The 1,153,433-nt window shown below is 38.6% G+C and overlaps 27 protein-coding genes and 1 long non-coding RNA gene across 109 annotated transcripts; 12 read left to right on the top strand and 16 right to left on the bottom strand.

The window, feature by feature from the left end:
- Positions 1–2,648: 2,648 nt before the first annotated feature.
- On the bottom strand, positions 2,649–44,974 carry LOC143212100 (uncharacterized). 6 transcript variants are annotated; one of them, XM_076430470.1, is made up of 7 exons: positions 44,830–44,974; positions 30,589–30,909; positions 29,967–30,110; positions 26,087–26,247; positions 20,681–20,968; positions 20,251–20,491; positions 2,649–18,540 (listed from the first exon to the last, which is right to left on the bottom strand). In XM_076430470.1, exons 2-7 carry the CDS (start codon positions 30,907–30,909, stop codon positions 18,298–18,300), a joined length of 1,398 nt encoding a protein of 465 aa, XP_076286585.1. In that variant the 5' UTR covers positions 44,830–44,974; the 3' UTR covers positions 2,649–18,297. The 6 variants fall into 6 exon arrangements, with proteins under 6 accessions (XP_076286585.1, XP_076286584.1, XP_076286588.1 ...); XM_076430469.1 differs by having other exon boundaries at positions 43,200–44,848; XM_076430473.1 differs by having other exon boundaries at positions 20,687–20,968; positions 42,651–44,848.
- Positions 44,975–45,758: 784 nt separating this feature from the next.
- Positions 45,759–48,662, bottom strand: LOC143212110 (uncharacterized). The gene is made up of 5 exons (XM_076430504.1): positions 47,821–48,662; positions 47,642–47,757; positions 47,237–47,554; positions 46,680–46,947; positions 45,759–46,610 (listed from the first exon to the last, which is right to left on the bottom strand). The coding sequence occupies exons 1-5, from the start codon at positions 47,868–47,870 to the stop codon at positions 46,544–46,546; spliced, it is 819 nt and encodes a 272-aa protein (XP_076286619.1). The 5' UTR covers positions 47,871–48,662; the 3' UTR covers positions 45,759–46,543.
- Positions 46,505–50,862, top strand: LOC143212105 (uncharacterized). Of its 2 annotated transcripts, none has more exons than XM_076430479.1 (4): positions 46,505–48,275; positions 49,025–49,210; positions 49,281–49,760; positions 49,858–50,862. In XM_076430479.1, exons 1-4 carry the CDS (start codon positions 48,256–48,258, stop codon positions 50,126–50,128), a joined length of 957 nt encoding a protein of 318 aa, XP_076286594.1. In that variant the 5' UTR covers positions 46,505–48,255; the 3' UTR covers positions 50,129–50,862. The 2 variants fall into 2 exon arrangements, with proteins under 2 accessions (XP_076286594.1, XP_076286593.1); XM_076430478.1 differs by having other exon boundaries at positions 46,505–48,271; positions 49,858–50,852.
- A 1,703-nt stretch (positions 50,863–52,565) lies between these two features.
- Positions 52,566–85,077, top strand: LOC143212103 (alpha-tubulin N-acetyltransferase). The gene is made up of 8 exons (XM_076430476.1): positions 52,566–53,507; positions 67,442–67,591; positions 71,504–71,675; positions 76,094–76,235; positions 77,338–77,437; positions 79,368–79,455; positions 80,464–80,510; positions 82,567–85,077. Exons 1-8 carry the CDS (start codon positions 53,404–53,406, stop codon positions 82,850–82,852), a joined length of 1,089 nt encoding a protein of 362 aa, XP_076286591.1. The 5' UTR covers positions 52,566–53,403; the 3' UTR covers positions 82,853–85,077.
- Positions 74,219–87,737, bottom strand: LOC143212113 (polyisoprenoid diphosphate/phosphate phosphohydrolase PLPP6). Of its 3 annotated transcripts, none has more exons than XM_076430513.1 (5): positions 87,177–87,735; positions 86,617–86,748; positions 85,698–85,797; positions 85,507–85,642; positions 74,219–75,117 (listed from the first exon to the last, which is right to left on the bottom strand). In XM_076430513.1, exons 1-5 carry the CDS (start codon positions 87,183–87,185, stop codon positions 75,114–75,116), a joined length of 381 nt encoding a protein of 126 aa, XP_076286628.1. In that variant the 5' UTR covers positions 87,186–87,735; the 3' UTR covers positions 74,219–75,113. The 3 variants fall into 3 exon arrangements, with proteins under 3 accessions (XP_076286628.1, XP_076286627.1, XP_076286626.1); XM_076430512.1 differs by lacking the exon at positions 74,219–75,117 and adding an exon at positions 79,495–81,639 and having other exon boundaries at positions 87,177–87,737; XM_076430511.1 differs by lacking the exon at positions 74,219–75,117 and having other exon boundaries at positions 85,068–85,642; positions 87,177–87,731.
- Positions 87,738–88,907: 1,170 nt separating this feature from the next.
- On the top strand, positions 88,908–148,174 carry LOC143212094 (uncharacterized). Of its 20 annotated transcripts, XR_013009617.1 has the most exons (8): positions 88,917–89,194; positions 89,284–89,403; positions 89,509–107,621; positions 108,779–108,855; positions 110,058–110,230; positions 129,065–129,237; positions 131,168–131,289; positions 131,641–140,756. XR_013009617.1 is itself a non-coding variant. In XM_076430450.1 (2 exons), the coding sequence occupies exons 1-2, from the start codon at positions 126,805–126,807 to the stop codon at positions 129,113–129,115; spliced, it is 909 nt and encodes a 302-aa protein (XP_076286565.1). In that variant the 5' UTR covers positions 121,571–126,804; the 3' UTR covers positions 129,116–131,468. The 20 variants fall into 20 exon arrangements, 1 of the variants encoding a protein (XP_076286565.1); XR_013009614.1 differs by adding an exon at positions 128,608–128,660 and having other exon boundaries at positions 129,065–140,756; XR_013009612.1 differs by having other exon boundaries at positions 129,065–131,289.
- On the bottom strand, positions 94,767–102,517 carry LOC143212097 (juvenile hormone esterase-like). Its single transcript, XM_076430460.1, has 8 exons — positions 102,381–102,517; positions 99,346–99,634; positions 98,508–98,693; positions 97,627–97,820; positions 97,384–97,540; positions 96,258–96,584; positions 95,508–95,652; positions 94,767–94,911 (listed from the first exon to the last, which is right to left on the bottom strand). Exons 1-8 carry the CDS (start codon positions 102,513–102,515, stop codon positions 94,767–94,769), a joined length of 1,578 nt encoding a protein of 525 aa, XP_076286575.1. The 5' UTR covers positions 102,516–102,517.
- LOC143212095 (esterase FE4-like) lies at positions 108,847–121,606 on the bottom strand. 8 transcript variants are annotated; one of them, XM_076430455.1, is made up of 11 exons: positions 121,340–121,606; positions 120,171–120,272; positions 117,901–117,948; positions 117,528–117,820; positions 116,592–116,880; positions 116,262–116,447; positions 113,723–113,922; positions 112,230–112,386; positions 111,638–111,952; positions 111,167–111,311; positions 108,847–110,104 (listed from the first exon to the last, which is right to left on the bottom strand). In XM_076430455.1, exons 4-11 carry the CDS (start codon positions 117,753–117,755, stop codon positions 109,969–109,971), a joined length of 1,656 nt encoding a protein of 551 aa, XP_076286570.1. In that variant the 5' UTR covers positions 117,756–117,820; positions 117,901–117,948; positions 120,171–120,272; positions 121,340–121,606; the 3' UTR covers positions 108,847–109,968. The 8 variants fall into 8 exon arrangements, with proteins under 8 accessions (XP_076286570.1, XP_076286574.1, XP_076286567.1 ...); XM_076430459.1 differs by lacking the exon at positions 120,171–120,272 and having other exon boundaries at positions 117,632–117,820; XM_076430452.1 differs by lacking the exon at positions 120,171–120,272.
- Positions 128,340–138,946, bottom strand: LOC143212104 (esterase FE4-like). The gene is made up of 8 exons (XM_076430477.1): positions 138,735–138,946; positions 135,846–136,134; positions 135,518–135,703; positions 133,583–133,782; positions 131,634–131,790; positions 131,090–131,413; positions 130,174–130,318; positions 128,340–129,111 (listed from the first exon to the last, which is right to left on the bottom strand). Exons 1-8 carry the CDS (start codon positions 138,867–138,869, stop codon positions 128,976–128,978), a joined length of 1,572 nt encoding a protein of 523 aa, XP_076286592.1. The 5' UTR covers positions 138,870–138,946; the 3' UTR covers positions 128,340–128,975.
- Ilk (integrin linked kinase) lies at positions 143,049–148,253 on the bottom strand. Its single transcript, XM_076430474.1, has 7 exons — positions 148,118–148,253; positions 147,181–147,346; positions 146,353–146,545; positions 146,181–146,261; positions 144,280–144,722; positions 143,608–143,838; positions 143,049–143,523 (listed from the first exon to the last, which is right to left on the bottom strand). Exons 1-7 carry the CDS (start codon positions 148,204–148,206, stop codon positions 143,377–143,379), a joined length of 1,350 nt encoding a protein of 449 aa, XP_076286589.1. The 5' UTR covers positions 148,207–148,253; the 3' UTR covers positions 143,049–143,376.
- A 1,024-nt stretch (positions 148,254–149,277) lies between these two features.
- LOC143212102 (uncharacterized) lies at positions 149,278–152,712 on the top strand. The gene is made up of 8 exons (XM_076430475.1): positions 149,278–149,585; positions 149,667–149,814; positions 150,343–150,551; positions 150,627–150,773; positions 151,041–151,276; positions 151,367–151,558; positions 151,629–151,788; positions 152,545–152,712. Exons 1-8 carry the CDS (start codon positions 149,433–149,435, stop codon positions 152,557–152,559), a joined length of 1,260 nt encoding a protein of 419 aa, XP_076286590.1. The 5' UTR covers positions 149,278–149,432; the 3' UTR covers positions 152,560–152,712.
- Positions 152,713–154,466: 1,754 nt separating this feature from the next.
- Positions 154,467–163,968, bottom strand: Hyccin (PI4KA lipid kinase complex subunit hyccin). 4 transcript variants are annotated; one of them, XM_076430465.1, is made up of 9 exons: positions 163,224–163,957; positions 162,564–162,698; positions 161,616–161,741; positions 161,326–161,543; positions 161,097–161,243; positions 160,827–160,957; positions 160,534–160,647; positions 156,874–157,149; positions 154,467–156,774 (listed from the first exon to the last, which is right to left on the bottom strand). In XM_076430465.1, the coding sequence occupies exons 1-9, from the start codon at positions 163,371–163,373 to the stop codon at positions 156,623–156,625; spliced, it is 1,449 nt and encodes a 482-aa protein (XP_076286580.1). In that variant the 5' UTR covers positions 163,374–163,957; the 3' UTR covers positions 154,467–156,622. The 4 variants fall into 4 exon arrangements, with proteins under 4 accessions (XP_076286580.1, XP_076286576.1, XP_076286579.1 ...); XM_076430464.1 differs by lacking the exon at positions 154,467–156,774 and adding an exon at positions 158,348–158,858 and having other exon boundaries at positions 157,011–157,149; positions 163,224–163,968; XM_076430461.1 differs by having other exon boundaries at positions 154,467–157,149; positions 163,224–163,954.
- A 536-nt stretch (positions 163,969–164,504) lies between these two features.
- On the top strand, positions 164,505–166,852 carry LOC143212115 (uncharacterized). 3 transcript variants are annotated; one of them, XR_013009629.1, is made up of 7 exons: positions 164,505–164,739; positions 164,905–165,000; positions 165,187–165,326; positions 165,520–165,667; positions 165,925–166,045; positions 166,237–166,585; positions 166,690–166,852. It is a non-coding gene; the product is annotated as an uncharacterized LOC143212115 (long non-coding RNA). The 3 variants fall into 3 exon arrangements; XR_013009630.1 differs by having other exon boundaries at positions 166,237–166,561; XR_013009631.1 differs by having other exon boundaries at positions 166,237–166,459.
- Positions 166,853–166,915: 63 nt separating this feature from the next.
- Positions 166,916–176,372, bottom strand: Crebb (Cyclic-AMP response element binding protein B). 16 transcript variants are annotated; one of them, XM_076430483.1, is made up of 8 exons: positions 175,942–176,100; positions 175,115–175,325; positions 174,093–174,242; positions 173,843–173,972; positions 172,565–172,654; positions 171,967–172,110; positions 170,507–170,594; positions 166,916–170,410 (listed from the first exon to the last, which is right to left on the bottom strand). In XM_076430483.1, the coding sequence occupies exons 2-8, from the start codon at positions 175,304–175,306 to the stop codon at positions 170,266–170,268; spliced, it is 939 nt and encodes a 312-aa protein (XP_076286598.1). In that variant the 5' UTR covers positions 175,307–175,325; positions 175,942–176,100; the 3' UTR covers positions 166,916–170,265. The 16 variants fall into 16 exon arrangements, with proteins under 16 accessions (XP_076286598.1, XP_076286603.1, XP_076286597.1 ...); XM_076430488.1 differs by having other exon boundaries at positions 175,214–175,325; positions 175,852–176,100; XM_076430482.1 differs by having other exon boundaries at positions 175,852–176,100.
- Positions 176,373–178,355: 1,983 nt separating this feature from the next.
- LOC143212112 (transmembrane protein 47) lies at positions 178,356–186,905 on the top strand. 4 transcript variants are annotated; one of them, XM_076430509.1, is made up of 6 exons: positions 178,356–178,808; positions 179,335–179,395; positions 181,465–181,651; positions 182,426–182,575; positions 182,648–182,710; positions 182,790–186,905. In XM_076430509.1, exons 2-6 carry the CDS (start codon positions 179,345–179,347, stop codon positions 183,002–183,004), a joined length of 666 nt encoding a protein of 221 aa, XP_076286624.1. In that variant the 5' UTR covers positions 178,356–178,808; positions 179,335–179,344; the 3' UTR covers positions 183,005–186,905. The 4 variants fall into 4 exon arrangements, with proteins under 4 accessions (XP_076286624.1, XP_076286623.1, XP_076286622.1 ...); XM_076430508.1 differs by having other exon boundaries at positions 178,357–178,648; XM_076430507.1 differs by lacking the exons at positions 178,356–178,808; positions 179,335–179,395 and adding an exon at positions 179,467–181,074.
- A 249-nt stretch (positions 186,906–187,154) lies between these two features.
- Positions 187,155–309,705, bottom strand: LOC143212089 (rho guanine nucleotide exchange factor 10). 9 transcript variants are annotated; one of them, XR_013009606.1, is made up of 16 exons: positions 308,733–309,705; positions 288,731–288,897; positions 287,786–288,048; positions 284,005–284,292; positions 281,736–281,890; positions 199,678–199,891; positions 198,026–198,263; positions 196,511–196,693; positions 196,106–196,402; positions 195,137–195,229; positions 194,838–195,062; positions 194,589–194,750; positions 193,715–193,921; positions 193,298–193,612; positions 187,727–192,090; positions 187,155–187,590 (listed from the first exon to the last, which is right to left on the bottom strand). XR_013009606.1 is itself a non-coding variant. In XM_076430421.1 (15 exons), the coding sequence occupies exons 2-15, from the start codon at positions 288,836–288,838 to the stop codon at positions 190,216–190,218; spliced, it is 4,620 nt and encodes a 1,539-aa protein (XP_076286536.1). In that variant the 5' UTR covers positions 288,839–288,897; positions 308,733–309,705; the 3' UTR covers positions 187,155–190,215. The 9 variants fall into 9 exon arrangements, 8 of the variants coding, with proteins under 8 accessions (XP_076286536.1, XP_076286535.1, XP_076286537.1 ...); XM_076430421.1 differs by having other exon boundaries at positions 187,155–192,090; positions 284,005–284,289; XM_076430420.1 differs by having other exon boundaries at positions 187,155–192,090.
- On the top strand, positions 263,975–274,667 carry LOC143212107 (uncharacterized). The gene is made up of 5 exons (XM_076430498.1): positions 263,975–264,129; positions 266,864–266,957; positions 271,544–271,646; positions 272,748–273,067; positions 274,025–274,667. Exons 1-5 carry the CDS (start codon positions 264,087–264,089, stop codon positions 274,401–274,403), a joined length of 939 nt encoding a protein of 312 aa, XP_076286613.1. The 5' UTR covers positions 263,975–264,086; the 3' UTR covers positions 274,404–274,667.
- A 9,928-nt stretch (positions 309,706–319,633) lies between the features above and the next one.
- On the top strand, positions 319,634–326,236 carry Agxt (Alanine-glyoxylate aminotransferase). Its single transcript, XM_076430466.1, has 7 exons — positions 319,634–319,859; positions 320,705–320,922; positions 322,671–322,871; positions 322,957–323,114; positions 323,516–323,671; positions 324,784–325,131; positions 325,966–326,236. Exons 1-7 carry the CDS (start codon positions 319,649–319,651, stop codon positions 326,117–326,119), a joined length of 1,446 nt encoding a protein of 481 aa, XP_076286581.1. The 5' UTR covers positions 319,634–319,648; the 3' UTR covers positions 326,120–326,236.
- A 4,848-nt stretch (positions 326,237–331,084) lies between these two features.
- Positions 331,085–504,653, bottom strand: Sog (chordin short gastrulation). Its single transcript, XM_076430434.1, has 8 exons — positions 501,246–504,653; positions 397,900–398,003; positions 378,900–379,029; positions 351,734–351,799; positions 349,864–351,663; positions 345,971–346,122; positions 343,366–343,683; positions 331,085–337,701 (listed from the first exon to the last, which is right to left on the bottom strand). Exons 1-8 carry the CDS (start codon positions 501,370–501,372, stop codon positions 337,507–337,509), a joined length of 2,892 nt encoding a protein of 963 aa, XP_076286549.1. The 5' UTR covers positions 501,373–504,653; the 3' UTR covers positions 331,085–337,506.
- Positions 504,654–560,879: 56,226 nt separating this feature from the next.
- Positions 560,880–564,847, bottom strand: Arf79f (ADP-ribosylation factor 1). 3 transcript variants are annotated; one of them, XM_076431175.1, is made up of 5 exons: positions 564,693–564,847; positions 563,310–563,481; positions 562,986–563,095; positions 562,664–562,789; positions 560,880–562,452 (listed from the first exon to the last, which is right to left on the bottom strand). In XM_076431175.1, exons 2-5 carry the CDS (start codon positions 563,455–563,457, stop codon positions 562,288–562,290), a joined length of 549 nt encoding a protein of 182 aa, XP_076287290.1. In that variant the 5' UTR covers positions 563,458–563,481; positions 564,693–564,847; the 3' UTR covers positions 560,880–562,287. The 3 variants fall into 3 exon arrangements, with proteins under 3 accessions (XP_076287290.1, XP_076287291.1, XP_076287289.1); XM_076431176.1 differs by having other exon boundaries at positions 564,640–564,794; XM_076431174.1 differs by having other exon boundaries at positions 564,412–564,787.
- A 343-nt stretch (positions 564,848–565,190) lies between these two features.
- Positions 565,191–573,259, bottom strand: LOC143212392 (uncharacterized). The gene is made up of 20 exons (XM_076431167.1): positions 573,130–573,259; positions 572,801–573,001; positions 572,203–572,296; positions 572,062–572,129; positions 571,852–571,984; positions 571,676–571,779; positions 571,103–571,298; positions 570,599–570,820; positions 570,352–570,522; positions 569,737–569,878; positions 569,502–569,669; positions 568,921–569,182; positions 567,694–568,008; positions 567,350–567,593; positions 567,131–567,279; positions 566,899–567,069; positions 566,653–566,815; positions 566,448–566,582; positions 565,936–566,059; positions 565,191–565,859 (listed from the first exon to the last, which is right to left on the bottom strand). Exons 2-20 carry the CDS (start codon positions 572,989–572,991, stop codon positions 565,723–565,725), a joined length of 3,189 nt encoding a protein of 1,062 aa, XP_076287282.1. The 5' UTR covers positions 572,992–573,001; positions 573,130–573,259; the 3' UTR covers positions 565,191–565,722.
- An 822-nt stretch (positions 573,260–574,081) lies between these two features.
- Positions 574,082–576,457, bottom strand: LOC143212395 (uncharacterized). Its single transcript, XM_076431173.1, has 5 exons — positions 576,122–576,457; positions 575,589–575,689; positions 575,333–575,521; positions 574,454–574,579; positions 574,082–574,372 (listed from the first exon to the last, which is right to left on the bottom strand). Exons 1-5 carry the CDS (start codon positions 576,261–576,263, stop codon positions 574,118–574,120), a joined length of 813 nt encoding a protein of 270 aa, XP_076287288.1. The 5' UTR covers positions 576,264–576,457; the 3' UTR covers positions 574,082–574,117.
- A 2,814-nt stretch (positions 576,458–579,271) lies between these two features.
- Chro (chromodomain-containing protein chromator) lies at positions 579,272–587,297 on the bottom strand. Of its 4 annotated transcripts, XM_076431164.1 has the most exons (11): positions 587,163–587,239; positions 586,841–587,076; positions 585,922–586,023; positions 585,317–585,459; positions 584,995–585,232; positions 584,753–584,913; positions 584,537–584,673; positions 584,252–584,461; positions 584,086–584,168; positions 581,153–583,483; positions 579,272–580,372 (listed from the first exon to the last, which is right to left on the bottom strand). In XM_076431164.1, the coding sequence occupies exons 3-11, from the start codon at positions 585,974–585,976 to the stop codon at positions 580,275–580,277; spliced, it is 3,456 nt and encodes a 1,151-aa protein (XP_076287279.1). In that variant the 5' UTR covers positions 585,977–586,023; positions 586,841–587,076; positions 587,163–587,239; the 3' UTR covers positions 579,272–580,274. The 4 variants fall into 4 exon arrangements, with proteins under 4 accessions (XP_076287279.1, XP_076287278.1, XP_076287280.1 ...); XM_076431163.1 differs by lacking the exon at positions 586,841–587,076 and having other exon boundaries at positions 587,163–587,297; XM_076431165.1 differs by lacking the exon at positions 587,163–587,239 and having other exon boundaries at positions 586,876–587,028.
- Ssl1 (general transcription factor IIH subunit 2 Ssl1) lies at positions 586,649–590,182 on the top strand. 3 transcript variants are annotated; one of them, XM_076431172.1, is made up of 8 exons: positions 586,649–586,814; positions 588,089–588,172; positions 588,256–588,457; positions 588,532–588,660; positions 588,732–588,905; positions 589,175–589,431; positions 589,541–589,790; positions 589,871–590,182. In XM_076431172.1, exons 2-8 carry the CDS (start codon positions 588,114–588,116, stop codon positions 590,000–590,002), a joined length of 1,203 nt encoding a protein of 400 aa, XP_076287287.1. In that variant the 5' UTR covers positions 586,649–586,814; positions 588,089–588,113; the 3' UTR covers positions 590,003–590,182. The 3 variants fall into 3 exon arrangements, with proteins under 3 accessions (XP_076287287.1, XP_076287286.1, XP_076287284.1); XM_076431171.1 differs by lacking the exon at positions 586,649–586,814 and adding an exon at positions 587,386–587,540; XM_076431169.1 differs by lacking the exon at positions 586,649–586,814 and adding an exon at positions 587,547–588,007.
- Positions 590,183–590,239: 57 nt separating this feature from the next.
- Positions 590,240–619,329, top strand: Slif (cationic amino acid transporter slimfast). Its single transcript, XM_076431168.1, has 10 exons — positions 590,240–591,559; positions 614,118–614,383; positions 615,966–616,094; positions 616,180–616,440; positions 616,517–616,800; positions 617,474–617,814; positions 618,010–618,176; positions 618,256–618,422; positions 618,494–618,602; positions 618,677–619,329. The coding sequence occupies exons 2-10, from the start codon at positions 614,155–614,157 to the stop codon at positions 618,796–618,798; spliced, it is 1,809 nt and encodes a 602-aa protein (XP_076287283.1). The 5' UTR covers positions 590,240–591,559; positions 614,118–614,154; the 3' UTR covers positions 618,799–619,329.
- On the bottom strand, positions 619,239–631,674 carry Pex23 (tectonin beta-propeller repeat-containing peroxin 23). Of its 6 annotated transcripts, none has more exons than XM_076431158.1 (26): positions 631,557–631,674; positions 630,547–630,805; positions 630,284–630,466; positions 629,593–629,745; positions 629,421–629,513; positions 629,064–629,244; positions 628,756–628,979; positions 628,490–628,693; positions 627,325–627,500; positions 627,107–627,239; positions 626,805–627,031; positions 626,563–626,694; positions 626,336–626,492; positions 626,045–626,207; positions 625,795–625,898; positions 625,577–625,719; positions 625,158–625,506; positions 624,920–625,070; positions 624,216–624,412; positions 623,223–623,432; positions 623,046–623,147; positions 622,836–622,971; positions 622,576–622,767; positions 622,210–622,359; positions 621,371–621,528; positions 619,239–621,301 (listed from the first exon to the last, which is right to left on the bottom strand). In XM_076431158.1, exons 2-26 carry the CDS (start codon positions 630,769–630,771, stop codon positions 621,251–621,253), a joined length of 4,194 nt encoding a protein of 1,397 aa, XP_076287273.1. In that variant the 5' UTR covers positions 630,772–630,805; positions 631,557–631,674; the 3' UTR covers positions 619,239–621,250. The 6 variants fall into 6 exon arrangements, with proteins under 6 accessions (XP_076287273.1, XP_076287272.1, XP_076287274.1 ...); XM_076431157.1 differs by lacking the exon at positions 631,557–631,674 and adding an exon at positions 631,003–631,399; XM_076431159.1 differs by lacking the exons at positions 622,210–622,359; positions 631,557–631,674 and adding an exon at positions 631,003–631,397.
- Positions 631,675–870,034: 238,360 nt separating this feature from the next.
- Klu (zinc finger protein klumpfuss) lies at positions 870,035–979,818 on the top strand. Of its 5 annotated transcripts, none has more exons than XM_076431321.1 (2): positions 870,035–870,761; positions 950,815–956,880. In XM_076431321.1, exons 1-2 carry the CDS (start codon positions 870,711–870,713, stop codon positions 952,462–952,464), a joined length of 1,701 nt encoding a protein of 566 aa, XP_076287436.1. In that variant the 5' UTR covers positions 870,035–870,710; the 3' UTR covers positions 952,465–956,880. The 5 variants fall into 5 exon arrangements, 4 of the variants coding, with proteins under 4 accessions (XP_076287436.1, XP_076287438.1, XP_076287437.1 ...); XM_076431323.1 differs by lacking the exon at positions 870,035–870,761 and adding an exon at positions 870,883–874,416; XR_013009697.1 differs by lacking the exons at positions 870,035–870,761; positions 950,815–956,880 and adding exons at positions 889,161–889,302; positions 967,493–979,818.
- A 94,438-nt stretch (positions 979,819–1,074,256) lies between these two features.
- On the top strand, positions 1,074,257–1,078,761 carry LOC143211922 (uncharacterized). Its single transcript, XM_076430059.1, has 4 exons — positions 1,074,257–1,074,663; positions 1,074,912–1,075,009; positions 1,075,334–1,075,545; positions 1,075,638–1,078,761. The coding sequence occupies exons 3-4, from the start codon at positions 1,075,515–1,075,517 to the stop codon at positions 1,076,126–1,076,128; spliced, it is 522 nt and encodes a 173-aa protein (XP_076286174.1). The 5' UTR covers positions 1,074,257–1,074,663; positions 1,074,912–1,075,009; positions 1,075,334–1,075,514; the 3' UTR covers positions 1,076,129–1,078,761.
- The last annotated feature ends 74,672 nt before the right edge of the window (positions 1,078,762–1,153,433 follow it).

Below are 1,153,433 nucleotides of genomic sequence, written 5' to 3' on the forward strand. Positions count from 1 at the left end.
TGTTTGGAAATTTGTATCTGCTAAATGATGCTGGTCATCGGAATAAATGAAAATTCAGGCAGAATTCAATTCGTTCATTAAAATTAAAGCAGAACAAATCATTTCAGCGGCTTCGGAAGCATTTTTCTGTAATTGAAAGGCAAACAGTATACAGTGCCGTATACGAGTCTTGTTTTTATTTTGACTAGATCTCAAATGTTTGATAACTGTAAGTGTTGGTACTTAAACGTTACAAAAAGGCGGGCGATTATTTGCATCCAAACCAGAGTTATAAATAATTTAATATCAAGGCACCGAATTAATTTCTACACCTAATACATAGAGGTTTTAGCCTCATGGAATTTCCGGACAAATGATTATCGTTAGTATTTAGAATATTTGTCAGAATTGATTTAAAGAGTAAACTAGATTAGGAGGGTGTTGCTTGATATAGCAATTGTCATGGTGCTGTTATGTAATCGTGATATATTGTGTGTATCCTTTGTCAGCTTTCGGAGTCAACGCCAGCCTTACAGCTGCGCTTAGTTTACTAGCTCATTATATCGGTACTTCTTTAAATAACGAGGAGATGAGAACAATGAGATTGCAAGAATTTATAACACGAAAATCTCCCCATACGATAAAGGGACAGAGAATGAAGCAAGCTAATTGCCCTAGCAATTCCTAATTACTGTTTACGATAAGATTGTACGTAACACTTCTCGACTGGTTTACTGTGCTGATAGTAATATCATTCAATTATTATTAATAGTTCCAGTCGTGCATATTTTACACTCAGCAGATTAGTAGCAATCGTATACTATTGATAGCTTTTATTGTTCTCAGAAAGTTAAATTACTCGGATGCAATTTACATGCAATTTTTCTAGAATACATTTTTTATGAAAATCATTTGTTAAATTACTTACATGTATGTGCAGTAGCGTGAACCTTATTCATTTTCATTTATCGGTCATTTGGCCTATTTTTCGTTTAAGACTATGTCAGATTTTGTATTGCTTCCTAAATATCCGTCTACCTCGAAAATAAAGAAATTAGTAAAATATAATAGAAATTGTAATTGTAAAGAGCACTTAAAATTGGACATTTTGAAAATAGTATATTTCGCAGAAAAAAGATGCTTACCTTTGCCTGGATGCCATGGGTAACCTGTGTAATATTTCTTCACTGCTTTTCTTTTAAAATGAAAAGAATTCCATTACGATAAGAATTTGCGCTGGCAATTAAAAATTAATTTACATAATGTATTTAAAAAATAATGCACAGCGAAGGCACAGGAATTGTGAAAATTCCTTATCTTTGATAAGGTATACATATACCTTATATATATACATATATATATAATCAATATATATAATATATAATAAATATATATATATATATACCTTATAAAATTATATTAATTTTGAGTACCAAATAGTATCGCATTATTGCAAATTACACTATTTTCAATATACTTTTCCCTATACATATACATATAGCTCTGTACTTGTACGATTTACTTCCCACATCGTCCCCTCACGCAAGTTATTAGTGTTTAAAGCGTATCCATTGCCGCGTCGCGTCGCACAGTGGGTTGGATCGAGATATTTGGTGACATTTTACTATAACGAGGCGTAAGAACCATATGAACCGATGCCTTCCGTTGTAAATTTCTTTGTATTTCTTAAAATATTTATAATATGAGGACCAAATGTCATGAAATACGAAGAAATTTCTAACCAGAGACATCTTTGATTTAAATTATCTGGAAAAGTACTAAATAATATTTTAAGACAATAAAATTTAAACAATGAATTATAAAATCATTACTAAGAAATGGCTGCTCTTTAATTTACCGGACTCAAAATTTGTGCGTTTCTCCTATAAATTATGATATATTTGGTATGTAATCCACTAGATTTGTACCCAGGGCTGCAGATCTGTAGAACCTGTAGGATCAATAGTTCAGTAGTTAACATATGCTTGCATAAAGTTGAGCAATCTGCAGTGTTTTTGACAGGTAAGGAAATCTACTGGATTACATACCAAATACATTATGATTTATAGGAGAAAGGCACAAATTTTGAGTACGGTAAAGTAAAGTTTACCCCTAAAAATATATATTTATTACGATAATTATCAGTAGATTGTAGGGGTGTCCGAGTACTCGAAATTTCGGGTTCGGGTCGGTTCGGGAAATTTGTTCGGGATCGAGTCGGGATCCCAAAAGTTTATAAAGATCGGGTACCCACGATTTCGAATACTCGAAATGGTAATCGGGTCGGGTCGAGTCAGGGTCACGAAAGTTTGTAATATTGGAAATGGTGGAAATGCAATTGTAAACGACTACCTATATTTGCCGAAACAGCAAGACAATATCTTGGCATTCCTGTCACTCAAGTATCCAGCAAACGATTGCATTGTCATCCAGTTCTGAGCTATGTTCGAAGTTTCAAGTCTCTAGCTCATCGGGAAGTGTTTTAAAATTCGATTAGAAGATTTGACGCGTACAACAACGACAACGACAACTCGGCAAACTAATATAAGCGTGATAAAAAAAAGAAAAAGTCTTACTGTATCAGAGGTTCGGATAGTCGAGGATCTATTGTATTAGAACGAAAGGGAGTAAGGCATGTAGGAAAGGGTGGCAAGGCGACAGTCTCTGAATATTTTAATGAAACCTTTATTAAGATTTTATCGTACCAAAGTCAAATAGTGACTTTGGCAATACAAACAGGTAAACGTTGCCCCGAGAGTCCTCGATGCAGATGCATAACCGACTCAATACAATAATCTCAACGGAACGAAACGCGATCACAGAACATCGGTATACACGGTATCTCAGAAATAATCATTACCGTCGAGAAAACAATATCGATACAGAGTAATACGTATACAAAACGAATCATCGCGACATTCCCAGCGATCGGTGTAGAACCGTCAATATAAAATTGGCCACTTTATATCACTAATAAATGGATAAACAAGCAATTTCCGCCGGATGGATCTGCACACATTGAGTGACCCAGCACGGGCGGTTTCTACTACCTTAAATCACAATGGCGACGACAAGTTTATTCGTTTACTTTGTTCAGTTTCTTTTCGTTAATTAATTATGTCCTTAAGATTGATCGTTACGTACATCAGAAGGCGAGACCGCAACGCGTGCGCGCGTGCACGGGCTCTGAAATCCGTATACATGTGACGTGCATCGGGACGCGAATTTCGTGATGCTGAGCATAACTTATGCCGAACGTGTCCCTAACAACGACATTGCTCAGCGGTCTGCAGTCACCTGTTGCGCTCCAAGCATTTTTCTTTGAATTGTTGTTAGTCAATTTTTATTATCCTGCGAAACCTCTAGCATCATTAGTGTAATGTTTCAATGAAATAGTCCACCGATTTATCAAATTTAAAACTTGTATTGTGGACAGTGTGAAAAATGTGTTAATGGTTCCAGACTCCTCTGAACATCCTCCTTCTGAAGAGATTCAGGTTCTTTTTAGATTTCATCTAAAATACTCAGAATTGTATTAGATGCACTTCTCTGAAGGAGTTTGTAACATGGCGTTGTACCAATTGACATGATTCCAGCTGTTCTGATAATGTTCATCAAAAAGATAAAGCGGCTTTCTGTGTGAACCAAGACTGACCACTATATCTTATTTCTGAAAGCAATATAGTTACATTTTGAAATTCGTATTTCTATTCTTCAGTAAAGATTCATCGAAGATTTGAACTTGCCAATCAGCTGATCAGCAAACGCGGTTGTTTCGAACATGTTCGGCCCGTCGGATAATCACGAAGAGGAGCATCCAACAATCGCAGTTCAATGTTATTAATCTAAAGTACAGTCGACGATTTTTGGGACGGTGTTAAGGATGGGCGTCGCGGCGCTCCTCCGCGTCACTCGTGAAATTGCGAAACCGCCGGATGCACGGAGAAAATAGTTTTTATCCCCGGGTGGCGGCGAGCGTCTCGTTCGCATATATCGTTTTAAAATCCTTCATATCATCGTGATACTCGTCCGCTCAAAGTATACAGAACCCGATGAAGAGTTTTCTCGTATGTCCGTTCAGGCCGTTGAACCGTAAAAAAATATTTAAATGCATGAACATTATCTATTTTCCAATCCCTTGTCCTGACCCACGATCCCACACATCGGGGAAAATTGGAAAATATACACATTTAACACTTTCGTATACTGTCGCCAACGAGATCGCCCCGGGGCCTTGCAAGCAAGTAAATGCACCGTGCACGCGCGTCGGTTGCGTCGCGGCTGCATCTATCAAGAGGAACGATCCATGGAATCCATATATATATATAATATATATATTTATATATATATATATATTATAGGTACAACCGGAACACAGAGAGACAATTCTTAAACAATGCAATTAATCCTTAACTGACACCGCTTTGCTTGTAAGTATCGTAACGAGATAATAAAAAGATCTTTTTTGGCAGCAGAATATTTTGAATTTCCCAGTTACTCAATTGTTTTCGTAGATTATACTGTTTTCATCAGTCATTACCAGACTGCGGACTTTATACATTGCTGACAAAAATCCATGCATGTATTTATTATAAAACTATGAAGACATTACAAGAATTTCAGAACACTGTTATATTATTCTCGACTTGTTAAAACTGTGAAATATATGTTGTCGTCTTGCTTTTGTCTTTTACAATCGACTTCGAAATTTTGTTTTTGCATAAAGCTCCACACACAGTCATTACAAAAATTGAAATGAAGAGAAACAGTAATAGTGGAACAATAGTACCCGATCAACCCTCGGATGGCGGTCCATTTTGACAACTTCACAGTTAACCCTCCGTATACTATGTCGGAGTCTGTTTTGACCGGGAATATCCAAATTGTCATTTAAGTACTAATTCGTGGCAATTAAACTAACTAAATAAGGTGGAGTGGGGTAAGTCCGTCTACGGGGCAAGTCCGTTAATTGGTTATTTTTATTATAATATGAACGAAATTTCTCTAGCTTATAAAGGTGTTTAAAGAATAAAGGTGTTTTCCTCGCTTAAATCAACCAATGCCAAACAGTCACGTGCCATATACACGTACAACTTTGAGGTTATCTTGAACGTGTAATAGTTAACAAGTTATTAATATATTCTGTGTTGTTATTTTAGGTAAGTACAACAAATATTGATGTAGGTTTACATTAAATAAACCGTTTTTATTGTATTCTTTAAAATTTATTGAGAAAAACACTAAGATGATCTTGCCCCGTAAATATTATTGCACGGGGCAAGTCGGTACTATCGCGGTGGGGTAAGTCCGTACTGTATTGGTAACTATAAGACTAAACAATATATTTAATGCAATAAGAAGCATTTTATAGCAGGCTTGTAATCATTCTTTTCTTGCCCCGCAGCACTTGAAACAAGGTTCCAAAGCATTTTTAACTCTCAGAGACAGACTTTCCCCATTTTGGGGGCAAGTGCGCCCTAGTTGACACTTTGTACAATATCCTATCAAAATGATAATTTTCAAGCAAAATTAGAATCCTACATAATACAAATTCATCAGTAATAACTGTGGCAAGAGTTTGATACCAAGAACGTTAAGTTTTTACATACCAAACTGAAATACGTCAGTTTAAAGTTCAACTTTGCAAAAACTAATGCGGACTTACCCTACTCCACATTAATTGAATAGCTGTTTCAGTGATGATATCGGAAAGACTAATGTGCCTACACGAGATATCATCAAAAGTAAATTTTTTAAAATTATTAATTAGAGCTGTGAACGGTCCTAAGCATTGCCAATTATGTAGGTATAAAAATCGTCCGTTGTCCGAGGGTTAACATTGATCAAGATGAGTACATTACAGCGTTGTTTCTCTATTCTTTTCTATTGCTGTCAACGGAACGGCTGCCAATCAAAATTATTCATCAGCAAGCGAGCAATGATAAGCGAGCAACAATTTTCACTTTCAGGATCAAAATGGACTCCACCGACTAAGGGTTCAATGGACGCGTAGAATACTTTTTATTTGAAATAAATAAAAAAAGACGCGTTTCCGATTGATTCTTGTTTCAAAGATCGGTTTATCATAGAAATCGTAGGGTAGGTAGCTGTTCTGCAGTCACAATAGTTTTTTTTTTTTAAATTATTTAACAATGTTCCACCCATTTGTGACAGATATTTATTATTCCTGATATTTTTTTGAGGGTGGTTACTCGAAGGGTTGTTTCCGAAAGCTACCCCCTAAGGACAAATGATTTTTCCGACCCTGAATAACTGATTTAAATTTTTGGAAAAACTAGTTTTTAGCTTCGTTTTCGTTTGTATTTCACCTAAACGTCTTGAGTAATAACTGAAAAGCTTTTCACCCCCATAGCGCCCTTAAACGAAGTGGTAAAAATTTTATAGAATAGCGTTTCAGGCGAAAAGCATTGTTTAGCAAAGAAAAATGGAGGCCGATTACCCGTTCTTATCCTGCCTAGATCCTTTCCGCGATTACTGATTTCTGATAAACTTTGTCATACTACGGTCAGTTAAGGACTAATACGAGCGATCCGCCCTCTTCCCCGGATATTACCTAGGAAATTGCCTAGACAGCTAGGGAATTGCCTGGCCAGGTAACCCACGGCAGAGAGCGGAAGGGAAGGCGAGAACACGGTAAATACAGAGTGAAAGAGATAGTCCAAAGAGAAAATCTTTAGGCACACCCACACACATACACATACATTTATGTATATATATATAATATATATATGCATAGAACGTAAGAGTCATTTCATTTATTTCAAAACTTTGTTTATACTTAGATACGATGAAGCAAATCGTAAATATCCGGACTTAGATTTGCCAGTGCGTAAGTATCGAACGCAAACGCGAGCAAGGTGATGGCGACGTTTCTTCTTATCTTCCTATTTCGAATTGCTCGTTATTTGTTTAATTAGCTATCTCTTCTTTCCTTTCTTTCTTGCTCTCTCTCTCTCTTTCTCCGTCTCGCTCTCTCTCTCTCTCTCTATGTTTATCTCAATATTACAGCATTGAAAAAGGGGCTTACGTCATACGATTTTTCCTCTCGTGATCGGTTTCTTCTCCTTTACGATAATCAAAAAATAAGTTATCAGAGTACTTTGTACTTGTCCAAAGCCGATCGATGGTCGCGGAAGCTCTCTTTCTCACTCTCTCTCTCTCTCGCTCTTTTTCTCTCTCTTTCTCTTTCTCTCTCTCTCTCTCTCTCTCTCCTTCTCTTCTGTTACAGTATATTCGATTTCGAAGAAAAGGCAGACACGAGATCGCGTCGATCACCTTGCCCGCGGTCTTTTAGACGGACTCTTTAAAATTGCTCGTTAACTCCCGTACGATTCGCGCGTCATTATCGATGTAATCAATTACGTCGTAATTCAATAGCAAATATATTATCACATTTAGATTGTATTAATGTTTAAGACATTCGGCCCGGACCTTCTTCGACAAATCTTGACGCCTGTCGACAATTACCGTCTCGTCCGTTTTGCGAATCCGCAAGTTCACGCTCGAGTTCCGAGTAGCCTAAGCGCGACTCGGTCGCGAGATCTCGATCCTCGAGATCCCCGAACGTATGTATAAGTGTACGCTCGTGGTTCCCTTAGACGTCAGTTTTTTTCGAAGATTTCCAGAATCGACCAACCGGACAGCTTTCTCGGGAAGATCATCGGTTTCGTTGCCTGGACTGTTCTCGAAAAATGTTCGCGATCGAACCGATCGACTCAAAGCACACTAATTAACTGGCTCGTTATGCACACACACACACACACACACGCACACACATATAATATAATATATATATATGTATATATATATATTTGTTTTTTCTCGTCGAAAATTCGTAACTCGTGCAAGTTGTATTGCTTTTCGAGAGGTTCGCGCCGATTCGTACGATGATCGAGCGAGTAGCCGGCGGCTGGTCGTTCGTTCTCACGTAAATCTAAGAAACATTAATATAGAATATATTATTGTGTAGTTTATATAAGGTATACGTTAAGACACTTACCATCTACTGCAAAAATTCAACAGTTAAAAGATTGTAACAACTAGTTCGTAATTTTTATACAAGACGATTTTGCTCGATCGGCATTTTTCGTTCCGGGAACATTATTTCAGCTTTCTCTCTCTTTCTTATTTGCACGGTGGCCGATTAACGAAAACGGAAGAAGAGAAATAAAAAATGGCGAATCGAGCGAATTCGGCTCGTCCTCGCCCCCGTTTCTCTCCCCGTTCCCCTTATTCTTTTTTAGAACGCTGGTTTTCTGTCTCCCCTTCTACCAACGCCGTTCTCCCGTCTTCTTTTTCACGTTCGCTATTTCTTTTTTTGGCACGCATTTGTATCGTTTACTATTGGCACGACAATTTACGAACAATGAGCTTGCTAGAATTAATTCGAATAAACCTCGGACGCACCTGAGATCGATCGCTCGGACAATACGATATAATAAAAAGAGCCTTTGTTACACGTATTATGCACCGTATACTAAGACTGAATGCCAATAAATCGTTACTCAGCTCGAGGAGGCTCTACGTCCGTTCACGAAAGGCAATTTTCCTTAAAGCAACAATAGACTCACTGGTACATGAGGAATCTGATGTTCTGCGTCGAAACTCGCCGTTATGTTTAGACTGCGGATCTTTATGAAATATAAAAATTGTTCAAGTGAACTGTAAGAAACAAAAGTCAAATGAAAATGTATTGTCTCGTTTAATATTGGGTTGAGTTCGTAGCGTTTTCAAATCAAAATTCCAAGACAAAAAAAAATGGCAAAAAGTAATAAGATAAAATGGAAAATGTGTTATTGAACAAATCTACGTATAAATATCCTAATTTTATCTTTGAGTTTAATTTAAAAACGCTACGAACTTTCATTCCAACCCAATAGTTTGAATCAGTCGAAACCAATATAACAACATCATTCGATTCGTCTAATACTCTTACCATTTTGTATTTGATTAATCAATTTTTGTCATAAATGCATAAAATCCACAGTCCAGTTATGTTCAACTCTTCGACGCACAAAGATGCCATGATTTTATGCATTTATGATAGCAACGACTAGGTCAAATGTAAGACAGTGAAAACATTTAAATAATTTACAGATACTGTTGTATTATTTCCAACTGATTAAAATGATTAACGAGTGGAACAAATGTGCATGACGCTTTTAATTTTGCATTGTAACCTTGCAATTAATACAGACAATTTTCATTTTGCATAACAATCTGTAGTCTAGTCATGTGTTTCCTATGAGATTGTAGATATTGAAGTAAAATATTATTTAATATTAACAGTAAGTATTACGAGCAACACGTCTTAATAGAGGGAACATATTTGTCTCGAATTTATAAAATGATATAAATAGTATAATGTCAGGGAAACTGATAGATAAACTCTGAACTAACTAGCTCTTATCACTAGACAGCGGATTTTATGCATTTATGACACAAATCAGTAAGTGTAATTTAAAACAGTAAAAATATTAGAAAAATTTAATACTACTTTGTATTACCTTCAACCTATTGAACATGTTAAGAAAGAAAATCAGTTTCTATTTCACACCAGTTTGTTGAAATCCAGGTAGAAAATGTGTATTTTGCATAAAGATCCGCTGTCTACTTATCACCGTTTTAAATTTTATGTTTATAGTTTACTGAAATGTATCTTGCATTCTCCTATTCCTGTTTAGTTCTAGTTTCATTAGACCAGAATCAAAATTCGTGAATTTCCAATAGGGTGAGTTGCACTAATGTGTTAGCATTGCATTTATAAAAATTTGGACATTGCTCTTTTTTGCAGGCAATTTCATTCTTTTTTCAGTGGTGAAAGTTAAATTAGAAATATCACAAATAAACAGACATAAACACAAATCATTGTTGGCTAGAAACATGTACGAATAAATAGTTAATAAATTCTGCAATAAACTTGAAATAAATATGTAATTACTATTTCCATAGCTACATGCTGCCCAAGAATGCAAATTTCGCCTCATAAACGAAAAAATAGGACTTTTGAGGGCGATAGCGGCCTAGATCGATCTTTTATCTAGCGCTTTTGACTACTGAAAAATCCCATCTTTGTATTATCGAGAAATGAGAAGGCGAATTCCGCACCCTTGCGATCCTGGAAACGAGTCTACCGCCTTAACCTATGCAAGGTAATGTGGGGTCTCAGAGACCCAAGCTTCAGATTTTTTAAAACAATTTCTATATGAATAAAATTAAATCTGTTTTCAAATTTATTAAAAACGAGGCTATTTATAAAATTCATTTGTCGGGGTCTAAGGAACTGCACCTTACTATTTATGTGTTATTAGACCTTACCTTGCGAGGGTTAAGAAAACACATTGTAATGTGGTCAAGTAAGGGGAAGTTTAAAGAATAATAACACATTAACGAACAGATGGTCACGTTGTTTGTGTAAGTTCGTGTTAACTACCACTATGGAACTTGCATATAGCGAAAGAGACTCTTGGGACAAGCTAATGTAAACGAAAAAATACTGATAACACATGTGTTAGCGAATTTCGTCGCAGAATGTTCAAGTTATCCCAGAAAATTACGCGATGTATTTCGGAAGTGTCCGCATTCGGAAGATTTCCTCGTGGAAAAACGTCCGACGAGGTTCGTGAACGAAAGGAAAGCGAGATGATCGCGTGTATCGAACACGTTCACGATACCTTAACGGCTAAACAATCCTCTAAACGCGGCCATCGAGGCCGACGGTTCTAAATGGAATGAATCGAGCGGTTATCAAAAATAGAATATATCGTTACAAGTACGATACACAACGCATATCGGTATACCAACAATCAACAACATCGCCGTCCCGTTCGCTGTCGCAAACCACGGGACGACCGGTACCAAAAATATCATCTCACGAAGGAGAACGTTGCATCCGCGTGCATACAAAAGCCCGAAAAAATTAAAGAGACGACGATCCTCCTCAGCTCCGCTCCACTCCTCCTCATCACTCCTCTGAACGCATGCACGCGTTTAACAACGGAAATCCGCTGGCACACACGTGTCACATCATGTATAAAAAAAGTGTCGTGAACATTATTATAAAAAATGTTGCGTATACTGTCGATACGAATCGTTCGCAAGTGTACAATCGTTGTTCAAATTCTATTGTACCCGATGATTGCAAAAGTTCGTGATTTTCAAACTTCTAAATCTTCCTTGAAGAAAATCCGTAGACTTTTCCCAAAATGGAATCCATCAACTTGTAAAACATTGAGCGATAATCGTAGGACCATACACTTGGTCAAGCTTCTTACGCTCCTCAGAAATAGTTGCATAAAACAGCCTACGATGGTATTACATTTTACATTCACAATTTACATCGCAGAACATAATTCACAATCAGAGTCACAGGAAACATGAATGTAACTATTTCATTTTCGTATCGGGCACGAGCTTCTGCAATCATCATTGTTTAAAACATGAAGAGATATACAGTGTGCAAAGTGATTGGTGAAGACGATTCTTACTTTCATTAATTGTTTTGTAAATAAATAAATTTACTCGGTAATTTCACAAAGAAATATCATTGCATCCTCGATAACTGTAACATAAGCAATGTGAGACTCATTATTTTAATAGACTCGACAATCCTAGTATTAACATTACGTTTACGGAGCTTTAGAAGTAACAATTTCACATTATTTTATAAACATAACAAGGATGTGTCTATCCAAATTTTTGGCCATTTTTCCGTTAATATATATCCAGAGACATAAATTTGCTAAATAATTACTCAGGGAAGGATCTTTACAATCTTAGTAATCGCGAATTAAGAATATTAGAACCAGTCATCTTGACGGGTCCGTAAATCTAATTAGTGTTAACCCTTAAGTGGTATAGTGTTTAAAAAGATTATATAAATTATAAAGTATCATCCTAGGATCTTTCTAACATTTTGTATAAACTTTTTCACATAGTTGTAAGTATATTATTTGAGATTATATAATCCAAATGTTTTAAACAAGTTAAAAAATGTTGACATATACGATTTTGATACAATACATATAGCAGAGAAAGTTACGGTACAGAATTTTCGTTAGGGTCATGAGAGATCCCAGTATACCAGTTAAGGGTCAATAATTGCCTAATTACTAGTTTTATGTCAGTGACGAAAAATCTGAAGCTAGCTTAACACGTCGACTGTACACACCAATGTCTATAAAACACATTCAAAGGGAATTATTTAATAATACAAGAATAAAAAGCACAAAATTGATTATAGCTAGACTGTAGATTTTATGCATTTATGAGAAAATGAATTGAAGAAATACAAAACTGTGAAAACAGAAGAATTGCTGAATATGATTACGCTAATGTAATGATTGGACAGTGGATTTTATGCATGTATGACAGAAATGAGTAGGTGCAGTTTAAAACAGTAAAAATATTAGAAAAATTTAAAATTACTGTTATAATGAAATTAAAAATACTGTTAAAAATAATATTATTTTCAACCTATTAAACATATTAATAAAGAAAACGATTTTCTGTGTCACCCCAGTTTATTGCAATCCACGTAGAAAATTTTTATTTTGCATAAAGATCCGTTGTCTAGTAATAATTGAAAGGAAAAATGTATTTTAATTGAATTTCTACTTTTAACAATCGGCTTAGAAATGTTTCATTTTGCGTAAAGATCCACAGTCTAATTATAGCAATTATTACTATAATCTTCGTATTCCTTGAACACCCTGACAAAGTTTGGTTTACTTAATAAATTGTAATAAAAATTGACATACACACAAAGCAAGAAATGTTTCGATGAAGATTACCTGAATGGATCTTATACTTATTCGTTCAAAAAGGAATTTAAAAATTCACAAGTTTAACAACCTTGCATGTTGTGTGAAAAATACTTTTATCTCTCTATCCACCAATCATTTTCATTACACTCTGCATACTGTATATTGTAGCGTAAAAGTTCACAAATAAGTAACTTTTTCAATTATTGACACATACGATTGATCGAATTTTGAAGAGCTATAACGATCAATAATCACAGTATTATTGAAATTAGTTCTTCCCTAATCATTAATTGCAATTTTCAATAATTTGCCTCTTTAATACTTTCCCAAGAAAATAATACTAAGTTAACACATACAGTCGAATAAAAGTGGAAAGTTTATCATTAATATTATGTAATGTGAATTACTGGTCGTTAATAATTAAATATTCTTTAGCTTTAGTATACCGTTAACAAGTTTTTGAACTTTCCAATTTCGGTACCAAATGTTCAAAATCAAAAATATTTTATGGTTTCTGCATAATCATTTTCCAACACATATTCGACATCAAATGATATTTGATCAGTAGACTGCGGATGAAGTAAATCAAATAAACACTTTAAAAACACTGTTGCAGCATTTTCTGCTCATTAAAATGATTCAGTAAAGAGATAAGTATCTAATATGTAGCTCCTGTGTTTTACAGTTAAGTCCACAGTCTATTGATCAATGGTAATTCCTCCATCTGATCAATCGCGTTTAGTTCGATGAAATTCCAATAATTTTCGTTCAAAATTGAAATTGGCGAATACAGTGATGGTCGTAACACGTTGCGCGTCGAGGAGCATAGATCCCCTTTTCCCGTGCCTTTCTTATCTTTCCTTTAAAAACGGTTATCGACTAGAACGTAGGTAGTTATGATACATTAAAAATTGACACACATTTATGTTATATAGATTGGCCTCAGCCTTATCGCCCTCCCCGTTGTCTTTCTCTCTTTCTCTTGCGCTCTTCATCATTGCTCACTCACTCACTCACTCACTCTTTCTCTCTTTTATTCATTCATTCTTCCCCATTCTCTCTCTCTCTCTCTCTCTCTCTCTCTCTCTCTCTCTCTCTCTCTCTCTCTCTCTCTCTCTCTCTCTCTCTCTCTCTCTCTCTCTCTTTCTCTCGCGCTCTCTCTTTTCCTTTTATAGCAGAAAGTAGTACGGTAGAATCGTTTGGGGACGGTGTTCGATCGTAAAGAGGAAAAAACTTGTAATTGTTAATTACTTATTCGATGTTAAGTGAGGATAGAGTATAAAGCCTGTTATTACGGAACGGGAACTTGCTTGCTTGCTTGCTAGCTTTGCTGTGCTTTTCTTTGCTTTGCTTGCAAAGAGAGACAAACTTTACAATTCGCTTTGGCTTACACTTTCACGGCTTAAATATTAGTTGAGACAACATGAAAAAGTTTTACGGTTCGTTGGAAAATCCTGCATTCTGTATGGTTTTATCTTTTTGGCTTATCTTTTTTTTCGTTTTTCTGTTTTCTTTCACTCCCTCTCTTGCGCGCGCTCTCTCTCTCTCTCTTTCTCTCGCTCGTTCTCTCGCTCTCTTTCCACTTATAGTTTGCACCATTCGCTAATGGTTAATATAAAAACGTTAAATAATATTAGTTGAAAGTATATCGTATATCTTTCCACGTTCATTTAGGCGGACACAATTATTGACCACAGCAGAAGACTTTCGAGCCTCTTATCGCTACCACTATGAAATTCGATAAAATTCTGTCGACTATTCTTCTCCTCAATTAACGAACATGTATCGTGTACACTAATTTATGTATACGCTGCTGCAATTTGCCAATACTTACCGTAAGAATAGTTCACCCGCCTCGCGTTTTCCATGGTATAATAGTAATGATACCGGTTATAATTAGACTGCGGATTTTATGCATTTATGGCAAAAATGAGTATGTGCAATTTAAAGCAGTGGACAGATTAAAATATCATTAGAGAAAAAATTACATTCCTATTTAGCTGCAATGTTGTACAATTTATGAAGACAATTTTTATTTTGCATAAAGATCCGCAGTCCAGTTATAATAATCATAGGTAATCATAACAATGTATATCGTTATCGATAATACGGTTAACAATCATAATTACAATTGGACAATTATAATATAGCCGGAGTCGAATATAGGAGGGCGCGACAGTAAAATTATGTTTGCAAAATAGCACCTTTCCCATAGGATAGAGACATCAAGCTGCTTATCTATCTAAGAGCCTAAATAATAGCTCTTACAACAATCGTGTAAACAAGTTAGTAGTCGCATAATATTTTTTAAAAGAGATTCTGGAATGCTTAACAAATCTGCTAGATAAAACTGGAAATATACTATCTCCGTATAAAATCTTTATCGGTAGAACCGACTCTTGGAATAGTGAACATTATATTTGAAAAGGAATAATTATTTTCATGTGTACAGCAATTACTGAATTATTAGGTCGAGTCATAAATAACTTCCGATACGAACAATAGGTTTTACCTAGCTGCATCGGAAGTTGAGTCGACTTAATAATTTGCGGAACATGAACATTTCCAAAGAGTGTGTACCACCTTTATGTTACAATTCAAAGATAAAAAGAAAATAGCCGTTTCTCAATGTTGCCGAAATCAAAGACCGATGAAAAACGCCTTAACCCTCATTCGTCCCTGGTGTCAATTTCCCACAGTTTTCCCGAGATAAATTAGACTCTTCTATTATTCGTAGGCAAATTTTCCCGACGCTTCGTGACTTTTGTCTTTTCAATGCGAAACACATAACCGAAAAACCGAAGGTGTAAATGTTAACTCATCAATTTGAATAAAAAAAAACATCGAAAAATAACTGTTTACTGTGTTATTTCATCGAGCTTTTACCAGTGTGTCAATTTGACGCCGAGGGACAGATTCAGTTCGTCAAACGACGGACGGATGAGGGTTAAATATACAATAAGGAGCATAACTGATTCCGCAGCTTTTTTATGAATGGACCAAACGACTTCAATTTCTCTGCACGACTAGAAGAATTAGTTTAGTAAATGTCGTCTGATAAATAAGTTGAAAAAATGCATTTGGTCGGGGAATTGTGATAAACAATAGTAAAAATTGATCTTTGCAACTTTTTTAGCTGGGCCAATAACGAAAATTTAAAAGATGTTTTGCAAACTGGTACGAATTATACACGTTCCGAAAATTTCATTGAAATTGGTTAATTGGTTTACGAGTTATAAACGATTAAAAGTGGTAGAAATTGCAATTTTTCATGATGAAACACATCTTTCAAATTTTCGTTATTGGCCCAGCTAAACAAGTTGTAAAGATCAATTTTACTATTGTTTCTCACAATTCCGACCAAATGCATCTTTACTAAACTAATTCTTCTAGCCGTACAGAGAAATTGAAGTTGTTTGGTCCATTCATAAAAAAAGTTATTCTGATTTAAAGTGTGTGGAATCAGTTATGCTCCTTACTCAGTCAGTCAGGTCTGCCTCGAGCAGAAATCGAGCACAGCCTGGCGAACAGGTAACGGGCATTATACTGGCTGAACGTCGCTCGAAGCATGGGATGCTGGATTTTGGACAGAAGCTGTCCGGACATAATGCTGACCGCTCGATCCTGGATTCTGCCCGGCTCGGCCCCGGCAGAAGCTGCTCGGGCACAATGCTGGCTGCTTAGTCTTGGATTCTGCCCGGCACAAGCTGCCAGGCAGATACCCGGTCTTTCTGCCGGCAGAATGCGCTACCTAAGGTTGATTTAGCTTAGGCGGCCACGACCGGCCGCAGCACTGTAAGGTCTGCGTATACCGAGTTGCCGGCAAGGGCCGCCGCGCCGATGGCAGTGCCTCCATAAACCCCGGCTCCTTTAGGTAAAGGATTTGATAGGATTCGATCTTCGATTTTTCAGATAGGATTGGCTACTGCCAATGCCTATTTTTTTGTGCCACGCACAGCAGGGAGCATCTCAGTATACTTAGACCTTAGCTAGCCTGGTTTTGTATCGAACATTTCCCATCGGGGTTGCGGCGCGGTTGGGAACAGCTGGATACAAAACCAGGCTAGTAAAATGCTGCTGGCCCGCCGAGGCCTGCCGTGGCCGCCTAACCTAAATCAACCTTTACGCGATCGTAGATGCCTGTCCAAAATTGAGCATGTTTGCTTACTGGGTTACTTTGTACGCGTTACCAAAAATTGGTAATGCGTTGTAAGCGCAAGAAAATTAGTGTTTTTGTTCCAGATTATCTTTCTGTCGCATTGCGAGCGAAGTAAAATGAAAGCACGCGCAGCATGAGTGTCTCTTAGCCATCAGGATAGCAGTCTTAACGATCGCTGAATTTCGATCGACAATCGAAAGCCTTAACGATCGACGCATAAGATAAACAAAGGACGAAGACACGCCGTCTAGCGTTCCTACTTTCAGTCTTCCTCTATAGTCCAGTCTACGATTCTAGCACCATTGCGCAGCTTTGTCGTCATTCGTCATCGTCAGATCAACGAACGAGTCCCGATAATTAAAAATCGACTAATATAAGATCTCGTTAGAATTTAAAGATTAGATTACATTATCGACGTTCGCATGCAATTCTCTACGTGTTGCCTAATAACTACGGGCAAACCTCATCGTTGCTAATCAGAAGTTGAAACTTTCTTGTTACTTTCATCTCCGCCCGGACATCATGTTCTCTCCTCGAAGCGCCGCCAGTAGTATGCGTATTGTAATCGTTACGAAGCTTTCGAATAATTGCAAATAATCAGGAAACACTGTTTGAAAACATGGAATCGTCAACTTCTGATCATCCTTGCCGTCATGGATTCAGCTGCCCGAGGCTAACTTAAGTCTTCCTCCAAGTTCATGTAATTGCATTGTTATTCTGGACTCCTCTAACTTTTCTTTTCAAATGTCGCATTTGGTAATGCGTTTTCTGTATTTATGAAAAACTTCAAGTGTCATTTGAAATAGTGGAGAAATTAATAGAATTTAAGAACGCCGATACATTACTTAAAACGTATTGAAACTTTTATAGAGAAAAATCAATTGTTGTTTTCGTTCCGTGTCTTGCTATTGATACAATTCTATTTTCCACATAGATCTGCAATCCAGTTGATTACGACTTTAGCGATTGGATCATTTGCCGAAAGGACTATCTCAGCAATAATTCCTGTTTTACTTGTTGAAATTTTCGAACATAATTATCGTTTCAATGTCTTCGAACTGGTTCAAACGTTCTCAAACGCCTTCCAATTAGTCCCAATTGTTAGAACTCTTGTTTTACTTAACAAAACTTTGTAGAAATGGTCAAACACAATTATTGTTTGAACGTCTTCGAACTGGTTCAAACGTTCTGAAACGGCTTCAAACCAGTTCGAATTGTTCAAATTGTGTGAATCTCGTGGCAGCTCGAATCACGACGGTACGATCAGCTTTGCCAATGTAAAACCACCTCCACAATTTTAATACCTAGGTCGCAGTATTGACAAAGTTAGGACGTGTGTGACGACGATCCGCTTCCTTCTGCTGAGTTGCTTCGCTAGTTAGCGGACTCCGAATTGGAGGACGGCGAAGATTCCGGGCTCTGCACCAGCGGAGTGTCCCTGCCGATCATGGGAGTGAGCAGCATGCCACGTGGACTGAACGTGTCGCAATAGAGATTCTCCTTTTTGTGGACGCGTCGCACGTGGCTTCGTAGGTTGTCCCGGCGAGCACTTCTGTACGCACAGTGTGGACAAAGGTGCGGTTTCTCGCCCGTGTGCATACGTCGATGTTGAATGAGCTGAAACAACAAGGAGGATCATTAACAATACGGCAATGTCTCGATGTACAGTAGCGGACAAAAAGTTAAGTTAATTATTATTAAGTTAACTATCTTTTCAGTAGATTATCGCATTTTATTAGAGATGCTAAACGTATAATAGTTCCCAATTGCTCTTAAGTGTCGAAGTTCGAATAAAATGACTTTCGGAAAAAAATATTCTTGCCAGATATTTGGTCCATTGACACCATACACATTACGTAACAAATATTTTTTGCATCAGAATAGCCTGAGAAGATATTTAGGTGGCCTTACTTAAATGGACCACCCTGTATGCATATGTTTCAATTGTAAAACAACAAAACCATTTGAAGAATTTAAAGTGCTGTTGCACTATTTTCAGCTCATTAATATTATTAAGAAAAGATATAAATGTCTACGTAGAACACGTATCTTGCCATTAATGCATACAATTTTTATTTTTCATATTATACAAACCCACAGTCTACCAATGAGTTTAGAACAGGCAGTTCCAACTTATTCCCCTCCGAGAACTGCAAGGTCCCTACCATCGAACCTCTTCCCACTACTACGTAAAATAAATTTAAAAAAGAAACTGTGTGTTCAGGAGAAAAAAATTTTAATATTAACCGTCACACCTCGCCGCGCGACGCTCGATAGTACGTCATCGCGTTCAGCGATCCCCACTCCGCGCGCCAGAGCTCCCTACTCCACTACGCGTTCCCACTTCGACTCATCCCCACTCCACTGACCCACTTCGCACCGAAGGAGCTCAGTGTGGTTTTCCGTTCATTCAGCTCCATTTCGGACAATTTCGAACTCCATCAAGAGACGTCGTCTCTCGGACTCATCCCCTCATTCTTTCTCGCGTATTTCCATATCTTACGTTTCTATATCTTACTATTTCATACCAGTATTACTATATCTTGCGTTCCATTTAAAAAAGATTAAAAAGTAGAAAATAAAAAAATATATAAAAATAACTTTTTAAAAACCACGGTTATATTTAAATTCACTAGAAAGGAGAAAATAATTTTTTTATGCATTAGTGACTATAAATAAAAGCGTGGAGCGCTAAACTATATTGATGTAATAATCTTCGTGGGCGGTCCACGCTTTTATTTATAGTCACTAATGCCTACAAAAATAAGCGTGGTTTTTAAAAAGTATTTTTATATATTTTTTTATTAAATTAGGAATAATATTAAAATAAAGTACGATCGAAGCATGATCCCGCAGTAATCGGTACAGTTACCCTACATCATGCAAATGCCCTTGAACAGAATGGTCACAGAATAACCAACAATACTGTCAATACTGTTTTCGTTAAACCTTTCCATATTAACAATATAAATATCATCCAGTCCTGTATTGATTTCCAATACATTTGAGGATAACCGACGCCGATCGCGGGCCGTTTACACAATGCGAAACATTTGATTTAAGGGTGACACAGAATACATCCAGGTAGTCTACAAAATTCAAAGGGCCGGCGTAGAATAGCGTAGAATTTACGATCAGCCGGGGGATTACACGAGCGTGGCAGAGATACATAGAAATCTAGAAACAATCCGAGCCCATAGATTATACTCGCCGCTATATTTTTCAGTTCTACGCGATTTCAATTGGCTCCGAACGTTTCTATAACTCGACGGAGACGGGGGCAACGGGGGAGACGAGGGAGAAGGGAAAGAGACAGAAAAATATTACCTTTTTCAATTGAACCGTGCGGAAGATGCAAATGTCGCAGCAAAAGTATCGGTCGTCACGATGCCTCCTCATGTGTCTGCTGAGATCGACCTCGGAGGATCTATCTGCGCCACAGACGGCGCAGCTTACCCTAGTTTCTGGTGCTGTGCCCTTCGCGTGTGCCCTTAAATGCCTTTGGAACGCCTTTTCGATGGTGCAGGCGTACGAGCATAACGAGCACCGATACTCTTCCCTTTCGTATCTACGCATTCAAATTGTATCATAAGTCGAATTTTATAAAAACAGTTAGATCTTTATTTTATCTATCTGATTATTCGCACCTCCCGTTTGAATACTATTACGTTGTTGCATATGAAATGTCCGATTTTTACCACATTTAGAAAAGAAATCGATAAACGAGGGTTAAAGTTTACAGAAAAATTTTGAGTACCTATACCTGACGCGTTGCAATGCCAGTGTTCGTTTCTTCCCCGTCGGTGTCATGCCCTGTGCCACGTGCGCGGCCACGTGGGTCTCCATTTCGCACCTGCTGCTCGTTGTGAAGTCACAGCCCGAGGACGGACAACTTTTCGTTTCTCCTGTTTCCGTGCTAGTCACGGGTGGATGGCAATCGACAATATGCTTTCGTAGGGCTGGCCTCGTTGGTGCAACCACGTCGCAGGAGCCGCACGAATAACCGCGGTGAGCATTGCTCACATTCGGACTGCTTCCTCGCGACCTGCAAATTCAGTTGCGATTTTCAATTTCGCGAAAGCAGTGCCCATACACAGAGTGTTTCGTAAATACTAGTGTAGCAGCTAAACAACGAGGTGAAAAAAGGGGTCCCATGGAAATCACCGACTCGGATTTCTCCGACAACGCCTTTAACCGACAACGAATTTCATCGACAACGATTTTGACCGTCAACAAATTTGATCCACAACAACTCAAAACGACCACAGTATGGCATTATCATACAGCGTTATCATATGTATTATCATACAATATTATCATACTGTGTCTCAAGTCGTTGTGGATCAAATTCGTTGTGGATCAAATTCGTTGTCGGTCAAAATCGTTGTCGATCAAATTCGTTGTCGGTTAAAGGCATTATCGGCCAAAGCTATTGTCGGTCAAATCTGTAGTCGGTGAAATGTTGTCGGTAAAAACCGTGTCAGAGAAATCTGTGTCGATGATTTCCATGGGACCCGAAAAAAAGACAGCGTCCTTCCCTCTTCATCGAGCCAGCCGCGGCCCAAAAAACCACTTCCGGTCAAGGAACCGATTCCCGCGAAAATCATCGACACAAACAAGGAGTAACAGACCGCGTCCTTCTCCTTGTCACCAAGTCAGCTGCTCCCCAAAGCATAAACGCAGCGCGGGCAAAAGTCGACAGGTTATCGAACCTAAGCCCGCGAAGACAAAGGTCCCTCGTCTCTCCCCGCTCTACCTCAAGTGGGTATACAGTGGGTGAGTCCGAAGGAACAGAACACCTAAATATTTCCGTTAGTTTTCGTTGTACAAAAAAACTTCTTGGGACAAAGTTACACTGTTTGAAGGGCCACATGTAACGGTGTGAGGGAAAAAATTTTCAAGGTCATTTTTTATGAGATTTCAAGATCATCGGTGTTTTTTTGAATGGAATGATATATCTTCGTTAAACGTAATGTTGTAGCTGACGTATTTAGTACCATTACTGTCGTACTAAGACGTTACACAAGTAAGTAAACACTAACGTCTTAGTAGTACACACGACAGTAATGGTATTTTAGAGTTATTTAAATTGAAATATCTCCTGAACTACTAACTTTTCGACATACATAGGTTAGTACATTTTTATAACGAATGTCCAGCTGCATCGATCTATGGTATAAAAAATACCACATTCCATTTAAAAAAATGAAGGTGACTTTCATATCTCCAAAAAAAATTAGATAAAAACAAAAATTTTTTGGTATTGTATGAGCCCCATTTTACCATTCAACTTTGTCCTTCAGACATTTGACGTATCTTTAAAAACAACAAAGATATTTGAGATCGTCACGTTACGAGAATCACCCTGTATAAATTAAATAAATCAATAGCTAATAATAAAATGTCGATATTCATTGTAAAAAAAAAATACCGAATGCTACGGAGCAGCGCAGCGCAATCTGTGCGAACTATTTCAACCTCTTTCTATCGTAGAACGGCGAGAAGCGAACGGTGCGACATTTATTTTAAAAAAATTCTCCAATCGCAGTACCGTGCTATTAAAAAAGTATTCGAAATTTCGCGATCGGTATTCGCGAAGCGTCCATAACTCAGGGCAATCCAATATCCTTCGACTGCTTTGATTTACAGCGTGATTTATCTTGGATGTTTGAAGTATCAGAAACGAATTCGAACGAAACGCATGATTTGTCCTCGAGTTCGACAGATTCGTCGGTTTCGTTTTATCGATTCCGCGGCGAGCTAAATAAAAGCCCACAACTTATACACCTGTTTGTCCACTGTTGAATCTACATAATTTTCTATAAATCCACCACTGATTTATCTATTAACTCAATTTTGATTTAATGCATGTGCAACGTTCTCCGGATCTATTGCCGTATATGAGTATTCCACGTGTTGTAGAATTATATTTTCCTTTGCTTTTTCTATAATTAAATGAATCAATTAAAAAAACATACGCGTGGAAAACCACGCGTGGAAGAAGTAAAACTTCTTGCAGTCTAGTAATGTTTAGAAGTAAATGAAGATTAGAAATGGTAAATAATCCTAATGAAGCGACAACAAGATCAGGAGCAACTCTCGATGCAGTATTTGCAAAACATTTAGACAAAATTGAATCAAGAATATTTATATAATATTTTAACTATCACAAGAGTCAATTCTTTCAATGATAGAATCATAGAAAATCATAGAACATAGGAAAAAGTAATGAACGATCAAAATTTGCGACGCAAAGAAGGAGAGCATATGGGAAAGAAAGAGACACAGTTCATAGCATTCCACATACGCTCTCCTTCTTTGTGTCGAAAATTTTGATCGTTCATTATTTTTTTCTATGTTCTATCATTTATATCTATTATATTCTATGTTCTATGATACATATTATTGCCTAGCAATGTAATGGATATATTGATATTGGATATCAATGGATGAATACATACACGGTGGTTCGTTTATCTGGTAACGGAAATATCTTGTGACGCACTGAAGTTACGAAAAAAATTTGTTAACAAAAATTGTTCGGTATGAAGGGGACGATTATATAGTCTAATGCTTTTAAGGACTAGAATGGTGGGGAGGGGGGATTTCAAAGTCAAATTAAGTTTTTTAAATAGAATGTCCTATTTTTTACCACGCTTATTATACCATAGATCAGGCATGCACAGCTCTTTGCTCTCAGAGCAGCTCCCGTGCTCCCAAGTTGCTCCCCGTATGCTCTCAGAGCAGATCGGACGTATGGAAGGGGAAGCCACTAAGCGTGACTTGTAAACAGAGCACGAGAGAAGACGAGTGGGAGGGGCGTGGGGAAGTGGAGAGCGCGCCGGAGTGGTCAGACTACAACAACGTAGACGCCGCCCCCACTCTCACACGCTTTCGTGGGCCCAAAGCGCTATTTCACTATTTTGAGAGCGACAGAGCGAGTCCGATGTATACAAAGGAAAATGTATGCAAAGGAAAATGTTGCTTCAAATGATGAAATATGTATATGTTTTTAGCTGTGACATTAAAATAATGTATTCAAAAACATTTAAACAACATATTTTTACTGTGATTTACTGTGAACAAATATATTTAATTCAGTTGCCCCTTTCCGAGGGCTCCTTTACACCGAATACGAGTCTACGCTCCCTAGTCTCGCGGATGACACTCGCACACTTTTCGACTCACGCGTGGCTTCCGCCGTTTATAGGAGTAGGAACAGGTATTGCTCCAAACATACTATATGTATATGTACTTCTACGCCACCTATGCCGACCATGGCAATTGATTGATCGCTCGCTCTGTCTCGTCCGTTTTGTATACATCGGACTCGCTCTGTCGCTCTCAAAATAGTGAAATAGCGCTTTGGGCCCACGAAAGCGTGTGAGAGTGGGGGCGGCGTCTACGTTGTTGTAGTCTGACCACTCCGGCGCGCTCTCCACTTCCCCACACCCCTCCCACTCGTCTTCTCTCGTGCTCCGTTTACAATTGGTGGGTTCCCCTTCCATACGTCCGAGCAAGGTCACTGCTCCGACCCTGCTCAGGAGCAGGGTCGATTGCTCCTGCTCCCAAATCGTCCACCTGTGCATGCCTGCCATAGATCGATAGAGTATCAAATTCTGAGTATAAAAGTGTTGAACCTCAAATGTCTTAACCCAATAGTTAACGAGATATTATCCAAAGAAGAAACAAAATTGTTTCGATAATATCTCGTTTTTTATTAGGTTTAAGACATTTGAGGTTCAACACTTCTATACTCAGAATTTAATACTCTATCGATCTATGGTATAAAAAATAGGACATCCCATTTAAAAAACTTAATTTGACTTTGAAATCCCCCCTCCCCACCATTCTAGTCATCAAAAAAATTAGACTATATGATTGTACCCTTCATACCGAACAATTTTTGTAAACAAATTTTTTTTGTCACTTCAGTGCATCACAAGATATTTGCGTTATCAGATAAACGAAACTCCCTGTATGTATATTGGATTTATGATATCCAATATTGGATACAGTGATATCCAATGTATCGGATAAATATATCGGATATATTGATGAACGAAATATTTAATAACTTTCATCTATTTACTGGTAAAATCCTTAACATCTAATGCGTTATAATGCTGCTATGTCAATCATATACATTTCTATTCATTCTACTTCAAAGTAATTTAAGTTATAATACAATGGACACTCAAATACTTATGGACGGTAGTGCAGTTATTTTCATAATGCTGCAACAGCTACATGCTGCCGAATAATGCAAATTACGCCTCGCAAACGTAAAAATCGGACTTTTGAGAGTGATCACGGCCCCTCGATTGATCTTTTATCCAGCACTTTTGTCTACTGAAAAGCCCCATCTTTGCATTATTGAGAAATGATCTCAGTCCTGGAAACGAGTCTACCCCCTTAACTTTTAATTACTCGCATATGATACTTACAGTCTCAAAACATTAAATTTGGTGTTTCAAGCATAATCGAAGGTGTTGCATTGAAATAGTTATTGTATTCCATAAAAATTTATTTGTATTAGAGTCATATAAAGTTTCATGTAAGCAGTTATCTGTTTTAGATTTTTGCATATGAAAGGTCCGATTTTAGAATGCAAGTGTTTTGCATTGCGTTTTGAAGAAATACTATTACAGTTGACAGGTTCTTTGTACGTCACTTTGAGGTACTAAACTTACAATCCTATTTTCAATTTTAATTAACAGATATAAATATCCTCTTAAATAAATATGAATTCAACATCAATCAGTGCGATTGTCGCGTGCTCTTTTTGTACATGCAAAAGGTTTTGTTCTGATTGGTCCATCCATCTCGGCGTAATCGGTGAACATACATAGAAAAAAAAGGCACATACAGATCGAATTGAGTAACCTCCTCCTTTATCGAAGTCGGTTAAAAAGAACTACAAAATAGAGATGACAATCTTGTAAATGAAGCATGTGAGTGACCAAAAAATTCAATGTCTGCCATAATACAATCAAGAAACGTGTGATTCTTTGATCAATAAGAAATAGTTGCGGTTGTTTAACGTTACTGTTAAAAATCGGACATTTCATATGCAACAACCTAATAGAAAGTGGAGTGCGAGTAACTGAGGGTTAACGTGTTAAATCGTTCGATATGTGTTCATCTGTAAATGATTGCATACTTCTCAGTGTAAGACGAATGTTCGCTCTCCGAGTCACTGTCGGAAGGGATGTTAGGGATTTCTGAGGCCTCGAGAGCCGCAGTCGCCGCCGATAGTCTTCCAAGCATGGCGGTGTATGCTCCAAGGACCCAGCCATTTAGAACCGGTGTAACAGTCCCTTCCTGTTATTCAATAGAAATATTGTTACAGGTTATTCAAATGATTTAGCTTTGAAAAGGAAATATAAGTGCAGTCTACTAGAAAAAGGAAACCGGAAGTGTATTGATGATCGTAAAAGCCATTTCCGCTATAACGAGCAACCCGCTTCCGGTTCAAAAGAGAGTTTCAGAACATTATTATACAGGGCGTTAAAAAGAAAACCATTCGATATTTATATGATACATCGGACACACGGTACTGAGTAAAAAAGTAAAAGTTAACATAGGTAAAAAAGGGTCAATCATTTCTGAGATGTAAACATTTTTGTATGTTAGCATCGAGATTAACTGGCTTCCTCAAACGTTTCCAAAAACCACCAAATATTTTTCTCGTAACTGAAACTGCCATCGATTTGGAGATTGAAACCTTCCCTTTACGACGATTCCTTAAAAATTAATCTACGATTTTGTTCACTATTTTATGGAACAAAAACGAGGAACAAGTTCGGTCGTGTAAAGCCCTCATCAATTGGTTACTACATCCACTTTTAAAACATCGTTGTAAAGAAGAAGCTTGAATCTTTAAATCTATAGTAGTTTCAGTCGTGAAAAAACTTTGTCAAAGTTTTCACGGACACATCTTCAGTTTCGCGACTGCTACATTATGAAATTATAAAAAGAAATTAAACCGACTTCGAAAAAACGCACTAAAAAGTATAAAATAATTTCAATTTAATTTATGTGAATACCACGCGAACTTAAATACGATACAATCTTTTCGGAGGCGGTGCAAAATTGAAAATTATCCAAATGACAGATGTTGCTGATTTCATTGGAATATGGTGGACTTGGAAATCAATAGGTGGGAAGAGAAGATACATTAATATGTGAAAGCATGTAGAAGAATTGAAGGATTTTCGTAATTTTCAGTGTCGAAAATGTTCAATTTTGTGCCGCCTCCGAAAGGATTGTATTGTATTTAAGTTCGTGTGTATTCACATCAATTAAATGGAAATTATTTCATAGTTTTTAGTGCGTTTTTTCGAAGTCGGTTTAATTTCTTTTTATACAATTTTTTTATTTCACACTTTTTATCAAGGGACCAATCGGGAGATATACCCTACACTGATTGGTCCATCCATCTCGGAGTATTCGGTGAACATACATGAAATGTAGGATCAAAGATATCTTTCGTCTGAATATTCACAAATCTCCGTCTGAGATTTACAAAAACGTCTTTCTCTGTTAACCGTCACATTCCAAATCGTAATTTATAAATATCTGAAAGCCGCAATCAATAACGGTAACGACGCGACGCGACGTCGCGTTACTGTTCCTAATATCAAATATTCAGCGGAGTTCACAACGGCATAACCACCCTACACTTTCGCAAATAAAATCGTAAAGAATAAAAAAATGCAAAATTTTTTTTCACGGGACCACCCGGAGGACATACAACACCTGGCCGAATGTTCTCGATCGGAGGCATTGATACGGATTTTAGAGATAACATTCACAATTTAGAAGTATAAAATATTACTTTATGGAGTTAAAACTGATGGGAAATGAAAAGGGGCTTATTGAAGAATGAAAAACGACAAAAAAACATAAGCTTCCATTTATTATAACAAAGAAACGAGAAAATAAACAAAATGTTACACGGAAAAAAAGTTACCGTTTAATAGATCAGCTGGAAGAAAGTTTCCGATTCGATTACCACTGCCCATCACCAAATTTGTTCAACAATTACTGTTGGATGATTCTCATAGAGTTTTTTGCGCTAATTCCGAATCTGCCCTTAATTTTTCCCCTAGACGCCCACTTTTTGAGAAACTTGATTTTGAAAAAAAACAAATTTTTCAACTTTAAACAAATATTGTGATGTTATTATAAAAGATATTGGATTGATCTTTGCAGCAAAAGATTCTGTAGACTTTCTCGAATACAGTGATATCCAATATTAATACATTATGAATGTTTAAACATGTTTGAACAAACGTTAAAGATGGAGAGACACCACTTTTGCCTCAATTCTTGAGGATATTTTTCAGTTTATCTTGAAAAATAAGGGTCTGGCGTAAAATCTAACTGTATCACGCGATAGAGCAGACTTTTATCTTGAGGAACCACTCTTTAAAGTTTGCAACATCAACGTTTTTTCGAATCTAAAAGCAAAATATCTTCGCCCGACATGAGTTGCCGCCAGTGGCGCTCGCCATTAGTACGGCCGTTCGCCGCTCCCGCATCCCGTCACTGGCGGCAACTCATGTCGGGCGAAGATATTTTGCTTTTTGATTCGAAAAAACGTCGACGTTGCAAAAGTTTAAAGGGTGGTTTCTCAAGATAAAAGTCTGCTCTATCGCGTGATACAGTTAGATTTTACGCCAGACCCTTATTTTTTAAGATAAACTGAAAAATATCCTGAACAATTGAGGCAAAAGTGGTGTCTCTCCATTTTTAACGTTTGTTCTAACATGTTTAATGTTTATATGTATCTAACATGTATCCGGGAAAGTCTACAGAATGTTTTGCTGCAAAGAACAATCTAATATCTTTCATAATAACATCACAATATTTGTTTAAAGTTGAAAAATATGTTTTTTTTTCAAAATCAAGTTTCATTGTTGAACAAATTTGGTGGTGGGCAATGGTAATCGAATCGAAAACTTTCTTCCATCTGATCTATTAATCGGGAACTTTTTTCCGTGTAACATTTTGTTTATTTTCTCGTTTCTCTGTTATAATAAGTGGAAGCATATGTTATTTTGTTGTTTTTTATTCTTTAATAAGCCCCTTTTCATTTCCCATCAGTTTTAACTCCATAAAGTAATATTTTATACTTCTAAATTGTGAATGTTTTCTCTAAAATCCGTATCAATGCCTCCGATCTGAAACATTCTGCCAGGGGTGTAATCTCAAAATTTGAAAAAATATTCTCCACGAAAGGTAAAAAATAATACCATTATTCTTCTATCTCGATCACCAGAGCACTGTTGTTCACATGATTGTATGTGCATTCTTTATAATGCTTTAAATTGCGTAGGAGAAAGTTTTGTTATTATGTATTGGATTGGCAAGAAAGTAAATTCGGTATTTTAAGGTGAAAATAAATCCAATTTTGGTAAAATTTTAAAGTTTTATGAGCAACCAGAAAGATGGCAAAAGATCATCGACCAAAATGGAAAATATTTAACTGATTAAAGTTGATTGCTCGAATAGAAAAATTGGATTTTATTTCACCTTAAAATACCGAAATTACTTTCTTGCCCCAACCCAATAGATATCTACTCCGATACAATATAAAATAAACTTCTCTTGCCTTTGTAGTGAAAAAGTTAAGCCCTCATCATCACATCAGAGCCCATAATTCCCTATTTTCGCATACGCATCAGTATAATAGTTCAGTAGCATTTTATTCGAATGAGAAGAATAAAGATTGTACGATCCATGTCCAAAAATACGAAAGCAAAGTGGGAAAACCGTTTCAGTCGATTGGCGATATCCTGAATTCTTAACAGGAAAGTCGATAAGTTAGTTCGTGGTTCATTAGTCAGATCCAAAAACGGCGTTTACTAAATGAAATGATTTTCAATCAATTTGCGTCCAGTCGATCATTCTACGAGCGGATTAAGTCTCATTTCAGTTACGACATGACTGTCTATTTTTCACATTAATTGCCAATTACTCGGTTCCATTCTTCTTTTAGACTGAGCTTCGCGAAATCGATCAAACTCAAAACGTACCTTATCGAAAGCAAGGTAAGCCATCGGATCAAGCAGCTTCGTCGGAAGATTATTGTTGGCCGAGCGGTGGGAACTGTTTGTACTTCCGCTGTCGCTTTCCTCCCCTGCATCTTCGTTGTCGTTATTTTCCTTTGGAACTGAAGTCTGCACAATAAAGAAAAATCGATTATAAAATCGATTCTTCATTGAAATTTTAATACACACCTTATCAATTTTCATAATTTTCATTGTTCCGAATATAAGAATAATTGCGTCTACCGCGCCGAGAGTATAATCGGAGCCGAACGTAGAAAAGGGCAGCATGTAAATACGGATCGCGCGGTCGAAGCGTATCGGTGTGAACCACTACTAATCCAATTACAAAACTTCTTTATTTTTCATTATGTTTCTATGGTACTTTCACTAGCTTATTTCTGGCCTTTCTTCTGATTAGAATGACACCAGACACGATCTAATTTGAACTGTATTTAGTGGTTTAATCAACGATGAAAGTTCCGGGCGCAAGGAAGGTCAGCAAACGTGCGGGCTTTTGAACTGTGCCGGCGATGGCGACTGTCCGCGTCTCTTCCTTTCCCATACGCTGTCTATCCGCAGTCTAATAATTAGTAAATGTTTCTTGTACCTGGTTATCATTTTCGTCAGATTTTTCGATGTTTCCTTCGCTGTCGTCGCGTTGCTGCTCATCGTTCCTTTCGTTTTCCTTTTTCTCCGCCTCATCCCTGTCCTTGGAGGATTTCGTGACCAGTTCCATGGGTCCATATGGTGGTCCGGCTGATGTCAGTGGTAACGGCACCATGTCCGGTCGGTGGAGAGCACTCAGGGCAAATGCTGCCCTAGGGAGCAGCTGCGTCGCGCTTGGGGGCAGAATAGGGTGCCTTCGGGCGAGACGCGGGTCACCCCAAAGTTCACCCGCGGCGTGAAGACTCCAGATCCCATATTCCATCTGTAAAATTCATCCCAAGATTGCTTTTCACATCTAGAATTACCATCCATCCAGGTTTCTCGGATTTTTCCCAATTTTTAAGCCGCCCATAGACGTTCGGGAGAACCTTTTCTAATATAATTTAGGTTTTCCAGTGTTTGCTTCCACTGCCATTAACGATTTTGTTCCCAACAGCTCCCTATCTACGGACTAACTTTGTACACCCACTGTATATAAAAAAATATTACTGGTAATTTAAAGGTCCATTCGGTAAGAATCGGTAAACTTCGGCAATGCTCGTTGAATGCTCGTATATATTTTATAATATATATTGCAATGTATTAAAATTATTATAAGCAAAATTACATTATTTATATTTATATTATTAATTATAAATAGGTTTAATTGTAAGCAATACTAGTTGAAAATATTGTATATTTGTTTGTGAGGTTGTATAATGAGTCTGTGAGGTTAAAATTATAAATACATGTATACATGGATATATTCATATTGTTTGTAAGTAATATGTTTTCCGTGTACGCTACGTTACTTTATTTGTAACATATTTTGTAATAAACATTTTTGTAGTACCACCGTAATGGATATTCTTAAAATATATTCTCTACGGTTATCATTTTATTATAGTTCTTTTTAAATTAAAATAAATAGTTTTTGAGACATTGACACGAAACAAGAATAATAAATCCAGTGGACTTAAACTTCCCACTTGCCTATACAAACAATTTGAAGTGACAGTAGAATGATAGACATCATAGGTGCCGTCCGAAGTGTTGCCTCTTTTTGTACCTTTATTCATTGGTATAGAATAAAGTGCAGAATATAGAATAGAGTATAGAGTATAAAGCCTACAAATAGTACGACGACCTCTGTATGTAATACTCGTTGAAGGAGATTCTGATGGTGGTTCAATGGCGCGGCGTTCAGCCATCGGCCATTTTCACGAAGAACGAAAACGTTACTGCGAGCTAATAAAACTACGACAACAAATCAAATACAAAAAATACACGATCTTTAGAAATAAGTAACAATTAAGAAGTGAACTGTAGCTAGAAACTCTTATTTCGGTAATTATTTAGAAAGAGGTACTCCTCTCCGATTTTGATGAAATTTAAATATGTTATAGATTTCGACATTTTCAACAACTTTTCCTTTTCGCATATGAGGGAGCCTCTATTAGTTGGGTTGCCCTTGGTTCGTCGACAGCCCATTTCACCGACACTTTCATCGACGATTTGACCGTGTTAGTGTCGGTCAAATCGTGTCGATGAAGACATTTGTCGACGATTTGACCGTGTAGATAAAAACATAGTGTCGACGAAAGTTACTGTTGGTCAAATCGTCGATGAAAACAGTGTCGGCGAAATGAGTTGTCGCCGAACCGAGGGTAACCCCTATTAGTTTTCGAGATATTCGCAAAAAACTATTGCTATTACTGAACTGAATTTTCCGTATTCGTGCACGCTCCGTGACATCGTAAGCTTATTCCGGAGCGGCGTCTATTTACTGTTTTTGTAAACACGTTGTGGACTTCAGAAAGAAAACAGGGTCTGACTCTGGTTATACAGGTTGTTTTCGAAATCGTAGTACAACCGGGCTACATGCAAAAATACGGCAGCTCGTTTTCCAGAAAATCGAGTTTGGAAATGCAGAGATTACACGTGATATTGCATAGGAATCGTCTGACCCATCTGACCATGATCAACCAAATCTACTTTGTGCATACATATACTAAAGCTAAATATGTTGTAGTCTTTATATCTTTATATCTTAAAAATTGTCGATTTTACAGACGAGTAAGAAAAAGTGTCAACCATTTTCCATTAAATCATAAGTCTAGAACTATCAAACCGATGAAAATAAGTTTTTGGGAGCTTATAGTGAAAACATAAGAGTATCTACTAAAAATATTGTCATTTGAAAAAGATGTTTTTTTCACCATTTATTTATTAAATTCTCCTAAATGATCGAAATGTCACAATATGCACCACTAAAAATTGCTGTACCATTATTCAAAATATTGTTTACATTATTAAATAGATCGGTATCTAATTAATTACTAAACATTTACGTATTGTATGAGGTATTATACCAATTTCATATCCATAAAATTTCAAAAATCATAGGGGATGGAAATATTCTAACTAGGAAGAAATGTTTCATTTTCGACTTAAAATAACTCCGAGTGCGAATGGTTAAATCAAGTTACTTGCAAGACAGAGAAACGTGAAAAGATTTAAATCACGTTTCATACAAGTCGTTCTGCGAGACTATCCGAAATGGCTGTAAATACGATTAACAGAGGACCAAGAATAGAGAACGGTTAATGGGAAAGACGATATTTGTCAGATTATTCCGTCGGGATATCTATTATGCTGGATGAGTTTTATTGGTGAAAAATAGATGAGAATACTCGGCGAAGACGGGAATAGAGGCACACTTAATAATTAATTAAGTCTGCGAGCATGTAAAATCTTGATCGTTGCTAGATCGCTCACCCGGAGGGAAACAGTTTTGAACTGATTTATGGGGAATCCTTGTCGTAGAGAATGTCTATGGCAAATTAAATGATATAATCAAATATCTTGCATACACTAATAAAGTACTAGAATTTTGTAAAAGCTCAGAGGAACCATAAAAATTTTAAATATTTCTTCTTCTCAGGTCATGAGTTGGCAAGAAAGTAATTTCGGTATTTTAACGTGAAATAGAGCTCAATTTTTTTATTCAAGCAATAAACTTTAATGAATAAGATATTCACCCTTTTGTTCGATGATCTTTTGCCAAAAAGAATAAACAAGAAAATATTTTATTGATTAAAGTTCATCGCTTGAATAAAGAAATTCGGTTTTATTTCACCTTAAAATCCCGAAATTACTTTCTTGCCAACCCAATACAACCGATCGAATTTGTTCAAGTAGATGGAATTCGCATTTGCTAGCAAATATTTCAAACATAAATAGCATAGCAGCGAATAATACAATCGGTAAATAGAAAATGAAACGTAAAGACACCGAAAATGCAAAATAAATATTCGTGTAATACGATGAGTTGAAAGTTGCGTGTCCGCGATGGCGGCTGCAGAGAAATATCAATAATTGATGAAAATAATTCAAAGTCGCACCGTAAAAACATAATTATCGCATACGCGTTAATGCATTTGTTTTCGCGCTAATTCCTTCAATATGATACTTAATAAATTATTGAAGATAATTTTCATTAAATGTTTTTCGCCCAATATGTACAAGCTGGAATGAGGATTACAATGAATTCTCGTAATGAGCTACACAAATGCGAGCACATCTACGTGTAAAATCCTTTTCAGGCGATACACAAGATCGAAGTTAAAAATAAAATTACAATCGTTCATATATAACAAGAATATTGTTATATGAATAATGTTCCTCTGTTTCGTTCATTTCAACTTCATTTGAGTAACTACTCTCTGCTCCCAGACACCAATTAGTTAAAACTCTGAACAAATATAACATTTAAAAGCATTAAAAACTCTACGTTATATCTGTTATAATATTTTATTTCAGAAATCGAAGTGTGTAAAAATTCTTTTGATTCACTGTAGGGGACACCGGGGCTAGTTGACTAATGAGGTTAGTTGACTAATCCATTCTAATTGTAATAGTATAAAGTAGATTATGCTGATTTCCGCGATATTGAAACATAAGAATGACTAGCTCAGCATGCAATGTGTTGTCGTGACCGAAACTTGCGTGTTATACCAATAAGAATAAAAATCTAAAAACATCGGCGGTAAGTAAATATTTTTGTTTCGACTATTTATTAATTCTTGTCCATTAAGTACTGCTTGATATTTTTTCATGATTAATTTATAGAAATATGATACATTGACTATAATTTGGGGTATTTTATTTTATCCGCTGCATCGAGGTTATGCATGCGTGGCCCTTTACAATGATATAAATGTCGAACGGGGCCGCTTGACTATGCATAGGATTTACGTTATTCAACAAAGTTTCCTTGTCCTCAGAATCAGAAGATGATTCAGAATGCTTGATCTGCAATGAATCTTACACTGATAGCGTTTGTGGTGAAAACTGAGTGCAGTGCACACGTTGCAGCAAATGGACTCACGAAAAATGCATTAGATGTGTGTATTAACTGTGACTCGGATGATGATTTGTAAGCCTAATTAAGTTTGCCTACGAATCATCATCTGATGCACTACAGTAGATGTGTATGTACAAATAACACTTTAAGTACTATTAACCTTCAGCTTCACATTTTTTAAAAGAATTTTTATAAGAATAAAATTAAATCTATTTGTTTACTTTTTATCCTGTTTTATTCTTTATCCCAAATTTATTAAAAACGAGGCTATTTATGAAATTCATTCGTCGGGGTCTAAGAGACTCCACCTTACTCTATTTCTGTGTTATTAGACCTTACCTTGCAGAGGTTAATACTATTATTTTTTCTTCAATACTTAAAAGTAACTGTTAAGTCAACTAATCCCATCAGATATGTCAACTAACCCCACAACCGGGGTTTGTTGACTTATTGCTCTCACACTAATCTAAATTTGATTAAAACTACAACTAGGTTCAATCAAAGCGATTTTCAAAATTAAATCTGTATACCCAAGGCAATGTGCAAACTTACGGTGTATAAGTCAGCAAAATACTAATGGTTCATTGGAAAAAATTAAATATGTTAAAAGTTAGTCAATTAGCCCCGGTCTCCCCTACTATGTTAAATAACTAAAACTAATTATGTTTGTGAAATAATCAAGTCTAATTCCGATGCGATTACATTATTCAGTTATTATTGTTTAAATCAAAAACAAGCATCATATCCATTTTCGATTTGAAGAGATTTTTAGATTCTTCAGGTGGTTTAAATTAGGTGTTACGTTTTTGGAAGAAATTGAACCTATGCATTTCGCAATTACGGTAAAATTAATGTAATAATTCGTTTCAGCAAACAAAAGAGTATTCGATATCTCTGGTGTTTTACAATACCGTGTATTTCATCTGTACCTTTAAAATGTAATTCGTTTTTCTATATATTTTGTAAAAATATATAAACTGCTTAAGACAATAAAGAAAAACTTTGTATCATTATGTCCTGTGATGGATAAATACATATATGTATGTACATTGGACATCTGTATGCATGTGGACCATTATACTGACGCCCACGTATACAAACAATATTAATATAATTAGCTTTTTCACCGTTACGTTTTAGTACTGTATTTACCCCGCACTTCGCCATTTACGCAAATTGTACTAATTTATTCATGTATCTGTTACGTCAATTATATGCTATAGGTATACATTGTGCTCATTCACTACTGCGTAATAAAAACATAAATCACAAGAATAATACTGGTTGCTAATGCAGAAAAGATAGCATTTGTTACTCGTAATGAAATCGTATTATTATCATATCCATTATTATTATCATTTTTAATGGAAAATGAAAAACAACTGAACAATAATAGAAAATTAAATATTAAATTAATGTGACTACGTTAAGGGAGTAGACTCCTTTTTCCAGGATTGCAAGGGTGCGGGATTCGCGTTCTCATTTCTCGATAACACTGTCCAACAATCAAAAAACGTTTCGATTCTCACTATGCGATTCTACTAGGTTTATGAAATATACAAGAGCATTATGGACATATGAAAATGCTGAAATCTGTTAAGAAATATTATTCAACTCGTTAATATTTGATATTATAACGATGGATTATTTCAAAATTTATCAATATATTCGATTTTTACAAAAAACAGCAAGTGATTCCAAACTTTTGGTCGGTAGTGTATATGCAATATAGAATTTTTGATTTTAACACGAAAATGTTCGAACGAAGTAAATTTGTTACAGTGTATGACGAGTTAATTAAAAACGCTCGTAAAGACACTTGAAACTTCAAAAAATTACCATGACCTAGTTGCTATTAGAGCAATAATTTACGCCCCATATCAGAGATAATAAAATATTTTGAATGTTTGCGAGAGTAACTACAATGAATCTTTTTTGAAGTGTTGGACCACAATTACCTGAAATTTCAAATTCTACGTATCTCAGTGCTTTACGAGTTGTTCTAGATTGTAAACAATACCTGGTAGTCTAAAGTTAGTTGAATAAGGACGGACAGCCACAAACGAAAGTTTTTTCTACAAAAAATTCCGTCAGATTTGTGCCTCTACAATATTTGGTTGCTGGTACATCAAGAAAAACTTCATCTTAATTGCTAGACAGCGGATTTTATGCATTTATGATAAAAATGAGTCGGTCAAACTTAAAGCAATAAAAAATTTCGAAAAATATGGAAATATGGAGACATTATTTTCAAAGAATTAAACTTATCTACATAATAAATAAATCTTTATTTAGCTCCATATAATAATATATTTCCCTGAAAATTATGCATAAATATTTTATTTTGCATAACGATCCGCTGTCTATTAATTGCATACGATTAGTGTGATGAAATATTACTGAACGCAAACTTTACAAAATGCAAGCAGAATAAAAAATGATTGCGTTTATACACAGTGGCTAAAAAAAAGTACTCATCCGATGTTGTCTTTTAATTATCAGAAAAACAGTTAATTAAAACATATTTACATCAAACTATTTTTTAATAACACAATTTCGCATGATGTAATCTCACGTAAATAATGGTAAACCTGTCACGTTGAAAAAGTCCTATGTAAAAACCAACAAATAATGATATGTGGACGTGTATGTATAAATAATCTATTTTTTTCTGAAGTTTTGATTAATTGCAGGATAATTTTTCTGACGTGGATATCTTAATTATATTGGCGTATCGAAGTTCTACTGGAACAGTTTTTTATGCCCAATCAATGCGATAAACAGATTTAATAATTTTTAATCGACCATCTATTTTATAATATTACTCAAAGCATTATAATATAATTACCAACATTTTATTATATCTTCATGTTTATTATAGTTTAAATATTTTATACTCACGGTTAGATCAGATTATTCACGAGTCTCTCAAGTGCATGTTAGTTAATTTTAGTTAATTTGGATCACTAGAATTCTACTAGAAGTAAGAAGAAATAACATAAATATTCGCTGTGTACCCTTAACATTGTAATGATTGAAAACCTAAACACAACAAATACAATAATAATAAAAAAAATAAGAAACTTATCCTATAATTCATCAATTTAGATTTGTAGACATATCATAAAGAGTGTAAAACTAATACATACAAAACATGTTTTATAAAAATCATGTTGTCAGACATACTGACATTTTTAAATTAGTTGTCGATATAATTATTAAATGTCATTCGTATATTTACTTTTAACTCCATCTTCACATGCTGACTATCTAAAATCTAACGTGTTAAAAGAAGTACAAAATCGTGTTGTTTCAGTGGATTAAAAGCAGCGGAAAGTCCATTAAATATCAAACTAACGAGCACAAATATTGTAAATAAAGATATGAAAATTCACGTAGAGGTAATATTTTATTTCATAATTCAAAGTTCCGCAGCGGTGCGGTGTGGTCATAATGGGAACGAGAGGCTTAACCATTTTTCTTTCCGTATCAAAATGAAGCCGAATGGATTTTTCACGATGGTCGGTCGCTTTAATTGCGACGCATTTTGTAACGTTTAATAAGTGAGCCCGCAATGGACAAGCACTGTACTCATTATTTGGGAAACTTCGTCGGCGCTCATTACTCGTGAAACTATCTGGGGAAAACGGTAATCATTTTAATGACCGTTTCCATTTAAAAAAAAAAAACCCTCGGAACGAATCGGAGGACTTTTGATTACGGAAGTTTACCGCGTGCTTCTGTTTCCGCGATGCTGTACCTCCCGATAAAAATAACACGACAAATGCATCGACTAATAAACCTGTCTATCTCGAACGTTGCCAGCTAAGGATTTCGTGTGTGAGATTTAGTCTGATGCAACGCCACTGACAGTTCGTCGATATCTACGCGAAACTGTAATGAAAGAAGAGGAACGGTAATGAATCGAAAAACTCAGACAAGTACCGCAGTGATGGATAAGGAAGCCGTCTGTTAGCGAAGTTAAAGGTGGAATAACCACGAAACGTCTTATTAACGGTTCTCCGATAAGTAACTATTTCTATCTGTATGACGTTTGAAAAATTCAAAAGTAGCAGAGGAAATTGACAGACATTATCTACTTCTCGAGTTTCTCAAATCTACACAACAATTTTGAGAAACCGACGGTTTCGGATTGCCGAAATAGACTTATTAATGATCCACGATAAGGATAAGTAGACGGTCAATAATCTTCCTTTAAAAATGTCGATTGGTTGAGATTATACGAATTTAATGTTGATGGAAACAGAAACCTATGTATAGCCTCAAATTTTTATATCCTTTAACCCTTATACGATGGGTGAAAATTCACCCATTTACTATTTCACATACTGTAAAATCATTGATCCCTTTATGTCTATGTTGCGAAATGTATTTCTGTAAAATGTGACGTTACAAATGGAACATAATTCGTTGAATTATTGTATAATTTGGTGAATTATTATCCTAGTCTCTTTTGTGCAACTTTTCTTGAGGAGCGTATGAGGGTTAAGTAATTATTAATATCACACCAGAAAGTGTTTCACGTACACTACCGCTCAAAAGTATATCGACACTTATCGTTGAAATTTGTATTACTATTTGATTGTTATTAGACGATATTTATTATTCACTATTTACCCAGAGCTGGGTAAAATAGAATTTGGAATAGTAAATAAGAAATAGTAAATTTTAAGGGAAGCTTGTGTAAGTTTTTTCAGTGGAAAAGAAATTTTAAAAAATTTTTTAAACAACAACTACAATTGATTATATGGAACTAGGCTATTTCTAGATGTAAACAGATAGTCTTGAAGTAAAAGTGTTCTTGTTTTAGTGTTCAAAAAATGTATATTGTTCAGAAAAACATAAATAAAAGATCAAATATATATTCTAGGTCCAATCCCTTGAGAAATGTATAATTATGCAATAAATAATAATTTTTGTTATAAATGCATAAAATTCGCGGTCTGTCAATAAATTATGGCTCAGATAAATTCTCCAATACTGTATAAAGCAATTATAAATTTGATTAAACCCATGGAAGATTCTTTTTCTTCCAGGAGGAGAATTGAACAACTGTCCACATACTTTTGAACGGTAGTGTATGTGTTCAGACGATGTTATAGTTAGTGCACTGTACTTGCCATACGTAGACAAACGGGAACGAAACAAAATGAAATTATATTATTAAACTGCGCGGATCTCTATGTAAAACAAAAATTTTCTTATAAAGGTATTTTCTTTTCTAAATCAATTAATTTAAAACTTTTTTAAATTCTTCTAATGGTTTTACTGTTTTAGATTACACCTACTCATTTTTGCTATAAACGCATAAAATCCACAGTCTAGAAATTATACATATGTATACATTCACGACTCGTCTAAGGTGTTTCATTTGTGATAATTAGACAGATTTTTATGGAATATTAAAATGGTTTGCATTCGTTACAAGATACAAGAGCCCCAAGATACAACATACAGATTTTTTGCATGATCATTTTAATAAGTTAAAAACAATGCAACATATTAGTTTGGAATGCTTTGAATATTTTTCCTGTTTTGAATTTGATCGAACCATTGCTGTCATAAGTGCATAAAAGCCGCAGTCTAGTAATGATCATTTTATATGTTCTTTTATCGATGACAGGAAAATAATTTATTCAATTCTTTTTTGTTTTTCCTGGCGTTATAATTATAGTACCTATATTGGAATGTTTTTTTTTTACTTATTCCTGATTATTCTATCTTTTATGACAATTCTTATTATAACCTATATAAAAGGAACTGCTTGCATTTCAACTGTAAATATAATTAGTCCCTTTGGAAGGCGTTTTAAAATTAACATGATGGCAGTACCTCTTACCATTAAGTACGATTCAACATGGCTACCAAAATTGCATCACACGACCCCCTAACATTATGCGATCGAAATGTAAAATATTAAATCTCAAAATAATGCAATAACGTAATTCTCTATGACGTTGACCAGTAAATTCTGAATATCTAATTGGGCAGAAATACAATACCCTCCCAATTAATTATGGCTTAAGAGAAGAAATTGTTTAAAATATCCGGGTGATACAATAAACACAATACCATCCCAACATTCGAATTATAATGAACAGAGTACAATAAATAATTTGAATAAGGGCATAATAATTGTTCTTAATGACAGGTTTGTTACGTTTAAACTTTACGATGCATTTCATGAGTTTATGATAAAAATAAATAGCTGCGATTTCAAACAATGAAAATATTATAAGTATAATTATACTAATATAACAATATAATAACTTTCAACCAACTAAAATTATCACGAGCAGAATGTAAGTATCTTTCTCTCGATCTCTAAGTCCTTCAGGCTTTTGATTGTGATTTTTGTTGTACACTCTCAAACTAGAATATGTGACAAAACTATGAATGGAAAATGAATAGAAAAAATGGTACAACATAAAATACCTTATAGATACAATAAGAAAAATTATTAAGTATATTTTGTAATGAAGTGAACTAAAAATTTTCCATTTCGCAGATTAGTATCTGCAGTCTAACCACCGCGTCCCGGTCCGTTTGACCGGTAAAGAAACCGGAAACGCAGAAAACGTTCAATCACACCAGAGAACAGAGCGTACAGATAACAGAACATTCAGCTATCAGCGGTGTTACCGTGCCTCCAGCAGCGTATGCTCCATCGGCAACCACATAAGCATGCGAATACACTCGAACAGCTTAGCCACGAGGAAGCAAAAAAGGATGCGACAATACAAAATAGGAAATCGCAACAGCCTTAAGTTTGATCCAGCAATGATCATTAAAACAGAGCCGTGCATCGCAAGTCAGCGAGTGCCGGACATAGTGAAGCGAGCAGAGAAGAAGCTTCTCCATACGGCAGGGAACGAAATGAGAAAACTGAAAAAGTAGGAGAAAACAAGACAAAACTGGAATAATCTGGGAGACTCGGGCGACAGTGTGGCGCCCGGGTGAAGTCAGGGGAATGATAATAAAAGTAGAAATCGCAACGGTGTAGCCTTAAGACGGATTCCGATACGATCGTTAACCCTAGACAACTAAGCTTATGTTGCGTGGAAAGAACGACGCTGGGAATGTATGGAAAAAATACTGTATCTTCTGAAGGAACAGAAGAAGTGAAACGTAAAAATGATATTTGGTATTGAATGTATTAATTGAAGTATTTGGTGGATCTCAATGTTACGACCGTACTTCTGACGAGGGCAAAATTATCTAGTGTATTCCTTAGCACTCGAATGGTGACTCTGAGGGAGAAGCGTCACTAAAAATTTGCTGTACCATTATTCAAACTATTGTTTACATTGTTAAATGTGTCGGTATCTAGTCAATTACTAAACATGTAGGTATGGTATGAAGTATTACACCAATTTCATATCGAGGAAGAAGAAATGTTTAATTTTCGAGTCAAAATAGCTCCGAGTGCAAAGGGTTAAAACAGAGCGGTGCGTTGTGTGCTGGCCAGAAATTGCAGCGAGCGAAGAAGCTTGCCGAAACGGCAGGGAACGAGACAAGAGAACTGAAAAAGTATGGAAAAACAAGAAATGATAGAGACTGGATAGGGAATAAGGAGACCGGCGGCAATGGGATTCCCGGGTGAAGTCAGCGATGGAGTAATAAAAGATTCCTCTTACGGATGCCCGTCCGGTGGCCTACCGCAATTCAGGCCGATCGTCATTACGGGTAAATCATCCCCCGGTTACACGGCGGCCCGGTACGAGCAAGAAGCTGGCCGATCCCTCCACGGTTACCGGTCGACCGGAAATTACGCAGTGGTACCGCGGCTACGAGAGAGCGACGTGGACGATGGTCGTGGTCGTGGTCTTGGTCGTGGTCGTGGTCGTGGTCGTGATCGTGGATCGTGGATCGTGATCGTGGCCGTGCACACGCGGCCCCGCGAGCCGCGAGCCGCGAGTCCAGAGAAATACGTCCGGATACGTGCTGCCGCAGAACGAACTCGCGAGATTCCTGACCATTGGACCGACCCTCGTACATGCATACTTTAGCATAACGTTCTCTATACAATATCCAGAAAGAGGGACGAACGCGGGGTGGTTTGGATGGGTGGTGGAACATGGGAGGGAAAGAGAGGCGGGCGGCGGCGACGAAGGGAGAGCACCGACCAGAGACAGACAGAGATGTACAGCAGTACCCTGCCCCTCTTTCCTCGTCCGGAGTCCTACCTTGCTGACCCCTTCCCATTGCCCTCGCGAATCGATTTGTTATTGTTTTTGTGTCTGCGGTCGTCGCGGTGAGCGGAGCGAGCGGGGCGGGTGTATCGGCGGGTAGTGGGTGGCAGCCTGGGGACCCAGGGGCTGCCGATTGGCAGCGGGGGTGGGCTGGAACACGGTGAGGAGCTAGAAGGGTGGCGGGTAGGTACACCCGTACCGGTTGTGCTCGCAGCTTCAAAGCCCTCGGTTTTCGGGCCGACAGCGAGGCGACCAGGAAGGGTGAAACGGGGGAATTCTGGTACCACCCTGGACAAAAAGGGGAAAGGGAACGGTTGTAAGTGTGCACTTTGCTAGCTCGAAAGAGATGGACGAATGGTTCCGCGCGGTCCTGGCCAGTGGTGTAGCCATGTCGGGCGTCGAAATTTTCGGGAATCTTCCGACAGAATTGCGAAAACTGGATAAAGATTCGTTCTCTAAAAGAATGACAAAGATTCGCATCGATTTATGAAGGTATCGAGGGTTCATCGCTTACGAGTACATCGAGAGAGTGTCTCTAATAGTACGCTATCCTCGACGTTTTGTCCCTCGATGAACACAGTATGTTAGAGCGTGTGGGGAGAAATCCTGGCTACGCCACTGGCTCCATTACTAAAAAGAGCGAGAGAAAATGGCTGGTAGGCAAGGATGGAAGCTGGCACACTGATGAGAGAGCAAGGGGGCGGCCAGGGGTGAAAGAGGTGGATGGTGGATGGAAGAAACGACAGGGTGAGAGGGAAGAACCGCGAGGGTTAAACGGAGAGGGGGTTTTGCTGCTAGTACTTGTGGAAGGAGGGCTGGTGGGAGAGAGAAAGAAGGGGAGGGAAATAGATCGGATTGCGTGGTCGGCACGAGGGTTGGTTGGTATGAGTGCAACGAGATAAAAGAGGGAGCAAAAGTGAGATGGCAAGAGACAGGGGGATGCTGATGAAAGGAATTCATAAGAGAGAGAAAGAGAGAATGAGGCACAAGCATGAAACGTCCTGAGAGAAAAGAGAGACAGAGAGAGAGAGAAAGAGAGAAAGATAAAGAGAGAAAGAGAGGGAGGATGACAGAGGTAAGACGAGAAATGCGGTCGGTTTGACAAGTGACAACCGATCGGACCACTGATGTCACAGATCACTTGGTTGGCCGTTCTCTCACACGCACAAACCACGATTAAATCGCACACACACATACACACACACGCGCGTAGATACACGCAGGAGACAGAGGAAACGAGCGTGCGCGCGCGCGCGTGTCATGTATCACGCCGTTACTCGCGTTCCGTGCACAGAGTACGTCGTACATAAGCTTTCCACGCCGCCGAGAGAAAAAAGGAAAACAAAAGTATCGCACCGAAAGGACCAGAGGACCAGAGGATAAAATAGAAGCCGTGGGTAAAGAGTGAAAGAGAAAGAAAAAGAAAGAACAGCAGGCGGTGAGAAACAGAGAAAGAGAGAGAGTAGGAGAAATTTGTAGCACGGTGCAAAGCGATAAATGAGAAATTATGCACGATGACAGGGATAAAGAGGCAGAGAGACACGAAGGTAGAGAAAAGAATCGTGAAACGTTCAGGCAAAATTTTTTCGGCGAAAGTAAGTAGTAACGTATTTACGATGCTAACCGGCCGATAGCCCCGCGCGACGCCTCTATCTGGTTACCATTACACTCGGATGTATGAAATGCGCCAGCAGCATACACCATCCCCCCACAATAGCCCTATTTATGATTGGGCAAAATTGCTTTCCATGCGCAGAATAAAATCGCGCGCGGCCGAGGAAAAATCCGCGGGGGTTGGATGCACGCGGTGCTGCGACCTGCGCCGACCAGCTCCGGACACGTTTCTTTCGACTGATCCTTGTCAAGGACATGCCGCGCACACTTTACAATTATTCGAATCAATCGGTGAATCGAGGCTGCTCCTCGACTGTCGGATTTTCTTTGCGGTACACGCCGGCAAAATTTGGGGAAAAATTAAATATGGCGAGAGGTCGCGGTCATGCGTACACCACTCCGCCGACTCCATTTTCCCGTTCACCAATCAGTGGATGAGAGCTGATTTCAAAGAAATCCGGTACGCAGCGCCATCTCCGTTTCAGAATATGATTCGCGTATCGTGCGAAATTTCTATTAACCCTTCGGGGACGACAATGGATTGTCACTATTGTCAATGATAGTCAGTTTGCTTCTGTATGCTCGACGTTATATAATCTTACATACATTGCAATAATCTATTGATGATTTAGACATTTTCATATTTTCCTTAGCTATCTTCAAATCCTAGAAGGCGTACAACGTACAACAAATGCATGAAAACACATAAGAATCTGACCTTCTAATCAATTTTGAAATATTTCTCAGAGTCAGTACTTACACTTACAGTGTAAGTACTGATGTCGGGTCAGAGCGGTTAATTCGCTGATTTGTTTGGATACATCGTATCTCGGTTCAATATGACAAGGTAATACGAAAAAATAGTATTAATTTAAAAAATATGACAACTCGGAAATTACAACACAATAAATACATAAAAATGGTATCGTGAAACTACGTGGAAAATTAGAAAATTGAATTTTATTACGAATGTACAACCGTAATACAAAAATAAAAAGAATGATCACTTATATCCAATCGCATTGAACATTTTATGTACAATATTGAAATTCGTATTAAATATACAGGGTGTCCCAGCTAACTTGTTTAGCCCGAATAACTATTAAACGATATATTTTATGAAAATTGTAAAACATATGGCACTTGCTTCTTTTGTGGATGAAGGGATTTCGAAGACTTACCTTTTGTACATATTATGAATCGATGAAGTATCAAATTCTACATATAAATATATTGACCTTTATACGTTCTAAATCTAATAGTTAACGAGATATTATCGAAATAATTTTCCATACGTACCTACTACCTGAAAGCTGGAAAAGAAGTAGGTGCTCGAACTATATGGAAAATTATTTCGCTAATATCTCATTAACTATTAGATTTAGGACATATGAAGGTCAATATATTCAGACATAAAATTTGATACTCTATTGACATACGATGTAAAAAATTAGGTCATTCCATTAAAAAAAGTTAAAGGTGATCTTAAAATCTCTGAAACGCCTCCACCCATAAAAAAAGCAAGTACCATATGAGATGAGCCCCTCAAAGCCATTTAATTTCCATATTTTAATAGTTTGATAGTAATAGTAAAAGTAATAGTAAGTTTAATAGTTATTCAGGCCGAACAAATTAGCTGGGACACCCTGTATAAACTATTGCACTTGAAAATGTCCAAACTGCATCTCATTCTTGTATCTTGCTTAATTCCTTCGTTTATAACTTTACATTAACAATAATGCTGCTGTCTTCAGTGCTAGAGCTTGTAACTCGTTAATATCTCTCTCCAACCTGGAAACAAGATATGTTGTTGAGTATAATATAATTTAGTTTCTTAAACGACAGAATGTAACACCCCACCTTTCGTAATGATCTTTAATAGTGTTGTATGTATTTAAAAAATCTTTAATGCTATCATTGACGCATTGATAAGATTCATTATGAGATCCAATTAAATCCATTATAGACTTCAAAGTATCACGACAAGACTTCAGTGCTTGAAGTGTTTCTTCCCATTCTGTGGGTGTTTTAGGAAAAATCATATTATCACAGCGTAATACATCATAGTCTCGTAGAACACTGTGTAACTGAGATAAAACATCTTTTACTTTAGTAATATCCTCAGATTCTGTAATTCAAATCATAACAAATTCATTTCTGTAACAGAGTTCTAAGGCTTGGAACAAAAGTTCGTAGCGTTTGTAAATTAAAATTGAAAGCTAACATTCAGATATTTATTTATAGATTTATTCAATAACATATTTTCCATTCTGTTCTATTATTTTTTGCCATTTTCGAGGTAACTTCTCGTGTTATTGAATAAACATATGAATAAATACCTTCATTTTATCTTCGATTCTTAATTTGAAAATGCTACGAACTTTCTTTCCAACCCAATATTTATCAATGTTACTTACTAATATAGCTTTTTCCATCTTTAATTTGTAAGTCTATTTCATTCTGCAAATTAGTTAAGTAACTGATATCCCTCTGCCTGGTTTTTAATTCAAACAATTTCTCCTTGTTGCGGTCAAGTTCCTCACGCATTGACGCTAATTGCGATATGATCAATTTCTCCTTCTCCTGTGTCCTCTGTCTCAATATAATTTCCACCATTAGACCTTGTAAGTATTTGTCGTACAAAAGTTTCATCTCTGTATCCTCCTCATCGAAACATTTATCCGACTGAGATTGGAATATTGAAAATCGATTGGCTGCACGAGTTCTTGTGAGGTCTAGGTTAACGTACTAGTAAATATTTTACATGTTTCATACTTAGATACATATGATTTATAATAATTTAAATAAAATCTCTCTTTTACTATGTGGTAAGACAAAATCTGCTGGACTCATTGTTGATCTATGACGAGAAGTAACTTGAGCACTGACATCTGCTATATGTCCCTTCTGTGTTTCACATACAGAAGCATTCAATAACCTAAAAATAAGTAACAATTATTAGGAAATAAAGTAAACAAACTGAAAAATTAATTACACATACTTTTTAGTCCGACGTATCACTTTTGGTGGTTCCATGTTACCTCTCTGCATCTTTTATTAATCTTCGCCGGACTGTTATAGGTTATATATATAGACAGAGAAGATACTCTCTGTTATAAATAGGTTATAGATGTTATAGGGCCGTCCAAACCAAAACTCAACTGTGTGTATAGTTTATATATAGTTTATAATATATAAGCAAGTAACGGTCCCAGCACAGGAACTTCAAATCGGACTGATTGACTGATGACAGCTGATGACAGCTGATGACAGCGCTACCTTTACCATTATACATATATATAGTATATAAATATTAGACTGTGTGTGTGCTACTTTGTGCGCTGCTCTCTGCTTATTTACAGTGAAAGTATATTTTTTATTTTAAAAATGGTATTCGCGTGCTGCATCTGCAGGCTTCAATGGGGATTAGTTCCTGATGTTTCTTTTCATCGGTAGGTAAAGTAAAAGATGTAATTGTTTGTAGCTTTTACATTCATAATAGGTTATGTTTACAAAATTTGTTTTATCCTTTTTGCTATTTTATACTATATTCCAGAGCTTCGGAGTCGGTAGATAAAATTTAACTCCGACTCCGACTCCAACACCTCTTTTTTTTTACCTCCGACTCCGACTCCGAAACCGACTCCGGCGCTGATTTCGACTCCGACTCTCCAAATTGAAAAAATATGTACTCAAAATAATTAAGAGATGTAATAAAACTGAATAAATAATTGAAATATTGTGTTAAAGTCTAAGAATATGGAACAGATAACTTTGATACAACACAACACGTTCGACTGTTACTTTCTCACTTTCAGGAGATAGTTCAAAAATACTACTACCATAACTTTAACTGTTTCTCCTTTACATAGTGCCGAGGTATATATATATACATATATATATACAATACGTCTATACTGTAGATCGAATATTAGCTATGTGTGTATGTATACATAAATCTATTAATGATTTATAAACAAAAGAGCCAGAGTTGGAGTCGGAGTCGATATATTTTTTTCCAACTCTGACTCTGACTCCGGTAGTCGATATATGTATAGCTTTTTCTTACTCTGGCTCCGACTCCAGTGATCAGCAATTACTCCCAAACTCCGACTCCGAAGCCCTGCTATATTCATGTAGTATGATTATTATACTAATTTATCTATTAATATTAATGTAAAACTATTTTGTTCTATAATGTTTAGTATTCCTACAAGAGAAAAGGTAAAGTTAAAATGGATTGCGGTCATAGGTCGAGAACTACACAAGCAGAGTAGAGTATGTAGCAATCATTTTGCTGAAGGAGATTTTTCTTATAAAGTTGTTGGAGATAATGTAAGAAAATGTCTATTGCCTGAAGCTGTTCCAATAATACATGGTCATTCTGACAGGTACTTCTATACTATAAATAGTGCTTATAATATTATATTTTGATACTAAACCTATTCAATACTTTTGTAGCAAAAGTGTTCAAAGGCAGACAATGATGCCTAATAACTCTGATAGTAATAATGTATCCATACCTCAAGTAGATCAGTCATTGACGTCAGAAAGTAATCTAAGCATCGATTCTCATAATAAAGAAAATGAAAGTATGAAAGGTGATGAATCGCATGAATCTAAATTCAATACACTTTCTGATAAAGAAATGAATGAGGTCAAGCAACAAAATGTGTTGGTCGCCAAAAAATCAAGTAAGAATTCTGATGATGATATCACATTGGAAAACCAACAAGATTTAACGATAGATGAAGAAAATGAAAGTATGGAAGGTGACGAGTCGCATAAATCTAAATTCAATATACTTTCTGATAAAGAAATGAATGAGGTCAAGCAACAAAATGTGTTGGTCGCCAAAAAATCAAGTAAGAATTCTGATGATGATATCACATTGGAAAACCAACAAGATTTAATAATATTGAAAAAATCATCATTAATAAGGTAGTAAAATCTATGATACTTAAATGTCGTTTGTACAATACAAACTATGCATATCTTAATAAGTGATGACTGTTTTAAAAAATGAATTTTTTTTCAGACAAAGTAGCGATACTCGATCTCTAACATCAGTAAAGCGTGTTTGTAATGCGCGTTACTTAGGAAATTTAACAAGAGAGGACTTTACTTCTGATATTGCCTATGCAACAGTCAATGATTACCTTACTAGCAATAAAAGAAAAGAAAAAATATTAAACCAAAAGTTAAGGCGACTAATTCAGAAAGTGAAAAGTTTACAGTCATTGTTGAATCATCAGTTGAATCGCCAAGTAACGATGTCGTTAAAATATGTAAAACGGCCGCAAAAGTGATTAGATCCACTCCAAATTTATATTGCGTTCTATTGTTTGGTTGCCGCACAAAAATTATCATGATGTCACTTCGCTTATAACCACTCCGTTTATTTATTTATTATCATCAATAATGATATGATTATTTGGATATATCATACTTGTTTTTGTTAATTTAATAATATTAAATCTCCATGTTTTAATTTTGCTTATAATGACGTAATTTCTCTGTCCCTTGAATGTCGTTATAAGCGGACTTCACTGTATGTATCATTTATTATAACTAGACTGCAGATCTTTATGCATTTATGGCACCTGAAAATTTTCAAAAAATGCTGGAGTGTAAAATTCGATAGAATTTGGTACGATTTTTATTTATTCCAGATCAACAAAGGCTACTAGCACTGAAAACAAGATTTTATTTAATTTCACTTTCTTAAAATTGACCTACGAAAATTGAAAATTGCATAAACATCCGCAGTCTAATTATAACATTTATAAAACAATTTAATGCATAGAGGCACAGTTAGTCTGTCATTTACAGATATAAAATTGAATGTAAGCCTGTAATTTTTAAATTTACCGCGGCATTACATAGATGACAGCTTCAGTTTCGCCTACCAAGAAGGCTGACTTAGACCTTAGACTATATACACTTATAGACCCGGCATGGGTATAGGATGTGATGATGTGATGTCACCCTAGTCGAAATTGTCGCCATCTTATTAATCACTATAATCACGGTACCGCGTGTATTTGAATGACGGAATAAGTAGGAACCCGTTTAATTTCCTGAAAACCGTAGCTGGAGAATATTACGATTAAATTAGAAGGGGCACTCGAAAAGGGAAAATAATGTGAAGGAATGCCAGGTGCAAGCAGTAACCACTTCGACTGGAACTAGGACCTCCAGAGTGTCCTTCACTCTTCCTCTGCTTCTTCCATCAAACCTCCGGTTCTAGAGTGGATCATTGGTGAGGCGTTGTGAGGTCCAATCTGAAGGATAGTCTCCTCTAAACTGCTCTAAACCGACATCGCGTAGCAACTTCGCGGGGAAGATGCCGTGGATGCCTCATCCAATTTCCCTACATCCGTTGTGTAAGGCCTCGCATGGGTGGCCCAAGGGAAAGCGGTCTGGAAGCATGCACGTATACTGTATACACAACGTGACACGTAAGAACTTGCCCGTCGCTGCTCAATTCCTCCTAAAAGTCCCTTTGAACGTTAACGCTTGCAGCTGACATTCCTTCACATTCTTTCCCTACTCGAGTGACCTTCTAATTTAATCGTAATATTCTGCCTCTACGATTTTTAGGAGATTACAATTAAACGGGTTCTTACTTATTCCGACATTCAAATACGCGCGGTACCATGACTATAAATATTAATAAGATGGCGACGATCTCGATTGGAGTGATATCACAAGGATATGCATAGGACGCAGTGTTCCAAGATAACGAAGTATATATACAAGATATACAATACTTATAGACCCTGCTTCAGATAACATGCCTTGTTCCAAGATTACATCGTCTATCTCTATCACACAAATGACGGTTGTGGGCAAAGTGCTATAGTCTGTTGAGAATTCTACAAGATATTTGAGTTTCATCAAAGTCGGTGAGAGGTGTACCCTTTTCTGTATAATTACCATTTTATTTTATTACACACTCGTTCATTTTTACTTTACTCCTAATATGTTCTAAATAGTACTCATTTTGTCAATTATAATTTCAAAAAACTTAAATTTCAATGTAGCTGTGATGATATGAAATCTGTATTTATTTCCTCGCAACTTACTTGTTTAAAAAAGAGAATAGTAAGAAGAAAGAAATATATGCGATATTAAGAAAAGTACTGCGAATTATCAAGCAATCATCAACAAGAATTCAAGTCTTTTTGGCCGAAAGGTCTGCGAAATAAGAAATATATACCACATTGTTCTATCACTATTATAATAACATTTCAAAACATTATATTATACTAGTATAATTTAAAATATTCTACATTAGTAATATTGGTAATATTTATTCGTAGGATTGTTTTCTTTGCAATTACAATTAGAAAGAATATTTCTTGGTTTCGTAACGATATAGATATTTTGAGAATATTTATTATTATTTATTTTGTGAAAAGTAAGGGTGGATTTATAGTGGAGCAGCGAGGTGAGCTGTGCGGTGAAAAAAAAGAAAAACAAAGAAAATACATATGTACTTTTTCATTAGAAAAATATTGTCATATTTCGACATATTGTCGAAATGTTGTCACGAATGTTGGTTTGTTTTCACCGCGCCGCTATCATGCTCGCAGCTCCACTATAAATCCACATGATCCACACTTAGAATGTTAGCGCATGCGTGATACGACACAATCACGCATCTCGGCTGTAGTCTGCGCGCGCATCTCGGCGCGACTCGCGGCTTTCAATAAAAAATTGAACGTACCGCTCGCCAGTAAACTGTGAGGTTTCCAGCGATTCGTCAGGTGAAACACACTGCGTCGTCGTTAAATTTCATTTCTTTAGTGCACCCATAAAACATTTTAACCTATGCATCACGACATTTCCAAAAGCAAACATCACATTTTCTGAAGTTGATACTTTCGAATCAATCCGCTGTTTCGTCGGCCAGTTGTCAAATTTTCCACGATAGGAAGCCGTGTATGTCGCCCAACTTCTCTTCCAAGCTTACCGTGGTAGTGGAAAAGCGACGACGCGGGACCGATGGATATCAGTCGGCTACAAGCCGCGAAGAACGCCAGGTCTGTGGAGTCTTGATCGATCCAAGAAATTCTGCAACGTCTCGTGCGAACTGTCATTACAACGGAGTCACCGATCTTTATCGCATATTGTTAGCAGGCGATTCTCGGACTTCGTTTCGAGATTGACGTATAGAGTAATCGCAAGTTAAGAATCGTCAGAATATGAAAATAGAAATATCCGTGTAGGAACACGTGACAGGAAAGAAATTATATGTAACAGGACTGCAAACTGCCAAATCGTCCAACGATTATTAGGGAGGTTTCCTCCCCGGCGAACCGAGGAAACTCGAGCAACAGTGATATAGAAATCTATTCGTAATTTCCTCGGAAAAAAAACATGCAGTGAAGTTGCTTCGGTGGGTGCCATTGACCGCCATATTCAGGACATTCGTTCGAGATACAGTTTCGAAAAAAACTTGGGAGGTGATAAGTCTCTGTGTAGTGACAGGAGCATTGGTAGGTTAGGGGTTGGTTGTTGAACGTATCACGCGTGTAAAAATCGGCAATAGAAACGTAACGTAAAACACACTGCCGAGATGGAGTTCAAGTTCAACGTAAATAAACTCTTGCCCAGAAAGATCAACAAGGTCACACACACTCTCATCCCAGAAGACTTCAAAGGCGATCATCGAGAATTAAAGTAAGTCAATTTTTATGTTCCACTTTGTCATTTGAATTATTTTCAGTCGAATTATTGACATTGACCTTCTCCGTACTCTCTCTACTGTACCTACCTGTTTCGGGGATACATATATCTTATTGTCACGAACGTAAGATATCAGATGCAAAGTGTAAGCATGTTTCATAGTGAAGTTTCGTGATACATTTGTAAATTGTATGAGGGAATATACATGTATGAAATTTTATAATCGAATAAATCGAAATGCCGTAAGAGCTGCTGATTATCGTGACTGTAGTCGTCATCTTCAAGGTTATCTTGTAATATGGACCGTGCACGGTACTTTCACTTTGCGTCGATGACACGAATGCAGTAATTTAAAGTCATTCTTGTGTCTTGATGACTTCCCGGACACAATCGGTTCGATCCGGTGCGACATAAATAAACTGTCTGGCATGACATGACACGAGACATTGTACACTATCACGTTCGCTAGTATTACCGGTGAATCGTTGGCGAAAGTAACTGTCATTGTAATAGTTCCACGTGTTGGCGTGGCTCGAATTTTACGGGGATATTTCAATGCTAGGAATTTCTGCAACATTGTGAATATTTCAATTCCATTATCATCTATTTATTCTGACGTCATCGGTTTTTTTGTTCCGAAGTATGTAATACGACTGCGCATAAATGTGTGTGTGTGTTTTAGCGAAAAGATCTTCTGGTACTATTTTATTCATTTGAGGGGGTCTTCTACTGTGGCGGGTGCCCTTTCCCCGCTTTTCTGCAAATTTTTTTTTATAGAAATTTTATACAATAAATCCCATACCGGGTGATTCACGAGAAACAGAACACCTATAGCTCCGTCAGGCTTGGAGATAGAAGAAAATGTTAGAGAGAAAAGTTGTACTGTTAAAAGAGACAAATATGGTGATATCAAAAAATGTTCGGATTATTGACGTTTTCAGGGTGTTTTGAAGGTCATCGATAATTTTTAAATGGCACCGTATATTTTTATCTTTGTAGTGTTGTAGCTGATGTCATGACAAGTTCAATGATGTAGTACACTATGGTCTTCAAATGACCTTGGACTCATAAATAGGTATATACTACTACTACTACTAGTACTACGTATGTACTCTGTTTGATTAACGGAAATTTAATTTCTTAAGCCATTCGATCTCGTAACACATATATCGTTAAGGTGATCTCTAAGCGTACCAAAACAAGGTTATCAACAAACTTGCGTTTTTAGAAGAAACATTTCTCATATTTTTGAAAGATATTCCTTTAGATATTCGTCGAGTAATGTGGTACCAACACGATGGCTGTCCCGCTCATTTTTCACGTACCGTAAGAGAATTTATGAATAATAATCGTTGGATAGGGGAACACTCAAAGATAATGTATATCGTGATCAACCGACTACAGTAGAGAACATGCAAGAAAGAATAATTAGATCTTGTAGATCAATTTCAACAGAAACAATTGGGAGTGCAATTGATTGTCTTGCAAAACGTTTAAATGTTCGTGTTACTGCTCAAGGTCATAATTTCATACATTTAATTTAATTCAAATAAGATCATTGTACATTTTGAGGTTATCATTGCTTTATTATAAATTTTCTAATTCAAGGTCATAGTGTAACACATCATTGAACTCGTCTTGACATCAGCTACAATAACAGTACGAAGGTAAAAATATATAGTGTCATTTAAAAATCATCGATGGCCATCAAAAAACCTTGAAAACGACATCAATCAGAATATTTTTTATTTTACCATATTTTTGCCTCCTTTAACAGTACAACTTTTGTGTCTAACATTTGCTTTTATGTGTTCTGTTTCTCGTGAATCATTGTTATATATCATTGTTATAACTTTTATATTTGGCGTGGAAGTAATTACTTATTATAATGTAATACATAGAACGTTTGATGTGGTCGTTAAATTAATTCATAATCAATGTTTCGAATATAATTGTAGATTCTTTCATTACTAATATTTTTATATATGTTGAAAATCACATAAATTAATTAATAATTGACCCTTGGAAACTACTTAGGAAGTAACATGGACGTAATAATACGACTAATAATTAAAACGAATGAAATGGTAAAGTAGATCAACAAAATGGATTAGCGAATCACATTTTCAGCATGCGCAACATAATTAACGCGGTCAGCTAATGGTGCATTATACACATAACATGGAAAGCTTGATTTTATCGAGATTAGACAAAAATACTTGATTTAAACGTGACAGAAAACAAATATCAGTCATGTAGACGGGACTAATTAAAGTATCAAATAACGTAATAAATAACAAAGAGAAATACATAACACGCATATCGAATAAGGAAAAGGATCGAGAAAACAAAGAAAGTAGATCATATATGTATAAATGGCACCACATAAATCAATCTAGCGATTACATATATTCGTGGTTATATTAAAATTTATAGTAAAAATTGTAAACTATGAAATAAATAGTAAAACATTTTTTGATAAGCATTGATAAAAAATATAATATTTACGTATGATATGATACACAAATTATAAATTAAATATATTATATATAACTTGCAATGAAAAATATATTACGTTATAGAAAAATATGTAAGATAGAAAAATGTATATGTGAGGTGGATTACATAATTTGTACAAAGTACCCATTTTTCCAGAACAATGAAATACAACATTTTAAGATAAGGTGTGATAAGTTCTTATCTTATTTATGATTTGCCCAAACGAGTACATGTATATTCAAAGCAATCATATTCAATATACTTCAGAATCCTTATATTCGAATATAAAACTATCTGTAATCACAAAAATAAACAACATAGTTTCTGGTAATATGGTAACACATCAATTGATGTAATGGTGTAGGTATTACTAATAATAAAAATAAACAAAGGAAACAAAACACTAATAAACAAAGAACTAAATTTGTTGGATAATTCCTCGTGGATGCATTTTTACAATCTCAATAATTCTAAAATTAAAAACGGATTAAAAATTTAGACGGGTTCCGTAAAGCTAGTGTTGAATGCTTTTTGGAGCCACTCTAGTAACAAGTTAAAAAAGAATTACGGCTGCATACATTTAAAATTAAACTTTACATGACCGATTATATGACTGAGGAGAAATGAAACGTTACACCTGTTGAGAACAGAGTTCACCGCAAAATGCGTAACGCCATGCCGCCGCCGCATACTTGTGTAGGTGAGAGTTGTTCGCCTAGTAAAATCAACTACGGAAAACCGACGGCCAGTTGCCTTATAATTGGCCCCTAATGCCGCCAATATTTTGAATCTTAAACTACAGTCGTTGCGATCAATTAACATTCCATTGGTCATTATTTAATCAATTTTGATGAAATCTTCAGCATGTACATAACTGATATGAATCTAGAAAACATATTTTTTAAATTTTCGTTGCAAACCCAAATAAAAAAGTTGTTGAAAGCAACTTTTTCAATTTTTTTCGTAATGTAGACTAAACACAATTGTTCCAAAATTTTCATTATACAAAACTAATCCATTTGGTCTGGCAGAGAAACTGAGGGTATTTGGTCCATTTATAATAAATAAGTAATTCTGATTGTGTACGACTAATTTAGGGCCCCCCAAATTCGATTCCGTCTTAGGTCCTTCAAATTCATAATCTACCACTATGAAATATGCAACAATTTCTGCATATGGAGATATGTCATGGAATTCGCAGGGTAGGCCCTAGGCATATTCCTATTTGCCTTCACCCCTTCCCTTTCGGCGCGACGCGACGTTTTCATCAACTGTCATCAGAATCTTTTTGGAGACAATTCTGTCTGCATCAGCAGTTCATACTCAAAATCTCCAGTTTTTATTTTGATCTTCTCTTCATCACCCCATCTACTATCCTCTAACTAAATTGACGACTTTTCTCACTCTTTTTTTTAAGTATCAATTATAATACGTTAATAATATTTTAAGCTGCAATAAAACCCAATTCTTTTCGTTTTACGATCTTTTTCCATCTTTCACTAGCCAGTGGCGGCTTAAGTTAAGTGGAGGCCCCAAGCGATAAAAATTTTGGGGTCTTCAAACTCAAGTTAGAAATAGAAGTTGCAAGAAAACTCTCATAAACTTATTAGCAAAAAAGGAAAGTAATGAAAAATTTTGTATAAAAAATGAATGCTGCGAAATTTGGGGCCCTATGTATCCTGGGGCCTCACGCGACCGTTTAGTCCGCTTATAGTCCGTTAAACCCGCCACTGCTGGAGCTTCGCAATTCTGCGCTCATAAAACTGCTGGGCCTTATCGGCCAAAAACTGATAATTAGTGAAAGTTTATTGCTTGAATAAAATAATTGGGTTTTATTTCACTTTAAAATACCGAAATTAGTTTCTTGCCAATCCAATTGTTTGTGTTCAATTATTTTCTCATGTAACTTTTAGCATTATGTTTGTGATATTTTTATTATTAAAACGAGACCAAACATTACATAATTCGGAGCATATTTGCATGTTTTACCGACGATTTAGTAGAACAGATAGTATCTGAATTCTCTACTAACTGCATACATACCTACGTGTTTCGCGTGTAAACAGTTCAATCTCAAGCGACCCATATACAGCAAAATTCATTATACAACATTATACAACAATTCATTATATAACTATTCTAATATTCAAACACTCACTTAAATTTTCTACAAAATGAATCCATAATTTAGTGCTATTTTAAAATAATATTAAATTCTCTGTGAAATTTTTATAAATATGATTAATACGGATAATCGAGGTTCTCTCGTTTTGTAAATCAAACAAGTAAATATGATCCAAATTGCATCTGTTCTCAAATGCAATCAGAGAAATATTACAAATATGTTGATACCATAAAAGAATTCTCTAAACAAAATTTGGTCTGAATGAGTTAAAATACATGTGTTCGTTATACATACGTATAACTATTATAAGGTTAATACATTGTCCGTCATGTCAATCATATGTATATGAATGACTGTAATTGTTTATAATGTTATTATTAGACTGCGGATCTTTATGCAAAATAAAAAATATTCGCATTGATTGCAAGAAACAGAAGTCAAATAAAAATTGTGTTCTTCTTTTAATTATCCTATTCAACTGAAACGAATACATTGATGTCCTTAAATATTTTTAATATGTCTACTGCTTTTTAAATTGTACGTGTCCATTTTTGTCATGAATACATAAAGTCCGTAATCTAGTTACTATAACTCTGTATCATAACTCTCTACATATAGACCAAATTTCATTAGAATTTTGATTTAAAAGGGTTAAAGCAGTCATCACTGTAATAATCCAAATTCAATTCAATTTAATTAGATCCAAATGAAATTGTTTTGATATTGATAAAATCTCGTAGTTTATTTTAATCTGTTCTCACGACTGCTTCTCGCGTCATTGACCTTTTTCACGTTGTAATAGAGTTCTGCTAGTATTACACAAGGTGGGAAGTGAACTCTGTATAAACTCTAAACGTTCGTAAATTCTTCGGCGATGACTCGTAACGCTTACGGAAGTCTGTGATGAAATTGTGCCGCGGTTATTCGTTTTATGTACTCTGTTGCCCGAGATTGCGACCATACAGCTAACAGTCCGATCATAAGTCCGTATTATATTGAATCCGGTATCGAAATTATACCAAAAACAACAAATTGTTAACGATTGAATTTTCATTATTCCGTCAGAAACGTAACTCGCGTTTCATATAACTCGTAGTTCCATTTTTAGTGTGCATTTATATGTAGTTCTTCTGAAAATAATTCCTAACAATTGGTGAACAAAAAGGATATCGAAAACCAGGATAAATTCTTAACCCTTTATGCTAATAATTATTTAATGTGTAACTATTAATAATATATTTGTGGACTTAGATGAAATTTGACTAATTCATTATGTTTCTATTTACCATTTCGATAGCGATGAATATTGAATGTAAATATAATATTGAATACAATTTAATAAAATCATTGCATTTTTTAAGTATACATTTTGGCGATTGTGTTCGAAGGTTTTTATAAATTTGAGGAATGATCGAGAGCGATTTCCGCTCTATCCGCGGGCGTTTTAGAAAACGAACGCGATGATTTCACCGCGCGAGTTCGTAATAATTTACGTTTTCAATACATATTCATAAGAACGATTTCCTTTTTCTCGTGAAAGTAGCGTGAAACTTGAAATTGCGTGTTTTTATTATTCCCGATCAAATTGCTGCGCGTGGTATAACATAGGGTAAATGTACCTATTACTGCGGGTGTACGTTTTACTGCGGTATAGTTTCCCAATGAGATTAAAAGACGTAGAGATAAGTATTTTGTCGTGAATAAATTTTGTACAATTCAGTGAGAATGTATATTCTCGTTGGAGAAGCAAACAAAATTGTCATATTCTTCATAAAAGGTAAAAACAAGACCATGTTTCCTCTATCTCGATCACCAAACGACTGTTGTTCACATGATTGTTCACATGATTGAATATATTCTTCATATTGTATTAAATTGCATAGGGAAAACTTTTATTATTATTTCGATATCTACTTCGATACAATAAGAATATAAAGAGAAACTTTTCTTGCCTTTTTAATAAAAAATTTAAGCCCTCAGTATTACGTACATTAAAGTGAAGAAGGAGCTCATTACTGTGGTACAAAAATCAATAGGAATGTCCCTAATACTGCGGTGTGAATTGCAACTACGATGAGGAACGAGGTTCACCTTAGCCTAACGTTTTAAAATAGGTACCTATTTGATACACGAAGTAGGTAGGATACGATTCCAGATGAAAAGTATTGCATACAGATAAAATAAGAAGATACAGCAAAAATTAAATCGAAAAGTAATGAAAAAAAAAACAGTAAAAAAAATAAAAAACAAAGTAAAGTGAACGAAAAGATCTACCGCTTACATTAGGAAGAAGAATTGAGAAAGACAAAGGAATTTACACTGTAAATGCAATTGTGAAATGTTGTAAACTTCACAATGTTCTTAATTTACACAATAGCTTTAAACTAAAGTTAATAAATATTACTCACAAATATTTGCTAAAAGAATGTATTCACTAGTATTTAGTTAGTTACGTGACGTTATATACTACGGTGTTAAGATTAATAAAAGGTTTATTCATTTAAAATGTAATAAATAAAAAAATTATTTATAACTGTACTCAGTTTTATTTAAATTAATGCCTAGATACGTAGTTTGTTTCCGTACGCTCGTATATTTCGAATTCTAATACGCAGTAATTCATACGTGGCTCATTTTTGTCCGCAGTAATAGGTACAGAATGTTATCGATTTTATTTTTAATATTTTCTTATGTTCTATTAGGTTTTGGGGGCCACCAATTTTTTTTTTAAATTCAGAACACATTCTTCCATAAAATGCTTACACATAGTATTATTCTATGATAAATTAGGAATAATATTCGAACAAATTACGATCGAATAACGATACCGCAGTAATCGGTACAATTACCCGATGCGTTTTATTGGTTCCCGCTGGTGATCATCCGTTCGGCCCGTCCGCGTCACGTTGTCGTCGTCGAATCGAGCCGGCATTAATTAATACAAGTCCCTGCGACTTTATCACTCGATACGATGAAATATCGACGATAAAACGTCAGCGAAAAGTTTAATACGCCGTTGCTGGTTCCGCTTTTACGATACGCGTGCACCGTTTAATTGCAGAATCGTTCAACCTCACCAGATAATAAAATCAAGAAATATATGAGAGTAAATATTCAGGATATAGCGCGTAACTGTAACTGCTTTGGTAACGCCGCGAGTAATTACTAGAAGCTTGCGAAGCTTGATGCAATTATAGTTCACATAAACATGTGCAAGGAGAAATAATATTTTTATAAATACAGTTTTTAATTAGACAGAATCTTTTATGAATATTTTAGTGTTTTTTTTTTTGCATTGTTATTAATCTGCCGGAGCTGTTAATGCATTTACAAAATTCCAGTGCACTCCAGTTTAGCGGTTTTTAATTATAAAAGTTAGCGGAAAACTTCGCAACATGGTAACTATATTAGCGAAAGTTTGTTTGGATGAATGTTGAGGAGTCTGAATGGTTTCGAAGAGGATCACGGGTTATACTAATTGATTCTTTTGTCGTTTTATGCAGTTTCTAAGTAGAGTGTTTATCGCTTCGAAATTTAATGATTAGACTGCGGATCTTTATGCATTTACGAAGAAATTAATTGGGTGAAATATAAAACAGCAATAGATTAGAAAAATTCAAGAGTATTGTAACGTTCTTCTCAATGTAACAAAGTCATTAAAGGATGAAATCAATTTTTATATTATTCCTGCTTTCTCACAATCAATTAAGAATATTTTTATTTTGCATAAAGAGATCCGCAGTCTAGTAATAGCACTAGAATTATCCTAGTGCTAATCCTAGAATTATTAGAATTAATTGATTCCAATTATGCTTCTGTTCTATCAAGTCTCCTAAAAATGATTATATTTTAGTTCGTCCATAATTGGATCATTTTTTATTGTTTCTAAGTCCTGATCTGTAAGATCATTTATTATTTTATTTGACCGATTTAGTTAACTCGCATCGGAAATTATTTGAGTTTTGTACAAAACAAAGGTATTTTAAGTTAATTTGTTTGAAGTAGTGAATCGCACACACATATTTTATTTTATTCCAAATAAATTATATTCAAGTCTGACCTCTACATAAAATATCAGCGCAAGGTTCTTCCTACGAATAAATCACATTTGCAATGTAGGGGATGCAAATGTGAGCTACAAGCGAAATTTCTGATAAGTAATATGCATCTCTGCGACACGTGAAACTTCTCACGTGGAGCTCGCTGATCTATCAACGCTATACGACGTTTCAATGCCTCATGAAAACATTACACCGCTCCGATTATCCATCACAATTTGCATTGTAAAGTGGCCTATTGGCTCGACTCCAGTTCTAGAATTGGGTCGGATCCCACGACACATTAACTTAAGGCACGATCGATCTGCTGAGTGGGAAGTCGCCTAAGAAAGGAAAAAGTAGACTGAAGTTTGCGTATGTCTGTAGATATGTACAGTGGCGTGTATAGTATAAATACAGAAAATTGTAGTATAGTAAAATGCAGTATGATTGGTATCAATGTAATAAGGTTAATGTGCATGTGTTCTGAGAAAATAAAGCTATACATATACAGTGAATGCAAACAGTATTTGAACACTACGTTTCGGATTCTCGAAAAATTGTCAATACAGTAGAGTCAATTACCCGAACCTCGATTACCCGAACCAGTGAATGAGAGATCTCGAATTTAACAAATAAGTTTCGTTAATATTAGGTTGGAGGGAAAGAGAGTTCTGTCGTATTTTAAAGAAAACATTTGAATCAATTTATAAAAATATATGTTTGATATTATTCAATGATGTAATTTCCATTATTTGTAACAACTTGTTGCCATGTTTCAGATAACCTATCAATTCCTGTTTCCCAATGACTCACTAGCTAGTTTTTGATTTACAAGCAAAATTACCTGCTTATTTAAAATACGACAGAACTCTCCCTCCAACCTAATATTAACTGTATACATATATTTTTAAAATCACTACTACTGTATTGAAGTTGTGATAAGCTCGTAAAAACAAACTGTACAACTATGAGCCTGGACTCATTTTAAACATTGGAGTGCTTTCTTTCCTCTAATTGTAAGATATTTTTACATGATGCACCAGGTGGGGAACTGAAGACTAGGGATGGGATCAAGTTCAATATGTACTCACGAATCCGAGTCAATTTCAATAACAAAGTTTCATTTCATGGGTTTTGATTACTACTTGAAAGCAATAATGTTTCAATGATTATATTTGAAAAGTATTCATTTTATACAAACTGATATCGAACCTCGGAATGAGTACTTACAAGTTTCGAAAAGACACTTATAAGTACTTCGATGTTGAAAGAAATCGAATCTTTCACAAATAATACTCGAATCTTGGAAATCAGAACTGTATAGTGGGTTTTAAGCACTTTATTTATTAAATTCGTCGCTATTTCAGAATAGTATTTCATTTACAATACTTGGTATTAGCCAGTTTCTGTTTTTATCCATGACATTTCCTGCTTTTGAAAACACTCTTTCTGAAGGTACAGAAGTGGCCTTTATACAAAGATATTCACGTGCAATCTTTGATAAAATGTTGAATTAAATTATGCATTAGAGGACAGCATAATTGATTTCAAAGGTAAAAAATATAATGATTAGAAAAATCAGAGAATTTCCGGTACGATAGTCATAAAAGTTTCGAATCTATTCGACCGAGATTCGAATATACTTGCGATTGCAAGTATTATTTCCGTTTACCAAAGTACTTGTAAAAGGTTCGAAACTGTCTGGCATAAGTTCAAGTATACTTAGGAGTATGTACTATGTATTTCTGTTTTTCAAAGTACTTATAGAAGAGTCCGAATTCAATCAATCAAAATTCGAACCTGTTTGCGAGGTACTTGATCCCATCCCTACTGAAGACCCATTTTTCCGCAAAAATGCTGCAAATTCAATCGTCTCAAAGAACTTTCAAAACTTTGTCTTGTAAGTGAAACTGATTTGAAGATTGAGGCGTCCTTTTCACAATAGTTTTATGCAACAAACATTAGGGACTAGTTTGGTCGTGTAAAGCCCTCGTGGTTGTGGTATAACTTAGTTATTGTTAGACATACTAACAAGTAAAGTTGGCGTCTCGCCTCTCGTTCCAAGCTCGATGTAACGACTAAAGGAAATCAATTTTTAATGCGTCCTCGTTAAGAGGAAGCTTTAATCTGTAAATATATTGTAGTTTCAGTGACGAAAAATATTTTTTGAAGTTTTCAAAGAAGTTTGAATGTATAACATTTTCGAGAGAAAACGTGTCTTCAGTTTCACGCAAATTGGGCTGAGAAATATTGATATATTAGCATGTGGCTTGAAAGTTACGCTGCGAGCAAGTACACATGTATGTTGACATGGTCGTTCGTGGAAACAGAGAATGATTATCACTTTAAGGTACTTTGTTCGTCGTTAATAGACAGGCTCCACGTGTTCACGATTCTTAACGCGAACTTGCACGGTCTCGAGTATGCGGAACGGGGAAACGCGCAGCGCTGAATCATACACTAATTTTGGAGCGGAGAAGCATAATCGGATTGTGTAATCGATTTTATAAATCGCCGCATGACAAGGTCGCCGATAATTGCTTTGTAGAACGGGCAGGAACACGACGGAGAATCGTAAATATTTACATGACCATAAAGTCTTCTCGTTTCTTTTCGTTTTAATTTATTTTTTAAGCTGCATCAACCTCACAAAAGTCATTACTAAATACAAGTTTATACATGAACAGTCGTTTTTAAGATTTGGTTAATCAATTTTGTATGTTTCAAGAAATTGATTAGATTTTCACAGGAGTCCTTGGAATCGATAGCATCTTTGATGTTTTCTTGGATTTTGTATACGTATGGCAGGATGTAATTATGTGTTCGATTGAGTTTGCTGTTTTGTAACTAATGCACTGAGGTTTGTCTAGATTTTCTAAGTCTTCTCGTTCTTTCTGCCCGAGACGACTATAAATATTTACTTGGCTCAGGAGACTTCCTTTTCAACCTGTCGCTTGTGTTACGGGACATAAATAAATTAGACTGCGAAATAACTTTCCGTGTGTTCCCAACTCTTGCCCAGATTTGATAGAATATTTCTTGGAAATTTCTCTATTCGAAAAACTTGTCAATTTTATTTAAATTGTGCGCACAACTTCGACAATTTTATGTAATTTTTAAAATGTTTTTAAGACAGTATAAACATGTAGTAAATAATATTTGGTTTTTATTTTGTAATGTCTCGTTTAACATGGCTGGATTCGGTGTCTCTGTATAGGAGGAAGTAACTTAAGCTGTAAACGATACAAATTTTAAATGACGTACTTGCAACGGCGGTTTTTAAAAAGTAGAGAGAAATTTTCTTTGACTAAATAAAATTTCTACCTCTGTTCTTCTCAATTTATTTGCATAACAAAAAATTATTTTAGCTACGAGATTATAGTATGTATACTATTTTATAGCATGCATCAGATTGTCGAAATAAAATTATGCTTTCTAAGTAAAGTCATGTATAGTAGAATACAAGTGATTCAATAGAATGTAACATACAATGAGTGCTTGAAATAATTGTTTTCATGCCTGAAACATTCGTTACTATTCAACGTAATAAAAATGAAGTTTTTAGCTTATTTCTTGAAATTACTCCACAGAAATGTGATGATTAGTCTGCGGATTTTATGTATTTATGTGACAACAATGAGTAAGTGTAGTTTAAAATAGCAAAAATATTAGGAAAATTTTAATATACTATTATATTATTTTCAACCTACTAAACATAATAGGGTGGAAAATAAATTTCTATTTCACTCCAGTTTGTTGGAATTCAGGTAAGAAATTTTTATTTTGCATAAATAACGCAGTCTAGTGATGATTACGTAATGATCATATTACAATTACTACAAAAGAACATTTGTATACTAATAACCTAAATATTGAAATATGATGAATACACACTCTCCTTTATATGACTTATTTAGGTAAACAAAAATCACTTATTTGGAAGGGTTGGTTGAAAAGTGCGTTCTGTTTTTAAATTTTTCAATCAAGAAAATCAAACTTTACTTAAAATGAACATTCTTACATAGTTTCGAGTAGGTACAGAGACTTTTTGTTTCCTTAGCGAGAAATCATGGGAAAGTACAACACGAATGACTCGCACAAAAACGAGGAAACAGAGGAGAACCGAAAGTGGAGCAACTGCGTTGTCCTATTTGTGTAGTGAACCACAACATATAATTTACAACAATGTTAATAAATATTACTGCGATCACAGTTAAAACTTGAATGGTTGGAACTCGTAAATGGACTGTTGGGGTATTCACGTAGAACAAAATTTTCCTGCCTTTCAACTTTCTTTCTTTTCTCGTTGTTCGATCGATCTAACATTTCGCATAGATTATTTGTTTAACCAGTGTGACAATCCTAGGGGGTGTCCCGAAATAATCCTTTTTCTTTTCGGCAAGAGTAAATAAGGTTCACATTAATGTACATGTTTCATATGTAAAGAACACGATTTATTATGTTTACCCTAACGGTAGGTAACTGTTTATTATCCGACACTCGCATTCCGCTGATTATTACGAATAATCGAGTATCCACTGTATCCTGAATTAAGGGGTTAGGACATAGTAATATTTTGAAAAAATCGAAAATATTTTTGATAGAAAAATTACATTCTTGAACTTTAAACGCGTTTTTCTCAGAGTTGCGTTTTTCGAAACGGTGTACAAGATATCTCGAGTTCTACCTTAGCAAAATTGCATTAAAATTTTACAGTTATCTTCATTATAATATCTATTAGGCATTGGCGATCGATTTTTTTTCATTTTCCCACTATTTTGTTATATATAAATGAAAATTAATAAATATTCTACCGAAATTCAGTCATTAAATTAAAATATCTGCCATTTTGTTAATTTTCACAAAAATTGAAATGTGGAATCGTCAACGCCTAGAGGATATATCAAAGTTTATGACATTTCTGGGATTTTTGATATAGTTAATTCGATTTGTAGGAATCCTGTAACCAGTTGGCCATCTGGAAGAAAAGATATTCCGAGCAAACACGACGAAAGCATTACAAGCATTTGTTTATAGTTCATAATATAGTAAACTGAAATACAAAACCTTATATTAATCGATCATTCACTTTTATTTGTACTGTTGCTTAAAAATCTTATATTTTAATCAACTAAATACGATTCAAATTGTGTCGTGTTTCGGGTCATTTCAATCAGGAAAATATCACGAATAAAAGTCGACGACAGAGCTTATTTTTCTATAACTAGTATGACATTATAAATGTTCACACATATTTGTTTCAGCGAATGTCAGAGGCAACTAAGCAGGGTCCTGGACGACATGGGCGAGGCCTCGGCGAGAGCCCAGGGTTTGAACAAGCCAATAACCAACGCCCTAAAACTTCGGGACACGGACCATATAGTTTATCTATTAGTCGATAACGAAGCAAACCGGTAAGTCGTGACTCATCGTAAAAACGTAATCGATTGCCAAATTAGCTGTTTAACCCTTAGCACTCGAATGGTGACTCTAAGCCACCTAAAAATTGCTGTTCCAATATTCAAAATATTGTTTACGTTATTAATGTATTGTATGAGGTACTATACCAATTTTATATCTATAAAATTTTTAAAATCATAGGGAATAGAAATATCCTAGGTCGGAAGAAATGTATAATCTTCGAGTTAAAATTGCTCCGAGTACAAAGGGTTAAAGCATTTGATAATTATTGTTAAATAACTTCATTTTTCAATGGAATCTCCAATTTATTCGAAGATACCATTTACTATTTAGCTTATCATTCATGTAAGCTAAACTGTGACTTTTCGTATAAAAATTCAAAGCAGATATATATATTCCTGGAATGGTGATAAACAAATTATAGGAAATACTTCCTGTCAATGTTAAATATTAATATTTTACACAAATGTTTAAAATGGCATAAGGAACAGATAAAGTATTTGAGAGATCTCTGTACGTCAAGGGGTTAATATCTTCAAGTTAGAGTTTCAATTACTGATTTTATTCGTACAAATGTTTGGGGGAAACTGTTGTTTGTGATCCCTAAATAAAATGGTACCACACTCAGTTGCCGGTGTTGCGCGTTGCTGTAAAACGGCTAGTAAGCGGTTGTTTTCGAAGGAGGCCCTATTAAAAACTTGGAACTGGAAGCCAACCTGTGGCAGAAGGGAGCAGAAGGGAAGCTGCATTTCGCAGGATAAGGGTTTCGCGGCGCGCAAAATGGTCGGTTGGATCGATACGTCGCGTCTGGTGTGTCGCTTGCCTGCGGAAAGCGAAGCACTTCCTTCCTCGTTCGGTCCTATTCGCAAAGCATCTCCTCCCGACCCGGTGTTTCCTGATTAAAATGTTCTTCAGAACCGTTTCCTGCACGAGAAAAATTAATACCGCGTGCACGTGCGGCGATCAGAGATGATAATAGTCGTATCGTAAAGCCACTCGCGCCGCCATTAACAACGCGCGGCTATTAATTACTGAAAGTAGACGCTCTCGTGCACCCGGCGTCGTCGTCTTCGTGACGACGCGAGTTCCCTCGCGATGCAATCGACTGCACTCCGGGCTACACGGTGCATTGTAACTTGTAACTAGACTGCGGGGCTCTCTGCAAATCTCCATCCTCTCGTGGATCGTTCTGTACAATGTGGGACAAGGGAATCATTTATTTCGTCCGGCTATAAAATTCTCTATCTTATTTAATTCTCATTCCTTGAAACCCTTGCAGTTCTACAGCTTTCTTTCGACACAAGACAATGGCTCGGGACGGCTTCAACGTATTGCGGATAAGGATACTTATTCGGTTCGACATTGTTCTTGAGTGGGCTGAGAGTTTATGGGTCCCATAAATTTGTCTGGCAGACCATAAGCAAACATAAAGTGGTCGGCCGAGCAGCGATATCGTTCGTTGGAAAAGGATAGAGTACAACATACCCTCTCGTTCTGGTACTAGCAATAAGCGGTGTCGAGGTGACAACTTCAAAAGAAGAAGAGGGAATAGAAATTTTCTTGTTGCAAAAAAAACATCATCGTCTTATAGCGAAAGAAAACTGTATTTTTTATGGTTATAGTGATTAGAATCTTAATCTTTTAATTTCATTAAAATTACTTGGAAATTGCAGAAATAAAATTATAATTAAGATGTAATTGTAATTGGTAATTGCAATTACTTTGGCTCAACCAGTAATTGAAATCGCGGACCACAATTACAATTACAGTGATTCGTCAAGTAATTGCAATTACCAATTACGATTACATGTAATTGTAATTTTATTTCTGCAATTTCAAATTACAGTAATTGGCAAGTAATTGTAATGGTAATTGAAATTACATTTTGCCCAACTCTGCTACATACGCAGCTTTATGTTTCCGAATAAAGCAAATTACGCTGTGAAAGTAGGTATGTACTAATACGACTAATATTAGTCATTTGGTTGTTGGTGATCGCTGGTTAAATTCCTAAGTCATGCGGTCGGATATACATGTATTGTTAGTTACTATGTATATAATTTTATACAAATTGTCAGAATTCTTGCAAGTTGTATAAAGCGTATTTGTTTAAAATTTTTGTGCGTTCCACACAAAATTGTTCGTAGCGTTTTCAAATTAAGAATCAAAGATAAAATTAAGGTATTTATTCATATGTTTATTCAATAAAACACGAGAAGTTACCTCGATAATGGCAAAAGGTAATAGAACAGAATGGAAAATATGTTATTGAACAAATCTCTTAAATTACAAACGCTACGAACTTTCGTTCCAACGAATTTAGCAGCGTTATTATTGGAAAGATTGAAAAAAGATTACAGCTCGGAAATTATTTTGCGAAGCTAAGCAAAGTGAACGACTAGTAAGAAAGATAACGCGTAGTATGTCATATACTTAAGTAGAATGTTTTGTGACAGTAATATTGTAACTTCCTCTTACGAATATTGTAAAGCAATTTTGCTTCGCGATAACGGCCAACGTACCACGGCCATGAACCTCTAAAAAGTCGCGCGAATCAGAGTATGAAGCTCTTCCTCATCCGTTCTGCTTAACGAACCTTACCCTCACGCATTACCATATATACTTAGAAGTCTTGGATAACTTTCGCGAAGAAAAATAACTGGTTTGTCAAGATAGTGTAGAGCACACGGTCGAGGGTTTTTAACGAGCCAGAAACGAACCGCTCATTAATATTAAACTTTGCAGCAAACCATGGAGAATAAACAAATTTTATTTATTCATTAATTTATTATTCGTTTGATATTCTAATTACATCACGAATGTAAACCTTCAATTGTAAGTGAATGTAAACCCCTTTTTTCATTTTTCATTTCACAAAAGCGTATAACAAAGAAAAATATACATTCATTCACAACTGTATAATGAGGAACGTTACTAACATATATGTTTCTGATTATTCGTTGGATTAGTCTGTTTCATAACAATATTTATATTAGAACGCAAGTTAATTTGTGACATATTCGAAATAGTATTGAGGGCAGTAGGGTAAGTGTGCCTATTACTGCGGGTGTACGTTTTACTGCGGTATTTTTCCCAATGAGATTGAAATACGTAAAAATAAATATTTTGCCCTGAATAAATTTTGTACAATTCAATGAGAATGTATTCTCTTACAGAGGCAAATCAAATTGTCAATCATTCTCATATTTTTATAATCTCAGGATCTGAAAAAACATTCTTCATAAAAGATACAGAATAAGACCGTAATTCTTCTAACTCGATCACCGCAGGATTGTTATTCGTGTGATTGTACATTCTTCATATTGCATTAAACTGCATAGGGGAAACTTTACTTCGATACAATAAGTATATAAAAAGAAACTTCTCTTGCCTTTTTAATAAAAAAATGAAGACCTCAGCATTACGTACATTAAAGTGAATTAGGAGCTCATTACTGCTGTACAAAAATCACTGGGAATGTCCCTAATACTGCGGTGTGAATTACAATAATCATAAGAAACGAGCTTCACTTCGACCTAACGTTTTAGATTAGGTGCTTACCTATTTGATACACGTAAGTAGGTAGGATACGATTATCCTAATAAGAAGATACAGCAAAAATTAAATCGAAATTTAATGAAAGAAAAACAGTAACAAAAATAAAAGACAAAGTAAAGTGAACGAAAAGATTTACTCTTATAGAACTGAAAACTTAAGAAAAACAATTTAAAAAATTTGCAATCCGTGATTTCAACGAGTCTCATAGTTGCAGTCTTAAAAGATAAAGTTTTACATTCATGATGAATGAAAATCATATGCGCATCGAGCAACGGGGATCCCGAATGTTGGACCGCAACCGTGAATCATTATCCGCGTAATGTTTCAACCTTGCTTCGATTTTACAGCGGACTGGGCAGCGTAGTTGGCCTGCTAAAGACCGGATCGAAGAATCTGTTCATGTTCGACGAAACAGGAGCTCATTACCAGCTGAAGCCTAGGTGCATTTTGGACTTTTACGTCCACGAGACCCGACAACGCATGGGCCTTGGAAATATCCTCTATCAGCATATGTTGTCTGTAAGTAATCTGCTTTTCCACGTTCATGTTTATTTATATTCTTATCCACCTTTATAGAGGATGGACCACCAACTTTAACCACCTTGAATATTTCCGTTATTCGCAATAATATGAAAAAATGATATACAGGGTGCCCCAAAAATGTTGTACTTCCTTGAAAGCAGTGATCCCTAAGGTCACTTGAAGTAACTTTCTTCGCAATTTTGTTAAGGAGTAACTCTCAGTGACCTCAGGGATCGCTGCTTTCAAGAAAATACATTTTGGGGCACCCTGTATACCATTTTTTCTTCCTCCGCAATTTTGTTAAGGAGTTATTAACGAAAAACCGCGGCAATTGATTGTTTACATGAAATAAAAGTTCACTAAAAACAGATGCGCCTTAACCTACCCTTTAATAGGCGATAGCTGTAACTCACAAAACAAATTGTTTTCTTTCAGTCCTAAAATTTAATTGCTTTATATCCTAACATTTATTGATTTAACTATTTTTAAAATTGTACTTACAATTGTTATTTATTATCACTAAATGACGTAAACAGAGTTATACGATCGACTGACTCATAGTGGGGACATGGCTGATAGTGAGGACATTTACCTTATTAATTTCTGCCGTAAATGCATAAAATCTACAGTCTGCTAATAAGGCTATCCCGTTGGTTAGAAATTTCAAATTAAATGTTGTGAAAAAATGTATGAGAATCTATGCGAGAAACGTGCAAAAAATTGGTCTGCCGATGAATTCGATCCCATACTCGTGAGAACCACGAAGAAACTCGCACATCCCGTACACAGATTCCACCCGCGCAGATTGGAAATCGTCCGGATCGCAAACAAGGTGTAATTACTTCCCGAGTAAAAGCAGAAAGGCGACGTGTGATCTTGATCTAAACTACTTCCAAGGAAACCTTGCGCAAAACGAAGTAACGTTGCCACGTTCCTGTTCAACTAGTTGCGAAAGTTTCTCGTTTCGCAAGCAATCGCCAGCAAACCAAATTATGACCGTCCAAATAGAAAAATTGAACTCGTTATAAATAATATATAACATAAAAATAAGGAGAAACGGAAAGATTCAAATAAGAACATCTAACATAAATAAACAGAGTTTAATTTGTCATGAGAAAATTTGAAAAATTATTCCGATGAAGTACAGCTAATTTGTGAATATTTGTGTACACGGTGCAGGTGCAAAAATGTTCGAACAATAAAGGAGTACTTTATACATTATACAATTACAAAATAGAAACGCGGGAAAAATGTCTTTCTCGCCATTATTGCGAGACTTTAAAGAGCATCCGATTATTTAAAATGAAGGAATTCCATTTTATGCATCAGATTATTTAAATAACATTATTTTATCCACAGCTTTTCTTCATATTGCGTTCTGATAATTCCTTTCTCACAGGTATCGATCTAATTGTAAGAAGTCTAGATGGTCGATTTTCTTTCCGTTCTACAGTAAATCCTCTATACACGCAAAAGACCACGGGGGGGTTCGTTTGCATTTAGGGCACTAAACAGTAAAATAGTATGTTTTTCATTTTTCACGACCATAGTTTGCAACCAAAAAGTCTGAAAAAATTCTATAAAATGCGTCTTAAGACCCGACACGTGCCACAATTTTTTTCAGAATTTTAGAAAACATTAGAAACATTAGAAAATTTTAGAAAAGCGCGAAATCTAATTTACCCTATAACTACCCTCACGGGCAAGCCAGAGGGCTGAAATTTTACTCAGATGGGTTCTTATTGGTCAGCTTTCGAATGGTTCAAGAGCAATTGAAAAACCTCTAAGGGCAGTTCCATCTTAATCGGCTAGGCCTAGGTAAAAAACAAAACGTGTCCCAACCTTTGCGACACTCCCTTGCTTCTTTCGACCCTGGTCTTCGCTACTTGACAAAGCGATATTAGGTGGAGAAACGGAAAAGCGTAAAAATTCCGCGATTCCTGAAGATACATATAATTTTCCATAATTTTCGAGGAACGAATTTTTCGCCAGGTGAACAGAGAAACGGCCACGCTAATGGCAGCCTCTATAACACGTCAGAGAGTACGGCTAATATGCATTAATTACGGAAAAGTACCGTACACGCCGGCATTCGTGATAGTTGAGCACTGTGCGTGAGGCCACGGGGCGAATTCACGTGTCGCTAAGCCGACGGCACTTGCAGTGATTCCAACAAGTGCGCCAACCATGACAAAACGAGGCAAAAAATAATCTGGAATACGTAGCTGCACTGCTCTGCGAATACGTACCTGTTTTCCGCAAAACCTTTTTCTCAGTCGGCATAGTTGTTCTTGCCATGGACTCGGCATTTCCTCGGAATCATGAATTATTCTACAGAGTAAAAGTCTGTCAGGTGTGCTACGTTTTAGAGAATTTTTTTCAAAGACAATCAACAAGTGAAAAATTTCGGTTTTCCTTTTTACAGAAACTGCCTTCTATTGGTAAAACAATGTTGAATAAAAGAATATATAAAAAGAATTTTTTAAAAACCACGCTTATATTAAAATGAACTAAAAAGGAGAAAATAATTTTTTTAGACATTATTGACTATAAATAAAAGCGTGGTTTAAGATATGAGGTTTAAGCGCCACTGGCGGTAACTCATGTCGGGCGAAGATATTTTGCCTTCTGTTTCGAGAAAAACGTCGACCATGCAAACTTGAAAGGGTGCTTTCTCAAGATAAGTCTGCTCTTTCGCGTGGTATCGATTTTCCACCAGACCCTTATTTTTTTAGATAAATTCAAAAATATCCGCAAAAATTGGTGCAAAAGTGGTGTCTCTCCGTCTTTAATGATTGTTTAAACATGTTATGAAACATTTCATTAAAGTTTTATTTATTAGCAAATTTTATTCTTTAGAAACAGCTTGCCCTAATGTAAGAACAACTTACTTCATAACGGGGCAAAAATAGTTCCGCTTCGCTCAACGACAAATAAATGAAAAAATATATAAAACCTATATCATATAATACAATATTTCAATTTTAAGGTTAGAATTTTAAAATATAATAAATTTAACAATAAATTACCCGTTAAAGATGAGAATATCTATATTATATTTCTACGTCATTTTATATAATATGTTTCTTTCAAATCGGAGCTTATAGCCTCGGTCTCCTCTACCTTAAAAGAATCTTGGCTCTGCGACCCTTTTTCGACAAGAAAAGGCAGCGAGCAGGCCTACGTTGGCAAATTAGTGAACGATCTTAAATAGGAGCGTGACAAAAGGTCGTTACGCGTGGGTGTTACGGGCGAAGGTAACCCGAAAGGTGACTGAACTCATTCAAACTGTTTGTTTCGCCTCGGTACTTTCGTTTCTCCTTATTAGAGCAAAGTACGAGGTGTGCCAATGAGTACTTTACTCATATTTTGGGAAGTTGGACAGTTTTGCTACTTCAATAACCGTTGTCCTCACTCCTGAATAACTCAACACAGTCATCTTTAACAAACAAACAAAAAGGCGGAGTAGGCGATTTGAGTTTAGATTACGCTTCAACAGTTTATTAATCGTGAACTGAACTATTGAACTTCCCCACTCAAAATATGCTAATAATTATTTAATGTGTAACTATTAATAATATAACTATTTGTGGATTTATTATAGATGAAATTTTATTGTTTTACTACGTTTCTAATGCATACCATTTCGATGGGGGTGCATATTAAATATAATATTAACCCTTTGCCTTACAATATCGTGTCAGACTCGTGATGAAAATTCTGAAAAGAGTCTACTAAATATGTAATGTTATTAATTTCCTTTAAACCGAGATGAAATTTTATTTTGGTTTCGTTAATGTGTAGTTATTGGAGAACATACAATAGATATAAATTTTCTCTTCATTTAGGAAATTACGAATTACAAAGAAAGTTCTAATCACTGAAACCGTACAATAAATCGTAGGGCAAGGGGTTAAATATAATTTAATTGAATGATTGCATTTTTAAAGTACATTTTGAGGTACTTAATGCTTAGAATAGTAGCAAATTATTTATGCCTTCTCTTTTCGCGTTCAGCACACACAAATATCATAATTATGTGTATAAATTAAATACGAAATTTGCGAACTAATTTATAGAAATAGAAATGAAACGTGATTATCATACAATTAAAGGGTGTTTTACTGACGTTTGTCTCTAATTTATATCATATTGTATATACGCAATTGTATTATAAATATAACATAACAATATATCTGATTAGAATTAATAGAACTTTTACTTTCACATTAATTTGCAAACACTTGACTCGTCAAACGAAATCTTCTTTTGATTTGGATTTCTATTTGAATTCTCTAGTATTTGCATAAATGCACTTATATGCATTATCAGTTTCGGACATTCTCATTTAATTAATTGATTTTAAGATTGACTAATTGCTGGCTAACTACTAACATGTTGCTTCTAATTTCCAGGAAGAAAATATTAGGCCGGTGAAACTGGCGATCGATAGACCTTCTGAGAAGTTCTTAGCGTTTCTGGACAAATACTATGGCCTCTCAAATATAATACCGCAGAATAATAAGTTCGTTGTCTTCCACGGATTTTTCGATGACGGTACGTACATATATTTTCATCCTGCATTTCGCATTTACAATGTCTCGCTAGTTTAACGATTAAAAAGATTCAATTTTTTTTTTATGATTTCTAGTAGTTTTATATGTTAAGAATATGATTCTGAATTACTTCAAACGGACTCGAAAGATTAAGAACGAGTCTATTAATTTTTAATAACTATTGCAGTTACCGAAAATGGTTTCCAAGTTTGAAATACGGTTAGAAGTATGGCTGAAGTAGATTCGATATATCGTAGGTCATAACTAGACTGCGGATGTTTATGCAATGTTCAATTATTGTAGGCAAATATTAAGAAAGTGGAATTTAATAAAATCTTATTTTCTGTGGTGGTAGCCTTTTTAGACATGAATTTTACATTCCAGATCCGCAGTCTAGTCATAACTTTATTAATTTCATCAGTTTTTATATTGACTATTTTTAAATATTCAAAAAAAAATTGATTGTTTTACCTACTTGGATATACATATATGAGACTTGTTAAAAAGTAGGAAAAAATAATAAACCTAGGAGCTTAGACTAGTAATTTACAGTGATCCAAGGATCGCGTATAAATCGGAGAACGTATCACATTTTCCTTACACCGCCGTAAAAGTATAGTACACCATATTGCCCATGAACTCGTTGCCAATCTGGTTTCGAGTTAAGGCTGTGACAATGGCGAGTCGAAGGTCGATTACATTTGTCTTGTAATTTGTACTTCGGTAGCCGGTATCCTAAATCGGTCATTCCTGTCTGAAGACGCATAAAATTGCGGTCAGTGTCACCCTATACACGACTAACGACCCTATTATGCGAGTGACCCTATCGTGCGATCGATTGGAATCTGTCCTTAAACGATAAGTGTTCTGCGTCGATTGTAAATGAGCTGCTCCCATTTTTTTTATCTCGAAGCTAACTTATTCAACAAAATTAATCGCACTTCATCACAGTGTCCCTGGCGAAATGTATATTAAACATTCTAAGGGAACGATCGTGCAGTATGAATTATCACTATCATATGAAACTTATACAAGCTTGCTTCACCAAAAATGAACAATAATGGACAACACTCTAATTTTACAATGTATTTTGTGGATTTTAGAACATCCGGCCGTGAGATCAAATAGATACAGCCTGCCCGCTAATATTGACATTGCTGGACAAAATAATATTCATAACAATGTTGGAAAAAGTAATTCTGGGTACGTATGTTACAACTTATGTAAAACTCGAATATTGCTTGTCAGTTTCACACGTACAGGTTGTTCACGCAATTACTAGTTTTTCTTGCAAATAATATTTAAAAAAAATGAAAGCGGTAAAAGTAACACTGTTTTCCCAAACAACACGTAATGGCGTATGTCATTTTTTCAGGGCTATTTAAGGTGACCTACTTTTTTTAAATACACTCCTCGAAAGAATTAAGGGATCACCTCTGCGAACCCGAAAAATTGCTACTAGTTTACATGATCATAACTCCGGCCAAAATTGCTGTATCGATATCGTTAAACAATGGTTTGAAAGCCTGAAACCTCTAGTTTTAGATGCTCTGTTTCAAATTGTTGCTATGTTGGTTTTTTTACAAAGTTATAGCTAGATGAAGACAACATTGACGGTTAACAAAAATTTTGTGCAACTTTGGAACATCACACGGGGAGCAACAAATTTTTTTGATAAATCGCGTTAATATTATTTGGAAGGGTTATCTTTCCTGTGTAAATTGTGTGGTTGTTGAATATTGTGCGATTTTTTTTATTCGAGTTATTCAACATTGAAGTAAAAGTTGGCTTTTTAACTGTAACTGGCTCCAGAAAGCGAAAAAATTATCGTAGAATCTTGTGCAAAAAAGCAATAGAAAGAGCGTTTCTTTCTCTTCAAGGCACGCCTTTTGTTTTTTCAATTTCATTAACATTTCGATATACCAGGTGTTTCTGAAAATATGCTTAAAAAAGGCACAATTTCCACTTTTCCTTTAACTCGTTGTATCTCGGCGAGAAATGATTGTAATTTCATGATCCGAACGTCAGATTGTAGCAGAGATTCTGCCGATTCAATTGAGTACCCCATGAACTCGCTGCGACAATTTTTTACCTATGGCATGTGTTTGAAAAAAGTTAGTGCTTCGCAGAAAATAGCGCGCTACGTACAGCGGCTGCCTGACATCTCTGAATACGCTACGCGCCGGCGCACAGTGGAAAATTTGGACCAAACTCAATTCAAAATCAAAGAACTTTCGATAGAAATGAGGTAGAGCGATGCAATTTTTTTAAATTAAAGCTGAAACTTTGCAGAATATGGGAAAATAGGGAGATTATGGTACGAACGTTTTTTAACGTTGAGAAAATTCGTTAAACATGTAGAATGTCAAGAAAATGTGGTTTCTCCAGTACCACGCGCGGAACAATTTTTTTTTAACATGCTATATATCATGTCCCGTAGATTTTTTCACGCTGATTTCAAATCTGGTCTCAAAATTTGTCTACGACCTCAGGATTTTGCAAAAAACCGATTTTTGTGAACAAAACTAATGTAATCATTTTTTTTGTAATCATAAATTTTTTTGATAAATCTCGTTAATATCATTTGTAAGGGCTATCTCTCCTGTGTAAATTGTGTGGTTGTTGAATATTGTGCGATTTTTTTATTCGAGTTATTCAACATTGAAGTAAATATGGGCTTTTTAACTTTAACTGACTCCAGAAAGCGAAAAAGTTATCGTAGAATCTTGTGCAAAAAAGCAATAGAAAGAGCGTTCCTTTCTCTTCAAGACACGCCTTTTGTTTTTTCAATTTCATTAACATTTCGATACACCAGGTGTTTCTGAAAGTATCACGATTTCATATGATATGAAAAAATATCTAGCATTCTATTTAAAAGGATAGTGTAAACACAAAAAAAATACATACATAATATATTATTTGCAAGAGGAACGCTAGCTAGTAATAGCGCGAACACCCTATAATATATGTATACATACAATTATTAACACTTATATGGCCACATTCAATATCCTTTAAATTTGAATTCTTCTATTTAAGGAATTGTACCTTCTAATAATATTAAGTATATTAGTAATAGTGTTTAGTGATTTTAATAAGGACACGTCTTATAATACTTCCGTCTTTTTTTCAGCATGAATGGAGTTCAGTATCCTCCACCTGTTACGCGTAGTTCATTTGGTAGATATGCTGCTGCACGACCTCCTTGTTCCATGGCAAATGTAAGTACAACACCGTAAAATACTGCATTACACCTAAAGTATACCATTCAAATATTTGAGCGTATTGTAAAATGAAGAACAGAAATACTATGTACGTAAATTTTTTATCTGAATCATTATCTACAGAAACAATGTTCTTGTAGACAGGCATGCAGAAAGACTATTTCAACACTAGGTTTTACGAAGCACTAAAAATTATTATTTTGCATTACTTTACAAAAATAACAAGAATGTAATTATCCACATTTTTGTTATGATATATACACAAAGAAATAAATTTGTTCAGTAATACTTCATAGATTTATCTTTATAATCTCAACAATCGTAAATTAAAAATATTATAACCCATCATTTTGATTGGTCCCGTAAACCTAGTGTTAATACTAAATATACCAAGCAATGTGACTGACTTGTATCTCCTCCACTCAAATTAAATGTATTTGTTGGGATTTCAATTAATTTAACAATTGTGAAACAAGAAAGCAACTGATGACAACTATAGCTTTAAATTGCAGTGAAAATTTGTAGTTGTCACAGCTTGTACAGTGTCTGGTAAGCTCTAAGGAAGCACTTTTGTAAATATGTACACTACTGTGCAAAAGAAAGAAGCACCCAGTATATAATTATAAGATACAATGACAAAACAATAGCCTTATGTAAAAATTGTATTGTACAATTATTGATTTATTGCATTTAAAGTAATCCGCAATAACACATACATATTCTCAGAACTATTCAATTAAACAGCAAAACATTAATTCAAAACTTCCTGTGCTCTTACGTGATTTTTTACGTTTTTGTATTAAATATGGCCGGGTGCTTCTTTCTTTTGCACAGCAATGTATATATATTGACTTCTTTAGATAATATAATTACACTCACATAATTTTGATAAACATTATAATTAATAGCGACAATAGCTTAATAACAAGAATTTCACACGTCTTAACCTTTGTATTGCAACTTACATTGTAACTCAGTTAAAAACATATTAACGCTTTCTTTTAGATAATTCATAACACTACTGTGCTTGGTCCATCCGCAGAACGTACTGGGTGAGTAGCAATGAAAAATAAACACCGGATTGTTGAACGATCCTGCAAGCTTAAATTAATTAGCTATTAACTTCTGTGTTCATACCTTGAAAAAGCGAGCCCCTCGCAGATGCCTGATGTTGAAGCTTTAATTAATTTCTTTGATAACCAGAGAAATAAGATTTTAAACGAATAACTTTTAATAACTGTTACCATCAGGTAACGGTTACACGATAGTATTAAAAATTTAACTCGCTATGTATTTAGTAAAAGAAGTTAACCGATCACTAAAATTTCAAAACATGCAATTTTACCGCTACAAGTTTAAGAACAAAGTTGCATAACACATTAGTGCTAATAAAAGCGGCTTCCACTCTTTTTACACTGAATGCGTTCACGTTACCTCTTGCCAGAACACATTCAAATGCGTGTCAAATGTTACCTGATGCTTCCATTCTTACATTTTCTCGAATTTTGATTATTTAAGTTAAATGTCGTTGTTCGAAAATATCTAATGGTGATAAAATAAGAATCCTGTCTTGTCAATTAGGATCTCGATGATAAATTGTTACTTTTTAATTTAATATATATATATATATTTCATTTCCTAACAAAGTATAGAAAAATATAGATTTTGCGTCTTTCATTCTATCAGGATGGTATTTATAAGATTATTGTTGTCTAGTGACTGTAAAGCAATATGAATATTTAACAAATTGTAAATGTAAAATGGAACTTCCATTATAGAGAAAGGATTTAATAGAGTCATAATTAATACGAATACATAATGATTTTAGTTATATTGTGATTAAATTATTTATTTTAATATATTGTTTTTTAAATTTTCCGTATTTGATCTATTTAATTATTTCGGAAAAGCAACTTAATCGCAATCGTCATTTATTTCAGCAATATTTTTTTTAACGCACAGATTTATTGATATTATATTACTGGATTATAGTATGCATGTGTGAATGCGAGTACGTATGGATGTATGTGTGTGTATGTATGTATATTATGTATTGTGATATGTATTATTATTTTTAGCAATTACTCGCACCTGTGCATATCAGTAAAACATTTTCATTGAATGCTCAGCATGGATTTATATTTACTCCCTTTTCGTTACCAGATATTAAGCAAATCCACTCTGAAACACAAGTTCAGTATCCTAAAATCCTTTGTGCACCAGCAACATGTTCCTTTTATTCTTATTTGCGGAGTAAGTAATTTCACTTAATCTTGGCAATCTCGTTACATTTAGAACTAAATTATTTTTTATTTAAAACATTTCCATTTCTTTGTTGGATATTTGTAAGGATAAAATTTGAAAATATTGAACAAAGTTAGAATCATATCTTGTTTGAAATGATTGTACAAACACATTGACTGCCACAAAGATCCTGAACCTTGTTCTTTCTTGTCAAAAAACGATGTATCAAAAATTATATTGGAGCAAGATAAGTGCACTATCAATTGTGAAATGGCTTTATTTAATTATATTATATAAAATATAAGATTTATGTGACAGTGAAAGTGTTAAATATATATGTATGCGCATATATTACAATTTTCATAAGATTCAATGATTTAACTCTCGGACGATGATACTTTGATCCATTTTGACCAAACCCTTTAAAAACTTTGTCTAACTTTTCACCTGCTGATTATTAAATCAAATTGTAACTTGATCTTATTAAATTTAATAACATTCTTGGAGGAAGTATGATGAAGGTATACCTAGAAAAGTTTATAAATAAGTATTCGAACAGACTTGGACTTCATATTTTAAGACTAAAAACGTACCACGACCGGTTCGAGATTTTTTATTTGACAATTATGGAAATAATAAAGATGGTTTTACAATAAATGTCTTTATTAGAGCACATATTATAATAATAACTGTGCAAAGTCTAAAAAGATTAAATCTTGTCATTTTTCAATAACGTTAAAAATCCTCTGTCTTCCGAGTGTTAATATAGAATTGTACACGGTGAAAACGGATCCTAGTAGAATATATGTCAATGTTCTTTAATATTCCATGCTTTGACAATTTCATGGTAAGTTACTTTTTCAGTGAAAAACCGAGCACACCTGCTGTCATACAATCGAAACCGGAAAGACCACGTTCTTTGAGTCTTTACTCTGAAGAAGAACAGAAGCAGCGTACAAGCGAATTATCTACGGTTCCGACACCTGCTTTACCTGATCATCAACCCACCCCTCTAGCTACCATTTTACGAGAAACAGAGAAAACTGAAAAGAATGTGAAACCATCTCCTTCGTGTAGTCAAGAAGTAGTAGTTGGTACTAATCAGCACTCTCGTTTGGACCTAAAATTTTACCATTCACCTCTGTGGTAAAGCAATTAAAGAAGCGAGGAATTGACATTTCTTTAAATAGAATTATTTCATATTTATTAACAGTCTTAGAGGAATTGTAATGGAAAATTGTATTGCTCGTGTATGTGACGAAGTATAAAAACGCAACTGTACCGTTCACAGTAAAGTAACTGTGAAAGGGTAGTTAATGGTAACCAAAAAAAAAAACAAAAAATGGTAGTATTTATTACACTAGAATGCGTTCTCTTTTCATGAGAAAGAAATGCTTTTATTTATTAAAAGAAAAGTATTTTCTTATTTTATATGGGAGGTGAGCCGAATACAAAGTAAACCCCTTTTCTACTGTTTTAAAGAACTGTAAGTTATTACCTTTGCTTTATTAACTTTATTTTTTATTCGTAGAAAAAAAGTGTTGTATGTTACGTGTCTAGAACGCGATCATATTAAAAGTATTTGTTCCTAGTATAAAAATCTAAAATAATGTATTCCCATTATTTTAAATGGTTGTAACATTCAAATTGTTAGTAAGTATATTCATAAAAGAATAAACTCTATTGTAGTACATGTGAAGCAGGTAGAATCCATATGTATAAACTGGCTAGTCATTTTTAGAGGTGGGCGGGTACTCAAAAACTTCGGGTTCGGGTCGGGCATATCGGTGTGAACCACTATATACTAATCCAATTACAAAACTTCTTTATTTTCCATTATTTTTTATCGGACTTCCACCAGCTTATTTGTGGCATTTTTCTTATTAAAATCACACTAAACACGATATAATTTCAACTATATTTAGTGGTTTAATTGACGGTATGGATGAGTAACTTTAGGTCCTTTAGGACATAGAAGAGGAGAGCAAGTGAAAAAGAAAGACAAACAGCGACCGCGACGGTCGGCAAAAATTCAGAACTTATTGTATTGTTTAGATTTTAGAATACCAACGCGATGCTAACTTTTTTATTTTTTTCTTATATGTATACACTGCCGGCCAAAAGTTTGGGACCACCGCATAAGAGAGATGTCACGCGGAATTATATTATTATACAATGAAGGGTTTTAATGAAAAAATTACTTTGTTCTATTATTTACACACACGTAAACTACATAATTCCTATTACCTCTCTCTTCCACTTTTCAGTGCTTATGCTGTAAAATGTAATGACTAGACTGCGGATTTTATGCATTTATGACAAAATAGGTAGTTGTGATTTAAAACAGTGGACAGATTTAAGAAATTTAAGAGCATTAATGTATTAGTCGCAGCTTATGAACATTATTATAGAATGAGAGAAATTTTTACTTGGCCCTTGTTTGTTGCAGTAGATGTAAACGATTTTTATTTTGCATAAAGTTTCGCAGTCTAGTAATGATATATAGAGTGGTCCCAAACTTTTGGCCGGCAGTGTATATGATAAATTGTAAATTATGCTTTACATGTACAGTAAATATGGGCGAAATTATATCTTGTTTGGTGTAATTTTAATCAGAAAGATGTCGCAAATATATTGGTAAAATTTCATTAAAAATAAGTAAAAAATAAAGAAGTTCCCTTACTGCATTAGTATTGTCCGTGTTTACATGCTGTCCTTTTCTACGTTCGGTCCCGATCTACGTCTCACTCAGCACAGAACCGAGAATCGGCTTAGATTGGGACTTTGGTGTATCGTGTATTTTCGGGTCCCGACTCGACCTGAGTCATCAAAATGATCAAAAGCCGAACCGAGGCTCGGGTACCCGCCCACCCCTAGTAATTTTGTATACATCATGATTAGTCGAAAGCATAATACCAGGTATTTCTCTGTTAATGAAGAGAGAAGATATTATTTTGTAAAGATAGATAATGAAATTTGTGCACCAAAGTGGGACGTACCCAAAAATGTAACTACGTCTCTATAAAATAATATTGTTCTCGTTCATTAAACATGAAACTTGATCTCATAAATCCATCCTCATGCATAGATGGTTCCAATAAAATTTATTATGTAAATTGTTTCTTTTTATTTCTGATAAAGGTAAACTGTTTTTCAATTTATTCTCATTGCATTCATTTATTTTATTAGAATAAAATAAACTCTTCATATGAACACACTCGTCAGAAGTATTTAGAAAATTTTGTACTTTCTAATACTGAGTTTGTAAGAAATACCATGCACTTGAAATAATAAAGTATTACTCAAACATAAAACTGGAAACGAGTGGGAAAAATTATATCTTACGAGAAAACAATAAATTCCTATAGTATAAAACATTGCTTTTTATTTTACAATATAGTAGCCAATATAAATAATCCCCCCTCTCATATATTCACATTTAAAGAACGAGACTGTTAAAATAATTAAAAATACATGAAAATATTGCATTACATTCTCAACTGTACACGCAGCATTTCATTTGTTTCAAAAGTTAAAATATTGAACTATACATCATACTCAGCACCATCTATTTTTTCATCAGTTATCCAAGAGATTAAATATCTACATGTCTCAGGTTCTAAATATAAAATGCTCATAAGAATTCCTTCAGCATATCCTACAACTAGACCTGCGGCAACGTCAAGAATATAATGCCTTTTCATTAAGAGCCTTGAGAGAGATATAGCAACTACCCATGCTAATACTGAAGGTTGACAGAACGCAGGTAGAGGCCACAGATAATAGAAAAAATAGAATACTAACATTGCCCGAGAGGCATGACCAGATGGAAATGAATATTTATCAGGTCCTACTGCAAGAGGATCATCGTTAATGGCAGGGCGTCTTCTTCTAGTAAGTGCTTTCAATACACCGATAACAACAATGTCTAGCAATATACCTAAAAATATATTCGGGTTAAATTGGATGGTAACATTTTAAATTCTCAAGCTTACCTATTAACAGATTGACTTGCACTTGGTATAAATTTCTGTTATCAAGTATCCAAACAAGTGCAAGCGTCAATGTAATCCATATTAGTCCATGACAAGATATCTACATAGTTAATAATAATATATATCAGTAAAAAAATCAGGATGCAATATTTACATTCGTATCTTATCAACATCTTTCATTTTAACTATGGACTTTCTTAAATAGTATTTACAGAAAAATGAATTCTTGATTTGATCAAGGAATGTGTTGCTTTCCTTGTTCAAGAAGAAGATAATATACTCATGAATTTATCTTTATGTACTAGATAAATACTTTTTTACTTGATCAAGGAGTATTTTGCATAATGTAATATACTCATAAAATATAATATACAGCTTGTCAAATCTAACTGTGCGGTTGACCAAAACTTGGGAATGCGCAGACAAAAACAAAGACCGCACTTGACGAGAGAAGGTTGCAACATATGAATGGTAAGGTACACAACTCGTCAAAAGTGCGTACTGTCCATTATTTCTTACAGCAATAAACATACGAAACAACTGTTTATATGTTTGTGTGAATACACTTGTGTCACTTTACTTTTTAACTGAACTGTCGCCACGTGCATCGTTTGACAGGTGACGATCAGTTCACCATCGTTGCGAGGTTCCGTCTATTTACCATTGCGCAGCAGGGACATTTCCCCTTGCAGGGAACATTCAGCTGCACAGCTAGATTTGACAAGCTGTACTCATGAGTTTATCTGTACGTACTAAATAAATACTTCATTAAAATAGGTAAGTGTAGTCGTGTTATAAGAGACATATATTTAAATTGTCGATTTATTATTATTACTATACTTTATGATACATTTGATATACTTTTTGAAAATAATATATTTATTATTTAATCGAGAAAGAATAAACGTGTTATACATACCTCTAATGCTTTATAATGTATTTGTAATTGTCTCATAGGCATAAATTTCTCAATATGTTTCACCAAATTTTCTGTTATCTTCTTATCAATATCTAATATATGTCTTAACAATGGTGAAACATTTCGTTTATCCTGTTAAATAAAAGAAAATATTTGTTATTCAAATTCGTAATCATTCAATTCACTCTGTTTATGAAAAGAAAAATAACGTCATTTAGCATACTCATCAAAATGATTCACTTTAAATAGATGATTTTAATAATACATAATCATTTAAGAATAGGTACATTGAAATTTGAAAAGCTGAAGGAAAATATTCCAAATACTATAGCGCCTGTTACTAAAAAGTAAACGGTTCGTTAACATTAATTTAATGAAAATAATCTATTTTGTGGTGTAATTAATTATTACATTGTGATAGAACTATAATTTCGGTTGCAAGTATAAACATACAAAAATTCAATAACAGAAAAACATACCGAATATGATTGAGCTTATTTATGTTACTATTCAATAAATACTGTGATATTTAACAAATAAATGTATTGTAAAATGCATACCTGATCCATGGTAAAATATGAACAATTCTTATTTTAGGTTATGAAAGTCCTACTTTATCGCACAGTGTTCTGTCAGCTTTATTATTCCTATCTCTGTTATATATTTTTCCACAATCTGATATTGTCGTTATCAGAAGACCTGTCCGATAGCGGTTACAGAGGCAAGAGAGGTCGTCCCTGGTCGTGCCTATCATGCCATTATGATTGTTGTCGTTGTCGTTGTCGGTTGCAAAGTTTAGACAAAAAGCAGAGAAACAATAAAGGCGACACTCCGGCGGCACCTTTGATGTCGTCGTACAACTGTCCCTTTAAATTGATTGTATATATAGGCACGCGGAAAATTTAAACAATCGTGTTCCCTTATAAAAATGACAAGATTGATTTTATTTAAACTTTGTGCGGCTCCTATTGTAATACGTGCTCTATTAAAGATATTTATACAATCAATTCTTATAAAATAATTTCTATTATTTCAATAATTGTAAAATAATAAATCTGGAACCGGTCATTTTGACCGGTGGTGGTATAGGTTTATATCAGTTTATATAATATCAGTGCAATAGTGTTCATTGGATGTGATTGGATGATAAGGCTATCCTTATACCACCGACTAGGATACAGGGATAAGGATAGATCTATCATCCAATGTAATATTTTTGTGGCCCATTGTTTGGGCCACAAATAAATAAATAAGTCTATTTCTGTCCTGAATAGTTGCTTCGCGGCCTGGATCGCTTTATTTCCATGCAAATAGGCGAAATGATGGGGTGATTTAGACGAAAGGTAATGAGGTTACGTGACCCCACAAAAGTTTGCCGCAAAGATACATTGAGTCTATTCTTATTCCTTCTACCTAACAGTGGTGAGCGTGGTGAGATATTATAAGATGAGATATCGCATGCGCGGCGACTATAGCCTCAGTAAAGTAAACTTCTCGATAAAATGGGGTACCTTGAACGTAGGTCCATGCCTTGAACACCCCGTAAAATATCGATACTTTCGCGCCAATATAACTGCCCCAGGGCTCCACTACCTCGTCATCATAAATAAACTTAGACAAACGCAATTTATTGTACCCAATGTATTCTATTTATCTACAAATTTCAAGTTTCTTGATTGTATTACAGTAAAAATAAGATATTATGGTCATTCGCGTTTTTCATTTACAAGATTGTTATCTTGATTTTGTAGTTCTTTTTTACCATCAACAATTAAGTTAATTATAATAACCACATTTTGACCAAAAATCACATAAAAGTTATTTTTCCAGACATATAAAAGGAATACACGACAGTCGCGTTGTATGGTTGATGTTAAAATAAACTTTATTTAAAAGTAAAATTTATATACATCTAAATTAAAATTGAACATAGGATATTATTAACACTAAACGTACGGCGAGCTATATAAAAGTAACAGGCACGTATATATGGTTGTCTTATAAAAATGACAAGATTTAATTTATTTAGACTTTGCGCGGTTCTTATTATGTGATATGTGCTCTTATAAAGATATTTGAAAGCATCTTCATAGTGAAATAATAAAATCTAGAACTGGTCATTTGACCGGTCGTGGTACTTTAACTTCAAAGTTTTAATATAATAAACCTATATACTGTAACAGCATTTCTTGATCGACGCGTTTTATAAAAGTCGTATACTAAAATCGGACATTTCATATGCAACAATATGCAACAACCTAATAGGTACGTTACTGTTTTGGACGCGCATGCGCGTGGAATCTTGCACAATATCTCGGCTGGCGACACTGCAGTCGGCATTGCGGCATTGAGTACCTAGTCGGTGATCGGAGCAGATTGGAGCAGATCAAAGCACCTCAGGAATCACCCCTGTCTCAAAATTTCTGAGATACCCTGTATATTTTGTGATATTAGATGGTGTAAGAAGGATAGGTGGTTCAATCAGGTTCAAGGGACGGCCTCAGGCTGTGACAATTACGTCTTAGTATTGCGATACGACACTAGGCTGACTCGTACTAATAAATTGTACACTCGCTATGTAAGTACCAGCAAGAAAGTGATGTTCTTTTCGTTGTTTATAACTCCTATGATTACTTTTAACCCGTTGCCTTATCATTTTCTCCACAGTTACAGTGATTAAAACGTCTTTGTTCAGAAAAATGTCGTAGAAGAGAAAAGGAAAATTTATATTTCTTGTATGCTACATTTATTTCAACGCTGCTACGAAGCCAGGAACAGTCAGACCAGGTCAGTATTATGTATATCGTTAATTTCTTCGGTTTTTGTATGTTATAACAAATTTTAATGGTATGCCATCATGTCGGTATTTCGGTTTGTACGAAAATGATGCAGGTACAATTCTGATACTGTGAACATAAATGAGATAAAAATCAAGATGGACGCAGTTACTACAATATAGTACGGAGATATTGGCCATGTTTTGTCACGCATGCGCTTCCAAAATAGTAACGTATCTACATATTGTGAGGAAAAGGTAGTGGGGCAGTGATATACATAGACGGGAAAGTGCCAGTGCAGTAGTGAGATATTGAGTAAGATTTCTCGCGCATGCGCGTCCAAGACATTAACGTATCTATATCATGATGACGAGATAGCGGAGTCCTGAGACAGTTATATTGGCGGAAAAGTATCGATATTTTACGGGGGTGTTCAAGGAACCAATTTTATCGATAATTTTACTTTACTTTATCGAGAATTTTGCTTTACTGAGGCTAAAATTGCCGTGCATCAGTGCAGTGGTGAAATATTTTGCAAGATTTCTCGCGCATGTGTGTTCAAAACAGTAAAGTATCTAGATGACGAGGTAGCAAAATCCGGGGACACTTTTTCTCTACAAAACGTAGTTCAAGTTAGTAGGAAAAATATTTAGATCAATTTTGTCACTTGTAATTATTGTTATTATGTATATTGCAGTATCATAGCACAATAGAATTTATTTTTATGTATGTGCACAGAGCGAATTCAGAGAATATTTCGATACAAATACTAATAATAAAAAACTAATAGAAAGATTGCAGCGATTAGTGCAAGCGGTAATATCTAATCGCGGTGGACACGTCGACAAAAATTTAATCTTCTCATAATTAATCTTAGTCTAATATTGGTAAGTTTCCACGTAGGTAGTTTTTAAAATTTAATTCGTTAGATATTCCATAAGAAAGTAATAAAGATCGATTTTAGTCACTATTTTAGATGCTTTATGTGTTACTATTACACATTTCGCAAATGTCCGGATACTTTTGAGCGGTAGTGTATATTGGTGGGAAAGTACACCATTTTATAAAGAATTTCACTTTACTGAGGCTAAACGTGCCGCGCATGCGCGAGACATCTTGCAGAATATCTCTCCATTGGAAAGTATCGATATTGGCGGGACAAGCGACACGACACGCCACGAGACGAGTATTCTACAAGTTTTTCGTAAGTTATTGTTAATATTTTATTACACAATGGCATCTAATATTGGGGTAGGAGCTTTGAAGAGGCGCAGAGTTCGCTATTTTCAAAATTCTTGGTTAGATGAAGATATTTTCAAAGTGTGGTTATCTCCTTCGCCGTTACAAAATAAAGCGTATTGTGTTGTATGCAATAAAACTGTCACATGTTGCAAAGTAGCATTAATTAATCATTCGCAAACAGTCAGACATATAGACAAAATGGCTACATTTGATAGCAAACCCATCATTGCTAATAATGATGAGAATAATACAACTTTATCCCACAAAGATAAAGTGAAACGTGCAGAAATTAAATTATCAGCGTTTTTCGCTGAACACAACATAGCTTTTTCTACAGTAGATCATTTAGTTCCTTTGATTCAGGACATTTGCAAAGAACCCGAAGTAGTGCAAAATCTTTCACTTGCCCGACATAAATGTGCCAAAATTGTTAAAAACGTAATTGCGAAGCGTGAAGTCGAGCAAATTGTTGAACATTTAAAAACCTGTAAATTTTCAATTTTATTGGACGAAACCACAGATATTTCCGACTCAAAAGTAATGTGCGTATTAGTAAAATTCGTATCGCCAGTCAATAAAAAAGTAACTACTCAGTTACTAGACCTATTACCTTTACATACTGCTGATTCGTCCCCGAGTAGTATGTTTCAAATTTTTAAAAATTTTTTAATTAAAACAGAAATTCCTCTAAAGAACATTGTTGGAATTGCATGCGACAATGTACCTGTCAACAATTATTTCGAAACACATTTAAAAGTAGAAGTACCGGAATTAATAACATTCAAATGTCTTTGTCACACTTCCGATCTTATAGCTAGCAGATCTTGTGAAAAATTGCCTTCCAGTTGCGAAAATTTAATCAAGGGAATTGCCACTTATATTTCGGGCAGTGTTAAGTCTTGCACGATTTTGGTCGAGTTCCAAGATTTTTTCGAGGCACAGCAGCATAAAATCGCAAAATTATCAAACGCCAGTTTGCTTTGCTTACACAAGTGTATCATTAAATTGGTCGAAAATTGGGATGAGTTTATAAGTTTTTTCGCAGCAGCAGTAGCTGAAGATAAATTGAAAGCTGCCGATACAATTTTAGACTATTTGAACGATACGTCCGTTAAAGCGTATATATATTTCTTAAAGTATGCACTGAATTTTTTCGATAGTTTTAATATTCTATTTCAGTCGCGTAAGATTTTGATTCATAAACTGTTTGAGAACAGCCGGCAGCTGATTCGTCAATTCGGGCAAAATTTTATCACACATGAAGCTTTGAAAAACGTCACCAATTTAGATTTAAGTGACTCGAGTATTATCTTAGAAATAAAAAACGTGTATGTGGGGCCGGAATGTGAATGCTTGTTAGAAACATTAGAGTTTGAACGTGCCCAACAAATTCGGTCAAAATGTTTAGCTTTTTACATTACTGCTGTTCGCGACATGCTTTCACGTCTGTCCTTACAAGATACATTTTTCCAAGACCTAATCTTTTTGGATCCGAAAGTAGCATTGTACAATGAAGGCAGACTTAGGATTAGAGACTTATCCAATATCGCGAAACGGGTGAAAGTTGAGAATGTTACACAATTAGCTTTTGAATGGCGGACTCTACCATCATATTTTGATGAAGAACAGAAAACAGATTTAGCATCATTAGAAATAGACGAAATGTGGTGTAACATATTAAAATTTACCAATTTCGATGGGGAAGAGGTTTTTCAAACTTTAAAATCATTAGTTGAGATAGTGCTTTCTCTTCCCCATTCAAACAATGAGGCGAAACGCATCTTTTCCATCGTAACAGACGTAAAAACTAAAATAAGAAACAGTTTATCTGATGATACAGTGTCTTCTATTTCTGTAGTTAAGTCCAGTTTTAAATCTAAAAATATTTCTTGTACCAAGTTCGAAGTAGATTCGCGGCATCTCGAGCTACACAATGCGCAAAATTTGTATAAAGAAAATACATGTGATAGTAACTAGCCGAATGCGTAACGTTTTATTTATTTTGTTTTTATTATTCCAGAAGAGACAGCCAAATGTGCAATGTTTTGTTTTGTTTTATGTATTTTTAAATATCAGAGTATTCAGTAATTATAAGTTTATGTAAGTCAGGGAATTCCAACATGTAGCTCGCGAACTATACGCGGCTGCTTCTCCGCTTAGGTACTTCCTCACGCTTAGTTAGACTTCATCGTTATCGTAGTAGAACTTCGTCATCTTCGTCCCTGCTCCCGTGCCGTAATGCCGCCCTGCTAACTCTACGGCTGTACGTAGTACATCGTATGTTTGACTAATGGTGGGAACCTTGTGCGGTTTTCGGAGAGGAACAAGTTGGAACTCCCTGATGTAAGTTATTGGACATGTTAAATTGTGTTCTGCGATCACTTGGCGCCGCGAACACTCCCCTTGGTATCTCGACGGTTTCGTGGCAACTAGACAACTCTAATGTGGTGGATAGATGTTGTGGATATAGATGTAAATAGGATCTGTTTAATGTTAAACTATTTCGTTGTAATCCTTTGTGAGTACACGCGACATTTACTTCCTCTTGGCGAATAATTAAATCCGAGCGGTGTCGTCTCCCCTGCAAGAAACAAGTGCTTGCGATTAGAATCTCCTCAGCGAGAACAAGGACATACTCTACTTATACCTTTATACGTTTACTGACTCCCCTAAAAGATAAGGGTCGGTGAAACAAAGTATTAACGTAAGTTTTGTATTAGTTGTAGACTATTGTATATAATACGGGTTGAAAAATTTGATCAATTGTATACGTTTTTTTAAATGGTATAATGTGTAATCTTTATTCTGGGAATACTGATAAGGTTTTGGCAGTTTTCCTTATCCCAGCAACAAATGTTGGTATTCCTCAACTGCATCTGCCCCAAATATTAAATATAAAATAAAAATATAAAATATTTCGTTAAACTTCTCTCCTTGCGTCACCAGAAATTTTTGCCCTTTTCCTATGTGCTCCAGTAGATTAGGGCGAGAAAATGTCAAAAGTCCAAGTTTCGATTGACACCATCTTGTACACCCTTGTGACACCCTTTACTTGTCTTTTCCCGCTACCATTTTGTCCTAACTTCAACCAAAACAAATAGAAATAGAAGGCGAAGGTATTACTCTCCGCCCTCTCTCCACACTAACCCCAACCAATTCTGAACGATCCTGTATACATATGTATATTCGTTATTAACAAAGTAACTTTTACACGTAGATATAAAATAATATGTAAGTACAGGGTGCGCCGTCTGTAGGTACCATATGTTAAACGCTAAAACAATTGTTATTCGTAAACATTCCGGAGAATATTCTAGCGTATTTGACAGCTCATTTCATACCATTATTCACCATGAATAACTTAACACCAGCACAATGACTCTCCTCAGAAGATTGTTCCCGAATCGCTTAATCTCGAAAAATGGCGATTACAATTGGCCTCCACGTTCGCCGGATTTGACGCCTCCAGACTGCTCCAGACTTTTTTCTGTGGGGATATTTAAAGTCAAAAGTTTATGTTGGCGCGCCGCGGTCCCTCCAGGAGCTGAAAGATGCAATCCGTAAGGAAATAACGGAAATAATGCCCGAAACGTTGCAAAAAGTTATGGGAAATGCCCAAAAACGAGCATTTCTTTGCGTCGTTCATAAAGGTGATTACTTGCCCGACGTTGTATTTAAAAAATGAATTTTTTGTATTGGTATAAACCAAAGTAAATAAATATCGCAAACCGAACTCGATTTAATTACGTTTTCACTATTTTATAAGCATTTAACATATGGTACCTACAAATGGCGCACCCTGTATATCCCGCAGAGACTGATCATCTCACATTGATCAGTATTACTAAGTAATTAATAGTTAAGTTCTAAGTAAATACCTAATACCTGCTAATACTATTGCATACTTTACTACGGGCACATCATTATAAGCAGAATTCATGGTAATAAGTACAAATAGTGTTTTGTGAATATCTCAGAAACTAATATGTTATATGTACAGGAAAAAGGTGTGTTCAGAATCATGCATCCGACAACATATTTAAAGATCATCGAAATCCAAGATGGCGTCAGCTTTCTGTATAATGATCCTTTATTTACTATTTGTTTATCATTTACTCTGAACGCTAAATTTTATATTTTCTCGTGTGTATTTAACACGTGTGGTGGAAGGACGGATAATTTGCATTCTTCATCGATCTCTAAACAATAAATCTTATCCTTCGTCGCTTGTTCCCAAGTGACCGTTATATCGTCATTGAGGGTAGGAGTTGGATTCCTGCATTACAAATATTAAACAAATGAGTGTTGGATACCCTTCTGAATCATTTAGAGCAGTGCTTCTCAAACCTTTTTTACTCGCGGCGCACTTTACTGCAAATGACAAAGTGCGGCGCACGTATTATACAGGATGAATCACGAATCGTGATCAGTAGAGATTACTCTGTTATTAGCAGTCCGATCGAAAATGGTTTTATCAGGTATAGCATGGTTTCAAGAGAGCTTTCACGTGATTATAACAAATTTTTCGTCAACTCTCTTTTTAATGATTTTTCAAGGTCACCTTCAATTTTTTTGGAAATACACCTATAATCTTTTTACGCCTATTTGTTAGAGGATTTCAAGGCGAATTCGAAAACGTATCATAACATTTAAAAAATTGCAAAAAAATTACAGAAAAGATTGCAAAAAATTGCTTTTTAGTTGTTTTCTTTACAAAAAAATTTGACAGAATTACTGTAGTCTGTAGCTAATTATTTTAATGATTTATATTGAGAATATTATTTCATTTTTCACTCATTTTTGATATAATTTTAACTATTTCGCGGCGCACGGTTTGGGAAGCACTGATTTAGAGACTCATAAATGACTTACCCGGTTTTAGCAAAGTTTACCCACATTGTGGTAAAACGTTCCATTACAGATCGGTCTTTTGTTCCTCTCGCAGGTACCACGTCTTGTTCACACTTACAAGAAAGTAAGTTGAACAAATACGCCAATTCGTCGCAATGGGAAACTCCTGAAACGTTTTTGATTATCTATAGATTCTCTATAATAATTAATCACTTCAGACGAATATATTTGGATGATATAAACAGATGATTAAATTATTAGAGCCACAATTCGAAAAATATTAGGTTGTCTGAAAACTTTCTTTCGGAATGTGTTCTTTTAAATGTTGCTAAATAAATACAAACAATGCGATAATCTTTATGTTAATGTTTTGGTACTTTCTAACATAAATTTGCATTATGTGCATGAATCGAAAACCAACTTTTGGGACAACATAATATTTATTTAGCAATATTAAAGGAACACATTCCGAAAGAAACTTTTGGGACAACCTAATGTTAATCTAATGTTATGAGTAAGAAACTTTTATTTTTATATGTATAGGAATAAATAAGTTAAACGATCATCTTTTAAAATCATTCAACGAGTTTGGACAATACAATAAGCAACTGCAGTATATTAAGTAATTCTTTTACGTAAAAGACCTTATGAAGAAGATTGACAGATAATTAAAATACAATTATTTTTATATTTCAATTTAATTTCAAAATTCTTTACTTAAGCGGAATAGTAGAATGAAAATAAAACAATCAAGTTTGCAAACACACTTACCGGAAATGTATCGATTTATCAAGAGATCTGTGGGTGCCTTTTGATTACCAACGTATCCAAACTTATAAAAGTACGTAGGCTCTGATGACCTCTTCACTCGATCCTCCAAAAACAGCTTAATAGGAATTACAAAATACACGTCAGCCATGAAGTTTAACACTTCCCGTATGTTATCTTGGCCGACTGGTAGCTCTTTAAAATAACGATATTTGACAGTCTCCATTAATTCTTTTATTTCTTCAGATCCTAGTTTTTTTGCCGATGCTAAAATCTCCACATACTTTTCAAAATACTCGTTCCAAATGTCGATGTTCTTCTTAATGTTCTCTGTAGTAAAAAAGAAAATTATAAAGAACAATTTTCTTCATTCGAAGAATAAATAATTGCTTTCCTTACAAAACTGTAGCTACAAATACACTCCTGAAAAGAATTAAGGGATCAAGGGATTAAGGGATCTGCGAACCCGAAAAATTGTTACTGGTTTACATAATCATAACTCCGGCCAAAATTGCTGTATCGATATCGTTAAACAATGGTTTGAAAGCGTGAAACCTCTAGTTTCGGATGCTCTGTTTCAAATTGTTGCTATGTTGGTTTTTAACGAAGTTATAGCGAGATGAAGACAACATTGACGGTTAACAAAAATTTTGTGCAACTTTGGAACATCACACGGGGAGAAACAAATTTTTTTGATAAATCGCGTTAATATCGTTTGGAAGGGCTATCTTTCCGGTGTAAAATGTGTGGTTGTTGATTATTGTGCGATTTTTTTTATTCGAGTTATTCAACATTGAAGTAAATGTTGGCTTTTTAACTTTAACTGGCTCCAGAAAGCGAAACAATTATCGTAGAATCTTGTGCAAAAAAGCAATTACGGAGTGAAAAACTGAACGATTGCTCAAATTAATCAATAATTGTTGCGCAAAATGCTTGTTCGTGAATAGGCCCCTTGAATCATACTAAACAATTACAAAAAAAGTAGTCTATACACATTTACGATGACTCAAAACTTGCTTGACTTTTTTCAATTACGAAAAATATTAGTACAGTTCTTTCAAAAAGCTATAGTACCAAAGCAAATCGCGTTAATGTTCTTTTACATTCATTGCATTTTTATAAAAATTACCTTTGAAAAACACAATAAATTCATCTGACACGTGTCCTACTATCATTGGCAGTTTAACATCATTTGAAAGTAGTTTTTCTATCGGGTCAGGGAAAACTGGATTTTCGGATGCTGTATCTATGCAAAGGCCACACTCGAGCTCGTACATGCATGCCTCCTATAAAAGGACAAGAAACACATGATATGCAGCATTTGACAGTATAATAATACGGAATCGTGCGTGTTAATGGAAAAAATTTGTACATGAGTCGTAAGAATGGAAGTCTGAGCCTTGATGATGTCCGCAGCAGGTAATTTTCTCAAACGCTGTAGTATTTCCTCGGGATCAGTGGAGTTTATGCCAAGGATTGATGCCAGTCTAAAGCTTTTTTTACTAGTTGTAAAACTCCAAGGACATGTTACTGTTCCACTTTGTAAAATCAGTTTGTGGAAAAGCCCTAAAACAAGGAATGAGACCAGATAATTAGATTGCACTAATAATAATACTACAGTGTTGGGCAATAAATAAATTTATTCAAATAAATAATTATTTAAATAAAAATTTAAATAACAAGTTATTTTTGTTATCTGGATATTCAAATCAAAAAGCAAAAATAATTATTTATTATTTGAGCAAGTCTAAATGAATTATTTAAAATAATAAAGTTAATTGTTATTTACAAATACAATTTCAATTATTATTTGTATTGACAAATAATAAATTGAATTGTACTTTTTATAGGCAGTTATGAAAAGGTTGCTATAGCAGACAAAAAACGCACACGTGTTCATTATACATATGTATATACAATATAAAAGAAATAAGAGAAGACCAAAAACTATTTATTTGATTTCCACCTCAATCCAAATAATAAATAATCTTTTATTTGCAAATAAGAAATAATAAATAGATCACTTTTGGAATTATTTAAATTACTTTTTTTTTAATGAAAAGTTTAGTTATTATTTGCAATTAAAATCACACGTTTATTTATTATTTAATTATTTATTATTTAAAATAAAATTTGCCCAACACTGACTACAAATAACAAAGCAAAGGGTTAATGAGATTCGATCAAAAGAAAAAGTCATAGTGATTTGTTGAACTTACAGTATTTGTGCGGTTTTAAAAGAAGATAAACTACCTTTTGACAATGGTGATATGGCCATAGCGTGAGCTAAAACTGCCCCTGCACTGCTCCCGAATACCGTAATATTATTTGGGTCTCCACCAAAATTTTCAATATTCTGTATCACCCATTTCAAAGCTAAAATCAAATCTTTCAAGCCCATATTGCCAGACGCGTCCTTGTGCTCCAGGTTTAAGAAACCTTTGACAAATCAGTAAATATTTCTACATCTCAATTTAGGAGATTACTAATATTATTTATCTCATTTAATAAATAAATTCCTGGATCACATACAATTACAACATAATAATTTTCGATTTTATGCTAGCCGGAAGTAAATCAATAAAAATCGTGTGCGTGGAGACCACGCGCGACAGAAGTGAAACTTGTTGCTTATTGGGTGTAGATAAAGACAAATTATTAGTACGCGTATTATTAGTGCAACGGTTCTTTCGTGATGAATGCGAAATTGTCATAAAAAAATAACGTCTTAAACGAAAAATTCTGTCGCTGCAGCATTTTATTCTTTGTCATATATGTATACCAAAATGTTTGCTATCATTCTAAGATCGTCGGTTATCCAAAAGGAGTTGCACTGCCACGCGATAGACCCCGGTGTTCGAATCCCGTCGGGTTTTTTCTCCGTTAAACATTTTCGTCACACTCGACTTCCGTAACGCTAGAAGATTGTAACGCCCTCGGCAAAGAAGTTTCACTTTAAAAAATATAGAAAAGAGGTGTGCATATTGTGCATGTAACGAAGGTATTACACTATAGAGACTATGGAGACTTTCTAAATTGAGATCCAAAAAGCGAGCTAATAAAAACGTGGTAAAATGAAAATTAAACCCACCGAAAGTGCCCAATCTATAATTCGGTGAAACTACAACAACATTTTTCGGTATTATATAATCGGGCCCCCAAGTTACAGAAGTTCCGGCCCCTGCAGTAAAGCCACCGCTATGGATCCAGAACATTACTGGTTTGGGTACGGTAAGGGAACTAGTATAAACGTTCAAGTATAGACAATCCTCATCGCCCAATATACTATAAGGCGGGGACTCTAGTCTTTGCGGAGATACGTTTACCGCGCGTTCGGTGGTATCCTTTATACCCTTCCATCTCTCAGGTGGTTTTGGATCCTAAGAACAAAAATATTAGTGCAATACAGTAGTGGACAAAAGTTTAAGGACGCTCTACAAAAGACGATAACTATTTTAATATTGTACTATACGATTTAACCTTTTCTGCGAAGCTAGAGCAATTAGTTTACTACAGAATGTGAAACTTTCAGAAATTGCAATTGATCGGACTAATTATGGATATGTAATCGATGTAATTAATTCGATACCAATATATGTAATGATACAACAATTTTTAATGGTGACACTGAGCCACCACTCGAGTGCTAAGGTATAAGAGCTAATTACTGCTGTTTACAAATAATCATTAACACGTTCCGTGCCACGTGTACCACCGGTGGTACACGTTAAACTTGATCTTCAGGCCATAAAAAAGGGCTTGGCACGGAACGTCTTAATATGGTATATAATTATATTTTGAAAGTGTTTTTTGCAAATTGTAATACGTCAAAAGGTTTTATGCACTAGTTCCATGAAATTAACAAAGCACAAAGTGATTGATATAAAGATTCAACAATGCATCTTGACAAAGGTAACTTAATATCCTCCTGTTTGTTCGAAAATAACGTATTGAGAAGAGAAGAAAAAGTAAGAAACACGACAAAGCGCTTATTACATTGCGTAAGTGTTCAGTTATGCATCTTCGATTCAACTTCCATAGATCTTCATTTTTCATAACTGATGTTTTTCAATAAAGCATCTAAATTATATTATCTACTTAAAAGCTTCACGGTAAAATTAAAATTAAGAATTTTCTTACAACATTAGATATGAAACAAATTCACTGGACTCGTTGTAGTTACTTTAATAAATAAATACTTTATGTAAAATAAAAATATTTTACCTGATTTGCAACAAACTGGAGTGATATAGGAATTTATTTTCCTTCTTGATATGTTTAATAGGTTGAAAATACTATAACAGTATTTTTAAATTCTTCTAATGTTTCTACTGTTTTAAATCACACCTACTTATAGTTGCTATAAATGCATAAAATCCGCTGTCTACATATTATCAAAATTAAAAAAAATAGAAGTTTGAGGCATCGACTGTTTTAAAATTTAGGAAATTAAAGAGATATACTAGGAAATACATTTATGTAATTTATTTCACATTCTATAAAATATTTGACTAATAAATGAGTATCTATGGCAGAGTGAACAGATTGAAACTGTACGAGGTGTTTTTTAAATCACGGTACATTCAGCTAGAGGTGATTCCACGTGAAAAAATAAGTAAGAAAAAAATGTATGGCTTCGTTTTCAAGAAAATCATATGCACGTATTTGTTAGGTTCACGTGGGTTAGTACTTCCAGTAAATAGAACTGACAAGTAATCTACAGACACGTCAGCCCCGACTCGTATATTTTATAATCTGAACCAAAATAAAGTTTAAATCTTCATTATCAAATTATGGTTTTCTAAACATTTTTTCCGCCTTCTAGCACGGTACAAAAAATAAGAAAAAAGCAATAATTGGTCAACTAGAACTTATGACTCAGAGTCACCACTAAAAATTGCTGTACCATTATTCAAAATATTGTTCACGTTATTAAATAATTTGGTACGTAATCAATTACTAAACATTTCAGTATTGTACGAGATATTATATCAATTTCATATCCATGAAATGAAAAAATAATATAAAGTGTGAGTTTCGTAACGTGACGATCTCGAATAACTCGTAAGTTACTTGATTTACAAAAAAATGTTCAAACAAATGTTGCATGGTTCCCAGGGAGACATGCAGTGCTGCAATCTGAGTTTCGTTACTTCGATTTTTTATCAAGATATGAACCTTAAGTTTTTTAAATAGAATGCCCAATATTTTTGATCGAATTCGGATGAAGCACAAAATTCTGCGTAAGAAAGTATTGATGATAAAGTATATCATAAATCTAATAATTAACTTATGCAAAGGGTTAATTTATGAACCGATAGACTATACCTATAAACGCAGCTAGGCCAAAGAACAAGGCTCGCATAATTGATATAACAGTATTACGAAAGTTTAACATTGGTTGGGGTGTGTGGATCCCCACGTGACCGGCCTAAGGTTAAAGAAAATGCAGAACAAAAAATTTTTTGAAAATTAGGAACCAAAATATAACTGCTTAAGGAGGTAGACTCGTTTCCAGAATTGCAAGGGTGCGGGATGCGCGTTCTCATTTCTCGATAATGCAAAAATGGGCTCTTTCAGTAGGAAAAAGCGTTAGATAAAAGATGCTAGGCCGCAAACGCCTTTAAAATCCTATTTTTACGTTTACGAGGCGTAATTTGCATTATTCGATAGCCTGTAGCTGCCATGCGGTATATGTGCAGCTTGATGCTTCCGGATACAGTAAAACTTTCATTATCCGTGCTAATTAGTGGGACACGATTGTTCGGATAATACGACAATTACATAGTTTCAGTGCTGAACTTAATCCTTATTGAAGTATGCAGTAAATCGTGTAGCGTATGGATTGGTTCAACGCAAACTAATTCTTTGTGGAAAGCATTCAGACGATACCGAATTTGAACATCAGAGTTTCGGATAATCGAATAATCGAATTTTATCTAGCGCTTCTGACTGCTAAAAAAAAATCATCTTTCCATTATCGAGAAATGCAAAGGCGCATCCCGCACCCTTGTAATCCTGGAAAAACGAGTCTGCCCCCTTTAGTGGCTCGTGTAGCTTGTAACAGATGCAGAAAATGTTTATGTTAGATGAAGATCCGCAATCTACGTATAATAAATCATTTACCTTAAACCTAAGTTCTCCAATAGGAGGTGCTGCGAATGGTATTCCTCGAAACGCAATGTAAGGGAGTCCTAGAACACCTTTGATGTACATGCCCCGCAATTTTCCCTGTTTCACGCTTATCACCGGCTTCATCATGATTAATCAATGTCCAGTCAACTTTCAACGATCCACTGAACTATATGTTGCATGAACTTCGCGTGAGATTAGTTCCATTCGTAACCATATTTAAGTTTCACAGTAAAAATGGAAGCTTTTATATATACGAGCTGACTGAGTACCACAAAAGATGCACCAGTTGCACGACTTGTTGTAGATGAATCTGATTCCGCAATTGTATCGGTTATATTTCCTGGAGCCTTATTTATAGGTTTCTTGCAAGGATGGTAGGAGTTACCATCGAGATAGCGCATGAGTTGTGGGCAGGAATGTCACATGCAGGGCGAACATGGCCGCTTACGTATAACGTGGCGTACTTACAATTAGTAGGCAGTAATAGAGGGGAGAAATAATGGTATATTTGTTTGTGGCGAGATGTTGACCATTGTCGCGACGCGACAGTCGGTATGTTATTGCATCATTTTCGCGTTTGGAAGATTAAAAGATCCTCACCCAAACGCGAGAGAAAATATTGAACATGAACATTTATTTAGACTGTTACAAAAGTGTCCATGGTAGCCTATTTTCTTATTTAAGAAAAAAATCGTGTGCGTGGAGTCCACGCGCAACAGAAGCGAAACTTCTTGCTTATCGGGTGTAGATAGAGAGCGAAGGTTCTTTCGTGATGAATGCGAAATTGTCATAAATAAAATTATTCGTATGCATTTTATTATTAGTGCAACGGTTCTTTCGTGATGAATGCGAAATTGTCATAAAAAAATAACGTCCTAAACGAAAAATTCTGACGCTGCAGCATTTTATTCTTTGCGATATAGTATACCAATATGTGTTCACTATATCATTCTAATAAGATCGTCGGTTGCCTAAGCGGTTAAGGAGTTGGACTACGGGGTTCGAATCCCGTCGAAAGTTTTTTCTCCGTAAAAAATTTTCGTCACACTCGACTTCCGTAACGCTAGAAAATTGTAGCCCTCTCAGCACAAAGAAGTTTCACTTCAAAAACCTTAGCACTAATCCGCAATGATGTCTCTCATTAACGACGTCAGAAAATAAATACTATGCATATGTATGTACTAGGCATGGTGCGCAAAAGTTGCATTAGTTTATATAAATCTATGTAACGTTACATAAACCAAATAGTTGTGCCTTTTTACATCTATTTTGTGGATAACATTACTTTCTCTGTTTATTTAATTCAGTTTGTCAGAATCTGGTCTTTCTTACTGTTGCACTTTCAACTGTGGTTTTTCTGTATCCGAGGTGCTTCATTTTCCAGACATCTTAAAAATGCCTCTCCCATAATTAGCAACGTTTGATTGTTCTTGGCGAACTTCTTCAGGCCATCTTCCATTATGTTTAAAAATTTCATCTTCTCTTCTATAAAACTATGTTCAGCTTCGTGTGGTACTCCTGCCTCTTGTGATTGTCCCGTTTCATGCGATGGATCTGCCTCTTGTGATGTTCCTGCCTCGTGTGATGATTCATTTTCTCCTTCTTCTATTTTAATTTCCATGTTCATCTCCTCCTCCTCATCGCGTATATCATTTTCTACATCTCCTGTACGAATTTTTTCCTCTCCATCCAAATGCCATAATATTTCCATAAAGTCATCGGGGCTGTTCTTCTCGCCAGTAATGCTACGCGTCATAGCATTCATCTGCGAATGTGTCGACGTGCTTAACAGATTCTCCTCTTCCTCTCCGGAATGCATAGACAAGCACTTGTTCCACCCATTTTTAATGTTAGCGGCTGTGATATCGTTCCACGATTCATTTAGTAAATATATACAATCTTTGATATTATATTTATCATAAAATTCTGCAAGTCCTTTCTCCAACTGTAAAATACGACGCATAATTCTCTGCCTGTAATTGGTTTTCAATTTTTCAACAATGCCTTGATCCATTGGTCGAATAAGCGAAGTAGTATTCGCTGGCAAATAAACAATTTCAAAATGATCATCCTCTTGTGATATATTGGTCCTTTTGTGACTGGAACAGTCATCTACAAGCAACAGTACTTTCCCTACTATCCCATTGGCCAATTGATACCGCCGTACACTTGGTTTAAATTCTTCCTCGTACCACTCATTAAAAATTTGCAAGTTTATGCATGCTTGCGGCTCAGATTTGTAAACAACAGGCAGTGATTCGCAATTTGTTAGTACTCGTGGACTCTTAAATTTATGAATGAAAAGTGGCGGGAGCTTGTGTGTTCCATCTGCATTGGCACACAGTCCAATGGATACTCTGTTCTTTTTCTTTTTTATCCCCGTCAATATTCCTTCTTTCTCTGATATTAAAGTCTTCGAAGGCACAGTCTTCCATAATAGACCCATCTCGTACATATTATAGATGTTGCACAAATTAAGCTTCTCTTCTTCGATGCGTTTTGTGAAAGCATCTACAAACGCTTTCGCACCATCATCGTCTGTGCTTCCTTTTTCTCCGCGAACCCCGTCTAGACGGATTCTATATCGGTTCTTAAAATTCCTTAACCATCCTCCGCTTGCAGTGAACGATGTAGACGCGAATTGACCGCTAAGTTCCATGGCCTTCTCTTGTAATAATACGTCAGTCAATGGATTGCCCATTACTTGCTGCTCCAGAAACCATGTGTACAGACGACTTTCTAACTCTTCATACGGAGATGTTCTTCGATTTTTATGCCGTAATGTTCGTCCTCCTCGGCTTCCGAAACTTGATAAAAGTGTACACTCTCGTTGAGCACGGTATATCACGCTTGTTGAAACTCCATACTTGCGACATAACACTTTCGTGGGCACTCCTTTCTCCGATTGTTCGACAATTGCCATTTTCTCCTGCACCGAGAGGAAAACTCTTTTCTTATCATGCTTTTTCTCCATGATTTAAGAAAACACTGCACTTTTAGTTTATTCAGTAGCAGTTTAATGTTCCGCGTGAAATAGTTATTGTTTATCTGTAATAACAAGAATAATAATACTAACCGTAAACAATAGCAATAATAACAGCAACAACCGAACCGCGAACAATACTTGAAAATCGAGAAATCGATCTTGAACGACAATTCCAGATCGAAGAGCGAGATCTGACTACATCGCTGTGGATTTTGCGTGCACGAGCCGACGACGATGCGTAAAAAACCTAAATGAGGTCCCACGGCTAGTGATGGGCATTCAATACTCTGTCTTACCAGTTTTCAAACAAATCAATCACTACAAGATTTCAATTCAATTCGATGCTTATTCGATGTCAGAAATTCTTGAAACTCTTGAAAGTTTTGATCAGGACTCCAAATTTGCAAGATTTTCAGACTTTCGAATTTGTCGATGTGATACCCCCTCTCCGACTTGAATGTCCTTGAAATTTGTGGTCAAGGTCACCATTCTGAACAACATTTCCCATTAACCCCTTGCCGTACCATTTTCTTTACAGTTAAAGCGATTAAAACGTCTTTAGACACAAAAATGTCGTAGAAGGGAGAAGAAAATGTACATTTTTTGTACGGCTACATTGATTATAATGCTTAAATATTGATTACAAACGAGTCAAATTTTATTCCATCTAAAATGAAACGCGCAACATTCATATTTGTTAGACTTCGTTAAAAACCTTCATCACGAGTCTGGCTTCACGATCCTTCGAATAATTTTCTGCCAGAGCGACGAAGGCTTCGGTCGCTTAACCGGCAATCGCTCACGGGCAACCTAACGGACAGCCAGGTATGTATATTGGTTTAGTTTAGTCTTTCTTTAATCGGAAGAACGCCACGAAGTAGCTAGCGTCACTTCCGCGGAAGAATTATGAAAAAAAACAAGGTCTGCAATTCACTTGTTAGTGGTTTCAAACCGATACACCTGCCTGGCCGTTAGGTTGCCCGGCCGTGTTTATTGTACTACTATTGTGTTCAGGGCCTCAGGCCTCGGTACGTGTTCATTCGAGCCTCGAGCAGGTCAAAATTATTCGAAAGTTATCGAAGTCTTCGTATCTCTATCTCTATCTCTTCTCCACAGGGTGTCCCATTCAACTGGAACAGGCTGTACCCCCTAAACGGTCGGGAATAGAGGAAAATGTTATAAGAAAAAGTTGAATGGCATCAGACGGTGCATAACACGCAACTAATTTTATGCCCTTTTGTGCATCGGTGCATCAGAAAAATGCAACTGCACTTTTTAAAAAAATGGAAACCTACATTTTTGATTGCACCAATCGATGCAGTTTGTTGTGCTCTACGTAAAAGTTCAAAGTTCACTGAATTATTTCGGTCTCGGCAAGTCTTCTGGAGTACCTACGTTACGTTCCATTATAAATCAGAGAACTTTTAGCCTCGATAACTTCTTAACGAATAAGTTTAGGGCATAAGTATGTTAGTACTTTTATGTAGAGCACAACAAACTGCGTCGATTGGTGCAGTCAAAAATGTAGGTTTCTATTTTAAAAAAAAGTGCAGTTGCATCTTTCTGATGCACCGATGCACAAAAGTGCATAAAATTAGTTGCGTAGTATGCACCGTCTGATGCCATTCAACTTTTTCTTATAACATTTTCCTCTATTCCCGACCGTTTAGGAGGTACAGCCTGTTCCAGTTGCGTGGGACACCCTGTGTATTTATATTATTAGTTATAAATGAATTTAATTGTAAGCAGTAATAGTTGGAAATATTTGTATGATAAAATAATGGCGTGCAAGCATGATAGTATCATGAGTCTGTGTAGTTAAGTATAGTTTCTACAGTTATTATTTTATTATATTTCTCTTCTTTTTTAGCTTTTAATACTAGTAAATACTTCGAAAACCAACGTTAATAAATATTACATTCTAAATTAAAATGAATAGACTTGCAATTATTCGATATTGCCGCGAACTAAGAATATTAAATCCAGCTGATTTAAATTTCCCGCGTGCCTATACAACCAGGGACAGTCGAACGATCGACATCAAAGATACCGCCCGGAGTGTCGCCTCTTGTACATATCTCTACTCTTTGCCACGGACGCGCACGTATAAGCAAAATTCAACGAAATAGTACCTGCAGTTTATCGCGAATATCTCTGGAACTCTAAAACCGAGGAACGGTGACATATACAGGAAAATGTTGTTCAGAATGTTAAGTTTTACACATACTTAAACTGTATCCAAATCGGTGAGGTATAACCTTTTATGCACAATTACCGTAGACAAAAACACTCTATATCCCAACTAACTGCCAAATGTTGGCCAACCATAGATGCTACATACTAAGGTAATCTCATATCGACATGCTTGTTAAACTCCAGAGACTAATACTTCTTGAAAGTTATAAGTCACGAGGGCCAATACCAAATTCCATCCCTTAACACTAAACCTACCACCAACGGTCAAAATGACCGGTTCCAGATTTTTTATTTTACGATTATTGTAATAACAAAAATGATTTCATAAAGAATGGTTGTATAGATATCTTTAGTAGAGCACGTATTACAATAGGGGCCGCACAAAGTCTAAATAAAATCAATCATGTCATTTTTATAAGGGAACATGTACCTTTAAGGCTCGGTAGGTTTAGTGTTAACCCACGTGGCGACGTAGTGGTGAAACAGACATCAGCCAGTCCACGTGTTCCTACCTAGTGGCGACCCGGTGGTGCAACTGGCATCGGCTAGCCCACAACAACCCTTTCCCTACGCAGCGACCCGGTGATTAAACAGACATCAGCTACCCCACATATTCCTATCTAGTGGTGACCCAATGGTGAAGCAGACATCGGCTAGTCCACGACAAAATCCCGTAAATACAAACATTCCTCGGTCACGCCACATATTTAAGATCAGTATAGACATTGCATGCAATGCATTCTTCTGTCTACGGTTCTGCATTACCGACTCTGTAGAAATTTTTTTTTATTTATTAGGCTGCTGCATATGAAATGTCCGATTTTTAGCAGTGACATTAAACAAACGCAATTTTGAACCCAATAATTCTATCTATTAGTTTAGTGCATATAAAATGTCCGATTTTAGAATTTCGACTCTTTTAAAACGTTTTGATCGAGAAATGCTGTTACAGTTTATATAGGTTTATTACATAAAACTTTGAGGTACAAAACTAATCATTAACACTAAACGTCCTATGACCGGTCAAATGACCGGTTCTAGATTTTCTGATTTGACAATTAATGAAATTGTAAATTAGAGTTCATTTACTCTTGTCGAGTTTACAAAAGCCTATTTTGTGGCAAGTGTATAAAAATTAAAGAACACCTATACTGCTACATGTATTAATAAAAGTTTCTTTCGGAATGTGTTCCTTTAATGTTGCTAGGTAAATACAAACAATGCGAAAAAAAGGATTTGCATGAATCGAAAACCAACTTTTGGGACAACCTAATATATTACAAGGTAATTGTTTATTATAGACTTTAAAAAGTAAATAAGCATGTATACATAAATATAATGTCGTAGAATAGTTTCAAAAACGCTGAACATTCGCGTAACTTTTTTATCGACGGTTATGCGAGTCTTAATAATCAAGACGCGTTATGTACGAAAAAATCTCCAGTTTATTATAAATAACATATCAAATATAACATGTATACAGTGGCCGAAATTTTTATGAAGTCACTGTGTTTTGTGCCCGTGCGAAATCAATACGGTCCGGTTTATGTACTTCTTTAAGGTCTGGTTTACGTTGTATTTTTGTCCAGGAGTATTTAAAAGTTGTTGCACGCGTCTTGTTGTTACTGGGAGCTCCAATTCAGCTCGAACTTGTGCTGCATTTTTCCTTTCCTTAGCTGCAGACCTCATTAATATTGAATGTTGTCTCTTTGACTATTTTTTATACTATTTTTTTAGACTATTTTTTTTACTACCTTTAAGATGATTTTTTCCGTAATTTTCACGTAAATTGATATAATTATTAATCACAGTATATGACCGATTAGTTTTCTTAGTAATTGCGCAATTAGAGCAGCCCATATCTTTATAAGCATCGATTCATGCTTTTTCTTCACTTGTTAGTACTTTTCCTCTCGGCATTCTCAAACACGTGAATCAAATTATAACAAACAGGATTTCTATGAGTTCTAAAACTAATACTTTTAGAATATTCGCAGTTTTCCGTAGTTCTCTGCTCATAATACAGAGAAACACTAACAATAAGTGACTTTATAGAAACTTCGCACTTGTGTTCTGCACCACACAGAAAAAAATCGAAACAAACGTAAATAGTAAACATAGCGGTCTAGAGTACGCAGTTCCTCTATCTGAGTGTCTACAAGGCACAAGACCAGATACGATAAATCAACAAAAATGGTGATATTTTAAAAATATCTTTGAAAAAGAAGATGACTTATAGAAATTTCGGCCACTGTATACATATATAGGTTGCACGTGTCATGAGATAATAAAGTTTATATACTAATTCCCTTTTTACAACACAATTTCGTTTCCACCGATTGCTGCTCAGAGAATATCCAAGTCAACAATACTCTATGACACAATACTTTATAAAATTCAATTCAAGTTAAGAATATTTGACTTCATACTCAGTAACGCGGGCTCGTCACTGATGTCCAAGTATTTAATCTTATCCTCTGTTGCAGGTTCCCAGATGTCCTTTACGTATTCGTCGAGGGACGATGTGGGGTTCCTAGGTGACAAATAATTATCATATCACACAGAAGCTAACCGATAGAAGTACCATTATAGAAGAGCCAGTGAGTGAAAGAACATAGAATGGCTAGGGAAGCTACAAAGGAAAAGGAAAGTCAGAAAGGTGAGTAAGACCGAAGAATAGAAAAATATGAAATATATAAGGTAGATAGTGTAGATAAAGTAATTATGATAGAAGGTACTAGGAAGAGGAATTGTTGGAAACGGGTAAATGGGCAGAATGCATGGATTAAATTACTTTATGTACAGAACCAAGTCTAATTCGCAGCCGTTCGGCTGAATAAATAAAGTTATACAGGGTGGTCATTAACAGCTGGCAGAACCAAAAACGAGGAAATTCAACAAAAAACCATAAGCCGAAAATATAGAATAAACTTTGTTCATGTGAGGATTTGATTCCGAAAAAATCAAGTTTGAAAATTCGGCGAACACGTGTCCTATTGAAAAGGAGTACTTCTTGCAAATACTATAATTGTAAGCACACAAACTTGAGGGATTTTCAAACTCGATTTTCTCGAAAACAAAGCCTCGTATTGTATGAGAAAATTTTATTCTACATTTTCAACTTATTTTTTTATGTAGGATTATCCTGTTTTCGGTTGTACGAACAGTTACCGATCACCCAGCGTGTACAATACTATTGTTCGTATTTAATGCACGTTGAAATAATTCGTTCAACAATTATATTCACGATATTGATCGAATATTTTCTGTTAGGAGTAGCAGTATAATTATTTTTAATATAAACTATTATTTATAAATTAGTAGAAATTACTATTAGTATAAATTTAAATTGTAGTCGTAAGTGTAACCCTTCGCACTTGAGTTATGACTCCGAGAGAGTCACCACTAAAAATTGCTGCACCGTTCTTCAAAATATAATTTACATTATTAAATGTGTTGGTATCTAATCAATTACTAAGCATTTAAGTACTGTATGAGGTACTACATTAAAGTTAAAGTTAAAATAGTTAAAATAGCTCCGAGTGCAAGGGTTTAAGCCATTCGAGAAGCTACAACTTTGGCTGTTTCAACTCACCCTGTTTTTCCGAAATTGGTCCACATACGAGTTAACCGTTCCAATGTCGCTCTATCTTTCGTTCCTATTGCTGGTGGTTCTGGGTCCTCAAGTTTAAGAGGACACAGGTAAAGCAGGTACGCCATTTCATCGGTATGAGATGCCCCTAAACAGTTCAACTGTCTCAATACTCAGCGAATTTTATGTATCATGACATGACAAACAGAAATATGTAGCTTAAATGCATGGCATTCAATATATTTAAAGAATATAAGAATACATGATAATCGTTTTAATAAGTTGCGAATAGCGCGTCGACATGTGCGCGTAAATCCTTTTATTCTTTCTACTGTCCAAAATTACACCCACCCAGTTTTATCGTAAATGCTCAAATCCGCGATCTACTGATACATGATTAGAATAAGCAAAATGCATCCTTCAAGTTTGTCTCACAAGTAAAAATGACAAACTGAACGAAAGAAACTAGATTACCTTTAACGATACGATCGGCGAACATATCCGTATATGTTTTCTGATTGCCGACATATGTGTATACATAAAAGTAAGTAGGCGCTGATGTTCTCTTCACCCGATCCTGTACATACAATTTCGCGGGAATGCCGAAATAGACGTCGCTCACAAAACGTACAAGTTGATCTATCTTTTCCGGACCGATCTTTCCATCGAAATAGGTATTCTCAATAGCTTTGAATAACTTATTGCTTTCGTCGGGACCTAAATTCATCAGAGACGCTAATCTTTTCATTTGGAAGTTTAAAAATTCAGTGGGTTTCTTCGTCGACGCTTCTGGAATGCCAAAAGAATTGCACAAATATGAAGTACGAATACACTTACGTTGAACTTACAGATCACTAAATGCGACTATTTTACAATATTATACAAATAACAACAATGTTCTTATTTACATTTTTAGCACGTTTTATTATGCGTCTAAAGAAATTCAGTTATTAAATAATTCCTCAGAAATGCAATTTTTATATCAATAATCGTAAGTTCAAAAGTTTTCAACACGCCATTTCGACGGGTTTCGTAGTTCTGAAGAAATGTTATTGATAATAATTACCATTTGCAAACATTAGAAATTCGTGCGACGCGTATCCAACAATAACGGGAACACGCGCTTCCTTTGTCAGCATTTCCTCCAGAGGAAATGGCAAAACTGGATTTTCCGCCATTTCGTCAGTGTTCAGCCCAAACGGAATATCAAAATCTGCCTTTTCCTATGAAAATCACGCGAGAGAGATTATCTAACTGTGTACGTTTATACGTGAACTATATTACTTTCCATAAATTCTACGGTCATCTCTAAATTGACGCCCAACAACAGTAGAATCCATTTACGGTTACGCAAACATCTCCTTGACTTCTACTATGTCCTCACACAATGAAATCGATAAACAGGGAATTGAAATGGTCACAATCTCTTGGAATATTAAATACTCTATGGAACACTATTAAACGATAACTTAAACAAATATTACAGAAATTTCGGTTTTACTTTCAATCTTTAATGTGCTCTAAAAATGTCTTGTCGTCTAGAATTTTATGAAATTCGATTCGTTTGTAAAGTATGATTCTAGACAAGTATTTTTAAATTTACAAGATTTATGTAATTATAAAAGTTTGAATGGGGTGATGTTCATAAAGCGTTAAGGTATTAAACACAGAACGATCTACATGTCTCTAGTACACCTGTCAAGATAATCCACATCGCTGTTATTTAGCACATTAAACGCGGAAGTACTGTATATTTGCTGTCACTTAAAATACATATTCAAAATTCAAAATTATGTTTGCACGGGTTATACGCAACGTATCATTACGCTTATACTAAATAAGAATCTAAATTTCCGATTAACTCGAAGACATAATCACAAGAATCACAGTAGCCATTTGAATATTTTGTTCGTGAACGAACTGGTTCACTTCTAACAAGCTCAATTTCGATTTTGTAATTCCCTAAAAATGTATATTTCTTAATCTTTCGACAGAGTTACTTTGCAATTATAAGCACATGCAAAGACGTAACGAAAGACAGTCATAATCAACGTTGGTACAATATAGTTTATATCAATATGAAGAGTGTAACACAATTAATAAGGGACGGAGTTATTCGTTGAATTAGAGAAGAAATCAAAAATTTCTAAATGATGATAGCAAACACTAATGACAAATTAACTCGTCATCCTCGGTTAAAAGGTCCAAGCTTGAATGAAAATATAGAAAAAATGAAACACTCAAAAATTTCGTCATTTTACAATAACAAAAATCTCAAAGAATATCGCGTGCTAATGTGTACCAGCTCCTTAAACGATTAAATAAATTAAAAGTTAATGCTCGTGTTGCAAAGTGATCTAAAAACTGTAAACCTGCATGAACGTCTACAGACTAATTACAAGCGTGTTGGAGAATCGGTACATTCTTATTACATGAAAAACCCAGTTACATGAACAACATGAACCGACTCGTTTCCGGCTGCATCCACACGAATCAAGATTCTACTGTACCGTGGGGTTGCCCGTAATTATTAAACGCATGTCAAGAAAACTTGTTTGCCTGCTGCGTAAGTATGCGGTCGACAGCCTTGACGATGTCATTTGCATCAACCGTTCGAAGGTACTGAACAACGTCTTCAGGATCGGTGGAATCGTTGCCAAGGACTTTGGCAAGTCTGAAACATCGCTCAGGTTTACTTTGATTCAGGCTCCACGGACACGTCAACAATCCACTTTGCATGATTGCTTTGTGAAAGAGTCCTACGAACAACAATGACTACATAGTATTTTATTGTGCCAAAAATCCAGTTTATCGTTTTCCTACATTTTGCAAGCGAACGTCGGGCTTATTAATGTTCGAGTTATCGGCCAATCAACAACAACCCAGTAAGCAATCACCTCTTGACTTGGTATGAATTTGGCACCAACTTTGGCGCCAAATACAGACCCGTCTGTTTCCGCATTAGGCTCGGTATTTGGCACCTAAATTCTATGCCAAATGCAGGCCGAACCTAACCTTGCTTTAAGAGTAAATATTGGGCAAAATCGTTATTATCATCATTTTAAGGTTCGTAAATGTTTGAATGATCGGAAGCGCATGGAACGTAAAACTAAAATTTCCCTCCTACAGCAAGGTTTACGATTGCCCTCTACAACGAGAGCAGGGTCTGTTCTGGATTTGGCCTCCATTTGGCATGGAAGGTAATTATTGCGAAAGGGTCTGCGTACTCCGATTTTGATGAAATTTAAATATGTTATTGATTTCGACATTCTGAACAATATTTATTTACTTTCGCAATAATTACCGCATGGAATTTTGGGACGGAATGTCCGCCTTTTGTTCGCAGTTATTGGTCTTAATCTGCACAATCAGATTTTGCGGACTGTATTATTATAGTGGGGGCCATTTACTTTCAGTCAAGTAGTGTTGTATATTGTAAACTCTCTGTGCTCTCTTGAAAAGATCACAAAGGTATAGAAACTATATTTTCATAAAATTTAAACCTTGTTTCATTAACACTAACTGTACCGAGCACGAAATGTGATTAGTAGACCTTATTTTATAAACATTAGAAGACTGAATGTATTTATCTGGCGCGCAGTTTTTATAACAATAGGTACTCGAATGAAGTCGTTAATTTAATCTAATGGAGGTATCTTCGTAATTTCAATAATCATTATAAAACAAGAGATGTGAAAAATTTGTATTGGTATGAAGCACTCGACAACTTTGTAAATATCATAATGTTGGATAGTAATTTTTGGAATGGACAATTTTACTTACGTACAAGTGACAATTTGTTTATTCTTGTATCAAACGTTTACTTTTACAACTGGAGAGTCTTAATATTTCGTAGGTAATTCTTTTTGTAGGATTATAGCTGCACACTTTCGCATTGACTTCTACGTACAATTCTTCTCTTTTTAGGTTCTGTTTTTGTATATTTCTCCACATCGATCCTAACATTTCTATGGTGTTAAGATCTGAAGATTGCATCAGACATTTTAAAAACACTATTGTTTTGGTCTGATGAAAATGATTTAACGACATGTACGCTAAGTTTTTGGTAGTCTTCAGCTTAATACACACAATCATTTCTCCTGCATCTCTCTGCATATGGTGGCAACGCATCTTTTAGTACATTTAAATGAACATAACAGTCCATGATTTCCCGTATTCAATGAATGGTGCCTAGAACATTCATGAACGTTGCACCCCAAACAAATACCGATCCATCATCTTCTTCGATCGTCAATTTTGGCGCCAATGCGACGCCTAACGTAAGTCTACATTCGAGTATGTATTTTACTACTTCTCCGTGAAGACTACCGTGAACATTGCTCTTTCGCAAAAACAATTCTGACAAGATGATTTTTCCCCGAAATGAAGAGCTTCTTTCTTGCAGCCCTTCCTCTTAGTCCAAATTCACTTAATCGACGACGGACTGATCTCACACTAATATTTTTATCAAGATTTGGCATTATTTCGTTATGAATGTCAACAGCTGTCTCAAATCTGTTCACTTTGGATAATCAATGAATAATATGGTCGTTTCTAGCGTTCGGTTTTCATGTTCTACAATTTGCAGAGGCTGTTATGTATAATTCCATGACGCTCAATATTTTGCATTTCATGACAGCAAGTCATTACAGATGTCTCTAGCTAGTCTTTAGTTATCTCCCGGAATGTTGTTCACTTTTTCGATGCATTTATACTTGATGTGATGGATTGCTGTCACGTTCTTTGCCTCACCCATCGTAGTCGCTTACAACGCACTTCTAATTGTCTCAAATGTTCAATGGATACTGATCAAAATTACTTATACAACGTTTGTATTCAGACATACCGAACTATTGTCACAATGTACGTAAGTGATTGTCCTCCTCGAAAGCGACAGATCAGAACAAAGTGAATATAAATGTCCTTGAATTTTCGGAATTAACAGAAACATTACTGAGACTTTATAACAGAAGGTACAAAACTTTATAAGAATACAATTTAGACGCTTTCGCAAGCTTCCCAGAAAAGTATAAGCTATTTGGCACTTAAAATATCACTAGTACGTAAGTAAATGACCGCCACTGTGGTTATCGGTTACCTTGCGCTCGTGGCGATACTGCCAGTGCATGTGCCAACACTCCTCCAGCACTCGCCCCGAAAATCGTGACATTGTTAGGATCGCCCCCGAAATTCGCTATGTTCTCTTTAACCCATTGCAAAGCAGCTATCACGTCTTTCAGTCCCTGATTGCCTGGCGCAGACTTGTGTCCCAGATTTAAGAAACCTTCGACATATACCGTTAGAAATCTAATTACCTCAAATAAGACAAAATTCTTTTATTCATCCCTTCCCTTATAGGGTTCGAATAATCTATTATTTTAGATGAGTATTAGATTAAAATGTGAATAATTCATTTTAAAGGACTAACCGAAAGCACCAAGTCTATAATTAGTCGAAACGACCACGACGTCCTTTGCTACCAAGTAGTCTGGTCGGTATTCCACGAAACTTCCCGATCCTATTTGGTATGCGCCGCCGTGGATCCAAAACATTACCGGTTTACGTTCACTAAGTGAATTAGTGTAAACATTAAGGTAAAGACAATCCTCCTGGCCGATTACATCGACCGTTTGCTCTTTTCGTAATTGTGTACCGCGTATCCCAGAAGTTTTTGCAGTTTCTTTGATACCGGTCCATGGTGCCGGTGATTGTGGATCCTATTTGTCGAATCGGGGAAAGAACGATCGATAAATGGATGAATTTGAATCGAACGAATAACGCGCTCGGTACAGAGATATACAGTAAATCCTCAATAGTCGCAAAAAGGTCGTACACGTTGAAGGCATAAAATATATCCCCTCCACTGTAGTAATCTGATCTCGGCTCGGGTATATCGGTGTGAACCATTACTAACCTAATTATAAAACGTCTTTATTTTTCATTATTTTTTTATGGGACTTTCACCAATATATTTGTGGCATTTTTCTGATTAAAATGATACCAAACACGATATAATTTCAACTGTATTTAGTGGTTTAATTGACGATGAAAGTTTCGGGCGCAAGGAAGGACACCGTATGGGAAAGAAAGAGACGCGGAGAGTCGGCCGCACTCTGTCTCTCTTTACCATTTCTTTTCCACGTTCGGGTCGGTCTTTGAATCTCGAATATATAGTCTCCGTCAACGAACAGTGCACACGAGCCTCCCCGAGGCTTTCGCGACTATAGAGAATTTACTGTAAATCCAGTTTTCTCATGACTTGCTCAAAGTAATATGTAGAAATTATTTTTGCTTTAGAGTTTGTTAAGAGTTAACATTCGCTACGTAACTGAGAAAATATTAATCGATTTAGGTGATCTATTACCTTAAATCTGAGTTCACCGATAGGAGGAGCAGCGAATGGTATCTCATGAAACGCGATGAAAGAGTTACCAAAGACGCTTTTCTGTACACCACCTCGTAATTTACCTTGTTTTATTGTAACTATCGGTTCGTTCATTGTTGACCACGCTCTAACCAACATGACAACGCCCCAATGTCGTCTACGGAGAGAATGGGTGCAAAACATGAATTGTGTCTGCACCGCAATCATATTGTCTATTTACTTATCGTATCAAGGTGCTGATACCAGAAACATGACATCCAAATCGTAGATATCTACAAAAATTTCGGAGACCTAAGTATGCATCATATCAACAGTCGTACATATAAAACGCTTGTAACGGTAAAGCACATACCTAGAAGCTCTCTACGAGGAATTTCAATACTTGTCGGCTGACGAATGCCTAAACGGGTGTAAGCTGTTTAACATTTTAAGATTGGAACGTGGTGTCGGGACTAAGGTTAGAAAGTGAAGTTAGCAGAGTGACCAGATTCGAATAAACTATACAGTTTTGATAAATATCGATAATGATGTGTACAATTAGTGCTGTTATTGAGCCCAAATTTTCTCGCGCGATGGCGGCGATTTCAGCCTCAGTAACGTAAGCTTCTCGATAAAATGGGATACTACTTTGAGCGGCCCGCAGAATTTTAAGAAATTGATGCGATTTGTTTATGAAAAACGAATGTATGACAAACTTCTGTATATTTTGTAACTCGTGGGACACTACGTTACACAAGTAAGTAAACGCTAACGTCTTAGCCCCGTTTCACACTCGAGCGGACCGTCCGCGCTCCGCGCGCGGAGCAAGTTACCTGCGATGTTATGGGAGCTTTCACAGTACAGCGGATGGTCCGCGCGCGGAGCGAGCGTCCGCACGGCTCCTCCGCGTCCGCGCCACAGAGTTCCATGTAATCAAATGTAGGCTTTCACAGCCAAGCGGACTCCGCCGCGGAGCAAGCATCTATACAGGGTGTCCCAAAATTCGTGAAAATCCCGAAAGGGGGTGGTTCCTGAGACCATTTCAAGCGACATTTTCCTTTGCAAAAATGTTATCCGCGGCTTTGTTTAGGAATTATTAACGAAAAACACGGACCAATCAGAGCGCTATCTAGACATGAGTTGCCACAGTCGGCCAATAGACAGTTGGCGCGCAGGTCCGGCTTTGCCAACTCGCGTCTAGGTCGCGCTCTGATTGGTCCGTGTTTTTCGTTAATAACTCCTAAACAAAGCCGCGGATAACATTTTTGCAAAGGAAAATGTTGCTTAAAATGGTCTCAGGAACCACCCCCTTGCGGGATTTTCACGAATTTTGGGACACCCTGTATGTATAGTACTGTTGTGGCGGCCATGGCGCGGGTCTATGCCGCACAATGGGACAAACCGATAATTCTGTGTCAAAATCAAAAAACTTTTGATAGAAATGAAATAGAGCGATGACTTTTTTTTAAATTAAAGCTGAAACATTGCAGAATATGGGAAAAATAGAGAGATTATGGTACGAACGTTTTTTAACCTTGAAAAAATTCGTCAAACTTGCACAATCTCAAGACAATTGTGGTTTATCCAATACCACGCGCGGAAAATTTTTTTTTGACATGCTATACATAATTCCCAGTAGATTTTTTCAGGTTGAATTCAAATCTGGTCTCAAAATTTATCTACGAAGTCAGGATTTTGCAAAAAATCTATTTTTGTGAACAAAATTAAGAAATCATTTTTTCGTTGTAATAACCCACTAGTTTGAAGGTATTTGGAATTCTCATACATAAAACACAATAACTGTATACTGTATGAATACTGAAAAAAAATTAAACTTAGTTTTTGTTGAGATATATTTCTGTCAATTCTCCATCTTCGCTCTCTGTCTCTATCTCCCGCCTTATTACAATTTATGGATAGACCGTATGGCGATTAACTTCATCAATCGATTGAATCGGTCTCCGATTTTTCAATGATTACTTTTTTAATCGTACACATTAATCAATCAATCTCGATTAAAATTTTAATCGATTAATGCCCAACTCTTCTGCAACTCTCCACAATTTTTCCAATTAATTCTTCAAATGATCGTATAAACATACGAAAATAATTAAAAAATTTGTCTTCGTTGTTACGTAAATCTACGTATAACGAGACAAACGCGCCTTTTAAACTCCGCTTAGCAATAAGCGGATGTACCCAGTATCGCCTGTTCGTTAGAATTTCTTTTTTCTATTTTTTTTATTTATATAATGAACAGCAACAACATTAAGCAGTAATTCTGTCATACGTGAATAATACTACAGGCTATATACTATCGATTGAAGCTGCACGCGGACCGCGGACGGTCCGCTCAAGTGTGAAACGGACCTTTGGGTGGATTTATAGTGGAGCAGCGAGGTGAGCTGTGCGGTGAAAAAAAAGAAAAACAAAGAAAATATTATACATATACATATACTTTTTCATTAGTATGTGTCGAAATGTTGTCACGAATGCTGGTTTCTTTTCACCGCGCCGCTATCATCGATGCTCGCAGCTCCACTATAAATCCACACTTTTAGTACGACAGTAATGATGTTTTAGAGTTATTTAAATCGAAATATCTCGTCAACTACTAACTTTTCAACATACATAGGTTAGTACCTTTTTATAACGAATGTCCAGCTGCATCGATTGATGTATTAAAAAATACCTCATTCCATTAAAAAAATATCGATGACCTTGAAATCTTGTAAAAAAATTACCCTGAAAATTTTGTCCCTTACACCAGTGGTCCCCAACCCCCGGTCCGTGGATCAAATAGTACCGGGCCGCCCAAGGAACATAAAATACAATTATTTAAATACAATTAAATTAAAATTATTAAATCAGAACAATCTGAAATATAAACAATCAACGTCCCCCCCTCCCCCCTGCAGCGGGCCGCGGTAAAATTATCAAACGTTGACCGGTCCGCGGCGATAAAAAGGTTGGGGAGCACTGCCTTACACCGTTACATGTGGCCCTTCAAACAGTGTAACTTTGTCCTATGAAGTTATTTTCTACAACGAAAAGTAACGGAGATATTTAGGTGTTCTGTTTCTTCGGACTCATCCTGTACAGGGTGAGCTTCCAATTTTCAAAGATTACTTCTGGATTTTCGTATGCCTCTCCGCCCCACACCATCTAAATTTTTCCATTACTAGCTCAAATTCTGTATGACGGCTATATAGAATGAAAAGATTATGCGATCAGAATTAGTCAGGATTATGTGGGGGGGGGGTGGAGAGGGCTGGCGGTCCGACCACGCATACGACAATCCTGGAGAAGTCTTTCAAAACTGAAAGCTCATCCTATGTGAGTGAGATCCTGTCTTCTCTTTCATATCTCGAAAACTAAAAGCGACCCCCCTGTTGCTGCATAACATATTTAAATTTCATCAAGTTCGGAGTATGTAACCTTTTTGCAATAATTACCCAACATTTTTTTCTTATTTGGTGACATAGAATATACTGACAAAGTTTGAACATTAAAACCTAGGACACCCTGAATGTTTAACAATATATAATAGTTTAATTAATTTGGGTTAATTAATAAAAGGGTTAATTAATTTTTTTATAAAGATTAAAAATCAGTGTCCATATATAAATATTTTTAAATTGAGGGTCTGTGTTGCTATGTCGAAAAGGCATCTTTTCAACCGAATTAATAAGAAAAGAATTACGTAAAAAAATACGAAAAATGTATTAAGGATTGAAAAAAGTTATTACCACGAGTATTTTAAAAAACGTAGAAAATCACAGCTGTCGGTTGAACTTCGAATCTACACTTACCCAAACTATCTTGAACGTGATAATACTATGACCCTTTCGATTAAGTGATATAGCACTTTTCCACCACTGTTGAATGTCTTAACACTAGTTAACACGAAAGAAAGAGTAAAGCAACATTAAATGTTTTGCGCGTCCATGCTCGACACGCGGCCCTCCAATAACGCAATCATGAAACTTCTTTTTTTATCTGACAGACTCCCTAACCAATTTTTATTCCGTTTCCGACTACAGTAATCGCTCTTTCACTGACCGTAGTCGCCCGTGCGATTACTATTTAATGCCTACCCATTCCACTGCCGGCCAACGCCGCGCCGCACAGTGGGGTGTTTGCCCGATTTCAGCGGCCACAGCTAGTTCAAAATTCGCTCAATATTGAAACTGCTGTAACTTTGCTAAAATTTATCCAAATTTGATGAAAAAACAACCATTTTAAAGCTTGAGATTTCTACTTTTTGTACTGTATGCCGTTTTTACTGAAACGGATGTTTTGAATGCAAAATTTGTCCATAAAGAGGAGCGTATCAGATTGTAAAGTTTGTATACATATAGCTATTTTTCAATCAAGTACTGCGGATTATATTTCATATTTTACCGTTATTCGTCTATTTCATGTACACTACCAAAAAGTGTAATCATTTACAATTAAAATATCTTCTTAAGATAGTTATTACAAAGAATAATCTCCGTTATTTATAATAGCACTGTCCAACAGCCTAAAAGTATTTCGATTCCCGCTATGCGATTCTTATATGTAGAGTTTTCCGCGCTGATTCCGAATCTGTTTTTAATTTTTTTCCTATACGTCCAGTTTTGGAGAAAATGGAGTTTAAAAAAAAGACATACTTTAAACAAATATTGTGATGTTATTATAAAAGATATTGAATTGTTCTTTACAGCAAAAGATTCTGTAGACTTTCCCGAATACAGTGATATCCAATATTAATACATTATGATTGTTTAAACATGTTTGAACAATGATTAAAGACGGAGAGACACCACTTTTGCACCAATTTTTGCGGATATTTTCGAATTTATCTCAAAAAATAAGGGTCCAGCGGAAAATCGAACTATACCACGCGATAGAGCAGATTTTTATCTTGAAGACCCCCCGTTTGAAGTTTGCGACATCGACGTTTTTTTTCGAACCAGAAAGGAAAATATCTTCGCCCGACATGAGTTTCCGCCAGTGGCGCTCGGACGGGATACGGCGCAGCGACGGGATACGGAGCGGCGAACGACCGTTCTGGTGGTGAGCGCCACTGGTGACAACTCATGTCGGGCGAAGATATTTTGCTTTCTGGTTCGAAAAAAACGTCGACCATGCAAACTTCAAAGGGGGGTTTTCAAGATAAAAGTCTGCTCTATCGCGTGGTATAGTTCGATTTTCCGCTGGACCCTAATTTTTTGAGATAAATTCGAAAATATCCGCAAAAATTGGTGCAAAAGTGGTGTCTCTCCATCTTGAATCATTGTTTAAACATGTTTAAACAATCATAATGTATTAATATTGGATATCATTGTATTCGGGAAAGTCTACAGAATCTTTTGCTGTAAAGAACAATTCAATATCTTTTATAATAACATCACAATATTTGTTTAAAGTTGAAAAGTATGTCTTTTTTTTAAACTCCATTTTCTCAAAAACTGGACGTATAGGAAAAAAATTAAAAATAGATTCGGAATCAGCGCGGAAAACTCTATAAGAATCGCATAGTGGGAATCGAAATACTTTTAAAAAGTTGAAATTTGTTGGACAGTGTAGTATGGAAAAATGTTATGAACAAAATTTGCACAGTTCAGAGGGGGATATGTTGTGGCACAAACATTTTCTGCGTGGGTGGAGGCATAGGGGAGATTTCAAGGTCACCTTGATTTTTTTAAACAGAATGTCCTTTTTTAGACCATAGATCGATAGAGTATCAAATTCTGAGTATAAAAGTGTTGACCTTCGTATGTCCTAAACCTAATATTTAACGAGATATTATCAAAAGAAGAAAGAAAATTATTTCGATAATATCTCGTTAACTATTAGATTTAAGACATGTGGAGCTCAATACATTTTTACTCAGAATTCAATAGTCTATCGATTCATGATACAAAAAGTAGGTCTTTCGATTTAAAAAAATCGAGGTCACCTTGAAATCTCCTCTATGCCTACACCCACGCAGAAAATGTTTATGCCACAACATGTTCCCCTCTGTTCTTTGCAAATTTTGTTCATAATGCTTCGTACAGACTAGAACATTCCGACGAACTGCGCCGCGAACCGCGCCGCAAACCGCGCATTTCGACAAACATTTCGACGAACGTTTCGACGAATGGCGATCGGAACGGATTTGTGTTATTTCCAGATTTTCTTGCGAACAACTATGGGAGCTGCAGCGGTGTATACTACACAAAGAAATACAGAAAATGTTGGCACTTTATTTAGATGTAATGTTCAGGTCTCTATGAAGCATCAGATTCGAGATTAAATGACTTGAATTTTTGGATATTTTATGACATTTCGACGAACATTTCGACGAACATTGCCACGAACGCCACCACGAACTTCGCCGCGCGCATTTCGGCGTGCATTTCGGCACGCATTCGCGCGAACGGTCGATCCATCAGCTATGGGAACGCCGCCGCGCGCATTTTGGCGAACATTTCGACGAACATTTCGACGAACGGTGCCACGAACGGTGCCATGAACGCCGCCGCGCGCATTTTTGCGCGCACGAACGCGAACGGGCTGGCACTTACAAATCTGTTTGCAGGACAGATAGCATATCCTAAATATTCATAATATAATTTATAAATCTCAAGAAATATACATAAATTTATAAACAAAGACATCGGTGATTTAAATTATATATTGTAGTAAATTTAATTAAATTATAATTTGTCTCAAATTATTAAAGATGCCCTTGCTATGAAAACATTGCATTTTTTTCCCTGATATTTTACGTGAATTCTGAACATTTTCGGTAATCTTGCACACCCCTGCAGAAATCCCGAAAAATTTCACGGGAAACCCGAACACCACCGGAAATCCCGAATATTCTCTGAAAGAACTCAGGATTTTTGGGATCCCGTTCCGACATGATACGAGGCTTCCCATCTCGGTCCCGGCATCGGGATTCGGGAATTCCCGGGTTTTTAGCGGGGTTGCCTCAAACTTTTTCTATAAGAACTCTATTCCTCTCGATATTGAATAAAATGTATGTCTCTTGACAGTAGCAGCATCATCGCGCAGCCCAATGTCGTTCGTCGAAATGTTCGTCGAAATGCGCGGTTCGCAGCAAGGTTCAAGGTGCTGTTCGCGGCGCGGTTCGTCGAAATGTTCTAGTCTGTACGAAGCATAACATTTTTTCATATTGTAAAAATGTTTATACCACCGTTTAGATGACTTGAGTGTTTCATATGTTTATTTGTTATATATAATTTTATTGATTTATGCTGTTATATAATATAATTTTATTGATTTATGCGTTGCGTTAGTGCTTTTGTTAACAAATGTATGTATGTATGTATGTATGTTACGTTCAGATTTATACAACAAATTACGACGTGTCGTGTCGAACCTCCGAGCCTCCTTACAAATTCAGAAGTGGGATTAGATTCCGCGAGTTACGTGTTCGTTTATGCTTGAAAATAAAAGAGAGAATTGAAAATGAGTGTAAAAATATCGGTTTCAAGTTTAAAAGAAAGACTGCGCAGTATGAATTTACCAATGTCGGGCACGAAGGCCGCATTGATAAGCCGGTTAATTGAAGCGGGTGCGGAATCGTACCTAAACACCGATGCCGAGCTAGAAGAAGAGGAAGTCATCGAACAGACGCCACAGTGGGCTCGATTGAAGAAGTACGCGACATTTTGCGAAAAAATCAACTTTCCAATTTTGATATTTTTTCAATTGATATCGATTTCTAAATGCCCACCGACCACGAAAATGATAAAATTAATCAAATACAATAGCAGTTCTAGTTGTGATACACGCATGAAGTTAGACAGTTTAGGAATATCGATTTTCCCTACATAATTTGGCTGTTCATTCTTAAAGTGTCCTGATAACTGTGATCAACTTCTTGTCCTGAATTTTTTCTACATCAAAATGCACACTTTATTCATAAGAAATCATACTTTTCATTGACAATTATGATATATAACATATTTTTTTAATTTTTAAATTTGTATCTTTGACATGTGCGATCTTTCAAGTCCCAGGAGATCCCAGTTTTTAACAAGTAAGGATCTTTTCAGTGAACCTTCCTCTATGTAATGTGACAAAAATGATTTCCTCCTTCGAGTTCTTTTTCAAGATACATATTAATGTCTGAAGACATCAGCGTCGCGTTATCTTGTCTGCGCTCGGACGCGCGCTACGCGCTGAATTCGTCAAGTACGCAGCCTCTGAAAGTCTGACAGAACTGTATTGAATATTTATATTTATATTATATTTTTATTTAATATTAATTTATATTTTGCAGTAAATAAGTCAGTCTTTCATCTCTGATATTTTGACTGCGTTGAGTTTGACGAATTCTTTTCGACAGTGCATAAGTTACGTTGTAATTGTTTACGCGCATCAATCTTCAAATCTTTTGAAATTTCTTTTCAAATGTTTTGTTTTGTCGACGCAAATTGTGGATTGAAACAGAATTACATATTGTCAGTCAGAGCAGAACTATCAGCCTGAGCAGTACAGTGATTCCGATATTATTTTCAGTTTTATACGTTTTCTGTTCATATTATTTGATATAATGCATCAAGTGAGTTAATATATATCAATTATATTTTATTTTTAGAACTTCATATACAGTAAGGAGCATAACTGATTCCACACACTTTAAATCAGAATAACTTTTATATGAATGGACCAAACGACTTCAATTTCTCTGTAAGGCTAGAAGAATTAGTTTAGTAAATGACGTCTAATAAATAAGTTGAAAACATGCATTTGGTCGGGAAATTGTGAAAAACAATACTAAAAATTGATTTTTACAACTTTTTTAGCTGGGCCAATAACGAACATTTAAAAAATGTATTTTGTCAACTGTTATAAATTATATACGCTCTGAAAATTTCATTGAAATTGGTTATTTGGTTTACGAATTATAAACGATCAAAAGTGGTAAAAATTGCAATTTTTCAATATTTTCGGCCTTAACAAATTTTTCTCAAGAATTTAAAACTTAAACATTGTGTCTATTTGCATTAAATAGCGAAAATATTAAATACATTATAGAATAAATAATTTATAAAGCTGTTTTAAATTAATAAAAACTGTTAAACAAATGTGAAATATGTTAAGTTAAAAATCATTGAAAAGGAATTATTTTTTATATATATACAGTTCAAATTTCATTGCAATATCTTCAGTGGTTTAAGAGTTAGTCAAAAATGTCGCGTACTTTTTCAATCGAGCCCACTGTGAGACGCCAGCCACTACGACCGAAAATGCCGTTTCTCGACAGGCAGCGATGACTACTACCGAGACGGAATTATTACGACGGGAACGATATCTGGCTGAGCGAGAAGTACTGTTGCTGCGAAGAGAATTAGAAATATTACGAGTCACCCCGCGCGAAACCAGCCGATCACCAATGCCGCCTATGTCTACAAAATGGAGAGACATAAAAGATATGGTTGCAAATTATGATGGCATTTCTTACGATTACCACGTGTGGGAAAAACAAATTAAACAATTAATACTAAATTATGCCTTACCGGACGGTACCGTAAAAGCCTTAGTGTGTAACAAATTGGCGGGTAAAGTGTTAAAGTGGTACCATACGCAAAGTGATTATGTAGAAATGAGCTGTGAGAACTTGTTACTGGAAATCAAGAAGATGTTCGGACGGCGAGCAACCCCTTTAAGCTTGCGCAAAGATTTCGAAGCAAGAAAGTGGGCACCGGGTGAAATATTCGCTGATTATGTACATGATAAAATTACGATGGCGAATCGAGTTCCTGTTGCCGACAACGAACTTATTGATTATGTGATCGATGGTATCCCAAACGAGAGCTACTGGACTCAGGCACGCATCCAGTGTTTCCAGTCAATCGACGCGTTGTTGACGGCGTTTGAAAAGGTGATTCTACCACGAGAAACAACGCGGCGGGAAGGAGTGCATCGAGAAGAAAATTGGACGATGGTGAAGAAAATTTCAAAGACACCGAGAGAACAAAAGGACGGGGCGACGACAAGATGTTACAACTGCAATGAAACGGGACATTTTGCAGCGTCCTGCCTAAAGTCGAAGAGGGAGAGAGGCTCCTGTTACAAATGCGGCAAATTTGAACATCGATCGAATCAATGTCAACCGGAAATGAAGGAGGTATACTGAACTGTGCCGGCGACGGCGACTGTCCGCGTCTCTTTCTTTCCAATACGCTCTTCTTCGTTGCGTTCGAAACTTTCATCGTCGATTATACCACTAAATACAGTTGAAATTATATCGTGTTTGGTGTCATTTTAATCACAAAAATGTCAGAAATAAGTTAGTGAAAGTCCCATAAAAAAAAAAAATAATGAAAAACACGCGGGCCTTTAAACTGTGCCGGCGACGGAGACATGCTTCGGCCACGCGATCTGTCCTTCTATGTTCGGCTTCTCGATTGAAGTCTCGGAGCAGTCGGCGCGGTAGACGCAGTCATAAAAAAATAGAGTCTACTACACTATCGCCGCGTTCGTGCAGAACACGGCTGTTGGACAGTGATAGCGCGATATTACTGTACAAGTTAAAAGTTAACCCTCATCCGTCCCTCGTGTCAATTTGACGCAGTTTTCTTGAAATAAGTTACACTGTTCTGTTATTTGTAGGTAAAGTCTGAAACTTGGTGACTTTTATTTTTTTAATGTGAAACATATAACTGCAAAAACCTTCGATTTCAATGATAAAAAACTCGAAAAGTAACTGTCTGACTTGTTATTTTATCGATTTTTTTATCACTGTATCAATTTGACACCGAGGGACAGATTCGGTTCGCGAAATAAGGGACGGATGCGGGTTAAAACACTTTTCGTTTAACTCTGAATTAATCAAACTGTTTATTTGCAATCTCTCGTTAATACCATTGCTAAACCTACCTTTCTAACAGCTTATGAGCCCAGGAACGCGGACCAACAAAAATATTTCTCGTAAATTAACCTTTTGCACTCCGAATTATTTTTTAACCTATACTGTTGTATTAAAAGTATTCAAAGTTTCTTTCCGTATGTGTTCCTTTAATGCTGCCAAACAAATACAAACAAAGCGATGATCTTTATGTTAATGTTACAGTACTTCATGAAGGAAGTTGAAGGAATTTTGAGACACCCTGTAGATTTCAAAAAGTAAATAAGCATTTATACATAAATACATTATCATAGAATAGTTTTGAAAAACGGTGATCATTCGCGTAACTTTCTTATCGACGTTTATGCGAGTCGTAATAATCAAAACGCGTTATGTATGAAGAACCTCCAGTTCATTATAAATAACATATCAAATATAACATGTATATACATATGTATATAGGTTGCACGTGTCATGAGAGATAATAAAGTTTATATACTATTCTCTTTTTAAAATAACTTTTCATTTCCATCGACTGCTGCTCAGAGAATATCCAATTCAACAATACTCTATGACACAATACTTTATAAAATTCAATTCAAGTTAAGAATATTTGGCTTCATACACAGTAACGCGGGCTCGTCACCGATGTCCAAGTATTTAATCTTATCCTCTGTTGCAGGTTCCCAGATGTCCTTTACGTATTCGTCGAGGGACGGTGTGGGGTTTCTAGGTGACAAATAATTATCATATCACACAGAAACTAACCGATAGAAGTATCATTATAGAAGAGCCAGTGAGTGAAAGAACATAGAATGGCTAGGGAAGCTACAAAGGAAAAGGAAAGTCAGAAAGGTGAGTAAGACCAAAGACTAGAAAAATATGAAATATATAAGGTAGATAGTGTAGATAAAGTAATTATGATAGAAGGTACTAGGAAGAGGAATTGGTGGAAACGGGTAAATGGGCAGAATGCATGGATTAAATTATTTTATGTACAGAACCAAGTCTAATTCGCAGCCGTTCGGCTGAATAAATAAAGTTATACAGGGTGGTCATTAACTGCTGGCGGAACCAAAAACGAGGAAATTCAACATAAAACCATAAGCCGAAAATATAGAATAAACTTTGTTCATGTGAGGATTTGATTCCGAAAACATCAAGTTTGAAAATTCGGCGAACACGTGTCCTATTGAAAAGAAGTACTTCTTGCAAATACTATAATTGTAAGCACACAAACTTGGCGGATTTTCAAACTCGATTTTCTCGAAAACAAAGCCTCGTATTGTATGAGAAAATTTTATTCTACATTTTCAACTTATTTTTTTATGTAGGATTATCCTGTTTTCGGTTGTACGAACAGTTACCGATCACCCAGCGTGTACAATACTATTGTTCGTATTTAATGCACGTTGAAATAATTCGTTCAACAATTATATTCACGATATTGATCGAATATTTTCTGTTAGGAGTGGCAGTATAATTATTTTTGATATAGACTATTATTTATAAATTAGTAAAAATTACTATTAGTATAAATGTAAATTGTAGTCGTAAGTTTAACCCTTCGCACTCGAGTTATGACTCCGAGAGAGTCACCACTAAAAATTGCTGCACCGTTCTTCAAAATATAATTTACATTATTAAATATGTTGGTATCTAATCAATCACTAAGCATTTAAGTACTGTATGAGGTACTACATTAAAGTTAAAGTTAAAATAGTTGAAATAGCTTCGAGTGCAAAGGGTTAAGCCATTCGAGAAGCTACAACTTTGGCTGTTTCAACTCACCCTGTTTTTCCGAAATTGGTCCACATACGAGTTAACCGTTCCAATGTCGCTCTATCTTTTGTTCCTATTGCTGGTGGTTCTGGGTCCTCAACTTTAAGAGGACTCAGGTAAAACAGGTACGCCATTTCATCGACATGAGATGCCCCTAAAGAATTCGAATTGTTCCAATACAAAGCAGATTTTATGCGTTCATGACATGGCAAACAGAAATATGTAGATCAAATGCATGGCATTTAAAGAATTTAAGAGTACATGTTAATCGTTTTAATAAGTCGTGAATAGTGCATCGGCATGTGCGTAAATCCTTTTAATCCTTTTACTGTCTAAAATTACATCCACCCAGTTTTATCGTAAATGCTCAAATTCGCGATCCAGTGATAAATGAGTAGAATAAGCAAAATGCATCCTAGAAGTTTGTCGTAGTTAGCTTGTGAAAATGACAAACTAAATAAAAAGGTGAAACTCTCTCTGAATGAATGACATGTACATATACAGTATACAGGGTGCGGCACCTAAAACATGTCACCTGAATAACTCGCTTGCTTTTGAAGATAGAAAAAAAAAGGATCAGACCAAACTTACTTGATATTGAGGGGCTCGTAATCTGATGTCATTAATTTTTTTATAGGTGGAGACGTCAAGGAGATATGAAGGTCAACTCTGTTTTTTTTAATAGAATGTGGTATTTTTTAATACATGAATCGATGCAGCTGGACATTTGTTATAAAAAAGTACTAACCTATGTATGTCGAAAAGTTAATAGTTCAGGAGATATTTCAATTTAAATAACTCTAAAATACCATTACTGTCGTGTACTAAGACGTTAGTGTTTACTTGTGTTACGTTTTGTAGTGTGTAGTGTTTTGAGTGACCTGTTTTAGGTGCCGCACCCTGTATATTAAAGAAACTAGATTACCTTTAATGACACGATCGACCAATACGTCCGTATGTGTTTTCTGATTGCCGACATATGTGTATACATAAAAATATGTAGGTGCTGATGTTCTCTTCACCCGATCCTCTACATACAATCTCGCGGGAAAGCCGAACTGAACGTCACTCAAAAAACGTACAAGTTGATCTCTTTTTTCCGGACCGATCTCTCCATCGAAATAGGTATTCTCAACAGCTTTGAATAACTTATTGGTTTCGTCGGGACCTAAATTCTTCAGAGACGCTAGTTTTTTCACTTGCGACGTTAACAATTCATTGAGCTTTGCCATCGTCGATTCTGGAATGCCTGAAGAATTACACAAATATGAAGTATGAATACACTTAACATTAGTGTTCTTATTCACATTTTTAACCATTTTTATTATGCGTCTAAAGAAATATATTTATTAAATAATTCCATATAAATGCATCTTTATAATCTCAACAATCGTAAATTCAAAAGTTTGCAAACACGCCAGTTTGACGGGTCCCGTAGTTCTGAAGAAATATTATTGATAATAAATTACCTTTTAGAAACATTAGAAACTCGTGCGACGTATATCCAACTATAACGGGAACAGAAGCTTCCCTTGTGAACATTTCTTCCATTGGAAATGGTAATACTGGATTTTCCGCTATATCATCAGTGTTCAGTGCAAACGGAAGAACAAACTGTTTTCTTTCCTACAAAAATCACGCGAGAGAGATTATCCAACTGTGTGTGTTTTTACGTGAACTATATTACTTTCCATAAATGCTACGATCATGTCTAAATTGGCTGCCCACGACAGTAGAATCCATTTACGGTGACGCAAACATCTCCTTGACTTCTATTCTATCCCTACATTAAAGAATTAATCAAGAGGAAATTGAAATATTAAATTTTGAATACATGTATGAATTGTATCAGCTTAAATTTGACACTATGGAACACTATTAAACGATAACTGAAACGAATATTAGAGAAACGGCCCGTTACTGATCAAACCGAGCATTCACCGGCATACTTTATTTTTTTTTACACTGTTCCACCAAACGGACACTTCTGAGATTTTTATACAAAATAGGTTAGCATCATAGCAATATTTTAGAATTTTTTGGTAGGTGTCAACCCAGGGGAAGATAGTTAAAAAAATTCCCAAAAAATTAATTAATTATTTTCAACTATAAATAATTAGCAAAAAATTCTGAAAAAATCTGAAATATAGAGTGTATCTATATCTTTTGTTTGCCGTTTATCCCATACCGATATCTTTTCTCGTTTTAGAGCAAATTGCATTTAAGTGCGGGGGAATTTACCTCAATATCACCCCTATCGGTGGGGGTAGACATTTGAAATTTTACACAATGTTACTTCCAATTTTTAATGTCCTTTAAAAATGTCTTGTAGTCTAGAATTTTGTGAAATTCAATTCTATTGTAAAGTATGATTCTAGAAAAGGATTTCTAAATTTCGAAAATTTATGTAATCATAAAAGTTTGAATGAGGTGATGTACATAAAGTGCTAAAGTATTAAACACAGAAAACTCTACCTGGTTCTCGGATTGTTTGCCAAGATCTAATCTAGAGATAAACTAAGAATGTCTGTCTCCAGTACACGCGCGCGTGTCAAGATAATTCTTATCGCTATTAATTAGCACATTAAACGCGGAAGTACTGTATATTTGCTGTCACTTAAAATACATATTCAAAATTCAAAATTATGTTTGCACGGGTTATACGCAACGTATCATTACGCTCAAACTAAATAAGAATCTAAATTTCCAATTAACTCGAAGGCATAATCACAAGAATCACAGCAGCCATTTGAATATTTTGTTCGCGAACGTGAACGAACTGGATCACTTCTAACAAGCTCAATTTCGATTTTGTAATTCCCTAAAAATGTATATTTCTTAATCTTTCGACAGAGTTACTTGTCTGTTATAAGCACACGCGAAGACGTAACGAAAGACAGTCATAATCAACGTTGGTACAATATAGTTTATATCAATATGAAGAGTGTAACACAGTTAATAAGGGACGGAATTATTCGTTGAATTAGAGAAGAAATAAAAAATTTCTAAAAGATGATAGCAAACACCAATGACGAATTAACTCGTCATCCTCGGTTGAAAGGTCCAAGCTTGAATGAAAATATAGAAAAAATGAAACACTCAAAAATTTCGTCATTTTACAATAACAAAAATCTCAAAGAATATCGCGTGCTAATGTGTACCAGCTCCTTAAACGATTAAATAAATTACTAGTTAATGCTCGTGTTGCAAAGTGATCTAAAAACTGTAAACCTGCATGAACGTCTACAGACTAATTACAAGCGTGTTTGAGAATCGGTACATTCTTATTACATGAAAAACCCAGTTACATGAACGACATGAACCGACTCGTTTCCGGCTGCATTCACACGAATCAAGATTCTACTGCATCGTAGGGTTGCCCGTAATTATTGAACGCATGTCAAGAAAACTTGTTTGCCTGCTCCGTAAGTATGTGCTCGACAGCCTTGACGATATCATTTGCATCAACCGTTCGAAGGTACTGAACAACTTCTTCAGGATCGGTGGAATCTTTGCCAAGGACTTTGGCAAGTCTGAAACATCGCTCAGGTTTACTTTGATTCAGGCTCCACGGACACGTCAACAATCCACTTTGCATGATTGCTTTGTGAAAGAGTCCTACGGACAACAATGACTACATAGTATTTTATTGTGACAAAAATCCAGTTTAACGTTTTCCTACATTTTGCAAGCGAACGTCGGGCTTATCAATGTTCGAGTTATCGGCCAATCAACAACAACCCAGTAAGAAATCAGCTCTTGACTTGGTACGAATTTGGCATCAACTTTGGCGCCATATACAGACCCGTCTGTTTCCGCATTAGGTTCGGTATTTGGCGCCTACATTCTACGCCAAATGCAGGCCAAATCAAGAGAGCAGATGTTATAGATTATAGAGGGTAGGTCGGTCGTACTAATTGTAAGAGCGAACCTAACCTTGCTTTAAGAGTAAATATTGAGCAAAATCGTTATTATGTATCATCATTTTAAGGATTCGTAAATGTTTAAATGATTGGAAACGCATGGAACATAAAATTAAATAATTTAGAAATTTAAATATAAAATTTTATTTTCCCTTCTACAGGATGGTTTACTCCGATTTTATTGATATTTACTGTTAGAGCAAGATTCGGTCCGCTCTTGGAGTGATCGACCTGCCCTCTATAACGAGACCAGCGTCTGCTCTGGTAATATAATGCCTCCGTTAGTACATTTAAATAAACATAGCGGTTAATGATTTCCTGTATTCAATCGTCAATTTTGTACAATTTTTTCGATATTCCGCGCCAATTCGACGCCTATCGTAAGTCTACATCCGAGCCTGTATTTTACTACTTCTCTGCGAAAATTACCGTGAACATTGCTCTTTCGCAAAAACAATTCTGACAAGATGATTTTTCCCCGAAATGAAGAGCTCCTTTCTTGCAGCCCTTCCTCTTAGTCCAAATTCATTTAATCGACGACGAACTGATCTCATACTAATATTTTTATCAAGATTTGGTATTATTTCGTTATAAATATCAACAACTGTCTCAAATCTGTTCACTTTGATTAATCAATGAATAATGTGGTTGGTTCTAGCGTTCGCTTTTCGTGTTCTACAATTTGCAAAGGATGTTATGTATAATTCCATGACGCTCAATATGTTGCATTTCATAATACGAAGTCATTACAGATGTCTCTAGCTAGTCTTTAGTTATCCCCCGGAATGTTTTTCAGCTTTGCGATGCATTTATACTTGATGTGATGGATCTGCCGTCACGTTCTTTGCCTCACTCATCGTGGTCATTTACATCGTACTTCTAATTGTCTCAAATGTTCAATGGATACTGATCAAAATTACTTACACTACGTTTGTATTCATACCTATACCGAATTATTATCACAATGTACGTAAGTGATTGTCCTCCTCGAAAGCGACAGCTCAGAACAAAGTGAATATAAATGTCCTTGAATTTTCGGAATTAACAGAAGCATATTACTGAGGTCTTTATAACAGAAGGTACAAAACTTGATAAAAATACAATTTAGACGCTTTCGCAAGGTTCGCAGAAAAGTATAAGCTATTTGGCACTTCAAATATGACTACAGTGGTCGAAATTTCTATAATGCACTATTCTGCACCACACAGAAAAAAATTAAAAAAAAAACGTAAATAGTAAACATAGCGGTCTAGACTCTAGAGTACGCAGTCCCTCTATCCGAGTGTCTACAAGGCACAAGACCAGATACGATAAATCAACAAAAATGGTGATATTTTTAAAATATCTATGAAAAAGAAGATGACTTTATAGAAATTTCGACCACTGTAGTACGTAATTAGTAAATGACCGCCACTGTGGTTATCTGTTACCTTGCGCTCGTGGCGATATTGCCAGTGCATGTGCCAACACTCCTCCAGCACTCGCCCCAAAAATCGTAACATTGTTAGGATCGCCCCCGAAATTCACTATGTTCTCTTTGACCCACTCCAGAGCAGCGATCAGGTCTTTCAGTCCCTGATTGCCTGGCGCAGACTTGTGACCCAGGTTTAAAAAACCTGCGGCATACCGTTAGAAATCTAATTACCTTAAATATGACAAAATTCTTTTATTCATCCCTTCCCTTATAGGGTTCGAATAATCTATTATTTTAGATGAGTATTAGACTAAAATGTGAATAATTCATTCGAAAGAACTAACCGAAAGCGCCAAGTCTATAATTAGCCGAAACCACCACGACATCCTTTGCCAGCAAATAGTCTGGCCGTTTATCTACGAAACTTCCTGTTCCAATTAGAAGTGAGCCACCATGAATCCAAAACATTACCGGTTTACATCCACTAAGTGAATTAGTGTAAACATTAAGGTATAGACAGTCCTCTTGACCGATTACACCGATCGGGGACACTTCTCGTAATTGTGGACCACGTACTTCACGAGCTTCTGCAGTGTCCTTGATACCGACCCATGGAGTCGGTGGTTGTGGATCCTATTTGTCGAATCGGGAAAAAATAATCGATAAATTGATCGATTTAAATCAAATAAACAACGCGTCCGGTACAGGGATACATCGTGATTCTTCGTGATTTTGCTCAAAGTAAAGAGCAGAAATTACAAATCATTTTTATGATTTCTAATCTAATCAAATTTCTATCTTTTATTATTAGTAGGTGATTCGTCACAATATAATTAGTAAAACACATAATGTATTTGAATAATATCATTTTTATTAATGCGTTATTAATCAATATTACAAAAATTTGGAATTTTTGTACGAAATGAATATATAGGTTCACTTAAATATTTTCTAGTTGAACTTAAAAAAATACATTATGGGTCATTCCATGCCAAATCGATCACTTTTTGCAGGCACCATCGTCGTTGGTCTAAATGAAATATGTTGTAATCCATGTGAAATTAGGGGGGGGGGGTTTAAGTTATCATTCTGCCGGTTTCGAATTTTTTTAGAAAAGTCAGGCCTTCAAAGTTTTCAATTCTTGCCCATTTTGGCGAAAACAGGCCTCACTTACGAATTTTTATCTCGGGAACTGTTTGTCCGATTGAGCTACATTTTTTTTTGTTTTATTCGGAAAGGATTGGGCTATTACGAAATAATTTTTTCAACCTCGAAAATCAACTTTATAACGTCGAAAAATTTAAACGAATTCTTTTTCTGCGTTTTTTTTTCGATGAGGGGCCAGAGTGATTTAAATTTTGAAAAAAATATGGTTATATTCCCTGAAGTTTCCCCTTTACAATGAGCCTTTGAAAAAGGTGGAGCCATAAAAATTGGCGTCACGAATGAGCTGGTAAAGTACGCCGTGTACCTCCGTTTCAGGTCGAGACGAGTCGAGCGCACGGCTATTATGGTCCGTTGTCTATACCGCTGATCTGGCGTACTTTACCAGCTCAATGTGACGCCAATTTTTATGGCTCCATCTTTTTCAAGGGCTCATTTTAAAGGGGAAACTTCAGGGAATATAACCATATTTTCCAAAATTTAAATCACTCTGGCCCCTCATCGAAAAACGCAAAAGAAGAATTTGTTTATATTTTTCGACGTTGTAAAGTTGATTTCCAAGGTTGAAAAAATTATTTCGCATTAGCCCAATCCTTTCCGAATAAAACAGAAAAAATGTAGCTGAATAGGACAAACAGTTCCTGCTGTGGAGGCAGAGGCCAACAATAACGACCAACCAACTTGGACTATACCTTCTTTTCGAGATCCTGTCTATGATTCTGTATATGCGACCTTTGTGGGGACAAGTATGGAAGTCTAGAACATTTGTCAAGAGAATGCAGGGTAATGGAAGAAAAGATCAGGATCGAGGTTGTAGTTGTAGTGAGTGGGAGGAAAGATAGGAATGTTGAAGAGTGGCTGGAAAAGTTGTGGAGAAAGAGAAGAAAGAGGATAAATGTGCCAAAAAATATAGCGAACTAAAAACAAATGTTAGGGAATAGGAAAGGATGCAATGATTAGGTTAGTAATAAGAAAAGGTATGGGCCGAATGTGTGAATAAGATAGATCTGTAAGGTTAGGATACTGTAAACAAAGTCACATTTCTTAGCTGTAAGGCTGAAATAAAGCAATAATAATAATAATAATAATAATTACTGTTCAGTGACAGCTTGTACGAGAGTAAAGTGTACTTGTAACCTAAATGGAACGAAAGTTTTTTGCAATTATCTCGGAAACAAAGTCCGAGCGACAGGTAATTGTATCATCGACGAGGTATGAATGTATGTATATGTATATAAGGACAGAGCGACCTATCATCCAATGTATTTTTACGGCCCACTTTTGTGGAATCACGTAACCCCATTACCATTCTCATTTCGCCTATTTGCATGCAAATAAAGCGATCCAGCACGCGATACAACCATTCAGAACAGAAGTAAACTTATTTATTTATTTGTAGCACGAAGATTCTATATAGACTCGTTTAAATCGCACGAAATGAAAGTGGGGTTACGTGGCCCCCGAAATACACTGGATGAGATATTTAGGTCTATTCTTTAAAGCGGACCCTACACGGTCAATCGGAATGACAGTCACGTCGAAGATTGACATTCGGATTGATCGTAAAAGGCGGATTGATGAAATGGACTAACGGATTTTCAGATATTTGGAAATTCGAAATCCGAGCTTCAATCACAGGAAGTGGAGGAGAAACTATTTAACAGTCTTGAATAGGTTTTTGTCCATTCGAAAATAATGTTTATAATCATCAGAATTTGTTACCGACATCTCACGGAGCAAAACATTAATTTATTTTGATTGAAGTCAGGATCACAGTCAGGATTGACAGTCTGACTGTTCAATCAGACTGTCATTCCTGATTGACCGTGTAGGGGCCGCTTTATACTTAGTCGGTGGTTGTATAGAGGAAAGTTGTTCACAATGTTGATCTTGACAACAAATGTCAAGATCATCCGAGCTGCCTCCCCTAAACGTACCATTTACCCCAAAGTTTCCTTGTGATTTGCTCAAAGTAAAACGTAGAGAAAATGTGACATTAAAGTTTGCTAAAAGTTGACATTCGCTATGTATATCTGGAAAGATATTAATCGATTTAGAAGATCTATTACCTTAAATCTGAGTTCGCCGATAGGAGGAGCAGCGAATGGTATCTCATGGAACGCGATGAAAGAGCTACCGAAGACACTTTTCTCTACAGCACCTCGTAATTTACCTTGCTTTACTGTAACCACCGGTTCGTTCATTGTTGACCACGCTCTAACCAACTTTGACGACAGTCCAATGTCCTCTGCGGAGAGACTAAGCACAAGACGTGAATCGTCCGCACGAGAATCGTGTTATTTACTGATTATATCAAAGTATTTTCTTATCAGAAAGTTGACACCAGAATCGTAAATGGAGCAGTTTCAGATACCGAACTTTGCACGATATCAACAATCGTCGGTTTCAATTATTTTTTAACCATTAACGTTGAAATGTGGTGTCCATTTCTTGGGTTAGAAAGTACGAACTCAGCAGAGTGAACAGAGCATATTTTTAGAATAATAAAACGTGTAGTTTTTATCGCGATAGTATCTATATTGCTCGGATTATTAAAATTTGCTAAAAGTTAAGTAGATAACAATCGTTTGTGAGTAGTTTTTGCGATAAATTTACAATTTGCTTTGTTGTCTCGTAGCATACTTTGAGATGTAGCAGAAGCATGACATGGCAATTGAGTTAAGAATTGTATAAAGTTTATTACCATGACCATTTTTTTTATATATATAAAAAACGTAGAAAATCACGGCTGTCGGTAAACTTTGAATCTAATATACACTTCCCTAAATTTTCTTAAATGTAGCGGTACTAATCGTGGTGAAATGAGCACGTGGTGAAGTGACCTCGCACTTTTTTACTACATTTTTTATTGCAGAAACGGCTATACTATTGTTAAAGTCAACACAGTATAACACAGTTTTAGTATACTATATACGACATCGATTAATCTTTCCCAATCTTGTTTAATCCGCTCAATATAAAAGTATTTGTAACGACTTTTGCACAAACGATAACTCATTTACTTTTATCAGACCGTACTAATGACTTAAAGATAAAAATAATGATAAGGCAGTGATATTGAAACCTTTAATATTAATACAACCTTTGATCTTTCAGTTCCCGTATCAAATTAATTTATTACGTATAGAAGAAATGAATATTAATCATTGTTAGCAATTTTGAAAAATGTGAGCCGTTATGTAGACAATTACAACTTTTTTTTTAATAACAAAGTTACTCGACCGCATTAAACATTATTGTTTCCTCGTTCTTTACATTCATCTTCAAAAGGATATAATAAAAAATTATGGGATATTAATTTTTATAAGTTGGTCGATCGTTTTTGTTAGTTGATTTTGATAACAATCGTTCTTTTAGTCAAATGGTTTTGGAAATTAACGCGCTCTCATATAGTTAGGCAGATATACAATGAAACGAATTAATATTCTGACTAGTGTTCCTTCTCGAAAATTTCCCGAGAAATTTTATAATTGGTTATTTCTCATTTCTCGAGAAATTACAGTATTTCTGAAGAAAAAATATAGTATTCCATTTAAGAAAAGTAGATTGATCTTCAGATCTCCTCCACCCATAAGAAAACAATTAATACTACGTAATGTAGCCCGTCGTACCAAGCAACTTTTGTACGAACACCTTTTTGATAACGGCAACGCCTTTCGAGATATCCTGCTGTTCTCACTTAAACAGGACACCCTGTATGTACACTAGCTCATACTAAAAATAAAAATTAACGTAAACGCCCGCACTCTAACTATGACGCAACGTAATCAGGAACGTTCAAAGTTCCACTTTGCTATTCAAATTTCGACGTGTTTCATAACAAGTAATTGCAACTCCATTGCAAATGGCTAATGCGGCAGATATAATTCGCATTTTTTGCTTTATAATTATTAATGGCACTGATAGCATGTAGCAAAACGTACTCATTCATTTACACTTTTTGTTTCGTTTAATTTTCTTTGCGAGCAAAAAAAACAAATTACACATAACTTCATACTCCATTATTTATAGTAAATATCACAAGCAAATAATGTACAATGAAACAGAGATTAAAAACACAAACCAATTTATATCTTATGTCTTATATTAATACGTATTTCATATGCAGAATGATATGCTCTTTAATTTGTTATTATACGTTGAACATAAAATTTTATTTGTTGCTAAATACTTGTAGTCCCATAATTGTCCCAATTCTCGCTCCCATGGATCATATCATCACATCATTGTCTCCCATGATGTAAGCTGATTGTGGATCCTAGGTAGGGATTGCAATCCGGCAGGATCCCGCGTCATTTTTTGGTCCCGCATTTCTCAAATCGGTGATGCGGAATCCCGCAATTTCGCGGGACTATGCGTCCCAAAATTTCGCGAATGACGACGCACACGAAGAACTATTTCGATGGTCTGTCATGAAGATATAGACAAAACTTAAAAAAAAAGAGATGATTTCCTTTGAGAGCGATGGCAAAAAGGGGAAATATTTACGTACGGCTTACGAATACTTTTTAATTATTCGACTTTCAAGTGTAGAGGCTTAACGAGCTTTTTCCGCTGCAGGATATGTTTTTGTAATGAGTTGAAGACCTAACTAGAAGATACAACAATTAATAGACTTTGCTTTTTACGATCATATTTTTAAAGTTCTACAAATTAAAATTTGTTTTTATAATTTTAACATTTATCAGATTTTAATCTAATTAAAATTATATTCACAGACAGGTCGATTACATACAGTTCGTTCTAAACAATTTTTATAGTTATTTTTAAGTTTTAACCAACATTTTGGTAAAGAAAAAAATTCTTCCGATTCACCTCAGCAATCAATATATAATATCGTAGCTTCGTTATTTATATAATAATTTTTTTATTTAAATACCTTCTTCTATTAATTATTAGATATAACGAATTATTATATTATATATTTTATACAATTACATTTCAATTATAGTTTGTTTTCCAAAAAGAGATTTATTTTAATTTAAAATGTAGATTTAGATTTTATATGTATTCTGTTAATAAATTTTGACTAATATGATTAAAGATGATTATCTCATTAAGTAAAGTTTCTTTATTAAATATATATTAGATTGAAGACCTAAAATCCTTAGTCCCGCGGGACCCCGTGGGATTGAAATAAATACCACATCAATCCCGCGGGATTGCAATCCCTAATCCTAGGATATAATAATACAACATACAAACTAATAAAATATTTTCTACAATTAGCTAAATAAAAGCAAAATAAAGACGTAAAGATTTGTGTAATATAATATTTAGCAGCGGATCTTTATGCAAAATAAACATTTTCTGCCAGGATTGCAACAAACTGGAACGACATAGAAATTTATTTTCTTTCCTAATATGTTTAACAGGTTGAAAATAATACAACAGTGTTTTTAAATTTTTCTAATGGTCTTGCTGTTTTAAATTACACCTACTCATTTTTGCCATAAATGCATAAAATCCGCTGTCTACTTGTTACGAAAAATAAGAAATAAATAATAACTCTCTTGATGAGAGAGAACTCTTCTTGAATAGAAATAACAATAGTTAAACGAATATACTTTTGTTCGAAGTATGTAAAAATTTGTAATCTCAAGATTGAACTGAATTTAGTGAGCATTACCTTAAATCAAAGTTCGCCAATCGGAGGAGCAGCGGAAGATACTTCAAGAAAAGCGTTGTAAGTACAGGGAGCCCAAAACACCTTTATAAACGGCACCTTGTAATTCTCCTTGTTTAATTTTAACTGTTGGTCGTTCCATTATTAACAACGGCCAACTCACCAACTTGACAAGTTTTTCTAACTTATTCCCGTAAGTTAGACACAGATTTATGTTGATATATGAAAAAAACAAGCCACTTCGTGTGTTCTATTATCAACGACCATATTAGTGCACATTGTCAAAGTAATCAACACTAAATCTACCATCACCGGTCAAAATGGTCGGTTCCAGATTTTTTAGTTTACGATTATTGATATAATAAAAATAATTTTATAAGAAATGATTGTACGAGTTACTTGTACCAGTTACTTTTAGATTTAGTGTTACTAGACAGCAGATTTTATGCATGTATGACAAAAATGAATAAACTTAACGTAAAACAGTAAAAACATTAAAAGAATTTAAACATATTGTTATACTATTTTCAGTCTATTAAACATATCAAGAATGAAAATAATTTTCTATTCCACTCCAGTCTGTAGCAATTCAGGTAGACAATTTTTATTTTGCATGAAGATCTGCTGTCTAGTAATCCACTATAATGTTTTGTACTCAATTTTGGAATACAATAAAACTAGGTAAAACGTAACGAAATAAAATAAATACGTGCGCTATTGAAATGAAAACTTCGACATTGAGAAAACTGGCTGTATTACGTCCACAAAAACAAAGTTACTTTTCTTTTAAAAAAACGTGAATATAATCAATATAGATATACATATACGTTATAAATAGTACATAACAATGTATATAAATACAATATCAAGTCACATCGTTATCTTGATAAACTATTGTATAAAAAATATAATTCTGTTATTTTAGTACAGGCACTGTGTTGAACATTTATAGCGGTTGGGTAGCAGTTTTCGTATAATTAAATCCATTACGTTTCTTTAGGAATGACATATTCGTGCTGATCGTGTATCAATTAAAACGAAAGAAAGAAATATTGCATTGATAATTAGCGTTTCATCTTGTCGAGTATCGGAACAACCATGTCAAACGATGGACGTTTCCCTGGATCTTCATTCATACAGATTCTGATCAGTTTAGCAAGGTGAGGTGAGATTCCCGGTGGTATACTAACGCGCAAATCTTCGAGAGCAATCTATAACAAATATGCCATAAAATTATTCGAAAAGTTTAGGAGTTTATAGCAAATTTTCGTTAAAATTTTCGTTAATAAACTGACTTTCATGCCACATTCCATCGGAGAAAGATCAGCGAATGGAACTTCTCTGGTTGCAAGTTCCCACAATAAAACAGCAAAACTCCACATATCGCTGGCTTCCAAATTTATATCTGCCGGACGCTTGTTTAATGCCTCCGGTGACATCCAGGCTGGTTCATAAATTCGTCCTACCTCTTGGAATGAGAATTTCGAGTCCGCCATATTTACACGAGCCGTCAAATCTTCGTCGATCTGTAACATCACGTTCATTCGTTACATACAGTACATTTAGTATTTGGACACTCTTAAAAAAACGATAACTTTTTTAATATTGGACCATATGATTTGGACTTTTTTCAGAAGTTAGAATAATTGGCTTGCTACACAACGGGAACAAAATATTTGAGAAAATCTGCAAGTTACCGGAATTGCAGAGAAAATATTAAAAAGTTCTATTTTGCAAATTTAGAAAACGTTTCGTAGATCTGTATTAATTAAACATATTCTGAAAATTTAAACCGAAATGAAAATACGTGGTTTCCTTTATCTGTCAATTTGACGACTGTCCGTAACGATAGGTATACAAAAATGTCCATAAACCTAGTGTTAATGGGAGTCACTGTACATATCGAAAGAATCGCACTAATATAAGACGCTCCAACCATCAATATACAATTTAAAAAACAGAAGTACCATGATATGTTTACTATTCAAATGAAATCTGCATCTGTTTTGCCTCTCGAGTCCGTGAAGAAATGCCATAGCTCTTGCAACGTCAAGAGCAAGTCTCAATGCTCGTGCTGTGTCAACTACTACGCCAGTACCGCCGTGTAACAATCGGTGTAAACTACCACGAGCCATGTACTGCGAGACAGTTGCTAACTGCGGTGGTTGATTGACACACCCGAGAACGGGTAGGACGTTCGGATGCGAAAAAATTCTTAATTTCGGAAACTCTTCGTTGAAATCTCTGGAGATCCTCGATGTACATTCGCGTATGGTCAAAATCTTTGCTACTATGTCATTATTTTGCCACCGTCCTCGCCAAGTTTCACCGCTTGGCGTACTTGCCAAGAGAGTGTGCAATAGCAAATCTGCCATATTAATTCCTTTATGCCTTGACAATGTTGCATCTCCTACATGGAATAATTCGAGTTATCATTATAAAACTAATGTCATAAGACCAAAGCAAATGCCAAAGAATATAGGTGGTGCAATGAAAGAAGAGTGGGAGTGTATGGACAATTAGATAGCTGGAGGCCTAATATTAGGATAAATAATAAGACAGATATTAAGATTTTTTTTATTTGGGTAGACACTTCCCAGGATTGGATGCAGATTTCCTTCTCATTTCTCGATACATAATCATATCGAGTCAAAATCGATAGTCAAAAGCGATAACAGATCAATCTAGGCTGCAGTCGCTCTCAAAAGTCCTATTTTTACGTTTACGAGGCGTAATTTACATTATTCGGCAGCATGTAGCTATTACAGCTTTATGAAAATAGCTACACGCGCAGCTTTATGCTTCGGAATAATGCAAATTACACCTCGTAAACATAAGAATAGGACTTTTCAGAGCGATCGCGGCCTAGATTTTATCTAGCGCTCTCAGTAGTCAAAAGAGAATCCTGGCATTGCATTGCAATCCTGGGAACGAGTCTACCCCCTTCAGATACAGCCAGCGGCAATATTAAGTTGACATTTTAAAAATCGCATAACTTTCTAAAAGTTGGTCCAAAGGACCTGAATTTTTTAAAAATGTCAGACCGACTAGTTCGCTAGAGAATAAGTAAACAAAAATTTATTAAGATTGCAATTGGTAAGAATCATACAAAATTTAGAAATGATGTTTTGTCAACTTTTTTAAGTGGGCCTATAACGATAATTTAAAAAATGCGTTTTATAGATTTCGGTAACTTATATGCATACTGAAAATTTCATCGAAATCGGTCAATGCAATGAACATTGCAATGAGCTACATACGTTTAAAAATGAGAGCTTAAATGTGAAAATCGCAGATTTTCAGCCTTGCCAGGGCATTTCGCCCTTACGTGATCATCTTTAAACGTTCGTAGCTCATTGCAATGTTCACCGATTTCGATGAAATTTTCCATACGTATATGTATAAGTTACCGAAATCTATAAAACGCATTTTTTAAATTATCGTTACAGACTCCGATAAAGAAGTTGACAAAACATCATTTTCAAAATTTTGAATGATTCCTACCAATTGCAATCTTAATAAATTTTGGTTTACTTATTCTCTAGCGAACTAGCCGGTCTGACATCTTAAAAAATTCAAGTCCTTTGGACCAATTTTTAAAAAGTTCATTCGAAAATTGAATTGTTCACTGAAGAAAGTTAAATGATAGGTTTTAAGATTAAATCACTAGGAAATTGTTGAATTGCCGCCCTGAGGGTCGTGGGCCCCACATTGGGAAACACTCGTATGGACAGTATGGAGAGAACGGAAGAGAGAAGATGGACGAGCAAGCGCAATGTATGGGTAGTATGTAGTTACAGGATAACTGGAAGTCTATTCAAAGCAGAGAGGCAAGAACTACGTAATAAATAAACATAAACTTCCGTACGGCTTCTGGTTTTCAATCCCAGCCAACTTTGATCCTTGAACTGAATCTTTTTCAAGTCCTGTCCATATTCCACAGCCAGATCTAGAAATAAAAATCATATGATAAAATAGTTTGCAGTAATCACTCACTAAACGGTAGCTTTATATCATAAATATTCTTATCTGTTAAGTACCATGTAATCTTTTAGCAAGTAGACCTCTTGCCTTATCCAAAGGGGTATCACCATCTTTATTTGCAATAGAGACAAGAGCACCTGCTGCAACTAACTCTTCGGCAACAGCCTGGTCACCCCAGAAGCATGCATAATGGAGAGCAGTGTTTCCATGCTCATTCGTAACATTAACATCAGCCCGATTTCTCAGCAACTGTAGATTTGTGTCTGATTAAACTCATTATATCTTACAAGATTTTTACAGTTTCAAGGAATGCTTAAATCTTTTAAATATACAGTCGAACCGCGATGACTCGAATCTCAAGGGAAGAATTAAAATCTTCGAGTTACAGAGGTTTCGATTTATCGAGGTCTTTGAGTAAGACAGGTTTACACTACGAAAATTCGACTTACAGGGGGTTTGTAAAAGAGTTAATAATTTACTGATTGTAATAGTTTTAAAGAAAGAAAAATTCAATTTTTGGAGATGAGTTCTGTATTATACATATAGTAAATATAATCTACTCGGTTCTTACATATACTTGCTACTACATATTAAAGAAATTTGTGATTTTACTCTGTGTTAATTCACAGATTGTTGATCAATGGTATTTTCAATGATAACCAAAGCAGAGAATACATCGTAAAACATTTACTGCTGTTTTGACTTGCTTAGCTTCTACACTTGTGGAAAATAATTTGAGTTAAAGGAAGTTTCATTTCGACTTATAGAGGTTTTAAAAGTGCAGCGGAAGGGAATGAACAAAATTTTCATTTTATAGAGGTTTTTGAGTTAAGGAGGTTCGTGTTATCAAGGTTTGACTGTATATATATATATATATATTTTACCAGCTGAACTATCTCCTTGTGTCCGTGTGCAGAAGCTAAATGGAGAGGAGTATCATCTCCTCTATTGGTAGCATTTATTCGTGCGCCTCTAGTGACTAATAATTCTGCCAATTTTAGGTGTCCCTCTTTACAGCACCAGTGCAATGGACTAAATCCATGATCATCGCTACATAGAAATGAAATAAAATTATCGTCACTGCTAATTATAGTACATGGAATTCAGTCAATTTTAATCAAACGAACATTATCAAGCATGAGAAGAACATTAAAAGATAGGAAACTTTCATTACTCATAATTAGACTGTGGATCTTTATGCATTTATGGCTCCTGAAAATTTTCATACACACATACAATGATAGAATATAAAATTCAACAGAGTTTAGCACAATTTTTATTTGTTTCAGATCTACAAAGGCTACTACCGCTGAAAACAAGATTTCATTTGACTTCACTTGTTTAAAATTCGTCTACAAAAATTGCAAATTGCATAAACATTCATAGTCTACTCATAACTAAGTGAACTATAAATTTAGTAAACATCCTAATCCGTAGTAATAGAATATAGAACTGTAATAATAAAAGAAAAATAAAATAGTTATCATTTTGCAGAAAGATTAGAAACAAAATAGAATGCAAAGATTAAAGAACTTTACTTTGAAGAGAAAAAGAATTAAAGTCCAGAGTAATAAAAACCAAAATGAAGTAGGTACCATTTTAGAGACAGATTAGATAAAAATCGAATGCGAAAGATTAAAGATCTTTACTTCAAAAGGAAAAGAATTAAGATAAAGAGTAATAGAAAATAGAACAAACATTACTGTGACGGTAAAAACAAAAATAAAGTAGTTACCATTTTAAAGTAAGATTAGGTCAAAATAGAATGCGGAAGATTAAAGAAGCTTTACTTTGAAAAGAAAAGAATTTTCTTGTATTTACCCTTGATTCATGTCATGTTCAGTATCATCTAGCCAAACGCGCACTTGCATTGCATTTCCCTCGCGACACCATTGAAAAATATCTTCCATTTTTTTGGAATTATTAAAAGAAGCGAAGATGTGTAAATACTGTGGCAGAGGAGTGGCAGTGTTCTGTGCTCCACAACACTGGTCGTCATATACTAAATATAACCATATTTCCGCAGAACCGACACTGACACAGAAACTACATAACTTCAATTAGACTACGTAGTAAATGATACTTCTTCGAAGATCTTGTTCGATTACACATTGGAAACGTAAAAGCAAACTAATATGTTTATAATATGAAAGAATGTTTAATGCAACAGTTTTGAATGATACCGCACACATGCACAATTATGCATGTTACCATATATGACCCGACGGACGCGACAGATCACAAACCATCACAAACTACCGCAACCAGCCAGTGATGTGATTGAGGCCACCTTTTCTCGCGCATGCGCGGCAATTTCAGCCTCAGGGACGTAACCTTTTCGATGAAATCGGGTAGCTAGAGCACCACGCAGACTTTTATAATTGAAACTTATTCTTTATTTTGAGGATGGGATAGGGAAAGAGCACTGCAATAACTACGCAAAAGAATACATAATCGTCTCTCGTCCATCAGTCGTCCCGCCAATAACACTGGTACATTCCTGCCAGAATAACTGCCACGGGGCGCTAGGACTCTGGCCGCTCTTTTGCTTCATCGTAGATACGCTACTGTTTCGGTCGCGCATGCGCGAGAAAAGGTGGCCTCAATCACATCACTGCAACCAGCCCCAGCCAGGACGCACGCAGGACGTGGTTACTGGTGGTTACTTCATACAGAGAGTATGTGAGAGTATGAGAGGCTCACGCCCGCCCGAGGTTTCGGGGTTCCTACTTTTTCCTACATCATTTTTAGCATGGAACAGAACCTACATCATCTTTAGCATGGAACAGAACTGACATCATCTGTAGCTGAAACAGAACTGAACAGAACCCACTTCATTGTTATCATTTACTTCAAATTTTATATGAGATACCTCAATTTGTAATTTCAAAATATTTCATAAACGAGAATTATTACTCTGCCTGCTGCAACCAGAAACTGATTCAACTGATAGCAAGTGTACCCAGGCTGGGTAACCCAGCTCTCCTACTGGACGGAAATGTTATTACTTAGCTTCTTCTAGCGGCCGCTCGTTTCCAAGTTTGAATCAATTGTAAAGTAAACCGAAGGAAACTGTCATTTTTAATTTTACGATAACTGCGGCTAAAACAGGCTAAGTTATCTACATTTTCGAAAAATGGAAGATTTGGAAGAAATTCACAACCTTCTATTGGAAGCTAACCTTCCTTCGAGTGTATGTGATTTGAAAAATCCCACCGAAAAATATGTTGTTAATTTAATTAACATATTTTTGAGAAGGTTTCATATCGACGTCGATACTATCAGGAAGGTAAGATTATAAAATTTTCATATTTTTAAGGAATCTTCGAATTCTTTACCAATTTATGTTTCATAATATTTTCTACTATAGCCAACAAAGACACAGCAAGATACCATACAGATGTCATACAGTGATAACGCTGATATAATTGGGCTCATAAATTTACATGTTGCTATGGGGCAAATATGTGACCGAATATATCTAAAAGATTTTTGTATTACAGATATCATTAGTCCAGGTACGTATTTACAATGTTGAAAATCTTATTTAAAAGTTTCTTATTTTACTTTTATTTGTTATTAATTTTAATATCGTGATTATGTTGAATTATTTTTATTACAAATATGTGAGCACTTGTATAATTTAAAAGTTTTATGTTATTAATTATGTATCAAGTATTCATACATTGCACTTCATTTACTATATTGATTTACGATGGATGAATGTTGCTGAACATTCTTTATTTGTAGATATGATTCTAATTAGACTGTGAATGTTTATGCAATTTTCAATTTTTGTAGACGAATTTTAGGAAAGTGGAATAAAATAGAATGTTATTTTTTCCTCGGTAGAAGCCTTCTTAGTGATCCGAAATAAATTGAGATCGTACTAAATTCTGTCATATTTTATATCCTAGTAGTTTTTGAACATTTTCAAAAGCCATAATTGCATAAAAATCCGCAGTCTAATTATAAGAAAAAGTATCCATAGGCGAAAGAATAATTGAAATCTTGTCGTTATACTAAAAAGATGTTATGTTGTTTAGGTTCTAAAAGAATACGTAGACAAGGCAAATTTCTTGCAAACTTCATATTATATGCAACTAACAAAGAATTAGAAATAGGGGATAAAGTAAGCGACATCAAGAACAGAGCATATGCACTACAAGAAATGTTGAATAAAAACGACGAAGTAAACAAGGCTATAAAAGACAAGCAACTGCACATAACAAAACAATTGCAGTTAAGGGAGAAAGTAAAGCACTATTATAACATGTGTTAAAATACTTTACCAGTATGATCTTTCTATTTATGGTTCTTATTTTTCCAGATTATGTTAGAGATTCAAGCAGTTCAGTCGAAAATTTCAGGAAATAATGAAAAATATATTAAACTAACAGCAGAAATGACCACAGCAGAGGAAAAAAAGCAACAAGCAATAAACGTTTTTGAATCTTATAAAACACAAGCTTCCAATGTAAGTTTACCTGTATAAAATGATTGAATTAGTTATATCTGAAATTCGAGACTCTTCAAAATAACTGTTTGCATAAGAAAATAATTTTAAAGAACATAGAGAATATCCAAAAATGACTTCAATTCTTTTCAACGGTATTCTGTTTGTTATTATTACAGTTCGATAGTGTTTATTGCGGAAAATTGAAGAATCTATGATTGAAAACTTGATCTACCAAAGATTACTTTAGAGTGCTTGAAAAGTAAAAAATATAATATACTGTTGCAGTTAAATAAGGTTATAGCAAAATTGGAATCCGAGGTTGTAAAGTCTCCCGAAACGTATGAGAAGCGTTTAAAGGAGCTAGAAAATCAACAAAGCGCTAAGATCGAGCATCGTGAAGCGTTGTTAGAAGCATTTCAGGATAAGAAGAATTTGATTGAACAACGAAAGAAAACTCTGAGTTTCATTCAAATGCAATTAGAGAACCTCAGCGAAGTGCGATGTACAAAACAAAAATTGAAGTACTTAGATAGCTATCTTTATAATCATAAAAAATAGTAGCATATTTATAATCATAAAAGAAAGAGACTAATGTGTGTGTACGTTCCCAGAACTGTAAATGCGCAAGGAGACAGTGTTCAAAAGCAAGTTGAAGCACTGGAAACACAAATCGAGGACTTAAAAAAAAAAAAGTTGGAGACTCAAAAAGACACGGAACACGAGACAAATGAAGTAAACGATCTTCGTACGCAATGTGACCAACGTCTTGCACCATTGCGTAATCTAAAGGCACAACTGTTAAGGTATAACGAATTGTAATCAATTAACTATTTACAGTTCTATAGAGAATTTTAAAAGTTCATTTCATTACAGTGATCGAAAGACACATCAACAAACATTAGAAACAGAACAAGTTCGCTACAATGACATTTGCCAAAAATTGAAGGAAAGGCAAAGTGAAATTAAAAAACTCGAAGGAGAAACTTTGGCACTTTTTAAGTGTTATCAAGAGATTTATGACAGTGAAATATCGGTAAGTACCCAGTAAGCAGACATGCTCGATTTTGGACAGTAGGGTGTGCCAGCGGAACAACATACTTCTGCGTCCGAATCAGTATCGTTTTATGCTGACACGGTGTGCCGGCACAAGCTGAAGCTGAGGGCAGAAGTAGAGCAGAACGAAGGCAGCTGAGTCCTTCGTTTAAGAGGGCAGCACGGCAGTGTGCCAGCGGGTGCAACTTTTCTCGCGCATGCGCGGCGATTTTAGCCTCAGTAAAGTACGATTCTCGAGAAAATGTGGCACCTTGAGCGCCCCGCAGAATTTTAAGGGTGTGGGTTCGGCTCGAGCGGGAGTGTGGCGGCGTACTCACATACCGCTAGACGCTGTATACGTACACGAGGATTGCAAGGGTCCAGCTTCTGTCTAATCACATCTCGCTAATGCACATTCGGGGCCCCTACGTAGTCACAATCGCTAGATAAAAGATCAATCTAGCTATCTAAGATGGCCTACTTTTGCGTTTTCGAGGCGTAATTTGCATTATTCGGCAGCAAGTAACTGTCGCTCGACAGCCACGATAGGCGGCAGCACTGTCGCGCCGCCATAATACTCCTCAAACTTCGCTACACGCAGCCGAATAATACAAATTACGCCTCGAAAACGCAAAAGTAGGCCATCTTAGGGACCAGACAGCCTGCTATCCAAAATCGAGCATTTTACTTACTGGGCAGTGATAAATATGAAATGCATAAATAAATATGTAAATTGAATCTTCTTCTGTGTTAACAGCAACTACCGGAATAGAATGATCCGGTAGAGTGTCCGATCTAATCACAGCTCTGTGGAAAACGAACAAATGAATAAAGACAAAAAAACAAATGGAAAAAAATTATAATCTTTATATTTTTATAACATTTTTATAAACGATTTTAAATATACGTTGGCTATTTTTTTTCATATTGTATACAAAATTTGATTTCTCCACCGTAATGATCAAAAATATATTATGTGATTCAAGAGAAACACGTAATTATAAAATAGAAAATTTCTCAAAGGAAATTGTTTATATATTTTTCATTTAAATGATATTGTGTAAATAAGAAAATCTAGTAGAAACACATAGGAAATAAATTTCGAGACTTGGTTTTTCATATCTTATTTAATTACATGTATTAACAATATTTTCACATAATCATGTATTATGTATTTAACTGAATCTATTTATCTAAATATTATTTTCATTGAATTTTATTCAGTAACTCTGAAATATTTATATCCAGAATGATAATAAATACACAAGACAGTAACAATATATATGTATATCTTTTATACAAGAAACAATATATATAAGTACTTAAATTTTATTATACAGACATTGCTGATAGTTTCGATATACATCTGACTTTCAATAAATACCTGATTATCCGTTCGTCTTCTAGCATTTATTATTTGTAAGAATTAGTATCGTTTCCAGAATTCTTTTCCTCTTTCATATATTTTATAATCGATTCAAAATTTATTCTCTATATAAAAATTAAATTCAAATCATTCGTATACTTTGTTTTTGTTCATTGTAAACAAGAACTTAATATTGTACTTACGGAACTCGTGACTGTGAACGACAATCGTCGCTGAAAATATCAATTCTCACAGCTATATGCGTACAATATTTGGTTCTACTTTGCAATTTTTATAACATGTGTTTCTATGTATCTTTACGAGATAATATTGAATGGGTTGATAGCTTTAACGTTACAAAACAGACATTTTAAACACATTTAAGATTACAAATTGATACACTGTTCCAATTGTGGTACAGTTTACGTTGTTTAGAATCGTTTTAACAATAACTATGTAATAATGCAAATTGCTACTGAACTTAAATGTGTCTCCTGTGCAACGATTCCGTATATTATATACATATTGACAACTTCAACAATGTAACAAGCTTTAACAATTATGATTATAAACTAAAATAATGTACAATATTTATACCGGCATATACATAAACTATCATATTATTTGCATAAACGGACAGAATGTAGTGGTTTATTACCACACATTCTATGAGTACATTTATAACGTCTACCACTAAGCAGCGGTATATACTATGTACATAATATCTTTAATTCTCAAAGAAAATATCTATATATGAATATGGTCTGAGTGGACAGGAGAATTATTCAGATATTTATACAGGAAGGAGTGATTCTTTAGTAGACAATGGAATAACTCCTAAATGTACAGAAAATGTTACATTTCTTACATATTTACCAATTCCCCTTTCTCCTGCCTTTTATACAAGTATCTCAATATATATTTAACATATTTTACCTTTACAATACATTTTAAATTTCTTTCTTATACAACTCTGATATTCCTTGCAATGTTTTGTTATTGTTTTGTTAATTTGAACGTATTGTTACACATACTTTTCCGTGTTAAATGTATAATGTACACTCAATTGAATCTTTAAATTGAAGTCATCAATACAACTTATTTAATTAAATTACTCTACATGGCAGTGATATAGAAAACTAAATTCTGGCATATATATATTTTCTTCTCAAATGAATTCTTCTTTCGTCTTGCATACAACTTTCAAATAATATAAGAAATTATTTGCTTCTCTCCGAATTTATCATAAATAGAACACCAAAACCTAAGTAATTATAGAAAGGATTTGTTATTTTATGTATTTCCCTTTTTCAGGGTTTTACGGTTTACTAAGAATTTCTAATTCATTATTTTTGACATTTGAAAAAAGAATTAACTTCAATAAGGAATTAAAATGTATATCCTTCATTCATATTTTAGTAATAAAACACAATAAAAGTGAAACTAAATATTAATTTGTTGCGAATAAACTGCGTATACAATATGCACCCTTTGTAAATATACAAATGCACAGGTACAGGGAACAATTTCAATAATCTATTGTAAAACGTAATAAATTTAAATTGTTCATACACTGGATTTTTTAAAAATTGTATCATGATACACATGTTACCCATAGAACTGGGATTTAAATAATTGCTTGCCTTTTTCACGAAAATAATGCCTTTTTTAAAGATATTCTATAAAGCTATATGTATATATACACATAGTTCTATAAGGTATGACCTGAGTCAGCCTTCTCACATTATTCAATAGACTGAATTATGTATATCACTATTTAAACATGTTCACACAAATGCATTATATGTTTCTTCTTGATTTGATATTGATATTCACGTAACATTTAGTTGAACACTCTGATCGGTAAAAAGAAATCGTAATAGTATATCTTTTTCAATACACTAATTGTAAGTAATAGTATAATGAAGTACACAGTCTTTTTAAGTAAATACCAATTCCAAGTTCGATTCTCCTTCTGTTCCGACATAATTTCATATTTTTCCATGTTATTTAATGCTTGAATATGTTTCACTTATTTTGTACGAAAAAATAGGTAACCAATGGATATTTCCGAAAAAGGTCTTTTAAAAATGGATTTATAATCACTGCACATGCTTGAAAAGTGTGAATAGATACTATATGAATTATGAGGATGAGTCATTGGATATTTTACTCTGCAAATTTTTGATTCTGAATAATGTAACGTTATGCAAAAAATTTGGTTTTTCAGTATACATAATTACATATGTATGTATGTATGTATATATGTATATACTTCATAGGAATTTGTATGACAATATTAAAATAAATAGTAATAGAAAAATCTAATAAAATATAAAACAATGAAAACTATAATTGGATACAAAATATTAAGTACAAAATAAAGGTCTTAGGTTTATTAACAGTACTGACATGGACACAATGTTAATAGAAATCAGTTTGAATGTACTAGAAGGTAGAAATGACACGTTAGTTAAAAATATTTTCTAAAGTAGAAATTTATACAAAAACACAGTTTCATCTAAACATAACTTACGGGCAACCCTAATGCACGTAGGTAGGCATAAAGATACATTATAGAAAAATTACAAGATCTGTCTAAATATATTCTTAAACTGTTTCCAAAGACAAGTCAGTCATGTATTCTTTTAGCGAAGTATCGAAAATTTGAAAATATATAAGAATTATAAGAAATACATAATATTTTTCAATAAAACATGAAACATCTCTGATTTATTTTCAGTGGAATCCCTGGCCGTTGTGTAATTGTTATCCATTCGTTTTTAGTCTGTTGCATAAACATTACAATTTTAAACAAATTTTGTAGCCAGTTGAATAATAACTGAATATTGTAAATATATATAAATACGAAATTGTATTTGACAATAAAATTAATGTACAAAGAAAAGTAAATAAGTACATATTCTTCAGTTTGAAAGTATGTATGTTTTGAATGAATTAAATATTAACATAAGAATAAATATTTGGTACGTTTCCTGATTTAAAAAGGCATTAAGAATCATCAATGAAAATGTTTGAAAAGAAAGCATATGTTAAAACACATGTTTAATATATCAAAGCACATATTATAAAGACAATTAACAGAATCCTTTTAATACACATTTATGTACATCCAGCAAAAGAAAACGTACATTGTCTTAATTTATTGTTCCCTTCCCCATTATATTCATTTTCATTTAATGTTTTTTTTTTTCAATTGGTTACGGAGATCCGTGTAGTAATGAGCCATGTCTGAAAAAATGTGGTGTGTACAATGTTCTTCGCCTTTAATCGTAAAACTTCCTTAAATGCTGAATCAATATTCCTTAAAGATCCACTATGTTGAGAGCAAAAACTATTGTATACAACCGACGACGTGGAAAAAAGGAAACGTTATATTTGTTCAGTATAGCCCACCACTACTATTTTCTTTCCATTTTATAAATCTACTTTCATTCATAATTTAAACTTAAACAGAGCTGACCTGAATAGATGTAGTCAATGATTCTGTTTCATTGTGTGTTCTTAAATTAATTGTAGTCTCCTTATTAATATTATCTATATCTCCACCCAACGCATGGCGTTCAGCATCGATTAATGAAACATTAGCATCTACTGTAACTGAATTATTTTCTACGCTAGTATTTTTCTTTCTGATTGAACATCCATTTACATTTCCATCAAGCTCTGTCGGTTCGCTATTTAACATTGAAGAACTACCTTTAATACTCTCTTTTGAAGTCGTCTGAGATCCAAGTTTCTTCTCTTTGTCTATGACGTTGACATGAGCATTTTTAGCCAACTTGCCATCCTTCTCCTTAGGCTTTTTCCCAAGACCTGGAAAACTCGCGATTTTCGACGCAGTTTTCTGATCCTTCGATTGTCTCATTGAACCAACTCTGTTCGACTCTGCAGTGTCTTCTTCACTGATCGACACAAGATTACTTTTACCTTCTCCACCAGAATCTTCTTTCGTTACTTGAATCGGTATGTCATCTAAACAAAGAAAAAAGGAAGTTAGAAACGCGTAAAAATATGTTATTAACACTATGCTTCGACAAAAATGTACCAAAGTATATATACATCACTCGAAAGTATATATACATTACTTTACATAAATACAACTGTGAAAGAAGCATATATATATATATACAAAGAATTTCACATTTTTTGTGAAGCTTGAAGTAATATAAAAAGTTTTACAATGTTAAGCTCCTGCGATTTAAAAGAAACACAATCGTAAATTGTATTTATTATTTTCATTATCTAGAACTGCAGGAATATCTCTGAACTCTCTCTCTGTCATTAAAAATATGAAAAAATTATTATGGATATTTTTTGGTATAGAAGGGTTACGATATCGTGCAAACTTTTGAAATATGCTTCGAAGAATATTTTTCAATTAAGTGTACTATGTGTAACATAAAAGTTTATCGCACAATCCATTGAAAATGAAATTGATATTAATAATCTTTTCTACAATTTCGTGTCCCCCTCTATACTAAAGAATTTTTATTAGACTTATGAAATGTTTCTATATATCTAACTGAAAACACACACACGCATACAGGTGAGCGCACAGCATGTAATTACTAGACTGCGGATCTTCATGCAAAATAAAAATGTTTTGTATTGCCTGTGGGAAGCAGGAATAACATGAAAATTGATTTCATCCCTTAACAACTTTGTTACATTAAAAGCAACATCACAACGTTCTTGAATTTTTTAAATCTTTTACTGTTTTATATTTCACCCAATCAATTTCTTCGTAAATATATAAAGATCCACAATCTAGTAATTACTATGTAGACAAATTCGGGCATCACACTACCGCTAATTAATTTGTGCAGAAAAGAAATGATTTAGGCTAATCAAAATTAAGAGGAGAAAAATGAGGGGGTCAAGATGAACCTGCATTATAACAAATTCAATATTCTCGACACAAACAAACATGCCAAAACTTCATGCAACTGTCCATAATGTGCATCTGTGACTATACATATGTAGTAGGATCAGGCAGTTATGATTTGCTTCTTCTAAAAATGACCATCTCTGAAACGAATTTACAAATGAATACACAAATCACTCCTAATTGAATTGCTTAGTATTATATGGTGTAAGAGCTAAAATCTGTCGCGTGTATATTGAAGAAAATTTTAGTGATCCTAAAGTGCTGAAACTGAACCACTAATACCATGTATTTGTTGATAAAGCAGCAGTTGTACGATAGTTCAACGATTTATTTCCATCCACGTATACATTTTCCATCGATTCATGAATCATTTCCCCGAGAACTTTCTCTTCCAAGACACTGTACAAATGAGAGCTAGAAGTTATTTTATTCTCCCCGTAGGCAGACTCGCTACCTTCTTTCTGCTCCTTCCTTTTTCGCAGATTCGCTTTCACATTATGATCTTCATTGTGTTCAGATAGATTTCTTTTCGAATGATCTTTGCTCCTTCTGGGAGAGGATTTATTAGGTGAACTATGAGCACTGCACACGCTTCCACGTCTAGAACCATCCAACGTGGAAGTAGAACTGACTTGTTTTGCTTTGCTGGTTTCCTCGTTTGTCGCTGTATGGGATTGCTTTGATTGCCAAGGGAACCATTTCGAACTGCTCGATACTGTTGGCTGAGGTTCGTCAATTTCGTGTTGAGTAGCATTGTTGAGTTCAGCCGCGAATAACTTCTCATCCAGATCGTCTAATGACATATGTTTGCAACCAATGCACATTTGCTAAATCCAGACAGCTTGTGAATGTGTTTATGATTATGCAAATGCTTGAACACACATCTGTTATGTTTGTCGAAAACACACTTCCCACAATGCAAAACAAACATGTGGAAACACTTTTCACTAATTGAAATACAAAGGACTTTCAACTCATGTACATAACTGACAATTTTCATCTATGCTAAATCCTAAACCTAAATCCTAAATATATACAGGGTGAGTCCGAAGAAACAGAACACCCACATATCTCCGTTACTTTTCGTTGTACAAAAAAACTTCTTAGGACAAAGTTACACTGTTTGTAGGGCCACTCTAAAATACCATTACTGTCGTACTAATGGTGTAATGGTATTTTAGAGTTATTTAAATCGAAATATCTCGTGAACCACTAACTTTTCGACATACATAGGTTTGTACTTTTTTATAACGAATGCCCAGCTGCATCGATTGATGTATTAAAAAATACCTTGTTCCATTTAAAAAAATATCGATGACCTTGAAATCATGTAAAAAAAATGACCTTGAAAATTTTTTCCCTTACACCGTTACATGTGGCCCTTCAAACAGTGTAACTTTGTCCTACGAAGTTTTTTGTACAACGAAAAGTAACGGAGATATTTAGGTGTTCTGTTTCTTCGGACTCACCCTGTATATAAATACTAGGGATGTGCGGTGTGCAGGTACCCGAGCCTCGGGTCGAGTCGGACAATGATCGAGTCGGGTTGGGTCGGAATCCCGAAAGTTTACAAAATTCGGGTACCCGCGATTTCGGTTCCCGAAAGTTTGCAATATTCGGGTACTCGTAGTTAAAGTTGTATTTATATAAGAATAATGCTGTTTTATGATTTTGCAGTTCAATCTTTTATTTTCACTGGCAGGTTCAGAATGATTTTCGTATTTTTAGTGTAATCGGTTATCAAACTTCCCGAGGAAAAAAAACATAGAAAGAAGCATAATTGTTCTATTTTTTCCGACAGGCGAGTTTTGTTCTCATGGCTGTGACAATATTTTCAGCGTCAGGAAACAATCGTTTGCTGGATATGCTTGAGTGGTAGGAATGCCAGGGTATTGTCTTGCTGTTTTTGCGAATATACGTAGTAGTCACTCTAGTCGTTCACAATTGCATTTCCAATATTGCAAACGTTTTACGATTACCATTTCGGGTACCTAAACTTTATAAACTTTCGGGATCCCGACTCGATCCCGAACAAATTTCCCGACCCGACCCGACCCGAACCCGAAATTTCGAGTACTCGTACACCCCTAATGAATACACATAATAAAAATACAATTCTGCATGCGAAATGAATCATATAATGGACACATACTGTGTTCATGCACTTTCGATTTTCTATTCATAGGTTTCGCACCATCGATATGAAACTCTATAATCTGAAACATGTACTCTCTTGTTTATGTCATATTCTAGTTTAGTGCATACTAACCGATGTTTGCTGTACAACATGAATAACGTTAATAACATGCTGGGTAGTTATAAATAATTTAACAAAAACCAGTATGTTGTGCATATTTACAAAAAGAAAAAGAAACCCAGAGACACGAATGATATATTGGAGACCAGTATTTTGTCAAAGTATTTCTTCGATTGATAAGAAACTATACCATTTAATTTGAAAAACCTACCTGGCAATTTTTTCGTTCGGAAGGAGGCATTTGTGATCATGGACTTAGATACTGTTGCAGTTGCACTTGGTGACAATGCAACGCTTACACCAATGGATCCATCATTCAGTTGACCTGAAATAACGACATTTTTTTATAATGTATGATAGGGATCTTAAACATATTTGAGTCCTCGAGAACCCAAATGAGTTCGAGAATCCCGAATAAAATTCTCGATCCATCCCGATCTGACATTTTTGGGTTCTCGCACAAGCCTAATTACAATAATTTGATGAACATTCAATTGTTTATACCTGATGGGCCAGAACTGGCAGAATTACGTATAGCATTTGTGACTAACATGACATCTGGGTATGCTTCGTAACATGCTCGATTGTGTATATCTTCCACTGCTTGTGTACCTAAGTACCAGCAGTCATTGTACCTGTCAACATTGTATTACATTATTATCGTTTCAAGTATGACGAAAATGAAACAGATCTTCATCTAAATATCCTTTCAGATTTCTTCGAAATGAAATCTAATTAATGATAAGTTAATTTAAGAAATAATACGTTCCGTACATAGCAAAATATACAGCATGTAAAAATTCAAGGAGAAATTGACTTGACACAGGTATACGAGGCAACAGCCTTGGAACAAAACTGGACTCGCTTCCATACGATGATCTTTGATGATGTCCTGGTTTCATAAATCCTTGAGTAACGAGTCTGCAATATATTGTTAAATAAATTACGCGATAACATTATTAAATAAGCAAAATCAATTTACATTCCTTTAATTTTATCTTACTTGGTGGCAACTTTGCATAATTGTTCTAAAGCATATTTATTTATGTAACCGAGCTGTTGATTGTAAATGAATAGAAGGGCAGTCATCACTTTTAATCTGTTCTGTGCATTCAGTGTCTCTACTTGTTGCAACGGTCCCCAGCTAACTAATTTTGTGTTACATTCTTCGAATCTACGCACAGCACTTTCTGTTAAGGAAGCAGGTGCTAAACTCGCAGGCTATATAAAATACAGATAACATTTGTTACAAGATACAAGTTACGCTAGTATTCGTTTAAAAATAGTACATACCTCGTGAAATATAGACAGCATGGCAAGAGAAGGTACTCTAAAGGAAATTGCTTTTTGTTGTCCAGATTTCTCCACTATTTCTAGATTATACAGTCCAATTAACAATGTTTCTACAGATCGGCAATTCTGGGAAAAAGAATATACATTACAAAATAAATACATTGGCAGCGGTCCAAGAGAAGCTACATAAGAAATAGCCGATATTGTACTAATTCATAAAAAATGGATATTCATATAATCATAATTAGACAGTGGATTTAATGCATTTATGACAAAAATGAGTAAGTGTAATTTGAAACAGTCAAAACATTAGAAGAATTTACACATATGTTTATATTATTTTCGATCTATTAAACACGTTTTCTATGTCACTCCAGTTTGTTGTAATTCAGCTAGACGATTTTTATTTTGCATAAAGATATCCACTGTTTAATCATAATAAACGATTAAATAATTTTACGAATGAATTAAGTTTTTTATTCTAAACATCTCTGAATGTAAACTTATTATTAGACTGCGGATGTTTATGCAATTTGCAATTTTTGTAGACGAATTTGAGGAAAGTGGAATCAAATGAAATTTTGTTTTCAGTGGTAGTAGCCTTTGTAGATCTGAAACAAATAAAAATTGTACTAAATTCCATCGAATTTTATATTCTAGCATTTTTTGAAAATTTTCACGAGCCATATATGCATAAAGATCTGCAGTCTACTTATTATATTAATGATCCTTCACAAGATTATAGATCGTGTTTCTATGAACTGGAACACATGTTCTGTAATTAAGCAGATGATACGACACTTGTTTCATGCAATTTCAACTTGAATTATAGTTCATCTGTGTTACGTAACATTGGTTTTTACTTCAGATGCCACAAGTCCAGGAGCAGTACAAAATTAATGAGGTTCATGTTTAATCATTGTTTTCTTTGCTGTTATGCATCCTTACCTTGATATCGCCATGAGCTGCAGAATTTAAATAAATATATACCAATGTCGGCAAAAACTGCAAAGTAAACCTTTGCAGTTCTGTTTCCCGAGAACGGTAGAAATTGTATAATTGATCGCATACCGTGTCCATCAACTGTAACAAACAAGAAATGTTTTATAGATAAATAGAACACAACTTAAATATATAAACACATATACCAAGCGTTTATCTTTACAGCAAAAAGAAATTTCTATTTTTATCATCGAAATAATCAGACTGCTTTTGAACTACTTTTGTAGTGTGACTCGACATCGGAGAAAGAGAAATGTAAATGAAACAGGATTTTATATGTATTTGGTTCTCCCTTTATTTATTTGTCTTATTTTTTAGTTAGAAACAAATATAAGTTCCACAAACAAATTACAACAAAGTTTGAGAGCTATATTTTATGTAACTAGTGGACGAAATTGTTTAAAATAAGTAGAAGTCGAGGAACTGTCCTTTGAGGTAAATTTCAAATAAAGCACTTAAAATAGTAGGGAGTTGTTGGCAATAAAATTGAAAAATAATTCAGAGTGCAAAGGGTTAAAGTTTCTGTTTCCAACTTATATTAATTAGGAAGTTCTAATTTGTTCTTTCTCGCTGAAATATAAAGAATATTTGTAAACAACGTATTACCTGACTGTATTTGCTACGCTCTTCCAAAAGCACATAAAGTGCTCTGACAATCTCATTGTCTTGCAATAAAGTGGTAGCGAAGGTGTGACGCTCTGAAGGCGAGACATCTGCACAGTCTGCCAGCCATTCATTTATTAAACTCTCAGTCATTTTTACTTTATTCTCGCCTGTGTCAATAAATCAGAATCTTGTTCATCAGAAACTTTGGCATCCAGAATGAACCGTCTGACACTTTGAAAATCATTACACCAAATTTCAATGATTAATGGCTATTTATAAATAATTCTTAAAAACGACATTTCCGACGGTAGCGCAACACAGCTTTCTAAACTCACAGTCTGTCGCCGAATTTATAGAAATTTATTACGAACCCGAAAATCAAGTGACATACTAAGTCGACAACTGGAATAATGTAAAAGATCATTAAGTTTATTTAACATCGGTGATACGCACAATTTCAACGTCTCGATTGTAAATCTTACGATCTTGATTATATCCACCTACTTATCAACTGATGACAGTCAACATAGTTAAAAATTAGTCAGAATCGTGCTGGAACACTTTTCAATTACTTCCATGTCTTCCCCCAATGGCACTCAATTCTGAATTGCGAATCTGACACTTGCAACTACAATTTTCCCTTGTTAGGGTCATACAATTCGAGAAACTCGGCGAGACGCTATCAAGTAGTAGACACTATTTCCTATTGATTGACCACTCGTAGGTATTCTACGGCCAGAAACGAGAAGATGTTCTATTGGATACGCCATGAGATTGGGGGGATCAAAACGAGATGCTAATAAGGGAAAACTACACATACTGTGATTGAATGTTGAACGCGTAGCACACAGATAGATATGTAGATATTTATAGACTATATAACTATTACTACCGGATTGGTAAACATATAAAAAGCCAATAATAACAAAAAATGATCAAACTAAAATTATATATGGTTTTAGACCTCCTGTTTAGTACTGATTCTATAATTTATATATGGTAACCTTTGAAGAAAATATTAGGCTACGGAAGCATCGTATTTATTAATTAACCCAACATTATAGAAAGCTTGATTGAATTTACTTTTAATGCTAATAAATAATACGGAGTATTTTTAAGTAATTAAATTTGTAATGAAGTATGACTAAGTATGTTATAACAACGTTGATTATTATGATCTATTTAAATTTCCCGCTATCATTTCACTTTATAAATTAAACACCAGTAGTGCTGTAAAGCATTTCACAAAAACAAGGAGATACGAATTATTATAGTATGTCATTTGTTCATGCTTTCTTTCATTCTTTCAAAGTTTTCACTGGTTTTCACTAACTGGCCTTCATAGCCTTGATTATTTTTGAGCAAAATGTTCGTGAGAAAATGTTTAACGAAAGTGAGAGAAATCGGAGAAAAGACTAATGTAACTTGAACAATTAAGAATGTCGCTCGTGAAAAATAATACTATATTATAGACTTTTTAGGATTATCGACGAATATTGTTATCCGTTTATTATGGGTGAGTATTCCTTTTTAAATCCAAAAGCATCTACAATAATTAATTACACTTATTATAAAATGATACGATAATTCAATAGCTTTATATATTTATTAAAACATAAAATTTATATTTTTTAATATCTTACAGTTGTACTTAAATAGTAATTTAATAATTTGTTTACAGGAGGATCAAGGAGGATACACACGTGTCTGTCACAATTTGCTAAGGACGAACTGGGACGAACACAAAACATCATAATGAAGAATAGAAACACACAATGTACGTATTAGAATACTAATGTATTATACTGAAAATTTTATATTCGAAAACCTGATGAAACGATTTACCAATTGTATGATACATATGATTATTTACTAACATGCACTACCAACTGAATTGTGTTCTTTATAATAATTCAGTATTAGAATGGTCAATGAAATGTTCATTCAGCTTTATTTATTGTAGATTTTACACAATCACAACAATAATTATGACTCCAGGCAAGGAATTAGTAAATATCATGGGGTATCTACCGTAATTAGCAAATTATCATCTTGGCAAAGAATAAATAGATAATATCTCAATGAAGAGAACAAATTCATAAGGTACAGTATGGACAAAATGTATTTATGTATTATATTATAAACATCATATTCAAAAACCTGATGAAACTCTTTACCGATTGTATGATATCATGATTATTTACTAACATGCACTACCAACTGAATCATGTTCTTTATAATGATTCTCAGTATCGTAATTGTCAATTAAATATTCATTCAGTTTTATTTATTATAGATTTTACAACAATCACTGAAAAGATTCAGTAAATAATCACTAATACGTGGCTATGACTCCAGGCAGAGAGTAGCATGTTGTATCTATAATACCATAATTTGCGAAGAATAAACAGATACTATCTTAATGAAGAGTACAAATGCACAAGGTACGATACCGTATAGACAAAATGTATTTATGTATTATACAGTGTGCCCGAGAAAAAGAAAGCCATGATTCTAACCACCTCTTTCTGGGACACACTGTATTATAAACTTCACAATTCAAAAATGTGATGAGACTCTTTACCAATTGTATGATATTATGATTATTTAGTAACATGCACTACCAACTGAATCATGTTCTTTATAATAATTTAGTATTATAATGGTCAATTAAATATTCATTTAGTTTTATTTATTGTAGATTTTACACAATCACAACAATGATCATGACTCCAGGCAGGAAGTAGCATATGGTATCTATCATAATTAGCAAAGATTAAATAGACAATATCTCAATGAAGAGAACAAATGCATAAAGTACGGTATGGACAAAATTTATTTATGCATTATTGTTTTATAAATATCATATTCCAAAACCTGATGAAACTCTTTACCAATTATATGATATCATGATTATTTATTAACATGCACTACCAACTGAATCGTGTTCTTTATAATAATTCAGCGTTATATAATGGTCAATTAAATATTCATTCAGTTTTATTTATTTTAGATTTTAAAACAACTGAGATGGAAGATACTCAGCTGACACCAACGTATATCTCTTTATTCACTCAAGATGATATTATATATCTTTCTAAAATTGGAAGTTACAGTGCAATTTAATTAAAATTAAATGGTGTTCCATTTAATATACCGTAGACCATTTATTTGGCCAACCAACAATTTTTAAGATCACGAAAAATCCTTTGAGATACGTTAACGTATCACTAAAGGTAAAAAAACATATTTGAATTAAACAAAATCCGAGACAGTACTCAAGAAGTGTCCAATTAATAATATTAATATGAAGAAATGCTTTAAATTATTATGATCAGGTAGTGATAACAAACTAATAAAATGTTAGTAACTATTGAATTACAAAACATAAGCTTTCATGCATTAATGCTGCGCGAAAGTTAAAATTTTCTTAAAACATGCACTTAATAATAATATTATGTTTCAGGAAAGCAGTTACTTCAACACAGTTGTTTGATATAATTTGTACTTCGTTGACAAGAATCACATTTATTATACATAATGTTCTATAAATTATTCGTATATGCTCTATTATTGTATTAAATATAAAAACTAAATTATTAAAAATAAAATCATGTTATTTCATTTATATATCTCTTCTTTATTTTGCTACACAATATTTATAGAAATAATACTACTTTTTAAGAGGTTTATGAACTATATTCTTTAAAGGCAGATGATATGTAAAAATACATATATTATCTATATACAATATTTCATAATATCGGTGCAGCAATCAAGATATACATATATCTTACAAATAATTAACATTAGAACACAGATGAAAGTGTAAGGATCATCAGTAATCACAAATAAAATTTTAATCTGTGAGAAAAACAGAACTTATAGTGAATAGCTTTTATTCTATAACACATCACTATAAGTACATTGTACTTTGAGCTTATAGAGAAGAATTCGGAAATAACTTAGTTTCCAATTTGGTAAAAACTGTGTATAATAGTAAATTACACATCAAGCATGTATAAGAATAATGTAGACTTGCATTCATTAAAAATTTCAACAAATAAATGAATTATCCTGTAGTTATTAGTTACAAGAAAAGCATATCCAGCCTGACCACTCACCTAAAAATTTATAAAAATAAAAACATCATACGAAGTACTTTGTAAAAAGAAATAATGCACGTACATGAATTCTATGTAAATGAATCTCATACAAAAGATTATATGTATAAACAATAAACATTCAAAACAAAATTATAGTCTTTAAAGTTTTATCGATATCGACACTTAAAAAATGGTTCAGCAATTCATGCTATATGATTGAATGATCAAACTGGATTTTCAATATATGATATTTATATTTTTCATATATAAACATATAACAAATCAAATTATACTCGTATTATATTCATTCTATCAAAAAAAAATGCATTGAAAAATAATTGTTTTTGCGATGGTAAATATGTGTAGGATATACAATGGAAAAATTATACCACAAAGTTCAAAAATTATATGAAAACAATGACTTTAATAAATCTTTTTTTTTTCTACTTCGACATAAAATTCACTTAATCACATCTGCGTGTAATTTACAGTACACTGCGTAAACTAACAACAATTACTTTTATATTATTCGTTTAAATTTTAGTTGAATGTATGAGAATAAAAATTCATATATTAAAACATAACTGTATGATCTTTTACGCAGAACATAAAGTGTAACGTGATATATCGTTTAAAAATATTGTATGTACCCATATTTACCTAAAACATAATTTCATACATACAATCTGTGGGTGTGTGTGTGTGTGAGTCCGCACGCGCGCGCGCCATGTGTCATGTTGTGTGTATATTTAATACGCGACCGTACACGCATCAATGTGTGTATCATGTATACTTCACGAGTATACAGAAATCTTCAAGGCACTCCAGATAAATATATTACATTCATATTTTACAAATTCTGTTCTTCAGTTTTGTCGCACTTGAGGCATCTTAAGATAGAAAGTAAAATCAGACGAGAGCGCTTTCAATTAGTTCTTTCCCTACAGCATAAATTTCCTACAGTATAAATTATACCGAGGGGACACTTTATACACACACATGTTACAGCAACAATGATCAAATCAGTAAAATTTCGATCTATTTACAATTACCTTCGATCTTATCGGGCATACGTATTACAGTTTTACAAACTTGCAATAGATTTGTTCATTTGTTCTTTTTCTTTTACACTGGTCTTGCTTTCTTCAAGTACAAAAAATAAAGACATTGAAAAATGATTATAGACATCTGTTTTGTCTAACAAATATAACTTCTTCTTACAAGTCGAAACTATCTGGTTTTTAAATCGCACCTGTAGCTAATCGTTTCTAAATTACGTTAGCAAATATTGTGTATAAGGCGATTCTCTGAAGTACAGTGTTCCCTTGGATGATGCGATAACATGGGGGATATGGAGTCTCAGAAAGCGAAATGGTACAACGTTCTTTGACGTGTGCCGAAGAGGGACTGATGCAATGGCAATGCAAACAGGAAAGTTCTTAATTTTTCATTCTTTCTTCACAGAACTTTTACCAACGTATCTGTGAGATTTTTCTGACTAAAATGAGTCTAAATACGGCATAATTCGGACCATATTTACTGATTTAAAGTGTAATAATAACTCGCTGTGATATCGGTAAATATGATTGAAACTTTGTCGAGTTTGGTCTTTTTTAACCAGAGAAATCTCACAAATCTATTGATGAAAGTTTCGTACTGGTGGAACTAAAAATTAAGAGATTATGAATGAAACTAACAACGCCTTGTTCAGTGATCGGTTCTTCAAACAGCTCACATAATGCGAGACCTAGAAGTGAATTCGAGTCTTTAAATCTCAACACGCGTGACCTGGAAGCGAATTTTGACCGCCGAACACGGTGTATGTTATTCAGTACGCCTCTAAAAAGCTGTGTTGACAATTGGTCATCCTGTAATGCAAATTGCGTCGTGTTTAGACTCATTTTAATCAGAAAAATCTTACAAATATGTTGGTAAAAGTTCTGGAAATAAATAATGAAAAATAAAGAAGTCTTGTATTTGCGTTGCCATTGTAATCGATACGGAGGCCTTTGATATATGCCGAAGGCTACGACTCTGCGCGTCTCTTTCTTTCTACAAGCTGTCCTTTTTTGCGTTCGAAACTTTCATCGCTTATTAAACAAGTGAATATAATCGTAATTCTATCGTGTTTGGTCTCGTTTTAATCAGAAAAATTTCACGAATCCGTTGGTTACGATTTCGTAACGAAATAACTAAAATTAAGAAAGAGTTCGGGTCGTCTTTCTTTGTAGCGTGATCAACTGCAACTACTAGGAACTTCCTAGTAGCGGGGATAAAAAAGTCACATAATCCGCATAGCCGAAAGTCATATTATCCGAGGGAACACTGTATTCGTGTCAGTGTCCAATTATCTCGTTCATAAATTGACTACTAGTAAACATGCTCTCTGATTTCTTTTTTTTTCTTTTAAATAACTCTCGAACTTTCATTAATATAAAGGTTCCTAAAGTAGAGCGAAACTACACGAATATAATGTTCATGTGTCGATGGAACAGAAGAACCCCTCTGTAATCTTGAACATTACACGGTCACTGTAATCTAAATGAATATGCTTTGAACATTAATTTTATGTTTGCTGTGTCACATTACCAACATATAGATACTTTGAATATATGAACATTAACATGAATTTGTTTTATGATTGTTAAGTTTATCCAAAATATATTATAGATTGACTTCCTGAATATTGCCTATAAGTTTGCTGCCTTTGTATCTTCATATACCTTTGGCTTCTCGCTTTAGTAACAGCAAGTTTCACAAGCCTTTGTGTTCGCACTTAAATACAGTATGTTACAGAAACACTTATTTATAAGAATGCATGTACATCACCATCGCTTACCTAACAACGTTTAGGATAATGTACACAAAGAAGACATGTACAAGATTTTCAGTTGGATAATGGTTTTGATACAGTGTCTTAACATTGAACACCAACCTCAGTCAGTTTTCGGCTCGCATAGTTGCTTTAACGATTTCAGTTCCTCTATTAATGTCTGATTTCTGTTCTCCAATATCGCGACACGATTTTCTAAACACTTTATATACTCTTTCTTTTTCCTCCTACATTCCCGCGCTGCTTGTCTACCAGGAGAAAAATTCATATTTTTCAATTGAAATACAAAACAAAGAAGCCAAATATCATTTGGAAAGAACTGAAAATAGAATTGTTATTCTTACCTGTTCTTAAGCAACCTCAGTTCCCTTTTTCTAGCCGCATCTTCTACTACAACACCGTGCCCTGTGTAAGCTGGAACATTGCCAGAGGCTGTACTCTTTAAATGTATATCTTATTCATTTATAATATTTATAATCAACCATAGGGAATTATAATTGCGAGAGTACTAATGAGCTAAAATCATATATAAATCATTCGCATTTACACCAGTTTTATAGTTCTCTAGAAGTTCTCGGGAGGACTTTTACACGAAAACAATGTTAATTATCCGTGATGAAAATATAAATGATTTATGCGTGGTACATATTGTGTTCTTGTACTGGGTTAGCAAGAAAGTAATTTCGGTATTTCAAGGTGAAATAAAACCGAATTTCTTTATTCAAACGATAAACTTTAATCATAAAATATTTTCTTATTTATCCTCTTTTCCAAAAGATCATCGAACAAAAGGGAAAATATCTTATTCATTAAAGTCATTGCTTGAATAAAAAAAATTGGGTTCTATTTCACATTAAAATACTGAAATTACTTTCTTGCCAACTCAATATTTTAGGACAGGCTTGGGAGACGTTGGCTCGCGGAACAGATGTGGCTGCTTCTATCCTTCTCTTCCTCGGTAAGACAGTCCCCACCACGTCCACTCCGACAGAGGAATAGCAGCAACATCTGTTCCGCGAGCCAGCGTCGCCCAGGCCTGTTTTAGGACACAGATTCAAAGCACTGACCAATGACGTCACAAAGTCATTTATGCGATGGTATAGACGGGTTTATTATGGATGTAGAGATATCCTACAGACCTACATTCCTGTTTTACAATGTTTACAATTGAAAGTCACTCATCGGTCACTTTAAGAATTGACAGATAGCAATAGCGAAAGCAGTAATGACGATGATGTACGATGTACAGAGCAGTAAGACTGAAGATGACACTCCGTTATTGAAGAGACTAAAAAGCTTATTAACCCCTTTGTTTATTATGTGGACGACTTTCTCCTCACGAACAAAATTGCACAACGAGATTTCTCGTCCATACCGTCTCATGGACGACCTTGCGACGCGAGATATTTCACCCATGCCAACGAAGGGGGTATGCATTCTAATTTTAAAACTTAACGAAATTGATCTTCAAAGCAGGTTTTGCACTTTGTATCTCGAAAGTATATACAGAGTGTACCGAAAATCGTGGTATAATCGGCCGAGTGGTGGTCCTATATGCAAAAATAATAAAATCGAGTTTAAAAATTCGCCGAGTTCGTGTGCTTTTTTAGTATGTGCTGGAAGTCGAATTAATTGATCATAATCAGACGCGTCAACCGATTCCTATCTAATAGCACGGGTATTCGCTGCATTCTCTGCATGTTCAATCACCACCTGGCCGGTTGTACCATAATTTTTGGTCCACCCTGTATATCATTGTATTATTAATTTAACACTTATAAGGAAGATATGGAAGGGCGCCCACCTGGGACAAAGAATTGTGTATCTTGACCTTGCGCATACTGTACTATTGCTCCACCAGCAGTTGCTGCATTGCTCATAGTTAAGGTATGAAGTCCTGGAACACCTTCTCCTTGGGTCGCAATTTGAATTGTACCCGCTGGAATTACTGTAACATGATAAAAGCTTCAGCTAGAATGCACTGGTTATATTTAATTATATGTATATATATATATATTCATATAACAATTACACATTTAATTGAGAACTTTCTGAGCAACATATTCTTGGCACCAACCAAACATTTATATAAATTATTGTAATCATATATATATATATATTACTAAATAACTTTACATATGTAATGTATGTGCACATATCTATCCACATACGTAAAAATAAGAATCCCATAAGCCAGGATGCCACACCAAGCAAATACAATACAGAATATCACAGAAGGCAACAAACACAGAGGTGAAAGGAATCATTTTTAATCTAACAGTTTTACTTTTCTCCTCTAACGTTATTACCTCCAAAATAATGGAACAGAGGTTGAAATATGCACAGAATGAAATAGTATAAAGGACAGCCAGGAAAGATACGTAGAAGAAAAAATAACCAACCTGTCTGATAATGAAGAGAGTGGGAAGACACTTCACTGTCCACGTTAGAATCACACTCAGAAGATGATTCTAGGGGGGGGAATCGACCGTCTGCAACACCGAATCAGCACAACCCCCAGTTATAACAAACTTGTTGCCGATGCATAACTGAACTTGATCAATCCCCATAAAACAGTATGAATTTCACAAATTCATGTTTTTTATTGTATTAATTCATAGAAACAGTTACAACATTTATAATAATATCTAATATTTCTTCTAAAATAACTTTCCTGATTGTTTAAAAGTGCATAATTCGTGTACATTGCTCCATTCAACTAACATGTATGTATATCCAAAAAGAGAATTGTCAGAGTATAAAAACAAGATTATAGTATGTGCTATGCTATTTCCTTTCTGGCTGCCATGTATATAGTATATTTATTGTAATGTAGTGCAGTCAGCTCATACAAAAAGGAAATAGGTTCAAATCAGCAAAAAGAAATGTAATCCTAATTCAGAAACCAAATAAAATGTAAATTATTCTTGTTATCCACCTATTTTATAATGCCTTAATCGTTTTACAATTGTTTGTCCCCATTATAATTGTTTGAACCTCTTTTTATACTTAAAAAAAAAGAAGGCAAGAGTTATTATCAGGTAAATATTTCATTAATTAAGTATGTATACATATATATAGGAACCTATTTGTTGTCATGAAAAGGTTCGATAGTTTAGCGCAATATTATGCGTACACAAGTAACAGTTTGAGGAGATTCTATTATCTTACTTTTTAGATTTTCTATTCTTAATAGGTTAATTTTAATCACAGTACCTTAACTTAAAGCTTGGCATGGCATTCCTTCTTCTTTTATACAGATAAAGTCAAATATTAACAAACGTAATGTGTGTCACATTCATACTCTTTAACAAAATTTTTTTCGAAAAATAAGAACATGTAAATATTGATAACAATTCACTATTAAAAAATTGATGTTTACATTTGCTTAAAGAGAAAGTAATGTTTTTAAGCTTGTTAAAACTAATTTAATAGTTTGATTAAAATAGATATTAACAGTAACTGTATGAACTGACATGCACTTATTATTTTGTATGCTTCTATGTATATATTTTTAAAAGTGTATAAAAATTAGGGTATATAAAATATATCAATTCTATAGAAATGTTCACTCGAAATTCTTATTAACGAACGTAATTCGAACATTTCAATTTCGAAAAAAAGAAATTGTTAATTGACGGTTTTCTTTGAGTATTTAAATACAAGAACAACCAACTTACCTGTAATTTCACCACCTCCTAAATCATTAAGAATTTTCTTATAAGACGGTCGTCTGGTAAGAATACCCGCCCTCTGTTCCGATGATTCTTCAGAGTCTGAAAAACTGTCATCGCTACCAGCCTCAACCACCTATTATAATAATATCGTTATTAAAATTTAATTTATCTTGACATTAAATTTAATTGCAGTTGTAATTTAAGATTAAATTTAATTTAACCATTATATATAGATTTATTTTTGAAAAATTACCTGGACCGTTTGCAAGCTCCCTTGAGCTGTTTGAATAACAGAATTAGGTTTACTAACAAGAATGACGTTTCCTTTTGAAATAGCAACAGGCTGAATATTTGTTGCCGTTTGAATGACTGACTGCTGATTAGGTTGAATAACAGATTGTACCTACATTAACAAACAAAAAAAATCAATTAATATTATCCAGTCACAAAAATGTATATCATAAAATATAATATATTAGATGATTGCATAAGTTCGTGCCCGATTTGAAAATAAAATTCAATGGTTAAATTTTAAATAATACTGCTTTATTAATGAATTATGAATTGAATCAAAAAGAATGGTAGCTATATGACTTCTTTTTACACTCCGCCGTGCAGTACAATTTGCGGCATCTATGAAAATCGGGCACGAACGAAAAAGAAAGAAGCACCCGCGCGGCCATATTTCATAGAAAAGCGTAAAAAATCAAATAAAAACACAGTAAGGTTTGAGAAAGGATTCCACTGTTTAATTGATTAGTTCTGAGAATATATATGTGTTGTTGTGGATTATCTAATACTTTAAATGACACATTGTTTGTCATTATATCTTACAATTATACAGGGTGCTTCTTTCTTTTGCACAGTAGTGTATGTAAACATGAACACTTTTATAAACTGTTTATACATTAAGTAAAAAATAAGGCTTTTATATTTTCCTATCATCATCATGCATATGCAAGGCACTATTAAGTCATTATGAAATAATGTATTCATAAAACAAAATAGAATTTAGCATATATTCAATTCTGTGGTCCTGACAAATCAGGAACAAATAGGTACGAATGAATGAATTAAGAAAACTAAAGATTTTAATTTTCATTTTGAAAAATGAACCAGCATTATGCAAGATTAAATCCATACACAGTGCTCTCCAAGTAAGTGACGGACCTTACGATTATAAGTAAAGCATAAATAAAGAATGTATACATGCTTCGAAACTAAGGAAGTAAATAAATGATCGGACATAGATACACAGGAATTTCTCCTGTATACCTGTGTTGTTCCTGACGAAGGTAGCGTCAGTTGCACAATGCTGGTAGAAGCTACCAGATGATGAGTTTGCTGCTGATGTGTTCTATTGAGAGATTGTACCGATGTAGCTATTGCTGGTGCTGCATCACCACCTTGAGAACCCGTAGCTAATGGGTCAACGGCTGATCCATTTTCCTCAACCATACTTTCCATAGCCTGGGGACCTTAAACCCTACAAATAAAAGATAGTGTTAATATTATAAACATAAAGGTTTAAGTTTGTATAACTTTTGTTTTCCATACATTTTTCACTAGTATTACACAATATATTTAAATTGAAAAATACTATCTGTCTATATTGCAACAAATATAATTTAGAACATTTGTAAATTTTGAAGTAAAGAAAAGAATCGTTACATAAAAACGCGTGTATTACTTTTAAATTTTAACTGAGTATATATAGAGATATATACATATAACTTTTTATGACTTAGAATCGAACAAAACATAAACATGAAAACAAGCGGTGTTCGAAAATTCAAAAATATATAGACGCGAAATCGTGGCTATCCAGTGACGTGCGTAAACTTTTAAATTTCCCGCCAGTTAAGCGATCGGCGGTGCTACTGCGTCATTTACATAAGCAGATCTAAAAATAATACGAGAACAATAAACACTCAAGATGCTTTCGTACGTGGTCTAAGGGCTAGATGTCGTAAAAAAAGGTGAAACACGGTTCAATGTAGCTGAGATTGTACCGATCAGTGTCCCTCAGTGTCGATTTAATGGTGAAAAGAGATGTCAGAATCGTCACGTAACCCCCATTGCCCTTTTCAAGAAATTCGTACATCTTTCTTAAGGCGCCATATTTTACGGCATATTCCATAGCAGACGTAAAACTGTCCGTGTTGGTCTCATGAAATCAAATGCTAGTTGTTTCGGCAGCATTTCGGATGTATCGTAAGTGCAGTGGTCCATGCCCGGTTGTTATTATTCTCCAGCTGGGTACTTACCAGTTACGTATTTCTCGTCACCAACTTTGCTGCAATCGGAGTGGGCAAACGGGCAGGTACGTAGCAGCCACGTCAAAACTCCAGTGGCTTCGTCACTGGTGGAGCCCACGACCTCCGCGCTGCGCGTCACGATCAAAATGGCTGACGGTTTCTCTCTACTCCCCCCCACCGTAACATGATCGTGTATGTATCGGATAGTGATGGGACCGATATCCTCGTGCGCGATACCGATCCTGTTTTCTTCGAAATTCCATGGGAAATTCGTATTGTCGTGCACTGAAACGGATATTGGTTGAATCCATTCGTAACAAACAGATTAACATGCATTTAACACTCGAAGTTTATAATTATACATGTAGAGTATTCCACGATAAAGAACAGCTGTCTTTCGCCACTTATCGTTTCAGCAATCGTATTAAATAAATTTGCATTCACCTCGTTGCAACGCATTTAACTTGTTATAGTTGATTATATCCAGGTTACAAATAATATGCTATTATCAGTACCTTTCTGAATTAATAATCAAGAAGATAATTTGGGGTATGTAAATATACGATGGACATCAAATTCTTATTTGTTTTGAACATTCGATTTCAATTACCTTCTCTTATAATATTTATTCGTACTCAGATTTACCATGTACAATAAGATTTTGCCGTCCGTATAATTTGTATTATGTTCAATTATATAAAGGAAAGTATTACTAATATGTATGACTTTCTTGTATGTTAGCACTGTTGTATCATTTCTTCCTTTCAAATAAACTTCAATTGCAAAATAAACAACGATCTTCCTAATTTACGTACTGATTTATATTTTTATCATATTCCACGTACGATTAATATTTTAGTGAACTTTTCTTTAAAGGTTACATTAAATATAAAAATAGTATCCAAATCAACCGTGACATTAATAGGCTTACGTAATTGAAACATTTAACTTATAATGTCAACATTATTCGGAGAAAAATAGAAGCAGTGCAAGAATAATCACATCTAAAAATATATTTTGCTATGAAATCTTCATTTATAAATTTTATGTAAACAATTTGCAACATATTTCTATATAAGTTTCATTGAAATAATGTATGAAACACGAATATGAAATGTATGTGTAACAGTATTTGTGAATTGATATAATTATATGATATCTCGGTGAGACATTGGTAGTGCTGACGTCATTCGATGACGTCACCGTCGTATTTTCATGGATGCACATGTGTTTCATATGGTGTACGACTGCACACTGTACTATGTACATTTTAACTTTCGACGAATATTCTCCTACTACAAATCTAATCGAAATAATTACCGAGTACTTAATGTAAAGTTGTAAATGATAAGAATAATAAATATAATTTTACTTAACATAATTCTTAAACTTGTGTAAATTTATTATTTCATACACATGTGAAAAACGACGACTTTTTAAGTACAAGATTGGAAGTCGCGTCATTTATTTATTCATATATACACACCAACTTGTATATTGGAAATTATACGGATATAAATGTTAATAATATGTACATATACTTTTAATCTTTGTGCAAGATACAAATTGTACAAAGCAGAAAATAGATGGAAACGCATTTCTTAGTTCAATAATTTTAATAAGTCGAAAATGATACGGTATAATTAATATTCTTAAATATTTTGGTAATTCAGCTACTTATTTTTATCATAAATGCATAAAATTCGTAGTGTAGTAATTTCCTTTTTTAACAGTTTTGCAAAATCAAATTAAAACATTTATTACAAACGATTTAAATTAACAAAATGCGTACTTTGAAAAAGCAACATTCAAAATGAAGAACATGTCAAACTTGTTGAAGTGTCCCTAAAATTTATACGAAACTTGTTTATATAAATTAACTTGTTTATAACCTAACGAATTTCATTTATTATACGCTGTGCAATGTATCTTGACAATGAAATACTACTAACTATATTGAATGTACATATTTGTTTAGAAAACAAAAATTTAGTTCGATTTCAGTACTTGGGCAGATGTGATAAATTCATGGACAACACAGCCTCCATTGTAACAAGTTACAATATAAAAATAAAACATCATTGCATAATTAGCGTTGCAGCAAATGGAAATTTGAAATCTGTCTTCCTATTGGGTACACGCGTTCGAGAGCGCTATGGATGCACGAATTTCATTTGTTGATCAGGGAAATGCATGGACTGCCAACCAATGTGAGGTTAAAAATCCTGTAGCAACGATAGCCAATAAGAACGTTCTTCCTTTACGAGCAGTTCGAGTTCGAGCGATTATTCATTGAGGCATTTGCATTTGCATTTCCCCGTTGTATGTGTGACTAAGAGTGCGTGAGCGTATTATTGGGACCTGTTGTTGACACTTTCAGTCACATAACCCTTAGAATTGAATTGTGTTGATTATACATTCTGAGGTTTTAGATCTTGTTCATACACAATCGTTCCTAGGTTGTCAAATCTGAAAGTTTCGTCCTTCCATTTAACGCTTGATGCGTCGAACAGATTGATAGTGCTCTAAGGCTCTATATTTATCCATTATTGTAAGTGTGCTTGCTTCGTCGAATGGAGTTGTCAAAGTGAAAGATGTTTTACAATCCAAGATTGTACAATCACTTAAAACTGGTGGATGTGTTTTCCCAGAATTTATACTATCAACTGTATTGGGTGTGACTAATCTTCCTCTTTGTTAACACGTGCAATGTAATAATTAATGTATCACGGTATTCTCGAACTACAAAATATAGTATATGCATGTATAAAGTGTTGTTTTATGAAATAGGAATATTGTTTGTGCGGTGTAAGAGTTTATCGTAAATTGGAGTATTACTTTCTATAAGAGTCATCACAATAACAATTTGCTAGTTATAAAACTCCTAACAAATATTATTTCTTGTTGTTTATCGATTAATATCTATCATTATAACAATTGCGAGGTTTGCAATAGAAATAAATTACTTCTACAATTCGTGTAAAATATATCTATATATGTAGAATAAATTCTATCAACAAGGGATGGGAGACAATTCAATGTCCTTTTTCTATAACATTTCATTTAACATGATTGCAGCTATAATTTTTGTTTTCTTACCATTGTTACATAGTCGTTACTTTACTTTATTAAGTTCATTGATGATGTTTATATTTGATTATACCTAAATGGCATTTATTTCATCAATACTATTATTTTTCTTTATTTCGTTATTATGAATTTGTTTTGTTATTACAGTTAAACAGCAATGGCACAAGCTACCACTATTGAAACAATCACTATTACCAGGCCACTGAAGGTAAGTTTTCACTTTCAATGCAACAGTTCATACTTAAAACTATAAACCTGTAAAAGAAGGTAATATTTTTTTTCAAGATACTCCAAAAAAATAATTGCCACAGCAATTAAAAACATTTCTTCTTAGGATATATTTATACACTGCCGGCCAAGAGTTTGGGACCACTCTACATATATTTCATTACATTTTATAGCATAAGTACTGGAGAATGGCTTTAGCGGTTCTGTAATAGTTTCCTGGGTTTAGAGAGAGGTAGTAGGAATTCGTTTACATGTGTCTTGTACGTGTAACCTTGGTTTTTTTTATGAAAACCCTTCATCATATAATAATATAATTCCACTGACATCTCTCTTATGTAATAGTCCCAAACGTTTAGCCGGCAGTGTATATATAGAAGAAATGTTGATAGAAATGTATATAGAAGAAATGCTTTTAATTGCTGTGGTAATTATTTTTTTGGAGTATCTTGAAAAATTATTTATATAAAATATATATATAATAAAATAAAAAATATATATTCTCAGACTCGTAGTTAAATAATTATATTACAAGCGAAAGGTGTAAACATTTTTGTTATACAAAGCAAATAACGAAAATGACTTTATAAGAAAAGAGTACACATTTTGACAATAAAAAGTGTAACAATAAAAATTTAATACAAAGATTTAAGTAAGACCAATTGAAATGTGGCTATATATTAAATATTATTTTCAACCACAAATAAGTCTAATTTTCGTAGGATATCTAAATTTAACTCTTTCTTTACTAAGTACGACTATAGCAGCCGAAAGATAAACGCTCGCTGTAAACTAACGGAGATTTCAAAGTTTTCAAAATTTTGCATTCATTAACAACTTTGATTGAGTTTACTTTAAAAATGTAGCATTATAACGCGAATTTACTTTGTAATTCGTTATATATTAATTTAAGATAACTTCATTATGAAATCTATAATTCGAACGATACGAACGAGTAATTTTTGTTATTACGCTCGATTTGCGAAAAACCGTCGTGCGCACGCGAGTAACGAAAGGGATATAATAATGAATGGAATTAGTCACGATTGGAACTATTTAAAAATAATTTTACAAGTGGAACACGGACGTCTTAAGTTTCGCTTCAACTAAAACGCAACCCTCTATCGCGTACGCGCACTGCGCCACGACCTTTAATGGGCGCAGCCTCCCTAGAACCCAATTACTCCCCCAACCTCGAACAGAGACTCTGTCCCTGGTTGACCTCGCTGAACGAACAATCTTTCGACACTTTTGTCGGACGCCGAGAAGAAAGTTTCATAGCAACAATGTAACAAGGCGCATTGTTCGTGGCGGGGCACGATTGAAAAGTTGTTTCGCGAAGTCTGTGAGAAACGCGATAAGGGCTTGATGCATGTTTACTTTCCGAGTGTTTTTCATTCGTGAAGAAGGTTCCGTGTCTTCGAACGGTCTCTAAATGCTTCCCTGTCGCCCACCGAGCTTATTCCGCGGACGAGTGTACGATGTACCCTAAGCGGTACTCGAAAACATCGGATAGACTGTGAAAAACTTCGAAACAGTTTTAATTAAATAATTCGCCTCGAATTCTGTCCATTTAAGACCGATTTGAAAGTATATTATACATCTATGATGATCATGTATACAGTCGCGGACGATCACATGGGCGATACCGAAATCGCACAGGTACACCTCAGTTTTACTATTACTATTAACCTGTTAACTGTTTTGCTTCATTTTAACAACGTATACTTGTGTGCTTAATTATTTTCAAGCTGGCATTATTTTTGTGCTGTTTTCATACTGAACTGCGTATATACTCTCAATAACAATTACAAATCTTTTCCTTACATCACGGGTAAGTACCTACTCGTCGCTATTTAGCATGAAAATGTCATCTATTCATGAGGAGTAGACTATTACTTGACAATAAACAGTTAACAGGTTAAGATTTCATTATGACACTACCATATCTAATTGTAAGAATTATCTTTGTTGATCATCATTTAAAGATACCATTTATCTGTTTACATAAATTTGTTGAATAATAGATTTTCATATCATTATCGGTTACAGGTGATAGCATTTATATGCGGGGTAATAGTGATATTGTTGATGATAATGGGTTTGGCTTCCACTGATTGGTTGATGGCATTAGGATGGAGACAGGGTTTATTTGCACACTGCATTGAAGAGGGTGCACCTACACCATTACCATTCAATATGCCAGATCCAGCTGGATGTTATCAGTCCAGAGATGCAGGTATGTGGAAATTTCATAATAAAATTGTGACTGTAAGATGGGAAAGTTGCTGTAATAGTCTCTATATGAAGTATACCATTGAAATTATTTATGTTAGCATAAACTGAGATAATATTGGAGGAATTTAAGAGATATCAAAATATTTTACTTATATTTTATATTTTTATTATCACAATAAAGATTAATCTAAGAATATAAAAGTAAAGTGATAAAATATATACACTACTGTGCAAACGAAAGAAGCACCCAGCCATATTTAATAGAAAAGCGTAAAATATCAAATAGAATACAGTAAGTTTTGAAAAAGGATTCTGCTGTTTAATTGAATAGTTCTGAGGATATATGTGTTATTGCGGATTATCTAATACTGTAAATGCAATAAATCAATCATTGTACAATACAATTTCTACATAAAGATAATTCTTTCTTTTGCACAGTAGTGTATTAGTATGGTATAATGTTAGTGCTATATTATTACTAGACAGCGGATCTTGATGCAAAATAAAAATTTTATACCCGAATTGCAACAAACTGAAGTGAGGTAGAAATTTATTTTCTTCATTAATATGTTTGATAAGTTGAAAATAATATAGCAGTATTTTTAAATTCTTCTAATGTTTTCATTGTTTTAAATTATACCTTATCGCTTTTTTCCTTTTACTTTTTAATTTAAACGTAATTACTCATATAAATATACTATTAATTATTTATATTTTCGTATAGGTCTTCATTGAATAGTTACAGTTTCTAACTGTTACTGAACTTCTTTTGCAGCATATATAAAAGCAGCTGCTGCGTTATGCGTGGTCTGTTTATTATCAGACATTGCTGCAACAATTCTTACTGGACTTGGTTTAAGGTCACAAGATAATCGTGATAAACACAAATATTACAGATTCGCAGTCTTCTGCATGGGCTTTGCATGTGAGTACGATTTGTAAGTTTGCGAAGATACCTATTTTGTAATACACATGTAACTGCAATCTTTTGTTTCAGTGGTATCGCTATTAATAGCTTTGGTGATATATCCAGTCTGTTTTGCCGCAGAGCTAAATCTCGGTAAGTCAACATCTCAACATGAAATTGGATCATCTAAATTCATTTTCACATGCTACAGCAATAATTTACAAATTCTTAGGAAACCGAACAATGTGGGAGTTTGGCTGGGCATACGGAGTTGGATGGGGTGCAGCTATATTCTTATTTGGCGGAGCTGTGTTGTTATTATGCGATAAGGAAAGTGAGGAGATTTATTACAAAGAAAGAAAGATTGTCCGTGACGATATTGGTGGTGGCGGTTCTATGATTGGTATGGGACATCATGGTGGACAAAGTGGGACGCAATTGGCCTAGTGGCATTGCTCCCTGCCCGACGTTGTTCTCTAGGTGATTAATTTCTTCTCTTTCTGTCCTCACATTTTTGATACATTCATGAAGGGACGTACACACACGTAAAAGAGTGAATGGTTTTTATATGTAGTCTACTTGTTACACCAGCATGTATTGGACTTAATTATTACTTCGATATAGGATGTACAAAAACATTCGATCGAATCCGTCAATCGGATGCTTGACGACAAAAAAGTATTTGAGACTTGTCTGAGACTTTGAATTAAATTCATTCATCTGTTACCAGTTTCCATTCTCTCATATCGACAATTTCGGGACCATTGCTGTTTTTAGTTTACACCATGATATCGTGTTTTATGTGCATTATACAACCGCAAGTATTTTTTATAGTACGTTTACATTGTTTTTCTTTTTTTTTTTAATTTCCTAACGATTTTTGATTACCAATGGTAGCATTTACGCTGCGTTTCTAATCTAACGGATCAATTGATGACGGAGCCGCGTTCATTGTTACTATCTAATTCCGTTAATGACCTAATGGCAAGTAACTTTTTTAACCTGGACTTTCGAATTTGCTAATGTTTCATACTTCTCTGTGCCTGCATTGACAGATCACTGGTTAGCTTAAAAAGACATGGTTTCTGCTGCTTCAGAACAACATATATGATACACGAGTACTTAAAAGAAGTTCGATGTTTCATTGTCCTTGAAAATATAAACAAAAATATCGACAGTAAGCAGCTAAAAAAAAGCATGCAAAAAGGAATTAATAAGATTATAGGAAAAAAACACTGCCTTTGATAAGCGAAGTATATTGATTCTTATATGTTTGTTTTTGCATAAAACGTGCAACTTTGATTTAGTTATTATTTATTATATGTTAGTATATTTTCTATATGTAATATGTACATATATACACATATCACTCTCGCTATATATATAAATATTAGATGTTAGTAATTTATTGTTCGCTTTCATTTATTATTATTTTTCCTACTATAATTGAAAGTGATATTTGATTTAATAGAGTGATTTGCGTTCTTGTAGCGACCAGTATGTTTGGTATAATATTATGATGTAACATTACCATAATGTTTATAACTTCTACTTCCATATATTCTGCAATGAATTTGGGCCAAAAATTTTCTATGTGTATTATCTTGTGATTACATATACGCACAGAAGTATATGGATAGAACTATGAAAATTCGAGTAAAACTAATCTTCAATGTCGACTTAACGAAAGCATTTTTTTTACAAAATCACATGCTTGGGCACACTTCGTCGATTAGTACAAATAAGATTTTTTTTTACTAATTACTTATTTACTGAAAATATATTAATTTCTTTTTTAGTTGATATAAAGAATTATAAAGTTATGCATTTATTGTGGTATAATGATGAATTAACGAGTGAGTCATAACTTCATTAATTGTTTAATTATACCTGGTTGATTGTTTTCATATTTTTTATACGTCGTCCTACAGTCTTCCTTTATTACTAATGGAAATACGAATTATCTGTTTATCCATGAAACATGCAAATGCTACCTCCAAGAAATTTTGATTTCTTAAGCGTAATTGTTTTCCGAATTACAAACACACGAATTTAGAAAAAGGTGAATGAAAAAAGCAAAGGGAAAACAGTTTCCTGTAATTCTTCCAAACTGATAATAATTTCTAGAACTAGTTTTCCAGGAGATTAACTTCAGTTATCTCTCTTGTGCACTTCACATCATAAAACTAAGATTTTAAAATCATTATTTGTGTAATGAGGTATTCGTTTCACCTATTTCTGTAGTTACCTTTTTTCCCAGACAGTATAAATTACCGAAATTCCGAAAAGCATTTAACGAAACGTTCGAAAAACAACAGTGCAAATCAAACTATATGTACAAGGCTGGTATGAATCTTCACAATGGTCTGTAAAGGTTGTCAGTACTTCCAAAATATTTTCATTTCGCAGAAGGGAAAGAGTTAGTACGTGTCATATCGACAGTAATTTTATGAAATTATTGACAATTTAAAAAAAAAAACATGTATGCAATGTGAGAGCTGACGTATGTACGCGCTATGAAGTTTCCAATGGTATTTTCAGTATTCCAACACGCAAAAATGTTGGAAAGTTCATTGAATGTGACTGAACAAAGATACAATTTTTAGTAGTATCATACATTTCATGATGACTCCTGTTCAGTGGTCATTCCTTCTTCCTTTCTTCTTTTTCAATCATTCGAATCGAACAAAGATTTATGATTTCTACCCATTATCTGTAGGGAGAAGTTTGAACTTCCCTAAGAATAAATTACATTTTTAAGTTGAACACAAGCACTATATATTTAAGTGTGCGATGGAATAGAGGCAGCTCGGGCAGGTATTATCTATTATGTTATCTGCATTACATACGTGTACGTATATGTATATATAGGTATTTTATAAATATATGTAATAGAATGATACACTTGCAGTTACTGCGATACTCTTAATGAAAAAAAAAAGAGTCTTAATGGGAACGAAATTCATACATGCACTTCGTATAACGCGGCAGATCAATCATGCTTTCTGAGGGGAGGGAAAAAAGAACTTTGTAAGATTAAGAATTGCAGTGCGTTTGATTCTTTGCCGTACACTGTCGATTTGCGCCTTTCGATTTTGATATGTGCTATTAATGACATAGAGTACTACGTAAGACTAAGTGTAACCGAGTATTCAAATGTGTTGAAAGCAGAACAAGTGAATCGTTGATACATTAATTAAGAAGTTTATGATATACAAGAAAGAGTATTATACATCAACAAAGAGAGGATTTAAGTGATTGTAAATTGAGTACAATAGTAATTGCATTCTACTTGTCGCCGGTAGTACTCGTTAAAAAGAGTACACGAGGCCGGAATTAGAATTTTGGTATGTTAAGTGATAGTTTGAAAATGCGAATTGCTCGTGCAATGAAACCAGCGTTTAGAATTTGAATTACAAATGGGCGGGTAGGTATACAACTTGCAACTGCCATGCATTAGAATTGTAGTGTAGATAACAATCCATCGTTTTCTACTGTATTATCACAGAATAATATACAAATAATCTAGACAGACATAAGATGATTGTGTAATTAAGTGATCATAGATATATTGTAGAATTAATAGAGCACCGTTCCAGAGTAAAAAAGATATCACGGTTATTTGTTGCGTGTAAACGTTCTCAAACAAAAAGTAGATTCTCTGTTGTGTACCTATAAAACAACTGTTTTTAATGAAATATACAAAATCAGTAAGAACCGTACAATACTAGGAACATATGTTACTTTATCTTAATTCGCCTGCCATGTTAAGAAATGGAATTACTGTAATATTAAAGTTACGGATCTTCAAAAACACGACAGAGAAACTCATTGCGCTAGAGGGTTATTTTTACGATGGTTACTTCCTGATTTGTACATGGTAATAAGACATTACCTTGAAAGGTTAATAGAAAACAGTTAATAATGATTTACCATACAAATGTTTGCAAACTAGAAAGTCTATTGTACGTAATAGGTTCGCGTACAGCACACAAGGTAGTCGAACATAATTTAGTCGATATTTACCAACATTTCATATTGTATACAGTGTGTCCGTGTTATCTGAGAATAGTCAGACATATCATAAAGATTAAAACGGAATAAAGGAACTGTTTCTACAAACGTAGCCTTTGATTGAGATGCATTACAAAATAAAAAGAAAAAATTAAATTACCTTTCAAATCGTTCCTACCATTGTACTTATACGAAAACTACACTAGGCTGTATAATGCTTCCCAATAAAGCAGAAACCTTGGAGAAATTTTTACGTATTACCCATGTGAAATGTTTAGCTGCTCATAGATAACTAAGACACGCTACAGAACACATATCGTACTTATCCATGCATATCGTAGTAGATGTCCCACAAAGTAGAGAACAAAGAAACTGTAAATTCGTTTCCCTCATCGAAAATATTATAAAACGATACCAAGTAAAATTATATGAGACAATTAATTATGCGCCATACTACAATGTATACATATCTTAATATTGTACAAAGAATAAACTATACATCTGAAAAATGAAGTCTATTCATTTCGATATTGTTTTAGTATAGATAACAATTGTTTGGAATATTTCAACAGAATGTTATGAATTATTCTATTAAAATTTTATTAGAGGAAACATTTGCAACGGAATATTTTTTTGTACAGAGGATAAAATAGAGGGAGTTGAATGAGGTGCCGTTCATTTTTAAATAATTATTAATATTCAGCAATATAGAGCGATACAAAGAGTGAAAAATTAACGTACTGAAGAGGGCCTGCGAACTGCGAACGCTAATCACAACAAAATTTTCTCAGACTCGTATATAAACAATGACACAACGCTACGACGACGATTTTAAGTAATAAATACATGTGTGTGCACGTGTGTTCAAATGGTGTGTGCGTGTACGTACATGTAACAAAGAGTATTGCTGAATAATTATCTCTCGTATGTGTTTCTATCATCTGTATAAATACAAAAAGATTACATATGTATATTTATATATGTATATGTATATAAATATACAGGGTCTCCCAAAATTCCTGCACATCCCGGAAATGGGAGGTTCGTGAGACCATTCGAAGCGACATTTTCCTTTGCAAAAATGTTCGGAAAATGTCGCTTGAAATAGTTTTAGGAACCTCCCATTTCCGGGTTGTGCAGGAATTTTGGGATAACCTGATACACATATATGTATACAATATATATGTACCTAACAAAAAGAAAAAAGGTAGTGTACAAAATAGAAATCTATTTCCAGAGAATTCATTACGATATAAAAATCAATTTTCCTCGGAAAAATATATACATGTACACGCAGACTCTCGTTCGTCCATGCCGATTGCGGAAAACTTAACAAGCACATATGCGACAAAACTACGATATACTTCTCTCACTGGGTAACTGACATTAAATTTTATCTCCCCCGTTTCCAATTCACCTCTTATCATCACTCGTTCTATCACAAAAATAGAGAACTCGACAACATGACGTGATCATTGATCGATACATTGCTCATTTACGCCTTTCTGCCAATGCTTTCTCCCGCAGAGAAACTACTTTATCGCGTTTGGCAGTAAAATATATGTATCAAAAATGTTCAACGTGCTAACGCTTATAAAAGATATAAAATATCTTACGCACCATTGAGAAATGCTATTACATACTAAATGATTTGCATCATCATCATCTGATTGATAAAGAGATATTTTTTCCCATTGTAAACGATTCAAACTAAACTTTCTATCTAATTGTATCCTTCTGATTCAAATGAACTTGTTAATCCTCTCTTCCTCTCTTTCTCTATTCCTCTCTCCCGCCCTTTCTCTGATTAAATGCATGGTGTTTTAAAATTTTTTTCTTTTTCATATGAATAAAAGAAAAAAATTAAAAAATAATGCTTGATATTGTCAGAGACTCTCCGTGCGCTAGTCAAGACTAATATTATTAAACGAATAAATCACAGGCACTGCTCTGTGTTGTTTGTTTTCTCCTTCATGCGAAAAAGGAGCCATTTATATACTTTCGCAACGAGATTCGGAACGAAAACATGAAACGCGTAAAAAGAATTCATTCGTCTTCTTTCTCGATGCGAAACGTCCTGCGTATAAACCGTAAGACAACGTTTCACTATTTTTACCTATCTTACAAACTCATGTATACTGTGTGTGTTTCTGTGTGTTCTGTATATGTTGTGTATGTCGCCACATGTACGCCACCGAGTAAACAAAACTCGGAACATAGAATTCTTTTTAAGTCAGCGGTATTCCATATGCTTAAATTTTTCGCATTTTTACTGAAAAATATTCTACTAAATGTTGAGGCAAAAGGAGACTCTAATTCGAATGTTTTAGGGAATACCGCTGCCTCAAGTTATTGTAATATGTAATTTGAAAGTGACGGTATTTATTAAAATGCAACATTCAAGATCCAATTCTATACCCAGTGTCGCGTACACTCGTACACACGGCGAGGACTTAAACTTATACAAACGGATTTGTGGGAAAATTATACATACACTTTTATCTTACAAGAAAGATCACCCAACTCGAAAATCTTGATCGAAATGAAACTTTGTGTGAACATAGAGCAGAATAGAATTTAAAAGGGCTGTAAAGGGACGTAAACAGAAATTTACTCCTTCTTGTTGTAATTGTTATCTGTGTGATGACTTTAGTACGTTGAAATTGAAGCGAGAACATTATCATATTAGATTATTTATGCACTTACATCATATACGAATGTGAGAAACGTAGTAAAATATAAAATACAATTAAATTCAGTGAAGAAACACTTAGAGTCGAGTTTTTTTTTTAATATAATCATGTAACAACACAAAATAAGAAAGAAGTTTAAATACGTTCACATTCTTTAGCTATTATTACAAAAACAAAAGAAATGCAAAAGTGCGGAAGTGATTTCATTCCTTTAAGATGATTATTGAATCATCTAAACAAAATTGTTTCTTGTACACTTCGTTACGCACTTACAAAGAAAATTTCATTGAATCTTGAATTTTTGAGTTAAGATAGCTTCCCTTGTTAGTAATAGTATTTAAATATAATCCAACTCGAAGAAATATTTAAATACTACTGTCAATATAACAATGTAATATTTCTTTCACTTTCACGCATATGCTCTGTACAAATATTTTCAACATTTACCAACTGTTTAGTTCATTCAATTAGAGTTGGTCATTTAATCCCCGCTAATCTTTGTTCTAATTTTTCTATTCTAAACTTGCACGATGATATAAATAACGTCATACGAGCATACACAGTAAAAGCAGTCTACAACAAAATATATGATCTCCTCAGCATGATGAAAGCGTATCTTATAAAATACAAAAACTATTTTTTTTTTTGTTTAAGAGAGCTATGCGAGAACTAGATCTTTATAGTGTCGTGATAAGGACACGCGTTCATGTCTCGGTGTAACTTCATTTCATCGTAGTTTCGGAAATAATTCTCAGTGAACACTTGACTTAAAATCGCGCTACGTAATCAACGAATCCCTATCGAGTATCCTTATTACTTAAAAAGATACACATCAGTTCAACAACATTATTTGGTCCTAATTGCCGACAAACATTACCGTTACCGACATAGAGAGTAGCATGTCTATCCGTATTGACGCAGGCGTGACGGTTGGCCTAACATAACTGAGTATCATAACTTCATTTCCCACAGTACGATGTGGGCGTCGTTACTGTTTGGATCTTTGAACGTGTAACCAGACTTCGATCCTTTGTCGGCAACAGACTGAGCGTTCGGTTGTCTCCAATTCACATACCCTCTGCCGCCCATTAACGTCAGGACCGTCCGTTTAGGTTGTTCTATTTGCTGCAGAGTTTTATTTATCTTTTTCCCGTTAGGCTTCAAATTGTTAGACGCCGGCATAGCCTCCGTCACTGACTGTCCTATGCTACTGTTCGGTGTCGGCGTTTCGTACGGTCCGTTTCGACTAGCTGTGCTACTGTTGCGAGACAATTTTCCAGTTTTCAAGGAAATATTCTCCTCGGAACCGGAAGACGTATACAGAGAACTGGCGTGCGAGTCTACGGACCAATTGGACAAGTCCAAGGACCTAGGCCTGGTAATTTTCATCTTCAGTCTACGGTCTAAGGTACTAACTTTATTTGGTATGGCTGCTAGTTCTGGATCGCTCCTCCTCAAGGACTCGTAAATTGGATCGATGCCAGAGCTGTTTTCGTTCTCGTAATCCTTAACGTACATCAGTTCCCCGTACAGACCGTAAACGTCGCAGTTCTCGCCCGAACTCTGTGAACCGGACATTGAACTGGATAGGAATCCACCACCAGAACCAAGACCTCTTGGAAGGGTCTTCGAGCCCCTGTATTCGTATTCCTTGCTCCGTTTCCGTCTCAACATTACCGGGCTGCTCGCTAACTGTTGCTTCAGCTTCACTATGCTATTCGACATGGAAGAGTCTAAGCTCGCCCTATCTCTGCTATTCCTGCTGCTGCTGTCAGTTTCCTTATTTCGTAACTGTACGGTTTCCTCGTCAGTGATTTCGTCGTTCGCGCAGTTCAAGGTATTCTTATGATTCTGAATAGCTAGCAAGAAGGTGATGGGGCCGAAATGTGCGTGGTAAGATATATTCACACGGCCACTGATAATGGGTACTCCTTCCAAGCGAGGAAGGGGAATAGTTAGGCTGATGCCTACGTTTGTGCCAACCCAGAGGAGACCTTTGCACGCTAATAGCGCTGTTACCGTAACCGTGGTCTGATTGTTGTTCAGATTATCGCCGCAGGAATTCGAGGTGTTATTCGATCTGGTCACCCTTAGAACGTTCGACGCTATGTTGATGTCTTGGAGGTGTTTGAACGTTTCGGTGTGGTACAAACACACGGTACTCGAGTTCTTTAAGGCGACCCAGAGGCCTACCCCAGAATGAGCCATCAATTTCACGTTGCCAACGTGTTCGTGTTGAGCACTGAAGCTTTTCGTGATGTCACCGGTAACTCCACTGAGCACCCATACCTTTTTACCACAGGCGGCATAAACGGAAGCGTTGATCGGCATTAAGCAAGACACGGGTTCGCTACCCAACGTTATCACATGTGGCTCTCTAATATTCCAGGTACCATCCATTTGTCTCCTAAACAGCAAGAGCAGGCCAATTCCCAGCGCGACGAATACGTTATCGCAGTGATACTTGATCTCTATCACTGGTCCTGATACGGCATAGTTGCCGAGTTCCTCTTGTTTCTCTGGTTCGGAGGCAGCGTAGACGATGATCTTGCGAGAATCCGTCCCCATCCATACTAGATCATTCGACAGCGATAGTGGTTCAGATGAGACACCTTTCACGAATTCTATGGCAGCTACTCTGGTTTCTACCAAGTCGAACGATGTGATTTGCTTCAAGGATGTGGCGGAAGCTGTCGTAGACTGACCGAATATAGTCACGTGACTGGATATACCGTCTCCTGTGCAGATCCACAAGTAGCTTTGACTTCTACCACGGCGTCTGGTAGGCCGTGGATTTTGCGTGGTGTAGTAACAGCCGCAACGTACCTGAAAATTGTTGATTGTAGAGCATTCCATTTCGGACATTCCTAGGACGTTCGCAAGACTTAAATTTCGCACGTTCTAGGAATGTCCATTTCTGAAGCCTTATGAATGTCCGTAGGACTTAAATTTCATTATAAGAGAAGAACAGGCGTGGGAGAGATCCAAAGCTGTGAGCACTGGAGTAATGCGAATAGCGGGTCGCAGTGCTCACCATTCTTTGGTCCAGTAGGAGGTGGACCAGGTCTCAATTTTGAGTCCTAGACTATTAGGTTTTGAAGTGAAACTTCTTTGCTGAGGGTGTTAAAATTTTCTAGCGTTACGCGGAAGTGACGAAATTTCGTGAATAACCTCGAGTAGTTTGACAAACAACATTTTCATAATTAATTTACTACCTTTAAAGACTTCATTGGTGAACTTTTAAGATTGTAGAATGTAAAATAGAGCCTTGGCTACATTCCCATTTCAGTTTTAGTTATTAACAAATTTTGGAGAAGTGGTATGTTATGTATGTCTGTCCTTGTCTCACAGTTCGACCCTCCTTGTCTTACGCTTTATGGAAACTTCCGAAATAACCAGCCCGCGCAACAATTATTAATAACTAATTAACCAGAGTTAATTTGTGAATATGCAGTAAACTTTTATTATTAGTTAAGTCGGAGCTAGACTGCCACCTATCTCAATCCCATTTACTACATTACATATGTACAGTGTATTAGTGTTGTATGTATGTATATGTAATTAAATTGCATTTTTATTCAATTCACTCTCATATACATACATGAAAATTGTTTAGCAATTTTATACATTCGGAAAACGTATCATATACACCTTCGGAAAAGGTTTTTAAAAGTTCTATCCAGAGGACGTTAATTTTTGAACATTTAGAGGATGTCACAACACGTCCATAGGACTCCTTACGGCATTTACAGGTCCTTGCCCACTAGACCGCACCACACCAGCACCGTACCAGTGTTTTCAGTGGCCCTCGCCACTATAACGGTCTGGGTTAGGTCGTTCGACGGGTTACGGCGCGGTGAACGGCCGCGGTAGTGGTGAGCGCCAGTGAAAACGCTGGTGCGGTGCGGTCTAATGGGCGAAGACCTTACACAATACGTAACGAGGACGTACAGAACGTCCGGCACGGACATACATCGGATGTATATAAGACGTATTTGTGCTATTTGAGTTTATCACTTAGTAATTGTCTCACCTCTGTCTGATGTTGCGAATGGTACACCTGTTGCGAACTAACGAACAATGGCATCTTGGTCGATGGTCTTTGTTCTTGTTCAGGTACTTCCCAAGAAGGAGAATTATTTGGATCTAAAGCTAACTGGGCTAGCCTAAGCTCGGTTATCCAGTCTTTCTTTACTAGAGGATTTTCTGTTTGAAAAGTGTACATTTGTCCTTGCTTCGTTACTAGCTGAAGGCAACAACTATCCGCCCAAACCATATCCTCGTCCTTCTGTTGTATCGATAGTTGTATAGATTGGAGAATTTGCTTGGTCTTCTCTAACGTCATCCCCTGTACATGATCATCCAGTGTCACATTACATTCAAAATAAATTCATTTGATAAGCAGGTGAACAAGAACACGCTGTATGTATATGTATATAATTCTCCGTACCTCGTATTTACCCTTCAGTTGTGCAACTAAATCGCTTATCCTAGACATTACTTCGTAATCGTGCATAAGGTCATTCATTTCTACACATAGATTGTCTGCACCTGCCTGTCCACATTCTCCACTTTTATCAGATTTAAGGCTGCCACCTTTGTTTAGGCCAGCAGTCAATAGTCGACTTAACGTAGGCGAAGTACTTGTATCCTGAATCTAGAATGTTTGATTGTATCATATATTAATGTTATTTTCGTTCCTCACTTTCCTAACGTAATTTGTTTGTGGATGTCAAAGAAATGCACGAGAAAAAATGTAACAAGTTGATATAGGGTAAAGGTACCAGTTACCGTGCCCCAACCGGTTATCGGACACAAAACAAACTTTTTCGAAATTAATAAAAATAATATGAAGTGCCTAGTATTACTTTATTTTTAAAAATGAAATTGATGTTTCCTCTTCGTATATAAATCAGAAGTATTACAATAATTTTTGGCGTTTACAACGCAATTTTTCGTTACCGATTATAAAAAATGCTAAGAAACTGTGATACACCGGAGGATAATAAAATGATAATTTTATTGTGCTACGGCATAAAAAAAATTAATTTGTTATCACAAATTTCTTGCGTGCGGTAAATAGAACCACAACTTCGGAGTAAGACATCGTTAATATTTCTTTTGCTTTTCAACAAAATCGTCCAGAAAAATTTGACGATACAGAAAAAAGGTTGATAATCAATCGTGTATCACATATAATGCAAAATAAATTACAGAATGCCTTAAAATTAATAAAAAAAACTTCTAACTCGTCACTAAATACCCGGTAACTGCTACCTTTACTCTAAGTGGTAAACATGAGTTAAAAACATTATTCAATGTACCTCAATGTCTGATACGGGGTACGTCCACTTCAAAGTGAGTCTTTCGCTTCCGCTGAAGTCCTCCGCGGATCGCGGTGTCACCGAAACGCATACCACAAGATCATTTAATAGTAGTAATCTTCGTCTTTTTGATTTTGTAATCATGCCATTTTGATTAAATTCCTGTAAAGAAAGTATGGCGAATGATTGTCATAAATACAGGCAGATATCTATAGGTTGTATTTTAATTTTTTTTAAATTTCTACCTACCAATTGTGTGACGTTATCTTCTCTGATGAGATATCTGGACGAAGATGAGAGAGGACGATGAGACAGTTTTCCAGACACGTGTCGTAGCATTTCTTTGAACGCCTGGAACTGTTCCGCCTCGCGTTTCCTTTCGTTTAACATCTCCGCTAGACTTTCTAGTTGGGTCAACGCTAATTGCAACGACATCCTATCGTGGTGTCCTTGCGGCGTGTGTTTCAGTAAGTCCTAGTCAAATTTCATATTATTTTAATGCGACCATCGAGGAAGAGAACGAAATACTGATTCGCCATGGTACTTACTTGTAGGAATAATATAAATTGTGGAAACCTCTGAACGGGTTTGACCATTAGTCCAAAAAAGGACAGTCTGTCATGTGCACTTATTTGTTTCACCTGCAACAGAAAAGCAATTAAATTGTTAAACGTACTAGTACTAATGTAATGTCTTTTTGTTTGGGATCTATTTCCTAATCAAAAAGCAGATTGAAAATGAATTATTTGTTCAATTACACTTGAATGTTTTAACAGATTATTCCAATCAAAAGTAATATCATTCTTTTGTCCTTCATATTACTACTATTGATTATTGTATTATTATAACTCATTCGCATGTTTGTATCAATATTTGCACACATGTTTTACACCTACATAATGCTCTTTAATATTGTTATATAGAAGCTTTTAATATTTGTTTGTCTTGTTAGTTATACAGAGTGTTCACGCTTTTTTTGCAAATAATAAATATTAGACAAAATTAAAAAGGAGAAAGCAATACTGTTTTTTGCAAGGGACGTAATGGCATATGTGATTTCTTTGTGTTTGCACTATTCTTTTCAGAAATAAAGGTGACCTCCAATTTTTTTAATAGAATGCTATTAATAAGAAGAAATATTTCGAATTAATTAGTCTTTTCAGATCCTGTTTTATTATAAACATTTGATAAATTTGTGGTAGATTTATGAGTGGTAGTTTAGCAATCAAATGTGTCAGATTGTTTTCTTTTGCAGTTGTGCAGTCCGTACATTCATATTTACTACTAGAACAACTCCAGCGATTTAGGTAAATTAACCCGACGGTTAGAAAGGAAAAACTAAAGTAATTTTTATTTGAGCTGTTCATGAACTGGTGCGAGTGTTAGTGGAAGCGGTTCCAAATATAGTTCAGTATTAAACGAGTACTAAATGCGAACAAGCAAACAGGCTCGACTGTAACCAGGTGTCACTTCACACTCAACTAATCACACCTGCTGTTAATGGTTCATGTGTCTACCTTGAAGAAGTCAGCAAGCGCAGTCTTTCGTTTTGACTCCTGTTTAGCCAAGTCCATGGCTACCGAGAAATTATTTATGAAGCCGCTGTAGATATCCAGCACGATTGCCTTGCTAAAGCTGGCCACGAAAACGTCGCCCAGTTTCTCGTCTTTGTCCCATGAACGGACGCATTCCGCGAGCGCGATTCTGAACAACGTGTGGCACTGCAGAATCTCTGGCAATCTATGAAACAGTGTTGCTATTTTCCCTTGGCTCAATATAGGCGGCGAGGACTCCTCCAAAGGTTTCTTGTAGTCCTGAAACAGGGCAACGGTGTAATCGCACGAGGAATAAACGAGGAGTTTCAGATTGTCTGGATAACATCATCGAAAATCGATAGATAGATTCGACAGCTTGATACGTACGTTTACTAGCCTCTGCAACGTCGACACATAACCGTTCTCTGAATGCACTATGGCTGCCACTATGTGTCTGCGTTTCAGCTGCTGCGGAGTTAAATTCGGAGGTGTCGGCGGAAGTGCCGGTGGTGTTTGACGACGTTGCTGCATGCATTGAAACTGCACCATCGCACTGTTCTCCTCTTCGACCTGGAACAAACCCGAATTAGTATAATGCGACGACATTCCAAATACAATGTGATTTTTATGTTATATTTTTGGAAAGTAAAATATAAAAAAACCTAGTGCTTCATATATTTTTCATGATTTTCTACACAAATCTTGTAAATCTTGTAAGATTATGTCTTTGCACTTCATTTACCAAAAATATGCAAGGGAACTATTTATGAGGTGGCCTAATAGAACCCAAAGTCATGTGACTTATAATCATATATTACAACTGATACACAGAAACAAAGTTTAACCGCAAAATAGTTCGTCTAGAGATTTCTCTATTTATTATCTATATATTGTTGTTTGCTTCATTTATCTGTAAATTCATACACAATTGCATTACTGAAGAATAGTATTGTATCTTCAAAATACGAAATTGAAACTGTGATTTATTTCTGAACACTGTTTACTTTACGTAATGGAAGCCTTTCAACGATCGTGCTACATTTGAAAGAGGTTTAATAATTCCTTTCTAAATAATAATCCTACAAAAAATTATTAAATCATATAAGTTGGGATAATTTGTAGGTTTATGAATAAAACAACGATCGCTATTGAGAATACTTTTAAAGAATTCCCCAATTGTTAGTACCTGATTTCTCATTTCAATCTTTCTTAATTGAAACTACGAAGTTGTCATCGATAGATAAAGATAGATAAAGACAAACTTTCAGAAAACAAATCTGTGTTGGAGTATAAAAATTAATTACGAAATATGCCTACTAAACAGGTGACTAAAAATTTAGAGTAATTAACACGGATTTCCTAAGTTCACAAGTTAACGTACATTATCAGTCAGTATTGATCTTGTTGTTGGTACAAAAATGTTTAGGACATGCATAAAAAGATGTCTCTCTTTCAGTATATGTTGAGACTACAAAAATGTATGATATTGATTCTTCATTCCCATTATTCACTTGCCAAATTAACCCCTTGCCGTATTTTAACGAGTCAGACTCGTCACGAAGATTTGAAACGAAGTCTAACAAGTATTACGCTTTTCTTTTTAAATGAAGTAAATCTTGATTCGTTCGTAATCAATGTTTAAGCATTAAAATAAATGTAGCCATACGAAAAATATAAATTTTCTTTTCCGTTCTACGACAGTTTTGAAGATAAAGACGTTTTAATCATTGTAACCGTGAAGAAAATGATACGGCAAAGGGTTAAAGAAGAAAATAATGAGTTCAGTGAGACTGGACATCAGATACAAATTCATTTTTCTGAATGACAAATAATAATGTATCTTATCGTTCGGGAATATTTTCGATGAAGAGGAAGGTTCCAAACAATGGCTGAGGTAATTACTTCGCAGAGCTGCGGCATTTGAGGAGTCTTGATCGGACTCGTGAGAGAAACTGTGTCCGACGAGTCGACGTCGTACTGTTGCGTCGAACCTCGTCGGATGCTGAACCATCTTGAAAGTCTTCCGTGATTCCCAGGCGAGTCTAATGGGTCAGCGTTATTCACTCGCATATTCTGCGACCTCCACTTGTCGCAGAGTGTCCTTGCCTTGTGCAACGTACTCCTTAACTGGCAGTTACTTCTGCAACAAATTGGTCGTTACATTAATTACAAATACAGACGGAGTAACTTAAAACTTAACAGTTTTTAAAACGTGTCTATATTATTATATGTATTAAAAATATGAAAGGTAGGGAGCGATGGCGCGCGGAGTGGGGATCGCTGAACGCGATGACGTACTACCGAGCGTCGCGCGGCGTGGTGTGACGGTTAATATTTAAATATTTTTTACTCCTAGACGCACAGTTTTTTTTTAAATTTAAGCTATGTTTAAAGTTTCATATCTCTAGCTCATCGGGAAGTGATTTAAAATTCGATTACAAGATTTAACGCATACAACGACAACGACAACATCGACAACTCGAAAATCTAATATAAGTGTGATAAAAAAGGTAATAGAACAGAATAGAAAATATGTTATTGAATAAGTTCATGAATAAATATCTGAATTTTAACTTCCAATTTTAATTTAGAAATGCTACGAACTTTCGTTCCAACCCAAATTATATAAAATTAATTTGATTACCGTGAAGTAAATAACGGGACTGCGAACGTCGCATATCTGGTGACTCTGGTCGCGAACGTATTACACACATTTTTACAGTGATCGTTTCAAGAGAGCATCTCAATATTTGCTTTATGATTAGGCTATTTCTAGAATGTTTGAGTATGCAAAACATATAGCAAAGCATAGTTTACAAATCAAGTCTTTCGTAATTTTCAGACTTCCTCGAGTACATAGAAATGCTGTACGCAGATAATATAATTTCTGCTTGATATCGACTCTTGGAAATGTATTTATAGAAACTGGATATTGTATTATACATCCGTATATTTCATGTGTGACATTTGTGAAATTCAATTTCATATCTAACTCGATATTACAAGCAAAGCGGTTAAAACAGTTTCCATTACAGAAAATCGATTTTGGATTAAATTGTCATTCTTCTTCAGTAGATAAGCGGATGTCTGTGTTTCAATTTCCAATTATATTTCTCAAAGGAATACAATCGTAAAAGTTTCATAAAAAAAATTCAAAAATTAGAAAAGCTGCAATCTTTTGCTTTGCTTTCATTAGTGCAAGTCTCACCGGTCGAAACCTTTGGATAAATTTTTCACAGATGTCGTGCACATATATATAGTAAGACCTCGATTAACCGGATGCCGATTATAAGCAAATATGCGTTTAAATACGATTACATTATGAAGGGAAATAAATTTTCAAAAATGAAAAATTTATTTTGGAATATAATGTACATTTTAATGATTTCCCTCGGGTCTCGATTATCCATCGGACCTTAATTTATCCGGGTTGTTTGTCTCCCGCGATCAAGCCGGTTAATCGAGGTCCTACTGTATATCGAGACATTTCTGTATGTATTTGTTTCGGCCAATGCTGTGATAAAATTAAAAGAGTTATACTTCATAACGCTTACTTAATACTGATATTACTCTTCTCGCTCTCATCGTCTGAGGAGAGGTCATGATCCGAGGCGGAGCACCAGGAGTCCTCGCTTCTGGCTGACTGTGTCGAAGTGTTGGACCTAGTCGTCTTCAAGGTAGGGTGGTGCTGTCTGTGCGTTTGCCCGACAGTTTCCATTTTCGTCGGTCCTACGTCATCCCATGATCTGCACCTTGAACGTGGTTCATCTGAAATCAAGCAACATTGACCGTTTTGAAGGCGCAATTCTGACAGCGGGAAATTAGGTTCGTCTTATGAAACTAATGCTACCGATTCTGCTGAACTGACAATGAAATTTTTATCGAAGTGGAAGTAGTCGCGTAATAGACTGACCAGAGTGCTTAATACGATATCCATCAATTGTACGCGCTTATATAATAACTAACAAATTCTAGTTTATTCGCATTCTCTACTTGGCTGTGTATTCATTCATCGCACATAAATAAACCATAACATTGTATTCATATTTTAAGCGAGTAGACACCTTTTTCCAGGATTGCAAGGGTGCGGGATCCGCGTTCTCATTTCTCGATAATACAAAAATGGGATTTTTCAGTAGTCAAAAACGCTGGATAGAAGATCGATTTAGGTTGCTATCGCCCTCAAAAGTCCTATTTCTTCGTTTACGAGGCGTAATTTGCATTATTCGGCAGCATATAGCACAGTTGTATGCTTCCGAATAATGCAAATTACGCTGCCTAATAATGCAAATTACGCCTCGTAAACGTAAAAGTAGAATTTTTTAGGGCGATTGCGGCCTAAATTGATCTTTTATCTAGCGCTTTTGACTACTGAAAAACTCCTTTTCTGTATCATAGAGAAATGAGAACGCAGATCCCGCACCCTTGCATTCCTGGAAACGAGTCTACCGCCTTAACAGAGAAATTAATACACAAGTTCTGTTTTTTAATTGTAGTTAGAATAGATGAAGGTTTTTGTAATATATGATTCTGCCTAAATCCTATTTTGATATTACTTGTATGCCGTGTGTATTTGCTACTGAATCACAATGGAAACTCATTGCGGATGATAATTTAAAAGTATTTTCCTTAGAGACATAGATCATACAATAGACAGCGGATTTTTTGAGACACTTATGAGAAAAATGAGTAGACGTTATTTAGAACAGTGAAAACATTAGAAGAGTTTAAAAACACTGTTATATTATTTTCAACCTATTAAACATATTAAGAAAGAAATTCAAATTTTTATTTTATTCCAGTCTGTTGTAATTCAGGTGGAACATTTTTATCTTGCACAATGGTCCGCTGTCTTAATCATATATTAAGGTCTGATGTATTAAAAAACGAGCAATATTTTATATCTTCTAGTATGAATAATTAAATTATTTCTTTGCAACTTTTAACAACTATAGACACGAGCTTGTTGTCACCAACACATCGATATTCGTTTTTCATAAAATACATAGTAGAATATACATATAGTAGAAATAAATACAATTTTGTTATTCTTACAAAGCAATATTAACAATTACTTTTAATGCTCGTTCTCTCTATTGAGTTAAAAAATAATTTATTTAAAAATGGATAGTATGAAATACTAAAAGTTTCAACTATTGATATTGATGTGCAGTTATGCTTAAAATAGGAATCGAATAACAGAACCGAAATGCTCAGTTTTTGAGTAGGACTTAGTGAGAAAAATTCCACGCGTTTACGATATATTATGTTTCATGATGATCTCATACGAACAATGATCTTCGATCGGGACTTAACAGTCACGGTCTTGCGGATCTAACGTGAACTAGTACAGGTTTTGCAAGAGCAGCATTCGCTAAACTCTCCTCGAGATCGTGACAACTCATTACCATACGCCTTAATGTAACTATATTTTCGTCAAACGAGTGACGACAGTCTCTATTTATACAACTTGTGTGTCAATCGGCTCATGATTTGATCATCCTTTTCTTTTCGAACCCTACTGTTAAATAAATGTTAAATGCTTTCGGCGCAACAAAATTTACAGACGCGATTCAAATAAATCTTGAAAAGGATCCAAACTAGGATCGAAACGTTGATTTTGTTTGATAATTAGCAAAATTTCTTTATAATTAGTAATAAATGATCGAACCGTTGCGCCGAAAGCATTTAACATTTATTAACAGCAAAAACGATCGATAGAAGAAACGTACTGTTAAAGTAAGGTCGTTGTTCAATTGGGGAAAATAAAATTATGCACAATCCCCGCACTATGTGCACCAAAAGGTACTTCTGCATTCTTTTATCGGTGCATGTTCTTTTTCACAAGTGAAGTTACTGATAATTAATGCGCGAAGGTGAAGATTACGTGTCTTCAAAATTGTGTCGCAATGTTCAAGGTATGTAGTCATCGTTGTATATGATTTTTTGTCTTACTACGTTGTACTACTAGATCGCAGATCTCTACATAAATTTTCATTTTCGTAGATCATTTTGTAAAATTCAGCAGAAAAATGAAATGGAATAATAATAATTAGACTGCGGATCTTTATGCATTTATGAAAAAATTGGTTGGGTGAAATATAAAACAGTAAAAGATTAGAAAAATTTAAGATCATTTTAATATTCCTTAAGTTTTATAATAAATTTACTAATTTACATTTTAATTTAAAATTTCCTCTCAATTTTAAATTTTACAATAAATTTACTAATTTATATTTTAAGTTAAAACCTATCCTTAAATTTTATAATAAACTTACTAATTTACATGTTCTTAATGTAACAAAGTCATCAGAGGATAAAATCAATTTTTGTTTTGCTTCTGCTTACCACAGTCAATGCAGAACATTTTTATTTTGCATAAATATCCGCAGTCTAATAACGATAATAATACTGCCATAAAGTAATGCATTTACAAAATTTTAACAGGATATTTATTTTTTGAATGATCATAAATTGAATTACTAAAAGTAAAGCGAAAATAAACCACTATTTCGTTAACGTAAATATATTTGCTTGTATTTGAGAAATGAATGACAAGAATCTGAAGTCCGTTCACCACAGTATTCTGTGAATTAGTTTAACAATCTGCTTGATAAATAAAAGAAAATCTTTTCCATTATTTAAGATATTATCCTCAAACTGTACAACATGTAGCAAACTCGAAAAATCTCGTTATCTATCATCTGATAGTTTTTCAATCATTCAAAACCAACCAATGGAAAACATTACTCGCGTTCTTAGGATTCTATTGGCAACGTTCGCGTTAAGAAAATCATTACTTTGTTAATAAACCTTTAGGAACAATGTGAACGAAGGAGATAAGGATGATGTTCGGGTGAATCACTCACGCGAGCTGAATTTCGTGTTGGCAAACTGTTCCATTATACGTCGTTGAATCTCGTACGTAAACTTTAGAGACCTGTTCCACTAGCACTAGAAGAAGCCTACTGCAACGCGGATAATTTTAGGACGAAGACGCTGTAATTTATTACTTCCCATGTTCCCACATTTTGGAGTTAAACATGGATGAAGGACGCCAATAGATCGCACACTTACGAAAATTTACAATTCCCCACATTGATTTATGCGAAAAGAAATTTAGCGAACCTGTAATTTTCTGCAGTGTGTATTGTATCTACTTTGTATGAAGATTTACATGGTGATTAGCTCTTAAATCGTAACTAGATATTTATGTAAAATAAAAATTGTCCAAGTCATTTGTAAGAAACCGAAGATTAATGAAAACGCATTTTCCCTTTTAATCAACTTAAACAGTCAAACATAATACAACAATATTGAGTGTCTATTGAGTTTTGTATTTGATCTATTCACTTTTGTCATAAATGCATTAAATCCGCAGTCCAATGATAACTTTTTGAGCCACAATTTTAGCCAATTACACAAATTAGGAGATGCTATCATTTTCGTGACATAATTTCGCTTAATTCTGCTCTTGTACGGAAAATAACGTGTTCACATGGCCTACAATGACGTTATCACCCCTTGGTGGCGACCATGTTAACCCCTATTTTTTTTCCTGGTCAATTGCTTAATAAATATTAAGGCTTTATTAATCCTGCTGCGCTTACGAGGTTCTTCTCGATCTAATCATATTCTCAAATCTTTGACAGTATTACGATTGTATAATACCTTCTGAGCTAGTCGTGTCCTCATTTTCTAAAATTATGGTTTTATACGTGAGAAACGTGTGAAGAAAGAAGAAACATGGTATTGATGCTAGCCTTGGCAGACTGTTTTCGATTAAAATCGCGGATATGACATATGACTGTGCGAAGAATTTGTGCATATATTAAAAATAGAAGATGATATCGTAAGCTTATTGAAGAAATGAAAGAGGCGACAATATTTCAAGAAAATATTCTTTCAGCTTTTTACCAAATAACAAATAATGAATTATTTATTTATACATATATTATTAGTGTGTGGTCAAATTTTTTATTAGAGTTATATACTTCGTATGTATGAAACATTTGTTTGAAACATTGATGTTTTAATTTGATGTTCAAACAAATGTTCATAGTTAGCAAAACGTTTATATTCTTGTATGAATATGTAAAATAACTTCTTGAATAACAATTTAATTATCTCTTCACGGAAACGCTTAATTAGAATATTAATCGAGTTATCATATTGATTAATTGAGTTGGCAAGAAAGTAATATCGGTATTTTAAGGTGAAATAAAAAATCGAATTTCTTTATTCAAGCAATGAACTTTAATCAATAAAATATTTTCTTGTTTATTCTTTTTGGCAAAATATCATCAAACCAAAGGGAAAATATCTTACTCATTAAAATTCATTGCTTGAATAAAAAAAATTGGGCTCTATTTCACCTTAAAATAACGAAATTACTTTCTTGATAACCCAATAACATTAAATTCGTGATCAGCGACCCTAAAATCCTCAGTACACGATATTTGCAGAAAGGTTTTCAGTGTTTTTAATGATTTCAGGCGGTTTTACACACTGTGAGCGTCGCAAGCACGTTTTAAACCACTGTGTGCAGGGGAAAATGTTCCTGCGTCGTTTATAAATGTGGGAAACAGGCAGAACGAACTCGCGTTAACCAGATAGTCACCCTGGATGTTAACACCGAAGTAACTTGAGCGCGACACTCACGCCGGAAGATCCAATAAAACCGGCAACGCGTGGAACCTACCGTTTCCGCACGGGGTCCATCAGCATGAGCAACGTCGTTAATTGCGGGAGAAACGTTCTAAGTTCAAGTTCAGAGGACGACGATATTCCAACAGAGAGTTGCTTCCCAAGTGACTTTTCTTTGGAAAAGTAAAACGAAAAAGGAAACAAATATGTACCGTATCCACCAGTTACATTGCACAGTTGGCTATTTGACCGGAAAACATCAAGTCATAATTAGACTGTGGATCTTTATGCAAAATAAAAGATTGTCTGCCTCGATTGCAAGAAATAGAAACTAAATTGAACGTTACTTTTTCCCTTAATTATTCTGGCATCTTCAATTTTAAACATTTTTCAACAATTTTGAATTTCATCTGCTCGATTTTGATCCACGATTTAGTCTGCAATGCAAAAGTTCACACATTTCCCTTAAAACGTTTAAAAATCGCCAATAATTGAATGACGTTTCAGGAAGCGGTTAGAAATGAAACGCGTGTCGTGAAATCTCTTATCTTCCGACGAAGTCTGCTGATTCACGAGTTTATAAATGAGAAAAAAGATATTGCGGTATGCATATCCAACTGTCTCAGATAACAAACATTTTTAGTCTTACACAAAGTTGTTTACATTGAGATTTTGCGCGCTTTTCAGGTGAAATAACCCACAGTGCGCTATTAGATTGTGTCGAGAGACGAGTGCGCGTAGTACGCGACAGGAAACATGAATCGACATACTGAGAGTATTTACTGTAAACATAGGTACGGTATTGATATATGTAGTCATTTTTTGTTTTCTATATACGATATACGAGCTTCATTGGTCAACGTAATTAATCACTACATTGAGAATTTTATGCGTTTATGATACAAAGGAGTAGACGAAATACACATAGTAATAGTGAAAATAATTGAAGAATTGACAAATACTGTTATGCTACTTTCAACTGATTAGAATCGTTAAGAAAAGAAATAAATGTCACCGTAGCTCCTGTGTCTTGCAATTAACGCAGACAATTTTTATTTTGCATACAAATCCACAGTCTATTAACCATCTTTCACGCTTGCAGACATTTTACTGCAAAACACTTATGGATTGCTTGTTAATCGCTGATTAAAGATATTGATTATTAATCGTTGTTATATTTTAATAGTAGATTAGAAATAAATGCTACAACTGTAGTTGATTACATTAACACTAAATCTACGTCTTGCATTTTTAATTTTGTAATTATTAAAATTATGACGTTGCGTCGTTATGAATTTCTTTATCCAAGCGCATATTGATAAACAATTGCACGAAATCTAAATAGATAGAGCCTTGTCATTTTATCAGCTAAAACATTTTAATCGCTTTCAGTGCTCGGTAGTTTTAGTACTAAAATTGTATCGAGTCACGCGGAAAACTTCTTAATATCACATAGTATTAAATTTCATTTAATAATCGCATGTTTCGTCATACTCGATCTCGGATGTTAAAGTGTATGTAATAATGATTCGTTAATTGGCAAGATTATTCTGTCATTCGTCAAGATTCGTCTGTCTATGAGATTTAATGTATGAAGTTTATCGATGCATAATGTATCTTTACTTTGTCGGACAAATAATAAAAATTTTAATTATCGACTAAATGAATAGCGAGGCTACAATTTTTGTAAATCATCACTAATCTTCAGCCTCAATCTACTACCGAGGTAACCCTGTACTTTCCAACGTCCCAAAACTCTATCGCGATCCTATTAAAATTAAAAGTTCGGAACATATCGCTGCTGTATGGTTCAAGATAGTCAAATTAAATTAATGAACGCCATTAAGTGTGCGACGAAGAAGATTTGATTATCTACAAACATAACTAGTGTAACAAATATAACGTGCGTGCATTCGTGTTGGTAAAGGAAAGCGCCTATAATACTCAGCACATATATTATGCAAATACATACAAGGTCCCAATGAGGATGTTGCGACTTGAACGTTTAACTGTCCACATGCATTGTCCGTCGGAAATTAAAGTTTATAGTTCTGCAGTAAGTCATGAGAAAGAATCTGTTCTATTATTATTGCCGGTTCGAGGATGATGCTAATAGGAAAGCAGTGTGACATCTAGTGTGGACGGGGTACAAAGTGTACCAGCCTGCTTGGAATATAAACAGCATAACAAATTCTTACATTACGTAACCGAATGAAGCGCACATCGCATGTGTATGTCGACGTATTGTTAGCAAAAATGCATAGAAAACCTGATCGAAATCGAAGAGACTCTTATTTTCACAATTAAACCGTTCCATAATTAATCGTCAATTTGTAGTCCATTTGTTCCGGAAATATCTGAACAATTTTACATTTCCATTTCTGACTCGATTGTGTCATTAGTAGGTGGACTGCGAAGTTTCTGCGTTCATGACAATAACGAATAGATGAAATACGATACTGTGAAGAGAATACAGTTAGGAGTAAAACTGATCACTAAAATAAAATTTTCTTACCTATATTGCAACAAACTGGAGTGAAATAGAAATTTAATTTCTTCCCTACCATATTTAATAGGTTGAAAATCTATATAATATTATGTTTACATTTTCCTAATATGTTTCTGCTATTTTAAATTACACCTCCTCATTTTTGTCATAAATACTTAAATCCGCAGTCTACTGATCACACACACTTTAAATCAGAATAACTTTTTTATGAATAGACCAAACGACTTCAACCTTTCTGTAAGGCTAGAAGAATTAGTTTAGTAAATGACGTCTAAAAAATATGTTGAAAAAATGCATTTGGTCGGAATTGTGAAAAACGATAGTAAAAATTGATTTTGACAACTTTGTTAGATGGATTAATAACGAAAATTTAAAAGATGTGTTTGGTAAGCTTGTATAGATTATATGCGTTCTGAAAATTTCATTGAAATTGATTAATTGGTTTCCGAGTTATAATCGATCAAAAGTGGTAAAAAGTCCGGAAATCTTGAAAAATCGCAATTTTTTCCACTTCTATCCATAATAATCATCGGGCGGTAATGTGTTAATACTAGAGTGCGTATCTTTATGCATTTATCAAGAAATTTTGGCTGGGTGAAATTAAAACAGTAAAGAATTCGAAAAATTTAGGATATTGTAATGTTGGTTTTAATTAGGGCTGTAACTTTTCCGAAGCTTCGAAGATTTCGAAGCTTCGAAGGATTCGAAGGAACGAAGGGAACTTCGAAGTTTCGAAGTTCCGAAGCTTCGAAGTTCCGAAGCTTCGAAGTCTTCCAAGTGCTCGAAATTTCAAAGTCTTCGAAACGTATGAAGTTGTAACTTATGAGTTCCATACCATGTCACGATTTTTGATAAATAAAAATATTAACTTTCAGTCACCGGTGACTGACACTGAACTTTCCGTTTTGATTTTTCGTAATTAAATTAAATTTAAAAGAGTGCATTCTATTAATAAATTTCGGGATCATATCACGAATGTACTTAAAAAATAATACTTTGCAAACAAAATTTTAATGAGTTTTATTAAATTCGGTGAAATCGGATATCGCGGACTAAATGAAAAGAAAGGCAAGACAGGCTTGGCGCTTGACAAAACTCACGTATTCAGTAGAACTGTAACTTTCCTTCGAAGGTCGAAGATTTCGAAGCTTCGAAACTTCGAAACTTCGGAACTTTGAAGTTTCTGAAATCGAAGCTTCGAAATCTTCGACCTTCGAAGGAAAGTTACAGCCCTAGTTTTAATGCAATAAAGTTATTAAGAGATGAAATCAACGCTTATTTTACTCTCCTGCTGCGCACAATCAACGCAGAACATTTTTATTTTGCCTAGAAATCCGCACTCTAATTAATACAATATACATTATTTTCGATTTACTGAATCTATCATATGACGGAATACATTTTGCTTTCACTTCTGTTTCTTGCAATTGATTTAGAGAGTTTTTATTTCGCATAAAGAGCCGCAGTTTAGTCATTAGCTACACGATATACCCTGTACACTTAAACTGTTTGTGATTTATGGAAATTTTCAAGTATACACAGGTCAAATCTAGCAACAAATCAGCCTAATGTACCGTGATCGAGCATCGTCCAACACCGTTCGCTACTTGCCGCGTGGAAGAGCACACAAAGTGAAACGAGGAAACGTTTCACCGAGGTCCAGAATATAAAACGGTAATTTTCGCGTGAATTTTTAACCGTTGATAATTTAACGACTGCGTTGCAATTCGCGGTAACGGCGTCGCGTCGCGTGATTTATGATGCGGATCAATTGGAGGGAACGGTTTTCACTGCAAAATGCAGGTAAACTGTAACCAAGGATGCATCATCCAAGAAGAGTTTCAGACAACTAATTTGTTCATTTATTGGGTTGGATAGAGCCCAATAAATAGAGCCCGATTTTTTAATTCAAGCAATGAATTTTAATGAATAAGGTATTTTCCCTTTGGTTCGATGATCTTTTGCAAGGAAGGATAAATAAGAAAATATTTTATTGATTAAAGTTCATCGTTTGAATAAAGAAATTCGGTTTTATTTCACCTTAAAATACCGAAATTACTTCCTTGCCAACCCAATAGAATTGAAACACTACGATCTATGAAAGAATCGTAAGAAAATTGTGTCTCTGAAGAAATTGTAAACGTTCATAGAGAAATACCTATGAAGGAGTTGTAATTGTAAGTGTATGGATATGTGCGGTGAGAAGGAGAAAGAAACATAATGAGTGAGGGGCAAAAATCTATGAAGTGAATTTGGTTGTGTGAAATAAAGAAACGAAGGAGCGTTTGTTTGAAAATTTGTTTGTCGTTGATTGATCATCGTTTGTGTTGCGTGTATTATGTTATGTTAAATACATGGTTTGATTTTTTAGATTTGTAATTCCGTCGACTGCTTGAACAATAAGATTTATAGAGAAATTTCCACATCTAGGAAACCTTACAGTTAAATTGTGTGACCTATGAAAAAGTTCTGGGGTTTTTTTTTTATTCAAAGAGAGCAAAGTTTAGGAAGAAAATTGTACATCCCATGGAAAAATTACAATGCCTACAAAGGAGTTGCAAGATTCACAGAATAATTATAATGCTTGTGCTGGAATTGTAAGATTCATGGAGAAACTATAGTAGTTAGGAAAACAATATATGTAGAACCTATGAAAAATTATAAGACTTTGGAGAAAGTTGTGGAATCTATGAAAAAATTATAGAATTCATGAGAACGTTAACATGTTCTTCTCATTAACAAGTCCTGTTTAACGACAGGAGTTGCAGTTTCAGAAAAAATTAATTAATGTATAAAATTTAGATACAATCCTGAAGAAACTCATCAGAAGAACTATGATGCTGCCTGTATCTTACTCATTTTTACATTGGTAATACACTCCACTGCCGAGATACGTTTCCAATATGATGTCTAACGCTATGTTTTGGTTATGCGTTCTCATTCTGTTCGAATGCGTTAATAAAAACGCAAATGCTTGATGATTCTAGAAGAAAATATAGGCTGCAAGGTAATGTCGACTAAATTTCCGACGAAAAATGTCGTAATGCACAGTCATAGAAGTTTTTATGCGCTCGATCACATCCTTGTCTGATACATAAGCATTAGTTTAGTACCGTTACACATACTTTTGTAACCCGTTTTAGGTTCAGGATAACGATCTATTGCTTCCGTTTTTAAACTTAATAATACTGTAATAATTCATTACCGTAGCTGTCAATATCTTTTTTAGTCTACACACGTATTAGGTTGCTGCTATAACTTTTCCTAAATAAATCTTGTTCACCAAAGTAACCACAATTATAATCTACATATTCTATCAGCGAACTAGAAGTTTCTGGATTGCATTACGATAGAAATTGAATTTTTTGGTCATTCACCTTCTTCATTTACAAGACTAGCATATCTCCATTTTTGAGTTTCTCTTACCATCGACGAATAAACTTTATTTAAAAGTAAAATTAGATATTTAGATATTTAGAAGATAATTAGATTAAACATCGGCTTGCTACCTTAAAGTATTATGGAACAAACCTGCAGACTATAATAGTATTTCTTGATCAAAACGCTTCCTAACATTTGCATTCGAAAATCGGACACCTCATATGCAACAACCTAATATTTTCTTTCTTTGCCTCAGAAAAGAATGATTCACAAACCCTTATAGATTGCAATGTTTTTGTTACAAAATTCTCTGCATTTTTATGATCAAGTACTTTCCACGAACAATCGAATCACTGTAACCGCATCTCAAAAAGATTTGGAAAGGTGTCAAAATAATAATAATAAAGAATAAATACCACAAAAACAAAAATAAATGGATGGCGCCAAGGGACCTTGTTTAAATTAACTTAAATAAAATAAATCTTCTCGATCCTTTTATATTTCGTTCCACTTGAACGTCTTTTGATAAATTAGGAAGATAAGTTAAACACTTTGCCGAAGAAACACCAACGTCGACGAACGATGAGAAAGCATGAATGAACGCTACAGATCAGAGTGGCTAAGTTTCTGCGAATTGCGCACGATCGACTGTGTTATGCGTGCGAGCAACGATTATTTATTGCTCCTTAGAAGAGTCATGACCAACGCAGTAGCCACGAGTGCAGATATTCACTGAACGTTTCGTCCATTACGTTCGCGATTCCACGCTCGTTTCGTGAATAATCGCGAGCGAACGCGTTTGCCAGATAAACACGGACAATCGAGGCAACAATAACATATGTATATTCGCACACTTGCACATTCTGAACAATAGTCCCCAGAAATTTTATGCATAGCACGGTGTGGTTCCAGAAGACTATATGTATGTATGTGGAAAATCTATCTTGGAAAATATTCATTTCGATATTAAGGTGTTGGCTACATTCATTTGCTAATCTTCTAATTATGCATTCAATCAATGATAATACAGTATAGTTTATATTGGGTCGGGAAAAAAGTTCGTAGCATTTTCAAATTAAAAACCGAAGATAAAATTATGGTATTTATACAATAACACAAGAAATTATGTACCTCGAAAATGGTAAAAAGTAATAGAACAGAATGGAAAATATGTTGTTGAATAAATCTATGAATAAGTATCTGAATTTTAACCTCCATTTTTAATTTACAAACGCTACGAACTTTCGTTCCAATCCAATATTAAAATAGATGTCATGACGCAATAAATCAAAATAATTATTATTTACGGAATTATTTAAAGAAAAAAAAATTCTCCATTGTCCCTGGTTATTTATAATCAAATTTTGTAGTACTCCCAACATTTTTTGCATTGTGCATAACCATTTGTCATATTGTATCTTCCGGTTCTAATTTTATTAATCGCCTTAGCCGTTGATGCGACTTTAAATCAGACTCGTGCGTTTCATAAATAGGACTATTTTAAAATCTCTCCTTAAGGTTATTTAAGAAGCGTTCTATTTTTAAAATAGCACAAGTGTGAATGGAAGTATCTCATACACGAACTTAAATTGATCGGCGAAACCAGCATCGTATGAAATTTTCAGTATGTGCATAACTAACATAGATCTACAAAAGATATATTTTAAATTTTCATTAAGGGCCCAAATAAAAGTTTCAAAAAATGCTTCCTATATTTTCGCATGTAACCTTGTAAATTATAATCATTTGGAAAATCTTTTTTGCATATCATTTCGTATACCAATGCTTCTAATTGATTATAGAAAATCAGCTTGTCTGGTACAATTATAAAAAAGTTATTCTTCTTTTCAAGGGCGTATGAACACTTTTTACACTCACTGTATGTAAATTTTGACCAGATGAAATTAAAAATCAAGTATTTCATTAATTAACTAGTTGAATGGCAGGGTAATTGGGACAAGTTCCATATACCGGAGACATCACTGCACCTTGTCCAGTCAGCGAATCATCCTAACCGTTCACGATAGGGAGACGATTTTACGTCGATGACGAGACAGCTCGTTGTACAGGTCGTCTTTCAAAAGTAAGGTTGTGTGTCACCGAATAAAAAATTGTATCAGGGCTGCGCGCAGATTACCAGTCTTACAGTGCCAACGGCAGAGCCGGCTGTTCTTTTTCCAACCGGTGTTCCTGGAACCTTGGATCTCTATCTTAATGGAATTAGCCAGTGGACGTTCGTTATGTTGCACGGTGTGCATTACATAATGAACCCGCGCACTAATCCGTTCGAAGCGCGTGCATCGGTTCGCGAAACATTTGAAAGTTTCAGTCGCCACGCCGCGCCAGCATGAATATTGCAGCAGATCGAACGCGATTTCCCGGACTATGCGTCGCCATGAAAAATCGGGCGCAGTGTCATGTGCAAGGTTATCCAAGCTGATCATTTAGTTTTCGTTTTCCACGACGATGATTCTCCGTCAGAGGTGGGCATTATTTCTGGCGAAATAAATATTTCAAATACTATTTGATATTCTAGATTTGATTGTGCTTAAAGAAAATAGTAGTACAATACACAATTTCGAAAATAAAATATTGTATTTTAACAATCTGAACCACAAGATAAAATATTTCTATTATAACAGTCTGTAACACGAAATTAAATATTCTATTTTATACGTCGTTATAATACTGTGAGAAATCGCATAAACATGTAACGAATTCGAACCATTATTTTCAGCAATAATACTTAAAATTGAAATTGAAAAATAAAAAAGAAACAAAATTGAAATTGAAAATAAAGGCAAGGTCCAAATATTTTGAATATTCTTAACACTAGGTTTACGGAGCTCTAGAAATAACTGTTTCACATTATTTTATACATTGGGGCAAGGTAAGGGAGGGGAGTTAGCGCGCCTATGCTGGGAGGAATTGAGAAGAAGAGATAGAAAGGGAGGGCAGAGGGACGGATGGGAAAAAGAGAGATGGGATTTCTTTAGGGAGAGGGGGTGGACGGAAGAGGAGATTTCGAAACTGATAGAGGAAAGGCAAGAGTCCTTAAGCGAAGAAATAATAAGAAGGGAGAAGATAAAACAGAGTGAAGAAAGATGGGAAAGAATTAGGAACGCGAATTTTAATAGTTGGTATGGGAGGGTAAAGGGTGAGGGGCTGCCGGGATATCTAAAGAAAGGGTGGGGGGAGAGTAGATGGAAGAGAATGGCGAAATTTAGACTAGGCAATGGAATGAGGGGGGAGAAGTACTGGGAGGATGAAGAGGAGAAAAAATGTAGAGTGTGTGGTTGGGAGAGGGAAACATGGGAACATGTATGGGAGGTATGTATGAGAGTAGATGAAGAAAAAGGATGGCAGGAGTGGATAGAGAAAGTGTTAGAAGATGAAGGGGGTGGGGAAGAGTGGCTGAGGAAATTAGAGGAATGGAGAGAAAGAATGGATGGTATGAATGGTAAGAATGGAATGAATGATAAGCAACCGGAAGAGGAGGCCCGTTTTAGCATGTAAGATTAGTATGTAAGATTTAAAGCTTAAGTGATAGGTTAAGGTATGTAAATATTTGTAAATAGTATACATAGCGTCTTTTGTATATAGTTTGCTTCTCTCTCTCTCTCGCTATATATATATGTATATATATATATATATATATATATATATATATATATATATATGTATATATATTTATATAATTTAGATATAAGCATAGATATAAGGTAGGATATAAGTTATTTTAGGAAGACGGAAAACGGGTAAAGTAGGAAATATGGTTGAGGTGAAAATGTAGAAAAATTGTAACCCTAAGGGGAATCAATAAAGTACATACATACATACATACATACATACATACATTATTTTATACATACATATACATAACAAGAATGTGTGTCTATCCAAATATTTGGTCATTTTTCCAATAGTAGGTATATACCCCAAGAAATAAATTTGGTAAATAATTCCTCAGCGAAGCATCTTACAATCATCATACATAATCGCAAATCAAGAAGATAAGAACCCGTCATTTTGACGGGTCTCGTAAACCTAGTGTTAAAATAAAATACTATTTCCAAAAATGACTGCAAATATTTTCTTTTCACCACGCTTATATTAACTTGCCGAGTTGTCGTTGTCGTTGTTGTATGCGTCAAATCTTGTAATCGAATTTTATTAAAGTTATACGCATACTTTAAAATAAATTACTATTTAAAATACTATTTTACTCAGCTCTGTTCTCAGTTTCTCTGGCTATCTCAGACTTTCGCTCTTCGCCGAGATGGAACGAGAATTTTTTCACATGTCTCGATAAGCTTCGTCCTCGAGCTAATCTGCTTATGGTAAAATAACTATGCCGCGCGTCGAACTTCTCTCGAACGATCCTTTCGAGAAGCCGACGTTTGCCGCAAGGTTATTAAAGAGATTTACGAACGAATAACCGGCAACCTACAATGACGCGACTTTGAAGAAAATATGTGATTAGGCTCGCGCTACGACTCGTTTTCTCTTATTGCGGAAAAAGTATAATTATAGCCGACGGTTCACGTGGATAGACAATCGATGCAAAAAGTATTTCAACAATAAATTTACAATAAATTATCGGTATTTGAACTGTGATCATTACATTAAACATTATCACTTTCTCCTAAGATATTTTTGCACGATACAGGGACTGGGAAACTGCTGAGAAAATTATCAGAGTTCAAATAATGACAATCTCTTGAGAATTGGACATTTAGAGTCCAAACACTGTTTGGTTCCACTGTATGGTCCAGAAAGTTCGCATATTTGCGCTAAAGTCTTGCAATTCATACACAACATTTCAATTTTGCATGGGGATGCACAATCTAATCGTGAGGTAAAGGAACATGTTTGATTTTTAAGAATTAGTATGCAGAATGCAGCAGGCGCTGGTGTATTAACCCTCCGAGTATTGTGCCGGAGTCATTTTTGACCGAGAACATCCAAATTGTCATATAAGTACTCAGTTTGTGGCAATTAGACTAACTGAATAGCTGTTTCAGTGAGGATATCGGAAAGACTAATGTCACTAATGTGTCTACAGCTTGGCAAATGTAGCTGTGCGGGTGACTAAATTCAGGGGGATGCGCATAAGAAAACAAAGACCGCACTCGACGAGAGAAGGATGCAACATTTGAACGGTAAAGTACGCACCTCGTCAAAAGTGCGTACTGTCCATTATTTCTTACAGCAGTAAACATACAAAACAACTGTTTATATGTTTGTGTGAATACACTTGTGTCACTATACTTTTAAACTGAACTGTCGCAACGTGAATCGTTTGACAGGTGACGTATCGTTGTGAAGTTTGCCTATTTGCCACTGCGCAGCGGGGAACATTTCCCCTTGCGGGGGACATTCAGCCGCACAGCTACATTTGCCAAGCTGTACACGAGATATCATCAAGAGTAAATTTTAAAAAATATTAATTAGAGCTGTGAACGGTTCCAAGCATTGCCAATTATATACCTATAAAAATCGTCCCTTGTCTGAGGGTTAATCGAAATTTTTTTGTAATAAGTAGTAAAATTGACGACAAACTGAAAATCCTATCAAGACTTTTTTGCAGTGATCCAGTACATGTATAGGGCGTGGCCGGACGGGTATTAGAACTCCAGGCAGGGGATGAAATCTTTTTATTCATTTGACGCCTCGTATTTGAGGAAATCGAGTTCAAGACCTATTGGATCCGCATACTACAGTTAGTACATGCAAGATGTAGGTTTGATTGATCATGATTACACGTGGCAGACGATTCTTATCGAATGGCACCCGTATTCGCTGCATTTTTAACCCTTAGCACTCGAATGGTGCCTCCGAGTCGCCACTAAAAATTGCTGTACCATTATTGAAAATATTGTTTACATTATTAGATATGTTGGTATCTAATCAATATTACTAAACATTTAAGTATTGTACGAGGCATTGTATACAAATTTAAAAAATCATGGAGAATGGAAATATTCTAGGTCAAAAGAAATGTTTAATTTTCGAGTTAAAATAGCTCCGAGTGCAAAGGGTTAAATTCGATGTTCTCGAAAACGAGACTTCAAACGAGAAAACGTTATTTCTTCTTTTTCAAGTGATTTTTACACGTAGAATCAGAGCCTCCCCGGTTGTGCCATCCGTCCGGCCACACCCTGTATACAAAGAAAATATGAACAAACTAATGAACCTATTCGCGTCCGATCCTTTCGAGATGAAGCCGGCAGTTGCCGCAAGGTTATTAAAGAGATTTATGTATGAATTACCAGCAACCTACAATGACGTGACTTTGAAAAAAATATATAACTACGCTTACAAGCGCGAGATGAATGTACGACGCGCAGCGTTGCGTCATTTCCCCATAAATGGTCAAGACGAGGTTAGGTACGCCAGTGTCGCATTACAGGTTGCCCCCGACGGGTGCTCGGGACTCTTCTGTTCATGATTTTTCCACGTTAGGGCCAAACAAAATTAAAGTTTCTTTCCTTGCTAGTTTTCTGGACATTATTGGCTAATCAGAATTCTGCTCGAACAAATCTGTATCAGTATTAATCCAAAAACAAGTACCTCATGCTGCGAATCGAAGAATACAATGATTGACGAAACGATGACCGAAATATTCTTTAAAATATTTCCAATTAATCAAACCGTTTATTATTCGCAATGCTTCTGCTAAGAGATTTCCAAACACATGTACAATGTACACACATTACAAAAATTACAATTCTAAGAATATATGTAGATTTGGTATTACATAATAATGTTTTCTTCATGCGCATTGTTATATCTTTAATTAAAAATCGTATGCACCACAAATATTTGAATTTCATTCAAAGTATGATATAATTATACACGGACAGTTCTACTTTGATTTTTCCAACGGCATCCACTCTCTCAATATTTTCAATCGTCCATAGTCATCTGAATATCAGTCACCTCGAGGGAGCCGAGAAAAATAAAAATGATCTATCAATGCAGACAGAGATATCAGCCCCGACGAAACGACGATTTATCGAAGTTTCTGTGCGCGCAGCTGCATCGTCCGTTTATTTTTTCTCCCTCTCTCAAGGCAATAAAGACGTCTATACGTATAATATGTGCGAGCGATAACATAGCGCTTTCATGAAACGTACCTATTTCATTCATAACCGTTCGAGCAAGGTGCAATGGAACTAGAAGCGATTCAATTTCTAGGGCAGGCACAATTGTATGGGTATTGCGAGTGAAGTAGATTCTAGTATAACTTTATCACAAAATTATTTAAAAAGACTCGGTGTATGTTTTACTGCGGTATTTTTTTCCCAATGAGACTAAAATACGTAAAAATCAATATTTCGGAATGTTACACAATTACGAATTTTTATTTCATTGATGAATTGTACGTGATATTAAAATGAAAACAGATACTGCTTTATTACTCTGTGTTTATTGCATTTTTTAAGAAATGCATTATTAAAGTAAGTAAAGAAATTTTTATTCCATTGATGAATTGTACGTAATATTAAAATAAACAGATACTGCTTTATTACTCTATGTTCATTGCATTTTTTTAAGAAAAACATTATTGAAGTATGTGATAAATTCGTATTTGGTTCCCATAATTTTTGCAATTAGAAAATATTTATTTTGCATAAAGATTCGCAATCTAATAATAGAATTGATAAAACAGCATGACTTTTTCGTTTAAATGCAAAAAATGGATAAGTAAAATATAGAGCAGCTCTATTTTCCATTTATTAAAGTTATTCCACGAAGAAATACATTTTTATTTAAGCCCTGTTTTCTGCGATCGATGCAGAAAATTTTTATTTAGCATACAAATCCGCAGTCTAGGACATCAAGAAGATTTGTGAGTGTAAAATATAAATGTCGATAAATCTCAAGCTAACACACAAACGAAAATGTCTTTCCTGGAGAAATGAGAAGGGGTTAATTGGTTTAATTACAGGAGATACGGCGGTGTTCCCTTTAATGAAGGGGACGATAATTCGAATCTGTATGTTTACGTGTGGAGAAACAATTCGAACGGCGATTCCTACCGACTCCGGGTTCAGAAAACGGAAGAAGGTTAACCGGCTCAAGGATAAAAGCATCCTAGGCGAAAAGGACGCGCGCGATCTTCTGGACTTCGCTCGTGTGTATCCTTTCTTTCTTCTCGCGAACCGGAAACCACCACGAGCGACACACAATGCATTCGGAATGATCACTTGACACGTCAGTTCGACCTCGAGGCTGACGCGGTCGACACTGCGCGGCGGTCGCTTTCAGAACTCGAGTATCTCTCGCGAGTTGAAAGTGAGCGACGAAAATGGTAAACAAAGATTTCTGTGTGCTCCAACATGTTACTCTTACGTTCCTTCTTTCCTCTGACGGATTTTAAGAGGCATTCTGGTTTTTCATTTTCATAAATTGATTATTTCTACACTACATATCTTTATGTATGTAGAATATGCGCGAAGGAGTTTGTTTGGATTCGTAAAATTAACCCTTTGCACTCGGAAATTAAAAATTCCTTCCTAACTAGAATAATTCCATTCTATATGATCTATGTTTTTATTTTATGGATATGAAATTGATAGAACACCTTATACAATACTTAAATGTTTAGTAATTTATTACATATTCCTCTGCACTCGGAGCTATTTTAACTTGAAAATTAAACATTCCTTCCTAACTAGAATAATTCCATTCTGTATGATCTATGTTTTTATTTTATGGATATGAAATTGATAGAACACCTTATGCAATACTTAAATGTTTAGTAATTTATTACATATTCCTCTGCACTCGGAGCTATTTTAACTTGAAAATTAAACATTCCTTCCTAACTAGAATAATTCCATTCTGTATGATCTATGTTTTTATTTTATGGATATGAAATTGATAGAACACCTTATGCAATACTTAAATGTTTAGTAATTTATTACATATTCCTCTGCACTCGGAGCTATTTTAACTTGAAAATTAAACATTCCTTCCTAACTAGAATAATTCCATTCTGTATGATCTATGTTTATTTTATGGATATGAAATTGATAGAACACCTTATGCAATACTTAAATGTTTAGTAATTTATTACATATTCCTCTGCACTCGGAGCTATTTTAACTTGAAAATTAAACATTCCTTCCTAACTAGAATAATTCCATTCTGTATGATCTATGTTTATTTTATGGATATGAAATTGGTATAATACCTCATACAATACATAAATATTTAGTAATTGATCGGATACCGACATATTTAATAATGCAAATAATATTATATTTTGAATAATGGTACACAGCAATTTTTAGTGGCAACTCACATAGTCACCATTCGAGTGGTACGGGTTAAATAAACTCAATGAACTCACTCTATGAATGAACTGGCTGAGGCCCACAACACCATAGAAAGGGTTAAAACAGTTATGGGGGATAGACTCGTTTCCAGGATTGCAAGGGTGCAAGATGCGCCTTCTCATTTCTCGATAATGCAAAGATGCGGTTTTTCAATAGTGAAAAGCGCTAGATAAAAGATCTATCTGCGATCGCCCTCAAAAGTCCTATTTTTACGTTTACGAGACGTAATTTGTATTATTCGGAAGCGCGTGCAGCTACACGTATATGAGAAAACTGAAGAACAGACAAACATTTGCGAACTAACAAATTGTTTTCGTAGACAATGATTTCGAAAGACTAAAGATAAAATTGATCTACGCAAAGTTGCATTAACGTTTTTACTTTTCAGATGTTTATAGGCCATACATGCAAGAAGTTCCGCAATGTGTCCATTGACAGCGATCGCCAGTAGCTGTAGTTATGCACTTGCAAGAAGTTCCGGATGTTTGCGAGCTTGAAGAATACGATTGCTTTTCTGACATTCGTTTTGCTGCTGAAGCTTCTGTTTATACATACTGTTGTTCCGCATTTATAACAGTATCTACATGGATATAGAATTTTATTTTATGTTATCAATGCAACGAAATATTCTACTTTGGCAATTCAACAAAAATTAATTTACCACAGTAAAAGGTATCGCTTCTTTATTGTAATTGTTGTGCGATATGAACGAAAGTTAAAAACTTGAAATTAGTATCAAAACATAACATATGCGGATGTTTATGCATTTTCCAATTGTTGTAGACAAATTTTAAGAAAGTGGAAGGAAATAAAACCCTATTTTTAATGGGAATAGCCTTTGTAGATCTAGAATAAATAAAAATTGTACAAAATTCTATTGAATTTTATATTCGAGCCATTTTGGAAAATTTTCATAAGCTATAAATGCATAAATGCATGTTTTTCATGTATAATGAAACCGTATTGGAACGAATAGCACGAACACTACACTGATAATCTGTTTTTTCGACTGTTGGGACATAAAACGAAAGTGAATGAGGAGGAATGGGCGTCGACGCGTGTTAGTATACTTGTCGACAAAATAAAACGGTGGCTTGTACAACGGGTTTACACGACTCATTTTTCTCCGTACGAACTACGCAGCAGAGGAGGTTCACTTTTATTCGGAAAAAAGATCTGTAAGATTATTCTCGTACACTATTTACGTATCAATTTTCATGAGCTAATTTGTGAAATGACGGATCGTAAAAGAAAATAAATCTTCACTGATAATAATACCACTTGGTTAAACTATTTTTAATCAACAATTTCTGACTTTTTCTACAACAAATTTATAGTATTTCGCAGCATAATGCCCAAATATATCCGTTGTTCCATACAAAACTCAATTTTAATTCTTCGTCTCATATTTATCAGACGATTGCATAAGTTCGTGTCCAATTTTCATAGATGTTGCAAACCATACTACACGGCGGAGTGTAAAAAAAATTGGCACAATTGATTAATAAAGCCGTATTTTTTAAAATTTAACCATTGAATTTTATTTTCAAATCGGGCACGAACTTATGCAATCATCTAATGTTTTAACATTAGAACTATCGAGCCCTAAACGCGATTAATATACAAGGATGATTGGTGATCGGTGGTACAACCGAAAAAGAGTCGATTAAAATAAGTTAGAAATCTAAAATAACATTTTTTCATGAGGCTTTGTTTTCGAGAAAATGAAGTCGAAAATCCGTCATTATCCGTTCTTACCATTTTTAAGTAGATCGGGTAGGTCATGAACAGACGCGTCAGACGATTCCTGTACCACGCGCGTTCACCGAGTATTTTCAAGACTCGTATAAACAAATTTTATCCTACACTTTCCACTAATTTTTTGATATAAAATCATTCGCTTTACAGTTATGCCACCCATTAACGATCACTCTCTATACAGTCCTTTTTTAGAATTTTAGAATAGCTTTGTGCTTTCGAATAACGCAAATTACGCTTCGTAAACGTAAAAATAGGACTTGAGGATTGCGGCCTAGATCGACTTTTGACTACTGAAAAACCCCATCTTTGCATTATCAACCCTTGCAATCGTGGAAACGAGATTCTACCCCGTTAAACCGCAATTCGCAACTGTTAAAAAATTCAGTTTCGCAATATTTTTGCGCGGGTCGTTCTCCTTGGAGTCTCCTTGACTCCTACATCCGTTCTTCCGAGATTGAAACGTCTTGGTGATAATTCAACTGTATGGAGAAAGAGAAGGGGAAGGAGAAAGAGGGCGAGAGCGAGAGTGCGAGTCTCGAGATAAGATCGGTAGAAAACTCGGGAGCTGCTATCCGGTTTATCAGCGGCCACCGTTTTCTCGTAACATTTATCAGGAGCCACGATGAAACTGGGGGATGGGAGGAAAACAATGCATCCGATGCTCTTTGAACGCGGGCCTGTTCGAGGAACGTTTGCGTAGCGGAAAAAAACGAGTCTCCGTGGATTCCGGGGACCTCGAAGGATAAATCATCGAGTCTGTGCCACCATTGGCACAGACGGCTCGCGGTCATTACTGTCTTCGGAGATAAACACGAGCATCCGAGACACCCCTTCTGCACTCGATTCCCCGCACCCCGTGCCACCAGCTTGCGGCGCAGGAAGTTGATTATCGCGCCGCCATGCATCGCGCGCGCGGTCATCAAGAAAATCATGTTCAATAACGCGAGGCACGAACGCTGTCCGGCTGTCTTTAAAGCGCACTCCAACGTCACTGACAATTGGATCGCTCGCGTTCGTTTCGAAACTGGTGCCACGTCCATTTTCCTTTCTTTTCGGATGTTTGACACGTTGAATAGCACATATGTATATCCTTCATTATACAGGATGTCGTAGGGGGAGTTCCCTTAACGCCGGACGACACCTAATACCGGACATTAACTATACAGTGAACCGCGAAAGTACTTGAACGCACTTTAAAACAAACTTTAAACAAGTTTTAAAACAAACTTGTGATCTAGTGATCACTAAAACTGCGGATCTGTATGCATTCATAAAAAAATTGATTAGATGAAATACAAAATTGTTGGAAAATTTTTAAAATTGAAGAAGTCAATATATGATATCTCCTCTATTCAAATCATTAAGGGAAGAAATAACATTCAATTTAGTTTCTATTCCTACCAATCGATGCAGACAATTTTTATTTTGCATAATGATCCGCAGTCTAGTGATCACATACGAGCGAAATTCCTTGACAACATTAACGACGTAAATCTACAAAACGCATTGATTAAAATTTAATGCTAGCCTCAGATAAAAATGTTGAGAAAAGAGACTTTCTCATTTTTCTTCGCAATTCGATGCACAATTTCGTTTACCCGTTACTTAGTAAACTAAGTCTTCTAACATGTCGAGAAATCTCAACTCGTTTGGTTCAATTTTGAGAAAATTATGCGATTTTGAAATGTTTTAATTCAGAAAGTGCCAATTGAGAATTCTACTAAATCAATTTCCACGAAAGTATCTTTACAATATTAAAGTAAAGAATTTGAAATTGGTCATATGATCGGCGATGGTGGATTTAATATTAAGCAACACATTTGTATTCGTTGAAGTGTCTGCTTTTATTCGTTTATAGTTTAACAAAGCGTACACAGCAGTGTACTTTTATGGGCACCAGCAACCGAGACGGACACACGAGCATAAAGGGTGGATAAACGAACATTCAACAACGTGGCCTTCGATTCCTTCGAAAGCGACAGAGGATACTCGTTTCCCTCGATTCACTGAACACTCAAATGATTTTTTTTCTGTGTCACGTTGCAACACATTGGGACTTTCTCGAACGAAAATGTTTGAAAACGTATCGATGGCCGCCCACGCGGGCTACGCACGAGCGCGCGGATCGACTAGGACTAGAGCAAACATGTACGACGAAGCATCTGGCTATTTCGATGAAAAAAAAGGTTTGACGTTTCCTTCTTACCAACCCTTTGTACCGCAAAGTTTTTTCAGCTTCGCTCCCGTCCCAACTACCACTTTAAGTGTTTTATTAAAAACCCACTTCAAAAGACAGCTTCTTCGTTGGTATCGATCGAAGAACATTCTTTACTAATTACTTTGAAAATATTTGAACACCTGTGTAGCGTTCATTTAAGTAAAAAAATGAATATTTAAACTGACAATTTAAAAATTGCCAGCAAATGAGTGTAAAGAGTTCAGCGCATTTGGTTAGAAATTTCATTTGGAAAACCGATATTATTTCTGCAGAGTATTCTAAATTATTGTAAAAGGGTTTTTTATGACATGTTGTATTAACCCCTGGTCTTATGTTTCCTATATTAATCAAACTTATTTTTCCAACAATCATTTTCCCAGATGAAAACCGTCTCCACATTAAAGACGAAATAAAACTTTATCGGATTGTATTAAATCTTACATTTTACAAAGAGACTGTGGATTTCTACGCAAAATAAAAATAGTCTGAATTAATTGCAAGATACAGGAACCATACTATAGACATCTATTTTTTTCTTAATAAGTTTAGTGGTTTAAAAGTAATACAACAGTATTCTGACCTATTCATTTTTATCACGAATGCATAAAACCCGCAGTTTATTGATCATTGTTTTACGACTACTATGCAAATGCATGGAGGGAAAACTTATTCAATTTTTTGATTTACGAAAGTATCGAGAGGGGAATGAAATTTTGTCGATGTAACGTGAAAATGGTATTCCTTTTCGTCAGAAAAGTTAATATTCGTGCTGATTGAGGTACCGTACTGTTTCAATGCAGCTCGATATTAAGTTATAAAATGGTCAAATATTGCATATCGAGTGATCCATTATTTACCCGTATACCAGCGGTGTCTCTATCTCGCAAGCTACATATGCAAGCTTTGTGTATAGCTTGGTCGATTTTGTTTTACAGGCGACGCCATTGAGAACGAACACATATAACTGTTCAATCTAATATGACACGAATAATAGTTTCCTCTTTCGCGCACTCTCTCTCTCCCTTCCATCGTGTTACCACTCGTTCCCTTTTCACAAGTAAATATATGGGGAAACGCGCGTCCAATTGTGTCTACAATTCCACGTCGTTGGAGCGAAAACTTTGGGAAACGTCACCAGCCATTTTATCGCGGTGAAGTGTATGTACATTCTTTGACACCGTATTTTCCAATAGAAATTCGTGTTTTCGTTTTGTTCTTCGTAAGCTGTATTTTTATATTCGCACTCGAGTAGTGTGATTCAGAGTCACCACTAAAAATTGCTGTACCATTATTCGAAGAATTGTTTATATTATTAAATATGTTGGGATCTAATCAATTACTAAACATTTAAAACTTGCAGTACCATTATTCGACATATTGTTTACACTATTAAATATGTTGGGATCTAACCGATTACTAAACATTTAAAAATGAAAATAATCATAGAAAATTGACTTATACCAGGTCGGAAGAAATGTTTATTTTTCGAGATAAAATAACTCGGAGTGCAAAGGGTTAAAAGCCGCCCTATTACAACTATGCCAACTTCACTAACGTTGAAAAGCCAAATGACGGGTTCCAAATTTTCAAACATACGATTATTGAAATCGTAGAGCTGCGTTCATGAAAAATTATTCAATGGAATTATTTCTTTCCATATGCAGTGTCCCTGGCTAAATAATTAGGATCACTCACAATTTTTTATTTTTTATATTTTCAGTAGAACAGAATTGAATTTTTTAGAATTTAATTTCAAAATGTTAATATATTACTATACAATAATAACAATGTATAAAGGTGAATAAAATTTTAAATATTATTCAAGCGTTTTTACATTTCACTAAAAGTATGAAACAGGTTGAAAATTGTGAGTGGTTCCAATTTTTTATCCAAGGATTGTACGTTACAGTAAAAGTAGTTAACACTCTCGAGTAAATGCACTTTCATTATTTTTATAAACTGATGTAAAAGAGTCGTTTTTACTGCGTCGAAGATTTAATGTTAATGAAACATCTCTGTCAGAGTAATTAAAATGTTAATTCAAGTATCAACTATAACGATAGCAGACTAACGATTTTCGACTTATTAAACTTTGATCCCTGCCTGTAACGTTTTAATTCGATAAGTTTGTGTAGCAGCAACGATGCCGATCGATCTTCATTATCAACCAAGTATCGCATCATAGCTATCGAAGTGCATCGCTTTTGTATTAATTTCAAACAAACAAATTTCTCAAAATTCTACCGTGAAACACAACAGTGGAAATAGTATCTTGTGGAAATAGCCACCACGACTTTAGACGAGACTTTTAATAAAAAAGAAGAAATTCTATACTGCAATTGAATTGTACCTTCATTCAAGTCCACAAAAGGATTTTTCAAATATGATACAAAAATTATGTAATTATTTAAAGAAGAATAACTTTTTCATGAATGGGCCAAACGACTTGAATTTCTCTGTAAGGCTAGAAGAATTAGTTTAGTAAATGACGTCTAAAAAATATGTTGAAAAAATGCATTTGGTCGGAATTGTGAAAAACAATAGTAAAAATTGGTTTTTACAACTTTTTTAGCTGGGCCAGTAACGAAAATTTAAAAGGTGTGTTTGGTCAACTCATAAATTATGAGTGGATGAACGGTGAATGTACATTTTTTTTACTCCAGTGTATATATTATAATAAAAATCGTACAAAATATAAATAAATTTAATCTCGTTATTTTTATAATACGATACACACACATCAGTTACTTTTGATTGTCGGTAGGTTTAGTGTTAACTAAGAAAAGTTGCTGCAAAAGCAATGGTGTTTGAATTATACGAAAATTGTGTATTCATTCTAGAGCCGTAGAGTTTCGTAGGCATGAGCGATCTTGGAACTCGATCAAAAACTGTGTATATGTACTGTGCTAGATGTTATCTCGATTTACATACATGAATGTAAATGATATCTGAATGGTAGCATGTCAAACATAAGAACGTTTATCAGCTATTTATTTTTTACCGACCTAATATTTCCATCTAATTGGTCACGCGAACTCACTCGTCCCATATCACGGTCGACTAATTCAATTCGGTGCAACTAATTCAAGAGGGACACGCAATAAGAAACAGTCACCCACTCCTTCGCATCCTCGATATCATCACGCCAGAATGTATTAACCCTCGCTCGCGTCATGGGTGAAAATTCATATTTTACATTATTAATATAAAGCAATTAGTTCAAACTTTCTTCTGTTATAAAATTAGCGTCGGAATAGACAGAAAAATTTCATATAAATTTAAATAAAATCATGACATTAGTGACTATAAAAATAAAAGCGCAGAGCGCGCCCGCGAAGATTATGTCAATATATTAGATCGGAAAGAAAGTTCTTGCGGTTTTTATTATAAGATCAAAATAACAAAAACCGCAAGAACTTCCTTTCCGACCTAATAGTTTAGCCCTCCACGCTTTTATTTTTATAGTCACTAATGTCATGATCTTATTTCATCATCACTAATTTTGTAACAGAAGAAATTTTGAACTAATTGCTTAAAATTTTGGGGAAAAATATCATTAACTGTATTCGGTATTTTATGGAGAACCAGGAAAAAATTATTTTCTCCTTTTCAGTGCATTTTAATATACGCGTGGTTTTTAAAAAGTTTTTTTTATATATTTCATTTTCTATTTTTATTGTCATCGGAAGCAAGTGTGTATACAAAATTTCAGCAAGATTGGACTATGGGAAGAGGTTTAAAATTCGATTACAAGATCTGACGCATACAACAACAACACGGCAAGTTAATATAAGCGTGGTAAACAGATAAAGTAAAATACTGCGATCCGTTTTCGTGATCGAGATGTAGAATTATTTGCATCTGTGTAAAACGAGTACAGTCACAAGTCACACAGCTATTCCGAGCAGAAGAAAAATGCCTTGAATTGACACAAGGGGCGGATGAGAGCAATAAAGCACCCTTACGCCGCGATATCAGTCGAAACCGCGACACGAAAATATTCATTCCTCGTTGCAGTCTCCACTTGGTGTGCGCAGAAGATGCAATCAGCCGAGATGCACTTTATCACGGCACGTGTTTGTCGACTAAACTCTCAACAGCAAATAATATTCTCAACAGCATTATAACGAGTACACAAATTAAAGCACCTACGACTCGTGTTCACCCTTTGCGAGACATCTTAAGCAAATTACCATGAATGGCAGTCTCGCCGACAAAGACACAGCCTTATTCAACGATTGCAAACACGCTCTATCCTCAATCCCTCAAACACAGACGTTCGTTAACCCCTCAGGGACGAATCAGTGCAACATGCTGACTTTCACGAATATTTAAAAATTAAGTGTATCTAAAAATTGATACACTTTTATATTTTATCGTTTACTTTCCAGAATTTGAACGTGGTTATTGGAGATATCAAACAGTCGAAATCATCAACAAATTACGGTAACGTTCCTAATCCATATAATAAAAATCAAATGCTGTTCGTTGGTCACGACATCACGGGAGAACGGCTGGACCGATTTGGCTAATTCTTTTTTTAAAATGTTCGTATTAGTCCGAACTAGGTTATAGGATAAGAAAAATTGGAAAAGTATCACGGAAAAATGGAAAAATCGGGAAAAACTAAAAGTGCTTTTAGAATCATATTTCAATACAACAAAAAACGAACGTCGTAGCTTTTAATCAATATTTCATTAGAACGTCGCAGCTTTTAATCAATATTTCAATAGAAATTTACATTATCGACGTCTGTTTGCATTATCGACATTGTAAACATTCGCCAGTTAGTTAATTTCGAAAAATGCGTACCACTAACCCTCTCGCGAGCTCGCAAAGCGAGCGAAGCTCGTGAGCAACAACTCCCCTCCAGTATTATATAATTTCCATTATTGACAAGAGAACCGACGATCTGCTGTTGTCCGCAGGAGGTTAAACAAAATTTTAAAAAATTACGTTTCGTATAAAGTAAATTTCGAGTGTAGGTCATATGCCGACTAGGGTCAAACCCCTAAACAAGGCAGAAAGTTTCTAATCGAATCCGCACCTTTCCGAATTTATAACATTGTAAGTCGTTTCTTTAATTAAAATTAAAGAACTAAGCAAAATTTGCGTATACGGCGCATACACTACCAGCCGAAAGTTTGGAATTACGGCCTAAATTCAGAGAAACAGGATATATGTTATAAGAGTTTCTAAACTCTAAAGTTTACAGCAACCAAGGGAGATTTATTTGTCAAAAAATTTACGAGTAGTAAAAAATTGCTCTTCCATTAAAAATCGCCTTTATTCTTAATGACAGCCTGGCAATTAGTTTTTCAAATGTTTCTAAATCTAAATTGATATTTTTCCATGCTTCTTGTACAAGTTTCCAGAGATGTCCCTTCAGAAAATTGCATTCTGACTGGGTGTATAAACTATACAAGAGCATTACGGACATAAGAAACTGCTGAAATCTGTTTACAGATATTATTCAACTAGTTAACCCTCATCCGCGCCCCTCGTGTCAATTTGACACAGTTTTCAGGAAATAAATTATACTGTTCTGTTATTTGTAGATAAATTTGCCCGAAACTGCGTGACTTTTTTTTAATGCGAAACACAACCGAAAGATCTAAGATATGTAAATGTCAACTCATCAATTTCAATAAAAAGAAAACATCGAAAAATAACTGTTTACCTTGATATTTCATCGATCTTTTACCACTGTGTCAATTCGATACCGAGGTACAGATTCAGTTGGTGAAATGAGGGACGAGGGATATATTATAAAAGACGATGTAATAACGAAAGTTTTTTACAAAAATTTGAAAGCGATTCGAAACTTTTGGCCGGTAGTGTACATATTGACCAGGGTCAAGTCCCTAAACAAGGTCGCAGAATCACCTGGAACCCGTCGGTAGAGATTGCCCTGATGAATCGGATTCATACCTTTCCGACTTTATGGCATTGTAAACCTTGGTCTCTCGTACTGACCGGTTCGGGCTGCAGGGAAAAACACTTGGAGGACGGATCTCGAGGTTTCCAGGCGATCAAAACAGACGCACAGTAAAAGCAGTTTCTTCGACGGATCGACAAACGAAATCTGTGTTTCGGTGTCTAGACTCCTGGTAACACGAGGAGAGCAACACTGGCGAGGAACACTGTCGAAATCTCAGCGGCCGAGCGGATATCGTACGAGTACCGGTACCACTGGAGCACTAGCAGTCGGAAGAGGAGACGTGGTGTCACTTGTTCGGTTCGGACTTGTTGGGAACGCGTCACGAGCACAATTCAAGAGGAGATAGAACCGCGAGCGTCGAGCACACGATCGAGACTATCCGCTCCGCGTCGTTCATTCTCTGTACCAGCCGACCCACGCGTTCCTCTCTCGCGGAAGAGGGACGAGCTGCTAGCTGCTAACCGCTAACTGCTCGCATACTCCTGTACGATGCACAAGATAGCGCGAGCGCATGCGTTTCCCTTAGACCGTCTGCTAGCTTTATGACGCCGCGACAGACACCCCCGGCCCGGAGGGTGGAAATGAATTTTCAATTCGCTGCAATAAACGGACGAGTCCCGCTGATTGCCTCGGATAATTCATTTAGCCGCAAAATCACCAACAGAAAAATCCCTCGAGCCATCGAACTGCCGAGCGCTGCTTCCGAGGCGCAAGGAGGTCGATTGACAGTGTTGGGCAATAAATAAATCTATTTAAATAAAAATTTAAATAACAAGTTACTTATTATTTGAGCAAGTTTAAATGAATTATTTAAAATAATAAAGTTAATTGTTATTTACAATACAATTTCAATTACTATTTGTATTGACAAATAATAAATTAAATTGTATTTTTTTATAGGCAGGTAGGCCGTTCGGACGGGCCCGACCAGTGGCGGTATACCTGAAAAGGTTGCTATAGAAGTCAAAAAACGAGCACGTGTTCATTGTATATATAAAATACAAGAAATAAGAGAAGACCAAAAATTATTTATTTGATTTCCACCTCGATCCAAATAATAAATGATCTTTTATTTGCAAATAAGAAATAATAATTTATTTAAATAAAAAGTTTAGTTATTATTTTTGCAATTAAAATCACACGTTTATTTATTATTTAATTATTTAAAATAAAATTTGCCCAACACTGTCGACAGACTATGGAGATCACTTCTCATAGGGACTTGGTAATAGCGTGGTCTTTATTTTTTAACTTTCCCCATTTTTTCTGGTCACACCCCCCTCAATTCTGACAATTTGTTAGAAAATTATGTGTGCCAAATTTTAACGCAATCGGACTACTGATGGCAATGGTAGAGGCGTCAAGTTTTAAAATAAATAGTTCATATATCGACAATTTCTCGAGAATGGGAAATTTAGTCAGACTTTTGTAATTACGAAAATCATGGTCCTATGAGTAACTGATATAAACCGAAATTATTCACACAGTAATTTCCTTGTGGTTTGCGTGGTTGTGCGATTAGTTAGTGACTAAGACCGAAAATAATATTCGTATCATGCGATGCATTACACTGATTCGTACTTTGTTCAGCTTATAAAATACTTTATTTTAAATGTGCAATTTTTAGTTATTTTCAAAAGTAATTACTACTAAGTCTATTAAAGCACATGTTTACTCTTTGTTTGGTTTATTCGCCGAAGAATGAATGGCTTAGAAAACTTACTTGAGAACGGAGCAGAAAAATTACAACGCTCTCTCTCTCTCTCTCTCTCTCTCTCTCTCTCTCTCTCTTTTACTTGTGATTTTATAGAATTATGAACAGAAATGAGCAACTACAATTCAAAACATTAGAAAGATTAAGAAAGTTCAAGATTAACGGTATATATTGTTCCAAAGTAATTAAAATTATTTAGTAGAAGGAAGTCAATTTGTATTTGGTTCCTAATTTTTGCAGTGGATGCAGAAATATTTGTATTTTGCATAAAGATCAATAGTTTAGCCATGAATAATCTTAAATAATGAGGACAAATAATCCTAAATAAAATGATTCTTGTATACATAGATACACAAAAAAATCACTGATTTTAAAATCAAGAGATTCTCCAAAAGTTGTCTTACAATCTTTTCATTTCGAACTAGTTTAGTCGAAAAATTACAGCTGGAGAAAATGAAATGAAGTTACGCATATTAATTAATTAAATACATGGAAGCAAATGCAGATACGAAATAACTGAAATAAATAAATATGTACGACCGTACCCTACAGAGTTAAATGAAACTGACCCTGCATTTGCAGCACGAGGGTTGAACACGAGAGTGCATGCTATGAATGCATAAGACAGAGCACCACCCAAGGAAATTGGTACACGACCGCTACGAGAATAAATATGTATATCATTTTAAAGTACGGCGTACTAAAAGAAGTTACTATTTTACATTACATTATTTGCTCCGATTTTATATAGTCTGAATATTTGTTGTGAATAGGTATAAGAAAATGTAACGTGAAAACAGCAACTATTCTCTGGACACAAATTAATAATTTATAGTTTAACCCTCATATACGGTCCTCAAGAGTAGTTGCATAAAAGAGACTAGGATAATAATTCACCCATGTTTGCTCTACACGTGAAATCAACAAATTATGTTCCATTTGTAACGTCACTTTTGAAAGAAATACATCTCATAACATAGACATAAACGGATCAACGATTTTACAGTATGTGAAAATAGTAAATGGGTAAATTTTTACCCTGAGGACCGTACAAGGGTAAATATAATACAAAATTGAAATTACGAATAACATTTATCCATGTTGCTTGGTCAAAAAGGAGACACAAAAAACAAGATACACACATACATCTGTCATATACTCGCTAAAAATTGAATGGGGTTAAAAAATTTCTATACATATATTAGTATGTGACTTCGAGGTTACACGAAGCTATGGAGAGTTAACCCTTTACACTCCGAATAATTTTTCAATTTTGCTGCCAACAATTCCCTATTATTTGAAGTGTTTTATATTTGAAATTTACTTAAAAGGACTGCTACTTTAAACAATTTTGTTTACTAATTACATTAAATATAGCTCTCAAACTTTGTTGTAATTGATATTTGTGGAACTTATATTTGTTTTTAATTAAAAAATAAGACAAATAAATAAAGGAAGAACCAAATACACATAAATCTCGTTTTATTTATATTTTTCTTTCTCGAATGTCGAGTCACACTCGACAAAGGAGTGCAAAGGGTTAATATATGTTCAAATAAATAAATGTATAATACTAAAAAAATTCTCTATAAATGTTCACAGTCTAAATAAAATTTGGAGTCCACCATTTTGACGGGTCCCATAGTTCCAGTCAGAGATGGGCAAAAATTTTATTCAAATAAAAATTTCGGATAAAGTGGATTTAAAACCCACTTTATTCGAAATGTTTGTTTAAATAAAATTTTTGCCCAACTCTGATTTCGGTGTTCAACGTCAATGTCTATTTGTAAATTTCAGTACCTGCGTAAACTTGTGCTCAAATAGGAAAATTGGTTTAACACCTGTTTCTTCTTTTAAAAACAGAAATTGCGCTTTCTAGACGTCGACCAAGGCTAAAACACAAATTTGATCGAAAGTGTGACTCGCATGGTTTTGCGTTACGACCGCAGATACATATATCGGTCGGTCACGTGGGGCATTATGATTTCACGATAGCCTGATTCATCGGTGACCCACGCTAGATCCGCTCGGACGACTATTGAAATCGCCAACGGATCACTGAGATCTGGTAACGATCCGATATAACTGACATCGTGGGTCACGCGAGCGATTTAAATGAAAACATGTGCGCACGATAGCAGCTCACCGTCGAAGAGTAGCTCATAAATGCGAGTTAATCGTGGGACAACTATCGTAGATGTGGATCGCATTAAACATTCGACCCGATCACGTTGAACGCGTACACTGTCGCTCAAAAATATGCGAACACGTAAAAATAGTTACAAAGCCATTAACCCTTTGCACTCCTTTGTCGAGTGTAACTCCACATCAGAGAGTGCTTTGTTCTTCCATTATTTATTTAATTGTCCCACTTTTTTTTAGTTAAAACAAATATAAGTTCCACAAATATAAATTACAACAAATTTTCAGAGCTATATACAATATAATTAATAAACAAAACTGTTTGAAATAAGTAGCAGTCGAGGAACTGTCCTTTCAAGTAAATTTTAATCAAAACACTTCAAATAGTAGTTATGCTTGTTTAAAGTTGAGCAATTTACAGTGTTTTTGACAGGTAAGGGGTCCGCCATATTGGTTTGTAGTGACGACCGCGAGTCGCTTACCGAACAAAATAATAATTAATGAGTTGGTTGTTAAGCGGCGCGCGACCGTCACTACAAACTAATATGGCGGAGCCCTTAACTGTCAAAAACACTGTAGATTGCTCAACTTTAAGCAAGCATAACTCCTGAACCATTGATCCTACAGGATCGAAACTTCGATCTGCAGCCGCCCGGGTACAAATCTACTGGATTATAGCAGAAAGGCATAAATTTTGAGTCAGGTAAAGTAAAGAGCAGCCTAATTGTAAGTCCAAGTAAGAGAGGTATACTCTTGACTATTTTTTTAACGAAATAATCGTAGTTCAAGTTTCGAATATTTCTTGAGAATGAGAAATCTAGTATTCAAATACTTTTAGTGTCTACCGTACTTTTGAGCAGTAGTGTACGCGTAGTCAAAAACATATACATATATTATAGTATACATTATAGCGTAGGTCATAGAAAGATTGAGTCGCGAATGCGTGGGTCACGTAAAAATTTATTGGTTCGGTGTGGGTCATAAAGAAAATTTATTACAGTTACATGGTGTAATAAGAGAGCCATTCTTGCATGGATAATTCAAGGGAACAGCCGGAAAAGAAGTCTGAGATCGTTATTGTATTGTACACACGGACAAGGCGACCGATATAAGATCTAAGTAAGTAAAGATTTATCTACATCGATCATGAAAATACTCGAAAATTAATGAAAAAGTTCTGTCCTACAAGCCTCGTCACTTCCCAACACGTTCAGACCGAGTCAACTGTGTTTATCTTTCGGTTTATGCCGAAACCAATGATCCGATTTACTTGAAACTTGTCGGATATCTACAGTCGACGTCCTTTTATCGGCTGAACCAGAACTAGGTCGATCCTGGTAAAATCCGGTTCATACAAGGTGAAAAAGAAGCCAATACATTTCTAGCAAAATGGAGATCTTTTTGGTCGGACACTTTATCCTTTTATACTTTGTCAATTTTTATTTGTTCATACGGATTAGAAGTCTTTTGAATTATATTACTTCAGGGAATTGTAGTAGCTGATTTTATGTTCGTTGTGTAAATCAAGTTCTGAATTAGGGCACTCTGATAAAGCCGTTATCATTCTGGAAACAATCATTCTTAACCCATAACTAGTATACTGATGTCTCTCATGACCCCTAATTTCTGTACATTCACTTTCACTACTGTACTGTACGATAATTCTAAATTTAATTTATAGCATAAATTTAAAAATTGAAGGAATAACTCACGGCTAAGAAACTGGACTTGCTTTACGTAAACCTAACCAATACAATTCTATGTTAACCTTTCATTCATCCATTCGTTCATTCATTGCTCTCCTTCCCATTGTTCGTTACCTCTTTCTTTCTAACAAGGGAAGGACCCCGAGTGTCCGACTTCGATTTTCATAATTTTTTGTGAGATGATGGTATATGGATCCCTAATGATGTCTGCAAAATATTAGGTGTAGTTACTCAATGGTTTTAAAGATATCGACAATCAAGTTTTCATTACAACTCAAATCATAGTATATCAACAAGGTATGAAACTTTAATTGTTTATATTTAAAACTATTGAGTAACTATACCTAATACTTTGCATACATAACTAGGGATCCATATACCATCATCTCACAAAAAAATTATCAAAATCGAAGTCGGACAGTTGGGGTTCTGCCCTTGTAAGTATACTAAGTATCAACATAACTACTTATTGCACATCTTTATTCTTTGGGTTTCCTATTCCCCTCCCTCCTTTTTCTTTTTTCTTTCCGTACGCACTACCTTCTCTATCCTTATCCCTCCTACGACTTTCCCACAGTCTCTTACCAAATGCTCTAATATACCGAACTAATGTACCAAAATTTTTCAACCTGTTAAACACAATGAAGAAGAAAATAAATTTGTATGTCACTCCAGAGTTTGTTGCAATTCCGATGGAAAATTTTTATTTTCCATAAAGATCCGCTGTCTAGTAATTACGTGCGAGTTGATTCGTCCTCTAAACTTAGGTTCGTTCAAACAAAAAGAAGTAGAAACCAGGGCTTGAAACGGGCCCGGAAATAACTGTTTGAAACTGTTTCATTTCGGGCTTGATCGAAACAGTTATGAAGGACCGATATTCTGAATAACTGTTATGAAGGCCCGAAATTTTGGTTGATATCGGTTTCGATTACGGTCCTTCGTACATGGATATCGGTCCTAGCATAACGGTCTAAGACCGATATTTTTTCGGTTCTATATCGGTCTTCATATCGGTTCTAATACTTTGTTGCTCGGCCGATGCTTTAGTCACAGCGACTTCTAAGGGTCGGCCGATGCTTTGTAATCGGTGGCAAAGAGACCGGCACCTTATTGTCGATTGCCGACGCGACTGTTGACTCGACGTCATCGGTGACGCTTTTGCGGGGATACCAATCAGAATGATCTCTGGTAAAACAAAACACATCCTCTTGGACACAAGACTCACCACTCTGCAAGCGAAAACCTAGAGCCTAGAGAGAAGCTCAGCAACTTTCGGAGTTCCTGATCTTATTGTCGCTTCATTAGGATTATTCACCATTTCCAATCTTAATTTACTTCTAAACATTACTAGACTGCAAGAAGTTTCACTTTTGCCGCACGTGGTTTTTTTTTTAAATTCAAAAGACTACGTACGTCATGTGGTTGGGCGTACCCTATATGCTTCGGGGTTGAGCCTTTCGAAAATTTCGTTATTTTTGCGGTAGGACACACCGTTCTCGAGATACAGCCATTTTTTATTTAAGACTAGCTCGGCTAACCATCCCCACCACTTCCGTTACGCATTTTCGTATCGCGAATTCCGTGACGCGAATTAGGCCTACACCCTGCCAAATGAAGTTTCACTTCAAAAATAGTCAATAATGTATACATTTATTGTTATAATAAAACAACTTTGAATTATGACCAAAATATAATCGTTTTTAATGTTGGTAGTTATTTTCGGACCCGTTTCAAGCCCTGATTGCTATAACTTGAAACTTAGAACTTAGAACCGATATGAGGACCGATATAGGACCGAAAAAATAACGGTCCTAGACCGTTATGCTAGGACCGATATCCATGTACGAAGGACCGTAATCGAAAGCGATATCAACCAAAATTTCGGGCCTTCATAACAGTTATTCAGAATATCGGTCCTTCATAACTGTTTCAAGGACCGAAACCGATATCATAACTGTTTTCAAGCCCTGGTAGAAACTCCTTTACTTTTGGCAAGGTTTTATGATAAGATGTTCCCTGTTGGCAACGTTTACTCTATTCCCCGAAAACTGATGAATGAGGTGACAATGTTTGTGCTCGATACCACTATCAATCTTACGTTGAAGAATTCCCCAGCGGACGTTGAATCACTTTTCGACAGTCGCAGGAGGAAGACTCTTCGACACGCTGTAACGGGAATACCGCTGAAACGTTCGTTAACAGAGAACAGAGAACGGGTTCTAGTATCGAAGTTACGAAATCGTGGCTATCAGCTATCAGTGTCCTGCCGGTCGTTTATCTTCGCGTGTGTACGGAACGGGACACGTATTCGCGTGGATTCGCGTATCGGTCCGCGTGTGTTAGTAATTTACACAAGTCACTTGCTAATGGCACATCGGGGCAATATGGTCCCAAGCAGCGTTTTATCACTTGTGCTCCCAGCCTATTTGTTAATCCTACGCGCCGCGCCGCGCCGGTATGCTATACACATGGCGCGGAACGCACGCCACTTGAAACGGTGCATGCAGTTGTTCTTCGGTACCATAATTCACAATTCACACGAACGAGCACCGGGTACACTGAATTTTTCCAGTTTCGAGATTGACGGGAGACGTTGTTCCATTAGAATATCGTCTTTTTCCATTCACCATTGTATTTATTAACGAGCCGAGTGGTCTGTTAATTAGCCCCTGGGAGAGCAAATCTCGAGATTAAGCAACTTATCTTCGTGCAGCACTATTTGTTTTGCTTGTGTATTTCTTGAAAAACGACGGCTTCACTTCAGAATAAAATACGCTATCTTAAAAATATGAGCGATCTTAAATAATTCTTTCCAAATCTATACCGAAGAAGAACAGAGTTTTTTTTGTGTGTCTGTAGACAAATCTGTAGACAGATTTGAATAATTTAAATTCTATAGAATTTTGTAGCATAACCCTTCGCACTCGGAGTTATTTTAACTGAGAAATTAAAATTTTCTTCCGATCCAGAATATTTCCCTACGATTTTTTCAATTCTATGGATATGAAATTGGCATAATACCTCATACAATACCTAAATGTTTAGTAATTGATTAGATACCGATATATTTAATAATGTAAACAATATTTTGAAGAATGGTACAGCAATTTTTAGTGGTGCCTCAGAGGGGAAAACCGATGTTTTCACTTGCCCTAACTAAATGAATAAAGATACAAACTCGTGGTGGCTCATTCAGGCAAAATACAATATTAGTTCACACTGACACGTTGACAGTCACCTATGAGCGATATCGTCCTTGTTTAGGCTAAAAAATTAACTTGTATCGAGTGAACCAAAACTTCATTAGGTTTCACAGAGTTTGATAAAGGTCAAACAGTAATGAATCTAATAATTTTGATTTTATCAGTTTTCAATTCGTTGGGAAAATTCTGTACTTCGACTGTGTGGTTCTTTTAGGAAACAGTTCGGCAATTAACGCCGTTAATATTTAACCTTCAGAGTAGATATACAGTGGCTCACGAAGGTATTCGAATGCCCTTTAAAACAGAATAACTTTTTTATAATTGTAACAAACGACCTGATTTTTTATGATCAATTAGAAGCACTGGTTTATGAAATGATATGCAAAAAAGATTTTCCAAAAAATTATAATTTACAAAGTTACATGCAAAAATAAAAAAGGCATTTTTCAAACTTTTTTATTAGGGCCCTTAATGAAAATTTAAAATATATGTTTTGTAGATCTATGTTAGTTGTACACATGCTGAAAATTTCATCGAAATCGGTTGACGCAGGAGAAAACGACACGCGTCGAAAGATGTACGATTTTGTGGATTTTAAGCAGAAACTGATCAAAAATCGTGTAAAACTACGATTTTGAACATTTTTAATCGCTTGTAGCTCGTTAATTGATTTTGACGAAATTTGCAGCATGTGTATAACTAACATAGATCTACAAAACATATATTTCAAATTTTCTTTAAGGGCTCTAATAAGAAAGTTAAAAAAAAATGACTTTTTTATTTTTGCATGTAACTTTGTAAATTATAATTTTTTGGAAAATCGTTTTTGCATATCATTTCATAAACCAGTGCTTCTAATTGATGATAAAAAATCAGGTCGTTTGTTACAATTATTAAAAAGTTATTAAAGGGCGCTGTGTGAAAGGGCGTTCGAATACTTTCGCGAGCCACTGTAAATTTACGATGAATAATTTGTATGTATGTAGTACACATAATTCTTGCCCATAATAAATTATTATTATCGATGAAGCAGCTTCGGTGGGTGTAGCTACGAAAAAAGATCGCAAGAACTTCTTCTTGAACAGTAAAAATTACTTGTTTGGAGGAAAAAATGATTAAAAATGAAATTTAAATATGCGGGTCGTTTACTCATGCTTCTGACGCTTTAATAATAAACTCGGTCTATCGTAGCGTTGCGTCGCGTCGGTGGGAAATGACATGACCAAGCTCGGACTTTTTATCTGTCAGGCATTCCGCTATCCGGCCGTTAATGAAACACTATAAAATAAATTGGATGAATCGCAGGCGTGTATTTGTCACAATTCGAACTACAAAGAGCTCGCAGAACGGCCAAGGAGAACAGCAACGGGACTATTTAAAACGTTATTACGCATTGGCTATTCACGCGTGCGAAGTTTCAGCGGACAAGTATTTTCTAGCCTGCTCGGATCACTTCCGAAATATCAGGTAAACGGTATGAGGTAAATGTCTCCACTGTCAGCTGAGCCAGCTGATCTTATAACTCTGTTTACGTTGTTTCGTAACTATTATTGGGTATGGCAACAAGTTTCCACCCTTTTGACAGTTGTCGTTGTACTTAAGTACCGATCGCGTATTTGATGTAATGTAATATTTACATGTTTTTGAAAGGTGCGTGTCTAATGTCTAAGCTTCGAAACACAGTTAGTGGCAATTGTTTGGAGCGTGAACAGCAGTCAATTTTTAGCGTCAGAAATGGGCGACTTTTGTTCCAAGTAAGCAGCATTTGCGGGAAGTTATGTTGCATTATTGGTTTTAAAGAAAGGTGCGACGGAAACGCATCGTTTGCTCGTGGATATTTACGGGGACGATGCTCCATCAAATACAAGTTGTAAAGAATGGTATCTGCAATTTAAAAACCATGATTTCGACGTAAGGGACAAAGATCGCGATGGTGAGCCAAAAAATTCGAAGACACAGATTTGCGGGAAGTTATGTTGCATTATTGGTTTTAAAGAAAGGTGCGACGGAAACGCATCGTTTGCTCGTGGATATTTACGGGGACGATGCTCCATCAAATACAAGTTGTAAAGAATGGTATCTGCAATTTAGAAACCATGATTTCGACGTAAGGGACAAAGATCGCGATGGTGAGCCAAAAAAATTCGAAGATACAGATTTGCGAGCATTACTTGATGAAAATCCACGTCATACACTTGAAGAACTGTCAATTGAATTATTAGTATTTCGTCTCTGTATATTTGTATTTCTAAATAAAAAGCTTTCTTCAAGAAAAAAGGGCGGAAACTTATTCCCATAGCCAATTAAAAAGAATTGAAGTTGAATAGAGGAGACAAATTTGGCGTATGATGGCAGCGGAAGATTAATAAGTATTTAATCGTTAACCGCAATTTTTTAACGACTAAACAAGGAGATTAATTAATAATTACGATTAACGATTGAAGTAGAAATTTAGTCGTCAATCGTTGATTAAATTTCTGTCCAACTCTGCTGTATACAAGTTTCATGCTGAAAAAATTTATTTAAAAAAAACTGCACCTCTAAATGGCTTATAGTAGAGACATCTACCTTAGTAGGTAGGTACGTCGAAATTTCTGTTTCTGTCCGGTCGGATGGGGCCGTTTTATATTGTTATCGGTCGCGATAACGTTCGTGGGGCTGCGCAGCAGGTGCAACGGGTCCGAATTGTTTCGTCTTCCTCTCGGTGCTCAGTAAACATAGACGTTTCAACAAACAGGACGCGCCTTGTGCAGGTGCGACGATAAGTTTTGCACACTATCATTATACCTGTGGTGACTGATATACAAAGACGAATAAAATTTCGAGAAAAATGTTTCAAGTACTGTTTAACAAGCCAAGTGCTACGCAATAGCAGAACAATTGTAACTAAATAAACAAATATATGCTAGTAGAACATATATTATCATTATATTAACCTCCAATTACTCGTATTCCACTTTCTGCATAACTGGTTACATGGAACTTTGTATGTCTTCAACATAAATAAATTTTTATTCAATAAAATAACTATTTACTTTAATGCAAAATAGTATTTGTATTTTGAATTGTATTTTGAAAATACATATTTGCTGGTGTAGTCGATACCTTCGTTTATGCTTGAAACTTGTGAGTAATTAAAAGTTGCTGTTCAAATTCATAGTAGACAACATAATATTAAGAGAATTCACGTGATTCCCCTGCTAAATCGTTTTAATATTTCATGAAGGAGGTACGTCGCACTTAATAAAACATTTTAACAAGCCGCGGCACAAATGCTGGTGAATCTAAAGATGAGCAGAGAAAAAATGTCGATCAGATATACAGTGAGTGTAAAAAGTATATTCGTACGCCCTTGAAAATAGAATAATTGGAAGCATTGGTTTACAAAATGATATTTTATCATTTTATCTTAATCGCAAATTAAGGATATTAGAACTCGTCATTTTGACGGGTTCTGTAAAGATAGTGTTAATAACTGGAAAACAAAGCCTTGGAGAACAATTTCGCAAAGGATAAAGTATCTTCGAATGATCTCAGGAATCACTCCTATCAAGGATGTGTACAACGGTTTTGGGACGCCCTGTATATACCAGTTAATTGCATTTAGAAAGCAATAGCCGGTGCAAAGAGGCGTCATTCTCTATCCGTATTGTTGCGCGTATCAATGAAGTGCACGCAGCCAGTGCATTCTACAAGTAACTGTACCCGTACGATACACGTCGCGAACAGATACCGGACTCCATTGCGAACACCCGGCTCCCCGGTCGGCCGCATGCATCACATGGACAACATTTGAAACACAGATTGATCTTGTGTGCGTACCTACACTGTGCTCGGGACATACAGTGAACCACGAAAGTATTTGAACGCACTTAAAATCAGTATAACTTTTTTATAATTGTACCAAATGACCTGAAATTTTTGTAAGAAATTAGAAGCATTGGTTTACTTGTCATTTTTATAAGGGAACATATACCAGTTACTTTCAAGGCTCGGTAGGTTTAGTGTTAAAGTGCGTTCAAATACTTTCGTAGTTCACGGTATGGTATATAACAAAAGTAAGCAAACAGCCCGCGAATGCGAAAAACAAACAATCGGATCGAGGTAAATATTTAATTTCAATATCGCAAAGCTATCTTTTATCTACAATACATATAGTCGGAAGATTAATCCACACCTATTCAGAATAGCTTTTGGGAAAGCAAATAACGTGGGTATGTGAAGGGAAGCTTAGGAAACAATGAAACATTAGCAAACAGATGATCACATTGTTTGTATATGTTCGTATCATCTAACAGTATACGTGCATGTCGCGAAAGAAACATTTGAGACAGCCTAATCATAGGAGAATATAATTGCATTATATCATGCTGTAGCAGGTGGTGAAGTACAGGTTTTGCACTCGAAATTCACCGTTTTGCAAATCATTTCATCCCTTCGCAAATTAATTTCACTCTTTTGCAAATCAATTTCAACCTTTTACAAATAAAGTATAAAGTAAATTAATTGTTAAGAAATTCAAAATTTTATTTACTGCAGAGATGTACATGAAATATTTATTCAAAAGTAATTACCAATTCATCGACTTTGTAATGTACGAAAACTGTGTGTAGATATGTATATTCATTGCAGCCATTTTCTGCTAAAATGAAAGTTATCTTAAATTCTGTTAAAATGAAAGTACATACAGTACTGGACAAAATAAAGTACGCACCTCTAATATTTTTACAATTACTTTTATAACTTCGTAGTTTTTACAGATATAATAATTATGTATTAGCACAAAAAGAAGGTTTCTTAGTCTACTTTTAAACTCAATGAGAAATAATTCCAAAAACCTGAAACATCGTACATTAGTCAAGCCCGTTACGTCTGTTGTCATATTTTCCTTGGACAAAATAAAGTACGCACTAGAGTGTTCATTTACTTTTAGCAATAATGGCATGTAGGATACCTTTCCTTGCAGTTGGAGATAAAAGAATGTTTACAAATAAACGTAGTAATAGAGTTTCAGTTAGCCATCAGTGCTCTTCGAAGCAAGATTGTATCAATCCATTGCGAATAACATGGAAACGAAACAAATTTCCGTACAAATTAGAAAATTAATAGTTGACGACCGGCAAAAGGGTCTCTCCAATAGGAAAATCGGTGAAAAATACAATGTTAGTGAAGCAGCGGTCAGAAAGATCTACAAAAAATTTGTAGAGCTTGGCACAGTAGCCGATAACATCGGTCGCGGACGGAAGAGGAAGACAAATTCAGTCGAGGATCGTAGAATTATCCGGGAGACGAAGAAAAATCCGACTGTTACTAGTCGTGTGATCAAGGAAAATGTGCAACTCAACATTTCTGAACGAACCGTGCGCAGGAGACTTCGGGAAGCTGGGCTGCGGAGCAGTTTTGCACAGCGTCGCCCTTTAATTCGAAAAATTAATAAATTGAAACGTCTCCAGTTTGCAAAAAAATACGCCGATAAGCCAGTGGACTTCTGGAAAAAGGTTATTTGGAGTGATGAGAGTAAGTATGAACTGTTTGGTCATAAACAACGAACACGGGTTTGGTTGAAGCCCAGCGAAAAGCTTCTGGATAAAAATGTCCAAACAACTGTCAAGCATGGAGGAGGCAGTATTATGGTGTGGGGGTGTTTTGCGTGGTCGGGTGTGGGAAATCTCGTCAAGATCGATGGTATTATGACAGCAGACAAATACATTGACATCCTCAACGAGAATTTAGAAGAGTCTCTGCTAAAGATTGGTCTGGAAGATGACTTTATCTTCCAACAAGATAACGATCCTAAACATACCGCGCATAAAACTGATGCTTTTTTTCGTGCTTCGAGGATCAAAGTGCTAGATTGGCCAGCACAATCGCCGGATCTAAATCCAATTGAAAATCTGTGGTCCATTTTGGACCAGAAGGTTGATAAGGGTACGGTAACGAACAAATACAAGTTATTCGAAGCTTTGGAAACGGCGTGGGGAAACATCGACGAACAGCACATGCGGAATCTCGTCGAAAGCATGCCTCGGCGTTTGCAAGAGGTCATACGAGCGAAGGGCGGCCATACAAAATACTAGTCCTCAATTACAACTCAATTTTGGCTCTTATTATCACATGCGTACTTTATTTTGTCCAAAGAAAATATCCTTATAAATGTAACGGACCTGTCTATTGAAAAATGTTAAATGTTTTTGAAATTATTTTTGTTAAAACTTAAAAGTAGACTAAAAAATCTTCTTTTTGTGCAAATACATAATTATTATATCTGTAAAAACTACGAAGTTATAAACGTAATTGTAAAAATATTCGAGGTGCGTACTTTATTTTGTCCAGTACTGTACGTATTTATTGAAGCGTATTGAGTATTGAGTCTTACGTTTCCCTCGCAATAATGACTCCGTTCACGTGTGTCTAAATAAATATAGAATATAATCTAACTAAATGATTAATTTTAAATATTCTTAATGGGTAAAATTGATTTGCAAAAGGGTGAATTTGGAGTGTAAAACCTGTAAAGCAAAGAGAGCACTTTGAACCACAAAGAGTCGATAAAAGAAAAAGAAAGTTGCAGAGAAAGTTCAGTGGCATATTGAGACAAGAGGGATGCACGATGAAGAGAACTTGAGGTCTAGGAACGTCATGACGCGGCCCTGTCGAAACCTGCAAGAATTATTCACGCCTGCCGAACCAGTTAAGCTCGTGTGTCCTTTGTATCGAACACCTACGTAAACGATGCTCGCCTACGTCGCGCATATTGTATTTCATCCTGCAAAAATAGAAGCTAGGAACGCATCCCCTTGACTGCTGCTTCGCGTTTCCTTCAATGAACCGCAGTGAGCGGTTTGCTTGAGTGTCGGTCAAATAGGAACACGAGCGCACACCGTGCGGATAATGCATACCATACAGGTGCAACGCGGCAATGCACAACAAAACTGCAGGTACACGACCGTTTCTCACACAAGAGAATGCGAGTCCATGCCGCTGCTCATAGCGATTTCAGAGGGACGCATCCCACACACGTGCTTTCTCGTTTTATACATAATGCCGTTACAAAGATACTCCCCGATCATAACATTTGTTACTACTTACGGCAGTAGAGTCGTTTCCAGGATTGCAAGGGTGCGGGATTCGCGTTCTCATTTCTCGATAATACAAAAATTGGCATTTTCTGTAGTCAAAAATGCTACATTAAAGATCGATCTACGGCGCTATCGCCCTCAAAAGTCCTATTTTTTTCGTTTACGAGGCGTAATTTGCATTATTCGGCAGCATGTAGCCATGAAAATAGCTCCGAATAATGAAAATTACGCCTCGTAAACGAAATAACAGGACTTTTGAGGGCGATAGCGCCCTAGATCGATCTTTTATGTAGCGTTCTTTAGTACTGAAAAACCCCATTTTTGTATTATCCAGAAATGAGAACGCGAATCCCGCACCCTTGCAATCCTGGAAAAAGGAGTCTACTCCCTTAACACTAACCGTACCGCAACTGGTCAAATGACTGCTTTCATGTTGTTTATTTTTTAATTATTGAAATTATCAAAATGCAATTATTGAAATTATAAAGATGAAACATTTCACGTTGTTTATTTCTTAATTATTAAAATTATAAAGATGCTTCCACATTAGAAATTATTCAATAAATTTCATTATTCGAGCACGTATTATTATAAAAATTGTGAAAATTCTAAATAAATTCAGTCTTGTAAATCTTATAAAATAATATCAGATACATTTTGCACCCAGTACGGTTAGTGTTAAACAGTCTCTGAAACAGCGTTCATTCATTAGTGAGTTCAAAGTGTTTTAGCGAAATTGTGTAAATTCTTGCATTGCAGAAGCATTTCATTTCGTTATTACCTTAATAAGTATAGTTATTAATATTTGAATTAATAATTTTGTTATACTATTGAGTAATATCCAGTGCTCTTTCTGGTATCATTACATTCAATGAAGGTTTCTTTTAAATTTTCTCAAGCCTATTTTTCTGTTGTTAATATTGAAGTATTAAAATATGTATATGTGGACATACAATACATATAAATGTCCCTTCAACACTAAACTTACCGACCATCAAAAGTGACTGATGTGTATATAGTATTATAAAAATAATAAGATTAAATTTCTTTATATTTACTAAAGAGAAGGGAGAAATCAATACATCATTTTTAAAGTTATGTCCTTTACTTAATTTTCTTTCATTATTATCACTACCAAGACACTAATTTCATTTTTTCAAAAATATAAAAGTCTAACAGTAGATTAAAATATTCTCTTCGCAGTGAATGCCCCGATTTAAACAATTTTTGCTTCTAACACTATAGCCAAAATTACTTAATTGATTGTGTCACCGATAGCAGACATGTTAATTGTATAAACCTTGGAATCTCGCATGCATTTTCAGTTCACATTTCATACAGCTATTGCCGTTATAACAATAATTTGTGTAAAACTAAGAAAGTCGTCTGCAGTCAAGATGTTTTTGTTTTTAAGTAGAATAAAAATCAATAGATTTTCAGTCTTCATCGAACATGACTTCGTCGTTTGACAGATTCGTCTGATTTTCTATGGAGCTACTTGAAGCTGATTATGAAAAATCGTCCTACATTTATTACGCGTATGTATTTCGATTAGACAGGTCGGAAGAAAAATGGTGCGTACAAACAATACTTGTTTTTTAAACACTGACAATGTATTCATTGAATTGCAGGGATGGGTCGTAATTAATTGCGAGGACAATTCAATTACATAGAGGATACACACAACCACTGTCCTTGCCTTCCGGAAGAGTCTTGTAAAACACGTTGCGTCACAGGTGTATACGTGTGTCGATTTCTATTGTACTTGTACCCCCAATTAACTACTGCTCGCGTCACTCGTCTCCGTGCCCTGACGTACGGAGGATTAATTGCTGCGTATTTTCGTCCGCGAAACATTTTCCCGTCGAAGAAAGGTATTTACGACACGCTTCATGGGTACAGGAAACTTAGATCGCTTTATACCGTTTACAACGCGACTCGGTTAAACACGTAATTATTTCAAAATTTTCATTATATAATTTAAAACATTAGGAATATTTAGTTTGGTCCGTTTAAGAAACGAATGTTATGATAATCTGAAGAGTGTTTGGACAATTGTGTGAGTCACCGTAGAATAAATTCCCTTAAATCCAGTACAACAGAATAGAATTATACCAAGTGGGGATGCCTTAATTCTTAATCGAATTTTCTCTATAGAAATGTATAAGCTACTTTAACACTAACAATTTGCGTATATTACAAATCAAGTTACAGATAAGCTTGCTTCTCTTATGCATGAATCATAAGTCTAACTCGTCCGGCAATGACGCGATATATCTATTACAACTCCATTGTAGCTGATGGTTAGAATAATAAATTCTTTATTTGTCACGAAAAAGTACTTCGAAGATAAAATGAAGTTTGTATCGTCGAAGAAGTGTCGTGTTACACGTTTCAGTTGTATAATACTATGCTTCAAAAAAATGCAGACACGAAAAGTTCAATTTAATTAAAAAATTATTAACGTGTGCTTTGGAAAAATAATAGGAGTTAATGGGGTGGTAATAGTCACATTGAGACGTGCATTTTGAATGCACGTGTATACGAGACACGTGTAATGTGTGTTAAGGAATTAAGAACACGTGTACACGTGTGTTTAATAAGTACACGTGAAATAGAGGTCTATGGATACACGGGTACTCGTGCACTAAAAAGTAAATTGATTGCAGCACGTTTGAAAGGGAATTCATGTGCAACAGGTTAAAAGAAATCAATCTTTTCTACTTTTGCTGTGTGAAACAACGTACTCTCAAATTATTTATGCGAAACTTTCATTTGTTTTGACTTTAGAAAATTAAATGACTGATCAATTTAGGTCAGAGCTCATTTAAATTATTTATGAATTTTTCATTTATAATATTTCTTTCAACAATATCAAATCAATCTATCTGTTGAAAAGATCCCAATTTTTCTGAACAGTAACACTTTTTTCATTTTTCAGGTATTTTTTTTAAATAGAGTTATAACTTCCCCGTATAAATTTTAACCAACCTGAAGAAAATTGTTCATTTTGTCTCGTCTTGTCAAGTGACTGTAACAGGTTACTCACCGTCAACAAGTTCGATAGCCGAACACGAAGACAAAATCATACATTATTCATAGAACAGTAAAAAATAATTTGTAAGTGTAATTTAACATTAGCTGAGGCGCCACTAAAAATTGTTGTACCATTATTCATTGTTCGGTACAAAATCTAAACCTAATTTGCAACTCGAAAATTCCTTTTGATAGAACACGAAAAAACTGTTAGCAATTAATGGTACTTACAAGATCTACAACATTTTTGTTTCATCAATTTAATTTGAGTGATTATATCTGCCAATAATAAATAAACAAAGCTTTCAAGTTGCTGGTAGGTGATCTGAGAAAAGTCTCCGAATGTAAAGATTTGACCCTTAGCACTCTAGTGGCGATTTTGAGGTACTACTAAAAATTGCTGTACCATTATTCAAAGTACTGTTTACATTATTAAATATATCGGTATCTAATCAATTACTAAACATTGTATGAGGTATTACACCAATTTCATATCCATAAAATTTCAAAAGTCATAGGGAATGGAAATATTCTAGCTAGGAAGGAATGTTTAATTTTCGAGTTAAAATAGAGAGCAAAGGTTTAATTATTTCTACTTAAAAAAAAAATAACGCATGTACTTGAAATACCCAGGAATATGTGTACGATATCCTAATGCAAAAAGTTCGACAGTTCTGAAAAAAATGCCTAAAAGTTGGTGAAGCACGGCCTGGAAAAGCAGAGTACGCCGTTAATAGTGAGCAGAGGAATTAGAAACTTTTTGAGGTTCCTTAGTTATGTAACGCAGGAGAGTAGTACGCGTCAATTAGTTAAAAGCGGGCGTTCGGTCGCCCCGTGTGGGCCTAATATAAGTCTGGCAACAGCGCAGCGCAGCGCGCGGCCGCTGTCGAGTGCTCATTGTGAGCGGGCAGCACGTAGCCGTGTGAGCGGCTCACGGAGAGGCCGGCTTTTTACAGTGACACACACGTGCTCCCCACTAACTTTATTTCTGACGACAGAGTCCACGATTCGAGGAGTCATCGGCACGGGAATACTTCCTTTTTCGCTAGCGGGGAGCCGAATTTACTGCGACCATGCTCTCGCAAGCAAGCCCTCTTATTCCGTTGGCCCCTTATACACTGTACACACAAGTTTCTCAACACGCATAACTGAGAGATTATGTGGCTTCGACGGCGACTGCTTTTCCACGCGTAAGACAACGCGTCCCACGATTTCGTCTACACACGGTCTTGCCACAGCTGGCTGGTTTCGCACCGATGATCGTTTTCAATGTTTTCGCGACGCACGTTTTCAGGTACCGCGAGCACGACAATGAACGTCAGCTCGGTCTGTTATTGTGTTGCATAACAGATCGATGACCTCGACCGTTGTAAACAACTGCCTTAGGGGAGTATTCTAGTTTAGAGTTGGACTGCGTAGGCTAGAGTAACTGTACCGATTACTGCGGTATCATGCTTCGATCCTACTTTATTCTAATATTACCTCCTACCTTATCATGAAATAATATGTCTACGAATTTTATGGAAGAATTATGTGTTCTGAATACAACAAAAATATTGGTGGCCCTCAAAACCTAATGAAACATAAGAAAATATTTAAAAATAAAATCGATTATATTTTGTACGTATTACTGCGGACGAAAAAGGGCCATGTACTAATTACCGTGGATCAGAATTCGAAATATATGAGCGTACGAAAACAAATTACGTATCTAGGCATTAATTTAAATAAATCATGTACCTAAAACGTACAGCCGCAGTAATAGGTACATTTACGCTACCCTTGCTTTTTTTTTAATTGACTCGAAACGAAAATGCAACAGTTAAGAGTCTGTTTACTCGAGATTTATTGATTTGATTAGCCCTTTGGCTGGTGTGCTCCTCAGACATAACACAAGCGCGTGGAATACGCCATTTTTAATAACACGCGAAGAGAATCAAATTAATGTTGTGCTTGTCGTAATTTAAATTAATTATAGTGAATTATAGTGAAACTTATCATTTTTCGTATTTCACAAGATATACGCTGCATTTAATAGAATATTGTAACTATAAAGGTTATTGCTGAAATAAATACTGGTACTAATCGTTCTTTTATACGGACAATTGGTGTGACTAGCGAAAATAATTCACAATTCAATTATTGCTGCAGTGAAAGTACGAATATTTGTGGTTGAGACTGACAAGGGAAGGACCCCAAGTGTCCGACTTCGATTTTGATAATTTTTTGTGAGATGATGGTACATGGATCCCTAATTATGTATGGAAAATATTAGGTGTCGTTACTCAATAGTTTTAAAGATCTAAACAATTCAATTTTCATTACAGCTCAAATCGTGGTATATCAACAAGGTATGAAGCTTTAATTGTTTATATCTTTAAAACTATCGAGTAACTACACCTAATATTTTGCATACATAATTAGGGATCCATATACCATCATCTCACAAAAAATTATCAAAATTGAAGTCGGACACCGGGGTCCTTCCCTTGTAAGATAGCATGAACACATTTTTCTAGATATTCATAATAAAATTCATATATAATAAACAGAGTTAATGGGTTTGTTCGTATACGTCTTATTTATGTCCATTACATAAACGTATTTTGTGAACATTTTAGCTGTTATCATACCAGTTCTAATTCTGTTTCATCTGAGAACATCTATCAAGGTAGCTAGATAGTCTCCAAGTGATCTGTTTAGTCTAGAAAAGTCAAATGACCTATCAAATACCTACGCGCAGCTGGCTCAAATTAGTCTTACGTCTAAAGAATTTCTTTCGACGTAATCGAGACGTTCTTTAGAGGTTTTTATAACGTATTAGTTCAATTATATAACCATTTGCAAACTGCGTGTAAAATATCGTGTAAAATATTAAATTGATGCATCATTCTCGTCGTATCCCAGAGTCCCCAACAATAATATACTAGTATTAGCATTAACTGTAAAACGGTTGAACGTTGAGCAAGGGTTGGTTAACTTCATGTAACTGCCAAGAATGTCTGGTAGAATGTATGATAGTCGGATGTATCGCGAAGCTGGGTCACTTACGTTCTACAATAAAGCTTATCATGCTTTATACTTTAACTATTAATTTCTTATTATTTACAAATTTGATCGTATGCATTATTTTCTCTCACTTTAATTTTATCAGTTAATTGGATGTTACAGTTATCAATAAACTGGGAATTCTATACAGTTAAAACAAGAATGGGTAGATGCAATTCAAAACAGTAAAATGATTAAAAGAATTCAATTGATTGAATATTACAATTATTGGTAATAATTATACAGAAAAGTACTGCCCACTACGATTTTGATAAAATTTAAATATGTTATAGATATTGACATTTTGAACAACTTTTTCCTTTTCCAATATAGGGGGTCACTTTTAGTTCTCGAGATATTTTCAAAAAACTATCGCGAATACTGTACTGAATTTTTCGTATTCCTGCACGCTCCGAAGCAACGTAAACCTGTTTCGGTGCGGCGTTTGTTTACATTTTGACTCTGTAGAGATAAGGTAGAAAACGGGAGGGTGGAAAGAGCCGGCCTGACACCACACCCACCCATCCAGTGCTTAACACGCACCCAGTGTTTCTAAAAAGAAGGTTTCCGTTAAGAAATTAACATTTGCGCAAATTTTCAATATCATATTCGTAATCAGCACGTGAAAATACGTAAGAATATAGAGTATAATTTAGAAACAGTGGGTGCATGTGAAACACTGGGTGGGTGTGTGTGGTGTCAGGCTGGCCCTTTCCGCCCCCCCTGTTTTCTCTCTTATCTCTACAGCGTCAAAATGTAAACAAACGTCGCACCGAAACAGACTTACGTTCCAGCGCAGCGTGCAGGAATACGAAAAATTCAATACAGTATTCGCGATAGTTTTTTGCAAATATCTCGAAAATTAAAAGCGACCCCCCTATATTGGAAAAGGAAAATGCTGTTCAGAATGTGTTGCTGCGTAACATATTTAAATTTCATCAAAATCGGAGTGGGCAGTAGTTTTCTGTATAATTACCCAATTATGTATTAATGAAGAAAATGAATTTCGACTTCTGCACCTGCAATTGATGCCTAAAAATCTCATTCTGCATAGAGATCCGCTAGTTATCAAATTTTGTGGGGAGCATTCTATTATCAGTAGATAATTGAAGGGGTGGATGTATAAAGGTGTTAAGTAACAAATTGTTTGTTTTCTGTAAAGGAGTTTCTAACAAAATATGTTGTCCTTTTTTGATGAATGAAGATAATACCACAAATCAATTACAATTGTTATGGTTAATCTCTAATACAAAAAAAAGATAAATTATTTGTTGACCTCCTGATCCAGTACAGATGAAGTACAAAGTAATTAGATCCTTCTTCCATACAAATGACGCCTTTATCCATCCACCCCTTCTATTGCATTCTGAAAACGCATCCTACTTTAAAAGTATCTTCGTCACTTTCTATCCATTTGCTCCGTTTCACAGGTCATTAATAAATCTTAAATATAGAGGACTTTTAAAATCAATTTAAGCAGTGTAAACATTTTGACATATGAATTACAAAATATTGTTTTTTAAGGAGACTGCCAGACGACCCTGAGACCGGCATAGCCTTAAACGTGTTAACCCTTTGCACTCGGAGCTATTTAAACTCGAAAATTAAACATTTCTTCCGAACTATTCCATTAACAACTCATATAATAATTAAATGTTTAGTAATCGATTAGACACCAACTTATTTAATAATGTGAACAATATTTTGCATAATACCATTGTACAGGGATTCTTGTGGCGACAGTGAGTCACTACTCGAATGCTAAGGGTTAATATAATGAAGTAACCATGAGAACTGTTGTAAAAACAAACGTTGGTAACGAACGTGTTAATGTCTTGCGAATAATGTATTGTTGCGAGTACACGACGTTATTGTTGAAATTCGTCGAAAGTAAATAAGTTGTTAGAGGCATTGAACTTTGTCATCGCTATACATATCTGTGGGAGAGGAGAAAAGTTCTGCAAAACAGGTTTTAGGAAAATCGAAACAGTCTCCTGTCCTGCGTAACACGGATTGTATTGGGTTACGTATATCTGCCGCACCATTATCGCTACGAATTACCTTTTGCGGTCGTAGACACGCGATGCTTGTCACGGTCACTGGCCCATATTTCTCCGGTCTCGCATATGCTTTTTTCCTTCCCTTTCATCACAACCGTACTCGCAACAAATGCTCAATTTGAAACGATAAATTGTACTCGTACGCGGACCTCATTTCATAAGGAAATGCAACTCTCGCTCTATGAACAAATTTCTACCACTTATTGTTAGCTATTCCAATCTAACATGGTTCGCTCGATGACTTTCGAACACTAGATCTATGTTATAAAAATAAAAAGAACATATTGATTAAGTTTTTCAGCCGTTCTTATCAGAATGTATACTTTAAAAAATAATTTTAGTGAGTAATCCTACATAAAAAAATTGGTACCTGCCATTTTTACGGGTCCGGTAGTTGTAGTGTTAATATTAGAAGGGATTGAATTTGATTTTAATCATTTCAATTATGATTTCAATTGACTTTTATTTTAGTGTACCTATAAAGGAGCCAATCTACTGAATAAATTTTCTACTGATTATTTCTATTAGGTCGGAAAGAAAGTTCTTACGGTTTTGCATTTGAATTTAGTAGTTAAAAACCGCAAGAACTTTCTTTCCAACCTAATATATCTCTAATTGTATAATCCTAAGTTATTTTGATACTCCTAATGGTGAAAATCTTCGTTTCACTTTAATTCTAAGGAAAATTAAGTTTACAACAACAATATTGATTTTTCTAGTAAAAATCCTATTATCAACTATTATTGAAGTATCTCAGCAAACAATTGTCTATATTTTGTGTGGAATATAGAAAAATTTGTGTGAATGAACAAAAAATTGCATAAAGATTTACATCTTACAACAGAAACATGTCTTTCAATATTTCTAAACTTCTGATTCAAGATTCACAAAGTAGGTATGTACTCTCTCCTGTTTTATAATCTTTTCTTTGATCAGTTGTGTTTCCTTCGACTAATTTTGTTCTTGGATGCATTTTTTGGAAAGGGTGTGCACAAACAATTTCCTATACAGACAGAAATGTTAAAAATGTTGTAAGTTGATGATATATTGGGTTGGCAAATAAGTTCGCTCGGTTTTTCTGATTTATTCCACTCTAAAAAACCGTACGAAACTATTTGCCAACCCAATATTACTCACTAAAGATTTTGGAGTAAAGCTGCTTATAAACGGTATCCCTCAAACAGCTGCTGATCAAGAAATTAAATTTTTGTGTATACAATTATGACACTTACTTGATAAATACGACAAATCGAGGATAACTACTTTAAACAGGAAGGGGAGAGGGTACCGTTTATGTCTATGAATATTGAATCGGACGTGTTCGGTGTACAATTATCCACGTGATTTCGAAAGGTACAAATTAGTACCTATTTGTTCCCTTTCACTATCTCGACCGGTTCATCGGCGTGCACAATGAGCGAGCGGAATACAAACGGCGCATTTTTAATAACCGGCGAAATACCGACCACCGGCATGACATTTCAATCCACACTTTTATAAGAGAAAGCACGCCCACGCGCGGCTAACAGGTCCTACGATCTAGTAAGCACACATACGATATTGGTCGAGAGGTTTTCAAAGCTTGCATTAGCATGATCAGAAAGTTCTGACTTCTGTCTGAACGTATAGAACCTTATTTGGAGGTTTTCACGAAACGAAAGTAGTACTAGGTTTTATGTACATATTTGAATTGCAAATCAACTGTGATTTCAACTATAAACTATGATGTTCACTTCTTATTAACAACGTTACTTAATACCTTAACGCAAATTCATTTTATTTTGTTTACGACATTACTTATTAAATGAAACAATTACTCTTTGATAATTGCATTCATATTTGCGCCGGTGATCATGAAAGTGGTGTGAGTGAAATTTCGCTTATTATTTATTGCGTCGATTGATTCTACACAATAATTGTGTATCATTAAGTGAAAAATTGTACAATGTATTGTATGTTGTCAATGTAAAATAATTCTTTACCAAATCAGACGTAACAGTTTAAAGATCTGGACGAATTCATTTTCATAATTACCGGTATATGTACTTATAAAGGTACTTTGCACTTTTGATACAATATTTTGACTATGAAAACTACTTCTTCGTGAAGCAGGCTATAAATCAATTCTCACGACCACATTATTTTATATTGTTTACATAGATACTTACAGATTCACACATGCATTAGCACAAATACAAATAAAATTATCAAAGAATAATGTTTCAATTTAAAAAATAACATAATAAACAAAGAATAAAAAATAGATATCTTGGTAACAAATAAATAACGAATAAAACACAGTGTACTCAAAATGAGTATCGAATTGTCGAAAGTTTTACACCCTTTTACATAAAGAAGGTGTACAATACTACTTGTATTTTTGAACAACTAAAATGTTGTTCACACCCTGTAGTAAACTAATTGTTCTAATTTTTCAACGAAGACCAAGTCGTATGGTTCAATATGAACCTCCGCAATGTGGGGTCGCAGAGACCCCAGCTTCAGATTTTTGAAAAGAATTTTTATATGAATAAACTTAAATCTGTTAGTTTACTTTTCATCGTGTGTTATTCTTTATCCCAAATTTATTAAAAACGAGGCTATTCATGAAATTCATTTGTCGGGGTCTAAGAGACTCCACCTTGAAGAAGACGTGAAAAAGAGCTATCATCCTTTTAAATGTGTCCGAATATTACTCCGATTCATTGTATATTTCATACACGCGACAGCAACCGTAAAATTGTTAAACGCCGGAAGATACGTTTTCAAAAGACGATATAACGTTACTGTAAAAATTATCCATTGTTTAGAATCAGATCAGTGAACAAGCTCTCCGGCAAAGTGCATCATAGGCGTGGCATTTCATACAAGTACCGGATGGAGAAATCTGTAACACCGAAGACTAAATCGGTAAACAGCTCGGTTACGGAGATTGATTGCTATCAAGAGAAAAAGAGAAGAGAGACACAGATAAGTTTCCGATCAACCTTAATACATCATCAGGCATAAATTATCATTTTAACAAGCTAGTGGAGGCGTCCGATAATGGAGAACCAACCAATCCCGAATTGAGACCTCGATCGTTATTTTATGTCGACGTGTCACGGGCGTCGTACCCGTGGCTTCGACAACGAATCGTGCGAGGTGTGTCGATTACGCTACCGCGCCTCAAATTCTAATGATTCGACTGCGGATGTTTATGCAAATTCACAACATTATAGGCAACCTTAAAGCATCTCTTCGTGAACGGTTCGAGTGAATCAAAAGTCAAATAAATTGCATTAACCCCTTGCTCTCCGAAGTTTTTTCCAATATTGTTCCCAACAACTCTCTATTATTATAATTTCTTTATGTAAAATCTACTCCAAAAGACAGTTCCTTAATTGGTGCGAATTCTAAACAATTTTCAAACGAAGAACATTTGGTGGATTTTACTAGTCATTCTCGTAACTACCCTCCCTCCAGATTATCATAACTATTATATGAATAAATATGTGTATTAAATTACCTCGAGCAGTGGCAGGTAAACCATTGTAGATGAATATGTGTATAAACTGCTCAATAAACATTTTACGTTCATATTGTTATATACAATAAAATTCTTCAATCGCTTTATATAACACACATTGCGTACAATAAAATTCATTCATTTGAAATATCTTATTGAAAATTTACTTCAGAAGACAGTTCCGCGATCGTCGTGCAAAACGTCGTCTGATGAACACGTGATTCGTCGAGATTCAAATTATTCGATTGACATTCGTAAATCCATTTTTGCGTAGACACAATTATGCAAGCAATAATATAAAATAGTTCTCTTAAAAAACGTACTTTTTTTATGAGATATTAGTTAAAGTAAAGTATGTCCACATTTATTTTCAATATTGAATGATCGAATCATTCCGCGAACTATTACGTTTTCCAATTTTCCCGCCCCACTGACTCACCCTGTACTTTCCCAGCGAACATTTCCGAAGAACACCGTTTTCCCGTTGGTCAGGTATAATACGTTGAAATTGTCCGATGGTAGGCCGATGCAACATACGCCTGTTCATTCGGCGTATACTATTGTTTCACGACATAATAGTCCGACAATGGTCGGTATGTAGTCGGAGGATTTACGAGAGACGCGAGTTTGTCGAAGGGAAACAAAATTGCAAAATCCATCGCACGTGAACGTTTACGAGCTACGAAAATACGGAGTCGCGCACGAGGGGACAGTCTACCGAGGAATATTTTCGAACGGTTAAGGGAGACAATTTAGACACGGTTACATCCAACCGCGAACTTATTTATAGGTTATCACTGTTCTCACTTGAACGATCACGTGACCCCTTTCGAAGAATCGAAGGAAGCGTCGCTCTTGAGGCATCGGCTTCTAAGTTTAAGGTTCCTTTTGTCGAGAACGTGACAGATAAACATTCTAGCAGTAAACGAAAATGTATCGTCTTTTTGAGTTGCCGGGCTACTGCTAAAACTGATCGCTAGACAACTGATCTTTATGCAGAATAAAAGAATTCTACAAAACAAACAGTACAGAGGCTACTACTGAAACTGATCGCTAGACCATTATGCAGAATAACAAGATTTTAAAAACGGTACAAACATCGTATCAGCGAATAAAAACATATCTTCGACATACCAGGCTACTCCTGAACCTTTATGCAGAACAAAAAGTTTCTTTGTTAACTCTAAAGGCACGTGTCCATCCGAGACTCAAATTCGTCAGGAATTGAGAATTATACACGGCCTTGGCATTTATTTATTTCTTGAATTTTTCAATTTTCCAGGGGGAAAGCAAGGGGTAGTGCTCATGTAGTACAAGAAAACCCTTTTGGGTTTCTTCAGAATGGGCCTTCGTTTTTTAGCCATTTGATTTAAATTTGTGACGTATTTAGTAAGCCAGATCATAGTATTAAGTTTCTTCCTTTTTTCCCCGAATTTTTACAGTGGAAATGCATTGTTAATATGTATATTATTTATGACATACTGTAAGAATAACCGTAAAAGAGAAGATCAGAATAATATTATATATTAGAGGGCCCAGTTGGCCGTTTGTATTATAGCGACGTTGGCCCTTCGTTGGTCCACTTGCCAACCAATATTGGCAACAAATAATCCAACGGAGGTTCAACAAAATGTCAACCATAAATGCTACTAGGGTTTACAAAATACAAGAGTGTTTTCCTATATTCTTCTGTACTCCATAAAAACGGCTACATGTAAAGAACAATGCTGTATCCAATCGTCACAATATTTGCTTTGTCCCTCTTCTTGGATATAATATACAAATAGCATTGTACATTATGAATGTAAAGCCTTTGTGTGTTGATAAATTGTAATTTTATTTTAAAGGAATGGTTCTTTACGTAGGTAAGTAATTTGTAAGTCCGAACAATCTCGTTAAAATTCGAATGGTCAGGTTAGATTTACTTGTCAGTTGCAGAGAACATCACAAGCCTTTTCTGAAGTGCCGGTACATATCAGTAGGTAAGAAAGAGACGTATGAACGGAGCATCAAGAACGCGGAACGCGGAACGGGCACTGTCCTGTCGTTGACGCCGCGCGATACGGGCGTTCCATCGTTTCTACGCAATCGTGCCGATGCAAATTGCCGGAACAATGATCGGCCGTGTTGTAACCGAATACATTGCACCGAACCACTTCCATGATACGAGTCTCACTGTCACACTAAAAAACTCACTCCGTATACCGTGGACAACTGCATAACCCATGGTGTAATCGAGTCAACAATAGCATGAAAGAAGCACCGTTTACCGTGTCATCGAGAGTTAGGATAGTCTGCGGAGCGAAAAGCTGCGAATATCGTGGACAACGACATAGCCATATTTAAGTCGACAATAGCATAAAAGAAGCACGGTTTGCCGTGTCATCTGCGGATCTGTATGGCATATGCGACCGACACGGGGATCGAGTTTAGTGGGAATCGATATTAGTATGATACGAAAGAAATTATTGTTCTGAATCTTTGTGCAGCAGTTTTTGAACGTGTACAAGTCCGGCAGCTAGTTATGGCGTAGCGAATTTACCGACTCGACGGCTCAGGAATTTAGATCCGGCCGTGACAGAGGGGTGAACGTTCTGTTTCTGGTTGAACGCCGTCACCGGGCTCGTGCATGGGACGCGCGATCACACATGGGGGGCCGTGGATCGGTCGGTCGGTCGGTCGGTCAGCGGGGAATTGACAGGCGCGATGGCAGACTTACACTTGATCAGGATGACACCGTTGTGCAGCTCCTCCATCTCGTGGAGGCGGGCGATCTTCCTCGCACTTCGTGCTCCAGGTTAAGTGGCGACAACAAAACGTTCGTATCGAGCACCGGGCTGTCGTGGCCGCAACGTGCTCGTGGGCAGCGAACATACGCTCGCTCGCTCGCTTGCTCTCCAAGTGGGCCTGCTGATTCGCGAGACGACACTTTGGATGAACCGGAAAGAAATGACGATCCGTCGGATTACGAGGCACACGTGGCGGCAGGGCTGACCGCTGGCATAATTAATATCGCGGCGTGCAGCACCGATAAGAAGAGAGCGTCCCGTCCGACAAAGAAACGCCACCAAAACGGAGTAAACATGGCCGTGCGCGCGCGCCTCTCTGGTTCTCCGTGGCCCGCGGAGCCGTCACGCACTGAGGGCGGTTGCATGGAAACGAAGGGCACGGAGGAGAGACAAACGGCAACAGAGAGAGAGGCATGGTGTGTACGCCGTGGCTGTGGGCCTGTGTGCGCCGCGCCGTCCGAACGAACAGAGAGAATGGAACAGAGGGTGCTGCAAGCTGCGAACGAGAGAGAAAGTTGGACAGAGAAAAATAGCGGACAACGCGCGGGAAACCAGCGGGAACGACAGAGACGCCCAAGAGCCGGTTACCGACGGACAAAGATGCCGAGGTAGAGCAGGACAGAGCGGAGAACGAAAGAGAAGAGAGCGTACGGCGCGGTGCAACGGAACAAACGAGAAAGAGACGACGTAGAGAGGGCACGATTGTTCGAGAACCAGCGAAACGAGGATGGGAATATCGTTTCGTGGTATAAGTTCATCGAAATGGCCACACCGCGGCGCTAGTTCGAACGGTCGTCACGATCGCAAGAATTCATGCTCCTGAACGGACTTGGTAAATCACGATCCTCTGACCTGGGTTATTGTTGAACGGAAAAAGCATCGGGCAGCTGGACTACGAGGACTTTGGATGAAAATGTATGCTCAAGTTTCCGGGCCTTTAGAGGCTGGGAACCTGGAAAATTCTTGGAAAGTTTGCACACGTAGAAGAGAAAACTGCAGCTGCGCTCTTCCCATGGGAAAATATTTAAACTGAATTTTCCTTGCTTGCGATCTAACGCTGCCGAAGATAGTTTGCGTGATACGCGTACGTTGAAACGTGCGTAAATACGTGCATGAATGTAATCGAACTTGGCTACTGTATTTTCGGATATTTTCGCGAGACTAAACATGTCAATCTTCTGTCAAAAAGACTCGATGAATTCGCGCGTGAACGACTTATAAAGTTCACGCATGTTTATGTACGTATGAATGTGGATTCATTTGAATGATTTAGATATTGGCGGTGATCTACGATTTCTCTGTAGTCGAAGGAATTCATTAAGTGGAACAAAAATGTGCAGTCTTCGTGCCGCGAGGAAAGCGATCGCAAGCAAACTGTTGACACACAAAGAATGCTTAGGTAGCTGAAATACAATAGCAATCGGAAGTGCATACGTGTAATGCGTCTGCGGCAAAAATTTGATGTGAACATAGCGCGGACAACGAATACGCCATAAATATCTTGGAGAACAAAACCGTTTTTCACAAACGTTATGTTTTCTGAAAATATCGCTCGTGACCGTAATGCTGTACAAACACTTCAGCAGCATTGTTCACTGCGGTATGAGAAACGACACCAACGACTCATCTAGCAGGAATAAAAGTTTTCGCCAAGATCGAAATGTGTCGACTGAATGGAGTTGCCAAAGGGGCAGATGGCCAAGGCTAGAAGTTAATTGTATTTATGGAAATTCCCTTCGACTTCGATCTTGGCAACACTGTACACTCGATGCGTCGTATTGCTCCATGATATTCTAACGGTCTATTATAAGAGATGCATGCTATGTAGTCGATTTTATGTTCGAAATATTACATTAAAAGTGCATCGAAATGTTACATTAAAAGAAAGAAAGAGTAGTAGACTCCCCTCTCCCCCCAGTTTTTCGATATCTATAATTTGAATATTCTAATATCCGAACTATGTATCTGTTATCTGGATTATGCGAGCCAATAAATGATTCGAACAAATTTTGAGCACAATGGTTGTACTACAAACGTTTATGCATTTAAAATATATCTATGGATGCAACACACTTTTATCCAGACTTAGTTTTCTATGAATGTATGAATTTTTACGAAATTCTGTAGTTACACGCATTGTGAAATGTTTGCGATACAGTACTTATATCGACGAGGAAACTGTAAATACGTAAACAAACTCTTCAAAATCCCAATTTAAATAAACAATATTCAGTGACATACAAATAATTATTCTATTATGCAAACGTTATTTTACGTGAACACTTGTCTCTCCGCTCATTCAAATACGAAGGCTTTGATTAGGACCGGATCATTGTGCTCGCAGGCCACAAGCACCTTTGTATTTGATGGATTACCACTCCCTTCGCTTTCATGGACCACTTCATTGTCCTTGCTACCTTCCTTTTCTTTGTGTGAATTCTGTCTTCTCAAGCCCTAAAATTTTCGTTGGTTTTAGGTTCGGTAGCCGTGGTGTGCATCGGGTACTACGGCCCTGAGATTTATTGCGTTATTGTGCGCGTGCGTGCGTGTGTTTCTGTTGATGATCGATCGTCAAATCGATAACGCTCGGTAAGAATCTCTTACATAGTCGATAAGACAGTGAATCGGTTGGAAACGAAGGACGGTTGACCGAGCATGGGAAAAAGAGCTGTTGTGTGGTTCTAATGGGAGATGGCGACGCGGTTTGTTTTCGCTCCTTGCTTGGCACGCAGTCACAGCAGACTGAAGAATCAAAAGAAAGACTTCAAGAATCAATTGCTGTTGCGCATGCGTTCAGTAGTAGTTCTCCGTGAACATAGCCGCACAACTGCGCGACACGGAAAGCGCAGGCGCATGGAAATTGTATACCATAAACGTAATACATATGTACTTGTATGTGATTAGAAACTAAATATAACAATTCTTGTGAATGTAACACTTAAATCTTTGCACTCGAAGCTATTTTGGTTCCATAATTCGAATGAAATGAATGAATTTTTTATTTTGTAAATATCAAATCCAATGTGCCTACTCGTACCACACTTGAATGTTCACCAATTTATCATTTTGACATTTAGTAATGCAGGAATTGTATTGAACTTATAGTACAGTAATAATATTTAATGGTGATGCGCCTAGTACGACAAAAATAATGTTCTAAGTCTTACATATTAACTCTTTGCGGTCCTATGTCGAACCAGACTCAACATTGACTCTTGCACCAATAGCTTCCCATTGTACTGTTTACCATTACGTTGATTAACAATGTCAGAACAATTCGAAGGTACGTGAGTAAAATTGTAATGTTTCTTATCTGTTCTAAGCAAATTACTAGAGCTATCTATGGAAATATAATTAGACTATATCATTCGGTAGCAAGTTGAGCAATTGGAGTAAAAGGGAGTTAACACGTCGAACCGCAAAATTTTTCAAATATTGCCGCGCTTTTTCGCGCACAGTCCCCTCTACTCTTTCATCAAGGTATCTATAGGAAATGATGGAGGCGTTGTCTTCATCGAAGAAGAGATAATATCGTATCACAGTAATGTTCAGAGGTTGTCCAGTTTGAAAACAAGGGTATCAGGTATTTGGACAGAGTTTCGCTGATGCGAGACTATTTTGTGACGCAGCTAAAGAGCGGCTAGTTTATGCGCCTGGTTCGTGAGCAAACTGCTCGCGTATACACACTGCCCAAGTGTTACGTCCCCACCAGAGATCTATGTTTGCAGCTTCCACCACGGCGGTAGCTGCCGACTGTCGTTCCACGTATACTCCCCTCTAGCTCTTTGCTGAAGACTGAAACCAGGTCTATATTTTAGTACGCATCAGAATCTCGACTATGAGAAGTTTTCACACGAGTGTCTGTGTCCCTGGTAATGGTCAGCATGACGCAGACGTCACAGCAGACCAAGTTTCGATGTGAGTTCTGGCTTGTGCGAAACAAACGCTTTTCGGTGCCTCTTTGCGAGGACACGTGTACGGCCCGCGGATTTTTCTGTTCTAGCCCGCGCGACGGGTAGTTTTCCGCGGGGCTCAACAATCGATGGTTTCGAGCAGTGACTGTGAACCCTGTTTCACGCGCAGATATCTCTGACGCGACGTGGCCCATTCGTTTCCATTTTAATCGTCCCGCGTACCATGCATACGTCAGACACGAATACCCATTTCGCTACGTAGATCCACCCGTGATACGCAAGTGCGAGTCGCAACCGTGTCCCCTTGCGTCACAGTTGCTGTAATGCTTGCTTTCTGCCGGCTTGAACTTTGTTATCTTCCTCCTCGCGCAACTTTCCCCATCCCGCCCGTCCCGTCTCGTGATTCAGGATCGTAAACGAAGTCCGAACCATCGAACACCGAGTACCTAGAACTGGTTCGAACAAGAACTTACGGTCCACGCTATTCCTCAAATAGAACCGCTTCACAAGTTCGAACCGCTTGAATTTTGTATTAGATTCTTCTAACTATTCAATCGTTTTGTCGTATGCGTAAACATAAGTGCTTGCAAGCACTAAATATAAACGAAGGGAAAATACTAAGTTCTTCACGCATAATTGTGATAATTAGACTGCGGATTTTATGCATCAATGACAAAAATGGGTATTTGTAATTTAAAGGAGTGGACATTTGAAAAATATTTAAGGACATCAACGTATTAGTTTCAGCTTAATAGAATAATTAAAAGAACAATACAATTTTTATTTGGCTCCTGTGTCCTGCAATCAATGCAAACATATTTTATTTTGCATAAAGATCCGCAGTGTAGTGATAATGTTATAATCATAATGCATAACAATCTCTGTATAGGTTTCTATTAGAATTAGGTAGCAAAGCTGAGTAAACATTAGTTTCAGTAAATACTTCATCCTTTATACAGGATGGAAATCCTTTAAAACATCACTAGTAAAAGGTTTCACTTGTTCTCGTGACAATTACATTTATTGAGAACTATGAACTATTTACTTCTTTTTTTAAATCGTTGTCTTTTACTTAGAAACCATTATGCTTTTATGAATCCTTGTCGAATTATTAAATCACACATTATACTCTACAGCTAATGAATAGACTGCGGATCTTTATGCATTTATAGAAAAATTGAGAAGATGAAATTTAAAATTGTTGAAAAATTAAAAAAATTGAAGATGTCAATTTTTTTGTGATCATTAAGACTGCGGATCTTTATGCATTTCCAGCAAAATTGAGTAGATGAAATACTAAATTGTTGGAACACTTTAAAAATTGATATAATATTCCTCCTCCATTAAAATTGTTAAGGAAAGAAATAACATTGAATTTAGTTTCCATTTCTTGCAATCGATGCAGACAATTTTTATTTTACTTTTATATATTTTTATTTTATTTTGTTAGAAATATTTGATACAGTCCGCGGAATGTAATATTTACGACGCTGCAATGAGTTTCTTGAATTCGAACAGAGACGACGATATTAAATTACTCTGATGTGTATGCATGTGTAAACATATACATTTAGGCATCGACTTAACTGGAGGCTGTCATTAGCGACCATGATTTACGATGCTGTGCGGTTTTAAAAGCTATCGTTGAATAGCGTGTGTCTCGTGAAAAATAACAATTAGAACGTTCACGATACATTTGCTTCTATTTGGATATTATTACTGTAATTTTGTTCGTCACATTTTTAGTTCCAATTAATGTCATTTCTTGAATGTCACCGTAATTAATATTTAATAACAATGCACGCATACACACGTAGAATGTGCAAGTTGTGTAATAGAATTTTTCGTTCCCGACTGTATGAAATGCATTGCATGTTAGAGGTTGGAACGAAAGTCCATGTAGAGACATCTGCTTGTTACGTCCTGCGACTTTCTCTTGCGGGTCGCATTGTAGAAATCTAAGAATTCCTTTAGTGTTTGAATACCGAGTTATTATGATCGAGATATATCTTAAAATTGCACAAAACCATTACCAAACTTGCTGTTTAAAACGGATTGGTTTAGAAGTTATTCATTTTCTGCCGCCTGTCATAATTAGACAGCGGATCTTTATGCAAAATGAAATGTTTACACATCATTCGCATGGAAATGATTCTAAATAAAGATTTCTTGTGTAAATAATTTTAATTGATTGGAAATAATGTCTGCATATTTTTAATTTTTTATTGTTTTAAGTTTCACCTACTGATTTTTGTCATAAATGGATAAAATGCCCTGTCTAGTCGTAATAAGCAACCGAGCGCTGTGCGTTCGCTCAAAGTTTGCGAGTCTGAAAGTAAAGTAAAAAAAGTCCAACATTGTAGTCGTAAAATTAAGGGTTAGGGATAATGATGCTATCGTTTTGCTCGGTACTGCGTTCGCATCGATGCACACGAGCAGTTCAAAGAAACGCACAGTGGAATGCGCGTAGTGTCCCTCCGGTCCACGTGTTCCCGCGGTATTAAATTGCACGCGTTCGAATTGTTATTCCTCCCGCTATCTTCTCACCGACGCGACGCGACGCGACGTCGGCCATTTATCCGTCGCTCCCCCGTGGCGACGGCGACATTCCGTCGGCGACGTAATAACCGTCTCATAGAGGAATCGTAACCGCGGCTACACGTGATAATAATCCCGAGTCACGCAGCCCCCTCCTACACTTTTTATTCATCTTTTTCTTTCTTCGCCGATGTTCGCAGGGACCGAGAATCTCACCTGCCGGTTCATTCAGCTCAGGAAGGAAAATGGAGAGATCTTCACCGGCCGCAAATATTCCGCCCAGGCAGGTTGGAAGTAAGTACATATGTACATCGAAAACCTGCGCGTTACCTGCGATTTTTACGAGCTGGTAACTCGAGACTGAAAGCGACCTCGAGAAGGAATCTCAAGCATGCTCGAAGGGAAAACACTGTTTCTCGGACGAAGATTGATTTCGTCAAGATTTATGCTCGCATTATCGTCTTTTTATGGCGGCGACTACTGCGTGAAGTAAATACATGAAACGAATCGCCGCGCCGAGCCGAGCCGGTCGATTACCAGTCAATAACATCGTGATTATGTCACTTACTTTTTGCCTATATGCGAATCAGAAAATACTAAACTACGCGTTTCAGTAGACACACGTGCACTCTGGGAATTAAGCCTTTTAGGATTATGGTGCACGGTATAAGCGATTTTTTATTTCATTCTTTTTCATTGAAAGAGTAAATTGTAGTTGCATTTTGTAGATTGAAATCAATATTACCCCCCACGGGGAACAAATCTTTTATATTTACAGAACTTCAATGTCTTGTTACGGAAAATTATACTAACGTTGTAGCACGTATTCTTTAAGAATAATTGTCTACTCAGTTGTGTGTTCTTGCTGGCAAGCCACTGAAAAAGATTTCTGCTTAATGGAGTGATTATAAATTAACTTAACGACTATGATATTATTAAACGTCTCAGAACATTCTGTCTGTAGATGTATAAAGGTTGAAAGGGACGAGCACCCCATGAATCTTTTTAAATGAATATAAATCTGAATGATGGTTAAATCATTCAGACGGATAAATCTGAAGGAACAATTTTCAATCACAAAAATATGCTCCAAAGTGTATAGATTTATCACAATATGAAAAAATAAGCAGAACAGTTCACAGTATTTGAATGAAGGAAAACTGGACTAAAAATATAATTTAGCAATGTTCAAATTAATTTTTTAAGCTGATTTTTACTTCGAAAAATGATACTCAGGCCAGCTTTTGGGCATTTTTGCACACCGCGTGTCGCTCGGCAGGCCCAACGATGCCACATTTACGGAGAGACTATATTTATACACAATTTATAGAGGATATCCATTTTTGTATATATATCACTACGATATCACCTCGTTTCTAGACTTCTTATTTATATGAAAAAGAGAACACATTAATCCAGGATTGACGGAAGCTACCAAAGTTGCGATCTCACTGATCTCACAAAAACGGCAGAGAAAGGTTCCCCTACGGTTTTCTAATATTTATAGATCTCCGATCGATCGTTTTTCATGTCTTCTAAATACAATGACAGGTTTGTTTCATGTTCCGTCATGTTTTACTTCCTCATTGGGGTTTAATAGCTGCAAGAAAGCCGAACGATCGCTTGATCGGGTGAGTTGCGACGACGGCGCGTGGAACCGAAAAGGAGACTATTGCCAATGGATCCGTGACGACTAAAATAGCGTGTAACATCCAGATATCGAAACGCAAGAACCGTGGATTGCTATTATTAACAGGCCGCTTGAAAATTGGAAGAAAAATGGCGTTTGGCTCGCGTCGCTCGTCTAATCGTTTCTCTTTAAAACGCTAGCAGTCACTTTAAATTAAATAAACAGATACTTCTAATATGTATAATTGATACAGATCTACAAAACGTATCGTTTAAATTTTCAATACAGGCACGCATAAAAGAGCTGTAAACAATTTAGTATTTTCTCTGTAATGCCGGCTAATGCAGTAAACTAATCACGTGTCATGTAGTAAACTAATAATTATAACTTCTAAAAAGAAATCCGAGTCATATCCAAAAATCCAAGTCCTTTAAAAAGTGTGCCAATATTATTTTGATTCACTGTATTTTGGTACCGGCGCGCGGCGTCTCAAAAGCAATTGTATGTACGTCAACACTTTCACAGTTCGTTTGCGAGAGCGGAAACGGGAATTCGTAAATAGCTGGCGACTCTTTTGTGGCAATAAATTTGAAGCATTTACTGGTCCCGAAATATGAATGTATCATATTTATCACAGTAACGACTAATAATATCTGCATTTTCTGCACATATTGCATTTTTGCACAGACGCGCAAAACATAATGGAACGTTCTGAACACCTAAAAATAGCAAATACAGTGGAACTTCGGTATACGACATACAACCTTAATCCATTCCTGATGTTTGGACTTACACTTATTATAAAAATGATTAATCCGTTCTTATGTAAAAAAAAAACTCCTATTGATACTATACCTACATTAATGGGGTTATAAAATAATTTAAACACTGTTTAAACACATAAATAGAAAATGAGATTTTATTATAGATTTCTAAATTTAAACTCTGCTTAATGCTAAAATACAAAAAGAAACACTCGATCGACTGATCATTACTGATCCTTACTTGTATGATCAGTCAGTTAATAATACATCAACTCCGAATATAATTGATTATTAATTTAATTTTTCCTCTGGGATAAGTATTTAAAAATGACGCAAAATTCACACAAAAAGTTTATGTCGTATACCGAACAGAAGTCACAGTGAATCTGTGTAGGAAAATACTTCACATTCGCTTGGGTTTCACAAACTTGAGGAAATCGCGGTAATAATTCCGTCACGATCAACTCGACCTACTCTAATCCATATACCGTTCGCCTCTTATACCGACTCCTGCAATAGTTCTGCAGAATGAATTATGTAGAATTACGGGAACGGAAACGGAACTGCTCGGGAGAATTGAATCGCCATCGTTATTCATCGACCTTATTCGTTTTCGGTAGATGCGTTATCGCACGAAACTCGTACTGGAGAGATAAGAGCAACACAATGAGCCGATTTAATTCTGGCTGGCAAACAGTGTCCTCAGTGTTCGTTTCTCAGAACACTGTAACGCGCGAACACGCGACCGTTTCATAGTGATCGTGCAACAGAGCGATTTGACGTATTAACTCGAACGCTTTTATGCTTTCCGGTGCTTTCTCACTTTTCAATTTAGCTAAGCGTCTCCGAGTTTAAAGGGGAAAGATTCGCATCAGTCCTTTTCAACTTTTACTTCAAAGAGAGGAGTGTGTTATGACCATTTTTCCTTTGACCAGTAAACTATACCCGAGTCTATAGCGATTAACAAATATATATGTAGCTAGCTCACTACAGACATTTTTTACATCCTACCTCACGCAGGATGTAGTACGTTATTTTAAAAAAAAGACAAACACACTCGAAACATCATCAGCACTAAGTGTATTTTTTTCGAAAATCTTAGAGGAGAATGCAAACAGCCATTAATTGGAAGTCGACGAAAGAGAAGAAGAATTTCTATAAAAGATCTTAATTATAATACAACAAGTTCAAAGTTTAAATAATAATATTTAGCAATATGTATCTGTGTACTTCCGTGTTGTGCACAGACATCTTCAAAATATTTAGCTAATAAAGTTCTTTTAATGGTTTTTGTCTAAACATTGCTCCTTTTTTAGTGATATCTACGTTTTCCATCCGTTTGCATTATTAAACTGTTACAAAGGTTAACACTAAACCTGCCACGAGGGGTCAAATGACCCGTTTTAGATTTTTTATTTGTTGAATTGATTGAATACATTTTTTGACTCCAGTAAACCGCACAAAATATAAATAAATTTAATCTTGTTATTTTTATAATACCATACATATTAGTCACTTTTGATGGTCGGTAGGTTTAGTGTTAAAAGACTTTGATAATATGAAAGAATTGATTGAACCTGTAAATACTATTCAATTTAAATTATACTATTCTGATCAGGGACCATAACTGTTGTAACCAAAAAGAAAAAAGTCATAAAATAACAAGTATTTCATCGACTAAAATCGTATTGGCTACAAATAAGGATTATAAGTAACCGAAAATTTGTTCTCTTGTTGGCAAATGCTATCGTTGAGAGAAATTCATTTCAATCACTTATAACAGTTATCAATGAGAGAAATTTATTTCGATCGCTCGTAACAGTTAACGATGGGAGAAGTTCATTTCGATCGCTCATAACAGTTATTGATGAAGGAAATTTGTAATAGTTATTATTAAATAGTACAACTTTCAAATCGTAGACAATTATTTCATAAATTTTTTATTCGTAAAATTAATTGCAACAATCGAAATTGAATGTGACACACAAAAACAGATTTTGTGTTGCTCTTATGGTCTGTTGATTCGTCTTGTTATACGAAACCTGCTCAATGAACTTCACAGGCTTGCTCCATCCGAAAAAAAGTAGACAACTCAATAAATAAGCAACCAAAATGAATTTTCTCATCAATAACTATTATGAACAAGTGGAAAAGAAATTCGATCATTGATAACTATTATGAGCGATTGAAATAAACTTCTCTCATCGATAACTCCCTAAGTACGTTATCTTAAATTTCAATAATAAAATGATTTTTATCGTAGACAATTTTAGGATAACTGTTATTTTTGGTCCCTGATTCTGATATTAAAGTCAGGTAAAGTCGAGTAAAGTCGAGTTCATACACGATCTCTACGGTGTAAAGTGTAAAGGATTAACAAATGTGTTTATTTCACATTTACCGACGTAGTTTGCGAAAGATTTATAAACGGCAGTTCACGTGCATTTTGTTCTGCGATATTCGACGTGTTTTCTTTCTTTCCTCAGATACATTTTGCGGGAGATGCGACACGAATTTCCCACCATAATGGCTAACGTGCACTACACGGTGTTGAAGAAGAAATGGTCGAACCTGTTGCAGCAGTACAAAGTGAGACGAACCAGATGCTTTTTATTACCCCCGCGATTGCTCGATTATCTGCCCGAGCGTTAGTTTGTTTTACCATTTCCAGTTTGCGTTCCCTCCTGCGCTGCGTGAAGGATAATAAACGTGCTCCCCCGTCCGAGCTTAGATAAGTCCCACGAGGGGTCGAAATGCTCTCTCGTGGAACGAGAATTATGGTCATCCACAAATACTTCATGGAAAATTAGATTATCCCTGGCTGGTGTCCAAAGCGCTATTAACCCCTCAGTGCACGGGTCAAAAGTATCCATTTTTTCGTTGACATTTCTTCACCAAACTCAGAGCTTTTCTTAAGGGGACTCATCACCATTTAAGTTCATCACTCAGTTTAAAATTAGAGGTAAAACACAAAAATTCTTTCTGTAATTCTTAAATAAAACGAAATTTTTAGGGCATATTGCATATTGTATAACGTCACCATTTTATAATTTCAAATATCGTTATTGATCCATCTGAAAAAAGTCGTAAAAATCAATTTTTACTACTGTTTTTACAATTCCGACCAAATGCATTTTTTCAACATATTTTTTAGACGTCATTTACTAAACTACTACTACTCCTCCTAGTGTGTGATCAGTTTTGCTCCTAACTGTATATTTTGTGCGATTTTCACTATAGAATATACTGGAGTGTAAAAATATATTCAATAAATTCCCATGAAAACTCCTTTACAATTGCAATAATTGTCAAATAAAAAATCTAAAATGAGTCATTTGACCCCTCGTGGTAGATTTAGTGTTAAGTCTCGTCCTGTGTGTGTGTGTTAGGCAACTTGCCCCCAATTTTCGCAAGAAGTTAGGCGCGTCGACGGCTTCGATTGCTCGGTAGTTCAACTGTTAATAAATTGCACTCGCGCACGAGTTCCCGGTCGTGTAAGCTATCGGTGTCGGAAAGATCCACGTGGATCCCAGGCCGAAAGAAAATCGGAATCGAAAGCGAGGCACGCGAGGAGCGCGCCGCGCCGGACTCTGCAACGAATGCCGTGCTTGCGTACATGGACAGAAGGATCGGGCAAGACTCGCTTGGCTCGTTCTGTTACTATGTATCTGCCACAGCGATCTGTTGAAGGAACTGAGGAACCCGGTACACGGAGACAGGAACAAGGCGGATGACGTCTCATGGCCGTTTTACAGCGCGATCGACGAGCTCCTAGGCGGAGGACACGACCGGGGAACGCCGAACCACGACGAGTACATCGATCCCCACGAATTCCTTTGCGTATCTGTGACACCGGAAGAGCCCACTTCCTCCATGAACGCGCCACCGACGATTTCCGATCCGGAAACCCAACGTAGAGGGACCGACTTCCACCCTGAATCGAGGATGAGAACGTTCGGAGGCGACGGTTCCGTTCAAATCGAGAGAATACCTTCGTACAACACCATCAGGTTCGCCATTTCAAACATTTACTATCACTTCAGAAAGTATTGGCATCATTCATTTTCACTCAAGAACAAGAACAATGTTGTTACCTATCTAATATACGAGGGTGGATCAATAAGTACCCGTGTTTGAAGACAGGCCGCGTTGCTGAGGGAAGTTGTTATTACTATAGTATACTTTCATACTACCCACATGAGGCTTCGTTTTCGAGAAAAATAAGTTAAAGGTCCGTTGAGTTCGGGTGCTTTAGTATGTTATGTACATATTTGCTGGAAGTAGAATTGGTCGGTCATGAACAGACGCACAAGACGATTCCTATCTAAATACAAACTCGATGTTCTTGAAAATGAAACCTTAAACCCTTGGCCTACGATTTATTTTACGGTGTCAGTAATTAGAACTTTTTTGTAGATCATAATTTCCTAAAAAAGGAGAAAATTTATATCCATCGTATGCCTATACGTTCTCCAATAGCTGTACATTAACAAAACCAAAATAGAATTTTATGTCGGTTTAAAGGAAATTATTGACATACATTTTTATCAGAATTTGTTCAGAATCTTCATCACGAGTCAGACACGATATTGTAAGGCAAGGGGTTAAACTTAAAACATTATACTCTTTTTCAGATAAACGAAACACCTCGTAGATTTTAGACAGCAGTTCATAGAAGGGAGGCTTTCGTACACGAGTGATAGAGGTTCCTCTTTCACCGAAGAAAATGGTCCAATTTGTTTGACCATTAAATTGAGATTTGCTTGCTATGTACCGTGTGAGCCACCGGATACAGAAACGTGTTCTGTTTTGATTTTAGACAACAGCTCAAGAAGAGAGGCTTTCGTACATGTGTGATAGAGGTTCCACTATCATCGAAGAAAATTGTCCAATTTGTTTGACCATTAAATTGAGATTTGCTTGCTACCGTGTGAGCCGTCGGATACAGGAACGTGTTCTGTTTTCAGACAAATCGATAAAAATCAAGGTCGGAGGAAACGCGTGCCGAACAGCCCATCGATCCCGCGGCTACCTCGTGCCACGGAGCTCACGATCAAGAAAGTTACGTCGGAGGCGGACTGTTCCAAGGACTTATCGAGGGTACGAGGAAACGACCTGGCCGATTCCACCAGAGACAAAGGCCGAGTGACCGAGGCGCGTAACGAGGATGAGGAAAGGCCGAGAAAGTTGAGGAGAACGCAAGCCCCGTATCGGGAGGATCACGAGTCACGGACCGATCGTCGTATCGAGCAGATCTTCGAGTACATTAAACAACGGGACGAGGAGAATAGATCCATCATGATCCGTGTGATGCACGCCGTCGAAACCATCGCCAATAAGTTATGACACCGTTCAACGTTACGGTCCAACCAAATGTCACACCCCAATCACGCTCCTTTTCGGGAGCTCAAGAATTCTTAACCGAGTAGTATACGACAACATTAATTATAAGAAACCTTATCTCAACCAGTTCAGAGTATTATACTGTCCATGTGATTATCCGATATTCGTGTGTAAGCCTAAATAGTGTATAATGGTTGATATTCACACGTTTTCAATTTTATGGAAAGATTTTCTGTAATATATTTTAATAAATGTCTGTTGTTTCGAGCGAAAGTGTTATCTGAAAACTTCACGCCTTTGTACAGTAATGTCTCTCACGGCGCAAAAAGGCTGTACATGATAAACGCAAAAAAATATCCCCTCCACTGTATCTGTAGCAATCTGATCTCGGGTCGGGTATATCGGTGTGAACGCAGTCGTCGACACAGTTAAGGCCCGTGCGTCCTCACAATGTATAACACCAATATTTAATCTTTTTTATTATTACTTACTTCTTTATGAAACTTTCATCAATATATTCGTGGTATTTTTCTGGTTAAAAAAAGACCAAACACGATATAATTTCAACTGTACATATTTAGTGGTTTAAAAAAGAAAGAGACGCGGACAGTCGCAGTCGCCCGCACAGTTCAAAGGCCCGCGCGTGGCCTCGCTTTACACGCGCTGTCCTTCTCTATCTTCGGCTCGGCCTTTGAAGCTCAAAAAAATAACTACCCGTCTACGCACGCCGCAACAGAATCCCCCCGAGGCTTTTGCGCTACGAGAGACATTACTGTACCGTTTCAATGCAATTGGCGTTATTAATAAGTAGATTATTTAGATTCATACGTTTATGATCTACGTAAATGTCTGCATAAAGTGCATACAGACGTGACGCTACGTTTTTAAAATTTGAGAATTAGGAAAATTGATGCATTCCAGATATCTTTTACGCATCAAACAAGCTTAAACATGTTTAAATGTTTATGACTCTACAGTAGGATCGTTTTGTGTAAGAAATATCCATGCAGCTTTTACGGTTAAAAGATAAGTAATCCTTAAAATTATGAGGTTGGTATTTTCTTCAAGATTGAATTTCTCAAAACATCAGAAAAAAGAGGGAAAGTAGTCGAAGCGCAAAAAACCCTTAAAATTTAACGTTTGTTTCTTTCCTAAAAACTAAATGTATATCTCAAAAATTAAAAGAGAGAGAGAGGGAGAGAAGAGTAAAATAGGGAGGAGTGGCTGTTAAAGCACAGCAAATTCTTGAAATTGAAAATTTCAGTTTCTTCTACAAAATTAGATATCAAAGAGTGAAACAGGGAAGCTGACTGTTGGTAAGCAATAACATTTCTAGTTAATCTAAGTTGTTGCGTTACCGTCTAGGAATGAATGTTTCAGTTGCAAGATCATGCGAAACAGAGGGTCAATTTGATCCTTGGCTGCCATTCAAATCGCCGCAGCTTATTAGATTTCCACACTGCGATCATGGTGTTATAATACTGAGCGGCGAGGATGTTACTTGGAACACGATTACCGGTACCATTATTTCTCGGTGCTTTCGCCGCGATTACAGAGTTCGACGAGTTCACCTTGAAATTCCAGGAAAACTCGCAACCTCCGGCGCGGCGGTCACTGCAGAGAGCTCTGGCACTGCTCAAAGTGGTGCTCGAGTGTTCTTCGAGTTCGATCCCGGGATTAGGGTAGGCCCATGCGTAAATCTCAATGGGATCCCGGACACCATATGGCTGGTTTTAGGAGGACTGCTCTTTTCTCAACATCTGTCCACGAGTATTCGTTTACAATCTCTACGGGCCTATCGTTTCGTCGAGATTCGCCACCAACAGTAAAAAGAAGGTTCATGCCAAACATCTGACGCTCCGACCAGATGGACCCAACACGAGGTTCGCTTTTTCCAGGAGACTAGTTCTTCTTTGTAGTCTACTATTATCACAACATTGTCGAAACAATGTTATGCCATTGTTTCTCGTGTTTTGTTTTGCTTTGCTTTTGTATGAATTATTTGTATTCAACGAACATTGATTCTTTTCAAATTAGAATTCTAATTTCGGATAATTGTAACCTTCTAAAGTGCTACTGTGTAGATACGTTCGATTAGAACGAAAATGACGTTTACTTTAATGGATAAATTATAGTTTAATTATAGTCTCATTGTCTACAATCCAGGATAAGACCTCCTCAGAGTAATCATTAGACTTGCGGATCTTTATGCATTTATGAAGGAGTTTGCTGGGTGAAATATAAAACAGTAACTAATTCGAAAAATTTAAGAATATTGGAATTGTGTTTTCAATCCTCTGGTCCAAGCCTAAACAAAGTTGTGGGCTGCACTAGCAAATATTTGTCATGCAAAGTTCCATGTAAACAGTTATATGTATAGAGAAAGTAAAAATTTTAATCATTGAATTAATAAAATAAATTAAAGGATTAGTTAAAAATATAACATTAAATTGCCATCTTTAAATTATTATAAATAATAATCTTTCAGGAAGAAGTACTGATGGATAATTTTTGTTCCCATATAGAAATGCCATCCCTATCATATGTACATATATTTTCTTAAATGAAGCAAAGTTCGAACAGAGTTCCTTTAAAAACGAAACAGAACTGTTTACTTCCAGCCTGGATAGCTAGTATCGAACACTTTGCGGAACCTCCCTTATATTAAATTAATACGGGCAATCAGTTCTTTTCATCGGAAGGAATTGATATCGTGCAGAACGGGAGCACAATGGAGCCTAACTAAGTGATAGATGAGCCGCGAATAATTCGCAGCGCAGTGGATTTTCGACGAAAACGGCTAACCAGCTTGAAACGCGGCAATGATGGCGAGAGTAGCCGAGAAACAGCTCGGGAGAGGCGTGAGAGGGTAGAGAGGATGAAAATCAGAAAGAGGGATCGCACAGCGGGAAGAAGAGGGCGTTGCACGTGGTCTCGCATCTGCTTCTCCACCGAGTGACCCCGCGGCTGACCCGTTCCAAGTACCAATAATTAACTCTGCTCGTGCGCCAAATGCACACGAGCGCGCACGGGGCCAAACGCTTGCGTCATACGCCGCGCCGCGCTGCGGCCAGTGTTCCCATGAAAGAAAGGCCTGCACTGCGCATACTTGTGCAGTTAAGCGCGACAAGGGGCCACGAAGTAGACGGACAAAAGGTGGCCCGATGATTCGAACGCGCTGCGTGGCCCGAGATTGGTCATGATTACCCGCAACCACTCGCGATATTCCACCTGGTGCCTTTCCAATATTCCCGTCGACAATCGCGAATATTCGAATGGTCCCCACTCGGTATATTCAGAAGCATCTTATCCAATGACCTCTGCGGCCTCACAACATACAAATTGATACTAGACCTACTACATGGATCAAAATGTTCCTAACATTTTCTCCTAAAATTATTCGAAGTGCAGTTGTACATACACTACTGTGCAAAAGAAAGAAGCACCCAGTATGATTATAAGATTTAATGACAAACAATATCTTTATGTAGGAATTCTATTGTACAATGATTGATTTATTGCATTTAAAGTGTTAGATAATCCTTTGTAATTTCTTTTGAGCAGCAGTGTATCTCTGTAACTGTCGCATCGTCGGGTCTGCCGAGCGACAGTTCTAGTAAAGGTGCTACATATACTCCGCTACATAGAGGAGGACCGAGATTCGGCGTGCGGCAAACATCAAAAGACCCGTGCCTGTCTAGCCTTTCAGATTCAAAAATCGAACTTCCTTATTTTTGGTTTGTCGTCAATGAAACCTTTATCATCGTATCCATCTTGTTTTTTTTAATAAAAATGTCACCAAACTCGATATTACACGGCTTTACATTTGCGGTAAGTATAGTATAATTATATCATGTTTGGTGTCATTTTAATTAGAAAAACGGGATGAATATGATGGTAAAACTGTCATAAAAAGAAATGAAAAATTATTTGATACACCGGCTCCAGTGTGGGGATAAAATTTTCACAATTACGGTAGAGTCCTCTGCGATAGTTACGGAGACAGTACTGTACATTTTTTTGCGAGAAATATTTGAATAAACTTCTTTATTCGAGCACTCTGTGGCAAATTTCAAGCCTTTTTGCTCAACGAAAAATTTCGAAAAAACTTATGAACGTTCTACCTGATAGTGCACACGGCCGTGAATTTTTTTCCGATGTTTCAGCTGCAAAATCGTTGTTTAGAATAATTTAAATTCGTATGGTAGTTGCGTCTTATTATGATTATTAATGTGTACTGGTTTTTAGGGGTTGCAGTAGATTGATTTGAAAATTAATTGACTTACGAAAACAAGATAATGGGAAGAAAAAGTGAGAGTGTTTGCAGGTTGAATATAAAAATTCATAGGATTTGCAAATATCATACTATGGTGGAACTATGAGTGTATTAACATTCTGGGAAGTCGAAGATGTTCGCGGTAAAACACTTAAAATAAAAAGTAGTTTTTATCGCGCCCAACTGAATGTTATGGGTCTCTCTGATGCATAGGTAAAAATAATCTGATCAACGGAATCTACTTAACATAAGTATTACGACCGCAAAGACTTCAGCCTTGGCATTACAATTGTTTTCCCATGGACATTCTTGGTTAGATCTGATTTAATTTGTTCCTGCTTGAATACATTAGTCTGAAGTCACGTCAGAGGTGAGTCAAGCGTTTTAGGGAAAAGCATTGCGATTATGTCGAGAGATGGCACCGACGTGTTCAAAGTTACAACTAAACTGCGGATCTTTATGCAAAATAAAAATTGACCGCGTCACTTGGGAATTTTTTTCTTTCTGCAACAATTTTGCAAAGATTGAAAATTTTATATCGATATCCCCTTTTAAACTTTCTACTGTTTTAATAAAATTCTCCTACTGTAGTTTACTCTCTCTCTCTCTCTGTGTCTAGTCTACTTTCTGTCACAAACCTCAGAGCATCATATCTCCAAGTAATTGGAGTATTCAACCACAGTAATAATGAAATAAAAACAATGTTAACCACTATGTAAGTTTGTTTTTCAAAATATGTTATACTTTCAATTAATGTAGTTTAGAAGTACGCGTTGGTGGAAAGAAGTGTCTTATTGAAAATATTCACGGTATTTTTAACAATAAATATTCAGGATGATATTGATTACTAGAAGCACATAAAAATTCATCACCGAAGAAATACGTTTCCATGTGTGTTTCCTGTTTTTTAAAATTGACCTTGGAAATTTTTAATTTCCATAAAGATCCGCGCTCTATTAGTGACATTGTACACGTTTAATGGATTGTGTACAAAATCTTCAGGAGTCTGATTGCATATTATAAGACAGAGGGATTCTATTTTAAATGGTTGTAATACTTGAATCGCACACACAGAAGATTGAAATTGATTCGAACGGGGTAGACTCTCGTTTCCAGAATTGCAAGGGTGCGGGATGCACCTTCTCATTTCTCGATAATGGGGTTTTTCAGTAGTCAAAAGCACAGAAAGAGTAATCGCCCTCAAAAGTCCTATATTTACGTTTACGAGGTGTAATTTGTATTATTCGGAAGCATAAAGCTGCGCATGGAGCTATTTTCGTAAAGCAGCGACGGCTACATGCAGTCAAATAATGCGAATTACGTCTCATAAACATAAAAATATGACTTTTGAGGGCGATTGCGGCGTAGATTGATATTTTATCTACCACTTTTGACTACTGAAAAACCTCATCTTTCCATTATCGAGAAATGAGAAGGCGCATTTCGCACCCTTGCAATCCTAGAAACGAGTCTACGCCCTTAAAGCAAAAGCAAAAGCCCGCCGGGTAACACCCCCAAGGTGCCGTAACAACAGCGATCAACGGGATCGTTCACCGAAAGAATTCGAGTACCTTCGATTATTGTTCACTGTTCGATTACTGTTCTTCCATGAGCGGAATTTAAATATTCCGGTGTCGGTCTCACATGAGCGGAGGTGTCAAGCGTTCTGCATGCTTCGCGAAACAACGCTCGCGGAAAAGGAGCGGCACCTTCGGTGTTTCTGTCTTTGTCCGACAGTCTTGTCTTCGCTTGATAGTCCCGGCACGGGAGTCACGGGTCGCGCAGTAAGAATTTTTAACGAAGCCGCAGTGCCGCGGACACAATTAATTCCCGGCTGCGAGTGGTTCGTGACCGAAGCCTGACCGAAGCCGGCTTCGATTGCACTTTCATTGTCGCGATTTATTGTCCCCGGTGACCGATCGCGGAAATGAAATCGAACACGCCGAGTTATCGTACGACACCCGATCGATCGTCCGCGATCAATCCGCGTCCTGTCCGGAAATCAGATTATATTATCAGGCTGCTGGAAAATAAATGACTGCTTCTAATAACATATTGCTGCGTCGGCCAACCAAACGTCATGAGATTTCTCGTGTTTGACGTTATTTTTGCACATTTAGAATATGCAAAATATTTGCTCACAATGTATTAGAATATCTTCAAGTAAGTAAGCTTTGTATTTCTAATTGTTTTTCCCTTACAGAGTGTCGATATATAGAAATACCATTAAATATAAAAATAAATCTTTAGAGTAAAGTATGCAATAATTATCGATCGATATCTTTCTATGAGATAAAGAGAAAGCTGATAAGACTAGACTAGGCTGCAAATTTCATACGTTCATAAGAAAAATTAATAGACGAAACTGTGAAGTACTGGAAAAACTTAAGAATATTGTTATACTATTTTAATACCATTAAAATTAAATTATTAAGAGGCAAAATTCAATTTTTATTCGTTTCTGTTTTCCACAATTGACTTAGAAAATTTTCATTTTGCATAAAGATTCACCGTTTGCTGACAAAATAAAAATTGTCTGAATGAGTTGCAAGATACAACAACCACGTAGAAGCTTCTCTTTTTCTTCAATAATCTTAACAAGTAAAAAATAATACATTGACATTCCTAAATTCTTTTAATCTCTGACCTATTTTAAATTGCACCTATTCATTTTTGTCATAAACGCACAAAATCCGCAGTCTACTGATAACATACTTTATTTCCGTTCCTTTTAGATTTAACCGAGTGGTCAACTTTCAGGTTTAAAGTGTGTATACAACTATTTGGAAAACCCTGTATGTATTTTATTATTATAAAATTGCTAACGAAACATTTAACACACTATGAATACTAATAAATAATGATGTTTGTAAATCTTCGTAGAAATTGTTTTTATAATTTGAATGTGAATTACAATGTTTGTCAAACACAAGGTCGGTCATTTGTTTTCCAGCGAGTCAGCGATTTCGCTGAAGAACCTCTCATTGATAGTTCAGGGATTCGCGAGATCTAGAACCGCTCTAGAATTTCTCAGAGTAAATGATTCACGAATGACTCACCAGTCTTGTTGCTGTTGCTGCCGAAAGAATGTAGTTTTTTCCAGCCTTTCCAACCCTTTTTCCAGATCATGGCGGCCTTCGTTTTACGCTGACCGCCGGCTAATTCAGGCGTGCTGGTTTTACCCATTCCTCGCCTCAAGGACCCCAGTCCAGACCTAAGCAAAGAACAATTGGCAACATTATTTCTCTGTCTCTCCGTCTCCATTTCTGGCCACACAATTGCTACGCTGAATCAATAAACGCGACGTTGCAAAACTGTCTAATAATTCCTGCTGCTTGATGCGTAAGAGTAGCTGCAAGCAACAGGAATCATTTGAACATAAATTAAAGTCGTACATTAAATTAAATTCACAGTATTTGAGCAATAGCCTCGATATATATATCTGTGTCGAAACTTTGGGCTCTTATACGTTTTGCAGACAATGATAAAACTTCTTTGTTTTTGATGATTTTTTTAAGAAACCATTTTGTACACAACTTTTACCAACATATTTGTGACATTTCTCTGATTTAAACGATACCGAACACGACACCATTTGGATCGTATTTATTTGTTTAATTCACGATACACCAGAACCTCGATTATACGAACTAATCAGTGGAACATGAATTGTTACGCAATAATGGACCCTTCGAGTATCATCAGTTCGAATAATCGAGGTTCTACTGGATTGTCAATTGAAGAATCAAGCATGCATCAAGTAGTATCATGTTTGGTCTCAATTTAATCAGGAAAATGTGACAAATGTTTTTCTGAAAATTTCATTGGATAACAATAAAAACAAAAATGTTTTAATCCTGTATCACGTTATACATATTGGGTTGGAAAGAAAGTAATTTCGGTATTTTAAGGTGAAATGTGTGTGATGATGACCTGAAATCGCACTTGCATCAGTTTTTGCCGATTAAGACCAGAAGTTTTATGAGTGCGGAATTGTGAAGCTGCCAGAAGATGGAAAAAGATCATCGATCAAAATTTATCAAAGTTCATTGCATGAATAAAATAATTGGGTTCTATTTCACCTTAAATACTGAAATTACTTTCTTGCCAACGCAATATTACATGGCAACTGAGTTTCTAAGCCCATCAAAGGGTATATAGCCCGCATTTGCGAGAAGAAATTGTTCAGAAATATCGTGCACATGTCTTTCACATATATCGAGACATTACTCTGTACTCTTTAACACAATTTTGAATACACTGAGATTTTGAGAAACGCAAGTTATAAGCGCCAATGTAACATGCTATCTTTGACCAAGTTTAGGATTTCTTCACGAAGAAACTCAGTAAACAGTAATTTTAGTATAATTTATATTTATAGCGCACACCGTGTTCGGAAAGGCCGTTATTCCGCACACGATTCATTACCAATTAATTTTAATGATTCGTGTCTATTTACCTAACAAGTAACTTAAAGTACGCTGTGCTCCATAAAAGAAGAATTATTTATGATACAATTAATTTCTAATAAAAGTTTTATTTCTGTTACTGAATGTGCTCGTAAAAGGATGCCCATAAATTATGTCGAATCTTATGTAGCAATAATATTACATGAAACTATGTATGTTGAACGACTAAAATTCTCCACGGGCCGCTGAATCATTTTGCGTTTAACTACAAGCGTAGCAGCAATTGAACACCAGCGATTTTTCAGTCACGCAACAAATACCATCGCTATCATTCCGCGAACGGTATCTCCCTTCCGCTAACTGTCATGGGATTTTCATATCTCCTCCAGTCGTTAGAACGCTACAAAAATCGCTGTTGTGAAACTGATACCAGAGATACAAACAAAGAGAACACAACCCCTAGCAAGAAGTGTCTGATCAAAATGTATGATTTGGTCGCTGAAGGAATTACTTGTACTATTCCAAAGAGTATGAAAACTTCGAGAGACCTCAAGAGAAGATTAAATGGTCAAAGATTGTTGAAGAATTTCTTCAATCCTGGTATTGATGGACGAAGATATTTATCCTCTCTGTTATAAATGTGAAATACTTGAATTTACCCTCTGATATGTGAAATAAGCTTTATCAAGAAAGATAAAATAAAAATAATACTAAAAAATATTGAGATAACAGTATTGTGACTTTAAAGTTACAATAAGCCAAGCTATAGAAGATTAAGTTTTATGTATTCTGATTGATAGCGACTTTTCCGTTTCGTTTGCTGCATGGAAAATGTAAAGACAGGTTTTACCAATCAAATACTTGTTGCTAGGGGTGGCGGCATTAAAATTAAAGCTGGAGTTACTGTTTTTGACTCAACCTGTAACTTGCACTGGAGCTTCCACTGAAGCCACTGTCCATGTCACAGCCAACAGGCGAAAGGAGGTCGTCGGTGGGACTGACCGAAGATAACAGCTCCTCGGTGGACGCTTCCCGTTGATCCTGAGGCTCGTCTTCGTCGTTGTTATCGACCACGGTCGGCATCAACATCGCCTCCACGCTCAGGTTCAATTCCCCAAGCACACGACGATGCCGTGACTGGACTCGTCGAACCTCTTCCGCCACCAGGGACCTCCTCGAGCCATGCAACGCTCGGTGACATTGTCTGCTAATGAATTGAAGCGATTAATAGACGGAACCATTATGTTTAATCGATAAACGTATTCGGCTGATGCAAGGCCTCTGTTACTTGATCCTGTCTTGTGTGTGATCACTTGTATAGGTAACTACCTTTGCCTAGAGATCATAATTCTAAACGTCTAAATGGAATACACGTGTATCTAAATATACGTGTACTTACAATTAGTCACGTGTGCATTAATACATCCTTACTACTAGACAGCGGATCTTTATGCATTTATAGCAAAATTGAGTAGATGAAATTCAAAATTGTTGAACAATTGTAAGTTTTCTCCTTTATTAAAATCGTTAAAGGAAGAAATAACATTCTATTTGGTTTCTATCTCTTGCAATCGATGCAGACAATTTTTATTTTGCGTAATGATCCGCTGTATACTTATTACTTTTCACTGTTCTAAAAATGACACCAATTAAAATAAGGATGTATTAATGCATGGGTGAAGTATTTTGGTTCAACCCTTATGTCAATACAACAGGTTTATCAAAATAGGACTAATAAGAATTGTAAACCAGAATTGTAAAATTATGCAGTCGCGTAGCGTGTGGAAATTGTTAAAATTTATATGAAAAATAATGAGTCTGTTCGATTATTGAGAGAAAAGTTTGTTTGTCGCACTAAGATCGTACGACGTAACGCACACTTTAAGATTACTTTCTCTCACTGACATTCAGTAACATTGTAGTCGTTAAACTTCCTAGTTTCAGCATATATTTCCACGCCTTAAATGTAAATCACTTTTTTAATTATGCAAGAAAGTAGCCTATAGCAACTTTGCTAGTTGTCGACGAGGACGTTCAAACAATTTTAAAAACAAATGTAGTTGTCGCAGCTTTATGAAAATAGCTACATGCGCAGCTGTATGCTTCCTAATAATATGTACCTACAATTGGACTGGAAAAACGAGTCTAGACCCTTAAGGGTTGCATCGAATAAGTACAACTTTTTCTTAAATATCAAGGTGATTTAAGTTGTTTGAAAATTGTAACGATTCCTAGACCGTCATTGCCCAGAGGTGTGGGCAATGGTATTCGAAAATAGCCTATAACTTTCAATAAATATTTCACCCCATATTTTTATTTTATCACTAGCTGTACCCGGCCACGTGTTGCTGTGGCTCAGTTTACCATATTTTACCGTTTTGACCATATTTCTGCTTCTAACTTCTGTGAAATTGTTGGACTCTTTTTGTAGACTTTCGCACGTTAAGTAAGCCTGTTTGCCCAAAACTTATTTCCGACAAACGGTTCAAAAGTTACGGCCGAAAATACCTTAAAGCAAAACTGTCAACATTTTCGAGTTTATATCGTTTTCTGCATGACCCCTTAGATCGCGTCGAAGAAACAAGTGTCAATAAAAGTTTGAGAGAATTAAATTTCCAATTGTCAAGGTGGTCTCAGATTTTTCTTAAAACCTACCGTCGAAAAGCTACAGCTGTTTAAAAACTCGGTAAACCAAAAAGTTTCAGAAAAACGCACACTTCTTGTGTTATAACTCCTAATGTATCCAACCTACAGAATCGGATCAGGGGCCATTTCAAAGAATTTGGCGAACTGAATCCAATGGGTACTACAAATTGAATATTGGTGCTACCAGTCAAAAGTTATAAGCAAAAACGTGCCCAAAAGAGGACGAAAAAGTCGTCCCCGTCACTAATGACGTCACAACTTTTGAACGAATGGACTTTTTCGAATGCGGATTGTCCTTAAACCTTCCCGAAAAAACGCTGCGTATGATGGCTCAAACCCCAGCTTCCTACGTTCAGCCGTTTTGGAGATCTTAGATTATGAACAAACATTTACATTTTTATGTATATAGATATAATTATTGCTTAAGTGACCGGCATTGCCCCATTCTCCCCTACCTAGCCGAGACGCAATCGAAGAACCTTAGAAAATTCGTGTTGATTCATTTTAAATACCGATTCAAACAGCCAAGTGATCAAGGGGGTGTAGGTTTCTATTCACGGGCAGAGGATCGAGAGCAGAAGCAACAAGACCGCCTCTGTCGGCCGCAAGAAAAGCGTCGCATAATAATTTACCAGTGAATCGGAGTCAATTTGAATGGGTATTTATCTTGTCCCGATGAATGACTTAGGTCCCGGCCGCGAATGCGCCGCGGACAATCCACGACTGTTGTTTTCTTATTGTTCGCGACTTAATCACCGTCTCCGGGCATCCGGTGGCCGGGACGCGTCGAATCGGGCCAAGTGGCCGGGACGCGCTTGTTGTCCACTTAAAACCGCATTCACTCGCGTCGGTGAAGTTCACTTCGCGTCGGGCGAATGAACCGCGCGTATTCATCAACCATTTAGACCGAATGAAACTGTAATTCTGCACGCTATCAACCGTAAGAAGCCCGCGGGTCTCTCTCCCTTGGAAACTAACACCGTCTTCCGGTTAGGGATACACTCTCATGGGGGTACGGTCCTATACGGTTCTCTACAGGGTGTCTAGTGTAAAGGGACCGCAAGTAACATTTATCCGAAAAATTCTTACGAAAGACAGTACCTGTTTATTACTTAAGTTGAGAATATTAATCCTTCGATATTCCAACTCAATGAAAATTGCATGTGATCAAGGATGTGCCATTTATTATTTAACTTATCCTGTGTGTAAGCTGAACAGTGTGAACTTTTCTATAATGAACACGTTTGTCGGTGATCTTTTGTCATTTCGTTTTATAATGTCTTAAGTAGTTAGCGAATTTTATGCATTTATAATAAAAGTGAGTAGATCAAATGCAAAATGGATGAAACATTGAAAGAGTTTATCACAATTATTCAGAAAAGAAACAAATGTTTATACATAGCTTCTGTGTCCTGGTTTTAATACAGACAATTTTTATTTTGAATAAAAATCCGCAGAGACGTCATTGCACATCTAAGGGCTAATCAAAAAAAGAAAAGAAAGTCTCTGAGAAAAGACTGCACGATTAAAAAATTAAATGAGAAATTTATTTAGACAATCGTCCAAATAAAAGTTTCTTTTGATACTTCTTGGTAAAAAAATTGGAAGATGTAAATAAAAATAATGTCTCACAGGGAAATTCCGATGACTAGAAAAAGATTCTTGGGTTAATCCGTTAAGGGGGTAGACAATCACGGGGTTTTTCAGTAGTCAAAAACGCTAGATAAAAGATCGATCTAGGGCGCTATCCCCCTAAAAAGTCCTATTTTTTCGTTTATGAGGCGTAATTTGCATTATTCGGCAGCATATAGATATGAAAATAGCTACAAGCGCAGTTGTATGCTTCCGGATAATGATCGATCTTTTATCTAGCGTTTTTGACTACTGAAAAACCCCGTGTTTGTATTATCGAGAAATGAGAAGGCGAATACCGCACCCTTGTAATCCTGGAAACGAGTCTACCGCGTTAAGATAGAAATCATCTTCGACAGTTGACGAATATTTCGACGAATATCATAACACAAAAGTTTTTAATGTTTTTATTGGTTTCTTACTTGATCTCGGAGATCTCCTCGTAGATATTCTCTTCCGTCCCGTATCTGGTCATGTACGTGTGCCTCTTGAACGTTTCCGGGCATAGTGGTTGTTGCTGTTGCGGCGGGACTCGGCCCAGGCCCACTTCCGCCGGATACGTACCATGCAGTCTGCTTGGTCCGGGGTTGTAGTAAGCGTACGAATAATCCTGAAGGGGATGTTGGTGAGAAGAGCTCGTCATGGCCGAAGTGACCGAAGTATCCACCAGTGCTGCGCAGGGCATCTACAAAAGACATTTACAATAGAAATATTTAATATTTGTTCACTTCTATGACGTAGACAATTTTTCTAATAATTACTCAATTTAGGATTAACTTTCCAGAGGCGACGCGTGTGTACCGTACTGACTCTGACGAATATGAGCATTAACACTAAACCTACCGAGCCTTAAAAGTAACTGGTACATGTTCCCTGATAAAAATCGACAAGATTGATTTTACTTAGACTTTGAGCAGCTCCTATCGTAATATGTGCTCCACTAAAAATATCTATACAATCATTTCTTATGAAATTATTTTTATTATATCAATAATCGTAAAATAAAAAATCTGGAACCGGTAATTCTGACCGGTGATGGTAGGTTTAGTGTTAATAGAAATACGTATTTGATATTTACTGACTTTTATACCGTAAAAAATTATTCAACTTAAGATTAACTCTTCAGGGATGACGTGTGTAAATTATATCGACTCTGACGAATACGATTTTAAATAAATTTCTAATTCACTCCAGTTTGTTGCAATTCAGGTAAGAAATTTTTATTTTGCATAAAGATCCGCAGTCTAATGATCACTCTAATTAAATAGGACGCGGTATAGAATTTTATGAATGCAGATTTGACGAAACAAAAATTGTAGATCTTGTCAAAGGAATTTCCGAGTTGCGAATTAGGTTTAGATTTGTACCTGACTGTGAGGAGGTGGATAAGGTGGAGGCGGTGGAAACTCCAGGTTGACTCTTCGCGGTGTCGAGACACCCGACGCCATTCCTGGTCCTCCTAAAGACGAAGCCATGATGCATCGTTCTTCTGCTAGTCAATCATGCTCTTCTTTCTCATTGTTCCTCCAGTACCCTGAAAAAATTGCAAACGTTTATTATTAACGCTGACTACAAAGAAGAATTTTTCGATTTCACTACCCTTTTGTATGATGGATTACACCACTTTTATTGTTTCATGCTTCATTTGTTTTAGGTACTTCAGTACTCTATAGTACATATTGTAAATACGTTTACTCGTAATTATGCTATGAAAGCTTAACCCTCATACGCTGTCCAGATTTTCTATTCTATTCGAAATTTTCTATTCATCTACAATTGTTTTGTGATTATATATTTGTTCAAAATATGAGATTACACACAAATAAAACACATAAGGTAAAATTGAAGTGTAAAATGGAAATAGATCGAAATTACAAGGACAGTATTTCGTGCAAATATTTCTGAAAAGCATTTGATAGTTAAAATAATTTACAGAATGCGGATTTTCTGTATCTTTGACAAGAATGAATACCTACAATTTGAAACAGTGAAATAATTAAAAGAAGTAGAGCGCTTTGATATATTATTATCCAGCTACTAAAACTATTATAGATAAAAGAAAGAAAATCCTAATTAACTTAAGAATTTTGCAACAGGTGCAAACCATTTTTGTTCTGCATGAAGAACTGAAGGCTATTGCATAGTTAATTTATTCGCAATCATTTCATACAATTCTCTATCACCTAAAAAGGAACAAAATGAAGAGACTGTCCAGCAAACGAAATGATCTTCAGGATGCACCATTTACAATCCCGAAGACCCGACTGTTTCTCGGAATAAAAAGACACGGTCACAATTATTGTGCAACGCATCGGAGGTACAGACGGAAACTGTGTTTTATGAACTGATAATGCTATAATTCTGGGGGAATCGTATCGATCGAGGTCACAGCTGATCTTCCTTTCAAAGAATCTCACCGACGCGATGCGACGCGCGTAACCAGGCGTGTCGTGCTTTGATCACCGCGCGCGATCTACACGATTTTTAACGGGAAAGGTATCATTAGGCTCTCACGCCCGAGCGGTTTGTCCCCGCTTAAGAATTTATCACTTGCCGCAAATAAAAGAGTCGGACCGAGTAACACGAAACTTTATGTATGTCCGGCAAAAGAGACCACGTAACGTGACAACCATGATTTCAATGATGCGATAGAAAATATCGAAGGATCCGGATAATTGGGATCGCGATGCAACAAAGAAACGCTAAAGAAATCAAAACGAATTAAGAAATTGACCCTTTGCACTACTATTTATTTTGTGGTTATGATGATTGCAAATTTTTCAACGTTCAGAATTTCATAGAAAAAAGAGAAAGTTTATATTCCTTGTATACCTATGTTTTCTCCAGAGGTTATTATATTGACTACAAACAAAATAGAATTTTCGTTTAACAATAGAAGTTTCATTTCGGTTTAAAGGAAATTAATAACTTGCATATATTTATTAGTAGGGGGCAAGTAGTTAAACTCCTAAAAGGTTATATAACATAAATAGATTCAAAAAGCAATCGTTTTCAATTGGAATCTATTGTGTATTATACTACAATAGGTATTGTACTATCATGTATAGACTGCGGACCTTTATGCATTTATTGAATAAAATATAGAATAAAACGTGTACAGTGGATGTAAAAAGTATTCGTACGCCCTTTCAAATAGAATAACTTTTTTGTAATTGTACCAAACGACCTGATTTTTTACAATCAATTAGAAGCATTGGTTTACGAAATGATATGCAAAAAAGATTTTCCAAAAATTATAATTTACAAGGTTACATGCAAAAATAAAAAAGGCATTTTGTAAAATTATTTTATTTGGGACCTTAAAGAAAATTTAGAATACATGTTTTGCAGATCTATAGTAGTTACACACATGCTGAAAATTTCATCAAAATCGATTAACATACACACGAGCTACAAGCGGTTAAAAATGGTAAAAATCGTTTATGCTTAAAATTCACAGAATCGTACATCTTTCAATAGGTGTCGTTTTTCCCTGCGTCAACCGATTTCGATTAAATTTTCCATATGTGTATAACTAACATAGATCTACATTTTGCATAAATCAATGCTTCTAATTGATTATATAAAATCAGGTCGTTTGGTACAATTTAAAAAAGTTATTCTATTTTAAAGGGCGTACAAATACTTTTTACATTCACTGTATATGAATAAAAGTCGATAATGCTTTTACTTAATTTTTGCCAGGAAGAATCTTTTAATCGACGAAATGATATAATTCCTTTATTTTAATTTTCATTAAATTGGACATAAAAATGGGAATTTACAGAACGATCCGCAGTCTAATCATGTTCAGTCAACCCATCGAATGTAAGTACATACATATCATGTATTGTACTGTACCTATTCTGTAGATGTACCCCAAAATGAATTTAAATAAAAGTGCAAATAAAAATCTATAGACAAGTTATTAACCCCTTGCCGTATTTTAACGAGTCACGCTCGTCATGAAGATTTTAAAGAAAGTCTAACAAATATGAATGTTACGCCTTTCTTTTTGAATGAAATAAAATTTGATTCGTTTTTAATCAACATAAATTTAAAGCATTAAAATAAATCTAGTCATACAAAAAATATAAATTTTCTTTTCTCTTCTACGACATTTTTCTATCATATTTATTCGGCTTTGTTTAAAATCTTCATGACGAGCGTGATTCGTTAAAATACGGCAAGGGGAAAGAACTTTCTTCAGCAGGAGAATGGTCGTATGATGTTTAAAAAATTAGATAAAAGGAACGTAAAGTCTACGGAAAATGGTAGCGGAAGCTTTCCACGGTGTCCCATTACGTTGAGGAGCGAGACGAAAGAGGGAAACGGTGTAACGTTGGCGAATGTAAGATAGGATCAGGTGCTCGAGAGTAAAAAGATCGCAGGTGTGAGACGCGATCCGCCAACGATTGAGATTCAAAACGCAGTGTGTAATTCGCGAACACCATATACGCCGCTCAACGACGTGTATAATCTGCACCGGGTGTGAGATCCAGCTAACAAGATAAATATCGTGTTATACGTGACGCCCGCATTTATCCATGTTCCCTCGTGTGTTACAATAACAATGGAAATTAATCTGTTTATCGATGAAGACGACGATGCCCCGCGGATCGGCTGACAACCGTATCAAATGTTATTCGCGAAATCAGCAGATGATGCAAATGGATCGACGATTACTTGGAAGATGAATTATGAGTTGGCTACGATTCTTCGTGTAGGTTTAGATCGCTGTCTAATAATGATTATTTTATGGTTTCCAGTAATTTTTTCCGCAATTTTCTTATGTTCCTTTTGAAAAACTATAAAACCGCTTCGAATTAGGAGGTAATTTAATTTTGATTTACATTTGCGGTTTAAAAATATGGATCAGATGCGTTTAGACTGAAAACTTCAAATTTATTCAACGACATATTAAAGTTTGATTATTCATATAAGGAAGTGTAACATTGACTTTGAAAAATTAAGTGATACATATTTGTATAATTTGTTAGATAAACAAAAAATGACTGATAAGAAGACTGCGAATATACATACACTGTAATATTACAATGTGTACCATAATAGACTACAATATACTATAATATAATAAAATACATATAGTATAATATGTATACCAAAATATACAAGAATATACTATTATTTAGCAAGAAAGAAATTTCGGTATTTGAATGTGAAATAGAACCTAATTCTTTTTATTCGTGCAATTAACTTTTATAAATAAGATATTTTCCCTTTTGTTCGATGATCTTTTGCAAAAAAGAATAAATAACAAAATATTTTATTGATTTAAGTTCATCATTTGAATAAAGAAAATCGGTTTTATTTTACCTTAAAATACCGAAATTACTTTCTTGCCAACCCAATACATACTGTGATATACCAAAATATGCTACATACAATTTATGTATTAAAATATAATACAATATTCTAGAATACACTATAATATACTAAAACATAGTATAATATACAAGAAAATATTTTATATTATACTAAAATAATATACAAGAATTTTGCTTTTGTAAAATTAAATGATATTTCTATAATTTGTTAGTTAGACAAGGAATTACTGATAAGTAAACTGTAGATTTTATACGTTTATGATAAAAATGGGTGAGTAAATTTTGAAATGGTGAAAAGATTAAAAGAGGTATGTACGTACATAAGGATATGAATATACATTACATACTTTCAACTAATTAAAGCTATTGATGAAGAAAAGAGATTTCTTTTTGGACTCCTGTATTTTGTGATTGATTAGGAACTATTGAAGATGAAAGTATATCTCGAACGATGAAAATAATGTTTGAAAAAATTAAAATATTAAAAAGTGAAGTTTTAAACATATAATGTATGTTACTTCTGAATTGAACCTTAGACATTCAAATTTGTAAAGTATGCAGATTGCATAAAGAAGAAAACGAAGCCATAGAACATCGCAGACTGAGATGTAAAAAGCTGAAAGTAGAAAAAAGACGAACGGAGACGGTGCTTGAAGAGAGATAAAGGAGAGGCTGAATGAGCGGGAAAAAAGGAGGTGGCAGAACGTGAAGAAGACCAGTGAAAGGAAAGCTGAGAAAGAAATGAGAGGAATGAGAGCAAAAGAAAAGCAACGAAAGCACGCTGTGAAGACAGTACAAAGGCTAGTGGAATAAGAAAGTCATAAAGTTAGTTAATTAGCACCAGATTTACAGAGCACTATAAGCCATCATTTCACGTTATTTCATAAAGGGAACAAGAATGTACTAAATCAAACTTTTTACAATTGTTATTGTAATATGCAGTTGATTCAAAGAGTATTTGAACACTAAATTTCCGATTCTCGAGAAATTATCGATTTTTGAATTATGATAATTTCTTTTAAAAAATGGTGCATGCATACAGAGTGATTCTGGTAAATGGAGCAGGCTACTGTTCTTTTTTTAAGTAAAAATTATATGGTGTAATACGTCCTAAATTCCAATGACCTTATTTTTTATGTGGATGCACTGATGTACCCTTCATATGCAATTGCACTTTATTCTTTAATACAACCCAATTGTTTTGTTGAACCAATTGATCCCTTCCATTATTCTGTGTATAAAAGTTCCCAAATCTCAGAATCACCCTGTATATCTGGACTCATTTTCTAGTTTTAGGCCTCTGCTTTTGCCATCTATCGGTTGTTTTTATTTCAGATATTTTTTCATGATACAGTGAAATGATATACTGTGAAATTAAAGACGCTTTTCTAGTAAAGTGTTAAAATGAAGTACGATCGAAGCTTGCTACCGCAGTAATCGGTACAGTTACCCTATAGACTTGTAAAGTTTCATTAAAATCGAAGGAAGATGGTTGCACAACACCCTCGTACGATCACGTGCACGGGACATCGGCCGTCAAAGTGTGCTCTACTTGAGTGGGTTAAGAAAAAGGGGGAAACAGATCAATCTATACCAATAAACGAAACGATGCCGTGGGTGATGATATTGACCCTAAGTCTTGCAAAAGCTTGCAGAATCGTAACGGGGCTGTATCCGCGGAAACGAGCTCCAAGTTCAGTCTGTGTGGGAGGTGCATGGGAATGCAGTCGGCAGAGACAAGCCAGACCGGGCTTCCTTCGCATGATAAACGACCAGTGTCTATCTTCACCTGCCCACGTAACGTTAATGCAGTCAATTACCGACTAAAGTGATTCGGCCGAAGCCATAATTCTTTTTCGATCGAGCACGCCGATCGAAATTACCGACATCGGACGGCGATTACGCGCCCGCGCGCAAATATGTTACATGCATGGAAAACTGGGGGTCCGGCGATGTGCGAACTTGCTTGAAACTGCAAGTTCCAGCAAGAGTTATCTTGGTCTTTTCGCATTTACGAAGTATCCTACTACAAGGTTCTTTCGAAGAAAATTCTGTATTAATTTTCTCACGTACCTTTAAGTATTAATAGTTTAAGACTAGATAATGCAAATGTTCTAGAGAAGTTAAAGAAACTTGATATTTATAATTATCGTACAATGCAATAGCGAAAGTTAGAAGATTTCAAAAAAATCTTGGAGATACGTTCACACGTCGCTAAAAGCTACAACGTATCCAAATTTGAATAAAATCCAAAATGGTATTCCGGAAATTGTTCGATTTCGCGTGATAGGAGCCAACAAATTGTGTCGCGTTTGGATTTATTTTAATCAGGAGAATGTCACAAGTATGTTGGCAAAAGTTTCATAAAAAAGTAATAAAACAAAGAAGTTTTATCATTGGAGTAGTACTGTCTCACGTAGTCGTGGGGTGGCCACTCAAGAAGAACGATCTTCTATATAATATGCAAAACTTCATGGGTGTAGCTTAAACGTGTATGTACAAGTAATTGTGCGAGGCTGCATAAGGATATGTTATCTGGCCCACATTAACATACAGTAAGTGATCAAATTGCTACAGCCACCGTACGAAAACCAGATTCCTTATCCACATGACGAGGAATATAACTGCAATGTTGCAAAATCTGCATTCACAATTCCCAAACTTGAATCCTTCATAAAAGAAGATTAAGAATTTGCGTTCACTATTGTTTTAAGGTAAAATTGTCAATCTATGCGATTTATACAAACAATTCGATCGATCACATATACAGTTCGGAAAATGGAAACAGCCTTTAACACATACATATTCCCTTATAAAAATGACAAGATTGATTTTATTTAGACTTTGTGCGGTTCCTATTATAATACGTGCTCTACTAAAGATATTTATACAATCAATTCTTATAATATCATTTTTATTATTTCAATAGTTGTAAAATAATAAATCTGGAACCGGTCATTTTGACCGGTGGTGGTAGGGTTAGTGTTAACCCTCCGACGGCTGTGCCCGAGTCTATTTTAACCGGGAACATTCAAATTGTCATTTAAGTACTCGATTTTGTGGCAATTAAACTAACTGAATAGCTGTTTCATTGAGGATATCGGAAAGACTACTGTGTCTACACGAGATATCATAAAAAGTGAATTTTTAAAAATGATTAAAAACAGCTGTGAACGGTCCTAAGCATTGACAATTATATAGCTATAAAAATCGTCCGTTGTCCGAGGGTTAATCTACCTCTTTTAAAATTTTCTATGATTTAAATAACGAAAGGGATCTCAGAGACGGTAATAGTAATTTAACCCTTAGCACTCGAGTGGTGACTCAGGGAGTCACTCAGGGAGTCACCACTACAAATTGCTATACCATTATCTAAAATATTATTTGGGCTATTAAATGTGTTGGTATCTAATCAATTATTAAACATTTAGGTATTGAACGAGGTGTTGTATCAATATCATATCCACAAAATGAAAAAGTGATGTAAAAAGGAATTATTCAAAGTCGGAAGAAATGTTTAATTTTCGAGTTAGAATAGCTCCGAGTTAAAAATTGTGTAACATCTCCGAAAGTCATGAATCTTTTCCGATCATCGAAATGCAAATAAATATTCCTTTTTTGGTTGAAGAATCCCTCAACGATCGACTGGCTTTCATCACCATGGGGTACAGGCAAGGGAAACCATAGACACTTGAGGGTGTCGTAAATTAAACCTTTCTTGGAACGGACTCGAAGGCTAGCAAGGGCCAGTGACTGTTTTGGCAACCGCAACGCGGCATTTGTTCATAGGATCTACAGGGTGGTCCGTGCAGTTTCTGCAGGTCATAACTCCATTGCAGCAGACTTAAAAGCGAGAAAAAGACGAATGGTTCAAGAAATATTAATTTTGTAAGGCTATATATCTTTCTCGAGGGCAACAACGCACAATTGTTCCACAGAAAATATTAGATACAGTTATGAACAAATATTGTCACAGATATTATAGCTTAGCCTTTAATTACACTTTTGAAAGCTATTATGTCTATAACTAATATTACATATATGTACAACATAGACTACGGATCTTCATGCAAAATAAATTATGCAAATATAACAAATTTATCATACAAGGTTGTCCCATTTGAAATTCTCGGGGCAAGTATCTCGAAAAATATTGATGACGAAACAATATATTTTAAATCTAAATACATGTGGAAGTTGTACCGTTTCGCGAGAAGCACATTATGCTGTTATTTATTCAACCTTGAGATGACCTTGGAAAAGTCATTATTGTAGTGACAGCTGCTTTCTTCAAATATCCATAACTTTGTTATTCTCACGAATTTAAACGAATCTATTCAAAAAGGAAAAATCGATATTTTCAAGGTTCTAGACGAAAAGATCCCCGCGAAACAATACATCGGATTGTATGGTATGCTGATGTGAGAGCACCCATAATAAAACTTTCCTTTCCGTTACTTTTCTCTTCTCCCGTCCCTCCAATGTTCCCGTGCAGTAATTGCAATTCAAAAGTAATAAGAGCAATATACGTAGGTACACCAGGGTTAAGCAACATGGGTGGGAGAGAGAGAGAAACGGTTCAGATAGTCGAGCGTTCCCGTTGAAAGCTAGTCCTTAAAAAGATTAACATGGCCGACTGAACGCGTAACGAAGCATGAACCAATGAACGTCGCTATATTTTACATATAATATAATCTAATCTTCACGACCTCACACTAACGACAATAATCGTTTTTTTTTAGTCTACGTATTATTGTCTCACATTTCTAAGTATTAGATGATTGTAGAAGTTCGTGTCCGATTTTCATGGATGTTGCAAACTGTACTGCATGGCGGAGTGTAAAAAGAATTATATATAATAGATATGTAGGTAATATCATATATATAATAAATATCTCTCAGATGATTGCATAAGTTCGTGACCGATTAGAAAATAAAATTCAATGGTTGAATTTTAAAGATTGGTTAAAGATTTGGTTAAGGATTGGTTAAATTAAAATTAAAAAATGGTTAAACTTTCTACAATTAGAAAAGAATGGTGACTGTATGTATAATTGATTAATAAAGCTGCATTCTTTAAAATTTAACTATTGAATTTTGTTTTTAAATCGTGCACGAACTTATGCAATCATCTAATATACATATTCTACAATTAGAAAAGTATGGTGACTATTTGTATAATCGATTAATAAAGCTGCATTCTTTAAGATTTAACCATTGAATTTTATTATCAAATCGGACACAAACTTACGCAATCATCTGATACAAAAATTCATTAGACATTTTCCACAATAGAATTGAATCGGTGGAATACGAAACAGTAAAACATCAGAAGAATTTCAAAATACTGTCACCTTATATTTAATTTATTAGATCTACGTTAAATAATTGATTTCTCTAAGAGACAAAGAAAATTGGAATCGACAGTGCATAGCCACATAAATATTCAATTTGCTTACCATCTGCATTGCGTGGACTATCCATAGTTCAATCTAATATTCAAATCTTCTATTTGAATGTCCTATGAGCCTAGCGTAGTTTCGCCAATTATTGCGTCAGATATTCGACCATTTTCACTAACTTTTACCAGAACGGTGAGAAACGTGACGTCACAAAGTACGTTACTCAATTTTGACGCGGATAATACAATTTCACGGAGGAATTCACCACTTCCGGCCGGCGTCGTTCAGACTTGATGAACAATTTACTGGAATTGTGCTGTCGAGAACCTCGTTTCGCGACTTTTGACGGTTCGCGATGTCTCTGGAAGAGACGTTCGTGTTCCCGTGGGAACTCGTTAAACTGGCACACTCCAACGATCGGATCTGAATTTGTAAATATTTCCGATAACATCAACACGGTTTGTATTCACCTGGCCCCAATGATGATATCGCGAAGTACCGCGAGTATCAACAATTTCATTCAATATTTCGCGGTTCCAGCTGCCGTTGGTTTACACTCGGTGTTTACACGGGCAACGCGAGGGAAAATCGGAGAATAGAGCTATTTAAATGGGATCCCTATGCGGATACGTTTATGGGTCTCGATATCTCAAAGAACTTGTATTTGTTTATCGACAATTTCCTGTAATACCATATGTTTGAATATTAATCATTGATCCCATTTGACCCGATTATTTTTCAAAACTATAAAATCACATGTAACATGGAAAATATGTGGAAAATGTATGTACATGGCCATTTTAGTTGACAAGATTGTGACTCATAATAAATCAATCTTTTCATTATACAGCTTAAAAAAGATTTCGCTAGAAAATTATACGAAGAATTTAAATGGTATTTAATGGGCCAACGAAGAAAATTAAACGTCATAATCTGGAAAATTCCGTGACGAATTGATTCATGAACACAGTAAATCATTTTCCAAAAGGTTTGCTCATTATCCCTAGTTACTTAAATAAAATTTAGAATAATTTTCGTGAAGAAAAGCACTCAATCAAGCAGTGAGATTCGGTCATTAAAAGAATACATAGTAGTGATTAATCAAATTGCGTCATCCTGCGAAAATTGATTATACATTATATTACATTTACACATTACAACCTTGGTGCTTTGTAATCGATTATTTTTAGATATTATCAAATAGTAACATTCATTTCTTCTGAGTCAACAGTTGTCCTCAATATTTAACCGTAAGACTACACGCAACTTTGCAAATGAACGAAGAATTTCTTTTTCTCATAGCAAATTGTTAATGGCGTAGCCTGAATGAACACAGTTGCGAAAGAAATCATCAGGTAAAGAGAGTTAACAGTTCTTCGTAATCTGATGCAACAATATTGTAGTAACGCAGATGATTGATGCTCGTGTGAAAACTAAACCATGAACATTAACATTTTTAAAATTCTTTTATTTCCTACTGAACATACTGTACCAAATGATACAACGAAAATTACTGTCGTAGTTTATTTTTAGCAAAAAAGTTCTTTTCTTCTTATCGTTGTGTTGCAACCCAGGTATATGGGCGTATTCGTATAAAAAATGTGGACGAATTTGCAATTACAATAGCTTTATTTGAAAAAGCAAAAGAGAATATTCTCATTACAATATATTTGAACTAATAAATATTACAAAACTATAACGTGAAACACACTGCTTTTTAATATTACAATTTCGTTACTGTGGAACGTGTATGTTTTTATTTTTATACTTGTTCGAAGAAGATGTTTATTGTGTATTTCTGTATAATTCGATTAAATTGATTTCATAGAAGCTGAAGATGTGTATAAGAATGCAAAATAGCGTTCATTGTCAGAGAACCGAAATTTAAATACCCTTCCAGGTTTATGCTCTCAACACCAACACGCAGTATGGGACAAACTATTTTGCATACAATAATTGAATAAAATAATCTTGTTCACCTTTCTTGCAAGGATACAGTAACACGTCACTCGACTCTTGACCTTATACCGCCTAGCGTCGAATTTTCAGTGAGACGATGCTAATCTAGTGACCTTTGTTTTTAATTATATTTTTCATGATACTTTTACCAACACACTCGTGACACATTTCTGGTTAAAAGGAGACCAAACACGATACAATTTGGGTCATATTTAATTGGTTAAATCACGTTACAGTAGAACCTCGATTATCCGTACTAGTGGAGCACGGGTGTTCAGACAACAGAACCATTCAGATAAAAGTTACATAGCGACAGTATTAGATTACATATTTACTGATTGAATATCCTCTGAACTGTGTCAAGTTCGGTCTCATTTTAATCAGTAAAATGTGGCAAATACATATCGTTGATTCATAAGAAAAGTGACACAAGTCAAAATATATTTTTAAAACAAGTATAATAATAAATATATAAATTGTGGTGTGCTTTTTTTACAACTAATGTACATGACAATTAACCCAGTATCTAAATAACACCAAATTTTTTTATATTTCTAAGTTGGTTATACATATACGATAAGAAATGAAAATTTTTTTTGAATGAACGATGTGTCTCAAATAAGTCTAGTGGAAAAATAATTAAAAACAAAACAGTTTTGTCATTGGGTTAGCGTAATAAGGACAAATTTTTCACAGATATCGTATATTTATATGTACAATATAATATGGAACCATTACTATGTTCCTATGTGCGTCATGGTAGCTCAGAGCCATGTCAATATCACTGGGACGGACTACAAAGGCGGTTGTCGTTCGCCGTGGCCGAAAACACAAGGTTCTTCGAACTGAAATATCGTTTCCGGTATGCCCTGTCCGGGCCACGAATATACGCGCATATTTTCGACGGACGCCGGGTAAGTATTTTTGGCCGTGGTCCAACAACTGGCTAAACGATAGGAAGAAGAAGGGCCCCTAGCCTCTCGATGATGTTGATTCCCTCCGTGTACGTGACACCGAAAATATACTTCTGGACCGCGTTACGACTTCCACGAGTGCGGGAAAAGCACCGTTGTGCCTCTCTAATCCGCTGTCGGGAAGCCTCTTACGCTTTTACGCCGGCTTTGCATTGGCCCCTATTCCGTTTCATCCCGATTCAAGCGGAAAGGGAGCGAGTCAAGCAGAATAACCGTGTCCAATTTGGTGGGACCGACTTTCAAAGCACGTGCTCTCTACCCGGTCAATTAGTCGCCTCTATTCAGCCAATTATTTCGCCATATTATTTCGAGGACTTGGAGATCGAAGAAAAAACACAATGATTAGAGGGAGTTACCCTAAAGCCGGACGGTACCTAATGCCGGACAGTTGCTATATCTAGTGATAGGATTGGTATCGATACTATCGGTGATACTCGATACAATCAGACACCAAAGTACTCAGTAGGAAGTATCGATGCATATCGAAATATCAGGCATTATCAATACAGAGTCTTCTTCATTCGATACCAATTCAATACTCCACTAAAGCCAAAACGAAAGTATCGATACGTGGTTCATACTTGCAGGAATATTAATACCTGTTTAATACCGATTTGATATCTACATAATGATAGATACAATAATGATAGCATAGAGTTAACGAAACTATCGATACCTGTTTGGTACCCATCTGATACCTACTACTACTACTAGTATGTATTTAGCGCGCGAACATATTAATAGATACATACACGTCTTGATGCTTCTACGAAAGAATCGGATGTAATTTACGAAAACATTAGTTTCTACTAATTATGATTATATTAATATGTTATAATATACTGTAATCATATGATACTTAAACAATATATGTATGTACAGTCAAACCTCAAAAAAATACTCACAAACTTCATAAATAGCTACAGTGGGTGTACAAAGTATTCGTACATCTTTTAAGAACTAATAACTTCTTTATAATTATACCAAACGATCTGAATTTTTATAATCAATTAGAAGCATTGGTTTACGAAATGATATGCGAAAAAGATTTTCCAAAAATTATAATTTACAAGGTTACATGCAGAAATAAAAAAGGCAATTTTTAAAACTTTTTTATTTGAGCCCTTAATGAAAATTTAAAATATACATTTTGTAGATCTGTGTTAGTTATACACATGCTGTAAATTTCATCGAAATCGATTAACATACATACGAGCTACAAGCGGTTAAAAATTGTGAAAATCGAAGTTTTACACGACTTTTGATCAGTTTCTGTTTAAAATTCACAGAATCGTTCATCTTTCCATGCGTGTCGTTTTTTCCTGCGTCAACTGATTTCGATGAAATTTTCTGTATGTGTATAACTAACATAGATCTACAAAATATATATTTTAAACTTTTATTAAGGGCCCAAAGAAAAAAGTTCTAAAAAATGGCTTTTTTATTTTTGCATTTAACCTTGTAAATTACAATTATTTGGAAAATCTTTTTCGCATATCATTTTGTAAACCAATGCTTCTAATTGATTATAAAAAAGCATGTCTTTGGTACAATTATAAACAAGTTATTAGTTCTTAAAAGGTGTACGAATACTTTGCACACCCACTGTATAAGAAGAAAGAAATTGTTTCGATAATATCTCGTTAATTATTAGGGTTAGGACATATGAAGGTCAACACTTTCATACTCAGAATTTGATACTCTATCGATCTATGGCATTCTATGGTATAAAATATAGGACATTCCATTTGAAAAAATCAAGGTGACCATGGAATGTCCTCTACCACTCCACCCACAAGAAAACAATTAAGACTACGTAATGTAGCCCATCATACCAAACAACTTTTGTAGGAACACTTTTTTGATAACGACAACGTCTTCCGAGATATCCTACTGATCTGAGCTGATATTCATATACACACCGCATAAAAAAAAAACGCGTAGAAAAAAACCGCACAAAAACTGGTTTAACTGTAATGAGTTTTTGTAGAGTGTTATCAATTTGTTACTGTGATAATTATTTAATTGAATCAGGATACAAACTTGTATCGTTCCACAACAATTTAGTACAGATGAATATTAACATATTATGTACCGATGATTACTACATAATTTTGGAAAATTGATCATTCATAGTTAAGAAGGTTTTAAAGATCTTTTAATTAGCGGTGGCAATTTTAATCGTGAGTCAACAAATGATTGCCAGGAATATGATCCAATCATTTCTCTTGAAATGACTGGGTAAAAGAAGATTTTTAAGCTCCTCTTTGATATATTAAATCATTGGGTGTCATATTAATTGAGCTAATTGAGCTGCTGCATTTTTAAAATCCATTTTGAAAGTTCATTTAAAGATTAATTTTCCAACTATCGTACATAAATGACGGGTAGATTGTTAAAAATGAAAACGAAGTTTGATCATTTGTCTAGTAATCTACTGATCAAGAGTTGACAAGTATGTCAACAAATTTTAGTTAACTTTTCAGCAAGTTGTATTTGTTTACTGAAAACACAGATCAATTAAAATTAAAATATAGCTTTAAGTGACTTCAAACATGTTTTCCACACGAAAGTTTAAAGCCTAAACACTATCCCCCCTTATGAAATGTACAATATACATAAATATGTATTTTTCCGAACATGAATTCAGTAAAAATCGATTTGTTACTGGCTTGCTTCGTGTAAAATTAAAATTGTCTGCATCAGTTACAACACAAACGGTGCTTAAATAAAAATTTAACTCTTCTCTTAACTATTTTAATAAATCAAGTATAATAATAACAACAATCTTAAATTCTTCTACTGTTTTATGCTTCACTCTTTTTGCCATAATCAGCAGTCTACCTATAAGGATAGCTACAATGGTGGCCAGTTATAAGGTTGGTGGGAAATGAATGACCGATGAATCAGCGCTGTTGAATTTCACATCGTGTAATAAATAATTTATATATGTCAGTCAAAATAATCCCTATTGCAAATTGTACACTTTGCCCTTTTGAGTTACACGATTACTTGTACTTTTCTGTTTAAATTCTCCAGCTGTAGGATTAACATAATCTTCAAATTTGTACACAACTGTTGCTCTTGTTGCTCTTGCTGCAATGATTTTTTGCTTAAAGGAATGTACTGAAATGTCAAAAAGGCCATACTCATTCGTTGTGTTTCAAGTGTGTTTTACGTAACTACTGTTTACCAATCGATACGCATATGTTTGTATTCATTTTATTGAATCGTAGTATCGCAGATAACATTGACCAAATCCCACTTTCCCGATGTTATATGAAAATATGAAAAATGTTTATGATTTATTAATCTAAATTAATAGTAATAGTTCGTTTTCATTACATACTTATCAGTAGACTATAGACTATCTGCGTTCATAGTAAAAATGAGTTGATAGCAGACTACAATTCATTTTGTACAACACTACAAACATTAGACAAGTTCAACAGTATGTTATACTATGTATCTTCAAGGCATTAAAATTACTAAAAATACAAATAAATTTGTGTAACTGATCATTAGATTGTTGATTTATGCATTTGTAACAAAAATGAGGAGGCGAAATTTAAAACAGTAGAGAGTCTTTAAGAATATCGATTGTATTGCCTTCAACATGTTAAAATGATTAACGAAAGAAATCAATATTTATTTATCTCCCGTATCTTACAATTAAACCACAAAATTTTCATTTGCATTAAGATTTGGGGTACCCACACATTTTTTATGCACATATATAGGTCCGGTTTATTTGAAGTAAAGTTGAATTTCTATTACATACTAGACACACACTGCGGATTTTTTAAATTTAAAACAAAAATGAGTTGTATTACTCGTAAGTTACAGGAGCTGCTTAGATGTTTATTCTTTTCTTAATCATTTTATTGAGTTGAAAGTAATACAACAGTATTTTTAAATTCTTTAACATTAAACCTACCACGAGGGGTCAAATGTCCCATTTTAGATTTTTTATTTGGCAATTATTAAAATTGTAAAGGTGATTTATTGAAAATTTATTGAATATATTTTTTGACTCCAATATATATTACAGTAAAAATCGCACAAAATATAAATAAATTTAATCTTGTTATTTTTATAATACTATACACATCAGTCACTTTTGATGGTCGGTACGTTTAGTGTTAAATATGCTTACTGTTTTACATTGTATCTATTCATTTTGTAAATTTATTGTTTTTGATATTTGATATGTAGTTCTCCGAAAGAACTAATTTTTTTACATTCATCGTGCTCATTTCTGAAATTTCGAGGCAGTTTTAAATACATGGTAGCCATTATATGATCATACCGGTAGATTTTCTCACGATCTATCGCACGAGGCAATGGTATTTCGAAATGGGAACGCGATACCTATTGACTCGACGATTATGAATCAAAGCCGGTAAGGAGAAACGAGACTGCACACGATGGATTGAGAAATTCGATCAATACGAAATTCTCTTCAATTCCATACTCGTAAAAAAATATCAATCTGAATCTGCGGAGACCGCAAAACTGTTAGGGTAACTGTAGTACGTTCGGTCAGCCTGTGGGTGACGAGTACACTGGTCATTTCTACTCATCTGTATCTTCCACAGATTCCAATTTTCTTATTCATTCAGGCAGGAAGTTCGCACTAAATTACTATTCCCAGTAAAAAGTGTTCAATCGAATGCTTAAACTTAATTTACTATTGTTCACCAGTTTCGAATTATTTAATAACGATTATTTAATTCATTGCTCAATTTGGTTTAAGATCAAAAATCTTTTAAGTCATTAACACCAAACCTATCACCACCGGTCAAAACGATCGGCTCCAAATTTTTTATTTTACAATTATTGAAAAAATAAAAATGATTTCATAAAAAATAATTGTATAGATATCTTTAGTCGAGCACGTACATATTACAACAGGAGCCGTACAAAGTATAAATAAAATCAATCATCTTGTCTTGCTAATTTCTAGACCGCAGAACTTTGTACAAAATAAAAATTTTCTGTATTTATTCCGAGAAACAGGAACGATTTTAAGTGTCTTTCTTTCTTTCTTCAGTCATTTTAGTGTTTAATGTTTGAATACATATGTACTACTTTTTAAAATTACATCCACCAGTTTTACGCTACGCTATCTACTAATTACATATAGGTAATAACATTTAGCTTCTCCGTTAACTTTAATACATGCCTCACTTCTTTGAATATTCATGATGTAAACGAAATACACACTGAACTTATGGAAGGTACGTATATTCGAGTATCTGAAGCATGAAGCATGCGTGCTTCAAGATATTATCGTTGTGTAGACTACAAATTGTGTTGCTACAGATGCGTGACTCATTCCGTGTTCTCATAACCAGGCCTTCGAATGATCGAAATTTGGATAATTGACGATAAGCGACCTTCCACTGTGTATGAAGTTTGAATCTTCGAACAGTTCAGAAACTGCAAACTGTAGTATTTGATATAGCCGACAGATGATCTCATATTTCTTAAAGTGACGTAAATATCAATGTCAAATCAGTGAATATCACTTTTGGTTGACTTCTTGTCATAATTTTTATTCATTTATTTGTAATACGTGTTCGTGTATTGTATTTAGTACAAATACATACCACGTAACAACAAGTACAAAAAGGTTTCTTGTACAATTCTAAATTTACATTTCGACCAACTACTTTTTTTAATTATACTATAAAACATTCCTAACTTTTCAATTATAATTTTTGCTAAGAACAGTAGAGCAACCATTTTATATTTGTCATACATAGACTAAAGTTCTTAAGTATGTATTGAGGGTGGACGAACACATATGTATACATACATGATATGTATATAACAAGAACTCGGAGAGAATAGCATAACGTACTCTTAAAATAACAAAAAAATAAATAAATGTCCTAAACCGGTAAATCAAAGCAGATTATTCAACAATTTTCGATAAACGTAATATTCGATTATTTAGAAGTACATACTGCGATATTTGAGTCACTATGTATATTGCAGTGCTGGGTAAAGTAATATGTACATACATACATATATGAAATAAAAGATAAAAGTGTTCTTAAACAACACATTTCCTAAATTCTGTTACATTTACTTTTCGTATTAATATAAATATAATATGTATATACTATTTGAAATACTTATTTGATTTTATATATGCAACATGTATTTCAATTATGTATTTTCCAGCCAGAGCTTTAAATAGCTATTTGAAATAAATATTTCTGTCGTTATAGATGCAAAGAAATTTCTGTATATTTACTTTATACATACAATCGAAATCCTTCTTAGAAGGTAGCTTCAGATAGTTTTGACTTTTGACATTCGTAATTTTGTACATCGTAGAGTGAGTTTAGGAACGTGAAATATGTACTAGTTCAAATATGTAATTATTTTCCATATATTCCACCAAAAAATATTGTTTCAAATATGTAATTGATTACACATCCTACAGAAAATACTATTTCATTTGATCATATGTAAATCATATGTAAATATTTCATTTAGTCATATGTAAAACTGTGTGTTAAATTACAATAATTCATGAAATACTGTTTTATTTAGATAAAAATATTTCTTTTTCTTTCAAAGCAGCCCAGCTCTGGTATATCGTTAATTAAGTAGTATGTATGACTTTTTATACATATTTCTAACTCTTCGTTGCTCAGGTGGGTTTACACTAAATATACAATCGCAAGCTGCAAACAAATGTGTGATTAAAGATAGATCTTGTATTACTGACAGTTTGGACATCATTCTGTGCAATATTTTTATCTTTTTGATTAAAAACGTTAATAAAGATGCTATTATAATTCCTTAATTTCCCACATTTTTCGTAAGTACACATTTCACGCCTGAGCAACGAAGAGATAAGAGTTTCAATTTCTGAAACACAAGTTCATATTCGAACCATTTGAACCATTTGAATATTTAAATTTTTAAAGAATTAGTTTGTACGTGTAGAGGTATACAATCGAGAAATCGCCGGTTAACAGGTTAAGAATTCCGTCGCGTCGTTCCGCTCGTTTCAAAAGTAAACTCGATCCGTTTAACCCTCGTGCGCCGTTCAGGTAAATTTAACATAAAAGCAAACTCTCCCTTCCCTGTATTCTTCCTCAAAGAATTCTATAAATTACTTCAACGCCTATATTTTACCGTCAATTAGATGTTAATTTTAGTGCAATTTAATTCATAAATAACTCGCATAACAATCACTCGAACTTATTTATTTTTGTTCACAATTTGTAAACATTGTGTACGTAAATTACTTCTAGTTAAGCCAAGTCGTCACATAGAAAGTATCAGAAAAATTGCATTGGGTAAATACAAATAGGAAAAATGCTAATAATTATTTGTATTCCGATATTACATATGTATGTAGGTTTTGGTATGACGTTGATAATACAATCAACATTATGACAGTACCTACAGAATTCACTGGTAGGAAATATTATATACGCCTCTGTTTTAAAAACGCGTTGAAAAATTTAGTGGAATTAAAAAAACCGGCAAATGAAGGTAAATATGCCAGTATTTTTATACAGCGGTACGATCAACATAGCGGTATGTATTTGGTATTTCGGTATAAGTCCCTGGTTAACGAGAGCACAGAGCGTTCCGCAGTCCCGAAAACCGACGTCTGCGCAGACTAAAGCATCGCGCTAATAACATCGGTACACTTACCTGGTGGTTCTCGTTTTGCTTGAGCAGAGGATGATGCTCACTGATTATGTTGCCGATCGTTGTAAATCCATTCGAAATCGGGAAAAAGGTCGTGCGTTCGTGGCGTAAACACACTTCGGACCGGGCCACACACAGGCAGAAAACACAGGGACCATTCGTTCGCGCCTCGTGCTTAGATAGTTTTGCGTTCGCTCATTGTTGAATGTGGCCAAGCACGCCCCCTTTGAGAGACCGGTCGACCGAGGAGCGGAGCACAGAACGAGAGAGCAAAAGAGAGAGAGAGAGAAAGAAATAGCGGGAGAGAGAGAGAGAGAGAAACAGGCAGAGAGAAAGAGAGTGGATCGCCCAGCCAAGAAAGGGACAGGGCGATCGAAGGGAATGCAAGATGAAAGGAGCGAGGACGACGACACACAGGCCGAAGAGTAAAGCCGCGCACGGATTTCTTAACCACAGACGACACTTTCGGTAACACTTTATTCACTGATCTATCGGGATCGATCGGATCACTGTGTACTGGACGGGCCCCCGATCTACGGGAACACCGACCACCGGTGACAAATACTCGGCGACGATTGTTACGATGCTGGGTCGAGCGAGAGCGAACACCGCGCGTGTCTTCCGACTCGTTCTCCAGGGACGAGGATCGACGAACGATACCGATTTCACACGAAAATCGCCGGTCGGTAAACACTGGTCACCCGAATTGCACTTCGAGTCTCATCGGCACGGCGATCGAGTATATCGATCGCGGATTCTCAACTAGAAACACTGCTCTTCTCCGCGATGATCGACGCTGGTGTGACAGGGATGCACGAACAAGACATTGGAAAAAATACACAGGCGGCACGCACAAGTGTCGACGAGCGTGTACCCACTGGAGACGGCGAGTCGCGCGGATCGAGAGAGGTTCCCTTTTTCCAGTCCAACACACAAAGCGTTGCTCCTTGGTCGCGGCCCGGCCTCTACTGAGAAACAAGTACGCCAGGGGGCAGTCACGAGCAAGCGGTTCTCGGAGAGCCGGGAGCCTGAAAACCGTCTTCAGAAATCCCCGGTGCCGGTGCCTGTGCCTGTCCGTGAACGCTTTCGGTGGATGTATGTACAGGGTGTTCGACTAACCGTAAGGTAGAAGGCCCTATTTCTACTCTACTAGGTTAATGGTATAAATAGTGAACAATACTGTATTTCTATTAAAGTATGCGTACAACTTTAAAAATAAAAAAATATTTCACTTGATGCAGTAATTTTTAAAAGTAGTATTTCATTTTAAGAATATTGGAAATCTATGTATTTTGTCTTTATTTTCAATTTAAATTTTAAATATTATTGCTGAAAATAAGGATTCGAATTCGATACCTTTACGAGTATAAATAGTTTCCTAACGATAAGATACACTGTATGTTTATCAATAAACAAAGAATTTTTAAAAGAATATGAATGTTATATACGACCCATTGCATATGCTTTGAACAAACTACAAGGTAGCGTCTTTTTTAGTGATATACTTCCTTGAGTTTTGGAAATAGAGAATAACTTAAAACATATTGACAATATCGAAGATGGCACGTTTACCATAAAATATAGCGAACCTTTGAGATTTCATTCACAAATTGAAAGTATTACCAAATACAAATACGTGAAAACATTACTTTTAAAATACAACACAGCTATTCCGTCCTCTGCCCCAGTTGAGAGACTTTTTAGCTAAAACGAAAACGTGGCAAATGATATATGTATGTAGTTTCTTATATTAAAGTACCATTTCGTCTTTGAATTATTGCTAAGATAAGAAATATTAAATCACCCATAAGTAATGTGGTTTCTCAGAGTATTATAACGACGCAGAAAGTAAAATATACCTACTCAAAACTAGGCATGTACCAATTGTGTGTGATTGTTTCACAAACTAAGTCTTCTATATTTATTTCTTCTTCTTTTTTTTATATCTTTTTTGTTCATAGAAGTTTATGCTGCCACATTTATCAACGTAATAAAATTTTGAATGAATCACCATTAAAGTATAATGCAATTATATATTATTTATATAAAAAAATACAATTTGAAGATAATAGAATGAAATTGAAGTTATGTTGTGATAAATCTTTGGAAATTGTAATGTATAAAATAGAAGCATTATTAGTAAAGAAGTGTATTTATGATGTTGCACAAAAACACATACAAAAAGCTTTAAATCGAAGTTTGGAATACAACTTTAATTTTCCTTATTAAAAAGTATACTTTCGAATATATGTATTACGGAACTAAAGTTTTTAGCAACATATTGTTAACTTCGATACACTGTTCTTAGGAGATGCGATAATGCTATATCTGAATGTGCGAGTAAATTTGATAAAATAATGTTTTCTTTAGGACATTCTGCCTTTTATAAAGCAGCGGATTAACGCGACCGCCGCAGGAATGTTCAAAGAATTTAAAAAGGTTTAAATATATACAATTTTTACGTTTGCTAAATATTTCCAGAAGCGTATACCCAGTAGAAATGAGGACATGAATAGAAATAGGGCATTTTTCCTTAATCGAAATTACAACGACCGATTAAAGATGGAACTAAACCGGTATTGAAATTGCTGCGGTGACCACGTTTTCAGATTATTTATGATTAACACTGAACGTACCGAGCTATAAAAGTAACAGGCACATGTTGTCTTATAAAAAAATGACAAGATTTAATTTATTTTGACTTTGCGGAGGTTTTATTATAATATGTGGTCTAATAAAGATATTTATTAAGTCATTTCTAATGAAATCATCTTTATAATTTCAATAATTGTAAAATAAACAATCTAGAACCGGTCGTGGTAGGTTTAGTATTAAAAATCCCCCTGGTCCGCCGATAATGACGCGCGCAAGTCAGGTCAGAAAGAGCGCGGCCAGTGACGTGCTGTGCGCGAGACCAAGACAGAGAACCGACTCGCGCGTCGCTATTGGCGGAGCTTTGATTGTTAATCACTAGAATATGAAGCAGAAATCATGATTCTGTCCTTGATTGTTCCAGTCTTGTTTTGAATTGTAGAATCGACTGCTGAAACGTCTGATGCATGTAGACACCCTGTATACGGGACCAGACGAATGAGCAAGCCAAGCAAGTACAATCCGCCCGCTCGCCTCGCTATTCGCCTCCGAGACGACGTTCCATTGTTTCGTTCTCTTCTGGCTCGGGAGCGTGGCACACACACATGGACACGCACACATACTATAAGGGTGAATTATCTATGATTGAAACCGAAAATATCTCCGTTACTCCGAATGACTCGTACAAATTTTCTAGACATTTTGTTCCATTTCCCTGAATTTTTAGGATCATCGATCCTCTTTATGTGGGTTAATGTACTTTCCCTAGCGTTAGATCTGAAACACAAATTCAATCATATGTAATGGTTGACTTTTACGCGATCCCTGGCAGATTTGTTTTTACGAGACCATTATGTTTCGACGTAAAGGGAGGATACTTAGCGTATTGATTTATTTCCCTGACATTAGCGAGTGTACGAGAATACAAAACCAAAATTTGTGATCAAAACGGAGGTCACACACTTGAACTCACGTGGGGCAATATGTAGTTCCAGTACTCTGCCATTTAAGGTCAACAGTTAGCCATCTTAAGTATTTTGTTGTTATTATTAATATATTATTTTCTAAATATTTAAAAGGGACATCGAGCTAATATAATTAGAAGTGAGGAACAGGTAGGCCATTATGTATATTGTGGTCATTGAAATGTATAAGAGTTTGTTAGTAGTTGTCTATTGTTAAACAATTTGGGTAATCGTTTGGAATAGGGGGATCCTTGCCGATTTCAATGACTTGAAATATGTTGTTGGGGGCATAATTGTGCATAACAACTTCTTCCTAAACATGTTGCCGCCGGACGACCTTCGTTTGCGAGATATTTGAAAAAAATTGTTGTTACTGCACAGAGCCCGTTTTCTCGCCTACAACGTCACACGTTCCTCGTACACACACACACACACACACACACACACACACACACACACACACACACACACACACACACACACACACACACACACACACACACACACACACACACACACACACACACACACACACACACACACACACACACACACACACACACACACACACACACACACACACACACACACACACTTTATACATATTATATATTATTCTCTTTCCTGTCATCAGGAACCACGTAAGTGTAATCCGAAAAGTGGTGCTCATACACAAACTATAGAACACATTTGGAACCCGGAAACAACATTACACCGGATATTTACAGTGGGTGTACACAGTATTCGTACACCTTGTAAAAACGAATAACTTTTTCAAAATGGGACCCCACAGAAGTATTAGTTTATGTACTAGCTAATGTGAAAATAATTTTTTAAAAATTGTTATTGGTCGCAATTGCGAAGGAAAAAGTAAAGGTCATGGTTTTTAAATTTTTTATCTCTGAACTTATCATAAGGCAGAATTATGATTTATTTTGAATGAGTAGAATGTTTATTAAATTGGATTTAAGTTTAAAAAGAGAAAGAAAATACGTGTTTTTCTACTGACGTATACCTTTAATCATCTACGAAGTGATTAAAGGAGGAGCTGTGCGTTATACAATTAAACAATTAAACGGACTTTTCTAAGTGAAGTTCTATCGCAATTGTATGAAATGCTCCTCCTAGGGAGGAGATCAGTCCCACCCAAATAATTCCCATACTTAACTTGGCAGTTAACCCATGCTGATATGGCAGTTTTGTCTTTAAAATAATGATGGAGATGGACACAGGGCCACGGACCATGGATTGTTTTTTCCATCTGTAACCCCTGTGACGACATTGGCATAAAGTAGCGGTACTACTACGAAGTGATTGGAATTGTGAAGGCGCGTAATACAATTATGTTCCACCATTTGTTTCCAGGAAGGCTGACTATTGGGCAGAGGCTGAAATAAGACGCATTTCTGCTATGCTACAATTTTACGTCTTCCAATGTATTACCAAGATTTATATAGATTATGATAATCACGTCTATCACTGCCACATGTTAAACAGTCGTCTTATCATTATAAGTCGTCTTATTAGAACTCCACCGGTGGTGATCTAAAGATCAACCATTACTGGATTACGCATTTTATCGTTGTAACGTTTTAAACTTTACAAAATTATTAATAAATGAAATACATTTCTATGTACTTTTTTCGTACCTTGTACTTTGCAAGGTACATTCTACGTACTTTGTAATTGTTGTAACAGTTTTTATCATATTTATAACCCGAAGAAAGAAGATGAAATTATCATTTTCTCATTATAATAAATATATTTATTTTTAGTTCAGCATCAGTATATTTATTTGGCATACAAATATGCAGTCCAACCATTACGCATATTCGAATTTATGTTATCTAGTTGAAGAAACACATCGATGACCTTGAAATTTTAGGAAACATGACCTTGGAAACGGAATTTCTTCCATGGGTTTCCTTGAGAGTTCTCTTTTGTCATTAAAAACAATAGAGTTTTCTCGCGCCATTAATAACGGTGGAGGTAATTGAAGTTCCGGATTAGATAATTCACCCTGTATACGTATATGTATAATACATACATTCAGAGACGCGGTCGCGGTAGCGCACGTGCACGTCCGACCACCACAACGTTACCTTAACACGTACGAGCAGGTTAGGGAGCCACGCGCGCATACATATACATAAATAGTATGTGTGCATTACATACATGTCCAGACAAACACACTCAGCAATAAACCGACCTACCGACCAGTCACGCACGATCTCTCGTTCGTGTATGAATGTCGTAGTCCGGTTACCACCGGACCCGAACCCATCACGAGCACACAGACTAACTTAGGGCCGCCACACACATGATCATTCTTACAGTCCTTTTGCTTGTACGGGTCTTAAGTTGTAATGCAAGACGCTTGAGCCCACTTATACATTTTCTTTTCGGTTCTATAAAGGAGCGTCGTTGATGCGAAGACATCGGCAATAGCTATTATCGCAAAGAACGGAAAAATGAAGATGGTTGGAACAATAGTTATTCGAAAGAGTGATTGCTGATTTCGATCGAATGGACATAGTCAATTAGACGAGTAAGAGGGAATGCTTTAACTAAAAACGAACGCAATTAGGCCTGCCTTGTATAGAGTAACTATACCAGTATGTAGTCAGCCATGTAAAGCTAGTAGTTAGCCATCTTAAGCGTTGTTATTAATAATATATTATTTTCTAACTGTTTTATAATACAGGGACATGAGGCTACACATTGTAAGGGAGGGAAATAAATCATTATACACACATTCAATGGTGTACTTGTTTGTTAGGTGATATTCAAATTAGACACATTTATCCTAGTAAGTCTCTTGAGCACAGTGTCCATCTATGATGTATGAAAATTACTTCAGAAAACGGCGTTAAATGCATAGAAAGATGATAGGCATAGCAATGCAGGGTTACGTAGTGGCGAGAAGATAGATGAGGGTGGTAGAAATATTCATCTCTCCATAAATAATATAATTGGAATTCCACTGAAAGGTAACGGTGAACTCAAATGACGAATACACTCGTCGCTCACGGTTAGCAAGTTATGTCACGATAGGGAACGAAACGAGTCGATGCAACGCTACGTTGAAACCTGAAAAATTAAATTTCTTGCGATCATTATAATGACGCTGAGGAATTGACAGTAATACTCGTAGGTACGTTTAGTCGGTCGATTTCAACATACGACGCACATTCCGTCTTGCGTTAAAACATGTGACTGTGCAAGCAAAACGGACTGCATCAGTGAGCGTGTGCGACGGCCCTTATGGTCGTGCGTTCGCGCGCTTGCACTCTTCGTCGAGTACCAAGCATTCACGAACGAAAAACCTCCATCGGCGTGTACCGGTGGAAATTTATTGTGTGTACCTCGTTTCTTGCCACTTGACCGTTTCTCCTCGACCTTGCCAGTGATTTTCGGGCAATTTCACCGTCGTTTCGATGGTATTTACTATTAGCCGGCCGACACCGCCTGGTGACCTGCGATGAGAGGCTGAAAGTGGCCTGAGAGAGAACGGGAATTGAGCTGCTCGCAGGAGGAAGAAGGATGGCGCTCAAAGGGAACTGAAGAGGCCGGGTCGAAGGAAGGGGCAAGGGGCTGAGACCTGGGAGCTAGGTGGAAGATCGGGGAAGGGGAAGCCGATGTCGAGCAACCGAACTTGACCCTCGTTGGATCTGCATTTTCGTCGGTTTGCTTAGCCGACAGAAAATCAGTGGCTTTTTTTACCCTGTCGTTTGCGAACGCTTACGTTTCGCGGCTTGAAAAATGTGTGCGAGCAGAAAATAGCTCTGGAATTTCGTCACGGAAATTTTTGAGGAATGAAACTTTACGTCGTATACTCCCTGGCTATATGTAGATACTAGAAACTGCCAGAAATGAGAGTGATGAAATGAAGTGCTCAAATATAATATTTTCAAGTCACTGTACATACCTATTAACGTTACGTTTCTAAATAGTGTTAATATCTCTCCGCTAAAATACACTGAAATAAATTTTCTAAGTGCGATGTAGACATTATGGAATATGATTTTAAACACATGCAGAGTGAACGTGTCTTCTTTCAGTCCCTATCCCAAAGACAGCATCCACTAACAAACTATTATACTGATGTGTTGATTTCAATGAGCACATTGATAAATGTGTTTAATTGGTAAATTGATAAATCATGTATTATATTTAGTAAACTAATTGCCCTAACTTGTAAAAAAATTTAAGACACATTTAAGACAAAAAAAGAATTTAAGACAAAGAAGTTATTGTCTTCTTAAAAGTGTCCCAATATCACTGCGACAGATTATATGTATATTCAAGAACCCGTGTTATTAAAATTGAAAAATTTTGGGCTGATTTTCTACCAAATGAGGAGGCATAATATTACAACTGCGGGAAATAGGAAAATAGCTACTGCATACATACATAAGGATATCACTGATTGAAATCATTGGCTTTAAGTTAACTGCAAACTTCTATGTCGTTTACATTTCATAATTTCTGGAATGGTCCTCATAGTTTCATATAAAACAAATACAAACCATGATCTGATGCTATGGATGCAAAATCAGTAAACCTTTCTCTTAACCTCTTTCCCTTAATAAGTATGCGTATGTATTGCGTAGAAAGACGATAATGTATAATCATTACGGAATTGCTTACGTAATACCGACAGCAATTACAGAAATTAGAAAAATGAGACAGAATAGTTGTGCATGGGAACATTGAGACGCCAGGCTCCGGAAGAACGCTGCAAAATGAGGGGAACGTTTCAAATTCTTGTAGGTACACAGAGTTAATACTAACGCCTATTCACGTACTCTTATTTTTATTGCAGTGAAAGGAATGCCGGGAGTGCTCCGTTATGAGCTTCTAGATGCGTTGAATACACGTTAAGGAATTTGTTCTTGCTAGAACCATGGGCTACATACACCGCTTTTTCCACAGTCAGGCGCGTGTCTAATTAAACCTGCAGGATTCTGTATGTTTGTTTATTATTCTATGTTTCAGTAAACCCTACGAAAATTATTATCCATTACAATTATTATGATTATTACACTACGTATCTTTATGCAGTTAGTGAGAATTCTGCTGAATAATAACCAGTAAAAATAAAAATCTTCACGAAAATGAACATAGTATTCGGTACCTAGCAAGAGCAATAATTAAAACTGAAAGTTCTTGTCTTATGACTAGTGATTTCGTTACTTGCTCTGTCACAACGCGAATTTTCATAACAATCCTTCGTCTATTTCGAACTATCAGTATTTCTTTTAATGATTCAGTGACGATCTTTAAACCATACTGATTCCAACGAATGTTTTAGAAGTTATGACACGAGGCCCGATCTATTAAGAAGTTACTGCACGCGAAATTATAAAAAGATCGGTATTCTCTATTGGGTTGGCAAAAAGTTGGTATTTTAAGGTGAAATAAATATGCTAATTTTTCTATTCTAGCAACGAACTTTAACCAGTGAAATATTTTCCATCTTCTTCGATGATCTTTTGCCATCTTTCTGGTAGCTTCATAATTCCGCGCTCACAAAACTTCAAAATTTTCCCAAAATTAGGTTCTATTCACCTTAAAGTACCGAAATCACTTTCTTACGAGTTTCGAGTAAAACGTGTTCAAAGTTGTAAAAGTAAGAAACCATACAGGGTGATTCTGCGAACCGGGACAAGTTACTGCTTTTTTTTTAGGTAAAAGTAGAACAAAATGATAGAGGAAAATGGCAAATTATGCACCAAAGACAAGTTGCAGAGTTCAAGACTTAGTTGACATCAGAGTTAAGTAGACACACTTGGCCGTAATATTGTTGAATCTTGTGTATCGAAGTTATCTGGACAAACTATTAAATATACAATTTTTGTTACTATTTTGAATTGGTGCGAAATTGAGTCAGAAATAAAATATTGTCACTAGTAGTAAACTAAATGTAACAGAGATAGAATAGTAATCGTTACTCAAACTAAAAAAAATGTCAAATCACGTGCTTTTTGAGATTTTTGGAGCCTTGTCTTAATAAATACACAAATAACAATTTTTTGAGAGAATGGATTGATTGATTCAATTTTGTTCATCACTGTATGTATAGATATACACATTTATATCTGTCTTTCAGGGTTGAATATCCAGGTAATTTTGTTGGAGAACGAATGTTTATTTGGAATTTTCAGAAATTAAGAATTTTTCAGCTGGGAACACCGGTAAATGGAATCTCTACTGGAATAGAATTCGTTACCAGTGTAAAACTGTGCCTATGGCAGCACTTTGGACACGAGTTTGCTGTCACGGTGTGATCCGTTTGCTGATGCTCCTGTCACGTGTTCGGAAACACGTGCGAGGAAGATGGTTCGATGCACACGCCTGACAGACGACCACGAAAACAGCCCTGATAAACGTAACCTGAAACGCTATTGATAACGACGACTCGTAGGTAGTGACGAGAAGGGACCCACATCTAACGGCTGAAAGCACTCGTGCATGTATTCGTTTCTTCCATTAACTCGCCTCGCTGCTCGATGCTTTCGAACGCAGCCTTCTTTTGAATACGGATGATTAATGACCGCCGAGCTTACAATGCAGGAAGAAAATGAACAAATCAATTAACGGATGAAAGTTTTAAGGCCGCGTGATCTGTTACGTTGACGTTAGATGCGCCGAACAGACGAAGCATCTCGTGCTTCATTTCATGTGAAAGTTCTAAGTAGACTGCAAATGTTTATGCATCTTCCAATTTTCGTAGACAAATTTTCAGAATGTGGAATGAAATAAAAGCCTATTTTTAATGGGAACAGTTAAAAATTGCACGAAATTCTATCGAAATTTATATTCTAGCCTTTTTCGAACAAGCCATAAATGCATAAGTCTCTAGTTATAAGAGAAAGGATTTATTTCAATTTTAGAAGAAAATTGAATCATTTTCTATGAAAGCATCTGTATATAATGTCAATAATTGTACAATAAGAAATATGAGAACAGTCATTTGACCGATGGTAGTGGCTTTAGTGGTAAAAGAACAACGAGTTTCAGGAAGCTCACATCAATTTTGTTTATCACATAGAGACTCGACTGAGAAATATTTTTTCCAACCATGATTCAGCAAAATCTGTTTATTTGAACGCTTACGTAAGTGAGAAGGGTCTGCAGGGTTATCAGCAGACAGTAATATATCAAGCTATTTTCGTCTTTCAATAAGAAGATGTCTTTGTATTCTATTCTCTTTCCTTATTTAAAATGCTCGAGTCAGCGTCCTTTACACCTCTATTCTTTTTCTTAATTACCAATTGTATAGCTAAAGTTGCTAATCGCATAAATGTCACAACATAATCAAAATGAAACGATCGATTTATTAAACAATTTTCTATTCGCATGCAACCGTTGTTGACAAATGTAAACAGCTGTGATAAGGTAAGTACATATATAGGTTGTCATAATCGTAAGAAGTTCAAATTATCTACAAGTTGGAATAGTGTTGATGTCAGTATACAGCGAGCTTTGGTAGCGCGAACAGCAAAGAGGAACCTCAAATTCAGCATATTCGAAGGAAACTGCAATTTCGAGGGCAATCTCGACTTGCTAAGTAAGTAATAACGAAACACATTTTTCTTATAGGTAAAATTATTTCCTTCTCGTGAGCTTTATTCATTTTATTCACAATTTATTGGCACATTAGATACGGATTTTTAAAAGAGTATGGACTCAAAATATCGACAATTCTCCTACCTCAATAGTTTAAAAAGTCATTTAAGGTTTAAAAGACAATTTCTCTTTGTTCTATTCGAATTAAGCGAATTTTTTAGTTCTTTAATTGTTTAGTTTTTAATTTTCTTTAGTCTGACTCATCAGTTTTACAGTGAATGATAGAATTAGTAGAGCTACAGTATGGAAAATAGATTTCTTAACCATGTAATGAAGAATGTAATCTACAGTGCTCCTAAATGTGCATTTGTAATTTGCACACATTAACATTTCATACAAAAATTATAAGAATTCAATGTAGCTAGACATTCACTTAAAAATTGATTGTTTTTACAAAAAATCGTCACCTTATGCAAGTGGATTGGCTACTCTTCAAATACTGTGTATATAAAATACAATCTGGTGACATCAGAGATCCATCAAATGATTGAATTAATAAATTCAATAGCAAATATAACTTTTACGTTTCACTTATTCTGTTTCTCTTATAGAAGATTAAGTATTTTTGTTGCTAAATATAAAGAGTTCAATTATATTCGTGTTTCTAATCGGCGTCGTTATTTCTATGCATTCTATTAACTTCGTTATTTATGGTTAAATGAGACTTCCTAACCTAACTAACCCCAAAAAAAGTTTATTTTAAAGATAATGTTACGTTCACACTACAAGCGACAGAATTCATGAATCAATCGAATATTCAAGTTTGAAACATTGTCCAACATCCAGATCGTATTCCTCGCGATCTCCGTCGAAGAAAAAAGCGTGCGATGAATCGCGAGTGGAACCAGTTCGCCGTACACAAGGCACCACCAAAGGAACTCTTCACTAAACTCCGGATACCGGTAAAAACGTTAACGGGTCCTGGTCCGACTAATTGCTCGAAGCGGGTTCTTCAGGCCCTCCAGAATCAAGTCCTCGGCCCTTACCATCCCGAAATTTGGCAGGTAATCGGTTCGCTTAAATCACGATCGTAAAGTCACATTTCAGGTTAAAAGTCGCCTGATTATTATCATTACCGACAATGTAAGCCTTGTCCGTAGAGGAAGATTTAGGCGTACTCGCAATAACCGTCTCGAAAGGTGCACTCTCTTTACGTGTATACTGTACACATAATACAACCGCGTGCACAGCGGTGTTTTACCTTAACCATAAGTTTGTGTTCTTTGGCTGAAATTGAGGAACGTTTATCATGCTACATCAGAACACGGATTTTGCACGATGTCGTTATTCACTGTTTATCAACAGGTGGCACCGGAGGATTATCTCAGGTGTTCGTGAATGTCTTGAATGTAATCTGATTTGAACTTGTGCTAGAATAGATTCGATACTGTTCGATACGTTCCTGTACATTATGTTTATTTTCGGATTTTTTATTGTTCCTCGATTTTATCCTACAGTTACTCGAATTCATATTCGGACGCTATAAAAAAAAACGATAACTTTTTTAATATTGTACTATACGATTTGAATTTTTTTGGGAAAGTTAGAGCAATTAGTTTACTACAGGATGTGAAAAGAAATTTTTTCAAAAATTGCAATTGATCGAAATTGTAGAAAAAAATACTAAAAGTTGCATTTCACAACTTTTTTATGTGGGCCTATATTGAAAATTTAAAAAGTTCGTTTTGTAGGCCTTCGTCAATTATATGCACTGTGAAAGTTTCATCGAAATCGGTTGGTACGGTAAAAAACGACAGGCATTGAAATATGTAAGAATTCTTAGATACCATATAGGCCGAAAATCGTGAAAATCTGCAATTATTACCATCTTTGAACTTTTAATTAAAATTTTCAATATAGGCCCACATAAAAAAGTTATAAAATGCAACTTTTAGTATTTTTTCTACTATTCCGATCAATTACAATTTTTGAACAAATTTCTTTTCACATCCTGTAGTAAACTAATTGCTCTAGCTTCCCAAAAAAGTTCAAATCGTATAGTACAATATTAAAAAAGTTATCGCCTTTTTTTAGAGCGTCCGAATATTAATTCGCGAGTAACCGTATTCCTTGATTGATTATTGTTAGACTGCGGAGCCTACTTTTCAGCATGTGTATAACTAACACGGATCTACAAAACGAATATTTTAAATATTCACATTACAGGCCGGAATAAAAAAGTTTTAAAAAGTGCCTCTTATATTTTTTCGTGTAACTTTACTGATTGGAATTCTTTCAAAATCTTTTTTGCACGTCATTCAGCTAGCCAATGCTTCCAATTTCACACAAAAAATCAAGTTGTTTGGTTCAATTGTAAAAAAGTTTTCTGTTTTAAAGGGCGTACGAATACTTATGGAACTGTATACATATACATATAAACTGTAATTGTATACTCAAAGAAAACAAAACACCAGAAAACTCCTAGACTGTGGATTTTATACATTCATGTCAAGAATGAGTATATGAAATACGAAACAGTAAAAACACATCAGGAAGCATTTCAAGTTGATAACACTTAACATTAGTTCGAAAGTAAATGTAAAATTGTCTGCATCAATTGCATAAAGTAAAAGCTGAACAAAAAGTATCTATTCTTGCAGTTCACTTAGAAAATTCTTATTTTTTCGTATTTTTAAAATAATTACGATTGAGATCGGTCTTTTCTGTTGCTGAAGCATTTGTTTGAAATTCGTGTAGTTTGTCTTAAAACATTTTGTTGAAAGAAATAAGATCTGCGATCACTGCTTTTCAGATGTTAGACGATATAAAGGCGGGCCTGCAATACGTATTTCAAACGAACAACAGACTCACTTTGGTGTTGACTGCAGCGGGTCATGGTGGCATGGAAGCTTCTTTGGATAATCTACTTGAGCCCGGCGATAAGATAGTCATCGTGAAATCCGGATATTGGGGTGAACGTGCTGGCGAAATAGCCTCTCGGATAGGCGCATGTGTATGCGACTTACTTTTATGTACATAGATTTCTTAATTTTCAATAATATTGGATCCATAATTTGATTTTTAATTGAAAATCGCAGGTTGAGTTTATAGAAACAGGACACGAGAGAGCGGCTACGTTGGAAGAAGTAGAAGCTGCGTTAAAGGAGCATAGACCGGTGGCGGTTTTCATGGTCCAGGCTGAATCATCCGTTGGTTTGAAGCAGCCGTTAGAAGGTTTTGGAGATTTAATCCACAAGTATAGTTCATACAAAATTATTTGAAACATAATTGTATAATAATACTGTCCAACATCTATTCTTATTACGATCCACATAAACTTGAAAGTCATGGTTTTCTGTCATCTTCAATTTTTAAAAAATTGAATTCAATAACAAATCGTATTGTATATGGATCGTATTAAATTAAACCGTTTACATGTGTAATGTAAATCGTCGATTGAACAAGTAAATATGCTTCGAATAATACTGGTTTATTAATAATACCGGGAATAATAATGGTCCCAAAATGATGTTCTGGAAAAATGGTTTCATTCATTGGTTCAATTATGCTCATCGCTGTGTATCGAGACATTACTGTATTTCTCGACCGTCAGAATTGGAAATTCGTCAAGTTGACCACTTCGAAATCTTGTTTTAGATACGGCGCCCTCCTGATCGTAGACACGGTTGCATCACTGGCAGGCGAGCCGTTCTTTATGGATTCTTGGGGCGTGGATGTGGTTTTCACCGGCAGCCAGAAGGCCCTTGGCGCCCCCCCTGGACTCTCCCCCATTTCGTTCAGTCCACGGGCAGAGTACGTAATCGTCGTCACCGAATTTCTTTTTCCGACGTTTTTCACCGCGATGAAGACAGAACCTGAGAACCGGGACTCATGAAGTTATCTACACGGAATATCAATCGAATCCGTGAGGTCATCCCGATCCTTGCTGCCCATTCGTCGCTCCGTGAATCATAACCGCGTGGATGGCCGGTGAATTCTTATTCGATGACACTCTCAACCGTCCTCAAGTGTACCTCGAACGTCTCTCATCGGTTCGATAGGGTACCTATTAAAGTGTCCACTTCCTCGGTAGAATCCCACCGACATCAATTTGTCAATACCGGAGCTTGTTAGGTTGACGACAACATTACGGTGACCGGTTTGGGTAGTTTATCCGCATATCGCGTGGTTGCTCTAGATCGGGTTTTTTGCACTCGCGCTATCATGGGCAAAGCATTATTACTTGTTTTCCGCTATTACTGGCATTCATGTTCCTGCACCTACTCGTTATAAACCAACAAATATTTCCGGTCACTTAATCTATTGAGTCTACCCGTAATTTCGTGCTGATGTTTGCTAAGTAGACGTTCGATTGCTATCATTAGCGGAGGCTGGTAACGTCTATGAGACATCTTTCTATCCACATATAAGTTGCGAGTTTTATGCAGTTACAGAGACGAAATATGAAACAGTTAAACTGATAGAAAAACTTAAAAGCACTGTTGAACATGTGTAGTACATACTTTTCGAAGTATAATATACGTTAATAATAATATACGAAGGGTAGAAATAGATTTCCGTTTAAATTCTGTTTGGCGTAATTGATTTGGAAAAGGTGTTTACATTGCATAAAGGTTCGCGGTGTAATTATAACTGTAGGCTGGGGATCTTTATGCAAAATAAAGGTCTGCATCGATTGCAAGAAATAGAAACTAAGTTGAATGTTATTTCTTCCCTTAATAATTTTAATAGAGGAGAAATTATATATTGACATCTTCAATTTCTTAAATTCTACAACAATTTTGAATTTCATCTACTCAATTTCGCTATAAATACATAAAGACCCGCAGTCTAATTATAACATCTGAATAGTTCTACGAATAAAAGATCTGTAGTACTAAATAACTGTGTTTCTTTTGCGACAGGGAGAAAATGTTTCGAAGAAAGACGAAGTCGTTCTCGCTTTATTGGGACCTGAAGCAGATCGGTGTTTACTGGAAATGTTTTGGCAACGAGAATAGAGTGTATCATCACACGATAAGTTCTACGCTTCTGTATGGTTTGCGTGAGGCTTTGGCAGAAATCGCTGAAGAGGGTCTGACTGCGTCTTGGGCCAGACACGCAGCCGCAGCTGCCAGATTACGGAAGGGTCTTGAGTTACGGGGCCTTCGAAGCTACATCAAAAATCCACAGTATCAATTATCCACAATAATCACTGTAGAGCTGCCACCTGGCGCCGACGACAGGATCTTTGTGCAACGAGCCATGCAGAGGTAAGACACTTTCCCAATTAGGTCTTCTGGTCTGCAGCACCGAGAACGGGCTCTCGTTTTACCATTTTTTAAAACAGATATCCACTTTATGGTCTACCTGCTCGTTCATGTTCGTTTCTGTGAACGATATCTACAATTTATCTTATAAAATTGTTCAATATAAGGATGTATTACCTGGATATTATTTATAATATTTATTGATTGTTTATGCTACCTCCCATTGGAATTTAAAAATTTTCCTTGCATTTTAATACAACGAATCACGTAAACAGCATAATGTATAATTAAAAAGATATTAAATTGATGCAATTGGAAATGATTAAAAATAAGAGGAATTCTTGAACAGTTCAAAATATTAATTTGCTACGAAGATGTTCTTGCTTCATCATCAATTCTGCAAAAAGGTTCTTATATCTGCAGAGAAAAGAAAAACCACTGCAAGTGCTAATTACTTATATATATGCATTTGTTTTAGTTAGAAATGTTTGTTATAACCATAGACATATAGAGATAGACTGCGCCGTCTTATGGGCGAGTTGAAGCCCACAATGGCGGCGCGCGGTACAAAGAGTGAGAGAGAGAGCATTAGCCGGGGTCCATAGCGCTCTCTTTCTATATGATGTGTCGACACATCAATTAGAAAGAGAGCGCTATGGACCCCGGCTAATGCTCTCTTTCTCTCGCACGCCGCCATTGTGGGCTTCAGCGCTTCGTTCAGGCCGCGCAGTCTATCTCTATATGTCTATGGTTATAACCCAAATAGTTAAGAGAATATATGAAGTCGATATTTTACTGAGTGTGCATGCGATATCATATTGATGAATATTGTTCTAGATACAAAGTCGAATTAAACAGAGGATTGGGACCAACTTTAGGGAAAATTTTGCGAATTGGTTTGCTGCAAGTCAATGCTACGTCTAAAACGGTCGACTTAGTGTTACGCGCCCTGGAAGAGGGGCTCAAAGATGTTCCTCGATCACGACTGTAAAATTAAATTAAAATCGAATTTAATTCAAACCGTCAGCGAAGTTATTTTTCTTATTTGTACATATTATTTTGTAATAAAACGTTTTAAATATGAATAAATTGAAGAACTTGGACCATCGACGAGATATTATTAAATGTTTGACGACTCGAATTATTATTATTATTATTATTATTTATTATTATAGACGGACCTAAGTCGTCTTACATAAGTGTTTACAATAGAAAAAGATAGAAGACTACTCGTATAATAACAAAGAAGGGACATGCTCAATACGATTATAGACAGTACAAGAGTCTGCAATAATGCGATTTATTGGATTAATTAATCCATAAGTAGATCTGGCTTTAAATGTTTGAAATCCTGCTCAAATGTTTGAATTGAAGGTGGTACTTTGCCATAGGGGCACTTTGATTTAAAAGGAACACGAGAGTACGGAAAAACAAATAGAATTCCATAGTCAGCGCAAACAATATTGACTTGATAAAATTTGTTTACTATGAAATAGAACTATAAGGTCTAAAAGAAAAAGTTCGAAATCATGTCGAGGAATTGTTTTATTTTCGCAGCATTGGCTGGATGTGATTGTCGATGTTTAATATTTTATGGAGCAATTGGTGTTATCTCCGCGAAACAAAATATTATATTATAAATCGAGAATCACAACGATTGCCCAGGTCTCACCACGTGGAGGTGGCTGCGAGTGAGACCCGTCCACCCACTTAGTCTTTCTTTGTCCTCCCACCCGATGGAAAATTAAAAAAATACACAATTACAAAATACAAAACAAGCCAGTGTATATGTATTTACTCTTCCTGATACACATTTGACAGTGCTCTACTTTCGACCACCTTACAAATGAATAGCAAGAAGAGCCTAATTGCAAGCCTACCCGTCCGAATTCCTAATCTTCTGAAGCTAATTTCCCCCTTGCATGCGCATGCATATATTTTTTTGCATATTTTCTCCCTTTTTATTTCACTTTTGCGATTTGGTGTGTTTTTCTATATGTATAATCGCCATGCATTTTTTTCTTAAGTATTTTATATCTTCGCCATATATGTGTCAAGAGAGGAGGGGGGGGGGTGGTGTTATTCCAAATTTGCAACTCGTTTCTTTTTACGCAACTCTCAATGGAAACGCGACAGCACCTATTTGAATTTATGGAGGGGACCCAAGCCGAATCATATTTTTTTCGCAACGCTAATCTATAAATAATAAATAATAAATATCTTGAAACACAAACGTGGGCAGTGCATTATTTGTAGCGACGCTAAAATTTCCTAAATTCAATAAGGAAAACTCCCGCGCACTTTAGTTTCTGTATACGCAACACTAAAGGGGAAGCAATGGCTGCGGGTATTTAGGGGCAGCCACACGGGCTGCGCGTATTCAGGGGCAGCCACACGGGCTGCGGGTATTCAGGGGCAGCCACACGGGCTGCGGGTATTCAGGGGCAGCCACACGGGCTGCAAGTACTCAGGGGCAGTCATACACATATCAGGGTGCAGTGTATCAATTCATTTATCGCAACTCTAAAAGGCGAGATTGTCTATCACTTGCATAATGGGAAACTTCCACATTAAACCGCAACGATTCTTCGAATTTTCAACGTATACGCGAGAAGGGGAAATATTACTACAGAATGTGACATTGCAAAAACCAGTGTTGCAGGGCGCGATGAAAACTAAATTTTATTGACAATGCTACTGCACTGAACGTAAAGATATGTACCTCGTCTTTTACCTGACGGGCCGACGAAGCGTTCGATACGATTTAGCTTCCAGAGGAAACTTTGAGCTCTTCCAGTGACTGACTATCGCGCGAATCGCTGGCTATCCGAAGGAGAAAGCGATAGTCAGCCCCGGCCCCTACCTACTTTGAACGAACAGTCACACCAAGAAGGTAAGCTACCTATCTACCTAGCCCTATAATTTAAAAAATGGCAAAAGACAACACAAGCTCTCCAACACATTTACAACACGATCTCTATTATTGAAATTGTTAAATTTATAAAAACAAACGCGACGTACGAAAAGAACCTACCTAGCTAAGAAACAGATTACTACCCGCGGGAACGCCTGGCGTTTCCACGGTCACTGAACTCGTAAAAATCTAGCAGTAAGAAAGACAGTTGTTTGTTCACTTACTACTTGTTGGGGTGAAGTCCCCCACATGGGCAGGCTTCGCCGCCCCAACGATCAGCGGAAATGGGCACGTCCGCGATTTGCAGTAGCGTTGCGAAAAAACCACGCGGGTTGCATTAGTCGTTTTCGAACAGAGATCAATGTTAGCGTTGCGGAGATACTCGCGTTTTGCATTAACTAAAATATAGATTGTTTAGAGTGTAGTGTTGCGAATGAAATGATTTTGATTGCTGCTTGAAGCAACATTTAAAAAATATCAATTTTATAAGAGTTTAGAGTTTGTATCATTGTTTTGCAGAAAATTAAAGTGTACCTTTTTTGGATCCTCTGTTCTTTGTATTAGCGTTGCGGAGCAAAAGGACCGCGTTTGCGTTCGAGTCTTTCGACATTTCAGGCGCTCATGCTCCAGCTGCAACGGATCACTGACGGTCGCAGTCGAAACGGCTGCTCGGTGTGGTGTAGGCATTCGCGATTTCGAGTAGTGTTGCGAGAAAATCGCAACGGGTTGTGAGTTAGGGTTGCGACGATAGAATTTGTTTAGATACCGTTTGTGACAATGGCAAAGAGAGATAGTGGAGGAACCGGTCCTCTCCACCAGTAGACTTTGCCGTTTTTACTGCATGTCGCGAATGTATTAATAAACCGCGAAACACCATATCTGTGTGAAGAATTAGTGTTGCGAAAAATACCAACGCGTTGTTTTAAGGCGGGATTACGATCGCGTGTACATGCATTTTGGAAAACACACCTAAAAAATCTTTAATATTGAATTTATTTAATAAGAATTTCATTTAATAAGATTTAATAAGTAGAGTCGCGACTTCGTATTAGGTTAAATGACTGACATTGCAGAACTAGCCGCGCACGGAGCACCAAGCATTTCAGAGACACTTTATATCACTTTAAAGTTTTTGTTACCGTCAAAATGTGGAGCATTCGCCCACCGGACCACTACGTAGAGAAGAAACGTATTGGTACGTTCTGAGGCCAAGTTGCGGTAAGCAGTTCGCGCAAAATCACGGTGCACGTTACTACGTTCAACCCCCCGTGGTGTGCCATAACACACAACTCGTTTACCGTTCCAGCAATGGAACAAGTGTTTCCGCTGTCGTACGACAATGCCGTACACAAAAAGAAGACGTATTAAGTTACATCACCTGTGGCGGTATGCACGACAATGTCATGGTGACCATCGTATTAGCATCTAATACGGTGCAAGCCATGGTGTTGGATGTGACTTACGATGGCGGAAATCACTGTAGTTTACCTGAACGTAGTGACGTGTGCCTTTAGCTATTTAATGGTGTGTGAGCACTAAATGCAGGTACGTACCACTGCGTTTCACATTCATGTATATTTATTGGATTAACCCCCACAACGTAGTGGTTCGATCGCGTTAGTAGACATACACGATGTGTATCTAAAGCGTATCGAACGCTTCGTCGGCCCGTAAGGTAAAAGACGAGGTATCTTCACGTGAAGTTATAAGTAGCTTTGTTGACGGAATTTAGTGTTCACCGCGCCATGTAAAACTGACTTTGCAATGTCCATCTCTATAATAATATTCGAGAGCGTGATGTACATACATATGTATAGTTCCCTTTTTGTGCGTTACTGTAAAAATTCGCAGAACTGAATGAGTTTAATGTGTAAGTTTTTTTCCAATATGCAAATGGTAGAAAATCTCTGTCTCCCGCCTTATAGAGTTGCGATAAGTAAAATGCCGCACTGCACTTTAACATGACTGCCGCCGATGACTTGCGGCCGGTGTGGCTGCCCCTGAATTCTCACAGCCATTGCTTCTTCTTTAGAGTTGCGTATAAAGAAATGAAGGTGCACCGGAGAAAATTAGCGTCGCGACAAATAAGCTCGCGTTCGTTTCAATATATTTATTATTTGTAGATAGCGTTGCGAAAGAATTATTCGGCTTGGCTCTCTCCCCCCTATACATTCAAATGGCTGCTGCTATTGCGTTGCCATTTAGAGTTGCATAAAAAGAAAGGAAAGTGCACGGGAGATTTACGTTTTGAATGAAATAAATTAGCGTCACGTTACATAATGCACTGTTTGCGTTGTTTTGAAATGTACAATGTACATTTTGTAGAGTAGGGTTGCGCAAAAATGGTCCACTCGCGCAGTTTGTTTGAAATGTATCGAGTGGACAACCATTTTGTCATATTTATCTTTTTTTCTTATCTTTTTATCTCGTCGGTGATTGGACTTATGTATTGTCGATTTAGTTTCAAGGTTATAATAGAAACTTCTTATAAGTTTTTCGTAGTATTAAATTTTTGTTATTCGTATTATTAAACATAATTGACAAATCTGTCAGTATACGAAGCAATAGCTACAGTTATAAAATTTCGAAAAATACTGATAACGCTTAACGAATTTCTCTTGCTTGATATTTTATATCGTACGTGTACGTTTCCTTCAATGTGACGCGGGCTACGATGTAGCAGGCGTTCATAAAACTACATTACTGTACAGTGAAATAGAACTTTCATTACATATCTGTATACTTTAACAAGTACTATTTCCATTATAAGAAACTTTTAACGAAAGGAAATAGATTCCTGTTTAATCCCGTTTTTAACGAACCTATGACAATTCTATAAAAATGTGCAATTTTAATAGAATAGACTTAATTTTCTGTGTGTGAGAATCTTAATAATTATCGTCTAGTAAATTTTTATCGATTATAAGAAAATATGTATAGGTTTTTGTTAGCTATGACACGATGTTTGACTATTTGATCTAACAATAAGTTCAATTGACTATGGCGTGGCCGGAGACACTTATGAAACACAAAGAGGCCAAGTCATGTGTATCTGTTTATTAATGGAAATACTGAAATCGGCATACAATTATTGCTAATATAATTATCTGCTTACGTTCATTTATACGATTTTATTACATTAATTAGCAATATCAACAATTTATTACTCTCTCTTGTGTTCTCATTCTCACGACTCTTTCATTCTCTCTTTCTCGCTATCCTCTCTCGACTCGACATTTATTGAACAAGACGCATACATATTCCACTGTACGTGTAATGCAGTTACAACAAGCTAATTGAAGTAACGACGGTACCAGCGAATTAACGATTCATCATGGTTCAATTGACAATCGTTTTGGCACGGAACAGTCTGGATCTCTGTAAAAATCCATTCCCTTCGAACCTACGAAATTCACAAAGTGTCTCGCGTGGCATGTGAAATATTACCGCGATAAAACGTAGGTTACCACTGCTCGAAAAAAACACAATTTTTGGTCTCCTTAACAATGCTTCACACTCGCAAGTACAGGGTATCTCAACATGAATACCAAGATAAATCAGCGCAACGAAAGCGGAGACTTTAGAACAAGTTCTTGTAGTATGAAGCTTCATTTACGTTTACAATTCACGTTTACATGTACGTTCACATATACATTTACATTTACACGTAACAAACCTCTCTTTTTACTAGAAAACCCTGCCTTGAAACACCCTGTACAAATGCAGGATAAATAAATCGTGGCAAGTTGAATACTGTCTCGTCGATGTCCACCGTTTTCGTGGGGATATCGCTTCGATCGTTAATTCGAATTTCTTCAGGCACTATCGTTTTTCACTATTATTGATTAATTTATACACATTTACAATTTATATCGAACGTTCGTTCTCACGAGATATATTTATTCAAGTCACAGATGGGCACAATCTTTACCTGGACAGATTTCGAGTATCGAATGAAATGTGAATAATATTTTGACTGTACAATTGCATATTCGAATGAATCGTCGGCTACCGATTATTCGATCGAAATTGTGCCCATCTCCGACTCTTAACACATTCCATCGACAAATTACGATCAACAAGAGGCATGTTCGATCGGTACGGTAACGTTGTTGCGGAAGTGACCGCCATTATTCCGCGTCTCTGAACAACTTCTGGTCCGCTGTTCGATGAATCATATTCGACAATCGGTAGTTCAATACTCGCACCGCTTGTGACGCGTGTGTGGACCAGCAACGACGTTAGGCAAGTTAGTAAAAATAATAAAAGAAAAAAATAACGCGAGCGTAATGCATTTCAGGACGATATAGTTGTCTCTCGATGGCGAGATTAACAGTTCCCTGAAGAGAACAATGTAACATATGTATATTTACGAGGATGACTTTAACGATTAACCAGCAGGATGGTTTAGACAGATTTTTACAAAAATAGTCGACGATTTGGCTGATTAACATTTCAGCTACTGCACGTCATTATACATAGTCCTCTTTTTGAATACTATGTTCCTATAGACTCACAAAAGCCATGTAAATACATGTGTATATCGTTTACATGCTATGGTAAAATTCTTCCAAAAAATTTTTATATACAAATATATAAAAATATTACGGCTACGCGATTAGATTAGCTAAACGGTTGAAGTACTTCTCTCTCAGACCTAATCGTATTATACACTGGACTTAAATCATACGATCAAAGTTATTCCACAAGACTACTATACTATTTACTATTTCATTCGACATAGTTGATATAATTTGTTCAAGTATAATTGAAAGAAAGTTTGAAACATTTTCTTCATGTCCCACTGGCTAACTGTTAAACGACCGTGAATATAATATTTCCATGTAATTAATATTTATAAAATAAAATATGATTAATATTAATAATAAGCAACTGTCGAAGCAACGAGCACGACGCGTCCCGCTCTAGTTAATATATAAATACTATTAATAATATTAATCGCAAGTACTGATATTTCATTAACGATAGTTCATGATTCTAGTTACGTATTGTATGCGCTTATATACAAAATGTCGACAAACAGGTCGTCATTAAGATCTCTACGCAATTAACTAGCACTAATAGCGTTGACTAAGTGTATGCACACGTTTGTTGTTGTCGTTTTTTAAGGCATTAAAGGTTAAACAGCAAATCAAGGCATCCCGCAACTATACACGAAGTATGGTTGCCACGGATAGTTCAGATATGCTTGAATTAGAGCTACGTCACGTGTGACACGGAGTAAATACCAACTGTTCCCTTTAGTCTTCACAAGGTCACTTTTTGCAATAACGATTTACAGCTGTCTACATCTATATTGTCGTGTGATGTGCCAATAGAAAATACAATAAATAATTGTTTTTTACAGCGCCTTCACGATGTATAACAATGCCAAATATTTGTACTCGAAATGTACGGGCAGAGTGTTTCTAAAATAACCTTCATATTTATACGTGATGAGAAAGTACTAACTAGTGTGTGTTATGATGTTGTTAAAACAATACAGAGCCTTTCATCTTAGTTTAGAAACACTTTGCGCGTCATAAAGCTTCGATATAAAATTTTGCGAACATCCAGGATATGTTTCTTTTAGATTTCGATGTATTATTTGCTCCCTTTAACGGACAGTGTCAAAGCGTATCGAAAATCTTACCAGGCTTGCCAGCTGTCATGCTACGCGTAAACTGCTACTCTCGTTTCCGTATCGCCTTTCAAATACCGATCGGATCACTGGTCATTCCTCCAAACTTGCCCGAAAAGACGCCTCAGAGCCTTAGACTAGATAATAAAGAAATGCACAGACAGCCGTGATACACTTATCTCGGTGCAAGCCGGGAACGATCGAGGTCGATCGTATTGGTAGTTCAATGTCTAACGTCTGGACAGAACAATTTTGTCCATAACTCTGATTGTATCCTAAACATAACGAATTGCAGGATAAGAATCCAGCGACTTTGAACAACCAACACGTTGTGCCTCGAAACTACACGAATTAGTTTAATAAAACTAGTGGTACCAGTACCCACGAGTATACACACAAATTAAATCAATTCCAATATTTAAATTCGCGATACAGGTTTTCCTCCGTAGCGTCGCGTGTCCACCTTTATCATCTCGTGAGGCACCAGTAGCAAAGCAGCTGCGAATCGCCAATGAGGCGAAGATAAAAGAATTTTCGCTGCTTCCGTAGCATTTCGTTGTGCTGCTGACTCGCGCGATGTTATGGAGGAATAACTGTACCAAGGACCTTCTATTCTCTTTTCTAGATCTCGCAGAAGCTGGTGAAAACTGTGCAAGCCTGGTGAAATTGCTCGAAATTGCAAGAAACGATGCCCGGAACGATTAACAAATTTTTACAAATCGTCCCCTTACTCGTTGCCTTAAAAAAAGCTACTTTATACTTATCTGGTTCTCAGCGATTCGCATAAGTCTAAAAAAAAAACTGTCCCACGCTTCACACGCACACGCACGCAGCAGATGTACTTATACAGATCTTTCCTACACACATACAATGATAGCGACTACCAACGTTCTATCAATGCAAATTCGTTTTCCCTAACTTCGGCAGCCGAAGTTATCCGCCATGTTGGAAAACGTCCCCGAGAAAGGAGTCGCTATCGAATAACTTACACGACCTACCAATAAATACGCCTATAAATTACAAAAAAATTACTCTCTCTAGATGTAACAGCGACGCCTCGCGATAAGAATACGAGAATCATCGCGTTCGGTGCTTTTGTGTTAGCCCGTGGCGAAGATTCACGATTCGGCAATCGCGACAATTCCATTAAACGGTATCGATAGTAGACGGTAATATTTATACTATTTAAAATAGTAATAGAAACATTAATAATAATAATCATATATATACATACATATATATTATAATATACAGGGTGTCCCACGGCAAGTGCCGTTTGATATAATTCCCTGGACGATACGTGATAGGGCAAATACGTAGAGGGACCTTTGTCATCATTTTCTATGTAGAATGTCACTGTGACAAACAAACTTTTATCTTTATTTCCCTGTTTTTTAAATGGAATGCCATATTTTTGTTTTGATATTAGGAAAGTACAGAAAAAATCAAGTTCAGCATACGTCTTTGAAATGACCTCGAGGTAATCCAAGGTTGCAAAAATGAACAACTTTGAAAACAGACAAGCATCATTTGATTCATGTTCAAAATTTCCACCTTCAGTTCTTATGCATTGTTGTAGCCTGTTACAAAATGAGCAATTGATCGCAAGTGTAATAATTCTTTGTTTCATGTTTTCTCGTGTCGTTGGTCGTGATTCATAGACAATATCTTTTACGTGCCTTCATAAAAAGTAATGTAAAGGCGTTAAATCTGGCGACCTCGCTGCCCAGTTTACCTTAAAATATCGTTTAGATGTCTTCTTACTATTAAAGCATAATGAGCTGGAGCACCGTCGTGTTGGAATCATGCATTTTTTAGTATGTGTAAACTGGTTTCATTTAATAGAGATGGTAATTCGTTTTGAATAAATGTCTTGCGCATGCCTGAATGACTACCATTGCTTACAAACTAAGAGTTACTTTTGTGAGACGTATGTTGAATTTGTTTGTTTCTGTACTTTCATAATACCAAACAAAAAATATGGCAATCCACTTAAAAAACATGAAGAAAAGTCCCTCTACATCTTTGTCCTATCACGCACCGTTCAGGAATTGCATCAAACGGACCTTACCGTGGGACATCCTGTATATGTATACATATATATTGTACATGTATATGTATAAGCCAACGACACAATGACAATGAGAACGATGATGTCGGCGCGACGATGACGATGAGCGAATGAACGATGAAACGAATGACGCTGTCGTGTACGATTAATAATGTTAATGACGTTAAACAGTACAGGGTTACTCGTAGTAATAAGAAGTTTCGGAGTTAATAATATACGTTAGCGCAATGATAACTGATGCCACCATCGGAGGTTCTTCAGTCTTCTTTGGTTGCTGGGTAACTTGGTGAGGTTGGTGGGTACGGTAGGGCTCTGCATTTACAGCGTACGACTTATGCTCCTGTTCATCTTTCTCTTTCTCTATTCCTTCCCACTGGGATTATCATTCATTTCTTCTCTACCCCCTCCCCCTTCCCCCGTTATATTTTTCTCGCTTCCCGAACAGTTATCGTACCGTGTCAGGTCACTCGAGAATAGAGAGCGGTGGTTGGCTTCCGGTCCGTTTATCCGTTGATGAGAGCCAATTGATTAATGAATGTCTGCTGCTTGTGGGTGCTGCAGACTCCAGAACGACTGACGGTAATAAGAATGGCGTCTGACGATCCACGTTCCCTTCCTCCAGTTCGTGTTATTATTATTATTGTTATTATTATAGTCATTACGACATCCTGCACATTCTTCTTCCATCACGCAGCGAATAGTTTCGTTTCGTCGATTACCATCATCCGCTATCCGATCTTCGAATTGGTCGTCAAGTACCACTTCCCTTGACTCTTTTCACACCATGGTGACTTTTAGATCATCAGCAGTTACTCGCTTAAACTTAAAGTTTAGCGAAATTTGGATAACCGTGGTCCACATGTTAGCTACCGCTTCATCTGTAAGCGGCATAAATGGCTTTGCACGAAAGAATTTTAGTACAACAGGGTTCCAAAGTCTTTGATGACCTCTCCTCATGAATTGCTGCTATTGATTCGGCATTGCGAAGGATTTTACGAACGTCGATCTATGATGGTCAGCATGTCAAGTGGATCTTGTTTTTGACTCAGCCGACCAATCTGGGAACTTTATACGAGATGGAAGCAAGTCAATGCGCGGAAGAGTAGCACAGGTTTTTAGTGATCATCGACGCGGACGTCATTGCTCAAATTGGACGACCATATAACGCCAATCGAGGTTTATGTACCTCTTGACCAGACGGCCCAGTTAAATCCTGCCCTCATCTGTCATCAAGTTATACGTGCACTGATTGAACGATGTCTTCCGTCATGCCTCGACAATAAACGTGTTTGGAAGATTCAGAACTGGACGCGTCACCAACAGACTTTAGAATGACTATCAGGCGATCGTAAAAACAATTGGAATTTCCAAGGAATCACCTCCTCAACTCCGAGTCGTTCTCTCATACAATTGTAGGCTTCAAGCTATCGCGACTTACTCTTATCCAATCGAAATTGATGAGTTTACTAGTCAATTTCAAATAGTTTTCGGAATGCCTTTGACTCAACGAACTGGAGGCTCCGGCCATTATAGCACAGCCCCTCAGGTTTCCGATCGTCCAAATCTAAAATGTTCAATGCCGAGATTCGACTTCTCCTTTCTCTTCGTTCTGTGGAGTCTGTTCACCCTCGATGACTACGACGATGACTACGGCGAGCTGGTCGCTGATCCGATGACTACGAAACATGTCCCAGGAGCGTTTCCGTACACCGGGAGAGTTCGAAGGAGGCTGTCTGGCTCGTACGGCCGGACTCAGCTGAGCTCTCGAGGCGTTACGGAGTGCCGGGCCGGATGATGATTGTTGCGGTGATGACGCCTCGCTCGACGGCACTGCGCCGTGCAACAGTCATCAGCGTCCGCCACGAATTCGCCGCGTTTCATCTGGTGCACGATCGAGTTGCAGAGCGCCCTCGGACACCGTTTCCTGTCGCACTTCACCTCGCCATTCTGCAATCAAAATAAATGTGGTGAAAAAAACATTTTCCAAACAACAATCCATCGAGATTCGTTCACAGGTCACTAAAGACTACAAGATATTCGAACAAAATCCGAGACAGTACTCCAAGAAGTATCCGATTTCGCGCAGAGCGTAGAACGACCCTACGATAGTGAAACAAGCATGAACGAGTAACATCGCGAAATCCGGACGAATGGCAACCCTAAGGACATCAAACCAAGTAGAATTATGCCTAACAGGTGCCAGAGATCTTATCCCTTTTATTTTTAGAATTGGGTGGTATAGGGACGGATGCTCAAGATGTACTACTCTATTTGCGCTCTATTTGCGGGTGATCATGTATGTGAAACGATACTTCTTCTCGGTGCAATGCCGATGAGGTTCGATGCGATCGGTGGCCGCGTTCCATTTTCATCGTTATGGGTGGACCTTTTTAATGGTCGGTCCGGGCGAACGAGTCCGGTTAAAGGTTTTCTCCTTAAAGGTCTCGGCGCGACGCGTCGCGTTTGTGTCCAGGCGGAGCAACGAGACTGCAACACCCGATCGATTCTAACGAGTGCAACCGGCAATGTCGAGCCGCGATGGTTTTTTCGTCGAGGCCTTCGCATAATAATGGCAAACCATGAAACGAAAACGCCTGGAGACTTTCTTGCCCTCCAAGATCATCGGCTCGCCTTCGAGAAACAAAAGAAGTCACTCGCGTCGAGACCGCAACCGCTTAGTTATAGCCATTAGGATAGTTGAAGCGAAAACTTTCAAGGCAGTGAATGAGTCTGATCCGTCACGCTCCGAGGTGAAATGCTATTCATGAGAAACAGACAGGTGCGCTCTTATGAGTACAGTATTGGTCTGTTTTTTTCCTTCAGCTATTGTGTTGATTAGTAGCTGTCAACACTTTTCTACAGTGTCTTCAATAAACATTGGAACATCCGATTTTAGAAAGTTTGTTGCCATTTAGGTTAAACTGTACCTTGGGTAACCAGAGACATTTGCCTTTTTAAAGACTAGTTTTGCAATCTGTCATTCATACTTTTTCTAAGATGTTTTTGCATAAAGTAGTTGATAGTAAACGGACTCGCGTTTTTGTCGAAGAAGCTGCAATTCGAAACATTTCTAAAAACATTGGAAAATTTTGTCGCAACTAAATGTACCATCGAGAGTTGAAAATTGAAGCTTCTCTTTTACAACAACATTTTAAAACTACAATAGAATTCTTCCTTGTAAACTTTATATGTTCTATAGGGAAAAACAAGACTAAAACGTCATGAAACAGAAAGTTTATAATATATCATATGTGATTTATGCAACTGTAAAAATGAGAGACTCCACTACGTCATTGACAACATTTACGGTTATAACACTTTAAACGCAATTTTCTCGAAGTCTTAATTGTCCATCTCATCATCATGGTTACCCTTATTCTCAGAAACTACCTGCTTCATTAGCTTATTCTTTTAATCCGTTTTTGCTTAGTTGCTTACAATTCTAACGAATATTTCTTTACAAGCGGCATAATTCCAAAAAACTTTCCTTTACATACTGCGTAAAATATGTAAAAAGATGTGCTGTCTAAGAAATTACATGGAATTTGTAGAATTTTCGAGTGAATCATTATGACAGTTCCCAGCTGGATAGTTCTAGTGCTAGTCGGATGAAGTCAACGTCTCGTTGACTTGACATGCTCGATAACCTTGAACGACCTCTGCTTTGGGCATGTAGAACACGTCTCGACAAGTGTCGTCGTACTGGAGCCGGGAAAAGGGCACGGGAACCAGGTTCGAAAAGAAAAAAGGAATGGAGGTGCCCCTGAAATTTCCTACATAAGTCCATTCACAAGAAAACCATATCCACTATGCAACGATACTCGTGAGCGACTTTTGCAAGAACCGGTTCCAAATATTGTTTAAAAGGACAGAACTACATTTTACAGGAGCTTGTTATCACTTCTCCTTTGCAATCCCTTCATTTTAAAGTCTGAATAGATGCAATCTTATCATTATTACAGAACAATGTACGGTTCACATTCATTGCTCGGTAGTTCTGGTTTAAGAAACCTTTTAATTTTCTAAATTTTACAGTTAAAGAAGTTTGTCTATTCACTTCACTTGTTATAATTGTTATAAAAGAATGAGAAATTCTTGTTTAGAACGTTTTTCTTCTACTTATACCGAATTGGAAGGTGTTTCAGAGCTCATTTTCATCCCGTAAATATCAATGCGGTGCGGTGTGTCTGTACTGTGGTCACTTTAAAAATTGCAATTGTACATGTAACTCGTATAATTTTCTAATTTGTTAAAGGTTTAATTTCATATTTTATCAGTCGTGCTGCGAAAACGTCGAGTTTCAATTGAATAAATGATCTTGTCAAATAAAAGACAGCATAATAGATGCCCGTATAACGAGATCAAGAAAATCGTTTAAAAAGTCTTTGTACAAAGAATTGTTTAAACAGACTGGGCAATAGAGTTGCTTTTATTATTTTCGATATTTGAATTTTGTTTTGTGTCACCACCAGGATTGTTCCAATGAATTAGAAAGAAATCTGTGCAAAGTTTGTGCTCCATCGGATAACAGCAACGGATTAAAAATTAAATGCTTATAAAATTCGACGAAAACATTCATTATTTTCAATTCATTAATTTTCAAATTATCCGTTACAATTTACATTGTGGGAAGGAGGAGTAAAATAGAAATTGATTTCATCCCTTAATGACTTAATTGCATTATAAACACAATATAACAAAATTCTTCATTTTTTCTAATCTAAGTTTTGTTTCGACAAAATTTGTTTAATGTGACTGTTAAAAATCGAACCTTTCGTACGAAACAACGTAATGAACCAAAACAAAACGTTGGCAAACTTCTCTTACAAAATAAGAGTTGTTGAATATTGGAATTAGTGTAAGAGACGTTCGTTTTCCTGAGGATCATAAATTTTGGTTCGCCTGCAAGGTATACCTCGACAAGGTAGTAAAAGATGCGTCCTCTGGATCGTGTCGTCGCGTTGCTTCGGGCACGAGTGGAATGCGGCTGATGAGGGGTTAAGAGCGATCGTGTAAACCGGAAATTGTCGCACACGCCGGGTAAAGTACCGTGACGATCTCGCGCTACTAGTTCCCGACGGTACGTGTCCAATGAAGGCCACTTTATGTCTATGCAATGCCAGAGGTAATCCATTATTAACGCTCGGCCTTTCTTCTCGTCCTCTTAAGCCGCTCGTTAAACTACACTTTTCCTTTTTTCCTCTCGAACCAGAGACGACGTTGACCACCGCGCATCATCGCATCGCATCATTATTCAAATTTAGATTTATATTGCCAAAAACTAATTTATGAGAACGTCACATACATAGAATCTTGTTACTTCAATGATCGACTTTCCATTCGGCAAAGTAGAATACATATTCTCCATAAACTCCTTAACGCACCAATGCAAAATTCAAAAGCGGTCGTTGTTCCACCAATTTTTTTACACAAACGAGTATATTCGGCTGTATTTATATAGAAAACCAAAACTGTAGGTCTCACGAGTCAAAGAGTCCCATGCTAGGTCAAGTTTGATAATTATGCTTATGATTAGACTGTGGATCTTTATGCAAATTAAAAATTTCCTATCTTGACTCTTTTAATATAACTTCTAATGTCTTCATGGTTTTCATAGTCTCGCATTATATCTTTCTATTTTTGTTTGATATGCATAAAATCTGTAGTTTGCTTATGACACCTGCGTTACAATATTTATAATACTGCAGAAGTTACAATTATGAAGGAAAAGGCCTGAAGTATAAAATGCACTACAGAACAAAGCAAAAATTTGTATTTCAACAAATTATCCTTTCAACATGATAATAATTATTTTCATTGCTCTATCTCAAGTGATCTTGTCTTTGGCGCAGAAAAAAACCACAAATTATATATTTTATTGACCTAATAGTTAGTCGCTTTTGAGAATACTTTTCATTAGGAGTAGATAGTTTCTGTCAAGGACTTACGAGATGTGTTTTTGGCTATGTAAAAATACAGTTTAGTAGCAGAGAAATGTAGCTTCAATTTATAATATAATAATATAATTTGAAATATAATAATAATGGAATAAATATCGAGCTCATATCGAAATAAAGCAAAATCCCCAATCATTTCATTTCCCAAGAATTTCATTTGTAACTTTGTATTTTGCAATTCTAAAATACCAATTGTTTTTCAGAATAATATCGGATCGAATGACCCAATTGCATTCCAATAGGCGTATGTCAAATAGTGATTTGTCTCCAAACAAGAATCGCTAGCGGAAGTTGTTCATCAGACGATGACACATAGAAGGTGCCATGTCGTATGTCTGCAACTTGTTCTGTTTCCGCTTCTGTTACGTGCAAAATTACAAGTTCCGCCTTTATTGCCTACACTTGCGACTTGTAGCACTGGAAATCGTACCTATACATTTTCTCCCGAGCACAATATACATTAATGTCTTCGCGACTGTTATTTATTACCTCGACACTTTAAATCACCTGTTTACAGGGTTGTACCAGTTATCATAAAGTACTTTTATCTACGATCTTAACCTGTTCGTTTGCTAAATTTGTATTTGTATTTAATTATCGACACAGATATTAGTTGTTCCAACTAATTAAGAACCTCGTAGATCGCGACTCGGATTTAATCAGACGTATTCAATCAGCCGAGTCAGTAGATATTTATTCGTCCTCCCGTAACAGTCAGTGTTAGCCACTGATCTCTTCAACAATTTTTGATGCTACTAAAACAATGTTGTCGTCGGCATCTTCTAATAGTTGCAACTTATATAGAGATCACTATCTCGAAGAACTGGAACTATCAACATATGAGTGATGCATTTCTGGTCAATGCTTTGTAATTTACCCTACTTAAGACCACAGTGTTGGGCAATAAATAAATTTATTTAAATAAAAATTTAAATAACAAGTTATTTATTATTTGAGCAAATCTAAATGAATGATTTAAAATAATAAAGTTAATTGTTATTTATAAATACAATTTCAATTATTATTTGTATTGACAAATAATTTGCAATTAAAATCACACGTTCTTTTATTATTTAATTATTTATTATTTAACATAAAATTTGCCCAACACTGCTTAAGACTAGGTTCCTATTTTGCATTTTGAATTTTTTTCTCAACAACTCTTTATCTTTTTAAGAGCTTTATTTAACTATTTCAGCGCTGTTGCAGTGTTCTTGCAATGGAAATGACGAAGTTAAGTGCCGAATGTCAAACCCAAAAATGCCCACAAGATCAAGTCAGTCTAATCAATGAAACCTGCAATCAAAATGAATCCTGGTCAAAGAATTATTATCGCACCGATCGGTGACTTTGTGTGGTCGCATCGGACGTGTTGAAAATTTCGACGTTTCAAAATCCCAAACAAGCAATTGCTTCGTTTCCCAACATATCGCAGCTTCGATTACAACAACTTTTCTGCATACGATTACCCTGCATGCGATCACTTCAATTTGTCCGCTCGAACGAGAAAATTGCTACTTTTGCGGCGCTCGCATCGGAAATTCCAAACTTCTGGTGTAATCGAGCGGTTCAAAAAAAAAAAAAAGAAAAAAGAAATAGAAAAGAGGAGGAAAAAAAGGTAAGAGAAAAGTTGCCGGACGGCAGTGGTTCTCACCTTGCACCTGCACTTGACGCATTTCATCTCTCCGTGCGAGTGGACGCGGGGATGCCACTCCATCCCGTTCTCGTAAGGAGTGCCGAGGGGATTCCTGCAGCCACCGGAAGCCAGGACCTCCTCGGCGCTTCTTCTGGTGGATGGTGCTGCCTGATCTCGTGGAAGACGAGACGTGTCACCGGCGACGCTCACGGTACTGGGCGTCGTCGCCGGACACTGTCTGCAGCAGGCCTTCTTGCTCGGTCTGAAAGCGAGCTTCTCGTCGCAGTCCAATGGCGGACACTGTACTCGCGGACACTTCACCTCCAGCGTGATCGGCTGCAAGATAAATGGGATCCTTAGTCAGTCCTAATGCTGCGTCTACATCGCGGCTACCAATTTTCGTCGTATAGTACAGTCAAATAACGGTACCGAACATGGGAATCCATTTATACAGGGCGTACGGTGAACGTACCAGTAAGTGACCGAGTGAGATTATACTACAATTATTTATAACGGATTGCCTTTTGGTACATAGTTAAACGAGTAACGATTCTTAGACTGATCATTACCCTTCGCAAGAAAGACACTTTGGACGATTTCACGGTAACCATGACTACATTCTAGTTATACTTCTTGAAAATCTAGTTTTTTGAAATCAATGTAGATCTTCTTATCAAATGAATATTTTCATATTGAAGATTCCACTCGACAGGGACTTGTTGGTTCACAATTGAAATTGCTGTTGCCCTCGAAGGACCAATTAAAAAGCCTTGAGCTACGGAGCATAGATTTGTAAAAATTATGAAATAATTAGACTGTGGGTCTTTATGCAAAATAAAGATTGTCTGCATAGATCGCGGGAAATAGAAACTAAATTGAATGTTATTTCTCCCTGTAATGATTTGAATAGAGGAGAAATTATATATTGATATCTTGAATTTTTAAAATTTTTCAACAAATTTGAATTTCGTATACTCAATTTTGCTATACATGCATAAAGATCCGCAGTCTAGAAATAATCGTCGATAGGTAATGTATTATTCCTGTACTATGAAATGAATGTTTTAATATTGAAGATTCCACTCGACAGCTTGTAAAGCACGCCTCAGAGACTATGTAAAAATGTACACAATGTGGTGAAACTCTGGAGCGATCGAGCTGCAATTATTCGTCAGCGCGTTCAAACGGCGCGGCGTTTTTAACGCGGCACGCGTTCATGCGCGCCACGCTGGTCAAGCGTAATTTAAGTGACAAGCAATGGATCAAAACCGATCGCGTTATCTCGAGTAACGAACATGACTGGTTGCAACGCGTTTCAACCACGACTCCAAACAATTTACTAATATCTGTTTAGAAAGGCCTGTCACTGATCGGCGATCGGTCGTGGCGTTGAGCTCCTTCATGACTCGGCAGAGTGCAACCGCATTCTTCTGGCGCAACTAGCCAGACAATTTTTCAGTCGCCGCCTCATAATGCCTTTGCACGGGGTCATTATAATCTGCGTCGCAGGGATCGCGACGATCGCGACGATGGATCATTACGAAATCCTCATAGTCTCTTCGACGTTACGGTAACGAGGTAAACAAAGAATCGGGTGAAACGTGAGGGGCTCCGCTCCTGCGGAATCCGCTATCTCGGCAATCTCGGCTGAAGATTTCGAACTATGCTGAAATTATTCAAATTCCTGGATTTCGAAACTTGTCGCCGCGAGCTTGAAACACATCGACTTCGAGAATTATCATAGCTGGAGCCGAGCGAAAGCAGAGATCGGATTCCAGATAGAATCGCTAGAATCGGAACGTTCATTTTGGTAGAATAAATTTAGTAGATGTAGACAAGGAACAGTTATAGAGAAATAGCTGCTGTAACAGCACAGTGTAGAACGAGAAAGAGAAAATGGGCGGACCCAGCTTCCTTTATTGTACATTGCTCGATTAATTATTAAAAGCAAACTATAATTTTTAATTAATAGTTACGATATTATCGTCGAAGTATTGCTCCTTCTTGGAAGGCACAAATTTCGTTCAGTGACCCTCTCATTTACGGAAACACTTGTACAGATTGGCTTTAGGAATACTGAACAGATTTTTACCGAGAAATTAGCTACCGAGATTCGCAATTCTTTATATTCTAGGAGGATTTTTTATTGTGGGGCGCAAACGGAAGTTACACAGAGCCACAGGTCAAAACCGTACGGAAAATGGCAAAATAGAAAAATGACATTTCTCATCAGGAATTGATGAAGAATTTGCAACAAATCGGCAGGTGCGTCGTCATATTCAACACGCTCGTACATTCTGCAATGCGATGCTCGCGAGATTCGATGCTCAAGAGATTGCATATCGTTTTTTAGAGAAGACATGCAGAATAGTTATATCACTTAGACTTCATCTTTGATATAAACGTAGCTTTGGAGTTTTGGCCAGCTTTTGGGGATTTGGTCGCACTGTGGGACGTATCAAACAATTTCATGGCCAACATTGATTTCACTCAATTCCTCAATGATTTCAAAAGGCTGTCGAGAAGTTTCGGATGTTACGTGTATAAAAATGGGGGAAAAAGTGATCACATCAATTTCAAAGACGTATAAGCAGTACTGCAAGAGATTGCTTTATAAACTTACATCGCAAGTGCAAACTGCACACGTATCAAATCCTACAGGCGGTAGATAAGGATGCCACGAAGCTCCCGCTAGATGAAACTGGCTAGCCAGGGTACAACCTCTTGTTATAGAGCTGACATTCTTCCCTGTCGCATTCATGTTGATTCCTGGACCTGGGGACAAACATAACAAATACTCAATCGTTTTTGAACACTTCACCATTCAACCAAGTTTGAACGTCTCGAAACTTCAAAGTAATGAAAGGAAACACGTTCTTTTCGAGCATCACAGTGTTAGCTCCCTTTCAAAGACCCATCAAGGTGCCGGACAGAAATTAGACAGGCAAATTAACGTGAAATGATCTTAATTCGTACACTTGTGTTCGAATGCATGTAAGGAGTTATGATATTTTTGGAGGTATCAAATATTTAACTTGAATTTTCAGTGTACTCTTCACTTTTAACGAGCAGTTATTTCTATTTCAAAACTATTTTCATGAAATGGAACAATTTTAGAGGGCGGCGTGCTCAAAATTTCATAGTTGAGAAATTAGGTCCACCCTAGTGACCACTGCGAAGGGGACAACTGCGTTCAGCGAAAACGTTGAGAGACCAACATAGAGAACGGACTCTTTGACCGTGTTTAGTTAACAGCGGTATATGGCTAGGACGTTGTTAGCGGGGAGCGACACAGATTCGCACGAACCGCGCCCGATAGTATCGGCGAACAATCTTCCAGGAAACCGGTGGCAAGACACGCGTTTATCTGAAATTAATTCCGCGGAGTTGCACCGGTCTACCTCCGGTAGCAAGGACAGGCGCCGCGACGGGAATAAATAACGCGACAAATAGAACCGGACGAACGGAACAGCAAGAGGACTAGGGGATTTAATTAGATACAGCTGAACGTGAACGCGCCGCGGCCGGCCGATACGATCTAAAGAAAATGACGGATCAGCGCCGGGTTCTCTTAATTTGATTCCGCGCGGGAAGTTTTTCCCGCCACCGGACCGGGTAATACGTCTCTATCATTTGAACACGTCGCATGGAAACGGCTACTGATTTGTCTGGCCGATTAGTCCGGAACTTGCGAATGATTCCCTCGTCAGGCTGGTGTCCGGGGTGAGTCACGCAACCGGGACAAGCAACTTCTATTTGCCAGAGACACGACAAAATGGCCGGGAAACAAGCTAAGTAGTATCACCGACGCGACGTCTCGTCGGTGGTAGTCTCCGTAACTGTCGTATCTCCGTAACTGTCGCATCGCCGAGTCTACCGAACGACCGTTCTAGTAGGGTAAAGGTGCCAGTTACTCCGTGACAACTTGGAAGATTTTTATTAATTTGAAGGCAATAATTAATTAATTTTTTTATGCTGTAGCACAATAAAATCATTTTATCGCAGTTCCTTAGCATTTTTTATAATCGGAAACGAAAAATAGAATTGTCTCGAGGAATAAGGTTTTTATAATGAAGGTTTCTGTATATCTTCAACAAAAATTATTGTAATGCTTTTGATTTATACACGAAGAGGAAGCATAAATTTTATTTTTTTAAATAAAGTAAGACTAGGTACTTTTCATGTTATTTTTATTAATTTCTAAAAAAGTTTGTTTTCTGTCCGATAACCGGGTGGGCCATGGTAACTGGTATCTTTACCCTAGAGTTGCTGCATTCTTTGTAGTGTGTCTAACGTAGAGAAGGATAGTATTCTTTTCAAGGTTCAGTGGATACCATTATTAATAATCCTCAGACGGCAGAGACTATTTATATGTTACATTTTTATAAAAATCTTATTATATCTTATTATATGATGTTCAAGTAGTATTTGCTGAAAAATTGAGTTAAATATCTTGAACTGGAAGGACGTGGCAGACATTTTCCTAAAAGCATTTCTGCAAAACACTGTTTGTGGTACTAGATACACATATGTATGTATCTCGACGGAAAGAGAGTTTTATCTAATCATAATCTATCGAACCGCATTTTGAAAAAGTCAATTTTATTTATTCCTTCACTGCATGATTTTTTTAATTGGGATGAAAAAATTGGGAGAAGGTTAGTTTTTGTGTTGTATTTAAGGGAAAAATATTTCAAAAAATTAAAACAACATTTTATCAAATGAGATAAAATGTGTAGAATAGTAAGAAAACACATTTGTTAACTGTATCAGATATGATACACTATGCAGCGAAGGGTTAAGTTGGGCCAGCAGTTTTCCAAAGACAGAAAAGTAGCTAATTCAGTGATCACCGTTTTAATAAAAGAAGAAATGAAAAGTAAAACGAATTCCACGCATAAATTCTGACATTCTTATTACGAGAATATGAAAAGCATTTCGTCAAATAAGAAAAAACTGGCAAGATATTTCAGGCCAATAATTCAGCGCATAAAAATAAACGTTCATGATGCCTGTTAAGATTAAGATTCGACGTTCTTTTCCGCCCTGGGAAGGTACAGCGATTTTATAACATTCTCCCTGTTTCCAGAGGCTTTTTACGACAAGTGGACACGAATAACATAATTCCCGATAAGGAGTCCCGCGTTTAATTTAAACCGGCTGCAGATAGGCGTAGCTAATTCTGCACGATTACTTTCAAGCGGCGTGTCACGGGTAATCGGATTTAATATCAACCGCAGACGGACACGTGGCCGTCCCCTTAATTCTCCGGTTCGGTTAGGCTTGGCGTTAGGTCCGGGGTTTATCGAACGAGATCGTCGAAAGGGGAGGATAATTAATTGTCACACTCGTTATCCTGAGTTACAAGGAACTCTTGGACCGACAACACGTTGCGAATCGTGATGAAATTAATCCGATGGCTAAACGATTCCTCAGGATGTAACAAACTCGATTAAACCTGTTAATGAACGAGGACATTGCGACTCTAGGTACGACCTCGTGCTAAAGTGAGATATACTTTCTCGAAACCCGTTGTCGCTAAAAGACAAGATAACACGTCTCTACATATCAAATAATCGTTTGTCACTTCTTTCCTTATTTTTATTTTACAAACTCTTGTCCCTGATAGAATTGCCACATGCTCTTGTAAGAATAACGCTGACGGAACTCGTTTCAAGGAAAAAATATTAAACACTGTTATTTAGTTACATTTAGTTATATGACGTTCGGGTTAGACGAGTTGGAACAGATGATTTTTATTTCAGCGTGTGCACAAATGGTTTTGATTTCTAGATTTTAGATTCAAATTATAAAAATTGAATACTGAAAGAACGCATTCCCTATTTCAGTAACGACAGAAAAGATGGCAGTTCTCCTTTAAAAGTTTGCCGAAAAAATTAGAAACATTGCAGAGTAAATGATAGAGCTAGATTTGATCATAGTCCCTTAGTAATTTTACATAATTTGACGTACGTATGAAATCGTGAGGAAGCAAAGAAGGGTAAGAATTAGTTACGCCTATACAGGGTGTCCCAAAATTCGTGAAAATCCCGAAAGGGGGTGGTTCCTGAGACCATTCTAAGAGACATTTTCCTTTGCACCAAAGTCAACTGCGGCTTTGTTTAGGAGTTATTAACGAAAAACACGGACCAATCAGAGCGCGCCCTGGGCCGCCGCGCCGTCACGATGCGATGTCACGGCGTACCGCGACACTCGCTTGCCGGCGCGGCTTGGCGCTCCGGGCCAGGGCGCGCTCTGATTGGTCCGTGTTTTTCGTTAATAACTCCTAAACAAAGCCGCGGATAACATTTTTGCAAAGGAAAATGTCGCTTGAAATGGTCTCAGGAACCACCCCCTTTCGGGATTTTCACGAATTTTGGGACACCCTGTATACTAAGGTGTAACTAAGGATAAGAATTGATGAGGAACCTTTTTTGTAGCCAGGAGGCAGAAAAATAAACTATCTGTCTAGCCATGAGCCAAATAAATAAAAGGCAAAAATGAAAAAGGATTTACCTGAACATATAGGACAACAGTGTCCAGCAGGAGCCTTCAGCTGTTTAGCCTGTGGACAGGTGAGCACAGGACACGGAACCGGGTCGCATTGCGCGAGACCCCGATAGCAATTGCACATGGAGCAAGGATCGAGGCTGGAAGTCCACTGGGTGCCCTCTTCATAGAACCTGGTCTCGTGGAAGCAGGCTCCAGTTTCGATGTCCGACCTGGGTGGATGAAGATTGTACGCAACAACCGAAGCAACATCATTGTCCGCATAAGGTGGAAGACAGCTGAGCGGTGCTCTGGCTTTAAACGGCGCTTTCAGGATCCTATCGGATTGCTTATCGGTTACCTCGAGAAATCCGATACCAGACTCGATTCTGTACAACTCGTCAGGCGAGAGTCCTGTGACGGAGCCTTCGAGAACGTATCCGGTGAACTCTTCTAGTAACCTCCTGGCAACTGGTGCACCTTGGGCGAGCCGTGGCATGGTCTCCAAATAAAGTTGGAAGGTGCGAGGCTCGTGATTGCCGGACGAAGAAGATGGCTGAGGAAAGCCAGATATCTCTAACTCGTAGTGTAAAGAGCAGTCTAGGTCCACCGCAGTCCAGATCAAGCCAACTGGGCCTGGATGAACAGGCTCTTGGGACAATCTTCTCAATAAAACTGGAGCTGTGGTGTCCCGGGCGTCAGCTACGGGTCTCTGGAGCAATCTGCCGCGTAACAAGGAGCCCACATGGGACGCAGCAACCACAGACAATTCCCCATTGAACAGGGGTTCCAGCAAGCGTGGCCCGGGCCTATCCAAGGATCCATTGGCTAAACCGTCCACCAAAGAGGGCGTCAGATCCTCTAGCTCCGTGCGTCGTTTGCCTCCCTCGTCCACCAGCGTTACCAAAGGACTCTCCTCTTCAAGACCGATCAGCTGAACACCATACCGCAGCGATCCAGCTCGATCCAGGTACGCCCACGCGATTCCGGAAGCAGCGGAGGGAGTCTCCGACTGCAGCAACGACTGGTACATGTCGCAGGTAGCTCTAGGTCCAACCATGCCAGCCAGCCTCAGCGCCTGCGGATCCTTCCTGGACATGATACTGATGGACAGTTTGCCTCGTGTCAGAAGACGCAGGTCCGCGCCCGATAAAGCGCTTCGAACTTCCCCAAAGTTCAACTCGTTCGACGGCTTCTTGACTATGATCTCTTCACGGAGGACCACGTAGTCCTTCTCCATGTGCTCCAGCTGGACGATCAGCGGTACCTCTGACACGTCGTTCGGCAGGAAAACTCCATTGAAGACCAGGGATACGTGGATCGATGGCGCCGACGCTGATGATGCCGAGACTATGGCAGTGGCGCCTGCGCCCGACATCAACGAACGATCAACCCCCATAGTTGGCTCAAGCAGAGATGAGAATTGTTCCGTCGACAGAGCACGGTAGCGAGATAATTGTCCTGTTAGCGTAGCCGATGGTTCCCATACGAAGGACACGTGAAGACGTTCTTCGCGCAGCAACTTCCTATAGTCTCGGGGAACACGTCTCCAGACCCCGCAAAGTTTGCCTGTCGCGTTCTGGTAAACTCCTCCGATCGGATCGATCGTTTGTTCTTCGAGTATGCTACCGGATCCGTCCACGAACTGTATGCTCCGCGGCCTGGGAGTTGTCGTCGACAGATAGAACGAGTAGTAGAGGTTCTTCCGGTGGAACGTGAACCGACCGGTGGCTAAATAGTTGTAGGCGCTGTTGTACATGGACGTCGGACTGGGCTCGTCGCGACGCAACGCTTGCGATGTTCGACCGGTCACCAGGGTCCCAAAGTCTGAAAGTAGGAAAATAATTAGGTGAGTCTGTAGAAGTCTGTGACAGTTGCTTTAGAGGTGGATAATTACGTTTCAGGCTTCGTTCCTCTTCCTCGGACGTCATCTGCGCTGGAAGATCGTGCACTATGTCGGTACCTGAAACCAACGTAACAACGGGGCGCATTAGATTCGTGAAAATAGAGAATCTCTCTCTCTAAAATTTCGAAACTAGATATGAGTCCTTAGCAACCTGACATCGGACAACTGTTACGTTTAGACTGCGGATCTTTGGCATTCATGATAAAAACGAGTACATCGATCGCGAGACAGTAAAAATATATATGTATGAAGAACTTAACAATTCTGTGGCATTGTATTCATCTCATTCAAATTATTCAGGAAAGGAATACATTCCTATACAGATCCTGTGTCTTAAAAGTAGTGCAGACAGTTTCTATAGGCAGCATCAAAATCTGCAGTCTAGTTACGGTTAAGACATCCTTGGTGTAAAGTGAAAATAGTCTTGCTAGGGAAGTCCCGTCTAACTAGCTTGCGGCGGGCTAGGCCGCCCGATGATGTCCAGAAAAATATTGTCATTCGTGAATGGACAGCTTAAATCTTGTCTCAAGCGCTCAATCTCGGGATGATCTGTTGTCGATCGCCGTCACTGCCTTCACTAATAAGGACAATACGTGTGACGAACACATGCAACGTTGCCCGACGAGGCGTCGCGTCTCTTCGCGTCGTTCGTTCGTTGCCCTCCAAGTTGCTTATACCCAGGGAACCAAATTCTTTGCCCGCACGGACGATAGTTGAACGGGAATGTTAAGAATGATTTGTATTTAGCATATTTATAAGAAGTATATATAGACTGAAAATATCAGCTAAAAAATAAGAGTTCAGAAATACTCGAACAGTCTTTGAACTATAGGAATGACAGGCATTGTTCTTGATATTATTAAGCGCAGAAAAATCCTGTTATAGTGCTCGAAGTATGCATATTTTACGGTGAGAAAGTAACTTTAATCGAACCTCCAAAGTTTTTGTAGAAGATTCATGGAAATACCGAACGTTTTGCTTCACGAAAGAGGTGTGAACCCTTGGTGGTGCGGGCACGGGCGCGGCGGTAGACAAATAGCAGGATATACGCAAATGCGAAAGCGATGATTTCCAAGATATACTCCGAAGAGATTGTGTGGATGGTAATGAAGCGTCGCGTCGCCACGAAAAAAATCGCTTTATAGCTCGTAAATCGGTTAGCGACAGCACACCATCGGCGATACACTCCCTTCGGTGAGAAACTTCTCGTTAAAGTTCGTCCCTTAAGCGGTGGTCTTACACGCCGAGGCTTTACGCTAAGCGGCCATCGAATCTCCCAGCTAAAATGATCGAACACGAGACACCGAGGCAACAAGCGAAGAGAGGTGGACAAGCTTCTTTCTGCATGACTCGGGTAATGGGAGCTCTCATCCAATCCCAACGTGCGTACAGCGTGTATGCGCGTTGATCTCGGGACGTAAAGAGGATCGAATATGGCGGCATGTCGATTACAAGACGCCGGCGCAAGGAATCGAATGCGAAAGAAATACTATAATCAGCCTGTACAACAGCATTTTTAAACTTTGTTTTAATATCACTGTATCCCCTTTCATATTTCAGCATAAAAGTACATGTTTATTTACAAATGGATAACTATAAAACTAAACAATATAATTTAATGCAATAAGAAGCATTTTATGGCAGGGGCTTGTTAATCATTCTTTTCTTGTCCTGGTAGCACTTGAAACAAGGTTAAAGCATTTTTAACTCTCAGAGACTTGTCTAGTTGACTGTCTAGTGTCTAGTTGACACTTTGTACAATATCCTATCAAAATGATAATTTTCAAGCAAAATTAGAACCCTACATAATACTAATGCATCAGTAATAACTATGGCAAGAGTTTGATACCAAGATTGTTAAGTTTTTACATATCAGACTGAAAATACATCAGTTTAAAGTCCAACTTTGCAAACACTAGTGCGCACTTACACCACCCCACCTTAATGGAACGGTTTCCTAGCTGCAGTGATAGTACGCTAAATGATATCTTTCTGACTTGTACAATGAAACGTGATGTGCGTGTATTGCTTTAGATCGAACTGTTTGCATATTTCGTTTTAATGTTCTGTTCTGTTTAATACGAGCATGCATATAATCCTATGCATAGTTTGAGTAGAATAAAATGGAAATTGCTTGTTATCAATCAGCAAATCTTCCTTAAATAAGGAAGTAATTCAATATTTGAATGGAATGAACTCTGAACAGATAAAAATACATTATCGGTTAATTAAAAGAATCGTATCCAAATGTTTGATGACTGTGTGATTCTATTAAAAATCTTATAAAGATGTGTTTACTTCCGTTACTCTATCGTAACAAATTTGTAATTTTTTATTCGAAGATATCATCAGAAGAGTGAGTGCACTCTATTTGTCTTATGCATACTACTTGTTCCTATAATAGATACTGATATTGTATATGGACATTGTAATATGCTTTTCTTTTGAGTTATCAATTTCAAATAATTGTTAAGCTTCCAATACTATTTGGGTCTGATAGAAAGATAGAGAGACAGAGAGAGAGAGAAAGAGAGAGACCAGGCCAGGGAAGAGAAAGGTAGACGAAGGGTGGGAGCACACTCATTCAGCGACGATGCTGCTGTATAAAGGCCATAAAGAATGGCAGTGGGGTAGAAAAAGAACCGGCTGGCGCCAACCACCGCTACTTTGAATGTTGCTTTTATGGCGCATACCGCACCGGTCCAGCTGCGCGGACACGTTAATTGGTATACGTGCGGTACGGGCCAATAACAGAGACTCGGAATACTCGACGATGTTGCTTCACCTCTCTGACCCGTCGTCTCCACCATTTAACCCTGAATTTGCAGACGCGAAGCTCTGAAAGCTCGTTTTACCTTAGCAGTTAAATGAACCTAACTTCTCTCCCTTCCTTGAACTTTGAAAATCTCCAATAGCGAAATATTCGAACGAGGCATTTCGTTAACGTCCCTCAGAGACGGTTGCGCTAAAGATTCTCTTTTACCTTACACTTTAATTAAATAGCAGTCTATTGTTTGATACATTTCAATTATTTTATACAATTTGATATTTTAGAAATACACATTGCAGTGAAACATCATTGGAATTAAGCTAAACATTTTATGATAGAATATAAACTACTATAGTTCTCATCGAAACATTGCACGAGATCTAAATGTTCATTGTATTATTGAGTGATCCAAATATTGCATTATTTTATAGGAAAGGAATATATGTATTCAGCACTAACTTAATAGTGGGGAGGAATGCTGGCATTGTTCGTGAGTCTTCTCAGGCAACTACAAGACAGAACATCAGCTCTTATACATAAGATAATTCAATAAGATAATTCAATAAGATAATTCAATAAGATAATTCATATAAGATAATTCAAAAAGATTAAAAACATAAATTATTTAAACACGTAGTTTTATTGCTGTATACTCTAAGAGTATGCATTTATACAGTTTCAAATCAGCACCAGTGAAACGGATGATAATACATTATTCTAAAAGTTGAAGTGTGAACTTGTTTCGAAATAATATTTTACAAGATAGCAGACATGTGTGTGTGAATATTGAAAACAACAAAATCAATGGACCTTGTTCTTTGATGCGAATGAATGGAGTTATTTTTCGAATTGTCGAGGCTATATAGCTAATTAATCACAACGCTATGCTATTTTATTTTCGAAGGTGTCAAACAATTTTCTGTTTCGAACGACCGCATTTCGCTAGCCTTCGCCCTTTGTGCGCGGGTACAGATTCATTTCTCATGTTAAGCCGAAGGATGCGATGAACTTTTCTGCTGGACGCGTTACATTACGAAACATCCTGTGCACAAAGAAAAGGATTCTAATCTCGACATTCTAATTGAGATGGGGATGATGTAACTATCGAGAAGATGGACATTCTATTCTAATACTGGGATTATAAATGATTCCTCGATATGATTTATGAATAATTCGGTTTCTAATAGAATCTCGGATGGATTCTAGGACAGACGATACATGAATGACGAATATAGATGACGGTCTGGCTTCGGCTTGTGATCCATCGATTGAAATTACCGGAGATCTCGTGTGTACGCAGCATCCGCAAAGCCATATGGTCCGCGGCGCCTCGTTTCTTTATCTCCCTCGCATTTCGGATGGAGTAAGGTGCCGAAAATGCTGCACTTTTCGATCCATTACGTCATCTTCGGCACGCACAAGCGTTCATCTATATTCGTGATCATTGGGCGGTGCTCCTTGTACTATTAGTTGAAAATAGAAATGTGCATCGAGTTCATTTGAATACAATCAATTAAAACGTATTGAATCATTAATAAAGAAAACAGTTCATTCAAACTCCTATAACAATAAGCAAAACAACATAGTGGAAAGTGAAACGTGATTTCCTCTACAATTTTTCGTTACATTTTTATTCTAAACAATCACTAAATTCTTGCGTCAATAGTAGCGCAATTTGCACGTTAAGAATATGTGTAAAAAAAAAGTGTATAAACGTATAAGCTTCTGTTCGATCTTATTTTCGTCTACACGAGAAACAAAAGGAATAGACGGAAACAGCAACTGGTTAAAGATTGTAGAAAACAATTTTTTGGCCGAAACACCGATCGACCCGTTTCGGATATCTTTTTTCAATAAGAATGAGCCTTTTGCGTTCCTCGCATGCAAATATCCAACGTCGCCGAGTTTTTCTGGAAAGGTTAGGGTGTAGATTCGTGATTTTACGAGAAGTAGACGCGACTAGAAAGAGCTGGTGCGGCCGTTCAATGACATTCACGGTGGAACCGACACTTTACACGGTACGTTTGACCGAAGGACGGTCGTTATTCAGGATTAAAAAAGATGTTCGCGAAAATAGCGCCAAAATCTCCGTGCACACCTAACAAGCTACCTTTCACACGGTCCTCTCTACGAGACACCTTTCCTCCTGCAGGCTCCAATTATTTTATTTCTGGCTTATTTATAGCTTACACTATCCCCATTATTACTCACGTACAAGGGCCGTTTGCCGGCGTTAAATTGGCTTTCCTAAGATAATGATTAGAAGCTATAAATAATACAGAAGCCATAAAAAATGTTGAAAATACACATTTTACCGCAATTGAATACAATTAACACTAAATGAAAATGACTGACTTTGTATTGCCTTATAAAACAGTAAAATTTACATTACTAGAACTACATTTATTATTACAATGAATGCTGAAATAGAAAAATCTGATTTTCTACAAATCGTCTTTATAATTCCAGCAATTGTCAAATAAGAACGCTGTCAATTTATTAAGTACCTATCTAAAACAATCTTAACGTGTGCAAAAACTTAATAAGTATGTAATTACTAACGTAATAAATATATGTCATAATAAAAAACTGTTTGAACAATTACAAACAAAAGTGTTTTCAATATGCTTGCTCCAATAATAATCTTCAAGACAGCTCGTCACGAGCTGTAGCACTATGTTACCTCGTCTGATTTTGAATATGCTGGTGAGTAACGTTTCATTTTTGAAAGGATCGTTCGTGCAGAACGTATTTACCAGCTTGTGAATTCCTTTTATCGTTTTCTCTTCGAATTCATCACTGGACTGTAAATAATGGACACTTGGCTTATTTCCGGGAAGCATTTCGAACTCTCAGTGGTTGCGTGGTGTTTGCAAATCGTATAAGAAAGAGTACCCATAAAATTTGCAAATGTATAGAAAGGTCTGGCCGTTTCTCATTCTAATTTCATGCGGACTCGCATTCCCACGGGCGCGGGCGGGAAATTAACGGCGATTCAAGCGACAACTCGTGTCCCGTCGGCACCAGACTAACCATGAATGATCGCAATCAAGCGGACAGCGTCGGCGAAAAGGCTGCGGCAGCCTCTTTAAACGACGATACAGCATAATTCCCGGGGACGCGGTGTGTTAACCCTTTCACAGTTCAGCTCGAGCGAGAAAACGTGGCTGAATAGCGCGGCAGAGCTCCTCGTCGTTCGTCCACCATTGATATCTCCGCGGACGCAATAAAGAGAATTCGTGTTTCTTTCTCCTCCTCAAAAATATACTACCAAACATTTGTGCGGTCAATTACTCAGTTTTTCTGTGGATTTTTGGCAGCAAAAAACGGATTCGCATTTCTTAAAGAGCTATAAGCCTTCACTTTTCGAAAATCAGACCCCGCCACTGTTCGCCTCACTTCACATTTCCACATACCACAATTTATGGAAATAATTAAGAAACGTTTAATTCACGATAAAGCAGAACCTCGATTATCCATACTAATCAGTAGAACACGAGTGTTCGGATGATAGTTTAGCTGCGCAGTTACAGAACTAGACTCAATCTTCACTGTGTCATTTGTACAATGAATTATTTCTACTATACATGTACGGATCGCTTTAGATCGAACTGTTTACATGTGAAACACCCATTGGGAGAGTTATGAAGAATTGAGATATCATCAGTTCAAATAATCGAACTAAATACTAAATACTAAATCGTCAATTTTTTTATATCGTCAGATTATAAAAATATGAGAATGATTGATGATTTTGTTTGCCTCGCCAAAACGAGAATACATTCTTATTGAATGGTATAAATTTATTCAGGGCAAAATATTTATTTTTACGTACTTTAATCTCATTGGGAAAAAATACCGTAATAAATGTACACCCGCAGTAATACATTTGTGGTAAACATGATAAGGCACCTCAAGGTTTTTACGTGGAAATTCTTTGATTTTTCTAATCATTATTTTTGTTACCTTTAGAATCAATTATTTTAAAATCACAATATTTAGAACGCAAAGAAGACCCGTTATTAATTTGGCGTGAAAATTCAAGGAAGTATCCCATTTTATCAAAAATAGCACGTGATTATTTTTGTATAATCCTTCTGTACCTTCAGAAAGAGTGTTTTCAAAAGCAGAAAATATCATGGATAAAAAAAGAAATAGGATAAAACCAAGTATTGTAAATAATAACGACATAAATAGTTAGGAATTTAATAAAGAAAGTGCTTAAAGCTTACTATGCAGTTCTGATTTCCAAGATTCGAGTACTACTTGTGAAAGATTCGAATCCTTTCGACATCAAGGTGCTTATAAGTATCTTTTCGAAACTTGTCAGTACTCATTCCGAGGTTTGATATCAGTTTGTATAAAATGAATACTTTTCAAGTATAATCATTGAAACATTATTGCTTTTAAGTAGTTATCGAAACCCATGAACTGAAACATGGTTATTGAAATTGTCTTGGATTCGTGAGTACATATTGAATCATGGAAATAGTATTTGTATCCATCTGGACCCCATCCAAATTTAGTTTCTTTTCATCCGTGAATATAATTCGTTTCCACTGAGATTTCGCGACATATATATGAAATTTTCCGTGTGTACCGTGCCTGATCATTTTGTCCACCTGTGTGTAGGTATCATACATTTACTCTATCAAAATCATACCGGTCTGAAATCTCTGCTTTGACATTGTACATCGCAAGGTAGTACTATATTATTTAGTATAATCTATTTTTGATTGAAAGAGGCGGATACGACTAGTGGTATTCGTGGTCATCAATGTGGACTCCCTTCTTGCGGGGCGGGGAGTGGCGGGAAATTCAAACGAGTCTCGTCATTAAGCGCCGATTGGACGGCCTCGTTCCGCTATGTCCGACGAGAATGTCGTTTTCGTCGTTCGAGACGATGAGAATCAATGTGACAGGCCAATCGACAGGTTCGCGGGTCATAGTTTCTTTTCGCGGGATATAAAAGAGAGACACGAGTCGGTGACATGGCGTCTTCACCTTCTATCAGCGGGGGGCAACCAGCCTGCCAAACGACAACTTACTCGATGATCGTGACCGTCATGCGAAATTCTTTCTCGTCACGATATCATCGTCGCCGCGTTACAAAGTTACGAAGATCATTTATTTCATGCGCGTCTTCGCGTCGTCCGATTTCGCGTTTAATAAATACATAACATTCCTCTGTTACATCCAAACGCAATGTCGTCACTCTCAATTTTCGTTTTACTTTATCTCTGCGCAATCGCTTTTTCAAATGCTCGCCGCGTGTAGTTGAAGCACCTTGTACGATAAATAATGTTAACGTTCGTCCGTCGTTAGCTTTAATTAACCTCAACGGCAACTCGTTGTAATAATATGGGGAATACACGAGTTTAGTACCATCAATTTATGTGCAATAAAATTGCAGATTCATCATCCATTGAATGTCAACTGTCAGTCAATTTTATTTGTAAAATGTTAACCCCTTGCACTCCGATCACGCCGCTGCGCTGTGGAAACATTCTTAATCTGTTGCTTGGTAATGGTAATAGCAACGATGTTTTTGTTAACATTAGAATGGAGGATATCAATTTTAAAAATGTTCTCAAGAGCTCCGCTATAAAAGTTAAAATTACTGATGACATTTATAGCGAAGCTCTTGAGAACATTTTAATACGAAGCATTTTTGAAAGTTAAAATTACTGATGACATTCAAAAATGCTTTATATTATTTGAGTAAAAGGTTAGAGACTTATTGGAAATTTGCAATCTCTTAGAGGCGTAATCAAGTTATTAAATGAAGGAGTGCTCAGGATTAATGTATACTCTCTGAGCAATGTAGAATTTTATTTTTCTGAGTATGACGTTGCCTGATGCATGGAGTTGATGAACTTCATGAACTTCAACATACACAAATGCGACTGTATAAAGTGTAAAAGAATAAAATCCCAGGTGAGATTTCACATTAATCGAAATGTTCATCGAAACATTAGTGAAAATGGTAAATACGGGGTCAAAGAACTCGCCAAGCACATAACGGCAACGAAATGCTTATATCATATAAGTTATATGTAAGTACATATTAACATATATGTATAATATTGTACATATATGTATACAAATACATTTGTCTTTCTCCACACGTGTTCCAATTGTCTCCCACGATAAATACCAGCCGAGACTGTTCGTATGATGTGTCACGTGTACATCATGCCTTTCGCTTTTCACAACTAACCAAAACCAAAGGATTCGGCGCCATTTTGTCGCAAACTTGACAGTGGATCTTCATACAAAATAAAGATTGTCTGGCTTAATTGCAAACCACAGGAGCCGAATATGAATTTCTTTAATAACTTCAATAATTATAATCGTTTTACTGCCATGAATGCATAAACTCTGTAGTTTACTGTTCATTAAATTGCGGATCGGAATGAAAATGTTCCAAGTCAATTATAAGAAACAGATTAAGTAAAAATGTCTCTTTTAATATAATAATTTCGATAAGTCGAATTTCAATGATTTTCTGAATTTCTACTAATGTCATCACAGTTTTGTATTTTAACGATTCAGTTTTGTCATAAACGCATAAAATCCGCAGTCTAGCAAACATCAAGCTCGTAAATAAAGAAATCTGCCAAATTTAATAAAAATTATGCTTAATATTTTTTCTCCGTTTCCTCAATCACTGCTCTTTCGGACCGATAAAAATAAATAAACTGAACTACACTTTGATTTCATAATAAAAACCGCTAGAACTTTCTTTCCGACGTAATATATACTTGAAATTGTTGTTTGAGTACACAATTTGTGGCAATTAAACGAACTGAATAGCTGTTTCATTGAGGATATCGGAAAGACTAATGTGTCTACACGAGATATCATCAAAAGTAAATTTTTAAAAATTTATGAATTAGTGCTGTGAACGGTCATAATCATTGCCAATTATATAGCTATAAAAATCGCCCGTTGTCCGAGGTTTAATACGGTACCACGGAAATCTTATTCCTTTGAGTTTTTGTAATTGGAAAGTTTATTTTAAAATGGCACTTGTTCGACATGGACCATCACCGGTATCGATATTGCGCGAGCTCACGCTACCAACACGTTACAATTCGAAAAGAAACATTGGTTGCAGAATCCCACAGGTTTTGTTATAGAATAAATCGCGGTCGTTCTGGCCGGCAATGCCGGCATGGCAGTGTGATGCAAAAGTTGCCACGAGAAGCGAAGGCTGGATAGATTTTATGTCCCGCGAATAAGTAACGGGTATATGTAAATCGTCCCCATCGAAGCTGGCTAACGTACACGCATTACATATTAAACGTGTCCATTCTGCGGGATTTTTGCAACGTCGTCGACGCGGTCTCGATCGGAATCCGGTACAGTTACAGGGATTTTTAATCGGTTTCTCGCGCCGCCATCGATTATCTACGGTGATTCCGGAATACGAATTCCGGAAGACGTTGATCTGATGTCTTTTCCGGTGTGTTCAACCCCTGCGATATAGCGACGAGCATAATGCGGATTATAGTACATACAAAAAGACCTTTTTGTGCAAAAGTTTGTGAAGAATGTAATACAAGAATTCGCGAATGATTTTATTATACATCAGGGTGAGTCTCGATGTTCATTCAAGTGGTATTACACTTTATAAGGATTTATATTTGCAATAAAAAGAGATTTAGGTCGGCTAACGTTCACCCTTTGTGTCTAGAGCTAGAGTATGTTTTATAGTTGCACGGCAGCGAACGCAATTGCTTTCAATTATGAACTATATTATAACCCTTTCAATTATAAACTATAATATATAATATAATATTATACATATCTTTCTTTCTATTATATAAAGTAGTTCTGTCACGCAAAAACTCCGAGTGGCGAGGTCGCGAGGATTGGGGAGCGAAGCGAACAGGGGGCGGTACCACCTAGTATTTAATAATATATTTATTGCCACTGATTTTTATAAATAAGAGCTTGTAAGAACGCGTATTTTGGTTGCTTTCTTCGAAGCAAATACTAAATTACTATAACGAATCCTGATGAAGATACTTACACCCTCATCCGGCTCGGAAGAATGTTTAGATGAAAATTCTGATTCCATTAATTCTTTATCAGATTCTAGTTCTTAAACATTTACAATATTAGCAAGCATTTTTTGGTTAGTTTTTATTATTGAATTTAACAATTTCGTAGTATTTTCTTTTGTTTAGAAAACAAATAAATAGATGTGAAAAAATTATTAAAGAAGGATTCTACTTACGGAAATTTCTTTCGGATATTAAGCATCGCAAAGTTATAATATTGCATGTCTTCTGCACCTTAAGATTCTATATTGTTTGTAGATACAGAGAAAAAAGTCGATATGAAGGTATTTTTAACCCCTTGCCGTATTTTGACGAGCCAGACTCGTGATGAAGGTTTTTAACGAAGTCTAACAAATATGAATGTTACGCGTGTCATTTTAGATTAAATAAGATTTGATTCGTTTGTAATCAATATTGAAGCATTAAAATAAATGATACGTCGACTTTTTATAATATGAATGTAATATAAATATATAATATAAACATAAATATATTATAATAGATGTAACTCGTACGACATTTTTTTAGCATAAAGACGTTTTAATCACTGTAACTGTAAAGAAAATGGTACGGCAAGGGGTTAATTTTGGCCAGCTAATTCGACCGTTTGGATCACTGTGCATGCATTGTACACGATAAGAGAGAGAAAGAGAGAAAGAGAGGGAGAGAGAGACAACAGAAGAACACGCACAATATCGACGTCGCGTCGGTCAGGTCTCGATCGTAGAGGAATGAATCGCAAAAGATCTCCTCCCACGCTTCCTCCACGACCTTCCAACCCTCCCTCTCCATCCGTATTTCTCCTCGTCTATTCTCATTCCCGGGGCAAACGCGCGCGAGCGCGAGCGCGTTATGCCCGATCATTACGTATGCTAATATTTACATTTAGATTGCACGGCTTAATCGAAGTGACGCCATGCGGTAATATAGCCGGCGCCATGGCGCTAAACCGTGGCGCCCGACCTCTCGTCTCTCTCTTTAGCACTCCCTATCTCTGTTTCTCCCACGACTCCCGACCGACAACCTTTTCCACTCCTCTTCTCGTTTCTTCATCTTCCCCCCTTTACCAGCAAGGTCCCCTCTTCATTTTCCCTTGCCATCGTGCCCGCTCCCCCTTTCCACGCCCTCTTTCTCACGCGCCGACGTTCCTTTATCATTCCACGTTCCTTTTTTCCGCGCTTCCTTTTTTTCGCGCCGAAACCCCGCCGGCTAATTCGGCCTCTCTCTCACGGGTCGTTATACCGACGCTTATCGGAGGCCGCGCCGCACCGCGACGCTGACGCGCGACGGGGTGGAACGGGGCGTAGCTCACGAAATCGGTAAAATGCTGTTATACTGCTCCGTAAAACTGAAGGAACACTGAATTATTGGGAAAACTGAGTATTATCAGACAAGCGGATTTTATGCATTTACAACAAAAATGAATGGACGAAATTTGAAACAGGAAAGTAATTTAAAAATATCGACGTATTATTTTCATCTTGTTGAGATTATTGAAGAAAGAATGACAATTTTATTTGGTTCCTGTTCGTTACAAAAGATGCTGACAAATTTATTTTGCATAAAGATCCACAGTCTCGATATTATTATCTAACGGAAATTCATTCGATTGCAAATATGAATATGCCGGTAATTATATGAAAGTGGTCCGTTCGAAGTGAATACCCACTATTGTTTGTAGAATGCTATCAGATCTACACAATAGAGGAATGAAAATATTTCTCGTGTAGTATTGACATCTCGATGGCCTTGGGTTAGTACTTTTATACGTATGATAATAAAAGGGATCGATTGGTTTAACAAAATATTGGGTTGCATTAAATAATAAAGTGCAATTGCACCTGGCGGGTGGATCGGTGCATCTACATAAAAAATAAGATCATTGGACGTTTTAAAAAAACCCAGTTCCCAGAATCACCCTATATTGTATGAATGTAAGATTGGCATGGACGATAGCCTAATATAATAAAAAATACTTATAGTATGCAGTGTGTTTTACAGGCATATAGGGTGTTTCCGAAATGAAGGTACAAGTTTGAAAGTCCGCCGGGTTCCCGTGGTCTAGTGTAGTCTGCAAGAAGTACAATCGGTAGTTCATGAACAGACACATCAGCCGATTCTTATCCAATGGCATGTGTATCTGTTGAATTTTCAAATTCGATTTTCTCGCAAACGAGGCGTTAAACACAAAATTGTTATTCCTTTTCTTAGACTTACTTTTGCACGTAGAATCACCGTTTGACCGCTTGTTCGAGTAAAAAATTGCGTAAGCGTAGAACGGTAATTCGACTGAGTAGATTAGGCCAATGTCCTACTGTGTTACACAGCTTCTGTAACGACAAGTCGAATATTGACCCTTGTCACGAGATTTTGCGGGCTTCAAACAGAGCTCGTTTCGAGATCTGCTCGTTCATCGAGGCCAGTTGTGAATCGTTCGACCGAACGCGTCAATGATTCGGCCAGCGTAGAATTAAGGTGATGATCGCGTGGAATTCTTGATTGTTACGATGTCGTCATCACATTACGAACTTATGAAGATCGTATACTGTTAGGTCTAAAAAATAAGTCACACGGGCCACTTTTGAATCACGCAACAACCACAAGATGATGGTTGTCGCGTGATTGCGCTGTCGCTGTGACCCTCGCGAGGTTTCGTACATATTATTACAAAAATATATATATATTTCGATATATTGGGTTGTGTAATAAATTCCCTCGTTTTTTGCATTTAGTAAAGTATACTTTTTCTTGCTCTACAAACCTATCTGCTTCAATTTTTCGAATTAATTTTAATCAATTGTCAGGCTTTTCAATGGAAGTTCCAGGAGGCAGAAAAATTCATTTTCGACATCTGCTCGACATCTCACTCGAGTTGTGTGGCACCCAACTCAAGTTTTTGAGTAAAGCCCATGGAGTGAAGATGGTTAGCGATGGTTTCAGATAGATTTGTAGAGCAAGAAAAAGTATACTTTACCTAACAAAACACAAAATTGCGGGAAAAATATAAAATACAAAAAACGCGGGAATTTATTACACAACCCAATATAGTTAGATAAAAATACTAAGCACATAAAATATTTATGCTAGTGTGGTCCGTGAGTGGTGTGTTCCAGTATTAGTGTAATCACTAGACTGTGGATTTTATGCACTTATAGCAAAAATGAATAGGTCTAATACAAAACTGAAAAAACAGCAGAATCTAAGAGGATATAGCTATATACCGTACATATTTTCGATCTTTTAAGATGATTTAAAGTTTAAAGATTGAATTTAAGTAATTATAAATCGATTTATATTCTATCTTGATAAAGATATGTATATTTGGTGAAATCTTATTGATAGGCAAGCTACGATAAATACGCAAACACTCAGATAACGACCTAATAATTATCTATTTATGTATTAATTTATGTATTGCTTTATTGCTTATGAAAGTGAATTATACAAGCTAATAACTAGATGGCAGTCTTTTATGGAAACTACAGTATATTTAAATGGAGTTTATCTCCTCTGTCGGATATTTTTGTACGTTAAAATCATAGAATACTTACATAAGTTTATTAATTAGCAAGAAAGCAAAGGAAATTATAAATATAAAAGAATAAGGTTCGATACAAAAGCCTGCATCGAAACTTGTGCCTAATATTATAGTGTGATACTGTTATATAATGAAAATACGTATGTACTGCCTCATTCTATCGAAAGTTACGTACTATTACATTGTAGCGAAATAAATTAGTAGTACGAGTATGAGTAAATAAAAGTACGAATTACTATTTTCTGTCGAATACTCAAGGATACTTATGTCATACTGTTTTTCGTGTAATACTATATTTTAAAAGATAACGCAGCTTTATGCATGTAGCACTATGTTCTACTGAAAATCATATGTACATATACATATTACTGTAGTTCACGGAGAATTCGTAGACCTACTAAACACATCTTGCCACGAAATTACGTAGTACATGCGAGTACAACATTTCCTAAGAAGATATTATAGTATTGCGTCTGATTGCAAGTAACCAAATTATATATTTTGCAAGAAAGCGTACACTGCTGTACAGGACTGTAAATTATTGCGAAATACTGGAGTCATAGTGAAGTACTTTTATTCACAGTGTATAAATTATTTCATGAAAATATTTTCGCTGCACGCCACGCTTTTTCGTTAAAATTAATATCTTCATACAACGTATGTACAACCTATGGTGAATGCTCATAAGTGCAGATATAACATTCCTCGATGTTTGAATTATGGTTGACTTCACGTAGCGTGAACAGAAAGTCATGCGAGAAGGCTTGCACGAAAAATATGCAAAGGACGTCGGGAATTCGCAACATTTCAAAAGAAATTCAGAATGGAAAAAACGTAGTGTTGAGTTTCGAATGAATGGTCCATTAGGAAAACGCACGCAGCAGTAATTCACGTCCTTCCAGCGTTATACGCTTTTCATAATGAACATAAAATCAAAGTTCGCCGTGGAATGTGTAACAAGCTTAGTCAACCGTGTCGTTCTCTAAATATTTATGAGATATAGTCGCTATTCGATTGCTAATCTTCTTGGGAAACGCGAACGTCCGCGCGTAATTGAATATTGCATATTTATTGCACGTCCGCGCGTAATTAAATATTGTTCAGATCGCTGCTGTTGCATGGCAATCACTTATCGTCGCGTTGCGTCGGTATCCAACTTTCCTTCCTTCTATTAAAAATCCATGAAACTAAACAACAATAATATCGGATTGGCTAAAAGGCAATATCAACGGTTTCATTAAGGAAAAGATTTAAATGATTCTTAACGCTACATTTCAATATTCGTAACATTTTAATTAACGATGTAACGTCGATTGATTCAGTTAGACCGAAGATTTGATTGATGTCAGACTTTAAAATTCGATTACAAGATTTCACGCATACGACAACAACAACGACAACTCGGCAAGCTAATATAAGCGTGGTAGAATGATTGTAAACCGAGTCCCTTTTCACAGCCGAAAGGCTGAAAAAATGAACTTATTATTAATGTAGCATTAGACTTTGATTGATTCTGTATCTTACTTAGAATATTTCACAAGTCTATCATAAATGCATATGCACAGTACCTATAGCTATCGTTGATAGTGAAGCTTGCGGACCGAGGCTCTCGTTTTTCAGACAACCGTGAAAAAGCTGGCAAACTTTGGTCGGACGACAACGCATCGTGAATAGGAAAAAGGAGGAACATAATCTGTTAGGAAACGATACCACACGCACGCTCGCTCCGCACACCACGAGTCGCTTTTGCAATGTAGCCGGCGCAATTTATTGGTTACTTAGAATCAATTAGCGAACTCGCATTTATTACCCGTGGACAAGTCCGCTGTCATTGTCCGCGTGCGCTTTCTACTTCCATTCGGGGCGCGCGAGATTTCTTTATCGCGACCAGGCCGTAAGAAGCAGCGTTCTGCCTTTCGTTTTATCGCGTATCTTTTATGGGGAAAGAGTATTGAATCGCGCGATCACCCGAATCGAAATCGCTCACCCACCAAATGAACAAAAATCCCTCTGAACGAGAACAATGGCGCGTATTTTGCCAAGACTTTACATAATAGCGTGCTGGAATGAATATCCCTGTCACGTTGTATTTCGTTCTAATAATCGTTGCATAGTGGAAGGATTTTAATGATAACGGTGCTGCACTATGTCTTTGTCACAGAATTTCGTGGTTTCGATATTTTAAAACGTTACTGCTTTCTACAGGAGAGGGAAATTGCCAAATGCGTTCCCTTCTCTTTATACTTCTCGCCATCTACTTTATGGCTTTCTATTCATCATTTCCTTCGAACAGTCTTTTATTCTGTCCCTATTCTATTCTTACTTTTTTTCCTTCTCCCATTTCGTTCATTATTTTTTTATTTCATTCGTTTCCACCTTTCATTACCTTTTCAACTTCTTTCTCTTCCTATTTCTGAGTTTCACAGTGTGCAAAAAAACCCAGAAGTTGGCCAAGCATTAAAAACACTCGAAGAACACCAAAAAAATTTCTAAGAATACCGTGTACCAAGGTCTTTGCGATCGCTGATCATGAATTTAATGTTAGATTAATAGTTTAATTAACCGTTCGTGAAGAAAAAATTAAATTTTGTAATGTAATGTCTTCACAGTTTTGTTTTTCACTTATTAATTTTTCTTATAAATGCATAAAGTCTGCAGTTAAATGCCACATTACGAAGAAACACGTTTTATAACATAAATAAATTCAATCAATGAAACATTTTACGGTATATCATATATTCAAACAGTTGGTACAGCATACCTTCTCAAACAATAGACGATACTTGAAAAGGATCTACCTTGTTCTATCAAACCTCAATCTTACATAACATATGGACACAATGTATGAGCATAACGTATGAACACAACGATCGAGCGTAACATACGAAATCTATTGAAGCTCGCGCAATGCTCACGAACTCGTTGGCGCGAACTTTGAGTTTTATGGAGCGATAGTATGCAGGCCAGCAATTTACAATGCACATATAATTTGCATTTCTCTTTAGTTTTACACAGATTCACGAGCAATAGGCGCGTTTAACAATGCGCGACGATAATCGGTCTACGCTGAATATCCAATTAAGCTTTTTTCTTCCCCTCCAGTAATCTTATTCGTTGTCACGGTATTTCGTCATGGAAGCACGTAACGCTCGTCAGGCCTCGACCGCGTTGTACATAGAAAATCACGTAAAACCTCGGCAACGGCTTCCTTATTTGTAAATAAAATGTAGGATACCTGGCGCCTGGCGTCTGTCGCGTCCTTTTCGGATTACGTTTCCTTAACTCCGATTTCTTTCGCGGAATTAATGGCTCGACGCTATGCCAGTCGCGAACGACTAAACCCTATTCCGTCGCTAAAACATTCTCTGTGGCGGAATGTTCTTTTTTAAGAACGTTCCTTTTGTATTTTCGTAACATCCACGTTTGAGCTTCCAGGGCAATTTCTGTTTTTGTCTCGCGAACTGATACTTGCAGAGTTCACTCAGCAGAGTTGAGCAAAAATTTAATCAACGATTGACGAACAACTTTGTAGTTCAATCGTTAATCGCAAGTAACAATTAAACTCCTACTTTAGTCGTTAATTGCGGTTAACGATTACATTCTTTTCGATTGTAATCGTCAATCGGATAAGTGATTAATAAATAACTGCTGAAATAATGAAATACGGAATCAAAACTGTATGCATACTGAAAAAATTGTAAACTGAGTTTTTGTTGAGATATATTTCTGTCAATTCTCCCCATCTCCGCTCACTGTCTCTCTCTCCCTCCTTATTACAATTTATGGACAGACCGTGTGGCGATTAACTTCAACAATTGATTGAATCAGTCTCCGATTTTTCGATGATTTCTTTTTTTAATCAACGATTGAATCAATCGTCCATTTTTCAATGATTATCTTTTTTAATCGTACACATTAATCAATCAATCTTGGTTAAAATTTTAATTGATTAATGCCCAACTCTGGGACTCAGTAATATTGTTACTACTTGTTAATGGGTAATAATGCGACTGAAATAGTTGGCATCGACAAAATTAACACGAGAATAATTAACCCTCCGTATACAAATTGGGAACATCCATATTGTCATTTAAGTACTCAATTTGTGGCAATTAAACTAACTAAATAGCTGTTTCATTGAGGATATTGGGAAGACTAATGTGTCTTCACGAGGTATCATCAAAAGTAAATTTTTAAAAATTATTAATTAGAGCTGTGAACGGTCCTAAGCATTGCCAATTATACATATAGCTATAAAAATCGTCCGTTGTTCGAGGGTTCAACCAAACAAAAGGAGACTGGCCTTAGTGATTTAACCCCTTGCCCTACAATGTCGTGTCAGATACGTGATGATGATTCTGAACAGGATCTAATAAGTATGTACATATATTATTAATTTTCTCTAAACAGAGATGAAATTCTATCTTGGTTTCGTTAATGCATAGATATTGGAGAACATATAGGCACACAATAGATATAAGTTTTCTTCTTTTTTAGGAAATTAGGAAGGGGTTAATGCAATGGTTACCAACATTATAAAGATGCTCTTGTAATAAGTAAACTGTGGATTTTATGCATTTATGTCAATGTATGATAAAGATCAGCAGGTGCATTCTGCAGGAATAAAAGGATAAAAAAAATTTGGAATTATCCATATACATATATGTGTATTTTTTTTTTAGATTATCGCAGTTATCAATGAACAAAAGAACTTTCTATTTGGTCGCTGTTTCTTGTAGAATACAACCGTACAATTTATACATAATATACATAAATAGACTTTTAGTAGTTTTCACAATTTCACTATAACAGGCATTCAATATAATCTATAAATTATATAAATAGATAATTTAGATTGATACAGATAACAAAAGACTGCGAAATCTATTTATTTATAACAAATATTATAACCAATTTATTAAAAGTATTAAAGGAATGAAAACTCTTTTTTATTTTGTTACAGTATGCACCTTGAAATAGATGCAGAACATTTTTATTTTGTATAGAATGCAAGATATAATAATAAAAATAAGACGGTCAATCAGAATTGATTAGGAAAAAAGAGTTAAATCGATATTCGACATGTATTAGTTTTGTATTGCTCGATTGTTTTAGCGAACGCCAGGTCCATCGAATCGAGAGACTCGTATATTAAAGCACAGAGAAAAGGAAAAACGGAGCAATAATTTCATAGAGAATTTATGGCTGACTGTTAAATGGCGCTGGGTGCCACGTGGAGTCAGTACGTGTACAATACATACTTCGTATATGTTCGGTTGCGCGAGTGGAAGCCCATTCGCGAGATAGTGCTAAATCCTTGGCCTTCATTTTTCACTACTGTTCCTTATATTTCCAGTGAAAAGTTGACAGGAATGGGCGCAGCTATTCTGAGCATTTTGTTTATTCCATCCGCATTCTACGGCGATTAACGACGAAATAGAAATCGGCCGAGAGAAAAAGAGAGATAGGTAGATGCTTGCGAAAAGGAAAAGGAAATAAACCGCGCGAGCCCATTGAGAATTCGGTTGTAGATTCGAGTGAAAGTTGCGCATTTGACAAAGAAACGTGCCGAAGTGAGATATCCACAATATCCACCCGCTTTTGTGCAATTTTAGTAGAAAGCACTTTTTATAAAGACGTTGTTCTACACGTATGTGTCTTAAGTCGTTTTCATAATGGTAAAAATAACATTTTAAGTTGGAGTGAAACGTGCTGCACGTGCTATTTGAACTAGAAATGCTTTTTAAGTGGCTAGATTGTGTATTACTTGATGACTACGGATTTTTATGCAAAATAAGAATGGTCTGAATCAATTGCAAGAAATAGAAGCCACTTAGGGATTCCTTTCCTTCTGTTTCTAATTACAGCTATTCATTTCTGTCATAAATTATAAGAAATGTATAAACAGGGAGGGCCCAGAGAACTTTATTTAAATAATGTATTGGAAAATAGTAACTTATTAACTTTTCCATTCATGTTCTGATCAAATCGAGTACAATCATCTTCTCTTACATTTATGTGTGAACAGTACAATATATTTTTTTACGTACATACTTTACAGTATAAAATATTTATAATATCCAATTTCTTAAAGTGCAGGCAATTAAAATAGTTGAACCTTTCTTACATTTTCTGCAAGACGAATAAAAATACCAATTTCGCAATTTTTTTTCTAATTTTTCAGGCTCTGGTAGTTTCTAATACATTCGACTGATGATTCTCATTCCCAACATTAAGGGTTCCCCATAATTAAGCAATTTGCTGCTTTAATGAAGACTTGATAATACATTTATTTATAATAATATAATTTTCTACTAGACTGCAGATTCGTATACAAAATAAAAATTGTCTGTGCTTTAATCGCAAGATTCAAAAGCTACATAGGCATTCTCATTTCTTCTCTTAATAATTTCAATCAGCCAAAAATTAATTTAGTTAGCTACCGAGTGACGCATGCATCTCCGCATTTGTGTAATAATCACTATAATCACACATGCAAAATTACGTAACTGCGCGTGAATGATGGCTCATAAATAAACAGCGGATTTTACGCATTTATGACAAAACTGGGCAGACGTATAATTGAGCACAGTAAAAACATTGAAGTATAGTATTATTTTTAACCTATTTGACATATTAAGAAAGAAAACAAATTTCTATTTCACTCCAGTTTGCACATCACTTTTATGAGAAAGTATCTGTCTGAAATATGTTTCTGACAACTACTTTCTACGATAGCTGCATTGAAATGAACGTCACTTCGATATGTTTCCTTGTGAGTGATAACGGTCTATTCAGCACAACGATAACGAGCGTACACAGTGCCTGTCAATTTCATAAATGAGCGCGTAAAATGTGTTTCTCCGGATCTGTAAGTTCATTAACTACGTATTTACATCTTTGGTACACTCTGCGACAGAACTATCAGATCACTGTGATTTTAGTGATACAGTCACATCATTTTGAAGAAGTATACGTATTTCGTCGGTAGTAAATACTTATAGTACTTAACGGACACATACAGTGGATCCGAACTGTATTTAAACACTACATTTCCAATTCTCGCATACTTGTCGATATTTGAATTATGATAATTTCATCAAAGCAAATACAGTAAACTCGCGATGTTTCTCCGCGACCTTCTACCCAGAATTGGTCCAGTGTCTATCCACTCCACCGCCGGCCAACGCCGCAGGGTGGCGAAGATTGATCTCGGTTCGCGTATATCGGTGTGAACCACTACTAATTCAATAACAAAACTTCTTTATTTTCATGATTATTTTATGGGACTTTCACCAACTTATTTCTGGCATTTTTCTGATTAAAATGACACCAAACACGATATAATTTCATGTGTATTTAGTGGTTTAATCGACCATGAAAGTTTCGGACACAAGGAAGGGCAGCGTATGGAAAAGAAAGAGACGCGGACAGTCGCCGTCGCCGGCACAGTACAAAGGCCCGCGTGTTCGCTGTCCTTCCTTGAGCCCAAAACTTTCATCGTCGATTGAACCACTAAATACAGTTGAAATTATATCGTGTTTGGTGTTATTTTAATTAAAAAATGCCAGAAATAAGTTGACGAAAGTCCCATAAAAAAATTATGACAAATAAAGAAGTTTTGTAATTGGATTAGTAGTGGTTCACACCAATACGCTTCGGCCGCGCGATTCGTATTTACTTTTTGTGCTTTCCTACGTTCGGTTTCGTCTGTACTCTCGGCGCGGTAGACGCAGTCATAAAAAAATAATGCCGCTACACGATATGTCTCCGTGCAGAACACAGTAGTTGGAAAAATATCGCGCCTTTACTCTGTAGTACAACTACAGGCCTGGACTCATATTTTAAAGCTTGAAGCCTCTACTTTTCATTTTCCTCTAAGAAGATATTTTTACATGATGTAGCTTATTCCAATAAGTCGACAACACTAGATGATTTAAAAATCCACATTAATCTTGTTATTGCTGCCACAGATGACAATTTATGTGGAAAAGTGGCTAAAAATCGGTGTTCTCGGATCGATTTTTGAAAGAGGTTCTGAGGCGGTCATTTGAATGAAATTATTTGTCTATGATATCTTATACCACATTACGTTTTTATTTCAATTGAAGCATGTATAGCTCTTAATTGATGACCCTTTATAGGAATGCAATGATTAGACTGTGAATCTTCATGCAAAATAAAATTGTTCTGCATAGATTATGCAAAAATCGATTCTATCCCCTAATGACTTTTGTTACATTAAAAACAGTATCACAATGTTCTTAAATTTTTCTAATCTTTTACTGTTCTATATTTCATCTAACCAATTTATTTCACGAATGCATAAAAATCCGCAATGATATAGAATTCCGTTTCAGAAAAATCACTAAAGTTTAACACTAAACCTACCACGAGGGGTCAAATGACCCATTTTAGATTTTTTATTTGACAATTCTTGAAATTGTTAAAGTATTTTCATGGTAATTTATTGAATATATGTTTTGACTCCAGTATATGTTGTAGTAAAAATCGCACAAAATATAAATAATCTTGTTATTTTTATAATACTGTACACACCAGTCACTTTTGATGGTCGGTAGGTTTAGTGCTAACCAGATGAGAACCACTATTATTTTCCACCAACCTAATAAAAAAGTAATTCTCTTCGAAAGTGTGTCTGAATATTAACGACAGTCATTGTACTCCATAAGAGAATCTACGAAAAACATAATCGTCCATATAGTTTTGTCGCCGAGTGTATATGATCGGGTATTGGCAATGCAAAATAACGCATTATCGCCGGCAACGAGAACGCTGTCGCCTTAGATAGTATAAATTGAGATAGACGGACTGGCGTGGCTGCGTTAAAGAGTCGTGCATCTCATTCTCATTATTCTACGAGGATAAGCAATTATGCCGGTGATTGTGAATAGATTCCACGGCTGTAACCATCGGGGAAGGTAAACAGTGTTGGCGATTTAATTTAACTGGCAAAGAAACGAAGAGAATAGTCAGCGGCGGCGACGACGCGCGCTCGATGATCCGTTAATCCGTTAATAAGGGCACTCGAGCGACGAGGCGATAACAAAAATAAAGGTACCGGAGATAACGGCCGGCCATGATTACATGGTATTGCAAATACGATTATCGGTTCGATCAGGCCGACAGAGAGACGATCGGCGAAGCGCCGCCGCGCCGATCCTCTCCGCACCGCACCGCGCCGCGGGAACGAGCTTGGACAGAGACAGCGAGAGAACAGACTCTCGACAAAAGAGAAGGACACGGAAAAAGAGGCGGTGATCGTTGATAAATGATTTATGCATGCCACTTGACTCTCATTAATGCTTACAGTCCCGATACGTTTGCGTCTCTATATCCTTTCGCGATGTTTATTAGTCGGCCAAGCACACTTTTACGCCGAGCTCCAAACGCAATACATAACTGGATTTCATAGCTCGTGTGTTCCTTCTCGTTTCCGCGTTTAATCTCTCTGCCAATCATCGATCGTAACACCACCTTCGAAATGTATTCTCTTTATTCGGTGTTTTAGCGAAACGCGAGGAATGGATCCGATGCAGAATTCACCGGACATCGGAACTCGGTTCACAGATGGTTATTAATGGACGGTGTATAATTTTCCGAGACACCAGCTGCCGGAGACGTTAATGATGATTATCATTTCTGTTAGTAACTTTTTGCAATTGCGTCATTCGATGTACCCGATCGATAGACTGACCCGTGAGTCATGTCGCCTGCTTTGATGTTGAGCCGACGTCGATGGTGTCTGAATTGATTTGGAAAAGCACTGTGGGCCATGACGTGTGGAACCAGTTTTCATCGTCGCAATGTTGTGACATGTGAACAGTAGCTTTTCGCAATTTTGAGTCGGAGATTGACAGCGCATTATGTATTAGGCTGTTGCATATGAAATGTCCGATTCGCGTAACAGTGTCTTTCAACAAACGTAACTTTTTCCGAAATGAAACTGATTGATTAATGATTAACGTAAGCACTATAGTGGCTTTTGTTCACTCTTGCCAAAAATTTCTATCAAAATTTCTTTTACGGCGTCCCCAGAGTTGTTCTAAACAATTAAAAAAAATCTGTGCGATGTTTGAGCTTGATCGGATAACGGGAAAACGTGCCCCAAGACGATTAAACATTAAAATAATTAATTTTGCTGTCTAACTATGACAAATCTTAGCTTCCTAGTTTCAGTTTGATTAATCTCTTGCCCTATAATATCGAGTGATAAAGATTCTGAACAGAGTCTAATAAATATGTATGTTATTAAATTCTTTTCTAATTTTATTTTGTTGTAATCGATATAATCCTTTGGACAAAACATAGGCATACAATAAATATAAACTTCTTGTTTTCGTTAAATGAATTTCTGAATGATGAAAATAAATACAGAATAAGTAATAGTGCTAGGGGTTAATTAAGATTCTTTAATTTTCTGGGTATTTTTTTGCCAACTATCAAATTTTTGAAGTCGGACGTACTTGAAAAACGGTTGAAAATTAGAAGAGCACGATCAGTATTTGCACAACTATTTTTAAAAAGCATATGCAAGATTTAATGTAAACAAGCACCATTGGGCGATGCTTTACTCTGTGTGTAGTACCAGAGCAATTAAAATCAAGTTCTAAAATCAAGTTCTAATCACAATAACCACAGAATAAATGATAGTGCGAGGGATTAATTAGATTTCTTTGATTATGTGGATACTTTTTGTGCCAACTATCAAATTTTTGAAGTCGGACGTGCTTGAGAAACGGTTGAAAATTAGAAGAGCACGATCAGTATTTGCACAACTATTTTTAAAAAGCATATGCAAGATTTAATGTAAACAAGCACCATTGGGCGATGCTTTACTCTGTATGTAGTACCAGAGCAATTAAAATCAAGTTCTAAAATCAAGTTCTAATCACAATAACCACAGAATAAATGATAGTGCGAGGGATTAATTAGATTTCTTTGATTATGTGGATACTTTTTGTGCCAACTATCAAATTTTTGAAGTCGGACGTGCTTGAGAAACGGTTGAAAATTGGAAGAGCATGATCAGCATTTGCGCAACTATTTTTAAAAAGCATATGCAAGAGCTAATGTAAACAAGCACCATTGGACGATGCCCTACTGTGTATGTAGTACCAGAGCAATTAAAATTGTCTCGTCGTCTGAGTGGACTGCATTAATTGCAACAGATCTCGCCACGAACAGGTCCCGCGTTTCTAGACGCATTAAAATCATCGTGACTAGAAACGATACCGACACACAGCTTATCCGGTCAGTATAAAAACCGCCTGCGCGCCTGTGTGGAAGCCAGTTCATGGTTGTCGCGAGGCTGCAGTCCCAGGACCCCATGACGTCAACCTCCTTATCTCGGGGACATTGTCGTGTTTAGCACCAACGCGTGTCCTATTTTCTCACCGACATTCTGTGCGTTTCTTACAGGTGTAAGCGGCGTCCGACAATATTTATCGACAGACGTATTGGCGGACACGTGCCGGGGCCCGATGTTTTTTCCTTAGATAAGACGATATACAGCCACGTCGAAGCGGAACAATTCCTTTCGCGTAATCAATTTCAGCGACACGGACGATCTTATTTTCCAATCGGTCGGATACACCGATGCAATCAGCTGCAACCATTGTACCGTTCAATCGGAAAATTCTCCCACAATGGTAATTCTTTCACAAGGAAATTGGGTCTAGTAGACTAAGAATGGTTCAGCGGCTCCACCCACAATTGTTATTGATATTGTGTGGAAAACAATGGTTTTAGAAAGATAACCCCCTAAAATTTTAAGTCGCTAACCCTTCATATAAGGATATGAGGGCAAATACCCTTAACTGTATCATTTTTTTCTCGGTTGTTAATTAAGAGATATTCAGATAAAAAAAGTCGGAAATATTCAAACTTATCTCCTTCACATCATATATTTTTTTTGACAATTGTGATCAAATTATTAAGGGTAGAAAAAAATCATTTAATTTTTTGGGGCTAAGCTAACGATTTACTTTTAATCAACTCAGAATAATATCATGTTTGCATTTGTTTGTATTTGTCTCAGTACCTGCTATTATTTTTTGAAGAAAAAATATAGTATTCCATTTTTTTTGAAATTATTATTATTATGTTCCACCAATCCGATCATCTTGAAACTTTTGTATATATTAGATAGGTAAAAGAACATTGTTATTCAATTTTTTGGAAGGGGTCACTCGAAGGATTGCAATCCCCACTCCGAAAAATTAAATGATTTTTTTCTACCCTTAATAATTTGATCACAATTGTGAAAAAAATATATGATATGAAGGAGGTAAGTTCGAGTATTTTCGTTTTTCTTTTATCTGAATATCTTAATTAACAACCGAGAAGAAAAATGATACAATTAAGGGTATTCACCCTCACATCATCCTTATATGAAGGGTTAGCGAACTTCAAATTTTAGGGGGTTATCTTTCAACCTAAAACCACTGTTTTCCACATAATGGGGCCGCTGGACCATTCTTAGTCTGCTAGATACGTACAGTGGCCAGCGCTGATATTCGGACATGCGTAGAAAGACGATAACGTTTTTAATATTGGACCATCCGACCGGGATTTTTTTTGACAAGTTAGAACAATTAGTTTACTACATGACGTGAAAAAAACATTATGAAAAAATTGCAATTGGTCGGCGTTACAAAGAAAATACTAAAAGTTGTTGTTTACAACTTTCTTATCACATCGGTATGTCCCATTGTAAGTGCAACAGAATATTACTTCAAAGAGGGGGACGTTACTTACTGAAGTCTCCAGGACATGATTTGCAGCAACGTCCAGGAAGCAGGACAGGCTCGTGACACGTTAATTTTGGGCATTCGTTCTTGATGTTGCGGCACTGCACCCTCGCGACGATTCGTCGTTTCTTTTGCACCTGAACAGAGGAAAGAAAACACCTGTCAATAAATTGATGAATACTGGGGATCACGATGAGATAAGAATTATTGACGAACAACGCGCAACGGTATCATAGTGGGCCAGAATGACGAATTAGTTGTTTACGCATATTTTAGCATTATTTTCAAGACTCGACTCTTTCAGGCACACGCTTTTACAGAATATAAAAACCCAAGTTGTACAGAATTTTTTCTAATATCAATATAACTTCAACTTTTCGAGGTGGGTTAAAATACAGTGGTCGAAATTTCTATAAAGTCATCTTCTTTTTCATAGATATAAATATCACCATTTTTGTTGATTTATCGTATCTGGTCTTGTGCCTTGTAGACACTCGGATAGAGGGACTGCGTACTCTAGACCGCTATGTTTACTATTTACGTTTTTTTAAATTTTTTTCTGTCTGGTGCAGAACACAAGTGCGAAGTTTCTATAAAGTCACTTAGTGTTTCTCTGTATTCTGAGCAGGGAACTACGGAAAACTGCGAATATTCTAAAAGTATTAGTTTTAGAACTCACAGAAATCCCCTGTTTGTTATAATTTGATTCACGTGTATGAGAATGCCGAGAGGAAAAGTACTAACAAGTGAAGAAAAAGCATCAATCGATGCTTCTAAAGATATGGGCTGCTCTAATCGCGCAATTGCTAAGAAAACTAATCGGTCATATACTGTGATTAATAATTATATCAATTTACGTGAAAATTACGGAAAAAATCATCTTAAAGGTAGTAATAAAAAATATTCAAGGAGACAACATTCAATATTAATGAGGTCTGCAGCTAAGGAAAGGAAAAATGCAGCACAATTGCGAGCTGAACTGGAGCTCCCAGTAACAACAAGACGTATGCAACAACTTTGAAATTCTTCTGGACAAAAATACAACGTAAGCCAGACCTTAAAGAAGTACATAAACCGGGCCGTATTGATTTCGCACGGGCACAAAACACAGTGACTTTATAGAAATTTCGACCACTGTACATTCCACTATGCATAAAAAGCTAAGCAAAAGTTGGGATAGTTTTTAATCTACCTAACCCCAAAGAGTTGAAGGGGTAGACTCGTTTCCAGGATTGCAAGGGTGCGGGACGCGCCTTCTCATTTCTTGATAATGCAAAGATGGGGTTTTTCAGTAGTCAAAAGCGCTAGATAAAAGATCAATCTAGGCGTCAATCGTCCTCAAAAGTCCCATTTTTATGTTTACGAGACGTAATTCGCATTGATCGGCAGTATAATTTGCATCATTCGGAAGCAGTGGCGCGTTACCCTATGGGCAATTTGGGCAAATGCCCGGGGCCCCAAGCAAAAGGGAGCCCCGAACACAAACCAAGATCCAAATTCTACGTTTTTCTCATAAAGTTATTTAGTTGAGGTTAGGGGCCCCGAAATTCTATTTCGCCCAAGGCCCCAACTAGTTGGAAGCATAAGTATTTGCGATTCGGAAGCGACAGCTACATACAGCCGAATAAAAATCGATACGAGGATTTGAATTTTGTAGCCCATGAACAGCTAGCGCGTCAATCTGTCCCACTATGGCGATAGAGCGAATCTCGCTGTAGGTACCGTTTCCAAGTGGACATTTCGTCCCCGCGATTGACGTTTGAAAGTGCGGCTGCAATGTTCGCGGGCCTGTAAACGCGCTCACATGTTTATTACCGCTTTACGCATCGCTGACGATAGCTGTAACGTTTACATACACGCGGCACGCGATAAATCTATCGGCAAGTAATTGGTAGGTGTTATTGATCACAAAGGACTCGTTTATCACGGTCAATGGTGCCATTACCCGGGACAGGATTTACAGTTCCCCGGCGTAATATAAATTATTATTTAATGTCTTTGTCGATCGCCACTTTCTACCGCGTGTAGACGACAGCCGGGAAGAAAAAGAATCGACGACCCGCCATGTGACCGTTCTAAACCACGGTCAATGGTGGCGTGAACCATTGCGTGCCAGAGCAACGGGCACGTCTTATAAATCCGTATTCCCTGACTTCGCCGCTTTCCACTGTAGATCTGTCGTTTCTAACCTAAATAAGTGTTTTGCGTTCAGAACGTCTTACTTACGGGCCACGGTGCCGATCTTTACGATACATTCATGCACCCCAGCGTGATTCAATCCGGGCACCGTAAGCGCGCGAGAAACTTTCTTTCGTTTGCACTTTCGTTAAACCCAATTATTTCCTGGTTCTTCGTGAATCCCCAACCATCCAGGGACAACGCATAATTATTGGTTTCTTCCTAGATCATATATGCATAATTATTGTAGATCCGGCATAGGTATATGATATGCATAGGGACGCAGTGTTCCAAGATAACGAAGTACAGTAAATCCTCTATCGACGCAAAAAGGTGCTACACGACGCACGCAAAAAAATATCCCCTCCACTGTAGTAATGTGATCTCGGTTCGGGTATATCAGTGTGAACTATTGCGACGCGGAGAGTCGCAGTCGTCGACACAGTTTAAAGACCCGTGCGTCCTCACAGTGTAACACCAGTATTCAATCTTTCTTATTGTTACTTATTTTTTAATGAAACTGTCGCCAATATATTTGTGGCATTTTTCTGATTAAAATAAGACCAAACACGAAATAATTTCAACTGTATTTTGTGGTTTAATCGACGACGACGAACATTTCGGGCGCAAGAAAGGACAGCGTACGGGAAAGAAAGAGACGCGGAGAGTCGCAGACGCTTCGACCGTGCGCGGTCTCTCTTTACACGCGCTGTCCTTCTCTACGTTCGGCTCGGCCTTTGAAGCTCAAAAAAATAGTGTCCCTCTACGATCGATGCAAACGAACCTCCCCGAAGCTTTTGCATCGACAGAGGATTTATTGTATTTCGTGCCCACAAGTCACACACGTAAAGGGATATGTTCAACAGAATGTTACAACTAAATACCTGTTACTGGATTGAACGTTAGTAGCGAACGCTATAGTTAAATACTTAATACAGTTGAAAATTGTGGATATATAGTTTTATAACTTCTAAAAACTTTGTCGTTTTGTTTCGTATTAGAACGGGACCGTGACGCAAAATTGCACAATGTTTGTTGTAAAGCCACTCAATACTGTGTTCTAAACAAAATCTCACATTGATACCATTTAATAAATAGTTAAGTAGTAGTACATTGTAACGGATAGTCGTGCAGTAATACGTTCTAATAGATGACCGCGTAAAAGAACGTTTTAATGGCCAGGCACGCACTAATACGTTCTAATCGGTATCGACGTATTAGTACGCTCTAATAAACAGGTACGTAGTAATAAGTTCTGACAGTTAGCTACGCCGTAATATCTTTTAATAAATCGCCATGTAGCGATACTGTCCATTAACAACTACGTAGTAAAACACTGGAGCATCAAATTCTGGTATTATACCGGTATTTTAATATTTTATTATTGGGATGGCACGAAAGTGATTTCGATATTTTAAGGTGAAATAAATATGCCAATTTTTCTATCCAAGCAATGAACTTCAACCAGTAAAATATTTTCCATCTTGTTCGATGATCTTTTGCCATTTTTCTGTTAGCTTTATAATTCGCTCATAAAACTTCAAAATTTTCCAAAAATTGGGTTTTACTTCACCTTGAAGTACCGAAATTATATTTTTGCCAACCCAATAATTATATTACCCTTATCGAAGGGTGTGTAGATTAAACTCTTCGCCCTTGTTGTTAAAATATTCCGAAATAAATCAATAATTATGTCTTATTAAACTTATTTGCACACCTAACATCTGCTCTTTTAAGAATTGTAATAAGTCGGAAATAATATAACAACATTTTGTTCAATTCTTCTGTCTGTAGAGTTCTGTATTTGACAAATCCATTTTTGTCATAAACGCATGAAATCCGCTATCTACTGATTACAAATAAACCAGTCCACCATGTATAAAGCCTGTAGGATAACAAGTACCAGTCAAGATGGGATGTTGACTTTAAACTGAAAGCAGCGCGGCGTTGGATTCTCGGACGGTCCGACGGACACGTGTCGACCGGTCGATAAATATCCAAGTTTAGAGGAGATTTGCGGCGCCTAGGTATCTTCGAGTGTGAAAAGCCAATCTCGCGGGATTCTTTCAGACTGCGACGGGCCGCCACAGTGCTGCCGGCGACGACCAAGACGACGAAGAAGAAGACGACAACGAAGCGGATAGGGATCGTAGACGCGCGCGGATCGGTGGGGTTCCGATTACAGCAGGCCGAGGTGCGGAAATTAAGTTCAGGGTTTTATAGAGCTGCACGGCATTCCTGAAATACGAAACACGAAACGATACGCGTTCGATGTCGATTCGGTTGACGGGACCGGCAGGAAAAAAGGTGTACAGGAGAAACAAGGCGGAGAGAGCTGGCGGTCGGTCGCAGACGTTAAACTTCGAATTACATGACAACCGGGGCGCCAGTGGTAAATTTTCTGTTTCAAGAGGCGACCAGCCCTCGTGAGACAGTTGGGTTCACGCGGGTAGATGGAACTTTTATCGGTCAAAGATACATTTTGGCGGCGAATAGCACAGTGGTGTTCCAATCGAACAATTTAGTACATCTTTCGAACGACGAAGAATAGCGAAATTAAATTTTGACTGAAAAAAATACAATAGTTGCTGTAACGTATACAACTATACATACAGTAGCGGACTAAAGTTTAAGACGACTATCCTTTCAATAAATCATCGCATTTTATTAGAGATACTAAGCGCCGTACAACTCTCAATTGTTCTTAACGTTTCCACATATATTCGCACTCTATCTACGAACAACCTAGACTCTTTCAAAACATAAACACTCTGTTTGGCAGTATGCGCATGAAATTTTCAATGCTGTATTTGCTGCGGACATTAATTTAAGAATTATTAATGAAAAGGTATTTATGTTAATGTAAGTAACAATAATTTCTTTAAAAGTTAATATTTTGTGGAGTACCCGTTATTTTTAATGACTGCAGTATATCTTCGTGGCAATGAATCAATTAGCTTTACACATTGTTCTATTGTAATGTTGTTCCACTCTGTTTCAATTGCAGTGTAAAGGTCACTCAAATTTTTAGATTTATATTTGTGTACGTTCCTTTTAACAATGCTCCGCAAGTTCTCAATCGGATTGAGATCTAGTGATTGTGGTGGTCATGGCAAAACAGTAATATTTTCTTCTATAAAGTAGTGCTTCACAATTTTAGAGGTATGTTTGGCATCGTTATCCTGCTGGAAGATGAAATTGTCTCCCATATATTCATGTGCATAAGGTATCACGGTTTCCTTCATAATGTCCAGATATTGAAAGCTTTCTCTTCACCTTTGCGACGTCTGATATATCGAATTCCGTCAGAAGATACTCTATTGAACTTCGACACTTAAGAGAAATTGGGAACTGTTAGACGTTTAGCATCTCTAATAAATTGCGATAATCTACTGGAAAGATAGTTTTCTTAAACTTTTGTCCGCTACTGTATGTATATTGGGTCCTCCTGGCAATGCGAATTTTGTTTCACATTTTTCAAGGGTAAAATACAAAGAAACGGTAGCAATCATAGTCTCCTGCACTGAACGAGTCGCGTAACTTGCACACCTTAAATAACTTTTAAATTAAGCGTTGAATGAAAAATGTTTAATACAAATGTTGAATGGTTCCAACGAAAGCAAATAATGGCGTATTAGTTTTGTTTCATATTTGCAGAGGTTTTGAGATTTTCAAGGTTAACTTTCAGTCACATATCAGACATGTATTTGCGGTCATATGTATATCAGAAAAATATTATACTTCAAATAAAAAAGTATTAACACCAGAAAGTATTAAAATTAATATTTATTATTAGATATGTAATTAATATTTAACGAGATATGTCACGATAAGTTGCCTTGAGCATTAAAATTGTGTACAATGCATCGTCTTACAAAATTTGAAAAAGAAATATTAGTCAGAAATCTGACTGTTTTACAATTTTAATTAATAACAGGCAAGAATGATCATGATCATCAGTAGACTGCGGATTTTTATGCAAAACAGACATTAGACGTGGCAATTAGATGGAAAAGAATGTCTTTCCTTAACACTTTTAACAGGTTGAAAATAATGTAACAATATTTCTGCATTCTTAATGCGTAATGTCTTTACAGTTTCGTGTGTCACTAGCTCATTTTTGCCATGAATGGACAAAATCAGTGGTCTAGTGATTAGCGAGAAATTTAAGCAGAGAAATCATGGAAACAAGGAGAAATAGTTTGGAGAGGAGAGCCGAAGAGAGAGACAGAAACTGCGCTCGGACCAGTGGCTTACGGACGCGCTAGTAACTCTATTTTTAGTCTTCGGAAGAATGACAGTCCCTCTTCAGTGTATATGAGGAGCTATTGATAGGTCGCGGCTTTCGTTGTGAGCAGCAGGCAGACACGTCGCGTGAATCACACGAGATGTTGTTTCTTTACCTAAACTCTCACACCGGGTTGGTGACCACCGTTACGCGTTTCGCTCCTTTACGGTTACATTCTAAACGATTTCAGACGCGAGATTCGAACGCGGGATGACATAGTGGCCACACTGAAGCTATAACGAGCAACTTTTAGTAGATCTTGCATATATCATGGAAAGGTCGCCAGTATTGCCGAATAAAAGAAGAAGAAGGCAACAAGAGGCGTCAAAAAGTCACTCGATGTTGCTTCAGTGTGGATATAGCTTAAAGGTGCGTTTATGTTGGACTTCCGATATCTTATCGCGTTAATGGGATGCATACTAGTAAATAGTGGTTCATCTTCGAAGTAACTCATCTTTGCGAGACTTTAACACGTTGACTGTCGAACAATCAACTCCGACAAGTTCCACAAGATCAGAGTGTTAGGTTGGTACATATGAAATGTCCGATTGTAAACGATGTTATTTCCGATGTTAATTAAAGCAAACTATTGCAATCAACATACTCTGACAACGAATAGCAAGTTTTGTGTATTGTATTATGGTGGAAATTTAATTTTCTGGTCGTTCACGTTCTTCATTTAAAAGATTGCCATATACAATTTTGAGTTCTTTTTACATCGACGAATAGTGTAATCATTCACCACCACATTTAATACTTCTATCGTACCTACTAGCGGAATACTAACAATGTCAACGTATTTGTTTTTCCACTCGTATAAAAACCATACTTTTTAAATTATTTTTGTCGTTTATGAAGAATTTTTTTTACAAATCCTGAGATTATTGTTATTTATTTAATGTTTTAAACCAAGCCATTAAAGTTTATGTAGAATCCTGAGATTATGAAAATGTGAGAATCATTGACAATATTGTTGTTTGCCTCGTCAACGAGAATACATTCTCATTGAATTGTACAAATTTATTTAGAGAAAAATACTTATATTTTGACGTATTTTGTACGCCTGCAGTAATAGGTACATTTACCGTAGTGGCGCAAAAATCGGTTTCAGAACGAATAACTCGTAAACGCAGGCGGGTCGGTGAATGAGCCAACGCGAATAAAAGAGTACTCTTACAGCGGCATGGATCAAAAGTTGCTTTTTTTTTATTGGGAACGCCTGAAAGCCGGCCCACACGGGAGACCCCACGCACAAATCGCCGTTAACTTCCGGCCCGATCGGGCGCAACGTTCTCCGCTTCCACCATTATTTCTACAATAGTGTCAAAATAATGAATGGCTACCTCGGGGGAAGAAAATCGTGGGTGGATGAATCATGCCACCAGCCGCGGCTCGTGAATAGCGGGACGCTTTTTAATCGACGCGACGCGACGGTCTGATCGCCCGGCCTGATCTCAGCCTCGCGAAAACATTCCCATGACTGTCTGCATGGAACTGTTCGCACAACCCGTATAATGAACTTTGATGAATACTCTCGGTCGATAAAATATATTAAACCCTTATATATAGATCGCAATAAAGAGATGAAAAATACTCAACAATATCCACGGCACTAGTAACGTATTAACATAATTAACATATTCTCTACCGGCACTATATCAACCGAACTATAGGGTTGAAGTACGGATGATGTATGTATTATACATATGTATGTGTGTGTATTGACAGGCAATCCTGTATACAGGGAGGTCCGTTTAAATACGAACACCTAAATATCTCATCAGGTTATTGTGATGCAAAAAATATTTGTTACGTAATATGCATGGTGTCAATGGACCAAATATCTGGCACGAATATTTTTTTCCGAAGTTCATGTTTTTCGGAGTTATCAAGGTCATCGATGTTTTTTGATACATAACTACATTTTTATTTTATTGCATCGTGTAACTGATCGAAAAATATATTCAGGTATTTATAAAAACATGAACTTGAAATGACCTTGATCTTCGAAAATTGGCGTTCCTTTGCGTGGTCCATGTCTTCAGGATATTGTGATGCAATAAATATTTGTTACATAATCTGCATATTGTCAATATTGGACCAAATATCTGTCAAGAATATTTTTTCAAAGGTCATTTTTTTCGGTGTTATGAAGGTCATCGATGTTTTTTGATACATAACTACATTTTTATTTTATTGCATCGTGTAACTGATGGAAAAATACATTGAGATATGTATAATAACGTTACCTTGACCTTGATCTGAAGGTAAAACTTTAATTTTCGATGATCAAGCTCATGTTATTACACATATCTGAGTGTATTTTTCGATCAGCTACACGATACAATAAAATAAAAATGTGGTTATGTATCAAAAAACATCGATGACTTTCATAACTCCGAAAAAATGACCTATGGAAAAAAATATTCGTGCCAGATATTTGGTCCACTGATAATATGCACATTACGTAACAAATATTTTTTGCATCACAATAACCTGAAGAGATATTTCGGTGTTCGTATTTAAACGGACATCCCTGTATAACTAAATTCATAAAAACGGAAAATCATAAATAACAGAAGAATTGTAAAATTACGATCGCCAACAAATTACAAAAAGAAGGCAGATCGAAACGATCGTCCGCGACAAACACGTCCGTCGTTAACATTTGACTTATACATAGTTGAAGATTTATTTTTAAAGAACCCTGTCTGCGAAGCTTTACCCCTACACTTTAATCAACCCTATTCCAAAAACATCTGACATGTTTAACCTATCATAAAGTGTCAATATTTCTTCAAGTATTAACATTTCGATAATCTTGGATTAGTACTTTTATACGTATGCTAATAAAAGGGATTGATCGGTTTAGAAAAAAATTGGATTGCATTAAAGAATAAAGTGTTATAGCACCTGGCAGGTGGATCGGTGCATCCATATAATATAAATATTATGTGTATTATGACATATGATTTCTTCCTTTATCATTTTTTCTGTTTATACGTAAAAATATACTTCTCCCAGTTCCCAGAGTTACCGTGCATATTTGAAGGGGCACAATAGATGGCTGACTACTGGCCCCAAATTGTTTAATTTTTAATCGATTACTCTATGCAGAATTACACTTGCATGGAGGAAACACAAAACCGAAGGGAAGCTAGTTGCAGCGTTATAGGCAAACACGTAAGGAACGGTGTAGCCAGTCAAGGACGGAGTTTATGAAGATTGGCTAAATTAAACTCCATTAGTAGCAGTCGCGACCGTCCTGTCCGGACGACAAATGCGCGACACAGGCCCCTGTTACTATGATAGAGAATATTAATTGAACCGCGCCAGCCGCGAGGGCCGTCGAATCGTTTTATGATTGACCCCGAATTTATTTCCACGTTCGTAAACTGCAAACTAAACCACCGCGGCGCGGGTCGCGCGCTGTTAAACCGATGTTACTAACCCCGGTGTGACTCAGTCGGGGCTGACTTCTGCTTCCCATAAAGCATTTTTTATTGTCCCACGTAGTTAACACTCTGTCGCCGGATGATACAACCAGGCATTCCGGTTGAATAACACGACCCTTTCCCTCGTGCGCAACACCGCACCGTGGCAACACTTAGCCACGTGATTTATGCTTTGGAATTATGTATCGGGCTTTCGCGCCTGCTGACGACGCCAGCAGCTTCTAGACGATAATTTTTGGCGATTTTTCTCCCGCGATAATTAGTACACTATGATGTACAGCCAGTTGCACGAGTCTACGTACATGTACACCCGATAGGTGAGTTTCAAAGAAACAAGCATGCGAAGATTTTAGACATTAATCTTTGTAGTAACTAAAATTGGATTCTGTACATATAAATGAGCCGTTCACAGGCTAAATCGATTAAGTCCACTTTTTGAAATATTTTAAATTTAAGTGTCAAAGCACTCGGTTCAGTCATAACTTTTTTCATTTATTGTATAATAAATTTCCCAAATCGTACAGATTAACCCTCATCCGTCCCTCGTATCAATTTGACACAATTCTCCCGAAATAAGTTATACTGTCCTGTTTTTTGTAGGCAAAGTTGCCCGAAACTTGGTAACTTTTATTTTTTTAATGGGAAACAACTGAAAAACCTAAGATATAAATAGTAACTCTTCAATTTTAATAGAAAAACATCGAAAAATAACTGTTTACCTTGTTGTTTCATCGATCTTTTATCACTGTGTCTGTTTCACATCGACGGACAAATTCAGTTCGTGAAATGAGGGACAGATGAGGGTCTACCATGTGGGCGAGTAAAAAGTCGAAGACGCTTTTTTCTTTTTAAATTTGTTCACAAGTAAATGATGCTACAGGTATCGCCAAATTTTTTAAAGAACTACTACCATGAACTTCTAACAAAGAACTAAATCAACGTCCAATTCTCTTTGTTTCTGTTTAAATATTTGGAACGCATCACATGCACCTATTTACGTTTTATCTTTGAGTGTTCATTTTCGACTAGTTCACAGCCATTGGAAACGAAAACTATCTTTGTTAAGCCCATAGCCCTTTTACAGATCAGAAAAGATAAAAAAATTCGTTGCAGTTTATCAATCATTTTCTTATATCGAGTAATGGCAAGCCGTTGTTTTATTGAGATTGTAAAAGGGTTGAGAAAAGCAGTCATTGGTAGTCACTGATTTTATAGTTGAAAGATTGAATGTAAAAGAAGTTCTTAGAAAGTGGTGAGAGTAAATTATTGCTGCTACAGCAATGTTCCTTCGCAAGGCGGTTCAGGTTTCATAAAATTTATTCGCAAGCAACGAACAATATCTCGTAAACAATAAAGCGCCTGCTTTAATCCATCACGTATACAACTAGCATTGTTGAAAACTTTCATTCACAGAACAAGGCCTGCTATTAAATACGACTTGGCTGGCCTGTCTGTCCATTACTTACTGTTTCTACTTGCTGCGAGCGTTAATGCATCCAATAAACTTTCAAACTCGTTTATCTCGCAACAAATGACCCATGCGCGGGCAAACATTATTCTACACTATTCACGCATACTTTTGTCGAAAATCTCGGCTTTACCACCATCAATATTCTAAAAAAATCTTTTTTATTTGTCTTCTGCTGGCCACGATTGATGCAGGACATTTTTATTTCACATAAAGATCTGCTTTCGAAACCGTTCATCATTTCAAGTCTTCTGTCTATTTATTATGTATGGCCTACACAACGACCAGCAATTTTGTAAACTTTTCTAGAAAAGTGAAATGTCTAAAAAAATAGGAACCACTTTTTAATTGGTTCTCTGTTTTCTCTCTTCTTCAAGTCTTTTCTCTTTTATTTACCATGCACGTATAGCCTACAACGACGACCAATAATTTTGCGAAATTTTCTGAGAGTACACAATCTTCAAAAAATTACCGACCAATTTTACCACGTTTTTATTAACTCGCTTTCTTGCCTGTCCGTTTGTCTGTTCGGTGCAAATTTTGCTTATAAATGAGACGTGAAACTTTAAACATAGCTCAGAACTGGATGACAATGTAACATTAACTACTAAAACGCAGAAAATACTTATTTAAATAAAAAAAACATATTTAATATAGCACGTTTTTAAGACGGATTAAAAAGTATAGAATAATTTTTCCTAGCCCCATACAGATAGTCCTGAAAATTTGTAATCGTGAATTTTTAATAGCCATGAAAATACTTGTAAGATTTAAAACGAAAAACGTGCGGCGCAAGATAGTAGTAAGGAGTGTAGAGAGTAGCTGCCGTTGAGAAAACTAACACAACAGTTCATATCATTTGCAGTGCAAAGTATTTTGCACAAAGTATTTTTATAGCTATTAAAAATTCACGATCACAAATTTTTCAGGACTATCTGTATGGGGCTAGGAAACATTATTTGATACTTTTTAGAAACGTCTTAAAAACGTGGTATATTAAAGATATTATTTTATTTAACTAATTTTCGATTCATTTAGGCTCGTCCCTCGCGGACAGCCTCGTGCGAAAAATCGTGGAGGGGTGTAGGGATGGAGGTGAATGGCGGGAAGAAGAATGAACGCGGATATCGCGTGGGAGGTGTCGGTGGGCCTCGCATAATGAGATGAGTATCTTTAATAGCCGGGACGATACGAGGCGGTCGACATGTCGTGGGCATCAAAAGAGCTCTTGTGTCCGCCCAATGGCCGTCTCGTTTCGACATCGGGATCGAGTGCCGGCAAGTGAGCGGAATCTCGATTGGATCTTCGTTTAATCGCCGCTTTTGTTCCATGCCTCGATAGAAGGTGTTTCGACCGATAAAAATCTGGATTCCATGCTCGTTAATGAAATTCCTCCGCCCGGCACGTTCCTGAAATAATAAAGAGCCCTCTCGCGAAAAAGAAGCGTTGCGCGGTGGTCCAAAACCATAAAACGTGAATACATGTACATATTTTCGCCGTCTTCGAAAACTTGCAATAATTTAGACACTCGTTCTTTTTCTTTCAACATCTTTCAAAGTGAAAATTCACCGATTTTCTGCTTTTATTATAAAATCTTTGATTCTTTAGAAGACCATATGTAAAACGTGACGTTTTAATCACTATTCATCTTCTAGATAAATGCTTATAATTAGACTGCGGATCTTTATACAAATAAAAAATCGTCTAAGTAAGTCTATTCTAAGAAACAGGAATTTCATGAATAATATATTTTTTCTTTCAATGGTTTTAATAAGTCGAAAATTGAGCAAAAATATTCTTAAACTCTTGTTTTACATTTTTGTATTAGTATTAAGTAAGTTCGCTTATGAAAATGTGAATTTGTGGCTAATGGTATAACAAATCGGTTAATAACAATAATAACACATCAAAACCTTACATTGAAAAGTGAATGTTTCAGTTAATACTGTACCTACCGGAAGCCTATTAACTTTTCATTGCATGATTTTTTTAATTGGAATGAAAAAATTGAAAGAAGGTCAGTTTTTGTGTTTTATTTAAGGGAAAAATATTTTAAAAAATTAAAACAACATTTTATCAAATGAGATAAAATGTGTAGAATAGTAAGAAACACATTCTTAGTTTACTATATACCAGATTTGTTAACTGTATCAGATATGATACACTATGCAGCGAAGGGATTGTTGCTGTACTAAAAGAAAGCATAGGAATTTTCTTTTCATTGCAATCTTAAATGAAACAATTATATGATGTTATTGAGAGTGACTTGTTAGTTCACAATATATGAAAATTGCTGTTGCTATTGAAGGTTCCCTTAAAAAGTTAAAAATTTAGCCATGTACCATAGATTTTTCAAAATTATGCAATAATCACCGGTCGGTAATGTGTTAATAAACGTGAACTTTTCAAAATCTCTGTTAGTGCACAGCTTCGTTTGATCTAATATCAGATATTTCAAAGAAAATTAATTTGTACGTTTCACTTTTCATTTCAATGATTCCGGTTTGAACGAAATGTAAATTCGCACGGATAAGTATCAGTTACGAAAATCGAAATTGAATAAACTTTCAATCGAACAGTAATTGTGAAACGACTTCAGATCTCACGGCCAGAAAGCATTAAGAACCTTCGCCTTCAGTTGAGAAAGTCCGGAAGAGAGCCGCTAAACGAACCTAATCGGCTCGAGCCGGCCGTTTATCGGAACAAAATCGCGCTCATTAATACGAAGCCTATTATTACGAGTCCGTAACAGCGGTTTATAAGAAAAATGACCGATTAAGTAACCGATAAGTCTTTCGTATATCGTAGCCCGGGCTCGCCGATCGCAACCACTTGCGATGTATAGGGTGCTCGATTAAATAAGATAGTGTGGAGCGCCCACGGAGATTACGTCAATATAGTTTAGCGCTCCATGCTTTTATTTATAGTAACTAATGTCTAAAAAAATTATTTTCTCCTTTTTAGTGCACTTTAATATAAGCGTGGTTTTTAAAAAGCTTTGTTTACATCTTGAGAATAGTTGTAAGTATGCATACATCTCTAAGTACATACATACGTACTGTATCGAAGTGCAAGGACTGTTACACTAATTTAAAATATGTATAATTGTTGCAATATGAATAAGTTACATAGCAGATTCTATGTCAGCTATTTCGAAACTAGCATCTCCATTAAAAAGAGTCATTCCGCTATTGTTCTCAGAAGCGTAATCGCTTTTTGCAAGTCCAAGTTAGATGTATGCACGTCCAGGAAACTTACTGCCGTAACTTAGCGTCTAGTAATTTCATTACTGTCGAATAATAAGACCATTAACCGAGGAATACGAATTCTAAATTCGCGTGCTGTTCTTTTCCGGAAAGGCCATTCTATTATATCATTCTAAATAGTCAGTAAACTCGTTTAACGGCCATCGCCATTGTTAAACGCGTTAAATGAAAAACGATGCGTGTAAAGAAAAAGAAGAGAACGAAATTTGCATCTCAATGGAAACGTTATCCGGGTAAGTCGATACCGCAGCGGTGACATTGAAAAAGCCGACGCGCCGCGTCGCGCCACGGTGTTCGCGCGACTGGTGTCGTAAAAGGGCAAGAATATCGATGACTTAGCTAGCCAAGGGATTCATTGGTATACGATGACGTTATCATTCGACCGCGTGTATGGGACGCGAAACAAACCGGCTATCCGTGGAATGCAAATCACGATTATTGCACAATCGGCAGGGAATTCGAGCTATTCGGGACCACGAGGATACCGTCAATACCGGAGCAGATTGAACTCGCTTCTTCATTCGCTTGTTCACTACTCACATAACCAGTAACGGACTATGACCTTTATAGGCCCTAAGCACTTGAAATATTTTTGGGGTTGGGTGGACTTGTACGATTATCGAAGTGAAAACTTCTTTACCTGATTGAATTCAAACTCTCTATAAGTACTTCGAAAAATAGAAATACAGTAGGACCTCGATTAACCGGCTTGATCGGGAGACAAGTGGGTCCTGTGTCCTGCAATCAATGCAAACATTTTTTATTTTGCATAAAAAATCCGCTGTCTACTTGTAAGTAGACTTCTTCTATCTTCTCGAAACTTTTTGTTTGTATAAAATGAATACTTTCCAAATATAATCATTGAAATATTATTGCTTTTAAGTAATAATCGAAACCCATGAAATGAAACTTGGCTATTGAAATTGACTCGGATTCCTGAGTATATGTTGAACTTGATCCCATCCCTAGTGTTAAGGGACGTGGGCATGATGCGGCGCGCGACGTGCCATGATCTACTCGTGGAACGATCCACGTACGCACACATGTCTACGCGCTGGTGGTAGACTTAACTAACTCAGAAGCGGACGCCAGTCTGTCTCGAACCAGGAATGGGATTAGAAAGCACGTCAAGTCTTCGTGGGTCACGTCACCCAGATCGAGATTTAGTCCGTGCTCAGCGTGTTACGCCGATCTACAGCGCTCTCCAAAGGGCAATGCCACCGTCGCGACCTTCTCGGAAACAACGATCCAAGAAACTTCGATCGCGATCGGATTATACCGCACCGGAGACCATAGAACAATTCTTTCCCCGAATCGGAATCATGAAACTGCGATAAGCGGCGTTTCTATGTACAGGGTGGTCCATTTCGATCGACCCATACGAAAATATTGTCTTCTTGCATAAGATTGCATAGACTGCGGATTTTTAAACAACGTAAATATGTTCTCCATTGACTGTAAGACACAGAATAAGTTGTTTATTTGTTGATAAATGAAAAATAATAGGGCAGTAAGAAAAGTTCCTAAGAAAAGTTCATAAGAAAGTTCGTATGAAAAGTGCATAAGAAAATTTCATAAGAGAAGTTCATAGGGAAAGTTCATAAGAAAGTTCGTAAGAAAAGTTCATAGGAAAAGTTCATAAGAAAAGTTCATAGGAAAATTTCATAGGAAAAGTTCATAGGAAAAGTTCCTAAGAAAAGTTTATAAGAAAGTTCGTATGAAAAGTGCATAAGAAAATTTCATAGGAAAAGTTCATAAGAAAAGTTCACAAGAGAAGTTCATAGGGAAAGTTCATAAGAAAAGTTCGTAAGAAAAGTTCATAAGAAAAGTTCATAGGGAAAGTTCATAAGAAAAGTTCATAGGGAAAGTTCATAAGAAAAGTTCGTAAGAAAAGTTCCTAAGAAAAGTTGATAGGAAAAGTTCATAAGAAAAGTTCATAAGAAAAGTTCATAGAAAAAGTTCATAAGAAAAGTTCATAGGAAAAGTTCATAGGAAAAGTTCATAAGAAAAGTTCATAGGAAAAGTTCAAACGAAAAGTTCATAAGAAAGTTCGTATGAAAAGTGCATAAGAAAATTTCATAGGAAAAGTTCATAAGAGAAGTTCATAGGGAAAGTTCATAAGAAAATTCATAAGAAAAGTTCATAGGAAAAGTCCATAATTTCTTAGTTTCTCCAGTGTTAGTACATTTCGAAGACAAACGAATAGATCAAATTTAAAATGGTAGACCGATCCGATGCTCCGAACGCAGAGCAAAGAATGCGCGCTATATTTAACGAGAACTACCGAACTCGTCAATATGTTGAATTCCAGATTCTTTGTTTCACAATTATTGAAATTGTAAAGTTTTCTTTATGGACACTTACTGGATACATTAATTTCTCCAGACGGATTTTGCAAAAATCAGACGTGCAATGTCTCCATAGACATGATCTTGTTACTTTTCAGAGTCAATACAAAACAGTCGCTGTAAGTATTCTAAAGTTTAACCCTATGCTTTTCCATTTCAATTGTTTTGTTTCTGTATAAGATAAAGTGTGAGGTTGGTCAGAAAATGATTTCGAACGTTTTTTATGTTTACAGCTACATTCTATTTCATTAAATTGAAACTAATAAAACAAGTGTTTTTGTAATTGGAAAACGTCCTGCCATCTTGCTGTGTCTTCATTTTGTTATCTTATTTATTTTTGAAATAGTACTATCAATAGACTAAAAAGAAAAATGCAAAGACTGTGGATTACCTAATATTTTTATTGTTAAATTAAAAGTGTTTGATTATTTTCTCGTTTCTATTTGGCGCTGTTTAATTACTTAGGGTTGATACTATTCGAGTATCGTTAAAAATGAGACACCCTGTATGCAACTTCCTATAGATGTGGCGATAATTGTGAATCTAATTTCCAATTTCCATTTTAGGGATTCAATCAGCAGATTAAAACTTGGGGTACACGTTCAGAAGAAATAATTCTAAATTAGGAAAATATGCGGCTGCTCTTCACTTTAACGGACTCAAAATTTGTGCCATTCTCCTATAAATTATGATGTATTTGGTATGTAATCCAGTAGATTTGTACCCGGTCGGATCAATAGTTCAGGTTCAGGAGTTATGCTAGCTTAAAGTTGTACATTTTTCAGTGTTTTTGACAGGTAAGGGCGCCGCCATATTGGTTTGTAGTGTCGCGCGCCGCTTACCAAACAGAGCCGCTAGGTGGTAGTTGGTTGGTGATTAGATCGGGGGGAGGGGGCAGCACACTAACCTGTCAAAAACACTGCAGATTGCTCAACTTTAAGCAATCATAACTCCTGAACCATTGATCCTACAGGATCAAAACTCGATCTGCAGCCGCCCCGGGTACAAATCTACTGGATTACATACCAAATACATCATAATTTATAGGAGAAAGGCACAAAGTTTGAGTCTGGTAAAGTAAAGTTTACCTAAATATTCTATTATAGATTAGATGATATGTTCGAATTCTGGAGCTAAAATGGCTTCGAGTGCAAAGGGTTAATAAAAATTTCAAAGCATGTGTTCTTAGAAGTAACGCAACGTGGTAGTGTGACCTCAAAATTGTCGATTATATAGTATGTGTATTATAAAATCACAGTTGTTGGTTCTTTTAAGTTTGTAACTGTTCTGGAATCTGCACGTTGCGATGTAATAACAACACATGCAACGTTAAATTCATTCAGATAATATATCTTTAGTTTAAAAATTCGATCTTACCTAAAAGATCCTTCTCTGAAAAGTTAGTCAAATAGAATAAAGTTTTCATTACCTAACTGTCTATATGTAAAGTTGCAGTTTTAGCCCTTATGGCAGTAACGGAGTATGTATACAGGTACCTTTTAGACTTTAACTTTCCTGGGTAACGATAAATTAATTTACACCCGTGTCTAGTTTAACGTAATCAAGCCTAGCGATTACAATATTATTCATTGTCGCAGAAATTGTTGGGTCGGTACCAACGTAAGGGTTAACTGGCAAACGATACAAGATCTTTCGAAAAGAAATGTCAGGAGAAATTTCCGCTCGTGTAGAAGGTTTGTGAACAATGTTCTACGGTTCTGTTTTGCACAGTTTGCAAGTATGAGGATCTCGGTTGTTTGAAACGAGCTGTAGGAGCAGTGCAGGGTGTTTCTACGGGACTAGTCGGCGCGAATTCCGTAAAAGTCGCGTCAGGTCGGCCCCGCTCCATAGAAACGTAATGTTGTACGTGGCGGTACCGCGGCGCAAGCTTGGAAAGGGTTAAAGGTCGGACACAGACGAATACAGACCGCCTCAGATACAGGTAGACGTGCTCGCACACGGGCACGCGCGATCGCGCGATGGCACACCCACTTTAACACGTACCGGAATGCATTCGCATTTGATGCAGTACATGACTCCGAAGGGCGGGCCCAAATCCGCGAACCAGGTGGTGCCCAGTTCCCGTATCTGCTTGCCGAACGTGCATTCTGTAACAGATCCAATTCAGTGTTCGAATTATTACATTGTCTTTTTCAGAGCTGTTTCTATAAAAATTACATGCGATGATTCGACGCAATATGCTACTTTTCAATTATTTCCTACTTGCTACACAAATAATGATTAAGTCTTCCACGAACATTTCGCGCGTGTTATTGCAACCTATGACGTAGCGATGTTTATATTATTTGCTATTATCTCGACTCGTTTTCGATAAACCCAGAAGGGTCATCAAACGATTGTCTTGATTCAATTCTACAATGGGCAACCGAACTGCTAGAGCCAATTCTATGAACTAACGATCATATTCGAACAATCAATTGTTAAATGAAAATTTTGCTACACTTAATTCTTATTGTTCTTTTACGAGGTGTTGATGCTTGGGACTTGCAAATATATAGTGCTGCTCAACGACAGTACGTGGACACTTTTTTACTTTATTGTGTAACAATGACACAGTCTTGTTATAGAAATAGCACTCGGGAAATTAAATAACAATTCGCGAACACTAATCTCAACAGATCATAAGTTTCAGTGTTCATTCACTGGCCAGGTATGTTGGCACCGAGGCCGCGAAAAACTACAATTCCCAAGTAATATCAAACTTTCTTCTTTATTTTGCTTATTTTATTAACTTATATGTATTTTGCTGTTCAGTTCATAATTTCGTTTAAGAGGAAAAATGGGTACTGTAGGTACACCCATCGAAAAATGAATTCTGTGTACTCCCATGTGTCATTAATGTTAAACCTACTAGAGCCAGTCAAATGAGCAATTTTCAATTTGTTATTTTGAAATTGTTGGGATTATAGATACTATTTTACAAAAAATGATTGAATGAATTTCTCAACTTTATCCTTACAAACTAGCACATATCAGTTAGATTTTAGCCCTTCGTAGACGAATGTAGTCTTGGATGCAGTAAAAAGAATGATCTTCAGATAATAGACAAAGTTTTATCAAAAACAATTTCTTTCATGCAATTCTTATCTTCAGCTTTGCAGTACGTAATCCTGTTTCATGGGTCAAATATGTATATTTCATATGTATATTGCATATTATATTATATGTATATGTATATTATATGTATATTATATTATATAATATTATATTATATGTATATATTAAATATGTTAATTCATCAGGAGTACATTAGGAATAATTCTCGTCTGCATGGATTAATACTAGGTAGGTTAAGTGTTAACAAAAAGTCTTTAATTAATTAGGTGTTCCATATTATGAAAATTAAGGTATCCTATTTCGAAGGTTTCTCCTATTTCGAAGGTTTCTCCATATTTGCGTTCGACCTATGAGATTCCCCGCAACCGTAAGATTTCCGTAACCCCCGCAGCGAGTCTAAACCGTTCCGGAGTCCGGAGAACAGCTTTCCATTTCGTTCGGTCGATTCTCGCGGCGCGTGATCCCTCTCCTTATTCGGGAACGGAATAAAAGTGAAACCGCGGAATGAATGAATGAACGAACGAATGGAAAGACTCTCGCCAGCAGCAGCAGCAGCGAGAGAGAGAGAGAGAGAGAGAGAGAGAGAAGCATTAATCGCCGTGGCTCTGAATCACCCGGGGACGGCGAACAACCGTGCCGGTGCGGTGGCCGCTGAAAAATCGCCGAGACGACGATGAGACGGTGGAAAAGAAGAAAGGCGAGCGGCTTGTAAGCAGTTGCACGCTGCACTGCCCGTTGCATAGTGGTAAAGGAGGTGAGCCACGGAGGAAGAAGGAAAAAAGAGCATGCTCCATTCTCACAAGGCCGTCGCGTCGCCTCGTTTAAATGTGACGCGGTGCCACCTTCTTCCGCCTGAACCGGGGGAAAAAAGGAAAGGGAAACCCGGCGAGAGAAAACGAAAAATCCGAGAGAAAAGACGGGTCGCGGACTATGTATGACTGCGTTACGACGTCCTTTCCTTTTCCGCGTAAAAATAAATACCCGTCAAGCCGCCACGCCGAAAATAACGCGGCCGAGAGACTCTTTTCGACGTATTATACGGTTCGGACTTTATCTTTAGGTTCGAAGAAACGACTTTACGCCGCGCCACATTTCGCCACGCCAAAATACCAGGTATTACACGGGTCGGGTCTTGACGCGTCGAACCGGGACGTATGGTGGTCGGATGATCAGAAAACTGCGTTTAACATCACTTATATTATCTCATATATTTTCAACCAAATAGGTTAAGTAATTTTTAAGCTCCAGCACTTAAACTGGCGCTATTGATTTACTTCAAAACTATGTATCGTCATCAAATTCGTGCCACAAGAAACTGTAACATGTGTAAAGGTTGGTGTTAATGTAACGAGTAGATTGCGGTTCTTTATGCATTTATGAAGAAATTGGTTGTGTGAAATATAAAACGGTAAAAGATTTTAAAAATTCAAGAATGTTATAATGTTGCTTTTAATGTAACGCAATCTTTAAGGGATGAAATCAATTTTTATGCTGTTCCTGCTTCCCACAATCAATGTAAAACATTTTTATTTTGCATAAAGATCCGCAGCATAGCAATGAGTGATGTTGGTAATTAGTGATTAGTAGACTGCAGATGTTTATGCAAAATAAAAAATGTCTGCATCGATTCCAAGACACAGAAGCTAGATAAAAATTTCTTTCTTCTTTTAATTATTTTATTAAACTGGAATTAATACGTTGATGTTCTTAAATTTTTTAAATGTATCTACTGCTTTAAATTGTACATACCAATTTTTGTTATGAATGCATAAAATCCGCAATCTAGTGATTAGTATAACGTGTGACATTGGCAATGCGAGGTTGGCAGGGAATTAGGGAATAACTGGCGAGAGAACGAGTTGACGATCATCGTATTTGATTTTGATCAAGAAAAACGGTAATTGCAGTAGAAGACGATCGGTTTGTAATAAAGACTATTACACATTGAGTGTATCAATTTATTCGTTTCGAAATTAACTAAATTATAGTATAAGGTGTTATTTTCATTATCAAATAACTAATACTAATTATTAACAACTCTGATCGTTCATTTGCGAATTAAATAGGAAGTTGTGTGGAACACAAGATTCACATGGAAAAGACCGAAGATGTCAAAAAACTAGGATCATTATTCAACTTGACCTTCGAGCAATTCAATATTACTCATGTATGTGCTATGAACATTTTGAAGTATAAAAACTTTATTTTGTGTGTTGATAAATGTTAATTCTTTTAACATTTTGATCGAAGTTTCCGGAAAATTACTTTCATTTCATATGACGGCTGGGAATGTGTTAAAAATATCGGAACACTTTGAGGAATTTCACAATGATACATTTTCAAAAAAGTTCTAGGAGCTTTGAATATTGTCAAGATCACGAAAGTCCTAAACTCCTCAGAGCCTCAGCAACATTCAAATTCTCAAACGTTACAAATTAAACAAGTTCTCAAAGCATTAAAAATTAAAACAGTGTAAGACAGTAAGATTTCCCTAACCGCTACGAGCACCTCGAAATTTCCGAGAACTTCCCAAAAGATCCTCACTCGTAAAGCTTACAAATAAAAGAATGAATCTCTTAACTTCAACTGGTCACCATAATCTCGAAACCCTCTAAAGCAAGGAGTACCACGAAACCTTTGACGCTCTTAAAAGCCTATCCTCTAAAATCGTAGCTACCAGGAAGTACTGATATCTGTTCAAATCCAATGGATTAGCATACATTTTAGCACCGGGAGGTTGGCTGGGACTATGGTGCCATGGTAATATTTTCAGTCGGTTTATTAGACAACAACGACGGATGCTGAATTCGAGGGTGCACCGAGCGAGAGAGAGAGAGAGAGAGAGAGAGAGAGAGAGAGAGAGAGAGAAAGCAAAAGAACGTAACCCGGTCCCTTGGGTATCGCACGTGTCCATTTGTCCGTTTGCTTTGGCTATGCACTCGAGAGAGAGAGAGAGGGGAGGGAGGAGAGTAGAAACGGAGAGGAGGAGAGACACACAGTAAGGATCGTTGCGCGAGGTCGTTGCACCGCGTGTGCTAAGTCGTTCTAAGCGTAGAGTCGGTCCTAAGCAGCCCGAAGAGCCCGAGATAGGAGAGAACCTCGACACGCCATCGCATCGCAAATATGCGAGTCGAATGGCGCAGGCCGTTCTTCCATCGAGGTCTTGTTTCGTACAATTCGGAATTCGGAAACTGTAAATTGTGGTGGGTGACCGGAACGGTGGCGGAAGCTTCGAATACCACGGGTATCGCGAATATTTGGCCGCTGCCGAGAGGAGCTTGTACCCTCTAGACTCTAGAACATTCAACGACTCGGTTACTAGGTTGCTGGCAAATGTCTGGCCAATTTGAGTTTACTCCCCGCGACATGCGGTGCTCGCGTTGTCTTGTTGTGTTGCTTGTAGACACCTAAGCTCGTACATTTGTTCCGGGTAACTGCGATTTAGGAGTAACTCTGTTTCCCGAGTTCAAAGTTGGACGTCTAGGCATTTCATAGCAGCTGAAAACGATGTTCGCGGAAAAAATGATCATTGATAATGAATGTAAGTAACATTGTTTTGCACTGAAAATCAATTTCACGAGTAATGCCTCGTCGACCAAGTTTGCTTCGCGAGTTCGAAGCTGGACATCTAGAAATTTCCTGAGAGGTTAAAACGAAACAATGATTTAGTCTATTTTTTTATTATGAATTTATTGGATCGGATGAAGCCATTAGAAATAAGTGTTATCCATTAGAAAGGAATATTATAAATTATTGATGATGAATGTATTGAACTTAAACTTACTAACTGGGTGAACTGTATACATATATACATAAAACTTAGGATACATCAAGAAATCGAACTTAACCCTCACACTCTGCTTAAAACTAGTCGTATAACAAATTCTCCCGTGATCTTCACTTTTTTGAGATTTTTGTTTTACACTTTGATTCGACCAACTGTGGTTTACTCATAATTGTATATTTTAAATAAATATATCAAATTAGAATACAATCGCAGAGAAATCAACAATTATACAGTACCGAAAACAGAAAGTGGGAGAATTTTCTCCTGAAATGCATAAAGAGATTGGCATAAATTGCATAAATTTATTTATTTAATAAAGTAAAAATTCGTAGGTTAACATGTGTGATACTATTGTTAGCAATCTTTTAACCTTCTTGTATTTTCCAGAGCTTAACGAAATTTGTTACAATAAATATCTTAGTCACCCATTATGTGAATATGTTAAGTAATTGCTAGGTTAAGGGAACATCGAAAGCCTAGTGTCTAGTTAGTAGTAATTCAGAAGTCTCTTTTGGAAGGATATGAAAGGATTGTTGCGAAACATGTGTAGTACTTGGAAGATTAAATATTTCTTTTATTAAAATCTGTATGAATAAAATCTCATGTCACATTATAGGAATAACAATTAAATAAATGGGCTCGAATTGCTGGTAGGTGAGCTGAGAAAGGTTTCGAAGAGCACAAAATCAAAGAGAGGTTTCCAGAGTGAAGCGTACTTATCGAATTTACAGGGTACAGTAATTGCAAAAGCTAACTTAAAGACGGAATTACTCAATTGCCAGGAAACTCGACAAATTCCACCCGTTTTGTTACACGTTCCTCGGCCTCCCTTTGTTTCAAGGTCGATAAATTGCTTGAATTGCGAGCAGAAAGCCATCGAGCGAATTAATTCCGACAGTGAGAAATCGAAGTTGGAGGGAAGCTTGAACGGCTGGCGCGAGGCACGAGGCGCGAAGTATGCACGCTCGCTCTACACATTTTCTCGACCCGATCTGACATTTTCCTAATGGACCTCTTGTCTTCCCCTACTTATCACGAAACGCACCCAACACGGATATTCTGATTTTGGAGTGTGTGTTGTATCATACAATCGATATTGAATTGCACAACCCACAGTATTGAATTGCACAATTCACATAGAATAGCAGAAACACCAATGTTCTTATTGATGCTCTTCAAAATCCAACTCTTGATCGCACCTTCTTCTCTAGGAGACCAGAAAATCGATTTTGTTAAATGTTTTCAATTCTGAAATAAAATTTTACAGCATTTTTAATAGAAGTCTGAAAATGATAGAAATTTGATCAGTTTTGAACGTGTTTCTCTTCGAACTTAATTTTCTGAAGAAAGTAGTGGGATCTTTAATTGCTTCATATTTTGTCAAACTGGATTCTAATTAAATGTTTCGAATATCAACCACAGCTACAAAAAGAACTTCCGCCGATCGATTTCATCGAACAAACGGATCAGTAACCTTCGAACAAGTCGCGAGAGATGAAAGAGAAACGAGAGTTTCCGGTAGTACTACGCCACACAACGATCACTAATACAGTGTTCAGGAAATTCTTTTTCACTAGCAAAAATTTATAAAAACGTGTGTAAACATTCGATTCCTTAAATAATAATTCTCGAGATGTTTCTGAAAATATACTTTCAGGTAAGGTGAAGTCGAAATTACGAATCATAGTTGATGTAGTGGCAGCTGTAGACATAAAGTATAATTGTAGGAAGAGGATGTCGCGTGTTTCAACCTTATATTATTATTCGATAATTATATTTAGCTTACTACGCGTTTCTCGATTTTTATTTGATTCTCAATTGAAATAGAACAAAGATATGTCTTCAACTTGTCCTTTCAGAATTCCATAAACGTACGAAAATGACGAATTAGAAGAGAATAGTTATCACCGAAGCAGCATAACGTAAACGAACCGTGTTACAACGAGACGCATGCTCTTCTTTCGACTAACTTTTGCTGTAGTTGCGGGAGGATTCGCGGTGTCTATCGCGAAACCACGAAGAAGAGAACGCAACGCCGATAGAACATAGGCGTCGAATCTCGCTAAACGTTTAATCTATTATTGGAAGGATGAGAATAGGACGTCGTAGTCGAGTCGGTGTGGAGTATAGTGTGGCTGGTACTAATTTGGCCCATATACCAACGTTTCATAGACCGTTGACTCCGGTGGTGGAACTTATGAACTGTGAAATCTTGTATGCTTTATCTTGAACCGCGGTCTTGTGCGAGTCTAAACATATTCCTAGTCGAATTCGCAGAAAGCTACCAGCTCCGGATGAGAGTTAGACGGACGTGCTTTGCTCGGACGCACTTGAAAATGGTCGGAATTCTGTGGAATTCGTGTCATTTTTCCAATTCGAATTTATCACGTAAATAGATACAATAACTCACATATTTCATTGTAGAGAGCTATTTGTTGGAATTACTTACAAACAGATAAAGAGTAGATATTCTACAAGAATTTTTGCAACTTTCTTTTTGTAATAATTCTGTTTAAATTTTTCGTTTTACAATCGCAGGGATTATAAAACTGCTTCCACAAGATCAAATCATAAATTCACTTATTCGGTTCAATATTGTGATAAAACTAACACCTAAATCTTTGATCATTTTTATAGAATACATGAAATCACTTTGACTACTTGGCAGTTTGAAATTGAAGAAACTAGATATAAACCTTTTAGAGGCCTTATTAGATGAGTAACAAACATAAGAAATTATACATATAATAAAGCTCAGTTGAACATTACTATATTGAAGTTATAATTTTTTCATAGATCTCATTATTTGAGACACAAATAAATATACATATACTATTTAAAACAAATACATATGCTTTTTGAGAAAATAAAGCACAGCGTACACTACTTCCATGATTTATAATAATTAATTTTTAATTACCATTGTTGAGGATTACAATGATAAAGTAAATGATTAGCTCAATCTATAAAAGTTGCAAATATAAATCATGCAAAACGTTTACTCGTTTGTGATAAACTTACAAATCATTTTGAATCTTCTCAAAATGAACTTCGGTACCTTGAACTACCCAAAAATAATATTGAATATTTCGAACGACGTGTAATGGCAACTTTGAACAAAATTGAAGACGATAGGCGACTGCCGCCGTCTAGAATGTCCGAGCGAGTCGCCGTAGATTTGCATAAACGGATTAGCATAAATTAAGCACAATGGAAGAGCGTCGGGGGATTAGGTGCGTCCGCGAATTGGCCGCGATTTGCGAGAATGAACGATAATGAAGTCTGGTGCGCCGAGATAGTTAATAAAGACAATCAAGCACGCAAATTTCCATTTTTCCCCTGGCGCGGCGCGGCGCTCTTGTGACATAAATGGAGGCAGTAAAGCGCCGGTACACTGGCATGATACAGTGACTTCGAATGAAAGAGATGGTACGCGATGAAAACAGACGTCCACCGATGTTAGCACTCGAGTCGTGTTTCGAGCACCGTAAAAAACGAGGAACGTTGCGTCACGAACTTATGGGATGACCTAATAATCCACTAGAGCCAATCAAATATAGATATGATCGTTTTCGAGAAATCTTTATCCGACCGCTGTATTTATAAACCAACAAGTTCTAAGTAAAACCCTCGAATTATTTTGAACATTTCAGAAGCATGTGTCCTTATCCAAAATAGTTTAAACTTGAAACAGATTGAACGAGTTCGTTGAGTCTCTTTTTGCACGATTCACATTCACGTAACTATATGGTTTGTTTATACAGGGTCATCCGTTTTCAAACAGCCAAACGTTAACCAGCTGTGGAGGACCCTAAATGGAACAACTTTTACCCCTATCACTTTTTTTTCGGCCTTGATTTCTAAATAATTGCAAAAAACCATCATTTTTGGAGTTTACATAAAATTAAATATCTCAGGACTCCAATGATGAATCTTGATGGTTTTTCCTTTGTTTAGTTTAAAATAAGTAGGGCCATCTTTTTATTGAATAAACTTTTTTGTATGACCTTCGGATCATGGTTTTTTTGGCGTGGGGCACACCGCCACTTTCCAACTTATTTCTTTCAGACTCCACGGTGTGACCCACGCCAAAAAAACCATGATCCGAAGGTCATACAAAAAAGTTTATTCAATAAAAAAGATGCCCCTACTTATTTTAAACTAAACAAAGGAAAACCCATCAAGATTCATCATTGGAGTCCTGAGATATTTAATTTTATGTAAACTCAAAAAATGATGGTTTTTGGCAATTATCTGGAAATCAAGGCCGAAACAAAAAAAGTGATAGGGGTAAAAGTTGTTCCATTTGGGGTCCTCTACAGCTGGTTAACGTTTGGCCGTTTAAAAACGGATGACCCTGTATAATTTAACCTCTGCATCATTCTTGATTATTCCAGTTTTCATATAAACTATTTAACTTGACTTTCAGTGTAGTCTTCACACTTAGCGTGCAGTTATTTTTATTTCAAAACTTCGCATTCGATCTGCCACGTCTTCCCGACGTCCGATTGATTAAACATTTCAGACACAGGTAGCCCTCCTACATCCTATAACACTGTTTCGCTCTAACATGATAAGAAAATTGCGAGAACCTTTGTACAACAGTGTACTTCTACAGCACTGTTGAAAAGTAGATCCACCATAATGCACATACATATGTGTGCCAGCGAAGTTCGAAAATGTCTTTTCCACTTATATGTTCTTATATGTTCTTATTATATTCCACTAAATATTCTTGTGCTCATGTTACATATTCATTGTGGATGATTCACCCGCGATGTACTTCCAAAGTGAGACAGTGTAAATTCGCCTTAACAGTCGATTTCGGGGATTCATTAGGATGACTAGGGAGCGAGCAGCATTCAGCTTTCCGCGAAGTTCATCGCGAATTCCGGGAACCACGGTTTCCCGCCACTATTCTCAGACACGCAGCCGGTCTAGGATAACGTGGTACGCGCGCGCGCGCCTGCTTCTAGTCCGAGAGTTCGATGAACCGCGATGAATCCTCGTCGGGTTCCGTTTAGGAAAAATACAACAGGATAGACCACTGTTAATCCGAAAATATCCAAGCCGTCGACCGTTGACTCGTCTGTCCGATGCAGGATTGGACGTTGCTTTCCTCACCTCCCCGCTTTACGCGCCTCATCTCCGCATAGTGTTCATGCGAACCGTTCTTGCACCCCGCTTAACCCTACAACGGCCGGCGAAAGGGCTCCTCGAACCCGTCAATAGTAAATATCGGGGACCCTAACTGTGTTATAACCAAAAAGAAAAAAAGTCATCGAATAACGAGTATTTCAGCGACTAAAATCGTATTGGTTACAAATAAGGATTATAAGTAACCGAACATTTTTCATTTCGATTACTTATAACAGTTATCAATAAGAGAACTTTATTTCGATCGCTCATAACAGTTATCGATGAGGGAAGTTCATTTCGGTCGCTCACAACAGTTGTCGATGAGAGGAATTTATTTCGTTCGCTCATAACAGTTATCGATGAGAGATGTTCATTTCGATCACTCATAATTGTTATCAATAGGAGAATTACAACAGGAATTACAGGAGAATTACAACAATAACAGTTATCGATGAGGGAAGTTCATTTCGGTTGCTCATAACAGTTGTCGATGAGAGGAATTTATTTCGATCGCTCATAACAGTTATCGATGAGAGAAGTTCATTTCGATCGTTCATAATAGTTATTGGTGAAGGAAATTTGTAATAGTTATTATTAAATAGTACAACTTTCAAATGGTAGACAATCAATTATTTCATAAATTTTTTATTGATAAAATTAATTGCTACAATCAAAATTTAATGTGACAAACATGAGTTTTCCAAATTTTCTCGTGACAAATTACACCGCAAATCATCTAGCGTTAATTTTAGAGCAGGAAAGGTTCGTTCAATGCTAACACCTGAGTTACGGGCACAGTAATCTATAATATTTTCGTCTATATATCGATACGTTTTTCCCGAGTGGAACAGAGTCGTCCGTGAACAAAGACAGTCAGCAAACAGATTTTGTATTGTTCTTATGGTCTGTTGATTCGCGTTGTTGTACGAAGCCATCTCAATGAATTTCACAGGCTTGCTCCATCCGAATAAGAGTAGACAACTCAATAATTAAATAAGCAACCGAAATTTTTAGAATAACTGTTATTTTTGGTCTCAGGTAATTGTATAAAAGAAAATATCAAGGAGAAGTGAGTAATGGCGAGCAATAGTAATAATAATAGTAATAATAATTAAAAAAAAGCTTGATATTTTATCCACCGTAAGCATATTAACCCTTAGCGAACCAATGTCGTTAAATTGGCACATCAGGTTCATGTGTTTAAGGAGTTAGGACACAGTAACAAGTGGAGAAAATATAAGATTTTTAAACAACAGTACAGAAAAAAGTGAATGATCGATTAATATAAAATTTTTTATTTCCGTTTACTATATTATGAACTATAAAAGAATGCTTGTAATATTTCAAAAATAATTTGTTCTTATGCCTTTCGTCGTCTTTGCTCGGAATATCTTTTCTTCCAGATGGCCAACTGGTGTATAGGATTCCTATAAATCGAATTAACTATATCAAAATTCCAAAAATGTCATAAACTGTTATATATTCTCTAGGCATTGACGATTCCACATTTAAATGTTTGTGCAAGTTAATAAAATGCCAGATATTTCAAATTTAATGACTGAGAGAATTCTGGTAGAAGATTTGTTAATTTTTTATTTATATTTAACAAAATAACGGAAAAATGAAAAAAAATCGATCGTCAATTCCTGATGGATATTATAATGAAGATAACTGTAAAATTTTAATGTAATTGTTAAGGTAGAATTCGAGATATCTTGTACACCGTTTTGAAGATCGCAACTCTGAGAAAAACGCGTTTAAAGTTTACGTATGTAATTTTTCTATAAAAAAGAATTGTCGATTTTCTCAAAATACTACTGTGTCCTAACCCCTTAAGTCTTAAAATTGCAAACAATTAATTCAACTATCGTAGTATTAACAGCTTAGTTTATATTTCTATTTTTCCTAGAACTAAAGATTCTGATATAAGATAGCGAATTTATTCCTAATACAATAGTTTTATGAACAGTTGTATGTTTTGTAGTACCTTATTTAGAATAAATATACTAATTTTTATTAGTACACTAATAGTTAATAGTTATAGTTGGCTATAAGATATGTAGCTGATGTAATTACCAAAAAGACTTCTCAAGCAGATGCAAATTAAAAATCGAGTGAGTTGCTTCGAATGCAACGATCGAGCAAAAACTCAATAAGTTTGTTTTCATCAGTTCGTTCCTGGGACACTGTGTACGCGTGTACGACCGTCTGAACGTCAAGAAAGTTGCAGAAGAAATCTTGGCAACGACACGACGATAATTTCTCCTCCTCCGTCGTGTTTTATCCGATACGAAGTTTGACCGGGGAAGACAGACATGAAATTTTTCTACCGCGAAGCAAAAACGACGCGGCCTGGATTCCCGACAGGAAACACGTTTCAGTGTTCAATAAACTGGATAAATATATATGTATAAATACTATGAACATATGTGTATACATATGCACACACGGAGACGTATATAAGCGGCAAAACGTTCAGAAAGTTGCAAGAAGTTGGCAAGGGGTCCGCGATAATTTCTCCTCGTTTTTCGTTTCTCATGTTTCTTCTTCGTCGGCGACGGACGTGGGGATTTCACACAGATTTCGAGAACGATAAACCGCGAGGTGTAACGCCGCCGGCCGAGTTATTAATTTCGTCTGCGACCAGGTTACAGAAATTCGCAGAGCGCTTGTGAGCGCTCGATTTGCTAATAGACATTTTGTACGCGCTATCGTCGGAAATGGTCAAATCCAATCAGTCTACAGTGTTTCCAGAAATAGAACTGAATAAAATTCTGTTTGAATTTTATATCGGAATGCAACACAGCGATATGATTGTTTAAATTTATTTTTACATTATTTTCATATGGGAAAATGGGAACACGTCTGGCTGAGTCAGTGATCTGTATCACCGAAGCTCATAAACTATTTGTTGTATAAGAAAAATGTTTCTAACGGAAAACTGCTTGATATCGAATGAGGCACACAACATGATGAAATTTCGAAATGAAATACGGAATCAAAACTGTATAAATACTGGCAAAAAAATGTAAACTGAGTTTAGGTGTATTGTCATTTGGTCTATATATTGTCTATATGTATGTATAATACAAACTCTGGTTACGTGCTTTTATGTTTTTATTTTTCGATGATTTTTTTTAACCAACGGTTGACGATTAACTTCATCGATCGATTGAATCAATCGTCGATTTTTCGATGATTTCCTTTTTTTTAATCGTACACAGTAATCAATCAATCATGATTAAAATTTTAATCGTATAATGCCCAACTCTGCCCGATCTCCCCTACCTTAAGCGACATTTCGGTCCGAAAGCTTTGCTCACCTATCGACACATGATAAATTTTCATTCGGCGACGATGTCGTTATCTCGAATGATGAAACGTTAGAAATCGGACGGATAAAATAACCGCGCGAGGGCGGGGGGCGGGGCGGTGGCTGCATCGTCGACGTGTACGCGGTGCGCTCGGTGCATCGGAGACGTCACGTGACACGGGAGATCGTATACGATGCTAAAGGTGATGAGAAACTCGAGACGGTGCGCGGTGCCGAAGTGCGAGAAGACATCGCGGGCGTTGCGTTGGGGACGTATACAAAAAGAGGGACCGCCGATGCAGAAGAGACGGGGGCGGATAAGGGAGCGCGGCGTGGCGCGGCAGGAAGGAAGAAGCGGGAAGATTCATGGAAACCGAAGCGAGACGAAGGAAAGATGGGAAAAGCAAGAAAAGAAAGCGCGGCGCGGTGCGGCGAGACGCGTCTCTCCGTGTGCGTTTGTCGTTCACTCACCCGGGCTATCGCGCGCTACTTCTCGCTACTTCGATGTTTTTTTTCGTTTCACTCGCGCAAGGAGAATCTTATTTATTTTAGCGAGCGAGGAGACGCACCCCGTGAAACCTTGCCGGTAATTCGAATTGTATACAGGGTGTCCCAAAATTCGTGAAAATCCCGAAAGGGGGTGGTTCCTGAGACCATTTCAAGCGACATTTTCCTTTGCAAAAATGTTATCCGCGGCTTTGTTTAGGAGTTATTAACGAAAAACACAGCGCGCCAACTGTCTATTGGTCGACTGTGGCAACTCGCGTCTAGGTCGCGCTCTGATTGGTCCGTGTTTTTCGTTAATAACTCGCAAACAAAGCAGCGGATAACATTTTTGCAAAGGAAAATGTCGCTTGAAATGGTCTCAGGAACCACCCCCTTTCGGGATTTTCACGAATTTTGGGACACCCTGTATACATATGTATGTAGCTGTTTATCCGTTTTAGTTGCGAAGTTTTTCTGGTCTTGATGACACAAGATGACGTAAGATAATGTTGTATGCCGATGCTGAGTTACAGAAGTCTGATATATTAGATCGTTGCATCTGAAATGTCCGATTTTCAACAGTAACATTAAACAAATACAACTTTTTTTCGAAATGAATCTATCTGATCAAAATAAGCACCATTGTATACATATAATCAACGTATCGTGTCAATCAATTTCAAGTTTCTTGATTGTAAATTATTATTAAGTTTTTTTTATTCAAACAACTGATTCTACCTAACTATTTTACATTTTTCTTCATTATTTATTCAAAACATCAAATAACAGTGATTTCCGCGCGATTCATTCGTGGAAATTCTGAAAATTGATATTTGAACTTAAATTGCGGCCACAGTGGCCCGAAGTAGGTCGAGATTTTTTACACAAAGTTAGTTCAATATTACACGGTGCCAAAACGATCGGTGCCAGACCAAAGCTTCTTAACACTTTTAACTTTTGCTTCCATGAATAAAAAATGAGTGCAACGCAAAGAGGCTTCCGATTAGTCCGTATTTTAAGCAACTTCGTAGAGAAATCATTTTTTCCAGTTGAGTAAAATTAAATAATTAATGATTCAATTTCGCTCAGGCCTTCAAGTTTACTAAAACCCCGAGAAACGTCAAATATTGTGAATGGTCCTCATGTTTTAACCAGTTGGTAGATCTCAACCAACTAGCATCTACTAGATGAGGCTTCCCGGAGGAAATCGAATCAAGTCCAGTCGCCTTGCCGATGTGCCATTCAGTTCGTGCTTGCTCGGAAACTTAAGATCCCTGCACTAGCCGCAGCGGCGTCTAAAGGTGTTCCCGTGGGCGAGTAGTCGCGAGCTCGGACCAAAATAAAGGCGACGTCGCGCGTCCTCGCGACTACCAACGGGATCGGCGTGTCAAAAAAAAAAAAAAGAGCGAAAGAAACGGAACTACAAGTAACGAAAATAAAACGGAAAAAAGCGAGAAAAGAGGGCGAAGAAAATACGAAGAGACGAACGAACCAGGTGCGACAACGTCGTCTCCTTACGCAATGGTTGTTCGTCTCTTTCTCTTTGGCCGTGAAGACGGCGTCTCGTCGAAGATGGGGCCGCTATCTTCATCTTCCGGTGCACGCCGCGCCACGCCGCGCCACGCCACTCCACTGCCACGCCACCGCCACCACCACCGTCACGCCACCGCCGCCGCCACGCCATCACCACGCCACGCCGCGCCGTGTCGGCCACTTTCTCATAGGTTGCTCGTCGCGGGCAGCAAGTGGGCAGACACGTAGGCGACATCAGTGCGCCCGCAACTTCTTCGACATTGGCGTACGTACCTACGTGTCTCGCCGCGTGTTCCCGGCTATCTATAAGTCCGCGACCGACGGTACGTACCTGCTCCCTCGGCTACAGGTTTCGCGTGGGTGGACACCTACGTGGTATCCGCGTCCCGTAGTATGCCTACGCGTGCCTACGATCGACGCATTAACATGCAGACGAGCCGGACAGGTCGAATATCGCCGCTACGTTCCACCGTTTGCACGCGATTCCACGGGGTTGCCCCATTTTCACACTAATAGTCCGTCGCGTCGTGGAATTTAACGAGCTGAACGCTATACGATCCACAGGTAGTGATGGGATTGATACCAATACTATCGGCGAAACTCGATACAATCAGATACCAAAGTACTCGGTAGGAATTACCGATACATTATCGAAATTTCAGGCAATTCTCGTATCAATTGCCGATACAGATTCTTCTTCGTTCGATCAATCGAATATTGTACTGAAATCAAAACGGAAGTGTAGATACGTGTTATACACTTACACGGATATTAACCCCCACAATATTGTTTTTACATGATTATTAATAATTTATTAAATATGTTGGTATCTAATCACATTTAAGTATTGTATGAGGCATTATATCTATTTCATATCCATAAAATGAAAAAAACAATGGAATTATTCAAAAGGTGAATACCTGTTCGATACCTATTTGATAAACATCAAGACAGTAGTGTATCGCATACAGTTACCCTAATTTACTCTACATATAAGTATGTCTCACATCAGTCACTATAAATAGAAAGAAAAATGCTTCTTCAGGAAATCCTATATTACGTCGCTATGTTTCTAATGTCGCAAAGCAAACTTCACTTCGCATTCAATAACAATTAACATTAAATAAGTTGCGAAATTCTTGAATTTCGAAAATTTACTTACGGGTTAGACGCGCATAAATGATATAAAACAAGCTAGGTATTGCAATTTGCAGGTAAAATAAATGAGATTGTTTGAGTTTCCAAGGGGAACGGGCATAGTCATTTCTCCAGATTCCGCATGCCAGGTCTTTCAGGAAATGTCAGCAGTATACATACATATAATAAATTTTACAATGGAACGAGAGCGACTGTCGAAGTGTTAGGAAACGGTAGAAAGTACTGATCAAAGTAAGTTATTAGAATTCTTATTTCATTACGTTCCCCTGCATTCCGCCTCCCGAAGTACATGAATGTATGCAATCCACTCGCATACTGGTCACGTTCAAAGGTTTCCGCAAAAATTACATCAGAACTTCATTCGGCCGAAGCTCTTTCACTCCGTCCAATAAATTTCAACGGTACAATGTCTCGCAAAGATTTCGAAGTATTCTGTACACAGTGACGTGCAAAGTTTCATAAAGTCTGGACGAAGGTTTCTCGTGATGAGGTGGGCAGAGTTAATATCCTGCGGGGGCGTGGGCGGATATGCTCGCTCCTCAACAGAGGACCTCGTTTCTTCCCTCGTTAATCCAGACACCCATCGAAACCAGTTAATTGCCGTTAATTTCAAGCCGGCTCGTTAATATTTCACAATGTTTTCTGAGAACTGGGAAAGATCATCGAACGTCACATTTGTTCACAGTTTGCAACAGGTCTATAAGTAAAGTTTGAACTCTTCCAAGCTTTGACATAATGGTTTAAAATTCGTATGACATTTTTCGTTCATTTTGTGTACAGATAAGTATAAATAACTACAAAATATCTGTATGCAAAGTATCGAAATTATTGTTCGAATTTTTGTCTTTAATTCTTGTCTTAATATTTTCATTGGGAACGAGTTCAATAATATATATTTTTAAGAATGCATGTTCTAAACAGCTTTGAAGATCATAAATATCTTTGGCATTGTTACTGAATTACTTTAAACCGAAATAAAATTCTACTTAGAGTTGTTGTTTATATACAACCATTGTAGAATATCTAAACACACAATAGCTACAAATTTTCTTCTTCTTCTTTTAGGAAATTATGGATGACAAAGAAAATTTAATCACTGTAACTTTCAAATCAAATAATAGATCGTAGTGCAAGGAGCTAAACATCAGCTTCGTACCTTAAAATGGTATATGTAATAAGCTTGCAGGCTATAACAGAGAGAGTATTTTTTTATCAAACCGCTTCGTGACATTTGCAGTCTAAAATAGGACATGTTACATGCAGCAACTTAATAGGATGTAGGTACTTTCGTGTACTTGAAATTGTGGGCTCGAAATGAGCTCGTCGATCGACACGATTCAGTGTGGGCAGCGTGGTCGCATCGCGTCGGGGCCTGTGGTTACCTGGTCGGGGCACGCGCCCCGAAGAAAAGCAGAAGTCGCGGAGGCGTGGCGCCTACACGGTGTCCATTTAGGAGAAACATCCTTTCTAAGTTGTACCGAGACGATTCCGGAGGAACTTTCAGGATCTTGATCGGGGCCAGAAATAACAAATCATATAAACTCTGTTGAGAGGGGATTCTCGCGAACTGGATCTAAAGATCGATTATTTAAAAAAATCAGTATTATTTAAAAGTATATTTGTATTTATAAAAGTAGATATATATATTATTATTTTATATTGTAATAGTATATTGAATTTCTTTTTTACGGTACCTCCAGGGTTCTTCCAACTCATTAAAACAAAATCTGTGCAAAGTTTGAGCTCGATCGGATAACGGGAAAACATGCCCGAAGTTCTTTTCAATACGAGAAAGTCATATACAATAGAACTCTTTATGCTAACATAAAATAGGAATTCTGCGAACGTGGATCTCCTAGTTGTCAAAGAGACGACAAAATATCACAGAAAAAACTGGTATAAAACTTTTTCTAAATAGTAAAAATTGTCTTTCATTTTCCCGTGGAAAAACGAAAATACTTTCCGAGCAACCTACCTAGGACTCTGCTGTCGCGTCTGATTATGACCTACCGATTCTACTTACCGACTCCGCATTACTAGAGCACGCGAACCCGACGGACTTTCAAACTCAATTTTCTCGAAACCGATACGTGAAAAAAAATAGTTCTTTCTTTCTTTCATTTCTTTTACCATGATTTCAGAAACACCCTGCAAGTATATGGATAAAACAATAACAAATTCAAAGAAATTTAGATATCGGTGTATTACATTCAACTTGTTTGGTTCCTATGTCCTGTAATTAACGCAAAACATTTTTATGGTAATCGTCTAATGATTACACAATGTTATTAAACGTCGTAGAACATGGTGGGTAGTGATGGGATCTGAATCACTTCGAATCGCTTCGATTCAATATTCACGACAAAAAATTCGAATCACTTGACTCGAAGCTTAGAGCTCTTGAAACTCTTGGACGTCTCGAAAGTCTTCATTGTCTTCAAAATCTTGAGAGTCTTAAAACTTTGGAAGGTTTGTAAGAATTGGAACTCTTGAAATGTTACATCCTTCACGAAACAATGACTACGTCATGTCAGCATTGGGATAAAGAACAGTATGAACGTACCAATATTATAAAAAGTATGACATTTATTAAGATTATCAAGACCTTTAAAATTTTCAAGACTTCAAGGGACCTTCAAGAGTTTCTAGGCTTTCAAAAGTTTCAAGAATTTCTGATTTCGAATAAATATCGAATTGATTCGAAACTCTGTGATTGATTGAAAACTTGACTCGAAAACTTGCAAGACAGAGTATTGTATGCCCACTACATACTAATGTTGGGTATTAGCGTAAGGGTTAATTTGTATTTAGCGAATATTCGCTGTTTTCCAGTTACATAACTATGTTTAAATTCATGACACAAAGATTGTGGAACTGTGGAGGGTTAAAGACGACAAAATCGAGTTTGAAGCAGAGCGAATGCGGTTCGCCGGACGCCGGACGCATTTCCATATCTCCTGAAATGCATCTGGAGGAAGAACAACCGTGTCGCAGGTTGACAGACGCGCGATATTTTACTGCTGCGGGTGTAACAATGCCGCTTTGTTCGTGGGCCGTGCCGGTGCCGATTTGGAGCCGGTGTTTTCAACCGAGCCTGGAATAAATTTATTCGTTGCCCAGCGATACAGTTAAACGGGGCCTGGCGCGGCGCGGCGTAACAATGGCGCCCGGTTTCCGACCCTCTTCTGAACGCGTGAAATTCGTAATAACGCGCGCTAACACTGATGTAAATCAGCTTCGTCCTGGCCCGGCATTCTAGGAAACAGGATTTTGTGAAAGAACAAAAAAATATTAGATGTGGCAATAACCATTGCATTATGATTTCGATGAGATAGTAGTCGTGATTTGAACGGTCATCCTGTCGCGACGACCGAAAAATTTGGCAAGATTTCCGGGCCCCTTTCAGCGAATACAATGAGTAATCATCGACAATGTTAGACCATTATATTCATGAAGCTGTCTTCGAATTAACATAATTTCGTAACTAACTTACAATTAGAAATGATTTCTTTAATCTTGTACCTGATGATGGCATTCCTCTGTCTACATAGTCTCTTCCGATATCGACGATGTGCATGTTAATTTCACAAAAGAAACTAATCACAACAAACAATTCAAAAGACTCTTAACCTAAATGGTTTAGAATGTCTTATAAATATGCGATAAATTAATATTTAATATTTACTTGCTTTGCTTGTGCCTTTCTCGCTTCTGAATAAAGTCGATTCATTTATATGAAGTGCGGTTCATTGTAGTTCATAATCGATCACAATGTGATTGAACATCGTAGAAAATGTTGAAAATTGTTATAAGGTTTAAAGCACTAAAGTGTCTTTTTACTTCGGTTAAATTTTATTACTATACATGTATGTATGTATCTATGACCACTCTTTATAGAAAACAGGATGATTGTGAGTTTTGAAACTATGAAGTACACTGAGAAAAAAAGTAGTTACTTCAATAACTTATACTTATACAATAACTAATAAAGTAGTTACTTCTATCATGAAATGATTGAAAATATTATTCGATTCAATACCGTGCATTGTTATTCGTAATATTTCTCTTTTTCCTTCAATCAGATATGTTGTTAAAAAAATTTGAGAAATGTATTGATTTATACTGGAATTGGTTTCAGGCCATATCTTATTTTTTTGAAAACATTGATGTCAAGCTATTCGCTTATATGATTGGCGGAAATGAGTTTTGCTATTGAAATTCAATAGTATTAAATATTAAAATAAGTTCATATGATATTGGCACTATTCAATAGTACATCTTATTGAATCAACATATATTTTTTTTGTTTCGACAGGATTTTTTTCTCAGTGTACAATGTCATTACACGTCGTAGAAAATGTCTGGGATTAGGGTCATACGGGATAAAATATACATGAAAATGAGCAAAACTTGGCACATTAAAAGGTGTTTTTACAATTTTTCTGCACTGTATTAATTTTGATAAAAATCGCGGAGAATATCTATTTTACGTGGAATGCTGTATTCACGAATTCGCGAGGGGTTAAAAGGGAACTCGAAGGGATGAGCTCATCGTCGAAAAACCGGCAGCGAAGCTTGGTTATCGAAGGGGAGCTCAGTTATGTTAGAAGAAGCTGAAACGTCTTGGCGCGACGACCGAGTCGTTGACGCACCCTTAATCATCAGGAGAACAAGAAAAGAAGCGTTGCTAGTCGATCGTCGGTCGAACAGGTCCTCGAGGTCTCGCCGCAAGAACGGGAATGTTAATGCGTCGCATCGAGGGTTATGACAAATGGCGCGGATTTCGCGAGGAACGCGCGAACAGATACGTTAACTGTCGCTCCGCAGACGCTGAAGAACCGTCCCTCGGCTAGGAGCGCGGATCAAGTGGAGGACAACTGTATATTACCCCCGAGCAGGGCCGTATCGAGCTGTTCGTTGGCTCTGGGACAGTCGACGGTCGTGGATTGCCCTAACTCCGTTCAAAGAACAACTAAATTGAGGTATTTTTCGTGCAATGGGAAAGCAAAGTAAATAGTATGAATTATGAATACATCCACATAAACTATCTTGGACAATTTTGTTAGACGAAATCTACAAATTTCTTAACAACATGCTTCGTATACCAGGTGATTCAAGAGAAACAGGACACTGATTCACAAGGAAATCTTAGAGAGAAAAGTTGTACTCACAAATAGGTATAGTTTCACTACTCTGATTGATCAACGGAAATTGAATTCCTTCAGCCATTAGGTCTCTTTCTCCGATACTTTTCTCTGATATCGTTAAGCCGACAGGAATTAGAAAAATTTATCGAACGATATCTCTCTGCGAATGATAGAGATCGATCAGATAGAAGTCTTAAAAATTTTGAATTGTCTTCGAAGAAAACCAGCTTTTTATTACGAAACGATAAATTTGACGATAGATGGCGATCTCTTAAGAATCTGCGTACTATTATTATGGTTCTAAGGTATCGATCCTATAATTATATTTATGATCTTAAACCGTTGAAATGTTTTACACTGACGATATCACGTGTTATTCCAAACTATGATTATTTTTTTATGCAAAACAAAATATGATTTGTGTAATTAGATTTTCTTCTGCATCCTTAATTTTTATAAGCCTAGTGTACATGACCTTCAGACTTTAATCATTGTTTAATAATGAGCTATCAGATTACACTATAGTTAGATTATATTACAGACTATAAATATAGATTTTTATGGTAAACTGCATAAGTTAGTAAAAATTAGAATTCAAACTTTATTCTTTCTGTTTTAGTCCGTATTGTGGTGCAAACAAAATAAAATTCTTATTAAACTTCATTATATATTTAACTGTGCTGTGTAAATAATGACTCACAAAATCTTTTGGCTAGAATCCAACGGTTAATTTGTACGGTAACAAATAAAGTAGACCAAAATTTCGTTAAAATTTACAATGTACAAGAAAATTAAAATAACAGTGACTATAATAAATCTTGACTTTCCGGTTACGAATTCAATTAAAAAATTGATTAGAGTTCTTGGTACTTTGGTGCATGCTGGCGTGGCACATAACGTGTTAAGAGTTAATATTTCTGTTGGATTATTGCCAGTAGGGAAACCTTATAGAGCTATTTGTAGGGAAGGAAGAAAATTAATTGATTCTTAACACGTTCACAGTCCCACATCCCAAATGTGTGCAATAAGAATTCTAAATGAAAATAAAATGAATCATAATACCGTAACTGAAGACAACAAACTCCGCAAATGAAACTCACTTTATTAGCTTCTTTGATATTTGTAGAACAACACTGTAATAATCTTTCTAAGAGGTGACTGGTTGTTATCGCTTCTAATAAAGCTCGAGTGAATCTCTACATATGTTCGAGTTTCGATACTGCGACATACGATATGTTAACTATTTTTACATGAATAGACTGCCGCAGGAAGTACACCCCGGATTAGTGAACAACTTATATCTGTGGTTGTCAGGAAGAACGCCACATATAACATATTTTCACTTTCGAGATATTGCCATTTAAAGTTTTGATCACTTTGACATAGGACATAGGTTAAATTGCATTATTTTTTTCAGCATTTCGTATTTGTTTTCATGACTTTCTTTCTGGTAAATACGTAAATCCTATAGTATCACTGTATCCCCTTTCATATTTCAGCATAAAAGTATTTGTTTGTTTAAAAATGGATAACTATAAAACTAAACAAGATATAGTGTAATGCAATAAGATGCGTTTTACAGCAGGCTTGTAATCATTCTTTTCTTGCCCCGTAGCACTTGAAACAAGGTTCCAAAGCACATTTTTAACTCTCAGAGACGGACTTGCCCCATTTTCAGGGCGTCCTAGTTGACACTTTGTACAATATCCTATCGAAATGATAATTTTCCAGCAAAATTAGAATGCTACATACTACTAATTCATCAGTAATAACTGTGGCAAGTGTTCGACACCAAGAACGTTAAGTGTTTACATACCAGACTAAAAATACATCAGTTTAAAATCCAACTTTGCAAAAACTAGGGCGGACTTACTCCACTCCACCTCAGCGAAAGATAACAGGGATTTCCCGGCGCAGACGGTCTGATCGCGAAAATTTTCAACGTCGACGATCGTGTTAGCGCAACTTTCGACCGCTTAACAAGTGGCTGAAGGCGGGCCGGGGGAAAGGGGGCGGGGTGGTGAGGAACGACAGCTATCGACAACATTCTCGATTTGGCTGTGGCTTGACTATATATGGAGGTCGTGTCGCATGGGTTGAAGCGAGCAGACGAGAGGCTGCATCAGGGGCAAACGGTGACGATGTCTCAACGCCGACGACGACGACGACGACGATAACGACAACGAGAACACGAACAAGAACGACAACGACGACGATGACGCCGGACCACGACGATGACGCCGACGAAGGGCGACGTCCGTCGAGCGCGGCGCGGGGTACCAGACACAAGGCACAACCGTGATGCCCGGCGTAGTTGGTGAATGGCCCCTTGATCCAGATTTTTGTAGGGTGATTTTTGCACACTCAGGGCCACCTATATATAGCACTCGGCATTGCATCGCCAGTTGCCGCCTCGACGACAGCGTACGAGTGGCTCTGAAGAGGATTCCCCAGCGTTATAACCTCAGCCACTTCGTCCTCTTCGCTCCCTCGTCCTCACCCTTCCTCGATACGCGGCTGTTTTCTTTCTTTGTTTACGCTTTTTAGCGTCCGTCTACCTACGAAGTCATCTTCTCCGACGCCGCCCATGTTGCGCGAGACGCTGACACAACGCGACAGTTCTGGACTGCTTTGACATTTGTCTGATTAAGCGCATGTACGCGAACGAATTCTGCGCGTTTCACAACTTCTGCCGTGTCTCTTCCAACCCCTGGCTACCATCATTGCCTGCCGAGTACTGCGTGACGGACATGTTAAAACGACTGGACGCGAATCACATTTACGGGACTTATCACGGATCGAAACGCGTAGGGAACTTTCTGATGGTTGTACAGGGTGCGCCATTTGTAGGTACCATATGTTAAATGCTTATAAAATAGTGAAAACGTAATTAAATCGAGTTCGGTTTGCGATATTTATTTACTTTGGTTTATACCAATACAAAAAATTCATTTTTTAAATACAACGTCGGGCAAGTAATCACCTTTATGAACGACGCAAAGAAATGCTCGTTTTTGGGCATTTCCCATAACTTTTTGCAACGTTTCGGGCATTATTTCCGTTATTTCCTTACGGATTGCATCTTTCAGCTCCTGGAGGGACCGCGGCGCGCCAACATAAACTTTTGACTTTAAATATCCCCACAGAAAAAAGTCTGGAGCAGTCTGGAGGCGTCAAATCCGGCGAACGTGGAGGCCAATTGTAATCGCCATTTTTCGAGATTAAGCGATTCGGGAACAATCTTCTGAGGAGAGTCATTGTGCTGGTGTTAAGTTATTCATGGTGAATAATGGTATGAAATGAGCTGTCAAATACGCTAGAATATTCTCCGGAATGTTTACGAATAACAATTGTTTTAGCGTTTAACATATGGTACCTACAGACGGCGCACCCTGTATGTAGCTTGAAGATGTGGACTGTAGAACTTTTTCGAGAAACGTCCTCATTGTTAAGTTTTGAATGTTGTCTGAATTCATTGCAACATACAGTGGTACTGCATAGACATTTATTTCTTCCCTTAGTAAGTTTAATTAGTTAAAAGTTACACAATCGAATCTTGAGATTTTTTAAATGTCTTTTCTGTTTGGTATTCAATCTGCTCATTGTTGTCATGAATGCATGAATTCCACAGACTAGTTAGACGTTGCGCATTTTATGCATTTATGAGATAAGTGAGTATGAGAAACTCGGAACAGTAGGAAGATAAGAAGAATCAGTGGGCGCGTGATAGGTGATTTTCAACTGCTTAAATTTTTAAACCCTCTGACTGCGAAACACGTGTACAGGGTGTCCCAAAAATGTTGTACTTCCTTGAAAGAGGTGATTCCTGGGGTCATTTGAAGTAACTTTTTGCTTCGCGAAAATATTCTCTGCGGCTTTGTTAACGAGTTATTAACGGACACAGGATTCGTCCCTTTCAAGAAAGTACAACATTTTTGGACACCCTTTATATACGTCCTCATAGAGCTATTAATATATCCACGGAAGGCGCATTCATATACTATGTACGTATAAGTCTAATATGAATTTTAAATATTCAGAAACGGAAGTGTAATTTATTGTAAATGAATAGTCTATTATTGTTCATGTTCAATACATAAAAACAGAATAATACTACGACGTTGAACGCACAACGAAACATGCAACAAAATTATAAAAATAATACTACAAGTGGACACTTGTAACAGTGATACTTGTATCAGACTGTTATCTTCTATTACAAACATTTTTCTAACGATAGGATCTAGTCTTACTAATCTTTCTCCGGCTTCAATTAAAAATGTTCAATGAAACCGTATGATTCTTTCTGATATGTATACATATTTTATCAAATTCTATACACGTACTTAGAACGAAAATAATTGAACATCAAAATAACTTTTAATCTAAATGAACTACAAAGGACAGGGATTATTAACGCGAATATTGTATCAAAATTAAATAGAATGTATTTGTTGGGTTGGAACGAAAGTTCGTAGCGTTTGTAAATTAAAATTGAAAGCTAAGATTCAGATATTTATTCATAGATTTATTCAATAACATATTTTTCATTCAGTTCTATTACTTTCTGCCATTTTCGAGGAAACTTCCCGTGTCATTGAATAAACATATGAATAAATACCTTAATTTTATCTTCGATTCTTAATTTGAAAACGCTACGAACTTTCTTTCCAACCAAAAACATGTATACACAGTAATAGCACGTTCGCTACCAGCATTTTTTTCGTTGCTTACCTTCCTTGTTCAAAAGTTTTATTAAATGCAACGTACCCAATTTTGAATGATTGAAATAGTTTAGCAGAAGAAAGTCATAGATTCTCCGAAAATTATGCATTCTACTATGACTTTAAATAACGAAGTGCATAAAAGTAATTTGACTGTTTTTAAGTGAACGGTCAGATTATTATAGAATTTAAGAGGAAGTTTTAAATTAATATTTAAATTAGTAAATTTATTATAGAATTTAAAGGTAGCTTTTAAATTAAAATATGGTATGGTATGGTATGGACATGATATTTGGTCCCCTCAGGGTTTCAAATTCATTTTACCAATCCTCTCCTTTTTCCACTCTCACCATCGCCTTTTCAGCGGGACCTACTGTTTATGGTGGGTTCCGAACCACCTTTTGCCAACAACACGTGAAAAACACCCCGGGTGGGTCACTTTCCGGTTTTTGACCAGACGGTCACCCATCCTAGTGCCGGTCACGTTCCACGTTGTTTGACTTCGGTGATCTAACGAGAACCGGTGCTTTCAACGGGACTACGGTTGTTGGCTAAATTAAAATATAAATTAGTAAATTTATTGTAAAATTTAAAATTGAGGAGAAATTTTAAATTAGAATATAAATTAGGATGTCACATATTTGTGACGATCGTAGCGAACATGATCGGTGATATAGAATTGTAAATGAAAGGCTGGCGACTCGTGAAAATGAAGAGAGGGGAGTGTAAACGGTCAAGATAATAATTTAGTAAGAGCTTGTAAACCGAGTCCATTTCATAGCCATAATGCTGAATCAAATAAATATTATTATCTATATACAATTCTATGAATGAAGGAGATAAGCGAGAATTCATAAGAAGCCTCGAGGAACACAGAACAAGCCTTCCTTTCCCGATGAATGATAAACGTCGTGAAATTCCAGCGAAGGTTCCCGATAACATAAAACATCGTTGAAAGTGATATAGTAGAAAATGGCACTTGTCCGTGCAGCCTGGTTGCACAAGAAGTAAAAAAAAGTGGTATACCAACTGGGTACCTTGTCGTCGGAACGAAATGTTGAATTTCAAGCGGTGGCTGTGTGTTGGAGTTCCCCATCTCCGGAGGAATCTTTTTAAGGGAGGCAGCAGCGAATCGTGTCACTAGAAAGTTCTCGATACTAGACCGCAGTAAAATCCGATAGGTGTTGCATTAAACATCGACCGGGGGAATAATTGAAATTCGCGCGACCACTGGCGCCAGAAACCCGCTAGAGATCGGACGACACGATAAGTCAGCCGAGACACACTGTGCACACGTACACACAGAGAGGAGAGATGCTCGCGCACACCGTGAATCGAGTGCATTTCAGTGCACGCGTGCGTGCATACGTGCGTGCTCTCGGACGAGCACACGGATCGTACGACCGCCTCGTCCGAAAATGGCCAAACCTCGTCGAGAGAAAAGGGGCAGGTTCGCTGTTACACTTCCTTACACGCGTAATTATGACCGTATTTGCCGTACGGTCCAGATCACCGCGAACCTTTGCTAACCGGGCTCTCCCTTCTCCCTTCTGTCCTCCTCTTTTTTCCAATCACATTCTATCTACAGCAACGTTTCGATATGTGCGAGAGAAATGTGCACGATATTCGTGACAAAGTTTATACACACTACTTTCACATTAAAACTACCGAGCACTGAAAGCGATTAGAATGTTTTAGCTGATAAAAATGATAAGGCTCTATTTATTTAGATTCCGTGCAATTTTTATTGCAATATGCGCTCGGATGAAGAAATTTATCGAATCATTTTCCATGTAAGCAACGTAATAATTTCAATAATTATAAAATTAAAAGTGTAAGACCGGTCATTTCCATCATCAAGAAGTGCAACGAGATATGAGATTAAACATATTGGTGGTTAGTAGACAACGGATCTTTATGCAAAATAAAAATGTTCTACTTGAATTACGAGATACTGCAGTGAAATAGAAATTTATTTTTTTTCTTAATATGTTTATTAGGTTGAAAATAATGTAACAGTATTTTTAAATTCGTATAATGGTTTTCTGTTCTAAATTACACCTACTCATTTTTGTCGTAAATGCATAAAGATCTAATGTTGAGTGATTAGATATATTATATTTTTGCGATGCTGTTACCAACACATTTCTGACATTTTTCTGATTAGAATGAGACCAAACACGATACAATTTGGACGATATTGGCTTGTCTAATTCATGATTTAACAGAGCCACGATTATCCGAACCGTTACGAACGTTTTCTAATCCATAGCGTCATTTTGCAGGCCGTATTTGGAAATTTTTGTAAAGGAGTCGGACGATTGTTTTGTATCGTCGTTTCGTATACATATTTTTCTATTATTCGAACCACACAATGTATAAAACGTATCAATTATTCAATGTATAAATGAAACATCTGGAAAAGCTGAAGCTCAGTTCTTTTTTCTACAAAAAAAACTTTTTTAAAAAAAAATTAAACCGACTTCGAAAAAACGCACTAAAAAGTATAAAATAATTTCCATTTAATATATATGAATACACACGAACTTAAATAGAATACAATCTTTTCGAAGGCGGCGCAAAATTGAAAATTTTCGACACTGGAAATTACGAAAATCCTTAAATTGTTCTAAATACTAATATATTTATATTTAAATAATAATATATTTGCGCCGCCTCCGAAAAGATTGTATTGTATTTAAGTTCGTGCGTTTCACATATATCAAATGGAAATTATTTTATACTTTTTAGTGCGTTTTTTCGAAGGCGGCGCAAAATTGAAAATTTTCGACACTGGAAATTACGAAAATCCTTAAATTGTTCTAAATACTAATATATTTATATTTAAATAATAATATATTTGCGCCGCCTCCGAAAAGATTGTATTGTATTTAAGTTCGTGCGTTTCACATATATCAAATGGAAATTATTTTATACTTTTTAGTGCGTTTTTTCGAAGTCGGTTTAATTTTTTTTAAAAAAGTTTTTTTTTGTTCCACACTTTTTTTTATCTCTGTTATTATCTCTGTCAGCCGTCACATTCCAAATCGTAATTTATAAATATCTGAAAGCGGCAATCGATAACGGTAACAACGTCGCGTCGTTACTGTTCCTAATGTCTAACATTCAGCGGAGTTCACTAGGGTATCACCACCCTACATTTCCGCAAATAAAATCGTAATTAATACAAAAATGTAAAATTTTTTTTGCACGGGACCATCCCGGGAACATACTCTACAAGATGCAAAAGGTTTCGTTCCGATTGGTCCATCCATCTCGACGTAATCGGTGAACATACATAGAAAAAAAAGCGAAAAAAAGGCACATACAGATCGAATTGAGTAACCTCCTCCTTTTTCGAAGTCGGTTAAAAAATAGAAGAAGAAAACTGAAAATTTCCAACTATCTTTGGTCAAGCAAGGAAAATGTAGAGAAAATTATAGCCATTACATTCTTATTCAGCAATAAAAAAAATGTTCGTAGAATTAAATTGAGGCTCAGTGTGTAAAGGAACCCATCTTGAACGTTAACTTCATCGATTCTGCGGTATTTTTTGTGGATGTCGAACAGCCGACGTGTTGAAAAGCTGAAAAACAGTTCCGGCGTTAAACGCATAAGAAAAGCAGTCTATGCATGTGCGATTGAATAAACCTTGTTCCCGAGGAAGCTGTAATAGAAACGTAGAGATCCGCTGTGGGTCCATGGAACGCAAGTCGCGTTTTCAACGGTGGTTTACCTAACGAACCGCGAAATTAAGGATTCTCGGATGCGGTACGTATCACGTGGATCACGGTGGTCGTGCCCATTCACCGCGACCACCCATCACAACACACGTTCACTGTGAGAAATCGGTCGGTGCACACTAGATACATACATGTATAAACTGCACTGCACTGCACTGCGTTGAGCTGCATCCCCAGCCCGATATTCGAATACGAGAGCGCGTACAGAATCTTCCGAGCTCGAATAATTCAATCTATTGCATTGTTCGATATGCACCCTTCATTCGATTAACGCAAGCTTCTTGTTACAATTTTTGTGTCAATTTTTCTGCACGCGATTTTATGCGATTGCTTTTTTATGTCACATTATTGGCGATTACTAGTCTGCGTCAATTGTAAGAAACCGGAGCCACATAAAATTGTCTTTCTTTTTGTAATAATCTCAACAAGCTGAAAAGAATACATCGATATTCTTATATACACTACCGCTCACTGAAGTTTGGCAAAGAGAGAAAATTTTGAAAGAATGAAAGTTTATATTGTCTCATAGTAATCTTAACCCCTTGCCCTACAATTTATTTTACGGTTTCAGTGGTTAGAACTTTCTTTGTTGTTCGTAATTTCCTAAAAAAAGAGAAAATTTATATGAATTGAATGCCTACATGTTCTCCGATAACTGTACATTAACGAAACCAAAATAGAATTCCATCTCGGTTTAAAGGATATTAAACTTCTCTGTCCAGAATTTTCATCACGAGTCTGACACGATATTATAAGGCAAGGGGTTAAATAACCTTTCTACATAATTAATGAGGGTTTTCAAAGAAATATTACAATAAACATTATTAACGTATTACGTACGGCTATTCGGCCGTGTAAATTTTCTTCTTGTAGCCTACGATTGACCGTATCCACGGAAATTAGATGTTGCCGTCCGCGATTAAATTCACTCGCTATTTCAGGTGCTGTTTGTTTGCGATTTCGTTTACTTATCGATCAAAGATATCGATCCTCTGCTGGTGTAGTTATTCTCGACGGGCCTGGACGTGTATAATCTTCTAATACGCCTGTATTTCGAAATCTTTACCCCCAATCGACTGCTGACGCGACGTCCATAAACACATTTAGGAATTTCCTCTCGTAAAATGTTTATTGTAATGTTTCTTCGAAGAACCCTCATTAGTTATGTAGAAAGGTTATTTAAGATTACTATGTAATAATATAAACTTTCTTGAAGCTAGCGAAACCTTTTAAATGACTATATTTTAAAATTTTCTCTGTTGGCCAAACTTCCATGAGCGGTAGTGTACGTATAAATTCTTTTAATCACTTCACTATATTAAATTTCATTGATTACTTGTTTTATATCTAGCATATCGCGTTTTGTTTATGTATTGTTTTCTCACTGGTAATTATTTTTACGTGGTTTTACTCGCGCATTCGCAAGTGTTCATAGGAAGTAGAATCGGCAAGTCATGTCAGACACATCAGTAGATTTTGCTATGCAGTAACACACGTTCTTGATGAAACTTCGAAATTGTATTCCACGTTTGAGACTTATTGTTACATTCAGATTCATTCCTCTCTCGGCCGTATCACGACGTTAGAAACATCCTGTTTATTTTTTGATAGATTTCAACACGTTAAAAAAGAAATACATATCTATAATAATATAATTTTTCAAACGTTATATTTAAGTTATATGTAAGTTTATACGTTATATATTGTAAGTTTCACTAAAATCGTTTATCGTTTGGGTTACGCTGCTTTACAGTCTTTCGAGATTACAATATTGCGTAAATTAATGTAAACATAGGTTTTCGATAGAAATAGAATATGGGTAGAATGCAATATGGCACATCGATTTTTTAACAAGAAATGCATCCTTAACAGAGTATTTTTAACTTATCTTAACAAGATATGTATGATCAATGGTAATATATCAATAGATAGTAGGTGCTACCTGGACAATACTAAATTATTGTCTTACAGCCACACAACTTGGATTCAGAAGATTTCATACACACATTACATTAATCTTGAAATTAAGTAAAAATATATTTAAAGAGACGAACTGATCCGTACAATCAGTGTCCACGGGATGCCATAGGGCTCCGAATTTTAAATAAATTTATGAATATTTGAATCAATTTATTTAATGTGTAACGGTATGAAATTATATATTACTTTTTTTTGTTAATAAGTTTATGATAGTTTTCATGCAACACACTTCTATTTCTAACTTGAGTTTGAGGTTCCAAAATGTTTACCGGTTAGGGCCTCCACTTGACTTGAGCCGCCACTGCGTATAATACTGTTTTCCCTTCAAATATATTCAATATACTGCGGATAATATAATGCGGATAATGCATTTTTTATAACAAAAGCTGATTAGTATTATTAATAAAAGAAATTATCGTCTATGTAGCTTGTATAGGTTGAAATGAATGCAGACAATTTTTATCTTGCGTGAAAATCTGCAGTCTAGTTATTATTATATAATATGCAAAGGATGACCTTTAAATATTCACTTGTTCCGTACTTTGACATATTTGTCCGTATACATATAGGTACATAAATATTTTCTTCTCCCTTGGCTCGTGATGAATGTTATCCGTAAGTAGATAATAGTTAACACGATATTTGCTAACTGCACAGTCGTGCAGCCGTACCTGACTGCAGAAACCGCCGCCGCGCCGATCACGATCCACGATACCATCGCATCGGTGTAATCAGTTTATTACTTTCCCCATCGACGAACGCAGTCGCAACAGAGAAACACCGTATTACCGCAATCCTCTCCTCCCTCGCGGGCCGGGCAACCTAAAATTATTACTTTTTCCCGTCGACGACTATTATTAATGGCATTTACCCGGTCCGTTGCCGATTCCGACAAAAAAATTAATGTCCATCATTATCGGTCTTGTAAATACTCGATTCCTTACCGATCGGGCCGCATGTTGCATAATTGCACGTTACGCGCGCAATTACCGATCTCGTTTGTAAGGCCGCTGTATGTATACAACGGCGCCGTGGATTGAATAAATCGATACAAATCGCGAGTTGAACGTTCACCTTCCCGCGAAATTTTATCCTCTTTCATCTACATCTACATTTACAAAATGACCAGGCTCAAGTGTAAACGGACCGTTAGGCTCTCGCGGAGTTTTTGTAGCACAGACAGAAATATTTATACGAAATTTACATGATGCGAGGATCATTAATCCTTTGCCCTACGATTTATTTCACGGTTTCAGTGATTAGATCTTTTTTTTATAGTTCATAATTTCCTAAAAAAGGAGAAAATTGATATCTATTGCGTGCCTTCATGTTCTCCAATAACTATACGCACATTAACAAAACCAAAATAGAATTTCATCGCGGTTTAAATTTACCTTAAATTTATTATGAGACTCTGTTCTGAATCTTCATCACGAGTCTGACACGATATTGTAGGGGTTAAGATATACGTACGGTGAAGATACAACTTATAGTTTTTAAGATTGTTTGGCATCCATTTTATACTTATTAATAGACTACGGATTTTGTGTAAAACGATTAAATGAATTTAACAGTGTTGATATACTATTTTTAACAGAAAATGATTAATGGGGAAACTAAATTGTTACTCAGCCTCTGTAGATTGTAATTGATAAATAAAAATTTAGAATACAATAATTACTACAATAATTCCATTCTATATAATTTTTTTTCATTTTATGCATATAAAATTGACCTCATACAATACTTATACCAACCAATCTTATACTGATACCAACATATTTAATAACGTAAATAATATTTTGAATAATGGTACAACAATTTTTAGCGGTGACTCTGAGTCACACCGTTCGAGTGCTAGGGGTTCAACAATTCGCTTCTACATTGTATAAAATTCTGTTTCGTGATTTAACTTTGTGTTCATAATTTTTGTATATAAGAACAAACACAAAACATTGTATTCAAAATACCACACATTAATTTACACCACTATGATTCTCAGCCCGTCATATAGAGCTTTCACTGAATTCCTTATTATCCAATGATGAACTGATTTGACACCATGCTTGCATCAAGGGGTTCATAATATACTGGGCGATTTGAAGTACTCCGAGGGTTGAAAGGTTAAAAGGTGTTAAATCGTGCAGTTTCCGGTTCACCCGTTAGATCGAGCCGGCGCGGCTCGGCGCGGCGAGCCCCATGTTTCGTTTCGAACACGTGACGTGCTCGGCGGACAGAGATTTTCACCGCGAAATTACTTGTTTCTTTTCGCGTAGACGAGCCCCGTGCGCTTGCGCATGGGAACCGGAATTCAAAAGGAAGAAAGAGAGAAAGAGAGAAGAGACCGGGGTCGGAAAAAGATACAAAGGGAGGGAAACGACAGAGCGTGAGGAGAGCCGCCAGAACCGGGGATAGCGATGTGTACCTACGCGTCACGAGCTGGCAGAAGCGGACGTTATAAAGTCCGGGGGTAGGCAAGTTTATTGGCAGCAAGGTGCGAAAACATTGGTTTGTTAATAATGGGGAGCGGCGGGCCCTTTTAAAAACCTGACAAACGCGTTCTTTCGATGCCTCGGCTCTCTCGCTTATGCGGCCGAAGCCCCGGGCCGCGCTGCACCCGCGCCGTACCGCACCGCACCGCGATATTTTTAGAGAACGTAAACTCTTCCAGCCTGTATCGTATAAAATATATTTTTTAAGCGGGCAACCATCAACACCGCGCTTACCCCGTCCCCCGAGTTTTTCTGATTTCGCGGGACCGACGCGACGCGAGCGTATTCCTCCCGCGAAAATCGGGAACAGAATTTCATTGGCGAGAACGCCTTCTCGTATTTCTGCCGGTGAAAGGGAGATTCCGGTCTAGATGCAATTTAGAGACGTCGAATTCTTTTACATTATTCAGTTCTTTGATATTTAAGGAATACCGAGTTAAACGGAAATTTTTTTCGGCATTTCAAGAATCACTAGACTGCGGATCTTTATGCAAAATAAAAAATGTTCGCATTGATTGCGATGACACAGGAGCCAAATGAAAATTGTATTCTTCCTTTAATTATTCTAATAAGCTGAAACTAACACGTTGATGTCCTTAGATATTTTTAAAATGTCCACTGCTTTAAATTGTACGTGCTCATTTTTGTCATAAATGCATAAAATCCGCAGTCTAGTTATAAGCTTTCATGTGTCGCGTCGGCTGTCGTATCGGCTTTTCATCTTCACGCAAAACTTTATACACGTTCTTCTGGAAACATCACTTCTCGAACTTTTGGGACAAATGTCTCTTGAGTCAAACTCATGACAATGATTTCGAACAGACTTTAGTAATGTTACATAACATTCTATTTTGTTTTTATTGTTGATACATATAAATAGATACAACATTTCCTTCTTCTTCTAGGAAATTAGGAACTGCAAAAAGGCACTAGCCATTGCAACCATGAAATAATTCGTAGTGCAAGGAGAGTTAAATCAATGTCTAATTTTCCCATTTTGCACTTTATTACTTTATTACTTACAATAGTTTTTATATTAATATTTTTTTTATTATATGACGACTAGACAGAGGATTTTATGCATTTGTGGCAAAAATGGATAGATACAATTCAAAAAGAGTACAAAAATTGAAAGAATACATTATTTTGCTCTCAGCTTTTTGAAGTTATTAAAGAACGAAAGAAATTTCTGCTTAGTACCAGTTCCTTGCAATCCACGTGGACAATACTCATTTCGCATAAAGAATCACAGTCTTATAACAAGTCTTATCATTGCATTTGCCTTTAACGTTAATGGCTTAACCCTTTGCACTCCTTTGTCGAGTGTGACTCGACATCAGAGAAAGAAAAATGTACATACAACGGGTTCTTATATATATTTAGTTATTCCTTTATTTAGTTAATTGTCTTATTTTTTAGTCAAAACGAATATAAGTTCCACAAATATAAATCACAACAAAGTTTGAGAGCTATATTTATAATAAAATCAGTAAACAAAATTGTTAAAATAAGTAGCACTTGAGGAACTGTCCTTTGAAGTAAATTTCAAATAAAACACTTCAAATAGTAGGGAGTTATTGGCAGAGTTGGGCATTAATCAATTGAAATTTTAATCAAGATTGTTGATTGTGTGATGTGTACTGTTAAAAAAGGTAAAATCATTGAAAAATCGACGTTTGATTCAATCGATTGATGAACTCGATTTAATAATGGTGTTTATTAAATTTTAATCATTTTTTCATTTGCGAGGTTGATGGATATTTAGAAAACAATAAACACTTAACAGATATCTATATGAGACCGTTGGTTTTTGGGCAAAATGTCACTAAATTTCGCGAAGAATGTTGAAGATATGAATGATTTTAATGATAGACGCTTGACTTGTTTGATCGAATAATTGTTGCCAGGGGTAGTGGATTAGGATACTTCTCAAATACGAAAGGAACCTTTAGATTGATCCCTCTGTATGGACATTTGCCGAGCAACCTTGCACGGAACACTCGTGTAAAGAGCTCTCGATGATCAAGCAGGGGGAGAGGCAGGGATCCAAGAACGAAGAAGATTCACGTTTGAAGAGCAAACTGCCGAAACCGGGGGATGGTGGAGGAGAACCACGAGAAGAGACAAGAGCGGCCAAGGGAAAGAAATGTTCGGTGTGCTGGCACACTCAGAATGGAGTCGAGTGCCAGAGAATCGGTTGTCCGTGTATTTCAGGCGGCACGGGCCACTGCACTGCCCCCACCATTTGTGCGTGCGTGCTATGTATATACGCACCTTTCATATAATGCACGCACCCGGAGACACGTTTTCATGGGACCGATGGATAAACGTTCTTCTGTTTCTCTTTCTCGTTCTATCGGTCTCTGGGCGCCGCACAGTGGCCCTTTCCATTGATTTAGCTGGCCAAAATTATTTATAATATTTAAAGATCCCAGAACGTTTTCAAATCGCATATAATGCCAGTTCTTATTTGTTTAAGTATTTTAAAAACATTTTTCAATACTTTCTCAATATTTTTTGGTACATTTTAAATGAAAGGCAATGTATCGTTGAATTAAACAATAGAAATTAATGATACAGTACTTACTACTGTGTTTTAAGCGTATAAAGTACAATTAGTTGTATCACAATTTTCATTTGAAGATTATTGTTTCGAGTCGGATCTTTTTGCTCGGAATATGCAGATTTACTGAGAAGATTTTCTGGCGGTAAGAGCATGTCCATGGTTTTGAATGAAAACGGCTTTGTTTTTGTTCTTTGTGTGTTTTTCTTGATCCAGTTAGAGGGGGGTCGGAAGTTAATAATAATCTATTGATTACATCTAAATTGCATATTTCTCTGGAGAACTTTCGGGCATAATTTTGTCGATATCAACATAAATGCTCATTGCTTATTTACTATGTAGGCAAGTTTAATTTTCAAGTCCAATTTTCAACAGTAATGGTGTATACTTTACGAACGTTACGGTTACATAAACCCTTAATAAGATTAAAGTTTATGTTTGTACTAGATTGCAGTATATTATACTAGTTAAAACGAAATAGATAAAGAAATAACACACTGTAGGTACATACACTACATTATGTATATTAACACTACAACATTGTTACAGTAAATTAGAAGTAGGTTTAAACATGTAAAAGTCGAATCCTCTCAAGATTCCGATGGGAAAATGAGGTATAAAGTTATCCCCCTAAATGAAGAGCTATGAAAATGTTACGTGTTAAGTATAGAAGTAATCCAGTAATTATTACAGACGTTTGAGTACGAGAGGAATCGTTTCAGGTGTTTCTACACAGCGCATATGCTTTATTTTCCAAGTATTATAATATTTGCACCAATCAATCACGAAAGAAGACAAGTGGAAAAAGTTTGCATCTAATGATGCATTATGGTAGCGTAAAAATTATTTTGAAAACCTTGATACTCTCGAGCTTATGGAGGTGAAACGATGGAAGAGAAAGGGGTAGAATGCCGCGTGCTACATCGTGAAACTATGTATTTCCGCGCGAACGACCCGAGAGGATGATAACCAGTGATAAGCTTTGGGGAATGCAGCGGTCAGGCTCTGTTCTTCTTCTTTTTTTTTCTCTTTATTTTTGCACGAATTTATCGCGGTTGAACGGGCTCGCGGACACGCCTCGGCACATTTCAAGACGGGCCCGCGCCGCGTTACGATGTATCGTACGAGTTCTACAACTTTGTGCAGCTCGGCTCTTTGCATAGTAATCGTGAGATTGTCATGGTCCGCGAATTTTCATACATTTTTCTCGTAATTTCACGTTATTCTCATCCACTGAATCCTTTGCAAAGAATACATATACAGTGACCCGAATTAATATTCAGACGCTATAAAAAAGGCGATAACTTCTTAAATATTGTACTATACGATTTGTGAACTGTTTTGGGAAGCTAGAGCAATTAGTTTACTGCAGGATGTGAAGAGAAATTTTTTGAAAAATTGCAATTGATCGGAATTGTAGGAAATATACTAAAAGTTGCATTTTACAACTTTTTTATGTGGGCCTATATTGAAAATTTAAAAAATACGTTTAGTAGATCTGTGTCAATTATATGCATTGTAAAGGTTTCATCGAAATCGGTTGATGCGGGAAAAAACGACCGACATTGAAAGATGTATGAAAATCCTTAGATTCATTACTTTCTTTAATCTTTAATCTTCAAACGTTTGTAGCTCATTGCAACGTCGACCGATTTTAATTGTGTAAACACAAATTGTGTTTAATGTTTAATTGACAAAAATTTCTTATCACATCCTTTAGTAAACTATTTGATTGCTCTAGCTTCCCAAAAAAGTTCAAATCGTATAGTACGATATTAAAAAAGTTATCGTCTTTTTTAGAGCGTCCGAATATTAATTCGGGTCAGTGTATGTATAGTTCCGTTCGAACTCTTACTGTTTACGATCTGCGAACATGTTAATTCACAACACAGTGCTCCGAAATGTAGTGACACTATTCGATTTACTGTTTCGAAAATGATCTGTCATTATAATATTAATCGTTAACTAAATCGTATAAGCACTTGGTTTTTAAGAATTTCGTTCGATCCTTGAAATAAGTATACTACTATATTTGTAGTTATCAATGAAAATCGCTTCAAAATTCGAATTTAGTTAGACTCTTCGACACATACAAAAATTAACAAACATTCTAGGAGATACAGTTAAAGTATGCAAGAGAAGAAATAAAGGAACTAGTGTTGCAAAAGAAAGATATGCTTACATACACGAATAGAAACACATATGGAAAAGTGAAGAAGGCTAAAACAACATTTGTCAGAAACATCAAGTGAAGAGAAGACAACACACATATCATTTAAAATGAGGATACAGCGATTACGCGGTTGAACAGTTTGAAAATAATCATACGGCAAATGCGTGGAAAATAAAGCATCGCGAAACTCCAATTTTCTATGTGTTCGTGTTTTAATATTTCATGCTGGAACAACGACGCGGCATTATTCTAAGATTCTTAGAGTTAAATTGCAATTCTCCGGCAATTTATTACGTAGCCATCCGTTAACGTACTGTTTCGGGCGATTTGTACGTTGGCGGACAGTAATTCTTCCGGTACTATTAAGTCGTTAGCACGCCATTTTGTGCGTTCGAATAATAAGTACGTCAACTGTTAATAACCGTTCCCGCGGACCTGTTGACCCTTTCATTGCGCCCGCGACTTCGGTTACGATCCTGGAATGCCCGTATGAATTATTTCCCAGAATATGACCATCAAAAATTTCTGTTCACGTTGAAGTTTGAGCCTCGATATATGTGAATCATCAACACGTTGATCATTTATTGCCCGCAGAGAATTCGTTTGATCGTTGCCATCTTATTTAGAAGTCAGCAAATTTTGTTCATTGATACATATGATTGCTTCACGGAGCAGAACAAAAATTCATTTTATGGCATACTTTTATGGAAATTCTTGAAAGACATATACAGATATTCATGCGCCATTTTAGAGACACATAAGGATGGGGAAGAACACTGAATTCGAACTACAATACTAACTTACAAAGGAAATAATAGATAATTTATTCATGAACCCAATCGCTATACAATTGAGCTAACAGCTGAAAAGCATATTTTCGAATCTATTTTCTGCACTTTCAAGGAAATATTTACTGACTCAATTAACCCTAGAACTACGGGATCCGTCAAGATGGCAGATTTCAAATTATTTAATATAGATATAATATTTATTTGGTAAAATTTCATTAAATACAGTTAGGAGCGAAACTGATCACACTAAACGATTTCAATTTCTCGGTACGGCTAGATGAATTAGTTTAGTAAATGACGTCAAAGAAATATGTTGTAAAAATGCATTTGGTCGGAATTGTGAAAAACAATAGCAAAAATTGATTTTTACGACCTTTTTAGCTGGGCCAATAACGAAAATTTAAAAGATGTGTTTGGTCAACTTGTATAAATTATGTATACGCTCCGAAAATTTCATTGTTTACGAGTTAGAAACGATCAAAACTGGTAAAAAGGCCGAAAATCTTGAAAAATTGCAATTTTTAACAGTTTTATAATGCAATTATTATTAACGGTTGAAATAATTAAAACTTCTTCGTTCGTAATGATTTGCTACACGAAAAATAAACCTTTAGATCTACATTTTCATCTATTCTCAAATATTGATAACAGAAGACCAGAATTCTATCTCGATTCAAAAGAAACGAATATTTTTCAGGCTTAACAAATTCTGTCTAAAAGTTTCGCCATAAGTCTGACTTGAGACTGTATGCCAATCGGTTGGAGATCAGTATAACAATTTCTGAAAACCATAGACTCCGATTCGACGCGCGATACGTAACTCGCAGAGGCACATAACTTCATTATCACTGTCGACGCGACGAGAGAAAAACGAAGGATAGAGTGGTATCCCGATGACAGGCGGTGCTAAATGAATCGGGCTCGCGACGAACGGTGCCCCGCCCGATAGGATTCTAAATCATCAATAATATTCTGAAAGTGCGACAGTAAACGGTGGTCAGCCGCGCCTGAAATTGAGCGATTCAATTAACGAGAGAGCCCGCGGTGAGAGAAAGAGAGAAACGGCTAAGGGGAATAGAGGGAGGGAGGGAGAGAAAGAGAGAGAGAGGCGCGGAGAACAAGGACTACGAAGAAAAAGTTGACCGAACGGCGGAAGGAATAAATAGCTCTAAGAGAAGCAAAACGAATTCGATGGAGGCGGTCAGATGTACAAATCGAACGGTGCGATTGGGATTCTTCGTAATTTCTTGCGAACCCGCCACCTTCTTTCGTGACTCGGACATCACCCTCCCGTGATGCCTCAAATTCACCGTGAACGCCCGATGAACCATGGCCTAACTAACTCGGACTATTCCCTGAGAGAAAATGACAGGCTTGCTTAAAAAAACGAGCGTTTCCAAATTGTGGCAAAAATATTTTCGAAAAAGAACACTACCATCCAAAAATTTGCTCTGGAATCTTTGAAAATTCCTTGGAAATGAACCCACTGCTTTATGATTGAAGCAATATACAGAGTGTCTCAAAATTGCTTCAACATCCGGAAATGGGAGGTTCCTGAGATCAACTGAAGCAACATTTTCCTTTACAAAAATAACGTCCGTGGCTTTTTTAAGGAATTATTAACGAAAAACACGGACCAAACAGAGTGCGACCTAGACGCGAGTTGACCTGTCTATTGGCTACCTGTGCCAACACGCGTCTAGGTCGCGCTCTGATTGGTCCGTGTTTTTCATTAATAACCTCTTAACAAAGGCGCGGGCGTCATTTTTGCAAAGGAAAATATCGCTTGAATGATGCTGAAGCAATTTTGAGACACCCTGTAGGATTGGCTATTTATAATATTAACACATTATTTAACGGCGACTGTTCAATACTTTTCAGGAAGCTATGATACACAGCTAAGGACTTAATAAGCTCTCTCATTATCAGTATCACTCTCTGTAGCATAATCTAATTTCTGTTGGTATTATTATTCAACAATATTTTTAATATTAATAGGCTTTCGGCAGATGAAGTGTTAATTGGCGTACAAGTTAATTTGTGGCCACGTCTTCATAAATCTGTTATTTATTTAGAAACAGCCAAAATACATCTTATAAGTATAATAGTCTCGTATACGTTTACGCTATCCCTATCGCTCGTAATTGTTCTATACTTAATTGTAAGAAACATGAGTCAAATAGTTTTCACCCTACAACGATGTTAATAAACTAACAATTTTGTTTGCCTCGCCAACAAGGATTACCTTCCGATTGAATTGTACAAATCTATTCAGGGCAAGATATTTCTTTTTACGTATTTTAATCTTATTGGGGGAAAAATGCCGCAGTAACATTTACCCCATGTATTAGTACAAGAAATATTTCTTTAAAAAACATAACTGTTTATGTCGATCATTGATAGACTGTTCTCGCAAAACCGATATTGATTAGCTCACGAAGGTGTTCGAGGCGTTAAATAAGACGGAGTCAGTGTTTGCTCGGAGAGTCGCGCGGAATTCTTGTAATCTAGAAGCGAGCAATCCGCTTTTGCGCGAGGAATTCTAATTTAAGAGGACGCGTCATAAAGAAGCTCCGGGTTTCTGATTCAATTGTCCCATTAAATCGCGTGTCTCCGGGACCGAGAAAAATTCGAGTCGCGGCTGGATTCGGTCATTCACGCGAGGCGCGATGCACGACGGGTCGAGGCAAGGCTCAAAGGGACGTCACGCGGCGGGAAATAGAGAAGTCAGAGAGCCTGGGCTCCCCGGCCTCCCAGATGCGCAAAGCGGGACGCCGCGGCCGACTCGGGATTCCTCATAATTTCTTCTCCGCTGGGACACGAACTGGCCTCGTCAGTCATCGCATTTTAAAGTCACTGTTAACCCATCAGGCATGCGGTCTCTGCACTCCACGAACCTCCTGCACGCCGCTGATATTGAAGATGCGCGCACTGCTCGAGTGATTCTTGCCGCTCCTGGCTGCGAAACGTACTAGTCTATACTATTCCAATTAACCCATTAGCATCATAAGGATGGATAAAAAATAATGCCCTTATCACCAATTTTCTTTGTATAAAGTTCTGGTACAAAGATTCGGAAAAGTAAAAGAAAAACTCCTGTTTCAGTAATTCATACATATTTATGATAGTCTCTCTCTAGTGATAGTCAGGGATTGAATGGAACCTTCAAATCGAAAGACTTGCACTCGTTCAACGTAGATCCTTGAATCCACGAGCTGAAGGAGTTCGACCATCAGATGCAGAGATCCAAAGGATCAATCCAAAGATAGATTATACGAAACAGTGGATCCCAGATTTAGGAACTCGGGCTTTTAAGTTACGTTTAAAAATCCATAAATAATCCACCATGGATGCCTGAGTTCCAAAGTATGAATATTTTCTAGCTAGAATCTCTCAATCTGGATAATGCCTGGCTTGGATCTCCGAGTCTGAGACGTCTCGGGTCTTTACAACGAGATATTATCTAGCTCAGATCCCAGGGTCTGTGTGTCATCTAATTTACAATTAGTTCTCAGTACTCGTTTATCTGAGGATCTAAAGATTGCCATCCACTGATCTGCAGAATCTTGAGATTCATTCGCTTCAATTCCTAGATAGAAGACTTCAGGACCTCATCTCTGGAACTGATCCCTGTTTTCGGAACCCGAGTCGGACCAATCGAAGTATTTGATCTCTGTGTACCGAAGATTTGGATGCTAGTCCTTGCCAACTTCGTTTCGGTTTCCTAGCATCTGGTTCAGTCCAATTTGGACTTCCAGGATCAGCGTGCGCGTGTAGCATGCCACGTTACTGTCTTCGTGACCAAGTAATCCTGTCATTAACATGGCAGGATATCTCAACATTACGCCGCATCAACGCCAAACAAGACGTCCGAGGGTCCACTGAGCAAACAGTGGAAAAATCAGACTCATCGTTAACGATCCAGCCCGTTTCCTCTCGGCGCATCTATCCATCGCGGCGAAATAACTCTCGAAGGAACGAACGCGAAGTATTTAACCGTCACGCGTTCCTCTTCGTCCAATAAGCAGAGCAGAGCAGAGCAGAGCAGAGCGGACGGTTGCCGGGCAAAAAGTCGAAAAGCCGAGCGGATCGTGGTCTCCCCCTCCTCTTGAAGACGAGGCGAACGACGATGGACGTCGGTGTTGGTCGTGCAACATCCATCAACGCGGTTGCACCAGCCGGGAATTGCCGTGTGAGGTCGGTCAGTAAAAATACCAGCTGTATTATTGAGTGACTCAGGAATAAGGCGGCGCGGCGTGGCGTGGCGTGGCGCGGCGCACGCTTCGCGCAACGATGACCGGGCCGTTCCATGAAACTGATGGAAACAAATGAGGAACGAGTTCACAAGGCGTGATCACCGTCGCCTGACGTTATCTCCGTTTATTTTCGGACACGTGGCCAGCCGACGTTAATTCCTGCCGCGCGATCATTATCGCTCGTTACGCAAACGATCGCGTCTACTACACTTTTAGCATATGTATTATTTCAATACGCGGGTGGCTGGTCCACGGTCCCGACTGTGATTGGCCGAGTACCGTCGTCGGGACGATACAAAGCGGACTGCACTGATGAAACACTGACGATCAAGCCTATCAGATAAGATTACGCCGGGATTTATATGTACTGTACGCTCGCGCGGATGATACAGCTGCAATCTTGTTTTCATCCGCACGAATTCCCCCAGGTGCTGTGCGCATGATTGTCGAATCGGAGAAAGCTACGCCAAAGTACAATCAATTCGAGATTGTTGGATATGTAGAAATGAAGAGGCACACGGTGTGCTTTTATGTACGCATACAGGGCGTTACACTTAACCCTACGGTACACGGTTTGAGTTTACGAGATCCTTGAAGTCAATTCGTGCTGTTTTGCTTTCCTTTGGAATTCCTCAATGAATCCTTACGTGTTTGAAAAACTCCTAATACTTTCGACACGTGTAGTTGAAGGCTAAATGTGAATAGTAAAAAGCAGCTTAAAAAATGAGAAAAAGAAATGACAAACATTAAATAAGGCAGAGAGTCATTTGACTCCAATTCCATGAATCAAATATAGTTTTATTATGATGTCATATGGCAAATCTACATACTTTTCTTTTCTTTAATCTTCCTCGAGTAAAACAGTATTGAAAATTCGTCATTTCGTGCATTAGCATATGTATGCAAACGAAGTAGAAGCGGTCAGTCATGATCAGACAGGTTAGCCTATGTCTATGGCACGCGTTCCTGATGAATAGTCATTTTATTTTGTATTTAACGTAAACTTTTTATGACATTATACTTTCCCTAACCTGATTGTATCATGGATATTGGGACACTTTGTACATTACATTCGAGTTATGGAAAAGTGGATAATGTTTCCTTTAATTATGTGTCAACCAGGATCCAATTTGGTTTACAAGCACAAGCAACAATTTTCTGAACGGAATTCAATCCTAATTCCTGCACACGAGTGAAACAGTAATTAATAGTCTACCATACAAGTTTTTACGACGTTAATACGCTATAAATACAGGGTATCCCACGCAACCGAGCTGTGCTGTGCCTCTTAAAAGAACATATCCCAGTCGTGTGGGATACCTCGTGTACAAAGGTCCACTGCCTACTCATAATATTCGAAAGTATGTATACATATATTTGCAACTGCCAGCACCTAAAAAATGTAAAGAACATCGTAATGACACGATGTAATCATATTTAATAAACTAACTAAATTCGTGGAATTAAGAGAAAGATGAAAGACTGACGAATTACGAATTCGTAATGGAAGCGAATACTTTTATACGTAATACAATAAAAGGGACCGATTGGTTTAACAAAAAACTCGGGTTGCGTTGAAGAATGAAGTGCAATTGCACCTGGCGGGTGCATCGCTGCATCCGCATAAAAAATCACGTGATTTCTTCCTCTACCATGTTTTTATATTTTAACTTAAAGAAGAGCAGTAACTTGTCCCAGTTCCGAGGATCAACCTGTATATAAATGAAGAGAGAAAGAGAGAAAGATTACCTTCAAGACTACAATGCATTTTGGAAATTATAAATAAACCACTGTATAGAAAAGGATCATGAATAAATCTGTACTTCAAGGTTCGCTGCTCGAAATGAAGCAGCAAGACACGCAGAGATCTTTATAAGTCACATTTCAGCACACAATAAGCTCAGACGACCTCACCCCTCATGAAATCGAATCGTTACCGAGGCCTAAGCCCGTCGTGCTGTGAAGGGCAGAGGCAGCCAGCAACATCATCGTCTCAGATCTATAACCCCATCGTCCGTGGACTGTACATGTAAATCAAGCGTTGGATCGATGGATCGGTTGAATCGAGCGACACTCGAGCAGAGAGCCCGTACCCGCGGCATGACTAAGCCTTCATTGTGAGTCGGCTCTTAGCCTCTTCGTGGTGTATTGAGTAACATTTGAACGGATCGGGACCGTATCTCTCGTCTGGATCATCAATGCAAATCAAACTGCGCCCGATCGAAATGGCATCGATTAATGTACGAACGAATTGAGATGGTACACCGGGGAGTGGACTGGCAGCGTCAATCAAGCTTTAGGGACTCCATCAGCATAGCTCCGCTGAAGGAGCGCGACCGACCTATCCGGCCCCGTAAAGAGTCTCCGATTTGCATCGATCCGGTGCCACGACTACAACCTTCTATCTCCGATTTTATCCCCTAGGTTTAACGATCCATTCGCGGAGCCAGGAAGATGGCAGAGACACCCGACAAATTGTTTGCGAGGGAAGCGGACGAGTATACTCGCGCGCGTTTCAGACGAGCGTCGAGTATTATACGCGCGGACGATATATTCCATCGTGCACGCCTACGTGATGTCATGCGCGCGTCAGAAATGCCGACCTTGCGGCCGCGGCTCAAGTCAGTGCACGCGTAATGCGATGCATTTGTATTGGCCAAGCCTTTCGGCCGATCCCACCGTCGTTTTGTACTGATAAGCATACCTACGCTTCGCAACCTATATGCATAGCTGAGCGGAAGATCGGCATGCGACGGTCCAGCCATGCTGCATATACTCCTCTCAATAGCGACTTCTTCCTAGTCCAAAATTCGATTCTTTGATCTCAACGTTGTTAGATATCAGCTGGATCTGATAAAACATAGGACACTTCTTCGACACGTTAGTGAGTAGTACAGAATGAGTTAGTCATCAAGTCGAACCAACCCTTAGCGTCTTCCAGTTCCTTACATGTCACTCAGCAAACATTTTTATGTCCTTTTCTATTCTCTTCCTCGGCAACCATTCTTCCCCTTTCACACACTTTTATACACCCTTCATTTCACACACCTTTATACATCATTTAAAATTATGTAAGGTGCAGTGGGGTAACCCGCCCTAGCTTTTGCAGAGTTGGACTTTAAACTGATGTATTTTCAGTCTGGTGTGTAAAAACTTAACGTTCCTTGTATCAAACTTTTCCCGAAAATGGGGCAAGAGCGTCTCTGAGAGTTAAAAATGCTTTCGAACCTTGTTTCAAGTGCTACGGGGCAAGAAAAGAATGATTAACAAGCCTGCTACAAAATGCTTTTTATTGCATTAAATATATTGTTTAGATTTATAGTTACCTATACAGTACGCACTTACCCCACCGTGATAGTACGGAATTGCCCCGTGTAGTAATATTTACGGGGCAAGATCATCTTAGTGTTTTCCTCAATGAATTTTAAAAAATACTATAAAAACGGTTTATTTAATGTAAACCTACATCAATATTTGTTGTACTTACCTCAAATAACAACACAGAATATATTAATAATTTGTAAACTATTGCACGTTCAGGGTAACCTCAAAGTTGCATGTGTACTCGCACGTGACTGTTTGGCATTGGTTGATTTAAGCGAGGAAAACACTTTTATTCTTGGGCGACATCTATATAGAATAGTTCATACTAACTTAGACTACATTAATAAATACAAGCTAGAGAAATTTCGTTCATATTATAATAAAATTAACTAATTAACGGACTTACCCCACTACACCTTAACTTTTTCAAGAGTGGACCACATTGTTTGAGTTGTTTCAAGATTTTAGACGAAATAGTTTATTAAATGGCGTGCGAAGAGAATTTCAAGAAAAATAGTAAGTACTGATTCTTGAAAATTTTAAAAATACGTTCGATTGATTTGTGTCGATTGTATACATTCTGAAAATTTTATCAAAATCGGCCAACGCTGCAGTGAGCCACAAACGTTTAACCCTCGGACAACGGACCATTCGTTGTAACATATTCCAATTTTCAAAAATATTTTTAAGATCGTACTATTAAAGCTGAACATCTCGGCACTTTAAAACACCACAAAGAACGGAATGAAACTACGCATAATTTAAAGTAAAATTACCCATGACCAATCGAATGAAAAGGCACCGGACTTATTTGCACACCTAATATGCACATGAGAAAACATTGAATTAAATATTATTCATGTTAAAATTGCTTACGTGTGTTCAATTCTGCTGCTAACTGTATAAGAAATTCTCATATTTGTTTGTTTGTGAAATGTGTCAATGTTGCATGATGCGATCTAGAAAGGTGCGCACAACAGAATCCTTCTGGCGCCGGAAACGCAAAGGATGTACGCTGACGATTCAGTTATCAGTGACACTACTAGACCGGCGCCGCGAAAGATGAGCTGGTAGCCGTGTTATAGTCTCGTGAAGCGAGATATGTATATTTTTATCAGAACGAGTCACGTCCGAATGCTAAAAATAAATCTAAAATAGTTTAGAGAAAGCTTCGTCACAACAGGTTATAAATCAGTCTTGTAAATCTACATACTGTTTTCCTGTAGACAGTTACAAATTCTCGTATTTTCTTCTTCTTTGTGATCTACTGATACAAAATAATTACACTTTTTTAAAACTACTTTGACAGTTCGGAAATTAGCGATCAGACATACCAATCGAATGCAATTTAACTCCTTGCACTACGATTTATTTTACGGTTTCAGTAATTAGAACTTCTTCGTAGTTCGTAATTTCTTAAAAGAAAGAAGAAAATATATATATCAATTGTATGCCTATTGTTCTCTAATAGCTGTACATTAACAACACCAAAATAGAACTTGATTTCGATTTAAAGAAAATTAATAACATACATATTTATTAGATTCTGTTCAGAATCTTCATCACGTGTCTGACTCGTTATTATAGGGCAAGGGGTTAAGGGGATACGTCTATTTCTGGGTCTGTTTTAATGATAAACTTACACTCTGCCCGTGTATTGTTAACTGTTTCAGCTTGTAATGAATACGCCTACACAGTAGCGCCTGATAAATTATCGCAATATGAAAATAATAATATATTTAGAAAGTGATTCGATTAGAACAGGGGTGGCCATACAACTCGAGCACTTTTTCTACCTTCTTATATACACTGTTAGGGTTGAAAAATAGAGATAGGGGTAGGTTTTCAATCACGCTTGATTCGTCTTGAAACGCACTATCAAAATGTAAATAAAAAACCATACCGCTCCATTTAATAAAACAGAGTTGGCCTCCATATCTCTTTGACGTCTCCACTTATAAAAAAATTAGCATCATCAGATTATGAGAGCCTCGATACCAAGTAAGTTTGGTGTGATGCGTTATCTTCTACCGTCAAAAGCAAGCGAGTTATTCAGGTGACCTGTTTATAACGTCCCACCCTGTTTACACACTTTGAACCATCTTCTGTTGGGATTAGAAAAAAGATTAGGTGGTGGAGGGTTAACAATAATATTGCAAACGCAAATGAAAGCAATGATGGGTGAGGGGACGCGTAGAAGTCCGATTGCCATCGGGACGAAAAGTTCGCTGCTCGCGGACATATTGTCGTTATTGAGTTAATACTGCTGGAATCCAGCCAGGACAAGGGGCTGTCTTAAATCAAAACCGTGCAACCGTTGATCCGCTGTCGGCGAGTCGGTCGTTCGTACTACTGTCAAGCGTACGATGGCACGTGTCAATTTCCGAGCCAAGAAAACTGACCGATCGAGTCGCGTCGCGCCGCGCCGTTCGTCTCATCCGTCGCTTTTATTATCCGACGGGGCGGCCATGTCTCCGGGATTCCGATACGCTCGCAGCTAAAAACGATCACTGAATCGGGGAAACGAGGATTTCCGTGGCATCGATCCGAGAACCGGAGACCTTGAACGACGTTTCTACGAGCAGACAACCGGCAAAATAACACGGTAAATCATTCCGGGAGAATATATAAGGAGTCCCGCCTAAACTCGAGCACTCTTAAATATCTCTACTATGCTTGATGATACGAAAAAATGTCACAGCCGAACAGATCACATTCGTTTTGGAATTTTCTTGGTCTAGGTCGCGCGATAGTCACCGTGTCTAGACTGCGGAATTTTGTGCAAACTTGTTTCTTCCCTTAGCAATCACGTTTGTAGACACTTCTTTCTTCGAAGGGTTGAACACGCGAATACAATGAATTATTATTAGCTATGTTTAGAAAACAAATAAATAGAATAGTATAGAATATTATATTGAAACTACGAGGGTGGATCAATAAGTACCCGTGTTGGAAATGGAAACGCAAGTTTTTGATCTAAAAAGGTTAGGATGATACACTTTTCCCAACGTCCCTGGCATTCTATTAAACCCTCTAAAAAATACGATTTGTCAAACTCTTGAAAAAATGCTTCTGTCTCGACGATGACCTCCTCGTTTGAGCCGAATTTTTTTTCCCGCGAACCACGTTTTCATATTGAGGAACAGAAAGAAGTCGCAGTTTCTTGAATTCCGAATTCTTGCAATTTGGCCGCGACGATTCGGGATGAGTGAGATGATGCGTCGAGTGATTGTGTCGAAAAACACCAAATACGTTTAATACAAATGGCTGTCAAATCAAAACTAACCTATGAATCGGTATGAAATTTTATATTAATGCCAACTTCCCTCAACAACGCCGCCAGTCTTCAAACACGGATAATTATTGATCTACCCTCATCGTAAATATTCTGTAGATTCAATATGGTGCGCAGATGTCCCTGAAGGGTAAAATCTGTAGTTGTGAGGAAGAACGCCGCATGTCACATATTTTCACTTTCGAGATATTGCCGTGTAAAGTTTGGATCAGTAATTTCTTGTTCTAGTGATGTTTCCTTGTTTTCTTCTCAAAGTATAAGTGTATATTTCTTTCACTTTGCATGCATTTGCATATTTGTATGATTAACGTAGGTATGCGTTAGATAAAACGACGCAAGTCTACTGGACTGGTGTTATTCTTCTGAACCGTGTCGCAGTTAAGTAGTTGTTTCAAAACAAAACATTACCGTCAATGTCAGACGCCAGCGTTCTGTGCTCTCCTGATCAGTACATGTAAAGTTTAATAACCAATATTACATAATTGTATAGTGATAAAAAATACAGAGAATATATGAGAAAATTACTTATTGATCCTGATGTTACATCACATTTTATAGTAACCTCTACTAACAGCAAAACATGTACGAAACACTGATTCTAATATCGATTTATTGGAGATTGATCAAAATAGCGCCAATGAAGTAATAGAATCCAAAAGATTCAAGAAAGCGCGTTACAAATAAATAAAGAAAAATGATTTTGTGTCTTTTCTTTCTTTCTTTCTTTGTCGAATCACTTGTATGCAATACTGTGCTATGTTTGGTAAAATAAAAATATAGAATATACTTAATTCTTGTCGTTTTATTATATACCAAATAAATTTAGTATAAGCAGATTAATAAAAATAGAAAAAAACAGCAATCACAACAGAAGGACACCAGTAATTGTCGTAATCTCAAAATATTGAGGACTTATGTTGTCCTGCCTTATGCGTATGAATTGAACGCAGGACATCGGTTAAATTGCATTGTTTCTTTTAGCCTTTCGGATTTGTTTTCATGACTTTTTTGCTGGTAAATACGTAAATTTTTTGAAATTGTGACATGCAGCGTTTTTCCTGACAACCACAGAAATAAGGGTGAATGTACTGAATACAGATCCTCGAGCTAGCATTACTAGGAAATAGAGAAATAAAAGCTCACAGAATGTAATATGATTATGATGGCGGCCCTAAGGCAGGAGCTTCACGTTCGTCAACAGTACCGGCTCAGCGGAACATAATGATTCAATCAAGGAAGATTCCCCGAGGTATCGTGGAAAATACAGGCGACGCGACGTGACGGAAGAAATGAATCGTCCTCCACCAGTTAGAAGAAACGTGGAATTGCATGGATGCGCCGTGCCGGCTGTCAGTAAACGCTTAACGACGGCCAATTAATTAGCCGCCCGTTTGATAGCGAGAAAAACGATGCGGTCACGCATAATTGTTCCAGTTGCGAAGCCGAACCAGCATATTGCTACGCGACAGAGAGATAGTGGATTAATGTGACGGGTGTCGGCAGGAAAATTTTTTCCAGGAGATACTCGACGGGATCCTCCGGAGGCGCGCCAGGAAAATTACTATACAGTTCCGTTCTGGGGTAGGGGAAAATCGTAACTATCCACGTCCGCGAAATCGCGAGAACTCATTGAATGGTGCGCCCCGGACGTAGTAGTTTTCCTCATTAGGTTCAACAACGCAAGAATAGGCGCGTCTGTTACGCGACGATGAATAATACATTCCGATCCTCGCCGAAGAACGTCCGTGGACGCAAACTGGAGCGTCTGCTGAGTATTAATAAGACATTACCATCTTTATACAGGGTGTATCTAGAAACTGGAGCGAGCTATAACTCGGTTGTCATTGACGATAGAAGAAAATTGTGTAGAAAAATATATATAAAAAAAATTTTTTTTCCTGGTTCTCCCAGAAATTTAATATAAATTTAAATAAAATCATGACTATAAAAATAAAAACGTGGAGCGCCCACGAAGATTACGTCAATATAGTTTAGCACTCCACACTTTTATTTTTATAGTCACTAATGTTTAATTTAAATTTATTGTTTTGTTCTTAATGAAAACGTATTAAAGTACAATCGTGAAAAAATCAGTACCTTCTGAACTATTTATATTTTTATTTCCTATCTCTTCAGGAAGTGTTCAAATGTTGCGGATATGAAGGTTTGCACTTCGCAACTGCATCAGTGTACTTCCGTAAAAAACTGCATTACAGGATGATACAGTTTGTTAAATTGTGCAAAATTAGTCTGTACAATATTTTTCCATTTTCAATAAACAGCCTAGTTAACATTTGACTCGGTCACATACTGGGAAAAAAAGAGGTCAAGTATTTTATATTCTTCACTGTTGACGATAATAAATGAAATATGACCTGAAGCTGCATTATGTAGAATTTGGTAGAACTGTCAATGTAGAAAAATTTGTATTATTGAATTTTTATAAATTAGAACATTCTATATTGTATGTGGTTGCATTACAGTCTACTTGCATCTTCAGAATTCATAAAATTTTAGTAGAAATGGTAAGCAATAGACGAACCAAGATTTTAGTTTTAATACATTGCTTAACGAGAGCTGATCTAATACGTTTTCAGATTCAAACATGAACAGATTGAAATATTTTAATCAATTCTTATGCAACAGGGTCTCGTAATTATTCGAACAATATGTTATAGATTTTACACTGTACTTATAGTAGTGAAATGATCGTACAAAAATTTATAAAAAAAGTTTACTATGAACGGGCAATAAATTACCAGCAAAAAATTAATAAAACCAGGTGAAGGTGAACATATTTAAACGAAGCATCGCATAAATGAAAATTTAAATTAACGCTGGAATCAGCACTCTAGTCATTTAGGCCTATTTTATATACATTTTAATTTACAGTTACTGAAATTCTAAATGTTCCTCGAGTTACTTGTTAAATACATTTGCTTTCTTATAGACTTTGAATTAATAAATTCTTGCCATTGCAGATAATTCGCCTCTAACACTCGGTAATTCCAGTGTTACAGTCGTTCGAATAATTACGAGCGATACCTATTGCATCACACCATTTGATGTTACCAATGCTAACAGCGATTATGGCCGCAACGAATCTAATTAGCGCAGTTAGGCTTGCAGCGCAGTCTAAAATAGCAAAGTGATCCTTTCAACGCGTCCAATAAGAAACGTGCAAAAACGATCCAAGAAAGAAACTATCACTTCAAATTACGTCGAAAAAGACTATAAATTAGTTAGGTGATTTCGAAACCGCTTGTGCCCACTATAAACCAAGCTGAGGTATTTAAGTTTTTGATTTTCGAATATTTCAAATGAAACGGATACATATTGACACATTTGAAAAACCGTAATATTAAAATTCATCAAAGTTATTACGCAAAAATTGAAAGTAAAGTTGTTCATTTTTTAAAATTTATAATTGGTAAAACGTTTCACATCTTTGTAAGTACAGAAAAAATTCAGAAACTAAGAAATAGTGTAATCAATTGTTATTAAAGTTAAATCTTTATTCAATTATTTACATATCTTAAGACACAAGTAAGATTTAAATAAACATAAAGACAAGTAATTCGAACTATAGAAAACTTTCTGTTTTCGAACAGTGAAGTAGGGCTTGTATAGATGTTTAGTATTCATAATTTTCCTCTTGACTTTCTCACATACTTCTTCGTCTTGGAAGTTCTGAATCAAATCTGTTCTTGTGATTTATCAATCCATTACATTTGCATAGTAGAATAGATCGTTCATGCGTTACACGTCACCAGACATTACCATAATGTTTTTTTAAAGCTTGTCAACATCAGATAGCTTCTTCTCTTTAATTTTATCTCGTAATTGTGATCATTGAATTGCATAAACGCAACGCGTTTTCCTCTTCCACACACTCCTGCGTATGCTCCTAAATTAGTTTTATATTTTGCTGTGGGAACTTGGAAGAAGAACTAAATTAAAAAATTGAATGAAGGAAAAAGAACACAGCATGTTGTTACTGCCTCAGTGGCAATATAAGCTGTTTAATGGAAAAGTGGTGTAAGTCAATGAATCCCATTCATTTTTTGTTTTCATACGAAAAGAAATAATGCATGCCTTGTAAATAGATTGCGGTCCTTTATCCAAAATAAGAATTGTCTTCGTCGATTCTGAGAGACAAAGGCTCAATAAAAATGTATTTCGTCTCCTAATAATTTTAATAAGTCGAAAACAATCGAACAGTGTTCATTAATTTCTGTAGAATGTTCACTGTTCTACATTTCATTCAACCATTTTTGCCATACATGCGTCAAAACCGCAGTCTATTAACGACGATTAAACAAATCAAACAGATAAAGAAACTCATTACTAGACTGAAGATCATTATGTAAAATAAATATTGTTTGCATTGATTGCAAGACACAAGAGCGATTTAAACATTTCTTTCTTCGTTTAATTATTTAATTAAACTGAAACCAATACGCTGATGTCTTTAAATCTTTTTAATATGTCCACTGCTTTAAATGGTGCTTACCTATTGTTGTCATAAATGAATAAAATCCGCAATCTACTCATTCCTGTTCGCAGAAGACCGCAGGACCGAAGTAAAAACTTCGGCATCCCCGAGTTTACCCGAATAGCGTTTCACCTCGGAGCGTGATGGATCAGACTCATTCACTGCTCAGAAATTGTGTACGCGGTGCGCCTAAAGAAGTTTTCACTTCAAACATACTGACTTACACCACGTTTGCACTGAACAGCTTATATGATCTTGTTTGTCCGAGAAAAAAAGGTGCGAGGATTTCGCCGACGCGACGTCTCTGCATTTCAGAATCATTGCCGGCAGAGTTCGTGCCTATTAGCCGGCAATGATCGACGTCCACCGAGCTGCTTTCCCGTGTGGTTTTTGCAGAAAAGAATCGCGGAACGAATTCCAGGCGATCCGTGAACAGTTCTCGGTCACGGTGCAACCGAGATACGCGGAATTCCCCGGGAAAAGCTTACCGCCGCGTGTGTTCGCGCTCAAGGTTCTGAAGAAGCCTGTTCGCGCCGAGTTCTGGCAATCTCGTTGCAGATGAGAGATAACCGGCGGCGGCCAATCAGAAACGGTCGCTCATTTCAGCCACGTTCAGGAGGGTTCCGATAACGCGGCTTTGATCATTACGCACTACCGAGAAACGGCGCGATTTCGAACGTGATTTCAGTTCCCGTCATGCCACGCGATTCCGCGCAGAAACGCGCCCGACCAGAGGGAACACTTGCAGGAAAAATTTCACAGATGTCGAATTCCAGGCTGATGCAACCTCCGTCGACGTTACAGCAATGTGCCGGAATTACAAGAAACAGGGGACATTGAGCACAGTAGTAACGCGAGTGATAGAAACGTATGTATTAGGTTGTCCCGAAAGTTGCTTTCGCAATGTGTACATTTTGACGTGCGTTACGCAAAAGTATCACGTCTCATTTCTTTCGCGAAGAACAGATTATACGTATTTATCAGCTTGCCTCGAACACGAATATATCTCAAAACTCTTACAAATACTAGCACGTTTAGATTATGCCACGAAAATAATTCGGCTTCATTGAAGAAAGTAACGTCTAGATGTTGCCGGCGGAAACTAGCACATTTTGTCGTGCGACGATCAAAGTAATTATGTACGATATTAATTGTGTTTATTTATAATGTGTATTTGTAACCACATTCTGAATTCGCATTTGTGTATCAATCGAAAACGATAGGTACTTTCGAGACAACGTAATGAATTAGTCAAAGAAGTGTGATTCTGACAGAAAAAGTAGTAATACTTGTTATAATTACCAATCAATTTTTAAATGACAGCCCATCAACAATGAATTCATAGTTAGCTGTTATTTAGCGGTTTAATCAACGATGAAAGTTTCGGGCGCAAGGAAGGACAGCGTATGGGAAAGATAGAGACGCGGAGAGTCGCCGTCGCCGACACAGTTTGAAGAACGTCTCATACGCTGTTCTTAGTTGCGTTCGAAACTTTCATCGTAGATTAAACCACTAAATAGAGCTGAAGTTATATTGTGTTTGGTGTCATTTTCATCAGAAAAATGTCAGAAGTAAATTGTTGAAAGTCCCATAAAAAGTAATGAAAAATGAAGAAGTTTTGTAATTGGATTAGTAGTGGTTCACACTTCTAAATAAATATTCGGCTTATAAAAAAATAATGTGCTTACACGATATGTCTCCGTGCAGAACACAGCCGTCGGAAAAATGTCGCGACTTTCCTGTATCACATTAATGTATTTTTTATCAATCTTGGAAGCAACAATAAGTGGGTGGGCGCGGGACAAGTGCCCCCTTTGGCTGGCGCTAACGGCGACACTGGCAATAAACGTTATTTATTGAATCCCGTCGCACATAATACCGCATAGTTCGATACGTCGCAACATAAAGAACAAGAAGCATCCCCGGTGGAGGCTTAGGCGAGTCGCGTCGATCGGAATTGTCAACGGTCGGTGACGGTGTTGGTGTCGGTGTCGATGTCGGTGTCGGCGTCGGCGCGGCGTTCGTCGAAGGAGAAAATCCGATTTTTAAAGTCGGCCGTTCTTTTTCGTTTTTTCTTCTCCCGCCTGAAAAGGTATCGGCCATAAATCACGGGATCTCGCGAATAAAATGGTGGCAACCGGTTCCGCGGGCAGGAATATAAAAAAGCCCCGGGCCGCTGATCCCCTTTGAACCGCGCCTTTACAGGCTAATACAACGGATTAACGATCGGGGAACATCGGTAAATCGTAATCGGCACAATCGCAAGTGACAGATCCTCTCTTCCAGATTCCACGGGGGCCCCGTGAGAACCGGACTTAAGGAGCACGTGGGAACTAGGAAGGCTAGGTTTGCGACGACGTTGTTGGCAGGCGCCAGCGACGACGATCGAAGCGCGCTGCTCTCGGCCGCTCTCCTCCATCAAACGGGATTCATCTCTGTAAATCATCCCTGACAAACGTATTCGGCTCACGTAACACGATCGCCGTTCGCCTCGCGTTCGGGATAGAAACTTTCGACTGGTTCGCATGCCGGGCTGCATTTTCACCTTGGCTCGTGGCCGTCGTCGCTCGAAAGCCCGACGGGCACGTACGTTCCCCGTGCATCCCCGAGATAAACGTGCTAGAGAACGCGAAATCGCGTCGATCGACCGAGACTACTCCGATCGATCGACGATTGAAAATCGAGCAGATGCTAAACGTTTTCTATTTCGAACTTCGGTTCTACAACAATATCGAACTTCCTTCTAGATTTCCTCATTACCAACCCCCATTTTTGCAACTTAATCCTTCGGAGACGAAGACGGATTGTCAATTTGCGTCTACTATATGGTCAACGTTATATGATATTACAGATCTTACAATGATTTCTACATGATTTATACCAGGAGTTCCCAACGGGGTCCAGGTGGACCCATTGGGGGTTGATAACAGTTTAAAAAGGGTCTATAGTATTCCAGGAACCTATTAGGGGTTAATGATACATTTTCTGTTTTAAAATTTATATAATTCAATTTTTAAGGAATAAACCATTGATCCTACAGGATCAAAACTTCGATCTGCAGCCGCCCCGGGTACAAATCTACTGTATTACATACCAAATACATCATAATTTCCAGGAGAAAGGCACAAACTTTGAGTGCGGTAAAGTAAAGTTTACCCTCAAATCCATTAAATGCAATACGATTTATACATAAAAGTATTATTTGTCATTATTTCTTATAATTATACTGGGTATGTACTTCTTTCTTCTGCACAGTAGTGTACATACATGTTAAAAAGATAAAAATCACGAAGTTTCAAATCAATTGTTCTACAAATGGCAGAGTAACATCATCCTTCATATGAAAAACGTATCAAATAGACACGAGAAATAAGTAGCTAAAATATACTACATTAAAACGATCAAAAGGATGTAACGACATACAGTCACTGACAATTTAAAGTGGACACCCTTAAAAATCGCATAACTTTTTAGAAATTGGACCAAAGGACTTGAATTTTTTGAAGATGTTAGACCGGCTAGTTCGCTAGAGAATAAGTAAACAAAAATTTAATACGATTGCAATTGGTAGGAATTATACAAAATTTTTAAAAATGATGTTTTGTCAACTTTTTATAGATTTCGGTAACTTATATGCATACTGAAAATTTCATCGAAATCGGTCTACATTGCAATGAGCTACATACGTTTAAAGATGAGAGCTTAAGGGTGAAAGTCGCAGATTTTCAGCCTTGCCAGGGCATTTCGCCCTTACGTGATCATCTTTAAACGTATGTAGCTCATTGCAATGTAGACCGATTTCGATGAAATTTTCAGTATGCATATAAGTTACCGAAATCTATAAAACGTATTTTTTAAATTATCCTTACAGGCCCAGATAAAAAAGTTGACAAAACATCATTTTTAAAAATTTTGTATAATTCCTACCAATTGCAATCGTATTAAATTTTCGTTTACTTATTCTCTAGCGAACTAGCCGGTCTAACATCTTCAAAAAATTCACGTCCTTTGGTCCAATTTCTAAAAAGTTATGCGATTTTTAAGCGTGTCCACTTTAAATTGTCAGTGACTGTAGCTACGTATTTAATACAGATCATTTTTATTTTGCATAAAGATCAGCAGTCCAATAATTACATTAAGCATATTCATTCTTCGTAAATTCTTTTGGTTCTGAAACGATTAGATAATCTCAAACTGTTCGTAATCGTAATTCCCGTAATTCTCGTCATACCTCTACTCAGAAATTTCCCACCTCGTGCCGTTAAATTTTTCCAGAGAAACTCCTCCGTAACTTCAATTGTTCTCGACATAATCGTCACACACGCCCACAGCAACACTGCAGCCGCCTCTGTACTTGATCATGACCGCGGACCGCGTCATCCGAGAAATCCCTGAAACGCAACTCATTCTCGAAACTGTACACACGTCTAACTGGACCAGCGGAGGAAGGTGACCACTTTCCAACGTTGCATTTCGCAATATCATAACCTTGGGATCGGATCTAATACACCGATAACTCACGTCAGTTCCCACGGGGCCCTCGCTCTGGAAGGAACGTTGCGGCGCGGCGGGCGTGTAACAGTTACTGAAACCGTACGTCGCGTCGTGTCGCATCGGTGTTGCACAGAGATCGAACACGATGTCACGATGATCGGGAACGAATCATTGTGCTTCGTTACGGCGCCGTTCACCGTTTATTCGATCATCATTAGCCCGCCTCGCAGAGAGAAGAGAGAAAAACCGAGTTACGTCAAGGATACGCGGATCGACGAAAAAGATTTCGTCCGGCGACACGTGTTCCTCGGTATTCAGAGAAACGATGAAGAAGTAGCGGGGGGCTGTGAGGAGGCACAAGAATCGTCGATTCGCTTGGGAATCACCGGATTCGCTAGAACGAAAGGCGAGGTGCGAATGCCAGAAAATGCCGCGAGCATAGCAATGCGGACGGATCGGCAAAAACGGAGAAAAAACGCGAAAGATCGAGACATCGGGGCGAGAAAGGGAGGGGGTGGAATAAGAGAATCGCGGATCTCGAGCGGCTCGGTTCACACGATCCAATCGAGTCCGAGACTTTGCTTTCGATACCTCTACCTCTTTCTCTCGGACTCGGATCTCTCTCCACGGTTTCGATCTGCTGCCACAGCTTTTTTGCGATTTCTCTCCCCTCTTTTTGGTTTGTTCTCTTCCTTTTTTTTCTCTTCGCCCGGAGAGAGGGAGAGAGAGAGACTTGTTACAGGAACACGATCGGGATGAGCCGAGTCCACGAGAAACGGAAGACCGGTACCCCTTTTTTCAGGCGCCGCGCCGCGCAGAGATCAGTAAACTACCGGCAAGCAGCGGGCGAATAAAAAAGTTACGCTCGAGCGGCGTGTAAACGAGGATAACCGGAGAAAACGAACGAGCACGGGATACCACCTCTGGCAGAGCGGATACCGGAGAGGGGTCAGCTCCTGTCGATAAGTGCCGGTGAAAAGATCGGAAACTCTCTTGTTAGCTGCGCTAGATTATACGGTGTATCGGCAGCGCGGCGCGGCGGCCACGGCCGGCAGAGTCAGGCCGATGCATCGTCTCGAGAGACTCCGCCGTTTTGATAGAGCGAAAATTAGATCGAATAAATTGTTCCGCTTATTATGCTTCGGTCGGAGGAAGTGGCTATTTTGTACTGGTAATGGTCGTCGCTGTATACTCTTCACTAATCAGAAGCGCGACTTTTTCTGTACTTCTTCAACAAATCCTTTTTCGCTGTTTTACGCGGCTGAATTCTTAATGCTTATAAACTAGTTATTCTAGTTTCCTAGCTTATGAAATAGTTATATGCAATACTCTTTTTAAATAGTTTTAAACCTAGTTCTTCGAAGTATGCGTCGATCTTTTTATTCGATGTGATATGGAAAGCTGATAATTTCAATTAATTGTTAAGAGGTCAGATGTTCAATGAAGAGTTCGCGAAGTTGGAATAAAATAGATGTGATCCTCGCCGTCATAGGGGCTGTTTTCACTTCTTAAAAACACGATAACGTTTTTAATATTGGACCATGCGACTGGGACTTTTCGAGAAGGTAGAACAATTAGTTTACCATATGATATGAAAAGAGATCATAAAATATTTTATCTACAAGAATACTTTTCAAAGAAATTCCTAAGAATAACACTTCTCTCTATGAAAATTCCGCAGGAACAGATATGTTCTTCGATGAGAGGTACAAGTTCGAACAGAATTATTTCCGAGAACGAGATATAACTGTTTATTAGATAAAGTTTATTTCGATCCCTGCATTAAACCCTTCTTAAGATACGCCTCGACTCATTGTGAAGCTTGAAGCCTCTATTTTCCCTAAGCAGTGTCCATTTTCCTTTAAGATATTTTTACATGGTAGCAGGCGTGAAACGGAAGATCCATTTTTCTTAAAAAATGCTGCAAATACAAACGTCGCCAAAAACTCTCAAAAATTCTTCTTGTAAATGAAACTACCATAGATTTGAAGATTAAGACCTCCTCTTTACAACGATTCCTTAAAAATTTTTAGTAGTACTCTCCGTGCCTCACAAGAAGTCCCTCGAGACGGCACAGAGGCAAAGGGGGTCCTCGCTCGCAGCCAATGCTTAGGCCATGACATCACACACTTTAGCCAATAATTCGGCTGGAACCGAAAGTGCCAGCGGAATGACCCAATCGGATGGCTTGCCGCCGCATTCCTTTCGAATTCCTGCCAGGAGACTTCTTGTGAGGCACGGAGAGTACGTCCCGCCTGATTTCGAACAACAAAATCAACAAAATCGTTATTAGACTGCGGTTGTTTATGCAATTTGCAATTTTTCTAGACGAATTTTAAGAGAGAAACTCGAATCAAATAAGATCTTATTTTCTGTGTAGCAGCCTTTTTAGATCAGAAATAAATTAAAATCCTACTAAATTCTGTCGTATTTTATATCCTGGAATTTGTGTAAATTTTCAAAAGCCGTAATTGAAAAAAGATCTGCAGTCCACTCATTACTATTGAGTGCAAAATGTGACGAGTCTATCATGAAATGAGGCCGAACGATTCTAGATCATCTGGAAAACGCGAAAACTATGGTACGATGGTCGATGCCCGGCGTGCATATAATCAAACGTGTTGCTATCTTCCGGTGCGGGGAGCACGAGCCTTCCAAGAACTTGAAAGAAGTTAATCCCTTGCAGGTGGCAGCTAGCAGTTTCAGTTACTGACAACCGATACGCGAAACATTAAGCCCTTTGTTTCCCGTTGGAATTGCTGCGGGTCGGCGGCGCGGCTCGGCGGCTGGTCCGTTTCCCGTTCGATTCAGAAGCCTACCGGTGAAATTCGATCGGAGGCCCATACAGCACCACGCGAACCGTGATTTATCGCTAGTCATGTTCCGTTGTGCCAACAATGTTTTGGCTGTCACGTCGAGAGCGCACCACGCGCTGCCGCGCGTAATAAAGCAAAACGATGCTGCATTAAACCGGATTACAACGTTACGGGACCCGAGAGGAGTTTGCGGACCGCCCATAATTCACTCTATGCTGTTACAGGTCGAATCCTCTGTACCTGATCCTCTCGTTAAGTCATCGAACCGCCTGAATTGAACACACCGTGGTATTTTGTAATCGTGGACACTATAGTCCATCCAACGAGACGAGAGAGTAGACAGCGGGTCAGGGCTGGCTCATTGAAGAAGAATTGTGAAATAAGAAGAATTTCTGACACGTTAAATGACAAACTAATCCTCTTAACATCGTAAAAAACATACAAGTCGTTTGGCTCAATTTTTCTTGTGCAACTTCTTCGGTCATAACTAAGAAAGTTGGCATTGAATTGATACATCGTCTGTCCGGAAAGTAGTGTGACCACACTTTTTATAAAAAATTTATTGAACATATGAGTACAACATTTAAAATTCTTCAAAGTAGGGCCCTTGGGCGTCGACACATTTTTTCCAGCGCGATCTCCATGCTTCGCATGATCCCTGGAAGGCGTTTTCTGGAACCTTCCGTAGTACCCTCGTCGCAGCCTCTTTGACGCGTTCAACACTTTCAAAATGGCATCATTTTGGCAAATATTTAATTTTTGGAAACAAGAAGAAGTCGGCAGGAGACAAGTCAGGACTGTACGGGGGTTGAGGAAGTGTTGCAATGTTATTTTTTGATATATTCGCGGACTAGCAGGCAGGTGTGGCTGAGCGCGTTATCGTGGTGAAGCACCTAGTTGGTGGCGATCTCTTTCCTGACGCGGTTGACCCTTTGTTTGAGTCTTCTGGGCACTTCCAACTGAGAAGTACCGTTTACTGTTTTCCCCGTAGCCTACGGAAAAGTTTTCGTTGGAAGTGCTCGACGAGGCTGCGACGAGGGTATTTCAAGAGAAATTTTTACTTCGATGAATATCAATGTATTCTTTTCAATAGTATGCAATTTAGAAGCAAATCGTGATGTATTTGAATTGTCTATCATGAAACGATTGAAAATATTATTCGATTCAATACCGTACATTATTATTCGTAATATTTCTCTTTTTCCTTCAATCAGATATGTTGTCAAAAAAATTTGAGAAATGTATTGATTTATACTGGAATTGGTTTGAGGCCATATCTTATTTTTTTGAAAACATTGATGTCAAGCTATTCGCTTATATGATTGGCGGAAATGAGTTTTGCTATTGAAATTCAATAGTATTAAATGTTAAAATAAGTTCATATGATATTGGCACTATTCAATAGTACATCTTATTGAATCAACATATATTTTTTTTGTTTCGACAGGATTTTTTTCTCAGTGCAGAAATCGCGCTAGAAAAAATGTGTCGACGCCCAAGGGTTCTACTTTGAAGAATTTTAAAGGTTTGTACATACTCGTATGTTCAATCGATTGTTTTTAAAAAATGTGGTCGCATTACTTTCCGAGCAGTCCCTGTATGTCATTCGATTAATATTGTCTCACCGCGTTATACTTTTCAACGATCGCGCTTCTGAGCGCCCGAATGGCTACAGAGTACCAGGGTACAAAGATAGAGTGTAAATATTTCGTGAAAATATCGTGAACATCTCTGTCGGAGGTATCGAGACATTGCTGGAGTATGGAGGCACTACCGTAACCAGCAAAGGCGTCGCAATGCAATTAGAGGAGACAAGGATCACGGGGCATTGTATGCAGGCTCGCCTGTAATCGGGCTGCGGCAAGACCGCGTTAATTTCGCCTAACTGCCAGGAGAGATTGGCCGTGGACGAGAGAGTTTGTCGGGCGTGTGTCGCGCGTGGCCCAGAGAAATTGCGGCCTCGTATTCAACGCGGTGCGGTGCCGGGAATCGACCCCGACCGTGCACGGACGCCCGTAACTGCCATGGTATGTACATTGTAACCAAATGGAACAATGCAAAACCCGTGGGCTTCGAATCCTGTCTGGCTTATTGATGTCCGTTGATTATGTAGGCGACGACGCGACTTTCTTCGACGCCGCCGCCACGCCGCACCGCGTCGCCGCCGCTCCGTACATGGAGAAATTGCGCACCACGTAAGTCGTAAGTGCTTACACGGTGTAATCTCCGAACCGCGAGCCGTGTGATTTTCATCTGGAAAAACTGCGTTCCGTGAGCTGCCACCCAATGTCAAGGAAAATATCGCTGTCTTCGAGGGAACGGATTGAAAATGCTGGAAGATATGGCAGTTTGTAAACGTCTTTCGACAATGTTTCAGTGACTACATCAACGGGACTCCAATAGAGTACGGTAAAAATGAATATGGTCTTCGTATGTTAAGCTATGCCTTTTGAGAATAATTCCTTGGAAGGTCATTTGGAGGTCAACACATTATGTGGTTGACGAGTTTGTCTCTTCATTAGCTATAACGTTACACTAATTAAAATAGGCCGGTACTACAATCAATTGCTGAAAGTTTCCTTTATAAGTTTACTAAAAGATTCTAATCACTTTCAGAAGCCATATATTTATATTCAACAAATATTATCTTGAGCATTTTATTACATTAACACAGTGTATAGAAGGAACATTTTTTTATACACAAAGCGCGATAATGTACACTGAGAAAAAAATCCTGTCGAAACAAAAAAAAAAGGATGTTGATTCAATAAGATGTACTATTGAATAGTGCCAATATCATATGAACTTGTTTTAATATTTAATACTATTGAATTTCAATAGCAAAACTCATTTCCGCCAATCATATAAGCGAATAGCTTGACATCAATGTTTTCAAAAAAATAAGATATGGCCTCAAACCAATTCCAGTATAAATCAATACATTTCTCAAATTTTTTTAACAACATATCTGATTGAAGGAAAAAGGGAAATATTACGAATAATAATGTACGGTATTGAATCGAATAATATTTTCAATCATTTCATGATAGACAATTCAAATACATCACGATTTGCTTCTAAATTTCATACTATTGAAAAAAATACATTGATATTCATCGAAGTAAAAAAATTACAATAACACGCGTGTTATTGAAGTAACTACTTTTTTTTCTCAGTGTACGTAATTATCAAATCTGATTTTAATTACAACAATGCTTAAAACAATGCCGGGACTCGCCCGGAAGTATAACACAATTACTCATGAAGTGTTACAATCGTAACAAATATTATATAAATACTAATCATGTTGAAATGCAAATAATCACCAAGACATGTACAATAAAAAGACACAAAATTGTTGAAAGTATAGTTCACACTTGTCTGGAAGACTTTCGTACTGGAAAGAAATGTGTATACAGGGTCTGTCCGGAAAGTAATGCGACCACATTTTTTAAATAAATCTATTGGACATATGAGTAGAAACCTTTAAAATTCTTCAAAGTAGGACCCTTGGGCGTCAAAACATTTTTTCCAGCGCGATTTCTGCTCCCAATTTCTCTCGTAATACCCTCGTCGCAGACTCGTTGAGCACTTCCAAATAAAACTTTTTCGTAGGTTACGGGGTAAACAGTAGACGGTATATTTTTAGTTGGAAGTGCTCAAAAGACTCAAACAAAGGGTCAACCGCGTCAGGAAAGAGATCGCCGCCAACTGGGTGCTTCACCACGACAACGACAACAACCCAGCCACACCTGCCTGCGAGTCCGCGAATATCTGGCAAAAAATAACATCACAACACTTCCTCAACCCCGTACGGTCCTGACTTGTCTCCCGCCGACTTCTTCTCGTTTCCAAAAATTAAAAATGTGCTAAAAGAATGCCATTTTGAAAGCGTGGAACGCGTCAAAGTCTCTGCGAGGAGGGTATGTACTACGAGAGGTTCCAGGAAACGCCTTCCAGGGAGCATACGAAGCATGGAAATCGCGCTGGAAAAAATGTGTCGACGGCCAACGGCCCTACTTTGAAGAATTTTAAATGTTGTACTCATATGTACAATAAATTTTTTTAAAAATGTGGTCGCATTACTTTCCGGACAGACCCTGTATTACACTATAGCAAGGATAAAAAATGTTACACTTTAGGTAAAATGATAAAGAAGGTATTTTTCGCGATCGTACTTTTTTGAGAAATGGTAATTAATTTTTCGCGGCGCACAGTTCGATCAATTTCTACATTAAAATATAGCTGAGTGAGGCGACGAAACACTACACCTTTGTTTTCCTCCAATAAAATAGCACCGGCATTTCTACAGATTCAAATCCGAATCATAACGTTTCATGCCTCACTCAGCTATATTTTAATGTAGAAATTGATCGAACTGTGCGCCGCGAAAAATTAATTACCATTTTTTAGGTAAAATGTTTGAAATCGACTTTTGGTCAGCCATATCAATGGAAAGGACCGTTGCGCGTCGGCGAAGAGTTATTCTTTCCGGAGGTTAAACTACCGCCGCCTACGGTACACATGTGTGATACAACGTTACAACTGGTAGCGATCTTGTAATGGTCATGATGGTTTCTCGGAGCACACCTACATGCATCGGTGTCTCCTTTTTTGTTAATCGGATGTCCGATTTCTCCTGGAGAAAAGTCGTCACGACAAACCGTGGCGACGCGACGGGAAAGTCCGTAGTCCAAACGCGGCGCGGTCTGTCGTCGCCGCGCCATTCGCCAGACGGAATGAAAATACATGCACACTTTGCACACGCATGCGGGAAATATGTAAACAGTGTCGTTTCGATCATTCGCGCTTGGTCCTAAAGTCAACATTCCGCTTCGACGAAATCGATCGGAAAATGGAAAACAGCGGACCTGCGTGGAACGTCGCGACGCGGAGGAACTGGTTTCCATGCCGTCTTCGAAAATATACGTTCTTTTCAACTGCGTCTTCTAAGGTGGAAGTCAAACAAACAGCCCGGATAAATTAAGGCCCGATGGACAATCGAAACCCGAGAGAAATAATTAAAAAATGCACATTATATTCTAAAATAAATCTTTCATTTTTGAAAATTTATTTCTCTCTTCATAATCATTAGACTGCGGATCTTTATGCATTCGTAGCAAAACTCAGTGGATGAAATTAAAACTTGTTGAAAAATTTTAAGAATTGAAGATGCTAATATATGATTTCTCCTCTGTTAAAATCATTAAGGGAAGAAATAACATTCAATTTGGTTTCTATGTCTTGCAATCGATGCAGAAAATTTTTATTTCGCATAAAAGATCCGCAGTATAATAATCATTAGACCGTGGATTTTATGCATTTATGATAAAAATGACTATGCACAATTTAAAACAGTGGTCATATTAAAAAGATTTAAGGACATCAGTGTATTAGTTCCAATTTAATAATATGATTAAATGATGAAACAATTTTTTATTCGGCACCTGTGCCTTACAAATGATGTAAACATTTTTTATTTTGCATAATAATCATATTTGAACGCATATTTGTTTATATAATCGGGATCCGGTTAGTCGAGTGTCCTACTGTAACTGTACACGTTGGTTTTTTGCGTATCATGGGGGTGAATCGCGGTTTCCCAGCAAAGATTCATTCATATACGGCGACGGCGCCTCTAGCAAAGATAAATTTCGCTGTTGGATAAGGTAACACGGAAAAGGGAATGAGAAATCGTAAGGAAAAATGGAGAGACGCGAGCGAGGAAAAAATGCTGAATGCAAAGTGGTGCACGAGAGCGGATCCCGTAAACGTTCTCGCACACCGCTATATGCGGTCGATGCATGCCGCACATACGTAACGAGGAATCTCGTTTCGTTGCGTTGCGTCTGGTGACCTTGGAAGCATGCGCTCTAAAGGAGCAAAACCGGCAAATAAACGCCTTCGTAATTTTAGATTCATGAGGCCCGAACGAGTTGTCCGCCGCCCTGCTCTCTGTCTCCCTCCAACCCTTTGTTTCTCGCACTCTTGCCCTTATGCGAGCAGAGTGCACCTTGTATGACTCACGGGTATACAAGGATCTTTATGCGAAAGAAAAATTTTTTATCTTGCTTGCGACAATCGGCTGTTGCATGGAAATTTATTCTCTATTTAGATCATTTTAAACGGTTGGAAATATTCTGCTGTGAGATAAATACGATCGATCAATTATAACATTGTTCGCTAGAGTGGCTTCTATTTAATCACAGTTACATGTATTCGCAATACGTCACAAATAAATCGTTCAAATTAGAACTTAAGAGCTTGAAGCCGAACGTATTTATGTTACACACACAACCTACAACACTATATTTATACTCTTCTCATGTTTTTACAATCTTGTGCTTCACCCAGGCACTTCTCTCATAAATGCATAAAATCGCGGAATCTTCCTTAACACTTTACCTGCCGGAAGTCTATTAATAGGATTTTCAACAATTGTGCTGTGCGAAAGGAAAATATAGAAATGTTCTTTTACATTGCAATCTCAAATGAAACTATTAGATGACGTTATTGAGGGTGACTTGTTAGTTCACAATGAAAATTGCTGTTGCTATTGAAGGTTCCATTAAAAAGTGTTTAGCCATGTATCATAGATTTTTCAAAATTATGCAATGATCACCGGTCTGTAATGTGTTAACATTTGAAATACCGAGCTCTAGCACCAGATATTGCCTTATGGAAATAACGTGACCTCAGTAGAAATAGAAGAATAAACAATGCATAACTGCAGAATGGGAAATCTGGAGCTTGCCATTTTGATATGCCTGGTAGTTCTAACATGAACACGTTGAATATGTGAATTACTTCAACTCATACTGTGTTTGTTCAATAGTTTGCATGAATATTTCTCAGAAAAATTGAGATATGAAAACGTTCGAAAAACATTTTATTCGGATTCTTCGGGGAGAAGGCTACAGAGACGAAACAAGATGAACCGATGTCAAATGACAATTACGAGCACATAGAGGAATGGATGTTGGAAGAATTTGATCGTGACGTGGGCACACAGTTGCCATCGCCGAAACTGATCAGCAATGCGGAATGCGTTAAGCGCAAACCACACCTACGAGAAGTAATGCGACCGGACAGCCTATTTTGTGTATCCTGCCGTGCCCTGTCCGGTCCGTATGATCCAATCATTAATCAGATAGCATTATATCCGGAACCGAGCGAACGGTTATAAATCTGCGAATGAAATCTCGATTTCATCGGCGCCGAGTCGGTCGTAAGACTCCATTTAACCCTTCGCAGCCCGAACAAACCCCTCCATCTCTTTCATTTCAGTATTTGCATCGACATCAATTCAATGATGCGATTCAAATACATTTTATGCATATGTGCACTTGTACAGAGTTAACTCTCGAAGTCGGAGCCAAAGAAACATTTCTTTGGCTTATTAGGAACTCCGATATATGCTTGTAAATGCATTGTAGTCTGCAATCTAGTTCTTACACGCAATTATAAATAAATACAACTATGATCAGCATCCAAATGGGCAATTGAAATTATTCTTTGTCCTAATTGGAGCTTCATCATATATTACAAATGCATGTAGTCTGCAAGCTATTGGTTACATGCAACGCAATTATAATAAATACAATGATGTTCAATATCCAAATGGAGAATTGAAACGATTCTTTATCCTAACAGGAGTTCAACCATACACACATTATAAATGCATACAATATGCAATCCAGTTCTTACGTGCAGTTATAAATAAATACAACGAGATTCGATATCTGAATACGCAATTAAAACAATTGTAAACAGCCGTACTGAAGACTGAAGAGGCATCTAAGCTGAAAGAATCTTTCATTCCTCTGGGAGAAATCTTACGAATAGAGTGAGACAAAACTCACTTCTTCAAAAATCATGTTACTTTTTCCGAAAGAAATTTGAGCTCCAGGAGTTTCTAATAGAAGAGTGATTATTGAATAACTGAAACAGAATATTTGCGGATTTTATGCATTTATGACAAAAATGGGTACGTACAATTTAAAGCCGTGGACACGTTAAAAATATCTAAGGACATCAATGTATTAGCTTCAGCTTAATAGGATAATTAAAAGAAGAATACAATTTTTATTTGGCTCCTGTGTCCTGCAACCAATGTCGACACTTTTTATTTTGCATAAAGATCCGCAGTCTATTGATTAGACACCGACACATTTAAGAATGTAAACGATATTTTGAATAATGGTACAACAATTTTTAGTGGTGTCTCAGAGTCACCCTTCGAGTGCTAAGGGTTAAGACACACACAATTTGATATATATTTAACTGAAGTAAACAAAATTTGATCGAAGAATTAGAGAATGTATCGAGTAAAGTATTAACTGAAGCAGAAACACAATTTGATCGAAGAATTAGAGAATGTATCGAGTAAAGTAATGACAAATCCAACTGTCTGCTTGTACCGGAAGAGTGTCGACCAAGACGATGTATGACAGCGCGGGCACTGTCATTATCGTCGAATTAAAATTACACACTCGGTGTTTTAGCGTACGGCCGGGGTATTGTTGCCGAGAATCTAAATCTCTCGGAGCATCATTATTGCCAGCTGCCGGGAGAGTGCCGAATTCCTGCTCGGACCATTAATCGTCTGTGCATTGTGGCTGCCCCCGAGTGATGCATCGCGCATGCTTCGACTTTCCTCGTGCTCCCGTCGATTACTCACTGCGTCAAGAAACTAATACCAATAAGAAACCGTTGAAACACCTGAGACGCTGTATTACAACATTCCTCGGGCAATTGTCTCGCTCTCTTGGCACACGCCGTGAAATTATTGGATAACGGCGCGATTACCCCGAGCTAATCCGGTTTGTATGTTTTATTAGTCACCCCAGAGACGGGGAGGGGGGATGGTACAGTCGAAGAGTTCTTCCTGCTAAATCGTAATCCCATGTGCGACAAACCGATATACCAGATAACGAGGATTATCGACAGACCAATCTGGGTATTTCTGTTCGAGCTCAAGATCGTCTGAAGGTCGTATACATTTATCACTGAACTCGTTGACAGTTGACGTAGACGAGTCAGGTGAGACACCTGGTATATCGTGTCACTGAAATGCAACTCTCCGTGGAACTGATGAAACGGGAGAAAATTCTCTATTAGAGGCTTTACCCTCAGATTCATTTTACAATGATTTATTGCATATGTAGCGTAGGGATTTGATGGATGTTCACGAGTGAAATTCTACAAATTGACAGCGAAGATGATTCGAAAATTTACTTCGGCGTGTGCTCAACAAGTTGGGGAAACAGTGTTTGCATCTATGTACAAGGATTTTTGTTTTATTTGTTATTTGCATCGTTTGTTACTCTATATTGTTATTTTAATTCACTGAGTTCGCCTGGTGAAAAATTTTGTAGCGATTCCATAGATGGCATCAGAAGTATCATTATTTAATGGCATAAATCGCAATGATAAACAAATATACCTTAATTAAACCTACCGAGCACTAAAAGCGATTACAATGATTTTTAGCTTACAAAAACGACAAGGCGCTATTTATTTAGATTTTGTGCAATTTTTATTACAATATGTGCTTGGACAAAGAAATGTATAGAATAAATTTTCATATAAGCAACTTCATAATTCCAATAATCGTAAGATGAAAAATATAAAACCGGTCATTTGACCGCGGTAGTGGTAGGTTTAGTGTTAATACTATCTAATGTGACTCAACTTAGGAAAAAGAGGCAGCGTCAAAATGAAAATACAGAAAAATGGATCGACATGATTCATTATTATGCATTGTAGCATTCTCCAAAATAAATTGATCAGGAGTGATTCTATGTTGGCTGAACACGGATTAAATACAAAATACATCACCTGATTCTATCACCTTATACTACTTTTTAACTGTTCGCGATAACTAAAGTGGCAGATAGTGTGCTATTGCTGTAGTCTTATAAGTATGACAGGACGTGTGCAATAAGAGTCGTAAGTCAAATCCATTTCTAAAAAATATTATACAGATTAGCCAGGGCATCCGATGAAGATGAGAGCATCTTTCTTCTACGAAACACCCTATTTTCAAACTGTCCAAGTTTAAATGTTCGTTACGATTACAATTTTTATTATACAGTAGGACCTCGATTAACCGGCATGATCGGAGACAAACAGCCTGGACAAATTAAGGCCCGATGGACATAATTACAATGTACATTATATTCCAAAATAAATTCTTTATTTTAGAAAATATATTTCCCTTCATAATACAATCATATTTAAACGCATATTTGTTTATAATCGGAATTCGGTTAAGCGAGGTCCCACTGTATTTCATTAATTTCTTTCTGTTCGAGGTAGACGGATATTTAGGAAGCAATACAATCTTTGTACATGTCAATATGAGAAAGTTCATTTTTCGACAAAGTGTCACTCGATTTTCCAATCTGGATCACTGTGCGGTAGTCCGACGCTTCACGCAGTCCGATTCAGCTCGTTGAACGCGATCGCCGGAACTTCGGAAAGCGAAAATGAAAGAGAGAGGAATAGAGCGAGCGAGAGAGAGAGAGAGAGAGAGAGAGAGAGAGAGAGAGAGGGAGAGAGAGACCAATAAAACGAGCGCCGAAAAAAATGCGGGAGTTCGCGCGCAGGAGGATCGGACACAGAAAGGGGAGAAGAACGGGGAGGAGACGCGGAGGTGGTGGTAAGTCGTTTTGTGTCTGCAGCCCGTCTAAATATACGCGGTCCTCTCCTCGGCGATGCAGCCTTTCCACGCAGGAACGCGAGCGAGAGAACGATAGGCAGAACCGTCTAACAGCTATCTTGGCTTTAGAGAAATCTCTGGTGCGCCGCGGAAAATCGAGACGATACGGAACACGATTTACTAGCGCGACTTACCATGCTGCCTTGCCGTTGCACCCTAGACTACCCTAGAGAACCGACTCGCAGTGAGCTGAGATCGTAAAAACCCAGACTAAATTCATAAGTCTCTTAATGATACATTTTTATTTATCAACAGGCATGATCTAGTACCGTATTATTTTTTTATTACAATGAGAAACTACCCTTACAAGGGACGTTTCGTGACAAGGTTCTGCTAGTTGATTTAAAATGTAATTTTAATCAAATAACTTCATACAAACATGACATCAAAAATCAATAGTGATCAATTTATTAGAAGCAAAAGTTAAAATTTTCGCCCAGTTCGATATACATCTATCTGCTCGTTCGGAACGAGTTCCAAATGGATATACGGGATTTCTTCAAATTAAAAAAACAATTATTTTAAAAATGCCATGAATGGTGCTTTAGTATCTGACGATGACAGCTGAATATTATTACGAAATCTTTAAATGACATTTAAACAATAGAAAAATAGTGTAAATAATTCAATTTACGTTGAAATGATTTTTTTATTTAATGTTTTGTAGTAGTCATGTTGGAAACGACTTTTTCGTTAAATACTCGTAGTTAAAAATGAAGCCAAGTGAGTGCAGAATATCAACATAAATAAAAATACAAAACGGCCCAAATAAAAAAGTTTGAAAAATGCTTTTTTTTTATTTTTGCATGTAACCGTGTAAATGATAATTTTTGGAAAATCTGTTTTGCATATCATTTCGTAAACCAATGCTTGTAATTGATTATAAAAAATCAGGTTTGGTACAATTATAAAAAAGTCATTCTATTTTAAAGGGCGTACGAATACTTTTTACACTCACTGTACATATACAGTCTTTTTATGAAATCCTGTTAATATCCTCATTGTGTACAAAAATCACGCATAGATTGCCATTCGAATCAAACATTTCAAAAAGAATCTTACTATGCTTGAAAGCGACTATCATAAATTGTAAAATTCGCTACGTAACCTACGAATTTATCGAGTAGCGCAGCTTGTATGAAGATATATTGAAGAGTATGGAATTTTTAATTCAGAAGTTTGAATCTATTATGTATGATAAACAGTGTTTAACAAAATAGGAGATGTATTGAGCAAAACGTGTTTGAGGGTTTCAGTAGTGAATGCCAGCACACCGGTGAATAATTTAACTCGCAAACTAAAATCGTCTTTGGAAGCCAGATTCGAGTAATGATTAATGATGAGATTAACACATCGTTTTATGTATCGTTGCTTATATGTATAGTATTCCTTTTACTAGCAATTTATTCAGAACGTCTTGATTCTCTTGAACGAAAAAAAAAAAACGAAACAGAGCCGGTGCATTTTTTCAGCAGGGATTTGTCTATCAATGGAAACGCAATATTAATTATTAACCGTGAAAAAATTACGTTTTAATAATAATTGACACTTTGATTGTTACGTCAGTCATATATGCCCGACACCATTTTTTTATGAAACTTAAAAATCAATATTTATTACAATCTGTTAAGTAAACCAAATTTTGTTAGAATCTACAATGTACAAGATAGTTAGGAAAGTATTGACTACGGTAAATCTCGTCTTCTCTATTCTTACATTATTAAAGAAGTTGTTTTGACGTGTGACTTTTGTGGATACCAGTGTAGCAATCAACAGATTAACCCCTTGCCGTATTTTAACAAGTCAGACTCGTCATGGAGATTTTATGAAAGTCTAACGAACATGAATGCTACGCGTTTCTTTTTAGATGAAATGAAATTTGATTCGTTTGTAATTAATATTTAAGCATTAAAATAAATGTAGCCATACGAAAAATATAAATTTTCTTTTCCCTTCTACGACATTCTTGGGGATAAAGACATTTTAGTGACTGTAACTGTAAAGAAAATGGTACAGCAAGGGGTTAATTAGGAATTAAAGCCTACCGAACGATAGGATAAAATCGCAGAAAGCAGCAAATATTATCTAACCCATGCGATAAATCAATAACTGATAAACTGAAGAATCTTAATTATTGTATTAATAGTTTCAATATCGCAAGGGTAATACAAATAAAATGCGAAAGAACACAATTTCAAGATCCAATTGGGCCTTCGAGCGGAAATGTCAGGTCACGCGAGGCAAACTGAAAAACCTTGTCGATTCGCCAGTTTTAAATAGATCTCGCGATCCAAGTAAAAATCCCCGTCCGCGTCCATGGTCGGCGGATAAGTGGTATCGCTAATCTTCGAATAGTGCAATAACGAAACCTTTACCCTAGACAATAAATATCTTGCGTCACGAAATTCCCGGCGTTCAAACTTCAACTTGAGTTATTTCGGGCCGTTTGAAAAGCACACTGCAGGCCGCCCACCGCCCGCCATGCCGGTTGTTGCCGTAGAGATTCGCGCGAAGTCTAGTGACTCCGTTGTTTCCTTTATTTTTATAGTTTCTCTCAAAGCGCGTTCACGTGCCGGGGCCGTAAGTAAAGAGACCTATTCATAAATCGAGAGGCACGTCCCGGCAAAACACACGTGACTGCGCTCGCATGATCCTTTGAGGTGTGCTGCTGCTTGCCTGCTGCCTGACGCTTCTGCTGCTGCTGACTCTCGCGCATTCCTCCCTATATAAATTCTTCGGCTCGAGCCAAGCGAATATAGATGTCTGTATATTTGTCACGCGATTAACCGTATCCAAAGCGATGCAGAGTACAATGATTAACATCTCCTACCACTGGCAGGCGATACGCGGTTACCGGGAACCGCGCACGAATCCGCTGAAACTGTACGATACAGTGCCCGAATGATTCGCACCGTTCCGGTTATACATATGTATACCGTTGTACTATTACCAGCAACGGTCAACTGACAAATCATGAAAACATATCATCTATTACTAGGAAGTTGCATTAATTTCATGCTGCTTCGCTGGGAATAGATGGTCCAGAATTTTCCTTTAACCCTTCGAGTGCTGTGCCGGAGTCATTTTTCACCGGGAACATACAAATTGTCATTTAGGTACTCAATTTGTGGCAATTAAACTAACTCGATAGCTGTTTCATTCAGTATATCGGAAATACTAATGTGTCTACACGAGATATCATCACAAGTAAATGTTTTGAAATTATTAATTAGAGCTGGGAACGGTCCTAAGCATTGCCAATTATATAGCTATAAAAATCGAGGGTTAACTCTTTAAAGAAAGTGAAATTAAAGTTGAAGACGTGTATAGGGATATGGAAGGCGTAGTCTGTCATGAGCTTAATGCAAAAAAAAGGAATGAATGCATCAGTAGCCGTAGGCGGAAAGTAATCCTTCAGCATCACAACGCTAAACCGTATGTGGCAAGAGCGGTTAAGACAGGCATGTCAAACACGTGGCCCGTCGACAAGTACTCTGCGGCCCGACCAAAAACTTTCAAACTGTTGACAATTTATAACTGGAATTAATCGAAATGCGGTGTGATTCCGTATTGAAACTAAAATATATGGATGTTGGGATTCCTGATTTCTACAATTCTACAATCTGTTGATCGATTTCCCAACATGTTATGTGCAATTAGGCGTATTTCAGCTATGTGCGACCCACTATTTTCAATTAAAAAATGATAAAACTGAGTAAAGGTCACGATTAACAGACCAGAATTTGGAAAATTGGTTACTGAAAACTATTGCCAAGTTCCTTCGAAATAAAATAATTAAATAGTTTTATTCAAATAAAGTAAAATTTAAGAAAGACAACTTTTATACTTCGTATGTTATTATGTATGTGTAACTGCAATGTTAATAAAAAAATCTGTTCCTTCTTTATTTCGAGTCTGCATTTTCTATTGCGGCGCACAAGTGACAAAAACTACGACGAATTTTATCTTGGTTTAAAGTTTAGAGGAACTGAATAGTACAGTGGTCAAAATTTCTATAAAGTCACTGTGTTTTGTGCCCGTGCGAAATCAATACGGGCCGGTTTATGTACTTCTTTAAGGCCTGGTTTACGTTGTATTTTTGTCCAGAAGAATTTAAAAGTTGTTGCATACGTCTTGTTGTTACTGGGAGCTCCAATTCAGCTCGAAATTGTGCTGCATTTTTCCTTTCCTTAGCTGCAGACCTCATTAATATTGAATGTTGTCTCCTTGAATATTTTTTATTACTACCTTTAAGATGATTTTTTCCGTAATTTTCACGTAAATTGATATAATTATTAATCACAGTATATGACCGATTACTTTTCTTAGCAATTGCGCGATTAGAGCAGCCCATATCTTTATAAGCATCGATTGATGCTTTTTCTTCACTTGTTAGTACTTTTCCTCTCGGCATTCTCATACACGTGAATCAAATTATAACAAACAGGGGGGATTTCTGTGAGTTCTAAAACTAATACTTTTAGAATATTCGCAGTTTTCCGTAGTTCCCTGCTCAGAATACAGAGAAACACTAAGTGACTTTATAGAAACTTCGCGCTTGTGTTCTGCACCACACAGAAAAAAATTTTAAATAACGTAAATAGTAAACATAGCGGTCTAGAGTACGCAGTCCCTCTATCCGAGTGTCTACAAGGCACAAGACCAGATACGATAAATCAACAAAAATGGTGATATTTTTAAAATATCTATGAAAAAGAAGATGACTTTATATAAATTTCGACCACTGTAGTAGAGAGCCTGTTCAAAATCTTCATCACGAGTCTCATTCGATGTAATAGCACAAGGGGTTAATGCGTTAGAACAACATTTTTTTGCGTACCCCATCCCAACCCTAGGCATCTTACGTCGTTCCTGAGACTTAATTTCTGGCTCAATAATGTCATAGGCACTACGTTATAATAAATATTGGTAAAAATGTATTAGCAGATGAATAAAAATAATTAAATTTTTACTAATTATTGCTTAGTTATGTTAATAACTAGTTAAGTAACAACAAATACAAAAAGTCTTGATGCCATGTATGATATGAATAAAAGCGAAAAGTTGGGGGATGTAAAGTTAATGTCAAAATTGTTTCGCGGACCACAGTTTAAGAACCTCTGCGCTAGAGGCATTAGAAGGATCAATGGCGTAGCAGACGGTTCTAGAGCGCGTCACCCGCGACATTAACAAAAATGAAATACGACACCAAGAATATCGTCGCGGCAAAAAATATCCCAGACACGTCGCTAGACGAATCAAATGACCAGGACCCGGGCATTACGCGCAACAGTATTTTATTCCGGGGGCGTGAGTACGCGCACGACGCGCGAAGAACCGGTGCGGCGCGGCGCGGCATGGCGTCGCGTTACGACTCGTGTTGTAACTCAAGGAAACAGTCAAGTTTGCCGGTCAAGTGATTTCGAGAATTAAAAATACAGCCGGCGAGCTTTCGTAAGGAGGTCGATATATCAAGGACGAGCCGTGCCCTGTTTATTCGACCGCGCTATTATTGGAGCCGAACCGCGACACAATGGGATCGAAACGAATCCTAATAGAATTTACATCGCGGTACGTCGAACGTACGTGTCCCGTACAACCACAACAACAACAGTTCGTCCGTTGTTGCAAATTGAAACAGAGATTGCGTCTCTGATGGTGCGGGCTCGATGGACCGGAGAAAAACGATCGCGTTGCTAATAAGTTCGATGTAGCAAATTGAAAATCGGATTACTCGTGCATTGTTCTGTCGCGAGTCCGCTCGACTTAACACTTATCGGACTCCGCTTAAGATGCCGGACAGATACGTTACAACAGACTGAGCAGGAAGAACATAACGACCGCTCGAGGGATTTCTTAAGGACACCGCGCAAGCAAATTGTTACAAAACGGAACTCTTTTTCAGGAAAGCAAATGAAGAGCAGACTTTTCCATTTATATGTTGTATGCTGAGTATTCACATACAGTAGATGATGACATATTCTTCAGACATTTTTAAGTAGCTTCTATTTCTTGTAATGGATGCAGACAGTAGCGCGTTATAACCAGTTGGAGCCTTGGGCAAAGTAAAATTTCGCAGCCCCTAACCCCAACTAAATAACTTTATGAGAAAAACGTAGAATGTGGATCTTGGATTTCGGTTTGTGTTGCAACGCACTGTTTTCGCGAATTGATTTCATATCTTTACATCTACATAAGATAAAGATTTATAAATAGAAATCAAAAAACGATTGAGTAAGATATTAGATAATATCGTTGATAATAATAATACCGTTTTCATTCAGAATACGTATCGTAGAATCATAAAAAGTCGTACACCGTACGTCGTTCTTCCGCATACGATAGATCGTGAGGACGTACACCGTACGTCCTTCGGGTCGGAAGGGTTAAAGAAAAAGCAGTAGGAGAAGAACGGCAACAACAATTTCTCCAAATATGAGAAAATTGCTTAAATGCACACTTCTTGTTATATCTTACGTGCATGTGACTCCTGAATGACGAGTTATAGCATGTAACAGAGTGCTAAAACAACATGGGGGTACAGTTCATGCGATGGCCTTGAACCGGCGAAATCTGTCGTCTCTGCGTAGCGTCGGCGAGTGCGAATTACAAGTCGCGAAACGGGGAACGGCCTCCGCGTGGTCATCGCCATCGTTCCGCGGCGGTAACGCCGTGATTTACCTACTTAAAACGCGCATTGGTTCGCTAAACTTCTTTAATGCACAACGGCCGCGTTGTCTTCGTGGCTGCGGCCAATTAGCCGCGAATCATGTAGCGAGAATCACGGTGAGCGTGCACGGAAACGGGACGGGCGACGGGATCGAAGAACCAAACGAAGAGAGAGAAACGTAGAGGGGATGGCGGGGTACAAGAGAGAAAGAGAACGCTCCGCACGTGAATAAGATCCATTTACACCGAGACCTTAAGCAACCTTTGAGCACGCGCTGCGTGGTTATTCCCTCGCGACTACGAAGTTCGAAAGAAATCGTACGCGCTCCCTTTTTCCGCTGCATAGGATAATTCTCTATCGAACTCCGAGAAAGCTTACTCATACAGAAGACTCGGACAAGACTGGCTGGTTAAGAGGGTAGATTCGTTTCCAGGATTTCAAGGGTGCGGGATGCGCCTTCTCCTCTCTCAAGAATGCAATGATGGGGGTTTTCGGTCAAAAGCGCTAGATAAAACATCGATCTAGGCCGCGATCGCCCTCAAACGTCCAATTTTTACGTTTACGAGGCGTAATTTGCATTATTCAACAGCATATAGCTTTATGAAAATACAGTGGTCGAAGTTTCTGTAAGTCATCTTCTTTTTCATAGATATTTTAAAAATATCACCATTTTTGTTGATTTGTCGTATCTGGTCTTGTGCCTTGTAGACACTCGGATAGAGGGACTGCGTACTCTAGACCGCTATGTTTACTATTTACGTTTTTTAAAATTTTTTTCTGTGTGGTGCAGAACACAAGTGCGAAGTTTCTATAAAGTCACTTAGTATTTCACTGTATTCTGAGCAGAGAACTACGAAAAACTGCGAATATTTTCAAAGCATTAGTTGTAGAACTCACAGAAATCCTGTTTGTTATAATTTGATTCACGTGTCTGAGAATGCCGAGAGGAAAAGTACTAATTAGTGAAGAAAAAGCATCAATCGATGCTTATAAAGATATGGACTGCTCTAATCGCGCAATTCCTAAGAAAAGTAATCGGTCATATACTGTGATTAATAATTATATCAATTTACTTGAAAATTACGGAAAAAATCATCTTAAAGGTAGTAATAAAAAATAGTCGAAGAGACAACATTCAATATTGATGAGGTCTGCAGCTAAGGAAAGGAAAAATGCAGCACAATTTCCAGCCGAATTGGAGCTCCCAGTAACAACAAGACGTGTGCAACAACTTTTAAATTCTTCTGGACAAAAATACAACGTAAACCAGGCCTTAAAGAAGTACATAAACCGGCCCGTATTGATTTCGCACGGGCACAAAACACAGTGACTTTATAGAAATTTCGACCATTGTAGCTACATGAGCAGCTTCATGCTTCTGAATAATTCGATTGCGGCCTAGATTGATTTTTTATGTAGCGCTTTTGACTACTGAAAAACCCATCTTTGCATTATCGAAAAATGATAATGCATCCCGCACCCTTGCAACGGATTGCAACCTGGAAACGAGTCTACCCCCTTAGGAAAACTCAGAACCTGCTGACCCAGTGGATAAAATTATAATTGTGCATAATAATTACGAGATCGCAAGAATTATAAAACTTTCTCGTACGTTCTCCTACAAAATTCAGGGGATGATACAAAACTCGCTGCTTCGTTTCGAATAATCTTATTTACTTTCTTAAAAATAAAGTTGAACTCTCGTTTTCCTCTGTATAGAATAATTCTCTATCGAATTCCAGGATAGTCTTCAACCTTATTCGTACAGAGGAGTCGGTCAATTCCGGATTGGCTGAGGAAAATTAAATTCTACTGACCTAGTGAATAAACTATAATTTTGGATACTAATCACGATCTTATCTAGGGATCGAAAGAGTTTTAAAACTTTTCTACGAGAACACACACACAGCGTCGTTGTTTTTATCTACATAGATAAGATCAAGTAGAAGTTCAAACAGGCATGTCTTACATCAATCTCCATCGTGGGCTATTCTACTTAACAGTTTTCTCGATGACTGGCACGATGAATGGGCGAATAGTACCGTATTCCATTGTATAACGCATAGTTACACGTTTTTAACTATTGAACTATTTGTGACGTTACTGAGGACACCAGTGGTTGCTTGGCATAAATCGTTTGATCAATTATTGCAGTCGTCGTCATTTTCATGGGATAGACAAAACAAAATTCGACACTCCGCGTAAATATTTCCTCACGGAAGTTATTTGCAGGGAGTCACTCGCCGACCACGAAGAGACACAGAGAAGAAGAAGACGAAGAAAAAAGATCAAGGTGGCCTTCCTCTCTTTTTCTCTTATGGAATGCTACATTTTTTTACGCGGAGCGCAATAACAGTCGCCGAGACGAGCCGAACAGGCTTTAATGAAAGTCATCAAGGTTACGGAAGCTCGTAAATCGATTTACAAATTAACGACCGAGTCTGATTCGGCAGTAATAACACATAATGTCCGCAATTTCGAGTCCGCGACGAGCTCGTTCGCGAAATGCTAATTTCTTGGGGCGTTCATATTGCAGGAGATTACCACTGTGCAAACACAGGACGACGAACACCGAATTCGTTGGTCGATGGACTTTCAGATATTGAAAAGACGAATAAGATACCGTGTATTTAAATCTCTTGATCATTTGCAGTCGGAGCTATTTTAACTTGATAATTAAATATTTATTCCAACCTAGAATATGATTTTTTTCATTTTATGTGAATATGAAATTGATATTATACCTCATATAATACTTTTAAGTGTGTAGTGATTGATTAGATACCAACATGTTTAATAAAGTAAACAATATTTTGAATAATGGTAAAGCAATTTGACTGCTAAGGGTTAATATTGTTTTAGCGGAAAAACCACCGAAGTATTATAACTTCTTCATTCAGTTTTCCGTTCTTTGCTATTACTTTTCAGAGATATTTGATGACAATGTAATCTTGAGAAGTTAAAAGAAGATTTGTTGTCTTCGAAGTTTTAAAAAATACGGGTCTTAAGTCAAAACAAGATTTTCTTTCGTCGAAGTCTTAAACAATATGAGCCTGGCAATAAAACTAACTTTATTGTTCGATAAGCCTCGTTACATGGAGAGATTCGAGTCATAAATCATTCTCATCATAGATGCTGAAGAATCAATCACTAATGTATAACAAGAACAACAAATATTTTAATACAGCTGGTATTACTACGATAATTCGAAATATGCAATAAATGAATTTTAAATATACAGTTCTTTTGTGTCGCTATTAATTTTAAAAAGAGGAGAATAAATATGGAGATGCAAGGAATGCAGAAGGACACATTGATACATTACTGTAATCGTCTTTCAATTAACGACAGATTGTTTTCATAAAATGATAGTAGAAATCAAAACTATTATAAAAATAACTGAAAGTGAATATTATAAGCAGAAACATAATATAATAAACATACTTCACATTAATAGCGTTGTCAATTGGTAATTACTGTACAATCAGCAATTAATAGTTGATAAAACGCTATACTTAACCCTTAACCCGCGAAAACAGCTTCACTCGTGAAGTTGAGTTTCACTTCGTTTTGTTGCACTTTAGACGCCACTGTGACTTATTGACGTGATACGTAGTATAATACTTCAACGCAGTATTCAATACAATAATTAAATCGCGGATTTCACGCAGAATGTGTCCATAATTATAAAAGTGGTCAAAGTCATATACAGGGTGAGTCACCAAACGTTACCACCTCAAATATCTTTGTTGTTTCTAAAGATACGTAAAATATGGTAAGGACAAAGTTGAATGGTACAATGGGGCTGACACGATGCAAAAAAAAAATTTTGTTTTTATGTCATTTTTTCAGAGATATGAAGGTGACCTTCATTTTTTTAAATGGAATGAGGTATTTTTTAATACATCAATCGATGCAGCTAGACATTCGTTATAATAAAGTACTAACCTATGTATGTCGAAAAGTTATTAGTTCAGGAGATATTTCAATTTAAATAACTCTAAAACACCATTACTGTCGTGATAAGACGTTACATAAGTAAGTAAACACTGACGTCGTAGTACGACAGTAATGGTATTTTAGAGTTATTTAAATTGAAATATCTCCTGAACTAATAACTTTTCGACATACATAGGTTAGTACTTTATTATAACGAATGTCCAGCTGCATCGATTGATGTATTAAAAAATACCTCATTCCATTTAAAAAAATGAAGGTCACCTTCATATCTCTGAAAAAATGACATAAAAACAAAATTTTTTTTTGCATCGTGTCAGCCCCATTGTACCATTCAACTTTGTCCTTACCATATTTTACGTATCTTTAGAAACAACAAAGATATTTGAGGTGGTAACGTTTGGTGACTCACCCTGTATTTCTTGTTTCAAGATATTAACACTACATGAATTCCATATAATTTTGACAATATCGTAAAAACTACATTGAATTAATTTAGTTTAAAATCATGTGATGTGAAATAACTGATAAACTCATTTTTTTAAACTGTGACTTACTTAGACCACTTTTATAGTTATGAGCACAAATAACAATTCTCTGCATTATTTGTATGACATAGGAAACAAATACGAATTTCTTTTTTTCTTCGAATATAATTTAATTATGTACCTATGAAGACATCAGTATACAATACAATATAATATATTGAACATGTTGCCTATTATTTAAGACTCTATCTACAATCTAGTTCTCTAAAAAAAATATTCTTAGTATTTTAAAAAATCCTTGTTTTGAAATACTATATTTACATTCTTATATTCCTGTACTCTTCTTAATTTTCGCTGCTCTAAATTTTACCTCATCATTCTTGCCATAATGTTGTCCCTATTTGGCACGAACAAGGGACGTCACAAGATGAATTCATTGAGGAATTCCAAGATCATTGAAAGTACATTAAAACAGTGCAAATTCAAATCATGCAATCCACAGATCCAATTCGTGCACGAGGGGTTACTGAAATTTGTGTAGCATTTAAAATGATTTTTATTAGATTACGTAGCATGTTGATAAATAGTTTACAAGAATTGTTTATCTGTAATGATCCATGTTCAGGGGATGAAAACAGCCCTCAAAATAGCGAACAAAGAACATACTTTTCGAGATGTCTCGTGAACTAATGGATGTGAGATAATACTTTTTTAATTGACAGGATTGTAGCCTTGTAATTTTAATTTTGCCCAGCTTAAAGAACGCGTCAACCAAAAATATACGGATCCGTGACGACATTATCGAAGCACAGCGACACGGGAAAAGATCCGCGTGCGACACCTGCTACAAGCTTATTCTCGAGCCGGTGAACGTTCGGACCAGCGAGCACGCAAATACATATAATAAAGATACGCGGCGGGCGGTCGTTCAAAGATTACATTCGGGTGCACGGACGTCGCGTCGTGATGCTCGAGGGGTTAATTATCCATTTCTCGTGTTTATTTATTCCCAATAAATTCTTGATCAACAACCGTCACCGGTGCCCCGGGTGCCAATGTTCGGTTTGGCCATTCCCTCTGCCTTATTTTCTCTCTTTTCACCGAACCTCATGTAGATTTTCTGTGGTTCAAAATGACCAAGTGCAAATGTGTTAACCCTTAAGTGGTATAGTGTTTAGTCAGATTATACACATACTGTCGTACTAAGACGTTAGCGTTTATTTACTAGTGTGACGTCTTAGTACGACAGTAATGGTGTTTTAGAATTATTTAAATTGAAATATCTCCTGAACTACCAAGTTTTCGACATACATAGGTTAGTACTTTTTTATAACGAATGTGTCCAGCTGCATCGATTGATGTATTAAGAAATACCTCATACCATTTAAAAAAATGAAGCTAACCTTCATATGTCCTTTACGCGTCCACCTACAAAAAAGCTACAAACATCAGATTAACCAAGCAATTTCCATCTGATGCATTTTTTCATAACACCAATAGCAGTCGAGCTATTCAGGTAGCCTGTTTGCGTTGCCTCACCCTGTATACAGGGTGTCTCAAAACTCCTTCAACTTCCTCATTCAAAGATCTAATTAAAATGTTACTATTTAGAACCATCGATGCCAAATAAACGGTCAATTTTTCTTCGCGCTTTTCACGGCCCCTAAATCTTTTCGTTGTGCATCAATTATTAAATAAAATGCCTTGTAGGACTCGTTAGTTTTATTTAGTTGTTGTTGGATGGTTTGCTCTTATGAACTTTACTTCCCGCTTTTCATGGGTTCAATCTTTCCATTATGTATCCCATCCTAGCTGAAAGTCGCATCATTCAATTTTTGATGAACCGATACCCTTTTGAAGGGTACTGTGGATATAAATCACGGTGAATTTCGAACGAGAATTTTCCTCGTTTGGGATGCTCGTCATATCTGGAATGCTCGTGTGAGGTCGCAGCCGACGACACATTAAATCGCGTCGCGCATGAAACCCGTGGTCGTCCAGCGTCGCCAAGCTGGCAATAAAGACTAATTGAGATTAGCACCGGGCGTGCTACGTTAAGCAGGTGCGCTCGCCACGAAAAAAGGGAAGAGGACGAAGCTAGGTGGACCGGGAAGGAAGAGAGGACGAAGAGCATGCAAAGGAAGTGACGACAGAACCAACCACGGTGACACGTTCTTAGAGCGAGTTCGATGCGAACGAACACAATTTCCGACAACCGCACGAGACGACGCCAGTTATATGACTTACACCGGTTTTCGGTGCTATCGGTTAGCTCGTGTGCAAACGATCTTTTGTTTAACGAGACGGATTCTGTGAACCGAGAGTTCTATGAAACTGTTTTGGGACGATTCGATTTTAGTTGCCACTTCGAAGACGTTGGTAACGATGGCAGTGAGTCACGGGTTCCTGGACTTGAAAGATTTTGTGTAGAATCATCTCTTATTATACCGACAATTATTTCTTTACCGTGCCTATATCTTTTGTTATCATTTCCAAATAATCCGTACTGTGAATCTTTTTGCGAATTTTCGTATAAAAATTTGAATATCAAAAAGTTACTTCGTTTGAGTCTATTGTAGTCGTTGAGTTGAGTCAACTAGTTCGTTGAGTCGTTTAATTGTTTCGTGCTGCATTTAGTCAGATGCTACCGTGTGGTAATGCAAAATAAAAACTATTATAATATTAACTTCTGTTTTATACGTATGTATACTATACATTCCTTTGTACTTCACGTATTTCAATATTTACTCAATTATATGATGCATATAATTTTGCATATGGTTGATTCAAAATTTTACTTCTATTTCAGTACGTACTTTCGTACTGTATCTGAATTTTAGAAAATGATCAGTTATGAATAGATTGTGGATCTTCATGTAAAATAATTGAAAGAAACAGGAATCAAATAAATATTTCCTTCTTCGGATTTTTTATTAAATCCAAAAGAAAATGATTGATTTACGTAACCTTTACTGGACCGGAATAGCCACTACATAGTGACCAGGGACAAACTTGGGAATTTTGCGTAACATGTTGATTGCATATATGAATTTTTCGTAAAAGAGATTAAATCATCCAGCTTTAGCTCTCTAAAGGTTACAATCTTATAATCTTTCTACTGTTTTAAATCTCACCTATCCATTTCTGTCATAAATGCATGAAGCCCGCAATCTAGTTATTGATAATTTTTTAATATTATCTTTGAAAAAATGCATCACGTATGTAAACATACCAATTTAACAAGAGATTTATTACAACTCCAGAAGTTCCAACCCCGAAGTTCGAGGTGTATGCGTGTCCGGGACCCAGGTAATCCATACGGAAATGATCAGGGTCGACAGGTAGACGTGTACATTCACTTCACGGCCACCAGAAATCAATCAAGGTGGGTCAGCCAGGTACGCACAGGTGTTGACGGTAGGTACCAGCTCGGCCTATTCGCTCCGAGGCGAGGTTTTCTCGTTGCATGTACATATACCCTAAACAAGAACTAACTACACTACTGTGCAAAAGCGAGAAGCACCCAGTATAATTATAAGTAGACCGCGGGTTTACGCAATTATGACAAAAACGGGCACGTGCAATTTAAAGCAGTGGACGAATTACGACGATTTAAAGACATCAGGAAAAATATTATAATTTCAGCTTAATAAGACAATTAAAAGAAGAAAGCAATTGACTTCTGTGTCCTTGCAATCAATGCAAACATTTTTTATTTCTTTTTATCTAATTGTAAGATATAATGATAAACAATATCTTTATGTAGGAATTGTATTGTACTAGATAATTGTATTAGATAATCCGCAATAACACATAATATATATTTTTAGAACTATTCAATTAAACGGCGGAATCCTTTTTCAAAACTTACTGTGTTCTTACTTGATCTTTTACGCTTTTCTATTAAATATTGACCGGGTGCTTCTTTCGTTTGCACGGTAGTGTATGTAGTGGCGACAGTATCACGGATAATCTAGTTTTCTTTGCTCCTCTAGTATCGGAACATCAACCGTCTAAAACTATAATAAAATGGGTCGTGAAAATTACGCTGGACGTTTGATGATATAAAATCGTTCTTCAAAGTGGACACTCACAAGTACAAAAGGTGAACTCAATTTTATCCCTATACAGTCAGCATCATAATTGGCCTCATTATTTCGATAACTTAATAAATAATTTGAAAGTATATAAAATATTTACAAAAAACTCTATCAAAACTGCAGAAACACATAATATCAGCTGGAGCTATGGTGATTTCGCTGGTGTTCGCGATGCAGTATGTTAGCAATTACAATCAAAATTGTAATTAGTGAAACAAAAATACACCTAACCATGCCAGTCGGTAACATCTAATAGAATAAAAGTAATTGAAGCAGTACAAACTGGATCGCGAAGGAAGAAAGATATTGCTAATGAGTTTGAGATTCCCATTAGCACTCTGTCAACAATTTTCGTTTTATGAATCTCTCTTACTCGAAACTGTGAAACTTGATGATATGTAATTCGAAGTGTTTTTCCATTCCCTTTAAGTTCGAGTTATCGAAGTTCTATCACTGTTCTAGAATGTACTAGAATGTAGAAAAATGAACCAAAACATACTAGATTATACTAGAATAGTAGAATGTACAAGCTCATACTAGAATATTTCGTTATTTTAGACTAAACGCGGTTTTTCCAAAATTATGATTACGCACCATCTAGTAAAACAATCTGTCTAACTTGGCAGAGCAAGTGAAGTTTTCTGGTTCATTTATGAAAACGTTATTCGGATTGAAAGTGTGTGCCATCAATTACGAGACTAAGTACTTGGCATTAGAATCTCATCATCGTCAATGTAAAATGTCCAGAAGCTTCGTTCGTGTATAGGAGACAATAGGCAGCAGATAGTCCGGAGATCGGTTAATTTGCTTCGCGGCCGCGATATCGTTGCTCCCATTTTTATTGTTGCACGATAAACCAAATAAAATGGTGCAATGTGATGTCATTTGGCGATAAAGCGGTATCAGGGCAGGCACTCGACGCGCGTTCGTCCGCCGTCGTCAGTTCGTTCCCGACAATATAAAACCATTCTGGAGGAACGAGACCGGGACGAGTAGCCGCGAATTCAGTCATTTAGATCGACGCCGATGGGATACGGTTTTCGTCGGTGGCGGTTTCTATCAGGCGAAACAACGACGGACGCCGCGCTGCGCGTCTCGTCGTGCCGCGCCGACTAGATAAGGCAATAGTCGAGGAACAGGTACGAAACGAGAGCGAGAAAACCGCAGGAACCCGACACGAGAGAAAGAGAGACGCGACCATCGGCACCGGACGACACTGGACACTGCTAGATCCTTATAAAGGAGAAGAACGGACCACTTTTAGATCTTGCCATGGCTCTCGCACGACCGGGGAGAGCTTTCTGTCGCGATACCCGCTCGGCCACGCAGGCAACCAACGAGAAACTTCCAAGTTATTAGCTGCGACAATGAATTATTCATCAGTTTCTCTTTTTGTCCGCAACAAGGTAATAATACGGGGAAAACGCCACTTGGACAGTTTAATGCCATTAATCCTGTATGCGTCAATGTTCGCCGTTCTTGCGGTTAAAGATCATTCCTTCAGCTGTTCTTTGAACGGTTTTTAGCGGCGCACTGTTAATGTCATAAATCTGCAACGTTGATCAAAATCGTGCTGCTGTACAGCCTGTCACCTCTGCTACTATTTTTAACGAACTTCTTCATTTTACTGCAATCTTCAGACATTTTCTGTAATTATTTCTTCGAAAATATTGATGTTTCTTGGTTGTACATGCTTCGATATTCATCACTAATTAGTTGATGCAACTTAGAACAGTAGATATGTAGATTAAAGTCATTGAAAAATATGCTATTTTCAATTTGTTCAAATTATTCAAGATAGAAGTAGATGTCTGGCCTGAAAATTCTTCTTCTGCATAAAGATCCGCTATTATTTTATCATGACTAGACAGCGGATCTTGATGCAAAATACAAATTGTCTGCATCGATTGCAAGAGGTAGAAACCAAATAGAACGTTATTTCTTCCTTTAATGATTTTAATAGAGGAGGAAACATATATTAACATCTTCAATCTTTAAAATTGTTCAACAATTTTGAATTTCATCTCTCAATTTTGCTATAAATGCATAAAGATCCGCTGTCTAATCATGACTCTATGTTCTATATTTTCCCTTGTATGGACAAGCTAACGTAAATACGTCAACAGTGTATCGTAGATCTTATCACTTGTTCAAAAATGCCAGGTGTTGTTCGAATTCGCAGACACTCTCTCAACATTCTTTACTGGTGCATTGTAAAGAGCATTGTAAACATTCCAAAGACTTTAAAGCCCATAAGAATTACTGGAGGATATAAACAGTTATACATATGTTTATATGAACGTTCTTGCTGAATCCACCTCTCAAGTTGTGCCCACATGTTTTGAAACACCTTGTATATCTAGTATCTACCTCGTAGATAGATATTTTTCTACATCCTTGTCTCCTTTCCTCATTCCAACGATAAAGAATACGTTCCTTCTTATTGTTTATTTACGAACATATATCTCGTGCCTTGTGCTTCGTGGGTAGCAAAGATATTACTAATTACGTTATAGACGTAAACAACAATTTTTATAGATGTACACTACTGTGCAGACGAAAGAAGCACCCAGTACAATGGCAAACAATATCTTTATGTAGAAATTGTATTGAATGATTGATTTATTGCATTTAAAGTATTAGATAATCCGCAGTAACACATATTCTCAGAACTATTCAATGAAACAGCAGAATCCTCTTTCAAAACTTACTGTGTTCTTATTCGATTTTTTACGCTTTTCTGTTAAATATGGCCGGGTGCTTCTTTTTTTTGCACAGTAGTGTACATACACACTTCCACGGTATAGTTTTCTTTGACAAAATAATTATCGTACTGCACTGTTCTTAGTATTTAATTGTTTTCAAGCATGTGGATGATCTGATGTAAACAGAGGAAATGAACGTCATCAATAGTTTGAGATCAATAACGATAGAGAAGATGTTGCGGTGGTTTGAGAATAAACGCCGCGTCTCATCGGATCGACCTTGTTCTACGCTCTCTCGACGAAGGCCCGAGATATGCTTCACAATCGAAACTACAAAAACATTGCGCAATTACGTGACAAACGTCATACAGTAACAAACAGAACTTCGCGATCGGGTATTATTCTGTGTAGACGTTGATGGCGTCTGTGGGAGCAAACACGCTAAAACGACGATCAAATATTTAGCCTGTTCGAGTAATTTGGAAATTAACGGGTTGAACCTCAATGGTCGATTCCTGCGATAGAAACAAGTCTGGGTCAGAGCCACTCAAAAGCGAAATTCATCAGCTTCACTTTTTGCAAATTTCTCAATTTTATTAGTCGAATACGGATTCGGTATTCATTCACAAGAAGAAACTTACTTTCATTAATTTATCTATTGCTGAAAGAAGTCGTATACGTGACTTTTTAATAACAACTGACATACATACAGTGAGCCACGAAAGTGTACTTGAACGCCCTTTAAAACAGAGTAACTGTTTTATAATTGTACCAATCAACCTGATTTTTTATAATCAATTAGAAGCATTGGTTTATGAAATTTACGTTAATGAAATGTAACCTTGTAAATTATAATTTTTGGAAAATCTTGTTTGCGTATCATTTCGTAAACAATGCTTCTAATTGATTATAAAATGTCAGGTCGTTTGGTACAATTATAAAAAAGTTATTCTGTTTTAAAGGGCCTTCGAATACTTTCGTTGCCCACTGTACATACGTCAGAAACCATTATGATTAACTCCAATAGGTTTTTATTACCAGTTGAGCGTCAACAACCGTTTTCATTAATGATTGCGGTGTACTGTTGTTGATATTATGTATTTATGTCTGTTATTTGACGTTAAAAATGTAGTTAAAAATGAAGAACCACACGAGCTCATTATCAGATTCAGATCATGACACTTGTCCAATAATTTATGTATTTTCCATGCATCTAGTATGTACCTATTCGGAGCTTTTGAACGCAGTTAATCGGCTATGCAACGGCTCGAGAGGTCTTCGAAAATCGTTACTCTAACGCGGTAAATGCTGACCGAATACCCAGGCATCCACCGATTAGTTTTGAAATTATTGTAATAGGTAGACTGCGGATTTTATGCATTTATGATAAAAATGGGTACATGTAATTTAAAGCAGTAGACATGTTAAAAATATTTAAGGACGTCAATGTATTAGTTTCAGCTTAGTAGGATAATTAGAAAAGAATACAATTTTTATTTGGCTCCTGTGTCCTGCAATCAATGCAAACATCTTTTATTCTGCATAAAGATCCGCAGTCTAGTAATAGACGTTTCGATTAATAACGTCGATTTTTTCGCAAAATTAGAGCATGTTCACCATAAGCTTCCACCAACAATCGATAACTTTCAGCAGCCGTTTTCTTCGAATGAAAGGAGGTTATCAAATTTCCCCGCAAAACGTCTTTTTCTGGTTCAAAATTCGACACATTTAAAGTTATGAAAAACTGTTTTTTTCACAATGACAATTTAATAACGAACTGGCTTTTGATGGCGTGTGTTTACCCTCTGAAACGCCATGTATTAGTAACGTCATATCTTAGCAAAATCGACATTATTAACCGTAACACTTATTACTTTCGCGAGTTGTAGACACACTTTATCGAGGCAAGGGCTTAATTTTCAATGGTTTAATGGGATTGTAAGATCCTTCGTGTAGTAGCTATAAGAGATTATAATGAGCTATATAAGAAAGATAAGTGATCGCGCCGCGTTATATGTACATATAGGATTGATAGCGGCAACTTTAGATGATCATTTAGATAACCATTCCATTTTAATCGGTTCACTTGAACCGTCGCGGCGGCGCACAGTGGTGCCAAATGGCCAAAAAGCGGAAAAAAATCTATACAAACCGAACCATCCAACAAATTTGCTTGAAAATTTGTGGGAAGCATGCCACAGGTACAACGGTTATGTGGCAAGAAAATAAATATTTATTTATTTATTAATTAATTTATTTTTTCATTAAAACTTTTCTTTACTTGTTTTACTGTTCTCCGATTTGGATGAAATTTAAATATGTTATAGATTTCAACATTTTGAACAACTTTTTCCTTTTCCAATATAGGGGGTCGCTTTTAGTTTTCGAGATATTCGCATTTTCGTATGCAGGAACTGACCGGGAGCCGTAAGAGCTGTGTACATACATATGTGTGTACACACCAAGATTTTCACCACTTTTAACCACTTATACCTCGTGTGTATGTTAATCAATTTCGATGAAATTTTCAGTATATATATAACTAACATAGATCTACTAAACGTATACTTTAAATTTTCTATACGGGGACAAATAAAAAAAAATTTTTAAACTGCCTTTTTTTACGTAATTGCTATTCTTTCAAAAAATTTTTTGCACGTTATTTAGTAAACAACTGCATTTAATTGATCACAAAAAATCAGATCGTTTGGTAAAAGTTTAGAAAAGTTATTCCGTTTTAAAGAGCGTACACGGATACATGCGACTGACTATAGTTAGAAAAAATTGGTCGCAGAGCCAGGTTCGCAGGAGTTCGCAGCCAAAACCTGGTTGGATATGTATACTTTAAAGTGTGTTGCATGATTTGCAACAAGTTTTATCTTGGCGCTGTTTGGCGCAAACAAGTTATGTCAAATTAAACTTTAATTCTACTATTCAAAATAGCTCTTTTTCAATTTGTGTTTTAGATAAATAAATGACACTTACATTAATTAAAGCTACGTTAAATAAATCAACTATTATAAACACAATCAAATTATAATATTGTTCAAGTGTTATAATGTTTTAGATTCTTGTGGCTGCGTTTGTACGTAGACGCATTTATAAGCAAAAATCGCAGGTTTCCTTTTTCCAAACTTTCATGTCATATTATTAATAGAAATAAGTGATACTTATAAAAAATTTTTATTGGTTTAAATACTCCAACTATATAGTAAACGAAATTTTTTTCCCAGCTCGCACCACTGTGCGGCGTCGCGTCGGGAAATTGTCTTACGTCGGTCTCTGTAAAATGTTTCTGTAAAAAATTGCATTAATTAATTAATTGCAGGGTGCAGGAGCTACATAGACATTTATTTCGTTTCATAATCATTTCAATAAGTTGAAAATAATACGATAGTGTTTTTAAGTTCTTTGAATATTTTCATTGCTTTGCAATTGATCTGCTCACTTTTGTCATGAATGCATAAAAAATCCGCGGTATAATAATAGGAAATAAACTGTTTATGGCAACAAAGTGTTACAGTAACACTTTATGATTGTCCTGTGGTACTAAAGATAATGAATTTTTCGCGAAGCTTTGAATTGAATTGTTCATAGAAATTTTATATTGTACGAAGATTCACAGCGTAATCAGCGTTGTTATGATAAAACCGCAGATAATTCTACAGATAGTTATCTGCGTCAGAAAAAGTATGAAGCCGATATTCAAACCGGTATTCAAGTCGATAAAGTCCGTAACGATGACGTTATACTCGCATATTCTGTACTAGTATGAGTATTCACATGTATGCTGCAGAAATTTCGCGTCTACATCTCCATTTATTTATCGGAGCTACAGTTTGGGATAATACAATTCTGCATCGTGTCATATTACATCATAACAAGGAATCTTTGATAAGGAATATCAATATTTATGAGTTTATATATACTCTTTTTTAAATTGTCGACTGTTCCAGTGTTGGTATGGAATAAAACTAGTGAGTATGTGAAAAAGCAGAAGGAGAGAAAGATAACGAGAAAGCACGAACTAAAGTGTGAATGAATGATAAAGTCTCATTCACACAGTCCACATTTAGCGAATACACACACACACAAATCACTATACATTGTACAGATACGATATTAATTGAAATTTCGTTCAGACTCATTTTTGGTACTTTTAATGAAATGTAAATGTACCGAATTCATCAAACAAAATTTTACTGTACAATCTTTACTTGTTTGAATTCGTTCACAAAAATGTGAATTTGCATACGATTTCGCAACTTGAAACTAACAAATCATAGTAAAACGAGCTTATTTTTATTTTCAAATGCCCAAAAATCCCTAGTTTAATAGCAAGTGCATAAAATCCATGATAATGGCTATTCATGAGTAGACTGCGAATCTCCATGCAAAAATGTACACATTTCTTTCATTAATATTTAAATATGTTGAAAATAATTAAATTCTTTTAATCTTTCTACTGTTCCAAATTGCACATCAGGTGGAGTGGGGTAAGTCCGTCTACGGGGCAAGTTCGTTAATTGGTTAATTTTATTGTAATTTTAAATGAAATTTCTCTAGCTTGTATTTATTAATGTAGTATAAGTTAGTATGAACTATTCTACATAGATGTCGTCTAAGAATAAAGGTGTTTTCCTCGCTTAAATCAACCAATGCCAAACAGTCACGTGCGAGGTATTTACACGTAAAACTTTGAGGTTACCCTGAACGTGCAATAGTTTACAAGTTATTAATGTATTCTGTTGTTGTTATTTTAGGTAAGTACAACAAATATTGATGTAGGTTTACATTAAATAAACCGTTTCTATAGTATTTTATAAAATTCATTTAGAAAAACACTAAGGTGATCTTGCCCCGTAAATGTTACTACACGGGGCAAGTCCGTACTATCACGGTGGGGTAAGTGCGTACTGTATAGGTAACTATAAATCTAAACAATATATTTAATGCAATAAAAAGCATTTTGTAAAACTTTGTTTTAATATCACTCTCTCATATTTCAGCATAAAAGTACTTGATTGTTTAAAAATGGATAACTATAAAACTGAACAATATAATTTAATTCAACAAGAAGCATTTGATAGCAGGCTTGATAATAATTCTTTTCTTGTTCCATAGCACTTGAAACAAGGTTCGAAAGCATTTTTAACTCTCAGAGACGGACTTGCCCCATCTTCGGGGCAAGTGCGTCCTGGTTGACACTTTGTACAATATCCTACCAAAATGATAATTTTCAAGCAAAATTAGAATCCTATATAATACTAATTCATCAGTAATAACTGTGGCAAGAGTTTGATACCAAGAACGTTAAGTTTTTACATACCAGACTGAAAATACATCAGTTTAAAAAGTTCAACTTTGCAAAAACTAGGGGGGGGGCGTACTTACCCCACTCCACCTTACTTATTTTCGTCATAAATGCATAAAATCCGCTGCCTATTTATCAGCAAGAAATGATTCATACCTAAAAACTTATTTTACACATTCACTTAAATTCAGAAGAATAAACAATACATCGATCCTTGAATGATCTAGCATATTGGACGTTCGCAAAAATGTTGTATCCGATGTTACAGCAGAAATGGTAATTAGCGAATCTAGATCAATGATATACAGTGGGTGTACAAAGTGATCGTACACTTTTTAAAAACTAATAACTTTTTTGTAATTGTACCAAACAACCTGATTTTTCGTAATCAATTAGAAGCTTTGGTTTACAAAATGATATGCAGAAAAGATTTTTCAAAAATTATAATTTACAAGGTTAAATGCAAAAATTAAAAAGGCAGTTTTTAAAACTTTTTTATTTGGGTCCTTAATGAAAATTTAAAAGATATGTTTTGTAGATCTATGTTAGTTATACACATGCTGGAAGTTTCATTGAAATCGATTAACATACACACGAGCTACAAGCGGTTAAAAATGGTGAAAATCGTAGTTTCACACAACTTTTGATCAGTTTCTGCTTGAAATCCACAGAATCGTACATCTTTCGATGCCTGTTGTTTATACCTGCGTCAGTCGATTTCGATGAAATGTTCAATATGCGTATAAAGAACATAGATCTAGAAAACATATATTTTAATTTTTCATTAATGGCCCAAATAAAAATGTTTCGAAAAATGCCTCTTTTATTTTCATATGCAATCTCGTAAATTGTAATTTTTGGAAAATCTTTTTTGCATATCAGTTCGTAAACTAATGCTTCTAATTGATTATAAAAAATCAGGTCGTTTGGTACAATTATAAAAATGTTATTAACTTTTAAAAAGTGTACGAATACTTTGTACACCCACTGTATGTATGTAGAATCAACGAGAAAGTAGAATACGTCTTATCTACAAAATACAGAATGATCAGCGCACGCGACTACGTCGGAGCACATATTGCGCTAACGGTTCGCCGAATACCGAAAGTATGGATCCGGCTTAACGGCCTGCGATCTGCGACTTTCAAGTCAGACGTATGGTTCGCGAATAACGTAAACGCGCCTGGTATGTGGGTGCAATTAAACGGGTTATCGGCCTCTCAGATATACAACGCAATCGGGACGACGCGCGACGCGACGCAACGCGTTGCGATTTTCAACACGGTGAGATTTTAGAGCGCGCGTCGTCAGAACGAGACGGAAATTTTGCAAAGCGAAGCGGCGACAGGCGTCGAAACGCCGCGGAAATTTCACCGCGACGAGCGCCGTATTATCATTCATCGCGGTGAGCCTGTTTACATATTCGCGAGGCGACGAGCGCGTAATTCACGGCCCACGCTTTGTGTCCAAGCCGACAAATACCGCCGCGGTGACCCGCACGCGACTTTACACGCTTTTAACTATCTAGAATGCAAGTTTTCCTTTCAGCCATTAAACAAAATCGCGTAACGCTAAATCGAAATTCATTTGCCACGGTACAATCGTGATAACTCGAGCCTGTGTAAAACGGCCCACGATGCAATTTCTCGTACAAATTAAATTGCTTCAACCGTTTTCAAAGACAATTGCAACGTTTGTATGCTACGTGTACATAGTTGACCAAACACATCTTTGAAATTTTCGTTATTGGCCCAACTAAAAAATTTGTAAAAATCAATTTTTACTATTGTATTTTCACAAATTCCGACCAAATGCATTTTGCCAACATATGTTTTACACGTCATTTACTAAATTCATCCTTCTAGCCTTACAGAGAAATTGAAGTCGTTTGGTCCATTCATAAAAAAGTTATTCTGATTTAACGTGTTTGTGATCAGTTATGCTCCTAACTGTATATGTATGAGGTTTGTTTTGTAATTTTATGGCGAACTAATTCTAACAAGAAATGGAAAGTATCTGCATTGGTACGTAGTTCTTGTAATAATTTCATATTAGAATATACTTTCAAGAAATATGCTCGAAAATATATCTAGAAAAGTTGGAAAAAGAATATCTAATTGAATTCGGAGAACTATGTAGCCCTAGAGAACTTTATCCATTTTCTTAAAATCCTTAAAATATTTTGTAAAACATCTGTTTAATATGTGCAGTTTAGAGAAATACACTCGGAAATATACATATGTATCTAGAGAAATTGGAAAAGATTATTTGAATGGACTCTACTATATTCCTCAAAAAACGTCTGTTTTGCGAGGGCTAAATAAAATTTGAACAGTGCAGGTAGACATATAATATGAGCATATGACTTCAAAGTAACATGGCGTCATAGAGAGTTAACGACCATTGGCGACGCGACGCGACGCGACGTCGGCTCACCCGGCCGTACCTGTTTCGTTAATTACTTGAGGAACGGGACTCGGTACGTTTTATTCCAAATATTTGAGTCGACTAAAAAATATTTACGTTTTTCCTCAATCTAGTTCTTATATAAATAAATCGCCGGTAAACTTGTCCAAGAACATAACAATAAAAACAACTTAAAACACGACGGAAAATTGTATCTAAATATCCGTTAAAAGAATGAATTCAGAAAGAAAATAATTGATAAAATTACTCGCTCAGGAGGAGATTTAAATTTTATAGGAAAAATGAGATACGTGTGTATTTTGTTTGAGACAGTATTGAGACTTTAGTTAACAGTATAATAAAACAGGTCAAGGAGTAAGACACGTGATAAAACTGACGTAAATACCAGGACAACTAAAAAATTGGTATACTGCGCAGATTTAGTACGCAGCAAAGTCGAATCGGGCACCGTGCGCATGCTTGTTTGATTTTTATCTCAAAACCAAGTACCGAGAACAGACCCTTTGGTAATAACTGTTCGGGGAAAACCAGTTTTCCTGCTAAATTCAATTAATCGCTCGTTGACTCGACTAATTTCTGCTGGGGAAATCCCCTCGACTCGGGTTTTTCGATACACTTTCTTTCGGCGATCCACCATTAAATTGATGACTGGACACTTGAATTTGATACCTCATTCGCCTGGTAACTCGATCGTTATTAAAGGTAAGTATTACGCTACGTAATCTAGAAGTAACTGTAATTAATCCCCGGCTATGTAACCGCATTTCCTCTCGAAACATTTTTGCTTTAATTGTTCAACGTCGGACTACTGTGTTTTGTAGCTATAAAACGTGGAATAAATTATGTACTGTGTCGAAACAAAGCCACACGAGCGTGAAATTTGTCTTTTGATGAATTGAAGACTGCGCTAGCTTCTAATCTGCTCGGTTCTTGAGCGACGAAATTCAAACGATCTTTACTTTTGTTAGAATGTACGGCTTGTTTTGAAACGACATGAACTGCCGTTTGATAATTATTAATGTTAAGGTGTCGATACTTAAAGTGTCATTACGTGCTGTGTTCTACATAGGAACACGACTACAATGCACACCCATTAGCTCGTTCTAACATCTAGGTCAGTGCGAGGTGTTGAACCGGTACGTTACTTCCTGCCACATCGTGACATCCACAATTGCAGTTTTCTCGAGTCTTGTACTCCACGATTAAAAAAATACAATTTCGAATAAACTTAATTTTTCCTCGTTAATCCCCCCAATTTGAATTTTTATTCTCGTGAGTGTAGAGTCGCATCAATATTTGAGGCTCTTAGCGACTAATCGATGATCCAATTCTTTACGAGTTTATCTTTGAAATATAGTGTACGCCGTTAATGAACGAGATAACTACAATTGCTTGGATTTTGTCACCGAGGGCTTTTTTTAAGTCAGTTGATCTTTTGTATTTATAATGTAATTCGTATGTATTAATTCTCGGACGGCGGAACTTGGGCCCATTTTGACCCAGAGTTAGAAACGTTCCATCTGAATTTTAATCTTATACTAGCTTATTCAAATCATTAACTGTTTATATTGTTATGAAATAAAAATGAGTTAAAAAATATCTAAACACAAACTGATGCACAAGGATCTGAAAATCGTCAAAAGCATCCGCCTTTACGAGGGTTTAAGTTTAGAAGCGTGTCAAGGATAGAAGATCAAACAAAATTGATTTTGCTACTCACAACAATAAGAAGCAGAAGAAATGAACTAATTCATAATCTTTATGCTTTAACTGTGACAGTTCAATTTTTCACTTATAAGTTTCATTTGCGCTCGCTGTTATCTGACTTTTCTGAATATCATTCCCAGTTTATTAAGTGATTTCTTTAACAGATAAAAATGAAAATAACAAACATAACGATTGCATGAAACTACAGAATCTCTCGAACATCCGATTTCACAATTACAGTCGCAGAAAAAAATTCCAAATCCAAAATATAAACAACGGGCAAAGGTTAATTATGCAACAAACGATTACTAATCAGCTGTATAAATGAGCTACATTTGAAACCGACATCGCGCTCTTAATACGACCCTACGACACCCTGTGTTCATACTACAAACTAACAGAAAGATTATGGTAGATGTGCCTTGTTTCGGCACCTACCCGGTAGTCACACTTCCTGAAAAAGAAATTCCTTAACACTAATTTTTACTACTCCCTCTGTCCTATAATAATAGTAGCAAGTGAATATTTAAACGGGAATTATTGTCGAATGCAGCTGTAAGTTATGTTGTAGCGCAAAATTGCGAAGCCTTTAATCAAAATAAATCTTTCATGACATCTGTCATTTGTTTTGACACATCTTTCAATTTTTAGGTTAACCTAATTATTACGAATTATAACTATTTTTCTAATTTCATCCGCTGATCGAAATCAATTGTTTTATTTCAGTTGAATATCAACCCATTGTAAAAGTAAGATGAAAAAAAAACAAGTTATGCTGGAAGCAATGAATATCGATGGCTCCAATAATTTTAAGCTCACGCATATGGGGAAAGCAAAGCTTCGCAGCCAAGGGATCCTACCTACAAGTTTAAAATGCAGTAACGAAATCATTGAAAAATTCAGAGAGAAACTATCTGAACACTCAAAATAAAAATTAGGAGTAATATTTTTAATTTATTGTTAAATGTAATCTAGTTTTTTTTATAATAAATGTTGCGTTCTATATTTATTTTCTTTTTCTACTATTATTATGGGTCAAATTAAATTCATCAACTGCTACTATTATTATGGGACAGAGGGAGTATAATATACACTGGAGTCAAAAAAGATATTCAATAAATTCCCATGAAAACACCTTTGCAATTTCAATAATTGTCAAATAAAAAATCTAAAATGGATCATTTGACCCCTCGTGGTAGGTTTGGTGTTAAAAACAAAGATACACATATCTACTATCAAACTTCTACAGACTTGAATGAGCACAATGAGTCCATTCCTTGCTTCCAATGCATTACATTGGCGCCACTGTGGAGACAGTCTCAATCTACTGCTCATAAATAGAATATTCTTATGTGCGCTAGAACAAAGCAAACTAATCAAAGGAATCGAAGCCAAGAGATTGGTGTGATTAGACTGCGGATTTTATGCGTTTGCAACAAAAATGGGTAGGTGAAACAACACGTTCGCTACCAGCATTTGTTTCGTTGCTTACCTTCCTTGTTCGAAAGTTTTATTAAATGCAACGTACCCAATTTTGAATGATTAAAACAGTTTAGCAGAAGAAAGTCACAGATTCTCTGAAAATTATGCATTCTACTATGACTTTAAACAACGAGGTGTTTTACTCTTTTTAAGTGAACTGTGTGTCTTATGGATTATGAACTGATTATGGATGTATTCGTTGCAGCTTATGAATATAATTAAAGGATGAAAGAAATTTTTATCTGTTCCTTGTATGCGAACAATCTTCATTTTCTACAAAGATCCGCAGTCTATTCACGATCATTTTCTTTCAGTTTCTGTTTCTCCGAATGAAATCGTTGTTTCTCAAGATTGCCGCTTTAAAAGTAGAACTGGATGGCATAAAAAAAATGCTTGCAATGCTTATGGTTAATAATAACAACGCTTAAGCTAGCAAACTGCTGGGTTTAAATGATTAGCTACTGGAAGGTTTACACAAATGCAATAGAAGCACGATGAAAAACGTTGTAAACGAAGGTAAGGAACCACTAATCGGGTATTGAAAGAAGAGTTCGACAGTCGAAAATAACGCGCGAATAGGCACGATTCAATTTTCCCGTTTACCGGCGAAAGAATGACGGTTCGAAAAGTTGCGTGCGCCGCGCGACGCGACACCGATTCAAACGCGTAGAGAATCGGCCGTTCGATTCCCGCCTTTTTCGCGCGGCGCTCTCGTTACGTAAAAGCGGCGCACGGCCCCGGTATTTTCGAGGCGTTCTCTAACCTTTAAAGGAAAAGAAACTGCCCGGATTCTGACGAAATCGCGACGGGGAAGCTGGACCGGGTCGCTGGACGTCAGCGATGAATCTCTCGCTTCGAACGGCCGTCCGTGCGGTCAGAGATCGACCGCGTTCGATCGATTCCGAGAGAGTACAATCGGGCGCGTGCGTTACGTAGGGGTGGGGGGAGATGTGCAAAGAAAAAAATAAATTGGAAAGAATGGCGACTTACCGGCGGCGCGATGAGGCCTTCTCGCCCAGTCGTCTTCGATCAAGGGCGCGACCCTTCGTGCACGCAACGTCGAAGGGCAAGAGACGACGACGAGCAAGATCGACAAGAGAACACCGTGGCAATGCATCTCGGCAGCTTTCGGTCCTATCGCGTTGTTAGTTCTCTCTCTCTCTCTCTCTCGCTCTCGCTCTCTCTGTCTCACTCGCACCCGCGTATTTCTCCTATTTCGCTTTCTCGTCCCTGGGCACTTCGTGATTCAACGCATATAGCGTGTCCCCCGTCTCGGTTCCACCTTTCGCGTGTCTCACTCTGCTTTTCTATTTGTATCTTTTTCTCTCTCCCGATTCCTCCGCTGTCTCTCTTTCTCTGTCTCTGTCGCTCTCGCTCGCGTCACTGTCCGTGCGTCGGTCTCTGTCGCCGGAGCCGCGGCCACTGGTCTATTAACGACCGTTCACTGCACGAAACTTTCTGCACTGTACGCCACTCTGTACGGTCTCGCACCAACTTCAATCTTCTCCCGCGTTCCCAACGCGACACATTCGGAAGAGAAACGAGAAGACGAGGATCGTTTGAACAGCGGGATCGCGGCGATGATCACGACGAAGACGACGAAGACGACGACGACGACGAAGTCGACGACAAACACACGACGACGTCGAAGCACGACAATACGCACGCAGATCGCGGACGTGTACGATAATGATTAGAAACAATCAGCGGGCCCGAGAGCTCGTGCTAGCCGCAATATTTACTGCAGATAACGCGAGCTGTATCGTGCACCGGTCGAGACACATTCAACGAGCGCATCCGACGGCTTAATAGGCTAAGGTACACGCAGGATCGTTATTCTTTCGTTCTCCGTTTTTCTCTCTCTCGATCTCTTTCCTTCTCTCTCCCTCCCTCTCTCTCTCTCTTTCCCCCTTGATCTCTCTTTCTTATACCGCCTCCCGATCTGTCTATTCGTCTCTCTTCTTTCTCTCGTCTCGATCTCTTTTTTGCTATCCTTCTTTCTCTCTTTTAGCTCGAGTGCACACAGTTCGTACACGGGCTGCTTGTCTCTCTGTCCCCTGCCTCTTCTTTCCCCGTGCTGGTCGGTCGCGCGTTCTGTGTTACTGCGCGCGCGTTTTATAAGGCGGTACACAACGAGCGACGAGTTTCGAACGACCAGAGGGACACGAAAGACCGTGCTCTGTTTCGCGGCTGTTCCTCCTGTCTTCTTCCTCTCTCTCTCTCTCTCCCTCTCTCTCTGTGACCGTCTCTTTCCCTTTTTAACAATCGTCTTTCACACACGCACGCACCTCCCCGCGGTCTCGTTACCATAGATCGTGTGCGCGTCGACGCGTTTCTCGAACGCCGGTAGAAGCGAGCCGTCGCGTGGTCTCACGACACCGAGACTCTATATCCTCGAGAATCGAGCACGGATCGAGAGTCTCGATCGCCGACAACCAGAGAGATCGATCGTCCTCCAACACACTAGATGACGGTTGGTCGTGCGCGTCGAAGTAGTCGTCCCCGTCCGTTAGGCCGGCACGTATCGACGAACGATCATCGACGATACCGAACCTCGAAGTTTGTCGAAGGTCCCATCGCGCATGCGCGGCTCACAGATTTTCCGCGGTTCTCGCGGTTCTACGTGCGGTCTCGGAGGGCACAAACACGGGTGCACTGTCGCGAAATATTCCCGAACGGACCTCGGACCTCGGTGTGTTCTCGCCACTGGGTTCGTTTCTCACCGTTTACTTCGCTCCTCACCGGCCTCTTTCCACGCGAACCAACAGGCCAGTGTGCGTCTGACACGGTCGGCGCGTGACTGCCGTGACTGACTAGCCGTGAGTGAGTGACTGACTGGTGGGAAGCTGTTACTCGACTCGCTCTCTACGCCCGTACCGCCACTGAATCTGATGTATCTGATCATCGGCACCGTCTCCGGCTGGCTCGCTCGAAAAAGCTTCTGCTTTGGCGCTTGCGCCACGCCGAATCGCTTTTTCGCTTTCGTACACGCCGGTACGTGTGAGCAGCCAACACGTTTGTTTGTTCGTCCGTACGTTCGTTCGTTCCTTCGTTCGAGCGAGAGAGCAGCGTGCTCGCTCACGCGCACACCTTCTAACGACTCTGTGTACCACCAGCGATATTATACATATATATATGTATGTGTATATATATATACATGTATGTATATATACGCACACGAAACACGAGACAGAGGACCACGTCTTTGCCCGCGGAAGCGTCGCTCTGTCTGGCGCTTGCACTCGGTGTATTACCGGCTCGCTCGTCTTCTCTTATAATAGTTCTGAACCACGTGCCGGTAACGGGTCACTCGCGACGGGATCGAAGTTGATCGAGCGCGCTAGTCGAAATATCCCGTGTGTGCGTGTGCGTGTGTGTCTCAAACGCGACGGTCCCCGGGGCCCGAAAACGCCACCGATCATGTACATACGTGAAACACACGGCGCGGCGGTTTGTCAAACCAGTTCGATTTCGGCGACACGATCGCTCGCGATAAACGCGCCGCCGTTATCTGACGCGGCGGCGGTTGGTGCCGACAGATCGCCCGGTTGATCTTATCGTTTTTGTTTTCCCTGCCGGCCGCTTTTCGAAATCGATCGCTTACAGGAAAGAACACGCGGTTACACGGTTCTCGGAATTCGTCCCGCTGCCGCCGCCACCGGCTCGGATCCGTTCGCACCACGCGTCTGTCTCTGCTTCCTATTCACTGCGTGATCCACCGGTGCGTTGTGGCGATCGCGTGACATCTCATGCTGTCCGTCTTCTTCTTCGAAACCGAACACCGTGAACGGAGATTCGGTGCACGACGATTCAGCACCGATATCACCGGTTCTATTTCGAACTGTATGTACGTATGTATGTATGTATGTATGTATGCGTATGCGCGTATACAACACACACGATCAGCCGCAAAGAGAGACACACGTTGCGCCGATGTAGCCAACGATGACAACTGTCCGCAGGCCGGTCGAGTCCGTCGCTTTTATGGGGATAGCCGAGCACGCTGCCGCAGCGGGACCCGTGCTCCTATCCGAGTGTGTGCGTACGCGTTTACGTGCTTCATGTACCGCGTTATCGTGCAAGTGCGCGTTCGCGGTCTTTTCTCTCCCCCTCTCTCTCTCTCTCTTTCTCTCTTTCTGGCTTTATCCTTCTTTCTCCGTTCCGTGCGCGCGCACATACACGCCTCCTTGTTCCTCCTTCCTACGTGTGTATATGCACGGACGAATAGGAGATCGGTCCTAGGCGCGGGAGAGCGACTCGAGCCGGTCGAGATGCATATACGAGAAAGGAAGAAAGAAAGCAAAGGGAACAGGGGTTCACCGAGAGAGAACTCGTGTCGTCCGGTGTGTGATACCTCGATCGCGGTGGGTGTCGCGAATGACTGTGCTGTCCGAGAGGTGTGCGAGAGCGCACCGCGCGTGTGGGTGCTCCCCCATCCCCCCCACCATCGAGCCACACCACCACTATCGCGATTCCCACCACCAGCGCACCGCCTGCGCGCTGCCGGCACACCACCACCAACAGCGTCGCCGCGTCACACACCGTGCACCACTGCGAGCACCTATACGCCGGTGTAAGACTGGCAGGTAGCGTTGTAAAAATTCTAATGCTCGGACCATTCGAACTGTTCAACCTTTTCGTTCCACCGATTTTTTATCGCTGTCTTACCACTCGTGCGCGCCGTTCGACTCGTTTCCTGCCGAAACGGATATTCAACGTTTAACCCCTTACTTTACAGCCGAAGCTGTAGTGAAAGAATTTATACCGGGTACTTCACCCAACTTGACCACCTTAAATATCTTTGTTGGTCTTAAGGATACGTCAAATGTCTGAAGGACGAAGTTGAATGGTAAAATGGGGCTCATACGGTACCAGAAAAATGTTTGTTTTTATGTAGTTCTTTTTAGAGATATGAAGGTCACCTTCATTTTTTTTCACGTTCGTTATAAAAAAGTGCTAACCTACATATGTAGTATGTCGGAAAGTTAGTAGTTCAGGAGATATTTCAATTTAATGCCCAGCTGCATCGATTGATGTATTTAAAAATACCTCATTCCATTTAAAAAATGAAAAAGAATTACATAAAAGCAAAACTTTTTTGGTATCGTATGAACCCCATTTTACCATTCAACTTTGTCCTTCAGACATTTGACGTATCTTTAAAAACAACAAAGATATTCAAGGTGGTCAAGTTAGGTGAAATACCCAGTATAAGAAACGGATGGGAATAAGGTACAGACCACAAGTGGAAAGGAAAGAGGAGATTATCAAATAGAAATGGACCGAGTCGAGCAAAACTAGCAGGAGTGGAGGGAATGAGAAGAGAAGGGAAGTTATTTCAACATTACTTCACACGGCGGACCATTCGGCGCGCCCTTCTGCAAGCTTGTAGAAATCTGTTCTTGAAGGATCTAGTATGAAACAAAGCAAGTAGATTATCCCAAGGAAGAATCAGTGGGAAATAAGTAGAAAAGGGTGTGCGAAAATACAGTGGCTAAAATTTACGAAAAATATAGTATCTGCGAGGAAATTGTAAAATCAACGCTTTGAGGATGTTCGAAATCTCAATCTATCTATCTATCTACGGGGTGTCCGAAAACTCCTTCGCTTCCCGGAAATGGGAGGTTCCTGAGATCATTTGAAGCGACATTTTCCTCTGCAAAAATGTTGTCCGCAGCTTTGTTTAGGAGTTATTAACGAAAAACACGGACCAATCAGAGCGCGACCTAGACGGCAAGTTGGCACAGTCGGTCCGCGACGTCAACTGTCTATTGGCCGACTGTGCCAACTCGCGTCTAGGTCGCGCTCTGATTGGTCTGTGTTTCTCGTTAATAACTCTTAAACGAAGCCGCGGCGGCCATTTTTGCAAAGCGAAGGAGTTTTGGGACACCCTGTATACAAATAAAAATTAAATGCTGTTCGTTGGTAACCGCATCCCTTGAGAACGGCTGGACCGATTTGGCTAATTTAAAAAAAAAATGTTTGAAATAGTCCGGATAAGATTTCTAGGGAAAGAAAAATTGGAGAAGTTGCCCGGAAAAATGGAAAATTCGGCAAAAAATAAAAGTGCTTTTTCTATGAGATTTTTGTATGAACTCAAGACCATAACTCACGATTCGAACGATGGATATGCGCAATTATTTTTTTGTTTTGTTCGTTATGGTCCTGGAAAAGTGGCAACCCGCCAGGAGCAGCTAGTACATAATAAAAAGAAATTAAAAGTGGAAAGTAGTAGAGGGTGCGGAATAGCATAAAGAATGACTTACGAACTCGAGTTGTCGAGTACAGGCTGTTAGTGCAACCAGAATTGTCACCAAAATGTCTTTTGAAGCAGCCGACGAACACGTTGAGCCAGAATGATAAAGATGAATAGGCCCAGAGCCTGAAGGTTCCAAGTAGCACGGCTCACCCCTGGAAACAGCATGTACAAATAAAGATAGAAGAAGTTTAAGTACCTGAGTGAATGTACAAGTAGCGAAGAAAGGATCGTCTTATCGAACCCTGTCTAAAACAGTTTGCTTCGGCTTGCTAGGTTACGCTTTCTGTTAAAGGAAAGGACGACAATCTCCAGTTGGCACCAGATCCGAAAAGAAGGTAGGTCGAACAGTCCAGGTGTCCATGGATTTTACGAGCGAGACCTTTAAGGCGAATTCGGAAGGCCGGCTCTGGCGACATCGATCCGGCGAATACTGTATATAGATTACACTGGATACTGCAAACCGTCGTTTATGCATGCGAGTCGCGTGCACCGCGAGGATTTGCATCGTACGCGCGTCGAACGTATTTAATGTCTACGTCATTCTGACGCGTGTCGCGAATCAACGAGCCGAATGAAAACTCCACCGCGATCGCGCCTCCATTCACGGTACCGAGTCTCTCTGGCCCTCATTGATGTATTCCCATGGATGCTTATCGTCGTGTACGCGTATCCGGGAACTCTTGCTCGTCGCCGGGTGATTCTCTCGCAAACAACGAGATTCTGCGCTCCGCCGTCTCAATTCGGTTACATCACCGTGCAAAAAAAGGATAGTTCTGCTCGGTGCGTTGGGATTCCGCGAGCTATTCATCTGGTTATCTTTCCAAGCTTTGCAATACAAGGTGGCCCGTTTAAATAAGGCCCCCTAATGTGCATGGCGTCAATGGACCAAATATCTGGCAAGAATATTTTTTTCCGGAGGTCATTTTTTCTGAGGAGGAGCTCAGTGTGGTTGTGGTGTTCCGTTCATTCAGTTCCATTTCGGACAATTTCAGACTCCATCGAGATACGTCGGCTCTCGGAGTCATCCCCTCATTCTAACTCGCGTATTTCCATATTTCTTGCGTTTCTATATCTTACTATTCCATACCAGTATTGCTATATCTTGCGTTCCATTTAAAAAATACTAAAAGGTAGAAAATAAAAAAATACATAAAAAAAAACTTTTCAAAAACCACGCTTATATTACACTGCACTAAAAAGGAGAAAATAATTTTTTTAGGCATTAGTCACTATAAATAAAAGCGTGGAGCGCCCACGAAAATCACGTCAATATAGTTTAGCGTTCCACGCTTTCATTTATAGTCACTAATGCCTAAAAAATGATTTTAAGCGTGGTTTTTAAAAAGTTTTTTATTTATACATTTTTTTTTTATTTCAGAAAGAACAGTAACTTATCCCAATTCCCAGAATCACCATGTACATTTAATTCTTATTGTTTTGTTATGAAGTATTCATCTTTGTAACATGCACAATAAACATATTTTTTATATTGTGACTTTAATAATCTGATTACTCGCTGTATTAATCCTTAATGCTCCGGGTACTTTTTGATGTCATCAGCAACCTCAACTGTTAGTGCTCTTGAAAACCAAGTGTGTTTACTGATTTGCTTTATTCTAAGGTAGATAAAAATAATTTTGCTGTTATTGCTATTGAGTATTAAAATATGAACGTGTTCACAGTGGCAGCAACGAAGATCAAAGGGTTAGTATAGGTTTCAACTGAGTGCTTATAAGTAATCCGAATTCGGATGCTAATTACGAAAGACGTGTCTGCAAGGAGAGACCCGATTTGTAGTGACTTTATCATTGACTGAAAAAAGGAGCGGAACGAAATGTGAAGTTTCCATTCGCGCGGATATCATAAGCAATTTTGATTCGACTTCATTGGGAGCTGGTGCATAAAAGCGGCTTGGACTTATAGCGTCGTTAGCACGACTGATGCTACCGGTCATCAATGATATCAGTTCTCAGGCCGCTAATTTTACCAGTTCAGTATATCATGTCCGTCAGCCGTATACACCTGGAATATAATCCTGAAACATGGTCGTAGCGAAGTCAGAAAGCGCTAAGAGAACTTTCCATTAGCACTGTCTGATTCCACAGCGAGCATATTTCAGGATTAAATCCGCGTGCGTGTAGCCTGGCAAAGCAGAAGAGATGGCTTTAGGGAGGAGTCTGTGGGACAGGGTGAATACTTTTCTCCCCCATCCATCTCTCTGCCCATATATCCTTCTCTCGCAGCCCGTTATACACCCTTTTCTCTTTCCGCTCATACACACTTTTCTGTTCACTCGTATACCATTCTCGAGCGAGTTCGACTCCTCCCTGGAGCCACCTACTCTGTGCTAAGCACGCATCCCTCGAAAAACGAACACCGTTCAGCTTCGTTCAGGTTCGAGGCTCCGTTTGTGGCTCCGCGACGATCAGCCGAACCGTGCCGAAGCGAAGGCGACAGATACGAGTAGTCGGAGCGAGCATAGGAGCAAGAAGACCGGGAACAACGGTCAGGGTAGGTGAGAGTGTTCGGAGGAGGGAGGGGGAGAAAAGAAAAAGAATACTCACCACAAATCGTGTCCTCGGTTATGTTCGGTCGACGGGGCTGGCAGCCAGCAAACTCGTTACGAAATCGTCCCTAAGACGGGGTGACTAATTGCTAAGCGGCTTGTAAAAATTCGCAGGACAGTCTGTCGACATCGTAGCGCGGCCGTCTGATCGTCGCGCCGTTATACTTTTTGCCCGTGCACGGTCGACTAGAGAGAAGAGACACGGCGAAGGGAGGGACCGAGCGAAACGCGACAGGGTAAGCGGGTGGAACAGAGAGAAATGACGTGCCTGTGGGTGGACAAAGAGACGGAGTAAGAGAGAGAAGTGGGGAGGGAGAGAGAGAAAGAGAGGAAGATAGAAGGGAATGGAAAGAAAGGTAGAGTTAGGGATTGAGGCGAGAGGAAAGAGAGGAAGCGTGTGCGTGTGGAGACCTTAAGGTGAGAAAAGAAAAATGGCGAAGACTGGTCGAGGCTACGTCGTCGTCGTCCCGCGTCCGAAGGCGAGAGGGGACGACGCTTTCGCAGATTCCACGTGAGATACCTGCGGCATTCTTCGTTCTGCACCAGGCATTAAGCCGGATGCACATTCGTCGTGGACGACGCTTGGTGAATTCATTTCCAAGAAAAATATCTTCCGCCTCGAAACGAATTTTACGGCAGATTTTGTACGTCGCGACGGCGACGGCGGCGGCGGCGGCGGTGGCTGCAACGGCGGCGTGGCGGTGGCGGGTCTGCCGCCGCTGCACCGCGCCGCGCCGCTTCGACGCGGTCAGACAACAACAGAGAACGATCTCTTCCACTTTTTTGGTTCTCGTTTTATTTTACGGACACCAGACCGCCGACACGGACACCGGCCAATAAAACTTCTAATCCCACGATGAACCGCGCGTGATTCTTCGCGCGACGTTTACGCGCCTCTGACGCGAGATCCGAGACTGGGAACACCGAGACCGGAGCTAATCTCCTTGTCTGGGATTTTCTACGGTTCTTTTCAGAACGTCGTCGTTGCCTTTTGTGCGTCGAGTGCGAAAAATTTGTTCTCACGCGGTTTATTTATTTCGTGTTATTTCGACCTCGCCGGAGAGTTATTATATTTCTGTTAAATTATTGTTACCGATCATCTTTCGGTTCACGCGGCGGTTTATTTGTGCGGAATTTTTTCTTTTCACGCGGTAAATAATCTCTCAGTTTACGCAGCTTTTTGATATGCAGTTCCAATTTGAGTGACGTAATGTTACGTGGAAATATAAATAAGGTAAAGGCACCAGTGATTGACCTCGCATCAGTAGTTGACCATTTTTCAGGAAAACGTGAAAAATAACGTTTCTGGATGTAATAATCGTTCGAAAAAGACGCGATTGATAAATATAGTTTTTCGTATTAATTAAGATCAAGCAAACCACGAAACATTTATTTTCTTTGCTCCTAAATTAGATTTTATATGATACTAACTTCTTTTCATTTGTATGTACTTTTGTACTTGATCGTTGCAAGAAAACGATATCAAAGTAACCACCTTTAGTGTTTCTGGCTTTACTATAGGTGGTAAATTAGTAGTTTTCTCGTTTACAAGAATGGTTATTCTCTGACACAATTATTGAATTTTCAAAAATGTCTATGTTTGAATAGTACAATTATTTTTACAAAGTTAGCTTTGTTACACAATGTAAGAAATTCAAACAGCATTTTCGCGTATATTATAACAATACTTTATAAAACAACTTTCTTGGCATTGTGTCACTTTATTACCACTAATAACATTTTCCTAACTACCACAGAATTATTACTTAACTAACTAGATATCTCAATAAACTTGATGGAAAGAATGTTTGACACCTCTACTCCAAAGCCGCATAAATTGATTCGGTCTTCCAGTCGCTTTTCATTTGTTATCAATCATAAAACATGGCGTATCCGTTGAAAGTTGCGTCCAAATTGAAGATCCGTATTGTAAATTGTTTTCCATGTGCAAAGTGGCGTCCTCGTACTGAAATTCATCTTTAGTTGTATGCGCCTCATGGTCGTAAAAAGATATCTGATCAGGATATTGAAAAATAGTGAATTTGATTCGAGAATGAGCACACAAATATCAAGGACGATGACCGGAGTGGGAGGCATACAACTGCAACAATAAATGTCAATGTTGAACGCGTTGCGCAATTGTTCGAGTGAACCACAGACAAATTACTGTCTTGCACTCCGAGAATAATGGTAATCGCAGGTTGTGTACGGAATATTTTCAACGAAAAGGTAGAAAAACTGATGCCACGATACAAGCAGATACTTCATTATTTTTGAGACGAGCGAATGAAACTTTTCGACGGACCCTCGTGGATTTACTTTCGTTTCGCCAACAGTATCCTCTCTTCCTCGAATGGCGACGAGTGCAATATTACGAGAGTAGTTTTTACGGGGGTTAAAGGAGCATCGACTCGTGACGAGATTGCAGGAGGAGGAGTAGATGGGGTGGAGAGAGGGGGGAAGGGGCAGAGAGAAGGAGCGACGAGGAGGGGTGAGGCAGGCACAGTTCAAGTAATATGCGGAGCAATAAGAGAATGATGGTGGTCGGCCATGTCTGTATGTGTGGCGAAGTAAGGAATGCATAATGGGCCAGCGTGAACGTTGGTGTCGGCGCGAAAAAGGGGATACATTTGGCGTGCGCCGACAATACCGAACTCCCCGGCATTCCTGCGGTTCGACAATAAGCATTGTGCGAGCCGTCTCTGCGTTACGGGCCCGGCTACGTGGAGCTTGACTTTATTTCTCGGGTTCTCCTTTGCCGGTTGGCAAGGATATCATTGTTAGAAGGGACAGAGCGAAGGGTCCAACGAAAGCGTTACATCCGCTGATCTACCATTCAATAGAACTATTCCCTCCTCTTTTTGCTCCTAGTCGTGTTCGTCGTGCGTGCGAGTTTGTGTAGAGAACGGGGCAAGGCTAAGTCGCCAAGAATCTATTAGATTTGTCATAGCCCTGCGGCACGCTGTATGGTCTACGGTCGGATGATCCCTTTTACGTTCGTCTCACCTCTTTCTACTCCCACTACAACACCCTCTATAGCCCCTTCTCGTTCTCTTTCTTCAAACCAACGTCTTTCTCTCGCTCTCTCTCTCTCTCTCTCTCTCTCTCTCTCTCTCTCGACCTCCTTTTTTTCCGTTGTCAGGCGTACCTGCGAAAACGCAAGATGCACCGTCAGAATTCGATCGTAAAGCCCCGACACCACAAAGCCCGTCACAATGTTTCCTCGAAGTAATTGAGTTTCTTCTTGTTTCAGTGTGCGTGTGGTCCCGCGCAAATGATCAACGCTCCACCCCCTCGTCTCCTGCCGCGATCTATTCCATTTCTGCGCCACCGGGGGCGACAGTAGAATAACCGCGATAGGGAATTGAAATAAATCATTTCGTGGCCTTTGTGCCCGCTCAGGATGGCGCTGTCCTTTTCTTCGAGCATCTTCGGACGAGATCTTTGCTCGGGAGATCAGAATCTTGTGCAGTTGAAGGTCCTAGTCTGTGAAGGCTCAATATTTGGCCTGCGGATGGTGGGATTTGGATTTTGAATGAAGCCGTCGCGTAGAATCCTTCTGAATCGAAGATTGCTTTTGATCATCCGGTGGTTGTATATTGTAGTATAAAGGGTCTTTTCTGAATCTCTTAAGAGTCGGGTATAAAGTGAATGTATCACGATTTTATATATCACCTAAAGAGAAAATCAAAATAATTTCGGAGAACTTGTAACTATTCTATGACAATGTCATTTTTCATATTTGACAGGAGGATATGTTGGCGTAGGGTAAACTATACTATTGCTGGCACTGCAGTAGTTATTGGCAGTTTTGATTTAAACAGCAAATATTAAGAATTCCTGGTATAGAAAATCATTTTTCATTGCTTCTTATTTATATTTCAAAGTAACGTTGTAAGTTTTCATAACACAGTTCCACATATGACTGTTAGCAAATGTGCAAATGACTGTACTACTTGTCTTACGATTGTTATTCACTGAATATATTTTATAATAAAAGATTTATTATCACACATAAAGTACCCGCAGTTAAAGGGTTAAATGTCTAAATATTTAAAAAAAAGATAAAATGATTTTTACTACGATTACTAGGGTGCCGATCATTGTACATTTTAGCCTAATACTGGTATCAAAATCATACCGGTTTTGAAATCCTTGCTTTAGTTGATTAATGCTCTTATGCATTAATCATTATGGATAATTAATATATCACTAGTTTATTGGTTTATGTGTACTTTCTTCCAGTGACAGTCATAATCGTAATTGTTTCATGACTGTAAATTCGTATTATAAAATTCATATATTATAAAAACATATTGAATAATTATATATTTGATAAATATATTTTATTATTATTAATAAAAGTTACTAAAATTTATATTGATATTAATTATTAATAAGACATATATATATATATATGTTATTTTACGTACCGGTATAAGTACCTGATTTCAATATTGTAACTATTCCGTTCCATTATTATTATATTGAGAAATTTACGTTCTTTATAGTAAGCTGAAGATCGTAAAATACAATAAAAGTGTTCGAATAGAAATGACATAATTCGTCCTGTTTCATCTAAGGACTGAAACAATTGTTTAATAAGAGAAAACTGATTTCAATGACTATTATACACTTTTGCGTATTGCATTAATATACTTCTTGAGCTTATTGTCCAGAAGACTCAAATTTTACGGAGAACTCTATTGATATTGATCCAGTGACAGATTCAATGGACCTACAGATCGACAGCAGCTAGCGAATATTAATCCTGCATTAATTCTTGTTCACTTTCACCGAGGACGATCAGCCAGTTTGTCAGGATTTCATTGAACTGTAACCGGGACGTATAAAACGCCATTTATATTCACCGTGTGGAAACGCTTTTGATTGAATGCTTTGGCTAGATTAATGTTGTTACGAAAGATGGCAATTTTCACGGTTCTACCGCATCTTACAACGCGATTTTCCAAGTTACGTCCATTTCCCGTAACGTCGTTAAAAATGGTACATACTTACTATTATACAAGATCATTTTGAAATGATAGCCAACAATATATTACAGAATCTAAATTCGTTTTCCAGTACGGGAGAAATAGTATACATAGATATTCTTATCTTTAACGAGCAATTTATTACATTTTCAAATTCTAACCGTAAAATTAAAACATTACAATAGGTTTTTTTATACTTTTTCATTTATTTCTCGTTCGGCGAAGCGGAAGTTTCTTCCCCGTGTTGTGGGACAAGTTGTGACTAAAGAATAAATTTGTTAACAATTAAAACTTTAATGAAATATTTTATTTGTTAATGAAATTTAACACTATTATGTAAATAGTATTGATTTATTTACGTTTCGGTTAACAAAAATATGCTATGTTTAACAGGTAGGGTTGCCAGAAATGTTTTAGCCAAATATAGAAGAAGTAGTGACTGCAATTATGTATATGTATATGAGATAGGCTCAAAATATAGGAGTTCAAGTAAAAGAGGTGCACAGCACATTTTAAAATAATTGTATTCAAAAAAAAATTTTTGAAAAATATATGCTATTCAAATATGATAGAGGAGATTAAGTTCAAATATAGAAGACTCATATCAAATATAGAAGATCTGGCAACCTTATTAAATTACTTTGATATTACTATTGCATTCAATTCTTCAGTCACCAAGATGGTGGAATGATGTGTAAGTTAAAAGTTTCTTGCACAAATGATCGCTAATTTTCTGACTTCTTATGGAAAAACACCAAAATAGATAGGTAAACATTTCAGAAGGTATTTTGCAATAATCTTTTCTTCATGTTCATTAAAGACGATTCTCTTTTATTCTGAATCCTATCTCTTGTCCACATCTTTTAGTTTTTTAATAAATCTGGAAAAAGTAATTTGACAGATATTGAAGTTTCTCGCGACTGTTTTTATTTTTTTTAATAAAAATCCAACACAAAATATACAACTGAAACTATATGTATAATACTTGATTAAAAACTAAAACGCATCAAGAATTATACAACATATGCATCCATTTGCGACGGGGCAACAACTTGCCCCAACTGACATGTGAAAATCTATAACAATAAGGTGAAGTAATGTATTTTCAGTCTGCTATGTAAAAACTTAACGCTCTTGGTATCACACTCTTGCCACAGTTATTACTGATGAATTAGTATTATGTAGGATTCTAATTTTGCTTGAAAATTATCATTTTGATAGGATATTGTGCAAAGTGTCAACTAGGACGCACATGCCCCGAAAATGGGGCAAGTCCGTCTCTGAGAGTTAAAAATGTGCTTTCGAACCTTGTTTCAAGAGTGCTACGGGGCCAGAAAAGAATTATTATCAAGCCTGTTACAAAATGCTTTTTATTGCATTAAATTAAATTGTTTAGTTCGATAGTTATCCATTTTTAAACAAACGTGTACTTTTATGTTGAAATATGAAAGGGGATACAGTGATATTAAAACAAAGTTTAAAAATGCTTTCGAACCTTGTTTCAAGAGTGCTACGGGGCCAGAAAAGAATTATTATCAAGCCTGTTACAAAATGCTTTTTATTGCATTAAATATATTGTTTAGTTTTATAGTTACCCATACAGTACGCACACTTACCCCACCGTGATAGTACGCACTTGCCCCGTATAGTAATATTTACGGGGCAAGATCATCTTACTGTCAGGACAACTTACCTTGGGAACTTTAGCCCCAGATTCACCCACACGCTTACACATTTGATCTACTTCTTATCTTCGAAATCTAGGCACTAAAAAATAATAAATAAGGTATAAAGAGATACTCGATTCTCAGATGTCTTTATTAGTCATTTAAATGTAAGTATTTTATTTTTCGTAAGTCTCTCTCTGTGTGTTATACAGATTTTAATTACTGTTTGTAGTCTCGTAAACATTGTCTGTGTATTTTAAAATAGCACAATTGCGTATTCAAACTGTAACATAGCAAATGCTTTGCTATTCCCACAAGCCTATTCCAAATTTTCCGCGGCGGCATTGATCTTAACGAGTGTATCAAGTGATATAAATACACGACGCGAAATGGAACGGGTGTCAGACTAAGGATACGGTTATACTACTGAACAAATAGTACAGCCGAACTATCTGAACCTTGTTTACATTGCAGTTGCAAACTGAAATCGTTAAACGATCAAAATTCTGTTCTACAGGAACTCCGAAGTCGGCTAGAGTGCAATTTCAACGAGAAATATTGGACGATAAACCGATCGTGCATTGCAGGTAATATTTGGATTGCATTGCTTCTGATGTAGTAATTGCTCAAAAAGTGCTGTTGCGAATTTAATTCTGCGTGGTCATTACACAAAAGAAATGTTATTTTAATAGAACACTTTCATGCAGGAGATTTATATTCATGGAGTCCGGTACAGAGTATGGTTTAAATGGCCACATATCAAGGATAGAAATAAATTTTCACTGATTCTAATTTGAGCACAGATAAAATTCCGCTGTGAATCATTTTCTTCAAGTACATCGTGAAAGACAACTGCCATTCTGATGTTATTGTATATTCCAATGGACAGCACCAGTCGAGGAGCTCGGCTACATTTAGGTTTCAATGACCCCGAAAATAATTCTATTCGTGGAAAAAATATCACGGAGACAATTATTCTCTTGATCATAAATATTTAGCTGAATTCGGGCCAACGGCAACACGCTTCTGCAACAGTGCCGCGAATCGCAGATCGGTCGACGGAGATACGGCAAATTGATCGTGCCGTTGCTGCAGAGAGTAATAAACAGTCTGTTTAGCAATATTCGCGTGTCGACGCGTATTACAAGACGCCTTTAGCCATAAATTTCTCCGCGGTGTCGCTTGACGACTGCCGTTAAGAAAAAACTTAAATGAGCATGAATTAATGTACTCGTCGCCGCGGCGGAACACTTGCTGACAACGTGTTCGAAAGAAAACTAATCACTCAACCGTTTTCTTGAAACATCTGTGGTTCTCCGGCATTTTTTCTTATCAATGATTGCGGTTTGGTCTTCAAACCAACGCGGTGGCCACTTTTATCACTTTACATGCTACAAGTATGCACACCTAAAATACAAGAACTACTGTGCTTCGCGAATAAGATTAACCACATGTCTAGAATTTTTTCGTCGTTTTTATACGCTTTCTGACACGTGTTTTGTAGTTTATGAGACACTGTATATATTTTACGATGAGCAGTAAGAGCCTAATTCATTCCTTATTCGTGACGAACAGTGATAGATAAATTAAAGGTGTGCGTGCATGTTTATGCTTCGAAGAATTTATTTACGGCAACAAAAATTAATTGGATGTTCGATGTTCCTTCGTTAGAGGTTAGCAGTTGTAAGTTAAGATTCATTAATTTCCAAATGGAGAAAAGCCTTCTGCGTTAAAGCGTTCGTTTATTATATATCACACAAATTATTATCATGTACATGCGTAAAGATGTGAAAGAGGTAACAGGAGATAAAAATTGTTAATTTATAGAATAAAATTTTCTGTTGCGATGTTATTATAGATAATCTACACAAATTACACATCTACAATCTACACAAATTATTTATGAAAAGAATGGGTTGGTGCAATTTCAAAGAATGTACAACTTGTTGAGGTTATTAAAGAAAGAAAAATCTTTATTTTGTATAAAGATTCGCAGTAATCTTTCGTTTATTCTATAAACTTCAGAATACTCAATTTTGTCTCTCAATATTACTTAGAGTTTCGAGTATACTGGTATATCAGTTTCCCTATTACATTATACACTTTTATTTGTTTCCATCCTTTCCTATAAATTTTTATTCATCTCAACCCTTAAGTGGACGTTCAAAATGTACTTTAAAGATATAATTTATCTTCAAAATCTAAAGATATAATTCAGCAATGTTAAACTTAATTTTCAAAGCTAATTTTTATAGTTTGAACTATTACTTAGTGACATCACCACTCAGATGAACAAAATTCTTTACCTCGAAAAATTGTACTTCGGCCAGCTTTTGGGCATTTTTGCTCACTGTGCGTTGCTGCTCTAGCCTGTCAAATTGAGTTCTCCTAGATAAAAGCAGATGTTCGTCGACGATTCGAGATTTACGGAGGTATCTGTTTCGTAAACAATTGGACAGGGGAATAATACGATCGTCTCCGAGGCGAATGTGGCAGATGTATGTGTTTTTAAGCACGAACGTCAGGACAGAAGTGGCTGCGTTAATTTAAACTAAAGGTCACCTCGACTTCGGCCAAGGATGTATCGATCTTGGTCTATACATCGCTAGAGTCATATTTTAAGCCCGCAATTAAACCAGACCCGGCAATCAAGATTTCCACGCGCGGCTGGTCCCGAGCATGGCCACGGATTGGCGAAGCTTTCAACTGCAACTCCTCGGATCATTCAGATAATTAATTACAGAGCGAGCTGAAATCATATCGCTCGTAATTAATAAGACGGCTCGTTCAAACCGCTTACGATCGATACGTATTACAATCCTCGGAATATTAAACGTCCAATTCAGTTTACAAACCATTCATTTATAGTTATCGTTGTATCGTTTTCCTCTTGATCACGAGGACGAAGCTTAATATAAAAACCGAAACATTCATTCATACTTTTTTCTTTGCTGAGAGGACAAGTTAATTGTCCATCAAACAAGTGGTAAAATATTTTTGAGCGACATCGTGGTTCCACTATTTTTTCAAGGCGTGTGCCAACAAAATTGCAACATACAGTCTCGGCAAAAGTGACATATGTATCTTCGATGATTCTTGATTTATCGCGAAGCAGAATTTTAATACGTAAACCACGTTAGCTAGCAACACCCGAAGACATGTTATTTATAACGAAATAATCTGTGGAAAACCGATGTTTTCTATGGAAATTGAATCATTTTTTTACATAAAATTTATACATATGTATACACATGTACAATATACACTACTGTGCAAAAGAAAGAAGCACCCAGTATAATTATAAGAAATAATGACCAGACAGCGGATCTTTATACAAAATAAAAATGATTTGCATCGATTGCAAGAAATAGAAACTAGATTGAATGTTATTTCTTCCCTTAATAATTTGCATAGAGGAGAAATCATATATTAACATCTTCAATTTGTAAAATTTTTCAACAATTTCGAATTTCATTTAGTCAATTTTGCTATAAATGGATAAAGATCCGCTGTCTAATAATGACAAACAATATCTTTATGTAGAAATTGTATTGTACAATTATTGATTTATTGTATTTAAAGTATTAGATAATCCGCAATAACACATACATATTCTCAGAACTATTCAATTAAACAGCGGAATCCGTTTTTAGAAGTTACTGTGTTCTTATTTCATTTTTTACGCTTTTCTATTAAATATGGTCGGGTGCCCAGTCGGGTAATGGCCAGTCTAGTGTTAAACGTCATAGCAAACATTGAAAATTTTCAAAATGATATTGCACTCTTGCGACGAAAGTGGCACAAGTGAAAAAACTACGCTTTTCAGAAACAGCGAAAAACTGTTTCTGATATAATAAGTAAACTGCGGATCTTTTAGTAAACCTTATAAATTGAATCAAAAAATGCAATGCTGTACGCTTACGGACCTTCTTGTCCAAGTTCGGTGGCTGTTTCCAAGTTCACCCTGGTTGCTTCACCGAAAAGATAGCATCAACATCTCAAAATTCCAACACGACCGTTGCGACGTGGTCTGAACCCTCCGCATAAGTACCCAGACCGGCGCGGCATTTTCACGGTCCGCCCGTAAATTTCGGGCCACATCTATAGAAACCACATGAAACTGTATCGCCCCTAAGAACTTGTTCGAAATTAAATTCTTCATACATTCATTTTCATCTTCACTGACTCCTGAAATCACTATTTGTCCAACTTGCGTATCATTTTATGCTGTAAGGGTGCGCCTACACTGTAGTCTTTGTGGATCAAATTCGTTGTCGGCCAAAGCTATTGTCGGTCAAATCTGGAATCGGTGAAATGTTGTCGGTGAAAACCATGTCGGGGAAATTTGTGTCGGTGATTTCCATGGGACCCCTAATAACTTTGCAATTAATGCGACACGTTAAAATAAACTCCAAGTAAAGAAATAATAAACATCTGATTCGGCCGGCACCGGATCCTTTCGGAAGTGCAGCCCCGAATTCACCTCGACGAACCTGGTATGCAAAGTGCTTAATCGGTACCGGGTCGCGTACAAAAGAGCAACAACAACTCGGTCGGGTGGGGTGGAGCGGCTTCGAGGCGGGTGATTAATTTCATCCGCCAATTAAGAAATCCCTCGAGAGATGGCACGCGTGCCGCGTTGAAAGGGCCGAGGACCGGACGGCGCGGCGGAGAAAGGCAGAGGGAACGGAATGGAAGCCACCCTCGGCGCATAATTTCGCCGGGAACGGGGTCCCAGGTTCGTTGAATGGGCTGGAAACGAGGCCGGTGCGTCGCGGCCGACCACCCTATCTTTTTCACACCGTCGGATCCGGACGTGGTGAACAGAAGAAAGGTGGGAGAGAAGAACACGATCGGGACAAAGGAGCGAAATCATTCGGGGAACGGTTCACGTGGCACCATTAATCTCCAAGACAATGGACGGTTCTACGAAAAACTGAGGCGGGACCAGCTCGTCGGCCTCTGGTGAATAAAGTTACCACCACCGCCAGCTGGTTTCACCTGGCTACACGGATAATCCTGGTATGGACCGCGGAAGCACGTTTGATCGCGCAAGGTACCCGACACTCTATCGTCCTCGCCGATTTAAACAAGCCTCGACACGGCCCAAGAAGAGAGAAAGAGAACGGTTCGGTGTTGTATACATGCGCGGTTTTACAGCGCGTCACAGGGTGCAAATAATGGCCACTGAGTATACACCAGTCTAGCACCGGTAACGTCGGACCTCGAATCGGTTTACGACCTGAACGGCGCCTTACCTCCGAAGACACCTGCCCGAGCTTCACGCTGATACCGACACCGGTAACCGATTCTTGAAAACGTGGCCGCTGCACCGCGCGCCGCGCCGGTTCATTCAGGTAAACGTCGCTCACGGTGAATGCGCCACACCGCATCGGTGCTACCGAGGCTATTGCTCGGTGCACGATGGGTGTCCCAACCGAGACTGTGACCAGGATCGCATTATCCTTTGAGCTTCCGGCGGTGTTTCCCAAACTGATCCCCGGAACACCAGTGTCCCATGACAAATTGTCAAAGTGAAGTGAAGACAAATTTAGAGGACCTCGATGTTGGGAAATAAAATAATTCTTTCTGTTACTGAAAATTTGTACCTCGACTGTTGTATGTTGGGAAATAAAATAATTCTTTCTGTTACTGAAAATTTCTACATCATACGAAGTAATTTTAAATCTTTTGCGAGGTTTATCTGTTTCAATATTCAACGCCTCCACCAGTTGCAGTTTGACCTCGATTATCCGAATCTCTGTTATCCCAATACGCTTTACATATTAGTCCTAGTTTTACACGTGTAGTTAAGGGGGTATACTCGTTTTTCAAGATTGCGAGGGTGCGTGATGCGCCTTTTCATTTCTCGATAATGTAAAAATGGAGGTTTTTAATAAACAAAAGCGCTAAACAAAAGATCAATCTAGGCCGCGATCGCCCTCAAAAGTCCTATTTTTGCGTTTACAAGGCGTAATTTCCATTATTCGGAAGCATACGGTTGCGGATGTAGCTATTTTCATAAAGCTGATACAGCTACTGTCCGTCCAACAAGATTTGGCACAGAGAAACTCGTAGATACCACGTGGTATCCCTACTCCCCGCTACACATCCTCCGCGATTGGCCGAATCGCTTGACGAAGACAGCAAACGAGCGTCTTGAGTGCAACTGCAATAGAGCGATGTGGTGACGCCGAGCTCCTATGACGACCGTTCCCGCCAAAACCTAAGCGGAAGAGGGGGGTCTCGCAGATCCCCTGCACCTCATTAGCGAAATCTGTGCCAACTCTTGTTGAACGGACAGTACATGCTGCCGAATAATGCAAATTACGCCCCGCAAACGTAAAAATAGGACTTTTGAAGGCGATTGCGGCCTAGATCGATCTTTTATCTAGCGCTTTTGATTACTAACCCCCTCTTTGCATTATCGAGAAACGAGAAGACGCATCCCGCACCCTTGCAATCTTGGAAACGAGTCTACCCCCTTAATATACTCATGTTTCAACCCGCGTACTTTTTAATTCACGGATGCAGGTATAGGAAAATATATGCTTTCACGTGCATCAACATATTAATCTATTTGTTATCTTATTTGTGTGTTATGTTAGTGATATGTTTTATTTGTCAGGGACTTCTAGAATGCAAGAAACATATGCTTGAAAGAAATATAAAGATTGTAGAAATATAATTTGTTACGACGAAAAATCGAAATCACGTTCACTTTTGAAAATGACATTGTGAGACGAACTCAATCATGCACAATGTACAATATCGGTACATTTGTTGAAAAACTTTTAGAGAAAAACATTTTTAATGTAATAAGAGTCCTTACGCGTCCTTTTTCAGACGCGCGTTCAAATTTTCGCAAATAATTTGTTGAATTCTTGTTGAATTTTTGTTTAATACCTGTGGAACTGATTTAGAAGCATACCGTGCTTATAATGTATAGTATATCGTGTACAATTCAACATTCGTACAGTTTTAACTGTTTTAAAGCGGGTGTCTGTCGTTTGTGATCCGGTCGTTTCCTACGCCAGGTCACTGATCGTTATCAAGTCCCATGTATCTAGAACTGCGATTTGTCACGTCCCTTGTTTCTAAAGTCACAACTAGTCGGGTTCTATGGTCTCTAGGTCCCATTTATCTGTTCCAACAATTCCGTAAACTGGGTTTACGAGGTGCAGCGTTCCTGGTGTCGCGAGTTGCCACATTCTACAAATTCTAACTGTTGTTTATCGTCTGTTGCTCGTCTAGCGTCCTGGGAAAAGTATCCTTTAGACTTTAGAGTAGGGAAGACTGGGGCTAGAAGTTCCGATTTTGAAGAAACATATAAAATGACGTGGAAATAGTATAGATATTCTCATCTTTAACCAGTAATTTATTGTTAAATTTATTATATTTTTTAATTTATTTGTCGTTGGGTGAAGCGGAACTTTTTGCCTCGTTGTGAGGTAAGTTCTTACATTGGGGCAGGTAGTTACTAAAGAATAAAATTTGCTAATAATTAAAACTTTAATGAAATATTTTATTTTTTACTGAAATACAACAGTATTATTACATCTACATCACTATTAGTTGGACTGCACTGTGCAATACCTACATACCTTGTGTTTTAATAAGAAGTAGACTGAACTCTCGCAAGATAAGGTCTAATAACACATAAATAGTAAGATGGAACAAATGAATTTCATAAATAGCCCCGGTTTTAATAAATTTTGGATAAAGAATAACACAGGATACATATAATGTAAACAAACCGATTTCATTTTATTCATATAAAAAGTGTTCAAAAATCTGAAGCGGCTTCTGACAGAGTTGAGCAAAAATTTAATCAACGATTGACGAATCAATTTCTACTTCAATCGTTAATCGCAATTAACAATTGAAGTCCTACTTTAGTTGTTAATTGCGGTTAACGATTACATTCTTTTCAATTGTATCGTCAATCGGATAATTTATTCATGATTAACTGCTGAAATTTCGAAATGAAATACGGAATCAAAACTGTATGCATACTGAAAAGAATGTGAACTGAGTTTTTGTTGAGATATATTTCTGTTAATTCTCCATCTCCGCTCTCTGCCTCTCTCTCCCTCCTTATTACAATTTATGGATAGACCGTGCGGCGATTAACTTCAACAATTGATTAAATCAGTCTCCGATTTTTCGTCGAGTTCTTTTTTTAATCAACGATTGACGAGTAACTTCATCAATCGATTGAATCAATCGTCCCTTTTTCAATGATTACCTTTTTTAATCGTACACATTAATCAGTCAATCTTGGTTAAAATTTTAATTGATTAATGCCCAACTCTGGCCTCTGATACCCCACATTACCTTGCGAAGGTTAACTCGTAAATTTTTAGTTTCTCTTCTATGTCGGTTTTCGAGAAACTTCTTTTGGAAATGAGTCGAGTTTTCAATCTTGTGAGCACACAGTAAAACTGTTTATTTCATAAAAGACGAAGATACAATGTACCTTTGGTTAGTGTACTAATTATTATCTATACAAATTGTCTACTAAATGTCAGTTTGTCAGGCAGTGTCTTTCAAAAGGTCGGTCAAAATACTAAAATCAGACTAGACCGCTAAGAAAGGGCTGGACCGTTGGGAATTGAGCAAACAGGACACAATGACGGCGCCAATCGTTCGCGTAACCTGACATAACTATGGAAATGACGGACGTGAGACCAGCCCCGTCGCCTCCGTTACAACGAATGATAAAGTCAACGGTGACCCCTCGCATAGGCGTCAGAACACGCCCACCAACGATGACTGGAAGAACGCGTTTTGGTCACGGAGCAGGATACTGTTCGGGGGCTGCATATGCAAATAGGAACGTGGTTTTTGTTCGTATTAGTTAATTTAACCCTTTGGCTGCGAAATAGCTGTATTTACATTGTGTCAAAAAAGTACCGAGACATCCTCATTTAAACTGCCCGCGTAAGAAGTATTAAACAATTTTTTGTTTATAGAAGTTAATAGCAGGGCTTCGGAGTCGGAGTCGGAGTTTGGGAGTAATTGCTGATCACTGGAGTCGGAGCCGAAGTAAGAAGAAGCTGTATATCGACTCCCGGAGTCGGAGTCAGAGTCGGAAGAAAATATATCGACTCCGACTCCAACTCTGGCTCTTTTGTTTATAAATCATTAATAGATTTATGTATACATAAACAAATTGCTAATATTCCATCGACAGTATAGACGTATTGTATATGTACAGTGGTCGAAATTTCTATAAAGTCATCTTCTTTTTCATAGATATTTTAAAAATATCACCATTTTTTGTTGATTTATCGTATCTGGTCTTGTGGCTTGTAGACACTCGGATAGAGGGACTGTTTAGAGGACTATTTACGTTTTTTAAATTTTTTTCCGTGTGGTGCAGAACACAAGTGCGAAGTTTCTATAAAGTCACTTAAGGTTTCTCTGTATTCTGAGGAGAGAACTACGGAAAACTGCGAAAATTCTAAAAGTATTAGTTTTAGAACTCACAGAAATCCTGTATGTTTTAATTTGATTCACGTGTATGAGAATGCCGAGAGGAAAAGTACTAACAAATGAAGAAAAAGCATCAATCGATGCTTATAAAGATATGGGCTGCTCTAATCGCGCAATTGCTAAGAAAACTAATCGGTCATATACTGTGATTAATAATTATATCAATTTACGTGAAAATTACGGAAAAAATCATCTTAACGGTAGTAATAAAAAATAGTCAAAGAGACAACATTCAATATTAATGAGGTCTGCAGCTAAGGAAGGGAATAATGCAGCACAATTTCGAGCTGAATTGGAGCTCCCAGTAACAACAAGACGTGTGCAACAACTTTTAAATTCTTCTGGACAAAAATACAACGTAAACCAGGCCTTAAAGAAGTACATAAACCGGCCCGTATTGATTTCGCACGGGCACATAACACAGTGACTTTATAGAAATTTCGACCACTGTATACATATACTACCTCGGCACTATGTAGAGGAGAAACAGTTAAAGTTATGGTAGTAGTATTTTCTAACTATGTATTTCCTGAAAGTGAGAAAGTAACAGTATTGTTGTGTTGTATCAGAGTTATCTGTTCCACATTCTTAGACTTCAATACAATATTTCAACTGTTTATTCAATTTTATTACCAGTCTTAATTATTTTGAGTACATATTTTTTCAATTTGGAGAGTCGGAGTCGGATTCGGAGTCGGAGGTAAAAAAAAGAGGAGTTGGAGTTAAGAATTTTGTCTACCGACTCGGAAGCCCTGATTAATAGGATTGCAAACCAGAGTAGGGCAATAATCAACTAATATTTAAAAATGACTAATAGTCTTTTTGAATGTTAGTCATAGCAAAATAGTCATTAGTCAAAACTTTTTGATTAGTTAGCGATAGAAATAAATTTCTCTCGTTGATAACTGTTATGAGCGATCGAAATGAACGTCTCTCATCGATAACTGCTTCAAGCAATCGAAACAGTTCTTCTTCATCGATGACAGCTATCGAGGAAAATCCAATTGTTTGAACACTAACAACTGTTATTTGTAACCAAAAAGTATAAAAATCGATATTTTTTAATCGTTTTGTTCTTCGAATTTTTTTCTTTATACTTTGTGTACGTTATCTTAAATTTCAATAATAACCAACTTTTTATTAATGATTTTTATCGTAGAAAATTTTAGAGTAACTGTTATTTTTGGTCTCTGGTTTCCTGTGACCCCGTTTGGATAAACACATAAATAATGAGGTTCTGAAAAATGGTTTCATCGGTCCAATTTTGTACCTCACTGTACTGTTTTTCGATTCCGTTGGAAAGACGGCTTCGGCACCAACTCCACGACAATCCGTTTCCACGGATTTATCGCGAATCGGGCGCGCGGAGAAATCCGTGAAACGTGGCGTATACGTCGCGGCGCGGCGCGGCGCGGCGCCGCCCTCGATCCGGTTTAATTAACGGCTCGCGTGGCCACGAATAGATCGACGACGAGCAATAATAATCGTTATCTCGTTCGCCCGGAACCGCTGATCGTGGTGGCCCGGTCGAGCACACACCCGTAAACGGTCTCTACTCTGTGTTCCGGTCATTTGTTGTTCTATCGCTCGTTCGCGATAAGCTTCGTGACACCGCGTGAAACGAAATCGACACGGTTAATGGTCGGTTTTGCTTTACAAGGGAGGCACGTTTAATCGAACCCGAGCGTTCCAACCGCTTGTGTTCCGTTGTCTGACCACAAACTCACGATTAAACGAAATGCAGTAGTCTCCGAGTTAGTGTTACATTTCCCGTCCCGGTATAATTGCGAGAGGACATCTCTTTTCCTCTGCACCAGCGTGACCTTTTTATGACTCGCGAGTATCGTTAAATCGTTGTTTCATTATGAAAGTGAGCAGTGCAAAGATTAGGGGCTACACACACACGCAGATTCTCTCGAGAATGGTATTTTCTCTTAGTACGATCCTTGTGGCATACTTTTCCAAAGTTTTATTTGAAAATTCGTAAAATGGATGGATTTAATATTTTGCTCATGAGCATTTTACACTTAAAATATAGCTGAAACTTATCTTGGCTTATTCTCAACTAAAGTGTGGACTTCTTATTTACAGCAAAGTCGCGATTCTTGTCAAACAGCCTGTGTTCTGCACGGACAATTATCGCATACCGTCATTATTTTTTTATGACTGTGTCTACCGCGCCGACCGCACCGAGAGTTCAAACGAAAGCCGAACGTAGAGAAAGACAGCATGAAATACGGATCGCGTGGCCGAAGCGTATCGGTGTGAACCACTACTAATCGAATGTACAAAAACTTCTTTCTTTTTCATTATTTTCTAATGGGACTTTCGCCAACTTATTTCTGGCAATTTTCTGATTAAAATAACATCAAGTACGATATAATTTCAACTGTATTTAGTGGTTTGATCGACGATGAAAGTGTCGGGCGCAAGGAAGGACAATGAACACGCGGGCCTTTGAACTGTGCCGACGACGGCGACTGTCTCTTTCTTTCCCATACGCTGTCCTTCTCTGCGCCCGAAACTTTCATCGTCGATTGAACCACTAAATACACTTGAAACTATATCGTGCTTGGTGTTATTTTAATCAGAAAAGTGCCAGAAATAAGTTAGTAAAAGTCCCATAAAAAATAAAGAAGTTTTACCTGAGATATACCCGAGCCGAGATAAATCAAATATCGCGACTTTACTGTACTTGTGTTACAGTAGGTTTTACAAGAGATGAGTATGGTGAAAGACATAAGCGTATAATGAATCCTATGAATTAATGGATTTAAAGAACAGAACGACGTTTCCAATGTTTAGGGTCTCTTTTCATGGAGAATCGTGTGTAATCGGATGATTTTACTTTTTTAGTTCCTCAAGATCATATAGCACTGAATATATAGCACATATATCATGAAGTATTTGCTCATATTTATTTAACGATTCGTGTTTTAGAAGACTGTCCTAACACAATTCTCTTTATAAAACCTTAACCCTTGAGAAAGTGGAACCCGAAGATTTTTATGAGTTTAAGAAAAAATATATGGAATCTCCTGCAATTAAAAAAGTATATGTTCCGGAAGTTAAAAAAAAAGGCACTCTTTCCGCTAATGTTTATTGATAAAAGATAATGAAACCACCCTATTCCGCGCACAGTGCTCATGATTCTCATCAAATTTTTTCCGTTCTTAATCGATCGAAACGCGATTCCATTTTCCGCTTACGTTCGAGCCAGTAGCGCGTCTAAAACGTCGAGCGCAACAAGTAGGTACAGGAGCACGAGGCAGGGGAAAAAATTTGCCGAGCCGATAGCGTTGTTTTATTTACGACGTCCAGACAAATTCATTACGATAAGCGAGCGTGGACTAAGTAAGAAGAAGAAAAAAAAGCAGTCGGCGAGCCACGGCCGGCAACGAGGTCAATTAATTACGGCGCCGAGTAGGAAGAATTCAAATGAACATAGTCCTGACGTGCCGCAGATGCTTGTTTTTTTTTCTTTGTTGCTCCTTCTCTTCCGCGTGGAACGCCAGTTTCTGTTGTCATCGCGTTTAAATAACGACCAGCAAACCGGAGTAACACGAGTCGCCCGCAGCCTATACCCCGACTTCCTCGCTGCCCGACAAATTTTCACGCGTGTTAGAAGATTACGCACGCCGCCGTCTCGGGTGACTCCCTTTTCTCCGTGGAAGCCCTCGGATATCCGATATGTTCTGTCGGCCTGTTGTCGGTAACGATCGAAATCAAGGCGCGACGATTGTGCCATTATCCACCTGCCAGCCGTTAATTAACGTGCGATGCATTCTTTTGATTTTTTACCCCCACCCCCAACGCTCGCAGCCGTGACAAACGCGAAGGACCGGACTTTAAAAGCTTGCGACAAATAGAGAATTTTACAAATGAAATGAAGTGAAATCGATGTTAACCCCTTGCCTTATTTTCTCTACAGTTACAGTGATTAAAACGTCTTTATCTCGAAAAATGTCGTAGAAGTGAAAAGAAAATTCTTTTTGCATGGCTACATTTATTTGAATGCTTAAATATTTATTTATTTATTTATTTCATGGTTTATTTTAATGTGGTCGCATTAACAGCTAGGTCATTAGCGACCACATGGTTTACAATCAGATATGTCTTACATTTTACTTGTGGAGATAGTTACAGTTATTGTGTACATTGATGGTGGACAGCAAAATTTATAACAGTTTATATAAATCTATAGATTTAAATGTTATCCTCGCTTAGATTTGTCATGGGGTCATTTTTTATGGAAAACCTGGATCTTTGTACAGAGAATCTGGGACATTCGAGTAGAATATGTTGAATACTATTGATCACGGTGCATATTGGGCACTCCGGTTGATTTTCTTTAGTTATCAGGAATTCGTGGGTGTATCTTCTGTGTCCTGTTCGGATGCGGGTAATTGCGACCTGATCTTTCCTAGAAAATTGAGAGTCATTTAGGGTTTCGTAGACATTTGATTTTATTTTATGTAATTTGGTTTGTTTGCCGTTAGTCCAATTTGTATTCCAAAGATTTACGATGGCTTTTTTAACATATGATTTTGCACCAATTAAGCTGATTTTACAGTTTTCGTTCCAAGATGGAAGATTGCACGCTTCGTTTGCGGCTTTGTCTGTGGCTTCGTTACCAATGAGGCCAACATGTCCAGGGATCCATTCTAAGTTAATATATTTACTATCGTTTTGGATTTCTGTTATAACTTTTTGGATATTTTGAATAATAGGGTGTTGTGTTGGGTTGCCAATGGCATCAAGAGCGGATTTAGAGTCAGTAAATAAGGAAAATCTACTATTATTTGAATTTTGAATGTATAATAGAGCATGTAGTATGGCATGGATTTCACAAGACCAGGAGGAAAAACTGTCAGGGAGTTTTTTGGTGAAAACGTAATTTTCTGTGATAAAGGCACAACCACAGGAGGTAGCATTTTTGGAGCCGTCGGTATATATGGGCGTGAAGTTGTTTTGGTGGATGAAATCTTGGAGTATAGTGTTTAATACTATGCTGTGTTAGTGTCACTGTATTGGTCCTTGGATTCATTAAATAAAAATGTTGAAGGAATGTTAAAAGAAGACCATGGGGGAAGAAAGAATGGAACTCGATCTTCAATATTTGGAAGAGTCATATTGAGTTCTTTTAAGATTTCGTGTACTCTCAGTGAACTGGGTTTGGGATAGTACTTTTTTTTTAATTGTTTGGTAGATTATTTGGAAGGAAGAATTTACTGACTGGGTTACTAGGGACAGATGAGACTGAGAGAGCGTAGAAAATATCTAGTGATTTGCGTCTAATGCTTAGTGGGGGTTCATTTAGTTCACTTTCCAAACTGGTTACAGGTGTGGTGCAGGATGCACCCAGAAATGCTTAAATATTGAGTAGAAACGAATCAAACTTTATTTTTTATTTACAAAGAAAGGCGTAACTTTCGTATTTGGTAGACTCTGTTTAAAATCTTCAAGGTCGAAACGTATCGTCTGCGTATCGTATTGACTCTAAAGCAGCGCTCGGATTTACTTACTCGCGACGGCCGAGTTTCGAAGGCTACGCCCCCTCGGCCCGGCCCACAGTGCGCCGAGCCATTGAGAAAAATCGAAAAAATCACTGCTTCATGTCGATTGAGAATGTACTATAAAATTTCGATGTACTGAGAAGCTTTATTGTGAAGAATGGTGCAATGTGAATCATTTCTTGACTATTGGGAGGAATTTCAATAATTGGTAAGAGTACCAGGAGAATGCTATATGTGCTCACAAACAGTTAAAAATAATTATGCGTTAAGGGGTTAACGTACGACTCAATTACCTGTCACTGTTTCGCAACGATACGGTTTCGTTGAAAATCAACTTCGCCAATTACAGCCGATTTACGGTCCGACAAGAATAACCGAGGCTGAGACGGTCACGATCTAGGCACGCATGAAATTTTGGCGCACCTGGTAGGCGATACTGTACGTACAGGGTTATTACGACAGAAATACATATACAGGTTTCAATGTTTTGTATCAAAGGGGAGCGACGGAAATATATTGAAGTCTAGCTTGAACCGATCTCTGAAAACCCCATTGATGTTTTGTTGTAGTTGATGTTTTCTTCTAATTAATTGCGAGTTTAACATCTTATGTACGCGTGTATGATAAACACAATTGTCCATCCACGTTTAGAAATTCATTTTTCATGCAACCTATTTGAGTGAACAAACGGAATTTCATCAGAATTTGCAGTTTCTATAATAAATTAGTTCAAAGTGTATGTACTGTTATAATTGTAGGCTCTCCTGGTCTGATTTCACTAACTGCACATAGTTTTATTACACGAATAATGAACATGTTTCATTTAAACCTACACTGTTTTTGAATATGTTTTATTTACTTTTACAAAACTTCTACACGTTTCATTTATTTTTACACGATTTTAACAGATTTTCCACCGTGTAAAAGAAAGACCTCTCGTGTAAATTGCTTTGATTTCTTGGGGGACTTTTTATGGCGGTAATATCTTAAATACCAATGGTTTATAAAATGTCTCATCTCGGAGTCATCCTCTCATTCTATCTCGCGTATTTCCATATCTTGCGTTTCTATATCTTAGTATTTCATACCAGTATTACTATATCTTACGTTCCATTTTAAAAAGACTAAAAAGTAGAAAATAAAAAAATATATAAAAACAACTTTTTAAAAACCACGCTTATATTAAAATGCACTAAAAAGGAGAAAATGATCTTCTTAGACATTAGTGACTATAAGTAAAAGCGTGGAGCGCCCACGAAGATTACGCCAATATAGTTTAGCGCTCCACGCTTTTATTTATAGACACTAATGTCTAAAAAAGTTATTTTCTCCTTGTTAGTGCATTTTAATATAAGCGTGGTTTTTATTCCTAAGCAAGTCAGAAACTTTTATTGCGCAGCAATAATCCATAAGGTATAATTGTAGTGTATGAAACTTTGCTTGCTGAGAATGTTAGATTGCCGGTCGTATGACGCAGCGACAGTAGTAAAACTTCAAGAGTACATATCCGTGGGAACTAGTTCAAGATGTGCTTCGATATCTTCGAGAGTCTCTTTTTTATGATATGTTGAAACACGTTTCTTTAAGAACAACTCTGCACAGTCAGTGGAGGTTTGTTAGGTAGCATCGTTGAAGAATTTGCGCAATGCAACCGGACGCTAGCAACTTAAAATAACCTGTTACATACTAGCAACGCTTCTAATATAAAAACAGCAAAACGTTCGTCTGGAAAAAAACGTCGATGGCGCCTGATATACGTCAAGAGTATTAGCGTGGTAAAGTTTAAAGAACGGCGACGTTCGTATTTACACGTTCGTAGTCAATGTAGTAAATGATGCTGGAAAATACAAGATCGAATAATTAGTCCAGATAAGAATCGATAACATGCTACGATCATATGAGACGTGAAAACTTCATTACGTCAAAGACAAATTTTTTGATTTATTATTAGATTGCGGATTTATATGCAAAACAAAAATTGTTTGCATTAATTACGAAACACGGAGGCCACATAAACATTTGGACCGTTTATTTTGAAAGTGGTGTAAGTTTTTTGTTGTTTCGAGAAAATATTAAAGCACATATTAGTCGATTCAAAAATATAAATTAATTATGTCAAGTCGGGCAATGTTTCTACTAATTTATCAATATATGTAATTTGATTATATTTTCTTTCATGCGAATTTAACTAAAATAATGTATATTTACGGGCTGTAAATGGACTTACACCATTTTCATAATTAGTCAATTGTAAAAATCATTTAGTTTCAATTAACCTTTTCTCTGTTAGTATTTTTTCTTCTTTTTTTGAATTACGTTTTGTAGATTTTTTGTTGAAACGAAATTCTCTCGTTTCATTTCGTGTAAAATAAATTTATTATTTTGTCTACATTGTGTGTTTTCTAACATTGTAAACCACGTGTTGTGGTAACCACGTAACCCCGCCATCTATGCCTATGGAAATTGGATTTACACCAATTTCATAATCAATTGCTACGCAATTTCTTTTATTGGCCAATTTTAAATTGAACAAAACATCGGCATTTTTTAAGATATTAAATATGAACTAGTTATAAATAAAAAGTTTACACTAAATTAATCACAAATTATGTGATATCTCATTTCTTTTTTAAATAGACTTACATCACTTATTTCCATTTCCATTTTTTATCGTCCATTTATTTCTTTTCTTAATAATGTTATCGGGTTGCAAACAATATGACACAGTGGTTAAAATTTTTTTAAATGTTTCTTCTGTTTTGCAATTGATCATTTTCGTCATACACGCATAAAATGCACAGTCTATTTATTATACATGTACTCTGTGTACTAATTTATTACATAGATATAGAAATTGAACGGAATAAAAAAGTAGAAAATAATCCTGATCGCACGATGAAAAATGGCGCCAACATATGTGATCATTGAGCTTTAATAATCAATCTAAAATTAAATACACACATGTGCGCCAGTGTCCTCGAAGAGGAAGAGCAAAAGGTGTGCAGTTACAGCGAATGCGTAGAAATAAAGAATATTTTGGAATGAATTAGAGTTCGCAGAAGCACTTAAGATGCACACGACGTTGAGAATAAGAAGAATATAATATTTTCTTATTGCGTCAGTAGCGCATAAAATTCACTGCACATTAGCACTTACAATGTATTGTAATAGCCATTAGATAATGTACATTATGTATAGGCATGCAATAAATCTAAACTTCTTTCTTCTTCTAGAACATTATGAACGACAACCGGTAGTGCCAGGGATTAAAGTACAATTTTGGTTAAGTCTGAGTCTTACTTGTTTTGCGTTACGTCTTCAAAAGTGTTCATAATCGAAAAGTCACCCAGTTAAAAGGTTAACGGAGGAACGGTTTCTTTTTCCAATCCGATAGTTATCACTAGACTACGGATTTTATGCATTTTCCAATTTTTGTAGACAAATTTTAAGAAAGAGGAATGAAATGAAATCCTATTTTTAATGGGAACAGCCCCTTTGTAGATCTAAAACAAATAAAACAATGAAAATTTTTAGATCTAATATTATTTGAGGAATAATAATATTTATAGAAATTTTGTATAGAATTAAAAAATATTATTAAGTTAATATAAAAATTTATAAGTCTAATATTATTTGATACGGGATAATATTATTCATAGAAATTTTGTATAGAATTAAAAAATATTATTAAGTTAATATAAAAATTTATAAGTCTAATATTATTTGGTAAGGGATAATATTATTTATAGAAATTTTGTATAGAATTTAAAAATATTTTAATTTTAATTTTATTCGAGCCTTCTTTGAAGATTTTCACAAGCCATAAATGAGTGGATTCAATTTAAAACAGTAGAAAGGTTACAATGTTTTTAAGAGGGCAAATCTATTTTTCTCAGCTTTGTAAAATTATTATAGTAAGAATAAACTGTTTATGTGGCTCCAATCACTTACAATTGGTGCAAGTAATTTTCATTTTGTATAAAGATCCGCAGTCCAGTTACCACGGAACCGAAAAGATAATACGCGTAAAATTGCAGATATTTCATAACTAGACAGCGGACTTATGCATACGACAAAAGTGAGTAAATTTAATTTCAAACATTAGAAAGATTAGACGAATTTAAAAATATCTTTGTATTATTTTCGACCTAGTGAACATATTAAGAGGGAAAATTTTGTTGCAATTCAGATGGAAAATTTTTATTTTGCATAAGATCCGCTATTTATTCGCAACTATTATCTATTGTACGATAAAAGATAGCTGGAGTGGACTCTTTCGCGTAATCGAATAGTTTAAGAGTTGCGTTCGATCTCTGATTATTTACTACATATTCGGGACAGTACGTTTTCCATCGACCACGACCCGCGACTCGTTACAGGCGAGCTGTGCGGATCGTTGTCCGTCATCGGAGCGAGATAGCAGAACAGAGCCCGCATCAGAGTTTTGCAAATCTGGTCACATCAAATCTGTGTCACGCTGCGTAAACATACTACAATAATAATACACTATAAATACGCAGAGCAGCGATAGGCAGTAACGCGAGGGGCGAGGAAGAGAGAAGGCATGCAGGCGCCGGCGCCGCCAGACGGGCACATTACACGCGCCAAGGAAGTATTAACCGTCCCACGTATTCAACATGTACAAGTTCCCTCCTTCTTTTTCTTCACCCTTTCCCAAGCCTCGTTTCGTCTCGCTCCGTCCCACGCGGTTTTCAATTCTACCGCCTCGTTCAGTTCTCTCGTTTCTGCCCACCTTACCCTTCGGCTTGTCGTTTCTTCGTCCTCCCCTTCGCGTCGCGGCGACGCGACGGGCCGTTTGCCTTTTACTCTCTTCTTTCGATTTCTAGCCATCTCCGTCCTCGTCCCTTTCACGAGGCTCACCCTTCGCCCTTCTTTGTTCCCCCCATCGGATCCGTTTCAGGCGATTTTAAACCCGCAATAAGAATTCTTGAAATGGTGCGACCATGCTCGAACGAAGTTTTGCATGGGAAACATCAAAGCCGACGGGTCAAATAAGTTCTAACGTTAAGTTCTAGGCTTTACGCGCCGTTAAAAATAGTTAACGAATGATCTTTTTCATCATATTTATAACTCCGGTTATCTATTTCACACCAGAGTTGTGCAGAATTACAATTGAATTACTCCAGAATTATAATTACAAAGTAATTGAATTAAATTGTAATTCAATTATGTTGTAATTTATAATTCAGATCTTCATTCAATTAAATCACAATGTAATTCGTAATTGCAATGGAGCACAATTATAAAATACATTGTAATTGAATTATGAAAAATGAAGTAATAGGCAAAGGATTACACCTATCGTCGATTACACCACTAAATACAGTTGAAATTATATCGTGTTTGGTACCATTTTGCTTTAGAAAAATGCCACGAATACGTTGGCGAAAGTTCCATAAAATAATAATGAAAAATAAAGACGATTAAATATTGGTGTTACATTGTGAAAAAAATGATGTCACTGCGGGAATACTGTCCGTGCAGAACACGGCTGTTCGACAGTAAACCCGCGGTTACTGTATATGAAAGAAAAATAGAAAAATATATCGCAAGTTCTTCCAAGTTCTGGGCTATAATTTGGAGAATTATTGTATTTTTATTATATTATATTTCAATTATATTGTATTTCAATTATACTGTAATTCAATTATATTGTATTTCAATTATATTGTATTTCAAGTATATTGTATATCAATTATATTGTAATTCAATTATAAATTGCATTTTAATTATATTGTATTTCAATTACAAATCTAATTAAAATACTTAGTAGGTAATTGAATTACTATTAATTGAAATACAATGTAATTCAATTGCGTAATTGAATTACAATGTAATTGAATTAGCACAACTCTGTTTCACACTGGCATTGACGTAGTCGTTAAAATCGCCGGATTTGGATTTGCTACTCAACTCTAGATAAGTGAGCTGTAATCCACGGAAATGGCGATGCTATATTAAAATATGGATGTAATTGTACTCTTTTTATCCAATGATTAAAATATTTTGTCCCATAAAGAAATAGAGGATACACGAAAAGCGAAAATTATATTTGATATTGAATTCATTTAAATGATTCAAGTGTTCCGATTAGTGTTTTCGTCAAGGAGAATTTACACTTCTTTACTTTGCGTGTACATCGCGGATGAATTATATTATCCACAATACATATGTGATAGATGAAAACCGAAGTATTCACACTTTTTCAATGATTGAATTCAAGTCACTATTGTTCAAAATCGTTCATTTGCTTCGACAGGTTCAGACCAAGCTTGAGCATATCGAAATAAGTTATTTGAGAAATAATCGTTAAGATAATATGTGTTTTGAAATAATCATAAGTTAATTTATTTTTGGACAGCCGAATTTAAAAGTAAAAAAGTCATTTTATTTGAGGCTTCGTTTCCAATACAACAAATTTTCTTGAAAATCCGCCATTTCGCGTGCCTAACATTTGTAAGTAGAACTGGTAGATCATGTACAGACGAGTCGGTGTTCGCCGATTCTTTAACACTAAACCAGAGTTGTGCTAATTTAAATACACTGTAATTGAATTACATTGTAATTGCATCACATAATTCTAACCATTCACTTCATTTAATTGCTAATTAGGCGAATTATGTGAGTGTAATCGAAATACAATATGATTGAAATAAAATGTAATTGAAATACAATATAAATTGAAATAAAATGTAATTGAAATACAATCTAACGCAAATTATTCAATGACTACATTACTCGCTTAATGTGAAAAATATCCTTCATTTTTATCCGTGTTTCTTCCGTTTCGTCTTCACAGACCATTCAATTTTATGTTTATGTTTACGAGGATATTTAAAAAAGTTACACATATTATATTATTCTCAACCTACTAAACATAATAAGGAAAAAAATACATTTCTATTTCATTCCAGTTTGTTGCAATTCAGCTAAGAAATTTTTATTTTGCATAAAGATCCGCAGTCTACTAATGAGTATTATAATAAAAATAAAAATTCTGTGAGGAAGACATGTAACAAAGAAATTTTGTGAGACCCATTGTGTTATGGAAAAAATTCGCTTTCGATATTATTGAGCTCTGCATGGTAACAGTCACGTGACCGCGGCCTTCCTCGCGCCGTTCGTCCGTTGTAAGTCGAACTGACCGGATCGCGGGACCCACAATGTTGCAACTGGCTCGGTTAAACGACCAACCGGCTCGATCTCATCTTTCCGTTCCTCCGCCCTTCTTATTTTGTCTCATCTCTTCTCCCTGACCAGTCTAGGGGCGATGCTCGTTAGACGTGAAATAGATCTTAATTTCTCGTTGGCGCGAAACGTTGTCTCTCTCTCTCTCTCTCTTTCTCTCTATGTCTCTCTCTCTCTCTCTCTCTCTCTCTCAAACAACTATATTCTATCTCATCGCCGTCGTCTTTCTCGTCCAAGGGGAGACGGGTTTTAGAAAGCAGACGCGATATTTATGACAACCACCGTACCACACTTTTCGCTCTATTTGCACCCCTGCCCACGGAAACTGTATTCCGTTATGCGTAAATCATCCGCGGAAGAGAGATAAAACTGTCCTTGGTCAACATTTTGCTTTTGCCGAACTACACACGGCTGTAGTCTTCTTTTTTCTGGAGCTTGGAAATTATTTTCCGTTTATTTTTCTTCGTAGTTTCCGTACTCGACGAGTCCTTCCTTTTATATGAAGGTGGTCTGGTTAGTTTTGAGAGCTCCCTATACAGGGTGAGACACCAGATATTAACACATTCATTTAGGTTAGTATTTATTATATGCAAGAGATGCGCAACTACAAATCTAGGTCAGATATGTACATTTTCCGCAAAAATAAACCATCCATCCCTTACCATTATCAGTAGACAGCGGATTTTATGCATTCATAACAAAAATGAGTAGGTGTAATTTAAAATGGTAAAAACATTAAAAGAATTTAACTATATATTCTGTTATATTATTTTAAACTTATGAAACGTAGTAGGAAAACAAATTAATGTCTATTTCTCTCCAATTTGTGTAGACAATTTTTATTTTGCATTAAGATCCGCTGTCTAATTATCAGAAGTGCGATAGCCATCGTGTTCAGCAACGTGTATATTGTATGGTGACGTGTCGCGGTCGGGAAATTTTGTGAATTTTACAGACTTTATGAACAAACTGAATTTCTCGTTGTCAGTTGCTCTCTTGAGTTGTATGCTCGCCTCGAAACAGGCGGTATTTCGACCGGAAAACCGCGCGTGCTAATTCATTTTTCATCCCGGTAGTAGACACGGTTTTCTTTGAGTATTTCTTTAACCCTTTGCACTCGGAGCTGTCTGAACTCGAAAATTAAACATTTCTTCCTCGCTAGAATATTTCCATTCCCTATGATTTTCAAAATTTTATTGATATGAAATTGTTATAATACCTTGCACAATACCTAAATGTTTAGTAATTGATTAGACAATGGTACAGCAATTTTTAGTGGCGCCTCAGAGAGCTTCTTCAAGTTCTGAGGGTTAAAGAAATTAATGAATGCCTAGATGCAATGAAAGATTTCCGTCTGTACAAGTAACAGAACTACCCACCATCCGAGTCCATCCGTTCTTAGGGCAGTTTAGACACGGCCACGAGAATTCAGAGTAGGTATTCTCGACATCCAAGATTGTTCAGTGATGTCATAATCAGCAGCAGCATGCCACAGTTAATTTTAATATCGATTTCTATTCTGGGCTGCGCGAACGGTCTTTCAACGTTATCGCGTCCCGCACGCTCCGACTACAGAATCTGTTCTCCAACTCTCGTTTCGCGTTTTTCCGGCCGCGTGTCAAGCGTCTCTATTTATCAAGGGAGCCGGCGCAGCGCGGCGAGCCGATAAACGACAGAAATCGAGCGCGACTGGAGCAAATTAGAACGGAGCCGTTCGAGGGGACATTAATAATATCCTAACCGCGTTTCAAACTTGTACATTAGTGCTAATTAGCTTGGGGGAGGCAGGACGGCCGAAATGTCGACTGCGCCGGCAATAATGCGAAACCAATTCAAAGAAACTGTTTACTACTATAATGTGACTGAACACTGACTGTTAGACACTGTGGAGGAGTTTATACATTTACGACAAGAACGATTTGGAGGAATTTAAAGCAATAAATACATTAACCCTTTGCACTCCGAATTATTTTTCAATTTTATTGCCAACAATCCCCTACTATTTGAAGTGTTTTATTTGAAATTTACTTCAAAGGACAGTCCCTTGACTGCTACTTATTTTAAACGATTTTGTTTACTAATTATATTAAATATAGCTCTGAAACTTTGTTATAATTTATACTTGTGGAACTTATATTTGTTTTTAACTAAAAAATAAGATATTACATAAATAAAGGAAGAACCAAATACATATAAAAATCCGTTTCCTTTACAGTTTTCTTTTTCTGACGTCGCGTCGACTCACACTCGACAAAGGAGTGCAAAGGATTAAACGAATTGGAGAGTACCCCAATATGCATATCGTTTATAACTTATTAAGGTTATTAAAGGAAGAAAGAAACTTCTGTACGGCTATTGTTTTTGCAATTACTGCAGATAACTTTTATTTTGCATAAAGATCCGCAGTATACCTATCATTTTATCTCATTAATTAAAGACTTGCAAACGGTATAATGTCCTTTCTACTTTTTAATAAATGGCAAGAATCGTCAAAATGGTATGCTTTTATTTTATATTTCAAACTATATAAAGAAGTTCAAACATGCACGGTACATCAGTATCTTGACAATAAGCATGTCCGACACACGTAACACACGTGTCGCACAATTTTTATATACTTAATTTTCTCCAAAGCAAGTGAGTTTGTCTTTATGAACAATATATTTTTTACATCAAATCACTCAATAACAACAGTTCACCAAATAAATTCTGTTTTTCAACATGTTTCATAACACATTTATTTTACAGGCGCAATTTCAAAATACTAATCTTGAAAAAGATCCAAACTTGGGATCGAAACGTTGATGATTTTTGAATAAATTAGCAAAAGTGCTTTGATTGTTATAAAGGATCGAACCGTAGCGCCGAAAACATTTAAAGATTTATATAAAAAAGAGATAGAATTGATGCAAAAAAACTCTGTTTGGGAACAAAACGGATTACACATGCATATACTATACTATTTTACATTATTTTAATACACGATTATATGTGTACGCTATTGGAAGTCAATAATAATTAAGTACTTATAAAAAGTAGAACGTCCTTTCTGCATTTCAATCAACGACAATAACGTTCAAACTGGCACTCTTAATTTGTTTTCTTCTCCGTTCATTATTTTTAATCTTTATACATTAGGAAAATGAACGCATTGGATGTAAAAAATCCTGTTTGATATGTCGACTTGGATTCGATACTTAAATTTTCAGAACGACTAGACATCTTAACTATACATATGTACGTGTATAATATATTTTTTACTAGTGTTAGATACTGTTTCTATTTGGTATGAATATTATCTTATTGCTTCATGAATATTCCAGGCGATATCGCCGAATAAAGCTGTTAGACTGCGGACGTTTATGCAATTTTCAATTTTTATAGGCAAATTTTAAGAAACTGGAATCATATGATATGTTATTTTCAGTAATAATAGTCTTTGTAGATCTGAAGTACATTAAAATCGTATTAAATTCTGTGGAATTTTATTTTCTAGCATTTTTTGAACATTTTTTAAGCCATAAACTCATAAAGATCCGCAGTCTAGCAATTGTATTACTGTCATAAACGTTTTCAAATAAAGATCGATAATGGTTCAAACTAATTTTACTTTTACTGTACTGTATCGGTTGAAAAACTCATATTTATTTATGATTACTTCAAATACTTCCAGTCCCAGATACTGAAACGGACGGTGACAGACAAGTTTTCGTAAAAACCGGAGAGGCGTGAGAGATAGTCGTCGAACATGCGTTAAAAGTTTGAAATCCTGTTGAAAATTTATAGCCGCCTCGTATCTGTAAACGTTCCACATAAAATCCTCTACAGAACGTAACCACGACCACTGGTCATATGTACAGTAATGTACACCATAAAAGTCTTTAACCAGAATGGCGCCAGAATCGACTTTAAGTGCTGGTAGCGAAGCAGCGCAGATTGCACGGAATTAGCAATAAAACCGACCATAGTTGTCTTTGATAACACGCAGTAATTTAATCGTTTCGATAAACCCGACGTTCGTCACGGATGACCGACGAGTTTGAAAATTAATCCCGCATATAATTTTGCGGTTTAGTTTTTAGGGTTAAGAAGTGTCGGCAACTCAGCTGGGACATGGAAAGGTACAGGCGGATGAAGTATCGAAGTTATTGGATTTTGTAGATAAGGATTCTTGATTTCTTGTGACAGTTAACGATTTTCGCGCAGCACGTCATCAATGTATAGTCCTTCACGAACATTTTTAAAACAATTCCAATTGAATCGATGAAAAACTGAGTTGTCGGCAGATTTTTGTCCAAAAAGATCGGTTTCTCAATATGCATAACACGGAGTTATACTACATATAAACTTGAAAAAACTTGAAAAACTCGAAATCACATTATTACGGTTTTGGTTTGTCAGTTATATTTGTGTACAGTAAAAGTTAATTACTACGCTGGTTGCACAGAAATTAATTCGAGGCTTTGCTTTCAAGGAAACAAATTTTCTTGAAAATCCGTCAATCTCGCGTGCCTAGAATTTTTTAAGTAGAACCGGTAGATCATGAACAGACGAGTCAGACCATTCGTATTCAATAGCGCGCCGGTGTTCGCCGGTTTTTAGACTCGATTTTCTAGAAAACGAGGCCTCAAATGAAAAAAATGTCTTATGAGATTTTATATGTAATTCCTCATTTATATTTGTGTACAGTAAAAGTTAATTACGGTGCTACTTGCCCAGAAATTAATTTATAATGCTTTCATTGTATTAAATTATATTAATAACTTAAACCAGTCATGAGAATAATAGTGACAGAGAGATTTTCCTTTTTCGTTAATGTAGGTGTTCATTTTATTAAGATTAATGCGAAAATTTCATTGGACATTAATAAAGGCACATTGAAGTTATTATATACAATAAAATGCGCAGTCTGTTGTTGATCGAGAGCATTGTATTCGAGCGCTAACGACTATGAGGGACCTCCAAGGAGCTCTTTATACTGTCTCGAGATGTGTAGTAGTATTACTCACGCTAACCCTGTCCTGAAACATTATCGTCGTCCAAAAAGACCCCACTGACCCTCACGGACGTCAGCATGTTATGATCTCCTGCTTTCACCAGCGTTCCACTCCAACAATTAATTAATCATGCCTTCGTACACGCGTTTCTATACCGTCGGAAGTATGTAATTGGCTGAAAACTCTTTGTCCTGGGAGCATTGGTATAAGTACATGGCGAGGTGTCTAAATGAGTATAACACATAAATGAGTATGACATGGAGTTGAAACTGATATGCAGGGAATGACAGATTTCACACTTTCACGAGAACTGTTCGAAAAGAAAATGTACAGAATAGAATCTGATTAGTCGTTCAAACGTGTGCGGCATCGAGCCGGAAGAAAGTCATTTTAAGTGGAAAAATATATTGAAAATATAGATAAAAAATTTGTCATAATGAAGTCTGCAGATTTGTATGCAAAATAAAAATTGTTAGCATCATTTCAAGAAGTAGGACCCAAACTAAAATTCCATACAAGAATGTAATCTATCTATTGCTTTAAATGCATAAAATCCACAGTCTAGTAATGAAGATGGAAGAAGAAGAAAACAGAAATCATAACTGAAGAAGAAAGTTAAAAATGTTCTTAATAAGACAAATATGTGTATTACATCAAACTTCAATTACTATAAAATATTTAAGATTATATTTACCTTACATTTATATTGTACATATATTTTCTAATACTCTTCCATCACTTTTACGTACATAGCAAAATTGCAACGAGTTCAACTCCTACATGCAATTCCGATCAATTGCAATTTTTGAAAAAATTTCTTTTCACATTCTGTAATAAACTAATTGCTCTAGCTTCCCAAAAAAGTTCAAATCGTATAGTACAATATTAAAAAAGTTATCGTCTGTTTCAGAGCGTCCGAATATTAATTCGAGTAACTGTACCTTCAGTGTGCTGTTAACATGAAATCGAAGGAAACGTTGTTTTTGATAAGAGATTTCTTGAAATATTAAAAATATACTTATTCCTTAGAGAACTAGATTATACTTAACAATCTTAAAAATACCGAAAGGACACAGAAATATGTATTAACCTTTCGTTATTTATGTAATTAAAATATTTGTTTGGAATTTTAGGGGTTAAAAATACGTGAGCTTGATATGTCGACAATATAACAAGACTTGTCCTCAAAGATTGTTCGCAAGATAGCTTCAGGGGTGCAAAACTTTTGAAGAGTGGTTCTACCATTTAATTATATAAGTATTCGCCAATAAAAATAGTTGGTGTAATTTATTTTTGGCCATTCTAAAAACCTGCACACTTTTAGTAAACTTGAAGAGAACGATCTTGTTATTTCTAAATGTGGAGAAGTTTGATTAGAATCTTTAAACCCTCTAACTCGATTCTTTTATTTCTCGTTTGATGCCGTTGTCTGTATATATTTGATTAAAGTTTCTAAATCCTGGCTTCATCCTACTGGAGTCCAGCAGTGCAGAATAGACTGAATTCGCGTTCCACAGTCAATATGCGAGTGTTTGTTTCTTGAAGGTCTACGAGTACCTCGTTTTCTGCGATGATGAATTTTCCTGACACGTTACGCTCGCTGTAAATTATAGGTAATCGTGCATGCAGACCCTATTTCATATCCGTGTGCTGCCTACTTTTGTTATAGTTCCGCGACATGAAAAGACCAAACAAGTTGCTCCATTCTCTCAGCGCAGCGAGTCGAAAAAAGTGCGGTTTCAAGAATAGAATCAAGCCCACGCGTCTAACAGCTTCGCCGGCATGGATCAGTGCATAAATATGAAATACACGTATGTAAATAATCTGTCCTTAATATATGTGCATAATCGGTCCAAGTACACACCCTGTGCATTGATCCGGGCCTACGTGTGGTGTCCGGAGCAGAAACATTCTCCCTTCTGCATCCGCAAATATACGTCCGCGTGGATCTATTAGTCCACGCCTGTGGCATACATGCATTCGAATATTCGCCGATGCTCCAATGAGATTATCCCGTCTGTACAGTAACCCTAGAACGTGTTCCTTGACCTTCCAGAACCAATTTTTACGTACATTGACAATAGACCAAAATTATGCTATTTCGAAGAATTATCCTCTTCGCTGACGACTACCTAGTCTATTCGTCGTGGAGTCAAATGGATCTACTCGATTGAATTTTCTCAACATTTTAACTAGACTGCGGATCTTTGTGCATTTATAGCAAAATTGAGAAGATGAAATTGAAAATTAATGTATATTGTGTATGTAAATTGATATATGATTTCTCCTTTATTAAAATCACTAAGGGAAGAAATAACATTCAATTTAGTTTCTATTTCCTGCAATCGACGTAGACAATTTTTATTTTGCATAAAGATCCGCAGTCTAATTATAACACATTCGTGATTTTTAGACACTTTCAAATATTTTAAGTCGATGAAAACAAACATACAAAATTACAGTGTGATCAAGAAAACGTGTAGAAGATTTTACGACTCACTTTAAAAATCGAGCCACACAGCTAACAATAAGAAATTGATGTCTGAAAGCTAGTAGTTAATCAAATTTCTTATTTTTATCGTTGCTAATGGTTGCTGATGTTACTAGCTAATTTACAGATTCAGAGTTACTAAATTAGACCAAATAGGAATAATCATATTTTGTAAATTTTTGACAGAAAGTGGCTAGTTGTTAATCTGTTAACCGGAGAAGACGTGTTAGCTCGTCTTTCGTGTTTAATTTTTCAATTCTTTATACTAGTTCAACCAACCTTTTAATCACTTTATCTTGTCATAGTAAACATATTGATATGAACATCTGATTTCAATTTTATTTATCAGGCGTTACGTCTTTGTAAACGTTCAGATTTGTAAAATCAAGTGATTGATAGATTAATGGATGAATGGACACAGAAAAGCCTATAAATAGACTGCGGATTGTATGCATTTATGGCAAAAATGGGCAGGTGAAACTGAAAATAGTAGAAATATTAACAGAGTGTCCGTATCTTGTTTCACATAAAGATATGCGTAGTCAGTGAAAACTATTAGGTGTGCAAATAAGTTCTTTTCCCTTTTCTTCTAAATTCAATTTACGCTTATGTACGTAAAATGTAATAAAATCTTGTCTGGTGACTCCAAATCTTTCTGTCAATTCTTCTTGCGTCTGGATCGGATTTTCGTTGAGTAATTCCTCTAAATGACCGTCATCAAACTTTCTCGGTGCACCTGAACGATCGTCGTCTTCCGAATTAAAATTTCCGGCTTTAAATCTTTGGTACCACGTTTTGCATGTTCTGTAAGATACAGCGTTCTCTCCCAGTGTCGCACAAACCATTTCAGTAGCTTCAACAGTTGATTTCCTAAGCTGGAATGCAAAGAGTAAGCAGTGATGCAAATAATGCTTCTCACACGCCATATTGCTTGAAATTGTTGCATAGGACTGGCAACTCTTACAAGGGAAGGACCCCAAGTGTCCGACTTAGATTTTGATAATTTTTTGTGAGACGATGGTATTTGGATCCCTAATGATGTGAATTCAGTCAGAAGTTATGATCGTAGAAAAAAAGGGGAAGGAACTTCCAATATTTGCGCACCTAATAATTTAAGCAAGGCAAAAAATTGTCGTTCGAAAAATAAAATTAGAAATTTTCCAATTCCACTTCCACATACTAATTATCGTTCGCGTTACCGCGGCGTGGCGCGGCAGTGGAACTTTTTCCAAGGGAGAACGCTTTGCGCGTAAGGTGAAGTGCCCTAAGTCTGGACAGTCCAAAAGTGATACCTAAATCTGGACAATTGAATTCTCATAGTAAAATCAGTAATTAGGAGATTAAATAATTATATTATATATTCTGAGGCCTTTCTCTCTCTCTCTCTCTCTCTCTTAGCTACAAGTAGGTGTGAATATTATTTCATTATGACATCAATTGAAATTTAAAAATAAATTTAAAGTTCATCTGAAAACAGTATACAAAATAGTCTATTTACCTGCGAAACATGTGCATTTATAGTTCAAACTTTTGTTAGAAAAAAAGATATAATTTAAGCCCTCAGACAAAAAATAATTATTACGCATAATAATATTGATATTTTAAAATAAATTGGCAATCAAACTTAACGTAAATAATAATTATCAATTCAAATATTAGATGTCCAAGATTAGGATTGTTTTCAAATATAAGTACTCCATACTGGGACGCGATGACACAGTAGTTGTCCCACTCTAAGCTTATACGCAATGTGCTTACACCTGAAGCCGGACACGCGTTTGTGAATAAAATCAACGCATTGTTTGCAAATTATTTAACTAAATGTACGTATAAGTAGCCTTCTATTAGCATGTATAACGAATGTAGAAAATGTGTTCCGGCTGTGACGTTAATAATACTTAATTTTTATGTCATAAATCTATCAGTATTAATACCTAACCTCAAAAATTAATTATTCATGTCGATATAGATCTTAAAAAATGTTTTTTTCAAATTGTAAACTTGCTTTAAAAATTAAATTTGATAATGGCCATCACTAGAAACAAAACTTCTGATTCCAGTCGAAAAAAGTAATTAATAAGTATCATAAAAAAACAGATTAAAGTAAGAGAAAGCCAAAAGTGTACATGAAATCTAAGGATATTATTAAAAATGACAGATTGAAGGAAAATAGAAGATTGAATAAAAATAAAAAATTGAACAGAAATCAAGAATCTCATTCTGTTGAATCCATCGTACAAGTACAAGCTCTCAATACAGTAGGCCAGTTTAAGATTCCAAAAACCACGCATTCTAGAATGAAAATTTTAAGTTCGGTGGATGCTAACAGAGGGCCACCAACTGTACTGTCGAAGACAGAAGAAAGATCTTGAAAAAAGGAGCAAGAAAAAAAATTATAGAAGAAGAACGTTTGTCAAAACAGCAGGAAAAAGAGAGATACAAAATTAAAAAAGAACAAGAACAAGAAATCAATAATAATTTACACGAAAGAAAAAACATAATTACACAACAAATTAAGGGCAGAATGTAATATACAATAATAATATATTCATATGTGCATCATTAAAGATTTAATAAAGTTCGATGTTATAGATCAGGCATGGGCAATTTTTTGCTCGATCGGAGGCATTCTCAAGGAATACCCCCACTCCTCCCGATCGCGCGTCTCGCTCCCCGTGGCGGCCATAGTGCTTGGAGCACTATAGTGTCTGTTGCAGATTATATGTAAATTCAATTTGTCCCGGTATAGGCATTACTTCTGTCCAGGTACCAGCTGGGATTGGATTTAATATGTCCAACTATAGGTTTGAATTATTCTTGTTAATACAATTAAGATATTAACCTAAACAATGATTTTTCTATTTTAAATTACATTACAAACTCTGAACTGTATGTTAAAAATCTAAAAAAATTATTGTTGTTTATTTAAAGTGGTAAAATTTAAAATAGGAAAACATGCTGTCCAGGCATAGGGCACTTCACCTTAGTTTTAGAAAATAATATGTATTATCGTTTGTTATTTTTGAAACGTTCGAGCGTGCAGCGTGAAACTGCGCCGATTTTTCGGAGCCGTCTCGGTGGTGCAACCTTTTAAAATCGTGCACAACAAAGTTCTCCTATTGGCTTATAAATAGAACATTTATTGCAGCCATTCCCGATAAAAATATCCAATAACGAAACGGTCGTAAGTTACAAGCGTCCGCGAAACAGTGTCTAAAACCGACATTATTGCGTTCGACTGTACATAGCGCCGAAGCATTATTCGTCCCACACGGCGCGGTCGTTACATCGCGACGCCGTCGAACCCTCTCGGTGCTTTATGGTGAATGCGTTTTAGCCGGTGTGCACGTGTTTATGTAAATTCCATGGGTATGCATCGAGTGACTTACACCTCGGAACGTTATCCGACGGTGTGAACATTAAGAACGTCGCCAGCACTTGTGCACGCCCGATGAAAACTCTCCGGATACTGCGCGCGGCCGCGCTCGATCCTCGGAGGAAGTGCCCGCTCGATCTTCGGATCCAGCGTAGATCAAGCACAAGCGAGATCGATGGCTCCGGTAACTCTCATCGCAACCGACCAACGGAATTTTGAAAGATCGCCGAGTTCGTTGAAAAATATATGATCGATATTGAACTCCGATACGTCAACGAAATCTTTGTACATTCTCAAGAAACAAAAGTGGAAAGCTCTCTGCTAGTCAAATTTTTAACCGGTCTCTAGAGACAAATATTGTACAAAATTTCGTACTGTTGATTGTCTATAGCAAGCAACAAACACACTATGGATTGAAAGCATTCTGTACAGTAAGGACGCAATAGACTCGTGTGTGAAAATTTCTATATTAAATATATATATATTTTTTTTTGTTTTCCTAAGTTCTCCAGTTACATAGCTACAGTGTTAAATAAATCGTATTGTACGTAGATGTACAATTTACACGTGAAACACGTAGATAATTGAATAATGGAAAATTCGTGTATCGGTTCGGCTACTCAACATTTTACTGAATCGTTGATTATACTAATTAACATGATTCAAATTGTATCGTGTTTGTTCTGATTTTCATCAGGAAAATGTCACAAAAATATATTAGTAAAAGTTTCATATCGAAATAATTAGAAACAGAAAAAGTATTATCGTTGAATCAGCGGGAAGATCTTCATAATTTTGATTACAATAATAAAAAAAAAACGGCCATTGCAACTTATCGAAGCCCATTTTACTAGGATATAGAAATATAGTGATTTATGTCGCAATTAGATACTTAGAAATCGATAATTAGAAACTATTTTCAGTCTTGTGTATCTCGAAAGCCTCATAAAAGGACCGGATTTATCAGACTTATCAGACTGTTCGTATCAAGAAGAAGAAATGCTCCAAATTCCGTAAAACATTTTAACAGTACAAGCACAAAAGCAACGCGACTCAACATTCGATACTAACCATCAGGATCGTAAAATTCGCTTATTTTTTGCCATACATCGTTCGCGAAGGATCTTAAAAGTCTGGACTTCCGTTGCACTCGTCGGATGGCGCACTTTCGACACGGATCCGCATCGAATATAAAAATCTGTCCGCCGCGCCGCACCGCCCGGTGCGATCGTTGTTATTGGCGGAGCCTTATATTTAGCCCGCGTCGAACAAGTTTCGAACGTCGTCGTTCGCGTGAATGGTTTAACGATCCTAATGCATCTCGTGCGCGACCATAACGCCGCGTATCTTTCCCGTTCGTTTTTCGTATTTCTTTTCCTTTTCCCGTGTTCGTGGGGTGCAGGGGACGGTTCGGACCGGCAACCATTTTGTCCTCGCTCAATCGCAGCGGCCAAAAATGTACGCTCAAAAATTCCCGGTCGACGCGCAACGAATCCCGAGCCTCCTGTGCGTGGCACGATAAACTGTTTGAGTTTACACGGCCGTCTGTGTTTTCCCTTCGACGTGGCGCGGTTATCAATTTACCTCGGACATTGGGAAAATATTATTCTAAGTCCGAGCCCGGATTGTTGTTGCACCGCCGCGCCGCGCCACGAAGAAATTCCGAGGGGGTTGATCCTGGAATGCCGCGAGCGAGAGTTTTGGGGACGGGTTGCAGCGTTCGCACCTTAACCCCTTGCGCTATAATATCGAGTCAGGCTTGTAATGAAGATTTCGAACGGAATCTAATAAGTGCCATATATCTATACCAGTATAGATCAGTGGCGCACCCAGGGGGGAGCCAGGGGGCCAAGTCCCCCACCAAGAAAAAAATGTTCAGCTTCCAAAATTAAAATCGCGGAATAGCCCTGGGTACCGTTGATAGATATTTTGGCTTAAAAAAAAGGTCATCACGCAAAACCTAGGGCTGGGTTCAACTCGCCCCCCCCCCCCTCAAGATTACATCCTGGGTGCGCCACTGGTATAGATCAAGTAAAAAAAATGTTGGGGGTTAATAGGATTCTGCGTAAAAAGACATAATTGTTCTAAGTAGTTGGAGAGTTACTAATAGGAACGATAACGATAAACCATACGGATTAAGAATCATCTTGATCTCTTTTTTAAATATAGCCCGCCATAAAGTTTCGAATCATCTGCGCCAGCATGAAACGATTTTTAAACAAGTAATGAAAACTATATAAAAAATTGTTCTGTATAACGAAAGAGAGCAGCTAAATCAATTACAAGAAAGAAATTATAACGTAAGACGTACTATCAATTCGAAAAAATCTCCTAAAAATGGATCATTTGGTCAGCGTTTACACGAGACAGTCCCCTTAGCAATTAGATTGACGTTCGCGTGAATAAAACCGGTCAGTTGAACTTACGTTCGGCAGTGTATTAGGTGTCACGATTGGTAACTTTATCGTGTTCCTCGGCACCACCGTCAGCCGGATCGGCCGATCGTGGAACGTTCCTCGGGCAGAACGACAGAACCCGTTCGTTCCCTGGGAATTCAATTTATTTCATTTTTGAACCGCGCGCGTCCGGAGCCGACAGGCAATATCACTAAATTCGTGCGGCGGACGTGATTTATGGCGGCTGTAAAATAAATGACGCGCGTTGCCCGCGGCTAGTCCGATCGGTAAATCACGGGGAGAACCGGGGAAAGGGCGAGGTAACCGAGAGGGGCAGGTATCACTTGCGAAAATGCTATCGAACTCGTAAACCCACTTCCGCTTTCCTCCGTCGTCTACCAGCAGTAAGCTATACATATATTCAACGGACCGTAGTGGAAGGATAAATATAGACCGTCCGTTATTCCAAACAGTCATCAATACCTCGGGCCGGTCGAGATTCTATAAAAAAGAGAAATGTTTGATGCCCGTTTCGAACCGACCCGTCCGATCCGATTTGATCTGCGGCTGATGCGATACGGTGCGGTGCGGTGTGACGCGGCGCGGCGCGACGCGACGAGAAAAAACGGAAAATGTCAAGCAGCGATTCAAATGCCGGCGCACGCGAAAACATATATTTCTAGCTGTCCAACAGGCGACGACTTCCATTTAAACGGATTTGCATGAGTGGCAATCAGCCGTCAATTAATTGCTGAATTATACGACATTCCTGTACGCGTCTGGATTTACCTACATCGCGTGCGATTAATTCACCTTATATTCCATATGTAGCACACACAGACCACCGTCATCTGCCACCCACCCACCCACACATATATACGCATACGCGCGCGAACACACTCGTTCCGTTATCACTGTGCCGCATGTGCATTTCTCTCGAACATTTCGCGGCGCATACGCGGTCCGACAGATGGGAATGTTGGCGCCAACCTCTCGCACCATTATGCGTATGAACATAGACTCGCGGTTGCCTGTACGTGGCACAATCTACGACGATGAAGCAAGTCGAATCTCGTTTACCATTCGAACGCTTATAATCCTGATCGGGATACGGTGATGTTGAAAGCGTAACCGTAAATCGGTATTGTATGCGACCGGGATGGAAGAACACCCTCTCAAGAATACATAGAGTTAGAATGTCTCCTCCATGGATGATTTGTTTGAATATACAAAAAATTAAAGGACCAATTTCTTCCTTTGAATTTTTACCTTTATTGTAAAATTGATCAAACATTTTGTTCTCACAACTAACACTTATGAATTGTAAGGATTTGTAAGGGTGTGTGTGTGTGTGTGTATGTATGCCAGAGTAGGGCAATAATCAACTAATATTTAAAAATGAGTAATAGTCTTTTTGAATGTTAGTTATAGCAGAATAGTCATTGGTCAAAACGTTTTGATTAGTTAGTGATAACTAATTAATAATATTAATTCATGTTAATCGCACAATAGTGACTGATGACTAAAGATTGATGACTGATCATCAACTACTAATTCACTTGTTGCACCGACCCTGTCGTAGTCAGAGGGTGCGCGAAAATTGCGCAGGATCGCGTGCGGAGAGAGGAGAGGAAACGTTCGGAAATCAAATGACCAACGAGAGGACTTCACTGGCGTCAACCGGGTTTCTGCGGTTTTTCAAAGTCTTTATTACTGTCGCAGGGGAGAGCTTCTTTATTAAACCTGTGGTTATCTCGCAGGGGAGACTATGCCGGCCGGTTTAAAGGTTCGCTAAGACTTGTATACAATAGTGAATTCGCGTATGTGCTCGCAGAGGAGTTTAACGGAATCGAACTATTATTACGGCTGCGGGTCCTATTTACAGAAATCGGTGGGTACCCCCACCATACAAACATACATGGGATCTCCGCTTCGAGGTATCTACTCGCCGCGTTACTGTCGGGACGACGAGGGAGGGTTCGCGCGGCGCCGAATCTTTGAAAGACCGTTGATCGTGTCTAACACACTAATAAGCAATAGCTAACGATTACTTAGAGCTGTGACCAATATTTGCCATTTAGTTATCACTAGACTGCGGATCTTTATGCAAAATAAAAAATGTTTGCATGATTGCAGGCCACAGGAGCCAAATAAATATTGTATTCTTCTTTTAATTATCCTATTAAGCTGAGACTAATACATCAATGTACACTGAGAAAAAAATCCTGTCGAAACAAAAAAAATATATGTTGATTCAATAAGATGTACTATTGAATAGTGCCAATATCATATGAACTTATTTTAATATTTAATACTATTGAATTTCAATAGCAAAACTCATTTCCGCCAATCATATAAGCGAATAGCTTGACATCAATGTTTTCAAAAAAATAAGATATGGCCTGAAACCAATTCCAGTATAAATCAATACATTTCTCAAATTTTTTTAACAACATATCTGATTGAAGGAAACAGAGAAACATTACGAATAATAATGTACGGTATTGAATCGAATAATATTTTCAATCATTTCATGATAGACAAATCAAATACATCACGATTTGCTTCTACATTTCATACTATTGAAAAGAATACATTGATATTCATCGAAGTAAAAAAATTACAATAACACACGCGTGTTATTGAAGTAACTACTTTTTTTTCTCAGTGTACTTAAATATTTTGAATATGTCCACTACTTTAAATGGTACGTATCCATTTTTGTCATAAATGCATAAAATCCGCAGTCTAGTTATCACTATATAACTCAGTGGCGCACCCAGGGGGGGAGCCAGGGGGCCAAGTCCCCCACCAAGAAAAAAATGTTCAGCTTCCAAAATTAAAATCGCGGAATAGCCCTGGGTACCGATGATAGATATTTTGGCTTAAAAAAAAGGTCCTCACGCAAAACCTAGGGCTGGGTTCAACTCGGTCCCCCCCCCCCAAGATTACATCCTGGGTGCGCCACTGATATAACTAATCTAAAAGTTTTGACTGATAACTATTTTGCTATGACTAACATTCAAAAAGACTATCAGTCATTTTTAAATATTAATGGATTATTGCCCTACTCTGGTGTATGCCGATCAAGTCTAGTTGTAAAGGTTTGCCGCTGACGATGTTATGTGTGTTTGCCGATCAAGACACATTGCCGCGGTGACTGTTGAAGTATTTTTTGAGGTATCTTTCTGCTTATAAAAGCGGGTCTCAATGACCAAAAGCCAGTTGTCGCACGACTTCGAACGAATCTACATAGACCATCCTTGACTCTTCAGCGCAGCCACAGGTTTACAAAGTTCCGTGTAACCCAGGTTACAGAATTAAATTAGAGACTTTGATAAGTATCTCAGAATTTGTGCAGACTTCTTAAAACTTCAATGGGAAACGGAATAGAGACTGTCAGTCCCGTCTCACATTATTAACGATACTTTCTTGTTAAAGATTTGGAATGTCCTCCGTGTCGAGGGGGCGGAGAGGGTTACGCTAGGCCGCGGCCGGCCCTCTACGCCCACCCGCCAACCTAACTACCAACCAACTTGGACTATACCTTCTCTTCGATATCTTGTATATGATTCTGTATTTTAATTGCCATTCAGTTACAGCTTGTACGAGAGTAAAGTGTTCTTGTAACCTAAATGTAACAAAAGTTCTTTGCAATTATCTCGCAAACAAGACCGAACGACGCGCGACGAGTAGATTTTTAGGTAAAAGTTGTGTGTGTGTGTCCAGAGAATGTTGATCTTGACAACATGATCTAAGGACAAGGTCATTATATTTACAGAAGAAAAAAATGAAAACATCTTTATGATTTTAAAATATCCTTTCACAAGAAAGGATGTTAACATTTCTGTTTTTTTTTTTGACATCAGGAAATTTTATTTATAAATAACATTGTAGCATATATATGTTACTTCTATCGATCGTATTTGCTGTTAATAAATGTTAAATGCTTTCGGCGCAACACGGTTCGATCGTTTATTACTAATTATGAAGCAATTTTGCTAATTATCAAACAAAATCAACGTTTCGATCCTAGTTCCTTTTCAAGATTTATTTGAATCGCGTCTAAAACTTTCCTTTGTTGTGAGTTTTTCGCCATCCAGATTTTAAAATATCCTTTCACAAGAAAGGATGTAAAAAGGTTGATTTTTTTTTGACATCAGGAAATTTTATTTATAAATAACATTGTAGCATATATATGTTTCTTCTATCGATCGTATTTGCTGTTAATAAATGTTAAATGCTTTCGGCGCAACGGTTCGATCGTTTATTACTAATTATGAAGCATATAGTCTGAACGTTAAGGGGATAGACTCGTTTTTTCAGGATTGCAAGGGTGCGGGATGCGCCTTCTCATTTCTCAGTAATACAAAGATGGGGTTTTTCTCAAAAATCCCATTTTTTAGAAGCATACAGCTGCACATGTAGCTATTTTCACGATGCTGCGACAGCTACATGCTTCAAAATAATGCAAATTACGCCTCGTAAACGTAAAAATAGGACTTTTGAGGGCGATCGCGGCCTAGATTGATCTTTTATCTAGCGATTTTCACTACTGAAATCCCCATCTTTGCATTATCGAGAAATGAGAACGCAAATCCCGCACCCTTGCAGTCCTGGAAAAACGAGTCTACCCCTTCAGAATTACCTTGATCAGGTCAAGAGAGGCAACAACCGAAAATGCCTACTATTTTGATACATCGCCTTGTCCTACTGACTTGTCCAGTAACAGTCGCCGGTCGGAAGACCTGTTAGTGCGCATTACTGTGCGGACAATTACCATTTCACGAAGGATGTTGCGGCTACCTCGGCGTCCAGAAGCAACGGAACACTTTGAGTCTGCTATTTGTTATTCGGCGATCAACGGCTTTACGTGGAGGTTGTGAAAAGACGGCGCGCGCGATTCCGAAAGGCCGCGATGACGAGTACCGAACGGTTCGTTATTGCCGGGGAGGAGATGCCTGGCGCCGTCTGCGAGGCATATCTATCACAAACAGCTTCGTCTGACATTCAATACGTGATCGTTACTCTCTCTCGCAGGTTGTTAATAATTCTAAAAATACAGGGGGGCACCGGGTTTGTGCCGTTTCACAAGCCATACGTATCCGCATCGCGAACTGCATACGAACGCGCGGCAACTGTACGAACGTGATAGATAGGAAGTACGTTGAATAGATACGAATCACGAAGTGGCCCACATCTGATTGATAGCGCCATCTTTTTTTTGCAATTGTATCTCCTCAAGATAGAAAAAGAGCGCAAAGTTGCCTGCCGCATCGATATTACAGTTCTTAAAATGGAATATATTATTTATTCCGTAAAATGAGTAGTTTTAAAATGAAACAATTTTTATTCAAGATCCCATGAAGATGATTCATTATAAGTATAGATATATAAATCAAAATCAATACTAAATGTTCAGTATCGAACACGAACTAACTTACTTGTAAGGTCAATTAATTTAACATATATCCGAATAGATATAAGAGATAACATATTTGAAGCTCGTACAAATTATTCCACGAAGGATTACGTATTTAAATGAATTTTTATTAAGATTGCATAGGTAAGGTTTCTTTGAGTGGAGCCCCTCCTCCGCTTTAAAGAACGAATTACGTCACTGGGGAAAGGGTAGAGATTGCTATAGTCATCCTAACAGTTTGTTGCAAATATCTTAGAAACCAATACAGAGCTGTGGTAACATTCGAGAAACGTGGTTCAGAATAATGATCTATGCAACATATTTCAAGTCCATCCACATCAGAAAAGAATTAAGTTCCCTTTTCTACATGATCTACGAAAATATACATTTACCCATATTTAATTCTATCATTAAGAATTTATCTTGTACTATACAAAATTCTTACGAAAATGAAAGTAATATAACAAATAATATTAACTATAATAAATTCCAAAAAAGGAAGAGTCATTGAACATCGTTTATTGTCATCTACATAATAAAATGCACAATGAAATACAAGTATACACAATACAAAGATTATAAGTTAAAAAGGGTTCTAAACATATAATAGCTAAATCATAAACTACCATTCTAATTTGATTAAAATCCGAAATTAATAAAAGCGGAAATGAGATAAAAAATAATCAGGATTTACATCCTGAATCTGCTGATATAGATCGCTTTCAACCCTTCTTTCATAATCATTTCATCTGTTCACTTATAATTTTAAACTTAATAGAACATTACACCAAGTTTAATTTAAAGAATATTAACCGGAATTAAGGATTACTTATTGTTGGATTATAATTAAGCTTACCTGCTTTGAGCTTCGATAAACAAATTTCCAAATAAAGTATAACTGTTGAGATAGGAGTAAAAATATCTGTGTCTTTTTAGAAAAAGTTTTGCAAAACTGTTTTTTCCTTTTAAAATGTATAAAAAATTTCGCAGAAAATTCTTGCACAAATCTTGGTTCTAGAAAAGTTCATCCTGAATATAATACAAACTTTTGTTAGATCAAAGTTTGTATAGATCAAAAACACATTTATCAGTAGAAATATATATGTATCTACTTTTTAAATTCATCCAAAATGTTCATAAAAATCTGATTATCTAATTATACAATATGTATGTAGGTCATGCACTCTAACTTTAATGCAACAAGTCTTTAGAAGATAATGCAGGTCGATTTTAGATTTTAATTCAAGACGAATCAAATAATGCCCGCCATCTGTTCGCCAGGCTGTGCTCGATATCTGCTCGAGGCAGGCCTGGCTGACTGGGTACATACAGTGGATAACGAAAGTATTCAAACGCCCTTTAAAACAGAATAACTTTTTTATAATTGTACCAAACAACCTGATTTTTTATAATCAATTAGAAGTATTAGTTTATGAAATGATGTGCAAACAAGATTTCCCAAAAATTATAGTTTACAAGGTTACATGCAAAAATAAAAAAGGCATTTTTTAAGACTTTTTTATTTGGGCCCTTAATGAAAATTTAAAATATATCTTTCGTAGATCTATGTTAGTTGTACACATGCTGAAAATTTCATCGAAATCGGTTGACGCAGATTTTAAGCAGAAACTGATCAAAAGTCGTGTACAACTACGATTTTCACCATTTTTAACCGCTTGTAGCTCGTGTGTATGTTAATCGATTTCGATGAAATTATCAGGACGTGTACAACTAACATAGATCTACGAAAGATATATTTTAAATTTTCATTAAGGGCCCAAATAAAAAAGTTTTAAAAATTGCCTTTTTTATTTTTGCATGTAACCTTGTAATTTATAATTTTTGGAAAATCTTTTTTCCATATCATTTCGTAGACCAATGCTTCTAATTGATTATAAAAAATCAGGTCGTTTGGTACAATTATAAAAAAGTTATTTTGTTTTAAAGGGCGCTCGAATACTTTCGTTACCCACTGTATGTATAATTCCATTAATTACGTTTCTCGCAGACATAGCGAAATTATATGCGATTGTACGCCTTTATCCTCATCAACCATCAGCGATTCCGGAACATTTGCACAACCGAAAATTTCGTGAAATCTCACGAATCATGTTCGTTATCGGCAGTAATCAAATTGTATATAGAGTATATAATATAATAATACGGATCGCGTGGATACGATTAATTAATCAGGCGAATTACAGATTAATTTATCTCGGATTTTTACGAAGGCTTGTCTGTCTTATTCGGCGTGAAAGATTTTTTATTATATTTGCCTAATTTAATTATGTAGCAATAAGCGTTCTTAATGAAACCGGATTCACTGGCGCACGTATAATTTACAATCGAAGCGGAATGACAATGCACTGTATTGAGTATATACTTACTCATACAGCGAAGGTTACACGCGGGAAAATGTCACGACACTGAGGTCATGCACATAGGAGCGATGCCATGAATGCAATTTATAAGCATTTAACCCATTTATCGTTGTCGCGGCGATAATGCAACGTATACAATACGAAAATTCCAATATCGGCTCCGAATCGGCCATAATCTAACAGCGTAAAATAACGTCGTACATATAACAACTAAGAACCGGAAGGCAATCAATATACACTCAAATGACTGCTAGAGCAGGGACAACAAAAAACATTCAGCACTACCAAGTTTTTATACACAGAATGTACCACCTAACAACTTGATATCTAAACTATATTTTCTCTAATAAGGTGAAGATCGTATGGGTAATTTTTATTCTAATGCAGAACGAAAACAAAGTATTCGAACACAGGTACCGTTTGCTTTTTTGATGACTATAGTATACTATACCTAGATTATAAAATTGTATACTCATAGATCAATCTGACACAAACAATTTTTATTTTAAAGTTATACTCGAGACAGTACTATTTAAATAGTCAGATAAAAAAATGTATGCTGTTTGCATAAAAACCACGGCGACTTTCAATTTCCCTCTGAAGCTTTCAATAGATATAATAATATTGATAAAATATCCCAAATAGCATTCAGACATCTCAAAGACATCTATCTGTAAGACGGCTGCCGCAAGACATCCGGACGTCTGAAAGGACGTAGTTTAGGCGTCTTTTTAGACGACATCTCCGAAAAGACGCCTTATTTCAGACGTAAAACAACGTCTTTGGGACGTAAGCCGTACAGATCTAAAAACGATGTAAAACAGACGTCGGGTGCTATCTGGGATGTTACATCGTAAAACGCCATGGAAGAGTGAACTTTGGAACATCCTGTATACGTGTAATGAAACGATGGAACACAGATGAGAGTATGTAGCGTGTATTTATACATACAGTTCGCGTTGCGACAGTTCGCGGATTTCAAGACGTAACTATTTCAATGGACAACCGTCTAATTCAGAATGAAGGAGTCTCCAACTCGACGGGTCGATAACCCGCGTATATCGGTAATAAAATGTTATCATACACCTTAAATATTACGTTCTTTATTTTTGTTCTGACAGAGTCGGGGAAATAATATCCTCGTCGAAGTCCACAATTATCGCTAATCGTTAAACATACACACGTTACTTAAAAATGGAAAGAAAAATCTGTCACACAATTTTTGTTTTACCACTAATCGTACGATCTTACACAAAATTTTCGTTTCTCTTCTGTTCTGGTTCTTTTGGAAGATTAAAAAACCTATAATTCATAATTTATCCGTTTATCTATCCTATAATTAGTCAATAAAAAAAAGAAGAAAGGGAGAACTTAAGTGGCTAAATGAAACATGCGGTATGGGCGGTGCGCAGTCTTTATAGTTAATTAAGAAACAAAAGAAGAAAGGAGAAATGTAATCGTGCTTGTAAAACTGAAGTATCATAGTCTGAACGAGGGGGGATGCGTGCAGGCTGAGCTCGAAGCCACGAGGATAAGAGGTGTGTTCGTTTCTCTCTCTCTCTCTCTTTTCGCATGATTTTTCAATAATATATGTATTATGGATGTATGCGTATATACATTTTTTATACGTATACATGTATATGTTTTTATTTTGTTTAACGTGTACACATATACATATATACATATTGTCTATGATATTTATGATTCTCGCATTAGTGCAGTAATACCTTTATCCTGGTCATTCCCTGCACAATATGCATGCACCCCGAAGGGAGATCTATATTCTATGTATATGTAATCAGCCAGAACAAAAACAAAACTATTTTCAACGGCAAATAACACATAGACTACATAAAGCACAATTACAGTATATTTCACAAATTGTTTAAACATTCATATATAATTATACGAATCTTCGCATTATGACGGAAAGGCGATTTGATCAAATTTAGGGGAAGATTACTTTGTAAAAACAATTGTATTTTTTCTTAAGGACAGGAAAACATTAGGAGATTGAAAGGGCTTGCAAAAATGGCTTCATTTGGCGGATCGCCGTGCCAGTATGGATTGCTGGCTTAGAAATTGCGAGGCCTATCCTCTCATTGCTGCGAGAGGTTCTTTCCTAGTTCTTTCGTATTTTTTTTTTTTGTATATTTCACACGTTTTTTAGCGTCTCTCTTTTCTTTTACCTTTTTTAAATTCTTTTTTAGTCTTTTTTAAATGATTCGTCTGCATTTCCCGCCACGATCGATGCATAATTTCGGAATGTTGACAATATTCTAATTCTTGTTTTACCTTATCAAGGTGCAATAAATAAATGATATCTCTTTTACACTGAGATATGCATGGTTGGCTAACTGTTAGTCTGTATCGCGAGCAGGTGAAGGAGGGTGTAGTTACTGCACCTGCCGAGTAATGCACCAGCAGTAAGACAACCACTTGTATAGTTTTACTTTGCATTTCATCGTTTTGTTTTTGTTTTTTTTTCATATCGACGTATACCACTGAAAACTTAAAAAAATAGAAACAAACTTCTGTAACTAGAAACTGTAACTAGTCATTGCACCGTCAGTTACCACTCACTGCATCATTCTTTTTTTTTTATGTCAACTGATGGGCCGATGCGACATTTTGTAATGTAGTGGACAGAGCAACATTCTCTCATTCTATTGATCACATTTTTATCATCGTATTTATATAATGTAATGTACAATATGCAGCTACATTATGATAATCAGTATGTCCAACGCATTCAAACTGACAACACCGTGGGTACTTCACGTATGGTATATATTTTTTTTGTTTTGGTTGTTGTTCGTAAAATTTTCTTCAAAGATATTCAAATTATTAATTAATCAAATTGTGTATTGTATGTTTCAGAGTTAGGTACTTTAATACAATTACTTCCAAGTTTTCCACTTTTCTCGTGGTATCTCTGTGTAAAAAGTGTAACTATAATGCTAATGTAATAATAATTATAATAATAAGTTGCACAAGGCAATAGTCCTGTGTGGCCGTTCGAATGTGTGCTTCCGGCCGGATTTCCCCACTCCCCTCCCCCCGGCAAAAACTTCCTGGCACAATGACAACTTTCGATAATCTTTTCACCCTCCACTCAAGATCCAAGACGATCTTGCAGTTTGCACTTAGTATTACCTCTTTTTTAATATTATTACTCATTCATGGGGGGGACAGGTGTGCAGCTGATTTTTTTTATGATGTTAATATAGCAACTGAATGTTGACAGAATAACGGTCCAATTAGCGATTGGCATTTTTGAGCTGATTAGAGAGCCAATCAAGACCCTCGTAAAGTCCATCTCCACTTGTGGCACACGTTGCTTGAATGTACCAGTTACGATTACGTAGAGAATGCAGGCCCAACTTGTCAGTAATCTCTGCCGCATTCATTGCATTTGGGAGATCCTGAAATATTATTCATCGATTGATTTCTTTTTGTATAATCACTTTGTCGTTGTGTTTTTCTTGGCACACATCCATTTTACAAAATATAGCATATGTTGTTTACACAACAAACATTAACATGCCTTAAATCTTTTAATGCTTTACGCATGGCTATATTAGAACGATGTATGTGCACAACTGGGTGTATTAATACTGTAAAGTTTATACGTACTTGTTTGTTAGCGAATATAAGGAGTACTGCATCTCTAAGTTCATCTTCTGCTAACATTCTCATCAATTCTTCGCGCGCTTCACCGATACGTTCCCTATCATTACTGTCAACGACAAATATCAGTCCCTGCAAGTAGGTTCAATCCATGAAAAAAAGGTCCATTATAATTCATCTCATGTCAACTATGAAATAAACATATATCTTGACTATAGGAATTTGCAAACGAAACAGAAAACAAGGGGCTATATGAATTTAATTTCAGTTCAAATATAACATGACCAGTGTGAAACGTGATTGAGCGAATAAATTTCATAATACATACTTGTGTGTTCTGGAAGTAATGTCGCCAGAGAGGTCTGATTTTGTCTTGGCCACCCACATCCCATACAGTAAAACTTATATTCTTGTACTCAACTGTTTCTACATTGAAACCTAAAATTCACAATTTTGCATAAGTAATCTGTATTTTGTCATCTCCATTTAGTTGGAAAAAGTTTACAAAATTTAATCCTAAAATCTGTCTATAATAAAATTGATTAACGCTACCGGTTACTCTGAGTCGTATCCGACGCTGCTGAGAAGATATTTCAGGATTAAATTTTATGTGTAGTTGATGAGGTTGGAAGAATATACACGGAAAAATTACCTATAGTGGGAATCGTAGTAACAATTTCCCCTAATTTTAATTTGTACAGAATTGTGGTTTTACCCGCTGCATCAAGACCCACCATCAAAATCCTCATTTCTTTTTTGCCAAAGAGGCCTTTGAATAACGTTGTGAACATATTCCCCATGATTGGTGCTGGTTATGTAAATACCTGTAACAAAAAACAGCACACGAAAACTATATTAGTCATTAAGTTGTTAAAACCTGTTGCGTTTGAAAAATCTGTTAGAAGGCATTGTACTTCTGTTGCACCTTACGCGATGCAAGATCAAGTCACTGTTTCGCTTATATACTACGAGTCACAACATGATCGGTTTGTTGTTCTATTCTATAAATTATGTTAGAAAGACAGACTTTTTTAAACAATGATAAGCAATTTCAAACCTTTTGCCAATCTAACCAAAAATCAGCATAAATATTGAAAAAAAAGATCGAGATACTAAATAAGTTAGTTTTGGGGCAAGAGCATCATCCGCAGGGGAACAAAGATAATAAAACGAATACATCGTCGGAAATGTTATAACTAGCACTTATTCGAACACGACATTTAAAATTAGTATAGAAAGAAATCAACTGTATGTATGCCCGACATATGCGAGTCTACGATGTACGACCAATCGACGTGCAACAATACTCAGGCCTTTAAACTCTGTCGTTGAAAGAGACGAGATATTTTCAACAGGGAAAACGGGAGAAGTAGAAAAGAAAAAAACGAAAAGGAGAACGGACGAAAAACCGTGCGAATTACGAACTTGATGGAAAGACAGAATTCACGTACACGAAACACTGCAATTTTTTAGACAGAGCGGACGGAGCAGACACATGCGTAATGTACTGATACGCCGCTGACACAAAGACTAAAAAGCTAACCTGCACATTTACGAAGAGCGCGCGATCACAAAAAAATCGAAAGAAAAAGAAATAATCTCCCGAACAATGTGGAATGTAGTTTTCAAATTGACGAACGAAAGAAAAGGAATGAAAAAAAAGGGGGAATGTGTAGAGGCACGCACGAGATGCTCACGCTGCCCGCTATTGATTCTCATTTTAATACATCGCTATGATTATCGGACTAGCATACCGTCAGGGATCACTTTAGAGTTTTTCGCCGGTGGTCTATGCACTTTTAAAACGTGATCGGCTAGCTAAAACGCCAATACCGAGGTATTGCAAGCAAGGCGGAAGATATTGTGCGGTTTGCGAAGCCACTGCGTACACCCGGTTGTCTGTCACCTTCGACCTACTCCCCAGCGAATCGTCAAAGGTTCCCCGCTCAAACTTCCATTATTTAGAAATGTCGTCTGATTACCGAGAGCTTCTCGTAATGTCAGGCCGCCCGTACAAGCCACTTGCGTTACTTACGTTTCAGTAAAAAAGATTATTTTCACGAGAAACGATAAAACATAAAACCAACACTCTCGAAAAGTACCGTATGTCAAAATGGCGGACGTGGAAAGGATTCATGCCTTATGCCACGTATAGGGCCCTCGAAATTCTCCGATTGGTTACACCGGTCACGTGACACTGAGAATTTACAATGATTTCCGTTTGGTTCACCAGGTGGCGATACCGAGGTGCGACTCGTGTAAGTCATGGTAAGTCATCAAAAATTCCATAAGTGTGTGGGTGAGTAAGTGAGCCGAGAGCCGAGCCGTGCATTCGTAGAATGGCCCACGCTCATGAAAGCGAAAAGGTGCTCCATTTTTTCCTATCTTAATTACAAATTCCGATAATAACGTTACAGAACGTTAATGCAAGATGCATTAGCGTAAAATTCGTAAAGTTTTTTTTTATGTTGTACAATTTGAAATTTAGTCTATATTATGTATACTATGTATACAATACACAAAGTATGATATGTATCTAGTCGAAACATATAGCGTTGATTACAGTGTTGACATGGAAGTCGATCAACAAGACAGCAAAATGCCGGTAACGTGGGAAAGTGGACATTATGTCTCTTTGTAATCACTGCGTTGATAGCTTACGAATTTTAGAATTCCATGATTTTTATTACGTATCATTTTATGATATTAGTAAAATAAAATCATTGAATTTGGTGGAAGTTTTATTAAAGATTAATTTTGTTGAAACTTTATATTTTATTCTTTTACATAAAGTCGTTACGTAAATTTAATGTTTAACAGTAAAAATATGCTTTAATGTATAGTTATATATAATAATTTTTTATTTAAACACCTGGGTTATGAAACTTTTCATCTAATGTTCCTTCTCCTATAAGTTCACACTCTTCCACATTGTACGGAGTGTATGTTATTATCTCTAACATTTCAACGGACTGTCCAGGTTTCCTGATTTTGAAAATATAAAATGGAATTATGCATTGAGAACATAGTATTAATTTCATTTACTAACAACACTTTCTGTCAATTTACTTTGGTTGGAAAGAAATCGTAAGCGTGTAGTAACAGCTACCAGCATGCTTGCTTAACAATTTTCCTTCGTTTTGATCAACTGCAAAGTCTTTATTATTATGTTTACCTTTTACTTTAAATTGGTAAACAGACACTACATCAAATTTGAATAAATTAATATTTTCTAGTAGAAAACAGTTCATATAATAATTTGTTAATTATAACCATACTTGATAAATTTTCTAGAACCAATGTTAATTTTTTGGTTTCGTTCACATAGACAGTACTAAAATTTAATGTATATGTTGATAATTTTAAAGAAGGTATCCATATTTGTAAATTTAATTCCAGTTCCTGCAATTGAACATAATGAATGAAAATCTGTGAGAAACAAATGCAGATCTTGAACCTAATTGAGAAAAAGTAGCAAAACAGTCATATGTATATTTTGATCTAACTAAGTTGTGCACTATAAATAGACAGCGGATTTTATGCGTTTATGACAAAAATCAGTAGTTGTAATTTAAAACAGTAAAAACATTAGAAGAATTTAAAAATACTGTATATGTGTGTTACACATATTAAGAAAAAAGAATTAATTTCCATTTCATTCCAGTTTGTTACAAATCAGGTAGAAAATTTTTATTCTGCATGAAGATCCGCTGTCTAACTATAAATCTTGCATTATTCTGGCTAATTTTGATGGAGAAACATAAAAGAAAGATCCAAGTTTTTTTCAAACCTGAGTGCTGTCATCTGGGTATACAATGAACAATGGCTCTTTTAATGTCATTATTGAACTACGAAGCTCTTGTGCTTTGCTTGTGTGCAATATAGTATGAATTAATTGATGATCCACTTTACATATAATTTCTACCTACAAAGACAGCATTATTTAAATCATCTATAGGTATACTTTCTTACAAACAGACACTTTCTCTTCTTACCTCTGCACATCCATGTCCATGTATAGAAAAACCTAACTTTGGTATGTATGGTTTGCACTCGGTAAATATGGAAGTAGATTTAACATGAAATGGGTAATATGTTTCCAAAATAACATTGATTGCAGTACCCTTGTTATTATAGAAGAAGAATGATTTGCTTAATCTGGAGTTGGGTAGGATAAGATTAATGCATGATCAGAATGCTTTTATGTATATTAAATATATATTTTAGAATCTTGTTCTTACTCCAATCTTTTTGATTTTGTGTTCATCACATCATTAATGCAACATATAAATGTTTTATTAGCTTTAGGAATATCATAAAGCAGCAGTGGTTGAACAACAGTTATTGCAACATCAAATTCTATGGGAGACAAGTATAATCCATCTAGTCTACAATACTGATTATCTTGATGTCTGGAAATTAAGAAAATGTTTAATATGTAAGTTACATAAAAATTTACAAATGTATACAAACTTATCACTTGGTGCTATTCGCAGGAAACCCAAAACCTTGCAAACAAATTCTCCTTCAAACTTTCCATTGGATACGCATCTTTCTGGGTATATATTTATCTTAATAGCAGCACTGTGATTTGGCATTGTAAACATTTCCTTAGGTGTAACCTAGAGAAATATTACACAATCAATATTTTATATTGAAATACATTGATACACACATTTTTAATGGTCTTACTGTGCAGACGTTATTATTGATTTCACCATAATAAGGAAGCACAGAAATTCTACATTCAATATCTTCTCTTTCTTTCTTTTCTATTTCATTTTGTTCTGCATCTATGTATGAACTCGTGTCATTCTTTTCGTATACCTGTCTACACCTAAAGTACGCCAGAATTCTTTGAATCATGGTTAATCGTTCAACCTTCTCTGAATCATGCATTTCCTCATCTTGCCAAGTTGAAATACCTTCAGTTTTCCTAAATAAAATTGTGTATCATGTTTGGTATTGTGTAATAGAACTCTATAACTTAAAATAAAGACATAAATTAATACAGAACTTGTTTGCACAATACTCACACACAACGTTGTTCAGATATATCTGAAGATGTTTTTAACGTATCTGCACCGTCGTTATTGATTGAAATAAAATCATGTGTGTTTGGAATTTTCGATTCAGTGTTGCTTTGAAATCTGCTGTTTTTCAATTCCTTGGATAATTGATTCGTGAATGGCGTGCAAATGTCGTAAATAATATTGATGGGTGGGATTTTTTCAGTCAAAACGGGTTTAATCAAAATCACATGCCAATCGATCGCTATAGGTATAACACTTGTATTTTTGATCAACACTGTCCTGGACAGTAGCCGCCTCCCCATGGGTTCTAAACCATAACTGTAAACAACAATATTTAATAGAAACGTGAATTGTTCACAATCTTTCTATGGTGTTCAGAAGCTAAGAAAAGTTTAAATCCGTTTGTCATCGACCTCAAACGCTGTGCATCAATTACAGATGTATTTCGCATCAATTCCAAACAAAAAATCTACTTTAAATAGAGCAAATCGCGATACTGTAGAATCTCGGGAACGTAAATGTAAAAACTCGAGATGCATATAGAAACATTGGTTTCTTCAATATTCAAAATAGGGGATTTTGTAAATAGATTAAGGATCTAAAGTGGAAGATTCCAAGCCAGGAGACTCAATTCTAGGTATCATTAGATCTGAGACAAAAGACTGCAGGACTTAGAGATCGATGCAGGTTAAGTTCCAAATTCAACTGTTTTGGCTCTTGGATCCCTGAGTCCGGGATTCCTTCAACTTTGATCTTTGGATTCCCAGGTCCCAAGACTTCTTCTGGTTTGATCTCTGAATCCTGAGTCCAAGATTCCTTCTGCCTATATTATTTGACTTTTGGGTCTTGGGTCCAGGACTTCTCTTGCTTTGATCTGTGAGTTATCTTTGATGATTTCTCAGTCCTGGATCCAATTGAAGCGTTTCGGTATCGTATAAGTCTAGTGTAAGTTGAGTTGTTGAATTGAATTCCTTTCACATTTCTAAATATCTGATTTGAGTTTCTTTAAAAATCTAGTTCGATTTAGTGCAAATTGTTGATCCCTTAATTTAAATCGGCTCTAAACTAATCTGACTCAAGTATGTCAATCTTTTGATTGATAATCATTTGACAGTTTTAATTGATCGTAATAAGGGTGGCGCGCGCATAGGTGCGTGTTTAAACTTTGAAATTTGAAATCGTGTAGATGTAGACGAAATTATATTTCTATGAAATAAATGCTTTTCTTACTTGAGAACAGGTACCGTTGTTGAACTAGTCTGTGCGATTGACAATGATATCGGTTGTCCAACAACTTGAACGCAGATTGCTAATGTATATCGAGGCAAACCGGTAATACTAATTTCTAATTCGTCAATGTAAACACCCCATGTGTCAGCGAAGACGTATATATCTACGGGCACTGCTGCGAACGGGTCAAGATTGAAACTTAAGGGATCTACATGAATTATAATACCTGAATCTGGTTGCTTCGCTCGGTACAACGATTCCTCTAAATTGAAACAAAATAACTCATGTCATTCTTTAAGACGTTAATGCTTTTCTAAACTCTTAAGTCATCCGGTAAGTAATACGAATTCCTTTAATATTTTTGGAAGCTGAAATACAAATATATAATCACAATTTTCCTAATTTTGTACAGTCTATAATCTGTAGAATATGATATGTAGAACATTAATAGCTTGATGATAAGGGATTATATATATTTTTGTATTTCACCTTCCAAAATATGAAAGAAAATTCGCATTACTTACGAAATGACCAGACGGATTACAATTCTCAGTCAAACTTATAATTGACAATTGATTTACCGATTATGTTCTTATCTTTTCCAAAAGCTTGTTTAAACATGAACTTTATACGATCTTCTATTATCTGCCTCTCGCAACTACACTGAACGGGATAAAAATTTTTCACGGAGATCCAAAAATTGGTTGGAATCGCAGTTCCATTTTTTATTATGAATGTCTTCTTTTCCACTAAAAAATATTTTCACCTCAAATCTCTATCCTAATATTTAAATATTCTACATATTAGTTAATATACCTTTTCTTAGTGACACATTCGAAAATTCGATTACTACTGGTTGTATTGATGATGGCAAAGTTGTTTCAGAAAATGGCACCATATGTCCACTGAACTCATTTTCTTCTGCGTAGTTTCCTTCTTCCATCGTGAAATTATCAGTCTATAATTATTATTTTAAATAATATTTTTTAAAATACGCGCCGTTTCTTACTTTTAAATTCTTTAGTGTGAAAACGCCCTTGAAAATGCGCTTTTTATCTCACAGGAATTTTTTAAAATACTAACAAGGATAATTTCCACAGAAGAACTGGATTATGTATCAACCATATAATTAAATTATACGTCCGCAACTTTAAGAATTAGATGCATATAGTTCTGAAGATATAATATTATATAAATAATAACATAGCGGAGATAATTTTTCTTTGTTTTAGCTACAAAATATTAAAGAATTTTACTATATGCTTTTACGAAGCATAAAGTACTATTAGATTTTCATAGCTTTTGTTTTAAAGCCGGAAAAAACATATTTTTACCTTTAAGGCACGTTTTCACCCACAAGAGCCAAGAGCAAGAAAAATTTTGCATTACTGAAGATTTTACGTATTGACGTTTCATTCTAAAATCGTTTACTTTAATGATTTCTGAAGTACGCGTGCTCAGAGAAGATTCCACCCTCGATTCTACCGCACCCACATTGGTCGCCGAAGTACACATAGAAGCATCTTTAAGAACATCTCCTTGATCCAGATTCATGTTCATTAATTCTCGCTCCTCTTGCATTTTGTACTTGTCCAAGAGTTTCTGCAAAATCGGTCGTTAACGGTTCGCTTTATACAATATAGTCCTTATTTTCTATTGTATCTCAGCGAGACATTACCATCCCTTCCTTGCACTCCTCCGTCATATCAAAATCCATTCTCGAGTTATCCACGCGCCATTCAACTCGAGTGAAGCTTGTTTTCCATTGAAAAACTTTGCGATCATTTTTGGGGAAATAAAACGCCACGTGCAGTGGCTCGATGAAACACTCGATCGCCAACATTATGATTTTTTGCGTGTCGTTGATGAAACAGGGTATGTGTAGAAATTGTACGATTCCCTGGAAATTCCAATTTGTTATTTATTGTCATCTCCATACATTCAGTACTCATTTCATACATTGAACTTTCAAAATTGATGTCAACAATTGGACAACTAAAAACTTTGAAATAAATACGTCCTAGAAAATGAAAGACATCCTTCCATTTTTATGTGGTAGTGCAAACAGTTAACTTCTTTTCTTTCATATTTATCCAATGTTCAAGTATAAAAAACATTATTAGTTCCTGATCTAGTGTTAGTCACTGTACGATTAAAAATATTTAAAAGAGAAATATTACACCTCCTTCACTGGCACTACAGTTATTTTCATTATTTTCGTATTTTTAGCGGCCACGGCGCCATTTTGCGGACATACGCAAAGTTTCAACATTTCCGCGTCAGCACCGTTCACTTCACCCCACGAGAACTTCACAGATTTATCAGAGAGATTTCTCGCTAAGAATACATAGGTTTCCTCGATGCCGATGTACAGAGCCCTGTCGAACTTATTGTTATGATAATGTGCTTAAGCAAATATGACGGATCCAAATCAAATGTGTATACACTTCGTACATTGTAGTCTTCACACGTTTATAGAAGCGAATATTTTACTGACTGGAAAATGTTCTTTCTTTAATTAAAAGAAAAATCTTAACTTGCGCAAACATCCTCAATTTAACTATTCTATACTCTACACATTTTAATATTTATTAATTAATTCAAATATAATTTACCGAATGAAAAGAGAATATGGCTCAGTCTGTGTTAAAACAACTGTGCAAATTGATTTGAATTTTCATCGAGGCAGAAGTTATCTCAAAGCGTATACACATTTTTTGAACCGGCGAGAAGAAATCGTTGGAATGTAATGAACCTTGTTGGCCTGATTGTCGCTACGCTGATTATATGTTCCCACAGTAGGGGTTCAAACTGTTTTAAATTTAATATATCATAGTGGGAAAACAGTTCTTCTCTCATCTGCAACAATACATCCGTACAGTTCAAAAAATAAGAATGTTGAAACTGAGAAGAGATCATCGGTTTACTTACTAATTTACACAAGCAGGAATGTTTAGGAGTCTCGCAGCACACTTCTCCGATGTCTTCTTTATCCCACACGCAATATTCATAACTCGAAGTGGACTCAACAAGACTTTCAAACGTTTCGCTAACTTCCGTATCACTTCAAGGGAATTGTAAGAGTGTAAATTATTATTTCCTCCAACTCTAATAGTATGAACAAACTTGAAACCAACGCACGTTCTACTGTCGTCGTCGATATCGCATTGCAACCGGACTTCTATGCCAGCGACCCAAACATCTACGGACTTCCGATTGTATTGCCAATAATTATGTGAGCTTAAGAAATATTTAGTAAAGGTGAAGAAATCAATGAATTACGCTTAAAGCTGTGCGTTGTCTATTGGTGCAAGCTTCGGTATGCAGTTCCAGTTCCTGCGAGATGGCTGCGAGCGGTATGTCCTCCACGTATAATCTAGAAATTATTGAAGGGAACCAATGACGCGATCTATTACGCTATCTAATATGCAATATCTCTTGTTTTTATCTATCAACGAAAAAGTTAATGCACTTGCGTATTTTTTAATGTACCCAGGCCTGCCTCGAGCAGAAATCAAGCCCATCTGCCGGGCAGAATCCAGGACCGAGCAGCTTCTGTCGGGCAGATGCCCGGTCTTTCTACTAGCGGAAAACGCGCGCGTAGATGCCCGTCCAAAATGCTGGCAGAAAGACCGGACGCAATGCTGTCCGCTCGGTCCTGGATTCTGCCCGGCAGAAGCTGCTCCGGCAGAACGAAGGCCGCTCGGCCCTGGATTCTGCTCGTCAGGCTGTGCTCGATTTCTGCTCGAGGCAAGCCTGGCTGACTGGGTATTTAATAAGGGAACCCCATTATCAGACCAGTCCACGTTGACCAGATCGAACAATGGAGGTTCTACAGTAAAAATAACTTGTTTTCAGAAAGTTTTGCACGAAGACTTACTGCAGAACAGCAGAGTAATGTTTCAACCGTAAGTCTTTAGATTCAACGGTCACGGTGAAATAGTGTTCAGAAGTAGGCGATAGAACCCCGCGTTCCGGGTAGACCTCGAGGAGGTTTAGAGGAAGATCATCGTAATTCTTTCCATCGGTTTCGTCGACGCGCGTCGCTCTTTTCTTCCATCGAAAATTCATGCTTATTTCGCTGGAAAATGGATCGAGTAAACTCGTCTAGTAGTTTTCTGAATCGATGCATTCCAATCGTCGATATTCATTCTAAAGTGAATGAACGTCGATGCTCCAGGAAGTAGACACATTTGGAACATGCGTTACCTAATGTTGCTCACGCAAACCGTGCATTGCCCAATTCCATCCAGAACACTCGCCTTCAGGTTTACGTAATAACGTGCACGTTTATCAGTGTGCTCATTCGACGGCCAATCCTTTCCCACTTGCTGGAATTTTAACTGTTGTTTCTATCAGTAGTCATTTTATTCGGGATTCGAACTATGGAATGCGAACTATGGTATCAACGCTAAATATACCGCAACAGGTCAAATGATCGGTTTCACGGTTTTTATTTTATAACGATTGAAATTCAGAAGATGCCTCAATGAGAACTGATTCAATAAATTTCTCTATTCGTGCACACATTGTAAGAAAGATCGCACAGAATCTAAGTAAATTCAGTCTTGTTAGGTTTATAGGAGAAAGCACAGTCGCTTTTCGCGGCTATTCAAGAAAATCGAAAAGAACGCACGTGCGGCTAAATAAAACAAAAAGTTTGACACGGTTTACTAAACTTTCTTCTTCATTTTGAAGTTAACGGTTTCATGTTATGTGCGTAAGAACACTAATTTCCAACGTAAATGTTGCAGTTCTGAAACACGGCGATTACATATTTTGTCGCATTGTTTACCGTTGATTGATTTTGTGCTACATTCCGATAAGTAAATGTACGTTAACGTGAAATAAAAATAGCATGGTTTTCCTAATCTCTATCTTCAAGAAACCTACGTTTAGAAAGTATAGAACCACGGTCTCGCCTAACTGGTATTGTGTACTACAGTTTTAAGTTTCTATTCTACAGTAATTACGAAAAATGTAGCATTCAATTCTAAATATTTCCATTCAACTGAAAAGAGGTTTAAAATCTGCGATACCGTTACTATACCTATCGCCTATTGAATGAAATCAATCGCAAGAAAAATGAATTAAAGAACAGGATTAATTGCAATGAAATGAAAGTGAGATCTTAGATAATATTATATAACAGTAAGAAATTCATTTAAACCGGTGCAAAAACCAATTTTCCTGTAAACTATAAAGCATTCATGTTATGATAATGAGTTTTTAACTGAATTCCAACAGGGGGGGGGGGGTGATCTGCTGCCTGTAAACGTTTTGTTAAGAGTGTTCGACAAGAACGTACTACTATGTCAACAGTACTATTTCGTAACGATGACGTCAATACTTTACTAAGCTGGATGAAGTATGGCTCGTATAACACACCATCCCCGAATATTTCCGTTGCCATCATGGTACAGTTGTTACTGAGTACATACAGTTTGTCGACCTGATTAAAATAGATACGATGAAAGGGGTTGGGCCAAATCGACAATCCTAGTGGGGACGTGGAAACTCATTTTTCATTTACATGAATCCCATAACTGTCCGGTAGGAAGTACAACCAAAGAATTATCTCCTCTTGCGACTTCAGTTCGAAGTACGCTGGCCAAATCGCGAATGGAGGTATTTTCAGCAGATTTTCCTCTGTGATATCCTTGGGGAAAACATTATGCAACAAATGGATACAGACAAGGAAAGAAAAAGAGAACTTAACAGGTTGACTTCCACGTAGCGCTGTGTCGCGTCGGTCACGTATAGGACGTCGGTGACGAAAATTTTTAACCAGGTATAGCATGTATAAATAGGTGTAAAAATTAATTTTTGTAGTGACGTATTTTAATAAAATAAATTTTATTAGGATGCAAATGGATTAAAGTAGTAACCGCTGTGAGAAGTTCTAGGTATCCAGTTTCGGTTTCATTGATTGAATTATTTTGATTCTATGGGACTTCTTAAGGGGGTAGGCTCTTGTTTCCAGGATTGCAAGGGTGCGGAATACGCGTTCTCATTTCTCGATAGTACAAAAACGGTGTTCTTTAGTAGTCAAAAACGCTAGAGGATAATAAAGGATAGCGACTAGGTCGCGATCGCCCTCAAAAGTCCTATTTTTACGTTTACTAGGCGTAATTTGCATTATTTGGAAGCATAAAGCTGCGCATGTAGCTTATATTTTCACAAAGCTCATTTGGCTTTTCATAAAGCTAAAAATAGGAATTTTGAGGGCGATTGCCGCCTAGATTAATATTTTGTCTAGCGCTTTTGACTACTGAAAAACGCTATCTTTGCATTATCGAGAAATGAGAAGGCGCATCCCGTACTCTCGCCATCCTAGAAACGAGTTTACCCCCTTAAGGATCGTATTTAGCAGTCAACGTGTTAATGAAGCAAGAACACGAACACATCCTACTTCTATGTACATGGAAGTCCAATCGATCTCACTCATTACGAAGAATCGTCCTTCTCCCCCGATATTCTTGAATTTCATCGGTATCCTAACTTTCTCCCCTACGAAGCTCTTCTTACAGTCAAACGATACGTTTCTGTTCGTCATGTGTATCCAATCCTCACTGTCACCGCTAGTGACGGTATCCGTTGACTGTAAACGACGATATTTGTTAATGACAACAGAATAATTATCGTTGCTACTAAAAATCAAGATGCACCTCCGCTTCGTCCGAATAGTATCCTAGTTCCGGATGAGAAGCGATCGACGACTTCCGGATGTTTTTCGCGTTATCAAGTTCCTCGTCCGGCATATATCTTTCTGTGAAACAAAATTTTTCTTGATACTGGATTTATCTGGAAATATTGGGCATTACCGTACATGGCATTGATTAAATTTTCCATCAATTAATTTGTATTATTTTCATACGTTTCCGATGCTCCAAAGAAAAATGTGTGTCGATATTTTGATATATAAACTATTTGAAAATTTAGACAAATTCTCATTATGTTGCTTCGTTTCCGATGTTGCAACGCGAAATTGGTGTACATTTTTCAATTACAGAAAAACGAATATTAAAAATATTAACCCTTAGTTACTCCAACTATAAAAACGCAAACCTATAGACAATCAAAAATTTTATTCTAAGGAAGGGGTTGATTTCTTTTGTGCAAAGGGTTAATTAGGTCGTTGCATCTGATATAATACTAGCTGGTATTGAATGAGTTTTTGAATTATAGAACTAGTGCCAACCATAACATCGCAAAACCGGAGGATCCCTAAATCCATGGAGCCTGATGTTTACTGGTTTTCCATCCTGCACATTCAGTACCAGAATTTCTTCCGGCTCGTCGATAACGTTACAGTAAAACGAAATGATCAATTTCATTGCCATACCAGGCGGAATGATAGTGCTGTTCTCCACTATAGGCTTTATCAGAACTTGAAAATAAGAACGATACGGCCGGCCTTGTATTCTGAATTTCGCCGGTGACGTGGTAATATTTTGCAGTCTGACCGTTTTCTACAGCACCATGACACCAGCAACGTTGGTTACGCAAAATAGTACTGCATCACGTGAACAATTCGAAATCAAAAACGTACCTTGTATAGTTTGTGCAATTTGAAGTTACGAAACTGTACATAATTCGAATTCGCGACAAGTATTGTTTTTTGAAATTCGAGTCTCATTATACTTCTTTTCACTGGACCGCTTGGACGGGGTTGTGATTTTACTAACGGCCTAATTTTTATTCAAATGGATAGTTATTTAGAATCACATGTGATAAAGTACAGGAAAAAAGAAAAATATATTGGCTTGATTTAATTTGTATCTTGAATGGTAAAGATAATTGAACTGTTGAGTTTAGTTTCAAAAATAAAAAAAGGGTATGTCAAATATTTTTGTAAAAAATGTATATTTTCTAATATATATTTGTATAATCTCATTTTGAGTCAATACTTGTCGACACGGACTTTCCGGAAGCATGTCATTTCTGTTAATAGTGATTGCAAATCCTTTTGAGGTCTATAAGTTGATTTGGATAATAATTTTTTGTACTCGTCCCAAACATTGAGTTTCGTCGGGTCTAACATCGAATCAGTATGATCTACAAATAACAATATTTACGAACTCTACTATTTGACAAATAACAGGTACTTTGCAAACAATTTTCGTACCTAATCGTGCCTCGTATTCTTCACTTTCAGCATCACTAATTCTTATCTCTCGCTGAACACTGCACGTGCATTCTTTTAATTGGTATCTGCTGCAAGGCTATAATTTCAAGCATTTTAAACTTTTTTCTAATTTAAGCATTATTAAATATCGCATTAATACCGACACAAAACGTAAAAGGAGACTTTTGACTGAATATTATATTTTGTTGACCAGTATCGATCACGTTAAATGACATTTTCCAATTGTACAATCTCTGTAATGGATTCTGGGAACTTTGAACATTTATTGTGTCCATTTTCTTCTTGTTTTCAATGCAACTTGAATATGTAGAAACCTTCATAAACCCCGTTAATCAATCATGAATATCATTGATTTTAACAGGCGTTCATTACAGTTGACAAAAGAATACAGTTCGCCAATCAAAAGATATTTGAATTGTATATACCGTGACTCGAATTAATATTCGGACGCTCCAAAAAAGATACGGTTTGAACTTTTTTGGAAACCTAGAGCTATTAGTTCACTACAGGATGTGAAAAGAAATTTTTTCAAAAATTGCAATTGATCGGAAATGTAGAAAAAATACTAAAAGTTGCATTTTACAACTTTTTTATGTGGATCTATATTGAAAATTTAAAAAATACGTTTTGTAGATCTGTGTCAATTAAACATATTCTGACAATTTCGTCAAAATCGGTCGACGTTGCAATGAGCTACAAACGTTTGAAGATTTTCGGCCTCTAGCTGCAATAAATTTAGAGATACATACATCTTTCAATACCCGTCGTTTTTTCCCACATCACCCGATTTCGATGAAACTTTCACAGTGCATATAATTGACACAGATCTACGAAACGTATTTTTTAAAATTTTCAATATAGGCCCACATAAAGAAGTTATAAACACTTTTAGTATTTTTAGTTTTGCAACTTTTAGTATTTTTTCTACAATTCCGATCAATTGCAATTTTTGAATAAATTTCTCTTCACATCCTGTAGTAAACTAATTGTTCTAGCTTCCCAAAAAAGGTCAAATCGCATAGTACAATATTAAAAAAGTTATCGTCTTTTTTAGAGCGTCCGAATATTAATTCGAGTCACTGTACATAAAGGAAAAAAATAATATACAATACGAACACATAGAATTCTTCAAATTTTAGTTTATGATCTTGTGAAAATGTTCTTTCAAGGAAGTAGTACTAATATACCTAATAATAATATAAAAATAATGATTATACGCGTATATGTAGTACATATTATGTACATTCTGTTTACTGTACATAACATTATCGTATTGAACATATTTAATATGTTAGTATTTAATACCATTGGACTTAAATAAATAGCATTAAGTAAAACCAGAAAATAAAATTGAAAAGTTCTACATATACGTGTTTAATATATCACACGGTTGAAAAACTAGCAAGGGTACAATCAAGAAAAGAATCGGCTACATTAGTTTTAAGATTATGATTTATTTGGAAACAATTTTTTTTATATAAAGGTTTAGAGAATGAAGTCCTATGTACAAAAGGGTTACGTTAGTAAAATACTAGGATTTTATATTCCTGGCCGTACACCGTGCAAAATAGTTTCATCTTACACTGAGAGACGTCGTACATGTACATTTACATGTATAATCGTTTTCATCACGTGTAATTCTTTCTCCTCTGCCATTTATTGCGAGCCCCTTATGGCTCTTTATACTTAAACGCTTGAATCTAGTTTCACCCTATGGACGTTGACAAAAAATGCTGCTCCCGTCCAACGTCGCGATCACATAAGGGACACTTATTACATTTATCATAATCCGCAATTTGTAAATACAAAGAACTCCTTTTTTTTTTAATTATTCAATCTCTGTAAAATCCTTTTGTAACATGCATATAGACATCGTATGATTTTCCACGTATACGAGATTACAGATTACGCTTTGTACAATCTAGCGATACAAATATGCGAGAAAGATAATTGTTTTCTCAGGACACGAGTCTAAATCGGACGCTTGAATCTTGTTCTCTCTCTCAACTACGTGTTTCTTAACGATTTTCCATCGTTTACAGGTTCGACTAACATACAAAAAAATGAAATTAATACTCTTTCGCTGATAGAAAGCATACGGCGCAGAAGCATTAGTCTTATTTATTATATTTGCTTTTTTTATTAATTCAGTGTATCTTTAAGCTGAAAAGGAATGGGCTTAATAACGAGACGCGCGTCATGTTCCATTAAACAACACTGTATTTTCGTCTGTCTTCTTTTTTTTTTCTTTTCTTAAAGCCTGTATAGATTCAGAAATGATGTGATCTTTGATAAGAGTGCACTTATTTAATCTATATGTAAGCATACACAGTCCATGGAAACGCAAAACAAGATTTTTCGCGCCTACGAGGAAGATGATTTACAATATGAATTTTAAAAATTCATGCGCTGACACCATCTTGGCCTACCACGAAAATGCAATTTAGAATAAAAGAAACGATTAGCATCGATCGTCCATTGAGAATATTCAACACAGAGTCAAACTAGGTTCAAGCTTCCTGTGAAACTTTTCTTTCTTCTTTTTTTTTGTCAATTACATTTTATATTTACATCTGATAATCTTTTTAAGCGCCAATTGATCTCGATAACTACCGTAGCTTGTCTGGCGAGTCCTCTATGTTACGATGACGATAAGCTTGGACGTTGTATGCAGGGAATAAAGGTCTTTATTAAAAGCCTATTATTGTTTAGAAAATATAAAACCCCAGATTATACTTCACTATCCTACAAATACAATGCTTACTTCAAACTTGTGTGTGTGTAACGGTGTCGCTTTGTAATGTGATATTGTTCCATCCGCTTCAATCTTAGGCAAAAAAACCTGCGGTCCCCCTTATTTTTTAAAAATAAATTAAACGATAAAAAGTTAAATTCCAGCAGTTTCGTTTTACACTGAGACATGAATTTCTAAAACAATCGTTCCCTTCATCGTAATCTAATTCTAGATTTCTGCATTTTGCTTGATTCCTCCTCGTATCTTTTTTTTTTACACTCTGTTTATTCTTTTTTAGCTGGAAAATGTCAATATATAATTTTATCCATTGCAATTGTACGAAGTGAACGTTCTTACATATATACAACCCACGGTCACCCTTAAGCGTACAACTTCCATGTAGATTGTTACAGTTCGATGCATGATCGCTTATTACAATCCGTGTGTGTCGGTTACTTTCGTGAGTTCTCTTCACTTGCCGAGTCCTAGTGCTGCATATTGTTCTTCCGTCACTTCTGTCATCATCAGATTTCCATCCGGTAAGAGTAAAACTACTCTTCTGGTACCTCCTAATTTTCAACATAGACAAAATGTAATATCAGCACTATTCTTTTAATACAAGAAGAAGTTGCATTTCATGTACGAGGGGTAAATCGCCAGAAATAGAAAATTTACATACACTGTAGAGGAAAAACTACATTGCGTTAGTATTTTTCATACATTTTCTTTCATTATTCTTAAGGAATAACTATATGAAATCATTAAATTCGTACTATTACTTTCGATACCGTTATTTGGAAATAAAAGTAATATTGATTCATTTGAAATAATGTATTATTTCATTATTTTTTCATTTCAAATTTAATAAGAAAAATAATCTTGAAAATAATATGCAACGAAGTGTGTTCGATTATCTAAGTCCCATTGAACTGAGATTCCGTATTATTCAAGGTGCTTTGTGTAGAAAAGTGTAAATAGTCAGATTTTGTTACGACAGTTAATCAAATTTTCAATCGATTAAATAGTTAATCAAACTTAAATATTAAATGCAATATCAAAATGTTTTCTGTGTCTTTATTGCACGATTTATGAACACATCGACCCTTCAGTATTGTTCGAGTTTTCGATTATCCGAGGTATAGGCTCTGTCCACCACGGATAATAATCAAGACAAAAGCGATTACAGACATGAAACTAATTATAAAATAAAATAACCTATTATTTGAAATAATATTCAAAATAATATTTCAAATGTCATTTCAGAAGTGTTTGCTGTTAAAAAGTGCCTACAAGAAACTGAAATATTCTATTCCCAGCAACTCAGCCATTATAATTTCACTATACATTACCTGGTGTAGGTTCTTCTGCTTGTACAACTTGAGCTACAACTTGCCCATGACCATCGCCATCTTCCTGTCCCTCAGTCACGTCAGTCGTGTTCGAATTATCCATAATAGACATCACCATCGGATTTTCAGTAGGTTCTGAGGTGCCTTCCTTCACATAAAATTGCGAGGCCAAATTCACCTGATCGGGTATCAGCTGAGCAACAGCTTCGGCAACAGCATGGTCCAATGTTAGCACAGATCCACCATCTCCTTGTTGTTCCGTGGTAACGTACACGCATTGTTGCTCACCGTCAGCTTCACGTGTTACCAGTAACGTTTGACCGTCGTCGGCTTGTCCGGTTACTTGATATACAACACCGTCCTCGCCAGTTATCGTTACCAAATTCGATGTATCCTCAGGGGTTACCTTCCTCTCCTCAGGCAACTTCTCTTCAGGCTTGGTCACATCAGCAGGTGTAATCGCAATTGTGCTGGTAGATGTGACCGTGGCTGTAGACAGTGCAGCCGCGATAGAAGCCTCGGGAGTAGGTGTTGTTTCAGTCAATGGTGTCGACGAGGTCGTGGCTGGTACCGGCACAGCTGGAGGGGTGTCATCCAAACAAGGAAGATCTGGAGCAGGTACGGACACGTTCGATAAGTTGATTTGTGCAGGTTCGCTTGTCTGAACAATAGTGCCTGTTGTTCCTCCGGGACTCATCTCGACTCTCATTATACCACCGCCGTCCGTGAGAGACTCGAGGGAAGGTAGAACCAGCTCTGTGGTGGTAGTTGTAGCTGGGACGCCGATGCTGTCTGTCGTAGCGGTAGTTGTTTTGACGGTGGTCAACGGTGTCGTAGGCACTGGCTCGGGTTCTGGCTCGGCCGGCTGCTCAACAGGCTCCCCATCTGGCCCAATGATACGTCCTGTTAATGGACACAGTGTAAACGGTCGAGGTGGACTATCCGGTTCAGTAGTGGTTATGGTATCTGTTTCCGGTGGTGGAAGGTCTGGCTCACCCTCGCTGCTACTTTCTTCGGAGCCAACCTCGTGGAATTCCATGTGAAGTCCATCGCCCTCGGCCAATTTACTCTCTTTCGGCTTGTTTCCCGGTGTTGTAGCTGACGGTGACTCGGCCAACTTCCCTCTACCCCGTCCAACACTAACACGAGCACCTGCTAGGAGTCCACGGCCAGCGGGTTTAATACCTGCTGCTTCTTGAGCTTTTCTTTTTGCCATTAGTAACTTTTGTTGCGGAGATAATAATGACTGTGGCTTACCGACTGGTGTTTTCGGTGATTGTTTCATCTGTTGCACTGGACTAGTTCCAGACTTTACAACTTGCTTCGGCTGTGAACTAAGCACCGTGAATTTCGGTCGAATTTGTGTAACGCTCCCAGGACTCACCGAGTTACTTTGCGTGGTCACGGTTGTCGTTCGTTTTTGCAGCACCTGACGTGTTTGCTGGGATTGAACTTGTCTCGGAGCTGGCGCTCTAACAGGTGAACGAATTGTGGATCCCATTCCGAGTACGCTAGTCGGTGTTGTCGCACGCAGTGGGGGTCTCGGTAACAATGGCCGACCATCCGCAGTGCGTTGGGCAGGGACAGGTCCAGGACGTACTCCTGTACTTAGTCTCGGCTGCAAAGCGATAGGAGTCGGCACAGCGGTCACGACATGTATCTGCGGCATCTGTGTCGGATCTGGTTTCGGCTGAATCTTTATCGGCTCTGTTTTCTGTGCGCCTCCTGGTTTACTTGCAACCGTCTTGGAAACTACTTTCATCTGTGTTACTACTTGACTTCCATCCATTTTAGATACCACTTTAACCGGCGTTACGGAATTCGACTGCGAGGCAGATATTACCTGCTTTCTCACTACGTTAGTATTATCCCGATTTTGAACCATCAATACACCTTGTGTTGTTGGCGAACCTTTTACGGCCAACTTTCCGCTAGGGGACGAATCCAGCTTGATGATGCCATCTTTCCGTGACATCACATACACGCCGGATGTTAAGTTTGGCATTTGTTTAGGATCTACTTTAACAACTCCCTTCGCGTTGGCGACCAAAACTGGCGGTTGGTTAGATTTTGCTCCTTCAGGAGACTGCAGTCCCAATGAAGTCGCAAGATCTGAGGACGAACCGCTAGCTCGGTTTGATCCGTTTGACTGTGCATTGGCACGGTTAAACGCGCGTTGAATCACATCACTACGGCCCAACAACCTCTCTTCATCGGATTCTCCACTCCAATCGTCGTCACTACCCGTGTCACCTTTTGCTCGTTTCGCAGCACTGCTGCCTCCGTCTTCGGAGTCACTCTCAGAATAGTCCATTCTTCTCTTACCCAATACTAAAAGATGAACAAATCTTAGTTATTTCTGTAATATATATTGTCCACCCACGAAGTATAGATTTTTAAAAATATTAGTGTGTGTATCTGATTATTAAACTGCAGATCTTCATACATTTATAGTACATACAGTATATACTCTCTCCCAATAGTTCGGTAATAGGGGACTATAGGGAAATATTTTTCCACGAAATAAAGTATTATTATGTGACCTCTTCGATCACACATGCTAACAAACAATGGCCTCCTTACCCACTACTTGTCTCTCCCAACAGTTCACAAAGCTTCCTCGTGGATAAACTTGGTAATTTGCATTAATCGTTTGGAAGTATGTAATAATAATTATGAAATTATAACATACGTACGTTCCGTAATAAAAGAGGTGTATCATTTTTTGAAATACGCATGTGAATATGCTTTCTCAATAATAGGGGAACTGTTCGAATACGATGGGGAAGAACTATTGGGCGAGAGTACTTATAAATATCCAAGACCTCGTAAAGTACAGAGGTTGATAATATTAAGATTATCGCTTTAAATTCCTCTAAAAAAATGCATGATGTATTTACATGCAATCTACTTCATTATGAAAGTGTACATACAATCATTATCTTCATCTTTCATAGAACCACACCACTGCTTCACTTGATCCATAGCTTTTGATTTACTCGAGCGCATTGGTCTTCTAAATACAGAATGTTAAAGAACAATTATTCTGATATTTTTGCAATTTTGCAATGAATAGCGAGTAAAAGATCATTGACTTACCCTACTTGAGCTGCAGTACTTGGTCCAGGTTTAGCTTCCACTTTTATCACTGTTTTTTGAGCAGGATGTGCACCTCGAGCAGCTGCCTTTGCATTAGCTTGCTGTTGCGCTGCTTTCAATTCTTTCTGTTTCGCCAGACTTCTTTCAAATTCTTCTAATAAATGTTTACATGTTGCGACATGCTCAGCAGGCTCCCATGTATTATGCTCACTTCAAATATTGGACATATTTAATAAACATTGTAGCCATTATCTAAATTCATATATAGCTGTTTAAGAAACTTACTGCCCATATCCTTCCCATTTTAGTAAGTATTCTGAACACCTCTTTTTTGGATTGAATCGTTTAGCTAAGATTTTTTCTACTGTATATTCTTCATCAGTTGTGTCTCTATCTTCTTCACCAGCCTTACTAGATTTGCCCTATGAGAACGAATGAATTATTTTTACAATTAATGTAAACACTGAGAATTAATTAATTGATTAAATGTGATAAGCTAACTTTAGGTTTTATAGAAGGCTTCAACTTTGGTTTTTCTTTCTTTTCTCCTTCAGGATCAAAGAATTCTTTTTGATTCTTCGCTTCCGAGCCTTTAGCATCTTTCTTATCTGCTTCCTCTGGCTGTCCATTTCTAATAACTTTACGTAGAACTACAGGTTTCCCTACAGAAGCACAAGGTGAATTCCAGTAACCGAGTCTTTATGAAATTTTTTAATAAAATTAGTTTTTCATATAGAATCTACCTTCTACATTAGCTGTTTGATTTTGCCTTGGTACATCTTGCATTTTTGCATTACTGATTTTTGTAAAAGTTTGAATGGTCTTTCCAGCTGTAATCCACGAATCCCTAATGTGCGTATCCATTTTACACCATTTTTGATAAAGTTTCCATGAGTTTGTAGAGTCTTTATCCGTATTTTCCTGCTGAATTTGTGAACCTTTCCACAAGAGGAAAGCCCAAACTTGTGCTTTCTGTTCATTCTACAAGAAACCATAATAAAATGAAATAACTCTGTCATGTACTGTCTGTATTGTTTCTTAAAATTGTTAGCAAGTAGTACTAACATTACTATTTTCACGAAAATGTGATGTTTGAGAGCAAGCACCGTCTTTTGTACGATGCATTTGAAATTCCACAATAAAGTGAAAAACTGAATGACACTGTCCACATACAAGAACGTCTAATCTTCCCATTTCCTCTTGTGCAGCTGATAACAGAATAATAATACGTTACAAAAGGTAAAAGTAAATATGAGCTGCATGAAGTTGTTCCTGTATGTAAGTATAGTGAAAAAGATCGGTATGTCAGGTTCCTCAATTTTGTGTACCAATGAACTACCGACTTGTTAATTCTACAAATCCTTGTGAAACTGTACAAAAGGATGTATTTATACAAGTTTCAAAATTCAGCAATACATACTCTCATAATTAAATTTTTAAGAAACCTTAACGCTTCTTTGGCTCTGGTTCCGCTCTGGTTATTTTTTAAACAAATGTTAGATATCTCCATAGCAGAGCCAACAGAGCATTAAGAGTTGAATATAAATGTTTGTAATGCTTAAAAAATTTTGGTGGCTTTCTTACAAATGTAGGATGCATATAAATATTTTTAGAAATAAGTAAATGATTTATTATAACAATCTTGCGCACAACAAAGCAATACATATTACCTTTAATAGCAGTAGGATTACTACTGATGGCTGAAGGGCCATCGCCTCCCTCCATTTTGCTCAGCACAACGATATTCGAATCTCTATCCGCAATGTTGGTTTCTAAAAATTAAATGAACTTTTAAATACAACGTACAAAAAGCTTCTGTACATTACATAATGGGCCAAGTTAACATTCTATCACCGCAGCTCTATTATTTAACAATGAAAAAAATACTGTATTATAAAATTAAATTTCACTGTATGATCACACTTGTAGCATATTATAGATGTACAAGACAAAGAAATGGAGATTTTCATTGCTAGAACAATATTATACATATAATTCATGGGTGATATACGAAAAACCAAACGAGAAGAAATTATTGAAAATAATCAAATCTAACATTTAATTTTTCCTGTGTACTTACAAAATGTCTATGAATCAGTATTAATATGTTAGACAGTGCACCAGTGAATCCTATTAATATTGTTTTCTAGAAAGTTATATACACATGACTTAAATAAGAAAAAAAATTTTGTTTCCACCAATAAGCAGTATAATAATTCGTTAATATTGTTATCATGTCGTACCGCAGGCGAACAAAATAAAAATTAGATAATTCGGAATTCAAAGTTTCGCGGGTCTCGTAAAAATTTACACGCAACATGCCGGTGGAAATCGAACTGCGAACATTTTTTAATAAGACACCACTGACGTTGTTACAGCAATACAGAGGTTCACTGCACTCACACACACCATTACCATCGGTAAATTTCTAAAGCGTTTGCGATCCCGCAAGCTATGACGAACCGTACGCGGGGGTACTTTTTATTTAAACTAAAGAAATTCCCGCATAAATGGTAAGACATCAGATGCACAGCATGGAGTCATTGTAAACGCGGCCAGTGGCGTAAGTTACCAACGAATAAAACTCACAGATAATTCGATCTTGGAAATAGTAGCCGGCTCACCCGTGAAAGAAAGTTACCGATACAACGTGACTATTCGAACTGCGAACACGGCCGTTTAGAATCGAAAGAAACATTTAGAAACGATGCCATTGCCGCCGTCGCCGTGGTCGCCGCCGCAGACTCGTCCTCCGTCTATCATGAGCAAGCCGATGCTCGTCAAGATGGCTCTCGTCACGAAAACTCTCTCCGACTATTCACTTCCTGTCCACCCATGAATATTTTTCGAACACACCTGTCCGATACTGATCTCAATGAAACCAACAATAAAACCAATGATATTCACTTACATCTGGTATACCGTGGAAAAATCAGACTTTCTTGTTCTGGAAAATTGCCGTCGCCGCACGAGATGGGATGAAAACAGTGATCGCGTCTGACGACGGTGGCGCTATGGCGCTCACTCGCCGCGGCAACAGTTTACCTTTTTGGCGGGAAAATATTACTCTACAATTTATCTTCCCTCCTTTTTCTCTACGATAACTTTTCTATAGACATCATTTTTACAGTCGGATTGTTACCCTTGACACGATTCACCAATAAATATACTGAAAAGTTCGGTTTGAAAAACTGGTAAATCGCGAATGTTCGGTTATTGATTTCAAATCTGCCGCTTTAATTCATCGGGTTCTCTCATGTTCCGGCACTGTATTGAGTGTATAGAAAAGGCAAGTTTATGTTAATTAATGTCAGCAAGACGATTTCGCAAATAGTCATTGGTTATTGCGCGCAGATTTATGAATGGTGCATGATTAATTAATTCTTTCATTTAGCTGTTATTCGAATTTCACACGCCCACTTATATACACATATCGACGGTATACGCTTCCCCCAGAATTTACGAGAAATTTCAAATAATAGGTTTTTGTATTGACCGAGCACAACGCGGAAAAGATACTGGCTCGGATATATGCATACATTAAATATGAATTGATGGCATCTTTTGAAACAGTTTCTTTAGTAAATACTAGTTTATGATATCGTTCATTCGAAAGTATGGAGCCACTTTATTATCATTCTCTTCAACGATGATCTTGGCCATTTATACTTTTATGTTATTGGTATTTGTATAATAGCATAAACAACATTAACCTATATAGCTCATGTGGAGTTAGAATATTATAACCGGTGAAAAGTGAGCACACTTTTAAATATACCTATGAAAATATATGTTTGACTTATGATTTTTAATTAAGGCTCTATTGTTTTCTCATAGTTTTATGTATTTGAAAAATTAAAAAATGGCTGAGGAAGAAGAGGAGAAAGAATATCGGTGGGAGACTGGTTATGAGAAGACATGGTATTCATTTATTTATTATAACATTCTCTACTTGTATGTATTTTGTGACTTTATAAATCATTAGAAATAATATTTCGATTTAGGGAAGCGATTAAGGAAGATGATCATGGACTTTTGGAAGCATCGGTTGCAGATATTATTCACAATGCTAAGAGGAAACGTCAGATGGATAAAAAGATTGGTGCCAGATTAGGAATGATGAGACATCTTTATATAATTCTCGATGCTTCCGAATCAATGTCCAATCAAGACTTAAAACCAACTCGTTTCTTATGTTCTTTAAAGGTATACATATAATTCCAGTTTACTATATGATCTGATATATTACCTATTAATATAATAACATTATCCGGTTTAAGCTGCTAGAGGATTTTATCGAAGAATTCTTCTATCAAAATCCTATAAGCCAACTAGGAGTAATTGTTACAAGAAATAAAAGAGCGGAAAAAATCAGTGATTTGGCTGGAAACTCCAAAAAACATATTAAAGTAAATATTCTGTTTCAATCATTACAAATCTGCAACTAGCTTTGTTAAATACAGTTTTCCTTTCCTTTTAGGAATTAAAGGCCATGCAGCAGCTTCAACCAGCAGGTGAACCATCGTTACAGAACTCACTGGAATTAGCTTTGAAATCCTTGCGATTGCTACCATCACATGCTAGCAAAGAAATATTAGTAATTATAGGAGCTCTCACAACATGTGACCCTGGAGATATTAATGAAACAATACAAGTATGTGTTATTGTTAAAGGTGTGCGAGAACTCGAAAATATTCGGTTCTCGACAATTTTTGGGACTATTCTCGGGAATCCCGATGTATTCGAGCATCTCGAAATTTTCGAGAACCCGGCTCGTCTCGACCCAATGTCTTCCCGACCCGTCTCGACCATCGGATACGCAATATTTTCAGGTTTTCGGACACCTCTAGTTGTTATACCAAGCCAGTACATAGAACAAACGCCAAAACTCATTATTTTAATAACGATGTACTTTAATTCTAGAATATGAAAACAGATTGTGTAAGGTGTAGTGTGATAGGTTTAGCTGCTGAGTTATACATTTGCAAAAGAATGGCCACAGCAACTGGTGGAGAACACAGTGTTGCATTGGATGATAAACATTACAAAGAGCAATTAAATATGCATATAGACCCACCACCAGCTGCAACCAGACTAGATGCTGCTCTTGTAAAGATGGGTTTTCCTCATCATGCTTTACAATCTTCCGAAACTGAAACATCCATGGCAGTGTGCATGTGGTAAGTTAATTTTATTTTGCGTTCTGATTACCAACTTATAAATACATACAAATTTTTTAATTATACAACCGTTGAATTTAATAATGGAAACAGCACGTTTTCTTTACAGCCATGCAGTGAGTGCAGATGAAACTGTTAAACTTACAAGTACAGGATATCTGTGTCCACAGTGCCTTAGTAAACATTGTGAACTTCCTGTTGAATGCAGAGCCTGTGGACTCACCTTGGTATCTGCTCCTCATTTAGCTCGATCCTATCATTATTTATTCCCTGTTGAGTCATTTAAAGAAGTACCATTTGAAGGAACCCCTTCAATTTGTTATGGCTGCCAAAAAACTTTGTCACAAAAAGATAAAAAGGTATAGTATGCACAATTTAATAGATTAAGAAATATATACACACATGTAACTCTATTCAAGTTTATAATCGATATCTACAGATATACGTTTGTAATAAATGTAATCAAACGTTTTGTTTGGACTGTGAGATATTCATCCACGAGTCCTTACACACGTGTCCAGGCTGTGCAACAAATCCAGATACATATCAAAGGTCCGCGGAAAGAGCTTAATGTACTAAATGTATGTAGAGTAATACAACTAATTTTAGTTATTTTATACTAAATATTTTAATCGTGAATACTGTAATCTACGATCAGTTTTATATAGAAAGAATTCTCAGAACTGATCCGTGATGCATGTATATGGATTATTCTCTTACCAAAGAGGAATAAATAAGTTACGAAAAGTAATTATAATGGCAGTTCTTTATTACTTTTTTCACAGAAAACATTTTCTTTAACAAACGAGTTACAGATTCTATTTGAAAATAATCCGACTCGCAGTTTAGTGCTTCTAGTGGATTGAAAGTAATTTTCATACAGTTTAAACACTTCTAGAACATAATTATGGACTGTTAAGCAATGATTATCGCCAGGGATCGTAACTATTACCTAACCCGACCTAAATATTCATAAATCGATGATTCATAAATAAATGAAAGTGCGAAACATGCTTTCTAATCAAATGTAAGTTCAAAGGTATATATAAAGTATTGTGTACACGTAAGTCGTTAAAAAAATTACTTATGTGTATTAATTCTCGTACACTGTTCGGACCAATTAACCCGAAAATAATACTTCATTTATGATTAAATCTTTTCTTTTTGTAAAAATATACAATTAATTTAAGACCACCAGTTTATACAAATTATTTTACAAATGAGCAAAGACTATAAAGACGATAAAGACTTTTTTCCACATCATTTTACATTACAAAATTAGAACTTTGTCTCTTTATTACCACGTTTTTATTTTTTGAATATTATCTTATCCTCTACTTTGTGCACTCAAGCCCAATTCACCAAGTATAAGAATAATTTATTTTAGATTGACCAACAGCCGCGTAAAAAAATTGTCCAATTGATGCGGCCTAAAAGTAGCCTGCAGTTTCTAATACATTGATAAGGATTAATCGGTTTATTATTCATCGCATGTCTCGATAATCGAATCACGGTTTGTGACTGTACAATCACTAGACAGCGGACGTTTATGCAATTTTCAATTTTGGTAGGCAAGTTTTGTGTGTGAAAGTGGAATCAAATAAAATCTTATTTCCAGTGGTAGTAGCCTTTATAGAGATCTGAAGTAAATAGAAAATAATTCTACCCCGACTTTCATATTTTAGAATAACAATCACAGAATCTGGTTTGGGGTATGAATAAGGTCCCTCGTTGATTTTTTATTATATGACCTCCAATATAACCCAAGCCCGTCGAAGCAAAAGCAAAACAAAACATTAGCCGTCGTTTGTGTACAACTGAATGATACAGAGATACTTCTTTCCCCCAGACAGGGAACCAGAAGTTTTTCAAGCGTTAACGCGGCCGCTTTGAAATCATGGTGGGAGGTGATTGAAGTTTATTAGCTAGCGGACAGGTGGAAGCGAGCATCGTTATATTAGAGCACATTATTAGTTTGCGATCGTACTCCGGTGCGACCGGTTCCACGGTGTCGACCTACTTCCGATTCAATTACGTATGTCCATCCTGCCTGGACAAAGTGTCCTCGTATGCGAGACGTCTCCCTCGCGCCTGGTTTTCTTTCTAACACGCGCATCCCCGAAATAAGGTAAGATTATTTTAATCACGTTTTCAGACTTGTCACGAAAATCGCACGTACTTCCATTATCCCACTATGTTTATTTAAAACATTTGCGGTATCCGCTTGTAACTACATAGACTGCGGGTCTCCTCCCGAGATAAGATTCTGATTGCGAATTTCCATCCGAGAAAGCCGCAATTTCATTTTTAATTTTAATATATTGGCTTATTTATAGTAAACGAAATGCTAAATTTAACTGTGATACTTTATTTTATTTCTTTTATTGGATGTAAACTCAAATTAATAATAATAATAAATACATAAACATTCGTTGTTGTAGTTAAAATTAATTTCATAGCATTTTCTCATATTTTCTTGCACACTTTTATAAAGTAAACTTTGCTAACAAGATTTGTTATTTTTTTTTCTTACGCTTTAACAGTTCTCAATCACACTTTTTCTTTGTTTTGCTTACGTTCTACTCTTTAACGCTCGAACTTCCAAGCAGATTCAAATAATGATTTTATTTTAGAGAGATTCAAATGATTTTATTTTAGAATTAATGAAAGTATAAAAGCACTTTTGTGGGCAATTATTAAATAAATTCGTTTTTGCATGAATATATCATATAATAAAAATAACACAGTTTTGCATAAGAAATAAACAACGAGTCACTTTGACTTCTAGTTTTAACGTTCCAACTTGTAAGCGAGAGTAATGTATTACCTAGAAGTGTATACAAATATGTGTGTGTACAAGCAAGCGTGTATTATGTGTGACCGTGTTTGATTTACATGTCTATGTATACGATACATATACTAGAAATAGTTAGTCAAGGGAAAAGTAGGTAGAAGGTTAATTTTGCAATATTTCTTCACGGTATAGTTAACGAACTTGCTGCTCGTGTCCGTGCAACAACGTGCATGTTTATCTTTATTTCGTAGCATTGATAATTAGTTTCTAGCAGTAAAGTGTGGATTTTATGGGTGACGGAAACGAATACATAAAATAAAAAAATGCGAAGGAATTAAAATAATTTGAGAATACCATTACATTTATTAAATGTAATTATTATTACTTGAATGTAATTACAATATTTTTACACATGCTTTAAATATTTGATGTTCCAAGGATCATATATTAAAATTGGGACTTCAATATGAATTTCAGAATTATTTTAGACTTTTTTAAAACGTAGAACAATAAAAACTATTACTCGTGAGAGGGTTAATTTAACTTCTGTTCTCTATAAAGTACACAATAAATAAAATAATATAACACAGTAGGGCCTCTCGATTAACCGAATCCTGATTATAAACAAATTGCGTTTAAATATGATTATATTTTGAAGGGAAATAAATTTTCTGATATAAAAACTGTATTATTCTCGATTATATCCATCGGGCCTTAATTTATCCGGGCTGTTTGTTTCCCGATCGAGCCGGTTAATCGTGATCCTACTGTATATAAAATTGCATTGAGAACAATATCAGCAAAAACGGGGGGTGTATAATGAGGATTACATTTCTTCAATAGTTGCATTTTAGCGAAAGTACAGGAATATTGATTACATTACCGACAAAGAAGACGGTCACTGTCATTAAGTTTGTAATTTATGGGATGTATACTTTATTACGTCATATTTCGCATGTGATGTGTAATCTATGTATCATCGCATCAATTGCCGTCTCAGCTTTACCGCCAATTGTTTTTTTTTAATTGCCGATAACAACGAAGGAAGAAAATAATCGTCAGGATTCATAAACCAATCATCGTTGATAGTACCTAAAAATATTCGGTAGCAGTCTCTAATTGGTGTTACGATTCGTAATGTAAATATTAATTTCTCAGTTAATCCATTTTAGTCTAGTTTTCAAGATTTTACTATTTCTATTTACATTTTATTGTTTGTATTTTAGATTTTTCTAGTAGGTGTGTGTGTGATTACAAAATGAAGAATAATGAAGGTCTCGGCTCTTAAAACCGTTACCGAACCGCTTTTATTTAGATTCAAAAATTATTGTCAATAACAATAATATTTTTAATCACAATGTCAATGATTTTATTATGAAAATGTCATAATTGGTATTTAATAGTATATGCGTACTGTCCACATGTTATATTTGAAGACTGAGAAATATGATGAGAAATATGACAATAAGTCGAAGAAAAATTTTAGATATTAGGGACAATTGTTGTAATTATAGATGTTACTCGATATCCTCAAGGACGGGTTATTTAACTGCGACTTGGTATCTGTTTCATATGAATGGAATGTACTTGTCAATGTACTTACCAGTAAAGGCAACTTTCATTGTACCCGTCTAAGACATTTGCGCAAACTGAGGCTACTTTGAATAACAATGATGTCTAATGGGATCTTCTTTATCTCGCCTCTCGAATATAATAATTTTGATATGATAAAATCGAGTGCAAAACATCCCCTGTTCGCGTCAATAATAATTGTGCGATTACGTCTATTATTCAACTGATTATTTAGGTGTTATCAAGTAACCTGTTTATCAAAAATGGACATATTGATTTGGGAATTTATTCAATCGATTGATTCAGTTCACATCTTGTATGTCAAGTGATGTGCGAACCTTCAACGTTCAATTCGTAATATAGATAAGTGTCCTGGTAACGATTCGTATTGTATAAAACTGTACAAGAATGCAATTTTTGTTTTACAAACACTGTTGATTCTATTATAGCATCTATTTTATTGTGATCGCTTTTAGTACTTTGACCCCAATATTACCCGCATAAGTGATGTATTCTTCAATCTGATGCACAAAGCTAACACATTTATTATTATTTATACATTATATTGGACCGCAACATAAGTTCGTTCGGTTATTTTGGATATCTTCTTCTTATTTATTAACAAATTAGCGAATTTCAATCAATATCGTAAAGCCATTGTGGATGGTTGAAAACGAATACTTATGATTTCTGTCATTTTAACCCGTTTAGACCTGCCATACCATAAATGGTGTAATTCATTAAATAGAGCAAATGAATGCCATAGTTGAACGTTTGAATATGCACGAGCCTACTGTACCCTATATGGGAGGGCGATTCCCAACACCCTTACATGCATTTATATTTTTTATATTTTTATAAATGATTTCCGGACGTCCTTAAAGGGGCCCCTAGACAATCAATAATATTGTCAATACGCCTAGCAATAATATTGACGAGGCGCATTGCAAGGGTATGTTGTTCAAACGCATTGTCAATTAATTAATTCATTGTTAATTCGGAAGCTTCAATATTATTGTCAACCTACATTTTTTTTACAATATTATTGATTGTCTAGGACCCCTTAACATATGTTACCCATATTCGGACGACGGAATTATATTGCGTTGGCAAAAAAGTAATTTCGGTATTTTTAGTAGCTTCACAAATATACGATCATAAAACTTCTGGTCCTTATCGGCCAAAAACTGATCCAAGTGCGATTTCAGGTAACCATCATCAGTGAAAGTTCATTGCTTGAATAAAAAAATTGATTTGATTTCACTTTAAAATACCGAAATTACTTTCTTGCCAACCCAATATATTTCGGCAGACATAAAAATTGCGTTCTGCGGTGACAGATGCAGTGCGCTCAATTTGTTTATAGTCCGTGAAATGTAAACTTAATACTAGTGGTCGCTCAGTCGCGCGGCGGCGAATGTGTTAATTATATTTCGAACGAAAATTCCATAAAATTCTGACTACAAGGCCTAAGCGAATTGACACGTTGACTGCCACGAGAATTTTATAGATTTCACACAAATCTCAATTAGTCTTATCCATAGCAGTTGTTAGTTACTTGATAATGAGGTTCTCTACTTGCACTATAATCTAGTTCCCTTCACCATTAATAATATAATTTGATATTCACTGGTATTAACCCTTAGGACTCCAATGGTGACTCAGTCACTATTAAAAATTGCTGTACCATTATTCAAAATATTATTTACATTATTGAATATGTTGGGATCTAACTAATTACTAAACTTTTAAATATTGTATGAGGTATTATATCAATTTCATATCGATAAAATGAAATAAATCGTATAGAATTAACTGTAGAAAAACGTTTAACCCTTTGAACTCGATTGTTCCCTCTGAGGCACTACTAGAAATTGTTGTACCATTATTCAAAATATTGTTTACATGATTAAATACATCGGTATTTAATCAATTACTAAACATTTGATATTGTATAAGGTATTATACTAATTTTACATCCATAAAATTTTTAAAATCATAGGGAATGTAAATATTCTAGATCGGAAGAAGTGTTTAATTTCCCAGTTAAAATATCTCCGACTGAAAAGGGTTAATTTTCGAGTTAAACTAGGTCCGAGTAATAATTTTATAACAATCTTTTCGAAGTGCTTTCATAGTGCCGATCACCGTGTCCCCCGTGGTGTTCAACGTGTCAAACATGAAATCTGATGTACGTTAAATTGCCGGGTTCCGTAAATCCAGTGTGAACATCATTTGGACAGATGCAATTGGATAATGAGGGTTAATATTTCGCAGCAGGAGGCAAAAAAAAGATCAATGGGTACGTTATATAACTATTCGCGTGTATACCACGTGCCGGTGAGTTCTCTTTTTCGTTTGAACCGTGTGTCGCACAGGAACCGAAAGAATTCCTTTCTCTCTCATTATTGCTTTCAGGCCGCGTAGCAATAAACTGGTTGCGCGGCGTAACATTCGATGCCCCGGCAAGGATAAATATCTTGGAAAGGTCTTGTCTTCACTTGTCAGAGAATTAGTCTTGCTGGATTTCGCCACTTTTTCTCAGCCATGCGTAACGACAGCTCAACATTCTCGAGAAAATGGCAATTTTTCTTTCCGCATCTGTTCATCAGCTAATAACCATGCAATTCTATCGAGCCGCAGTACGTCGTTGTTCTACCAGTTTACGTCTCATTAGGTATCATTATTATATCTCGCGCTTGATATTATCGCACAATTTATGATGGCATCAAAAGTAAAAGTATCGACAGGCCCGGCTCTCAGTATAGAATTAAATTTATCGAATCTTAAAAGAATATCGCTTTTTATCGGTCGTAAAGATATTGCAAATTATACAGGGTAAGTCACCTAATATTTGGACCATTAAGGGGGCAACTTCTTTTTCTTTTTAATAAACACCACAATGGTTCAACATTTTTATTAAAAGAAAGAAAAGCTGTTATTAATCTCTGTAAATAAAACTCTGTATATATTTTTATCATATGTACTTTCATCATGTCACTTAAGTTTTTCAGTTCCATTTATTTCGAAATGGTGATTTTATCGCCAGCAAACTAGGACGTTCCGCGAAATTACTTTATTGACATGATATCTGTCCACACACACACACACACACACACAGTTTATTTGACATCAACAATTCCAATTCAATTTTATTTTATACGTACGTGTCTACTTATCGTTTGACCTACAATCCACAAGAAAATTATTTTCGAAGAACTTTTGGCGACCAAGCAGAAAATATATATTATATATATATATATTTAACCCGTCTTACTTGTAGCTCAAATAATAAAAGGATTATTTCTTAATACACATTTAATATTTCAAACTGATCGATCCAATATTTTTTTTCTGTCATCCAGTTATAAGTTATTTCAAAATAAAGCGTTTAAAGTTTTGCAAGTATCTGCATAATTCGCTTCTGTGTCTTATGTACATATCTACACAATTTATTAAATATTAAAGTGGAAAAAACCATTTTTTTAAGTTCGCAAACCAGGATGATAACAGATGTTTTTCGAAATCATTTACTCCAAAATTTTCACGTTATTAATCTTTTTCAAATGAATCTAAATAATTTTCAAGTCGATTAAAATTGAACCGTTTTTATTCAAATTAAATGGTTCCCAACCGTAAATAGCTTAATGCCCCTTTTTCAAAAAATGACACTATCGGTGACTGTATTAAGATTTATCAGTTTCGTTTAAGGAACCTTCCATGATCTTGAAGTTTCTAAAAATACGACTTGTCCGAGCCAAAGCAAACACTTTTTTTTACAAAAATTTTTGCACGTTATTAAAGATGGCAAATATATTCTAAAGTCCAGAGTCTTGGCGAATTGCTGCTAACAGATGTATAATGAAAGTATGCTACTGTGAGAAATATATGTTACGGTTGATAAAATATACAGGTCTGCGTCGCACTTTCCCATGTTTTCAAGGTTGTTGTTGTTGTTTCTAAACCAGACATTAATTGCGCGCATTTGTAAGAATAACAGACACGTTTAAAACAGACCGGAACGGAAAGATGAACAGCGAAAAATGCTGATCGGGTATCCAGTGAATCACAGTAATATTCGGACACTTTTAAAAGGTCTACAACTTTTTTAATATTGAACCTGGGGGCCTATATTGAACATTTAAAAAATATATTTTGTATAATTGTATTTGTACTAATTGGACTAACTTCTCAAAACAATCCAAGTCGTATGATTCGGTGTTAAAAAGGGCATCGTCCTTTTAAAAGTGTCCGTATATTACTGTGATTCGCACATATTATGTTAACCTTCGGTTACTCGCACTCCGCATTCTACATAATTGTTCACACGAAACTTTATATAACTGGAACACAACAAAATTTTTAACGACTAATATAACTATCTAAATGCAAAATAAATATTCGCTAGTGTAATCTACACCTTTGTTTATGCTCGAAAAAATTGTACAATGATTGGGATCCTAAGCCAAAATCCTAGTAAAAATCTTTTTATCTTTTGTTGAAATGTTTAAGCGAGCTTACTTTGCTATTATTATAAGCAAATAGAGATTTTTCAGCAAAATCAAACAGCTTTACGAGCCATAAATCTCTTATTATAAAATATATTCAGTGAATAACAATCGTAAGACAAATAGTACAGTCATTGGCACAGTGAGAAGTAAACGTTAAACAGGCTATTTGTTTTATAATTAAACGTATACGTACTTATTACATCTGTATTACAGTCCGAAATTAAGTTAGAAAGCGGTAAAGTATACATACTCGTAACGAAAATTTTAATAAAACACTATTTACAGTGCATTGTGGTACCAGCGTTGTTAACAGTCACACGTGGAACTTCGTTATGTGAAAACTTACAACGTTGCTTTGAAACATAAATAAGGAACAATATAAAATGATTTTCTATACCAGGGAATTCTTAATATTTGCTGTTTAAATGAAAAGTGCCAATAACTACTGCAGTGCCAGCTTACCCAGTCTTACTAATAGTCCAGTTTATTCTACGATATGCGAGTAATTAAAAGTTAATAAGCCTATGGCATCATTGCTATTTCTTTTTCCTCGCGATCTTCAGAGAAATAGACCCGGAACTCGATAATCTGAACTCTTGATTCATTGGAGTTACTCCATTCTTGATTGTGTTTCATAATCTTATACGATATTTTACATAATTTGGATTATTTGATTCCACATTCAGTTAAACCTTTTGTCACAGTATCCAGTTAAAAAATTTTATAACATTTCGATTTTGTAGGCCTTATTTCGTTTTCTCGTCGCAATTTATCGTGAGATTTACAGTTTCTCAGTTTAAATTACTGTAAAACAGTTTTTATTCCGTTCCTGACCTTGTTAATCCAAGTTTCCCATTAACATAACCGGAACCAACAATTTTTTGCCTGACGCTCGGATTCATATTCTTTTCGTAACGCACGCTGTCATCGTTATTATTCCTGCCAGTCCTGATTCCGTTACTTTGAATCTATCATATGTGCGGTGCCATTCTATTTTAGAATTAACATTCGATCAGATAAACAGTATTTTAAAAGATTCATTGTTGTTTTTTTCGTGATACAAAATGAACATTTTCGTTCCTGATCTTTTCTGAAGTCGTACAAGGTGATCGGTAACTAGCAGAACAACCGGAAAGGGGCCAAAATGTCCATTAAAAAAAAATAAGTTGAAAATGTTGAATAAAATGTTTTTATACGAGGCTTTGTTCTTCGAGAAAATCGAGTTTGACAATTCGGTGAACACATGTGCTATTGAATAGGAATCGTCTGCCGCGTCTGTTCATGATTTACCGCTTCTACTTCTTACAGATTCTAAGCAACGCGGCTTGACGGACTTGCCAAGGTCGATTTTCTCGAAAACGAAGCCTCATATGTATGAACAAATTTTAATTTACATTTACGATTTAAATTTTTATGTAGAATCTCCGTCAAAAGAGTTTCAAGATATAATGCCCGCTTGTTGAAGGTTAGGGGGACTTGAATTATTTATTTCTATGTATACTATTTGCATTGGTTTCTGTCGGTAATAGTAAGGGAAAATATGAAACATTTGCGAAGCCCCGCAGAAGATCCATTCAGCCTTCGTTACTTCCCCCACTCGGTTTTTATCAATGTTCAGTATGTTTACCCAAAAGATAGGCTCAATCACGTCAAGGCGATTCCTACGATTACGTTTTATCCTTCGAAATCGTATTTGATTTGATCATAAGAAGCTAAAAAATGAACTTCATTATCACAATATGGGAGATAAGAATCACATTTTGTAAATTTATTTTTGCAATATATGCATACATGGTAAAAGATAGCATACTTTATACTTCGGCATAGTTTTGATAATTATGTACACATTCAAAGGTCTTTGATAAGTAGACTGCGGGTTCTTTATGCAAAATGAAAATTTTCTACACCGATTGCAGGAATATAAACTAAATTGAATGTTACTTCTTCTCTTAAGTAATGATCTTAATAGAGGAGAAATTATATATTGACATCTTCAATATTTATTAAAATTTTTCAATAACTTCGATTTTCATATACTCAATTTTTCTATAAATGCATAAAGATCCGCAGTCCATTGATAAATATATTCAAAACGTCATAATGCTTTCTTAACGGCTGCTAATGGCGGCTTCTTTCTCCCTCTTCATAAAATGGGGACATTACGATAGCTTTTCACGCAAGGGTAACAGTGTCTGGGAAAGGGAAGAACTCCCGGGAAGCAGGATTCAGGTACCGGCATTGAACGTAGTTTTGTTATGCGTTAGCCAAGTCTCCAGTCTGTTTGATCTGTTGCTGAGAAGGGGGGACAATGTCTGCACTATTGTCATTGCAAATGCCACGAGGGGATCAGCTTGCCCAACATTTACAACCACCAAGTCCCTCTGACCACTGACCCCGAGGCATGTGTGGCCCGCGCGCCTAAAAAGCCTCTGACGGTGGGAAGAGATCAGTAGTTATCTGCCTCTTTACGCTGCCTCTTTACAAGCTAGACAAGGGCTGTTCGAAAGGCCCTATTGCTTGTCTTGCAATCGATACCGTCCGACTGTCTGGGGGTTTAGTGAAACTTAAACTTAGGCCTGAGTTAGAGGAGGAGACTCGGGGGTTGCTACGCGACGGGGGCAGCATTGTAAAAGAGAAAGCCCACACGAAGGAGCTCCGATGGGCCTGATGTTGTAAGCTGAGTTTAGACTGGTTGGGAACTTCGGCGAAGTGGGTGGCTCCCAAGTGTTGTTTTCTGTTTCGGGGAAGGGGAAACTAGAAGCGGGGACTCTTGCACGGAAATAGATAGCCATCGCAACACGGGGACCCGCCACAACCAAGTTTATATGTATAGTTTGAGCGGGCTAATCGAGCAGTCGCCTCGAACTGGTCCCCGCCGTTCCCGCTTAACTCTCCCGCGAAAATCTATTTAACGGCAGCTACTCGCGACCCCCTCTCCACTGTATCTCTCTCTTTCTCTCTATCGCAACAGGACACAGCAGCTTTCCACACGAGGGCAACAGAAAGGAAAGAGGGAGAATCTCCGGATAGCCGGGGCTTAGACACGCGTCAACTAGTCTTCCTAGAATTTAGACGAGTATTCAAACACTTCGTTCTGCTACTGAGAAGAGAAGGGTTGCGACTGCAGGACTATGAGGGGATCGACTAGCCCGACGATACAATTAACATAGCTCAAAACTTAGGTAGGTCAGAAGCTTATCCCGGTAATCCGCCGCGCCACCCCTTTAGAGGGCAGAAAAGTGCTGTACGAAAGTGCTCTGCGTCTTCTAGTTGGAACCGTCGCGTCGGGAAACATAAACATAAAGGTTGAGATTTCCCAAAATTAATCTTAATCTAATTTTAATTTAATCCTGTATCATCTCAAACGATCGATGCGACCGAAAAAATATCACATATTTTTATAAATACCTTGTAAGCTAAAGCCAAGCGGCGGTAAAATGTATAAGAAAAAGTTCTACCGAATGATGATCTTGACAACATATTTCAAGATCATTGAAATCGAATAGATCGCCCCTATTGTAAAGAATTATCTTAATGTTTATTTAAAGAATTATCTTAATGTTTATTCTTTACATCGTAAGAATAATTTTGTTACGATCTAAGACTGTGAGCAACGAAAATATATTACGTAATAAATATTTGAGAACGTATATATTACGTATATACATTATTGAACGAAATAACGGTAAAGAGGCAGTGAGCACACAATTTTGTCCGGCTTTGTTTGGAATCTTCATTGCGAGTCTGTCGAGTATTGTAAGTTTCGGTTGTGATAAATTTTGTATTCTAATTCTTGGATATTATACGCCAAGTGGTTGAAAGAGGCTATTATGGTGAGTTCCCGGTAGTTAAAATGTTGGGACACGTGAGACGCGTATCCTTGCAACATGGCCAGTCAAATGTGGCCCGCCGAAACCCGAGTGAAGTGTGATCGATTGGTGAAATTGGTAATTGGCCCGCGTGCGTATTGTAAATAAAGGCATTACGCCGAGGATCGTTCGAGGGGAATCACGCAATGGGGACATGGTACCCCGGTGCCTCGCCTTAATTGGTATGTAACCTTGTCACGTCGGCTAGTACCAGCAGAACGCATTTTGTTTGGTTCTCCAGTACGCCAATGTCATCGTGGATTTGAAAATTTTCGACCAATCCTTTTTTCGAGCCGAAATCAAAAGGCCGCCGCGCCGGACGGAAGCTGTATCGAATGTGCTACGTCAATCAGAGCCTCGCAAATCAGTACGCGCAACAACAGTGTCTACACTTTTGCAAGTAGTCTACACCGATACAGAAAGTCCAGAATTGACACGAATTTTTCAGAAGGCTAGTTCCAAATATAGTAATCTAGCCTATTCCTTCGTTGGAGGAAATGATGGAATTGTACGGTAGAAAAATTTTTATATTTTTGTGGTAGACAAAACCACACATAACCATAACATAGATATAAATATTGATTGTATCCGTTCTGTACAGTTGATTAGCAGACTGCGGATCAATTACAAGACACGGGAGCCAAACAAAAATGTCTTTTTTCCTTCAACGATTTTAATCAGATTTAACGCCTTGTCGTATCATTTTCTTTACAGTTACCGCGATTAAAACGTCTTTATCCCAAAAAATGTCGTAGTAAAGGAGAATATTGATTACCAACGAATCAAATTTTATTTAATTTAAAAAGAAAGGCGTAACATTCATATTTATTAGGCTTTGTTTAAAAACTTCATGACGAGCGTGACTCGTTAAAATACAGCAAGGGGTTAATAAGAATTAGAATAAAATCCACAGTTCATTGATCGGAAAGATGTCACTTGAAAATGTTATTTTTAAATTAATATATTGTTCATATATGAGTCTCGAGCAAGATATCCTTGTCATCTAGATCCTCCTTGAATATTGTTCATATACGCACATCAGCCAAATAGTTATAATCATAGATTACCTCTTGTATGTGTTTTCATAGTGTTTCAAACACTCCTCCCGAGTAATTACCGCAAACTATCGCGGAATCTTAATGACACGCGAGTCACGTGTGCAAGGAGAACGAATCTTTCTATTGACAAGCGTAACGCGTAGAATGTGGATACGTAACGGCGGCGTTTAGCCCCTCTTTTAAACCACCGATCACGATCGCTGCTTAAAGAGATCAAGGCAATTCACAAAGACGTAAATGCTCAAAGATCCTTGGGGATTCTTGTGCAAATAATACCGACGGAATGTATATATGTATATGTATTGTATGATAGATTGAATTTATATTGTTCAGAGATATAAACACACCGTGTTTCTGCTGTATATTGGGTTATTGCACTCAAAATGGCGGATTTCATAGATTAACACGGTATCGATTTACTGCAGTACTTTTATCTGTCGGTATCGCTTCTTAATCAAATAGATATCGTTTTTCATGTCAAATTTCACGAGTTGCAGTGTCGTTCGGGGTCGTTTAAAATAGATTTTTAATAGAACGAGACGATTGAATTAGATCATTTTTATATGTAGATATACATATGCATTAGAACTAAAATTTTCTACATTTCATGCTAAATTAAACTTAAGTTATTCTAGTTTTGAGCTTAATATTTTAGGCTCACTTTGATCTAAGTTTTACTCATCACGCACTTTCTGTTATTGGACTTTCGTATGTCATTGCAGTTATGCTTCAATAATATCCTCAAGTTGTTAGACAAATTAAGTAAAAGTTGTGCTATATCATAAACGAACAAGAAGAAAAATGGAAATTTTGTTGCTTTAATTGTGATACTATCTGCATAGATAGGTGCAGTGAAAGTATACATCATCGCACGATTTGACCATGAGATACCGTCCAAATGAACTTGAAAAACAGTTTCGACAAAAACAATAGTTCGGAAAAATTCGAAATGCTTTAACAGAATAGTTATCAGTCAGGAATATATTTTCAAAAAGTTCAAATGCAAGAAAAACTTATTTCTTGAAATGATTAGACTAGAATTTCACCTTAACACTAGAACTACCGAGCACTAAACGCAATTGGCGTACACTGTCTTATAGTAATGACAAAATTGCGTTTGTTTAGATTTTGTACCAGTTTTGTTTAAATATGTACTTCAATACATAAGTTGACTAAAAAAATTTCTCAGAAAAACATATTTCTAATAGAAGAAATCAGGAGCAAGTCATTTTGACTCATCTGGTAGTTCTAGTGTTAACGTTATTTTTTTTTAATGAAAAAAATCAGTTTCAATTGGATATAACACCAAGTTTATCAAAAATCTTGTTGCCTTGCATGTAAGAAGGAATCGCTTATCGCATGGTAGATATCACAAGTAGGTTTTCGCTTTAATCAAAACAGCAAAGATAAATTAAGTATCTACTATCTTTCTCTGTTCGAGAGTGATTATTAGTGTCATCCATCCACTTTCACACCACGAGTGGATCATCCTCTACAAATGCATCTTCCGCGAGAAAAAACCGTTTGCCATTATGCTAACCAGCCAATTAGCAGATTAACATCTTTTGTCGTTCAATATACCGTTGCCATATTTCTTCCTTGCTGTTTCATGGGTCTTATTCAGATTTAGGGCCATTCAAAAATGTAAAATTGTTCTTTAAAACGTTCCTCTCTGAATACCAAAACGTTTTATTTTTTAAATTCGCATGATAGGACAGTAGTTTGATCAAACTGGGATTAGTTTTATTATGTTTGACTTCTTTTTGAGACCCCCAAAATAGGAGATTTTCTCAAATTCCTTTTTTATGGAAGAAACAATAATTTTAAGAAGATCATTCAAAGAGCCCATTTTGTCGATTATGCCATGTTATCGATCACTCAAACGACAAAAAAACGGACTTACCGGTTAGCACATAGTTGCGCAAAATACCATAAATCAATCATAAAATAAATTCTTTGCCCAGTGCACGAGCTTCGATACTTTCTTGCGATAACATGCTTACTGCTTACATATGTATAGTAATGTATACTCATGATACTACAGTTGACGCGAATTAATGGACGGTGACGGTGAAATGGATGGCTGTTTGCACGGCCATATTGCAGAAACATTCCTGTCGGTCTTCTGTTTTGTCAGGCTCTTTTTTTACAATATGTAAAAGCACGGAAAAATTTAGCCGACACATTGTAACAACATTCTGGAATTTCTTTACACAATTGTTAGATCGTTGTTCGCCGTGTATGTTTTTTTAAAATTCAGGATGAAATGACATGAGAAATATTAATTGCGTATAGTCCGCCATTCTCATGAAAGAAGTCGTTAACCTTTTATTCGTTGCTTGTGTCAAGTCGACACATTTTTCACTGCCTCTGGAAAAATAATATGACGTGCGCGTCAATTTGTTGTTTGTAATCCGGTAATCCTACTTTAATCTTGGCCCATCTTATCACAATTATTCATCTTCACAAAAGCAATTTACAAATTTAATTATTTATCTTTCCATCATATTAATGTTTTATTACTGTCTTTTAATTTGACAACAAAAGACAAACTAAACCTGGAAAATGCTGGACGAATGACAGTTGAGTATTAAAAGTTCAACATTGTCAGATTAAGTTGATTTCAGAATTCGGATAATTTATGCAGAGCCAGTTTATTGCGTCTGAAAATCATCAAAAAATCAGCAAACACAAAAAGTTGTGGAACCTAATTCAATTACATTTAATTTTTTATTTTTTTTATTCGAGATTTTATTTACATATTTTAATCTCCGAATAATTATATAAACAGCAATTGATTAGTTTTGTTATAAAATTGAATCTCCTTTTCATGGAAGAGATAAGAATAATCTGTGGACATAAATTGAAGTGATAATTGTCCATTAGATCCGATCGATTACCGTACCTACATCACTATTCGTCAGTTCTATCGAAAAGATAGGACAGTGAGCATGTCTCTACGTAGAAATCTATTCTTCGTTCTCATTGTTTATCACCTATCAGATACAAGTGGTATGTGACAAAACATTCATTGCTTTAAGTATTCGCACGTGTGAATAGAGAGAATATTTTCTTCTTGGAATTCTTGCGAGAAGATTATATCTAATTATACTTCCATCTGATATCTCAGTCGCTCAAATAAATTCTTTGTTTCTATTCTGCATATATTGTACAGCAGACTACGTTCGCATTGGCAACTAAGAATTTCTTAGAATGTTTTGTTTATCTAAAATTGGTTGATATGTACAACGGAGCATGTGCCTTTATTCAATACTATCAACATTGAAAATTGCCAACGATTCGTGATGTGGTATAGATAGACTTTAATAAATAGACATACAATAAAGTGTATGCGATACAAGTGCACCAATTTGATACGACAAAAAATATAATCAAAGATGAATTAATTAGACTTGAATGTCTAAAAATTTTAATATTATTCGTATCATTTTTTGCAAGCACAATTTTTATGGGCCTTTTTCTAGATTATTTTGAATGAAATTAGAAGACCGTTCCATTACCCGGAGTAAACATGTAATATACGTATAGTTTTTCAAGCTAAAATATTTAAAATGATATGAGCTGCACTTTCTTGAACAAGATATTTTAAAAAAACTTAACTTATTGGTCGACACGATTCAAGCCATTCTAATAATTTAAAGCAAACAAATCGCGTATCTTTTTCATTAGTATTACATATGTGACTATGGTGTAACAAAAAAAAAAATATATTATCATTTTATAAAATGAACAGGATTTGAAGTCTGAGTTCTAATTTCTTAACCCTTAGCACTTCGAGTGGTGACTCTGACAAGGGAAGAACTCCAAGTGTCCGACTTCGAGTTTGATAATTTTTTGTGAGGCGATGGTATATGGATCCCTAATGATGTCTGTAAAATATTGGGTGTAGTGACTCAATAGTTTTAAAGATATAAACAATTAAATTTGCATACCTTGTTGATATACCATGATTTGTAGCTCAAGTTTTAGAAGTTCCATTAGCCGTGTAAGCAGGTTGCGTGAAAGTTCAATTGTTTATATCTTTAAAACTAACTACACCTAGTATTTAACTACACTTAATATTTTGCAGACAGCATTAGGGATCCATATACCATCGTCTCACAAAAGATTATCAAAATCGAAGTCGGACACTTGGGGTCCTTCCCTTGTGAGGCGCCACTAAAAATTGCTGTAGAATTATTTAATATATTGTTTACATTATTAGATATGTTGCTATCTAAGCAATTATTGAATTTAATTAATTGTTCAATCAATTATTAAATTTAATTAATTGTTTAATCAATTATTAAATTTAATTAGTATCCACCAAATTTAAAAAATCATTGAGAGTGGAAATAATCTAGGTCGGGAGAAATGTTTAATTTTCGAGTTAAAATAGCTCCGAGTGCAAAGGATTAAATCTTGTCGCTTTTCGCACAATCAAAAGTTAGAAAAAAGTCAACATTTACTGAAGATTTGAATTCACACGATAGCGGTAAGTTTGCTGAAGATACTCGCGAACTTTGAAGTCTGTTGGACAACTAGGTCTCCAGACATAGTGTCACATCAGAGAATAACGTCTTGAGAAAAACGTGTTTGACTTCGTTGTTTTCACGAAGTGAAGTAAATGCTTGTGTAGACATGGTTTCGTGGACGTATACTTTGAAAAAATGCAATGAAACTTTATTTTTTCATAATTCTAGCCCATAATACCTCCTCAATTAGTTTCACAGAAAAACGATTATTGCGTTTTTATTATGGCGCTCCATCGCGTAGAACAAAATAACGTAAGAAGCAAATCTCAGCATGAGAATGCGTTTGAGATCGATGATCAAGGTCTCAGTTACGAGTAATTGAAAGTAATCCAACCGCAGATATATCGATACAAGAAAAATGCAGCGAATCAAGAGGCGAGATCTTCTTGCAATCGGAGGTTATTTTTATCTAATTTCATGCAGACGAAACAATATCGTTATCGTTCTACACAGGACTTATCGATGCGCGTGGCTCCGTTTTACGATGTCCTCTATCGTTTGTTATTTCATGGCATTGTTATTACCGCTGTTTTCTTTTCCGTTGCACCGTCGCACAGTGTTCGGGACAATGCTAAAAAGTCCAACTTTCGAAGTATGAAATCTGACAAAATGTTTGACGTGAACCATTAGTAATATAATGTAGTTAGTTGAAATTATATCGTGTTTGGTGTTATTTTTTAATCTGGAAAATGCCAGAAATAAGTCGGTGAAAGTCCCATAAAAAAATATTCACACTGATTCGCTTCGGTCACGCGATCCATATTTCATGCTGTTCTCTACGTCCGGCTTTCGTTTGAATAAAAATATAATGTCGGTATGCGATATTTGTCCGTGCAGAACAAAGGCTGTTTGACAAGAATCGCGACTTTACTGTACTCTCAGTCATGTTACGAACCAGCGAGCAATTGGAATATGGTACAGTATCAGTGTGTCTTCCGACCCCCTGATGAAGCAAGCTGCAATGCTTGCGAAACGTTGGGAAATTTCTTCCTTTAGGACACGGCTTACACCCGAAATCCTCAACAGAAGTAACTGTAGTACAATTTAATTGATACAATCCGAGCGGTAAGATTGTATCCTCTGGGGATGTTCAATTACTAGATTTAGGATATTGTACGGCAATTATGGGTTTATTAAATTGTACGAATTACGAAACAATACAAATATGTTTAAGATGTGTCTTACAAATATTGGTGTCGCGACTGACATGTATGGAAATTAGAGTATAGAATCAAACAGTACCAGTGCTCTTCCAATTAAATCAGTCTGTGTTCGAATTTTATTTACATTTGTGAAACTTCTAATAAACAAATTTCTGTCCAATCTTTATTTTCGCCAATTGGTTCCATGACCATTTTCTATAAAAAACGTCAGCAATCTCTTTTTCTTTGACCCGGATCTTTGACCCGAACCGGACGCGTCCAATTCACAAGTCATTTGGTCTTGTCGCGGATAAGCGTGAACACAATCTCTGTTATCGACTTTTACCTCTTGTGTGAACAGTGATTTGATTTGCTGTCTGATTGTGCGGCCATATGCTCCAGGAAAGTTGTACTTAAGACTCAAAAGTGGTCGACACGTATGCTGATTAATTACACGAGTTTACACGTCACTTTGCGATATCACTTTGTACTTCTACAAAGGTTTCCAACATGAAATTACTTTTCTTTTTTTGTTATATAGGTCATTGCAAAAGTTGCGATACGTTTCTAACAAATGGTATAATTCCCGTAAGATTGGGATTGCATTGAACAAATGGTTAACAGCGGCTTTAGGTTATTTTCATAGTGTTTAGGCCGTAAAAATAATTGTTGAACTGTTGTAAGAGTTTTGTGAAAAGGTTCTACTGTTCCCACTATCATCAAAAATATCCAACAAGTATACTGAGATCTTACACCACCCGAAATTACCGTGAAACGGCGATGCTTGGCGAAATTTAGATTTGGCGAATATGATGTATCGAATACATCAAGATCTGGTCGTCCACACTGTAACCCGCCTACTCTCCAGACATTGTACTGTCGATTTCAAGGGTGCGGAATGCCCGTTCTCATTTCTCGATAATACAAAATTGGGGTTTATCAGTAATCGAAAACGCTAGATAAAAGATCGATCTAGGCCGCTACCGCCCTCTAAGTCATATTTTTTCGTTTACAAGACGTAATTTGCATTATTCGGAAGCATACAACTGCGCATGTAGCTATTTTCATAGCTACATTAAAAAATAAATCGATAAAAGAATTCTAGCCCCAATATTTGCAAGAAGTAGAAGCGGTAGGTCATGAACAGACGCCTCATCCGATTTCTAAGTAGGAATATTGAATATCACTATCACCGGTTTTTTATTCTCGAAGCGTTGAAATTATAAGAATGCATTAATGGAAATGACAGGATTTTTTTTCATATCATCTCATAAAAATCACAGTAAACCTAATTAAATCCATTTTTATAAGGCAACGCCTACTGTTTAGGTTTAGCGTTAATAGCAAAACGCGACGTGAAATAAAAATGTTATTCCTTAGCTTTACACGAGAGACACCCTGTATATGTTTTAGTTCTAATAGTGCGCAGTTGACTAATCTACACCAAGAACAGGAAAAATTGCACCGTCATCTTGTAAGTAGTCTACCATTTCAAATTCCGGGTGGGGCAACCTAACCGAACGGCTGCAAATGGCTCGTAAATTATTGACTAAAGGGAAAAGAATTTCCAGGAAAAGTTGCAGAGTATCGAGAGGGTAACATGTTGCAATCATTCACATTTTATACCTTCCAATCGATATGTGATCCGGACTGATCCGTTCACAGGCCAAATCGATTAACAACCTTTCCAGTCTATTTACATTTTACTACCAAATTACTTGATTAATGCTGAACGTTTTAAGCACATTTAGAATCGATTTTCTTAACAATCAAGCTTAATACCACTAAATAACAAAAGTTGAAAGAACTGCTAAATACAAACATATAATTCAAATTGGAGCTCTGCGAATCGCAATAAAGGATTAAACACTGCGTGGAAGGTATGATTAGCCACGTTTAAAATTGGCAGTTTCTGATTGTGCGTTAACAGTAAACTAAGTTTCGAAAATGAAAAAGTAATGCTAAGATATATGTATTGCTGCTTAACTATTATCTTTCGAAGGAAATGAAAAATGAATTATTCGTATTCCACCGACAATCACAGCAGATATGCGAGATCGTATCATTACAGCATAAGCTGTAATAATTCCGGAAATGCGACTGTCGGAAATTGTCTCATTCTCTCGCATATGCGATTACACAATTGCATTGGCTGCAACAGACAACAGTTCAACCACTGTCGGAAATACACTACTGTGCACAAGAAAGAAGCACCCAGTTTATTTATAAGATACAATGACAAACAATATCTTTATGTAGAAATTGTATTGAACAATGATCGATTTATTGCATATTCTCAGAACTATTCAATTAAATTAAAATTTTTTGCGCTTTTCTATTAAATATGGTCGGGTACTTCTTTCTTTTGCACAGTAGTGAGAAGAAGTTAGTACTTCGTACTCCAATAGCTGATGGAATGTATGATAAGAAGTATTTAATACATAATCAATAATTCTTGCAAAATTGAAGGTCATCAATAGTACTTGTTTCTATCGTTCTGTCGACAATTATGGTTGTTCTAGACTCTACATACAATAGCATCCAACGAATGGCTATCGTTTATGTTTATAGTGTGAGTATAGGTATGGAGGTATACATAGAGGTGTAGTATAATAGGTATAGACTCTAGGTAAACCTACACACACAATTTACTAAATAGTTTAATATAATTCAGGCTCTTCGACTACGATTATGATAATCTTTTCTATATTTGAATAATTTTGATGTGTGGTAACGATGAAAGGGATGATTCTGCATATAAATTGAAGATTCGTCAAGTGCGTCTACTGTTGAATAGGAATCGGCTGACGCGTCTGATCATGACCTACCGATTCTACTTCTAAACACTAGACACGCGAATCTGACGTATTTTTATCCTGCCGCAACTTCTATAATGTGTCAATGATTATGATCGTGAACTAAGTCATGTCTTCTTTTCTATCTGATTTGATAAACAGATCTTATACCATGATAATACATAATACATCATTTTTCACTACCACTATTCAATTATTGTAAAATCAATCAACACAGCATGTACATAATAAGCACAAGATCAATTTTTTATTTGGAATATCACTTATAAACACCATTTTTCGTGTTGACTTAATTTTAAAATGTTCACATCACGAAATAGGTGTTGAATGAATTAGTCAGTTTTCTTCACATTTCTCGAGGGTGAATGCCATGTTCTGTTTCTAAGCGAACATCATACTCTCTAATCAATTAAAAGTAGATTTTTATAATACAGGTATTTACCTGTTTGTATGTACCATATAAAATAATATTCGATATTCTTTATATTGGACTAAGATAAGAATATTGTAACTTTTTTGGTATGGTTAGGTATAATAACAAATTTTTCATACGTTTACGGAATACTACTGTTGAGATCAATTCAAAATGTAGTTGCAGCAACTTGCAGCTGTAACCGCGAGACAATTTCTTGTTCTAGAGTTAGAGAGTAATTTCATAATAAGTAGAAAATACCCAGTCAGTCAAATGCTCGGTTTTGGCCGGGCAGCTAGGTCGGCAACGCTTGCTGCAGGCAGAAAGACCCGGCAGGAGCTTCCGGGCAGATGAAAGGCAGCTCGGTCCTCGGTCTTACGGCGAGGCAGAATCCAGGAACGAGCTGCCTTCCATCTGCTCGGAAGCTTCTGACGGGCAGACGCTGTCAGGAGAATACCACGCAGCTGCGTCAGCAAAGGTAGCGTTTTATGCTGACAAGGTGTGCTCGGCAGATTCGTCCAGATTCGTCCAGATTCCGAGCATCCTATGCTTCGAGCATCTTCGAGCGTCGTTCGGACAGGATAATGCCCGCCATCTGCTGGCTAGGCTGTGCTCGATATCTGTTCGGAGTGGTTCGGAGCAGGCCTGGCTGACTGGGTAGTGGTTTAACGAGTTGAGAGGAGAGGCTGTGATGCAACTAATAATAATTTATTAACACTATCACTGCTAACTTTTGTTTAAATCATGTTCTTTTTGGAAGTGTAAGTTTCTATTAATTTAAAACATTAACTGTGAACATCAACTCTTTCTTACGGCATTAATTGCTTAACATCACATTCGAAATCAATTAGCAAAGTTCCAATCTTTTAGATTGAAACGGTCCCTATAAGGGTAGATTTATGAAGTCAGTTTAGCAGCAAACAAGTAATACCAGAATTAGATTCTACAATCACAAAAACCTCTTAAGCCGTTCTGTTTGTATGTAATCATTAGACTGCGGATCTTTGTGCAAAATAAAAATTGTCTACATCGATTGCAAGAAAAAAAAAACTAAAGTGAATGTTAGAGATCATATATTGACATGTTCAATTTTCTAAATTTTCCAACAATTTTGAATTTCATCTACTCAATTCTACTATAAATGCATAAAGATCCGTAGTCTCTAGTAATCATGTATGATTAATAGGGACATGCATTTTGTCCAGCGTTTTGCGATTCTGGTATACTGTGCGCAGCAGCACTAAAAATCCAATTCCTAACATTGTGCAATCTACAGGTTGTCCCAGCTAACTTGACCACCTTGAATATCTTTGTTGTTTTTACAGATACGTCAAATGTCTGAAGGACAAAGTTGAATGGTAGGTAAAATGGGGCTCATAAGATACGAACAAAATTTTTTTTCTTGTAATTTTTTTATGACATTTTAAGGTCACCTTCATTTTTTAAAATGGAATGAGGTATTTTTTAATACATCAATCGACGCAGCTGGACATTCGTTATAAAAAAGTACTAACCTATGTATGTCGACAAGTTAGTAGTTCAGGAGATATTTCAATTTAAATAGCTCTAAAATACCATTACTGTCGTACTAATTGTAAGACGTTAATGTTTACTTACTTATATAACGTCTTATTGTTAGTACGACAGTAATGGTATTTTAGAGCTATTTAAATTGTAATATCTCCTGAACTACTAACTTTTCGACATACATAGGTTAGTACTTTTTTATAACTAATGTCCAGCTGCATCGATTGATGTATTAAAAAATAACTCATTCCATTTTAAAAAATGAAGGTGACCTTGAAATCTCATAAAAAAATTACGTGAAAAAAAAATTTTGTTGGTATCTTATGAGCCCCATTTTACCTACCATTCAACTTTGTCCTTCAGACATTTGACGTATCTTTAAAAACAACAAAGATATTCAAGGTGGTCAAGTTAGCTGGGACACCCTGTATATTCCGAAATTTCTTGCAGACAAGGGACTAGGAACCGGAAGTAAAGGTGGCTCGGGATGGCGAGCCGATTGTGGAAGGCGCTGTCCAGGAGGCGCATCGACGATGGCCAGGAAAACAAAGGTGAACTCGCGCGAGTTCTCGGGCTGTTCGATCTCACGGCACTTGGTGTTGGCTCTACCCTCGGCCTCGGTGTTTATGTCCTCGCTGGTAGTATCGCGAAAGAGGTGGCCGGTCCGGCCGTTTGCATCTCTTTCCTCATTGCCGCCATCGCTTCCGCATTTGCCGGTAAATTAGTATATCCCACAGTCTTTCTTACCCAGCTAATTTGTTTCTCTCCAACACAGATATGTACTTTGAAAATTTATTATTACTTCTCAATCTACTACGAACAACCACGAGCGTTCCTGTTTTACGAACGTTTCTACGGAGTATCTTCGAAATTATGGTACAAGCGGTTGAATGGTGATTCTACATAATCCTTAACTGGTATACTGGGGTCTCTCATGACCCCAACAAAACTTCTGTACACTCACTTTCGCTACTGCATTGTACGATAATTGCAAATATCAAGTTCTTTAACTTCTTTAGAACAGGTGAATCATTTAATTTTAAATTGCACATTAGGTTCTTTCAAATGAAATTTGAATCCGATCTTAGAATGCATATATCATGACGCGTTTCGATGAAGAAATATACTCTTACAACTTCTTCAAGTTTAGAACATATCATTTTACGGTACTCAGCGGGTCTTAAAGGTTTCATCTTCCGTTTTCTTTTTTTGAGACATCTAATTTTACCTATAAATCAACTTTATTTTGACATCAATCGATACGGTTGTCGTGTATTTTTATATGAGCAGAAATACAACACATTGGCGATACTGTTACGTGATGTTTCGTCAAAATGTGGTTACTAATTAACACGCAGTTTGTCGATCGTAAAACCGCAAACTGGAACCACAAAACGGAAGTGACAATCTTATAAATGAAGAACGTGAACGGCCAAGTATTCAATTTTTACCGTAATACAATTAAAAAACTTTTAACTCATTGACAGAATGTGTTGCTTGCAATGGTGTCTCTTTTGACCAATAAGTTTATTTACAAAATAATTTGTGCTTGTTAAACGTTACTGTCAAAGGTGTCTGAGAAAATTTATACAGAATTTTAGGGAGGTCCTTAGTATGATACAGAGTTGGGCACAAATTTAATCAATGATTGACGAATAAATTTCTACTTCAATCGTTAATCGCAGTTAACAATTAATCTTCCAGTTTAATCGTTAATTGCGGTCAACGATTAAATACTTTTTTGATGATTTCTTTTTTTAATCAACGATTCATCTTTCTCAGAACCGCGACCTTGTTTTTTCTAATTAATTTTGGAAGAATTACCATGTAGAATCACCACATTGTACCATGATTTCGGAGACACCTTACATAATTGATTTCAAAGCAACGTCGATTGTTTTTAAATCTTTAAATGATCGAGACAAGAAAATGAAAACCTTGCTTGCACTTCTGAATTAAACACACGTCAATAAAACTTTTATCTGATGTTTTTCCTTATATGTATATATTTTCGCGGAAATATTGCTACAACCTTCTCTTCGTATTCGCCAAACTTATTGCTCGTTTTTAATTGATTAAAGGAAAACTGCCATTAGTAATTGTTAGGATAACGCCACGTATGAGAAGATACACTTTCTCGCAAAAACTTCGTCTATTATCTTTTCATATCATTGCAATTAATTAGTTACCACATCCTGTCTATTTATAGCCCAGAATGAATAAACTTTTTATGATAGTTTAGAACAAGATTGGAACTTATTGTACAAATTGAAATAATCACAACATTCTTAATTTCAGGCATGTGTTACGCGGAATTCGCTTCCAGAGTTCCTAAGGCAGGATCGGCGTATGTTTATAGTTATGTGACAGTGGGAGAATTTGTCGCGTTTATTATAGGATGGAATTTAATTCTGGAGTATGTAATAGGTAAACAAATTTTCTTTGTACCTTTTACATTCTTTTTCCCACTACTGTAGCATTCAGTCCTTCATCGTCGTTCCCTTGTTTTCAGGAACTGCAAGTGTTGCCCGCGGCTTGAGTAATTATTTGGATGCGTTAATTGGAAACGTGATAAGCAAAACATTGACTTCCGTCATGCCCATTCATGTCTCGTTTCTATCAGAGTATCCTGATTTTTTTGCATTCGCAGTAGTGCTCCTCCTTGTGGCTTTATTGAGTATAGGTGTCAAGGAGTCTTCCGTCTTGAATAACATCTTTACCGTTGTGAATCTGATTACTATCGTAATCATTGTTGTAGCAGGATCGATAAAAGGTATGATAGTTGCATTAGCATGCAAGATGCTAAGTAGAACTAGACTTAAACCTTGAAATGAATATCGAATTATCAGCTGATCCTGAGAATTGGAGGATACCACCAGAAGCTATACCAGAGGGGGTCAAGCATGCTGGAACAGGAGGTTTTGCACCTTTTGGTATCAGTGGGATAATGATTGGGGCAGCCAAATGTTTTTACGGTTTTGTGGGATTCGATGCTGTGGCTACCACTGGTGAAGAAGCTAAAAATCCACAGAGAAATATACCCATAGCCATTGTTGTATCTCTAATTATCATCTTGATGGCATATTTCAGTATTTCCACTGTATTAACTATGATGTGGCCTTATTATGACCAGGTATAATGTATACAAGCTGTACCGAAAATCGTGGTACACGCACTCTTTCGTTTGACGGTCCCTTTTCGAGAAAATCGAGTTTTAAAATACAGCGAATACGCGTGCTATTAGATAGGAATCGGTTGATGCATCTGATCATGGCCTACTAATTCTACACTCCTCAAAAGAATTAAGGGATCACTTGTGCGAACCCGAAAAATTGGTCCCACTTTACGTGATCATAACTCCGTCAAAAATTGCCGTATCGATATCGTTAAACAATGGTTTGAAAGCCTGAAACCTCTACTTTCAGATGCTCTGTTTCAAATTGTTGCTATGTTGGTTTTTTACGAAGTTATAGCGAGATGAAGACAACATTGGGGGTTAACAAAAATTTTGTGCAACTTTGGAACATCACACGGGGAGCAACAAATTCTTTTGATAAATCGCGCTAATATCATTTGGAAGGGCTATCTTTCCTGTGTAAATTGTGTGGTTGTTGAATATTGCACGATTTTTTTATTAGAGTTATTCAACATTGAAGTAAATATGGACTTTTTAACTTTAACTGGTTCCAAAAAGTGAAAAAATTATCGTAGAATCACCATCCGGCCGGTTGTACCACGATTTTCAATTGTACACTAAGACAATATTAAAAACAGTTCCTTGTATTATTCAAATTGTATGTACATAGAATGCTGATGCACCATTTCCTTATGTGTTTGAAAAAATTGGTTGGCACACCATTAAATGGATTGTTAACATCGGAGCAGCATTCGCGTTGTGCACAAGTTTACTAGGCGCAATGTTTCCATTACCACGTATTCTGTATGCCATGGGCAGTGATGGAATAATTTTTAAATATTTTGCGATTGTGCACCCCAAAACCATGACACCTGTTTTCGGCACAGTAATTGCCGGTTTATTCACCGGAGCCATGACCCTTATATTTAATCTTCAACAATTGATCGACATGATGTCCATTGGAACGCTTTTAGCATATACAATAGTTGCAATTTCTGTTCTAATATTGAGGTAAATATAATACATCAAATATGCGTACAATACTGAGAGAAATATAAAACATAACTTACACATTTAAAATGTTAAATACTTCCTTTTGTTATGACGTGTTCACAAACACGGTTTGAATAGTTTCAAACAAAAACACTACAAATAGAAATTTTAGTTTCATTTAGAGAAATATATCTATCTTATTCAAATTTTTAGATACCAAGATAAAGAATATACATCTAACAATCATAGCTTAACAACATCAATGAGTAGCTATAAACTGTCACCGATTAATATCTTAAAACAAATATTTAATTTGCACAATCAGAAGGAGACAAGTGAGGCTTCTAGCAAAGTTGCAAGTTATGGTATTGCAATGTTGTGTAAGTAGTATTACCGAGATTACTGAGAATCTCAACGATATTGTGACATGATTTTATTTCTGTACTATTCCTATTATAGGTATTATTATATTTGCTATTGCACTGTTCATTAATAACGTGGGTTCAAATGCCTTCGGTAACAATGCAATAGAAACTGTGATACTAGTCATACTTGTGATAATATTATTGCTGAATTTAGCAGCTGTTGCGAGGCAACCTATTCAAGAGATTGACATAGCGTTTAAGGTGAAAATTATACAAATCTATTTCGGAAAAATAAAAAGATCACTTGAATTAAATGTTGCTGTTACTTACAGGTACCATTAGTGCCATTTTTACCATGCTGTAGCATTTTTATAAATCTATATTTGATGCTACAATTAGATGCTTTTACGTGGATCAGATTTTCTATATGGATGCTTATTGGTAAATATAACAAGAGTCGATAAAATAATTCATTAGCGTATTAATTTTGTTTCTAATGTAATTTATTTTCGCAGGATTTGTTATTTATTTCTTTTATGGTCTATCTCACAGTAAACAAGGAAAAAGAGATAAGGTGGAAGCTGAAATGATAAAAAGAAAGTACGCAGATCAAGTTAGAATTGTAACGAGATTCTAACAATGTTGAACTATGATGTGATATGTTCGGTATTAATTTGTAAAGAATTTCTCAGAGAAAGCCCTAGGTGTTACATGAAGTGATTACCATAACGACATTAAAATACGATTAATTAATATATATAGTTCACGTAAGCGCGTCGTTGAAAAGACAAAAGGACATTAACAATACGACTGTATAGAATATTTTTAACATACTATTACTATAATGCAAAATAGTTCTTATCGTGAAACTTTAAGATGCCAGTAACATACTGGTAATTTTACATCAGTACATGCATAAATTATTGCGCGTTATAATATTAATATATATATTAAATGTTTTAAATATACCCACACCATTTATTCCGTAACAAGCTCTGACCAACTGTATAGTGTATAAGGATTTTGTAAAACCTGTTTGTTCCTTTTTGTATTTATATGCTGCAACGTGTTGATATGATGTACATATTTCTTACAGAAATTTTACTAAGTTTATTGATTGTTTAAGTGCTTTTCGCACTGAAGAAATATATTGTTTTATATTAAATAATTGTGTATGTATTTTTTTTAGACACAGTTCTTACAATAATTTAAGAATATTTGCATTTCCAAGCAGTAATTTCCCATTTAATAAGAAGAATTACATTTAATGAAACTTATAATGTACAGTTCAGAATAGCACACAATGATAATTAATTTGTTTGAAAGAAAATTTCAATTCACTCTTCATATCATTGAATAAACGCTCAAAGCTAATACAATACATATATATATATATATATATAATGATCTACAAAAGTATTCGTATACAAGAATGGAGTTTACACTGAATTTATTAATTAAATAATTCAAGGAATCTGCTCAATATTTCGTGTAACGTAGGAATATTACTTAAATATGTTATTAAAAATCAATACGAGAAAAGTTCATCTGTATGTACGAACACTTTCGAGGATCACTGTGTGATTTAGAATACAGAAAATGTATATGTCAATTTTTAAACAGTCGCAAAACAAAGATGCATCACCAATAATAATGTACAGGCAGATACATATCGTTCGTAATAAAATGAGGCCCAAATACTTATGATTAGACTGCAGATCTTTATGCAAAATAAAAATGTTCCGCATTGATTGCGGAAAGCAGGAGTAAAATAAACATTGATTTCATCCCTAATCTCAAACTTTAAATGGATGAGGTCTCTGGCTTGCTTGGATCAATGAAGCCACGAGATTATATTGGATCAGAGTTCCAAGTGGGCCAATTTTGGTAAGCAGAGCTGACTTCATCGCAAAAATTTTTCAAATTTTTTACTGTTTTATATTTCACCCAGCCAATCTCTTCATATAAACGCATTCTACTCCGCAGAGAGATCCACAGTCCACTTATGATAATATACTCCAGTGGCGAAGTGCTAATAGTATTATCCAAATATAGCAAAGTTGTACTTTTTGTATAAATCTATACCATCTTGTGTTAGCAATTCTGCAGAGGTAAACGTTTGCTATTTTTGAATAAGTATCGAAGACGTGATTATTTAAATATATATATTAACACAGAGTTACTGTAATACTACAGGAACTATTATAGTATAGTTAAAAAAAAAAACGTTGAGTTATTATTTCATTAAAATATACAGTAGTCGATCAATTTCGATTAAACATTTACAAAAATTCATTTTCTCACTGTTCTTATCTGAATACTCCTATGAACTCGGTTTATCTCGTAACCTTTTTCCTTGAATCGCAACAAAGTCTTTATGATACATAAAATAAAAATGTGTGTATGATTATTTCTCACGATTTTAGTTTCTTAAGCACTTGCGCTAACAGTCTCAACTTTATCATAAAAATCTAATAATAAGTTTATGTGTACTGAAACAATTAAAATAAATTATACCTATACAAGGCATCTGGTAGAATCAATATATGATTATGAAAAAATAAAATTAATATCTTATAATATTATCTATTATTTATGTAAAAGCTTTCTTTGGAATGTCTCGATGATTACGGTACAAAATTTTGTGGCAAGCTTATAGAACACAAATTTTTCCCAAATTTTCTTTTCGTAATTCCGGTACTGTTCCTTTTACGTGGGTATATTCCTATCTATATGTACTTTTTATTACAGAGCAGTAAAACTAAAAACAATGGTACTGAAAGCAAACGCAATCGTATGTACAATCGGTATAGTTATTTGTACGTTTTAGATTTTAGATGTTTTCATTTAATGGATGTGTCACGATTCATGCTTTTACCATAAGGTAGAGTGAACTCTGCAAAGCTAAGCCTTATACATTGCAGAAAACATATATCTCGTACGTACATAAACGTACATAAACTTCTCATATCAGTGAAAAATGTTCCTATGAGAATAAAAAGCTAGAATATCACATTGCTAGATAATAATATAATAATACTTCATGTATTTTATTAAAGGAATCTTCAGTGATCTAAAAAACGAATTACTTAATTCGTTCTATTTACAAGTCCTCCCACACTTATGTATTGCCAGTTTGCCTGTTAAAGGTGATCACAATTTTAGACAAACTTCCAACATATTATTTGTATGCAAATAAATTAACTTACCCCAATTCCAGTCGCCCAACCAGTTCCAGCTGGATTCTCATCAGTGATTCCAATTCTGCGGCAAAGTATTCCAGCACCGGAAATCGCCCATACTTGACCTTGTTCTCTAGCGACAGCTACATGTCTGAAACCTTGTTTCGCGTTTACAACAGACATATCTAAAATTAAAGAAAAAAGCACGGTTAGAGATTTGAAAATGTAATTTACTATAAAGTGGGTATAGGACATGCAAGCAAAACGCAATAGAAATATTGGCGAGTCTAGGGTTAACCCTTTGGGTGCTGCATTGCTTGTAATCGCTCAATAAATTTTACCATCGACACGATAGAAGATACTTGAGGATTTCATTTAATTGGACATCCTGTAGCTAATAGTAGAGATCGCGGTTTTGAACGGGTACTAAAATACCCGTGTACACGTAGCACGTGAACCGTGAAGTAAGGTATTCGTGAAGACGGATCCGTCCGGCACGTTCGAATCCGGCGACTCATGCATTTATGTTTTTTGATCGAATTCTTTTCAGCTGTTGATGTTAGAAGTGAGACGCAAGAGAGACACCAATCAATTCACGGTAAATTGTTCGACGTTATATCACCGTGTATTAAAATACACAAATATTTGTGAAATTAAAATACACGTGTTACAATTATACAATTAATTTCACGTGTCCACACGTATTTGCATATACGGGAAATAAGGATTTCTGGTTAATAGGCATTCGAAAACCGTGCTTAAAACACGCATCAAAAGGGTTATATACACATAAAAACTAGTATTTTGCTGGAAAATCTATCTAAAATAAAAGGCCTACAACGTAGTCAAACGCTCCTAAGGTATACCTATGTCAGAGGGGTCAGAGAATGTGTCTAAATAAACAGGTGTGTCGTTTATATCAGCGTTTCCCAACGCAGAGCGTGTTTTATGAGGTAATCTGTAGAGTTTTCCTCGAAATACAGCCTTTGGGGAGGGCATCTTACTCTTACATTTGTCTGAAATTTGTCAATATATAACAAATTAAGTAGACAAATTGAATTACCTGACACGCAGAGATGGCACAATTTAATTTGACAACTAATACTGTTAGCAGAATAGTCGTAAATGATTAGTAGCCTACTAGATTCAAGGAAGTGTCTATAGGGACACTACTTGGATCCTACAAGAGATTGGGAAACGCTGGTCTGTTTGGTGACAAATTTACTAGATACCTATGTGAATAGGATCGTTTGGCATCGCAGGTAACGTTTGCCAATGAGTTCCTTCTGGGAAAACGTTCAGTTGCACTTCACGACGCACAGAAAGTTTACCCGTGGTGTCCAACGCCCATACTACATCTTTCCCCACAGATATTTGTTTTAGATGAGCGCCTGATGGTGGTTCAACGTTCTGCCACTGTACACCTAAAGTTATTCAAGTCAATATGAGTACACAATACGAAGGTTCATTGTAATTGTTGTATCATCTGTACCTGTAGGTTTTGCAACAGAAATTCCTAATCTCCAATATGAGGAACCATTTTTTCCTACAGCCCAAACTTGACCACCCGGACCACACGAGATACCTATTAAAGCTTGATCACTCGGTATATGTTCCCATGAAACTCCCTACAAATAAATATTGAAAAATTACAATGTTTCATAAAGAAACTGTTACTTTATTGAATGTTTCATTTGTGTACCATTGGGCATGACTCTGAAACGCCTCTCCTAAATAATGCTTCACCGTTAGAAGCTACTGCCCATATATATACTTGTGCATCCGAACCAGGACTTCCAGTTGCCTAATAAACAGAATTCATAATTATCTACTTGTATCTGTACCATCAGTATTATGAATTTTTCAAAACGTTTCGTACATATAAAGAGACATCGAGTAATTTTGTATTTCCTAGCTCTTGCCAGGGACCACTAGTCGTCAATTGACACCTTCGAAACCATCTTCGTCTTCTAACATAGTCGGTAAAGAATTTTTTACCATGGTATTGAAAAGGAAAATCAGTAGCGTATTGCCAGCCGTCTCTATCGACACCACCGGGGGTATGAAAATCTACTATCCAGTCTGACACCTGTTTCAAGAACATGCATTTAATTAATTTAGTTAAACCGATAGAGTTATACAAATTAAAGGTAATTATTAGGGGTGGGCGGGTGCCCGAAACTTTCCCTGCAAAGTGTTTATGGGAACAGTAAACAAATGGTCGGACCAGACTGAGGCAAGGTAACTACGGAACATGTACTTACGACACACGCCTACGAAAAATTCAATGTAGTAGTAGGTACAGTTTTTTGCGATTATCTCGGAAATTAAAAGAGATCGCCTATTTTATGTATAGGAAATAGTTGTTCAAAATCTCTATCTGCATAACATAAATTTCATCAAAATCGGAGAGCAGAACCACTTTGTAAATAGTTACCGAATTTAATTCTTTTTAAAGTGAAATCGTTAAAGTTATATGTACATATCTTATTTTCAGTGATCGAGTTGAACAAGTTCACATCGAATCGCGCAAACTGAATTCTAAAATTTGTTGAGCTCATCAAAACGGTACTTGCTGACAGTAATTTTTGACCTAATATTTTTTAAATTTTAGTTGTACTTAAAATCCACGATAAATCCACTTTCGTTTGTTGGTACTCTTCTTCCACCTCGATTCGCATCGAAGTACTCAACTATCTTATGTATTCGGGTAGCTGGGTAATTCTTGTTTACCAAGATATCTAATAAATTAACTGTCTCTAAGTACTTATAATTATTGAGCTTGCAAAAGGATAAATTATTTAGAAGAGCGACCTTCACGTCACATTACGACTAGCTTACTTAGCTTTACATTCCATATATTATTTCTTACCCAACGCCAGTGCATCGATAACAATTTAGTATTCTCTCGAGTACGTTTCTGACGTCCAGTTGCATCACTCCACATGTAACGGTCCGTTGGAAGACCATGGGAAGTATATCCAGTTACCGGATTCCAGCGTTGATTTTCATAAACATAATAATTATGAGTGTCTACCATGGAGTTGATCCCTGTATTGTTATCTAGACCTAAATGTATCAATACATGTAAATTTAAATTTGAGTCCTCCTTTCGTTTTCCAGTAACTGTATACTAGGTGTCCCGTTTGAAGTTTCTCACGCAATTATTTCCCAAACTATATCTCGTTGTAAAAAATATTTCAAATAAAGCTTACTCTGTTTCGGGACAGACATGTTATGGTGGTCACGCGAATCTTCTTTCTTGCTTCCGAGATTTCAAGGTGACCTCTGTATTTATTTTATACGAAACTGTATGTTTTTGTTTAGATAAGCGTATAGCCTATCACGAGACGAATTCGCTGATTTATAACACTTTCATTTTCCAACGTGATTCAAAGTTATTTAGTGCCGTTCAAAATTCACCTTGAAATCTCGGAATCACGTCCACCGAGAGAGGATTCGTGACCACCATAAGATGTCTCTCCTGAAACAGAGTAAGTTTTATTTAGAATATTTTCTACAACTACAGTTTGGGAAATAATTGCGCGTGAAACTTCAACTGGGACACCCTATTACCTTTCAAAAATAAACCTCCCCATCCACCGGTGTAAACCCATGCAGTACTGTCATATCCTATTCCCCATGTTACACCAACAGGACAAGTTTCAACCTTTTTCAAGTGTCCACCCATCTGCCTCCAAAATAATGCAATTGGGTCAATAATTACCTACAATTAATGATAATAAAGCAACATTAAGTTACCATTATTCCTTGATTTATATAATCATCAATTAATATAAAAGCGATTACACACAGATGGAGATTTATAAAGTACACTGCATAACGTCATCAGTCCTTTGATTCTCAAATGAGTGATACTCTGTGGTAATATTCTATGGCTATAAAAGGTAAATTCTCTGTCATCGATAAGTATTTTGTATCCTCGCATATCGCAAACAATTTCTAACATGAAATCAGAACCGGCTTTCAATGGGCTATTTCCGTTTCTTTCTTCGTCACCCCACTGTCCATTCTGATATGTATTACGTATAATTACGTTCTCTTTGAGTCGTGGGTTAAAATGTAAAGCTACATCATGGGTATCCACTATGGTCTTTTGTTTCAAGCACGTTGTCGTGTAACAGACAAGATTGAACGATAATCTGAAAAATAAAATACTCATTACTTCTAATAAGTTTAATTCAGTTAATTTCGCTTCAATTATTTATTTACCTATCAGCATCATCGTGCACGCAAACTGTAATTTTTAAGGAACTACCAGGCTCAAAACCGTTTTGTAATATAGACTCAAATGGTAATTCTTTCCCTGCCACGTCCAATTCTTGTACGTAACCATCATTAATTAATTGATTTTCCTGGAAATGATTTACACAGGAAAAGTTTTATGAAGACTATTTTATTATCATTCTATGTGTGCCTTGTCAACTTGCCTCTGCAGCAGTTGGATCGTACACATATACATCTCCCAATGCTGTCGTGGTCCAAATTGAATTAGGTCCTGGTCTTCCATACACGTTATTCATTTGGCAAGAAACTGAAAAAGTCAAAAGAATCTTAGAATTGAAATACATTACAGTGGTCCTAACTCCCCCACTATTCAATCGAAGTCGTGATCGAGAGTGCAATGAGCGAGAACCTACTGTGTACTTTAATTGTCTTTCAACTTTCGGATTAAGATACCTGAAGTTAAATGTTTTAACCAATCTTCCATGTCAGTGTCACTGAAGAACTGCAATCGAAGAACTTTAAGACGAGGTAGTCGAGGAGTGTGTATTGCTATTCTTGGGCTGCCTGGTTCGCTGCAGCACACTACACACATAATTTCGGATACAGGAAATTGAACCTAAAAGGGAAACATTTTTGTCATTTGAATGATTTCGAGTATTTATGAAAGAACCTACTTATATATTTAATTAATATATTTAATATTTATTTATGTTGAATTAACTACTATATATTTAAAGAACCTACCAGCGTTGTTGTTCTACTTGAATTTAAAATGGTTACAGTTCCAGAATCTAAGGAACCACTGTCACTACTTATCCATTCTAATTCGATAACACACTCATCATACGTAGTACTGCCTTTAAGTTTACATTTTGCATCACTATTTTTTACCCAGGACGACCTGTAACGTATTATTACAGATTAAAACGTTTTGAATTCATTGTAACTGCATCAGTTTAGCAAAACCTTACTTTTCAACAACTTTTTCATATATCGTAGGATCATATTCTACTTTTTGTAATCTTTTCTTTAATTCCTCTAAAATACGTATTCTCCATGGTTCTGCTATATCTCCGTGACTTGTGCCATTAGTATCTGCGATCCTACATGTTTAAAAATAAATAGTATATTTAACTACGTATTTAACACGTACACTTACAAGATACATTATGATCGTCTGTTATGGGTTAATAATTTAAAATATTAAATATACCATTTTGGAGGATTTGATGGGTCCATAAAACATGCCCCAGCTTCTACTTTGGACCAGGAAGCATCGCATTCAGCCCAATACATTGCGCCGGAACTTTCATCTTCTCCGTAAACTCCAGAATCGCTAGTTAAATCAGGATCAAATATGCTTCCATCTGTTTCTGGATGAGCTTCCACACCAACCATAGACCCAACCGAATGAACAGGACTCCAAGCAGCTGGATTAATCTATTTCAATTTTCAATTTTAATTTTAATGTTAATTGACAAAGTAAGCTGTAGATAATTCATCTTTTTTACTAACCTTAACAGTACTGCCCATGCCTTTCCCAGAGACTACAAAGGATTCCCCGGTTTTAGTGAGTGATTCGTTTGATATAGTTATGTTTGCAACGCTAGCCTCAGTAAGATCAGCCATGTCCAATGAATGCGCAGATCTATATTTAATTGTATATATAAGAATACATTTAAAAATATAGTTAAAAACATTATGCAAATGAGTAAAACAAGTAAGAATATTACTTTTTCTTTCCTTCGTTTAAGTATATATCCTGAAAAGATGTCTGTTGAGGATTCTTGGTAGCACCATCGTTTGATCGTTGCCATAATTTTAAAGACGTTGGCGTTGGTGCCGATCGTGACTGTTCTTCCCATTCCCTGATCAGTGTTGTACCTTCGCTAGTACTATGTGGTCGATTCTGTAAACGAATTGTTTTTGTATTATAAAGGAGAGATTTAAGGAGGTAGACTCGTTTCCACAAATGTAAGGGTGCGGGATGCGCGTCCTCTTTGTCGAATTATCGAATTATCTTTGTATTAACAAAGATGGGATTTTTCAGTAGTCAAAAGCGCTAGATAAAAGATCCATCTAGGCCGCAGTCGTCCTCGAAAGTCCTATTTTTACGTTTATGAGGCGTAATATACATTATTCGGCAGCATGTAGCTACGAAAATAACTGTATGCTTCCTAATAATGCAAATTACGCCTCGTAAACGTAAAAATAGGAAATTTGGGAGCGACTGCGGCCTAAATTGATATTTATCTAGAGCTTCTGGCTACTGAAAAAATCCATCTTTGTATTATCGAGAAATAAGAAGGCGCATCCCGCGCCCTTGCAATCCTGAAAACGAGTCTACTACTACTAAGGGGATCCCATAAGTTCGTGCCGACTTTTGTGTATACATTTCACGCGTCGATTTATAAACATACGGCAATAAGTTCGGGAACAGTCTAGAGAAGTTTTTAGTGGGTATAAGATCGTGAAATAGTGAACACAGTGATTGCCAGCAGTGAAAAATCATGAGCGAAATACGTATCCATTTCCGACATCTCATGTTATATGAATTTCGGAAAGGGAGTTCAGTAACAATCTCCACGAACAACATATGTGCTGTTTACGGAGAAAGAGCGCTTTCATCTCGTACCTGTAGGAAGTGGTTTCAACGTTTTAAAAGTGGGAATTTTTATTTAGAAGACGAGGAACATTCCGGGCGTCCTCCTCAGACAGACGAAGATAAAATTCGAGACCTTCTACAAAAGTCACGAAGTTTATCAGTTGAAGAGATGACAGATGTTCTACATGTAATGTTTACAAAATTAACATATGCAACCGCTCGAAAAACGGCACACACTTATGGGACGACCTAATAATATTTGTAGACATGAAATAGTTTGTTGGAATAATCACCAATGACCCCCAACTCTGATGTCGCTGTTGCTGAGGAGTACCACACATACTATGTCTGTTGCTTGACGTTAAACTGGCATTACTGCTTGCTCTACTAAGTTGTAGCGGTGCATTTATTAATCTCCACTTTTTACCTGTTAATTCTGAACGTGTGATATTTGTACGATAGTATAAACTTCGATCTTCGTGGCCAATGGCCCAAACCTAATAAAAATGGAATAGATAAATACAAATATTTCTATGAAAATTAGAATGAACTGAATTACCTGATCATTCGGGGCAACTGACACTTGTGACATTTTACTCAGCATTTCCACCCAGCCTGTACCAGTAGCCATTTGTTCACAAACTCCGCATATTTCACCTTTAATACCTTTCCTAAACCACACTCCACCATCTTGTGTTACAGCCCAAACAGAATCTGTTCCTACACTAACTTGTACTAATTTCAAATCTTTTTGAGGAGGTTCGATCTCCACCCAATCGTCCCCTATAAAATAAAATTTATATTTGTGATTGCTGAAACAGTTACAAGTGTGCATGTAAATTTTGAAACTTTATAAAATTTATATACCCATTGGATTTTCTCTAGTAACACCTGTACGCACCAATGCTTTGCCAACCATTAGTACAGCCCAAACAAGACCAGTTATTCCAACGCTGATTTGGCATACCTCAAAACCATTTGGTAATTTGATAGCACTCCATCTTTGCCCTTCCGGGCAGGTAGTGCTGGTACTAACACGAAACATTACCTGTACATTATAATCATTAGTAATTATGTCATTTAATTTCATGGGAATCAGAATTTTGTATAAAGTTAAGTACAGTTACAATAACCAAAATTATATGTTACATTATTATTTAACAATTAATGTAATTGTCTATGCTTTATTAATTTCTTTCAAAAAAATTTTTTTAAGAGTTATACCCTCCCATGAGCAGTTACTGCCCAGACTACTAGGCATCCAGGATTACCTCCAGGTATTTGATTTCCACCCACAGAAATGTCAATAAATGGTTCCTAAAAATACAATATTCTCTTTATATGCATATTACAGTTAATGTAAAAAGACAATAAGCTTCTATCAATCAGAAACTACCTCTGTTGCATCTTTGTGAAGAGGTGCAATAGCACACCACGAATTCATGGCACTGTATCTTCGATAACGAACCCATTTCCTCCGTCTCACACACGACTTCCACTGTTTTTTGGTAGTATATACTGCTGGAAAATCAACTGCATATGTCCATCCCTACCAAAATATTAAATTCTCTGTGATTGTAAATCTTCGTTTCAATGACAACAACAGCCGAGACAAAATTTTAATAACAATACGATAGAAAGAAAGAAAGAAATTTATTTGTATATCCTAAATAGATATTTTGTATTTACAATTTCAGAAAAAGTAAGACTTTGTTTAACAAAATGTAATCTATTGATTATAATCAACGTAGTAATCTAACAAAAAAACAGGAAGTATAGTTTAACTTAACACATTGACTGCCTTAAAATATTGAATTTTGTGAACGCAATGAATATTAGATTAATAAATTAATAAGTCTAAATATGCGAACATAACAATATTTTTATGTTTAGAGAATTATAAACTTAAATATACATATAAATATACAATGTGATTCTAACATGGACAATTTGCTGACATGCTTAGCAGCCAATGTGTGTAAGTAAAAAATACAAGTTTAAACGAGGATTATTCGATGAAACATATTGCATGTAGAAAGAAAGAATTAATGAGAACTGCAATTACTAGGAGCTTTAATAATATTTACATCATGATCCAATGGTTGTCCATCCAAAGTGGTTTCTATCTGCCAATCACCTTCCCATTGCCAAGCCATTGATGGTAATTTCACTTTGTCTCTACTACGATCAACTGTGCCATCCTGACTAGAAAAGTTATACCTATCTGTAGGTAATAATCTCCCGCTGAATCCTTCCAAAGGAAGCCAACGCTAGAATATTATTCACTGTTATTATATCAACATAAATAATGATTGCAATTGTACTCGTTGTCTAATTTTAATAAACATACCTCATTCTCATATATTTCTTCTTTGATTCTTATAGGTACATCTAAACCATGTACGTGTACGTAAACTTGACGGTCACCTCCTATAGCCCACATAAAATGTGGAACTGCTGACAGCTGTTTGAACTCGAGACCCAGGTACATAAACTCCCTCCACATATTTCCAGTTGTCGACAGTCCGAATACACGTCCCTCATTGTTTATGGCATATAAATGTGAACTTGGCATTTTAATGTATTGTCACAAGAATGTCCTAGTTCACCTGCAACATGCCAATTTTAATAGTATAACATATATTTATCCTATGCTGTTGTAAACATTCAGAAACATTAAGTATATGTTTCTAATCTAATCAGAGATTGAATCTATTCACTGTAATTACTTCATGGAACGAGTGAACCATCGATAACAATAGCATATTAATACATAAGGCATAACAGTATAAATATAAGGTAATACCTTTTTTCCTTACGGAATAATAGATTGTCTACTATGTCTTAAACGTATGTTAGATAACTGACATAGTTTTCGCGCAGAAACATAGTAATTCAAACGTGAACAACTGATTAGAGGCTTGCTGTCCTTTTATTTAACTTTATGTCGATCATAATATATGTATGTACATTTTATAACAGGGACAAAATTTTAGTTGAATATCGATTTAATTACTGAAACCAGACTATTTAACCAAACAAGTTGGTAATCTCAAAAAACATGATTTTGTAACGATATACAAACAACTGTCACTGCTACTATTTACCGATTATAATTTATTGTTCGAGTTAGAATTAGAAGTGAGGACCGAGGACCATTGTATATGCCGCTACATACTGGGTAGCTAGATAGCTACATATGTAGTAGTAGAAAGATTTCCGTTTTGATTATTTTATTACTTTCTCATTCACAACATTCAATAAGTATATCTAGGGTACCACTAGTAAACTATGAATTATTTGAAATCTTACTTTTATTATTTATAACAATTATCCAATAATAAATGTATTACAAGTTACCTAATTTTGATAAAAGAGATACAGTGTTCCCTCCTTAGCGTCCTGCTTTTCTCTTCATTATCCTATTACTCAGCCAATAGTATTTCTCCTTGTCACCGGCCACGGAACGTTACTGAATCACCAACCAATAAGAAATAGTATTCATGAATTTATAGCGTCGCACTCTGTCACCCAAATACGCGACGCTAAGGGAAAACTGTACATTATATCAGATTACCTATGTCCATGGATTATATCCATTGATCTATACATATATTAACTGTTATTATAGGCCACATAGTTACAGATGAAATATAAGAGTAGACTAATAGCCTAGAAGCGAATATCTAACTTATTATTCTAAAAAATATGGTTACATCAGCCATAAATAGAATCAGAGAGGATATCCTCTCGGATAGAATATCAGTGATCTCGTCGCATAGACTGCGCCGACTGCGCAAGCTTGTACGAAGCGCTAAAGCCTACAATGGCGGCCGGGTGGATCTCTATCTCACTCACACTGTATGGGGACTCGTCAATTAGAGAGAGAGAGAGAGAGAGAGAGAGAGAGTGAGCGGAATGCACCTGACTGTTGCTCTCTCTCTCTCTCTCTCTCTCTCTCTCTCTCTCTCTCTCTCTCACTCTTTATACCCCGCGCCGGCATTGTAGACCTTAGCGCTTCGTACAGACCGCGCAGTTTATTTCTATAAATCTGTCTCGTCGGTGATTGTGCTATTGGTTCCAATGACAATGACAGCGAATTAGACTACGCAATAGATATTCTAGATCTAGATCAATTTCTAGTAACAGAAATTGGCGGCAGTGTTCAAACTTGGAAGCTGTGTTTCTGCGCTTGCGCTCTGGAAACTGGTGTAATTCGAAACGTTTCAAAAAGCACGCGTAAGATCTCCGTTCTCCGTTTCCGCATATCGGCGATTCGCACTGCGAAATAAACTGAATAAAGTGCAGTGAGCTATAAAACACTCTAAATCTCTCTTCCAGGTGATTCCGACCGTCGCGTCGGTCGACGCCGAACACAAGCAATGAACTTTTCTTTTTAATGAATAAGGTATTTTCCCTTTTGTTCGATGATCTTTTGCCAAAAAGAATAAATAAGAAAATATTTTATTAATTAAAGTTCAACGCTTGAATAAAGAAATTCGGTTTTTTATTTCACTTTAAAATACCGAAATTACTTTCTTGCTAACCCAATATAATATAATATATACTGAAGTCAAAAAATATATTCAATAAATTCCCATGAAAACACCTTTACAATTGCAATAATCGTCAAATAAAAAATCTAAAATGGGCCATTTAACTTCTCGTGTGAGAACAACATAAAAGTGAAAGGTCACTGATCCCTTCTACTCGATAATTCCATAGGGCAGATATTAGAAATGCAACGATTTATTAATAATTTTCACCTCGCTGGGGTCCCAAATGAGAACCAAGGTATGCATCCATGTATCACTTGATACATGACTGTCGCGCGCCTCTATGACGTACGCAACGTACACCTCTGTTGGTCGCGTTGCCGCATTTTAGGCGGATTTTTAATTGTTAATAACTATATTGTATTACCGTCGAGAACCACCCCTTAAATTTTCACCCATCTGTAGTCGAACACCCTGTATATAGAAGTCTACAGGGTCATTTCATGCCAAATCGATCACTTTTTGCAGACACCATCGTCGATTTTCTTCTAAGTGAAATATGTTACAGTCCATGTGAAATTAGGGGGGGTTTAAGTCATCATTTTGCCGGTTTAGAATTTTTTTTAGAAATGGCAGGCCTTCAAAGTTTTCAATTTTTGCCCATTTCGGCGAAAACGTGCCTCACTTACGAATTTTTATCTCAGGAACTATTTGTCCGATTGAGCTACATGTTTTTTGTTTTATTCGGAAAGGATTGGGCTATTATAAAATAATTTTTCAACCTCGACAATCAACATTATAATGTCGAAAAATTTAAACAAATTCTTTTTTTACGTTTTTTTCGATGATGGGGCTCAGTAATTTAAATTAAAAAAAAAATGGTAGTATTCCTTGAAGTCTCCCCTTTAAAATGAGCCCTTAAAAAAGATGGTATAGTTAAAATTGGCGTCACAATGAGCTGGTAAAGTACGCCGTGTACTACATTTAATAAATTAAGTATTTTAACCAACTGGTCTAGTTTGCCAACAACAAACGAAGCTGCAGTTGTGTTTGCACGTGAACATGGGTTATTGCGAACCTCCAAAATGTGCAAAATACACCGCGTACACATGAATGTTTACGTGAGTGCTTCGACACGCGAGATCGGCCGATTTCGTTGCCCTGCCGGACGTGCAATGTGTCGACAGTAAGAATACTGTAGCGACTCGATCGCTACCGTGTTCCGAGAATTACGGTAATTCCTACCTAGGCCCGGCACGGGCCGGTATTGCCAAGAATGGGCTGGGAACGATGAAATACCTCCGCTGAATGCGAAAAGTGGGACAGCGGAGGTATGCAGTCATCGTTTTACGGTAGGAGGAAATGGTGTCCCGTGGGTCCTGGGCGGTGGGGTTTTAGTGGGTATCGGCGAAGGCGTTAGGCCATATGATTCCTCCAAATACCATCTTAGGAGGAAGCTGAGTCCCGCACTACCCTTTCCGACCATCACCGGTGGAGGGGGTGTGCGTAAGAGCATTTCCCTACCGCCCTTAATAAAAAAAAAAGGCCCGCGGTACGGGCCTGCCGAGGATAGGCCTGCAATACATCTGGCAAATACATTCGCACAGGCCGGAATTACCCGGTTTTATGTAAAGTCCTTGGTTCGTAACGGGTACGGCTAAGAGAGGTATACGTACATACCTGGTAGTCGCCCCCACACGCACAAGGGATTTCGCGCGGAACGTGTCCGCATGTGGAAGAGCGTCCGCGGCCGAGCTTTCGTCCCCCTTCCACGGGGCACGCTGTCCTTTGTCGAGGACTAAATAAATAGCCCTCCGAAAGCGTCGGAGGGTCTCTTTTGACTTTGTGATTGCTTGCTATCAACTTCGTTGAACTCCGCTCCGCGCTCTTTTACTTTCGTCTTACCGAACGACGTGATACGTTCTCTCGTGCGTTACTTTGTATTGTGCAAGTATAAAAGTGTAATAAAGGAAGTGGATTAAGATTATACGTGACGTACAGACTCAATCCCCTTCAATATTAATAATAAAGGGTTGACTCGTTTTTCGAAGAGATTCGTCTGCCCTTATACAAGGGCATACGGTAAGTTTTATACTCATTGAGACAGTTTGACACCCATTTATACGATTTAATAAATTGTTAATTTTTTCAGACTCATGCATTGCTTCACGCGGGATCTGTCGTACTGTGATACCATGCATGAGTTGCAGGACTTCAGTAGTCCCAATGTTGACGTTTAACGTCACATGTTTTAAATAGTTGTGTGAGCGCTCTAGCCAATATTTCGTTTGGAGATGAAAATGCGCGTGGAGCAAGGGGTACGTCACCGCATTTCTGCTGGGGACCTTTTCTCATCTGAACACGATACACGTTTAATATTGTAATTTCCTTTGTGAAAAATAAAGAATATTACTTACAACTGTCAATGTGTTCTTTTTGCCCCACCCTGTACTTGGCTATTCGATAGTAAAATTAGTTCAACATCTTCGAAAGTTTTGGATAGAGAATGTTTCAAATTAGACAAAAATTAAGTTTCCCATGAGGAGAATCTTCGTTTTCGAAAATTTTCGATCGTCTGACTTGTCGTTGACCTGCACTACTGAATTTCGTGCCACCTCCTTCGCTATCATGTTCTCCTGATACAAAACTCAATTTTCGAGGATTTCGAAAATTTTCGCCAATTTTCGACCGTCTGACTTGTCGTTGACCTGCACTACTGAATTTTATGCCACCTCCTTCGCTATCATGTTCTCCTAATACAATGTTTACAGTATTTCGAAAAATCAAACTCTGTATTAGGAGAACATGATGTCGAAGGAGGTATTCAAAATTCAGTAGTACAACTCAACGACAAGTCAGACGGTTGAAAATTGGCGAAAATTTTCGAAAATTGAGGAGGTAGTACAAGTCAGCGATAAGTCAGACGGTCGAAAATTTTCGAAATTCAGTAGTACAACTCAACGACAAGTCAGACGGTTGAAAATTGGCGAAAATTTTCGAAAATTGAGGAGGTAGTACAAGTCAGCGATAAGTCAGACGGTCGAAAATTTTCGAAATTCAGTAGTACAACTCAACGACAAGTCAGACGGTTGAAAATTGGCGAAAATTTTCGAAAATTGAGAAAGTAGTACAAGTCAGCGATAAGTCAGACGCTCGAAAATTTTCGAAAATTCAGTAGTACAACTCAACGACAAGTCGGACACTCGAAAATTTTCGAAAATTCAGTAGTGCAACTCGGCGACAAGTCAGACGGGCGAAAATTGGCGAAAATTTTCGAAAATTGAGGAGGTAGTACAAGTCAGCGATAAGTCAGACGGTCGAAAATTTTCGAAATTCAGTAGTACAACTCAACGACAAGTCAGACGGTTGAAAATTGGCGAAAATTTTCGAAAATTGAGAAAGTAGTACAAGTCAGCGATAAGTCAGACGCTCGAAAATTTTCGAAAATTCAGTAGTACAACTCAACGACAAGTCGGACACTCGAAAATTTTCGAAAATTCAGTAGTGCAACTCGGCGACAAGTCAGACGGGCGAAAATTGGCGAAAATTTTCGAAAATCTCGAAAATTGAGTTTTGTATTAGGAGAACACAATATCGAAGGAGGTGGCACGAAATTCAGTAGTGTAGCTCGACCACAAGCCAGACGCTGGAATATAATATTTTTGTTTTTCTAACCCAGTTTCGCTATTTTTGCAATTCCAAATCTCTCAGTACAGTAACTCATTGACAAGTACATACTTTTTTGAGGAAATCAGTAGTATAACTATACGACAAGTGGGACGTTCGGTAAAAATAGGTCGTTTAATAAATATAATACGCAGATATTCCTTTTAATACATACTCTTTATTTATTCATTATAAATTCATACATAAAGTGTTTGTATATTGTACGTGTACATAACTTATGTATATTACACTCTAAACATTTATATAAGGTGCATGTTTAACCGGGTGTTGCACCCTGTATAACACGAATCTTGACTAGCTGATTTAGTCTTTTGGTGCAGCTGAGCAGAAGGGGTTCGGGGGTGACGCTAATACAATAATTGCTCGGCAAATAAAACTAACTTAAGAATATGCCGCAGTCTTCTCGATTTGTCCTCTTCTTGGTTTGCCCTCTTCTTGGTGTGTCCTCTTCTTGGTGTCCTTGTAATTTCATATACGAGGGTAGTCCAAAAAGTAAGGTCTCCAAAGCGCTGAGGACGCTGGGAAGCTGTTCGTGCAGCTGTTGGAAACAAGCGTTTGTTACTTCCGCCACTCCCAAACAAGCCTATGTGCACCTCGCTGGGACACTCGGTCTTCGCTTGGCAACCATTTGTAATAGAGCTCCCGTTTGGCGCTACCGCCAAGTGAGAAGTTCGCGCACTTATTCGGTTTTTGAACGCAAAAGGAGTGAAACCTATTGAATTTCATCGCCAATTGAAAGAAGCGTATAGCGTTTGTAAGGAAGTTTGCAGCTGGTCGAACTGAAGTTCACGTCGAAGAAAGAAGAACAACAACGATATGGCGGCGAGCTGGTATGACCATGGATATACAAAAACTGGTGCAGCGCCTACAAAAATGCATCGACAGAAATGGCGATTGTGTCGAAAAATAGATAAATGTTCAAGCTTTAAAATGATGTAAACATTATTGAAAATAAACATTTCTTTCTATTTCTAAAAAAATAGGAGACCTTACTTTTGGGATTGCTCTCGCACGTATATTCGGATCTAGCGATGTGTGTGTGTGTGTGCCACATGTGTAGTATCTCGTCGGTGACAGAACTAATTCAGACCAATGTAGAAAACACAGATTTAGAAAATGACACAAAAATGATACGAAATTTTTTTCGAGTCGGTAAAAATCCCTTTGGAAAAACATGTTTTTAATACTAAATAAACCTGTGTGCAAAATTTTAGCTCAATCCGATTTGATCGACATTCGGATATTTACCCATTTCCTACAGAGTCGATAATTCAGGACCGGGTGTCGATTCTTTACTGAATTATCGGTAACGTTCTGCGCAACGCCGAAATGCTACGATTAAACTGTAAAAGATGGCGCTACAATGACGATTCATATCAGAAATGTGGTATGTTTATAAAAGTTTGTTGTTATTACAATATATGTTTAATCCAAAAAGTATTTAAACATTCCTCATTTTCGAGAGATTATCGATATATACTTAAACTGTGATATTTTTCTTCAAAAATACAATACAACAATATAATTGCACTTATTATAAAACTTGTAGCTCCTACTTCTGCCATTCATCGTTTATTATTGTCTAATTGTAAATACAGGATAATAAATAAATTACAGGATACAGCGGCTAAGAAACTGAAAGTTCTTTTTTGGTCCAAAATGTTACAAACTGAAATATCTATGCACACTGTACATTTAATGATGGAAGCTTGCTCTTTAGAACTAATGCTAAAAACTTGATCTACGATTTTTCCTAGACGATTTATCGAGCTTTGAAAGAAAAGCGTACTACGTACCATCATCACAATAATACATATAAGGTACACTGTGAAGGCCTTACACGACCAAACTTATTCCCCATTTCTGTTCTATAAAACAGCAAAAGAAATCGTAGATTGAGTTATGAGCCGTCGTTACAAACGGGAAGATTCAACCTTCAAACTTGTAATAAATTCATGCAGATAAAATTTTTTTGATTCATCTATTAACAATTCAATGTACAGCATATTCGTGAAATTTATTATTGCACTATTTTCTTTTAATAAAATTGACATAGTTCAAATATTGACAATTTCTCGAGAATCGGAAGTTTATAGTTCAAATATTTGTTGGTGATCCACTGTATATCCTAACAAATAAATTCATTGAAGAATTCCCCATGAGTCTGCCGTTCGCTAGGTCAATAACCATAAATTAAAAAATTTGGTCACTTTCGGTGTTGGTAGGGTTAATATTTATGCGGCTCATAATATTTTACTCGCGATGCCCGGTTATCCGTTTCATAAAAGTTCACAGGTGTGTCCAGCGGGAGGGACGGAATCGCCGCTATCATTCTCGGGGACAGAGTAAAAGGTGCGAGTTGCGAGAAATGTGTTTTGGCGAGGTTTTCACGACTTTTGGCTGTGTGCGTGGTCTCTCATTACCCCGGAACATCTATAAAACGGCGGAGTACGAAGAGATGAAGACAGAGAGATAGGGCCACCTGTGGACATCCGTGGAGTTCGCGGCTTCACGCTCGGATTCATTCGTGGGATCCACAAGTAAAAACTCGTAAGATTACGGCGATCGTCGGCACGATAAGCACTCGATCCGATGGAAATCCACGGGAGACGCTAATCCAACTTGACGTTCGTTATCCACCGTGTTTCCTCTACCCGGCAACCCCCTGCGGCGTGTCCCTCGATATACACAATTAATAATTTTTTAATTCCGAGCCGTGCCTACCGGACGCCGCTGTCGCCGAGAATTCATGTCGAATCGTTGTTTCACAGGATCTCAGACTCGTAGGATAACACGGGTTGACTTCATCACTTACTGGTCGACGCGATACGATTACTATCAGCTTGGAAGCTTAATTAAACATTCAATAGTAACGAAACATTTGATAAAACGATGTCTACCTGCATCGTAAATGACGTGGTCAAACATGTGCTTTCGAGATGACAGAAATCATTTGATCTGCAGCGGAAGATTTTAAGTTCATTGTGAGTGTAAGTGTTGTAATAACGAACCAGTTTTTTTATTAATTTAGCATTGTTATGCACACACATTCATTAACTGCATATATGTATACATAATTATGGTTCTTATTTACGTGTTTTCATATTCACGTTTATCAAGTTACTAGGTCAATTAAATTATACATTCATTTATGTTATGAAGTAAGAGGTATATTTGTTCTGTATTTATTTTATATAGTGACTTACTTAATCGCTTAAACACCCTTTCAGTCGAAATAACTTTTCTAAAAGTGGATCAGACGACTTCTTCTGCGGACCTGGAAGAATTAGTCTAGTAGCCGACGTATAACGAAAATTTTACGGTGGAGACATTCATAATAATATTTTTATATACTTTACAATGAGAGAGAAACAGGTCGTTAAAAGAAGTCAGAGTGAATTTTACACATATATTTTCAGTGTTCTCTTCTCAAACTAAAACTCCTGGTTTTCAAGAGCTTCTCGCGAACAGTTAGGGTTGATGGTGGTACGAAAGGAGCCCGTCATTTGTTGAACACAGAATCGTCAATTTTGATTAAACAATTCCTGTCAAATTAAATTGAATAATTGTGATATTAGGAAAGACCAGTGGGTCTACAAGAAGTATCTACAAAAGTGTGTATTAAAAAATTGAGACAAGTCTGTGAATGATTCTAGGTGTCCATTATTGTTATCAAAAAGATCTGACATGCAAGGGTTCACCAGCGTTAGAAGCGGTGTCGGTGGTTTTCACCTCGCAAGACCGCGAGATTCGCGACGAGACGGAAGAAGTCATTCAAGCAGCGAGGCTGCGCCGAAACGGAAAGTGTGTGTACGCATCGAAAAACAGTTATACCAGCGCACGAACCAACGACCCTTATTTATGTCGTCGGTGCGACGTTCCCTGTAACCATCCTGCGGCGTCCTGGTCCTTATTGGTCGCCCTTTTCTCGCCCTTTCCATCCTCCGTCTTTTCTCTTTTCGCATTATCGTGCGAGCGGCAACGCGCTTTTACGGTCGGCGTATATCAATGACTTGCCCAACTGAAGATGGCGGCGAACGAGCTGGCAGAGCCGAGGCGAAAAGGGGGGAAGGGCCCCGTGACAATGGCCGGGATATAAAAACTTGCGTAAAGCTGTCCCACTTATGGGGACCGCAGAGGAGCCAACCGCTCTCGCTGAATGGAGGCGCAATAACCTTTTATTTATCGGTGACTTAAACCGCGATTTTTCTCATCGAAATTGAAGGCGTTCCGGTGTTAAAGGCTTTCGTTAACTACGAGAAATATCTCACGCTGACCCCCTCCAACCGGGACAGACCGGATTTAAGATCGTCGGAACTGGACGTCGCACACTAGTCCACCCGCTCTATCTAGCTGTTCATTTGGTAAAAAAGCAACTTGCCCAAATCGATGTTTATCGAATGCATATTGCTTCCTAAATGTCCATGACATTCGAGAACGATGAAATCAATGAGATTTTAATATAATTTTTACCAAAACTGTGATTGGAACACGCATTTAAAAATCAACATTTCATAAATCCCATCTGTCACCGAAAAAATTATACCTCTTTTCTTATTGATAACCCTGGAGAATCTATTTAATATTATGTGTCCGTTATCGATTCAAATGTATAGTATTTGTCTGTATTTTTAGAGTATATCGTGTGTACTAAGATTTAATATAAGGTGTCTCAAAATGACCCGACATTTTAAATTACGCGCCATTTTTTTTTGTGGCGGACATAGAGTATTAATCTTTGACAACTGGCATCAGGAAGAATTGAGGTTTAGTCATGGAGAATTACACGATCGAGCAACGTATAGAAATTGTGAAAATTCACTACAAAAAATGGTGAAAGTTTTGCAGAGACAGTTCGAAAAGTCCGCAGGCTTTTGGTCATCATAACGCATCATCTCGCAACGCTGTGGTGCATTTAATCACTTTTAGGATAGTGGTTCAATTCTGACCGCGGAAAGCAGTGGCCGTCCTCGTACTTACAGGTCGGTCGAACGAAAACATAGCCGCAGTGAGTGCGAGTGTTGACGAAACTCCTTCCACCTCGATTCGCTATCGTGCTCAGCAATTGAACATTTTAAGATGCTCTGAGCAGCGTATTTTGACGAAAGATCTGCATTTCCATGCTTACCAGATCCAATTAACACAAGAACTGCAGCCAGCAGACCATGCGTAGCGCCATACATTCGCCAATTGGATATTGGAGCATCAACAAATTGATGGTGATTTTTCTAAGAAAATTATCTTCAGTGATGAGGCGCATTTTCAACTCAGTGGCTACGTAAATAAACAGAACTGTCGGATTTTGTGATTAAACGCACCACAGTGTTGCGAGATGGTGCGATTTGATGACCAAAAGAAGACGTGCGCGGACTTTTCGAACTGTCTCTGCAAAATTTTCACCATTTTTCTAGTGAATTTTCAGAATTCCTATGCGTTGCTCGATTGTGTAATTCTCCATGACTAAACCTTAATAATTCCTGATGTCAATTGTCAAAGATTAGTAAAAAAAAAAATGGCGCGCAATTTAAAATGTCAGGTCATTTTGAGACACCCTATATTTATATAAAAGATGTCTTTTGAGTCCCACATAATCCCGCATTGTATCAAAGTGCATCATTTTCAGCGTACTTTTCTTTATGAAATCATGAAGGATTCACATCCCATTCGGTCCCGGTTCACAAGGTATTATTGTTTAAAACGTATGTGTCGCTTGAACTGTGGTCGAACCTCTGGCATTAAGATTGTATCCAATTCCTTTAGGCCTTTAGAATAAGAGTGTCGAATGTTTAAGTTCTCTGTTATATACATCTGATATTATAATTTCTTCGATTTCTTTAGATAATGGAATAGGTTTTTAAGAAACAAACGGATTTTGATGATGAAGTTGAACAATTAATATTGAAAGATGACAATTAAACCACAAATAGATTTTAGTAACTTGTTATTTTTGTTTTTACGATAAATTATTATTCATCATTCACTAATGGAAGACACTAATAGAAATTTCTGCTGTTACGTTTGTTACTACGACCCAATAAATTGTAAAATCTAAAGCAGTTGTGTGTATGAGACTTGATAAGCAAAGGTAATAGAATAAACATTGTTCCTAAAAGTAAGTAGAAAATGCAAATAAAACTACAATACAACCAGCAAATGATAGATCTCGAAAAGACAGTCTTCGATGGTTCAAAAAAGAAAGAGAATTAAAGAATACTTTAACAAATAAGTTTCGTTAACATTAACTGTATATGTGTAATTACTAGACTGCGGATCTTTATGCAAAATAAATATTGTCTGCATCGATTGCAAGAAATAGAAACTAAATTCAATGTTATATCTTCCCGTAATGATATTAATAGAGGATAAATTATATATTGACATCTTCAATTTTAAAAATTTTTCAATTGAATTTGATTTTCATCAACTCAATGCATAAAGATCCGCAGTCTAATAATTACTATATGTATATCGTATACCTATAAGTCTTCGTTAAAAATGCATGTCACACTACGGCGCGCGGCGGACGCCAGAAAAATGGACGACAGAGTGGCTTTACTCACCTTTATAACAAACACAACTGAAAACGAATCGCGCGTTCTTCTCCTTACTTATAAATAATGATCGGAACAACTCACCCCGGGAACTTGGTCTCACCCCTGGTCTGCCCTATTTAGAAATGATGGAGATGTTCAGTTTCAATCACTTCAGAAGAATTGAACATTTGCATGTCGAATGTGCGTGAAACATACACGAACGCGCCGCTAGAACAAACAAAATAAGCAGTGCAAAAACATGAAGGAAGGGAAGAGTGTTCCAGATTTGTGTACTTCCTGTGTTTATGCAACACGCGTGGCGGATTCCCTGAAAATTGTTTCGACGAAGACTAGCAGCCAGCCATTTGAAGTAATAGCGCGATGCTTTATCGTCGAGTTCGCCCGGGCATGCCTGCTACCAAAATGATTCTCGCGAGGTAGACTGCAATGCTGAATACGCGTTAACCGCGAAAGTTCTCACAGTATTACTCGGCTAAGCCGTGAGCTGCCAGGCCATTGATTAAATTTTCCGTGATCTGAATACATAATAGTTTGAACCGCGCGGCCGGGACTACTGTGCAACCCGTGTATTAAACACTATTTCGTCTATACAATAAATTATCGTTTCGCGTAACACGTGGTTGTTAGAATCGGCCGTTTATAATAATGTCCGTATATTATGCCAGTTATTAACGTCTCTGTAATGTTTACATTACAGGATTTATTACGTGGACAGCGACGTGAACCGTCTCAGCGAACGTGGTTCCGAAAAATGACTGATGAAGGGCTTCCGAGAATTACATATTGATGGGTTGTTCAAACACGAGAGCTACGAGTCAAAATCTTCAACACTCCTTCGGAGATCAAATATTCTAATCTTGTTTGGAATAGTTTGTGTTTAAACAACGGCTCTCGACCAGAGAGCCATCGAGAAGCCATTCCTAATATTGTAGTTAAAGAGAAACTATTCACATATAATTGTATTTGATTATGGAACATTATTGTGCTACAATTTTAACGATACAACAATGCTGTAGATTAACATGTTAGATAAAATACATGTGACCTTCCTAAACAATTTGTTTTTACAATAAATATTAAGGGATGAAATCATACATTCTGATATTTAAATAACTGTACTATATTTGTGCAATTTTTTTCGAACATTTTCCAATACACTAATAAATCAAATTGCCTGAGTAAAACGACATCTCACAACTAAAAAGGAAAGTTTCAAACAAAATACTTGGCACACACATTTATATTTAATTTCCTGAACAAACGAATAGGCAATTATCAGACAGCGGATCTTTATGCTAAATAAAAATTTTCTAGCTGAATTGCAACAATCTGGAGTGAAATAGAAATTTATCTTCTTTCTTAATATGTTTGATAGATTGAAAATAATATAATAGTATTATTAAATTCTTCTAATATTTTTACTATTTTAAATTACGCCTACTCATTTTTGTCATAAATGCATAAAACCCGTTGTCTAGTAACTATAAATTACGTTTTCTGTACTAAGTTAAGTAACTGATGAACATGAAAATAATTTGTTCGCGTAGTCCTTTCCTGAATTCCATTTGAGGAACAGCCATCAAACAAGACTCTCGGTGCCAGCGCCATCAAAGGTCTAATTTTTAGCATATTTCGAGGTAAGGCGTGGGTGTGGCTGCTCAGAATGATCTACCGGGCCCTGTATAGCACCTATCCCCAAGGTTCTACTTTCTAGAAGGCCCGAAGCCCAGAGCCCCAAATTCCATCGCGACTATTACGAGCCGAAGAGCATTCGAGTCCCTCCGCGAGCACGCTCGCCATTAGAATTACAAATATACGCATCACACGGCACGTGCCCTGGGCGCTGAACTCCGTTGTGCCTTAATGTCAGACATTTCGCGAGAAATTCATCACAGGCCCTCCGGCTGCGAACGCGCCTTTACGATCACTCCTCCGTCTTTTAGAGCGACTGCCACGAAATCCCAGACGCCAGATGGCGAAGCGTCTTCTCGTTGAAAATTATTACTTTCCTATTAACTGGGCCAAATACACTTGTCGAGGGATTTTTCAGCGACGCACTCTTCCATCGAACAATCCTTGCAGCTCATTATGTTGTTACATTCAGTTGTACTATGCGATTTTTAAAAGTGCATTTTAAGAAGTTGGATGCAGTTTGAATCCTCTTAAACGAGCGGCATTAATTTTTATTAGACTTTAAATATATCTTTAAATCATTTGTCAAACATATTATTCGATAGTAATAACTAGACTGTGGGTTTTTATGCAAAATAAAAATTGTCTGCATTGATTGCAAGAAATAGAAACCAAGTTGAATAATGAATTGAATAATTGAAGAAAAAATAATTATCTCTTCCCTTAACGATTTTAATAGAGGAGAAATCATATATTGACATCTTCAATTTTTAAAATATTTCAACAATTTTTAATGTCATCTACTCAATTTTACTATATTTTACTATAAATGCATAAAGATCCGCAGTCTAGTATCAACAATTACGAGTCTCTTCAGATTTTTATTTGAGGAAAATTAGTAAAGAAATGTTTAATATCACATCAATATTTCGAAACATATTCAACAATATGCATTTGGAGAATAGTGTTCATTTATAGTCTCTTATTACAGCTAGATTTATTTTGTTGTATACCACACCTTGTTAAATCAATGCACGTTAAACGAACTCTCCATTCAATAGTGGTACACAGCATTCGAAAATGAGGATAACTTTGTAAATGATAAACGTGGACAATAATTTTAATTTTAACACAATGGTGCTTACTGAAATTAACCGTCATACGATGCTCAGATGAAAATTTATCTATTTCCTCCGTGACTATATTGTTGTTCGATGTATTTATTTGAAATATAAGTTTATGAACAAGTGACCTTCATAAAGTGTAAAACCAAAACGAGCGAAAAATACGAGAAGATCTGTATAACCATTTTCAAGGATCTTATGAGAGTTAATCAACTTTACTTGGAAAAATTATACTCCCTCTGTCCCATAATAATAATAGCGGATGAACATTTAAACGGGAATTATTGGCGAATGTAGCTGTAAGTTATGTTGTGGCGCAAAATTGCGAAGCCTTCAATGAAAATCAATGTTTTGACACATCTTTCAATTTTTAGGTTAACCTAATTATTACGAATTATAACTATTTTTCTAATTTCATCCGCTGATCGAAATCAATTGTTTTATTTCAGTTGAATATCAATCCATTGTAAAAGTAAGATGAAAAAAAACAAGTTATGCTGGTAGCAATGAAGAACGATGGCTCCAATAATTTTAAGCTCACGCATATAGGGAAAGCAAAGCTCCGCAGCCAAGGATCCTACCTACAAGTTTAAAATACGGTAACGAAATTATTGAAAAATCCAGAGAGAAACTATCTGAACACTCAAAATAAAAATTAGGAATAATATCTTTTATTTATTGTTTAATGAAATCTAGTTTTTTGATCATAAATGTTGCGTTCTATGTTTATTTCTTTTGTTACTATTATTATGGGACAAATTAAATTCATCAACTGCTACTATTATTATGGGACAGAGGGAGCATCTATTTAAAGTCGCCATTCAAAATCAGACATTTCATATATAAAAAAGAAATGATATCTCCATTCCCAAGACCCAGCTAAAATTCGAAAAAATCATGGACAGGCTTCTACAGTTTCGCAGCAACAAACAATAAAGAATACTTTATGTCTGCTAGTAGGGCAGGGATCAAACAAGTCGGCGACTCATCGACACGTAAAAATCACAGTGCTCAAACAATTGATAATCCGATAAGCTTGGACACAATGTCGTCCTGTCCCGCATACGTGTTAATCGAAGGGACTTTTCCGTTTCGGAACCCTTTCCAGGTGTTGCATCGTTCTTGTTGAATAGGGGAAATGTAGTCACGAAACCAGCGCGAGTTTCAAACTCTCACGGTTCGGCAGGCATCAGATTCATCGGCGGAGATTGTCGCCGTTGATTTGCATCGGGATCATCGTGAAACCCCGCGAAGAATAAAAATTGCTATCGTCTTTTGTATAGAACGATAAGGTCCGTATTTGCGGTTCCCACGCCCGCAGCGCTCTGCGCAGCGCTGCGCGCCAGGCGCGTGCAATAATACAGAGATTTTTCGTCGCTCTCCTGCATTATCGTCTCCGTTATACTTATCGCGAAAGTCGACCCCGATGATACGCGGAGCCAGATTGCGGGTACCACGTCGCGATTGGTCCTTTCGCGTCCAATTTTTCACTCTCAGTGGCTCTCATTCACTCGCAGCTGAACCATTCGATTGGCGAAATTTTTCCTGCCACGATCGAGTGGTAAATACATCACTTTTGGGCAAAATTCTAATGGTGAACGGGTAATTGAATAGAAAGGACACTTCGTTCATTCATAAGAAAAGTGACATAACTAAGAAAAAAAGGAAAGTTTACAGGAGAGCCACTTAAAATTACCTAATTTATTATTATTTTACCACTAACTTAGAAATGTAAAATAATTTCTTGATATTTAGATACCGAGTTAATTGTCATTTACATTAATTATAAAGTATACCTCAATTTATATATTTATTATTGTTAGACTGCGGATGTTTATGCAATTTTCAATTTTTTTTTAGGGAAATTTTAAGAACGTGGAATCATGTAAGATATTATTTTCAGCGGTAGTAGTCTTTGTAGATCCGAACTAAATAGAAATCGTACTAAATTCTTTAATTTAGAAAATTTTTTGATGCCATAAATTCATAAACATCCGCAGTCTAATTATTATACTTGTATTAGAAATGTATTTTGATATGTGCCACATTTCTTATGAATTAGCTGCTATCTTTTGATTTTTATAAATTAGGTATTCTGGAATAAATGAGCACTGTGTATTCCTCACATTTCAGTGAAAATGTTTTTATAATTGCGATTAAAAATCCAACCTGAAAACGAACATGCTCTGCAGTGATTGGAGCAATTGATTGCAGAAGATTATTTCCATTTTCAAGGGAATCGGTAGAAAAATTGATAGATTGTTTCCATCGATGCACATTGAAAATCCCTTTTTCGTTTCTTTCCATGCCTCTCTTATTTCCAATTTCAATGAATAAAATCTATAAAAGAGCAATTTCCAGTTTTAGAAAACAAGCAACTGCAATATCATAATTTTTATCCGTGTTATTAATCCCGTAATTATGAGAATCTGTAGAAAAATCATCAGTCTAATGATTATCACTCCAAACGTGGATGATACGGGGCCGAATTTACAAAAGAAGTGAGAAATTTCCGAATTTCCTTCGTTATTATTTCCAGAATTTAAGGAAATCTGTAAAAAAATAGATAGAGTCATAGTCACCACAGATTATTTCCACAAATGCACTCCAAAAATCCCTTTCTCAATTGTTTCTACCCCTCCCCTTCCCACTATCGTTAACCCTTCGAGCCTACATAAAAGAACGGCCTCCACTCTTGCACGACAAGCAACAGCACCGTTCTAAAATGGATTCTCCCGCATAATTATTCCTATTCCTTAAAAATCCGCCGTTGAACGCGGCAATATCGGGCAGCTCTGTGCGCGTTCCGTAACGAACGCGCGTCGTGGCGAAACAAGAAGCTGGCCAAGAAAAACGACCTCTTCAGCGGCTCGGTTAAACGAGGAACATGCAAATGACCGGCTAGAACAAGAGCGTACTCGAGATACCGTGGCGTGATAATATTTCAATGTAGTACGATAGGCAGCACGGTTAGCAGCCGACGGGACGGGCAGGGGAGGAGGATCGCAGGATGTCGCCTCGTGTGAATCAACCTTGAAGTGGTGACTTTCGAGCCGGTTAGCCCGTTGGGACTTGGTGATCGAGCGAAAAAGGAACAGAAACGAATGCGACTAAGACTTAATTAGCCGGGCAGGGTCGGTCCAGGGTGCTCCGCGTCGTTACGACAAAATCATTTGTGGCCACTCGTCGAGGTCCCCCGACCGCGTCCGATTGCTCTCGACGCGACGATTTAATTACCACCAGCCCCCTTTGCCACCCTCTCCCGGTCCCACCAGCTAGCTCGTTCGCCGCCTTCACACCGCCGCCTCAGCTTCGATAATTAATCGGCCGCTTAATTGATTAATCGATTAATGGCCGGGTACGAACCCGCGAGCGGGACTCTGCAGATAAATCGTGTAAGCGCTTCGAGCTGTCGCGAATCTCCAACTCTTTTGGCCCCCCTTATCGACCCCCTTTGCTCCGCTACCGATCGGCCTGGTCGCAGTCACGACAAGACAGGAACATGAACACGCTGCCGTACCACGTCCACAGTAATGTATCCTCGCCGCTGAATCTTTAGTTAATTTTTACCCTGATCGTCGTGATCTCCGCGCTTCTTGCTCGAGCGACTAGTTCACAGAGTTCGCTGATTGGGAGCTAAATAATTGTGAATCTTTGTACGAGTATACAGGATTTTTTTAATATGTTCACTGGCTCACACGAATCGCCATAAAAGTCGTACACAATTAGATAAATTTATTTAACTCTTTGCGTTTCGAAGTTTTTCAATTTTCTTCCCAACGAGTATCATTTTCAGTCTTTTATTTGAAATCTATAGCAGAAATTCGATTATTAGAATTAACCAAGCACACGCGATTGTTGGAATACTAGAGCCAGTGGCGCACCCAGGGGGACAGAGGTCCTTCGCCCCCTCCCCCCAGAAAAGGAAATAGAACACACTGGAAAATTGGTCAAACTGTAGAACAGCTGCTTCCTCTCCGATTTCGATGATTTTTGGATGTGTTATATGTAAAACTCAACATTATGTACATATGTTAATTGGGGATTCTTGCACCAGGCTACAAAATTTTATCTGTTCAACTCGCCCCCTCCCCCAAGATTAAATCCTGAGTGCGGCACTGACTAGAGCAGTTACAAACAAGCAATTACACTATTTTTTGAAGCATGGTGGAAAATACTAAAGACTTCTGTCATAGGAGGTTTGGATAGTCGAGGTCCTACTGAACTGCAAAATACAGTTCTTTGATTGGTACTCATTTTAAACGATTCTTTTAACTAAGTAACACTGTTACTACTTCTTTTGATTAAGATACATAGCTAAAGTAGACCCAAAGTATAGTTCATAATCAATTAACACTGTTGATAACGCTGTATTTTTTCTGAATTTACATAGTGGCTTAACATAGATGCTAGTCCAAATTAGGCTACTTTCAGCTAAATCAATCGACATCGTAAGAGAATTTACTAATGTATATCTAACTGTATGTCGTTTAATTAAATTTTAAGCTGTTGAGCAGTAGTGTATATTGATTATATCTAAGTAAAAGGAAAATATTAATATTATAAAATATAATGCATTTTTGGAACTGGTAATTTAAAAATGTTGTGTTATACCTGGCTTAGGAGTGTAAAGGGCATAATACAAGAACAGAAAAGGCAGTGTTTATTGTAATTATTTTATTATTAGGATACTTTACTTTATTATAAATTTATTTATTCTAATTTGTTTATAGTAATTACTTTACGCAATACAATAGATGATACAATAGATCCTAAGAAAGTTTGATTTACTTTAATATATTGTAATAAAAATTGATTTGTAGTAACATTTGTATTGAATGTAGAACCAACTGAGATAAAAGAACTATATTTCACCGTTCTTTTTCAATGTTTTAAGGAAATGTACAATGAACTGTAATTCACGTTGCTGGTGTAATCTAATAGTACCGCAAATGTTAATGAAAACGTGTTTCCGAATGTTCAGTACCATGTAACCGCGACTGAAAAGTTAGTAACACTAACAATTGTGGGGTAGTCGATAGATGTCGAGCACAGAGTGTAGAACCGACGCTATCTGTTGGATCTGTACTCGCGGATTCCGTTTTCGCAGAGTTTCGCGGCCGGAAGTTTAATTACACTCCGAACCCCTTCGATTCTGCGACCGGAATTAGTTTAGCACTTGATTTACACTCGTAGAATACGTTACGCTGATCACATCTGAGCGGAGGGACCTTTCTAAATGTGAAATGGACTTTGAGCCGGTTTCAGATGGTCGTCCCTTAGCGTACGGGTGAACAAGAAAAATAGAAAGCATAGAGAACACATACCGTAGAATATACATAGAATAAATACTATCTAAAATTGCGCGGGGTTTGTATCTTCGAACTTGTCTGGCGACTTTGGAACCTCGTTTTGATTTAATTTGTTCAAGAAAACAGGCTCAGCCGCCTCATTGAATAAACTTTGTACATAAATAATGTTTTGTTTTTTTTTTGTATATTTTTAGTGTGCCGTCAACCAAAACAGGTTGAGAAACACTGGATTAGTGCCATAACGAGAGGGTACGTCATATTTGATCCCTTTTCCAACGAAAGACGTCGCTGAAGGATTGTGTCGCTGCTCGGCCGACTCAGTACTTCATAGTCTGCCGTTACATTCGAAATACGACGAAAGGCTGTCCCGAGCCATCGTCTTATACAGGGTGGTTCACTAGATACTGCCACCTCGATTTTTGTCATTATTATTATTCGCAGCGAAGAATGTTTATATATGGTTGAATGGTTTCGAGAGATGCGTACTTTGGTGTTGCGAGTTTTTTTTGTAGATGGATTTCTTGCAGATTTTTTGTGATCGTATGTTTTTATCCTGCACCAATCGATGAAGCTTCATATTCTCTACAAAAAAGTATTAACCTATTAATATCGAAAACCCATTAGTTAAGGAGATATTTTATTTTCAGTGTTGTTACGAAATCACGACTTTCTTGATAATGTTGTAAATACCTTATGGTCATTTTTACATGATTTGTTATTGTATATTCGACAAACAATGTGGTTCCAACAGGATGGTTGTCCTGCACATTATGAAAGAATAACAAGAATTGCATTAAATCAAATAAAGAAATAAGTCAGTCCCACAGTATCACCGTTAATCTAAACATTTTTCTGTGTGCTCTTTGTTGCCCACCGATGCGAGCAGAACATAAATATGCAAAAGATTGCAATACGTTTCTCTCCTACGAATCGAACATGCGATTTAACTTGTAATGGAGGCCTGCCCCTTCGCACCCCAATCAGAATTTCCGTCAGGCGTCGCTAACTTTCCGGAATAAGTAAAAAATCGGAAAACTCGTCGCAGACTGAAGCTCAAATCCCCGGTGAGATTGACGACCAGCGTCGTGGTAACGCGAGTGACGCGGTTTGTAACGAACATCCGAACTAATCTAATTTACAGGAAGTATCTGTACACGACAGTGTAACCGCGCGGACACGACGCGGTGGTTTTCCTCGTTCTACGTAGAAATTAGTTTCCGAAACAATTCGGAATTGCAAATGGGTCGAGGAACAGCGACGATTCCTCGGCGGAACGTCCTAACTCGCGCGTGGCGTGGATCGTTGACATCGTCTACTGCCTCGCGGGACTCAATTGGACACTAAACAATATTTGTAATGCACGATATTTGATGTACATTGTTCCTAGACAATGTTTGACGGCCAACTTTTTATCGCTGTTTTACCATTTTAAATATATTGAGCCTCAAACTTATTCTTTAACGCTAAACCTACCGCCACCGGTCAAAATGACCGGTTCCAGATTTTTTATTTTACAATTATTGAAATAATAAAAGTGATTTTGTAAGAATTGATTGTATTGGGTTGGCAAATAAGTTCGTTCGGTTTTTGTGATTTATTCCAGTCTAAAGAAACCGAACGAACTTATTTGCCAACCAAATATAAATATATTTAATAGAGCACGTATTATAATAGGGGCCGCACAAAGTCTAAATAAATTACTTTTAAAGCTCGGTAGGTTTAGTGTTAAAAGGAAATTCATTATTCGAGCGTGATCTCACAGGACATCCGATTTTCAATTATTTTTTCATAAAACTTTTACCCACGTACTTGTGACATTTTTTTGGTTGCAATGAGTTCAAACGTGACATAATTCGTAGCATATTGGCTGGTTTAGTTGACAAATAAGTAGAGTTCAAATGTAAACAGTTTAATCTAAACACATCCTCAAAAATGTCGGAGAAGAGAAAAGAAAATTTATATTTCTTGTATGGCTACATTTATTTCAATGCTTAAATACTAATTACAAACGAAACAAATTTTATTTCATTAAAAAAAAAAAATCGTAACGTTCCTATTTATTAGGCTTTGTTTAAAATCTTCATGACGACCGTGACTCGTTAAAATACGGCAAGGGGTTAAATAACACGACTTATTGTAAAGATCTGTAATTATTTAATATAATATTGTAGCAAGATAACTATTCTATTATCCCAACACTTATGTTCCACTGAATAGTTCGGATAATCGAGATTCTACTCCATCGTGATTGAAACAAGTAATCAAGATCCAAATTGCATTACGTTTGGTATCATTTCAATAAGAAAAATATGAGTAATATATCTTGATAAAATAATTAAAAACGAGAAAGATTTATCATTGAGACTGTATGTTTTCTTATTTTTGATGGATTAGGTTTATTCAAATAACTAAACTGCACACTAAACACATGTTTTTACAGTTTTGCATTAAACACATGAAAACGCAGTCTATTAATGACAAAGAAAAACAAATCATTAACTATGCTAATAACTAAACTGTGGCTCTTTATGCATTTATGACGAAATTGGTTGGGCGAAATATAAAATATAGTAAAAGACTTTAAAAATTCAAGAATGTTGTAATTTTGCTTTTAATGTGACAAAGTCATTACGGGATGAAATCAATTTTTATGTTATTCCTGTTTCCCACAATCAATGCAAAACATTTGTATTTTGCATAAAGATCCGCAGTCTACTAATAACTAGACAGCGGATCTGTATGCAAAATAAAAATTTTATACCTGAATTGCAACAAACTAAAGTGAGGTAGAAATTAATTTTCTTCGTTAATACATTTGATAGGTTGAAAATAATATAACAGTGTTTCTAAATTCTTCTAATGTTTTCACTGTTTTAAATTACACCTCCTCATGTTTGTCATAAATGCATAAAATCCGCTGTCTACATAACAAACGATCGGACCTGTTGAATTGGCTTGAAAGATAGAGCCCGAGTGATGAAAACTCATGTATAGTTGATAAAGTTGTGCATAAGAACGTTTTCCCGAGAATCGCATCGATTGAGATCGCGCAGGAGCCGGCTACCTGCATTGTTTCCTTAACTGTAGTTTCATTCGTCTCTGTTTTACCAAATAAACGCGTCTCAGTCAACTCTTCCGAGATATACGTGCCCAGTTTGTTTAGAAGGTAGTGGAGAACGTCGGAATAAATCCAGCGTTTCGTCAGTCAGAGGGTCAACGGAGCCTTTGATCTAGATGAACTTCTTGCGAGATCTCGTCCTGCAACATTTCAAGTTTCTTTCTCGAATTCCTAGATCCTCGGTCATACGTTCCAGATCGTGTACGTGATCCAAACGGAGCGGCGAATAGAATGCGTTTCCTTTAAATATCGTTTCTTTGTGCTTTTCAACTCGCAGACGTTTCTCGAGCAACATATCGCGATGACTAGCAGGATGTATTAATTCGCTAATGAATTAATCGTTTCAGAATGTTGTGATGTGCCGCAGTAATGATCGAACAGAGTCTTATTAAATTCTTCGAGGATGTACTGTCACTTTTATGTACTGTACGTCAGCCCTGACAATCAACAGAGTAACTCTTAATACAGTTGAAGCTTGCTAACAAGTCTATTACATAATATTGTAAGTGAAATAAGTGCTAATCAAAATTACTTATGTGTTAATTGAGGTGTACAGAATGTCAAAGGGACATTACAACATTTTTATTTTTATCAGAGAAAATTGTGTCGTGCTGGAAATATTTTTGTAATGACTATGTTTCTTGTAATGACCGGCACAAAATCTTCGGAACTATACATCCGGTTTGCTTCAAACTGTCGGAGTTTTGTCATTTTTTGTCACATCCTCGAGCCTGATCGTTTCCCCCATTATCCTGCAATCCCTTGTCAAATGCTCTAGGTTTCTATACCTGTCTCCACATAGGTCGCATCCTCTATGGAATTGTTTTACTTGGTCATTACTTGTAAAATAATTCCACAAAAAGACCGTTGTTCTCGTTAAATAAAAATAATATTTTTCCACCGGGCAAATATCGTTTAATGTGTTGATTAAATCCGTTTGCGAATCTATGCGGGGTATAATATGTTCGGCCCGAGTTTGGTATTTGGATTCGTTTATTGTCGATGGGACGTGCGGTGTATTAGACTCGGCGATAACTCGGCCCGTAATCAGCACTCGATCCGGCCTCGTAAAAATATAATTTACCGAAGCAGAAGAGAAACGAATGAGAGAAAGCGAGATATGCATGGGGGAGACATACGTACGGGGCGGTGTGCGAAAGAGAACGGATCATTATGGGGTTCGGTGGAGTGCGATGGAAGGCGGGGTGGAAGACAGAAAAGAAAAGCATTGCGCGAATGGTGCGCGAGAGCGGAACGAGCCGCGGCAAACGATGGATGCGCGGAATTTATTATGACAGTTTAAGAATATAGGTAATTATTTACGTTTATTGTTCGATCCTGATGTTTTTATGGTTTATGTAAATTATATCCTGTAATGGGGTGGCTGTGCAACCCTTTTCTCCGTCCCTCTGCCCGCCGTCATCTAGCCGCGTTCGTTTGTCGACCGCAAGTCGCGAGATCTTATTGTTCCGAACGACATCCCCGGCATTCGCGTTTCTTTAGAGCGTCGTGTGTTCGATCCCGCATAGGACGATCGATCAATTCGACGTTGAATATTCAACACGCTGTAAGGCAACCCCCCTGAGAAACGATTTTGATTATACAGGGCGGACGGTGTACTTCCCAGCGAACTTCAAAGGCACGCGGTGTTTATGCGAAACTGGAGAAAAAAGAGGTTTGATAAATATGATAATGGTTTGATAAATATCGGTGAATCGTCTGGCACAAGTGCGGAGGAGTTCGGTGGACCTGCGGTTAATTTAATTTCGTGTACAGGGTGGTTCGGTAAAGTGGAATCTCAATTATCCGAACCTCTGATATCTTAAATATAGTAAGACGATCCATAAGCAATACTATTTATTGTACAAATCATCAATGAAGATTGAACGTATCATTGTAACTAATTAACTTTTTTATTATTGTAACTCTCCACCAAGGTCACATTGTCAATCAATTCAGAGTATGCATAACCATAAGTAGACTGTGGATTTTTATATGCATTTATGAAGAAATTGGTTGCATAAAATGTATTATAAAACAGCAAAATATTTTAAAAATTCAAGAATGTTGTTTGTAATGTAACAAACTCGTTAAGGGATGAAATCAATTTTTATATCATTCCTGCTCTCCACGATCAATGAAAAACATTTTCATTTTGCATAAAGATCCGCAGTCTAACCGCAGTTTACCAAAACACATAATCACCATGTTGCTACAGGATTAAACATGAAGTTTCGTTGTTCATCAGTCTGTATAATCAGAGATTCAGGAATATTTAGGAATAGTTACTAATAATGAAATAACTGTGACATTGTCCTTTCCTGAAACATATAATCACGACATTACTTAACATTACGTGACAACGGTTAAACCTGAACGTTGGTTGTTGTTCACCCTGTAGAATCAGAAATTCAAGAATGTTGAATGTCACTGCAGCTACCAGTAATGAAATGCATTCATAATTTTTCTCTCAAACACATAATCATAACTAAACTCCGGATGTTTATGCAAAATGAAAAGTTTTATTTTATAAAAAATAAAAAATTGCAAGACGCAGGAGCAAAATATAAATTTACATTCTTCATTAATAATTTGAATGTGATGAAAATAATATATTGGTACTTTTAAAGTCTTTTAATATTTTCACTGTTTCAAATTGCACTTGCTCATCTTTTTTGTTATAAATGTATCAAATCCGGAGTCGCTACTCAGTGATTAAATCTGAAGTTTCATTGTAGCTCACGCTATATAATCCTGACTGTATTTTCCATTCTCGAAAATAATTCTATTCGCGTCGTCCACCATGTCGTGGCGTACACGTCCAACCTGTAATCTGCACTCAGGGCCGAATCACCGTAAGAAGATCGGGAAGGACAACAACAACGACGACGAAGATGACAACGACAACGACGAAGACGACGACGATAACAACAAAGATGACGATGGCGGTGCACAGGTAGGCTGCCGCCGTCGAGGGGGCATTTAACGTCGCGTTTGCAAATTGGAACATAAAATCACGGTAGTAACGGGCGCCGCTGATTGTTCGTTACCAGCGCTGCCTACGCAGGGTGCGTGTGTGCACCTGCGGTACGCGGCCGTTCGCCCGTGTGTCGACCTGACGGAGGCTAACTACCGCGGAACGATGCATATAAAAGGCCGTTCCAATATTTCATCGCCGGTATGCGGTAGAGCCATCGAGCCCCGCGTATCGAGAGCGAATCGATTTCTCGAGCCGTCCGATCGCTCAGCATCCAATGCCGCACAGTGGTCCGGATTGGAAAATCGAGTGACATTTTGTCAAAAATTAACTTTCTCATATTGACATGTACAAGGTTTGTATTACTTCCTAAATATCCATCTACCTCCAAAATAAAGAAATTAACAGTAAACCTACTACTGACCATCAAAAGTGACTGATGTGTATTGTATTATAAAAATACCAAGATCTTTTTCATATTTTGTGCGATTTTTACTATAATATATACTCGAGTCAAAAAATATATTCAATAAATTCCCATGAAAACACCTTTACAATTCCAATAATTGTCAAATAAAAAATCTAAAATGGGTCATTTGACTCCTCGTGGTAGGTTTAGTGTTAATAAAATATAATAAAAATTGTAATCGTAACGAACACTTAAAGTTGGACATTTTGAAAATAGTATATGTTTCGCAGAAGAAAGATGCTTATCTTCATCTGGATGCCCTAGCTAACCTGTTGAATATTTGTCTGCTCTTCTTTTAAAATGAAGAGCATTCCTTTATGATAAGAAGTTACACTAGCAATTAAAAATTAATTTAAATAATGTATTATAAAAATAATGCACAGCAAAGGCACGGAAATTGTGAAAATTTCTCATCTTTGATAAGGAATATCTTTTTAGTTTCTAAATTCTACTATTTTCAGTAGACTTTTCCCTATACGAAAATGGCCGCCTCGGCTTTTTTAAGGAATTATTAACCAAAAACACGGAACAATCAGAGATCGAGATCTAAACGCGTGTTGGCAAAGTCGGCGTGGCGCGTTGGCAAAGTCGGCGTGGCGCGTCGGCAACCGAGCGTTGGCAGTACACCGTGACGACACAACGAACAAGAAAAGGAGCAGAAACTGATTGAATTAAAAACTCACTTATTCAGCTGTAAATCTGCTTGCTGCTTCCAAATGTGTGTCACTGGGTCACTCGATGACGAACTGCACTGTAGCAACCGTTAGCGTTGAATCAACAAGTCTTTGGAAATGTTCTCTCTACCGCGGCTCGAACGACACTGGTTTTCCGCAAGATTTTTTTTTAAGTATCAATTTAGGGAGGGAATTATGAGTCTTGATACTGCCGTATACCTGAAGCCGTCTGTGCAGTTCGTCACCGAGTAAAACCCAAAGCCTTAACACTAAACCCACCACGAGGGGTCAAATGACCCACTTTAGATTTTTTATTTGACAATTATTGAGATTGTAAAAGTGTTTTCATGGGAATTGGTTGAATACACTTTTTGACTGCAATATACATATAGTCGGTAAGTTTAGTGTTAACAAAGCCGCGGCGGCCATTTTTGCAAAGGAAAATGTCACTTCAGGAACTGCAACATTTTTGTTATTGTTTTGGTGCACGTCGCGCAGTGGACTGGATCGAGATATTTGATGACATTTTATTGTAACTCTTGGAACCAATGTGCTTGGTTGTAAATTTCTTTATATTTATTGAAATATTCATATGATAAATATTCAAATGTCAAGAAATACGAAGAAACTTCTAACCAAAGACATCATCGATTTAAATTATCTGGAATAGTACTAAATAAGTAACGTGTAAACAATTTCGAAATATTATTTTAAGACAATAAAATTTGAACAATGAATTATAAAAATTATTACAAAATATATATATATTTTTACGATAATTATCAGCATATAGGAATAATGTTTTAATAAATTTTAGTGCAAATTTAATTTGCAATTTGGACGAAATCTTTGGCGAAATCAAAGAACTTTCGATAGAAATGAGATAGAGCGATGGAAATTTTTTTTAATTAAAGCTGAAACTTTACAGAATATGCGAAAAATAGGGAGATTATGGTACGAAGTTTTTAACCTCGAATAAATTCGTTAAATTTACACAATTTCAAGAAAATTTTGGTTTTTCCAATACCACGCGGGGAAATTTTTTTTTACATGCTATACATCATTTCCCGTAGATTTTTTCACGCTGATTTCAAATCTGGTCTCAAAAGTCTAAACTAATGTAATCATTTTTTCGTTGAAATTATTTGATAACCCACTAATTTGAATGTAGATATATTGTATTCTCATATATAAAACACCATAAAGATAAATATGACGAAGTATTTGAACGGCCACCGCGCCGCGATCTTTCGCGTCTACCTCGTATTTCGGTACGCAGAACCGTTGCCGGGACTTGTCGTCCGACTGATAACTATTCCCGTTGACCTTTCCATGCAGGAAATTCTTTCGGTATCTTATTGTTGAACAATTCTGAATTATTGTTTTCCGCGCGTCGAACGATGCAGTGTTATCGAACCGAATATCGGTGTCCCGAGAGACCGCACAATATGCGAACAGCTCTGGTAAGGTCGCTTTCACTTCCCCTTTTTCTGATGGGATTATTGAAATAATCTTTTGACGTCCCAATAGTTTGCACGCTGAGAATCTCGTTCTTTGTATACGGGGACCTACAAAAGACCCGAATTGTCGAAGATGAAACACAAAACGTTTTCTGGGAGAAATGTGTCCGATAGAAGTTTGAACTAACAATAAGTCAGCTTCAACGCGATAAATATTAACGTGATTAAAAGTGGGGAGGTATATTCAAGAGAATCCGGATCGCTCACCTTGACGCGACCTTCACCCCTCCACTCAAGGTGAAAAAGATATAATCAGTCAATAGAACGTTTGAGACATTAAAACTCTTGTCTGACACATTTCTTGAAACCTAATGTTTTAGATATTTCACCGTTCCAGGACTTTTGAGAGATTCTGTATTCTTTCATAAAGCGGAGTTATACAAAAATGAAAAAGGAAAACTATCAACCTACTTGTATGCATATCTTTGTTGATTTTTTAATTAAGAATTCGTCATTCGTTTTTCTTGATTCGAGTTCGCTACTACTATTTAGAAACTCTCTCTTATAATTTTCTTCTTTAATTCAAAGAATACATATCTCTTTCACTTCACTGTATCATGCTATCAGTATTAATGTAAACTACATGTGCTCATTGTACATTCGTTATATTTATATCGTTTATGTTGATTATATTAAAAGAATTATCAATCCTTTAGGAAGATTCTACATCTACTTCTTCAAGTTGCAAACATACACTTTAATATTTCACAGAAGACACTCGATCCTCTCGATAATTTGTTATAGATTTAAACTTTTTGATATTTTTCACAGTTATCTTCAAATTCTGGAAAGTAAACAATGAAAATGTACTATCCCTAGTAATGTGGTTTTGTGTGTAATAAATTCTGAAATATTCATCAGAGTCAGTGAAGTATACAGATGTTATCTCTTAAGGGTTAATTACGTACATAACAAAGGACCAGTGTACATATCATCCACTTTTCCCATTATATTAAACATTCTCAGTATCTTAGAAAAATCCTTATCTGCAAAGGACGCGAATTTAATAAAAATCGTCCCCACATATATGTACATACATACATATATCTACGTACGCGCAATAGCACGCGCGGAAGGCGCCCTAGGACGCGAATTGCAGGGCTGTCCAACTTTTCGTTGCAGAAAATTAGTCGCTAAAACAGTAAATTTGCTTGCGCATCAGCAGTTCAGTTATTAGAATCATCCATGCAGAAGCCAAGGAGGCAGAAAAGCTTCTCATCGTGCGGCGGCCGCGTGCGTGAGCGACGTTATGCTAACTGTATGCGCGGCCGGTGTCTTTCCAGGTAATTACGCGGAATAGATTCGGTATCTCGATGTCTGGTCGCTGGTTCACCGACGAGCAATCCGGCCGCGAAGGAGTTCGATCGGTCGTTTCTCTCCTAACAAATGTCCATTACGGTCGTCTTCGGGGTCCTGGCCGCTGGCTGCCGAGGCAGCATAGCCGGTTGACATGTTCGGGGGCGGTCAGGGCCGAAAGAAGACCGGGGAAAAGGTATTAGCAAGAAGAGAAAGAGGACGAGAGAAAGGGGGAAGGGCAGAGGCGCGCCTTTCCGAGGCACAGAGGGCCCCCGCCGGGTTACTAATTGCAATCACGGGCAACAATCTGCGGAGCCAAGAGGCCAATGCATTTTGCCGAAGAGAACCTTACCCTGGGAAGATCTCTGCTTTGCCGGCCACGGATTAAGCTGCCTTCACATACGCCGTTAAAGTGGCCCTAATTAAATCCGAGGCCAACAACAATGTCTCTCGTTCAACGGCGAACAACGTTTAAACACTATCCTCTTCTACTTACGTGAAAACATAAATTAAAAATACAGAATCGAAAACATTCCAATTTTTACCACTCACTTTTTCATGTGGGGCTACCTCATCAGTTATGGAACATTCTATGCACATGTCCTGATGAAATAATTAATGTCGGTATAAATGTAGACGTCGATGTCTATAAAATTCTCAAAAACGTTCTCCTATAAGGATTATGAATCTCCATTTTGGTTCACTATAGTCAAGCCAAGAAAAATTCTTCAGCCACCAATAACGAAGAAGTATTTTATCCACATGCTGGCTTTGTTTCAATATAACTGGACTTACAGAATAATTAATAAGTAATTGCATTAATTCCGTAGAATGCTTAAAAAATTCTCAAATGAAATAAAAATGGAAATACGTAATAGACACCACTAATAAACATCATAGAATATTTTCCACGGAGTGTATGAAGAAATTGAAACGGAGTGGACACAGCAGTTTCTCTAAGCAATTTTGTTCTTTTTTGCTCTGCGTATAGCTTCGGAAAAAAAGGATAGGCAACACAAGCGAGGCCCGCGAAAAAATATGCGAACGACTTGGTTAGCAATTAGTGGGCAGACTTGTCTATCGATCCCCGATAGGCAAGGGCTCAATAACGAGGGTTGATTCAAGCTCGAGCGGGCACTTTCGGTGACGAATGTACGCGAAGGAAAGGAGCTCGGGGCAGCAGATTGGCCGATAGTTCGCATGGGCTAATGGGAATTCGCGATGGTTACTAATTGGGTAGATCGTCGCTCGTCGATATTGCCCGGCAGCGCCAGCAGAGAGGGACCAATGGAATCTCTCTATCGGCGGAACTGACATCGGCTTTTGTGAACCGCGGCTCCGCTGCGGCTTGGAAAAACGTGCCGGACGGCGGTCCCTTCTTTTGCAAAGTCGCAGAGGAAGAACGCCTTTCGGTACCCTTTGCTATTCTACCGATTCGCTCGGCTACACCGGGTTCCTCGAATTCCTTCGCCCTGCAGGATTGCTTTTGCGGTCCTCCGCGGACCCGTGAAACGCTTCATTTTCCAAATGGACAATTAATTTTACCGCCACGGCGATCTTCGCTAGCATTCAAGCTCCGACCCCTTTTTTTTTAGCAATCCTTTTGCGGATTTTAAGGGGGTATTCTGGTTTCAGAGGCCGTTTCGAATTTTTTTCAGAAAAACTATCTAACCCTTTGCATCAGAATTCTGCATACACACTTATTGGTGGTTAACGTACAGCTGTGATTTTCTCAAAGTAAAAATAATCATAACTACATGAGTTCTATATATTTTTTTATACAGTATATTTTGGAAAACATGGGTCCATAGTTGTAATGATTCCGGCCTCTCTACCGATTCGAAACGAACAAATGAACTCAAAATTAAATAAAAACATTTTAAAGTTAAATCACCTATTTCTTACATATTTTCAAACTAATTAAAATGATTAAGAGAAGAAATAAATATATGTGCAGCTTCTGCATACTGTACATGAATACAGGCAATTTTAATTTTGCATTAAAATCCGCAGTTTAGTTCTAAGTATCGCATGAAACAAATCAAAGGTATGTACTACATCTTCCATGTTGAAACATTGATTTCAGGATATATTCAAAATCGACAGTTAAATCTCATTACGATATTTCCTTCTTATTATTTTATACAATTAACTTCTTTACAGTTTGAGCTTGCTTGATATAAAGTTGTTCACTCTCGCTAACAACAGAAATGAGTAAACTGCGGATCTTTATGCCAAATAATAACGTTTTGCATTGATTCTGGGAAATAGGAATAGCATAAAAACTGATTTCGTCCCTTAACAACATTGTTACATTAAAAGCAATATTAAAAGATTTCTGAATTTTTAAAATCTTTTACCGTTTTATATTTCATCCAACCAATTTCTTCATAATTGCATAAAGATCCGCAGTCTAATAATGAGTAAGCAAGAAGAAACAAGATGGAGTGATACTAATTGTTTTCTATAGTTGCCTTACTGGCTCGAAGTAGATTATTACTAGAGACTGCGGGTCTGTATGCAAAACAAAAATTGTCTGCATTAATTGCAAGGAATAGAAGCCTAGTATAAATAGAATCTTAATGAGTTGAAAATAACAGGGTTTTTAAATTCTTTTAATCTTCGTACTATTTCAAATCCCAGGTTTTGGCATAAAAAAAATGCATAAAATCCACAGTTCAATTATTACATTAAATAAGAGTAGAAATATAGAAGAGAAATATTATAAAATTTGTCTAGGTGATCAAATGAGTAAGTGATCAAACCTTTCTTTAATAATATAGTTACCATTTTCGTGCTTTCCCTACCACTTGTCCACAGTTTTTTTATCGAGAAGAGATAACGGAGATAAATTCCCAAGGGAGGTAACAACCGAGTCTTTTGTCTAGTTTCGAGATTCACCTTCTGCCAGTAAAATATACCTCGTCCGGGAGACATATTTTAGGGTACCGTCGTAGCGACGTCCAGAAACGACGCGAGAAGGGTGGCGGGCCCTTCTCCTGTAAACGTGTAAGGTATAAGGTTATACCGTAAAGTCGCACCGAGCGATAACGCGTCTCCGATACCAATCTAGCATGACGCATGGCGCCATCCTGGAGAATTATGTTGCCCCCAGGTATTTATTGCCAACAGTATGTCCGCGGCAAATCCAAAGGGATGCTGTTCGCGGAGAGCTGAGAGGAAAAGAAATCCCTCCAAAATCTCTTGGTTCCCCTTATCTTCTCAGCGATCTCTGTTATCGCGACAAATCTGTCTTTCTATCAACATCGCTTTCAACGTTCTAGTGAAATTCGGATTTATACTGTTCTATGATTCATGAAGATAGACTTCTATAATACTAACATACAAGTATACTATACATATATACTCCATTTCGCAGATAACTGATGCATCCAGTAACAAATTGGAATACAAAAGAAAATTATAATTGACTAATTCTGAGGGTCACGAATTAATTTGCACAGGTAATAGATTGCATTATTCTAAACAAATTCAAAAAGATCAAAATGTTACCATGGACCAACTATAATTGAACAAATGTGCCTTATTTCGGCCTCTAATCAGTAGTCAGCCTTCCTGAAAATAAACTACTTAAAAACAAGGAATATCTACTAACAAACTGTTATAAAATTGAATGAGCACAATGGTCAGCCTACGCCTCATTCTTAATTAGTAGCTTCGCGTCGTTATACAAAATATTTTTATTCCTTAAGATGGTTGACTAATGAAACAATTGTCCTAGTTATAATTTGTAGAAAATAAAACAGCATATCTCCAAATTGTTATCGTTAAATACATAACTATGTGTAATCTTTAAAGACGTTTTTGGACGTATATTATATGTATATGAATAATAATAGTACAGTGTACATATTAAATAAATATGGTATAAATGGGGTAATGATATTTTAGAAAAACATCAATAAAATGACGAATTGTTTTGTTTTTTTAGCAAATATTAAATAACAAATTGTTTACCTGTGTGAGAAAATTACGCAGCAGCATAACAAAGTAATAGAACATCTTTTAATATTTCTAACGATAAGCAATGTCAATAAGCATTGCCATAAAAATGTTCCAAATATTTATGAGTAGTTGAACCATCCCTCAAATCAGTGTCTAATTTGTTTATTCCGCACATTGTGAAAGAAATCAAGATATTCATTCATACTTTACAATTACATTTACTTTTATCGTTACTGGAAATATTTTCCACATTGAAAATATCAGGTCGTTAAGTATGAAACTCGACAAATAAAACACAAATTTCAAACACATTTGTCAAGTTACATACTTAACGACCTGATATGAGTAGTTCCAATTATAAACACTTGATTTGTTTTATCGAATACTTTTTGCTACGGGTAGCGTATATTTAAATATATTAGTATATATTTTTCGTAAAGATAGTTCAAGTTTTCGATGGAGAAATTCCGGCCTTGACTGGTTAATAAATACTTAAGCGTATGAGAAAAAGCAGCAGCTTTCATCCTACTCAATCTCGAAATTAATCAAAAATCCAGAACCTCTTCCAGACGTGTCCCTGGACGTTGCGAAATCTTTTAGCACGTCTACGTCCGAAAACGGTGGGCGTAGCGTGGAAATCGGCCGGTTTCATTAGCAAAGGTTCGTCGACGAGGTACGAGTACTCGACTGGAGTATGCTATATCCGGCGGAGTCCTCTTCAACGAGCGACAACGTCCTTGCGGCTGTTGGCGAACGGCCTCGAGAGAGCTCTCGCTGGTTTCCGGGCTGCGCGACGTGGCGATGTGTGCCAGACACTCGCACGCCTAGGAATTCCTGACCCTGCCCACCTTGACTACCTACTGCCTACAACATACTACCACAGCCCGGTCGACTGGAAGCGTGAACCATAGCCCAGGAGAGAAGATAATCGCGGGCGTGCGCGCGTGTGCACGCTTCTCGCGCACGCGAAACTCGCGTCTCTAGCATGGGCACGGCCGCTTCTCTGGCATCCCTTTGTTGTTTCTAATACCCGGGCTATTTATACTACAACCGGCTGAATGGTATTGCCGTGCCAATTCTTTTTTCAATGGGGGTTTAACGTCGCATTGACTACTGGGTAATTAGTAGAGATGTGCGAGAACTCGGAAATGTCGGGTACCCGATGAGTCGGGAAGGCATCGGGTTGAGAGGAGTACCCCGAAAATTACGAAATTTTCGAGAACCCATCCTGATTCCGAATAAAATTCTTCACCTTTCCCGACCCTGAATAAAGTTCTCGACCAGTCCCAGTCTCGAATAAAATTTTTAACCCGTGCTGACCCAACATTTCAGGTTCTTGCACATCTCTGGTACTTAGCGGCACGGCCCATTAGATTTTATAGTACAGATTTACACTCTAAGGGCTTTCAGGTGCAAGTCGTGTACTTAATAGTGGAATCACAGTAGAACCTCGCTAGTTGTAATCTCGTTTACTGCACAGAACCCTCGTTCGTTGCCTACTAGCTACTCCCACCACGAGCTGTTCAAGAAAACACTGAAACTTGTGATGGAGATGTTCATCTCTTTCCGTGCACAACTTCGATTTGTTCACGCACTTACAGCCCCGTTTAGTGCAACGAGCGAGGTTCTGCTATATTTTGCTAAAGATTTGCAAGCACTGTAGTTAGCTTCATATACCATATGTCTATACCATATACACTACTGTCAGGGCCCGCTCTAGCGGTTACGACGCCCCGGGCAAAAAAACAAATTGCCGCCCCATTTTAAGCACTAAGCAGCGCGCTGAACAAAACGACCTTTTTTTTTTTATTTTTAGCAAAATTGTCTGGCAAGGGTAGTCTGAAATTTTCTATTAATTGAATATTTAAAACATCATTATTTTTGTCACACTTACAGCCAAAGCCAAAATGGCGCCCCTAAATTTTGGCGCCCCGGGCAAATGCCCGGGTTGTCCCCCCCCTAGAGCGGGCCCTGCTACTGTGCAAAAGAAAGAAGCACCCAGTATAATTATAAGATATAATGACAAACAATATCTTTATGTAGAAATTGTATTGTACAATGATTTAAAGTATTAGATAATCCGCAATAACACATATTCTCAGAACTATTCAATTAAACGGCGGAACTTTTTCAAAACTTACTGTGTTCTTATTCGATTTTTTTCGCTTTTCTATTAAATATGGCCGGGTGATTCTTTCTTTTGCACTGCAGTGTACAATATTAATATTCATATACTCCCTCTGTCCCATAATAATAGTAGCAGTTGATGAATTTAATTTGTCCCATGATAATAGTAGCAAAAGGAAATAAAAATAGAACGCAACATTTATTATAAGAAAGCTAGATTACATTAAACAATAAATTAAAAATATTACTCCTAATTTTTATTTTGAGTGTTCAGATAGTATCTCTGGATTTCTCAATAATGTCGTTATTACATTTTGAACTTGTAAGTAGGATTCCTTGGCTGTGGAGCTTTGCTTTCCCTATATGCGCGAGCTTAATATTATTGAAGCCATCGTTCTTCATTGCTTTCAGTATAACTTGTTTTTTTTTTCATCTTACTTTTACGATGGATTGATATTCAACAAAAATAAAACAATTGGTTTCGATCAGCGGATGAAATTAGAAAAATAGTTATAATTCGTAATAACTAGGTTAACCTAAAAATTGAAAGATGTGTCAAAACATTGATTTTCATTGAAGGCTTCGCAATTTTGCGCTACAACATAACTGAGCTGCCAATAATTCCCGTTTAAATATTCACTTGCTACTATTATTATGGGACTATCGACGCAAAAAGGCTGCAGGACGCAAAGAAAATAGCCCCTCCACTGTTGTAATCTGATCTTCGCTCGGGTATATCCATGTGAACCACTACTAAGTGTGGCCTTCAAAGGCCCGTGCGTCCTCACAATGTAACACCAATATTTAATCTTTTTTATTATTACTTTTTTGTTTTATGAAACTTTCATCAATATATCCGTGGCATTTTCTGATTAAAAGAAGACCAAACACGATATAATTACAACTGTATTTAGTGTTTTAATTGACGATGAACGTTTCTGGCGAAAGAGAGGACAGCGTATGAGAAAGAGAGAGACGCGCTATCCTTCTCTACGTTCGGCTCAGCCTTTGAAACTCAAAAAAAAAAAATAGTGACTTGTCTATGCTCGACGCAACCGAATCCCCCCGAGACTTTTGCGTCGATAGAGACATTACTGTACTGCGACTCGGTTTCAAATGTGTCAATGAGCTGCCGAACTCAGTCAGTCGAAGCCTACCTTTAGAAGAGAGAGCATCATATAAATGTCGTTAAAAAGATATCTGCCTTTTTATTACAAGATTACCTTGCTTCCCAAAACACGTATACAATAATGTATACATATAAGTGTCTTTGACTCCCCGATGAACTTAACTGCAATGCTTACGAAACGCTGGGAAAATAATTCCTCCAGGACACCCGAACGTGTCGATGCTTCTTCATTACCGCTAATGCCTTGGTGCGAAGGTATCCAATCGTACCAATTTGCCTTCGATCTCGACAAGTTTCCTCCTGCATTTTTCCTGTACCCTGCGCGAAAGCTTTGCCCGAATCCGACGATCTGTCGCTCGCTGAGGCTTGTTGCGGCTCGACTCTTGGCGCGAACTCGTTTTCTAATTATTCACATAAATCAGCGTTTCCTTTCGGGGGGCGAGAGCGTTACAAATCGCGGTGTGGTCCGATGCAAATTGCGGCAGCGCGCGCGGTCTCGCGTCCATCGGTGCGCCGATAAATCAAGATCGATTGCAAACGCGGCACGGACCGTTTCCACGGTATCAAATCGATCGAGTCGCGGCTATCTGCTCCGGTGAATTACGCCGACCCGGTTCCAGCTTGATACGTATCAATTTCGTCTGACAAGTTATCGACACGTTTACGGAAAAATCGATGTGGAATTGGGGATCGATTAGCGGACCCGTTAGTGAGCCCTTGTCAGCGCCTGTACTCGGTATAATCTGCGAACAATATTATCTTGAATAGTAACAATGTGTTGTGTAACTCCGTTAGTGTCTGAAACAACGATTTCGAACATATCGTTCATGTTTTCTTGATTATGCAGTTGGTCGTCGATCATCGGTACAGGTGCTAATTTATAGCAGAAGTTAGTCCCAATTTAATTGTCCGACTTTTTAGCGGCTCTAATAATAATATGTCGTCGGCCTGTTAGTGTCTGCTTTGAAAAATTGATCTTGAATATTGCTTCCATGTTTTCTTGATCGAGTGATCAGTTCTCAAATTTGACAAAGTCCTCGATCAACAATGCAGATGGCGATTTATGGTAGAAGTTAGTCGTCCAAATTAGTTGTTGGATTTTCAGCAAATAGGCAGAAATTTCAACAAAAATTTAAAAAAACATTTAAAGAGTTTACAAACGAGAATGTACTATCTTCAACTGATTAGAATTATTCAGAGTAAACAGCACGTTAACCTTCATTTAACAAACTTTATTTTAAACGGAAAATAAAATAATATTTTTACGAATGTGGAGATTATAAAGATGCATCCATTGGAATTCAACAAATTTATTACTTTGAGTATATATTATAAAAAATGGCTGTGAAAATTTAGATGGACACATTCTTGTTATTTTTATAAAGTTATGTAAAATAGTTACTCTTTTAATTCCCCCGTAAACTTAATTACTGTAGTTTTTTGGTTTTGAATGACTTGATCGCACATTTTGTTAAGAATTGGAACAAATTGAGTTACAATGGGTTAACAAGACTTCAATTGAACGGCGCTTGGCATAGAAACGATTATTGTTTTTCAATCGATCGTACATCGCAACGGTAGTAACAAGAGATCTCGAGGGATCCACCTAGACGCCTCGGAATCTTCTTTGCCGCGATCGAATGGGTCGTTCGCTTCATCAGGAAGCGATTGTCGTGCCGGCGTGCAGTGGGAACACGTGGGACGACAATCATCGTAGGAACGATCGTCGAGATAGACTTTCACTGACATTCTCCCGCGGTGCCGCCTCCCACACCGTGTATACGTAGTGATTAGCGACGAATTACGACGCCCGTTCTCATCGATGATATTTCCGCGGCGATAATACGCGATCGCGTGGGCCACCGTGCTTATTTCTTTCTCCTCACGGACGTAATAATCGCTTCACACCGTACACGAGCAATCTGCGCTGCACACAATGCACCTTTGATTAGAAGAAATTGATTTCATCGGCGTATTATTGCTTGGAAAGTATTTAAACACCGCGCCAATATGTTTCTTAAATTTTATACAGGAATCCAATCAAAATATCAGTAGAGATAAGGGAAATATCGAATAGTTTCAATGTTTAACGTAACAGGTACTATGTAATACAATTAGATTGTTATTTAAGATTAAAATAATGTGTCTGTACCATCAAAGGCGTGAGTAGGTGCCTAAAAGAAGAATGTTCGTTTGATAAAGTACCTATTTAAACTGTATTTCATATACGGGAAACCTTAAAAGTTCCTACTGTCATTTGAACTAACTTTTTCCTTTACGAAAATGTTCTCTGGGCTTTGTTAGCGAGTTATTACTGAAAAACACGAGCCAATCAGAGCACGACAATAGCGAACAAACTCGAGTACCGTTGCTATTGGTCTGATTGGTCCGTGTTTTTGCTAATAACTCCTTAACAAAGCTGCGGAGAACATACAGAAAATGGTTACTTCAAATGACCCCAGGAACCACCCCTTTCATGGTTTTCCGGCATTTTTGGGACACCCTGTATAGATATGAAGCTTATGGTAGCCTTTCTATGGCATCGTATAATAAAAATCTTACAATTAGTGCAAACGTATGGAATACGTTCAGATTGTTACTTTAGATCAAAATAATTTATTTCCTATCATTTATCAGACAGTTTGATATCAACAAGCCTTTCCACGGCACTGTAACAATTATAGAAACTGAACGACACTTGTTATCAATCGCAATTTCTGATTATCCGCAGTACTGTTCCAATCTTCTGTTCCTATCTTGATTGACACAAAACGAATATGGGAAACGGTGATCGATAATGTATGAAGTACAGTTCTTTCGAGGTCATCGTTATTTCACGAGATGAAAAGTGTGCACACAGGTGCGCATTAAGATAATAAATTTCTCGAAAGGCCGTTCGTTTGCACGGGAACCTCATAAAGCTGGGATTTAGCGTTAGAGCGCCGACGATGCTTCCTAGCGAACACCGATCATGGTGTTCGCTATGTTCTCCTGTCTTGAACAGAGATACGTGTTCTGACCACCTGCAGGGGTCCGTTCAAGTAGGCGGGAATTGAAATATTGTAACCATAACATCCTAAGCAAGATAACCGATTATAAAAGATAATGAAGAAATAGCTTGTAGCAGTGATTTTTAATTTCACTTTCGTAATTCGAAAATGTCCGACGAGATTGCAATGCAATTACAACTGTTGCATTCGTATTTATACATGGTTCATCTCGACACTTTTATCAGAAGTAAGGTCAAATGAATTTGAGGAAATAGATTGTTATAGTTATAGAAACTTGGGAGCACATACTCTATGACGATGAACAGAGGGGTGAAGCTATGAAGATTATGTCTAGACTGAGAATCATTCAAATCGTAGAGAATATTCTGTCGTTATAAAATAATTTTAGTAAGTTGAAAATAAGATATAATGATGAGATGTCCTCAAATTTTGTTTAATCTGTCTACTCTGTTGAATGCTTTACCCAGTTTTGTCATACATGCACAGAATTGGTAATCATATCATGTTTTCTGTATCTTTTTATAACTAAATAATTCTAAACGAATTCTTTAATTGTACCGTCACAATTGAATGAGATATTAGGTGGCTGCCTCTGAGTAGACGACTCAGTAATAAGTATGTGTAATGTTCTTTGTTATAATTAATTTTTATGTATAATGTTTATGAGGATGGCTGAGTGAAATGTAAAACAGTAAAAGATTGGAAAAGTCTAAGACTATTATTAAGGGGGATAATATTATAAATAATACCATTAATAAAATACAAATTAGTATTTACATATATAATAAAATAATAATTTTAGAGTGGATAATTTTTATAAGTTGTAGAATAAAATTTAATTATATAATTTATCTAGTTATTTATTTAATTTATTTAATTATTTCTTTTTTATCATAATTTAAAGAATAGATTACATAATAGGAGATATTTATACTAATCGATTTAAGTTTTTATTATTTTAATATGTTTAATAATTATGAGACCAAATGTATTAAGAATTATATTAGGATGAGATGAATTAGGATTAATTTCTTACTGTTTAGTAATTATTATCAAAATAAAAGTGCTTATAATTCTGGAATATTAACTATGCTTTTATTTTAATCGATTAGGGGATGTTGGGTTATTATTGGGTTAGACTAAAAGTCTAAGGCTATGTTGTTTCCAATGTATTAAAATTATTAATGAATGAAATTAGTCGTTCTTTAATCCCTACTTCACACAATCGATGCGGAATATTTTTATTTGCATAAAGATCCACGATCTATAATATATGTAACATAATAATTATAATGTTACTTCAGTCGGCAGTCGTGCTAAATGCGTCGGAAGGAATTAATTGGATGAAAAGCTTTCGTCAACGATCCGTCTTGGAAACAGGGCTGGTATGTATAGTTGCATTCCACTGACACCACGCAGGTCGACGTATCGAGAAGTAAATGCATCGGCCGAGAGGCCTTAAAGGCCGTTGTGATCGTAAGAATGAATTCGTCTTAGGAGAATTTCCCGGCGAGCGTAGGAGTCCGAGAATGGCGGTGAAAGTACACCGGGTTCGCCGCTTCTAAATCTGATTGATCGATTTCTAATCGATGCTCGGCTACTTCTATAACCTGCGTACGTGACGTGGTTTTCCTCGAGCGCCACGATTGAATGGAATTCAGGGAACGGTATTCGTTTACTTCGCTTTTTGTCACGTTTTGCTGTAAAGAACATTTGCAAAATACTTGCGCCAAGTCAGATCATTTTTCATCCCCTTCATTACCATTTATCGCACAAACGGGTTAGCAATACCTTGTAAAGCAGTCGTTGCGTTCTTAAAAAATGCCGCATTATACTGAACTATTATGTATTGATTTCACATAATTTGTAATTTCTATGAAGTTGTTATATATCGAGTACGTTAAGAAGGTGTATGTCTCTAAGAAAGTAATGAATAATTGTATGAACTTCTAAGTAATACAGAAGTGATATACAGCTTTATGTTATTCAATCAAATCATTTGAAGTCACACATTAAGTATTGCACGATAGAAAACTGAGGTAAGTTATACAAATTAAAAAGCCATACTTAATTCATAAGTACACTACAGCACAATATTAAAAGAATACCAAATCATAAGGAAAACTAAACGATTTTTACATAATTGCCATATGGAGCTCCTACATCTGTATCCTTTTGATTGCGTTTATCTTCTTTTTCGTCTACGAGCCCAAATTCACATGGATGGATCTAGATGCGGTAGGACACATGTGTCATCCATCTATGTACTTACACTTTGTCCCACGAGAGTCCGGACTCACGTAAAGACCAGTTTTCGTTCGTCGGCGCGCATCTTCGCCCTAATTGGTACAAGAAAGTGGGGAGCGGGTAGTGGAGTGAGAGATAATAGGCTTGCTGCGCCCCCACTATCTTCCAAGCTGCGCGAAACGAGTCCGGACTCTCGTGGGACAATGTATAGCTATGTTCGTGCAAATATTTCTACGAAATTTTCGAAAATGTTCACAACATATGCGACTTTCAAAATAAACAATAAAAAGGTATGGTAGAACACATGTGTCATTCATCCAAGCATTTAGTTACGTTCGTGTAAACAGGTCCACGAGATTTTCAAAAATGTTGGCGAAGAACGTGACTTTCAAAATACCAATAAAAAGGTATGGTAGAATACATTAGGTCCGAGTAAACATTTCCATGGAATTATGAAAAATGTTTAGGAAATATGCGCAAAAGCACTTTCAAAATCAACGAAATAGAAAGCTAAATTTTTTGAAGTATCAATATCACTGCATGCCTCCTTAATACACACGTCCAACGACTTTACTGCACGAGAAACGGCCGTACACGCGTGTGCAATAAAATGGCGATAAACGTGGTTTCAATCTCTGAAAACGCAAGCTCAACCAAGCGAGAGCTCGATCCGGTTTCTCAAAAGAGAAGACTTGTCTCGGTCGTAACAGGTGTCCACCCCCGCAGCTCCAGATCCCTGTCGTTCCGGTGCTCGAATCGGAGCGTGCACTCGATCAATCTGTTCTCTCGAAAAACAGAGCCCGAAGGACTGGTTCGGGTGGTTCGAGACTTGTCCGTAGGTGGTCGACGCGCGTAACAAGGTAGAAAGATAATTCCTGGCGGGCTGGTTCAGGCCAGGAAGCGAGGATCTCGGCATAAGTCTGCGTTTACGAGAGAGCGCCGCGCCGCGGTTAGTTGAGCGGCGTCGGTGGCGGCGGCGTTTAGCAAAATTCATTACCGCGCTCATTACTATCGTTGCATCCCCGCCTGGGTCCTCCTTAGGCGAACGTGGCTGCGTTCGAATCGCTATATTTTACGAGCCTGGCCTCTTTCTTCCCCTTCAGCGCGAGCATTTAGCATTCGAAGTGGCGTTAAAGCGTGTATAGGTACTTGCTCGGCTGGCAACGCTCGCGATGTCCGCGCGCGCAGTTAGTATAAATCTCGCGGTACTGCACGCGGCTGGTTCATAGATTTATGCGGGCGGCGATTATGAGAAAAGGACAGGCGCTCGTGTAGTTTTGGCGGTAGACGGAGAAAGAGGCCAGGGTGGTGCGGGGACGTATTACCGGCTACGGATCTATATATTAATTGCCTTGTTAGTTGCGAGGCCTGTGCGTCCACTCGGAATTGTTATGGTAATGGCTGCCGCGTGGGTGTTTCCCCCTTTCCTCTGTCTCTCTGTAGCTCCGTTCCTCGTGAATCGTCCGAACGATTAAGGGGAATTTAGACTTTTCACTTTGGATGTCCTGATGAATCATCCACAGTGAAAGGTGCAAAGATTGTTTTCATCTGCATTTCGTCCAGAATGATCATCCGATGTGATTAATGAACAGAGTGCGGTCAATTTCTACTTTTAATGTATTATGATTCACCTACAATGAACCAGTCAAACGACAGTGAAATGTGCAAGCCTATCTATGCCTTCTTCAGAAAACTCTAACTCGTCGCTATGCGTATACATATGTATATGTCAATGTTCCCCTGACCCTGTAATCTTCGCTAGATCTGCAGAGTACTAGACCCTTTTACATAGCATCTTAATATTTCTTCAGGTTCGTAGCGATCTTTATTAAATATGCAAGGGAACCGATTTATTGAACAATTCTCCGTGGTTCTACTTCCTCGCTCCGGATGTACACTGCCTAAAAATAGTTACGATGTAACTTTCGCTAGATCTGCAGATTACTAGACCATTTTACATCGCATCTTAAGATTTCTTCAGGTTCGTAGCGATCTTTATTAAATATTCAAAGGAACCGATTTATTGAATAATTCTCTGTGGTTCTACTTCCTCGCTCCGGATGTACACTGCCTAAAAATAGTTACGATGTAACTTTCGCTAGATCTGCAGATTGCTAGACCATTTTACATAGCATCTTAAGATTTCTTCAGGTTCGTAGCGATCTTTATTAAATATTCAAGGGAACCGAGTTATTGAATAATTCTCCGTGATTCTACTTCCTCGCTCCGGATGTACACTGGCTAAAAATAATTACGATGTAATTTTCGCTAGATCTGCAGATTGCTAGACCATTTTACATCGAGTCTTAAGATTTCTTCAGGTTCGTAGCGATCTTTATTAAATATTCAAAGGAACCGATTTATTGAATAATTCTCCGTGGTTCTACAGCTTCGCAATCTCAATAATTTACTTCTAAAGTAGAGGAAGAGAAGGAGCTGCGTGTTCGAGACAGTCCTCCGGGCGACGTAGGTAATTCCAGATAATTTCCAGGGGAATCGAAGCCTCGCAGTGAATCGCCTATACTGAATCCGCTTCGTACGCGGATGACAACCATGAAGTGGGACGAAGAGAGCTGCAGAGAGGGTAGGGACCACGAAAAAAGGACTTGCGAGCGTCGGGAAGATCGATCGACGATCCTCTTCAACGGGCCGTCCTTGCTGTCCCTTTCAGACGCGCGCGCTGCGTTCGCGACCACCTCGTGCCTCGCAATTAGCGAATTACGGCTCGCCGGAGCCCGTTAATTAAATCGAAGCCAATAGCAGGCGGCTGCCCCTTTTATTACTCGCACCTACGACGACGGTACCTCGCTGCGAGCACGAGGCTGACTCCCTGTCGTCGTAAACTCCGGGTATGCGTTCGTCGATTCCGTGAAACGGGAAAAAACATTGCTCGGTGATCAGGGTTCAGAGGAGACTAATAAAATTGCAGGGGCGTGTCGCGTGTCCTGTTAGACATGCTCGTGTGCCTTTGAAACGAAGGAATGGGATCAATGATCCGGTTGAAGGGAAGGTCCAAGGGGCTGTACCTGTTACCAGTTTGGAAGAGCTGTGATCATGCGTTTTCGAGGGCAGTTTCATTTCGTGGAACAGAATGAATTACTTGAGAGAAGTTTCAGGGATATGGCTCAGACGATTATATTGGGTTGGGGTATAAATGTACTTGATTATATTCGATGTCTCGTTTCATTTATTTTAATAAAGTACAAAATCGTATTCAATCAATTGTATAATTCCTGACTGTAAGTAGCCTCTCTTCAATCTCACAAGGGAAGGACCCGAAGTGTCCGACTTCGATTTTGATAATTTTTTGTGAGATGATGGTATATGGATCCCTAATTATGTATGCAAAATATTAGATGTAGTTACTCAATAGTTTTAAAGATATGAACAATTAAAGTTTCATACCTTGTTGACATACCATGATTTGAGCTGTATTGAAAATTCAATTGTTTATATCTTTAAAACTATTGAGTAACTACACCTAATATTTTGCATACATAATTAGGGATCCATATACCATCAACTCACAAAAAATTATCAAAATTGAAGTCGGACACTTGGGATTCTTCCCTTGTCAGTTATACAGGGTGTCCCAAAATTCCTTCAACAGCCGAAAATGGGAGGTTCCTGAGATCATTTGAAGCAACATTTTCCTTTTGAATAATTATTTAAATCTTAACATTTAATTAATATATATATATATAATATTAGAAAAATTAATTCCATTTATAAATTTACAATTTACTCCTTTAAATCAGGCGATCTCAGGAACCTCCCATTTTCGGCTGTTGAAGGAATTTTGGGACACCCTGTATACATTTTATCATAACCAAATCGCTGGAATTAAGCATGTTTATATTTGCGACTTCCTATTTGAAATCCCAATCACGTACTATTGTAAACAGACTAGTAGATGGGGCTTAGGGGATTAGGGAGAGCTAGTAGAGAGCCTAGTTCTCTTGCTCCTGTGATATTCAGTTTATAGGTGCTTGGCAATTTATGACCTCTGTACAGTATAGATGCACACCTCATTAAAATTTCTTGTTGGCAGCAAGGTCAAAATCGGTCAAGTTCTATCGGCCTCTACCAAAATGAGCGTTAGGAGGGTTGAAAGACACCTGATTGGCTTGCTTCTTTGGATTTCCTAAAGCTGGGGAATTGGTGGCCCTTGGAACACACGGTCTCTATCCCCCTTGAGCTACTCCTAACACACCCCCACTTCAGTCTACATCTGCATCCGCGTAACGACGTGACAATCTATCCAATATAACATACTGTGTCGAATACGACAGAGTTGACGTTAACCGTCCCAGATAGTTAGCAAAGGACGCACGCTGGTGCTTCACTGCCTCGTTGAACAGGCTATAGGTTTCAGAGTCTCAACCGAAAACATGAAGCCGATTCACCGGCGTCAAAACGGAAAACAGCTGAACAGCTCTTCAGTAAAAGCTCGATGATGACAGCGGGAAAGATGTTCTCCAGGCCTGTCTTATAGGATTAATTGTACTCATAGACTGAGTGTTAGACTGTTAAAATTTCTCGTAGGCCTTAAGGTGCTAATCGAGCAATTTCCACTAGTCTCTACCACAATGGACAAGAGGAGGGTTAAACAACCCGCGATGGGCTAGCTTGTTTGAATCTAGGTAAAATATTCTGTATATCTCAAGGGCCAGATCGGCTAATTTCTAGCACCCTCTATGAAAATAAGTAAGAGAAGGGTTGGCTGACTCGCGATTGTCTCGCGCCATGGCGCGGCGAAAGCACTGCCGAACGAGTTATAACTTGTGGATAATACCAATGAGGAATACCAGCTAGCTGGCCTTCGGAGGTCTCCTAACATCGTCCGTGCTATCCGCGCGTTATACGAGACTCGCGATTACACACTCGAGTACCTTGCAGGTAGACAGCCGCGGATATCGTGGCCGGTGCCGGTCCCTGTGCCGGGTGTATATGTAACCGTCCTGTGCGTATACCTGGCCGATATTTATTGGGTACCGGTACACCGGGTGGTACCCTTCGCGTGCTCCGTAACGTACGGTACCGGGCCGATATCGATTCCGTGCGAGCAACCAAAGATAACGATCGCCGCTGCTTTTCGGATCGGCTCACCTCCGGAAACTCGGCTAGCTAGGTGATGGTTATTACTTACTGCCGGCCGTTGCTCTTGTAACCGGAGACTTATGGGACACCAAGTATTCGCTATTAACCTGCTGTACACCTGATGTTACACCACGATCCTCTCCCCCTAATAGTTTAGAAGCTTTTCCCGTGATTCCGCGTCCTTTTAGAGTGGTAAACCCACTCAACGACGATTAGCCCGTATCTCGAGGGGGCGAAATCACTGCCGAAGCTGGAGCAGATAAATGGCGACGTCATCTTTTAATCAGTTCATTCGGCTAGCCACTTAAAAACCCGCTTGACTGTTCTAACTGTGCAGCAGTTTTCTTGGGTTAATCTCGCTGGTAGTTGCATTGCTTGGTGTTCTTTTATGTAGCCCGTAGCATTTTTGCTTGCTTAAGAAAGGTTAGTGGGATATTTAGCTTTGTTTCAGTGTAATGAAATCACCGATGGGGCAAAGCTATTTTTGATCCATCGCATTTTATGTATGTTGCAGTCTATGCATCAATTTTAGTAAAAAAATAGGAATCGAAGAATCTTACTCTTACTCAATATGTCGACTATTCTTAGCATTTCATCGCATCTACTTGGTCACTCTAAATTAACTCCTTGTGTTTCAATGACGATTCTGGGCCACTGAACCACACTAGAAGTTATCATTCCATAACTCAAAATAATTTTCACATTGTAAAGTTTGTATTTAGTAATTCAGTATGAGGAAGTCCATCCAATTTCATGAGAATAGAATCATTCTAGCTCGTATGAAGTATTCGTGTTCTGGACACATTGATTGCCCTGTGGCTCATATGTGGGTGACCCAATTCATCTTCAAAAATTAATCTCTAATAGGTTTCTCTGTACCATTTTATTTGATAGTAGCTAACAGACTTAAAGGAGTACTTAATGCGCGATAACATTCACCTCTGCGGTTTGAGTATCATTGAATAAATTCCTCCAATTTTGAAGGACTCTTCAGGGTGGTGCTTGGCAGTCAGCGTGTTAAAATAGCTTCGAAATCGAGGGGTTAGGTTAAGGTAACTGTGAGAATCTCAGCCTGCTACCTCTGTCCAAATATTCCGGTGAGCAATCGGATCTATAATATGTGTGCTTCCCAAGCTACTTGGACCTCTATCGGACGATCTATCCGAAAGGCTGAAGTCAGAGCCTGTCAATATCGTAACTCTCGGGGGCAGTTGATCCACGAAGAACGATATTTAGGTAGACGGTAACTGGCTTTTAATTTTACCCGTTGGAATGATATCTGAACAGAAATCGGATCCTCCGGATGACACGGTTGCTCCTCTCGGTAAGATCCGTATCGGCCGGCTCTAAGGAGTTGAACGACTCCTGGCTGGTTATTAGAGAGAGACTCGGTGAAAAAGGGAGAACTGGAGGAATTCCATGTTCTCCCTCTTCGACGGCTCCGAGCGTGTGTCTCATACGGACCTACTGTTCTGTCGTTTGCCGGACCGGCAACGCCCGTTTTGCATGCCGGCGACGCACCGGTGGATGTTGGGAGCCTTGGTTCTTGAAGCTGGAGCTCCGTAGGGCTCGTTTCTCTTCGCCTCGTCTCCTATACGCTATATCCCCGCCTCCTTCTTCCTCCTTCCTCTAAGTTACACTCGGCTGGCATCGAGAGTCTTTTACCTTTACGCGGGAAATGGCCGCGTAGCCCTACATGGCAGCGAGTCGTTAACGCGGTGTCGACGGTTTTCTCCTCTTGACAGTTCCCCGGCATTGTTGGCGCCTACCTGCCTGGATTCCAACGACGTTCTACCTATCAGGGGCCTCACCCTCACCTTCCGTCCTAATAAGGCCAAGAAGACGTCTTGCACCTTCCGCGACCGACCGTCTTCTTGAAGTCAAGCGTTATGGATCGCTACGATCCCCCCCGACATCCACGATCTCGGCCGATCGAATTGATAAATTCGTCGGGATCGCGTGGGGGCTCCGGGATTGGATCATGGGAAATTGTTTTCGCGTTGCGCAAGTGAGAGAGTGTAATTGTTGGTTATACGGAACGTTTGATACCAAAAAGTTCGCGAAATTTAGGAATATTGTTTTTCATAAATACGTTTCTGGTGATTACTAGACTGCGCATCTTTATGCAAAATAAGAAATGTTTGCATTGATTGCAAGACACAGGAGCCTAATAACAAATTCATTCTTCTTTTAATTATCTTATTAAGGTGAAACCAATACACTGGTGCCCTTAAATCTTTTTGATACCTCCACTGTTTTAAATTGTACGTACCCATTTTTGGCATAAAATCCGCAGTCTAGTGATTACGATTTTGTGTTATAACTAGACTGCGGTTTTTGTGCATTTGCAATCAAAGTGGCCAGGTTAAATATAAAACTGTTACGTTATTAGTTGAATCGAATGATGCTGTTATATTATATTCAACTTCCTAAAATTATTAAAAGTGGAAATATATTTTCGGTTAACTTCTTTTTCGTATATATTATAACATATGTTAGAACAATTGGATTGGGTTTGTGCACGTTGTTAGTTGAGATTGTAATGTATTGTATTCGAAGAACTAATAATCTTTTGTCACTTTATTCCTATTCATATTTCGTAAGAGAATTGTTGGATTTAAGAAAATGTTAGTCCATGATGAAAACGGGAATTTGCACAATTATTTGCAAAAATGTACAGAAGAATAACAAATGCACTGATCAAACATATCTGATAATTAGGCTTATTGCTAGATTAATCTGATCAAAGGAACGTCACGTTCCCATATTATCTGTTCCATTTACCACATTTGTAATTCTTCTGGCATATAAAATTGCAAATAATTAATGATTGTTGAATATCGGAGAAAATGACTAACAGAAAGCGTATTATTATGAGATTCTGGACCCCTACAAAACAGATACGTAACTATTTCCCTTATAATTACCTAAGCTAACCTTCAGTTCTTTGTAACCATGCATTCTATCTATACAAGAGAAAATAAATTAGCTGCACAGGTGTCTCTACATCTCTGAAACAATTTTATAAATAAATAAATTTCCTGCTCAATGTCTAAGAGCTTGAATGGTCCACATTTCAAGAAATGTGTTTACTCAAGAGTAAAATCAACTTCACCTATCGTGTCCCAAAGACACTATAAACGTTCATTTCCATTTTTGTTACAGGCCAATTTCATGAACTTGTAAGTGATTCATTTATTTTAATATTATTCTGTAATCACTATACTGCGGATCTTTATGCAAAATAAGAAGTGTTTGTTTTGTTTACAAGATACAGGTGCCAAATAAAAAAATTGTTCATCTTTTAATTATCTTATTAAGCTGAAACTAATACACTGATGTCCTTAAATCTTTTTAATATGACTATTGCTGTAAATCGTGCGTAGCCATTTTTATCATAAATGCATAAAATCCGCCGTCTAGCAATCACTCTGCAAAATAACCAATGTTTACCGTTAAAATTACAATATTTTCCCATTTTATTCCCATAAAAATAACGAAGACGTTCCACTAAACTTTGTTCTATTGACAATTGTTGGAAAGGGAAGCTCGAGAAAAGCTGGTCTAGACTGCAAAGTGAAAATGGTAGCGCAAGCAGGACTCGATAGCGTGCACAAAGCGTTAAATTGTTGCAAAACCGCAGCACCTTCGAGTCGAGCGTTTGAAGAGGATGGTTAATGGGTTGAAGTTTCGGTGAAAACCGGATGCCCGCGGATCCTGAAAGCAACGTCGGAGGTTAGGGGTCATCCTGGAAGTAAATTAAGCGCGACCAGGTGGAGGAACGTTTAACGGTGGATTTCGTGGGGCCGGGTTCACCGGAACGGGCAAAAAATCAGTGCAACGGCATCATTCCCGGGACCACACCCGGAAGAGACGTTTCGTTAAGGTTAATATGGATGAGCCGCGTACTCCATCCGAGACTGAATTTATGTCGGTGGGTTCCATTGAAATTGAAATCAACGCACGACATGCGCTACGGTTCGTCCATGGATATTCGGGCTGGGGCTAAATTGGAACCACCCAGGCAGATACTAAATTTACTTTCGTATACTAATTTGGAGTGGAGTCACAAGGTAGAGAATCCTGATATCTGTGCCATATCAATGTTGCGCGAGTATGGGTGAATAGGATTCCAGAGAAAATAGGTTCGTAAATGGTGCGCGGTCCCGCCAAGACGCTAATTATCAAAAGCATTCGAACGAAGAGGGTTCGTCGCTTTTGTATACATATATGTATGAAGGAATTTCGGGGGTTTTATACGAAATGATTTTCTCTGTATTACTTGAATTTCAAATGAGGCAGTACATTAAAAGGGATTTTATGAACCGTTGGCCCACTTTCGGATAAATATGTGCATCGAGGAAGTTCATATATATTTCTTGTACGCTCTTAATTTACCGTATAACTTTGTCCCGAACGGATACGCGATACCGTGAGACAGCAGAAAAGCATCAATAATAAAGTAGTTATTACATGTACAATTTTGAAGAGATGAGTTTTTAAAATGTTAATCGACGGAATTGTTAAAAGCTTCTCCGTAACGGTGAATACGAAAGAAATAATCTCTTGGGGTTCGGCAATCTGATCAGCCAGTAATTGCTTTCGCTTTACAAAAACCAATCGAATACTCTTAATCATCCTCATATCGTTCGTAAGCCAATGAACGTAACTTCTAGTGCAGTATTTCTATATAATAATAATCTAAAAATTACTGCATTGCTGTAGCAGATACAGCTACGCTGAGAGGTGACACCGAACAATGACACTGGTCTGGGAAAATTCCATTTCGTTACCTTCTTGCAGAATAACGCAAAACTTGTAATCTACGTCTTACCAATACAGACTCAATCTCCTTGTATTTAACAATCGTTCATTAATATTACCTGAGAACCGAAATAGTGATACTGTGGAACTTGAAGACCCAAAATGGAAAATTCCCAAGTTACGTGAATCAATTTTAAAAATATTTTAAACTGTGCTCGAATCCATTCATTATCTTATACATATCTTGTACAAAACTAATCCATCTAGCTCCCCAATAATGATGAAACTGTGCTTGAATCCATTCATTTACTCTAATTATTTATTTTGAAATAGTCTCAAGTAAAAATAATTTATCGACAGCATTAATGTATTGGATGTATGCAAAAGCTTTAGTCTTTTTGAAAAAATCGTGCATATATATATTATAATTATTATATTATATGGTTCTAATCTTCCAGTTTCTTTGGCAGCTGTATCCAAACAACCAACTTCATCATCAACCCGTAAAATAGTCTGTCGTAAATGTAATTTACTCTACTAGGTTGTGGTATTATAAAATCCCCCAACCGGACAAAAATGTTTCGGTTTGAATACTTAATACAACCGTTTTTATTCTCAGGCCGAGAACTTATTTGTACATCTAATAAAAGAAACTTGAGAAATTGTTATTTTTGCATAACAAATATATGTATTACCATTAAAAATCGCCACAGGTCGAAATAGATGCATACTTGATATTTATATAAAGCAATGTAAAATAGTCTCTGTTAATGCTCCGAAAGTCCAGTGAAAGAAGAGAACTACATTTTCATCTATCTTTCATGCCCCACGATCGATTCAGAAAATGTTTAGGTCACTCGAAAGTGCACAGTAACAAATATAGAATAGAAATTTCAAACTAGACTGCAGGTACGTGGAATGATAATAACGAAAACGAGCAAAACTACAAAGGACAGGAGATCGTTCGTGCCAAGGATCAGACGCGCCGTAGGACCTCCTGGCGTCGTTCGTCCTTGGCAAGCATCCTGCTCCTCCGGGACATATGTTCTTCGATCATGGCAGCGCGTTTCGCGCTCGGATCGACGTCGAACATCCGCGCCGTCTTATTTATTCACAATGGAGCCAATCAATGAAGGTTAATTACCGTCGACACCGAAGCCTCCGGGGCTCGTTAAATCGATGACAAATCGACGTTCCTCTTCATATATATTTTTGCCGGCGTGCAAGAGTCCTCCGGTTTTTCACGCGGCGCGTTAGCATTAGTCGCCGATTGTTTCGTCAACAAAACCGGTCGGCGGGAAAATAAATTTCCGGCCGGTTGGAAAAATTGATTCGCACGGTCGCTCGTTACGTTTTATTTAACGAGGAGAAAAATGAAGGAAGTCTTGTACGCAACAATGTTCATGATCAATTTCGAAGATCAATTTACGGCTTCCTGTGGCTTTTGTGGATTATACGGGAGGGAACGGAGCGAGGGCAAGGACGGCGCGGCGGCCGCGTAGCGGCGGATCGCGCAAATAGACACGTTTACTCGGCCAGGCCTCGTTATTTACGAAAACCCGTTATTAAAGGCTCTAAAGATCGGTGAGCACGCATTAAACCACTGCCTCCGAACTGTTCGCGCGATTATCGTTTCGTCCTTCCGTCGACAAAGAAACGGCCGGTTCCGTTTTGCTGCAACCACCACGCCGCGCCACCGCGCCGCCAGCCCCCGAGGTTTGACCTTTGAGCACCGACGATTAATTAAATACACCGACCTGCTCGAAATAGCCACTTTGTACTCAATCCTCCACCTCTGCTATAGAAACTACACATCTATCGGCGGTAATCGCTAAACCGCGAATTTATATGCAGTTTTGAACAGAGATGTAAGAGAGGTGACGCAGAATTAACTTTGATTTTCAATTTGAAGGTCAGAAGATCAACATATTTGGGTTGGCAAGAAAGTAATTTCGGCATTTCAAGGGGAAAAAACTGAATTTCTTTATTCAAGCGATGAACTTTAATCAATGAAATATTTTCTTATTTATTCTTTTTAGCAAAAGATCATCGAAGAAAAGGGAAAATATCTTATTCATTAAAGTTCATTGCTTGAATAAAAAAATTGGGCTCTGTTTCACCTTAAAATACCGAAATTACTTTCTTGCCAATCCAATATTTTAACTGCGTCGTATTCTATTCGTCACAAGGATAAAAAGTGTAAAAGGTACCATCGGTCAAAACTCAATCGTTCACTTAAAAAATGGTGGTGAAGTTCTTTCATTATCAAACTGATTTTATTTACAGTCGGTCACCAAAAATATTGGGACAAAATTACAATAGAACCTATATTGAAAATTTAGAAAATACGTTTTGTAGATCTGTGTCAATTAAACATATTCTGAAAATTTCAGAAATTGGTAGACGATGCAATGAGCTACAACTACAAACGTTTAAAGATGGTGAAAATTGCAATTTTTTCACGATTTTCGGCCTGTAACTGCAATAAATCTAAGGATTCTTACATCTTTCAATGCCTGCCATTTTTTATAATTGACACAGATCTACAAAATGTACTTTTCAAATTTTCAATATAGGCTCACATGAAAAGATTGAAAATGCAATTTTTAGTATTTTTTCTACAATTCCGATCTATAGTAATTTTAAAAAAGAATTTTCGCATCCTGTAGCAAACTAATTGCTCTGGCTTTCTAAAAAAAGTTCAAATCGCATGGTAGTATGTATATTAAAAAAGTTATCGTCTTTTCAAGGATGTCCCAATAGTTTTGTGACCGACTGTATATTATATTTTTATTCCTCAGTCAGATGAAATTTATACAGCGTGCTATTGATGAAGCTGTCGGAAAAGTATACACATAAATAAAATCAGTTTGCTAACGTTTGAAAACGTTATCATAATTTTTTAAGAGAACAGTTGACGTCTGAAGAGAACAGTTTTGACCCATGTCCTGTATGGCTGGTTTGAGTGGGAAAAATAATCATATTAAAAAAGGCATTGTGAGTTGTTTGATCAATATGTGTAGTAAATAAATGCACTATTCGTCGATGGTAGAAAATACAATAAATTTGAGATGACAGTGTTGTAAACGGTCATTTATCAAAAAGATCAAAACAATTAATTCCTACAGTAATGCAATCAAAAGAAACTTGTAGTTCGTTGATAGAACATGTGGATTACAATGGTGTTTGTTTTGGTGAACAAGACTTTTATTTACGAAAAAATTTGTTTAATGTTACTGCCAAAATAAGATACTCCAAAGTATAAAGCTCACAGTCATTATTTATTCAATGATTTGATATTCAAACTCAGAAACAAAGAGTATAAAACTTACCTCGAGTGTGCCAAGCATTGTATAATACAATCTTTTGTCATCAAAGAAGAAATATTCATACCTTGAATACAAGCATTCGTTCCTCTGTGGCGTTCGCAGCCGCACAAATGCTGATCACGGCGCGGCGGCGGCATGGCGTCACAACAGTATCCCTCGTTTCCCAATTTCCTTAATTCGATGATGCATGCCTCTCGGCTGTCCACCGTCGGCGGAACAATCGGCGGACGTCGGTTGCCGGGACACGATAATGGTTCATCGACATTTCGGAATAATTTGTCACGAACCGGCGGCGGTGAACGCGTTCACGAAATATATGCGCCGCGGAGGGTGGGGCGTATGCGAAGGAGAGCGGTAACACGCGATTACTAATCGTGGTATCGCTTCTACCCCAGGGGTCGTGGGGTTGGGCGATGACCAACGACGATATACATTATTCGTAGAGAGGGCCCCGAAACGTATGGGAATCCCCCTTCCACCTGTGAGATACGACCGGACGTTTCGACTTCTTGGAACCAAGAGGTCGACGCGCCGCGGCAAGCCGCGGGGATCCTCGCCCACGCGCGCCGCATAAAGCTGAGAAATCAAAACCGAATTCGATTCGAGGCTCCGTGTCCACCAGGATCGTAGCTCAAACAGGTGAAGTCTGACCTTTACGGCCCCTCGACGGATTAATGCGGCTAAACAGCGTCTCAGACCGGCGAATGCTTCTCTGCGGTTCGAGAGATACAGTGGCTCAAGAACGCTCGCTAGTGCTTCTTTGAATAAGTAAAATGTACACGTTAGACTTTACGTTCCCAAATTATATTATCACGATTGTTAGACACAAGTATTAAGATTGTATATGCACATAAAATTTTGAACGAATCCGATAATGTTTGTAGAAGTTATAAAACATTCCTTGCAATAATGTATTACAAGGAAAATTAAATTATACTAACTTGTAGGTTTTTCTAAGAGAATTTTACGTAGTTATACGATGTGAAAGATTAGCATACCTTGCAAAAGTAGCAGTCATCCGTCAGTTCAGTGTCCTTGTATTTATTTTGCTAGACAAAAGAAATCTAGAATTATATATATATACAATATATATATATATATATATATATATATATATATAAAAATTTTATGTTCTTTTCTCTAATAAATTCAGTGAATTAATAATACACACACACAATGAAGTTTTTAATTATTTAAATGTATATATATGATATATATATTAATTTTTTACAAACTTTATTGTTTAATACAATTTTACGGAATACAATTTTACGAAATTAATTTTTACGAATGTGATATATGTTAAAAATATAATAGAACGATTGTAGATGTTTCCTTTAAAATTTCTAGTTTAAATTATTACTTTAGATATTTGAATTAGTGTTCGACTACGTTAAAAAATGTATTGGAACGCAGTTTGTTGTCCTAGATTAAAGATGATAGATAAAAGATGAAACTATTTTTGAGGATGCCAAAGCTACACTATGCATGTGTAGGTAGAATTTAAAATTCGACTATCGTTTCTGATAAATTTAATTATTTCAGGGACTAGATACGAAAGTCATCCAAGCCACTATAAATGCACAGGGAAAGGAGCCGACGAAATGTAAAAACCAGTTCCCCGTTTTATCGATAAGAGTTTGTACTCCGTTCGCGATTTTGAATAGAGGATGTCAGTATGCTACAAAGCTTGTCCTTGAATTTTAATGGAAACGGTATCGTAAACGCATTACGCGTTATGGGTTTAATAACATTAGGCTTTTTACCGTCTCTGTCCGCTTCGAGTTTGGTGAATATCCCAAATCCTGTGGTTACTTCGTCGCCGGAAGCTTGAACAGTTAAAGAGGTCGCCCAGTGGCACTTCGTAGACAGTAATGCGATACCAGAGGAAGCGTTAATTTTGTTAATTGGCGGTGTCTTTGGAATCATCGATGCCGATAAACCGTGGGTTTCGCACGAGTACCGTTAACCTCTTTCCGAGGCTAGCGCGTGTAGTCAGTTTCCCAGATTTTTGGTAACCTGCTGGAGAATATCTTTATATTTTCTTGCTTACATAAATAACACTAGTTTCTTAGCTTCATTCTTCTCAATTAATACAAATAATCATTACATCTTTAAACGTTCATGGAGAACGCATAGAATTTTATAAGTTTCATTTCTGTTAGATCAAGATCTACAAAGATCTTCTGATCCTTTTATCAAGTTTCAGAACAAATCGCTGATTCTAAATGAAATTATTTTCTTGTTGAAGCTCGTTATTCTTTACTTCCTGCTTTACTTACTACACTAAAAATATATTTAAATACAATACATTCGAATATATCATATGTAACTGATCACTACACAGCGGATATTATGAATTTAAAATTACTGTCATAATACTTTCAACCTATTAAACATAATGGGTTATCCAAAAGTACCTTTAGGATGTTGAATGAGAATACTATCTGTCAAACGCCATGTTTGTTTCTTGTCTCTTTCTTGTATTTCTAACCTACAATGATAGACAATTTTAACAATGGAGTCGTATACGATTGAAGAGCGTGTTAAAGTTATTAAAATTTATTTTGCAAATCAGTGTTCAATAAAAAATATCCATCGTAAATTACGTGATTTTTTTCGGCATACATAATCATCAGTCCATCAGAGCAAACAATTCTACATTTGGTTAAAAAATTTGATGAAACTGGATCTGTTCATGATAAACTAAAATCTGGCAGACCAAAAACAGCTCGTTCGAATGAAAACATCGCTGCGTTTCGTAAAAGTGTTGCAAATGACCCATCAACATCAATTCCACGTTGTTCTCAAGAATTGAGAATTTGTTCGAATTGATGTCTGTAAACATGGTCGTGGTGGTCATTTGACAGATATCGTCTTCCACACATAATTGTCATAGATGATACCTGATAATTAAATTTAAAAAACTAATAAAATTAAAAATAGTATGTTTTGTATTTAAAAAAAACTTCGTATAGTCTACTTTGGATAATCCTGTACGACGAAAGAAAATAAATTTCTATTTCACTCGAGTTTTCTTTGATTCAGGTGGACAATTTTTAATAATAACCACCAAAAAGAAAAAGTTAGACAATTTTTATTTTGCATAAAGATCCACTGTCTACTGATCACCGCGATTAAAATCAAAAACAAGACTATTCCCGATAGGAAGCTTGTCATGTAATAATGTTGGTCTTAACTAACTATTTTTCAATTTTTATTATACTGCACAGGAATAAAGAGTGTGTGAGTAACCTTGTAGAATAATAAAATATTTTTAAGAGTTCCTTTCAAAACAGCTTTGAAAAACTGTCCAGATATACTTTTGGAAGGCTAAAACTATCGTTCAAAGTATGTGCTGGTCTCAACGTATTTTCAGCGATCAGTTCAAACATTTCTGTATTTGAAGGCAGCCCACAGTATTCATTCTCATCGAATACCGAACACGCTCGAGACGTGAACTGGCCCAAAAGGGGACAGCCGACGTGGCCCCCTTGTTTCTTTGTATCTCGGCCACAATATCTCAGGCCGCTATCTATCCGAGAAACCGCTTCCTCCAGAATCTCGCACAAAGGCGAGCGTGACACGCGGGTCCGGCTGTGAAATTCATCTTTTTAATACGCCACCGCGGGTAACGTTACGCGTGTAATATCAGCGTAGAAGAATGCTGTCGCGGCTGTCCGGACTGCCTTGTCACGGTGTGCGAGTTTCGGTCGCGCAGCGGAGGTACTCGCACCGAAAGCTTGTTCCTCTTCAGGCGCAGCACCGCTACGTCCTCTGGGAACCATAAATCCTGCCGGTCTGGACTTGCCGCTCGGGGTGGTTCGCCACACAGGTCGTGCCTAACCGTGGTAGGGTAATTGGCGAAATGTGGTAATCCCTAATTACAGGAGATACCGCGCCTAATTCCATAACGTATTGCATCGAATCTGGCCGCAACTGCTCCCGCCCGGTATTAACTGCGACGCGCGCGTTGTTCTTCCGCGTAATTGCCTTCCCTAAAAACGGTACTTATTGGTCTCGGCCATTTTTTCACGTGAAATCGGACAGTTCGCAATTAACTTGTTGCAATCTTCGAGCGGGCCCCGGCGATCGAACGCGTGGGCAATCACCGCGGAAGAGTCTTGTACCTCGTTCCGATGAATTACGCCGTCTTTGTTTTGGGGAACTTAATGCGTGGCGAGATGTCGGACGCCGCCGGAGCTTCAGTATGTTGCACCGAGTTCAGCTTTGCTGCATTTCATGAAAGAAACTGTTCGCTCTTTTATATTGTATATATACATACAGAGTGGACGATTTATCTGAAGACATTGAAATGTCTCGAGAACGATGCATCGGACCAAAACAAGTGGGTAATGAAAGTTGTTCGTCGCGAAGGGGGACATCCAATGATACCAAACTCGACCCCCCACTGACACCCCCTGGGAGTGGGGGTGGGGGAAGATAAAAAACTTGAATGGGAACCCCCATTTTCCATTGCAGATTTGGATTCTCCAGAAAAAAATACACAAATTTGACCTAGGAGTTTTTGCATTTTGGTTCACAGGTGCCGCTGTAATGGACAAAAATCAAAATGGGTAAAAAATCGTTGAAAATTGGGGATATCTCGAGAAATACACATCAGATCAGAAAAATAAAACAAGAAGTATGCGATATTTTTAAAAATGCTATTCAATAACACCATAATTGACTCCCCACCACCACCTCCTGAACATGGGGGAGAGAGAATTATTTCAAAATCTTCAATGGGAAACCCTTAAGAAATTGTTAAAGATGCTTTCAGTTCTAATTCTGAAAGAAAAGTGACCTCTGACCGCACTGCACTGCCTTTTATACCTAGTAATAAGACGTAGTACGCCATACGCCCACAGTAACGCGTCGAGCAATCCTCTCTTCGATTTGTCGGAGAAATACGACGTTGAGAATGGAGTTTCCCATTGAAGATTTTGAAATAATTCTCTCTCCCATGTTGAGGAGGTGGTGGTGGAGGGTCAATTATGGTGTTATTGAATAACATTTTTTAAAATATCAAATACGTCTACTATTATTTTTCTAATCTGATGTGTATTTCTCGAGATATTCCCAATCTTCAACGATTTTTTACCCATTTTGATTTTTGTCATTACAGTGCTATCTGTGAAACAAAATGCAAAAACTCCTTGGTCAAATTTGTGTGTTTTTTCCTGGAGAATGCAAATCTGTAATGAAAAATGGGGGTTCCCATTTAAGTTTTTTATCTTCCCCCACCCCCACTCCCAGGGGGTGTCAGTGGGGGGTCAGGTTTGGTATCATTGGATGTCCCCCTTCGCGACGAACAACTTTCATTACCCACTTGTTTTGGTCCGATGCATAGTTCTCGAGATATTTCAATGTCTTCAGATAAATCGTCCACCCTGTATATATATTGTATATATTCGCTTTTATTTATACGCTCGCGTCCGCTTACGCCGTTAATTTTCAAGATGAACGGAGAGCTAATACGAAAATATATTGTCTCGCGTCACAAAATAATATTATATGTAGTAGGAAGTTACACAAAGTTAATGTCTATTAACTATGTATAACGTCACACTAACCAAAATATTTAATAAGAAGTTTGATTGCCTTTAGGTTTGATGTGATTTTAGCTATGTGACATACTCAAGCATGCCAAGTTAAATAGCGCCGAATAGTGTCATAATTAGACTGCGGATCTTTATGCAAAATAAAAAATGTTTGCATTGATATTGCTGATGGTTTGACAAGAGTCAAATAAAAATATTATCTTCCTTTAATTATCCTATCAAGCTGAAACTAATGCATTGATGTCCTTAAATATTTTTAACATGTCCACTGCTTTAAATTGTACGTACCCATTTTTGTCATAAACGCATAAAATCCGCAGTCTAGTTATAATTTATTATCGACTCTGAACATTTGCTCCTTTGATCGTGATCGCGATTTCAGTTTGCTTTCACCAACTAGCGAAAGAAAGCAATGCTATAGACTCTCCAATAAAGGGTACTGAAAAGAAAACATTGTGGTATGCCCACAACACAGTAGAAACTCAGTAGTAGCACTCTCGGCACTTTCATGCGAATCTTGCCATAAGTTGCATTTCCTCAACACGCGGTGGGCATAGTAGCCTCCAGTTGATTGGCTGCCTCAATTATTGCAGGCTTTGTTTTCTACAATTATCGAGGTTGTACTGTACTATGTACTCCGATAATCATACTAAAATTTGTAGCAAACTTTCTTACTTGAGGGCTTCTCAGCACGGTGTCGATACTTGCAAACGTTCGAAAAATCAGGTTGTGCCTCGGAATATTCGTAGAATGGTCGAAACATCCGTTGGTGTCCTGTGGAATTGGAAACCGTAATAAATCGGTTTACTGGAGTAGATAAAAGTGCTCGTAAACGACACAACCTACACGTATATCAGCGTTTTGTTAACAAATCCGGAGACAAGCGGCATAACAGCCTACGTCGTTAAGCCGGACATCAATATCGCGATGTTTCTCGAATTTTACATGTTCGGCGATCGCGCGTGGCCGGGAGACGCCTCTAACTGGCCCATGGAACCCCTAATAAAGATGTCTCTACACGGTTTTATACGACTCTATCTTCTAGACGCGGCAGCGGATTTTATGACGACGTTTACATATTATCGTCGCGAGGCATATCGTCGCGCGTCGCTCTCCAGGCCCGAACACTCGGTTCCTCGGATTGCACCCGGTTTTAACACCTCGTAAAATTATGACCGATCGCCGCCTAATGGTGCCAGGATATCGCGAGTTACGAGACGACCATTGTGCCCGCACGGTTCCTTTGATCGCGCGAACCGACCACGGAGTTCACGCGTTATCCTCTCGTATCTCTCCCCTCTCCGGAGCACAATATCTTCGCGTGGGATCCCGTTCTCGCGAAGGATATACGCTTCTTTTTCGCTATGGTAAGAAACACGCGTCGGATCGATTCTGAACGGGGTAATTATTTAGTTCGGGGCAGCCTGGCGACCTGGGCCTTGACATATATTGCCGAGCATAATCCCCTGAATATTGATAATATCTTTAAATACATTGCTGTAGCGGACGAATTTCGTCGAAGTTACTTGACAGAACTAAAAAAGTGATATTAACTTCATGAAGTAGAATAAATCAATCAGTAGAATTATAAGAATAATTAACACTAAACCTACCATCACCGGTCAAAATGACCGGTTCCAGACTTTTTATTTATTTACGATTATTGATATAATAAAAATAATTTCATCAGAAATTATGGATTATTTCATCGGATTATGATCATCGGAAATTATAGGAGAATTATTTCGTAAGAATTGATTGTATAAATATCTGGTAATTATACAGAAAAGTACTGCCCACTCCGATTTTGATAAAATTTAAATATGTTATAGATATTGACATTTTGAACAACTTTTTTCTTTTCCAATATAAGGAGGTCGCTTTTAGTTTTCGAGATATTTGCAAAAAACTATCGCGAATACTGTATTGAATTTTTCGTATTCCTGCACACTCCGCTGCAACGTAAACCTGTTTCGGTGCGGCGTTTGTTTACATTTTGACTCTGTAGAGATGAGGTAGAAAACGGGAGGGTGGAAAGAGCCGGCCTGACACAACATACACCCACCCAGTGTTTCTAAAAAGAAGGTTTCCGTTAAGAAATTAACATTTGCGCAAATTTTCAATATCATATTCGTAATCAGCACGTGAAAATACGTAAGAATCTAGAGTATAATTTAGAAACAGGGGTGCGTGTGAAACTCTGGGTGGGTGTGTGTGGTGTCAGGCTGGCCCTTTCCGCCCCCCTGTTTTCTCTCTTATCTCTACAGCGTCAAAATGTAAACAAACGTCGCACCGAAACAGACTATTTCATACCAGTATTACTACTATATCTTGCGTTCCATTTAAAAAAGACCATATAAAAAGTATATAAAAATAAACTTTTTAAAAACCACGCTTACATTAAAATGCACTAAAAAGGAGACAATAATTTTTTTAGACATTAGTAACTATGAATGAAAGCGTGGAGCGCCCACGAAGATTACGTCAATATAGTTTAGCGCTCCACGCTTTCATTTATAGTCACGAATGTCTAAAAAAATTATTTTCTCCTTGTTAGTGCATTTTAATATAAGCGTGGTTTCTAAAAAGTTTTTTTTGTGTATATCTCTTTTTTACATAAAGAACTGCAAGAAGGCAGCGCTGGCACACAGTTCTTTCCGCGAGAGATCGGTTAGGGGAGGTCGGACGGCCCGCGGACCCATGAATACAGGTTGGAGGTTGAAAAAGGAATGTGTATCGAGAGCTACGAATGTTTTCTTGTAATTCCTTCATTAATTTCGGATCCGGATAAGCGGAACGCCCACGCAGACACGGGGGCCAGTCGCGTCCGCGACCGCGGCCGCAGCCTCAGCCGCATCCGCAGCCGTCGGCGAGGCGTCCCGCGGCGACTTTAACGAGACAATCGAATGGGTGTACACGAGCTTAAGGAGTCGCCTTAGGAGCGAAGTTCGACTCCCACGCGGTACACGGCGCGCAGCGGCGGCGGTGGCGGTGTCGGCCGGGCATGTGGACCGTGGCGTGTCGCGGCCAGGCGTGTACGCAATTTGTCTCGTCCTTGGATAATTACGCCATTATGCCAGGCTTCTTACTTCACCTCGCGGATCCTGCTTATAGGGTCCAGGCTAGGAGCGAACCGGCCTCGCCTTATCCGCGTCACACCGCTTCGCGTCGCGTCCCCTTTTGCGCTCGCTTCTTCTTCTTCTTCTGCTGCCCCTCCGGTTCCTCCGTTTCTCCTGATCCTCTTCTCGTGGATCACGAACTGTCGCGTGGTACGCCGCGTGGCTATCTTAATTAATACGAGAGCCACTTAACGTACCATTGATTTATGCCATCCGGCTACATCGGAACCCTCCCGTGACTCCTCCCGGCTCTCTAAACGACGGCTACTTATCGGACAGTCTTGTCTCACCTACGTAAACTTATCTGCTACGTTTGGCAGCATCCTTGCAAACTCTGGGCTACTTACGATCCTCTTTATACTGGGTGTTTCGGAATTCGTGGTCGATCCACTTTGGCTGTCGATGGGGGACATGGGAACAGCGAAGATCAGTCATAACAAACGTATTTCCCTATTGAACATTGTTAATCCCTTGCACCACTATTTATTTTGTAGTTATAGTGATTACTGTAAAGTCGCGATTCTTCTCAAACAGCCTGTGTTCTGCACGGACAGTATTTTTTTATGACTGCGTCTACCGCCCCGAGAGTTCAAACGAAAGCCAAATGTAGAAAACGACAGCATGACAGTGGAGTTGATAGGCACCTGTGACAATGATCGCGTACCCGATCGCTGACAGTGAACGAGACTTTACTGTAGTAGGCTGCGGATCTTTATGCATTTATAGCAAAATTGAGTAGATGAAATTCACAATTGTTGAAAAATTTTAGAAATTGAAGATGTCAATATATGATTTCTCCTGTATTAAAATCATTAAGGGAAGAAATAACATTCAATTTGGTTTATATCTCTTGTAATCGATACAGACAATTTTTATTTTTATAGAGATCCGCAGTCTAGTGATTAGAAATTCTTCATCGTTCAGAATTTCATAGAAAAAACATATAGTCTATATTTTTGGTATGCCTTTGTTTTCTTCAAAGGCTATATTATAGACAACAACAAAATAGATACATATTTATTACACTCTCTTCACGATTTTCACCACCAGTCTGACTCGATATTGAAGGGCAAGGATATTTATAAATGATGTTTTCAAAATGATCACCCTCTCGATTTTTATTCCAACATCTCTTTGTATCTTGTGAATAATTCTTGATGTTTTGTATGTTCTGTCAATTGAGTTTACGTATTTCAGTTTACATAAGCTGTCAGTTACCGTCTGTCAACGATTATCAAAACAAACAAGTTCCTATAATTTTGTAACAATGTCAAATAGGACACGTGTTTCTAGGATTGTTTCGTTTTCTTTTATATCTTCTGTCCAAATATTTCGCAAAAACATCAAAAGATTGTTAATATATTTCCATTCCTCATTCATATTTCACAATTACAAAGTTGCTGTCAGTTAAAACATACTATGTATTACTTGTCCGAAAACATTGCGACAACATTTGTGGTTTTCTAGCTGACAGACTGGTACGAGTCTGACCGCTCGGCCATTCCACTGGAAGATGACCGGACATCAGTAGTGAATAATTTCTAACAACGGTAACACATCGTTCATCCTCGAAGTTCTTAGAACGCTGCACCGCGGGACGGTGATTTCAGTGTACACCGATTGAAATAAACATTGGATAGGTGAGAAGCACGATACTGCAGCTGCAACATATTTTCCTGAGGGTATAGCAATTTCACTTGCATCGATCCTCCATCTCTGACGGGAGATCGTTCGGCGCGGCGCGCATCCCCGAGAAAAATCCTCGTCGGCAACGGCGCGTGACTTTTCGTCCTGGCAGCTGGATTACCCGCGCGGCACTACTTTTCCTATTACATAGTAGTTACGCCGGGCAGCAGAAGCCGGCAGTGATAGATCGGGCCGATAGAGCGATTCGCGAGATAAGTAAATTGATACGTAAAGCAGCCAGATAAAGAAAAAGGGTGGGTAATAAAGGATAGGCTATCCTCGCGCTATCCCGCGCCGGTAATGATGCAAGACGAAACGATCGTAAGACACGGCTCTTAGCGGTGTAGAACGAAATTAGAAGCGAAGAAAGTTACTGCCACAGGTTCGACGCACCGCAACGTCTCTCTAACTTATTACCCCGAGACAAAAGATATTTCCCCACTTCGGACCACGGACGGGATATTACAAACGGCCGTGATTTATTGGACAGAAAACGCTGCCGACGATGCGCGAACCTTGAGCCGCTCAAAACTTCGACGGATAAACGGCCGGGTCACAGTATCTATTACGAGGGACGTTTGTACATGCTGTGCTACTTCATCTGATCACTGGACTCTGCGAGGCATTTCTAAATATTGTTATCTCACTTTCAACGTATTAAAAGTATTGAGAAAAGAAATACAGAAATATATATGGAGCTCCTTTATCTCATAATCAACGCAGACAATTTTTACTTTGCATTTGTAAACGTCGTACAGTTCAAGAATTCATGATTATGATTTGAATCGAATGATTTAAATTAGTTGATGATGAACGACCATGACCTTAACGAATGTAATTTATAGATTTAAAAGATCAAGTAAATTTTTGTGAAAGTGCTATCTCCTCTCCGGTCTCAAAGATCTTGAAATATGTTGTCACGGTCGCCAATTATGAACATCATTTCCCTATAAAGCTTTTGGCAGTCGGCTTTAGTTTACCAACGATTATACAGGGTGTCTCGGCTGAAGGAGGCCACCTAAATATCTCCTTTATTTTTAATCGCAGAAAAACAATATTTATGGCATAATTTAAACGGTATCGAATGAGGAATATCATAGAAGAACAATTTCTTTCTTCCGGTTATTTTTTCATAGTTTTTTCAAGGTCATCTTAATTTTTAATCGGGAAAACTTTTTTTTTATTCCATCTTGTCAATGACTTAAACATATTCAAATGCATTTTTTCAGCCGCTGTAAGATGGAATAAAAACAATAAGTTTTCCGGATAAAAAAATAACGATGAACCTTGAAAAAACTGAAAAAATGACCGGACAAAAAAAATTGTTCTTCTATCGTATTCCTCCTTCGATACCATTTAAATTATGCTACAAATTCGTTTTGTGACATTAAAAATAAAGGAGATATTTAAGTGGCCTCTCTCCTTCACCCTGTATATTAATAATAGCAGTGAATATATTTTGTATTATTTAATGAATTCATTGATACCAAAATTGCTTTCATTGAAGACGTGAGTTACGATATACACGCCTGCGATGTTACGGCTGAGAGAAGTTAGATTTAATCCAGGAAAGGAATTTCTTACGTAACAGCATTAAACACAAAAGGGGACAAACAGTGTGAACAAAGTGTTCCCCATCGACACCTAAATTATTCAACAAATTCTTCGTGTCATATTCAGCGACACGATGAAGAAATCTCCGCCTTGTTCGACGTAGCCGCGTGAGAACATCCGCGCCGGGTCTTCGACACGTGCGATCGTAGGCAGCCGCCTTCTGAATCCGTAGGAAGATGTAATGAAGCTTTTATGATGATTGTGTGACAGCTCACCCCTATGGATTGTCTGCAGATCGACGAAATTTATATTCTCTTCCGCAACCCTATACGTACGAAATATTCTTGTGAAATTAGAAGAGTTCGCAATCCTTCGAGTTTTCTTGTAATTATAACTAGACTCTGGATTTTGTGCATTTATAAGAAAAATGAGTCGATGAAATTTGAAACGGTATAAACATTAGAGAAATTAAAAATCATTATTATTTTTTACGTGTCACGACTGGTAAGGGTGGAATTACATTTTTATTTATTCTTTGCTTCTTACAATTGGTGGAAAGATTTTTATTTTGAATCGAGATTTGCAGTCTAATAATAACTGGTATCTAATATACTGTACTGCGCAATATGGTGTAATATATTTTTATTGCTTGTATATTTGTTCAGAATATAGAGCGTCGTACCTAATAACGTGTCGGTGTTCGAATGTGTTTGTGATCACTAGATTGCGGATTTTATTCATTCATGACAAAATTGAGTGGGTGCAATTTAAAACAGTAGAAAGGTTACAATGCTTTAAGAGTGCCAATCTATTTTTCTCAGCTTGTTAAAATTATTAAAGTAAGAATAAACTGTTTATGTGGCTCCAGTCATTTGCAATTGATGCAAGCAATTTTTATTTCGCATAAAGATCCGCAGTCTGGTGATCACTGTGAAGCAACATTAGCTGCAAATAATTGCTACGACTAACTGCGAATTTTTATGGGAGAAATAAAAATGTATTCAGTCGATTGTGAGGAACAGAAATTAAATGAAAATACACTTTTCCTTTTAATCATTTTTCTAAACAGAAAATTGCATAATAGTGCTCTTAAATTCTTTTCAGATTCAGTTTTGTCATAAATGCGTAAAATTCGTCTACGTACGACTCTATAATGAACCCTTCTCATCAACTAATTAAAAAATTTCCTGTCACGTTAATTATTCCAAAAGTATTTATGAAGTCAGTATTTATGTGCGTTACGAGTTCTGTGCACTGATAACGGATTAGTAATAATTTGTGTATACTAGCAATCGACAAAGTTGGTAAACGCAACTTACAACGACCTCAAACAGTAAATATAGTATACACAGATTAGATAAATATCGCCAATCTGTTCCTACCATCTGCATCGAAAAGGAGTTACAAGTCTACAGCTATTTTTCTGAACCTACAGTGAACCACGAAAGTATTTGAACGCACTTTAAAACAGTATAACTTTTTTATTATGGAATCATTGGTATAGTAAATGATCAGCAAAAAAGATTTTCCAAGAATTACAATTTACAAGGTTGCATGCAAAAATAGAAAAGGCATTTTTGAAAACTTTTTTATTTAGGCCCTTAATGAAAATTTAAAATAGATATTTATGTTAGTTGAAAAGAGGGTAAATCTTTGTAATGTTGGTAAATCACGGGCTTTAATAAAAAACGTTATAAATGGTGCCTCTTTTCCTTTCTCATTAATTCTTAGCAATTGCAATTTTTTCGAAAGCTTTTTTGCATGTCATTTGGTAAATCAATTCTTCTAATTGCTAAAAACAAAATCAGGTCGTTTGGTACGATCATAAAAATGTAATACTGTTTTAAAGTGCGTTGAAATACTTTCGTGGTTCACTGTATCAACCACATAGTCGTAGCAAGCTTAAATGAATTATGCTGTAATAACTGTAGAAGCGATACAGATACAACAACACAATTTACTTTACTTTCGCGAGTGAGACACGATTAGGACATAATTAACGTCAAAGTCCTGGCCGTTCCTGGCCCTTTTCCTGGAGGTATCGTCGAGTCATGGTAAAAGTGCATTTTCCATCAAGCGGCGAACCGCAACGACGCGTCGCGACAGAACGAAAATGCATGGATGCGTGCGGCGCATCGCAAATTGTATTACACCGTGTATGCAGATAGACGCCGCAAACGCAATTGTCCCCGGTGTTACGGAGTCAGGGGAGTCGGACGAGAGGGACGCATTAAACGCATAGGAAGCAACTATAACCGCGGCGCAAGAAGACGACGCGTTGCGTGTGCCACGCCGCGAACACTGTGCGTGACCATTTTTCCGGCATGCTCCCTCTCTCGGTGTCGGTTGCCGCGGTCTCGCTGCGATTTACGAGTTTATCCTTTTTTATACCTTTTTTTCCTTCTATCTCCTTCCTGGCCGGATCTCCTCTCCACCGAGATAACGACAGATTCTTATGCATAATGCGACAGCCCTTTCTACCCGGTCTCCCCTCCGACCACCTTTGCCTCCTACAGTTCTCTTGGCTCCTTTTCCATGCAATTTCCGCGTTGTTAAGTCCGTCGTACGGCCGTCATTTTTCCGCTCGCGAGGTTTCGCTTCCTATTATTTCCACCCCGAGCACGGCGAATTCGTTTCACTTTGAGACCGACCTTTGCCCTTCGCGGAGGACGAAAGCAAATTGCGTTTGAAGCTCTTTTGTTTGTTGGTAATGTTGAAGGGGCCATTGTCATTGATGGCGAAAAAGAATTTGTGTATCAACTAGATAACACCAGTATTTTTGTAGATGAAACACTGTTCAAGATGTAACTATGTACATTTTCTGATCTTTAATGAATATGTTAATTCTTCAAGGATTTTCTCAAATACTAACACATCATCTATAGTTTTATAATTTTTGAATATTTATGGCCAACGATTCAAGATTTTTTAATAGATCCTTCAACAGCGATAGCAACTTCTGTATCATGAACTAACATCTCACGTCCGGTAACGTAATTTAATCATTTCGTTTGGGCTCAAACATTGTTTTTCTTTTTTATTAACTGGAAGAATCCTGGTGATACCACAACAAATTTTTCAAGAGTAAACAAGAGCCACCCTAATGTACAGGGTGTATAAAGGGTCATCCGTCATCCGAAATTTGTAAAAGAATTGTTCATAACAAAGAAAATTGTTGTTGGTTGCTTTTTATTTCGACACCCACTATTCATCGAGGACAGAAAAAGTTTGAAACGAACCATAATATGGTTCATTACATGTTAAGTCGCAAACAAATAGTTATCAAGATATAAGTTGTTAAAGTTTTTGCAAAATTTGATTGTGTGGAGTTATACTTATAGACAAAAGCCTACTACTACAGTCCACCTGACAGTGTAGATGAGACAGAACTTAATCGTGTGTGTGTGCATCGATACAAACGAAATTTAAAGGATCTCCCTGCTCATTCAGATAATTATGAAGTTGCAAAATATGAGAGAAGACCTTATATTCATTGTTTATACACAAGAATACTAATCCTACATTATAAAATACTAATGTAAAATATAGGTACTTACAAGTTGTTCAGAATCTTCTGTGTCTCCGTTGGATCCACAGCACACTGCCATTTACGCGAATACGTCTTAATGAAGTACGGAACATCACACTTTTACACAATCAATAAACACTACACAACACACTTTCCGAAATACTGACAGCGAATGAGAAGAAGTTTCTCCGACCACGATCAAAATAGTACTGCGATTGTGTCAACTCGGTTGTTTTTGTAAATCGTTAAGGGTGGATTAGGTGGGGAAATGTAGCTTTTGTTAATTAGACGCGGTTGTGCCGGAAGGACTTTAGGTTCAGGAGTGGGAGAAAGGCCAAGAACAAGAGTGGCACTGGCCCGGATTATAACATTGTTTAGGAGATGTGCAAAAAGCCGGGCCCTAAACTATGTTCTGAAATGAGGAAAGGGCAAAGGTCCCAGACGTGCGGTTTTTTTTAGTGGGTATTGGGGACATCGAACACCTGTGTCCACTGAGTCCCACACTACCCCCTTCCGGGGTGTACGTAAAAGTATTATTTCCGCACGTCTTTAAAAAACAAAAAGAAAAAAAGGTTGAGGAGTGGAAAACTGTCACTGACATATGTTTCCTTTAAAACTTTTTCTCTCCTCGATGAGCAGAAGGTGTTGATGTAAAAACAAACTTCAACAACAATTTTCTTTGGCATAAACAATTTCACGGCAAGTTTCTTTTACAAATTTCCACCGATCCAGAGGTGTAGATTCACCCCTGTACAGTCTTCATGTGCATCAATCAGAAATTGTGTGCATCAAATTGCATAAAACAAGAGTTGAATAAAATGTATTTCTGGTCTTAATAGTTTCAATAAATTGAGGGCAACATAACAATGATTTGCACATTCTTCTAATGTCCTCACTGCTCTTTGCTTCCCTTATCCATTTTTGCCATAGATCATTGTTAGACTACGGATTTTCATGCAAAATAAAAATGGTAAAAAATAGGAGCCAGTTAGGCAATTCATTCTTAATCATTGTAGCAAGTTGAAAATAATATGTACATCGGTGTTCTTAAATCATTGTAATCTTTTTCTACTGTTTAAAAATGCACCTACATATTTGTGCTATAAATGCATAAAATCCGGAGTGTAATTATTATATTATTTGGATAATCATTTGTTGAATTCCATTTTCAGTAAATGATTGGTGAGTCTGTCAGGTCACATTTTTATTTCTTACGTTTGTACATGTATGGTGCAGTTTTGCAAGTTTCGAGACACCCTGTATTTAATCAATAGCAAGATTCAATACAGAACGTCAGAATAATTTTCGTTGTAGTCGAGAAGTCTATTAGCTGGTTTGACCCAGAGCGACGCGCTTTCTGCGCAAACAATAGTGCGATAACTCATAGTAGCGTCGCGTATTATGGTAGTGATAGAACCCCGGGCCACGTACCCCATGAATGTCAATGAGAACGCGAACAATGGCCCGTGTAAGTAATACTTCTGTGATCCGTATTCTTTCCTTCCTTGATTTAAGCTGCCCTTTATGGAGCGGTGCTGACGGTAGCGAAGTTGCGGTCGCGTCGGGTAGCATCCCACCTGTCATCAGTATTCATTGAAATCCATCGGCTACGTGCTCGCGAACTGAGGAAAATTATCGTATTTTCCGTTACTTATTACCACGGTAATAACTCTTGAATAACTTGATTAAATTTGCGTTTTTGAGAATCAACTTTTAGCAGGACATTGGCCAACAGACAATTGGAATAAAGCCTTTACAATTATTATGGTATCTTCTTTTATTAACAACTCACTATTATTTTCTGAAATTGTCTATTAGTTATATAAATTCTATGGTACTTAAGTAAATTTTCTCCATTTTGATAGCATTCTGCATTCATAATATACTCTTACTTCATTCGCTCTTTTCATTATGTCGATTTCACTGACTGATAAATCTGTATTTATGTAGTTTATCCAGTCAATTGTTATATTTATATACAGTGGGTAACGAAAGTATTCGAACGCCCTTTAAAATAGAATAACTTTTTTATAATTGCACCAAACGACCTGATTTATGGTAAATGATAAAAAAAAGTAATTGAAGCATTGGTTTATGTATTGATATGCAAAAAAGATTTTCCAAAAATTATCATTTACAAGGTTACAAGGAAAAATTAAAAAAGGCGTTTTTTAAAACTTTTTTATTTGGGCCCTTAATGAAAATTTAAAATGTATGTTCTGTAGATCTATGTTAGTTATACGCATGCTGAACATTTCACCGAAACGGGTTGACGCAGGAAAAAAACGACACGTATCGGAAGATGTACGATTCTGTGAATTTTCAGAAGAAATTGATCAAAAGTCGAGTAAAATTACGATTTTCGCCATTTTTAACCGTTTGTAGCTCGTGTGTATGTCAATCGATTTCGATGAAGTTCAGCATGTGTGTAACTACTATGGATCTACAAAACGTATATTTTAAATTTTCATTATGGGCCCAAATAAAAAAGTTTTAAAAAATCATACAATTACAGTAGACTATAGTTACAGTAACGTGCATAAAATATCCAAAACATACATATACAATGTATAATATAAATGCTCAAGTTAAAAAATAATTTCCCATTGTTTCACAGATCACAAACACTGCAGGCAGCAAAGATAATTTTACCTTCATGCTGTATTAAGAATATTTATTAGCTCTACATAAAAAGAAAGGTAATATTTTAATGAGTAATGTGTACCCCCTATATTGCTGTCTTAATATAATATTAGAAGAAAAATATGTGAATGCAATTAACACATAATTATTCTGTCTGTAAATGTGCATATGTATATTTTATTAAAGCCTCGGCGAAGCTGTCCCTGCAAGTGTATTTTGAGTCCTGTAGAACCTCTGTTATCTTAACTAAACATTCATTCAATCTGCAGTGATTTGTGCAATAAAGAGCGATGCATATGAATCGCCTTAGATTGAGCTATTCACATATAAAGTGCGTTAGGCTAATAAAGACTTCAGATATCAAAGGATAGGGTAATCGACGCCCTACAGTATTTACTAAAATATTCAGTAGATACCAATTCTAGTAAATACACTTTTAGTAAACACTATTAGTAAACTACACAATAGTAAAAGCTTTTACTTGGTTTTATACATACGATCCAATAATATCGAGGGTGTCCACAGTACTTGCAGCAAACTTTTTATAAATTGTCGTTCGATAAGAGAGCGTATCACAGGCGTATCGGTTTGAAACAATCAAAAATTAAACGAAGAAGGAAACGTTAATTAAGCCGCGAGGAGCCGGGGCGACGTTCCTCGTCGAGGTGATTCGGGATGATGCATGGGGCCTGGTAGTTCGGAAAAAAGTCCAGACGAAGCGGAAAGGAGGCACGCAGACCCGCGAACGAGAAATGTCCTCCGATTCAGTAAACTTTGACCCGCAAGCGAGCTCGATTCTCGACAGTGATGCATCGCATCCTGTCGTTGACCCGTATTCCTTCAGCGAGGTTTCTTCTTCTTCTTCTTCTGCCTCTTCTTCTCCTCCTTCATCCTCCGACTCTCGTGGTCCGTTCATTTTTGTTTTTCCACTTCCCTCGTCGGGCGTGCAGTGAGTGCACTGACTCATTGTCAGAAGGAGTGAGTGCTTAGTCAGTGGCTGGCATGCGTGCACGACAGAGAAGAGGAAGAAGAAGAAGAAGAAGCAGAAGAAGAGAAGGAAGAGGAGGAGAAGAAGAAGAAGAACGACAAAGAAGGAACTATCACAATAGAGGGAGTCTCTGGCAGGGCGTAGGCACTGTTCGCCGCTGTTTAATTCTTTTTCTTGATGTCCCAACGCTCTGTCTTTCTGCGTTCGGAACGATTTATTCATTTTTCTATCTATCCTCTTCGTTCGTGCCACACCCGTCCCCCGACTCGGTCTCTTTTAGAAGATGCGCCACGGTTGCGAGGGCGAAAATAACAGAAGAGAATGCCGTCGAAGAAAAAGGGGACCCGATTCCGTCCACGCAACGTTTACTGGTGCGGATCGAAAGATCAACTAAATATAAACAAGCCCGGCACCCCGCCTTCCGACGTTCCGCGATTACAACGGGAATTCGAAACGGGTGTAGAAACCGCTGAAATGCTTCTTCGTTGCCTTTCAGAGCGTTTAGACGCGCGACACACCTTCGCCGTCGCATGCACTTTTTACCTCTGCATGAAAATTCTGCCATTTTCTTCGTTTAGACACTGTAACACGTTTTTTCGGCCATTTTGTCATTTCAACCCTATCTCAGAGGATGTCTGGACATCTTTCTTCAATTTGTCTTTGTGATGCTGTAAAACTTTTTCATTTTTATCCGCCTTATAAGATGTTCGTCTTTAAAACGTGACATTGTATATAGAATACAATTTGATGATTTTCTCTTACGAGAAAGGGTTCAGAGCACCCTTCTTCAAGTTGTCTTTGTGATGCTGTCAAACGTTTTCAGTTTTGTCTGCCTTATAAGATCTGTTTCTTTAAAATCTGATATTACAAATGGTACACAATTTGCTGATATCACCCTTACGTCAAAGGGTAGATGCACATCTTTCTTCAATTTGTCTTTTAAATACTGTAACACGTTTTCTTTCTGTCTTATTTGTAAGGTGCATTTCTTTTAAACTAGGTTTTAATACTTTGAATTTATAATTATTGAGATTTTAAATATGCACGTATGCGAAATTATTCATAAAATTTATTTCTTTGAGTATACAAGGTGTCCTACGTAACGCTTTTCACGATTTTTCAAGTACTTGCGATAATCCGACAAAAAAATATTTTCAACAAAAGTCGATCAGTTTTCGATTGGCTATACATTGCGATAAAAAAGTCCGAAATCTTTTTTTTAGTAATGTCAAAGCCACCTTCATTTTTTAAAATGGCACTTGGTATTTTTGACTTAACAGTATTATAGCACGTATCAAGAGGAATTCAAAGATCTAGTATACCATGACCTTCGGATGACCTTGAAGTACCATTTTAAAAAATGAAGGTGGCCTTGGCAATAATTAAATGGAAATTTTCGAACTTTTTTTATTGCAATGTATAGCCAATCGAAAACTTATCGACTTTTGTTTAAAATATTTTTTTGTCAGATTATCGCAAGCACTTAATTGAAAAATCGTGAAAAATGTTACGCAGGACACCCTGTATATTATAAAAAAAGAGTGGCTACTTTTGAGGGATACAGTCTCGTTATTTTTACAAAGTAATGTAAAATAGTGATTTTTAGTGATCCGTAAAATCGCTGATTTTACCCTTATGTCAAAGGGTAGGTGGACATCTTTCTTTAGTTTCTCTTTCAGATGCTGTAAAACGTTTTCATTTTTGCCTGCCTCTTCACATATATTTCTTCAAAATGTGACATTATAATGGCGACAAAATATGGAATAAATAGATTCCTTCGTGGCAGAGGATTTCATTTTTAATTTGTCGAGAGATTCAACAGTACGAATACACTCTTTTCACTTTTCTCGATAAATTTTCTTCGTGCATACGCCACAGAAAAATGGCGGCGTACAAGAAGATCGAGACGCGATCGTGTGCGCACTTGCGGCACATTTGCCCGCGCGCGCACGGCAATTACAATTAAGTAACCGAGATCGTTGTATCCACGGTAATCTCAGCTTCTATAATCCCGCGGATCTTCCTCCCTGCTGGCAATTGTCCAGCCGTCAGTCGGCGTTGAAGTACAAGAGAGCCTCCGCAGCCGCGATACGCTTTTTATCTCGCTACCGATTCTCTTCCGGCTAGATCGAGCCCGTAGATTCTTGGATCTACCGTGATCTTGGGAACTCGACGATCCTGCGATAACTCCGATATCCAGCGATTTGGATCGTTCAATATCTGCTCGCTTCTTATCACCGTGCTCTCTGAGTAACTGTTCTCGCGCCGGATATCGAACAATAACTTCACGAGAGAAACATTGTTATTAATTGTCGAAGAGACGACTAGACTTTGTGAGAAAAGTGAACGGCTGAAGCACAAAACAGTGGGAACGTTAGAAGCATTTAAGAGTGACGTCATACAATTTTTAAGTTATTAACCCCTTGTACTGTAACATCAAGTCAGAATCGTGATGAAGATTTCGAACGGGTGCTACCAAATATGTATATTATCAAGCGAAATAAAATTTCATTTTGATGTTGTCGATATTATAGTTATTGGGGAATACATAAACGTTCTTCTAAAAAATTATGAACGACAAAAAAGTTCTAATCATTGTAACCGTAAAATAACTTGTAGTGCAAGGGGTTAAAATCATGAAGGGGAAAATGAATTTCCTATTTAAGTTTCGCTCCTTAAAATTGGTGCATAGAATTTTTATTTCGGTTTCTCATAACAGTTTTTGGCGAGGAGAATTTATCAGGGTTGTTTATAAGAGTTATTGATGAGAGAAATTGTATTTTTACTTGATATTGTATGTTTTGCATTCGATTAAAAGAATTGTCTCCACACGCACGGAGATAATGTCTTTGTCAGTGATCAAATGGAAATTATAGAGAAGATGGTTCTTATTATAAAAATTGAAGGGCTTCTGAATTGTTTATTTTGATTAAAGATCCGGAATCCAGAGATGGCCAATTTGATTCTAATTTTTGCGAGGAGGTTCACTGAAAGAAAACCGAGATAACTATCAAAAGTACCATTGGAAAATGATATTTTTATCATATGTATTGATCGATATCGATGATGCGCAGTCCGATTGTATCTTGAACAGAGAGAAAATATCATGAAAATGTAGTACAAAAACAAGTGAAACGAAAGACAACGTGCGTTGTGAACGAACAGATCTCCGAACGATGAATCACTTAAGCTGACGATAAATCAGCTTGGAAACTGAATTTGTAATGTCATGTGAATAAAAGCTTGCGGCTTCTTATTTCGCTGTAGACGCGATCATCAACCATCCTCAGCGATCTTAAGTAGATAAAGTAACGACGGTATCGGAGAAGAGAGAGAATCTAAAAATCGAATCTTCTGCATTGAAATGAGTATCCTAGTTTCACTGTGTCACTAAACAAACGATTATTTGCGTTTAACAGAATATTTGATACAATTTTATATTTCGTTATTCGATGAAAGACAATTATTAATTTTTCTTCGTTTAATACGTTGAGCAAGGATGAATTATAATTAGACAGCGGATTTTATGCAGTTATAAGGTGTAATCTAAAACAGTAAAAACATTAGAAGTGTTTACAAATACTGTTATATTATTTTCAACCTATTGAACATATTAAGAAAGAAAATAAACTTCTATTTCACTCCAGTTTGTTGCAAATCAGGTAAAATATTTTTATTTTGCATAAAGATTCGGTGCCAAATTATAACTCTTCCAAGTGAGATGTAAATTGTCTTCAATTTTTTCAATCCAGTTTTAGTGCTATTTTAACTTAATATTACCTAACCGCGGTCATCAATTCATTATTTATTTATTAAAAAACTATAGTTCAAGTCACATCAAATGTCTGTTATTTGAGCAATTTCCAAGTGTCTAAACTAACAATTGCAGTTAAAAGCTAACAATAGCATAATTCCAATCTTAATAGGTTCTCTGTAATATTTTCACGTTAACACTGAACCAACCAAGCTCTAAAAGTGAGTGGTACGCACGTTGCCTTATAAAAGTGAGAAGAATGAATTTATCAGAGTTTCAATAATAAAATTCTATAATATATGTCACGCAACATATGTCGTGTGCAACAATATATAACTTGCAGAATAGTATATGACAAGAAATAATAAAATTTCTCGAGCATTGTAAGTGAATCATAATTTTGGACAAAGCTGAAATATAGCCGGCATGTAAATAAAAGGGACGAGTGACATACTGTCCCAGTTCAGGGTTAAGCTGCTTTTCAGCTTTCCATCTTGCAATTAACTCCTCAAAGATGGCAGCTAACACAGCGTCTGGAAAGCCAGCGAAGCGCTCGGAACCGGCGACAAAGCGCGCAAAGATAATCTCCGCTCGCACAGTATGTCAAAACTCCGTCATCTCGATGCGAGGTAACACAAACGAGCCGGACAATGAATTTGAGCACCGCGAGGATGACGGACAATAGCATAAGTTCAAAGTCGCTGGAGAGGCTTGAACCGGCGCCAAACACCGCGCAAAGGAACAGAGAGAAGTGTTGAAAGAACGTCGCCGAGCGTCTCTTTGCATTCCTCAGCTTAAGTAGCGCGCGATCCTCCTACCCTTGAAATAATTTAGTCGTTTCAAAACAACAGTAACGTCTTTCTTCCTCCCCTTCTGCATTGTCTCGCCGGGATATGTCTTATTCGCACGCTTCGCGTGGAAGCTGACACTGGAACACGACTCTCCTAGACGATTTGCCTTTTCTTAGACGCAGACTTAAATCAACAATTTTTGTTTTATATAAACTTCTGCTTCTTTAGTTCTTTAGAAGGTTAATATGTACATGATGAGTAAACTTGTCGATGTGCTAACTCCTCTCCGATTTCAATGACCTTGAAATATGTTATTAAGGTCTGGGTGAAGCACCATTGTGAACAACAGATCCCTTTAAAGCTTTTGGCGGTCAGCTCTAATTCACGACAGCGCCCGCTCTAGCAGTTACGTCGTCCCGGACAAAAAGACAAATTTCCGCCCCTTAAGAATATATATATATATTTTAAATAAAGGTACATATTTTTTATCTTCGATAAAAATCAAATCATTTTATTTAAATTTTAATAACAGAGCAAATTGTGTCTATTAATTGGGAATTTAACACATCAATATTTTTATCACAGTTACAGCCAAAATGGCGCCCATAAATTTTCGCGCCACGGACAAATGTCCGGGTTGCCCCCCCCCCCTAGAGAGGGCCCTGTTTACGAGATAATTGCAAATACCTTTGCTCGTAAAGTTCCAGGCAAATTTCCATTTCTCATAACTTCCAATCGAATTTCTATCTGTACAGCTGAAAGGTTTAAACATTTGACTAGAATATCAATTGCACATTAAATTAAGCACTGCAATAAGTACCCCAGAATTTGTTCAGATTTGACAAAAGCCCAAAAATGGTATAACCTCTTCCTCTTCAAGGACCATATTGGTGGCAAAGGATTAGTTTCAACAAACTGGCCAGGTGCCGGACACGTCGGACTCGTCATCCACAGCCTTCCAAGCCCACAAATAAATTCATTGCGGAAAAGAATCGTTAGTTTGACTATTGTGTCGGTCGTTCGCAATCAATCCTCTCCGAGATCGTGTCCGAACTCGCGAATCTCGTCACATTAGGAGTCCCATTACTCGGAGGATCGCAGGGCGATCGGTTGTCGGTCGTTATGAGGGAATCGATCGAGGACTTAATCGAGGACGGACACGTAGCGAGCGTGATCGGTAACGGGCAGGAAGTTGACCGTGAGCTCTCGTTTAATTGACGAGCATCAGTCACGGTGGACAAATATATTTGTAAACAGGGTCCCGCGGTGAACGCGCGGGTCCCGTATCCCATAATTTATTCCCCTAACGTAGCCCATTATGCGGTACAAGATGTTATCTGCCTCACAGATCTGGAGGAGAGCGAACCCGGGAGAGAGATCTGAATGCGACGGAGGCCAGAAACTCTCGGAGGCGGTCGTTCGGCGGAGAAGAAAGATAGGGTGGCTGGCAAAGGGGGCTGGCGAGGGAAGGGCGGGGGCGAAACGACCAGAGAAAAGACAGAGAGATTCGTATCGGTAACCAGTAACACTGGTAACACAGGTAACTGTTAGTGACGTGACGATTTCGACAGTGGGACCTACCGGTCGGACGGACGGCCGTTCCATCATTGCATAAGGCCCCATCGTCACCAACCGGCCCCCGCGCCGAACGATATGTTTTCCCTTCTGTTCTTGCGCCGAGGAACACCGGCGTCGAACGATCCTTTTTGTTCGATCACGATCGATCGGATAAGCCCGGACCACGTTCGTCAATATCTTCTTTTATAGCTTGCGATTGACCCCTGTGTGGCCGGCCAAAATGTTCTTGATCGGTGAACAGGCTACCCCGAACGTCCTGTTGCGATAAATCGATCATAGCTACCATGCAGGTAATTTAGTATTCAATTTTCTTCAAGCCTCTACATATATTTCCTGTGACGGATAAGGCCTTGTTATAAATGCTTTTTAAAAATACTTTTTAACCCTCGAGTGGTGGGTCTCGGGTCTATAAACTGTAATTATTAGCCAGTTCGAAGAAGATCAACGTTGATCTTGCAGATGCATATTCGAAACAATTGATGCGTAACGATTTGAATGGATCTAGCTATGGTTATCATCAGAATGCGGATCTTTATGCAATTATTCATTGTTCCCCTTTTCTTTATTACTACATTTATAAATTTTAAATGCAGTTCGTATAATAATATAATTTAACCTTCATCGGAATTATTTCCAAGACACTTGACCATTTATATAGACTCATTAATATTTATGGATGTTTTGTAACACTCGACATGCTTTTTAATTTAACGATGTAATAAATAATACCAGTAAATTGGCTGCACCAACTACAAGAAACAGAAGAAATTAGACATGGACATTATTTTCGTAATTAGATTGCAGATCTAAAATAAAAGTTTCTCTTCAAGTCTGTTCTAGTATTTCTTCTCTTAATAATGTTAATAAATCAGCAATAATGGAAAAACATCCCTAAATTCATCCGAAGCATTCACAATTTTGTATTTCACTTAGTAATTTTTGTTATAAACACATAAAATCTCCAGTCTATACATAATTTTAATAAGTTGAAAATAATATTCTAAAATCCTCTTAATCTTAGTACTGTTCTAAATTGCACCTAATCATCTCTGTCATAAATACATAAAATTCGCAGATTAATAATTAAACATTTCTAATTTATACTATACAGTGTGCCGTTTTCAAATGACCTCGTTTTCAAAGTACCTATACATAATATCAATTCGCACCTGCTCTTCATTTATTAACATGTCTAAAATCTGTCTGAACCTTCCTCATTTATTTCTGGTTCTTTCTAATACGTTCCAGTTAAATTATTTTAGAAAGTGTATTGAAGATGATGTACTATGTGAGACCATGTGAGACCACAAGGGTACCAGACCACGCTAACGTTACTGTGTATTAGTATCATCGCCGAGAAATGTCCATAAATCCTGAAACAGCATTCGATCTTTGTCACGTTCGCCAAAGGATCCAGGTGGTAATAGCTCGCGAAATCGGGGGGTCGCGATCTCCGCTGACCTCCTCGCAATCACAGCAACACTGCAAATCGTTACTCGAGCGATCGATTCTCGAGAATCACCGCGAACGAAGCCCGAGATCGGCAGCGAGAAGTCTACGTGATGGTATTGAGCGACGATTCTCGTTCGATTCTTCTCGAATTACCGTCATCGATTTCTAGTAGGCTCGATGATATTCCCAGCGCGAGATCTGCGTCACATTATGCTCGTATCGATCCTACCGTGGAAATACACCGGTAACGAAGAGAAACCTCTCGCGATTGGGATGATTGAACGAGGAGTAAGATGTTCTTTAATTTCTAATCGCGCTGCAAATTGATTTGTTTATTGCGATCGAATTAGAAATCACCCCTGGATAAAGTAGTCCAAGAGACCAAGAACATTTCTTTCAGAAGTAATATCAAGGAAGATTATAAGATTCATTTCTATGCTATTAAGTATAATACATTTTTAATTTACTATTTGAGTAACTTTTACCATAGTCTTCCTATATTAATTAGTTAGTATTCTACCTGATAAATAAAATAATTGTTTCACATGTTTGACACTCAAGAAAGTCGCTTCTATTTAAGAATATTTTGGTCAATTTTAATCATCACGCTGTAGCAGACTTTATCTGCTTCTGTTTTGTATAGCAACATAGTTGAGGAACAAATTAAAAGGAACAAATTAAAAGAACTTTAAAAGATATTAATCATCTCGCTGCAGCAGACTTTATCTGCTTCTGTTTTCTAAAGCAACATAGTCGAGGAACAAATTAAAAGAACAAAGTAACGACACAAACGAAAGGATCATAGTACAGGCACAAAGCAAGGATCAAACTAAAGGAACATATTCGAGTGAGAAAGTGAAGGAACAAAATGCAGGCGCAAAGCAAGGGAACAAATTAAAGGAGCATATTTAAGGAACAAAGTAAAGGGGCAAACTAAAGATACAAAGTAATCCTGAAGAATGTTCTTGAAGATGTTCGAAGAGAAATTGCAAAGGGGTACTCGAGGAACGGAACACGTAGCCACACGTTACTTCGAGACCCGCTACCGCTGCCAAACTTTCTATCGTCAGTGTGTAGGAACCACGAGCGATGTAAACGTTGTTCAGACGCGAGGATCGCTATTCGGATCCAATACCGCAGATGCAATCATATGTTGCCACCGATTACGGAGAGGTCGTTCACGCTCCCTTCCCCTTGTGCATGTATACGTATATATGCATCCCCTATACCTCACCCCACCTGTCCCCGATACACATGCACCGGGGTATCGATCGAAAATAAAAGGGCCGCTCCGTGCGCGTCCGCTACATCGGACAATCACCATAACTCTGGGCCCACTTGAAAGGCATCTCGTTATCTTTAATCTCGAAACAATACAATACGTTGGTGGTGATGGAGGAAGACAGAGGAAGACAAACGTATGTATCGGTGGTACGAGAAAAACGTAAAACGGAAAGATGAAGGATCGTTTGAGCGCGTTGCTCAAAATGAGCTTGCTAGATGGACGAAACTATTTTCGTTTCACTCGTGCAACTGAATAGAGTATTTCAAACAGGCATACATCTATCTGATGAAAATCAAGTATAGAAAATTCAAATCACTTTAGTATTCCAGAATATGTTTATATTATGGAAAATATAGAGTTATTTCACAAGGAACGCGAATATGGGTTTTATGGGCTGTAGCCCTGGGCCCCGTTCGGTCAAAGGGCCCTCTTCGCGATTAAAAAAATCAAAATAAAAACAATTTAGATCAAAAACTCAAGAAAAAATTAATTATGCAAAAATTTTTGTAGCCCAGGGCTCCAAATTAACGGTCCGCCGGTGTTGCACATCAATTTCTTTTGCTAGCTTTTGGAGTTACTTTTTTGAGGTCAACGTTGATCTTCTGATTAAATCCAATAGAAATAGATAATGAGTTAAACCGGCTACTAGAAGTTAAGACGGAAAGACTAGAGTTAAGACGGAGTGTTTGAATATTTTAAGTTAAATATTTTAAGTTTTGTCCAGCTGGAAACCCCATTTAGATCACGGTGGCAAGTTACAGGAGGGAAGAAACGACCCTGGATATCGAAAGATAGAACGAGAGAAGGTCTCATCACGCGGATAAAGTAAAGTCGCAGAAACAGGAAGAGGAAAGTGTCGATGGTAAGCGAAATGGAAAGAGAGAAAGGGTAACCAGGGGGCACTTGATGGTTAAAAAGGGGGGCCGAGGGGGACGGAAGGGAGACGGCGTCGATCGATCGTTGCGTCGGTTCGCATCCGTGCGCATGGGTGCACCATAGATCCAATGGGTCCGCGAATGGACCATCAGTCACCAGATAATCTTTACCTCCTCGGAATATTGACAATGACAAAGGGGCCCCGATACGCGCGCGCGACCGCTGAGCCAACCCGCTGTCTGCTACCTATTCCCATAAGACCCAATGCTCAAGTACACGCTCGCCTTGCTCTATGCCTCGTCAGCAAACTCCTTTTCTTTCAGTTAATTTCCCTGTGTCACTTTTTCCGGTTGCCATTCTCCACCAATATGTGGGCCTTATCGATCATGCCGAAACCGAATTTGAAGTCACGACTCGAATCTTGTCATTCTGTAATGAGCATGCAGTTTATGATACTGGAAAAGTGTTCCTATAAAGACCCTCATCAGTATTATTAACATGTTCGCTACCACCGTTACAGATATCTGAATTCCACTAACAAGTCTGAAGAGAATTATTCGTCTCACTCGTCTAAAATGTTGCGACCTCGCGATTCGTAGCTGATCAGCTCCTGAGCCCACATATGCGGTGCAATTCATTAAATAGAAAATGAACTGTCTTTAATTTTTGAATATGATTGACGCTACAGCAACCCTTGCCTGAATTTATTTATTTAAACGTCCTTAATTACATTTGTCACGAAAATTCCATTTAATGTTGACTGAATTAGTTACAGATCTAAATAACTTAATGTTAGGCACTGTGTAACAGTCTACTATGAATATGCACGAACCAGTTTTGTCTTAAAAATACAATGGACATAGACGAGATCATCAAAAATGATTACTAACTAGCTGATTTTTTTTACTGTTGCTTAGTTAATATTTATATAATTTAACAGCCACATTGCCTCGTTATGGATACATGTTGGAAGGAGGGGACTCGTTGATCAAACCATACATTTTGTAGGACAAATATTTTTTCGAATAATTTAGATAATTATCTTGAGATTTAACAAAAAAAAGCCAGTTAGTAATAAATTTTTGAGAATCGTCAAATCGACATATTTTATCCCTGCTATCCCTGTTAGCTACCACAATCGAGAATTTTCGTATAGGAAATTGTTGGGCGTCTCATCAGAATGAAGCTACTCACGGAAAGTTAGCTTGATAGTAATCAATTGTAAAAATGGACCGTGGATCCCGGACTAATATATTTCAGTGTAGACGCACATATTGTTCCGGTTTTGAAAATTCCGTGAAAAATCGCGGACGATAAAATAAAACAAAAGGAAAACTGTTTGCATAATATGAAGGAATGCCGGCAACAGTTGCCTCCCCTGATCTAGATAGTCAACGGGAGCAACGATCACAGAAGCCTACGAGTTCCTGACGCAACAGCAACGGGGAGCGAACGTTGAAGGCACGAGCGACCATTCGCGTTTCATCGCGACGTTCGTAAATCTGTTTTAGTGTCCCGAGGAACACCAGAGTCCTTGCCGGTCGGCGAACAGAGTTTCCTTCGAGGAAGCAGAATTAGATATCGTCGTAGCCAGGTTTCCCCACCGTGGAATAACTCGCCGGATCACGCCTATAAAGTGCTCTTTTCCGGGAACTTTAAACACGGAAGCATACGCTCGTCAGGGACAAGCACTGTCCGGTAGCGAGCGTCTCTAACGTCTACCGAGTATAACAGCCGGTCTATCACGCCTACCAGATATCCACCCGTGTCTAGCCAGCCCGGCCCCTATCTTACCGGCAGATCGGCACGAAACACCTCCCAGCTACCAGTCGCTCGGTGGATGCACGATAACGGTTGTGCCTTACGACCGGCGAAGATTAATCGTACCAACGATGGACAGCTCCCGTTTTAGGATGCACGGGAACGCGGGGGTGGCGAGCCACGAGGATGCAGAACAACCGAGGCCAATGTCGATTACCCGTGGCGCACCTTCATCCTTGATTCTCTAGCAAACCGGATAGCGTTTCCAATAATTATCATTACACCATCAAACTTTATATACAGGTCAGCGTCTTCTATGCACATTAAGGCGATAGACTCGTTTCCAGAAATGCAAGAGTGCGGCATGCGCGTTCTCATTTCTCGATAATACAAAGATGGGATTCTTCAGTAGTCAGAAGCGCTAGATAAAAGATCAATCTAGGCCACGATCGCCCTCGTAAGTCCTATTTTTACGTTTCGGAGGCGTAATTTGCAGTATTCGGCAGCATGAACCTATGAAAATAGCTACATGCGCTGTTGTATGCTTCCGAATACAGTAAATCCTATATGATAGAGAGAGATGCGACCAAGAATATCCCCCCCAACTTAGTACAGGGTAAACAACGGTGCTGAACGGGAAATTGTTGTATTGTACTAATGTTATTTCATACCTAAGAATGATACGTCAAGTATCATAAAACCCCATTTAAACACCCTGATACATACCTTAATTTCTTTGTAGCGCGATCGACCGCCCAAAGGGGAACCCGCGCGTGGTCTCTAATTACACGCGCTGTCCTTCTCTACGTTCGGCTCGGCCGAACTTGCAACTAGCAAAGTGTATAAAATTAATTTGACATCTTTAAGCAAATTGCTAGATAGTAAACGTCACATATACATGGTGACCCAAAAATGTTTTACGTCCTTGAAAGGAACGATTCCTGAGGTCATTTGAAGTAACTTTTTCCTTTTAAAATTTTCTCGCCATCATTGTTAACACTAAACCTACCACAGCCGGACAAAATGACCGGTTCTAGAATTATTATTTTACAATTATTGAAATAAATTAATAAATTCTTAACAAAGCCGCGGAGGACATTTGATAAAACATGGAGTTAATCACACGTCAATGCAGAACAAATTCAGTAGAGGTACAGTTCCGGTGAACATGTGTCATTTTGGAGATGATCAAAGAGATGTGGTATCTACAGTACGTATCAGGTATACAAACGTAGGAGTCGGCGATCGAATCGGCAGGACAAGGGACACAAGGGAAGAGGTCGGTCGAATCATTCCTCAGAGAATCCGCCCATAAGTTACCCATTGCTTGCCGTACGTTCACGCGAGCCAGTCAGATGTAACCCGTTGAATTTATCACCTCTTAGTGCCCGAGAGCACGATTACTGCCATAAGTAATGTCTTCAGCAAGATGTTTCGCCGGCGGGTCTTCCGTGTGGTATGGGGTTTCACGAGGGCTCTGACTAGCAGGGGCCACCAATATCCCGAGGATACCTTTCATCACTCCGGAACGTTCCCCCGAATGTCCTTGACCTCGAAATTCTTCCTTCTTCCTATTCCTCATTACTATTCCTCTTTCAATCGCTTTTAATTAACCTCTCGTTCTCTTAGAACTCGATGGACAGTGAATTTAATTACGCTTTAAACGTGGCGTCCAACGCAAATCCGCTAGCTTGGAAATCTTTCCTGAACATAATCTTTAATAGTACAGTTCAAGCAAATGTTTTAATTTGCCTTGGAAAATTAACGAGTTTCTGTTGTGTACAATGGTTGACAAAAATAGTTGTATGGCTTTATTTATTTCTAATATATGTATTTCTTTGGAGTCTAGTTAAACATAAAGAAATAATCGCTATTGTTATTTATAGCACTTGTTTCTCGAAATAGTTTCCTGCACAGCTTCTCTGCCGATCATAGAGTGACAAAAAGTTGTTGACTCGTTCAGTTCTCATAATTATTATAATTACTCGAAACTAGGACTTCCTAAGTATAATAATCGTTGAAGTTGATTAATGGTTTTTCACGATCGATAAGGACAGCGATCAAAGATCACGCGACAGTCCTATAAATAACCATTTATTATAAACATGAATTGTATGAGATATAAAGTAAAGAATACTTCAAAAGAATTTGGGAATGCTGAATTATATTTCCAATTTACCGAAATATTTAACTAAAAGGAACCATCCACTATTTAATTCAATTTATTCCACAAGAGAGGGCAACTTTTTCCCTCAATTCGAGTAAATTCCCCTCATCTGGCGACTCTGACATGTACACGTGATTTCGCGCGCGCACAGTGGTCGATCAGCCATGATCAGGCAAGTGTAATTATCGCTCTGCTATCAGTTGTGTCGACCCAGTGTTCACGTCTACTAGATTGTAAAAGTAGCTGTCAAAATATAAATTACTGATCTCATGATAATAATACTCACTTTGACGCGGTATGTCGTTCGAACAACTCCTGAATAAATTAATATAGTACCGAGTGGGTTATAAAAAAAAGAAAATCTCTTTAACCTTTTAACTAACCGCGCTGGTGTAAAAAGTACACCATGGCTTCAAAAAATGCTGTCCATCACAGTGCGACTTCCCCCACCACTGCCGCTTCATGTAACCTACGCCCAATGTATACACAAAATACACACGAAGTATTGTTTTGGTGGCGGCACGTTGAACTGCTGTTTTCGTGTATTCATTCGTACAGAAAAAGGAAATGAAGAGGAGTCGCCATCAGCTTTGGCAGGTATTTTGATACGAGCGAGATGTTTTATCTGCGGCAGGAAGAAGAATCGAGTAACCACTATCATCTGCGGCAGTTGCAAGAGATCAGTATGTAAACAACATATGACCACCGTTATTACATGCGATTCGTGCAAGATCGGCGAACAGAGCAGCGAATAAAGCGAATGTGAAAAGAATGTCACCAGATTTTCTTTTTTATTAACAATTATTATATTCATTTATCGTTATTTTCTCAATAAATATCATAATACATCAAGACAATGTATTTTCTTGTACGAATACAATGATATATGTACTTAATCACACAGTGATACATATGGTGTACAAAATACACCGCGCGAGTACTTAAGTGAAAATTCAGGGCGCGGGTAGTTAAAGGTTAAACTCGAACAATCTTATTGTTTCGTTTGATACGAATTATGTTCATTTAAGGTGGAGTGGGGTAAGATCGCACTACTTTTTGCAAAGTTGGACTTTAAACTGATGTATTTTCAGTCTGGTATGTAAAAACTTAACGTTTTTGGTATCAAACTCTTGCCACAGTTATTACTGATGAATTAGTATTATGTAGGATTCTAATTTTGCTTGAAAATTATCATTTTGATAGAGTATTGTACAAAGTGTCAACTAGGACGCACTTGCACCGAAAATAGGGCAAATCCGTCTCTGAGAGTTAAAAATGCTTTCGAACCTTGTTTCAAGTGCTACGGGGCAAGAAAAGAATTATTATCAAGCCTGCTATAAAATGCTTCTTATTGCATTAAATTATATTGTTTAGTTTTGGAGTTATCCATTTCTAAACAAACATGCACTTTTATGCTGAAATATAAAAGAGGATACAGTGATATTAAAACAAAGTTTAAAAATGCTTTCGAAACTTGTTTTAAGTGCTACGGGGCAAGGAAAGAATTATTATCAAGCCTGCTACAAAATGCTTTATATTGTATTAAATATATTGTTTAGTTTTATAGTTACCCATACAGTACGCACTTGCCCCGTGTAGTAATATTTACGGGGCAGGAGCATCTTAGTGTTTTTCTCAATAAATTTTAAAAAATACAATAAAAACGCTTTATTTAATGTAAACCTACATCAATATTTGTTGTACTTACCTAAAATTAACACAGAATATATTAATAACTTGTAAACTATTGCACGTTCAGGGTAACCTCAAAATTGTACGTGTACCTCGCACGTGACTGTTTGGCATTGGTTGATTTAAGCGAGAAAGGCACCTTTATTTTTGGGCGACATCTATGTCGAATAGTTCATACTAACTTATACTACATTAATAAATACAAGCTAGAGAAATTTCGTTCATATTATAATAAAAATAACCAATTAATGGACTTGCCCCGTAGACGGACTTACCCCACTCCACCTTACTGAAATGTGTTCATTCATTAGACCACCCTGGCTTCAGGAAAATTCTGCATGAAGAGCCACGGTCTATCAAGAAGTATTATCATACTAGTAGATTGAGAGTGTGTTTAGCGAAGTCGAAGATATCGTACGAGTAAGAAAAGAATTCCTCTGTTGGATCAGGGATTCACCTGTCGGTAGCTGCGGGACGCTTGATCAATAGCAATTAAAGGGAATTATACGTCGGAAGCGGGGCAACGAAGTCCAAGGCGGGTAAGAAGTGAAAAGGACAAGATGGACAGGAGATTCAGCAGGCGCCTACACGAACGTGGCTTAACTAAATAGGTACAAAGGACGGCGAGTTTTAAGGCCATCTTCTTGCCGACCCCCGTGTAATCGTAATCGGCCTCTGGCATTATTCATTGCTCGCTGTGTGACACGACGACTAAAAACTGCACCATCTCCGGGAGATCGCTAATATTTATTGCTAATTACAACAACTCCGCTTTTCTTGCTTTTTGTCAAAGCGAACGCGGGCGAACAGCGCTGATTTGCATCTCCGCTCTTTTTGCAATGGAAGACTCGTCGGGCTCGATCAAACGAAACTGTCGATTCGATACCTCATTATCGACACGCGGCTAAACGATTCCCTTTGATCGGCGTGCAACGCCCAATCTATAAAAAAGGAATACCTATCGTGTATTTCTTAATTAGCACGCTGGCTGCCGGCTAATTAAAAGTGACGGAACGTGCTCGGGAACACCGCGACGATAAGCCGACTTCCTAGAGGAACTGCTACGCGGACAATGTCTGCCCTTCCCGGGGTTAATGATTTCACCCTGATTAACATGAGAAAATGGACGGCTTCATTCGTGACGACTGCAAAATGTCTGTGGGCCCTTTTCTCGAATTCTAATTACAATGTGTGTTCATTTGATTCCTTCGAAAAGGAGCTTAATTAAGGATTTATGTCAGTGACTTTCCGATCATGAATATTCAAAGAGAGACATAACGCGAGACAAATAAAGCTGATCCAACAAAAATCTAACCACAATCAACATAAATACGATATAGCTTATACTAATGCGGATATTATAACAAAATATCGTAAAAGGTTTGATATCATTTGCAATAGCAAACACGAACAATGAGTTACCTCGTTTTGTCAAATTGGAAGATTAAAAAAATGACAGAATCACAATCAACGCTAAATGATAAGCCTCCCATGGATTTTGTATTTCTAAACACGATAAAATAAAGAATTTTGCTGAAATGTAAAAAGTAAATAAGAGAAGCTAATAATTTCAACTTAATTTCAATTTAGTAGATCAGTGTGCGAAATGTCAAATTTGCAGATTACTGTGTAATAGGATGATAAGAAATAATATCTACAAGGAGCATTAGTGTAATATGATCAAATAATTCCATATAAAATTTGTATAGAAGAAAGAGAAGATTTTCGTACAAAACCACTTCTAAAATAATTATCACATTTTGAACCATACAGTCGATTATTATTACTCTCCATGTCGTCAAAGAAGCGAACTATAGCAACGGCCAAGCATGCATAATTAGGTTATGCTTATACAGACTAAATTAATGGGAACTATTAAAACTAGTGAACCAGTAAGATAATCTTCACCGTTATCTCGTACGTTCCAGAGAAAATTAATAGAAACAAAGCAAAATTAATTTCTGCTCCACAAAATGTTTACGACCATGTGCGGAGCAAACCGAATTAGTATACATTAAATTTCGATGTTTATTGTTTAAATGAAAATATGTGGACGTTTATGTTTTCGACTTTAATGGGAACCATTAGGCACAGCGATTATTCAGATTAGGTTAGGTTACTATTTTCAATTTAAATATTTTTCTTCTGATTCAGGATTTTGAAATACCGTATTTAGAGCCTTGTGTAGCTTGAACAAGTAGTGATGATACAAATTTTAAAACAATAGAAGAAGTGTGAAAAAGCATTAACAATTCCACTTCTTTAGGACCGCCATTTTTTTTACTTTTAATATTTGTCTTCCTTTTTGGTACCGACCATAGCTAGAGACATATTAAATCAGAGTCAATTGGAAAAGTATACCTTTCCTTCACAGTTAATATACAACTACGTATACTTTAACAATAATAAATTTAATTATTTTCCAACAGAAAAATTGGTGATCATTCTCCAAAACGAATAAAAAATATAGGAACCATGATTGCGATAACAATTATTAACCCTTTCTATTTCGTTGTCGAGAGTGACTCATCAGAGAAAGAAAAATGTGAATAAAACAGGTTCTTCTATGTATGTGGTTCTTCCTTCATTTGTTTAAATCGTATTTTTTAGTTAAAAATAAATAGAAGTACCACAAATACAAATTGTAACAAAGTTTGAGAGCTACATTTAACATAATTAATAACCAAAATTGTTTAAAATAAGTTTGTTTGGCAACAAATTTGAAAAATAATTCCGAGTGCTAAGTGTTAAGACGCCTAACAAAGACAGCTGTCACGCACAAAATACCTCCTATCTTCCACAGCCTATTTATACTTCAATATAATAAAATTGAAAGCGACAGAGCGCGAAGCCCAGAGGTTCTAGGACGACGTAACACACAGTCCAATTGAAACGTGGGCCACGGTGTAGAAACCGATACGTTTTTCACAAACCATGACAAGGATTCAACGACTGGGAGCATCCCGATCGCAGCACCCTGCGAAAGAGTGCTCGTTAAGCGATGCGCCCGCGAAAGTATGCGCACGACCTCGTCTTCAATCTTATTCATGCATGCGAGCGTAACAGAGCTACCAGTCGAGCGGACGTTCCATTCGTTACCGGTCGATGAAAAAAGGGTCGACTAAAAACGATCCGGCGCACGTAATATCGAATAAAACAAATCTCACCCGCAGCGAAATAAAAGTGGATACGCCTAAGCGTGCGTGTGTGGGAGTGTTGCAAAAGTGAGACAGAAGAGAGAGGGAAGACGATGAAGAAGAGTACGAAGAGGAGGAAGACGAGTCTCGAGAGGAGGATGAAGAGGGAGAGAGGGGTTAGCTGAAAGAAAAGAAAAGAGAGAAGGACGTCGCGTTTCAACTCGGCGAGGTATAAATCATGACACGCGTAGGAACGAGGATCATGAATGAAGGTGAAGGCTGATGAGGCGAAGGATGCACGATCCTCGATGGGGATAGTCCGGGTCAGACGCGGCGAGTAAGACTTCTCCGGCCGATGAAGAGCCGTAACCGAGGGGAAGAACCCGTTCGAAACCAGAGTTTATATACCGTGTATAGCTCTGGGCAAGGCTGCCGTGGCAGCGCCGCGATACCGTCTAACCTGAACAGGTTGAGGGACTTCCAGGAGTCCGCGATGCAGAACAAACGATTCCTTACCTCGTGCCTCGGCATACGACCGATTAGACCGCTGCGAGAAGCCCCGATAATTGCCGGCGACTGTTTGCGCTCTCTGAAGCGTGGCGATTATTCGCAACCGCTTGAGCTCGAGCTCGGCTCCAGGGCACCGCATGAAAATTCCACCGGGCTGTTACTTCTTATTTAAACAATGAATCATGCTCGCGTCGACAACGCGGTCGGCCGTTCTTCTTTGGAAACGGACGTCCACCCGTGCTACATTCGAGCTGCAGAGGAGCGAACCCGGTGGGGATATTGGCTCTCGAAGTTTGCAGATATCTTCGTAGAGCGTCTACGAAGCCCATTCACCAGCGCCACTATAAGTCAACCGTGATCTATGTTCAGCGATACGATTACTGTGCGTCTACTCTGCGCGAAACGTCAACTGTAGATTCTGCATAGGCTGAAAGTTCGATAGGGCGTGGCGCGTTTCTCTGTGGAAAAAAAAACTTTTTGAAAAAAAATTAAACCGACTTCAAAAAAACGCACTAAAAAGTATAAAATAATTTCCATTTAATATATGTGAATATACACACGAACTTAAATACAATACAATCTTTTTGGAGGCGGCGCAAATATATTATTATTTAAATATAAATATATTAGTATTTAGAACAATTTAAGGATTTTCGTAATTTCCAGTGTCGAAAATTGTCAATTTTGCGCCGCCTTCGAAAAGATTGTATTGTATTTAAGTTCGTGTGTATATTCACATATATTAAATGGAAATTATTTTATACTTTTTAGCGCGTTTTTTCGAAGTCGGTTTAATTTTTTTTTAAAAAGTTCTTTTTTATTTCACACTTTTTTTTATCTCTGTTATTATCTCTGTCAGCCGTCACATTCCAAATCGTAATTTATAAATATCTGAAAGCGGCAACAACGTCGCGTCGTTACTGTTCCTAATGTCTAACATTCAGCGGAGTTCACTACGGTATCACCACCCTACATTTTCGCAAATGAAATCGTATAATTAATAAAGAAATGTAAAATTTTTTTTGCACGGGACCATCCCGGGAACATACTCTACAAGATGCAAAAGGTTTCGTTCCGATTGGTCCATCCATCTCGACGTAATCGGTGAACATACATAGAAAAAAAATCGAAAAAAAGGTACATACAGATCGAATTGAGTAACCTCCTCCTTTTTCGAAGTCGGTTAAAAATGAACGGAAAATGTGCAGCTACTTTTTCTGTTCGAGGGTTAGTTTCAGAGAACATTGTGGTTGGAAATTGTACGTCAAGGGGAAACGGTAAGTCATGCTCAGACAAGTCGCCGAGTCTAGTAAGCCTTGAATGGGAACGTTTTATTCTATATTGTCCGTCTATTTCTGCGTAAGGCATTACGTCAAGCTAACTTGTGCCTTTCTAGAGATTGTGGCCTGTATATTTAGAAATTGAGCGTAGTATTTCTTTATTTGGAGAACAATGCTACTTACATTTTTTATAGAAAATAGTGTTTCGAAGTTTGAAGATATTAAAGGTTCTGCAGTCCAAATTCACCCTTTTCTCTCTAGATTGTATTCATCTTGTTGCAAATCAAATTAAACACGCCTTTCTTAAATCAAGTTTTTCTATAAGTTTTCTTAGACAATTATATCAAAATAATTGACATATTAATTAAATGAAAAAACCTCTACCAAATTTTGATAAAAATAAAACTGTATGGTAGTTACAAGATCTACAAATTGTGTTTGATAACTGGACTGGAATAATTATTTTCGTAAACAATAAATTAATCGGCGATTCACGAAATCTCCGGGTGCAAATTGTTATTCGAGAAATCAACAATTCTTCTAGTTTCACTATGAGAAACATTCCAGTTAATCCGGAATATAGAAAACAATGTTCCCCCTAGTTCCAACTGCCATAAACCATACAATGCAAATCGAGAAGAAGGAGTGTGCTCGAAGATCTGTAATCTAGAGATCAGGCGCATACGAACAGTCTACAATGCATCCGTACTATTAAACGACATACTATCAAGCGCACTAAAGGCCCGAGCGTTTTCTAATGAAAATGCATGAGAGAACGGGGTTAGAATGTGTCCCGCGCACCCTCTTTTATTTCGCGGTAGCCGCTCGGCGGTGATCGGGTCGGCCGAGTGGTTCGCAATTGGAGCGACGGGACGCGATCCTGATCGGTTGTCATCGAAAAGCAGGTTCCCTCGGGAAAAGAAGAGAGTGAAACGCCGCGGGGCAGGCGAGGCCCGAGTTACACGTTCCACCGGTGGGGGCCCAGGGGCCCCATTACGGGCGCTACCTCGTCGTTGGCGATATTACCGCAAATTGCCACCCTCAAAAGAGGAACGGCCCCGGTTCTCCGATGCCGGGGTAGCGAAGGGAGAGTCGGTCGATTGCTCGGTGCATCGCCTACGTCTCGCAACGTCGGTTTTACAACTGGGCCCCGTCACTGCTTCTCCCAACCCCCTCCCCCCTCCCTTCCCCACACGTTGCCGTGCCCTCCTCTCGTTTTGCTTCCACCGCGTACACATTTTTCTTTCTCCCTCTCCCAGGGACCGGTGATCCTTGCTCCGCCGCGTTTCACCGCGTGCGTGCTTCTCTTTCTTTCTATGCGCCCCGGCGTGTAATACCGTAATCGGGCAATTTCGGAGCTTCCCGTCCGAATAAATCCATGGTTAATGCCTCCTCGCCGCTCCTCCGTCGCCTACCATCCCACTTTCCCCCTCGCCCGAATCCCTTTCTTCGCTCATCGGCGTCTTCTCCCTCCTCGTCTTCTTCTTTCTCCTCCGCCACATTTTACTCCTTAGCTTTCTCGCGCCCCCAGGGCGCTGGAAGTCCGGTACGTGGAGAGAAAGAAAAAGGTGGCTGTAGCGAACGGTGGCTGAGAGGATCTGGCCAAGAGAAAGAGAGTGAGAGGGAGAGAACACACGGCTTCTATCCGAACACTCGAAGGCTCGCGTGCGGCTAAGTGGACCCCGAGAAAAGGAGCCCCGAAAGGAGAAGCAGAGGAAGAGGATGATGATGATGAAGAAGACGAGGACAAAGAAGAGGAGGACAGGAGAAACGGGGAGAGAGAGGGAGAGAAAGAGAGAGAACGAAGGTGGAGGGGTACGCAACACCATCCTCTCTACCTTTTACCTCAGCCATCCTTCGCCTCACCCACCTGTCTGCCGGCAATCTTCTAGTAGCCTTGGGCTACCACTCCGCTGCTACCAGAGGGGCTACTCTTCGGCTACCAACGTCCGGTCCTGCTTTCCCTCGCGGTGCAGTAACCCTCCGGGATTGCTATGGACGTGTAATGCCTCGCGTTTTACCGAGCCTCGATACGTATTGTTTTGGAAATTGCTGAATTGCGCTCGCAATTGGTTTTTTTGGTGGAAATCGTAAAACGCAGACGGCTGCAACTTAATGTCGAGTAATAGCTGCTCAACGCAGAATTTAGCATAAGCTAAACGGCTACAGTAGAGATGTAACAGAGTCAAATGCAGTAAAGGTATCGGTCAAATGATAGGTTTATCTTGCAGTACTCTTTAATTGTTGAAACGACTATGCTGGCTGTAGAATTGAAATTTTTAGGAGATGTGTTGGGATCTGATGTTGAATACATGATCATGAATGAAAGCATTAGGTCAGAATGAAGTCAGACTACGTTTATAAAAAGCATGGGATCAAGTATTACACTGAATAAATGAATAATTGCATTTGATCATGATATGCATTAGGTGTGGGACCAGATTTTCACAGTATAAATGAATAATTGATTAATTTGCTAGTGATGTGATAAGACTCATGGAATTAGTGGATGAACTAATTGTTTGCGTTCAGCGTTTATCCATATGGACATGGTGGGGTTGCTTATGCATTTACAGCATTATGTGTCACTAAATGAAATTGCCACTGCAAGAAATAAAATTATCCTCAATTGTCCTAAATTGACCGTCGTTCTGTAATTGAAAAACAAAGTTGTGGATTGTTCTAAAACCCGCTTTCCTTTTTTGATAAATTAGCATTTAAAATAGCGAATGAACATAAAACGTAGACTTAAAAAGAAATATTCCCAGTTTATTAGTGAAAGTAAACTTGTAATTGTGACTATGATTTTTAACAATTTCTTGTAACCACGAACTGATACTAACACGAGGGGATACACGAGAACAATTTACAATCAAATTACCATTTACATTTCTAGTATTATGATGGAACACCGTTAATGATTTTAAGATAAGTTCGGTCTGATAATTCGCGAATCATACCGCGTAAAACAGCCTGGGGAGATCGTCCAGGTGAAAGACAGTTTCTGCGATCTTTCGCAGACCCATTTCGCTGACACGGACGCAGCTGCGCCGTCGAGAAGCTATCGACTTTGCCGATAAAAGGTCACATTAGGATTCAGCACATTCGGCAGCAGATAGAGGCGTCGATAAAAATTGAAGAATTACGACCACACATTCCTATGGCTTCTAACCTATGACCTCGACTATTACCTGCCATTTCTGTCCGTTCAGCGGCTAGCGCCAACTGAAGTCAAACGTATCGGCCGGAGATGGTTCAAGATTTATGCCAGACAATTTCGTGTCGGCGCAGGGGACAAGGGGAAACATAAAACGGGAATGAAACGTTCGTACAGCCCTTCCGTGGTCGGTGTCCGGCGTCATTGATCTTTTGCAGACCCACGCGACGATCGTACGAACAATACCGATCACTGATAGAACTGTTGAAAGGAATTCGATCGATAAGTCATTTGCCAACGACAAGGAATTTTAATAAATACGTTACCGAATGGTTTATTCGCTTCGCTCTTTATCAATCTTGTCTGGTTTGCAACCTGTACAATAAACAATCATCGGTTCAACGATCCCAAGCCAACCGAAGAAAACCGGCCCACGCGATTTCCAGGATCGCGACTCGTTTTCCGACTGTCTCGCCCGATCTATCGGTAGCCATCTTCTTGCGCCGAGCACGTTGAGGTTCAAATTTTAATCAACACGTCACTGAATGGTTTATTTACTTCGATGTTTATCAATTTCATCGGTTCAACTATCCCGAGCCAACCGAGAAAAAGCCCACGCGATTTCCTCGATCGCGATTCGCTTCCTCGCGCGATCGACCGGTAGTCATCTTCTCGCGTCGGGCACATTTAGGCCCATATTTTAAAGGAATAGCGTCGCAGGCCATTACTCGAACTATCTTCCTCTTAAACGGTCCACCCGTTTCCTCGGTATCAACGCTCGCCTTGGGTAGGCCAAGATACGAAGGCTTTCAAGGCTTTCGTAAGAGGAGTCGTGGGCCAATCGCGAGCAAAGGTCCAGCGGCCGGGATTTACGGTCGCCCGGCTGCCATTTTATCAATCTCGATTAGCATACGCCGCATTAAACCATAACTTATGGCGGCTACTCCGTTCCCGCCGGGCCTGCCTACGTCTATGATACGAGGCTTCTCAGCAAACTGTTGCTCCTGCCTGGTGGTTGCATCGACTGTACGTGATCTGCGACGCGATAAATTCCAGTCGGTGACTTTTCTTGTCACCCTTGCGGGCTATTATTCACGGATGACTGAACACCGACGAACGCACCCGTTGGAACCTCCTGTTACGTTCCCATTGACTCCTAGGCCATTGGTTTATGCGATCATTTTTAGGAACACTTTCAAAGTCGTCCGGAGGATCAGAGGATCGCGAGAATTAATATCGCGCTTCAGAGTTAATATTCGTTTGCGAACCGTTCCATATCATCAATTCCTAATGCTGAAATAATTGTTTGATACTTCTCAATGATGTTGTTCAAGGAAATGGTACGCTAGAGTGAAGCTAATCGTTCGGCGAGTAGGAAGTCTCGACTTGAACTGAAATTAGTTTGCTTATGGTCCTCTGAAGTCCTCTGAAGATATATATATATATATATATATATATATATATATATATATATATTATCAAGGACACTGTCTCTACAGCGGATCTTCATGCAACATAAAAATGGGCTGCATACATTGTACAATACACGAGCCAAATACAAATCTCATTCTTTAATAATTTCGATCAGATGATACTGACACATTGATGTTTTTCGATTCTTTTGACCCTTCCGACCCGAAGGACGTACGGTGTACGTTCTCACGATCTATCGTATGCGGACGAACAACGTGCGGTGTACGTCCTGGTGCAACATGATGAATTTTCGTCTTTTTATGATTATACAATACATATTCTGAATAAAAACGGTATTGTTATTATTAGCAGTATTATTTAGTATCTCACTCAATCATTTTTTGATTTTTACTTATAACTAGACTAGATCTTTATGCAAAGTAAAAAATGAATTTGCAATGATTGCAAGACATAGGAGGCAAATATTAGGTTATCCCAAAAGTTACTTCCGGAATGTGATCATTTAATATTGCTAAATAAATATTAGGTTGTCCCAAAAGTTGGTTTTCGATGCATGCACATAATGCAAATTCATATTAAGAAGTACTAAAATATTATCATAACATAAACATTATCCTATTGTTTGTATTTATTTAGCGACATTAAAGGAACACATTCCGGAAGAAACTTTTGGGACAACCTAATAGAAAATTCTTTTTCTTTTAATTGTCTTGTTAAACTGAAATTAATACACTGATGTCCTTAAATCTTCGTAATTCGTCCACTGCTTTAAATTTCACGTGCCCATTTTTGTCATAAATGCATAAAATCCGCAGTCTACGTATAACTCTTTATTTTATTTATAAACATAAAGATATGAAATGAATTCGCAAAAACAGTGCGAGGGGACAGACATAAATGCATAAAAATCGCTGTCTATTTATGAGACACGGCAACCAATTAAAAGAACATGATTTCAAGAAAAATGCGGTAGTACCCAAGTATCGGGTACGCGAAATCTTCCGGTTCTCGCACACCTCCAATATTCATTCAATTCAGTCTCCAGGAGTTAAGTAATCAAATAACGTATTCATGTAGTTGCCCACATAATGGTTGAGTAAACCTCTTACCGGCGGCGTATCCCAACCAAAGAATTACCCCATTAAAGAAGCGAAAAGTCCCGACGAAAACTTAGGATCATTTAGCAGAGATCCGGGGAGTATCACTCGTCTCGTGGTCGCAGGGAATGATCGAGTCGGTCCGATCGCGCGTTACTCTTTGGCGGGTATCTCGTAGCGGGATGGCAGTCGGGCGGATCTCGGGTTCTACGGGAGTGCAATTAAGAGGCACCAATTACACGCCACGAAACGTCGGGCCGGGATTGAACAGGGAGTGGGGGGAGGGGGCAACGGAAAGGACACGGCGGATCCTTGGGCGGCGTACCAAGACAGGGGAGAGACAGGCAGCGATCTTCTTTCCCAGCGGGGCGCCGGAACAGTCACATCTTCATCTCGAGCTGCGGGCGCGCGGCCCTAATTGGTCGGAATGCTCCCTTACTAATTAAGCATTCGACTAATTATTAATTACATCGACGCGCGGACTCGAATTAATTCGCCGTGGTCGGTGGGGTGCCAGCGCCGCGGGGCACGCTCGCCGGGCATAAGTATCGCATTTAATGTGCGAGCGGAGACCGCGCGACAGCGCAGCGTGTTACTTCGCCGGCGAGAGGACGATGTACCTATCCCCTATCCCGCGAGTGTACTGGTAGGGTACGAGGAAGAAAACTTATCGTCCCCGTCGTCGTGCGCGCGCTCGATTTATCTACTTTGTCGGTCACTCGTCCCCGTGGCCTTTAAAAGGAAGGTTACGGCACCCTCGGGGCGCAGATGCGGCCGCAGGTGTCGGCCACGATTTGCGCCTCTGCTCCTTGTAATTAGTTAGGACGCACGGACACGCGCGTCCCCGGAGCCTTATTTATGGTTACGAATCGATCGCGCTATATATCCGATGAAACTTTAATTAACCGGCCGACATGCCAGGAGCTAGGCGCCGCGCGCTGCATCCAGCGATCCAGCCTCGTACCCCATCATCCGAGGTCTTATGACGTACCATCCAGCCACGTCGTCATTTCTTCCGATTTATCCGCGCGCCACAGGTTGCACGGGTAACTTAGAAGCCGCGCCATGCTTCCCGTGGATACTTGCTCGGTAATCATGAGTACGGAAGGCGTGACGCGACCTGTGATAGAACACGGGATTGGCTTGCGTAATTAGCGGAAAGCAAGCGCGGACGAGAGCTTCTATTCGGTGTTTATGCTAGGTAATTGGCCGAGGAGATGTTTGCTCTTCGAGTGTGGCCTCGGTGATTGGTTTCTCGGCGATTGGCTTCGGAAGTAGGTGGTTTTGGATATTGTGGCACGTCGATTCTGATCCACACTGATTCAAACCTCTTTGTTTCGAACAATGGTATATTGTCCTTGGCTGCATTGGCGAAGTGTCGTGTGTGTGTTATATTATTCATTTATTTTCAATAAAATTCAAGACTGTGCGCGGTGTAAAGAGTATGAAAAAAGCACGAAAATAATTAAGCTCGCAAGTGCACGTTCTTAAAATGAAGCAAAACAGTTATGTAACAGGGTGAAGTCTCACTCTTCTAGCGAGTTCCTGCAACGGTAATTAATTTAGTCACACGTATGAAGGATTAATAGTAAAAATAAAAGTGTAATGGGTCAAAGTGAATTGTAGGCACAATGAATGATTCTCCCGCACAGACTAATGATTTTACATTGAACCAATAAATTTTTGAATGAAAAGCTCATACACTGAAATCCTCTTATTCATTTAATATTGAAATTTTGTTTAGAAATTGCAGATGCACATTTAGCAACGCCATGGGTAATTTTAATCGTCCCGTGATATACTGACATGAGACTTCGTACCGAGACTTAAGGGAATAATTTGATCACTGCATAACTGAAATCCGAACGATCTTATAAACCATCCCGATAGTCTGGATAAGCAGATCTGCTCCGAAATAAATCATAAACCAAGGAGTTGAATTTCTCCAATGTTCAACCGAAAGATATAGAACACAATATCGTTCCCAGTGGAACGATTCCTGCTCCCGTTCATAATTCCGTTCATTCTTCGTACTCGGCAGCGACAGTTCAAGACCGCGTAATATCGGCTTACAAAATACTACTTTCCGCGGGCGGGCAGGATAGCAAGGAGTCGCGGTGACATTTTTATCGCGGTTGAACAAGGCTAAATCGCGGGTTGCCGCGTCGCAGGCTGCGAGTCGCCGCGCCGGTACGTACAGCATCTCGTGACCGTATACACCTTATTTCGATTTATCTACTTTGTCGTGTGCTCGGTCTTGCGTCGGTCGGTTCGCGGCGGCCATGAGAAAAACGCGCCTCTAAAGTATCGTCCGGGCGCGTAGGTGCAGGTGGCGCGACTTGCACACGGTGCTTTGCGAGCGCTCTCGTGAGCGCTCCCGCAGCCCCGGCCCCGGCCACGCAATTTATTTCAGTGATCGCACGAACACACCGAACCGCCCTTACGTATTATTTATGGTTATGGATCGGTGCCGTTTATAAGTTCGGTGGTACTTTGACCGACTACAAGTACCGGTTGTCTCGCAGTGAGTATATCATTAGCAGTTTTATTATTAGTAATCTCGGGCCGGAGCGAGCGAGCAACGACCGTGAGCGCTAATAAATTCCGTGCCGTGTTACCGCACGAGATGTTATTAATTCCATCGAATTTCATTTCGTGTACGCGGCATTGTGCGCCGAGAATCCGCCATCGAACCAATCATTTTTACGATTATTGAATTATTAAACCGGCGACGCGTTTGGGGCCGACGGAGAGGGTCACAATTCACCCACGCAGCCTGGAAGGTCGATCGCGATACCGCGAAGCGAATTAACCTCCGTCAATTGTTTACTCCTCCACGCAATCCACCCCCTACCCTACCATCCGGTGCCAATCGGAAGTTCCTGGGACTTCGAGGATCCTCCGGGTTCGTTCTAACTTAGCGCGAGTCCTCCTACGCTCGATTACTACTCCGCCCGGGACGGGTCAATCGAGATAGCGTTCCGCATTAACCTCCCGGCAATTAATTACTCCCCTTCAATCCCCGATAGCGTTCGTTTTTCTCCGCAACCCACACTACCATCGCGGGGGAACTGGCTGAAAAAGGGCAAGCACGAGACCGCGAGGGAGTGAAGAAGAAGAGACAGGGGATGAGAGGGAAGAAAGGAAGGACGAGAACACGAAACGTGGGGAGCAAAGCCGGCCAGAGAGGATGAACGAGAACAGAGAAGATGTGCGTGCATGCCGCTCACGTAGCGTGCCAGCCAGCCTGGCAACCTCGGCGGACTCTCTTCCTCGTTCGCTGGTAAAAGTGAGCTCTCCTTTTCCTCTCTCGCTTTCTCCCTTCCCCTCCGCCTCTGTTCATCCTGGTTCAGCCGGAGAGACACGCTACAGGAGGGTGGGTATCTTCATCTTTATCAAACTGCAGTCTCTTACCTGGAGCACTCCCACCCACGGCCCCACCTGTGGTACCACGGGCACCGCAACAGGTGAGAGACTACCGAGTGTGTTCCGTGCCCTTAAACCCGTATCGCGGGTCGGACTTATTTTTTTGGTTGCTTTCTTTTTCGGCCAATAGCACCGCGGATCTACGCGGGAGTCTGATCCAAGGACTCGTTTATCGAGAACAGCTCTCTCATTCTTTCTCTCTATCTATCTCTCTGATTAATCCCGGCCACACGCTCCATTCGTTCGGCCAGTATAACATTCTTGCAACCCGCAGAGCTCTAATTTTCAATTGCAGAGATTACACGAATTTTATTTAGTCAAGCTTCGCGATGCGAAAGAAAGTTTCATCCTTAAGGCGGCGGACTCGTTTCCAGGATTGCAAGGGTGCAGGACTCGCGTTCTCTTTTCTCGATAATATAAAAGTGGGGTTTTCAGTAGTCAAAAATGCTAGCTAAAAGATCGAATTAGGGCGCTATCGCCCTCAAAAGTCCCATTTTTTCGTTTACAAGGCGTAATTTGCAGATTGATCTTTTATCTAGCGTTTTTGATTACTGAAAAACCCCATTTTTGTATTATCGGTAAATGAGAACGCGAATTCCGCACCCTTGCAATCCTGAAAAAAGGAGTCTACTCCCTTAAGGGGGTATATTTGTGTTTTATTTTTAAAAAATCAATTCTGTTTTGCATTTTTTTCAACCTTCGAACGATGGACCATTCTTATAATCACATACACAATTGATCAGGTTTAAGACCATTCGTTCTTTAGACACGTAAATCTTACTATTATTCCTAATGCAGTTCATTGTATCAATTCGCAAGAAGCTGAGCAATTGAATGACGATTTTAATAGCTTGGATGAAGGATAACTAAGCTATTATGCACGGTTACTGACGACGCTAATCAGAAACACGTCTAAAGGAACAGAATGAGTGAAATGTGAAAGTTATATTTGATTGAAGGTGGATCATCGGATTATTGTTAGATGAGATACATTGTTGGTCTTTTCTGTCGCTGTAGATCGATAGAGGATCGTTATAAATTAATGGTAGCAGCGTCCACTTCCCGTTCAAGAAGTATGTTCGTAGAGTCGCTGCGGCGAACGAATCAGGAGAGTTAATCGTCTTATTGAGTGCTGTTTATTCATAAGGAATCGAGTAATTAGTTTCCGGCTCGTTATTTATGTTAATTGGTTCATTGAATTATGTTTATTGGCCGGTCTAGATAAACCGAAAGTGAGTTGTCAGGTACTCGGCATGGAGCAACAAGCCTAATAGCCGGGGATTTGTATCTCATCGAGTAACGGTCGTCTGTAGATCTAAGTTGAATTTGGAAATGTGAAAATGAGCCTGATAAGCGGTGGAGGCGACGCTTATTCGGGGAAGTCGCTCCCGCGACGGTAATGACTATTCGACTCTTTCCTTTGTTCTGATATCTGATACTATTAATATTGTGTCACTGCCATTGGAAAAATAGGACATACTATTATTAAAAATAAAGATAAAGAAATGCGTGTTTCTTAATGAATTTTTTTAGGAATGATAGCACGTTGAGCTGAAATCAATACGCTATCAATACACCCAGTACTTATCCAGACTTAACAACTTGTTTTAGATTTGATACATAAAGAAAATGATTCAGCATCTTTTATAATTAGATCATGGCACAGTTATTTTCTCCTTTTTAGTGCATTTTAATATAAGCGTGGTTTTTAAACAGTTTTTATATATTTTATTCTCTACTTTTATTGTCATCGGAAGCAAGTATGTATACAGAATTTCAGCGAGATTGGACTATGGGAAGAGGTTTAAAATTCGATTACAAGATTTGACGCATACAACAACAACACGGCAAGTTAATATAAGCGTGGTAAAAATGATTAAACCAAACATCCAAATTATCCATCAACTGCTACAATTTTCTGAAAAGTGCAAAATTTGGTTTTCGCTTCCGGATTCACGCTCTCGATCGAAATCACTTTCGTCCAGGTTGCATCGATGCATCATTACTCAGACGTAATTACACTAAATAAGATTTTCTCATGCAACACAGCGCGTTGAGTTCTGGCAAGTATGGTGGGATGCACCGTGACGACATAACTCCTACGTAGCGATTTCAATTTCCGAAATAGATTAAGCTTGGACGCAACAGGTGAGCTCGCAGAGGGATCGCGATTTCGAGATCCTCCGGCCCCGGTATCACGCGAGACGATATCCTCGGCGAAATACCACATGGAGAGCGTGGCCGCGATGCTGCGCGGAACATTCTGATAATCTGCGCGTACGTGCCGCGCGTTGGAAATGAAATTGCTCCGCGGTGCGTGGGTTCGATCTGATGTACGGGCCAGCGGGCCCCCCGTTATCGTCTCTTATTAGTTAGAAATTCCAGCGAGCGCCGGTATTTTATGTTTAATTGCGCGTACTCGCGGCGCTCCTAATCTAAATTACCCCGTTCCGGTATCTGCCGGCTAATTTGCTTGGCATCGTGACTTTCGATACACTGTTATCGCGATCATAAGGCTACTTTATGGCAGCCGCCATTTTTCTTTGCCTTACCCTATCTACCAATTTCGACGGCAATGCCACCAAAAATGTATCGCGAATTGCATGGTACGCCGAGCGAAAATGTCTAATCGCAACCTTTTCGTTCATTCCTCTTGATGAATTGATAAAGTGAAAAGGAACGAAATTTCGAAGCATTTTTCTTATTATAATCTACATCTTTGCATTTTCTAACTTTGCTTCGAAACTAATCTTCACAGAGATGATGAATTTATTGCGAGACATGTATAATTACGGACTAGGTATCTTATTTTTATTAAGGTTTAAAAGGACTTGGATTTTTTTGAGAAGTTAGAACAATTAATTTATAATTTATTACATTAAAGTTGTTGTTCACACAACTTTTTTATATGGGCCTATATTGAAAATTTAAAACATATATTTTGTAAATCTGTGTAAATTATACATATTCTGAAAATTTCATCATAATTATGTTCAGTCATAATACTTATCAAACATTCCTGTTTTTGCACGCCTAAAGACTAATTTTACTAAACAGTTTTGTTTAAATAATATTTTCAGCAACAAACTTTTGTATTTTTTGTTTTTATTACGTTAGAGAAACAACAAGTGGCTTTATTAGTGACTTTTTAAAAATAATTTCCATTTAAAATTATTCCATTATGGCTCCGGTTAGAAAATGGATTATATTTCGTAATAGCGTCGTTCGAAACGAATTATGTCTCACCCATTCGCGCCGCCATTGTTCCCATTATCGCACATAATCGATTACAATCACGAACGTTTCTCCAATTTTTTCATTCACGGTCTCAATAATTGCGTACGCACGGAAGTCATTACTACTGTCATAAATTACATTACCAGTCCGAGTATTAAAAAAAGGTAGCGAATTATCAAAGCATCTAAATACTTCCCGTCACTTGCAAACACGCCAGAAGTAAATCACGAATAGATCGTTTATCAATACCTGCCTTATCCTCCTAAAAATCATGCGAACGAAAAAAATGCAACACCCACCGACTACCGAGGAAAAAGTCACGAATACTCGACGCAAACCAAGGAAACGAACGTATCAAGGCTATCTGGTTGCGATATACATATGCAGTATCAGGCACCCACGCTCCACTAATCATACGAAACTAGTAAAGTCTAGAATGCGACACGTGCAAGGTACGAAAACCTATTGACACATTATCGAATTCTTTCGTGATGAATAATGCGTCCGGTTCGGTGAAATGAAGTCCCGCGAGTGATTACGGAGTGTTCCACATTGTACGAATTTATATCATCTACTAGGAGAAAGTAACCAAATATGGAAAACCATTTGGTTTTTCAAATATATGCGCCTAGTTCTGCAACAGTCTTACACTCTTAACATTAGGAACTAGTTCGAGTATTTTACAAACGTTAAGAAAGTATACCTGATGTGGAACAGGAACTCAAATATGGAGTGCTGACGTCAGATATAATATTTTCACGGAAAACATTCGTATGGTCATAAAATCATATGCAAAGAAAATTAAATGAAGAAAATAACTGCTGTCGCTATACTTTGACTATCGTTCGTTTCTCTCAATATACATAATAGTAAAATATCAATCTGGTCGAGAAAGATGAATTATTCAATTCGTCGATTCCTTTTTTAAACATGTACATCAAACTAAGACAAAAGGGATTGGGTTTGAAAAAGATTATTCGCGGCGTTAAAAATTAATAAAACAATATGCAGAGTATACTATTATTTCAGACTCAGTGAAAAATATAATATTTCAATTAGACGCGAGGGGTGAATAAGGGTTAAATATTATTTTTCCGTGTGTAAACGCGCAATACAATTTTCTACTCTACCCTTCATAAGGAATTGGCTGATGCGTCTGATCACGACTTGCCAATTCTACTTATTGTAAATACTAATATTTTCAAAGCCGATTTTCTCAAAAATAATGTCTTATTTATTCTGCACTTTCGACTTACTTCTTTCTGTAAAATCATCGTCTTTCTTTCACCCTACGTGTTTCACATAAGCTTCTACTTCTAAGAACTTTTCTTTATCAGTGAAAACGTTTTTTTAACAAAGTACCAAGCTTCATGTTGTAAATATTGATAGATTGCAAAAGGTTCAGATTTTCAAAGACCTCAAGATCTTCTTGGAAGAAAAAGGACTACAAACCGATTTATAAACCGTTGGGAGACAATTTTAGAAAATGGTGGTGACTATATAATCGTTTAGTAAAACTGTTATTTTAACGCTAAAACTACCGGAGAGGTCAAAATGATTTATTCTTAATTTTCCCTTTATATTTACTAAAATCAGAAATGTTTTCATGAGAAAGTTCTTAAGTTCCTTATACGTTCCTCAGGGTGAACATTCACCCATTTACTTATTTCACATATTGTGTAATTATTGATCCCTTTATGTCTACGTAATGAGATATATTTCTTTAAAATGTGACGTTACAAGTAAAACATAATTTGCCAATTTATCGTGTAGAAGAATAATGGGTGAATTTATTATCCCAGTCTCTTTTATGCAACTATTTTTGAGGAGCGTAGGGGGGTTAATAAACTTCTTCTCTCATTCGAGCACGTATAATAAAAATCGTAGGATATCTACGGCCTCTTATGTTCCCTCCTTCATTTCTCATTCTTTGACGTCACATCAACAGCTGGTCATTAACAATGACAATATCAGTATTTGATTTCATATATCTGTATTCATTTCTGGAGACGCTTGTACTTTATTTTTAACTCGGACATGAACTTTCGCGATCATCCCATAGAACCTATTAAAAAGTTCTAAAATTCTTCCGATCCCTAGATTCTTCAGGCAAGCCTAATCTAGCCAGAATAAAGGCACTGGGTCGATACGTGGTTCCCGTGGAAGTCGGCGCAGTGTTTAATGCCGAATAAGAGCAATTCCGTGGTGGCTTTCGCGAAACGTTCTTGTTGCGTGAGCGAGCGAGTGCGTGCGTGCGTGCGTGGCTCGTTGCGTGCGAGCGTGCGTGAGCAAAATACCGAAAACTTCGAACTCTCTGCTCCACCTCCTCCTCATCTTCTTCCTTCTTCTTTCTTCTTCCTCCTGCTCGCGATCCGGCCGCCTGGTTCGTTTCGCCAATTTTTTTTCTCTCTCTCTCTCTCTCTCTCTCTCTCTCTTGTTCCTCGTTCGCTTTGCGGGCCCCCTCGCCGGAAGCGAAAGAAGCTTCGGTCCCGCTGCGATTAACCTTTTCAGGGATGAATTATTTCGCTCGTCAGGTCGCCGGGCGGCTTCGTAAAAATTCGAGCAGCCGATTCGTCGAATCAGTCACCTGCTGTTTACGTAGCCCGAAGTGACGCGACGAGAGTTATCACGTCCCCCGGATCGATCGACGCCGTTCCTCCCACTGATCGCCTCCCGGTACGATCAGCCATGCATCGATCCTAGTACGTAATCTTCATGATTCAGTTATCTTCAGGTCCCAAGATTTTCGATTAATCCCCCTGCGCTTCCCAAAAATAATTACAGTAGAATCCAGAGTCGCCAGATTAATTGATTAGTAATATACTAATGATACTAGTAATATTATAATAAATCAAGGGTCAATGCTATAATAAATGGTGAACTGTGGTAATAGACTACCTATTATACCGCAAGTTTTTGGCTATAAGAAAGTTAAATAATTCGAAACAAGCTTATCCAAAAATACGTATTTTTCGCAGTCGCTGTCGCCAGAGTCGCCAGATTAAGGCGGAAGGGTAGTCACGTGAAAAAACTAGCAAAGAACTAGAATCTAACTAGATTTTGGATCGAAACATGAGTTTGCGGCCCGCGGCTTTTTATCCTTATACGAGCATATTTTGAGCTGCATAAAGGTTCATTTGGTAGAGGAAGGTTCAGCGCAGCCCGCTGTGCCCTATCATATCAGTAAAAAAAGTCTTTTGGAGACAAAAAAATACATTGGGATCTGTAGATGTTTTTCTCGATTTTTGCTCTACATTGAACTTATCTTTCTGTCACTAAAAGACTTTTTTGACTGATGAGGCACAGCGGGCTGCGCTGAACCTTCCTCTATCAAATGAACCTTTGTGCCGCTCAAAATATGCTCGTCTACGGATAAAAAGCCGCGGGCCGCAAACCCATGTTTCGACCCAAAATCTAGTTAGGTTCTAGTTTTTTGCTAGTTTTGTCACGTGACTTCCCTTCCACCTTAACAATAAGATTTTTCTGCCACTCTACCCTTCGTGTTCTACGACACAATTCCCCCATGCTCCGCCTTGGCCCGGTCACGTGACGAGATTTCGTCCCCGTTGTGCATGTGTCACAATGTTATGTGACTAATTCGACTCAATCCGACTCAATTCCCCTGATCTGGCGACTCTGGTAGAACCTCGCTCGTTGCACGAAATAGAACCGAAACCGAAGTTGTGCAATCTATTTTTTTCCACCTTCCTACCTCGTATTTCCCCTCACCATAAGCCATCGCAATCATCACCATACGTTCCAGAACTTCTCGCAATCGCTACTATGAACCGTACAAGGATTCCCTGCAATAGGTGAGGTTGCAACGAGTGACGTTCTACTGTACTTAGCATATACCAGGTCCTGTGATAATAAACCCCTTTGGCTCTACATCAACACACCCCATTTCTAGTAAATAACTATATTTTATAGAAATACACCTTACAACCAGAAGGAAGGTCCAAATCTAGAAACAGGAAGTATTATTGATATAATAAAAATAATTTCATAAGAAATGATTGTATAGATATCTTTAGTGGAGCACATATTACAATAGGATCTGCACAAAGTCTGAATAAAATCAATCTTGTCGTCTTTATAAGGGAACATGGTTTAGTGTTAGATGTTTATTCTGTGTTCATGGAAATAGTCTAAATTTAATTCTAAGAATACTGTTCACGTTTGGATGCATGCGAATAAATCAGTCAATCGTTCAATCAGAATTTTGCACGATACGCAGGAAGCTACCCTTACCTACGAGGGTTTTTTTTTATTGAGCCAGTGAAACCTATTATAGGTTTATTTCAGCTTTTACAATTATACATTAGGCTTACAGTTAGTCTTAATAACAGCTAGAGATGTAGATCGCAATCGTTTAAAAACTGGAAGATAAATTCGCAGGCTTTAACATTTGGTTCAGCAAAGAAAATGTCCGCTTTACTTAGGAGGCTTTAGTTCTTACACTCGAGAAAAAAGTCACCTGTATTTTTTAATTTTAATGCTCGTAGACATAATCTGTATAACAGATTTATTTCTAAAAAATCTTTAATCTATTAGAAGCTTTCCAAGCCACCCTTTCATCAAGGAAGAGTGATACTGTATGAATTCTTCTAAAAGAAACTGTTTTCCGAGGCTTTGAACAATTTATTTTCATAATACACATCCGTTTTACGATAAAGAATGGTCCTTTCACCGAATAAATTGTGAAAATGCTTCCAAATGTACGTACAGTCTCTTCATTAGTGCTGCAAATGCAACAATCGTTATTAGGTCCGCGAACATTAATAAAAATTTGCTTTCTAGTTGGTTTACCAGTGGTCAGCCGCTAATAAATCGATCCCCGGTCGCTAGTAATTACTAGTAACAGCGAGTAGATCGTACAAGCGTTTCATGTCGGCAGGACACGCGGTTGTGTTTACAAGCGTTTACCTCGACGAAAGATCATTTCGCTGTCACGTTTATACGGCGAACTTTCTTCATGTGAAACATGATCGCCGTTCGTTCTCTCGTTTCTACGCGGAACGTCGGGACAATTTCGCGAACTTCCAGGCGGGAATAGGTACGTCCCCCGTTCCTCGTTTCGTCGAACATGGCCTCGGTCCGCAAGAAACTATCGGTATCTATACTTCGGCCGGACGTATTGGTACGTCAACTCGTGGCTTTTTACAACGGTGGTTCGTTAAGACAAGCCTTAACAGTAAGGACTGATCCGGGGTAGCGACAAGTGGTATGCAATAATCGATACAGACAGTGCGGATTAATTGAGAATGAGTGGACATTAATTGAAGGGGAAGAAGAACGAGGCACGCGCAAGTTTCCTTAAGCAGCGGCGAGCGTGCGTATACGCCTTAAGGATCGTGTAAGCGATAGTACGGGTACACGGGCGAGAATCGTAAGCCACGGGAAATTAATTGAGGGTAGATGGGAGACGCAGGGTTATTGCCGATCCCTTTCATGGCAGTAAATGTCGGTCTTACCACGTTTAGTCTAATTCCTTTTGTCTCGTAATGTTTCGTTGCGATTTAATCACGAACAAGATCGATTTTCTAGAAACTCGCGGACGGAGAAAAACCATTTGGAGGGACACTGACCTCCTGAAAAATGCAGTCACTAGAAATTAATTTCCCTTACATAGAGCAAGCACATTCGCTCGATGTTTTCATGATCGAAAAATTTGTCACATTAAGTAAAAACTGAATATTATTAAACCTGAATAAAATGCACATCCTGGTATACAGGGTGAGTCACCTAACGTTGCCACCTCAAATATCTTTGTTGTTTTTAAAGATACGTCAAATGTCTGAAGGGCAAAGTTGAATGGTAAAATGGGGCTCATACGAAAAAGATTACATAGAAACAAAAAATTTGTTTGGTATCGTATGAGCCCCATTCTACCATTCAACTTTGTCCTGCAGACATTTGACGTATCTTTAAAAGCAACAAAGATATTTGAGATGGCAACATTACATGCCTCACCCTATATTCTTACATATATTGGATATATGTATATTCAAATGTTCAATGGGTTGTCATGTTATAAACATCTATACCAATTGTGTGTGTGTGTTAACAGAAAGACTTAACTGCAAATATTTCAACATAAAATTCCTCATTCCAATAGACCTTTTTAGGTTTTCAATAGACCATTTTTTAAGTTTCTTTAGTCAGAAGATACTTCGTAGTAAAAAAAGATAAGAATACTATAAATCTCTATTAACCTCTCACTTGTGTATATACTCGTCGTGAAATAGAATTATTTACCTGCTATTTAAAATTTTGATTTAAATTAAAACATTATCACAATTTCCAGACAGTTTAGAAGACGGTGAGTGAAGATCGAAGTGAAGAAAATAACTAGAATAATAAAATGGAAGCGTGGCCTGTAAAATTTTATATATTTAGGACAAAATTAAGTAGATTCAATTTAAAATAGTAGGAAGATCAACAATTTATTAAACTGTTTGATTTCTTTTTTATGCATTTGATGCAGCAGAACGTTTCTATCGTGCATAAAGATCTGCAGTCTAGTGGTCAGTATGATCAATGAAATATTTAGAAATCGAGTCACGCAGCCAATAGGTTGCACATTTGCATTTCTTGCATTTCATAAATTCGCGTGTACCGTAAATGCACAAAGATTCGCAACTGCAGCGTGGTTGTTTGGCGTCGATTTCGCCGGACAAACTGTGAAACCAATTTTCGAACAATGGCATTTCGCCGTGCAGGCTATTGTGGCAGAGCGTGGTAAGAAGCACGTCGAGCACGTGAATGTTTCGTACGTGTTCGTGTAATTCGTGACCGACCGTTACAAGGTCTCTCCCGATAGGCTTGCAACGTGGGCCGTTACAACTATGTAGAGAGGATGCACCGGCATTCGACCCGAGAGATGCACTAGGCTGCACGCGAGGGACGATAGTTTCTCAGGTGACTGTAGGCTCCCGGGAACTCATTCATGCACGGCCAGGGCCACTACTGGCGGCTTTGCATGCACGTCAATGGGATACCTGCTTCCGATCGATTCCCTGTTCTTCGTCGGTATTTCGCGTAATACACTTATGGCTCCGGGCACGGTTAATGGCTTTCTCGATGTCCATGCTGCCAAAAACGACTCCGTGGAAAACATCCTTACGGCCAGATGTGCTCTGCACACTTCAATCGAGCGTAATTGTTAGGAGGTTTCGTAAAATGAATATTTTTTGCATATTTTCGTATGCAGTAGAGCGCCGATTATCCGAACCAATGAATTAGAGATCTCGAAAAAACAGTCTTCCATCGCTCAAAAAAAAAAAAAATTACTTTAACAAATACGTTTTGTTAACGTTAACTGTATGAATAATTACTAGACTGCAGATGTTTATGTAAATACATATTTCGATATGCAAATATTATTTTGCATATTGCATATGTTTTCTACATATATTACATATTTCTTTTATATTTTTATAATGGGAACAGTCACACTATACATATAATTTGGCGATTCAAAACTTTTGGGCAGACAACCTACATACATAAAATATACTTCCACTCTTCTGAGTACTCAAACGATCATAATTTATAAGTAAAAATTAGGAAGGGACATTATATGACGTTCCCAGAATATTTGTCATCTCAAAATATGCAGCACACGATGTTCCTTTTTCGAGATCACTCAGTGTAACATACTATGCGTAATTTCACATTTCAATATGTCGTTCTTGTACGTCGACATAAGCTTGACGTTGATTTAGTATGAAATTCATCATACAACAAATTTTCTGGATATCAGTAACCTGGTTGTTAATTAATTACTTAATTTATCATAGCTGACAGTTAACTTATCATTGTACCCTTGTACAAGGTAAAGGCTTCATCGATTACTCCAAGATTTATTACCATAAATAGCACCTGAAAAATTCATTTGCAACGTGCTGGTGGCAGCGTACATAAACTGTCAACCGTACCATTCTACAGACAAATGAATACATTCTGCGTTCATATTTGTCTCATCAATAATATTGCATGTTAATCAAATGTTCTTCAGACACGATGTACAATAAACAAATTTTAAGCAAATATTTCAGTGTATAATTTAATAACACTGATAAAGTGTTGAATTTTTCTCCGTAGGATCAAGTCCTTCGTTTTAATGATTCTTTGTGTCGTAAACGTGCAACATATGAACTTATGTTATTATCATTGTATTGTGCAGTTTATTTTATAAAGATTACAGCGCACTTTAAAGGTACACAGGCCATTTAAAAGTTGTATTGCATTATTCTTTATACAAATAGTGCATAGTTCAGTTTTTTCTATAAATAGCTATAATGAGAATTAAGCAGTCATTAAAATTTTATTTACAACAGTTTCTGAGAAACTCCATCTGACTAATTGAATCTTATAATAATTAAGACTTATTAAAACATGTATATGAATACTTATTTATAAATTCATTTAACACTTCTGCAATTTAGAGTCCTGATAAAGTTAGATTTTCTTCGATGTATTATAGAAAAATTAGATTTTAAACCTAGTGAAAAAATAGTATCACCTACATACGATTGAAGAGTTAAACAATATGTACAAGTATGGATTTTTCTGCAAAACAGAAATAAATGAATTATTGATTGATATCACAAGGAACTGTAGTTTAAAATCTAAAATAAATAAAATAATTGGAATAAAACTTAAATTCAGTAAAAAGATAAAAATATTTTAAATGTATGGATGTACTATTTTCAACCAATTGTAATGATTAAGCTCTGCGTTCTAGTTACCAGGTTCAGAACAGAAGATTGCTTGGTGAACAACAATGTGGCACGCGCATCGAGTTCTGTTTTCCGCAGCTTATTATACGGAGTTAACAGTCGAAGAAACTTTTCTGACACGTCGCCGGTTGAATTTGCATAGATCGGTCATTCTCGTTCCTCTTTACGAGCGTGGCGTATGCAGATGGTTGTTTCCGTGATTTCCAGGTCGCGTCACGATAGAAAATCGTCTTGCAGCCCGTTCCGGGCCAGTTCCCGACCTTTCGCCCGATTTTTCCAGGGTGTGGCTTGCGTTTGCATACGCGAAGAATTAACGAGTAAATACGAAGAAGCTATTACGATCCATAGGATCGTCTACGGTGTATGCAAAGGAGGCGGAAGAACGGCCGATGAGGAAACACTGTCAAGCTGTTAGTATTCAATGAGATAATGAAGGAACACCACGGAATTCAATGACCTATCCGGGGTGAGCGTAGGACGATAGTAACTTCGTGGCTTCTATCAGGATTAGATTAGCATAGAAGCAATGCGGACTACGGTGGATCGTTCGATTCGAATATTCCGTCCCTTTACTGCCTTCCCGGTTTAAATACGCGTTACAGCGCTCCGACACGCACCGAAATTCATTTCGGGCCCTCCGCGCTTCTGTATCCACGAGAAATCGCCAACCGAGACCGGGAAAATGAACAGGATACGTTCAACGGATCGAATATAGAGGAAACAAGAGCTCGCCGCTTCCAGTTTTATGGAATACCTTCGTTTATGCTCAATTAATCGAGCATGCAATTACCTGAACTGCTGGATTCAATTTATTTATGTTGGATAACGTTCGTTGTGCAGGGTGAGTGCACCAGTGATAAGCAGAGTCATCAGAATAATATTTGTGTCCTCACTCTACCTTCCCTAGTACGTTTAATATGTTGAAAATAGTGTAACAGTATTATTAATTCTTCTAATTTTATTATTGGTTCAAATATATGGGAGCTAAACTAAAAGCAGCAGTACATTAATTATACTTTCTATTAATCTGATTACCAGACTGCAGATGTTTAAGGGTAAAGTGTCCAAATATGAACCACTTTTTCGACTAAAAAATTACCAGTTGCAGATGCATTTCTTTCCTAAAAGATTCTGGGGTCAAGTTTGTTCAAAAATTAATGCAACTTGGAAAAAATATTTTTTTTGTGGTGTGGCACTTGTCGGTTCCAGCGAAAGGGGTTCTTAATATGGTACACCTTGAGTCATACATGAACCACTTTTTGTTGATGTCACTTTTTTATTATTTTAGAATGCTATTTTTCGACCAAAAAATTCCCAGTTGTAGATGCATTTCTTTCCTAAAAGATTCTGGGGGCAAGTTTGTTAAAAAATGAATACAGCTTAGGCAAAATATTTCTTTTTGTGGTGTGTTACTTTTGCAGGTTCCAGCGAAAGGGATTTTAATATGGTACACCTTGAGTCCCTAATAGGATACCTAGTGCCATATTCGCCACCCACACCAAGAATATCAATATAGTTATACCCATATTAGGGAACCCTTGGTAGTGCCACATTGGGAAATCCACGTGGACTGATAATATTAGCTACTGACAAAGAGAAAATGAATTTCAGCCCAAACCAACAGTTGGCAAACATTAATACAGATAAACTGAAACTACAGATGTGTTCAAACATTTCAAAATCACTTACCTTCCTCGAAAAAGATACAATCGAAATCTAACCACAAAAATATTGAACACGTGGAGACACACAACTGGCGGAGGATCGATACTAAAATCTATAGAATGGTGCGGATGCACTGACACTGTTGAGTAAACATGGTAAACTATTGTTTGAGAATTTTCTCACTAGAGTGCGACTTCTCCTTTACAAGATATAAGGTAATGCCATAATAGGCGATTATACCATATTTGGGCACTTTACCCTATGCAATTTTTACTTTTCGTAGGCAAAAATCTTATTCTCAGTGGTAGTAGTTTTCATAGCTCTGAAATAAATAAAAATCGCACTAAATTCTATGGAATCTTGTATTCTAGCATTTTTTTAAATTTACAAAAGCCCTAAATACATAAAGATCCACAGTCCGCTGATTACTCTCACTGTTTAACAATGAATTACTTAGTCTGTGCACAGTCTGGAATGTTCAAATTTCAAATTTCAAAAATTTTCAAAATGAACAGCGTTCCCACACGAATAGAAAATAAATATCTATCGCATGGGCAATGCAGGGTTAATTTAGTTTAATGAAAAATCTGAGATAGCTATCGTTAAAGGTGTGGTGGTGACGGTGAACGCGTCGACGCAGACAAGGTGTTCGTTTTTTTAAACGGATGTATTTCGATGATCGGTGACGAACTGTGGCCCGGTCTTGTTACAGTCCCCAGCGAAATTTCTTGCGGCGCGGCGGGTCCGTTGTTTTTATTGACATTCCGCGAGCTCGATTCAGGGATACTTAAGGTGGCCAGAGGGCGGTAATTCGAGAACCGTAAGGTGTTTCGGGACAGCCGCACCGGAGCATTCGATACCGGCTCTGCGGAGGCGGACGATACTTTTCCCTTGTAGAGTGCGATACGTCAAACCTCGTCCACCGGCGGATTCCACCGGTAATCCGGCCGGATCGGATTACTCCGTCCATAATACGTGAATCGTGATACGCCCGCGATATTCCTTCTGAGGGCCTGTTCGTCCTCGCGCAGACCAGTCACGAGCGAACCCGGACGTCACTGGATCTACTCGAGTGCGAACTATGTTTCCCTTGATACCATCTTCACTTTCAATCGAATTTCTCAGAAAACTGGGCTTCCTTTGTTTGCACACGTCAAAAGTACGTTTGAGAAATGTGCTGTACACAATATATTAGGTTGTCCCAAAAGTTTCTTTTGGGATGTTACTTTAATAAATAAAATTCCTAAATAAATATTAGGTTGTCCCAAAAGTTGTTTTCGATTCATTCAGATAATGCAAATCATGTTAGGAAGTACTAAAACATTGACATAAAGATTATCGCATTGTTTGCATTTTTTTTAGCAACATTAAAGGAACACATTCCGAAAGAAACTTTTGGGACAACTTATGTAATACATTATAACTCCTTTATGTATGGTTCTTTCAGACTAAAAATATATTTTTCGTTACTTCAACAATGTAGTGAAACACATAACATTTCAGAAACATTGGCCCTACCTATTATGTACGATAAATTCCCGAAAGTTTGATCAAGACTTCCATCTTAACGTGTTAGGGGGATGCAAACTTTGAGCATCTTCAGTAATTTATTGTGACTAATCAGTTGAACCGATCTTTCAGAAATTTTATAGATATTTTTTGACACTATTGCAGTAACTAAAACTATTTTTTTTTTAGTCGAAAAGAGTTTACGTAAATGAGGTATAATGGCAAATGAACAGCCCGTCGTTCAACAAGGTGTACTACTTATTAACCCTTAACACTCGAGTGGCGACTCTGATGAACACAGTAAATTATTAAATTGTTAACACCACTAAAAATTGCTATATCAGTATTCGAAATATTTTTTACATTATTAAATTTCATATTTAATTTTATATTAAACATTATTAAATTTTTATATCTATTAAATTGCTAAACATTTATGGTCCACGTTGATTTAAGGGCGAAGCCAGTTTTTACTTCACTTTCGAGTTTACTCCATTTACTTCATTCGCAACAAGCATGATGAAAGAACCGCTGATTAATTCCTATACGAATAGCTTAACTCAAGTACATCACGTACTTTAAGATAAAAAATTTCATACCTTAATTTATATTTCAAAAATAATTATGATTGCGACAATAAAAGATTTTGCATAAGCTTATAGTTTCTAGACGCCACCTGACGTTTAATACAGTGATCTCTAAACAGTTCAATGCAGTCAAGGTACAAATAAAACATTACTAACTCCCTGCTACCTGTTCCCCGTACAATCCACATGGAACATGCCGCGAATGCGAAAGAGAAAGTACATTGAAGAATATTTATCTCGCGTTCGTTTTAAGTTATTGACACTTAACTGTTCTTCGCAACTTCAGCTAGCACGTGGCCACTGAAGTAGATTGACTTCTCAATTATATATTCGCTGTAATTTTATGATCGAAAAGTAGCAAGTGCACGCATTTATGAGTTAACGCATGTACGCGTGCACTGGACAATATTTATTATTATATGTATATCGATTTGTAATAAATGCAAACTACAAGATATTGCACAGACATTCTTCGGTTAAGAATGGATACAGTGGCGGCTGCTGGAGTCTCATACACAGCTTTCCTTTCACCCGTTTGCATGGTATCGTAAAATTGACAGCGCATAATTCATCTCTAAGCTGCATATGGGAAAAATTTACAGCCAAGCTTCCTTACGAAACTTTCAGAAACAATCTAGCGTTCGCGGATACTGTAATGCACGTGTTCTGGCTGCTACACGTAAAGAGTTAAGTGAACGCGAAGTCCAAAACTTTTTCGCATCAAAATTGTTATCAATACTTGTGTAAATTTAAAGCAATTATTTTCTAATCGAGCCGAGATCTCTACATTTCGAATATGTAGAACAGGCATGTCAAACACGCGGCCCGTCGACAAGTAGTTTGCGGCCCGACCAAAAACTTTCAAACTGTTGATGACAATTGATAGGTTTTATACTCCAAATTCACCCTTTTGCAAGACAATTTCACCTTTCTGTAAATCAATTTCACCCATTAAGAATATTTAAAAATAATTATTTATTTATTCCGATTAAATTATATATATTTATTTAGACACACGCGAACGGCGTCATTACTGCGAGGGAAGACTCAATACCCAATAAGCTTCAATAAATATGTATTTTACTGCATATCTACACTATTCTACGCACAGTTTTAGCACATTACAAAATTAATGAATTGGTAATCACTTTTACATAAGTACGTATGTTATTTTGTATGTGGAACAGCATTGTTAATAAAAAAATGTGTTTCCTTTTTATTTCGAGTCTGCTGTTTTCTATTGCGGCCCTCGAATTAATTCATAATCTAGAATGCTGATCTCCTGATCTTCAGAAATAATTGCATAAAAGATTCCATGAAATAATTGCATAGAAGATGTAAAAATAGTAAATGGGTAAATTTTCACCCTGAGGAACGTATGAGGGTTAAATCTAGAATGTCGCAGTATTAAGCGGCCCAAATACTATTAATCATAGTTGAAACAGATTCGAATCAGGATAGCCTAAGCCTATTAGAAAGCCAACCCAACTACTCTACTCAATTCCACATTGAAAACACACTCGTACCGAAAAATTCAAGCACAATGGCCACTTGACATTAGAGTAATGCATTAAAAGTAGTATAACCTAATTATCTAATAATGAAATAGTATATAGAATATAATTATCTAATATACAGGGTGTTTCAGCTGAAGGAGGCCACCTAAATATCTCCTTTATTTTGAATGGTACAAAAAATAGTTTTGGCATAATTTAAATGGTATTGAAGGAGGAATATCATAGAAGAACAATTTTTTTGACTGGTTATTTTTTCATAGTTTTTTAAAGGTCATCTTTATTCTTTATCGATAAAACATATTTCTTTATTCCATCTTGTAGCGGCTAAAAAAGTACATTTGAATATGCTTAAGTCATTACCTTCAGGTGACCTTGAGTACCAGAAAATGTGATAAAATTGTAGGATAATATTAGGATTACATTTGAACCAGACATAAAAAATTGTTCTTCTATGATATTCCTCCTTCGATACCATTTAAACTATGCCATAAATATTTTTTGTGGCATTAAAAATAAAGGAGATATTAGATGGCGAATAAGATTCGATTAGATCTCGTAAAGCCTACTATCTACTAGGAACAAAAGCAAGGAAAAAGTTTAGTTCACTGAATAAGGAACTGACGTAAGAGTTTCTTGACTTTATTTGTCCAAAAACACCACGAAAGTTCAGTGGCAGATTGAATTGTTAGAATCAGGAGTAAGGAGGAGTAACAATCTAAGGCAATCAAGATCAAAACAGTGACTATGCCCACGAAAGACCAAAATCGGTAGCCAGATTTCGTTTCTAAGAAGGTGGCAGTGTTTCCACAGACAACACTGGCCCCCTTCGTTCACCGAATGGAGAACTGAAGAGTCTAATTTCTCCCCTCGGAGGGCGATCATCTGAGGATTCAGAATGCGAGCAAAGTGAAAGGTAAACAGCGAGGGGACCTCCTTTTCCCCATGATTCCGGGCTGGAGCTGACGTCTGATCACGGAGGTCGAGATCGTCATGCGCCAAAGAGAGGACAATACGTGCACGCAGCCGATCAGCAAATTTCACTTTCGGGAGCCGGAAATTATTGGACGGGACCGGCAGCATCGCGTACGGCGAGCCCCGAAGGTGGATCGTTCAGGGGCGGAAAGGCATCCGAAGTTGGGGCCCTGGGATGCGAGGCAACCGCTCATTACCGAAACCGCTTTTATTGGTTACCGCGCGTGAAGATGTACACAGAGAACCGGTGCAACGAAGGAAAGGAAACGACGTAAAGAAAACCAGGGTTGTGAAGGGAGAACGGGGAGGACAAGAGGGCGAAGAACAGGAGGAGGAGGACGAGGAGGATGAAGGCAGAGAGGAGCGCAAGCCATCATCCAGCGGTGGCGGGCCAAGAAGCCTGATTATACGGTGGGAGTGGCATGAGGAGCTCCAGTTGGGCATCGGGTTCCTACGTAATTCGTAATACGTCCAGATATTGCGCCCGCGGCCGAAAAAGATCCTCCGCGAGCAGCGGAACAAAAAGAATTTCGGATTTCATAGAGCCGCCGCATGCGATGCACCGTTCAGCTCGTTTCCTTGGTTAATGTTTTAATGGCGGAACACGTCGGCCGGCAATTTGTTCCTTTTAAACGTTTAGCTCGATCTCTCTACCCCCTTTCCAAATTTCTACTTTGCACTCTATATTGCGCTGCTGCCCTCGAGCGAGCCGGGTTTTCGGCTTCTTCTTTTCAGTGATGGAGGTCAAGATTAATTCGATTGACCGCGCTGCCGCGAGAAAATGATCATAAACGCTGCTGCTGGGCGATGACTACGATTTTTCTTTGCCTCCAGGTTCATTTTGGCCAGTTCTTTTTTATTGGGTTTGTCAAGGTTTGCCGTCATTGATGGCGGTTTACGAGTGATTAGAAATTCAATTGCTGTTAAACAGCATACATGGTGAACTATCTAATACGATTAAATTATTTCTGTATTTGTGGATTGCTTGTACAATTTTTTTGAATAATATGTAGAGATAATATAGCTCATAGAGATTTCCAGAAATTCACGAATTTTTACTAATATTGTAACAGTTTTATTTATATTTTACTAAAATAGTCATCATTATGTAATTTATAACTTACAATCAATTTGTCTGTAACAAATAGAAAGTTGCCTTCAAAACCTTCATAAGAAGGGACTAGCCAAAAGTATTGCTTAATCGTCTTCAAAATCTCACTGGACTGCGTTATTCAAAAAATCAAATCTCTTTCGATTGATCCTATTAGAAAAGAACTATTAACTATACATGCTGTACCTAGTAAAGTACCTAGTGAAAAATATTAAATATGCTTACTAACGATTCTTCACTAAAATTTAAGTATTCCATATGATTGTTTTGTAATTAACCAGTTAGTCACCTGTTAAAATAGCTCGTCGAATACATTGAATGATCTGGAATTGAGGCTGGTGAGGAGAAAGCGTCTGTCTGACTTCACACATCCTTTTCTCCTTCTGACGAAACTTATTCGTTGTGCAGCTAAAGTACAATTGTATTCAAATGGACGCGTCTCGGTTAGATATTTATTCATTTAACACGTCCGTCGTGTCGGTCAACGGTAATTTAGATTTTAATTTTCATACATCTAGAGAACGGGCCATGAAATTGAAATTTTGAACCTTCTGCTAAAGATGTCATATGTCAAATGGCACTGTATTAGAACTGTCTTCTATATTTTTGTACAGAATCACATGTAATATTAGAATTAGTTATATCCACATGTAGATAAATTTTTAAAAATGTGTTATTTGATATTTCCGATTCAAGTAAATATTTTTGTCTGTCTACTAAAATGCATCAAATATTAGAAAAAGCAAATTTCATGTTTAACATATGTAGTTGCCTATTTATAATCCGTTGTATATACTACTGTACTGATTCTGAGCAGTTTAATATGAATAAAAGATTGTAAAATACGTTTACTTCAAGCAACACTAAATGTTGCGATACGTATTTATGTCTTAATAATGCTAAAATGAATTTATTTTTATCATCTACAGGGTGAACATTATAAAGTGTTACAGACGAATATCTCCAAAAATATTGATTATACGCAAAAATGTTTCAGATGAATGTTTTGTCCAGTAACGAGGGGGATATCAGGTAGTGGGACTTTTATTTTTCCTGGTGGACACTCCAAGGTGAGGTGAAGGTCAACTTTCTTTGTTTAAATGGAATGTCCTATTTTTTATACCATAGATCGATAGAGTATCAAAGCCTGAGTATAAAAATGTTGACCTTCATATGTCCTAAAAGTAATAGTTAACGAGACATTATCCAAAGAAGAAAGAAAATTGTTTCGATGATATCTCGTTAACTATTAGATGTAGGACATATGGAGGTCGATACATTTTTACTCAGAATTCTATAGTCTATCGATTCATGATACAGAAAGTAGGTGTTTCTATTTTAAAAAAATCCAGGTGACCTGCTCCTTACCTTGCAGTGTCCATCGGGAAAAATAAAAATCCCACCACATGATATCCCCCTCGGTACTGAACAACTTTCATCTAAAACATTTTTGCGTATGATCAATATTTTTGGAGATATTCGTCTGTAACGCTTTATAATGTTCACCCTGTAGATACTATTTAATCAGTTTTGGCTCGTATAGAATAAATTACAAAATAGAGACATGGGGATAAAAAACACGAGTGACACAGTTCAGAATATATCAAGTACAAATAATAAACTGTTCATCCAAACGCTATATTATATCGTTTGATAAAACTGTCTCCAAGTTAACCAAGCAAGTAAAAAATGTAACACTCTGTAATTGCATCCCAATGTACGGGAAAAAATTCTATAAAATTCATTTGAAATCTTATGTCGTGCAAAGAATGAAAAATATCCCCTCTTGAGCAATATTGACCAATAAACACAGTAGGAAAATTAATTCGGAAATCAATAAAATCCAAAGATTTGTATTTTATCGTGCAGGAGGCTGCAGCAGTACCTCGAAGCTCACAATAAAATACAAACCGCCTAATATTATAACTTTGTATTTTACTGTCCGGGAAACTACTGGTTTAGCAGCATTTCCTACCAAAACCGTGCAGCTACATGAAGGACTTCCCCAAGGACGGTGGAATATCCGCAGCCCTCGAACAGGTGTACCGTGACGTGGACTTTATTTCCGTCGGTTTACGGTTCTCGTCGACTGGAACGTCTTCCAGCGTTCCTGGAATAGCTCCACGAACAGAGGCATTCCGTCGCTCGCGACGATTGTCAGCTCGCTCGCGAGACGTCGCTCGCTATTTTACCACGAAGGGAGACGACGCACTTCGCCGGAAAGCTACGGTGCTGACCTGCCCGAACGCAAGAACTCTGACGGCCATTAGAATTCCATTCTGATGAGACGACGTTCGAAATTTTTTCTCCTACCGAGCCGCTGGAAATCGATTTCGTCTTGCTTACTTCGCTCAGCTACTTTCCTTTGCCAGAGGCAAACATTTATCATTAACCCTCACCCCGGTGTCGATTTGACACATTTAACATTGATTTTGAAAACACAGTACATATTTATTATACCTCGTTTTATGCATTATTTCAAATTTGTCACATTTTATCTTAGCTTTATAAATTAATTATTTGTCTCTCTGTCGCATTGATTTTTTATAGTCTTATCAACTTGACTCTAAAGGACAAATTAAATTGGGAACACGTGTGATAAGGGTTAAGGGATGAAAAATCATCCCTTCGTAAAGTCCCTCTCTTTATCCTGTAAAAAAGCAGAGTGAAAGGCCATGAAACAATTAATTTGGAACAATGGTTAAAGTTTGTGTTAACCCGTTGTCCTGTAACATCGAGTTATCCTCGCGATGAAGATATGGAACAGAACCTACTAAAAATGTATGCTATTAATTTCAAATAAAATGCATACAAACTTCATTCTTCTAAGAAATTATAGACGAGAAAGATGTTCTACTTACTGCAACCGTAAAACAAATCGTAGTGCAAGGACTCAGGCTAATGAAAACAATAGAAAACAAATTTTTTAATAGAAAAATGATTTTTTCGAAAAACTTCTCGCACACATTTATGAGCTAAAAGACGAGATATAACGTTTACTTCAACTATTTTTTGATATCTTTTGTCGTCTGCAATTTATGAGCACTTACGGTTCGAATAAGAGGGTTGATTTCTCCCTTAAAATGAAAAATGGGCACGAACGAAATGTGGCTAAATTCTTACACATGTCTAATGTACTCTTGTGTAAAGTTTCATCAAAATCGGTGTGTGTCAGTCACCAGGGTTCATGGGGGAAAGAACCTCCATGTAAGGGTGTTTAACAGTTTAGTAAAAAGAAAACCGTAAAAATCGAGTTTTACTGATCAGAAAGCTGCAAGGACAGGTCTGTTTGTTATGACCAACATATAGTTATCAAATATGAGAGTTTGGCCGATGACTTTGATCAGATTGACCATTGCGGCGTCGAGCGAGGCATCCCGCACGGTTTTCGGCCGGGATCGATCGACGCGTGCGTTACTAGGATGAAATTAATGTTACAGATTCGGTCGTAATTGATTTGGACGTCAGACCTCTTGCCTCGGAATAAGACGCGATGTATCGATGCGATTTATCAAGCGACGACTTAATTTCGCCGGGGCCGGAGATTTACAGCGGGCACTGAATTAATAATAACGTCCCGGTGCCGGGGACTCCGAGTGATATTTTATCGAGGACAGGTCCACGATTAGAGCCCGTAGCCGCTCTCGCGTACGTGATTCCAGTTTATGGTTTCTAATTCTATTGGATCGGTTCGCGATAGATCAAGACGGATGGTTCGTGACGGATAGCGTTCGTAATGGATAGATCATGATGGATACGTCGCATCGGAACGATAGTGTATTCCTGGGCCGGGAATTGCCACATATGGAATTAGGCACGGACCAACATTGGCCAGCAGCGGAGCGGCGCGGTGTTCTGCGGCCTGTATCGATTTCCCAACCAATCGGCTTCCCTTAATTATTCGACCGCCCGTACCGATCGATCCCTTTCGTTCCGTGTTACAACATACACACACACACACGAGCGAGCGAGCGGCTCTCTCGGCCGCGATTCTATTACTGTACGAATGTAATAAATAAATAGAAACAAGCACGGGAGAGTATATTTCACGACCGGCCGTAATTCATATCGTTATGTAAGCGGAACCGTGGACCCATGGAAGTGTAAAACATCGTGTATCGTTAGATCGGTATCAGGACGGCCGAAGTAATTGCCGCCGTTCGGATTTAAAGGTGGCACGTCTCGCTCGTTACACGTTCCTCTCCCGACGAAAATCAGGCTGTTCCGCCGCGAACACGTTCCACGGCCGTGTCATTCCGCGGCGTCGATTTTACCGCAATATATTTTTTATCGCGTGTTTTGTCATCGTTTTTGTCAGACGCGCGTGGACGGGCGTAAATCATTTCAATCGGCGCACTTAACGCTTAAAAGGTAACGATTGCGCCGAGAAATGTATGTATAAAAAGACCGGGCGCGCGATTTTCCCTCCCAGCGACGTAATGTTCGCAACGAGCAATTTTTATTGATATGGAAGAAGCGTATATCTCGCATCCGCATCGGCGAACGCTTCTATAAAAAGGATTTTTATGCGCGTGCATTTATTATACGAGTCCTTTATCATATCCTTGAAAATTTAATAATGTAAGTGCGCGCCGTAGACCGCGGACGTTCCTGCGATTCAACATGTTCGTAGAACACTCGACAGATTTAATGTTATCCGTGCCGCGCCGCCGTGAGCCGAGGATTCTTTATTCAAGGATTTATTGCGCGAAAGATAAAACCGCGAATTTAGTGGTCGCTGTTAAAATTTCTGATCTATTAGGACTAACTGTATTGCATGGGTGCGTGGCTTATACTTTGCATAGAGATCTATTTTTTACGTGGTGTAACCGTCACAAACAGTTAACTTGTTGTACTACAATTTATTTCACGATACAATGATTGGAACGTTTTTGTCGTTCATAATTTTTTAGAAGAAGAATGAAGAATATATTTACTGCCTGCCTATGTGTTCTCCAATGACTGCACATCGACAACTAACGAACAGAATTTGATTTCGATTTAAAGGAAACTAATAATATACCTACAATATTTGGAATAGATGACTCGATGTTATACTACAAGGGGTTAACGTGAAACTCTACTTAGGATGATGATTGATCATTGTTCAATCAATTTTTGCACTAGGTGGCGTTTGTGTACAATGCTACAAAATAAATATGTGATATTCCTAATAATTTTTATTTTACATCATATATGTTGACTGTTTCGAAAGAATGTCAGTTTGTATTAGAGAAGTCGACCATATTTCTTTTAAAAATTTGGAAGTTGTATGGACATGCAATGTCTACTTGTTGCCGCTTGGTTTAAGTGAAAATAAGTACTGATCAATTTTTATGCTAAGATATTTAAATTTAAATTTATGCAAATTCCATTTTCGTAGACTAGTATACGAAAGAATAGGGGGAGGAACTATCCTGTTAGTATATTTCTCAATATATTTGAAACATGGACATCTCGTAAATGATAAATGTGTCTTATGTTTAGTATTTTACAAAAAGTAGAACGTTCTCTTTACTAGATCTAACACTAGTAATACTAATACTATGTGTAAGAACGCGTTATGAAGGTTCAATATCTTGGTTCCACTTTTGGTTCTTAATAATTTCAATTGAAATTTGTGCTACAGAAACATTACAAGAAGAAATATTTCCAAAGGATTCAATAGGATTGAAGTTGTTTAGAGTTTTCCTGACAGTTCTGCTACGTAGAATATTAATATTTCTGTAATTTTAGCAACATCAGATCAAAGAGTCACAAAGTATTGCAACCTCTCGTTTTATATGAACAATTTCACTCCTGCGTCGACAAACTACCCAAGATCGTCTTCAGAGTCTTGTCTTCGGACGCTATACCGTCATCCCTGTCGTAACGCACAGTCGAAACGTACGTTCACGGTTAACTTATTACCAGCCAGACTAATAAAAGACTCAAAACGATCGACATAAAACAGATACATCCCGAAAGAGGTACAAAGTACTTTGTAATGTCCATCGTAAATTAATCTAATAAAAAGAATCTAATTTCGGCATAAATAACAGTCAAGTGTCTCTCCGGACAAATAACCGTGGAAACAAAATAGATCGTAATTTATACTTTCAATGAAGCATTATATTATGGGATGATGTTCTTCATCAGCAAAATACTCCTACTAATTTCAATCAGTCTTTTTTTTAAATATTGCCTAAACTCATTTAAAATGATTGTCTGTTTTAAACAAATTGGTTGATAAATAAAAAATTTGTTAAATGTTAATGTCGAGTTATTTCTAAATCGAGTGTTCTTCAATGACTGTTACATCGACAACAACGAAATAGAATTTAATTTCAGTTTAAAGAAATGAGTAATGGACACACTTAGTTGGTCCTAAGGATTAATAAAACTCGAAACAAATGGATTTTATAAATTTATAATTAGACAGCGGATTTTATGCATTTATGATAAAAATGAGTGAGTGTAATTTAAAAAAGTAAAAGCAATAGAAAAATTAAGAAATTCTGTTACATTGTTTTCAATCTATTAAACATATTAAGGAAGAAAAAAATAAACTTCCACTTCTCTCCAGTTTGTTGCAATTCAGGTACAAAGTTTTTATTTTGCATAGAGATCCGCTGTCTATTTATAACATTAACTTTTGCAGGTCAATATTACAATAAACGCGTGGGCCACTTACAAAGCCTTCGTAGGTCAGTATCTGACCCGCGTGTCATAGGTTTGCCACCACTGGTATAGCGCAAGGGGTTGATGACACCCTCAAGCGTCTCCGTCGCTCTTTCTTCCTTTTTCTGAGCAGTATGACGACGAAAGTCCAGCTATCGTAGAGACAATGTCAAAGTCAGCGTTTTCTTCCGCAGGTGTCCGCGATCGTGGAAATGACCGATCGTAAAGAGTTCGGGGAACAGAGTCGTCAGGGCCGCGGCAGCGTTGGCGTGGGTCAGGATGCCGACGCGTCTCCGTCGAAGGGGAGGGTCGTGTCTCGCCGCGAAGAATCCGCGAAGGGACGATCGATCAGGCGGGGGGCTGACACTAATTGCGGGGAACACTTGGGGAACACGCGTGGTTCCACGGTGGAATGGCTGGAACGAACGCCGCGTGATTTATCGCTTATCGGAGGTGCTCGTCCCGCTGATTGGCTGACGAGCAAAACTCTGGTCCACCGCGACACTCTTGTCTCTCCTCGATTTACGATCGGACCCCGTTCCCTGGGCCATCATGCCGGACCCCGACGACGTCCACGTCCACGTCGCGTCGCGCTACCCTGCCTGATTGGCAGTGAAATCCAACAGGAATCGGGCTACGACGGTCTATTAGCTAGCCGGAAGAGATACACGTGGGATCTAATAGGCACAATACCTTCCAGCTCTCCTTCCATTCCAGGAAACAACGAGAGATCGGTTTTACAAAAGATTGATGCTTTTATTAATCACGGACCCAGTTGTGCCCCTGCAGATTTTTTAAACATTCAGTTGTCTAGAAACAATCGTAATATTTTCATTCGTGATCTGTGGTGCAGGGTTTCTGAAATCTTATGTATTAGTCGTGGACAATGGTGGTGGCCTCACTCAGTTCTTTTCGACTCCACAGTCGAAGTTGTTACAGAAAAAGATGTCGAAAAAGAAATACATTTGAAAGCTGAGGGGCTGTTTCCTGGGACCACCAATAACGAAACATTGTAAATATTTATTTACTTGTTCCAGAATTTTACGACAATTTATTCACTACATCTTCAAGATTCATACCGAAAGCTCAGCATCATATATCACATAAAACATGCACATAAAGGATCATTCCGCACCAAATGAATCAGTTTTCATGACTTGTATCTATAACCTCTTCGAAAACATTATTCATACAGTAGATTAAATCTGTGTGATTGAACAATTGAAATACTGCCTACTAAATTGGCTACATAGTTTCCAAGGGGAAAGTTCATTAGCACAGATCTCCTAAATGTTAGCCCCCCACTTTTAGAATTGAATAATTTCAACAGTTGTGCTGAATTGTGCTACATTGTGTTCGAATATTAAAATAAAAATATAAAAAATACGATAAAAAATAGAGAAGAACGATGTTTACCCCTTATTGCAAGTTTCTTTGTTGTACTAAGTTGTGATAACATTGTGCTAAAGTATTACTTAGCATAGTAGAAGTTGAGGGCTAGCTTCTAGGGAATTGCAAGATTGAAATAGTATCTACGACATAATTGATTTTTCATGCATTGACCTCGTTTCTAAGCCTTGGGGGTTGGTCTTTTTGCAGGGACGGCGAACACCATCCCAGGGGGGTAGTTTGTCAGCAATTTTCTGGGGAGGGAAAAGTGGGATCGAATCCCACGAAGGCCAGCCTCACAGAAGGGAGGTAAAGGAGACAACAGGTTGGCAATTTGCGAGACACGCATTCTTAGAAGCGGAATGACCGGTCACAACAATGTCCGCCAATTTTTCTAATGCGATGCTTACGGGCATTGGCTACCTTCCGGGAAGCACCGACATTGTGTCCAGGATTTTTCCCTCGCCACCGCGGGGCCGGGATGCACCTGGTGGAAAGCGAGGGAGACAAGGAGTCGCGCGTTCTTCGAGGAATCGAGCATGCACGACTGCTATTGGAATCGATCGTACGATACTGTTCTGCCATTTGTAGATACCAGACATGCACACGGGATCCTTCCTTACCAGACACCTGCGCGGGGAGAAACGTGACAAGGTGTAACGCCTTTTCGAGATGTCTTGGACCATTCACCAGTAAACGTCGGGCAACGGTTTAACAATGTTGGTTGTGGTTTGATCACGAAATTAGGGCAATCCTCGTTAACCAATAATATTAGGTTGTCCCAAAAGTTTCTTTCGCAATGTGTATGTTTGATATCGTTACAGAACACGAACATGTAATTACGGTTCGTTCACATTTAATACTGCCCACAAGCTTCTTTTTACGTAGCCACACGATTTGCTTTCTTAAAAACCAGGCTGAATTTTCATTGTGTTCATTAATTGAGAACGAAACGAACTTTTTGTGCAGTCTGGTTTTTAAAATGTCGCCTGGATCCACGTTGTACTGCAAAAATTTCTACTTATTTTCAATTGTTTATGTATTTTTTATCTTTGCCAGTACCAGACGTGACACATTGTGACCGGGTCGTGGCAGAAGCATGGCGGAACAGCGTCGTAGAAGGGGAAAGGTAGAGTGGGGAGGCAAGTCTTAATCTGGCTACTCTGATTGTGATGGTTGGGTAGAAACAAAAGAGAGTCGACACTATACGAGTCACTATGATTGGTCGCTCTTTCGATTCCGTTGCGTGCAACGAGCGAGGTTCTACCGCGGTACAATTTTTGTACGGCCATTAGCGTGTATCTCAGTTAACAGCAAGCACTGTTGCAACCGGTAAACGCCCAACATCGTACCAACTCGTAAAAGGGGATCGAAGGTAAGGCCCGGTAAGAATTATTACAGGATAAATAATACGGGCTGCGGAGGAGCCCCGTTTTACGCAATTTCGCCCGATCAATTCCTACTCGTTACGTTTAATTCGGCCGCGGCTAATCGTGCGTTCGTTAATTTACTTCCCAACGATGCGTGTACTCCCTCCGGGAAGGGGTCAAGGTAGTGCAGACGCACACACAGGTGTATTTAACGTACAATGCGATGCAATTACAGAATCTAAATTATCATCGTCGTGGGCCAATCATACGTTTCTCCGGGGATCCGGAGAGTAAAAAAAGGAAACGAAGAAGAAGGGGTGGGTAAAAGGAAAGGGTTCATTCTTCCTCGTCGCGACGTGATCCCCGTACCCGATGAAGCCGATCCCGAGCGACTGGGTGAACCGGAAGTGGCCAGACGGACCCAATTACCTCGGCTCGAAGTTGAAACACGCGTACCGTTACCAGACAAGCACGTATGTGCCGGACGAAGAGACCGGCGGCCCACCCCGAATCAAATTGCGCACGGTTTCTCGGGTTCTCGCGGGCCCGCAAAAGCTAAAGCTGCGTATCCCGCCGTGGGACGGGGCCCCAGGATCAACGGAGAAGCTTTCCAGACAGTGCCCAGGATATATCGCGTTTCCGGGCTGCCCTCGAGACTCGACCTCTTCCCCCGACGCGAATTCCAGCACGCCCCGGAGGTCTCTCTACTCTTCTTGCCGGACCTCTGCCTCCGCTTTCTTCGCAACTTTTCGACAAATTGGCTAAGTGCCCGCTAAAGAGCGACCGTCCTCGATTTTCACGACTTCTTAACCCTTTGTACGACGGACGGTTTTGTTAGGCCATCTCCCAGCAACTCATTCATACGCGAAACAGCGAGGAACATACATGGTATGTCCTAGAAAATGCGACACAACAAATTTATTATCCTGTCGTACTCCAGAAGCACCTGACTCGCTCTACAAATGTTGGATACAAACGGTACAATAGTCCAGGACATCATCGAATTAAACGAAACCCTTTAAACTGCCAGAAAAGATGGTCTACTCATCTGGATCCCCTCGTATGTTGGTATAGAAGAAAATGAAAAGGTCGACACACCAGTAAAGCTGTTTAGTCCACGAGGACTTCTAGAATCAACCACCCACCTTATCATAAAAAATCAAGCTGAATTTGAACTTGAACATGCTACTGAAGGGAACGTATTATGGAAAGGACAGGTGATTAGGACAAAAAAAGTGAAAGCACAAAATTATAACAAAAACAGAATCTCAAAGGATTTGAAGTGCACGTCTCACTCAAAACTCAATAAATCGTCTAGAAAAAATCGTGGACCATGTTTTAAACATTTATTGTAGAGGGGAAGCTCCCAAATCTATAGCAGTTTGAATCAAATACATGTTTCTCAATTCGTAACATGTTCAAAAATGATCAGATTTATTAATGATCAGAAAAGTGTTCTCAGTTTCCCAGCCGCTCTATCACGCAAAAATATCTTGTAGCAAAAAAGAACGATAGATGGCAGAAGTAGAAGCTTAAAATGAGTCCAACTCCATATTGTGTGTTGTACTATATTTCTTTACGAAATTATCACATTTTAAACATTGAGAATCGAAATACTTCTTGGATTTACTGTAGCTTACAACAAATCTAATACCCATTAGGTTCAAGGTCGTAGAGCTGTTTACGCAGTAACATTCTAATTTCTCTATTTTTAGCCACAGAATGCCCCATTCGCTCGCAGAAATTCAATATTCAAAACTGAAATTCCGCTTCGTTAATTAACATCGATACGAGGATGAAAACGCGCATGGAGGTTCTCTCCTCGCCAGCACGGACGTTTCCACTCTCCGGTATCGAATTTACAGATTTATTGTCGCGATCGTAAAGGTGTCCGGAGTTTCGCCTACAAGTAAATCACTCGAGGCGATTCAGAACCGAGTGGACGGAAGGGGGCACGGAGAGGAACGAAGAGAAAAAGAGAAAGAGAGAGGGAGAGATCTATCGCGAGCGAACGTGGCCTCTGATCGCGTATCTCGTAAACTAGCCACGATCGAATGCTAATGGCGGGTAGCATGGTTTTTATAGGGCCGATAATTTGGCCGAGGTCGAAGGTCGACGTAGGCCGCGCGAAATATATTTAAGCAGCCCGTAGCAGGTGGTAACGCGCGCACGCGCTCTTCGATCATTGATCCCGCGGAAGATGCGCAAACAAATTTATTTCTGCTCGAATCACAAATCGAGATTGCCAATTCTTCATTACTTTTTCAGTTCGAGGGAAAACCGGTCCTCCGACTCATATTTTAAATCTTATAAGTACGTTTCCTCTGTCTGTGACCTTGAATGACCTTGAGAAATTATAGTCACTGAATTCCTAATGAATGGGACTATCGTGGCCGGTATTTAAAAAGGGGCGATCCCGTTTAAAGAAGTGAAGTTGACCTTGCGATCTCAAAGAAGCAAATTCAACTCTGACCTGAAGAAATTTGAAAACAACAAAGATATATTTGAGATGCAAACGTTAGGTGACCCACCCTGTATGTACAGTAGAAACCTATTTTACATTGATTTTAAAGCAACTCAATTGGGTTTATTATCTATCAATGCATAATTAGAATGACGTCTGTTTTAATACTTGAATTCTTGTAATATTGTAATTAAAGTGTAAGGCTTGTTAAACCGAATCGAAAATGATTCGAGATGATCGAGGAAAGTAGCTACGACACGCTTCTTAGATCGAACAAATCGAGTACGTAGATCCACGCCCAAAATCAGCGTGTGTTACGGACGTACTAGTCGCGCGAGGATCACCGGGCAGGGTCTATCTCAACGCTAATAAAATCTCGTAATTAATTCGTCGACCGGTCTCGAGATTCGATAGACCGGTGCCAAGTGTTCTCGGTCGCTTCCCACGTTCCTGAAACCCACTTACGGATGCGAGCGGGGCCCGCTGAAAAAAAGGCACGGCCGCCGCTGAACCCGCGGCCACGGGTTCGTTTAGATAACGAATTCCGGTTAATCATGGGCCCCGGGATTGGAGACCCGGGTTTCGATTCCTCGGCTGTTAAGTAACGGCGACGTTGACAACGGGAAACCGAACCGGGGCCCGAAACGCATATCAGCTGTTCGAAGGAACACGTCCTGCATCCGGTAACAGCGTGCGAAACTTTTTCGATCGAGTCGCGACTCTTCGCCTCGATATCTGGGAAAGTAGCCGCGTGGATTTTCACGCGGTGCCCTGGGCTCTTTTATTCGCAGTCTCGGACTTCGCGTGAGTCGCGTGTACCTTTGCCCGGCCATCGTGAAGGAAGCGTATTCTTAAAATTAATATCGTTCGATTACACCGCTTTTCGAGTAATGTGGAAGTTGCAATTTGTTTCGGGATGAGTACCCTGCAATTCAGAGATGAATTATTTTCGAGGCGTTCTTCGTGGAATGTCATTTAACATCGTTTAGCGGAATAATTTCATTGACGCACGTAATAGTTCATTTTTGTGGATACATTCGAGTGGTAATGTTGTTTGTGATCTTATTCTTATATACACTGTGACAGTCGAATTATTGGTTGTCACTCATTCACTGTACCATGACCTGTACATTGTAGGTGTACTATTCTGAAAACAGAACTAAGTTATTCAATATCAAGTGTATATTCCACAGATCTTTGGCTTAAGTGTCTGCACAAGGCTTAGTCAATTGTTCATGCATAATGACGTAGAATTATAATGATTGTAATCTGCCGCCTTTTTGTGCTGAAATAACCAACTGCATTATCGGTTAGTATCATACTTCTTCTGTTGCATATAAATGAAAAAATTTGAGAAAGAAACTAAAACTTTTGTGTATACCTAATAACGACCAATTTTTAAATGGCATCTAGTATACTGAATTTTTATTCTTTTTCTATGGGGTGTCTTTTTATCCAAAATAAAACTTGGCTGTATTAATTTCAAGCTACATGAGCTACACGGACATTTGTTTCTTTTCTTAATAATTAAAATAAGCTGAAAATTGTACAACAGCATTTTTCCATTCATTAAATGTTTTTACTGTTTAGCGTTTGACCTAGTTACTTTTGTCATACAGTCTTTAGCCAAATTTTTCACCGTAATCGTACAATTAAAAGGTTACAATGCAACTTAACGTAGCTAATGTCTATAATAATTATATAATGTTTGTAATAATTTATGTTCTCTCCCCCTTATGCATTGTTTTATTGTATCCATTGTTTTTGGATGCTTTTGCCAAATACTAAAATTTTCTTCCAAATCATCTATTGTGGAGATTTGCCTGACTAAGGTGGTACATACAGGAACTTTCTTTAACGAAAGTAAATAAATATGCATGTATGCAATACCTTAATCGTAAATGAGATTAAATAATTAAAGCGATGAAGTAATTAGATTCCGGTCAGGCGTTTTGAGCTTATTGAAAGCACGAGAGACGTCAAAAATTGTGAGTGGCTCTAATTTTCTGGCCAGGGATTATAAACGCATAAAATCCTTCGTCTAATAATGACTCTGATAATCTGATCGCTCACTATATCTGTTATTAGACGCGCTGCAGCGTTTACCGAAGGAGAGCGAACGAACGAACGTCGTAGAAAAGGAGGAAAGGCGAAAATCGTCGCGTGAGTGGAAGCGATCTAAAGAAGGAAACATGCCGTACCTTTTACGAGCAATCAAAGCCGCAGCTAAAAATCGCGGGACCGAGGCCGACGAGGAGTTTACGAACGGAAAAGGAACGGGCCGGAATTCTTTTTACGACGTTCTGACCCCACACCGAAAGCGATACGATCGATCGATCGATCGGCCGATCATCGTCGACGACCCGGACGAGAACCGTCGCGTCGACTGGTGGCCCGGGTGGATCCTCAAGCGGTGCCGCAACGCGAGTAGGAGAGAGAAACACTTTTTACGATGATGGATCGCCGGTCGAACCGGCGCGGCAGGAACGTCGTCGTCGGTCCACCCGGTTCCTCTCTCGTGTTGGTACCAGGCGAGGGAGGGGTCTGGGGATGCGTACGTCGTGTCCCCAAGCTCGCACATAAATTCGTGTAAACCTCCATAAATCCCAGGTGAGGCGCGAGTGGAAAGCGAGACATGCCGGAGGACAGACAGCCGCGTTACATCCGCTTCAACACGCCTGAAATGCCGACTCCGCGGTGAACTACCCGCGTAAACTCGAGTTTCGCCGTTTTCGTGAGATAGACGACGCGACACCATGGGCTCCCGTGACCCTTCCTCGCCTGGAATTCTTGAGATTCGTCGCCCGCGCCGCGGGACGCGTTTTCCCCGATGAATATGAGAGCCAGAAAAGAAATAGGGGCGACCGGGGCTAACAGAATCCGAGGTAAGTTCGCCAATGTCAATTAAACTTATTTAATAATACACGAACAGAAAACCGTATTGGCCGAGATTGGCAATAAATTTAGTTGCATTGTAAACAGATAGTTTCTCTGATAGTAATGAGACCAAAACAAGCACTGGGACTTATTTGGAAGTACATATAACAAAAACATTCGTGTTTCAAACGTTGACAATCACGCAAACACAATGTAATACAGAAGTGAAAATTGTTGGATAATTAAGTACACACCTATCTGAAACATATCTGTAAAAAAGACATTAACATTCTTTTTACGACGTATAAAAATGACTAATGATCGAACGGTGTGTTAGAGAGCGATTTAAGAGAGACACGCGTACTACAAAAACTCTTCACTCTTGATGAAGTGTAATTAATTCATGAGTGAATGCATGAAAAAACAGTATTGCTACATACTAGTTTTCAGGTGTTTAACTATCACATCAAACAAAAATTTGTAGTTTCAGACTAACTTTTTGAAATGACACTTTGGCCAGCTTCTCGAGCGAAATACCCCACCGTGCGGCGGTCAAAGTGAATCAAGAGGAGGATTTCGTAGCTCAACAAAGATAAAGTTTCGGGAGGCGAGCCCCGTAGACCGAAGAGGGACACCGATAAAGCCTGCCGGTTTTGCTGGCGGCGTATTCTGAATCCGGAGGCGCTCGGACGTGCAACGGAAAAGAAGGGAGTCAGTGGGGGCCGTGGAAGCGGAAGGGGGACGACGGTGATGGTTAAGGGCGATGGTATGGGGGGCAGGGGAGGGACACATACTCGTTGGCCCACTACTTGTACCCCCGCGATACGCGTTCCGCATTGATATTATTTCATTAACTTTTTGCTGGTCGCCTCGCTTGTTGGAATAGTGGTCCCGTCGGTCGGCAATCTCCTCCTACGGTTACTCCACCTTCTTCAAGCTCCCTCTTGAACAGCTCCGATCGCCTCCTCCGCTTCGCTACGTTCGCCTTAGCGTGCTCCTCTCAAGAGCAACATCAAGAGAGCAAGAGCAACGGCGAGAGAGGAACAGCGAATCTCTCTTAGGAGCGCATCTCTCGCCCTTCTTTCCTCGCCTCGGCCTTTCGCCGGATCATGGATGCACCTGCCGTGCTCCGCTAGATGTCCCGAAACTGTTCTTCTTCCCGCCTTTCTTTCCCCGAAGGAATCTCGGGGCAACACGATCATTTTTCTTCCATTAGCTGTCGATAATTGCCCAGACTTAATTGGAGCGCTCTACACCGCGTCGATCAGCGCTGGGATGGGGCAGAACGGGGAGAGGGGGCCATCGGCGCTTCTTAGCCTTCGCCTCTTTCCTGTTCACCAGCGTTTTTCCCTAATGATTTTTATTTCTCCTGCATTTTCGGCGATTCGCTTTTTCGCAGCCGCAGGTCGTTAATTAAACGGAGGGAACAGTGATCCAGCCGGATTTACTTTTTGCCTACACGCCGGTCTCGCTAACGCTGCTTCCTGTACCGTATTTTGTAGAAAGCTTAGGGCTCCGAATAATGTGCTCGCGATAGTGCTCTCTACACACTCACATTATCGAGAACCGTTTAAACACTGTACATTTACTGACGTCTAAGCTGCTCACAAATCATTTTACTGCCGAGGCACCTCATTAATGCTTATGTTTTACATCTAGAATAAACGTAACTAGTACTACCGAGATTATGAAAACCAATTGAAAACAATTCCAACCATATGATCTACAGAATAAATTATTGGTCTAGTAAGAGACCACCAGAAATTTTTCTCGAGCAAGTACATTTCAATTATAAGTTTCATTCTTGTAGATTATCTAATCTTCAATAAATATATTTATACGTATTTATAGATAGACGCGATTCAAACCTTTCTCTCTATTATACCTCACTGAAAGTGACCAAAAATATTCGAACATCAGCACGGTAAAAATATCAAGTAAAAGTATCAAATGAAAAAAAATTGAAATAACATGTACCGGAACCGCTGCCAATTTATTATATCTACCGTAACACGTAGAGCGCCGTCTGTAGCCATCTGTCGTATCGAAAACGCGATGGTGCTCGCAAATAACGATTATTCGACAAATGTGGTACGCGGTTAATGCATTAAGAAACGAAAAGTTACTTTTCGGCGAGTTTGTCTGATGAGCGGGTTCACCGCGGTCGATTACTTTCTCGACCGTATCGCTCGCGCCGCGGCAAGAAAATTAATTTTATCGTGCCCCTTGCATCGTTCTTCCATGATACATCGATTAATAACGCAACGATATCGGGACGATCTCGTGCGGCGAGCGGATCCCAGATTCGGTCATCTCGTTCACTTCCTCGATCGCGATCCACCTGACTCGCGGACCGAGAGCAAGCCGCTCACCGATCCGATCCGATCCAATCCGATGCGATGCCATGCGATGCGTTGCGATGCGATGCGTTTGCGATTCACGGCACGGGAAAAAAAGGTCGGCGCTTTATTAACAAGGCGTTCCGCAATAAACCGGGATATACGTATTGCCCCCGTCCTGGGTCGAAGAAGTCGCACCGTTATCGAACGATCTTACCCGCAGCTTCTCTTTTTAATCTTCTCGCCACGACCCATGTGAAGAATTCGCGCAAAACTCCAAGTTGCAATTCTGTCAGGAAGTCAAACAGAGTACTTTCAACAAGTGAGTTGATAAATGTTGTACACACAGTGTCATTAATTCAAAGTTACCACTTTGTAAAAAAATAAATTGGAATACTTTCAACGAGTGAATTGATACGAATCCACGATGGATTACTGAAAATTATTATACTCTATAATTCGAAACGATTCCTACATTAAAATAGTCAGCTTTACAAATGAAGAAGGTGCAGCAGCCACATTAAGATCAAATGTAACCGATCAACGTATTCGTAGAAACGAAAGAAAACTTCGATTTTGCAAATGATTAAATTAATTCATAATAGTTTTAGTTTGGTAAATGAAGAAAGCGCGTAAAACGCATTAAGATCGAATGCAACCGATCAGTAAGTACACATGCACTTATAAATTATCCCATGATTTTGATATTACTATATAAATATAAAATATTGCCAAATGTAATATATATTCTTTCCAACACACAGCTACAAACAAGACACACCAACATCGTTTATAGCTGATCAGCAAAGACTTATAAAAAGAGTAATTTCCAAAGAACCGTAAGAAAACACTAAACGGTGGCAAAACCGTGGCGCTAATCCGCGGCTAAGCCGGCATTCACAATAATTCTCTGGAAGAACTAAGCAGAGAGCCCTTTTCAAGTGCTAACCCAGCCACCCATGTTCTGCATGCCCTTAATCCCCATTCAGCTTGAACACACATCCCCGTAATCCCGGCACAGAAGGTCTCCGATTCATCCTCAATGATAACTCACAATTACCCGCGGCCATTAATTCAATGGGCAGTCGTAGCAGTGGACAAACAAGTCGTGTCTATTCAAAACTCGGTGACTCCGCGAATTAGCAAGAAACATAGCTGTGGGGGGATCGCGTTCCATAGATCGGCCGCGTCGACGTCGTCGGTAGGATCTACAGCCTGATCGCGTGCGCTCGTGCCGGGGTTAGAGTGGCTGGTCGGGGCTGGGCATGATTTATCGGGTCCTCGTCGAAATTATTCTATTAATAAATATTCCCATAGACGGGCGGAGAAGGTATGTCCAGGATGCGGCCGATTCCTCGCCGCGGCGATCGGCTTAGCTATGCGAGGCTCGCGGACGCAATGTGCAGCCTTACGTATACGTACACGCGCAATTCCGATGGACCCTGCATTAAACATTAAGGCAAACCTCCCGCAGGAGCGTGCGAGCCGATCCGGGATAAAAACCAGTCCCATTTTCCACGCGTACAACCGATCTGACGCCCGACTATGGTATCGAACGCTCGCAGGTCTCGCTCCACTCCTCCCCTCTTCCTTTCCCCGAGAGTTTGCTCTCCGCGAGAGTTTCTTTCCGATCGCGTCTGCTTCCTTTTCCTCACTCGCCCCCGTGTCCCTCGCACGTTCGGAAACGGCCAACCCAGAAGCCAATAAATCCTCCGGTACAGATAATTCCACGAGGCTCTTCCCTCGCGCTCGATAACCAGCCCCGATATCGATCACGCGGACAAGATTTCGCGAACCGTGCAACGCACCGGGATTCCCGGAATCCGCGCGGGAGAGAGGACTCGAGCGAGCGTTCGCGCGCAGCAGACGTTCCAGAAACAAGGCTGGGCAAGGCGGACCCAGTCGTTTGTAACTTCACCGTTAAACTCGGAAGTTCGAGGCTGGAAGTCACGGTGCCAGTGACCGTGACGAGACTTTTGCTTTATGGGATCACGCGCGCCACCGGCGAATCGGCCTGATCGCGGACTACGGGACGCAGCTTCCTGCTTTCTGCGGTGCAATGATCTGGGGGGCGGGAACGAATTATGGGATCCTGTCGTACCACCTTGACTAGTTTGCAAAATTAAGTGTCTCTAGTATTCGGATCGTAGACAAATTTAATTAGGTGTAATCTATTTTAAAGCGATTCTATTCGGACAAGTGATCGTACTGAGAAATACTAGGGTCTATTTGACTAAAAATATAATAAAAAGAATTAAAATAGGTGGAATTTAAAACAATAATACGAATGGAAATATTTGAGAGTATCGATGTACTATATGTATTCATACTACTAAAATCATTAAGGAAAGAATAAAAATACACGATGGTTTCTTGCGATACAGACAATTCTTATTAAAATAATGAAATACCCGCAGTATTTATGAAGATTTGTGAACATTTATGAAGAAATTAGTTGGGTGAAATAAAACAGTATAAGATTTAAAAAATTCGGGAATGTTGTAATATTGCTATTAATGTAACAAAGTCGTTAAGGGATGAAATCAATTTGTATGTCATTCCTGCTTTCCATCGGTTTGCAATCAATGCAAAACATTCTTATTTTGCATGAAGATCCGCTGTCCAATAATTACACTTACAAAATGACTTTAACATTCTGTAGAGTAGGTATGTCTTTGCAATCAATCTGAATGAAACATCTAAGGTGATCAATAGACTGCGGATTTTATGCATTTGTGAAAATAATGAGAACATTAAACGCAAAACAGTTAAAGAATTCAGAAATACTGTGTTGCATTATTTTCAACTTATTGAAATAGTTTTGAAAAGAAATAATTCTCTATGTTGTTTATCATGCAATTAATGAACACCATTTTTATGTTGCAGTCAGTAATATAAATTGGCGGAGAGTTCCAAATTAGACTGGGTTGGTCACCTAGTTAGTCACCTAGATATCTCTTCTAGTTACGGTCATATCAAATATTCTGTATGCAATTTATTCAATAGTAGACAGAGAAGCTGACTGGTCAATGAAGCCAAATAAAGCAAAACTTAATATGTCATGGTTCTATTTCGTATGCAATTTGTCAATTCCACATTTAATTTTGGGAAATGAAGAAAATATATGAAACGAATATAAAACACTCTGAATGCAATTTATCCAATAAGAGAACTGCCAATAATAGAGAAGCTGAATTGTCAATGAAGTCTATAACGGTTGGAAATAGTAGGAGCAAAACTTAATATTTCATGGTTCTATTTCGTATGCAATTTGTGAATTCCACATTTAATTTCGGAAAATGAAGAAATATATGAAACGGATATAAAACACTCTGCATGCAATGTATCCAATAACAGAATAGCCAATCATAGAGACTCCGAATAGTCAATGAAGTCTATAATGGTTGGAAATAGTATTTATCAATTCCATATTTAATTTTGGAAAATACAGAAAATATTTGAAACGTATAAGACTATTAAAACAAACGGATAGAGAAGTTGAGTGGTCAACGAAGTCTATAATATTGTAGTTATAAAAATAGTGTGAGATGTGTGTTGCACGATTCTATTTGGTACGCAATTTATCAGAAATCAATTTCACCTCTACTATCGGAAATCACAGAAAATATTTGCACATGACCGTTGAAGCGCATGGGAACAGAGAAATGGAAATGGTCGATGGAGTCTACAATAGTTGAAATTAGTGGGAGCGTATCTTAATATTTCATGGCAAGCCCGGTGATCCACGCGAGCCAAGCGGAGCGCGTCCGCGTCCGAAAAACTAGCGTAATAAATATTCCGCTGTCCAAACGCGACAAAACGGCCGGCCGATGGGACTCGAGCGGAGATAAGAATTCTCACATTCGCAATCATCCTGTCGACGCGACGCATCTCCCCGAGAAATATATCGACCAAGATTTTTGTCTGGGGCGAAGCGGGGACGCGTCGCGAGCTGGTTCAGCGACGCCGGTGCCGAGAAACGGCCGCGCCTGTCCGCCTGTCGGAAGACGGATGATCCTCGGTCGTCCTATGGCAAAACCGTCCAACCACCGTGGCAAGAAGAAGTGGAAAATGGCCGGTCTCCTTCGGCTTTGTCGTTGGTGCGCGCGACCGATCCGCCGAACCGGACGCCTTTGGAATGAACGTTTAGCGCGTAAAAGGCCACTTCTCTTCTCTCCGAAGCGTGTTGCCGCCGGTTTTCGATATGCCACGCCGATCTTTCTAAGTCGATGGGATTTCTCGCAACGGCATGCAACAAGCTGCAACGCGGTGCAACGCGGTCCAACGCAGCCGCGCCGTTGTAACCTGGGCGCGGCGAAGTGCGGAGCAAAGCAGAGCTGCGCGGAGCGAACGGGGAACGGCGGCCACGCGATCTACCGCGGTACACGTCCACTTCTATGGAATTCGAACGCAGAAAACACGGTTTCGCCATGGAATAAAGATGCGAGCTAGCCGGAATTCCCTTTTTTACGGGTCGCCGTGTCGCATCGCGGCCGCTCTCATGCGGTTCTGCTCGCGTTTTTGGCCGACGGTTTTGCAACCTGGCTCATTCTTGCAAAAATACATCTCAAGTAGCTCGGTCGGTGAGCGAACGACGGGAGTATAGAACTACTAACGTCAATTTTTATGGAATAGCTTCAACCAGCGTAATAAAACTAGAAACTGTAACACTGAATATATGTACAGGGTGAGTCACCTAACGTTGTCACCTCAAATATCTTTGTTGTTTTCAAAGATGCATTAAATGTCTTCAGGACAAAGTTGAATGGTAAAATGGGGCTCATACGACATCAAAAGAATTTTTGTTTTCATGTCATTTTTTTTAGAGATATCAAGGTCACTTTCACTTTTTTTAAACATCTACAATGATAGTACCTTTCATTACGAATTCAGCGGCTATAGTTACTCAAGGTCATTCAAGGTTCCGAGTTCTGAGTAGTAAACGAAGGAATGTTGAAGTGATCTGTCTCCGAGATTTTTAATGGATATTCTGAACCGCAGTAGCAACGAAACAAGCTTTTCGAACCCGTTAAAGCAGCGAATGAAGCAAGCAGAGGTTCTTCGACTTCTATTCACACCCACGCAGAGCTCCAGCCAGACTCCTGCCATCCATCCAGACCGCGCGAAGGAGACAGAATCAGACAGCAAAAGCTAAAGAAACGAAAGAGACGAGAGGGATACCGAACAGGATGTGTAGCGTCGGTATTACGAGGGAGTACCCGAGCGGAATATTAAAGCCGTAAGTAATCTCAATCCGACGTGGTCGTTCGCGGTAGCAGGCCGACGCTACCGAGATACGTTGCCACTGATTTCCTTACAATAATATAAACGTGGCTTAATTAACCGACCGTGAAACTGAGGGAGATGAATTACCGAGTTATTACAGTCTCTGGAAAGAATCTGTCACTGGGAATGGTTTTGTCTCAAGAATTTTGAACACTACTCAAAATGTATGTACCGATGTGCACGACATTTGTGTATTTTTTTTCCACTACAGTATGGTACACTTCTAGAAATGGCCCACCACCTCGATTCCTGAGATGTTTAACATGACATGGGATTAGATATATGGACCATTTATTTTGAAAGTGGTGTAAGTCCATTTTTTGTTGTTTCGAGAAAACGAAAGGTTAGCATATTAGTCCATTCAAAAATATAAATTAATTACATATGTCAAGTCTGGCAACGTTTCTACTAATTTATCAATATGTAATTTGATTATTTTCAACGGAATTATATCATATTTGGTATCATTTTGCATTAGAGAAAAGCCACGAATATGTTGCTGAAAGTTCCATAAAAAGATAATGAAAAATAAAGAAGTTTGTCATCGGATTAGTTATGTTTACACTTCTCGGCGATCGAGGCCTCTCGAGTTCGGCTGTCTTTCTCTACGTTCGGCGAAACTCAAAGAATAGTATCACTGGCGTATAAATAGGGTTGCCAGAAATGTTTTATTCAAATATAGAAGAAGTAGTGAAAACTGCAATTATGTATATATGAGATAGGCTCAAAATATAGGAGTTCAAGTAAAAGAGGTACACAGCACATTTTAAACTTTTTTATTCAAACAAAGATTTTTGAAAATTCCTATGGGTACGTAAAGATCAAGTTCAAATATAGAAGACTCATATCAAATATATGTAGAAGATCTGGCAAGCCTACGTATAAATGATCTTGGGCAGACCCGTGTTGGGGACTTTTATCGATAAAATACTGTATTTGTTTAAACCACGATACAGTAGAATGGTGCTCAGTTACATATCTGCGCCCATAGTTGATAGATGGTCTCTATACAAATTACAGTTTATTCTTAATGTTTTTTCCACTTTTTTATCGCAGCAAGTAAGTGCATCAAATTTATTTGATCCTTGTGATTTACACGGCTGTGTTATAAAATTATCTTGCAAAATTTAATTTTTCTTACGAAAATTTTCGGACGCAATAAATGTTTCTTAATGAAAATGATCCACATTGGGATCGAAACGTCGAGATACATGGTTAAATAATTGCACAATTGCTGTAGTGTTATAACTGATCCAACCTGGCGCCGAAATCATCAACTCTTATACAATCAATTACGATCGAGAAACATACTTCACCTTTATACAGTAGAATCTTGCTTATTCGAACCGATGGTATCTGAATTCGTCTGTGACAGCTTGTTTCGCATGTAAATCTAATCTAAAGTGATCGATATACAATAAGGTTCATTGTGTACACCAGTAAATATTGAATCTAGCACTGTAGTTAGGTTCTAATATCCAAACGCCTATATCCACCCGACTAGTTTGAATAATAGAAGTTCAATGAACTGTGTCGTGTTTCGTACAATTTAAATCAGTAAAGTGTCACAAAAATGTTGTTAAAAGTACCATAAAAAGATGATTAGAAACAAAAGAGAATTATCATTGAATTAATACTGTCTGACGAATACAAACGAAATAGTAGTTGTCGATTTAAAGTACAAAATGAAAACAGATGATGATCCACTGTCCCAGTACAAGAGTTAATTGAAATTTAATGCAAAAGAGCATGAAATGATTTTCTTCTGCGCTTTCAGCTGCTGCATTGCTTTTGTTATTATGCAGCACTTGTATTTATAACCTCCCGAGCCATTGAAAAAGTGCGAAATAGTAAACATGTATTTACGATGGATCAAAATGACCCGGCGCCCATACGTCGTGTCTCTACTTATGCGTTCATAGTCCGAGGGTTAATTACGCGGCAAACGCGCGCGTGTGCGTCGCGCATGTGCAACATACATCATGGTACACCGAGACAGATATTAATAAGCAATATCGTTGAGTATTATACGGTCGCGGATCTACAATTATCGACCGTAAAATACGATTTTTCGTGCATCTCCGCGGAATATCATTGAGCGACGGCACGTTGCCTTCCTGTCACACGCCGCGCCGCGCGCTGGCAACGTGATCGCACGGCCAACTGCCACCGGCTACCGTATAATAATCCGCAATTAATTATCCCGATCGCGATGCGGCGAGCGTGAAACGCCACGTGAAAATTAATGAAACTTGTCGCGTGGGCGACGAGAAAAATGTAGCGGGACGCGAAGTGAATTAATTTACGCCCCGGAGCCGGTAATGATTTTATTTAATTAGAAAATCGGCCAGCGTGCTCCTGGCTCGAATCTAGGAGACTCGCGAGCTTATTCTAGAAAAGAAATATGAGGCCATACGCGTGAAGGATCCTAGATGCATAGCAGAGTTTCACGATGAAATTGCTTTTATCGGATCTATCTTTGCGAATTTATGGAATGGGTTTTTAGAAAGGATTTACAAGAAAGCTTACGATGATTTGTAGGCGAGTGTGAAGTTTCTGTAGTTTTCCTTTTAACAAAGTAAAGGTTGTTAAAGACCTGTAGAGAAATTATATCTGCTGTTAGCATGTTATTAATCTTTGTCCTACTCTGAATGGATACAAGATATTAATGTCCAGCAGTTTCTGTGTATTCTTGTAAACTTGAGCAATGATGAATTGTATTGGTTTTTTGTATGAATATTCCAAAATTTTACTAGTAACAAGCATGGATAACTTGTAGTCCTCTAGCAATTAACAGTAAACTTGTTGAACGTCAAAAGTGACTATATTATGTATAGTTTTATAAGAATAACAAGATGTGTTATTACATTATACAGGGTTTCTCACTTAAGTGTGATCTCCAGAATGTCTTCTTTAATTTTGACAAAGTAAACAATTTTTTATGTGTAATTTAAATGGTATCAAGTTTTTAGTATACTGCAGGGGTTGTTTTCTCGTAGCTTTCAAGGTTGTCGATGTTTTTTTGAAATAACGACATATATCTTCGTGTTGCATCCCGCAGCTCTGAAACAAATACATTCACACATCGCACCCCCGAAAGAAAAGTGACACAGCTCAAAAATGCAGCATTTGAGAAAAATCAACTTAAAGAATACTGTAAAACTTATATTGAAATAGTTTAAGCTTCTTTTAAGATTCAGGTAAGTATGATAAATTGTGAGATAGAGATGTGACGCTTTTCGTGCACGTTGAGGCACTTCATACATATTTTTGAATGACATAACCTCAAAATCGCCGTTTTTTGACTTGTGTCACTTTCTTGCGGGGGTGCGACATGTATTGTGACATGACCTTCGAATGACCTTGAATTCCGAAGATGAAGGTAAATCGTTTTCGTTTGTAAGAAGAATGCAGACTTTGCGAGAAATGCTAACATCTGTGAATCCGTAGAAAGTGTCTTCCGTAGCACAAAGAATATCGAGATGGTTTAATCATCCTGTATACTTGAGAAAAGGTATATTGACTCAATTCCTATGAACGTATCTTTATAGTTTCATATCATGATTAAGAAAATAGATAGAAATACAGATTTTGAAGATATTTAGTAGCGTTCCAATTGTGTTTTGAGTAACTTAAACTATCCGTTCATGAAAAATTTGAATGCATGTATAACTCATAATGAAAAACTGAAGTTTTGAAGATAGAAAGGAATCAAATTTAGAATTAGGTGTTGAGTACAGTTTTATTACCGGTACAGTTACGTAGTTAGTTTTCTGCATGCGTGGCTAATGCAAGAAATATTCCGATTACGGTGTTTATCATTTTCTATTGCGGTGATAAAATTGATTTTTCTCGGCCGTGGAAAATGTTCAGCTCAATAAAAATGCGAAAGAGGCGACAGGCGCCATTAAAGGACAGTTTTGTAATTGCCGCCGTTTCTGGGCCCAGTGAATGCGTTATTAAAGGTGTCAATTTCCCTCCGGGTCGATCATATTTCAACCGATAGAGAAGTCAACCAGAATCACGTCGATAAATAGCAAAACCGTGGTCAAGCGCTCGCTCAGTTTTACGTCGCCGTAAATTCCGCGGCGGAGCGCAATTTATTGGTACAGATAAACGAAGAATTTTAAGTGAAATCTATCCGCCACCAGGCTCCACCTATCGAGACATCTAGTTCAACGAGTCTCGTCCAACCTCCTGGTCGGTGCATATAAACTAACAATAATTTTTCAATGGACGAATTCGCACCTGCGCCGATAGGCTTCCGGTAATTAATTTCAACGTCGCGCGCTGCGTTCCGCGGATTTCACGGCTACCTTTTCGTTTTCAGCGAACGTCCACACGACTCTCTAACTGCAAAGCAAAGCCTCTTGCAACACAGCATAAATGTTTTGGCTGAGCGTTAAACTTCGAACGAATTTACGGTAAAAATGAATAAATCAAACACGGAACAGCGAAAATATTTAAAGCATTTAAAAACAAAAACACTGTTGTGGTACCATTTCCTAACTATTAAAATTATTAAGGAAAGTAATAAATGGCTACGCAGCTCCTGTATCTTGCAAGTAATCCAGACGATTTTCATTTTGCATAAAAATCATCAGTCTAGTTGTAACTTGAATAATGCACCTGTGGTTGCTCTCAAAATTGTTCTCGCTTTAAACATTCGTTTGAAAGATATTCCTCAAGTAAGATAAAATATTTTTGTCAGGAATTGTATGAGAAATTAGAGATCTACATTCTACGGAAATATTTATTTTGAAGTAAAATCGAATGAAAGTGCTCCCTCCCCTCTCTTAACAACTCTGCTAAGAACTATGACGTAATAAAAAGGATTAAAGGACCCACTACAAGAAAGTTAAAAAAAAACGAGATGTCTAAAAATTAAATATTTTCTAGTATATACATATATAACTTTTGTATTAACACTAGTTTTACGGAGCTCTAGAAATAACGAAATAAGAATGTGTCTCTCCAAATTTTTGGCCATTTTCCCAATAATAAATACTCAAAGAAATAAAGTTGATAATAATTCCTCAGTGAAGCATCTTTACAATCTTAGTAATCGCAAATTAAGAATATTAGTAGCTGCCACTTTAAGTTTTCTACTGAAATCTAGGTGCACGGTAGTGCACCAGCCAAGTTCTCGCACTACCTTCTTTTACACGAAACAACTTAGCCGTTTTTTAGAGGCTTATAACTCGGCACTGGAGGCAGATGGAGAGATGTAATTTCGTACACTTGTTAAATGCTATCACGTCTCAATATTGACAAAACATTAATCTTCCAAGATTAGTAGGTTCCGAGATATAGGACCTCAAAGATCGCTAAATTTGTCACTGTCTGACTGACTGACAGATCATCAAAACCTTTTGTGTACTTCCCATTGATCTACAAGCTTGAAATTTAGTACATAGGTTCACCATAACAAACACTCCAAGAAATAATGATCAAAGTTTGAAAATTTGCACTTTAAAGGGGTTGTATTGAAAAGAAACATTACGAAATAGATACATAAAAACATCCTGTAAATAGGAGCCAAGTTCAAACAAAACAAAATACGGCCAAGTTCGTTAGCTTAGAAATACCTCTTGCAATACTGAAAAAAGCAATAGCGTTCTTTTAAACTAATTTTTACAAACGCTTTTTTCAGTGTTGCAGGAGGTATTTCTAAGCTAACGAATTTGATCGTATTTTATTTGATCGTATTTTGTTTGATCTCACAACTTTTTACGGCCATAGGAACTTGGCTCCTGTTTACAGGATGTTTTTGTTGGGATACTATTAACTGCAGTCTTAGTATCTGACAAAACGAGTGCTCTGGCATGGCTCCGTCTCACAGCGGACGCCTCAATTTGCCTTCGAATAAAGGCAGAGTGAAGGTCCAATCAGCGCGAAAAATTTTCTGATTTGTCTTCGCTGATTAGTAGAACCACCTGTGAAAACTATGAAACATTTGTTTGCGTCTCGCAAGGGAAAAGGAAGTTAGAGGATAAATCGGGTGGAAGATTGAAGAGGCGAATCGCGGTGATTCGCGATCGTTATTGTCATTCCGGGTTGCATAATCACACGCGGTTTTGATTAATTAACGGTTTGATAGATTGCCTGGGGCTGCGCGGTATGCAAAATAATGAATCCGGTGTACTAACTAGGAAGATGAAGATGAATTATTCTAAGTAGACGGGGAGGAAGATAATAATAATGATGATTGCCGATGTGAATGGAGAAGCCAGGTAGCGACTATCGACATTGTCTCGTTCTTCGATTTCCTTTTCAAATTCAATCGGTGTTTCAATTTTGTGCCTATGCGGCGCGGTGCCGATCCACCGATCGCCGGTCGGCGAAAAAGACGTTACCAGCTGAAGAAATATTGCCTCGTACATTATTAAAGTCAGTCTTCGACGATTCATCGGCGTTGGCTGCTTCTCATTTGCCGCATTCACCGCTGGCTTGCTCGAAACAGTGGGAATTAGCCGTGGGACCTGACTCGGTGCGTACTGGTGATTATGAATCAATTTGACATCGAGGATTCATTTCATTGGATTCGATTAATGGCTACCGAATGATTTGTTTCGCGTACTTGCCGAGTACTCCCTGTTATTTAAGTGCTATCGATACTCGCAACGGATATGAAGAAAATTGCACCGGTGAGTGCAGGGTTGAAACAAAAACAATGAGTAGTTCGAATATTTTATAAGAAAATAACTAAGGACACACCAATGTTCTATCTTGTTATATAATGTAAAAGTATCATAAATAGATTCCAGATTTTTATGCAAAAGAAAAATTGTTTACATCAATTGTTACGAACAGAAACCACTAGGGCATTTTTTATTTTCTTCAACCCCTTGCACTATAACATCGAGTCAGATTCGTAATGAGGATTTCAAACAGAATGCGATGAATAAAATTTCATTATTTTTTTATCGATATATGTATAGTCTTTGGAGAATACACAGGCATATAATAAACATAAGTTTTCTTTTTTTTTTAGGAAATTATGAACGATGCAAAAGTTCTACGCACTACAATCATAAAATGAATCGTAGTGCAAGGGGTTAATGGTTGAAGTAATAATTGAAGACTTAATCTTTCTATAGTTTCAAAGTTACTCATTTCTTATTTTGTAACCTTTTGTTTTAAAGTACACGATCGTTTGTGAATCGCCAGACAGTTAATTCAGTATTGATAAGTATTGATAAATTGCAACATGAACGAATGAGAGTCACACCGTGATATAAATCTTGAAAAGAACTATGTAATATATTTTAATACTTCGCGTTATAAACGCACATAAATCATAGCGGATGTACCGAACAATCTTGATCCTTTTTTATCTAGGTATCAACTTCGTTCAGAGATGACAGGTGAAATTAATCACGGCAGTCGGTTGATAAATAGTTTTAAACAGTTATGAATTCATTTCCTCCCAATCTTCTCGTACTCTTGCCCGTAATTTCTTTCTGCAATTGGTTCTTCACACTGTCTCGAGATTTTCGTAAAATCGAGGTCGATGAATTGTGGGGAACATTATATAATTTAATTCTCGATATCACTTTCTAATTAGTTTAACCGATTCTTCGAGCAATTTGACGAATAATTAATGTCGTCGTCTGATTTACAAGAGTATAGTAGAAGGCAATAAATCATTCGAAGAAAGTTGTACCTGTATAATTTATATTTTCCGCATACCCCAACCATGTGATCGGTGTCGTGTAATTTATCTACATGTACAAACATAAATTGCGTTTATTCATAAATATAATCTGTTTTTTTAGTATTTAATAGACTTGCAAACAAACCATACATTTTAATGCATTTAGAAACTGTGCAGTGATATTTTAATTATTCCAAAAGCTTGTAAAATCCCTAACAAAATAAACAAATTTCCCTTTCGTTCCAGTTTCTGTAATTAAGTCCAGAAAATCAATATTTGCATAAACGTTCACGGTGTACTCATAAATATGTTTTTTTCACTATTAAATACACTCTCAAATAGACCATGAATTTTAATGGTATTTAGAACTGTGCAGTAATATTTCAATTAAATCCGAGAAAGCTTGTTAAATCCCTAGCAAAATAAACAAATTTCCCCATTCGTTCCAGTTTATGTAATTATGGCCAGAAAATCAATATTTGCATAAACGTTCACGGCGAACCTATAAGTGTAATTTTCTTTTAACTCGAACAAGGTTCAAATGTTAAATCCGGTATCAGAAATCGCATAATTGGTCTCATCGCTACCGGTAATCATTGTCTAGCAAGTAACGCTCGTCTGGCGTTAGACTCGCAGATAAAACGAAAGATAAAATGTTAGAAACTTGTCTTTCGAAGACAATGCTACCAGCCGATCACCGTTAACAGCCGCGAAAGTCGACAAACAAGAGCCAGGACTCGCTCGTAGCCTGTTTAAACGCAATAGATCACGATCGATGACAGGCTTTAACGTGGCAATTAACATAAAAGACAATGGAATCGCGAGCGCGACCCGCGTTACTTAACGACCCGCAAATTTTCTGACACCTCTGCACACGCGGGCTCGCTTCGAATAAACAACCACGTTCCATTGTGCACGTTCAACTGGCAATTTGCTTGAAGATTTAATACAAATCGTGTTCTGCCGTCTTGAGTAATAGCAATAATCTTCGGAGCATTTTATTATTGTTCAATTTTAACAAAACAATTTAACTACACTGTAATTACACTGAATATCTTCATTAAGTGTTACTTTCACAGGATGAATTCTAATCTGCATGAGATAAAGTAGTAGTTGGATATGTTCGGGTTAGTGACTTTGTAGGACCTACAAAATTATAGACTGTTATGTATGGTCGTATAAAAATTATTTCATTTCGAACATTCACAGAATATTTTTATGCTGAGGCCATTTTTTCGAGTTCTTAAAATTATGAATGTATTTTTAAATATACGTTAAGGATAGTTGCATAAGTTCACGACTTTACATTAAAAGAATCAACGTTTCAAATGAAAGTCTAGCTACACTAAATCCTTATTATTTTGTTATAAAGTATATATGTTTGATAAAAAGTTAAAAGTTTACTTAAAAGTCCTGTAAACTTTATGTATGACACTACTACTATTTTTTCGTATGTCTATCCATGTCAGAGAAAACTCAATCGGTCACTTTATTCTTCATAAGAATATACAGGGTGAGGTATTTAAAATAAGCCACCCGAATAATTTGTTTGCCTTTGAAGATTGAAGAAAATGCATCACACCAAACTGAATTGATATCGAGGGGCTCATAATCTAATGTTATTAATTTATTTATAAGTGAACGCATCAAGGACATATGATACATCTCTCATAGTCTAAAACGTTGCAGTGTTGATGACACTGCCTGAAAAAATTTGAGTTATATGTATTTCACAGCAAGTTATTGCTGCAAATATTTGCCCAAGTAATTGCCAAAGATTTTTAGGAATGTCCAATCAATGTGTAGAGAGAATGAGGCCTAGGATCAACGACCATGATTCCCGCGACACCGTGTACTCGATGGATCACGGTGGATGGTATCAACGGTGGTGTTCTGTCGTGGTATTCCCGTTTCCTGACAAAAGCAACAGCCATCTCGGGCAAGAGGGAACGTCAGGCAGAAACATTGGTTTTACGTGGCCGTGTGCGTACGCCCCTCTGCATACGTACGTGCTGCGTACGACTGTATCGTGGCTTAGCCCAGTATTACACGTCCGTATTACGCGTAATGATAGGCCAGGATGGTTCCCATTAACGCTCTGGAGCACCCGCGTTTCTTAGGCGATCGCCTTCCACCAAACGGCCACCTAATTACACGGGACAATGCGGGGCAGGGGGGGAAGGAGAAACAGATGAAGAAGATGAGGGGCGAGAGAGGGGTGCTGGTGCGTTTGCTTTACTGCCGGCGATTCCTCCAGTTTTATTGAACGAATGAGCCAGAGCCGGCTTCGGCTCTCTCGGATCGCCGCTCAGGTGGATGCTGATTCGACACCACGGTGATTCCAGAACAGGTTGCGAAAAAGAGAAGGAGAGAGATGGCAGCGTCTGACGATGGGTTGCCGGGCCCTTGGATCAACGTTTCCGAACATGCCGGTGTAAATATAGCTTCTTATATGTGGGAATCGTCTAATTATTGTCGGTCGGTCGTCAACAGGACTTGTTTATTTGCGCGTCAAGCCGATCTCCCGTTTCGCAGCCCTTCTCTGGAATCCGAGACCCGGCTTCTGGTCCGGCCGGTGTTATAGTAGTAGGCGGCGTACGATTATGGATATTGAATTTAGAAAAATCAAACCTGTCGACAGCCACGGACGGACCCAATACCAGGGACTGTTATTAGTCTGGGGGAAAAGACGTTCTACAACGTGAGTCACTTAACGCGAGGCAAATCGTATCGGGATCATTTTTCTTTTGCCATTCGCTGCCCGACGATGCGTTTTCAGGCGCAATTACAACGTTCGCTTAAACGGAACCGCATGCTTTCGTAATGCACGTACAGCAAGACAGTCGGTCGGGTCGGGTTCACTCGGAAAGGAAATTCAAATTGTTTCTGATCATTTCTTAATCAATGATTCTGTTTACATAATTGTTGTTGGATACCAACTTCATTTCATTGTATACACACCCGGCTTCATGTTTTTCACCCAAAATTTTATACAAACTCATGATTCCATTCTGGACCTAGCCTCAAGCTCTGTCTCACCATCGTCCTCTGTCCTAGCCGCATCATATTCGACCGTTGCTTGGCCACGTCATCTTCAAAACTCTGACCTTACCATTGTAGCTCTTACAATTCCTAAACCCTCACCATCCGTTTTCTCGCAACAGAGGAGATTCTCTGTTCTCCGAAGTACATACTCATTTCGTGCACGTTCTGTTGTATCTTACGAATAATTGTAATTTATGCGGAGACAGATTTGGTAACTTAGAACAACTAATAAAAGATTGCAAAGAAACCGATAGATGTACAGTGCTGTGTATAATCATAAACTCACACTTATTGCCTGTATTTTTTCGTTATTATTTCTAAGAATCCACTAAGTAAGTTTTACTACATTTATGATAAGATAGTACGACCTTTTCTATGTTAACAGTTTCTTGTATCTCTTCTTCGTGCAATGTAGTAGCTGAATGTTTCAAAAAAAGGAGATTTGAGCTGTGAATATCTATAAACTCAGTCGCGGTTCATACCTCATTCAGAACGTTTCTGAATCATCGTGATCATGTCGAGAAGAGCTCAGGGAGGTGGATCAGTCATGGTTTGGGCTGCCTTTAAAAACAATTTTAAAAGTGAAATAGCTTTTGCAAACGGTAGAATGAATGTTGCTAGTTATCAACAGATGTTACACGACTAATTGTTGCCTTTTATAACATTAACAGAAGACGATAAAACGATTTCCCAGCAAGATAATGCTCCCATTCACACAGCATCCTCTACAAAAAAGTGGTATCAAGAGTTCGGGATCGAGCTATTACCATGGACCAGCACTGAGTCGTGATTTGAACTCCATCGAAAACCTATGGAGTATCCTTACGAGGAAAGTTTATGATCAGAAGAAGCCACCAATAGAAAGTATTGTCGATCTTAAAAAAAGAATAAAATCTAATAAAAAATAAAGGCAAATGTACTAAATACTAAATGAAAGATATTAAAATTAATACTGAGTCTATACTTGTCCACAGCTTAAACCACAATTTTAAGAACAAATGCCATTTTTTCCAGATTTCTGAAGAACGAAACTATTATTTTTTGTTTGCCCACTTTTGTATTGTATTAGAATATAAAAATGCATAAACGGCTTCGTCAATTTTTGTTTCAGTACTATGAAAACCATAAAAATATGGTTGAGTTTATAATTATGCACAGCACTGTACATATTAGTATAGAAGAGGTAGTGATAGAGGAATGTGAGTTATTGTATATAGTGATTATTGACTAGTAAAATTAATCCTGTTGAACCATTTATATCTGGAACATATTCAGGCAATAAAGAAGTCAGATGCCGGATGCTTGGATAATCGAGGTTCCACTGTACCTACAAATTTAACGTCAAGAATTGTGTTCATCATCCAGTGTCCTTCCAGTGGAATCATAAAGAATAATGATTGCACTGGAAGGACCACACCGAAGTGATCTAAATCTTATCAAAGGCACAATTATGAGGAGATCCGACTCTCTGTGGAACATTCGTAATAACCACACCGATAATAACCGTCATTTGGCGAGCGGTAGCGGTATCAGAAGTGCGAAGATAATTAATTTACAACGCCCTAACGATACGGAGAAGATTACCGACTCGGTGTCCCGATGCGAAACGTATTCGTACTAGGAAACACTCAACACCACGGAAGAGCGATTCGCAGTTTCAACCCGGCGATAATTCCGTTTCTCCACGGGCTACAAGCGACGCAACAGACGTGGCTGATGGCTCCTAATGGATCCCCTTTAGCCAATTACGCGATGCCTGTTTCCGCGTCTGCCACCCCTAAATGAGGGAAAAATGTTGTTCCGTTGCCGAACGCTAATGATTATGCTACCCATGTACCGTTCCTGTAACTTCTGGTTCACTCGACGCATGCTGTCATGCTGCGTAAATTTAAAGCTGGACTGTATTACGGTGAGTGATCAAATTGTTAGGACCACTTGCACAAGCTGAGGATTTTACTCTAATTTTCAGCTACACTGAATTCTTACCATTTTTGTATGAACTATTAACATTTGTCTCCCAGTAAATAATTTGTCATAGTATTCTTTTAACACGCTGACATTGACACGATTCTTTGTCCTTCTGCAAAATTTAATTTACGTTATAATGCAGTTGAATTGAATATGAGATTTCGTTAACAAGATTAATAGACTTTAATAGACCTTAAGGAAATCTCGCATCCAACGTTGCCCCAGCCACCAATTCAGTTGTGTGGATTTCTTTAAAATTTTTGAGTTCTACAATTTCAGATTCATTAACTAAATTGCTTGCATTTTGCGGGATTTTTGGTGGAGGTAGTTCGGCAGTCAACGTGTCGATTAATTCTCAGCAGAAACAATCTTGTCAACTTCTTCTTTGCGGGAAGTATTTGCGAACACATATCGAGCCTGCGAGAATGATCGCAGCAACGTTCCAGCCTGTGTTTCTCGGGTACCGAGAACCGAGTCCCAGAATATCGTGCCGTTATCGCATTGTTACGGTCGATATTGTCCGACCCGGTCCAATCAAGACATTTCAATCGATGTTTTTCTGTAGGTGGAATTGAGATCCGAGGCTAGACTGGGGAAGTAAAACTGGTAGCCTTGAACGACCTCCTATCGCGAGCGCAACGCCCGAGGCGTTCAGAAGCGGGCTCGCATTATCCGCGCGCGAGTACCAGTGTGTCGCGCGTGTGCATGAATGCCAACGGAAATATCCAGGAGGTTTATAGTTATTGTCAATAACCGCGAACGATCCGCGAGACGCGGAAGTACTTTTACTATTCGAGAGCCTATGACCTCTGTCCCGATGATTTCCTTCGACTTCTCCGAAACCTTTATCCGGCCGTTTTTCTCCCTCGACTGTTATGCTATCGATTTTTAACTGCGCAAAGATCGTAAATAACTCTTTCTGCTTGCATGAACCATTCGATCGTGGAGAATAAAGGTCTTCTATACAAGACTGCTTTTAGGGGAAAAGAGTTTTCTGCATTCATCTAACGTGCATACGTCTGACCGAAATTAGTAGAATGTGAAATCTTATGGAGAGTTACAGTTTCTTCAGGCGAAAGTAGAAACTTTTATGTTTCACGACATAAAAGCATAACGCTTGTACAACAGGTGATCAAATCATTAGAATGACAGTGTGAAAGATACGTCCATAGGAAAGACTTGTTGCACGCAGTGTTGCTAAACACCTTTAACTCTTTGCACTCTGTTCGCGCCGCACAGTGGTTCGGAGCGAGAAATTTAGTGAGTTTTTGTTGTATCTTTTGAACCGCACTAAAATTCTTAGTATAATTAAAGTATAATTAAATTGTGTTTGTTCATTTTTGTTATTATATAAATGCATAAAATCCGGAGTTTTTTCTATTTTTTAGGGATTTTGTTTAGTAAAATAACTAAAGAATTCTAAAGAATTTAGTGAATACCAAGAGAGAACTCGCGCGCTGATTCGTCTAGATACGCAGCCACAAGAATATGAAGTCATTAATATCAAAAGTGAACGCATCCAGCATCCTCCGTAACAGGTTGCATTCTTCGCGAGCCATATCCAACACATCCCACGTGTTTCTAACCAAGCTAAACGGTTCCTAAATCACATCTATCGGCTCCACTTAATTCGAAGTCGTTCGGATACTATTAAACTATCTCGATGCATCGGTTATATATTCTTGTTGCGCGGAAACATAACGAAGTGGGCTGATCTACAAGCACTTCGAAGCCCACGTCGCGTCCGCCGAATGCTCGAAGCGATCTACAAGACTATTAAGCTCGTTTATCCGCCGGCTAATCGCGATTTTATTTTCCCGGGACCGCGGTGCGCGCAGTGTTCCGATTCATTAATGATTTTCTGCATCTCGTATCGTTCGATCGAACTGGTCGCTGAGTCACACCGGTCGTTGCTCGGCGATCAATGAAACGTTCGACGCCGGAATGAACGTGAGTCGGGCAACGATAAAAGGATGCATACGCGTTCATCAGCTAGTTTTACAATCGGTCCCGTGTCCTTTTCCTTGCGAAACCACCGCGGGGCAATCCGCGGCGTCGATAATTCGCGCGTTTCGTCGGGGTAATTTAGTTGTAGGCATCTTATCGACCAGGCGCGCTAGGATTTCTAACTTTATTAGTTGGCGAATTTAGATAGGGATAAGGGCGGAATCGAGCGGAGAGATAGCTCGGGTTCTTTCTCGTTTGCCAGCTCGTGATCCCCGCCGGTCCTTACGATAGCGATAATTGCCGTAATCGTTAAGCGTTGTACACACGCAGGCGAAAAGGCTACATGGAGCTCCCCTCGAACGACTTTCCATGATTCCATGCCATGCCGTGGCCCGCGTATGTCCCGATACGCGAGCCACGACCGAGAAAATTACTAATACCAGAAAATTACGAAACAGCCCCGGCGAAGTAAAAGAAGTTAAACACGAGACGATTTACGTTAACGTCCTGCCCCGGCTTCCACGAAATACTCACCTCGAGGTCCTTTTTCCTGCCGCGTATCCTGTGCACTCCTGGTTTTACGAGCAAGAAGGAGCGGCCCGGCCGCGCCGGCAGACTCCGGGCCCGGCAACAGGTACCCGCGTGCTAAGCGCGACCCGCCAACGTTGCGTGCGTACGAGCTGACGAAAAAGGAGGAAACCAGGCCGACGTCGGTGGTAGCGGGTGATACCACCCGTTTCCGGCAGCCTCCTCACGGCCGCCGGCCAGAGACACGCTCGCTGCAACACACTATACCGACAGTCGTTCGAACAGCGCATGCTACATGCTTCATTTCATTCAATCTATCTGTTACTCTCTTCAAGCAGTTCGTAGAATGATCATTTCCAGTACCGTCTCGGCACATCTGCAACGATCTGTCTAATCGTTAAATGAATGGGTGTGTGGAAGAACTTATTTTCCTTTAACAGTTAATGAAGCAAACCGTAAAAAATGTCATTCATATTAGGGACATATAGAAACTACGAATTTATAATAAGGTTAATAAAGTACACTCGAATACCGTGTACATGTAAATAAACCGATACATGCAGAACTAAACTTCCATAGAGGTGTCAGAAATTTTTAAAAATGTACAAATAATCATTTAAAAAGATTGTACATTTACTATCTTAGAAGATTTATATATACAATCTCTTTGAACAATTATTTAATCGCGTTATACCGGAGTCTACTGTGTACTTTGAAAACGCGCTTGGAACGCGCGGCAAAAGTGGCGCCAGCCTGAAAAACTATATTTGCTTAAGCATCCGCAGACTAGTTATGAAATTTACTAGCAACACTCGGCTGTATCGGTGCTTGTTGATGCTCTGCCCGCGGCAACTGACCCGGAACAGCGCGTTTAGCACGCGTCGTTATTTTTCCTTGTTCCACACGCGTGATGCAACGGATACACGATGTTCCGCGCGGAAATCCAAGAATTCTGATACGCTCGGCTGCGTATGCCAGCGGCCACATACGGGCAGGCATTGCGTGGTAGCAATAAAGTATCGTTAATATATCCACTGATCGAATACATTATCGCTCCGACGATTCGGAATGTAGATCATCCGCAATATCCGATCATAAATTCCCTGCCACGAAAACTGCAACTGGAAGCCGCGATATGGTCCCTATATGATCCATTTAAATTCTTCTTCTCCTATGAACGCTTTAATCACGAATAGTCATCATCAGATTGCGGATCTTTAGGCAAAATACAATAAAAATTGTCTGCAACGATTGCAAGAAGTGAAAACCAAATTGAATAATATTTCTTCCCTTAATGATTTTAATGAAGGAGAAATCATATATTGACATCTTCAATTTTTAAAAAGTTTCCAACGATTTCGAATTTCATTCACTCAATTTTGCTATAAATGCATAAAGATCCGAAGTCTAGTCATCATCGAACCGATTGCCGACTGTTACTGGTAAGCAAACAGATATTGCTGTTTCGCGAATTTACTAACCACTAATGTGCCAGGCACTTAACCGCTAATACCTCGTAACGATTATTTAAACCTCCGGCGAAATGTGTTATTTGTAATTAAGAGAACAGCATGGATCATGATATTCTAGAATTTATACGTATTTGTGTGTATTTGTTGCGCGCATGTGATCATACAATTACGCGTTCCGTTAGATGGAACATACCAGAGCTAGGGAAAATAGTATTTTAAATAGTAAATAATAAATAATCCTATTTATTTTAAAGTATGCGTACAACTTCGAAAATAAAATATTTTATTTGATGTAGTAACTTTTGAAAATAAAATAACTTATTTGAGAGAGGCAGTAATTTCTGAAAATAGTATTTTATTTGAAGAATATATTGCAAATATTTGTATTTTGTCTTTATTTTTAATTTTAATTTTATATATTATTGCTAAAAATAATGAAAATAAAGAATTCAGTACATTTATGAGTGTAAATCGTCTCTTAATGATAGAGTATTATAACAATGCAAAAAGTAAAATATTTTATTTTGTGTTTCAGATTGTTAAAACAGAAATATTTTATTTTCTGGATCAAATTATTGAAATAGAAATATTTTATTTTGAGGTTCAGATTATTAAAATAGAAATATTTTATTTCCGAAATTATATATCTTATTTAAAATACTATTTTCTTTAAGCAAAATAAAATCTAAAATATTAAATAGTGTTTGAAATATTTGTGTTTCGCCAAATAATGCCCACCTCTGGAACATACACTACTATTCAAAAATATTTCATGGTTTGTTTACAGTTAACAAACGGTGGTGTGTTTTATGTCCTTTTTTCTGGAGATTATAAAGATTAGATGAATATGCTAATTGGAAGCCAACCCAATCAAAACCCGATCCTTAGCTTAATTATCATGTTTCTATGTCTCTAAATAGAAATTTTTGTGTGTGAGCTTTATGGAAGAAGATGTTCTACGTCACTAGATAAATTGAATAAAGAATAATGCCTTCACTAAAATATTAATGAGAACAGCTTTTGTTACCTACGACTACTAACTAACTCCTCAAATATTGATAGTGATGTATTTGTTAGTTTTTCATAACAATGTAGCAACATCGAAATTTACTGCAACTGAAAACGATCAGCAATAGACTATATTACGATAGTTCTACTATTTTGTGAATAGAATTTCCAAATTCAAAGTTTCCGAAAGCAAAGCTGCGTGCTGTAAAACTTGTTATTATACGCTGTAAGATTTCGATATCCTTTTGCACATAAAATAACTAATGTTATACCGAAAATGACAGTCCACCTGTTGTAATAAAGTTTTCTGAAATACGTCGGTAGCGATTATCCGACTTAATGGATACGTAAAGAGCTTCTGTCAACGATGATGCATCACGCCTTACGATTTCATGTTTAATTACGAAAAAGATAAGTGGCGTGAGAATATTACAGCCGCAGGGCTTGCCGAAATAATTTCCGCGCGTCGGCACACACCTGCGCCACCACAGCTCCCGCTCTTAATTCGCTAAATTATTGCTTCAGAGGTTGCGTCACCTGTCAGAAACCGATATTTCACAGCTAACAATGACGCAACACGAATTCGAATTCGAGGGCCTGCTATTACCAATAACTTTTTTCTGAGCGTTACGTGTCAAAGGCTCTTGTTTTCAATCTGTCATGTTGCTCGTTACTTTTTCGTTTAACACTTGGGCAACCGAACGTGCGGATCTGCTTGCACAATGTAACTTCAAAAAATGATCGAATTCAAACATTTATACCGTGCAATATTTAAAACTTGTATACCAGTAGAAATGAACGTACATACATATAGTGCTGTATCAGATGTACGCAAAAGATCTAGTCTTCTCTATTTGTTCATACATATGACTTGCAATTGTGATAATTAGAATGCGGGATTTTTTATGCAAAATAAGAACTTGAAGTAAAGTGGATAAAACAATATACAATAAGTCCGATAGTTGTCAGGTGCCTACCCACTCCACTGCCGGCCAACGGCGCAAGGCGGCGATGATTGATCTCGGCTCGGGTATAGCGGTGTGAACACCACTACATTGACACCATTAATCGAATGTACAAAACTTCTTCATTTTCATTAGTTCTTTATGGGACTTTCGCTAACTTATTTCAGGCAATTGTATTTAATGGTTTAAGTTTAAATCGACGATGAAAGATCACACGGGCCTTTGGACTGTGCCGGCGACGGCGACTGTCCGCGTCTCTTTCTTTCCCATACGTTGTCCTTCCTCGCGACCAAAACTTTCATCGTCGATTAAACCACTAAATACAGTTGAAATTATATCGTGTTTGATCTTATTTTAATAAGAAAAATGACAGAAATAAGTTGGTAAAAGTCCCATAAAAAAATAATAAAAAATAAAGAAGTTTTTGTACATTTCATTAGTACTATTAGTTGTGGTTCACACCGATACGCTTCGGCCACGCGATCCGTATTTCATGCTGTCCTTCTCTACGTTCGATTTTCTTTTGAACTCTTGGCGCGGTCGGCACGGTAGACGCAGTCATAAAAAAATAATGTCGGTATGCGATCACTCTCCGTGCAGAACACGGCTGTTGTACAGTAAACGCGACTTTACTGTAGTAGTATTTTTAAATTTTACTAATGTTTTTACTGTTTTAAATTACACCGACTCATTTTTGCTTATTATTTTTATAGTCGCCTTCCTTCTTGTGCTATTCAATGTTTGCTATCGATATGTTAAAATAACTTCATTATCGACAAGAAACGTGCCTCATACCAGTGTCGTCAGATCAGAGGAATTGACTCGAATTGATTAGAATACGGATTGCCCCCTTTCTCTGCTGGTACCAGATTAATCACGTGACATTGTGGCACATGCACGACAGAGACGAAACGCGTCACGTGACCGGATTGCGGCGGAAGCGTGGAGGAACAGCGTCGTGGAAGGGGAAGGGTAAAGTGAGACAATTCTTAATCTGACGACACACTGCCTCATCTGCCGTATATAAATATAAAAAATAAGAAAGAAGGACTAAAACATTTACATACAGTCAAAACGTATTAGCTTCTGTGGACTTGCTGGTAGATTTTATACAAATCTCTGGAGAGAGTGATTAAACGCGAGTTAAAACTATAGGAAGCTAAGTAACCTAGTAGTAGCAACGGAAATTCAATGAGCGTTTCAGTGGATGTAATTCAGATTGAGACGGGCAAAGCGTTGTCAATTGCAACGGTTTTACGAATTGCTCGGCGAAGTGTAAACTTCGCGGAACAGAGAGCGGGCCGAAATCGATCCGCGTGCCACGACCTCGGGGCCCTAAGGGCCCCATCAAGACAGGTGCTGCTGGGTCCTCTGGTTCTCCAGTGATCTCCCCATGGGCTCCTTTCTCGTCCCCACCTTTCTCGACTCCCGGCGACCCGTTCGGCAGACTCGTTTGATCACCGCCGCTCACGACTCTCCAGGTACGCCGGGACGATAATTATTATACTTGCGTAACCGCCCTCGGGGCGAGATATACGGGTACCATGATCGTACGCTCCTGAAAATAAATATACCTGTACGATCGAGCCCTAACGGTCCAAATAGTTGTCCAGCCAGCAATGAGCCGAGTCCAGAGAACACTTCAGATAGCGAATCATATGCAGATTAATGAGAATTATTAAAAATATTACATGTATGTAAAAATTTTAGTCGTTCTTTTTAGTTTTTCTTGTTGATCATGAAATGCAGTGCCTACAAATTTGATATCGTCTTGGAAGCAATGAATTCACTGAAAAAGACTAAAACTGTTTGCTCGTGCTTGATTCTCCGAGTTTAATTGTCCTACTTTATATTAATTGATGCGATAATAACACACCATTGAGCACACGTGCTTTGACCGAAAGGAGAAACAGTGAATCATGCACAGACACGTCGGCCAATTCCTATTCATTACCACGTGAGTTCGACAAAATCAAATTCAATTCTCTTGAGAGATAATTATAAGCCTCGAGTAAAAACATCTTATTCTACTGTTTTTGTTTATTTTAATATATCGATAAACCTCAAGCTGAATTGTACATAGCTTGTATATTGTTTTACCAATTCTATCTAAGTTAATCAGGTCACGAAGACAACAAACAAGTTAATGAATAAAGTATCTGTGTAAGATCGTCGTTGTCTATTTAAAACAGTTTTTTAACTACTGTTTCTGTATAAGGAGCACAAAATCTACCACTCGTTTAGAATAACAATTTATGGTTCCTGAGGGCATGGAAGCGTCTAATGTTACTATCGAATTTTTAGAGAATACACTATGATTTTTATGCACCGTGCAAATTCTTTTTTGCGACGTGTTGTACGAAATAAAAGCAAATGTATTATTCCTTTCGTGTAGAATACTTTGCAAAACATATCTACTACCACTTGTGTGGTCCAGAGTAATATTGAAGATCCATTTTTGGTTTCTAATAAATTAGGAATAAATGATTCTCTAGACAAATAATTTCACTTATATATCCAAGGCTTAGTAGAACGACCAAAAGAAGAATTTTAATACTACACCTTACAAAAATTATTCTCTTACATTTTGAGCAGTAGTTGACACTGCAATTGCACATGTATCCACAGCCCAGTAACAATTACTACACTTCTCGTCAATGACGATTCTACTATTGCAGAAGATAGTGAAATCTTGCATAGCAAAATCTTATCGACTCGTGTATCGAAACATCATTTGTTTCAGCAGGCAGCGAATCACGTGGGCAGATAATTTCTAATAGACAACCGAATAGAAGTTAGCCGGGTACCACCACGTGGGAACATATCCTCTCCCGTCATCCTGGAACTGATGTCTTTGGCCTTGGTAGCCAGGAGTAGTGCCGCGGCCACAAAGTCGGAAAGGAACACTTATCACTCGGTGCAATTGCAACTCTTGGAACTCGGGCTCCGATGGCGCAGCGTCCACCAGATGGACAGACGATTAGACGAACGTCTTGCATCCAAGTCGGCCAGCAATTAATGTCTGCTTGTGCTACTGGCTCTCGAGAATCCTTCGGTTTAATTCGATCAGGAAAGCCTCGGGTCAATCTATCGGCGCTGTGTTTTCTCGAGTGCAGCTGATTCTTTCAAATCCTAAAATACTGTTCGCTCATAATCCATTCTAATTCGTTATCTAATTGCTTATCCTTTCCCTATTTGTTTAAAAACGAGCTGAAGCTTCAAGCTTAAGATCGTGTCATTTTTATAAAAAATTTTGGCACCCCTAATTTTAGTCCTTTGTAATTCTAGTGTTACTAACTACTGGTTTTAGAACCTGTAATCACATGCAAATATTTTATCCATATTTCTTTAGTAATCTGTCGGAGTATAGAGTTAAATAAACATAAACAATTTACAAGTAATTTAAACTGACGAAAATAGGCGACTATGCACATCATTTCAATCAGTTTCTTAAAGCAGCTTCAGAATTCTCAAGAAGTAAAAACGATAAGTATTTCGTAGAGATTATTTTCAGATGAAAAACTCGTTATTTAGTCGTGCTATGATTCTAAGCTGGTAGACAACTATGTAAGGCCTAGTCAACCTAGCACTGCCAGTATGAACTAAGTTAACTTGTATGAAATCCTGTGGAACCTCAGGCATTGGAAGATAAAAATACACCAAACAAGGTTGCTGTCGGCGACAATATTTAAGCGATGATATTTTCAGCCGGCAAGAAGATTTGCGAGGTACAAACACGTATAGGAACGCCGTGCGTGCACAAGACTGGACAGCCGCGTGAAACGAAAACCGATATCAGCTGGGCCATCAAGGATCCGGAGCTGGTACGCCTTCTGACCCCAAGGCGTCAAGTGATATATCGATCCGCGTTCACAGCCTAGCTACCCGGCAAGGTAGATCGATCGATAAAAGAATCTGTTTTGACAGACACACGCGAAGGGGTCCCAGGTTTTACGCCGGCGCAAATCGGCTGGCTTCCGGACTTTCTTATACTGGTTATCGCATCTGCAACCACCGTAATCGAAACTGTGTCAATATTAATACACCGGATTGCGCGTGGGATTGCCCGGACTGTCGTATTTATGCGTTTATGATATTTGCAATTCAATAAATGACAATCTAACTGCAACATTCGCTGTAACGTTTATCTCGCTTTTGATAATAATAATAGCATTCGGAAAATACATTTTATGCCACATTTTGTATCCTGATTTTATGAATTTGTTTATACTACTGTAATTTGATGTTATCTATGTTGATCTATGTTATAATCATGAGCGATTGCCCCTTTCCTTCAAGTGTGTACAACCCTTAAGCAACGGTATGGGTGTATTGTAATCTAACCTCATTATTAGACTGCAAAACGTTGTCCAAGTCAATTTGTAGGAACTATTGGGTTGGCAAGAAATAAAACCGAATTTCTTTATTCAAGCGATGAACTTTAATCAATGAAATATTTTCTTATTTATTCTTTTTGGCAAAAGATCATCGAACAGAAGGGAAAATATCTTATTCATTAAAGTTCATTGCCTGAATAAAAAAATTGGACTCTATATTTCACCTTAAAATACTGAAATTACTTTCTTGCCAAATCAATAGAAATAGCATAAAAATGATTTTCTTCTATTAATAATTTCAATCAGTCAGAAATTGTGTAATGATATTTTGAAATTCCTCTACTACCAGTCTTGCATAAAACACGCTTGTCATTTATGACAAACGTGGGACAATAAAATTTAAAAACGTAAAATATTATATGAATTGCGGAATATCAATGTATTATTCCCAACTTATTAAAATGACTAAAGAACGAACAAAATTGTACTTAGTTTCTGTTTCTTAGAATTGACACAGCACAATTGAAGATATTGCTCAGGGTGGAAGCATTGTAATATAATTTTAATATCCTTTGATCTATTTTTGATAGTATAAATGTACACACACTTCCACAATCTATTCATAACTGCCTCAAGTACAGTTTATTAAACCAGATCTAACAAGGCGAAATCTGAATGAAAAATGAACAGGAAAAGAAGCATTCATCTTACAGTTAAGCGATTTCGAGGAAACCGTTAATTCAACTGGAGAAACCGGCGATCCAACGATAGAAGAACAAAAATCGTTCCACCGGCGAGTTAACGAGGGAAGAAAAATTAACAAGTTGCACCACCCATTCGCTGATAAATAAGACAGAGGGGCAAGTAGCGGACGACAAACGGCACCGGTGTGGCGCGCCTTTTAATTTCCAGTGTCCAGCTTGCCGTCAGACTTGCCGAGCCCGGCTCACTTATAACGTCTCGTCGTTTCTGACGTCCGTTGTCACGTCTTCACAGCGTCGATCGATCACCGGACCGACACACCTGCGGCTCTACCAACGAGAAACGAGCGTTGTGAAATCGCACGTGCCCGTGCACCCCTTTTCTTCGGCCGGTTCGCGACATCTGCGGGTCTCGTGCACGAAAGAAAGCACGGAGAAATGTATTGACACACTCCACATGAAATAATAATAATGATAGTAACAACAATAATAGCCGGTTTTTATTGCGTGCCTGTGGCACAAACATAGCAAGAATTTGTACGAAAATTTTGCTCGTGCAGTTCTTTACAAAAGAAAGTATCACAGAAGAATCACATTAATATTAGAACACTTTTAAAATGACGATAACTTTTTTAACACCGGACCATGCGACTTGGATGTTTTGAGAAGTTAGAACAATTAGTTTACTAAAAGACGTGAGAAATAATTTTTGAGAAAATTGCAATTGATCGGAATCGTAGAGAAAAGACTAGAAGTTATTTACAACTTCTTTATACCTATGGGAATATATTGGAAATTTTTAAAATACGTTTTGTAGATCTGTGTCAATTATACACATATTCTAAATATTTCATGAAAATATATACTACAATAATCCACGATTAAATGTCCACGACCTATCCCTACTTTTCTCCAACTACTTACTGCCTCGTGCTCAGCGAAGGATGAGGACATTTATTAACACTAAGGTAAACATCGCATGCGACAATACTTTGGAGACAGTTGCATGATGCTAACATATGAAAATGTTTATATGAACGTCAGAAACGGTCGACTTTTCGGCATATGTTTCTTAAGGCTTTTTTACTAAGGTGTGTCCTCTGTACTATATGTATAAATAATTAATGGTTTTTTAAAACACTCTGTATAATACACCTTTATGAGAGAGAGAGAGAAATAAAGTTGTCTGCATTCCTTACGAAATACAAGACATATTTGCTTCTTTTTAAAATAAATTTAATACATCGGAAATAACATAGCAGCCTTTGTAAGCTCTTCAAAGGTTTTACCGTTTTACATTTAACCTATTCATTATCTTTGACAGTATTTTTGTACTAAATTGTGCTGAATGTTGCACTAATTTATTTATTGAATAGTCCCTTCTACGCTTAATATAGAGCCATATATATAGGCATTCAGTTTTTTCTTAATAATTTTAAGAAGTAGGAAATAATACAGAAATATTTTAGAATTCTTTAAACGTCTTCACTGTTCTGCATTTAATGTGCCCATTTTTATCATAAATGCACAAAATCCATCTACATATACAGCTAGGAGCAAAACTGATCACACACACTTTAAATCGGAATAACTTTTTTCCAATTAGTTTGGTCCATTAACCAAACGACTTCAATTTCTCTGTAAGGCTAGAAGAATTAGTTTAATAAATGACGCCTAAAAAATATGTTGAAAACATGCATTTGGTCGGAATTGTGTAAAACAATAGTAAAAATTGATTTTTACGATTTTTTTAGCTAGGCCAATAACGAAAATTTAAAAGATGTGTTTGGTCAACTTGTATAAACTATATACGGTCCAAAAATTTCATTGAAATTGGTTAATTGGTTTACGAGCTATAAACGATCGAAAGTGGTAAAAAGGTCGAAAATCTTTAAAAATTGCAATTTTTACCACTTCTGATCGTTTATAACTCGTAAACCAATTAACCGATTTCAATGAAATTTTCGGAGCGTATATGATTTATACAAGTTGACCAAACATATGTTTTAAATTTTCGTTATTGACCCAGCTAAAACAGTCGTAAAAATCAATTTTTACTATTGTTTTACACAATTCCGACCAAATGCATTTTTTCAATATATTTTGCAGACGTCATTCACGAAACTATTTAATTCTTCTAGCCTTACAGAGAAATTGAAGTCGTTTGGTCCATTCATAAAAAAGTTATTCTCATGTAAAGTGTGTGTGATCAGTTTTGCTCCTAACTGTATTACTTGAATTTTTTTTTGAAGTTAGAGCAATTGGTCGGAATTCAAAGAAAATACTAAAAGTTGTTCACAACTTTTCCTGAGTATACACGTATGTATCAACAATAATTGGCAATATTAAAATTAAAATATCTTCCGAAGTAATAGCTATTATTCAGAATATCGAGATGCATCGAGTAGTGCATCAAAAATTATGTGATTCCATTAAAAAAAAATAAAGGTGACCTCCATGTGACCTCACTTAGAAACAAAATAGCGGCACTGGATTATATTCCCCTGGATTATATTATTTTATAACGAATAGTTCTAAAATCATCCTGAATAAGAACTATACAAATAAGCTTTTTCTAGAGAATCGATAGATATTCCGAGACTTATGAACGGGGGTGTACACGTCTCGAACGAATATGCAAAATGGAGGCGACGACGAATCGACCGCGGAATGCGGGAACGGAAAATGCGGCGGAATGGTTAACCAAGCGATTATGCGACGCGGTTATGCGCGTGTGTTCACCGCGACGCTACGTGGACGTCGTTTAAGGACCAGAAGGATCCTGAAAGGGACCACTGTGTTGCCTCGGCGCAAATTCAACCTGTGTTCCCGCGGGGATGGGAGAGTCTCACGGGTGCGCGAGCAGAAACGGATGCGTGACTCGCTCGGATGAATCCGTTTCGTCGTTTTGCCTTGCGGTGCTAGTTCGTTTGTCTCCCTGCTGCGTTTCATGATGCGTCTCACCCGGCACTTCCTATCGGACCGCGGCTCTGTTCATGTTAACAGAGTTAGTTGCTAGGATCGAAGAATAGAGAAACTCGTTTTGCCGATCAATGGCAAAGCTTTTTTTACACGATACCAGTGGAAATTACACTGCCCAAGAAATACTCACAAGAAGTGCTTGCGCATTGTTAAACTTTGCAGCCAGACTTTGCACGTTCGCAGACTAGTTAAAAGTAATAAACGTGTATTGTGTTGTTGGAAAACTAGAATCTAAAGAGTGAAACAAATCTACGAGGTCCTTTTCTCCGTCTTTTAGAGACAGATACAACGAAGATTTATTTATATTGTTTATCAACGTTATCCATAAAAATGAGTACAATATACGAGGTGCTTCAATTATCTTGTCTATCAGCACATTCCATTATCTGAAAACACTCGTATTCCACTAAACCATTCGAATAATAGAGATTCTACTAGGTCATTCAGAAAGTTCGTAGCCTGACACATAGATGATATTGATAGCAGCAAAAACATATCGTTGTTCAAAACATCCGTCCTTGATGTGAACGTAACATACACTCCAAATCGACCTGTCGAAAAATGGAAAACTTGAAAATCGTGCAGTCATTGAAAATTTATATAAAAAAGGATTAAGCGGGAAAGAAATTTTTGATGATATGGTGAACGTGCTAGGGGACGGTGCTTCTTCATATGCAATGGTAAAAAAATGGGTTGCTCTATTTAAACATGGTCGTACAAACATTAATCCACGTTCAGGACGTCCAAGAACTGTAACCGCTTCAGAAATGATTGATCATGTCCATGATTTTGGTTTTGGAAGATCGCCGATTAACTGTGGTTGATTTGGCTGAGACCACGGGCATCTCAACTGGATCAGTTCATGAGATCTTAACGAATGAATTTGGTATGAGAAAGCTATTGACAAGATGGGCGCCGCATTTGTTAAATTCGGATCAAAAACGCATTTGCATCGTTTGCAAAAATATAAAACTGACTTTGTGCGTCGATTTCTAACCATGGATCAGACTTGGGTTTACCACTATGATTCTGCATTGCGACAACATACCGCAGAGTTGACTGAGCCCGGTTGTTCAGCTCCAAAGCAGCCAAAGTGGTCAAAATCGACAAAGAATGTCATGGCATCCGTTTTTTGGAATTTTGTTAATTGATTACCTTCAAACCAGGAAGACAATAACAGGAGAGTATTACTCAAACCTTTTGGATCAACTATGGATGCACAAATTCGGGAGAAAGACCTGGCTTAGCTAAGAAAAAAGTAATTTTTCACAAGGACAATGCACCGGATTACAAAGGTGTTATTGCAATGGCCAAATTGAAGGAATTACGCTATGAATTGTTGCAGCATCCACCATATTCACCAGACCTGGCCCCCTGTGACCTCCATTTGTTCCCAAACCTCAAAAAATTCCTACGTGGCAGGCGTTTTTCATCAAATGGAGAAGTTATAGCAGCCGTAGATGAGTATTAGGAGGAAAATCATTTCAGAGTAAATGAATTAGAAAAGCGCTGGCAAAAATGTATTGAGCTTAAGGGAGAATATACTGACGAATACGAACTTTCTGAATGACCTAGTACTATATCACGGATTGATATGATATGGACATACGATGTTTCACTCGCTAATCTGACTGTTTCACTTATTTAATCGGACACTTGAGAGTCTCAATGCAATGTAATGCAAGGAATAGATATAAAAAACATGTATAATTTTCTTTTTAGAAAAAGCTTACGTATCTGGTACTTGGAGAACAGCCTCCGCCGAAAGCTGATAATTTAGACGAGAGGGAATGTTGTCCCGGGATCTGCATAGACCGATAGAAAATCGAGAATCATTCGGAACCCGTAAGACGGCTACCGAGTTACCGGGACCTGGTGTTCCAGGAATAATAACAGGACGGCAGAATACAGGGGTATCAACAGCTTCCTCGTCGGAATCTTCGCCGGACTCCCTCTATTCGTAGAGGCTTACGTTTTCATCGGCCGGTTTGATAAACGGCGACATAAATCCAGCGTGCAGCGTTCGTTAGAATGGATCTCCCCGAGCGGTGGTTCGCTCTTCATCATCGTTCCTGCTGCGGGATGAAAGAGTGGAAATGGCGTCGGACGGCCATGGGGGTTTTAACGGGGAGAAGGAGAGCAATATAGCCTACGTGATCGAGTAGAAGTGCGGATACCAGAGCGATCGCGTGGGCGTTACACGTTCTCTCGTTATGGGGGCCCATCGTATTCTCATGTAGATCGGGTCCTGTCCACACCTCGGTCTCCTGGGCATACGGCCCTCTATACATTGATAACCAACACCTTGTAGCAGTCGATACACTCGGTACTCGATATCGGCCGGCCACGGAGAAACGCACCTTCTATCGGTCCATGCCGATAATATAAATAATATTCCATAAATATTAGGATAACGAATCCGAACAATCGTTGAAAGATCACTTTCAACAATGTTGAAGCAGTTTCCCAACAGTGCGATTACCTATAATAGCTTTACAACAACGCGACTCTTCATTTTATGACTTTTCGTTGAGAAAGAACTATTAACCCTTTACACTCGATTGTCCCCTCTGAGACACTACTAAAACTTACTGTACCATTATTCAAAATATTCTTTACATTATTAAATATATCGGTATTTAGACATTTGGGTATTGTATGAGGTATTATACCAATTTCATATCCATAAAATTCCAAACATCATGGTGAAGCGAAATACTTTAGATCGAAAGAAATGTTTAATTTTCCAGATAAGTAGCTCCGAGTGGAAAGGGTTAAAAAGTGATTACATCAACACTTGATTGGTGCAAAGGGCCACATTGTGTGGTATAAATGATTTTTATGTGTGTAAAGCAGTAGAGGAGACAACATTCTAGCAGGTGACGAATTCAACGACATACTGATATTTTTTATAGATTAATAAACATGTAGTAAATACCTTGAATAATTTAATCATTGCAAAAGAAAAATGAGCATAGCATGTGTTAGTCAGTAAATACGTAGTTTCCGAAGTACTGTTTTGCACATAATGCAATTTCTTGGCAACTGCTGTTAAAAAGGAAGTCATTCATCCTTCTGGGGAATTAAATGACTCTTATACGCACACAGCAAGTAATTCCAACTTCAATTGTGCAGACTATAAAAACGTCTACCCATAAAGGCTTCTGCTGTGAAATACCAGGTGCTCTAGCAGAAGTTGATCGGGCAGATATAGCGAAAGTTTATGCAAATATGGATTTTTCCCGGACCAGTTCATGAAAAAGGGAATTAGGTAGAAACTTGTTTGCTTTATTGAAAGTTTTATGAAAATAGATTAAAAAAGGCTAATAAATTGATAATATATTTATTCAGTGTGTACGATTCTACCGTGGCTGGCTGGCACACGCGCATGCTCGCTAGTAATGTTGCAAATCCGTAAAATTCACAGTTCATCGATCATTATTAAAATCTTTATAACCGGTATTTATCACGTTCCCCACCAGCAACGTATTATAACTACATTCACGCGATCCAAACGGTAACGTAGCGAAAAACAGGTCTTTTTCCGGAATATCAGGATCACTGACATAGTACAAGAGACCGTAAATAGAACGCCTAGATTGTAAAACTTCGTAATTTCGTTCTCTTCTAATTTGTTCTGATTTATACGTTAATGCAACACAGTGACTCGGAAGATCGAATGCACAAGAGATAAAGTACGAAGAACCATGCAACGCTGTTTGAAAATAGCGATATGCTGGGACAACCAGCTTTACAACATTGGATGTGGCAAAAGCGATATAAATCCACTGTGTTCTCCTTTTTGGTGAAAATCTCGAGTCCCACAATGAATGCAAATAATAGAGATTAATAGATCTTTAATGAGACAAGGAATTATTAAAACTGTAATATCCACTCGATGTAATTACGAAGCCTAAGAAAAAGACACTTCCGATAGTGGATACTGTCTTATCGTTTTGCTGAAACATTCTCTATAAATAATGCAACGTGTCCCTTGAATCACGTGCTTACGCAAAGTCTGATTATAACTCGCAAATTCTTATTATTTTCCCCAAGTACAGCGCTCGAACGTCTCGCCATTATGTTCGTATCGGATAAATTACTTAATAACAATGTTGGTAAAACACTGTACGCGTTGAGTGGTCAGAGCAACTCGACAGAAAGATATTAAGCTGAAGAAGAATAAGCTACGGCGGATGAGAAAGTGCACCAGACCGTAATCATGAGCAAGTTCCATTCTTTCCTCGGTTCAGTGCAAAATGAAGACGCACCAAGAATGAAAGGAAGATCGAAATAGCTGTCAGGTGGAACAGCTTCCACAGGTAGAGTCTCGCAAGAGGCTAAACTTCGCGTGGTAACCACGTCTTCAAGGTATCTACTGTACTTACGTGCCCGACCACGAAGAGAAATTGGAAACCACGAGCTTGAACCACTATGGTCCACTGAGAAAGCCAACCGTAGACAGCCGGATCTGTAATTGGGTAAATGTGAGCATGAGTTTTAGTACGAATTATAACAAACCGAAATTGTAATTGCACAAGTTTTATAGGTGGAACACAAACCAGTCAAATTTTTAATAAACACAATTACGATTTTAATAGTACCGCAGCTTTAAATCGCAATTAATTCTATTCAAAATTGCATACATTTTTTCGATTATTTCTATACGGTGCTATAGCAACTGCTGGAAGATACACTAATTCATTTGAACATAGTACTATTCTTGGAATTTGTTCAATTATATTTGGCGAGTAAGAGGCTGACACATCTCGTTAACAATGAAAACGACGAAAGTTGAAGCAGCAATGCATAAAACGAGAAGCACTTTCTTGATGGTAGTCGAGGTTATCGTATGATTAATACGATTAATCAAGTTGGATTATTTTCACCGTGTAAAATGCTGATGAAAGCACGTTAGTTTGGTTCTTGTTCGCTGTTCAGATTGTCCTGAATGTTTCATTAATAATAATTATGAACAATGATTAATCCAACGATTCGCCGTGACAAGGAACGACAGAGCGACAACAAATCTCGTCGTAAACATGATGAAGCGTCCTCTTGCACACCCGAAGGAATTCATTTCTGTTTACCTTGGATTCCTTGGCTGACCGACGTCAGTAATCATCGACTAATTGCACACGGCTTCCAGGAGCTAACGATTAATACAGCACGAGAAGCCGTGCGCGCAAACATTTGGAGGCCTGCTGTAGATACCTACTCGTCAACGATGCTATAGAAGTCGTTCCACTGGTTTCCGTTGATTCATTCCGCCACACCACGATCCTGCATACACCATCATCGCGTTGATGTTGCGTAATTACAGCTTACACCGTCTAAGCAAACTAATGAGTAACGTAAAATGATATTCGATCTTCGTGTGCAGGCCGATCCACGCGGATCGCGCGCAGCACAACAACAGAAACAAGGGAAGAGAAACGCGCAAGTCAAACTTACCGAAGCTCGCGTTTTAAAACTTACGGTCGTTAGACTAAACTAATTACCGGTTTACAAATTATAGTGGAAGTGCCGATCTCGGGAACGTCTGTCAGTCGTGTATTATACCCAGAATCCGGAGTGCGGGTTCGCGCTCAAATTGGATTCGAAATTAAGGAAACACATTCGTCACAAGAAATCCCGCTAATAAAACGAGATACAATTAACCGACTGTGATATTCTAATTGTACCGGTGGATCGTTAAATTTAATTCTAACCAATTACGATATTGTTCGGAGCTACGAATAGTCGATGTAAAATTAAAATGGGAAACGCGATGGAGAAACGATATTAACGGAACCGTGTGGCACTGTTGAAAAAATAATTACCGCTAATAAACGGATTGTTCACTTTTTTCAGCCCGTTTGAATTGTACTGCGTTCGATTCGATGATAACTTGGATTGACAAGGATGTTAATAAATTTGCTTAAGTTTCTTCCTATTAGCGTAAATGAAGAAAGTAATCGTTAGAAAATAGTTTAATCTTATTCAATCTCTACTTTAAAATTATTTAGATAACTGATATAATTCATAATATATTTTAATTTATGTAGAATTTCTGTGGAACCTACTAGAGAACTCCTTCTTTCTTATTCGAAATACTTCAGTGCTCATTACTGCAGAACCAAAAAGTAGCTGCGGCCTTTTGCGGTATCTCGAGATTTATGGTCTGGAAGTCATAAGAAGGCTGAAGCGACTGATACCCGATAAATATAAAAGAATTTCAAAAATAAACTGTTCAGAGAGTAAAATTTTCGAGGAGTGTGAATTCGGACTTTCATTAGGAAGAACCTACCATGATCGATGGCGATGTTAAGTCACTATTTGACAAGCATGATAGCTATATTGAATTCTACCATAGGCGAATAAATTAAATTTTCAAGTCATACTGATTTCTGCGCGATTTTTGGAAAAATCAACCACCGTGCGACGCCTAGGCGAAACTATGCACCGTCATCCGACAACATGCACGAGGAACGTCGTTCGAGCAGGGAACAGGTCGATCGCTCGCCGTGAAATTATGAAAAAAAGCGCGTACTACATCTTCATCAATTAGCGATGCCGAGCGACCGGTCGAAAGCGACGTGTAGGAAGCTGAGGAGCCCATTGTACCAGGAATCGAAGTCCCCACGGTTCGAGATCAGCTCCCGATTCAGCGGCGCGTATCGAGCTCACGGGGGTCGGGGGAGGCGGCGAACACTCCCTAGGGAAACCGGGACGACGCCGGGAATGCGATTTGATTCCTTTAACATCCTCGATCCGGACCCGGCCGAGAGATTTCATTTCTCGAAAGAGCGAGCATGACCTTCCACGGCGAGTTCAGGATGGCCGATTCTGGAAACAGGGGGACCAGCAGCTTCGAACACTTGCACCCGAGGAAAAAAGCTTTCTCGCCAATTAGAACCACGATTTGTCCAGGACGCGTCGTGTGAAAATTACTGTGCGACCTGGACTCCTCTTCGACTCAGACCACGTAATTGTCTGACGAATACGATGCTTCTACTAGTGATTCAGTCTTCCATGTGCACCGTGGCCCACGAAAGTGTTCGTATTAACTGATGAAGTTCAATCATTTTTATTTTATAACATTGTTACAATTTAGAGGTTCTCAAACTGTGGACTGCGGACCCCTGGGGGTTTGCGTACCTTTACCGGGGGTCCGCGAAACAATTTTGACATTAACATCCCCCAACTTTTCGCTTTTATTCAAATGACTCATTTAATAAAAATCCTACATGAAGAAGAAAAATGCCTAGGGTTCGGATGAGGTGCGCAAATGAAAATGTTCAAGAGGGGGGCCTCAGAATATATGTATAAGTTTAAGAACCCCTGTTATATTGGGTTGCCGGGAAAGTGATAACGTATTTTTGGGTAATTTTCAATCAATAAAGTCATGACTTTCCCGACGACCCAATAGTTTATTATAGCGGAGGTCTTTTGTTAGTCAATAGAACTTTACTTTAGCCCTTCGGAAACGTCGTCTGTGCACTGACTCGGGTGAATATTTCAAAATTTATTACACACGATTAAACTGTTACAGATGATATGCTTACGATTTGAAGATAGCTATGGCACATATAAAAAAAGTCTTAATCATCAACAGATTATGGTAATATTTTTATTCAACACGTCGAATAAAATATTTAAAAAATGCACCTTTCTATAGAGCTTTGAAAACCATACAAATTTCATAGGAAGTATTTTTTTCTAAATACGATGGGTAAAGAGATAAACTGCGTAGAATAAAGAAAATGATTTATTTTAGCCAATGAGAAATTCGTAGAAAATTAAACGCGAATAAAAGAATAATTCTAAAGACGCTAATGCCCCCAAAGACTATTTACTTTCTTGTCTCAACAGACTTACGCATTGGTTCTGATAATGAATATGTTAAAGATGTAACAGTAAATTTTCATTATAGGCTCAAATTTTTAGCTCGAGTTTTAAAGTGCCTTCTTTATTTTTTACGCAATTCCTACCAATCGCAATTTTTTCTTAATCTTTCTTGCACATCATTTAGTAAATCAATGCTACTAATTGCTAAAAAAAGTCATGTCGACTAGTTAAATTTTTAAAAAGTTATTCGTGAATACTTTCGTGGGCCAGCGTATAGATTTTACTAATTTCAATGCAGCGTGTAACATAATCTTTCGTATGTCGCGGTATTTTAAATGGTTTATAATAAAAATTTGTACACGGGCACGGATTTCATATTCCTCTGTGGCTCTCAAAAATGTTCGGAATATGGCGCTCCCGTCTAATTCCTGTTTTCATAAGTCATCACTCCGCGGAATCGTCAACATGCATGGAGATCTGCAGTTTAATTATAAGGTGAGGGTTCAAATAGTGGTCTCTATGGTAGGATCAGAGGATCGATTTCCTTTTACCGATCCCTTGGCTGCTGGGACTGCACGGTGCCCTCATTATGGTCGGAACAACGGCCGTACGCGTTTAATTACCGCTTTCGATAATTGTGGTTTTTGCGAATACGCTGGTTTGTACGTTCTATCTGTAGTAATGCACCAGTCACGGTTCATTTCTGGTGAAACTTTTTGCGATGCAGTTGGCGGACTCGTTAGACCTCGTTTGTCCATCAATAACGCGTTTATCTACGTTTCCACGAGAGTACAATCGACTTTATGACCGCGGTTTTAATCGAGTGTTGTTCATCGCCAGTCTTGGCCATTTCCGATCGTCGATTACGCCGGGAGGATCGCACAACGAAACCGCAGATGGATAATCGTCAGTGAACGTTCGATCACAATTCGTTCGACTTTCAATTCCGCGCAAAAACTGCGGGACAGTATTGCGTTGCTAATTCGAACACGCTTACCGATCGTAACGATCCACCGGGGAAAAGATGCTCTTTCTTTTATCCTCGCCTCAGAATTCTTTAACGAACGCTGTCCGCGAAGAAAGCTACCTTTAATAGTACATATACGATGTCGTGACCTGTGTTCGAATTGCGCAACACTTTTTGCTGTAGTCGAGATGGTCAAGCGACCAATGGTCGAGCGACTAGTCACCAGGTCGTGAATGTTCATGCAAAATCATGCTTCCAGATATTAGCTTACGAAACCGGAAGATAGGGAAAAATTTACTTCCTCCATGAAAGTCGTGAGAAAAACTGTTACCACTTGTTACAGCTCCTCTTTCATCGCATGCCGTTCAGGTAAGTACGACGTATGTAGGTCCATGATTTAATTATGAAAATCATTTAGACAATGAACGCAGCCGGGTTATACGCTATTGAAAATAATTAGGAGACATAGAAGGCAAAGCAACTTGACTAGGGTTGCAATAAAGTCTTTAAATGCTCGAAGACACTGCACCCAATGGTTATTACAACATTAAGCTGATCGACACAGCTGGCTCCGCAGAAACACGAAGTTTCAAAAAGACGAAAAAGATATTGGCGATTCTCGTTCGCCAATGGGCCTCGTATCTCGAGTTTCATCTACAGTTTTCTGCAGATTGGCGAAAGAACAGTGGATCGATCCTCGATCGAGCTAATAGCTTGCACTTTCATTTCGTCCGGATGGTGCAACGGAGAAAGCCAGAAAAGTTTCTGTTGCGAACGGTCGAATCCGGGTTAGAGGTTCCTCTCTAAACGCAAAACAGAAGGAGCGGAAACCCGGAGAAAGTGCGGGTCGCATCGAAGTATTCAGTGGAGCGGCCGATTCCGTACCCGCGAGCAATTATCTTAATACCGCGAGCAGTCTCTAACGAATAGCGAGGCTTTTTGCCGGTGCGGAATAAGGAGGCAGAAGTCGTAGCATCCACCTTGCGCAGCCTGGCCATCAGCCCCCCTTTCCTTCAACCTGATCTCCCTCCCTCTCTTTCTTTCTCTTTATCCTTTCTTCTGCGGTATCGTCCACTTTACTTTCAGCTCCTGATGAACCGCGCCACTACGTGAGGCTTGTTACCTCGCCGCTGCGCTGCGGTGAAAGAGATGGAAGAACAATCAAGACACGCGGAAAAGCTCATCAACGGGTAACGAGGGAGGGAGGCCCGGAGATTGGGATTGAATCGATGGCAGTGCCGGCGAAAAAATTATGAACTGACTGTGATTTATGCTCAGCGAATTTTAGTAGGGGGTGGCAAGGCGATGGAGGATTGCGAGCTTTACGGATTAATGTCTTTGAATTTAGCGTATCTGATATGCTATTAGGTCGTACAAACCAAATTTACTGACGTGCTCCATTAACTTTTGAAGATGAATCTACTGTATTGCACTATGTACGATGTAGAGAGTGGTTCCCGAAATTTATTTCTTTCTCGTCATTCTTCTGGTGATTTTTTAATGTCCTTAATTACATGTATTAACGAAAAATTCTATAAAATTCCGAGCAAAAAATTATTGTAAATGACCTCTCATAATTCATCCAACTTTCTTACAATTTAATACAAAAAATAACTTGGTAAACGACTATTCGAAGTAATACAGATCACTAATATTGTAACATCTGTGTCTCTAGTTTAATTGTTAAATGAATAACAGTTTTGTTACTTTTTAGCACATTCTTCGCCAATTTCAATAACAAACTTTTTGCTATACACGTTAGCGCCGGACGACCTTGATTTGCGAAAAATTGTTGGGGACAGTAGCAAACTCTACCTTTTTCCAATGACCAAATTTCCCCTCTAGGGCAGGGGTAGGGCGGGGCGAATGCGATGTTGGTCAATATTTGTCTGTTTCATTTAACATTCTCAAAATTTAATTCCTCATTATTCAATGATGCTTTGCCTTGCACCATTCTTGCATTAAAGGGCTGATTTAGTAACCATCCATTATGAACACAGTTTGTATACAAATTTCGTCAACTGCAGTCCCATTATTGGTTGAATGAATTACGTAGCTTGTTCCCGAGGAAAATCCAAAGGTTCTCTGTGATGCATCGACGGCTTTTTCCACATCCTATGCTTGTCCTCGGAAGGGTCGAGCATCCTCGAGGTCATCGACTCGCGTGGTCCATCCCGGAGACCTTCGCGACCGGCAATCAACGTCATATCTTTCAACGGATACGAGCTGCGGAGAGGCAACGAGGGATTTCTACGAATGCGAACGACCGGCGTCCGGAAGCTTTCATGATCGATTCTCGATAACCAATCGAGCCGAACGGTAGTCACTAACGAAATGGATATCCCGTCCCTCAATTACGATCAAACATCCCACCGCCTTTTATACAGCTTTTCCCGATACGCTGTACACTTCGAATTAATCCTTTTGACTGTCTCTGTGGTGCCTCGGTAGTGGGAACGTCGGCTGGAGAAAATTGACCGGTCCCTTGGGGTCAGTCAAGGGTCATTCCCGACATACCGTTTGGCTAACTTGTTACTGCGTCCTTTGTCTTTTTTGATAAATCTGTTGATTCGATATCCTCTCAAACTCTGTCTCTCTTACAACGAAGAATATACGAGCTGGAAGTATTAGTTGCATGCGATAGGAATTGTCGTTATGTTTTTGTTGGTGGCATATCTTTGCTGCGGGTCTCCGCTCAGCTGTTCAGTGGAAATTGTGGACAGAGGAGGAAGATTCGCAATAGTAATCATTTTCTTGTGCTTTTCTCAAATATGTCACTGTTGTCGAGAAATAAAGACGTGACTGGATTGAAAAAAAATGATATGGTCACGGTAGTATTTATGCTACTACGTAACAGTTGGTTGAAGGGAAAATATTTTTACTGTACGTCAATAGTATAGTAATAATAACAACGCTCATTGTCAGACGGAAATACTCTTTTTCACTAACGCGGCCGGCAAACTGGGTCTTCCATTTATTATTATAATATTTTTTAAAATCTAAACAAACCCTCAGGTATTTAGCGTAGTCTCCAATTTAAGGATGTTCTGGAGGTACAATGGGAGACAAAAGTACAAGAAATTCCCATCAATACATGGCAATGAAAGCCATTCATGTGTATATTTCGCATTAAACTTTTGCGAATACTGTACCCTCTGTAGCTATATTCAGTGGTCTACACTTGTCGCGTTTCCATGCTAGTGAGAGACAACACGATAAATTTGACGTTTTGTAACAGTTTATAATTTTTTTGCTCTGTAACTGTTGAGTGAATCCTAATAAATTTTGAACATAATTAATTACATAATTTTTACTACATATAAAAAAAAAACTGGAGTTTCTAGTTGCGTTTTTTCGAGGTTTAAATAGGGTTTGAAGTTGAATATTATGAATTCTCCATAAGAAGACGTGTTGAAATGTGTAAACTTTAAGTTGCTATAATTCTTAAACGGTGCAGTGAATCGAACCCAAACTTTGGTAATTGCATTAGTTTAGGAAGAATTATATCTTGTCAAATTTTCAAAAATTTTGTTGCGTTTTTATATACCTCCAGAACATCCTTAAGGCGAAACTGTTACTTTAGCTAGATATTTAAATCTGTTAACAATAAAAATAAAAATTTGAAGAAAAGACGCGCGCGCGCGCGAATAGACTGCGGATTTTATGCATTTATAACAAAAATGGGCACGTACATTTTAAAGCAGTGGACATATTAAAAATATTTAAGAACATCAATGTATTAGTATCAGCTTAATAGAATAATTAAAATTGCTATGTGGCTCGTGTGTTCTGCAATCGATACGAACATTTTTTATTTTGCATAAAGATGCGCAATCTAGTTATGAATAGACAGCGGATTTTCTGCATATATAACAAAAATTAGTACAATTTAAATATACTGTTATATTATTTTCAACTATTAATCATGTCAAGAACGAAAGCAAATTTCTATTTCACTCCAGTTCGTTGCAATTCAGGTAGAAATTACTATTATTGTCGACGAAGGGTGGAATATGGTTGTCTACTTGAACAATGACGCTACTAACGAAACTTCTGTGTCATCGAACTTCGACACAGATCGTTCCATAATAAGGACATCGCAGTGATGTAAATCATAGTGTTCTTATAGAAATATCTCCAACAAAGAGAAACCAGATTCGGATAACGAGCGCGAAAACGCAGAACGAGATAAAACAACCAGGAAGCGTGGAGGCGAACGATGAAACTCGGCTCGGGCAAACTGTAAAAAGTATAATTAAGGTACGATTAACGCCAGCGTAAATCACCGAGCCGAGCACAAAGCGAGATTTCGTTTATCGCCGCAACTACGACCGAATGGAATTTTAATTGCCCTTCAATTATCTCCGTGGGCCTTTCGCCGGTTGCCCCGTAAAATAGCGAATCCCCTATGCGCCTGGCCGGCGTGAAAAGTTGCGTAGCCGAGAGGTGTCCGGGTTGTCACCCATCAAAACGACACTTTAACATTCAATTAAAGGAACGCCACGGCGGGGGACGATTGCCCGTAAATCCATCGCGTTGGCGGGACGTTATATGTGAAAATAAGAAATATTGCCGTGTAACACGCCCCGTCTCATTATCCCCCGTGCCGGAGTCCTCGGGGTCGTGAAACAGCGGGAACAGTCGGTTTCCGTTGCGAGGAATCGATTTCCATGACGATCGGATCAGGGGAACGGATGGAATCCGGGAACACGCGTTTGTCTACCGCTTCGGTGAGTTTGAGAGGATCGTCGTTGTCTTCGTCGTTCGAGCCGGACCAATAAAGTTCCATCCGCGGTGGAGATAGCAGCGGACTTTTTAGATAGAAGAGACATCGTAAAAATTAAAGGGTGGGGGGATGGGGGCGGGAGCAAAGGCGCCGATCCGACGGACGAATCAACTTCACGGTTTTTATTTATTTACGACCAGTCGGGGCCGGAGGAGTGGAGAGACGTCGCGGCGCGTCAGATAAAACGACGCTGAGAGGCGGAGAGTTTAGTGCGTGTTCGCCGTGACTCGACAGCGAGAAAGAGAGAACGAGAAGGACCAAGACAGTTCGTTCCCCTGGCAGCACCTTTACCCAAGGTGAATTTGTCGATAACGTCCCACGCCTACCCGTCCGAATAATTAATCACCTGTTCCCGATCGACTGACGTACCGTTAGAGGAAGCTTGCCCCGAGGGGCGATCGCCCGCGGACCCTTCTAGCGGGTGAAAAAACAATTTTCGGAACATAATGATCGCGCAACATCAAAGAAACAATGGCGCACCGGTGCCTCTGTGTGCCATGGAGATCGCTTATCGCGACCGCGATGAAAGCTTTCTGCCCCGGGGAATGGCAATGTCGGGGTGGAAAAGAATATTAGTGGGGTGGATCGAGGGTAATAGAGCAGAACCATGATTACCCCTGGAAAACGGAGGGGAAATGCCTGCTGGGAGCAAAGTGCATGTAATTATTGAGTTGATCTACCGAGAAAGTCGGTCGTGTTATCTTCAAAGGAGAGAATTTTAGCGATAACATCTTACTGTGAAGCTAGTTCTGAATTGATGTACAGTTTTTCATGCAAAATTAACATTTGTATTATTCTGCATACATTTGCACAAAATCGTGTTTGACATTTTGAATACTACGTGGGTCATATATGGCCAACACAATTTTTTTAGCAAAATCTGAACATCAATTTTTACTACAATCTATTAAGTAAGCCAAATTTTATTAGTAGATTGCGTATCCTTATCCAAAATAAAAATGTTCTGCATTGATTGCGGTATAAACAATTCTGCGGCAAGTTTCTTTTACAAATGTCCACCGATCCAGAGGTGTAGATTCACCCCTACGACGGGTGGCCATTACTTTTTATATACCCTGTACAGCTCGCGTATTTCGAGGAAAACTTTCGATGCGAGGAAACCGAGCACCGTCCTTAATGCGCTCCGAACACCGAGGATCCTCTCGGATGACTATAAAGTCCTGCATCCTACAGACCGTAACCCCGGAACCGGTAAGAAAAACTCCGGTAACCCGATATCGCCGAATTTTACCGGGATTTTTATGGGGCCGCTTAATGGCGTTTTAATTGCGCGGCCTCACCGCCTCGACTGATTAAGCAGTAAATTCACGTATTTTAAAACACTGTGGTTTACGAATGACCACGTTCCGCGCATATACTAGGTGTTTCCAAAACGTTAAACATTAAGCGTCAACATTAAACCTAGACTTTTCATGAAAATCATTTCCGTATCGAAGGATCAGTTTTCTTAATTGTAATGTTCCTGAATAAAATGACAGTAAGTGCAGTAGAATTATTCGAACCTCTGATATCTGAATCCTTTATGATTAATTTCGTCGGGTTTTAATGGAGCATAAACGGAATTCGCGATTCTGCGAAATCCAAACTACAGGCTCGCGTTCCTCGCAGGATTTACTCCGGAGGAGAAAACGTTGAACGGTCACTTAAATTAAATCCGGCCATAACGTGTATTATTTAATTGTGAAACGATCGGAATCCCTCACGCATATTATTTAAAAACAAAATCGTCACCATTAAGAATTTATTAACGCGGGTAATCAGACGTGTCAGATATGCGGACGAGCTGTTTACGACTTCGGAATTAAGCCTGTATTATATGAAACGACCTATGTCAAGAGCACACTGCGACAAAGCTCGTGTATGTGGTTTTTCTTATTTCCGTGTGCCTCTGTTTTATGAAGTCGAGGAATTATCTTAGGCAGAGAACGCGGTTTTCGGGTCGTCCGATCGCAAGGTATCGTCCGTGGCTTTACGAGGCGACGGATAACCAACGGGGACCGGCGATTAAGCGAAAATCCGCTTTCGGTGGACCGTTCCGATATTCTTTATGGAGATAATCAGCTCAATCATGCTTCCGCTAACGACGATCGGCCCGGCGTATTTCAGGATATTTGAAAAATCGGGTACAATGTGCGGTGCGCGCCAGCTGGCCGATTTAATCCTCAATGTCCGTGTGCATCGACGACTTCTTTCTCCTCCCCCTCCCCACCTCCTACCCGTATATTCTTTTTTCTCATTTAATGCACGGTTTTTTTTGTCGCCCCATAAAGGATAAGAATTTCGTCTGACGCATTTTAGAGGCTTCCCTTAGAATGCCAAGAGCCACGACCCGGCACGGTGCCTCGAAAATGAAGGAGGCGTGTGAACGAGAGAACCAGCTCTCTTTCGCTCTTTGTCTCTCTTTCTCTCTCCGCGGACCGTGGGGAAGAAGAAGAACACGACGTCGACGACGATGAAGAAGAAGAAGATGAAGAGTGGGAGCGAAACGGGGATGAGGGGGGTGTGTCCGCTTGGCGGCTACCTGCAAAACCACTCTCGGCCCGAGCTATATATCGCGAGTCCCTCCCCCGCGCCGGTATCGCTTTAATTTTAAATTAAAATTCATGAACGGGTTATTACCTTTTTACCGGATCGAGTTACGCGCTTTTTCGCCGCGGCGTCTATGCGCAAGCCGCCTCAAGGACGTTCGTTTAACGCCATCCTGAACTCTCGTCGTGAGTATTCGTGAACATGCAGCCGAGTGCTTAATTGAATCGCCGCTTCGGAAGAGGACTTTCTAACCGCGTGTTTCTTAAACAGCAGAATTAGACGGCTACGCAAACACAATGGATCCAAAAAGTATTTCAACACTATCCGATTCTCGAGAGATTGTCAAATACTTTAACTGTGATAATTTCGTTAAAATAAATACTACAATAATAAATTCGGACAGGATATTTAGGCATGGTACAGAAGGCGAGAAACTGGGGTCACGTTTTTGGTCGAAAATTGAACGTCTGTAAAACCATCAAAGAATATTTTTATGAATTAATCTATTACAGACTTGAATCTTCCTCTTCGCAACGGCTGCTTAAAACTTAATCTACGATTTTTTAGACCTACTATTTACACCTATCGTCCGGAGCTCAATAAATTGACTAGAAAAAATCGTAGATCAAATTTTGAGCATTCGTTATAACGAGAAAGCTTCAAACTTTAAATCTATGCTTTGGTCACGATAACAATTTTTCAAAGTTTCCACAGACGTTGGGATGTGTAGCATTTTTGGAGAAAAAAACGTGTCTTCAGTTTCTCGCCGACTACATCACGAAAAAAATCAAAGAATAGAATAAACGATGGATTGTCCAATTTTATTATCACAGTTGTTCTTCGAGAATGGAAAATATAATGTTAGATATAATACATATGATACATACTGTTACATACAGATCACCCTAGATGGAGCTGTTCACATGTGAACTGTGTTGAGATAATAGAGACTTCAGATATCAAAGGTTCGGATAATCGAGATTCTACTGTGATTCCAAATTCGATAGATTAATTATAGAAACATTCTACAACATACGAAGAGAGTTTTCCCTGCAGACAAGCTCGAGATGAAGGCCGCGAAGCATTAAAACCTCCAAGCATCCGTTGCAGCGATTTTATCTCTTGCGTTTCCGATTCTCTTATTTTATCACCGGTAGAAAAATCACGTAGTTTCATTAAGTATCTCAATTTAATGGTGCAGTTGCGACATTTATGGTGTACTAAGATATTTATGCTAGATGCAGTTGCGCCATCCAGAAGCAAATATATCATAGTTCATTAAGGTATGTATCTAGTCATTCTAGTAAAATAAAATATCGGGTTCAGAGATTATCGTGAATAAATATTGTGGAAGGGAAAAGTCGGTCGACATTTTCCCTCTAAATTTATATAATTAGACTGCAGATGCTATTACAGATATATTTTATGAACCGGTTAACATAGACTGAAATCCCAGTAAAATTTCTTTAGTCTACTGGAGGCTATACCGCGCATTAAGACCATTACAAATTTCAGAAAATTGTGATTGTTGTAAGAGCGAGTAACATTCGTAAATGTAAGCATATGACGTGGCTATAATTACCCTCAGCATTAACTGTACAGTGGATGTAATTTTCTACCCATAAAAATATACTGTTAATCTGGTTAATCTTGATAAGTCTTGCCTCAAACAAATATTAGTGGTAGGAGTAACTTATCAACCAACCCTGGGTCATTCCTGCGAATAATTCATCGCATAACTTAAGGTACCGCTAGATCCATGTTATGTAATTAAGTGCGTTAATTAAAGCTAAAAGACCAGTGACAAGATTAGCATATGTCAATCACAAATGGAAATCGATAGCTGATGAGCAATTCCAAGTAGCACTTCCAAGGTGAAAATAATCTCTTCAAGTTAAGACGGATTATCGCTTTCTTCTTTCAATGCAAGGGCTGACTTCGTCGAACGAAAGACGACACTTTGACGACTACCTTGGTCTTCGAAATGACTCTTCCTCCCATGCCGATTATGGTCCTTCGAACGCCAAGGACGGATCTAACGCAGGTACCCTCGAACGCTTAGCGCACCCTGTATTATTGTTAAGCGCGTTGAAGTGTCTGCAATTATCAGCAGAAGAACCCCCAAAGAGAACGATCCCCCATTCTATTTTTTTTTTATTACAAAACCCCTCATTTTATTAGTGTTAATTTATTATTTGGAACGACCCCACATGTAAAAGCTTGTTTTAAAACAGAAGTCAAAGGGTAGAAGAGCTAATTATACTTGCAATTCTTGTATAATCATATAAAATTCGATTGAAAATAAGGGTACAAAGTCAGTAGACACTGACGTTTCCCGTATAATGTTTAGAATAAACGGCAAGGAATACATAAATAAACAAAAATAAAAAATGATCATGGTATCACATAAAGAAGAGACAAGTACATGTAAAAAGACTTTACAAGTCGTAACTATCGAAACAAGTAGAGTGAGTTGGATTCTTTTCATCATAGTAATTTTATAGTAAAATGACTAACAAAGTCAGACATTTTAAAATAGGACTAGGAACATTGCAGCAAGATATCATGAACGTAATATCATTTTCGGAAAAAAGAAACTATAGGTTAAAATGGTTCCATTTCATTTTGAATTAATGAAACTATTACGTTTTAAAGAAATAATTTTAATGTCTCACCTTTATTATTCAACAAAAATTGTAAAATTTTACAAAAAAAAAAACAAAGAAAGTATTACAGTTGGATATACGAACAAATATTGTCAGACACATTGTGCCGATACTTACGAGAAAGTAAAGTTCAAAGCTAACTTCTTGTCGATTACCACATTATTAACCATAACTATATGTTAGTTCTAAAAGCTTACTGATTTTTGAATGCACTATTATTGCTGCTAAAAAAATTGCCGATTGTACTGCAGCTCCTTAATAAGGCTCAACGACGTTTATATTCGTATTCATCGAACACGACAGTACTAAGGACGTTGTCATAAGCGAACGGCTTATCTAAGGCTGGTGAAACTTAGTGTGTGTATAGATAGGACTATAAGTAATATTTCTCTGTTTAAACAGAGTAGTATTCCATTTTTGCGAACGTAACAGGCGACAAAGAATTCAGAGGAATGACAACGGATCATTGCAGATCATCTAGGGAGAAATGACTGGGCGGAAATTTTTCGGGAATTCTATTAGCGTCCCCGTACGACCGTAAATCTTGATCCCGATGACTCACGAGCGAGATCGTCCGCACGGGTGGATCCCGTGGCCGCGTTCGCCAGGACGAAGCGTACCGCGTCATTAATTAGGGCCCGCGGCTTCGTGATTCATTTGGGCCTCATAATGAAACTCGAGCAACACGCAAGTGGCCGGCGCAGCCCCGACTCAGTGCTCGATCGCCACTGTAAATACGGCTGATGATCCAGGAACGAGAATGACTACACCGTCTCCGTCGACGCTTCTCTATGTCACCGCCGCACAATAGCAAACGCAGTAGGTGCTATGGGTTTACCTTAATTCGAGGTAAGAAGCTTTTGCAAACCTACGCGGGGATTACTCGAGGCCTACGTAACTCCATTGTTGAACTATTCCGCAAAAATACTCGCGCGGGTTCACCGTCAGTCGCATTGTGCGTGGAATGGGAAAAATCGCGTGATATGCAGACGATTGATTGCGAAATTCATGCTAAAATTGCTTCAACCCCTGGCACTGTAACGTCGAGCAAGACTCGTGATGAAGATTTCAAACAGGACCTACTAAACATGTAATATGTTATTAATTTCATTGAAACTGTAATAAAATTCGATTTTCTTGTTGTCGATATACAAGCTATTGAAGAATACATAGGCATGCAATCAATATAAACTCCTCCTTCTTTTTCTTCTTCTTCCAAGAAATTATAAAATAAATAATAAAATCGCAAAGTAAATCACAAATAGATTACTTCTTATGTTCTCTAACTTTTATGCATTTTCTCTTATTACTTTTTGTTTACATCGACAATTCAACCCAGAAAAATTGTGACTTCTTTAATATTTAACTTAAAAATTTCGTAAATTGATCTAACGTAACATATAACCTGCACATTCTTAGTCGTCCTTTAGCAATTTAAAGCCCTTGTGCGAATTTAAGAATTGATTTTCACCGTACGAAATAATTCAAAGAGAATAAATGAACATTTACAAAACACAAAGAAATAATACTTCATAATTCAGGCAGTATATAAAAATTCGTGTCTTGAAATCTGAATCTCAATCTTCCTGTTCAAAAATCTCGAGCCAAGCTTTCGATATAAAGTATAAGGGAGGCAGCATTTTTCCGATTGCAGAGAATTACAACTTTAATGGTCAACATAAAACAACTCTCTGGCAGGCCTTACTAAACTATTTCTAGTACCGTTCGAAAGCAACAAGTTTTACAATAAATTTCCGAGTTGCGTAATATTTTTATGCGACGAAAAAGGACGGGGAACGTTGCTATGGAGCAGCGTTTATTTGCATACCTATCGATTAAGGGGTAATTGGACGAAATATACGGCGTGCACGTCCATCGTGTCCGCATAATACAGATGCCAGAAAGTGAAACTACCCGCGGTGGAAGAGGGAGAACGTGGAAACTCGTTCCTACGTCGCGGTTTGCTTGTGTCTAGGAGCGCGTGGGCGCGCGTAACACGCGTAACATGCATAACCGGGGGAGGCAAAACGCCGCCGACCGTTTCCAGATATAATGAGTGCCGCTTAGGCCGCGTGGGTGGTTTGGATATGCTTCGAACGGCGAATAGCGGCGTCCACCGACGATTGTAACTCGAGCTTCGGTCAGGTGCGTCGGCTCGGTTACCTTAATTCTCGAAACTCGTTCTCATCTCGATTTACGGAGCCGTGGCGACGAAGTTGTTCCCCGCGATTCTCAAAGAAGGACACGGTATACCTTTTGTCATCGCAACGATCCCGGTTTGTCGCCGGAGATTATTGTGTCTCAGCTGGAGGACGCTGCTGATCGATATGGAGCAGGTGAATTTTTTCGGAATTGTTTGGAAATGATGAGAGTCTCATGATGCTGCTATGACAAATTCATATTTGAACCACTCGTAGGCTAAATCGAAATTACCTTTCCAGTTGTCTGATGCTTCACCTTTTTCATTCAAAATAAATTTTCTCAACACTAATCGTCCCATAACCGGTCGAATGACTGCTTTCACATTCTTTATTTTTCAATTATTGAAATTATAAAGATGCTTCCATTACACATTATTCTAAATTGTGAAAAATCTATGTAAATTCAACCTTGTAATTTTTACAAAACGATATATATGCGACACATTGTGTACCCGATGCGGTCAGTGTTAAGCACCGTATTTCAATTCTTATTATGTTTGAGTATTACAACATTTTGCAATGTGTGCTGCTTTTTAATTCCGTTTCGAACTTTTTATTATTAATATACAAAGCAATTAAATTGAAATATACGTAATAAGGCAATGAATGTCAGCGGCTTGGAAGACCTTTTATAACGATGTGCAAGTTGAAATGTTTGTAGTATTTAAACATTAATAATTAGGCTTAATACTATTGAATGAGAAAAATTGATAGAATTTTTAAACATGAATGTATGTACACTGCCGCTCAAAAGTATGTGGACACTTACCGTGTTCGTGAAATTTGTGATATATAATGTATTATTATTATCAAACAACATTTATTGCTAAAGTCTATTATGAATATGTAGATGTAATGCATTCTAATAGTACCAAAATAAACGATTTAGTTATTCAATTTTTTTAAATAAATAAAAGAAAAACTATGGGATCTGAAAAACATTTGTGGGACATCTTAGAATATGAGTGGAACCTTATTGAAAGTGAAGTAATGAAAAAGTTAATAGCCAGAATGCCACGACTAGTAAACGCGGTCATAAAAGCACGCGGTGGATATGTAGACGAAAAGAAAATATAATTATTTTTTATCATTATCGGTGAGATATTTAATAAATTATTGTTAAAATATGTTCTCCAATACTGTACGAACTGAAATACATACAAGATAATCAAATTTACCAAAGATATCATAACTTTTTTCAGGTAGTTATAAGAATTAAGGAAGTGTTTACATACTTTTGAGCGGCAGTGTGGGTATACTATTTCATCAATTTACTTTACCTTTTATTTTGTGGAGTTACTGATTTGGCGATTGACGGGTCCATTTAGATTTAGATGTCCCCAATTCGGCTACATTCTCCAATTTGGTTGAACGTAATAGGTCTTCGGGGCAAATGTGTCCTAAAACAAAAAAGCTTTGTAACCAGAGTTGGGCAGGAATTAATTACATGAGTAATTAATTACATCTTCAATTACAATTACATGTAATTGTAACTGTAATTGTTAGTAGCAGTTACAAGTAATTGTAGCCGGTAGCTGCAATTCCTTGTAAGTCTTGTAACTGCTACTAACAATTACAGTTACAGTTACATGTAATTGGAATTGGAATTGCAATTACTTTCGCTCAACCAGTAATTGTAATTGCGGACCACAATTACAATTACAGTGATTCGTCAAGTAATTGCAATTACCAATTACAATTACATGTAATTGTAATTGTATTTCTGCAATTCCAAATTACAGTAATTGGCAAGTAATTGTAATTGTAATTAAAATTACATTTTGCCCAACTCTGTTTGTAACACCTTGTGAAACATATTTTAGCATTTCTTGTCCAAATATGTCTATTTTTATCTGTAAGAAGTTTTATTCACATTCCATGGCAATGATTCTTGTAAACTGAGCATGTGACAAATTATTAAATTTTTACTTTATAATTTCCAGTAAATGCATTATCTTAAATGCTTTACTCCTTTTTCTTGCATTTGATGCCATGGAAACGACATGATACATTGATACATTGCGCCATTGTGACACATAATTAGTACAACCTATGCAGTTAGTGCTGCTATATCAAGTATGTTCTAGAAAAAAAATGATACGCTATCTTCTCAACTGTGTCTATACATATGTTGTTATTGTCTATGCATACATATTGTACATTGTGTGTACCAAATTTTGTTAGGATTTCGGAAGCATAAATGTTAACATTTTGGATTTGCATGGTTCCATTGCACAATGTGCTTCGATTTTGTCGAATACTCGCGGTGCTCGTTCACCGACCAAAAAAACCGCTAATACCAAATAAAACACAAGAAGTAATGAGGTGTGAGAGACTCTCCCACAAGATTGCCGTCAAATCACAAATACCAAACCTTTCAGACGCGAAGAAAACTATCGCAACAAGCCCGGAAAATACCAAACCGTAGCATATTCAATAACTACTCACCTCTAGCGAATAAATCAGAAACCGTTCGACACGGGAACCCGAGGATCGAAAGAGTGTAACGCAGCCACTGGTCGTACGGGCACGCCCTAATTCGACACTTCTGCGCAAAAAGCGCTAATGACTAGCTGGAAAGCGAAGCCGCGTAAATCCGCTCGGCTTCATAAATTGGCCAGAAATAATTTCCACTCAATATTTTGATAGACTCGTTCCGACCGAGCGAATTCCCGTAACGCGTCGCGTCGCCCGGCGAATTCCCGTAACGAGCATAATCGAGCACGACCTGAATCAGAAGAAAAGCAAAAATAAATGGAGGCTATTCGACGGCGTAATGACTACCCCCACGCCTGCCCACCGTGATCCCCGTAGTGACATTAACTGCGCAGTAGATTAACCATCGAGAAATAAGTCTCGTAACGCCGGCTCCGGATTAATCCATACCGGTACGCGCGTAAGAGCATCTCGGGAGCCGGCTACGTGTTGTCCATAGGGTAAGGCTAGAGGAAGCTTGTTAAAACTTTAGTTAATCACGGCCCGGACATCGGTCACACGTTGTCGTACTTAATTCGCGATCTGCCGTTCCGTGTCCCCCTTGGTCGCCCCCGTACTCCTCAGCTGGTCCTCAGGTTCTCTATCAGGCTTGAGACCCCTCCCCCTCCAGCCCCTCTCCGCTCCACAGCATCCTACATAGATGTATCTTGGTCTTCGCATCGCGGAGCTGAAAACTCAATTACAGCTTAATGAATTGGCGCGGACTGGACACGGGGAGAGGAACACGGTCCTGGGGAAGAAGGTCCGACACGAGCTCTCTCTCTCTCTTTTTCTCTCTCTTTTTCTCTCTCTCTCACACACACTCTCCCTCTCTCCTTTTCTTTGTGGAACGATTCTCGTTGGCAACGTTGGCCGGCTGGTAACGAGCCAGCCGTAACCTGCACGTACGTTGCATCGGAGATACCAGATTCGAGATAGGAAGATCTTGAGAATCGATTTTCCCTTAGCGGCTCCAAGATCGGCCCGCGAAGTATCGGCGCGCATCGCACGCGGTATCGATCGCACGCGATCATCGCCTCGCGCAACGCCGGACGATCCATCGGCGGATCTATCTCCCGACACTGCGGATCGCGGGACTCGGGAATTCGTTCGATTTCAACGGCCCGAGAATACATCGACGATCGTTTCGTGCCGGCCTTTGTGCCATTCCAATCTTCACGCAGCTCTCTGTTCTGCTTGCTTACAACTGCCAGATTCCGAGATTTCGCAGTGTTTGTTCCAGATACGAAATTATTGCATTTTACTGCAATATTCTGGAAATTTGAAGCGAAACCATCCCTGGGGTCAGGGAAAGTCGACTTCTGAATCTAATCTGTAGTTTCTGGACAATAGGGGTCGTTGTTGACGAGAAGATCGACAGATCGATCTGAGACGTTAACACTAGAACTACCTAAACGCGGGTGACGCATGTTTCTTTATGATAATTGTTGGAAATTTATAGAGTCAATGCGCCCTCTTGCGTCTTTTCTTATTGGGATCGTTTTCAATGTACGAATGTTCCCGTCTCAATTAAGTCTATGTTCAACCGCCAATATTGATTTATTAAATAGTGTAATACAGTAACTGTTCCTTGTAATAATTAACTACGAGTGCAGTTAATAAGCTGCACGTAACAATATTACTTACAATAATCACAGGACTGAATCTATTCTATATACAATAAATAAGCATATCAAAAAATTGCTGTCAAAAACAGTTTTATAGTTTTAATCATTGTAAAAGAACAAATCTGAAATCTATATTTATATTTCTATATTTAGATCTATGTATGTTCATGTAATCATATATTCATATATTCAGATCATTAATTTGAAGATGCAAAACATGAGAGAAAATCTTATTATTATATTCATTGTTATACATAAGAGTACTGATCCTACATTATAAAATACTAATGTAAAGTATACACTCAGTAAAATAAGTCTCCGTACACCCTTTCAAACAGAATAACTTTTTTATAATTATATACAAAACATCAAGTTATTAATGATCATTCAGTAAACCAATGCTTCTAATTGCTTACAAAACATCAGGTCATTTGGTATAATTATAAAAAAAGTCATTCTGTTTTAAAGGGTGTACGGAGACTTATTTTACTGAGTGTAGGTACTTACAAATTGTTCAGAATCTTCTGTTACTCCGTTGGATCCACAGCACACTAATATTTACTCACGCGAATGCGTCCGAATATATGTGCCTGCTTTTCGAAGCACAAAATACTACCCTTCTACACAATTACTAAACACTACACAACACACTTTCCGAAATCGTGACAGCGAACGAGAAGAAGTTACTCCGACCATGATCAAAATAGTTCTGAGAAACAGAAGATTCTGAAAAATTTGTAAGTACCTAACTTTACATTGGTATTTTATAATGTAGGATTAGTACTCTTACATATAACAATGAATAAGGTTTTCTCTCATATTTTGCAACTTAAAAATTTATTATTTGAATGAGCAGGAAGACGATGACTTGGTACGGGCCTATCGACGAATGTCGATGACAATATGAATTTTCGTTGGAAAGTAAATGACCCCCACCAGCAGGGAATAATAATAGAAAATGAAAGTTTAAGGATGATCAAGAAACCTGATCTACAGAGAGATGTGAACGTGCAACGCATGGCTTGTTTCGGAATCTAAAACACTTGTGATACCGTTTATTTCTAAATCCCTTTTTTCATGCTACGTCGTTTATTACAGGTTGTTAAATTATTATTTCGCGGTCTTTCGGACTACGCCGCGCCGCAGATCTCAAGTCGATAGTATTCGAAAAACCCGGCAGCAGAGATAAGAATGATGGTTTATAGGACCAGCGATTGCCTTTTTCTAGCTACCGGGAATGGACACGAGTTTGTCAACGCTTGAAATGTTGAACCTGATCGCATAGTACCCTGGCAAAGAGAATTTCAACGCGGCACGACGCCGCGTGTGCGCGTTGGAAATGAGAAACTTGTTTCGATCGTGTTGTCCATATATTATTACTGTTGCCTTTATCGATTTTGTTCGGATGATTTAGATATCGCCGACGTCGGGTGATTTCGATAGAGAAATCAGGTCATCGAATTAGGCGCTACATGGATGTTCTGTGTTCCGCTGTCTGCTTTTCGATCGAACACTTGATCGGCTCTGACAATCGCTATGCTAAACGCTACTCACGTTGCTCCGCACGCGTGCTCCATGAAATACATTTCAACCATGAAAATACTGTGTATCCAAAGGTTCGAATTTATACATACTTCTCTTATTCAGTTAATAAATCATACTGAGATTATTTGAAGATTTATCTGCCCCGGCTCGGAGAAATACGATTACGAACCGCTCAATCAATGCACCGCGAGATACGTATCAATTTAATTTCGCCGTTCGTCAATTAAACGTCGGTTAATTAAACGGGGAAACGATAATGCAGCTTACAAACGAGATCAGTACGTCCGATCAAGCTCGACGCATCGGCAACTTCGACGCGCGGGTCGACCGCTGCGTTGGTGATTTCAACGCTGGGTAGGCAACTAGCCTAACAGTTAGAAGGCGGGACGCGCTTAGATTCTGCACAACTTTTAGCTTTATACTTTTCTATTACAAAAATACATTTTCTCATTTGTCACGTATCTTGTAGCTGAGTTCTGTATACACCCTTTTGCTTTAATCGAACTTGGTTTACACGTATCCTAACTTAGAGTGCTCACCCAATTCATTTACTCGTCTCAATTATGTTTTTCGTTCTCTCTCTTATTGGTTCTGATTAGAGAATAAGTAGAAGAAGCATAACACTTATCCATATGTAAAACTTTAGTATTTAGGTAGATAATTTTCATATTGATATAGAGAATATCCCCAGACTATTTATTATTATCCATTGTATTCATTTTATAATGGTTACTATAATGCTTACCCACTTGTAATCGAAGTAGAAGATTTTTATTTTGTTGAAAGACCCACAGAGTCTATTTGTTATTATTCGCACCGTTCTATTTAGTCCACACAACATTTATATCATCCATATTCAATAATAAATTTATAAACAATTCAATAAATGTTAACATTTTCATATTTATTTCCTCCACACAAGCTTTCCTGTTCATCTTAATAACTTGTTGTGTTCATTGGAATGCAATTACAGGTTAATAACCGTTCCAATTATCTTTTTCCGAACACGGTCATACAAATGCGATACAAAGGTAGCAATTATGCGAGCACAATAGAGGGGTTGAGCGTTAAACTGGCCGAGGCGTGAGAAAAGCTGCGAAGGGAGCCTCCCTCAGACGAATTACGTGTTTCGAGAGGATTTCACCAAAGCAACAAGCCTCGAAATCCGATGTTTTCATACTAGTACCAAGTTAGCGAGCGTTTCGTATCGCAATCTGGGCAAGGCCAACGGATTTTAGGGGATGCGGTTCGCGAAATTGCGGGTACCGCCGCGAACGAACGATCCTGGAAAGAAAAGTTGCAGTGCGAGGCCGGTTGTAAAAAAAAAAGAGGATCGAGCGCAGCTGGTTTCCTTGGTCGGCGCGAAGAAACAGTGCTTCCTGATGCGCCTCCTCTCCTCCCGAATCCCGCTCGCAGCTCGAGGGCAGCTCTCTCACCTGGGATTTATTTTTCGGCGAAGTGAAATTAAGTTTTATATCCAGAGGCTGTAACGAGGCTGCCCTGCTGGTGGGCGCCGGAACGGCCACGAAACTACCGTGCGATGATGATGACTCGCACCGCGTGAACCAAGAAGGTGAGGCAAGGCGAGGCAAGGCGAGGCAAGGTGGGACGAAGCGAAGCAAGCCTTTGTGGATCAGCTGCTTTGCGGTTTCCAGCTTCCTCGCGCCGCGGAATCGAGGATAACGACGCGCAATCCCACGGAACGATAAAAACGCGTTCGAGTTAACGTAGCCCGCGGCGGGGTTAATTAATGAACGGATTTAGGCCGGCGTATAAACCCGGGCTGCCCAGGTGCATTATCTCCGATGCGGCCCAAGATACCGACGCAATTAAAGTATTCGGGGTTATCTTGGTTATATCGTTGCGAATTCAAGTATATTGCGCAATTTCGGCCGTTTTCGGATCGTTTCAGATAAACTGCCGTACGTGCCTCTGCGGACCCCGAGGAAATAATAACAAGACATCGTTATCACTGTAAATCGTCGACGATGTTTTATGGTTATTGTTCTTTATATGTTGGTTTCGTGATTTCGGGACGAGTTTCACCGAGGAGCCCTGTTACCGCGAGTAATTTATATTTTTCTTTTGCGCGTTTTGCAGTCGGGAGGGATCAGTTCACGAAGGATCAATTAATAAAATTAATGACGAGGAAAATTCATGTCGAGCTGTTATCAAAATTATTCCGCCGCGCGCCGGGCCACCGATAAAAGCTTGAATTTACAGGCACGCTCGCGACGAGAGGCTCTAGCCAAGGACGAGAGTGATTTCTAAAAGATTATAAGCTTGTCCCGGTGGGGAACTATAGGCATTTATTGCAAGCGCGTTAAAGGTTCGTGGCCATCGCGTGGGCGGCCGCCGATAGAGTCTACATGCTTCTCGGCATGTGCAAGCCAGACCTCGTGGTTGCTCGACTTTTTCGATTAGCCCTCCCCTCTCCCCCATCCTTTCTCTTTCTTTCTGTCTCGCTCTTTTTTACCGTCGTTCTCTTTGTTTTTTCTTCCTCTTCGAAAGGTAGAACGATGCTCGACGCGCGTGGGAGGAACGAACGAGATGGTCCGCATCGGAGAGTCGAATTTTAATAGCCTGCACACACCTTCGCAGCCGCTCTCCTGCTTTCGTGATCGAGCTCGCTTTCATTCGGTTCGAGCTTTAATGTTAGTGGACCGCGAAAATGAACCTCTAAGTCTTATGTCAATACACATACGCCGTTCAATAAGATTGTAGTTGTTATACCCGCGCAGTTTCAGCGTGAATTTTTGTGCTGCAAATACAATTGAATTTAAAAATTATGTATCAAGTATATAACAGTTTGGCAAGTTGTCAATATCAACATAGAAACGATTTTAATGACGCGTTGCATGTAAAGAAGAAAATTAAACTTCTGATTATCATCTTGCAATACAACATTGAATCAAATTCGTGTTGAAGAGTTCAAACCGAATCTACTAATATTGGATATTATCATTAGACAGTGGATCTTTATGCAAAATAAAAATTTTCTACCTGAACTGCAACAAACTGGAGCAGAATAGAAATTTATTTTCTTCCTTGATATGTTTATTAGGTTAAAAATAATATAACAGTACAGTAGGAGCTCGATTAACCGGCTTGATCGGGAGACAAACACAGCCCGAGCAAATTAAGTCCCAATGGCTAATCGAGACCCGCGCGAGGGTCATAATTAATATATGTACATACATTATAAATATTCCAAAATAAATTTTTCATTTTTGAAAATCTATTTCCTTCTATAATTTATAATCGGGATCTGGTTGATCGAAGACCTACTGTATGTATTTTCAAATTCTAATATTATTACTGTTTGAAATTACACCTATTCATTTTTGTTATAAATGCATAAAATCCGCTGTCTAATTATAATTTCCTTGAAATTTAAATAAAATTGCAATCTTCTTTTATTTGAATTCGTGTCGTGCGATGGAAATCAGGTTTATTTAATTTCAACTAGGAGAGCACCAATTGAGTACCAATTACCTTTCCAATTAAACTGTGTTATTGAACATCCTTTCTTAAATCATTAATGAACAATTAGTATATATTGATCTTGAGTTATTTATTTCCTACCACCTCGGATTTAGTCTCCAACGGTCGATCAATTGAAATTAAATGAATTTATTCTTTCTGTTGCAGAGTTCTGAAGGTTTTTAAATATTTTGAGGCTGCTCTCTCTTACCTGGATGCCTAATGCTGTCTACCTTGATGACCAAAGAAGAGACATCGATAGCTGAGACCGAGGGCAACGCGTCGTGCTTTCTTCAAGGGGGAGAGAATGTAAGTATCAAGGGTGTTTCTTCACAATTATACCTTATTATTGAATATTTTCTTTTCAACGTATTAATGAAAAATTGTACAGCCTACATAAATTGAATAAATTTTCCATATGATATTATATTATATTAATAAGTTTCCACCGCTTTGGCTATTATTCTCTCGAAAATCACTTAAATAGATTCATTATATCCCGATTGAATTGTACGAATAGATTTTTCATATCATGTTTCCTTTCTTGATTCTAGGACTCTAACGCAGCTTCTCATCTCCCCAACAAGTAGTAAGTGAACAAACAACTGTCTTTTCTATTGCTAGATTTCATTAGTAGTTGATTTTGATGAGTACAGTGACCGTGGAAACGCCAGGCGTTCCCGCGGGTAGTAATCTGTTTCTCAGAGTTGGGCAAAAATTTAATCAACGATTGAAGACTAAATTTCTACTTCAATCGTTAATCGCAATTAACAATTAATCTCCTCGTTTAGTAATTAATTGTTAATTGCAATTAACGATTATTAATCGTGAATCGGATAATTGATTAATGATTAACTGCTGAAATTTCGAAATGAAATACGTAATCAGAACTGCATGGATACTGAAAAAAATGTAAACTGAGTTTAGGTGTATTGTCATTTGGTCTATAATACAAACTCTGTTCACGTGCTTTTATGTTTGAAGTTATTATTCCTGGAAAGCTACAACCATGTTTTTGTTGAAATATATTATTATTTCTGTCAATTCTCCATCCGCTCTCTGCTCCCTCTCTCTGTCCCTCTCTCCCTCCTTATTAAAATTTATGGATAGACCGTGAGGCGATTAACTTTAACAATTGATTAAATCATCCGATTTTTCGACGATTTATTTTTTTAATCGTACACATTAATCAATAAATTATGATTAAAATTTTAATCAATTAATGCCCAACTCTGTTGTTTCCTAGCTAGGTAGGGTCTTTTTGTACGTCGCGTTTTTTTGTAAATATAGAAACTTCGAGAAGAGTCTCCAATTTACTAAAACATAACAATCTTCCGTAACGATGGTATGCAATTACTAGAGATGCTTTTTGTCTATCACATGTCTATCTTGTTTTTATCACTAAAAACAACGTGCAACATTCAAAATTACGCGTAATTAAATTGAGTGTCCAATACAACTGCTATTTCAATTTATCCCGCAATGATCACTGCCATTGTCAGTCGATCTCAGGGAAACTGGTACGTACCTTAGAGTGTGCTTGTGTGAGGTTAAACAGATACTCCGCGTAAATTGAGGGACGGGACGAGCATTATTGGACTACAGCTGCTTCGCTGCTGAAGATTCCGATCAGTTTCTCCGGATCGAAATAGACGAATAATGCGAGAATGTGCCCCGAGTAGGCCTCTTTCCACCGAGCAGTTCCGCGTCGCAAGTAGCGAAACAGTGACTCGCGGAATCGATTAGCGTCGAGTTCAAGGCACTCGAAAAATTATGCACGCCCGTCCTCCTACACCTCCCGAATGGCGAAGTGGAGCATCGACTGTGACCGCGCTGGTATGAATATGCAACGGGCAGGCTATAGAGGCCGTCGAGGACCGTATAAAGGCGCGCTTACACGTGTGGTCCGGTGACGAATGCGTGCAGGTACATCGGTAAACACATGTGTAAACCGTGCGTGATTTACACGTGCGTGCTGAGGGTGGGGCACGTGGGTGACTTTCCGTTCCACCCACACGTCACGTTCGCTGCTCGCTCTTTCGACAGTCGCGACGTGAACGGCAATAAATATCGCGCCCGAAGTTGTCCTGAAACCGATACACCCTGGCGGCTAAGGACTCGTCTCGCTTCGTGAAATTGAAGCTTCTTAATTAGCCGGGTTGCCTCTCCGGCTGTCTCCCGCCGATTAAGCGTCCGTATTCGATGAATATTAAACGCCTCATCCGGATGACATTATCATACTAAACGCCAGAAACGGGGAAACATTTTCTGCCCTGAACCGACGTCGACGTCGGGATCGAACAGAGAAACCAGCCAAGGGATTTCTTTTTCGTTATTTGTCGGAGAGACGTGGGCGGGTGCTTGCAACATTCATAACCGAGGATGACCACTGTCTTTATACTCTTACATATGTACATATACTAGTTACGCTCGTACATAATTTCTACAGTCCCATCAAGAGACACCCCCCCCCCTCCCGCTGTTTTTAATCGAATAGCCTTGTTAATAGAGCAGGTAGATTTTTAAATAAATATTCTAGACGGAAATTGCTCGGCGAAAACGTAGATTTGCATAGGAGCCTACAAACTAGCAATTAGTATTAAGTTAATGGAAAACAAATGGCCGGTGACTATCCGTGTATGTAATAACTATAATTATGTGGCATATAGTTTACATAAATAAAATACTTCAAAATCTTATCTACCAAATAATAATTTATTTTGGTTGCACCGTATGTCAGACTCGCTATCGCGCAGACAATATTTTACAGGGGAACGATAAAGACAGTATAAATGACCATTTTCCTGCAATCACATATTTTTTTACCTCCAATGATTTATCCTGGACATGACTGTTATTACTGTCCTGACCATAAATTATTATTGATTCTTGTATAATAATGTTATTATTACACCGCGTAATATTATATTGACCCTTTGCACTCTCGGAGCTATTTTAACTCGAAAATTAAACATTTCTTCCAACCTAGAATATTTCCATTCAAAAAGATTTTTTAAATTTGGTAGATACGAAATTGATGTAATGCCTCATGCAATACTTAAATGATACTTAAATGTTTAATAATTGATTAGATAACAACATATCTAATAATGTGAACAATATTATAAATAATAATACAGCAATTTCTAGTCTCGTTGTCTCGGAGTCTACCTCAGAATTAACAAGTTCACGACGTAAAATACAATTAAATTCAATATTGTCTTTACTTGAACTTGATATGTATTACGTCATAATCAGATAAAATCTGATCAATGTAAAATCTGTTTAACTTCAAACTTTTGCGGGTCATACCAAGAAACTTTAATTATGCATTGAAATATTTTATAAATATTCCTTCGGTATATTTGACAAGGTCTATATACTACATACATTTCAAGCGTTCCGTAGCACAAACGATTCTACGCGAACACGGAATAAAGGAACACAATATGGGGTTAATGTCTAGCACAGCTGAAAGCTGGTTGATCAAACGGTCCTCGAAGACAACGAAGATCGAAAGTTACGAAAGAAAGGAGAAGTTGGGGTGAAGAAAGGAGGAGAGGTATATACGCGCCGGCTGACAATGGAGCCGCAAGAATAAAGAGGATAGGGGGGAGGGGTATATCTGCGTCGGAACGACAATGCCCGTGCTCTTTTATGCGTCTTGCGTTGGCGATCCTCTTGTTCGCATAAACTCCGTCGCACCAGATAGTCTTCGATGGCCGAACCCTCGATTAAAACTATCGATCGATACGTCCTCGCCCGGCGTATTCTCTCCCTTGCCACGGTGATACCTGTCCGGCCACTTTTTTTATTTATCCGATCTTGCATCCCCTGCTAGTGGATTACTGATCCGACTGCGGATCTTCTTGCAAAATAAACATTTTCAATTACAACAAACTGGTGTGAGGTAGCAGTTTGTGTTCTGTCTTCGTGGGTTTAACCAATTGAAAAGAATACAACATTCCTTTATATTATTTTGCTCATCTTTGTCATAGTACACACAGTGGGCGTAAAAATTTAGGTACATCATTCAAACGAATATCTTTTTCAAACTTGGACCGAATGAATTGAGTTTTTTAGGGATGTTAGAAGGATTACTGTACTAGGTAATGTGTAAAACATTTTTGTTTAATTCCTGCGAGAAAGATTTTCCTTGTGCATTTTTGGCATTGTTAAAAACAAGAGAGATATTATAAATTTTCGAGTTAAGTGGAATACTTCCTATCATTCCATAAATAATGCGACTTTTTTCACATTTTAGAAGGTGAAAATGGAAGGTACAGTCCATAGATTTCTATATAGAAAAAAAATTAACAATTGTGATTGTTGCTTCAACGAAATTCACATCGCTTGTAGGAAGACCCAATTATACACTACACCACAAACTCAAATGGACATTAAATTATAACCGGAAAATTGTCGATCTTTCGACTCCTGTATAACTTCGTGTAAAATAATTTTACAATATTCTCGCTGTGCTCTCTGATTTTAAAGGTTCAATTTTCTACCGATTTTATGGGTGTGAAACCAGAGAATTCTCCTGTAGAATCATCCTGTAAAATGAGTACAAGCAGCGTATTTTAATACCAATTTATAATCATTATATTTTAATTTATAATTATGTAATTTAGCGTTCCGTTAATCATGTGAGTATTTTACAATTTCCATTTTTGGCGAATGTTCACGGAGCATATCGGTCCAATTGCCCGTCCCTTTTTTTTCCAGCAAGCGTTATGGCTCTGTCCAGCCTTGTTCGGTCCTGTTTCGCCATCGGGAATCGTCGTTTTTGAAGCGAGCTGGAAGGCGAGGTTCGTCCGCAAAATCACGAAAGGAACGCGTCGCGGAACGAGTTTTTTTCTGTCGTCACGGGGGAACCGTTCAAACGAAACCGCGTTAATTATTATTAATGAAATACCGGGAGCGGGGACGGGCGGGGAGCGGGGACGGATCGGACGACCGAACGAGAGTGAAATTGCCGCATTAAAAGCTCGCCTCCCGTTTGTAATTAAATTACGGGTTTCTCCTTTGGAGGATGAGTCAGCCTTTACTCCCGCGGAACGTTCTGAGCGTGATTCAACATTGAACGTATGTACAATGTACAGCCGCGCACATACTCGCGAGTTATGCCGTGCGAGGGAGCGCCGGATTTATACAGGAATCGTCGGCGTCGATCGCGGCGCGGCGTGCCGGTGCCTTTATCGCGGCGCGTTCAGGTTTTCAGGGTTGTTGAATCGCTTTCAGTTATCTAAATTGCATCGGAATCGATGTCGATGCCCACGGTTTCCACCGCGCCGTCATAAACCAACACCTGTTGATACCGGACGCGTGTGCGGGGTGGTCCCGGCTGTTTCTCTGTTCCGCTCGCGAGCCAAAAACATTTTCTCGAGCCTCCACTTAGCCTCGGATCGATACGACCTCCTTTTCTTCTCGCCGTTCAACGGAAACGTCGCGGGCGCTTATTTAAATGTTCATACATTCCGGTTTAATTCACAAGCATTCACGCTTATTGAGCCATAAACTCGCTGTTTATTCGTCGAGTCGGGTGAACTTTTTGGGAGGAACAGATATTTTTGGATTATGTGTGTGGCCGACAAAAATACTTTATATTGTAGGCCGGAGAGAAAATTACGTACATTACTTTACGGTGGTGCTGTGACCGGTTATTTATTAATATGGAGATTATATATTTAAGAGGGTATTTTTAGAAGAGAAGTTTATTTTCTTTCATGTTAATACATGCTCCCCTTAATGTGTGATTTAGGATGACTTCTATGATTCAAGTGAAATGAAGAAATAAAAAATAATCTTAATCTATATGAGTGCGACTCTATGTATTAGTATTCTCATACTGCATTATATATGAGTGCCTGCATTAAAATTTAAATAGAAGGGTCCATTTTTATTATAAAAACTTTTAGTTCTGATGGCCAAACAAAAACTATTTTAAGTATTGGCAGTATTTGAATAGTATAGGTACTATTTTTTATACGCATGTAAAAGTTGAAAAATCATGGAAGCAAATTCATGAAACATTGTTTCGGGAAAAACACCTTTAAGCTATTACGTTAATTTGATGAATTCAAACGAACCCTTTTGCAAACATAATCTTAATACTTAAAGAGGGTAATAAGAACAGCAATTTTTGAGAATGCAAGAGCAGAACATTCCTTTGAACTCTCTAACATCATCAATTTTTTAATCTTTCCTGGAGAGAACATATCTCAGTATGGATATAGTTATGATTAATTTCCTTCGCTTTGAATCGAGCTGAATAAATACAAGTAACGAGCACGATACGTTGTTCGTATCACAATCAGTTGTGTTCGTCACAATCGGAGCCGGACGGCTTTGAAGCGAGAACAAACGATTAATTATACTGTGCCCGAAACCACTCGAGAATGCGGTTTCGTTCCTCAGCATCGTGATGTAAGTCCAGTGCACGATAGATCACGCTGCTCGATCAAGGGTGCCAAACTGTCCGCGCAGAAGGGTGCGGCTTTTCCATGCGCCCTTGAGGGCTCAAGACACTACTACACCAGTCGTTGCGTGAACCGGACGCAGGCACAATCATGCACTTTTACGACTCGTCCTCGATAAATTGCGCTACGTGGAAACCGACAATGGCTCCTCGGAGGGGAAAAGCCTCGGGGTCGAGAGGAGGCGAAATTTATCCGTATCCAAAACAACGGTCACCCCTTCGAGGCAAACTGTGGGAAACGCGGACAGCTGAGGACAGGAACGAACCAAGATTGAACGGAAGGAAGAGGGACGAGTCTTCTGCGAAACAGAGGAGCAAGCAAGCTGATGCGTTCTGCCACCCCTTAGTGCTAAGATTATTTGCCTGCTGGCATTGAACATACCAGGGGGTGATCCCACCCCTCGAAATTTTATTAAGCACCAGCCAACAAACATGTTGCAAGAAAATTCGAATTTTACTTAGGTTCCAATCTTCTAATCATTTATTCTTTTTTCTTCAGTACATATGTACAACTTTTATGCCACCGTATTGTTTTATGCCGTCAGTAATCATAACTGTTAATATTCAGCTCTTGAAACCCAAGAATTTTGATCTGACTAGGGAAGTTATTGATATCGTAAATTCAAATAAATATGAAACTTTGCACACAAGTGAAATCAGCCCTTGACAAAATTTCAATATTTTCTATTTCGTGATATATCTCAAGAACAACAAATGATATCACAAAAAGCTGAAACGAATGTTATATGATATTATTGTGTACCAGACTGTGTAAAACAATTTTTTAAAATGGTGGAGGAATCAATATAATATACACGAATTGAAAAATATTAAATTTTCTTCTGTATACCATGCACCAGTAGAAAGAAAAACAAGAAAAATATGTTCGTGACTGGATCGTGATTTCTTTTATATTTCTATTTATTATTCAATTACTACTTTTTCCATGAATTATGGAACCCGTACGACTGTTGCAATCTTTTATTATTTTTAAAGCCACGGAATTAACAATTCCAACGCGAGTTACTCCATTTGTGATTTTCGTTTATGGACCGATTTCTGGAAACGTGCTCAATTATCTTTGCAACGAGGCCAATGCGTGAAACGCGTGATCGATAGTAATAGGGTAAGGTAAAACCACGAAGTCACGATCGGTATGAAAGTTTTTGCGGACGTGTTGACGCGACACGCTCGAATCAATTATTCCTCATCGATCTCCGCAAGCTGCTTAGTGAGGATATTACGCTGATATAGAGATCGTGGCTGACTCGGCTCGATGATTGCCTGCTTTCGATGGTCGTCAGGCGTCAACATCGCGTCCCGGGGATCATTCGTAATCGAGAACAGAATTAAGCGCTCACCGAGCACACTCGCGCCGCTGATTGCAGTCATTAATAGAGAAAATTAATGAGCCGGTGGAACCGACCCGCTTCGTCTTTGTCCCGCGCGGTTTCGACGTGCCTCCCGAGCTAAGCGCGTGTGTTCATTCACAAATAAATCATCGGCGTTCGCGCCTGCACCGATCCTTCTTTGAAACGAAACGGATTTATTCGACCTCCCCTCCTCGTCTGTTCATTCATGGTTCGTCGAGAGCCGGTATGTTGATTCGATCGAGTGTTCCGTTTCGTTTAATCCCAGACGAACTCTTTTCGATTGCCGCTCCTGCGAAAAGAACCGTACAATAGTCTGAAAATAAAATCATAGGTAGCTATTACATTACAAAAGCTCGTATCTGACATAAAAATAAAAAAATAAAAACTACATTTTAAAATAACAATTTTTTTCCTCGTCAGTTTAGCATCGATTGAAGCAAAGATTGAATTCTTTAATGAACAAAGTTACTGCAAGTTAGTAAACGAGATTACTACTGCAATTGCTTGGCTTTTGTCATTTAGAGCTTTTTTTAAATCTGCCGGTTTTTTCTACTTGCTTCTAATCTTATTAAATATTAATTTATAGTTTATTAAGCCATTAGCAGATTTTTTTTTTAATCTTGAGGTCTCTTAAGACCGGTCATGAGGAGACTGTTTAAGCAATTTTCAACTTATGTAGACAAATTTTAAGAAAATGCAATTCATTAAAATCTTATTGTAAAAATAAATATAAAGTACGTAGTAAATTCTGCCGTATTTTATATTGTGGCATTTATTGAAAACTTTCATAAGGCATAAGATCCGCAGTCTAGCCATGAGCTTTCGCAATCATCCGATATCAAATGAATAATATAGTTTGATCGTCCTGTTGGATCCGAGAGCTGAAACATTAACTCTCTCTTGATTGCACTATAAATTCTGGCGGATCTAACCTACGCGCATAATTTCAAGAGTTATACATATAGTCCACGACGGATATCATGTTACACAGTGCAGGTTTCGAATTAGTGAAGGGCGATGGTAATTAAGCTCACCAGCCGGAACAAAATTTCCACCAACAATCAATCATCCTGTATTCCGCAAAGATAAGAAAGTATTTAAATTGATCTGGAATGACTCCTTCCACTTCTCTCTCATGCATGTAATTGTGTTCCTTCTTCCGTTGCGAGTGCAAATAATTTGTACCTTAATCACCTCAATTAGTGAATAAATATTGCTTGACAAGTCGGTGGTGCAACTATTTATCGTTTCGCACATCGAGATTAACTACTAGATATCTGTGTTTCCCACAATGATTCACTGGAGAGCCTCATACATATTTTGTTAAAATCTAAGATACTCTGATAAACTACTGATAAAGTGTTTTGTTCAAGCTAGGAATCCAATTTGAATCTGGGGGTATGTTTAGTTTCTCATAAACTGAGAAACTAATTAGAAATATGTTAAAAGTGTGCAGGTTCAGCAGAATTACAAACGAGGTCAATCAACTTATCTGATACATTTACAATTTTGATTTTCACTCATTCGTCTTTGCCACAAATGATTAAAATTCTCAGTCTAATTATAACACCTTGTAATACTCCTGGAGTTTATGACTTCTCCGTGATAATATGTTTGCCCGCGTATTTTATAAGAGGATACGTAACATTGAATAACATGTTACAGCGATGAAAACAATTAGCAAAATAAATGCTAGTAACGAACATGTTGAACTAATTGTAAGATTATTCGCGTCGTTCATTGTTAACATAAATGATGTGGGGAACATATTTACTGAAAGTGCGTGGGTTAAAGTATCTTTTAGACCCTGTGTTTAGGGTATTTGAACAGGAAGAAAAATGGAAAGAGGTTTTCCGAAATGGCACATTGCACCGTTGACCAGTTCGCGAGTATGTGTTTCTCATCGTGTAGTGTGTTCGTTACCTTGGAAGGCCGCCCGATGACCTCGACTTTGATGGCTCACCCACAAGCCCCGATGGTTCCCGCGCGACCACGATGAACATCGGGACCATGCGAGTCGGGGACAACAAGACAAGCCGGTGGCGCGCCTTTCGCCTCGCGTAATTATTCACAGTTCATTATTCAGTGTCAGATTATCGCGACGTGACAAGTGTTGCGCGACGAAGCTCGCGAGAGAGCCCCGGAGAGTGCCAGGCGTGCGCGCGGCCTCTGGGAACCGGGCTTAAGCCACGAACCGGGCCCCGTTCAGAAGAAACGCGCGTGTGAGTGATTAGAGTCGGTGCGTTAATCAAACGATGAAATATTCCACAAAGGATCCGAGAGCTGGTGTGCCGTCTGCCTCGAATACTCGCACTGAAACTTGAACGGCTGCGCTCTCTCGACCGGTTCGAAGACGACGGGCATCGACGTCACCGAGATATCGTGACGCGTCTTCAGCGTTTCTAGTCTACTTCTCGGTCGAAAGGGATTTCAACGATGTTTCACATAGATTTACATAGAAAATAAGGTTCTGCTTATTTAACTATACCAGATCAACGTCGACGTAATCACGATATATGTATACATGTATTTTAATAGAAATACGCCTACACTTTTCTCCCCTCTTCGTAGAAGTGAATATTGGGCTAACACTCGTCAGATGCTGAGCTGTCAAATGGGCGACAACTTTAAAACGTTTACTGAACAAAGGAACGATGTCTATTAAGAATGGTTGCTATTGATATTGACCTCTCACATTTCTACCCTATATGTCCCATTCAGTAATAAGTTAATGGTACTTAGCTTATAGAAAATTGTGCAATAGCCCTGGCTAGCGTTAACAGGTATCTTTGCTAAAAAAAAGAAAAAGATATTCATTGTGTTGTATCTTATTATCATTGAAAGCGCAGGGCTGCCTGGTAAAATAATGGAACAAATCTGAGAACAAACTGTTCAATGTATAATGTATGGCCTCCAAGTTGCACTCTATGGAATTTTTTATTACTATTCGTTTTTTTGGGTATAACTTAGTCAGAGTTCTTCTTGTAAGTTTCTTTTTTTGGGGGGGGGGGGGTGCGAAATTTTGACCGCTTAGGGCTTCCACTTGTCTTAATCCGCCACTGCCCTTAAGTAAACCGTCGATTATCACTAAAGAAAAGTTTAACACCCCTATCAGGCAACTCGATGCATCCTTTAGCATAAATATGCCAGTGATTTTATTTCTATTCGTACATCCATCTTCAAGTTTAATTCACGATCGAATACACGGTGTGCACAAGAACACCGAGCAACCCTATGTAATTTTGAATGATAAATGCGTGTAATAGAACACTGTGCGGGATTCAAATAATAAATCAACCGACTTTTACACAGCTAGGATGATAAATTTCATGCTAAAGAGAAATCGTGAAGAAAATGTCACGAATATTCTGAAACGAATTATGAAATGATTAGATACGTGTGCGTATACACTTTGCATCGCTGTTTGAAAACAATCGTCGATACAGATTAATGACAAGGTAGGGATTAATTGGAAGTCGAACTCGATCGTGATCATAACGGCAGCGAAGCGAAGCTTCTGGTATTAATTCAAGTCATTAACGCGTGGTTAATTATCGTCGATCGTTTACCATCGGTTACGAACGATATTTCAAGTGGCTCGTTTATCAAACGAGTCTCGGGCCCCGTTCTCTTTCCCGACGCGCAGGGTTGCGGATTGATAATTGAAGAGAGATATCTGTCGCGTGTGGGTGTGATAAATTATTCTGAATGGACTGGCTGGACAATAATAAGAGATTCATGGTGTGTGTGGGTAATCTATTCGCGCGTTGCGAAACGCACCGTGAATTTTATGTTATTAGTGCGTGTAACACAGACTGACCTATTTCGATCGATGTATGCAGGTATGGACGTTATTAACCCCTTGACTCGCCATTCTTTTTCCTTCGCCGACACTGGCGTCGGGGCTTGCTTTATCGTTGCATTGTACACGACTATTTATCAGTGGCGTTGAACATTGATGATAGCGAAAAAGTATCGCCCATTGTGTTCCACATACTGCAGAATTAACGATATCTGCGACTTTTAAATTACTGGGAATTGTTCAGCTACGCTCGAAACACTGTAACCATTCCTAACTGAATTATTGTCATAGGTGTCTCTGGAATCACAGATATTTAAATTTTTGTTCTAGATTAAATAATATATTAATTAATTTAGCAAGCTGTATGATTTTGGCGACTCCATAACAGAGTTCAATCCATACAAATCCTTGTGTTCCAATTTTATTTCACATATCGCCGACCTGATACAGATACAGATACTTACACTGGTGGTCAAAATGATAAGGCACCTCAAGGTTTTTAGCAATGAACATTCATTTGTACATATATACACCGAGAAAGTGAATATACAACAAAATAAGGTATTTTTATATAATATACTAAAAAAAAATTCTACAAAAGTTGACTTTTAGTGTGAGCACAATGATAAGGCATTTTGCACTTGACTGCCCTTTACGTTGTACCACTTCAATCATTCTTCTTGGTAAACTTCTATATAGATTTTTTATATCATTTTGATGTACATATGCTTTCCCAAGCTTCTAAAATTTGCTGATTTCAATTCGGATACTGTACTGCACTGTTTTCCACCTTCGTACAATATTCTTGACAGTCTTCCCCAAACATTCTCGATAATGTTTAGGTCAGGAGACCTTGCAGGCCAATTCGAAACCTTTATAAAATATTTTCCGCTTGAAAATAATTTTTTACTATGCGAGCAGTATGCTCAGATGCATTATCTTGCTGAAATATATATTTTCTGCCAGCAATTCTGCGAGCATATGTCCCAATTTGCTCTTTAATTAAATTTAAGTAGACAGCACTATCCATACGGCCTTGAATAAATTTTATTTCCATGTTTCCTCTATAGCCGATTCCTCCCAATATCATTACTGTACCGTCACCACATTGTCGACGACTCAAAACCCTTTGTTTCTTTCTTAAATCATGGAAATAGTACTTGTATCCATCTGGACGATCCAAATTTAGATTCTTTTCATCCGTGAATATATGTAATTCGTTTCCACTGAGATTTCACGACATATACAGAGTGGTCCGCGCAACTTGCACACCTATATAACTTCCAAAGTATGCGTTGCACGAAAAAGTTTTGTATACAGAAGTTGCATGGTCTGAAGGGATACATTATGTAGTGTGTTTATTTTTTTAAAGGTGTAAGCGTTTCGGAGATTTGAAGGCCGACTTTGTTTTTTTTTTAATGGAATACTATATTTTTTATACCAAAATATGGTTCGGAAGAATGTCGAATTCTGAGTAAAAAAGTATTGACCTTCATTAGCCCTAAACGTAATAATTAACGAGTAATATTTTCAGGAAATAAAGTGAAGTTACTCGTTAATTATTATGTTTAGGGCTAATGAAGGTCAATACTTTTTTACTAAAAAATCATAGGGAATGGCAATATTCTAGATCGGAAGAAATGTTTAATTTTCGAGTCAACATAGCTCCGTGCGCAAAGGGTTAACAATAACAGTTCTTAATACCTTAAGAACTTAATACCTTAATACCTTAATACCTTAAGCCAAGTACTGAGCTTAAATGTTTGGCTACTGGAACAGCTACCGTACCGACAATCAAAAATTCAAAATTTCGATTTCCAGTAGGTCGCAGGGACCTGAAAGGGCCCAGGCGTCTTATGTTAGTGCCACGCGGCACATCTGTCCAGAAATTCCTATACTCGCACTATACATCTGCTTCCGTGACGTAATCTGACGTACACCAGGTAACGGGTCCCTTTATGATGACGTCAGAAGGAAAGGGAGACCGGTGTGTCGGAGCAACCCTCGAGCCTCTCGGATGCGACCATATATGAAGAAGCAGCTCCGACAGAGCCCGAAACGTCCAAATTGTTCATCTTCCCCGAAAGCGATTACCATTTCTTATCCTCGGTACCGTACGGGTCGAGGCGGGTGGCGGCCAGCGGGTTGCGGCGAGGGAACAGGGTAGCCAGTAGCTGGGTTTTTGCGGCTTTTAAATCGCGATAGCGAACGATCGAACGGGGTTGGCCGAGCGTCGCGGCGGCCGCAAGAAAACCGGCAAGTGTTTGCACGTCCGAGTGTTCGTACGAAGCGGAATGTCGTTCGGCGAAGCGACGGGTACGCCGAAGAAATCGTCCAGGGAGAAGAGGAATCGAACGATTACCGAACGTGACTCCCGGACGACGCGACGGCCGCGTAACTTATGTTAGAACCTGCCGGCAATAAGAATAACAGCAGAATTCCGTTTTTCTAGCGCCGCGAATTGATGCGTCTGCCGCGTTCCATAACCGTCACTCTCATTTCACTCTCGCTGCCAATTAACACGTACACGGTCGCGTGACCCGCCCTACGGGTCATTCGGGCATCATTGCACCGACATGCGACAGTTCGGTTCTGCATGACTTTAGCTGATTACTAGACGCGGGTTTTCTGCATTTGTCACAAAAATTAGTAAATCGAATCAGAAACAGTAAGAACGTTTAGAGAATTTCAAAATATTGTTGTATTATTTGCGAATTATTAAAATGATTAGAAAGAGATAGAAATGCCGATGTAGGTTTTCTATCTTGTAATTAATGCAAACCATGTTTACGTTGCATAAAAATTCACAGTCCCCGAGAAAATATATTGCAGATTTTGTTTACTTATAACAAAAATAGGTAAAATTTCAAACGGTAAAGTGATTGAACGAATTTAAGTATATTGATACATTATTACGAATTTATCAAAGTTATTCTGGGGAGGAAGAAATTAGTATTCGGCTCGTGTTTCTTGTAATTAATACAGACAATTCTTATTTTACATAAAAATCCGCAGTTTACTGACTACTGATAATTAGATTATAGATTTTACACGCCCATGACAAAAAATAAATAGTTGAGATATAAAAGTAATTTGAGGATATCGATACATCACCATCAACATGAATTTTGAATTAAACAATTAAACATTAATGTTACTATTTACATACTTCAAATCGAAATAAAATTCTGTTTTTATTATCAATATTTAGTCAACTTTTAATAACGAAAGCACGCGATAAATAGAAAATTTTCTATTGCTCAAAGACGAACTAGTCTTATTCATCGTCACAGTGAAGTAAATCATAGGACGAGGGGTTGAAAAGGTTTCGTAGGACGATTCTGAGTGAGACCAAGGTCTAAAATAAAGCAAACAAATTAAACCGGTCACAAAGTGTTCCAAACTTAAAATTCATCTGTAATGCGCTTCCATGAATGACAAAAATCAGTTACATGCGTTCAGGAGACTATGATTTTCTCAGATCCTCGTAGTTCACCTATCTTCTCGTCTTTCCTAAAAAGATTCTGTAGGAAATTTCTGAGTCCGCAAGGTCCAAAGCGAGCAAATCGCTTCATTGATTCATCACGACGATAAAACCCTTGAAAGGTATCTCAGTACGACGTGGTGACGCCCAAAGGCTCTGAGGGAAACTAAAGCGATGATAATTGAGGCATACGGTGCAGTCGGTTGTGGCTCGCGTTGACCTCGTCGAAGACACTTGTCTACCTTCGAAGGTCCTTCGTGTCTCGGCCAGGGGAACGTTTGAATAATGCAAGCACCGGAAAGTGAATATTGACGGCGGACGATCTCAGGGAAGGACAAAGCCGACGAACACGGAGTATGGAATCGATGCTCGGATAAGAGAGTTTCGTTCGCTCGTCTCGGGCGTCGAACGTACGTTACGTACGCATAGGTGCGAGCGCGCACGCTCGCCCGCATCGAAACGCAAAAATCTACGCTGTGGGCGTTTACGAGGATCATTTATATTTTTCGTCAGCGGCCTAGCGCGCGATATAAACGCGGGAGCTCGTTAATGCGCGTGCACGCCGGAACATAATGCGCCATCAGGCACGCTAATAGTTGTTCGGCACCGTCGACAACTCCGCGAAATAGGTCCTGTTGCAAAGCGAGTCCGCCGCGCGTCGTGTAGCCGCTCTTCAGCTGCCCACGCGATTCGGGATGATTCACACGACGCGACGCCTCTTCGACGAGAGCCGGGAGAGAGGCGATGGTAAAATTTGGGATTTTTTCCCATGAATCGCCGGGATACGCCACTCGTAAATGGAAAACAGAAGCGCCGCGAGACCGTCCTTTCTCTCGTTCGTAGCTGGAGCAGGTAGAACGGCGAGGAGAAGAGGACACACTCGAGAGAGTGCCGGGACGATGTACAGGACGTTAAGAAATTTTACATCCATCGTTCGCCGGTTTGCAGCGTCGCGTCGCGTCGGTGGAATCTTAACGGTGGACAGGGAAAACGAGGCGGTTCGTGAGATACCGTGCGCGCAAATCGTCCCGCGATCTTTTCTCTCTCCGACGCGACCGGATCGAGGCGTTTTTCTGTTCGACGCGGGTCCACGGGCCCGTCCACAAATCTCAATTAACCGACCGGGTGAACAGCATTATCAATGTTCATCACGGCGAACTCGATAAGGCCCGCACTCGCTCTAGATCGTAGCCGAGTTTCACGACCGCCCGAATGATCCTGGCTGGGACCGAACGACACAACGGCGTTCGCCTCCAATTAGCTTATCTCGGCAATTGAAGAGAGCCCTGGCACCTTGCTATCTTAATCCACCCGATCGTCCCTGGTCGGTATTCGATGAGATCGGTATACATATTGGGGAACGATGTCCCGCGAGAACGACGTCTAGCAAAGATAGAACCACACGGTCTCGATAGAGGGTCTCTCGTCTCGGTGGATAGCTGATCCACCCGAGGCTCGTCAATTCGCGCGCGTACGCGTGTAACTCTCGTTGTAACGAGCAGCGTTACCACGTCGTAACGGCGGAGTAATGGGACCTCTTACTAGAACAATGGCGCTGGCGACACGCCGTGTACACCGACGGTTAGACACCTTCGGCCGTGGGCAAACAGAGTTTCTTTTCCTCGCGCGCGTCCTTTCGTAAGGAGACACCGGTGCGAGGCAGACGCGCCATTGTGTCCCAAGCGTTGTCAGCCACCCACGCGTCCCGCGAGACCCTCGAGACCGAGCCGCGAGAACTGCCTGTTAGGCTTGTTAATTTAATCTGCGACTTATACCGAATTGACGCGTCACAGAAATGGCACGGCGCTTTTTCCTTGCCCCCGCCCCACGTGTCTGTCGATGATGACGCTTATATGTATAGTGTTCCTGGAATGAGGTGCAGACTTCCTCTTCTTGGTGGGCAAAGAGTTCTTAACGTTATTCGCTAAAAATGTGTTCTGACGTTGGAAATTCATTTCTTTTACTGACAGTTTGTTAAATGCAGGAATTATTAGGTTTTATTTGGAAGAACAAGTGGCCAAACCCATTTTTCCTACACCTTTCAATAAGACTGTACAGAGCGCTTCTTGTATAGATCAATACTTCAATATTCATTCACCCACAAATAAACTATTTCTTAAATATTATGGTTATTTGTACATAGACAGCGAACTGTGTGCATTTATGACAAAATTAAATAGATGGAATTTGAAACAGTGAAAGGATTAGTATAATATAAGAATATCAATGTATTATTTTCATCTTGGTGAAATTATAAAAAGAGAATGACATTTTTATTTGGCTCCTGTTTCTTACAATTGATGAAGACGATTTACATTTTGTCACAGTTTTACCGATATTATACAGGTGACACAATACAACACAAAATCATACAAGTGCTCAAAATTGACAGACATCATAAAGCAACTCGTAAAACGCTGAACATCTTCAAGAAATTTATTACCGAATTATTAAGGAATAAATTTTTGTCCTTCCAAAGTAAAAGTAACGAAGGCTCCCAAAGATCGTCAGGCTCAACGAGATAAAAGCCGTCGAATGAATGTTTATATCTCCGCAAATCACTTTTATCGGCCATTAATCGACCGAGGAAAAAAAAGAGTCCAGGTGTTCTCAGGAATCGTTTACCGTAACGACAGCGTCGCGTCGCTTAAACACAATTCGGCGAAGTTAAACGACGCGACCGACAGATTTCTCAGCAGCTCCCTGGGTCGCAAGGTGGGGTCATGACGTACCCTGTTGCAACGAGGGTGTGCCATGAAAAAAGGCCGGGCACCTCTGTCGGCTTCGTTCCTCTTATGCGCCGCTAAAGCTGCTTACTTGCATTCCCACATGTGCTTGCCCTTCTGCGGAATATGCTGGGGGTAGCGACATACCCCACGTGGGAGTGCATGCTTGAAAAATTTCTTCACAATACTCGTTCCCCCACGAGCCTGGATCCAAAGAAATATCATTGTCCTCCGCGTAACGCGTTCAGTTATGCATTGTTTGAGCGCGAAAACCTGAATTCCCATAAGAGCCTCCGGGCATCCTAGGATTACGAAAGTATTTTTCGAATACCCCGGCTAGATCTTGTCTATTGTGTCGCGACACTCGGCATCCTACATCGTCCTTATCAGAAACGAAGTAAACCTTGCGAAACTGTAACATAAAATTTCATGTCTCACATTTGTACCCTTGTGAATCGGTTTGTCAAATTTCATCAAAATGTTAGTAATGTCAGAATAATCTCACGGAGGTTAAAACTGTGATTTTATCTCTTGGGGATCATAGATCCCCAGGTCTTCAATGTTTGGCAGCTCCCTAGTCGAATTTTTGGCGGGAAATCTGGCACCCTCACGAGGGTACGCGCACCCTCGACCTTAATGGATCCAACAAGACGGATCTTCCCCATTGTTAGGTCGTAGACGATGACGCGACGCAAGTGTGTAACGAGGAACGGTGACGTAAATAGGTTTCCACCGGCTTTTTGGCGGGAAGGAATAAGGTGTCCCGGTTCAGGAGCACGGACCGGCAGCTTGCGCGATTCCCACACAAGGAGGCTGCATGCTTCGAGATCCCCCTCGTCGTTCCTCGTTAATAACTCCCTCCGCGACAATAGAGGGGCCGCTTCTCGTGTTCTTGGGGAGGGAGATGCTGACTGGAAGGAGATTGCCAGTTACCACCTGGAGGCACCGTGCGCTTCAACGTGGGAGCTCCACACCTATTCCACCCTAAACAAAAACTTCGCGCTCTGCGAACAAGAGTTCGCCCGTGGAATTTCTATTAAATGTCAAGTTGCGGAAGCTCGGATGCGTCGACCATTGCGAATGAATCGCTTGCCAGTTGCTTCAGAACGGGATATTCAAGAAATATGTGTATACTGTAAAGCACCGATAGTACAAGCAAAGGGTTCATGCGAGTAGCAGGCTAACTGATTTGCAAGGTCAGACCACGAAGAAAAGGTTGCACCTTTCGATGTTGAAGCCCTACTTGGCAGCGATGAACTTCCGTGAAAAACCGCATTGCAGGATGATAGAGCTTGTTAAACCATGCGGAACTATTCTGTACAATTGTTGTCTTCAATAACAACCGAGTTGAATTACGGCTTCTTTACAATGGCTCATCGAACAACATTTTTGTGAGAAGAAACATAAATAATAAGTGAATTATAATACTTCTGGAGTAAATTTGCCAAACAACATTTTTCTATCAAAATCTTATGTGGGAGGGGTAGAATTAGTTCGATACTGTTTTCAAAAGCCGCACAACGTTTCCACACGAAAAAGCATAAGTAGGGGTAGAGTACAGCAGATGAAGTTGGATGAAAGACTGCAAGTCTTTATGCTGCAACACACAGGTAAATTTGGCAAGACATTGTTTAAAAGGTCCGTGCCTGAGACCTGTACATTTCGTGCATGGTCGACCGACAATCAGAGGTCACGAGGTTCTGACTCATGCGGATCGTTATCGGGCCTGTCGACTCTCTCGTTGCACGGGGAAAGGTATCCGAGACAGGTAACCCTCCCGTGGCCGGAGATAAGTCACTGCATGTCTAAGCGCCGTACGATTATCGTCCTCGTCGATCGTGCTTGATTATCTGCAATTCAAAATGCCACGAAGACGTCGGCCGAGACGGCGTAGCGGGCACATCCGCCTTTATGCGGGAGTCCCGGTGTGCCACCGTCGCGTCGCGTCGTCGTGCAGACTTTCTTGTTGCCAATCAGCCGCTATTACAACATCGCGGCCAATCTGTGCCTGGTTCTCGTAACGGATTTCATCATGAGCAGGGCTCTGATTTCCTGCGGACACGCCGAATGGAACAAGAGGGGAACAGTTTGTTCCGTGCGTCGACGTCGGCAAACGAGCTCTACCTTAGGCGAGCCAGCCTGCGTCGTTAATAGAAAAGCGTTCTTGAATTAAGGATCGGTACACGTCCACTCCGGGATCTTTTATAAGTGGGAACAATTACAAAACTCGCCGGGCCGACAGCTTACAATCGTATTGTTCCTCTCGAGGAGCGACAATATTGGAACTTAATTAAAATACACGGGGCAGGGTCGGGGGGCGGTCGTGGGAACCAGCCAGCGAGAGAGGGATTTTCGAAAAAGGATATCGAGAAACGCTGCTTCGCTTTTTTTTCTTCTTCTTCTTCTTCTACTCTCGTCCCTCTTCTTCGTCTTCCTCCGCCGCGTAGGACACGTAGCAACAGTTCTGAATGCGCGAGGGTCGCAGGGAACCCTTTACCGAAGGCGACCCCTTCGAGACGCGGACGTCTCTAATTTGCATTCGCAGGGCACAATCGGCTCTCCTTGCTCTCGCACGTGTAGCTCCTCTCCTCGTCCGTAATACTCCTCCTCCTTTTTCGCCGAGTAAACGACGAGTAAACGTGACGTGACGTCACCGTGCCGCTAGCAAAACCACCCCACGACGTAGAACAGCTGCTCGCGATTTCTCACGCGCCCAAAAGCCACCGCGAGACAATTGAACTTGATTCCGGTTCGGCCGGGGTTGTCTCTTTCTCGTACCCGGTCTCTTGCTCTCCCGTTCTCTCTTCCCCTTGCGCGAAGTATATATGCGTGAGAGGAGAAAGAGGAGAGGAAGAGAAAAGAAGGTCCACCCATATGGGCACGCACCTACCTTCCACGCGCGGAAACGCTCTCCCACCCCGCTTCCGGAAAAATCGATAGACAGGTGACGCAGATGTAATCACAACGTCGCGTCGCCCCTCGCCCGCCGCGGCGACTTTAATGCTTCTTCTAGATGGAAGACCTTATTGTCGATGATTACCTGCTGGATGATGTTCTTGGTCATCTGCTCCGGGACATGAGAAGATTTTCGAGGGGTGGGATCGACTACGGTGTTTTCCGAGATACATGATCGTTACACCGTGTTCCGGGAGCATCGGGATCGCACGGAAACTCTATGGTTGTAAGGAATTATGCATACATACTTTCTACTTTAAGGTCGCATACTTTCACTTTCGAGACATTGCCGTTTAAAGTTTCCATCACTAATTCTTCACATTGGAGTTCGGTTTTTATAAATATCTATAACCTATTTGTTATTATTAGTCTGCGAAGCTTTATGCAAGATAAAAATGTCCTGTAATCTGTATTTCTATTGGTCGGAATTACACAGAAATGCTAAAACTTTTTTCTTACGACTTTTTTATGTAGGCCTACATTGAAAATTTAAAAAATACGTTTCGTAGATCTGTGTTAATTATATGTATACATGCTGAAATATTGACCGATGTTGATAAAATTTTCAGAATATAGCTGACACAGATCTACAAACCGTATTTTAATAATTTTCAATAAAGGCTCAAAAAGTCGTAAAAAACAAGTTTTAGTATTTTCTTTACAATTTTTCGATCAATTGCAATATTTCAAAATTTTCTTCACGTCATGTAGTAAACTAAGTGTTCTAACTTCTTTAAAAAAAGTCCACGTCGTATGGTCCGATATTAAGGAACTTATTGTTTTTTAAGAGTGTCTGAATATTATTGCGAGTAACTGTACGTATGGTACAATTCTCAAATCTCTGAGGTTTAATATATAAAAACATTAGTTTTGTGCATAGGGAATACCTGAAGATTGAAAGAAGCCTTACAATATGAAATCGCCGAGTTTCTAGTGAAAATTCTACGCCTTTGCTCCATAAATGTATCGCCGAATGGTCGTATTATTCGCGAGGCGATCTCGAGTTGGGATTACCGAACGCATTGCGGAATATTCTGCTTTGACTCTTTTTGTAGGCAACGCGCTTCTAGAAACCATGTGCTCCTCTCTCCGATCCAGGATCTGGATCCTGATCAAGGTGGCCGGACGGGCAGCCCGGTGTTTATCGATACCGAACTATCTCCAGACGATTCGGCGGTTTGGTCTCATATTCAGAGCGAAGGTCCTTGCATCCTGATTCCTCTGTTTGGCTCGCCTAGATATCCTGAGGTAATATGCATTCGCCGGCTAACCGAATGAATTATGCAGAATCCAACAGACTCGATCCGCAGTCTCTCTTTATGCATCGATCTCTCTTCCCTGTCCATTTTTGTTTCCTTCTTTTCTGCGCGTCGCGATCTTGCTGACCTAGAACCCGGGCGTCTAGGACTCGACCTCGAACAATTCCATTTTTCTATCCAGAAAACTAAATACACGGACAAGGAAATAAGTTAGCGAACTGTTGCAGGGTATTATTGTGATTATCAAACTGTGTAAAAAAAATTTGTTAAGTGCATTATTTATTTTCTTTTAAGAAATGCATTTAAAACTTTTTTACACTGTTTGGTAGACACAATAATACCATGCAACTTTTGTATCAACTTTTTTTTAATATCATTTGTTGTTCTTGAAATATTTCACGGAAAGGAAAATATTGAAATTTTGGAAATTATTTCAACCTTGTAATGCGAGAAGTAGCACGAAAAAACAAATAGGGTTGTATTAAGTATTAATTTGTTTAATTTACGGGTTCGATGACTTCTCCTTTGGAAGTTGGAACGTGGAAACCTTAGCGGATTGAAAAATTATAAATTTGGAAAATGATATACTAAAATATTAACAGAAATGAAAAATAGAAAAACTAGATGATTTAAGGTTTAGAAAACTGAAAAATAGAGGAATTTGAAGATTAAAAGCTAAAGAAATATAAAAACGAAATATTTCAGAATTAAAAAATGTAGACACTGAATAATCGAAGGATTGAAGAACTGGAAAATTCAAAGTTAAAGAATGTAAGAATTGAAAACTGGAGCAACGTAAGAGCTAAATATCGCAGGAGCTTGGGAAAGATATAGAAAACGAAACTATAATATTTCACTGAAACGGAAAAGGGTCATTCGTGTTTGAGGACGTCAGAGGCAGGTTTGATGAAAGGATAGGGAGAGCTTAACAAAACTAACATAACACGTGATTCGATTATCACATTAGAGTCATGTAGTAGCTTTTCGTTGAACCTCGTGATTAAAATCAGTCTCGAGACCGTCACGGAAAATAGGAACCGATATACACGGACGGCCGGCAGAAAGCAATTAATTCTGTCCGCGACAAGCGACAAGCCAGCGTCCCTTTTTTCAAGTCCTCGCACAGCACGCATGTTGCTAAGCAAATATCTAGGCCCCATCCGCCGCTAGAAACTGCACTCGGCATCAGCCTCGCGAAATCGAGATTCATATATTCGGCCGCGCCGATCGGCGCAGTCCGATTTCCGCAAACGATGCTAATGCCAATGGAGCAGAGCATACCCAATTCGCCGGTTCGCAATTGCCTCCCACTCCGAACTTTCTACGAATTCGTGATCTCTGTCGAAAATTCTCTTCGGCTCTCCTGATTCTGATTTTATTCGCCGTATATCTTTGACCTCTCGTTGTCTAGAGAATTTGCTTGCATTTGACGCCGTTCGACGATGTTTCACTTTGATTGTGCCCGTTTGTAAGCGTAATTTCAAGCGTCATTAATTTATGCTGAAGGATGATGTTGGAAGGGGAGGAACGAAATTTAGACACATAGTTTATATAGAATCTACAAATTAATTAATTTCTCGTGTTCGACGATGTTAATTCCCATATTAAAAGTTTATAAATTTGTTAGAAGTAATAAAATTTCGATTTATTTTATTATTAAATTTAATTATATTTTTTTCTAAGTATACAATTATTTTATACTTGGAGTTACTTACTAATTTATATTTTGATTTAAAATAGCCTGTGTTGCACGACACGATTTTGAGGTATCGATTGACATTTGATTTTCATTAAAATTTACAAAAATGTACAAGTCTTGAGGTGGATAGTGGAGGAATATTTAAAAATGCCTTCTGGAGTATAGAATTAGATACGTAGCATGTGTTAGATGATGTTTGACTTTTAAGATCCTGTCGAAAGCAGTCGACGCGTCTCCAAATATCTGGCTCTGTTAGGTCCGATTTGATTCACCGTATATCTTTGACCTCCTGTTGCCGCGCTTAGAGAAGAGGAAAAAGGAGTAGGAGTTGAGAAATGGTCCTGTTGCAATCGCGCTCGCCTGGAACTGATTGAAATGCAGCTCGTATATAGCGGACGTCGTTTGAAAACGCCGTTTACAGACAAAGAGACAAATTATCGATTTTACACCTGTAATAGAAATTCTTTGTAGCTCATGCGTATACATGACATTTCGCCGAGAGATCGTTGGGTTATAAATTAATCGAAACGAACACCGGTTAACACAGTTTCCGTCCTTTTTTCCCCTATTGATCCAGTTCGCCCCTAACATCCAGTTTTTCCCGTGGCCACTGTTATCGAAATCTCTGTTGCACCGGTCGAAAAACATAATACCGGACAGGCACTCGATGCCGATCGATCGATCTTGACCAAGGCTCGTAAAATGTCACGGGAGAGAAGGTGCGGAGCCGCAATATCCCATGCATATTAAGCCGCTCTCTAACCGTGGCGGATTACTGCAACGCGAAAAACGGTTAATTGCTGCCGCGGCCGACAACACACGCGAAGGGCAATAATTATTGCAGGTGTCAGCAACTATGTTGCCGGCCCGATAATCATTTATCGGGAGGAACGGTACCAGGAATTTTTCAGTCGCCAGACCGATACATCGCTTCGATGCTGTTTATCAGAGAAGATAGGATCGTTAATTTTGTTCATCTAAAGTAATCCTTCTGCCATGAGCTACAGGAAGCAGCCATCGTTACAGAGTTTTATGGTTTTCGTACCGCTTAATACAAGCACAATAAATCGATTGTGTATTAAACGCATTTTTCTCTGGCGGAACGATCGTTCTTCCTCATGCTGGAATTCCATGGATCGCGGACGGAGTTATGAACATTTAAGTTCATCCTTTCATTTTCTTTCTATAGCGATTATAAATTGTTACAACTTTTTTCGTCGGCGACACGGTATTGTGTCTTTTTTATTCGACGAAGGTAAATCCTCTGTAAAATATACGTACGTTATGAGTCGTTTAAATGATTAACAGGCCAGACTTGTAGTTGTAAATTTCACATATTCGTAATTTTTCATTATCGAGCGAATTCATTGTTTTTGTTTATTAAACCGAATAAATAAAAACAGAACAAATTAACAAATGTCTACCGAATGAATTAAAAGTTGTTTAACTCCGAGACCTGCTATTCTTATAACTCACACAATTGTTTCTCGCGAGTGTCTGATCCGACAAAAATGACAAGAGAAGTGTCATCTTAGCTTTTAAAATAATGTTCGCACATATCAATTTCATTTTGCAATATTCAAGAAGTCACTACAGCTGCTTATAAAATGAAGTTATCTCTCTTACGTTCAAGAGAAACATTAATCCCTTGACATAAAAAATAGATGGAATTCGATGTAAACTCAAGGTGAATCTTCGTATATATTCATAATAGACATATTGTTGGTAATATTTGTTATTCATATTAAACAATATCTACCAACAATGTTCAAGGTCAAGGGATTAATAAAAACATTCTTGCATAAGTTCTTCATACCCCAAAATGAGCAAAGTAGTCATTTAGTTTCAACCGAGACATCTATAAACGTCAAGAAATTAATAATAATATTCTTGCACCTACATATATGAGTTCTTGATACCTCAAAATGAGTGAAGAGGTCATTTAATTTCTACCGAGACATCTATGAACGTGAAGGGATTAATAATACATAATATTCTTGTACCTATACGAGCTCTTGACACTCCAAAATAAGCAAAGCAGTCATTTAGCTTGAACCTTAATGAGGAAAAATTACCAAATATAATCAAATGAATGAAACTGAGCTAAAAAAGAATTCTACATGAAGCGGTACAAGCAAGGTCGCGCAAATGTGACTCTGGCCAAACCAACGTGCACGCAAAACTGTCCGTTAAAGTACAGCGTCGAAGTCGTTAGAATTTCCATGTAACGTTCCTCAGCTGACCCAGACGCCTCTAGTCAGACGGTCAAGGACCTACTTTGACTGGTAGATGAAGCAGCCGTCTATCAAATTCGCGATCCTCCGAAACATCTGGCGCGATAAATCCTGGATCATCGATCACGATCTCCTCGCGTAGGATATGTATGTACATATGTACCGAGAATATCGACAGTCATCGCGAGCGTCAAATTCGCGTCGCGCGATCCTGACGAGCTTAAATTCATTATCGGCCTGTGGAGAGTTAAATGAACCGAGACCGAAGATTTCGATAGATAACCGGACCAGCAACTGAGAGGTTCGTCTCCCACGCGCGCCCCGGGGATCGAGGTTACGAAACGGCTTACCGTTAACGAGATCGTTAATGAATTCGCTTGACGTGGAGGCAGGTGGATTCCGATTCCGGGAGAGGCCGTCCTCTATGATCGCCACCGCCGCCGCGGACCCGTTAATGAAACGTCCAATTGTCGCGATGCTGATTAATCGACGGTCTATCGGCGAGGCGAGATCTCGCTTTAATTTAATTGCCATCATCGAGCGGCTCGAGGAAGCGGCCTCCATCTGGCCTCCTCGCGGCCGTTCCTTTCTCCGGTCGGATGGGGGAGAGCTTACCGGCCCCTTGACGCGGTGGTTAATTAACCGAGGAGCCAGCAAATGAATGAGAAATAAACTTTCAGCCCATGACGAAGGATCCCTCCGGTCCGGTACGCGCCGTGATTTAAGGTCAACGGGACTGTACGCGCGCGGAGAAAGAAACGCTCAATAACCGTTTCGAACGCGAGGTTCCGCGGATCCGCGAATTTCACCCGGCCATAATTCGCGCGTACGCGTGCTGCGTCCGCGATGTTTTCTAGTGAATACGGTAAAACAAGAGTTTCTTTAGGCTGCATAGAAATCCGCGCGGAGAAAAGGGAAACGAGCACGGCGGAGCTGAAGAAGCCTTCTATTCACAGTGTCGACGAGTGAAACGGATGACTGCGCGACCGAGTGACACGGCCGACAGGTCCGTTTGTTTATATCGGGCAAATTAGATTAATATTCCGCGAACGTAGCGGCACGGCGTCTGCCCCGGAACGATTCTATGGATTTCACGCGTGCCTGCCATGCTCGCCTCGCTCGCGCTCCGTTCCGCGAGCGATCTAGTTGTCTCTCGGTTCTTCTCTTTCGTTTTGTCTTCCTCTTTCTCCTTCTCTTTTCCCCTCGATCTTTCCGGCGAGAGCATCGCCGCGCCGCGCCGCGCCGTCGCAACAGGAAGATTACACAGTGTCGTTGGTCGCGGCTCGACAACGCGACACCAACGGAAGATGAATGCTCCACGCTTTCGCGAACTCGCTCCCTGGGCGGGACGCGTGTTCCATCGGGGCCGCGAGCCGCGAGCCGCGCATCTATGATGAATGCCCGATGTTAACTGAAACAATAATTCAGTTAAGACTACCGCCAGTCGCGCCTCGACACGGCTCTTTCCGTTATATATTGCGCCGAGGCCGATCCGCGCCGCGCCGGCCGGCCCGGTTCGTTTATTGTTGCGTCGAAGTAATAGATGCGGAACGACGGTCGTGTAATTTATGCCAAGGGTGGTGTCGGAAGCGATGCTCCGCGGTATCAAAAAGCGTTTCATGCACGGAGAATTTACAAATCAATTCATAAGTCCAGTTGAACAATGTGCGACTTCGTACACGTTTGTTGCGCTCGGGTCACGTGGCGTAATTTATGTTGCTCGCGGTGTAATGAAATTTAAAGACATCACATAAATAGTGTTTACAAATAAATTCATTTGATGAAGCTCCATTTCGTTCGTGCAACTTTATAAGTTTTGGGTCAGGTAGCATAAATTAATGTGCGGTATCGCGTTGGAAGTGGAGTATGAAATTCATAACTGTATACATAGAACGTACAACGAGTTGTTCATAGCTTGCTTGACAATGTTTGACTTGATCTTGAGACAGGCCAACCAGTTGATTTTGACATAATGAACGTGGAAGTAAAAATTACCATTGTATATTAAACAAATTTATTCTAGAGAAAAATTGAACGCGAGATTAGCATTTAAATGGACATAATTTTTTGCAGGAAATAGCATGACGTACCACAATGAGTCAGAAGTAATATTAAGTAGAGATAGCAATTATGCAATACAGATTGTGTATGAACAACAGCTATCAATTGTTTTCGCCTGAATGAAACTGGAAACAGATAAACGAGGTTGTTTACACAGATCCAACACGTGTTTCCGCTGCCGAGTGTGAAGTATACCATAATATTGTCTTACCATTTGGTTGACTTCTAAGGATAGAAAAATGATTCACAGCTGTGAGATGAAAGACAATAAATTGTAGAGACACGTGAAAGAGTATCGTTTCTACGTTTCATCCATGCGACCTTTAACTCTCGCTCTCGTCGAGAGAGACGATGGCGTAGGAGACGAGGGTCCCACAACAAGTATAATTATTAGTCACGCTGTGGTTAGAGAATATATACCTGGCCACAGCCTGACCGAGACCAGCGTAGATTCCATGTTATTTCCGCTGATTACATTCATTATCGGATTTAAAGTTAGTCGACCCTTAGTTAGGCGCGCTCCGAACCGTCTCGTTGCTACGAACCCGCTAGTCGTGCCTAGTCGATGCCTCGTCGAAAACCTTATATTAAATTTATTGAACTGCCTCGATTATCCCCTCCCCATTTTCATCCTAAATTTCTGTCCTTTGTTGAATCTTGGACGTTTTCTTTCAGTCAAAACCTGAAAATCTATGCACAATTCCATCTCGAATCATTATGCAAATTCTAATTCTTGTGAACTGGCTTTCGACGATTGAAGCGGAACTAAACTCTTAAACTCTGTAAAAATTTAACTCATTTATGGTAAATTGTCTTTTATATATTTGCATAAAATTGTGATTCACTCGTTCATTCAACTGTTCATTATTATTATGATTGCAGCTTACGCTGCGAGAACTTCCAAAGTGCCCAAGTAATTACCAATGAGACATATTTATAGTATAGTTTAAGATACCATATCCAATAAAACGTATGACGCAGTTTTTACTGTAAAACCGAAAGATTCGCCTACTTAGAGATGCAGAAATGTTTAGTTTCTGAATGCCTACTATAATTCTCATTCTCTAATTCTAATTCTTGCACAAAAGAATATATCTTTCATTACACATTTAATCCCATCATTACTGCTACCACACACGTTGCGTCCATCACTCCAATACTGTTGCGGCTGCTGAATCACTGTTGTAATTTTTGTTTTACCTCACAATATCCCTGTCTCATCTTCACGCTTAAATTGAGAGCGCTATACCGCACTGCAGTATTTAATGTTATCACTGATCTGCGGATCTTTATGTTAAATAAAAATTGTTGGTATAAATTGCACACAACAGAGGAGCCAAATCGAAATTTGATTCTTCCTATAATGATTTTAATCAACTGAAACTAGCACATTGATATTTTTTAATTCTTTTTGTACTCTGCATTAAATTGCACTTACTCATTTCCGTTAAAAATGCATAAAATCCGCAGCCCAGTTAACCCTTTGGACTCGAAGCAATTTTAATTCCAAAATCAAGACATGTCTTTCAAGCCAGATCATCTTTATTCTATGTAATCTTTTTTACATTGTGCACATCGAATTGGACCTGATTTCTCTTACAACAGTTCAGCTTTTCCAATTTATAGAATACAGACGAATTTAATGATATTAAAACAGTTTTGAATAATGATATGGCAATTTTTACTATCGCCTCAGAGTCACCATTCGAGTGCAAAGGGTCAATACTCATTGATTCTTGACGAGGAGACAGCAGATGTTTATGCAAAATAAAAATTGTCTACATGAATTGCAACAGATTGGAGTGAAATAGAAATAAGTTAATTTTCTTAATATGTTTAATAGGTTGAAAAAAATATTTTTTGTCATAAATGCATAAAATCTTCTATAAACCTAACGTTGCCACCTCAAATATCTTTGTTGTTTTTAAAGATACGTCAAATGTCTGAAGGACAAAGGCAAATGGTAAAATGTGGCTCATACGATACCAAAAAATGTTTGTTTTTATGTAATTTTTTTAAAGATATGAAGGTCACCTTCATTTTTTTAAATGGAATGACCTTTTTTCATACCATAGATCGATAGAGCATCAAATTCTGAGTATAAAAGTGTTGACCTTCATATGTCCTAAACCTAATAGTTAACGAGATATTATCCAAAGAAAAAAGAAAATTGTTTCGATAATATCTCGTTAACTATTAGATTTAGGACATATGGAGGTCAATACATTTTTACTCAGAATTCGATAGCCTATGAATTTATGATACAGAAAGTAGGTGTTTCCATTAAAAAAAATCAAGGTGACCTTCAAATGTCCACTATGCCTCCACCCACGCAGAAGATGTTTATGTCACAATATGACCCCCTCTGTACCGTGCAAATTTTGTTGATAACATTTTTCCATATCATTACAAATAACGGAGATATTCACAAGGTGGGCATAGTTATTGCCCTACCCTGTTTACAAAACTTACACGGTATAGAGGGGGGAATATTGTGACAAACATTTTCTGCGTGGGTGGAGGCATAGAGAAGATTTCAAGGTCACTTTGATTTTTTTGCGAGAGTATAAGCAATGCAAAAACCGAATAAATGATCCAAGATGATCAGTCGCAGTGACTCACCCTGCACCGGGCACTTGTCTCTGCCGGAGCATCCCGCATGTATTTGCGAGATTCGCTCGTAGTTATCACGGGCGTGCGTTACGCCCACGCACGATAATGCAAGCGTCGGCGGTATCGCGGAACAGAAATATTCCACTCGCCGAAAATCGGAGCCTTTGTTGTCCGGGGCGTGATAGACGAAGAGATCGTTCGAGTCTCACGCTCGGGTCACCGCGGGTCATCGTGCAGATGCAAAATATTTGCTGAAGCGACTTCGCTTTCAGCGTGTTTACCCCGACTCGTTGTCCGCGCTTCTCTGTCTCAATGAATTTCTCCCGAAAAAAATTGCCAGGGTCGAGAAAAATACCCGATGCATCGGAACGCGTGAGCAAGCACCAGCTATACAAACTAGAACGCCGATAACCGGGACGATGAAGGGGGTACGTGGTTTGCGTGGTTCCCGTTCACGCGCTCCCGTGCTGTGATCTTGATATTCCAAGAAACGATAGCAAAACTTTCCACGTCCAGACGTAGGCGACATCGTCGTGACCCAACTAGGACATCATGTATTTTAACGATGTAAAAAAATTCAGGTATAATTATACAGATGAAACTGCAGCTCGTTAATTTCAGTAAAGATACATTCGAAGGTATTTTTAACGGTGGTGCATTAGTTCAAGGTAGTTTGTAATCTGCATCTGTAATATTTCTATTTGCGAATCACATGCTGTGAAATGCACAGACCGTGGAACTTTATGTAAAGTAAACATTTTTATATCTGTTCCAAGCAACAGAAGCCACTTAAGAATTTTATTCTGCCTTCAATTATTATCATAAGACAAATTGCAGGACGCAGTTTTTAAATCCAAGATCGTATTGTAATAAAAATCGCACAATGTCTAAGTAAAGTCAATCTTGTTTATTCTATAATAGTATAGTAGGTTTACTAATACATACACTCCCCAGATTTTATGCATTTTTGTGTAGGTGAAATTTGGAACAGTGAAAAGATTATTAGTACACATTAAAATTATTAGTGAAAAGTACAAAAGCTCCTGTGTCTTGATGCACAAACTTTCTATTTTTGCATAGAATTATAAATAAAGAGATAGAAAGAATAAAAAGTTCCTATAGCAATGAAATTATTCAAATTACGGAAGAAACCATGGAAATGGTAGGCACAGATTATAGGTATTTAATTAAGAAACAATTGTATTTCATAATGTTTTCCACCATAACTTTTATTTCGATATTTTCATGGTTTAAGGCTACAGAAAAATGTCTCCAAATTCTCCGACCCAGCCCACTGCGCTCGAAATAAATTTACGCCTCGAAATAAACCAACAGGAACCTATAGAAGCCCGATGTTGCCCGTTTCCGTACAAAGAAGCAGATCTCCTTTGTCCGCCGCGGAAACCGGTGCGAGTCGATCATAGAGAAGGTTTAAACCAGCCGTCTGACCGATTTATAAATACATGCCGATAAGGAGGGATTATCGTTGTTTGCGTAACTTTCAGCGTGGGCGTCTCAGACGTTGTTCATTGATTGCGCTACATTAGCGGGGCCCGATATCAGGACAGGGAAACAATTCTTTTCACGCTGTACTGTGGGAACATTCCTTCTGAATTATCCCAGACCAATCTAATTTACATGTTCGGTTCAGACATTACAAAACATTGAACTTCATTGTACGGCAAATCCTATCGCGATAAGCTAGGCGCAAACATTCTCTTATTTACGACGATAACTCGTTAGATCAGCGTGTCGTCACGATGTTTTCCTGTGTCAACCACCCACTGCGAAAACATTTTCTCCGATCATCGATTTTGATCGTCATCGCTAGCATGTAATAATATAAAGTTGCGTGTCTTTTATTCGTTTAACAGAAATCAACGAAAAATTGTATAGCTTGTTGAAGTTTTCGTAAACTTTATATAAAAAAGGAAGGTTGGTTAACCGGTCTGAAACTCTGATGTACATAAAATATTGATAATTTTATAATTTAATGTCCACTTTATTGAATATTTTGATTATTGTCTGTTTCACTCATCGAGGACTTGTCACTTATATATGACTGCAACGGTTTTTACTATATTGTAGCATGTTCTAAAAATATTATCATTGTCAATACTGTTATCAAACATTTATAGCTACATAACCAACATTGCGTAATTTACACAAATTCCATCATGCTCGATACGGACAGAATTTTAGGAATAATTCGACTGTGGATTTTACGCATTTATGACAAAAATGATTAGCTGCAATTTGAAACAGATTGAGGAGAAGAATTGATGAGTTCCCCGATACAGTATTTTCGCCCTACTAAAATCATGAAAGGAAGAACGAAATTTCTAAGTGACTTCTGTTTCTTGCAACAGATGCAAAACATGTTTATTTTGCATAAAGATCAACAGTATAATGATGAGTTCACTGACCATTCCGGAAGCAATAAAAAACACGGTTGCACATTGAAACGCAAGGGTTGATTTCTGACTATAATTTAACGTCGCGAGGATGGAAGGGGAAGCTGATCAAGCGAAAATCATGCATGCCATCGGGGAGTCAAGGGTGTGCACGACCCTAACACGAAATTCGACAACTCGTCGAGTGATCATCGCGTGCCGATCGCGTGCTACGCGGATCGTTTCGCGAATCGCCTTCTGCTATCGAGCAGTCAATTACCACCTGCAATATACACTCGATTAACATATTATATTTACTTCGGGTGTAATTAATCGGTCGTCGTAGCGGGCAGCGGTCGCGCGTTGGGCCCGTGGGCCCCGAAAACCAGCAAGGGCAAAACATCAGCGAAACTTGCGCCGGCCAGGTTCTCATCCAAGGAAATCGTGCGAGCCTACGTGATTCCTAATTATTATCGGAGGACCGTTGCGTGGGCACCGTGGCTGCTTACATCGAGGCGGGAGAAGCCCGATATATCCGTGCCGGCCGCTATCAATACATTAATTAAAACATCGTTGCACGGACGTGGCTGACAGCGCGCTCACGCCCAGCCTCGATCAGCTGAATATAACTTTTATTTTTCAATCCTCCACCCTTCCAACCGAAGCCTTTTTTCCTTCTCCGCGTCAATTTTTGTTTCTCCGCTTCGCCCGCTCGCATTCCTCGAGCAGCTTGTGCACGGTAATCGCGCGCGTCTTCCGCGTAAATTAATCACACGGCTCCGCGATGCCGCGCGGCCCTCAAGATATCTCCCTGGGAAACGTCCCTGGTCCGATTATGCGTCGCCGAATGAACGAATTATCCTCACTGGATCCCGACAATCGATTATTGTTGCACGCCAAAATGCTCGAAGTTGTAGGCATCTGCAATGCATTATTAACTTCTTAACCCTTTGCGGTTCAAAGCGTTTCCTCTCTTTCATTGACTTTATTTTCATTCTACTTTCATTCATGTGGCTTTACCAACATGTTTAGAACAGTTGAAAAATACTACAGCTTTCTTTCGATATAAGACGACCATGTTTTCTCCGCAATAAGGAAATGATCATTCCCTATTCTTCGTTTCAAGTTGTCTGCTCAACACCGCTTACTGCCCGAAACCACTTTGGTCTGCTCCGGACCACTTTATGGAACCTATATACTCTCAACCAAAGTTGGGCATAAATTTAATCAACAATTGATGACTAAATTTCTACTACAATCGTTAATCGCAATTAACAATTAATCTCCTAGTTTAGTCGTTAATTGCGGTTAAGAATTAAATACTTACTAATCGTTAAAATTGCGGTTAACGATTAAATACTTATTAATTGTTAAAATTGCGGTTAACGATTAAATACTTATTAATCGTTAATTGCGGATAACGATTAAATACTTATTAATCGTTAATTGCGGATAACGATTAAATACTTATTAATCGTTAATTGCGGATAACGATTAAATTTCTCCTTCAGTCGTTAATTGCGGATAACGATTAAATTTCTCCTTCAGTCGTTAATTGCGATTAACGATTATTAATCATCAATCGGATAATCGGATGAGTGTTTAATGATTAACTGCTAAAATTTCGAAATGAAATACGGAATCAAAACTGTATGAATACTGAAAAAATGGAAACCGAGTTTAAATATCTAATATGTATGTAGGTCAATATATGTATAATATAAACTCTGTTTACGTGCTTTTAGCAAAAATTGATCCAATCGTCGATTTTTCGATGATTTCTTCTTTTAATCGTACACATTAATCAATTAATCATGATTAAAATTTTAATCGATTAATGCCCAACTCTGCTCTCAACCCACTCAATAACAATGTCAAGCCGTATAGATACCCTCATCCTTAATACGTCGAAAGACGTATCTCGAGCTATCGTCTCATATCGATAGAAAACAATTGGATGGAAACCTCTCCTTTCCAATTGTTCTGACACGCTATGCAATTGTCACATTATTGAAGAATGTAACAAAAATTAGTAAAACAGCTAACAAATTAGTGACAAACTGTCGAGTCTGGTGCGACCTAGGACCGACGAGGGTGAAAGGGGTGTTTTAATGTAACAGGTCCAAAAAGTTCAGGATTTCTTATACAGGATTTTAAATGTATGTGCCTTAAATTTTCTAATTGGATTGTGGATTAGTGTTAGCCTAACATAGAAAGGACTTAAACTTTCAACAGGTTTCTTTGGTGGCCGCATATCTTCCTCATCACTTCAGATTGCCATTGGAGTAATTATGAATATAAAACTAGTAATTATTAGACTGTGGATTTTATACATTTATGACAACAAGGAGTCGGCGCAGTAGACAGATTAAAAGAAATTAAGAACGTCGATATACTATGTATGTTCAATTTATTGAGATTGTTAAAGAGAGGCAGAAATTTCTAACATTAGTTTCATTCCGTATAAATTTTATGTTAAGGTATAGAATTGAGTGGAATCAAACTATCAAACACAGTCTAGTGAAAATAGGTAACTAAATACTTTTATTTTAAAACGGCTATGTATAACTAACCAGGTATGTCCTGCCTATACCGACTCTCGTGTCGAACTGAACAAAGTCGCGACTCGATCGTCGCTTCGGCTGCTGATCGTCTTTTCGACCACCGATCGTCATTTCGACGCCGATCGTCACTTCGATATGACACACACCACCATACATCACACATTACAGGGCTGTTTTATTTCAACATTTTAAATAAATGTTAATTCAACAGTGATTGCAACTGTGAATCATATGTGGTACACAGGACAGTGAACGTGTTAAATTCCAGTCGGGCCTGAAGATTTCATTAAAAACACGGCTGTACGATTTACTGCGGATCTTTGCGTAATCTTTGCATATGAACTATTAAAGAAACGAAAACTTTAATATCACTCGTACATGTAGCAAATTGTGTCAAATGACGAAGTATAAAATCCTCGACGCAAGTGAATATTTGGGCCACTTCCGAAGCCTTGATGAGCACTCGAGGTATAAGCGCAAATGTCATCCAAATTACGATGTCTCGTAAATCGTTCGACTCGGAACGAGACCGATTTGCAAATTCTCTCGGGTACGATCAAAAGTGAGTTAGAGATTACGCGAGATTAGTGGCGAGCGTGTGTCGACGCGACGTGCCGCGACGCATCGGTGCAGCCCATGGTCGTCCCGCGAGTCAGCACAGCGCGGCGCGTCGGGCGATGCAACCAGTTGCATATCCAGCTAGTATCGTGCTCGGGTGCAGCAATGCCTCGGCGTGGAATAATACCTTTCGAATAGCCGTCGTTTTTAAACAGGGGTGGCGCGGAACTCTGCCGTTCCCCGCAGCTCTAAAGAGAAATATACAGGGGGAGGGAGAGGGTGAAATGAAACAAGGGGGTCGTCCTTGCTCCTCCGCTGGAGTGCCTTTTGCAAGGGAGGAGTCCGCATTGGTGACGTCGATGAGGAAGTGGAGGAGGAGGAGAGGTAAAGGGGAGGAGAGGAATCACAACGTGGCGTGGGAATCAGAAGGGAGAGACCGCCTCGCCACCCCTCTTTCACCGAGACCCTTCAGGGGGCGAGATTTCGCAACCTGGAGACGCAGTTGCCGGCGACGATAATCACTGTTGCTGCGTAGTCGACCATCGTGTTGGCTACCGGTGATTTACGCAACTTCGTTTGTCAGTCCACTGACTGGATAATCTAAACGACGCGCGGTTTTTTTTTATCACGGCAAGGTTGCTTCTGAGACACCCGGTGCGTCGTCCGTGCGAAGAGAATAAGTGAGCTGAAATTTGGAACGATAGAGTTTCATCGTGTTTAGAAGAGTGTGTTCGCGAGGATCGAGAAGCTTGTTTGTTGAATTGACAGTGAAGTTTGTGAACAATCATTGAATCGACGCTTTTCGGTCAAGTGTAGTCGACATGGTCTTAGGATGGTCGAATTGACGTACCCTGTGGAGAATCAAGACAACAATATCAAGGTGGTACGTAAATTTCATACTCTATTTATAAAAATCTTCTGTGAACAAGGATATTTTCGTAATTGTCGCGTGTATTGAAAATTTAGACCTAGTAAAAATGGAATCGCTGTTTCCATAGGAATATCCATAGGAATATCGACTTTCTAGTAGACATTATAGGATATATAATTGAATACACGTACGGCGTTCATTTTACAACAAATGACTTGATGAAATTTACTTCTAATTCGTTATGATGTATCGATGAACACTGTGAAGCTTCACTTAGCATGTAGACCTCTTGGAAATCTAATTATTAGGTTGGCAACTAAGTTCGCGATCTCCACATTTGCTCACACAAAGTCATTTATATATGTATATTTTTTAAGCACGAGTATTTTATATCAAATTAATCGCAAAATTCGGAGCTTTCCAATGATATACAATTCAAAAGGAATGGTCACTGAATGAGGTCACTGAATAATGATACAATAAAAGAATCACGAAACAAAAGGTCGCGAATTTAGTTGCCAACATAATACATATTACTGAACGTTAGGTGTTTGTCTAGACAGTGATGAGCAACTCGCGGCGTATTGTGGGCCAAAAGTGGAAACATAAAACTACGCGCGGGCCGCAACCGGCAACGAACGCAATATTAAATACTTTGTTGCGTCCCCAGGCCGTTTGCTAGTGGGCCAAATGCGGCCCGCAGGCCTGTGGGTTGCTCATCATTGCAATAATATATTACTAGAAGAAGACTATAAACTAGATTATGTCTGATGGAAATAATTGTGTCTGCTTAAGTAAATAACTTAAAATTGCAACGTTTACATTAAAATTAAGAAAAATGCGTGATAGGAAAGTACTAAAGCAAATGGTAACGGAGATAACCAGAAGACGTTGTACAATTTCTATACTTAAGAAATAGAGGGGAGGAAAATTAATATTTTGGAATTAATTAAAATTGATGAAGAGTTTGTAATTCGTTTCTTCAAAGAAAATGTATAATTTCCTCTTGGTAATAAGTAGACTGCGGAATTCTATGCATTTATAGCAAAATTCAGTGGGTGTAATTCAAAATCGTTGAAAAATCTTGAGAATTGAAGATGTCAATGTATGATTTCTCCTCTGTTAAAATCATTAAGGAAAGAAATAACATTCATTTTGGAGACAATTTTTATTTCGCATAAAGATCTGCAGTCTAGTAATAAGTCAGTACCGCGATAAATTTTGAACCTCGTCTAAGTCATTTGAGGTTCTAAGAAAATGTGCCCATATAAGTTTGTCGTGAAGTTTGACAACCACACGTACGTTTTATAATGGAAGAACAAATATTTCATGCAAAATTAAATTTACAAAGGCAAAATATTTTTTAAATATCTCGAAACAAAGAATACATGAAGACCACTTTCATAATTACCGGCACATATTTTGTTTTTCTTTCTATTTTGTTTTGTGTTTCTTCTCTGTACTCTAAACTACTGTTTACCAACGTTTCAAGTAAATATACTTCAAGTGTATTGCTCTGATTTCTTTCGAAATGATAATTATTTCAATGTATACATCGATAGAACTATGAATGGTATCATTGGGGCAAAAAGTCCTTTGGCACTTATAAATCCGCGTAAGACTTATTGCCCCATCACTTGAAATTACAAAATTATTTGTGTTTGGCTGTAGTTCTTAGAATGCCACACTACAGAAGGCAAACTATCTCATTAGATATAATGAAACAAGCTGTGGAAGGCATGATAGAATACGATAGAATATGATATCTATAGAAAATCTCTGAAAAGATTTATTGTGAAATACAAGGAAAATCCAAGTGTTCTTTTGGATGTGCATCTCGACATATATTTTTTATTAAACAGGAAAATACTTTAAATGCATATATTTGTTAAGAATATCTAAAATTTTCCATGGTTAGAGTCCAGAAGATAATAAGTTCTGTTTTTGTTAAAAATAGATATATACTTTTTGGTAAAGAGAAGCTAAGATTATCAAAAAATAACATCACACGAATTGCACCGACGCGCGACGTGGTATTGAACATGTTAGACAACGTACAAACGAAAATCCGCGGATTTGAATGATCGGCAGGGAATAGCGAGGAGATAGAAAGAGAGCGAGGGAGCGAGAGAGAACGAGCAAGCAGGAAAGCGGTCGCGGGGAAGAGTTGCCCCGCGTGAACCGCTTGAGGAGTAGGAGAAAGAGGAACGAGGGGAGGTCATCCCCTCTTCCGATGACCCTCTCTCTCCCCCACCAGGGCTCGTGTCGCGTGTCCTACCTCCCACTCCTCCTACCGCACGTACCGTACACCGACGGGAATTGGCGAAACGCGCACACGGAGACACGAAGTGAGTGAGAGAGAGAGAGAGACACGAATACATGTGCACACGGTCAGAACCATAGAAGCGAGTCGATGTGCATCTGCAAACGGTTGCAGTTGGTGCGTGTGTTCCACGGCCGGGTGGGACAAGGACGTCGATGATGAGAGAGAAAGAAAAAAGGGGAGGGTACTGTAGGTGGGTTAAGGGTGGAGGGGTGAAGAAAGAGGCGAAGAGTGGAGAGCATAGCAGCAGAGGGTAACCAGGACAGGGGAGGGGGAGAAGGAACATCGTACGTGTTTCGAGGTGCAGGCACGCACTCGTGTGTTGGCGGCCACACGTGTGGTGGAGAGAGAGACACACAGAGACCAGAAGAGAGGACGAGAGAAGAGACGAAGGAGAGAGAGGTGACTCTCCTCGGGGCTTTAGTTGCCGACTGTCCGCTACTACGCGCGGTGTTACGCCATCGTCATCGTTGTCCGTCTTTCTCTATCCTCTGCAGGCGGCTTTCGTCCTCCTTTACCGTTCTTTCGTCCGCGTGTCTCTCTCACCTGTTGCGGCGCGTTTCTTTAATCCGCGATTTTCGGTGTCCCGCGCCGGTCGGCCACGCGACGCCTCGCCAAGCCTTCGAAACTCCCGCGAAAAATTGGATACCCCGTGGGGATTAATCAATCCTCTACATCGAAACAACGATCCTGGAGATCCTGAAGACAAACCGTACGCGTCGCGGAGCCAAGCATACGGGGAACGATTTCGCTCCGGAACTACAGAGGATGTGTATAGCGGGAGACTGAAACAGTGATTGATCAGATAGAAGCGGAGAAGGTCAAGGATATTGACAACAGACAAGCCAGCACGTTATAGAATCTTCGCCGGGAAGCGTCGGTGTTATGTCGAAGCAAGTAAATAGAGTTCCACGAAATTGGATCGGTCGCCCGCCTAAATCTACTGTGACACAGTGACCGACAATATTATGAGAACTCTGAAAGGGATAAGCAGACACTGTGGTACCTTGTCGCAATTAGAAATCGACGGTAGCAGCGTGTTCGTATCATGAAGATCGATCGAGTGTAGGGAGCAAGCCGTTTCGTCGAACATCGGTCATTAGCGAAGCTACCCTTAACTTAACGCGTGTGTCGGCGCAGGCTAGCCGAATCATCAAGTCACGCGACTCGACGACGACGACGAAATTCCTGAAGAGTGCTTGCGGGAACAAAAGACGCAAACAAGTTTCATGAAACGAGTGAAGTGGAGTGCTAGAAGTGACGTGTGCCTGGTCGAGCGCGTCCCTCGTCGCCACGATTGAACGACCGTCGACAAGCAGATCCACGCTGCCGTCTGCACGAGAGGTGAGAGCCGATCATTCTACTCGCGGTCTCGAAAACTCACCCCCGCGACCACGATTTCTTCGAAACGATCCTTACATTCCGAGCAACGCGTTATATTCACGTGACTTTATACTTACATTATACTAGCTTATAATTATTTCACACGTTAGTGGAACTTCTCACAACAGTACTATACGATGACTATCGCCGGTAATGGGGGAAAGGGGGAAACGAATTGAACATAGCATTACGTTTTCCTAATACATTTCCCTACGTGAGGTTATGAATTGGAAAAACTGTTCTGTAAAATGAGGCATGCTTTTCTAGAAAGTATGTGTAATAAGACGGATGGCTTCTTCGCACGGTAAATTATCGAAACGGCCCACGCGGCACTCTTCGCGTTAATCAATCACTCGCCCTTAATTAACTTGTTATAAAATAATCGTAATGAAACCAGTGCTCGTCCAGAGACGTCGTTTCAGAGTCCGGCAAGATCGTCGTAAATCCACGGCAACCGATGTCGTTGACGTGGCGAGCACCGTTGAATGCGTCAGTGGCTTATCTAGGCCGAGTATCGGAAGATGCGGCGTACTAATTGCTCCGAGACGGGGGTGGAACGCCGTGACTCTAACGAGTAAAGTCGTCATTAAGACAAACGATTGTTTTGCTTATCGGGGATCGCTAATTACCGGCGCGGTCATCGTTGATATCTCGCTTTCGATCGTCGATAGGTATTCACGTGCGCCCCACTCCCTTCTTCAGCTGTTTTCCGCCTGGGTAATTAAATCACTCTTTGTTCTATTACATTCCGCGCAACCCCCCCGCACGGTAGAACGGTGGCGCGACGTAAAACTGTCAGCGAGATAAGAGCGTTAACTTTACGACACCTTTCCGCAAAACGCATTCGGTTGAGCGGGAAAAGAGAGGATAGGTTCGTGGATAGGGTATGAGGGGGCGGGAAAGAGGGGAGGTAGAAATAGAGACAGAAAATGCCTTTCGGGTGATATCATTCGCGGAGAACGTTCCACGGAGAGTTTAACGAGCAGCAATAAAAATATCTAATAAGCTACTGAGAAAATAATTAATACACGCGATGGTATTAATCGTGGCCCGATCGGGCCGGCAATTATATTTAAAGAATTACCGTTATGTATTATCGTAAAACCGTAATGTACGGCCGATTCCCGGCTTTTCATTACCGTGGGTACAACGCGGAACTTTCCAAGGGGAGTGGTGGTGCGTACCGAACGAGTAAATCCGCGGTGCCAGATAAAACTGTATTTATGAGACACTTCATTAAATAGTCACCAGTACGTACACTAACGATCGTCCACGAAGAAAAGAGGGTAAAAGGATAGGGGCGGTGGTCGCCCCACAATGCAGATATGCGTGCCAGAATCCACGCGTAATAATCTTACTTTCATAATTGACGCGTACAAGCGCGATTCAGCAGATTTCGTAACCCGAGCACTGGAAATATTCGCGGAACGACGCGTGAACGAAACTAGTCGACGCGCCGCGAGATTCGCACAAACCGCGACTGCCGGTGTGTACATACAACAACAACACGCGTTACATGACCGCGAACAACCTGAAACGAGGAAACCCATTCTCTCTGCTCGCTCTGATACAAATGCCGCGTGGCTTCTTCGGGACTACACCGACCACGTGCTTTTATTTTCCTCCAAAATATAATTACTACCTACCATTCGCGATTCTATGTTATTATCTTACCATTAATAAGTCCGATTAATTGGCCTACGTGGGTAATATGCGCGCGGTAATAAGCAGTTTCGTAGGCACGGGTGGAAGAGCCCACGGTAAACGAGTTAACCCTCGCAGGACGGTGACTGGGTCGCTGAGTACCCTAACAATGACGTAGAGGACGTATAGGAAGGACTCTGTATTTAATGTAGGTCGCGGATGATTGCAATTCCACTTTGATTAACATTACAATTCATTAAAACGCGTGTCGTTTAATTGTTTAAGAGAAGCTTTACTTTATTTATAGCAAAAATTAGTATTAAATGGATTTTAGAGCACCAATATTTCGAACTTGTTAACATTGTAAAACAAAGAATCAAAAATCTATCTGGCTCCTATCTCCTGCAGTAGAAGCAGGCAGTTTTAATTTTGCATAAAAATCCGTAGTCAAATGGTTATACTATCTTTTCGTATCACCAGAAGGCCGGCTAACATCGTCGAAACATAGAGAGACATCGGTTCATCACCCGAATTTTGAAGGTATTTGTAATATTTGGCACGATGACAGTATGAGTCATCCCGAAGATTCGGAAACTGAAATGTCATTAGCTTGGTTAGTTAGTTGTTCGCTTTGCCAAAAACTTTAAGTGGTGATAAATTTATGGTAACGCGTAATGTTACCTATCAGAGGAGGTTACCAATCGACTTTCAATTTGGAAAGTTCTATTAACAAAGTGGACAGACAGTCGCGAAGGTATTTCCGAAATTCATTGCAATTCCCTTTCACCTTATTTCGTGATTTTCATTATCACGATGAATTTGCTGTTATGAACAGATGATTTTTGTAAGAAGACTATGACACACAAATAGGGTGCTAAAGTAAATGTTCCTTATTTCCTAAGTTCATCAAGGACTGACAAGCTCCTATACATTTGGATAAGTTTCATGTCCTCAAATTTAAAAAATAACTATTTTTACCGCACGGTGATTAAATAAGTAAACTCGCCAATGGGTCTGAGACATGTCTGAATACTTTTTGGTTACCCCAGTTGTCTCGACGAAGGTCGATCTTTCATCGCAGACGGCCTCGCAGACAGTTGTAACGGAATGAAAATAAATCGAGGAACGGTCAGCGACATTTTACGTACCGTCGCAAAGAAATTCCAGGTCCTGACACAGCTCGGTAGCATTGTAACCCCGGTTGGTATTCCAGTAGCATAGCAACTACTAGCGACCGGCGTGCCGGCAGCATTTATTACGATCTCTGTATATGTAACGCATAGAATCGTCTCGCGTGCCCAAAGTCGTTCGCCGAGTTACGCACGCGCGTCTATGGTTTTACATGCAAACTGGCGAAATTACGGCAGACCGACCGGCATCTAAAGCGAATAATTACCTCGAGAATGTGCCGCTTTTCAGGAAAAATTGGCTAATAACAGTCGGATTGCCCCGGAACGCTGTTCCTCCGAGCACTTCCTGTTCCGATCGAAACAAACCATTTTCGCCCGGCTCAAAGGGAACCAACGTTAGAAGGATGATCATTTCTTTTTTCCACGGTTCGATGAAAAAAAAAACGCTGTCGGATGGTATACGTATCGGCGACTTCCTGAAAATCTCGTGTTCTTGCGGTGTTCGAGTCGCAACCACTGTAATTACCGGCCGCCGCTCGACGAATTTCCATCGGTCGCGTGCACGCGGTTTAAAAGTAAAATAAAAACGCGTGTTCTACCCTGAACGAAACTGTAAACACGGTGCCGCGCGATTAGACCGCGACCAACGGCACGGTCGTTCCTTCTCGCCGCGACCATTAAGCGTTCTTGAAATATTGACATTCGGTGACGAAGCGTAAACGCGCGGCCGGAATTTACCCGGCAGCGTGTCATAAAGAAATTCCTCCTCGCTCGACGTAACCCTGGCGATGCTTCCTCTACCGGTAGTTTGATGTCGCTTGCTGAATGTGTCCGATCGTATATAGGGTGTTCAGTGATCAGTGACACGAGCCTAAGCATCGTCATTCTAGAATTTATTCGACTGGTCGAGCCAATCCGATTAATACGCTAACTATCGAAACACAATTCTTTGGGGGTCCGAAGCGCTGTTGTCTGACAGAAGTTTGAAGATTTATAATTCCGGAGCATTGCAAAAATACGAAACGATGTGCTTATAACACCGTTTAGCATGACTTGTTAGACTAGGACGACCCTATTACTTCCGAGTGTATTTCGTAATTGTCAAATTTAGGCGGTTGTTGTTCAAAATTGCATCGAAGCATGCCCGGCTTGAAATCCATTTGACACATATCTTACCGACATTTTTCTCTGCTGATTTTTATGCCTTTCTTAGATTTCTTAGTAAATTATGATTCTGATTCACAGATGAAATTATATGATTCAAGACACAAACTAATGAGTAATATTACAACGTCGTTCACATTTCGAAAGCGTGAAGAGGAAATGGCGCACCACAGATATGCACGTTTTGGAGTTCATGAAGCTTATACGATGTTTAAGTTAATGAAATTCAAATTAATATAAAAGTTCAAGCAATTGGTGTTCTTCTAAAAATGAAACTAGGTCCTTTTAAACAAATTAATATCTAAATTAAGAAACGGAGGCTTCTCCACCCTCCAACTCACCCATCGGGAAGATGGAAACAGGAGCTGCCAGGTACATACAACATACAACTTTCTTCCCTGGATAGTGTTTACGATAAAGTCCAAAACCTAGTGCTAAGCAGGAACCAGTGTATGCAATTAAATTAAACTTCCACGGGACAGCCTTCTATAAGATGATTAATACGGTCCGTGTTGTATCGAAACCGTCTATACCGAGACGTATAGCTAATGCAAATAATGAGAACGTATTCCGTATCACATCAAAACTGTGTTTCTGGAGAATTGTATCGAAACCGTGTGAATTGAATTCTAAAAGTAATACCACACAAAAAGGAAAAAATACACAGCGTTATATCGAAACCGTGTTTTCAGAACATGGGGTCATAAGGCTCGACCGTGTCACTTTGGACTCGTATTTTCGATATAGAGAAACCTCTTCTTGGACCGTGTCGCCGTTTATAGAACACCCTGTATATCCCTCGTACATCACCATGCTCCACTGTTGCGTGCGCGAACTTGTTGGTTGTCGTGCGAGTGCGCGAACACGAGCGCAGCCCGGCCCGGCTCGGCCCGCGTACCGAGTTACGTACGCTTGTCCCGCGTGTAAATAGCGCGCGAGGCTGCGACGCGTGTGCGTGTACACGCGTACCCCTAGAGAGGAGACAGATGCATAGCGCGCACGCATTTACATCTCGACACGCGAGACCCCTCGGCTCTCTTTTCTCGTCGACTCGCGTCTGGCTCGATTCTACAATCAGCCTGGCCCCATTGTTCCGTCCTCGAGGATCGTCTTGCGTGGGTCATCGAGGTTCCCGAGGCGACGAAACCTTTTTGTGCCATGGAACCGCTGCGGCTTCGATCGATCTCGGCGATCTCTGCTACCCAACTGATCAAAATGGAAATATTTTTTCGCCGGCTAAAGAGTAACCCGAGTAGCCGGTGTATTAGCGCGAATCCTCAACAACGAAACTCGCGAATTGGGCTTTATTGGCGCTGATTGGTAGCTGAGAGAACGTTTATGGAATATCGAAGGCACCAGAGCTCGGTTCGAAAGAGTGTAATGATAGCACACGGATTGTGTACATAGTGTTTTCCAACAGAAACGAGGCTAGATTTCCTGGTATCAAGAAAGTTAATCGTCACTGTCAGCGGATAATATAATAGCGCTTAACGACCACTCCTGCGTAATCACGCAGGATCTTCGGATAAAGGAGACGCGCTCGCGGCACGTGCGATAGGGCGGACTTGCAAATTTGATGATCCGGGAACAGCTGCCCGCTCGAGAGAAGCCTCGACGAGAGTGTATCCTAGACATTTAAACCTAGATCCTCGTAGGGAGACGGAAGACGGCCGAGCAGCAGCAGGGGCAGACAGACAAACGGAAAGAGAGGTTGACAGGCGGAAGATCCTGGTTGTCCAAAAGATTACGACGCCGGTAGCACGTGCCCCATTCAAGACGCCGGTGGAGGGGAACCACCCTCGTAACTTAACCTAACCTAATCCAACCTCCTTGCCGTGGCTATTCAGACCGTGACGAGGCAGGCTCCTTTGTGACCCGGGGTTCAATCTGAGAGCACGGCGATCCAGCCGTCTCTCCGTTTTCGTTCCTTTTCACCTTCCCCCAGCTTTCTCACTTTTTTATCGCGCCACGCATCAGGAAGTTATAACGTCTGCCCTTCAGGCTTCTGGCTTTTGATTCTCGAATTCAGACGGCCAATTAGATTGAAACGACGCAGCGAACGAGATGGAAGAACCGCGAGAACACGGCTATTTTCAAATAATCTATAAAATTTTCGGTTCGAACGATGATACACCTTTGAGGTTCGTCGGTGTTCTCGAAGTGATTTCGTGTTTACACTTAATTCGTCGCACGTCGGAGGATGTTAAATTCGCTGAGCAGCAGAAAAAATTGGCCACGTCCTCGCCACACGGTTTGCTAAACAGAACTCCCGAGGAAGTCCCCTCCATATTGGGCGCCGCATACTAACGGGGCAATTTGTCAGTGGCGAACGGTTCCGCGCTCCTTCGTGAACATAAATCACGGCAAGTTTCGGATAGTTAGGCCATTTACACGCCCTTCAGAGTCCACGGGACTCCATTTACGAGCGTCCTGCAAAGGAGTACGCCGCGGAACATTGGTTTTCGCTGTTGCTCTGACTTCTCCTTGGAAGGAGGTTGGCATAGAGGAAGCATTGTCGAAGGTCCTGCCACCCGCCGATGCTGTTTGCCCCATTTAAGACCGACACAATGGGAACGCGCCTCGAAAATGTAACGAACACCGATGGCCATTGTCCGGTCGAAGTAGGCGCGCCCGAGTTCCTTCGGAAGCAAAAGCAAAAGCAGAAGGAGGAAGAAAGGGATGGAGTTCCATGTTGGGGTCATTCCTGCGACCGTTTTGCCCGGAGGCGTGCGCTCAGAGGAATGACCATCTAATCTGTTACGAACCATCGTTTCTTATTCGCAACAGGCCTGTAATTTCTAATACGATTTCGAGAGCACCGAATGGAAAAGTCTGCGCAAAAAATCCGCGTGTAATCACCAGCCGCGAATATCACAGCAATTATAAGGTAACTTCGTGTAGGAACTTTCTAAGGATGTTCCGTGATCAACCGTAATTATTCAATCGCGCACTCAATCACGCAGAAAAATCGGTATAATATCAACGTGCGCAACGATAACGGTCCCTTGCTACACACCGGGGTATAACTTGATTCGTTTTCTCGGTTAATCACGTAGGTCGAGTGCCATTCTAACGACGAACGGACCGTGAACTTCCGCATGTTCGTTCAAAACTGTGTAAGATGTTATAACGCGTCTGTTGTGCGGCGCTCCGTCTTTGGGAGCCACCGATAATAACATTTATTGGACGTTACCGCGCGCGTAATGCAACGGCAGAACAATTTATGTTCCCTTTTAATGCGTCGACTTCTTTTCAGGCTGTCTCGAATGGATCGCGAGACCTCTTTGAGAAGGGCGAGGAGAGCATTTTGTGCTGTCGCGCTGAAAGGGAAGCTCTCCGGTTGCGAAACCATCGAAACGATGCTGCGGGCGATCGTTAATAATAAGAGTGTATTATGAGCCGCGGAATCAGAGTGTAGCATGCAATTACGTGTCAATTCCGTCAACGTATTTCGTCACGCTGCAGGATGCCATCGGTGACCGAAAAGGAACGGCCGTTCTTCTGCGCGCCTACCAAGAGCTGTATTTATTGCTTTCTTTCTGGCGTTAGCCCCTGCCGAGGGCTTTCCTAGCTACTACATTGGCGTGGAAGTCTCTAATGGACTCGCGCGCGGAATATAATCAAACCCGTCGAAGCTCTTCATCAGAAAGAAATCTCGATAAATTGATATATATTTGAAGCTTACCGTTTCTCCAGATCGCGATACAAATGTCCACCGAAAGGATCGCTCGAAATCTCGGCGCGGCATCGCTCAAAGGACCCCGTGTTCCCGAAGATGCCCGCGAAGGAGTAACTTAATATAGCTCCCGCTCCATTATTCTCCCGAGCGAAAGAGAACAAATAGAGACACCACAGGGTTACATCGCACCCCCACGGCTTTCGTTATTCCCGCGCCATTGTTTCGCGGATACGTGCAACGCTGTCGAGAGTCTAAAAGGCGCGTATAGGCGCGTTCCTCACACACGGAGAGCAGTGTACAAGGCAAGCTGCAACAGCGAACCTTGTCATAACGGTCGTCGACGAGGTTATGGGGAATACGGGCGACAGGACGGGCAGCTAGGCCATTATTGTGTACGGACGACGATCTTTATGTAAGATCTTCCACGGGGACCCATGGGGTCCTGCGGCGCACGCCCATGCCGTGGAGGGTGGCTGCGGTTTCACTATTTTTCTCTCTCTCCTGCTCCCTCCTTCGGAAGCACCTTTAATCTTTCTTTTCTCTCCCTTTCTCTTTCTTTCTCTCCGTTTGCCGCCCTCCCTCCTCTTCATCCTTCTCGCTCGCTCTCTCTCCTCCCTTTTGCCGCCTCGTAAATCTCTTTAGGTGTTGAAACATTTGAAGGAAGGACGGGTTTTATGCCACGGGGTGGAACACGTCGAAAAGCAACGTTCGGTTTCTTTTGGACGATAACGCTTCGTTTATTCGATATAACCACGTCGAATCGCCGCCGTTGCTTTACGAGCAACGAGACCACGCTTCGCGAAGCTGTATTAACACTTTACCTGCTGTCAGGACTTGAATAGTCATTTTTATGGTAACACGGTGAGCGAGGCAAGTTCTGTGTTTGAAGTTTCTTTCATAGCAGAAGGTCTGCATAAATTTTGTTCTGCGCGTTGATTTATTAATATTTGAGTAATGGTTTTACGCCAGTAACATCACTCGACAAGAAACGTGAATAAATAACATATTCTATGCGATTGCTGTCACTATATAAATCAGTTAATTACGCGTGCTTCTCCAAAACGATGCAAACTTATTGTCCGAATTAAAGTCGAACCAATTTTCCCTGGAACTTCAGCCGAAGGCAATCGCAATCAGGATGGAATTGCAATCTCCATTCTGGAAGCTCGGCGTAGGCTTGATTCGTTTAGTTCACGGGGAAATCGCGACGGTAGGGGTCCCGTGAGCGAAAGCAGCAACAGGTGGCAAAGAATAGGAGACGCGAACGTGCGTGGAAACCAGTTGCGTCGCGACGAGTCCTTTCTCTTCATCTCCATCGATCTCTTCCAGGATTCGGTTTGTTCGCCGCCGGTGAATTACGATTACTCTGCTCTCGCGACGCTGTCACGAGCTAACGGACAAGCTCGGCGAGCAACTTGTTCACCGTTTTCATCCGAAATCGTTGAAGAAAAACGTCGGTCGTAAAAAGTCGGGATCAATCATGCGACGAGTGACCTCCCGATCTTTTACGAGCGGACCGTTCCTCTCATCCACAATCTTCACGTTTGACAATTGACACGATCTTCGGTCATTAACGATCTTGTAGCTACACGTCCCCTCGACCCGGATACTTGTGTCTTCTTTTTGAACGGTACTGATAATCCCGTCGAGACTCCCACCGTTCGTCCCGGGAATACCGCGAGAAGAGATTCATTAATTGGCTCTTCTTCGAGAAGAAAATGTTAACGGCGGCGGCGGCGGCACGGCCGCGTCCACTTGTTAACCGTCGCGTGTACAAACACGGTCCGGTTGTGGTAGTGGCGATAGCTTGGTAGGGGCAAACCCTAATGAGGATCCCCTACCATGGGCTGCCGACCGACCGACCGACCGACCGATCGCCGCAAAGTAAATGAGCAGGTGCCTCTGGTATGCGCCCCGCCTACGCTTTCCACTTGTTCTTGTCTTCTACACAGGTTGCTCGAGCCTCTTCCTTTTTTCCCCGGCACCAGCCAGCGGATAACATCGCGGAAAAGTGGTTCTTGATATACTACCAAAGTCGGCCGGGGCTCCGACAAATTATTCTTATATACATTCCCGCCGATCCGATGGGTCGGCCAAGCCGATCACATTAGCGTGTATTAGGTACAGTTAGTGTCATAATTTAGGATTAATTCCTCAACGCGGCGCGGCTTGGTGTCTTCGTTAGTGACTTGCGTTCGTGTTCGCGATACTCGAGGACAAGATTTCTCGGCAGTGTTGGTTAATCCGAGCCTCGTTCCACAAATTCTACGAGCTCGCGCGCGGACGATTACAACTTGGTTTTCAACTTAATAGCATCGGGGCCAGTAGCCAATCCGCATCAACGGAAGACGGGGTTCTAAGGATAACGCAATGCCATCCGCATGACTGATGCTGGTATTATATATTTGCACGTCCACCCGTCGCCGGTCGTTAGACCTCTCAACCTTGGAGAAAGACCTTCTCAAGGTGAGTAGACACCGCGACACGACCAGCTATATCGGGAAGAGAGTTCTCAGAGCTAGACTACTCTTCTAGAGTATATACGTGGCCGTGAAGTAGCCTCCGAGACAGAGCAAACCCGCGCGCTTTTTAGAATTGCTCGGTGCTGTTGCGTGTCCACGCATGAACGTGCGGACGCACTATGTGTTTGCTTAAAATCTTGACGCACAGTCCACCGATTTGTTTTCCCATTTCCAGGGACGGGGCTACTCGTGAACCGACGTATTAGGTCGACCAAATACGTCGTTTCTATGCGTGCAATCGTGGCGTACAATTTGTATCTTAATTTCTCAGCAATTTCATTCGCCTTTACGATTTCACTTTTCTTCCTTGTCAAACACTACAATCAGTAAAGATTATCCGAACACTCGTGTCCCACCCCGATCGTGGATTAAACAAGTAAATATGATCCAAATTGGGCCGTGTTTGGTGTCGTTTCAATCAGAAAAGTGTCATAAATATGTGGGTAAAAGTTTGGTCAACTACAAATAAGTAACTGTCCGATTATCCAAACACCAATGTTCTACTATACCTCATTTTAGACTTCCTCTCTTCTTGTTTCTACCAAAAATACGAATAATGTGATCTAACTCGCACAGATGATGTGTGTGAAATGTAGATGAATGTCTGACAAGACATTGAACACTAAGAAAAAATTAATCGATAAATCAATTGATATCTCGTACGTTCCTTCAAACGAATTTTTTTCGTAGAGGGTCCAGAATCATCGAAATTGTCTCAGAGCTTGACAGAGTCCGTTCCTGTTAGTTTTCCTGGAGGAGAGTCATCGTCCGTCCTTCGTCGATCTCGCACCATCGTGCTCTTTTGTGCCCGGTCTCGCTTCAGAGAAGGACGGACCTACGTCCTACGGACCTCGTTCGTCGCGGTATGTAAATACGTGGAACGAGAAGGCTCCTCATCTCGGACGACCGACCGCGGTGTATCGTATCGTATTCTGCCGCCATTTGTCTTCGCGATCCAGGATTACGTTACCACGATGATACACGATGACATTTATTTTGGGATTTGTACGGGTCGCCGTGGCCCTTTTCTCCACGCTGTATCCTATGCGAACGAGTCTTTCGTCGGTCTGCCTACGCGCCTGTTCCATAATAACCGAATATCTTCTCAAAGTTTCACCGTTATCATAAACTGCGCCGTTCAATATAATTAGGCGATCAACTGATTCAAACCGGCTGCTTTTCTGAATCGGAAATACCGTACGTCATGCTGTTTCGAATAGCTTTACTTGGCCTATCGAAGACAGTTTATTACTCGAAATAGAGGCATGTATATTCAGAGAAATTCTTAGTAGAATATTCTTCATACTACTCTGATGTTGCTTCGTCGGGGACAGTGACTTTCGCCTAAGTTCGATGTGTAAACATCCGGTGATGGAAAGATCGATCGAGCCCCGCGATCAGAAGTTGAACAATCGCGGGAAGATTGTGTAAACGCAGATGCTGTTAAGGAGCCACCCCAAGATACGGAATAAAAAGGGAGCACGTGGCGAAGATCAAACAGCTGGATCATCTCGTGCGTGCGTGCCTTTAGGTAAGGATCTTTTTCTTGCGGAAAAGGTGGGTACGCGCTCGACCCAGGTGCAACCTCGGAAACCCTGGAAGGCGTGCGTGACAATGCGTGTATGCGCGTGTGGGATTCGTCGTGACATGAAAGTCGCTCGGAAGAAAGGGACACTACGGCTTCTTTTTAAACGGCAGATAACGTTCTTCTCCTGTCCACACCGCAACGACAACATCGCAGCACTACGACCGCGACTCCGACATTATCAGGAATGAAACTTCAACCCCTTGCACTATAATTTATTTGCAGACCATGATGCCTAGGCTTAGAAATCAATTTTAGCCCAGAGCAATTTCGTTACTTAAACAGTTGGTTATTGGTACCAGCTCCAGTTCTAATTCCAGATGAATGAGGTGTGTACTACATTCACCTTAAAGATCGAGAAGTTGTAAAGTTAAATGGCGTGTATATTAAATAGAATTGTGTATCTCAAAGATAAGAAAAATTGCAGCACTGTACGCATACGTGTTCTCAACACTGGGAGAAGAAAAGAATTGATCGATTCTATTGGAGTTGACAGGGGAATCTGGACCACTAAATATACCTAGTGTCAGCTTTTCATCCCTTAACATGTCAGATTTGTTGATAAATGTTTCCTCGGAGTTATCGTTGACGAAGTAGGTCTAGTTTATTAATTTATGTACGCTAATAGAGGAATGCGTTATTAATACATCGTGAACGGGCTGTGTAACACTTAAAAGGAAGTAGACGATCGTTGAATATATTCATGGCGCACGAGCTCCTAAAATAAATCGACTCGAGTATTCTGCATTTTACGGTTCTTCCGCGTAGCGTTGGGTCCGGCGAAGAGCGGCGCGGCGTGCCGGTTCTTCCGTTGAAAAAGAAAAAGAAGGTAAATAGCGAGCGTCTAGAAAAAATTCAAATGGTCGACCGGCCACTTAGCGAGTACTCTCGGTATAGTGGACACGTGTCTAAAGCGTGGCTGGAGCCTCGACCACGTGTCAATATCTCAAGGGACGTTTGTTTACGAAAGTCATACAGGAGGCGAGACGCGTTCGACATTTTTATCGGAGGCGTCGGAAAAAAGCGTGGTCGTGCACTTACTACGCCTACCGGATGCACTGTCTCAACTAGGGTTGCAAATAGAGGTATTCTTAGGTATCATGGGGAGGTGGGAAGTCAAATTGGAAAGCAAACATTAGAAACTGGAACGTGAATCGTTCGTTACGGTAGAAAATATTGCATATTTCTCCAGGTGCAAGTATTCGAATATTCACGGAATTGCACACAGAAATAGTGCACGTTTTCGTGTCACTTTCCCATGTTGGCGACGGTTTTTACCAGAAACACGTTGGTACCGCTCGACTCTTTCAAATTGAATTTGAAAAAGGAAACGCGGTCACGCGTGTGGCGCACACTTGTTACACGCACGCAAGGAGTCGCGAGGCGGGCAAAAATGGACGTCGCGCGGTCTAAACAGCGCGCGGTTAACACGCAAGAACGCATGACGAGTCTTGGAGATCGTCGGGTCCCGGTTGATTCCTGGGATTCCCGCAGCATCCTATGCGGTTCGCTCCTTATCGAAGAGCTTTTGCGCGCGCAAGCACGCACCCCGGGCGCGTGGGCAGGCCCGAGCGTAGAAACCAGTAAGAAAACTTCCCTCTCTGTCCTCTCCGGTTCGTTCTCTTCCGGCGACCGAATCCGGTGCGGTTCTCTTTCTCTGTCCCGCTATCGGTTACCTTGCCGGTAAAAACAGCACGAGGTGGTCGGTCGCGCGAACAAGGGTAGGGGGATAGGCGTGGTTCGATTCTCGTAGGTGCACTCCGTAACGATAGTGTTCGTGCGCCCACCTCGCGCCTACTGAGCTCGGTTAGGTCGGCGAGCGCACGAAGAGGGGCGAGTCTCGCCGAGGATCGTCGACGGTGGGGGTAGCCGGCACGGGCTGCGCAGTGGGGAGAGAAGGGGAATTAAGGTTCGCACACACGAAAATCGGTGGGAACGCGGCCTGCGCACGTGTAGAGAGCGAGAACGCGAGAGAGAGGGGCGAAGGGAGCCGAGCACGGCCGAAGGTGAAACCCGCGAGTCGCCGTAGCCTCGCAGTCGGCGCGAGACCGCGCTACTGGAAGGGTCGGTGTGCTGTCGTAGATGTGAATGTACGCAACGCCTCTCTCAGATACTCTCTTTCCACCACTCTCGCTCGCAGTCACCTCACCCGCGCGAGACAACCAACAACAAAATAAAGATCGTTTGACGACAGCGGGGCTGTCTAGAGAAAACGAGCGAGTCAAGAAGAGACGACGTGTGGCCCGCGAACCACGCTTTTCCCGCTCGGACGAGAGAGACACGGTTTTTTTTTTATTGTCAGCTCGTACCACGGAGGAGACAGACGCGTACCGCACATGCGTCGAGGATCATCACTGCACGCGATCACGGTCGGAAGACTTTTCGATCGCTGTAGAATCGCTTATCGGCTCGATACCGGGGAGAAGCAGCGGTGTGATCGGAAGAGAAAGAGCACACGATCGGTGGAACACCGACGGGACCGAAGAAGTCTGTGATTTCGATGTGCCTGGTTCTAATATAGATTTACGAGAAACATATCGGTTCGCAACGTGTTTGTGTACGGGGCTCGCAAACAGAACTGGTGAAGGAGTGCGTTTGTACGAACGTGTGTGTTCGCCTTGAAGGAGTAAAGGATACGCTCTTTGTGACGTTGAGACCGTCGAAGGGACTTTGTTGTTCGTAGTGCCATTTTCTACGACGGTAGCAGTAGATTCGGTAGTGAGAGACAAAAAGAGGTTCTGTGACGTACCTGCTGCTTTACGTTTGAGAAGGAGGAGGAAAAGACCGCGGCGTGTATAGTGTGTGATATATTCGATTGGCATCGATCACAGGATTTGTTGGTGTTGATTGTTGTTTAATAGTAATCGTAATATTATCTCTCCGGCTGTGTCGCCGTCCGCGGACGAAACTCGTTGCGACGCGACGGCCCGGAGACGATCGCTGCTCTGTGATAACGAACGATACTCGACTAAGTAAGTTTTTAGTGCCTGCCACTGTGATTCGTGACATTATTGCCGTCGGAAGTTACCTCGAAAGCGTCGTCAAGACAGCTTAAGTGTCATACGCTGGAAGGAGTTGAGTTTCGCGAGCATCGGATGCGCGGCCGCCTTTAACGACCACCGGGTAAGCCATTAAAAGGCGACTTTCTTTTGCCTCGTAACGTTCACGTGTGTGTCGGTCCGCCGCGTTGCTTTCGGTTCGGTTCGAGAGATGTACGCGTTATCTACGAGTCAAGTGCTCTCCGTCTGCCAGTATTACTCAAAGTCTGGTCATTTTGCAATTATCAGCACCGATCCGTATCGATCGTATTTACCGCGAGACTACCGTGTGTGTTGTTTTCTCTACCGTTTTCCACTCCAACTTCAAAAAGTCAATGTTCCCTGTTTACCAGAGCCGCGCATGCGCGTTATACGCGAGTTTCGATCCTCGAATTTCGAATCGGGAAGCGTTCGGTGTTAGGAATTTTTTCGTATTTAATAATGTTGCTTACACTTCGAATAATAATGACAATAATGAATACTTTGGACGCTTGCACTGATCTTGCAAATACAGTTGTAGGATAATGTACACATATTCGTTCGAATATACATACAGCGAAACATAGGCTTCGAACTTGTACATATCTAGAACACAAGATACAAACGGAGAAAGTGAAAAACATAAATGTACAAATTGTACAAATAAGCTATTGTACAGGTTTGGAAGGGTGTGTCATCGTTTTCACGGGAAGACTATCTTGGTAGATATAATATTATTGATCGATGCGAAGACTGGTGATACAGCCGAAATGGGAGTGATGCTACGTGAAAATGTAAGTAGAAAATGTCGAATACGATTTGTTCCTCAGGCTCTGTTTTCGAGAAAACCAACATTGAAAATCCGTCAAGTTCGCGTGCTTAGCATTTGTAAGTAGAATCGGTAGGTCATGAACAGACATGTCAGACGATTCCTATTCAGTAGCGCGCGCGTTCGCCGAATATTCAAACTTGATTTTCTCGAACACGATGCCTCTTATGAACAAATTTTATTGCACATTTTCGACATATTTTTGTACGCAGAATCACCCACTTTTCGGTCGTGCCACCAGTCACCCTGCATATTAATTTGGCGATGAAAATAATATTAATGTGTGCGTGGAAAACGTCGTTGTGATAATGATCGAGTGGCCTAAAAGCTCCATTTTTTTTCATGTTTACTGGACACCGGAGTGCATTCATAATCCGTGTCACACAATTCTGCACCTATCGTCGCGTGCGAGGGCGGTTCAGTACCGTGAGCCCCGAGATCATTGAAGCGTCGCGGCGCTAAGCGTCGGAAGTAGAGCGGATGCGCGCGTTAGGGTGGACGCGTGTAATCATCTCTTTTCACGCTCGACCTTTTCCCTTCTACGACGTCGTAACGAATTTATAAACTCGTCCGATATTATCGTCGACAAATCGAATTGAAACCTCTGCGCGTCGAACGTTCTGTTATCGCGATTCCATTCATGATTTCGAAAGAACTATCCGTGTAACTCTTTCCGTATCAAACTAGATGTACTTAGATCAATTTTCTTTCATAATGGAGCTGGTAGGTGACAGTCTTTACAATAATACTGTTAAATTTTGGAGTTGTCATTTCTCAGTTGCTTTCTTTTAAATATGTCAGTTAAACTAAAAATGAAATATGAAAAAAAAGGAAACGAAGTAACTCTAAATGTGAAATGACGTAATAAGGCCTTAACTATGACATGCTCCAATTCAAGTCAACATTTCATGGCACCACGTCCACATTAAAATTACTGCGACCAGCTCAGATAATTCACAATTCGAGAATAGTAGCAGTGGAACCAATACTGAATGGTTTTATTACGAATGAGGAAACATCGAAACTGTTGTCTGTATGTATTCAAATATGCAGTATTCAGTGTATGTAACAGTTTTATGAAACGGCGAATGTGATGCATGCATCGTATATGATTTACTGGCGACCTAAATACACTTTTCGTATGTAACACACACGATTATATCGATAGACTTTGAAATCACGGCTAATGGGTTCAATTTAATTTTTATCAACTAGACCGCAGGACTTGAACACTATTTAGCATAGTTTAATCTTTTGACAGGTTTATTTAATTATTAAATTATACAAAGACCCCTAAATATAGGACATGAATAAAGGAAAAAACGCAGTGTCCAATGCAAATTTGATATTATTTTAAAATAATAATTTTTGATCGCCTCAGCGGCAGTATTCATCTGCAAAGGGTTGAACTACATTGAAAAGATAGGAAGAAAATAGGTAATTCAAATTTCGTGGCAGCACGATCAAAGAATGAAACGGTTCATTTACCGTAAATTTCGTTTGCAGAAGCTTGTGCAGTTCGGTAACGACAGTCGTTGTCGACGTGGCACGATGGCCTGCAATTTTTCGATCCATTGCTTTCAAACTTTTTAACACGCGCACTCGGAAAATCTCTGTCGCTCTAACCTGCTGCGTCACGTGCGAGGGTGGCTTAATGTCGGAAGTGGAGCGAACACGCGCGTCAGACCAGCCACGTAGAACGATCTGCTACGACCAATCTCTTTTACGCGTGTCCCTTCACGGCTCGTGACTTTGATGCGCGTGCTAGGCATGACGTGCGCGTGCTAATCCTTTGTGTTGATGTTGCCAACGTATACGAGCATCGCGCGTGACCGTTCGACTAAAAATTCCCTCGCATAAACGAATTTCCCGCGCGTCGCAGAACAGACCTAAATTTCTTCCTTCTCCTCTTCACTCCATTTCCGTCGCGTTCCCAGTTCGTTTCGTCCTCTCACAATAACGAAATGTCTCCCCGAAGAGTGACCAAATTTTATTATTCCTATACGTTCAACACAGTTCTCTAAACACGTAGGTATATACCATCTCGCTGAAAATATTTCCTATTTTGACATTCTCCTATTGTCCAAATAAGAAAGAAAATCCTGATCGATTATGATGTACGCCATCATTTTCCCTTTCTGTAGTAAAATTTCTGCGGAACCCAGCTATCAAACCAGTTTATTTTTCATTCATCATTGTAGGAATTCTGTAAGCTCTGAAGCTCTGCCTCGATGCACAGTGAAACGAGTGAATATCGAGAACTGCCCCGCAGCTATCTTTCCCCCAAGTCCGTCAAAATTTAATTGGAACTATTACCGTATCGTGAATTAGTTCCGCTAGTCGTAGTTATTGTTAATTGAACGGTGGGCCGCGAATTGCTGGCGGTATCGAGGTGGGCGCGCGGCGGTCAAAGGGTTAAAGGGGAAGTACCCATGGAACATGTTCGTAAACAGAAGCGAAACAATAAAGTGTGTACACGAAGGTCGGCGTTCGGGAACGTTACGCCGCGCCGCGCCGCCCAGGGTTCATTGTCGCCTTCGGCGAGCAACGTGTGTAGCCGATCGTGCGAACCTCTATTGTCTTAATCGGCCCTACATACGGCGATAAGCGAAGAAGTCGACGACGTCGCCGGTCGGTCGTGTGAGAGAAAAAGAGACCGCGTCAGAGAGTGCACCGGGTGTCAGGTGTCAGGGCTGTCTGGTTTCGTTTGCAAGCACGCCGGACAACAAAAACATTTCTTGCCGATCGTTCTCGGGTGATCTTCCAGGTGGTTCCATCTGCGTGTGCTCGCGGAGCGCCGCGAGGAAATATCGTTTTTGCTTGTTGACTTCGCAAAACGCGTCGCATCGAACGTGCTTATTCTCCGCGTGTGTCATTTTTTTTCTGTTGCATACCGGGAATCGTTGCATCGTCGATAAGTGTATCAAGGAGCAGACGGGGGCGGGGGGGAGGAGAGACGGGCAGGATTGCGCGACAGAGAGCGTTTTGCGTGCGACGACGTGCACGTTTGACCTATGCGACAGGCGTGACTAGATGTCGAGCACGTTTCCATTGGTCTAATAGTCTCGTCGGATAGGCTGATCGCCACCTCGTCTCGCGTAACTATGCGCTGCACCGGCGCGGCCGCGCGCTCGGTGTCCCACCGGTTGCATAATTCGCGGTCTTTTTCACGGAGGTCGCGAAAGCGAAAAAGATCCCGGAGCACCGCCCATCGGGCGACTTGTCATTCGTCGATCCGTATCTCTGTCGCGCGTGGACGATTTATCGTGCTTTATGCACATATTCGCGCCCGCCGCCGCCGCTCGCCGTTGCAGCGCTGCACCGCGTCGCGTCGTTCGCTCGCTCGCTCGCTTGCTCGCGCGCGCGCGCCGCATGCGGGCAGCTGCATCAAGACCAGGGCCGCCCCGCGCATAATGATACATTGCGCCGGACATGAAAGTTATAAGCTTTAATTCGAGGCTCGCGCGATTCACCGTGCGGTGACCGTATATCGATCGCCAATTTGCTATGCAGATCCAAGGCCTTTCGGTGCTGCACTTCTTGAAGCAGCCCCTGCAATCTTGCCCCCTCCTTCTCTGCCACCCTTTTTGCCACCCTTTTGCCATCGTTCTCGCGGGTCGTCTTACTCTCGCCACAGGCCGGGGACAGCCGCCGCGCCGCGCCGTACAGAAATAGAATAAGCGAGGATTAAAGTACGCGCTATCTGCTCGATAAGATTATACGCGGCGAGGACCCAAACACGATTACACACATGCTTCGAATTCTTCTTTCCTGGCCGTCGATACCCGACCTATACCAACCAGCTTCGCTATTACACCAATCTTGCCTATACACGGTACAGTAGCTCGCCAGAGTGTCAAGCTATTAGCTAGCAATTGTCAGCTAAAGTATCGCCTGTGCTCCGCAATTTTCGAGCAGGTACAAGGGTTCAAGGACCGCTGACGCGCTCCTTGATTCGAAATTTCACCGTTTCTATGCTGAAATGGATTATACCCTCAGCGGGACTCGGCAATGGCCGGTCTATAATAGCGTTCGGCGAAAGCCCCCTGGCTTCATTAATTCCCTCCTGCCGTTCGATGATCGAAACGGACCACACTGTAACTCCCGTAAATCCGTTCTCCGGGTTTCGAGCGCGGTGGGTTCGCGTGGTGTCGATAAATCGATCCACGGCTGATTGAACCGGAACCACGAGGGAGAGATGCAAGTACGTCTTCCTCGGCGCGGTGGCCGCAAACCCACGCGAGCACGCGGCAAGAAACGGAAAGGGAGGATGGAGGGAACGCGTTTCGACCGGTATCATCGGAGTCTCGGTGCCGATTCGTTCGTGCGGGATGTTCGAACATGAGCAATCTCTTGTGGCACGGCGCCGCAATTAGGAAATCCATTTGGCGTAATTGCGCGAACGATCGCGCTCGCCGGTAGCTCGCCGACTCCGCAGCTACCGCGCTTAATCAAACGCCCGTAGTCATCCAGTTGGCCATTTACCTATACCTATAGACACCGATATCAGGGGGGCCTGCCACGGCACCGACCACGCCGCGTACCTGTTCGCCTCGGCACCAACCACCTCGCCACCAATACACTCGGTCTCGAGATACGCATCGAAACTTCTTCACCGCGTGATCCCATCGCCGATTCGATGAGATCGTATCCTGTATCTGCGCCTTTCTCGCTCCGCGCAGCCAATCGACGATCCGTGCTCCGCGAAGGACGGAGACGATAACAAAGATGACGGTATTGATCGTTGACGATCGTAATGGCCTCCGATTAACGATTTAACGATCCACGGCCGATACTCGGGAATAAATTGTAGCCAGACTCCTCGCGGTGGGAGATGGACCTGACGCGACGCTGGGAACTGGATCGAGTGTCATGCGACACTACAATAAAGTTTCCTGCTCTTGAAAGCGTATTATTATTCGGCTCGGAATTAACTCTTTCGTCTGTGCCGGTGGCTATAGTCGGTCGACGTTGAGCACTCACTTTTAAAGGTGACTACAAGCACCTTTATGCATCCTAAAGGTGATGATCGTCACCTGTCAAGAATTCTGATCTCGTGTTTGCTATTAACATATCATTGCTGTCATATTTGTTTGTTTGTAACTCGTGATATTAACTTGAGATTACTCGGATACAAGATATACTACTAAATGTTGTATAAAAATTAACTTTACTCTTTCGTAAACCTATCAAGCACTAGGAGTTATTAGCAGCTTTATAGGAATAACAATTTGAATGTACAACATGTGCACGAATTACGAAATTTATTCGATCATTTTCTGTGAAAGAATCTCTTTAATTTCAATCATTTTAATTTTTCATCATAGTTTAATTTTAATTCCTCTTGAACAGTGTCTGGTAAATCGAGTATGCATTAACACTAAAACTACCAAGCACTAAGAGTTATTAGCATATGCAGCTTTAGAGGAATAACAAATTGAATGTACAACATATGCACGAATTACGAAATTTATTCGATAATTTTCCGTGAAAGAATCTCTTTAATTTCAATCGTTTTAAAAGGAAAAATCTGAAAACGATCATTTAACTGATAGGGTCAAGAACAGCCCCTATAGAGCATTTTGATCTGTCCAATATCGCTGAACTAGAAAATATTTTTTGGATCTCGTGTTTTATCAACGTCGGGCGAGCTTGTAATCTCAAACACAGGTCCAGTGAGATCCTGCTCCGGGTTTTTTAGATTCCACAATGTGTACATTCGACGAATCTTTCGTCTCTTGGCGAACCCCGGCCGCGGTTCTTGCGATTTCGACCGTCCGCCCACGGAAATCGGATGACGCCGGTGTAATGATCGGCCATTATGCTAATCTTTCTGGAGGGCAAATTTCGCGCGGCGATACCACGCCGTGAATTGTCACCTGCGCGTACAAAGAGCGTACACGCATTTCGTAGAGATATATCATGCAAATTGCAGCCTGTACGGGCTCGTAGTTTGCGCTAGTGGCTATTACACTGGAAATGTAAACGTTTCAGAAAGTCCACTCGGCATTGTTAGTCTAATGGTCTAATGAACCGAATGAACGGCATCGCTCGGAAGAAAAGCTCTCGAATGATACGTTTCACCCCGGCAAGATGGAGGACGGGGTGCTGGCGAAAAATACTCGACTGGATTTAGGTTACGAACGGTACTCGAACTCGCGATTGGACGTTAACGCGCGTTCGGATCGCGTCATTGTATTTTTCTGTTGCCTGGCTCGCGTGGATCACGTAACGTTTCGTGTCTCGTTAGCGCCATCCGATCCGTTCGTATTTAACCGTGGCAATGGCACCGGGTCTCCGGATCAAATAATATATTCCGCATTTAAAGCGCCGACAAACCTCTCTCGCTCTTCTCGAAAAACATTTATGAACGGTGCATAACGCCGCGATGACAACAGCTTCGCACGAAATTATGCGCGCGAGATGAGGCGGCCGAGCGAGGCTATCGAGCGAGAGAACTCGTGTGAATCTTTGTCCGTTTAATTTGTCGAGCGGACTATAATGGGACCGAACGGAACAGTGCGTAGGTGGTTGCTCACGGTCCGTTTCTTCATCGGTTCGCAGGTGTAACGCTGGCTCTCGACGCAATTCCCTCGGACGATATTTTATCCGGGTCTCTGTCCACGGTCGATCTCCGACGAGAGAGAGAGATAGAAAGTATCGAAAGTGCGTCGCGTTGCGTAAATCCCGGCTGTTTCTCCAAGATCCGTCGCATTGCATATTATCCTCGTTGAATTCGTCCTCTCGTCATAAATTTTCATTTCAAACGTTCCTACGTTATGCTAATATGCACGCATCCACTTTTCGTTCCCGTGCCGCGTGCGCGCGCACGCGTCGCATCGCTTCGTTTGAAGCGCGCCGATTAAAATACAACAGAAATGGAGGAGCCATAGGCGCCTTGATAAAATATTTTCATTTTTATCGGACCGTGCCGATCTCCGCAGCTCGCTTGCTCGCGCTTATATGCGCATTTGTACAGGGGCGCAAGCACGGACGCGAAAGAGGTGGAGTTTCGAAGAGATAGAAGGCAGCGATAACGCGGAGCCAGAGGATAGAGTTGTTAACCGTACCGTGAAGCGTTACCGCATGGATTGCCTGGGCAACAGTGGTGGGTGAAAGCGAGGGTTGCCCGAGAGAAATGAGAGCTGGAGGGGTAGTATATACCGGCGTCCTTGACCGTGAATTTCACCCCCGTGCGCGCGCGCGCCGCTCATGCCAGCCAGCAGGTTGGTTGGGTTGCACGCTGGGATGCACACCGGGGACTATCTCCTCGCCGAGTCGTGTGCTACACTGGAAATCAATATTGCTCACTACACCGCACTGGTGGCAGAAACTGTGCCATCCTCTGAACCATCTCTCGGTCGGGGTGCGCGCTCGTGCGACGTACAGCCTCCTCTGTCAGGGTAAATGTTGAATGTACATTCTTGTCACTATTATTACATGAGCAAGTTCTAACCCTTCGCCCCTAGATTTCTTTCACGGCCAGCATAATTAGGAATACCTTCATTTCCAAATAGACCTTCTATGATGAGGTATGATCCACAAGTGTTTATTCCCTTGCCCTAGAATGACGTTTCAGAGACGTCATGAGTATCAAACGCTACATTTGATTATCTTTAACTTTCCATCCTAGACTATGTAGTAGCCACCTAATCATTTTAGATTGGTTCTGAAGCAATATAAATCATTTTATTTTGCATCGATGTGTATTTAGAGTGTCAGAAGTGAAGTAGGGTAATCTATTTCCGTTTATTCCTCTTCCAGATTTTTAATACAAGCTGTGACCATTAAATAATGTTAGAATTGTCTCCTGGAATGTGTGTTAGTCTCCTTATGGAAGTAGCACTCAGGGAAGTAAATAGCAATCTGCGAATAGTCATTCCAGCGAACATGCAGCTTCGTTATTTGAGAAAACACAATAAACTAAGATATACATGTCTCTCGCGTGCACCCAACGTCGAGTGAGTTCAATAATTTTCCTGAAGAGCATCTTTATAATTTCAATAATTATAGCATAGTAAATTTCAGAGACTATAATGAACACACGTGTATTGGCCATTTCAGTGGTTCTGTTTGTATCGCATAAACGTTTCGAGAAGAGCTAAGCAGTTAAGCTGCCCGAGATGCACCGGCATTTGTTAATGCGGTGCACCTCACTGTGTTGCGTGTCTTTTTTCGAAAAACAAATCGTAGGTAGGTGCAACGTTTGCGAACGTTGCCAGGAACGGTTACGAGCCACGTTTCGACGCGAATGTACTCCGACGAAACGGTATTTCAGTCGGTTATGTTATTATGCAGATTTTATAGCGAACGTTGTTTCCAGCTAATGAGTGGCTATTTTTAACGATAGCAGTTTGAACCTGAGGATTTAATTAATCGTGTTTTCGACATCACTGTAGAAAACCGATCGAGCCTCTTCGAATGTAATTTATTGATTCAGAAGACGCTTCAGAACGGTACAACTTTTTATATTCACCTCTCGAATTTCGTTTTCGCGTTACTACTGGATTAATACGGAAATGATTGTATGATACAATCGTATCGGTGCGAACCGACCGCAAACGATACGACTGAAACGTCATTTTCAAGCATGATTCACGATATGAACCGATGTAAATCTCAGTTTAGCAACATGCCGCATAAACACCGCTTAGTAGCTGTGCGTTAGCACGCGTCTATCGGTCAGCCGAGACACTTGGGTGGTTTTTCGATCAGCTTGAAACGAGGAGGAGAAAAATGATCGCAAACCGTGTTTATCGGCGTGTGCGACGGTGTAATATACTTACAACGAGCCGAGCGATAGTCGCTCGTATCTGTCCGACGTTCCGTGCCCACGTCTCCGTGTAATACTCCCACTAACGCGAGCTGGTTTTAACGGAGTAATTAACGCCCACGCGATCGCTTCGGCAAAGTCAGGCGCGATTGACTTCGCTCGCGCGACAGGAAGATTTGTCTCGGTTATTTGTCCCGATTTTCTCGATTACGCGACCACTTTTCCCGCGAGGAAAAATCTTATCAAGGACTCGGAATAGAAGTCGACTGTTGGCCTCCCACGCGGCAAATATTCCGACGCTGACTTCCGAGCATTGATCGTTCTAAAGTTTTGATCACTAATGCTTCGACATAGGACATCGGTTAAATTACATTATTCCTTTGAGCCTTTCGAATTTATTTTCATGACTTTTTTCTGGTAAAGACGTAAATCCTATACTATAAAGCTCAATTAATGCATAACCTTACATTTTTTGTAATTGTGTCGTTTTTCCTGGTAACCACAGAAATATTTCACGAGGTGGACGTTGAGGTGCGATTCCTTGTCATGAAACACACAAAAATCCTGCGAACCCCGCGAAATGTAAATCTAGGATTAATATTTGAAGCACAGCAACATAATATAATAAAATACTTCAAAAATTTCACATTGCTCTAGAAAATAATAAAACAGAAATATTCCAAACGAGAATATGAACAGACTTTCCAAATGTTGTACAACTAGTGGAACGAGAGATTCCTCTTCAGGGTTGATATCCTAGCGGGTTCACGTCCGGGACTGCATCGAGCCACGCGGTAGTCCGGGGGGCGTCGTTCTCTCCCGGAATTCCCGGTGTTTATATAGGTCAGGAGAGGCGCGTGGCGCCTATCGATCGACCCTCGGGTTCGAGTTCAAGGTCGCGCATCTCGTTTCAGAGGCTGCGCCGCTCGGCTGGCACACGTGCGATCCCGGGAACCCCTTTTCTCGCCGGCTTGCGTACACCCGTTGAAACAACTCCGCGTCGACAGTGTTCCTCGTGTTGCTCTTCGCATCGAGCGACGAAACGGCACGGCCGATCGAATCGTGGAATCGAGAGAGAACCAAAAGGATCAGTACACCTCCGCGCCGCGGGTAAACGCGATATAGGAACAGTGGAAACTGGGCCCGACAAGCCAGATTTTCCGATCGCTAATCGCAATCTCCAGTTGAATCTGGATGCGCTGATCTCGCGGCTCATCCTTCGTGTCCGGTTATTCCAGGCGGCGCTCGGTGGTTCTTGGTTGCGGTTACTCGCTTCCGTAACGGCCCGCTGAACGATTGCCGCGCCGGCGCTAGGAAAACGATCATTCTCTATGGTCGAACAGGTAGCTGGGTTGGGCCGGGTCGTTAAGTAGGTGTACATACCTGCCGTGATCGCGAAGTCGCCAAAGAGCCTGGCTACCGGAGTTAACGAGTCTCTTCGGCGTCGTCGACCCATCGTTCTCCTCTCTCGTCCTTCGCTCTTCGTCATCGTCCGCTTTCGCTGTTCTCTTTTGCTTTTTACACGATCCGAACAGGTATTTGGCCTCGTCCGAGCGCGCGTGGGTACACACATAGCGACCGGGGAAGATGAGGGTGGAGGACGTTCGATAGGGAGGTGGGCGAGAGGGAGGAGTGGAAGCATCGAGATATCGATAACCAACCACGTGCCCTCGGCCGAAAATGAGGTACGGACCCACCTTACCCCCGTGTGCTCTCGTATGCGCCCGTAGAGAGCGTTATCGGCGATCGGATCTTCGTTCACTGGTACCCGGTGCAGGCTTTTGCTCTCTCGACGTTCCCGCGCCGCGCGCCGGTTCCCCTCGACCAGTGGTTCCCATAAAGCCGGGCGGCCGTCGTCCTTGCAGCAACCGGTACCATCGCGGAAAAATATTTTTGACAAGCTATCCCCGACGCCAACGCGACGAGGTGATTCGCATTGATACACGATGTTTTTGTTACTTCGTTAGCCAACGGCTACAGCTGTGCCGCGAGGGTAGCCAGCAATTACGCGCGGGTAGTTAGCCGCGGTCCCAGCTGCGGGCGTACTTCATCATCCGATGCATCGCATTAAAATCGGCAGGTCGTTCTACAATGTCTCGGTTGATATTAAGATCGTATGCGTTATGTGTGTCTCTTCCAATCTCGTTCGATTGGAGTCGTCGCAATGTTACACTCGCGTGGCGCCGCGTCACACCGCGTCGCGTCGTCCGGTCTCGCGCGTTCTTTTAATTAATCCTTATCTTCACCTGGCAGTCGAAAAAATTATGCCATTAACTGTCAGGCGTAAATCCGAGTTTCACGTGGCTCAGCTGCGGAGGGCAATTCTCCATGAAGCCCGCTCCGTACACCTGTTACGAGGCTGGACCTCTCCAGAGATTTCTCTTTCTCTTCTCTGGTTCTCCTCTTCTCTCATTCTTCGGCTTTCTCTTTCTCTCTAGCTCGCGCGTCCCTCATTTGTAGGTATCGTGGCCCTCCCACCTCTCCGTTATTTGTTCGTGCAGGTACCCTAACTGCTTATGCTCGCTCTTCCCTCTTCGGGGACCCGCGTCTCGCCCGGTAATAAATTCTCTTCGCTGCTACTTCTTCGCCTCGTTCCTCCTCCTTCTCCTCTCTCTCTCTCACTCTCCTCTTTCTCCTCCTTCTTCAGATACGGGGCCTCCATATTCTACCGACAGTTTTTCTTCGCCTTATATTCCATCTCCGCGACTCTCCATTGTACTGCGCCGCCTTTAAAGGTACTTTCGCGCAGCCTCTGCTCCCGTATGGTATCGATGTTCGACAGTTTCCCATACGAAAACGCTCTCCTAATGCTTTGTAACTGATAAACGCGAGTGTACTCTCGATGGCGCGGCGATAGTCACGGTTCGATCTTGCCTGTCAACAATAATTTACAGCACGCTTAGGTTTGATATTCGGCTCGGCCGTAGACCTACGTATACCCGTACGGCCGTTTGAATCAGCGACGAACACCCGTAACGAGTTAGCCGATAATTATCTGTTAGAGCTCCCGGCGTCGATAGGAGATCGCCGTTATCGATAGCGCGAGATACGCATTAAATATCGGAATCGCGAGAAAATAATCTGTATTCTGGCCTAATCAGTCTGTCCCGACTGCACCGATAAGAGTTAATTGCCCGTACCCGATGATTTCTGCTTTTAGTTTTCTCTCCTTTTGCTTTTGCCGATTTCCCTTCCACCGGTTTTCTATTCCCTCCTTTTTTTCCGCGCGAAGCGACGCTACGCGTGGGGAGAGAGATAGAGAGATCGAGATTATCGGCCGCGATCGATCGACCGGCACAGTTTCACGCCATCGCCATGCGCGAGCCAAGTGTCGAGTACTATGGTCGACGTCATAAATGGACGAATATCAATTCGGCGTGACAACGAGTTTTGATGGCAAAGGCGGCGACGCTGTCGAGTGTTGATTAAGTCCGCTCGTAGACCCGCTAATGACGCCGATTGCAACCGGTTATTATATAAATGCTGCTCCAATGAACTTTCGGTCGATTAATCTAGCCATCGGTGTCGCGAGTTCGCTAATACGAGAGAAAATCGCGACGACAGCGCGCGGTCATTGTAGAAATCCCGGCGAGAACTTTCGTTTACGCCTAAATTGTAATTACGGAGCCGCGCCGCGCCGCGACCGCGTTCGTGCGCTACCGATTGCGCTTGCACGTAACTCAGCCGATTCGAGCTAATCGCCGAGCCGCGTTTCGTTCGAGCACACCGTGCCTTATAAAATATTTCAGTATAAATATTTATCGTAACCAACCGTTGATTAGCGATTATTAATTCGATTGAGAAATGCTAATAATAAAATATTGACTGATTTTGCGCGTACTCGTAAACAGTTGTAACGTATGTTAACGTTTTTAGATTCGTTTGGGAATTGAATTCGAGGTACTCGAGCGGCGTCGGCCGAGCGAGAACGCGGAATTCTTCGCGGTTGGGAAATAGAGGAAACGTTATTGGAAGAAAATCACGTGTAGACTTTTTGCGAAAATTCAACGGTAAAAAGCAAGCAAAAACCGGGTCGCGGCGTTGTACTTAACTTACTTCGAACGTTCCACTCATTACACACGCGGTTTTTGCGGGCAAATTCGATCGGCGCGGCGCCTTCGCGTGCTTCCAGACAGCGGGGCAAGCCCGCGCATAAATTCTCCTCGGAGTTACTCATTGAAATAATAGGCGCTAGCATTACCGTCGCGGGAGCCCGTAAAATTGAGAATCGATCGGCGCATCGCTGGTTCAAGGTGTTCGGCCAGCGATTCATCGGCGGATTCGATTCGCCGGTCGCGCTCTTTTTCCTCTTCCGTATATCTTTATCGTCGCTGATTTACGTCCAGCGATCCTCCTTTAATAGGATTTGCATACGTAAGCCGATTCGCCGAGATTATCCGGTGAAGATGACGGATAAATACGCGCTCCATTCGTCAGCGATTGACGGCAACAGCGAAAATTTCGTCCTCGATTTTTCTCCGGGACACGAGAAGTCGCGATTGAGATTTCAAGCAACGTGTTAGGGTCTCGTGGTTGGTGTGTGGTTGATTTTCGCTCCCTTCGTCCTTTTACATCGGCCACCTCTTTCCCCCTTCGTTGTGTCCCCCTTTCTTCCTTTTTTTCCTTTTTTCCCCGCTCGATCCGAACTCGTTCCCCGCGAAATAAGAAAAGTCGCGCGCATACACGGGACTCCTCGGCTGGGACTTTGCCTTTTGCGACGATTGGCCCGTTGCATTACGTCATCTCGGACTACCTGCAGTCTTGAAGGGAACGGGGAGAAAAGGTACCGCCTCTGGTCTGATGCAAACGAGCGAAGTAGGTCGTCTTCCTCCTGAAGCCACGCCGTCATCGGAATCCTCGGAGACCCTTCTTAGGGGTTCTCAATCTGGTCCACGGTCTCTTCTCTTCAAAGCGAAACTACTGCGCTCCACGGAGCGTCTTCGCTGGGGATTGCAATTTCACAAAGCTACAAGATCGTTATCGAGCCGAGCAAAAAAAAAAAGAATTGCAATATAACATCCTTTGATTCCTACCGTTTGGGTAGCTTCTCGATGTTTGCCGACTCGTGCCCATTGATCGAAACGAGAAACGGATGAAAAGGTCTTCTGTGCTCCCGGACGCCTTCTGACCACGTCCTCCCTCGATAACAGCGCCTTATGCAACGAATTAAACGTAATCGTCAAGGGAAGCGGCTAACCAGATACGGAAGTACGCTGATATGTGATAGATTTCGTAGGCGTTCCGAATGTCCCAGCTCATCGGAATTTTTCCTATTTTGTATACGCTGTCGACGTTGTTCGTATTCATTCTCTAGTCGTATATCGGTCCGTGTAACTTTGAAGTTTCATACTGACGTATCAATATTTTTCAGGCTAAAGTATCCTGCTGTGTCTCCTCTGTGACCAAGCAAGTTTGTACCTTGCCATTGTCAATTCTTGAATCAAATAATTTGTTTCTAGAGGACGATACATACTTGCTGTTTTCCAGTTACTCACATCCATTTACATAACAACAATTCCGGCTGTAGAGGGTTGAAGTAGAAGAGTGTACGACTGAAATTATAATAGACTGACCTTGATTGGCTGTGGAAATTCCTATTGGCTCTCCTCCAGCCAGATAAGATTTATCAGAGAATATTCAGATTGTAACAGAGAAGACGCATTAATCGGAGGAGGCTCGGATACTTGACCTGAGAACCATCGCGTCGATTCACCTGCCGCATAGAATCGTTCCCCGGTTAATTACACGAGTCAGGAGGCGGCAGTCGGCGGTAGCATCGCGCTATCATCTCCGGTGGTTCTACCTTTCAATCCCAACCCCCGGGGCCCCTTGTTCCTTCCACGATCGTCTCTTACCTCCGAATTCCTAAATTCCTGGACTCTCCGTTTACGACGAAAGTCCATCTAGGAGGCCGGCGGAGGCTTGTCCCATTCGTTATTGGCAGATAAGGAGGCTCTCGTCCCACGATACTTTCTCGGTTGCACAAAGGAGGCGTCCACGTTCTTCCCGGGTAACGATTTTACGTCGTTGTCGCCCGGAAACGAATTCGCCGCTCCTGACACATATCGCCGAGCACATTTTGACTCGCTGGAATTTCGTCCTGCCAACAAGTATTTCCGGATTCAATTATAGAATACACAAAAGTCCGTTGGCCGAAAATTTATTCGCCTCGCATTCCCCGCTGGTCTCGCGAGAGACGCTCGCGACGGCCGCCAGTGAACTCGCGACGTACCTGTTCCGGGTTTAATGGATCCATTTTGACGGTTTTACGATTCGCCGGGAGGTCGATGTCTCCACTCGAAAATAGACCGTCATTTAGAACATTGTCGCACGTCTCTCGGTGCGATGTCAGGAAGGGAGAGAGAGAGAGAGAGAGAGAGAGAAAGCACGGGACAGAGACGTGCCGAGGAAAAAGGGAGAAAGCCGTCGGCATCGAGTGGCAGTGAGTGATTTAGAAAGCGATGTCCGCCAACGCGCGAAACCGCGTATATGCGATCCCAGAGATAAAGCCTCGTCCTACGCGTCCGCCCGCGGTGTCACTTCTCTTCTGATGTCCTGCCGAAACCGACCACGGGCCTAAACTCTTAGGACGATGTTCGTCGCGCGACTCCCACGACGCTACTTAACATTCCGAAATCCGCGGACAGGTTATCTCCTAAATTATCGGCGTGAAAGCATTGTCCACTCGTGGCTTGTCCCGATTTCTCATCGTCGCGTTTCCACACTTATCCAACACATCCTCCAACCTCGATCGATCTCCGTTACAGACAGACGTGTTTCTATTTTCGCCGAAAATTCAGACGCCTCCAGATAACGCTTATCGAAATCCGTTCGAATTCTACATTTAACTGATTAGGCTGGCGGAGTGATGCTATCTTATTCTGACTCGCCGGTATCTGAGCTTTCGGTATCGACTTGACTTAAGGCGCGAGCCTTACGCCCCCACCCCAAAGTTTACCCTTCTTTTTATCTAATTGGAGAAAAGTGATGAAGACTTTTTTGTTGGATCTGCTTCTTGACTTTGTAGTAGAACGAGTTCTTGCACAGTTATGGACGAATATGTCGGTCCTCGCTAAAAATGACTATACTGTAGTTGAAAATAATTCCTGCATTATATTCGATTTAATATTAAACTGTACCAATACTTTTGCTTTTGCCTGCAACTATAACGATTTATTCAATTGTGTCGGCTTTAAATCATTTCAACATGCATTTGTATATTCTTATTAACTCTAGTAATTTTCTAATAGTCTTTTTAGAATCGAAGATCAACTTCATTTATAATTCAAGAAATGTTTAGAATTATCATAATGCGACAACGAACTATTAAAAGACAATTATCGAGCTTCTTTTACATACAGTTTAGTCATCAAAAAGCTTATTGGTAACTCTCTGAGGCAAAAAATATTTTTATTCAAATCTGAAGAACATGTCTTAAGATCGTTTTAATTACATGTATGCTCCAGTAAAGTTCGTCATCAACGCTATCTACGTCAACGCTGAGACGTACATATATCCTTCTTGTACTTTATCTTGATTGGCCACGGTTTGTTAGCAACACGTGTACATCAAAACGATCTTTAGAGACTGTAGAATCTTACTAGACTGTTAACTTCGTCAAAAATGTAACATGGGTCTTCCGAAGTTTCGATTCAATTCTCGAAAATTTTACGAATTTGTGATGAAAGCGGCAGATAACTCTTCCGTATGATTAGCTATAAATTATTTCGGGTCTATTCGGGGGTGGGAGGGGGTCGGGCAAAAAGATGATCAGGGGAAACATTATTCTAAGCCATCCTGCGCGTTTTTTCCTTGTTCGTGCGCGTTTATTTCTGCCAATTTGGAGAGGCAGGGATCGAAGGAGTCGTCGGAGGCCAGGCATTCCTTGGGGAACGTCGAGCGAGGAGGACGTCGCGTGGGGCCACCATTACGTGGCTCCGTGGAACAGCCGTAATATCGCGCGATACGCCGCGGAAACCTATAACGCAATAATGTGCCGACTTTATGCGACGGTTATCGCAACGACTCGTGGTGCAGAAAGACGGCGAAACCGGCGAGATCCCATTAACCGGGTATGGTGGGCGCCCCAGCGTGTGGCACCTGTCCGGAATTGCGTGTCTACTGCGCGCTCGGCTTCAACCCGCCCTCGGTCCTTCGTGTTTTAGGTGTCTGACCGCAGTCCTTCCTTCCTTTCGTCCTTGTGATCCTCTCGGGACGACGCACAGCGGAGTATTCGCCTCGAAAAGTTGGCCAAAATACGATTTTTCTTCTTCTATCGAGCTATTGGAATATGAACAACAGTGTACCAATTTTATTATTTTGATTTATGTACTCATACAGCGTTGTTAGGCATTGAACGTAAAGACTTTGGTAGTAGTTACTCATTTTTTGATTCGTCCGTTTCTGAAATATCGCTCGGCTATTAGGATTGTTATGTGACGAAGATGGTGTGTTAATTTTTTCTGTACACACACTTTTTAGACAGGTGTTGGAATCTAACGATAATATTATACAAAGACAGGCTATGGTGCGACTTCGACCGTAGGAGCAGAGATTTCGTTGCCTGGCCCAAGTGGTTTATGACACCCCCACTTAAGAAAAGGGACCAAAGGTTTTTCCAGGGACGAACCAGTCAGTCGTCGCTCTAATACAGTACAGAACACATCACAGCATATTTTACGCTACAGCATTAGCTTTACCTTATTTCTCTCTCAATACAGTTTATATCTTTATTTGCATTGAATAAATAAAGTCATCTTAGTTAATAAAATAAAGTTTTCCAACAACAGGTATACACAGAAAAATAACTTGTTGCGATGTCTACCGACGCGACGATCCTTTCACGATTTCCGTGGCCCAAAGCCGCGCAATTACTCCCATGAATCTATCATTAAGCGTACCAACCGCGTTTCTCCATGCAACGTAAGCTACGCGATTATTAATGTCTTAGAACTCCGGTATGGGATTTCTGATCCCTCGAGCGAAAGGAAGTTACAGGCGCAACAGATTCCATGAACATTATGTTACACATTGTGCTCTTAATTAATTGACTTCGCGCAACTTCTATCTCTCATCATGTAAACTGCAAAATTATGAGCGTCACGCGTACGTGAAGCTCGCGATTCGGAGAAACCAGGGATGAAATTCAAATCTCGCGGCCTATCGCAATGGAAAAGAATCTTACATGTTTTACTTTACAAAAATTACAAAGTTACCAGTCGGAATAACGATGGATAATTCATCTAATCTTTCGAGAATGGATTTTAATCGCTTCCTGTAGCACTGGTGGTAACCACAGTGCGAATCTTTATGCAGATTCTCTATTACGGACATTGAATTCTAAAAATGGAGAGTATATATTTGATTCTCTGGCTCCTTTGCTTTCAGAAAGATTACATGTAATGCACAGTTTCCTTAATATCATTATTTTACTGCGTCTTAACGTCAGAAAACGCTATAAATGTATAGGCATCCGCGGTTCGCTGATAACGGTTTAAGTACTCGAAGATACGAGACTCTCTATTTCCTCGTGGAAGAATGAAGAATACACTCGTGTTTCTAATTTCTTATATATTGCTTGCACAGTTTTAACCCTCTTCCGCCCATCGTGTCAGCCTGATGCATGTTCCATTGAGAGTGAATAAATATATAAATATGTTCTACACTTCTCGTTTTATCTTTGGTTTTCATTTTTAAATGAGAAATTTATAAAGTTAATTATCTGGCTTTCCAGCACATAGATTTTTCACTATCATGTTAATGGAACATCAAGGGACAAATTTACCTTCTTTGAATTTACCTTTTATTCACCTTAGATTACCAAATTAACCGTTTTGTTATTAACCCTGCGCCGGAGGCTTTATTGTAGATATCAAAATTGTTGCATCATGAAAATTTGATAATGTTATTGAACGTTGTAAATAATTAGCTGTGGATGTTCGCACAAGGCTTAAATTGGATACACTTTATTGGGGATTGGGCCGAGTTTGACCCAGAGCTAGAGGTACGAATGCTCCACATATATTCTAATTGTAATTCATCCCTCTCATGGCAGTAGAGTTCAAAAATATATAGAAATATGTATGCGTAAGAATTTCAATGGGTCTTCATGGCTACCATGAAATCGTTGAAAGCATTCTTCCTGCGTGATGTAATCACTGAAAACGTTTAAAATTCACCCTAATACTGAAGAATCGATAAAATTTCGTTCACACGGTCTTCGACGATAAAACCACGATAGCCGAGTCCCGGTCGGTGTTTAATTATCTCGGGTGACTTTTTGATCGCGGCACAGGGTAAGACGGCCGGCCGGCGAAGAAGAAATACGTTCGTGGGCGTAGGTAATTAAGAATACGGGCCAGCGTGCTGCGGCGGCCGCGATTTCGTAAGCGTTCGGTTTAATTGACTCGAATTAACGTGTTTTAATTACACGTCGTCGTCCGAGACTGCGTCGCGCCTCCGCCACGTCGCGTCGCTTCCGCCGATTTTTTTCTTCCCTATCCGTCGGTCTTTCCCTCCACACCGGCGGAATATATCGATCGATCCTGCGAGTGGAATTATTTTTAACCGTCGCTGTCGCGAACTTCGTCGCTACCTCACGGCACGATATTTATCGGGCGTTCGTGTATTTTTAAAATTCCTCCTGCCGTTGCGGCGCACGGTCGACAAAGTATCGAATCGTCGGCCGGTGAGTTAAATGCCGCGACTAATTATCAGATAACCGAGCGCTAATTTCCTTTCTCCGCTGCTTCTTCAATGGTCGCGTTTCTTGCCGCGCGTGCGGGAACAAAAGAAACGGGCTACCCGAAAGCGGCGAACAATGCTTTTGAGCAATACATATTCTCGGCCGAGTCACCCCCAGCGGTTGCCATTGCTGGGAACGGAGTGCTTTATTATTGATGGGAACTCAGATGATTGGTTATTAGTAGACTGCGGATTTTATACATCAATGATAAAAAAGGGTAGGTAGAATACATAATAGTAAAACTATTTGAAGAATTTGAAAAGACTATTGAAAAGTGATAAATATCAACGTAGCTTCTGCATCTTGCAATTATTGCAGACAATTTTTATTCTACATAAGAATTGTCTACATTTATTGCAAGAGACAGGAGAGCCACACACACATTTATTTCTTTTCTCCATTATTTTAATACGTCGGGAATAATACAAGTGCTTTCTCAAATATTTCTACTGTCTAGAATTTGATCTACTCGTTTGTGTCATAAATGTATAAAGGACTTAGTCTAATAACTAGACAAATCAAAATTATCTGCATCAGTTGTAACAATCAGGAGCCAAATAAAACTGTCAATCTTTCTGTGTGATCGTTTCAACAAGATGAAAATAATATATCGGTATTCTTAAATTGTTTTAATCTCCAGTCTATTGATTGTACGCAATATGTATAGATACATGTATCCATCTCGTACACTGATAATTCTGACCACAGCACGCGGGAAATGGAAAAGATTGATAAACAATCTGTATGGAAATAGTCCGTGCTGGTAACTTTTTACTGGACGCATGGATGCGTCAGTAATACTTAAAGAGTTAATGGTCGGTAAGAGCTTGTTCGCGACACTTTGCGACTAGCGATGGGTCAGCGATCATTTAGAATCGGCTCGAACTCAACACGTGCGTGTATTTTCGAACCGATTCGATATCGGCTGCTTGCTGACCTACCGCTATCGATACTTTAAAGCGATCTTCTCCTTTCCCCGCCGTTTGTAGACAGTTCACTTGAAAAGGGAGACTGGTAAACACCCTTGTGTTCGTTTACTCTCATTTCACACTGTTTCCGATTTCTGAAAATTGTTAGCGAGATTTATTGCTTGAATATTTTGTAGTCGTGCATACTTGCTTTAGTTCTTGCTAACTATTCTTAACTAAGTGTTGCTTTTATTTTTTCAAACATCGTTTCACGTTCTAGAAAAGCATAAGAAAGGTTGCCAATGAACGTTTTCCTTTTTTCTTTACCACCTGTGCTTACAATAATCTAGCGAGATTCGTGTTGACCATGTTAAACAGAGTCGACTAAATATATGTAAATTATACGTTTCTCTTAAATATAAATTTTCTTTGCCTATAAAATTACTAACTAGACACAATGTAATCCCAATCGTTGAATTATTCAATTATCTTGAACGTGTGGTTGATCGTAATTGCGTTTGATAGTCTAGAATAGAGAAATTATAGTTTTCACAGAAATAAATGTTTCGAGTATCGTCTCGTTCTGAAAACGAGAGTGAGGAGCGTTGTTAAACTGTTAAGCATTAGTGTACTAAAGTATCGATTGTTTGACGGACCATCACCAATTAGCAATTTACAGAGAGCGTTAGGCACCCTTATCACCAGAAATCCTGTGGAAACCTAGTCCTAGGGACTCTCGTTTACTACACCTGCAACAGTCACACTCTCGCCCACAACAAATTAAACACCGAGTCTCTCATTAAGTCGGCTGTTGCTACGAGTATATATCTGCGCTGCGCCGAGATGAATATTGCGGAATTAAAATGGCACCGCGTGCTTCAGCACAATAAGTTCGTTGCAACGTTACGCGGCGGGAATCCCCGGTTAATTACTGGTCTCGGCTGTTATCGAGCTCGTAATTATCGCTTTGATACGGTCTACTGTTCGGATCACCGTAGCCTATGGATTCACCTGTTGGTGGAATTAGTCTGGCGCTAAGAAGTGGGTCTTGTAACAGTGCAAGAATTGTCATGTTCCTTAGCCCCGGAGTCGTTGTTGCTCGGACTGTGAAACTTTTGCAGTGACTTTAAATTTCCTGGGATCCTCACTTGGATCCTGAGCTATGAAAAATGTATCTGTTTGAAATCTTGCGCTTCATCTTCTTTGTATGCTAACTAATAATGTTCAGGATGGAGCCCACGATTCGCCATGTTCTATATAACACGTTCACGTTCGAAAGGAACTATTTTTGAATCATCAGTGGCACACGTACATCATCTTTTTCCCTGCACATTTGTGGTACTATGTTCTTCAAACGATACAATGCTTGGTGCGCACTTGGGGTTCTCTAAAGTTTGAAGTACCCTGTAACTATTTTAACTGGAAAATTAAACATTTCTTCCGATCTGGAATATTTCCATTCCAAAGGGTTAGATTTACACCAGTTCAGGAGCCAGCAGTTAAATTTTCGAGACACCTTTCCTGTTTCCTATCGTTGTCAAATGAGCCGTGGGAGAAGAGCAGGGCTGAGTCGTATAAATTCAACCGCGCAGATTGTAGCTTTTAGACGAGCACTACTGTGTACAAATTTCACGGTGTCGAGCGCGATCGAAACGATCGACGAGCGATCGAGAGGCGAATGGCACGGAAGATCCGCCTGCGTATCTCGCTTTGCGGTTTGTCCCGCGCAGGCATGCTCGAGGAAGTGTCTTGTTCGATTGATTTTTATCGCGGCAAAAATTTCGCGCATTGCGGCGTACCGCGGTCACCGCACCGTGCCGGGCGCGTTGATCGAGCCGTTTTTCCCGCTACACATTGTATCGTCGTCGTGGGCGCAGCCCAGAATTCCGTGCCTCTTCTCTCTCTCTCCGCCCCGGGCTGGCTAACCGATCCTTGACGGGGAATCGCGGGTATTCGATTCTCCTTCGTTCTTGCACGACCGTTCCTCTGTTTTTTCTTGCTGGTGCTGCCGTCCGGGTTGCGCGCCTTGTACACCGAGAGCGCACGAAAGGAAACCACGCGAAACGCTTTTATTGCGGCAATCAAACCGCGTTTCTTCGCGCGGAAACTTACGAGCGGCGAAAAGGATCGGTTAATCCGTCGCGCGATAAAACCGTAAAACGGGCGAGATCGAGACGTCCAAGAAAAGGTTAGTGCCTCCGGCGCGATAGCAGCCGAGCTACGTTGACCAATCGACACGATCGGCATGGATAAATCGGTTTCCGCTACGCGTCTTCAAACTCCCGCGCGTTCGAAATGACTCTCGATCCTCTTCGCTTCGAGAGCTTAGTAGCCATGCGAATACGTATACTGATTTTCCGGCATTGTACCATACCATTCGGACTAATGCGATTCCAGCGAACCGTTTAATCGTTCCGCGCGGTGAGTCGGCAGCTGACCAACGACCGGAAAAGATTCTCGTGGGCGGAGAAGAAACTCTAGTAATGAATTTTCTTCGCATGCGATCCCGATCGACTCATTCCGCGATCCTTTATCGCGTGCTTTATGCCTGCCGGTTAATCCTGACTGACATACTGAACGCGTTTGATGGGACCTGCGGAAAATATTTATTAGACAGGTCCGTCCACTTTTCGTTATGTGGCTCGTTCACAGGTCAAATCTATCATCCGCCATTTGTGTTTTCTTACATCTTCCTGTGAAAACGCAGGAAACAAATTTTTAATTTCTTTAACACCACTGATCGACAAATATGGAAAGAACATTTAAAAATGAAAGTATATTTATTTCCTCGATTTTCTCTACTTTCTATGCTAGTAGTATTTGAGTTAATTGATTTAGCATATGAGCACCCTGCTAATTCGTAGCTATACGTGTACATTACTGTACATGCATGACACTTTTCCCAGAAGAAAAGTTATAGGATGTTGACAGTGGTGTTATATTAACTAAGGTTAACTAAGGTCAACATAAATTTATCTACGTTAAATAAATTTATACAAATCCATATAAAAGACTCAGAAACATTGATGTATCGGTATGTGATCGGAATACTGCAGATTTTAAATATTGATTAAGTAAAATATGAATCTATGGAAGAATTCAGAGTATTTATGTAGATACGTTGATAAATTATTTTCCTAAAATGGTTAAAAGCGTAGTTATGTCCTCAAAGTTCCACGAAGCTACAGAGGATTAATTTCACAGTCTAAATACATACTCCAGAAGTCTAGACTTCCTGAAGGCTTGAAATTCGCACGATACCAACGCGTTGATTTCGCGAATCGACGCGGAAACGGTCCTCGAGTTTCGAAAACGCACGTCATCAATCACGGTCGTAGAGTTGTTCCAACGGTCTCCGGGAGTTTTTACCGGCGATTTCTGATTACGTTCCCCGATATCTGAGTTTCCTCGAATCGATCACCTTGAGCAGCTCATTTCGGCGAGCGTCCGCTACGGCGTTCGCCTCGTAAATCGCGATCTACGGTGGTTTCTCGATCCCGCGGTCCCGAGGTGTGCGTTCTCGGGCAAGAACGAATCGACGCGTTTTGCCCGCGAAAAAATGGAGGATACGCGTTCGTAACGAGGTGCAGTGGCGCGGCCGTAGCATGCTCCTGGCGTGGCACATACAATCGTACGAAGGATTACTTAGCGCGGTAATGACGATCGGTCGGCAGATGGCGGCCACGATAAAAACTCGCCTCACCGCGACCATACTCGCCATATAATACCTTCTCCATCCGCGTCCATCCATCCTTACGTGTCTTTCTCTCTGTCTGTCCCTCCCGGAACCTCGCTCTTCGTCTCTCTCCTCTTCTCTCGCTCGATCTCTCCCTCGCTCTCTCCCCCTGCTTCTGGCGTTTTAACGGAGGCCTCTCGACATTGCGGCTGGTCCTTCATTTATCATGTTCCAATAACTCCGCCGGTAATAAGATTGATTTGTTTGGGCGCAACGATCCCTACTCTTGTCTAACGGTAACCCTCTCGGTTTCTACGAGCACAAACACAGGTGCGAACCCGGTGGACCGAGCCAGAGATGATGATGGTCTTCGCCTCGTTCCATCGAATTCGTTGGCTTCAAAGATCTTCAGAAACCGATAGGCTACGAATTTTATGCGTTCGTGGCGGACACGAGTAGTTGCGATTTGAAACAGTAGAATGATCAAAGAATGAAATGAACGACATCGATGAAAACGTTCGACTGCTCGACTGCCTCCTGTATCTTACAACAGATCCAGACGATTTTTATTTTACATGGAGGTTCGCAGTTTACTCACTAAAATTCGAAGAAATGTTTCATTAATGGTGGTCAATGGTCAATTAAATATTATTATAATTTGCCGACATTGTGCTTCATACATAATTGTAACCAATCACAATGTATGTTACAACTAAGATTTACGAAAATTTCTAAATCCAAATCTGCTTTATTGCAAAGTAGCTCTTATTGGAAAACCCTTTGTGTAACGTAATATATAGAATTGTAATGCTTCTAACGTACGAAATATTTCCAAAAATTATTTATTGGAAATAGAAGATAAACTTGGGTGATCGAATTAAATCGATGCAGTGTGTGCATCGGATTCATCATTCCGTTGCCACGTTCTGGCGTCATTTTAGTAGGTATGAGAGACACTGTTCGTTTAATCAGCACGATCCATTTGACGGCATCTTTTTCTACCCTTTTCCATCCGGCCTGGGACGATTACTGGTCCTCACCGTGAGATTTAATTTCGTAACTCTATGGAAGGCGTAAGGATCGCTTCTCCGAGATCCTGAACTGTATCGCGCGATGTTGTTTTCATAGACTGAAAGGATACGCTTGACGATGCCTTGAACGCCCACGCCGCTTGTATTGAATGTCCGAGCAAAGATTATCTCGTATTGATTTACGTTCCTCCTGACCAGCGTCCGTCTACACGTTATGTGCACTCGTGTTCGATTCGATTCCGCGACACAATGCCGATGATTGCATTGCCTATGATCTAGTATGTGGCGTATAGCTCTGATCCATATTACAAGATTTTTGGTATTCCTCAGCAAGAAGCTCTTTTCAGTATAAATCACAATTTGTATGTACTTAATTTGCCAATTCATCCCTGCCATACTAATTGCCTAAAAATGGCAAGATCATATTTAATTAGGTATTTAGAGATTCTTATCATAGTATATGTCCAACGAAATTAATTAATTTGTTGAATAAATTCTGTAGTTCTATTGTTAATGAGTAGACTGCGAATTTTATGCATTTGTGACAGAAATGGGTGGACATAATTTAAAACAGTGAAAACATTCAGACGATTTAAGAAAGATCCGCAGTATATTAGGTGTGCAAATAAGTTCTTTCCCCTTTTTTCCAAATTTAAGATTTTATTACTGAGATGCAATTCCCAATCTTTCTGCCAATTCTTCTTGCGTCTGGGTCAGATTTTCGTTGAGCAATTCCTCTAATTCACAGTCATCGAACTTTCTCAGTCCACCTGAACGATCGTCGTCTTCCAAATTAAAATTTCTGGCTTTAAATCTTCGGTACCATTTCTTGCATGTTCTGTAAGAAACAGCATTCTCTTCCAGTGCCGCACAAACCATCTCACAAGTAGCTTCAACAGCTGATTCCCTAACCTGTTTCGCACTGAATAGGACTGCATAGGACTGGAAACTCTTAGAGCGCTCATCACGATTCTTCTTAAAACTAAAACTAAAGGAACGCTCTTTCAGATGGCACCAAAATCGGCAAGTCATTCGATATCAGTCAAAAGTTATGATCGTAGAAAATAAAGGGGAAGGAACTTATTTGCACACCTAATATTAACGAACATAGAGAAAGATCTCTGTTGCAGTATCAACAAATACAACACTGTGGAGGTCCTTCAATGAACTTCTCTTGCACCTTTAAAAAAATCGTCCACCTTCGCGCGAATTAGAGCTACAATCGACCGCAGTTGTAACCGCCACCCAGTACACTAAAGAATTCAAATTAATTATTCGCCGCTCGATTTCGCGGTTTCCACGAATCCTGGAAAGTTCCGCGGCCCGAAAAGACCGAAGTTCCTTTCTTCGGGTGTTCAGGCAGCGTGCGAAGGCGCGAAAGTTGTTTCGACAACGACGGAAAGTTTTCCAATCCAGGAAGCGTCCCGTCGAACGCGTTTCCGGTCCAGTGGCATCGGGTCGCTGAAAAATGCGGGTAAGGGAACCGGGTAAAGAAAACGCATCGACGACGACGGGAAGGAAGAAGGTGCACGGTGCGTAGTGGCCGGTCGCAGTCAATGACTCGGTGCGATCTGATATCTAGATACGGTGATATCGCTCGGAGGAGGTTTGAAAATCCGCGGGACCAAGAGAGAGACAGAGAGAGAGAGAGAGAGAAAGAGAGGGAGAGACTCGACTGGTCGAGAGCCATATAATTTCAAAAGGCTCTTTCGATGTCCGCCGGTGATTTATGTAGGACGCGTCGCGTGTTGCGGTATACAGAAACTGCGGCAGCAGAGCCGTGTGCTCTCCCGGCCGATTCCGCCGCGGATAATCCCATAAACTCTAGTATATTTCACGTTTACGGTCCCCGCTGCCTGCTCCCGACGCCGCCCCGTTCCGTTTTACCGGATCGACAAATATTTATCGTACCATTGAACGTTTTCTTTCCGCGGGCCGAGTAAATCATACCCGGCATCGATTAGCATGAGAACACCGGGGGAAAAACCGCCGCGGACCGTTCCAGTCCGCCTCGCCGCGCCGTTTTCAATGCGTTCTCGAATCCGCTCCGTTCCCGAGATCCGGCGACGATTAGAGATCGAATCGCTCGCGCCTTGCTGCGAAACCAGCGAGTCTTTCAGAGACGAGTTAATCTGCATAATGCACAGGGTGCACCAGGTTTTCCGGCTCGAACGCTCCCGGCCTGTTCCGCCAGCGAGATCGACAAAAAATGTGTTATATAAACATTCCCCAGATGTTTGTATCACGTTGTTTCTTTTCTTCCTGAATTTCACTAACATGGCTGATCTTGCCGATGGGAAGAGGATCTGGCGCATCCTGCAGTTGACGCCTCGAAGGCCAAGTTGAATAAGCCTAAACTCGCCTGTGGTTAATCGAATACCGTCTTATCCACTTTTGCGCCGTTCATTGATTATTGCGAGTGACGCCGTTACGATTCCATTTACTGGTTCTTTGGAATCGGCTTTAAAACCGATGCCACTGATATTAGGTGAGATACTCTATCGCTTCTGGAGTCATTAATTAACTGCGGATTTTATGCCTGCGAAAAGCATGTTCGAACATGCAGGCGTGCAAGAAACGAGTGGCTTTAGTGTAGTTTAACAACGTTCGCTGGTTGTTTTTACTCGACGGAAATGCTCTGTGGCAATAACAAAATGTGTAACACTTGTCATTCGAAATTTGCATAGAGATCCGCGGGCCTGTTAACGTCACTAATTGCGATACAGTGGCTGACATACTATCAGTAGCATCGACTCTAAAACATCCCTAAGAACCAGTAAATGGAAACTGAACGGAACAGCAGGCCGCGATCAAGGCAGCGCCACAGACATTCCTTTCCTGTCGTGCTTTTTTCAACACCTGTTTCCCCCTCAATGGTAATCGCGTTTACACTCTTGAATTCGTTATCTGGATAATTACAGAAAAGTTATGTACAACAGTAATTACTTCCCACAGTTCCTCGTGCACGTAGTATTTACTTCATCATTTGAGGTTTCATAGAGCCTGCCTTACATATTTTTGCTAGGAGAAAGCCATCGATTTTGTTTGGATTCAGAGATATCCTGTAGTAACCTGTAACACTTCTTTCCCTTAAATTCTTCTTTTCGGCAGCACTATTTTTGCTTTATTATTTATTTATTAACACTAGAACTACGGAGCACTAAACGCAATTGCCTTATAATAATGACAAAATTGCACTTATTTAGATTTCGTACCAGTTTTGGTACAACAAACAGATCAGGAACAAGTCATTTTGTCTCATCCGGTAGTTCTAGTGTTAATCTCAATTGTCTCAGCCAGAAGAGCTTGGTTTACGGCCGTCTCACGTATTAACATCAACAGAACATTTCTAAGCAAGCAAAAATGTTGAATACTTAATTGTTGATACTTTTATACCGTATGTATGAAAATCTATACGTACATACTCTTATTCTATTCTTAATCTACACCCTAATTTATTAGAAGAAATGTTCTACCGCGTTTTAAATTACACCTACTCATTTTTGTCATAAGTACATAAAATCCGCTGTCTATTTATTACATTTTATTCTGTAATGTATATTCATCTTCCTCCTCGTAATGAAACTGTTCAATGAAAAAGAGCACGAATGCTCGCGAATGCACAAGTATAATTAACATCACGTTTCTTTTTTATAGTAAATAGTAGTGATCTAAATATTGAGCTTTTGTGGAGACAAGCGTGGCCCTGAAATTCGTAATACAATCGACGTTGAAAAAACGATGATTCAACGTTTCGTCGTGGCTCGTGCGTGCTGGATCGGTAGAATGCGACAATAACAAAATTCCGGAAATGCGTACACGGTTTGCGTACGCATTATTCTGACGCGTAGCACAGCGGATCTCCCTGCGAATTCGCGTAACACGTTCTGAAATTGCAAAATATTTCCTGTGTTGTCAAAATAAGATTTTCATGCAATCAGGGTCGTCTTATACAATAAGATCCTGAAGCACGATGTTCAGAACGGCAAAAATTGCAACGGCTATAAGAAACGGGGTTAAGTAAAATTTTATACGAATCGAGGAGAAGGAGGAGAAAACTTGTAAAAACGAAGATATTTTTATGTATGGAAATTAGGAGGTTTATTAAATATCAGTTTTGGGGTTTAAGTAACCTGATGAACAATGAAAATAGCTTTTTAGAACGAAACTGTGCTCTAAATGAAGCATAGGTATTGCTAATTGACTCCTCGAAAAAATTTTGGAATTTTTTCCATTTAATTAAATTATTAAATTTTTGAAAATTTGGGATACAAAGAAATCGTGACATGTTTAATAGAAAAACGCAATTTCGTAGTCAGTTATTCAGCTTCTATTCTGAGCACAGCTCGTTACATTTTCTTTCTGTTCTCTCAGTCTCGGCTTTTTATTTCCTACGTAAGAAAAAGGAGCGTTCAAAGTCCGAGCAGTCGTTTAAAGGGCTGGATTAGTGGTTTGCGTCGCGTTAATTAATCGGCCCCGTTTTAGATCACCTCTAATTGGAAATTTCCATTTTCCATCGAGCCTGTGCACTTGACTCTGCGATTCCCGGCGCGTTTAGCGTCGACGGGATTGGCAAGGTGGTGCGGCAGCTACGTGATCGCGATTTCATCGTTCGGCTAAATTGGCGGGACAGGCGGTCTCGATATGTCGGGTGCACTTTTGTGTCTCGCAGCCTTGACGGTGTTTGCAAAAGATCGCAAACGATTCCACGTATCCAAAGATATTTACGTTCCTGCAAAACACAAACACGGAAACAACCGTGAGGAACGCCGCGCTGGGAGTCTAATGAAATTGCAGCTGCGTACCTCCGAGCGACAATCTAGTTACTCTCGCGGTCATAGTGTCAACGGTGCCGAGTCTCAATCTTGGAAACGTTGTCACCGACGCTTATTTACTTTCTTGAAGTCGCGTTATCACAATTTTAGTCTCGACAGTACTTCACTGGTATTTGCTATCACTCACTGAGGTGTGATTACTATGTACTTTTGAAGCTAGAACGCGCTTGTAGCTAGGAGAAATATTTCATAGAGTTTATGAGACTTTGTAAACGCTTTCAACGGAAGGTGAGACAACAATCAATTTAATCACATTCACTAATGATCACCCCGAGAATGAAGTTGGCACATTGATTTTCTAAAGGAAAAAGACAATACGTCACAAAACTTGAAGGAGCGCTGAATTATTGCCAAAGAACTGTAGACTTCTGAACTTCTGTATAACTTTGTGTAAAAAATTATAAACATGTTCTACCTTTGTTCGCTATAAAGAATGAATTCTCTTGTTATAGAACGATATAAAGATTCTATTCTAAGATCACATTAAATCGAGTATGAAATAAAATTTAGTTAACTGAACTGAAGAAACGAAGAAACGCAACTTCAATTTCCCATCCCATTTTGTAACGAAGAAGATACTTAATAAGACCGAGTGCAGAGTTAGAAAAATTGATTTCAGCAAGTGCGAAAGAAAAAATCAGAAACCAATCAAAAACGTTTTAGCACGGAACATGTTAAGAAACATTGGAGACACTCGTGCTTTAATATTCCTTGTTTACACTGATTCTTATGAAACAGGAGTTCGCAGCACGAGACAAATCATTTAAATTTAGTGTATCGCGATGAAGGTCCGAGCTGTCCGCGATAATGAAGATTTCAAGTAGTTTGTTACACGTTCCCGGCACCGTGGGCCATCTATCACTGGATCGCGACATTCCTAAGACCCTGTCATGCTCAAAGGCATTCCTGCAGGACCCGAAAACCAATACAGTCGGTGCCGAAAATTAATAGTGAATTTACACAGACGAGGGAGCCAACCCTCGGTTACTCGTCCGAGAGACAGATCTGCCGCGCGGCACGCGACGTTCATTACTGGCTGGCAAGGTCGACCGACGAGATGGGCCTTTTTCACTCGAGGCTGGAATAGTATAGCGATCCCGTGTGTAGCATGTTGTGCCCCCGTCGCGTCGCGTCGTTCCGACCGCTATTCACCGTCGTTCCGACGGGGGTGGTTACTTTACGCGCCGGCTAATTTGCACCGGCCACTCATCATCGTCGACCCTGCTTATTACCCGGCTCCTTCTCCCATTCTCGTTCCGACATCGCTTTTCCCTATTCCAACGAGTCAAGACGTTTTCGTCTCCCGGATCGTTTCTTCTTTTTGAATCACTCGGTTCGCGTGTTGGTCGCGAGTAGGGGGGAAGGGTTCGGGTACAAAGTATGCTCGCCTCCCTCTTCATCATAGCGCGAACAAGTTTATATCCGACAGCGATTACCCGGGGTAGATGCTACTAAATCGTCGACGGGGATAGGCGGTCGTCCGGGGACCTAATCGCGACGAGTTCCGTCGACGGAAAGTTTCACCGTTGGCGGCGCGACACTAAATAACGCGTAATGGGCTTGTAAGCGCAGCCGTCCCGCGGCCGATGGATATTAAATGAGCAGGATTAGGCGAGTCGCCGCGCGCGCTTAATTGAGTTTCGATACGACGCGGGATATTCGGGCTGCGACCGTAGCCGACTGATTTACTGGCCTGGCCGTTTGTCTTCGGCCGTGCGTCGATAATAATGGGTGTGTTTATGTAAACTTCCATCGCACAAGCAATTAGACCGCATTTTCCTATTTGCGAGCGAATGCTAATGCGCATGGGTGCGTTACTCGCCGATTAAACGACACTTCACGCGTGACGGGGAAAAAACTCTCCGTCACGCCGAGAGCCGAGAAAAATGAGACGGCCTGGGTCTAACGAGTGTTGTGTAAAGCGTCGTTTTATCATGGACTCGTTCGAGCCAAGCCAAACCACGGGTCTTGGAAAATTAGGGACTAATGGAAAATTCGTGGATACGCCGACATAACTTGGTCGAACGAGCCTCGAACCAGCAGGTGGTATCGATGACGGACCGATCTCGTAACTTTATCCGTGGTACCACGCTTGAATTATCGCTCTGATAGAGGAGATTCCGGATTTTTCTGTTTCCTGATCTGTCCGGTTTATAGTTTGCATCGGTTGCAAGAAAGAGAAACTAAATAGAATGCTATTTCTTCTCTTAATTATTTGAATAGAGGAGAAATCATATACTGACATGTTCAATTTTTTAATTTTCCGACAATTTTGAATTTCATCTACTTAATTTTACTATTAAATGCATAAAGATCCGCAGTCTAGTTATGATCGTCTTATTACCAAACTGTGCATTTTATGCATTTATGGCAAAAATGAATTGCTGACTCACAAAACAGTAATATTAAAACATTATATTGTATTGATTTAGGATTGGAACGTGAATATTAATATTCTACAATATTATTTTTGACTTAATAAATTGACTAAATATATGATTTAGGATTAAAACATACATATGAACATTCATATTCTACAATATTATTTTTAATTACTAAATTGATTAAAAGAAAAAATACGTTTTAATCGAATTGTTATTTTGCATAAAGATACGCAATCTACTCATTATAGACTGCTGGTATATGCATGTATTTAGAATAATATTTCATATAGCGTCATCTTATTTTGAAGTTTAGTTGTAATTGTATATCAAAGATATTTATAAATACAATACGCACGCTCTTAAGCATGTTATGCGTTTGTGTTTGCATTGTGTGTATTCATTAATGATCTTCTCGATGACTACGCTGTACAAAGAGAAGCTTAATAATATTCGTTCAAATAATAATTCCAGGAAAAATAGTTGGAGTGTGATAATTGAGATGGTACAAAAAGGTGAAAATTGCTAGTTTATATACTTGTCATCGCTGTTATAGAGTTGAAGGAGAAATTCTTCGCTCGATCTCTGATCTTTGGAAAACAATTAACGTTCGCGTATTTAGCATAAAGAAAGTCAGGTGAATTTTATGAATTTTGTCGTGTAATCCTAATCATTTAGTTCTTCCCGTTCATACGATGTATTCTTGCGTACTTGTTGAATTCGTGAACAGTGAAAACGATCGTGTTTGAACTCCTTTTTCATAACTGTACAATTAATCACGCCTAGGACAGATTTATGAGTATATTTATTAATTTTTAAAAATTATTTTTCGTGGTACTTCTTGTAGACCCATTAATCTCTCTGTTATTTGTAATGTAATATCCGTTCGTTTGATTTAATCGCCATAAATTAAGTAACTGTGTGACGATTTTGATACTATGGGCCAAACGGACCGGGGCACATCATTTTGTCATTTTCATGAAAAGAATTTGCAAATTTATTGTCTTCGGTCAACAACATTCGTAAAATGGACAGTGCCAATTGGCGTCTTCACTTAACAATGTATTAACCCCCTTGACGTATTGTTTTCTTCGCAGCTACAATGATTAAAACGTCTTCGTTCTTAATCATTTTCTAACAGAGGAAGAAAATCTTTACTGTATAAAATATTAGTGCCACAGTACGAAAAGCACACTTTTTGGTTGGATAGTACACACTAGGGTGGACCTTAGCTATACTTGGTGAAAATTATTTTGCAAGATTTTTTCCAAGGGTCCCCCCAGAATTGTGACAACGGTTGAGAAAATGATCTGGAAAAAATTTGGGGCCGATTGGATCATGGAAAACCGGCGCTCAACGAATTTGAAAATTTTTTTTTTTTTAAATCTTGACATAAATATACGTTGTAATATATCGTTGAATTTGTCTTTTTTTTCTCTGTAAGAATCCATATATAGCATAATCAGTTGTTAATAGAAAAAACATCCGTGACCTTGAAAACTTGAAAAAATGAACTTGAAAAAAAAATTTTTTCTCTGATGCTATATTCACCTCCTTATATGCTACAACTTTTGTTTGAAGAGTTTTTTCATATATACATAACTGACAGAGATATTATATATAAATAAATTCATTAATACGCTCCAATCTACAATAGGAAAATTAATCATGAAGGGATTGATCAGGTGTTTCTCTCTCTTTATTAAAAAATCTTTAAAAATCTTTTAACAAACTCTGTTTTGTGGCGTCAGGATACTGCTTTCGATATTCCATCACAGTTTGTAGTATATATTGTTTTTCCTCTTCATTTCTTGATAAAATTTGATTATAATCTTCCATCAGTTTAACGCCCCGTTCAGCGGTATCATTGACCACTTTCAGTCCTTGAACTATGTTCATCCCAATTTTGAAATCAGGGTCATTATTCCATGTACAAGGATCTTTTCTTAAAAATGATGTTGGTATTAAAAATTTTTCAAACAATCGTTTGGAATGTGGAGAAATGAAATGGTTTATTTTTTTGTCTCTATATTCGTGTACATCATCTGGACAGATTGTAAATTTCTTTATACTATCTTTGCCATCGTTCTCTGCACTGGCATTCATTGCTTCTACCATTTGTATTTTAGTTTCATGTGGTACGGCACTATCAAAAAATGACAATGCAGCCGTTTCTGGTGCCAAGTACCATAAATGATTAATTAATTTTTTCAGCGCAGTACGGCTTATTATTTCGTCTTGATGGTAAGCGTACAAATTTTGTAGAAACTCCAAATCTTGCCGCGGAGCCTCTATTGCAAATGGAGCTCGTATCCACGCTTTTAAGTATAAATTTGCAAGGAAAATACAAATGTCGCGAATTCCAGTGGCCTCTTCGCTGGTCAAGGTAAATTCCTTTCTAAATAAATATATTTTTAAACAATATATGGCCTTGGCCATCCATCGAGCGTGATGAAAAGCTCCCGGAGCTCGAAAAACGTAATTTTCGGCACATTTTCCGCCTAAGAAAATAATTACGAGTTCTATGAATTCTCGATAATCTTCCCGTGGTTGCTTTTCGATTTTTAAAGTTTGCATTGCAAACTCCAGCACTTCTGTAAGATTGTTAATAGATTGATAGACGTACTCGTCCTCAATTCCTGCTATAAAATTTGCTTTATTGATTTGGGGCCAAACAGCTTGAAAATGTTTAAAAATAGGTACATTTGGCCCCGATGATTTTTCCAATTTCTCATCATATACACTTCGTAATATGATTTCGTATATATGATGCCGACAAGGAAAATATATCAATTGTCTTTCGAATAGATTTTCAAGAAGAACACATGTGCCTTGAAAACGTCCCATATTTGATGAGGTTGTATCACAACATAGTGCTTGCACTTTTTCACCTAAATCCCATTCTTCTACTAAATTATGTACTGCAGAGGCTTGATCTTTCCCACTACCGGACAGAAGTGCAGGAATTCCCAGTAGTTGTTCAATACCACTGCACGTAATCAATATAGGCAATCGATCAATTTTCTCTTTACTCTCTAAAGCTGGCAACAGTTTCCCATCCCAATGTAGGGTAACAGCACCAAGCTCACAATTTTTGAACGCTACGCGATATTTCTCTGCGAGTTTTTTTCGAATGCTCGTGCGTTGATGCCGAATAGACGTTCGATTGATAATCAAATCGTCTACGTCATGATTAAGAGCTTGTGCTGTTGCTGTTATTATACGAACAGCATCACGATCGCTTACTTTGCACTTGTCAAGTGTTGCAACAAGTTTATCCGTAATGAACGCTTTTTGACCACGTCTCTTTTTAGGGTTGCTTGGACCAGGTTCATCCACAGGAATATCAATTTCAATATTGTCATTCTGACTTGACACGTTCTCTTCTTCGCTGGACGATGACATTTCCATTGTTTCACCTACATTTAAAAGATATCAACATATAAATAAAGACTAAAGAATATTTATGTCTAAGATAATGATCAATATTTTGGCTTTTAAAAACAAACTGCAAAAGAATATTTACCTGGCACAGAGTCTGTCTTATACTTTGCTAGTCTAGATTCTTCTTGCTCCTGTCGCAACGCTTTTCTCAGTTCTTTTCGATATAATGCACGATCCGCTCCAATCATAGAACCAGGACGTCCCCGTTGCCGTTGACTTAACAGAAACAGTTTGTCTTCCTCTATTTGAATCGTTTCTAATGCATTCGAATGTGCAATATCAAAAAGATCTTCCAGTTTGTCGACAAATTCCTTTTCACGATCTTCTTGAATTTTAGTACGGCGTTTGCAATTTTTATGCAAGCTCACCCATTCTTTATACAATGATTCCAATTTTTCGATGCAAGTCTTAAGTACTTTCATGGGAATTCTGGCTTTCTGCCAAAACACTTCAACTTCCTGGATAACTAAGTGAGCACTACCGCGAACACTCAATTTCACATTGCGCAAATTGTGAAATAGCACTCTTAAAACTTGCCCGTTGGATGGCAATTTTGAACCTATAATTTGGGTTTCTGCGTGCCCGAGTAAAAATAATTTTTTCCTCGTACCTTCCATTTGAAATTTACTTTCACCACGTATTTGAATGTCACCACGCCGAAGACTCAGAACCAGAACGTACTGTTCTCTTAACTGTTTGCTCGCGGACGCGTCGGCTCACGAATTTGTTCGTGTGCTTGGACTGAACTGAACGTGAACTTGACTTTCGAAGCTCCTCTCGAGACGGATCGAGAGGGCGGCTTTTTACCAATTGTCATAAGCAAGAAGATACCCTGATTGGTTTGCTGGATTTTGGATTTTCCAATCAGGACATCTTTAATTGTTCAAGTCTTCGACCGATGATTCTAAGGGAGAGTAAGCCCGAGGGTAGAGTGGGGCGATACCTGACTCGAGTAATAATGAAGCGTCTCGGTACCTTGAAACCGTACTTACTAGGCGCAGATGTTTTTTAAGACCGTATTTTAATGGCCGAGGATAATCGTTAACGGGGACCAAGTTTAGGGTGCGTTGCAAGTTTACAAGATACGTAAAAATAAAATGTTTGGGCCACATCTAGGATGGTAACCAAATAGCTAGTTTGCTTAATCTTCGAAAAGGTCCTTATAGTCCCGAGCTAGTCATAAAATAAAGGTTTGACGGAGACTCACGGTGCAACGGTTCTTTGCGAATGAATACAATTCTTTACGTTTGAACACGAACGTGTCATAAAATGGTGCGAAAGGCAAATCTCCGTGCTGCTATTCTTTACAAAGGATATATAAACTTTCTGAAGGACTACGGTTCTTTACGACGGAACAGTTATACTTGGAAGGCATTCAAAACTAAAATTCTAAAAAATATTCGAATTAACTATTTAAGAAACTGTAGTATTATCAGAAATACAATTATTATATATTTCAGATAAAATTTAAAACGTATCTTAAACACCTGGATACTTTGGTTCATCTTTCTTCTACAAGATTATTTACGAACGCTTAAAATAAACTCTATTATATCTCTGTCAGTTATGTATATATGAAAAAACTCTTCAAACAAAAGTTGTAGCATATAAGGAGGTGAATATAGCATCAGAGAAAAAAATTTTTTTTCAAGGTCATTTTTTCAAGTTTTCAAGGTCACGGATGTTTTTTCTATTAACAACTGATTATGCTATATATGGATTCTTACAGAGAAAAAAAAGACAAATTCAACGATATATTACAACGTATATTTATGTCAAGATTTAAAAAAAAAAAAATTTTCAAATTCGTTGAGCGCCGGTTTTCCATGATCCAATCGGCCCCAAATTTTTTCCAGATCATTTTCTCAACCGTTGTCACAATTCTGGGGGGACCCTTGGAAAAAATCCTTTGGTCGAAAAATAAGGTCCACCCTAGTACACACGTTCGAAACATATAATTTTATAGTAAGTATTTATTTCAAGAAGATGTGTGGTACATGATGTGGGAATTAGTATGCAGAGGTTATCCTTATCTATCGATAATACAATGAAATGCATAGTTTTGTAGAGTGCTGATCTTTATGACAAATAAAATTTGTCTAAGTCAACTGAAAAAAACTGCATTTTCTCTTTCAACAATTCTAGTAAATTGGAAATTGTGTAACAGTACGATTAAATTCTAATGTGTTCAGAATTTTGACAAATGCATAAAATCCATGATCAAAACATAAAATAGTCCTAGCGAAAAATCGAGAGAAACGGCTCGGCACAGATCGTGTTACTTTCTACAAATGGCCTTAATAATTCCATCATTCTCTATCGTTAACGTGTAGAGCGTCAAGTACCGTCTATCGCTAGGTGTAACTCCCCCTACAATTCTAGCAAAAACTCCTATTAACAGAAGTACAAAGAAAACGTGTGTTGAAGAATAACGCGTAACAGCGGGAAGAAAAGCGTCGGATCGAAGTGTATCCGAAACCATCGAAATTCCTGCGGCAGTCGTCATCAATCTCCCCTCAGCGTCTGCTCATCCGTCTCCCGGAGGCGTTCAGCGGCGGCGTTGCGAGAATCCTATAAATCTGCGTCCTAATCGCGGCGCGTATCCAGCTGGTCGTAATTCATCCTCGCGGCGAGTAGCTTATGTGGTCGTCGGGATGCGGTGCGTCGCGACGCGCGATCCCTCGTCGTCGCGGTTCGTTTCGCGGATCATAGCGGGTCGATTATTTTCGCGGCGTGGAAAAGCGTCTCGTCGGTCTCTCGCCTAGGTGGCTCGGCTCGTTAAGTGCGGGGGCAGACATCAAAGAAAGGGACCACATCAGCCGCTAAAGTGTGGCGGCCGGTCGCTGGCCGCACGGGGCCAACCACCGATACACACAGAGGAGACCGACTGCTTTACGTGATGGCGTGCAAACTGCTCCACCGGCTACGAGGGAAACAGGGAAACGGGGAAGAGAGAGAGTCGGCCAGGCCGAGGGTGATTTGCATACGGGAGATCGGAGCCCTGCATATGAGGGGAATGTTTACGATATCCGCATAATGAGGGCGTGGGTGTTTCTATTAAGGCGCGCGGCCTGGCTGGGCCCTGCTCCGGCGAACCCGCCCTATCCGAGACTCGGATCTCTCTGTTCCTCTAGCCCACTTCGAATCGCCTCCTGCGTTTTCCCTTATCCTCTTCCACCGGCTCCTTTCGTCCCCTTACCACCCTTTCTAACTTCCCCTTCCCGTCTCTCTTTCACTGCTTAAGCTTTCACTCTTTACCTTTGGCGGATGATTGCCGAGCCAGATCTAAAGAAGCGTTCTGTCCTGGGACTTCTAAAGAACTCGCCTGCTGGCCTGTGACCCGTTGCCACTGGGGGTGTTGAGTATTAACACTTTATCTCTATCGGATTAACCATTTGCAGTTCGAGCTATTTTAATTTGAAAATTAAACATTTCTCCCGACCTAGAATAATTCCATTCTGTATGATTGTTTTCATTTCATGGATATGAATACTTAAATGTTTAATCATTGATTTTTGATACCAACATATTTAATATTGTAAACAATATTGTAAATAATGGTACAACAATTTTTAGTGATGACTCTGAGTCATCCCTCGACTAGGAAGGGTTGATAGTACTTTCATTAATTCAGGACATTTCTGAAAAAAGTTTTCTAGGTCTATGGACCCTTTCCCATTTTAATAGTCTAATAATTGAGATAAATACGCTGCTGTTTCTACTGTAGGAAAACGTATTGGTACTTGTCTCGCATATATCGTATCAACAGCGACGAGATTGATTGATTGAAATTAACGAGAATTGAATATTCCTTCTGTTTTATAGCTTTACTATCTATTTGGAACAGCCAAGAAATACTACAACTGTTCTTACATGCATACCTTGGAATAGCATTATTAATCAATGTAATAAAAATGAGTAAAATAAGTAACTCGAGACAGGAACAGAACAATGTGTTAAAAGAACTAAATATAGATGATGATAGTACAAGAATACATGAGAAAAATGAAGTTAGAACGAGGCTGTAATCTGAAAGGAAAAAATAGAACATAGAAATTGAAAGTATATTTTTAAAAATTTAGTTCAAGTATTAAGCGTGATAGATAATTATCAATTATCGTTATTAAAACTGTTTAGTTTATACTAGGCCAGCTTGTCATGCAAGCTCATTCTAAGAAATTACATTCATCACTGTTATAAAAGAGAATGGTATAATATTCATCCTTTTGTTAGTTTGGGAGTACATACATAGATACATTGTTACAGATACGAATTCAACTTTAACTTTATTCTTCCACTAAAAACCTAGGACAAGCTTGTTTCTTAAATTGAGTTTCTCGACTTGTGTCTTAATTTTTACCTTCTGGCCACGCAATAATGAAATACGATGCTGTACAATCTCCACAACACGTTCCCCTGATTTTGCACTTGATTTCCGGTTGCCCTCCAACGCATGATTGTCTTAGACACGTTGTTTAATGGAAAGTATATTCCTGTTGCGTCTCTTTGGATTTTCCTCTAACGTTTCTCCGTCGATTGTTATTACCCCGATCTACCAGAAATGGTTTCTGTCTCGCGCGACCGATCGCGCGAGCGCGCGCCGTGTGCCACGGATAAGTTATTAGGCTAATGCCTCTCCGGAGTTAACTTAAATCAGTCATTTATCGGTAACGGCGGAGGAAATTACGTGGCGACTGGCGGCCTAGGCGGACGGAAAGAGACAGACCGAGCGTGTAATAAATGACGTTGTCTAACGGCATGGTAGCCGAATGATTAACCGCAACGCGTTACGTTTCGCGTCGTTATTAACGATTTTCATGCGTCGGGTAACTATCCCGCGTGACCCCGGACTTATACCGTGCCCGGGGAAAATACGGTTACACGGAACATCCGCTTCGAAACGCGCTGCTACAACCGTACATATCGCGACGTCGTTTCGGCGGAGATCGTCGCGTGCAATGCTGCTGAACGACAATATGAGAGTCGAGGAATCGCCCACGCTCGAACTGTCCGCCGCCAGCCTCGGATTAACCCGCAATTACGCGATAACGTTCCTCCGAGAACGCTGCCTGCCAGATTCTTCCGATGCTCTCGTGCATTCCAATCCGCATACAGTTAACCCCCATACAACGCGGAAAGTCCGACTTCGTCTTATGTAAATTTTAGTTTATTCTCCTTTATTATTCCACTCGGAGCCTTGTTCGAACTTTTAATCTCCAGTGACAATTAAACGGGGCATTCTGGAGTTTCATTGACAAGAAAATTTTACATTTTCTTTACAGTTGAGTGGTACTGCGTTTATTCAGATTACGGAATATCGTAGCAGCATTTTCATTCATTACACTCGCAGCTATTTTAACTCGAAAATTAAGAATAATTCCATTCTATATGATTCTTTTCATTTTAAACGTTCTGGTAATAACATATTTGATAATGTAAACAAGTCATGAAAGACCTCAGTATACGGCCAATGAAGGGTTAAATATCAATGTTGTAAAATATCTATATAAAAGGATTTGTTTGAATTGGAAAGACGAACGTAGTTATACGAGTTCGAAGAATTTAAACGCATTCTTCTAGAAAACCTTTCACTTGTATTCGCTTAACACTAATCCTACTGAGCATAAAATGTGTGACTGGTATAATTAAATTTACAAGACTGAATTTATTTAGATTTTTCTGAATTTTTATAGCAATACGTGTTTGAATGAAGAGATTGAGTTAATAATTTCTAATGGAAGCATCTTTTCGTAATTTCAATAATTATAAAATAAAAACTGTGTAACCAGTCACTTGATTAGTGGTCACTACACCTATCAAGCCTTAAAAGTGACAAGATTGATTTTCTTTAGACGTGTTTATAATACGTGTTCTACTTAAGATATCTATACAATCATTTCTTATGAAAAATCATTTTTATGATTTCAATAATTGTCAAATAACAAATCTGGAACATTTATGTTCGCAATCGAATAAATTCGTATTAGAAACAGCGCCCAAATTTGATTAGCTCCCACGGCTTCATCGCAGCATCTATCCACTCCGCAGAGATCTGGGTTAGATCGTTGTGAAGTTTCCCGGAGCGAAATGAGCCAGTGAAGGCGAAACGTTCAGCGAAGATCAGCCTCCATGAATCTCACTTCCCAGACGATTCCCGAGCATCGAAGACTTCGTTGAATACTGGAATCTCGTCTCGATCATCATATGTCGAAGTAGGTTATTCACTTCGTCGCGGTTTGGACGAGTTACTCGAAGTACTCACTTCTCGTTCGGTAGCGGCTGATCGTTTCCGACGTCGCCGCGGGCTGATTTTCTCGTTCGATTCTCCTCCGAAGAGAGAGAGACACGATCTCCCGACAGCTTTCTCCCTATTTTTCTCGAATTTCCCGTGCGATCCTCGTCCTCCCTGCACAACACGTCCGCAGCAAGTCCGTTACATGCCTCCGTATTCTCGTATCCGCAGTCCTGCTGCACTGCGGTGCCATGATTCTTCCGATGCGGCCCGAAGACAGCTTTCTGCGGCGCGCCGCATTTACTGGCAACGGCTTCGAAACCTGCGACCCCCGCGAAAAAATCTTTACTTCCTCGAGGAATTCTACGGGGCTCTCAACATTGCTGCGAACGCTCCGACGACGACTATCGGCTCTGCGCGATTATCCCGAGTCGACGGGGTTGCTTGCGTATTGGTCTTATGCAACAGGCTATTCTATTATACATTCGCTGTAAATTCTAAACAGAAAATGCCTGGATTACGAATATAAAATCCGTAGTTTCTGACTTTCTTCCAGCGAGGATCATGCGAGTACTACATTTATTATAGTTGCAAATGCATTCACTCGTTCAGGTTCCCCTCACTCGAAAAATTATCGTAATCGCCTCTCAATTCCGCGGTTTGTGTATGGAACGAAGAAACTGCGGATCTCTGTGCGATAGAAAAATTTGTTCCTTTCTCTGATAATTCTAACAAGTAGACTGCGGATTTTATGCGGATTTATGATAAAAATTACTACGCACAATTTAAAACAGTGGTCATATTAAAAAGAATTAAGGACATCAGTGTATTATTCATTTTTATATGACACCTGTGCCTTGCAAATAATGTAAACATTTTTTATTTTGCATAAAGATCCGCAGTCTACTAATAAGTTAACCCTCATACGTTCCTCAGGGTGAAAATTACTATTTTTACATACTACTTAAGAGATTGACCTCTTTCTGCTGGTGTTGCCAGACGTATTTATCTGGAAGAAACATAACTTGTTGATCTAAAGTGCAGAGCAAAAGGTGAATTATACCTACTAGAGTCTCTAATGCGACTATTTTTGAGTAGCGCATCAAGGTCAAAGATCCTAAAGCATCCATACTTTTGTATGTATTCCAATTTTAGCATATACAATCCACAGTATAGTAATAAAGATTAGTAGACTGCAGATCTTATGCATTTATGACAAAAATGAGTAGGTGTAATCTAAAATAGCAAAAATATAACAAAAATTTAAACATATTATTATATTATTCTCAACCTGCTAAACATAATAGGAGAGAAAATTAATTTCTACTTCACTCCAGTTTGTTGCAATTCAGGTAAGAAATGTTTACTTTGCATAAAGTTCCGCAATCTAGTTATTTGCTTCGATCCATCTACAGTACATTGAATTTTCTCTTCGGACAGCCTCTACAAGAGATGTTCTCAAATCATTCTCTAAAAGCTCTAGTCCCAGCAATCATATTCCACAAATCTTCCGCATCGACATTCACGAACATAATCTTACCATGTTATTAACTAGGTGTGTGTTCGATTGTACTTCTTATTTCTAATTAAAATGGCTTCCTCGTTGCATCAGGTTCTCTCAGTAGGACTACTTCAGTTTCCCTTCAAGGTTCGTTGCTCTTCACGGACGGATTATTCAAAAATCCGAACTTCTGAAAACGACTATTGGCGAAGTTTCGCGCTCCGGTTATTACAGCGATCAGCCGGCGGCGAGGATTTTACGAGCGCGATCGCATTATCAAACGTTCGCGCACGATGTAAACGCTTGCAAACGATGCTGCTTGTTACGCGGTCAATGTTATTAGTTCGCGGAATGCTCCGGCTCGGTGACGCAAAGAATCAGGAGCAAATAGGCGAGCAGGAGCAAATGTTAAACGAACGTGCTATTTATTTGCAACTCGAGCGCGTCACTGCCCCCGTCTAGTTAAAGAAAACGGCGGGATCCGCGTCGCGTCGCGTCGTGCTTCGGTGTCGCCCTCATTTTCGTAACCTGTTCAAAAATTCAATCAAATAAGCACCTTGACTCGCTGTTAACAACGTCGAATTATGGGACCTGTTTCCCGGTCTCTAATAATAAATTCATACCGCGGACTTTAGCAATCATTGATTACTAAATTTCGGTATGCCGTCCAGGAAAATGAGGACTGTTGATCGAGGAGGGTAAATAATATGCTTGGAAGGGTTCAATGAGACTCACGTACCAACACGGAACGCGAAGAATTCACATAATCACCGACTATATGCCATTTTGATTGTATCGTTTTGAGGGGACTTCAACGCGTATTATTAGGTCTAGCTTTAGACGCCAATTATTTTCTTTCGACACTTCTCTTGACAAATGACACCTTTATACGGACGATTATTGGTTGCCTATCTTGAAAATAGATAGATAATAAATATAAAGAATATAGAGAAGGTTCCGCGAAGTCTTCTTATTATTAAACTCATAACTGTGTAGTTCGATTTTAAAGTATGTGGACGTTGTATCTGAAAGATAAGGGAAAAGATAAGGGAATTTTTCAGTTTCTCGTTTCCTTATTTTATTCTTGCTTTAAAGTATTATTGTATTCTGAAATTTACGAATATATTTTAATTTTTAGCAGCATTTAACGTCTGTTTTTTATGAAACATTAAAACGATTTGTAGAAGAGAATCTCTGAATATTATTCAGCCTACTATAATGGTAGACAATAGTGTGGACGTATAAAATTAATTGGACTACCTTTAATATGTCGACTGCAACTAATATATCGAATTTATGCATTCTACACAAGCTTCACTTATTTCACGGAATGATAATGTGACAATGACAATATTTCTTATCTCTAATAGTTATCTTCTAAATTATAAACAGTGTCCCTGTTAAAGCTTGAAACACCTGGCAATTTAACATTCATTTTTCAAAGATATATTTGCACGGTATAACGGGTGGGAAAATATATTGTCATTGTCTGATGACAAGTATACCAGCAGAACTAAGAGGTTAGCCAGTCTCCTGTATGATGCAGCTACGTGCAAACAGGGGATGAAATCGCGATAGCAGCGATAGAGCGGGCCCGCATCGATCGTTTCTTCAGAGATTGCTATCGATCCAGCTGTACCGAATGCCAGTCAGGAATACCGAATACCGTCGATGTCGGTTCGCGCGTGGAATGACGGAGCCGACGCGGCACGGCGAGGTCCACCCGCATTAATCACTCTTGTAGCACACAGGTGATTCCTGGGAGGAAAGGGCCTGGCGAATCGGAGTCGCGTGTGCGAACTCTCAGCTGGCGTTTCTCGCCGGCTCCTTTTTAGATTCCGTCGAGTGGCGGATCGCTAATGATTCTCCGCTCCCCGTGCCGAGCCGGGGCCAGACTGCGTCAGAAACGAGCTGACTGAGAGGGTGGATGGCGGCTCGGGCCCGTAAAAAGCCCGGCTACACACCGACGCGACGCAACGCGACGAGGGAAATCGCAAGAGTTTAATTACCAGAGGGCGGCTCGCGTCACGGAGGATGTCAATCGTGGCCGACCGACTAACGACTCTCGGCTATCCGACCAGATGGTAGGGAGAGAAAGAGAGAGAGAGAGAAAAAGAGGACCGTAGGGAGGGAGAGATTCAGCAACCGATAACGATCGTTTCAGGAGCGCGTTTTCAATGGCGCCGCAGCAGCAGCTCCGGGCTAACGCGCGCTCCTTCCTACCATCCTTCGTTCTCTAATGGCAGGGAGCGCCGGTTAAATAATTACGCCGCGGTTCAGCGTCCCGGCATTTAAATAAGAACGTCGTATCGAGGCTCGTCTATCTTGCATGGCGGCAAACGAAATGACGCGTTAAATATTAACGCGCGAACTGCCGCACCGCGACGCGCACGCGCGCGCTTCAAAGCCGGGACTCGGAATACCGGGGAATGAGAAACGGAAACGGGGGTAAGCTAATAACACCTGGAAGCAAATGAGTCGATTTAGAAGTGGTTCGATCTCGACCGACAGGAAATCGCTTTTCGATTGACACTAGGCTTGAGTTATTGCGCTCCGCAGCGCCAAACTCGAAACCAGGCATTCAAAGAACTCCACAATTTTTTAATAGGCCCAGATCTCGATCTCGATCTGTGCTACTTAAAACAGGAACCGTTGACCCTTTTTTCAAAATGTTGTGACGTTGAAACGTCGAGGGGAACGGATACGGACCAGTTCTTGAAAGTAACAGTTTTAAGCTGAACGGCGGCTGTAAAATAGTAAGATAAGCATTTTTTTTTACGTTGGAAACACAGATTTTATTCGTCGATAGTAAATGAGTTCTCTGCCATTACAAACTCATACAGATGCTATATAAAAGGAACAGTGTTATAACAATCTTCTCTATACAATAAAAATGCAGTGCTGACTCACTCACTGATCAACGCCCAGGCTAAACCCTTGGACCTAGAAAGCTGAAATTTTGCACGGAGGTTTCCTTTATGATCTATACAAGGGATAAGAAAGGATATTTCGAAATTCAACCCCCAAGGGGGTGAAAAGGGGTTGCAACGTTTGTATGAGGAATATTTTGTTCGTGGTCGGATTTACTTCATACTTGGTCTTAATGCTCTTTGATATAATTAATCAAACACCTATTTCGGTATTTTTAAAAATTCAACCCCTAAAGGGGTGAAAAGGGGTTGCAACGTTTGTATGAGGAATATTTTGTTCGTGGTCGGATTTGCTTGAAACTTGGTCTTTTGCTCTTTGATATAATTAATCAAACACCTGTTTCGGCATTTTAAAAAATTGATACCCTAAGAGGGTTTTGAAATCTAAGATGGCGGCATGACATAAAATTAAAACTCTATAGGGGTGAATGGGGGGTTAAAAGGTTTTATAGAGAAACAATATCAATTTCCGAGGGCATTAAACGGTTTTCTGTGCGAGCGAAGCCGCGGGCAAAAGCTAGTATTAAATAATTATAATTAACCTTCCACCAACAATATGAGTCGCAGAACTCTAAGCATAGCTCTAAAGATTTAAATAATTAAAAGAACAGCAAAACATTCACATCTGGTAGACTTCGTTTGAAGGAGTGAAGACAATAAGAGGATTAGACAAATGCTTCCGCGTTGTGTTTGCAAGTTACTTAGTTCCTCGAATTCCTGAAGTTTTTGAATAATACTTTGCTCCATCGGCAGATACAGCAGCGGGTAATCCTACATCAGTGGTCGGTCGCTTCGACTCCTATCGAGGAGGATAGGCTCTCGGGTCTAGGTGCACTTAACGCGTCCTAAGCTGAAAAGAGACGAAACCGCGCGCGCGAAAGCGAGAACGATGAGAAGTTGTCGCGTCATTAAAACCGACCAGAAGAGAATTGACGTCTTATTAAGCGACGGATAACGTCGACTAGTCCAGTCGTTCGGAGAGTATCAACAAGTAGAGACGAAGGGCATCGGCCGTTATCATCGGCGGTTGTGTCCCGATGCTGGGAATGATTCAGCGGATTCCCGGCGTCCTTTCATACCGGTGCCGGCCAATCGATTACACGGCAATCGGATCGACGGATCGCGCTAACTAGATCGTAAAAGATCGATGCCATACTAGCTTGTAATCACGGTTTATCCGCTACCGATGAAGTTCGAGCTGTCGTCGGGTCCCTCGACCGGTCGACAGAGACGGCGGCTTTTTGATGACTCGCCGCTCATAGAACGGGATTGCAACATCCTCTGAACCTTGAGTTCTCAAACTATTTATGATATGGAGATCCTAAGCCGGTCCAGTCCTCTCGTGAAGAGAAGAAAGTCTCCAGACGTTTCCAGATCGCTGGAGAACGTCTTGTCAAACTTAATTTCCCTGACAGAGCCGGGAAAGCTTCGCTATATTTCTATATTAATACTCATTGAAACGAATATAGATCTCGAGTTTTCATTACCGCGGAGTGTGCCTCATTAATATTCAATCGCTTCGCCAAGCTTCTCGTCTATTAATTATTAACAAACTTTAATGCGGAAATTCGAAACTTTCTAACCTGAACATGTACTTTACATCAAAGAGTATTACGTGGAGAATAATGAAAAATTTATGTTCCCTGGGTTACGAATGATTAATTTTTCGTTAATAAACAAACTCTTGACGTATAAAACTACTGAGCTTAATCCTTGAGGATTGGTTACTTCCGTTTGCAGACGAGAACACGGCAGCGTTCGTGCACTCAGGTACAGGCTCCAGCAGCGTGTATCGGTGTGTCACTATCTCAATACTCTTCGCAGCCAGGTCTGATCTATCACGGGGCTTAACGAAGCAAGGAAAGATAATTCTTGTCGATAGTTATCTATCCCTCCGCTCGGTGAAATCAATTGTTGCGGCTCAGTCCATTAGCCACCGAGCACGGGCAAGAGAGAGAGAGGGAGACGGATAGACTCGAGGAGTAGGATAAATTGATTTTGTTATCGCGTCGATCTAACACGCCACCGAGGATAATTAATAATCGTCGTGCAGCGTGACGACGTGTCGCGCGCGTGAACTCGATGCGGAACGCATCGGAGAGGAGCTGGAAGCCGTGTATATCGCGTGTATCGGTGTGTCGGGACTCGTGCGGGGATTTTCTGGATCAAGAGGAGGCACCGTCGTTATAGGCTTGTCGTCGAAGTCGTTCCTCCGGTGCGCCAGAAAAAAGACCACAACGGCTTTTCGTGGAAAAGAAGGCTCTCGCTCGCTGCGTCACGGGGGATATCGCCCGCGGAAAGAACATCCTCGTGAAAGAACCAGCATGATCGACCGACCGTCGTCCACGAACCTTATAAAATACTTACAACCATTCCCGGGTGACGTTAAGTATGATCGTTGCTTTTTGCATCTCCCTGAATCGGAGACGGCGCTTCTTCAGCGACCGGTACGGACACTGTTCGGATATCATCGCTTGATCGTCTGCTATACAACGGCCATGTATAAAAAGTTCGATCGAACAAACATTTTTGAACGAACTCTCTAAACAATATCCTATTGTGTCGATGCAATGTCGAAAGAAACATATGCATTGATCTTTTGTTATGTAGGTAATTAACGCATTATGTGCCGGCCATTATTCCATAACTTCTAGAAGAGTATATGATCCATGGCTGAGGATTTTTGTATAGATCCTTCAACAGCAATAAGAACTTCAATAGAGCTGTGGAAAATAGTATAAATAGTAAATAATAAATAATCCTATTTATTTCAATTGCGTACAACTTTGAAAATAAAATATTTTATTTGATGTAGTAACTTTTGAAAATAAAGTCATTTATTTGAGAGAGGCAGTAATTTTTGAAAATAGTATAAATATAAAATGTCTAAATGGAAGAGTATTTTTAAGCTTCTACTTGGCACAGCGCAATTTCTAAAGAGCGTATTACTAGGCTGCCAATAGATAAAGTGTTAAATCGCCTAATTGAAATTGTAAGAATTGTGTAGATAAATTATTATTACTAAATGGCCGACTTTCGTGAACAATAAAGACTGCATCAATAATTTCAGCAGGTTGAAACAAATGCAGACTTCAATTCTTCGAATCTTTTTTCTGCCTCTGCTTACTTGTTTTTATCATAAATGTATAAAACCAGTCTTGTTGTTAGTAAACCGTAGATTTCCAAGCATTAGGAGCTCCAGGAAATCTAAACAGACTCGGACACGAATGATATATTTGTTGCTTGGAAATGTTCGCTGATGCAGCAACTTTTTACTGAAAGTCCATTTTCATCAATTAGACCGTAAAAACACGAATTTACATGAAGATTAGCAGTCTAATGTTTCTGTTCCTGAACGAATTAGAGCGGAGACGTTTCTTTTATTTCAGTTTCAGAAAGAATCTTGCATACCACTATATCGCATTTACATTATAAGTACGTACATACATAATCACATCGATAAGTATGTAAACAAACATAATAACAGCTGTAGCTCGATCGTCATAACACTTTAGTCCTTGTATAGGAATGGGTATTATTGGGAGCTAAAAAGAAGTACATAATCTGCGGCGGCACAGAAGCAAAGGGAGTCCTTGCTCGGCACGCCTGTCGCCACTATCAATGCTTCCGTAGTTTCAATGTTTAAGCTTTGATGGCATACGCTACGTAGTATGTGTCACCGCTTACCCAATATTTCGTTAGAGCCAAAAATATGTGTGACTCGGGGCGTGCCTTTCCACGTGACTCCTTTTTAGCTGTCAAGAGGAGGATATCAAGCTTAAATTAATTTTAAAACAATTGGAGAATCTAATTTAAAGGAATTAACCCCTTGCCCTAAGATTTATTTTACGGTTTCAGTGATTAGAACTTTTTTGTAGATCGTAATTTCCTGAAAAAGGAGAAAATTTATATCTATTGTATGCCTATATGTTCTATAATAGTTGTAGATTAACAAATCCAAAAGGAATTCTATTTCGGTTTAATCTTCATCACAATACTGACACGACATTGTACGGCAAGGGGTTAATTAACCCTTAGCACTCGAATAGTGACTCAGAGTCGCCATTAAAAATTGCTATACCATTATTCACAATATTGTTTACATTATTAAATCTGTTGGTATCTAATCAATTACTATACATTTAAGTATTGTAAAGAAAAATTACTCGTTAAACTTATTTGCTATAAAAATTATAATATCTGTTACTTATATGTAATTAGACTGCTTTGAAAATATTATTTTCTATGTACTACTAGTATATCAGTCTGTCGCACCCTTATAGTTTACTAGCGGCATCATTTAAATCAATAAGTGTTTTTCTACAAGTTATGGTTACCGCAATACCCGCAGATACATAAATCATACTCCCCTTCGCGTGCGTTGGGTCATCTTCCACTCATTAACGCATTGAATGCCGTCGTAGTCCCCATTGGATTGCTTAAAACAATTGGCATACAGTTAACTCTACTGAATATCAATTTCTGGGTACTGAAATAACCTACACTAGTGTAAACTTAATTATCAAGTACTTACTTAACTATCGTGCTTCTACGAAACATCCAATTGCTGATGTTTTCTATAAAACTTATTTTAGAAGTTTTCAATTGAAGAGCACGCGTTAACTCTTCCCATAGACCAAATTTCTATTAATTATATATATATATATATATATATATATATATATATATAAATAACTGTTACTTTAACCATGAATTCGAGTTACGACAAAACTTAAATTCACCCTGATGTGCGAGATAAGGATTAGCAATAATAATGCATAAACTTTCTTGGTTACAGGAGAGAAACAACAGAACATAAAATACTCTTGTCACATCATGGCTACAAATTGAGTTAGACTAAAAAATATTGCTATACATATGACTTCAAAGTTCCTCGGCACTATACATAGAGGGTTAAAAAGATTAGACAGACAAGTATCTACGACACCTGAAAATTGCACAGCGAATTAGGACTGCCTCTAAGAAGTGGTTCGCTTGATCGTTAAAATAAATAACAAAATAACGATCTTTGAATTCTTAACAAATTATGTAAAATTTGAAATATCGAGCGCACATTTCGTTTGGTAGAACGGTTGTTGGTGGAGTTATCCTGCGTATACGGGAGTTGATAAGCAAAAAATCTCAGATAATTGACGTTCTGTAGCAGCGCTCATCTATCTGCAAGAACTACCTGTAGCAGGAATGGTTTATAAAGTTTTTACGGCTTCCGTGGCTAAAACGGTCTCCAAGAAAGGGAAAATACCCGGCAGACCGGGGAAACGAAAGAGAGGAGCATGTGTGCGTGTAGTTTCGCGTCGCGTCGTATAGCTCCTTAAATCAACCCTAGTTGGCTTGTCAGCCAAGCGGCGCGCGTTCCCTTTCGCGGCGCACAAATTACGGCGCGTTTAATTACCGTCCGATATCCAAAGGGGGGCCATTAATCACCCCGCCGATAACCCGTAATTTTCCAGCAACGATAAAATCTGTCGCGCGACACTGCTCGCCGCGTCGACTTGTTCGCTGCCGCGGATCTTAGCAGCCGCGGTAGATGTTACAGAGGAACGTCCCTGTGTTTTATAAATTTTCCTCGGTGCCCCGGTTGCACCTTCCTCGGTTTCACGGCCGAAGGCGTTGCTCGCTCGAAAAGGGAAATAGGCCAGGAGAACCCTAAGCTCGCGTCTCCGAGAGACCGAGAATGAACTCGGACGATCGATAGCCCGAACGAGAACGAGACTGGACGTCGCGATTTAAACCGGAGATTTTCAACCACGATTCCTGATCTTTGGTCCTCCTCCCAGAGAGACACGGACACCCCGACGGTTTCTCTACCCGTTGCCTATGTAGATACCGACGATCGGCTTCTCTTCGGTAGCCCGTCTGGTTTTTTGGTAGCAGTTTGCCGGAGTCCCACCGCCACCGAGTCCAGCCTGCCTGCCCTAAGGCCACTCTTCCCTTCCGAAGGAGGAATGGTAGATGGACGGTGCCCAGCGATGGCTTCGAACTGTCAGAGCGCACGCTAACCGAACAAAAGCTAAAACTTACATTGCCAAGAAGATCATGGAAAATCAAAATTTTCTGAAACAGAGTTTAAGTAAATCGTCTTGAATATTTTAATCAATGAGAAATAAAGTAACTATACTCTATAAATGAGAATGCATTTACTCAAAACTGCGATCGTGTAAATAATGTTTTGTTAATCTTCGTAACTTTAACTTGTATTTTAATCTCTATAACTAGATTTTTAACGCATTATTCCAATTTACATAATTTGTCTCATATTTTTATGAAAGATCATTCCACCAGATCACCGTGATTGTATATTTAATGTTATAATCTAATATTATAGATGATCATGCTTTTTTGGTTCAGTACAATACATTTGTACACATTATACAATTCCATAAATGGAATTATATCGACAGAATATTGCTGTTAAGATTATTTCAGTGTAGAGCATATTAAAATTAATGCTTCAATTGTTCTGAAAAATTGTAATTTGTATCCGATATACTCAGTTGCTGTCAGTAACTTCTTATCGTTCGTGTCCCTGATGTTATTTATAGATTAAATTGATACAATTCGTAGCGTACACCTTGCCGAAGACGGTTTTTATACATCCGATCGTTTAATGCGGGCAACTGCAGTGAATGGCCGAAAAAATGTTGCAGCTGCACATTTTAGTCCAAGGACTTGGTAATACGAATAGTAGATTATTACTCGCAGCGTTTCCATTACGCATTCAATTACCATTAAAACTAATATGTGGGGCAATAAAGTTTAAAGTTTCAACCATAAACACGCAGTATGGAGGCATATATTTTGAACGTACGAATAACAAATTTTGAAAACTCCGAAATCCGTCTGGTGTCCCGTTATCCGATAAACCAAAATAAATTTTAAAAATATGAACATTAAAAAAAATGTAATCCGAATTTTAAACTCATGAGCCGTTGTTTTTGAAAGTGGTATAAGTCCATTTTTGGTTAATGGTAGATTTAGTCAAAGGTAACGGCTCATATAGCAATTACAACAACAGTAATTGCCATTCGAAACAAATAATATCTCCGCAATGAAAAGCATACCTGTATGCAAATGAACGGACGGCTTCCCATCGATCAAACGAGGACGAACACCGAACGGATCGTCGCGTGTGACGAAACGATATTCGCATGTGACGTAATCCTAAGAAATTTGGGGAATAACCAAAAAAAGAGAGAGACAGAGAGGAAGATGCTCAAGGTCTTCAATATATCTCAATCCCCGTTTTTAGATAATAATGTAACCGCGATTTGATTTGCATATCAGATTAGACATTTTAAGAAGACGCGCCTGACCTTTAGAGTCTCCGCAAACTAGTGGGAACTTGGACGACGTCAGAAAACAGTTCTTCGTCACATTTCCGATGAAATGAATCAATGAAGTTGATATAAACGAAGCTCTGATTAACCCTCACCCGTCGCTCGTGTATCAATACAAAACATTTTTCACTATTCTTGAATAAATAGTACATTCTGCAAATCGCTCCATTAAGTCATTACTCAAAGATCATTTTATACCGTTGAACACTTTTGTAAATTCCGACACTTTGAATTTTCCTTTATAATTTTTCGTATGTTCTCGCTGACAATCAGAGATAAATGATAAAATTGCCGTAGATTTCTATTCTCTTGGCTATATATAAATTGATCTAGATTTGAGACCTAAAAGTACACAGCTGTGCTGAAGCTATAAAGCGATTATGATGCCATTGAGCGTTGTAAGAAATGTTGGGCATTGACATAAGGGTTAATCCATTGAGGACGAATGTCGATAAATTAACTAATTTATAACGAATTTAGTCATCGTGTGCCTAACGAGAGATCAGAAGACACTGATGACATGATCTAGTTCTTTGAGCAAAACATACAAAATGATCTAAAGGATCCTCGACCATAAAGGGGTAATTTGTCTCTTCATCATAGCTACTGTTCTCTTTACCACGAGTTAAACACGACGAGACAAATTAATAACATCAGGGTTAAGCATCCAATCCCAGAATGCACGAACTTGATCGAATTTAGTCATCGTGTGCCTAATGAGGGATCAGAAGACACTGATGACATGATCTAGTTCTTTCTGTCTCTCCGTCATAGCTACTGTCTTTTGAGCACCCGCTTGAACACGAAGAGACAAATTAGGAAAAATGAGGAACGATCGTACAAAATGTTCGGAAATGATTTACGAGCAGGTCGTATCCATCGCCAGGCAGTCGGGGCACCCGGTATATGGGCAGATCGTACGGGAGAGAAAGATCAAGCGCTCCACCCACGCCCATGTCTCAACCTGTTCTGTTTCTGCCGTCGGGCCGCGGTTACAGGTGCCTCCCCGAGGACATTCCTGCTGGAATTCTTCACCGATGATCTTCGCTCGGCCCTCCTGCAAATTCTCCCGTGGCGTAGTCGCGTCGCGGTTTACCGACGCGGATCGAAATCGTCTCGAAGATTCCTGTCCGCGGTCGAGACCCCCGATTTCAATCTAGAGAGAGAGAGAAGGAGATGACTGACAGAGACGAAAAAGGGGAATACTGATAGAGAGAAAGAAAGAGCGAGGGAAAGAGAGAGAGACTGACAAAGAGGAAGAGAAAGAGGTTGCCTTCCATTTCTCGGCGCTATCTCCCATGAAAAATCAAAGGGGAGCCGTGGTGGCACCCACGGAACATCGACGCGGAGGAATCTAACGAGCCGATTAAGTTTCTCCTCTCTAATGAAACGCACTGCGGTAATCGGGTTACATAATCGATGACGCAAAGCCAGCGAGGACCGTGTCGCCGGAGCGGTTTCTACGAACGGCCACGTCCGACCGAATCAGCCTCAAAACGTAACCGGCCCGGCCATTAAGCTTTCCTAAATGCCCTTCGATAGCGTGCCCGGCCCGGGGATAAAGTCCCGCGGAGAGAAAGGGAGCGGGCGTATTTAGTTCTCGAGTTTCACGAGGCTCTCTCGATCTCTCGGAGCGTGTGCTAGCAGCGGACTGCTTGAAATAATCGTTCCTGTGGTGGGGCGGCTTCTCGATGTCGCGAGGAGAGGAGGCAAAAAGCAACACAGGAAAAGGACGCTCTCCCGAAGAAGAAGAAGAAGAGGAAGAGGAGAAGGAGGAGGAGGAGGAGGAGGAGGAGGAGAAGGAGGTGGAAGACGAAGAAGCGTGGATGGCGAGGGAGAAATAGAAGAAGAAACAGTCGAGGAGAGGATGGCAGCCACGTACGCCCACACATCCTCGTCGGGGACCTGTTCTCGGCTTTTACGTTCTGACATCTTTTCACTCCGTTTACGAGTCCCCTTTACGTTTTACGACCGATCATCGGGGCCCTTTCTCTCTGCGAGATTCTACCGACGTGCCGTGCACACAGCCGGCCACGAGGCTCTCTGTTGCACGCCGAGCCCAGAAGGGAAAAGGGAGGACTGAACGAGGAAACAAGAAAACGATCATCCGCCGCCAGGAAGAACAGAGAAGACCGAAGACCGCCGTGAGACTCTCGCGCGCTATCCGCCGCGGATCTCTCGATCCCCGATACGAATATTGCGTCGAATGGCCGCGGAATATCCGCCGAGGAAAATGGAAGTCCATCGACGGGGGATACAAAGAGAGATTGGATCGATAGTGGGTTCGGTTTTGCCCTCTTGTTCGACCGAGCAACATCTCGCCGCCACCGCGGCACACACTTTCTTATTCCTCTGATCTCGCGAGGCTACCATGTTGCGCCAAATTTTCTCGCACAGCTTCCTTGGTCCGCCACTCTTCAAATAACGTACTTCTTTTTTAATAATCACCGCACTTTTGTGCAGTTGCAATAACAAGAAAGAGGTAGAAGAAACACGAAACAATAAAACTTTAGAAGTTCAAACTGTTATGCTTTTCAATCTGTTCAACGCATGGACCCTCGAAAGTCAGCGATTGTAGACGATTTCATGTCACCCATTGCTAGATCTCTTGAAATCTTTTTATTTTAGTTGATCTTCTTATTGGATCTACTACAAGTAGTTAATTATTTGAACTGGCTACTATTTAAAAAATTAAAATTTAGATGTGAGATCTGTAGCTCCGAGTCAAAATGGACCTCAGTACCGCAAACTGAGAGTAAACAAAGGAAATAAATTTCTATTTCGTTCCAATTTGTTACAATTCAACTAAATAGTCCTAATCACATACATATGTACCTTAAAATCGCTGACTACTTTCATTAGGGTGGATTAGAAGACCAAGTTTTAATTATATGTTAAAACAAATTACTGTATATGGATGTTGCCACGCCTATCACGAAATCAGCAACAGCATCCACCTTGCAAGTAATGGACACTTATTTTCTGGATACGACACTTTTAGGTCATTCAACAAAACAGACTGATGCATGTGTATTAGCGAGTTTTCACTTAGAGAAAAGCAATCTAAACGAATCAATGATTTATATTGCCTCGCCGCGTTACAGAGTTTTAAAAGCGATTTTCTAATACCACCGCGAACGAGGCTTTAACACCCGTGAAAAATGTTTAGATAGTACACTTTCAAATGTGCACGAATTAATAGCTCGACTGGGTACTTTATAACTCAACTCGTCCAGCTTTTAAGAGATAAAGGCTTAACCCTGAAGACACTAAGCCGCCCGACTGAGCAACCTATCTGCGTGCATAACCATTTATAACCGAGGTTTTCCCTGGGAAAACGTTCAATCTTGAAGGCGTGAAGGTGAAGACAACTTGCTAAAGTTATTAGAGAAAAACAGAAATTTATATTTGGTTTCTGTTTCTTGCGACTGTTTCTCATATGGCTGGTAGAGGAGTCAGAGTCAGACTACATGATTAAAATTAGTCAGTTTCCCGCCAATCCCCACCGGCCACGTAGTCATAATATAAACATTACAAATAGCAATATTGATAATATTAATCATTTGCGCCTCGAAGTAAATAAATCTAGCTTCTCGAAATCGAAGTGGGTTAAAGCAGCCCATGAAGATTAATAAGAAATGAAATCACAATTTCTTGAAAAGTATAAGGAAGACCAGATAAGTGAGCAAAGTGTTAAAGAATAAATGTTGCCAACATTTCGACGTTGTTATGCCGTGGTGCAAAGGTGTAAAGTTGAAGGCCACAGGTGTCGCAAACGCGCGGCACCGCGCAGACATTTCTTCTGAGGTAAACACAGAGAGGTGAGCTTCCGCCGCGTCGGGGACGCTTTCTGCGTTAATGTCTAGGCATCCGAGCGTTTCTGCCATGAAAGGACCCGTCGGCGAGAGGAACTCGGGTATCAAATCGATTTGAAAGAGCTCGTAACTGCCCGTGCACGCTTCGGAATGCAATGGGTCTCGAGGCCCCGGTGGAAAGTCCACGTCGCGTCGGAGACATCTGTGTCGGCGCGGCCGCGCCTTCCGGGAACGCGAATTTCTATTCCGCGGATGCGGCTAATCGGCGTGCTGGAAAATCGTCACGTTCTCGCATGAAGATATCGACGGACCGGGTCTGAAAGTTTACAACGTTACTCGTCGTCGTCGTCGTCGTCGTCGTCGTCGGGGACAACACACCGTGGCAACGCCGTGCGCAAAACCGCTCCAGCAACCGAGTGAGGCCGTTGAAAGCGGGCGGCGCGTTTCATCCGCGCGGAATTCCGGGGAATATATTTTACGCATAATCGCCGCCATAAATCGCGATCGAAAATTTAAACGCGCGTCGTCCCTGTCTAATTTACTGCGGGTAATTTAGGTAATCGACGTTCGCTGCCTCTCGCCGCAACGGCGCGTCGCGCCACGTTTTCTCCTGCTTCTTCGAACGTACCGCGCGCTACCCTCCGTAAAAACTGTCCGAGCTCTATGAGACGTCGCTGCTGCTGATTAATTTCAGGCGTTACACGCCGGGAAATTTACTACTTTGACGCTCGCAGCTCTGAATTATGTCGTTCCTGCTTTTTCTTACCGATACTTCGAGACGTAAATGATACGTGCGCCGAACGGAAAATATTGCTTCGCAATAACTCCAACGTTTATGCATGTAATTGGACTTTAATTATACATAACGAGATTAGATAAAATTCTAAACTTATCTGTCTGTCTGCCGGGACAATTTAACGCTTTCAGGACGAATGTCGACATATTGACGACAACACCGCAATACATCCTGAAGTTGTACACGTACTCGATTGTCCCCTCTGAGACACCACTAAAAATTACTATAATATAATTAAAAATAAATAGTTTTTCGGTTTCAATGATTAGAACTTTCTTGTAGCTCGTAATTTCCTAAATAAGGAGAAAATTGATGTAAATTGTGTTTACCTGTATGTTCTTCAATAGCTGTATATTAACAAAATCGAAATCGAATTTTATTTCGATTTAAAGGAAATTATTAACATACATTTTTGACAGAATCTGTTCATTCATATTGTAAGGCAAGAGGTTAAATGTCTTTGTATTTAATATATATATGTCTTAAATTAATATATAGTATGTCTGAAATGGGTTAATGATAGATGTGACTTTAAGATACGAGTTACAATTGTGTTTCTTACTGGTACTAGTCTCTATCACCATTTAAATATTTCTTTCAAAAAATTGTCTATCGAACGTAAGCAACATTTGCGTCGCGTCTATTTTCTATCGCTAATTGCAGTCTCGAAGCAAGTTCTGTTAGCGACGTCATTAATATCGTCGAATTGTCGCGGTAAAAAAGGTCGTTCCCGTGACGCAATTGCTAATTCGTAGCGATCAATTACTCGATCCGAAGGGAGAGCGTTGAGGAGACAGCCGGCATTACAAATTTTATAGCGTCCTCGGACGAGTCGAACAACTTCTCCACGGAAAGTCGCCTACACCGAAAAACGAGGATTATTCAGCTCGATTCATCGCTCGTACACGTTGATTCATGCGCTCGCGGTGCGCGCCGCGCGGGCGATTTAAATTTCAAATGGTCGCCGGATAGCAGCTCACCGCTTACACGTGGTTTTATGACAAAGTGCCGTTGTCGCGTCGAACAAGACGAGCCGTGTGGTCCCCTGGCCGCATTAAAACGAACAAACATAAAAGGACCAAGCGACGAGACGCGTCGCGAGAGCGAATTTTTGCTCGGGGACCGCGCGGCTCGTGAATTCGACGATCGGTGATTTCCTGTTCGACCACTAAATCAACGCGATACTTTTACAAGTCATCTTTTTTCTCAATTTTAATTAGCACATAAAACAAAAAGTCGAACAGAGAGATCGTTGAATATCGTCGAGGCCGCCGCGCCGGTCGTTCTCAGAAACGTACACGCACACGACCATAATGTTGCAACAGCGTCGCGCGCGCGCGCGCGCGTCACCGTTTCCATCTCGGAAGTTGAATCGATCACGCGATCGTCTCACCTTTTATTTAATGGCCGCGCCGAGCTCGATGACAGATTGTCAGCCGACACCGCCTCGGCATAGAAATCGAACGAACGATCTAATGGTGATTTATTGCGACCGCAATTCAAGTTTCCGCCGTCGATCGGCGTCACGTCCGGTCTCCTGTTGCCGCGATCGGTACCCGTTCCGATCGAGGATCTTCACACCTTCCTGTTACTCGTTCCTCGCGTCTCTTGTCGATTCGGTAAGCAACGCAGTTCACTTAACCTCAAAACGATTAACTACAAAATAACTCATTTGTACTGTATAAAGTAGCCGAGGATTTACGAACTGAACTATTATATTGTTCACAACAATACATTGGTACAGTTTGTGGATGCTCGGCGACTTCCGATCTCTGCACTATGCAATACATAAATAGTTTCAAAAACGATCTTTGCTGAAATAAAAATGATTCTCGAATACCGATCTCCAAGACAGAAGCAACTAGTAAATATCTTTTAATTCTCGACAGCTTATTATTATACCTCATGAGCATAAAAACACTAATGTTTCACTGTTGTTCAAGAAGTGTTTCCTTTTCCTCAAACGTGTTAGACATTCTTGCTCTTCTTAAAAGAAACGTTTATTATACTTGCAGTCATAAATGACCGTGTAAAATTTGTAAATATGAATAATGTTCCATCTTAATAACCGATACAAAAGAAGCCTCGATTACACGTCGCAGGCAAGAGCTCAAAAGCAGAATGTTCCTTGATCTATAGCGTGTAACGATTCTTAGAGCAGATAAGCGAAGATAACGCGTAACCGCGAGCCCCGGTGGGCTCCGCTTCCCCTAAACGATGATTCATAGAATTACGCGTGTCGAGAGCAGTTTCGTTAGCAATCGGAAATGAGGTTGCTCCGGCGCGGGGGCTGTAATTGAACGATAACCGAGATTACAGGGCAAGGCGAGAGAAGTAAGAGAGTGGTTTGGTTTGGTTGTTTCAGGACGAGGTGGGAGGCAGTACGGTGGTAGCCGAGGGTGTAGTAGGCGGCATAAAGGGCCCAGGCGGCGGGTGCCGCGCATCCTCGATGACGATGGCCGAGAGCGCCGTGGAGGACGCCGCAGCCGCGCCCTCGGGTCCAGCGAAGCCGCCACCGCCCTCCTGTACGAACAACAACACCCTGGCTGCGACCGCGAACCGCAACCACCGGAACCTTCGCCGACGGAAACGGTTGGACCAGGTGCTGGACAAGCTGCAACACCGGAGTTCGCCGTCGGAGGGTGAGGTGTTGCGTTTCGAAGGCAGCGGGCCAGCGTCCGAGGAGGAAGAGGACGTGTTCGGTTCACCGAGGTCGTCTTCGAGATCCGCGGCGGATCCGCCGTCGGGTATCAGCCTGCTGCCACTGAGGCTGAAGAGCGAGGAGCCCGTGACACCTATCGAGGAGGAGGGGAGCCCGAATGACGCCGATCAGCAGCAGCAGCAACAGCAGAATCATCATCCTCATCACCCGCACCATCACCCCCATCACCATCGTCACCGGCACAGGCATCATCACAGGAACAACGCGAACCACGTGTACGATCACCTTCACCCGTCCCATCAGAGATCGTCCGCGCCCAAGTACGCCGGATGTACCTGCGTCCAGTGCTCCCAATCGGCATCCCCGTCGATGGTGCTACCTTCACCGACCTCCCCGTTGACTCCTCTCACGCCGCTCACACCGCTCACGCCCCTCAGTCTGCCGCCGCTAACGCCCGGATCTCTGTCGTCGTATAGCTTCGAGCACTACATGCACACCAAGTACCTGCCGGATATATTCAGAGGCCGCAGCCACTCGGACTCCGACCTGGTCCCGGGATGGGATCAGAAGCCACCGCTCTCGACCTCGTCTGTCTTCGTGAACCATCCTCTGAGGAGCGGCTCCCTCGAGAGCGATACGACGAGTCCGCAAGAGTCGCCGTTGGACCTCTCGATGAAGAACCTGATGGCATCCGCGGCCGCGGCGGCGGTTTCCGGGAGACCACCCGCGCTTCAATTGCTACCGCCTGGCATAGTGTCCAGGGGATCCGTGAGCGTGCCTGTCGTCAAAGGCGACGTCGCGTCCCCGACGACCGAAGAGAGTGTCGCCGAGAGATATAACCTCGTGGTCAGGCCAGTGGTGGAGAAGATGCCACCGGGCGCGAACGTCGCTTACGTCTGTCCTGTCTGCGGTCAGATGTTCAGTCTGCACGATCGGCTGGCCAAGCACATGGCCTCCAGGCATCGCAGACAGGGTCCGCAGGACGCGTCCGCGAAGGCGTACCTCTGCGACGTGTGCAAGAGGAGCTTCGCCAGGTCCGACATGCTCACCAGACACATGAGGCTACACACGGGCGTCAAACCGTACACGTGCCAGACGTGCGGCCAGGTATTCAGCAGGTCGGATCACCTGAGCACTCACCAGAGGACGCACACCGGCGAGAAACCGTACAAGTGTCCTCAATGCGCGTACGCGGCCTGTCGTCGGGACATGATCACCAGACACTTGAAGACCCACGCGAAATGCTCGGACATTCAGACGCCGAAGAGCGAGCCCGGCCTTCTCACCGGCGACGACAGCCCCACGTTCGCGCAGGAGATGGCCTCGCCTTCCGCCACGATCAAGGCCGAATGACGGCGGCCAGTGGTTCCGCGCGGACCTCGAGGGAAGCAGAGATCCCCGTCTCAGCGACGCCGACGACGGTGCAGGTGCTGAAGAGGACAACGGCGAAGGGTTACGGATCCACCGGTTCATCTCGGAGCTCGTCTTTCAGCTCCGCTAGGACTCGGCGGTAGAGCTTTAGGATATTCAGATCTTCCTTGACTGTTCGGGTATTCTTCGGAAGCTGTCCTCGCTATCTCACAGTTGTCAAAAAAAAAAGAAACTTTATGCGAGCCGTTTTAAACACGTTTCAAGCTTGTCACAGTATTATCGTATCTCTTCGTCTTCCCCGTTGCTTCCTCTGAACTCGCGCGGATCTTCGCCGCAGGTCGTCGTCGAACGTCGGAGACACAGCTACTCCGAGAGATCATTCCAGCAATGCTCGACCATCCCTCGAGTGTATCGTTTTACACTTTTAAGGGAAGCAGAGTCGAGTGATTCTATACAGGAATTATATTTTTTAGTTGCGACCGAAGGAATTCGTGGTTGTGTTTTTCTTTTAGGCGAATCGCTTCCTCTTATACGGAAACGGCGACTTTTATGGCTTTCGGGCGTCGCGTTTCGCGGAGACTAGTTAGGCTTCAGAGTTGCGCGACGGACGAGCATTGTTGGAATCTCTTGGAGTACGCGATCTCGATCGAACGGTGTTTGTATCTATCGCCTTGAAACGTTAACGGTCTGAAAGCATTCCCACAAGCCTTCTCCGCGAAGGTCCACGAAAACGGTGCTTTGAAGGCTCGATACCGCCGCGGTGGTATCGAGACGCGATCGATCATTTGGATCCGTTCCGTCGTCATCGTTTCTCGACACGAGAGCGAAACCTTGTGCCAAATTTCTTGTCTGTCCAGAAACTGGTGGACACGCGGATGTCCATTCGTTTTGCTGTTTGATTGGCCGTTGTTATAAGGGAGAAAATGTTTTCGTAAACTCGCGAATCGTCAGCGCTGTTCTCGAAGCTCGACGTCGTCGCTCGTGATCTATTTAAATTGTCGGCCCACCCCAGGTGAGAAACCGGAATCCTCGAGACGATTGTTCGAACGTGAAACACGTACCAGGCCACGACTGGTATCATTGTTAATCAACTAGGATAGACTGTTTTTTATCGCGCGTTTCGAAATTCCTTTCGAACTGTGTCGTGATATTTATATCGAAATTTGTTGTTAACTCGCGACCGCGATGGTAACGTTGGATTGTAACGTTGTAAAGAGCCACGGAGGAGTCCAAGGACGTGCGAAGATGAAGAGGGGAAGCTGGAGGGCGTGCTTTTGGCTCACAGCAAAGACAGAACAAAAATGGAGTAAAACGAACGTAATCGTACCTGCAAAATGAATGAAACTTAAAGCATAATAAATCGTCTAGACGTAACGTTAATTAGTGGGTAATATCGATATTATTATTGCGTTTTTATTATTACGAATATTAATATTATTAATTATTAATATTATTCTCATTGTATTTGTTGGCGTGAGAATGTTGCGAAGCATGCGGAGGAACAGAGAAATATTTTTTTACACGATGTCGAAGGGGTTCCGTGAACTAGATCCGTTAGGGGAAACGGAGAACGTGAAAAGCATGTATAATATTTAGAATTGGTGAGAAATTTCACCAAGAGAGCGCAGTGCGCGTAGAATTTAATTGCTGACTCGAAATTGCGATTTTCGACGATCGGTGGGTGGTTCTCCTCTCGGCTCTTTTGCGCACGACCCGTTCGACTGTTCGATTGTGAGCGTATTCCGACGAAGTGCTGGTCGATTTCGACGACATTCGGATCCACGATGCTTTTGGACGATCCCTCGAAAATACTCACCACTTCACAAGCGTATACGCAGTTCCGCGGTTCGATTCCATCTACGGGACAGCCAGCCTTGAACGCTTAGTCGACCAAAGTCCTCGTGTCCCTATAGTTCAGAACAAAATTGGCTGATCGCTCGAGGTTCCTCGGCGAACATATCTCTTCCTGTGAGATTAACAGCACACTGTCTTTCCCAAGACACATTAATATGTTGACGGCTGCATCAGCATTTATAAAAGTCCTCAAAGATCAAACACTTTTTCAACCTTGTATCTAAAAGTAAAAATTAATTTTTAAGTCTGATGCGGCATTGAAAGTGCTAAATTGGGTTGGCAAGAAAGTAATTTCGGTACTTTAAGGTGAAATAAAACCGAATTTCTTCATTCAAGCGCGATGAACATTAATCAATAAAATATTTAGTTATTAGTTCTTTTTGGCAAAAGATCATCGAAGAAAGGGGGAAATCTCTTATTCATTAAAGTTCATTGCTTGAATAAAAAAATTGGGCTCCGTTTCACCTTAAAATACCGAAATTCTTGCCAACCCAATACTTGTTGTTACTTGTTGTTGAAGTGGTATGCAAAATCTTTTCTCATATAAGTTTTCGATGAAATCGTAAGAAACATAATGACAGAACATTGCACGCGGTCAAAATAGTTTTCTTCCTCCAGTATTTTGCTACACTGAAACTACGCTGATACTTTGTGAAATGACAATCAAGGTTCCTATAATTAAGAAGAACTACGGAAAACCAGCTCTGAGCATGTGCTACAGTGAAAGAGCAGACCTGATGTGATCACGATATCTCTGGACTGCTCCAGATTTGTACGCTTCGAACACAGTTAGAGGGTTTTGATCGGACTATAGCGCGGATTCCCGCAGGACTTCGGTCACGGGGCGAGCGTCATTGAATCAGATGTTAGTCATACGTGAGTCCGTCGACGAATCGGTCGGGCTGGATTTTCGCTGACATGCAAGCCGACCACGCGTGGCACCAACTACTTTGAACCTTGCTCAATCTCGACCGTTTGCCTTTTCCCTTGCCATAACTCGCTGATCGACCGGCGGGTCCACCGTTCATGGCCACGGTTGCAGGCAAAGTGATACACACGAGCGTCGTGGGTCACTCCCCCGAATGTTCTCTTTCTTTCCTTTTTTTTTTATTATTTCTGTCTGATTTTCGAGAAACACACGCTCGTCCGTACATGGACACGGGTTCCGCATAGTAGGATACGGACCGACGGACGGACGAACGAACAAACGTTGTACACAGAAAGAAAAACACGGTGGTATGGTGTGCGTGGCCCGCGCAGGGGGTATGTATATCTGTATTTTTGTATACCGAGGTTTTTTCTAATTAGTCTCTACCGTTTAAGCGTTTTCTCGAGGAGGAACGGAACGAGTAATTAGCCATTAAGGAGAAAAACTGTCGCTCTCTGCTTGCCATTTTAACTTGCCTCTGTCGATCGAACGATTACTCGGAAGGTGGCTTGTCGGAGAGACAAGGTGGACAAGAAGGGAGGGACCTCGGGACGGAAGGTCTCGACATTTTAGGAGAATCACGCGCGAGGCGTACTCCACTTTTAACCGTTTTTCTTTACCCCCCTCTTGCGTTTTAAGAATTCGTTCTTAACGGACACTTGAAATTTCTGTTCTCCCCCACCAGTGATCCCCGTTACCTTGCGTCTCGACGTCCGTCCCTGAGCGCGATTCAGCCTTAAAACTGGGAGGATCTCTCGCGAGAGACGCCCGTTCGACACACGAAGAGAATAATGTGTAAGTAGAAGAAGATATAGAAGGGAAACGATGCGTAAAACACGCTCGACTTGCCCCGAGGGCAATTAAGCGATCGCCGTGCCAGACAACCTGTTCTTGTAATTATTAACACATTCGTACGATTATAATGATTTCTATTATTATTATTATTATTATATTATTATTATTAATTATTATTATTAATTATTACGCCCTAGTTACGTTGTTAAGTGATTAATCATGTTTAATGCTTCTATTATTTATTTTGTTATCCTATTCGCAAGTCAAGCTTCCTATTTTTCGCCCCCGTTCTTACATTCACTATCCCTCGGACCCTTCGACCCCTTGTTCCTTGTTTCATCGAATTAGGTCGATTTCATCGTCGGAGGGACGGAGAAGAACGCTATATAATTTCCTCTTTGTCGCTCGTGCACGGACAGCACGCGCGCCTGCATTTATAAAAAAAAGATATTCATTTTTGTTTACTCGTGCGATTCGTTTTGTTCGCGCGCGCGTCCTCGTACTCCCGGAGCTTCTTCTCCAGCCGTCCGTCCGGTCGTTCCGTTCTTCCCGACTGGAAGAAAACGGGAATGGAACTCGCGGAACGACAGCGATGAAAATGGCCCACAACCCCCCGCGGGATCCCGACCCCGAGCGAGAACGCGTTCCGTTCATGTTTTTCTTTTTGTACTCGATACGGCGAACAAGCAGAAAACAAGAACGCTCGCGCGAGAGAGTTTCTGTAAATTATTGATGACGATGATTGTGTATGTTAATTTATAAATTATGTTGTGTTTACGAATCGTGCCAGAATGGAACAAAAATATAATTTTTCAACGAACCACTCCGCCTTCTGATTTTTTTTTCTCTGTCTCCACCATTCATTACGTTCTCCCACTTTGCTTTCCGTTTTTTCTTTTCTCTCTCTTTTGTACCGCGTCGGTTTTTCCTCCATATATTCGTTTCTCACGCAGCGATTGTATCCGTTCGATCGTTTGTTAATTATACACGGTGCCTTCGTCCTTCGTGCAGCTGCGAGAATCGCGACGAACCAGAAATACATATCACTTTTAAGGCTGAAGATTCGGATAAGAGAACACACACGAGGGTAGAATATTTTTCCACGTCCGACATATACAATTCTGTCGAAGGAGCTTCTTTACACTATCGAGTATGTGGGAAATGTGTACCATGTTTATATTTGCGGTCAGTGTTGTGCAAGCGAACCCGTTAATCTCCTCGTGTCACTCGGCTGACCGAAACTGAAACCGTAATAGGGTGGAAATCGATTTTATAATGACAAAACTTTACGGTATTTTTTTCGGGTTTCGTTGATCGACGTCGATCAGCTTCGGTCAGCCGTAGATCGAAATTAATTAACAGCTATATACATAATTCGATGCAGTTCGATTTACACTAAACCAACCACGGTTAAATGGCCGGTTTTTTATTTTCCAATTATTGAAATTATAAAAATTCGTTTATGCAAAATAATGGAATAAATTATATTGAAAATTACAGACAATCTCATTGTATTTAACGCCGCCATTTTTATACGGCAATATTTTCCAGATACTTTTTTAATGCTTGGTAGGTTCAGTGTTAACATGTATAAAAAATAAACGTGAAAAGAACTAATTATCGTTCTGTTTGATTCGGGACAATAATCGAGGCACGATTCATTTATCCGACCATTACACAACACTGCCCAAAAACCACTCGTCTATGATCGTAAATCTACACGGCCTTTCTTGGATGGAATAGGCTCGAACAGATCTTGTGATGTCCCCTTTGTACCCGTTTCTACAATACAATTACAAGTTGATAATCTTTGTATCTGTACATCGAAAAACAAACCGAATCTGTATGTTGCTGCACACTTATGATGGAAATATATATACACATTAATTGTTTTTACAATTGACTGTGATACCTGAGAATTCTTACTGTTTTCGTCGTTGTTCGCTCGGGAATCTATTCATGTTAGCGGTGTGCGGGTACCCGAAATTTCGGATTTGGGTCAGGCGGGATCTTAACACTTTATAAAGCTTGGATACTCGAAATTATAGCGGTTCGGGTCAGGTTCAGTTGGAGGAAGTTAAGTTTGAGAATCCCAGCATATTGTAAATTTTGGGTACTTAAAATTATAGTCGATCCTATCGAGTCGGGTCAGAGTCCGAAAGTTTGCAATGTTCGGCTACGCGAAGTTGAGGGGGAGTTAAGTTTGAGGATCCTAAAACTTTGTAAAGTTCAGGTACTCGAAATTATAGTCGTGTCGGTTCAGGTTCCGAAAGTTTGCAATGTTCGGCTACCCGAAACTGAGGGGGAGTTAAGTTTGAGGATCCTAAAACTTTGTAAAGTTCAGGTACTCGAAATTATAGTCGGATTGGGTCGGGTCAAGATCCAAATGTTCAGGTCCACGAATTTTGGGGGAGTCAAGTTTGAGGATTCCAAAAACTTGCAACTACTTGAGTACAACGTTTCTTCATAGCCTCCCAATGTAATTTTACATTTTAAATTTTCGAGTACTCGAACTTTAAAAACTATCGGGATCCCGACCCGCCTTGGCCCGAGGCTCTAGTACCTGCACACTGCTAAGTTACGCACTTTCGAATTTTTCGTAGTCCGGCCAGGCGAGTTTCGACAAAGAGAGCACTGCGGGACAAAGATATTGTCATTAGGGAAGATGAAACGTACCGTTGGCTTGGATCAAGATTTATAAGAGTTAAATCATTCCAGATTCGTAATCGTAAAATCGGACGGGAATAGATTTCCAAAGGAATATTTACTGCCGGCCTCATCCTTTTATAGTTATGGCGCTGTCATATTTTATAACGCTGCTGCTATAACCATAATCCTTAACTCCGTCGGGAAAGGTTAATATCGCCGCATAGGTAAACGCGACACCGTTAATTAAGTACGAATGTACGGCAGCACACCTAGGTCTTCGGGTAAACCGAACTGCGATCTTTATCAAGCTTACCGCTTAGTTGTAATAAACCGTCAATTAATTGCCAATGTCAACATATCTCAAAATAACGTTTTTTAAGTGTCCGCCAGACTGAAACATGTTCGGACTACTTGAATTGCTTCCTGGCCAGAAGTCACACGGTTTGAAACGTGTAAGTTCAATGATCGGACGAGATCTTTTTCGAAAGATATGCTACAAATAGACTGCGCATTTTTATACACTTATGAATAATGCATTTATGCACGTTTTAAAAAATTGGCTGGGTGAAAAACAAAACAGCAAATGATTAAAGAAATCTAAGAATATTGTTATATTGTTTTCCATGTGAATTTTTTTTAAATGAATTTTTACTTAACGCAGTTGATGTAGCATATTTTTATTTTGCATAAAAATCCGCAGGAACACTTTGAACACGACTATTATAAATCTAGATGAAGATTCGATCATGTTCATGCAAATCTTTTATTTTAGTTCATCGAAAGCAGTCGAGTACTGTGTAAGTCTTTGAAGCACAATTGCATTTTGGTTGTCAAGTTATTTCCCGGAACGCTATACACGGTAAGTTAACTACAACTAATTAATTAATATTATATTTTGTTTTGCAAATATTTAACCGTTATACGGTTTACGATATTCCTGAGAAGTTTATTGTACACACGAGTGTCCATACAACTGCATATATTTTCGATTTCATTACTCAGAGAAAATTGTGATGAACGGTTGAAATTCTTCGAAGGAAAACTGAGAATTATTGATTTTCTGAAATGGAACTGGATAATTTGGAACGTGTCACTTTAGAACTGTCATAGCATAAATTTATAATCTATAAGATGATGACCTTTAACGAAATTTAACCTAGATAATCGTGTCGAGCTTTTTCCTCTACATACTAAAGGGGTAATTAAAAGTAAAGGAGGTAGCTACGAATAGCTTAAGAGGTTAACGTAATTATTAGCAAAGCAAGATTAAGATTATCGATGATGCGTTATGATCTCATTAATAGATGGGAGACATAACCATAACTTACTTGAGATGAGATAACGTAAAATAATTTTTGAAAATGATGATAGCCAACTAAATGAGCCACAGAAAATGTGTCTAAACTTATGAATGCGCATGATGTACCACAGTATTTTGATAACTAGACTACAAATTTTAATGCATAATAAAAATTGTCTGTATTGACCCCTAGTACTACACTTCATTTTACAGGGATTAAAACGACTTTGACGCTCATAATTTCTGAAAAGAAGAACGAAGATTATATCTATTTAATGTTGTAATTATGTATTAACAATAACAAAATAGAATTTTATTTTGGTTCAAAGAAAATTAATAACTTAAATATTTAGTATGTATTCGATAATATTCTTGAAACAAGAACAAAGTTTATATTATATTTATTGTATGAATATGTAGTCTCCAATGGCTATATCAATAACAACAAAATAGAATTTTATTTTGGTTCAAAGAAAATTAATAACATAAACATTTGGTAGATTCTGTTCGAAATCCTTATTGCAAGCCTGACTGAGTTAATTACACGAAGCTTGAATGAAAATATATTTCTTCTTCTAACAATTTTAACAACTATTTGTTAATTCTTCTGATGTCTTCACCGTTTCATTATTTCACCCACTGATTCTTACCAGAAAATGCACAATATGCCGCCGTCTAGCGATAACACACCGTATCCCGATTGTAACCCGACTTCCATAATCGACCATGTACGTACACGCGTGATATCGTTCACGTAAAAAAAGTAATATAAATTCGTGTACCAGTAGGAAACATCTGTAGCGAGGTACAAAAAGGAAAGCACCAGCGACGCGACGCGAAGCGTATGCAGCGGCAACAAAAATGGTTTTTGCAATTGACTGATCGCAACACGAGCAAGCTTTCGTTCGACAACGTGCTGACTCGGTGCGTTTCCCGGCCTGTTCGAAATAAAACGACGCACCGGATGTTCTCGGGTCGAAAATATTATTCCGGGCGTTCTCGCGATGATTAATTCTCGCGATGCACGCGATCGGCAGGTCGAAACGTTTTCTGATCGCCGCGAACGTTCGACGTGATCCGCGTGTTTGCGCCACGGGACCGTGGGTATTATAAGATTACGATGCCGGTCGTTAATTCCGTCACGTTTCGTCTCACCGCACTCGGAATTGAAATCGGCGAAGCAGTCATTTTTATGAGAACGATACACTTTTGCAAATCCTGTCCTTTTCTAAATTTTATTTTCACAGAGTTCTTACTCTACGATAAATAAAATTGTACTCCCTCTGTCCCATAATAATAGTAGCAAGTGAATATTTAAACGGGAATTATTGTATAAGTTATGTTGCAGCGCAAAATTGCGAAGCCTTCAATCAAAATCAATGTTTCATGACATGTATCATTTGTTTTGACACATCTTTCAATTATTAGGATAACCTACTTATAACTATTTTTCTAATTTCATCCGCAGATCGAAATTAATTGTTTTATTTCAGTTGAATATCAACCCATTGTAAAAGTAAGATGAAAAAAAACAAGTTTTACTGGAAGCAATGAAGAACGATGGCTCCAATAATTTTAAGCTCACGCACGCATATAGGGAAAGCAAAGCTTTCTGCCATGGGACCCTACCTACAAGTTTAAAATGCAGTAACGAAATGATTGAAAAATCCAGAAACTATCTGAACACTCAAAATAAAAATTAGGAGTAATATTTTTAATTTATTGTGTAATGTAATCTAGTTTTTTTATAATAATGATGAAATGATGAACGAATCACGAAATAATCCGTCCGTACACCGAAATAAAATATTAGGTGTACAAATAAGTTCGGTGTCTTTACATATATTCAATTGTGATTGCATTTCAAATTCAAATTTTCTCCCGCCGCGTTGGTGTTTTAAAGAATCAACCTTAGTGTGGATTTATAGTGGAGCGGTGAAAAGAAACCAACATTCGTGACAACATTTCGACACATACTAATGAAAAAGTACATATGTATTTTCTTTGTTTTTCTTTTTTTTCACCGCACAGCTCACCTCGCTGCTCCACTATAAATCCACCCTTACCTTACTAAACGCACTACATAAATTTACGCTAATTGGTACACATGTAATCTCAATAAACAATACTTTGCACCATGGTTTTTAAGAAACAGCATATTCGGCACTGTATTCTTTTTGCATTTGAGTCAAAGAAAAATGCTGCTGAGGCTACGAAAATAATTTGTTCCGCGTTGCGGCATATTCCCCCGATATGACCACTTTGGATTATTACCTTTTTCGGTCGCTGCAACACCACTTGGTTAATTCTAGCTTCAAATCTCTCGAAGAGCTCCACGCAAACATTGATGAGTTTATTAAATCAAAACCACCATCTTTTTATAGAAATGGGATTCGCCAGCACCCGAAAGGTGGGGGAAGTGTGTAGAAAGTAATGGTGATTACTTCGTAACGTAACGTGTATTCCTTTTCTTCATAAATAAAGATCAAAAGTATGCTCACAAGGCACCGAACTTATTTGTACACTTAATAATATCTAGTTTAATACAGTGTACATACAAGTCTACGGTTGCAACTTTTAACTGGGTTGAAAAGTTAATTTACCATTCGTGTTGATTATCATGAGCAATTTTCCCATTCTTGTTAATTCAATAAATAATTCTTCCAGATATTTACTTTTAAAGCAAGGCTAGGTCCGCTCTTACAAATCGACCTGCCCTCTTCACGAGGGCAACGTTTGCCCTCGATTTGGGACGGATTTGACTTGGATTACGGAGTCAGGACACAGGAGTTAAATAAGAATTCACTTCTTCCATTAACAATAACATTTTTGATTTAAATTATTCCTGCAGTCTAGTCATACGAGGCTAAATAAGAATTCACTTCTTCCATTGTTGATTTGAATTATACCTGCCCGTTTTTGTCATAATGCACGAAATCCGCAGTCCAGTCTAACAATATTTTATTTTCTAATGTTTTGTTTAGCATAGTTATACTCAAAGTAAGAAAACAGTATTCGCTGTAAGAAACATTCATTTACTACAGATCTGAGAAATCATTAGTTTATAAACGAAATAAGAAGTAGCATGAATATACAAAGATTCGAGACTGGAATGCGGATTTTATGCAGTTATGACAAAAATGAGTTCATGAAATTCAAGGCAGTAGACTGATTAAATGAATAGACTGGATGAATCTAGAATGAATTTGAGGATGTCAATGTATTAGTGTAATGCTTGTAAAATCGTTAAAAGAATAAACATATTTCTTGGCTCCTGTTTCTCATAATTAACCCCTTGCCCTACGATTTATCTTACGGTTTAAGTGATTAGAACTTTCTTTGTAGTTCGTAATTTCCTAAAAAAGGAGAAAATTTATATCTATTGTATGCCTACATGTTCTTCAACAACTATACATTAACAAAACCAAAATAGAATTTCATCTTGGTTTAAAGGAGATTAGTAACATACATATTTATTAGACTGTTCAAAATCATAATCACGAGTCTGACACGATATCGTAAGGCAAGGTGTTAATGCTACATAATTTTATTTTGTATAAATATACATAGTCCATTTACAACATTTCGTATCACTGGAATAGACTTTCTTTAGACACGATGAACATTATTTTTATTCTGCGTGTTTCATCCTCCCTCGGCCGCAACGGTGCCAAGGTATACTTTTTGAAAGGCGTATTATTACGAGTAATCGTGCGGCGTAACGTAAATTACCATTCTGTCGGCAGTAATTAAATTGATCCCGTGGAAAAAGAATGGAAGAAAACGAGGGACTCGAAAAAGTTTCGCCGAATTTATCTCCGCCCAATCACGAACCTGCGCTTCCTTCACCTTTCGACCCTCGTCCTTAAATCTCGCCGGTAGATTACACGTTTAATTATGGGATCGATTACGCCGGCCGCGAGATATCTCGATCGATACATCGGCCCTGAGTGTTCTCTCTCGTTCTCTCTCTCGCTCTCTCTCTCTTTCTCTTGCGTTCATCAAAGCGGCTTTCTGTTCTCGTTAAATCAAGACCACGACTTCCGACTTGAGCTGCAATCGCTCTATTTGAGATCGGTATCGCCGTCGAACACCTATCCGAATCTCGTTGAAAAGCATCGAGCCTGACGTTCGACGCAAGCGAACAAAAGTAAAACGCGAAGGGAAATGGAAGACTGCCTATATGTGTATGTAGTTTTTCCTATCTCGAACGGCAGTCTCACTTATCGCGATCTTGTTGATCGACGTGACTACTTAACATCCATACCGCTACCTATTAACAATATAATTTATATCGGTTTGAATGATGCCCGACACGCACCCGGCAAAAACAGGAGTACTGCGGAAATGTAATTGCTTAGGGGAATTTCTTACAATCGGGGATGAGAGGTTCATCGTTTCGTTACGGAACTTTAGGCACTGCGTGATTAATCTTTGAATGTCGTGACATACGAAGATCAATAGAATTTAATCTTCGTATGCTCCAGAAAAATCGTAGCGGTTTCAGTTTACTTCTCACACTTTCATTTAATCTGTGTCTCGTGCATGGTATCTTAGTTCAGCGTGCTTATCAGCTATTAAATGTAATGCATTCTTTTGTAGAACGTGAAAAATTATATTGTTAAAGACAAATTATAAATCAGTTATAAATAGACTGTGGATCTTTTTATGTAAAATATATAAAGTCGGTAGTTTTGTTATGAATATCATGCTGTGCATTATAATTTTAGACAATGACATAGTGTGATTGCTGTACATTATTGTATAAAAATGACAAGACTGAAGTTATTTAGATTCCTCACAATTTTACAGCCAGAGGTGTACCTAAATAAAGAAATTCATTTAATAATCTCTAATAGAAGCATCTTTGTAAATCCAAGAATGATATAATCATTGATTTTCATGGGTCGTATCTAAAACAGGAAATGGAGAAGCATTGGAGGTGAGAGAGCAGCTTCATTTTATGTGACACTTATAGAAATAATTGGTGAGAATAATTGTATTCGTTCAATAATCCTTCGTAAACGAAAGTCGGCTACTGACGTGTTTAAAACTATACATGTAATTCCTGAAATTGCAAATGTGATAATTGAATTACGTACATAATAAAAGAGGAGTACGTACTGTTCATTTCCTTTATCACTTGAGACGTTTAGTTCTTCGAAGAAAATATTCTGGAAAATCTTGATCTGAAGATTGCTTTCAATTCGATCTGAATAAGTCATTGTACATTGTCATTGTTTCTAAAATAGAAAATGGAAGCATACATTCATTTTATCTATCACTTATACTAGACTCTGGTCCATCCATTTCACTAATAAATTGCCACCAAGGTTTCTTTCAGTCCGTTGATCGAGGATGCTGAAGCATTCCGTTGGATAAGTTACTTTCGCGATGGTTGAAGGTGAAGGGCGACGTTGTATTGCTAATAACGCGAGAAAAGAAAGGGAGGAGAGAAAGAGAAAGGCCGTTGACGTGTCAAGCGTCGAAAAGGAGCATCGGTGTATCGGCGTGATGCTCGAATTTTACGAAAAGCAATGCAGGTGACGGTGCATTAAAGGGTGTACAAGGTCGTTATCGCGCGAATGCATAATAATGTTCAGGTTGATTTACGCTGCGCCCGGGATTTCAGGTGTGCACATATACAGATCTCATTATGCACGTATTATATGCACGGTGGATCGGTGTGCGAGGATAGGCGTGTACATGCATATCGACGCGGCCGTATCCTGTTCCCTGCGATCGATACCCCGGATAAGTGGTAATGGAATAATCGACGTTTCGTGTAAAGGATATTCGGATAATCAGCTATCCGATGCGCGATATCTCCATAACAATATCCGGTGACACAATTTTTTTTTTCTTCAAGTATTCACTGCTATCGTTCGGTATCTGAACGGTGAACCGTCGCGAACCGGTTCGCGGGGAGAGGGGAAACCGTGTAATTGGATTAACGGACCATTGTCAGGCTTATCTTAATCGTGTTCCCAGTTGTTTATTGGCGAAAATTGCGGATCGATGTTGACACGTGGCTCCAGCGAATTTCCGGAAATGTCTTTCTGGGCGATCTATACACGTGTCGTTTTAACTTCATTTCAGCTGGAACGCGTACCGTTAAAATGGCACACTGCTTTAAAAAATCTTCGATCACAGCTATCGGTAATTGCTAGATTGTAGATCTTTATGCAAATTTCTCGATATCATTTACGGGCCACAGTATTTACACGAAACTTCATTTCTACCGCGAATGACTTTAAAACTTTTAACAAAATAATGTGACTCACAAGCACACACGGTTGTGGGCGCTCTTACATTTTTTAAATATTTTTAAACACACTTTTGTCATTGATGCATTACAATGTTTTGGCTGCAAAAAGACATTTGCCAGTTTACAAAATTATATGTAACTGAATTGTGTTCGTAACCCTACCAGCGTTTAATTTATACGTCTTAGGGGTGTGGGTCAGAATATTTAATAAGAAAATTTTATGATATCCATATTATTTATAATCTGACATTTTAAAGACTATCGAAAGGTTTAAGATTGTTTCAAGTGCTACGGGGCAAGAAAAGAATTATTATCAAGCCTGCTACAAAATGCTTTTTATTGCTTTAAGTATATTGTTTATTTTTATAGTTACCCATACAGTACGCACTTACTCCACCGTGATAGTACGCACTTGCCCCGTGTTGTAATATTTACGGGGCAAGTGCATGTTAGTGTTTTTCTGAATAAATTTTAAAAAATACAATAAAAACGGTTTACTCAATGTAAACCTACATCAATATTTGTTGTACATACCTAAAAAATAACAACACAGAATATATTAATAACTTGTAAACTATTGCACGTTTAGGGTAACCTCAAAGTTGTACGTGCACCTCGCACGTTACTGTTTAGCATTGCTTGATTTAAGCGAGGAAAATACCTTTATTCTTGGGCGACATCTATGTCGAATAGTTCATACTAACTTATACTAGATTAATAAATACAGGCTAGGGAAATTTCGTTCATGTTATAATAAAAATAACCAATTAACGGACTTGCCCCGTTGACGCACTTACCCCACTCCACCTTATTAAAGTGTGTTAAAATATCCGATTCCAAAAATCGATTTTGTTTTAACTAGACATTGTTACTTGCGTAACCGCGTCGAATCCCCGAGTATCGCCGCGAACAAGCGAAACGGGAGTTACGACCCCGCGAAGTTCGGCATACGAATTGCGGTATTTGGACGTTTCAAATGAAATTATTCTAGGTCGGAAGAAATGTTTAATTTTCGAGTTAAAATAGCTCCGAGTGCAAAGAGTTCAAGGCGGACGAAACTATAGATTAATCAAGAATTTTTTTATAAGAAAATGGTATGTTCGACTTGATGTTTTATCAGATCAAAGTGTATTGCATGACGTTTCACGTTTACAACGATCGAGTTACATAGATTACAGATATTCTTTCGTCTACAGTATTATGATATCGTTCTCAGATACACCGAGTAAGAAGACGATCTTAGCTACCTTAGGAAGAACGTGACGATACCGTATCCTAGGGAGTAGGAGTCGGAGAGCCTTGAAAAACTGCTGACGAGCCATCGTGAGGAGGGTCATCCACCTCCAATCTTCTCTCAGCACAGTTTCGAGATTGGTAACTATATCGCATCTTTGCATAACTGGGGTACACAATGGTCTTAATATTTTATAAACACGTAATACGATCGGTATCTTTGTGCTTGCAAGTAAACAGAAACTGTAACAATATAGTCCGTTGTCGATGCGTAAATGTACAAATGGAAAATTCTGAATGTCTGAAGTCAATTCTTGTACCTTCTTTCTTTATGCTGGATAGAAATGACGTGTTATGGTAGCAAGCGATGGAAAATGCAGTGTGCTACTGATAGGTTACTACTAATAGACTGGGGATCTTCATGCAAACATTGTTTGCATCAATTGCAAGAAACAGAAATGAAACAGAAATTTCTGTGTCATTTTATTTGTTCTAATAAGCTGAAAGCAGAACGGAGCGGACTATTCTTATAAATATCCAATTGAGGATGTTCAGGACCATTGACTGCTTTATTTATGAATTCTTTAGACACCGGATCAATTTTTGTATTGAAATTTTAAGAAAGTGGAATCATGTAAAGTCTTTACTTCAGTGGTGGTAATCTTTCTAGATCTGAAGTAAATAAAAATTACAATAAACTCTGTAGAATTTTATATTCTAGCATTTTTTGTGAAAAGTTCAGAAGCCAAAAAGGCATAAAGATCTGCAGTCTATTGATCACAGACAAATAAAATTTCTATGCCAAAGAGATGAGTGACATTAATAGTTAGAAGACTCTCTCTGAAATCTTAATCGCCAGCTGACTCTTTATTGTGCGGGAAGAGGTGAACAGGTTTCCTACCATTTATAGCGAGCATTTCAAGTGACTCGCGCGGAAAGTGGCAGGGACGTCTTAGCATTTTTACTGATAGAATTTCTGTAATGACTTATAAGACTGGCTGATCCCTAGTGATCGTCGACAGGAAGCGGCGTGACGCTTAGTGGCGTGATTCTCGCGATCCGAGCCAGTCGTTTTCTCGCTTTTTCTCGCGTGCACGCCGACGCGCGCGCGACGCTGTCCTCACGGATATAAATTATTGCGGGCCTGGTCGGCCCGTTCCGGCCCCGTGCAAAAAAATCAGCCGCTACCCATTAGAAATTATAAGTGCTGCCGGTGGACGGGACTTCAACCGACATCGCCGACTTCTCTCTCTCTCTCTCTCTTCTCGTTTTTTAAACTCCCCCGCGCGCCGGTTCCCTTCGCCGCGCGGCGGCGGCTGCCTCTTTTTCTTCCTCTTCTTCCCTCGATCAGCCCGGTGAACCGGCTGATCGTACTTGTCACTGGTCCTCGTTCCACCCACGCCACGCCATGCCACGCTCGCCTTTCTACGCCGTGGACCGGTCCAACTTTTTGTCACGACCACCTTCTCCCGTCTACCTTTCCTTCCTCCAACCCCCACCCCCGGGAGCTCTCGATCTTTCTCCTCCCTTTTTACTCTCTTTCGATCTATTCATCTCTCCCGTGCCACAGCCCCTTTCTCTTTGTCTTCGGTGCTCGGTACTCTTCTCATACCGGGAAACGTCGATCGACTATCGAGATACCACTGAAATGAGTTGTCGCGATCGACGAGCGGCGTTCGCATATCCTAGGGTAACTTTACCGATTACTGCCGTATCATGCTTCGATCCTACTTTATTTTAATATTATATAATATTATTAAAAAAAATATAGAGACCACCTAAATATCTCCTTTATTTTTAATGGCACAAAACAAATATTTTTGTCATAATTTAAATGGCATCGAAGGAGGAATATCATAGAAGAACAATGTTTTTGTCTGGTTATTTTTTCATAGTTTTTTCAAGGTCATCGTTATTTTTTACCGGGAAAACTTATCTTTTTTTATTCCATCCTGTGAATGACTTAAGCATATTCAAATGTATTATTTCAGCCACTATAAGATGTAAACGTCATCGTCATTTTTTTGTTGGGATACTAAAGACTGCAGACGTCGGAAGTTCGGATAGTCGAGGCCCTACTGTATCTGGATTAACATGTCAGGTAGCTGTCGTTTTTAAAAGAATTTTGTTCCACTTACTAAATTTTCCTCTTCTGACGATTTCATGGCAGCCACGCCTATATTCATTCATCAAATTTTCTTACACATTTGTGAACCATTCTTCGATGAATCAACCACCGAAACTTTATCTTTCGATGTCTAGATAGCGAGCTGCAACGAACAGTCAACATTCCACCGCGTGTCACTGTCCGCGCCAGATGACGCAGTAAATCTCGACACAGAAAGAACGCATTCCGCGAGTCGCTAGCATCCCTGTAGAAAGAGTCAGGACGAGCATATTCTGCGTGCTAAGGAGAGGATATAACGAAGTCGTGGTAAGAAAATCAACTGCGATTATGCCTGTCATTCTATGTCGAATCTAGCGGAGAAAAACAGATTCCTATTTTTATTTCTAGCATTCGCGGATAATTGAATGCTCGGATATCTTAGGTCTCTCGCTGAAGAAGCTAATCCTAATTCGTTCCTATGACCCTTGTGGGAGGAGACACTATTAATCAAATTCAAGCTTCGATGAGGAATTAGGTTTATAAGTTATCACTAGAAAGCGGGTGTTTGTGCCATTTGTAATTTTTGTAGACGAATTTTAAGAAAATTACATCAAATGAAATCTTGTTTTCAGTGGTGGTAGCCTTTGTAGATCTGAAATAAATAAAAATCGTACTAAACTCTGTCGAATTTTATAGTATACATATATGCATTAAGATCCGCAGTCTAATTATTTACTGAAAGATAATGTTGTTCTTGTATCTCCAGTTTCTCTGGAAATTTCCTATATACTTCTGAAAATATGGTGACTAAGATTGTTATGTACACGTACTTTAGAAACATGAATTCGCCATATTTTCTGAACATAGAGAATTGCAGAGGAAAATATGGATATGGGTATCCAGTTTTCTACATAAAGACTACACGATGTTACCTAAAAGTATCACAGTGTACCAACAAGTTTGTAACAGTTTTTATTCAACAATATATTGACATGCTAATCGCCATGTCAGTCACCGACGATTAATTTAATGTACAACATCCTTATGTCTTTCTTTTCAGACGAAATATAATGTTATTTTTTAGTAATCAATTTCTAAGCATCGAAGTAAATGTAGCCACACGGAAACTATGTTGGAGGTTGAAGACATTCGTTGAAGAGGTTAAGGACCTCTCTCTCCATAAAATCCTTTATAGAGTGAGGGAAAGAATATCCTAACAACTAAGAAAGAAGCTAACATTAAACTAACTCTGCTTAATTCAATACTTTCGAATGAAGAACAGGGGAGAACACACTCTAATTTCTTAGATACTCAAGTACAGATTAGGAACGGCAAACACAAATGTCCCGATTTGTAGAAGCCAGTACACCGGCACGTTAGCTATCAAGCTCACCTCTGTATGCCTTGGAACGACTGAACCAGGTATACTTCGAGTGTTCCAAGAGCCCCATAGCAGTTTCAAGGAAAGTTTAGCCCGAGCAGGATCGCAGATGCTGTTTGCGTCGAGCATCGATTCCATACACAAGTCCGCGCGGCGATCGCAGGCCGGGCTCCCATTCAAAGCGTGGACCCAATAAATTGTCATTCATGACAAACTGAGGACAAAGTAAAGGCGCACGGCATCGACATGGTATCCACCACCACGGCAGGATTCACGACGGACACTGGCAATGCCGTGGTGGCCAAGACGTCGCGGCGTTATGCTGTATCTTCAGGCAATAGATCACCTGCTCGGCGTAATCGAGCAACGCGCGTTCGACTGCCGACGTCCGCGACGTCCGCAGCACGCGAATTTCTTGGACGTCCCTCTCGACATATTAGGTCGTCTCATTAGTTCCTACCGCGGACTTGTTTATACCGGATCGGAAACATTAGCGAACTTTTTGACAAGTTCTGTCTGTGGACCGGAGAACTTCTTTGGAAAACGTACTTATGCTATGAGCTGCTCATTTGCCAAATCAATTAACACTAGGTTTACGGGATTGAACCCTTTGCAGTCGGAGATATTTGAACTCGAAAATTGAACATTTCTTCCGACCTAGAAATTGGTTAGATACGAACATATTTAATAATGTAAATAATATTTTGAATAATGGTACAGGAATTTTTAGTGGTACCTATCAGAGTTACATACTAATAACTCTGCGCGCTGAGCGCTAATTATAGATTATTGATTATAGATTTTTGACAGCTTACAACAGCCACATTTTCTTCTTCTCTCTTTTCATGTTTCACAAATTAGTTGAGCATTGTTTGCCATTTTACCATGGCAAAATGTACCATCGCACAGCGTGTAGAAAATTATGCAAAAAGTAATGAATCTGTTTGATCATTCAGAGAACAATCTGGTAATCAATAGACTGCGGATCTTTACGCAAAATAAAAATATTCTGCATAGATTGTGGGAAGCTGGAGTTAAATGAAAATTCATTTCAACCCTTAACAGTCTGTTCACGTCGAAAACAACGTAACAATATTCTTAAATTTTTTATACTTTTCACTGTTTTATGTTTCATCCTGTTAATTTCTTCACAAATGCATAACAATCCGCAGTTTAGTGATCAATCTCATTGGCCAAATTATATTTTTATTTCGATTTAAATATGTACAGCTCTTATTTGATGATTTTTTACTGTTTAAGAAATGGCTAAAAATTTTAATATATACACTACTGTAGAAAGAAGCACCCAGTATAATTATAAGATGTAATGACAAACAATATCTTTATGTTGAAATTGTATTCTACAATGATTATTGAACAATGATATTCTCAGAACTATTCAATTAAACAGCGTAATCCTTTTTCAAAACTTACTGTGTTCTTATCTGATTTTTTACGCTTTTCTATTAAATACGGCCGGGTGCTTCTTTCTTTTGTACATTCTTATAATGTAAACCTACTGCTACCCGACGATATAAAAAGTAGTGAAAAAAGAATATACATTCTATAAAATATAAAACTATAAAAATAAATATAACTCGTGCAATTCTGATAGTTTTTCCTTGAAAAATATGCAAAATTGTAATCCAAAAAGTTTAACATTTCTTCCGAAGAGATTTTCGAAGATTGTTGAAAAAAAAATGGCATTCGGAACTAGAATAGCCCTGAACGCTGTTGCTATTAGGCGCGTTCCATGGCGGACGTGTCGCGCGAAATTAATCGGTTAATAGAGACAGAGCTCTCTGTACGAGCACGATGTGACTACTGTTCTGATCGTATCAGCGACGCCCACGCGACGGAAAAGCATCGAGCCCGAACCAAAGACGTCGCCACGCAACCGGTGGTTCCCGTTTTGGAAAAGTTTCTGGCAACCGATCCGGTTGCCGGACACGCATAGTGGCGCACGCACACACGTCGGACGCGGCGTGCACACACCGCTTAGATAAGATCATTGTTCTACAAGCACCGAAATGCGAAAAAGTTTGTAGACCGATAGCGGAGCTGATCTGGTTATCCCCGATCTCTTCCTAGTCGGACAGACGTACACGCGAGTTTTTCGTCACTGTCCGAGTACCAGCAGGCTCCGGGTGAAGTGAAACACCGAACGGACACCGGTAACTCGCGATCGCCGCGATAAGATCGCGCTCGAGCCGCCCACGCAATCGTGGAACGCGTTAATGTTGAGCGGTTTCCTTTCGTGGCGCTGCGTCAATCGTGCTCTACGCCTTGGCGTTGGATCCCCTTTGTGCGAGCGTGTTTGTTTAATAAGTTCGTCGGCTCGGGCTCGGGATTAACGCGGTCTATCACGCGGGATATTACCGTCAAGAGTAATCTACTGCGTGAGATGTTAGAGGTCGGGAAAAGTGGATCCGAGGGCTTGTTAAATCGAAACTGGAGAAACGTATCCGATACGATTTCCCGCGAGGTAAACGACGATCTTTGTGGGCCGGTTGATGATTTCAAAGATAGAGTACGTCTTTCGAAACTGCGAATTTTAACACTAAACCTACCACTGCCGGCCAAATGACCGGTTTTATAGTTTTCATCTTACAATTATTGAAATTATCGAGTTGCTTATATGTAAATCGATTCGACTTTCTTTATCCAAGCACATATCGTGATTAAAATAGTACAAAATCTAAATAAATAGAGCCTTGTCCATTTCATAAGCTAAAACATTTTATTCGCTTTTAGTGCTGGCTAGGTTAGTGTTAAATCAATTCTTGTATTCTTTAACATGTGACACAGTGACCCATCATCTTACAGCTTCTTCCACATACATTTTTGTAATGTTACTTCTCGTTGAATCCAACATCAAGTCCAAGTCCTCGACATTAGTTTTTTCACAATGTCGAGTCAAACTCGACATTTTAAAATCGTCGGGAGTTGTTGGCGACAAAATTGAAAAATAATTCGGAGTGCAAAGGGTTACTGCCAAAAGAGTATTCACTTTCTGAAAGTTCAAAAGCAGAATATCCCGGCAGTAAGAGCACCGAGAAAGCCGAGCGGGGGATGGGAAGAAGGTGGCCAAAGAAGGGGGCGAGAAGGAACAGACGAGCGCCTGAAGTTGCAGAGGGAACCCGTTCGAGCGCGATACCGCGCGTTAATTATAAAAATGTAAACGCCCGATAATTTTAAATATCGTCGGCCGACAGGTGCGAGCGTTTCGTCCGGACTCGCGTGAAACTGTGCGGCTTTAAGCTACCCCGCCTTTATCGGTGCGTGTGCGTGGACCGATCTCGCTATCACGCGAGTGCGAGCACTTTCCTACGCGAGTAATTGGCTCGATTTCATTCGATGCACGCCGCCGCGAGAGATCGCACGATAATCCGCTTCCGTTCGCTACCGGGGAACCTGTTCCGTTCGATTCGGCCGCCGCCGCCGCCGCGCCGATCGCGTTCCGTTTCGATTCCGTTCCCGCGAGAAGAACGATCGAGAAGATCGGACGCGAATCGTATTTGTGCGGCTCTCGCTATCGTTCACTACATCGTCGGCGGAATCCCGCGCGACGCTGTCGGATGAAATTGCTTTTAGTTTTACGGCCGCTTTACTTCTGTCGATTTTTAACAGGTTTATGAGCCATCAGCCGCACAGATGACTGCGTTAACAACCCTTCCGATTTTTCACTCAGATTTTATGCAGTTCTCGTTTATTGTGCGGTTTCATTGAGTAAACGCTGACGAATTCGCTATGCGATTTTAGGAATTGCCACCAACAGGTGGAGTATCAATACAATACGTTTTCCGTACAATTCTTTCCCGGTTCACGGAAATATTGCCTTTTGGTTTTAATAAGGTAATTTACAGATTTAAGCATTTAACCTTATATTCAGTTTGTCTGTTACGTCCGTTTCATGTTCAGTTCATGTCCGAACGTCCTACAATTTAAACCGAACGTCCGAACGTCCTTAAATTTCGTACAATCTAGGAACTTCTATTTCTAAAGTCTTATGGAAATTCTGGGACATGAATTTCGTACGTATTAGGAACGTCCATTATTTATAATCGTTTTCAATCTCGTACCTGCGACGAAGCGTTCACGTCGATCTCATAGCATTTATATTTTATTTCATATTAAACTTTTATTATTAATTAAATTCAAATTTAAACTGACACCCAACTCAATCCCACACATGTATACTTCAGTGGATATTTATGTTTGTCGAATATACAATAATACATATATTGTTCTCTAAATGTCCATCACCTTTATTCTATAAAAGATCGAGGTCACCTTCAATTTTTAAAAATCAGTATATATTTTTGACTTTATAACATTGTAGCTGATGTCAAGACGAATCCAATGACCTACATTGTTAACCCTTAAACTTCCAAATATGTAGTGCTGAAATCTTAATGAACTGCTAGATTGGCAACCCTGACCACTGTGGGACGTATACAACGTCCATCACGGAATACTAAATACTTGATCCTTCATGCATTTTAAACCAAGTATGTAACAGCTTTGACTTGGTTTTATATATACACGACACAGTATATCAATTTTATTCAGCATCATCAGACGTCTGATAGTAATCGCATAGAATTTGTCGGTTTCTGTCTTTCCGCGTATGGATCTGACAGGTGGTGCCGATGAATACACTGGTAGACCTTAACACTTATCCTTTCGCAGCGTCTTCCGCTCGCAGATCGTTCCGAGAGGCGTCTGAGAGTGGTTTCGCGGCGTTCCGGCGGCGCCGAGCGTCGCCAGCAAAGAGCCCCGATGTCGATAAATAAGTATCACCGCGTTGAAAAGCGCCGATTGGCCGGGCCGCCAAGGAACGCGTGCTCACCTGCGGCTTCGCAGCGTCGCGTCGAAGAAAGGTGCGCGCGCGAGAGATATCGCAGATAAATATCTGCGAGTGCGAGTGCGAATGCGAGACTGCGTCAATGTGAAAGAGCGAGAGAGACACACACACACCGAGAGGGGGGGGGGAGACCGAGGACGCGGTGAACGTTTGCGCGGCGCGCAGCGGTTTTCACGTGTCAACCGGTTGATATATTTGCGACTAATGACTCGAAGGAATAATTATGACTCTCGCCGCGAGAATTTCAACCGTACGGAATCGTTCGGCCGACGTGTGCGTTCGGTTAAGGGCAGTTGAAGCGCTGCGATAACTCAGTCCGCCGCGACGATCGGAACTTAATCGGATGCATCGAGGTAGATTAACGACTGCGACGTGAATGGTCGAGCGTGTTTCGCTGACTTCTGGGGGATATTGATGTTCCTCGGTCATTTCGCGGCTCCTTCCCTGTTCGGACTAAATAGGAGTACGATTATAGAAGAGAACTTCTTATTGTTGTGTCGTCGCAGAAATTCGTTCGGTTACCTTCGATATCTTCTTTTCATTTATTAACATTGTAGACGACGAAACAGACGATAAAATGGTCGATTAAATTATGACCCTCCGAAATACTCTCGTAGAGAGACTTCAAAACTTTCCTAATGAATAAAATATAAAAGCAGACTAATCACACGTTGATGCAGCTTTGAAAATTCTCAGTGGAGGAGCAAAATGTACGAAAACACGTTGCCGGTTGAATTAACTTCTTTGGGGGTGTACTATTAAAAAATAGGCTAAAATTTGGACATATACATTCTTGTTATTTCTATAAAATTGTACAAATTGTGAGAGTATTCCAGAAGGATAGTATTAAAAAATCACACCATTCTCTAAGAATCGCATTTTGTTTTACGAAGGGTATGTAGCTCCTTAATTGAAGCACTCAAAATAGAGAAGTCCCTCAGTAATTTGTCTCGGGACGGAGGGGCAGTTGTTGATCAAATGGCCCGATGGTTCGAAAGAAAAATTCCTACGGGGTCCAGGAAGAGGAGAAGGACACGGGAAAAAGAGGAATGGGTGGAGCAGGGCATTAAGCCGTATTTACGCCTGACGCGATTTTGCGTGGGCGAGCGGCAGCAGCAATTACGGACCCCGGGGACGAGCCGATGAGCGAAGCCGCCTTAACGAGCGGTTCTCCAGCTGGCCCCTCGTCTGTGTACCGTAGCCCCCTTTCCCTCTTCGTCTCCATTACCGATCGAGGTGTCCCACGAATTTTAAGGGACACCTTTGAGAGGACGACAGCCGCCTCCTCTCGCGTATAGTTTTCCCGGCGATTCTCGTTCGCGGTGCGGCGGCGGGGGAACTAAAAAAAAGCCCAGGAAGAATCATTCTCGGGAGCAGCAACCTGTGGACTGGCCTTTTTATCGCGCCGGTCGGAGCCGGCTTTACGAGGAGTCCCATAACGGAAATTTACGGTCCTCCCTTGCACTCTGCCTTTCCTTTTCGCCCCTCGCCTCCTCGCCGACCGCCTTGTCCTTTTCTGATGCTCCTTTGCTCCAGGCCAAACAGTGTGTCTCCGACCAGGTCCCCGTTCCGTTCCGTTCCGTACCGTACCCATCCGATCCCGTCTTCGATTCCCGACGATCATCACCGGATTCTCGCCACAGAGCCGGAAAGAATTAACGTCGATTAATTAAGGCCGCCAGATTCGGACACTCTGTGTGGTCCGGCCCGAGGACCGATTCGAACAGCCGCGAGGGCAGTCTTTAAAGTACCGGTTATATGCGCGACAGTAACGAGCGGCCGCCTACGCTACCCGTTTCCGATGATTCCTTATTGACTCGGGACCAAACGATTTCGTTAAGTAGCACGTCGATACTAATTAGAACGGGAAACTCAGCTGGCGACGCGACGATCGCTGCCTTCGCCGAGGATTCTTCCTCGATCTTCAACAGCCTTCGCGGACTTTGCTGATCGTACGAGCATTTTCAATTTGAGGATGGCGTCAAGTACACAGGATGTTCTATTTAAAGTTTCGCACGCTATTATTTCCTCAACAATTATTTTCTTGTTTGTTTTAACAATTTTGTCAAATCTTGTCTAGGTAGACTTCCTCTTAAGGCGATCATTTTCTTTTCTACGGGACTGTATGTTTTTATTTAGGTGCGTAGCCTATTTATTATATGTATAACTGCTAGGTTATTAGCGATATCATACAATAGGTCAGAATATACCACATTATTTGTTTGACGAATTTATAGTATGTTAGCCTAGGTTAGATTTAATAGAAGCCTTCATGTTAATATTAGGTTGGCAAGAAAGTAATTTCGGTATTTTAAGGTGAAATAATACCGAATTTATTCAAGCGATGAACTCTCTAATCGATAAAATATTTTCTTATTTATTCTTTTTGACAAAAGATCATCGAACGAAAGGGAAAATATCTTATTCATTAGAGTTCATTGCTTGAGTCAAAAAATTGGGCTCTATTTCACCTCAAAATACCGAAATTACTTTCTTGCCGATCCAATAGGAGCAGGTTCCTCTTGTCTCACTGATTTTATTGGCTCTGTTTCGAGTCTACAGGAATCTACAGGATGTCCGAAAAATGTCGTACTTTACTTCGTTGAAAGGGACGATTCCTGAGTTCATTTGAAGTAACTTTTTCCTTTGCGAAAATGCTGTTCGCGGCCTTGTTAAGGAGTTATTAACGAAAAACCATAGACCAATCAGAGCGCGTCTACAGCGGACGAATTCGAGTCCGATGGGAGGTCCCGCTGAGCGTGGCGTTGACTCTGATTGGTCCGTCGCGTTTTCGTTAATAACTCCATAACAAAGCCGCGGAGAACATTTTCGCAAAGGAGAAAGTTACTTCAAACAACCTTACGAATCACCCCTATCAAATAAGTACAACATTTTTGGGACACTCTGTATAATTCTCGACGTAATCTTGGAACGATTCTCCCGACACAGATACGTCGCGGGATTTAAGTGACAACGATCGGAAGGAACGAATTGGCACCTGTTCCCCGTGGCGCTTAATCATATCTCCGCAATTGTTACATGCAAGAGATCATTTTCCTAATTAAACTGTCCTGAACGTCTAGGATTTGCTACGCCGTATCTCGAGATGTTCGACGAATTCTCCTATATCGATCGCGAACCACAAGACGAGGGTAAACGGGATTCGGAACCAGGTCCGCGATCGAGAATTAATCCAATTCCGTTGATCCCGGAAATATCCTGTTCCCGATTCCGAGCCGCGTGCGCCGTAACCGACGGATTCACTTATTTAGATTCAGCTCGGCGGTTGTTCTCAATAATAAATCAGTCCACTTAATTAGATTACTGCGAGTGTCAGTTATCGAGGATACGGCTATATCTTGACAGCGCGACAGACTTACTCGCAAATAACTTGACACGGTTGATAAGTTAAGCCCGTGGGCAGACCTCACGCAGATCGAATATTGTTAGAACGATTATTCTGTCTAGACCATTCTCATATTTTTCATCTTACCGGTGAGAATACTTCCCCATTAACAGTGTTCGGGACGTCGATTCGTCAACGATATTATGAAGGGCATCTCACAATACGTGAAAATAGAAAAGACTTATATAATTATGTTCAAGTTGCAGTTGCTGACAACTGTTTTAGTTATATTCGTGTCTATGTATTCTTGTTTTCTTTTGTGTTTGAATGAATCGAACCATTCCACGGAATTTTATATTTTCCTTTGAGCAGAAGTTCCACGTCGTATTTAAAAAGCTAGCTTATAGAATTTATGTAGGACACGAATTATGTTTATGTAGATCATCCTATTTGATTGCCAGCATAAGTACTGTTTTAATTGTCGTTAAATGATGATTTAACGGAGACATAAATTCCTGTTTTACTAGTAGTAATTTTATACATTACAGCAATAATGACTACTATTTATTTTACCGTACTCAAAATTTGTCCCTTTCTCCTACGAATTGTGATGTATTTGGTATGTAATCCAGTAGATCTGTACCCTACGCGGATCCAGATCGAAGTTTCGATCCTCTAGGTTCAATGGTTCAGGAGCTATGCTTGCTTAAAGTTGAGCAATCTGCAGTGTTTTTGACAGGTAAGGGCGCCGCCATATTGGTTTGTAGTGACGGTCGCACGCGGCTTACTGAGTTGGTTAGGATTAGATCGAGGGGGGGGGGCAAGGTAAGCGGCTCGCGGTCGTCACTACAAACCAATATGGTGGCGCCCTTACCTGTCAAAAATGCTCAACTTTAAACGACCATAGCTCCTCAACTATTGATCCTAGAGGATCGAAACTTCGATCTGCATCCGCGCCGGGTACAAATCTACTGCATTACATACCAATTGCTTGATAATTCGTAGGAGAAAGGTACTAATTTTGTGTCCGTATAGTAAAGTTTACCCGCAATATAATAGTATTACGTAGGAAAAGGTTTGAAGTTTTAGAAGAAAGGGTCAACGAAAGAATGCATACTCTTGATCCCCATGGAGGAAAGGGGATAATAATCGTCCAATAATAATAACAATAGTATTCAAGATTTATCCTGACAGTGCATGGTTCGCGTTGCGATCGGGACACCCGGTACGTAAAATGACCTTTTAAACGTCACTATCCGTTGTTCGATAAACTGCTTCAAATCCTGCGGACGTCGCGACGTGCACCGGCTAATAAAACATGATCGTTTCCTCCCTTTGTTTTCCCGATTCGTAGCAACGACTCGATCGCATTGGCGAACCGGGTATAAATAATGTAGAGGCACCGGTCGTTAGTTCTAAAAGAGCTGCGGGTTGGTCGCTCGCGTTTCTTCGGAGCCTGGACGCTGTTCATTCAGGGACAGATTGCCCGGAGACGAGAGCGAACGTCGACGTCAGTCAACGAACCGGTGACGGTGGTCCTGGATCGGTTGTCGTTGAACGACCGGGATCACGGTTAACCAACCTGAAAGGAACGGTAGATAGATTTGTTATTTTCAGCCGGACGAGTTGAATGGAACTGGACGCTGCTTTAATTCCGTTACTTCCACCGGAATTCGGTGACGAATTTGCGTTTGTTGCCCGTTCACTCATCGCTGCAGCTAAGCAAACGGACGTTTAAGTGACAAGGATATGTGACGCGAACCAGCTTCGGAATCGGATAACCGGCTTTTGAATAATTGAGTAATCACGTGATTGACGGGAGCTCGTGTCAGATATCATTGACAGGTCCGGCTGTAATGACTCCTGGGAGGTGTGATGGCTTCAATTTGGGTTGGCGTGAATCATCTATGATCCGAGTAATAATTAAGATGGGCGCTCCCGAGAATGTAATTGGAATTTTCTATCCATTATCAATATTTACCAACCCGTTAATAGAACTTTCAATTGTGCTGTACCAAAAGGAAGTCTAAAAATCTTCTTTCATATAATAATCCCAAGCGAAATTATAAGATTACGTTACTGGGGGTGACTTGTGGGTTTACGATTGATATTCCCGCTGCTATACAGGAATTTAGAAAATAATCTTCCATGATAGACTTTCAGAACTTCGCAAAATTGATTTGCAAAAGGGTGTATTTGGTAAACTTTGTTCTCTTCTAACAAGAAACACCCTGTGTTTTTTAACATCTATGGTCATAAACATTGAATGTCAATTATTTTCTTACCATATGTATATGGTATACACCTGGATGTGTATTGTTGGAACAGGCATTTTGTCAATTTGAATTTACCGCCAAGAATCGATGCAACAACCTTCGATCATTGTGTCTGATTGGCTAACGTCAATATACGCCGTTCCAATATTTGTATGTTTTGCTTTCTCTCAACGGTCTTCATCTCAGTTCAATTCAGACCAGCATGGAAAACAGTCTCTCAATTACACTCTTTTAAACAGTTATTTATACATAGCAAGTATGTTTTTTCTAAAAGCTTCACTACAATCAGTGTTTGTTCCCTTGCTAAATTTCTACTATACTCTTTTCTTATATATTTCCAGACGCAATTCTCTTGATAATGATTCAAACCCGGATCGAAACGTTGAGAAGTTAATTATTGCAAATTTGCTTTGTCCGTATTACTGATCGAAACCGTGCGCCGAGAGCATATATCAATTTGCAGCAAGTATATTATGTGTCAAGCATTGAAATAAGTGTAAATGTTTCTTACTAGGAAGAATATTGAGGACGAAGAAGTTCTAATCACGGTAATCCGCGAAGAAAATAATGCTTGAAGGGGTTAATTATGATTGACTTGGTTGTACATTCGTCTCCGCAACTCGATACGACTTCACAAGAACGACCAGCAGCGAGTTGCTGCGGCCGATTCGTGGACACGTGGAAAGCGGGAGTAACGTCGCGTCGTCGTCGGCTAAAACGATCATCAGAAACTAAGAACGACACGATCGCTCGCAAAGATAATTCATCTGCCGCGCCGATCCGCGCGACGTCTTAGCACCCCGACAGCCCCGCTGACGCGGAACACGATTCCGCGCTCGAACGGTTTAAATATTCTCCGCTTTGCTCCGCTCCACTCCGCACAGCGCGACGCCGCGCCGCGCCGCGATATTAATCGAAGGATTCCGTGATTTTTCGCTGGGGGATCGGGTGTAACAGGTTGTCCGGAGCCGAGGAGGTCGGTGACTTCCACGGGAAACGAACGATGCGATTCCTCTCGCGAGCGCCGCGCCGTTCGTGCGTTTTCGATGTTCGATCGGCGCGACGGCTCTCGTCGCCGACAGGTACGTCGCACGAGAAGCGGCCGGCCAGTCGATCGATCATCCGTGGCTCGCATGTAAATCGGTCATACGTGATCGCAGCGACGTCCACCGATCGTTGGATACAAACCTGCCCGAGGGATGACGATGATCATTCCTCCCGCGCAGATCGACGATCGTCAGCGGCGCTTGCCCGTCGCGGAGACCGCCTACGTCGAGACCGGATTCTCTATTTGGCAAGTTGACGGCCGCCCTACCCCCCTAGCGAGCCTGTACACTTCGATTAGGTTTACTTACGACCCGATCTCCTAAGGGCACGCCGGGTTCTACGACTGCGGGGTACCTGTCAACGCTTCCGTTTACCACGGCCACTCTTTACCTCGCCCCATGGGGACACCGATGGGCGCTCTGCACGCTTTCCTGCTTCCCGATTACCCTTGCCTGACGGCCACAGTGGCGTCGCATCGTGTGTTTCAACGTTTTCGTCCGATGGGAGTTCAGACTATTCGTGTTGAATTGGTGGGAAGCCATTTTAAGCTAAGAGCACAGTGGGGTATTTGGCCCGAAAAGTCGGAAAAAAGTCGATTTCATATTTTTTGGAAGCCGTACAATGTTTGCTGTCCGACGTAGTTAACGGTCGGAAGAGTAAGGTATCAATATTGTTTTTTTTCAGCAGAAAATGTATTGTGGAATCGGCACGAACAAGACGCGTCAGACGTTCGAACATTTAGAAATGTTCTGTGCTGCAAAAAGTTTGCGGTTGTCTCGTACACGTGGGGACATGCTAGATCAATAGCCGATGGCAGAGTGATAATCACTATTGCCCGATTTCACGGCTGATTAACCACTGTTAGCGCGCGAAGTCCCGTGTATGTCTTTTTGATAGGATCCGTAATTTTCGTTTGGTATTTTTTTTACGGACAAAATGTATACCAGTTATAATGTATATCATAGTTTACAATTAATAAGTCTAGTTAATAGTACACAGTAGTAGATCAATATTGACAATTGTTATCGATAATCTTCGTATCGATAATGGTCTCCTTTTTACTTCATTTCATTCCACTCACTCATAGTCACTGCCACCTGCACTAACACCACCACCAACACTAACATTAACACTCTCACTCACCACATCTCACCTGCTTCTCTTTTAATTTCATATAATTTTATACCGCTTTCGCACGTCTTTAACGCTCGTCGCTCGCAAATATTTCCAACACAATAAGTTTGTAGTTTGTACAATCTTATGATAACTTCTTTAGGCACACCGCGTACACAATTGCTGGGACGAGCGAGATACAGACAGACGTGCAATCGCAATAGAAGATTCCACTTCGGTCGTGCGGTCTTATGCGCACAGTATTGATCTGTTTATTCGGATTATCCAGAGTAGAGTCCAGAATTCCCTCCTGGAGGATGCTGAAGAAATCCTGGGAGTACTGGGGCATCAACTTGTGTGCAATGGCAAATACGTGGCGACAACATTATGGATGCTTCGAGAACTTTCAGATGTGCCTTAAGGAAATAGAATTTGCAGTGAACATCGTTGACCGTACTCCTTCTTTATGCTAATGGGGGGACAATTATTACAGCGAGAAAGAGTATCGGAGGTAGCCGGCAAGCGGTGAGAGTTGGATGCTGCGTGGTCCAGCTAGAACTTTCTCGCAAGTGAAAATTGTCACCGATTCCTGTAAAGGAGCATCTTCTGTAGTGCTAAATGGCTTCCACTAGGTAATTAGTCATGGAGAGTACTTCCGGAAAGTGTCCCCAGATTAAGACTTTTCTCTCACTCTAGTGTTCTCCTTCTACGACGCTATTCCCCCACGTTTCAGCTAGGGCCCGGTCACGTGACGCGTTTCGTCTTTGTCGTGCACTGGTCACTATGTCGCGTGACTAATCCGATACTGACCAATGCCGCCAGATCGAGGTAATCGAGGGGAATACAGTTTACCCCCTCTTTGATGACCAGATTAATCCGTGATCAGTCTACGGATTTAGGGGAAAAGGAGGAGCGGTAAAATCGACCAGTTTTGGTCGATTCTGGCAGCACTGGTACTGACAGAGAAACGGTGACTGTGTTCCCCTCAATCCGAGTCAAAGTGAGAATTTATGTAAACATAAACCAGGTTCAAGGCTATTTTCGACAAAGTATCTAGCCCTTCAAATGATCCCTGTACATTGACGTGTGTTGGATCTCTGATAAGAAAAATTGTTTTCTGTGTACGTATTTGCTGGAAGCCAATATTATTGTATAACACAGTAGTCAAAAATCTCAGTAATTGTTAAAATTTAACCTCTTCGGTATGATCATCAGCTTTAGTCTGTCACTTTAGACCAAACGAAGACCAAATTTGTTGATTGTAGTTCACAGTCATGGTTTTTGTGTCTTGTCTTTATAAATTTTTCGATTTACGTACGAAACTATTTCAAGTTTTAATAATGATAAGTAGAGGGGTTAGTAGAAACGAATGAGAGTTTTCTGTAATAAATAAGATGTAAGAGTACCCTAATGATGTAAAACACTTTTTCTTGATATGGAAGTAATGTAGATGGTGTTACCTACATTCAATATAAATGTAATAATTACACTGGGGATTTTATGCATTTATGACAAAAATGAGTAGGTGTAATCTAAAACAGCAAAAACATTAGACGAATTTAATGTGCTACTGTTATATTATTTTCAATCTACTAAGCATTTTAAGACAGCAATTAGATTTTTATTTCAGCCCACTTTGTTGCTATTCAGGTAGAAAGTTTTTATTTTGCATGAAGATCCGCAGTCCAGCAATAATTGAAGAAGGGTTAACACAATTAAGAAGCAAATGTAGAACTACTGAAACCTTTGTTGAAGCACATATTACAATGAAAATAGTTTGAAGCCTGACGAGATACAGTCTTGTTATTCTTACTAAGTAATATACATCAGTCGCATTTACTACTCGGTAGCTGTAGCGTTAAAAGCTTCTAAACTATACTTGGCTTTATACTTAGTTTTAAAGAATACTTCACTAAATTTTACAGAAGGTGTTGCTGGAAATACATGCGTTTCTAATTGCCGACATGAACCAGTAGGAAGATGATGGATCATAAAGAAATAATAACGAGGAATTAGTAAATCTTTTAGCAATCTGTCGCAAAATTTTTCAGTCTGGTCCACCACGTACTTCTCTACGTGTGAATAAATTGTATTCTACAAAAGTTAATATTTATTATAGTGGATGCTACGTAAATGCTTTTTTGCATTCTAAAAATCCGAATAAAATTCGATTCATCCGATTACGTCACAATAAAAATGAATTAATTCCACGAATGACAATAAAACAGAAAATTCCATGAATTTTTGCTACTTTTTATTTTTTTGTTATTTTAAGTCGCTTCGCCATCTTGATCATTAGCAACTAGTATAATAGATCATATAGTTTAGTCAACAGAGTTTTGTGTCCTCCAGGAACTTGATGAGGTTTTCTTCGGTATCTTGTTTGCGGTGCATTTGCTACTTTTTGTTTTTGTCCTAGGATATGCTGAATTTGACTTGAACATGGCGAGCTAGCTACGCACCTGCGGAAACTGCGATCGGTGCGTGTACATAGTACGCACACGCAGCGCCATCCGCTATTACCTGGTCGGTTCTCGGCGATCCTATTAGGAGTGTGTCAAACCCTGCGACATTTATTGAGCACCGGCGGAATGTCCCGAGTCCGAGTGGCTCAGCTCGCCGCGGCGCGGCATGGCAGTTGCCTGCTGATTTTGTCCAGATGTGGAACTGAACGCTCGCGACGCGAGGCGGTCACCTAAAATGGCCAGGCCTTGGCCAATCTATAAAACATCCGCTCGCTCTATCAACGGCCCTAAACGCTTTTGCGTTCGAACGCGCCCGCTTCTTGCCGTGTCTCGCCGTAAACCGCCGCCGCCACCGATGACACCGGCCCGACAAGAAAAACCAGAGAAGAAAGAGAGACCCGTATCTACCGGGAATACCGCTCCCGACAATATTCGTAATAACCCTTTAGGGAAAGCGTATTGCTTCGCGGCCAACGGGAGAGACGACGCGACGGGCTGCGTTCTCGTGCGTGGCGCGCGGTTTAACTGGCCTTTACAACCGCGGGGACGGCAAGAAACGACCACCGCGGCAAAGAACTACCGTGTTTTTATCCACCACGGTTCGAGGAGGTGGTTGGCGAACGTTTACGGTGGTCGGGCCCCAGTCGATCGATCGATCCATCGATCGGTACCGATTCGCTACGTGAATCTCGTTATCGAGCGCCCCTCGTTTTCGGAAGCTTGCCTTTCCAGGCCGAAGGAAATGAACTTGTACTGTGAATCAAGGCAATTGGAACGCCACGGTTCTATACTATCACGCTATACTACAGGATTTTATATAATTTCATTTTATACGACGTTCACAATTGCAAATGTTTGCTGCCTGTCAGCTTCATCTCGCTTCTTCTTAATGCTAAACCTACCACTTCCGGTCAAATGAACGGTTTTATATTTTTCATCCTACAATTCTTTAAATTATGAAGTTGCTTATATGGTAATTGGTTTGATACATTTCTTTATTCAAGCACATATTATGATAAAAATTGCACAATATCTAAATAAATAGAGCCTTGTCATTCTTGTAAGCTAAAACTCGGTAGTCTCTGTATAGGATTTACACCTCCTCCTCTGTGGATGTTTATTTTGTGTTAAATATATAAAATCTGCAGTGTACTAACACATTTTGGAACATTCTTGACCGTCCCTCGGGTCAGTTTGACACAATTTTCACAGATGCCGAATAAATAGTATGATCTACGCAATGTTTTATTAGAGTATTAGATTTATTAAAGTGCGCGTGCTGTTGAGTAGGATTCTACTTCTAAATCTTAGATTATCCAGAAGATCCACATTATTTTAGCACTGTCCTCTATCTAGTAAAAGGCTTAATTAATTTCAGTTGTTACCTTGCGATCTCAACTTTGAAGTAGCCAAGCTGCAGGCAATACTTTTGACAGGCCTATGTCCTCTTTGATATTAGATCGAGGATTTTGACCTCGATCTTCCAGGCTACATTATCTGGTACTAAAATTGTTACGTAGATAAAAGCTTAGGAAATAATAAATTGACAAGAAGACAATCACATCGCTCATAATATATCGTAACGTTGCCTGACAACATCAAAATACATATTTTACCTACACCTCGAACAAATCACGTTTTTGCCTGATAGCTTATCGAATCTCACCTATTAAAATCAATTTGTTTTAACAATAAGATCTAGAACGTGCAGAACAGATATTTTATTAGTCCAACAACAAGAACGAAATTACACTGCAAAATCGTTCGGTTTCAAACAAAAGCAAGTTTGAGAATTAAAATTCGAACAATGTGCCTAGCTGTTATTTCACCGTGTTTTTTGTTCTATCGCCGAGCAATTCCGAGGTCTCTAAGCAAGAAACGATTGTTGTCCATGCTTGGCAGAGCGCTGCCACCGTGCACTTACAGTCCTTTTTCCTCGATGTTCGTTGCAGAAATCTTTTTGTTACCTTGAATGGTAGCGGAGGTGTACGCGGGTGGTGTGGAAAATACTTGGCGCCGAGGTTGAGTGTGTAGGCGGCAATCACTTTCATAGGAGTACCGAGAAAGAGGATCAGAAGCTTGCGAACTGGCAACTCAATTGGTCGAGGCAGTCGACGGTAAAAGGAAGGCTCCGGGCTGATGTCTCGGTCCAGTAAACCGTATCCTCTCCCTGAGAAAGTGCTGCGTACTCGAGCGAAAGCACTTTTATTTCTGTCGATACCACGGCTGAAACCGCGAGGAGTTTATCTTTCTGGGAGATGCTTCCTAGTTTCTCTTTCATACCCCGTAACCGATTACGGTCTTTCTTTCGCCACAATTGCGAGGCGTTTCCAAAAATCTAGAGGAAATCTAGTTTATAGACTTCACTTTTGGGATGCGATTCGGTCACCGTAATTCATAAAGACAATATTAATATTGTAGGTATGAATGTCAAATTGCAAATATTAGGTCGTTGCACAAGTCCTGATACCATTTTCGGTTTATCTTTCATTTGCTCTTTATTACAACACTGTACAGTGAAATGTCTTGATTGGTACTTCGAGATGTTCCGTCGCTATACGAATTCGCTTGCTTGTGTTTCCTTAAAAACGACAGCCACTGAGTAACCATAACAAAATAACAACCAGGGGTAAGAGAATATATTTTGTTCTTGTTTTAATTTCCTTTTCTCGTTTGTCGGTGCCTTAGCAGCGGTGCTAGAATCTTTGTTCAGCCGTTAATTATTTTTTAAAATGCAGCCGGAATTGTTTTACTCTGTTTCCCTGATACTGCCTCGAAGAATCATTCCCTGATGGACAGTACATACAAATGTTTCCCAATTTTTATCACTGTACTTTAACTTAATTGACTATGCAATGGATAGGACTACTGTGTCATTAATCATTTTCTTTGCATTTCTTGTACATGTACATTTACGTCAATGATTAAACATTGAGAAGAAGAGAATACATTTGATTAACACTTTTTAATTAACACAATTAACACTGGAGACCTATTTCTACTCTATTTTTTGTTGAGTACTGTTGAGAAATGTGAGAATTAAATTGGAAACATTATGTCATATTTAACGAAAGGTTTGATATCATTTGCGAACAATCGCCTTTGTTCTGCTGTAAGGGTGGTGTCTAACTCCGTAAGTCAGATTATAAAGTACCGTCCCAGGACCTTTCTAGACTTTTGTATAAATATAATATTATTTCGGACTCCTTCTTAAGCAAAAAGACAAGGTTGATTCGTCTAAAAATATAGAGATTTATTATTAATTACACAATAAATAATTCTTACATACTTCCCACGTGTCACACTAACCTAAAAATATAGAGAATCAACAATTAAATGTTTGTGCTTCCCTATATTCTCTCAACATACGATCTTCTTTATAGAAACCTGCACTTGTAGATTTCTGAACTTAAATATTTCATTAATTTGTTTCTCACGAGTTATCGAGGTAATTAATTATTAAATTAATCAATTGAATTGTCACTCTCTCTATCTGAATCTTTGTTTACTTTATCCTCTCTAGTCCTGACCTCTCTCGAGCATCTATGTAACTCACCGACCTATACATAAAGCTTACATAAATTTTTTTCAGATACTTCATAAGAGATCCCAGTATACCAGTTAAGTGTTAAGCGTAAAGCGTAAATTGTTAAGGGCTGTTTTTGGCAGCCTGTAGTCCACTTGAATCGTCCGATCATTATCACTAAGTAGATTTTCTTGGTCGGTGGTGTTCCCGGTGGTAACGAGCAACTTCTGTCCGTTCGATTGGACGATTATCAGGGATCCGTGCTGAGTGCGCGAGTTTCCAGCCAGGTTCCGCGAAACGGGCAATTCGCGAGCTTACGGGACGCGAGGAAAAAGCGTTCTCTTCGTAACTCTGTTCGCGAGAGACGGGAAGGAAGGCCTCGGTCTATCGGCCAGGATTTTCCCATTAATTACTGTCGACGACGGCGAGAAGCAGACCGAGAGAGGAGCGTACGGGCTGGCTCACTCAGACAAAAAGCGTCGCCGGAGCGAGCAAGACGGAGGATCGCTTGGATTTATTGCTAAATCGTGCAAAACTAATAACGCTCTCCTCGTCTGTCCGTTCCGATCGACCTGTTACACGCCTCTAGACTGCCACTCGCGTTTTTTTCTCTTCTCTCTCTCTCTTTCTCTATCTCGCCCCTCTCCTCCCCACGCCGAATGTCCGATCGGGGACGTTCACCGATACGTCCAGCTAGCTCGTTGTTCCCGATCGATCATGATAATTACCGTCCTGAATGGGCCTCCCATTTACAAATAAAGACGGAGACCTGTTACGCGGTTTTGCCGCGGTTTCGCAACGCGTGCTCGACACTGCGCTCTCGGGTTTCTGCGAGTCGACGGAAACAGGAAACTGCTCACGACCCTTCCCTCGAATAGGCGCGGTTCTGACACGGTCGAGTGAATTATTTTTGCCAATAGATGAACGATAACAGTAACAACGCTTTTACTCAAGGCGTATACGCGTGCGTATATCACCGCTCGAAAATGTTTGGCCGCTTTCAAAATAATCGTACAGCAGAAACGAGAACAAGAGCAAAGTATATTCTCTTACCCCCGATTGTTATTTTGTTATGGTTACCGGTTGCGTTTGTTAATGTTGTTCGTATAGAATTCAAACATCCGTTCCTTTTTAATGAAGTGCATTTACAAGCGAATTCGTATAATGGGAGAACACATCTTGAGGTATCAATCAAGACATTTCCCGGACAGTGTTGAGGGATGATTCTTCGCGACAATATCAGGGAAAATATCAAAAGTAGAATGACTCCGGCCGCTTTTTCAAATGATTAACGACTGAACAAAGACTCTAGAAGCTCTGCTAAGGCAACTTGAAACTCTACTTCTATTTTTCAGGATCACGAGTGCCAGACAGAAGGGTCGATTGCGATTCGCTCCTCGTCTTCCACTCGTAAGCGATCCCGCGTTAGAGCAGTTCGGTAAATTCCTTTTCCATCGTCTCGATCCACATCCCGGGCTACTTTTCGTGAATTTTCGGAGCACCTGCCGGTCGAGTACCCCGGCCGCATTCTCGGAACGTACGTGCGTTCCCGTGGGTCACTCACGCTCGATCTCCTCCGGTCTCTCTCGACCGGCGCGATGCGATGGGTCCCTGTTTTATTCATCACACCGCGAAACCTTTTTCCCGGGAACGCAGGATCCCAGGACGAGGATCGAATATGTCGAACCACCTTCGGGCCCGTGATCCTTCGGCGTTTCTCTCGGCTCTCCGTGGCCTGGAATACGCGCAAACGAGCGCACAATGCCGGGACCGTAAATACGCGCGCGGCGGCTCGGACAAGAATGGGGGAGATATTCGCGTACCCTGGACAAACGCTTTCCTCCGTTCGATCGTCGGCGTTCGTCCCGCTGAAGGGAGGATTTATTCTTCGTCGATTTACAATGCTTTATGGTGTCGGTCTCGCTGCTTCAACAAATAATTGCCAATTAAACGTCCCGCGCATCGATCGTTCAGCCCGCTCTGCTCGTTGCGGGACCACGGATATCCTTCCTGTCCAGCACACCGATCCCTGACTCCGTTCTGCTTCTTCGTATTTCTCCGTGTCGATTCGTAATTTCGCGTGGGCAGCCGGCCTCAACTTATTCCACACGTTCGTGGAAACTCGGGCCTAATGCTCGTTACACGCGTCCGCCGGGAAATACATCTGTTGGCATTGTTACAGAGACGTTAGCGGCTCCAGACTGTGCTCGTTTGCGCCGCCATGTAGGTCCATGGCCGAGGACGTTGGGGTTTTTGTTAATCAATTACTGCAGTGTTACGGGACAATGTACGTCTTTATTATTGGAGTCATTAGACTGCGGGTTTTCCGCATTTCAGACTAAAATTTGTAGGTGTACATTCAACCAAACATTCAAAAAGGTTTCAGAAAATTCAATGTCACATTTCATGCTTGTTGTAGTCATTGTGGAGAGAAGCATAGTTCTACTTCGTTCCTGTTTCTTGCATTTGATGCAGACAATTTTTATAAAGGTTCGCAGTGTGATAATTAGATTGCGGATTTTATGTATTTATGACAAAAATGAATAGGTGTAATTCGAAACAGTGAAAGGATTAGATGAGTTCAACAGTGCCGATACTCTATATTTTTAACATATAAAAATTATTAATGAGGAAAATAAATTGGTACTTGGCTTCTACAGATCGTAATTGATGTGTAAAAATTTTCTTTTGCACAAACTGCAACAAACTACTAATAATTATTAATTCTCATCTAACCCTTGGTTTATCAACTCTTTCTGTCCCTTGGTGTAAAAATGGTACGATGGTAAAGAATCAATGTTATGAAGAGATAAATATTCACAAATTCTCACTTTGAAAATGACAATTTACAGTATAATATTTGTTTACAACATACACTGAGAAAAAAATCCTGTCGAAACAAAAAAAATATATGTTGATTCAATAAGATGTACTATTGAATAGTGCCAATATCATATGAACTTATTTTAATATTTAATACTATTGAATTTCAATAGCAAAACTCATTTCCGCCAATCATATAAACGAATAGCTTGACATCAATGTTTTCAAAAAAATAAGATATGACCTCAAACCAATTCTAGTATAAATCAATACATTTCTCAAATTTTTTTAACAACATATCTGATTGAAGGAAAAAGAGAAATATTACGAATAATAATGTACGGTATTGAATCGAATAATATTTTCAATTATTTCATGATAGACAATTCAAATACATCACGATTTGCTTCTAAATTTCATACTATTGAAAAGAATACATTGATATTCATCGAAGTAAAAAACTTACAATAACACGCGTGTTATTGAAGTAACTACTTTTTTTTCTCAGTGTAGTGAATCAGTGGAAGACTATATCAGTGGAAATGCTTATGTTAGAGTCGAATTCTTAATTCAGCTGTTTCATGAATGCCGAAAGTAAAAGCCCTTAGAACCAAGAATTGAACGTAGCCATTAATCAATATGGCGGACGAGTAACATTGTCTTTCAGATTATGTTTTAATCGGCAAGCATCAAATCGTGTTAACTAGTTCGTTATTCTAGCACATTTTTAATAAAATGTTTTTCACTGGCATCTCAATCCATACTAACAATAAGTATTAAAACTGTCGTAGGATAAATCGACTAAAAATATGAGCGCAACGATACTGAAGAAATTTGACGTCCCTTAGACATATCTTTCATACATAATTCATCTGTGTTTCGTATACCGTCATTGTTCTACTTTCTTTTGCCCTATTCCTCATTTCGAGGATGTCTATGGCCAGTAGAAAGCTCGTTAAAATCGAGAGCTCTCGGGGTGGACGGGCAGAACGGGAGAACGAGCCAGTAATAATATAAAACTCGAGTCTCGTTTCCAGTGCACGTTGAAACGTCGACGACGAGATAAATTTTCGAGTAGTTCGATCAGGATCGTCTCGGTGTGCGAGCGGCATGTCCCGATGCGGCGGCGGCGCGAGAACGACCAAAACGCCCCCGTTTCATTGTCTAGCGGCGAGCAGAATACAATACTCGCGGCTGCCTTAACATGAATAAATGTATTTACGATTTGACGTAGGTGTGCCCGCATACCCGGCCCCGGCAAAAAATCGAAACGAGCCCCGTGGTCGGATTCCGCGGTCGGGAACGATCCGGAGAGCCACGTCTTCTTCGTCCGGCACGTTCAACGAAACACGCGGCCCACAGGTGGAGGACGAGTTTCGTCCAGTCGGACAGATCCAAGAAAAAGAATAATCGTATCGACAGCACGCGATCCCTTTGATCCTGCACGATTGTTCTTGACTTTTCCCGTTGCCCACCGCTATACCGAATAAAAATCAAGCACGGTGAGAAATCAAACTTTGTAAGGTATATCACATCTATGGAGAAGGGCGCTACTAAAAGTACTGTTTTTTAAATATACAACCTATGTGTAATTTAGTAATAAGTTATTAGACTGCGGATTTTTTATGCATTTATAAGAAAAATTGGCACGCAGAGTTTAAAGCAGCGGACATATTTAATAAATTTAAGAACGTCAACGTATTAGTTTCAGTTTAATGAAGTAATTAAAGCAAAAACGATTTTTTTTGTTTAGCCTCTGTGCCTTGGAATCGACGCAGACATTTTCCATTTTGCATACAGATCCGCAGTCTAGTAATAACTGTGTGGAAATATACTCCTTCATTTTGTACAAATTGCAAGTATTGCATACGCTTTATTTTTACTAACAATAGAAAGGACTTTCTGCTCCACACATTTTGCAATCGGATTTTCGTGTAATACAGAACTAAATAAGCAAAGAATTCTTGTTGAAATGTTTTTTGATATTGAACACAAAATCGCGCAAAACAGCGTATTATTGTTGGCTTCTTTAATGAAAATAAAATTATAAGTCGGAAAGTTTATTATTAATAAATAAGGCGATAAGGAATTTTTGCTCTAACGGTAGGTCGCGTCGGTAGTTTCTTTCATAATTGCAAATATATCTTCCAGAAATAATATATGTTGAACTAATATGATGTTGAGCTGCAGTTTATATCGAATAACAAAACGAAAAGGATGTATTTGTTCACTTTTAAAAAGAAAATACAGTTTTCGGGAACGGTCCTTTATATTTTCACGGAATAAATTTGACTATTTATCCATATTAAATTTTATAGAAATAAATTAGTATTTACGGAGATATCATCACTGCACTTTTTTAGAACAGACTGTAAGTTTCACTTTTAGGTAGCAAACAAAAATCCATGAAAGGAACCACACAAATATACACGTATACAAACGTTGCACCAGAAGGGTTAATAATTCAAAAAATCATTTATCTGGTATTATAAATACAGAAGCACTTCGGATTCCCATATGGGGCCTCGCGTAAAATAAATCCGCATCCATCATTTTCTGCGATTCCCGGTGGCATGAAGCATTCCCGCAATTTGCTCATAGAGGCGAAAGCGATTTCGTTTTCTCGGCGGTGACGGTGACGGTTCGAGAGTGGTCGGTGGTCGACACGCGCGTCCTTTCTGCTTCGTTTCTGGCGTGTCTTGGCAAGAAAGGTGCTCCGAAAGTTTATGGCCGCGTAGAGGAAGTGAAGGAAATATGTGAGCACCGTACACGGGGATGCACCGCCGTGTATGCGGACGCGTGCAACGGAGCCGAGTCACTTCCACATGCATACGTACTGTACGTGCATACTACGTACGGTGGACCGGCGAATAAATATAATGGCTAGCGTGGGCGGCCATTGTTCGCACGCGTAAAGTTGAAACGCGCGAGAAACCGACCGTAAATCGAAGATTTCGAAGTTAATGGTTTACCGCGATGCCTACTCTCTGCCCCGTGGGAAGATCTCGTCCCTCTTGCACGACTTTTTCGCCGGGTACCTGCTGCGCCAGGCCATTTCGAACGACACTTTTGAACGCCGGTATAAATTACTATGACTCTTTGAAACGAGCGCTGGTTTGCTTCCCGAAACATTTTGTTGTGCTGTTTGAACGTGTTCGCGGCTCCGGTACTTATGTATTACGTTGCGTGCAAGGAAAGCGTAATTTTTTAAGTATTGTGTGGCACTCTTTAGCACGTTCATTGTTCAGACTAAAATGCTCAGTTTAAATGTCCACTTTTCCTACTGTTAATTATTATTTGCCCGCATTATGTCATTGTGCTTCTTTCCATTAATTAATACAAAGGGTCTTCCATTAAGAGATTGTCACTTGAAACTTTAAAATCGTAATGAAGATTGTAAATGGTAGAATACAGCCTTATTTTATAATTTGAAATAACACTTCTTAATGGAAGACTCTGTACTTTCATTTAATATAGGATTTATCGTGTAGATATTTTTAATGAACATCATGCAATACTGATTGTAACTGTGGATCATATAATGATACACGGGACAGTGAACGTGTTAATTATTCTGCTCGGGAAATTGCTATATTAACCCTAGGGCGGCGGACATCTTTTAGAACTCCGTGATTGAATATGTTTAGGATCACACACACACAGCTTTATTTATTTAAATTTTTCTAACATATTTTTGGAGGCGTTTCTTGTAGACGCATGAGACTTTCTGTTGTTCCGGATGGAATAGTTATCCATTATTTAATCTAAATTGAATAATTAATTGACCATTTTAATATTAAGTTGTCCCAAAAGCTTCTTTGAGAATGTGTTCCTTTAATGTTGCTAAATAAATACAAACTATGCGATAATCTCTACGTTAATGTTTTAGTACTTCGTAACATGAATTTGCATGATGCGCACGTATCGAAAACCAACTTTTGGGACAACCTAATATTTATTTAGCAACATTGGTGTTCCTTTCTTTTGTAGTTTCTTATATTTTATAAATAATTCGATTTCATCTGCCGTTAATGTTCATGGATTATGTTAATCCATTTTCATTTAAAGAATCTAGAATCGTTTATTTACTGCAATTCAGTACGATAAAAAATAGAGACTTCAAGCTATAAAATTCTAATGGTAGTGTAGTTCACATTGTTGTAACGCATTAACCTGATTTAAATAAATTTGTAGACAAAATAATTAGAGCAAGGACTACCTCAACCAAAATCGTAACTTCAAAACTAAAGAAAGAAAAAGAAAGAATCTATTAAATATAAAATTAAAGCTGGAACAAAACAAAAACTTCATGTATTCTACGAAATATAATTACCTATATCCATCAACAATCCATTCAAAGCTGACAATTTAAGGATCGTCGCCTGCAGGGTTTGTTGACTAACCGTTCACATACGAATAACTCGGACAAGGTCCAAACAAACTGGCGCAGCTCGCTGACGAGAGCGCGACGGTTATGAATGGCATAAGATGTATCAAGCGGGGAAATGAGGATGAAGGGGATCACCTGTATCGGCTCTTTAGACGTGCGCAGGTTACACGTGTCCACACACGCGTGATTTACGTGTGAGCAACGCGGCGTGAACTGTCGGACGACCTCGGGGCCCGTGCATGTAACGCCCGGATCACCTGTGCTGCAGGGAGCCGCTTATTACCGATGCGGAATCAATTTCAATTTCGCGCAGCTTCACCACCTGCGATGCCGTTCGCGGAGCCAGAGCGCAGCGTCTCCCTCTAGAGATTACCTGGCAACTGGCTCGCTCGCTTACTTGCGTGCATTCGTGCGTGCGTGCATGCGTGCGTGCACTCGTGCGTGTACATGCCCGATCCGCCAATAAGTGCATTAACCTTTCGGTATTGGGATACCGTGTTTAGGACGAGTGATTCAAGGTCAGTCGGTGAAACTCTTACACCTCATTCTGGAAGCTGACCCCTGAATGCGGGCGACTTTGATTCTCTCAGGACAAACATAAATGAGTCCATTGAAATCCTAGCATGTCGACTTTGTTTCTCGTTCTCTTGTTCCCGTGTGTAGCCCCTTAATCTACAATATCGAGTCAGACTCGTGATGAAGATTCTAAACAGAGTCTAATGAATCGAAATAAAATTCTGTTTTGTTGTAGTCGATATACAGTGAGCCACGAAGGTGTTCGAACGCCCTTTAAAACTGAATAACCTTTTTATAATTGTACCAAACGATCTAATTTTTTATGATCAATTAGAAGCATTGATTTATGGAATGATATGCAGAAAAGATTTTCCAAAAATCATAATTTACAAGGTTACACATGCAAAAATAGAAAAGGCATTTTTCAAAACATAATGAAACTGTAAAATATATGTTTTGTAGATCTACATATGTTAGTTATACACATGCTGAAAATTTCATCGAAATCGATTGACGCAGGAAAAAACGACACGCATCGAAAGATGTACGATTCTGTGGATTTTAAGTAGAAACAGATCAAAAGTCGTGTAAAACCACGATTTTCACCATTTTAATGAAATTGTAATGAAATTTTGTATGTGTAATTAAATTTTCAGTAATAACTAACATAGATCTACAAAACATATATTTTAAATTTTCATTAAGGATCCCAATAAAAAAGTTTTAAAAAATGCCTTTTTTTATTTTTGTAACCTTGTAAATTATATTTATTTGGAAAATCTGTTTTGCATATCATTTAATGAACCAATGCTTCTAATTGATTATAAAAAATCAGGTCGTTTGGTACAATTATAAAAAAGTTATTCTGTTTTAAAGGGCGTTCGAATACTTTCGTAGCTCACTGTATGTAGTCGAAATTCTGAACGATGGAGAATTTCTAATCACTCTAACCACAAAGTAAATAGTAGTTCAAGGAGTTATCATGTAAAATCCAAGGTCAGTCGGTGAAGCTCTTATCCCTACAACTTATTTGTGCCCATAATTATGAAAGTGGTCTAAGTCAACATTTAAAAAAAAATGAGTTTATAAGTTATTTCACATCACATTATTTTAAACTGAATTAATTCAATGTAATTTTTACGATATTGTCAAGAATTGTTATTTCAACATTATATGGAATTTATTTAGTGTTAATATCATTTTCCTTTAAATATCTGGAAACAAGAAATATATGACAGATTACTTTCATAATTATGGGCACATTTTGCAAGCTGACTGAACGCAGACGATTTCGATGATCTCAGAACAAACATGGCTAGGTCCATTCAAATCCGTGCGTATTGATTTTGAATCTGCTTTTTTGAAATCGACGTTGATACTCTTCTACTATTGATGCTGGGTAGTAAATTTGGATAAATACTGTTTATACATGTAAAAGCGGGTAAGTACTTAAAAAATCATTAACAGAAGGTTTTATTTGCTTCTATGCAAATGGCCCAGGGGGTAACCAAGCGGAAAATGTTGATTTTAAATTGATTCAAGAAAAATGGTATATTAAATAAGGATGGTTGTGTTTTCAAGTTTATTTCTGCGTGACTCTAACGCCAATGCTATGATTTTACAATATTGTAACCCGTTATATACAGTTTCACACATGGTAGCAAAATTTTTGAGTGATTCTAACGGCAATATTATAATTTCAGAATTAATGCAGTTGCTTCTAAATATTGCAAAATGTAGCAAAATATATCGTGTAAAGTGTAAGTTTTATTAATCGCTAACGCGAGAAACGTAGAAGTTGCAAAAAGTACCATGAAACTTTGTTTAATCGCCTGCAAGTGCTCGAGTTACGATTTATCGTTCAACTTTAGCGGTATCAGTGGAGGTATTATAATCGTAGGCTTGATAGTGTAGAATCTCATCACGCCGTGCCATTTCGAGTTAATCAAGAACTCATCACATGATCCGAGTGTGCGAAATAGCGTCACGGTGGGCCACGGTGGCGACACGTTTTCGCGGTAATGGTTCCAGTCGGGATCGACCGTGTTGTTTTTAAGTGTAGACATCGATAGCAGAGTAATGACGATAATGATAATGATGCTCCAGATAACGATCGGCGAAAACAGAAATAAAACGGCATGGAGCATCGACGTGCATATAATAAGGGAAGTGTGTTTGCTTGTTTTTCGGTGCGGCGCGAGTGTATTTATAGTAGAGGCTCCTATCTACTTCGCGTTACCCGGTGCCTGATGAGTTTTCTACCAAAGAAAACTGTCATTTGCAACGTTAAAGTTTCGAGAACGTGATATCGGTCGTAACAGGAAAGCGAGTAGACGTTTCAGATCCTGTAATCCAATACTACCGTTTTCTGAAACCTTCAATCACGTTCCTGATTCCTGTAAGATGAGTAGATCAGGTGTTTTTATGCTGCTCATATAAGGTTGATGAAAGGTTCAGGATTCTTACTTAACGGAGAAATTTCAATCTACCGATTTTTCGATATTCAAGATCGATCCCGAGGAAAATTAATTAAATGTGTTTATTTAATGGGAAATTAATGTCGAGAGACTCTTATTTTCCTGTCGTTAAGCTATTTTAATTATTGTTCCAGCACGATAGAGATCGGGCACGCAACGATTTTTACGAAAGCGTTAGAATTCCGGTTTTTCTTGTTCAAAGATGATTCGAAGATTAATTTCTGTTAGCTAATCAGTGAAAAACGTATCATCAATCTTCGGTGGTTACTTATTTAACAAGTCATCAATTTGCGATTAAATCTAGATTTATGTAGTTTCAGTTGAATTGTTCAAATTTTGAACGGAAGAATGCTTGCCATTTTCCACGAGCATGTTTCTTATCGATTGCTTAAATATTGCGTAATGTACATTGTAATCGTGAAACACAGGCTGGTATGTGTGTGCACCCGCAGTGAACGTCATCAATGATGAAAGGTTCGCGAAACTTTTGATACTTTCACCGTTCGTACGAGAAGAGCATTGACATGCATAGAATTCCTTTGTGTGTATGCAAGTACGCCTGCGCGTTTATGAAATACACCGAAGGAATGCTCGACTTTGTTTAAACGTTCCACTCGCGTAAAATCGGCAAACGTTTCCCGGTGAATGTACGGCGGCGGCCAGTTGCAAGAAATAAATTAATTAACGGCTTCCAGGCTCATTTTCGAGTTTACGCAACGGAGCTAGAGCATACGAGCGTATTTCAAAGAAATCACATTTCGAAGCACAGAAGGAATTCATTTTACTGCTTATTTAAGCAGTTATAAACGTTTAACGGCAAAAGACTTGGTTTTTACAATATGTTTAATTCACGGTTTTTCTAGGATCTCAAAAACCACCTTGGTGTTAGTAATGGTTCTCCAGCGAGTGCCTAGAGGCTTGTGGTTTTCGCTGGAAGCCATTTCAGATTTCAGGGAATCCTTAAGGGGTTACGCCACCCGAGGCGGCCGAAATGACATCAAAGTTTACGAATTTTTTTCTCCAAAAGTATGAATGTGACAATTTTTTTATTATGATAAATGGTTAGGGCATACATTGAAGGTTATTCTGTAAAAATTTCACAAAAAAATATTAAAAAATGGCCGTGTTATCCGTTTTACAAAACAAGTGTAGACGGTATCACGGATTCTGATGCCCAGGGTTATCTAAAATTAAAAAACTCATGATTTTCTTGTTCCTAGATAAATTATCTATCGTGTAGCACAGGATTTTTTTGATGCGATATCCCAATTGTTTATAACAGTCGTTTAAATATTGATTTTTTGGGTAAAAATTGAATTTTCATTTTCATTTTCCTTGCATTTGTACAAAAATGGTTTTTTCTTAAAATCACTATGCTACGCGATAGATAATTTATCTAGGAACAAGAAAATCATGAGTTTTTTAATTTCAGATAACCTGGGCAACACAATCCGTGACACCGTCTACACTTGTTTTGTAAAACGGATAACACGGCCATTTTTTAATATTTATTTGTGGAATTTTTACAGAATAACCTTCAATGTATGTCCTAACCATATATCATAATAAAAAAATGGTCACATTCATACTTTTGCAGAAAAAAGTTCGTGAACTTTGATGTCATTTCGGCCGGCAGTTGACATTAATGCTTCCTTTTCGTCTGTTGAGTTGCGAATTGATTAATTGACTCCGAGTTCATTTAATTAACCTGTTGAGTGACTAACCTGTAACAGCCACGGGCGGAGTCGCCAGATGAGGAGAGGGAGCACGAATTGAGGGGAAAAAGTTACCCTCTCTCTGCCAGTACCGGACACATGCACTACAGAGACAAAACGCGTCACGTGACCGGGCAGAGACGGATGTGTGGACGAATAGCATCGTAGAAGGAGAAGGTGGAATGGGGACACACGTCTTGAATACCTAAATGACATTCATATATCTTCTACGTCATTTTTTACCTTTTTAAAATAAGAAGTTATTTACGAATAATGTCGAATTTTCTGACCACTTTCTCGATCTTCGCGGATCACTTAAGGGGTTCAGTAAGTTACAGTTAATGGCGATTAAAAATAATTTATGATTGACGGAATGCCACTTGACTAACAACCTGTAATTTGTGATTATCAAAAATGTAATCTTGCCAACAGCTGATTTTATCAAAAACGATATCGTAGGGTGAACGAGTGGTTACGTAAAGCACAGGTCGATACAGTTATAGGTAATTTATGATTGGCTCAGGCTACAGACCGTTTTCGTGCAGTTTATTAAATACTAAATGTTTATACAAGACTTGTAATATCCGGGAATTGGATCTTGTCACGCCAGACGTAGAGCTTACAGTTCGCCGAAGGCAGTGAATGAACGATGAGTTACGAGTCGATGTCGTACAATAATTAAGTAACAACCTATATCGTTCCGATCGACGCGTTTATTAGAACGCTTTCCCCTGTTTTATCGATTGACACTGGTGAACGCTGCCGGAGAGCTCGCCGCGGCAAAATAACTTGATTTATGTGGTCGTTCAATCTGATAAAACGGTCTTACACACAATGCAACAATTACTGCCGGGTATTTTATTTATTGTGTTTCTTCGAACGAATACTATTAATCTTCTTATTGGCGTTATTATTGGTTATTATTACAAGCAATACTGTCAATACAAAACGTTTCTTATGTGCGGCTGGAACTTACGACCAATGGACAATTAATATCTTCATTTAGGTGTAACTTTCATACGAAGAGCCAAGAACAAGAGTGGCCGAATCTGGGGAATAAATGTTGGCAAGTGAATTGTTGACACGGGTCCTTGCCGGCATTTCCGGGTACTGAGTTTGAAAGTAGAGGGGCGGTCTATTGACCGTCCCGGGTGAGGTTTAGGTTTTTAGTGGGTATGGGTACGCCGAACATCCGCGGCCCGAGTCCCACACTACCCCCTTCTGGGGTGTGCGTAATGTCATTTTCCCCCTGACTCTTAAAAAAAAGATGTAACTTTCATACGTCACAGTATAAAAATGTCGCGCATGCACAATTATGCCGGTGCATATGCAGCTACTTCAGCTAATGCATCTATTTGTATCGTTTCGTCTTTTTAGATGACATCGTGGAAACAGCATATTTTCCCTAAAATCAAGGGACAATGCAATTCGCATATTAAAGAGTTTGGTCAATGAAAATTAAAATGAAATGCGAAAATGTGATGTGTGCATAATAGGGTCTTCTATTAAGAAGTGTTATTTTAAATGACAAAAAAACGCTGTTTTTGTACAGTTGCTGTTTTTTTCATTACTTTAGAATTTGATTTTTGCCGATCATCTTATTTTATCTAGAATAATCTTTATGTAGAATCGTTTCCTACCTATTTACGTGTATCGAATAGGTGAAGCTCGATTCTCATCGTAGTTGCAGTTCACACCGCAGTATGTATTAGGGACATTCCTAGTGATTTTTGTGCCGCAGTAATGAGCTTCTCCTTAATTTTAATCTACGTAATGCTGAGGGCTTAACTTTATTATTGAAAAGGCAAATGAAGTTGCTTTTTATATTTTTATTGTATCGAAGTAGGTATCTATTGGGTTGGGAAGAAAGTAATTTCGGTATTTTAAGGTGAAATAGATCCTTATTTTTTTATTCAAGCAATGAACTTTAATGAATAAGAGATTTCTCCTTTTGTTCGATGACCTTTTGCCAAAAGGAACAAATAAGATAATATTTCATTGATTAAAGTTCATCGCTTGAATAAAGAAATTCGGTTTTATTTCACCTTAAAATACCGAAATTACTTTATTGCCAACCCAATAAATAATAAAACTTTCCCCAATGCAATTTAAAGTTAATGTAAAGAATGTACAGTCACGTGAACAACACCCTTTGGTGATCGAGATAGAAGAAAAATTGTCTTATTTTTACCTTTTCTGAAGAGAATACACTCTCATTGAATTGTTCAAATTTATTCAGAGCAAAATACTTGTTTCTACGTATTTTAATCTCATTGGTAAAACTACCGCAGTAAAACGTTCACTCGCAGTAATAGGTACATTTACCCTAACAATTTCATTCGACCTCAGGTTTGGAAAGTTACCTCCCCTGGTCACCGAACAGCAAATATTTGCGCAATTCGTGGAGCGACGGGGACAGTGTGCAATTCCCCACCCCCTAATTTGAAAATCGCACCGCCTCCGAAGCCTTCACACGCGCTGCAACCGTTCCGTGCCAGAATGTGGACGCAGCCACCGTCCCGGCCACGAACGGTAGCCCAGAATTGCATGTTGCGCTCGCGATTGGTCGATGCCGGCGAAACGGCGGAACATTAATAATTACCCGCCACTTTCCCCTGGAAAACCAGGAAAGCCTGAGGGACGGACGGTTGGTTAGTTGGTTGTCCAGACAACCAGCGTGTGGTCCTGATTGCCGCGATAACGGGCAACGTTCGAATTACCATTCGTCCTTTCACGTGTTGGCAGCTCCGGTACCGCGAAACGTTTAATTTATCACATCGTATTGTGCCGCGGCGGGGTAGTAATTACGAGATATAAATCGTTCCTGGTTCTGTGCTCGCGCGCGCGCGCGCACACAACCGGACCGATCATGTCCGCGCAACTTTCGAGCCATCGCGGAAACCGCTTCCGGTCCGCAAAGATTTCTACCCCCCACAATTAAATGTTGTAATTAATAATACCATGCTATTTGTGTTAAAAATCGTGGAGTACGAAAGTCAATGAGAAATGGTACTTCTTGTTGGTACTAGATTGCAATAATTATTGACAGTTTGCAGTTTTATAAACGAAACTGATGCGTCAAGTATCGTTGAATTATATAGTTCATGATTTTATTCAAACAAACCACTTATAAGTGAAAGTATAGCTACATTGAATTGTTCTTGATTTGTTGAATAATGCTTCAGACAGCATTACATGTCTCATAGTCAATAAATATCGTAATGTGACTTGAATAATTTGATTAATCACTGTATCACCAGAAGTTTGGAAGCATATGACCATTTTTAATAAAATTCTGTGGCGTGACAAATCTTTTCTAATTAGAAAATGTGCACATGTAGACACAGTGTACCTATACACATGAAAATTTTCTCATTCTTCTGCCATTATTTTGGAGTAGACACAAATTTACACCTTTAGAATGTCTATTATACTTAATAGTTTGTGTACATATGTTTGTGCCAGTTTTGACATTTTGTAGTGTATACAAATGTGGGATACATGTATGTACCTACAAGTATGTAGAGTCAATACCAGGCTGCAGAACTTTATGCAAAATAAAAATTGTTTGCATCAACTGCAACAAATAAGGGCCAAGTAATAATTTATTTCATTCTTTAATAGTGTTCATAAGCAGTAAGTAATACATTGATGTTCTTAAATTCTTCTTATTATCCGCTGTGTTAAATTGCAACTACCCATTTTGGACATAAATGCATAAAATCCACAGTCTAGTCATTATGTACTAACACGAACGTTTTCTAATAGACACAAATGGTACTATTTCTGTACACTGTTTTATTTGTCTGTCTATTGGAACAGTATCGGATCAAAATGATCCATTTCCGTTGTTCAACGGTTAAGTCATTAATGCAATTATTTCTGGATACTTAAACGTGTCGATTTAATCTAGTTCTCTACATTTCACGAGGTTCCGCGATTTCCAATAACCAGCAGCGCACTTTTACGGTCCATTACATTCAAAGTAAGAGAAAAGAGAATAAAATTGTATTTACATTCTGCAGAGTAATTAATAGTTACTTATCTTCGCATAGTTTTCGCAGTTTTCGCGATCTTGTAATGAGTTTAGCAATTAAGTGTCGTTTTTTTCAGCTCCGACCAAGCTACATTTTGCTTTCTACATCGTTAATACCTATATCCGTTGCTAGCCTCTACAAGGTGAACGTTTCTGAGGAATGAACGACCGAGGTTCATTTAAACCTGTACTTATCAATTTTCCTAGGTATACAGGATATTTAGGTACATTCCTAACATGATAGCTACCTTAAACGATTTTAGTTTGATCTCTTAATAGGCTTGCGTAATCCGGTGCAACAATACTCTAATTACATGGAAATTACTTATCTATGACCACCGCCAATTTTAAAACATTCTTTGCTACGATATCCTTACTTACGCATACTTTTGCGAGGATCTCCTCGCAGATCTAACACAAACGAAGACCATCTTACTTAGAACAAGTAGAAAAACTTATGTAAATATAAAAAATTAAATTATTAATTGCTATAACCTGGCAAAAACCTTAACAGAGTTGTGTATATATAGGGATGTGTGTGATTGGTATATCGTAAACGATGTAGAAATAATTTTTCATTAAAATTACGTTTGACAACATACAAATTACGAAAACAACATTTTTGAATTTAAGGACATAGTATAATATATTACTAAATTCGTCTCGACGTCAGCAACAATCGTATGTTTTCCAAAACATAAGGTGATCTTCACTTTTTTACGTAAAAAGTATTTTTTGAAACGTAAGATATGCAAACATGTTGACCATCAAGTACTGATCAAATTTTGTCTGGAACATTTTTTAGACAAACTACCGGAAATACCTGAAAACTGACGACAAAACTTAACGGCTACACGCTGTATATTTGTACGACAAAATATTTGATAAAAGTAGTTCTCCCCGTGCCGTATATTAACGACTCAGACTCGATATGAAGATTTTAACAAAGTCTAATAAATATGAATGCCATGTGTTCCATTTTCGATGAAATAAAATTTGATTCGTTGATATCAATATTCGAACACTAAAATAAATGTAGCCTTTCAGAAAATATAAATTTTCTTTTCCCTTCTACGACAGTTTTGGGGACAAAGACGTTTTAATCACCGTAACTGTAAAGAAAATGGTACGGCAAGGAGTTAAACAAAACGTGTTTCTTCAATTACAAGACTACAAATTGAACAATTTAATTGAACGACCAGCAACTTTGATTTATCGTGAGCTCGACAATGATTTAGACCCTATCTAGAACCGCAGCGGTAACTTTTAGAGCCCTGACTTCCTGAAGTTAATGAAATGATAACAGAAATTGCTACCTTTAATTAAAATGCAGTTGTACGTCCAACCGATTCGAGTGTGTTCGCAGCGTGCGGTGTCAGGATCTCTCGTCTTCTGCCAGCTCGTTGATTTTACGGTTGATTCGGGCCTGATCGGGCTTCTCGGTGAGAGAAAGGAGCACAGGAGGCAGTTAAAACGCCTTTAAAGAGAAAAGTCTTTATTATTCGCGTCCCTGGGCTAGAGTCGCTTAACGGACACGATGATTCACGTTGGATCAGCTAATTTATTAATCGCTCGCGGCATTCCCGAAAGAAATTGGCCGAGGCCAGCGCGAAAACGTTGATACACTTGATGCTCGGAATTACGAATGCAATCAACGCCGTGATTCGTTCTATCAACCGCATCGCTGGACACGCGAGTGATCCCGACGATTACGTCACGTGGATGCTGCATCCATTTTGCTCGGATCGTTCTCTATACTCTGTTTTCACCACCTGCCTCTTCTTGGTAATCGACGAACCGACAGATTAGGAGGAAATCATTTGTTACACCGCACCATCGTACCTCGGGATACGATAAGTGTTGCGCCACCGGTGCGGCGGTCTCTTGGCACGCGTGCTCGGTTCTTACGCGGTTTTCGGTTTCGTGGAACTATTCCACTGTGTACCGATCGGTGTAAATACGAGCGTTGTTTGAACGGTGAAAGCGTTTTAAGATCCTCGCGCTCGGGGTTTGTTTGGAAAATCAGTGTTTTAGGAGTTTCGACACTGCCGCGGGTTGTATTTGTACGCGCGGGTGTACGCTGGCCGTAGAGAGTGTCAATATTGTTGAATTAACGTGAACATGGCTGCGTAGTTCGAGATTAAAAAAAGATTTTGCAGGGACGTTTGAAAGTCAGCACACGGACTATTTGAACGGTCGACACTTAATTCGTACAGTGTTTTACAGTAAACGGAGGTCTTCTTAAGTAGCTGCGATTTCAATCACTTAGAATCTTTGTTAGAAACCCATGATCCTTGTGATATCTATGATTCTCTAAAGAACTTGAGAGATATCGCTCATGCACAAGAAACACGTCACAACTCAAAATTTTCGGTTTCCGTTTGATTACATTAAAATACTCGCCAGAATATTAATAAATACATTTTTATATTAATACATATTTATCAAACTAATCCCATAGATCAGGAAGAGCATAAAAAAGTAAGCAGAAAATGTAGAATGAAATTTTTCCAGATGTAGCTCCCTTTGAACAAACTTGGAATAGTAATATTTTTCGGCGCAACGGTTCGATCAAATTCTACACTAAATATAGCTATGTTGTAGGGCATAAAACGCTTCGATTCGGATGTGAACCAGTTAACGTTTTCGATTCGGATTTGAATCAGTCAAATGCCAAGTGCTATTCTATTGGAGGAACAACTTTCTCGCAAGTTACTGAACTGTCACCAATTAGTATACTAATAACTTTCCTTAAGACATTTGTGTCTAACAATAAGGCAGGGCCCGCTAGATAGCCTTACTGATGAGTCCTCTAGCGGGTCTAGGACGAAACACACCACCTTTGTTTTCCTTCCAATAGAATAGCACTTGGCATTTGACTGATTCAAATCCGAATCGAAAACGTTAACTGGTTCACATTCGAATCGAAGCGTTTTATGCCCTACAACATAGCTATATTTAGTGTAGAATTTGATCGAACCGTTGCGCCGAAGAATATTACTATTCCAAGTTTGTTCAAAACAAAAATTGCGATCGATAAAAATCCCTCCTGTAGCTCCATTTTTTGGAGAAAAACTACTGTAGACGTTCACAAGACGCGCGCGCTATTGAATGGGTACCGTGTCTGGTCATTGTACCATTTCTACTTCGTCTGTAGAATGCGCGCTAGCTCGACGAATTTTTTAAACTTGCTTTTATTGAAAGCAAGATCTCATCGCAAAGCATTGTATTTTACATGGTTTAGTTATTTTTTCATGCGGGATCATCCCCATCCTGGTCATTTCAGATACAGAAGAATCTGAGGAGAATACTGATTAGCAGACTGTGGATTTTCCATTTCCTTTGTGATAGTCTCAGGGTGCTAATATTTAAAACATGAAAAAGATTAAATGAATTTACAGATATCAGTATATTATCTCTAACTGATTGTGAAATGTGTAAAATCAGGAAACATATTCTATTAATTTTCTCTTTTTTGCGATTTTCGTGCAAACAATTTCTATCAAAATAAAGTAAATCAAGTAAATTGGTAAAAACCAATCCGATGAGCATTTTATCACGTACTTTCCCGTTTAACTGGCGAAGGACGTAAGAGTCAATACAAACGAACATGCGTCCTCATTTTTAGTGAAAATTTTCACTTCCAGCACTTACATTTACATTTGTTAGGGGTAAGATAACTAATTAATAGACTGCGAATTTTATGCATTTATAACAAAAATGAGCACGTATATGTTAAACCAGTGGACATGTTAAAAATACTTAAGGACACCAATGTATTAGTTTCAAGTTAATAGGATAATTGAAAAAAGGATACAATTATTATTTGTCTCCTGTGCCCTGCAATCGATACGAACATTTTTTATTTTGCACGAAGATCAACACTTACTAATGAATAGCAGGGTTTCAGCCCGCATGCGATCCTAAATGAGGATATTCGAGACTAAACAGAATTGTTAACCGAAGTGGGTCATCCAGCTCAGGTGTAGGAATATTCCCGAAATAGTACATAGCGATCTACATGCAGAATAAAAATAATCTGCATCAATAACTACTAAAGGGAGTCACGTAAAAATTAGTTTCTCCTCTTAACAATTTGTATAGGTTGTAAGTAATGTAGCAGTACTAATCAAATCTCAGGTTAGCAGCACCATAGTCGAGACAATCGACCCATCGCAAGCGTGAGTCAACGTGATCTATGATTCAGCAGTCGCGTCCTTGCGGGCGCGCATCCAGCCTTCCGGTTCGGCGAGCATTCGACTGAAACAGCGCCGATCGACGATCCATCGCGCATGTGCCGGTGCGAGTAGGCGGTAGCGATCGCGCATGCGCCGTCCCGTTAATGTGTATCGCCTATGCGCAGTGGCGTTAGCGGCGGCGCGTTGCAGGCCGTGCGTATCGTGGCACGTCCTTGTAAGGCCACTTGCCTCCCGTCTAGTGGTGCGCACGCGTGCAGGCGAGCGTGTACGATCCGTGTCTAGAATCACGGTTGTGCACGCACGCCTCTGTGTGCGTGCGTACACGTGCCGGTCCCGAGGTTTCGCGAGATCGCTGGTGGTGGTGGTTGTGCGCTGCTGTTGGTCGCTGTTCCGCGGGACTGACGCAACGGCGTGCACGCGTTTGCTCGTAAATCGATTCTGTTGGAACGGACGAGAAGGGGTCGAGCAAGAAACTGCGAGAGAGCTTTGCCTTAAGCAAAAGACCTCTCTGCTGGACCGGCTCGAGCTCGGCCCGTAACGACTGGTATTGTCGTAATGCGCGCTGTTATCGTACCGATCGTTACTCCTTCGCTATGCGCCCGACTCCTATCGGAAACCGAGTTTTTCTGGCCGAGCTTCCAGCTCGGTTCCAACCCAGCCGAGACGCGGACCGGATAATGATTTTCGACAGGTTGCCACCGACCGGGCTTGCTCCGTAATCTGGCAACGGCAGATAGTAATAAAGACTCCGCTACAAACGAAACAGAAATTACTTCTTTACTGCTCGGAGTCCTAACCGGCAGGTGACTGTCGGCTAAGTATAGGTAAAGAGTTCGTAGAACGGGAGTACCACGGAATCATCGAGTGTCTGAAATCACACTGTAGGCTCGCTGCAACTAGATCGTTGGAATTGCCAACTGTTTCTCTATGGTTAACTTATTGAAATAGCAAACACGCTGATTTAATAGTGACCGCTGGTCATACAGGTAAAAACGAATTGAAAGTTGAGATTGAAATCGCTTGGTACGAAGCGTCGTTTCGAGGAAAACGATCGCTCGCTAGCAGCCTGACTCGCGTATTCTAGTTCCACTTATTGTTACCTCTGTCTGTGCATTACCGGTCGTTTCTACTTGTACTATCTTGGTCGATCAGCGACGAAGAGATAGGACGCATTTTTCATTAACTCTGGCATCGCCGGAGAATTACTGGAGCAATGACTCCAACAACTTCTTCTTCAAGGATCAGGAGTTGTTACGGGAAGTCCTTTTATTTACATTCTTTGACCGGCGTAGCTATTCCTTTGTGACCACCAGGAGAGAAAGGCTTCTGATAGCAGTTTCGCAGTATAGTTTCGTGGAATTATTTAAATGCGAGAGCACCGGAGGCTTTCGACGATCAGTTTCCGGAAGACGACTCTTTCCTCTACCACCACAATTCTGCAGGATGGTCTCGCTTGAATCGCTTCCTCGACTGCAGCGATTTCGCTGTTCAGAAGGTGAAACGGACGTTGATTAAACCACGGATGCAGACCGTTATCAGACGTCGAATCGCTGTTTAAAGCTCTCGAACCCATTAAGAGAGCACTACCGTAGTCGCGTATGCAAATTTCCGCGCGGTCCAGCGGCTGGATTCGTTTCCCTTTCGGCGATCGAGCGGGTCATTCGAATTATAATGAGATAATTTAACGAGCACGACGAATCGGGACTCTTTGGTGTTTGCCGGTCACGCACGGAACGGAAACGGCGAATTGAATTCGAACCGAGACGAATCTCACGGGTCGTCACGTGGTACGTCTGCCAGTCAAAAGTCGGCCGTGTTCTTCTCTCGAGAACGATCGATCGGCGTTCGGTAAATTCTCCCGAAATTTCTCTCCCGCAGCTCGTTTCTCCCTTTCCCGATCGGTTTCTATCCTCGTGCACGCATCTCGCGACCAGAACCCGTCTTCCTTCCATTATTTGTGTACGAAATGAATTGTCCGGGGAATCACCAGGTTCGGAGTCACGCAACTGGCCACCGCCTCGGCTTTGGGAATCGATACCCCATAATTATTCCCTTTTTTCTGGTAGCCAGTGCGCTTTTTGCAATACCTCCGATACCAAACCGTCCGCCCCTCGCACAATTTTCAGGAGGCCCGGTTCGCTCTCGTTTCTTCCTCTTGTGAACCCCATATCTTGGTTGAGCTTGGTTCTATTGAAGATTTAGGCAATATTGTGTCTGATATTTAAATGTGAGTTTCATCTAGCTTTTCTCTGAATACAGTAGAACCCCGATTATCCGCACTCTTGAAGTCTGAAGTGGCCCGACATGCTTCACGTGTAAATATTTAGCTCAATCTAAGGCTTATTGTACAAATCAATGAAGATTGAATCCATTGTAACTAAGTAATTGTTCTATTATACCGTGTTATAAAAATTAACACTGTATAAAGTGGTATAATGTGTTAAAAGTATAGTTCAAGTTCGAAGTAGAGATAAAATTGTATGTTAACTATTATGGAGGTTTAACATTAAACCTACCGAGCCTTAAAAGTAACTGGTACACGTTCCTTTATAAATAAAGTTCCCGAATAAAGATTGATTTTATTTAGACTTCGTGCAGCTCCTATTGCAATATGTGCTCCACTAAAGATGTCTATACAATTATTTCTTATGAAATTATTTTTATTATATCAATAATCGTAAAATAAAAAATCTGGAACCGGTCATTTTGACCAGTTATGGTAGGGTTACCGTTAAAAGGTGAATGCCATACAATGCGGACAAAAGAAATTTGCAAATGTATTTTCAATAGTGGAAGATGACAATGCCATATTTTTTAAATAGCATTTGAAAGCTATAATGCAGGACTACAAGAGTAAACGAAGTAAATTACATTTTCAGATATGTACTATTAATATATTATTATAGATTATATTTTACAATAATTTTTATATTTCCTGGCTAAATTCTACTATCGAATTCTAATGTGATTCCATACATCTGGATCATTATCAAAATTGAATTTGATTTAGCTAGATCGTGGAAATAGCCCACTGTACGGGGTGTATAAAAAGTAATGGTCATCCGTTCTAGGGGTGAAACTACACCTCTGGATCGGTGGACATTTGTAAGAGGAACTTGCCGCAGAATTGTTTATAAAAAAGAAAATTGTTGCGCTAGTTGTTTTTTACATCAACACCTTCCATTCATCCAGAAGAGAAAAAGTTTGAAAGAAGCCACATGTCGCAAACAAATTCAGATATAAGCAGTTAAAGTTTTTGCAAAATTTGATTGTGTGGAGTTATACGTATAGACAAAAGCCTACTACTACAGTCCACCCGACCGTCTCGATGAGACAGAACATAATAGTGTGCGTGCCTCGACAAACGAAATTGAAAGGGACATTCTCGTCGCTAGGCCCGTACGATGTCATAGTCTTCCTGCCCATTCGGATTATAAATTTGAAGTTGCGAAGTATGAATAAAGTTTTGTATAAGTGGAAATTGTATAAATGTATAAATGGAAATACAAAACTTTGTTCTCTTCTAACAAGAAACACCTTGTGTTTTTTAACATCTATGGTCATAAACATTGAATGTCAATTATTTTCTTACCATATGTATATGGTATACACCTGGATGTGTATTGTTGGGACAGGCATTTTGTCAATTTGAATTTACCGCCAAGAATCGATTCAACAACCTTCGATCATTGTGTCTGATTGGCTAACGTCAATATTGACGTCGTTCCAATATTTGTATGTTTTGCTTTCTCTCAACGGTCTTCATCTCAGTTCAATACAGACCAGCATGGAAAACAGTCACATAATTACACTCTTTTAAACAGTTATTTATACATAGCAAGTATGTTTTTTCTAAAAGCTTCACTACAATCAGTGTTTGTTCCCTTGCTAAATTTCTACTATATTCTTTTATTATATATTTCCAGACGCAATTCTCTTGATAATGATTCAAACCCGGATCGAAACGTTGAGAAGTTAATTATTGCAAATTTGCTTCGTCCATATTACTGATCGAAACCGTGCGCCGAGAGCATATATCAATTTTCATCAAATATTTACGATCGAGAAACAACAAAATAACTAACCTAAAATGTTGTGAAAAATCTCTGAACGGCCTCCACCTCGAAAAATCTCGTTGATCCCATATTCCGACCGCCACGTAACCACGCCACTTTCATCCGCTTCCCCGCAGACAATAATATTGACGTAGATCAGGCCGATAACTTCGGTCGACCCTGCGCGTCCAGTCCTCAGCATCTCAGTCGCTCTCATCCGCCCTCGTCGGTCTCGGGATTCTCGTCCGCGGGCACGGGAATCGAGCACTGTCGAAAGTGAAAGGAGCCGAAGAAATCAAGATGGATCGTGCGTTCGTTATTAACGCTGGTTTTCTCGCTGCGTGCTGCACGCACCTCCTTCATCCTTCCACGTTTTCTTCCTCCACTGGTTCAAGGACTCGCGGCGAGCGTGGCAGGCGATACCAGCGTAGATAGCATCTCTAGCGTCTCGCTGAATGACGAGGAGGATGAGGAAAAAAAACGAGCAGGAAAAAAGAGAGGAGGGCCGGTTGTCCCGATCAAGTGAACCGTGTTAACGTCAGGCCTGTTAACGGGGAGTCGAATTAGTATCGACGAGGGTGAATCGATCGGTCCCGTTCCTCTTTTTGCTCCTCCGCTGTTTTCTCCTTCCTCTCCTCTCTCTCAGTTTGCCCTTTTTCCCTGTTTCCGGCGACGAGGGAGAGAGAGAGATCCGCGTTCGGGGACCGCCGAGAGCGGTTAGGCGTGTACACTTGTTGCGAACGATGCCGTTAGAGGATACTGCACCGTTCCGCGTGGCGCTCGCGCGTTACTTTCGGCACTCGGGGCCACGTTCCAACGGATTCCGTTATGTTTCCCTCCATAAACCCTAAACGACGGCCTTTACAATCCAGCGAGCATGGCTTAACGTCTCTCCTTAGTCTCTCCCTGCGCTCGTCTCGGCTTGTTATTAGGTTCTCCCGCGAACCACCGGCGAGCCAACCCGCTCGGTTAGGTTGGCCCGCCGCCGAGTATGCGAATACGGTCGTTAAGAGGAAAGTACGTAGGTGTGCTTGTCCGGAATCGTCGGATCTTTATGACGCGGGTACCCGGAGGAAGAAATTCCGCAGAAGTTCCAGGTGGCTCAACGAAAAGCACGGGGGTGGCAGTGGGAAGTTTCAACTTTTCTGTTGTCTCCTCTATACTTTTCTGCACGTTCCACTGGTGGGAAATGCCGGCGCCGAAGCACGTAATTACAAGTTGCGATCCTGTATTGTAAATATTATAACTCAAGGTTCGAGCTGTCTAGTATGTTCAGCTATTGGTCCTTTCATTAGCTCTTACGAGTTCCTTGTTCGCGCCGCTCAGTCTGTCTGTGGGAGTCGAGTTGTCACAACAATGAAAGTAAATCGATGCGATGGGAAGATAAGATGCCGAGACAAATTGTTTTATTGAAATTCAATGTTCTCTTTCTTCGCACGAGCGTACCTCTGATTTACATTTGTTGCAACCTTGCACCGTATACGGGTACAAACGTGGCTAATTATACTCTGTTGTTTAAAAGTTGTGCTTGATATACTTTAAGAAGAAATGATGCATTAAACATATGAATCCGAGGTGAACATGTTTTCATTGTAATTGTACAAAATTTCTAACAAACTCACCATCAATTTTTCGAACAGTTAAATTAGTAACACGATTCTTTTTTTATCTGACACGTCAAAGAATAATTTAATGTGATCAAAGCATGGAATTACAACTCTTCAATTTTGGCATCAGAAGTTTTGTTTTTCGTTGAATAAAGGGCTTCAATCTTATGGAATGTTTACTCAGTATTTCACAAATATAATTCAAAATAATATCTTTATCCTTAATATCGCCTATCCTACATTTTTATTTCATAATTGCATCACTTTCGTCGTTGCTCAAGTTCCCAGATGTTATGGCTACAATGAAAGCACGCAGTTCTCTCAAACGCTATAAACAATTATATTGTTAATTACCGCACAGTTTGGGTGAACGTTGGCAAACAGCTGTAATTACGCTAATCGTTATGTAACAGTCGCATACAGCCGCAATGTCTTCGAGAAGATAATTCCAATCGTTCTAACGCGCGGTCAATTAACAGCTCATTGAAACGTCCCAAAGATAGAGACTGGTAGTTGCGACAAATCCATTTTGCATCTCGTCACTACAATTAAGCGTGCGTGTGTATCCAGCGAGGAAGTTAACGTCAGCATTAAGACTGTGTCTAACGTAATTAGAAGGTAATCGACGTTGGGAATTGTAATTAATAAACCGCTTACATTCTGAACGGCATTCCAGCCGGGGACCTGCGTAAGAAGAATGAACGCGGTGCCTACGCGGTACTTACCCGCACATGCGACCCGATTCGCGTCGACCCAGAATGCTCGGCTCGATTATATTTTTTGCGAAGATCGATTGTATCGCAGGTTACATTGGCCGTATGCAGAAAAGTAAGTAAATGCTCTTGTGAGTATCAAATATGAGTAAAGATAATATTTCGATTACCTATGCATAATTTTATTACATAGTACCAGCTTGTAAACATTGGAAAATCCTAAGTAAATGCTATCAGTATTTACTTGGCGGTTTAAGTATTTACTATGTTTTAATGGTGAAACTATGGGTACGAACACAGTGGATCCGTTTTCGTCCGATTTGGCCGACGCATCCGTCTCTTTTTTCGAACGTGCGAGAAAGAGACACATCGTCGGATGTCGGCCGAATCGTCCTGTAGGACGATCCACTGTGCAGAGTTGGGCATTAATCGATTAAAATTGTAATCATCATGATTTCTGAGGTCGTAGACAAATTTGGGATCGGATTTGAAATCAGCATGAAAATAATTTTTTGCGCGCGTGGTATTGGAAAAACCACCATTTTCTTGAAATTGTGCAAGTTTAACGAATTTTCTCAAGGTTAAAAAACGTTCGTACCATAATCTCCCTATTTTTCCCATATTCTGCAAAGTTTCAGCTTTAATTTAAAAAAATTTCATCGCTCTACCTCATTTCTATCGAATGTTCTTTGATTCTGAATCGAGTTTCGACCAAATTGCCCACTGTGCCCCGGTGGATGGCAGCGGAGTGTGTAGGCACTGGACAGTGGTCGCATACCCGATCGCGGACAGTAAACGCGACTTTGCTGTATTATTAAGTATATAAAAAATATATAAAATTACTTCGCGCGCATACGACCCATTTACATACTTGTACGTAACGCGGAGGCCGGTGGCCGGCTAGCGAACAACGCGTAACAGCCGAATTATTCGGGCCGTTATTACGCGTTATTAACTGCCCTCGCAGGCGGCGTGACAAATTTGACAACCGCGGGGCCCTTATTTATCCGGTCAAGGTTCATTATGCTCTCGACAGAGCCGCTCATTATGCGTACGCGAACCCGTTAGGCTCACGGGAACGGGTGCGGGACGTATCGCGGTCGCGCGAGACGAAACTTTAACGACCCTCTCGTTACGTCAGCCCCGACTGATTGTCCTGCGGAGATAAAAGGATCACCGGTGATGAAGTCGTCCGTCAAAAGTAATCGGGCAATAAGGACCCGTCGGTACCGTACGATTCGCCGTGTTGTACGCGCGGCCATTCGAGCCGGCGTAATTCACGTTTCCTCCGCGCGCCGGGGCTCAATAGCCGACGGTAAAAACTACCGGGGACTTCAATTACCGAAGGCGATAATCAATTACCGTATCCATCAATTAGAGGAGATGTAATTATAGAGGATACTCCGCTAATCGTTGTATTAGAAGAAAAGCTTGACAAGCTACAATAGTTTCGTAAATGCGGTTATTATTGATTCACCGCGACGGGTTCCTCGACTCGTTCACGCGGAGAAAGTGTCAGCGATCAATCCGATGTTTGAGCGTTTTATCAATAGTGAAAGCAATGGAAGCGTGTCTCTTGTTGATTTTGGCATGTCAGAAATTTATAGAACATCCAATGGTTTCTACCGTCGAAGATGAAATGCGTTTCCTGTGCATTTGAAGTGTATTGACACTTTTAATTCGTGGATCACCTATTCAAAAATAAGTAGGTGAAATTTAAAATAGTAGAGTGATTAAAAGAGGTTGAGAAACATCGATGGATTATTTTCGACTAATAAATTATTATAAAAGATAGAGATGTGCATCACACCCAATTTAATTTTCCCGTTGGTGTAAAAATGGCACAATATTAGAGTCAATTTGATGAAAATAATTAACTTGATAAATTCCTAGTTTGCGAATGAAGATTTGAGTATTTATTCAGAATCAGAGTAAAATTGTCCCTATTCAAATTTTGATAAAATAATTTGTGAAAAATGTCCGCACAAATGTCACAGTTTGATGAAAACCAAACTGTACATTTTATTCACACGATTTTTAGAAATTCCGTGTAAATCAAGTATTATAAATATTAATGAGTCTCTGAGTTTACTTGGATCTTAATAGTCCTTGTGATACGGTACATAAATTCAGTCTTCGAAATCAATATTTGCAAATTCACACATTCGCTACCACCGTCACAGATGTGTGACATCCACAGTCTTGCAATTTACTGAAATATATTCTCAATAATTTTACACGGTATGCTATTTAACACTAGGTTTACGTGAACCGTCAAAATGACGGGTTCCGATATTCTTAATTTGCGATTATTAAGATTGTAAAGACGCTTTCCTGAGGAATTATTTACCAAATTTATTTCTTTAGCTATTTTGTCTTATTGGAAAAATAATGCGAAATCGTTATTTCTAGACTTCGTAAAATTAGTGTTAAAATCAAAGCACACCGCTTAATATTCAGAGACTTTGTGACTTTTGTCAAGAAGTTGCATTTGATAAAACCTTTAAACAGTGAAGCTATGCTGCGAGCAAACGCATTCAGAGAGCTTCGCAGTCGAAGGATTAATGATTCATAAAAGTGGTGCGTTGCACTGAATAAAACATTTCAACTACGAAGAGCAAATGCTCATTATCAAACAACAACATGATACATTTTCTAACAAGGCTTACACAATTTCGCTCTCTCCCACTGAACCTCAAATTGGATCTCGTTAGATAAATTTCCAAAGAAGCGTTTGAAGTCGGTGCGCGATACAAGCCATTTTCTGTATCTGTCCGAGACAGGTCCACGGACAAAGTTTACCAAACAGAGAAAACTAGTTAGCCGAACGGTGTCGGGCATCTCAAAGGGCAGTCCCGAAATCGAAACGAAGATAATTCGATGTTTATGGTAATCTGTGCTTGCCACGAACAGAAGGTTTCATTTTTCTACAATGTCGTCCCATTACGCAATCCATGAATATCATTATTTTCGGATTTCACCGTTTCCCACAGTTCCGTCGCGTGGATTATCGGTCGATGTCATCTCGGAGGACTTTCGAGCGGCTTGCCTGCCCCCACGTCTTTCACAAAAATCACGAGTGTGTCTTGTCGTCCAGAAGCGTCGTTCGTTACACGCGGCGAGAAAGAAGACACGAGAAGAGAAGAGAAGAGAAGAGAAGAAGAAGAGGAATAAAAGCTACGGGGCCATTTCCCGATTGGATTTCTGCCTTTCCATTTTTTCTCTGGCCGGTCGGTTTTTCGTTTTGTTTTAATTATTTCTCCCGGCACGAACCGCGCAGCACGGCGCGTGCACGGTGAAAGTATTGTCAGCCGATGTTTGTACCGGGGACTGATCTTTCGGAGCAGCATCCCGGTCCAAACTTTCGCGGTGCTCGGTCTCCGTGTGCTATTGACCCTTTTTCACTACAGGTGAGCTGGGAGGGGCCTTGAACAGGTAGATACACCTAACCCGCGTACCGTAAGAATTGAGAACTCCGTCTATAACGGGTGTTCGTGTGCGAACATCGTGTCCGTGTTCCCCATTGGTCTCACTATTATGGATCTCCTACAGTGACCAGATAATCGATTGCGCTCCAGAGAAAATGATCGAAGTTGTCGGGTGTTTCGTAGTTTTCAGAACCCACGGCCAGCGGGCTGGTATTTTTATAGCGTCACGGGACAAATGTTTAGAGTCCCCGGGTAAACGGTCCGCAATTAATCTAAATGAAACTGGATGGGAACGTGCGTCGGAGAGCAGAAGCAATTAGAGACAGGCTATCGGCGGTCGGCATCTCCGGTGTGTAAAAGAAAGAAAGAGAGAGAGAAAGAGAGAGAGAGAGGAGGAAAAAGTCACCCGGTATGTGGCACGAAACGATGCTGTGTAGATAGCGAGCCGAGAGCGAGCATAAGGTGCACAAACTACCATACATGCCCTTGCACGGTGCTCGCGTTACGACACGATCATGGGGCACGCGTGTGCTTGCTCTCCCGGCATCGTTGTATCGTTATGGCCATTAACTACATTGTGCTCGAAAGTGTTTCCTATAATGGATTCCTGTTGTTTATTAACGACACGGTTTATTAACGCCGGGCCGCAACCTTCGGGAACCTTCGGTGCGGCGACGGAGGCGGAGGCGGAGGCGGCGGCGGCGGCTGTGCGCTCTTTATCGGCGCGTATCCAGCTTGAATTACATCCGCTGTTTGATTTCGTTCGATCGACGGATCCCTCGTTGATCGAACCCGCCACGGAACAAGGCAAGAAGATCGACGCGTCGATTTATACATGGCGGCCGGAGAGCGCCGCTGGTAATCGCTATAGCGAAACAAGATTGAAGAGAACGAGTATAATGGGATGCAGAAAAAGCCGGTGCGCAGATTTTTTCGGTGCTTGTTTAGAGATTGGCATTGCGAGGAATGATAGGGCACACCGGTTTTTTAGAGTGCTCCCTGTGGGAATAGAATCATTATCCTTTTACGGCGTAATGAAACATTGGATGAGGAATCGAGGGAGCGGAATTGCGATCATTTTAATGTCCAACGTTGCGAACGAAGCTGTCTTCCCTTTCCGCGTATCGGAACACCTCTGTTGCTGTATCTTCTGTGCCAATCAGTAGGGATGGGATCAAGTTTAATATGTACTCACGAATCCGAGTCAATTTCAGTAATCAAGTTTCATTTCATGGGGTCTCGATTACTACTTAAAATCAATAATGTTTCAATGATTATATTTGAATAGCATTAATTTTATACAAACTGATATCAAACCTCGAAATCAGTACCTACAAGTTTCGAAAAGATACTTATAAGTACCTCGATGTTGAAAGGAATCGAATCTTTCAAAAGTAGTACTCTAATCTTGGAAATCAGAACTGCATACTAGGTTTTAAGCACTTTCTTTATTAAATTCGTAACTATTTAAGAATAATATTTCCGATAGATTATGAAATTATAGTTATACATGTTGAATTAAATTATGCATTAGAGGACAACATCATTAATTTTAAAGATAAAAAAAATAATTATTAGAAAAATCAGAGAATTTCCGGTACGATATTCATAAAAGTTTCGAATCTGTTCGATCAAGATTCGAATATACTTGCAAGTATTATTTCCGTTTACCAAAGTACTTGTAAAAGGTTCGAAACTGTCTGGCATAGGTTCGAGTACACTTAGGAGTACTATTTCTGTTTTTCGAGGTACTTGTAGACAGTTCGAATTCAATCAATCAAAGTTCGAACCTGTTTGCGAGGTACTTGATCCCATCCCTACCAATCAATGCTATTGGTACATTTGTTACCAAACTTTTGATTGGAGGGAATTAATACAAGAATCAGACACTAAAAGTGACTAGGTTGTAATGCCTTTTAAAAATAACAAGATCAGTGAAGAAGAAGGAAGTTTAACATAGTAATAACAAACTAATAATAATAATATTTAGTAAATTCTGTTCGAGATCTGCATCACGATACTGACTCGATGTTATGCACAAGGGGTTAAGGAGAATATTCTTAGTATTTGAACATACCCTCGTCTTCAAAGGGCTAACTATTTAGTATATTTCTGTTTTATCTACAAAATGACGACCACATTCAGCAAAGTAATAGCGTTCTTGTTAATTCAATTTGCTGTTGAAAAATATAAAGATTTGTCCAGCTAGATTCTATCTGTCGGAACACTGCGCTGATCTAAATCAGGCATTATAATAAAAATTCAATTATGGAAAGTACTAAGAGAATTGCCTTATTTCTCTCACCACTTCGTGGAAGTGCAGACATCCTTTTGTCATGGTATTACAAACTATTCGGTCCCTGATCATCGAAGGTGCGCGTAATTACACGAGGAAGGAAGCGAGCAATTCGATCCGATAGGTGAATCCAATTCCTGAGCGTCTCGGGACTTTATTATCGCGGCGATTGCGGAGATCCGCGATCACGGTCTTACGCAAATATCTCTCGCGGCAATAAACAATCTCACTGTCACGGGGCAGTAAAAACCATCGTGATGGTGTATCAACGAACGTGGAAAAAAGGAGGAAAGTGAGAAACCGGGAAAAATAGCAACACGAAGGTATTAGAATCGGCGAAATATCGGTCTGCGCGGAAACCGCAATGTTTCTTGGAAGGAGGCGGGGGGAGGGGAGGGCGACAAAAACCGCGATTGCCTGCGGAGGGATCGCGCGATCGGCGATCGGGAGCTGAGCGTAAAATGATGAAAACGCGAGAGGATCGAGCGCAGGGCGAGCATAACCGGAACGGGCAGCCGCCGTCCGAACCGAGATCGGACAGGATCGGATCGGATCGCGGCTCGCGAAAAAATTGGATCGCGTCGAGGACCGCTTCTGCATAATAAACGTAAAAGGGAAGAAACGCCGACAAAGTGGCGACCGGTAAAAACGTACGCGCGCGGAAAAAGGAACGTGGCGATCCTTAACGAACCGTCCGGTCCCGCTGAATAGACCGATCAAATTAGCGTATCGCTCGATGCTCGATCTTTCGCCCCGTGGAGCGCGTACCCAGGCTCGGGGCCGCGTAATTACGAAATGGAAATTTACTGCGACTCATCGCCTCGATATTTACCGGCTTGCATGAAACACGCAGCGGCTGGCCCGTCGAACAGCCGCTCACGCTGCAACGGACTTCTCTCGCTCACAAGCAACAAAAAAAACGGCCCGTGTGCGTACACTCTTATTGATTTTGTCAATGTTTTCCCCTTTCAGCACGTCAAAAATATAAGAACGGAACGACGGAATTTTCAAAATTGCTGTTGGCGCGATAGCAAGACGTGTGCTGGGGATCCTCCCAAAATTTCGAGTCAATTGGTCAACTAGAACTTGAGATACAGTGGCAACACTTTCAACACGTACGGATTCGAGAATAACATACATATTATAGGGCATTCCATCAGTGAAGTCGTTTTTTAAGTTATTCTCCAACGAGAATGTTACCGTATTTTTCAAGGATTGCATAAAAAAGTTGGAAGACGGAAAAAGTCATAGAAAACGATGACTAACACTTTGCCGGTGACAAATAAACGTAAGTACATCCTCCCAAAATTTCAAGTCAATTGGTCAACTAGAACTTGAGATACAGTGGCGACACTTTCAACACGTGTGGATTCGAGAATAACATACATATTATAGGGCATTCCATCAGTGAAGTCGTTTTTTAAGTTATTCTCCAACGAGAATGTTACCGTATTTTCCAAGAATTGCATAAAAAAGTTGGAAGACGGGAAAAGTCATAGAAAACGATGGCTAACACTTTGCCGATTACAAATAAACGTAAGTACATCCTCGTTGAAAAAATGAATTGTAAAACAACATTAATTATCACCTAAAACTTGTGTAAATGTTTCGCTGTTCTCGCTTATTTCTACTATACATATATCCTTCCACCATTATTTCACCATAACGATAAGCTTCAACTTAAATACCGACATAAGTATACACGGATCCCGACATCAGTGTGAAGAGCATGTACCAGCGTGGCGAACAGACGTACCTGCTCAGGTTACGCGAGATAATCGCGATATTTGCGAGACACGATTATCAATCAGCCTCGCAGACTCTGCTTTCCCGTATCAGAGAGGCCCGCGACGCCTAAACGCTTTCTAGAAATACAAACGTGTGGTTACTGATAACAGCGGATAATTGCCTGTCTTCCTGATACGACATTGTACATGGACGCGATGATCGTTTTCTTGGAAATCGTCGCTCGAGCGAGTCTACTCGGAAAAAGGAGAAATCACGAACACTAAAATCGTACGACCATGCCCGTCGCGATCTGATCACTGTATTTATGCGACAGGATTATCGAGCGGGTCGTATCTATTATCGTTGGCGCCTGCTTATTCCCCGCCCTTTTACGAAATCGTAAAAAGTGAGGAGTGTCGCGGAACCTCTTCATTTGGACGGGCTCTTGCCACGCAATAAACAGTTAACAGGAGAACGCAGATTGAGGGGACAATGCGCTAATTGAGCACCTTCTGCGTTTGTTTTTCCCGTAAACGTACACTATGTCCTTACGCTGGATAACAAGACGGTGGAAATGTAATTGGGTTTGATGAGAGCAAACAGAATAATGGATGTATCGCTTCATTTCAGCTAGCAACTAACAGTCATCGCTAGACTGCGGATCTTTATGCAATATAAAAATTGTCCAAGTTCATTGCAAGAAACCGAAATTAAATGAAAATGTATTTTCCCCTTTTAATCATCTTAAAAGGTCGAAAATCATTGAACGATTAAACGAACTTACCTAAGTGAAGTTCTATCGTAGGTGTATGTGTTTGAAGCATCTCCTCCTGAAGATCAGTCCCATCCAAATAATTCCCATACTTAACTTAACCGATACAGATCCGGCAGTTTTGTCTTTAAAATAATGGATTCAGGAGCGAATATACGCCTGATTTCTTATTTTTTGCCATTTGTAAACACTGTGGTGACATCGGTATAAAGTAGGGGTATTACGAAGTGATTGAAGGAGGAGACGCTTTTTCGTTTTGTATATGACCTATTAATTTTTGTCATAAATGCATAAAATCCGCAGTCCAGTCATCACAGACAAGTAGGCTTATGCGAGAACCCGGAATCTCGGGATTCCCGACATTCGGGTCGAGTCGGGCCCCCGAAACGTATTATACTTCCGGGAACCCGGTATTTCTCGCCCGAGAACTTATGTAGTAATAAAGAAACGATCATTTTGATAACTGCTTCATTTTAGGAATGTTTTATATGTACCACCCTGTGTAGATACAATCATAGGTACAAGGATGCCATGAAATTAATCATCGTTTCCCTAAAAAAAAATAATTTACGAAAGTTATCGATCCCGTACAAAGTGATGAACATTTAAACTTGAAACCGTCGTAGTAAAATGTTAATTACAAAGCAAGTTCTTCAGTGTACGTTCCCTCCCTTTGTCTCTGGTTCCGAAACAATGGTACAGGAACATAATTAATCAGTAGACTGCGGGTGAAATATAAAATTGTTGGAAAATTTAAGAAATTGAAGATGTTAATATATGATTTCTCCTCTATTAAAATCATTAAGCAAAGAAAAAACGTTTAATTTAGTTTCTATTTCTTGCAATCGATGCAGACAATATTTATTTTGCATACAGATCCGCAGTCTATTAATCAGTGAAGACGAACCGTCTGCATCGTCTCCAAGATTTGAGCGTGTCTTCCGATCTACTTCGCAGAGGGAGAAGTATATTAACGTACCCAATACTCCAGAGCAGGGAACGAGTAGCTACCGTTAGATGATTCAGGGAACGGCCGCCCGGTTACGATCGAAGCGGTACCCGCGGGGCAGCAACGCGATAATCACGATACTTCGACGACCATTATCAGTAGGACATCCACGATTTCCTCGAGCATTGCCGCCTCGTGTTTCGATTTATCTGTCAGCAGAATACCGGTTCGCGGGACGTATAAAACAGTCGATTATTTCGCGGGTAATCGCGTGTACGGCTTGCCAACCCGGTTCCGTGTCCCGGTACCTGTCTTCGGTTACTATGCCGGTCCCGGAGACTGGAAAAATCTTTTAAAACACAGTTTTTGCTGTTCGGGCTTTCGGGTGCGAGCCATTTCCTTTTGAAACCACGTTCTTAAGGTTTCGCAAGCGTTGCAGCTATATTAACCATCACTCGATATCAGTGGCGACGATCAGGCCACCTGTACTGCTTGCGAAAACGTTCACCCTTCAGGGATGACGATTTTCAGTTTCTTTCTGTACAATCGATCTTATGGAGTTAGATAGATCTTATAGAATGTTGATTAATCGGATTTTTCTATATCTCTCATAGCTGCCGTTCATTTCGTTTCCTCAAGGGAAATTTGAATAAGTTATTTGAATAACTAATTTTAGAATAAGTTCTGTAACATTTTGTTCTATGATATTTTGCAATTTTTCAGGCTACTTAAAAATCCCATGCTCGTAGAATTTCTGTTTTTTATTAGCAAAAAATTGAGTTATATAATTTTGTATGACTTTATTTGAAATTAAATTTGCACTGGAAATAAGATTGTATTTTATTCCAATTTCTCTTAAAGTTCGTCTACAAAAATTGAGAATTGCATAAACATCCCCAGTCTACTAATAACAAATCGAATCAATGCCATCATTATACGAAAAGCAAAATGACTTTCCGAACTACCTAATATAATAAAAGTTAAGGCGAATTTATACTTGTCCACTGTGAGTGGTAAGTAATAATTGACGATAGAGCGCTCGACAAGACACCGAAACACATTATGGAGACTTTGTAATTCAGCCATCTTTTGAAGATACCGTCTGCAACGTAGCCCACAACTGCTGTACACGTGAGTACCAAAAACATCTTTGGGAGACGTGAAAGTAGCCACACATATGCCCCGCACAGGTCGATTCTCTGGGTTGTTTCGCCACTGTGAGTGTACAGTTTACAGTGTGAACATGACATCATGCACGTAAAATTGTACATATTGTACATCATATAAGGAAACAATACAATATATGAACTTTATATTGCACATTCCACGTGTGAGCCGTTGTTTTTGAAAGGGGTGTAAATTCAATTTTGGAGAAAATCACTGGTAGTTTTAGTCAGATACACAGATATAAAAAATTGATAAATAAATGGACTTATACGACTTTCAAAAACAACGGCTCACACGTAGAATGAGCAATATAATTTTTGGAAAAATTAGTTACTGATAGTCAGATATAGATATAAAATAAATAAATAAATGGTTTTATATCACTTTCGAAAACAATATCTCATGTGAGCAAACTAAACCTCTATTGAGGTTCCAAATGTAATAATAAAAATGCATTGAACATGTCGCCGCAACAATATTATTGTTGTCTCTTAGCAGTTAAACTGCAAAAATGCTTTCGCACCCAGCGAGTAAGTCGGCAAACAATGGCTTAAAAAATGTTCGGCTCCGAATATCGTTTCGAATATTGTGTCCCGTGAATCTGTTCTCGCAGTAGTTCTTTCTATCCGGCTTCGTTAAATTCGTTATTTCGTAATACGCACGCGCCTTTCCCGCGGCGCCGAGCCGAGCTACGCAGCGCGAACGCACGTACGTCGATGCTGCAACGCGCACGACGACCATACGAACAAGAGGGGCCCGATCCGGCCCGGCCTGGACTGGGCCCGGGCCCGACTTGTCCCGAGCCTCTACGCAACGCCGCGCGCCTCGCGGATAATCAGCAACAGGATACGAATACCTTGAAACGGGAAAAAACCCACCGATAGCTATCTCGCGACTAAATTGAGGCAATTTTCTGCAGACCGGGCGCCCAGACGCTTTATCGGGATTAATATTTCAGGCAACGCTGTTTTCCCCCTTTTTTCCCGCCTGTTACAACCTGCCTTGTAGTTACACCGAGATTGCCACCTGAACAGCAGGGATTAACTGCTGTGATTCGAGGGTGTTCGATGATTCCTCGAAGCAAATCCATCGTAATTGTTTCGTCGGCTGCGTGACTTGACTGCTGGCGAAAATGTTGATTGAAAATGGTCGAGACAGTTCAAATTTCTCCTCCGTCGAACGTGTTTCCAGTGGTATCTGAAACTAAGTGAATTCTTGTTAAATTCTAGGTAGAATAATGTTCTGAGTTTTATGCAAATGTAACTTTTTGAAGCTATTAAAAAGACATTAGGGTGAACCGGTCGGTGAATGGCCGAAGTACTAAATTTAGGGATTTCGGATTAATATTTGAATACATTTATTTAGACAAGAAAATACACACAACTTATATAAGAAAATAATTGCTCATTCTTATCGTATTAAAAGAAAATTATTTATATACAACAGAACGTCTAAAAGCCTAGGAAATTACCTATTACCAAAAATATGCTTGATAAAAACTGTACTCATTAATGTTTGTTTACCAAGCTAGATTAAAAGTATGAAGTACTAAAAGTTCAAAGTAAATATTTAATGACATACGAAATAATTTAGTTTACATACGAAATAATTTACTATTTCTTATTTCATAAACTTTCATATGCTGAGAATAAAACAACAGCATTCTGAATATCGAACCATTACAAAAACCAAAAACCGTTAAACATGTGTAAATCTATGTATGACTAGCAATAGATAATGGTAAATATGAGCGTGTACACAGTGTTTACAAAACTGGCCATCTTTTCAAAAAACACGATACCAGAAAATCATATACACGTTTCAAAACCAGAACAGTCTCTCGAGATACCAAATGATTTTTCTCTAGTAATAATTAAACTGCGTATTTTATGCATTTATGATAAAAATGACTAGATGAAATACAAAACGGTGAAGACGTTTAATGAATTTAAAAATCGTACAGTTCTATTTCCAGCTCATTAACATTATTGGAAAAAGAAATAAATGTTCCTATGTCTTTCAATGAATGCAGACCACTTTTATTTTGCATAAAAATCCGCACTCTAGTAATAATGTTCTCCGTGATTTCAGTGATAGCGACTATACAATCTCGAACTTCCATCTTAACGTTAAGTATAACAAGACCGTTTTTCCTAGCTGTTTCTAGTGCAGTAAAGCTTCATCCGATTCCTCGACGCTCGTTTCCGTCATTCTCCGGGATTCTTTATATTATTGCCCGTGGTAAATGGGTCTGTATCGCGATCACCGTGGTCAAGCATAGACGAAGAATCGGTGCATCGGGTGCATCGAGTAAATCGAGTGCATCGAGTCACGTTGCAAACGTTAGCTGGCCGATCGGAGTTATTATCGTGGCGTTAACTCATCCATTCGTAGGGAACTAGTCGTATTATGCGAAGTTAATTCGCGTAAAATGCGGTGACGAGCATCGGGAAACGTCCTATAAAATAGTTTCGAATTACAGTGACGAGGCGGTCGCGCTCGTGATTTATTGCACCGCCTCCAACGGGACGTTCCGGAATACATTGGAGTAATTCAATTATCCGTGACTCCGAGCGTCAATTTCGTACACGCGTCGAAATTAGATCGATCGAGTACTCTTGTACTTATTACCGGGATCGTGTTGGTTTAATCGTTCCGCGTTTATCGCGCGAATCTCGACTGCGCGCGGTGACCGCCTTTAATTAAATTTCGTGATTATCCTATTAAAAGCTCGTTCGTCCGAGCCGTGTTCGAATTTAATCGTGTCGCGATTAACTCTGCGTGGAAAAGTATGAGCTCCCGGGAGACTTTCGGCGGCGCGGCGTCTCGATAGAAGACGTATAAGAGACAGTATGCTGAATTTCGGAAAGCGGTAAGTGCGACAGGTGCGGTCAATCAATACGGTGAAAGGGATTGGTGGTCGTTGCGGCGGCTCCGCAAAAACGTTCGTACGCGTTAATTCGAGCCGCAGCCTGGATAATAGGCGCTCCCGGTAAGAAAGACGCGTACGATCTCCTCGTTGGCTATTAATTAACCGCTCGAGAAAATCTGTCGGCCGTCACGCACGTACGCGCTTTACGACGAATCCTAATTCATTTCTTCACGCGACAGCCGCTGGTGACACGACCGCTGCAACTACTCGTCTATTTCGTTTCTGCCATTTTCTGGGCCCGCGCTAGCTCGTCCAGCACCTTGAAAATCGGTTCGAATTGCAGTCACTCGCAATTGGGTAATTGTACCTACTGCTGCGGGTCTACGTTTCACTGTGGAATAAATTAAAACTGAATATTTTGCCTGGAATATATTTGCACAATTCAATGAGAATGTATTCTCGTTGGCGAGGCAAATATAATTGTCAATCATTCTCATATTTTTATAATCTCAGGATTTGAAGAAACATTCTTCAAGTAAATTCTTTATTTTGTTTTAAATTGCATAGGGGAAGTGAATTGAACTTCGATACAATAAAAATATAAAAAGAAACTTCCCTTGCCTTTTTAATAAACAAATTAAGCTCAGCATTACGCACATTAAAGTGAAGTAGGAGCTCATAACTGCGGCAAAAAATCTCTAGGACTATCCCTTATTCTGTGGTGTGAATTGTTAAGAGAAACTTTTAGGATATTTTTTAAGCTCCGAAGTATTTAAAAAAAAAATGAACTGATTAAAGAATGATAGAACAATTTATCTTGCTCGTTCATTTTTGGTAGCTGTTTCATTCTTTATTTCGAATTGGAGTTATTAGGCCAACCATCTGAATACTCCGTGGGTGGTTATCCCATCATAAATCACACTCACTAAGTCTTAATCAATCCTTGGAAGATGGATACTGTAATGTAGTAGAAAGTGCATCGGAGGAATTCAATCTCGAAATCAGAATATAACTACAATATTATATATAAATATAATACAATAACACAATTCAATTAAAACTAGGAAATTCAAAACGTAATCTATTTCAGCCGAATTTGCTCCGGTCTTTCATAAATACAAATATTGACTTATAGGGGTCGTTTTCACCCTAAGAAACAGAAAAGCGCAGTGGTTGGACAAATTATTAGAACCACAGTGTATGCAGTATATTTATCTTGAATGCGACAGATAACTCCAATTTTCAAACGTGAATATTTCACTAAAAAAAAAATGAAGTCTCACTTAAAAATTGATTGTTTTACCATAAACACATGAATTTATGGAAGTGGTTCTACTAATTTGGTCGGCCACTGTATCAGAAAGGACTGTCGACTGTTCCATCGATATTCTCCAGAAACTCCGAACGTTTCAAGAAACCCGGAACGTTCGGGTTACCGAACTTTCCTCGTGAGATGCTGGTAGTCTCACCGGGCTGTTCTGGCTGCAAGGAATTCCGGTGCCGGGCATTCTCTCTGCTGATATGTATTACAGAAACCATACAATGGGACTCGTCTGAAATTCGCGTATACAGCGAGCGTCCGCTTGACTGGGTCCAGGATAAACCTCGGTCCGAAGTCCGTCGCGTCGTTCGCACGTGACGGTGGGTGGGCCTTGCGCGAAATCCAGCCTCCGTTGGACACCTTCCGACCGTTAGAATACATTAATAAAAACGAGCGTATTATACGGAGTTACGTCACGGCACGGTTTCGAAAGTTTCCTTAGAAAACGGTCTCGGATCCCGCGGGGACCGCGTTTCGAGCACCTGCCGACTTTATCCGGCGTACTTGGATTTGTCATCAAGGTCTCGCGACGTTGAACGCGACTGGGGATCGTGCTAGAGAAAGAGAGTAAAAGGAGCTATAGATACAGAGAGGAAAAGAGAGAGGGAGAGAGTCGTAGGAAGAGAGCAGTCGGGGGGCAAGAGAGGTGGTAAGTAATAGGGACAAGGAAGATAGTAAGAGACAGAACGTGAAAGAAATGGGATGCGAGGGAAAAGGTGACACTCGAAGGAGGATTAGTTTATACGCAGACTCCACGGAGATCCCACGGTGCTTAATATCTCATGGTGAACCATAAATAATCGACGGATGGCCGGTTTCGTGGCGTACGCTACCCGAAATCCTGCTCTCGCAGCTTCGAGAACTGGTATGGGTCGCTGCGCGAGATAGCACCGGCGTTCGCAATTAAAAAACGATTTAAATGCTAATGGTCATGAGTAATTAACGCGAGTCACACGCGAACGCATCTCCCGCCCACCCCCTCCTCTCGTTCTTCTACCCCACCTGGCGGTCCGTCGATTATTATTTCACCGGCCGGGACGGGGTTGAAACCCGGGTCGAACGGGATATCGATTTCACGAGGCACCCGTCGAAACCGTCGATGGATTCGTAATGAATCACTCCGCGGGTACGAAATCCGCCGCGTGGATCCTCCGGATCGTTAATAAAAGTCGTCGAGTTAATGCACCGCCGCGCCGGTTTCTTCGTTGTTTATTACTGCCGTTTCAGCGGGTTGTAATGTGTTCATCAAATTATTATTCATACAATAGCCCCTCTCGAGATTTTATTAGGGTAACGTCGCTGCGGACCACGATGAAAACTTGACGACCTTATGCTCCTCGCAGATTGCAGTTCTTGGGAACGCGCAGGCCAAAATTGATTATTTATTTATTCAGTCACTTAAACTATACAGCACCGAAAGCGGCTGGTACGTAATTCTTTTGTAAAAACTAACGATGAAATATGACTACTCTTATAATGTAACTAATTGTTTATAAATAACGAGTTTACCCGAGTAACGTTTCATCTCGGAGCGTGACAGATCCGATTCATTCACTGCCCAGCAATTGTGTACGCGGTGCGTGTAAATAAGTTTTCTAATAATAATTGTGAAATATAAAATTTCCAACCATCCACATTTAAAACAGATTAAAAAGATAAATTTTTATGATTCCCCTTTTTTACGATTATTATAATTTTTAAGACATAAAAAACTAGACTGGTTGCTTGTAATGTTAATAATGAAACGAAACGGTGTTTTTTAAAGAACAATGTTTCAATCGGAGGTTATAAATATCGTGAATTACAAACGCGAATTACAATTATGAAAGTGTCAATCAGTTGTGGAATACAGTAGCTCGTGTCCAGGTGAGAAATCGTTAAAAGAATTATCCTCTACTTGTTTTTGAACAAAAATAAAACAATCGTCCCAGCTGACGTTCTTGTTCTCCAGTAATAGGTTTTCTTTAATGTTTGTAGACGCTTGATCAATTATAAAAATTTCGGTCTCTTTAGATGCTAATTATATTTTTAGCTGTTGAAAGATTCAAGGTCAACATTCGGATTTCGTTCGAGTCTTTACGGGCCCTTTTCATTTTCATGGGGTGAAGGTCTGGACAGTGACGATGACGCGAGCAATCTATTACTTCTAAACTCCATAAAGCCGCATTCCACGGGAACTTACTTACATTGGAGTCGTTTCACGTCGACGGAGCTAATTGAAACATCCCGTAAAGATAACGAGCGAAGTCGCAGAGGCGAAAGAACGCGCCATTAAGCGGTCCTACGGCCGCCTTTCACCGAGCTGACACTCCTCACCGATTAGTTGAGGGCCCTATCCGAAAACGTTTCGTCGCGAGCCACGGGCTCGACGCAATATCTCGTCGGTGGGTGGAGGAAATCACCGGAAAAATGAATTCGGGGGACCGTTGCGTTGGATCGCCGAGATCCGAGGACGGTGTTCTCTGCTCGGGGCCCTCTAAGTGGTCCCACGATTCCATTTGTGCGGGGCCGTGAGTTATCGCGGGATATCGCGGCGACACGTAGTCCCCGGCACCCGTGCGTGTAAAAATCGTAATAACAGTTATCGCCGCGTGTCAATCGGCGCCGATTGAGTATTCATTAATTAAATAATACGAGCCGGTGCGGCGCGATAAGTGGTCCAGAGTGGGCCCACGCTTATCCAACGACGAAAATATACGACCGTGAGTCCGACGCGCTGGGCCCGCGCGACTTCCTTGCTTCGCGACCCAACAAGACCGAACACGAGGCACCTTCTACCTGGCGATCACAGCCCCCGGACAAAAAACCTTATCGAGCACGCAATCGCGCGGATAATCCACGATAAACCCGAAATGGGCCCGTGCTCTGCTCTCCTCCCTGCCTGCTCTATTTAAACGTATCTTCTTCAACCCGTTGGGATGTTCTACTTGTTGATTAACCCTCGGACTATGGATGTTAGTGACAACGCAACGCACAGTTGTCCAGGCGGCCGATCTAGCAGTTCGTTTAAGACTAAGTTTAACAGTATAACAATATGATAAAGGAGGTATTTTTCACGATCGTACTTTTTGAAATAGTAATTATTTTCACGGCGCATAGTTTCGATCAATTTCTACAAATAAATATAGCTGAGTGAGGCATGAAACGTTATGATTCGGGTTTGAACCAGATAACGTTTCCGATTCGGATTTGAATCTGTATAACAATATGTATATATGGGTCGTTGGATTCGTCTTGACATCAGCTGCAATATTATGAAGTCAAAAATATATATATTGATCTTTGAAAATTCAAGGTGTCCTTGATCTTTTATAGAATAGACTTTAATAGAATTGTATTGAAATTTGTAGACCGTTAAATGTTGGTTAACTTTTGTTTAAAACATGTTTTGTCTCATTATCGGAACTGCCTGAAAAATCATGTTCATAAAATGTTAATTTGTAAATATCTTTCATATAATACCTTACAAATTCAAATCTTACAACTAACATTCTTACAACTTTATAATCGATGTTTAGGACTATTCGCTGTTTTATTTATCAATTTGTTTAAACATATTTTTGGTGGTAGTTCTGCTGGAAACGTTCGTCTTTCTACTGTTCCTAATTCAGCAGCTGTTCATTTAATTAATTCGTCAGAAACTGAGTAATTGAATAACGATTTCTTATAACTTTGGGTCAAAATAGACCCAAACTCCGCCGTCGGAGAGTTAATGAAGGCCATTAACCCCTATGAACTAATTTTTCAACGTACTTCTAATGTCGTGTCACTCGACGAACAATTTCTAATTGTAAAAGATTCAACATCCACGTTCGTTGATACTGCTATTGCACGATGAACACGGTACATTCGGTAAAAGTAATGAAGGAAGTCATACATATATTTCTTGAGTTGTAGCATTCTCTTATGCAGCTTACTCAGACCTAGTTACCTGAAATTATCACCTGCTTCGCTGCCGTTAACACCACCTGATTGATATACACTTCAAAAGACTGGATAAGATAAAACATCGTTGCATCTTTTTTTCTAGAGCGGATGCATTAGTCATCTATAACGTGGACTAAACGCGTGGAAGGCGATGGAGGTTATTTTCGAGACTGTAATATACCTTGGCTGTTTGTAAATAAAGAACAAATTAATTAAACTACGAGTACGAATAAAGAATCTTTTCATTAACGAATGTTTTTGCCAGGATTAAAAGGATACCACATTTTATAAAATAATCAGTATAAACAGTTCGTTTAAAAATAATAGCTGTTGCAAATGAAATACTAATTGAGTATTTAATTAGACTAGGCAGTATAATAATTAGATTGCGGATTTTATGCATTTATAGCAAAAATGGGTGGGTGTAATTTCAAACAATAAAAAAAGATTACCAGCATCAATACATTTCTCACAACTTAATAAAACCACTGAAGACAGAAGTAAATTCTAATTTGTAGTTTTAATGCCTTGCAATTAATACATACAATTTTTACTTTGCATAATATAATATATCGTTACTAGACTGCGGATGTTTATGCATTTATAGCAAAATTCAATATATCAAATTCAAAATTGTTGAAACATTTTCAAAATTGAAGATGTCAATATACATAATTTCTCCTTCGTTAAAATCAGTAAGGGAAGAAATAACAATCAATTTAGTTTCTATTTCTCGCAATCGATGCAAACAATTTTTATATTGCATAAAGATCCGCAGTCCAATCGTTACATTTAAAATCTCAGTCACCAAACAGAAATTCAATCGAAAGACTTGAAAGTCTCCATTTCGAAAATATGCAGTGACTCACAGTAATTGCAGTCTAAAAATCTGCAAAAATTCATCGTCTTTTTAAACGTGTCGAGGCATTACCGCGAGTCACGGTACATATACAATGTATAATTTCCTGTGCGCAAAAGCGTACATTCACGGTATAAAGAATTTGTCGTCAACGTCGGGGCGTGCTTAGCGAGTAAAATTTACAGAATGATTTTTCCACCGGTCGGCGCAACAGGTAGTTATTAAATTATGCCGGTCACGCTCTTGTTAAAATGTATATAGTTTGATGAAACCGGTGAATGGGTTACTCGATTGCAACCTATCGGTTAATTGACGCCGCCGAGAGAATACGATTCGTCTCGCTAATCTCCCATCTGCCACTCGCCGGGATACCTTCGATAGTCTGTTCCGGCGTTCACTGACTCGACGCTTTTTCATCCTTGTAAAATCTCGCCTCGTTTACGGGACGAGATGCTTGGCATCTTTGTCGTTAAACAAGAGGCCCGTTAACCCGCGTGTCTCCGCTCGCGAACCGAAAAATCTCTGCCGTGACATTTAGAACACTTCAGAGAAGAATTGTCTCGTCCGATCAAGATCTCTGGAACACCTTCAGAGGCGATTGTACAACGGTCAACCCTTCCTTACAGCTCCACACACCTGTCTCGACGCGTCTGGCTCTCTGCGTTGAGATGTTGCGAGGGTACATTTTCGAGTGAGCTCTCGAGTTGCGATTAAAAACGAGGTAGAAGTACCACTGGAAGAAGTAGAATAACTGGTTCCAAGGGTGGCTCAAGCTAATATCAGGTTGCTACATAAATCCTGTCTATCTGTTTTCCATTGGATAAAGAGAAAGAATTCCATTCAGCCTGCAGCGGAACTGTTCTCACTAATACCACTCGGCAACTATAATATTAAGCCAATAAGTATAGACCGCGATTCTAATGGATGTTTATCAAGGATCTTATATGTCGGAGCAACTTAATATGCTGTACGGTATCGCAGGAAATAAAAAGGAGCACATATATCCTCGAGGTGATGTCTGAAGCGGCGTGCTCCTTTTTCGAAAAGATTCACTTCGCTCTCGCTACTGTTTTAATAATTCTAATAGCAATCCCAACGGTATGCATTCAGTTTTATGCGATCATAACTGTTGACTTTTTGAAATAGACTCGCCACCAAGATTTCACATTTTGGGACTATACTTAACCATTGTTACCAACAAGCAGAAAATCATTGTAGTCCCAACGGTATGCATTCAGTTTTATGCGATCATAAATGTTGACTTTTTGAAATAGGTTCGCCACCAAGATTTCACATTTTGGCACTATACTTAACCATCGTTACCAACAAGCAGAAAATCATTGTAGTCCCAACGGTATGCATTCAGTTTTATGCGATCATAACTGTTGACTTTTTGAAATAGGTTCGCCACCAAGATTTCACATTTTGGGACTATACTTAACCATTGTTACCAACAAGCAGAAAATCATTGTAGTCCCAACGGTATGCATTCAGTTCTATGCGATCATAACTGTTGACTTTTTGAAATAGACTCGCCCCCAAGAATTTACATTATGGGACTATACTTAACCATTGTTACCAACAAGCAGAAAATCATTGTAGTCCCAACGGTATGCATTCAGTTCTATGCGATCATAACTGTTGACTTTTTGAAATAGACTCGCCACCAAGATTTCACATTTTGGGACTATACTTAACCATTGTTACCAACAAGCAGAAAATCATTGTAGTCCCAACGGTATGCATTCAGTTCTATGCGATCATAACTGTTGACTTTTTGAAACAGACTCGCCCCCAAGAATTTACATTATGGGACTATACTTAACCATTGTTACCAACAAGCAGAAAATCATTGTAGTCCCAACGGTATGCATTCAGTTCTATGCGATCATAACTGTTGACTTTTTGAAATAGACTCGCCACCAAGAATTGACATTATAGGACTATACTTAACCATCGTTACCAACAAGCAGAAAATCTTCACTCAATTTTTATAGATCGTTCTACGAGGGTAGATACAAGGCTAATTCCTCCGAACAAAAATGGAGATATCCTGATATTTTATGAAGATGTGTCCGCCATGAATACAGAAAGGATCGCACATCAACTATCAAGGAAAAATGTTATATCTGCAGACTCTGCAGTACATTCGCCTCCTGCCCCCAGGATACTCGCAAGCGATTCATCGATTGTTGGCCGTCACGGACGACTTTTCCCTTCGAAACTAATAAGCGGCCTCGTCGATTAGAGGACTGGTCTGATCGAAGGCACACAGGTGGTCGTCGTATATCCGCCGCTGCTGATGGCCGATCCATGTAGAACAGCGTCGAGGCGAGCGCCTTTGCCCTTCGACCTTGCCGAGGGTTTCGGTCATGGCCGCGTTTCCGACCGTTTCTTAAATACCTTTCTCTCTCTCGTTTTGTTCATTCCACGAGTGCCACGAGCGGCGGGCATCGTTCGGTTCGACGAACGATTCGGTTACGTCGATACTCGACCCCCAACCGCGGCTGTCGGAGAGCCCTGCGTCGATTAAGACGTGACCGATGAACGGAAGGCTTATTGAGAGAGCTCTTCAAGGCAATTCCATGAGCTCGCGGGGGTTGTGGGCGAGACGCGTGGGCGTAGGCAGATCGCTGGTCTCTCTATTTCTCTTGCTTCCCCCTCCACTTCTACTCTATTGCACCCTTTTTCCATTTACTCTTTTGCTTCTCTGCTTTCTTGTGTCCCCTTGTTGTCTTGCCCCCTTGCTTTCTTGTTCCATGCTCTGTTGCTCCTTTCTCCTTTTTGCCCCCTTGCTTTCTTGCTCCTTTGCACTTTTTCGCTTTTGCTGTGCTGCTCTTTTGGTCTCTTGCTCTTTTACTCTCTTCTTCCCCCTTAATCTCTTACTCCTTTGCTATCATTTACCCCTGCTCTCTTTTGCCCCCTTGATTTCTTGCTCCTTTACACGTTTTCTCTTTTGCTCTGTTGCTCATTTACTCTCTTCTTCCTCCTTGGTCTCTTGCCATCTTTTACCCCCATGCTCTCTTGTCCTCTTACTTTCTTGCTCCTTTGCTTTGTTGCTACCTTTAATTTCTCTCTGCTCTGTTGCTTCTCTCTGCTCTCTTGATCCTTTGCTATCCTTTACCCCCTTTCTGTGTTGCTTCCTTTTTCCTTTGCTCCCTTGCTCTCTTTCCATTTTGCTGTTGCCGTCCCGCTCGAGGATACCATCTACGAGGTAGCCACGGTCGAGAGGTGATGCTGTCTTCGAAAATGAATTTATTCCACCGTCCCTCTTTCCTGATACTCTGTTCACCGATGCATGACGTTCACCGGTGAGCATCGAACCGGCGAACTTCCTTAGACCAGCTGTATCGATTAACTCCGTGGAAAATCGTTGCAGGCTCCACGTGCAGTTCGCGGGTAATTAAGGAATCAATTTACACGCTATCAAGATTTCGTCACGCCACGCGTCCTATCAATCTCGCGGGACCGCTGATACTTTCGAGCCTGGTCGCGCAGAACAGTCCCCTGACGATACAATCTTGGATGATCACATTTTGCTACTTGATCTTCTTAATCTCTCTACGATTTCTTTCGAATCTAGGATGACTAGATCATCTTTGATAAAATTTATATTTGAACGGCTTCGAGCGGCCAATAAATCAATCAGAGTCCGGCATGAAAGCCGAGATGATTAAGTAATTTAGGACGTACCAAAATAACAGTGCATATGAACAGTGTGAATATAATAATTAGACTGCGGATCTTCATGAACAATTAACAATTTCAAGACACAGAGGCTAAATAAAAATTTCTTTCTAGTTTTAATTATTTCATTAAACTGAAACTAATACGTTGATGTTCTTAAATGTTTTAAATATAGTACGTACCAATTTTTGATATAAATGCATAAAATCCGCAGTCTGATAATAATAAAGAGAATCTGATAATAATGAAGATCATCGTGATGGTACTCGATGATAACCACAAAGAGATCGCACGAACAAGAACCAGATAACCGATAATAAAACTCGATCACCAATTTCTAAAGATACAGTGCTCTGAAAACATTTCATTTCCGGCTCCGAGTCAAGAATGTGCATCGACCACGATCCGAATAAAAGCGTTTGACCCCGACTGTCAAGATGAAAGTTAATTCTGCGGAACAAACGCGCACATTCCGGAAGAGAAGAGTTTTCTGGCCGGTGGTGTCGAGATCGTTCCTCGTGCCGAGGAAGAGCGTTACCAAAGTTCGTCCACCCATTTCAGCGTGAACCCGTGTAACTCAGCTGGGTATTTATCACACGTGGAAATGTCGCCGTGTCGTCGGTACGAGCGTGAGAAAAGGTCGAATTTCTAACAGATTTTCATGGCGACAGTAATCGTCGTTGACGGTCGCGGATGAAGGGGGGCACAAGTGTTCTCAGAATCTGATACGACGATCCGGAATGGGATCATGAATCCGGTTGGTCGTTGAACTTACTCACGGCCCTTTGCACTCCCATAACGAGGATTTTAACACCCTCGCCGCGCCGGTCCTGGTCGGCCCCTTTGCTCCACGCCGAAGGGTATCACTTCCACGGAGCGTATTCCGACGCGGGCCTCATCATCGGCCTGTTCTTAATTCTTCAGATAAGAAAAATCAGGTGTTATGGCTGGTCCCGAGGCTGGGGGCCACTACGCTTCTTGAAACCCGGCGTACGAAGATCATCGCGGGATAAGAGACGGTTGTTGTTCCCCGAGGTACCCCGAGAAGATCTTGAAGTTTCTCGGCCGTGATGTGATTCATGGTTCTAGGTCATGGTGCTCTTCGTGGTACTCGATCCACCGCCTTCGAGCGTGGGCCTCAAACGTTTCCCGCTAGGACGTTGTACCCGGGCTTCTAAGAAATCTTCCACTCGCTCCCCTCGGATCCTGATACCTCCGCGCTGCTCCAGGCTGCAAGATATTGTATGACATTATTTATGACATGCGCCAAATTATTTTCTGATGGTCCCCTGCACCTTGATGTTTCCATCGCGCGGGACCTCCGGTATACAGGTTTCTCTCGTTAGCTGATGCAAGATGAAGCTGTCCAGAGAGTCAATATCTTTATTTTCCTCGCGTGTCACTTGCCGAGTACCAGTGATATGTGCGAAACTATATTACACGCGGCCAGTGTTCAGCGGACAAACAAGGTGCAAATTATCAAGGTGTAAATGCACGGTCTTTAAATGGACCGTTGTCTCGAGCACGCGCTGCTAAGAGTACAATCAGCCCGTGGAATTTCGTAGCTTGTGCAATTTGCGATTGGTAGAAAACTTTATCTTCTCTCATTTTCTCCGGATTTGTAATGCAGTAAATTTATTTCATTGAAATGTGAAAGGCCAACTTATATTTGCAATTCATTTCTTTTCACCCTTATATGATCTTCAGAAATGAATACAACCCTTAAATAACACTGTGTTTGAATTACACGAACATTCGTGTAACACAGTCGGAAATTGCACTGGTTCTTGAATTCAACAATTCTGAGAAGTATTATTCGCATTTGACTAAAATTTTGTATAAGATGAATGAATTTGTTGAAGCACTGAATCAATTAATTACCTTATTCGAAGATTTTAGTTATTACTCATAACTACGCTACGGATTTGCATCTATGTCATCGGTCAAACATAAAACTGTGTGAAAGCCTTAGAAGAATTTGAAGACACTGTCGCATTATCAAACTTGATTGAAAGAGGAAATGAATTGTCATAAAACTGTGTCTATTTTGAATACAGGATCTGCAGTATATCTTTAAATATTTAGAACGAACACAACCGATGAAATTTCGCTCGGAAGGAAATAATAAATATCAAAAACATTGTCGCATTATTAAACTTGATTGAAAGAGGAAATGAATTGTCATTAGACTGTGTCCATTTTGCATACAAGATCTGCAGTCTATCTTTAAACATGTAGAACGAACACAACCGATGAAATTTTAGTGGGAAGGAAATAATAAACATCAAAAACATTGTCGCATTATTAAACTTGATTGAAAGAGGAAATGAATTGTCATTAGACTGTGTCCATTTTGCATACAAGATCTGCAGTCTATCTTTAAACATGTAGAACGAACACAACCGATGAAATTTTAGTGGGAAGGAAATAATAAATATTCAGAACATTGTCGTATTATTAAACTTGATTGAAAGTGGAAATGAATTGTCATTTAATTTCTGTTTATTGCAATCGACTTAGACAGTGTTCGTTTTGGATACAAGAGCTGCAGTCTATATTTAAACATGTAGAACGAGCACAACCGATGAAATTTCACTAGGAAGGAAATAATGAATATCAAGAAGTGGGTGAATTTTCGAAAAGTGAATTAGCGAGTTGATTAACCTCGGTGTGTATTTTTTCAGCTTTCCCACATAAAGTGGCAGTGGTACTCGAGCGATCTCGACAATTTGTTTGCGAGGGGACGTTTACGAGAGCAACGTTTCCGCGAATCTTCGCCGGGAAGTGCAGCGTCTCCGAAGATTCTCCGACCACATGCCAGCTATAGATAAGAGTTACCATAATATCCGTGTAACACGTTGCCACGTGTAAATGCGCACTCGTAACCAGTCGCTGTTACCTGGTCACGCTTCGTTAATGAGACGTCTGCCTACGTGCATTTCCGAGGCCTGTTCCCGCGTCGTGGAAGCCCTATCTGTCGCCTTTCATCTGACCCGCTGCAGCCTCACCGGGAATTAAACAATTACGACATAACCGGACGTAAGAATCTCAGGAAAGTTGACCCTGTAGGTCTCTCTCTCTCCATCTCTCTCTCTCTCGGGTTTATTTCTCGAAATCGTATCGCGCTGCACGCTCGTCGACGCGCTCGTCAGAATTCCTTTAGAAATTTATCACCGAGTCGAGCGAGTCTCGATTTCTCTCGCGTTCTACTCCCTTGCAGTGGATCGGGTCGACCTAGTGACTGGATTGTGGAGTCTGGGTCTATTTGGACCCAGATAAAAATTTTCGGACCTCTGCGTTCTACAGTAAAGATATTTTTGTCAAATTTCTTTTAATTAATCGCTCTCTGTTGCATTACAAATTAAAGAAGCTTCCTCAACTTTGGAAATGCTGATTACTAGACTGGATTTTATGCGTTTTTGACAAGAACAGGTTCGTGTAATTTCACATAATAGTATTGTTACTATTAACTCTCAGACGGCGGACCTTTCTCACAACTATAATGTTGATGTTGCTGAAGATCGTTCACAGCTTTATTTGTTAATTTTTGAAACATATTTCTTGAAGATCCATTGGTTTTTCAATGGATCATTCATTCAATTCAATGGTCTCCAAATAGTACATCGAGAAGGATTGACCATGAAATTTTCAATGACACAATACATTTGGAATATTGTATCTTAGTAACAAATAATATTAATGTTATCGGTGCACTGGTTCGATCATTGAAATTTAAAAGCAATTTTTCAAATTATCACATTAACCTCGACGTTCCGATCTTAATTCAGATCATTTTCAAGAAAGAAATATGTTGAATTAAATATTCAATTAAGAAAACTGTTACCCATTATAACATGCAATAATAATTAATAAATTAATAAAAATAATAATAATAAAGTGATAATTTAATTTTCAATGATTGAACCAGTGCGCTGATAACATTAATATTATTTGTTAACAACATTACGATCGATAAAAGGAAATATTTATTGTATCTTAGTGCTACGAAAGACACTGTCTACAGATTTACAAGTGTTAGCATTTCTCACAATTTCTGCATTCTTCTTACAAACGAAATTTAAATTTGACCATCACCTTTGGAGTTAAAGGCCATTCGTAGGTAATGTCATAGTGCATATTTGAAATTATTTTTTTTTACAAGCCACATCGATGACTCTGCGGTATCCTGACCACTTGTTACCATTCAAATTACACATAAACAATTGTTTACTCTGTCAAAATTGAAGAAGATATTCTGGGGTCACACTTGAGTGAGGCAACCTGCTATATCTAAAAAGATCTAGTAAATAAAAACTTCCAGCTAAAGTTCTTACTAATAAATTCTACACAAATGATCGTCCTTCACGATTTCCTTTTCAACCTCGGTAGAATTTTAAAGAAGAGTATGCATTCAACCATTGTACGAGCAGAGTTCGAGTGCTAATTAAATAGAAAATCTGTTCTACACTTCGTTTCGCAATAAGAACTACAGTAAGAGAATGATCGTCGATCGAGTATTATCATTCCTCTTTACAGGCTCCCTTTCATTATCATTACTGTTTGTTTTTGCCAGAACGAACGCATAAAGGGTCGAAATTAGCCCGGAGTCGTTCGGGCAAGGCTCGAACCATCTACGATTGCTCCGGTCGCGTTTTATGCAATCGGTGCTGACTCGAAGATGAATACTTGCTCCGGATCTGATTGCACAGGACTTATGATAATTGCAATTCTTTTTTGTCGCTTCATCCTTGATACGGTTGTATTGGGATAATTCGTTCGCGCGAAAGGCAATAGGTGTCTGCAAAAAGGCAGCCACTCCAGCGGAAATAAGGAGACTCATCCCCCAGTGCGGGCCGGATATTTCTATCGCTTTTGCGGTAATTACAACATGATTGCAAGGTTCGATCGCGCGATCGCCAGAGTCAACCAGCAGGCCTTAATTACCGTGTCACGGGGAACTGTCAACCTGTTGCTTTCCACTGCCGACAACGAATGCCACCGTACAAAGGGTCCGTTCACGGTAACGCACTATTCCGTCGGGAGTTCGTTCTTGATGGAATTAACATTCTTCCGCTAATAGTCCGTCTCATTATCGACAGCCGATTGATGCACCATCGCGATTTTTCCGGCGAAAAATATTCGACACGCGTGCGTCCATGAAAGCCGCGATTCAAACCAGCTAGAATGCTATTCGACTCATGAAGTTCTCTCTTTTAACGAACCTCCTCCGATGATCGTGTGTGTGTGACGTAACGTAATTGTTGCACAAGACTGTGAATTAGCTCAATATCTTGTCTGTATACGCTTACGTTCGACGTGATATATTCAGCAAGGATACAGTTATATAAAACCTGCTTGCCACTCTTAAGCTATACTTACGAGGGGAGGACACGGCTGACTAGTCCGTGATTTCGATAGGCTCTCGCGTGGCGAATCTACAACAAACGCAACCAACTTGTTTCCAGCTGTCTTTTTTCTCTCTCAAATGGACCGTAACAATCGAATTTTAATGGAGTTCTATCTTATATTTTTCTGTCGACCAATTTATCGGCAAAGAAAATTATACTGATATTTCTATACTACGATCGATAGCGTACTTCAGTGTCGAGTGCTTAAAGTGAGCGGTAAGTGTTGGCTTGTGACACGACTATACTTATTTAGATTTTACGCGAATTTTATTGTAATGTGTGCTTGTATGAAGCAATTCATTCGACCGATTTCTGTGGATGCATTCTTCTAAAAATTGTCGTCAATCTCTATTCAAAATAGTTGTTCATACTTTCATTTGGTCAATTACGTTTTACTTATATCTGGCACAAATGAGAAGTACAACGAATGTTATCCAGAACAGAAAATGACAGAGTTAATTCCAAGTTATAGTATAGAGCATAATATTCTTTTAGCACACACATAAATGTGGTACGTTGTATCTAGTAAAATGTTTCACCATTGAAAATAAACAATGGAACAAGTGGTGGTAGTGAACGCGTAAAAAATTCTGAGATACATTTCATTTCCAGATTGTGTCCCCACTCTACCTTCCCCTTCTACGACGCTATTCGCCCACGCTTCCTCTACAGCCCGGTCACGTGTTCTGTCTCAGTCGTGCATGTGTCACAATGTCACGTGACTAATCTCTTTCCCCTCAATTCCCCTCTGAATGTACTCGATCATCAAGAATACTCGTATCAGCCTCAAGAACTGAAATAACCAGGAAGAAGAAGCATCCATTCAATTTCCTGATCCCCATCCGCCTCCTCTCGATCGTGCGAGCGATTGGCAAAGAGGTTCCCGGTCCAAAAGAAGAATTTCACAAAATAAAAAGGAGAAAAAGAAAGGAAGGAGCACCTCGGAAGGACCGTGGCCGGTTGTCGTGTGTCGGAAGGGCGGTGTTCTCCTTAGGGCTGTGGCCCGTGTCCTCGGTGTAGGGTGCTGTAGATGCGCTCGTGACGCAACCGGAGATACGCGGTCCCGGTAAAAGGTGGTACTTGCTCACCGCGTACGAGCGGTGCTGCGCTGTCGTCGGCGAGGATATACGAGCGATCGGTTGCTGATGAATCGCTCGAAACTCGGGGACGCCCTGGGACGGTCCCGGTATCGGCGCTGGTGTAAACGGAACCGTAAATCCTCGGGACGATAAATGACAATTGCGGCTGACACGATCGGCTGCCGTCCGGCGTGTCGGGTGACCGCTTGCGCACAGGGTTGCTAGTCGCAGAGCTCTCTTGCAGAGGTAGCCGAACGCGTAGGCGGACGCGAGATAACGCGTCGCATTACGTGGGACGTTAATAAATTATTATTGCGCCCCGCGAGATCCCCTGCCGCGGAATGATATCTCCATTGTCCTTCGACGAATTAATAGCCGCCTGCGAGCACCGTGCGCCGCTTCTCTCCAAGAGAAGGGTCCTCTCGTGGAATATTGCTCCGATAGATAGCGCCAACTCGCGTCAATGCTTCGGACAAGATATTTTATTGCCGCGAAAACTTGCCGGGGTACGGAATGCTTCTAGTCAAAACGTCAGCGTCCGGTACAGTGGAATTAGTTCAAATACGTGTCAATGTCTCGTGCTACATCTACGAAAAGCAGGCACATAATTTCACAGAGGAGCAACGAAGAACCTCCGAGACCCTACTCAGAGAACATCATCACTAGACTGCGGATCTTTATGCAAAATATAAAGTTTCTTCATAGATTGTAAGAAACAGGAGGCAAACATAAATAATTGTATAGAGTTGAAAATAATATATCGACATCCTTAAATTTTTGTAATCTCTTCACTACTTGAAATTTTACCCACTCATTTTCCCCATAGACTCTGGAGTCTAGAGATTCATTTGGTTCCTTCGTGAAGCGATTCGGACTATTGTGAAATAGAAGCACAAAGTAAGGACATCATCTGGTGAGACATAGGACATAGCCACCAACTTACCAATAGCTGAAGTATTTAGTAGCGTCACGATCCGTACCGTAAGATCGTGATAGGATCCCTACTCTCAGCACGAATCGCGACGTCACTATCTGGGTTAGACCACACTATATCTTCGTGACGTCACTCAGGTTTTGATTATAGCATTTCCCCTACTATTTACCCCAGAAATTTCTCGATCTCGCAACGCTGCATACAAGTTTCTCTGTGCCTTCTTCTCGTAGACTCTACAGTACAATGTCTAAATTCGAATGTTACGAGTTAGTCACAAAACAGGCATGTGGGTGGCGACTTCGTTGTCTAATTCGAATTTTCTGTACTTTGAGGACACTGTCATTGACGCAACAGGGGGTAGAAGACATCCTGCATCATGGCGACTGAAGATGGATAGGAGGTACCCTTAGGTTTAGGACCCAAGTTTCTGGAAGCTAGCGAAATTAATTTAGGGATAAGCGTTGGTCGTTACGGTTCAACAGAACCATTTTAAGTGCACCATCGCCTTCCCTACTCCGTGGCCAGATCCTACAGGACGAAATTCCAATTCTTTTGGCTACGTAATATCGGGTGCTTCACTCTTTCATGAACATCCCTATGTCAACCGCTGGCTGGATGACCCAGTTCATCCGCCACCACCCGACAACAGTTCTGTTAATACCCAGACATCCCCATTCAAAATCTCGAATAGACGTTGTCATCAATTCTTCAAAGGCTAAGAAACGCCTCGGCATCAACCCTCGGTTTTTCTTAAAACACGTTAGCGCCAATATGTCATAAATGACCGGAGTTCGGTACCTCGGTGACTCCAACGCTCAGCTGCTCGTGGAATCTCGTGGCCGCTCCTCTAGCCGGGATCGAGGAGATCGAGAGGGACGATGATCGACCACGGTCCCCTGTCGTCCATGGGAGATTTGCGAGCAGCTACGGTGACGCGATGTCGCGCGATAAGTCGACGTTCCCGTTCGATCTCTCGAACGCGGCGATCCGGGTACCGTGCGTATAAATTGTCGCCGTTCAGCGGCTGAGCGTTTTACAAGGCGTTTATGGGGATATCAGTGTCGATGTCGTTATACTATCGCGACAACCGTCACACTGCCACAGCCCGAAGATCGAAGAGGATCTTGTCGAAGAGAGCGGCGCTCTCTGATCAATTTATCCACGGTCGACGTCTTCATTGTCGTCGGTTTTAATCGGCCGACAACAGGTCGATCGCAAAGTGGGAAAGCCGGCGACGATTATCTGTTATCTAATGAGAAACGGGTTTACCGGCTTCTTGTGCGCCGGAGACAGTCAGCCCGATGGCATTCCTATCGCCCCAACAACCATGAAACATATTTCATCGTACGGCGGAGGGGACTGCAGTGTTCTTCTCGGGCGATCCATCATCGTAACAATTAGCCAGAGCCGCGTTTCTTTATCGACTTTGACGTGGGAGGCGTAGGTGGAGAGACTATCTTCGCTGCTCGAGGATGATTCAACCGCGCGATTGTGCTCACCCTCGCACGACTGCCTTGGCAACTGTATTGTGGACAGTCGGGATCAAATTTGAATTTCGTTGGCTTGTATTCTGTCTCAAGGTTTTTGGTCAAAGTTTAGTCTTTCTGACTTTGGATTCTTTATTCGTTTTATTATTGTTGCTGTGTCGTTTGATTTGCGGACCAAATAAAACATGTGCTCTAATTTGATCTAGTGGAAAGTGGTATACATAAAATTAAAGTTAAGAGACACTTCAATTTATACTGTTGTACGTTTTGTCTCAAAGGAAAGAAACGCTATGTACTAACTTGATTTCTTGGAAAGTTACATACGTAAAATTGAAGCTGAAAGACATGCCGATTAGTAACGTTTTTATGCACTAATTCAATCCATTGCATTAACTGTTATACGTCCCTCATGATACATGAAAGATCATAGGGTGAATCACCTATTTAATAGATTTTGATCGTTTAAGAGTCACAGCTGATTATGAGTATTTCTTGAAGCACCATTCAACAGCAATGGCGATTTTATCCTATTGTTTCTTCCAATAAAAATTGAAAGTTTTTACTGTTTTGTTTTAACCACTCATATTTATCGTTGAAAGCTTCCGTCCATTAATTAATTGGTAACAGCATCCGTGTTGTTATGCGGGGTAATAGTTATTGTTCACAGTGAAAGCATGGGTTGATGGGCACCGAGGCTGCAAGTGTCCCGATTTGGTAGCGGGAGCTATGGTTTATGACTCATTGTCTCCTTCGTTTTCGATCAATTGTCTTCTTGCGCAATCGAGAAGCCCGCTAAGCTTTCACTGATTATCCACGCGTCCTTTCTTGAGGTGACGCGTTTGACGAATCTACGAAGAGACAGTGTTCACAGGAACTATGCGACGCACACTCCCTAAACAATTAAACATACAGGGTATTTCGTCTAACTTGTCTTGAAAAACATCAGAAGAATTTTATTCGTGTTATTCGTAATATTCGTAGTATTGTAAATTTTCTCGCTGTCACTTTTTTCGAGTTTTCAAGATCATCGAAGTTATTTTAAATGACTACATATTTTTATTAGAGCAGTCTCGTATAGCTCATGAAAAAAGAAATTCAATGATGTGCGATATGTCGACCTTTATGTGACCTTCAACAAGAAAATCATGTTTGTATGGGGAGAAGGTGAAGGTGAAACTTATTATGTTTCAATACAAAATCAGGTTAGGTGAAATACGTTACAGGTTAGGTGTGTTACGTCGATAAATCTGTTTCTATCGTTTTTATGTTGTCTCTCGGTTCTCTCGCACGACTCCTTCATCGCTGAAAAGCATCCGGCGGGGAACCTCGACGAATGATGCTGACGTCCGTCTGGCAGCGTGACAACAATTAACGACTGTATCGCTAATATTGTCCGCAATGCATCACTCGTTGATTAGTATCTCGTACGGAGAGTTCTCCCTCACCATTCACTCGAGTATAACATGGGCGACGATCGTCTGCAATCTTCTCTGAACAGAAAGAGACTTAATCATTATCATTAGACTGCCAGTTTTACACGCTCTCGATGAAAATGCGTACATATCAAACTGTAAAAAGGTAGAAAAATTAAAAAATATTGTTATATGCTCTCTTTAAGTCAGTAAAATTATTGAAATACGTTTTTATGCAATTCCTGTTTTGCATAATTTGTAGTGGAATCGTTAGACTGCGGATTTCATGCATTTATGGTAAAATTAGTAGAAGCAAATTTAAGCGCGTTATTACATTATTTGTGACTTGTTAGAATTATCAAAAGAAGGAATAAATTTTTATTTAATTTCTGTTCTGTGTATTATTGACTCTGCAAGTTTTGTTTTTGCATGAAAATCAGCAGTCTATTCACGACAGTTTTCCAATTAGTTAATTACTCTTGTAATGACTTACATTTCAATTGTTAAAGCTTATAGAACATATTTATGTTACATTCTAATTGCATCTCTGGTAACATCAAATTTTATTTAATTCGCACGTCATTAATCTTCTTTACTCCTTCAATTTTTCAAAGCTGTCTTATTACTAGACTGCGGATCATTATGCAAAATAAAAATGTTCTGCATCATTTGTGGGAAGTACGAGTTAATTAAAAGCTAATTTCATCCCGTAATGGCGTCTTTACATTGAAAACAACGTAACACCATTGTTAGGCCTTTTTACAATAATATTTTATCGTAAGTTGTTTTCTAATATTTTATTACTTAAATTGCAACAAACTGGCGTGAAATAGAATTTTTTTAAATATGTTCAATAATATTTTTACTTATTTAAATTACAGCTTCTCATTTTTGTCATAAATGCATAAAATCTGTTACTGTTTACTCATTACATCCATTTTTTAAAAATCAGTTATCCTTTCAATAATCTCCTCATCATAAATTACACTATCTGTGTAGTTTTGTATTTCCGGATCGACTCTATTGCATTATCTTTACCACAATTTGTGCAAAGGTATATTTTTAATACAATTTCGCTGATATACTTTATACCGTTCGCTCGACATAGTTCGTCGTTATCTTTGATACGTTCTAAGCCTGATGGTACATACTGTTATACGTATAGTGGTACATAATCTAAGGATCAGCCGAGGATGCTATCTCTAACACAAAATAAGAAAGAATAGCTAGGAAAGATGCCAGGAAAGAAGAATAACAAAACAGAAAGAAAGATTCAAACTGTCCTGGGAAGTAATGGCTGTTGCATGCATACGGCCACAACACAGTTACATATGAATTGAAATGAAATGGTTTGATGGCTCGAACGTCCGACTATTTTTGTCTAGATTAGCATCGCGATGGAACATGTCGCCTGAATACGGTATCGAAGCGGACCAATGGAATCCTGTCGCTGGAAATGGGCGTATCACATTGTCGCAGTCGACCATTAAGCTAATGAGTAGCTATAACGTCAGCAGTAGTCTCGATTTCGCAATTAGCGCCGTTCTTTATTCCGAACGGCTGAAATTATCGACGCTCGGTTAATTTATGGGTAATCCGATAGCGCCTTGGGTGTTAAGAAAATTGTTGACCGACCGCGACAAAGTTAACTGAAACCGCGGTTTTGCGGGAATAAAGTTGAACAAGTCCGACGGGTTATCCCGCCATAATAATTTTAAGCACGAACGTTTAGATATTAAATGTCCTCGTCTTCGAGGCGACGTTCGCCTAATAGGCTTATTAATTGCGGTGGGCACATTCTAATATTTTAATATCTGGTTACCTAATCACTTCTCGAACTGTTACTTTCACTATGGGGTGAGTTACCCTAACACGAAACACGTACTTTACGCAGATAAGTTATCTAATTGCAATGTTTCCATAAAAACTTGAATGTTACGGGTTTGTAGGAAAATTCACGCTTTTTAAATTTATTAATACATTTTTTAGGGTGCAAAATTTGTTCCTGTTCCAATCGATCAGCAAAATTAATTTATTGAACAGCGTTCTGTATCAGAGCGAATCTCCCCAGTTTTCAGTAATTGTCAATTTAGAAATTCGATCGTACGGTTGTCACACGCGCGCCTCAGCTGCCGCGAGGCGGTGTGTAATTAATAATTAATAATTATTGATACAAACGGTGCACCATCCGTGTCGAAGTATCCCGGCGTTCGACCGATCGATCCTCACGCAAAGTGGCGCGTATTTCATATCCGCGGACTGATTTATGGTTTCTTAACAAGTGTCCATACATTAAGCCGCACATATTTTCAAATTAGCGGGATTACGGGCCGTATGAATTAGCACCCTTATTCGTTCCTGTTCAAGGACACGCGTAATTACGCGCACTACATCAAAATCGGGCTCGCGTTTCGCCGAGTTCCGCGAATTTCTCTGTGTCCGGTAATAAATTCGTTCGACGTCCGAGACAGAGATCATTCTTGCGGTCTCATCTCTTTCGGCTCACCTGCGGGCGACGCAACATGGTAGCACCTGCCGAACGGAATCGGCTGGCTACGCGAACAAAATAGCGGTATTGAAACGTTGTTCCTCAAGCTAATTAGGGGACCAGCCCGAACGACCGATTTCGATTATAATAAACTTTTGCACGGGACGCCAGCGTATGTACTTCCTCCTCCGATGATATATGGAAATTGTTAGGTGTGGTTACCCAGTCATTTTAATGACATAAGTGATTAAAGTTACATACTTTCGATATGTGTACGCATACTGTAAACACAAGGTAGCGTTATCGAACCGACGTTGCCGCGACGATGGTATGTAACTTAAATTACCTTGTGCCTCGAAAATTATCGTGCAACTACGCACACCTAATATTTTACATACATGATCAGTAACCTGTACGCTTCTAGTCCGCGAGAACACATTTATGATCGAACTCGGGCAATTGGAGTCTTTCCTTTCCAAGTTAAACATCCTTTTATGGGTAATTTGTAACTACTTTTTGCTTGCGCGTTTACTAGCTGAACGTATTCATCGTCACTGTAATTCATATTGTTATCGTTACTTTCACGAGCTGTTATGAAGCCTTGATCGATAGAATGTTTAGATAGAAGTTTCAGATTGAGAATCGTGGATGTTTTCACTTTTATTAATGCAGTCTTTAAAATAAATCGTTTTTCAACTTTTCACTGTTCGTAGATTTCCTAGTTTATTTTTATATTTATTTCTATAAATTCATTTTATATTTATATTATATTTTTAAATTCAAAAATTTAGATTTTAATTCAGAACCAGTGTATGTTCTGAGTAGATGCATCCCTGTGGATAATTAGTTTCTTTTATAGATTTATTACATATGACATTATACACTATAAATACATACTGTATTTATAAACTATACATATACAAACATGTACGTATAAAAGTGATATAGGGACATCAAGTTTAAGACGATATTTTACGAGGTCACGAACGATGCAGGTACTTCAAGAAGAGGAAGACATACAGTAGACGTAAAGTAGAATGTAATTTAAATAGTAAGAGTCGTATAATATACATTATTACATATGTATGTTATGTACTCTATTTTGTCTATGTATAACTACAGATTCAACTTACAATTTCTATGAATGTGCCAAATACCTGTATACGTATGAACGCGAGTACCTATATGAACGTCCTTGATCGTTAAACAGTGGTCGACGTACAGTGGGGCGAAACGACTTTCTTAAAAAAATAGTCGCAACTATATAAATTTTTAGGAGCAGTCCAAGCTTGTGTTACGCCATAACTCCTTAACACTAATATTGAAGAAGATATTAACATTTCATCCAATTTATGTACCTAATCTCACTGAAATACGTACAATAAACTACGTAACTAATTCAAAGTACATCTTCCAAAGTAAAATTTCTCAGAACTACGAATAAAGTATTCGTGTATAAACTTTATTTATAAAATAAAGAATTGGAATGTTACATACATACAATTGATGCTAACCAACATGTTGATTAGTAAGCTTTCTATGCACTAATTCAAACCGTTGCATTAACTTTTACACGTCCCTCATGATACGTGAAAGATCTTAGGGTGAATAATTCTTCACCTATTTCATAGATATTGAACGTTTATGATTCACAGCTAAAAATGGGTATTTCTTGAAGAACCATTCAACAGCAGTGAATGAATTTTACCACGTTTTTAAATATAATAAGCCAACTATAAATCCTGAAGTACATAATCCAACTGTTTCTTCCAGTAAAGGAGAGTAAAGAATAATAAATTCTGCTTACTGGAAGCATCGGTCACAAGAAAACGAAAGCAAGTATATAAAAAAACGTAGTTCATCATATTAAAATTCATTCTCTCTCAGGTAACTTTCTTTCTTCTAACATAAAATCTCTCAGTTTACAATGTTACGGAAATCGATTCTCAATCGTTGCCATATCGTTTGGTTTCACTGTGCAACGGTGGTTTGGCCAGTGTTCCGAGAGAACCGCAGAGAACCGCAAACCTGTCGGCGATCGGTAGCCGGACGTGGACGCATGGTGCAGAAGGTGCAAGCACGCGAAAATCCCACTTCCATCGTCGTCGGCTAGCCGCGCCAGGGGAAAGCTTCCGGCCTGTCCACCAGGAGGAAACGCCACCTGGCGCTCGTGTGTCTCTCGACGATTTTGTCTTTCGCCTCTCGGACGCTCGTGTTCTGTCCGTGGAGATAACTGATCGCCACGAGAATGGTGTGTGCCCGATGTTTGCGTGGGAGCACGAAACCTGCCACGGGGGGAAAAAAGAAGGAACGTCTCTGTCAGCCGAGGATCAGATATTCCGTACGCGCGTCTGTGTTTCAAGTGTCGGATTAAGGTGACGGTCCTTTTTTCTTGACCGTGTTCCTGATTACTAGATTGATAACGATTATTCAACCCTTTGCGCGCGACCGGCGCCGTACGGACCTCGAATGATGTCTCAAGGACATCAGAATTTATTTCAGTTTGACGAACTGTTCAATATATTTTCGATTGGTTTATATATAATACATAGTTTTCTTGATTTTCGTCTTTTTTTGTATTGTTATCTCATTAACGCCATAAATAATGTTCTATTGTTTTTGTACCTATTCCACCTGGCTTTTAAAACAGTCTTCATCGGCACCTTGTTCTAGATAACTTATAGGTTAGTATGTAGCCAACCAAAATGTATAGATTATTTAAAAACTTTTGTATCTTGTATAAATTCTCATTTTAAGACTATAGATTAATATGAAAGTGAGCAAAGAATGGACATTCAGAGACAGTTTGTAATATTTTTAGAGGAACATTAACAAGTTGTTGAAACAAATGCAGTAAATGTTGACTACACAAGGACTAGTCCATCTCGTTCCAGTTTTTGTTCATTTAGTTGTGTGTGGTACAGTGCAGGATGTATAACAAATAAAGCGCAGTAGATTCTCGCTCATTGCACTTTCGATCAAATTCCCGTTCCTTACGCGAGTCTCGTTCTCGTGCAAATTGGAGTATGCAGCTTACAATTAGTGTAAATAGTAATTTCGTGAATGATATAACACATCAATCGCAGCTTCAATTCAATAGTGGGGAAGTTATAGGAGTTATAGATTGGAAAAACCCCTTATCTAACCTGAAATTCCAGTACCTACTCTATGTACACCGATTTGATAGAAATACAACTTTCAAATTCATCTAAAAATTACTTGATCATTAAACGTACCATCACCAGCAAAATGACCGGTTTCGTATGTCCCATTCTGCAATTATAGAAATTACGGAGATACTTCCAGCGGAAATAATTTCATAAATTTCTTCATTCGAGTATCCATTATTATAAAAATTGCGAAAAATCTAAACAATCTATAAAACGACGCATGCCACCGACTCTCATTGCTCAGAACGTCTAATGTTAATCTTATTAATACGAGAGACGAATAACGCAGCAGAATTCGCCAACGACCTAATAGAAAGACCGAAAGAATGTGAACCACGTCCCCCGAATAGTCGTTGCAGTGGAATCAAGGATGCCACTCGGCCGTAATGCCCGCCGCGAAAGTCATAATTGAAACAGCTGTCCCCCGTCGGAGATACATAATGCTAATTAAACAACAGATAATTTGTCCATTAGGATTCGCGCGGCCGGTGACGCGCTACCGAAACGACAGTCCCCCGGTGTCTATAAATACTGTTTTCGTTAGCGGTTTCCATGAATCAGCGTCACAGACCGCGGCGATCTCATTGAAACCGCTCGAAAACGGCTGAATGAGTTTCGCGGAAGCGTGTAATGGAAGCGTAACCACCTTCACGGTGGCGTTTTCCGTCGTCGTCGTCGCGACAGGGTGTTGATCCGTCTATTCGTCGCGGTATCAGTACCATATGCCTATTTCATTACATCAAATATTATCGGACACTTGCTTCAGATATGTCATTGATGAAACAAACATTTCTGTAAGAGAACTGTCAAAGACTAAACCTATCGACCATTAAAAGTGACTAGTATGTGCTCCATTATAAAAATGGATTCAATTCCTCTAGATTTTATGTAATATTCATTATAACGTATACTCGAATAAAGAAGCATGTACAATCGTTTCCATTGGAGGCGTATTTATAGCTTTAATAATTGTGAAATAAAAAATTCTGAACCAGTGATTTGAATGGCGGTGGTAGGTTTACTGTTAAAATAAAAATACAATAAAATAATTTGAAATAAAAATAAAATAATTTTAAATAAAATAAGATGAAGCGGTATGCGGACTAAGTGACCGCGGGGGGTTTGGTTTTGGGGGCCCGTGCTCGTAGCAGAAAATGTTTAGCTTGAAAAATTGTGCAACTGCCCTGGCTACCGTTAACAGGTATCTTTGCTAAAAAAAATTCATCATCATTGTTGAATGTATAATGTGTACGGCCTCTAAGTTGCACCCTGTGGAATTTCTGATTACTTTTCGTTTTTGGGAATAACTTTACGAGAGTTTTTCTTGAAACTTTCTTCTCTCCGAAATTTTGACCGCTTAGGGCCCCCAGTTGGCTTGATCCGCCACTGACCATGTGTACATCAAGAATCAAAAGAAATACGGATTTAGTTAATAGATTAATTTTAACTTCGGCTCATTATTTGAGTTTATTTAAATACAAATAAATGAAACAGAGGAAAGTGAATGATTTAGATATAATAGCAATATCTTTTTATTATATAATAATTCTAATAAGTTCATTTCTGAAAACAGTCCTTTATTCACTAAAAATGTGTCCATTTAAAACTTGTTTTCGTAGCGTGAAACTTCCCCTACCAGTACGCATAGTATTGTATTGAGGGTAATTTCTCGTCTCAACAAAAAAAAAAATGCTATCAGCATCGTAATCCATGATCCCAGAGAATTCTAGAAATTGTCCTGTTTGTAAGTAAGTTTGTAAATGTGTAATTAAGAGATTTATGAATTCAGTCCTGATTTCTACGATTTTGGACCACTGTGCGCCTCCGTCGCGGAACAGTAGCCGACGTTGTTCGGTTAATGGGCTGCGCGTTTCTCCGTCTGTTTCCACAGCCAGCTGATTATGACACGTCTGTCCTGTCTGCGAGCAAGAGAGAAAGACCGGAATACCCCATACCACGTGCTACAGCTACCGTGACGCCATTTGCCCGGCTAATGACTCGCGGACACTTAGCGACAGACTCCTGGCCGCATCTTCGTTATGTTTGGCGCTATCGAGATGACTGTTCGTGAGTGCCTGGACTGGTGATGGATCTCCAGTGGATAGTGTTACTCCTTACTTCATCCTATCAGTGACATTGCACATATTATAATTTAGTTAGAGGGTAGCAATCCGAGATCAATGCCTGGGATTCTTCATTTGTGTTCGCGTTGATCAGGAAACTACTCAATATTGGCGTCTTCTAGTACATTAGAGAACATATTTTAATAACAATTCATTGAATAACTCAACAATAATAATAAATAATTTTTATATTCTTTCTTCTTCTCATTGACTAGTTGAGGCGTCTTGGGTATTAATTTTTCACTGCATTAATATAAATGTTTATGTTAGTCTCTTGTGGAGAGAAAGAAGAAAATCTTAAAAACCGCCTATATGTATGTATCAGAATATAATCCAGTAATATATAGATCTGCTGGATAATTCATACAGTTACAATAAATTGCATATACAGTGTCTCAGCTGAAGGAGGCCACCTAAATATCTCCTTCATTTTTAATGGCACAAAAAAGATATTTAGGAGGAATGTAGGAGGAATAATAGTTTTTTCAAGGTCGTCGTTATTTTTTTATCGGAAAAATCTATTTTTTTTTTATTCCGTCTTGTTAATGACTTAAGCATATTCAAATGTATTTTTTCAGCCGCTATAAAATGGAATAAAAAAATTAGTTTTCCCGATAAAAAGATAACGATGACCTTGAAAAAACTATGGAAAAATAACCGGACAAAAGAAATTGTTCTTCTATGATATTCCTCCTCCGACACCATTTAAATTATACCATAAATTGTACCATACAAATTTTTTCTGCCATTAAGAATAAGGGAGATACAATTTAGGTGGCCTCCTTCAGCTGAGACACCCTGCATACTTACAACAGTTTAACCCTTATGTAGCCAGCCAAAATGTACAGATAATTTAAGACCTTCAGTGTTTAATATTTTTCGCACACTCGGAGCAGTTTTGTGATATTTGTAGAGGAACGTTAAAATATTGTTGAAAGAAATATAGTGAATGGGTACCCAAGTACTCTGTTGGCTACATACGAGGATTATTAGTACTAAACCTACCGAGCCTCAAAAGTAACTGGAACATGCGCGCTTATAAAAATGACAAGATTAATTTGATTCATACTTTGTGCATCTAGGAAAGACATCTATACAATAATTTCTTATCAAATAATAGTTATTATTTCGATAAGTGTAAAATAAAAGATCTGGGATCGGTCCTTCTGACCAGTGGTGGTAAGTTTAGTGCTCATACTAAAATAAATTATGACGAAGTTTATGAAAATGATAAACGTCTGCATAATTCGCAGTGGGGGCGTATGCGAGTAGCGAGGGTGTCAAGGGATGCAATGAATATAATTTTAGTTTGAAGTTCGCACCCCAGTGTACGTTTTGCCAGGGGTAACAGAAGCCACTGTTACTGGTATCGTACACCCAATGCGACGCAGCCCGAGCGTGCATAATGCGTTAGTGCTAAATTTACGTTCTGGTGACGCGCATCTAGACGTACGTGGGAGGAGTCCGCCTCGTCCTCTCCCTGTTCTCCTCGCGATCTTTCGGTCTCTGTCCCTCGAACGTGCCCCTCCCCCCCCCTTAGCGTCTCGTCAGTTTCCCGATCTTGTCATCTCGGGCCGCTTGCGCAAGCTGCCGACGGTGTTGCCACTTGACTGGCGATTTGTTACTCGCAACCATACGCGATGAATAATTGGCGACGTCACGCCGCCTAGGTGTAAGACGACGTTTCAGCGACGGAACGGAATCGTTTCCTGCACACGGACGGGGGCGTCCCTCGTCCGAGAAAGTCCTCCTCGTCGTTTTGCTCGTCCGCCGTTGATTAATAGAGCCGAGATCTTCGAATCTTATCGCGGTGGTGCTTCCTCGTTTTTCCGTGCACGCGCGCGCGCGCGCACACGAGGCGATTCCAGTGAAATATTGTTTGATCGGCGCATTCACGTTCAGTCGCATTAACGTCATCGTCCACAACCTCGGAACGATATTCTTACCGGTTCCTAAGCGATTACTAATGTCATTAAACCCGACTGGGCGGCAGATAAGCAACCGCGTTTCCGAGTCGTCTTATTTATTGCCGATTATCTACTGCGCATTTCTAACTACCGGCAGAACGCTTTCACGTGAACCGTATTTTCCCATTCGCGAATGAAGTTGTCACCTGTTCAACGGTTCAGGCTGATCACCCTCAGGCCACCTGCGGAAAGTCTTTTAATTGCCGCTATCGCCTATCCGAGATCTGTTGCGCCGGACCGAGAGAGCCAGCCGGAAAAATCCTCGAACCAGAATCGGTCCGTTTGTGGATCGGCTTTTCCTTCCTCTTCGTTCCGCGGATCGACGACGCGGTATTCCGACGGAGATCGAGGATCGAGCAACGCGAGATAAATCTCGGATCGTGGCGCTTGTGTCGAGCCGGAGATTAATGCTCCCGAGTAGTACATGGTGCGCTGACGAGCTTGCGATTCCAATGTTGCGATTCTTTTGAAAAATTCATACGTAAGCTCTGCTGCAGATCGGTTGTGGAAATGAGTACAGTAGAACCTCGTTTATACGAACCAATTAATGCTAAATATATATACGAGCTCTTAACTGATCCTCTACTATACAAACTACAGTTCCTATTAGTTGGTAAGACTTTTGAATTACTCTCCCTAGATTTTCACACCTGTTACACGTCGTTCTACTCGTTTTAATATGCTGAATACGAATAGAACTTTTGTTTTTAGGCGGAAACACAAGACAAACTACTTTGAAGTTCTGAAAGAAAATTTTACTTTGCACGAAGACCCGCAGTCTAGGGTAACTGTATTGTATTTTAATATTATTCCTAATTTATCATGAAATAATAAAATGTGTAAGCATTTGTGCAAATGTGTAACCTACAAAGTAAGTGTCTAAATTATAATAAAACTTTCCCCTATTCAATTTAAAGCAATATAAAGAACGTACATACAATCATGTGAACAAAAGTCTTTTGGTGATTAGAGATAGAAGAAAAATGGTCATATTTTTATCTTTTATGAAGATGGCTTTATCAAATCCTGAGATTATAAAAATATAAGAATGATTGACAATTTTGTTTGCCCCGCCAACAAAAATCTAATTGAATTGTACAAATTTATTTATTTTTATATACTTTAATCTGCTTGGGGGAGAAAATAACGCAGTGTGTAGAACGCACACCCGCAGTTATGTACAGTTGCCCTACTTGTTATTAACAAGCAAGAAAGCGATTTCTTCAGCGATTCCATGCACGATTTCAATCGGAAAGTTTTTGTTAGTAGCGAGCACGAATTATCTGGAAACATTCGGTCGTCACTTAGGATGGAGCAGGGGAGCACCTGGATTCGGCCGCTCTCACCTGGAGGAACGGGGGACACGGAAGTTGTTATCGTCGCAGCTCGTAAAAACGAGTCGAAGTGTAAGTTAAAGGGACGGATGATTACGGGGTGGCGGAATGATTAACGCGTCGCAATTCGATACGAGGGCCGAGTGACACGGCGTAAAATCCGATACGAGTGCGAGCGCCGTGCCACTTGCCGGTCGGAGCAAAACGAATCGGAGAGCGGGTCTCGCCGGACAGAGGAGAACAAGAGGCAGAACAGAGAGAGAGAGAGAGAGAAAGAGTTTGCGGAGTGGAAGAGAAAGGAAAGGGTGAAAATAATAGAGCGGCCCATTGAAAATAATCGTAAATCAACACTAAATAACGAGCGCAAGGTCGCCTTTCTCAGTTTTTAGCTACCGCTGCCTGGCCAGAAATCTTAATTAGTCCTTTGTGTCCCCTCGACAACACTGGCTCGCGATGCGTTTGATTAATACGCGTTTCAGCGTGACTCCCTTTGTGAGGGACGTTAACACGCTTAAGAAAACACAATCTACACGGGGCCGCGGTCGGCGATGTCTGTTTTGCGTGTCGCATGCGTCCGTGGGCTTTCAGACGGCATTGAAATCGTTTAGCGCTACGAAAACTTGCGTTCTACTGACAATGGGTTGCTCGACAGAACTTCTTAGCTACCCATCGGATTATTAGAAATATTTCGACATTCGATTATTTAGTGGCATCGCTGTCTGGAGGAAATGATAAACAATTTAGTATTTTTTCCACGATTTCAACCAATTGTAATTTTTTCGTAATAATATTTTTAACTTCACAAAAAAATTGAGTCCTCTAACTGAATTTTAAAAGGTCTTTTGAAGAGTGTGCTTGTCTATTAAAAAAATATTATACATTTCGATGTGTTATTTTCTAATCTTATTCTGGAAAGAGTCTTACTCTAATAATTTTCTGACATCGTTTCTTTCTTTCGTACAATTTCTAATTTAATATTTACTATTCTTAGGTGAAGAAAATGTCTTCATTAATTTCAAGGAACGAGAAGCAAAGTGACTTATTTCTTTTCCTGGCAATTTTGAGAAATTGAGAAGAATGTGACAGTATCTATAAATTCGTCTGATGTGTCTAAGGTTTTGCGTTTCTTCTATTCGGTTTTGCTATAAATGCGTAAAATCCGCTATCTAGTCGTAACATATTTAAAGGGAAATTTATTCATAACACTTTATTAATAAATTTGAAGACAAAATTGTGAAGTATCAAAAACCGGAGCGAATGTTTTAAATCCACACGTTTTTACAAGCATATAAATTACAATCGATAGCAAGTATTTCACTTCAATTAACTAGACAGCGGATCTTTATGGAAAATGAAAATTTTCCACCTGAATTGCATCAAACTGGAGTGAAATAGAAGTTCATATTCTTTTTTGGTATGTTTAAAAGGTTTGAAATAATATAACAGTATTTTCAAAGTTTCTAATGTTTTTATTATTTTGAATTACAGCCATTCATTTTTGTCATAAATGCATACAATCCGTTGCCTAATAATCACACGTCAACTGGCTAAAGTTCAGCGAGTCCGATGTGCGAAGAGGGCAGCCAGAGAGATCGGGCGACGGGTACGTAGACATAGCAGTTGAAGCTGGATATGAAGTCGAATAAAATTGCAGTCTCGTTATTTTTTAGCGGACGGTGCTGCCCTGTCGCGCGCAAAATATCAGGGGGGCATCGATCTCTCGCGAATCTAATTTACCCGGTTCCCGGCCAAGTCCAACGTATTTTCATCTGTTATATTCCATCCGCTCACTCCGCGCAACCAGTACTGCGGTCCCACAATAGTAACACGAAGACAAATGTTAGCGATAAAGTCACGGGAATTGATGTGCGATGTAAGTACAATTGCCACCTCCCCGGTTTAGCGATAATTCGTCGTATGCTCGGGACGTTATAGTCATTTCACGCGTTCGAAACCCGTCGCTGCACGATCTGCGGCTGTCGTACTTTCTCTGACTGCGAGCTTCTATTTCTATTTTGTTAATTGCTGATTAATAGAGAACAATCGGGCAAAACACCAAACAAAAATGTACCTGCACTTTTCTCGTTCCAAACTTTTTGAAGGAAATTATCCTAACCAGTCTAAAGGAAATAATCGTTGGTAAACAATTAACTACAGGCTGTCATATTAGCTTTAAAGACAAGCCTGATACACAGTAGAGAAAATACATACAATTTATTTATTATTATTATTATTATTCCTATAAAACTTTCGGTGACATTCATTTTACAATACATTGTGACCTTATCTGTTTTATGATTCATAGAATACTGAATAAATTCATAACTGCCTTAGAAAATAAGAAATACTGATTATCCCAAAACGCTGAAAAGATATTTGATAATATTCAGCATGAACAACTGCTATAGATCACAAAGAAACATGTCGAAAATATGCTACACAAATTTAATAATTCGTCAGGTATAAACAATACTATAAAAGTAGTTCCCAGTCCTTAATTGTATTTACAATGAAAGTGTCATAAAATTCTGATTAAATTAATTCCAGATCTGGTTACATTCTATTTTAATATATACAACGCACAAAAAAAAGAAACAACAACAAAAGAAAGAATTCATGTGTTCAGAAATAAAATTTTGATTAAATTAATTCCAGATTTAAATTGGTTAAATCCTATTTGAATAAAACGCTCTATATCACAGCATTCAGACATAAAATTCATTAATGAAACAGACGTAATCACTACGTTTGCGCAAACACAAAGCATACGATGCTGCTGCTGAAAGAGGACTCGAAGCTGTCTCCTCATCATTGCATCGACCTGGAAAATTGAACAAACAGCAAAGAAAATACAGGGATTAAGAATGAACAAAATTTTAGGGGAATGCATAAGGAGATTATAATGTTGCAGAAATGGAACGAGGAAGGGGCGGAGCCAAGCAGCGTGGGAGGGAGAGATCGAGAGGAATCGGCGGAAAAGGGCGGACAGATTCGAAGCTAGACAAAGCTTCGCTTTCACTCGATCCATTTCTCCGGAGGCCTCATTTACTTTTTCGAGTTCTGATTGGCGGCAGGCCGTGCGTCCGATGACGCGATTGCAGTTGCAGTTGCCGGCGCATGTTCGGGCTGTCATTAGACCGCAGATAATCTGTCGGCGTGCAACTCTCTCCGCGAGATCAAGCATCGGATCGAGGCATCGGTTTTCTGGGAAAACGGGTGTCCGAGGTGGGAAACCGTTTTGCGGCGGGTTTTGAACGGTATACTGAGCGCCTCATTAAACCAGATTCGGAAAAGAATAATCGCCGCTGGCACTTGGGCGCGCGCCCCGTGCCAAGGTAATTAAATAGGCGCCACGAGGCTCCCGACACGTATTTAACGATAATCGGCACTTTCACCGATAATCCGACGTGGAGCATTAAAGGGGGAAATGCTTGTTATCTACGTTCTAAACGGTACTCGAGCGGATTCCGCGCTTATCGACAGCATTTCGCGAGCGTAAAGCGAAAAAATTCGACGAGGCATAGGAGAAAAAGCGATTAGATTAGACTGCGGCATCTTTATAAACATTTTGATAGCCTTCTGGAAATCGTGAAATTGAAACACACGTTAAAGGTTAATGAGTTTAGTCTGCGTGATGCTGAATCGTCGTGGTGGTCGTGTTCGCAAAAGAGTTCGTAGGAATAGTCTGTTTTAAAGTAGAGTTTCAAGATGATTAGTTCGTTTGAAAATATTCTATTGAGGTATCGTATATTGTATTTAAAAAAGTCAATTTAACCGCTATAATGGGTACAGTAGAATGAATAACACAAGTGAAATAGGTAAAGGAAATAGAGATAAATAAACCAGAGTAGACACAATACATCAAATTAACAAGATAGGATGACTAATTTAAATAAATCAAGTAAGATGAATAAAATAAAATTGAATAAATAAAATACAGTACCGAATATTCGGACACTGGTTCATGAAACCTCGTTATAATGGTCGTTTAGATTTAGATACTTCATTTGGTGTGTCTGATCATGACCTGCTGATTCTACTTCTTGTAAGTTCTAAGGCTCGAGCAATTGTGTCGCCTTTGAAAATGAAGTTTAGACCGTTGTAAATATTTAAACATATTTTATTGTATACACTTCACTTATTTCTTTCTGTAAAATTATTCCCTCTTCGATTGTATCACCACATTACAGGTTTGTACATTAATGTAAAGTTGGTGGTGGCACAGCTTTCATTTAATGCTGAATACACAGTAGAAAAAATCGTAATCTAATTGTATGGAGTCGTTGTAAAGAGGAAACTTCAATCTTGAAACCTGTAACAGATTCAGTCACGAAAAAAAATTTTCCAACTTTTGTGGAGGCGTTTCAATACTGCTTCTGGTAGCATTTTCTATGAAAAATTGAATAGCTAGTCTTGTATAGCTATGTCATCAAAAAATGAACTGTGAATGATAAGAGCTTGAAGCTTTAAAAGGATTAATTTAAAAAATTCTAACATGTTTATAATTTCAATACTTCCAGAAGAAGAAAGCAGGTAGAAATCATTTTGTCCTATCTGATAGTAACACTGCTAAATAACTTTTCGAAAAGCCACTATACGATGTTCCAGAGAAATTTTTCTTCGCCGTGGCCGTGTCTTGTGCTCGGGAAGGAGAATCGGTTGAAAAATCGGCAAACATGCGGATCCGTGTTGCGGGCTCGCGAGATATGCGCGGTTAGGATCGATGGTCGATCGAGATCCATGGACGAGCATCCAACCGCGCGCTCGATGAGCCATGAGCCATGAGCCATGAGCTCGTGGTTACACCGAGCAGTGAGCATCAGTTATAGAATCGCAGAGAACAGAAGCACGTTGCACGCATCCGTGTGGATCGCGCTCACCGATCTCGCGCCTACTTGGGATAATTGCGTCGAAGACGGGGTGATTAACTGACCAGTGTGACTGCATGGATTGTGGGTCGGCGATCTATTTCGATCTGGCCACCATCTTCCCTCGCAAGGGAGATCTACGGGCCACGTCACATTGTTCCATCAGGTTTCCGGTAAAACTGCCGCACAGTGGTCCGAAATTGCAAAAACCTCCACGGAATTCTTAAATATCTGAATTATATACATTTCTACTTACAAACAGAAGAATTTTTCAGAGTTTTTGGGATCATAGATTGCGATTCTGGTATCGTCTTTTTGTTAGGATGAAAACTACCCTTAAAAACTATCCCTTTAGAGGCTGTTTCACGCTATAAAAATAAGGTTTTGCCAATTGATTTAATATTATTATAGGGGAACAATATTATGCATAAAAATTTTATAGAGAATTTAGTAATATTTTAAAATAGCATTAAATTAGTATGAGAATTAATTTTATGGAAAATTTAGTAGTATTATTAAATTATTATGAAATTTTATTGTATATGATTCAATATAAAGTAGAACGAGATGGGTCGTTCTAATGACTACTACATATTTCGAGTCGCAATGATGATATTTTGTCTCTGAACGATGATATTTCGATTTCGATATCCGCATTATATGTTTTAAACTATACAAATTTCAATTCAACTATACGAATGTACAATTCTAGTTACACACATAGAATAATAGAAAAATGGAAAACATATTCGATCATGTTCCAAGTAACTATTTTTCATCATACAAATATGGACAATACATTACGCAGTTCGTATACTTTTTAAAGTTATACATGCACGCGATCTAGCTTTTTGAGTTCCATAATTTGTAATGTTTTGACGTCCTGTGAGAAGTACATTCATGTAAAAAATGAGTTAAATAATTTTCGTTTAAATAATAGACTTCATAACATTATAAGATCATGTTACTTAATATCATTATTTGATACAGGACTTAAATGAAAAATCTTTCAAAGGATTATTAAATAGACGTCTTGAATCTAGATTAAATTACCTGAAGTGCAATGATGATCAATTCGATTAAAATTGACAAATTGATTAAAATGCCACGTTGTGAACAAGACGAAGTTAATTATTGCAAATATTTGTTTCCTGCGGATAATTCGACCGGTGTCAATCTCAGGACGAAATTTGTTCCGAGTACAAGATAAGTATAATGCGAGTGATCACGCATCGTTTGTTTATATCCCAATAACACCGTGCTCGTGCGCGATTGCACACCTGTTGTTACGAAGGCTAGCGATTGGACACCGCGATTGCATTCGATCAACATTGCGCACAGTCACGTGACCATTCCGTCGGATCCAACGATGAAAGTTTATTGTTTTCGTGCCGGGCGGTCTTTCTGCGAAACATGCATTGGTACTGTAATTAACATGTTCGCGATGTTACTGAAAAATAATCATTCGTTTTGGATTTTCTTTACTTTAATTTCGTTCATATTTCATAAGAGATGCGCATTGAATAAAATATTATAACTACGAATGAAATTAATGATTGTATTCTTTGTTTCGCTCATGCTCAGTTTATGAAATTTACAGAGAAACGTGAATTTTCATTTGTAATTGTGTAAATTGAAACATTGAATGTCATATAAAAATTTTGTAAGAGGTTGATGGAAATCAGCAGTCCGCCATGTTGAAATGCCGTCATTGAAATTTGAAATGATATCTCCATTACACGCAGGAATTCAACAGGCATACGCCGCTGTGAAAAATATTTCGCCTTCTTAAAATGCGGTATGCGCGTGCATTTTGTAAAAGGTAAATAGTGCCGCGTGTGTCAATTAGCATTTTAATATTCCGCTTCTAATGTAGATTGATACACATGAGCGGAAATTTTCTATCACCATTTTTTCCAGACTTTATTGCTGCTTTGGTATATCGCTGCTCTGTCATTCTATACAATTTGCATCTTATTTCGAATTCTCATGGACGCAGCGTATTTTTTCATGTAATTTATATACAGTCCTCGTACGAGCGTCGACAGTATTAATTATGAATCTTAAAGAATTCTATTACAATTCGTGTCTACATCGGAAGAGCGGAACTTTTACTAATGAAGGAATATCGAACAAAAATGCGAGATTACTCTCGAATAAATTCAATAGCGAGAGCATTCTTTATAGACTCTCCTCGAACATCTATTTATATTTAAAATAGCCATTGATTGATGTAACTAACACCTGTTGCTTTGAATATTCAAACCTAAATTGATAGGAATTGGAAAATTGTGAAGATGCTGGATATAGCATGTCAGAGAACATAGTCGTAAAAGCCGCACTTTGTTAGGCAATAGAGCCGACACTTTTATTGATTATGTTACAAGTTTCTGCAAATATACGCCCAACATCTACGTGATAAAAATTGTCTACATTACTTGCAAGACACAGGAGCTATGTAGACATTTATATCTTTTTTCAACAGCTTTCATGAGCTGAAAGTAACACAATAATTTTCAGATTCTTTGAATATGTTTACTGATTTGTATCTAATCTAAGGGGTCTTCCATTAAGAGTATTTTTTATTTGTGAAGATTGGAGTTGTCACTCGTCAACACGTGGTTAGTAAAATTATATAAAATTTAAAAAAACAGTATTTTTATATTATTAAAATAACACTTCTTAATAAAAGAACCTATACTTGCTTTTGTCAAAAATGCATAAAGTAAAGACAAAAACACTCCCATTATAAAAAAAATTATTATTATTATATATTGTATTTCCCTATGAACATATAATTTGTCTCCCTTATTCATATTTTTGGAAGATAAAGTACAAAGACACAATCACAACAACTAGCATTCCATGTGTATGGTTTTCTTCATTATCTGCAACCTATACAACATATAAAAGACTAATGATTGTTTCTTCGTATTCCACCCTTGGAAAGTACGAAAGGAAATTCGCATTACTTACGGTATATCCATAATTTCTGATGATGATCGTTTACCGCAGCCGCGAGGTAAACGCGTGCCCTAAAGGAAAAGCCGGATTGGAAGGCCCGTGGGTATCGGCATATTCAACGAAAATCGGTGTAAAGAAAATGTTTTCCTTCTCCCTTTCAGCACCTGGTGCAGCAGCTATAGCGCGTGCAGTAGCAGACGTAAGAGTATCAATTTTCATACCTCTCCGCGTATGACCGGAGGGGTTCGCAGCGCGCGGCGTGGCGTTCCAACGGACCGCGCCGGTGTTCAGTATAATCGTAACCCCGGTAATCGGTTAATTGGTTAACGAATACTCGGTAATCCGGTTCCCGAGACCGCCGACGTCCATTGTCGAGCTCGGTAGCTCGTAATCTCGCCGAATTATCGAGCAAGATCGGCGCACGCGATAGTCGTGGCCGGTCTTTTTCTTTTTTCGTTGGCCGCGCGTGGCAAAGGTCGCGGCTGAACACGGCTCTCCCGGCTTCCCAGCGGCGAACTGAACAAGCAAACCAAACGAAAAGGGGCGCGTGGCACGCGACTGTTTCGCGCACTATTATTTGCCCGTAATTTATACACCGATCCGGGATATACAGTGAGTTATCTCTCGGGAGCAGCCGAACCGACGAACAACCGAGGCCGGCGAGAGCACGGCATCAAGCGACCCGCGATCATTGCAAAACGAGAATGTGGTTCTCGCGCGTGCATTACCATGATCTCCGCTCTTCCTTATTAAGTGGAAGTTTTCGTGTAATTGGTCCTAAACCATGAATCTCTTTTCATTGTGTTTTGTAAAAGCCCGACCCCTGAAAAATGCTTTCCCAAAATTTTATTCTGAAATTCATTGAAATAACCAGGGCTTCGGAGTCGGAATCAGAGTCGAAAAAAAATATATCGACTCCGACTCCAACTCCAACTCTTTTGTTTATAAATCATTAATAGATTTATGTATTCATAAATAAATTGCTAATATTCGATCTACAGTATAGACGTATTGTATATGTATACATATACCTCGGCACTATGTAGAGGAGAAACAGTTAAAGTTATGGTAGTAGTATTTTCTAACTATTGCCTGAAAGTGATAAAGTAACAGTCGTGTTGTGTTTCGTCAGAGTTATCTGTTCCATATTCTTAGAACTTATTACAATATTTCAACTATTTATTCAGTTTTATTACAACTCTTAATTATTTTGAGTACATATTTTTTCAATTTGGAAAGTCGGAGTTGGCGTCGGAGTCGGAGTCGGAGTCGGATTCGGAGGTAAAAAAAAAGGAGGAGTTGGAGTCAGAGTTGGAGTTAAGAATTTTTTCTACCGACTCCGAAGCCCTGGAAATAACAGTCATGTCGATTATAGGAGAACTTCTTAAATTGGCGTGCAGGATAACTCGATAATGAATTGACTAATCACGTTCAACCAATGCTTACTTTATTCCTTACACATTTCTCTAGGGATCGCGTTACGGATTTTAACTTAATTTTTCATTTGTAATGATTTTTCGATTCATATGAACCCAATCTTTCAATTGAGAAAAGTTAATGTTTGTATTAGAAGTGTGAAGCTTGTCTGATTTTCGCAATTTTTGCCATTTAGCATCTAATGATTAATATAAGTACTACATGCAAGCCAATAACGGTTGCACTGCCGAAGAGAATAACAATTGCATGTCACTTAATGTAAAAGAGATAAAATAATGAATATACCATATTTTTTTTAATTTTTGGGTGTGTCTTGGTACCCACAAAGTAGTAAGTGTTTATAGCTACGTCACTATAATGTGTAACATTATATTATTACAGTTTAAACGTACTTATGGCAGTTTAAATATCGCTAATGTTTCTAAAATCGAAAAGTTCGTATCCATATCGTTTTCGATGGATGCGCGCAATGCAAATCTCGACTAATTTTTCAAGGAAATAAATGGCGTGGTTAAATCACACAAGACGTAGAAAATAATTAAACATTAGCGAACAGACGATTGCATTGTTTGTACATGCTCGTGTTATTTAATATAATATGAAACATTGCGAAAGGGTAACTTCTGGAACAAGCTAACAATGCGCCACAGTATTTAGCTAATAGTTCAACTTAACGGTAAAATTGTTATTCCAACGAGCTTACAATAGACGACTAAAGAGGCCCGATATCAACCCATTCAGCAAATTATTTATACTCCGAGGAATGTGCACCTAGATGGTTCATTTCGACTAACACGGGGCGTGCTTTCGTTCACCGTAGGCACGCGCGAACGTGAGATCGGAGGAGTTGACCTCCATCCCCTAACAAAAGCGAAGTCGACACCTCTGACGACCGTGCTCCCTTTTTCTCGTTCCTTGATAGGATAAGAAGAAGAAGATGAAGAAGAAGACAACGACGACGGCGAAGAAGAAGAAAAAGAGGAGGAGTAGACAGTGGAGGGGTTCAGTCACCGTAAATCCTTTCTGCTCGCGGCGTAGGCCTGGTTCGACGCCTATCAGAGCCACCGGCCGGTTGGGACGTCTATTTTCCTCCGATCGTCAAGGAACCGTGCTATTTTCGATTTGTTCGAGGCGCGCGGGGCTCTATTCAACGAGCAGAGGTGCCGTGTCGCGCAAACCGGGCAGGCTTCTTCCTGCTCTGGCCTCTTCCATGTCCCCTGACGCGAGAGAGGAGGCTAATGCATTCTCGACTGAATGGAGAGCGTGGAAGCGATTTTCCTCGGCTGCTCAATAGCGTCCGCTCGTTTTGCTCGTGGTCCCGTTGGCGCATCTCGCGGTACGCTGCTCCGAAGAGAACGACGAAGAACCCGAAGCCATCGGGGGAGGGTATGGGAGGGTCAGGAGAGGGCTAAGAGGAAAGAGGGCGGCCGGCGACGACGTAACATACGCGTTGCTCTCCCTACGCCGCCAACTCGAATAATTCACATTGTCCGTCGGGAATGGTGGGCAGTCCAGGCTTTTCTTTTGCCAATTATTTCGGGACACGTTGGTGTGAGGAAAGAAAGAGCCGCGGGGCAGAATAGATCGCGCGATTTTCTGCGGACTAATTTAGCTGGGCGCGTTCAGCCCGCCACCGTTCAGCCTCGCTCTTGCTCGTCCTCTCTTTTTCTCGTTCGTCGTCTGTCTGTGCGACTGTCTCTATCTCGAACCAGTGCGACCGTTCTTGGTGCCCCCCCTCTCCTACTCTATCTCTTATCTCTTTTTCGTTTTTTCTTTCCCGTGTTTTCTTTGCTCCTGTCGTGAGGCGTCCACCTCTTCCTTTTTTCCGTGGTGCTGCACGCGCTGACGGATCGTCCTGCTCCTTTTCTCCCTCTCTCTCTCTTTCTATTTCTCCGACGGTGGTAGCCAGCTCGATTATTCCCCTCATTAACGCCATCCATATCGGTATTTCTCCTTTCTCATCCGACCACACCCTTGCCAACCGGAGCGATATGTTTGGTCCTCGTGTTCCGGAGAGCATCGTCCCGTCCGGACCCGGCAACACGCGCCGGGAGAAAGCGCCGCGCGCGGTTTCGTATCCGCGATCGGTATCGGGCAATAAACGATAAAAGGGTCGATATGATGTATGGCTGTTTGCGCTCGTGGTCTTTTAATTACGACCGGCCCCGCTCGATCCCTCCGTCCCCGACCGTGGCTAACTTTAGAGGAGTCAATTTATCCAAGGCCTAGACCGGCGAGACCGCGAACCACGGAAATTTCTATCGAACTCGATGAATCTACCGGATAACGGCAGATTAATGACACCCGGATCGCTCCGGGCCCGATGCACGCCGGATCTTCAAGCCTTCCTTTTTCACATTTCTATATTTCCAATCTGCCCCCGGTACTCCATACTTGCCTCGGACCGACTGAGATACTCATTTCCTCGGATCGAGGCTTTCATCGCGGACCCGAGAGCCTCGCCCACGAGGCAACTCGCGATCAGCCATTCCGATTCGATGATTTGATCCCGCGGGATGAGTAACTGCTTCCCCTGTACCATGCCTGCGAGATTTATTTATAACGATCATTTTCTTGTTACGCCAATCGCCGTTTTCGCCTCCACCACGCTCTCGACGATTTGCTAGCCACGCGCCGTTTGTCATCTCGCGCATCCTCCATCGCGATGGCCCAAAGACTAAACGTTCGCAGAAACTGTTGAAAGCTGCTGTTGATCGTGGACGTTGGATCTTCAGCGAAACTGAAAATGCTATGGGTTCTTTGAAGACTTTGTCTGAAGTCAACTCGCTGATTTCAGGATTGTCGACTGCTGGTGGCCGACAGAAATGACGATGATTTATTTCACATGCTGACTGCCAAACGATTGCTTTGTAAAGATCCACACTGTCTAGGTACACTTCCTCGATGCAACCGAAATCGAAAAGTTATTAACACTTTAATTGTCACGTCTACCAGAAATGTTTTAATATTTATGCAAAATAAAAAATGTTTGGTTAATTGCAAGGCACAGGTGCCAAATAAAAAATTGTTTCATCATTTAATGTCCTTAAATCTTTCTAATTAGTGTTTTATACTGCGCGTAGCCATTTTTATCATAAAAATGCATAAAATCTGTTCTAGTCGAAATAAATGTCCAACTAGAAGCTATACTTCTAAATAACAGAGTATTATTCGTTGCGCTGCCAACGCTAGCTAGTATGTGTGACCGCCTCAGCCAATGTTTCGCTAGCGCCGAAAATACGTGTGACTGGGGGTGTATCCATTCCAGTCCGACCTTTTAGACTCGCATTCCTTCCAAGCGAGATCTTTCCAGCGCACAACAGTAAATAAGAGGAAGCTCATGATCGATTCGCTTGCAAGAAACGTAGCTTTGGGTAATTTTCTGAACTGTCCAATGGGATCATCGAAATCTGTCCATATCCCACAGAATAAGTATTTCTTACCGAGCCATAGCGTTTCGAGGATCACCGGAAGACTGGGCCGTCCGGTCGCCGTCGCCGACGAGGATCGGCCGCAATTTTCGATCTGCTTTCGGCCGGGCGAATTAATGCTCGCGGTGTTCCAGGGATCGCGCACGCCATTCATAACGCGAATGTTATTAGTGCAGATCGCAGTCAGATATACCGCCTGGTCGGTCGTGTGGTTAAAATAAAGATGATGAATGCCTGGCCGTCTCTCGCCGCGGCGCTGGATGTAGATTAATATCGACCCTCGCTCACTCGCTGCACCGCGAGTCCTTCCTTCCACTAATATCTCCTGGCTGTACGTACCTTGTCCGCATAATACCGAGTATCCTGCAACCTATCGGCGACGTTCGCTCCCGCTAGATTAGCTCTCGTGTCCTGACAGTGCTCCACGGTGCCGGGAGTAAACTGGTCGAGGACGTAGCAAGGTGCACTGGTATCCAACCTTGGTCCTTTTTGCAACATCACAGTCGATCGTGCCGATCGAATAATCCCGGCGCAGGCTGCTGCGTTGCCGAGCATTGTCGCTTCAGAATTCGATGCTGAAAAATCCCCCGGGGAAACTGGTCTGGGATGTGTCTCTCGTTAGCAACTTTCCCGCAGCTCTGACCACGGCGGTACAGGCTCGTCGGAGCGGTAATAGCGCGTTACGGAAGCGGAATTAGAATAATTTTCCGATTGTCCGAGAGCCACGAACTTTCCAGTCGTTTCATTATCTAGTTCTCCGATGCAGGAAGCCGTGGCTGGCGCCACGTTCAACGCTGCTGCACACGCGAAATTATTGTGGGTTCTGTTTACGGTTTGTCGCGAGGCTCCCTCCTCTTGAAACAGTCGGATCGACAGCAGTTTCGCGCGATAGATGCCGATGATATGGCCGCGGAAACGCGACTGGACGTCCAGGATCGGTTCGCCAATCCAGGATTGGCCAGTTATGATCAGCCGAACTGTGGAAAGGTGTCGCATACCTACGGCGAATTTGCATAGTCGCGGCAAACCGTCCGGCAATTTTAGTACGAGTCCGGATCAGGGCGCCTGACCGACGGCGCAAACTATCCACGGGTTCTTGAATCACGCCGCGATCTCTCTTTCTCCCGCCGGTTCTCCTGTTCGAGAACGGTTCGATGCATCTGACGAAGGTGCTCGCGTCTCCCGACGGCTGCCTGCATTACTATATTACTAGCCTGGTGCACCGGCTGCATGTGCAACCACATATACGACCCGGTCTAGCGCGCGACATCATTTTAACATACGCGGCTCGTTAGAACATTAAGGACGACAGCCCTGCGTACCTTGCGTTTCTGTCCTCCGCTCGCTTCTTTGGAGACCAGTGATTCTCATCTACTCTCGAGGACACGTAAGCTACCTGCTCTTTTAACGCTGAACCTGTCACTTTACAGTCTCCATTGAAATTTATTAACTCCTCGATAAAATGTAAAGAAGATCGGTGAATTTCGCTCGTTCTTAAAAGTTCTCTCGATTGTTGTCATTCGGCAGTGATAAGCTTAGCTAGTTGGCTGTCACACGAGTATCTTGAAAAAATCTCAGAAAATGCACAGTCAAAGATTATCACGAAGTTATCAATTACTTCTTCAATTCTTTTAGATTGTACAAGTCCAGTGAAGTTCTACTCAAGCAACTGCATCACGAACAATATTAATTTTTGGAGACAGGCGAAGGAACACCTGTTCTGCCTAGAAAATGTAAGAAAACATGCGAGAAATAATATTAATATACAGAGTTTCAAGTTTCATCGTCGTCAAAAGAATATAATCATGTACAAATTTCAAAATTTTATTCAAAACAATGAATAAAATGAGAAGTAAACTGGCGAATTAAACTCTGTTAACCTCGAGCGAAAATGCACTCCTTTTTCATCCATGATGAAGTAATAAATTTTTCTTCATTTTCGTAAACTCTTCTTATTAAATCGAACTAGTAAACCGAAAGAAATGAACAAGAATCGCAGAACATTTTCTACAACCACTTCCCGGGAACGTACGAGGGTTAAACCTTGCATTTTACAGATCCCCGGCAGTTTTTACACGCCATTTGCATAAGGTGTCGCAGGCTAATCACGAATCACGAAATCGGATAAGCAAATAAGACGTTCGAAGAGGCTAGAAAAACCCGGGGCAGTTAGAGATGCATAAGAAATGAACGTAAAGGACCTGGGATAGAGTGGACTTTCGCTATGGCTAATCCGCGATGAACTACACTTATGGATACATTTATCGAAGTAAGTGCGACGGCATGGATGTTAATTCGATGCAAGACAAGATCGTGGCCTCATCCTGATCTTCTTTAAATCATAATTATTCCCCTATGCAGGGAGCTTCGGGGACTCGTTAACCGCTTTCAGGCATCAACAAGCCGAGTATCCTTCAGTTTCGCATTTTTCATCCGTGGCGATGGGAACGATGTTTAACGAGGAGGGGGCGTGCTGCTCATTTGTCAGGCCAGAAAAAAGGGGGATAACGTGGAACCAGGTTCTTCCACGATTAAACTGGCTGTTCATCCAATCGCGAAACGAGTACTCGCGCGCTTGCGTAGGCAGGCAGTCACGAGCCTCTCGAAGGACGAACGATAATGTCCTGGCGACACTCGAGATGCGTTCCAGATCCTGTTCGCGTTATCCTGCCGGGAATGGATGGTCTTCTTTTTTCACGCTCGACAGCAAAACGCGTCCGTGGCACGTTGTACACTTGACTAACTCGGCCTATCGTCCCTGGCACCGGATTATAATTCATAACAGAGATTCGCCGATTAGATTCCTGCACCGTAATGGTCTCAACATTGTGCACCTGAGAATCGATAACTGACGCATCGAGATCAACGTCAACGGTCGATAAGTTTCTGTTCCGCGATACCGCCGATGACGAGTCATTCGTTTCTACGCGTCCCTAATTGCCCACCCTTAATTGGAACTAATTTGTAGATCGCTTTACACGTGCTAGTTTCTCTCATTTTACGAGTATTGTAATTTCATGCGCGGCGAAACTGTTTCACCATTTTCTGGTTCATAGGCTGATGTTGCCTGCATTACATGTTATAAGCAATGGCGTCGTCGTGTTCGTCCTATGGGCCGATTATTGCTCATCATTATAATTTAATTATGTTTTATAGAATCATTTTTCCCTTCCACTCTTTCAGTGCTTTTAGGATTCCACATTCCAAGTTCTTTTTTAATCAAACGGAGTAAAATTTCATAGTAAGGCATTTCATTGTAATTTCTTATGTTATTATGGTTTGTTACGACTAGCTTTATTAACACATTCGCACCACGTCACTTATGGCGCAGCTGTCGGACGAATTCGTCGCGCCGCGTACGTTGTGTTGATACAATCACTATAACTCTTTTCTCAATTAAAATACATATCTCGAAATAAGTTGACCCATTTGTATTCTTTTATGCATTTATTTTACGACTGTGAAGAATGTCAAAATTCGTATATGCGTCACCCTGCGCTAGTTTGTTAACTATTAACGAACACAAGCGATGCATTTCGTCCGAACGATTGCTATATTTCTGTGGTTGTCAGGAAGAATATAGCCGTTTAAAGTTTCGATCACTAATGCTTCGACATAGGTCATCAGTTAAATTGTATTATTTTTTCGAGCCTTTCGAATTTGTTTTCATGACTTTTTTTCTGGTAAATACGTCAATTCTATACTACGAAGCGCAATGAATGCATAAACTCAAATTTCTTGAAATTGTGACATGCGGCGTTTTTCCTTGCAGCCACAGATTTAAGTCCTGAAGCATTTATTGTAACATGTCTCACGAGAAATTTAACCATTTATAACGTTTTATGCATTTATTTTTACAAAGAACTGTGAAGAATGTAGAAATTCGTGCCTCGCATTTCTCCCGAAGCATGATTGCACAGACAGATGATTGCTTCTTATCAAACGCTTGCCGCGATTCAACTTCCAAAAAGACTTCCCGTTGTCCCGTAAACTCGTCGGATCGTTGGTTTCCGTCGATTTCCGTCGATCAAGACCTCGCGCACGGCGATTTTCCTGTTTTTTCTCCCCTCCCGTTGCAATTAGAGTCGTTTGATCGTTAAGCTGTTACGACGCCGGTAATAACGCGTCGCAGAGATTAGCTTCAGCAGACGTCTGACGAACGCTAACTACCGAACGAGCATGGTTTAGCGGGATTCCGGCAAAAAGACGCGGCGAAGCAGAAAGGTAGAAGCAGGCGTCTAGGCAGCGAGAGTATTCCTAAATCATTCCACACGGAATCGGTCCCGGACTCTGGAACATTACAGAAGAATGCAGGTTTTCATTGGCGAAAATTTGCGAGCCCCGCTAGTCCAGTGGCCCCGGTTAATACGCGGGACATTCTCAGACGGCGTCGCAGCGAATTAATATAGCCTCGACGCCTCGGTGCATCGGGGATTATAATTGCCTGAGAATAATGAGAATATCCACCGGGAATTATACACACGAGGGACGCCTACCGAGTGCTCTAATGCAGTTCCTAATAAATTGCAACCGTGTTTGCGGTACAAATGGCGCGTCCGTCCATCTCGCCGCTTTCGTTTCCGTGCCCTTACTTCGGCTTCTTTTTCCTAGTAAATCCACGAATGCAGCGGTCCGGAGAAATTTTTGAATTAAACGTGATTAAGTGAACGTGATCGACGATTTTTAAGTGTGCTGGTATTAGGTTGGCAACTAAATTCGCGACCTTTTGTTTCGTAATTCTTTTATTGTATCATTCAGTGACCATTCCTTTTGACCTGTATATCATTGGAGAGCTCTGAATTTTTCAATTAATTTCATATAAAGTGCTTAAAAATATATTTAAATGACTTTGTTTGAGAAAATGTGGAGGTCGCGAACTTAGTTGCCAACCTAGTAGAAGCAGGATTTCCGTGGAGCAAGAGTATCAACTAGTAGTAACTAATTAAGGATGTTGAATGGAATTTTTATTGGTTCTATGTTTGTTTATGATTTTGTGAATGAACATTCATAAAGTACATTAACATATTATATACCTTAGTGTTCAGCGAGTATTTATTTCAATAATATCATTCTCGAATAGCATAATAACATCTTAACTTCTCCACATGAAGCTACTGGGATTTTATATTTGAAATATTATTCACTACAGTGTAATGCGAGTGTACTAGCTAGGATTATATGCATTTATGACAAGAATGGGTAAGTGCAATTTAAAGCTGTAGACAGATGAAAAGCATTTAAGAATATCAATGTATTAGTCACTGCTTATTAAAATCAATAAAGCAAGAAAGAAATGTTGATTTCGGCTCTGTTTCTTGCAGTTGATACAAACTATTTTCATTTTGCATAAACTTCCGCGGTCTAGTAATATAATTAAGAATATCACTGTATTAGTTACTGCTTATTAAAATCAATAAAGCAAGAAAGAAATGTTGATTTCGGCTCTGTTTCTTGCAGTCGATGCAAACTATTTTCATTTTGCATAAACTTCCGCAGTCTAGTAATAACATGTAAACTCTGCTAGCCTTCTGACTAGATTATAGCCTTCATTCTAAAATACTCCTTTCTCTAAAATGAAACGTTTCCCGTCTCATGAAGCGATTTAATTTGACTTAGAATTTCACTTAGAGTGCAAGAAGGCTTATTTACTGCAGAATAGTACAGCGTCTAAGAACGTCGTCGAACAATATCGTCGCAGAACGTCGATCGATAATAGAGAATTGAGCTAACAATGGCGGTGGAATAGTTTTCCCGCCGCTCTCTTATTTCCAAGAAGTTCTCTCCGACCCTGCACTGTACTTAGGGTTTCAGCCTTATGCAACCGTCCCCGTTTAACCTCCTTCATCGGTGACAAGGGACGAAGGCGTTCTAGCCATCGGGCCTTGTAGCGTTGGACGTTGAGCGATGCCACCGAGACGAGCGATTGTGTTCGCAGATATTTTACTAAGTCGAGAATCGGGCTAAAATTAGGCCAACGGAAAGCCGCGCGAAAGATCGCGATGGTGTCGGGGAGTCTTTTGGCTCGTTAATTGTTCCCCGGCTGGATCCGTGCGAGATGGGATCACGGGGATCGTTCAGTTTTTCAACGGCGGCCCATCCCACAATCTCCGGGGTTGAATGAATTTCATTCCGTGCTGGATACCATTCAACGTCGAATCCTCTCTTTCTCGCACGGCTTTCTTTCTCTTTGTCCGATCAAACAGCATTCCTGATATTCCTGGATACGGCTGTTCGAGGGTTAACGGTAGATTAAGGCTTGATAGATCAGCCGCTCTAAGGGATTAACCCTTTGAATCGGTATGCCGGTGGTTGTTTTCGCGACTAAAGATAGAACCGCGTGCGCGCTAATCACTTTAATTCACGGAAACGCTCCGGATCGTCCGGGCACCAAACACGCGCGATCTTCGATTTCTCTGGGGATCGACTTTGCCTTTCGGATATGTATTTTCATCGTGAAATAGATCTAAGTATATGGGAACACGATTTTCAGATTAAAGAAGTAGGCTTGAGGTTCCAGGAAGGTGTTCTTGAAAGCTGTGCGAAGGAATGATAACAATCCTGATATAAGTACGCAATCGTGTGGATGGACATTTAAAAAATTACCGTTGAAGATTAAAAATAATATAACAATAACTGTAGAGGAATTCAGCAACCTCTACCCCAACAGATTTTACTTCGGAATTGTTCAAACCTCGAGGATCAACCGTCTTAATCATTTGGTCTTGATGATCGTCACCGAACTGACTGATTTCAGTCAGCCGGTCGAATGCATGTTAATAAAATCGCCACTCGGCCATTTCTCTCGAGCAATCACCCCACCGATTCCAAATCCACCCCGTGTCCCCGCTCGGCAAGACTTGCCCGCGATCCGGTCCAAATTCGATTGGTCGAAAGCGTAGCACCGTCGAAAGTCTCGCGTTCTCGTAATTACAGGTTCGGTGGAATCGTTTTGAGTGGCTGTGGTCGCGTTTTATCGGCCGTGAGCCGTGAGCCGGGTCGTGGAAAGGTGGTAATGAAGCTAATGGCGGAGCTGTGGTGGTCCGCCGATAGCGAAGGCCCGATTATATCGATCTCGATCAGCGCGGTCGACGCTGTTAGGCGTTGCTGACCGGTGGACGCGGAGTGCCCGCGGGAGCGGGGCATCGGAGCGGGGGCAACGGAGCGGAGCAAAACGGAGTGATGGTGGGGCGGTTCGCGGTTGCGGTGGGGGGCGCGGAGGGGCTCGGAGTGGGGAGATGTTGTGCACAGCGTTACAACGAGGCGGACCATTAACTATTAAGCGTGCAGATATGCATATGAGACGATTGCAGTGCGTGGGCTCGCTCCAATCGGCGGCCACGATGCTGTATATTGCCGAGATAATATCCCGATCTGATTGGACGGTTATAAACGGGATATCGCCGCTCGCGCGGTTTTAACGCCGTAACGCCGCGTGCAGCCGATAATTTTTCGAGGGTGCAGCGCCACCCGATATACGATATGGGATTTCGCGAGAGAGCGACGCGCTCGCCGTGTTCACCTCGATGCAAAACGAACAACCGCGCACGAGGAAGCGTACATTGTGCCCCGGGAGCCGATTTTTTCGTACGACGACCATCGTCGTTCCGTATCTTCCCGTGCACCCGCACTCCACCGCTCGTTAGCCGGCGCAATTAATAGCGGCGACTCAATACGCGCATTAGGAGATAATGTATTTGTTGTTTGTGCATGGACCGTATGAACCATTACAGTAAATTGGGCTGACAAGAGATAAGTGGCGAAAGAAGGACCTCGGTGTGCTCTCGAACTGCTCGAGATGTGGAAGATAGGGTGATAAGGATATGTAGATTGCTTCGAGGTAGATAGCCAGGATGGTGATCCTTTTATGGGACCTCGAGAGTTTATGGGAGCGACCGGGCCCGCGGATTTAACGAGCTGCTCGGATCGCCTTAATATGTCCATAATGCGAAAAGTATAAAAATAGGATTAAGGTGGACTCGATTGTACCAAATGGATTGAGGACTTGCTAAACAGGTGTACGCAGAATCTCTAATGCAGCTTCCTTTACCTCTACGTTAATCGTTTTGCGCGCAGTCGCCACATTTGCTCGTTGATCATCAGTGACTGGCGTTATAGTACAACTACATACTTCAAAATAATTGTCAACAAATGAATACTTAATTAATACAGAATTTAACTAGATTATTCATTACCCATTAACGATTGTTATTTACGACGCAACAAGTGAAACTTGTGAAAGAAAATTATAACCAGATGGAATGTCTGGTGTTACATTTTCTACTTCATAATTGTTGAAATTACAATCGTGTTCTGTGAGATATTATTGAGCATATTTATCCGAATAATTATAATAATTTAGAATCTCAATAAACACACTGTCTTAGTTTTTTACAAGCTGTTGCAGACCCCAATCAGTTTCTCTGCTCGGTAACTGTCTCTCCCCACAGTAAGCGAACAGTAAAAACGCGCGACTGAAGTAAGTATGATAAATAGACTGACCCAACGATTAGAACAGTGAAAGGATTAAATCAATTTAAGGATATCTGTAGACCATTTCCAACTTATTAAAACGATTCGATGCTGAAGACTCGGCTAGCTCCCGTTTCCGCAGGAAGAATCCACAGTCTAACGATAAACATTGTAAAACGCAACACAATGAGATAGCCAACCCTTTTACCTTTTGTCATAACCACCCATTCTCTATGCGACAAAGAAACGCACTGCTCGAATTGCTACCGGAGTGCGTAACTTCCGTCGATTATTCCATCGAAACTAGGACAGATCATCGAAAGAAGCTTCAGAGTAGGACGCTGGGTGTATCCACGTGGAATATTGATGAGCCGGAAATCGGTGCTAGGACGTAACGATCACCTGCAACCGCCGCGGCGCACCATGCAGCGCGATCGATTCCCTGGCAAGTATCCGAGTGTGCCGGCGATGCTCTTCAACAGATACGTTGAAGGACCTGTTGCCCATTGAATCCGAGCAGGGAATCAAGACGTTTCCTCTCGAGCTTTCATCGCGTGGAAGGGTTAGGGCGCATCTGCTCGGTACCTGCTCAGTCGATTTTCGAAAGGGTCGAGTTGCGGCCTGTTCGGCAGTGTGTACGCATATGCTACGGGATCGAAAAGGGGAAAAGCAGCGGGAGATGAAAAAGGTCGTTGATTCGTTTGGTGGATGAACACGGTGGGTTCCTCGGGTGTACGCACGGTTCATTTCGTATGGTAATGAGATTCAAACAGAAAAGACGAGGACGCGAGACGACTTCGATCGCCGCGATGCGGCGCGCCGCGCCGGCGAGAGCGTGACTGTCCATCAATCTCTTTCTCTGTGGCCGTTGTTTTTCGTGGCTTGGCAGGATACCCGGTTTTACCGGCAATTAGGATCGACTGTCCCGAGGTGTCCAAGAACGATCGCAAACGTTCACCGCCGGAACGGACACCCGACTAGGCGAACCTTTCGCGAGCGACGAAACATCATTCCGCCACGTCGAACACCATTTCGATTACGTTTGCGCAAGATTTCGCAAAGGCAACACCGGTCTGTCACCGTCTCTTGGCCCGATCTCGCGTATCGGCCGTTTACCAACGTGGATTAAAAATAAATCCGCTATCCGTAGCTATCGATGCCAGCCCGTTTCCAACCACTTCGGCGCTGCTGCGCCGCGCCGGCCAGCGACAAGCAAGAACTCGTTCGACTGGATGCATTTTACGATTGATCATTATCTCATCTTGGAATCACTGTGCTATTAAACCAATTTCCATATCCGAGAGACAATGTTGCAAGACATATGCGCTCCCGATGAAAATTAAATCGAAATCCTGGACCGTTCCCTAAGTCCGACCCGACAGTATCTTATCCTTTACCGCGCGACTTGCCTTTCGAACACGACTAGCCTTTATCTCCAGTCCCTCGTTTCTCTTCTTCTTCTTCTTCTACTGCCTCTTCCTGCTCCTCCTTCCTTCTCGTTAGCGACCCGATAAATACGATTGCTCGAGGTTCGCATCGATAGCGACTCTTCCTAATTCGTTTCGCCAAACCCGTGAACAAGCTCCAGATCGTTTCAAGCTACTTCATTCGGAAAAGTGTTTTCTTTACAAAACTATAACACACTGAACAGCTATAGACCAAGTAGGAAAACCAAACCCGTGAACAAGCTCCAGATTGTTTCAAGCTAGTTCATTCTGAAAAAGCGTTTTCTTCACAAAATATAATACACTGAACAGCTATAGACCAAGTAGGATTTATTTAGCTTTTTTACCATCTTCCTACCTTCTACCACTTCAAGTTCTTACTTACCCCTACTTCTCCTTATTAATGTGCCAATGCTGTAACTTTGAGTCGCAATATGGTACACGTTTTTCAGTACATAGCGTGGCGTGATCGCGTTATAATTAATTCAAGCGTAATTTTAGTATTTTTCTAGTCTATCTTGTCCCAGCTCCAAGAACACCCTTCCTAATTCCACCTCAGCTGTTCGCGGCTACCGATCATCGACGAGGACGGTTTATTTCAGGCCGGTGGCCGCTAATGACGTCGTAATTATGTCGGGGATTCTGTTGTACGGTAGTGCGGGATCATCGTGCCACCGTGGTCAGGCCCGCCGGTTGTTTCTTTTTCGGATGTTAATTATATTAGGAGCGGACGGTGATGCGTGTAGGCTATTAGTATCGTTTACGGAGATTATTAGTTTTGGAATACCGGCACACGGTTCCCGCTTCATCTTCCTGTCAGTGCGCGGAGTGGAAACTGCACCCTCGATGCCGATCTTTCGTCAAAATTTCGCGAACCTCGATTAATTGCCACTCTTGGCGACCGTGTTGCAGTTCGTCGCAGATAATTCGTGACTAATCGAATATCGTAGCTCTGACTGATAATGCATACGTAGAACTAGATAGTAAGCTCACTTATCTCACTGTAGTAATAATCATGAAATATTTATTACCTGTATCGACGTTTGCAATATTTTCTGTCTCAACGTGACGCAAGAGGCGTAGTTTCTTTCATTGACAATTTATTCTGGATCGATTTGAATACGTTATGGATTTTCATGGTTTCAATTTGCTGCCCTCGGCAGATGGAAGTCCAAGGCTGATCGCGTTATGGACTGCAGATAGCTGAAGTAGCTGTCGAGACAGTTCTGGAAACAAGTAAGGGTTTAGGCTGGATATCCCTATTTCAGGTGTATTTAAATAGGCGGGTACATGTGCATTTCACGTACACGTACTTCGATAGCTTTCATTTTAAGTACACGGGTACACGTGTACTATTTTACGTGTATTTAAATATACATGTACTATTTTCCGTATATTTAAATATACATGTACTATTTTGAAGGAGGTCACTTAAATATCTCCTTTATTTTTAATGGCACAAAAAAGATATTTATGGCATAATTTAAATGGTATCGAAGGAGGAATATGGTAGAAGAACAATTTTTTTTTGTCCGGTCATTTTTTCATAGTTTTTTCAAGGTCATCGTTATTTTTTATCGGGAAAACTTATTTTTTTTATGCGATCTTGTTAATGACATCAGCATATTGAAATGTATTTTTTCAGCCGCTACAAGATGGAATAAAAAAAATAAGTTTTCCCGATAAAAAATAACGATGACCTTGAAAAAACTATGAAAAAATGACCGGACAAAAAATTGGTCTTTTACGATATTCTTCCTTCGATACCATTTAAATTATGCCATAAATATTTTTTTTGTGCCATTAAAAATAAAGGAGATATTTAGGTGGCCTCCTTCATCTGAGACACACTGTATACATGTACTATTTCACGTGTATTCAAATACACGGGTACTATTTCGCTTCAGAAATTATGTTTAAGGTTATTGTTGTACCAACAACTGCGGAATTTGTGAAGCCATAGTCTCGATACGTAAATTAATATCACTGTTCTAAAAATTATACAAATTAAAATGAGGATGCATTAATGCACGTCTATTTCATTGCACGACCAATTACACTACAACAACTAAACCAAACCAAACTTACATTGAACATGTATTTTTGTTATGATGACATATCCTTCAATCGTCATAAAAAGTCGGAAATAATGAAGAACATCCTTAATTCTTTCCAATGTCTTCCCAATTTGCATTTTCCTACTAATTTTTGTCATAAATGCATACAATCCGCAGTCTAGTCATCATGTTTCAGCATGTTGCAGCAGTATCACGCGTGCAGTTTATTAGATACCATCGTATACGCTATTGACTTAGAAGATTATATTGAAAATGTCGATATTAAGACAGTGTTCTATGACATTCAATAAAATTTCAGTAAAAGTGCATATATTTGTATGCCTCTTTGAATGAATTTATAACCAGCCTCGAAAATGTAAGTCCATAGCAATTGCCTTGTTCATTGAAAACAGCCAACCCAATTTTCAAGTGAAATTAAAATTAGGTAACTGGGTATCCGTTAACGTTGGTGTCCGTTAGTTTCGGACAGGAAATAATCGATACATGATCGCTTATAGCGAGTGAGGGTTCGAGTTCTCATGCGCGCCACCAGTAATACAAGACAAGTCGAAGGTCAACGAGTGTATTCGCGAATTCATTCGATTTCGATAATACAGCTTGCTGCATTGGCGCGTCAAAGAGAATTGATGTGGTACATTAGCGAACACGAATGTTCGTTTAGCGGAAAAGTCCAGATGAACGTGGCCTACCAATCATCGAACGTTTGACACGAATGCTGGAAGCCATGTGTCCACCATCATTCCGGTGAACAGGTACGGGAGTTTAACGTCTGGTTCGATCGTTGAACGTTCCCCTTCGAGGCAAACGGTGACACATACGCGTTCCCCTCGGTGTCCTTGCAGAAACATCATTCGAGGAAGAGAGCCCGAAGAGGGTAGAGGGCCCAAACGGCTCCCGGCCCGAGCTTAGGGAATATAATATGAGGATGGGCTGAAAGGAAGGAAGGAAGGCACGGGACAAGATCCTTTCATACGTCGAATCCGAGCTGGAACCGTTGGCGAATGCCTTCGGTACACGTGCGCGCGCGCGCGCTTGCGGCGCGATTCAAAGCGTCTCAGCTGTTTCTTTCTCCTCTCCGTCATCTTCTTTTTACAGTGGCCTGTCTCGGACTTCCGATTTTGGCACGCGTCCCTCGGAAGCTTGAAATCCGTTGACGGGAACGGTGGGTAGAGGACGCACGCGTGGTGCCAGTCGATTTTTTTAACGAGAAATCCTTGGCGCGATTCTTCTGCGTCGGTACGTTGAAATGGAGCGGTTCGAGGGGATCGTGACCGAATCAGATTCAACCGAGGGTTATTCTTCGGGTCTTTTGGTAGGCGACTGGTGCCCCGAAATCCTTTCAAGTGTGCATCCGTGTTTGCATAAGTCTGTAGATCGGCGCGATGTCGCGGGAATTATACTTAGCACGTTCGCTTCGATACAAGCATGTGTGGCATCTGTCACTTTCGCTTGCGCGAACCGTGTTTGAATTCGCGTCGCATGCGGGCAGATATCATCCTTACCTCTTTGAAATGCATCTGGCGATAATCGGTTTCGATTGAAGGCGAATGGATTGAAAGGAATGAAAATAAACGAGTGAAAATAATTCACGAGAATTAGGTTGCTTTAATATTAATTGGTTTAAAATTCAGGTTAATTTAATTAGCAGCGTCGGTTAAGCGTCTTGCCTGATGTCACTCTGTCTTGAAGCACAATAATTTATTACTCACATTTCTCAAGTTTTAATCGATTTCTAATGAAGATCAAAATTGTTTTAGATTCCTTCATGATGTTTTACACAGGGTGAGTCACCTAACGTTGCCACTTCAAATATCTTTGTTGTTTTTAAAGATACATCAAATATCTGAAGGACAAAGTTGAATGGTTCAGTGGGGCTGTTGATACCAAAAATATTTTTGTTTTTATGTGATTTTTTTTAGAGATATCAAGGTCACTTTCATTTTTTTAAATGGAAGCACCCTTTTTTAAACACCTACAATGATAGTCCCTTTCATTAGGAATTCAGTGACTATAATTACCCATGCACGTATAAACTTTCTAAGTCCATATAATAGACACAGAACATATTATTTTGCATTAACCATTAAAAATTCGCAGTCTACTCGTTAATCACTAATTTTCGAAGCTATTTGTAGATTTCATACTTAGGCTTTAGAAACAACAAAGTTATTTGAGGTGACAACGTTAGGTGACTCACCCTGTATATTAAGCTTCAAGACAATTATTTTAGTTATGCTATTGAGCATTCTGACAGAGCATTCCGAAGAAACGAACAATACGTCAAGTCAAACGTCAAGTATCTTGATCAGTATGAATGTAGCCACGGTCTGCACCAAAATAAATGATAAATCTTGATTATTTATACAAAATAGATAATCAGTTTCGATTGAAGGCGAATGGATCGAAAGGAATGTGTGAAAATAATTCACGAGAATTATTCTTCATTCTTCATTTGCCCTATTTACTTTGTAGATGCTGGTCAACTTACGATCTCTGTACAATGTAAAAGTTATGGAACCTGGCTCGGCGTAGGATCGGAAAGGGTTAGAGTGCAAATGATTGAAGTCTATTAACCCTTTGCAGTCCAAGGTATTTCAACTCGGAAAATAAACATTTCTTCCGACCCAGAATAATTCCATTCTATATCATCTTTTTAATGTTGTGGATGGAGTCAACACTCGAGTGCTAAGGGTTAAGAATATAAAGCAAATTTCTATTAGATAAAGAATTCTAAAAATTGAATGCAAATGGTCGATGCAAGGGTGCTCAAATTACATTTGTTGAGGGTCCAGCCTACCAGCAGACCAGGATTGACGGTTTCAGGGCACTTGTACCTCTTCATGGTGCAAGTATGACGTTTATTCTCACGCAAAACGTGCAGCAGGAGCAGCACCAGCCCTTAATGGCCTATTTAAAGGGCACGTTCTCGCAAACAGAGAGAGAGAGAGGGAGAGAGAGAGAGTTCGGCCTGGTTCCCGGTCTTTTTGTGCGTTCCTAGCAGGTACGTAGAGCGTACGTTACGCAACAGCCCCCGTAACGTACACGCGTCTCCTACCTGGATCCCCTTTAGGGGGAAAGAAGGTAAGAAGATAAAAAAGGGGGGGGATAGGAGGCAGGGGGATGGCACGCGCCAACCTAAGAGGGAAGGAGGTGGCCCCGATCATCTGCAGCTGCGCTTTCGGTTTTGCTCTTGGCTGGCAAGCGGCCTTTTGCTTGGCTCCCAGCCGATCTTGACCCGATCGTATCGAGTCGGCCCGCTGTCATCCGAAAACGAATGACAACCGTTCGAATTCTACCGGGAGGCCTCCGGTTCTGTCTTCAGAAAGGCGACAAGTTGACTTTTCCCGAAATGATTTATGTACATACATTTCGCCGTGCAGGAGGAAGACAGGATTTTCTGTCGCGACTCGCAGCAACCGATAGATGAAGACTTTTGTGAAATGACCGCGATACTTCATGCGTGAACCACCGCGAAATAAAACACAACACTTTTATGGATGTGTAATCTGATCGTGTCTTGGAAATTGATTGCGGAACGTGCCGCCGAGAGTAGAAGGTATTTACGTAAAGGAAACATTAGTTTTATTGCTTTTGTCCGTTCAATTGATTCCTGAGGTTATGCGAATAAATCACTCGACGAAAGCTTAAACGTGCATGTTCGCGTTCCTGGCTGACATATAAATTGCGAAGTTTAATGGTTTGACGCATATTCTTAGTGGTCTTATCAAATGTTTTCGTGGATGCTAGAATGTTGATGTTCGGTTTGCTATTTGTAGCATGCGCGGTCGTTCATGACGTGGAGATGTGAAGATAATTTTATGAAAGCATTATGGTACCCATTATCTATTATGTACTGCTGTTAACGATGCTATCCTGGAAATTGTGATCACAACCCTTACATCAATGTCTTCAACATTTCTTGTGTGTTTTTATTGTCGAAATAAGTAGATTATTTGGATAATCACTGTAACCGTAAAATAGATCGTGATACAAAGAGATCCGTTCTCTTTACAATTATTTTTCTTTACTTTCAACCTTTCGTCTCTCTTATTCCTTCACTCCGCCCATTTTCTCCCTCTCTCATTCACACTTTCCTTCTCCCTCTCCGTCTTCAACTAATATATTTTTTAACTTTCCCTGTATCCTTCTCCCATGTTTCTGCTTCGTCTCCACATCTTCTGCACCGTCTGTCGTCTTCGTAATGCAAGGTTCACTTATTACAAGACAATGATAATATGAAATGTGTTAGAAATGACCACACAAAAATAAAGAAATTGATGACGGTTGAAAACGTGTGAATTTACACACAGGTATGTAGAGTGCGAGGGTTGGCATTGTGCCTCCGCATTGTCGAATGTTGTAGCCGGCGACTGATGTTGCGTAGCAATGAACCACCGACGACGGTGAATACTTCTCGTTACAGGAGGAAAACCGCCCGAAGCATTTGTTGCGATCGATTCTCGGATTGAATCGGGGAAATTAATCTTTCCCGTGCACCTGGTTAAAATACTTCCTACGGCGCACAATGGCTTTTGTTGGAAACGGTGTAACGCGCTCGACCACCCTCGCAAGGTTTCCGTGTTTGGACACGGTCACTTTTCACTTGATGAACGACCGTGGGTGGCTGGTCAAGCGGTCAGCGTACTATGTCGTCGTTTGTCCTCTCATTGTGCTAACTATACGAAAACACGAGACGCGGGGAACGAGCGTACACCCTCGTAAAGCCTCCGTGGAAGGCCGCTTTAATGTCCGCACACCCTAGGCGCTTATATCACCGAGGAACTGTGCGTCGTCGTCGGCGACTACCAGCTGGCACCATAACACCGCCATCATAGCACTCGGATTTTTCCCGGCATTGTCCTGGCAAACACCTTGCGCGGAGAACGTCCGTTCGACACATGCCACTGCACGACGGATGCGAGCACTTAGGCATCTCCAGAGTCTGCGTCTCTAACGACCCGCCAGATTCGTTTCCAGCCAGTTATGAAACCATCTTCCCACACTTCCCGGTGATTTATCACGAGCGATACGTGTAACCCGTAAACCGTGATTCATCGTCGTGCGCCGCCGCCGTGGATATTCGATGGATTTGTTCGCGGGACGCCTGGATGGAAATTTCGGTGGCTTTATTGGAACCGGACGTCATGGGCAGCGAGAGACAATCGAATGAAAGCGGAGGATTGCTATGGAAGTCATTGAATAAAAATCTCACAGGTGGGAAATGATTTTTGGACCATAGAATGCTTTTGTTCGTTTGAGATCTCTCGAGTCTATATATGCTGGATAGTAATGAAATTGGCCGTATCCCCATGGATCATTGTCAGACAAGCCATTTGTTATTGGTATTACAAAAATTCTGAGCACACTGTTTTCCCACATTTAATAATACTGCACCTATCTTTGCTTCATTCTTTAAATTAACAGATTGAATGTCCACAAAAATACACTTTGCAACAGAAACGGAAAAAATGAAGAGAAAAAATGAACGGGGAACAGAAAATGGACGAATCGTCACATTGACGAACACATAAGCATTAATTTTTAAATACATTTTGGACATCTTTAAATTATTTAATTGCTGTACATTATTTTACAAGTTCAGCTCACATTTTTTTAACGAAGCTGCATATATACAGTAAGGTTTGTAAACATTGTTTACATTTACTTAAGTTATTAATCAATACAGCAGGGTTTATAAACTGTAAAATGTTGGATGTCAATAGGTGAACAAATTAATTTTCTTAACTTATTAATTAAGATTAGCTAAAGCTTCTGGAAAATATTTGTTTGGATATGTCTACTGCCTGTAGTCGTACTTAATTAAAATTGGTTTTTGTAATATGAGCGATATAAAACACTGATATCCACAACTTCAGGAAGCAGGGTGAATTAATCATAATTTATTCAACTATTATATTCCTCAATCTTTACATCGCAGTACTTTCAGATATTTCATGCTTCTGGAACTTGAAAATGCTAATGCAGAGTCTTTTTATACTATTAAAAATGAGAACGAAAAATTGAAGCACTTTCCATCGTATTAACTTTTAATTAGAATCGCGCAACTTCGTGTTCAACCTTCATGGATGCTGCACTTTATTCGTAATGGGGGTATATATTATAAAGCTACAATGTAATATGTAGACATGCAATGAATATAAATATAACTTCTCTTGTTGCTAATTATTAACGATACAATATTTCTGGTCGGCGAAGTTCAGAAGAAAATTAACGATGGGTTAAAAAGTATATACACCAAAGTAATGGGTATTAGAGTATTTATCAGAAGCATTTAATATGAAAGAAGATTAAAATCATGACATTTTGAAAGTCTTGAATAAACATTCTGTACGATGTGTCAAGACTTAATTGCCCACGCTTACTTAAACAAGGATTAATCCGTGAGCAGTGGAGCCATTATAAAAACTCTTTTTTAAGATAACACAATTTTGTTTACTTTAGTAGCGGGTCTATATATTCGCTTTACTCGCGTTATTATCTAGTGAGTGTATTCATATTTCAATTTTAAATAGCATTAATAAAGACATAATAAAGAATGAGAGCTACAGCATTTAAGTAGAGTGACAAGAATTAGTAAGTGAGCAAAGCTTTAGTGATTTTATTACTTTATTTACATCATGATATATAACAGTATTTTGAGTAAAAATATTTGTCACTGTTCACAGTATTCACAAATATGTAGGTATGAAGGAATTTGAACTTTATGAAATAACAAGATAAGAAGATATCATTTCTGTTGTAAATATAATAGAGTATGAATATTTAGGCAACTAAACAGTTTAGGCTATTTATTTCTGAAAAAGAAGTTAGCTAATATTTCATTTCTAGTGCTAATATAAGCGATAAAAAATATTTCTCAAGAATACAAAAAAAGAGAAAAGTCTGCCATGATATATTTTAATATAATTTAACGATACTAAACATTTTCATACTAAAGTGAACTAAAACTGGTATTAAATAATTAACCTGACGTTATATATTTTTCACAATAGCCAGAAAATGCTATGTATTTTCTATAGTTATTTTTTAATTGTATTTGTTAATGGTAAATGTGTCATTTCAACTATTGTAATTTCCTATATGAACAATTAGTCGATTTCCCACTAATTTCCGTTCTAAACTATGTACATCACTTTTTACAAAGGAGAATATTCAACGATTTGAACAGTCCATTTAATTCAATGATTTTAACAGTCCAAAAAGTTACAAAATTCGAGTAATAAATCTTCAGCTAGAGAAAACGTGTACACTCTGAAGGTCCTAACAGTGACAACATATTTCAGAAATATTTTCAGCTAATGGTAACCGTAGAAAACCAACTAAATAATTTTCGCAAGATTGTTCACACAATCCGCGAATTAATAGATTCATTCCACCAGTCGATTCTCCGTTTCGAGCACCATACGCAGTTCCACGTGGTTGCCTGGTGAGTACCGTTCACCGAATTCGCATCGGACGAATAAATATTCTTCGAGATCGTCGTTGGGACGATGGCTGCACCGTCGGCATGGAGAAAGACCTGTCGTCGACGTCGGAGAAGAAGAAGAAGAAGGAATACCCGGCTGGTTAATATTCGAGGAATGAGGTCCGATCGGCGTGTCTTGCTCAGTGACTTATGGAAATGCTCGCGGCCTTATCCCGGTCAACTACAATGATAGGAATGCATCCGCGATTCCAGGATTTACGGCTTGGCTCTCGCGCATCGCGTTCCGCCTTTGCGACTCGTTTCAAGTTGACCGACAAATGCGCAGCTCCCCCCGTATCGTCTCGAACATTAATCGATATCACGCTCCCGTCGTTTAATGGTTCACCTTTTTTCTCTCTCTCCTATCCCCGTTCTTTTTTCTCGCTACCTTGTCTTCGGTGGCGGCGACGCAATCGAGCGTGATCCACGCGATCCACGTGGCCGTCACGAAGATCGCGGCGCATAAATTTTTCCGATCCGTTATACGATCACTGTTATTTATTATTACGTGCTCGTTACTCCTTTTACTGATCATTATATAATCCTGGCATTAAAACCTACACTTTTGGAACATTATGGTTGCGTTAATGGTCACTTAGAATCGCACGCGTACGCGCACGCTTCGTGCAAAAGCTCCCGAGAAACGGTTAACCATTAATCCCAGCCGGTATTTACGTTTCCACTCGCGATCCCCGGTGAAAATATCGAAGATATATCTCGCGGGATGCAGTATATCAAATAGTATGTCGTTAATTTATTCTACGATGACTTTCATGAGTTGTGCCGGGGTAACGATCGCGAAACCACGCCGTGTAATCCGCCGGTTTTTGCGGTTTCCGTCGTGCGTTCGCGAAACGGCCGAATGTCTCTTTATCTCTTAACGATGATACGCTGTTCCGTTGACGATACACGGCTCTGACTTTCAATATTGTGGATTCGTGACGTTTTACGATCCCTTAATTAATAGTGCGGACGGCCACGCTTAATAGCATTCTCCTCTAATTTTAATGGCAAGTACAACGTACGCTCGTCTATTTATGCGACATTCAATTATACGTTTAGGATTTCGTTGGGAATAGACAGTGGCACAATGATTACTTATTTCAGCGCGAGTGTAGGTTTCCGAATATTTCACGAATATCAATGTATAACAGCCGCTTTGCGGAAGAGACATATCGTTAATAGAAATCACGACTAATCAGCACGATTAGCATAAAAAGCAAGCAGCGTTCCACATGAAACGTTTTTGAACGATCATCCGCGCGGCGCAAAAAATTCCGCGGTATCAGTACATAAATTATATCGGTGCAGGTGGAATGGGATTAATAGAGTCGCGGAGACCATATTTATCGTAATTTATATCGTATTTATGTCGGTAAATATAATATAGCCGCCGTGCGTTATCTTCCCTTAAATTATTACTCGGCGATAGCAATATCTATCGATGTTCTTCTTATTTTTAATGAACGGGCGCGCATTCGCGGCGAATTGAAGCCGCGGCAGCAGCAGCAACGCCGGCATGAAACTGTGTAGATCCGTCGAGGCCAATCGATACACGTTAATTAAAATAGCGTGCTGTTAGTCGGGCCTTATCGCGATTTTATTGCTGCACGGAATTCATTCAGGCGCTCGTCCGCCACCAGTCAATGGTAATTACCCTTACCGTTTCTGCCAACGTTGATCGCCGGTGATTCTCGTTAATGTCCACCAGGCTCGTAGAAATAAACCCGCGCGCGGATCGTCGTCGCTTGGCCGATCCTCCGTGTGCTTACGTGCGCGAAACATCCTCTCGAGCCATCGACATTCCGTTATGCCACCTCTATGATGGGTTTTGTTTCCCATCATTGACAGAAAATCGGCACAGCAACCACGCACTGTGTTATTTCAGCGTCGCCACTCACGCGTGCAGCATTCGGAGAAAACAAACGTGCAATCTACCACGTGCCGTATAAGTGACAATTACGCGAAGCTGCTTCGCCTACCTGTTTGGTTTCTGCCATTTTTACTTCGATTTTTCTCGGGAAATGTATGTATCAATTTTCCAGAAACCTTTAGGAGAACGATTTTATTTTATTACAATCTGGTGTTGCGTGACACAGGTTGGAGAATATTAACCCCTTGCGATTAGACTGCGGAGCTTTATGCATTCATGGCACGTGCAAATTTCTACGAGAAATCTTTTAGTCGATGAAAGAATTTTTTCTTCTATACCACTTTTCATAAAATTAAATGAAAATTCCCATGAAGATACGCAGTCTACCTATGTGATTTTTGTATTTATGACACAAATGGGTGGGAATAATTTTAAATAGTAAAATGATTTGGAAAAGAGTTATTGAAAAATTCGTATTTGATTCCTGTCTCTTGTAAAGGATGCAGTCAATTTTTATTTTGCAGAATCTACTTATGATCTATTTTACAGTTAGTACAATCATTAGAACCTCTTTGTTGTTTATAATGTCCTATAAAGAGAAGAAAATTGTTGTCTGCCATGTGCTTATATTTTTTCTAATAATTAAATATCGATAACAGAAAACTAGAATTTCATTTTGAGTTAAGGGAATTTAATGGCATACATATTTAATAGATTGTTTTCAACATTTTTGCTATGTGTCTCACTCAATATTATATTATAAGGGCTAGAGTATCGATTGTTTAAACAATGCAATAATTAATAAGTCCAATTCGAGAGGGGACCAATACTTTTCTTCATTGTTTTCTTCAAGTCACTTTCTTATTATATTGTCCTCTTTGTTTAGTATATTTTGTAGCGAAAGTAATACTGTCATTTATGCAGTAGTCTTTGAAAGTGTTTGAAGACTTTCCCTCTTCCCATAAAATGCAAAATATATGGTTATTCTAATCAGACTTTTATGTACACGTAGGTATATGTGTATTGTATAATGAAAATGGTGTAATAATTGACCCTACAGAGACAGCATTCTTTCCTGAATGACAGAATTTATTATGATGCAGCGTCGGTTAAGTGTCTTGCCCGGTTTCACTATGTCTTAAAACACAATAATTTATTACTCACATTTCTTGTTCAGCACGAGCGTGCCATAACATTCTGCATTATATAATAAAGATGAAAATTGTTTTAGATTACTTCATGATGTTTTATTAAGCTTCGAGACAATTATTTTACTTATGCCACTCGACGTGGTATTGCAGAGGACAGGGTATTCTGAAGAAATGAACGATACAAGCAGAATTTCCTAACCATTTGCCTTATAGTATCGAGTCAAACGTTAAGTGTCTATAAGTATGAATACGGTCTGCACCAAAGTGAATTAAAAATCTCGATTATTTACCAAATAGCGACATTTTAAGTTGAGATTAATAATTTTTTTAATATTTTTCGGTCTTCAGCAGGTTAGAAAAATGAAATAGAAACAACGGATTTAAAAAATTTTAGCAGATACATTCTTCAAACATCTACAAAGTAAATAAATTCATAAACGTCTTCGATTTTCTCTTCTCGGAACAAAATATTTGATTCTCAAGAGCTACACTTTAAAAATGGTTGTTAACACTAAACTTACCAAGCTCCAAACATATAAAAGTGAAACACCTTATAATATTGAGAAGATTGAATTTACTTAAACTTTGTACGGTTTTCATTATACTATGTGCTTAAGTAAAGAAGTTAATTCAGTAATTTCCTATGAAAGCGTTTTTATAATTTCAATAACTATGGATCAGAAAACCGGTCAATTTTACCATGGTAGATTTAGTGTTAATGACTTCAAAAAGTGCTTGGAATGCTAAGTATTGATATCTTTGATTGAAGTGATCATTTCGAAATTAAAAATGTAAAAATGTTCCTCACTGAGATTGTGACTACTGTATGTACATTAGACTGCGGATTGTACGCACCTATGACAAGAATTAGCAGATCAAATACAAATCAGTAAAAACAGAAGAATTTGTGCATACTGCTTTGTTCTCTTCAATTTATTAAAATTATTAAGAAAAGAAAAAAGTCTATATTTTAATCTTGAATGTACATGTGTATGTACACGTATTCAAGTACACTTACACTTGCAGAAACTGCCAAAAAAATTAATTTTTTCAATGTTTAAAACCAGAATCTATTTTTATATTCTGGGTCTATTTTGACCCAGAGCAATAAATAAGCAATTCTAAACATCCTCAATTACACAGTTAAAGAATGGTCCGCCACCCGAGGATTAATACAGCGGTTTTCCACGGTAAAATGCAAAATTCCACAAAGACCAAAGAATATCTACAGAGTATTCCAGCGACGCAGTAACGAACGCGTCAGGTTGCTGCGCCCGGAAGATCGATCTTACCAGAATGATGTTGCGTCGGTGAAAGTACGGCAACAGTATCTCATTAATTTCAAGATAACGTGGCGGATCGAGTTGAAAGAGGTGGCGGCCAGTTTTTTCCCCGAAAATTTATATTCGAGCGCGGATCCTCCCTTACTGCCTCTTAATTTCAAAACGGAGCGGCTCGGTCGGGCAGCTGGTTTCATAATGCTTGCACCGGTGTTAATTAAATATCCAGTCCGCATGTTGCTGATCCGTCACGGTGTGCAGGCGAAATGAAACTGGCCGTGCGCCGTAGCGGCGCGGCGCGGCGTCAAGCGCAGCCATGCGCTTTCAGCGTCCGGATCCTTGTTGCAAAAATCGGCTAAATACACGCTTGGCACACGCTAATCTCGCGGCGTAGAGCGGCACCGTTCAGCGATCAGGCTACTTAATAAACATCTATCGTATGTAAATCAGGGTTCCTTCGAGCGAGCACGCGCCACCGTGAGCATTATAGAACACGCGTCAAGTTTCTATAAATCAGTTTGCGGTTCGTTTCCCCCGTGAAACGGTGCGTTCGTGGATCGGACGAGCCACTTCGCTGCCGTATAATGGAACGATTTATATCGATCGTTCGCGGGACGGTTTTATTCCGTTCGATGGGTTAATTGCGCCTTAAAGCCGATACGGGACGCCATAAAGTAAGATTTTTCCGGCCGATAGCGGGAATACGAGACGCTGAAAGGGCGTAAGGTGCAGCCACTTTATGTCCCAACGATACTACGCGCGGTTCCCTCTGCCCTACTCGGAACGGCCCCAATCATGTTCGGGAACAATTTGACGGCAGGTGCTCCAAATTGAAAACCTCCCGGTTGCACCTTCGCCTACTCCGCCTCTGAAACGCATCGCGGTGCATCGCATTGCATCGGTTCGACGCGTCCATTAGGCGGTTCTCCCGGGCCACCTACGTACGAAACCGACGCAGTTTTTTTCATTAGCATTTCGTACCCGGCGAATTCTCCGCGGGTCGATCGATCGATCTTATCGAGAGGCGAACGAAGTAACAGTCGGTTCGGTCACTGAAAGAACCGGATTGCTTAATTTGTCCATAAATTACTTTTTACGAGTGTGAAATATCTCGTACGCTCTCTCGCCCCGGTAAAAATGCGTGAAATGTTTTATTAGCCTGAAAATAGAAAAAAATGTCACGATAAATCAGTAAATGTCACCCGGCCGGGAAATAATGTCCAAAACGATTTGTTAATTGGTGACTATTGAAACCGTGCGTTGGAGAGCTGCTAATATTTTACATACACAGGAATGAAACAGTCTGTGGGCTTGCTTTTAAATAAATATTAAACGTAAGGATTAAGTGTGCAGGAATTATCGGGATATTGTAGAACGTCTTTCAGTGAAGCTGTAGATCTAAGCTTAAGGAGAGTTTTCGATTAAGTAGTACGGATTAATATGAGTCAGACAACTGTGATTGTTCACTTGTAAAATCGGAGGTTCAAATATACAGGGGTCTCAGCTGAAGGAGGCTACCTAAATATCTCCTTTATTTTGAATGGCACAAAAAATATTTATGGCACAATTTAAATGGTATCGAAGGAGGAGTATCATAGAAGAACAATTCTTTGGTCTGATGATTTTTTCATAGTTTTTTCAAGCTCATCTTTAATCTTTATCGAGAAAACTTATTTTTTTTATTACCTTCAGGTGATCTTGAGTACCAAAAAATGTGATAAAATTGTAGGATAATATTAGGATTACATTAGAACCAGACAAAAATTGATCTTCTATGATATTCCCCCTTCGATACCATTTAAATTATGCCATAAATATTTTTTGTGCCATTCAAAATAAAGGAGATATTTAGGTGGCCTCTCGTTCATTCTACTTCTGTGCTGTAAACCTGAAGTGATAGTAGGGGCTAGTAATCACAGAAACCACTGTAGTAAGAAAACAACTTTTACAGATCAGAAAGTACAAACACTTACTTACGGTCTCAACAAATTTCTCAATCCGAGAACCCCTTCCACAGGTGGCTGAAGCACCCGTCGCGCCTTGATCGTTCCCCAAACAACCTTAATTAGGATTATGCAAATGGTCGGACAACCGTCGATAATGAAGTGTAACGTAGCCTAATCCTGTCGAACCTTGATTGTGGTGTCATTCTTCTTCAGCTGCGATGGCGTTCACGCCTAACTCCACGAATTATCGATGCTACACATCGTCGTGTTGCACGTCGGTTAATTGACTTCGGCCTAGTAGAAGCTGCACGCGCGACATATTTAAAAAGGAGCTACCCGGCATTAGCAGCTTTTAATGTGGGCCGCGGTACCGCGAGAGATACGAGTCTCGCACCAGGTGGCGGTTGTTAAAAGCGGTGGTGGTTAAAAGCGAAGTGCGGCGCGGACCGGGTCGGGCCGGTCCGCTTATGTCTTCCTCTGGTAATCTGCTGGTACCTCCTGCCGGTCGAGACCTCGTCAAGTTATGACGCGGTGCACCTGCCACGAGGAGAAACGATCATGGCGTCCAACTGAACGAGACTCTAGTCGGCCGAGCCATGATCACGATAGATCACCGATAATTTATTCGTTACGGGGCTCTTCTTCTGATCTAGAGCGTCATTTTGTAGGTGTTGCTTGGATATTTTTGTAAAGAAATCGAATCACTTTTTTCTATTGAGGTATGGCATATATATTTTCTATTACCATTTTTTGAAGTCCCTACAGTTAAAATTGTAGGAGTAAAAGTGCCTTATTGGTTGACACGATTCCAACCGTTCCATTTGTCTGAAGTAAAAATCAAATAAAGTATCATTTTAATTAGTATGATCGCAGTTGGCATGAATCGAAAGAAGTAAAATATCTCATTGTTTAACAAAAATGGAGGCGGTCACATTTGGCATAATCATAAAATAGAAATATATATCGATGTTTGTTGAAGTTTTTAGTTCTCTCAAAAGTTTCATAACTTTATTATCATTAGACATCTGTGACTCCGTTATTGTGGCGAAATTAAACAAATCCTTTTGCAGACATAGTCTCAAAGATCTCTCTAATGGGCCTTTAGCTCGAAGAATCCTTGACACCACTGTACACTTGGTCCTGGTTTCGTTTATTTGTTTATGCTTTCCGATTCTTCTTACGGGAGTAATTACAATCGGGAGACTGTCGGTGAACACGCGTCATTCCGCGCGAGTAAACGTCGGGGCGAGTATTCGACCGTGTGTTTCTATGGAGAGAAAAAGGAAGCGGGACGATCGGGAAGCGGATCGCGATTCAAAGTCGGATCGTTAGGCTGTCGGACAACTGCTGTGGCAATTGTGCTATCTGTGGCATCGATAGGCCCCTTCTGTCTGCCCCTGACGTGCGAGATGATCGCTGTCCGGGGCTCGGATAGCTTGATACGCTGCTCATTCCGCAGGAACCTATGGAAATAAATCGAGGTTCAATCTACCGTAAGGTTGCAATCGAATTGAAAATGGTGTGCTCTGTTCGTTGCTATGCCGAACTATACTGCGCGTCGATCCGGTAGAGTTTACGGTGTAGATTTTAAACAATCGTGTTGGTGTTACTTTAACGTTACTATTCGTGTACAAGACCGTATTTTTGTCTTCAAAAGCTTCCTGCTTCGAAAAAATTAACTAATGTTTGATTTGCACAGTTATGTTGTCCATCCATTTTTCTTTGAAAGTAGAACGCCGATTGAATGTAATAATTGATTTTCTCTCGCACAAATCCAGTATTTACCAGAGTATGTAAACAACAAACTGATAGAATAAGTTATAAATAGACTGCGGATTTATATATATGCGATTATGATAGAAATGGCTACGCACAATTTAAATCAGTGCTCACATTAAAAAGATTTACGGACATCGGTGTGTCCGTTTCAGTTGAATAAGATATTTAAGATATTTAATTTTGCGCAGTCTAGTTATAAGTTTACCGTGCGAGTTGTGAAACGATAATTAATCCAACTTGGCTGAATTTCGTATTAGCGAATAAAGGTGCATTTAAGCAATGAATTTGTTTCTCGACATTTATGTTTATTCTTTTCCAATAAAACGCCAATTAAACGAAATTGGCTTCCCTTTTACACACCGAACGTTTATAAGAGTGATCATTAAACTGATGGAATAAGTTGTAAGGTTATCGTATGTGAGTTCTAAATTAATCGCAACCAGAAACACGAAACCGTGTAGCAACGGTGTGCTTAAGTAATGAACATGTTCGACATTCGTATTATCATTTATTTCGTTCTTCGATAGTACAGCGTCAATTAAAGGGAGAACCAGGTTTCTCTGTTGCAAATCCACTGATTACAAGAGTAAACAATGACCTGATAGAATAAGTTGCGAGGTTACCACGCGAGTTCTGGAACAGTAATTAATCGCAACCAGTCCGCGTTTCGCGGCAACAGGAAAACGAAGAGCAAAGGTGTGCTTAAGTAATGAATTCGTTGTTCGACGGAGCGTAACGAGAATAATCGATGGAACGAAAGCAGGAGCAGTTCGAATTTCGCTCGGGTCCGCGCTAACGAATATTAATCCCGCGAACAAATCACTGGTAGCTTTCCCTTCTGCTTGAATTTCTGGCTAACGGTAGAAATCGATTATCCAATTACCCCGGAGTCTCCGTTTATGTTCCGGCACGGGCGTCTATGCAGATGGTTCATCGCCGAAGGCTGCACACGCACGGCGCAACAGTACAGTGCAGCGGTGCACTTGCGCACTCCAACTGCACTGTTGCACCGTACGTGAGCACAGCCTCTCGTGTAAGTCACCGTGTAATTTATCACCACGCCCAGCGAGATCTTAATACGAATCACTTATCGGTTGCCGCGGATACGTACGCGCACCGACGAATATATACTGTCCGTCGACTAATAACCGAGCGAAGTAATTAAGGCGAAGCCAACGAGAGTGCCGGGAGGAAGCAGATAACTCTGTTCTCTTTTTTCACCCGCAATCTCTCCGAAGAGACTCTCCTCCTTACACGTCGTCCGATTTCTCGATCCCCGACTGTCCTTCTTTCTCGCAATCTTCGTCGCACGATCCACGGCACACCACCTTTCTCGATCTTCTATTCGATCTTCCTTAATAAATGATCCTTTCTTCGTTCTAGATCTCTCTATTAAACCATTCGAATGGTATTCGGATTTTTGCAACTAGCCTCGTCTCGATGGATTGAATGGTAACTGATCAATAGGATGACAGACAGTGGAAATTATTTTCTTTAGAAAAAGTCGCAAAAACTGTACAGAGTTCTATCTAGTTTCAGTTGCTCTTGTCTGCTGACTCTGAAACAGATATTTAATTCTCCACACGTTCGTTCCATTTTTGGTTTAATTCAGTTTCTACTGCTTCATTTTATATCGTTCATCTCTACATCTGTGCGATACATGCTCCGCTTGGTCCCAATATCACTAATTCATGACCGTTCAGAATGAATCTTCATTTTCAAAATATTTTTCCCGTCTGCGACCTTGGATGACCTTCACTTCATTACCATAATCATTGAAGTCATTTTAAAAATCAGTGTACATACACGCACACGGAACTAGAGCCCTTCTAGACAAATGGAATAAAAATATTGCCCATAAAGCGGCAACCGTAGATAACGAAGGTGTAGGTACATCATTGATTGAGATAGTAAAATATTTTTTATTTGCATTGTTTAAAAAATCATCGAAGTGCTACGTTAAATTCCCAAAGACTTAAAGGACTGGCCTTTTTGTTTCAGTTATTTCTCTATGTATTTGAAAGCGTGTGAGATTTAATCGGACGGTCGATCTTTGGTAATTCCCCTTGTACGCTTATCTGATGCAACACCGAGTGATCCGTCTTCGAGATGTTAACTATCTTGCAAAGATGGTAAGTGCAGGAACGCACAAAATTGATATTCCAGGTTCTTCCCAGTGGCAAGCTTCTCCCCATTCATCAGGCCGACCAGTTTCCGTGAATTTATTCGACGCGAGAAATATTCGATCATACAGATAAAGGCGCGGAGGAACGATTTAGAAAATGGTTGATCGCGCGGTAGTTAACGCGAGCAGCTACCATGTTGCAACTGAGTACCCGGTTCCCTCGTCACGATCGACTAACACGGTGTTTCTAAATCACAGATCCGCGCGCGAGAAATCCCCGTCGTGGAAATTACCGTGATGTTAATTGAACGTCTGTACTATCCGTGGGCACTAATAAAGCCGAACCGTTTGATACATTTGATCGTGTTTGCTTCTGCATGTTCGTGGTTCCGGAAGCGCGGCACGATTTCTGTTCTAACGACCTTGCAGTTATCGTGCCTTTGCTTTCCTGCGGAAAAACTTTCTAAATTTTTACATTCCTCTGTTTTTATCATGGTTCGGCGAGATTCTATCATTAATTCACACGTTTGACGACTCAATACGCACCTGTCCATTTCTATCATTCTCCAATTCATTTTCGCGTTGACTTTTCCCGGTTCTCGTAGTTCTCGAGGACCTTCTTCCGGTTCCATAAGAACATACAGTTAAGATATAATTGATTTTAACAATTATATTTCGAAAAAAGTTTTTCCCTTGTCTTATAATATTGAATCAGACTCGTTGTGTTGATTTATTTATTTCTCCTAAATTGAAATTTCCGCGTTGACTTTTCCCGGTTCTCGTAGTTCTCGAGGACCTTCTTCCGGTTCCATAAGAACATACAGTTAAGATATAATTGATTTTAACAATTATATTTCGAAAAAAGTTTTTCCCTTGTCTTATAATATTGAATCAGACTCGTTGTGTATGTAGATTTATTTATTTCTCCTGAATTCAAATTTTCGCGTTGACTTTTCCCGGTTCTTGTAGCCCTCGAGAACCTTCTTCCGGTTCGGTAATAACATACAGTTACTATATAATTGATTTTAACAATTATACAGGGTGGTCCACGCAACTTGCACACCTATATAACTTTCAAAGTATGCGTTGCACGAAAAAGTTCTGTATACAGAAGTTGCATGGTCTGAAGGGGTACATTATGTAGTGTATTAATTTTTTTTACAGGTGAAATCGTTTCGGAGATTTGAAGGTCGACTTTTTCTTTTAAATGGAATACTATATTTTTTACTTTATTTCCTGAAAATTTGACTCGTTAATTATTAGGTTTAGGGCTAATAAAGGTCAGTACTTTTTTACACAGTATTCGACATTCTTCCATATTTTGGTATAAAAAATATAGTATTCCATTTAAAAAACAAAGTCGACCTTCAAATCTCCGAAACGCTTCCACCTGTAAAAAAAATAAATACACTACATAATGTACCCCTTCAGACCATGCAACTTCTGTATACAAACTTTTTTCGTACAACGCATACTTTGGAAGTTATGTAGGTGTGCAAAGTTGCGTGGATCACCCTTACCTCGAAGAAAGTTTTACCCTCTTATCTTATAATATTGAATCAGACTCCTTGTGTAGATTTATTTATTTCTCCTAAATTGAAATTTTCGCGTTGACTTTTCCCAGTTCTCGTAGTTCTCGAGGACCTTTTTCCGGTTCCATAACATACTGTTACAATATAATCGATTTTAACAATTACATTTCGAAAAAGGTTTTAACCCCTTGTCTTATAATATTAAATCAGATTCGTTGCGTGGATTTATTTATTTAATCTTGTTATTTATATAATACAATACACATCGGTCACCTTTGATAGTCGGTAGGTTTACTGTTAAATATTTTTTAGACTGATCGGTGTCCTGTAGCCCATGTCCAGATCCGCCAGGAATACCAGTGTCTGAATATTCCTGTGAGTCACTATGTGTCGCTAAACCTGACCGGTAGGCGAGCAGTTTTGCAACGAAGTTTCCGCAACAGCTCCAAGAAGTGTACTTCCTAGCACAAGAAACGCTCCCCGAGGTTGTAGCTTGTGAGTCGCGTGTTCTAGAACACCCCGGCAACTTTTCTCGGGCGTCCTACGGGAGAAAGGACACGATAAGGCGTCGATTGAATGGCGCATTATCGCTTTTGTCACGGAAAACCTGTAGAATGCGTGCCGCCGACGAAAAGTTTTTACGGCAGGGTCATAAGGTACCTAGTCGGTGAGAGAGCCGAGAGAGCTCCAGCGGGCGTTCGTTTGAGGCCGCGTAGCCAATATCCTGCCTGCCAATAACCGTTTTCCAGGCTCTTTGTCCACGGCGATAGGTGTATAGGGCTGCGTACACGGAACCCGTTTACACGACGTGTTTACAACGTGGAAGTGATTCCCGAGTGATTTTACACGCTGCGAGAAATTCGCGCGGGCGACGCCCGGAACGAATTTACGAGTCTCCCATTCTTTGCGAGCCCGTCCGAGCCGGCCATTATTTCCCGGCACAAGCAGATTTCCTTCGATCACGACCGAAACACCGCGGCGAAAACTAGTCGCGTGGTAATAAAAAGGTGACACATAGTACATTTTCGTTTTCATGCTCGCTTAACCCTCGCGAGCTCCTCCATCGAATCGCGAAAGTACTCGTTTCAAGTGGCGACTGACTCAGCCTGGTCATTTTCCAATGGAAATCTTATAAAGTGGTTATGGAACTTGTACTACATACCGTGATCAACCGATTGGGAAGTAATTCTACACGCTAAAATGAGTTTGAGAAGAAAGAATAGAATTTTTTTGTTTGACGCCACGTTTTCGAGAAAAACGAGTTTAGAGATCCGTGGCATTCGCATGCTATAGGATATGCAAGAAGTAGAATCGGTAGGTCATGATCAGACGCTTCAGCCCATACCTATCTAATACACGCGTATTCGCTCATTTATCTAACTGGATTTAATCGATAGCGAAGATTCTTAGCGAGTAACGATTGAATGTGATGAGATATCTTATTCGAGTCAACTTTTACAAAAGTACATCGTTTCGAGAAGACAAATCATCCGATACAAAATGGTAGACGTTTATTGAATAAATAAATTTTATTCTCATATGTTCCTACTGGTGAAAATTTACCTATTCACTATTTTTTAATACTGTAAAATGATTGATCTCTTTCTGTTGGTGTTACGAGACGTATTTCTTTAAAATATTACGTCATAAGTGTAACATAATTTTTTTACTTGAAGTGTAGAGCAAAGAGGGGTGGATTACTATTAGACTGCGGATCTTTATGCATTTATAGCAAAATTGAGTAGATGAAATTCAAAATTGAAGATGTGAATGTATGATTTCTCCTCTATTAAAATCGTTAAGGGAAGAAATACAATTCAATTTGGTTTCTACTTCTTACAATCGATGTAGACAATTTATATTTTGCATAAAGACCTAATTATTATACTATACAATTTCTGAGGAGCGCATGAGGTTTAAAGGAACTATCATAAGATGCTAGAAATATGAAAACACTCGTATCAATTTTCGAAGTAAGGACATATAATCGCAAATTATTTTTACGCCGCTTTGTAAGTATAATATGTAATGCAATTTTACTTCAAGATGCTATCTTCACGTCACTTTAAAACTACATTGTGGTTTGAACTAAGAATAAGAATTTCCGGACTGCATAGTTCCCCTAGTAAGTAGAATAAGACGTAGTCAGACACGCGAGCGCGTTCGCCATCGGCTAGAGATCCTTATTTCTCGTAGGTACATATACACGTCGTTGAATACACTTGCATTCAATATATTACCCATTATTACAAGTCATCCGGGAATTAATACATCCTGGATTTAATATTTGTAATTATTAGAATATTAGCAATAACTGATCAGGACTTATAAATGATGGTCTTATAAATGTCGAGATTGTTGGTATGAAAATAAATTAGAACATCATTTTTATTAGCAATATTTATTCAATGAATTGTTTGTCTTGAAACAAATGGACTATTACACCTACATTTTCAGGTACACTGCAATATTACCGAGAATTTAATTATCCCCAAGGAAAGTCGACTTTTATTAGAAAATGGAAAAATGTCAAAATGTTGTTTCGTATCAAAATAGACAATTTATTGTATAAATATATCGAATAATTTTCATACCAACAACCTCAAAATTTGTGAAACTATAGACTGTATTAATGTTTAAGAAATTACATAAATTAAAGTAAGGATATATTAATTCACTACTGGTCAAATGACGGGTCTCAAGTTTTTTATCTTATAATTATAGAAATTATAAGAATGTGTTCATAGAAAATGTCTACACCAATTTCGTTGCCCAAGCTCATACAATGATAAAAATTGTACAAAATCGAATGCGAAACAATCTTATCAATTTTATAGAGCAAAGCATAGTCGCTTCTAATGTTCAATACGAGTATTGTTGCTGACGTACGCATACATGAAGAAATCATGTACACATTAGTTGTTAATACACGTTCAAAAGCATGATCTCGAGTATCGACTTGATCGGTTACCCGTAGACCAATCCGACGAAACAAAACGGAAATCCCTTTGCGAAGACGTGGTCGGACGTAAAACTGGCTCAACTGGGTCGTTTCCATTCTAAAGCAAACTAATTTTACGGCAGCGCAATTTATCGTGGCTATCGATAGCATCGTCGGTATCGTAACGCCTACCACACGTTGTAAATCGCTTGCAAATTGCGCGATCGTTGCGTAATGGCCCGTCGTAACGCAAACAAAAGGTGTATCGTGTAATTATCTTTTATTATTGGATAGATAGGTGCGTACAACCCGGGTCCGTTCCTAGGCGAGCAAAAGCTATTGCAGCAACTTTCTTATCGTCGTTCTTATTATTTGTATCATTGTTCTCGTCGACGATGCCGATACAAAAGTACCACGAGCGAGCACCGATAATCGCGTCGGAGACAATAAGACCGCGGGAAGCCTGGATACAACGCTGGAACGTCTTAATGCGCTTCCATTGTTGTCTGCTCTCCGCGTTCTCTGGGCGCAAGCTGCACACCTATCGACGGAAACGCGATGATTTTCCATGCTTCGCTACCTGTCCGAAGTAGTCATGGATCACTGGCTTAAGTGGAAGACAGCAAAAATCGGGAACACCCGTTTCTACTCGAATCGTCGACTTCCATTGTTTTCTTGTCTTTTTCGTCCGGAAATCGACAGTTTCCTGATTCTTCTTCTGATCCGTTCGAGATACAACCCTGTTTCTTCAACATTTTGTACTGTTCTGTACAGGGTGAGTCACCTAACGTTGCCACCTCAAATATCTTTGTTGTTTTTAAAGATACGTCAAATGTCTGAAGGACTAAGTTGAATGATAAATTGGGGCTCATTCGATACCAAAAAAATTGTTGAAGAGTGAAAGGGTGAAGCACCCTTTTTTAAACACCTACAGTGATAGTCCCTTTCATTAGTAATTCAGTGACTATAATTATTCGAGGTCACAGAAAAAACGTATAAAAGAATCCGCACTCCTTTATTCCAAAACTTCAGTATGGAAGTAGAATGATTATTCAAGTATGTATACAGATATTAACACTAAACCTACCAAGTACGACACATTTAAAACTGAAACGTCTTATAAAAGAGGAGATTGAATTTATTTAAACTTCTTACGGGTTTCAAGAAGCTACGGATTAAAGAAGTAAATTTTCATCGTACCAGTACGGGTTAAAGAAGTCAATTTTCATAGTCCTTGTAGTAGTCAGTTTTCATAGTACCATACGAGGTTAGAGTGTAAAAAGAAAGAAAAGAGGAACAAGAATAGCAACGACGAGATGCTGTCTACGTGTCGAAGCTCTTCAAATTCAGATCATCCCCTGGAGCTAAAGGGATAGCAGCAGAGCCAAGAGGTATTCGGAGAGCTATCAAGATTTCATATTCTTATCGCACCCCGCACGGATCGAAGTGGAAGCCTGGAGATATGCACGCGGTACGAAAACGGTCGATATTTCATAGCGTGTAACCCGCGTGGTATTAATATTCTCGTATAAACTCGAGCGAGGAGAGAAAGAAAGGTTCGAGCAGGGAGTGAGAGGGAGAGAGAGAGAGAGAGAGATCGTGGTGCGCAGGGGCAAACGATAACGCAGCCGCGGCGCACACGATCGCATGGTTTTAATAGGTGGCTGGGAACGCGAGTATAGAGGCACCCATACGGGACCACACACCGGTAGCGTTCAATTTATATTTTGGGCGGAGTTACGTTATTTATCGCTGCCGGCCTTCGTGCCTTCGACTGCCATTCCGCGGGCCGCCTTCGATGTAAATGGGACGAACCGCCCTCTCCTCGATGCCTTAAAACGCGTCGATGCGAGCCGAGATCCCTCTTCGCTCTTCATCCTCGTTCTTTCGCCTCTGTACACCTCTCTGCTGCAGCCTCCTACTCTCCGGACCCAACTTGACCTTTCCACGCATGGTAACGAGACGCACGATCGCGAGGACACGCGTATCTAAGACATTTCACTGTGATCTGATGCAGATTATTTTGGAACAACCAGATCTTTTCCTCTCTGGCCCTGGAGTAAGCTGTCACTCACATACAATTTAGCTTTATTTCAAGTTCCAACATTAGAAACAAAATTTCAAAGCGTCTCTTGGCTATAACAGTAACGAAGGGGTTAAGGACAGTTCGATTCTTCAAGGTACGACGACGGGTCGCCTGTCATACTTGAAGATCCCCAGCTTTCGGAATACGACACCAACGAATGCATCCGATATCTGCACAACTTCGAGTTGTCGGACATCATATCTGCCTCCGATGTTCCTGACAACTAAACTATCGCTAATATGTCTGATCGCAGACTCTTTCTTCTTGTTTGATCATAGACGATCCTCATTCAACTTGTTTGATCAGAGACGATACTCATTTTTCTTGTTTGATCATAGACGATCTTCATTCTTCTTGTCTGATTATAGACAATCCTCATTCTTTTTGTTTTATCATAGACGATCCTCATTCAACTTGACTGATCATATTAGACGATACTCATTGTTTTTGTCTGATCATACATGATCCTCGTTGTTTTTGTCTGATCATAGATGATCCTCATTCAACTTGTCTGATCATAGACGATCTTCATTCTTCTTGTCTGATTATAGACAATCCTCATTCTTTTTTTCTGATCATAGACGATCCTCATTCAACTTGACTGATCATATTAGACGATACTCATTGTTTTTGTCTGATAATACATGATCCTCATTGTTTTTGTCTGATCATACATGATCCTCATTGTTTTTGTCTGATCATACATGATCCTCATTGTTTTTGTCTGATCATATATGATCCTTATTCAACTTGTCTGATCATAGACGATCCTAATTTTTCTTGTCTGATCATACACCATTCCATATCTTATTGAAAGAACATGATCCCACTAGCTCACAGTAGACAGCATCAGTTCGCATTACAACGAAAATGTCGGACACGTAAACTTTCGATCCAGATTCACGTATCAATCGGTTTTTGCGAAAGCTGCGAAACGCGGTCTCTGCCCACACCCGGGTTCGTTCGATGTCTTAATTAGGTGGCGGCTTCATGCATCTTCCTCCTGATGGCTGATGAGTGAACGGTGTAACGAGGGTACCAGCGGTTTTTTGCCTCCCGCGGGAACCAGCCATTTCAGCGTCCCGGAGTAATTAGCTAGAAGAGAAATGGTTACTATCAACATTCAAATTAGATCTCCTGTGCGCTCCGTCGTTAGGCCCTTTCTCCGTAACTTCGGCTTTTTTGCTCGAACTGTTTCAGGATTACTCCTTGACCGCCGCGCCGGATGCTAGCTCCGGTCGGAACCGCTTTGGTTTTATTGTTTAATGCAGATTTACGGATATTGCGAAATTGACGGGCACGCCTCTGCCTTCGAAAGTTCAGGTTCATTTAGGATTATCCGATCGTTCCGGTATTACTGGCGGGAGATTGTAGCCTGGCGGGCTTATCAGATAATTTTCTGTTTCTTGCTGGTGCTACTTTCTTGTATTTGTGAAATGGTAATATAAGCAAAATTCATATTCATCTAAATTTGTTCAAATGTTATTAGTAGACATCGTTAAGCAAGATAGACAACCATTTACATTAATTGTATGAAGCAAGAGTTAAAATGTATTTCTTCTTTTAGTGAGTTTAATAAATTGCAACGAATGCAATCTTCACACTTTAGTCTGTCAGCTGGTCATGTTTCTCATAAATGCACAAAGGCCGGAGTCTATGCAATTTTCTAACGTACGAGATAACGTAAATATCCATGGAAATAATGATGTTATCATTTTACTTTTATCCCGGGCAATCTTGTATCTAACGATAGAAATTTTTCCCCTATTTTAGTTTCTATAAAATTAATTATGAGAACGGAAATCCGCAGTCTAATTATCACTAAAATACAATTATGAAACAAAAGTAATCAGATATAAGAGCAAGATAACGGAAATAGTCATTTCTATTTATGTAAACCTGCATTTTAATTCATAATCCACTGAAAGCAGTCATCGTAACGGATTCTTCGCACGTAGTATACATTTTAATAGAAGCATTTACAGAAACAAAAATCAGGTAAAATTTATTTCTTCCCTGTTTCAATTAACACCTTCGGGGCATAAAGGTGTCAAGCGTGAAGTTCAGAAGGAAATACGGATTCATAAAATTTTATTTACGACTTTCCCTATCTCGAGCCTTATCTTAGACAGTTCGAGCTGTCAGAGCTGTCGCGAAAGTGTTACTAAAAAGTTAAATGAAACTGTTCACTGCTTCTTTACAATTTATAATTTATGTGTTTCGAAAAATTATTTTGTCTGTAGGTTTGCAGTACACAGCTGATTAGATTGCAGTTTTTCATGAAAAGTGGAATTTGTCTGCATCAATTGCAAGACACAGGAACCAAATAGAAATTGATCTCTTCCATTAATAATTTAATTAACGAGAAAGAAATGTATCGTGTAAATATATTAAATGTTTACAACACTGTTTGAAATTACATCTATCCATTTTTGCAATGAATGCATAAAAGCCGCAATCATGTCTATACTACTAACATACAGAACACAATAATTTTTAAAAAAGCTTATATTTACTTACTCAATATTATAATACGATAAATAAAGGTCAACATATCGCATATCGTTGAATTTGCTTTTTTATGATTTATAAGGCTGCTTTTTCGTATCATAAAAAATAATGTATAGTAAATTTAAAAGAAAGACTGTGAATTTTCGCGTGAAATGAAAATGGTCCGCATTAACTGCAAAGGTACAGCAATTACACAGAAATGTATTTCTTTTTATAACAATTTCAATGAGTTAATAATAACACAATAATATTGAAAAATTCCCTAATTTTGACTGCTTTGCATTTTATTCTCTCATTTTTGCCACGAATGCGTAACATCCACCGTCTAGTCACGAGAGTCGCGCAAATTCGAAAAAATTGGGAGTATCTGGTGGTCCGTGGGTCCCGCGCTCGTTGCCGGCGTGATTTGTGATAATGATCGCGTATTTTATTCGAGGATCATTTGTCCGGTGCCAGGTTCGGCCGGCAGCGCCGATGATGACGTGCAAAGTGGGCATTAAGGTGCTCGCGGTTGCATTAATCACGCGAGTTTCGCACTTTCGTCGGATGTCTCCTCGCCGAGGTGCTTTCTTTTTCTGACAATGGAAAACTGCTTTTGCGCGAGGCCGGCGCGGCGTGGGTGACTTGCACGAACACCTCCGGTGAAAGTGGATCCTCCTCGATCGTTATAACGTTCGATTTATCGCCGCTGGAAGTGAAGGGCCACCGCGTAAAAGTCTTCTCCGACGAAACTACTATATAGCCATCGGTATCGTCCCTATCAGGAGTTACTTTCATCGGGGAACGATTCTCTTTCCTGCTTCCTTCACTATGATTAAAATGGATGAGGTTCTGGTACACGCGTTATCCGTTTCCGTAAAATTCTTGAGATTAGCTTAACGGGGTTTCTCGGTAATGAAACGGTAATTACCGGACCTCGTTCTTAGTAAATGAAAATAATAAGAGCATTATTCTTACCGACGCGATTCAACGTTCGATATCCCTTTATAGAACACTGTGCTTTCGCAGAGCTGGATCAACGGACACACCGGTTGTTTGCTTTCTACTTTGCAAGTGTAAGTATAGACCAAACCTGTGCTCTGTGTTTCAGGCATGAAGACACGATTGAAGATTGTTCCGCAGGAGAATGACTTCGATTCGTCGGTGAAAGCGACCGAATAAAGGCGATCTAACGCCACTGGCTAGCCTGCTGCTCGATCTCTCGATCAATGACTTCGTGAAGCGTTACTCCCGAAGATCCCGAAGTTCATCGCAACTATTTAAATGCAAGATCAAAACTTGCTACCGCATCACATAATTCAGTTACACGTGCATGATTGTTCAAGTATATCGGCATTAACACCAAACCTACCAAGCACAACGCATATAAAACTGAAACGTCTTGTACAAGAGGAGAATGAATTTATTTAATCTTTTTACGAGTTTCAATATAACGTGGAGTGGGGTAAGTCCGCCCTAGTTTTTGCAGTAAACTATTGCACGTTCAGGGTAACCTCAAAGTTTACGTGTACCTCGCACGTGACTGTTTGGCATTGGTTGATTTAAGCGAGGAAGACACCTTTATTCTTGGGCGACATCTATGTAGAATAGTTCATAGTACCTTATACTACATTAATAAATACAAGCCAGAGAAATTTCGTTCATATTATAATAAAAATAACCAATTAACGGACTTGCCGCGTAGACGGACTTACCCCACTCCACCTTAATCTGTTCCTAAATGAAGAAGTTAATTATAATTTCAATAATTGTGAAACAGAAAATTTGTCGGTCATTTGACCGTGCTAGGTTTAGTGTTAAGTACAGTAGATTCCCATATAACGTGATCAAAATCGTCATTTTACTTGACTGCCACAGAAAACAAATATACAGTCTTCGTTAACAATTTTTTGACCACATTACACTGAAGTTTACTGTGGTTTGTCACAGGTTTATATCCAAACCGTGTTTTCATAGTACCGTAAGAGTGTAAAAAGAAAGAAAAGAAGAACAAAAATAAGGAAAGCGACCAAATAGAGGCGATCTAACGCCACTGGCTAGCCTGCTGCTCGATCTCTCGATCAATAACTTTGTGAAACATTACTCCAGAAGATCTTCTCGTTCCTCGCAACTATTTAAATGTAAGATCGCTGCCGTGCGCGAAATGCGTGCGTTAGCCGCGTATTGGCACATTAGTTAAACGAGGAGGACGGTTAAATTGATGGGTGCGCGTGTTAGGATATCACCGGTGAATCGTATTTCTCGCTAGAACAGCGCAACGAGTCGCTATGAAATACTCCTTCATTTTCCACCCCCTTCCGCGAAGATTCTATCGCAGTGGTTTCCGCGGCTTATAGCGGCGCAATTAGAGATAATCAGCGAGATGTATGTAGATTACTGTGCAAATCGTGCGACAAGCGGGCTTCATCATCCCCAGGATTACCATTCAATCTTTATGTAGTCCGTTAAAGCGAAATTAATCTACGAACACTGTAATTAGACCTGAAAGCCACGCCAATAAAGCGCGAATTGCCTCGTTGTTTTGTTAGCTCGTATGCAGAAATGTTATTATTCTAGGTCGTGCTTTCATTTGTTTCAACGGGGATGAATTATTAGTTCAAGTAATCGTTATGAGCTCATGTCTCACCTATTTGCTTTTATGGAAACTTTGAATTTGTAGGAAATTGCATGCTGTTTCGATCGGCGTCACTTCATTTTCAAAGATAATAGCAGGTTAGACAATTTAAAATTGCATATTAAATCAAATTTATTCCTTGAGAAGAAATAGGGTATATTATATATGAATTATCATGATTGACATTTGTTATTTCTCACACAAAATCAACCAAAAAATCTAGCAAGTGTCTGTTTAAACTAACGTTTATATTAGATCTATATCAATTTGCGGATTTTATGTACTTACAGCGTAAATAAGTAGCTGCAATTTAATCCATGTACTACTTCCATCTGAGCAAAAGCAAGAACATTTTATTTGGCTCCTGTTTCTTGCAATCGATGCCGAACAATTTTTATTTTACTACTAAATAATCCGGTGTCTGTATCCTCAAGCATGAAGCAAGAAGATGATGGCAGCTCGAACAATATTTCTAGGCATGAGGTTGTTGATGCATTGAATAGATCTATAAAATTCGTTGCAAAAAGAAATATCTAAAAATCTAACTGTGTATGAAGCAGCCGGATATACGAACACTATTTTAAAGAACTTAACTTTATATTGTATAATCGATACATGAATTACTTTTAACAATTTCAATAAGTTTTAAATTACTCATGTTAACCTCAATATGAACATTGTCAATATATCCTATGGATCCAAATAAGAAAAAAATGTTTATTTAAGTTGATGAGTATTTATTTAAGTTCTTTAAAATAGTGTTCGTATAAGATTTTAGAAATACGAAAGAATAGTTTATATGGTTAATACTTAATACTTCAGCCTGTTTCTACGTAAAAGATTGTTTACCGTCAATGTCATCCATCTTTTATTTACAATTTCCGCGAAGAGGATGCGTTCAACTTGTCAGACGTATCATCGAGTGATGTTAATAGCGCAGTAGTGCGAAGTGCAAATCGCGTTCAGCGATACCAGATCGCCAAACAAGAAGCTGGGAAATAATCGGTTCGGGGAACTCGCGCGCTCTGTTACCCGCAACTTTTTTTCACTAGAAAAATGCAAGTAGCTCGTGCCTGACGCCGCGTTAAGTGAATTCTTCGTTCTGGAAACACGCGTGTTGCACACAGGTGCGTACCTGTAAATGACGTGCGCGGCTCGGAAAGAACTAGCGAAGAAAAAAAGGGGGGACCAGTTGACACGGAGAGAGAAAGAGAGAGGAAGGTAAAGATGATGATGAAGAAGGAGGAGAAGGAGGAGGAATATGAGGAAGAAAAAGACGAAGACGAGGAACAGCGGGCGCTGCCACTCAGCGGTCCATAAACCGTATGAAATATTAATAATGGCGCCGCTCGCCGGTGGACTTGCCGAGCTCTCTGGAACTTTGCGAAAGAGGGACACGTCCCACGGGACGATCGGTTCGTTAACCCAAGTCAATGGCTAGCGATCGACGTTGATCTTCGGCTGAATTTCCTACAATGTTTCCCCTTTTATCGAAGCTTACGCCTCCGTCGTAACGAATCTCAACGAAACCCACCTACCAGCAAAGATCAAAGGTTCATAGGAAAACCTAACGCGCATTCTCGAGACGGTACTCAAGCCTTTTAAACCCTCGGCTAAAACGCTCAACTTCCTTGGATCGCGCTGCTTCATACCTAAGATCGACAGATGCTCCCTGGCGATCGGCTCACGCAATGGACAATAGAACGCATTGCCCTGTGTTACGGATACCATTCCGGAATTCTATGGTTTCATCAGAGTCCGTCTGACGTATAAATAAGACGTATAACACCTGCTGCAATGTGCCTTTTGTTCATCCCCCATTGTTTCTTAACCGTTCGCTATCATTCAAGGGACTGTTTTCCTTTCATGAAAGTTTAAAATCGTCGAATGCTAATCGGGTCTGCAAGATGGATTGAAATAAATCATTTATCAGGCGCAGCCATTAATGTTGAAGTTTGAAGTACATGGGGTCTCCTTAAGCCTTTGTGGGCAAAGAAGTTAAACCCTGTATCAAAGTCTTCAGTTCTGGGGATAAATAAAAATATACAGGGTGGCCCACGTAACTAACGACACTACCGGTAACTAGATAAAAAAATTAATTAGTTCTTAGTCGACTACACAATGCAGTAGAAAAGACTCGAAAAGAAATTTGTTCTTCAACAATAAAGGTCACTTTCATTTTTTAAAATGGCACTGCGTACTTCTCAATACATGATATTATTGCGTTGTATGTCAAGACGAGTTCAACGGCCTTGTTTACTATGGCCTTGAAGTGACCTTAACAATCCAAAAATTACGAAACAATCCGGTAAGTAAGCCGGTAAATAATGTATTAACATTTATATCAACTTGACGAAGCAGATAGCATGAGCAACCCGGTTGAAGAACCGACTCCTTATGAACGAATTGCCTTATCAGGTGATGTGTGTCATAAAATATGATAATCGGTTTTGTGGTTAACGTGCGGAAGTTAACAAGATATTTTTCTGTACAGGGTGTACAAAAAGTAATGGTCATCCGTTCTAGGAGTGTATCTACACCTCTGGATCGGTGGACATTTGAAAGAGAAACTTGCAAAATTGTTGTTAAAGTTTGTTTTTATATCAACACTTTCCACTCATCGAAAAGAGAAAAAGTTTGAAAGAAGCCACATGTCGCAAACAAATACTTATTGAAATACATATAAGCTGTTGAAGTTTTCCAAAATTTGATTGTGTGGAGTTATACGTATAGACAAAAGCCTACTACTACAGGTCACACGACCGTGTCGATGAGACAGAACATAATTGTGTGCGTGCCTCAACAAACGAAATTTAATGGGACATTCGTCGCTAGGCCTGTACGACGTCATCGTTTCCTTGCCCATTAGGATCATAAATTTGAAGTAGCAAAATATGAAAGAATACCTTGTATCCATTGTTATAAGAATATTAATCCCCTGCATTATAAAGTGTTACCGTGCCTCACCGTTCCTCCAGAGGATTAGGTGATATACCTGTACAGGACGTTATAGCAAGCAAAAAACGCATGCGATCTTCAACCTCGACAGATGGACAACACGTGCGACGGACCCATCGAAGCGACGAGCGGACTACTCTTATAAATCTCGTTATTAACGACCTAAGACAGTACAGAAAGGAATTTCTTTGATAGTTTCCCCACTTCTTAACCTAAAAAGTCCTTCCGACAAACCCCCTTCCAATTAACAAACGCAACATTTCCCCACCTGAATCCACCCTTAACCATTCACGAAAAACCGAGATAACAACCGCAGTACTATTTTGACCGCGGTTGGAGTAACTTCTTCCCGTTCGCTGTCGCGATTTTGGAAAGTGTGGTATTTTGTGCTCCACAGTTATTAAAACATATTCATGCAAATGGCAGTGTCCTGTTGATCCGATGGAAGATTCTGAAAAATTTATAAGTACTCATACTTGACATTTGTATTTTATAGCCCAGAATTAATATTCTTATGTATAAATTTAGAGGTGTGCAACACACCGGGACGGGAATGGGAACGATGTTCGGGATCGAGATGGTATCCTGAAACATTCGTGATTCCTGAGAATGTTCAGGTTTCCCGAGAATGTTCGGGTTTCCCGGAAACCGTATTCCGTACAGTACAGTATTAGAAATCCCAAAAAAATTCACGGGAAACCCGAGTACCCCTGGGAATCCTGAATATTTTCGGGAACCCTAACATTTTCAGAATCCCGTCCCGACCTGATACGAGTCTTCCCATCCCGTCTCAAGCATACCTCTAATAAAAATGGATGTAAGGTATTCTTTTATACACCCTGTACATGAATTTTTTAATTAAACTTTTTATTGGTTCGTACGTCATTCGTCTCGTAGTTTAAATTCGCCAGACGTTATCAGGTGAATTGTGTTATGGAATATTATAACGATATATTTTGTCGTAACTGTTAATGCATGGAAATTAGCAAGACACACGATTTTCCTGTAAATGAACGGTGAATGTATTTTACTTGAGCTTTGTGTCGACTCGCACAGGTAATATTATGTCGAAGTGTTCTTTACTCCCAGGATAAATTTATACTGTAGAAAATGGTCTCCGATATTACAAGGGACTTCCTGGCAAATGAATTCGACTCGGTGGAAATAGGAGGGCCCATTACGTTGATAATTAACATTGCGATCAAGTGGGTTCCATAGGTGGCTGTGATCTACTCTATCGCTGTTCCCTCTATGCCGGAGGAATAGGTACCTTAAAGGGGTATTTACGCTCGAATTGTCGTAATTATTTCGTAAGGACGACCGTAAAGACTGCGTCGTTATTGCATGGTTGCTGCTGGCCCTCTCTTTCTTCCAGCCGTTCGTTCCTTTCTGCTTCCTCATCATCATCATCATCGTCCTCTTCTCCTTTTTCTGCACCTTCTCCTGCACTTTCTCTTTTTCTCTCCAGGGGAACTAGTCGCCCGTGCGCGCCCTACGCTCTTTCTCTTTCTCTTTCTCCTCTATCTCTTTCTCGAGCAGGTGAATATTATGCATAATGAATCGTTCACCGTTGCGCGCGCGCGCGCATTCTCTTACCTGGAAACTCGAGGCGTGGTTTAGCCCCAGTGAAAAAGGAAGCGCGCTCGATGGTCAGATCGCGATCGACACAGTGGATCCCTCGATCCCGCACGAAGATACTCGTTATTGATGCTTCGGCCGCCGTTTCCCGTCAAATAATTCGTCCATTTGGTCGCGGTGCGCCGAGCTTAATCCCCGTTAATTTGTTATTTCCTTGCAACAATGTAATTCAGATCAGCGGTTCTTAGATCACGTTGATTAACCTGTAATTGGGGAGGACCATCCGCGGGAACCAAGCACGCTGAAGACATTCGACGCGAGAGAGAAAGAAAGAGGAAGAGAGAGGAACAGGGGAAGGGAGAGAGCGCATTGATTATTCTCGTTTTATTCGCGACCGGTGGGGTGAGATAATTGCAGGGCGTTGTTAATTCGACCTCGACCGAAAAGTGAGTGGCACGTGTATTTTTATTGCCGATGGAGATTAACACGTTATGAAACCGTAAGTAGCAAGTTTATTGGTTCAACTTTTACCAAGCCTCAAAGTTCACCTGGGCCAACGTAGACACGACTATCTCAGCCAATCAACGATGGAAGAATCGATCATTGGCTGAAGGGTGCTCGAGAGGTGTGAAGTCTAAAGAGCAACATGGTGCTGTAATGTCGACAGAATAATCACGTTCGTTCATATTTAGTTTTCTTGAATATCTTTGCAATCAAGCGCAGTTTCGTTCCAAATAGACGTAGTCAAGACTCGTAAGTAGACTGCGGAACTTTAATTGCAAATGATTAATTACAAAGGACAAAAGCCAGGTAGGCAATACATTATTGGTTTAATCTAACCCTTAACGCGCTAACTGCCACGTTCGTCATGTGTGAAAAACACAAAATTCTTCGTTCATCTTGAAAAATTAACTTTTATTGTAATACAATTAGGTATATAGTATTGTAGAAGGGTCAAATAAGTAATCATTGTAATAAACTTTACTCTGCGTTTCGATTAAATTAACCAAAGGGGTTTGATATTTGATTGATTCTTTGGGATGGAGGTTCAGCAGTCAACATGTTAAGTTACTCTAACAGAAAATGAATTTATCGCGAAATAAATCGCGAGGCGACAAAAAGGAATCGCACAAGCTGCACAATTAAAAGAAGCATGGTCACATTCCGGCTGTTGTCATCGAATCATTTGACAGATTAGGGAACTGGAGATATAATCGAAAGTGTATTCAATCGCGCCATAAATCGCGAAGCAAGGGGTTGATGAGATACAAAACTCCACTCCTCTTGTCGTCTCCAGCAAAAAGAATCCTGCGAACCGAAAAACAAAAAGAAGGAAGTCCGAAGCTTACCACAGAAACGAAATGCAAAATGGGAGATCGGTACGCAGATCGGAATGCTCCCATTGCTCACCACAACAAAGAATCGCACAAGCTGCATACATCTAATTAAAAGCAGCATTGTGGCATTCCGGCTGTTGCCATCAGGTCGCTCATTAGATTCGGCAACTGGCCGTGTAGTGAAAAAGGCAATTTAATCGCGAAGTGAGCAATCGATGTAGCTCGTGCCACGCGCGGTTCAAAATTCCTCTGCTCCAATCGCTGGTCAGCAAAAAGGATCGCACTAACCGGACAATTATAAGAAGGATAGTGAATCCATCTACTGTCATAGTCTTATTTATCAGATTCAGTAACTGGCCGGAAATGAATTTAATCGCAAAATAAATCACAAAGCGAGGGATTGACGACTCTCGCCATCACTGGTCAGCAAAAAGAATCGCACAAACCGGACAATTGAAACAAAAATAGAAAATCCATCCATTATCATCGGATTATTTATTAGATTCAGTAACTGGCCGGAAATGAATGTAAAAAATTCGCTTCTCCTGTCGCTGGTGAACAAAAAGAATCGCACGAGCGGGATAATTAAAAGAAGGATGGAGAATCCGTGTGTTGTCATCGGATCATTCATTAGATTCGGTAACCGGCCGCGTAAGGATTAACGTTACTACCGCGGTTCGGTGTGATTTTATGCAGTAATTTCAGGGAAGTAACGGCGTCGTTATCGCGGCTTAACACCGTCGCCGGCACTCGATGGGGCCGCGCATTTCACTAAATCTCGCTGGAAGAGAGGCGTCGACTATTCCGCGGCTAACAGTCCATATTTAGGTGTGTCGAGGGAGTAGGTGCGGCGGGGGATATCGGGTAGCGGGCACGTCATCAGACCGCGAGAAGAGAGAAGAACAACCCTCTTATCGTTCCACGAGATCTCTTATCAACGAACGAAACAACGCGATCCGCGACAGAACGGTCCGATAGCGGAACAGACTTTACGCGATCGAGCACGACGATAAAACGGTGTTGTCGGTACGCGGAAATACGACGGCCAGTTGGTTTACGAAACGATCGATCGGTACGAACACATAAGATCGTTTAACGAGGGAATGAACAGGACGCGACCGGCCTTCCCCTTTAGTTACGAACCGGGATAGGTGTATTAAGCCGACATCAGTGCGCGGCATGGTGGACCGGGCGCGAGCGAACTGTTGAAAATCGCATTCTTAACACGGTTGCGAACTGAGGAACATCTCTGTACCCTTTGTGGGTATATTTAGTGTACAACTAATGTTTAGCCTCCTTTTTAGCTCCCCAGTCAAGATATTTTAACCAGGGACCAAAAATAACAGTTACTCTAAAATTTTCTACGATAAAAATCAATAATAAAAAGTTATTTGGTATTGAAATTTGAGATAATGTACACAAAATATAAAGGAAAAAATTCGAAGAACAAAATAATTAAGAAATATCGATTTTTATACTTTTTGGTTACAAGTAACAGTTATTAGTGTTCAAAAAATTGGATCCTTCTCGATAACTCGAAAAACTGTTTCGATTGCTCGAAGCAGTTATCGATGAGAGAAGTTCATTTCGATCGCTCATAATAGTTATCGATGATCGAATTTGCTTTCACTTGTTCATAATAATTATTGGTGAGAAATTCATTTTGGTTGCTTATTTAATTATTGAGTATCCTACTCTTTTTCGGATGGAGCAAGCCTGAGAAATTCATTGAGAAGGTTTCGTACAAGACGAATCAACGGACCATAACAACAACAACACAAAATCTGTTTGTTTGTCACATTAAATTTTGATTGTAGCAGTTAATGTTACGAATAAAATATTTATGAAATAATTGATTGTCTACCATTTGAAAGTTGCACTATTTAATAATAACTATTACAAATTTCCTTCATTCAACTGTTATGAGCGATCGAAATGAACTTCCCTCATTGATAATTGTTACGTGCGATCGAAATAAATTTATTTTATCGAATAACTGTAATGAGCGATCGAAATAAATTTCTCCCATCGATAACTGTTATGAGCGAACGAAATAAATTGCTCACATTGATAACTGTTATAAGTGATCGAAATGAATTTCTCTCAACGATAACATTTACCAACAAGAGGAAATATTATTGGTTACTTATAATCTTTATTTGTAACCAATACGATTTTAGTCGATGAAATACTTGTTATTCTTTGACTTTTTTTCTTTTTGGTTATAACGGTTATGGTTCCTGTATTTTAACACATTAAGAGTCTGCGAGTTTATATAAAATATAAAATTATATAAAATTTTATATAAAATCCGCAGTGTACACATTACTTACCGGAAGCCTATTAATATGATTTTTCCATTATTTCGAAATAATTTCGAAAGAGATGATTGGATCACATTGCTGATGGTAACTTGCATATATTCATAGTTGCAACCCTCTCTCCGCCAGTACTGGATTAGTCACGTGACGGAAGTGTGGGGGAATGGCGTCGTAGAAGGGGAATGTAGCTGTGAGGAGACAAGTCTTGCTTTGGAGAAGTACTTCATGCAGTACTTTCTTCGTGTATAATACATGGTCATATCTGCAAATTGGTTTTTTTCTGCCGGTGTTACGTCTCATTTGTGGTTCTTCTAAAAAATCATCAAAGCGAATTGGTTTACCTATTACTGTTTGAACAATCGAGGTTCCACTCTGGATTTTTCCGCGAAATGAGATGTCCATTAAAGCAGATCCATCGGATAGCAACATAATCGTCGAAAAATTTTGCAGTGGAAGGACGCCCGTAGTGCACTAAATTGTTAGATTAAGTGCCCATCGGTTCTTCTTTCTAGCCAGAGACTTTAACGATCTTCGATACCCGTAATAAACTATGCAACGCGGTTTAATGGTTCTCCTAGCGAAACTGCACCGTCGAAGATTCCTCCGTGAATGGCGTTCCAGATGATGTAGAGGATAAGCAAACGGTCGTATTATTTGTTAATTGAATATGTCACGAACGCCTATGAATATTCAAAGAAAGTCTTCGTGGACGGGTTTTTTGCGCGGTGATTTTCCTCGGCGATCTTGCAGTAGCCGGGGAGGACAGGATGGAAATACGGGGACGATTATCGCTTATGCTGTCCTTATTACCAAGTCTAAACCAAATGTATGTTTATACCGTATGAAGGCGTTACTGTCCACTCTCCTTTCTCTCAATCTATCTCTCTCCCTCTTGTCTTCGTCGACGATTTTTCTTCGTGCCTTCCTTCTCCTCGCGTTTCCATAAACAACCGTTTACGAGCACGAGTCGGAAGCCACGCGGCTCTGCTTAAGGTACGCGCGCCGATTTTATCGGGAGCCAACTTCCTCGTGGCTATATTTTATATAGTTCTCCGCATCTAGCGACGTGAATTCCAAACGAATCGACCGCTGTTTATGAATCTTTCGAGGGACAGTTGTGTCTTCTTTCTTTGAGGAATATAACACTTTCCCGGCGACTGGTCCCGAGATACTATCGGCCCGGAGCCGGTAGCTTTTACTATCAAGTAGCAGCCACTATCAAACAGGTAGGTGTCCTTCCCTGTGGGAATGGCCACTGTATCCGACGAGCAAACTGTGACTCTTTGTACGTTTATAACTTACATAAATTCTCAGGAATCAATGCGAGATCGATATAGCCAAATAAACTTATTCGCGTGTTTCATAAATTCCGACAATGAGCGTCTCACAATGGAGGCGTTTTCTCGATTTTTTGAACGATCGATTGATTCGAGTTTAGATCGAGTTCAGTGATTTCTTGTTTTCTGTAGGCGAATTTTAAGATTGTGGAATCATGTAAAATCTTATTTTCAGTGATAGTAGTGTTGTAGTTCTGACCTAAATAAAAATCATGCTAAATTCTGTGGAATTGTATATTCTAGCATTTTTTGAACATTTTCGAAAGCCATAAATGCATGAAGATCCGCAGTCTAGTAATGATTTAACTGTTACAATTAAATAACAAATGCATATCGAATCTTCACTTCTTCAGAAGCAGTTTTAGAAAGAATTACATTAAATCATTTTGTCTACTAGACATTAACTGAAAATTATAGACTGTCTTTGCTACTTAGGTGAAGAAGAAGAAACATTTGTGACACTGTTAATCAAACTATAGTTTAGCAATAAAGGTATAACAGTTTTCAAATAGTCGAACTTCTTCAGTCTCGTCTTTTAATTCCTTTTTTATTTGGAGGAATGAGTTTAACGTTAAAAAGCATACGTTTCAAAATACATCTATGAAAAATGTACCCCTAAAAATGCACTATGCCAACAGAATTTCATAGAAACCTTTTAAAAGATACATTTAAACTTCATTTAAAGACACATTTAAATTGATCATCTTAATATGTATTTGTTCAATTCCTAATAGTGTCATTCTATAGTCCAATAACATTTTTTTAATAATAAATATTTCAAGTCATATTTGAATACATTGAAAGTTTGGTCCAAGCCATTGATGAATGTTTGCTTTGAGATGACTGTATTCGGTAAGGAACAATAGAGATTTACGTAGCAAATTTCTCGTTTTTTACGCAAGCACTTTATTCTATCAAAGTGCGGTTCCGCCAGTTGCTGAATTCTCGCCAGCGTCTTTGTTGTTTTGCCAGCGTCTTCAGCGAGGATTTACGTTCTCCTGTCGAGCGTAAATAATAATCAACTTCCACGTCCTGGACACGGCGAGGAGGATACTAAACTCCATCGCCGATAGTTTTCTCTCGCTACCTTCGTCTGGCGTTATGCTCAATCACAACTGGTTGCTTCGTTTCGATAACGAGCGCTACCGATGCGATGCGCGCTTCTCTGCTCCAGCTACCTTCGCACTCACCAATTTCCGTTTTTATATTACTTCTTCCCCTGCGGACGGCCATTACGAACCAAATTCCCGAAAATTGATTATCGGTGCGTTCATTATAATCAAGCGGGAAGAAGTTGTCCACTGAAAAAACCTCTCAGCGAAAGATTTTAAAATCAATTTCAGTGCTCTGCGTGTACGACCCACTGAAAGCAGAGTATCTTTGCATTTTCTTTTGAGTAAATCACTTGTGCAGGATATGTATGATAAATATAAGTAATTCGAGGTTGTTAGTCTGTTATCAAGAAAAGTTGAATTCTAACAAAATGCAAGTATGTTTCTTTTTCATTGAGAATGAAATATGTGTTACAATTATCTGCATTTATTTTTGTATAGAGTGCATAGTACAGAAGGCTTTTACATGAATAATTAATATTATAGTAGCTAATTATGTTATAAGAATGAAGGAGAATTTTTATATTTTAAGCGAATAGCGAAACACTTGAAAATTGAAAACACATTGTTCCAAGTATAAGAACTGAAAATGTTTGAACAATTTTGTGTGACGTCTCCTATAGATTTGTTTTATCGTAATATAAATAAAGTGGTGCAACACGAAGAGCATCAAATTTAAATAATTTTTAAAGTTATTTTTTCCAATATTTAAGTTTGAAATTAAATTATTATAAAAATTTTTTTAACACCAATTTTAAAATCAATTACTAAAATTATAATACCACTAATAAAAATTATAAATCGGGAACAACAATATTCCATGGAATCATAACTATCCCATCACTAGACTACGCATTGTGTTACAAAATAAGTGCAAACAATTTAACCCTTTGAAGAGTTGAAGCAATCTTAACTCGAAAATTAAACATCTCTTCCGACCTAGAATAATTCCATTGTATATGATCTCGTTCATTTGATGGATATGAAATTGATACAATACCTCATGCAATACTGAAATGTGTAGTAATTGATTAAATACCAACATATTTAATAATGTAATGTACATTAGTTTCGACTTATTCAAATTATAAAGGATCAATCAACTTTTTCTTTCGATGAAGATCCGCAGACTGCTCATCACTTCCTGGATCGTGGATGAATCACCAACAAAATCCGAAGATGTCAAGGGTCGCAATGCTGGCTCAGAACATTCGTTCCGCGTTTATGTAACAAACGGCCATAAAACTGCATTAGCTGGTATCTGCGCCGTTGTTCGCTAGTTTCGCGGCGATTTAATTGAATGGGCCCGGCGGATCGCGACTAATCTCACCGGCGTAAGATCGTTTTACAACTTTGTTAGCCTGGCGCAGGTGAAAGACGATCGGCAACTGGTGAAAATCATCGCGGGACCGACAACGATAGAACGCGCGTCCGAGATTTATTTTAAGTCGCGACCGCGGAACACGCGGCGATTAGCCTGGTCAATTTCGCGAGCCGATCTGCGGTTGAAATTTCATTCTGCTCGAACTAATTGCCGATGTTAATACTGTGTTCTTGCCGCGGTTACGGCCACGTAACCGTGGGATTAGTAAACGTAATGAGCTCCCGGTCTTGCCATTAGAGATTCGGTATCTGCTTGAAGGATTGATACGGCAATTTACGGCGCCGCCGCCTTTTATTGCATCGCGAGCCTATCCCGGTTTCCCCGTAATTGCAATTCCCAGCAACGGCCGATCCAGTGGACGCGCGTGTTTATGAACGCCATCAAACGTTTCGTCTCGTTCGAAACCTGAGAAAATTCTGACCGAGAAGACACTGTTTCGATGTCCGTTGCGCAACCACCGAAACCAAATGACAGGAGTTGATTCTCGCGTGACCGCTGTTAACTCTCGGATGGCGGACCATTTTCTGCATGGTTGATATTCCTCGAGAACGTTTGTAAAGTTGCTTGGTAATTTGTTGAAATCTATTTTTCGAGTTGCTTGCCAATTGCAATTATTTACCAGAAACAGAACAACGAAGGGGCGATTTTTCCTCTGCGTCAAAATGGACCCAAGCTTCGTTGTCCAAGGGCTAATCTGTGAACCGGAGATAAGCACTTCGATTTATTTACAGAGACACTGTCAATTTTGATCGTGTTGCAATATCGGCAGAGCTTCTGTTCAACAAAATTTGTATTTATTATGGTAGAATTTTATATTGAGTTGAAACGAAAGTTCGTTGCGTTTGTAAATTAAAATTGAAAGCTAAACTTCAGATATTTACTCATAGTTTTATTGAATAACATATTTACCATTCTGTTCTATTACTTTTTGCCATTTTTGCCATTATTTTAGAAAGATTATATATCAGGTGTGCCAGAACACACACACACACACACACACACACACACACACACACACACACACACAGAGTAACTCTTTAACCCCTTGCCTTATAATATCGTGCTTGACTCGAGATGAAGATTCTGACCAGATTCTGATAAAAATGTATGTTAATAATTTCCTTTAAACAGAAATAAAATTCTATTTTGGTTGTTTTAATATACAGCTATTGATAGATAATATAGATATAAATTTCCTCCAGTTTTTTTAGGAAATTATGATCTACAAAAAGGTTCTAATCACTGAAACTGTAAAATAAAGGGGTTAAACAAGACTTTATATAATCACTGCACATTTAATGCGACATAAAATTAAATACAATTTATTAATCAGCTTTTTGATCGCGTTATGCAGACAGGTCAACTCTGTACACTGCAGATAGCAATTCTCTGGAAGAATATTTGCACGAGCATTTGGAATCCAGTGATTACGTATGTATGCACGAGACAAAATGAGAGAGATAGAGAAGAAGAATAAAAAGATAAAATTAATGATTAACATTTTAGAGGAAGTGGACATTGGAGTAATCTTGTACCCATCATAACTCGTGCGTTCCGATCATACTGAGCACCGTTCGTGCTCGCGGCTAGGTTATCGCGCTGAGGTTAGCCTACGATTGACCTTCATCGTCTATCATGATGCTGGATGGCGTGTAGGAGGCAGTAATCTTCGTGGTGCCTTTACCACCAGCAGCGATTCGTAAATGTGGCTCTCTTTGCTACCAGTCGAACGTTTAGTGGTGTGGAAGGTGAGTAATTTTTCGTGATGAAAAGTAGAAACGCTTTTACAATTTATTTATTTCAGCAAACGCGTTATTTTGTATGGTAGACTCTGATTATTTAGAAGTAAGGTTTAAAAAGGAAAAATTATTTTCCCAGCATGAGGGATCTCATAGAGTCATATTTAAACGTTTGTTAAACAGAAAATTGTTTTTCTCACGCCATGCATTAAACGAATTCTATCTAAAAAAAATCCATTCCGTTTGGTCCACTTTTGGGAAAGTTATTCTCTTTTAAATAGTGTCCGAATATTAATTTGAGTCACTGTACTTAGATTAATAAATGTGTTCTCAGGAATTTATCAGTATACCGCGGATTGTATGCACTTAGAACAAAAATGAGTAGATGTAATTTAAAACAGCAAAAACATTATAAGAATTTAAAAATACTGTTGTATTATTGTCAACCTTTGAAACATATTGAGAAAGAAAATAAATTTTTATTTCACTCCCTTTGTTGTAAAACAGGTGGATAATTTTCATTTTACGTATAGATCCGCTGTCTACTAATCAGATATAACTCGCCATTTACCCTTTTCCTAAAATCCTACATGAGTGATATAATCAAGCCGAAATGTATAGTGTGTGTGGTTGCAGGTGAGAGAAAATTTAAGAGTTGATTCTTCGGGATAATATCTAACCAACATCAAGAATAGAGAAATCGCGATTTTATCTTTGTTTTCAAGTTATTAACGAAACATCTCCCTGACCTAGTACCTACTACCTACCTAGAGGAAGTAGAAACGGTAGTTCATAAACAGACGCCAATGCCTATATCATTTTATGTGCCATAAAACGGCAATAAAAAATCAAGTTTGCAGAAGTTGTTGTGAAAGAGAGATTGTGGCCATTAAACTCATGGCAATTTTAGTCCCCAAAAAAATGTTGTAATGCTGAGATTTCTTTGAAAAAGCCTATGTAAGTATAAGTATTGGGAAGCAGAGGCTCCACGCTTTACAATCAGTAAATAATGCTTGTTACAAAATTATAACTTCACTTGGGATTTTATGACAAAAACGAGTAGGAAAATTTAAAAGAGTTTAACAAATCACTCATTCCAAAACAACACGATTAACGATTTTTCAACGATTGCTTCTTTCATTTTGCACATCCCGTAGTAAATTAATTGTTCTAACTTCTGGAAAAATTCCGAGTCGTCCATCCTACTTTCAATACTATCTTTACCCGTCAAAATGGCGGGTTTAATATTTTCAAATTACGATTACTGAAATTGTATAAGTGGATGCAAGAGGAAGTATTTAACAATTTTATTTCTTCAAGTGTGTATATAGAAAGATGTGAATAGATACTTTTCTATTATGTTTAGTATAAAGTAATTTAACTTTTAGTACTCTGTAAACCTAATTTTAACACGTTCCGTGCCGCGTGGGGTGTATGCGCCCACGCTGAACTTTCCGTTCAGGCTGATTGGAATTCTCATTGAAAAACGAACCATATGTATTTGTTAAAATAATTCCTTAAAAATTTAATTTATTGCTTCGTTATCTAATGCATATTAAACTCTACACTCTTTTCTTGATAATTATGGTTTTGTACTATTGAAAAATGGTAAGGCATACGTCAAAAGCAAGTTTATTTCATCATAAAATCGTAAAGGTGTGGTGCGTAAACGCCCCTGAACGGAAAGTCTCCAAACGTGTTAAAGAAGGAATTTTTGTAATGGCGGGTTCAATATTTTTGATTTGCGATGATTGAGATTGTAAAGGTGCATTCAAGAGGAAGTATTCAACAACTTTATTTCTCAACTTTGTAGCACAAAACAATTTGAATAAACACAGTTTTACTATTTTGATAAAATAATATAAAATAGTCACTAGTAGAGTGCTCCGTAAATCTAATGTTGAGAAAGGAATTTTCTTTGGAAGAGCATAGGAACGCTCACGTGAGCGACTGTAGTAGGCAGCCGAAGCCAGGACGGGTTACGTGCCTCCCGATAATTACTCGAGCAGCTGCGGGCAAGTAGTGTCACTGGGAAAACGAATGAACCAATTACAATGTCGCAGCAATTATAACGTTTCCGTGTTACGAATGTCTTCGAGTGAATCGATTATCGCGGCTCTGGTCCCGTGTCCGATAAATGATTGGCTCGCGGTAGGACGAGGACGCCGCGGCGGCGGCCGTAGCGTCGGGAACGTTATTATTGAAACACCGATTCACTTATGAAGACGTAATCGCCGCAGGATTCCCACCCTGCGCAACGGCTGCGCCGCTCGGCAAGTGATAAAGCTCCGAATACACCGGCGCATTAAGTTAACGGATGCTTTTTCCCGGCCATTAAAACGACGGCAATTAAACGGCATCTATCAACATCGTGGCGGCGCGCGACGCGACGCGACCACGACGGGGGAACTTATGATAGCCCGGCGAGCGTAAACTTCCTAGCGACGCGTCCTGTCTTGTTTTACGCGTTTCCCCTGTGTCGCTTCGCTTCGACGTTGTAATTATCCTTATCCTTTCTGGCTTCTACTTTGCGGCTTGTAACGAGGCAAAATTTAACACTCGTTCGATCGTGGTTTTTGCTTTCCTCCTGTATCCTCCTTCTCATCATCCTCCTCCTCCATTACCTCACGTATCCTCCTTCTTTCCCTTCGTCTTCTCCTTTTTCTTTTTCTTCTCGCTGACTCCGATTAAAAGTCGGAGACACGCGGCAGAGAACATCGAATCGGACCGGACAGGCAAGTTTCGTCCCGCGCGCATCGGCTTCGAAAATAAACCCGGCGACGAATAACTCTTGGGCCGCGTGTGTCTCGACTGTACGCACAATCCGGTATCAGGTGCGTACGCAGTGCGTCATCTCGATAGCATCTCGCCAGTCGCGAGTATACGCATCTCGATTCGATACGGACGCTGAACATTCCGCCCACTTTCTGCCGTGGAGCACGGAGCACGCCGCTGAGGGACGCGTCACACAGTGGTCGGCTCTTTTAAAAAGTATGGCAAAAATCGGTATTGCTCAACATCTTACGAACGAGTCGCCTTTATTAGAGTCGTATACATTATGTTAACTCTTTAAGGACGACACCGGATTGTCGGTTGTACGGTTGTAGGATGGTACGGACATTACGTTAATCTGTCGACGGTTTGGACTTTTTGGGATTTTTCGTTGCTATGCTCGAGTTTTAGAATGTATCGTTACATATACACTCAGTAAAATAAGTCTCCGTACACCCTTTAGAACAGGATAGCTGTTTTATAATTGTACCAAACGATCTGATTATGTGCAGGAAAGATTTTCCAAAAATAATAATTGATCAGGTTACATGCACAAATAAAAAAAGGAATTTTTAAAACTTTTTTATTTGGGTCCCTAATGAAAATTTAGAATATATGTTTTGTAGATCTATGTTAGTTATACACGTGCTGAAAATTTCATCGAAATCGGTTGACGCAGGAAAAAACGACACGCATCGAAAGATGTACGATTCTGTGGATTTTAAGTAGAAACTAATAAAAATTCGTATTTTCACAATTTTTAACTGCTTGTATAGCTCGCGTGTATGTCAATCGATTTCGATGAAATTTTCAGCACGTGTACAACTAACATAGATTTACAAAAGATGTATTTTAAATTTTCATTAAGGGCCCAAATAAAAAAGTTTTAAGAAGTGTCTTTTTTATTTTTGCGTGCAACCTTGTAAATTATAATTTTTGGAAATCTGTTTTGCATATCATTTCATAAACCAATACTTCTAATTGATTATAAAAAATCAGGTCGTTTGGTACAATTATAAAAGAATTATTCTGTTTTAAAGGGTGTACGGAGACTTATTTTACTAGATGTAGTGTAGAACTGCATCGCACTTAACAATTTGTTGATGGAAGGGTTCAAGTTAATATCGTACGTTCGTTGCCAAACTGTATCTTATGGTAACAATTATTTCAAATAAAACTTATACTCTGATTCGGGGAAGCCAAGCTAAATTTCAAACGGCACTAAATGACCTTGAATAACCTTGGAGGAGGAAAGTGTTAGAGGTCAACGAATCCATCTCGGAGTAGACTACGCACTCTCCTAAATGAAAATACGCAGTTCCGTATAAAAAAGAACAGAAGTCACCTTGAAATCTTGGAGGAACGTCCCACTAATTTAATATTTTTTACAACGAGCTATAGTTTGGGAAATAATTGATAAACTTCAAACAGGACACCCTGTATATAGAGTAGACCACGAACTAATTTTTATACTGAATACATTCTCCTATTTTCGTCCCATTTCCGAGAAAAATCGTTCACTATGCGTTGTAGAAACTCGTGGGACCTCCATCGAATTTCGTCTCCCGTTCTGTCCACTCGAGATCTATCCAGCCGATTGCGACGCGCCGGTTTAAAACGCCTCAGCCGCTGACGATCCGATACCCGGCTGTAATGAGACCCATTACAAGGACACAGATGGACACGACGATACTCGATTTCGTAATTAAGTCGCGGCCAGCCGCGCGCACGCGTTTGATTAGAGGAAAATATTCGATCGCTCGGCCGGAATGGGACCGGTCGCCTTTGCGCTTTAATGTACTGCTACCGGAAAAATTCTGCTAACTGCGGCGAAGTGGCCAATAGACGCCTTTTGCGGATAGGAGATCCGTGTTGAGTGCCTAAGAGAGCATTATCCCGATTCTCCGCATTAGGAAGTCTGGTTTTCGGTGAAGCTGCGTCTCGTTTTTTTCTAACTTTCTTTCTCTCTTCGCCACGATTCTTCTACGCGAACTATTCTGTTCGAAATGGTCACAAAATGTTCATTTTAGCATGGACTTCAATTTTGAGGAGGCTTCGTTATTTTTAACTTTTACAACTCAAATTACCTGGAAAAGTAGACCAAAACTTTCGCAACACCTATAGTTTTTTTTTTACTTTTACAACTCAAATTTTAAAAAAAACTATAGGTGTTGTGAAAGTTTTGGTCTACTTTTCCTGCTATTTTATACCCAACGGTTGGTGTGTCCGGCATTGACTCACAATTTCTACTTCGTTCATATTACCACGTTTTTTTTTGTTCATCTTATCATAAATTTTGAGACTCGTATTATATTTTAGTATATTCTAGTACATTTTAGTATATTCTAGTACATTGTAATATATTTTAGTATATTCCAGTACATTATAATATATTCTAGTATATTCTAACATATTCTAATATATTCTAGTATAATTGTATATTTAAGTATATTCTAGTATATTCTGTTGTAGTATATCAGAGTGTATTGTAGCATATTATAATATACTCTAGTATATCAGAGTATATTGTAACATATTATAATATACTCTAGTATATCACAGTATATTGCAATACATTACTTTACATTCTAGTGTATCACAGTAGTTTGTCGAAATTGAAGTCTTCATTACTTCCAATCTTCTGAGATTATCAAGAAAAGAAAAACATTCCAAGGTGGCTTTTGTTTCTTGCAATTGATGTAGATAATTGTTATTTTGCATAATCATCTGCATTCTATCAATGATAAAATATCCGAGCTAGATTAAAATACAAAGTCAACTAAATATGTAATCTAATAAACCCTGAACATAAAATAGATTCGCGAGGGAGTGACAAATTTTCGGATCACCATCGCGTTCCAAAGAAATCCACTTCGGACCGGAGAGACCGTCCATCACCGGAGCTGTCGTTAGATTTGTTTATTGAAGCAATCGGCACTTAACGATCATTTATCCGGGCGTAGTGGGCCGTTGGCGCGAGTAATCAAGTTGCTTCTGACAGTGGGCTCGCTGTTTTCCATCTTATCTCGTATTCCATTACGCGGACAAGCTCGAGGACGACGGGTGGAAAGCGGCTTTAATGGTAGCTATCAGATCCAAAACCAATAACCTACGCGGGATAAGCCGTCCGGGGATGGATGGTGTGGGCAGATAATCACGCGAACCACATACGTACTTACTCCGGCCGCGTGGCTCATTCTGGTACAGGGTGTAAGAAAACTAATGATCACTACTTCTAGGGGTGAGTCTACACCACTGAATCGGTGGATGCAAAACCTCCTTGTTACTATTGAAACAATATGTTTGAAAAAAATGACACATTGGACAGTAATGGGGATCTTCAAGAATAATTCAATGTAGTTTTTTAAATTTTTTCTTGTATTCAAACAGCTGCTCAATCAGCTCCCAAATGACTTAAATGGTTTCTTGTGTCGCTGCCTTGGTTTTGATAGTGTTACCATACATTAACCCTCCGTATACTGTGCCGGAGTATATTTTGACCGGGAACATCCAAATTGTCATTTAAGTACTCAATTTGTGGCAATTAAACTAACTCAATAGCTGTTTCATTGAGGATATCGGAAAGACAGTCTACACGAGACATCATCAAAAGTAAATTTTTAAAAATTATTAATTGGAGCTGTGATCATGACACAATTCGTCGAGTATTTTTAGAGGTTAATTTTGTCGATAATACAGTTGACAGAACTGAACTGCATTGAGTACGATCCAAAATAGTTCAAGAAGCAGTCTAACTGTGCGGTTACGATTACAGCGATTAAATTATTTTGATTCTGTGGGATTTTATAGAGCTGACTGTTCGACGACGTGTTAAATAATTAAATGCCCAGCGATCCAGAAGTGTAAATTCATTCATGGAAAGCGGCGACCATTAGTTTTCTTACACCCTGTACCTTGGACGCGTGCACCAGCGCAGCGGCTCGGTTGCATCGGATGCACACCGAGGTTGCATCCTCGGCTCTGTGTGTGCATCCCGTTGCGTGTATCCGCGGCCCGATCCCGCATCAAACTCGAGCTCGAACCCGACCTCGGTCCGAGGCTCGAACCCGATGCCGATCTTTCCCAGCTGCCGTGCCGATCAAAACTTTCGATATCGATGGTATATAATGACGCGCTCGTAACTATTGGATACTGCGGCGAACCGCAGCCCTGGGTTATACGGCTGGTAAACCTAAAAGGTAAGAATAAACTCTCCTCCACGCAGCGCACGCACTTGCATGGAAATCGCCACCGCGACGACCAGCAGCAATCGACGCACCGGGATCGGACGACCCTTCTACGTCCTTCCACGCGGTCTGATCGAATTCCGAGCGATTTTCAGAGACTCGAGAATTCGTAATTACGGGCTAAGGGATGGGGATAATGCGCCGGGTATTTTTAGAGACGGTTTCTAGATGGGTTCCGCGGAAAGGACATCTTTCATGACAGTTATCGAAAATTTCTCCACTGTTACAGAAATGCTCTCAATTCTTATCGAAGATTGTCGACCTTTGAACTTCTTCATGTTCAACGTTTTATAAATATTGTACCTGTGCGAATTTTATAGGGCAAATGCTCTACTCTCATGTCGTTGAACTCAGTTTTCTCAGTCTCTTTTTTATTATAAGATTAACAAGGGAAGCTATCCAATCCGTACATTCAAAAAATTATAAAATTGCACACAATTTACACAGTTTGGTAGACACAATAATACCATGCAACAAAAATAAAATATTGAAATTTTTTCAAGTGCTGAATTCACCCCTTTAATAAAAATAGTATGGTTGTATTAGGCATATCTTACTCTACTTGTGCGCTAAGTTTCATAATTTTGTGACGATTACTCAATTACTCACAATTCATTGTCACAATTACTCAATTCCAAGTTTATTTAGAATTGAAATCTTTCAACCACCATGTTGGCGATTTATTAATTACTTGCAAGATGAAGAAAGTGCATAGAAGGTGATGTTCATTATTTTGAAGTGTAGAATGTATTCTAATCGGTTTTAATCCAATTGTTCAAGTTCCGCAAGCACATTGCCAAGTCTGCCCTGAAAAACTTTTGTTCCTGCTACATTATGTAATTGTACCGAGAACAATTTCTCTTTTCACACATGAAATACTTTCTGTCACACTTTCGTCATATTCATTTTTTCAAACCATCGCATCGCTCCAAAAACCCGCTGATCTACCGTCCATCAAAAGAGAAAATATTTTAATACATGACGAATGTTGTTGAGTTATGGGTGTGAATCGAACTGTATCGTGAAATGCATTAAGTGATCCAGTCATAATTAAGACAATCTCCTGAGAACGAGTTAATGCTTTTTCTCTACACTTACAAAGTAGAGTACCATTAATTGCTTCCAAGTTATCTTATTCTATTTGCTCATTTCAGCAACCACTGCTTCAAAGACCAATAAGTCCAAATGATCTTTTACACAAGAACGGCAGAGAATGTTCGAAGCCATTAATTCCTAAACATTCATTAAAATCATTTTTCTTCGAGAACCTATAATCCACCAAATTATATAATGCAGAAATTAATAAGGTATATTGACAAAGTAGCGTTACTTTTTTTCTACTTGGAAAAAAAATGATCTAGTTAATGGATCAATGTATGTATCCAATCGCCGTTAGCAGAAGTTCTGCGGTGAACGATCGAATCATGCTTTTCAGTTACACGCGAAAGACTCATTTACGGTCGAACAATCGCGCGCAAAGACTGTTTAATAGAAAATTTCCGCGGTAATTTTTTGCGAAAGTACTTTATGTCCGCGTTATTGAATTGTTTTAATTACCGGACATTTCTTTCGTTACCGACCGCCATAAATTGGTTTGTGTTTCTCCTCCGTAACCGCATTTCTTTTCTTTTTCGTCTTTTTCGTTTCACGCAGCTCAATTCAGCCCCGTTTTTGTTCCGTTCTTCACGGTTTGTTTAACAGGACACAGACTCGCTACCGCAAACATTCTACGTTACGTACGTGGATTAATTTTTTCATCGCGGATATCTCTTATCTTACGTTCAGGAATTCGAAGGTTTCAGACTTTTACAAAGCTGACGCGGTTAACAACGAATGCCATTGAATTGGATTTACCTCGATGTGAAGTGTTAAAAAATTGTTTCACTGTAGCCACTGTCATAGGAGTGACAATCTAAAAATCGGTATACTTTGCAATAGTAGAGTACAAAGTGATACTTATTTAATTCTAGGTAACTAAACTATGACGCGTGTAAATAACGACGCCAATTAGGAACACGAATATGATTGGACGCATTTTATCTACAGTGACTCGGATTAATATATTCGGACGTTCTAAAAAACACGATAACTTTTTTTAATATTGTACTATACGATTTGAACATTTTTGGAAAGCTAGAACAATTACTTTACTACAGGATGTGAAAAGAAATTTTTTCAATTATTGCAATTGATCGGAATTGTAGAAAAAATACTAAAAGTTGCATTTTATAACTTTTTTTATGTGGGCCTATATTGAAAATTTAAAAAATACGTTTTGTAGATCCGTGTGAATTAAACATATTCTGAAAATTTCGTCAAAATCGGTCGACGTTGCAATGAGCTACAAACGTTTAAAGATGGTAAAAATTGCATATTTTCATTTTCATGATTTTCGGCCTCTAACTGCAATAAATCTAAGGATTCTCACATCTTTCAATGTCTGTCGTTTTCTCCCGCATCGGCCGATTTCGAGGAAACTTTCACAGTGCTTGTAATTCACACAGATCTACAAAACGTAATTTTTAAATTTTCAATATAGGCCCACATAAAAAGGTTGTAAAATGCAACTTTTAGTATTTTTTTTACAATTCCGATCAATTGCAATTTTTGAAAAAATTGCGTTTCACATCCTGTAGTAAACTAATTGCTCTAGCTTCCCAAAAAAGTTCGAATCGTATAGTACAATATTGAAAAGTTATCGTCTCTTATAGAGCGTCCGAATATTAATTCGTTTCACTGTAGCAACAAAAATGCTTCCCCTTCTACAGAAATAGAATAATTGAAATATAAAATTTGTATTTGGTATTTGTAGGTCTTTAGAAAAGAGTAGGTCTTTGACAAAAAAGAACGATAAATTATAAATTATTACATGAAAATGGCTGCAGTAATAGGACTTGTAGAATCATCTTTGAACATATTTGATAAGTTCGCAAACAAATTTTCTATAGCCTTTAAATGTACTGTTAGATGTGTTTGCCTTACTATGTAGTCGAGTAATCCAATGAACATGAATGTAAACTATTATATTTTGAATGTACTAATTGAAACATTTGATGGGTCATCTGATGTCTCAAGATTCTGGTAAGTTTGTCTCAAAATATAAAAAGGAGTTTTCGTTACTTGGAGTTCAACACCTTTTTTACGGAATACAGTAGATTCAGAAATATATGCCAACGGAAACATTAACGTTTGTAATAAGCTCTCTTAAGACAGGTTTCGCTCGCCAATTAGTAGAAATTTACAATTTCGGTCTACAATCTACAACAACAGAACAGACTGTATCTGTTATTTCCATTACTATTTTTTGTGGTAATGTATCAGTTTATCAATTATACATGAAACTGTGGAAGGAAGGATTAGAGTAATCTTCTTGCAAGATCATGCCAGTGTCATAGCTAACTAGATCGTTGAACTCGTTTTGCCATCAGAATCATCAAAAATAGTAGCAATAAAAATCCACCTGTGCAGAAAAGGCTTCGGGAAAACGGCTGTTGCCTCCTTACACTTTAAGATATTTAGCTCAATTTTTCAGCAAATGCTACTTAAATATCATATAATAATGAAATAAAATCTCTCATAAAATCTCTGTAAATTCAAAACAGAACATCAATATACCATCTCTAAGCCCTGTCTTCTTGCAATTCATGCAGAAAAATTTTATTCTACATTTTCCATTCAATTTTTCACGTAGAATCACCCCCTACTCGCTTGTACCACCAGTTACGGGACACCCTGTGTATAATAAGATGTATCTATTAAGTTCTTAAAAAAATATGATTGTATATATAAAAATTGTTGAACTCACTGGTGAGTCCCGTGCTACAAAATGTATATTTGTTCACTCCGTACCACGGAACTCACCGGTGATAAACTCAGTAAAAACAGTCTAATATGCCTTATAATAATAACTTTCATTAGAAAAACCGAAAAAAGTTGACTACTGGAAAAATACATCTATCTGCGGGAAGAACTCAAAAGAGGGGGTTGGTAGTCGACGTGTTAAGGATTAAAAATGTGAATTAGCATAAAATTCCTCGGTGTGGCCTAGTTATATGTCGTATATGAGATATATGTTTTATCACAATAAACTTTAATCAGAAAAACAGAAAAATGTTATCTACTGGAAAAATAGATCTATCTACGGGAACAACTAAGAAAAGGGGCTTGGTAGTCAACGTGTGAAGGGTAAGAAATGTGAATTAGCATAAAATTCCTCGGTCTACTCGCAATTGAAACAAAGCTATTGTAAAGTTTCCATTCTGATGACTGATGTCGGGGGATAAGTAATAATAAAGAAGAAGAAACAATAAAACTCGCAATCTGTGTCAGGGTGAACGAAGGCTCGTCCAGCATCACCTGCACAGGCTGCACGGGCATCACCGGAGTGCACATTATCGTCGCGACGGGCCGCAGAAGAACGTCTCTGCCCACGCAGTAAACGTCTAACCGACCGCGCGTGTAAGCCGCTAATTAATACGTGAAAGTCACATAACCCGTGGGCAGAGGAGTGAAAGAGCGAGGGAGATCCATCGGATAAACCGTCACGATTAAGACACGCTGTATCGTCCGATGGTTTCCCAGAAAAAATCACGGTGTCGGACAAAGAACGAAAAGACGAGAGAGGAGAAAGAAAAAGGAGAAGGTAGAAGAAGGAGGCAAGAAGAATACGGTCCAGCGATGCTCGTAGAAACATCCACGGTGAACAAACGATCGTGGGGATTGGACGTAGATTAGATCTGGCATCGAATTATGGAGAGGATCCACGAACGAACGCGGGCTTCCGGGCTGGTGGATACGAACCGGGTATTCTTTCCCTCGGCGACTCACCAATTACTGGCCTTTGACATTAATTTGTCGACCGGCTGACCAACGGTGGCTACACGGTGTGCCGTTCGGTTAACCAGGAAATGGAGATGTCCGCGGCCACCGGCTAAATATGCTTATACGCGGCGACGCACTTTGTCACGGTCAGCCAACGACATTTTTCTCGGTGACGAACGCACCGCGCTGCGCCACGTAAAAGTCCCGCGGAGAGATTTCCTCGCGCGACCGTACGTGAATTATCCTACAGAGATAGACTGAATGAGAGGGAGAGAGACTCAAACAGTGACGAGTTCAACGGTAATCCTCGGTGATGGACGATCGAGACACGCTTTCCTTGCAACGAGGCCAACTTTTACCCAAGAAACTCGGATTTCGTCTCGCGCGTGCCGTGTCTACGTTCGCGGTGCATGCTCGCCGATCGCGATTTTAGTACGTATGTAAGATTAATGGGTCGTTTGAAGGGCTCAGAAGCTGATATATGTAAAGTGGCCCTTACACGATCAATAATATTGTTAATATTCGCGTCAATATTGACGCTCTAATATCGAAGCGCGCAAAATATGCTTCAATATAGACGCATCAATATTCTCACCAATACTCATTCTGGCAAAAATATTCGTGCTGCATGGTCGGGGCTGTTTCAGTGGTGTTTTTGTTGTAAATTTCGAAATGTTTTCCAGTTCGGATTTAGGTTTTTTTAGCATTGACTCTATCACTGTGCGAACAAAAGCAATCAAAGAGAAAGAGAAATAGACGCTGCGCTGGTCCAAAGAGTGGTACAAGTTGAGAAGCCGCTTTACACACGAACATTTGCTAAATTTTTTGCGTTCTACAGAACCGGACGACTACAAAAATTTTCTTCGAATGAACGAATAAGTTGTTTTCACTGTTTCGAATTACATCTACTCACATTTGTCATAAATGCATCAAATCTAGTTATCTATTAACACATCGTTAGTTACTACTGAATAGACACCCTTCTAATGTGTCAATACCATTGTTCTTACTGAACTGTAATGATCAATAACCGTTCACTTTTCGTATCATATTATCACGTAAAATTGTTGAAGTATCTCCTGTCCTTTATAGAACCATCTGTACACGAAGTAACATTATAACTCATGCGAAGTATCGCCGTCATGTTAATCGTACCATATCGTGTACATTGATACTCTATAAGTTTCCGTATAACGATAAGGAATTGTAACGAGAAATATAACAAGAAGTTCACATGTGGAGTACAAACGCGACAGCAAAAAGCAACATTATCAGCGAGGTAAAATGAGAACAAGGGTGCTACGCAATTAAAGTCACGTGTCAACATTCTGAAATTAACGTGGCCGCATATTTTTCGTCACCTTCCTCGATAATCGAAGCAGCTCGCGAAAACAGAATATTATTTTCGTTAATTCCCCGAAACAAGCGATCGGAATGATTTCTCAGAAGCGTGTCGCCGCCGCCGACGACGACGACGACGGCGACGTGAACGCCCGGGGAAAAAATTAAGAGGGCTGTATTATCGATACGCGTAATTTGCAAGGAGGACGGCTAATTATGCAACGCTGATAACGCCGATTCATTTTTTCCTGTGTGCGTCTCTGTTCAGACCCTGTCCCGATCTTGCTCGCGTCGTTCCCTCCTCGCCGATGATGAAGCAGCTGCTACCAGCTCGAAAACGAGAGCACTCGTGCACGCACCGGACGTCGGGCACACACGGCTTGATCGATCGGTTCGTGGATCGATGGATCGTACAAGGGGAACAATATTTGCCAGTGCATACGATAAGGCATTAACGCAGAGACGAGAAATCGAGATCTCTCTCTCTCTCTCTCTCTCTTTTTCGCTCGGCGTAATTAATTACATCGTCCGAAAAGAAAATGGATTGCCGCTCCCAGCAATAACAGAGGTTAATGCGGCAACAATTATTGATGATGCCGCAATAAATGCTGCTTGTCGAAACGGTAATTTATCCAAGATTAATAATTGATCGCGGATTGATTTTAATCTAAATGTTCGTCTAAACGGACCACTTAATATCCGATGTTCGATGACCAGCCACGGAGACATCGAAGAAGATCGGCACCTGGCTTTCTTACCTGCTCGATTATCGCGGAGATGGAACTAGGGATCGATTAACTTGCTCGCGAAGATTACATCAGACACGGTAACTACGAAAGTGGGTAGCGAACTTTGGATTGATTGCTCGTTTGTCATGCCTTGTGTGGCAGACTCGTGGTACAGATAAACAAGACTTCAACAAATATGAACATCATTTAACACGAAACGAAGCGATTTAAGTCGGTGAAATCAAAATTCGGAAGACAGAATTCATTATGCTGATTACCTCTTGAATCCTTTTGTATTGTATCTTCCAACTTGAATATAACACAAGCGATATTAATTTATGCAAATTAAATGTGATTATCGATCGTAATTTTGGTAAATGCTGTGTTTCATCATTGATCGAACTTGTTCGCCGATATCATCACACACACACACACTTTGATTAATTTATACCATGGAACTTGGTTGAAGAATAGCGTCGCCTCAATCTCTTCATTTTATTATGACTAGACTGCGGATTTTATGCATTTATGACAATTTAAAAGAATGGAGGTATAAAAAAGATTTGAGGCCACCAGTGTATTAGTTTCATCTTAATAAGATAATTAAAAGAAGAATGAAATTGTTATTTGGCTCCTCTGTCTTGCAATCAATGTAAACATTTTTTATTTTGCATAAAGATCCGCAGTCTAGTGATCAGTTATGCTCCTAACTGTAGAGCGCAGAGACAAAATGCTTGTAGCTTAGCGTATCGAGCAAGACGGAGGGACACGAGGAAAAGCAGCAGAAGCAAAGTCGAGCAGGCAGGCAACCGTCCGATTACACCTTGGTCAGTGCAAAATGCCAGGCCGATGCACTGTGCAGCAAAAAACGGTGATCACGTTGCAGCTGGCCCCCTCTTGGTTGCAAGGACGCGCGCGGGTCCGAGAGCGCGTCGGCATCGGCATCGGCGAGATCATAATGATAATCGTGGCTGGACGACGATGTTTGGGTGCGTGAATTCGATAAATATATATTTATGGCACGGTGTCACAGGTGTAAAACTCGAAGCCGACGATGCGGTGGGGAACGCGCGTGCTACAAGACAACGCGCGTTCTCCTCGCGAGCGTGTTCGCGCTGGCTCGCGCGACCAGCCGCATTTTGTCTCCCCGGCCACGATAATGATCAGCGAACGGGAATCGTCGAAAGTAAGACGTCTCGAGACATCGATAAAGGACCGTTCGACTCTCGCTCCGTTCCGCGATACAGCTACGAACCGCTTCGATCCGTAATGATATGCGAGGGACGGCCATATGTCGGCGCGGCGCGCGGCGATGCACATTCGTGTGCGCCACGGTTCTGGCATATGTCGGGGCATCGTTCTTCGTCATCTAAACGCAACAGTCACGCACGGATCTCGGCCCGCCACTTTGTCGATTCAGTAATTTAATTGGCCCTTCCAGATACGTGCATTTGCACGTGAACGAGCCCGGCCAAGGGCCGCTCCGATCCTCCCGACCGATACCGAGATGGGAACAACGTCTGATTCGAGATTAAGTGGTTCGTTTTCTGAATATCATTCCGTGAATATATTAGCAATAACTAATACGCTTTACTTCGGCTCGACACTGACGAATGGTTTTGTTGCAACACGCTTATCTTGATTTTTCGCCAGCGTTATTCAGTGAAATCGGACCCTTGCAACTGTACTGGGACAACTCGACGGTGCTCGAACTTTCAAGTGTAGCAAATATTTTTTGTTGCATTAGTGTAACGTGACATTTATTTACGATGATATTTCAAAAGTTACAGAAATGCATTATGATTTATGGGGAAAAAAGAGAACCTAGTTATTAAATCTGTTACGTGAGAACCTCTCAAAAATTTCTGACATATTGATTCTTATTTTATGTCTTGCATATACTCTCATAAAGATCTGTAGTATTCATGATAAATATTCAAGAGCTTGGTGAGCATTCATTACTAGACTATGGATCTTAATGCATAATATAAGCTTTCCAAGACAATCGCAGTGAAAATGTATTTCTTCTTTAGATAATTTCAATAAATCGAAGATAATGTAATAACATGATTAAATGTGCCCACAATTAAGAAAATGGTCTAAGTCGAAATTTAAAAAAATTATTTTATCAGTTATTTCACATCATTATGTTAAACTAAATTAATTCAATGTAATTTTTACGAAATTGCCAGAATGGACCGTTAGATAGTGTTTGTTATTTAAACATTATACGGAATTCATTTAGTGTTAATATCATTTTCCTTTAAATATCTCGAAACAAGAAATATATGACTCCAAATCATATTACAATGATTTCATTTAATAACGATCAAACCCTTGAGATGTTTTGTTAAACCAGACAGATATTGAGTTACACCACTTTTGCATTAAACGGCTCAAATGTATCTGTCGGCGTAACCCTTTACAGAAAAGCACCGAAAAAACTGTTATAAAACGTAAAATTAATATTATGTGAATCCACAGTGATATTGTCAGTAATGATCATCGCAGATCGATAAAAGATCGGCGAATCTTCGCGCCATATGGTATCAGTGCCGGCCGGCCATAAAATGTATCCGCCGGTGTAATCCTTTACAGAAAAGTGCCGCGAAGAAATGTTATGACGAGTGAAATTATAGCACCGCGAGCCGGCCCGGCGAACGTTCGAATCCTCGAGCGGTCCAGACGTAGAATTTCGTTGGAGTCTCTCTGCCAAATGTTTACAAGTAAAGCGTGAAAGACCGGAGGACGGGCCCGAGTTGTGTGTTGCATGGCTCGCGTGCGCATGATTGCACCCTCGAGCTGCCGAGTCAGGTGGCTGTCTGCCCAGACCTTGAGGAGTCAGTATTCAAACGCTGAAGTTGAAACGTTACTCCGAGTCCCTGACATAGTAGACTGCCCCGGAGCTATGTTCCTCTGGCTTTGGAAATCGTGTTCCGTTCTGCAAAACTGCCCGTAGGATTCACCGGACGATTGTCTTTCTTCCCGCAGTGGACGGCCACGATTGTTCGGCCGATTATTCCCCTAAAAAGCCACGCAATTTCGTTATTAAAGAACGTTCGTCTTTCTTCGTCCCTGAAGCCTCGCCTAGAGCCACTCAGCGCATCAGGATCACTGTTTACGCGTGCCCGCAGATAACTAAATTTAAGAAACAATGATATAAAGGAGTCCTTCGAGACTGATTCCGATTTTTACTCTCTCCATGTTCGCGTCGAATATTGCCCGTCGTAGAAATATAACAATTATTGAGTAACAAGTATACTAAGTTGTCCTGTGCATCAGGATTCGTGTTTACACGTGCCCAAAGAAAACGAAAAAGCAACATATACATAAACGAGTCCTTCGACGATATCTCAAAAAACAGATTTGGAGACTGACTTTGAAATGCACTTTTCGAAGATGTTACTAATTGAGTCTTTTTATTCTTCTGTTTATGAAATGCATAAAACCCGCGGTCTGATCTTAACAAATCAGAATTACAAAAATTATGAGAGAAGTTAGAAAAATATATAATAATTTCTTTCATTTCTGACCTTGTGTAACCTCGAGAGTCACAACTGTATTTCTTAAGAAATCGAATGATATATTTTTGTATGCAAACAGTAATATATAGGGTTATCCAAAATAGATTATAGGAAGTTTTTTTTAAATAAAAAACGTACTATTCTTAATTTTATTGGTTTTTTAAATTTAATTATCAGGTATCATCTATGACAATTATGTGTGAAAGACGATATCTGTCAAATGACCACCACGACAACGTTTACAGACATCAATTTGAAGAAATGCTCAATTCTTGAGAACGACGCGTCTGTGGTATGGTACAGGACGGATACAAACGGGACACCCAGTACACGCGATTCGAAATAATATAAGTCACCCCCGAAACATTCGTTCGCCGGCTCGATTAACTCGGGAGACGTTCATCCGGGAAGATTAAACCGCGCCACCCTCTGCAGGGTCCGCATGAAAAACGACCCGCAACGCCCACCTCGTGCACGAAAGTTCGTCCGCGAACTGCGTGGCCTGCACGTGGACGTTCGTTAAGGTTCTCCCGTAGAAGGTCGCGAACACATATGTATGTATGCAGCAACAGCGTAGAATCCGGGCGAAGGACACAGCGAGTCCTCTCGTCGGAGGGTCCCACGATGATGGATGCGCGTTAGCGCGGGAGTGCGCGAAGACAAAGATCCTACGGATTCCCTCCCGGCGTGCGCAACGCGCATTAGTTCGTGTCGCTCCCGCTGTGCGCAAATTAGACCTGCGAGTGTAGCGATGTACTGGTGCACCGGAGTGAAAACGAACGAGAAAGAGAGGGAGAGAGTGAGAGGATGGGACCTGACGAAGGGGGAGGGGAAAAAGGAAAGACAACGAAGAAGAAAAGAGGAAGGCGAGGAAGAAGCGGCAGCAACAACGGTTGGTAGTAGTAGTGAAGTAGTTTCAGTAGGTACAGAAAGAAGATGAAGAAGCGGAGAGGAAGAGGAGGAGGAAGAAGGGGGCGCGAGCGAGGCCGCGATGAACGACCGCAATCAACGCAACACCGCCCCGCGAAAATTGCCTAGAATACACCCGGAATATATTATCCACACGGGTGTTCCTGCAGGCGGCGTCCTCCTCTGGGTCAAGAGGTCGCGGGCTCCGGAACGGACACGGCCCGGAGGAAGAGAAGCGTGCCCGTGAAAGGCCGGCCCGCGATGGATCATGAAGTGCTGGCCGCGGGTTTTACGGTCGCCACGACCACCCCGAATTATCCGCTTTCTCTTGGGAAAATATTCTCTTTCGTGATGTGGCACGACGAACAGTCCATCTGGGTCTATAACGTCCCCTTCGAGCCACATTGACCATGTCTCCTTCCTCCATTTTTGAAGCCACTACCTTCTTCCAACGATCCTCCCACTTGCGGAAGCACTGTCGAGGTTCATCTTTCAGACTTGTCAACGGCTACCTCGTCCTCTTTCGGTTATCTCCTCAAGGATGGCGCCCGACCAATCGTTTCCTTCTCTCTGTGTGTGTGAGAGTATGAAATACATTAATAGTTAGCAGGTACGTTAACAATCAGATTCCGTCCGAGTCTGAAGATTTTACTGAAAATATAAAAGGTGTTGAAAATTCTGAGTGGTGCTAATGTTTCGTCCAGGGACTGTATGATGTTAGGTTGATTTATTGACGAGTTAGATTTTATGATTCATAGCTACCTTGGAATTCTGGAATCCAGACAATGATGGATAAAAATGTATCACTCCGAATCCTAATCAGCTTTAAATCTTTGTCCCTGTTTAATACTTGAAACAATCGCTTCTTACTGTAGGTTGAAGATCAGCAGGATTGCTTATCGTTCTTGACAATAGTGTAGGTATGCAGATTCACAAACCTGTACATATATCCTGTACCAGCAGCGGTGAATTGTTTTAAGGGACAGGCAATTATTAATCGTAGGCAGCCCGCAGGTTTAACTCTGTCTTCCGGGGGCGGCCCCAGCTCGTAAACGTGTTGCTTATCTGTGATTGAATTTCGAATTAACTGCTCGTAAAGTAGCCCGCGGAGAACATTATGGGGTACTGGGGGCATTAAAGATGCCAGAATTCGAATGCATCGAGGAATTATGTGATTTCGCTTGTGTCGCATGCTGGCGAGGTTTGCTCTCAAGCTGGATGGAGGCTGAGACACTGAGTTTCTCGTTTTCCAAAAGTAATCAGTGTATTCGCTGCCCCTCTGAAGCTATGAGAGCTTGGAGATGATCGAAACTTAGATAGATGCTTTGAAACTTATAAAATAAGTAGTGTATGTTATGAGTGTAGTGTATGTATTGTATTCACTTCTATTTGCATTATTCCTCAAAAATTGTTCCGATTAGAATCAAATCTTTGACCCATCACTTTGGAGACTGTGAATAATGAATAAATTCACGAAGAAAAAGCTACAAATTTATTTGCACGCTTAATAGAATCAATCTGGATTAAATTGGAGCATAACTATATTGCTTTAAAATTATACCAAATATTTCTGAGTACGCTAGTCAGTGCAGTTCATCAGATCTTACACACACATCACAAAATATCGTTATTTCCGTAGAGATGAGAAGGATCGAATTAATCTGGATTATCGGAATTCTCGGTTATTACGTATTAATCTAAAAGCAATCGGCGCTGGCGAGCAGTATCCGATATTGATTCGCACGACGACGCTACGAGGACAGAGAGATTGCCATAATTCATCAGGCATATGCTGGCAGGATCAGAGCTGGCTCTCGGAAAGCAGAAGACCCGACTGTCGAGATATGTTGGCTCATTATCGTGACGTATGTGGCTGCCGCTGGTAACGCGGAATAATCTGCGCATTGGAAGTAGCTGCTGCCTCGGTGTGTTCCCTAGGGGCGTTTTCCGTTCAGTTCCGACGAAATCGTTTACAGGCTTCGTAATTTCAGCCGTTCAATGGGCCCGGACGCGATCCACATCGACTAATGGTACTCGGCGTGGAAATCAGACTTTGATTTGCCTGATTTAAAAGGACTCCCCCGGCCGCTGGATAACTTTATTTAGCCCAGGCGCACGTCGTCCGGCCTCACGTCTGCCCGCCAACGTAGCTGCCTGATTGCGATTAAGCGGCTATTATCTGTAATGCATACCGCGCTTTTTCTGGGCACAGATCATTGCGGCCTATGAAGAGTAAATATAGCACTGGCAGGATGTAATGACGTCGTAGAAATCGCGGCGCCAGGATCCAAGATCCAAGACGCTGGATAACGTAAACTTAATTACGTTCTGTCGATTAATGCCGAGCCCTCCACCGTTTTTGTCTGTTCTAACGTCGATAGTTTAGCTACAAGCTTTACATTATGACGTACATCATTTATAGTCTGTTAATTTGTTCGTAATATAAGCTAGAGACATTGTTTCGTTATCACTCCTCACTGAACATTGATCTATCTCTTGTTGTTAGGTGATAGCAAACATTTGATTTCTTTCTGCTTCTGGTGAATTTGATACGTTCAATTAAATATATCAATCAGACTCCATAAAGGTATAAAGACCTGGACGCGAATATAATCGAACTCATTTTATCTGACAATAAAAATATTTGATCTTGTGAAAAACGATAATGTCAAACGCAATCATAAATGATTAAAAGACTTAAAAATGAATGCCATCTACTTCGATAGACCAGGTTCCTTGACTCATTGCTCTCAATTTTTCAAAATGAAGCGTGTACAAACAAACGAACAAAATACCAATTTAATTGTGAAACATTGACACGTTAAAACTTAGTCAACCCGTCGCTAATGTCCCGAGCCTTTGGACCTTTATGTGCGGTATAATGAGCGTTTTGGGACTGAGCAAGCCGAGTTGCGAAACAGCACAAGTCCCGAAAACAGGGCCCGTTGAATATAAAATGCGCCGTATAAGATCCGAAGATAAAGATCCATAATAGTTTCCCGGAATTCCGGCGGGGGACCGGTATTTTGCGAGCGACGCGAGCGAATTACGACGACGAGGTCGTCGTCAGGCCTGACACGACGGTAGATGAATGGCGCAAAAAACAAAAAAGTGAACGATGAGGAGAAGGGGAGCCTCAGCTGGCGGAACTAATGATGATTTTTGCGATGAAACTCACGAATTCACGGTCCACGGGGGGCAGGGGTTTGGCCTTAACACCTGCGCCTTAACCTTACCGATTTATTAGGGCCGGTTCACAGGAGGAACCCGTTCTCGCGGACGCGTTTAATCCACCCGCGTGCTTTATGCGCGAAAGCTCGAAGCTTCGTGGAAAAGCGGTGCCCGTTTAATGCCGACGTGGCTCTATAAAGCAGCGGGCGTGCCGCAATTTTGCCGATCTAATGAAGCAATTGAATGCGGATGTGAGGCGGCGCGGCGCGGCGCGGCGTTGCATCGGCTAACGGAGGGACTGGCTGGCTCCTTGAAAATTCCTAAGCTACGGACGAAGATAAGATTATGGCTTCTTCAATGGGCTTAACGGGTTCACCGTAAACTCTATGTTCGGAAAAATTTTTGCGACGTTAATGCACGCCTTTAACGGAATTACGTGAAACTTCTTTCTTCGGGGTTATTAAGTTTCTGCTGATTTGAGTCGACGATCGATATTTCAACGGGGAATTCTAAGCTGTGTTGTCAGTAGACTGCGGATCTTTATTGTATGTATTAATTGTGAGGCACGGAAACCAAATAGAAATGTCTTTCTTTCTTTAATAATGTTGAGTTGAAAATTATATATCCGCGTCCTTGAATTTTTGTAATTTCTGCACTCTTTTAAATTTTTCCTGCTCACTTTGATTATAAATGCATAAAGTTCACAGTTTAGTCATCGCTATACCATCATGAAAGGCTTGAGGTTCTGCTTTCCACTAAAATAATTGATTGGCTGCTGATATTCACGCATTTCTGATGTGTATAAATTACATAAGTTTTAGCTTAAAGGAATTTTTCAACAGATGGAAGAATTTTTTACTTATAAACACCTTATAAAATAGCAATATGCATAAAGATCCACAGTCTAATTATAATTAGAACCACTAAATGATCAGGTAAGTAAACTGAGTAACGGGGTAGAATCCAATTTCATCCGTAGAAACTGTTAACGAAGTATAATATTAGGTAAGTAATTTCGTCTCTTATTTTACGTTTTAAAAGTAGAACAATTTTCGAGAATTGCACAAAAAAGCTGGTTGAAAGATGGTAAGAAATAAAAAATGATGCTCCATATTTCGACCATTAAAAATAAAGGAAAGTACATTAACTTTCTCGTTGAAAAATTGATAAAAAACGACATTGGATAACCTTATAATTCATATATTCCATGCCAGCTATACGCATAGGATTCGATCCCGGATGCGTGGGCGTTGGTGAAGTTGTCGCTCGGCTCGCCTCCTTGGTAATAGGCGCCGGGTTAATGGGACATACCTGATATTTACAGGTGCGAGCCTATTTCGAGACCGTCAAAGGGTTCGTAGGATGCTCGTCGTGTTTGGAAATGGGAACGGAAGCAAATGTTGCCCTCCACTCTTAGATGCTTTGTCGTCCTCGTAGCAAATAGGAAGAGGTATCTATTGAAACTAATATCGATTCATGAGTACAATTCTAAAATGTATAATAATTTTATTATGCACCTTGCGAGCAACCCTTCCATCCCTAGCTCTCAGAATCCTTTAATGCTCTCATTTTTCATTTCTAGGCACCTGAGTTTTATAGTCTAGATGAGATCTGTGTCATGAATACTCCCACACTTTCATTGCTAGCCTAGTTTTTCGCTTTATATCGAAGAGACCTTGACCCTAGGAAACTTTAGGTGCTAAGCCACCCTCAAGACCCGGTTGTTATGGCTCTTATTGGTCACTCCACACCTGGGCACCACCTAGACTAACGATGTACCCAAAAGATTGGCTCCTCTCTCGGTAAATGCATAGTTTAATAATATATAGAATACTTAGCTTGAACAGTGCAACTTTGAAACGAAGTTTCGAGATGGCTGAATATGTATTGCACTTCTCACAACTCCAGAACCATATAACTTCACAGTTTGTCAGGCTTTTACCCTTACCTGTAACACAAGCAGAATGGTTAATAACTGAATTCTGCAGTCTTACACTAACGTATGCTTTCATTGTCGAAAAGTAACAATGAATAAAATCTTGTTATCTGTCGTAACTCAGAGCAGAGATCATTTCTCGTCTAATTTTTATGTTCACGAATTAGTAACATTTCTGTTGGCTTTCCAAACGGCAATTTTCTTCATATTATGTATATATTTTGTATTCCATCCGTTATTGTATATTCCAATAACGCATTCCTCTCATATTAAATTATAGAATAAGACATCGGTTTATCTGTAGACTTCATGCACTAAAAGTTGCAAATTTAAGCATTCAAATACTGTTACGAATCTGTATTATTTAGCGTAGGTGTAAGCAGTAAATAGTATACACACTGAATATGTTTATTCATATTCGCTCTTGTTATTTTATACTAAAAACATTAATTAATCGGAGAGAATTCACGCACAGCGAGCAAGAAATTGAAACATTCGAACTATTTAGCGTAGTTGTAAATAGTAAATAGCATAAACTGCATATTATTGTTTCATGAAATGACTTTTTGTGTTCAAATAACCTTTGAAAGTCTATAGTCCTTGACTGTAGAGTTTTTAATACATCTCTCGAGAACAATAATTAGTAATTTCAATCGTGAAGCGACAAGTCACACCCAGTGAGCAAATCTAACAGTTTCGTTTGGGATTATTAATATGAATGGGGATCTTGAATGCTAGAATAAATCAATCGACAGAATTTAGTACGATTTTCATGAATTTCAGATCTACAAAAGACTACTGTCACTCGGAATAAAATATGATTCGACCCCGCTGTCTTAAAATACGTCTACAAAAATTGCAAAAACACCCTACTGATCACTGTGATCACTTCGGCATCCAAGCGTTCCCCCAACAGCGGTAATTGCGATAGGAATAAATATGTAACGCCGTGAACGGGACACTTCGTTGACAAATTGTCGTGGCCCGCAGTTTCGTGGCGCTCATTACCCCGCGTAATAAGCATTCGTTGTCGGGGAAATAACGGAATTAGCGATCTCGTCGGGCCCATTCCACGGCGCGCGGTTTAATTGACGGGCTGGCCTGTCGAATAGCTCGCGGTGCGGTGGAGTAAATCGACATGCATCGACGGAATTCATAAAGCTCCGGGGCCCCGGTGGAATTTGATTAATCGATCTCGGGTCACAGGTTCGATACGCTGTTGAGAATCCCGCGATCGGTTTTCGTTTCACCTGTAGTATGCATATGAGCCTGTTCGCGTCGGTCGGCGCCAAAACGAGGAAAAAATCAATCTCTCTTCGCAGCCGCGTGCATATGCGTCGCGCTGTCGATCGTGTATATAAATCGTCGTATTAATTGTAAGGGAATAGACTGACACGCGCGCAGCCTATGAGAGTTTCGATGCGCGACGTTGCGCAATAAACGTGTTCTTTATTCTCAGCCAGGGTCGAAGGTAATCGATTTGCTTTTTTTCGAGCTGCGAGAACGTTGTTAACGTCGTTATACACCTGCGGAACGACGACGTGCGAAGGCCTCTATCAGCAACAAGTGCAGAATCTTTGCGATCTTCGATCTCGGATCTTTCACTGCCATCTCCTCCGTGCGGAC

This window comes from Lasioglossum baleicum, chromosome 9 (genome assembly GCF_051020765.1).
Source record: "Lasioglossum baleicum chromosome 9, iyLasBale1, whole genome shotgun sequence".
Lineage (NCBI taxonomy): Eukaryota > Metazoa > Arthropoda > Insecta > Hymenoptera > Halictidae > Lasioglossum > Lasioglossum baleicum.

Bases quoted from the DNA above. Each gene is read 5' to 3' on its own strand.
- Ssl1 (XM_076431172.1), top strand. From the start codon at position 588,114: ATGGCTGAGGAAGAAGAGGAGAAAGAATATCGGTGGGAGACTGGTTAT. The intron at 588,906-589,174 runs GTATGTGTTATT...CTTTAATTCTAG, and splicing joins ATATTAATGAAACAATACAA to AATATGAAAACAGATTGTGT. The intron at 589,791-589,870 runs GTATAGTATGCA...CGATATCTACAG, and splicing joins TGTCACAAAAAGATAAAAAG to ATATACGTTTGTAATAAATG.
- Hyccin (XM_076430461.1), bottom strand. From the start codon at position 163,373: ATGACTGAGAGTTTAATAAATGAATGGCTGGCAGACTGTGCAGATGTC. The intron at 161,544-161,615 runs GTATGTACTATT...TATTTTATATAG, and splicing joins TGCTGTCTATATTTCACGAG to CCTGCGAGTTTAGCACCTGC. The intron at 161,244-161,325 runs GTAAGATAAAAT...AATATATTGCAG, and splicing joins TTATGCAAAGTTGCCACCAA to ACTCGTTACTCAAGGATTTA.
- LOC143212103 (XM_076430476.1), top strand. From the start codon at position 53,404: ATGGAGTTCAAGTTCAACGTAAATAAACTCTTGCCCAGAAAGATCAAC. The intron at 77,438-79,367 runs GTACGTATGTTA...TCTTTTTTTCAG, and splicing joins GTTGGAAAAAGTAATTCTGG to CATGAATGGAGTTCAGTATC. The intron at 79,456-80,463 runs GTAAGTACAACA...GCTTTCTTTTAG, and splicing joins CTCCTTGTTCCATGGCAAAT to ATAATTCATAACACTACTGT.
- LOC143212104 (XM_076430477.1), bottom strand. From the start codon at position 138,869: ATGAACGAACCGGTGGTTACAGTAAAGCAAGGTAAATTACGAGGTGCT. The intron at 130,319-131,089 runs GTAATCTAGTTT...CGAATTCTTTAG, and splicing joins GGTCGATCGTGTCATTAAAG to GGGCATCTCATGTCGATGAA. The intron at 129,112-130,173 runs GTGAGTTGAAAC...TTTGTCACCTAG, and splicing joins ACCAATTTCGGAAAAACAGG to AAACCCCACACCGTCCCTCG.
- Pex23 (XM_076431158.1), bottom strand. From the start codon at position 630,771: ATGCCAAGTTCACATTTATATGCCATAAACAATGAGGGACGTGTATTC. The intron at 628,694-628,755 runs GTAATTCAGTTC...CATTTTTATTAG, and splicing joins CAGTTGCCCCGAATGATCAG to GTTTGGGCCATTGGCCACGA. The intron at 626,493-626,562 runs GTAAGGTTTTGC...AATACGTTACAG, and splicing joins TATGAAAAAGTTGTTGAAAA to GTCGTCCTGGGTAAAAAATA.
- LOC143212102 (XM_076430475.1), top strand. From the start codon at position 149,433: ATGGAAGATTTGGAAGAAATTCACAACCTTCTATTGGAAGCTAACCTT. The intron at 149,815-150,342 runs GTACGTATTTAC...TATGTTGTTTAG, and splicing joins TACAGATATCATTAGTCCAG to GTTCTAAAAGAATACGTAGA. The intron at 150,552-150,626 runs GTAAAGCACTAT...TTATTTTTCCAG, and splicing joins AATTGCAGTTAAGGGAGAAA to ATTATGTTAGAGATTCAAGC.
- LOC143212110 (XM_076430504.1), bottom strand. From the start codon at position 47,870: ATGCAGAGAGGTAACATGGAACCACCAAAAGTGATACGTCGGACTAAA. The intron at 47,555-47,641 runs GTAAAAGAGAGA...ACGTTAACCTAG, and splicing joins AGATTTTGTCTTACCACATA to ACCTCACAAGAACTCGTGCA. The intron at 46,611-46,679 runs GTGGGGTGTTAC...TCTTGTTTCCAG, and splicing joins ATTAAAGATCATTACGAAAG to GTTGGAGAGAGATATTAACG.
- LOC143212089 (XM_076430420.1), bottom strand. From the start codon at position 288,838: ATGGCTTCGTCTTTAGGAGGACCAGGAATGGCGTCGGGTGTCTCGACA. The intron at 196,403-196,510 runs GTACGTATCAAG...GCCCTGTTTCAG, and splicing joins CGTTGCAGAGGCTAGTAAAC to GACTACAAGAAACCTTTGGA. The intron at 195,230-196,105 runs GTAGACACATGA...TTTCTGTTGCAG, and splicing joins CGCTTGCTGACTTCTTCAAG to GTGAAACAAATAAGTGCACA.
- Sog (XM_076430434.1), bottom strand. From the start codon at position 501,372: ATGCATTGCCACGGTGTTCTCTTGTCGATCTTGCTCGTCGTCGTCTCT. The intron at 343,684-345,970 runs GTAAGTTTATAA...TTTATCTTGCAG, and splicing joins GTGCAGTTTGCACTTGCGAT to CCGATCACGCTGGAGGTGAA. The intron at 337,702-343,365 runs GTGAGAACCACT...TTTTGATTGCAG, and splicing joins GCGTCAAGTGCAGGTGCAAG to AATGGCGAGGTGAAGTGCGA.
- Agxt (XM_076430466.1), top strand. From the start codon at position 319,649: ATGCAACCGTTGTTGACAAATGTAAACAGCTGTGATAAGGTAAGTACA. The intron at 322,872-322,956 runs GTATGCGACTTA...TGAAAATCGCAG, and splicing joins CCTCTCGGATAGGCGCATGT to GTTGAGTTTATAGAAACAGG. The intron at 323,115-323,515 runs GTATAGTTCATA...ATCTTGTTTTAG, and splicing joins TTTGGAGATTTAATCCACAA to ATACGGCGCCCTCCTGATCG.
- LOC143212095 (XM_076430452.1), bottom strand. From the start codon at position 117,755: ATGATTGCGGTGCAGACACAATTCATGTTTTGCACCCATTCTCTCCGT. The intron at 112,387-113,722 runs GCAAACAAGTTT...TGATTTTCATAG, and splicing joins ACCGCATACTTACGCAGCAG to GAAAAGGCAGATTTTGATAT. The intron at 110,105-111,166 runs GTGAGTTGAAAC...TTTGTCACCTAG, and splicing joins ACCAATTTCGGAAAAACAGG to GAACCCCACATCGTCCCTCG.
- LOC143212113 (XM_076430511.1), bottom strand. The intron at 85,798-86,616 runs GTATGTATAACA...TTAACTATGTAG, and splicing joins TACATTATAAAGCATTAGAG to ATATCTTGTCATGGACTAAT. The intron at 85,643-85,697 runs GTAAGCTTGAGA...ATATATTTTTAG, and splicing joins GCAAGTCAATCTGTTAATAG to GTATATTGCTAGACATTGTT.
- LOC143212392 (XM_076431167.1), bottom strand. From the start codon at position 572,991: ATGAATTTTCGATGGAAGAAAAGAGCGACGCGCGTCGACGAAACCGAT. The intron at 571,299-571,675 runs GTTCATTACATT...TAAGTTCGACAG, and splicing joins GCGACAATCAGGCCAACAAG to GGCTCTGTACATCGGCATCG. The intron at 568,009-568,920 runs GTAAGAAAAGCA...TGTTGTTTACAG, and splicing joins ACAACGGTACCTGTTCTCAA to TTATGGTTTAGAACCCATGG.
- Arf79f (XM_076431175.1), bottom strand. From the start codon at position 563,457: ATGGGGAATATGTTCACAACGTTATTCAAAGGCCTCTTTGGCAAAAAA. The intron at 563,096-563,309 runs GTAATTTTTCCG...TGTGAATTTTAG, and splicing joins TACTACGATTCCCACTATAG to GTTTCAATGTAGAAACAGTT. The intron at 562,453-562,663 runs GTACGTATAAAC...ATAATATTTCAG, and splicing joins TTATATTCGCTAACAAACAA to GATCTCCCAAATGCAATGAA.
- Chro (XM_076431163.1), bottom strand. From the start codon at position 585,976: ATGGAGGGAGGCGATGGCCCTTCAGCCATCAGTAGTAATCCTACTGCT. The intron at 585,460-585,921 runs GTAATATGTATT...TTCTGTTATCAG, and splicing joins TAATCCTACTGCTATTAAAG to CTGCACAAGAGGAAATGGGA. The intron at 584,674-584,752 runs GTTAGCTTATCA...TCGTTCTCATAG, and splicing joins AGCCTTCTATAAAACCTAAA to GGCAAATCTAGTAAGGCTGG.
- LOC143212100 (XM_076430470.1), bottom strand. From the start codon at position 30,909: ATGGAATATGGGATCTGGAGTCTTCACGCCGCGGGTGAACTTTGGGGT. The intron at 30,111-30,588 runs GTACAAGAAACA...TTTATTGTGCAG, and splicing joins CTGACGAAAATGATAACCAG to ACTTCAGTTCCAAAGGAAAA. The intron at 20,969-26,086 runs GTATGCAATCAT...CTGAATTTGCAG, and splicing joins CATTCGTCTTACACTGAGAA to GTCGCGAGGAAGCAGTCCGA.
- LOC143212112 (XM_076430507.1), top strand. From the start codon at position 181,018: ATGATGATCATGTATACAGTCGCGGACGATCACATGGGCGATACCGAA. The intron at 182,576-182,647 runs GTGAGTACGATT...CTTTTGTTTCAG, and splicing joins CTTCTGCATGGGCTTTGCAT to TGGTATCGCTATTAATAGCT. The intron at 182,711-182,789 runs GTAAGTCAACAT...ACAAATTCTTAG, and splicing joins TGCCGCAGAGCTAAATCTCG to GAAACCGAACAATGTGGGAG.
- LOC143212105 (XM_076430478.1), top strand. From the start codon at position 48,207: ATGGTATTCGCGTGCTGCATCTGCAGGCTTCAATGGGGATTAGTTCCT. The intron at 48,272-49,024 runs GTAGGTAAAGTA...TATAATGTTTAG, and splicing joins CCTGATGTTTCTTTTCATCG to TATTCCTACAAGAGAAAAGG. The intron at 49,761-49,857 runs GTAGTAAAATCT...ATTTTTTTTCAG, and splicing joins AAAAAATCATCATTAATAAG to ACAAAGTAGCGATACTCGAT.
- Klu (XM_076431320.1), top strand. From the start codon at position 949,763: ATGTTGCAACAGCGTCGCGCGCGCGCGCGCGCGTCACCGTTTCCATCT. The intron at 950,069-950,814 runs GTAAGCAACGCA...TGGTTGTTTCAG, and splicing joins TCGCGTCTCTTGTCGATTCG to GACGAGGTGGGAGGCAGTAC.
- LOC143212097 (XM_076430460.1), bottom strand. From the start codon at position 102,515: ATGATGAAGCCGGTGATAAGCGTGAAACAGGGAAAATTGCGGGGCATG. The intron at 99,635-102,380 runs GTAAATGATTTA...TTTTGTTCTTAG, and splicing joins TTGGAGAACTTAGGTTTAAG to GATCCAAAACCACCTGAGAG. The intron at 98,694-99,345 runs GTGGGTTTAATT...GATTTGTCAAAG, and splicing joins TTATAGATTGGGCACTTTCG to GTTTCTTAAACCTGGAGCAC.
- LOC143212395 (XM_076431173.1), bottom strand. From the start codon at position 576,263: ATGGCAATGAAATTGATCATTTCGTTTTACTGTAACGTTATCGACGAG. The intron at 575,522-575,588 runs GTGCATCTTGAT...CGTCGTTTACAG, and splicing joins ACTATTCGGACGAAGCGGAG to TCAACGGATACCGTCACTAG. The intron at 574,580-575,332 runs GTAGGATGTGTT...GTTTTCCCCAAG, and splicing joins GGACTTCCATGTACATAGAA to GATATCACAGAGGAAAATCT.
- Crebb (XM_076430483.1), bottom strand. From the start codon at position 175,306: ATGGAAAGTATGGTTGAGGAAAATGGATCAGCCGTTGACCCATTAGCT. The intron at 173,973-174,092 runs GTAATTTTTCAA...TTATTATAATAG, and splicing joins GGAGCTTGCAAACGGTCCAG to GTGGTTGAGGCTGGTAGCGA. The intron at 170,411-170,506 runs GTAAGAATAACA...TTCTCCTGGTAG, and splicing joins CTGAGGTTGCTTAAGAACAG to ACAAGCAGCGCGGGAATGTA.
- LOC143212094 (XM_076430450.1), top strand. From the start codon at position 126,805: ATGACTACTACCGAGACGGAATTATTACGACGGGAACGATATCTGGCT. The intron at 127,663-129,064 runs GTATACTGAACT...CCTCTGTTGCAG, and splicing joins GTCAACCGGAAATGAAGGAG to GTTCCCAGATGTCCTTTACG.
- LOC143212107 (XM_076430498.1), top strand. From the start codon at position 264,087: ATGGTCAGCATGACGCAGACGTCACAGCAGACCAAGTTTCGAT. The intron at 266,958-271,543 runs GTAAGTACATAT...TTCTTTCCTCAG, and splicing joins TCCGCCCAGGCAGGTTGGAA to ATACATTTTGCGGGAGATGC. The intron at 273,068-274,024 runs GTTCGCCATTTC...TTCTGTTTTCAG, and splicing joins CCTTCGTACAACACCATCAG to ACAAATCGATAAAAATCAAG.
- LOC143211922 (XM_076430059.1), top strand. From the start codon at position 1,075,515: ATGAACTACACTTATGGATACATTTATCGAA. The intron at 1,075,546-1,075,637 runs GTAAGTGCGACG...TCCCCTATGCAG, and splicing joins TTATGGATACATTTATCGAA to GGAGCTTCGGGGACTCGTTA.
- Ilk (XM_076430474.1), bottom strand. From the start codon at position 148,206: ATGGAAGATATTTTTCAATGGTGTCGCGAGGGAAATGCAATGCAAGTG. The intron at 146,262-146,352 runs GTACTTAACAGA...TTTTATTTCTAG, and splicing joins ACTTGCTAAAAGATTACATG to ATCTGGCTGTGGAATATGGA. The intron at 143,839-144,279 runs GTACTTCTGTTT...GTGATGTTACAG, and splicing joins TGAATAGTAAACATATCATG to ATCGACGAAGATTTGACGGC.
- Slif (XM_076431168.1), top strand. From the start codon at position 614,155: ATGGCGAGCCGATTGTGGAAGGCGCTGTCCAGGAGGCGCATCGACGAT. The intron at 616,801-617,473 runs GTATAATGTATA...GTATGTACATAG, and splicing joins TGTGGCCTTATTATGACCAG to AATGCTGATGCACCATTTCC. The intron at 617,815-618,009 runs GTAAATATAATA...TCAAATTTTTAG, and splicing joins ATTTCTGTTCTAATATTGAG to ATACCAAGATAAAGAATATA.